Below are 1,076,897 nucleotides of genomic sequence, written 5' to 3'. Positions count from 1 at the left end.
ATTCTAACTGTCCTTCAAGAATGAATTCCAATATCTTTCTTCTTCCCATGAGCTAGACCCTGATGAGTCCATCTGGAAATGACCTCTCTTTTTCATCAAACAAATCTCATGTGTTTTCTCCTCAACCAGGTCTGTCCAGACTTTCTCTGCTACCCCAGTCACTCTCTATTTTATCCCACTATTCTTGAGTTACACTATTTTATACTGTTTGTTTGGCGTTTCTCTTCCATTACAGTAACATTTCAGCACCATGATGTCAAAGATCTTTACTTTCCTGTTCATAGATATATAAACGTTCATGTTGAATGAATGAATGGATTCCTACAGAAATACATGCCCGTATTATTTACACACTTGGATTCTAGATCTATGTGCTCAATAATTTCTCACTGGCCAAATTCTTAAATGCTAAGATATCATGTCATTTATCTTTGATCCCTGTCATGGTCAGGTTCACGTATCAACTTGGCCAAGTGGTGGTACCTGTTTGTCTGGTTGGGCAAGTGCTGGCCTGTCTGTTTTGATGAGGACATTTCATAGAATTAAATCATGATCATGTCAGCTGCATCCACAGCTGATTCCACTTGTAATCAGCCAAAGGGGAGTGTCTTCTGCAATGATGATGCTCAATCTAATCACTGGAAGCCTTTTAAGGAGGATTCAGAAGAGACAGGCTCTCTTTTGCTTCAGCTGGTGAGCCTCTCCTGTGGACTTCGTCCAGACCCTCCATGGAATCATCGGCATCACAGCCTGCCCTGCAGATTTTGGACTCTGTGTTCCTGCGGCCATATGAGACACTTTTATAAATTTTATATTTGCGAGTATTTCCTGTTGATTCTGTTTCTCTAGAAAACCCTAATACACCCCCCTAAGTCTCAGTACTTTCACTTATACCATATGAGTAATAACAGCAAATATTTATTGAGTGCTTACTATGTGCCAAGAACTGTGCTAAGATTATTCTGTGCTATATTCTGATACACAAAAGAATTCTATGCAGTAGAAGCCATAGTGACTTCTATTTGCATATGAGTAAATGAAGGTATTAGAGAAATTAAGTCATTTGCTCAGCATGGCAATAAATTAAATACCAATGCCAGGATTGAATCCAAACATACCACACTCCATAGTCCATGTTCTTCATAAACACAGACCCAGACTGTTTCCCCTTTTATCAATAAAGCTATCCTGAATGGATGTTTCAACAAATGCAAACCTATTGGTGACAAAAATATCTAACTTTGAGGTATAAATAAGAATGCTGGAATCCCATACCAGGAAAGGTCTCTATCAATCACCTCACCTTATCCATGCTCAGTCCCTGCTCCATAAATGCATGTCTTCTATGATTTCCCAGCTGAGGTTTTGACCAGCCTCTTGTTGGCAACCCCTAAGAATAAGAAATGGACTGTGCCAGGCAGTAGACCATCGTGTTACAGAACTGTTCTGACTTTTAGGGTTAGTCAAAATCATTTTTAAATGAATTAAAATCTGCCATCCTGAATATTCCACTTACTCATCCATTGGTATTTCCTGTGATAATATAGATAAAGTATAAGCTCTTTCCCATGAGAGCCCCCACTTCCCCACAGAATCTGCTTTTACAGCAATAAAGCATGCCCAGGTGTTCTGACTCCTCTTTACCTTTGCATTTCACCAGGGATAGAAAACTGGAAATATTTAAAGCTTTATACAAATTATTAAAACAGCCATATAAGTTTTATAAAATTAAAAAACCTAAATAGAAAATAAAAAGAATCATTTGCCTACATTCTCTTTAATAGCATTATATATTATTTAATGAAAGCTACTATACATTGATTCTTACTTTGGGCAAAGCAGTACTTAGCCCATTACACACATTATCATATTATATCCTTATAAGATTTTATGATGTAGATTCTATTATTAGTAATTTTAGTAATTTCATTTTATGGATTATGAAACTGAGGCTCAGAGGGTTATGCATTCTTCAAGGACATTCAAATAGTAAGCAGGAAGAATTATATAATAATAATAATCCTCTCTGACTCCAAAGACCGGGCTCTCAACAACTATCCTATATTGCCTCAGAAATCTAAGATTAGCTATATCAAAGAAGACATTTACTAAGTATATAATACAATTTAATTTCAAGGATTTCTCTTATTTTATGATAAAAAGAGTCCTGTACTGTAATCTCAACAATTTCCCTTTTGTTTCACCTAAAGCAATAACTTTTACATTGAAAGCACCCTTTTAACCTTTAAAATACTAATAATGCAATGGCCATAAAATTGAAGAACTGTCTATCTTTCTCTCACTTTCTATTTACATCTTTTCAATTTAGTTTTATTCTGCTTTGTTAGGCGTGCAATTACTTGAGATAACATTGCCATAGCTATTATGTGATATGCAGTGATCCCAAATATTTTGTTCATTCTTTTGATGACTTCTGAACCTTTGGTATTTTTTAGATCTGGTAGTTAGTTGAGTGTGGGTGGGCAAGGAAATAAAGACACGAATGTACAGGTGAATGGCTGTAAACGTTTAATTGGAACTTTTAATAGAATACCTTGTGGACTATTCAAACAAGAGAGTAGAGAGCTGGGTATCCTTGACAACAGTGTAGTTATATAGCTAAACAAAAGAAAGACCAGAAGATTCACAGTAGGAGATCTAAGCAGTAGATCATTGGGATAGCAGCTGACAGTCTTTTGGTGAAAGCCTAAAAGACTGTCAAATGTGTTCATGAAATGTACCGTGGATAGCAGGTCATTAGTACATTTGAACAAAAGATATTAATAATTGGCATAGTGGCTGATGGACCACTGTAAAACCTGAAGTTGAATGTTAAATTTTCTGCATGGTTATAAGTGCTGGTTGTAAGTAATACAGTTACAAATGGAAAGAATGATCAAAGAATATGGTATAAGACTGAGTTTTAACATGTTAGCCATGTGACATTGAGTTGACTTCCGACCTAGGTAAAATGAGGTAAACATGTTTATCTTGCTTATCTCACAGGTATTTGAAGATGATCTTCATGATGGGTTTTGGGATACTGTTATTGCCACACATGAAACTGAAGTGGATTTCCTAATGATCATGTGTGAATTCTAACAATAGTAGATATTTATTGTTTGCTTCAGTAGTAGTTATGATCAAGTGTAACCTTGGTCATGTCATGGTGCCCAGCTGTTCGTTGCTGTGGACTTAAATCATCAGCATGTGAATTTTATCTATGCCAGATTACATTTGTGGTTGGCTAAGGGGAGTGCCTTCTGCAATGAGTGACGTTTAATTTAATTAGCTGGAAGTTTAAAAGAGAGAGGTCAGAAGAGAACTCAGCACAGTCCAGCACAACACAGCTCAGAGTTGGCTCGGAACCAGACATTTGGAGATGCAGAGAAGGACACTCCCTGGGGAAAACCATTTGAACCCAGAAGCCAGGAGAGAAGCCCAGCAGACGTCGCCCAGCAGATATCACGTTGTGCCTTCCTATGTGACATAGAAAACCCTGAGGAAAGCTAGCTGTCTTTCATCTGAGGAACTCTCAATTTGTCACTAAATAAATTCCCTTTATAAAAGCTGTTTCATTACTGGTATATTGTATTCTGACAGCCTTAGCTAACCAAAAAAGCCTCCAAAACATTCATTCCTTGCTTACTCCAAAACATTCATTCCTCGCTTACTCCAGTAACAGACCACACTTTTAATCTAGGGATATACCTTCTCCTACTATCAACACATAAGATTCCGTCTATCTCCAGGAGTGGACACTTGCTCCTGGAAAAGGCTGATTGGCATAGCTTATTCCCCTTATAACTGGTGTAGTGACAGTGAAGTGACCCATGATCTTTATGTTAGAAGTCCTCCTAGAGTCCTTCAGATCTCAACAATGAAGCCAGCGTGTAAACATGGAGAGGCCAAGTCCTAATGGCAATACTGAATTCCTGAATTCATCCACCTTACCCCAGGACTTATCATTATATCACCCAATGCATGATTTTTTGCACTTAAGCAGGTTGACTTAGACTTGCATTAGATTTCATTTATAAATCAAGAAATAACTAGCATTTAGTTAATCTTGGCTAAAAAAATCATATTTTCTATATTATATATCCATGTTTCCCAAATATATATTATAACGCAACACTTTTGCCATGCAACATCGACTAATTTTGAAGGAATCATTATTAATGTGTTAGAGATATGTGGGTAATAATTATTGCTCCTTTCAATAGACATTAGTCTACCATATTTAAAATAGAGAATTTTAATTCATCAAAACATACATTAAATGATTTTTAAAATATTGGAAAAGACATGTCATTATATATCATGTAAGAAGACATGCAAATAACCATTCAGGAGGAAGGGTAGATTCACCCAGGAAAGGAAGCAAATCAAACGATTATTAAGTAGAGTTAGTAATAGTAACATACCAATAATCATTTCCTAGTTTTGACAAGTGTACCATGGTTATGTAAGATGTTAATATAATGAGAAACTCCCATGCTATCTTTGCAACTTTAATAATTCTCAAATTATTTCAAAATAAAGGCTTTCTTTAAAAATATACATTTTGTGTATCAAAATGGCAAGTCATTTAAAAGCAATATAAAACATGTTTCAGTATGTTGGGAAAAGGATACTCTTAATCTGTAATAGTACAGTAAATGGATATCAGATTCCTGGAGGACAATTTGGTAATATCTACCTAAAACCTTAAAATCAGCATACAATTTGATCATAAGTGATTCCTTTCAGAAAAATAATACTAAACAAATAATCTGAAGGATGTGCACATATTAATGTAGATGAATATTTACATAGGTAATGTTATTTATATGAGTTAAAAGTTTGAGCTATGAACTTATCTAGCAATAGTGATTTAATAAATAATGGAACATTTATACAATAGAATCCAATTTACTAGAATCAAATTATGCTGTTGTAGATAAAAATATTTAACAAAGGTGGGCAGGCAATGGTGGCTCAGTGGCAGCGTTCTCACCTGCCATGGTGGAGACCCAGGTTCAATTCCTGGAGCCTGCCCATGACAGAAAAAAAAAATCTAACAAAATGGGAATATTTTCATGTAATATTAAGTGGAAAAAAGTATGTCAACATGTCATACACACACACACACACACACACACACACACACACACACATATACTGAGAGAGAGAGAACATTTCTTGTTTATGAAAAAATGCTTATTAAGCATCTTACATGTTTCAGGTAATGGAAATAAAGATAGCAGTTGGTAAACTGGATAAAAATTCCTGCTTAATGGAACTTACAGTCTAGGGTTCAAGAAGAGCAATAAAGAAATATATTGTATAGTATATAGGAGGTGGTTAGTATGTAGCAAGAACAGGACAAGGGGATAGAGAGTCTGGGAGTGCTGGAGGGCAGTGTTGCAATTTTATATTGGTTGGTAAGGAAAGATCTCTGAAAAGTGACACCTGAGCAATAACTTGAAAATAGTGAGGGAGTGAGCTTGGTGACTTTCTGAGGAAAGAGGGACCCAGAAAGAGAAAATAAAAAGTGTCCTGGCCCTGAGATAAGGGCAAGCCTGGAAATTACTCGGGCTAGCAAGGAGTCCAGAGTTCCGGAATATAGAGGGAATGGGACAGAGGAATGAACAGTCAGCAGGGGGCAGATGGTGTAGATCTTTGTAAGGACTCAGACCCTAACTTTGAGTGAAATGGAGAACTGTGGCAGGAATACGAAATGAAGGGGGGCATTATTTGATTCATCTTTGAAAGGAATCACTGGCTGAAATTTTGAGAACAGAGACCACGGGGGGCAGAGAGGCCTGCTACAAAGGTATATGCAATGACCTAGGGAAGCAGTGGTGATAGCTTGGAGCAGGGATGCAGCAGCAGAAATGGTTAACAGTGTTTAGATTCTTGATACATCAGTAAAATACAACTGAGAGAACTGGATATGGGATGGGCAGGGGGCTGTGAGTCACGAACAACTCTATAGAGCTTTTACCTGAGAAAACAGAAGGATGGGGTTACCATTAACTGAAATGGGGAAGGCTGTCGCTGGGGGCAGTTGGGTGGTAAGACTAGGAATTCAATTTTCCATATATCAAATTGGGATATTTATTAGACTTCCAGGTGGTAATATTAAGTCAGTAGGTGGATATTTAAGTCTGGAGTTCAGGGGAAATCTTATGTGAAGTTGGGTTTTGTAAATACAGAGACACAGGGTGGGTAAGATCACTAAGGGGCTGAATTTACATAGAGAAAAGAAGGTATCCAATGACTGAACCCTGGGGAACTCTGACATTAAGAGGTGAAGGAAGAAGAAAAGGCAGCAGCAAAAGATTAAGTAAAAAGCACTTTATGAGTTAGGGGCAAAACCAGCCTAGAAGCCAAGGGAGTGAAATATTTCAAGAGGGAGGGAGTGATCTTGACCAGGGCAAATCCTATTTATAAGTCCAGTGAGATGAGGACAGAGAAAGGACAATTGGGTTTAGTAAAGTGGAAGGTCATTATTAGCCTTTTCAAGGTCACCTTTAGTGAAATGGTGGGTTCTAGAGCCTAACGGAAGTGCATTTCAGGAGAGCAGGATGAAACAGTATAGACAACTATTTCAAGGCATATTCCCATAAAGAGAAGGAAAGAACTAGGGCCATTACTAGCAAGGAAAATGGCTTCAAGAGTATTTTTTAAAAATAATGTGTGACATAACAGCATATTTTATGTTTATAGGCAAGATCCAAGAAAGAGAGAAAAATTTATGAGGAAGGGGAGAAAGAGAATTCCTGCAGTGATGTCTCTGACCAGGAGAAAGAGGATGGGAACTAATAATTCATGTTGATACGGCACAATTCTATTTACCCATTCCAATATTACCTGTGGAATCTCTGGGGTGTCAAGTAATCTCTATTTTTTCCTATGTTAAAAATACTTCATGGGCGGGTGATAGTGGCACAGTGGCAGAGTTCTTACCTGCCATGCCAGAGACCCAGGTTTGCTTTTCGGTGCCTGCCCACGCAAAAAAAAAAAAAATACAAGCGATACATTTTATGACCAGAAAACGTTATGTTAAAATTTTGCAAGAAAGCATTAACTATTTCTTTAAATTTTGCATAATACATTGGTGCAGTAGACATGGAGGAACAAAGATTGATCACACAATTGCCAACTTGAGAGAGGGATTCCACTTGAACTTTTCAAGAGTAACACAACTAAGGAATGATCCTATACTTTTAACGTAGCATTTTACATTTAATACAGGTTTTTTTCAGTACCTAACTAGCCCAAAGAATGAACAAATGAGTTTGTGAAAGTAGAAATTTCATTAGTTATCTAAATGAAAAATAGGAAAAAAAGAGAGATAAAAAGGCATCAAACCACCTGTATACGCACAGAGCTCACACATAAACGTACAGAGGTGCAGACTATGCACCCATAAATAAAACACACGTATAAACACAACCACACGCATATATATATATAAACACACATATACATACAAATACAGATACACTGCACATATCTGAAAGCACACATACACACATGCACACATACCTATTCACACACAGGCACACGCGTCTATCTAGTTTTCATTTAGGTTGAAGGCCCCTGGTCTCCTCTGGTACTTTCTCTTCTCACAGAGAATTTCCCCATATAGGATTGTGTAAATCTAGATAAGAACCTAGTTAATTGGTATTCTTCTAGGTAACTTCCTAAAGTGACACGAATACCCCGGACCACAACCCCCAAACAGCTGGAATTAGACTAGATCATGACCTGGATCCTCAAAGAAAACATCTCCGACCGCCTCCCTGCATGGTTCTGTGAAACGGAGTCACTTCAGATCCCGCTATTGAAGAATGTTCTAACTGTGACGTTATCCCTCTTGACCATCGAGATAGTACCACCACCTCTTGACATGCACGTGTGTATATTTCTGTGTTTATTACATATATAGTTCTGAACACTTATGTCAAACCATTCCTTAATCTCACTCATAGATGCAAAGCCTAATCGCCATGTAGATTTTTCTCCCTGCCCATTTTCAATCACCCATTTTCAAGATGTTCCACTGGCTACAGAGTTGATCCTCTGGTCAATGCCCGTTGTGTCTGAGCGAAGCATGTGGGGACCGGGTGGCAGCTCTGACCCACAAAGGATCTTCAGCCAAATGCTGTGCAGAATTCGGATGTCAGAAAAAAAAAATAATGCAATTGTATCCTTCACTCGAATGATTAATTCTCTTGGCATATATCCATGCACTGGAAACTCGTTATTATGTATTAAAGTAAAAAATCAGACTGTGAACACCCTAAGAGCAGGGGCAATACGTTGTGCATGATTTTCTATCCCTAGCACAGCACCAGCTTCTGGAACACGGTAGGCACTGTGTATGTGTTGTGTGTGTTTCTGTGTGTGTATGATGATTCAATCTTTAAGTAAAATCATTACCTTTCATTTATTTAGCACCACACTATGTCGGGCTCTGTTATATCATGCCACATATAAGCCATGATTCCACTTTTTTTTCTTAGAAATTTGGAGGCTACCTTACAGAAAACAATGATGGCAGAGCCATTTCAACTAGATATGGAGGAAAGTTTTAATGTGTGTGTGTCCACAAGTATGTCTAAGTAATTTCTGTATGTGTATACATACCTGGAGGCAGGAGGCTCTATGAAGCTTCATGTAAATGTGAATATACTTGTACATAGGAATATACCATTTTTAAGGTGACTTTACCTACACCAAAAGCAGGACAGCATCTTGAATCAAAACACAAAATGTGTATTCTGTGTCACCCTCAATTTGTTCTTCTCTTCCCCTGAAACTTGTTAAGAGTATTTAGGCATTCGGTGTCATAGTGACACAGTTTTTCACAGGCAATGCTGTTTTGTTCTTCAACCCACTGCACTCCTGAAGTGACAAAAGCCACTTCCCAGAGAGCTGCAAGACAGCCGTTCAGTAGCGAAGGTATATTTCCCTGCCCCCCTCCTGCCCCAAATTCTATGCTCATGACACAGAAGCACAGTTAGAGATGAAAAATAGGGTTCATTATCTTAGTAGCACAGAGAAAAATGTTATGGCTTTATTTAGCTGTTGCTTTTATGCTTTTAAAAACATGTTAATTTCATTTTTTATGTAATTGTGCATTAAATCATCTCAGACGATTGTGTGATCTGGAAATAAAAGTCCAACAAAATAAGTAAAAGCTATAATGTGGTTTTTTCCTTACTGCTTTTTGTAGTCTGTTTTTATGTTCCTCAAGCATTAGTGTCTCTGCTTCTTCCTGGGAAGATTAATCTGGAGGCTGATAGAGACTCTTGCCTTCCTGTCTTTAGTTCCCCTGGTTTTCCCCTCTAAGTCTCTATCTACTACTCATGAATTACCAACCCAACATCATTAGGACTTAAAAGGTCTCATCATCCTTTATTCTACTCCCTAATAGGACCGCCAGCTGGATGAACACTTCAACCTTGGGAGAGACACCTTAAAGACACCTACGCAGCCAAAAGTAAACATATGAACCTTGAGCTACAGAATTCTGGAGTTGACCCAGAATATTGATAATGGAATTTATTTTTTTTACTGGAGTATATGCAACAGAATGTTCAAAATGTAATTAAGCACCTCTCAGGCATGTATTTACCCATTTAAAGTTGGCCCATTTAACGTATCTTCTGTATTTCCCATTTTAAGCATTTTACAAGCGATTTGACTTTCCGATCGATATTAGCAATGAAGGATTAAGGCTCATGAGAGAGGCCTCTCTGTTTTGAGTTGATTCAAGAATAACTTCATACATGTTAGGTTTTGCAACTGTCCTTCATGCATAGGAAAAATCAATCTCTCTCTCGCCTTTCTTTAGTGTGTTTTGAGATAGATTATTGTTACAAGGCATTGCACTTTGGTTAAGGAAATGTAAAATGTGTCTTTCTTTTTTCTAACAGCATTAACTCAACTTAAAAATATGCAGCTTTCCAAAGACTGACATTCTAAAAATTCCCTAAAGATAACTTTTCTTTCACAATTCTAAACCACATTATGTTATTATACAGGCATGAGCATATATAAGAAATAAACAAAATCACTCTTAATTTAATTGTAGTGTTACCCTCAAGACAGATATATGTATATATATATGTACATGAACACTCACCGACACAACCACCTATATATACATATATAACCAGAGTTGAAATTAACTTCAGCCTGAGGCTACTATGAAATGTCAATTAAACTGCCAAACTTTCAGAGCATGGTACTTTATCTTCCTGCCTTGGGGAGCTTTTGTATTCAATTTATTGTTAAATAAAACAGCCAACTTGGCAGCGGAGTTAGATTAACAAATTTTAATGAATTTTTTTTCTTTAAAAATATAAGGTGAGCCAATATTCCTGAAGAATAAATTTCAGAGAGATTAAAGATTTTGAGAGAGTTTATTTGCTATAAAAAGAGCACATGCATTAGCTTGTTTGAATTAAGCAGAGGTATAAAAGGAACTTAAAAAACTAATAGGGGCAATGTTTAAACTTTCTTTTATTAAAATTTAATATTTTAATAAGAGGAACTTTTGTCAGAAGCCAATAGGAGTGATGGAAAGCTGCGGGCCTCAAATTTAAATATCTCCCTTTTTCGTTTTCTTATACATATATGCACACACACACACACACACACATACACACACACACACACTTAGTGTAACTGGCTTGCCTGCCTGGCCCATTCATCTGATCATACAGCTAAGGCTACCATCTCTGCACTAAAAACACGTGATTCTCCTATCCACAGTGTGGAAACGTATGAGAAGAGGGTATCTTCTGTCTAATGATAGGCTTTGAATGTTTGTTATTATTTGCGTGTGGGAGAGGATATCGGGGGCTAATTCCATCCGATGGGACAGGCGACATGCTTTCTATCTATTATCTAATTTAACCCTCACAATTCAATAAAGTTGATGATTATGTTTGCAGATGGTGCCAGGTGAAGAAACAGAGGCTTTGATAGACAGGGATTAAATAATGTTCTCAAGGACATGAAATGCTAAGTGGTACAGTTGTGGCTTTCAAAAATTTGGCAGTGTGAATAGCGGAAGAAAAAGAATTTAATGCAGTAGTAGGCGGCTTTTCTTCTCAAACTCAAGTAGGAATTTCTGAAGGAATTTGTATTCTCCAACTTAAGCGAGAGGAGATGCCTAGATAATTCCATATTATTATGGCAGCCCACAGTAGTCGCCCTGGTGCTGAGAAAGGCACTTTACATATATTATTAGCTCATTTAATCCTCACAGTTATCTACGAAGTAGGTTCTATTTGTTATTTCCAATTTCCAGAGCTTAATAATTTGTTTTAGGTCACAGAATTGGGGACTTTCAATCCTGTGGCTTGCTCTGAGGACTGTACTTAACTGTCCTTTTACTATCAGACTAGAATAAGGTAAAGCAACCTCTGTTCTATTAAGCAACAGATAGGTAGCTTGAATTACCCATTGCGTGTGTTTCTAAAACTTTGCATGTTTGATCCAAAGTCTTCAAATGAATTACCTATTGAAATGAACAAAGGTGGCATATCATTTAAAATATCTTTGAAAAATAAACTGAAGTTCAGGCAACTAAATTATTTACCATAAGGTTATCATGATATATAAAGAAAGGGCAAAATAAAGTCCAATGCAAACAAACCCAAATGATCCTGCTGAAAGGGGACTCAGATTCTGGTACCCATGTGAATGAATATTATTCAGTCATAAAAATAATGTTTACAAAGATTTGTGAACAGCAAGCGAAACGACTGCTCATAAAATGTTAAGTGATATTGAATATTGTTTTTACAGTAAGATTTCAAATATAAAAATGTATTTGAAAAATATCTAGAGGGAAATATATTGACATGTTAGCAGAGTTTATCTATGCCTGGGTGGTGAAAAGAGCTAGTACAGGCTTTCTGTATATACATTTTGCACTTTTTCCAGTTTTCTATCTGCAGCACATTTTACTTACATAATCAGGGAAACATATTTTTTAAAGAAAATTTTATTGCAAAATCAAACAAGGCCCACAACTGGAATAACTATCTTTTCAATGATATGTTTTCAATACTCTGGAACAAGGGTCAGCAAACTTTTTCTATAAAGGCAAAGATAGTAAATATTTTAGACTCCACAAGCCTAGAGGCAAAATCAATGTAGTTATCATGTAGATACTTACATACAAAAACAAAGTGAATATTTATTTATTTATTTATTTATTTATTTATTTTTTGCATGGGCAGGCACCAGGAATCAAACCCGGGTCTCTGGTATGACAGGCAAGAACTCTTCCTGCTGAGCTACTGCACCCTGCCCCACACATTTTTAACTGATGAAATTCAAAATATAATATCAATAATTGACTCCAATTTGTGTGTGTATGTGATACAACTCTACCAATGAGAAGGCTGAAATTCTTTGTGTGCGCAGTAACATTTTTCTTAATTGGGTTCAAAGTCAATGTTCTCCATAGTGAAAATTTATTGCAAATGTTCATCAGTTAATGTTGATCTCTAATGAGACCTTATATATTTCATCTTTGAAAATGGCTTTTCACATGGATAGGTGACACATGTGGCATTTGAAAGGCTGTCACGTTATAACCACTTCGTTGTAATTTTTTGGGTGCCCTGCAGTGAACAACACATATGGGCTCTGTTGCAACTACAAAATTCTGCCTTTGTGGTTTGAAAGAAGCCATGGATAAAACATAAACAAATGAGCATGGCTATGTGCTAATAAAACTTTATTGATGGGATGCAAACTGTAATCTCAAATAATTGCCACATGGTACAAAATACAATTATGGTTTTGATTTTTCAAAAGTTAAAAAATGTAAAATCTGGGTGAGCCACGGTGGCTCAGCAGGCAGAGTTCCTGCCTGCCATGCCAGAGACCCGGGTTCGATTCCCAGTGCCTGCCCATGCAAAAAAAAAAAAATAATGTAGAAACTTAAATTTTTAAAAAATAAACTGTTCTAAGAAAAACTTAAATCCATTCTCAACTGGTAGACCAGATAAAAACAGATGGCAGTCCAGATTAGGTTCACAGGCTATAGTAAAACACTTTTTTTGTAAATTCACTCACCCACCGTTTGAATATGTTTGCATATACTTTCTAAAGTATAGAAACTGAATATGTTTGCATATACTTTCTAGAAAGTTAAAATACCTTCATGTAAAATAAGATTTCTAGTTTCCACATGATAATTATTTGGGGTATAAAGAAACTGTGCAACCAGACAGAAAAATATTAAAGAGTTATTCTGAAGGAAATGCTTAAAGAATCAGAAAGAAAATCCATGCAATGTTATGTACCTTGTACCTTAGATATTATATATGGGAATTTCAGGTTGTCAGAAATTGTGCTAAATGGACCCATTAATTAACCTTTTTATAAATAACATCAAATATTTTTAATCTTAAAAATAAAGCTGCCAAGCTCATTCAAGTTCCATCCCCAAATCTTATTTTCATATGTTTTTCCTTTCTTGACAGTCTACTTGAGGTCTTAGCAGGACAGAAAACATTCTAGGAAGAGTTAGAGCTGTGAGCAGGTAAATGCTTGATAGAAGTTTAAAGAAGCCAAAATGAGTTACAATGAATGAAGGACTTGGGTTGACCATATCTTTAATGTAAAGTTTCTCAAGAAGTGATACATCAAACATCTCCACCTAAATCATCTGGGTTCCTTTGTTAGAAGGCAGATGCTTGGGTCATAGATGTTTCTAACAAACACAAATTTGGAAAACCAGAACTTCAGAAGCTGTTTCACGAAAACACTATGTTTGCCATCTACAAAGCATAACATGTCTAGATATTCTTCTTAATCTAATAATTCTAATAAATAATTAAATAACCTAAATAAATCTAATAATTAACACCATAATTCTACCTTTTCTGACCATAAGGGAAGTAGATATCCTCAACAAAGGGACAATACTTGTATAAATAATTTTGTACCTTACAGCAAGGAGCAGAATTCTTATACAATTATTATAAAATTAATCTATGCTTATTTCCAGGCAGCAATTCATATACTCCTATCATGGAGATATTTTATAATCAGTTGTGGAGTGAGAAGGGAGGCAACTAGCTAATTCAAGCCTCAGGTTCAGATGGAAAGAAGACACATGTGATTATTAGGTCAAGTGTTCAAAATGAAGGTTTCCCTAAGAAGCAGGGATGCAAAGTTACAAAGCAGAGAAAGGAAAATGGAAGTCAACCACAAATCAAGACCTTTCCCAATTACTTTCTAAAACTGTATGCTTTGACCATATCTTTGGTGCTGCTTCTAAAAAGTGTTCTATGAACCATCTACATCAGAATTCTCTGAACACAACTGACAGTCTGTCAATTGACTCTTAGTTTGAAGGCTTAATATGTTCTGGACTGTTCTTCATGAGTTCATGTTATAAGATAATTTGAGGGAGCCAGTGCAGAGGAATGTAAACAGGGTTCTGTGCCCTCTCACTGATGAGGCTGGTCTTTTTCCTTTGTTATAAAAAACTTGGAAAGCAAGACAACTATCAGGTGAGTCAAGTGGATTCTCCAGCGAGGTGTGCACTGCCCATCCTGCATATACAGGTTTGGTGACTTCCAGTGGCTTTGGCTGGATTTGCACCTGGTCTCCAACCTGCTTAGCCAGCTGCTGTAGTTGGGGAGATATGGGCCTGCAGGGAAGAGATGGCCAAGATGCTGGGCAGATGCAGAAAGTGCAGTCTGGCAAGTTGCCTTTCTGCCTAGCTTTTAATAGATCTTCAATAGAGTGGCTACTCCTGCAGGAGGTCTGGGTCTTGGTTTGGCGGGAATTGCTGACAAACCAAATACCAAAGGAGACCATCTAAGCAAACACAAGAAAATGAAAAACCTTACACAAATAAGGGAAATCTACTTTCAAAGCAACCTTATTGAGATAAACAAATGCCTCAAAACTAGCAGAAAATTACAAAACACATGAAGATGCAAGCATATACAGCCCAGCCAAGTGACCAAATTAAAACACCAGAGGAGACAATGAATGTGGAATACGTAATAAAGATGTTCATACAAATCTCCTAAATAAATTCAAGGGGTTGGCTAATGATATAAAGGACATCAAGAAGACACTAGAAAAGCATAAAATAGAATTTGAAAGACTAAATAGAAAAATAGCATATATATCACAGAGATGAAAGATACTGTAGATCAAATTTAAAATATGATAGAGACACACAGAGTAGATTTGAAGAAGCAGAAGAAAGAATAAGCAAGCTAGAGATAGGACAAGTGAATTCAAACACACAAAAGAACAAATGGCAAAAAAAAAAAAAAAAAAGATGAAGAAATTGGAATTAGAGTTCAGGAAATGATGGACAAGATGAAGTGCACAAATAAAAGAATCATTGGTGTCCCCGTAGCAAGAGAAGAATAAAGGACTAGGAAGATTATTTGAGGAGATAATGGGGGAAAATTTTCCAACCCTTATAAAGATACAAATAAGCAAATAAAAGAAGCTCAATGAACCCCAAGCAGAATAAATCTAAATAGACCCACTCCAAGACACATACTAATCAGCAGTCAAAGCTAAAGAGAAGCGGAAAGTCCTGAAAGCAGCAAGAGAAATGCGAATCACCACATACATGGGAAGTTACATAAGACTAAGTTCAGACCACTCAACAGGCACCATGGTGGTGAGAAGGCAGTGGTATAATATATTTAATATTCTGAAAGAAAAATATTTCCAGTCAAGAATTTTTTATTAAGCAAAGTTATCCTTCAAAAACGAGGGAGAGATTTCATTTTCATAGACAAACAAATGCCGAGATAATCTTTTATCGAGAGACCTGTCCTATAAGAAAAATTAAAGGGAGTTCTGTTGGCTGAAATAAAAAGACAAGAGAGGGAGGTCTGAAGGAGGGCACAGAATTGAAGAGTATCAGTATGGGTAACTTAAAGAATTAAAAAAAGAGAGAAGGAACATAACACGGAGACCTGACAAATAAAAATGAAAGAATAAGATGGTAGTTTCAAGAAGTGTCTTTACAGAAATAACTTTGAATGTTAGTGGACTACACTCAACAATTAAAACATACAGATTGACAGGATGGATTAACAAATATGATACATCTATATGCTGCTTACAAGGAACTCATCTTTGACCCAATAATACAAACAGACTGAAAATGAAAGGATAGAAAATGATGTTCCACGCAAGCTGTTCAAAAAGAAAGCAGGAGTAGCAATACAAATATGACAAAATAGACTTTAAATGCAAACATGTCATAAGAGACAGGGAAGGACACTGCATATTAATAAAAGGGAAAATTCACCAAGACAAAATAACAAACATAAATATTATGTTCCCAATGACAGAACTCCAAAGTACATGAGGCAACCACTGACAAAACTAAAGGGAGCCACAGAAGTTTCAACAATAATAATGGGAAACTTCAATACATCATTCTCCTCTATAGATAGAATAACCAGACAGAGGATCAGCAAGGAAATAGAGAACCTAAACAGTGTGATAAATGAATTAGAACTCATTGCCATATATGGATCAAAACACCATGATAGATATATACTTCTCTAGTGCTCATGGAAAGTTATCCAGGATAGATCAAATGCTGAGGCACAAACAGGTCTTAATAAATTTAAAAAGACTGAAATTATTCAAAGCACTTATTGTGACCACAAAAGAATGAAGCTGTAAATAAATAACTACCAAAGAAATTCCACAAACATATGGAGATTAAATAACATACTCTTAAATAATCAGTGGGTCAAAGAAGAAATTTCCAGCAAAATAGGTAAATATCTGGAGATGAATGAAAATGAGAATATAACATATCAAAACTTATAGGATGAAGCAAGACAGTGCTAAGAGAGAAATTTATTGTCTTAAGGGCCTATATTAAAAAAAAGAAGAAAGAATAAAAATCAAGGACTTAACTGCTCACCTGTAGGAACTGAAGAAAGAATAGCAATTAACTCCACAGTAAATAGAAGAAGAGAAATAACAAAGATTAAAGCAGAAATAAATGAATTGGAGAACCACAAAAACAAGAAAAAACAATTAAAAGTATCAATAAAAAAAAGTTGGTTCTTTTAGGGAAAATCAAGAAAAATAGAAGGACCTCTACCTAGGCTGACAAAGAAAAAAAACAGGATGCAAATAAATAAAGTCAGAAATGAGAAGGGGATCATTGGCATGGATCTTGAAGCAATAAAATAATGAGGATACTATGAATAAACACCAACAAACTAGACAACTTAGATGAAATGCACAAATTCCCAGAAATGCATGGACAACCTACACTGACTTGAGAAGAAGTAGAAGCTCTCAACAAAGCAATCACAATAAAGAGATTCAATCAGTCATCAAATATCTTCCTACAAATGAACAGGGGAATTTTACCAAACATTCCAAAAAAGAACTAACACCAATCCTGTTCAGACTCTTCCAAAAAAATAAGGAAAAAGGATAACTACCTAACTCATTTTATGAACTAATATCACTCAAATACCAAAATGGGATAAAGATGCTACAAGAAATTAAAGCTATAGGGCAATCTTCCTAATGAACATAGATGCAAATATTCTCAAGAAAATACTTGCAAATAAATCCAATGGCACATTAAAAGAATTATACACCCTGACCAAATTGGGTTTATACCTGGCATGCAAGGGTGGTACAACTAAAGAAAATCAATGTAATGTAACACATTAACAAATCAAACAGGAAAATCACAAGATCATCTCAATTGACACTGAAAAAACATTCACCAAAATTCCGCATTCTTTTCTGATAAAAACACTTCAAAGGTAGGAGTCAAAGGAAATTTCCTCGATATGATGAAGAGCATATATGAAAGTCCCATGCCAACATCATACTCAACAGTGAGAGACAGAAAGCATATCTCCCTAAGATCAAAAATGAGACAAGGATGTCCACCGTAATACTATTATTCAGCATTATATTAGAAATTCTACCTAGAGCAGTCAGCAAGAAAAAGAAATAAAATGCGTCCATATTGGAAGGAAGTAGTAAAACTTTCATTATTTGCAGATAACATAATCCTATGTTTGGAAAATCCTGAAGCATATATGACAAAGCTACTTGAGCTAATAAACAAATTCAGCAAAGTAACAGGATACTAGAGTAATGTGCAAAAATCAGTAATGTTTCTATATGCATGTAATGATATAACTGAGGAAACAATTAAGGGAAAAAAATCCATTCAAAATAGCAACTAAAAGAACCAAACTCTAGGAATAAACTTATCCAGGGAGATAAGGGACCTGAATGCAGAAAACTATAAAACATTGCTAAAAGAAATCAAAGAAAATCTAAATAGGTAGAAAGACATTCTGTGCTCATGGATGAAGGTTAAATGTCATTAAGATGTCAATTGTACCTGAAATGATCTCAGATTCACTACAATACCAATTAAAATTCCAACAACACACTTTGAAGATTTGAAAAAAGCTACTTATCAAATTTATTTGGAAGGGAAAGAGACCTTGAATAGCCAAAAACATCCTAAAACAAAAGAATGTGGTGGGAGAATTAACACTTCCTGATTTTAAAGCTCATTACAAAAAAAAAAAAAGATAAAATATAAAGCTTATTACAAAGGCACACTGTTCAAAACAACATGGTACTGGCACCAAGACAGACATACTGATCAATGGAATTGAATTGAGAGTTCAGAAATAGATGACCAAAACCATTATCAACTGATCTTCAACTAATCTTCAACAAGGCCCCTAAAGCCACTGAACAGGAACAGAATAGCCTTTTCAACAAATGGGCATGGGAGAGCTGGATAGCAATAGTCAAAAGAATGAAAATGGACACCTACCTTACACCTTATATGCAAATTAACTCAAAGTGGATTAAAGACCTAAATATAACATCCAGTACCATAAAACTTCCAGAAGAAAATATAGGGAAACATCTTCAAGGCCTAGTAATAGGAAGTACCTTCTTAAACTTTACACCCAAAGCACAAACAACAAAAGAAAATTATAGATAAATGGCAACTCCTCAAAATCAAATGCTTCTGTGCTTCAAAGAACTTTGTCAAAAAGGTGAAGAGGCAGTCAACTCAATGGGAGAAAATATTTGGAAAGCATATATTTGATAAGCACTTGATATCCAGCATTCATAAAGAAGTCATACAATTCAACAACAAAAGAATAGACAACCTAATCATAATATGGGCAAAAGATATGAGTAGACATGTTTCCAAAGAGCAAATACCAATGGCTAAAAAGCACATGAAGAGATATTCATCTTCATTAGCTATAATGAAATGAAAATCAAGACTACAATGAGATATCATCTCACACCTACAGGAATGACTGCCATTGAACAAATAGTAAACTACAAATGTTAGAGAAGACATGGAGAAATTAGAACACTTACTCACTGCTGGTGGGAATGTATAATGTTACAGCCACTAAATATCCTTATAATAAAGGATATTTAAGGAGACACTGAATGAGCATAATAAAGAATTTAAAAGTATAAAAAGAAACAGGAATTATGGGAACAAAAGGCACAAGTGAGATTAGAAATATGCTAGAGGCATACAACAGCAGATTTGGACAGACAGGAGAAAGAATCAGTGAACTAGATGGCAGGACAACCAACATCTTACAGACAGAACAATGAACAGTCTCAGGGTTTAAATGGTAGCATGAAGCATGCAAACGTATGTGTTTTCAGTGTCTCAGAAGGAAAAGAGAAGGGAAAGGGGATAGAAAAAATATTTGAGGAAATAATGTCTGAAAAATTCCCACCTTATATGAAAGACATAAATATGACCAAGAAGTGCAATGTACTGCGGACAGAATAAATCCTATTAGACCTAATCTGAGACATACTAATCAGAATGTCAAATGCCAAAGATAAGGAGATAATCCTCAAAGCAGCAAGAGAAAACTGAGTCCTCAAATACAAGTGAACCACAAGACTAAGTGTCAATTTCTTACAAGAAACCATGGGGGCAAGAAGACAGTGATATGATATATTTAAGGTACCAGAAGAGAAAAACTGCCAGCCAGGAATTCTTTACACAGCAAAACTTTCCTTCAAAAATGAGGGAGAGTTTGAAAGATTAACAGCCAAACAGAAACTGAGATAGTTCATCAACAAGAGGTCTGCCCTACAACAATTACTAAAGGGAGTTCTACAGGTTCAACAGAAAAGACGAAAGAAAGGCTAGTAGGAGAGTGTATAATTGAAGATTATCAGTAGGGGTAACTAAAAGGGTAAAAGGAGAGAAAAACATAAAGATGTGAAATAAACAATTCAAAGGATAAAATGGTTTACGTAAATACCACCTTTTCAGTAATAACATTTAATGCTAATGAATTAAATTCCCTAATCAAAGATGCAGACTGGCAGAACTGGTTAAAAAAAAGTATAGTCTAACTATTTTTTGTCTAAAGGAGATTCTCCTTAGACCTAAAGATAAAAATAGTTTGAACGAACTATAGACATTCCATCCAAACATTAACCTAAAAAGAGCTGGGGTAGCTATATTATTCCTGGATACAATAAACTTTAAATGCAAAATTGTTATATCAGCTTTATATTAATTTTATATTAATAAAAGGGACATACCACCAAGAAGAATAACAATCACAAATATTTATGCACATAACCATGATGCCCTAAAATACAAAAGGCAAACACGGGCAAGATTGACATGAGAAATAGACATCTTTACAATAGAAGCTGGATACTTCAATATACCATTATAATCAACAGATTGAACATCTAGACAGAGGATCAATAAGGAAACAGAGAACTTGAATAATACGATAAATAAACTGCACCTTACAGACATATAAATAACATCATACCCCAAAACAGCAGGATATACATTCTTTTCAAGGGCTCATGGATCATTCTCCAGGATAGACTACATGTTGGATCACAAAATGAATCTCAATAAATTTTAAGAGATTAAGACTATACAAAGCAATTTCTTTGACCATATAAGAATGAAGTTGGAAATCAATAAGAGGTAGAAGAATGGAAAATTCACAAATATGTGACATTTAGACAACATGTCCTTAAAGAATCAGTGGATCAAAGAAGAAATTGCAAGAGAATCAGTAAACATCTCAAGACAAATGAAAATTAAACCACAACATATCAAAACCATTGGGATGCAGTGAAGGAAATGATGAGAGGGAAATACTTAGCCCTATGTGCCTACATTAAAAAAGAAGAGAGAGCTCAAATCAAAGATCTAACCACACATCCGGAGGAACTAGTAAAATGACAAAAAACTAATCCTAAAGCAAATGGAAGGAAACAGATAACAAAGATTAAAGCAGAAATAAATGAAATTGAAAACAAACGAAAAAAAAAACAAAATCATATGTTGGTTCTTTGACATTTTTCCAAAGATAAGATGCAAATGAGTAAAATCAGAAAGGGGGAGGTACATTACTATTAACTCCACAGAAATAAAAAAATAGATCATAAGAGGATATTGTGAACAACTTTATGACAGCTAATTAGATAAGTTATGGTTCAGTTTGCTAATGCTGCCAAAATGCAACATACCAGAATGGATTGGCTTTTACAAACAGAATTTATTAGATTACAAATTTACAGTTCCAAGTCCATGAAAATGTCCAAATTAAGGCATCAACAAAAAGACACCTTTACTCAAGAAAGACTGATTGAGTCCAGAGTTTCTCTGTCACATGAAAAGTCACATGGCAACATCTATTGGCCTTTTGCTCCCGAGTTATATTGTTTTCAGCACCTGGTTCCAGCAGCCTCCTCTCTGAGCTTCTGTGTCTCCAAGCATTTGAACTCCCTCAGCTCTCTGATATCAGCTCTTCTAAGGGACTTCAATAAGCTAATTAAGACCCACCTTGAACGGGCGGGTCACATCTCCATGGAAACAATCTAATCAAAAGGTCACAGCCACAGTAGTTCTACACACAGAAGTTTGGATTAGAAGAACATAGCTTTTCTGAGGTACATAACAGTTTCAAACCAGCAAAACTTAGATGAAATGAACAAATTCCTAGAAACTAATGAACCATCTACACTGATTCTAGAAGTAATAGAAGACCACAACAGACTAATTACAAGAGATTGAATCAATCACCAGAAGCCTCCCAACAAAGAAAGCCTAGGACCAGTTGGCTTCACCAAACATTCCAAGAAGAATTAATACCAATTCTACTAATTCTTTTCTGAAAATTAAAGAGGAGGGACACAACCTAAGTCATTCTATGAAGCCAAGATCACACTAATACCAAATCTAGAAAAAAGATATTAGAAGAAAAAAAATTTGCAGAATAATTTCTCTAGTCACTACAGATGTAAAAATCCTTAACAAAATACTTGTAAATCAAATCCAGTAGCACATTAAAAGAATTATACACCATGATCATGTGGGTTTTATCCCAGGTATGCAAGGGTGGTTCAACATAAGAAAATCAATCAATGTCATACATCAGATTAAATAGATCAAAGGGGTAAGACACATAAATATCTCCCTTGAGGCAGAAAAGGCATGTGACAAAATCCAGCATCCTTTCTTGATAAAAAACGCTAGAAAAGATATGGATACAAGAAAACTTGCTCAATATGATAAAGGGCATATATGAAGAATCATAGCTGATATCGTTCTCGATGGTAAAAGACAGAAATCTTTCTTGCTACGATTTGGAGCAAGAAAAGAATGGCCACTGCTACCACTATTGATGAACATTGTGCTTGAAATTCTAACTAGAACAGTTAAGTAAGAAAAAAAAAAAGACATTCAAATTGGAAAAGAAGAAGTAAAACTTCCACCATTTGCAGATGATACGATCCTATATATAGAAAACCCTGAAAAATATACAACAAAGCTACTAGAGCTAATAAATGAGTTCAGTAAGTGGTGGGATACAAGACTAATACATAAAATCTATAGTGTTTTTATACATGAAGATGGTAGTTTGGAGCTGTTACGTAACTCAGAAAAGCCTATGTTCTCTTAATTCATTCTTGTGGGGGCAGACCTATTGTGGATGGGACTTTTGGTTAGGTTGTTTCAACTGAAATGTGACCCACCCAATTCAAGGTGGGTTTTAATCCTTTACTAGAGTCCTTTATGAAAGGATAAAAGGCAGAAACACTGAGAGAGAGCTTAGAGAGAAACATCCTGGAGATGCTAAGAGAGGAAACACAGAAACTCAGAGAGAATGCCACTGGAATCAGAAGCTGAAAGCAATGGAACCTGGGAGCAAAGGACCAGTAGATGTTGGCCATGCGCCTTCCCATGTGACAGAGTAAACCTGGATGCCAGCAGTCTTTCGTTGGAGAAGGTATCTTCCTCTTGATGCCTTAATTTTGACATTTTCATAGCCTTAGACCTAAAATTTGTAAACTAATCAATTCTCATTGTAAAAGCCAAACCATTTCTTGTATATTGCATTTTGGCAGCTTTAGCAAACCAAAACAAAGGGTTATGAGGAATTTGAAGGGGAAATCAAGGAAAAAATTTCCATTTACAATAGCAATTAAAAGAATCAAATATCTAGGAAAAATTTTAACCATGGATATAAAGGACTTGTATACAGAAAACTACATAATATTTCTAAAAGAAGACCTAAATGAGTGGAGGAATTTCTATGTTCATGAACTGGAGGGCTAAATATCATTAAGATGTTGATTTAACCCAAATTTATTTAAAGATTACATTGAATCTTTTTGCAATGCAACATTTTTTTCAAAATGGAAAAGCCAATTATCAAATTTATTTGAAAGTAAGGAGCTCTAAATAGCCAAAAACATCTTGAATAAGAAGAATGAAGTTGGAGGACTCACATGTTCTTACTTTAAAGCATATTACAAAGGTACTGTGCCCAAAACAGTATGGTTTTAGTATAAATATAGCGATATTGAACAATGGAACCATATTGAGTGTTCAGAAACAGACCCTCACATCTATGGCCAACTGATCTCTGACAAGGCTGCCAAATCCACTCAACTGGGACAAAATAGTCTCTTCAACAAAAGGTGCTAGGAGAACTAGACACCCATATGCAAAAGAATGAAAGACTATCTTTAACTCATATCTTATATAAAAAACTCAAAATGGATCAAATACCTAAATATAATAACCAGGACCATAAAACTCCTAGAAGAAAAAAAATTAGGGAAGTATCTTCAAGATTGTGTGGTAGCAATGGTTTCTTGGACTATACGCAAAAGCAAACAATGAAAGACAAAAGACAAATGGGAATACCTCAAAATTAAAACTTTTGTGTGTTCAGAGGACTTTGTCAAGGGAATGAAAAAGCAACATAGTTAATGCGAGAAAATATTTGAAGTCACATATCTGATAACAGTTTAATATCCAGAATACATAAAGAAATTCTACGATTCAACAACAGAAAGACAAACAACCTAAATAAATGGGCAGAAGTCTTCAATAGACATTTTTCCAAAGAGGAAATACAAATGGCTAAAAAGCACACAAAAAGATGTTCAACATCACTAGCTATTATGGAAATGCAAATCAAAACCACAATGAAATATCATTTCACAATTATTAGAATGGCCACTATTAAAAAATCAGAAAACAACAAGTGCTGGAGAGGATGTGGAGAATTAAGAAGATTTATTCACTGCAGGTGTGAATGTAAAGTGGTATAGCCTCTATGGAAGAGAGTTTGGTGGTTCCTCAAGAAGTATAGAACTGCTATATGGCCTAGCAATTCTGCTTCTAGGCATATACCCGGAAGAAATGAAAGCAGGGACTCGAATATACAGTTGCACATAGATGGTCATAGTGATATTATTCACAACTGCCAAAAGATGGAAGCAGCCCAGGTGTCCATCAACTGATGAATGGATAAACAAAATGTGGCATACATACATGAGCGAATATTATTCAGCTGTAAGGAGGAATGAAGTCCTGATGCATGAGACAACATAGATGAACCTCAAGGATATTATGCTGAATGAAATATGCCAGACACGAAAGGATAAATACTGTATGCTCTCACTGATATGAACTTATTATAATAAGCAAGCTCACAGAATTTGAATCTAGAATCTAAATCACCAGGGGATAGAAAGGGAATAGAGAATGGGGAGCAGATGCTTCATTTGTGCAGAATTTCTATTTAGGTTGATTCTAAATATTTGGAAGTGGATAGTGGTGATGGTAGCACATTATTGTGAAGGTAACTAAGAGCACTGAATTATGTTTGTGAATCAGGTGAAAAGGGGATATTTTTGGTCTTCTATGTTCTTAGAAGGAAAGTTAGAAGATAAAACAAGCGACTATATAACACAGAGAACTGTGTTGTGAGGTTGGGCTGCAGTTGATAGGAAAGTCATAAGAATGTTCTTTTATGGATTATAACAAATGGATGACACTATCACAAGGTGTTAATAATAGAGGGTATACAGGAAAAAATTCCTCAAACTACGGACTAGAGTCAGCAGTAATATTCGAATATTCTTTGATCAATTCTAACGAAGGCACCACTCTAATGCAAAGTGTCAACAATCCAGGAGCATGCAGGAATGGTGTACTTTTTACATAACTTTTCTGTAGACAGACAATTTCTCTAATTATAAAAATAACAATAATTTAAAAAAGTACACCGTGCTAAATGAAAGAAACCAGACACAAAGTATTACATAGTGTATGATTCCATTTATTCAAAATATAAATAAAAGTAAATTTATACAGACAGAATTAGATTTTTACCTAGGTAAGGCTGGGAAAGGATAGAGGGATTGAGAGGCAAACTGTTCAGGGGCATGGGGTGTTTCTTTTTGGAGTAATGAAAATGTTCTAAAATTGTGGTGATGAATGTACACTTGTGTGATTATACTAAAAGTCATTGATTGTACACTTTGGGTGGATTGTATGGTATGTGAATATATCTCAATAAAACTGCTTCTAAAGCAATTATAAGAGGGCGGGCCCCTGTGGCTCCACAGGCAGAGTTCTTGCCTGCCATGCCGGAGGGAGACCAGGGTTCACTTCCCAGTGCCTGGCCATGCCAAAAAAGAAAAAAAAAAGAAAGAATGAAAAAGTAATTATAAGTAATGATGCTCATTTTACAGTATTGTGATGATTAAATAAGATAATGCAAATGAATTGAATGGCCTAGTACCCTGGCCCAGAACAGGACAACATTGGGGGTGCAGATGAAAGCAAGAAAGAATGAGAGAGCAACAAAGTATGGAACATGGAATTTACTCCTAATTCTTTCAATAGCACTACTTATTTTTTTTGCAGTTAGATACATCTTTGCTTCTGTACTATTTTACGTTCTGGTCATGCCAGCATCTCATTGACTGAATGGACATCATTAGAATAAGCACAAAACAGAGTAACCACAAAAAGGTTATTAGTATTTCATCTGGGCTCTGAAATGTCAGGCCACATCGGGCTGGTGGCTAGTGATAGGAAACCCATTTCCAGTTATCATATGCTAATGAAGGCAAACAATGTGCAATTGCCATTTGCGAGGACAGGGGAAAAACAGAAGAGGTGCATTTGTGAGGAGAGTCTGGGGTTTCTGCAGGTTCCTACATTTCCCGCCTCATTAAAATATGCAGATCGTATCATTAGGAGACAGATTATTGGTAGAACTTTTCCAGGAGTTCAGTTTCAGGCACATATTTGGCAGCTAGTAAAATGAGTTAAACCATAGCTATGTTTTTCTGTGTAAAAACAAACAAATTTAAAAAAAGACAAAATGAAAAAGCAGCTCTTACAAGCCATGTTTTCATTCATTGTTGTTTTTTCAAAGTATAAGTTTTTATTAAAACATCACCATTGATGCATGTTTGTTTTGATTTTCCAACAACGTACAAGAACCTGATATGGCAGCTTCCTATTTTTTGAAAGTTTTTCTCTTCCAGTTCTTCGGTGCATGTGATGATATATTTAAAGTGATAATGCGTATTACGCCTGGATTTAATTCTGTAAGGTGACCAAGAGTAGCTGTTGAACTAAATAGCAATTCTGAAGACTTTGCCTGATCAATCCAGACAAGAAGCATTCTAGTTTTCACATCAATTCCTTGGTTCACTTCAATTATTATTATTTTTTCCTTTGCTCCAGTTAGCTATACTTTTTTTTTTTTTTTTTTTTTTTTGACATGGGCAGGCTCCAGGAATTGAACCCAGGTCTCCAGCATGGCAGGTGAGAACTCTGCCACCGAGCCACCGTTGCCTGCCCCAACTTCAATTCTTTGTAGCTTTCTTTTTTTCCCCTTTATTCCTTCCTTGATTTCTTCCTTTTTTCTTGCCTTCTGCCTCGACCTCTTTCTTCCATTTCTCCCACTGTTTCTTCCTTCTTTCTTAGCTTACTTTTTCCTTCCTAGCATTCTATCTTTTTTGTTGTTGTTGTTTTTCATTTGATGGGAAAGGTGGGGAAGAAATAAGAAAAGTGATATTTTAAAGAATATCTTACCGACAGGTCTATAGAACGTCACCAGTGAACTCTTTCTATGGGACATGGGAAGCTGCAGTGCAGATTTCATTTTGAGAAGATTGGTCACTGAATGGTAATACATAATGATAATAAAGAGGCATCTAAGCAATAAAAATTATTTTGTTTAGGGATTTCAACATTTAATAATGCAATACTATGAACTGTGTATGTGAACGATAGAGTGCAGCTATTATTATTATTATTAGATACAAAACCATTTGTTTGGTTTCTCCTAAGTCAGTGGTTCTCCAAGTGCACTCTGCAGGTCTCTGAAGCTCCCTGAAGTCAAACTATTTTCATTATAATTCTTATATTTTATTTACCACCAATGTTGACATTTGCTCTGATGGTGCAAAAGCAAAAAAAAAAAAAAAACTGCTGGCTCCTCAGCATAAATGGAGGTAGTGGCACCAAACTGTGCTAGTTGTCCCTGAATTCTTTACCACCGTTTACTTGCAGGGGGAAGAAGACAAAAAGCTAGTTTCACTTAAGAATGCCCTTGATGAAGCAGCAACAATTATTCATTTTGTTAAGTTTCTACCCTTGACTGCATATAACAATTTTCAATATGCTGCATGACAAAATGGGAAGCTCGCATAAAGAATTTTCTGCTCCAAACCAAAGCAGAATGGTCATCTGTAGGAAAAGCAATTGTGTGATTGCTATGAACTGAAACGTGTATCTACGTTTTATGGAACACCATTTTTACTTAAAATAATCACTGAAAGACAAACCATGGGTATCCAGACTTGAGTATTCAACAAACACAGAGGTGGGAAAATGGCAAACATCAACCTACATATGATAGTGTTATCATCTAAGAACTGAAAACACATTTGATTTTTGTTAGTTTGTTTGGTTTCAGTCTTTCAATTCCCACCTCAGTTAGCTTATTTTCCAATAGGGAAATAGTAAAGTTATTAAATTCTTCAAGGTCACCCATAAACTCAAGGCTGTTGTTGGGATAGGGTCTTACACATTCCAGAATCCCAGCCAGGTCCTATTTCTTTCTACAGTGGTTGGGTCCATGTGGAATGAAATAATGTTCTTAAGCAAATTCCAATTATGGTTTGTTAACTTCCCACATAGCATTTATCTTCCAGTTTCCTAAAATAGCAGAACCAATTAAACTGTCTGTTTAGCACTAAGTTTTTTTTTTTAACTTTTAATTTTTCTTCAGATAGAGCCTTACGTAAAGATAAATGGAACATTACAGATATGAGGAGAAGGGAGGAATCCCCACTTCCCTACCATCACCCTCAGCTTTTAAAATCATTTTAAGGCAACCAGAAAACTACTTTTTCTGTACCTGGACTGAAAGTAGAACATTCTCAGACAAGCACACCAGGAAAGTCCATTTTAGGCCTGATGGATATTAGTGGACGTTTGTTACTCAGGACAGTTTCTAATTTGAAATAAAAGCCCAAAAAATTCTAATATTCTATCCACTGTCAAAACACAATTAAACAATTGCACCAAGAAATATAGGAGGCTTGTAAATGGAAACTTAAGAACAGTATTTTACTTTACACTTGAAATACCATCTATAATTTTTAATCAGAGTTAGAAAGACTTGGAGAATAAAATCGGTGAAAACCCTTCAGGAAACTAATTTTTGAGCTATTTCCTTTAAAGTTTTCATTTACAAAGGTCCTATTAAAGAAGTTCATATCCATATGAGGGCTATGAGAATGTGAACTGCGATTTCCACGGGGGCTGCCTTCAGTGAAAACAAAAATTCAGGAGGTGTCAGGTCTGAAAGGTAAGAGGGGAGGGCTGCAAAAGAGGAGCCATATACACTCAATTCAGCTGGACTAACATTGACTCCTAGAAACCAAAGATGGTCTAAAGAGCAAAAGATGAGAGAGCAATTGGGCTACCCTTTCCACTTCACTGGGAATAGGACTGTACATCAAGGAAGAGAGTCTGAAACTGAGGCTCAGAGAGAGAAAAGGATGTGCCTTCTCTCATAGGGCTGTGACTCAGCCCCCAGCTTCTTGACACTTAGCTAGTTCCTTCCACTATCCCTCCATTCTGTGAATTGGAGATTAGTTTTTCTTCTTCTCTAGATTTTCAACATAAAACCTTTCTTGGCTTTTTCAGTGTTATAGGTGTTATACTCTTGTACTTTTCACCACACATACCTGTCTAACAAGATATGTAGTAAGTCAAAGGACAGATTTATGCTATAGAGTCTGCTGCTTGTTCTGTTGAATGTGTCTAGTAATTATTTGACACTTCTAAGAGGTGACAACCATCTTGAAATAATAAAATTGCTATTATCTTATCAAATTTAATATTCTATATACTTCAGACCTAAAAAAATTCTTTGAGATTGCCACTTCAGTGTAGCTGATTGAATTCTAGTTCTTACAGTTATGTACCTTTTGTTACTTTTGTTCTTAGAGTTTTGCTCCTACATTAACTCCTTCTTCTCCATGATTGTGTTTGCATTAGTTTTATTCCTCCATAGAAAAGTGCTATGGAAATTTCTTCCTTACAGACATTCAGAAAAGTCTACTTATTTGCCCTACCACAGCTTGGGTAAAGATGCTACTTCCTAACCACAGGGAAAACAAACTATGATTGCATGTATAAATATAACCCACAAGGACCCCAATACGCAGGAGTAGGAGGCAAGGCCATACTCTGAAGCAGTGATGTCGTCATAAAATGAACTGATTACATCATCTTGGAGGCTCAGGATTCTGGACCTTTTTAGGTTCACCCATTATTTCACAGATGGGCAAACTAAGAAGGTCTAGCACTTCTAAAAGACTTGTTCAAAACCACTCAGCTACCAACTCAGCAGCAGAGACAAGAACATGTATTCCGCGTCAATCAAGCTGTTGCCAAAAACCTTGTATTTAGGATCAGGAACTTGATTTATGTGTTGATTGCCATCTATTATTGCATAACCTTCAACTACTGGCTTATTAAATCTTTATAATGGTAGAAAACACGAATGTCCATTTGGTTCCAGTCCATACAGAAAGGTCTGCATTATTAAATGACAGATATAAATGATCTTTTTCCAGTAGATGACCAGAGATCCTTGAATACTTCAACATTTTTTAATGGACATAACAGAATTTTATTAAATGTGTAAAGATAATTTATCTAAACATAGTCATTTTGGAAAATATTACATGTGCACAGATGGAAATATAAAGGGAGATAAAGACTACAGATATGGAAAATGTATAAGATTATTATGAAACAAAATTCATTTTTAATTTTTGTTACATGAAAGTTAGGAATTCTTTTATGTTTAGGAGAATAAACATAAGATTCCAGTTGTGATTGTGCCTATACCCAGTTCTTAATCTATGATGTTTCTTACTGTAAACATACGTGGCTAAAAAAATCCTGATGTCAGGTGGTGCAACGGTGGCTCAGTGGCAGAATTCTCGCCTGCCATGCCAGAGACCCGAGTTCAATTCCTGGAGCCTGCCCATGCCAAAATAAATGAATAAAGCCTGATGCCATATATTTGCTAAAATAATCTATATTCTCATATGTCAATAAAAATGGAATATATTGAAAAATATAAAGGGCTAAGAATGAAATAAAAGCCTAACTGACAATCATAAAAATAATCATAGAAGTGGTTTGCTAATGGCTAATGATACATTTACACCTAACACTTGCATCATAAAACTTGTGAGCCCTTCAAAAACTGTGGCCCCAATTAAAAGGCCAAGTGCAATAAAAAATATACTACAAAATGCCAGAAAAGCCATAATTTACTATAACAGACATCCCAAGTTCTGTCTAGCATGTTGCATTTAAGCTTCAAATTCAGAAAACTGATTTATGGTATTAATTTAATCTCTACTTGGGAAAATAATAAACGCTTATCATAATCAGACTGTAATTAAAAAACAAATAATCTTGCAAAAAGTCTCTTTATACTGTAGTTTAAAAGTTGCCATTTCTGCATTGAAAAGTATGTTTTTTAAGGAACCATCAAACATGTTTATTAAAACTTAATTATATAAACAAGAAAATGTGCATTTTGATGCAGTGCTTGGACTAATCCTTAGTTTGATCATCTTCTTCCTAGCAATTCGACTTCCGATTAAAGACACACACACACAGACCCACACCTTTACTTATTCTTATCTGTTGTCGAGATTAAACATTCCTGTGGAGTATCTGATGGAAAAAAAATGAATAGGACAGTGTTTAAAGTTCCTATGCAAATCTGCAGGCACTTTTCATTTTTAATACAGGAAAACAGAAAGTCAAAATTTAAGTATGTTTAATTATGCATCAGTTATGAGGAGGCAGATATTTACAGATGGCATTATTAAATATGGCAAAGGTAGACCATTCAATTGGGTACAACAGAAACATTTTCATCAAAGAAGTAGCACAATTTTAAAAGATTGCTTGCTTGCTTTTCCTGTGCATATAAAAATTTTAAACTGCTGAATTATTTGAGGTACTACAGAGAAAGAAACAAGTTGGAATGCAAAAAGCAGGCATTGCATTCCAGAATCTTTTTATCTGATTCAATGTACAGGTTCCTTTAAATTGCCTCACTGGGAAAGTTGTTTCACCGCAGTTTATGTCTGTATTTGTTACTTGATTTCATCACAAAGAGAGAATTGCTATAAAATTTAGAAGGACAGTATTAAACACAACTTTGCCTGATAGTTTTCTGAGCTCTATATGTTTTGGGCTTCTTATTTCTAAGAATTATGGAAAATATAATGCCTTCATGAGCAAACTATTCTAGTTAACAAAAACAAATGCATAGGTATTACAGAGGGCCTCGTAATTTCAGTCAGATTTTCTATACAAGTACAGTTTATTAATACACAGAATCATGTTTTTCTGCTTTCCTCTCATTTCTAATGTTTTAGGCTTTTGCTTTATGCTTAATTCTGAGAGAAGCATACTTAAACATTCTAAAGCTTCAAAGCAGACTATCATTGTTACTGAAAATCCAAGTATCTCTAGAACTTTGTTCACACTCATGCTGGAAAAACAATCTGTAAGGGAATGTGTATAGAGTTGACACCAAGTTTATGGGTTTATATTTCTGATTAAGGTTTCAGCAAACTGCATTTTCCTAGAATATTCATAAACATAAGTTTTGATGAAATATTTAATCAATTGTAAGGTAGATCCTTGAATGTTTGATTGTATGAAAACCTTTACCTTCTACGTAAATTAAGCAGGGCCAGTAGAATAACCTACCACATAAAATTTTATTTCAGCTCATTCAGTTTCATGGTGTGGTATACAACACATTTTTATCTTCCTGATAATTCTTGCCTTATTTTTGCTATAACAAATCTGAAACAGAATCAATATCTTCTCTAGGGTTCAAGAAAATTAGGAAATTTTATGGAGCCCCAATCAGGAATTCTATGGAGGTTATTTTAAGAGGCATCTGTGAAGACTCCTCTGAAAAGGCATAGGGCCCTATTCTTTTTCCCTCAAACAAGAGTAAGAATGATCTATCTTATCTTCTCATATTGCAAAATTTATTTTCCCCAAGACGACCATAAGCTTCAGGGATCATGTTACTGAACTAGATCTGCTGCCTTCAAAATTAGGATTCATTTCCTCAAAATTGGTGGGGAAACCCACAGTCACATTGTGTGCTGCTTACCTTGATTAGAGTACATCACACATGGATAAAATCAGGAGATCCCCTGAAGTCCGAACCCACTCTCCACAATTCACCATGCAGCTCAGACCTGCTCATACACACTCAAGTGGAGGGGGGAGGCAGCTCAAAGGCAAAAAACACTAGTGACATTTAAAGACTAAGTAAGAAATTGACCAAAACATAAGTCATTTTTTGTCCTTATAAGAGAAAATTAAAAGCATACTTTTGAAAAAGCATTTTCTATTGAAAACAATGCTTTTGAAATAGCATTGTTTTCAATAGAAAATGCTTTTACAAAAGTATGCTTTTAATTACTGTTTTTAAAATTATTTAAAATTAATTTTTAAAATTAAAATATGCTTTTAATTACTGTTTTTAAAATTAAAACTTATTGTTTTAATTTTAAATACTGACCATCATGTATTAAATACAGATATTGATATTTTGAAATATCAAAAGCATTAGTAGATGAAAACTTTCATATATATTTAAAACTTACCTAACAGGAATAGCAAAAATTTATTTAGTTTTCAGTGTTGATATTCTCTGGAAGGTGTTATTGCAATGCAAGATGCCAATGACTATTATAATTGCAATAAATAAGAAACCTGTAAAGTGATAATACACAAGAAATTTGTCACACTGTATGTATTGAGACCCATGTGAGTTTTTGGAAACTAAGAACTCAATATACTCTCTTTTGTTATGGATATCAGACACTGTGGGACTATGAGTCTAGATGTGGGTGCACGAAGAGTCTCATTGTGCCTCTCCAAAAATCAACTGAACTTGGGGCAGTGAGACTGTCTAAAATGGAAATAGGAGGTAGCAAGGGCCCATACAAGAAGGTTTTTTCGGGAGAGTTAGGAGTGAAGGAAGAGAAATTCAGCTCCCTCTGGACCCTAAAATGCCAAACTAACCTTATGGACCTCTCAAAGCTCAGTGGGCCATGGACAAGGAACTGTATTGGTAAGAACCACTTTTACTCATCAAGAATATTTTAATGATCGTACAGTCTAAAGAGTAGGGAATACAATTAGGCTAGGGCTCTAGATCTAAAGTTGGTCAGCCTTGGATAATTCCTTTCTCAAGGAAGATCTCATTGGGATCCATGTCATTATGAATCAGAATCTTTAGTCACGCACATTTGTGAATTTTGCATTAAGATAGATACCGATAAACACTAGCTTTGTCATTTAGCAGCCCGGTGGCTTTGGGCATGTTCTTTAGCCAAGCTGACCATCATGTATTAAATCAGAATAACAACCTACACAGGGTGGGTGTGAGGTCCAAGTAAGATAATGCACATTGCAGAACTTGGTGCTTGGTGCAAAATAGGAGCTCAGCTCATGCTTATTCATTTTAACATCTCTTCCCATCATATATCAATTGGGGGAAAAGTGCCCAAGAAGACACTGTGCGTGTGATGTTTTTTAATTGAACAAAACAAGATACATTTAACTTCAATAACTCTCATGCAATTTCATCAGTTTAGCCACATGAAAAGAACCATATTAGATGGCTTACATAAGCATATATATAAACACTCTCCAACCAGAATGCTGGCTCTGTGTTTGCACCTAACATCGAATATACACGAATTTGCTTAGAGCTATCAGAGAGAAATTGCACTTGACATCACCTGCAACTTAAGGACCTCTAATAATATGTGATTATCCAAAATGGAGAGATGTGGAATATTTTCATATCTGTAGTTTAAGTTATTTCCCATAGTAACCACATCAGTGTCACATGGTGAAGTTGAGACATTTCATTGGAAAAGTTATAGGCTGTAAGATAGAATCAACTGCATATACTACACATGCTGATCATCTAAATCAAAATTGAATAGTTCAGCACATTTCCAGTAAGTGCATAGTTCTGTGGGTTTTTTGAGAGAATTAACTGGAGAGAAATGAGTTTCTTGCTAATACTAATAAAAGGGATTTGAAAGCTGAAATGGTATCCAATCTTTTCCTATAAGGGCAATCAACCATAATATCCTGTAAAGTTAATGCAGTCAGGCCTGCTGTGAAGAGATGGGGGCCTGTCTTCAGTTTATGCTTAACAGGTTTTATATTATTAATATATTTGATCTCCTTAGCAGAGGCGAGCACATTTATGATTCTTTACCCTAAAAGTTATAATGAAAGTGGGTCCAATTCAAAGCCTTCTATCAGTAAAACTGGATGAGCGGAACATAAATAAATAAAAGCAATACTTTATATGATATTGATGATAAAAGCTCAAACTGGTGATTATTTATAGAGATTCCATTTCTTTTTCCTTACTGCTAGAAATATTGTATAGTCAAACAGACAACCAGATTGAGACAGATATTAACTTCTTTACTACTTGCATGCAGAAAATGGACACATACTAGTTAAAAATGTTCTCTGTGGTAACATGAGGATGTAGCTGGTATTGGAGTTTCAGTTTAACACCACACTAGTCCCACCATGAGAGGGGTGAAAAGCAATGGACATTCTCTTTTTAAGGTACTTTTTCTTCCGATCACGTGGTACTTTTCTCCACGGCCAAACTCTACACTCATTCCTGGCCAACAGTAAGTTCCCAAGAAAAATCATTTCTCTGAGTCAGCAATGAAATCTCATACATACAAAGAGGATCAATAGGTCCTCTGGAGGACTGCTGGCCTCCATTTATCCAGCACTGAGTTGGGGCCATCTCCCTGCTACTTTACACTTAGCCATCTTCATCCTCCCTATTTTAAAATGCAGTGGATTCAAACTCTGAGCTCCCATGCACCTGTCCAGTTCCTCACCGTCACATTAAACATGGCACACTCCACTGCAAATGTTTTTCTCCTAAGATATATAAGCTTTTCAGTCTTCTAACACTTGAGAAGAGAAACAAACAGCTAAGACTCTTGAGATGTTTAAATGAAACTAACATATCACACATTTATTACTGGAAAGATATTTGCTTGTTTTTGATTTCAAAACAGTTGGCCTGTCATAAGCACTGTCCCCTGGGTCACTAATAGCCAGTTAACAATGGGCAAAAGAGGTCCAGAGAGAAATAACTTTTGGCTGCATTTCTGGTTCTGTTATTTGTCAGCTTTGTGATACTGAAGTAGTTCCTCTGATTCTTTGAGTCATGCTTTCCTTACATGTAAAATGGGGATGAAAGCAACAGAGTGCTGCCTTACATAATTGTTATGATCATTAAATAAGATGATCTCTAAGCAAGCAATCAATAAATGTTAGCTATTGTTATTAACAATGGGCATGCATGCAATGTTAGATTGACAATTAGTGACAGTAATGCTAAGAAAAGAGGGAGTTATCATTCACTGCTTTGAGTCTTAGGACCCAGGATCTGTAGATATTATACTAGAAAATACAGTCTAGTCTTTTAAATATTCTTTTTCTCAGAAACATTCTATTTTAGAATAATTTGAAACTCACCAGACAGTTTCAAAAATAATACAAAACCCATACAGAGAATTACAACATCCTCCTTCCCCCAAATATCCAGCTCCACCATTTTTTTTTTTTTTTTAACACAGGCAGGCACCTGGAATCGAACCTGGGTCTCCGGCATGGCAGGCAAGAACTCTGCCACTGAACCACCGCTGTCCGCCCCAGCTCCACCCATTTTAATATTTTTCTAAATTTTCTATATATTCTATTTATCTATCCAACTATCAATCCATTTATATGTCTGTCTATATATCTGTTTATATATCAATTTTCTAACCCTTTGAAGTAGGTTATACACATCATGCCCCTTGGGCACATAATACTTCCATACATTGATCTAAAGAAAATCCCCCAAAACGTGCATGTTTATTTACGTGGATGTGAGTATGTGTGGGTGCATATGTGTGTGAGAGAGAAATCAGTCAGACTCAAACATGACCATCGTATTTGTCTCCTGAAAGTCCACTGCTTTTGGACTATGTAACTTACTTATATCTTAACTTCCTAAAACAGACACAATCATTATATTTTTGCACAAGCCATTAGTCACTCAGATCTGCTAGGCTTAAATTCTTCTCAGGTATACTGTAAACCACACTATGATCAATAGGCAATCAGTAACTTGAAGTAGCAAGAATATTAACTGTTAGGTGAAGCAAGCAAAAAAAGAACTCATGTACAAATAGGAATCGTATTACTTTAAACAGTTAAATTAGTTTATACTTTCAAGTAGTGATGCGTTTACTCACATTTTTACTCTCTTTTGTTTATCTCTATGGCATAGAATTGTGGCTGCTGATTTTGGTATACTGTATTTAAGATATAATTAAGCTACCTGCAATGCCAGTGTATAATTTATTTAACAAATATTTACTGGTGCCCCCATCTATGTAGCTATGCTGCTGAATATCCAGAGTTCAAGGCAGTATGATATGTTTTGTAAACAATAAAAAAAAAATACATGTAGGAAAGGCTGTGCTGTCACACCGTCTTCCATTGATCGTGCCATTCGGTCATCATTTCTGTGAGTTTCCAAAGAGGGAGCATTGATGGGGACACACAGTTGAGTGCTAGAAATTCCTTCTTATCTATAAGCAGGATGTTTCCAGAGGCCATCAAATGCATGGGCCTCAAGGAAGGAATTATAACATGGCTTCTGTGAAGAAAGAGTCTTTGTCTCTCTTTCATTCCCTTCCAAATGTGTAAAGAAAAATATGTATCCCTGAGGGGGATTATTGGTATCTCAAAAAATAAATGAGAATAAATTTTTCTGGACCTAAAAAATTTTAATATTGTTAAAAAACACGAAATATATGAGTACGGACCTCAGAATTCCATACCTTCCTTGGAGGAAGGAAGGAAAGCAAGGAGGGCAGAAAGAAAGGAGAGAGGGAGGAAGAAAAGAAAGGAAATAAACTCCCCAAACTCAAAAAAGAACAAATCCTCAAGACTGACACATAATGCTTACAATAGCACAATGAGTCTTTAGGGATTTTCATTTTATAGCACCAAAATATTGTACTTAGTCTAGACTTCCCTCCTACTAAAGTGTGTTTGTGGTCAATTATCATTGCTTATTTGTGGATTGAGATGAAAGAGGAGTTTACAATTTCATTTATTTGTGACTGGATGAGCAACTATAGTTTATTTCAATAGTGTGAGCTGTATAGATCACATAATCCTTAAAAGATGAATGTGAAAAAGGAAATAAATCATCTAAAAACCACCAGGAGGCAAATGAGGTAGACATTTGCTCAACTGGAATTGAGATCTTTTAAAAACATATTTTTGGTGATTTAGGGAAACTGACATTGTCTTTGTCAGTGTTTAACAGAGGCATTTATTTTTAGTTATACAACTGAAACTCTCCAGCCCAATGAACTGTGGCTGTCTGTGGTATATTCAGCAGAAAGAGAAAGGGGAAAAAAAGATGCTTTGCCATTAGTTCTAAAAATATCAGTGACATGTCAGGGTCATCATCTCTATGTTGAGAACTATGGAGAGTTAGACAGAGATGAACTTACATCTTTCACAATCAGCATCTTCAGTACAAATGAAAAATTTAAAGAATCTTCTATGATTTTCAAGTTGATTCTTCTCTCAGTTTGAATTCTAAAAAACAATACACCTACAACAAATGATCTGGCTGGGCAACGATGGGAAATGGCTCACCTCGGATTTCCAAATAGGAGATGAAAACAATTTTAAATGGACTGTTTCTTATTAATATCTACAGTATAATACATATTATTACATATTATAGCTATTACAAAACAATATTATAGATTTGTCCAGAAAATAATAAGCACAGTGTGTTTCCTCTCACTATATTATTAGTGTCGTTAATACTAATAAAATTTTGCTGAGATGTCCTTTTTCACAAATGATGCTAACTCTGCCTTCTTAGATGGAGCAATGAAATCCCTTTAATGCATTTGATTTAAAAAAAAATATTTTGAAATACTTTCCAATGTACTGGATATTACAAAAATACTACAGATTCCACACAGAGAACTCCAATATTCTCCTACCTCCCTAGATATCCAGAGCCACCAATTTCAGCATTTTTCCCATATCATTGTCTGTTTTTCTGTCTATATTTCTACCCATTTTCTGAAAACTTGAAAGTAGGTTGTACACACCAAGCTCCTTGAATACTCAATACTGTCATCTATGCTTTTGAAGAACAAAGATACTCTATTATGTAACTTCCTTAAGTGCAGTTACCAAGTTCAGGAAATTTAACACTGACATAAAACTTACCATCTATATTACAATAGTGTCATTTGTCCCAATAATGTCCCTCTGAGCCTTTTAATTCCCCTTCCTAGATCTGATCCAGGCTCATGATTGTATTTAATTATCATTGTCTCTCTGGTTACTCATTCTTTTTTGGCTTTTTTAAAATTGTGGGAATATATATTTATAACATAAACTTTCCTATCTCAACAACTCCCAAGCATACCATTCAATGGAATTAATCACATTCCCAAAATTGTGGTGCCCTCACCACCACCCATTACTAAAATTTTCCTATCTCTTCCCACAGAAACCCTAGACCCATTATGCATACCCCCTCCCTCCCCCATTTCCTCTGCCCCTGGCAAGGAGTACTCTATTTGTGGTCTCTATAAACTTGCATATTTTCTGATATTTTCTATACAGTTACGATTGGGTTTAAATTTAACATCCTGAATCTACAACAATCTCAATTGCTTTGATACTAACTTAATGTCAATAGTATAAAGAAACTATTCCTATAACCCTCTGTCTCCCCACCTTTATGTAGTTCTTGTCACAGATTACATGTCTATACATTGTGAGTTCCAAACCACTGATTTATCATTACATTTTACACATTTGCCTTTTAGATCCTAGAGGAAGTAAAAAGCATAGTCACAAACCAAATATGCAATAGTCTTCACATTCATATTCACCCATGTTATTTCCCTCACTGGAGATCTTCATTTCATCATGTGGCTTCAATCTATTGTCCATTGTCCTTTCCTTCCAATCTACAGGGCTCTCTTTAGCATTTCTTGTAGGGCTGGTCTAGGGGTAACAAACTCGCTCAGCTTTTGTTTATCTGGAAATGTTTTAATCTCCCCCTCATTTTTGAAAAGCAGTTTCACAGATATAGTTGGTTGGTAATTTATTGCTTTCATACTTCAAATATGGCATCTCACTGCCTTTTTGCCTCCATGGCTTCTGATGAGAAATTGCAGCTTGATTTTATTGAGGCTCCCCTGTACATGACACACTGCTCCTCTCTGTGGCTTCTGGAATTCTCTTTATCTTTGGCATTTGACAGTTTAAGTATAATATGCCAAGGTGTAGCTCTAGTTGCGTTTATTCTGTCCAGAGTTTGTGGAGTGTCTTGGATGTGTATCATTTGATATTTTGAAATCTCCCACGATCATACCTAAGAAGGGCAGCTGCTCTTAAATGAACATGAAAAATAGAATATTATTTTTAGGATAATTTTAAGCATCGTGAATGAAAAGGATCATTCCTAAAGACCAGTATTTTGATTCTGTGACCTGAAGAATAGGCAATGGCCCCAGAGAAAATCCTTGAAAGCAAATGCTCATTTTCTTGATAGAAAAGAAAAAGAAAGTGTCTTTATTTTTCTTAAGGTAAACGGAATAAAACAGATTGTTTTAAAAATCATAAAGAGTTATTTTAAAAAGTACTTACTCATTTTGCTTAAGTTTCAGAATGCACAGAATAGTCTTTAAAAGAAAGAGCCAAATAAATTTGAATTATATAAATCTTATAGCCTATATCTGTGCAATAGGATTCCGTGCTTTTTAAAATTACGGGTATATAGTGCTAAATGGATCACTTCATATAATGGAGGCTTTCTATTTCTCCACCACTTTAGAATGAGCTGACAGAGTGATCAAAGAAGAGAGAAGACAGAGATTTCCAAGATGGCTGTGAGGCTAAGGAGAAAATAAGCTATCAAAATAATTTTTAATTTATTTTTTGCCTAAAATAGGAAAGGCCCATGAGAAGAAACCACATGCTTCAAAAAACAACTGAAGACAGCAGAAGGGACAGATTCTCACTCTCGCATTTGGCCATGGTAACATTACCCTTCCAGGTGGTAGCCTAAGATGCAGTCTGACTTATGGATGTGAATATTCAGATATTAGAGAATATACACCTCTAATATTATCTGTCTGAACCTGATGAACAGATGGCATAAAATAAAATCAGCTTACCACAAATAATTTACAAAATGAAAATTAGATGGATGAAATCTAAAATTTGATGCTTTTTATATTAAGTCAAAATTAGAAATAGATAAGCTCATTTCTGTAGCTAATAAACTGAAAGCAGAGCATCCATCTTGTGTAAAAAGAAATCCTCTGAAATCGAAATTAATATCCTAGCGCATAAACTCTTTGAAGCCTGGTTACCTCTATCTAGTCTACAGTTTGTCTGAGAATGATGTTTTTTTTTACTAAACTATGTGGTCAATATTCCAGAATAAAGACACAGTACTTAAAACACACAAACCTGCATATGTAGGTCTGTCACTGGATGTGTGTGTGTGTGTGTGCATGTGTGTGTGTGTGTGTGTGTGTATACACTAAATTATTAATAAATAGTAAAAACAATAGAGTTGGAAAATAATAAGATGTGGGATTTAATTAAATTTGACTCAATTGGTATTTATTAAGCACCTACTATGTATAAATTTTTGCTACAGTATAAAACACAAAGACCATTATATTTTTGTAAGATTAAGTAACCTGGACCACAAGGATGCTCTGAGTGGTTTTGGGTCCTTATTCCTTAGAGAATGAATAAACCACCAGATACAGGGTGTCATTTATTCCAAGAATATTCCCTTTTCCATGTGGCCAACTTTGTCATTTCAGAGTTGTCAATCAAAGAATACATACCTCTGCTCCTCTCTACCCAGAGATCAAAGTAGCATCTACCAGATATTTTGCCTCCAAAATTTTTGGAATTAAGGTATTCTTAAGGATAGCTAATGAAAAAAAAACTTGTAAGACCACACAAAATTCATTTTTGAAGTTTTTTTTAACCTCAAGAGGAAATTAACTTTGTTCCCTCTCATCATTTTGCTACCAGAGACACTCCAGACTATTTTATAGAGATTCTATGAAATTGATTTATAATAAATGCCTTTTAGAGGTCAAGGGGCAGCTAACAGTGGCTTGGTGTCTTTTGAAAAAGGTCATGGTTGTTGCATACAAACAAGCTTGAAAACTATAATCACCCTCCTGTGATCTCTTGGGTCAATGACAACTTAAAAGCCATATAAACTCAAGGAGATTTGGGGAGACACAGAACAGCCTTTAAAACCAAGAGGCAAATGAACTTGAATTATCAAAGATAACTGGGACAACAGATTCAGTTAACTTCTTTATCAACTAAAATTAATGTACTGACAAATTAAAAGCAACAGTGAATTACACGCATTCCATATCTGGTAGAGACATCATTTGGAAAAAAAATAAAAAGAAAATACATAATGAAATGTTTTATTTTAATGATACTAGGAGGTACATTTGAAAAATGCACGCACATATCAGCAAGAACAGGATAAGCCAGACCCATGACACTTAGAAATGAAGCCTTTCAAAACACAGCCTTTTCCAGGAAATTTGATATTTAGTTTGGATGAGAGGAGATACCTGCTTCAAAGAAGAACACTATTTTCATTTCAAAGCTCAGAATAGAATCCAAATGGTACATTGCATGTTTAGAGTTTGACTATTTAGAAAATCCTTTGTTCATGTTTTTTTTTTTTTTTCAGTGAACATGAAATTTTATAGAATAGGGAACTTCTTTGCTCCTCAAAAGAAAGACTTTAACATTAATGGGTCTATATAACCTGTAGAAGAATAGCATAAAGATAGGTAAATATACATATCTGAAAGTTAGAGCAGTAGAGATTCTATGGATAAATTTATGATCATATACTACTTTGCTTCTTCCTTCTGGGGACCAAAAACACAAATTTGTTTTTCTTTGGTAAAACAACTACAGTGGGCAAATGCATTCCTGTACCCTTTTTTTTTTTTCTAGTTAGAGCACTTTAGTTCTTTTTCAGACAAAAGACTTTGGGAAGGGGTGACTGCATCCTGGACTCCCATTATGGATATGTAACCCAGGCCTGGGAAAACACAATCACAGCGACTTGGGGATGAAGGCACCTAAAACTTGGCCAAGCCAAATGTCAGGACTGCATAGGTCTGGTGTTACTCTTACTCATAATTCCTGAGCCAACACGGAAGAAAATAGAACCAATGGATGAAGGGGTAGAGATGTTGAAGGGGAAAAGAAGTGGGCGGGAAAGAGTAGGGAAGACAGAAGGAGAGGCAGAGAGAGGGAAAGGGAGACGGTGGGAAAGGGAGAAGGAGGGGAGAGGCAGGGAGAGGAAGCAGGGGAGAAAGAGAGAGAGGAAGACAGAGAAAAGGAGAGGAGGAAGTAGAGAGGCGCGAGAGAGGTGTGTGTGTGTGGGGAGAAACTGAGATTCCTAATCCCAGGTTTTCTTGAATTTGGTATTTAGCCATGAATGAATTTACATTTTCACCTGTTCATTGTCCTAATTACATGAGCCAAAAAATTCCCTATTATGTTTACACTGGTTTGAGCTGCAGTTTCTCTTATATGAAACAGTAAATATCTCTACTAGTGTAGCTACATAGGTTTGAGAGTGAGCGGTATGCCTTTTGGGTTGGAAAGAGAATATTTCCATCCCCACAAGCTTTCCAAGAACAAATTCTGCTCTTATATTATCTAGGAATGACCCCAGGGCATTGTACTTACTCCTTTGCCATCCCTTAATACACCTTTCTTGGCAATCTCCTGTGACCCAGTAATACCATTATAGACATTGATGATTTACAAGAAGTGAAAATTCAATTGGAATGATTCAAAGTGACTTTGATAAACTACAATCTGGGGGGCATGTGTATTCTTGAAATACACATTTTCATTGATTACCTATGTCTTTCAGCAGTGAAGAGATGGGAAATTATAAAGCTTAAAACAATTACCAACAAGGATGAAGTTAGACTTTAACACATATCAGTTATTGGTTGGAATATGATTCACCTAGTGAATATTCCAAAATGAATCAGAGTTCCTACCGTCCAAAAGATCCATATCACTTTCAAAATTTGTACAGAAGAAAACTGAATACTTAGATGAATGGAAGGCTGAACTGAGCTTGATATTTTTGCATTTGGTCAATTTATAGTTCATGACTCTAGTCTCTAAATCATCTAAACATTTTGATCCTGATTAGGGCAAGTTTGGACCCTAGGAACAGTTCTCTCTCTGGCCTGGGAGCTACATTAGGATAAAAGACATAAAAGTCTTCTTGGCAAGCTTAATTTAATAACTTCCCTTACAAATGAAGAAAGTGAGGTACAGGGAGGTTTGATATTATTTGTCATTCAACGAGTTAACGATAAGGTCATTCAGAAGTGTCTTGCCTTTTATTTTGATAACGAGACACAGAGATGTTCAGAATGCTATGTTTAATTATCAAAAGGAAAGGACAAATAAGTTTTGTTTTATTTTTTTAACTCAAGTAATAGTGACCTGGCATGCTTAACTATTTCTTTCTTCAATTAGATGAGACATAGTTGGAAGATGGGTTTTCTAAAAGAAAAAAGAGTGGGTCACTTCAAGAAAACAAATGCATTAGCGAGAGGATTTTTGAGTCTGTACATGAACTGGAAAGCTTTCAAAACTCTATTTAAAAAAAAAAATCATTTAACCTTCTATTTTACTCCATTATATAAGAAATTGATGCTTCCAAGGACAGCTACAATATATTGTCAAATTCTCTATCTGGGCTGCTTTCAATTTCTTACCCTACTTTTCATGTTCTCTGTCTCTCTTCCTCCATCCATGGAAATCTGACATGCTGTCAAAACTATTTACTCAACTAGCAGAAAGTCATTTACATATCCACAACTGCCATATTGGTTTCTGACAATAAGAATTTGAACTCATTATCAGTGAATGTGATTTAATATCAGCATAGAGGTGTTAAACTAAATAGATTCATGCATCCTGGTTCTCAGTAATATAGAAAGGCCATTTTGATTAAGGTGTATGCCTAACTCTCTTTTCGAATTCCCCAAACACTACATTTTCCCCATATATCAGTGGCTACTGATGCAGTAGAAAACCATACCATACCTGGTTTCTAGACAAATCTTAGCCAAAAACCGGCTCTGTAACCCCAGGCAATATATGTCTTTCCTCTAGGCTTCTGTTTCCAACAATAAGAGAAGAGGTCAATTGGGCATTAATTGATTGATGAATCAGACAAATATTCAATGAATGCCTACTATGTCCTGGACTTGATTAGTGTACTAGTGAGAGAGAAAAAAGCCATAATGGACCCTTCCCTCATGGAATCAGTTGGTCTAGGTTCCTGTTAATCTCTAACATTCAAGTATGTATATTTATTAAGGGTCAGCTCTCTTGGAAATTTTGGGGGAAAACAGTTGTCCATCAACCTTACAAGGAAGCCAGAAGCAGGCACACAACTTACTCAAGCTCATGTTTTCAATTCTATTAAATGGTTTATTAAATCCAAGCCTTATTTTTTAAAAACTTTTTTATTGTAGAAACATAGCAAACATTACTTTTCATAAGTCACTATTGTTCATCTTCAAGGAACAAGGTCGATTATGTTTTCTGCTATGATTTATCACTCTTATGTCATAAAAAGTACATCTCCCTGCTTCCCAAATTTCAAGGAAACCCTCACTGAATGTAGCCTTAGGAAAATCTGTTACCTGGTTCCTGCTCCAGAAAACACCCCTGAGAAAGGAAATGTCATCCTAGAGGTCTTAGTCAAGTGTGAAAACTAAAGAATTCAAGAACATGACAAAATGGGGGTAGGGACCTAGGCAGTTCTTTAAAGTCTCTTTTATTTCTATGAAGAATCCCTAACTTCAGGGATAGACTTTCTGCAGATAAAATAAACATTAATAATAATAACAAGAAGAAAATCCTGAAAGCAAAAACCAGGTATTTGAGCCATGAAGACAAAGACCAGTTGAATAGTTTGAAATCGTTCCTTCCTGGCACCACACTGTCTAGTCATATAAAGCTATAATTGAAACCATGTGGTATATACAGAGGGCTCATTACAGGCTCCTCCTGAGTAATCTCATGGCCAAGTCCAGTGGGGAGTCTATGAAAATCTTGGGGTCAAGATATCGTTGCTTAATTATGAGACATGACACATGAACTTGCCTCCTCAGGGAAAACAAAAACAGTCTTGAATTTAGTGTTGGCTGATATATACTTCTGTGATCACGTACATGTGTATTATTTTATTGACATTCTCTGTGGAAGAGGAAATCCATTTTTGGAAACAGTTTAGAGATTCATTTTATAATGTTGGAGGCAGCAGAAATAATAATTTTAAAATAGTGATCTTTAAACTAAAAAATAGGAAACTGTATATTCTTGCAAAATATTGCATTAACAATGCATATCAACACATTAAAGAGTCAGAACAGTGAAATATCATATGATATTAATAGTAATATCCCACAGAGAAACATCCTTGGCTTTTGACGAATAAGTCACACCACCCAGTAAGGTATCTCATTTACTGCAGTATGAAAGTCATGAAAACTAAACTGAGTTGATGCCAAATAAAGATGAGGGGAAAGTTAAACCTGAGCCTTCCCTGCTGCCGCACTAGAGCCTTTCTTTTCGAACTCTCCTCCTCATCACTTATCACTTAAGGATAATCAACTTAGAAGAAACTATAGACATCAGAATGTAAATATACATGCATATGGAAAGTTCAAAGAATTTGCTTCTGGTTATGACAGCCCTACTTCCTACATCCACTCAACAAGAATGAAAAATATGGTACTCGGCCCCAAGTAAAAGATATAGTTATGGGGCTAGTGAAACAGCAAAGATCACACCAGAAACTTGCTTTCACAGGGCTTATATTCTAGCAGGTGAGAGGTCATTAATTAAAACAAACAAATACATTCTGAATATAACAGGCTATAAGGAAAACAACACTAGGATATATGATAGCATGAAATGAAGAATGCATTATACGGCAAGAACATCTGGATTATTTGCTCAATGGCCATCAAAAACACCTGTGATAAGCAGGGTACGATTGTCCCATTTATAGGGAAAACAAGTACGAAGGCCCCTGAGCCAAAAATTAGCTTATGCTTTCAAAGAAATTAAAATTAGTTTTAAAACAGTGAATAAAAGCAAGAGATGTCCTATTTGAGGTTAATGAAGTAGGTAGGGCACAAACATGAAGGTATTTGAAAGTTATGTGATCTGTTTATCCATCCATCCATCCATCCATCCATCCATCCATCCATCCATCCATTCATCCATCCATCCATCCATCCATCCATCTGTCCCTCCATCCAACTACTTATTTTCTACTAGACAAAGGAAATGAATGACATTTTCTTTACATAATGAAACTATGCTTCAACCCAGCATACATCTGACATTAGAAAGTGCCAAAATGTTGAAGAATAAAATTACTTAAATATGTCAAGACACACACACACATATATTCAGATGTGTATGCTCGACCCCAAAAGTAGCCAAGCTCAGCTGTTGCTACAGTTCTGAAGGTGACCTTGACTCCCGGTGAGACAGTGTGCTCATAGAGGGTCAGAGCCACCTCACAGGGGAGTCTGAGAGCACCCCACCTACTTTCCCCTCCTGCTCACCATAAATCCTCATTATCACGTTGTCAGCACCGAAGTCTGTTAACCTCTTCAATGCCCAGACTGTCTGGCAGAATCTGCTTAACAATTTGCTAATGCCTCATTTCATTGTTGTCTGAAAAATCAAACTATATATTTTTTTCATCCGAAAGACTAGTGTTAAGAACCATATGAAAAGGAGTGAATAAACACCATAGGGCTGCCAATTACTCCTTAGATTATCCATTTAAGTTTGTTACATTAAAATTTTTAGTTGGGTAATTAGTTGAAAACATATTTTCCTACAGCAAATTATTTTTTAGCTAGCCTTCAGAACTGCCCTTTTGTGAGTTTAGTGACAATTAGGATATAAATGAAAGTTGAACATCTTTACAAACTAGTGGGCTTTTTTTTTTCTTTGTCCTTTTGCATTGTTCTGCTATTTAGAATAGCCTAAGAACCACAAAAGCTTGGTTTAGCTAATCTTCTAGTCATCCTTCAGCTGCCATGGGAACTCTGATGCACGTTTACCACTTTGCATTATAAAGTGATATTTGAAATGAAGGAATTGCACTTCCTGTTTATTTGAACATGCAAACTTTCTTGGTATGGATCTGCAAAACCAGTTTCTTTGATAACAAATGCATTTAATTTTCATTCTAACATGGTAAGTATTGCTCCCTGGTGCTATGTGTTGGCTGACAGCATCAGCTTTTGCACATCCCTAATCAAATTTTATCTAACAAAAAGCTGAACTAAGCATATTTGTTTTCCTATTTATAGCAGCATGTGCTTACATAACATATGAGATAGCAAGATTTTTTTTTTAACTGAGCCAAATCTTAAAATGCATCCATTATGGTTAGTTTAAATAAAAGCTATGTTCTTCCATTAAACAAGAATATTAAAAACAATTGGAGATAGACAGAAGCTTATTGTTTATTTTCCAACCAGCATAATCACTGTGTTCAGCCACAATAAAATAGAACAGCAGAGAGAAATCTACTGCTCGTGGGGGAAGTTTTCTCCTCCCACCCTCCCCCGTTTGCACAATTGCCCTGGCACTACTCCCTTCTCACAGGCACCACGTCTTTGGTCACACTAGTACAGTAATGAATTATTACAATGCAGCCAGAGAAGTGGAGGGCAGCTGCTATTGTGCTGCATATAAGCAGCGATTTTGCCATATCAATAATTCTGACTGCCACTGGGAACCAGTGTAGCTGAAACAGATGTTTCATGTTGATAAGTAGGGACTGGGAAAGGAATTTTTATCCCACTGTTCATTTTTCTCTATTTCCACTACCCGTACCTGGCAGCAGCTCCTGCAGTACAGCTGTCTCTTGCAAGCCAATCTGTTCAATCCAGGCTCCTAGGTCTCATTTCATAAATCAAACTCAGCCCTGGACAATCCTACAATCTCAGAGGGCCTCGCCACCTTTCCTCTGTGGAAACGCCTCTGTCACAATGAGAGACGCCAGGCCAATTGTGCTTAAATTAGTGCATTGTCACAATTCATTAAGAAAGACAGCATGGGCAGGGGATCTTTTTGGCATTCCACATGAACTGTTTAGTGAAGGGAGAGGCACGTCTGTGGCATTTTGCACAAGGAGTTCACCTTCAAATGAAACATTTGGGAGAAAGCCCAGAATTTCTGCAGGGAGGCAGTTCCATGTCATGCTTTAGGGTTGGATGTTACTGTTCATGTTTGCAAAGCCCTCCTCAGTCCCCTTTAAGGGAAATAAAACTTTACTGGCTAAGTCTCAAGTCAGAGATGCTTGCTCAATTCTAGGCTGCAACACCTCAGTTACTCAGCAATGGGGACCAAAAAGGGGGGGAAAGCATTAAAAAACTGAACAAAAATGACCTCAAATAAATTCAACATACTTTAATGTAGAATAATGTAAATGCAACTTTAACTCAAATAACTGAGTATGTGTCATGCAGTAATTTTTTAAAAATAATTTTGATTTATGCACCTATTGTGGGCCAGGGATTGTGCCAAATTCTTAAAACATGCTGTCTTATTTAATCCACATAATTATATATTTGCTAACTTCATTTCAAAGAGCAAGAAATTAAGGTTGTGAGAAGTTCTGAGGCTTCCCTACAGCTGTACTATAAGCTTTAAATTCAGGTCTAATCGGTTCTACAGCCTATACTACTGTCCATTTTATTTGACCATCATAGTGAGTAAATCCGTGTGTGTGTGTGTGTGTGTGTGTGTGTGTGTGTGATTCTGTGTGACTGTGTTCGTGTTTCACATTTCAGAATGGTGTGAATGAAAAACTTGGAATGATAACTATGTTCCAAAAGTCAGACCCCAATTCAGTATCAACTCTCCAAAAAAGTTTACGTGGTCACTGTACAATTTTTACAACTTCCTTGCACATTTGTAGATTGTCATAATAAAATGTTGAGGAAAAATGATTTAGGGATAAACAGTTCAGGCAAAATAAGATTAAAGGAAGATAAAGATGGGTTTCTGGACTTCTTGAAACAGTGCTGGTGAATAGTGATGTATCTGTTCCAATTTACATTTTTAGAATAGTGTCAGAAATTAATAATCTCTAACTGGCCCAGGAGGTGAGTAAATAGAGCATTCGATTATAAACTTTCCAAATTGGAAGGCGGAGTGATCTGACCAATGTCAAACAAACAGAGGAAGTGGGGCAACATGCCACTATTTACATCTGTAGCTCTCTTGCAGGCTTTAGAATTAAGTGACCAGGAAGGCAGTGCGTTAATGGACTACTCAGAATGTTTTGCAGTCTCTTCTGGTTTGCCCCAGTCAATAGGTGCAAGATGAGCCAGATGGCCTTTTACCACTCTCCCAACTTTTAGAGTCCTAGATGAAAAGCCCCGGCGAGGAGGAAAATTTGGACTGTTTGCAAACATTTTATTCATCCCAATTCAAACTATATATTTTTTATCTCAACCTCAATCATTATTTAAAGTTTCTGTTAACAAGAGATTCCATGCAAATGAGACAGTAATTTTTTGCAGCATACCAGCAACCCTCCCACTGCTAAGCTCTTCCCTAGACCAAATAGCTGTTGGTGTCCACCAAACCCTAGGGAAGATTAAACATTTCACTGCAGCATTATTATTTACAATGACACCACTTAGCCATGGCTATTAGCATGTGCATAAGCGCCGAGAAGAAACCAGGCCAGACTGAACAGACTGTGGTCAAGAGTCCTAAACTGAAATGGCTTCTCTCCATCTTTCTATACGCTCCATTTGTGGTATCCGGACAAAGGACAGTTTGGGCAGCCATGCCATGAGAAGCTACATTCCAGCCAATACATCCAGTCTCCTGGATCAGGTGGGCAAGTCCACGTTGGAAAAGTATGATCTTCGGACTCTGAAGACCTAGGTTCAATTCTGCCTCTGCACACAAGCTGTCCTTGTGTGATTCTAGATGAGAGACTCAACCCCTCAGCTTTTTCACATGTCAAATGGGGATGGTAAGAGTGGACTTGCAGAGGTGGGGGGTGGGTACAATCAGTGCTCAAGCTCCCTTTAAAATAGCTTTTCGTTATTTGTTACTGAGTCCTCTATTTCTTACCTCTGTCTTGGGTAGAACCGCCATTGGGCTTTGAAATTTCTTGCTTATATTATGCTCCCCCCTTCTGTGCTGTTTCAAGGGCAGAGACTGCCTTACCCATCATCGATACACTTGCCCAGAGGTGGAACCATTTCTGATGTATATTAAGCCGTCAGTCAGTTTTTCACAAACGAATAAATGAATGGATGACTTATGTCTGTCTCTGAGGACAAAGATGCAAGATAACACATTTGCCAATATTAGGTATTATCTATCTGAGGTTTCAATTAGGAACTCTGGGAACATCTAAAGTTTGATGACTGCTATTAGTTTTACTACAATAACCATTACTACTAGTAGTTGCTCTACTACAGTTGGTGGTATTTGTGGAGCACATATTATATACTAGGATTTTCTAAGGGCTTTATGGGTCTATATCTTTTAATTATCATCCCAACTCTATGAGGCAGATACTCTTATTGCATCCATTTTTCCAAATGGGGAAACCGAGGCACAGAATGGGCATGTCTGCGACCACTTAAATATCAGTGAGAGAGATGGGTACAATTCAGTGTCCATACCGAGTTAAGGCATACTGATTTTGTGGCTATTTTTCTAGGTACACATTTTCAGTGTAGTAGTTTATTTTAATATTTGTCCAAATGTTCTTTTATTGCAAAAGTTTATTGACCATTTACTTAGTATTGCAGCTTAAACTCTTTCTAGTGGGTCCTCTGAATAAAATTCCTAAAAACAGTAGAATAGAAACCAGTGAAAATTGGAGAAATGCTATAATTTTTGGAAGAGAAAAATGCTTTTATTTATTTAGCATCAGTAACTTGCTTCTGGGTAGGTTCTTTCTGTACACGAGGAGTAAGCATGAATGTTTCTTTTAACCTGAACTTGTTTCAGTTCTGACATACCTGTTATTTAATTCTAGGTACTTGCTAATGGTTGTTTCTGATTTTTCTCCAGACATTTCATTTGTTTTGTATTGAACCTTGATCATCACCAAACATCTGACTTATCTTGCTAGAGAGCTTCCTTACTTGTTACACACGAGGGTCACCACTATAATGGTTTTTCATGACAGAGTTAAGGACCATAATTGTGTGTGGGTGTGGTTGCGTGTGTACACGCCTGACTGAGACAGATGTGGATGCTTGGAAATATAAAACAAAATTAATATTATGATATGTTTCTTGAAGTTTTTACTGTGGTTCCTCTTTACGATTAAGATATGCTGTAAAATATGAAGCTGATAGTATTTTCTTGAATTAGTAAAATCTCTTGAGAATATCTGACTTATCTATTACCATAATACCAGTTACTATGTATTGAGGAAATATAAAATAAAATTATTAAACATTTATGTGCCAATGAATATGCGAATATTTTAATGCTATTTTAAGTAAGTCTTTTGAACTTAGTGAATTAACTTACTGGGATAAAAAGACAGATGTTTTGAGTAATCATAAGACAGATTTTTTTTTACCATTAAATTAAACACTGCACAAATCCATGAACCATAATTAAACTGTCTTTCTCTTACTTTCAAAAGTTAGAGTTTCTATGTAAAATAAACTCCTTATTACAAGTTACAGTTTATTTTTCAAGAATATATTAGAAAAGATAGAAAACAAAAGACATGATTTAAATTAGTGTTTCCTGTCAGGCAAGATGTTTTGCAGAAGTATTTGTACTATAACTGTCACCTTTTTTAAGACAAAAATATTTTATGAACTAAGAATTTCGCTCTAAGCTTCTCATCATTTCAATGCATTTGGCAAGAGTACTATCAAAGTTTCTTTAATTGTTTCAAAGCAACAAAAACAAAAAAGCCATGTATTTATTCAGGAGAAAACCTCAGCTTTTGCATATAGTAGGTCATAGGTCAGTAAACCCTTTCTGTCAAGTAGCAGATAGTAAATATTTTAGGCTCTGCATCAGACAGTCTCCGCTACAAATTCTCAGCTCTATCCTTGTCATGCAACCAGCCAGAAACAATATATAAACAAATGCACGTGGCTGTTTTCCAATAAAACTTTATTTACAAAAAGAAGCTTTGGGCCAGATCTGGGACCCAGGCTGTAATTTGCCGACCACTGTTAGACCAATATCACCAAATATGGCATGTGGAAGCTGGCCATCACTGCATGGAGATTCACTACCTGGGTTTGATGCCTCATTATTCCAAAGTGTAGAACAGATGGAGAAAATGTTGTGCCATTGAAACGTCCTTAGCACTTGGAAGACTCTTTTATAGAATAACAAACCTTATTATTATTTCCTCCTTGACATAATTGGCCAATTTTCAAAGGCCATCAATCAGTGTGACCTTTTGTGCTTGTGTAAACTGCTGTACCACACTGCAACTTCATTTTTATGCCATAAAGGATAACATTTAACAACCCATTCCTATATAACCAAATTGAGCAACCCCCAATCAATGGCATCTGCATAACTGAGGCAGGGTTCCAACATCTTCATTACTGGCCTAGGATCCATTCAACAGGACTGTGCATGTAAATAACAGGGCTCTTCTACTCAGGGGACTAGAAATGAGAGCGCTCATGAAAAATCTGACCACATTATGAAATTTCTCTTTTTTACTCATGGAATAATTCCAAGACATAAGCAAGTAATTTTATTTTTGAAAAACGCCTCAGCAAACTCTTGATTCTCAAAAGTTTCAAAAACTTTTCAAAAAACTTCAAAAGTTTTTTTCTTAATTAAATTTAGTGGGAAAGTTAAGTTGCTCCTCTTACAGATGCAAATAAAAATGGAAGCAAGAAATGCTAGTTAAAGTGAGGTTTTTTTTTCTAGTCAAATTGGCCCCCTAAATATCACATGTTGGTAATAGCAGTAATACCCAGTATTGGTAAGGTTGCAGAGAAATGAGCATCTCCTATACTGCTAGTGGGAACTGGAGTACTATAGGTGCTTTGAGAGCAACTAGGCAATATATTTTAAAATTAAAAGGGGGCACTCCTACGATCTAGGAAAACCATTTCTACACAACCACTTAGCAGCTGCCCATGCATGTGTCAAAGGATGTTTATCACAAGTATTTCGTGTAACAAAGGAAAATTACAACTAATAGAAACATTCATCAATAGTAAATGGTTAAATAAAATATACTTCAGGGCGGGCCATGGTGGCTCAGCAGGCAAGAATGCTTGCCTGCCATGCCCGCGGACCCGGGTTCATTTCCCGGTGTCTGCCCACATAAAAAATAAAAAAAAAATAAAATAAAATAAAATATACTTCATTCATATACTATAATACTCTAAACAGCTAAAAGGAATGAAACCTAGCTGTATGTGTCAACATAACCAGATCTCAGAAACCATCACTAACATAAAAAAGTCAAGAATGATATGTACAACTTGACTTAAGTATGTAAACACGCAGAATTTTTCTCTCATTTTTTCTTGTATCTATAGAAATATTTCTAAAATAATAATAATCATTGAAAAAGCCCACAAGTGTAGCCACACATTCAAAACAATGTTACCTACAGGGATATGGAGAAGGGGCTTGCGTTTGCCTACTGGTTCAGACATGCAGAGTAGGGACTGGTCAGTAATATTTTCATTTTTGTAAGAAAGATGGATTCAGGTGTTTATTTATTTATTTATTCATTTAGTGTATAACTAAATTTTAAAACAAAAATTTGAGACCCAGAGGATGTAAGAGATTTACTCAAGGATACATGCCAAGCAAGTGGCAGTGAAGACATCACATTCGAGGCAAACTAGAATCAGTAATGCTCCATCAGTGATTTTTCTCTACAGTTTCAGCCCCTTCTGAGAAGGAATGCACCTCACCTCCTCCACCGCCTTACCCATGATCACAAGAGAAGGTCAGAAACTAACTTTTAAAATGGGATAATGAAAGAATTATAAAGTAGACTGAAGAACCTCTTCCTAGGAGAAAGGATTCTCAATGCCCTTCACCAATACGACATATCAGGTGTAGAGATAATTTTCCTCCCTCTACCCTTTCTACTTCAGAGGAAGAGTCAAGACCATACCACAGCACAGCGACTTATCTGCCAACGCAAAAGAAGAAAATTACTTTGCAACTGATTTTCCGCATTGGAATGACACAAAAGGGAATTGCTGAGATCCACCATACAGAAAAGTAGAAAAATAGCTGAATAAACCCAAAGAACAATTAACTTCCCTTGAGTGAGAGCAGTCTTGTAAAAGTTATATGAGAGTGTGTAATCATATTCAAAACAGTTTGTTCTCTCAATTACCTTTAGGGATGGAGTTCAAAATGGATGCCTCCTTAGGTCATTCATTATCTTGTTAGGTATTTGGGTGGGAGCTGGCAAACAGCAGCTTGGAACATCGACATGCTGGTCAGGGGAAGTTAGCTGGAGTCCTCTATGTGACTAGGACTAATTATGGATGCTGGAACAGTTACAGACAATTCTCTCACTCTCCTTTGCCCAATATGGGTGATGTAACTGGGATCCTGGCATAATATTGAAACACACGATGGATGCTCAAAACATTTGAAAAAGGGAAGAGAATGAAAGAGAAGAAGCAAAGAAAGGCAAGGATGTCCGAAGGCAGAATAGGAGAATGAGAAGAGAAAGGAGCAGTGGGAAGGGTAGAAAAAGGCAGAAGACACAAGGGAAAAATTAAAAGAAAGCAAAATGGCTGTCCAGGATTAATATTTAGAGTATCTTTTTTCTCATCGGGGAGTTGAAGAGTCACTACAACATTGAAGCGGAAATATTGACATGTTTTAAGCCCACATTTTGTTTTACCTTTTCCCAATAATCATAGATATTATACAATATTATATCTCATTTTGACAGGGATAATGATTATGAGTTCAAAATCCACCATGTTCTGTCCTGTGCTCATAGCCAAAGTGGCATTCTGTTACTAAGTGTGAATGGCGCGCCACAATCCTTGTCAACTCTGGAAGCCATTTCCAATCAGTTGGAGTTGGACTCCTAGAACACACACTGTTCAGTATTTCTCCATTAGAATCATTGTCCTGGTTCTACATTTCCCTTAGCACTGATGCTTTTATCTCAGTAAACTCACTGTATTATGGAAATTCTACTCAATAACGAAAAAACATTTATTTTCCTTAAATTGTTATGAGTAGACTAATCTCAACATATTCTTTAAAAGACATGAAAATATGACTGTGCTATCTATAGTTGTCTCATTACAACAGGATTTAGTTTTAATATATAAAGGGCAGGGTAGACAATTTTTTAATAAATCTATTTACTGCAAATAAATTATGCCTGCAAATATCAGATGTGGTAATTGGGGAAGGGTTAGAGCTAACATGCAACAAGGGACATTTTTCCAGCTACAAGATATGGTCAAAGACATAAATTAAATTATGTAATGCCTTTATATTGTAACTGCATTTGAATTGGCAATAATACATTAAAGATAAAATGCTCTATCTTTTAAATGTAGCCTTGGTAATGACTTAAAATTTTATATTTTTCTAGAAAAATACAGGTAGTTAAAAATGTTTCATGACTCTCAGACAAAGTAGTGAATATCTATGAAATGCCATTGTATTATTTGAGACATTGTCTAAGAAGAGAATGGGCAGTGAAAGGAAGAATGCGGATTCCACTATTAATAACAATATTTATACTTATTGAGAACTTAACACATGCTACTCTATTAAGTATTACAGTGTATTATTTTTTCACACATCAACTCTCAGAAATTGGTATTATTATTCGCATTTTCAGAGGAAGAAATATCAGCCTAGAAAGGTTAAGTAACTTGCTTAATATCTCTATAAGCAGAGACAAGATTCAATTCGAAGTGTTCTCATTACTGGATTTAATGCAACAATTTAACAACAACTAAACAGTTGTTTAATAACTGAATCACAGCTTGGAAACCAACCCACAGAGAATCATGTTTCTTCACCACAAAAGCAGATAGAGCAGCTCTACAAAACAAGCCATTACTTTTTATCAAGAGTTCTCGCTCACAGCAAACAGGAGTGCTATGATTTTAGAGGTTCTAATCACATTTGCAAAATATCAGCTTACATTACTTCCTCAAGATACAATTTAGATCCTACCTTTTCCATGAAAGCTAACCCAATCACTCCTGTCTTCTTTGAATATCTTCATGGTGACACTCTCATGTGGTTCATATATAAATCTTGTTTGGTTGTTTTTCTCGTAATAGTGCCTGACAGAATACTTGATCCACAAAAGAGTTAAAAGTGTTCAAATTTCATTAGAAATGCCAATTGCACAGCTGTATGCCAAGGACCTTACCACACTGACAGATTCTTTGCAGATGTAATTGTAAAGCACCTACTATGCACTTAGTTTTGAACATGAAAGTGTAATAAGGAAGTGGTAACAGGCATTTCATAAAGAGGAAAAAACAAGAGCAGAGACACAAAAAAGGAATATCCTGGGAATTCATGCAGGGAAAAGTGCATAGTTTAATCTTGCTAGAATAAATGTTACCCAGTGAAGTTGGAAAAATAGACTAAAAGCAGATTATAAAGATCCTGGATCATGAGGTAGTTACCAGCAGACTAGATTTCATATGTAGAAATCCAAGACACTATATTACTCTGTGAAATATTAATAAGAAACAATTGGTAAATGGTATTTGGGGAAATACTGTGTTAAATCAAGAGGCATTGTCTTCTCTGCTGGAATCCCGAGAACATCAATGTACTGAAGTCATTAAATGTAGTAGTCTTCTCCAAATTGACCTGATCATATGTGACGGCTAGGTTCACTAGTCAACTTGGCCAGCCTTTGATGTCCAGTTGTTCGGTTAAACAATCACTGGCCTGATCATAACCATGAGGGTAATTTCTGGATTTAAATCATCTGTAAGCTACTGCAGCAATGGCTGATTACATTTACAGTCAGCCGAGGAGACTGCCTTGAACAATGAGAGAAATCTCATTCAATCAGTTGAAGGCCTTAGGAGGAGATGTAATGAGTTCAGCAGTCAGAGAAATTGCCATCTCTCCTTTAACCAACCAGCATCTCCTGGGGAATTCATCAAAAACCGTTATCAGTTTCCAGCTTGTGCTTAGTCATTCAGAATTTGGACTTGCCAATCCCCATAGCCACATGAGAAAATTCTTATAAAAATCTCATAATATTTATATTATATTTTTCTATCTATCTATCTATCTATCTATCTATCTATCTATCTATCCATCCATCCATCCATCCATCCATCTAGTTATCTCTCTACCTATCAATTTGTCATCCACCTATCTGCCCACCTACTTACCTATCTACCTCCTGCAGTTGTTTCTCTAGAGAACCCTAACACATCATATTATCTTTTTAAAAATACATATGTGGGGAGGCGGGGCCAAGATGGCGGCTTAGTAAGGTACGCACGTCTTAGTTCCTCCTCCAGAGCAACTACTAGGTGAACAGAAACAGTGCAGAACAGCTCCCGGGGCCACGGCAGGGAATGGACACACAGCGTAACCCAGTCTGGACTGGCTAGACTGACTGCGAAACTCTGCTGCGGTGAGATCCCTGAGCGGCGCGCGTTCCCCCAAGCCGCGGCAGCTGGTGGCCGGAGCTCCTCCCTCCCTCATCCTGAACTGGCTACGAGTCTCGGATAAGAGGGCTACCTAAGCCGCGGTGGCCGACAACCGACGCCCCTCCCCCGCGGGCGGCTTCCTGGTCCGGTGGTGAGTTCCCCAGGCCGCGGCGGCTGGTGACCGGCACCCCTCCAGGGAGAGGAGGGAATTTCCAACAGTGGCAGGGACTGGGTACAACCAAACACCAATAGGGGCATTAATAAAGGAGCCACAGGGTCCCCTCAAGCCGCGGCGGCTGGTGCCCCCACCACGCGTGGCCCCCTGGGCCAACTGAGAGAATTGGATCGGAAATCCCCAGGCCGTGGAGAACGGTGACCGGGGGGATCCCTTCCAAACACGTGAGACAAACGTGTGCCACGAGCGCCACCTACTGGGCAGGATAAGAAAAACAAAACCCAGAGATTTCACAGAAAAATCTTCCAAACTGTTGGGTCCAACACCCAGGGAAATCTGACTAAATGCCCAGATGCCAGCAGAAGATAACAGACCACGTTCAGAAGATTGAAAATATGGCCCAAAGGAACAAACCAATAGTTCAAATGAGATACAGGAGCTGAGACAACTAATGCTGAATATACGAACAAAAATGGAAAACTTCTTCAAAAACGAAATCGATAAATTGAGGCAGGACATGAAGAAGACATGGGCTGAACAAAAAGAAGAAACTGAAAAACTGAAAAAACAAATCACAGAACTTATGATTTGGATACCTACAATGATAGATTTAAAGAGACAGAAGATAGAATTAGTGATTTGGAGGATGGAACATCTGAATTCCAAAAAGAAAGAGAAACTATCAGGAAAAGAATGGAAAAATTTGAACAGGGTATCAGGGAACTGAAGGACAATATGAACCGCACAAATATACGTGTTGTGGGTGTCCCAGAAGGAGAAGAGAAGGGAAAAGGAGGAGAAAAACTAATGGAAGAAATTATCACTGAAAATTTCCCAACTCTTATGAAAGACCTAAAATTACAGATCCAAGAAGTGCAGCGCACCCCAAAGAGATTAGACCCAAATAGGCGTTCTCCAAGACACTTACTAGTTAGAATGTCAGAGGTCAAAGAGAAAGAGAGGATCTTGAAAGCAGCAAGAGAAAAACAATCCATCACATACAAGGGAAACCCAATAAGACTATGTGCAGATTTCTCAGCAGAAACCTGGAAGCTAGAAGACAGTGGGATGATATATTTAAATTACTAAAAGAGAAAAACTGCCAACCAAGACTCCTATATCCAGCAAAATTGTCCTTAAAAAATGAGGGAGAAATTAAAACATTCTCAGACAAAAGTCACTGAGAGAATTTGTGACCAAGAGACCAGCTCTGCAAGAAATACTAAAGGGAGCAGTAGAGTCAGATACGAAAAGACAGAAGAGAGAGGTATGGAGAAGAGTGTAGAAAGAAGGAAAATCAGATATGATATATATAATACCAAAGGCAGAATGTTAGAGGAAAATATTATCCAAACAGTAGTAACACTAAATGTTAATGGACTGAATTCCCCAATCAAAAGACATAGATTGGCAGAATGGATTAAAAAACAGGATCCTTCTATATGCTGTCTACAGGAAACACATCTTAGACCCAAAGATAAACATAGGTTGAAAGTGAAAGGTTGGGAAAAGATATTTCATGCAAATAACAACCAGAAAAGAGCAGGAGTGGCTATACTAATATCCAACAAATTAGACTTCAAATGTAAAACAGTTAAAAGAGACAAAGAAGGACACTATATACTAACAAAAGGAACAATTAAACAAGAAGACATAACAATCATAAATATTTATGCACCGAACCAGAATGCCCCAAAATACGTGAGGAATAAACTGCAAACACTGAAAAGGGAAATAGACTCATATACACAATAGTTGGAGACTTCAATTCACCTCTCATCAATGGACAGAACATCTAGACAGAGGATCAATAAAGAAATAGAGAATCTGAATATTACTATAAATGAGCTAGACTTAACAGACATTTATACGACATTACATCCCACAACAGCAGGATACAACTTTTTCTCAAGTGCTCATGGATCATTCTCAAAGATAAACCATATGCTGGGTCACAAAGCAAGTCTTAACAAATTTAAAAAGATTGAAATCATACACAACACTTTCTCAGACCATAAAGGAATGAAGTTGGAAATCAATAATAGGCCGAGTGCCAGAAAATTCACAAATACATGGAGACTCAACAACACACTCTTAAACAACGAGTGGGTCAAAGAAGAAATTGCAAGAGAAATTAGCAAATACCTCGAGGCGAATGAAAATGAAAACACAACATATCAAAACTTATGGGACGCAGCAAAGGCAGTGCTAAGAGGGAAATTTATTGCCCTAAATGCCTATATCAGAAAAGAAGAAAAGGCAAAAATGCAGGAATTAACCATCCACTTGGAAGAACTGGAGAAAGAACAGTAAATTAACCCCAAAGCAAGCAAAAGGAAAGAAACAACAAAGATTAGAGCAGAAATAAATGAAATTGAAAACATGAAAACAATAGAGAAAATCAATAAGACCAGAAGTTGCAAGCAAAAGGAAAGAAACAACAAAGATTAGAGCAGAAATAAATGAAATTGAAAACATGAAAACAATAGAGAAAATCAATAAGACCAGAAGTTGGCTCTATGAGAAAATCAATAAGATTGATGGGCCCTTAGAAAGATTGACAAAAAGAAGAAGAGAGAGGATGCAAATAAATAAGATCAGAAATGGAAGAGGAGACATAACTACTGACCTCACAGAAATAAAGGAGGTAATAACAGGATACTATGAACAACTTTACGCTAATAAATACAACAATTTAGAGGAAATGGACGGGTTCCTGGAAAGACATGAACAACCAACTTTGACTCAAGAAGACACAGATGACCTCAACAAACCAATTAGAAGTAAAGAAATTGAATTAGTCATTCAAAAGCTTCCTAAAAAGAAAAGTCCAGGACCAGACAGCTTCACATGTGAATTCTATCAAACATTCCAGAAAGAATTAGTACCAACTCTCCTCAAACTCTTCAAAAAAATCGAAGTGGAGGGAAAACTACCTAATTCATTCTATGAAGCCAACATCACCCTCATACCAAAACCAGGCAAAGATATTACAAAAAAAGAAAACTACAGACCAATCTCTCTAATGAATATAGATGCAAAAATCCTCAATAAAATTCTAGCAAATCGTATCCAACAACACATTAAAAGAATTATACATCATGACCAAGTAGGATTCATCCCAGGTATGCAAGGATGGTTCAACATAAGAAAATCAATTAATGTAATACACCATATCAACAAATCAAAGCAGAAAAATCACATGATCATCTCAATTGATGCAGAGAAGGCATTTGACAAGATTCAACATCCTTTCCTGTTGAAAACACTTCAAAAGATAGGAATACAAGGGAACTTCCTTAAAATGATAGAGGGAATATATGAAAAACCCACAGCTAATATCATCCTCAATGGGGAAAAACTGAAAACTTTCCCCCTAAGATCAGGAACAAGACAAGGATGTCCACTATCACCACTATTATTCAACATTGTGTTGGAGGTTCTAGCCAGAACAATTAGACAGGAAAAAGAAATACAAGGCATCAAAATTGGAAAGGAAGAAGTAAAACTATCACTGTTTGCAGATGATATGATACTATACGTCGAAAACCCAGAAAAATCCACAACAAAACTACTAGAGCTAATAAATGAGTACAGCAAAGTAGCAGGTTACAAGATCAACATTCAAAAATCTGTAGCATTTCTATACACTAGTAATGAACAAGCTGAGGGGGAAATCAAGAAACGAATCCCATTTACAATTGCAACTAAAAGAATGAAATACCTAGGAATAAATTAAACTAAAGAGACAAAAAACATATATAAAGAAAACTACAAAAAAACTGTGAAAAGAAATCACAGAAGACCTAAATAGATGGAAGGGCATACCGTGTTCATGGATTGGAAGACTAAATATAGTTAAGATGTCAATCTTACCTAAATTGATTTACAGATTCAATGCAATAGCAATCAAAATCCCAACAACTTATTTTTCAGAAATAGAAAAACCAATAAGCAAATTTATCTGGAAGGGCAGGGTGCCCCGAGTTGCTAAAAACATCTTGAGGAAAAAAAATGAAGCTGGAGGTCTTGCACTGCCTGACTTTAAAGCATATTATGAAGCCACAGTGGTCAAAACAGCATGGTATTGGCATAAAGATAGATATATCGACCAATGGAATCGAATAGAGTGCTCAGATATAGACCCTCTCATCTATGGACATTTGATCTTTGATAAGGCAGTCAAGCCAACTCATCTGGGACAGAACAGTCTCTTCAATAAATGGTGCCTAGAGAACTGGATATCCATATGCAAAAGAATGAAAGAAGCCCCATATCTCACACCCTATACAAAAGTTAACTCAAAATGGATCAAAGATCTAAACATTAGGTCTAAGGCCATAAAACAGTTAGAGGAAAATGTAAGGAGATATCTTATGAAACTTACAATTGGAGGCGGTTTTATGGACCTTAAACCTAAAGCAAGAGCACTGAAGAAGGAAATAAATAAATGGGAACTCCTCAAAATTAAACACTTTTGTGCATCAAAGAACTTCATCAAGAAAGTAGAAAGACAGCCTACACAATGGGAGACAATATTTGGAAATGACATATCAGATAAAGGTCTAGTATCCAGAATTTATAAAGAGATTGTTCAACTCAACAACAAAAAGACAGCCAACCCAATTACAAAATGGGAAAAAGACTTGAACAGACACCTATCAGAAGAGGAAATACAAATGGCCAAAAGGCACATGAAGAGATGCTCAGTGTCCCTGGCCATTAGAGAAATGCAAATCAAAACCACAATGAGATATCATCTCATACCCACCAGAATGGCCATTATCAACAAAACAGAAAATGACAAGTGCTGGAGAGGATGCAGAGAAAGAGGCACACTTATCCACTGTTGGTGGGAATGTCAAATGGTGCAACCACTGTGGAAGGTAGTTTGGCGGTTCCTCAAAAAGCTGAATATAGAATTGCCATACGACCCAGCAATACCATTGCTGGGAATCTACTCAAAGGACTTAAGGGCAAAGACACAAACGGACATTTGCACACCAATGTTTATAGCAGCATTATTTACAATTACAAAGAGATGGAAACAGCCAAAATGTCTATCAACAGAAGAATGGCTAAACAAACTGTGGTATATACATACGATGGAATATTATGCAGCTTTAAGACAGGATAAACTTATGAAGCATGTAATAACATGGATGGACCTAGAGAACATTATGCTGAGTGAGTCTAGCTAAAAACTAAAAGACAAATACTGTATGGTCCCACTGATGTGAACGGACATTCTAGAATAAACTTGGAATATGTCATTGGTAACAGAGTCCAGCAGGAGTTAGAAACAGGGTAAGATAATGGGTAATTGGGGCTGAAGGGATACAGACTGTGCAACAGGACTAGATACAAAAACTCAAAAATGGACAGCACAATAATACCTAATTGTACCATGTTAAAACACTGAATGAAGCTGCATGTGCGCTATAGGTTTTTGTTTTGTTTTGTTTTTACTATTATTATTACTTTTATTTTTTTCTCTATATTAACATTCTATATCTTTTTCTGTTGTGTTGCTAGTTCTTCTAAACCGACGCAAATGTACTAAGAAACGATGATCATGCATCTATGTGATGATGTTAAGAATTACTGAATGCATATGAAGAATGGTATGATTTCTAAATGTTGGGTTAATTTCTTTTTTTCCGTTAATTAATAAAAAAATAAAATATAAAAAAAATACATATGTGAAAAAACTCATAAGACACATACTAGAAAACTGTTCTAATTCAAATTGTTTAAGGTAGGTGATATAATAAGTGAAATGACACAAAAGAAGATTCATCTAGATAGTGTGAACACAGATGAACATGTAAGGCTACCATATTAGCACACAACAACTAAATAAGCTCTCTCTAGGCAAGTGGCTTCATTTGCATTTTTCTCATTTCTGGATAAGGGGGTAGATGGGTTATACAGCATACCAATTCAATATTCAAATTAATCTACATATGGGTTGTGCCAGTTTGAAAGTACGTATGTACGTTAGAAAAGCCATGTTTTAGTCCTAATCCCATTTTGTAAAGGCAGCCATTTCTTCTAATTCCCATTATGTTTAAAATTTTAATTAGATTATTTCCCTGGAGATTTGAATCACTCAAGAGTGGTTGTTAAACTGGATTAGGTGGAGATGTGTCTCCACCCATTCCAGGTAGGTCTTGATTACTTTACTGGAATTCTTTAATAGAGGAAACATTTTGGAGAAAGGGGAAGGTTCTTAGAGAACAGAGAATGACATAGCCATGAGAAGCAGAGTCCACCATCCAGTGACCTTTGGAGATGAAGAAGGGCAACGCCTCCCAAGAAGCGTCATGAAACAGGAAGCCAGGAGAGAAAGCTAGCAGACGACACCATGTTCGCCATGTGCCCTTCCAGATGAGAGAGAAGCCCTGACTGTGTTCAGCATGTGCCTTCTCACTTGAGACAGAAACCCTGAACTTCATCAGCCTTCTTGAACCAAGGTATCTTTTTCTGGATGCCTTAGATTGGACATTTCTATAGACTTGTTTTAATTGGGACATTTTCTTGGTCTTATAACTGTAAACTTGCAACTTATTAAATTCCCCTTTTAAAAACCATTCCATTTCTGGTATATTGCATTTTTGCAGCTAGTAAACTAAAATATGGTTCTACAATTTTCTATGTTTTTTTTCTTACCATGAAGTCAAAGAAACTCACAGGACTTGGCCTAGCCATGTAACATCGTCTTTAGGTGTGAGTAGATAATTCCAATAAATAATAATATATTAAGGTAGCATATTCTAATCTTCTAAACTTCATCTATTTTGTTAATATGGTTTCATGAATTCCATGTCCTGTCAAAAACCTAGAGGATCTCTAATATACCAAATATGGATAAAGTTTACGGTCAAGACAGAGTTCTTAATGTATTTTTTCTTTTAATTATGTTATTTATAATTGTTGTATGAAGTTCAGAAGTTCAATGATTGAATAAAATTCATTTTCAGATTCCATCTGAAATACTAAATTCATACTTATTAAAATATAGGTTTGAGTATTTTCAGAATAAAATATTAATGAAAAAGTCATATTCTGTGGTTTAAAAATGTCTTTGTGTATTATTAAATTGTTTGATTACTTTGTTGCTTAATATAATTTCAGATTTGTTCGTATTTGTTAACAATTCATATTAAGATATTTTAGAGTTCATAAAAAAAATAAAAAGATATTTTAGAATACCAGAAAGGTAATCTATCCAGCATGTTATTTAAAACCAATGCTCATTCTTCTAAAAAATTGTAAAGAGATGAAGAGATCCCAAGGCAATATGATCCACATATATTTTTTGCCACATTGATAGTTTATAGTCTCATACCCTTTTTTTAAAAAAGACACATGTGCATTACTCCTAAGTGGTTCACATATCTGGACCATATTGCCCTGATCACGAAATGCATCAATTTAAGAAATTATTTTCAATAAAAACTCAGTATTATTTATTTATTTATTCCATAATATGCATTTTGACATTTTATACCAGAGTGCTTCTTACACTTTATCATACCATTTTTTGAACCAAATTCTAATAGTCATATCATATGTTATTTTAGGAGCTAAAGATAAGTGTAGAAATGAATATAAAGATAGATACATTTCCTGGGAAAATACAAATACTACAAAATGTCACATTGCTCTATGTTCAGCTTTTAATTATGTTCAGGCTTTAACTCAAGGAAAAACACATTTTGTTTAAAAACCACTTCAATTTAGCTTCAGATTAGAAGCACAAAAAAATTTAAGGCCCTAACCGAAAGCAAAAAGGAGGAAAATTTCTCACAAAAGCAGTAGCATAAACAGAAATGGTCTAAATATTAGGGAGGTTAGAATCTCAACTGCCACTGTTATCTTTCTGAATCTAAGTTCTGAAATTAATTTTCGAGCCTTGTTTGGATGTTTTCCCTATAACAGTGTTTAACATAATACCCTATGCACAGAAGCCATTAACAAACGTTGGTTCAAGTGCCTATACTGCGCAGAGGACTCTCAGTTTCTGGAACGTGGGCACAATATTTAATCTGTATTAATAGTGACTTGAAACCAATCAGTGTCAAATAAATTCACTTTAGGGTCTGAGTATATGAGATACCTGGTGTTAATACATTTCGCTAAGGAGAGAAAACTCTAGAAGATACCTGTGCCTAGTATTCAAAATTTCTCAGTGTTTATAACTGAAATCCAATTAATCTATGGGGAAATGAAACATAATGGATTATTTTCTCTTGACAAGGGAAAGAAAATAGAAATTTAATAACGTTAAGCGTTATACTTTAAAATTTTTAATATATTCTCAAATTTTCCTTAAAACATTAAGGCATTCATTTGTATGATTTTCATTTATTGATCGCCTCACAGGAGAGTCAATTATTGTCCAAAGCCTGGTAATAGGAAAACCCAAAATCCTGGGGAAGAGGAGAGATTGTTAAGGATTTTACTCCATCTAACCACCTTGACATATGCTGAAGATGAAGTCTGAATTGTTTCTCATCCTGTACAAATATTTCTCAGACGTGTTGAGGAAATAAGGGGAAGAAGGCAGCATTTAAAAATTAACAGGAATAGAGAGGAAAAATGTTTTTCACTTATGGAAAGCAGCACCAATAATTATTCAATGAATTTGGAAATCGACTCCAGCAGAGAAGTATATGAGATTCCTGCTGGTATTGGTCATCTGAGAAATAATGATTTATTGCTGTTCAGTATACGCTTACTTATGTGAATACAATTTTCAACTGTGGAATCAAAATAAAATAAATGTCCAACTGCTTGAAAGGTGTCTTCAAAGAGACGAAGAGAGACAAATTGGGCACTAATGAGTATGTTTAGCAAAGCTGATTCACTCGTAACTGTGAAGTGTACAACAAGCAAAAGAAAAATATCCAGTGGGCTTACCTCAACCGGTTTTTCTTTCTTAAGCACAGAAAAGAAATGATGAAGGCTGTATCTATGGAAATGATAATTTGGAGTGGCAGTAGAAACCATTTCATGCAGCAAAACTCAACTGTTCATAGTTGACATTTAAATATGAAGAGTCCATGCTGATGGTGAGCTGTCTTACAGGCATAAACCACTCATTTTGCTTTCCCAGATTAGGGAGCTCATAACAATCTACTGTGGCAAATGGATAATTGAATAGGGGTAAGAGGTTTCTTCCTAAGGGAGGTTTTATTGCACGTGAATTTAACTTCTCTCTGTTTTCTGTTATCTTGGCCATTATTTTCCTCAAGTGTAGACATACAGATTGCAGGAAACACTGAAACTTTCATTCATATGATGAAAACAATATCCCAGAATCATAATTTAATTATAAAGTGGAAATGATTCTCACTAGAAATACACAAATAATTAAAATTCATTTTGTATTCTTGTCTTTAACAGTAAAAAATAGTATTTGAAGGTATTCTAAGTTTCTCCATTCTGAGAATGGAGTTAAACATTTTTTTTTAACTTTTTTTATTAATTAAAAAATTAACAAACAAAACATTAAGAGATCATTCCATTCTACATATACAATCGGTAATTCTTAATATCATCACATAGTTGCATATTCATCATTTCTTAGAACATTTGCATCAATTTAGAAAAAGAAATAAAAAGACAACAGAAAAAGAAATAAAATGATAACAGAGAAAAAAAAGATTATACATACCATACCCCTTACCCCTCGCTTTCATTTACCACTAACATTTCAAACTAAATTTATTTTAATATTTGTTCCCCCTATTATTTATTTTTATTCCATATGTTCTACTCTTCTGCTGATATAGTAGCTAAAAGGAGCATCAGACACAAGGTTTTCACATTCTCAGAGTCTCATTGTGAAAGCTATATGATTGTTCAATCATCATCAAGAAACATGGCTAATGGAACACAGCTCTACATTTTCAGGTAGTTCCCTCCAGCCTCTCCACTACATCTTGAACAACAAGGTGATATCTACTTAATGCATAAGAATAACCTCCAGGATAACCTCTCAACTCTGTTTGGAATCTCTCAGCCATTGACGCTTAGTCTCATTTCACTCTTCCCCCTTTGGTGGAGAAGGTTCTCTCAATCCCTTGATGTTAATTCTCAGCTCATTCTAGGGTTTTTTCTCAGTCCCTTGATGCTGAGTCTCAGCTCATTCCAGGATCTCTGTCTCACGTTGCCAGGAAGGTCCACACCTCTGGGAGTCATGTCCCACGCAGAGAGGGGGAGGGTGGTGAGACTGCTCGTTGTGTTGGCTGGAGAGAGAGGCCACATCTGAGCAACAAAAGAGGCTCTCTTGGGGGTGACTTTGAGGCCTAAGTTTTAAGTAGACTTGACCTATCCTTTGTGGGGTTAAGTTTCATGTGAACAAACCCCAAGCCTGGGGGCTCAGCCTATAGCTTTGGTTGTCCACACTGCTTGTGAGAATATCAAGAATTCAACTTGGGGAAGTTGAATTTCTCCCCACTCTCACCATTCCCTGAAGGGGGCTTGCAAATACTTTTCCAGTCACTGATCAAATCACTCTGGGATTCATCGGGGCATCACTCTGGACAAACCAACAAAATCTCATATGCTACCTGAGATTCCAAGTACTTATGACATTCACTCAAACTATCTACATGAGTTATATTAGGAAATGCTCTAGTCAAAATATAAATTTTGTAACAAATAAACATTTTTTGCTTTAGTCTCACACATAAGGTGACATTTTAAAGTATTAATTATCATCTATTTTCAACACCCTGCAATAATGACATTCCTTTGTTCTTCCTCAGGCAAAAACATTTCTTAAATTTGTACATTGTACATTTCACTATTATTATACACTCTAGGCATTCCTAGATTATACCATCTCGATCTTTACCATCTATCTTTCTTTCTGATTTCATTTATGTCCCCAGTCCTCCTCCCTCTATCATTCTCACATGCAGGTTCATTCAGTGTTTTAACATAATTACATTACTGGTAGGTAGTATTGTGCTGTCCATATCTGAGATTTTATATTCAGTCCTGTTGCACAATCTGTATCACTTCAGCTCTGATCACCCAATATCTCACCCTATTTCTATCTCCTGATGGTCTCTGTTACCAAGGAAATATTCTAAGTTTATTCACTAACGTCAGTTCATGTCAGTGAGACCATACAGTATTTGTCCTTTTGTTTCTGGCTAATCACACTCAGCATAATGTCCTTAAGGTCCATTCATGTTACATACTTCATAACTTTATTCTGTCTTACAGCTGCATAATATTCCATCTTATGTAAATGTCACAGTTTGTTTAGTCAACTGTCTGTTGATGGACATTTTGGCTGTTTTCATCACTTGGTAATTGTTAATAATGCTGCTATAAACATGTAAATGTCCATTTGTGTCTTTGGCCTCATGACCTTTGAGTAGAGACAGCATATACATGGGTCCTGTTTTTTAAAACCATTCTGCCAGACTATGTCTTTTGATTGGAGAGTTTAATCCATTAACATTCAGTGTTATTACTGTATGGGTAGTACTTTTTTCTACTATTTTGCCTTCTGGATTTTATATGTCATATCTAATTTTCCTTCCTTTTACCTTTACTCATAGTCTTCCTTTCTACACTCTTCTCCACACCTCTCTCTTCTGTCTTCGTATCTGTCTCTAGTGTTCCCTTTAGTATTTCTTGCAGAGCTGGTCTCTTGGTCACAAATTCTCTCAGTGATTTTTTGTCTGAAAATGTTTTAATTTCTCCCTCATTTTTGAAGGACAATTTTGCTGGATATAGAATTCTTGGTTGGCAGTTTTTCTCTTTTAATAATTTAAATATATTATCCCACTGTCTTCTCGCCTCCATGGTTTCTGCTGAGAGATCTGTGCATAGTCTTATTGGGCTTCCCTTGTATGTGATGGATTGCTTTTCTCTTGCTGCTTTCAAGATCCTCTCTTTCTCTTTGACCTTGGACATTCTGATTATTAAATGTCTTGGAGTATGTCTATTTGGATCTGTTCTCTTTGGGGTACGCTGCACTTCTTGGATCTGTAATTTTAAGTGTTTCATAAGAGTTGGGAAATTTTCAGTGATAATTTCCTCCATTAGTTTTTCTCCTCCTTTTCCATTCTCTTCTCCTTCTGGGACACCCACAACATGTATATTCATGCGCTTCATATTGTCTTTCAATTCCCTGAGTCCCTGCTCATATTTTTCCATTTTTTTTCCTATAGTTTCTGTTTCTTGTTGGATTTCAGATGTTCTGTCCTCCGGATCATTAATCCTATGTTCTGCCTCTCGAAATCTACCATTGTAGGTTTCTATTGCTTTTTTCATCTCTTTTACTGTGTCTTTCATTCCCATAAGTTCTGTGATTTGTTTTTTCAGACTTTCAGTTTCTTCTTTTTGTTCCTTCCTTGCCTTTTTTATATCCTCCCTCAATTCGTTGATTTGGTTTTTGATGAGGTTTTCCATGTCTGTTCGTATATTCTGAATTAGTTGTTTCAGCTCCTGTATGTCATTTGAATTGTTGGTTTGTTCCTTTGACTGGGCCATATCTTCAATTTCCTTAGTGTGATTTGTTATTTTTTGCTGGCGTCTAGGCATTTAATTACCTTAATTAGTTTATTCTGGAGATTGCTTTCACTTCTTTTATCTAGGGTTTTCTTGCTGGATGAATTTGTTGTCTATCTGTTCTTTGACATTCTGTTCAGCTTTATCTGAACCTTTGGCTTAGGTTTTGTTTAACAGAGGAGAATTTTTCAGTTCTTGTTTTCTTGTTTCTTGCCCTGCTTGTATGGTACCTTTCCCCCACACACACTAAGGAGGGTCTGCTTAGATATTATAGACCCCAGCCAGATTTTCCCAGACCAAACTGGCCTCCTATCAGGAGGAAAGAGTCACCTGCGTCGATTTTCCCTGAGCATGAGACCCAGCAGGTTGAAAGACTTTCCTGTGAAGTCTCTGGACTCTGTTTTTCTTATCCTGCCCAGTATGTGGCGCTTGTCTGACTGCAGGTCCCACCAACATAAGATGATGCGGTACCTTTAACTTTGGCTGGGGGGTTGTTGGAGACAGAGGAGAGGTTGTAGGCTGGTTTTAATGGCTTCAAATTACCAAGCCCTGGTGTCTGAATTCCTTGATGGAGGGATTCCACCTGGGTGGGGCTTCACCCCTCCCCTGGGGAAGGCACAGGCTCCAGATAAGCCCCCAAAAGAGCTCACTTCTGCCTATGCCTGGGGCAGTTGCAGCCTGAAAAGTCCTGCCGCTGTATCCAGAGGCAGTCAAGCCTTTGTAGATACACAGCCACAAAAATCTGTTTCCTTCTTTTTTTTTTTCCCCCTTTTTCTGTCAGTCCTGCCCCCTTGGTGCCAGGGCAAAAATGAGCAACCTCCTCTTTGATCGGGTTCACCTAAGCTGGGGGCCTATTTTTAGTAGTCAGAATTTGTTAATTAGCTCCACAATTGGCGTTTGATTGTGCCCAGTCACTGCTGCTGGTAAAGTCCTTTCCTTTCCCCTCTGAGAAGCGGCCTGTGGGGGAGGGGCGCTGGCCGCCGCAGCTTTGGGAACTCACGGTTTTGGGGGGTGCTCACAGCTGGTCCAGCTGGTCCAGACTGGGGTACACTGTGTGTCTGGTCACTGACGTGGCCCCAGGAGCTGTTCTGTACTGTTTCTGGTTATTTAGCAGTTGTTCTCGGAGTTAAACATTTTAATATAAAACAAATGAACTATGAATCTTTATTGTGAGACTTGTCATAATATTATTGTGAAATTTTCGTCGTGAGGGCATAACATTTAGAATACTTAGAATGCCCTTTTAGAACCAGTAATTAGTAAGAACAAATGAGTACCTTCTAAGTTATGATAAATATGTACATTGCAAATAGATGTAGAAATTTATAAGAAGATATGTCTAGCTAAGTATGTATCTGTATGTAGTAACATGTATGTTAATAAATTTTGTAGACAATACCAGCTAGGAAAGGAGGAAGGAGGGATTTGAAAATGTAATGCAAAACAACTATCTTAAATTTTCTTCTTTTAAAATGTTTTCCCCAACTCTTGGGGTTGCAAAGATCGAGTATCACTTTTTCAAATAATCTTCTTGACTTTCTATTAAAGACGATTCATCCCCCATCCCCACCTCCTCTTCTTCCTAATGCTTGGAATATATTTTTGTCCTAGATTTAACATCCAGGGGAAATTTCCTGCCTTCTTTGCCGTCAAGCTAAATATGGGGGAACCAGCTTTAAGAGCTTTAGAATTCTTTTCTGAAAATATTCTTCTTGATCACAGACTGATATTAACCATGCAATGAAATAAGGTATACCACTTTCCTTTCTTTGTAATGGTTCAGATAAAGAAATTAGAAATTGTGTTAATGACCTGCCATCTAAATGCTATGCCCTCACTATGAAAATTTCACAGTAATATTATGACAAGGCTCACAATAAAGGTTCGTAGTTCATTTGTTTTATATTAAAATGTTTAACTCCATTCTCTGTGTAAGGCTTTAGGTTTGTAACACCTCAAATCAAATGGAAGGCAGATTAGATTTCTTAATTATTTGGATACTGTGTCTATAGAACAAAGTGTTTGAATAATTAAACAAATCACGCATTTTTCAGATTCCATTAAGTGGGCTGGCTTATATAGGAACATTGGAAATATGAAAATGGCAGCGGATTACTTATTTCTATATGCTGATAACTGTACCCCTGGAAACTGCAGGGCGCATTATCTGCTAGGTGTTTTGCTCGGATATTTGTAGGCACACTGAATGATCGTGGATGAGAAGTGATTTGCTTAGAAGATGCTTTTGAGAGCTGACACATTAGAATTTAAACCAATAGGTCATTAATGGGGAAAATGTCTACTTTTAAGGCCCCAAACCCTCAAACCTCTTTTGGGACGCTAGTTATTTGTTTTGATTTTTGCTGCTAGGGAAGCCCCATGTGGCCACTTAATAGACTGCATCACCTCCCGGTCTCTGGTTATTCTAGTTGTGATGGCACTTCCAGCTGAGAATAGCTAAAATTAACAGACAGTAAACCGGACTCCCTGCCATCTCCAGAGGCCCAAATGCCAGGAATCTCAGAGAAAATTGTCAAAAATTTCAGATATTAAGGGAGAGGAGGAGAGCACAAAATAAACTAATAAATGGCCTAGGCTAAAGAACCAAGGGGACACTTAAGAGAGACCTGTTTTCTTGAATACCTCCCACCTGCTGAATCCTTACTGTGAACAGAACAATTTATATGGATAGCTTTATTTATCTTTACCATATGATTCATGATGATCATGTGGATGCCCGTTTTACAGATAAGAAGACTACGGCTTAGGGAGGTAAGTGGCAGAGTCAGAGATCATCACCACAGAGTTCTACATACATTATGATTACTTTTAAATGTAAATTATACCTTGCCACTCCCTTCCAAAGACCTGCCAAATGGTTTGCTTTCACACTTGAAAATAAAACCCAAATTGCTTACTCATGATGGCCCTAAAGGATTTTGCCACAATCCACCCATGAGTCTTGTTCCTTATCCCCTCCAGATCAGACATAGAAGGCTACAGGGTGTTTCCCTGACTTCCCCCAACACTCCTGGATTCATTCAACCCAGGTCATTTGGGCATGTTGTTTTCCAGGTTTCCATATGGCTACCTCCTTCTCATCTTGCAAGCCTCAGCTCTGACCTTTCTGAAGAAGACCTTCACTGCCCTCCTCATGTGCTATCATAGTTCATTTTCTATTCTGCAGTCCTCACTTGTGATTTTGTCTTGCTCATTTCAGACTTTTCCCCACTGGATTTAAATTCCACGAAAACAGGGACCGTCTCTGTCGATGTCTACACCTGCCGCATCTTGAGTGGAGCCTGGCCCAGAGATGTGCCATAAGTAATTTTGGATGGATTAATTTAGTCCCACAACAATCTTTTCAGAAACATAGGAGGCAAGCTTACAAATGAATTCTCTACTACTCAAACCACAGAGCCCGCTGCATGGAGAGGAACAATTAAAACAAACCCAGAGGCAAAATCATGACCACTTTTCTATAAATTGATGCTAGACCCTTATCCCTGCCAGAAATAGTCTTAATGAGAGGCATTGATTTTGAAGGAGAAAATGGTTGATTGCAAAGCAGGTGAAATATGAGAAAGCTTTGAAAGATATTTATATCATAGGCTTTCCATTCAAAAATTCCATTTATAGATTTGCCAGGAAAGAGACAATATGGGTATGTGTGTAAGGGAAAGTGTCTACACGCTTTACGGGAATGGGGAAAGTGGTGGATTTAACACCTACGGGACAGTAATGATGAAGAAAGATATAGTTTTTATTAATGATGGAACACACTATCAGTGAAATAGCATGAGTATCAGGGAGTCCTAAGAACAAAACATGAAAATTATCTTGTTTGAGACCTGACCACTGTTAAGAAAGAGAAGAAATACATTCTCTAGGCACTGACCTCAGCTTCGACTGAACAATTATTCAAGGTGTATACCATTTATAAGGACAATCGAGGATAAAGAAATGTCTTTTTCTCACTCTTTCAGGGCTTTATACTAAACCAAGGGTACTTAATCTTGAGATAAAGTCAAATACATCATTCAAGCCTTCAATATGACATACTGAAAAAGCATCCCGGGCAAATTAATCATTTTCTTCTTTTGCAAAAGCATATACGAAATTTCAAATTCTTTTTTTTTCTTCTGATTTCAAAACTTTTCTGAAGCAGTCAAATGTGGACGAGCAAATACAATTTTAAAGACGGGTCTAGTGGCATCTTTTTTGTATTCAACAAAAGGGTGCTACTAATTTTTAACATACTCGACATTTAAAATGTTTGTTTTAAAGAGATGATAGGCCAGTGCAATAGCGGCTCAGGGGCAGAGTTCTCTCTTGCCATGCCGGAGACTCAGGTTCAATTCCCGATGTCAGCCCGCGCAAAAAAAGAAAGAAAGAAAGAAAGAAAAATAGAGATGATATCATTCTTTAAGAATTTCAATAATCTGTAGATTTATAGAAGTTTGCAAAACAAAAACACATTTCTGACCTGCATTTTGGTTGTGCCTATCCAATGGCTAGAGTTACCAAAGCACTTAAACCTGAGTGCCTCAGAAGCAATTGGGGTCCATTTCCTACCAATCTTTTCAAAGTAGCCATGATAGAAAGAGTACTTACTTTTTTTCAAAAACAAACAAAAAACCCCATAATCTATCAGGGAGATAGCATTATCTCTAACTACTTATAGACCATTTGTCTTTTGCACGAAAAGATATTAAAAGACTTTCGAAAACTAATAGCAACAGAAATGAAAGGACATAGAAAAAGACTCAATTAGTGAATATGGATGAGGAAAATCCAGTAGAAAGGTATAAACCTTGTAGACAACGGAAACAACCATTAGACGAAGTTGTCCTTTACAAGTGCTGTGTGTACCAGAGTCCCAGAGGAAAGCAAAAGTGACTTTGTGACTTTTTTGTTCAACTCGTGGGAAGAGATCAAGAGAAAGAAAATGTCGCTTTTGCAAGCAGTAAAAGGGGTGCATTAGGAACCCCTGAGACTTCTGCAGGATTTGGAACTGTGGGTCATAGTTAAGAGGCACTGAGAACTTGTGGTTGGAAAAATGACATTATATAGATAAGCTTATGAAAATTAAAGTGATGTGGATTGAAAAAAACATTTTTTGAAGAATAATTAGAATTTCAAAGCGACATAGACTGCCGTGCACTTGTAGGGAAACCTGGTGCCTAGGGTCTGAACAAAGAGAGTCCTGGTTCTTAACTTTATTTTGAAGGCTCTTCTATTCCTAACAATATGGGGGAGCGTGTAGGAAGCAAAAACAAAGCTCTAACTACCGATATTAAAAGGACTTTAAAAGACTTTAAGGTGGCAGGGTGAGGGGAAGGCAAGCTGTCTCGCCTCTATTTTTCCAGGCTTTTGCTGACGCTGCACTTTGAGAGGTAGAGTGTTAAAATTGGAAGTGAGATTAAATAAAATATTAGAGGAATGTAAAATGCATGAAAATGATATCCACAAAATATCTCTAGTTCCTTCAGTTGACACTCTTGTGGCATGGTTTTCAGAGATCACCCTGTCCTTACGAAACTGTAATAATAATGCTGGTTGAAGTACTATTAGCAATAACAGCAGGTGATCAGAGGTTTACTCTGTGATAGGCACTGTGCTAAGCTTTACATGGATTGCTTAATTTTCACAGCAAACATTTAAGGTCCTTGTCCCACCTCTGCAGCATCATTTTTGCCCTCCTCCTCTTTATTATCATCAGTCAATAAAATGGAGACCACTTTTCCAAGTTCTCCCATTATCAAATGGTAGAGTCAAGGACTAAAAGATACAATGCCTAGTATTTTATCACATTCCTACATAAAATGCCCAGAGATCAGGGAAGTAATTTAAAAGTGATCTAAAAAGAACAAATATAGAAATATATAGTAAACATCAAGAGCTGTATATATTATAAAGAGATTAAAATATAGAAATGGAAGTATGCATCAGAATAGACTCTGGAAATAGTAAACTTAATGAGAATAATCCCAGGTGTTGGGTATTACTTGCTAGTTATCACTACCTCACTTAGTGCATAGGATAATTTGAGGTGCTGGGTATGGTCACCTTTTCATTTAGAGATGAAGATGTTGCAGCTTTGAGAGGTCAAGTCACTTGTTGACCCCACAGCTCAAGCTCTTACCCGCATGCTCTCTTCCTAAAAACCAATTAATTTTTTTTCTTTTACATTACTGGACTACTTTTTTTGATTGCCAAACTTCTTTTATTAGTCAACAGAATTATAGTTTTATACTGCTCTCATCTATCTTGGGAAGACTTAAGTACTATTTAGAAATAACTCATAGATACTTGGAACTCTCATATTTACATTTTCACCATTTAAAAATAAATTTTCCAAACTGCAGAGCAGGTACTATAACCAAACATATAAAGCCATCTATATTCTACTTGGACATTAACATGAAATTGCACTGTGCAAAACCTTATGATAACTACATTTCATTGGCAAATATTTATTGCATTTCTGATATACTTATAATAAAACAGCTTAATCCATCATTTAAACTAGATATGAATGCATGATTTTTTTCTGTAGATTATGATATTTCCTTTATGAAACATTATAACTCTTAGAACTCAGAGTATAAGGTAAAAAATGCTGCAAAAAGAATATTTTCAATAATTTTGTAATAAGTAATATGCTAACAAAAAGCTGAAGCTTCCATGCTCAAAGCTCAACAGAACATTTTTTTTTTACATAAAATACCAATTTCAGAAAATCATAACACGACTTTCACAAAACAAAACAAGATGTAATTTCCCATTTCTGGGGGGAATATCAAGTGCCTTTAAAAGATGTCTACTTTAATTGTGCTGTGAGGTGAAGCATTCTTCAAGGATTGATCTCCTATAATAACTGTCTGGATAGAATTCTGATCATAATTAAAAATAAAAGTGATGAGACTGCGGCAAAATTATTATGCTTATAAATACTGGGAACCATCGAATAACCTCAGTTTTAGTGTTAAAAAGTCTGTCATGAGGTGCCTATTTTCTAACCCAGAGAAGTGTGATTCATTAAGCTGAACGGAAAGCAGATTGGTATCTTGAGTTCACTAATTTGTGGGGTTTGGTATGGGGAAAGGTGTGGAAGAGTTATTTAAAATACTGTGGGGACACTGAAGAAGGGAATGATTTAATCTGCCTGGGGGGAAGGGAACAGAAAGAACTATGGTGAGGACAAAACAGCTGTAGAGTTCTTGAAGATACATGGAAGTTTATTAGTCAACGAATTTAGGGGCATATGAAATAAAATCAAAATATTTTAAGCAAGATAGAGAACTAGTGGATTTGTTGGACCCTGCTTCAATAACCAGACAGGCTATTTCTCCTAGAATATAAAGAGAAGTAGATTTTTTTTTTTTTTTAACATGGGCAGGCACCGGGAATCAAACCCGGGTCCTCGGGCATGGCAGGCAAGCACTCTTACCTGCTGAGCCACCGTGGCCCACCCAAGAAGTAGATTTTGAAACAAAATATTTCCAGTTTGACCATTCATAACTATGAAGAGGATTTGTACTAAAGAGATAATCTGAGGTGCTACGAAGAGACATGGAATTCAAGACAGCTAATATTAGTGCAATCCATTTGAGGTAGGAAGAAGCAGTGTTTTCACAATGGTAGATGGCCTCTCCAGTGGAAAGAAAGGGGAGAATATATATCTCATATGAGAATAACAAAACGGTGACCTGTGAATTTCAGGACATTTAAACTTGAACTTCACTTATGGCAGAGACTGAATAAAAATGATTCTGGAGTGGCTATCATAAAGCAAAATACATCTTAGAGATAGATTTGTCTTCCCTCTGCACGCGATTGAGGAAGACTCGGACTATCATTTTCCATTGCTTACATCGTGGCAGAGGAGAGCAAATGTTTAAGGACAGTTATTAGAAGAGGAATTATTTACTTTATGATATTTTGGAGAGGCATTTTTAACTCTAGGCACATCAATCCTTCAATGTCTCTTTCCCTAGTTTGCATAATTGACAGCTTGTTAGCAGTTCATTAAGAACACTAAAACCTTGTGATAAACAACCACCTCACAGCAGCGTGGTGGACAGAAAATCTAGCCAAGAATTATGTATACTTCAGGAATCAACTCAGTTTATCAACAGTAAGTCCAAAAGGCAGCTCTGATAATCAAAATAGTCATATAGAGAAACACTCAGACATTGTGCCATGAAGCTCTTATTACGTACTGATTAGTAGTAGTTCCGTTTCGTCTTTCAGCTAGCTAACTTTGCTGGGTAAGTGTGCCCATGGCCCCTTAAAATGCCAAAATAATTTCATTTAAATGAATGCAAATATGAGAAGCATCCTCCAAATTTTAAAGAAAAACTGAAAAAATAAAAAGGGAACTGCAGGCACTAACAATTTGTATGTTTCAGTTTTTGCTTAAAAAAAAAAATCTAGCTTCATGAGTGGTTTTTTCCTTCTTCGTGGCCCAAAATGGGAGTTTTCATGATTGCAGGGTGAATCATGCTGTACAGGAGTCAACACCACAACAGAGAGAGAAATTTATTTGTGTTTTCTTGGAAAGAGTGCATCATAAGACTACTGGATATTGTCCTTCCTTATCTTTGGATGAAAGCCTGATTATAAACTCATTTCAGTTGAACAAATCTCTCTGGATTCCCTGCTGAGCAGGGCATTTAAACTTTAAAGCCGGAAGGTCTTCATTTTCTATAACCTGCCAGTGTGCTGCCTATAAATCTGGCATCAGGATTCATGTAGACGCATTTAGATGCTTGGGGGCATACCACAATAAGGAATTTAACCCCTCTCCACTTTACATTTTTCATTTGGAAATGGACATCAAACAGACCATTGGCATCAGTGGAGTGTGTCCTAGTAAATCCCAAATCTCTCCACCTGTAGTCATCTCACTGGAAAGAGAAATGTGAACTAAACATAGAACCATTCCAGAGAAGACTTCTGCATGGTCAGAGAGGCTTCTTGATAAATTACTGCCAAAGAGCCCTTTTGCAATATAACATATTGAGTGAGGGTTGAAAATCCCTCCAAACAGTGGACATGTATCTTTCCACCTATCAGCTTTTGGCCACTGAAACTCCTAAAGGCTGACAGTTAAAGTCACAGATATGTTAATTTGCTTGAATAAATGTATCTTCTGGGACGCTGATTGGAGGAAATTAGAAATTGTGTCAAAGTGCATACGGTAGCCTTCTCAAGCACTTCAAAACATTGTGAAACTGCTAGTCATAATTTTCTTTTGACTAGGACATTTGGTTGCTCCAATTAGAACAGAATAACTATTGTATTATCAAACTACCATCACGACCATCAGGGACGGCAAACAAATATGATGCTTGCTTATTAAAACCTATTGCATATACTATTAAAGCAGAGGGTAACTGCCATATTCCCAAGAATACCACCAGCATTACAGAGCAGCACTTGAAAGCAGAGTGGTAAGGTGTCTGCATGCATTAACTAATAATTCCTATTGTTTCTATTTGATAGATAAGGAAATTGAATCTTATGATGAACTCTTTAGGAGTTCACAGGGTTGCAGAAAGAGGAATTTCATCAACTTGGCTCCAAAGTCTGCACTCCTGACTACCATATTAAACTGCCCATTGCACATTTCTCACACATTCAGTGCACCGCTCTCTAGAGGTTCAAACAGGTGGGCTGTCTATTGTCATTAAACACCTGAGGAACTAAAGGAACTAAACCCTATAAGAAGCTACACTGAGTCTTGCCTGATTGCTTGTTAAATTGAGCTATCATAGGCAGTTCCTTTCAGTTACTTGACTGAGAACAAGGTTTACATACATAGAATGGACATGTTAATTTTGGTATAAGTGACTATTCACGACAGAAGGATATTTTGCAAAACCACCGTTAATGCTCAGACATAATTATCTTTATTGCTGTTGTCAGAAAAACCACACTGAATAGCATGGATCAGTAGCCTAAATCACCCTGTTTCTTTTGAGATGTCAACAACGCTTTTTTTTTTTCATATGGGCTCTGTTAATTAGTGAATACTCTTTAAATTTTAACATAGACTTTATCACTGTTTAATACGACCTCAAAATACTTTGACAATTTCTAAGCCTTTCTAATTCTTACTACACTCACCCTTCCCATTCCAAGTTTGAAGGGCCTCTCTTCTCTGGTTAATTTATTCTAGTCTTGTACTTCAGTAACATGTATCTACCCTTTTTCAATAAGGGTCTTTAAAGCAGTCAACAAATACTTTGAGTGTATATAATGTATCAGGTCCATTTCTAGTTATATTAGTAAACAAAACAAAGACTCCCTTCACCCTGGAGCTTATGTTCCAGTGGGGAGAGACAGATGATAAAGAAAAATAATGAAAGATAAGTAAATTGTATAGTACGTTGCAGTATGATAATATTAGAAGCTGCCTACTGTGTATCGACATGTTCTTTCCAGCAAAACACATCCTCTTGCTCTTGGCTTCCCTATTTATGTTACATGACTGTCTACCAAGGCACTAGATTTTGGTGACCTTTTATGGAATGTAAAGCTCTATACCTGTTTTACAACTTTTTCTTATATTCTCTTTTCTTCTATTATTGTAACTACTGTTCTTTAAGTCCAACATAATTCTAATCTTCTACGAGAAAAATGTCATTAAAGTGCCCTGATCATGCTTTCTGCCACTCTAAAGTCCTGGAGTATTTACTCTCAGTGGAACTTACAGTAAGTCCCCATTTTGCTACTTGCAACTTGGCTTTGGAATTTGGTTTAGCTACACTGAAAGATGGATTTTTCCTTCCTTGCATCTTCTCAATCTAAAAACGTAATTTATTTTTATTCTTGGTTTACTGAGGTGGATATATTCTCAGAGAACTTAAATAATTTGCCCAAAGATACAGAAAAAAAAAATGAATAAATTCAGGAGTGTAACCTAGGCTTGTCTGGCTCTCGGATGAATGTTCTTTTCATCACATTATGCAAGGGATGTGTTGAAAATATATAATGTGACTTTAAAAAGTCTATCTCTTTGTTTCAGACATTCTGAGTGAGTGGGACTTTTCAAAGCACCAACTGAAATGGGAAATGATCTTGATGAAATTGTGTCTTTATCTGGCTATCAATGTATTTAAAAGGTTACCTACATACTGACCTATATAACTACCTATCCAACTATCCATCCATCCATCTATCCATCCATCTGTATTTAATTTTGAGTTTGGATTACTTAATATTGTTATCTACATCATGAAACAATTTAATTTGCAAAAATGCTTTGTTTTATTTGATGTTAAAATTTAAACTGCCTGAAGAAATTTTTAAAAATGACATAAGGGTGCTTCTTTATGGTATCATTCTATGAAAATATATACATTTAGATGATGATTCATATATTTAGTCTAAATACCAAAGGACAGCAAGTGATTGCCGCCTACCCCATCATGAATTCTTTTGCCAATTCTGGTTTTCCCCTATCTTGATATTTCAAAATAAAACAAAATAATGCATAAGAATAATATTTTTTCCTCCCCCCAGGAAACACATTCTTAGCATTTTTAATGGACAAATATATCAAGGAAAAGAAAGAAAAGTGCAGTTTTATCCAGCAATAATCACAAAATTATTTGCAAGTATACAAATCACCATGTCCTCCAACTGATCACAGATTCTTTATTACTTAGTGTTGGCCTTTATCCTGATTATGGCTAGATAGCCATGGTTTGTTTGCAACACTTTTCCTTTCTCGAGTTTCACAATGAAAGAAAATATAAGTTGTTGGCAGTTTCTCAAATGAAAACATTAAAATAAAATATAATTAAAAAAACATCTTTACAAAGTGCACAACTACTAAGTTGTATGGTAATCTTCATTGGAATTGATGGGTACAACATATTGGGTTTAAGAGTGGAAACTACTCAACAACAAAAAGACAGCCAACCCAATTACAAAATGGGAAAAAGACTTGAACAGACACCTACCAGAAGAGGAAATACAAATGGCCAAAAGGCACATGAAGAGATGCTCAGTGTCCCTGGCCATTAGAGAAATGCAAATCAAAACCACAATGAGATATCATCTCACACCCACCAGAATGGCCATTATCAACAAAACAGAAAATGACAAGTGCTGGAGAGGATGCGGAGAAAGAGGCACACTTATCCACTGTTGGTGGGAATGTCAAATGGTGCAACCACTGTGGAAGGCAGTTTGGCGGTTCCTCAAAAAGCTGAATATAGAATTGCCATACGACCCAGCAATACCATTGCTGGGTATCTACTCAAAGGACTTAAGGGCAAAGACACAAACAGACATTTGCACACCAATGTTTATAGCAGTGTTATTTACAATTGCAAAGAGATTGGAAACAGCCAAAATGTCCATCAACAGACGAGTAGCTAAACAAACTGTGGTATATACATACGATGGAACATTATGCAGCTTTAAGACAGGATAAACTTATGAAGCATGTAATAACATGGATGGACCTAGAGAGCATTATGCTGAGTGAGTCTAGCCAAAAACTAAAGGACAAATACTGTATGGTCCCACTGATGTGAACGGACATTCGAGAATAAACTCGGAATATGTCATTGGTAACAGAGTCCAGCAGGAGTTAGAAACAGGGTAAGATAATGGGTAATTGGAGCTGAAGGGATACAGACTGTGCAACAGGACTAGATACTCAAAAATGGACAGCACAATAATACCTAATTGTAAAGTAATCATGTTAAAACACTGAATGAAGCTGCATCTGAGCTATAGGTTTTTTTTTTTTTTTTACTATTATTATTACTTTTATTTCTTTTCTCTATATTAACATTCTATATCTTTTTCTGTTGTGTTGCTAGTTCTTCTAAACCGATGCAAATGTACTAAGAAACGATGATCATGTATCTATGTGATGATGTTAAGAATTACTGATTGCATATGTAGAATGGTATGATTTCTAAATGTTGGGTTAATTTCTCTTTTTCTGTTAATTAATAAAAAAAAAGAGTGGAAACTATTTTCATTCTCTGTGTTTGCAGAGCAGTTTCATTTGTTGAGATGGAAAGATAGAATGCTCATGTAAAAGTACAAATATTCAGTAACAAATTATCCAATGCAAATTAATGCGATAAAAATAAAAACAGGAATGTCAAATGGAAGATAGGTCCAAATTCTCAATGTGTCAGAGGGAACGAAGGACCTGTATATCAGAAAAATAAATATCAGTTGCAAATTTACACAAAGGTAGTAACATTTATACCACATCTAGCAAGGGTGGCAGTATTGCATGATGGCTGACCTTATCTTTGCAAAGTCAAACATAACTATTTTGGGCTCTGGCTCTTCCTTTGTGACTTGCATATTGGTGGCCAAGTTGTTCATATGTCTGAGCCTCTGTTTCCTCAGCTGTCAAAGGAGGGTCATACCACTTATCTCCTAGGAATGCTGTGGGCTTAAACTAGATAATACACAGAAAGCACTTAGCACAGTGCCTGATGCAAAAGTGTGTAAATGACAATTATAATCAGCCAATTACATTATGCTGAAAAGGGGAACTGAGGGCAGAGAATAGAACACATAAGTTTTGTAGCATAAAATAAGTGTAAGCAAAAGAGCCAGTACCATGGTGAGGCAATATGACTGAATAATAAAAAATAATAACAAACTGTAAAATGTCCATCTGGCAGCTTGGTTCTACTGACACAGGGAGAAAAGTGGCAAGAGACATGGATTGGGAGAGTGGTACTGTATTCCAGGCATGTGATTATGAAAGAGGCCCGGGATGGCGGCTGTAGAGATGGAAGAGATCGGGGGGTGATCTAAGAGACTCTGTTGGGAAAGAATCAGCAGGTGTTAAATATAAATTGGACGTGGAAGGTGAAAAAGGAGAGTCAAAAATAACTCCCAGATAAGAGCTTTAGGGAACTGGAAGAACACTACTGACAGTGACAGAAAGGAAGAATTGATAAGTATCCTCCTATCACCTTCAAAGGGAAATACCCAACTGATAGAGATGCTGAAGCAGCTCTTCTACATTTGTAATTCTGGGTAATTAAAATTAGGGACAAACTGAAGAGGCTAAGGCATATATTAAGATCCTAAAGCAATATTTTGTTATAGATTGTTTTGATATTTTGACATTGATTTAGTAATTGATGAAAACATTGACAATAATGAAGAAAGAAAAAAAATCCACCCCTTTATATTTTGCTTTGTGATCACATAATTCTTGAGAAATAGAAGAAATCAATTATACACGGCAAATTCCGACAACACGCTAAATGGAAAAGACTGTTTTCTGTATGAATTTGGTTTGGAGTAAGAATGTCAGTACACATTTTCTTTGCACTACTAAATATGACTGCAGCTCAGCAATAAAAAGAAAATCAAGGGAATAATGCTCATACAATCATAGTATTGAGGCGACTTCCCAGTTGTACAAGTTTTAATAATCTTGCAATAAATTTGGCTTAATATGGTGTTATGCCAGTATTTTCATTGCCAACCACTGTCATCATAAGCTTTTTTAGAGATATCTGACAGTCCATTTATCTTGCAAACTGTTGTAAAGCAAAAACAACAACAAAAAAGAATGTTGTATTTTAAGTTGCTTTAAAACTCCTTGCAATTAGGAGCCCCAAATGTATCTGCATCAAAACAACCCCAGCAATGTTTTCAAGATTGCTGTAAATGCAATACATAGATGAGAATTTACAATGTTCTATAACCAGGGAAATTGTGATACTGATTGCATTTACTTTTATCTTACCCAAAGTAACATTATCTTCTGCAAACATAAATAAACTGCACTATCATATAAATCTATTTAAAGGGATTGGCACTGCTACAATAAAGGCATCTGTACACTGTGGTTTATTCCCTGAAAATCACCCAAATGCCAATGGCTAAGAAGAGAGCCTTTTGATTTCTTTGAATTGTCACTAAGCGCCCCTGCCTCCCTCACTCTTACAAATATATCTCTCAAACGATGTCAAAAACAGGAACAAATTTTCTAACCCAAACTGAAAAGTCCCTGGCTTTCCAAATGACTATAAATTGCATGGCTAAGTGCATGTGGCCACAGGCCTGTCACAGCTGCTACTCCTGACAATTCATCATAGCATTCTAATTCTATAATATCATTACCGCGTCTCTTCTCACTGTACTGATACAGCCAGTTAATTTAATCAACTAATAATAGATTCAGAAATGGATGCAAGGGGCCTAGCACTTCAAATTATATTACCAGAGATTTACAGCAATGAAGACAATGCATTCCTTGCCATTCAATTGTAACCTCCAAAAGTTAGGTTTTCCCTAAAAGATGGGTAAGTTTACCCCTAAATAAACTCGTTGGAAATTAAAACACTAGAATTTCCCTTTCAAAACCAACACATTTTTTGCCTAAAATATATTAACCATGTCAACAGGAAGAAAAAGCTCACTCTTTTTCTAAGTATGTTGTTAATCATGGATATTAATAGGACGTTTGAAACTCAGAAGTTTTCATATGAGTAGGACAAATCAGAATTCTGTGATTAACTGCAAAGTGAGCCATTCAAGGATGGACAATTAATTTTATTAAATTTTAATCTTCTCTGCAAATGTCAACGATAATTAGAAAACATTATTCTTTAACATCACAGTCCATCTTGCATGTCATGAAGAGTTATATGTTAATTTATTACGAAGGAAAAATAGTCTGAAAACATAATGCTGGAAAATACACAACAGGTAAAATAAATGCCATGAACATGCAGATGTGGTATTCAAATGTATAGTTAAACCTGTAGTATGTATATTCTTAGAAGAAATAACAATATGATTTTCATTTAATAACTTTTCGTGAAAAAGGTCAAATCTATCTTATATCTTATATTTGGAACAATGGTGAAGTGAAAAGATCAAATGCTGTAGGCCTGTAAGCCAACTTTTGCACCTAGGTTTGCATTGTGATTAACAAGTGGATTAATTAAATGTTACTTATTGAGTCTTGGCAGCATCTTTACTTATAAAGACTTGTGAAGAAGAAAAATCAGCTTGCGAAGAAACTCTTCCCACCAGAGAATCTTGAAATCACCACCTACCTGATGGAATCTTGTCATTAATAGTGTCCATTTAGTAATATATTAGATGTTTTTTTCCAAGGAGATAGTTTCCATTTAAGCTATGAAAATTTGAATATAAATGACTCTGCTGCTGATTTCTCCACCAACAGAAAGGAGTACTCTTACTCCTGTATAGGGAGCAATGTTCTCAGGGGCCCTGAGAAGAGAAGTCATAAACCTGCAGCACACATGCTGAAAATTGCCTGAACGTGGATTTAGTCTGCACCCTTATTTTGTATTTAAACGGGCTGTTTTCTTTAAAAATCAGGAGATTTCACATGCAAAATCTGTATTTATGATTTTATTGTAAATTACAAGATCTACCCCAGCATAAATTAGATGTGGCTGAAAAGTGGGGCGCACGTTTCCCAGGCCCCCCGTTGTCCAAGCACTTCCGAATGGCTCCATAAACCACTGGCTATGTTGACTACTATTTTTCATCTCATACAGAACCAGCTTTGCCCATGTACATTACCTACTTGGATACCTGTAGCTATTAGACTTTCCAAATTCTCCCTAAGCCAATCATTTTTTAAACTAAACAATTCTTCTAAAGCAAGAATATTTTTAAAATGTGTTGATCATAAGATTATTATTTCTTTTAAAAGATACTTTTAGATTACGACAATAATTTTACAAGTTAGGTTCATGCTTTTAGAGAGAGCAACCTAAAAATTTCATGCGCAATGGCATTTATCCATATCAGAAAATTTACAGTAAAATTTATTTCTACAAAAGTCAGCACCTACTTGGTATGAATCTTTCCTCTTTGTTAAAAAAAAATGGAAAAAGCTGTCATCATGATAATCCTATTTTGAGAAACAAGTGTAAATTCAGTAAAATGTCCATCCAATGTCACCCTCTGCTAAATGTGATTCAAATCATATTTGCCTAGTCTAAATGCAAGGCATCTCCATGAGCACTGTAATATAACAAAACAAATAATTTTCCTTTCATCAATATACAACAGCTTTGTTCATTATTGAGAAACGTTAGGTGGTAAAGTATTGAGTGCTATGCATTTTATGCTTAAATCAATGTACTGTCTTGCAGTTATGCCACCTAATGTGTTTTTAAGTCATCCGCTACAGAGATCAATGTGATTCTTATTTGATATTCAGTGTTAAGTTCAGCCTCATAAATTTAGAATTGCACTCTGTTATTTTGATGGTTATATATTAACCATGTACTGAAAGTTTTATGATTTTATACTCAGCCTGGCTGTAAATCATACCAGTTCCATATGTAAGGCATAGGGTCTGGCCTGATTTTTATTGCTCCGTTCAGAAGGAAACGGATGGCTGGCTGGATATTTGAAGGAGGTAAACCTATAATGTGTTTGGATAAATACCTGAGGTATGAAAGCAGTAAAGGCATGGCTCAGAAAATTCAAATTAGACAACTCATTGCAACCGGCCTCACAGGCATGGAAAATAATGCTATAGTAAGGTGCCACAAATTGGCAATCTTTTACTTTGCACTTTCACTGGCATGATGGGTCCTGACCCCATACAAGTTCATCAGTACACAGTTTGTGGTAAGTGAGTCATACAGACATGATTTTGTCTGGGCTAAATATAAAAACAGTGACCTCAATAAGAGAGACACAGAGAGAGAGAGAGAGAGAGAGAGAGAAAGAGAGACCTTTGTGGGGGGGAGGTTGTACAATATCATTACTTAATCTGAGACATATTTAATTTCAGGGTTTAGAAAAAACAATGCATACCAACATCACCTCCTTAAATCTATGAACTCGGTTGTAACACTGTAATAGGTGATGGCCTGATGGTATACTTTTTCACAGAGAGAGAAACCTACTGATTATAAGGGTCAGTAAAATAAATAACCCAAGGTAAAAGCTCTCTAAAAAGACGCAAAGTGGTATACATTTAGATAAAATAATGAAAATACTTCTGCATAAATGTATTCCTCAGTCAAATGTGGATTTTTACTCCTTAATTCCTTTGGAACTGGTGGAAATTTGACAGGGACTCAAATGCTCCCGCTCTCGCAAGATTCCAGTCTCGTCCTTTTACTACAGTTTTTTTCATAAATTGAAGTCACTTTTTTCCCTTCCAATGACATATTTTCAGACTCTGCACTCATCTCCATAAGTTAAACATGCAACATCTTAAACTATAAGTACACTGACAGATATGACAAAACATTTCAAAAGGAATTATGCCAGGCTGGGCCAAACGTTTGATCAATTTTGATTTAGCAGCAGTTAGCAGAAATGCAACAGACCTGGTTATTTTTTAATATTATTATTATTTCAAACCTTGGGAATTACACATAGCCTTTTCTTTCTATTTCTCAGGGATAGGATTTCCTCCATTTTTGCTGTAGAAGAATGAAACAAAGTTTTAAAAAAAATCATTCCATAGTTCCTTTCACTACTTCCTAAATTGAGTAAGAAAAAAATCTCATCATGACATAAAAGTATGATGGTGCACAAAACCAGGTCATCCAGTCACTGTTATTTCTTACTGAAAGTGTATCTGTGAAGTTATTTGTTGAGCTTTCTTTCAAATATTTCTAAAAACAAAACAAAACATTGCATTTGCAAAGGTTGTGTTTGGTTCACAAGATTGGCATTATTCTACATTGGTGGTCCTTATACTGTAACAAACATCAGAATCACCTGGAAGGTTTGTTGATATGGATTTCTTCCACTTCCCTCCAATTTCTAATCTAGGGGATCTGGGGTAGGATTTGATAATTTACATTTCTAACATGTCCCCTAGAGCTGCTGGTGAGGGGCCCATCTTTTGAGAATCGTTGCTGTAAACATTCCCCAGTTTTTCCCATTCATCTTCCTCCTTGAAACTGTTTTTAAAAATAAAATTTGGTCTAGGTGTCAGTGCTTTGGAGATTCCAAAGGCCAACTAGAGCTGGAGCTATACAGCTCACCTACTCAAGGCTAAATGAAGTTTCAAGACGACTTCTAGGTAAACCCTCAAATCCCACTACCCTCAACTCAGTAGCCAGAAATTTATATACCAATCAAGCATCCACAAAAATATCTGCTTGGTCAGCCCACTGGTAATATCTCTTATGAAAATAACTTGCACTTAAGTAGTAAATGTTTACCTGCAATTACATTTCTATATTTCAGCTTTTTCCATATACATAGCTTGATCAGCAGGGATTCAGTCCAAAGAGATGTACTTAGATATGAACATGATACCGTGAATACATAGAAATAGAAAGTATCTAAGAGCTGAAGATGAAAAAGTTAACTCCTGCTTCTTTCAGGTGCAATCTAAACATTGAGGATGATTCTTGCCAAAAAATTTTGAGTTTTAGTAACATAGTTAGGCAGACACCAGTCTGCTATATCAATAGAGATACAGATTCATATATTATAGATTACATTATAACCTTTACTTCTTCAAGTCTCCTGGAACCCCATGGGGATATGTTAAACTAAATTATTCAATTGTCTCTCATTAACACACACACACAGATACAGGATAACAAATATAGCTTTTGAAAACTGATAACTTAGATCAGGTTCTCAGTTCATCCCTGAGACTGAAACTTCATCTCTTCTAGTTAAAGGACTCAATGTGCTCCTGAAAGGTTAGATGTTTGTTAAGTTATAAAGGTCAAAGAAAAATTTTCTGAAATATTATGCATTTCTAGGGGCCAATGAAGTAATAATTGATCTACAAATTTAAAATCTTAATTTTCCAGACTGTCAGACATGTATGTAAGTCTAATAACACAGTAAAAGTCCAGTATAAATTATTTTTAAAAAATACTTTGGTGTTGATTATCTTCATGCTTCCTGGACTCTCTCAGTCTCAGAAAGGAGCCTGTGTGATGTCACACAGTTAAGCACACAGGGGACCCAGGTTTGGAATCCAGTTCCACCACCAACAAAGCCCATGCGCTTTAATTTCTTAGCACTGGTCTATAAATGGACTAAACAAGGTCCTCTTTTAATGAGATTTATATTCTTTACAATTTTTTTTATCGTGTAAAATAATATTTGGAAAAAGGGACACGTCTCTAATGTTGGGTTGCAATTACTCAGTCATTTGGATGGGGGAGATTTATGATCACTATTTAAATACACATAAAAGTGTCTGCCTATTTTGATATCATATTCTTTACAATGCTAAATACTATGCATGTACTGAAGTGAACCTTAAAATACATAAAATTAAAAATTCAGGGAGCTCGCCTGTTTAAGGACACTGAAACACTGTAAATACCTTCTGAGCCCATGGTCAATCTCCAACTTAAATAAGAAAGACAGAGAAGTTCCATTCCTCTGAGGATTCTATCTAGAATAATTTTAGATCTGCTTTATGTACACCAAGGAAGCAGTCAGTTTATCTGATCTTCAAACACACTATGAACTCTATGGGGAAAATCTTTGTCAAATCAGAGACTGGTCATATAAATACATTTAATTTTTTTTGTCAGTGTGAAAGCTTCATATCTCTATATTACAAACTTACTTCCTATTTGAAAGCTTAATTTTTATAATTGAGTTGCAGAGAGCACAGATATGATAAAGACATTGCAAAAAGGTATTTTACTTCTATACCACAGAATGGAATAAATCAATTCATTGAACATATGGTTTATTAGGCTTAAATAGCTTTTCTCCAAGATGATTCTGAGCACCCTGTTTTGAAAGATAAGGTAGTGGGTTGTTGTTGTTGGATATTTGCCTTCAGAAAGATAGGACAGCTGTCTCAACAAGCAAAAAGAGTCAAATGCTGTGATTGCTATTTTCCCTAATCAAGACTAATTCTAATACATTTTAATGCACTGATTTACCAGAACTAACATTATATCTTGGAGGTGTTTGCTGGCATCATCACCGAAAACATTTCAAGCCACTCACAAATATTTCTACATACTCGAGCATGAAAATGTAGGAATTTACTTCCTGCTGGTAGAGAGAAACACCTTTCTTTTGTGCTAAAGGAATGTAGCCATATCATAACCAAACCATATAATTTGTACTTTAACTAGGTGATGAAATTAATATTCATTACCAAATTCTGCCCCAAATTCTTTGATATGTTCTTTGTGACATAATAATTTAACTTTAAAAACTAAAGAATGGCAAAGGTTTCAAAGCTACAAGATATGAAACATCATCAGTATTAAAATTTCTATCATACAATTAGTATTTCTCTATTATCAACACTCTAAAAATTTATATGAATAAAAATAGCATGAACATATTAAATATACCGATTAGTTTATAATTCTACTTTAAAATATTTTCTACATACAAAGAATCATCTTTTATTCTTAAAAAAGAACTGCAGAGGTGCAGGGATAGTTCAGAGGTAGAATTGTTGCATGCCATGTGGGAGACCCAGTTTTGATTCCTGACCCATGCACTTCCCAAACGAACAAACAACAAACACACAAAAATTCAATAAATGGTGCTGCAATAAGGGAAATGTGACCCTCACCATACAGCACACACACAAAAAGAACAAGAGCGCAACACAGCAAACCCACCCATAATCCTATCATGTATACATGCTGCCATTAATATTTTTGAGCATATACTTCCAGTCTGTTTATGTTCAATTGTTCTATAATGTTGCATACCATGTTTAAACCACTTCTTAACAATAGATGGATGAGCACTTCCCTGTTATTAAAATTTCACACTAACTTCTAAAATTGTTCCTTTAGGATACGGAATTTCCTTGTACTATTTTTGCAACTTTCTGTAAGTCTATGGGTTTGGTTTTGCCTATCTATTCTCATCTAATTTTCTTGAGCACTTCAAAGCTAAGAAAAAACAACCTCCCCTCTTCAGTTCATATATACCCTTTTCCACCACACACAATCATCCACTTCCTGTCATAAGAATAAATCCTTTAGAAGACTATAATTGGTTTAGTTTCTCATTCTTACTATCTGCTGCTTTTTAAATGACATCTCTGAGGTCCTGGGCAGGTAGACTTGAGTCAAATTTTTATGAACAGCATGTTCATTCAGATATTTTCTAAATGACTCTTGAGTAGAGTCCTCTTTCAACTTTTACTCAATGAGGTTCCTTCAATACATTAAGCGATAGCATACCCTACAAAATGACTGCATATATATATATAGAGAGAGAATATACCTTACTTTGTAGGAAAATATACAGAGAACACACAGGTCTAAAATACTATTTCTTGGTTGATACCTGGCACATCTCTAACACACTCAATGAGCTTGCTATTATTAACTAAAGACTGCGTTTCAAGTACATTACGGCATCACTTGAAGTAATAGCAACTGAAATGTACCTACTTAATGGAATCGATCTTTCATAAAGACTGCAGTAAAGTATTATCAGAAGTCACTTATTGAACTTTATTTCTCAATGATATAATAAAAAGTAGCATGTCAGGAATAAAAATGTCATTTGTCACCTGAATCTCTGGCAACTCAGAACTGTTCCCAAGAAGCAGAGGTTACTACTCGAACAATATCATGAAAGTAAGGATTACTCATGTACTAAAGCTTCATTCCACAAGATCCCAACTTCCTCCAAACCCTGGATCATCACACAGAACAAAGAGACATATTTACATAGAGATTCATTCTTGAGGAATAACAATATTTATTGCAATTCTTTTTTTCAAGTAAACTCCTTAACACCCCCAGCTCTAAGGTTCCCCATACCCCTGGGAGTTGAAATGGTTTGAGAGATTATACGGTGGCAGAAACTAATTTATTTTCTCCCTCATGTTTCTCCAGTTTGTGTCTACTATGTTTGGCTTTCATGGTAAATTTGTGAGATTTGATGTCTTCAAAAATAACACGAAATCCGCAGTGGACTACAATGGAATAAGGGGCTGTGGTGGAGTTTGGGTGTTTCCCCAAAAAAGGAAAATAAGGGTTTGGTAAAGTCCAGTTCATTCTACGAATTTCTTGATACTGATGTTCTTAGAATGCAAATACCGGCAACTGTTTTCACTTTTAGCCCCTCAATATTAAACAGGCGTGGTTTTCCTCTGTAGGAGGAAGGTCCATTTAAGTGGAAATTGCAAATAAATGGTCTGTGGACCAATTTTGGTCAGCTGTGCTTTGTATTTGGTCTACAAAGGATTCTCTTTAATTAAATTTAAATTAATTTAAACATGAAGAGATTTCTTAACTATAAAATATAGAGATAAATTGATTTAAGGCCTTGCATGAAGAAATCAGAAGATCTGGAAAACACAGATTTCAACACAGCAGGAACCAACCAGAGTAGGGGATGCCTCCTTTAACTACATGCACATGGGCCAGTCCCCTGCCGTGTTCCCCACTCACAGAGTGCAAGCACACGCATCTATAATCCCCATACACCCAGCGTCTATATTATCTACTTAGCTACTGTAGGCATCTGGGTTGGAGATCACTGCTTTCACAGTCTGCATATCTATACAAACCAGCCGCCACCAACTATCATTACAATACTAACAACCCAATGCAAAAATAACAATCTTGGAAAAGAGAAGAACTTGAACATTCCAGAAGCAAGGGCAAAAGCAGGTAGTATATTTCAAATGTGTATAGAATTAACCTATCCTCATTTCTTTTGTTTGCCTATTTGCAGTCAGTGTTTTCTCAAATGAATTACTGGTGCGTGTTTTTCTTGAATGTTTAATTAATATTGTAAACAAACGCTTTGCTTTTAAAATTGAATTATTAATCAAGAATTACATTTACCCTGGAACCTGGAAATGCTGCTTTCTGTCCACTACAACATGTCCCTGTGGCTGAAGGCCTTGACCATTAAACTAACATGACCCTAAAGCTAAAATATAAAGCAGGTAGGTATTTTCAAACCTACAGGAACAAGTCATTCTTCAGGGAAGTATTAGGGTACAGAAAATGTAATAAAGAACTACAAGTACAAAGTGTCCAGATTCTAATCTTGCTTTAGTACTAACTGCACAATCTTAGAAAAGAGATTCTTCTTGGATGACCATCAGTTTCCTCATCTGTGAAATGCTTTCTGTTCACAGTTTTATGGGAATTGTGCTCTTTATATCTAAGACATTTGGTGAACTATCAATCAAGGGATAACACTGTCAGTAATTGTCATAAAAACCCATCCAATAAACCAATGCTGGTGGTTTCCTGTTGCTACTCATTCACATTTTATATTTCAAGGATTTGACTACGCCTAAAATATTCAATCTATTCCACTTTAGCATATGCAAGTAAGCATGCAATTGTAAAATATAATTGAACTCTTTAAGTCCATCTATAACACTTAATTATATGAATATGCATGTGGAGAATAATGCAATTTCTACAGGATGCCTAATGTCAGGCTCTAAAGAGGGAGAAACAGATTTTGATTTGGAAACTAAAGCAACTACATCATTAAACATCCTGGATGAGAACTGACAAGGTGAATTACTATATATTCTAAGCCAACTTTATAAACAAGTTTAATTAAACAAAAGCCTACTCAATTTTGCGATCTCATTTAGAAGCATTTATTCAGGTATAAGCGTTTCTACTTATAGATCTGGTGAGCCACTATCTTTGACTCAATTACCAGAGAAACTCTAGGCATACTCTTTGACTTCTCCAAGGTGTCTCATTTATAATCCGTGCACTCTTCTCTGAATGTGAATGAGAAAGTTGTAACAGCAGATGAGAAATAACACCTTGGCTTTAAAGATGACAAGAAAAAAAGCTTTTTGTTTTGTTTTGTTTTTGAAATCCTGGATTATTTAGCAAATTGATTCCTTTTTTTTTTCATGACCTCAACAATCACGCTATGAAATGGGGAGGCTTGTGCTAGTTTCCCTTTTGGGCTGGTTGCTGGCATTGATATATATATATATATTTTTTTTTTTTGAATTGTGCTATATCTAAGACAAAGGTTTGTAGGGTTTACTTCCTGGAATTACAGGTTGAGGCTGAGTTAGGAAAAGATGAACAGAAACAATTCCATGAGCTCTGCTAAGACTTTTGCAGAGCACACTGTCAATACAAGGAGATGCCTCTGAAGTCTTCAGTGGCTCGGTTTAAAATAGAGTGTAACAGTTAGGCATTACCCAGATTATTTTTATATAAAATTTATAAGAACTCTGTGGAAGGGCTCATATTATGTGATGAGCTCTTCAGGAAATGGAAAACTGTTCAATTGCTATCTCAATCCTCCCATGAAGCCAAAGACACAGCATAGGATGGCCATTTATACAAATGAGGAAAAAGGTTCAGGAAGACTATATAACTTGGCTGAGGTCTCATAGCTTATTAATAGTGGAACTGGAGTTTGAGTCCAGAGTCTGCTAACCCCAAAGCCTCTTTCCACACCACCCTTCTGAAATCATACAGAGTGCTAAGGATCAAAATCACAGGAGCAGCCCGTAAGTGGAACCAAAACAAATACTCATCAAGTGGTGAATGAGTAAATGAAATGTGGTATAGCCACACAATGGAATATTATTTGGCAGTAAAAATGCATGAAGTTCTGATATAAGCTATAACATGGATGAACCCTGAGCATGCTAAATAAAAGAGCCAGTTACAAAACTACAAATTGCATGATTCTATTTATATGAAATGTCCAGACTAGATAGATATGCACAAAGTAGATTGGTGATTGCCTGGGCTGGAAGTAAGGGGAGAAGTGGGGCCTGATGGCTAAAGAGTACTGGGTTTCTTAATGGAGAGATGAAAATGTTGTAAGACTGTTTGTGCTGATAGTTGCATAAATGGAAAAGGCATGAACATTCATTAAAGGGAACTCTGGAGTGAATGGAGAGAAACAATACCCACGTAGAGATAGAAAGGACCATTACGGATTTTAACAGTCAGCAGTAGCGTGCTTACATTCACCAGATAATATGGTTTAAAACACAGAGCTACATGCAAGGGCAATCTCACAAACTTCAGAGGAAGTAGCTTGTGGCCTTTCCGAAACAAGTGGTTAAAAGGGCTTCCTCAAAGGTTTATATCTCTAAAGGGGCTCCACCAGCATTTTATCCTTCTCACTAGCTTGAACTCATCTCGCTTGAGGCCCAAGTGATAGTCAATCATAATATTTGCCTTCAGGAAGCCTGCATCCACTGTAATAAAAGAATCTTCTGATCTTATCCTATGCTGATGGATAGTCAGTCATTTTTTTATAACCCCAAATCACCATTATTAGTACTTTTTCAGGGAAATGCACCAGGAAATTCTCCAATTTCAGAGGCCTTTCATCTCCCTTCATACCTCTCAAACCACAGAGAGCCTCTCTCTGCTCCTCATCTCTTCTACCCTTCTTCAGGTTTAATGACTTTCTTTTGGCCTACAGACAAGAAAAGAGGCACAGACAGTGCATTTGAAGAATGAGATTGATTAAAATGTAGGTGTCATTTTCTTCATGAAAGGTAAGTAAAGGTTGGAAATAATTTATAGTTCTCCATGAACTCATTATTTTTAAATAGAGGGGAATGTTATTCAAGAGACCGTGTTTCACATGTTTTAAAACATACAGCTATTCTGTATGAAAGAGTAAAAAATGATTTAAAACAAAACAAAACAAAACAGTAGCAGCTCCATGCTACAAACACATTTGGCCAAGGATGGGAGATTAGTATTATGTCATTATTAATTTCAAAGTCATCAACAACATTTTGTGCTATCTCCCAGTGCAAGTTTGTAGATCTTTATAATGTCTTCCAAAAAATTTATTGCATAGTGAAGATTTTTAAAAATTATTATCCTTTTGATCTAAAAATCCTTATACTTCAACTTTAATATGTTCTTTCTGACAAAGTTACCATGTATATTTTACTCCTCAGGGAAATCAGCAGCCGAGTACTCAAGCAAGGTTTTAGGATCTTCCAGTACCAAGCATTGGAAAATGCTATAAAAGTTTTCATTGTGTCTACCATGACACATACAGATGCAAGATGTGAAGACGTCTTAAATATAAAGACAAAATCTAAGTTGTGGAACCATTAGCAGGCATATCCTAGAAATATCAACTAATGGTTTAAAGTTAGTTTAATATTTGGAGGTACTTCTTGTCTATGGTAGCTATTTTAGCTCAGCATAAGAAAGCTATGAACAACATTGATTTATGTTTTTGTCTTAGGCTGCTTCAAACGGTTCTAATTTTACCACTGAAAATCAAGTGTGGCAAACATGTTGCCTTGGTTTGCATCTCAAAAAGCACCTTTGAGAAAGTAGCCACAAACCACCCAATCTTTCCCTCAGTATGGGGGACTTATTATTCTAAGGCAAGCTTGTTTATTAACCAAAATTAAATACATCACACACTCTCACACACACACAATTTCTAACCTGATATATCTTCTTTGAGGAGGAGAACTGGAATCATAATGAAATCCATTCTCCCTTGCTATTGTAAAGGATTTGCCTCAAATCCACCAAAAATGCACAACTAGAAATGTTCAGGCCCTCCCACATATTTGTTTTAACCACATGTTCCTTTCATAAGGCACTCAGAAGACTACAGGGAGAGACCAGGAAACAACTCAAATTATTCCATTGCAGCCCAATTACTCATGGTGCATTTCCTCCTCTAAGCATGGTTACCCAAACGTGGATTAGGAACCAAGGCTCAGATTTCCAAAATTCCTGACACTCAAGAAGGATCTTTCAACCCTTCTTAAGATATAGAACAGTTTTGGTAAAAATCCATATTGATAGGAGAATGGAAGGCATTAGAAATAGTATGGCTATTTGTTGAGTCCTTATTATATGGTGGGAACTATGTTATGCATTTGGCTTACAGTAGTACCCCATTCTATATGCACTGGCATATTTCCTTGTGGAGGGGGATGGAGAAAGGAGAGAGTTAGAGAACATTTATGCTGCAAGGAGAGAATGAGCTGGGAGGCATGAATCAGCTCATATCAGTCAGGCCATTTCTCCCAGAATCTCACAGAATGTGTGTCTCAACACACTAAATATAGCCATGTTTGATACATGTCTATGTGTATCATTGTAAACATCAAACACTTGCAACACATATCACTGTATAGGATTGTATACACAAAACCATGCATTCTCTACTTCAGAGCTAGTTCAAGGGATTGTAATTGATTCTTTATATGATTAAGAACCTCTTATCTCCTGTTTGACTATAGAACCTAAGAGAGATGTAACGCTAATATATTTTGAGTTGAATAATCCCCACAACAACTTGCTGGAATGGATAGCATATTCTCTATTGTCATTTTACAGATGCCAAAAGAGGATCTTAGAAAGTTTAAGAAATTTGCCAGTATCCAGTTTTAAAATGGAAGAGGTAGGATTCAAATCTAGGTCTCTCTGAATCCAAAAGCCAAGCTTCTAACACTTCTCTTACTTAAAAAAAAATGTTACGGCAACTCTTCTTATTTTAAAGTGATTATTTTAATAAAAACTGTTGGAATATATGGCGAGTTCTATTAAAGAATAAAAGGAAGAAAGAAGGAAGGGTGGGAGGGAGGGAGGAAGGAAAAAAGGTTAACTATGCATTTTTCTGACTGGGGATGTAAGAGGGAGTAGGAACAAAAATATACTTTCTACATATTAATTTCTCTTCAACTACTAGGGAAATGGTAAGGACAAGCTGAAGTTATAATTGAAATTAGCCAAAAGTAACTACCTACCTAGTTAAATAACTAACCAACCAACCAACCAAGCATCAGCAAAACTAATTCTGTCAGGGAATTTTATGATGTTTTTCAAAATTTGAAATACCAGTGTTGTGATAAGAAAATTCACTCTCATCCTGAAACCTGGACGGTCAGACTTTTTTCAGAGGGGATTTTTTGTTTGTTTGTTTCAGTTATAAATTAATCACTGAAGACTATTATCAAAAAGCCGGTGTAATTCTTAAGTACTGACATAACCAAGGGGAATGCTTTTGAATTGGTATTCACTGTTAAGCTTGCAAGAGACCTAATTTTTTAAGTTAAGCATTACAACCTTTTATTTCCAATCATTTTACTATGTCTTTTTAAAAGCTAAACATTTCTTGTTTTATCATAGTGCCCAAATGCTATATCAATTATGAAAATTCTCCTCACTGTCCATGATTCTCAACAAGCACAATTCCTGGAGCTCTAATTTGGGTGATTCCAAGCACTGGCCCACATCCATAAATATTCTTGCTATTGATCAAAAACTCTCAGAATATGATGAAAATTGACATTTAGCATCACCCTTTTAAGTTGTAAACTACAAAGTACACACAGCAAAAGACATGCTAGATCATCCACTGCATACAAGGTATTGGAATAGTAAACACAACGTCTTTCTATTTGTCTGGGGTGTATTGTCTGCCCTCTGCTCTCACTGTCTTTACACTTACCTCTTCATTAGCCATGGTAATCAAGCATCCACACCACCTCACTCCAGAATGCAACTCCAAACGTCATCAATGCCAAATTCAAAGGCCTCTCCTCAGCCTCCATCCTAATTAAACACTTCACAGCTTATAGTATAGTTGACCTTGCTTTTCTTGATAGTTCTGTCTTCCAGGAAGAGCATAGATTTGCACTGTTTTCTCTGAGTATCCTTTCTAGATCTCCTTTGCTAGCTCCTCTTCCATGGGTTATCCCTGAAAGACAGCATTTCCAGGATCCTGTCCTTGATCCTGGTCACTCTGTATCCCCTCTGCTGATCTTGCATTTCCTGATGTATCCCAAAGGCAACCAATGGGTGATTGCTCCCTATCTCTATTCCCAGGTTCACTCACTGCCTTATGTCATTAATTCATTTCCAGTTGCCTATGGAACATCCTCACATAAGCCATCAAGACAATTAATAGTCAATAGTTTCTGAAACAAAACTCTTTTCCTCTACCAGTTGTTTTCTCCCAGTCTCTAGCTCATGTATGAACTTTCTTCTAACCCAGTCATTCCAGTCGTAATCCTTAGAATCACCCGTGAATCCTCCCTCTCAACCTATCTCTGCCTATTCAATCTATTACTAATCCTTATCAAGTTGCCTGAGAAACTTCCCTTTACCTCATTACATCACTCTTATCTCCCTAGATGGGACCATTATCAACCATTAGCCTTCTAATTCCTCTTTCTGTTCCAAGTTCTCCTCCTCCCAATATACTGCATTTAGAATGATTTTCATAAACTATAAATATAACCCAGTCACTTATTTGTTAATAATATGCAGTGCCCTGACTTGCTTATTGGCACGCAATTCTAAGTTTCTCAAAATTTAGCCCAGGGTTAACTTCCCTGTCTCAGCTCCACATACCTCCAACTGTCCCTCCACCCCACCATTCTCTCCTCTTTTATGGCATTTTCCTTCAATCCCCAGTCATACCACACAGGTTCACAGCTCTGAGCTCACAATTCTGATATCTTCAGATATCACTTGCACAATTTCTGAACTGAAACAATTTTATCTTCAAGGCATGACCAAATATTAACTTCTTTAATAATGCAATAATATGTTTCATGTTGCCTATACTAGGTAGTTGGTGTTACACCAAGCCCCTTTCAAACAGTTTACTCATTTGCTGCTCACAACAAAGCCATGGATGGGTACTTCTACTTTCCAATGAAGAAACTCAGACTCAGAGAGATGAAACAATCTTCCAAGTCCAAAAAGCTGAACATTGGCAGAACTAAGCCTTAAACTCAGACACTCTCATGCCAAAGAAATATGCTCACACACTGTACTATTGCACCTCTTCTCACCGTTTAGGTCTTTTTCTTCCTGCTAGGATGTGTTACTTGAGGGCAGGGATTACGTGAAATTTATCTTTGTATTTTCAGTTCCCAGCATGTAGTAGATATTCAATAAATGTTTGATGACTTGTGTTCAAAATGAGTGATGCTGCAGTGTGCTGTAGTTAAAGGCATTCTGTGCCCGCAGACGATGATTGGGCTTCTTGCATATTTTGATCTCATCCCACATCTCTCATTTTGCTCCTCACATCACTCATCCTGGCTCATTATTGGCTTTGATGCCTTTCGCAGCTCCTTTTATCATAAACTCTGTGAGTCTAGGATGGCTACATCTCCATATTTACTGGAATAGACTTCCTAATTAATATTTAACTCCCTTTCCTTGAAGAACAAAATGAAAGCAAATATGAAATCACCTTTTAGAATCCCTTTTGCTATACAAAGCAGACCTCACATTTGTGAGCACATTCCCAGAAAAAGAGGACAGCCACTCTAAGTGGAAATGACCTCATCCGCTTTGTTTTTACCTAGGGTCAATGCAAGCATAGGCATTCACACTTCTGCCCAAGGAGCTGATGGCTAAGGGTTATGAAGAAGAGAGCAGATACTATGTATAATCACTGACATGATGAATCTATAAACTTTAAAATCATTTTAAATGGATTAAATAGGGAATCAGAAAACAGTAACACACACACAAAATCATTACTATGCATGAAGTATTTACATGTACCAGGCACTGTGCTAAGAGTTTGATATACTGTATCTCATTTAATAATGGCAACAAGAATAAACAAGAGGTATAGCTATTATCCCCATTTTACAGGTGAAGAAACAAGGGTTTCTAAAGCTTAGTGGTAACTTGCCAAGGTCATGGATCTAATAAAGGATAAGGCTAGGACTCAAAACCTGGTCTATCTGACTTCCAGATTCCTGCACTTAATAGCCATGTTACTCTGCCTCCTACGTGTTCTTACTACAAATAATGATATTGACACTGGGAGAGGATAGGTCCATTGCCCTCAGCCATACAGCTAGTTGGTGGCAGATCTGGAACAAGAACCTGGGACTCTAGACTTTTTCTACTCCTGTCTCTCCCATTAAGCTATTATATCATCATAATAGATGGAGTATATATACATCTTCTGTTTTCTTCATCACACCTGTTTTGTTTTTTACAGGAACAATATGGACCTTGAAAGGAGGTCATGGTCATGGGTATAAGTATAATTTTCCTAGTGAAGATAGTGATAGAAATCTTTCACATTTTAGACCATCAGGCTCGTTTAAAGGATCCTTAAGAAAATGACCCCGAGACACGTTTTGGAGACTGCTTTTAGTTGACAAATTTCAGTGAATCAAACAAAGGTATATGAGATGAAGTTGTTTATTCTGCTACCTTCAAAGCACAGAAATTCCTCGTTCTTAACCCACAATTTCAGAAGGAATAGCAACAATATTTTGCACCCTATTGTACAGACATATCTTTTTTTAGAAGGTGTAAAACGAATGACCTTCCCATCATTTCTCACGTTCCTCCCTGATTTGTTAACTTATCAGACTGTTGCTTCTTCAAAATAAAAGTGTCTGTTTTGAACTAAGCAATGGATACACATACACTCAATGCTAAACTTAATTTTTAATCACAGGCTCCATATTTTGCTTTACACGGATTGCAATAATCTCTAAGGCGCTGAGTTTTCTTCCATTAGTTATTTTTAAGCATTACAATATGTTCTAAGATTACTTTGAGACAAACTTTGTGAAAATAAATGCATAAGGACATAGATCTCTTAAGGTGTGGGGTTTTACCAAATAAGTTTTTTCTAAACTTTCATCTATTCAGGTTTGCCTTCTATTTAATTTTCTCCATTTCCCTCCCTCAATTCTCTGGTTTTGTGGTTCAACCTGACAAGTAATGTGCTAGATTCTGAAGAAACACATCTGGATAAGATGTGATCCCTATCTTCAAGATTTCTTATAGTGTATTGGAAAACATCCCTTCCTTCTTTAACAGGAAATGAGAAAGGATCCCCCAAAGACACTGAGTTCTTTATACTAAAGATTGACACATCTTCTTTACTTTCTTTTTACAGCATCATATTTTGATAACTACATGAAATGAGAGAAATAGATGGGGATTATTTCTCGATGATCAATAGTACACTTGCACACCAGGATTAAACCATATCTTTCTGGTCCTTCTCTCCCATAATCAGGGTTTGAGAAATATTCTAGAAACTCATCCCTCCTTGCATTTAACATCTAAATCCTCGTCTTCACTATGTGCCTTGAATCCTTATCATGCCTTTTAGCCTTCCATATGTCCATCATGGCAAGAATCTCTCAACCATTTCTCCAAATGCTCATTTCATGTTCTTGCTCCAGTGGAAATCTTGTTGTTCCCCGAGGACGTTGCTTCCCCTAAAGTGCTATCGAGTGGTGGTGGTTTTTCTTCCCTTTTCCTCATATCACTGGGATGAAGAAGCAGTATAGGCATATTTTGTATCTTGTCACAAGTAGACCACTTTCCATCATCCTTCTGTTAACATCCTTAGCTTTACTGCTATGATTCACAGACACCCCCTCTTACCTTCTCTGTCATTCCTCCTTGTTTCTGGCTCTTTGTCATTCATTCAGCAATCCTTTTGTGTACACTCACTGTTAGTTCAGTCCAGACATAGAAACCCCCTCCAACACCCTGACCTTCATTTATTTGAACTGTTCTCGCCATTCATTTTTTATTTCCTCCAGTCTCAGCTACCTACGCTCATAGTCAAATCTTGTCATTATCGATAGACACAACTTTTCCTATATCTCAATTTCATGCAACCTGCTCTCTAATCACCACTGCCTACCTTCCAAGCTCAGTCTCTCTATTAGCCCTTTGACACCCATTGGGATTTCCAATCAATTGACTCTTTGATATTGTTTCATCTCCGTGACATTCTCATGTTCATCCTTAGAATACATTTCATAGCAAATCATTATAATCATAATTTCTCCCTGTAATTTCTTTTGCTTCATGGTATTTGTTAATAGCTTGGTAAAACCCTAGCTCTAGTTAAATCAAACTTTTTGTCTACATTGTGCATGCACTTGTTAGCAGAATGTGGCTTAAAACGCACATACACAAAATTGACCATAATGACTAATGGCTTCACTCTCCTATACAACTTCTTCACGCTTCTCTCTTTGAGTCTCTAAAACCTTCTCCTCTATTCTCTTTCTCAGTTGATGACCATGGTTCCAATATCACTGAGAAAACTGAAATAATCAGTGGAAATCCTACAGATATCCACAACCTAGCTACCTACCTTCTCATAATGTATCCTTCCCACTCTCCTTTAAAGAGATGAACTTCTCATTTTTTGTACTTGTACAATAGATCCCAACTCTTTGTCTATCTTTAATCAATTTTTCCTTCTTCACTGGATAATTCCTACCAGCACACAAACATAGAATTAATTCTTCCATTAAAAAAATAAATTCTGACCCTCCTTCTCACATTTGCACCAAAACTCACTGGGATTTATCTTTATTTGGGTCTTCAGTTCTCCTTCTATCCTTTCATTCTCTATCAAGCCCGCCCCAAAGAGGATTTCACCACTAACAAAAAATTGCTTCACTTCAGTTTCAGTTGATGGAATTTACCATTTCAGTTGATGGATAAACCATACCTCCAGTTGCTCAGGCCAAAGAGTTGTGAGTCATCTTTGACATATCTTTTTCTCACACACTTATCTAATACTTCTGTAAGTACTACTGCCTCTGCCTTCAGAATATATGAGAATCTAATCACTTCTCACCTCTTTCATTGGTCCTGGGCACCATCATCTCTTGCCTTGATTGCTTCACAGTCTCCTAAGTTGCCACCCCACCCCTCCTTCTTTCACTCTATCTTCAACACAATAACTAGAGTGAACCTTTTGAATAGAAGTCAGAACTTGTTACTCTCCTCAAAACTCTGAACTCTGCATGGGTATCAACTGCCCTCAAAATAAAAGGTCACAGTTTTAAATCATCTACAAAGCCCTATGAAGCCTGACTTCATCTTTACCTCTCATATTCTTATTTTCTACTCTTCTTCCCAATTTGCATTCTGTTGCAATCACTCTGACTTCCTTGAATACTCCAGGACTATTCCTTCATCAAAACCCTCATATTAGTTTTTCCATCTATCTGGAATGGCATTCTCCCAGAAATCTGCATAGTCAATTCTTCTACACAGCAAATGCCCTTACCACCTTTAAGTCTTTGTTAAAATGTCAGCTTTTCTAGGAGACCTTCCCTGATTCTTCATTTAAGGCTGCAAAATGCCCACAACTATATACATCCAACTCCTTATATTCTCTACTTTTCCTTTTTCAATAGCATTTATCACTCTCTAACATAGTCTTTTCTTTCTTTCTCTTTTTCTCTTTACCCTCTCTTTTTTTCTTCTCCCAGTCCTTCTCTTGTCCCCTTTCTTTCTTTCCTTTCTTCCTTCCTCCATTCTTTCCTTCCTTCCATTTTCCCTACTCCCTCTTACCCTCCCTCCTTTCCTCTTTTCTTTCATTTATTGTGTATTTCCTATTCTTCTAACTAGAATTTAAGCTACAAGAGGTCAGGAATCATTTCCAATTCGTTCACTGATAGATCCTAAGCTTAACACATAATAGATATCCAATAAATATTTTGAAAGTAGGGAAAGTTTATGGCTAAATGTTGTTGCTTCTCATTACTCGATACATTGTGAGATTATCCTAGGGACCAGTGCAGGCACACCAAACTGGGGCCCAACAGGAACCATAATGAAAATCACATCACAAAAGCAAGAAGGGCTAGAGTGCTACTATGTGTAAGCCCGTATGATTTCAGTATATTTTCTGTGTTCTTTCTCCTCTACCCCAAAAGTAAAGACTACTTAGAGTTTGCTTCTGGCACTCCCCTCTTTACTTTCCAACTTTCTGAGGAAGCTTATCTATTTCAATGAATATGTGTGTGTGTGTCGTTGTTATGCTGTTGATACTCACATCAGTGTCTCCAATCCAGATTTCTTTCATGTTTCATTCTGAATAAATACACAACTGCACATATCACCTCTGTTCTTGGAAGTCTTCTGTTACTTGACAATGTCCAAAATGGGACTCCTGGTGAGTCCCCAGAGCCTGTCCTCTCTAAGAATTCCCTGTCTCAGCACTTAGGAATCTATGCAATTGCTAAAGTTAGAAACCCTTGATGGCTTTTTTCATAGACTCCTACATTCAAACCATAATCAAGCTTTGTACAGTCTACTCCAAAAATGCATCTCAAACTATTTATGTCTCTACCTTGTTGAAGGCTCCACCATTGATCTTAATATCCAGAAGAAATCAATTTAAAAAATGCTGAAGTATTAGAAGGAATGGGACTGCACATGCCATTAAAGGGACGAGATTGGCTTCATAGAGGATTTGGCATCTTGGATGAATTATTTGATGATAGATGGGAATGTGATGGATGGGTAGGCTTGGGGATAGTACTGCAAGCCAAGGGAACAGGATAAGCAAAGGCACAAAGGATGAAAGCACACTCTAGAAAAAGCAAGACGCTTAGTTGGGCTGGAGCTTAAAGTATATTTAGAGGAGAAAAGAGAGCAAGGGCTAAATCATAAAATTGGACTATATTGTGGAGAGCCTGAAATACCACAGTGGGGCAGATTAAGTTGATTTGTGTTACTTCCTGCCTTCCCAATGTGCCTTGTTGTTCACTGCCATAAATGTGTATCAGCGGAAGTAGAAGACAGCCTGCATTGTCTTAATTGTTCTGTACTTCACTGGGATCGTTACCATTCTGACTATACAAGGAAAGCCCAAGAATACAGGAATTTTTCGTTATTTTTTTCTATAACATCAATTATTAAGCAACACTGCATATTAGCAAAACCATATGCTTATTATAATAGTAATTGCTTCCACATGATTATTTTCAGAGTATTTCTTTATGTACTGCGATATTTATCTTACTGCATGCAGAACTACCTATTTTGTAAAAATTACCAATAGCAGGGATACCACTGTGTTTATGATTGCTAACCTCATTGAATCAAAGGCACCATAGATGGAGGAAGTTTTAAGAATATTTAATACATCATTTACTTGATTCTATCTCCTCAAGGTGCCTTGCAGATTGTCTTAGCAGATGTGAATTTCCTTTCATCATGTGGAATGCAATTCTATCCTTGGTTTGTTATAAATTAACAGTCTGAAATTGCCTTCTGCCCAATAGCTGAAATATTTAGTAGAGAAAAAAACTCCCCAACCTACTCAGAGTTAGCTTTTCTTATTTGGTTAATGCAACCAGTTTAAATGGTTCTCCAGCTAGCCTTGATTTCTGAGAACCCCAAGTCAAATGGTTTGAAAATAACACAGATCATATAATGTTCGACCTAGAGAAAAACTGTAGCATGATTTTGAGAAGGTAGCCAAGTGATTTTCACACCAATAAATGAACATTTCAAACCATCTGAATGGCTAACAAGGTACAACAGGAGGTTTAGGTGACTTACTCTGAGATCACTGCAGGCATCATTAAAAAGTTAATAGGATTTTTAAAATGAGAATTCTTACAATCTCATCTCATCTAGAGAAAAAAATACTAACCATAAAATAAGGAGTACAAAAATTATTTTTAAATAAGAAATACAAATGCTTATTAGTACGCACAGGGGAGTTACCCCACTACATTCATCCTAAAATAAATGAAAATCAGAATAACAATATTTTCATTGATAAAATGGAAAAAAAAATATTCATGATAGTTTCCATTGATTTCTGAGCATGATGAGTGCATGCGTGCCTGGATCATTTTCACACATGCTGGCAGAAGGGTAAACTTTCATATAAGGCAAGTTGTTAGAAAGTATGATTTGCATAACTTTGTATACTTTAACTCCACTTACAGGAATTTATTCTAAAATAATTGTTCGGGATGTGCACAAGAATTTAGCTATAAGGATTTTACCTATCACACAGACTCAATGATAAAACAAATTAAATGCCCAATGAAAGAAGACTGAGCAAATGCATTAAGTTCAAAGAGTACTATATACCCTTTTAATACCGTGGAGAATAGTTAATGCCCTGGGGAAATGTCTATAATGTATTTAATGAAAAAAATAAGGCTACTTAAGAGTTTGTTATCCATGATGCCGATTCTGTAAAAATATTTCTGGTTGGGTAGTTACAGGTAATTATTAATCTTTTCATGCTTTTCTATATTATCTAACCATGTATATAAATTTCAATATTTATGCTATATACTTTACACATGCATATTTCTATTCCATATCTCTTTTACTTTGTTTATAACCTAATTAAAACTCCACCTCCTCAAAGCTGCTCCTACTATACCAGTCTGCAGACATATATATATGTTTTCTCTTACTTCTCTACTGAAAATGGAGAGGCATTCATCTGTAAATGCACAGGGATGTTTGTTTTCTAAAACAAACAACACTAAATATTTTAATCTATCTGTGTAAGAAATGAGGATTGAACATAGGGAATTAAGAGAATACCAAATAACTCTAGAAATTAGGAATCTTACTAAGAAAAAGAAGAGTAAGATACGGTCAGCACAGATGGAAGACGATCATAAATGACCACTTAGAATGAGAAGTTATCCAGTTGTCACAAGATAATGCACTATCCAAATACTCCTGAGGAGAGACTGGATGCTCAGGCTTTCTATTCTGGGAAATAAAATGTCTCGAACAACATTCACTTAACATTTTTTGATATACTTGATTCAGAACAAAACTTTTGGCACTCATCTAATATATATACACTTCTGCTTTTATGTAATACATGCTATACATGTGTGTTTTTGTACTAATATAGTACATGCATTATAACACACTCAAAAATAGACATTTAAAAAATAAATTAAAAGACAATAAATAGAAATAGGAATGTTAATTTTTCCTGCATCCAAATTATGTTCAAACCCAACATTGGAAGTCATTTTGTTATACACCATCCTACCAATTTTTAAAAGAGTGAGTGAGAAATAATAAAGAACTTAGTGCACAGATAGGGTGAGCAAGCCTTCGCTCACTGCAGAGTAGACAGGAAATGTCTTGGGAGAGGAGAAAAGTTGGGAAGTGAGGAAGGACCTAGGAGAATATATTTGTACAGACAGAGAAGTCCATCCCCTACCAACTTATTGAGAGAGCTTCCAGGAAGCAAGAGCTCTCCCATGGGAATTTATAGAAAACAGGTCCTGTTACGTGGGTTCAGACTTGGCACTAGAAAGACTAGCTCACGATATGGCTGGCGAATGGTGTCCAGGATAGCACAATCGGCACACATGATCTGAGTCTTTAAAGAGCATGCTGTTTGGTCAAGTCAAAAGAAGGTCAACATGGGGAGTGGTGGGATCCACGGTGGCTCAGCAGGCAAAGCTCTCACCTGCCATGCTGGAGTCCCGGGTTCGATTCCTGATGCCTGCTCATGCAAAAATTAAATAAAGATCAACACAATCGACACAGGTCTTCCTTCCCTTAAATCATGTACTATAAAATTTCTATGGCACTCATTGCGGTACTTTCATATATGGTTTAACATTCCCATCTCCTCAAAATTTGTTTAATTGGTAGTTCTTGGTGTCTAGCTCTCTCAATAACATCTCCTATCCAAACCTGGCCCCCACGCACATACGATATGGGCACAGGCACATACAAAAAGACACACTCAATAGTTTTGCTCAGTGTTGGGCACCTAGCAGCCACTCCATAAATATTTACAGAAGTAAAATAAGGTTCCCCCAAATTACAATATCTCCTCATCCAAAATTACTGAACTATTCTTCATTGATATCACACAAAACATAGTTTTATTCTCATCATGTATGTGTATATTAAGATATGCTTACTTAAACAATGTGCATTATCTTCTAAGCATCAATTTCCTTAGGTTTCATTTTATTCGTTTCAAAAATCCTTTTGAAGTAGTGATCATGCACTAGTATATCCCTTGCAAAAAATACACTTTACAGAAATACTTCCCTAACCTCCTCTAGGACAAGGTTTCTCAGTGAAAGTCCACACCCCCCTTTTGATGTTGAACAGAAGCAAAAATAATACTGTAGCAGTGGACCTTTCCATTTCCCTCAGGATAGTATAAAACACCATGAAGTTACCGCTTACCCTAGTATTTTCCAAAGAATAGCATCTCAAATATCACATCCTTTGCATTAGTAAACGTGCCTGCATTCCAATGATCAGTTCTCTTCCACAAAAATCCTTGGGATGGTAAGAGAATGGGAGCATATTGCAATGGTAATGCTAGAGGTCCCTGAATAATACTCGAGCATCCTACTTTTATAATCATAGAAAAACATCTCTTGGTTTGGGGAGCACTATTTCGGACTCTCACTTGCTCTGATTCTCAGCCTTATCCAGCATTCCTCCACGTCCTTCTCTCTTGGAGTACTACAGGTCTTCACGTTTCCTGCATTTTCCTCTTCTAGCCTTAATTTTATTGCTTTCCACTCCTCTGTGACGGACTCCATAAACCACTTACCTGACCAAAACGGAACATAATTAGTGCTAAGTCATTTTCCTCTTTAAACGGCTTCCTCTTGAAAAGCCCAAGGGTTTTCCTCAATCAGCTAAGTAGCTATAGTTTTTAAAGTAGGTTTTCCCTCCATCTATTTCCTAAAAATCCACCTAGATACTTTTACATTAAAAGAGATTTAAGTATATTTGTTAAATCAAAGATTCTGTCCTTAATTCTTCAGACCCTGAGGGCATCTACTTCAGAACACAGGGAGGAAATATCACTTACTTACCCCTGCCCCCTCACACTTATGATTACTTCATTACTTTCCAAATTACATTGATATTCATGTGGTTTTATTTCATTTTGTTTGAGACATTTAAATTTACACCCCTCAAAAATTATTTTAGAAGCTGTGCACTGAAAAATAAACCCATTTCACTGATGCATCAAGCCTCTAACAAGGAAGTAAACATTACTGTTCTCAACCGATGGTAAATTGAGCTAAAACTGCTGATTTCGAACTTTCTTTCCACCACCTTTTCTCCAAAACTTTGCATTAGGTCAAGATTGCTAACTCTAGCGCCCACAAAGGCTAGGCTGGACACTGAGTTTGCAGAATAGCCTGGGGCGGTAGGGGGGACCCCAGGTGAACTAGAGGGCCTGGAACCATCCAGAACTGCTAGACTACTAGCACACAGGTCTTCCTTCCTGTGGATTACTGCTTCCTAGGGATTACTGTCTTCATCATCCAAGTCCATCCAGAAGGAAACCCGTCTCAGTGTTACTGGACCTTGGCGGTAATGGTATCACAATATTGTGACTGTAATTAACAGCACTGGATTACATACTTGGATATGGTTAAACGGGAAAATTTTAGGTGGTGTATATATTACTAGAATAAAAATTAAAAAAGAAACATAGGACACTTCAACACAGTGAACACTAAGGATAGCTATGGGCCACAGTTAACAGTTTATTCATAATGATATTCTTTCATCAACTGTAACAAATACACCACTCATGCACAGTATTAATAGGGGGAGGTAGATGGGCTCTCTGTGTTTTCTGTAAACCTAAAACATCTCTAATGAAAAAAAAAAAAGCCAAAACTAAAAACTTCTACTATGAAATCTTCCACTTTAAAAATATTGGTTACTAGGGTAGTGAAACGGTGGCCACAATGGCAGAATTCTCGCCTGCCATGCCGAAGACCCGGGCTCTATATTCCCAGAGCCTGTCCTTGCCAAAAACAAAAAAGTTGGTTATTAATCTAAAAAATCCTTGCACTGAACAAATAAAGCAATCCACAAACTAGATTCTGCCCATAAACTACCATCTCCTGCCACTGACTCCTTCAACATTCCTCAATACTGAGTTTAGGGAAAACAGCATTTTAAGTAGTTCTTTAAGCTAGCATCAAATAATACTCAAAAGTATATCACAAGTAACAGTTTTACCCTATGTCTAAACATACATATATAATGTCTTATTAAGTTTTATAAAATCAAGGATTTTATAGTCTAATATATACACATTTCTACCATATTTACAAATCATAACTTGACATTTTCTCCTTCTCCTCACCAGATCCCAGATTCAGAAAGGGTATTTGAAATGTCTCATTACTTTTCATATGCTCTTTTCTAACCCTTTTTAGTTTGGTATTATTTTCTGTGCAGGTTCATCCTGGTTTGGTTGTCCAAAATTTATACTAGGAATTCCATTAATTTTAACTCATTGTCTTCATTCCGTCAATAACTCACTCACGGCCTACCTTTCTCATCCATTATATTAATTTAAATTGATCCCTGACAAACAACAACAAAAAGAAAAAGTGCCTCTTCTGACTGAAGGGGCTTCTGAGTGTGAATGGACAAAAACATTCTGGCTCTCACCCTTTAATTTTAAAAATATTACCTCTTTTTTAATAAGGTGCCTCCACAGCCTCTGATGTCAAAATTCTGACATCGGGAACGGGAACGCAGCAGCTTAAAACCGAATGATTATCCAAGAAGTCCAATACCTCCCCAAAGGCCTAGAGATTACAGGTGTAATTGGCAGGCTGCCCTTGCCTAAAGTAAGGCTTAGTGCTTCATTGTATTTATTGTATTTATTGAATAGAGCCATTACTTGATAGCCTCTGGGAACACTGACAAACATGAAAGAAACTACCAAAGAAAGAGAGAAATATATAGATAACTGAAGTCCATGCCACTAAAGTTTACAATCTGGAACACGCAGCACTAAAGTAAGATACCTAAGCTTACACTCCTCTAAGAACTGTGTTCTACTTTAAAAGTAAAGTAAGCACTGATTAATTTGCCAACACCTAAACCTCTCTAAAGTATCACCCTGGTCTGCTTGGAAAGTATCAATCCTTTCACTTCTTACTGATTATGCATAATGCCATGTGACCATGTGATTTTCCTAAATTTTGCTTCTGCTTCTATATTAGCATCTGCTGTATTTTAGTGTTAGGATAATCGTACATTTAAGTCTTCCATTAATAAACTTCTTTTTTAATAAGGTACCTCCACAGCCTCTAATACCTGGACTTTCAGGGAATTGAACAAAGGTTATTAAAATCAGATCACCCTTTCATTTAAGTAAAGGCAAGATTGAGAAGCTATGACACTTTGTTCCAATGTCCTTTATGCTCTGCTATCTGTGGTAACTCATTTCATATTCTTCTCTGTAAGTGCTATTCTTTCAAATTTGCAAGTATTATAAAAAACCACCACCATTTGAACTAATTGTCACTAAAATGGCTTTAAAGTTTGTCTTATTTTCTTTCTTTTTTGGGGGAGAGGAGGGCTTTGTTTTTAAAAGATGGAGACAATATTTTCTTTAGGTACCAATGAAATTTTTTCCATAAAATTTGGTTGGAAAAGAGATCATCGCCACATCACATCAAAAGTGCAATTAAATATTAATATATTGCTTGGTTGCTACATCTCTAACTATTTTTACTCCTTCCTTTCTCACTTTTATTAAGACAAAATTTATGAGTTCCTGGCTATATCTGGAGCTAATAGTAAGTTTTCATATCTGCTGTAGGCACTCTATAATTTTTACATGTGGGATGGAAGAGAGGAAAGTAATAAAGAGAATTATAACAAAAATAAATAAATTTGAAATTCTTCAAGAGTAGTAAAGTGGAGCTTGAAAAAGAAAAAACTATCAGGCCTTGTATGTTTAGTGATGGGTACTTTAAAGCTAAATTTACTGAGGACCTGTGTTTTGGCGAGAAAGGAGGAAGATTTAAGAAACTCACCTCAAGGGCAAATGAATGAAACTTGGTTGGCGGTAGCAACCTACAGTATCCTTGGATACCGAGAAAAAAATACTTCCTTCCCCTAGGATCCATTCGTCATGCCTCAATTACCATGTAGCAAGCACCTGGGCGTCTTCAACCCCCCCCCCCCCCACACACACACACAAGACAGAAGACACACCACCGACCTCTGCCGTGAGGACTCACAATGTAACAGAGTCCGTGTTTCACAAACACGCTTCATACAAATCCATTATGTGCCGAGAGCCAGCTCGTTTTATAAATGCATCGCATGAAATGCAGTGGAATTAACCCAACGTTTACATTTTCAACCCTAAAGTGCATTATGAGAATTATAAATTTCCCAACTGACAGCAGATGAAAATGAATATTGTCCTTATTTACTTTGGGTGGAAGCGGAGAGGGAAAGAGATGAATAGTTTTCACAGAGCTTTTACCAATGCCAGATTTAGTTTTCTGTAATTTCTGCCTTCCTGTCCTATGGCCAGGCTTATTTTCTTTGTCCTTCTATATTTTTTCTTTCTGTATTTCCCATAAAACAACTAAAACTAAAACTATGCTGAAAAAAAGCCAAGGATATTTTTAAGTCCCCAGGGTAAAGGAAACTGCCTAAGGGAGTCAAGAGTACATAGACCAGATTTTCACAGTGTGTGCTATCCCACATTTTTAAGGAGGCAATTAGTTATTCTTGTGTTTCAGTGACTGTCCCATTTTCTCCAAAACTCAGGTGATACGCAAGGCCTCAGAGAGGACATATTTTAAGTGGGACATTCATTACCAAAAAAAGGTATGATTCTAATTTAAAATCACTGGGAAAGCCCTTTCTATGGCTGCAGTCCAATTTTATAGCTGCAAAACAGTCTGTTCTCAGCTTTCACTGCCATTTCCAACCAAGTCATTGTTAACTCAAAGACAGTATAAGAGAACTTGGTAAGAGAACCTGACGTCAAGAGCTCTCTCTCTACTTAAAACAACCCAAAGTCAGAAAACTGTTGATTTGGTGGTACAATGAGTCTAGGAGGCAGAGCTGACTACAGCAATAACAATGAAATGTCTACACTGCAAATCAAAAGACCAATTCAACAGTGTGTTCACTAGGATGGGACTGTTAAGTTATCTGTGGGTCACTTTTGCTACAGTAGCTCAAAGGGAAGCCCAATCAACATCAGCCTAGGAAGAAGTCCTGGCAAAGGCATGAATTTTATTGCATGATTTTAAATGCAGGATGCACATTTCATTCTATAGAAAGGTAAGCTGGTTTCTGAGATCTGTCTTTACTTGCTAACTACGCTTAGCAAAATCACAACCTGGAAATTTTTTTAAAGGGAGATTTAAAATAAACACCGTAAAAATCGATGTACCCCAAGATCCCATGATAAAGTATGAAATACAAACATATGGTCTCTCAGAGAAGAGTTATTTTATGACCAAACATTCTTACAATCTAAAATTGAAGCGAAGAGCTGCTTTCTCAGAAGTATAGATTCTTGTTACTTCTTCTTCAAGAAAGGCATGCCTAAAAGGTTATTGATTTGGTTCTGAAGGACACAGTGTTTATTATGGAGGAAGCCATTGCTGGGTACAAGTGTGAGAAATTAATGATGGCTTTGTAAGTGTCCATGCTGTGGTGTGGAACCAGTGGGGGCAACTGTCAATCTATATGATAATACATTCCCAAACTTCATAAAATCAGTGATGTGAAAAAGCATTGATTTCTTTGTGAGCTAAACAGAATTTGTCAGAGAGAAAGAGCAAGAAGTTTACTGAAGTTAACCTCAGGCTGCAGAGTAGCTTGCACTTCACTTTTTATTTGCTTAAAGACTTTGTGATGTGACGTGTAAAATTTCTTATTTTTATTTCTGGCCGAAAATGAGAACATAACATGCATTATGTGCATCTTTTGAATTTGTGAAGTACTGAAAACTTTAAAAATGAGAGAAGAAAATACATTCTACCTGTACATTTTTCAAATAACCATCTATCTTCTGGCTTGAACTCTGGCTTCAGTACCTTTTTTGTACTCCGCCAGACACACACAAAAACAAGAGTTGCCTACTGCTTCTGGGTTCATTTTTCTTTATGCAATTCTGACTGCATTATAACTGGCATTGCAGGAAAAATCGAGATGCTAGATGCAAAGGTTTATTTCCTGTCAGTAAGCAAGGGAGTTATATAGACTCCCCCAAGATGAAACTTGTTCAAATATAATGTTTCAAATAATATTGGAAAACAAAGGTATTATCAAAGACATTATTAATTATAAACATCTCCCATCCATATCACCACTGGATAAATCCAAGGGCAAGTATTTATTGCTCCCTCTGTTTCACTGGAAACCCTGCCCGGCATATTGCTTGAGAGTTTAAAACATATATAGCTTAAAAAAAGAAAAGAAAGGAGGAGATTTGATAAATGCATACAAATCATCAGCTTCCAATACAGAAGACTCCCATGAAACCAATTAGAAGACCAACCATGGAAGAGTTATTAAAATATCTTGTTTAATATGTACCATAGGTTCTTAGATTACACGTGATTTTATTTATTAGGCAATCACACAACGTCCATTTAAATAGTATCTGCCATACTCTGCATTTGCAAAACGACATCAGTAAATGGATTCAATGCATGCCTTTCTGAAAACTTCTAAAAGTGATTTCCTATCAAATAAGCACCTTAGAGTGTTGAATGTGCCAAGTGTCAGAATTCTGTTAAAATTCAAAAGAAGTTAAGTACAGATTTTTCCTTGAGTGTACACCTTGATTAGCTACATGAACGGAGGCATAAGACACATCCCTTGTCCCTACTGCAGAATAAATTATTTCAGAACTAAACACAAATTTAAATGCAACAAAATGATATCTCCTTGAATATATGTGACTTACCCAGGAAACGATGTATTTTCAACACAAGTTTGGAGAAAAAATGATACTTAGTTGTGCTTTAGCACTCACAACAAGCTGTCAGCCCACAAATTTCTTTTTTTTTTTTTTAAATGCAAGAAATACATAAGGTTACTCTAGCAGAAGTTTTTAATATTTTATATAAACATTCTTAACGGATCTACATGTAAACATTTTAATGGTAATTCTTTTAGCAAACACACAATATATTCAGGACGAACCAAACAGCATTTGATGTTTTCTTCATGAATCAACTGCACCTAATGCAATTTATCTTTTAATAGATGTTTTTGGCTAAGCACAGTCTGAGTTGCTAAGAAATCCACAAATAAGCACCTTATCTCTTTAATGACTTGCTTAGGCTTCCCTATATTTACTGCTTAATGATCGGAGGCATTTAATTTTCAAAGTTTCATTAAGACCCACCTACAAAGCTGATGGATAAGCAATCATGATTTGAGATGGAAGATGTGGGAAGCCATTAACCTACATAGGTGCCGAGGGGAAAGCAAACATATAAGAGAAAACTTTTCTGAAGACAAGCCTCTTCCTATTTGTCATTATTAAACTCCAGAGCATCTGTTCCAAGTCTGATGTTCAATACGGATATGAGGCATTGCCGCCTGGAAATGAAAGTCTAAGATAAGGTAGGATTCTTAAGAGATCTTCATGAAAAAAATAACCCAGGTTGCCATTTACTGGGAAGGGGAGATCAATACGAAGACCTAGAAACTCGTGGAGAGAGGACATTTCTAGGTATAGGTCACAGTTTATCAAGTTGCCTCTTTTGCAATGTAATTTACTTGCTAATAAGACCAACAGACTATCCCTGAATACCGTGTTATCATCAAAGTGTGAGTTTAAAATTCTCTTCTCATTTCTTGCGCGCTTGAGACTTGCCGGTTTATTTTCCCCCAGCTCAGAGTAGGTGGACGAGGTCGGTTTAAAGGAAAATGAATGGTTTTATATGCTTCGTATTAAAAACAAACACAAAAACAAACAGAACTCCCCAAGCCCCACATTGTGAGCAGCGCCCAGAACACAAAAAAAGGTATTCACGAAGCAGGCCTACCGTTCTCATCATCTGACTTATTTTCGTTGTCAGAATCGGTCAGGGTCAGGGCTGAGTTTTCGCGACTGGACAGGCCGGAACTGCGCCGGGATTTTATCCCTCTCCCCCACAGCCTGATGGCGTGCTCTGGAGACATCCCCCCCTCCGTGTCGGAGTCGCCGTCGGACCCCGTGCTGAGGGAGTAGCCCTGGCGAAGGATGCCCATGTCGGAACAGTAGCCGCTGCGGTGCGGCGAGGGCTCACAGATCCCCAGTTCCGCTAGGGTGAAGTTAGTTCCTAGGGAGAAGGCAGGAGAGACACAGGTTAAAACTGGGGGCATGCTTTCCCTAGCTAAGATCTAGGCTTAGGACAAGCCAACACTCCCCCCCACCCCCACCCCATTCAACAAGTCTGTCGGGTTTGTCATGGTGCACAGGAATGGGTCTCGGGCAGGAGTAGTCGAGATATTGCAGCACATCGAAGGACGAAATTTTACAAAGCAGACATTTGAAACTAGTCCTAGTCCTAAGACGGAAAGCTGTTTTGTTCCAAAGAACCTGAACTATTTTGACACAGCTGTCTAAGTAGCTCCATGGAGTCGGGGTGGGGGCAACAGAAAACATAAAACACTGGGTGTATAATCCTAGTTAATGCAGGTGAAGCACTTGCTTTGCTCAAGGCACTGAGCTAATAGTTTACACAATTTATTTTACAACAGTTTCATGAAAATATATTATGGTTGTAATTCTTAATAGTGGGAAAACTGAGGAACGAGAGAAATTACGTGGTCTAACACAAGGACACACATCTAGATTGCAGCAAAAGCTGGACCTGAACCTTGGGCTGTCTGACTTCGGGTCACAGAAACTTAGGCACCCTAACAAGTATGCGGGGGTGTCTGGAAGACCTGGCTGCCAGTCCTAATTTCCACTGGTAGCTGTCTCATTTGTGGCAAGTCTCTTTACTCTGTTTTTCTCATTTGCAAAACTTGGGTAATAATCTAAGTTCTCATGATTATTGTGAATTACATTATGATGTATATGCCAGCCTCTTTTTAAAAAATGAATACATGTAAAGTGTTACTTAAATCGGCACTCTAAGGCTGAAAAGGTTGTCTCCTATTTTTAACCAGTATCAAACAATGTTTCTTTGCCAACATAATTGAAAGCAAAAGTAGGTTTCACCTATGGGTGTAAAGGGAGGGGGCGTGCTGGTATAGGGACATGTTTTGATGGAAAGCAAAAGAGAAGGAGCACTTATTGATCACCTTTATTACCTCTCTGTCAGGCATTGGGTCAGATAATTTATATGCTTTATCTCATTTAAATCTCATAGTAGCCCAGCAATTTAGGTCTTAATATGACCCCTTGACAAATGAGTACCCTGAGATGCAGAGAGTAACGCTTTGTACATGCTCACATCTTGATAAGTGGCAGATCTGCAGTCCTTAAGCCTGTGCTCTTTCTTCAATGTCAAATGCCCTCAGTCAAAAAGCAACTTTGCAAAGTAAATGCTCTACTTATTTGTGTGGTTTACTATTCAGCTTATTAAAAGACATTTTAAGATATCAATGTAAATGAAATGAAATCACGTGGCCCATTCTATCATTGTATAAAGCTGATTTCTTTTGTTTTTAACCAACTGATGAACAATGAAATAAATTCAGTGAAAATAATGCACATCTATGCTGTAAGTGAAAAGAAAAAATGGTATAAGTAATATGAAAGCTGGCAGCTCACCTCTCCATGTATATTCATTGTATTTTGGGCCTTCTCAATCATTCATAGCTCCAAACTGGTAATATAACCCGACTCTCTATGATCATCCATGTGCATGATATTTTTCAATTTTTATGTTAAAAAGTACCAAATAGCTGTTTACTTTAGCCTAGTGTGATTGCCATTTGTAATGGGCACATGCATGCTTTCTTTTTTTTTTTTTTTTTTAACTTTTTTTATTGCATAGTATAGTATATGTACAAAACAAAGAAATAAAAAAGCAATAGTTTTCAAAGCACTCTTCAAAAAGTGGTTACAGGATAGATCCTAGAGTTTGTCATGGGCCATGGGCTACCATATGATTCTCTCATATTTTCCCTTCTAGTTGCTCCAGAATATAGGAGGCTAGAGGGCTTAAATACTTTTTTATCATCACAATCAACTTTTTTTCCTTCTTTTTTTGTGAACAATAGCATATATACAAAAAAAGCTATAAATTTCAAAGCACAACACAACAATTAGTTGTAGAACATATTTCAGACTTTGACATGGGTTACAATTTCACAATTTTAGGTTTTTACTTCTAGCTGCTCTAAAATACTGGAGACTAAATGACATCAATTTAGGGATTCAGCATTTATATTCATTTGTTAAATCCTATTTTCTATGTATAATTCCAACATTACCTTTGATCTTTCCATACCTCTCTTGGGGGTTGTTTGGGCTATGGCAATTCTAAATTTTTGATATTGGAAGGGTCTGTTACTAATATGGGGTAGAGAGATGAATTATCTGATGTTCTGGAGAGGCTGGGCTAGGTTTCAGGATTTATCTGGACCAAGGATCCATTTGGAGGTTGTAGGTGTCCGGAAAGTTACTCTCGTGCCTGGAAACTTTGTGAAATCTTAAATATTGCCCCAGGTATTCTTTAGGATTGGCTGGAATGGTCATGGTGGGGGTTGGCAGGTTATGGTAGGTAGCAAGGTCTACCTGAAGTTTGTGTAAGAGAAACCTCCAGAATAACCGCTCGACTCAGTTTGAACTCTCTATGCCACTGATACTTTATTAATTACACTTCTTTTCCTCCATTTGGTCAGGATGGAATTGTTGATCCCAAGGTGCCAGGTCTGGATTCATCCCTGGGAGTCCTCTCCCACGTTGCCAGGGAGCCTTTCACCCCTGGATGTCATGTCCCACATAGGGGGGAGGGCAATGATTTCACTTGAAAAGTTGGGCTTAGAGAGAGTGAGGCCACATCTGAGCAACAAAAGAGGTCTTTCAGAAGTAACTCTTAGGCATGCCTATAGGTAGTCTAAGCTTCTCCACTACCTATGTAAGCTTCACAAGAGGAAGCCTCATGATCAAGGGCATGGCCTATTGATTTGGGTATGCCTAGTAAGGTTTAATAGTTCCATATTTTTCTCCCCTCCCTCAGGGGACTTTGCCAATACTTTTTGATTATCTGCCTAATATACTCTACAATATTTCCAGGCATTACAATAATCTATACAGGATTAAAGGACCTCTTTCTTATTCTGTGCTCCCTGAGTTTCAGTTGTTCAAATGAGCTGTACAGATAGGTTGAATTAGATTATGCATTACAGATCAAATAAACCTTTCTTCCATTGGTCTCAAAGAGTATGTGTGGTTCTAAAACACAGACACTGTCTTCCTTATCCCTATGTTCTGATTTACTTCAACCCCAACCTGTTTAGCTTCGTTCTTATCTCTAAATATCAGGTTATATATATATAAAACAGCCTCTCAAAATCCAGAAATAATAATCACCACTCTGGATTTAATGTGTCTGCTCTAAAAGCTTGCAATCTAGGCCCCTGTTTTCTTATAAGCATTTTCTAAAGGTGACCATACCATTGGTTTTTTTTTTTTTTTTTTTCGTTTCTGGCTTATTTTGTCTCACCAAATGTCCCACATATTCATTCACATTGTTGCATGCCTCACGACATTGTTCCTTTCTGTAGCAGCACATCCTTCATTCATAAGTATACACCATTGTTCGCCAATCTTCTCCATCAGTGCATCCTTCAGCCACTTGCATTTATCAGGCATCATGTAGAGAGCCCAAAGTTCATAGTCCATCAACATTCTCAATTTTAGATAATTTCATTGTTTCCAGGAGACAGAAAACCAATAAACATACTCTTATCAAATAGGAAATCTAAAACCTCCTCTTAACTCTTATCCCTCACCCCTCTGCTGTTTACCTCTGCTGTTGCAGTAGTGCTGATGGTTTCCTTTTGAACATAGCTCATAGCATGCAATAGCAGTTTTCCCCCTGTACCCTGGACTTAAACACTCTTTGTACAAGAAATATATCTTTGAAGTATTTCTTGTGAGAGTTCATAGTTCTAGTGTGAATCAGTGGGACAAGTAGGTCTATACAACCCCTTTCCATCTTGCTCATCTTTGATATGGTAATATTACTTCTAGACCCACTAGAGAACCACCTTCACTCCTACCAATTCTCTTACATTGGAGTTCAACCTCATTAGCTAATGGCTCACCCATCTACAGCTTCTGTGTATCTCAAAGTCCCCTGTATTCTGTACTATAAGTCTCTGATTATACCTTTATGATGGTCATAAAAATGGAATCATACAGTATCTGTCCTTTTGTGTCTGGCTAATTTCACTCAACATTATGTCCTCAAGGCTCACCCATCCTGTCATGATGTCAGGATGTCATTTTGTCTTACTGCTACATAATATTCCACTGTATGTATATACCATATTTTATTGATCCGCTTGTCTGTTGATGGGCATTTGGTTTGTTTCCACCTTTTGGCAATTGTGAATAATGCTGCTATGAACATTGGTGTGCAAATGTCTGTTTGTGTCATTGCTTTCAGCTCTTCTGGGTATATACCAAGTAGTTCTATTGCTGGGTCATAGGACAACTCGCTATTTAGTTTCCTAAGGAACTGCCTGTCTTCCATAGAGTTTGAACAATTACACATTCCCACCAGCAGTGCATAACTGTCCCAGTTTCTCCACATCCTCTCCAACATTTATACTTTCCTGTTCATTTAATAGCAGCCTTTCTTATAGGTGTGAGGTGTTATTTCATTGTAGTCTTGATCTCCATTTTCCTTATAGTCAGTGAAAACATGCATCTATTCATGTATTTTTGAGGCACCTGTACTTGCTTTTCAGAAAAATGCCTACTCTCCCCAATATCCCCCAAGGTTGCATTCAGAGAGAGGCAGGTGTAGGCATTTGGAAAGGGTGAGACTGCCACTTTCTAAAGCCCTGAGGATAAATGAGTCTCAGACTTTGAAATCTAATGGACTTTGCCCTGCGGGTTTTCGAAACTGTATGGGTCTGGTGACCCCTGTGTTCCTTCCTCCCTATGGAAATGTGTCTATGCATCCTATGAATGTTCCTTCTTTGTATGCTGGCAGCAAATAACTTGTTATGAGTTTTCAATGGTCCAGAGCAAATGGAGAGAATTTTCCCTTAGGACAGACCATGCCTGTAACTGATTTGATGAGATTTTATACTGTCTCTAATTTGATACTTTGTTTGTATTGCTACTAAAAGGTTTAAGGATATCTGATATTGTTATGAAATTAATGTATTTTGTATATGGGAAAAACATGTCTTTTTTAGGGGCCAGAGGGTGGAATGTGCTGGTTTGAAAGGAAGCATGCCCCCTAAGAAAAGCCATGTTTTAATATAAATCCCGTTTCATAAAGGTAGAATAATCTCTATTCAATACTGTATGTTTGAAACTGTAATGAGATCATCTCCCTGATTGATGAGATTTCGTTAAGAATGGTTGTTAAACTGGATTAGGGGATGACATGTCTCCACCCATTTGAGTGGGTCTTGATTAGTTTCTGAAGTCCTATAAAAGGAGAATGAGAGACTCAGAGAGATTCAGAGAGAGCAGAGAATGCTGCAGTACCACGAAGCAGAGAGTCCACCAGCCAGCGACCTTTGGAGATGAAGAAGGAAGATGCCTCCCGGGGAGCTTCATGAAATAGGAAGCCAGGAGAGAAAGCTAGCAGATGATGCCGTGTTCGCCATGTGCCCTTCCAGCTGAGAGAGAAGCCCTGACTGTGTTCGCCATGCGCCTTCTCACTTGAAAGAGAAACCCTGAACTTCATCGGCCTTCTTGAACCAAGGTATCTTTCCCTAGATGCCTTTGATTGGACATTTCTTTAGACATGTTTTAATTGGGACATTTTCTTGGCCTTAGAACTATAAACTTGCAACTTATTAAATTCCCCTTGTTAAAAGCCATTCCGTTTCTGGTATATTGCATTCCAGCAGCTAGCAAGATAGAACACCTACTCATATCTTTAGCCCATTTTACAATTGGATCGTTTGTTCTTTTGTTGTTGAGTTGTATGATTTCTTTGTATATATAGGAAATCAAACCTTTGTCTGATATGTGATTTCCAAATATTTTCTTGCATTGAGTTGGCTGCCTCTTCACCTTTTTGAGAAAGTTTTTTGAGGTGCAGAAGCATTTGATTTCGAGGAGTTCTCATTTACCTATTTTTTTTATTCTTGCTTGTGCTTTGGGTGTAAAGTTTAGGAAGCTACCTCCTATTACTAGGCCTTGAAGATATTTCCCTACATTTTCTTCTAGAGGCTTTTCCATACTAGTTCTTAAATTTAGGCGTTTGATCCACTTTGAGTTAATATTTGTGTAGATTATAACACAGGGGTCCTCTTTCATTGTCTTTGCTATTGATATCCAGCTCTTCCATGCCCAATTATTGAAAAGACTATTTTGTCCCAGTTTAGAGGATTTGAAGGCCTTGTCAAAAATCAGTTGACCATAGATTTGGTAGTCTATTTCTGTACTCTCAATTTGATTCCATTGGTCAATGCTTCTGTCTTTGTGCCAGTACCATGGTGTTTTGACCACTGTAGCTTTATAATAGGCTTTCAAATCAGGGAGTGTTAACCCTCTCACTTCATTCTTCTTTCTTAGGATGCATTTAGCTATTTGGGGTCTCTTTCCCTTCCAGATGAATTTGGCAGTTAGCTTTTTCAAATCTTCCAAGTTGGTTGTTGGAATTTTTATTGGTACCGTGTTGACTCTGTAGATCAATTTGGGGAGAATTGACATCTTAACTATATTTAGTTCCTATCCATGAGCAGGGAATGTCATTCCACCTATTTAGATCTCCTTTGATTTCTTTCAGCAATATTATATAGTTTTCTGTGTACAAATCCTTTACATCCTAGTCAAGTTCATTCCTAAGTATTTGATTCTTTTAGTTGTTATTTGAATGCAATTTTTTCCTTAACTGATTCCTCAGCTAGGTCATTCCTTGTGTATAGAAATGTAACTGATTTTTGCACATTAATTTTATATCCTGCCACCTTGCTGAATTTGTTTATTGGCTCAAGTAACTTTGCTGTAGATTTCTCAGGATCTTCCAAGTATAGTATTATATCATCTGCGAATAATGGGAGTTTTACTTCTTTCTTTCCAATGTGGATGCCTTTTATGTCTTTGTCCTGCCTGAATGCTCTAACTAGAGCTTCTAGCACAATGTTGAATAATAGTGGTAAGAGTGGGCATCTTTGTCTTGTACTTGATCTCAGGGGGAAGGCTTTCAGTCTCTCTCCATTGAGTACAATGCTGACTATCAGTTTTTCATATATTCCCTTTATCGTATTGAGGTAGTTACTTTTGATTCCTATCTTTTGGAGTGTTTCTATCAGAAAATAATGTTGAATTTTGTTGAATGCTTTTTCAGCATCAATTGAGATGATCATGTGATTTTTTCCCCTTTTGATTTGTTAATGTGCTGTATTGCATTGATTGATTGTCTTGTGTTGAACCATCCTTGCATTCCTGGTATAAACCCCACTTGGTCATGGTGTATAGTTCTTTTAATGTGCTGTTGGATTTGATTTGCTAATATTTTATTGAGAATTTTTGCACCTATGTTCATTAGGGAGATTAGCCTGTAGTTTTCCTTTCTTATAGCATCTTTACCCAGTTTTGGTATTAAAATGATATTAGCTTCATAAAATGAGTTAGGTAGAGTTCCTTTTTCCTCAATTTTTTTGAAAAGTTTGAGTAGGATTCGTATTAGTTCTTCCTGGAATGTTTGAGAAAATTCCCCTGTAAAGCCATCTGGCCCTGGGCTTTTCTTTGTAGGAAGATTTCTGATGACTGATTGTTTCTCTTTACTTGTGATTGGTTTGTTGAGATCTTCTGTTTCTTCCTGAGTTAGTGTAGCCTGTTTGTGTGTCTCTAGGAATTTTGTCCATTTCATCTAAATTGTCTAGTTTGTTGGCCTATAGTTGTTCATAGCATCCTTTTATGATTTCTTTTGTTTTGTTTGTGTGTTGTTATATCTTCTTGGTGACTTACCCCTTAATTGGTATATAGTGTCCTTCTTTGTCTTTTATGATGTCTTTACATTTAAAATCTATCTTGTTCTATGTTACTATAGCTACTCCTCCTTTCTTTTGGTTACAACTTGCATGGAAAATCGTCCATCCTTTCACTTTCAATCTATGTGTATCCTTGTGTCTAAGATGAGACTCTTGTAAGCAGCATATAGCTGGCTTATGTTTCTTAATTCATTCTGCCAATCTGTATAGAGATGATCATGTGATTTCTTTCCGTTTTTTTAAATTTTTTTATTAATCAAAAAAAAAAGAAAAGAAATTAACACAACATTTAGAAATCATTCCATTCTACACATGCACTCAGTAATTCTTAGTATCATCACATACATGTATGATCATCATTTCTTAGTACATTTGCATCAATTTAGGAAAAGAACTAGCAAAACAGCAGAAAAAGATATAGAATGTTAATATAGAGAAGAGAATTAAAATAATAATACTAATAAAAAATATATATATATATAAAAAGGAAAAAGAAGCTTTCTCCACCGGCCCGCCGCGTGGCGCCCACGCCCCGCAGCAGCCAAACCGCCCGCCCTCCTTCTCCCCCCTCTTTCCCCTCCTGCTCCGGCGGCTCTCCAACCACCACGGTGCCCTCTTCCCCGCCTTCACCGGCTCCTCCGCCACCAGCCTCGACAGCCTTGCCGCCCTCACCTTTCCTCCTCCAGAACAGCTACTGGGGGAGTGGAGATAATACAGAGCAGCTCCTGGAGCCACGAGGGAGATCAAAGGGACAGCGTACCCCATCCTGGAACAGTTGGGACAGCGTACCCCATCCTAGAACGGCTGACTATCCGGGAGAACCAGCTCCGGTGAGATCACCAAGGGGCACGGGCTTTCCTGGGTGGGACGGCAAGCGATCGGAGTCCCTCCCTTCCACCTTCCCAGGCCAGCTGGTAGAATTGGACAGGCGGTCCCCTTAGGCCGCGGCGGCTGGTGCCCCCACCACGCAAGGCCCCCCGGACCAACTGAGATAGTTGGGTTGGAAATCCCCAGACTGCGGAGAACAGTGACCGGGGGATCCCTTCCAAACACGTGACTCCCCCGTCCAGCTGGGAACAGTGCACTTTCTCGGGCTGTGACAGCTGGCGCCCTCCCGCCACGCTTGGCGCCCCGGGCCGACTAGCTAATTCGGCCGGATGCTCTCCTGTGCTGCGGCGGCCGGCGACCCTCCCTGCATTCGGAACCCCAGGCCGGCTGGCATTCTTCCAAGACGCTTGGGCTGCCGAACCTCCCCTACGGCGAGAATTTTCCAGAGTTAAAGGACCCACAGCAGCTTTCACTGGTGGAACCCGTAGACAAACGTGTGCCACGAGTGCCACCTACTGGGCAGGATAAGAAAAACAGAACCCAGAGATTGCACAGAAAAATCTTTCAACCTGTGGGGTCGAACACCCAGGGAAATTGGACTAAATGCCCAGACGCCAGCAGAAGATAATGGATCACGCTCAGAAAATTGAACATATGGCCCAGTCAAACGAAGAAACAAATAGTTCAAATGAGATACAGGTGCTGAAACAACTAATGCTGAATATACGAACAGAAATGGAAAACCTCTTCAAAAACGAAATCGATAAATTGAGGGAGGACATGAAGAAGACATGGGCTGAACATAAAGAAGAAATAGAAAAACTGAAAAAACAAATCACAGAACTTATGGAAGTGAAAGATAAAGTAGAAAAGATGGAAAAAACAATGGATACCTACAATGACAGATTTAAAGAGACAGAAGATAGAATTAGTGATTTGGAGGATGAAACATCTGAATTCCAAAAAGAAACAGAAACTATCCGGAAAAGAATGGAAAAATTTGAACAAGGTATCAGGGAACTCAAGGACAATGTGAACCGTACAAATATACGTGTAGTGGGTGTCCCAGAAGGAGAAGAGAAGGGAAAAGGAGGAGAAAAACTAATGGAAGAAATTATCACTGAAAATTTCCCAACTCTTATGAAAGACCTAAAATTACAGATCCAAGAAGTGCAGCGCACCCCAAAGAGATTAGACACAAATAGGCGTTCCCCAAGACACTTACTAGTTAGAATGTCAGAGGTCAAAGAGAAAGAGAGGATCTTGAAAGCAGCGAAAGAAAAACAATCTGTCACATACAAGGGAAACCCAATAAGACTATGTGTAGATTTCTCAGCAGAAACCATGGAAGCCAGAAGACAGTGGGATGATATATTTAAGTTACTAAAAGAGAAAAACTGCCAGCCAAGACTCCTATATCCAGCAAAATTGTCCGTCAAAAATGAGGGAGAAATTAAAACATTCTCAGACAAAAAGTCACTGAGAGAATTTGTGACCAAGAGACCAGCTCTGCAAGAAATACTAAAGGAAGCACTAGAGTCAGATACAAAAAGACAGAAGAGAGAGGCATGGAGAAAAGTGTAGAAAGAAGGAAAGTCAGATATGACAAATATAATACAAAAGGCAAAATGGTAGAGGAAAATATTATCCAAACAGTAATAACTCTAAATGTTAATGGACTGAATTCCCCAATCAAAAGACATAGACTGGCAGAATGGATTAAAAAACAGGATCCTTCTATATGCTGCCTACAGGAAACACATCTTAGACCCAAAGATAAATATAGGTTGAAAGTGAAAGGTTGGGAAAAGATATTTCATGCAAATAACAACCAGAAAAGAGCAGGAGTGGCTATACTAATATCCAACAAATTAGACTTCAAATGTAAAACAGTTAAAAGAGACAAAGAAGGACACTATATACTATTAAAAGGAACAATTAAGCAAGAAGACATAACAATCATAAATATTTACGCACCGAACCAGAATGCCCCAAAATACGTGAGGAATACACTGCAAACACTGAAAAGGGAAATAGACACATATACCATAATAGTTGGAGACTTCAATTCACCACTCTCATCAATGGACAGAACATCTAGACAGAGGATCAATAAAGAAATAGAGAACCTGAATATTACTATAAATGAGCTTGACTTAACAGACATTTATAGGACATTACATCCCACAACAGCAGGATACACCTTTTTTTCAAGGGCTCATGGATCATTCTCAAAGATAGACCATATGCTGGGTCACAAAGCAAGTCTTAACAAATTTAAAAAGATTGAAATCATACGCAACACTTTCTCGGATCATAAAGGAATGAAGTTGGAAATCAATAATAGGCGGAGTGCCAGAAAATTCATAAATACATGGAGGCTCAACAACACACTCTTAAACAACAAGTGGGTCAAAGAAGAAATTGCAAGAGAAATTAGTAAATACCTAGAGGCAAATGAAAATGAAGACACAACATATCAAAACTTATGGGACGCAGCAAAGGCAGTGCTAAGAGGGAAATTTATTGCCCTAAATGCCTTTATCAGAAAAGAAGAAAAGGCAAAAATGCAGGAATTAACTGTTCACTTGGAAGAACTGGAGAAAGAACAGCAAACTAATCCCAAAGCAAGCAAAAGGAAAGAAATAACAAAGATTAGAGCACAAATAAATGAAATTGAAAACATGAAAACAATAGAGAAAATCAATAAGACCAGAAGTTGGTTTATGAGAAAATCAACAAGATTGATGGGCCCTTAGCAAGATTGACAAAAAGAAGAAGAGAGAGGATGCAAATAAATAAGATTAGAAATGGAAGAGGAGACATAACTACTGACCTCACAGAAATAAAGGAGGTAATAACAGGATACTATGAACAACTTTACGCTAATAAATACAACGATTTAGATGAAATGGACAGGTTCCTGGAAAGACATGAACAACCAACTTTGACTCAAGAAGAAATAGACGACCTCAACAAACCAATCACAAGTAAAGAGGTTGAATTAGTTATTCAAAAGCTCCCTAAAAAGAAAAGTCCAGGACCAGACGGCTTCACATGTGAATTCTATCAAACATTCCAGAAAGAATTAGTACCTACTCTCCTCAAACTCTTCAACATAATCGAAGTGGAGGGAAAACTATCTAATTCATTCTATGAAGCCAACAACACCCTCATACCAAAACCAGGCAAAGATATTACAAAAAAAGAAAACTATAGACCAATCTCTCTAATGAATATAGATGCAAAAATCCTCAATAAAATTCTAGCAAATCGTATCCAACAACACATTAAAAGAATTATACATCATGACCAAGTAGGATTCATCCCAGGTATGCAAGGATGGTTCAACATAAGAAAATCAATTAATGTAATACACCATATCAACAAATCAAAGCAGAAAAATCACACGATCATCTCAATTGATGCAGAGAAGGCATTTGACAAGATTCAACATCCTTTCCTGCTGAAAACACTTCAAAAGATAGGAATACAAGGGAACTTCCTTAAAATGATAGAGGGAATATATGAAAAACCCACAGCTAATATCATCCTCAATGGGGAAAAATTGAAAACTTTCCCCCTAAGATCAGGAACAAGACAAGGATGTCCACTATCACCACTATTATTCAACATTGTGTTGGAAGTTCTAGCCAGAGCAATTAGGCAAGAAAAAGAAATACAAGGCCTCAAAATTGGAAAGGAAGAAGTAAAACTATCACTGTTTGCAGACGATATGATACTATACATAGAAAACCCAGAAAAATCCACAACAAAATTACTACAGGTAATAAATGAGTACAGCAAAGTAGCAGGCTACAAGATCAACATTCAAAAATCTGTAGCTTTTCTATACACTAGTAATGAACAAGCTGAGGCGGAAATCAAGAAACGAATCCCATTTACAATCACAACTAAAAGAATAAAATACCTAGGAATAAATTTAACCAAAGAGACAAAAAACCTATATAAAGAAAACTACAAAAAACTGCTAAAAGAAATCACAGAAGACCTAAATAGATGGAAGGGCATACCGTGTTCATGGATTGGAAGACTAAATATAATTAAGATGTCAATCCTACCTAAACTCATCTACAGATTCAATGCAATACCAATCAAAATCCCAACAACTTATTTTTCAGAAATAGAAAAACCAATAAGCAAATTTATCTGGAAGGGCAGGTTGCCCCGAATTGCTAAAAACATCTTGAGGAAAAAAAACGAAGCTGGAGGTCTAGCGATGCCGGACTTTAAGGCATATTATGAAGCCACAGTGGTCAAAACAGCATGGTATTGGCATAAAGATAGATATATCGACCAATGGAATTGAATAGAGTGCTCAGATATAGACCCTCTCATCTATGGACATTTGATCTTTGATAAGGCAGTCAAGCGAACTCACCTGGGACAGAACAGTCTCTTCAATAAATGGTGCCTAGAGAACTGGATATCCATAAGTAAAAGAATGAAAGAAGACCTGTATCTCACACCTTATACAAAAATTAACTCAAAATGGATCAAAGATCTAAACATTGGGTCTAAGACCATAAAACAGTTTGAGGAAAATGTAGGGAGATATCTTACGAATCTTACAACTGGAGGCGGTTTTATGGACCTTAAACCTAAAGCAAGAGCACTGAAGAAAGAAAGAAATAAATGGGAGCTCCTCAAAATTAAACACTTTTGTGCATCAAAGAACTTCATCAAGAAAGTAGAAAGACAGGCTACACAGTGGGAGACAATATTTGGAAACGACATATCAGATAAAGGTCTAGTATCCAGAATTTATAAAGAGATTGTTCAACTCAACAACAAAAAGACAGCCAACCCAATTACAAAATGGGAAAAAGACTTGAACAGACACCTACCAGAAGAAGAAATACGGATGGCCAAGAGGCACATGAAGAGATGCTCAAGGTCCCTGGCCATTAGAGAAATGCAAATCAAAACCACAATGAGATATCATCTCACACCCACCAGAATGGCCATTATCAACAAAACAGAAAATGACAAGTGCTGGAGAGGATGCGGAGAAAGAGGCACACTTATCCACTGTTGGTGGGAATGTCAAAGGGTGCAACCACTGTGGAAGGCAGTTTGGCGGTTCCTCAAAAAGCTGAATATAGAATTGCCATACGACCCAGCAATACCATTGCTAGGTATCTACTCAAAGGACTTAAGGGCAAAGACACAAACGGACATTTGCACACCAATGTTTATAGCAGCATTATTTACAATTACAAAGAGATGGAAACAGCCAAAATGTCTATCAACAGACGAGTGGCTAAACAAACTGTGGTATATACATACGATGGAATATTATGCAGCTTTAAGACAGGATAAACTTATGAAGCATGTAATAACATGGATGGACCTAGAGAACATTATGCTGAGTGAATCCAGCCAAAAACTAAAGGACAAATACTGTATGGTCCCACTGATGTGAACGGACATTCGAGAATAAACTTGAAATATGTCATTGGTAACAGAGTTCAGCAGGAGTTAGAAACAGGGTAAGACAATGGGTAATTGAAGCTGAAGGGATACAGACTGTGCAACAGGACTAGATACAAAAACTCAAAAATGGACAGCACAATAATACCTAATTGTAAAGTAATCATGTTAAAACACTGAATGAAGCTGCATCTGAGCTATAGGGTTTTTTTTGTTTTTATTTGCTTGTTTGTTTGTTTGTTGTTGTTTTTATTATTATTACTACTTTTATTTCTTTTCTTTATATTAACATTTTATATCTTTTTCTGTTGTGTTGCTAGTTCCTCTAAACTGATGCAAATGTACTAAGAAACAATGATCATGCATCTATGTGATGATGTTAAGAATTACTGAGTGCATATGTAGAACGGTATGATTTCTAAATGTTGTGTTAATTTCTTTTTTTTTTCTTTCTGTCAATAAAAAAAATAATAAAAAAAGGAAAAAGAAAAAAAACAAAAACAAAAGATACAAACAAACAAACAAACAAACAAAAAACTGTATTTCAGGTGCAGCTTCATTCAGTGTTCCAACATAGTTACATTACACTTAGGTATTATTGTGCTGTCCATTTTTGAGTTTTTGTATCTAGTCCTGTTGCACAGTCTGTATCCCTTCAGCTCCAATTACCCATTATCTTACCCTGTTTCTAACTCCTGCTGGTCTCTGTTACCAATGATATATTCCAAGCTGATTCTCGAATGTCGGTTCACATCAGTGGGACCATACAGTATTTGTCCTTTAGTTTTTGGCTAGACTCACTCAGCATAATGTTCTCTAGGTCCATCCATGTTATTACATGCTTCATAAGTTTAGTCTGTCTTAAAGCTGCATAATATTCCATCGTAGGTATACGCCACAGTTTGTTTAGCCACTCGTCTGTTGATGGACATTTTGGCTGTTTCCATCTCTTTGCAATTGTAGATAATGCTGCTATAAACATTGGTGTGCAAATGTCCATCTGTGTCTTTGCCCTTAAGTCCTTTGAGTAGATACCTAGCAGTGGTATTGCTGGGTCGTAATCCATTCTGCCAGTCTATGTCTTTTGATTGGGAAATTCAGTCCATTAACTTTTAGTGTTATTACTGTTTGGATAATATTTTCCTCTACCATTTTGGCTTTTGTATTATATATATCATATCTGATTTTCCTTCTTTCTACACTTTACTCCATACCTCTCTCTTCCATCTTTTTGTATCTGACTCTAGTGCTCCCTTTAGTATTTCTTGCAGAGCTGGTCTCTTGGTCACAAATTCTCTCAGTGACTTTTTGTCTATAAATGTTTTAATTTCTCCTTCATTTTTGAAGGACAATTTTGCTGGATATAGGAGTCTTGGCTGGCAGTTTTTCTCTTTTAGTAATTTAAATATATCATCCCACTGTCTTCTAGCTTCCATGGTTTCTGCTGAGAAATCTACACATAGTCTTATTGGGTTTCCCTTGTATGTGACAGATTGTTTTTCTCTTGCTGCTTTCAAGATCCTCTCTTTCTCTTTGACCTCTGACATTCTAACTAGTAAGTGTCTTGGGGAACGCCTATTTGGGTCTATTCTCTTTGGGGTGCGCTGCACTTCTTGGATCTGTAAATTTAGGTCTTTCATAAGAGTTGGGAAATTTTCAGTGATAATTTCTTCCATTAGTTTTTCTCCTCCTTTTCCCTTCTCTTCTCCTTCTGGGACACCCACAACACGTATATTTGTGAGCTTCATATTGTCATTCAGTTCCCTGATCCCCTGCTCAAGTTTTTCCATTCTTTTCCCTATAGTTTCTGTTTCTTTTTGGAATTCAGATGTTCCATCCTCCAGTTCACTAATTGTAGCTTCTGTCTCTTTAGATCTACCATTGTAGGTATCCATTGTTTTTTCCATTTTTTCTTCTTTGTCCTTCACTCCCATAAGTTCTGTGATTTGCTTTTTCAGATTTTCTATTTCTTCTTTTTGGTCAGCCCATGTCTTCTTCATGTCCTCCCTCAATTTATTGATTTGGTTTTTGAAGAGTTTTTCCATTTCTGTTCATATATTCAGCATTAATTGTCTCAGCTCCTGTATCTCATTTGAACTATTGGTTTGTTCCTTTGACTGGGCCATATCTTCAATTTTCCGAGCGTCGTCCATTATTTTCTGCTGGTGTCTGGGCATTTGATCAGATTTCCCTGGGTGTGGGACCCAGCTGGTTGAAAGGTTTTTCTGTGAAATCTCTGGGCTCTGTTTTTCTTTTCCTGCCCAGTAGGTGGCACTCGTCTGTCTGCGGGTCCCACCAGTAAAAGATGCTGTGGCTCCTTTAACTTGCCAATCTCGCAGTCAGCCCGGGAAACTGCGCGTGGAGGGGGGGTCACCGGCCGCCACGGCTTGGGGGAGTGCCAGTCCAAATTGCCCAGCTGGCCTGAGACGCCAAGTGTGGCGGGAGGGCCCCGCTATCCAACGTTCCTAGTCAAACCAAGGAGCCACGTGCTTGGAGGGGACCCCAGTCGCCAGCCGCCCCGGCCGGGAAAACGCGCGCCCCTCGGGTATCTCACCGCAGCGGATTCTCCCTGCCCGTTCAGCCATTCCAGAATGGGGTACGCTGTCTTTTTGGTTTCTGTCGTGGCTCCGGGAGCTGTTTCGTATTGTTTCTGTTTCTTTAGTTGCTTTTCTGGAGGAGGAACTAAGACCCGCACCTCTTACTAAGCCGCCATCTTCTCCGGAAGTCCGATTTCTTTCCCTTTTAATTGATAAGTTTAGTCCATTAACTTTCAAAGTTATTACTGAAAAGGTGTTTATTGATTCCACCATCTTATCTTTTTAATTTTATTTGTGAGATCTATATATTCTTTTCTCTCTTTCTCTTTGTATTCTTTAAGTTACCCTTAGTGATAGTCTTCAATTCTGTGCCTTCCTCCAGACCTCCCTCTCCTGTCTTTTTTTTTCAGCTGGCAGAACTCCTTTTAGTATTTCTTGTAGGTCCATTCTTTGTTGACAAATTCTTTCAGGACATCTTTGTCTGCGAAAACTGTAATCTTTCCCTCAATTTTGAAGGACAATTTGGCCGGAAGTTTTCCTCTTTCGGGATCTTGAATATATCATCCACTGCCTTTTCATTTCCAGGGCACTAGTTGAGTAGTCTGAACTCATTCTTATTTGATTTACCTTGTATGTAGTAGATTGTTTATCTCTTGCTGCTTTCAGGATTCTCTACTTCTCTTCAACATTTGACAGACTGATTAGTATGTGCCTTGGGGAAGGACTATTTGGATTTATTCTGTTTGGAGTTCTTTGGGCTTCTTTGACTTGTATATTTATGTCCTTTATGAGGGTTGGGAAGTTTTTGCTCATTAATCCTCAACTATTCTTCCTAGCCCTTTACTCCTCTCTTCTCCTTCTGGGACACCCAATGATTCTTATATTTGTGCACTTTGTTTTGTCTATCATTTCCCTGAATTCCCAATCAGTTTTTTTCCATCTTTTTTTTTTTTTTTTTTTTTTGCCATTTGCTGTTTTGAGTCTTCGAAGTCAATTATCCTGTCCTCTATACCACTTATCCTTTCTTCTGTCTCTTCAAATCTGGTGTTCTGTGCCTCTAGTATGCTTTTTTTATTTGGTCAACAAAGTCTTTAATCTCCATGATTTCTTCTCTTTTTCTCTTTATTCTTTCAAATTCCTTTTTGTGCTCTTCTACTGTCTTCTTGATCCTTATGTCATTTGTTATCCCACTTATTTTATTAAGTAGAGTTGTATGAATATATTTGACTAATTGTTCCAACATCTGTGTTTCCTCTGGTGTTTTAATTTGGTCATTAAGGCAGGGCTATATCTGTCTGCATTGTGATATGCTTCATGATCTTCTGATGTATTCATCACATGTAAATATCTTGATTGATTTACTTTGGGAGTTGATTTCTTTCAGTAGTCTGAGGCCTTGTGTTTGTAGGATGGTTGTAAAGCAGGGAACAGAGCATGGGGTGGAGCACTCAGTACAGTAATTGTTTCAGGGCAGGTATGGGCATAGGTTGGGATGTTACACTGATGCTTGTGAATGTGGGCGCTCAGCAGCCACGGAGGTTGTAGCTGTATGGGCATACCGGTCTGGGGGCTGTAACCCTGGTGTGTGCTGGTCTAAGGCAGAGGACCCTTTGTGTGCATGTGTAGAGGTATGGCAGCAGGTCAGCATTATGCCTTCATGAACTGGGGGCAGCTGTGACCTGGCTGCGCAGGTCGGAACTTTTCAGAGCTGAGAAGTAAGGCTGAGGGCTTGTTCACATGTGCAGTTCTAGGACTACTGTAAAGTGTAGTTCCCAGAGCTGAATGATGTGACTGGGGGCCCATGTGCATGTGTGGGCCTGGGAGTGCCGTAAATGGATGTGCTGAGCTCAGGAAGGGCGGAGTGAGGCTGTGCGACACCATGGGTGGGGGGCAGGGGTAGCCTAAGTATGAAGGTTAGTGCCTGCAACCTTTCATACATGCAGTTCTTATTCTGAGTTTTTATTTCCCTTTTCTTCACTGCACATTGAATTTCTACAGTTTAGTTTAGCTGAGTAAATGGAACCAAACCCAATTCTACACATAATTGTCTCTACAGTATGAAACCTATCCATGAGAGAGCTAAGCCAAGGATAAACTCCTGCCAGTGTGGGGTAATTGCCAACTATCTGAGCAGAGAAAAGAGAAGTCCTCCCTGTTCGTCAGCCCAGTTCTGTGTGTTGTTGCTGATTGCCTGGGCTGTTTATCTTGCTGTATGAAATTCTCTGCCCAGTATATTCTGTTCCATTTACATCCTTAGCAATTAGATATTGTCTCATAATTGCATGCTCAAAGATATATTTCAGCCTCAGAGTCCATAAAATTTCAGTTACTGAGTTCAGATATGTCTCATATTAAATGCTTTTTTCTCTGTTATTGCTTTTCTCATTCTTAAGTAATAGGAAACAATCATGTAATATTAACAGTCTCCTATCTTGTCTTTAGAACTTACATTCATTCTAGACAGAATCATGAAGCATATTGCTACATTTTCCCACAGTAAATGAAAATAATAGAAAGTATAACATATATGATTTTATTTCAGTGTGAGAATTTTTAACCATATGATTCCATTTGAAATGAATGAAGTGATTAAGAATTAAGGCAACTTTCCTGATGATTTTCCCACATTATGTCCATCTTATTATCTGGAACTACCTTCACAGACCTCATTGGGCAAAGAGGAACATCTGAAGGTCTTAAAATACTGTGTGAAAATAAGAAGCCTCGGTTTTCAGAGCATCTCACTTGCTTTTCAGTCTTGGTTCTAGAGGTAATAGGCAGTGAGCCTTGGACATGAAAAGTCATGGAATAAGCCTGTTACCTCTTAGGTTATCTACTTTACTTCATGATAGTAAAAGAAAATATTATTTTTACATTAAAACCAACTTGAAATCATTATGGATCAGACAAAAATTATATAATTTTTAAAAGCACCATAGATGTTTAAAAAAGGAAAAAAAAAAAAAAAAGAAATGCACTTAAAGAATTTCAGCTTCAAGTCCTCAGTACCCAAATAGGCAACACTATGAGTAAAATTGGAAATACTGTAGTGAATTCACCAGATGGTAATTGAGTAGGTTCACACCATTTCATAGAAAGGAAAATTTTCTTCTAAAAACAAAACTGTTTCCTAAAGAAATTGCCCCCTATACTCTACCTCATAATCTTCCCAGAGGGCCATCCCTCCCTAGACCAGTCCTTTCTCACAATTCCTAATTTGAATACTTCTGTCCTCAATCAGCTTAAAGTAACAAAAAACGCATTCTAAACAACCGGGGCAGATTTTGGACCAAACCTTACCAAAGTTTGCAGGACTAATACATGATGCTGGTGTGCCAAACACACAATAGACAAGAAAATCTGGTCTATCATTTATTAATCATTCAACAAATATTTATTGTTCCTATCACTGTGCTAGGCATTGGGGATATAACCGTGAGGATTAAAATAATGCAGTCCACGACATTTACAATCTAGTTTGGAGAGAAAGATTAATGAAAGAATCAAATAAAGTATATTCTATACAGTGATAAATCCTATATAGGGAAAGGACAGGCAGTTGTGAAAAGATATCTAGTGACAGGACAATTAGCCATGCAAGGTCATTGAGTGACCTTTATCCTTCATAGCTGGTCTGCCCTACAAGATGTCCATCTAGAGATTGGCTGAATACTTTGAGGAACTGTGAGTTTAATCCTTTGAAGTGCTATTAAGCTTCTCTTTGGTTTACTCTCACCTACACCCAGTTTTACCAAATATTTCTCCATACGAGTTGATTTCAGACCATCATTTTCTACGTATTTCATCTTACAATATGAAACCCCTATATATTCTTCTACTCAGAACATATAATCATTTTGGGGAATTTTAATACTATGTCAACATTGATTTTCTCTTACTTTGCTCATTTACATAAGGCTGATTTTGTGCTATTTCATTTTGTATAATTATGTCTTTATTAAGGAAGTCCAATGGAAACTTTGAATGGGAAAGAGAAAAATGGTCATTCTGTGATTGTGCAGGCAGAAGTTTCTAAGGAAAGCAGTCAATAATTCATTTCTTCTTCACAATTTTAAAGAAAGGCAGAGAGGGGGTAGGAACTTCCAGTGTTCAATAAACATATTTTTACCCTCTTTCAATCTCTGACCTTTATGATATCACTGATTAAAGTAAATGTGGATGATTAGTAAATGAATTCCATCTCAGGTTTGTGCTTTTATGGTTGTTGTCAACAAACTGTTCATAGTGACCCTATATTTAATTACCAAGGCTAAAATCAATATTTTAGAAATCTAAAAAATTTATATCATTCGTTTTTAGTATAACTTAAAGTGCTGGGAGTGAGCATTAATGGATAAAAATGTTAACTGGGGTTGGGGAACACAAGCCTTTAAAATAATGCTCTTTAAAAGTCTCCTTTGCTCTAAGTTGTCTTCCCTTTGATAATAACCTCAAAGTATAACCCAGATCCTCCCTACAACTTCTGCAGAGAGAACTTTTGCAATAAATATGAATAGTCATTAAACCATGCTTATTCTTTGACCCAGTAATTCTGTTTGGGAAGAGATTCTAAAGAAAGACTGAACTCATTTTAGTGTACAGTAATCATGGCTTTATTTTCTAATTTTTTAACCAAATTCTCACACTTTGAAATGACCTTTAGTTAGGAGAAGCACATATGTAGTTGGGTCAGAATTATCATGTCATGGTAATACAAGGGAATATAAATAGCACTGAAAATGCCAGCATTTGCACGGATTTTTCTATGATGAGGGCAGGAAAATGAAAGTTTATTGTAGCAATGGGGAAGTGCAATATAAACAACTTTTATCATCCAAAAGTTCATTTTTGCACTTGCCTTAATTTAAGAGTAGAAATTTTACGCAGGGAAGCAAAAATGTTTTGACATGAAAATAGTCACTAATGATCACTTGAAAAACTAATCCTCATTCACTTACTACTAGTGTGTCTCTTCACAAGAGCCAGCATATTAGTGCCTATGCCATCAATCACTCACTGACAGCAGGGTAACCAGTATCAACCTGAGAACAAATTCCAAAGCTTGTGAAGATGCTGATTTTCATGAAGTCTACAAAAGCGATGCTAGGAAAACAATAGGATGATAAGGAAGGCCTCAGAATAGCAAAGATTCAACAAAAATTAGGTCAGCTAACTAGAGAAAACAGAAATGGATGTTGGAATGTTGATAGGTGCTTAAAAAGATGATGTGGTGGACTTTAGGTTTTGGACCAAGGCAGAGATGGAAATTCGGGACATTGCATATAAAACAAACATAAGAAGATTCTGAAAGGTGGAAAGAAGTAGGCAAACCTACTAGGGACTTCAGAGTCCAAGGAATGACACTGTGGTGGGTTCCTTGGGTTTTCTTATTGTCCCTTATACCAGGGAATGAGTGCTGGAGAATCTGTCAACCTAGAAACAGTGCAGACTAAACAATCTCCAAGAAAAGTCAGCAACCTAGAAAAGCCAAAACAAAACTCTTGGACATTTTGTTCCCTCTGTTATTTATTTGTATTCCATATGTTTTACTCGTCTGTTGATAAGGTAGGTAAGGTACCCTTCCCTAGCCAGAAGAAACTGTGACTCCACCCTATTAGCAAAGCCAAATGGGTATAGTGGACTGCATCCTGCCAAATTGTAGAGGCCTTCTCCCTCCACAACCACACACACACACACACACACACACACACACACACACACACACACACACCAGAGTGATAAAAGAGAAGACCTAGTGGGCATAAGAACTTTCATTCTTACCCAGTGGTAATGAGCCACAGGGATGGAGGCAGGGGGGTGGAATGTGAAACCTTAATTTCACCATCAGTATAAGTGGAGCCTTCATGGGGAGTGGTAAGAAGACACCTCTTTCAAGCCTAAGCAGGTCTCAGTAGAAACTTAGTGGGGATTCTAAAATCCCACCCCCACCTAGCAGCAACGAAGCAGCCCTTCCCCACCACCAGGAGTCAAACTTAGCTACATGGAGAACTTTGACTTTCACCTCCACTTGGTGAGCAGAAGGTAGGGCCCCCTTTCCCCACTGGGGCCCTGTTAGATAAGGCCTGCTAAAACAAAAGATTTAAATAAGATCCAGAGTTTCAAAGCACAATACCCAGATATCTAGTACATAATATAAAAGCACTCATCATACCAAGAACCAGAAAAATCTCAATGTGTATGAGAAAAGGTAATTATTTAAATAAAAGGTTAATGAGAGGTCTCTAGGAAAATTAATGAATTCATCAAATGTTTTTGCAGAAAATGATCCTTTATGATCATACTGCAAAACGCAAACCTAAAGTGAAAGCTGTAATATGATACAATCATACAACTTTGTCATAAATTGTATTTTATGCCCCCCACAATAATTATGTTTTTCTTTATCCTTTGGAATAATTATTGCATACTTGGGATAATAAATTTTATTGAAAACGAAATAAAATAGACTCAATAATCAGTTTTACTTTTTCAACATAATGTATTAAATTATATTTACTCTTTAATATGAAATATTGTTTTTTTAAATATCAACTCCTTTTTTTCTTTTTCTTTCTTTATTAGAGAAATTATGGGTTCACAGAACAATCATGCATAAAATACAAGATTTTCATATACCACCCCACCATTAACACATTGTATTCGTGTGGAACATTTGTTGCAATTGATAATATCACATATTTATAATTGTACTATTAACTATAGTCCATGGTTTAATGTAGGGTTCATTGTATAGTGTAGTTCCATGTTGTTTTTTTAAATTTTTATTCTGTTACCATATATACAATCTAACACGTTTCTTTTTAATCACATTCAGATATTATTTCAGAGCTGTTAATTATATTCACAATGTGAGCCCTTTTAAGTGACCCTTCTCTGGGTTTGTTTTCCTAGGAAAACAAGAATCTCCTATAAACAAACATAGATCTTTTTTTCCATCCCTATAAATTTATTTATATTTATATTTTATATCATTGGAATCAAAAATATGTAGTACTTTCTGTCTGGTTTATTTCACTTAGTGTAATGTTTTATTTTTAATTATTGGTTCTTATTTATTAGAGAAGTTATAGGTTTACAGAAAAGGTATACAAAAAATACATGCCTTATCCCCTACCCCCCAGTTGTTGACACTTTGCTTTAGAATAGTACCTTTGTTACAAGTGATAAAAGTATATTAAAATATTACTGTTAAATCTGGGCAGTGAAATAAGAAGTATTTGCAAAGTTCCTATGGGAGACTGGGGAGAAAGGAGCAAATATTCAACTTCCCCAATTGGAGAATTCCTAATATTCTTGCAAGCAGTAGGGACAACCAAATCAATAGGCTGAGCCCTCAATCTCGGTGTTCACCCCTATGAAATTTATTCTGGCAAAGAACAGGCTAAACCTACTTAAAATTAGGCCTAAGTGTCATCTCCAGAGAACTTTTTTTGTTGCTCAGATATGGCCCCTCTCTCTAAGCCAACTTGGCAGGTGAACTCACTGCCCTCCCCCTATGTGGGTCATGACTCCTAGGGGTATAAATCTCCCTGGCAAGTGAGACAGAACTCCTCGGATTCGCTGGGATCTGGTCTCATGGGATTGAGAAAGCCTTCTTGACTAAAAAGGGGAAAAGAGAAATGAGACAAAATGAAGTTTCAGTGGCTGAGAGATTTCAGAGTTGAGAGGTTATCGTGGAGGTTATTCTTATACATTATATAGATATCCCTTTTTTAGTTTATGGTGGAACTGGAGTGGCTGGAGGGAAGTACCTGAAACTGTTGAGCTGTGTTCCAGTAGCCTTGATTCTTGAAGATAACTGTATAAAGATATCACTTGTACAATGTGACTGTATAATTGTGAAAACCTTGTATCTGATGCTCGTTTTAAAATCCCAGGTATGGACAGTTGAGTAAACAAATATGGATAATGTTTTAGTTTGTTAAAGCTGCCAGAATGCAATATACCAGAAAAGGAATGGCTTTTATAAAGGGGAGTTTATCAATTATTTATTAGGTTGCAAGTTTAAATTCTAAGGCCATGAAAATGTCCAAACTAAGGCATCCAGGAAAATATACCTTGGCTCAAAAAGGCCGATGAGTCGAGAACACCTCTATCAGCTAGGAAGGCATATGGTGAAGTTTGGTAGCTTTCTTATCCAGCTGCTTCAATGGCTTCCCTGGAGGCATTTTCTTCCATCTTCAAAAGTCTCTGGCTGTGTGGGCTCTCCTGGCTCTAAAGCTTTTTCTAAAATGTTTCCCTCTTAAAGGACTCCGGTAAGCAACCCTACCTTGAATGGGTGGAAACACATCTCCCTGGAAACCATCTAATCAAAAGTTACCGCCCATAATTGGGTGGGTCACATCTCCATGGAAACGATAAAAAAATATCCCACCCAGCAATATGGAATGAGAATTAAAAAACATGACTTTTCTGGGGTACATAATTGCTTCAAACCAGCACAGATAAAGAATAAATTAAAAAAAACAAAACAAAACATGGCTAATAACTAAGGTCCATAGTTTACATTAAGTGTATTTTTCCCATATACCCCTCTATTATTAACACCTTATATTAGTGTCATACATTTGCTATAGTTCATTAAAGAACATTCTTATATGTGTACTATTAACCATAGTCTATTGTCTGCATCAGGGCTTACTGCATTATACAGTCCATGTTTTATCTTTTAACTTTCCTTCTTGTAACATTCATGATGCAAAACTCCCACCTCTTCAACCATGTTCACAAACATAAGTCAGTGCTGTTAATTATACTCACAATAGTGTGCTACCATCACCATCATCTTTTTTCAAATATTTACAATCAACTTAAATAGAAACTCTGCATAAATTAAGTATCAATGCCCCATTCTCTGCCCCAACCCTATCCCTTAGTAACCTATATTCTAGATACTAACTCTATGAATTTGCTTATTGAAATTAGTTCATATCAGTGAGATTATACAATATTTTTCCTTTTGTGTATGGCTTATTTCACTTAACATAATGTCATCAAGGTTCATCCATGTTTTCCCATGCATCAGGACTTCATTCCTTCTTACAGATGAATAATGTTCTCTTATATGTATATGCCACATTTTACTTATCCATTCATCAGTTGATAGACACTTGGGTTGCTGCCATCTTTTGGCAATTGTGAAAAATCTGCTATGAATATTGGTGTATAAATATCTGTTAAGAATCCCTGCTTTCAATTCTTCTGGGTATATACCTAGAAGTGGGATTGCTGCATCATCTTATCCTCCTGAGGAACTGCTTAACTGTATTCCATCACTGCTGCTCCATTTTACATTCCCACCAATGAATGAGTGTTCCTAGTTCTCCACATCCTCTCCAATACTTGTAGTTTTCTATGTTTTTTTTTAAATGGTGGCCATTGTGGTAGGGATGAAATGATATCTCATGGTTTTGATTTGCATTTCCATACTAGCTAGTAATGTTGAGCATCTTTCCATGTGCTTTTAGCCAGTTGCATATACGCTTCAGAAAAATGTCAATTCAAGTCTTTCTCCCATTTTTAAATTGATTTGTTTTCCTCTTTATTGTTGAGTTGTAAGATTTCTTTTTATATTCTGGATATTAAACCCTATGGGATATGTGGTGCCCAAATATTTTCCTCCATTGAGTAGACTGCTTTTCCGCTTTCTTGCAAAGTCCTTTGAAACACAAGAGTTTTTAATTTTATGGAGTCCCCATTTATCTATTTTTTTCTTTTGATGCTTATGCTTTGGTGTAAAGTCTAAGGAACCATCAGCTACCATAGATCATCTTTCTTGTGCAAATGTTACAGTGTACATTTTAATGTGAGGAATGAATATGCACTCCATGTGTTTTCAGCAAGTGTTTAAGAAAAACATATAAATTATATGTACAGATCTCTTTACAGTAAATGAAACAATTTCATCTAATTTCTTTGGCTTTTGTCAAACAGACAGTTATCAAGAAAATGATGGCAATAATAAATTACTTTTAAAAGATTACTTTAAAAAGATTACTTTTATTTCTCTTTGCTTAACCAAAATATATCGCCAAATTGTTGCCTTATATTAAAATGTTAAACAAATATAGACATGCAGGAGTTACACAAAATAATCAGTCCAAACAATTGCCAACATTATCTACAATATTATTTTCATTCAAGATTTAATAAACTGCATATGCTTTGACTACAATTTTGAAAATTACAAAAGGAACTATTTGCTAATTCTCCTAATGTTTCATGCTTGTGTAGTCGTCACATAAACTCTTTCTTAATGGTCTTCTAAAGTTCATCTGATTTTACATATTCAGATAATTTCCAAATGTTGAAAAACTGTTCACCAAAAATCCTATGCTTAAAACTACAGAGTAGGTGTCCCTACATTATCATTTATAAAGATTTAATTCAATATGTATATTTCAAAACAGCACCTTAAGAATCTCAATTTTCCTTTGCATATAACTCAGAATTTTAATATTTTGATATTTCTAAAATTTTAGGCTGTTTTAATCTCTAACAAAGGTCTAATATTTCAATAGTTTTACAATTTGTAACTAGAACCATTTCAACATAAAAAATAACCACATTCCAAATTAAGAAACACCAACATATCTAGTAGAGAGAGGACAGTTTCAAATACGCCCGGTTTCACTGTAAGCTGAATAACTTTCAAGTCGAAAGGTGAATGTGGCATTATCCTCTTTTGAGGTGACATTTTCATGTTTCAACCTGAATAAAGCCTAATTTGGAAAACCCCAAAGCAGTCACAACAAAAGGGCTGCTGAACATCTGACCAGCTCATAAATAGAAATGTCCAGTAACCCAGCTAACTGGAGACCATTGTCTGCTGATGGAAATTCCAATAAGATTAATAATCAATTCCAGCATTAAAAACTACAGCAATCAGTTGTCCTATGTGAGAGCATTATAAATGTGCATATTCTTCTGTACACGTGAGGCTCTGCCTTACCAAACAATTTTTTCATCAGAAAAGAAATTACAGGAGGGAGTTAATTGCAGTGTTCTAGCTGCCCTATGTTTGAGAATGGCTGCAAGATTAGCTAACATTTATAAGGACTTTATAACGTGATAGACATTGTCTTACATGCCTTTACCTGTATTTCCTAAGTAATTAAGAAAAAGTCTTAACACGATGGCCAATATATGGTAGGCACAGTTTTAAAAAGTAGGAGTTAGAATCAAAGTCTATTGCATTATAAAGACTAATCATATAATCTTAGAATTAATTAATTCTGCCCTGTTTCCATTTATTCATTTATAAAATAGACATAAAAATAATACCGGAAAAAAAACCATCTACCTTCATATGATTGTGAGCACTTGACTTAGGTAAAAATGTTTAGAACATTGCCTCTCACAGGAAAACAAAAAACAAAAAAAAAGTAACTATTATATGATCATCAGTTCATAGATGAAAGAACTTGTTTGATTTCTTTATTAAAGCATTATTTACCTTTCCTATTTTTTCATGACTTGATTTTGAATGTGTGGAACAATAAATTTTCCTACGAATACGCCAATTTCCTCTATGTTTCTAAATGTAGTGGCATGAAGTTTTCCTATATTTTAGAATCCTTTGAGATTTCTGCTAGATTTGTAGATTTTGGGGCTTGGTGGGTTGGGGGGTGCCTAGTCCAGTAATCCAACCCAGGCTGCCCATATAGAAGGCGAGTATTCTATCACTGAACCACTCGTGCACCCTATATTTTTATTTACGTGCCTCATGTTATTTATTCGTGTCTTCTTTCTTTTACCAGATTGATTTCACCAACAATTTTTGTGTCTTTCAAAAAAAACCCAGATTTTTCTGATTCTGTCTTCTGTATGCATATTTTTAGTTCATCAATTTCTACCCTTATGTATACCTATTATTGCTTTCTTCCAGTTCATTCAATTGTTATTTTCTATATCGTTAAATTTTTGTCCTCTAGGTCATTAATGTGCAGTCATTCCTCTTTTTTATTATAAATATTTCAGGCTATACTTTTTCCTTTAAGGACCACTTTCACTGCATCTCACAAGTTTTGATTCATACTATTTGTATTATTATTTAGATCGAAATATTTTAACATTTCCACTAAAACTATTTTTTTAATTTTCTAAACATATTGGGCTATCTATCAGTTTATGACTTCTAATTTAATTGTACTGGTTAGAGAGCATAATTTATATGACACTGATTATTTGAGAAACTTCAAAATTTATTTTAAGCCTAGTACATGGTAAATGTTTATAAATTTTTCATATATGTATATTTTGATATATATATGAAAAGAATGTAAGTTCTAATTGTTGAGAGCAAGCTCTATGCATGGCCATTAAATCAAGTGTTTAATTTTCTGTTTGGTAATTATTTACAAATTGCATGTCCTATCAATACTTTAAAGATATGCACTGAAATCTCCTATTCTGATCGGTGTTTCCTTCCATTCTTTTATAATGTATGTTTTACATACATTTAAATCATTTTATAAGTGCATACAGTTTTAGTATGATAGTTTTCTGATGGATTGTAGATTTGTTATGTAGTAACTCTAATAAGATCTCTCTTTCTAGGTCATATATTTTTTCTCATATTAATGGTCTTTAAAAGGACTTTGTCCACTTAATCTACATTGACATAAATTCATGACAATAACTTTTGAATGTTGGTAGCATCTATATCCCACTCTCATTCCTGATTTGGCATACTTTGTGTTCTCTCCTTTTTTCTTCATCTTTTTTCCTAGGTGTAAATCACTTTGTGGCCTCTTTTTTTTCTTAATCTCTTCTTCCTAAATGCTCATCACTTTTATCAATTTTTCAAAGAGCCACTTTGGCTTTGATATTTTCCTCTACTGTTTTCCATTTTTCTGATTATTCCCTTACCTTGATTATTTCTTAATCACCACCTACTTTGGTTTTGTTCGCTCATCCTTTATTAGTTTCTTGAGGTAGAAATGCAGATCACTCATTTAGAAACCAACCTCTTAGGCTGAATTAGAAAAGGGGACTCGGGCTCATCCTCTCTGGACTTAGCCTGCAGGCAGAAACAGACTGTGGACAGAGAAAGCAGTATAAGAAACAAGAAAGTCAAAGTAGCCTGAAGCCAAGGATTATTTGCTTTAAGTCATACAATAGAGTACCAGGAAGGGAGAAAGTCTATTTCAAAGAGTGTTGGAGGGGCTATTCCTCTAAATAAGGGAATATAAAAAAAAAATCAAAAAACTTTATTAAATAAACAAACTATAAATTTCTCTCTTTAGCTGCATCCCACAAATGTTGATGTGCTATACATCTGTTATTCAATTACAAAAATCTTCCAACTTCATTTTTGCTTCTTTGGCCTAAGGGGTTACATTTGTGTAGTTTATCACTAAATATATGAGACTTGTCTAATTTCTTCTTCTTATTGATTTATAGTTTAAGTCCTGTATGGAAAGAGAGCAAATTCTCTAAGATTTCAATCTTGAAATTTACTAAGGCTTATTTTGGAACCCAGCATATAGTCTTTCTCACTTAATGAAAAATAATGTGTAACCGAGAGGTATGTGTAGAATTCTATAAACGTCTATTAGGTCAAGGTGATTGACAGTGTTGCTAAGAGCTTATGTGCTTACTGATAGAACTAAGCAGTTCTCTATTTGATGTATCAATAGAGAAGCTACTGACATTAACTAATGTGTTCTATCAGTTACTGAGAGAAGGTTAAATTTATAACCAAAAATGTTTTTCCCCCCTTGGCTTCCTTGCTTTTGTCAATTTTGCTACATTTTTTACAATCATGTTATTGACACATATATATTCATGTGTCCATGGTAAATTGACCCTCTTACCAAATTTGAAATTTTCATCTTTTCCTCTTGAAGTACTTATGGTTTTGAAATCTATTTTTACCTTATATCAAGTAACCATGCCAGCTTTATGTTTACTGTTGCATGGTGTATCTATTTCCATCTTTACACATTCAACCTTCTTGTGTCTTTACATATGCCTCTTGTAAATAGCATATAATTGGGACTTGCTATTCAATGTTGTCTAACAATCTTTGCCTTTTATTATGGCTGGACTGAGGTGTATCATTTCTTTTTTTCTTTTTTAACTACTATTTATCCCATCTTCATTGTTGTTGCATGAGTGTGTTCCTCTATGTACCTTCTTTTCCACCTTTTTTTGGTTAACACATATTTTTTCATTCCATTTTAATTTTTCCATTGGTTTCATTATATCTCTTCTCATAATTATTTAAAGGTGGCCGTAGGGATTACAATATGTATCAGTCTTAGTTTTAACAAGCTAATTTAGTGTTTTAACAAGTTTAATTTAGTGTTTTAATGTTGTTAGAGATATGCTATGACTTCAATATCTATGGATTCATTTCTTAATTCTAAGAGTTCTCAGCTATTATTTCTTTTAAAATGCTTGTTCTCTTCTATACATTTTATTCTCTTCTTATAAACTCTATCTTCATTCTATCCTTCTCTCTTAATCTCTTTATTATATGTTTCTACTTTATTAATTTTTTCTTTTTTATTTCTAATTTTAGTTGTTTTACCTTTTTCTTTATTATATTTTAAATCTATTTTCTCTCTGTGCTGTCCCTTGCTAATTTCTCTTGGTTATTTTCCAATTTACTAATTCTCTCTTTAATTATGCCTATCACTTATTTTATTTTATTTAAACAGTTGTGACTTTCATTTATAAAGTATTTATAGCTTTTCAGATGTTTTTGTGCCATTTTTCCATTATCTTCTTACTGCTCAACTATATATTATACATAGGTTTTGATAATATGTGTCTGATAATTTCCAATGTTTTTGCAATTTAGGGATCAACATTAGTTGTTCACTGATTTGCTGGCTCTTAATTATGTAGGCTTATTTGCATGTGTGTGTTTAATTATGTTCTCATATTGGATGCTTTTAATCTTCAAAATCCACAAGGACCTAAAGTGAGAATTCTGGTCTCCTTAAAAGATTTATATCGTACTTCTGTCCAGGCCATAGGGTGGTGCTATTAACCACAAATCCACTTTCAGGCTTCCCCTTTTTTTTTTTTTTTTTTGGGAGGAAGGGAAGGAAAGACAGAGAGAAGGAAGGAAGGGAGGAAGAAAGGGAAACATCTTTTTTTTTTTTTTTTTTTTTTTTTAAAGACAGAGAGAAGGAAGGAAGGATAGAAGGAAGGAAGGAAGGAAGAAAGGGAAACATCTTTTAAACGTTTTCTTGTTTTATTGTATTCTGTTTCTCCGTTTTTGGTACATGGGCTGGGGCCGGGAATCGAACCGAGGTCCTCTGGCATAGCAGGCAAGCACTTTGCCCGCTGAGCCACCGCGGCCCGCCCGAGAAACATCTTTAAACATTTTCTTGTTTTATTGTATTTTGTTTGTTTGTTACATGGGCTGGGGCCGGGAATCGAACCGAGGTCCTCCGGCATAGCAGGCAAGCACTTTGCCCGCTGAGCCACCGCGGCCCGCCCAGGCTTCCCCTTTTAATGCAGAAATCTCAGGCTCCCGTCTTCCTCCTAGCCTCAAGCCCAAGGTTTGGTCTCCCAATTGCAGGTTTGACATCAAGCCTTGGTCTTAGTGGAGACACACTGGGTATAAGCCATTCAGTACTCAGATTTCTGAGTTGAGCTCAGTTTTAGTTTTGTTTTTGCTTTTTTTGTGTTTTGTTGTGTTTTAACTGTCTAGATGTTCCCTATACTTAATGTGAGGACTAATCTGCTGTCGTTTTGATCCAGGTTTTAAGTAGTTCTATATTTCAACTTCCTCATGTGTAAAATGAGGAAAATAATAGTACTTTCCTCATAGGATAAAATCATTCTGTGCATCGCTCAATGAATATACATGAAATGTAGAATAGTGTCTGGAACAGAGAGGTAAATGAATATTAGGTATTAATAATAATAATATTCTTATTATTACTGTTTTACTAGTAAGTGTAAAATTACAAATGATGGGCCTGATTCCATTTTCGAGTTTGTTCTACCACTATAATGCGAAATGCTGTTTCAAGTGAAGCTGCATGTATTTAGATATATTAAATTTTTATTCAGTTAGACAATGCAATATACTTTCTGGAAGTTATGCAAAGAATATTTGATGTATCAATAGAGAAGCTACTGACATTAACTGAAATTTGACAAATGACTGTGACATTTGCCTTTATAGCACTCATGAAGACCTCTGTCTCCATCATGTACTTGATGTTTTGAAAACACTTTGACTTTCCTATCACTGAAGGATTAGTCTAGTTCTCAAGAGTTAATTAACTCATCTACAGTCTGACATCTAGTGAGATGGATAATTTATAGTCTGTCACTGTGTTGAAGATATTTTGCCTCAAAAACTAATCAGACTATACTGTGACCAAAAATATTTGGTGAACAAATGCTTGTGATAGTCCTGCTTGTAAATTAATTCTTTCAAATCAAGTATTTTATTCTCAATCACTATTAGAAGACCAAAACCAGGAGAAGCATCCAGCCATCGAGTCTGAGCTTGTAGAAAATGGCAAGACCATAATGTCCCAGTGCCTATTAGTATCCTTTATGCAGGGAATATGATCATTGAAACTAAGTCAAGAATTTGCTTTTTCTTCCCTTTTACACCTTGCTTCCTGTGTTCTAAACACATGCTATGGGTTACAAATATACGTAAAGCCTTAGCTGCATTTGGGATCTGGCAGTTGTTGACTTACAGAGAATTCTTGAATTATACAGATCCAAATTCAAAAATAAAATTCAGGAAGATGTTTGCTCCAATCAGTAAAAAAAAAAAGAAAAAACCTCTTGTCATCACAACTGAAATATTAAACCATCAGCACTATTCTATGCATGGTATGAGTGATGCTGTAACCAGTCAGTTTCAGTAATGTTAGAGATTAATCCTCCACTAAAATATCATTCTCAATGTGCTTAGAACCTTTAGCCACAGGGCCTTACCAGCAATACTTTCAACATCTAATTGATGCTGTTACAAGGATTTCAGCTTATCTAGACAGAAGGAGGATGACTTTTTTAAAAAACAAGATTTTTATACTATCCACTCAAAACTGCCTCCAAAGTTAGAGAAGTAAAGTAATTAAATTCATATATGGCTTATCATAACACTCCTGTGGAAGAAACAGTATATTGAGAAACTGGTGAGAAGAACCACAAACCTTTAATGTTGGCCACCATGTACTACAAGCAATTGTAGGGGGCTACATATTGTTTATTGATTAATATATAAAGTAATAGGACAAATCTGGACTGGAGAATTGTATGCCAAATTTTTAACAGCAGTTATTTCTGGAGATAGAGGGAAATGTGACAAAATATTAATACATGCTAATTATGAGTGATGAGGTTGGTTACTTTATTCTCTGTACTTTCTGGTGATTTAAAGTTTTTTTTTTTCCTTATAAATAAGAGTAATTTAAAAACTAAGGCTCTCTACTCCTCCCTGTTCAACAGACCTGCTTCTGCTCATGCAGTGTCAGGTGCATGCCTGAGACACAATGAAGGTTGGAGCAAATGGATTTAACAATATTGGGTAGTGCCTAGCCACCAGGGCTGCTTTTCAGTATTCCAGAGTGCAGGTTGTCACCATCAATGACCCCATCATAGACCTCAACTACATGGTCTACATGCTCCGATATGATTCCACCTATGAACAATTTACAGGCAGTATCAAGGTTGAGAAGGGGAAGGTTTTCATCAATGGGAAGTCCATTTCCATCTTCCAGAAGTGAGATCCTACCGATACCAAATAGGGAGTGGCTGGTGCTCACTTAAAGGGTCAAGACAAAAGAGTTATAATCTCTGCACCTTCCATGGAGCACCCCCCGCCCTGGTTTGTGATGGGCATGAACCATGGAGAAATAGGAACAACTTCCTCAATATTATCAATGATACTTCCTGTACCACCAACTGCCTGACCTTTCCAGCCAAGGTCATCCATGACAACTTTGGCATCATGGAGGTTCTCCCACAGTCCGCACCATCACTGCCACCCAGAAGACTGTGGATGGCCTCCTCTGGGAAACCATGGCTTGATGGCCATGGGATTATAGAGAACATATTCCCCATGTCTACTGGTGTTGCCTGGGTGGTGAACAAGCTCATCCCTGCATTGAATGAGCAGCTTACCGGTATGGCCTTCCATGTCAATACCACCAATGCACAGTTATGGATCTGACCTGCCATCTGGAGAAAACAGCCAGGTAGGATGACATCAAGAAGGTGGTGAGACAGGCATCAGAAGGCTCCATAAAAGGTATCTTAGGAGAGCCAGATTGTCTCCAGCTACTCTTTCATCTTTGATGCTGGTGTTGGCATTGCTTTCAACAATCACTTTTACCAGGCCTATTACCTCGGATGACAATGAATTCAGCTACAAATCAGCAACATGGTGCGGACTTTATGGTCCACATGGCTTCTGTGGTGGTTTGTAGGTATATATCCCAGAAAAACATGTTCTTAATCTTTTTTTTTTCTTAATCTATTCCTGTGGGTACAAACCTGTTGTAAATAGGACTTTGTGATAAGGCTACTTTAGTAGCCCAATTGAATCAGGATAAGTCTTATTATTTTTACTAAAGGCCTTATAGAGAAAACCACAGAGAGAAGCCACAGGGAACAACCAAAATCTGGAAGTCAATAGAATGCAAAACAAAAAGGCAAGGACACTGCCATATGCATTGCCATGTGACAGAAGAGCAAAGGAATCACAAAGATTGCGGGCAGCCAAAAAATACTAACCCAGGGCAGAAGCAAACCTGCTGGCCTCTGAAGTTATGTGCCAAAACATTCCTGCTATTAAGCAAACCCATAGCATGGTATGTGTTTAAGCAGTCAGGAAACTAAAACAGTTCTGGTACTGGGAATGGGGTTCTGCTATTACAAATACCTAAAAATGTGGAAACGGATTTGGAATTGGGTAATGGGTAAAACCAGAACTGTGAGGGCTCAACAGTGAATGAGAGCTGTAGAGAAAGTCTGCATCAACTTAGGGAATGCACAGTTTGTCACGAACAGACTGTTGGTAGAAATATGGACGTTACAGGTAATTCCTTAGAAGGAAATGGTGATTGTATCATCGGAAATTGAAAGAAAGGTGATCCTTGTTATAAAGTAGAAGAGAACATGTTAAAATTGAGTTCTGATGTTGGATGGAAGGAATTTTAAAGTGATAAACTCAGATATTTAGCCGACTATTGTGAAATGAGGGAGGAAAGATTTAGACTGAGGATTGAACTGTTAATGTACAAGGAGATATTATTCATATATCTGGAGCAATTAATAATTTGGAGAATTTTCAGCCTATCCAGATAGCATACTCTGAGATGAAGGCCAGACCAGCCCTATTAGGGACCTCCCTGAGCTTCTGGAAAGTGAGTCTCCAATGAACAGGGTTCCATGTGAGGGTCTAACTGAACAATTCTTCGCTAAAGAGGGTGTTGCTGAACTTGGATCCAGCCAGCCATCCCATAAGTAGAAGTCAAGATGGGAAATGCAGTTATCCAGGAAGGCTCTGTAGAGCTTTCTATTGTCTGATGGATTGGATTTGCTCGATCTGCATTTAAAACTGACAAGGTTTTTGAAAAATTTGTATGAGCAGAACCACTGCCATCCTGGACTGAAAAGGACAGAAAAGGGGTGTATTGAATAAGATGACTTTATGAACAGAACCACAGAAGAAAAGGTCTGGACTGAAAAGATCTCTTTGAGCCCAAAAAGTTAGCCCACCCACATACATGCAAAGAACAGGTCCACTACTGCACTTGGAGGGGGCAGGCCATCTCCCCTAGTGTTGGAAAGGCCTGAGCCTTGAGTCCCATTATTCAGGGAGAGTGTCACCACCCCTATGCCCAGAAATGGTAAGGCCTGTATCCTAGTATTTTTGGAAAGCTTTGCTACCACCCCGATGCTCAGAAATGATAAAGCCTACCTCCCTCCCCCACCATCCCAGCAGAATGTGGGGAGACCATGGTTGTAGTATAGGCATTTAGAAAGGTGCGGCTGCTGCTCTGGCAGGCCCAGGGAATTAAACATGGATCCACAGATACTCTCAGATCTTGAAATCTAATGGATTTTGCCCTGCTAGGTTTCAGATTTGTTTGGGACCTGTGACCCTTCTTTCCTTCTTTCTACGTTCTCCCTTTTGGAATTTATCCTTCACCTGTTCTACTATTGTACATTGGAAGCAGGTAACTTTTTTCCTAGGTTTTCCAGGTCCACAGGCAGAGGTATTTTGCCTTAGGACGACCACACTCATAACTGAGTTTGATGAGACTTTGGACTTAGCATTGTTCTATAATGGCTTAAGTCTTTGGGGATGTGGTGAATGAATGAATGTATTTTCCATGTGAGAAGAATATGTTTTTGGGGGGTCCAGAGAGTAGACTTTAGTGGTTTGTATTTAGGTACCCCAGAAAAACATGTTCTTATTCATAATCCATTCCTGTGAGTGTGAACTCATGACAAATAGGGCCTTTTGATGAGATTATTTCAGTTATGTTAAGGTATGGCTCTACTGAATTAGGACGGGTCTTAATCTTGTTATTAGAGGGCTTATAGAGAAGACCACAGAAAGAAGCCATGGGTAGCAGCCCCAAGTTGGAAGTCAATGGAATCCAGACAAGAAAGGAGAAGGCATGGCCAAGTAGGTTGTGATGCAATGGAAAAGCCAAGGAGCCCCAAAGACTGCCGGCCAGCCCAAAGACAGTGACCTGTGGGAGGAAGTCAGCCTTCTAGCCTCTGAAACCATGAGCCAGTAAATTCCTGATGTTAAACCAATCCATTGTATGGTGTTTGTTTTAGCAACCAGGAAAACCTCAAAGGAGTAAGAGCCCCAAGGACCACAAGTTCTAGCAATAGCATGAGGAAAGGATGGAGGCTGTCAGCTGCTATGGAGTCATTGCCTCTACTCCATTTACCAAAAGTGAGACTCCCCATTCATAAAAAGAGTTTCTATCCCTGAAGAAGGAGAGGGGCTTCCAGAGTCCTACCTTTTTGAGCTCCACCTTGTCAGGTACCATCAATAAAGGACACTGTGCCCAACCAAAAAATAAATGTATTGGATGATTTTATTTTTATAAATAAAAATAATTTTATAACTTTAAAATATTTGTAATATCATAGTTTTAATTTCAATATTAAGTAACATAATCCTTTTCATGTTGATATACTGAATTAAACTACATAAAAATGTCTCCACTTTTATATCTCTTTAAGTTCAAGCCAATGTGGAATAAAGTCATGAAGCCAAAGTAAATGTAACTAAATCACTACATCACTGATAAACTGTGAAGAAATTTTCTTCTTAGGAGAAAAGCTATGTTTAAGTTGGTTAAGAATTCTTTAGAAGCAATTAACCCAGAGTTTGAATCCCTACTCCACTACTTATCATTTGATTTTGTGCAATTTAATTGGTTCCATCCCCCATATACAGTTTTCTCATCTAATAAAATAGCTTTAATGATATCTAAGCTCAAAAAGCTGTAAAGATAAAAGTTATCTATGCCCATAAAACATTTAGTAGTGAACTTAGAACGTGGTGATTCTCAATAGAATGTTTTTAAAAATAGTATAAGGTATTAGTCTTAGAAGAAGAAGCAGCAAAAGAAATGGTAGAAATTTTCAAGCTCTCTCTCTTGTAATCTACATCCATTCATAAAATATATTATCACTTTACCCAACATGAGAAATTAGAGATATCACTGAGCAGTAAACATGGGAGAATACAATGGATACATGAAGGAGACATAAAATCTAAAAGAATAGGACTCTAGGGCTGGAGAACAAAGCTAAAGAGCCCCATTCATTAATTCATTCATTTGACCAATATATAGTAAGTGCTTACTAAGTACCAAACTCTGTTCTAAATGCTTGGGATATAACAGCAAACAAAACAGACAAAGATATCCCTTATCTTTGTGGAGCTTATATTTTAGCTGGAGTAGGCAGACAAACAATGAACATAAAGGACAAGTTAAACATATAGATAATATCTTAAAAGGTGATATGCACTATGAAAAGACATGACAAAGATAGAGTACTGAAAGGCCATTTGTAAGTATTTTAAATAATTTAATCATTGAGAAAGTGACACTAAACAAAAACTTGAAGGAGTTGAGGGAATTAGCCTTTCCGATATTGGGCCCCAAGAGGAAAGAATCAGTGCAAAGGCCCTAAGCAAGAAGATGCCTGACCTGTTCTAGGAACAGTAAGGAGGAATGTGTGGCTGGAATTGAGTAAGCAAGGGAGTGGCCTCAAGAGAAGCAGTCAGAGAGGTAAAGAGAGTTGAGCTGCAGAAGGTGATTTTAAGGATGTTGGCTTATTCATTGAACTGCTTTGGGCAGAAGGAGTGACATGATCTAATTTACATTTTAGAAGAATTTTTCTGACTTTTGTGTTGAGATTAGAATGGAGGAGGGTGTAGGGAGGCAAGAGTAGAATCCAGGAGACCACTTAGAAGGCATTTGTAAGAGATACTCATGCCATACTTCAGCATGGAGGCAGTGGAGTGGTGGGTAGTCGTGAGAGTTGCTGGTGGGCTGCATATGGGATGTGATAGCAAGAGGAGTCAAAAGTGATTTCAATGTTTTTGGCCTGAAAACTGGAAGATGGGGAAGGCTACAAGAATAGGTATGTTTCTGTGTGTTTGAGTGAGTGTGTAAGTGAATGCCTATTAAACTGGGATATTTTAAGCTTGAGATGAGTATTGGACATGCAAATGGAGAGATGCTGAGGAGCAGCTGAATATGGGAGACACAGATCTACATTTGTCTACATTTAGTAGTCATTAGCAAAGAGATGTTATTTAAAGCCATGAAACTCGATAAGATCACCAGTTTGTAATAACTGGAGAGAGAAAATATGTTACAGACTGATCCCTAAGCCACTCTTTATTATTGGTATTTTTGACAATCTGATTGGAGTATGTTTATGAGAAAATGGGGGAGTGGAATTAGAGAAGTTGAGGTAGACAACTCTCCTGAGATTTGCTGTGAATAGGAGTGAAGAAATATGGTAGTAGCTGGTGGGAGAAGTGGGTGAATAGAAATCAGGGGAAATAAAAGCAGGTTTGTATGCCATCAAATGGAAACATGGCTAATTTATGAGACAGGGGAAGGAGTTCCTAGAGGGGCATTTTGAGGAGACTAATGGGACTGAGATCCCACAGACAAGTGGGGTTTAAGTTGGGATAAGAATAGAAAGTATTTGTTCATTTATAATGATAGGAAGTCAGAGTAGGTGGGGGAAGATGCTGGGAGGGGGTAGATGTGGCATGGGGAGCACGTCAATATTGGGAAATGGAGAGGAGGTGCTAGAGGTTTAGGAGAGAGGAGAGAGTGTCAAAGGTGACATTTGTAAGTGTGAGAGATGCATAGACCAGAGGGCACAACTGCAGGGCAGAATTAAGGACTTATGTTAAATGTAAGAACATCTGGGAACAAACCTATTACAGTATAGATATAACAATGAACTCATCACTCACAATTGCTGCCTTGATTCACATAGAAAACATTAAATTATGGTGATATCTTCAGATATTTAGTTTTAAAAAATCAGACAACTATTAAACATAATGTAGAAACATTGTTCTTAAAATAGATGACTCTTATGTAAAGGCAAAAACACAGAGCACCTGAGGCTATGTTTCAGTGATCGGAAGAATTCATCCGCGTGAACCATACTGTTCTTTAAGTGTAAACTGCAACTAGAAATTAGGAATCCATTGTAGTTAACTAGCATTATGTCACAGACTTCTACTTTTCATCACGTAGAAGTATCATCCTTAAGATAAGACGTCTTTACCTCAAAAGGTTGAAACTCATATTTTTTAGATCCACGAGTGAATGCAATGTAAAGGCATATTGAACAAGACCCCTTTCCAAGGGCCATCTTATCTGCTGGGCACAACAGGTATCATATTTAGTGCCCATACTACTTTTAGGGGCCCATGGAAATATTTTAATTTCTTTTGCAATCAGAAATAAACAAAACAAAACATGTAGGTTGAAGAAAATTTCTTATTCCATAAATGTGATCTATTTGCCTTCACAGTTATAAAATATAATTTAATTTTTTCTTTATGGAGGAATCAACCCACCAAGGCAAAGGGTCCACACAGATCATAAAACTGCCCCAATTCCTCTAAGCAAGCGGAGATCACTACAAATCAAAATACTAACCTCTTCAAAGATTTTCAAAAAATTTAAAAAAAAACACACTGTTTTGAAGAAATTTGGATTGTGCTCTAATACTTTTATCATCCTGGAATGCACACCTAACATCTTCCCCTACCTAAACCTACATGCTCTGACCACTGAACTTTTTCAGAGGCACTAGGGAAAGCACCAGATTTCCATTTTCAGGTGTTCTGGCAAAAGCAGGCCCAGTGCTCATTCATCTTGCTTCTTCTAATTAGTGGAAAAACTGTTTGGTCATCACAAGCAACTTACTTTGGCCCTTCCTCCTTTTCCCAGTATAGCTTCCGAACCCAGTGACTCCACTATCTCCTCCCATTTGGTATTCTGAAGGCATGCACAGCCTCGATTTTCAAAGCAAACTGCCTTGGGAATCACCATCAATCATGGAAAGTGGCAAGGATTACTTCCCTGGAGAAACAGAGCAGCAGGAAAACAAGGAGGTTCCTGGACTTACCAGAAGCCCCAAAGTGTACCTCAGATTAAGCTGAGAAAAGAACACTATGTCTCTCGCATCTCGATGCCTTTTTTATTTTATTTTTTTAACAGGGGTCACTTCTGATAGATTGCTTCTTTCTTAAAACATCAACTTTTCCCAGCCAAACAGCTACTTCCTCAGAATGACTGGCAATTAAATCCAATGTGACACTTAATTGTTCTGTATTGAGACATTTCCTTTTGCTGAGGTTTTCCAGGTGCTTTATGAAAACATTTGCACTATCTGGCGCTTGGTGAGTCTTCAGCCGAGAAACGACATTTCCCTCATTAAGACTGTTTTGCTTTCAAAGGGGACACAGGTTTTTTCTCCCCTGTAGCAAGGGAATGGACCACCCGGGAAATTGCTGTGTCACCAGCAAAAGTCCGCTATTTCTATGTCACCGAAGGTTAGGAGCCTCATTAATTCCTGGGCTCTTGTTTCAGCTTGTTTAGGGATCAGCAACAGATTATCATTTCAAAGACTTATTTCTTGCTTCAATTTCCTCTCTCTCAGAACTGGCTCCAAATTACTTTCTCTTGTGTGCTATGTACTCAATCTCAATTCAGATAAGAAAATCAAAATGGCCCTTTCAGAAAACCTATCTATCAGCGTTATCAGGAACACAACCCACAAAGGTTTAGCCTTACTTTCCTGCACTTCTGGCAGGTTGGATGCTTCTTGGTACTTCGTCACCCCAAGAACCATCGCCATTACGTGGCTCAAGCCGACCCAAGGGCAACTGCTGTTCAAACTGATTAGTTCAATTGGGTTCAGCAAATAGACTAAAAATTACGCTGGAACCAGGGATTCAGAACTGGAAAAGCCGTATTCCTGGTTTCAGGGATCTTAGAGGCTAAAATATTAGACAAACATATAACTATGCAATTGCATTATCTTATCATATTCCTGGTAAGTTTATTTTCAACACCACCCACATTGCCAGGGGCAGGTGGCAGATGCAAAGGATGGCTGACTATATTCCTTTGTCCTGTGGGAAACCCAATTCAGGATGGTAAACATAAAATCTTAGGTAAAATCCTTAATCTCTTACTCTCCTGAGTCCCTGGGTTCCTCTGAAAATAATAGGTTGGAGTGAGAAAGGTTGGCATCATTCATCCATCATTCATTCCACAAACATTGATGCCTAAATATTTATTGATTGTGTCCTGTATATTGAGCCTGGGTTAAACACTTTACGTGCAAAATCTCATCAAATCCTCATAATAAAACTGTGAGGAAGGTGTGAGTTTAAGAAGAAAGAAATGACACTCCCATGGCCAGAGAGTTTAACACAGAGTCAAAGCAGCCTCAATTCAAACACTTCTCTTTCTGCCCCCAAGGCCTGTACATCCAACATGCCATGCTAAAGATTATCAGCTTTAAAATACTGTGATTATAAATTATTTCCAAGTGACAAATGAAGCACAGAGCCATTTTTCCCAGTTCGGATACTAGAAGGTGAGGGTGGAAGGAGGTTATTTAGAGAATCTCTGGGGAAAAAAAAAAGTAAAACAGGAATGACAGCCTCTTACAAAAGATGCTTTATGGACTCAGATTTATTTTCTCCCAACTGCTCAAAAAAATGTAATATCAATGTTTAGATTGTCACAGAGAATTGGGCTCATTCCCTTAAAACACTTTCTTCTTGCTGTAAATAAGTGAGAAGCGAGCAGACTTTCAGGGACCGATATAAAGAAGCAGGGGATTCAGTTTCCCTTGGTCACAGTAGGTACCTGTCATGTGACATCGATATTAACTTATTGACCCATCAGCCTCCATATTCCACCCCACATCCTCCTTGGCAGCTCTGGCTGCTCTACACATTGTAAACCCCAAACCCCAATGTAGTAGGTGCTCAGTAAATACCTTTAGGATTAACTAATTAATTAAGCGAAGAAACACAGCAGATTAAAATCAGAGAAGGGTGTACCAATTTCATTCATCTTTAATGCTTACTTTATTTTACCCTAGCCTTCCCCATTCTTCATTTTTTCTGATTTTTTCCCCTCCGCCTGCTTCATTTATCCTAAAATATGCATGGGGTATTAATACAGATCAAAAATGTAAAATCTCTTTCTGTTGCTTTAGCGATTTCAAAATCTTGGCTATGCCATCTCACCAAGCATTCTGAGGATTACATCTTCAAAACAGCAGGATTTTGTTTTTGTTTCAATTTTTAACAAAACCCATTATACCGTTCACTGCCATCACGTGGTAGCCAGAATGACCCAAAGCTTTAGACCATGAAGACATATATATATATATATATATTCCTTTTTAAAAAAATTTCTCTGCATCCCACCAGGTTTTATTTCAAACAAGAAATTATCTGGCCCCACCTCTTCTGCTTTCTGCACATCACAGAGCCAAGTTTCCTGTGTTACACCGGTTCCAAAATGTTCAGCATCATTTATCCCTTTTTTATAGTTCATACAAAGACATGGCTCCAAGACCTCAAATAACAAAAAGTTTATTTATGTATTTATTTTTGCATGGCAGGCGCTGATGAGCTAGTCTGCTCAGCAAGCATTTCACAGATTAGAAGACTGAGCATGGTTGCAGGCAAGTCTCCCTCATGTTTCTGCGCATTGGCTGATAAACACTTCAAAGTAAATCGCTCATAAATATGAAATGAAAAGCCGAGGAGTCGTTATGCACAGCTTTGAGATACAAATCTCTTTATTCCCTTCTGAAGTGGGGTTTGATTGACATAATGAGTCATAGATCCTGTCCAGGGACACGCTGCCTTTTCCCCATTTTCTCTGGAGACAGGGATACTTTAAAGAAATCCACTTCACAACTTGGTGATAGACAGCTTACTAAAAAAAAAAAAAAAGAAAGAAAGAAAACTTGAATCCTATACTAAATAACTTATAATTTTGTTTTAATGCCAACTTTGACAACCATAACATTTGTCAGAGTTTGACTACATATACTAACAAAGACATTATTATCTACAACTCCACACACACAAAAAAGATTGCCAAATTTAAAATGAAAATTGTGCCATCATTTTTTTTCTCATATGTATTGTTGCTATGAAGACTATTTGTCTGGTAAAAGAAAATCACTACTTAAATTGATGCAGCAAAGAAGCCTAAAATAATGTAAGCCAAAGGCTACAGGGTATCATGGATGCAATGGGGAATAATTATTGTGGGAAATTCATTTTATAAATAAATGTGTTCAAAACGGAGAAGATTATGTGGCAGAACTCTTGGTGTAAAATAGGTGGAAGAACAATTGAGGGAGAAATTCAATTTATTCTTGCTCTCAAGATTTTTATAATTATCTGCTTGCCTGAAAAATATGAAAGTTTTAAGCAGGTCACACGATCTATCTATAAGCTCACATTTTGCAAATCTGAATGCCTTATAGAAGCCAGGCATTCGGCATAAAGGAGCTATGTCAATCAGTGTAAAAGGCAATAGAGTGTGGTGCAGACTATGGAAAACTGGAGAGTGCAAGTGCTTCTGAACTTACAACTGCTATTCAACTTCAGTGGATTTCTGCCATTCAAGAAGATAGAACCAATGTTGCCAGTTCTTCCATTTTTTTACTAGAAAAGACTGAACTATGGATTTTTGGTGATATCTCCCTATTTAGAAGTGATAACATAAAAGTAATTTAAAAATGCAGCCCAACTAAAATAGGTCTTTGGACTTGAAGTCTTCAATTTCTGCTCTTGACTTTCTACAGGGAAAATTTGAATAAATTTTATTAAGAAACCCAAGAGGGATAAAGAGAGAATCAAAACCATAAATCAGAGAAGGTTGAGTGAGGAAGGCATCCTGAGATACTCTACTGCATGGGTTTAATCCATCTTTCCAAGATCCCTGAGGATTCTGCCGAAGGTTTCCCAGTGAATGAGTAGATGGAATGGGGAGGACCTGACTAGAGTGGCTCTTCCTCACAGCCTCATCAACCAGAGAAGTTCAGCTTGTTTATTTACATAATGACTGTGGGGCAAAAAAAAAAAAAGAGCCTTAAATAACAGTTGATTCATGGCCATTTTTCATTGAAAAGTTAGAGAACCAAGTTATCCTCCCCCAGTACCCAACTGGCCCAAGGTCCCAGCCTTCATGAAGTGGCAGGTCTGGAGCTCAACCCTCATCCCAGGGGTCCTCATACATCACCTCTTCTGCCTGAAGACTTAGCCTAAGGGTCAGAACCAGTTAACAGTCCACCAAAATTAGTGTTTCCCAGTCCATGGTAAAGAGTTGTCATTATAAACTGGCTGTCCCTATGTGCTTGTTTGAAAGGATGTATGTACCGTAGAAAAGCCATGTTTTAATCCTAATCCCATTTTGTAAATGCAGCCATTCCTTCGAATCCCTATTCAGTATTGCATGTTTGAAACTGCAATTAGATCAGCTCCCTGGAGATGTGACCGAATTAAGAGGGGTTATTAAGCTGGATTAGGTAGAGATGTGTCTCCACCCATTTGGGTGGGTCTTGATTAGTTCTAAAGTCCTATAAAAGAGGAAACATTTTGGAGAATGAGAGAGATTCAGAAAGAGCAGAACAGAATGACATAGCCAGGAGAAGCAGAGTCCACCGACCAGTGACCTTTGAAGATGAAGAAGAAAAATGACTCTGGGGAGCTTCATGAAACAGGAAACCAGGAGAAGAAGCTAGCAGATGATGTCATGTTCACCACATGCCCTTCCAGATGAGAGAGGAACCCTGACCGTGTTCATCATGTGTCTTTCCAGATGAGAGAGAAACCCTGACTATGTTCGCCATGTGCCCTTCCACTTGAGAGAGAAACCTTGAACTTCATCAGCCTTGTTGAACCAAGGTATCTTTCCCTGGATGCCTTTGATTGGACATTTCTATAGACTTGTAATTGGGAAATTTTCTCAGCCTGAGAATTGTAAACTAGCAATTTTTTCAATTCCCCTTTTTAAAAGCTATTCCGTTTCTGGTATATTGTGTTCTGGCAGCTAGCAAACTAGAACACCCTACTTATGATTATATCTAAGAGCCACCCCCACAGAATCTCTTTTGTTGCTCAGATGCGGCATCTCTCTCTCTAAGCCAACTTGACAAAGTGACCTCACTGCCCTCCCTGCTATGTGGGACATGACTCCCTGGGGTGCAAATCTTCCTGGCAACATGGGACATGATTCCCAGGGATGAGCCTGGCCCTGGCATTGTGAAAGTAAGAAAGCCTTCTTGATCAAAAGGAGGAAGAGAAATGAAACAAAAAAGTTTCAGTGGCTGAGAGATTTCAAATAGAGCCAAGAGGTCTTTTTAGAAGTTATTCTTATGCAGTATACAGATATCCCATTTCAGTTTTTGGAGTATTGGAGTAGCTACAGGGAAATACCTGAAATTGTTGAACTGTAATAGGATAGCCTTGATTCTTGAAGATGATTATATAACTACATAGTTTTTATGGTATGACCCTGTGATTGTGACACTCCCTTTATCCAGTGTATGGACAGACGAGTTAGGAAAAAAAAAATGACAAAAAATAAATAAATAATAAGGGTGTGGGGGTGTGTTTTGGGTGTTCTTTTTCATTTCACTTTTATTCTTATATTCATTTTTTATTATTTTGGAGTAATGAAAATGTTCAAGAACTGATTGTGATGACAAATACATAGCTAAATGATGACAGTGTAAACTGTTTGGATTATTATATGGTATGTGTGAATACATAATATATTTCAATCAAACTGTAGTTTAAAAATGTGGTTGACCAGCCAGGAACTATTGTGCCCTGTCCCCACCTGCAGCCAGGTCAGGCCATGAGACTTGTTCTGGCCAACAGCAGAAGTGATCATTGTCACTTAAATATCAAAGAGCCTAAAGAGCAAATGGTCCATCTCCATCTTCTCTTTCCTCTATGGAATGGAAGATACCAGCAGTCACAGGTTCAGGTCATCAGAGGAAAGAAGCTTTGCTCCCAGAATCACCCCTTGGACACCCAATCATCAGCAATACAAATTTCAAACATCACAGTTCTGAGAAGTTAATCTCTATTGTGCTTGATTCTTTATATATTTTGGGGTGTGCATCTAGATTTATTCAAAAATAATGCAGTCAATATGGAATTGTTTGTAGATGTGTTTTATAGGAAAGAGACAACTAAATAAGACAAAAGATAAAACTTTGTCTTCCTATTATGAACATGCTCATGCCAATAATTACCGTTTGGTCAGATCTATTTTGAATTAAGGAAGTGAGGACCAGAGAAATTAAGAGACCCGCTGAAGATCATGACACTGAGAAGTAGAAGAGCAGGGTCTCACACTCACATTTTGGTGACTCCAGAGACATTTTCACTACCCTACACTGCATTCTGTTACAATACCATATGACGACACTCACATTTTTATTAAAATCCTTAATCCAACTTAGCACCATTCTGATACGTCAGATGTTAGACTTCTGGTTATTTACACTGAAATTAAAAGGAAAAGTCCTGAAAAATACAAGTGATTCTAAATAAGGATTTTTTACATAAAGTTTTAACTGGTCAAGACCCAATATCATAATATTGATTTTCAATGTGGTTACTGCTCTCAGCAAAACATCACAGAAATAATATCTATTATATAATTTAGCAATAGAAAACTATCAGGTAGTAGAAAACTGTCAGTCAGCAAACCCTAAAACAACAACCAATTTTTTTTTAATGTTTTATATATAGTGTTCAACTCTGTAAATTTACTAAATTCTTTGACTTGGACATTTAAAATGGGGGAATTTATGGTAGGTCAATTACACTTCAATAAAGCTGTTAGTAAGGTAAAGCAGTTGCATATAAATATTTTTCTGGATATAGATAAAAATTGCACCTGTTAAAAACCAGAAAACGAAAAGAGGGTCAACACTTAAGATGTACAGAGTGTGGTATAAACCCATTGATGTTAATCCACTATTTCTGCACCATGATTTGAAAGGAGGTGAGATATCTGAGTATGCAAGAAGGCAAATTCACTGTAAAACAGCATGACTTATTTTGATTCCATCACATGTTTTGGTGGCTAAAATATCCCTAGAATAACAGTTACTCATTAACTTTGCTTTCAAAATCATGAAGGCAGAGATCCACTGGGATTAAAACATTCTATTTTAACTATCAGGGTTAAAAAAGAATATATATATATATATATATATATATATATATATATATATAGCCTTTCTTAGAATAAATCTACAGCAGAATACTTTTCCATCTTCAAATTTTTTAATCCTCCAGACTGAAAACAGTCTGATTAAACAGGTTGCACTGGGATCGTGTATTTGGTCTCAGTCTACGCAGAAACAGCTGTCAGTCACATCTCTGCCTCCACCTACAGTCTCTGGAGGACAACCTAAGCAAGCTGTCTCCAGGATAAGCACTCCTCTGAGATCTGCCAGCCCATCATGGCCGGCAGCTGAAAACCAGCCATTCTGCTCATTCAGTCTATTAGCCCTTTGACTTTCTTCCTTCACGCACAAATATAAATATAATGCTTAAGTGAATGATTACTACTGTCCCCAAAGAAATTTCAATTAAGCAACTTGGAATCCGTAGGAATGGTACCTTGGGAGATTCCTAAACAGAGCTGCAATTTGTTATGTACTATCAAGGCTGACCGCAGATTGTAAATCTTACTGTTTTATCTTTTAATGTGAGCTGGGGCTTTCAAAGAAGTGCATCCTGTATGATTTGAATAATACTTTCCCAAACTCTAAGCAGTAGCAGTATAATGCGGGTGTTCCTGAACAATAAGCCTTCTAGTCCCTGCAGATGAGAAAATTCCCTTGCCTCTTGGGTCACTAGCAGAGTTTAGAATGTGATAACATTTCTTCTGTTCTAAAAGTGCATGGAGGGCATTAGGGAATGTTTGATGGCAGTCTGGGTATATTCTTTTGTGCAACCGATAACTCAGTGGCATTGCATTAATGAAAGCTTTTTACCAAAATTTAAGCTCTTTGAAGGGCGGTCTTTTGTCTAATTACCTCTATGTCTTTAGCACCTACAACAGTGATGGGCATATAGGGGGCTTTCCATAAATAATTTCAAATGGATGGACAAAAGGAAGGAAGGGAGGGAGGAAAGAAGGAAGTATTTAAGGAAGGAAAGAAGAAAAGAGAGAAGGAAGAAAGTAAAGAGGCAAAGAAGGAAGAAGAGAGGGATAACTAAATCTAAGAAAATGATCTTAACTTTTCTTTTATACCCTTAGAATGTCCATATTGCTCTTACCATTACACCTCCAGCAAATAGCACAGCAGCTGGCACACACTAGGTGATACATATGCCATTTTAACTCCATTTCCTCAATGACAAAAATAATGTATTTCCAATGCCAATGAAGAAATTTGCCAATGTAAACTATATTTATTAATAAGTGAGATTTTTGGAGGCAACCCTCTAGGGGTCTCTTGTGTTTCTCACATCTTGCGAGCAGAGGCACTGATGGGCTTTATTTCTAGACTATGTTTTCAAGGATGCATGTGTGGCAAATACCCTCGGAAGACAGAGATAGTGGCTTCCACCATGGCAAAGAACAGATTTTATTAGATATTTGAATGATAAAGGTAATACCTCCATCTAGAGCAAAGAGCCAGGCATGCTTATGGTTCATTAAAAAAAAAAAAATCAGGCTCCCTAATCTCAGGGTTCCTTTAATATTTTAATGCTATTAGTTTTTCAGGTATAATCTGGCCTTCTTCATGTTTCTTTGTAGGAATGGGCGCTCTGGGAAGAAGTACAAATGTTGATATTCTGGCTACTTCTATTACTATGAATAAAAATACTTTCCTTTGTCTCTGACCCAGGAATTTCATTTCTTTTACCAGCATCCATGAAACCACAGCAGACTAATTTGTTAACTTACAAGCAGGGTGTCATCTTGGAGACTTCACAGTTATTGAAAGAAGCTAGAAGGGTATTTATCATTGAATATTAGAGTCAAAATGGACAGCAGAGACCATTGATTTCACTGATTTTCTAATCTGTGGCATAAGAACAAATTTTAATATAACAATAAGTCTAACAGAAAACATTTGCACATTTCAAACAGATTCCATGGGTGAATAAATTTCACTAATGAAAAAAACTGTACAGACTAAATAAATTAACTTATTGCTTTTCTTACACTCAGCTGGAATTAAAGCAGCTCCATTTGTGAACACAATCCATCTCATGCTGATAAATTCTGGTTGACAGTTAAGTTAAATTTACCTAATATTGGGAACCTAAAATGAGAAAATTAACTAACCATAACCTAAGAAATGCATTTTGTTTGATGGTCATTTCTCAAGGCATTCCGTTCAATAAAGGGAAAAAAAAATCTTTCTTGTAATCTAACATCCTGTTTCAATAGATAGATAAAAAGATTGTGTTTTCAGATGAGTTCTTCAGAGTACCTCGGTATTTAATGGGCTTGAATAGAAGTCTCTTGACAACTAAGCCAGGTCTTTCTGTTCCCACTGGCAGAATTCCATAAATTTTTTCCTTGGGGCTGAACATTCACTCTTGTATTATTTTGGGAGAGTTTACATAGGGAGCAGATATTTGGTAAAAACTCAGGCTATGTTTTCCTTTTACTGATTGCTTGTGTCTTTGCCATGCATTATTAAGTTGAATTAAATGATCAGAGCTAATCAGATTATATTCATAGATAAGAAGAAAGGAATTCCTTTGAAAAAAGTCACTAAGGACAGTGGGTTGCCAAATAATATCCTCTTCTATGTTGAAATTCTGTGATTCATTCTCTTTTGGTTTCTCCAAATAGAGTTTTAAAAGAAAACAGGAGTATTTGCCCCTTTCCAGGATTGGGGTCTATGCCAATTACTTGAAACAATATTAATAAAAGTTTATAAAATGCCACGAAAATGTATTTTACAAAAAGTAGTATCTATATTGATATCTTTTTTCAGGCATTCAGTCTCTCACTAAAAAAGCAGTTTCAAATCTTCTGCAAATAAAAAAGTAATAGAAATGCAATTGAAACCAAATCTTTTCTCTCTTTTTAATATTAATTTTCTTCCTGTCATCAGCATAAACTCATGGCCCCCAAACTCCACCACACTTGATACATAAATGTTTGAATGTAATTTTAAATATATTTTTGACCACATTTTTGTCCACAGACAATGAAAGCTACATGTTTCCCCTGCAGCCACCCATGGGTTGATGGACATATGCAAAGATTGAAGCCTAAGTGGAGCCAAAGCCTGTAAAACACTGACTTTCTCACGTGGTACACTGCAGGTTGACTCTCTGCCCTTCTTGACCTCCATGGCTCTCTTCCTGAAATTTTCAGTGACACCTTCTTTTGAATAATTGACTCTTTGTAGTTGTAAGTTCAAATGATAGCTTCCCCAAAGCTAAGCAAAACATCTCAGACAAAGCAAATTGAGGGGAGCAAGGGGATGGGCCTTTATGCCCCCTGTAAAATGTTGGTCAGCAATGTAGCAGGAAGATGCTGAAGGGAGCAAAAAATCTCCCTCCCCCTTCAAAGTAGGCTGTGTGTTCTGTCCCTCTGTCTCTTTGCTTCCTCATTTAGGGCCCGTGACACCAGGGGACAGAGGAGACTTGTGATGGGCTGGTTTCAGCAGCTCAAAGTTAGCACCAGTATTAGTTAGGGTTCTCTAGAGAAACAGAATCAACAGGAAACATGCGCAAATATATTTATAAAAGTGTCTCACATAACCGTGGGAACACAGTCCAAAACCTGCAGGGCAGGCTGTGAAGCCGCTGATTCTGTGGAGGGTCTGGACAAACTCCACAGGAGAAGCTCACCGGATGAAGCAGGAAGAGAGCCTGTCTCTTCTAAATCCTCCTTAAAAGGCTTCCACTGATTAGATTAAGCATCACTCAATGTAGAAGACACTCCCCTTGACTGATTACAAATGGAATCAGCTGTGGATGCAGCTGACGTGATCATAATTTAATTCTATAAAATGTCCTCATTGCAACAGAAAAGCCAGCACTTGCCCAACCAGACAAACAGGTACCACCACTTGACCAAGTTGACACATGAACCTGACCATGACAGTCCACCCCTTGTCAACTTGGCAGCTATACATATCACCTTAAACCATACCTAATTTCTAAATAAAAACAATAAAACACACATTTTTTTTTCTTTCACCAGTCTATGTCTATTCCACAGTTCTATCAATCCATTTGCTTCTGGATCATGGGGAACATAGTAAGACCAGAAAATTCCATGAGCATGTGCCCATTCCCACACTTCATTTGCTGTGAAATGTGTTCCTTGATAAGAAGCAGTACTGTGTGGAATACCATGATGATGGATAAGGCAATCTGCAAGCCCACGGATGGTAGTTTTGGCAGAAGCATTGCATGCAGGGAAAGCAAACCCATATCCAGAGTATGTGTCTATTCCAGTTAGAACAAATCGCTGCTCCTTCCATGAAGGGAGTGGTCCAATGTAATCAGTCTTCCACCATGTAGCTGGCTGGTCACCTTGGGGAATGGTGGCATATCGGGGACTGAGTGTTGGTCTCTGCTGCTGGCAGATTAGGCACTCAGCAGTGGCTGTAGCTAAGTCAGCCTTAGTGAGTGGAAGTCCATGTTGCTGCGCCCATGCATAAACTCCGTCTCTACCACCATGACCACTTTGTTCATGAGCCCATTGGGCAATGACAGGAGTTGCTGAGGAAAGGGGCTGACTGGTATCCATGGAACAGGTCATTTTATCCACTTGATTATTACAACCTTCTTCTGTTGAAGTCACCCTCTGGTGCGCATTCACATGGGATACAAATATGTCCATGTTTTTAGCCCACTCAGAAAGGTTTATCCACATACTTCTTCCCCAGACTGCTTTGTCACCAACTTTCCAATTATGGTCTTTCCAAGTCTCTGACCATCCAGCCAAACCTTTAGCAACAGCCCATGAGTCAGTATACAAATGCACCTCTGGCCAGTTTTCCTTCCAAGCAAAATGAACAACCAGGTGCACTGCTCAAAGTTCTGCCCACTGGGAGGATTTCCCCTCACCACTGTCCTTCAAGGACACCCTAGAAAGGGGGTTTAGTGCTGCAGCTGTCCACTTTCAGGTGGTACCTGCATATTGTGCTGAATTATCTGTAAACCAGGCCTAAGTTTTCTCTTCCTCAGTCAATTCACTGACCTCCCCAAGAGGTCATAGCTCTGGTCCGAGAAAGAGAAGGCATAATTTGGCAGGAGTGGAGACCATGGGCATTTGGGCCACCTCTTCATGTAACTTACTTGTGCCTTTAGGACCTGCTCTGGTCCTATCTTGTAGATACCATTTCCATGTTACAATAGAGTGCTGCTGCACACACCCAACTTTATGGCTTGGTGGGTCAGACAACACCCAGCTCATGATAGGCAACTCAGGTCTCATGGTAACTTGGTGGCCCACGGTTAAGCGTTCAGTCTCTACTAAGGCCCAGTAGCAGCCTAAAAGCTGTTACTCAAATGAAGCGTAGTTATCTGCAGCAGATGGTAAGGCTTTGCTTCAAAATCCTACGGGTCTGTATTGTGATTCTCCTATAGGGACTTGCCAAAGGCTCCAAACAGCATCTCTATTTGCCACTGACACTTCCAGCCCCATTGGATCTGCTGGATCATATGACCCAAGTGGCACAGCAGCTTGTACAGCAGTCTGGATCTGTTGAGAGCCTACTCTTGTTCAAGTCCCCATTCAAAATTAGAAGCTTTTCTGGTCACTTGATAAATGGGCCAGAGTAGTACACCCAAATGAGGAATATGTTGTCACCAAAATCCAAAGAGGCCAACTAGGCGTTGTGCCTCTTTTTTGGTCATAGGAGGGGCCAGATGCAGCAACTTATCCTTAACTTTAGAAGGGATATCTCGACATGCCTCACACCACTGGACACTTAGAAATTTCACTAAAGTGGAAAGCCCCTGTATTTTTGTTGGATTTATCTCCCATTCTCTGACATGCAAATGCCTTACCAGTAAGTCTAGAGTAATTGTTACTTCTTGCTCTCTAGGTCCAACTAACATGATATCATCAATATAATGGACCAGTTTGATGTCTTGTGGGAGGGAGAAATGATCAAGATTATGACATAGGACTGGAGAGTTGATCTATCCCTGAGGTAGGGCAGTGAAGGTATATTGCTGACCTTGCCATCTGAAAGTAAACTGTTTATGGTGGTCCTTACTGAAAGCTATTGAGAAAAAAGCATTTGCCAGATCAATAGTTGCATACCAGGTACCAGGGGATGTATTGATTTGCTTAAGCAATGATACCACATCCGGAACAGTAGCTGCAATTGGAGTTACCACCTGGTTGAGTTTACGATAATCCACTGTCATCCTCCAAGACCTATCTGTTTTCTGCACAAGCCAAATAGGAGAGTTGAATGGGGATGTGGTGGGAATCACCACCCCTGCATCCTTCAAGTCCTTAAGAGTAGCAGTAATCTCTGCAATCCCTCCAGGAATCCAGTATTGTTTCAGATTTACTATTTTGCTAGGTAGGAGGAGTTCTAGTGGCTTCCACTTGGCCTTTCCCACCATAATGGCCCTCATTCCATGAGTTACAGAGCCCACTTGTAGATTCTGCCAGTTGCTCAGTATGTCTATTCCAATTATACATTCTGGAACTGGGAAAATAACTACAGAGTGGGTCTGGGGACCCACTGGACCCACTGTGAGACAGATCTGAGCTAAAACTTCATTGATTATCTGGTCTCCAAAAACCCCCACTCTGAATGGTGGACTAGAGTGATGTTTTGAGTTCCTTGGAATTAATGTCACTTCTGAACCAGTGTCTAATAATCCCCCAAATATCTGATCAATTCCTTTTCCCCAATGCACAGTTACCCTGGTAAAAGGCCATTGGTCTCCTTGGGGAAGGCTTGGAGGAAGATTAATGGTATATATTTGTGGCAGTGTAACAGGATTCTCCCTCAGAGGGACCTGGCCTCCCCTTCATTCAAGGGGCTCTGGGTCTGTAAACTATGTCATTGGGAAATTGAATAAGGGGCCATGACTCTGTGTTTTTGTAATTCAGGTTAGACTTCTGTTCATTTGACCTAGAACTCTTTTGTTTATACAGCTCAAACAGGAATTTAGTAGACTGCCTATATATTATATTTCTAGGTACCCCATGATTTACTAGCCTGTGCCACAAATCTCTGTGATACATATTGTTTTGACTCCTGCTTTGAGTTTGCTGTCTATTATAATAGCCAAGTCCACCCTGTCTTTGGCGATTAAATGCTGCTACCTGGCTTCTGCCAACTCAGGATCCAATCATCCCCATTATGTTTAAGGATTCCAGCTCAGTGACAGCAGTTCCTAGAGTAATATCTGACCAAAGAGTGTGCAACTACAGAGCTCTTCAGGGATGATGGCACTAGTTTCACAAATTTATTTCTTATTGTTCTGGTAAAAGGTGCATCCTCTGGACATTCCTGGGGTGTGAGAGCAGGCTTTGCATAATAAATCCACTCTAACATCCCAATCTCTCTAAGCCTCTGGATCCCCTCATCTACATTATACCAGGGCAATTCTGGCATTTCAACATCTAGTAATGTTGGCCACCTTTTGATCCATGTTTCAACCAACCATCCAAACAAACTGTTAATGCCTTTTACTAACACCTCGAGCTATAATATTGAATTCAGAATCTCTGTTTAGTGAGCCTATATCAATAAATTCAGCCTGATCCAATCTTATATTCCTCCCACCATTATCCTACACTCTTAAAATCCATCACCACACATATTCCCCTGATTTCTGTCTATATAAATTGGAAAACTCATACCACTCTTTTGGAGTATAATGTACCTCCTCATCTGTGATACTTCATACCTCACCTTTAGGGGCCTGTTGGGATGTTAGTCTAGTTATAGGTCTGGAAGAAATGAGGGGTGGTGGGGGTGGGTCATGAAAAGAATTAGAAGTCTCTTCCAAGCCATTTGCTTCAGGGCATTCATTTGCAGTTTCATCTGGTGAAACAGGATTAATCACTCTAGGGCTAAAACCTTCAAGTGGAGGTTGGGTCGCCAACTCCTCAAGGCAGGCTGGAGGTGTGGTGGCTATGTCCTCAGGGCAGACTATCACAGGGTTATCTAGAGAAAACTCAGCATGACCTAGGGTTTCAACCTCATCTCTGACATCATTATCAAACCATATGTCACCATCCCATTTTTCAAGGTCCCACTCCTTTTCAATCAATGCCCTCACTTTAATGGCAGACACCATGCAACATTGAGATTTCAGTTTATGTTGTAAAGTTGCTACTCTAACAATGTCTTATTTTAAGAGATCTCAAGTTTACAGCTACAGGAAATAAGGTTTTCCTTCAGGATACTCATAGAAACTTCTACATCTGACAGACGACACTTAAGCTTCTTGTTTGAAACCTTAAGCCCATTCCTTTCACTCCTTAATGTATCCAGTATATCTAACAACAACCAGCCAACAGCTCTATACCTCTATTTCCACAAAACTCCGTAAAGGTATCAAAAACATCCCCCATAGCCTGGCTTCATACAAGCGAAGCATCAGGAGAATCAAATGGTGATATTTTGACTATCTCTTTTGACAACTCACTCCATAGATTGGCAGTGTCATTCTGATTATGGGAATCAGAGTCCTTAGTGCCTTTGAGTCCAGTCAGAGCAGAAAACCATTCATAAAAAGCCATTTTTAAGATTCTGTTTCTTAAGACCTACTCGTGGTACCAAGTTGTATTAGTTAGGATTCTCTAGAGAAACAGAATCAACAGGAAACACTTGCAAATATAATATTTATAAAAGTGTCTCACATAAGCATGGGAATGCAAAGTCCAAAATATTCAGGGCAGGCTGTGAAGCTGACAATTCTGCTGGATGGTCTGGATGAACTCCACAGGAGAGGCTCACTGGCTGAAGGAGGAAGAGAGCCTGTCTCTTCTGAATCTTCCTTAAAAGGCTTCCACTGATTAGATTAAGCATCACTCAATGCAGAAGACACTTCCCTTGATTGATTACAAATGGAATCAGCTGTGGATGCAGCTGATTTGATCATGATTTAATTCTATGAAATGTCCTCATTGCAACAGTCAGGCCAACCAGACAAACAGGTACCACAACTTGGCCAAGTTAACACATGAACCTGACATGACAGCACCCATTGCCCACCATGCACCTTCAGAAAACAGTAGCAATGGGTGGCTGCATCACTCCCTCCCACTCAGGGGTTTGAAGATACTTCCCCAAGAAACTGAAGAGCAGACCAAGCATCATATCCCTTGCAGAGTTTCTGGTTTGCCCTAGCTTTGGTAATGTCTTTCCTTTTCACTAATCCCAAGAATCTGAAAGAAGGGCTAGCTGTGAGAAACCAAATGATGAAATCAGAAGTTCCTGGCTGATTACTAGAAAGGGTAAATCCAACACATTCCTATTAATTATTTTTTTTTTTAGGAAACATTTGTTTTCATCTGTAGTATCATTCAAAGTAATGCATCCTGGTAAATTATCAAAAACGGCCTTGTTAGCTGTGTATTTTATTTCCTCTTGTATAACTTGACTTCTCTGTAGTTGAATTCCAAGCAGAGATGGAATTCTTTCAAGAATGTCTTGGTTCTAGTCAGTGAGTTTTAGGTAAAAATAGTAAATGCAATTCAGATGGTCATGCGTTATTGAATCAGTTTCAGCTTTCTATATGAACTTCCTGAAGGAGTTCAACAACTTCTATTCTAGATGGGATCCACCTCGAAATCCACTTGAATTCTGGTCCTAATTAAGCATCTAGATAGATGAATAACTTAAGCAAGTCATTTTACACAATGTTAAAGTTATTCAGTTGAAGGAGATAGCTTTTAAGGTCCCTTTGCTGGTTTGAAAGGGTATGCCCCCTAGAAAAGCCATGTTTTAATCAAAATATCATTTCATAAAGGTAGAATAATCTCTATTCAATACTATATGTTTGAAATGTAATCACATCATCTCCCTGGGTGATGGATTTAGTCAAGAGTGGTGTTAAACTGGATTAGGGGACAACATGTCTCCACTCATTTGGATGAATCTTGATTGGTTTATTGGAGTCCTATAAAATAGGAAACATTTTGGAGAATGAGAGATTCAGAGAGAGCAGAGAATGCTGCAGCACTATGAAGCAGAGTCCACAAGCCAGCAACCTTTGGAGATGAAGAAGGAAAATGCCTCCCAGGGAGCTTCATGAAACAGGAAGCCAGGAGAGAAAGTAGCAGACGATGCCTTGCTTGCCATGTGCCCTTCCAGCCAAGAGAGAAACTCTGACTGTGTTCACCATGTGCCTTTCCAGATGAGAGAGAAACCTTGAACTTCATCGGCCTTCTTGAACCAACGTATCTTTCCCCGGATGCCTTAAATTGGACATTTCTATAGACTTGTTTTGATTGGGACTTTTTCTCAGCCTTAGAACTGTAAACTAGCAGCTCATTAAATTCCCCTTTTTAAAAAGTCATTCCGTTTCTGGTATATTGCATTCCAGCAGCTAGGAAACTAGAACAGTCCCTTTCAGCTCTAAAATTAATATTCTTTATGAGGAAGGTAATTGTTGAGGTATGAACAGTATTATTTGCCCCAGTGAAATCACCATCCCATGCCCATCACCTTTGACTGTAATCTGAAATTTCTCAGACAGATCTTCCAAAATATAGACCATCTTAACTTAGGGTTTAAGACAAAATGATATCAAAATATATCATTTGTTATAATTGTTTCAGACCAATTAATTTCATGAGTAATGATCATACATAAGATAATGAACAAACTTCTTTTATTAATGCCATCTTTAAATAATTTAGTAAAAGCATGTAGCTATCAATTTTAGTTTGTTTTCTGATATTTTCCTCACACCTGGGTAGACTGTAGAAGACAGCTACATTCTCCTGAAGTTAAAAAAAAAAACAAAATCACAACACTTTTTTTTAAACAGTCAAATCAGTAAGATTCTAGAGTACTAAAGCAAATGATCTAGAAGATCCAAAGATCACATAGAACATAAATGGGAAAAAAAGAGAATATGACACTCATATTGAATTGGAGAAACAACAAATTCTCAGTGGTCAACCAAGATTAAAACTAGATCAAAACAGAGAATGGGAGACATCACATCAAAATTGTTCCAAGCAGAGCACAATCAGGGCCAGACCATGGTGGATGGGCTCCTTGGAGAAATGGCTGCTTCTATGACTGGGGGAGGAAATACACAAGATAAGCCGGCATCCTCTTGTAGTGCCAGAAAGGATGAAAGTGCTAAAAAAAAAAAAAAAAAAAAAGCCAAAACAATGATGAGGTATGTCAAAGGGTCATGGGAGACAACTGAAAGAGCTCCCAATAGCCAAAGCTGGGACAATTTGAGCAAAACATATATATATATAACCCAGGGCATAAAATAAATACCCATGAGTCCATACTGATATAAATGATTGGATGAATAAATAAATGGTGGAAAACAATAAATTTCCTGAACAGAACTTCAGTAACTTACATAGATACTCTGTTTTTAAGGAGGTGGAGCATTAAATTCCCACTACTTTGGTGTGGCTGCACATCATGACTTTCCACTAAAGAATACAATATAGAAAGAAAGAAAAAGAAGAATAACTTTATAGTGAAGAAGCCTGCAAAACACTACCTCAGCCATGTAATCAAGGCCAACTCCAACACTGATGTCATGTTGATAATATGCTGGTTTGAAAATATTGTGTATCCCAGAAAAGCCATGTCCTTTAATTTTGATTCAATATTGTAGAGTGGAAACCTCTGATTAGATTATTTCCATGGAGACTGGCCCACTCAATTGTGGCTATGACCTTTTGATTAGATGGAAATATGACTTGGGTCTTGAATAGTTTACTGGAGTCCTTTAAAAGGGGAAACATTTTTGGAGGTAGCTCAGACTCTTGGAGAATAGCTGTTCAAGAGCTGAACTAGACACAGACATTTAGAAATTCTTGGAGTACCAACACAGAGAGGAGATGCCTAGATACAGATGTTCGGAGATGCAAAGCCTAGCAGATGTCGCCATGTGTCTTCCTATGAGATACTAAGCAAGCCAGAATCCAGACTCATGTCCTGGAGGAGGCCGGCAGATTTTAGAGAGAAAACCACTGGCATCAGAAGCTGGAAGCAACAGAACCAGGGACAAGGACCAGCAGATGCCAGCTACATACCTTCCCAGCTGACAGAGATGTTTCAGACAGCATCAGCCTTTCTTGAGTCAAGGTATATTTTATCTGGATGCCTTAGTTTGGACATTTTTATGGCCCTAGGACTGTAAACTTGTAACTTAATAAACCCCATTTATAAAAGCCAACCCATTTCTGGTACAGTACATTCCAGCAGCATTTAACAAACCAAAACATTTGGTAAGATGTGAACAAAATGGAACTTTACTTTTGGGACTTCCTTCCCATTGGCATATTGCCCCAGTCAAATCATGAGAAAAGCATCAAACAAATCCCTAAGAGATACATTGTATAAAATAGCTGACTAGTGATCCTCAGAACTGTCAAGGTAACCAAAAACAAGGGAAGCTGAAGAAACTGTCACAACAGGAAGAGCCTAAAGAGACATGATGACTAAATGCAATGTGTTGAAATTATTTGGTGAAATGAATTTTTTTTTTTACTCCAGCTACATTAGCCTGATAATGTTTCCATTGTCACTTTGCCACAGGAAGGGAGCCATCCTTTGGATGAGAGTGACGGAGCTATACAACCTCATCTTCCATGATAACACACAGACAAATCATTACTCCTTCATGAAATTAAAGACATAAGGTTTTTTCAATCATCTCAATGTGAACTACTTAATAAAAGACCATGCACTACCTCGGTATGAATCACTTAACTTCATAGTAGAAACCAGGTGACCGAAATGTTCACGGAAAAACCAAGGGACAAAAACAGCCAAAATAAATAAATATATAAAAACAAGGCAGTGATGGCTGCTGTTTGCCAAAAGAGCTATATAATTCAGTTTAAGCATACTAAATAAATAAATCTAGTGATTAACTTTGAATGACTTTCCCATTGGAGAGCCTGGCATTTTGAGCAAAACCATTCTGCAGCAGAAAGAAAGGAAAGATAATTTATCCTCAGGACAAACCAATGACTAAATGTTGGGTATTGAGCTAAAATAAATGAAATAAAACAAAATAAATTAAAATAAAATTTAAGAACTTTTCTAATTTTAAAATGCAAAGATGGCAGGAAAAATAAATCACACAATTAAACTAGAATAACTCACAGATGAGCCTGCAGTGACCTGTCATGAAGAAACGGTGGTGCACCTATCACTTATCTGAAGTTAGTCCCAAACAAGAATAGCAGAGACCTGAACAGAACACTGACAGTATCTTCAGGGATGGCCTCATATCGAATGAGAATCTATAGTGTGTCAGCAGAACTATCTTTGTTCTACAAATGGAGAGGGAAAGGAGGAGAGACAAGATGTGACAGTTGAGCAAGTTCCAATTTCTACCCCATTCTGACTTGTCATTTATAGAAATCTATTAAGTAAAAAACACGGTCTATAAAGAAATGTTTTAGGGTATGAATCTTGACTATATATTTACTAACAGATGAGTATATAGTTTAACATTGGCTCAATATAATTAGTACGATTTATGCTATTTTAGCACCACTCCATCTTTCTCACACACCAACCATTTTGATAGTTTCACCACCAATGCTTGAGTTCAATCTAACTTTATAGAAATAGGTTATACAAGCAAGTTAGGATGGTTCCCAATTAGCTGAGGTTCTTTTTCTTCAAAGCAAATGGTAGGGTTGTATTCCTTTACCCTCTTTTAAAAGTAGATAAAGACCCAAGATATATTTTAGTTGATGAAATATCAGCAAGGGTGATATTTGTCCTTTTCAGTGATTAGTCTTTAATAAGAGTGAGGGTGCAGTTCTCCACATGCTTTTCTTTCTGCTGTAGTGGTCCAGATGGTGTGGTGAATGCTTTGTCTGCCTGTCTCCCTGATTCCTGAGTGAGGACAACATGAAACAATAGCCCAAATCAACCTACAGCGGACATGGAGTGTGAGAGAAAAATAAATACATGTTCTCTTCAGTCACTGAGACTTTCTGTTGTTAGTTACAATAGCAAACTCTACTGTATTCAGACTGACATGATAACCTTAGTCCCGTATGGAAAAAAAAAAAAGGAAAAAAGAAAACAAAAAGAAGTCTCTAGTCTTGTAGAAGGTCAAAGATGAAAAAAGCAAGAACAGCAAGAAACCTTGGAATGATTCTCAGTTATAATCCATTGAACAAGCATAGTGGACATTTATGACAGATGTACTGATAAGCAAAAATATGGTAGCTTTGGTGACAATGTAGATATTTTCATTATCATTAGGTCACCTAACAACTTCATAATCAGCTGAAAAATCATAAAATTTCATTTCATGTTTAAACATATCTCTCTACCAGTAAGATATTTTGGGGACAGCATTTTTATTCTACCTAACTTGTTTAATGTTATTTGCAAAGACTTTATGATTTGTAAGTGTGAACCACAGAAAATTGAGCTTACTTGATTTATAATAAAAACATCCTGATGTGCTGGGTTTGGCATTTGAAATGGGCCATATTTTTTGTGTGAACCTTTTATAATTGCAAGTATTGGTCTTCTTTCTCATTGCCACCACATCCTTTGCACAACTGGCTTTTCCTTCAGTGGACCAGGTCTTTGTGCTACATCAGGCTTTCACACTTCTGTTTTCTCTCTGCCTTGAAGTTCTCTTTCCACCAGATACCACCTGGATGATTAGTCATTCTACTGTAAAATCTGGGCCAGTCTTTCCAGGAACAATTATTTCCTGCTCTAGATTCCCAAATCACTTTTTTTGATATTGTCATTAAAACTCTTATTCCCCTTATTTAAAACTTACCTTCTAATTTGTCTGCCCATTGTTTTATATAATCTAGATCAGTTGAAAACATTCCTTATTCATTCTATTGTGCATTTACAATATACTTGCTGAGAGATTGAGGAGAAGATCAAATCACAAACTATTTTTGCCTGAAAATGTTAGATACTTAATAAAGATTAATAATTCTGTTCAAATGTTTAATCTTTTTCTTAATTATGAAGGGACAACAGATGGTAAACTTACATGTCTTCATTTTTCTTATTCCTGCTTTATGGGTCATATATATTAGTATATGCTACATTTAGTATATTGACATTTAAGTGTGCTGGATTGTGCTTTGTATCAGCTGACTAGAAAAATATAAGGAGCTTTATAATTCTCTCCAGTTCTGTCCATATTTCCCTTTGTGAATTTCTGACATGACTTATATTCCTTAGGTAATAGAGGGGCTACCTTCAACTTTTTTTATAGCCAGCCCACTAAGCCTCTTCAGGCTCCATCCCTACCATTCCTATAGAAAATAGCAAATCAGGAACAAAAAGAAAAGCCAGAAACCAGAGATGTGTTTTCCTGCTCTTCTTCAAAGGCTACGGCCATTGATCTTGGCATATACTCCAAGGAGCTCATCCAGGCCAGATGCCCCCAGCATGTAACCAGCAAAAACAGAAACTACAAGTTACTATACACACCCTTTATCCTGGACCCCTATCCTGATAAAGAAAGGAGAACCCTAAGGGTCTAACATCTAATAAGACTGTGGGGGAGGGATTCTTGTGGGTGTGTAAGTACTTGTTTACACGTGTTCTAGTTTGGGAGAAGGGAGATACAGCTTAAAAACATTGCAGGTATTTTTTTCCTTGAAAGGCAGCATTATATAGAGGTTGGCATCAGTAAGACATGGGATTAACATCAAACATTCACTTACTCACTGTGTGATTCTGGAAGTTAATTATCTTGATGATCCTCAGTTTCTTTGTCTATCAAAGGTCATGATAGTAAATATCCCCAATAGGGCAGCTGAGAAGTGCTAAATATGGCACATGGTGCACAGCTCATCCTATCTCACTCCCACTGAAGCTTGGATTTCTTATTCATTAGGCCCCTCAGAATACTGCATAGGTTCAGGAACTTCATTATTAAGAACCACATTAGAGCATTGCACTAATAAAGGGTTAGAAAAGATGGGTCTCAGATGAAGCTCTAATGTGTGAATCTCTGCCATAAACCTGACTTTATTATTCTGTATGCAAAATGAAGTGGTAATTGTGGAGAGGTGGAAGTGAAGAGGTATATTTATAAAACAGGTATCTTAAGGAGGTCATGGGGCAATAGTATGCTAGGCTTCCAATTAAAGCCGTGAAGTTCTAGTCACAATAACCTCAGGGATTCCAATCTGGCAATAAGAATGAGTTGTTCGCAACAGAATTTGAGTTGAAATCTATGCAACAAAGGAATTTGTCACCTTTCTCTTCAGCTCATTTTTTAAACCTCCAAGTCCTGCACAAATTCTGACAATAGCGAAATGCTTGGAAATAAGAGCTTCAATTCATTTTTTTTTTAAAAGATATCATTAGAGTTTGCCACTTCAAAGAATGTGACCTGCAAACCAGATAATGTGTCATAAGGGGGCCATTTCTGTCAGAAAGCAATGTACCTATAGCATGCTAACACAACAAAGCTGGCAGGCCCAAATGAAATTAAAAGAACAATGGAAGGAAAGGAAAAGGATGGCAGAGAGGGAAGAAAAGGGAAGAGGAAGGCAAGGCAAAGCAAAGCAAATCAAGAAACCAAAGGAAACGAAAGGAAACCAAAGGAAAGGAAGGTGCATTATTGAATGGGCATTCCTGGAATGGCAAATGCATTACATGCCTGGTCAAGTCTAAAAAAAAGCGCTACTTAACGTCAATTTTCAGAGAAAGAGGTAGGGCCCCTGCAAAGTTACTTAATGATTTTACAAAATATTTTACTTTCAAACACTAGCTCTTTAAATATCAAAGATATAAGTAACTTTAAGGAATTTCAATGAAGTTACACTGCCCTTCAATCTGATTCAGATGACAAGTATTCATTTTCCTAAAGTCAACTTTTCTCTTAAGTGTTGGTTAGAATCATAGGACCAGAGCCAGACTTCCTGGCTTGGACCTCCAACTCCACTATTTTCTAACTTTATCAACTACATAAGTTACTAAACTGCTCTGCCTCTTAGTTTTCCTCTTGTCAAGAGGGGGATAATGAAAGTGTTCTACATCATAAGGTTTGGCTGGAAGAGTAAATAAAACACCTCACAAAAAAACACAACATAGAATCTTGCACTTAGTAAGCCCTCAAGAAACATTGCCTGCAGTTATTAGCATAGCTCTTATTTACTAAATGCCATACATTTTATTATAAACTGCATATGTACATTAACCCATAATCAGATGTAGCAAGGCAACCTATACAATTGGCTTGAAGTTTTCATCAGAATTCCATTAAAACCATGTTCTCCAAAACTGCCACCATATAAAGTGAAACAGGGAAACCACTGTATTCATGCGCCTAGAATGGGTGTCTTTATTAAAGATTTTCTAAATACTCCCAGCTTTTAAGAGGCCACATTTATTCACACCCCAGCTGAGGCACACTATTTGGAAACCTACTCTTATAGACACAACCTTCCCAACCATGAAGGCTTCACCCACAAACCTCACCTTGGAGCAAAGGGACAAGAGCACCAAACACATCTGCAGCAACCATGGACCCACCTCACTAGGGATACTCTCCCGGGGCACTGCTACCCTTTGCCCATTCCTAAAAGCAAATGCCATATATTAACTGGCCTAAAGACAGAGAAAATAAAACAATAATACCAAATTTCTTTGCAAAGAAATTTGCAAAGATTTTGGGAACGACAAGTCTCTCTGATCAAGTTGCTTAGAATTTTAATTTTTCTCATAATAATTATAATAACAAAAACACAACTGCCAATTAATATATATTAGGTATTACTTTAGTAGCTTTATGCAAACATTGTCTCATTAAACAACTCACTGAGGTTATATCATCATCATTCCCCACTTCTTCACATGTGAGGAAAGTAAGACTGAGCTATGAAATAGTTCTAGGGGTACTCCAGGGAAAAAGTGGTGAAGTCAGAGCCCTGAAGCACTTGGAATGCTCTCCCCACCACCCCCACCCCCACCCCCATTTTCTTTTATTTGCTCTAATAATCCATTAGGAACTCACCCTTGTTTTCCTTTTCCTCAGGAAAGAGTTCATCAAATTCTTTTCCTCTCTTCATCCATTGCACTCAATGCCTGTATCACTTTGCAATATTTCTTTGACTTTTTTTATTGGCTTACGGATTCATTTTGGAATTTGCATTCCATGCACTGTTGTTTCTGAGGTTTAAACTCACACCCATTTCTTCCTTAACCTCCTACTTTTAAGCAAGCTCCTTACCTGCCTTTCCACTTGGATTTGCATGTAACCTATAGGGTCAGCTTGCCTCCTCAATTTGGAACTCAGCTTTATAGTACTGCCTATGTGCAGCACTTTCTATTGTTGGCTTCCTCCTTAATTGTCTCTATAAAATATTATTATTGTGCTGAAATAAGTACAACATGAAATATATGCAACAGGTAACTGAATCAACAACCTTTGAAAAACTATTCATAATTACTCATTTGTTCTGGGCTTCTTTTATCATCATTGAGCTAATTTTTTTGTTTTTTGTGTTTAGTGTTTATGACCTTAACCCAGTGCAAGCAAATAAAAGGGTGTATAGGATAGTCCCAATATGTGAGGTATATTAAGAATCCCAAGGAATGAATGCAAGCTACTCAAGGGGGCAAGACTAGGGCAAAGCCTGGCTCCCACTACCAGATAAAATGAATTGTCTTCTGACAAAACCATACAATACAGAAGCCTCTGGTTCAGTTGTGAGAAAGCTGTTCTCCAGGGAACAAAGCCTATTTCTGTTGAGGCGAGTGCAGTTTCCAGCAAAGAAACCCTCCCCATGATCCAACAGCAGTTCAGAGGCACGAAAGGCAAAGGAAACAATTTTGACAAAGAATAGTAAGAGCTATCCATACAAATGTAGAGCAAAAACATAAAAAGGCGTAAAAGGTATTGATAATTAATTTAAAATACCATAAGGAGAGCGTAGCTCAAGTGAGGGGGGAAACAGAGCCTCAACAAAGACAAACGGAACTGCCGAGGGCCATGAAAGCAAATGCCCCAACTCTTTGGTCTGCGCAACGCCCCAATTTCTCCCTATAATTATGGCTCTACTTATCCCATCTTAGATTTATAGAAAAACTTGAGTGGATAGGGGATTATTTCATGCTGGGAATGTAAAAATAAGTTTGAACAAATTGCCCATTTGTGATTATTTAAATAAAACATCATAATTGGAATATGTTGGTCGATACAGGCAATTTTTTTCCTTCTTTCTCTTTTGTAGAAGAACAATGCACTAAATGCTATCTTGATTTTTTACTGCATTTCTGTAAATACAGCATTTAATGCCAGGTGCCCCCTCAATTTTACATTGTGATGGGCTACATAAAAGGAGGAGTAAATGCACTCTGGGTTGTTTTCCACACGAATCGGGCTCTGAGAAATCATTAACAGCATTCTCCGCATGGGTATTGTCTTCTCTGATAATTATATGCAGCTTGACTCAGTGGTGTTCACCACTTAATGGGTCTCACTTTTATCACATTTATTTCAAGGGAAGTTCCCTTATGTAGTTATACTCGCCATCATTGTTTTCACAGACTCTTGTAAAAATGTATCTTTCAAATGGAAGATCTCTTTTGCTCCCAACAAAGGACAAGATTGTTTCTGATTATCTTAATATAATATTTTCCCTTGAAAATAAATCTTTCTTAGACATGCTTAAGGATGTTTAGACTCCTCATATCCTCATTTCTGTAGGCACAGTTGTACTTTGAGGACCATCAAAGGGCCTCTTTATATCTTGAAAGTCACTAACTTATTGGACTTTTCAGCTTTCAATACAAGTTCTTGAAAAAATTTTTATTTCAATTGGCATTTAGGCAGGATTGAGCAAACCTATTTTGCCTAATATCCTTCTATAGGTGGCAAATTCGAAATATTACTTAAATGCCTGTTGCGGGCAAAGTTTATGTCTATGCACGGGAAAAGACATAAAGAAGAAAGAAATGTAATTCCTGTCTTCAAAATTTAGATGAAGGACTAAGGCACAAACATGGGAAAGTCAAATAAGAACGTCAATAAGCTGGTATGTATCCTAAAGTTTACAGGAATTGAGAAGAGAAAGAGACGGTGGGCTGGGAAAAAGCTACTGTGTTGCTGTCACGTAGGATCTCAGATTTCGATAAGGGCATTAAGGAACTCAGTGTCTCTAACACAGCTACCATTTTAGGTCATGGATCTCCTTGGCAACCACTTGGGGAGCTGAAGCATTGGATGCACATGGGTGCCCAGGCTCTGGTTCAACTTCTCTATGACAAGGAGCTCATTCTCTCTCTAAAAGTTAAAAGCTCTTCTCGGGATTAAATTGGGACTCTTGCAAGTCTCTTACTTTTATTACAGGAGTCACATATCTGATGCCTAAATTTTTAAGAGCATGAGATTGAGAGTTGAATGGCATGGGGTTCAAATCTAAACTTAACCAGTAACTAAGTGTTCTTCAGTAAGCAGGATATCTTTTCTAACCTATGGTTGTCTCCACAGGAAAACAGAATTAGCAATCATACCAAACTGATGGTGTTATTGTGAGGATTTGACCAACACAACTCTTATCATTGATTAAGTACTCAATTAAGGTTGACAGTTATAATTGTGACAACATTTGAGATATTTGAAGACAAGTCACCAGTGTTTGCTTCCCATGATACTATTTTCTTACCATAAGGTAACAATGTTCAGAAAAGTTGTGACATGGTCAAGGTCACGTGTCTGCTAAGCGACAGAAACAGAACAAGAACTGAGATTTCCTAAAAGCTCAATGACTTTGAAATTCTGGGACATTTTGAAAAATATCAAATATTTTTATGAGGACAATAACATGGCCTCTGCTATTATAAGTGGGTCCACATTTTTCAACATAGATTTTGGTATTCTAAATGACTAACTGACCCAAATTTTAGTAAAAAAAAATGTGGACATGAAGAACTAAAGTAATTTTCTCAAATAGAAAGAAGCCTATTAAAATCAACAGAAATCATTACTTTGAGTAAGAACTACGGCTCCAATCTCCATGTCTCTTTCTTATTGATAAAATAATATTATTCTAATTATACTATTAACTATATTCCATGGTTTATATTAGGATTCCTTCTTAATATTTTATAGTCCAGAGTGTGTGTTTAATTTCTATTCTAGTAACATATATATACAACTTAAAATTTCCCCCTTTACCCATTTCCAAATATGTAATCCAATGCTATTAATCACATTCACAGCTATGCTATCATCACCACAATCTAATGCCAAAATTTTCCATCACCCCAAATGGAACTCTGTCCAATTTAAGCATTAACTCTCTATTCCCTACCTCCAGCCCAGCTCCTGGTTACCTGTATCCTATTTTCTGACTCTGAAGAATGAGTTTTAAAATAAGATCACATATGATGTTGTGTTAAATCAAGGTTAACTCTACATTTTCAGCTTGAACATAAATGGAGTAAGAAAAATGAATCATCCCACTACATCCAGTTCAAATCTTGACTGTGTCTGCAAAAGCTTTGGATCTACCCACTTCTCTTCATCTCAACTCTCACCAACTTAGCCTTAACAGCCACTGTTTTACTTCTAATTTAGTACAATGTCATACTAGAAGGTCTTCTCCCATCAGCTCTTATACCAGCCTTGTTATAGGTCATCGTAACTCCTTAACTCCTTCAGGGCCTTGCTCTATTTTACCACTCTCTCCTTCTCTGATATCATCTCTTTCCCTTTCTGACACATCCTAGAACTCTTTCCTACCTCTGCACCTTCATATACTCATTGCTGTGCTGAGAAGCTGCCCCTCTTCCCCTATTTTTCTTAATTGATTATGCCTTCATTTCCCTCCCATCACAGCTTAAACAGCAGTTCCTCAAGGAGGCTTTTGCTGAGCAAGTTATCTAAAATATGTATTCCCTCTTGTTCCATTGTCTGCCCAACTATTCATTTATTCAACTATTTATTGAGTTGTTACTATGTACTGTCTTATGTGCCATTCTTTTCTTCTTTGCATTTATTCCAGTATGTGATTATATGTTCTTATTTAGTTCCTGCCTTCTCAACTGGACCCTAAATTCCATAAGAGTAAGAGTTATGTGTGCTTTGCTCACCATTGGATTCTTTTACAGAGGTAGCGCAAGATCAAAGGGTATTTTTACAATAAATGAAAATGTTATTCAGAATTGGCCAGTTCTTCCTTTAGAATTCTACTGTAGAATTTATTTCATAAAATCTTTGTATGATAATAATTATAAAAAGCTCTTTTCTCCAAAAGCAAGTGGCTTACTTGGGACTGAAGCTATTTCTTCATCATTGCTACGATTTTCAAAGGGTCTACTTTAGTAGCTTCATGACTATAAATACTTGAATTGAACTGATGAGCAGATATGACTTTGAGACTTTCCCCAGTATTTCAACCAAATGTGTCTCAAGGGACTTGAATAAAATTTATTTTAAAGGGCATGTATAAAATTACTAAGAATCTCGGTCATTTCCAGATGATGGAGAACAAAGTAGGAATCATTCCTGAGCTTCAAAAATAATGGCTTCCCATTTTATTTTCAAGAAATGTCAACTCCTTACCTTGGCCCCAAAGCCTATAGAATGTTCTCTGCCTTTGTCACTAAACTCATCTTGTAGGACAGCTTCCCTGCCTAATCCATGAAGGCCTAGCCACCCTGACCTTTCTCAAATCCTTAGCCACACTGACCAAGACTGGACATGGAGCTTTCTTCAGCCTTGAGTGTTCTTCACCCTGATCCCCCTAGTCCAGGCTTATGCTCCTCGTTCAGGTCATGGTTCACATGTCACCTTGTCAGAAAGCTCTCTCTAGAGGGTGCTTTCCTTGTTCCCTTCACAGTTGCTCTTTCTATATGATCACTCCATTTATTTATTTTCCATAGCACTTACACGAACTGAAATTCTTTATTTATTTAAAAATTCTTTGTGGATCTCCCTACCATTGAACGTGCGTTCAATACGGCTCAGATCTTGTCCTTTGTTCATAGCTGGTAGCTCCGTGCCTAGAAAAATATCTGGTTCATAGTGGATAATATGTAATAAATATTTGTGGAATGAATTAATTAATGCATACATAATTAAAATGCCCCACTGACATTTATTATAAACCGTTGACCAGCATGTAACTCCAGAACCTTGGGCAAGCGAAAATCCCTGGAATAGAATTAAGAAGAGAAGGAGTTACAATTCAAAATTCTAACCTGAAAGCCATTTAAATACCCTCATATAGAGTGTTATTCAAGAAAGAAAGTGGTTTTCTGGGGTAAAAGATGAGGGACTTTAACCTGGGCTGTGAGTTCCTATATTTTCAGAACTGGACTTTCTCTTCTGTGCATCTCTAGGAACTAACAAAATACCTGGGTCAAGGTAAATGTACAATAAATGCCTGCTGAACCACAACCTATGTTAGGACTTTTGCTGCTATAAACACCAGCATCACTCAAACTGTATTTAAACCATATTTACTTATTTATAAGTATCTTTTAAATAGATGAATATAAATCCTTGTCAGCTAATTTTCAGTGATTTACTGAAACGCTCTATTTTAAAAATGTCAAGTGGCCATTAGCTGTAGACCTCTAAGAATTTATCTGCCATAATATTCCTACTTAAATATTGTCATTGCGTTATTTCATTTTATTGGTTTATTTTTTTAATCTTTATGAAAATTGCTGGAAGGTTTTAATAGCAATTCATTCTCAATTTAAGGTGATTAGAAATGGAAGGAGTGCAAAGACTTATTATTATATCACTACTATTAATTGACAGGTCTTGAACTTATAAAACTTAAAGGCATAGTTTCTTAAAGTTTGTCTGTTTAGGCCCAGCTTAGGTCAAATTCAGTCCATCTGGACCTTTTTGTAAACTTAAAGGGAAATTGTTCAGCACTTTAATAAGTCCACCATATTTTCTTTATCTCACAAGTCATATCCATCATCTTCCTTAATCTCAGTTTACCTGGCAGTAGGATACCTATATTCTACCCAACTGCATTTATCATCCAAATGACTGTCAGACCCAGGAAGAGGAATTTAACTACCTGGTTCTGTTTAGTTCTTTCCTATGGGTGGCAGGTAGAGAAACATAGAGTCCATAGGCTCCCACATTGTGGTCCAGAATCCTAGCATCAAAATGAGGCTCTGCTTGCAGATTCCCAAGATAAGAAATATTAACTTAAATTGCATATAGTAAAGTAATTTGGAAAATTAGCTACCTTTTTCCTAAAGGAGATTTAATCGGCAAAGAATAATTACATGTTTTCGAGGAGTTCAAATTTTGACATAGGCATGATGGCATTTCTGATTGCAAAGCTGTTCGCAAATTTTCATTATCAACTACAGGGTATTCTTTTCCTAAAGCACATACTCCTGCATATCTCCAAAATAGAGTTATGCACCTAAACTGCTGACCTAAATCTATGATGGGCCCATACAATGGCTACCGTTGATTGAGTTCCTACAATGGCCTAGCCACTGAATTTCATACGTCACATAATGTATCTCTAATCTCCACAGCAGTGCTTCAAGGTAAATATTATCTTCATTTAACCATGAGGAACCCAGGCTCACAGCCAGGCAACCACCTTATCAGAATTCAGAATCTAATAAAGGGCATAGCTAAGATGAATTCAAACTCAGATCTTCAGATTATATATTGTACCAGAGGTCCTCAAATTTGAGCATGCATCAGACTAACTTGACAGTATTGCTAAAATCCAGTTTGCTGGGCCCCACCTCCAGAGTTTCTGATTCAAATAGGTCTTGTGGGCCCGATAATTCACATTTTTCTCAGATTTACAGGTGGCAAGGGTGTGGCTTCTCTCCAGGAAATCACACTGGAAGAATGACTGCCCTAGACCCTGCTCTCGGTGCAAATGTGAGCCCTGGTACTCACACCAAACAAATAATGACATTGATGTACATTTTGATGAAATTTGAAACATAGCATAACATTTCCCAAAATAGTTACAGATGTTATTGGTGGAATTTCAGGTGATTTTGGCTTTCTTTACATTCTGCGGAATGGTTTGACTTTTTAAAAAATGAACACATAACTTTTATCAGTGAATGAAAAGCTGATTGCTTTTAGTACAAAATAAAACAGTAAAAGTTCAGGTGCTTAACATTTACAGAGGTCTCATCATCTCTGCACCCTTTTTTGGAAGGGTGTGCACACATGTGGGCGCGCACACACACACACACACACACACACACACCCTTATCTAAAGAGCAATGGCAAGGGCTTCATTTTCCCCTTTAACCTAGGCTAGGAAGATAAGAGTTCAAATTCTGAACCTGCTTTTTACTATCCACTTAAACATACCAACTAAATTCACTGGTCAAAATTTCTGTTTCTCCATATGTATGTACATTTAGAAGTTTGGGCTACAATCATACATCTCATTGTTAAAGGACTTTTAAAAGACTCAACAGTCTCAGAAGTTAAATCCAGCTCTAAGTACTGTGCTAATACAAATGCTTCTTCCAGGATCTGAAGGAGAAAAAGAGCAAATTTCAGGCACTTACAATGTGAGAGTCATTTAGATGAGACCACAACAAGGCAAGGGTGTTCAGCAAGGTGGTTAAAGATGCAGGGCCAGGTGGCCACAATGCCCCTGCTATGGTTTTACATTTGTAAATGATATCATATTACCTAATGATAGCACATGGCCATTTCTATTCTGCAAATTATGCCTGCTAAAGGAAATACCCCAGTATTTATGAGATGCTTAGTGCATCTGTCACCATGGCCTTATGGCCCAAATCAAAGTGATCGGAGCTATTAAGATGATTTCCCTATTTGGCTGGGTTTTAAAGAGTATAGTTTTGAAGTCAATGGCAGATGACCTACTAATGGTGTTTAATGGTTCTCTCAACAAATTGTGAAGTACCTTAGATGACCCACTGGTTAAGTATGTAAAAGGAAAATTCCAGCTTTGTTCATTTAATCCTTGATTCTCTCCTGTGTTTCTTTTAGACAACAACATTTTCTTTTCCACCTTCAGCACAGAATGGGGAGAATAAAGTAAGAGGAGGGTAAAAGGAATTAATATTTTTAGAGCTCCATGTGACACATTTGATATGAGTCATTTTATTTGATCTTAGAACCCTATAGAAGCAGGAAATATTATCTTAAGTTTACAAATGAGGGAAAAGTGCAGAGAAGTTGCATAAGTGAGGTCACTCAACCAGGGAGCATTGGAGTGGGATATGAATGTGGTCTACCTGTATTCATGTCTAAGTACTTTCTTTATAGTCTCCAGAGAGAGATGCAGAGATGATCTCTCCATGTTGTAGGTAGCTAATGGGACAGGAAGAGGCCCTGCGTCTGCTGAGTCTGAGATATGACATGTAGTCATCCCTTTCAGATGTTTCTTTATGCAAATATTTTTTGCTTCTTAAACAAGTGAGCATTTTAAAACAAGCAAATCAAAAAGAGTCAAGAAAATTCAAGAACCAAGGTAGGATGGCAAGAGATTCAAGGTCTAGGCAGACATTAAGAGGAAACAGATCTCGTCTTAGTTTTCAGGCTGCTATGGCACACAACTTGTCTACTTAAACAATGGGAATTTATTGTCTCATGGTTTGGGAGGCTGTCAGGTTTGCTTCCTTCTGGGGCTGGTAGCCTTCTGGCTGGCTGGCAGTCACTGGGTTCCTTGGCTTTCTTATCACAGGGCCATGCACTCTCTCTTCTCTTCTGGGTTTCTGCTGACTTCCAGCTTCTAGCTCATCCCCTTGGCTTTCTCTGATTATGTCTTCATTTCTTCTGCTTATAAAGGATTCCAGTAATCAGTTAAGGCCAACCCTAACTCAGCTGGGTCACACTGAAACGCAGACTAAGTCCAAGAATATGTATTTTCTGGGTTACATAATTCAACATACCATACCACTCTGCCTGAACCCTCCCAAAAATGAGTTGGGCAAAGCTGCCTGGAGCTCAGATAGAAAGCAAGCATAACATAAAGCAGACATGAGTAACTGAGTAATTTGTCCATCTAGACTTGGCTGCCCTTATTTGCTTCTACCTTAGCAAACTATGCAATCATTGCCTAGATACGAGAAGTACTTGGCCAAAGCCAAGGAAAGTCAGAGTAGACAATTTCCTGGTTAAGAAGTTTCCCTCACCAGGAGCTTATGATAGATCCTTACAAAATTCAAGTCTGCAGAAGGGCAAAAATGCCTCCACTCCCTATAAAATTAACTTCAAAATTGCTTCTGCATGATTCCTGCTTGCTAGGATCCATACAAAAGGGAAATAAATAAATAAATAAATATATATATATATATATATATATATATATATATATATATATTTTTTTTTTTTTTTTTTTTTTTTTTTTTCCAGGCAACTGCAGATGGATGAAACCAGAATTTTATCATGGCCTCAGGATGTACCTGCATGTCTAGTCAGGTCTATCCAAAATTAAACCCAATTCCTTGTTGAGCCATCTTTTGCAGCACCTAGAACAGTTTTGTTGCTCTAATTTATTCATACACATTTCACTCCCATTAGATTATAAGCCTACTCACCCAAAGACAGTCTTATTCTAGAGACTACAGTTTCGTGGGCCTCTTTAGGGTAGACTGAGAACTTCTATTTAATTTGACTTAGATTTTTCTTCACATTATAAAATGTGAATAATTGGAGTACTTATTCTAGGTTTCTCCTCAAATCAAATCTAATGACACAACAAAGTTCTTAGACCATGGCCTGGAGCATTATACATGCTTAACAAATATTAACTGTCATCATTGCTAGCCAAAGGCCTGGCATACACTGGGGGTTTAATAAGTATTTTCAGAATGAATGATCAAGGATTGGTTGCATATAGTTTATAAAAGTAGTAGTGTTGATTATAGGTTCTAACTGGTTCCTTGGTTTCAGTCATTTAATAAGTTTTGAGTTGGTTTGCATATAAAGTGAACATGACATTGAAGTCATTCTACCTTAAAGACTTAAAAAGTCCAGTTAATTTTTAAGTTGATATGTATGAGCCACTTGTAAAAGCAGAAATTGCATTGGATTAGAGAAAACCTGGCATTCTGACATGGTCTCTGCCTCCCAATAGATGTGTGACATTGAACAAGTCACATCCTAGATCTCTCTGGACTTTTTTTTTTTTTAATTAACAATAAAATGAGGAAGATTAGCTTAAATTTTTATATTTCCTACAAGCATTGTAGTCTGTGATTACAAATCATTTTCTCAGGAGTGATTCTGAAAGGCCTTTAAAAATGCAGATGGACAAGAAAAGACTGCTTTTGGTTTTCTTTTCTTGGTGTTCCTAAGTTGTATGAGTAAATGTGATTACTGCAGTAATGATCATTGCTACCACTGGCTAAGTACGTCTAAATGTCACGTGCTGCATTAGGTACCATCACACGGATTTTCTCATTTAACACTCACAACAAGCTAAAACAACATATTAATGTATGCATTAAAAAAAAAACTAAGCTTAGAGAAATTGAAAGTCTAACTGGGACATTAGACCCCATGGTCCACGCCCTTAAATTCATTATGTTTTACAGCAACAAAATAAATTAAAAATTTACATTGCCCCACCAAAATGTGCTTAGTCTTAAACTCCTTTCACTGATGGGTCTGCAGTGAAATAAAGCCATAGTTCTAATTTGCTCAACTATGGATAGATAGACAGATATTCTACAAATCTCCTAAATCTTTTACATCTTTTAAGCATGTAGGGTGGTATGTTTGTGTGTGTGTGTGTGTGTGTGTGTGTGCATGTGAGTCCCCTACAATACTGCAATTGGCTGCAGTGTCAATATTTGACACTCCAATTTCCTATGCAGGAACGCCTGGATTAGAAAGTTGCATTCGCAAGCCATAATTGATCATTCTACTAGGAAAATATTGTTTTATCTGTTCTTCCATTGTTTCTAGCTCCCTCCACTTAATGGGAGACAGCCCTAAGCTGATATTCTCAAACATATAACTTACAAAATTTAGCAAGACAATTTACTTTCCAAACAACTCTCAGATGCCACTTGTTGGCTTTTAGTCACCAAAAAATTTAGCTGGGGACACCTGGAGGTATATGCAATGTCACGAAAGATCAGGGACATAATTCTTCACTCAATTGGCCAGTGCGGATATGGGTGGGGAAAGATGAAAAGCCTCTATAATGATTTCTAAACTGAAATTATTATTTTTGACTCAGCTGCCATTGGAACTGTAGTTAGGCCATATTCTTACAGTGCATCAGCGAAGGCCTTAAAGTTAATTACAGCTTGTATTTACTCTGACTCTATTATCTGATATTTAGAGATGAAAAGAAGATGGCGTAATCATTGAGGGGTTATAATGTACACTTATCTCATTTTATTCATGCTGTTGGGGGGAAACATGTATCTGTTTAGAAATTGAAAAAGACAGAGGAATTTACTCCATTCTGGAATGCTGTAACATAAAGTGACTCCACATTATTGTAATCATCCACTTGATATATGTAGTGTAACATGCATTTCATTTCTCTAACATGAAACAGATTGAAAAAGCTCCTCTATTTTGAAATGGTTAATTTCAAGCTTTCCCAAGGTACTCTCCTCTGAGCCCCATTACCAACACATGATTGTCACTGCAACATGGCTTTCCTGACACATTGGTGTTAAAAGACAGTGACAGAGCCAAAAGGAGCGAACCGAAGCCATTTATATATACTGTAGAACTACACTGACAATCCAAAGGAACACACCATCTGCATTCTGTATTGCTGCAACCTACTGAACTGTGGGTTTGCAATTTCAGAATTCAGAATGTCATGCCCGGCTCCACTTTAGGGAGCTCCCACAGCTGCTACTTTTGCTTCCCTGCCTTCAGAATTCTGATGCTGAAGTTAATATATGAGGACATCCTTGTGTAGTGATGGAGGCATGGCAGTAGGGCATGCTAGAGCACCATATATTTTTATGTATTTATTTTTTCAAGCTGTGTGGCCTTCCTCCACCCCACCCCCCCCACTTCCCTTTGCAACTTATCAATCCAGCCCTCAGACTCTCACACCCACACAATGATCTCAGCAGGCAAAGAGGAAAAGCAAAAGCAAATGCACTTTAGGAAAAGAACAGGAAACTGACACTGAAATGGCCATTACTGGGCATTTCAGTTTTACCTGTGGTTTCAGCCTCAGTTCCAAGTGCATGCAATGAATGTGGCCTGATTACCTTAATTCAGTGATATTGGCAATAATCACAATGACAGGCAGGGCCTAAAAGATTGCCCCTACCAACAGAGTCATGGAGATGGAGATAGAGAAAATTTCCACTGAGCATAACACACAAAAGGAGTAATAGAGAGGTACCCAAAGATCCATTTCCTTGGAGAAAGGTAAATGGTGAAAGATCCTAATTCCCTTAGTGACTAACTGTAGGGTTGATGACTTGGTTTTTTTCTAGTCTCTTTTAGCATTTTGGTTCTCAGTTCTGTGGGAGGTTAGAAGAGCTGAGAAATATAATGACCACACACACATTTAGTGCTGATTTGTCTTAGTAATAGGGAAAAAAAGACAGCAATGAATTAGAATTAAATAAATAAATAAAATCAATCGATTTTCAGGGCAAAATACCAGATACCATTCCTTAAGTAAGAAGCATGAGCATAATGAAGCATGAGTTTCATTACTGATTGCTCAGAGGAAGATTTTCTGTCTTTGATGACTATGACCATTTTAAGTTTAGGGAAGGTCACTGGTTTAGGGGAATTGTGGGCGGGACAAATATCAAGGGTTTACAATATTGCAAGTTTTCAATGGGATGGAAATAATCAGCTAAAGAGCGACGAATGAATGACGATCAAAGGGCCGAGACATCAGATGGGTGCCACTGGTTTGGGGGCCATTGCCAGACTGTATGCTCTTTTTTTTCCCAACAATTATCCAAAAAGCATCATTAGGCATAATAAGCACAACTATATACAAGATGTCTTACCTTTGTCTTATACAGTCTGAGCACCAGAATTCCACCTTCAGTTGTCAATTGAAGTTCGCTTGTTCCAACCTTCCCTTCCAATGCAGTATCTCAAGAAATACTTGAAAGATGTTTAAAAGACTTTTAGTTGAAATTGAATGACTCCACTCAGTGGAATAACCCACACAGAGTGTACTAAAGCTAACATAAAACAATAGGCCAAACATATACATATGTGTGTGAATATATGCATAACTTTTACATGTGTGTGTAATATACACACATGTTCTGGCTTGCTAGCTGCCAGAATGCAACACACCAGAGACAGATTGGCTTTCAATAAAAGGGGATTTATTTCATTAGTTCTTCAGAGGAAAGGCAGCTAACTTTCAACTGAGATTCTTTCTTATGTGGAAAGGCACAGGACAATCTCTGCTGGCCTTCTCTTCAGACCTCTGGGTTCCAACAAATTTCCCCATGATGATTTCTTTCTGCATCTCCAAAGGCCTGGGCTGAGCGGCAAGTGCTGAGATGAGGTATGCTGAGCTTCTTGGGCTGTGCTACGATGAGTTCTCTCATTTAAGCACCAGCCAATTAAATAAAACATCATTCATTGCAGCAGGCATGCCTCCTAGCCAACTGCAGATGTAATGAGCAACAGGTGAGGTTCATATACCATTGGCTTATGTCCACAGCAACAGAACCAGGTACCTTCACCTGGCCAAGTTGACAACTGAATCTTCCTACCACAATACATATAAGTGTTTCTATGACTACATGTAACTTGCTGGTTATGTGGATTTGTATGTCTACCCATGGCTAACTGAAAATGAAAATACAGTGAACTTCTGGAATCTACCTCCAATACCTTTTCAGCAAGAAATGAAGAAATCATTAGATGTGGCTACAGGAAATGTTTCATTCTACATCCAATTTTATTTGCCATTCAGATGGTAGCCTTGAGCCTGCACCATTTGCTGCGTGGTTCCATGTCCTAATGGTGCAGTTCTTCCTTCTCCACAAGTCTACGCTGGAATGGTCATTTATCTGTATTGGGTTTGCTCTATCAAACAGATTTCGCTTTTCTTTTTCCATCTGTGACTTTACACATTTCATCCATCCACCCTTTCATTCACTCACGAAATGTTTATTCAGCACCTATTATATGCCATTGTTCGCTCAGGCTCTAAATGATCAGTGGTGAACAAAAGTGTTAAAAATTACCTCTGTCCTCATGGAGCTTACATTCTCCATGGTAAATAAACAAGTAAATAGACCAGCAAGTACATAAATAGCAGATGGTGATGCATGAAGCAGGGCAAAGGCATTAGGGAGTAATGGAAATCACGGTGTGGGGTGTTTCTGTATTTTCTAGAGAGTGGGCAGGGAAAGATGCCAACTGAGGATGTCAGAAGGGAGTCAGAGCATGTGCCATGCCAACAGAAGTATTCTGGAAGAAGGGCAGTGAACATAAACAGAGATTTTGAACACAAGGCTTGCAAAGTGGATTTCTATAGTTCTAGCTACGGTTGTTCCTAGTTTGTTCTTCCATCTAGCAAAGGTGGGAAACAAAGAGGTTTGTCTAGCCCCCTTGCTTGCTTTCTGCAGAAAGCCCACTCACAGATACCCAGGGATGGCCCATCACTTGGGCTATGCACTTTGTCCTCTGTTTCTCCTTTATCTTTACTTTGGGAGTAGGAGGGATTTTAGAGCTCCTATAGGGTCAATTTTCAAGTTTAGTATCACTTGAATAAATCATCTTCTTTATGTCTGTTCTTGAATCTACAATACTTTCTGCCTTGCTATATTAAATATTCTGACAAAAGAGAAATCTATTCATTCCATGGCTACCTGAGTTTGAACTAATATCAATTTTGTGATGATCTCAAAAATCTGCTAACAGAAAATTATGACATCACATGTGGGCTATCTTGCATACAACCACTTGTCAATGAATAAAACATTAAAAGGCAAATAAAGAGGGAAAAATGGTCATGTTATCTAATTATCTGCAAAATTCATGGGGTAAGTGGTTAAAAATAAATTAACAACCATATGGGTACCATCTTACCTATTTCTGCAAAAATTAGAAAATAATGATGCAATCTAATATGTTCAGTTTGTAGTTAATTATACCTGTAGCTAAATAACCTGTGATAGTGGAAAAGGCTAGAAGTCCTTTAATAAGCAGTCTGATCATGTTTCAAAGCCACAAAAGTGTTTGAGGCAGTTAGGTTCAGGTGTCAACTTGGCCAAGTGACAGTGCCCAGTTGTTCTGTTGCTGTGGACTTAAATCATCAGCATGTGCATTTCATCTATGGCTGCTTACATCTGCCTTCTGCAATATTTGAGGCTTTAAATGAGAAGTCAGAAAAGAGTTGCTCAGAGCCAGCTCGGATACTGATGTTTGGAAATGCAGAAAGGACACGCATGCCCTGGGGAAAGATGTTTGAACCCAGAAGCCAGGAAAGGAGCTCAGCAGACATCACCCTATGACTTCTCAAATTAGTAAATTTGTAACCAAATAAATCCCCTTTTAAAAGCCATTCTATTTCTGGTGTATTGGGTTCTGGCAGTCTTAGTAAACTAAGAGTGCTCTTTAACTTTGACCCATTAATCTCATTACTGGAAACTTATTCTAAATGTACATGGAATTGGTTATTAAGTCATATTTATTATAGTGAAAAAAATGGAAGTAACCCAATTACTTAAGATCCTGCTTATGGTTAAGTAAAATTTAGCACAGCAATTTAATGGATGGCATTCAGTGATTAAAAAGAAAAACATTAAGGATATGTAAAACTGAAACATAATTGATAAAGCGCATGCAACATGTAACTATTCTATGTAAAAATGTATCCAGATGGAGAAGAGTTAGGAGAAAAAATGAAAACTGCTGATTTGTTAGGATAAGTGACATGTAAATACATTAGCATTAATAACATATATTTAATATGTATATAATAAATACAATATATTAACTTATTTTTGTTATTGTTCTAATGTTGTTTCTACAATTAAAAATAGAATTTTAATGTTTTAGGCAATTAAATTATTGACCAAGTCTGTGAAATTGTATTAGATGGTGACGATGTCCCACTTTTTCTTAAACTTGCCATGCTATCTTTAAGATGATATCTATCTCATTTTATGTAAAGATTCCAGGACTCCTAACTATATTAAATCACCTCTTAAACATATTTCTAATTTCTTCAAATTCAAGACTTTAATTCTTTTTAATGCCCCATTTTAATTGGAATGTTGCTAAATCTGTTGACAGTCTTACCAACCATTTTAACAGCCTTTTAATTTGTCGTCTGGAAAATTATAACTCTTCATTAACTTTGGGAGACACAGCATTGCAGTTTTGATATATCATTCCTCATTTTATTAACAATCTACTTAATGAAATTCAGGCTTTGAGCAGATTATGGTGATAATGTAAGCACTTGCCTTGTTTTTTTTTCTTTAGCAAAATTAAGAATTTACTGATAAGCATAACAGGAGAACAAACATTCCATTCCTCAGGAGTGCAAGAAGTGAAAAGCTAAAGGATGAGATTTTTGAGCCCGCACATGTATAATTAATATTCTTATGGAATCTCCTACAAAAATGTACAATCTCTTTACAACACTGCTTACCACTCAAAGGGAATTCTGAGGGGCAATGTCAGTCGTTTGGTATTTGTACACATAGCCCACTTGGACTGGGGGTGGGGGATGATGTGATCTGTAGGGCATCTTGGTGGGCATGAAAATGGCACTTAGTTCAAGAAGTGGTGGGGTAATTGGGTAAAAAGGATGCCCCTTTTGGGAAATGTGGTTGTTCTTTACCAAATGGTAAATTTGGGCATAGATTTGTACATTTAAACATGGTTGCAGTTCTCTCTCGGCAGATTATGCATAATAGGGCATTAATTATGTGCAACTAAGTATGACCAGATATGTTCAAAAGTCCATCAAGGCAGTGCAAAGCTGGGACTGAATCTATAGAGAGGCAGAGATAGGATTAGTAAGAACATGCATGCCTCCCTTGGCAGCATTTTTGGGGAGACAGCTAAGGCTAAAAAAGGTTAAATGTCTTCCAAGGTCATAAGAGAATCGAGTGGCAGTAAGTAAGGGTGCAGCTCCCAGAGGACAGCAGGGCCCTCTCACCAGACTCCACTTTGCCCGGGCATTTGTTGGCTCCTCAGCTGCTGAACCCTCCAACAGCACCTCGGTTTACGCTGAATCACGACAGCAGTTATCACATAAAACTAAAGAGATGGTTATGAAACATAACTTCATGGGGGAAAAGCATCTTCCCACGATTTTGTTTTCTTTTGTTCAGGTTTCTGCGGCAAATGTTGGAACATACTTGGATTAATTTTCACATCAGACTTATTTTTCCCACGGGAATCAGGCATCATTTCTTTCTTTTTTTTTTCTTTCTTATATCATGCCACTGCCCTCCCTAGGGATGATTTGGTGTATAGGTGGAAAGCTTCCATCAGACACCTACAAGATGAGACAGAAAAATTCAGCAAGCCCTGCATTTGTGTCTCGGCTCTTTCTTTAATTTTTTGTTTTCTGTCTGGTCATCTGTGGGCTTCTGAACACTGTGTATGAGTTCCTTATGAGAGAAAACTTTAAGTTATACATTATAGTTAGGGCAAGGGAAGACATATAAGTAAGCCAGGTTACTACAGGAACTACAGTATTTATTATTCATTGTTCCAGTGGTCACCCAATTAAAATCTAACACAGTCAAATCCAATCCGATCACTTGGACAAACTCTCTGAATAACAAAAAACATACATGTCTTTACATATACTCATGAACAAATATACAAATTCAGTTTAATATTTAATATGTTATATATATAATTATATAACAAAATATGTGCCTATGTAATATGTGTAAATATATGCACTTATTATACCTTTTTTTCACTTGAAAAAATGTACTCATTCTACAATTGAAAATTTTCTAGGATTTAGCAATTAGGATGCCACTGCTAAAACCTGCTTCAGTGCAGGGATTCAAAGAGAAGAGGCAAGGAACATTCTTTTAGAATAGTTCTAAAATTTAAACATCCCATATAGATAAAAATTTAAATCCATATAGGACACATGCTCTCACTATTCCCTGTAACTGGGTTCCATAAAATTATGAAATAGGATACAAATATTCATACAGTTAATATTGGTTTAACAAAAATCTCATTATAGCAAAGTGATACAGAATATTATGTGAAGGAATTAGCAAATGCATGGCTGAAAATTTTAGGATATGATTTATGAGTAAAATTCAAATTTTGTTTTAAAATTATTTTTCATTTTAGATAGATGTCCTAAGCATTTGAATCCAGACTGAAGCCACGCCCACTTGCTCTTTTTTTTCCTGGTACATTGGCATAATTTAAGAGACATAAATTTATTCTCAGGAAATGAATGACATGCATAAGATTTATGTAGAATGATATTCATTGAATTATTATAACAAAAAAATGCATACAAACTAAAAGTCCATCAGAAAAAAGATCCAACAGAGACTAATGTGTAGTAAACCCATATGATTCAATACTACACAGCTATATTGAAAAATCTTATTTCTGAAGGATATTTTAAGAAAAGGAAAACATTCATGAAGCAGCAAATAAAAAAGAACAGGGTGCTAAATGGCATGTACACTATAACCCCAATTTTGAAAATTCATCACACATACACACAAACAGCTAAAAGGCTAGGAAATTAATATATCAAAATGATACAGCAATTGCTATTGGGAAGTAGAATGATGGGTTGTTTTATTTTCTTCCTTATATTTATCATTTTCAAACTCTTTACAATGGATATGGAATGCTTTTATAAGCAGGAAAAAAATGCAGTGTAAATGATTTAAAAGACTTACTAATGAATGACTGCCCCCCGCCCCAGTGATCCAAGACTCCTTATCTAGTAGCCTGCACCCATTCTACTCCCAGGGAAGCTTGATAATTCCCCAATCCTGGGTCTAGCTGAGTGCTAATGAACATTCTATTTTCTAAAAATAGCTAGATGACAGAACACTTTGAGTACTGAGCATTGTATGTTAAATATTTATTATAATTTTTAATAACACAATTAATTTGACTTAAAGGATGCTTAATAAAATAAGAATAAACTGGATTTAAAAGAAGTCCCTAGCTGCCCAAGGTTCATTCAGGTCCCAAATTAACAATTATGTACACTTAGTATAAACTAATTTACCATTATTATCGTTTTTATTAACATCATCAATTTCTCTGACTTACTTCACACATTCAAGGGGAATCAACAGCACTAATTTTTCAGACTGTAATTTGTACATAACAACCAAGCCTGGCATACATATCTTATATGAAAGTAATTCTCTCTTCTTTTAGTTGTTTCAGGTTGTATCTCGATCAAATGAAATTCAAAACTCTATTTTTTTTCATAAAGTGCAAAACCTCCTACTCAGGAGTCACTGCAAGTGCATCAAATTCAAGGTTAATTAATGCATTTATTAAGTTTTCCCTGAAATAAATACAACATATATGAGAGTAGAAAATGTTTCTTTTCCCTCCATTTTTTTTTAAAAGAGTGCAGGTGATAACATCAATAAACACAAACACTGCACACCCCAAGGAGAGCTTTCTACAAATATTTTTAAAGGCTCCTTTTGGTTCTGAATAAAGCAATTTACCAGGACTGCCACAAGAGAATAAGTGGGGCTGTGAGAAGCCATAATCCGAATATGCAAAGAAAATGTAAGCAAAGAATTGCAAATAAAACTGCTTATATTCATGTAACTTGTTTGGCGACAGCCGTATAGCATAAGGAAAGCTGCTATAACTCATAACAGCATCTTGTAATAAAACAGCTCTATGCATCCCTCTCAAACTGTTCAGTGCTCAAATCTCATCAGATGGCTGAGTAAGCATTACACTTTGGGACAGTAAATCTGTTTCCAATATGGTCTACATTCACAGATACGTGCTTTAGTATTCATCCTAAGACACTTCCAGCTAAGTACTTATAAAGAAAGGGTAATCGTATATTTAAATATCGTGATGCTATTTTCTCTGTCTATTTTAGTAATCTCGCTTACACTAGAACAAACCTAAATGGATCTCAGGAAACCGTCAGAAAACCCAACCCCGACCTGTACCTACAACGGTCCCCAGGAAGCCTTCACCTCTGCTCCCACCGCAGCGCCCACTTTTCTCTGCCATGGCAGTTGCTATGCAGCTTGAGAAACAGAGGACTGTATTATCTTCCCCCATAGTACTTGGTGGTTTCCTGAGAGCACGGACTGTGCGGTCTTCATATCTTTATCTTCAGCTTCAGACAGAACCCAGCCTTAAGTAAGCGTCTGTTGACTAAATGATGTCTGATAGCTTAAAGTCCCTAGCCTGGCTTTGAAATTCTGAATCCTTTCCACAAACCTAAGGTTTGAATGGCAGAAATAATAAAGCCAATAGTGGTAGAGGTTTTTAAGCTGTTTACAGACATTCAGTTTTTCTGAGGGGTCCATCCTCGTTTGAGCTTTGGAAAATATTGCTTCTATTCTGGTGTCAACCCATTGGGATCAGAGAGAAGGAGAATGACCGTCTTTGTTCTATTTTTTGTTGCGTCCGTGGCAAGCTTACCTGAACTCAGTGAAAAGCAGTGGACTTGTTAGAGGAAAAGAGACGAGGGACATCCTCTTAGAAAGGTTTTGATTTTTCTTCGATTCAAACATACCCTGTATAAAGGTTTACACCCTTACAGAATTAGATACATTCAGAACTCCGGGAAATTCTAATAATAATTTTATTAAGGGTCTAGTTTGGTTTTGGATGAGCCTCAGCTCTGATTGAGCAGGAAGCTACCCCTTCAGTGGTTTCTCTTCCAGGTAGCTTGTGTTCAAGATTGTACTTTTGGGTTTAGGTCCCCAGTGTAGAAGCAGGAGAACACTGGTGATAGCATTTTTACATATGAGACTTGGGTCACTAGCAACGCCCCTTGAGCGCCAAGACATAAACAGGACTCAAAGTTGGGAAGCGTTGGCTCCATTTCTGGGTCGCCCCAGAGTGGCTCTGGTGAGCTGTGAAATGGAAGGGAACACAGCACTCAATGGTACTCTTTGAGCTCAGTATCCTGTGCTGGGACAGAACATCCCACCAGAGGTCCAAGTCAACTTGTGGACATGTCTGAGCCCATGTGGCACCTGGGGACCTTCAAACGGTGCTGTGGAGTTTAGAAATTAACTTGTCACGATGACATATGGTGATAGTAAACACTGTGTGCAGAGTCTTTTGTTATTAAAGAACTTCACCCACAAGGTAACACTTTACAATAGGCACTATGATGGTGCTTCCATGCTTTAGCTAAGAGAGATCTGTCTAAGACTTGCCCAGGATCACATGGCTTACTGTGATGGGGCTCAGGATCAAAGCCAGGTCAACCTGCTTGAAACTCTGTGCTCTTTCTACTGATTTCCAGGAACTCAGAAATTTGTGTGGGCAGCTAAGTGAGTAAGGAGGTATAAGGTAGGGAGATAGGTGCCTTGGGCTTTTTAGAGAGCTGGAACTCTGACTTACTCTGATCTACCCTCTCTAGTCATACAGGAAAAAGCAGGACAGAGATGGGGATGAAGAGATCATGCAAGGATAGGTAAGGAAACAGCAAGGAGCTGGCAGCCACAGGCAGGCAGAGACTGGCCCACCCCAACTCTTAACAAGGGTAAGGAGGTGAGAAAGGTGTTCTTTCATTCCCAGAAGCAGAAGAAGCTAGCAACAGTAAGGAGAGCTAAGCACCAAGTTTCCAGTATTATAATTATACTTGCTTGGTACAGGAAAGCGAAGGAAAGGTCTCCAAAATATGTCTCTTACTTCTCTTTTCCCTTGTTTAAAATAGAAGCAAGTAAGTGATAATGTAAAACTCAACTCTGAGTTTCGGGGAAGAAAAAAATGAACAGGTGATGTCACTGATAAACACTGAACTGGGAAGCAGAAATAGGGTTCTGGCTCTACATTTGTGAGTTTGTATAATTATGCCACCCCATAAATTCTATGAGCCTCAGTTTCCTCATCTGTCAAATGAGTGGCTGGATTAGAATGGCCCTAAAGGTCTGTCTGGTTCTCATATTCTTTGCTGATAGCAGTTTTGAGAGTTTCTTTACCATCATCATCTATAGTTTCCAGAGAAATAGCATCTGTCACATCAATGACACAGCATTTGTATCCCTCCCTTTATTTTTCTCCTGCTAAGGTGTTTTAATCCTGACAGTATAATAGAATAAATCACAGCCATCAGAGATGGGAGTGACACTGGCCACACACATTAGAGATAAACAGTCAAAAATCACTCACCCGTGCCATCCCCTTTGCCCACAGCCTCTGCTGTCTGACAACACTATGCCTGAACTACTATTTCCATCTGGCTGCACAGATCTGAGTACCAAAATAACCCTCTGCATTGTCTTAATAGCTGTAATAATACTATGCTTTTCAGAAGCCTGCCTGTCCAGACCATCGCCACATTTGGATTTGATTTCTTCCCTCTAGCAAGTGTTGAGGGAAGTGCTGTTACATCGTCAGTCAACAAACATTTTCTAGCACCTAGGAACAGGAGCTACCAGATTCACACTACTTAGGTCTGATTTTCTTTCCAGACATACAAGTTGTCTGCCCTTGCTAAAGTAGCTGGTCTCTCTATCCCTTGGTTGTCCTTGAGCATAGGGGCGATTTTTAAGCACCAACACCAAAGAGTATAGTGAGGCACATAGTATTTGTTCAGTACCTGTCAGCTATTAAGATTAGTTTTACAACTCTTGTCTCCATATTAGACAAAAGAAGGAGTGAATATAGCAGTACATTATGGTTGAGGAATTGGAGAGTAAGCCTCACAAAGACAGGGTTCTCATAGTAATTGGCCTGGGGACTAAACAGGTTATGTAAATGCTGATTTTCAAAATGAAGTAAGTCACTTCTTGTTTATTTTGTTTCCTAAATACTTAACTTAGCTGAAATCCATGTATCTATCTGTAAAAGCTGCCAGTGAACAAAAAGCTGTGATATTCCATACAACCAGGGATGGGTGTGTTTGGGCATTAAAGGATTTTCTAGTTGTAAATTTTTTTTGAAAAGATTCTTCCGTCTTATGAATAAAATCTGTGAAACACCTGAATTAATCACCTTTCAGAAGTCAAAGATTGAAGAGAAAAATACCAATACTTAATTATGGGTCAAAGGCACAGGAGTGGGAGCTCATGGAGGAAACCTGGTTTGAGACGAATGCAGAAGCTGGGGCTCGGCTGCTCTGCTCCAGAGAGCAAGGCTTATGGGAAAGAGTCATGATCTGATGAAAATGTGCTTTCACTGTGCTGCACAAAGCATCATATCTGTAACTTTTACCAAATCCAAACAAGAACCAGGCTTACTGCCTTCAATGTATGAATGAACTCAGAGTCTCCAAACTTCTGTCAAAAACACCTGGATCTCTGAGATGCTATTTTCTAGAAGAAACCCTAGATGGTTTTTACCAGCTCTCCCTGCTTCTGCTCTTAACCCCTTCAGATCTGTTTCCAACTGAGAAGTCAGTATTTCTTTTTAAATGATATTATGTTGTGCTCTAGTTGAAAATCCTGTAATGAATTCCTGCTGTCCCCTTAGCTGATAATCTATTATTTCTTTACCTCATTTTTTTCACTTTTAAAATGGAGGTCATAAATTGATACATGTAAGATATCAATGGAAGGATGTCTGACATTTCATAAGTACTCAATGGAAAATATTGTTGTTATCATCAAATAAACAAAGCTCTATAAAATTTCTTCAAGAACAAAAGTTTTTCATTTTCAGGAGGTCCCATTTATCTATTTTTAATTTGGTTGCTTGTACTTTGGGTGCAAAGTCTGAGAAATCATTGCCTAGCACAAGATTCTGAAGATGCTTCCCTGTATTTTCTTTTAGGAATTTTATAGTCCTAAATCTAATATTTAGGTATTGGATCCATTTTGGCTTAGTTTTCTGATATGGTGTGAGGCAGGGGTGCACCTTCATTCTTTTGCATGTGGATACCCAGTTCTCCCAGAACCATTTGTTGATGAGACTATTCTATGCCAATTGCGTGGACTTGGAAGTCTTGCCAAAAATCAAGTGGTCACAGTATGAGGCACACTCAATTTGATTCCAATGTTTGATATATCTATCCTTGTGCCAGTACCATGCTGTTTAGACCACTGTAGCTTTGTAATATGCTTTAAAATCAGGAAGGGTGAGGCACCCAACTTTGTTCTTTTTTTCAAGATGTTTTTGGCTATACAAGGCAAATTATTATTATTATATAATAATAATTATTATTATTATCCTTCCAAATACATGTGATAATTGGCTTTTCCATTTCTGAAAAGTAGGCTGTTAGAATTTTGATTTGGATTGTGTCAGGAAAGTAAAAAGAGAACCTCTTCTTCCTGGGAAGAAATATTTGGAAAGCACATAACCAAAAAGGGTTTAATAGCCAATACATATAAAGAAATTCTACAACTCAACAATAAAAAGACAACCAGTTAAAAAATGGGCAGAGTTAGAATCTAGAATATAGGTTCCCAGGGATTAGCTTGGGGGTAGAGAATGGGAAGCTGATACTTAATTTGTACAGAATTTCTATTTATATCAATTGTAAAGGTTTGGGAATGGAGAGTGGTGATGGTAGCATACCATTCTGTGTATAATTAACTGCACTGCCTTATGTTTGTGAACGGGGTTGAAAGGGGAAGTTTTGGCTTGTGTATGTTCTTAGAAGGAAAATTAGAAGATAAACATGGGGCTGTATAGCACAGTGAGCTTGGTTGTGGACATTGGACTATGGTTAATGACAGATATGAGGTGCTCTTTAGTGAATTATAATGAATATACACCACTATTATACATTGTTAATAACAGAGGGGTAGGAGGGGGAAATATTCCTGACATCATCATGGACAATAGTTAACAATAATATTTTTTTCTTTTTTAATGCAATTTTATTGAGATATATTCACACACCATTCAGTCCATCCAAAGTATACAATCTTTGGCTCACAGTGTCATCACATAGCTGTACATACATCACCAAACAGTAACATTTTAATATTTTTTCATCATTTGTAACCACGGTGCTACAATTAATGCAAAATTTCAACAATTAGTGGGTATATGGAAACACTGTGGCTTTGACATGACTTTTCTGTAAACTTACTGTAAACTTCACTAATTTAAAAAAAGCAACGATTTTTAAAAAGTATATGAGAATCAGTTTAACGATCTTTACTCTTTCCAGCATTCTTCCAAGCCAAAAGAGGAAAAAAAGTTATTAAATGTTTTAAGTGGGCAAAGGGTGCAGATTCCGTAAACTATAATGAGGTCACTGAATCCTGGGAGCTTCCAGCCTCAGGCTCCTCCACTCTTCGTCCACACATCATCTTTTCACTGCTCCACAGGTAAATCTCCCTAACCATTTCCCTGAAAAAGAGCAAGCTCATCCTGCCTTCAGAAAATAGCCAAACTACTCAGCACCACACAGAAAGCCCTTGATGAGCGGTACTCATTTAACCGAACCATTTCCCCTCACATTGTGTGCTCGGATGGCTGTGGCCCATCATTGGCCCTACCCCTCACCCCCAAGCACCCCTAATCATGTGTCCTGCAATGACTCATTCGTTCTCTTCCCCTCTGTCAGGTGTGTGTGTGTGTGTGTGTGGTTTTTTTTTAATTATCTTTATTTGCTTGGCAAATCATACTCATCATTTAAGACTAGGTTCAGTCATTATCAAAAAGCCCTCCCTCAGATCCCAGGTTGGGGGTATTCTCAAAGCACCCTTGGCAAAAAGCCATAATGCTTAAAAATACAGAATCTCAAGGGAAACTGTACCTCAGTTCCCTCACCTATAAAATGATGAAAATGAAGTTATCTGTCTTGTAGGACTGTGATGATAAAATGACTTCATAAACACAGAATGCTTAAATAGTATCTAACATATAGTAAGTGCTATGTTTAAACTATCTTTGTTTTTTATTCCTGTAGGCTTATCTCTGTCTTACCTGTGTCACATTAAAAGCCTCTATCTCACAAACGATTGGAAAGAACTACATCTTATTCATCTTGGACCTCCACATAGTAGGCATGGAGAAGTATGTGGTGAACTAAAATTAGTTGTCTTAGGACTGATGGAGATCTCAGGGAAAACATACCCCAACTAGAGGGCTCATTCACCAAATTACAAATGTACAATCTGATTCAATTGCTTGTACAGCCCTTACTGGACACAAAGTCCTTCTCCAGCTCCTTTCACAATCTTCTCAGCTCCACTTGAACACTAACCAGCCATTCTTCCAACATACCTAGATGATGGTTCAATTCCTGTGTCAACTTAGCTATATTTTGGTGTCCAGTTGTTGGGTCAAATACTGGCCTAGTTGTTACTGTAGAGATATTTTGTAGATAGCATTGACATCTTATATAAAGGAGATTGGTTTCCATAATGTAAGTGGGCCACAGCCCATCAGTCTTAACCACATGAACTGAGACTTCCAGAGCTCAGAAAAATTTCTGCCTCGAGATTTCAACATTGACTCTTGCCAGAATTTCTGGCTTGCCATCTTCAGGTCTCAGGACTTCAACATCACCTTTAGCAGAGTTTCCAGCCCGCAGCCTGCCCTATTCTTGCCAGCTTCATGGTCATATGAGCCAATTCCTTATAACAAATGTCTTACTGTATGCATATACATACATATATCTCATTGGTTATGTCTCTCTGGAGAACCCCAGCTGATATACCCAGATATTTAAGTTACCAGCTTATAGCTGGTCAGATGGGAATTTAGAAGTAAGTAAAGGAGAACTGACTGCTTTTAGGTGGGTTTGCAATAATAGAAGTGACACAGGGAGAGTTCAAGCATAAACTGAACCTGGAAGTCTAGGGTTATCCAGCATGCGGTGAAAAACCTTACTCCTTGAACCTAGCTCACCAAAAATAAGGAAAAAACATAACCAGACTTCATCTGATGGAGGGGGAGGAAGGGTGAAACCCTTCCAGTCAACCTAACTTTGAAAAATGTTTACCAACATAGTTTTCATTCTAATAATAATAATAACTCTTTGAAAGAAAATGTCTTCTCTTCATTTCTTCCCTGCTCCAATCCCTTGATAAAATGTGTCAGATGCCTGCCAAAGAATGTTTCTTCTTATTCTGAAAAGGACAAAAAGCAAGTGGCTTACAGTATCAAACCAGCACATGATCGAACATTTTCTGACTAATTATCTTCCTGGGTTGTAAATCGAGCTTAAACAAAAATAAGTTGTCACAGATATCAATTCTCTCTGGAACAGCTCTGTGATCAAGCCTTCTGTGTTTCCTGAAAAGGGTTAACAAGAAGATTTTGTCAAACCTTCTGAGATCAGAGGCTGAAAGCATTGCCTTGTTATTATTACCGTTTTTGTAAAGACACCCAATAAACAAGCAAGATGTGTGCTTGGAGGATCCAGAAAAGAGCCAAAGTGCATGTTTCACTAAGGGTTTGGCTAAAAATACATCACAGCATGCAGAGCACAGGCATGTCCTAGAAATCTTGCGTAGTACCGGGGCAGTGAAAGCACAGCTCCGGCTTTGTTTGGCAACAAAGTTTGCTTGATCATGCATAAGAGAGTAGGGGGTCTGGAAGGGCCAGGCGTGAATAAAACATCATGCCTTGCAATGTTCATTTCCAATCTACTGCGGCAGATTTGAAATAGCACCTGGCAAAAGATTGCCCTAGGAGTAGGGTGAAGAGGGATAGGTAGGAGAGCTCTGGGGCTGGATATGACCCCTCCAATCCTTAGGTGTGATGGGAAACCCTGTTTAACAAATATTTTTAAAGTGACCTTGTGGATGGCACTACAGCTGATACTAAGGGGAATGGAAAGATGAACGCATTGTCTTCTCCCTTAAGGAAGGTATAGGATCTGCTTACAGTTTCCTATTCAGCATTTTCTGAGATATGATGGGGTGGCTTATAAGAGGAAAAAAAAAAAAGGAACATGAGGTTTGCTAAATACGCAGTTAGATATCTCACGAGAACCAAAAGCAAGAAAAAAGAAACAATAACCAGAGAACTCTCTATAATATTCTTGCAAACACTTCCATGTATCTAAAACTATTTTGAATTAAAAGTATATAAAAAAATTAACACCAAGCAAGCAAACAAACAAACCCCTTAGAGTTTCTCATGTGAAACAATACTTTTTTTTTATTTATTCCAAAATTTAAAATTATGTAATAAGTACCAAACCATATCTGTACTTCAAGGTCAGTGCCATCTTTTTAAATCAACCATTTCTTAACTGAGAAATCCCACACTGGCAGCTCCAGAGGCCATATCTGTCATACGGATGGGCTTCTTTTGGCCAACCTGAGTGAGTTTTTTAAACAAATTAGTTGCCTACTGTCAACCCAGGTTACCCTGAAACTTTACAGAGGCTAAGACAAGGCTTGTGAACAAGTCGTTTCTTTGGGAAGTGATTCCAGGGAGCAGGAGGGACTATACGTGGTGGGTTTTAGAGTTGGCCACTCTTGTGGATGCCCAGTGCATGTCATGCTGGGACCTTCTGGGGAGGCATAGGCTGTGCAACAGGATGAAGGGGAGAAGCATTTATCAGCAGCTTCTTTTCCATTTTCTACTGAACCCACTGACCAAGGGAGCCCTACAGATGTTAACTTCCTGACCTTGCAGGGTTGCATTTACTCTAGTATCCTTGTTATCATCAGAAAAGTCAAGAACGGGACATGAGGGAGGCTGTTGTGCAAAGCCTACTCAAACAGCTCTTCAAGTGGTCATTACAACAACATTTAAATTTTTACCGAAGTTAAATTTAAAAACTGAAATCTGGAGATTTTACAAAAATTCTAAACGTCTTGATTTTCTTAATAAGTTGAAAGATCTAACGCTAGTAGGCCTGTTATTCTCCATTGGCATCAACCTGCCAGAACTGAGAGGTAGCTGCCTAGACATATATACTCCAACTCAGAATAGTCCCCACCATAGCACAGTTTAAAGCCCACCTTGCTTCATTCATTTAGCTTACCTTCCTGACCCCTCTGCCCTCTGAGTGTCGGGGTTTAATCCCTACTGGAACCTTCCCTAGTCTCAATTAATACCCACACTGAATGGAGGTAGGCCCCCACTATTAACATATCCTTCCTTGCTAGCTTTGCCTTTCAGCATATATTTAATTTTACTAGTTTTTTCTCAATGCTAGGTTCAATTCATCATTATCGCTTTGACTTTGAAAGTATTGATCATTTAACCTAATCAATTGATTAAGTGCTATATTCCATGCCAGGTGCTCAAATTAAATCCTCACTTTTTCTATTCAACATAGTGTAAATTGAGAAGCTAGAAGAGTCAGAATATCTGTTTTTTCTGACTCAGAAACAAGGAGGTAGACCATGGGACCAAAGACCTGCACTGCCTAATAAGGTATCCAGAGGTTGTTCACTACTGGTTTGGAAATACTATATAAGATGCTCCTGGTTGAATGGTGTTTAATTCAACCCCTCTAAGAATTATGAGGCTCTATTTAAACCAGCACTTATATTCCTCCAAATGATAAGCGAGACTCTGTCATCATGCTAAGCATGAGCGTAAGCTTGAAAGGCCTTCAATCACCAAATAAATAGATACCTCTGTGTAGTGCAGCCTGTTACACTCAAACCATTTGAAATGTTTTATGTAAAAATATAGTTTAAAAAGTACTGCTGCCTTATAAACCCAACATAGTTGAAAGCAGAGATTCCCCCAGGTATTCGTACCCCAATGTTCTTAGAAGCATTGTTCACAATAGCCAAAACATGGAAGCAACTCGTGTCTAACAATGCATAAATGGATAAACAAAATGTGGTATTACATAAGTCTTAGTTTGCCAAGGCTGCTATAACAAATATCACACAATAAATTGGCTCAAACAATAGATACTTATTGTCTCAAGGCTAATTTCCAAGGCTAGAATTCCAACATCAAGGTATCATCAGGTTATGTTTTCTCCAAAGTACGTAGCATTCTGATGGTGGTTCAATGTCTACCCCCATTCCATGGTGATCTACCTCTTCCTGTCTCCTTTGATTTCTATTGACTGTGTCCAAATTTCCTCTGCTTATAAGGGCTTCAGACATACTGGATGAAGTTTCACTTTTATTTACTTTGGCCTCACCTGAATTGATAATGTCTTCCAAGAACTTGTGTAAATGGGTTCACAACCACATCCTGACTCATGGGAACTAATAAAATAGTCAAAGATCCTATCTACAATTGTGTTCACACCTACAGGACTAGGGGTTAGGACTTGAACATATCTTTGCCAGGATATCATTCAATCCCCAACAACATACAATGGAATATTAGGTGGTCATAAAAAGGAATGAAGTTCTGACTCATGAGACAACATGGACGAGCCCCACAGATGTCATATTGAGTGAAATATGCCAGGCACAACAGAACAACTATTGTGTGATTTCACTTTTGTGTAATACCTAGAATAATCAAAGGCATAGAGACAGAAAATATATTACAGATTACAAATGATGGGGACTATTGGGAAATATTGTTTAATGGGTAAAGAGATTCTGCTTGGCATAATGAAAACATTTTGGTAATGGGAGGTGATGGCAAAATATTGTGAATATAATTGACAGCACCAAATTGTACATATAAAAGAAATGTAAATGGGAATTGATTTGTTGTATATGTTACCAGAATAAAAGCAAAAAAAAAAAAAAAAAAAAAAATTCTGATACCTGAGTCCTACTTCCAGACCTTCTGATTTAATTGGTCTTGGGTAGGACTCAGGCATGGGGAATTTTCAAAGCATTCCTGGGGAGTGTAATGAGTCACCAAGGTTGAGAATCACTGGTCCAGAGACAGAAATGGCATGGGCATGGCCATGCTTGTCTTCCCCTCACTGTTCAGCTAGGAAAAGTCAGCACTCTGCTATAGCCTCCCTGCTGTTCAGTCCCTGAATTTGTAAAACAGAGAGTGTTAACTGGGTCAGCCTTGTGTAGTTCTTTTGTAATGCATACAAATGGAGGTCAGGGTGTGAGCATTATATGAATTGTCACCACAAACTAAGAAGAATTTGAACCCAAGGCTGCCAGGTGAACAGGAGTCTTTTAAAGCTGTTGGTGTCACCTGAACTTGCTGTCATGTTGAGAGGGATTTGTTGGGGTTATATATATTTAGCCTACAATTGACTGGATATTTTCCCCCTCTGAGGACATTAGAATAATATTCCTTCCATCCACGTTCCAGCTATAGCAAACAGATGAACAGAAACAAATTTCATCCACTAGAATTATTCTCTAAATAAATTCAGAATTTATTTAGAGAATAAACGAACCAACATTTGGGTTCAAAGTGCTACAAATAAATTCAATGCTTTAAGTCCCTGTTATGTGGAACAGAACTTAACTGTACAAGGACAAACTAAGAAACACCTATTACACAGTCAAGGTGGCAATGGAAGGGGGAGAATTTAAAAGGAACTGCTTCAAACTATTTTTATAAGAAAATGCATCCCACTGGGACAACGACTGCCCAAAGCCGACTATTCATAAATCAGGATGAACAAAGAGAAGCTTCATATTTTGTGGCTCTGGCCAAAGAAAAAGACCTAGAAAAGGAAGGAAAATAAGAGACTCAGCCAAGAACATGATGGAGCTCATCTGCCTTTGCTCTGGGTTTTTCATCCTTGAAAAGCTATGCCTATCTTGGGGAAAATGCATTCTACATAATGCTCATAGTAACTTTGGTAAAATATTCCAAATATTATAAAAGGTTGTTGGACATTATTAAATAAGTCTGCATCGCATTTATTTTTAATATCTTTGTGCACACTCTGTATGTGTTGTGATCGTTCCCAGCAGAGATTTATTACTAAAAGTAGATCTGACTTGAGCTTGAGTGCAAAGGAAAGCAGTCAGTGCAGAAGGAATATTAAGTAATAACGTGGTGATGCAGTGGAGTTTGGCTGAAGCAGAGAGAGAGAGAGAGAGAGAGAGGACTTGTGAGATATGCATGCCAATTAAGGTGCTCAAGAAATGAACATGAATTCATTTTGGGTACATACCAGCCCCCTCCTCTGTACATATCCCTAGGGAATCTTCTGGAATTGCCAGAGCTGAAAATTAAATTATAGACCTAAAACATGACATTGAAAATGTAATGTCTCCTTTGATAATATCAGTGTGATGAATCATCAGTGGGCGGGGCACAGTCCTCCTGGGCCCAAGCTGTAAGGCAGAGGCGGGCAGACATTGGCCACCACTCCATCTCTCAAAGTGCAGTTTTCCGAAAGCTTCCAGTGAGAATTTCATCCAATCACTGATTATACATGTTCCAAAAGCCTCCTAAGCATACCACATATACATCCCTGGAGAAGCAAAAGGAAATATGTGGCACCAGCCTAGGAAAGCTCATAGTATATATTGGTTTACCAGTGTAGAGACAAAGCAAACAATTGACAATAAAATTCAACATATAATTTACAACGTGTGTTGCAGAAAACCCTTGCAAGGAGGTATTCTGCAATTTGGGGGTTGATATTGTCATGTTGGACAGACATACAATGTTTTGTTTCATTTTTTAATGGGCGTCCTTTTCTGAGCTGCGCTTTAAATTATTCTCATTAGAATAGGAATCAAGGCACTAATAAGAATAAATCTTCTTGTAGAATTTATTCTCCATGACTCAAATCACAAAACTGCAGAGCACTTAGCTTTTCTCCCTAGTCACAGGACAGAATCCAGGGAACCGGGTATGGTCAGTCATTCATAAAGAGAACAATAACAACCATCACAATTTGTCAAGATCTATAGGGATTCAAAGGAGGGCAGAGGGCACTACCAAAGTTTTCACCAAAGAGGTAGACTGTAGGTTAAAGGATGAATAAGTTTGAAATAGGCAAACAGGTGTTCTACCGGGAAGGGGTGGGCATAACAAAGTCCACAGTGCCTTTACAATCACACTAGTCTATGGAAACTGGACCTATAAAATACACGACTGAGGAAGAGGGCTGCTATAAGACAAAAGACAGCGAGGGGACCTGTGGAAGATTGGAAGGTAAATAGATCAGGCAAAAGCAATCAATTAAAATTTTCTAAAGCAATCAATAGGGCAAACACATTTGGGGCCAAATATAGTCTGTGGGTATTAACTTTGTGACCTCTGATCTAGAGGATAGAATGCAGGTCAATTCTGAGTAGTGGACAGGGAAATAAAACTAGTGCTGTACCCACAAGGTGAAATCAAGTTTGGACTGATTGCATAAAGTATGGGTAGAAAATAAGGTTTTTTCCAAGCTTTTCACATGATCTTCTTCCTCTTTCTGTTCATTTACAATTGGTATTCTTATGCGAGCTCTTTTTCTCCTCTCCCTATACATTTTTTTCCTGGATAATCCACTGAAGACCCATGAAAGCAGTAGCTGCCAATGCCTAAAACTTTATCTTCAGTTCAAGCCTCTCTCCAGTTAGACAACTGCATATTGATGACCTAAGGGCATCCAAAATTCAAAAGGTCCACAGTTATGCATATATCTGCAACCCCCAGATCATCTGTATTTCAAGGCCCAGTTTTTAGCAGTAACTTCTAGTCAGTTGTCTTAACTAGCACCTTTAGCAATCTTCTTCCCTCCTCTTCTTCCCCTCACCCTGCTTGTCTTACACATTCTCAGAAAGTATTGATTCTACCTTTTAAACATCCTCAGCTTTGCCAATCAAATTATCCAATTGGCAGGAATGAAACATCCACTTATTGTAAACTCACACATACACACTCACGCAGATACACGCATACCACTCATACTTGATTATGAGTTCCTAAATTATTTGGGCAAGAATAGATAACAAACAAAAGCACTGCGGTCATATAAAGGAGCAGTTGATGCAATATAATCTTTTTTCTACATTTCTTTTGCTCTGAATCCATAGCAGTTGTTCTGCAGCTGATGCCAGTCATTGCATAAGTAGGAATCAAGCAAGTTGAGAAAAAAAAATCCACATCCTTGTTAGAGTATAATATTTTATACTCAGGATTATTTCACCATTCTAGGAGAAACTGAACTCATTCTCTGGACTTTCATTTAAGGGGTCACTTACAAGTATTGACCTCTGGACTCTTTAAGTAAACTGAGCATCAGAAAGGCAACATTCTCTCTGCAGGAGAAGACAGCACTCGATGCCCAATAATCTCAGAACAACACATCTGTCTCCACTTTCATAGTACCCTACAAAGTCACAATCTTTTTCTCAATATCTCTCAAACCATCTCAATCATGAAAGCCACTATCCTTTCCAGGCTATCAACCTCATTTATCTGGATGAAGATATAACCTTCTAACTCACCTCACTGACCATCTTGCTTTCCTATAGTATATTCCATAAACTTAAGCCACCATAATAATCTCCTTAAAACATCTTCATGATCCATTTTCTTGCTCTCTTTCCAGCTCATCTCTCACTACTCTTGCATTCCATTAACTTCTTTTAGATTCTTGGAATAAACTTTATTGGAACACTCTTTCTTGCCTCTTTGATCACCTACCCTCTTCAACCTTCAAGCTTATACATAGATGTCACAATTTATGGGATTCCATTTTGATGCACAGCTCTGGGTTAGATGCCTTTCCAAAACCTTCCAATATTCTCCCTTTCATGATGCTTATCATAATGTGCCATAGTTACATGTACATTTATATCACTCCTCTTTACTGCCAAGCTTTGTGAGTTTAGAGACCATATTTGCCATGTTCATTGTGGTATCCCCATAACAGAACACAGTTGCCTAGCATATACTGGGTAAATGTTTTTTAATTGATTTGAAGGAAGTGATAAAACTAGAACAGTGTGTTAGCAGCTCAAGAGTATCCATAGTCTAAAAAAAAAAAAGTAGGAAAAGGACCAAGGGCAGCACACAATGGTTGCACAGTGTTGAAGTGTCAGAAGGTTGTCTTGGACTGAGACTAATGGAAATAGAAATTAAAGGAGAGTAAAAGGCATGATTTAGAGAGCATAAGTATATGGAATCAAGAAAAAGGAGAGAGTCTAGAAATATTCTTACTAGAATGCAAGAATTTTGATATTATTTGATACTTGAATGCCTAAGTGAAAAGAAAAGAAAAAAAAAAACAGGTAGGGAAGTAGAAATCAAGCTTGCAAAGACTACGGGAGTGAGGTCTCAGGTTTGAGCATCACTGGTGTTGAGGCCATCTGATATCAGGTCAGCTGGTTTGAGGATGGGCTCACAATAGCTTACCCCAGGCACAGAATAGACCTAAATCCAAGACATGAACAACTTAAGTCAGAGTGACAGATCTAGGTAGTGGTATGCGTTCTAAGCCAGACCTATCTGAACCTTCCTTGAAATATTCTCCTGATGGTTCCAGAAAAGTCTCTTTCCAGTGATGTTACCAACAGAAGAAAATATAAGAATGGTGTTACCAATAGCTATAGTCAAACAGATCTCTCTGAAGAATAAAACCAAATAAGGAGAATTGAAACTAATAAATGGAGAAAGAAGAACAAGACCCGAGAATTTCATGGGAAGTCAGATGTACTGCTGGATTCTCCAGTGATATAAACCAAAACATTTTATTTTTGCTTAAGTTAATTTGAATAAGATACAATCACTTGTAACTGAAAGGGACTTGAGAAGTAGAATGGTGACAGTTGAAGTTATATAGATAAGAGCATCCTAAGGAAAGTGTCCTAGAGAAGAAAAAGTAGAGGACTAAAGGTGAAACTCTGGAGAAATGCCATCATTAAAGAGCAGGAAAAGGAAGACATTTCAAAGAAAACTAGAATCAAAGATGATACAGAATTGACAATGAATGATTACTTGAAAGATAACAACTGGGCTAATGTGAGAATTTGAGGTCGATGGTTAAAGGTACAGAAAAATGTAAAATACAATACTAGAAGTGCAGTGGATATTGACAATAAAAATCCAGATAAGATTGACTCTCTAAATTATAGGGACTCTAAATTAATACGTGTAGAATGATGAGAAAGGATTAAGTTTTATCCATGGTTTATATGGATTAAGTCTTCTCTTAATTAGACCCATTTCTGAAATTTATATGTCATAAAAAGCATATCTTTAAAAATAATATTATATCAAATGACATTGCCATGGAATATCTTTTCCACTCTCTCTCTGTTTGTCTCTCTTTTTTAACTTGTAAAATTGTCTGACTAACAAGTCTCTTACAGTGTGTTGGCATCAGCTGACAGTTGCTATATGGCATCTCTCATTCCTTCCTAAAGATAGGGAAATAATGTGTGAATTATATTCATCTTTGAGAGCAAAAGGTATGGTGCGTAGGGAGGAAAAACACACTCTATCAACAAGCTGGGAAAGAGATTCTGGGTTTGAAGATGTCAGAATATATGCAAGTCATGGAAAACAAATTCAAGGGTAAAAAGATTTCTGTTGCACAGAATATTATGAGCAGTGGGGAGCAGGTGATTTCCATTTTTGCTGGCAAGGTGAGTAAAATGGCAATAATTATAGTTACAACTATAACCAGTAACATTCATTCAGCACTTATTAAATGAGAGACAATGTGCATAGCATGATAAATATATAACAGTAATAAACGATCCCAATAACTATACGTGGTGTGAACTTTTACAGCTGGGGAATTAAGACTTAGAGTTTAAGTTCTAGAATTTGAGAAAGGTCCCAGTGATGGCACACATCAGTATGAGAATACACACACGATTTAACTCTAGAGTCTTCATTCTTAACGGTTTTGCCCTAAAGTCTCCCATCAGTAGCAACAAGGATTCATGTTAGCCAACAAGAACACAATGCATTATATTATATTGAAAGACTGCAGATTCTCTTGTCCGAAGTTTAAAAAATAGCAACAGCAAACCATCACCACAGCCCTAAGTTATGGAAAGCTCTTCTGAGTTGAGTTGTATAAAGAAGTCATACCTAGAGATAGGAGAATAAATTGAGAGCAATCCTCTCAATATATATTTCTACTTTCCAAATATTGACCCAAAACACTCTTGAACTTCAGGAAAACCTAAAAGTTGTTCTTTTTAGACAAAGTGCTAGGGTTTTCAAGATAGAATCTTTGTAACTGTTGCTTTGGCACAGTGGGGGAAAAACCCTTTTAAGTCAACGGTTTATCCAGAAATGCACACAGGTTTTTAAAAAATAAAATTCAAGTATAATTAGACACATTAGTTGTGTTAACAGAGGTACGACTCTAACTTAAAGTACTTCATGAGTTTTCAGCTCAGTAACATGGGTCAAATTAACGCTATACCATATTGTACAGGGTAAAATTATTTTCCAGGTTATTTTAAAGATCACAGGGATGGACGTTGTTTTATGAAACTAAACCTAGCCTAAAATCAAACCTAGCCTAAAATAAGTGTGTGGCCATATTTTTTCAAGGGCATCAAATTATCTCTTTGCTACAACTGATGTTGAAAACCAATGGACGTGTTCTTTCAAAAATCCAATCTTCCCCCAATTCTTTCTTTAACCTTGACCCCTACAGACAGCCTGAGGTACAGAAAAAGAATTCAATATTGGCCCCCTCTTAAGGGACTTGCACTGCTAACTGGAAAGAAGGGTTTTCTGAGGAATAAGACACCTGGATGAACTCTTTGGCCCACTGGGCCTTGGCTAGCTCAGAAACCATTCAGTTCTGCTTACCTGAGCAATATCATTTAGATAGCAACAACATTCTCAGTTGGCGTTCCAGGTTGGGAGGTTGTGCAGAAAGGTGATAACTATAGAGGAGGGCAGAGAATCAGTGCTGACAGCCCACACACACTCCTGCAGAAGAAACGCTTTTTACCCTAACAATGGTGGAGAGGCATTGCAGGAAGGGAAACTTCCAGAACTCTAGGATGGTCATGGAAATGGAGAGGAATGGATGAAACTGGATCATAGAGCAGAGGGACTGCTGATAGTGCCCATAATATGTTCAATGAATGTTGGCTATTGTGGTTCCGGTATTATTAAGAAAGATTTAAAGGCAAAGATCTCTAAAAGGTTTATAAATTGAACTTCCTAAACCCTCCTTAGGCTTTGAGTCGATGTTTGGTGATCTGTTTTTTTGTTCGTTAGTTTGTCTATCTATTTTGCAGGAAATCAAACACAGCTCTTGAATCAGACTCCCTGGGCTTGAAATCCACCTCCTTTTCTTCCTACATTTGCAACGTTGCATGATTTATTTAATCTTTCTGTGTCCCTCCATTTCCCAATCTCTGAAAAAAGGGACTAATAAAGTACCTACCTCACAAAGTTCTTGTGAGAATTACCTGATTTATTATAAGCAAAATGCTTCAAATGGCACCTGACACGTAGAAAGTACTCGTTAAATGTTAAGACATTATTCTTTTGATATTATTGATGTTGTTATTTAATACATCTGAAAACTGTCTGCTGATTCTGGTGGAGCACAGAATGCAGACCAGCATCATAGGAACCTAAATATACAGAAATAGGATTCAAGTCTAACTTTAGGATCTTAAGCCATAGAGGAATGTCTTCTGTAACATGCTACCCTCCACCCTAACTCCAGGGTGTAAAAGAACAAGCTTATGCAACCTGCCTGGGAACTTGGCCCACCTTCATTATGCAAAACAGCATCTCTTCCACGGGTTGAGTTCGGGCTGGGGCTGACCTGGGATCAGACAACTGCTCACTTTTGTCAGGTGCATTAACTCATGGGCCACTAGGATGCTATTTGGTCCAGGATTAGTCATTTACTAATTACTAATTATTGCAGCGGCCACAGACCTAAGGTCAACAATTTTCTCCCTTCACACCGGGAGGATCCGGTATAATAGAGGCCAGACAGGTAATTTGCATAGTCTCTACTTAGGAAAAGCAGCTCACAGTAGAAAAAGGCAGAGGAGGAATCCTTGTTGAAAGTAAGCAAAGCAGACAAAATTTGACGGCAGCTTCCATAAACTTCACATGAGGACACCCGGCCTATTTCTCCAGCTGGGAGATGGCAGGTCCTTGCATTTGGTTCTTGCAGCGGGGCAGCTGGGGACCTCGATAAGGTCTGACCCAAACCCCACATCACTTTTACTGGCTGGCAATTCTTTTTCAATTTGAGCAACTGGAGCAACATCCGACCATGTTTGCCAAACTTGCTTGTATCTGAGCAGCATATTTGTTTTATGATAAGTGTCTTGGGTTTTAACTAAGAATACCATAGGAGATGATCCTGCAGGGATCCTTGCTGATGTACCTTTAGGCTAATAAGGACTGAGATGATCCTGCTCTTCGAGTTCATGAATAAAAAAATAAAATGGGAAATGTGTGACATTTAAAAAAATTATTGTTATTACTAAGTGCAAAATTTATTTTAACTCCCTCCGTAGTGGCTAAGTTTCAGGTTGAATGTGCTGCTTGCCAGATTGTAGCTCCAGCTCCTCCTCTTCTTAAATATGTGCTTATTTACTTCCTGCAGAGTTCAATTTTAGAACCCATCAAAGTAGATCCACTCAGGCTCTGACTACATTTTCATGCATAAATTCATAGATGTCTTCAGAAGGAATTGCACTTGCATATGCAAATACTTTCCAATGCCTTTTCATTTCTACTTTTGGCCTGCACAGTTTTTAATTCATGCAAACACATTACACAAACAAATATGGGCTCAATAACAACACGCGGCATGTGTGAGTTGTTAATTGCAAAGCTTTGAGTTTGATACGGCCAAGCAACCTCCATTACCATCAATGGAGGGGAACAAGATTAAGCAGGAAGAATAAAGGTATATTTGAAAATAAAATCCAAAGCATTTGGTTTTGTTTCATGTAAATATTAACAAAGGAAAGGTGACAGACCAATTCGCAATTCAACAATGATCTGGGATCTACAGCTCAGTGCACAGTGACCTAGAAGCCAGGATACACCCTTAATGAGACTTACAAAGAGTCTACAGCACAGATTCACAAGAAAAAAAATGTGTGCAGTAATGCCGTAAATGAAATAAAATTAAAAAAAAAATACAACAGGAAATGAAAGGCTGTCAACCATGTTGGACGTACATCACCTTTCAAAATATTTGAATCTTTTTCAGCAATGTTGTAGGAAAGAACAGATATAATTTTTCATATTGGAAATCTAAACACTGCCTTAATTAATTAAGCTATGATTCTTTTTCTTTCTTCTCTAATTCCCACTACATGTGTTTTGGGGTCAGGTGAGAACTTAATGAAATAAAACACTTGTTGAGTAACTCCAGATCAAAGCTATTTGATGCAGAGCAATTTTCCAGTATATCCCTCACTCCAGCCCCATTTTCTCACAGAGGAACAGTATATGTTTCATTTACACGGAGATAACTCAGAAAATAAGACAGGGGATAAAATAAATTTATATCCTGAAAGGATCAAAAATTGCAGTGCAAACACAAATTTATCTGTTTTCCATGGAATTTTTCAGTATCCTGTTAAATATAAAACCCGGACTTGGGCTAAACTGGGACCATATAAGAACATGAATTGCAGGTTTATAAATATTGGTCATAATGTCAATTGAAAACACAGATGATAGCTAGAGTAGATAGAAATAGATGGATGGATGGATAGATAGATAGACAGAAAGACAGATAAATAGATTAATAGAGTGTTTTCTAACATAAGTGAGCCAAGAAACCAGGAATGTAATTGTGAGCTAAGGTATCTCATTTGGAAATTAACTAATTGCAAGGAAATGGAACAAGAAACCAAGGAAATGGAACAAGAAATAAAGAATCAGTATCATAAAAAGAAATAATGCACCTACCCAGCAGAACAAGGAGTATATCCTTGGCATTGTCAGGGCGACCCTTTCCCATGCCCTCACTGAAGTTTTGTGCATCCACTTGTAAGTTTGTTGTGCCACTATAGTAAACCGCATACACAATGAAGCTGATTCACAAATGAACATGTGGAGCTAGTGAGAGAACTTAGCCACAATGCCTCTTAGCAGTGCTGTGCTTTAGTCTGCCTGCTGGTGCATTCTCAGAAGGTCTGGACAAGCGATAACAAAATTCATGGACATCAGACCTGAAGAGAATGCTAACTGGTAAGGCTTGGGAGAAAATATTCTCCCTCCAAAAGAAATCAAAATACTATAAGAAAGTGAAGTTTTGTGAAGATAGGAGGAGGATTATACCAGTGGAAATGGATATATGACTTTCATGTGTCTGTCTTCCTATACTTTGAAATACAAAAAGAAAAATATAAAGCTCAGAAGTAACACCACATTTTTAAAAAGAGGATTCAAATATGTTGTAATCAATATATGATTTGCTTAAAAAGATGGAGACGCCAGTCATGTAAATTAGCAGAAAGTAGAGCTCTTGGACACATATACGTGGATTTCAAGGAGAATAGCTTACAAACTTCAGGTAGACTTTGGTTCCTCAGAATAGTGACTCATCACAGCCACGAGGATACCCCTTATGAAACTAAAGGTCTGCTGTTTGTCACATCTCTCAAAGCCTACCCTAAAGGATTTCCAAAATCAACCACCAAAACACCAAGAATTTACTGTCCCGGATAAGAGGCACTTCTGTATGACTTGGAGGACTTTGATATGCATTGATAAACGGGATTGTTCTCTTGCCCTGAGCTCCAAATGCAGCATTAACTTGCCAGCATGCCCTGCTCCTAGTTTTGGCCAACCCCATCCATCAACAGCATCGCTGTAAATCAAGATTGCAAGGCAGATCGGAGCAAGGCAGCGGCGACAGCTCTACCTACCTTGTCTTGGAAACTCATCTGACTCCCGGTGGACGAGTTCTGTGACTCGGTTTCCGTAGTGCATTCTGCTGTCGTGGTCATATGCCTTCAGAGTCTCACTGGAGCTGTAGGACTTCTGCGTGGGCACACGGCAGTCTTCGCTGTCCAGGGAGGAGCTCGTGTAGCGGCACTCTTTGCCGCACCGGCCCCTGGTCAAAGAGCGGTGTCGCCGGTCCTTCACGTCCATTATCCTGGATCAGGCAGGACACACTGATGCTTTCAGAAAAGTCTGTCCTGAGTGTTGATGCTCGTCACTTTGCCACCTAAAAACATCAAAGAAAACCAAGACTGTGATTACGAGAAATGCGGCTTTCAGCTCTGACTCCGATTAAAAACATAAAAAGGCAAATGTGGTCAGCACAGCACAATCTCTTTTGCAAACGCTTAATGTATACTTAAACAATCAGCTGGAGTAGGAGAACTCGATACAGGAAATTAATTTTCTTGCTGCTTTAATTTAATAGATTGGGGAAAAAAAGTAGAAAAAAAATTCATGTTTTGATTTTCTATAAGTGTAAAGATGATACAATAAGTCTGTTATTCTAGTGCAAGATCTTGTTATGAAGCAGCTCGAAGCAAAACGGATTTTATCATTATTTAATTATGTTTTCCTTTTGCTATAGAAGGGATGAGGAGAAAACAAATAGTGAAAAAAAAAAGGTGCATCAGCAGGTTTGAGTATGAGGCCCAAATACATGCTATTGATGCTTTGCAATGGTACAAAGTCACATTCAACTAACAAACTTGCAGCTAGGTCTGGAAAATAATAATATAATGTGTTCTTGACATGCAAACCATCTTCCTCTGGTTTCTTTAATGAGCCTTCAGAAAAGTGCCAATCAGTTTTCTCTCCTTTTCGAATCTGTCTTTGGAATCTGTCTTTGGATATCTTTTTTCCTAGTCACCTACTGACAGGAGACCTTCCTGACAAGAGCTCTAATTGGCACAACCACCTGATCATCAACCTGAGCCCATCCTGTCCCCATCATGGCTGAGGCACTCGGTGTAGAAAAGACAAAGGGCAGATGAGCACTGAATGCAATAGGGTAAGCTAATGGAAAGGAACCTCTCTAACACAGGAACTGCAAACCAGGGAGTCCCACAGGTTGTCATTTGAAACCCTGGGACTGGAAGTGGATACCAGACATCAATCAGAAAACACTAGCCTTCTACCTAGCAAATACAACAAAATCACTCAGGTACCTCCAAGTTCTACCTGATAGGCTCTTCCTGATTTCATCTGCCATGCAAAATAGCATGGACCACAGGGTCAGGGCCTGGACAGAATGGACAAATACACATTTTAATTAAAATGGAAACTACAACCCAAAGCTGGGTAATGATTTTCTCTAGGCTACAGTTGCTTAGTGCATCCTCAATATGTCAGCAAATACGAGGGAAGCAGATCTGTGGTTCTGAACCCTTCTTTTCTTCCTTGGCTATTTACCTGGTGACAACATACGGTAATAGGATTCCTATGTACACTGCAGAGCTGGCATGTATGCGCAGAGATGTGAAAGGTACTGTCCCAAGGCAACAGAGCCAAATCCCCTACCTCTACCCTATGTCTTGTCTTTCTATACCAAGGGTTCCTTCTAGGTCTCAGGGATCCTCCTAGTCTATACTATTTGCACATTTATCAAATGTATTGCCTGTAATCATGGATAACAGTTTTGCCAAGTGGTGATGGAAAAGTAGGCAAATCTGTTATGAACTTCAAAGCACAGTCATGCTGCTGTCACTGCTGCTTATGAGAAAGCACAGTTTCCTGGAGTCTGCATTTCCATATTCAGCAAGTTGAGAAATACCTTTGGGAGTCCCCAATCAGGACCTCAGGACTCACTTGGAGCATACAAATAGTGTTTTCATGGAAGTTTTTGCTGCGGCATAGTCAGTTAAAGTGTCTTCACATTAGTGCATTTTCTAGATTGCAAAACTCTGTTCTCTTTGTCTCCAAAATGGGATTTCAAGCTTGTGGAATCTATATTACAAACTGGTTAACAGCACAGACTTTGGAGTTTTGATGGGGTTCCACTCTCTCTCCGAGGGGTTATAAAAATTACTTGGTGTTTATTAAGACTCAGTTTCTTAATTGGTGAAAATGGAAAAGAATAGTATCTACTCCATAGAGTTTTTGTAAAAATTAAAACAGATATTGAGTAAAGCTCCCAATGTTATCTAGTACATCGGACGGAGGAGCACAATAAGAACCAAATACTTTTGTCCCTAAGAACATGTTTAAGTTAAGTAGTCACAGATACATGTAAAACAGAAGGCAGTGACTATAATATAATCCCTGAAATTCATGGTTCTTATGATAAATATCAGTACTTAAACTATGCAGTGATAAAGGAATACCTTCAATACATACTTTGGATACGCACGCCTGTGTGCACCAACACTGAAGAGCCACAAGTGATTCGGGGGGGCTTGGTGTTTTAGGTAGATTTTATCATTTTTCCTCTATCTCATTTCACTGTACTTTTTTTCTTTCTTTCTTTTTTTTTTTTTTTTTTTTTTAACTTTTTAATGTCTTCAGTGTTCCTGACTCATGAGATCCTATCTTCTCTCATTTGCATTGTTCTTGGGAAACCAGGATGATTTTTTACAAGTGTGTCCATGTGTGTTTTTATTTTTTAAAAATCATGTTCTGCATGGGAGCCTAAAGGCTTATTACGTATTAATAGAGTACAAGCACTTTAGTGTTTGGACATTTTGACATCTAATTTGGTTGCCCAGTGGTCTTTTCCTGCTAAATTCTTCTTTCTTGGCTATGCCCTTGATAGTTAAATTTATCAGCAATGTCACCTCTGGATAAATGATAGACATTATCTTAGTCAGGAAAAGCTAATTCCTGGAGGTGTTGAGCAGAGTTCATATACTGTTGGCCAACAGACATTTTGCATTTTGCCTGCCTGTTGTCTAAAAATTAATTGCCAATATCTAAAAAGACAAAGCAAGAGAATTTATATTAAAATACACACCACAATTTATTACCCAAAATAAGACAATCCAGAAATTTCTGTTTCCAGAAAGTTGGAGTGCTTATACTTTTCCCCATCCTGCACACTAAGCATAGTTATGAAAATACCAAAACAGCCTGAAAAGTGGAAGTCAGAAGGCAGATGGATGAGGAACCTGGGGACATAAGCAACAACACAGTATTGGAAAATCTTTTTACCTAGAAATATCAATGGACAGAGAGAAGAAAAACCTGCTCGCTCTAGTCAGAGGACTAGAAAAGGAGCAGCTTGGCAAAACAGAAAGTATCTAGACAATAATTACCCTATCTCAGCCAAACAATTCAGAAAGAAATGTGGCCCCACCCATCTTGCTAGCCAAGGTCTAGTATTTGCTGGGCAGAAGGATCCCAGGCTTCTATCCATGACAGGATAATACAAGGCACCCCACCCCCTCCAAAGCCAAGGAGAGAGTCTGGACTTCCATCCATTCAGGCAATAATAATGTCAATCCCACCACACTATGCGCCAGAACTGTCAGGTTAGGAAATATAGGAAGCCTGGCCCTCCACCCATACTGGGCAGTAACAAGGTAAAAGCACTGACTCTTCCACTCTCAGGTGGTTTAGGAGGAGGCCCACTGAGCAGTAAAGACTTTACTGCCTTCCAGAGGTAATAAGACCTTCCCTTCTAGTTGTGGTGTCAGTGGATGCCATGTGGGAAATGTGAAGGAAAACTTTCTATCCCTCTCAGCCTGGGAGGTATCAGTGGAGGCCTAGTGGGAAGCTGGAATTCCCATTTCCCTTAACTTCTTTGAAAAGCTCCCTGTCCTCAGATATCAACAGATGCATTCCTTGTTCCATCTGTCAATAATGAGGTAGAGTCTACCTTCCTTTATCAAAGCAGTATCAAAGGGAGCCAGCTAGAATAGAGGCTTAAATAAGATCTAGAATCTCATGACTTAACCTCACATGTCCAGATTTCAATTAAAAAATCACTTTCTGTGCAAGGAATGAGGACAATCTCAAACTGAATGAGAAAGTACAATTCATAGAGGTCAACACCAAGATGAAACAGATTTTAGAATTTTCTGACATAGATATTAAAGCACCTATCACAAAAAATGCTTCAGCAAGGAATTACTAATATACTGGAAACAAATGAAAAATAGTAAATCTCAGAAAAGAAATAAAAAGTCTCAGTAAAAAACCAAATGGAAACTTTAGAGTTGAAAATACAATAACTGAGATTTTAAAAACTCAATAGATGGGCTCAAATGCAGAACGAAAAACGAAAGAAAAGAAAATGAGGAACTTAAAAACTGAACAATGGAATTTCACAATCTGAGCAAAACAGAGAAGAAGGACTAAAACAGTGAACAAAGACTCAGAAACCTGTAGGACTATAACAAAAGATCTAATATTTATGCCATCAGAGAACCTGAAAGAGAGGGAAAAGACAGAGAGGCTAAAAGTGCTGAAATAGTGATTGGAACATCCAAAGTTGGCAAAATACACAGAGTCACAGATTAAAGAAAGTGAGTGATCCCCAAATACAATACCTGAATATATCCATACCAAGACAAATGGTAGTCAAATTTCTGAAAACTAAGTACAAAGAAGAAAACCTTGAAAGAAGTAAGACAAAAGTAACATCTTACCAAAAGAGAAAAAGCAACTAAAATGGTAACAAATTTCCCGAAAACCATGGAGGCAAGAAGATAGTGGGTGAAAATATTTAAACTGCTGAAAGAAAACTATTGCCAAGCAAGAATGTTTATCAAGTGAGACTGTCTTTTAAATATGAGGGAGAAATTACGACACTCCCAGATAAACAAAAAGTGAGGGAATTCATCACCACTAGACCAATATGAAAGGGAGTTCTTTAGATTGAAAGGAAAGGACACTAGATATTGGATACAAGCAGCACAAAGAAATAAACATCTGTAGTAAATGTGCTATATGGGTAATTAATTATAAATGCCAGTTCAATTGTATTTTGTGGCATGTGACTCCACTTTTTTCTTCCTATAGGAGATAAAATGCAAATGCATAAAGAGTAATGATAAATACATAGTTTGGGACATATAATGTATAAAGACATAATTTGTAACAAGTACAACAAAAACTATGGGGGTTCAGAGACGTATAGCAACAATGTTTGTTTATACTATTAATGATAAGTTTGTATCATATTAAACATGATTACTATGGATTTAGGAAATAATTTAAGTCCCATGGTAACCATAAAGAAAATATCTGAAAAATATTTACTGGGTGAAATAAGAAGGGACTTAAATTAGTACACCACAAAAAAGTTCTAAAAAATGAAATTAGGTATTAATGGAAGAATAGAAGGATTAAAATATTTTATAAAACTTACAAAGACCAAATGGCATAATGGCAGAAGAAAGTCCTGTATTATTAGTATTTACTTCAAATGTAATTGGATTGAACTCTCCAGTGAAAAAGCAAAGATTGGAAGAATGGTTAAAACCAAACCAAACAAACAAATGGCCCAACTATATGCTATTTACCAAAGACTGATCTTAAATTCAAAGACACAAGTAGGTTGAAAATAAAAAGATGGAAAATATATATATATATATATATATATATACCATGCAAACAGTAAACAAAGAAACCTGGAATAGCTATACAGATAAAATAGACTTAAATAAAAAAATAAAAAAATAAAAAAAAACTCTCTGAGAGGTAAAGAAGATCACTATATATTGGTAAAGGAGCCATTTCAACAAGGAGATACAGCCATATACATATGTATAATCAGCAGAGCTCCAAAAAATGAAGCAAATATCGACAGATTTGAAAGTGGAAATAGACAGTTCTACAATAATAATAAAACTTCAACACAACATTTTCAGTAATAGATAGAACATCTAGATGGAAGATCAATAAGAAAACAGAAGACTTCAATGATACTGTAAAACATACAGGCCCAACAGACACATATATAAGTTTTTACCCATATGTTAGGTCACAAATCAAGTCTCAACTAGTTAAAAAATATTGAAATTATACAATGTACCCTCTTTAACCATAATGGAATGACACTGGAAATTGGTAACAGAAGGAGAACTGCAAAATTCACAAATATGTAGAAATGAAACAATACACTTTTAAATCAACAGTGGGTCAAAGGAAAAATCACAAGGGAAATTTGGAAATACCTTGAGGCAAATGAAAATAAAAACATATCAAAATTTTGGCATGCAGCAAATGCAGTGGTGAGAGGGAAATTTATAGCTCTAAATATTTACATTAAAAAGAAATATCTCAAGTCAGAGACTTAACCTCACAATTGGAAGTTCTAGAAAAAGAAAAGCAAACTAACGCCAAAGTAAGCAGATTGAAAGAAATAGCAGAGAATGGATATAAATGCAATAGAGAATAAAAAACTAGAGAATTGATGACACTAAAAGTTGGTTCTTGAAACTATCAATAAAATCAACAAACTCAGATATCTACTGACAAAGAAAAACAAAGGATACAAATAACTAAAATCAGAAATGAAAGGGGGAATTACTATAGACACCAAATAAATTAAAAGGATACTATGAATAGCTGCATGCCAACAAATTAGATTACCTAAATGAAATGACAAATTTCTAATAATACACAAATCACATCTACTGACTCAAGAAGTTATAGAAGATCTCAACAGAACAATAACAAGAGATTGAGTAAGTGAACAAAAACCTCTCATCAAAGAAAAGTCCAGAACCAGATAGCTTTACTGGTGAATTTTACCAAACACTCCCTGAAGAACTAACTAACACTAGACCTGTTCAAACTCACCCTCCAAAATTGAAGAGGTGAGAACACTTCCTAACTCATCCTATGAGGCCAACATCACACTAATAACAAAGCCAGATAAAGTTATAACAAGAAAAGAAAATGACAGACTGCTTTCCTTTATGAATCAACATGCAAAAATCCTTGACAAAATACTAGTAAACCAAAAACAGCAGCACCTTAAAATAATTATGCACCATGAACAAGTGGAATTTATCCCAGGTTGGCATGGGTGATTCAGTGTAACAAAATTAATTAATGTAAGACATCGCAATGTAACAAAGGAAAACAAAAACATGATAATTTCAATTGATGCAGAAGACACATTTGACAAAATCCAGTACCCCTTCTTGATAAACAACACTTAGAAAACTAAGAATAGAGGGAAACTTCCTCAACATCATAAACAGCGTATATGAAAAGCACACAGCTAACATTATACCTGATGATGAAAGACCAAAAGCTTTCCCTCCAAGATCCAGAACAAGACAAGAATGCTCATTGTTACCACTGTTATTCAACACTGAATAGGAAATTCTAGCCAGAGAAATTAGGTAAGACATACATAAAAGTCATCCAAATTGGAAAGGAAGATTAAAACTTTCCCTATTTTCAGATAACATAATCCTACATACAGAAAATCCAGAAAAAAAGCACAACAAAGCTTCTAGAGCTAATGAGTAAATTCAGCAAAGTAGCAGGGTACAAGATCAACCCACAAAAACCAGTAGTGTTTCTATACACTAGTAATCAACCATCTGAAGAAGAAATCAAGAACAAAAATCCATTTACAATACCAATTAAAAGTTTCAGATATCTCGGATTAAATTTAAGCAAGGATGTAAAGGGCCTATACACAGAAACAAAACATTGCTAAAATAAATCAAAGACTTAAGTAAATGGGAGGATATTTTCATTTACGGAATAGAAGACAAAATATCATTAAGATGTCAGTTCTACTCAGAGTGACCTACAGATTGAGCACCATCCCAATAAAAATCCTAACAACCTTTTTGTGGAAATGGAAGTCCCTATCTATAAACATATATGGAAGGGTAAAGAGTCCCATGCAAAACCATCTTGAAAAAAGATTGTATTGGAGGACTTACCCTTCCCAATTTTAAAACATATTGCAAAGCTATAGTAATTAAAACACCATGATACTGGCAAAGACAAATTTTTATAGAGCATAGAAACAAACCCTCATTTCTATTACCAATTTAGTTTTGAAAAGAGTGCTAAGTTCACTCAATGGAAAAAGAATAGTTTTTCAACAAATGGTGCTGGGAAAACTGGATATCCATATGGTAATGAATGAATGTGGACACCTACCTGACACAATATACAAAAAATCAAATCAAAATTGATCAAAGACCTAAATCCAAGAACCTAAACTATAAGACTCCCAGAATAAAACATAGGGAAGCATCTTCAGGAGCTTGCATTAGGCTATGGCTTCTTCCACTTTACATAGAAAGTGCAAGCAACAAAAGAAAGAAAGTAGATAAATGGGACTTCATAAAAATTAAAAGCTTCTGGGTATCAAATAACTTCATCATGAAAGTAAAATGAAAACCTACAGAAAGGGAGAAACTATTTGGAAATGCATATACAATAAGGGTTAATATCCAGAATATATGAAAAAATCCTACAACCGGACAAGAAAGTCGAACATTGCAATTTATAAATGGGTAAAAATTTTGAATAGACATTTCTCCAAAGAAGATGCACATATGGCACATGAAAAGAGGCCCTTTTCATTAGCCGCTAGGGAAATGCAAACCAAAACCACAATGAGATACCATTTCACACCTACTAGAATGACTACTATTTAAAACAGTGGAAAATAACAAGTGGGGGGCAGAATGTGGAGAAGTAGAAACACTTATTCATGGTTGGTGGGACTCTAAACAGGTGCAACTTACGTGGAAAACAGTTTGGTGGCCCCTAAAATAGTTAAATATAGAATTATCATATAGTCCCACAATCCCACTTCTAGCTATATACCCAAAAGAATTGAAACCAGGGACTCAGATATTTGTACAGCAACGTTCTAAGTGACATTTCCACAACTGCTGAAAGATGGAAGCAACCCAAGTATACATCAATCGATGAATGGATAAACATAATCTGATATATACATACAATCGAATATTATTCAGTTATACAAAGGAATCAAGCTCTGATACCTGTGACAACATGGATGAATCCTGAATATATCATGCTGAGTGGGATATACCAGACATAAAAGGACAAACATATAATCTCACTTACATTAAATAATTAAAATAAGCGAAATCACAGTCAGAAAACAGAATACAGGTTATTAGGCACTGGGGTAGAGACAGGGAATAGGGAGTTTTTGCTTTACTCAGTACAAGAGTTTCTGCTAGGGGTAACTGAAAAGTTTTGGTAACGGGTGGTGGTGATCATAGCATAACATTTGAAGGTGATTGAAACTGCTGAATGTGTATTTGAACGTGGTTTAAAGGGGGAAATTTTAGATCATATATGTTACAAGAATTTTTTTTTTAATGTTAACCATAGGACTGCACAACACGAATACTGAATCCTAATGTAAACTATGGCCCATAGTTATAGTATAATTATAATAATATTATTTCATCAATTGTAACAAAGGTACCATGCTATTGCAAAGTATTAATAATAGGGAAAACTCTGTGTGTGTGTGTTGGGGGGGTGTATGAGAACTCTGCTTTGTTTTCTGCATTTTTTTCCCTGTAAACCTACAGCTTCTCCAGTTAACAACAACAACAACAACAAAAATAGACAATCCAGGAAATTTTGGCCAAACTCCATCATGAAAACAAATAGCTGATCTGAGACATCACTCACAATTTTGAGTACATATGCTCAACTTTTTAAAATTTTACCACTTCTTTTGACTTAACAGCCAGTCTGCTTCATTCATTTGAATCTCCTGCTTGGCTAACATACATCTTTATGTTTTTGAATTTTGGTATGAAGGAAATAGAAATATTGTTGCTGCCCCTGGAAAGGATCTGGAGAAAGAACCAGTTACAATATTATAAACAGTCAAAATATTTTTCTTTTTAAGACAATTCTAAAATTACAGAATATTGATCTTAATCATATGGTTGACTGTCCATCTTTTATCTAATGAAATGCATGTATTACCTACTAGGGAAAGCCCTCTTACCATAGTTGTCCTTAAAAGTTAAGGTCAACAAAATCATGTGGGTAAATGCACGTTTAGAGCCTGATTTTTTTCAGTGTTTTTTAATGAAATTTTATTGAGATATATTCACATATAATCATCCAAAGTGTACGATCAATAGTTCACAGTTTCATTATATAACTGTGCATTCATCACCACAATAAATTTTTTTAACATTTTCATCACTCCAAAAAATACATATAAGAATAGAAATGAAAACAAAAATTAAAAAGAACACCCAAAATATCCCACGTACTTTATCCTCCCCCCCACCATTATTTTTTATTGTCCTTATTTTCTGCTCATCTGTCCCTACACTGGATAAAGGGAGTATCAGCCACAAAGTTTTCACAATCACATGGTCACACTGTAAAAGCTATCTAGTTATACAATTATCCATAAGTATCAAGACCACTGGAATACAGTTCAACAGTTTCAGGTATTTCCTTCTAGCTATTCTAATCCACTAAAAACTAAAAAGAGATACTTATTTAATATATAAAAATAAACTCCAGAATAACCTCTCAACTCTATTTGAATCTCTTAGCCACTGAAACCTTATTTTATTTCATTTCTCTTTCCCGTTTTGGTCAAGAAAGGTTTTCTCAGTTCCACAATGCTAGGGCCAGGCTCATCCCCAGGAGTCATGTCCCACATTGCCAGGGAGATTTACACCCCTGAGAATGCTATCCCATGTAGTGGGGAGGGCAGTGAGTTCACCTGCTGAATTGAGAACCTGATTTTTAAAAGTAATTATAATTGTTCTGAAGGTGTAGGAAAGATGGTATCCAAACTCCAAAATTATAAATCTTCCTACGCTCTACCTTTTCCAGCATGGACAAATGGCAACCACTGGATGTTGTGGCTCTGGCAGCTCAGTACAGCTATGCTGCTGCTTTATTCGGTTACATCCCACATTTCCTTCCTGGAAGAGTGTTCACACTGCTTTTCTCCATCAGATGCCTATGTGGGTTCCACCCCTTTAGGAAGGCAATCTTGTCGGCCTTTGTCTAACTAACCCTATGAGTTGCACTATTGTTCACTATTAACTTTTCGGATTATCCTACAACTTGAGAGAGTTGACTTGTTAATCATTGACAACCCATTTAATATATGTGAGTGTCACTGTGTATGTGAGTCTACCTGTGTGTGTGTGAGTGTGTGAACATGTACGTGAATGATCCAGTGGAAAGCTACTGCTTCCCTGTCACAACCAGTACTGCCAGGAAGTTGTTTATTCACTCATCTTTGGTCTCTGCTCCCATTCCATTATATATTTGTATCTTATAAAATGTGTGTAGACCTTTGAGGGTGGGTGGCACCAGGAGAGTCTGCCGTATCCAAATGTCCGCGTGAACTGGAAATCTATGAATTCTGCATACAGATCAAGTGATCGCCTTTCTTCCTCATTTCAAATTATGATAAATCATTGAAGAAGTTTGTCTGAAGGTGAGTGTAAGAAAAGTCAGCTCATGTGAATTAAATTTTCTTGTTCCCTACTTTGAATTTGTGTTGCAGATAGTTTGGAAATCCAATACAAAGTTTCATCATATAAACATGTTTTTGTTTTAAATATACATATTTAAAAACCTCAATCAGTTTTTTTAAAAGCCCATACAGACTATCTGTATTCCTTCTGAAAATATGTTAACTGGATTTGTCTTCCTGCTTCTTAAATATTGCAGGTGCCATGTTTCTCTCTTTAAAGAAATATAATGAGTGATGCATGGTTCCTTCATGCTTTCTGCTTTGCAAATTTTACCTATTACAAAAAAGCAGAAATGCTAAGTCAACCTGAAAACTGTGCATTTACAGATCCCTTTCTCTTCTGCATTAGGAACCCTCTGTGAATGTGGTTTATTCTGAACCTTTAAACACCAAATGAAATGTAATGCAGATCCTCACTCATTAGAGAGAGGGAGAGAGAGAGAGGACTGAGGTGGGGGAGAGATTTGGAACATCACTCAGCCTCTATCTACCCTCAAATAGGGCTTTCTAGCCTTTGCTTTAGAAATACTCAAGAAAATTTTTGAACATATATCCTCCAAAATATCTAGAGATACAATATTACCTTTTAAAGAGGAAAATAATCTTTAAAATCTAGAAAAGTATAAGCTAGTGCCCTACTAATGCAATGCACTGGTAAATAAGAGGTCAAAGGCAATTTGCTTCCCATTCCCCTGTGCCATTATATTGATAAATCTAGGGATAAAAGCCAACTTAGGCTACTGTCCAGGGCCAGAAAGGATAAGCAAATTTACATCTGTGTTTTACTTCTAATTTCAGAGCCACACGCGTCTGCCTTTTAGAATCGGTTAGGGTCCCAGAGCCATTTATACAGAAAATAGTGAGAGTTGATCCAAAATCTAATGATCTGTGAATTTTATGAATTGTGAAATACTCAGGCATTTCTATATGCTAGCAATCCTAATCACCAAAATCCACAAAAGGATGAAATGCATCCTGCAAGTCTAGAAAGTTACCACAGTAGTGAAGCCTTGTGTGTTTGGGCACTTTATTAGGATAACAATGCAAAGGCAAAAGTCTATATCAGACTGGTATTTAGTCTAATGCCATGCATTTTCTTCCCCTCTCCAGTCCAAACTGTTTAACATTCAGAAAAGTTACATTTCCTTCTAAAATTTCATTATAATATGTGGAAGTTTACTGAAGCCTTTGCCTTTTTGGCTCCATCTCCCCCACCCATTGGCCCTTTGCTCTTCTCCCATTTTCCTATGTGCCCCCTGAGACTGCGAAGCTGAACAGATGGCTGTACCTTACGCACTGACTAAGTTACCTTAACTGGAAAGATAATCCCTCCCCTCTCCTTCTCCCCACCAGGCAGAACTCAGAGAGGCAGCAGAGCAAGCGCGTGAGCCTGCAGCCTCAAAATCTACTGAAGGAAAGAAGTGAACACTGCCTTCCCATCCCGTTGACTGTGCCCTTCTCAGTGCATGAAACATGAAACTGACCTGAAAGTAGCAGATAATTAAAGTGAACACAGGATGTCAGGCCACAAGCTTCTAAGCATTCTACCAAAGACAAATCATTGCCAAGTCAATCTCCTATGGCATGAATATCTACAAAGTGCCAGAACTTGAATTAGGCTCCTGCTGGAAGTTATTACTAATTGTACAACCCTGAGACCCTGAAAAATAAGTATTCTTATCCGTGTTTTAAAGATAGAGAAGTTGAGACCCTGGGAAGTTAAATGACTTGGTGAAGTCCACACATCTAGTAGGTGTTGATGCTAAGATGGATAGTGATATCTGCATAACTCTGAGGACTGCCTTCTTTGCAAAGTTAATAACTCAGAGAAAAAGTTAAGAGTATTCTGTCTCATCCCTTTTGGTCTTTGGATTCATTAGTTGTCCAAGAAACCAGTTCTCTCAATCTGACGTAGTTACCTCATGAAAGTCACTAGACACACTGGTGATTTGTGGATATACAAAATAAGGAAAATATCCAATCAATTGGGCAGAATATGCAAGCATCTTATATATAATGAATAATCGAAGTAAAGGAGGGTGATAGAGTGTGGGAGTCTCCAAGAAGAGTTGCAAGGAATAGGCCTCAGTCTCTTCATCTGGAAAAGGAGTGTAAAATGCTTACTTTGAAGGTTAAGGTAAGAATGCCAAACCGACATGAAATTCCTAATAATAGATGCTCAATAAGTGCCAGATTATACGGCCCTCTTCATTATCATCAATCATTGGGAATATCATCTGATCATGAAAAATTATAGTAGCTCTTACTTAGTGATCTCCAAAGTACGTGTTTTGGACCACTATTCTAAATAATATCTCTTAGGATGCGGCCCTTCTGAGCTCTATAGGTGTTACACTGTAGAATTTATGGTGGAAATAAAAATACCAACATCCCCATTTCATATTTTGTCTTTGCTGTATGAAACAGTTCAACTAACACTGGAAATTTGAAAGCATGATGTTCTAAATAACATCACAAATCCTTTAGCAAATCAGTGTCACTTTGTCATATATTTTAAATAGACCAGATTAAGCTCATCTTAAGAAATGATAAGGAAAAAGTAGCCTGAAAATAACTGGCTATTTGTAATTAGCTCACAACCTGTTAAGGAAGATAGATCCTGGTAACTGGAAGTTTTGTTATTAGCCAGACCCAAACGGTGGATATGGAGATAAAATATTTGAGGGATTGGGGTAGGGCTAAATTACTCTACCCAATGAAGAAAGATGTAGAAGGGTCCTAACCAAGTATTTAAGTACAAGGCCTGGAACCAAGGGGATGTAGAGGTTGTGTGAGGAAAGTTGTGGAGACAAAAAAAAAAGCACATTTGGAGTAGGAAAGATAACCAGCAGAGAGAGACTGGAGATAACCACTGGACACTTTGAGAATATGATGCCCGGCTTATATCGGCAAATCCTTTGTGCTCCATCCCCTGCCCAAAGGAGGAGGAAATTTAACAGCAAAATCTGCATTCACCATATTCATTAGGAATTGGATTGTGCATGTGTGTGTATGTGTGTGTGTGCAATATTTTCTATTTTAAGAAATCAGATAACATTCCCTGAAGACTTGTTTCAATGAATACATGGTACAAGACGTGAGGTGCAAAATCCAGAGAGCCATGGAAACAAGGAGAGCTATTTGCTCTCTGTGAGATGCTTCTTGAGGGCACAGACCTTTTGCCAGTAACTCTATCTCCTACAGCTGGCAAAGAAGCAGCCATAAGAGAGCACTCAACACAGCTTTGCTAAACATAGCCATGCATTTATAGAGCATCATCTCAAGAAAATAATGGGGAATTTTTTTTAATGGTTTACTGTCTTTTTCTTTTCTTTCTTAGTGTTTAATTGTTCTGATCTTACTGATCAGGTCTATTATTAATTTGCAACAGTTACACAAAAATGATCTTAAGGCCCATACCTTTAATCTTTTACAAATTGGGGGACATATTTTCTTTCTCTTTTGTCAAAAAAAAATGCAATGTTCTTAAAGTTTCTCTTGCATAGTCCCTACTTACTTAAGAAACAAAGCACAAATACCGCTACCTGCCTAGAAATTTTTTAAATACTATCAATGAATAGGAGTTGGTCCCTGATGACATGAACTCAGAGTCAATGTCCTATATCTAAACGATCCTTTGACTCTAGATCTACGTGTTAAAGCCTCGCACTACTGTACGTCAGAAGTCAGCAAATTTTTTCTGTACAGACCTAGATAGCAAATAATTTCAGTTTTGCAGTCTACATGGTCCCTGACCACTCTGAGGTGGTAATATGTGCTATGAAAGCAGATGTGGATAACAGCAAAATGAATGGGTGCATCACCTGCATTCTAATAATTTTTATTTCCAAAAGCAGTCAGATTTGAGCCAGAAAAAGCCAGATTTGACCCAGAAAATGCCAGATTTGGCCCACAGGCCATCATCGTTTGCCATTCCCTCCAAAAGCAAGAAGTTTGGAATGATGGCAAATTTGCAGCTTCAAACTAGCCCTTCATCAACAAGGGTCTCCCAGAAGAGGACTTCTTCACCAGACTCGGTAACAAGGATAAATTCACATAAGCAAGACATTCACGGTGAAGAAGTTGTGGGGGCAATAACTGCTACAATGAAAGTAGAGGAAATTACTAGAATTTAGGAGGTTACTGCTTTGAAATTGATACATTTTCCTAGGCTACACTCCAAAGCAGTGCATGTTTGAGAAGATATATTTATAGTTAACTGCTTTGGTGACAATAGTTTGAAATTAGACCTTACTGTATAATATGTGTTTAGTTCTAGTCTGATGGCCCTTGTTAATTATGATTTTGCCAATTGTTTTTGGCATTGAGGTCTACTAATGAATATTAGAAGGAACGATGATAACATCAAATTATTTTCATGTCACTCTTCTTTTATAATGCCATCATATCTTTTTTTATATTCATCAGAAAGATAATTCACTTACCAAATGACCCAAAAAATGTTGATAGTTCAAGCTTCAAGTTCCATAAAACACAAAGGTAGAGACAAAAGCCCATACCCATCCTGACTGAAAAGGTTATTTATCAAGAAGTAAAAAGCGAGAATTTGGGTAGTAACTTAAGAGATCATTTAGACAAACCTTTATTGAAAGGATCCTTTGCAGCCTGTGTTTATTATTGTAGTTGGGTTGTAAATCAATAGCTGATATGAAAGAGAAGATTAGAAAAGGCATAACCCCATGCAGAATTTGTGCAAAATTTAAAAATAACTCAATAACATCAATCTCAAAATTATGTGCTTGCATCCTTGCATTTCCTAATGATCCCTCAGGGTATACCACTATACTTTACAGCCATTAAAACTGCCATTCACCAGAAACATAATGCTGTAATCATCCGCGGTTCAAGGAAATGAAAGTCTCTCACATTTGCCTACTGCCCTCTGTTGTCTAATATAGTATCAAAAGTTACAACAGTGTAAACTCTTCCATACATGGGAATAAAAGCCTCTGTGGGAAATAGCTGTGATGAACTGCCTGAAATATAGAGGTAGCTTCTGATTTTTGAGAGGGGAATGTTCCCTCCCAAAGCAATTACCAGCATCCCCCATGCTAGGAAATGTATGCGTTCTAGTACAACTGCCTGGAAAGTGAATCTGATTCTTCATTGCCTTGGAGTATAAAAACAGAGGGCCACTCCTATGGGGGATAGCATAAAGGCTCAAGGAAGTTATCAAAACCCTACTTTCAAAAGACATACACTCTTTAAATCCCGAAAATGGAAAAGCAATGCTTGATAAATTAATATCGTTCCTCAAAGAAGGTTGCTGGAAACCCTAAGTAGTCAGGATTGGTTAGAAACAACTTCTAAGGACCCAAAGGACAAATGGAAGTACAAACAAAAGAAGGTCACACACTAGAATAAATGCCAGTGAGATTCTATCAAATGCTCTCCCAGACTCACCGGCAAGATAACCTGCAATCTCTATGGTGACTCAAATACAACTTCATAACACTTTATGGAAACAGCAGGATTTTAAAAAATAATAGGTTGATTTTGCCAGCAGGACAAGATGATGACACAGAGCAGAAGTAACAACTCAAAATATATTGAGGGATGAACAAATAGAATGTGCTCCCTATAAACCGCAATTGGCGGGGACTGCAGCTGGAGTTAGGCTGTCCCCACCTGTGAAAAGGGGTATTGGACATCATGGGACCGTCACATTTTAGGATATGGATGGCATGTGTTAATCCTAAATTTTCATTAATCTATGTACAGGAATGTCTGAAACTTTTTATTTATATGAATGGAAATGACACAAGGGCTGTATCTTGCTAGGCACTTAATATTTGCCACACCCTTAATCAACTCAAAGAATCCTTTCATTAAGATACAATTACTCCCGTTCTATAAGCAAACAATAAAGACAGGAACTTTACCGAAGATCACATGAAAGGGGCAGAGCTTGGATTTGAATTCAGATCTATCTTGCTGTAAATCCAGACGCATATACACATGCTATCGCCTTGTGTTTATCTTCCTTCCATTCTCCCACCTATTTTTATAGCATCGATGTGCAAAATGACTTCAAATTTCAAGAACTTGGAAGTATTTTATGTACAGCTACTTCCCATTATTATCTAAATTTTCGAAAATCAAATTTTCTCTCCAGAAAGAAGACACTTCAAAAACAAATGAATGAATTTCCATCTCTTAATCAAGGTTAAATTCCATGACCTCTCTTTCTGTGTTAACCCCCTTTTGCTATGCCCAAGTGTTTTTATGTGATTCGATCAAAATCAAATTTGAATTAAGTTTCATTCCAGGGGAATTTTGCACTTCTGCTTGAAATGATTAGAGACAATTTGCAATTTCATAATTATGATAAATGATTGTTGTAATAAGGAGAGGCTGAAAGGAGGAACTCAATTGGCTGAAGTAGGAAAGAAGTCAGACATTTTTAACTGGGACACAACTTCATTCAGTGCTCTTGCTTCTTCACTTAATGAGTATTTATTGTGTGCTTCCAAATAATACTGAATGTGGAGGCTAGAAAGACAAGTAAGACATGACTCTGTTCCCAAGCTGTCACTCACTGCTCAGGGAGGAGACCTAAGCACAAGTAAGAAATATAAGTCTATTGCAATGACTGTGCCATAAATAAAATCACATGGTGACCCAAAGTTAGCCCAATCCCCACATCTGCAGATTCATGGGAATAAAGGTGAGCCCATGACCCACACTAGACCAATCCGAGTACCTTCTCTAGGAACATGGACGTATTTGGAGGTAAAGGCGAGAGTTATTCGGATTGCTCCTCTACCAACCAGCAGCAGAGCCTGTAACACACATATTTGAAAATGACGAGGGAAAAATCCCTGCCCATAAAGAGATAAGCAGATGCAGAGGAAGCCAGTTTGCAAAGTGAGCAAAGAATAAAGCAGCTATACAGAGATGAAGAATGGAGAAAAATCTCAACAATTTTCCAATCCCTAATTCTAGTACCTTCCAGAGGACAGGATATAATTCTGTACTTGGATTCAGAGATATCCTCATTTCTTTACAATAAATTTTCCATCTCAGCTTAAACTAACTTGAACTCAGCAAGCTCGATTTAAGAAGTCATCACCCTAACTTGTATGAAATTGAATTATTTGATAATACCATAGCTAGGCTGCATCACCAATATTCCAGCACTGAACTAGCAACAACCCTTTAAAATTACTGCCACTCTTCTTTTTCTTTATCTACCCAGTTTGATCTTCTTGGGAAGGACTCAACAATTTTTCTTTGCATTTGGTGCATATAAGAGTTAGCTGTTGTAGATAATTAAATCTTAGACTGAAAAAGCTATTTAACTCATTTTCTGTCTGCCCCTGAATATATCTAGAGAATCCAGAGGCCTAGGTATGATGTGATGATGCTAACAAGGCTCGTCTATCAGTTTAATTTCCTAAACAAACGTCGGCAACATTAAATGCCCCAGGTGTGTAAACTACTGAAGAAATATTGTTATTTGGATGGAAAAAGGCACATGGTCTAGGGACAAAAATGCCACTCTCATTGCGAGTAGGTGAAGATGGAGGAAGCTTGCAGGTAAAAAAAGATCTTGACTCAGTGCTTGCTTGGGTTGGCTATGAGGAAGGTTTTGCATTGCAGCTATTCACAACCCAAGATCCCAGCTAGTGCCTGCAGCCATTGGCCGCTGCCAGAGCGGGGTGGGGTGGAGGGAATAGAGAATGTGACAAATACTCTGCAGGAAAACAGCCTAGAGTTTAGGAACAAAACACTCACTGCTCAACTGTCTCATTTCCTAAATCACTCATGATTTATAAATCATATATTTCTATATGCCCAGTAACAGTCAAATCATTTCAAGTGTGTGCCATCTTGTCTACAGTACTGGGGCTTACAAAAAAAAAAAAAAAAAAAAGACAATCTGAGGATGTGGGTGAGGGTGGGATAGAGTATGTCCCCATGGGGCCAGCGACATTAGATCAAATGCTTAAACTTCCATGTTAGCTCTATAGCCAGATAACAGGATTTTGATTCCTTCTGCAAAGCAAATAATATCTAAAATATAAAAAAAACAGCCTCTTCCTTTCTTCCTTTTCAGACCAATCCTTCCACCTTTGAGAGAACACCTAACCTTCAATTTTCCATCCAGAATTGGCACTTGGGCTATTAGGAATTCTGTGCTTGACTTCGTCCCTGCACAAACTACAAAACTGCTTTTCTTTTTTTTTTTTTTTTTTTTTTTTTACTTTTGTGTGAGAAGCATACTTGTCAAAAGAGTGGATACCAGAATGGTGAAGTTTGGGGTGCAAAAGGCCGTATAGAAATATTAAAGAATCAAAAATATGGGATTGAGGAATGATGGATTATTTTCACATGTGTGGAATGGTCAGAATGGAGATTAATATCCAAGTAGGCTATATTAAAAAAATGGGACGGAGGGTGAGTGGAATTCATAGAATTCTGGTTTGAGGTGAAAATACTCTTATTGTCTGCTTTAATCTGCTCATTTCTTCCCTGAGATAATAGTAAAGAGATGGACCTCTAAATTCACACAACTGGTTTTGAATTCCACCTTGAACTCCCTTTGCTATCTGTGAGACTTCAAGCAAACTTAGCCTCTCTTAGTCTCTCTTACCTCTTCTGTGAAATGGGAACAATCATTCTCAGTTTAAAAGGCTAATATTGTAAGGATTAAAAGTGATTACTTATGTAAAATATTAACACAGTGCTAAAGATGTGGCAAGTCTCTATGTGGTAATAATTCTAAATTCATCCATTTACTTAAAATGAAATGACAGAGAAGTGAAGTAAGTGTTCTGCCCAAAGTCACAGGGCCGGACTGTAGCAAAAGGGGGTCTAGACAAAAATCCTTAAAGGAACTTTAGCCTTGTACTGTACTCAGAAGGGTTACTGGGATAGCTATCATCTCAGGTATGTATTTGAAACCAGAAATATATTCTTTTCATCCCCCTTCTTCAATAAAGAAAGGAAACCCTAGACAAATGGAAAAACAAAAGCAAAACAATTGATGATTTTTCTTGAGAGCTTCCTATATCCCAGGCAGTAAGATTACAGCTTCTAGAATTAATATCTCAGGCAGAGTAACTCATCAACACTTTGACGCATTGGCCGTAATTGCTGTTGCTGTTCAAAGCCAACTTCAGGTTGTAACAAATGTTCAGCTAGAATACATTTTCTTTCCCTGTCCTAATATTCCTTAGTACCACCACATCAGTAATTACAGTTTTTCTTTTTTTGGCTGGGTACAGTGTATTTTATTGGTGGTACATGACAAGGTTGGTCTCTCTGAGGCCCTCCCCTTCTTCAGGGGTGTGGGAGAGAAGCTGTGGAGGATGGGTGATTCTCAGTGTTGGTGGATTAGTTTTGGGCTAGCCCACCCCAACAGCTGACAGCCTCTGTCTTCCTCTCATGCTATTGCTGGAGCTGGTGGTCCAGAGGACTCTTACTCCTTGGAGGCCATATGGACTCTAAAGTCCACTGCTCTATTGTTACAGCCGAATTCATTGTTATACCAGGAAATGAGCTTGACAAAGTAGTCATTGAGGGCAATGCTAGCCCCAGCATTGACATGGAAGAGTGGGTGTCATGTTAAAGTCACGACAGAAAACCTGGTGCTTGCTGTAGCCCAGCATGCCCTTTAGAGGCTCTTCTAATGCCTGCTTCACCACCATCTTGATGTCATCGTTCTTGTCTTTTTTCTTCAGATGGCAGGTCGGATCTATAATGGATGCATTGGAGGTGGGGATGCAGAAGGCCATGCTAAGCGAGCTTCCCATTCAATCCAGGATGACCTAGTCTACCACAAGACAGCAGTGGTAGACACAGGGATGATGTTCTGGGCAGCCCCATGGTCATCATGCCAGTTTCCCAGAGGGGCCATCCATAGTCTTCTGGGTGGCAATGATGGCATGGATGGTGTCACAGTACAAAAACTGTCATGGATGACCTTGGCCTGTGGTGCCAGGTAAAGCTGGTGGTGCAAGAAGCACTACTGATATCTTGAGGGAGTTGTCATATTTCAATGGTTCACACTCATTACAAACATGGCACATTGCCAAAGTAGCAGAGATGATGACTCTTTTGGCACCACCCTTCAAGTGAGACCCCAGCCTTCTTCAGGGTTGTGAGGACAATATTCAATATAAGTATGACCCAACTATGTGGGAGGGATCTTGTTCCTGGAAGATAGAAATGGGATTCCCATTGATGACAAGCTTTCTGTTCTCAGCTTTGAATTTGCCATAGGGGAAATCATACTGGAGTATACAGATCATTTAGTTGAGGTCAGTGAAGGGTTCATTGATGGCAACAACCTATACTTTGCCAGAGTTTACAGCAGCCATTTGACCAGGTACCCAATACGGCCAAATATGTTTATTCCAACTTTCACCATCATGTCTCAGGAATGTGGCTGGCATTGCATGAAAAGATACTGCTGTCTGTCAAGTAGGGAGGAGCAGAGAGCCTACATTTTGCTTTACATTAATTATATAGCTATCCAACTTTCATGCTAAGTTGTCAACACCACAAGGCAGAAAGTATGTTAGTTAATTTTGACTGTTTTCTTGTCTTCTACAGGGCCTAGAATCGTGCTTCATGGGCATTTATTGTATTTTTTTTTTCTTGCTTAATAATGAAATGATTCAAAAGCAGAGAGTGAAATGAGAAGAGATTTAAATTATACTATTAGATTCAATTTAGCAGAAGATTTAGTAAGATCCCTCAGGTCTCCTGATTGAGAGTCTAATACCAGCCACAGTTTTTTGCACAGACCTAGATACAGCTATGGAAGAAGAGATAAACAGCCAATTTAATTACAGTGACATAATGGTTAAACTTTTATAGCTGAGGGGATCAGAAAATAGGATTTTAAAAATCAAATTAAAACTGTCATTCCACAACATTAAGTTTCCAGAATTTTCATTTTTTAATATTAATGATTTTTTTCTCCAAAAAGGAACAAACAATGCTAATTCTACTGCTACAATACTGTTAATGAAGAAATAAAGAATAATTTATCATTGCATAATTAACACAGTACAGTTAAGCATGTTTTAATGATTTTGTATAATGGCCTCTCATAACTAGATGATACTTGTTAGTCATAGCGAAAATTAAAAAAAAAAAAAAAAAAAAAAGAATGCCGCTAGGAATAATTAATGAAGATGGATAAACTGACCAGGGTTTTATTTTGTTCTTTTAAATAAAGTGTTTATAAGATTACTTGGTGTGTTTTAGCATTGGTTTATTCCTGAATACAGATGGTTAATAAAATATTTGAACTGATTCAATAAATGAAAAGCTAAGAAATAAAAGCCTAAGAAAGCAACCCATATGAATAAGCAGACTTTCTTCTTTGTTTCCAAATGCTACCAATCCTTAACTTTATTCCTGCATCAAACTTTGAAGGTAGGAGACATTGTTATCTTTAGCCATTTATAACACCTTGAGTTTATCAGAAACAATGAGGCTATTTATTGGGATTTTCTGTCCAAATAGCTCAGGAACCAGGAGAAAAAAGAAGAGGAAAAAAATCAAATGAGCAGATGAATTAAAAGTGGTAATAAATATGAATTTATACCTACTATTTCTTCTAATGTTGTTACTAAAAACAGATGTCTACGTGACTGAGGATTGTGTCTCTAGGAAAAGTTGTAATGACCTCTATGTCCATAGTCAATTAAACAGGCTCACAATCAGGTTTGAGTTATTGGGGGGTAAACAGAGTTACCATTTGCCCAACCGAGATGTTTTAAATGTGATCCACGTGGTCATATCTAACAGGAAGACAAATTTATTTGACCCATATCTTATTTAAATCATTTTATAGTTATTGTTCAACATATGCAAATAGGAAAATTTCACATAAAATATGTATTTCTGGCTATCTTCAGAAATCAAATCATTCAGCAGCATTGAAACTGTGATGTATGGCCTACAGGACATTGGTCTGGCTGCCCCTTTGCAGAAGAGAGATGTATCCCAGATCTATAGTCTTCAATATTCTCTCATGTTTTACAGCCAATACTTTGCCATAATTTACATTACCTACTTGACCCCTGTTGACATTTTCAGTTTTGACTCTGACCTATAGCGGCTCTTAAACTGTCTCCTCTGATGAGTAGAACAGCATCACTTGGAAATTTGTTAGAGATACAAATTATCAGGCCTATCCCATGCCTATAGAATTAGAAAATCTGGATGTTGGACTCTAAAATTTATGTTTAATGAGTCTTTATGACGATTCTGATGGCCACTCCATTTTGAGAACTCCTGGTCTAGCATGCCCAAGCTGTAATGCTTTTATTATATTCCAAAACCTGTGAAGGACCATTACTAATGGAGACACCAGTGAAGACCCTCATGTTCTTACGAGCTGTATTATTATTTCCATTACAGAAATTAAAATAGGGGGTCAATGAATGACTTTGTGAGTAAAGGTACACCTTCTAACATTCACTTTTATATATTTCTATTGAGGTTTTAATAAGGAATGAGGAATAGTAACTGCCATCCATGTCTATAGACATTTCTAAATAGGAGGATGGACCTAGCTTTGACAGAAGCCAAAGGAGGAAGGAAGAGTCTGCTTTTGACCTTGAAGAAATGACACCACAAAATTCTAAACAAGAAAGGCAGGACTGAAATGTTTATACAACTTTCACTGTATCACTTCCTTCTCACATAGTCAGCCCAGAGGGGGCTTCACAAGGTATGAAGACCAGGAGGTACTCGTTCAGGGACCACCAATGATCAGATCACCACATATCTGATGGTATCTCTGAATCACTTGACTTGACAACAGTCACACTTCTCTGGACTTCTTGTTCTATGCAAAACTTCAGTCTATGTTCAAAGCCTCTCTTTCGTTGAGTTTCCTTTTCCGTGCAGCTGAACACATTCCTAACTGATATGGACACTGTGCTTTATACTGGAAAAAACATGGAAAATTTTGCCTACAAAGAAAACTTTAAACCAGGCTATATCCAAACTGCGATTGGTTAAAGATTATGTTAATTCTTCTTTCTTATCCCATGACTACCATATTTAAGTTTCAAAGGGTCTTTATTCTTTGTTTCTTGCTCTATGAAATCTGGCAAACAAATCAAGATCTATCTTCCCCCATTCCCACATGGCTTTGTGATTTCATTAATTTCCACCACAAAACCTCTTAGCCTTCCACTTTTAAAAGAACATAATCTTTCATAAAAAGTAATTCTCATATAAAAAGTAATTCTCATGGTTCTTAGCTATTGTCCTTTTTTGCCTCTTTTTTAGCTCCACTTTGTCCTTCTTGGCATGCTCTAACTATTATATTACTTTGCATTTATGTGCATATCCCACTTCTGATATAATCACAATATTTCACTGGCCGATGTACCTAAAGAACAGACTACAGGAAGAGTGTGTGTTGATTGAGAACCATTTTCTAAATCATCCCAGTAATACTTTTCTGCGTTTTCTTTGCTTAATTACCAGATTGAAGCTCTTCACTGCTTCAGTCTAGATTCTTCCTTAGTTTTGCTTCAATTATCATGGTATTTCACTCTTGGGAAATTTTAGATGCCTCTTATGAGTTGGTCCTCTTCTTTCCAAATGATTTGTTCCTTAGAAATTCTTATCCCAGCAAACTGATTAAGGATCTGCCCAAAGATTTAGCTATGTAGATATTTATTGCAATATTGTTTATGAAAACCAGATGTTTGGAAGCAACTTGGTTATCCTAAAAAAGGAGAACGAATAGATTGTAGTACCTGACACAATGAAATACTCTATAACCTTCAGACAGAGTAGAGTCATATTTATCAGTATACAAATATATCTAATAGAAAAAGCAGGTTACAAAGCCTCACATAGGATATGATCTTACTTTATGGCGGGATAAAAGGGGAAAATTGCATTTTCTTTTTTGCATATATTATTTTATCCATATAACCAAATTTACTGATATAGTACCTTAAGCTCTTCCATCCAAATCTTAATCTGTAGTCCTATCAAATAGAAAGATCCCATCTCACCATGGTGATATAAAAAGGAAGCATAATTTCAACTCCACCAACACTGAAGAAAAATGTAGAAATATTTACCAATTTTTTTTTTCAGAGTACATGGGGGGAATTAGTGGAAAATTGCATCTCACAATATTCAGCAAACTCCTCTATCTTTTTACACATCAAATTTCCTAAAAGTTGTTTTATCACGTGATTTCCTCCAAATCTCATATCACATAGCAGCTACTCTACTTTCTCTTTTCTGTCTTTCAGACTCTCTTTAAACCTCACTGCTTATCTCTCTCTATATTAGAGTGTATTTCTTTGTAACTCCCCTTTTCCTTCCTTGCTATTTCTTCACTAAGCAAATCATTCTCAAAATACTATTCTCTTTCTGTTTTTCCCATTTGTATCTCCACACATTTTGCGTGAGAAGCAGCCAGACAAAGACTTTTCTTCAGTATGCCAAGAAGGACCAGGGAAAAAGAGGATAAATTTCATTGATTCCTCAACATTTATATTATACTTTACTTAGTGGACTTTATATTACTTTTTTCTTTGAGATTAATGCCATACGTTAATTTTTAATCCCAATTACATCTACTATAAAAATCTATTACTTTTATAACCAGTAAAAAATAAATGGTGGTTCCTGGCAAAAATTCCCTGGCAGTCCACACTATTCTCATTTTTCCTTTAAGAGATGAGCCCATCATCTCCATCTTTTGCTTCTTTGCTTTGAATCAGTTACTCACAACAAAATACGACTTGACCAATGTATTGCATTCTCATGGAGGTAACAATCTAAGAATGTCCATTTATTCCTCAGAGTTTAACCTCACCTATTGTTAAGAGTTACTAACCCTGAATGCCTTCTTTCATTTGTAGCCAGGGACTATGGGAACACCCAAATCATATAAACAATACCTGGCTCATTCACTTGCATCTCATGCAATGCAAGTGGGCCAGCTCTAAAGAACAAACCCAAACTCACTTCCACACTTAAAGGGTGGGCACCACCCAGAATAGGATCCTATCCAAAAAGCAAAAGCCAAAGCTAAAGTCAAAAGAATGTATAATGAATGGGAACAAAGAGCATTTAACAAAACAGTAATCACAAGCCTCATCAAGTTTCCCAAGACATTTTAGGAACCACCATCAAAAACTCATTGTTTCCAAGCATCTCTTTAATAACCATGAATTCGAAACAATTCTGGGCAGCAAAAATGGACTGATAGCATGTGTCCCAATGGCAACACCATAAATCTAATAAAGAACAGTCAGAGCCTGAAGTAAAAATAAAACCTACATCACACCAAATCCCAACTTTCAAAACATGCACCACAGAACTACTCTTTCATGTAAATCAATGCTGACATATATTCTCTATTTTCTAGTAGAGCATTTTATGTCTTAATAGAAATAATCTATAGTTTCTTGTTCTCTCATAACTTTTACTTCTCATAAGTAGACGGACATCCAGCTTATGTAGCTGTAAAAATCAAGGCAACAAATAATTGCAGTCTATGTTTTTACAAACAATAAAGTATAATAAATGCCAATGTTTTGCATAAAACTCATGGAAAACATATTGAGAAGAAATGAGGTGAGGGTTTATAGTCATCTTGTCATTTTAACTAGCACCAATTTCCTTCACCATCTCTTTCATTCTTTCAGAGGTAAGTGCTTTTAAATGGGAACCATGCCTTAAAGAAAGAACATGGCATTTAGTAATCATCCGTTGGAAATAGGATCTTCATAATGGTGCAATTTCTGATATGTTAAACAAAAGTCCTCATTAAAATCATCTAGGAAAAAATTTTTACTCTTTACTATATCCTAGATGTAAAGGAAATTACATAGAAATAAAATTTGCCATCCAAGAGTTTGCAATTTGTAAGTAACGATAAATATTATTCAGCAGTCTTCCTTTTATGATTCTCCATTTCTCTTTATTTAACAGATTTAGGAATAGTATTTTGACTGCAGAATTCAAGACACTAGACAAAGAACTTTTAGTAGTACTGAATATTTAATCACATGGAACAAACAAAAAAATAAATAAATTCCCAGTAGGTACAAACATCTACTTATTACACTGAGGATCAACTTTAATCTTGTTACGTTGGTCTATGAAGAACTATACTGGACCTGCCCTCATATCTTCAGCCTCGCAATTGCCCTCCAAACATAAGGGTCTTCTTCCTGTTTTTTGAAGTAGCCGAGAACATTCCCACATGATGCCTTAGCACTTTCTGTAACAGCCTCCTTGAAAGCTCTGTCCTCAGAGTTATATATGTCTTCTCCTTACCTCCTTTTCACCATTCAAATCTCAGCTCCCAATTACTTTCACAGAGAGACCATCCTGGATTTCGCCATTTAGATGCAACACTTGCCCTCCTCACTTCCTATCAGATACCCACTTAAAAAAATTCTTCATAGAAGTTATCCCTCACCATAATAATCTAGTTTATTTTCTTGTTTATTGCTGAGATCCCTCCTCTTATCATTGTAATGTAAGCTCCAGGAGCAAGAGCCTTACGTTTTCAATGCCCACTCCCCCCTTTTTTTTAACACTTTCAGACTGGAAGAGAGAAGAACCAGCTATTAGGACTGGCTAATCTGCTTACCCAGATAGAATCTACTTTCTCTTGGAAGTAGGATAAGTTGACATGGGAATGACTTTGGTACAAATGCATAATATAGAGTTTACATTTCAATTCCATGTGGAGCACAGCAGGGAGGAGAGTATTTTCTCTAGTCATTCAGCACCAGACACAGCTCTGACACAAATGCCTTTCTTCCTGGGCTTTGTTAGAAGACTTTGATTGAGGCAACCCCTAGGTGGGAACGGTCTAACGAAAGCAGCTCTTCCTGCAACTGCCCTTTTTCTCTTTTCGCCCTTTGTTTTCCCTGGTTCTGTACACTTTTACTGTAATCCTTGGAATTCTCAAAACCATAATCACCATGCCAGCTGGTCTTGAGAGTGTAAATGGCTCCTTTGTTCATTCTTATAGAACTTTAGACAATGCCTTTTCCTTTTCCCCATACATCAGACAAGCAAATGACACTAAATATCTCAGAGGAATGAAATTCAAAAACTAAAATAATTTACTAACTTTACTTTGAATAGATGTGGCATACAAACTTTAAATGCATCCACCCAAATTCCCTTTCCTTGTATCAATTACATCTGAGATCACTATAGTTTCAGAATTTTAGCTTATAACAAATTTAAGTTGGTAATTTCAGGCTATTGATTCTAGAACAGTCAGACATTCAACAAGTATTTACAGACCACTAATATGGTCTTAGATACTGTATCACTGACAGAATTGGGGAGGGGGCCAATATAATTGAATATCATATGTATCATCTTAATGAGTAAAGGAAAAAATTTTGTCTTCATAGCTGCTAAAACATCACTCAAGAAAACTCAACCACTGTTCTTGGTTTTAAAAATAATTTATTTGAGAAATAGGAATTAACGGCTATTCTAACATGAAGAAATTAGGACTCTGTTATTTTTTTTTTATTTTTTATTATTCTTACAGTTTTAAAATCATTTATCCCTCATGGAACTTTGAGAGGTAGGGTTTTTGTTTTGTTTCATCCTCATCAAAGACATTGAATATATGAGTTAGAGAGTTTAGATAAGAGACACAGTTCAAAAGCTTTGATGGCAACAGCCAGGACTTAAGCCCATGTCTCCTGACTAAAAAAAAAAAAAAAAAAAAGTCTTTCCATTCCATTGCCTGCACGGTCAAAAGATGAAAAGATGATGTAAGATTATATCACTTTAACTTCTTTCCAAAGAGTCTGCCATGTGAGGTCAGAATTGAGCATCCAGTTAAACAAATGTATACCATTTTGGGAAAGCTGGAATGTTGCAAATATTGGCTTGGCATGCGGTACTGTGTTAAACCTACTCAACAGTGATCAAAAGGCCAAAACCAGATTGTGCTATGGGTACCCAGGATCAACGTTCAGTTGAACCAGTCCAGCAGAGACCACTAGATGATGACCCGACTGTTCTGGTTAGCTTCTCCTCTTTGTCTCTGCACACATCTAGCCACATCACAGACTCCCTTGCAATTAGGTGTGGCTGTATAATTGGGATCTAGGCAAAGGGACCTGAGAAGATATGACGCACATCAAGTCCAGGCACTACCCATGAAGATCTCTTAGATGCTTCTCCATGCTCTTTTCCCCACACGGCTCTCTCCCCCTATAGCCAAAAACAGAGATAACCTTGGAAGACTGATGTTGAAGATGGCAAAATCTGTCAGCTTGTGTCCTCTTTCCTCAGAAGACAATGTGGAGAAGAGTCACCCCACTGCTATTCACCAGTCTACTTCTTAATCATTACTGTAATTAAGAAATCAATGTTTCTTTTCTTTGAGCTGTTTTATAATGGCAATTGGCCTACATTAACAAACACAGCTAGATTCTATTATACTTGCCGAATTAAACTAAAGGTTAATATTTCCCTAAGCTTTGGGCTCAGCATCTTTTCTCCCTGAATATATTTCTTTATCACCTTTGGTAACTTCTAGTCTCTGGTATTCTTCTTTTTCTGCAAACTTTCCCCTAATCTCTGTGAAGATATTTCATAGCCTTCAAAATTTTTCTCCTTTGAATTTCAGAAACTTAATGCAAATTAACATTTTGAACTTTTACCTGAGGCAGATGCCAAGACAACTCCGTCATGCTGAGTCCCCAAAAGTGCCTGACCTTGGTCCTGAATATATTTCTCTACCCTATTTAGATTTCATGAGCATTCTTTGTTAAGAATTTTTCTACATTTTAAGTGTAGATGATGCTTATTTCATCTCTTATGATGCTAAACCTTTTATGATGAGACTTGCCTTGGCACATAGTAGGCATTCAACAAATATTTATCCAATATTATTCATCCATCAGACCTCTACGAGAAGTGAGCTAGATTCCCAGCATTATAACTTTAGCATATCAGAACAACTTAATTTGCATAGTAAAACCAACAAGCAAAATTTCAAAATGTTCACAAAGGTCAAAAGTATATTGTTGCCACATTGAACCACACAGTCCAAAGTCAATTTGATTCTTTCTGGTTCAAGCTCAAAAACTTAAGGGGGAAATTCACAAGATGAGTGAGAGATATATTTCAACTTTTTAAAGATGAGGTGGGCCCAGCACATGTGTGGAACGTAAAGCCATAAACTGAATGATATCACAAGTTTGCCCAAACTGGTCTGTCTGAAAGTTGTGAGAGTTTTTCAGCTTGTGTCTATTCCCCATCCATAAGATAAAAGGAAATACTATTTCTTGTCCCACCTAATTCCAAGAGAATGAAATAATTAAAAAAAATTATCTAAATGCATAATGGGACATAAGCATTGAGCATTAGCATGCATTTTAATTATTTTAATCATACATTATGAATGTTAATGTTTAGATTTATAGATTTCCCTGTGGCAGGGTGTTGTCTCATTATTTTCTTCTTATGGCTTTGTGTGCTATCACTCTACTTGAGTTTAGTTATCTGGTTGAAACCGAAGGCCTCCTCAATTGTACAAGCAATTGTAAAACAGCCAGTTCTCATGCTTCCAGAGCTTTATGTCCACACAAAAGTAGACCTCAGAATCAACTTTTATATTACTTTCATTTTCCTTCCAGAAGCTGCAATCTCTCTGAATGTATTCAGAATATAAAGACTTTAATTATTAACAGTTCTTCTATTTAAGCATTAAAAACACCTACAAGTTCAAGTTGTATCTAGAGAGAATGATCTGCTCTGCTTCCATCTCTCAGTTTATTCTTCCTCAAAAGAAGAAACCAATTTGCTCCCATATATCGCCTCTTACACAATAAAACCCAAACCATCCAACCAACATAACCTCTCTCAAACCAACTGGAAATGGCACTCAAAAGAAATATGTTTGGCATTTAGTTCCATCACCACCCTTCTCTGAAAATGCTCTCCAAAACCTTATTCACTCAGCAGCATTTTCAGATACTAACTTTTTGTATTGATAGATGCACAATTTGACAATCAAATAACAGTTCGAAATAGTAATCTTTGGTACCTGAGCAACATTTCAACAGTATGCGCATTTCTCTTTGTGTGGGACTCATCACAATGCAGAAAGGAAAGGGATGGAATGGTCTCATATTTCAGATCAGAGAGCAAAAGTCTGCAATGCATGTCAGACTCTCCTCTTGTAACGCTTCCACCAAGTAAAACCCTATTTATGTTACACTATGTATCAGCGCTACTCAGCAGAAAAGCAATGAGTCACAAACATGAGCTGCATAGGTAATGTTAAATTTCCTAGTAACCATGTTCAAAAAGGTAAAGGGAAACAGGTGAAATTAACTTTAATAATATACTTTACTTCAACCTAACATATCCAAAATATATTAATTTCAACTTGTAATGAATACCTTAAAATTATGACTGGGCTCATTTACAATCTTTCTTTTGCACTAAGAAGTCAAAACCTGCTGTGTATTTTACACTTATGGCACATCTCAGGTTGAATGAGCCACATTTCAAATATTTAAATAACAAGTACCAAGTGGCTATTTTTTTGAATATCCAAGTTCAGCACGCTTTAGTTTAGGTTTGGGTGCACAAGCATCACCTTCCTGGATGCTCCACATTACCACTTAGCCCTTCACTTACCTAGCCCTATTCACACCCAGAGCTTAGAGTTATTAATTCACCATGTATTTACTGAGTGAACATGATATTCTAGGCAGTGTTCGAGGGGCAGAGGATAAGGGAAGTCTTCGCCTTCAAGAGCCCAGTGAGTCTAAACATTTACACAGGGAAATCTGGCCTGACCCCTTGATAGAACCTGTCTCTGTTTTTTGCTCTCCCAGCCCTCACTCCTACTTCATAGGAATTAACCCAGTTTAAATTAAGATTTACCTCCCTAAATAGACCTCAGAATCTATGAAGGTGGGGCACTGCAACAGTGGCTCAGTGGCAGAGTTCTTACCTGCCATGCCGGAGAGACCCAGGTTCAAAAACAAAATAACCTATGAAGGTGAAGATTCGATCTCTCTTATTCACTGCGGCATCCCCAAACCTTACCCAGCCCACACCTGGCACAGAGTAGGTATGTCAGAACACTTGCTAAATATAAGGAAAAAGGAGCAAGAGAGGAGGGGAGGAGGGACTAATCTTCAAATGTGTTCTATCCTGGTGTTAGCTGATTTCCCATAAACTTGTCAAAATAAGCAAATGGATATATTACTGCATGAACAGGACCAAATTTAGGAGAAAGAGAGAGAGGAAAGAAGGGAAGGAGGGGAAACGTGCACTGGTGGAAAGTGAAACAACTCTAAATATCAGTGATGTTCATTAGTGAAATGGCACAGCCACTTCCATAATTTACTACCCTCTGCCTTATTTATATGCAGCTCATTCTGAATTTTTCCAAGCTTCAGAGAATTGGTATTTCAGACCTCATATTACATTTGCTGTTTTCCTGGATTTACTTCAACAATGCTTCAATTCTGGATATGACCTAAAGATATGGATGAAGGGCCTATATATTTTATAGCCACTACAATAAATTTTGAAAACTCTCCTATCCAGTTTATATTGTACCCTGCCCATCAGAAGAATCTGGCTGGGTTCCACCACTGCCATCTTGCCAAGGGACAGCTTAGTGATCATATCGTGATCTAATCACAAAGATATGCAGAATATTTCTTTTACAGTGGGCTGTCCGCCCTTTACTGATTTAATCAGTGAACCACCAGAATTTCTTGTGGAGGCTAGCTTTTCTTTTTCTTTTCTTTTAAGTCTACACTAGCGCATGGCATAGACACAATTTGGGCATTTAAAATTTATAATGTTTCGAGAACTTTGAACTACTTTATGACAAATTGGGTTTCTAAAATCTGTTTCCCCCAAATCCATAGTTTACTCATTCCCTCATTTATTTTATCAATGTATGGATTCGGCTAAATTGGTCTATGCTGAATCTAGCTGCAGTGCCCCAGCCCCATTTGCTAGTGATACACACACAGAGTTAGTGTGGGCTTTATTGACACTGATATTTGTGAAAAAAGCCTAGGAGCAATAGGCTGATGGATTGGCTTCATCCTCTAGGGAGCGCAGTGGGCTCAAGGTCTAGTCCAGCTGCAGGTGGATTTAGAACTTGTTGGAAGTGAAAATTCTCAGACCTCTCCCAGACCCACTGAATTAGACACCTGGACAATGTGGCCATCTGTGTTTTAAGGAACCCTCCAGAGGACTATGTGTATGTGTGCATGTCTTCAACATTTTCTATTGCGAAAAAAGAATATATATGCAGGAAAGTATTCAATTTCAAAGTACAGTTTAACAAACAGTCCTAGAACAAATTTCAAAGTATGGTATGGATTACAGGTTCACAAATTCAGGTATTTCCTTCTAGCTGTTCTAATACACTAGAGATTAAGAAGTATAATTATAGTGATTCAGCAGTCACAAGGATTTGTTAAATCCCATCTTCTCTGTTACAACTCCTCCTTCTCATTTCCTCCTTCGCCCAGTCTTCAGGGATATTTGGGCAGCGGCCCTTCTAACTTTTTCATGTTGTAAAGAGGTGTTGACATTATGGGGTACGTGGATGCAACTGGTTGATGTTCTTGGGTTTCAGGGTTTATCTGACAGAGGAACAATCTGGAGATATTAGGTTTCTGAAAAAATGAACTTAGTGAGTAAAACGTCTATAGAGACTCAGATAGAACGCTGGGTATTCTTTAGAGGTTTCAGGAATACTGTTGGTTGGGGGGCTTGGCATACCATGGTAATTAACAATATCTGGCTGAAGTTTGCATAAGAGTAACTTTCAAAACAGCTTCTTGACTCTATTTGAACTCTCTTAACCATTAATACCTTATTTTGTTTTATTTCTTTTCCCCTTTTGGTGAGGTAGGCATTGTCGATCCCACAGAGCTAGGGCCAGGCTCATCCCCTACAGAGGATTTTGGCCCACACTTAAGTCTGAGAACCACAGCTTTTGGTCAACCTCTTGCCTGAACCTGTGTGAGATACCATCCAACAGCATCAGGTGATGAGGCTATTGTGTGCTCATGTCTGCGAGGTTAATAGGTTCCATAACATGAAAATATATACAGGGAACACATTTAAATCTTAGGATGATACAGAAAAATAAAACTATTAACTAAAATAAAATTTACAAAGAATGGCAAGTAAAATAAAAAATCTCTCAAAGCGAAATCTATCAAATCTCACTGTAAAGGGGAAAAGAAGTCATCGGTGCTATTTTAAGACCTACAATATTTCTGAACTGAACTTCCAAGTTGTCTTTCAGTTTTTGTTTACTGTATTTTTAGATCTCCCTCTGCATGCTATGTTTTCTTTTAGACATACTGCCAATTTTTTGAATCTGTCATCTGGTTTTGAAAATGAGGTTTCTCATCATTTTTTGGGCATTTCACCATTTCAGTTGTCACACTAATGCTAGGTACATCTGGAAGTTCCTAGGATAGGATGGATTTAGAGTTTACATTTAAAAGCGTGTCAAATAATTACCGATATTTAATTTCATATTACTTCTGAAAAAAAAAATCCATTAGAGTTTCTACAGCTTTTCTTCCACGCCATCCCTTAAATTAAATTTCATATTAAAAGGGCTAGATTCTAGGATTTCTCAGGATTTACGTTTTCAAATTTAAATTCAAAAAAGCAGAAATGAATGACATGGAATGATTTAGCCTGGGGGCTTGTTCTTTTTAACCATCAGATACACTGAAAATCACAGGAAAGGAATCATATGAGTCAGGCTGGCACCCTCATCTTGTTTTATTATATGGTTTCATACTGTTTTCGGGTTTCTGTTCCCAATACCGGTCATTTATTTATTCATTTTCTTCCAAGACAAATGTGCTCTTGATGGATGATACTGTTTAAATTACTATTAATAAAAAAATAACTTGACACCCTTAAACTTTGATCCTGTTTCTGTAAAGTTTCAAAATGCTAATCAAAAGTATTCTTTTCCTTCCAAAACTTGCAGCCTGACTTCAGAAAGTTAATTAATGTGACCTGCAAAAGAATCGGCTGTGGAGGCTGTTTGGGACGGGAACAAGGAGCATGGATTCAGGAGTCAAATTGCTTAGCTATGAATTCAGCTCTGTCCCTTACTGGTGCGATAACCTTGAACGATTTCTTAACCTCTGTGTGCCTGAGCTTTCTCATTTATGGAAAGTGCATAAGAGTGTATCTATCTCGTGTTGTTATTAGGGAGACTCAATTAAGCCACTGCTTGTATCTGGCCTAGCATGGGGTCTAATCCTCAATATTAAATATTTGTTACTTATAATTTTATTGAAAATAGTTTTATAAATGGCTCATCTCTGATATTACATCTGGCTAAGAATTGCTTTCAGTTAGTGGCTATTATTAAATACTTTCTATCCTGGTATTGGCTGATTTTCCTTAAACTTATCAACATGGATGGCTGGAAAGATGACCAAATGGAAAAGCAGATGGATCCAAGCAGTCATTAGCGGGGAGCTCTCTTGGGAAGCTGGGAGTTGGAAAAACACATCCTCCACAATTACCCATTTCTACCCACAGGTACACTTCCTCCTAGCCTCCACACCGACCCCAGTAGCATGCACACAGGACCAGCTAGGAGCAATCCCACTATTCATGAATCTGGAAGCAACATGCCCCTCCTATTACTTTCTCCACGTAATTGCAGGTGCTTGGTCATGCCATATGGAAGGCTTGCCTTTACTAGTTTAAAGCACACAAAGTATTTTAGAATATGATTATATATAAGGTATCTTAGTCGCTACATCTTTTTTCTCTTTTAAAGGAAAATATATAAATATTCTGTATAATAAATAGAGATATATAATCACTTATAGTTTCTCTATGTGTGTGTGTATGTATATATATATATATGAATGCATGTGAACACTCATTGCAGAAAATACTTTGCATGGATACATCAAGCCATTATATATATATATGAGCTAGTCCCATCCCTTTGTTGAGTTATTCATTACCACCAGAGGAGAAGAAACTCATCTGAAGGGTGAAATTTGAAAAAGGGGAGAAGATCCTTCTCAAACCACGCAAGGGAGGTTTGGGATTGTGTGGTTTACCCGTGACTGGATGTCTGAATTTAATGGGGAGAGGGATAGTTTCGGGGTGACAGAATATTAGAAAGCTGCTACTGATCTTCCTTTATCTGGCTGTCCCTCTGCTAGTTTTCTTTGGTCCTTTATAAATCCTTTATGTGACTCAAATTACCATTCCATAATTTTTTGTTGCCCCTTAACATACTAAATATTCCCCTCTGTCATTAAATATGCTTTCCTCTACAGCATCATCTTTAATGGCTATTCAGCATTTTCATTGTATGATCTTTACCTTATGAATGACTAGACAAGTGGGCTTTATAAAAATATCATTACTGTAAATAAATGCAAGCATTCGACACCCTTTGTGCAGCTTTCTGTTTATTTTCTGAGGATACATTCCTAAAAAAGAAGATTAACTGGGTCAACATACACGAACACTTGAAATTCTTTTATGTGCAGTGAAATTTGTCATCCAAAAAGTTCGCATCATTTCGTGACTGCAGAAACAAATGACAGAACCTCACTAGAATTAAAGAATGAAATTAAAACAGTATGTCACATTTCACTCCTATAATTTTTTTATGGTTTAGGTAGTAAGAAGAGCCACGGGGTGCATCCTTTGTTCGGAAAGCATTATTTTACTGTACATTGCCCAAGTGTGAAATGCCGTATTTCCTTAAGTCAAGTTACCTAATCTCTTGACATTGCAAATGTTAGCATTTGAAAACCTGTTTTGAAATTAAGACAAAAGCAAACATCATTGCCCATGTACATTTGAGGGAGGAATGGTGAAGAAACCATGGAAACCAGTGTATTGTGCAGACGAATTAAAATGGCAACTAAGAATTAAACTCCAGAATAGAACCAGCAACCGGCCAGATGAGGATTATAATTGGAACCCATCTGACAAGAATCATGAGGGGGGTTCCTTTGCATTTTTCTCTTTTTTTTTTCTTTTCTTTTCTTTCAGTCATCCTTTTGAGAAGCCTTAGATAAATCTTCTCTCCCTACACTTGTGTTCCTCATACAACTCTTTAAAAATATCAGACAGTCACGAGTAGACACAAGCACAGCTCATTTCAGGCCACAGGATGGCACTCTGGGTGTATACAAGTGGTGAAGGGCCCACTCTCCAAGGAAAGAAGCCTCACTCTACCTCTGGAGACTCTGAGAAACACCACTCTGAGCTCCATCTAAAAGCCCAGCAACTATGCCTCAGAGGAGTGTGCAACTGCTCATGATTCATTCATTTGGTCAGGTATGTTTGTCTCACACGTCAAACAATAGTGCGTTTCCTCAGAACACCTGGCTCCCCGGCCTTCTCATTTCCTGGAAGGTTACACTTAAAAGAGCCAGAACATTCCTTCCGCTTCAAAGGAAACAGGCCTATCACTCGGATGCATGTATAAGGAAATGTAGCCGTAGCCACTTAACTGCTTATGGATCACATGTCCTCAGAGACATGTATTGATAGTTAAAATACCCAAAATAATAGTGTCATTTTTCTTTAAATATAATTGATAGTTCACTGCCTGGGAGTGAGGTTTACACACGTTAAATGTAATAATATAGAGACTACAGAGAGAGGCTGTTTATTCCACATTTGGACAATTGATTTTGTCATTATCATTATAGTTATTATCAATTATTATTTCATTCACTCATTTATTATATCTTAAAAGTAATGTAAAAAGCAAGGCATCCTTAAGCTCTAAGTGTTAACATTTCTCATGTAATTACTATAACATTAAGAGAAGGAATAAATGACGGCATAAATCCTTGGCAGGACAACATACCCACTTAACTGAAGCCTTAGTTGGCTGTGAATAATAGTAAAAAAAATGTACATTGGAATCAGGATAATTATTTCCACTTACAAGAAAGAAAGAAGGAGTTTCCAGGCAAAAGCATAGAGGGATGAGAAGAAGAGAATGTGGGTACAAAGAGAAGCAATAATTCCAAGCAATTATTGGAAAATAATTCATTGTGTAAACTACAAGAAACACAATGGGAAGCCTTGAAGGCTAAGCTGAGAATTTTAGATTCAACCAGGACAGGGGAATGAAGGCTGTGAGTATATGCTATGTGATGGAAATACTGTTTTAAGATTAATCACATAACAGTGTAGAAGAGATTGGATTAGGGGAAAATGAAAGAGGTGAAGACAAAAGACCAAAGGCACAGATATGTGATAGGAGGATACTGCGGTAGACTAATGTAGCAAGGACTCAGAATATGGTGAGAGCAGAGGAAATGAAGAAAAATCTGCAGGCTGGAGAGATTCTGGAAGAAAAATGGCCTGTCCGGACTGGGTGACTAAGTGAAAAGAGCAGGGCAGACTTCAAAATCACCAACTCTGATATCCTATCGTCAGAACACAACCTTCACTCCTTTTGGCTCACTATAACAATTTTTTGAACTCATCTCCAAGGACCCACTTTTCATTTCTAGCAGCCCCCTCCAGAAATTCCTTTATTCATTTTCCTGCTCAATCGAAGTAATGGCATGGGAAATATCCTCACTTCCCTTGCACTTTCATTTCCATGCAAAACCCGGGAGGAACCCAAATAACACGCTGCTATGTTTTGTTTCTTCCCCTACTGAACCCAATCAATTTTACAATGCTGGGGATTATACAATAAGACAGAAGGGTATAGGTATATATTTATGAGACATAAACTCAAATTGTCCAGACATTTTACTACATTTATTTACCATTTTCATCTCTACTCTCAGCAACTATTGGCAACCATTTTCATACATCTCTTCTTTTCTTTCACTTGATAATCTTGCCTCGTTCTGTTTAAGAATCTCTAGAAGCTAGCTGTGGGATGGGAACATCATCCCAAACCTAGAAACCCACTCTATCTCCTTCCATCTTTTCCTGTTCTCTTATTTGCAAAAAGAAAAAAAAAAAAACAAACAGTATTCCTTCTGTTAAAAATCAAAACTTCTACTTGTGCACTGGATCTGAACTCTGCATCTTCTAAAGATTTCTCTTTTGCGTTTTTGACCTCACTTTCTAGAATTAATATTTTCCATTTACATGCAGACATGAGCTAGTATGCCTCATTCATTTGGCCAACAAAAGTTTCCCGAGCATCTCTACGTATCGAGTGTTCTTTGAGTTAGGGATACATTGATAAACAAGAAGGACAAAAAAAAAAAAAAAATCCTGGACTCATGGCATACAAGACTCCACTAGGGGGAAATTTAATCTCATCTCAAAACAAACAAAAACAAAATAAAGCAACCCATATCCATCACCACACAATTTCTTTGGCTATCAACCATTGCTCTGATCTACTTTATAGAAAAACTTCTTCAAAGAGTTGTGTACACACCCTATCTCCACTTTGTCATCTTGCAATTTTTCAAACCACTCCAATCTTGCCTCTTTTCCCATCACTCCACTAAAACTGCTCCAGTTCAAGTCTGAAAAGATATTCATGTTGCCAAATCCAACAATTGCTCTTCAGTCCTTATCCTGTTCGATACCTTGGCAGCATTGAACCATGTCATCAATCCTTCCTTCTTGAAGCACGCTTCTTTTGGCTTCTATTGTAGGACACTGTTGCTGGAATCCTTTTAGTTCGTGATTCTTTCTGTGTGCGCAGCTCATTCTCCTCTGCCAGTCTGCTTCCTTCTAATCTTCAGGAGTCAGCTTAAATGCTCTCTCTTCAGAGAAGTATTTTTTAATCTGCCTGATCTCACGTGGACTTCACTTTAACTTTTTCACATTACTCCATTCCTTCCTTCTTGAGCATTTGTCACAATTTGCAGTTCCGTAAGTACTGGAAAATTTACATAGTGCTTCAAGGAATAAGTCTTTTTCTCCCACCAATATATGCCCATTTTACATTACTAGGCTCTCTAGTAATGCAGTTATACACCCAGAGCCTAGTATATCAGAGATGCTCCATAAATTATAGTTAAATGAATGAAATAGTTTTTTTTTTTAATCTTTCTAATTTTAATTTTAATTTTTTATTAGGGAATTTGTAGGTTTACAAAAAATCATGTAGGAAATCCAGAATTCCCATAAACCCTCTTCCTTTATATGCAAAGTTCTCCCTAATATTGACACTTTGAAGCAGTGGGGTGCCTTTCTTACAAAGATGAAGCAATATTATGGTAACTATACCATCAACTTCATAGTTTACATTAGGGTTTACTGTTTGTGTTATACAGTTCTATTCTTTATTTTTACTCCAGTAACATGCATATAGCCTAAAATTCTACCTTCTAACCATACGCAACCATATAATTCAGTGGTATTAGTGATATTCACAATGTTATGCTGCCATCAACACCATCCATTATCGAAACTTTTCCATCATGCCAAACAGAAACCCAGAACCAGTTAGGTCTTAAGTCCCCATTCTCTACAACCACCCCAAAACTGGTCACCTTTCACTCTCTTTATTCAGTACCATTTTTAGGGTTGAATGAGACAGGGTCAAGAGTAACTTTTTGCCTTCAGGATCATGGCAATAAAACTCATAATGCAGGAAGATTGGGAAGTAGACTTCCTCTAGGAGGAAGACAGTGATCTATTGGGGAGCATGCTAGATGTGAGCTGTCAGCAGAAGATTTAAAGGAAAGATACAGGGCACTGATAGAGACATGTTTTAGTAGAGACTATGGCTGTCTCCCCATCAGCCACTTTACTTCCTTATCATTGTGTGGCAGCCAAAGATCTTACTGATAGACCTTCAATCTAGTACTAAGCGAATTGTACTCCATCCACCCTCTTTGGCTAGGGATTTGTTCATGAATCCAGTTCTAAGCCAACTGGTCAGGAACTGGCACATAGCAATCCAGCAACAACAGTGTTTGGGTCAGGAACGGGCATGCAGCCCAATCCAATGCAGGGGGACAGGAAGAAAAGATTCCTCAAGGATTTGTGGAAATTTTGCCTTGTTCTAAGAGCACTCAGAAGAGATGCACACGTTGTGCTGTCGAACATCAAAGAGGAAGCACATAGCTCAGACTGCAGCTGGTGATTGCTCCAGGGCTTGGATAATGGTAGCATGTGGACTGCAGGGCCAAAAGTTAGAAAGAACTTGGGTCCCTGATGTCATCATGGATAACTGTGTCAATGCATCCCGAAACCTTACTAACTGTGCTCTTTCCTTTTTTTTTTTGTATGCGGTATGGCAGGGTCACATTTCATTTTTTTTCCATGTAAGTATCCTGTTATTGCAGCGCCATTTGTGAATGTTTGTTTGTTGGTTGGTTTTTCTTGTTTGTTTTTCAGGGAAGTACATGGACCAAAAATCGAACCCGGGTCTCCCGCATGACTGCTCTTTCCTTTTTAACCCAATAAATCCACTAATAGGTTCTTTTGATTTAGGCTGTCTTCACTTTCTTCTTTTAGCTGAAATGTTATGAACAGCTACACATGTGGTAAGAGCTTGAGAAAATCACCATTGCACCGCCCTAGCTAATTCTGTTTTGTTAGTTTTCTCTAGTTTCATTAACTACTGAATATTTAATATAAATTTCTCCAGAATGGAAACTCTTTCCTCTAGGTTAGGGCAAAGTATTGTCTGAGCATCTTTCTTGATTCTATTCATTTAACTGCCAGCACAAAGTTTGCTTGATTTTGCCTATGTGGCTCCTTTTTGGTTTATGTCTCATTTCCATCGCAGTTCATAATTAAATTTGAGATACTAATGATAATGTACACATTTTTAGGTATATATTATATTAAATGGAATACTAAACCATTCTGGCAATACATGAAAATCTTTTAAATTCTTCAGCTAAACAAAATGTAAACTGGTTAAGCAAACCTTCCTATCCATCCTTAATGGTGTCAAAAAACATTCCATCCAAATATGAACTGCCTTAGAATTCATTTAGGACAGTCAAAAACTAGTATTTGGTAAACCAGTGGAATTTCTCTGTATTTGGGGAATTGGATTTTGTTAAATTTACTTTCAGCAAATTGCTTGCAGACAATGTATTTTGTTCAGCAGTTATGATGAAAGTGGCATTCTGTAGCAGGTACTCTGTTGATACGACACCCTTAGAATCAAGTTATTATAAGGAACACCTCATTTGTTCTTATTATCAAAATCACAGTCTGCAAAAATTGGAAGCATATTTATATATAGTTAGCAATTTAAAAGATTTCATTTCTCTGTTTTCACTGAGCTAACAATTCCATGTATGTTGCTCTTACATTTTAAAGCAAGAAACCTTCTTATGGTGGCCTTAAACTCCGTTTAATCAGAGTTGAAAGTGATACTTTTCCATGGATCAATTTCCTTCCTTTCTAATGTTCATAGATCATTTTAAGAAGATTCAGATCTAGGTCCTGTTCTGATTCATATTTGGCACTTGTTGCCTGTTCTTCACCTGACAGGAAAGGAAAAGGATAAGGTCATTGGCTGTCAACTTCCTTATTCCAAAAAGAGTCTGTGCCTTTAAACAGCACATGAAATTCAATATATAAAACTCATCAAAGCAAGGCGGGTCACAGGGGCTCAGCAGGCAGAGTTCTCGCCTGCCATGCTGGAGACCTGGGTTCGATTCCCGGTGTGTGCCCATGTAAAAACCAAAAACAAACTGATCAAGGCAGAGAATCTGTGAATAGAGACAAAATTAAGCACTGGATCGCCTGTCCACCTCTATGTTGGTTGACCACTGCAGAACAATCTGTTATCCATTGGATTTTTCCCTAGTGGCCGTGTTTTGTAATTTTTCAACCCAAGCCTTTATGTAAGCACAGCAATTGCAAATAAAATAGGTTACAGAAACATGTTTATTCCTCATATTTTATCTAATATCTACCTTGATTTAATATTAGCAGAAGCATGCTTATAAAGTTGGCAAAATATCTTCTTACCTTATTTTGTTTTTTAAAAATATTTCCCTGATTTTAAAAATATATGTATATTCTACCTGCTGTTCTTAATTCTAGTAGGTGCTCATTAAACATTCATGTAAATGATGAAATTTTCATGTAAATGATGAAATTTTACACCACAACAAAGTTCTGTCTTCTTACTTTTTTAATGGTGAAATTCCATGTATCATTTCAGAGAAAGAGTGGCATGTGTTGTCCCTAAAGGTTAAACCCAATATTGAAGAGTATTTTTTCAATGATACATTTTTTAATTATGATTTGATTTTTTAATCCACGTAGTAATGGAAATGTGTTTGTTTGAAGGTTCTCACCAGTTGGAAGAGAAAGAAACAACTGAACTAAAGAAGGTTGAACATTAGATCAAGGGATCAGTTTGGTTTTAATTTTTTCTGTTTTCAAAAAATGTTTTCACATAGAATTTTAAAAAGTATTAAAGACATAAATATACTATTAATATCTTATTATTAATAGTGATCATGTGTTATCACTTATCAAATGCAGGTTTATGCAAACAAATTAGTTTAAAAGTTAATTTCACTACTTCTTAATATGCAATATTTTTAATTAGAGAAGTTGTAGGTTTATAGAACAATCATGCATAAAATACAGGATTCCCATATACACCCCATTATTAACATTTTGCATTGGTGTATGGTACATTTGTTACAATAGATAGAAACACATTTTTATAATAGTACTATTAGTTTTAGTTTGTGGTTTAGCTCAATAGCTAATTCCTGTCTTCAGCAGACTCTGACTTGGGAGAAATTTTTCCTTAGTCCCAATCCAAGCTTATCTTCATGATGAGAAACTGAACCGGATTTCAGGGGAGAAGCAGAAAACATTCCATGTGGTAAGATTTGAGGGAAGATATTTAAGTCCTTGGCCTGAAAATCTCTCTCCCAAAGACATTACAGTATTTATAGGACTTAAGATTTCACTGTTTATATGATGCCCCAGTCAACGTAAATGACTAAGAACTTAAAAACAGCTGCCAATCAATCCATGGCCAAATGCTTTATCACTTAAATTTTTTTTGAACATTTTGAAACACCTTGCAAGATTTATTTAGACACAGATTTCTATTGCATATCCTTCCTATGGAAAATACAAACCAAACAAATTTCTAACTCTTCTTCATATTGAAATCCAAACTTATGAATCATCAATGTTCATGTTTTTCCACATACAAAAACTGTGCTGGAGAGCTGGTGATGCAGCATTTCTTAAAATAGTGTTCTGCTATCACCTCAGTGATTTTCCTCCAAGCTGTTGACATTCATTCTCTAAGTTTTATTGTTGATGCTTTCTTGATCTTGCAAGAAGGTTTAAATAGATTATCAGACAACAACTGGGATGCATATTCCCTCTTTAAATGCTCATTAAATAAAACCCCAAGTTGTTGCCTTTAATAAAACCAACATTTGAAGTAAAAATATATCTTTCCACAATGCTGTGACTACTGAAATTTGGCTGTGCTTGTAGTATGTAGATGATAGATCCATCAAATGGCTATCTGGCCAACAGCAATCAAATATCACCATCAATTGTTTTAAAGGCTTTAAAATTACAGAAATACATGTTCTAAATCTGATGGCAAAATGATGTTCCAAATGAAAGCTATTTATTCATTTATGTGACAAGAGCTCAGATAGGGGTCACAAAGTCATGTAGTGGATGGACTGGCTCTTCCAATCATAGGCTTAGAGATTCATGGCTACAAATTGCCACCCTATTGCAGAGTTTATGGCCTGATAGTTAACAGGGGAGTCCTATTTTGCCATATTTGTGGATCAAAGAAAACTCCAGGAATTGCAAGAGAAAGCGTTGCTACTCTGCCAAGCTGGCATCAGCCCTAACAGGAGAAATGGTCAATGGAGAGGTTTCTGGAAGTAGAGACATTACTCTTAGATAAAGTTTATTTTAAAAACAGAAGGAACAGAGCAGATACAAACTAATGGACTGAGGCATTCCTGTGTCTGGATTGAGAAAAGGAGCATGCAAGTACAGGCAACCTGAATGAAAGATATGATGATATCAGTCAGGAGACAGAAGGCCAGGAGTTGCTCTTGTGAGCTCTTTGTTTCCCACTGACATCAGTCCTAGTGGATGTTCTAATGACTTCAGGGAGCTTCCCAAGTTCTAAAAGTTGCTTGTCTAGATCTAGAGTATGGGTCACAACCCCCCTGTGATGTAGCTTCCTGGATTTTGCTCATTTACCTGCCTCTTTCTATATAACATCTTTCACCACAGAATCATCAAACAGAACATGCCAAAGAATCTTCAAGACTCCAAAAATTTAGTCCAAACATCAGGTTTTAACTAGGGCCCAGAGAGAAGGACATTAGTACATTAATGTGCTAATGTTCTTAGCATATTCCCTAAGAACACTCCGCTTTCTTTCAGTCACATACTATCCTTGGACATTGGGACTGTTTCGTTGTTACACCTCCCGTGCCTTCCCTTCCCTGATTCAATGATAGGAATCTCTATCTCAAACGTTTCCATAAATTGGCTAATTCTGTTGTTTATACTAGGAATAATATGGTAATTTGCTGCTGAAGAAATAGCTTCTACCATTTCTAGTTCATAGAGCCAATTTAAAAGTTTAAAACATACACAAACACAACCACTTGCACATGTAGAGACACAACCCTAATCTCAACTGTGTTGGGCACTGTGCTTATCATTAGGTGAATAAAAGATAAATTCTGACTGTCTTCCCCTCAGCGATCCTAAAGCCAAGGAGAAAGAAAACACTTAAGCCAGGATAATGAGACTTGAATCTGGGCATTCTAGTAGAATTGTTGAGAAAGAGACAGTCTTTCTTTCCGCTTGAGTTTCTTATAGGCTGGACTGTGGTTGGGAGCAGTTGGCAGCTATCTTGTGACCATGAGGAAGAGCCTATCTGAGAATGGAGGATTGCAGGTGGAAGCAAAATTGACAGACTGAGAGAGTGAGAGCAATATCTGATCAAATCACTAAGGCATCTGGATCCAGCCATGCCTGAAGCTGTGATAAATCTACCTGAAACTCGTCAGTTGCAGAGTCAAGAATTTCCCCTTTTTACTGAAGACAGATTGAGTCGGTTTCTGTCATCTTCATCTAAAGGATTCCTAATAAAGGAAAGAGGCAGGGTTCCAAGAAGAAAGACTATCATGCACAAAGGACCAGGGTGGTCAAATGGGTACATTTAGAAGCAGCAATGGCTTGAAAGCCCTAGGAGGTGGAGAAAGAAAAGTGTAAAGTCTTTTCACATGGACAAAAAAGGGGAACGAAGTGATTGTCACCTACATCACAGTTTGGTCACGTTTCATTTTTCTGCTCCTTTATATATAATCTCTTTGTCCACGATGGAAGGCAAACAGAATTCCTATTGGTTTTGAAATGTATCAGGGACCCAATCACACCAAATAGAATCAACCTTTCCTGCTGAGTTTATGGAATGGCCCTCATTCATAAGAGACTTACATTTGTGAGGATCAGGGATGGATAAAAGTCTGGCATTTTTCAAGTTAGCCTCTTCAAGTAGATTGGCTTCTAAGAAATGAGTTATTGTTGATTTTTACTCCAAAATGGTGTGTGGCTCTATTTTGTCTGAGCTCAGCAAAGTCCTAATGAAACAAAGTACGGTCTGGCTTTTAAACAATGATGAGAGAAAAGCCTCGATTGTCAGATTGTTGACTTCAAAATCTCCCCAACTTCAAGGACATATGCTTCACTGTTGCTATAATGAAGTTCTTTCGCTCTGGGAGTTAGAGTGGAGAAGAATAAAAATGAAGGATGATTTTAAAAACTATAGGAAGAGAAAGAAGGACTTTTTGTTTGAGAAAGAATTTTTGAAAGTAGATTTGTTTGTCCTTAGCTTGGGCATGAGAACTCATTACTGACTAAATTTTTCATGCTTCATCCAGATATACAAAGATAGAACTAGAGTTGGTAACTCAGGGGAACCTGTTCTCTGTGTTATTTATAACTCTCCACTTATTAAAGTTAAACCAATGCTATTTTCTCTATAACGAGATCTATCAGACATTTTAAAGTGCTCTTTACTCACTTGATAGAAAGTATCTGGGCACTTTTGAGTGTTTCATGGTTTTTACTCATGCTCATAAAAAATCCATAAGCTCCTGTTTTTTTGTTTTGTGTTGTTTTTAAGCACAATTTCAATTCCTGGTATAATTGTTTTTTAATTTCCAGATCACTCTATAAATTATGTCCTCCATATCAGGCTGTCATACATATATTGAAAGCCCTGCAAAGTAAAAAAAAATAATAATAATGATGATTTGCTTCCTTCTCATACTCACTTCTGCTAGTCTATCTTGGCTGGGGTATTTTCTGTTGAGTCACTTTGAAAACAACCCCTTCTAAATGCCTTTTATACTTAGAGGAGAAAATAAAACTAAGTGCTTTTCTTATCATATTAAGTGAATACATTATATGTTAACAAGCATTTTCTTATTTTTATAATGGAAAAATTGTTAAGCACAATTTCATTCTATCTAATTGTAATAAAGCAGATTTTCTTCTAGACTGGATACAATAAACAGCAGCCAACCCAAGGCAAGGTTGAAATTCTGGTGAAAATTCTGACCCTTATTATAAATGGATATAATTTTATAGATAGGTCAGGTTTTTTTGCCCTCCCCCAAAGATATGTTTTCAACTGCTTTCTTGCTTGATATTTTAAAATACTGTGCTACAAATAAAAATTTAAAAAGAGAGGAGGGGCATTATTTTCCTAAAACTCATGGTAGATATACAACAATATGGCATTCCATTTTAAAATAAAGTATGATATATTTCCAACTGCTTTCTTGCTTGATATTTTTAGATACTAAGCTATAGATAAAAACAAAACAAGCAAAAAAAAAAAAAGATCTAGAGCATTATTTACCTGAAACCTATTGTTATATTATACAATGATATAGCTTTTCATTTTCAAATAAAGTTTGAGGAAATCTATGCGAGCAGCCAGTCAGCTATGGTTATTTCTACTTTCAGAAAAATATTTGCCTAATTCCTATATACACAGCAAGGTCAAGCTTTTGAGCTCCACCTCTCTCATGTTTCCAAACTCAGATCCAGCAAGAATAAGTTTCCCTCCCAGATACTCATAGAAATTTGTCAAGTATTCATCATTGCCACCACTGATTAGGCACTTGGCATATGCTACCTGACATTGCTAATTATGTCTTTTCTGTACACATCTTCTTGTCCAAGCAGCTGGCTCTCCTTGACTATAAGGACAACATATTAGAACACTTTATATCTCCAGCACACAGGTAAGTGCTTTCCTATACCAGAGTCTCCACAAATGTTTCTGGATAATGCTGATGATGATGCCATAAAGAGGAACCATTATTTAATTTGCCCTCTGACACCAAAGCAACTTGAAAATACTCTGCTATCACCTTCTAACGGGCTTTGTATGTAGTAGGAACTCAACACATTTTTTGGCCAATTTCAAGCAATTTCTTTCAGTTTAAGTAAATGGTTCCCAGCTATGGAACTAATTTACATTGTATTTCTAATATACATTTGATTCTTTTAGCAGGTTCCTACTGATTAAACACTTGAGTCAGTGGTTCCTCATCCTGGCTTTATACTGATACTATTGTTAAAGCTTTATAAAGTTGAAAATGCCAGGGCCCAACAAAATACAAAGAATGAGAATCATTAGAGAGACTGTATATATATTTTTCCAGTCAATTTGGATATGCTACTAGTTTGAAAACCACTGAAAATCCTAGTCAGGGACTATTTTCTTGCCCATATCTAGCATTATTCTTCCCTTTCCTAAACTTTTCCCAGATGTAACCAGTATTTAAATCATACTTGAGATAACAGTGGGCTCATATTAAGGAACAATCAAGCGCTATAATTCATGTATATGTCTGTATATCCATATATTTCTTCATTACCTACACTGTCTCATAAAGGATTTGAAGAAGCTTTCAAAGTAGTGAAATAATAATAAATAATAAATAATTGAGGGAATTGTAGCTGAAGGAAAATAAGGGTGGGAAATGGCTACAGGAAGCAGGAGGTCCAGTTCAAAGGCTTAAGGTAGACTAGGGATTTATTTAACACTACATATCTTAGCAGCCAAAGCAAAGAGGAAAACATACTGCTACACAGTGCCCATGAGATAAAAGCCATCCATTTCTTTTCTAGACACTTTCTTCATAAAGAAAAAAACTATGAACTGTGATAGACAACATCCTCCACTAAATCATTTTGTTATGTACAAAATACAATAATGAATTTCCCGTCACTATTTCTTAAAGGCTCCGTCAGCGTAGTCTGCTAGCATGAATGAAGAAAAACACAATTTTGTAAAAGTAATTCTGTGAGGACCCAAAACAGTACAATTATTCAGAAAAGCAAATTTTAGAAGAATGAATGCCCTTCAAGTAGTTTTTCATAAATAGTATTTCACACAACTCTATTTTTATAACTAGTGTAAAAAGTTTAAGATTACTGTTATAATGAAAAGCCTGCAGTGTCAGCATCCTCTATTGCTAAAGCTAGGTTCATTTGCTTGATCATAATCTGGGTAGGGGGATAGTTCTGGTTTTATGATTAAAAATAAAGATCTATGAAGACATGTGCTCGAGATGCTGAAATCCCATCTCTAATGGCATCTGAGAAATGAAGATTCCCTTAGACTGGATCAAAATTGTCCACAGAAAACAGTTTTTGCTTAGCTCTAACATTGCAATGAACAGGGTTATGTTTTATTGTATAAGCGAAGGCATCCTAGAATTGAGCTATGCATAAAATGTTTCCTTAAATATAAAATGTTGATAAATATTTCACTACGTTTTCTGTCCTCATTAGATTTCCAAATAGGAGTCCAGAGATGTTCACTTTTAACTTACCTACAATGAATAACTTAGTCATGCTATATATACCTGTCTTTAATGAGGACATTTAGTTTGAGAGGCTAACCAAATGTACAGAATTTGGATGCAGACAGACAAGTTGCAGAGCAAAAGATTCCTGGAGAGCTGCATTTCTGCCTACCATTCATTGGTTGCATGGCCATGGACAAATTAATATTTCTTCACATGCAATGTTAGTATTTTACTATATTCCACAGTGTTGCTTAGCATCATGGCTATAATTAAATGCGAGAATGTCATTACATTTTTTGTAACGTATAAAGTGCCTGCTAATTGCAGCGATTTGTTTTTCCTTAGATTCCTTAAGAAGAAAACACTAGAGTAGGAATTGGAGAGTAAACTTCAGCTCTTACAAACCAACAGAAGGCAGACATCTCCAGGTTTACACATCTGTAGAAGAAAACCTCATCCCCCTTCCCCACTTTTGCACAAGCAGCATGACATTGTTTTCACAGTCCCCATCTTCCTAGCTCAGTCATGGACTTAAAGTACAAGACATATCACTTCATCATCTTAACTCCAAAACATTATTTTTGTGACTTTTCTTCTCAGTTGACGTGTTCGGCTATTTGCGGTGGGCTCGCTAAGCATCGCGTGATGCTTAGCTAAGGTGCTTCCTGTACTGCGGCTAAGGTGCTTCCTGTACTGCGGCTGCATTCCCAAACCCTCGCAAAGCCTCTGATCTGCAATGAGTGGTCAGGAGAGTTGTGACAGAGTTTTCTCTTTCATTGGCTCATGGAAGGTTACTGTTAGCGTCCCCAGTTTTCAGATGAAGAAATCAGGCTCGTAGAGATTGAGTCATGTCCCCCCACAAAGACATGCTCTGTCCTGTGGATGTGAGCCCACATGCAAATGGGATCTTTGAAGATTATATCAATTAAAGTGGGGGCCTACTGAATCAGGATGGATCTTAATCCAACAGGACTGGAAGACAGCAGAACGAGACAGAGGAGGAAAGAGACGGCCAGAGGGTAGAGGCAGACTGCATTCCGGATTGTTGGTCAACCATCACTAGACCTCTACAGACTACAGAGAAAGGGACAACCTGCCGATGCTCTGAATTTGGAATACTAGACTCCACAAGAATGAGAAAATAAATTCCTGTTGTTTAAGTCACCTAGTCTGTGATGCTGTGTTATAGCGACCCTGTTCACCTAAGAATGGCTCCGAGAGGAAAACTATTTGCCTGAGGTCGGGCTACCCAGCAGGGAGCTAAGATTTAAATCTAAGCCTGCATGGCTCGTGACCCACCCTGCTATCTATTACCTGCTCGATTTAGGATGTACACACTCTCTAAGAAGGGGTACTTCATGTATCAATCCTCATTTGTGATGTAATAACATAAATGGTTTGTACATTTGAGTAGCAAAGGAAAACAAACTATATCCTTGGTTTGGTTTATAAAATGTAAATTTTTTTTTTTAATTTTATTAGAATGCACACTATATTCTCATACACATTTGCTGAAAGGCCTGCAAATTTGGTTCTGAGCTTCCCTGTGACCAAAAGGAAGATCCTAACTCTGTCAATTATAAGAACCATAAAGCCCGTAAGTTACAAAAAAAAAAGAACCCTGGCTTTATAAGATAAGCATTTATTTTTCTCATACTGAAACCCAAGAGACTTGACTTTTTCTCCCATGGGTTTTAATGAAGAAGTGTAGAGTCAGGGCCTCTCCTGCAGCGCCAATTTTTTTGAGAAACAAACTTCAGAATCAGTATCACTTCAGTTCAAGGGCCTTAGCAAACATCTATCTGACCCAAACACTTCCATTTCAGGGGTCTGGCTGGTTTAGAGGTACGGCTCCCCTCTGTAAAAACTCAAATCATATTTCCTTTGTCTGGAAAAATAAGATTTCATGCACAATCAAGTTTATCTACCTCAAATCAATAAAAGCATTAAAACAGATATAAAAGAAATACAGTTAACCAATTTAAATATTATTGAAAGTCTTGTCGAACTACAGATATGCTGAATGTGAAATTTCCTAGTTGAAAGGTGTGTTGAAAGCGTTTCAGGCAACACCAGAATGCTTTCAAACGATGCGCAGCCACTTATGAAAACTATTCAGGTGCTTTTCCTAATCTGAAAGGGAGTGCTTTTTCATAGCATTAGTTTTATAATGAGCCTTTTCAGGCAAATTTCAAAGGGTGCATGGTTCACATACTTTAAACTAAATTCGCTCATAATTTAGCATCCGACAAAAGCAAATGCTTAATTGTCTCTAAAGAGGCTACAGAATGAAAACATTTTCCTTATTCACAAACAGAGAGCTAAACAGAGGGGCTCGCTCTGTCACCACCCCTCCCTTATTTGCAGAGGAACAATGGCCGTGGAGAGCTGACGGATGAGGACCCTGGGAAGGCAGCTGCCGGATAACTCAGCAAGGTGGGAGTCACGGCCTCTGCACAGGAGCTCTGCCATCCACAGTCATCAGGGCCAGAAGGTATCAAGATCTTTTTTTTTTGTATGAACATGGGGTATCTAACAGTTTACAGAACACTATGGACTTAAGGTAAGCCATTTAAATTTGCTTAACTTCACTGAATTTCCTCAATTTCTTTTAAACGAGGAGGCTCTATTAGACAGATGGCGGCAGTTAGCAAAGTGGTTAATAGCACAGACTGGAAAGTGAGAGGGTCTGGGTTCATAATCCCCACTCAGCCGCCTCCTGGGTGACTGTGGACAAGTAAATTAAGCTCTCTGAGTCTCCACTGCCTCATTTGCAAATAGCAATCATAATAGTATCATCGTTCCAGGATTCTAGAGAGGATTAAATGAGTTCATGGACATGTCCATAAAGAATGTAGAACAATTCCTGGTTTGTAAAAGGAAGTGCTAGAGCCATCTTATCTGCTATCATTCTTCTCACTATTATTAAATATCTCTCAGATACCACACTCTGAGTATTTTGGAGAGGCAACAGCTTGCTCTCTCATTTCTATTGTTTATTTTTCTTTCTCTTCTTGGGTATCTTTCAATTACTGGCATCCCTTGTGTGCTGGTTTGGAGTTGCTATGTACCCCCAGAAAAGGATATGTTCTTTTAAACCACTTCTTCGGGTGACCTATTGTGAGTGGGGCCTGTTGGCTAAGTTATCTCAATTGCAATGTGACCCACACAATTCAAGGTTGGTCTTAATCCTTTTACTGGAGTCCTTTATGAGAGGATAAAAGACAGAGAAAGTCCAGAGAGAGCTCAGAGAGAAAAAAGCCCAGGAGGTGCTAAGAGGGAACCCACAGAAGCTCAGAGATGAAGCCACTGGAACCGGGAGCTGCAAGCAAGGAAAGCTGGGGGTGAAGAACCAGCAGAAGCCTGCCACATACTTTGTCAGCTGACCCCAGATGCCAGCTGCCTGTCTTCAGAGAAGCTGTCACCTGTAGATGCCTTAATTGGGACATTTTCATGGCCTTAGAACCGCAAATTTGAAAACTAAGAAATGCCCATTGTAAAAGCCAACCCATTTCTGGTATATTGCATGCTGGCACATTTAACGAACTGAAACACCTTGATAAAATCTTTGGATGCTTTATTTTTTTCTTTCATACCAGAACTTTTACCAAGTGGAAGCCACAGATGCCTTTGAAGTGTGTGGTGTTGGGGTACCTTTTGAACAACTGTATAAGGAAGTAGGCAGCTCCCTTGGAAGGTGGTATATTAAAATGCAGTGTCATGAGAGAGCCCTTTTGTAATAATAAAAACTTTTTGTACCTATACAATTTTGAAAAAAACTGTGGAAATAGGCAAACAGGAGAAAAAAGTAAAAGAAAGAAAAAAGATAGCGCTCTTATAAAGCTTTTAAAATCTTGAGTAATTTTCATAATTGTGACACTTGGCACAATTTGATAGTATCTTATATTGATTCTCAGGTTTTAAGAAAACAATCATTACATTATTATCTGCAGCCTAAGCAGTGCAGCGTAACCTCCTAATTAGGATAAAAAAAACAGCCAGGAGCAGCCCCAGCAAGTCACAACAAGTCAATATTTTTAATAAGGATTAATTAAAAAAAAAAAAGTCTACAAGGTTGTATTAGAGGCAGTTCTGGCATGTCTATTGATTAACAGTTGGCATTACATCTCATAAAGGGCTCATTATGTAAAGCATCAATCTAAGTGTGATGTTTTCACCCTGTTAAATACTATTGATTTGTTTTGTATTTTTTAAAGCACAATTTGGGAAGTGAGAAGATTGAGAACTGGGTCCTACAATAGCATCGCCCATCCCATCGAGGGACACTCAGTGGAAATGACCAAGAGGACCCACATTTTCTGGTTTTTTTTTTTTTTTCCTTATGTTCGGCTTCCACCAACCTGCCAGGCTGGCAGGGAAAATGTACTTATTCGTACTGTCAACCAACGGGATTCCGAATCCCTACTGGAACACCCTAGCCAGAGTGTGGGATCTAGTTGACATTTCCCTGAAGAAGGATGCAGGTATTCCCACCTCCCTCCACCCCTGAAAGAATTCTGTAGTGAGTTCCTGGCTCCCCTCTTTCCTTTATATATTTATTTACATGCAAATAAACAACAATGCCAGTTGGAAACCACCCCAGTGCCCTTCTGAATTGCCTCACTAGGCATCCGCGGGAAGGCAACCCTGCCACAGGTGCCCGCAGCTCATGAATATGCAGCCCTGACATTTGAAACTCTTCAGCAGATTTCACAAACCCTTTCTTCTCTGACACCAATTCACTCCCAATCACGAGGGTTTTCAAGTAAACAATGCTGGGTGGAAGCGGCTGCAAAGCCTTCTTGAAGTAGTTTCAGCCCGTTTCTTAAAAAAATAAAAATAAAAATCACAGACGGGTCCCCTTCATAATTCTTTAAATACAGAGAAGCCTCAATATCGTTCTAAAAAACAAAACAAAAACCTGAGTGGTTGATGCTAGGTGGCAGTGCTGGGTAGTTAAAACTCCAAAGGATTCTACCAGAATTGGTGACTCAGGCCCCCTGGTTTCCTAAACACAATCATAAGGTATAATTAAGAGTAAAATGCATTAGGAACTCCTCGTTCTTTCTTAGACACTCATTAAGAAATCATGACAAAGCTTTTACGACTAGAAGGTTAGAATTTTCAAAAATGATCTAAAATAGAATAAATCTAAGTGTGCATTTTGTTCATTTTTAAATGACCAAACTAAGTACTACCAATAACTTACCAGAATATGTTATTTGGTTAAAACAAACAATATTTTTCTGTTGTTTGTGAAATTATGCCTATATAATTGCCTGCATAATTGCAGCGCTTCCACAAGTAATCTTATAATGATGGAAAAAGCTAGACTACCTCTTATCAGGATGCCTTACTGCATGTAGCATTGCTAGGAATCATTCATTCACTCATTCAATTGTTCCAAATATCTATGTAGACCTAATAAAAGTATAGTGCTAGTAGTGTTAGGCATGATTGGGGAAGCAAAGATGTATAATCCCTGATTTTTGTACTCAACGATGTTGTACTATAGAAGGGGAAATTGAATAAGGGGTGGCCAATAGATGGCTTATGTGCCAGTATGAAAGAATTTATGTACCCTAGAAAAGCCATGTTTTAATCCTAATCCCCTTTTGTGGAGGCAGCGTTTCTTTTAATCCTTTTCAGCACCTTAGGTTGGAAACTTGATTAGATTACCTCCATGGAGTTGTAATCGCCCAATTGTGGGTATTAGAGGGAGATGTGACTCCACCCATATCAGGTGGGTCTTGATTAGCTTACTGAAATCCTTTAAAAGAGGAAAAATTTTGGAGAAAGCTTCAGAATGATGAGAACCAGAGCCCATGCAACCAGAAACCTTTGGAGATAAAGAAGGAATACACCCCCGGGGAGAGTTTCATGAAGCAAGAGACCAGGAGAGAAAGCTAGCAGATATCACCATGCTCACCATGTGACTTTCCAGTTGAGAGAGAAACCCTGAACTTCATTGGCCTTTCTTGAGTGAAGGTAACCTCTTGTTGGTGCCTTAATTTGAACATTTTTATAGACTGGCTTTAATTGAGACATTTTCTTAGCCTTTGAATTGTAAACTAGCAACTTATTAAATTCTCTTTTTAAAATGCCATTCCATTTCTGGTACATTGCATTCTGGCAGCTAGCAAACTAGAACAGCTTACGAAAGGCCACACAGCCTGGACAAAGTACCTCTATGAACCAGGAAAAGCCTTCAGTGGAGAATGGAAGACTTCGGGCTCTGAGACTTGTCTCTTTTCCCTCTTCCTCCTAGTGAAATCCTTTTCCCCTTAAATGATCTGTTCAAAAATCCATGCAATTACTTTCCATCTAAACTGAATTCACTCCCACAGTGGTGGGTGGAAGGAACTCTGAACTTCTGCTAGGATTGAGGAGTGACTTTGAACTCTGGTTGCCTTGGCTTTTTATACCAGCTGTACTCCTTTCTTAGATGTATGACACTGAGCAAGTTACTCAAGCTCACCACTCCTGAGTGTCATTTCTAACCAAACTAAAACTTTATCAACCTCCTGTGATGTGAGGGTTAATAGGTGCAAGCCTTCTGAGGTGATGAAAACAATTTAAAAGCAGTTTGTAGTGATAGTGATGACTGCACAACTCTGTAAATACATCAACAATCACTGAATTATGCCTTTTAAACAGGTAAATTTTAAGGTATGTAAATTTTAGATTAATAAAGCTGTTAAAAAGGAGATGAAAGGTAAGCCAACTGTGGTATAACCATACCACAAACACTATTATGCAATAAAAAAGGAGGCATCAACACATGAAAAAGCTAACACACATAAAATGGTTTGGTCCAGAGTGTTAAGCTCACCTATGGACCTGACATCTTCAGGTTATGTGATCTCAAGAAAGCTACTCATCCCCCTTGGGACTTCATTTTTTTCCTTTTTAAAGTGAAATTTTGGCTTACGTTCCTCTATGATTCCTTTACATTCCAAGATGCTTTTAGATCACAGGACATGGTTTTTGAGTCTTCCTATGCTCCTACTCCAGTGATTCCCCTTTGCACAGACTGTGGGCCCAGTATGGCTGACAGCTTGGATCTATCTGCCACCCTTCAGTTGGACATACAAGCTGTGCTTCACCCAGAGTTCTAACCTTCCCTTTGTGCACTTTATGCAGCTTAGACAGCTTTTGAGTTGTGGATAAGAGAGATGACCATCACACTATACAATAGTGGTTTTCAGCCCTGGCTGAACATTAGTCACCCAGGGAACTTTTAAAAAACATAACAATACCCATATCTCACCACACCTTAGACCAATCAAATGTGAATCTCTAGTTGGCCCTGAACATCGTTTTGTTTTTTGTTTAGGTTTCTGTTTTTGTTTTTTTTAAAGCATCTCATGCGATTTCCATGCCCAGTGAGGATTCTGAACTGCTGTTAAATAAGTCCACAGCAAGATTGTGTTCACCTAGAGTGAACAGAGAAGAAGAGGCACTATTTGAACTGGGTCTTGAAGGGTAGGTGGAGACAGATGTGGAGATGTAATGAGGGAAGGTGATTTCTGTGAAGGGCAGCACCTCTCTCTGCTCCAGCTTGTTGTAGAAGATGAAACACTCCTAGAGAGAACTGTATAAATAATCTCAGAAGGAAGTAGATAGAAATATATTCTGAAATGATGGTAGGGAATCAAAACCCATGCCATGAAGGTGGCAAACAAAAGGACTTACGATGAAAGGACGAGGAGAGGAAAAATGTACTGCTGTGGTGATAGCACAGGGTAATATGTGAAAAGGCCCCAAGGTAAGCTCTACGTCTGTATGATAAAGTAAATCTGTCTGCAGCTAAATCAACTTCAGTGAATCCATCTGATTCATTCAATAGGCCCCTTAGTTAGTCCACCCTCCTTTACTGCAGTGACACCCTCCCTAACACCAATCACCACTCCAACCCTAGGATCTATCATTGCTAATCAAATCAGAATATTTCAAGTCTATTTAATTGATAAGCCCTATTACAGAATTTTATTCTGTTCTTAGAGGAATAAAGGTAGCTGGGCATGTTGGTTATGTACTCAAATAGAATATTGTGACAGTGAGAGAGTGAGAGAGAGCGAGAGTGAGAGTGAGAGTGAGAGCAAGAGAGAGGGGGAGAGAGAGAGAGAGAGAAAGAGAGAGAGAGAGAGAGAGAGAGAGAGAGAGAGAGAGAGAGAGAGAGAGAGAGAGAGAGAGATGTATGTCTAGGCAAAGGACCAAAGCTGGCTAAGAAAAGAAAGGGGAGAGTCTTATATTTTGTGCCTTTGAACTATAAGAAATGGAGAATTTTGATTTATAATTATGATTAACCCACAGAAGGATTGATCTGCCTTTAGAAAATTAAGGGTTGATTGTATATATTTTTTCAGGCTTATAGATCCCTTCAGGCAGAGGTATTCTGGGCCCAGCTTGAACCAGCTTGGAAATGCCAATTATTACATTTTCAGGAAATTGATGAACCAGTTGATGCCAGGTTGGTAGCATGAGACTGGTCACGTAAGAAGTATTTACACCAACAGAATTAGCAAATGCCACAAATCTGATGGGCCATCCCAATCCCGGAGTCAGCTGAGCATCAAGGCCACAGTTCCACACAACCCCAAGACGTTCTGTCCCCCAAACAGCTTCCCCAAAGACTACCATATGCACTTTGCCTCCTAATTTGAGCAATATTATGCTTCTGTATCCTTTTATTCTGATGTTCATTTTCTAGAATACTAGAGTACTGGGTCTATTATTCCACTTCTGTCTGAATAACCAATATAAAACGGCCTACAGTGGCCAACACAGCAAAAAGATAGTCCCCAGCTTGGCAGTAGTTTTCAAACTCCAGTCCACAAGCCATCAATTTTCAATACAAGTTGCAATTCCTGAAGACCTTAACAATTTAAAAAACACATAATTCAAGATAATTTCCCCATAAGAATATAGATCCACAACTATTATGTGCTTTATTTCCACTTTCAATGTTCTCACTACTTTCTAACATGTTACAGAAGACCCTCTTCTGAACTAACAATATAGTGTATCATGGTAGTTCTTTACAAAACTAGCATCTAATTTCCCTTTCAATGTTAGCGATTTTAAGGAGCCTTTGTGAGAATAAGTCATAGCATCACCATTTACTGAATACCTGAATAGCACTGTGATAATACACAACAACAATGAACATTACAATAACACAGCAATAATTTACCAACAGTATTTGTGTGTAAACAACAGTGTGGTTGTTTGTACACAACCATAATAAAACAGATTTGAATACCAACTAAAACTGCATTACTGGTGATAACATATATAATTCATTTGATATTGCAAATCTCACCCCCTTTTTTTTTCTTTTGTAATTTGGGAAAAGCACATTATTTCAAATTTTTCAATAGGACCACATGCTCCATGATGCAGATTCCTGCACTCCCCTCCTATGCATAGCTGTGAGCAGAACCCATTTTAACAAGCAACTGAGAAACATCAGAGAATTGTAATGTCAGTGGTGTAGGTGGTCCAGGGAAACACTGATCTAAATCTTTTACTTTTTGAAAATCCATTCGGAATGACCCTTAAATGAAAAGCTTCTGCTTATATAAAAGGAAATAGACTTATTTTACACATATCGTTAAGTTTATCTTGGGATAAAACAAATATGCTTGGAATGTAGCTTAACAACAGGGAGCGGTTCTATAAACTATGGTACATCCATGAGCCAGAGGTTGGCTAGCACCTTGTACCTTATCACTCTGTTTTTTTTTTTTTTCTTTTGCAATTTATCACTCTTAAAAGCCTGTACAGGGAAATTATTGTCTTTGAAAGATTTGTGTCACACCTCATTTTAATTATGGACACAATAACCCCATCTCTTCAAAGTCATTTAGCTGTGAATTTTCAAGAATACATCAAGTAGATTTTCTATGGGCCCATCTGTGCAGCACTTTAATTTCTGTGACTGTTTCGCTGAGCACAATGAAAACCTTGACTGCTAATGAACAGGGTCCTAGAGAATGGTGCTGCTACCGCCGCTTCTCTTGCTGCTGCTCTTGGTGAGAGGAGAATCTCTTTCACCTGGAGCTGGAGCCGCAGGTCTATGGGTCTGTGAAAGCTTTTCAAGGAAAGCCTTTTAGTTGAGGGGCTAAGATGAGAGAAAAGATCTCTCATCTACTCCACTTGAAGAGTAGTTTTTAATATGGTCTTCCAGGCTAAGAAGCCAAGCAGCTAAAAGCAACCTTTGCTACTGTGCTAAAATCAACTGAGCTTGGGGTTCCATTGGGACATAAATGTCTCAGACAATCAGAAAGAAGGGTGCTGGTATGGAAAGACTATAAGTTAAGAGGTTAAGAATGGGCTTTGAAGGCATAACATCTCTAAACCTCAGTGGTATCACCTGTATAATGGAATTAATAATAAACTTTACCAAATAGGGTTGCTTGGGAGAATATGAGATAAAGGACTGAAGTTTTTGGCAAAGCGATGCTACGTGGTAATCAGCCAATTATATATAATCAATGTACAGTCAGTTACGTATCATCACAAAGAAAGGAAAAATATGCCCATAAAATCATCATGATCAGTCTGTCTATTCAAAGATGCAGCAGATCCTATGATTTATTCAGAAAGGCTTCAGAAACTAACTTAATAAAAGCATAATTCTGGGAAAGATACTTTTTTTAAAGAAGAAGACATTATCCAGGTGATAACAGATTATAACAAAGGGTGGATCAAAAGAGGAACATTTTTTGTTTCATCAAAACTCCCAAATCTTCCTCTTGTTGTAGTCCTCATTTTCAAAAAAGTTACAGGGGAATTGAGGAAAGATGGCAGAATACGGAGTTCCAGGAGCCAGTCCTTTCACCAGAACAGCTAATCAGGCAGGAGCTGTCTATTTTGAAACTCCAGAGGCCAGAAGAATACTGTACAGCATCCAGGGAAGAGCTGGAGGAAGACGCGAATAAATTACAGTAAAGAACAGTAAACTGCTCTCCCTGCGTAGTGGCTAACCAGCACCCATTTCCCACTCTCACAGCAGGCCACCATGATAGCCCTTGGCTATCGTGGTGACAGAAAGGGGCATAAAAATTCTCTTCCACAAGAACAGGGGTAGGCACGGCCAATCGCTGACCACAGCTTTTGATTAGTGACTCTGGATAACCGTGGGCCCAGCTCTGAAGGACACCACTGTTTCAATCCACCCCAGCCAAAGGCATCAGTAGCAATTGTTTCAACATGCCCCATACAAAGGCCACAGCTGAGGAGACTTGAAGATGCTACCCTTCTTCATAGTTGGATGGGACAGTTAGTAGAAGAGCTGCATTTGCTAGGCAGGTCTAGAATGCACAGCTTTGGGGAAGCATGGAAGAGACTCTTGGCATCCTTCCTGTCTCTTCCTCAGGCACTTTGGAGCCAGGCTGCACCCCCCCGTGAAGGTCCCTGTCTCTGTTTTAGGCTGGGAAAGACTGACCTGGGGTAGTCAGTCCACTCTGGCATGCCTCTCCTCCCAGAATTTGCCCTACAGCCAGAAGTAGCTTGAGACAATGAAAGGAGAGTAAGAAACTCTACAGGCAGAAAGTCTGGCCAAAGGCTTGTTGGCATTACACACCTGGGAGAGTGAGGTCAGTTTCCCAAGAAACAGAGGGGACAACCAAACTCCTGTAAAAACAGGAATTCCAAAAAGAATAAAAAAATAAAAGCCCAGAACAAGACACAGGACTAGAAAACAGGGAAAACCCTACACACTGCCTTTGCCTTGAGCACACCTTTATGCTAGCAAAGCCAAAGCTCAAGAAAATCTCTGTCATATCAGCAGCTCATTATAAAATTTAAAAATGGACATTGTAGGCAATAAATCTCAGAATTAACATTTTAAAATATTAAAATGTATGGTGTGCAACAAAGAAAGAGGAAATGATGGTGTATCCAAAGGAAAAGGATAAAAATCCAGATAACGCCAGTGAAAAAGACCAGAATATAAACATATAAAACAAAGTTTTTAAAAAAAAGATCTTAAAAATGCTTAACAAGATTTGCCAAACCCCAACCAAAACCATTCCTGCCAACCCTAAAGAATACCTAAGGGCTCTGTCTGAGACTCTACAAAGGTTCCATGAATCACGATTACTTTCCAGAAACCTACAACCTCCAGATGAGTTTCCAGGCCAGATAAGTCCTGAAACCCAGAGGGGCCAGCCTCTCCAGAACATCAATTAGTTCCATCCCCCATCCCAGTATGCTTGACAGCCCTTTCCAACATGAAAAGGCTATAATGAGCAGAGCCCAAATAGCCCTAAAGATTGGGAGAAGGACCAAGGGAGAAGGTGGAGTTATAACAGAGAAGATAGGATTTAACAAATAAATATAATTACTGTATCATTATATTGATATTTCTCTTAGACTCCAGTGTCTTGGAGCAGCTAGAAATAAAAACCTAAAATTGTGAAACTGTAACCAATACCAAACTCTGAAATCTGTTCTACAACTAATTGTTGTGGTATGCTTTGAAATTTATTGTTTTTTTTGAATATATGTTATTTTTCGCAATAATAAATAAATAACTGCTTAACAAGATGAAGGTAAATATAGATAAAGAACTAATAGATATCAAGAAAACAATGAATGAGCAATATGAGAATTTTAGTACTGAGACAGAATTTTTAAAAAATGAGCCAAACAGAACTACTATAATTGGAGAGAGCAATAGCTGAAATAAAAACATTTCCAGGAGGTTTTCAAGAACTGATTGGAGGTGGCAGAAGAAACAGTCACATTCAAAGACAAGACACTTGAAATGAGTCAGGATGAGAAGCAGAAGCATAAAAGAAATATAAAAAAGCAAAAAGACTAAGGCATCTCTGGAATACCATTAAGCATAACAATATCTGCATTATAGGAGTCCCAGAAAGAGAGAAAGGGAAAGAACGTTCAAAGAAATAATGATAGGGAATTTCCCAAACTTAGCCAAAGAGATGGACTATACACATACAAGAAATCTCATAGAATGCCAAAAAGGATAAACATGATCAGTGTATACTGATCACATAATCGAATGCAAAGGACATGGAGAGAGTTCTGAAAGCTGCAAGTGAAAAGCAACATGTGATGTTCAAGGGAGTCCCAAATAGATTGAGTACTGACATCTCATCAGAAACCATGGAGGCAAGAAAGCAGTGGGTAGAAATACTTAAAGTACTGAAAGGAAACAACTGCCAGCCAAGCATTTTATATCCGGTGAGACTCGCTCAAAAATGAGGGAAATATTAAGAAATCCCTAGATATACAAAAAGATATATAAAAGCAATCTTAAGGGAGTTCCTCAGACTCAAAGGAAAGGATACTAGAAAGTGTTTCAAAGTGGCATAAAGAAATAAAGACTTGGGGTAAAGTTAAACATTTGGGTAATTATAAATGCAGGTATTATTGGAGAGTATTGTTGGGTATGTAACTCCACTTCTTACTACCTACAAGTGCTAAAATGCAAATTCATAAAAAGTAATGATAAATCTATCATTTTGCACATATAATGAACAAAGATATAATTGGTAACAAGTACCCAAAAAAGATGGGGGGACAGATGGTTATAGGAAAAATATAAGCATATGCTACCAAAATTGTGAGTAGCAAACCAAATATGATTGTTATATATTTGAGATGTCAAATTTTAACCTAAAGGTAACTACAAGGAAAACAGAAGAAAAATACATACAAATAGAAAGGAAAAAGAAGGTACTCAGTAGGGTACAACACAAAAAAATCAAATAAATATAAAAGTAGGGATTAACTTTCAGAGATTTCAGGAACAAAAAAATATATGAGACAAACAAAGGCTAAATAGCCAAACTGCAGAAGAAAGTTCTGCATTATCAGTGGTGACATTATAAACTCTTCCGTCAAAATCTCAGAGTTGACAGGGTTGAAAAAAAAAAAAAAAGCATGACCCAACTACATGCTCTCTGCAAGAGACTCACCTTAAACTGAAAAATACAATTAGGTTAAAAGTGAAAGGATGAGAAAATACATATACCATGCAAGTAGTAACCAAAAGAGAGCTGAGGTAGTTACACTAATATCAGATAAAATAGACTTTAAGTCAAAAACAGTTATGAAGGAAGCAGACAGTCATTAAATACTGAGAAATGTGATAATTAAACAAGATGATGTAACAATTAAAAAAGTACATGCACCTAAGGGAAGAGCCACAAAACATATGAAGCAAATACTGACAGATTTGCAGGGAGAAATGGGCAGTTTTACATTAATATTAGAAGGCTTACCACTTTCAATAATAGACAGAATATCCGGTTAGAAGATCAATAAATGAATAAAAGACTCAAACCATTCTCTAAGACAACTAAATCACTTTACCCAACACAAACAGAATACACGTTCTTCTCAAGTGCACATGGATCATTCTCCAGGATAGACCAAATATTAGATCACAAAACAGGGCTTGATACAATAAAATAAAATGTATTGAAATCACACCACATACATCTCCAACCATTAAGTAATGAAACCAGAAATCAATAACAGAAGGAGAAATAGAAAATTTACAAATATATGGAAATTAAAGAACATGATCTTAAATAACCAATGGGTTAAAGAGGAAATCACAAGCAAAATTAGGAAATATCTTGAGGTGAATGCAAATGAAAGTGCAACACATCAAATCTTATGGGATGCAGCAAAGGCAGTGCTGAGAAGAAAATGTAGAGCTCTAAATGCTTACATTCAAAAAGAAGACTTCAAATCAGAAGCCTAATCTCAAAACTGTAAGAACTAGAAGAAAAAAAAAGTAAACCCAAAGTGAGCAGAAGGAAGGAAATCAAGATTGAGTGGAGATAAATGAAATAGAAACCAAGATGGGGGGAGAATATCAACAAAACCAAAAATTGATTCTTTGTAAAGAAAAACAGAAAATAACAAGAGTAGGAGAGGATGTGGAAAAATAGAAACATTTATTCATTGCTGGTGGTGGCATGATGGTTCTTCAGAAAGCTAAATATAGAACTACCATATGACCTGGCAATCCCACTACTAGGTATACGCCAAAAGTAACTGAAAGAAGGGACTCAGAAAGTTATTTTCACCCTGATGTTAATAAGCTGCATTATTCACAATTGCCAAAAGATGGAAGCAACCCAAGTGTCCATCAACCGATGAATGGATAAATAAAATGTGGTATATAGATACAATGGAATATTATCTCATTGAGTGAATATATGATCTCACTGATTTGAAATAATTAGAACAAGCAAAGTCAAGTTAGAATTTAGAATCTTGGTTACCAGAGGACAGGGTGAGGATAGCAAATGGGAACTCAAGGCTTAAAATGTACAGGGTTCTTATGGAATGATGGAAATGTTTTGGTAATGGATGGCAGCACATTGTGAGCGTAATTAACAGCACCAAAAAACATCTCTGAATGAGATTAAAAGGGGAAATGTTAGATTGATCGTATGTGTGATAACAGAAAAAAAATTCATACATATTTCTTGAATTACCAAACCTGTTTACACTTTTCATTGCCTTTTTAAATGCCTGACTTCACTCTTTTTCTATAATTCAGTATGACTTTAAGAACATATAAATTTATTTTTAGGTAGAACAGATTTTCTAATGTTTGGAACCATTTTATAGATCTGATTGCTTTGCTTCATGCATGCATTCATTCTTCTTACCTACTGTGAAAAAGCATAGCCTGGTGGTTAGAAATGGGCTCTGGGGTCAATTGTCTTACTTCAATTCCTATATCGACCACTATTGGATATGTGCTCTTGGGTAGTTCTATTTCTAAGCCTTGGTTTTCTAACGTGTAGAGTGGAAATAATAGTAATAATAAAGTAACCTATCTTATGGGGTTGTCATGTGGGTTAAACAAGATAATCCATGTGCTAAATTAATGTGGCCATTAATTTTATTTTAGCCGATTATATTTATTCCATTGGGCTATTCACTGCTCAGAGATTATAAATTTCATGGCATGGCTTCCTTCTCCTAGAAGGTAAGCAGGACACAAAGGAAAACGTTATTTGTATATGACGAAGTGCCGTATTATTTAAGTGGTGACTGTGACTTGGAATATGTGGGTAAGACAAGAACAGCATATATTTACCAAAGCTTTAGAGTTAGGTATTATCCAAAAATCTTTACTTTGCTATTTTTTTCTGTTTAGGTCATGGGATTTCCCACAGACCCTGAGGTATGTGGGATTTAAAATTTTGACACTTCAGCAAAATTGGATGAATTATGTGAAGAAAAAAAAAAGTCATTTAAAAAAAGAACAGGAAACACTAATAGAAACAAATCATTAACTACCTTAAATTAGAAACTTTAATCACTCAGTCAGCAAGCTGAGGAATAATGATATTACTAAATATAGTATTTACTGAGTGCTCTCCATAGGCCAGGACAACTTAATCCTCCATATTCATTCTCTCATTTATTCCTCACAACAGATCTAGAAAGGATGCATTACTGCTAATCCCACTGTACACAAAAGGAACAGGAAACTAAAGGGACTTAGGCAATTTGCCAAGGGTACCAAGAGAGTGTAATTGTCTACTAAGAACTGAGCAAAAAGAAAGTTGTGAAAAGGGACATGGCTCTCCTAATTCTCCCAGGTGGCTCCCCAAGAAGTAGGTAGAAGAATCCCTTCCATCCAAGGCTGAAAGGACTCTCCAAAGAACCACCTTGCTCTAATTCTGACCGTTGACTCAATTAGAACAAACTGTGTGGTGGAATGGCTTCAAACACGTAGGAGACAAACACTACATTCCAGTAGATGTGGATGTGGCGTCATGTTCCTTTGGCTGTCGCGGGCAGTGCTTATGGGCTGAGATAGCTCATGTACACACACCTGGTAAAACTATGAAGGTGCCCATGGGCTGAGATTGAACAACTTGGTCTTAAGAATACCAGAAGTTAAGTGAGACCAATCAAACCCTGTGTAACTTTACATTTTCTTTCTAAAGGAAAACCCTTAAAAGAACTTCAAATCCATGCCAATATTTCAACATAAATTGACACATTCTAAATCCGAAGGTTATATATGTATTCTCTACACATTAAAAAATGTTGGGGCCGTGTGGTTCTGGTCTTTTTTTTTTGTACATTCCTGGTGATTTTTTTTAAATAAAACATTTCTCCCTTTCAAATTACCAGCCCAAATTTATGGGACCATTCAAGTGCTTACTAACCAGGATGTGGTATTTTGTACAGTCTTTTACTCTAAGCTTCTTTACTTTTTCATCATCTACTATTAACTTAGAATGAGGAAAACAGACATTACGCTATGTCAGTTTATCTTAGACAGTCACAGCTTCTCGAAGAATACATGTTTATTTTTCATGAATATCAGAGACAACAAACTGCTGGCAAGAATTGGGAATTTGAGTTATCAAATAGGATCTCTCTTGCTTTCAAACACACACACACCTTTCTTAGAATACACCTTTTCACACACATGCAGTCATACCTTTCTTAGAATACACACTTATCTTGTAGTTGATTATAAATTATAAAACAAGATTAAGTCCTTCTTAAATGAAAAAGGAGTTTCATTTTTTTTGTTGTTTTAAAAAACAAAAATAATAATATACCTCAGTAGTGAATTATACAGCTCTTTACACTCTAGAAAGCACTTTTATGCATGCTGCCTCATTGTACTGTAAGGAAATTAAAGCAAGAGGAAATTGCATGGCCAATGTGGGAGAACAAAACCTGGCACAGAGAAAACTCTAAAACTTGCCAGTGCCTATGTACCACCAGTCTTCTAACTGTAGATCATGTTCCAAACCGGTAGGCTGTGGGTCTCATTTGGACTGAGTTCTGAATAGGATAAAGTTTGAGGAGGTGAAATCTAGGTGAGGCAGTGGAATATTCAGGTACGTATCTGTGTCAGGCAGAATTTTACACCCCCATGACCTTTGCACTGTGTGGTCATGCCTGAGAGTAAGTTATGTTACATGGCAAAGTGACTTTTCAGATGTAATTAAGGTTACTAATCAATTGACCTTAAAATAGGGACACTATCCTGAATTACCCAGATGAGTCTGATGTAATCACATGAACCATTAAACGTTGGGCTTTCATTGGTTGCAAGCAACAGAGAAAGTAAGAGATGCATCAGGAAAGAAAGTCAGACCTGAAGCACAGAAAGTTTTGACGCACCACTGTTGGTCTGAATATGAAGGGGCCATGTGTCAAGGAAATTGAGATTTCAGTACTACAACTGTAAGGGAGTAAATTCTGCCAATACCTTGGATGAGCTTGGAAGCAGACTCTTCCCCAGAGGTCCAAAAAGGAATTTTGGCCATGTGAGACCCTAAACAAAGAACACAGTTTAGCCACTCTGTGCATGAACTCATAATAAATGGGCATTGTTTGAAGTCATTATATTTGGGGCAATTTGTTACATAGCTATAGAAAACAAATGGGACAATTTGTTATATTTGTAACAAATTATAGTGTCATAGATAAGAGCTTGGGGAGTTGAGTATGATGAAAAAAAAAAATTCTTCCTTAAATCTCTAATACCTTGCAGTTCAATTTTTTGAAAGGCAGATACATCCACAGGTAAATCTGATATGTCAGTTGAAGACCACCATTTTTATTTAATGCAGGAGTAGAAGTTAGAAGGGGAAAGAACTATCATTGAAAGCAAAAAAAAAACATACTTAGATGAAAGTTTCCCTGCAACAGCAGGTATTGTATGTGGTGCTTTATATTATCATTTTAATCATCATGCCAATACTGTTAGGCAAATACATTATTATTCCCATTTCACAGATTAGAAGACTGGGGCTCTTAGATACAAGCGATAGGTCAAAGACCAACAAACAATGAGTGGCAAAATCAGAGTAGGCTTTCAGATAACCCAGGGGAAAATGGTCACTTTAAAGGTCTTACTTGAAACAGCAACTCTTGAGTTTTGAGGAAAGTTTTTGGCAAATAGGACCCTAACCTGCAGGAGACATAGTTCTCCCTAAGTGATTATTCACTCCATGCCTACGTGATATCCTCAAACAAGGAAACCAGGCTTCACTGGCCCTGCCATTACAGTAAATTCTATCGCTATAGCATATGGTGCCCGATGCTGGGAATCTGGCCTCCTTGAAACCTCGAAGTAAGATTGGCAATACTAAACAGAGTTCCATGGAGGCTGTCTATGCCTTTCTAATTCCTGTAGTAGGGGAGGAGAGGGTGAGACTCTTCTGGCATCTGCTGCAGGAGATTTACATGCTCATTTCATCTGGAGATCCTAATGGATTTTCTCACCTCTTGTCCATCTCCCTCCACTGTGGTTTATCCACAGTCATCTTCTCACTGTTTTATCTCTTCTCATTCCAAACAGTTTGGACACTATTCCTTCAATTACTTTCTTTGGGAAATCATTTTGCTATCTAATTGATCCTACTATTAATTGTATTCTCTATTATTGTATTTATTCTACCCTCTTTTCACCTCTGAATACCCCGCTCCCCAACCCCACCCTGTTTCTAGGCATTACTTCTTATTTTTTTTAGTTCCAGGCAACTGTCATTTCCCCCTATTCCTAAGGCCTTGTATCTCTAACAGAAGCAAATATTTGCAGAGAATATTACACCGAGGCTAAGATTCTGGGATGAAAACCTTTAAATTATTCACTCCCCCATTCATTGCAAACATTAACTTCTCCCCATTATGATTTAAGAATGATCGATTCTCTTTTATAAAATTCTAAGAATTGTATAATTCAACAAGTTCCTCCAAATTGTCTTTCCCCTCTTTTTTACCTCTTTCTCTCCTCCCTTCCCCCAATCCTCCTTCTGTCTCTCTTCTTTGTCTTCCTTTCTTTCTCTCTTTCTCTAAAGTTTACTGTTTCTATCTGGCTTAGAGAAGCAACATTTGTAATATGATAATATTTTAGAAAATACAAAAAAGAAAATTTTTAAAGCATTCATAATCATAAAAACCAAGATAACCACCATTAACATTTCACTCTGTTACTAGCACCAAAACACGATATGTTCTAACCCTCAGAAGGCTCCACCAAAATCGAAGGTGGCTAACCTTAGGGAGAGCCTCTACTTTCCTTCTCCTTGGCATGCAGAGGACTTGGTCTTCTTCCTACCCCAGATTATATTAAAGCAAGGTATGAATTTCTACAACAGTTCAAGGACAGGAAAGATTGATTCAGCCCAGGAATATGAGGGGAGGCTTAGTGAAAATGACAGCAGCTAAGCTGCCTAGAAAAGGGGTGAGGGATCACTTCTTGAAGTACAATGGAGGACAGGAAGAAGCAAGGGTATTTCAGAGACAGATGGTGGTGGGAGTAGAAGTGTCTGTGTATTTTACCAGCAGGACTCAAAGTGGAAATATACTGAGTAGCCCTGTCGACCCAGCATAGGAGGGAAAGCGATGCGATAGTGAGAGATGGTGTGTGGAGCGTGGAGTGGAAGGACCCTGCATAGGCAGTTAAGGAATACCCATTGCAGGAGGTTTCTGAATGCTTCAAGCAGAGACGTGACATTTTCAGAAGTGCACTTTGGAAAATTATCCTGGTAGCTTGCTAAGACAACATTTTACCGTGGAAAGAATAAGCATTTTCCACTGTGTTGGTGCAGATTCAAATCCCTATTGCTTCTTTTACAAGATGCGTATGGCATTTGACTAATTATGTATCATCACCATACCTCAGGTTCCCCCATGTCAAAGTCTGGGTAATAAGACTTAACACACAGAATTTGACTTAATTCAAGTTTCCCAGAAGCAGAACCTAAGTGGAGGACTCATGTACAAATGAATTATTAAGGACATATCCCAGCAGAGACCCATAAGGATGTGGGGGGTGGGGAAGAGGAGCAAGCCAAGTGGGGGTACCATCTCAGACAGTGCTCTACAGGGTTCATTTTAGCCTGATCTACCAAGACATCCTGGATTGAAGATCACACCTCAGAGATGCCCTAACCAGAGGCAAGATAGTGGGGCCTTTTAATTCCTAGAAGCCACACCTGTGTAGCTGGAAGGTCACTTACATTCATTAACTGGAGTACACCCATCAAAACACAGAGTTCGGAGAAGGGGATCAGAAGGATACATTCCACTATGGGCATGATTAATCAAAAGCAAAACATGAGAAAATGAAGAAGCAACATTCCTTTCATCCATAAGAAATTCAAACATAAATGCAATGAGAAATACAATAAACCATTATGAGTCATTTAAATCCCTCTGCTTCCCCCACAAATGACAGTGACTCCTAAGGAAGAGAGTTTCTTTGCTGAGGAAGGTAAGAGGTTGGGATGCAAACTGGATAAGCCCTGAGAAGGTTAATATGTTGACTAAAGCAAAGGTAAGGAAGGGCAGATCTTAGGGGAAGAATTAGAAAGAGGCCGGAGGTGCAGTGGGAATTGATGGAGAAAGACCTGGAGGGACAGCCTGTTTGAATTTGAGTCTAAGAAAGCTACGGCTGCTGCATAGAGGGAGGAAATTTGGGGAGCCTAAAGACATCTTTAACCAATTTTTTCATGGACTTTTTCTATATTATAGTTACTCCCAAGAAAAAGTCAGTAAAATGTACATCTTTAGCTTTGGTCTACAAGAGTGAATTTTGGGGCATGTGTGAGTGTCAGCGTACTGGGACTGGGCCCTCTTTAGACCTCCGACAACTGCCTGCCTTGAAGTCGAGTGTATTCAGTTAAGAAAATGCTCAACAGCAACTCTGAAAGCGAGGTCTCCAGGCAGTCAGAAACAACCCCAGAATGAAGTAGGGACTGAAAACAGTGGGGAGAGAAATGAAACTGCATCTGAACTCAATTACATCTGTCATCCAATCAGTTCTCCGAGGCACTGCACATTATTCATAGTAAAAGTTAAAACAAAAAAGAAAATGGGGACCAATCATAAAAAAGCTTAATCATGAAAATAGAACACACACATCTCTAAACAAAGAGCCCTTGGAGCCAATCACAGGCTCAAAATGAAGAGATATACTGTACATTTGTAAACTGGCTGAAGCGTCAGGAAAAAATCCCGAGTTAATCAGAAGGCATTCTTTCTATCCAGTAAGCTTATACCCATTACAATCTACTGTGCTAATGACCATTACTCAAAATGACAACGTTGTAACTAAAATCACCATTTGTTCAAGTTAATTTCTTAGAAATCTGTGATTTTCCTCCATTATATTTAATATTTATGAATCCTAACTCGCTGGAACTTCTCTATTTTCTGGTTATTACCATTCATTTTCAGGGTGTAAAATGAAGGTCATTAAAGTTGGACTTTTCCTTTCCTTTTTCATTTACCTAGCATTACATTTTTAAAAGGCAATAGGATTCCAATCAAATTCTTGGTATACAGTAACAGTTTTATCTTTACTTGAATATTACATTATTGAGAACAAAATTCAAGTCCCATTATCTTTAGCGGCTGCACATGCAAGTATTTCTCACTTCAAGCAATAGATACCTACGTTCTAGCAAATCTGGCCAGAAAGGAAGTACTTTTGTTAGGAAATTCCTGATTTTTCCTCTGAAGTCTATCATAAAAGAGGAAACAATACTCAAAAGAAAATGAAAACCACCGGCAAGAAAGAGATGAAGTTGGCAGGCAGGTCAATGGCAGCATGCTGGGTGCAACGTTCTGTGTTCTCTTCCTTGCTTTTTCCTCCTTCCCTGGGTTTCTTATTTGTCTCTGGGTTCCCTTGGGATATAATATTCGTGGTTCTTGGAAATCAGTGCCTACCTGCTATTTCTCGGCACTTGCAGTGCATAAATGAGATTGGCTTGCTTTGCCAGTGGTTTCTGTATTTAAACAAATGGCATTCTTTAATTTCACAAATCTTCAGAAGCTCAAAATGAAAGGTGTGCCCTATAACAGATATTTCCTAATGTCAACTCTAAAACATAGGCTACTTGTAGTCATGGTGGCCACATTTCGACTGCCTCACGCATGCCTTCCAGTGCTATGCCTCTCATTGCTGGCAGCACTGGAGATTCAGTTCTTTAAGTGGACACATTGAACCAAAAGGGAGATTTAATTCTTCTCCAAAGATATGATATATTGGTGGAAACATTAAATATTTTTAGTCTCTAGCTTTGTATAAATCCTCCCCACTCCCATCCTTTCCTCCAAACTTAGAAAACGCTTTCCTCAGAGAGAAAATTCTAGGGAAACTTCTCTATCATTGCCCTCGGCCCTGTCTGCAAACATACAGAAAAAGAAAGCATGAGAGAGAGAGAGAGAGATGTGCAAAAGAACTTAATGCAATACAAAGGTGTCAAAAATAAAAATAAAATAAGCCTAACTGCAAAGCGAAAGGCTTCACTCAGAATGAACTAATATGGAATGGTCCCTCATGCTGGGATAATGAGCTGGAAAATGCCCACACTGGGAATCAACTCCCACCATCGCTGTAAAAAATAAATTTGGAGAAAAGAAACAAACTTAATGCCAGTTTCTAGTTTCAAATTAAACGCTTTGCCTTTGGAAAATTCACACAAAAGAAATTTTTTAAAAAGGGGGAGAGAGAATGAATTTCTGCCTTACTCTCTTTGAATTAGGGAAAAAGATTCAATTCTGCCCTTTAGTTGGCTTGTCATCATCACAGGAGATGGTGGGTGGTGTGGAAAACGGACCTGGATACCAGACTTGCAAAGAAGCACCTAAAGTTAACAGCCCCTACCCGACCAGTAGTTTATAACCACCTTCCTACTCAGTGGTGGTACAAAAGAAAGAAATTTATACCTCAACTGAAGTGCAATTAACACACCATGGGCAAAGTTGGAGGGGGTGGTGGTGCTGGCTATTTTTGTGGATACCTAAAAGCAATAAAAAAATGAAATTCCTTCAGCATGTAAAGCACTAAATAGAGAAAGAAAAAAACACAACCCCTTCTTCCTAGGGGCCCATATCGTGACTTAAGGAATTCTTTAAGAGCCAGTTGGGGAGCGTTTCAAAAGGAAGTAACTAACTCCTTACCACTCCGAATAGACGCATTTCAAAAAAGTGATGAGATTTGAGGAGACGGAAAGGACACAGCTTAGAAGATACAGACAGTTCAGGAATAACAGCAGATGCAGAGAAAGATTACACGGAGAGGGTGAAAACACTCAATGAACTCTCAGAAATGGAAGAGCAGATCTGTTCAGTTATTGTCATGCAGAAAGGAGGCAGATTTGGTGAATAGGGGGAGACTGAAAAGCAGGGAATTGAAAAGCCTTTGGGAAACTCAGCTGATAGTTATAGAAGTGACTGAAATAGTGGCCGGGAAGTTGATCTTGAATGTGAACCTTCCCTCCAGGGAAAAGAAGAGACGGCCAGCTACAAGAAGGTATAAATTGAACCACCAGATAGCAGGCCGATTAGAGCAGAAACCTATTACTCTCCGTGCAACTGAAAGTATTCACACGTCTTTATGTTCAGTTCTTTAAACACAGAGCAACTCAATAAATTCTTATTTATGCAATGCCATCAGCAGCAGCCGTGCCTCGATAGTTTCCTTCTTTTGTTTATAGGTAGAAGGGGCTAAAATGCACGTGAATGCTTTTTCTTTCCCATCAGCTACGGACTGCCCTTCCAGGTGCAGGGTGAAGATGGGAACTGAAGGTTTTTGACAGATTTACCATACTTCTTTTTATTCACAAAGACTTCTAATCTTGAAACTGGTGCTTTTGTTTTAAATCAGGCATCGATTGATTAGTCGTGAGACCGAGCTCGGCTCACCAGGGGCTGAGGTGGGGGGAACACTATGGAATTAGGACATTTAAACACTGAAATCGATCCTCCTTTTGCCGCCGTTGCTGTAGCAAGCACTTTCTCTAAGCTATTAATTTTATTATTAGCACACCTGGAGGCATTGCTTCCCTCGGGGAAAAGCAATTCAACTGTGTGTGCTACAAGACTGGTGGCAGACGATCAATGACACAGCTGGGATGGAACAGGAACTTGTGTCCCATCTGCACCCATCTGAAATTCAGGGGTGATCTTTCCTGTGCTTACCTGCAAAGCAAGGAACACAGAACAAGATGTTGCTTCCAATCTGCTCTGTGCGTTCTTTTCAGCAAATGTGGTCACCAAAAACTTGCTTTGGTTGGTTTGTTTTCTAAATAAACGTGGGAAAAGAAGAGTCTTCTAGGCTCTAGTCCTAGCACTGCCACTTGCTTCTGCCACTTGCTTACGTGGTGACTTCCAGTAAGTCATTTCCCTCCTCTATCTGCATGCAAAACGGGGGATGGGAAGGAGGCAGTCCCACCTACGTCAGAATTTGTGAACTGTTTGTTCACAGGCTTCATCTTCCCTTCTTAGGTATTTTTTTTTTTTTGGCAGGCATAATATTGGCCCTGAAAAGGACACAAAAAATTAAGTACTTTGGGAAATTTGCAGCCAACTTTCAAAAAGCACGGCACTTTGTATAAACATCTAGATGTCTGGCATCTCATTTTAAAAATTAGCTGTGCTGGCAGCACAGGCCCTGCAAAAACAGATTGAGCACTTGACCAGAGCTGGGGAGTGACTGACCCCTTCTTAGAACATGGAGGCTCTGCCATCTCCCACATCCTCGCTCAGCCCACTTGACCCTTCAGTTACTTGCGTGGTCCCTGTGTAATTGAGTCTGGAGGCTCTGGAGGAGTTTATTTCAACAATAATAACAAATTGAATAAGGTGAGAACATTCCAATACAAATAATTTCCTTCTCAGACTACCTCAAGTCTTGGTTTTCCCTCATTTTTTACTTTCTCTTTTTTTTTCTAGCTGTCTCTCTCCCCCACCCCAACCTCCCCCCTGCCCCCCACCCCAGCCTCCACTCTCTCTCTTTCTCTCCCTCTAATACTCCAGAAGGAATAAATGCCTAACACAAGGGTGTGTTACGATAGAAAATAGGGAAAAAGGATCTAGAGTACACACGAGCCGATGGAACAGTTTCAAGAGTGTCCAGATGATGAGGTTGAGGATGCCTGGCTCATGATCGGATGGGAAAATATTTATCTGCTCCCATGGTGTGTGCACAGTTTGGAACCAGCTGCCAGAGAAGTCCCAGGACACAGTTGGTTCATTGTTACGGTCTGATGTTCTGCACTTGTTGGGACTGCAAAACAAGTGTGGTTTGTGAGGAGGAGAAGGTTTTGCTCACAAATGATCAATACACCGAGTTGTGCCAGCCCAGGGCAAAAAGCATGAAGAAGGCTATTGGCCCTTGTAACCCAATGTCTGAATCCTCCAAAGAGCAAACCCCCAATTCTTTTAAGCAATGTTGATTGAGCAACTGATATGTGCTAGGTTCTAGCTTCAGTAACAAAGAACAAGCCCTAGGGTCTGTGGATTCATCACGTGGCCTGGCTGCATCAGAAATCCATGGGAATCCACTGGTGATGTCCACAAACTATGATGTAGAAGTAGCACATGCTTTGGAATCAGAAAGATATGCTCGGAGCCCTGGTTTTGCCACTTACTATTTGTGTGTCCCTGTCATTTTACTGATCTTTCTGAGTTTACTTACCTTAGCTATTACATAGTGGAAAGGGTTATAAAAATGTCTGTCTCTAGGAGAACAGTATAAAGAGAAGCAACTTGCCCATTCCTCAGCCACTCTGGGTGGGACCTCGTTGAATTCACGCCAATCTTGGCATTTAGGATCCCAGAATCAATTAACTACCTTATGACGCACATAGCAAAAAATGCTCTAGACATCAAGGAACTCTCACAATCAGCTATATGCATGAGTCAACATTTTATAGTTAAGATATGTACGTATCAACATATATAAATCTAACCTTAAAAGCCATAAATTAGTTCTAACAATTATGTGGAAGGGGTGGGGACTAAATGGAAGTTTAGATCATTGGTAGTAATTGTTGAAATGGGTTACAGTTATAAAGGCACTCATTATATTATTCTGTTTATTTTGTATGTAATTATACCTTTTTAAAAATATATTTTTTAAATGATATAAAATTTGGTCCCCAAACCAAAATCTGCAGATCAGGCTGTGAAAAGCTAAGAAAAATAAGAGAATATAAAGGGTTTTTTTAATGAAGTTAAATTTGTTGAATATGAAGGATTGCCTTTTTTTCCTAAAGTGATCTTTCTTATATTTTAATATTAAAATTACCCTTTCTTTTATAATATGATACTAACAATTATAAGATTTAAGAATAACTGCTAACATTTATCCAAAACCGGCCAACAGCCTGACTTTTAAAATAAAATTTTACTGGAGACAAAGCCATGTGAATTCATTTACATAATTATTTACATCTGCTTTCCCACTCTGATGCTGCATTGAATAGTTAAGATAGAGACCGTATTGCCCAAAGAGCCTAAAATATTTGACCCTTTATAGAAAAATTTGCTAATTTCTGATCTACCTTTATTCCTAGCTAATAATATGTGCTGAATAAAAACTCACTTTTTCTATTTCAAAGGCTAGTTTTTCCAGGTCTCATGTATATGGCTGCATACAATTGGACACATTAATTTAGGCTATCAATGGCTAGTAATGACTTAATATGTCACCACTCGCAGATAAGATACTAAAAGCCCCCCCTAAAATGCAAAGGTGAACACAAGGACACAGCTAATAATTTAATTCCAGGAACCAAGATTCTGTTTGTGGTACAGAGACTTACTGCCGGTGAGATTGTTGCTACTGCCTGCCTTCATACATCCCACCAGCTTTCCTTGGGTTTATTTTATTTTAATAACTTCATGGATTAGCATAAATATATCATAAACCCACCTGGGATAGCTAGTACTCTACAACAATTAAACCCTTCAGGAAACAAGGGCTAGGAGGGTGATATGGGAGTTAAGAGGATGGTCACTGGAAACTAAAAGACCTCACTCCTCTCTCTGTTTGTAAACAGTTGTACAGTTTAGAAGAAGAGACTTCACATCAGCATCTCCATCTATAAACTGGAGATGGGTATTGCATCCATCTTTGAGGGGTTTTGAGAGGATTAATGAGAAATTATGAACGAGGTGCCTATCAAAGCTAATATTTATGGAGCACTTACTATTTTTATACCTTGTATTATAAATGTCACTACCTCCCAGGTATAATGATCTCTGCAACTTGGGTTTGCCTAGGGAATAAAAGTTCGAGTTTGTAGTCTCTGAGAGTTACCGCCTGTCCCATCCCGCTTCAATAATCCTTGATTCAAAACCCAATTTCAGAAGGAGGGGAACAGCTTTCATAAAGTCACAGGTGCCTCACGTGGAAATCTCTTCCAAATTTATAAATTCTGTCACTCTGCATGCTACCTTAATAATCTACCGTTCCAGTAATAAAGATAGGTTAATTTTGCATTAGATGAGCTTTAATGTACATTTAGAAATCAGAAACTAGCTTATGTATTCATTAGTGGAAATCTTGCCTAAAGTGGGTCATGTAGAAATGAGGAAATTCAGAGACTTTGGGGCAAAGGAAGGCATTTTGCTTCATGTGTCATCTTCCATTATTTATACTGAGTTGAATAGCTGTGAGTGAGATGAGTCTAATATGGTTTCTAATGTATGACTGGTGCATCATGGTTTGAGAGATTCCCAGGAAAGTGGCTTTTCAAACCCCAATAGTGGGAGAGCTGCTATGGCTTCATGATCAGAACGGGTAACACAGGGTATAAGCTTCTCGCTTGGCCAAATGATGAGGCATTTTCAGCATGAATTAGGCTCCTATGGAGATGTCATGCAGAGAAGGAGCTTTAATTGAGCTAGACCTGCGGCTGACTTTTGGCTTTTCTGGTGATCTCGGACAAGGTAACTCACCTTTGAGAATCTCAGGTTCCTCATCCCCCCAAAATTACACTAGTGATTGCTGGGAAAATCAAAGGCCTGTAAATCTCATTGCACAGTTTCGGCCAAATATGCTCTAAATAAACTTACCTCTTGTGAAGCTCCTTTAAGAGCACTTTGGCACAGGAAGCACTCAGTAAGCAGTACTTATTTATCATCATCAACATCTTCATCATCACTGTTGTCATCAAAACCTGACTGACAAGGTCAAACACTAATTTCTATAGACTTTCATATCTATAATATCTCAAATTAAGAGTAATAGGCTGTCATAGTCAGGTTCATTTGTCAACTTGGCCAAGTGGTGATTGGGCAAGTGCTGGCTTGTCTGTTGTGATGAGGACATTTCATAGAATTAAATCACGAGCATGTCAGCTGCATTCACAGCTGATTCCATTTGTAATCAGCCAAAGGGGTGTGTCTTCTGCAATGAGTGATGCTTAATCTAACCCTGAAAGCCTTACAAGGAGGATTCAGAAGTGATCCTCTCCTGTAGAGTTTGTCCAAACCCTCCATCGGAATCGTCAGCTTCACAGCCTACTCTGCGGATTTTGGACGCTGTGTTCCAGTGGTCACGTGAGACACTTTTATAAATTTTATATTTGCGAGTGTTCCCTGTTGATTCTGTTTCTCTAGAGAACCCTAACTAACACATAGGCCGAAATGACAATAGGAACTTCAAAAGTTAAACCTACATACATAACACAAATAGCCACACTTCTGCCCTGGACCTTTGACTCTGCCTGGTTTAAAGGGATTTGTAGTGAAAATCAAGAAAACATCCCTATATATTGAGAAAGAAATTTCTTTTTCCCACCTTCCATCTGATAGAAACTGTAAGGTAAAGAGATTCCCCAGGCTATGTACAAAAGAAAGAATTCACAGGCTCCACTTAAAATGAGCTGAAACGCTTAAGAAAACAAAGATATCTTCTGCCTAAGTTTCCTCAGTGTACACAGGGAATCAGATTCACACTTCTATTTAACAGTCACAGGAATTGCACACCTACAGTGATTTCCCAGGGGTACAATGCTGAAAATGTACCCCAAGGTGTCAGGAACAAACGTGTATAACAATGTCTGTCTTTCCTGACGACAACTGCAGTGTACGACTCTTAATGGATTTAAAAGAAACAGGTACTGACACTTAAATGACACTTTTTGTGAACAAGATATATTAGATGTTTTCCACACACACCCCTTCCCCAGCAGAATATTCCCCTTTGAAATAAAAGCATTCAGTCTTTGCTCTTATACCAGAGCAGCAACAGAGATTCAAATGTAGGTTTTTTCCATTACCAGTATCAAAACTCTTGCCCAAAGAGGGAAACGGTTCTTGACACCTTTACTGCCTACGTACTCATCTTCAGTGTGGATATTTATATCCTACAATATTTATTTACCTTTTTTCCTTAACCTCCCATAAAATCAAGTAGCCACAAAGAAGATCACTATCTGTCATCTTCATTAGTAAAACTCCATATTTATACAGTCTAGAGACCTAGGAGTCATTTGTCCCTATTGCATATCAAAAAAGGGCTAACAGGGGATACACCGGTAGTTCAATGTTAGAATTCTCATCTGCCATGCAGGAGACTTGGGTTCGATTCCTGGCCCATGCACTTACCAAAACAAATAAACAAGCAAACAAAAACAAACAAACAAAAATTCAACAAATGGTGCTGCAATAATGGGATACTCACATGGAAAAAGAATGAAACGTGATCCCCACCATACATCATGCAAAAGCTAAAATAAGGGTTAATACACTGAAATTCCCCTGCCACACTAAAAAATAGTTAATGCCAAAGAGAGAGAAATGGGTTCGAGCTTCATGATTCTATCTCAGTGATATGATGAAAGTCACAATATCATTTATCTGGTCAGCTCTTATATTTTATACTATGCCATAATTCTAGCGAACCCATTTCTACTCCTTGCTATGCCATTGCCTAGCTATGGGGACTTGGGGAGTTGCCTTGTCTTCTGTAGACTTCAGTATCTTCGCCAACTGCACACCCATGAAAACCCATCATGTTTGACAAGTTTGATGAGCACTGCCTGACTAATCTGAGAGGAAGCAGGGGTGCCATAGCAGCTACCCCACCTGCACACACACACACACACACACACACACACACACAGACGTTATGCTGAAGTTGAGTGCAGCATGCCAACATCAGGGGAAAAGCCACTTCCCTGGTGATCTTTTAAACCATGATGCACCAGAGATACATTAGAAACCATATTAGACTCATTTCATTTACAGCCATTCAACTCAGCATACATAATGGAAGGTGACACATATAGCAGTGCTATATGTAGGTCAGACCCAAATGATATATTAAATATATACATATATACACACACACACGTACACACACAACTTTAACACTGGGAATTTTTCTTTTAAGAAATTTTCTTCAAAATATTACTCTTTTAGATGCTGTGAAACTATGTATGGAAGTACCTAATAGATCTTTATTAGGTACTTTATTAGTGGGTCAGTATGACCACCTTCCCTGTCCTCACTACGTGGTCATTTTATTTCTGTGTGGAGGAATCGGGATCAATGTAGAATAGGAAAGGTTTTCACAGGTTTTGAGTCCCACCTACCTCTTCATGTATTAGAAGCCCACCAAGAGAAATTGCCCATCTGATCTGCTGGGTGTTTGTTTTCAAACTTGCTTTTGCAGCAAGACTGAGTGGTACACACTGATGTCCCACCTTATTCCTGACACTGTCATCCTACTTTGTAGGGGCCTTAGCTGCACCCTTTTGGCATTAACCATGTGATCATTTTCTCTGCTTACTAACATGCTTCCTTTTCTTCTAAGGAAAGACGGCAATAAAATGAATATAATGTTGTTCACAAGGTTTACCAAAACTGTATTCCACAATATTAGCCGCTATGAAAAAAAATACTGAAATAAAAACTCTATGTGAATAAAAAGGTTCCTTTCATTGGACTTCTTCCTTTCTGCTGTGGATCTTTGATCTTGTTTCCAGGTACATGAAGCTTTGAATTCAGCAAGGAAGATTGTGAATTGGCTCCAGATGTTTGGATTTCATTTTCTACAAGGGGTTTGCTCATAGGAAATTTGGGGATGACAAGTGTATGAGTTCTCTACTGCAGTATAAACAATCATCACAAAACAATTATTATCTCACAGTTTCTGTGATCAGGAAACTGGGCATGACTTAGCTGGGTCCTTTGCTCAGGGTCTCTCTAGGCTCCAACAAGGCAGAGCCTGGAGGTATGATCTCAGCTGAGACCGCCAAGTTCTCTCCAAGCTCACGGGTTATTGGCAGAATTCGGTGCCTTCTATTGCAGGACTGAGGCCTCAGCTCCTACAGGCACCCCCAGTTCTGACACAAGGCCTGTTCGAAAATGTGGTAGTTTGTTGAAGGCCAGTAGGAGAATCTTTCTGATCTCTACACCTCACCTGATTAGATCAGGTCTCCCCAAGAAAACCTGCCTTTTGAAGAACTGAAAGTCAACTGATTAGGTATTTTAATTATATCTGATAAATCTCTCATCTCTGTTACAGAAAGTAGGCTAGGAATGGGAGTGAAATCTCATTATATTCTCAGAGACTACCTACACTCAAAAGGAGAAACTATATAGGACATGTGCACAAGGGGGCAGGAATCTTGGAGGCAATTTTAAGATTCTTCCCACTCCAAGTATCTATAGAAGCACATGGATGGCTGTCCACAAGAAAACATGGGATGCTAAACAGAGCAGTCTGAGACTGATTACAAATACTGTCCGTGATCAATCAGTCAAGCAACCAACCCCCTTCTCAAAATAACATAAACATAAAATTCCTAGATGTACTATTAATCTTTTGAATTTTTCTCTCTTTTAGTTCATTGTTTATATTGTTATGAAATATTTCCTGCAATCATTATTACATTTTTGTGGTTTCCTGATAGATGCTACAGTTTAATATTTTTGTCATTAATTTTTAATCCTTCTGGAATTTCTTTCATGATAAATGTGAGTGCATATCTATGTTTCTTTTTTCCAATGATAAACCGATTCTTCAGCACCATTACTGATGTACTAATTTGCACACACAAGGAAAAAAACAAAATCTGAAAAGTGTATTCTCATCCTTGATACCTAATGCCATAAGTTAAAAATTCTAATTTATAGTATTCGTATGGCAGGTTAAGGAATCCATATTTTTGCTTATTTCCGCTTTAAACCTTGTAATCTTTCCGGGTAGCCCTCCCAGGCTGTAAGCTTCCAATTCCATGATGCTTTAACGGAAATATTCCAGTTCAAATAGCCAAAAAGGAATGAAAATAAGACATGCCATTATGCAACTATAAGACATTTAAAGCCAGCCTGCCATGAAGTATTTGGATAGTTTTTAAGGTAAAGGATGCCATATTGGAAGTTATCTGAATTCATTTCCAATACTTCCCTTTTAATTTTAGACTTCCAAACGACTAATGTCTCAGAAATTTCTAATTCAGAGAATTTATCATAGCAAATAAACTGAAATGTCAATGAAAAGCTTTGTTGCAAAGTATCTATTATGGTATTTTTAACATTGAAAATATTTTTTAAAAGAAGCATTTTTATGTTCTCAAACAGGAGAGTGGGTACCTATGTTTTGGTAAGTACATATGATGGAATACAATGCATCCGTTAACAGTCATATTATCTAGGGTTGCTATAATTGGGAGTGTGTAAACAATAATAAGTTAAAAAAAATGCTACAAACTCTAAAATAATAAATTGTTCCCTAGTCGCATTCTATGGCATTGGGAAACTAAGTTCACAAATATTACAACTGTAGATCATTTCTCTCACAAAATGTTGCAAATATAAATGGAAAATAAAGCCCATTATAGCAATTAATAAGTCAGTTTTCTGGCTATAAACCATCAGTTTATGTATTTTTTTTTTAAACTGTTTGATTTTATTGTCACGTACATCTCAAACTGTGGCAAATGGCTTTCTTTCTGTGGCCATTTACAGAAAGAAAACATAATTCAAATAAACTTTATATAGGCATGAATTATTTCATACATGAAGATGAGTAGAGGGTAACACAAAAAGTCTTGCAATTAAAAAGGAAAGAAATAATCTTCAGGAAAACAATGATGCCATGGATTTTGGGGTCATTCAGAGTTGATCTAACCCACAAATGCTAAGATTTTAAGACCTGTAGAAAAAGTATGGGGAAATATGCCAAAATCTTCTCCCTAACAGTGGACTTTCATAGATGATTTTATCATCTTACTTATCTCTGTTTTCCCAGTTTCCAAAAGTATATTATTTCTATAATTTTTTAAACCACACCTACATAGCAATCAATGTCCACAGTGAGTATGAATTCAGCTTTCATCATCAACAAAGATTTCTTGTAGCTATGCGAAATTATTTTCATTAAACAATTGTTTAAAGACATATAGAACAGGCCACAATGCTTGTCAAAAGTTAAAAACCTGGTCAAACTCTTTCCTTGGGTACAATATAAATAATTAATTGCCAAAATCGAGCCGTTTGCAAAAGCAGCATAAAAAAAGAAGAAAAAGGTCTCTTTCCCTTTCCTACTAAGTGAAGAGTTTCCTATAATTTTAGCACTCATTGAGACTTACTAATGAAGGCTTGAGAGGAGCTTTAAAAAGGAAATACAAAGTTAGGTGGCTTATTTCCTGTTTTGAAAGGTAAAACATTAAGAGGAAAAAGAAGTGCTATCTCATCAACTACAGCCAAGTAAGGCTGGACAAATAATGCAGCCCTCTCCGGCGGTGGCCACCACAGAACCTGCGCGTAGCGAGACTACCTGCTAATAGGTGAGAAGCTATTTCAATCTCCATACCCATTTAATCACAGGGCTGTTTGAGCACTAACTGCCAATTATCTTGAATTATGTGCCATACAGTAGGTTTGTGATCTGGGCTATAGTGCATTAGGGACCCAGCAGAGACCACCATGTTGATTTGACAAGGTTCTTAGAGCTCAGATGAATAAATTAATGCAACAGAATGATTCTGATGAAGAGAAGATTGGAGCCAAGCTCCCAGAGATGGAAGATTAGTGACTAATCAGCTCTAACACCTGGTTTCTATAACACTCTAATAACAACTCCTCACACGGCTGTAACAAAACACAACAGCCTCTGCCAGGGGGGAGAAATGTTAAATAGCCTCAAAAGTTATGGCTTGGGGTGTTTTATTCACAACAGGATGTATTTCACCTGTTCTCAGAAAAATTCAGAGCAGCAGCAATCCTTTTCCCCCTTTATAATGGAAAGAAGGGCGGGGAATGGTGGTGAATTCAAAACAACCAGGTTCCCTGGAGAAAAGATTGGGTGAGAAATCCACCGCTGCTAACTTTTCAATTCAACTTACATCAGCCGAAGGGAGGGGGAAGAAGAAGAGGCTGAAACAGCTAACGCTGACAGATCTGTAGAGTCATAGAGGAGAGCGACCCCCAGGTACCAATCAGTTCTGATCTCTTACCTTCTAAGTTCAGAGGATAAAAGTAAACTTCCCCCAGACCCCCAAATTTCACTATGTTAGTTTACCTGAAGAATATTTCAGACCACCCACAACTGTTATGTAAAGCTAAAATACAAGACACAAACGTTTCATAGGAATGAAACATTCCTACATACTAGTTAAACTGTTGAATGCAAAGGACAAGGAGAGAGTTCTGGTTTCCAAAACATGCAAGATAATAGCTTCCAATTTACCTGGCATTGCTGCCCCAGAGCAGACACATATAAGAGGATGATTTTGGCAAAGGCCATCAATCAACATCAAATGATGCAGTCGTTTGAGGACCAGCAGAACCCAGTGCCATTCCTTGGGATGGCGCTGCTGCTGCTGCTGCTTTTTTTCTTCCATTGTACTTTTTTTTGAAAGAGAAGTTGTGGGTTTACAGAAAAAAGTCATGCATCCAACACCGAGTTCCCATATAATACCCTATTATTAACACCTGTCATTGTTGTGGTGCATTTGTTACAAATGAGAAAGCACATTTTTATAACTGTGCTATTAACTGTACCTGTTGAGTACCTCAGGGCTTGCTGTGTTGTGCAATTCCATGGATTTTTCACTTAATCGTCATTCTAGTAACATATGTACAACCTAAAAGTTCCCCTTTTAACCACATTCAAACATGTAATCCAGTGCTGTTAATTACATTCACAATGCCAGGCTGCCATCACCACTACCCTTTACCAAGATGTTTCCATCATTTCAAATACAGACTCCACATTTTAAGCTTTAACTCACTATTCCCTAGCTCCACTCTGCCTGGGGGTAAACTATTTTCCTGATTCTGACTCTATGAGTTTTCTTATCCTAATTATTTCACATCAATGAGATCATACAATATTTGTCCTTTTTGTGTCTGCTTTATTTCACTCAAAATGATATCCTCAAGGTTCACCCATGTTGGCACATGTATCACGGTTGCATTCCTTTTTTCAAATGAACCATAGTCCATTGTGTTGTACACCACACCTTGTGTATTCATTCATCACTTGATGGACACCTGTGTTGCTTCCATCTTTTTGCAGTTGTGAATAATGCAGCTATAAACATTGGTGTGCAAATATCTGTTCAAGTTCCTGCTTTCAATTTGGGAGAGTATGTACCTAGAAGTGGAATTGCCTTCCAAGGTGCCTGCACCACTTACATTGCCTTTTCTTGCAGCTTTCAGAACTCTCTCCTTGTCCTTTGCATTCAACAGTTTGACTAGTATGTAATGGGTTTATTTTTCTTCAGGGTTATCCTGCTTTTGGTGTTCTCTAGGCTTCTTGGATGTGCATATTCCCGTCTTTTGCTAATTGAGAAGCTTTCTATCATTATTTCTATGAATATGCCTTCTGCCCCATTCCCCTCTCTTCTCATTCTGAGACTCCCATTATGTGTATATTGATATGCTTGATGCTGTCCCAGAGGTCTCTTAGGCTTCTTTGGCTTTTTATAATTTTTTTTCCTGCTCCTTAGCCTGGTTCATTCCAACTGTCTTGTCTTCAAATTCACTGATTCTTTCTTCTGCCAGCTCCAATGAGCTGCTGAAACTCTTCTGGGGAGTCTTCATTTCAGTTATTGTGATCTTCAACTTCAGTAGTTCTGTTTGGTTCCTTTTGAAAATTTCTATCTCTTTACTGAGATTCTCATATTATTCATTCATTATTTTCCTCATGACCTTTAGTTCTTTCTCTGTATTTTCCATCATCTCTAAGTATATTTATTGATTTCCTAATATTGTTTAGTACTTTCTCAGAGAACATGTTGAGAATCATTTTTCTAGTATGCCCATGGTCTGGACTTCTTTGTCGATGTTTTTGTTTGTTTGTTTGTTTGATTATTAGCCTCTACCTTTGGATGGGCCATAATTTCCTATTGCTTAGTTTGTTTGTAATCTTTTGTTACACTCTGTAAATTTAAATAGTTTAAAATCTTAACTCTGGGGTTTATTCCCTGAGATGCCTATTTCTTGAGTTTGTAACCAGCTGGTGATATGACAGATTTTCTTGTGTGTCAGAGACGATCAAAATCAAGCAAACCTATGCAAAAAACACCTTTCACTATCCTTGCAAATTGGCTTGTGTCAGCTGTTGCTCTCCATCAGCGTTCAGGCCTCCTCTCAGGAAGGTCAGCCAAGGTGAATGTAAAGTGTAGGGCTCTCCCTGTCTTCTCTTGGCCTATGACTTGTCCTGGGCTTTTGCTTTCGAGTGGTCTTAGGAGTTCCCCTGTTTACAGGAGTTCCAATGTCTTCTATACTTCCCAGAAAACAGACCTTCTCCCTCTCCTTAGTTTCCCACACTGCAGGTCTTAAAGCAACTAAGACTTTAACGCAGGCTACCTGCCTCATCTGTTTCTTCTACTTCTTTCCTTGTCTCATGCTGTTCTTTCCTGGAGGACAAATTCTGGAAGAGGAGGCACACCAAAGAGAAGTATAACTGCTTAAAAATACAGAGAAGTTATGGCAGCATCTCTGCAATAATCTCACCAACAAATCTAAGTATCTAAGAAAACCCAATTAAATGACATCTAAGTTTTCAAGGACATAGCTTGAAGGTGAAGGGAGAGTTATTTAATTACCCAAAAAATAAGAAAAGTTTGTTCAGCAGATGGCACATGGGAAACTCCTCTGAAATTCTTCAAACATAATTTGGTGCACTAGAATGGGATTGCACCCAAATTTCCAAGGAAAGAATAATGTCTTTGTAAATGTAGATTGGCCTGTCTTTGCAGCTGCTAGCACAAGTACATTTCCTATTCACACAACTGGACTTTCTAGTCACAATCTGTTTATTTCTGTAACTTAATCTCTAGGCAGGAGTGGGATCAACAATTTGGATTTCGTGTTGTTGTTTTTTTTTAAATTCTGGTTATTTCCTGACATAGGACACACTGCCATACCCCACAATCTGCTTGTCAGCCTGTGAAGATCCATGCTTTTTTGCAGTGACTGACAAGAGACACTAACTACACATTGTCCCAAGTGCTATTTCCAAATTTGGTCTCCCAAAGGGAACTCTAAACTCCTCTAGGCATGCTTTAATATCGACCCATTTTTACAGCTTCATTTGTTCTAACACTTTATTCCTACTCTCCTCGGCAAGTCTTGTGGAAGGGAATTCTGGATGAGAGCAGCTGTCGTTGTATCTGCATGACATGAGAAATTATTTCCTTTGCTCTTTTTCTTGTTTTTTTTTTTCACCTCCAAACTCAAAATTTTAGCCTAAGTGTCCAAAGGTCAGAGACACCTCTTGCAAATGAAGTAGATGACAGCCAATTAATCTATACTTTATGGCCCAGCTTCTCTTCATTGTTTTATTTTCTCTCACTGTTGAAATATTTTGGTGATCATAATAAAATGATACAAAGATTCCTCTTGAAGTAGACTTTCAAAATGAAATTCGGGGAGGGGGGAAGGTAGATCTTTAAAAGGGTTGATTGAACTTGTAATCATAAAAGCCACACTCTGAGCCATTTACTGAATCCCATCCTGTTAAATGCTTTATCTCCCTACCCCAAATTATAAATGTCCTAAACAATAAAGCAGAAAAAAGCCCGACATCGTCACTGTTCTGCTGAAATGTTACCTCTGCCGCCACCAAAGAGTCCTGCAGATATTCACGGGAGTCAGTGAGGCTTTGGTAGCAGTTTTGTATGTACAAAGCTTAAGTGAGAACACAGGTGTTACAATAACAAAAACCTCAAACGTGGAGCAAGAGAGGCTTTGTCTCCTACCCCGCTCAAAGATGCTCCAAAGGTTTCTCAGAGGCATTAAAGGAGCATGGGGGGTTATGGTTAATCTAAAACTGTGTGATTTTTATAAGCAAATGCAACCAAAAAGGGATTTTTGAAGAAATGGAATACTATGTAATTCACAAACATTACCAAATGATATTTTAGTCTACTCACATCCTTTATGTAATTCTGTACCATGTATTTATAATAACTGTCTAAATCTATAGGATTCTGGTGGAAGAGCTTGCGACCTGATACTTCAACCTTTTGTAGGAATATAGCTGTATGTATAAAGACTTCACAAATTAAAAATGTGCAAGAAATCACAAGCACTTAGAAGTTTGCAAATAATTTCCAGGGTTTTATTCAAGGATAAGTAACACTATAGAAGATATAAATAATAACATGTATTTTGGTCATTTACAATAGCCTCACCAGCACATTAAGATGCCCGAATCAACTAGATTCATAGTTTCAACATTCAAGCGAGAAGCTGGTGGGTTAAATAGCTTATAGTGAGCCACAAAAAAAAGAGTCCCTCTCCTCCTATAGTCTGTGTCTTGTACGAAAGAAGGGAAGGGGAAAGGAAGATGAGAAGTTGCAAAGGGAAATATATTGCTTTCCTCATAATGAGCTACCATAGTAAGGAAATCAAAGAAATTATTTCTGTTTGTGACCTTTATATCTGAAAGTTTCAATGATCAATAGGAGTAAAAAGAAAGCTAATGAGATGCCATAGGAAGTAACTTTTTCACAAGCAGAAGAAGCAGATGCTATTTCATACAAAATGGGTATGATTATTGTACCTATTTCACAGGCAGACTAGTAGAATGAAATAACTTAATATGTATGAAAGGAATTTGCAGACTGTTAGATATTTTACAAATGTCAGCCAGCTATTATTTTTATAGAGTTGCTGCAGATTTTTGACAATATTCAGATTGGTTAAGAACTCAGAAGTCCTTGAATTGTTTCTGCTTTCTCCTATATTTAACTTAATGATCCACCAGCAGAATATATGCTTTGAACTCTTAGAATGTTGAAGAAATGGACAATATGGTTAATTATCCCTAAGGAATTGATAAAGTAGCAGAAGTTTGGAATTTGGTCTACTGTCATGCTAAGCCAGTAAATATACCCATCACACCGTGCATTTTACAATTCATAAAATGGGGTTTGGAGATTAAAATAGCAGTCTCCAAAGTGAATTCTGGGTTAGGCAGACAAGAATATCCAGTAAGGTATGGGGAAGAAAATATGAGAACTGTTTTCCATTTTTATTTATCTTGTTTTTAAAAATTTAATGAAATGCATGATGTTTTGGCTTTAATATGATTAAACACAATATTTATTTTTTATATATAAATATACATATGGGAAAGAGTGTGCTTAAATTTTTTATTGCTTGGTGTGCATGCTCAAAAAAATTGAAAGTGTCCAGGTCCTTTTAAATGCACAACATTATTTGATCCTCTCAGAGGTAGCATTATTCTCATTATACAGGTAAGGAATCAAATCTGGGAAAAGCTGAGGAATTCCTGCAGCATCTAATCTACCAGCACCAAGGTAGAATTCCAGGTCCTAACATTAAGTTCCGCACTCCAGACCTTTACAACTTACTGTCCCCTATGAAATCCGTCTTTGGCATGTCACAGGTGTTATATCCAAGAATACAGATAAGATGAGGTCATAAGAAAGGGGAATGGGTTGACTTCCTTGAGTAGAGAATAGTTCTTCCAATATAAGAGAGAAAGTAAATTCAAAAGGGTTCATTAAAATATTTACAAATAAGTATCATACATATACTGATCCCAACCTATCATAAATTTAGCATGACATTTTAAGTATTCCAACAAGAAACACAAAAATTGCGGAAGTGAGACACTTCTCTCCACTCTTCCCTACACCAAAAACAAAACAAACAAAAAGGAAACATTTTACCATCACTATGTTCATGTATTATTATTAATGGCATTTTCAGTATTCCTTACACTTTCCTACCCTACTATGAACTGCTACATAAATGCTATGTATTGTTTTTATTTAACAAGGCACAGTCAGAAGAAAATACATACCTATACCTTCATTTCTGCAACAAGGGCAGGAAAAAAAAAAAGTTTGAAAGTGAACTGCCTGTTCTGGGTTATATCAACATAAACTTTACTTTCTCACCTCAGGCTGTCTTCCCTGTTTTCTGACACAAAAATATTTCCGCACCAAGAATGCATTTTCTTGGATTTCTTCAAAGAACATTTTTTGATAACAGGCATTGGTGTAATTCTTCTTGAAAACACCAAGTAATCTGTTGTTTTTAGTGATTTTTGTATATACAGGTTACATGGTCAGAAATGGGTCTAAATATAAGATATCTTCCTGAATATAGAGGTCTTCAAAGGGATGCTTCTAGGCAAAAAATAAACATGAGAAAGCTATGTCCTTTTAAGAAGTCAAAAGAATTTCAAAATTATTTTTAATGCATAAAATAATTTTTTCATTTAATTATTAATTTATTATACTAGTTATAGCACATTAATTATTATTACGCTTCCATCTCTGAAAGCCATATCTGAAATATGTCTCTAAAATTCACGTGACCATTTTTTTCTTTATGGTTCAGGTGGCTCATATTGCTGATTTTGCAAGTTAGTTTGCTGAGATTCAAGCCACTTAAATATAAAATGCATATTTTACAGAATCATAGAATCTGAGTGCTGGCAAAAATCTTTCAAATAATCTAGGTGATCCCCTTATTTTGCAGAAAAGGAAAGAATATCCCCAAATGGAAAATCAAACAGCTGGTTCCATAAATAACAAGAAAGTTAAGCATGATGCTTTTCTTTTCTTTCTTTTTTTTTTTTTTTTAATATTTACTGAGCTCTGAACACTGTGCCTGATCCTGGCTATATAGTCACATTCAGTGATCATAATGCAGCCATAAGAATTGTCAAAATCAAGGAAGATATTGGATACACGATTTAGTTGACAAAGAAGACATTTAACAGCATGTTATTAGGTCTTTATTATGTAAATACAATATGTTGCTAACAGGGCAACTTGAATTTAAACATCTGTTTTACTAACAAGTATTATACCCATCAGATTTACACTCCAGGAAATTGAGGGAAGATGACTCCCTAAAAGCCGTATATCGAGTAAGAACTAGAGTCAGGACCAATATAAATATTGGTTATATGAAGCTCAATACATCATCAAAACTGCATCATTTTCATGCTTGACCTTCTGTACCAGCACTTCTAATCATGTGTGTGAATGTGCGGTATAAAACAGATGACAATGAGGGATGATTCATGGCAAATCACAGTGAGAAATAACATAATGGGCCTTTAAATGCAACCTTGCCTAAACTGTATGAATAATGTTAGTTCTCCTTGCTCGAATTTGTGGGAAACAGGCAGATGGACAGAAATGATGACCGAAACACTCTTCTTGGGTTTAAACATAATGTTAATTGTTTGAAGTGCATTTATATTACTAGGACATGCATGCATTTTCTAAGAGCTCGACCACAAAACAGCACGTTATTCTTATTATTATAATTTTAATTTAGAGAAGGTTTTCTTATAGAAACAACAAAAGAAGAGTGGGATTGGGAATTATTATCAATCTGAAATCTCATAAAAACAGGAAATTGGTAGCCTTGTATGGAGAGCCTCATTATTCCTACAGCTTCTCTTAATAATAAGAAGTTACTGCTATGACAATATATTTTTGGATAGAGTAAAAAGCAGAGAAAAAATTAAATCTCCCAGATTTTTTAAAAACCTAGACAGTCTATGAAGTGTGAAAACAATTAAAAAAATGTTTTAAAAAACATTTTAGAAATTTTTAGAAAAAGAACAAAATCATCTAATCACTCAGTTATAAAATAGTGTAGCAGAAAAAGTTAGAATGAGCCTTCAAATTAAAATACAACAGGATTAAAGAGTACTTTTCAAAAGCAACACAAATTTTTCAAGAAATATTGAAAATATCTTAAATATTAAATATTGTTTAATATCTTATGGATGCATTGAATTGCTGCAGCAACTTATTTAAAGAATAATTTTATTTTCACTCAATGGAATTTAGAAAAATTGTTAAAAATGTATAAATATTAGCAGAACTTCACTCCTGCACATAATATTTTTTATTTGAATCACTATCATTGGCAATGCTATTTTCTATCCAAACATCTGAATAATAAATTCTAAAATAATACTTAGCCAAAATGTTTTGCTACGGTATTAAAATTTTGTTGAGAAAACAAATTACACCTATATGCTGAATTTGATAAAGATTATAAATTATCTGAAATTATACAATCCTCCTTAATTTAACTCATATTATGAATGAAATCTCAAATAACACTAGCTTCTTACAAATGCCTTTACTTTTTTGGTAGAAATAAGGAATACCCATGCATAGCACCTGGACATGAAGAATGAAGAATTCCAAAACCTTCCTAAAGCAATCTAAAATGTCAGGCAGAATATTTTATGTGAATTTCATAAGTTCCACATGACAAAACAAAAATGTAAGAGCTGCATGTCGTTAGAACTGCTGTTTTACAATGAAAAATTGCTTTAACATGTTTGTCCATCATTCCACTGAAACCAACATGCCTCACGATTTTCATTACATCAAAAATTGGTTTGTAGGATTTTAATGTGTCTGTCGATACATATATATATGCAAAATTTAGGTACTTCTGTTTTATGAGACAATATTTCTTTGACTCATGTTGAGCCACAAGCACATTTAGATATTTTCTGCTTTACACAACAGTGTAAACGTGACACAATGTCTGTGACCTGAAGGTAGAATTTGTGAATGACAAAACACATACACACACGCACACACGAGCAAGGTGACCTCTAGAAAAAAAACAGAGAGCCAAGAAAAATCAAAGTGTAAAAAATGCAAACACTTGTATTGATTTAAAAGGAAGGAAAGAATGTAGTGAAATAGAAAAGAAAGAAGACAGGGCAGGAAGGAGGAAGGAAAGTTAGTTTTACATAAAGAGTAACAAGAAGTCAATATTCTCACTAGATTTGTTTCTATAATAACGTTAATAGTCTAATAAGGCAAAACAGGCCAACCAGATCAGCATTTTTGCTGCCATGTGTTCTAAAACATCACAGCTTCTTTACCCATGTTTCCTTCATTATTCTTTACAGAAAAACCATTGCTCACAGATAGACCAGGGTTATTCTAGCTGCTCTCTGTACTGATCCATTTGAAGACATCCCTTATGCCCCAAAATACCCCTGACAGCAGACCTCAAACAGCTCACAGGTAATTGGACACAACAGGCTTGGACGATTTATTTCTCCAGAAATCGCCCCCCCCCACACACACACACACAAAGGGGGAAATAAAAAAGTATTTGTAAATAGGCATTTAATCTGAAAGGAGCTGGAGAAAAGAAAAAGATGATGAGGGATCTGAAGGCACCAGTCAAATGTCACCAATGAGACTCAGCCTTGATCTGAGTCAGCTCCTTCTCAATACTCACAAGTCCTGCCCTTGGATGACTATCTTGATATCTGCCCTACTGTCTCATTTTCCACTCCTTGTTCTTGTTCTTCCATCTGGGAACGAAGTCGTCTATTATTTTAAAACTTTCCAACTAAAGCTGCTCTCAGGACCTACCAGCTTCAGGACTCAAGGTGCCTCAATCGCAGGCTGATCAACTATCCTGGTTTGCATGAGACTCAGAAGGGGCCGGTATTTGAGACTTCCCCTCTTGAAAATGGAAAACCACAGACAAACCGAGGTGAGTTGATCACCCGACCTAACCACGCATTGCTTCTCTCATTCTCATGTCCCACCATTGCCATGTACTGTCTTAACTAAGGCAGGACAAGAAATGAAATGATTCAAAACTGAAGTTTTAAGTGCAAAACTGAAATTACAGGAAGGTGTCAGGTAGCTCATGCCATCAATAAGCCTTATTTACAAAATGCCTGCAGTGTATAAATCCTATAGTCACAGTTAATCCCCTCTGGAAAATAAAATAAAATAAAATAAAAAGAATGCAGCTGATAAGTTACTTACTGAAAATGTAATGCTCAAAGAAGTAACCACAATGCAATAATTATTGGACTTGATTAAACATAAAAATAAATCTGTCTTTTATTTCCCTCTCATCCCATTAGTACGTACAATGAAAGGAAAAGCCTTTTTAAAAGGTACCTCACAGCCAATTTTCCCCCTTAATTCCGCATTGTAACAAACAAAGGTAAAATCAAAAATCATGCAAGCAGTGAGGTATAAGCTTTTCCCCATTATCCTTGAAAGGATGAGGACAGTGCCAATTAAAAACAGGTTCCCAGGCAGCTCTACATAAATGCATTTTTTTTTTTTTGGTAACTATTTGATAGTGGATGCCTTATTAAGAGGAAAAGAATCACAACACACAATAGCTTTTATATCATCAATTTTTCTGAGGAAATAAACCCCTCTGTTTTGATTTAAATGTATGGAAACTTTCTTAATCACCTTGACATAAATAATGTCACCTGTTTGTAAAGACTGGGACAAAAATGGGCATCAAATCCCTAAAAATGCGTGCTAACCCACAATGTCTGTCTTAACGGAACCAAAAAAATCATATGTTTCAAGAAAACATGGTTGAATTAAGTGATTTGTGCTTTAAGTGGAAGACTGTGGCCACATTTGCTCCACGTGTGTTCAGATCTCAATGTGACTTTTTTTCCTCCCTCCGTTGAAATTCTTGTCTTTGATTTTATTTTTATCATTTACGCTCTGAAATGCCAACACCATGCCATTCCTACAAAACACACTACACGCTTTTATCCATTTTTTTTTTTTAAGTCCGCGTTCAAGTTAGAAAGTAAGTCATATATCCAGATCTCGTTTTGTAAAGGTTGTACTTGCCACAGGCTTAACACAACGGTGGGAGATGGTGTGGAAGGGATCGATAAAGTAGTATTACCTTTTGTGATGGGGAGTCTCGGCAGGACATGCTGGCTTAACTCTGCAGCCTGCGCTTGCATTCCATCCTCACCCACCAGGAGAGTGTGCTAAGGCATAGCCAGGGACCTGAGATCCAGCCAGGATGCAAACTCACTTTCCCTCACCTTCCCCTGGAGTTGCTTTAATAAAGCCATAGAAAATCTGGAGGCCTCCAGACAGAGTTCCAAATTGGAAAGGCAAGTGTAGAAACACCAGGAAGGCTGAGGGCATGGGCCCTGATGTTCAGACAGGGGGATGCTTCATCCTGGAAGCTCCCCTTTGCCAGAAGACCCATAAATGCTGCTGTTTCTTTGCCCTTGACTTGCCACTTGCAATTTTAAAAAGCCAGCTACTGCAGTTGCAGGAACACAACACTGCCACATAACATGCTTCTAGTAACCGCTTCGCTCACTTGGCAAGTGGATTTAGGAATAATATGAAATTCCCTCCAAATTAATTGTTTAAAATAATTTTTCGTTTGTCATCCTACAAGTAAAATTACAACTCTGTGGGTATAAATACTATAAGGTTTAAGGATATGATTCCACTGCTCGTGGTCATGGTAATAAGGAGTAACTGTTGCTGTTCAGACCTGAGATTTTAAGGATTTGCATGTTTTACAAAAGGCACTATACACATCTGCTGTAGTTCCTTTTTTCTAATAAGTGTACTGAGACTTTCACTTAATTAAATAGACCTCACTTTGCTATTCAGGCAAAGTTAATGATAAGTAATACAAATTCCTTTGTAGGGCCTCATGACACGACAACTAATATATCCCTATTATCTTTCAAGCCGCATTTAGACTGCTTCCCCTGACACAAATATGGATAGACACCTGCCCCTTGTCCTCTCTCACTTCAAATACTCCTCTCGTTAGACTTGAACTTTTCTCTTTGCTTTGACACCCATCCTATCCCCTAGGATAAGACCAAGTCACTTCTCATTAATCCATTGTACCTTCTAATACCTTCCTCAAGATTTGTCATTATGTGACTAATACTAGCAGGGTACCCACCAGGCACTATATGCAGATAAATAAAGGAAATATCCTCAGAGAACTGTATTTCAAACCTCTTTAAGCAAATGAGCTAAAAGTCAGCTTGTGTCTGGCATCTTGGACTTGCAAATACTCGAGGAACCCTTCCATTGATCCTTTTCCATCCCACAAGGAGATTGAGGAGAAATGCTTTGGATTTTGGTATATCGATCTATTTCCTATACTAGTGATTCCCCTATAGTCTAATAATTTACTACTTATATTTGTGCACATCTGAGATGATACTTCTTGGGGATTGAATCATGTCCCCCACAAAAGGCACATTCAAGATCCCAAAACCTGGTCCTGTAGGTGAGAGCCCCTTTATAAATAGGAACTTTGACGAAGTTATTACAGCGTGCCCTCATTGAATGAGGGTCGACCCTGATCCGATAGAAGCAGAAGTCCTTATAAACAAAGGAATCTGAACAAAGAAGAGAAACCACAAGAAGGTGCCAGAAACCCAAGTCAGTGGAACTCAGAGGAGAAAGGAAAACATGCAGCTATGCACACTGCCGTATGAAAGAAAAGCTAACGAACCCAAAAGCTTATTGACCAGCCAGAAGATACCAATTCAGGGAAGAAGCAAAGCTTCTAGGCTCTGAAACAGTGATCTAATAGATTTCAGTTGTTAAATCAACCAATTGCACGGTATTTATTTTAGCAGTTAAGGAACCAGAACAATGCAATAATAAGTAACTACCCCTCACAAGCACAAACACTAATCAAGACTTCCAGACCACCAGGTGAAAAACTGGTTAAAAAAAAAAAAAAACCCTCTAAATTTATCACTTAGGAAAAATTTAGTTCCCCTGGGTCTCAACTTCCCCTGACTGGACTCCACTTGGTTCTTATTTTTATACTTCAAGCATCATTAATGTGATTAACTAAAGAGCCAACTATCCTGGGCCATGCTCTCAGCAATACTACAAACTTGCAAAAGCTTTGGCATTGCATTTTTTCTTTCCAGTGTCCCAGATAAAATTCTTAGGTTGAGCTAATTATGGCCTCTGAAAATATGAGGGGACAGTATAAAAAAGGTTTCCCTATCCAGGTTTCCCTTATTTGGATCAAACCATGGAGATAACCCAGGGACTCCTTTCCTTTCCATCTGATGGAATATTAACCTCTATTTATTAAACTGATATATTTCTATAGTTTTAAGAATATAAAAAAGTATGTATAAAGTACATTGCATGGATACACAAATGTGAGTAAAAGTAAACCCAGCCCACAAACAACACAAAATCTGAGAAAGTAGAGAAGACATACATACAAATGGCTATAATTTAAGGGTGCATGGGTAGTTTAGTGGTAGAATGCTCGTCTTCCATGCGGGAAACCCGGGTTTGATTCCCAGACCATGCACCCCCCCCCAAAAAAAAAAAACAAATGGCTATAATTTAGTCCACAGCGAGAGCAAATGTTCTGAAGTCAGGTAAGCATGCTTCTGGAAGGGGGCCTCTACTACTTAGAAAGCACAGGATTAATTCAGCTCTCTGAGCTATATCTGTATCTACCTTTCAGTTGGTAGACAGAATAAGGGATTGCATGATTGCAAACCCCATGCCCCCAAACAAATACATACTTCATAGTATCTATTTCAGTAAAGTGATTCTACTTTATTAATTAAAGTTATTGTAATGCACAACCCAGTTAGGTAGAATAATGAAATGGCAGAGGCATTTCAGTGAGTTCGCAGTGGGGGAGTAACTCTACATGGCTGGTGGTTCAAGAGGAGTCTTCACAGAAGGTAAAGGACTGTATACAACCACAAAGGATAGTTGAGTAAACAGAATGGAATAAAGGCACATTCAGGTAATGAGAAATGACTGAGTTTGGCTAAAGGATCAATATCTATGGAAAAGTGTTTTCGAAGATCAGCTTGGATAAACAGGAGAGGGACTCTCTAAGGGAATAGCAACAGGAATTTACAGTTAATTTGAAGCACAATGAGGATCTCTGAAAGGTTTTGAGACTTACCGGATCTTTAAGTAATCTGGCAACTCTGTAAGAGTGTTGAACTGAGAGAAACTATAAATGAGGAGGTAGAAGACTGTAATAGCTTAGCCTAGAGGAAATGAGGTTATCAAATGCTCTTTTTTATGAAAAATAAAAAAATAAAAAAAGGCAAAATTCCAAAAGGAAAAATATTGAAGAAGCAGAAAATTCAGGATTTGGCAATTAATTGGGTGTAAGGTATGAGAGAGGAAGAACAAATAAAAAAGACTCACATTTTAAGCCTAAATGTCTAAGACTATGATAAAGCTTTAAAGAGAAAAGGGTAATATTCAGTGTTAAAGATGATGAGATATTAGCGTTTGGATCGTGTAAGCTAACTCAATTTAGTACACCACTTAAAACTTAAAAAGCGTAGATAAAGCTTCAGTTCAAATTGCTCTACTACTGGCTAGCTGATAATAAAAGACCCAATGATATAAATTTCCAAATAATTATCAACACCCTTGATGCTTGTCTTATTTCAGGGCATCTTTTGAATTTCAGAAAAGTGATACTATTTCTCAAACCATAAACTTCTTTTTTTATTCCCAAAGAACAAAACCATTCAATGCAGCGTCTTCAAACAAAATAGCACCTCTAATATTTACATCAAGTAAAATGTAAAACTGTGTCACATGTTAATCCTATTTACTAACCATTGTTTTTCAGTATTTCATGAAACAAGGTCTGTATTTAACAGGACTAGTAATGTGTCAAAACAGCAGTGAGGGAAACGAGAGAACTTGGGAGAGCCCCAAAACAAATGTGCCAGTTCGGAGGAGGCATTCACCTCGTGTGACTGGGAAAATTAAATCTTCATGCCTACATAAGTACATAAGAATAAGCACAAGTTGAAGGTGGCATTAATCTCAATCACTGTTTATTTGTGGGTGTTTAGACATTTTACATGCAGGGTACATTTCCATTATTGTTGTTTTGAGTGAAACATGCGGCATTTCATTGTGAGGAAACCAGAGAAATTATTTTCTCAGTTGCAGAATTCTTGTAAGGCAGGAAAAACTACAAAACTCAGTTCACTTGACAGCCTGGCACATTTAGCGCTGTCTTTGTTTCACGAACAAGCCGTTCTCTCTAATGTTGTTAATAGTATAATTTCTTTACATTATTGTATACTTAATGTTTAAAAAAAATCACAGATGGATCATTAAAAAAAGATTAAGACATGTCCGAAAAGAATTTCAGCAGAAATGTGGTAAACATTTATCATAGCCTTTCAAAGCAAAATTGGATTTTACTTTATCTGAAAACTTTCCAATGCAATATTACTTTTTCTTATATATACAGCCTGCAACTCACCTAGGACACTATTCATCATTTGGACAACATAAGTACGCTACGCACACACGTACACACGCACTCACAAATCGCCCTGAGACAAACGAGAAACGCTCTCTTGGGAAACTCAAAACTGTATTAAAATGGTAAGTAGCAAGTCTTCACTCTTCCTTCATTAACTTCGGCAGACATGTGTGATGTCCCAAAATCAAGGTTTAAACATGCTCCTGGTCATAATAATCATCTTTGCTTCCTCCAGTCCACAAAGTTTGTTCACTTTTGCAAAAACATTTTGAGCTGTGATGGAAAAAGCAGTACCCAGAGGAGCTGTCCAATTATCTACCCAGGTAGCCTCATCTATCTGTGACTCCCAAGAGGTATGGGTCAGGATTTAAGAATTCAAAATAATTATTGCAAAGGAAGTGCCTGAGTGAGTAATTTCTCTTTGGTATTCTACCCACCTAACTGGAGTAAAGCAGAAAGGATGGAGAAATTTGGGATTTAAGAAGGTTTCATGATTTTTTTTTATGTAGGTAGCACGAAAGCAGAGCTTTTCAAGGGAAATTCTAGAAATCCTACCTCACAGATACCTTTGTCAAACAGCGTTAATGTGCCACCTGCGATACATATTCACACTTCAGGATTTTGGCACTAACATCGCAGATAATAAGCCAGAAAGAAATCTATTTCAATAGTTAGTGTGTATATCTGGGTGCCTTCTGTATTACAAAGATTGAGACAAATGATGAAATCAGGAGAGGAGGCGCATCTTGCCTTTAGGCCCATCTCCAAATTTTTACCAAATCCAGGAATGAATCAAAATTATTTTCTGAAAGAAAAACATGATGCAGGAAATAAAAAGAGACTTTCCTAGGGATTTTTCTTAAAAACATAAAAAATCAAAATTGAAAACTCACAAAATGAAGTTTCTGTTCTTAAACCACCACTGGTCTTAATATTAAGACTAAAAGTCTGGGTATCCATCCCATCTCCACCACAACCAGATGCATTGTCTTAGGCAAAATCACTCTTCACTGAGCCTCAGGCTACAAACCTGTAAATGGAGAAAATTACAAGAACTGCTGGCTGTGGTCGTTGGCACATTAAATGAGATACTCTTTCCATAGGGTTTCACACAGTCCCTGTCATATATCATAAAAATTCCTGGATATAAGACAAAGTTTCTCCAAAGTGCACTCACCAAAAAGAAAAATTTCCCCTTCCAAATATTTACATTACGGTATGTCTCGCAAATATTCTCTTTTGAACACTGTGTCATATACCCCAGTTTGATAAATTGCTTCATTTTTTGGGTAACCGCTCTGTTGAGTGCCTGTGTCATGTTGGTTGCTAAATATTTGGAACATCACTCCTGCCATTTGGAGAAGAGGCTTGTAAGGACTTCAGCAATGTTACCTTGGGTGCTATAAAGGTTAACCAATGGAGGTAATCACATTAATGATTCCTGGAGTGCATGACTTCAACATTGCAAGTGCCCATTCCAAGCCTTTTCTAAAGATCCTCTATTAGTTTGTCTTTTCCACTTCTCTAGATCCATTCTGAACCTTTTTCCGTCTAAGCTTGGACCATTGCAAACTGTATTCTAGAGTCACTTTCACCTGCCGTGTGCATGCCAGTAGGCATCAGCCAATGGGAAACAACAACAGAATTCAGAAGGCATAAGAAAAAGCTGGGGATATTTCTTCCCAATTTATGCACCACCTCTCCCATCCCTCTTAGTTCTTCATGATTCTAGAAGTGGCTGTGTTCCTGTTGAGCAGTGCCCCTTTCTTAACTCCAACTCACAAACAGACTCTGGCAACACACGTGCTTTCCCTCGTCCCTTCAGGCATGGGGTGGAAATGGCTGTCTCACCGTTGCACATACTTATCTGCATCACCGTTCCTTGCTGGTTTCCCTCCATCCTGCCTACACCTCCATATACGATTCCTTTATTAACCTCTCTTTAGTGAACCCTTTAGAGTGTGCCATCTGCTTCCTATTGGGCCCCTGCCTGACATAATTACCTTACAAAGCGTTAGAGGAAGTGGTTATGCTGTGTGGATCATACATATAGGCAGGGCAGGGGAGGCTTCACTGATAAAATGACAATTAAGGCTTGTAGGAAGTGATTGGGATAGACAGACAGCTAGCTATCAGAGAGAAGGAGTTTATAGTTATAGTGACTAACAGGTACAAAGGTGGAGGCCTACCTGGAAAGTTCAAGGTAGGGAAAGAGGCAAATGTGGCTGGAACAGAGACAAAGGGGCAACAGTCTTCATCCCTTACACGGCATTAAGGGCACAGCCCAGGATGAGATCAGCCAGGCAGCGAATGTTCACAAGAGAAGGACCCAGCAAAGAATCGTGGAGGGAAAAGGATGGGCCAGTCATGAGCAAAGGGTATGGAGAAGATGAAACCCGGGAGGTAAGAGGGTATCCAAGCAGTCAAGTGAAAACGAGTTTTAAGGGGAAGAGTGTTGACTGTGTCAAACACTGAAGAATGTCAAGTAAGATGAGGGCTGAGAAAGAAAGATAGACAATCAAGACTGAGATGGTATAATCTAGGAATGCCTAGAGTGTATAATGATAGTGACTAAATGTGCAAATTTAAAAAATGTTTTTGCATGAGGAAGAACAAAGGAATGTCATTAACACAGGGTGCTGAAAATAGATGGTAATTAATATTTTAAAATTTTACCTTATGTGTGAGACTAAAGCAAAAAATTTTTATTTGGTACAAAATTTATATTTTAACTAGTGCATTTCCTAATATAACTTATGTAAGCAGTTTAATTGAACACCATAAGTATGTAGAACCTTGAGTAAGACATGAGATTTTGTTGGTTTGTCCAGAGTGATGCCCCGATAAATCCCAGAGTGATTTGAAGAGTGAATGAAAAAGTATTTGCAAAATCCCCTTCAGGGAATGATGAGAAAAGGGGAAAATTCAACTTCCCCAAGTTGAATTCTTGATATTCTCACAAGCAGTGCGGACAATCAAAGCTATGGGCTGAGCCCCCAATCTTGGGGTTTGTTCATATGAAACTTAACCCCACAAAGGATAGGTCAAGCCCACTTAAAATTAGGCCTAAAAGTCACCCCCAAGAGAACCTCTTTTGTTGCTCGGATGTGGCCTCTCTCTCTCCAGCCAACACAACAAGCAAACTCACCACTCTACCCTTATCTACGTGGGACATGAGTCCCAGGGGGTGTGGACCTTCCTAGCAATGTGGGACAGAAATCCTGGAATGAGTTGAGACTCAGCATCAAGGGATTGAGAAAAACCCCAGAATGAGCTGAGACTCAGCATCAGGGGATTGAGAAAACCTCGACCAAAAGGGGTTAAGAGTGAAATGAAACAAAATAAAGTGTCAATGGCTGAGAGATTCCAAATACAGTCGAGAGGTTATCCTGGAGGTTATTCTTACACATTAAATAGCTATCACCTTAATAGTCAAGATTTAGTGGAGAGGCTGGAGGGAACTGCCTGAAAATGCGGAGCTGTGTTCCAATAGCCATGATTCTTGAAGATGATTGTATAATGATATAGCTTTTACAAGATGACTGTATGATTGTGAAAACCTTGTGTCTGATGCTCCTTTTATCTACCTTGTCAACAGACGAGTAAAACATATGGAATAAAGATGAATAATAGGGGGAACAAATGTTAAAATAAATTTAGAGTGAAATGCTGGTGATCGGTGATGGGGAGGGGTGGGGGGTATGTTATATATGAATTTTTTTTTTCTGTTTTCTTTTTATTCCTTTTTCTGAATAGATGCAAATGTTCCAAGAAATGAAAAAAAAAGAAGAAGATGAGGGCTGAGAACAGATCCTAGGACTTAGCCATGTGTTCTGCCATTGGGTTTGACAAGAACTGCTTTGATGAAGTGGTCAGAAGCAAAATCCAGCTCGGGTCAGCCTCAGATTCATCAGACAATGAAGGAGAGATTACCAACAAACTCTGTACAGCATAAATTAAAAAAGAAAAACAAAAAAATCAACAGAACCCTGGACCTAATGCCAATGGATATTTGTATGTTATCATATAATTCCCAGTGAGAATACCATTTAGAAGCTTAAGCACCCAGTGTCTCAAACAACGGAGATGTCATGTGACATGCCACGCCAAACCATTAGATAAATCAAATGTGACTTTAGTCAATAAATTAAATATAGGAAGGCACAGCATTATCCCTGAAAGTTTATACATCTGATTTGGCCAAAACTGTGTTATCTCCCTAAAGGGAAATATGAATTTTACACATGCAAACACACACACAAACACCCACAGACACCCCCACACAAATATTCTGCGAGCATTGATGTAGTGGGTTCTTATGCTACCTCTGAGATTCAAACCAAATGCTACTTTGAGACTAACAAGCAACCCAGTGAGGCTTGACTACGTTGGGATAGTAGAATCAACTTAATTGTACATTTTTCCCTGTGAGGGAACTGAAAAAACTATTATTGGTTAATCTTCCTACAAGGCCATCTATGCTGTCTATATCCCTTCTTAAAAACAGCATAGGTTATTCTCTAGGGAGAGAAAATGAGATACTGGCAATTATTCTACCCAATATATGTACTATTTTGATATGGGCAAGAGCTTGTATGAGCCCTTTGGTGGGTAGGTGGCCTGGATGCTGGGGGAAGCAAGAGAGCTGACCGCTTCTAGAACGTGGGCCAGCAGTATCCCAATGGGTGATGCCTACATAGCATCCAAGGCAGGGAGCTGGAGGTCCTTAAATGCCAAGAGCTGTGCTAAGCACCAGTTAAATACAAATCACAAATGCACATGACAAATACATGGAGCAGTGACAAATACTTTCCATATTAATTCTCAGTCCATGTGCCTTCTCTTTCATAGCACCAAGAAGTCAGGGCAAAATGGGATATGAATCACCCTTGGATTTACCTTTTGGACAAATAATTTTATTAAGGATGCCTCGTTCCCTTTGTAGAAAGGTCAGTATGGGCCAATGATATTTTCAGTTAACATAGCTGCTGTTCTGCACAATAGTAATATTTATTAAGTGCTTATATGATCTAAGCACTATGTTTAGAGTGTTGCATGCATAACCCTCATTTTGCCCTCACAAAAACAGTGAGGAGAGTTCAACTGCCCTTCTTATTTCATAGAGAAAACACAGGCTCAAGGAGGTAAGGCAACCTAACCAGGAAAAGGTCCCATCCATATTTGGTAGAGTTGGGATGTGAACATAGGAACTTTGGCTCTAGTGCCTCTAAAATATAATACCACCATATGAATAGCTAGGATTTAATGGATACTTAGCAGGTTGTAAAAATCCTTACATGGATTCTTTTCCATTTCTTTTCCTTTGTACAATTATTCATAACATCCCCATTTTATAGAAAGTAAAGCACAGAGAGTTGAAATAGAAAGGAACAGCGCTGCAATTTAAACCCAATTCCTCTGATAACAGAAAAGGAAGCATATCCCACTGCACAGAACCTCTTATTCCAAAATTTAATTTAACGTTATTATTAAACAAAGGCATCAGTTTCAATATCAACAAATATTTACTGCACATTATGGTCAATATAATACGAAATATTGTGCTAGCTGCTGTAATTGAATAAATAGAAGTGAATTTCCTTTCATTAACAATCTTAAAGTTGAGGAAACAAGGCACCAAACCCCATGAAAAAGATAAGGTTTAATTCTATTAAATTAAATATCTTTTAATATGCAGAAGACGTCATAAGCTTGTGATTATTTGAATGGAAATGACAATTCATAGTATATGTGCCATCGCTGTGTTTTTGTAGTGCTGCAAAAGTTCCAAAAATGGCGTTTCAGATGGTCTTAAAGAGGTGGGCTTTCCAAAAATGAAGAATATGAGCAGATTATGGAGAAAGTCATGTGGGCAATTTTCGCTAAGATAGCTGATGACTAGAAAGTACTCTTTAGCAACTCGATCAAGTTGGAGAAGAACTCAGATACCAGGCAGAGTTTAGACTTTATTCTTTAAATTAAGAGATGTTTGACCTCAGATGTGACATGATTTAAAACACTGCTTAAAGAAGATATATTTTCCATTCTGGGTAAGTTTAAGCAATTAAAACTTACCCATGGAATGAACCCACAAATAACTTGTGGGTTGATGTAAGATTTTTCCCAACACCTATACCACACTCTCTGTCGGCATGTTTATGCTAATACTGAAAAACACGCAGATTGATTTTCCCTGATTAAGGCTGCTTCAGTCTGGTCTAACGAGTAAATACCCAAAGCAACCACATGCTTAGCTGCCTCCCTCTGCAATTACTACTTATTTTATTTTCTCCCACTCTCTGCTCAAGGTGTGGGTTTAACGTTGTAATTCTTAGCATTTTCAGAGTAGGTACAAATATCAGCTCCCAGATATTATAATACCCTCGCTCCTTCTAAGAGGGTCCTTCACTCATTACGACTTAACTGAGTATGTGCAGAGTGCCATGTCAGGGGCTGGGGATGCAAAAAGTAATATCATCTCAGTCTTTTTGAGGACCTCACCATTTGCCTACAGGAGACAAAGGAGAGACGCATCACAATGGTGGCCGAAATGCTGTCACGGTCCTGCCTAGAGGGCGCTGTGATCACACGTAACGGAGCCTCAGTCCTGCCCGGTGGGTCACATCGCATCTTCCAGGGAAAGGAATCTTTAAACTGAAGTGTGAAGAATGAGAAGCCACTCTCAGTTAGTCAAAGAGGGAAAAGACATTCCTAACAGAGGGTAAAGAATGTAAAATCACTTGGAAAGCTGGCCAGGTGTCAAAAAGAGTCCTTACTCCTTAGCTGAGTTTATGAAAAGGGATGGGTCAAGAGAGGTTAAATACTGCAGTTTAAACTTGTCTCAGCGATCACATCTGCAGGTTAGAAGCAGCCATGGAGGAAGACTTAAGAAGTAGACCAATGAGGAATGATCAATAGTAAAATCTGTTGTACACCTTAAAGTATGCATTAAAAAGATCATCTGATTTTATCTGGTTCATTTCTCCACAGCCCTAGGTAATTGAAGGCACAGTCATTTGTCAGAATTTGGAAGTAGAACTTGCTGATCCCCCCAAAACGACCCTTTTGTATTTTTCCAGCTCTAAGTCAATAACGTCAGCTAAAGCATTGCCGTTATACCTCCCTAGATATTAACTCTGACAACTTGTCGGCCAAGCATTTTTCTGAGACAGTCATCCAGGTGGCCACAGCTTGAGTGTGAAGAAATGATGAGAAAGGTCTTTGTCTTGCCAATTATAGGAATTTTAGGCCAGATCCCAGAGTATGACCTGGATTTGATTACTCTAGATCCTGGACATGATTTTAAACCCATGCCTATACTGATTCCAGGCTTTGGGGACTAGTTATGCTAGTATGTTTTCACCTTACTCAGAAATATCTGCTTCTCCATTCTGATCCCCTCTGCCTGCAACCTCAGAAGGATGCAAAGTTTTCAGAGAGGTACATTATAATATGACAGAGAACAATCAACTTGAGGATGTAATGATCAGCGATAATACAGTTAAAAATAATAGATGCCAGATATGAAAGACCACCTGCTGTTTTCATGTGCTGTTAAAAGCAAACTAGATTCAGCTACAAGTTTTTATGGAGGTGTGATTTGAATGGCTTTTCTTACAGATGACCCAACTTAATTAAACATCTGGAATTTAAATGTTAAATAACAAACCTCCTTTCCAGATATGTTCCTTTACAGTTCAAAAAACATTACCACAAATTTCAATTTTGTCCAAAGCTCTTTGCAATCCTCAGAGGCAGGAAAGACAGAGATAATTAATGATACTTTCCAAGGACAGGTCACAAAACTGGCACTGAGGCAAGATGTACCAGGGACCAGGGAAAGCAAATAATTTGGCATTTACTATCAGTTTCATTCTGAAGATTTAAAAAAAAAAAAATACACCGTGTGATTCTTTCCTTTTCACATGAAAATTCTGTTGTTGACTTGTTTTTTGTTTTGTTTTGTTTTGTTCTTTTGTATGACAGGGTCACATTTTATTATTTTCCCATGTGAGTATCCCTTTATTGCAGCACCATTTGTTGTATTTTTTCTTTTTTTGTTTATTTGTATTTTTGGGGGGACATTCACGAACCGGGAGTCAAACCCAGATCTCCCACATGGTAGGTCTGCCACTGAACTACCCTTGCATTCCCCGTTGATTTGTTTTCAAACAATATTTTGTAAACATAATTCTGACCTGTGGACATAGGCTAAAAAAAAAATGCTAGTAGCCCTAAAGGTCGAACTTTAATTTGATATTTGAATGGCAGCTTGCAAAATGTTTCTCCATTCATCATCTAATCTGAACGTTAGCTTCATATGGTGAATGGGCAGGCCAAGCAGTGTGGAACCATTTGATAGATGAGAAAAGTGATGTTCATGAATTTTGTTCAGCATTTTGCAGCAAGCAAATAGCAGACCCAGGCTAGGATCCTGTAGCTGAATGTGTGGCCCATGCCAGTACCATCACATCAAGAAAATTTACGAATTGCCTTAAGTTGTTAGAATTTATCCCTTCTTTATCCTCCCTTTAACAGTATTTAAACCCTGGATGCATAACCATATTCTCTATTTAATTAGCAGGATGATCATTTGTGTACCTTATTTATCTTCTTCACTGTTATCACAGCAAGGAAACCACTGTTAGGCCTAGCATAAGACTTTCATGTATTAAGTGCTCAAATGTCTGTCTTTAATCAACTTTGATTTAGTGGCTAAGTCTTGTGGAAGAGACAGTTAATTCTCATCAATATCTGTGTCCCTTCTTTTCGCCAGTCACTTAGCCAGAACCTATGTTCTATTTCTCCTAAGGGCTCATGTTAGAGTTCCAACCAATGGCATGTGAGTAGAAATGAGGCCCACCATTTCCAAGATGAGCCAATTAACAAAAACCTCCCTCGATGATCCCCCCTCTGTATTCCCAGCAACACTCTGAACAGAGAAGAGCCCCAGGAAGTAGAGAAGCATGGAGCCACAATGTAGAAAGAGCCTGGGTTGCTGCAGAGTCCACACAGCAACTCACCCCCATGCCCCCCCAACCTGCACTGGACTGTGATATGAGTAAGAAATAAATCTTTATTATGTTAAGTCATGGAGATTCGGAGGTTATTTATTACAGTTGTTAGCCTACCCTGACTAATACAGCTCTCTATTATAAGAAGCTAGTATCTGCAAAGAAGTAATATCCAACAGACTCCAAAAGAACATATATTGTAAAGAGATTTTAATAAGTTATTTCATTTTGCTGAATACATTTTTGGAGAAAAAAGCTCACAAAGCTATTCTTTCAACCAAAAACATAATCATGATTTTTATGATCCATCAAATTTTCCTATTATAGAAATCTTTAGGTCATGACAGACAAATTCCATGAAGCACACATTGTAATATGAGACCAATATCAAGATATCTAGGACATACTAATAAGCAAAGCATGGATGGACAAATCTAATTTAAGTCAGTCCTGCTGAGTCATTTGAGATATCTATCTACCCAAAATGAACATAATCCATTAGCATCAAAATAACAACGTCTCCCAAAATGCAGAGGAGTCCAGTTCTGTTCATGACTTTTATCAGTATGACATAAGGCTAATATTCATTTATCAAACAGTAAGGGCATTGTTTTGCATGCAAATAATTATCAGTTAATGAAGCTTAAAAAAAAAAGGAGTCTCTCACATCTAGATTGAGTTATTCTTTCTATGGTGCTTTATCCATACATTCCTAAGTACTTCAAATGTTCCCAGAGTAAATGAGGTCAGCTTATGCAAGCTCAAAAGCTAGGATGTTTTAGCCTCAGAGCATAATAGCAAGAATATTGGAGCACATTTAATTGATTCAAAAATTGAGTCTAATATACCATCCTTGGCAACATTTCTTTTATAATTACATCTGTAATGAAGGTATATCCAAGGAATACAGATAATTTCTAATGTCCTCTTTAAAATAAAATCTGAAGTCCAAACAACGCTATTTGATAGAGCAGAAAACTGAGAGGTAGAGCTTGAAGCCTCTAAGGAATCTGATCCAGGACTGAGAAAAGCATCTCCTGAATCCCCTTTTGGTGGCTTGTTGTCCTTGTGCCTTTTCATTCCTCCCCTGCCCCACTCACAACTGAGAAGAGGCATGTTCTTAGTGTAAGCTGGGATACTTGTCAGACTAGGGCACACAGTTTTCTGATTTGGAATGAAGGGTTTACTTTTCCTAGCACCAGTGCCATTGCACTCGTCCATTAGAGCAAAAGGCAATGGGTGCAAAATTGCTGCGACCCCCTCAGAAGTTCTCAGCAGGTGGAAAGCTCAAGGAGGAGGGCTGTAATATGAGCATCCATCTCACAGAGGATTTGGAGACCCTACCTTGTCTCATCTTTCTTTGCCTTCAAATCTCTGGAGGAATTGCCTGTTGAGGCTGTGTCTACTGAAACCTTCAAAGTTGCTTTGTTTTGTCATAGTATAGATACAGTAAAATACTCCCGAGACAAGTGACTTGCTGGGAAGCCACAGCCTGCTGGAATGAATGAAATAGCCAAATCTCCCCTGTAATGTTGTAGTTGGTAGCACCACCTGCAGTTACCATAATCAGAAATCCCCATGGAAGAGCTGACTTAAGGTACATTTTCAAGTTTCTGGTGAAAGTGTAAAAACCCAATAAAGCAGCATGCAACAAATAGAAGATAGAAATCCAGATCATTTCTTTTATCTTTCCGTCCTTAAGAGTTTCAAGTTTTCTCCCCCCAGAATACTTTTTTTTTCTGAAGTCTATAAAAACCATGCACATTTCCAATATCACTTCATTATACCTGAGATGAATATGTACCCATAGGCAGAAAGGTGACCGAAAAATCAACAGGCCATTCCTTTGGTGAACCCACTGCATAAAGAACTACCAGGTTTCAAAATCATATGCTCTGACACGGGTGGAACTTGGTAGAACATCCTGCATGTTCAATTGGCAGGCACATTCAGCCGCATTAGGCAAAAATGCTTCACTTAACTATTGTTCTTAAAAACCACTTTTGTGAATAGATTGTTATAATGCATTGGCAAGATTCTGCTGAAACCGATTTTCTCCTCCCATAGTTCCACCTTTTTCTGACATGCACTCTGCATTCTTTATGATGGGATTGATCATGAGTATCTGGCTTCTGGAAATAAACAGTTTTTATTCATCCAACTACAAAAACAACTTGCTTTGTTTCTGGCTTGGGATACACCTTCCCCAGTCCCAGGGAAATATTTCTCATAAAGAAGTAAACGGGTGCTGGAGACGCAGGAAAGTCTCTCTATTTAAAATTCCAGCTAGCGCTCTGGCTCATCTACCCAGCTCTTGCAAGATTGACCATATGTGAAATTTGAATGTAGATTACAGTGTTTCGATTTAACAAGATTAAGGTGTGATTACATTGGTTATTTTGTAATTTCATACTTTCTCCATTAAGGCAAGTTAGCTTTTAAAATCATTCTCAGACATTTTTAATAGCATTCTGAAGTGGGGGGAAAAATGCTTATGGTTTAGTTACCAGCCACTTAACTTTCTTTAGTTTGTGTTTTCTAATCTGCTATTTCTTAAAATATATCCCTCCCTTATTTTCTCCACCAGAATCTAAATGACAATCCACTTCATTTTCTTTCATTTCTACTTTCCAACCATATTTTCTTAAAATTTATCCCTACAATATTCATTTTGGAGAAGAGAGCAGAAAGCATGAAACTATTTTAAGAGATACTGGAATATTTAGACCTAATTTGTCAATAGCAATTTCCATTAACCCATTTCTAAGGGAGAAGTAGAATGTAGTTGAGTGATTCCTGCCCTGCTTTCTGTTGAATCCTGGTGTTCCACAAGATACTAATTTCATGGAGAGAAATAAATCCTGACCAAACAAGGGTAGGAAATTGTCAAAGCACATCCTTCTCTTGGAGAGCTACAACATATTTCTGCATATCAAAGTCCCTTCGGTAGCCTACAGGAAGGAAATATATTCAATTTCTTTTAAACAATAGAATCATATCTGCAATTTGCTTGGCCACAGATCCCTTTGTATTATTGGAACATCTATCCAAATCATCAGGACATGATTGTTCAAAGAATGCAACTTGGAAAAAACAATTATAGTTAAATACACATGGGTTTTGGGGTGTATTTTCAAATTCCCAACTTTGGCACTTATTACCTGTGTGACATTAGACAAGTTAGTTAACCTCTCTGAGCCTCATCCCAATGTTGTTTCTCAACCAATATTTATTGAGCACTGTGCTGTTCCAGTACCTGTGCTAGCTAGGCACGAGAAACACTGCATGCTTTGCATGTAAACATGCCCCATCCTCAGATAAATTAGGGTCAGGTAGGAGAAAGAGACATCAAACAAATAGATGTATAATTAGAGTGCTGATATGTGCCAAAAAGGAAAAGAGTAAGTGTGGAGATAACTATAGGGAAAAGCTAATGTAGACCGAGTAGGCAGGGAAGGTCTCTGAGAAAGTGACAATTAAACTGCTCCCTGAAAGAGAATAAGACCAAGCTAAGCAAAATGTGGCAGCCAAGTGTTTCAGAAAGAGGGTGAAAAAAAAAATGCAAAAAGTTCCCAACAGGGTAAGATAATGGGTAATTGGAGCTGAAGGGATACAGACTGTGCAACAGGACTAGATACAAAAACTCAAAAATGGACAGCACAATAATACCTAATTGTAAAGTAATCATGTTAAAACACTGAATGAAGCTGCATCTGAGCTATAGGTTTTTGTTTTGTTTTGTTTTGTTTTTTTTACTATTATTACTTTAATTTTTTTCTCTATATTAACATTCTATATCTTTTTCGGTTGTGTTGCTAGTTCTTCTAAACCAATGCAAATGTACTAAGAAACGATGATCATGCATCTATGTGATGATGTTAAGAATTACTGATTGCATATGTAGAATGGTATGATTTCTAAATGTTGGGTTAATTTCTTTTTTTCCGTTAATTAATTAAAAAAAAAAAAAAAAGTAGCTGAGGCCAGAATAAGTCACTGCCCTCAGCAAACAACAGACACATTTCAGCAACTTTAAGAAAAAAAAAAAAAAAAAAGTTCCCAAGATCAGTCTTACATGCTGACTCTTCTTAATGGGGAAGATATGAAACTTAAAAACTACTATGCTCCTTCCTTCTTAATCTTGTTGGAAGAGCTTGTTGTGTCTGAGGACATGAAGGAGGCCAATGTCCCTGGAGCAGAGAAAGTCAGACATGGTGATGGGGGTGGAGGTGGGTGGGAACAGTTGAAAGCAAAGCCATCAGTGCTCACGTGAAATAGTTTACATTTTACTCTAAGTGCAAAGGTTCCTAGAGAGGTATTATCTATTCTAAAGTTTTAAAAGGATGGTACCTGAAGACAAGGGGACCAAATAGAAGGTTATTTATTTATAAGAAAGACCTTCAAATGCTCACTTGCAAAACTGTGATATTAACCCTTAACTTAGACTGTTATAGAAAAGAGTGAATAGCTGTAAAACCATAGCACAGAAAAGTATCAAAATAGAACACCTGATTTTCCTTCTTAGATCTGAAGACCAATCTACCTAGGGATTTCCATATATCATGATGGACATCCCCCAATCTTGTACATTTCATCCAGCTTTCTGAATTCTAATTTCTTGAGACTCTTTTATTACAAGCAGAGCGCAATGAATACTTCCTGAGACAATGTCTTCCCAAGCCTACCTGTCCTCCCCAGAGAGAGTACCATCAACCTTTCCTTGTGAATTCAGAATCTTATCATTGAGCAGCATGCAGCTATGGCATTGTTTGGGTACAAATGCAGTTGGCTATCCAAGCAGGACTGAACTTCTGGGGGACAGAGAGAGAGTCAGGCAGAAACTCATCATAAAGTTACAAAGCAACTCCTACAAAGAAAATGCATGGACTGGACATTTTGTCTTTCTTAAAGTAAAAATTGTTGCTTTAAAAATAAAGAAATGGCCCAATTTATTCAACAAATAAATTGCAAGAGAAATAAGAGGATAAAGGGAGAAGTGTGGATTAAAAGAGATTTAAAAGATGTAGATACCAAATGGGCCAATTTAAGCCATGATATCCAGGGATGACCCACTGGGTAATAAAGAAAAGCAAGAAAGTCATAATGTAAAAATCAGACAAGTGGTTTTTACTAGAGGACAGGAGGGGCTTGTGAAGAAGACAAGAAATTTGCTGGGCTTTGGGAGAGCAAGTGGGGATTGGTCAAGTTGTATTTCTTGACCTGAATGGTGGTTACAGGTATGCTTGCTTTATAATAATGCTTTAAGCTATACTTTCATTTTATTCAGTTTTCTGTATCTGTGCTTTATTTTTAAATAAAATAAAGAAGAAATCAAAAGGCAAACAAATCATACATTTTACATGTCAGCTATTTCAATCAAGGCCATGGGCATAAACTCTCAAAGTACCAAAATGGAGTAGAGCTCAGAGTTCACAAAATGACCTGATTTATGCCACTATAAGGAAAAAAATCCAAAATAGGAGTAATGATAATGTCAATTTTTCTGTTGACCTTTTTCTCTTTTCTGATTGTGTATCATAAATGACTAAACCATTGTTAATTACAGATTACAATAAACATATATGTCACTTAGCTGCCCCTATTGTTTAATATTTTAAGATGAAAGTAATATTGATACATAAACTAAATGAGCAACAAAAAAGTATTCCTGTTGACAAAACTTTTACCATAAGTTATATATATCTTACCTCTGAAACAAACTGGACAATTCATTTTATGAGTCCTTATTTTAATTTCTAAGTAGTAATTCTACAATGTAGCTGATGGGGTTTAATAAGACAATAAGTAAGTAACAGCTCCAGGCCTATCATGTTCATATAGATGCAAAAACGTTTTCCTCCTTAAGCTGAATTTTCTGTCCCAGAGATCAGATGGGAGCATATAAGTCTAAAAGCCCTTACTGACCATAAAAGAACCTTCACTTGTAGGAAATTTGCAGGCTCTTCTATCATCTTATCTTTGGTTATTTGAGTGCAAATTCTTTTCAGACTCTTATGATATAATAATATGGTAAAAATTAGGAAGTTTCACATTTAAGTATGGTGGCAGAACATGCAAATCATTACCTGGTGAGCAGGCATTGGGCTCCTTCTGAAGTAAATAAACAAAACACCCTCATTTCACTTTGACTTATGCTATCTTGGAACCATATGGTATCTTTTTGTCTTCAACAAGGAGAGGTTTTTGAAACTTGAACACTGGAGAACAACAGCAGGATGGAAGGCATTCTTTGTACTAGGTAAATGGAACCACTGGGGTTACTGTATAAGATATGTTTCCTACTGTAACAGATTGCCAAAGTATCCCAGCATCAATGGCATGAGAGTCTACAAAACTGCTTTATTAACTCAGAATGCTGGGAGATTATGAATCATGAACTGCGTGAAAACAAATGGCGGTGCTTCGCTCATAAATATACATGGCTTTGCAGAAGTTGGAAAAACCATAGTATTCATATATACACAACAGGTCACCGTATTTTATAATTTTCTATACTCTCCCTCTAGTTTTAAATCCCCTTAAGATATAACTCGATGAACCTGCAAAATACATTAAATATTTCAGATACCGAGAGGTGCCAAGCCCAGCCATTTGGACTCAAAATGCTCATAGTATTGTAATTTTTTAAATCATCATTTCATTCTGGAGAAGGGCTTGACAGGGCCAGGTGTGTAACCAGGAAAGTGTATTTTGCTCTCTTTGGGTTTCTCAGCATGTGAGAGCAACCTGGCTGGAAGAGCTCATTTGCATGCCAGTACCCACAATGCTCCTCCAGACGAGTGCCATTTCCCAGCAGTGCCAGGGTCCAACCTCTGGCACTGAAGAGAATGGGTTGCGTGCACGGCAAAGTGAAGACGTGTACTCTCTGATTTGAAGATCAAGAATAGCTTGTTTTTAGGAGCAAAAACAAAAGAAAACCCAGAAAACTTACTCAGACTTCGTGGGATCGTTTCCATAAGGTAATAATCACAGTTTGGGCATCCTTAACAAAATAAACTTGTCTTCCTTTCCATCCTGCCTGGTTAATGTGCTGTACCACAACATTTAGAGATCCCATATGTAATTCAGTGTTTGTAGGACCAAAGAGGAGGTTGAATGAACAGCCTTTGCGAGATGCCCTTTCCAGAAAGGCCACTGAACAACCAAACCTGAAGCCTAACTTGGTGGAGGAGAGAAAACCGTGCATGCTACTAAGCAGTGCAAAGCAGGGGCTATGAAGAAAATTATTTGATTTGAGAAATCCCAGGTATGTCCAAAACATATGCTTATTTTCCTCTGCAGGCACCTCCTCCAGAAATTTATAAATAGATTGTCAGCAAAGTAATAAAGGTACTTGTTATTTTCATTCCTTAGCAACTAGGCAAAATCTACATGTCCCATCCCTTCATTTGCCCACTAACAATACATCTGAACATCATACAACTAAAGTGGCTTGCTACCACTCTACCCAGACACGCTCAAGAGTGACAACCACAGAAGCAGCAACTAAAACACAAAACTCGGGGAATCACTCAGAGGAAACAAATGAGCCTGAGAAGTCCAGTAGTGCTTAAACGTATTGCTGTTTTCCACAAAGCTGTATCACAGCACATGTGTGGCAAAGATCCCTGTCAATTTTCCAAAAGTTTTGCATGATTGCTTCCTGCTTTTCACTGGAGATGTAAAATGCACTGAAACTCAAAGGAATGGAAGTGTCAATGTTATAAGGACATCCTTGAGTTGGCTTGACTTTAGTATGTTATTCTCAAATTTCAATACTTCATCTGTTATTATCAAATTGTTTGGAGAAGCCTCATAACTTATAGTGCAGGACATTCTTTTCACAAAATTGTATAGAAAACCACTTGTGAAGCCAAATATCATGTATGCAGTCATGGTCACAGATTAAGAGCTACTTTTCCAAATTCATTTGTTCACTACATCCAGCAAAAGGTGCTCCAAAGTTTCCCTTCAACAAGAGGATTCTGGTTAAGTCTGAAAATTGTTACCTCCCCTTCTTGAATTAGCTCATTGACTATCAGCATGTTAAAGGCTCTAACAATCCTTGCATTATAGGACCCTGATTTTCTAACCTAGTTTCTCAATGTTATTTGGCCATGGAACTTTCACTTTCCCTTTTTTTAAGACCTTCTTATTAACATCTTTTGGGCACAATATCCTTTCAAATATAATTTGGAACACACTACTCTATAAAGTATAAATGTATTATAACATGCCCTGAATAAGTGAACTTTGTTTTTTTTTTAACTCATCCCTTACACTGGTCCTCTTGAAAGATCAAAATCTATGTGCATGTTCTCGAGTTTGTGTTTTTTTTTTGTTATTGAGTTCTTAATATTGAATACACAAAATGGACCCATTACGCAACCAATTATGTCTTTACCCCTTCTTTAGCAATAACATAGAGAAACAAGCATGACAAAATCTAGTAAGTAATCACTTACTATCAAAGTGATTATTATATCATTAATTGTTTTCAATAAAAAAATCATGAAACTGTGATGATAAAAAAGTATTTAAGCCCCCTAGCCACCTATATTCTACGCAGCTAAAAGGAAAAATAGGAGAGGATGGTATGGCAGCCCATTGCAAACCCTGGGATCTATTCTATAACCACTTGTTCAAAAGTGCTTTGAAAACTATTGCTTTTTTATTTCTTTGCTTTGTATATATGCTATACTATACAATAAAAAAAGTTACAAAAATTATGAAAGAAAGATTACAAGATGATATGCATGACTTTTATGTTTTAATAGGCAAACAGGATTAGAATAATAAATAATACTTAATTAAATAATAAAAGTAACTAATATATTTGGAGGACTCTCCACATGTCTGACGCTCTTTCAAGTGCTTTATATGTAGTAACTCATTTGTTCCTAAAGGTAAATCTATAAATTAGCTTTTAATTACCCCTCCCCCTTTTCATAAATAAAGCACTTCAGGGACTGAGAAGTTCAATTCCTTGCATAAGGTCACATAGCTTAGAAAATGTCACAAAAGAGAAATGAGAATGCAGAACTAGTTGAACAATTTATAGATTTGCATTCACAAGCCTTTTAATCCTGAGGAACATTATCTTTTTTTAATTTAAGTAGCGTCTATTCTTTCTGGAAGATACCATCTGATTCTGCTATTGGTTTATCATTGTGAAGCATTTTTATTCACTATCAATTGAGAGTTTCCCAGCTCTGCTATCTTTCAATTTAAAACGTGCATTTTTGAATAATAGAAAACTAGGAATTCTTTGTGTTTTGGTGCATATTTCCTTTGATACATATTCCTTCATTCACATGCCCAGATTCATGCCAAGTTTTTATAACTCAATAAGGCAATGGAGAAGTATCGCCAATTCTAAAAATACCTTGTGGCTCATGCCCTGTCAGTAAACTGTAAAAGTATTTTCAGCCCATGGAAATGCTTTCAGGTTTTTAAATACATGTTTTAAACTAAATCTGTCATTGGTTAAATCACTTCAATACGTGTAATTTTCACATACAAAACAAATGTCCTGTTCTTCCACAGAAATACACAAGAACAGATTCATTGGTCATCTTTATCATTTAGCTTTCAGTCAATTGATTATTGACAAGCTGTGTCTGGTCTGGACAATATAAACAGAAATATTCATCTCCAGAAGAAAATCAGTGTTCAGTCTTGTTTCACGCACAAAGAGACCTTGCCCTTGTATTTCACCAAACTGAAAGCAGCTTTTATTGATTTCACGTTGGACTGAATTTGTTACAGTTTCTACAGCACTGGCAGAAACACGATTTGGAGATACTATTAACTTAAAGGTGAAAACATAGGTTGAACGACAGCAAAGAAAAGCACTAAAAAATGTTATGGATTTCTGGCATGGCTGATAATTGCCTTGATTACAAGAAAGTGTTTCAGTTTGGTTGGTTTTTAATATTTTTTACACATTGCATAAAAGGATTAAATATTCATTTGATTTTCTAATAAATACCAAAAGAAAATTCCTCCATCTTCATTCTTGAATTCAAATTGATTCAGATTTTGTACATTAAAAGAAAAACACATTCTCTCTCTCTGTCCCTCTCACTCTCTCATTAGCTGTGATATAGCTTTTTCTTTTAATGTTTCATTGATTGGAACCTCTAGATAATTCAAAATAATCTCTGGTTACTAGGGCATAGTGTTTCAGAACTCTTTCAGACCTACCTAGAAATGGCTAATAATACACATACCCTGACCCTGGACTATATTTGAGAGGATTCCCTTAACTTAAGCACAATACAGCTGTGAAGAAATTGTGGGTCATTATTAAAGCTGTGCCTATTTTTAACAAGTAAAATTAAACATTGAAAGTTACTTTCTCATTTCAGAGACGAGACTCTCTCTCTCTGCCACTAGTTTTCACATTACTGTTGAATAAAGTTTTTCATATAACAAATTTCAGGCTAAGTCCACAGTAGATTTGTGCTGTGTATATGTACTTAGAATTATTATTAATATCATATTCTAATTTCAGTTACGCTGTCCACCAAACCTCTAGGTCTTCTAGTTACTAAACTGAATAAACCTCAAAATAAAATCCTGGCCCCATACCATGCAAGTTTCCTGGTGAAGAAAAAGAAAAATAGAGTGCATGACACATAAATAAGCAGAAGAAATCAGAACAGCTTGAAAGCATGTATAGTGTCTTGTTTTCTGATGTGATTATTTCCCTGAAAAAAGTAGCAAATGTTTTATAAAAGTGCCTCTGCCAGTGGTTCAAAATTGAGCCCCACATACCACACTGGCTTAACTATTAGGATCTAAATGAAGCATGTGAAAAAGCCAGAGTGGCTGCAATGCCTGGATGGACATGGCGTCTCTCCTTTCTACTTGGAGCTGCTGAATGCAAAGAGAGTCAACAGGGATTTATTGACCACCCACAGAGTGGAAAACCGCATATTACCAAAGGGATTGAGGCACATTTTAAAAGAAGAAAAGAGCTTGCTTTTTAGCTGCAAACACTTAAGGTTCTGAACCTGTATTACTAACTTGTGAAAATGGTCATTAGGTAGCAGCTGCAGAACGAGTTTCCCTCCACTTCCTCCAAATTATCCTCAGAAGTCAGAAAATCTAAATGTTGGAGAGCATTACATGGTCAGCCAAAGATTTATGTCTTGGTACACCTCATTTTACTCAGTGGGCACCTTGCTGAAAGCTGGCATGTTAATCAAATGTCTCCAATTGGGGAAAAAAACAGTTTCATAAGTTCCCTTACTTTCCATTTTTAAATGATTTATACCTAAATGTACCGAGCTCTCCTTTATTTATTTATTCTCTGTCCTCCCAACCTGCTTTCTAGGATAAATCTGAAAAAAAATTTATCAATACTTAATAATCCCTACTGGAGGAGATGCTTAGTGAAAGAAACTTAACCTCCATGGATTTCGTGAGAAAAGCCAGGATAAAATCTAAGGAGACCTGTTGCGTTAGTCCTGGCTGAAGTACTTTGAGGTACTTGATGTGAGTTCGGGGGAAGATTATCACCAATCTCTTGAAATGGTGATGATTCAATTAAATAATGAATTTAAATGTCCAAGTTCACTCCCATCGTTTTTCCTGAAAATGGAAGTTAAATCACAGTATATTGGCTTACAATAGGAAACAGGTGTGCTTGCCACCATTTCTGTGAAAGAACTTTTATAACATTCAGGATCTAGGTTGAAATCCTAAAAGCGGTTTTACAAAATTAGCTTTGAATCTAAACTACCTGGATTAGAAGTTAAAATAAATCCCAATTTGGATAACTGACTTAACCTCTATGTGCCTCAGTTTCCTCATCTGCAAAAGCAGACACTATTACGGTTTAATTGGTTGTGATTATTAAGTGAGTTAATTACCTTAAGCACTTAGAATAGTTGCTGGCCTAGTATATAGTATGGAAGAGCTATATACTATGCTCTTAATATGAGAGCTTGAAGAAGTCAATTCATAAACACATTTAATTCTAGGACTAAAACACTGTTCTGGCCCTTAAGATGTGTTTCAAAACAAAATGTTGAGCTAATTAAACGTACTTGACCCCAAGCTGGAATATTTAAGCTCTTTACACAATAATGATTCTTTTTTTTTTTTCCCAGACCCTCAGAAGTAAGCTTGTAATGATCCTAATACAAGTAGAAAGTAACAGTTTGTCACTGGTTTGACAGTTTAGGAAACCATTAAGGCACATCACAATTTTATGGTGATAGCTGCCCAAAGGAAACAGGGAGCAGACATGATCTGAAGTCATCAGGGCAGATTATACGGAAGGAAGTGTAGTATCTTTGATTTATAGACTAATAGTAACTATAGCAATTTATAAAAAATCTTGTATTGTTCCCTCCCTTTCCTAACCTATGGCTTATTCTCTAGCAGACAGTAACTACTTTATAATAACTACTACAGACAAATAAAAAGACTTGTCTCTGCTTGCTACTCCTTCCCTTCCTCTCTTTCTCCCTTCCTTCCTTCCTTGGAAAGCAATGATAATTGCCCACTTTATTCTATGCTCTACGTTAGACATTGGAGATATGGCAATGAATAAGATACAATTCTTGCCCTCGAGATATTCACAAATCTAGAGAAAGAGACCGACATAAACTAGATCATTATAGTCAATACAATTAGCCTAGAGATAATCACAGACGGAAACAAAAATGAGGATAGGGCAGCCTGGAGAGGGTTGGAAGGAAAGAAAAGGAAGATTTTCTGAAAAAGGAACTGATTAAATCGAGTCTTTAAAATTTAATGGAAATTATCTAGGGGAACAGGCAAAAAGGACTGTGGAGAGCAGGACAGTTTATCCACAAAAGGGCCTTAGCAAGGCCCATGTATTAGAGGGCATTTGATCCGAGTAGAGGACTAAGAAGCAAGTATATGCTGCTCGAGTATTAAAGGGAGAGAAATGAGTCTAGGAAAGTCAGGCTATAGAAGAAGTTATGGCTCAGGGGACTCTCATCTCTACTCTGCATTTGTTCAAGACTCTAGGCTACAATCGTCTTTAAAATAGTCCATATAATTTAATGCAAAGACAGATTTGACATCTCATATCTGTGAATGAGTAACAATGATGCTTCAGAAACTCTCTAGGCGATTTTTTCTCATGGGAAAATTCATTAGGGAAATAACAGCTGAAGACCCAATTTACGCCACACCATCACAGGCACCAGATAAAGCTGCGAAAAGGACAGACCTCATGGAACTTACAATCTAGTAGGGGAGAAGGAAAATAAACAGATAGAATCTGACAACCTAAATTGTTTAAAATAGTGAAATAGTCCTAATTTAATCTATACAGGGAAATTCACCAACTATCTTAATATTTATCAGGGACTAAATTCTTTCCTAAGTCTCTAGTGATAATTGTTTTCTTAAGGGGTTGAGTTCATGCATTCAATTCACTGAGACTTTATTGAGCAAATATTATGGTACAGAATTTTGAATTGTCTGAGATATAGGAGAGACATTAGCAGATAAAATGGACAAAGAAAATCTTTGGACCTTTTTCTCTCTCACTCCCTATTAAAACTAGAAATAGAAAAACATTGACTGATTCCTTTCTCACCACTAAGATTCCATGTGTCTTTCTAAGAATGCATTTGAATATCAGGGAAATTATTGTCTAGGAAGCAAGAATTGCAGTAATCTGGTCAAATTCATGGTTCTTTCTTTTAACTAAAGTCTACAGGTGTCGGCATCTTTTAAAGAGCATCATTTAAGCCATTTAAATAAAACAATCTGTCAGGATGTACATGTAAACATTGGTAGCCCAATAGCATTTTAAAGAAATACATAAGCCCACAGTGAGATCATTAATGACCCCAGAAATCATGACCATAAGATCTGTAATGCCAACCATAAGTTATCTAATATTTCAAAGATAACAACATCCTGTGATGTTGCACAATAGTTTTAAAGCAGATTGAATGTAATCTTGCAATTTTCATAAGAGAAAAAAAAAGTCTGCACATTTTTGTGATTTTTCTTTTCTGACACATTAATTGCTCTTCCATACACAAGGAGAACAAAAGCAGCAGCCTGCCGTATTTATTCAATGAAGGGTGAGCCACAGGGGTTGTGGAACATTCTCTCTCCAACACCAGCCAAATTATCTCAGTGCCCAACTTGTAAGAGGCTGCAATAATACTCGATCATTTCAGAGTGCTGGTAGAGTTATGCATCATTTTAACAGCACGATGGCAGATTGTGATCATCTTCATGTTATAGGAATCTAGAGATAAGTGGCAGGCATGGTGAGTCATTTTCATACATCCCCATTCTGCATAGAATCCTTAAAGAGATAGTCAGAATTTGTTCTCTTCTGGCATGGAATGTTCCTTAACTCTGTAAAGAGGCTTGTCTATACCTGGTATGTGGAGGGTCACTGGTGAAATTATCATGTCTTTTCTTATTCACTTGAAGGAACAACTGAAGGGAGAGGGAGTGTAGAGTTATTCAGATGGATAAAGTGGGGGTTATCTAGTAAACATACATCAGAATAAAGGAACTTAAATACAATAGACTGGAAGCTTCCTTAGGGCAGGAATAAGGCAGCTGCATTTACTGATGTGTAGTCAGTGCCAACACAGTACCAGAACTTATGGAGATTCAACAAATACTGGCCCAATGAATAATGCGTGAATGAATGAACTATACATAAACACATACACACTGTGTACATTAGTTTTAGCTATGTTCATATAAAAATTCCTGTCAATCTGAGAAGTGGCATATTTGGCCTCCTAAAACGCCTCTTAAAGAATAAGATGTTTTTTTACTTGTCATCATAATGTATTTGTATGCACTGAACAGCTACTGCTTAACTACTTGAATAAAAAAGACATTCAGCATGTTTATGCCAATTCAACCGCCATCCACATTCGAATACCCACAAAAAATCATCATCAGAGATAATCAGTCCTTTTGGTAAAGGCACAAAGCAGTTTGGAAAAACTTAATTGAAAACTGGACACAACCGGATGATGATTGATGATGAATGCAATGGTGATGAATTAATTTATTTCTTAATGAGCAGGCTCAGATCCTTCATTTCCTCTAAGAGATTAGCATATTTAAATACAATATGTAATGTTTCGCTATAAAATCTAGTCTTTTAAGCACTATGCTGAGATCAAAAGCTATTTTAATAAAAGGGAAAGGGACAGAAATAATTCTGTGTACCGCTACACCGTGGTAGCACATGTTTTAGCAGAAGGTGAATGCTTTAGGTTGCTAAAGTTGCTGAAATGCAATATACCAGAAATGGGTTGGCTTTTACAACAGGGATTTACTAACTTACAAGCTTACAGTTCTGAGGCCGTGAAAATGTCCAAATCAAGGCATCAACAGGTGATGCTTTAGCTCCCTAAAGACCAGCTGCTGTGATCTTGGAATTCCTCTGTCACGTGGCAAAGCACATTGGCAGTGTTTCTGGTTTCCTCCTTCTCTCCTGGGTTGTGTTGCTGTCAGTTTCTGGCTTCTCCACCTTCTTCCCTGTTTCTTTGGTTTCTCTCTGTTTTCTGTTGAAAAAAGCTTCTCTGGCTTTTCTCTCTTATAAAGGACTTCAGTCAGAGGATTAAAACCCACCTGGAGCACGCCTCAACTGAAAGAACCTAATCAAAAAGTCCCACCCATAATAGGTCTATACCCACAGGAATGGATTAGCTTTAAGAACATGATCTGTTCCGGGATCTATAAAACCTCCAAACCTGTACATATGTTCTGTATTTGTAATACAGACCTCATACATAGGCCCTGCCAACCTAACAAGTGAGAAAAATTCAAATAACCTATCACTGAAAATAAGTTCCTTCATTCCTTGTGTTGTCACAAATATGACATTTAGTTGCTTATATTTTATATCAAATCACGATTGTTTCATTTTTCTGTTCATCTCTTAGTGTGGGCTTTTTATTTGTTACTGCTGTTGTTCGTGATAATTTAGTTTCTTTGAGGCTTAATTAGTTTCCTTGATTTTCAGTGAGCTTCTGAGATAGCTTAAAAGAGACAAGGGATTTGATTTAAAATCAGTGTGACACAAAGGGTCAGTGAAGGCTATCAGAGAATAAAAGAGTCACTTCACTGAAATGAAAATCAGGTCCATTTTCAGGCTGGAGGCAATGAAGCTGGACTCGGTTTATATTTATTTCTCTATCATCTGCATTGGTAAGTATATATTTGAGTTGGAACATACCCCTTATTCAATCATAAGGGCATTGCAGGGAGACGCCAAGTCTTTCATTTCATCTCCACAGCCCACAGTATGTAGTAAACCCCTCTGCCAATGGTGAGCTTAAAATGAACTCTGCTTCTTAACCATTAAAAGCCATTATGCAGAAGCCACAGAAACTGAAAGTATGAACAGATCTCCCAAGTCTGGACAGAAAAGAATATTGAAATAGAACTTTCCCCATGGATCTCATCAACTCACCTGGGGCACCAAGAGATCACCTGAGGCAATGTGAATTAACTCTTAGTTGAAGGGAATTTTGGACTGTCCAGGATTCTTGTTCTCTTACCATTCAAGATAGCAAAGGTTTTATTGTAATAGTGGCATTCATAACAAGACAAGTTAGCCCATATTGTCAGCTCCATAAATAATTGGGTCCCAGAAGGACTGGCAGAGAGCTTTGGTGATATATAGCAACCAAGTACACTGACAAATTGGGATCAGGCTGTCTTTGTTTCAAATGCAGCCCGCCTCAATATAAACTCAGAATGGCAGGGGAACTGTGCGGCATAAAGCAGTCCGATAAATGAAGCGCCCATCTGTCACGGGGAGTTCCACCCCAGGACAGAGGTCACCGGATAATAATAATAATAATGAAAGCAATAATGTGAATAATGACATCATCATAATAATAGGTGAACGAGCTGTAAAAGAGTACAAGTGGTGCCCATTGTCGACTCAGCCGCACTGAAGGGGAACTTTGACTGTCTTCCCAGAAGATGGGCAAATCAAATTCAAATGGCTATTGTTCTCGACAGGGGCAGAATCAGTCAGAGGATTTGCAGTCCCACTGGCATTGTGTGACACAAGGCAGCTGGGTGGCAGAAAGCATCTGTCAAAAAAATCATGGAGACGCTTGACCCGATACAGGGAGGCGCAGTAAGGAAATGTCCCCATTCATAATACCAGCTATAACAGGAGAGTCTGTTCAACCACCCAGGTGCAGGGGTACTTCTCTAATGGTGACAGCCGCTGAAGGAACCAAGAATAAAGGATCAGCCGCTTCTTTTGACCTATAACCTGCCCTGAGCAGACCTGCGAAAATGTTCTGTTTCTTCTACACTTCTTTCTTGGAGGCTGGTGTAGATTAAATTTATGCAACGCTGACTACATAAAGTCTGTTGCTTTTCATACACTATCTGCGAAGTGGGCAGTATTACCCCATTGTATGGCTGAGTAACTGAGAAGATTAATTACCACCCCAAAAATACATTGCTAGCAACTGGCAAAGTTAGAATCCACATCCACACCAGCCTCACAGCAAAGGTTTTACGTATCCCGTGATGAGCTGAACTGTGCTCGCCCCTACCCAGCCCCCACCCCAAAGATGTCTGTGTTCAAATTCCTGGAACCTATATGCTGCACACATGGGAGAAGGGACTTTGCAGGGATTTTGAGATGAAAAGATTATCCTGGATTCTCCAGCTGAGTCCTGTAATCAGAAGGATCTTCACAGAAGGGAGGCAGAGAAGGATTTGACTACAGAGAAGAAGAGATTGGAGTAATATGGTCTTGAGCCAAGGGAGGATGACAATATTTAAAATTTGAAGAGGCAAGGAATGGATTCTCTTCTGGAACCAACAGAAAGTACTGGCCTTGTTGACACCTTGATTTCAGCCCCATAAGACTCATTTCAGACATTGTACCTCCAGAACTGTAAGAATAAATTGTTTTTGTTTTAATGCTGAGCCAACAGTAATTTGTTACAGCAGCAGTAGAAAACTAATACACATCCTAAGTGCCAGTGCTTTCTTAACCAATGCCTTGGCACACAGGCTGCTCTTGAGTTAACAGAAAAATGTCATCTCTGCAACTTTTACTTAACAGCATATGGGGGGAGTGGGGAGGGATGGGGAATGGAGGCTAATAAGTCGTTTTGTCCCAAAGAAAAGAGATGAGGTCCTAATGGAGCAGACTGATCTCATGTTCTATGAAATTTGCATCAACCTCTCAGAGTTAGTAGCATAAACTATTTAGTAAAGTACATCCTGACACATAACGCTGCCCAACAAATTGAGGAGAGAAACCAAAAAAAGAATCTGAGAGTACAGAAACTCTCTTCCCTTTTCACATTTAGCTTATTGGAAATCAGAGAAATTGTAACTCAAGAAAATGAAGAGGGGCTAGAATAACAAAACAAGAACTTGGGTTTCCTTTGAAGACAACAACCCACCCAATTAGTTACCGAAAAGCTGATAGGTACACATCATGTTTGCATAGCTCTTGCCACCTTTAGAATACAGCTTTACAACTTATGATGGTAGGAAGGGCACATTCTACTAAAGGATAAAGAGAGTGTCTCCTACAGGACTGCACACTAGTGCAAACTGCTGCCATCGCCAGTACTGTCACTGCCATTTAATTTTTTTCAAAATTAAAAATATTTAATGAGATGTTTACGTCACACCCATTTGGGGAAACTAAGCGCTTATTTTAAGTATGAATAATACAGCTGCTTGGGTTTTTAAAAATCCCCTCATTTCAATGTGAATGCAGTACAGCTGCCTTGATGAGCGAGCGCAGAGGCGCTGCGGTGTCATTGGTCCAAAGTTTCAACATATAACGACGGGCTCCTCAGCGCTGGCTCTTTTTAAAAATAACGCCCGTTTGCCAGCATTTCATTGGTCCGCGAAGGTGTCAGTCAACTACATCTCACATATAAACCGGGCAAAATCGTATGCACCGGGAGCATGTGAGAGATGTGAAGAGTTGAATATATATATGGATATATTTAGTTCTTTTAAAAGCACACTGGTCATCCATCCTCACACGGCTTTGTAAGAATCGGCTTAGTTAGCATCAGCTGCACAAGTTCCTCTTGCATGATGCAAAGTTCCCATCATCTGACATTTTATTCTAAAAACTATTTTCAAAATGTCAGCATGTCTCCAGACTTCAACTCAGTGGTAAAGGCCTACTCAAAATCTGCTACTAGCAATCACTTCATAGTCCCCCCACCCCACAGTGAATATTCATATAGAAAAGTGTTCCCTGTAAAGATATCAAAAGTGAAAAAAAAGTTCTTCCTTACAACCTCACAATATATGAGACCCCAAATTCCAGTTCCTAAAAAAACAACATTCACAAAGGTAGGCTCAAACGGAATTATAAAGAAAAAGGAATAATAAAGAGGACAAAATAAAGCAATTCCGACAAATGATGGTAAGCGTAAAAAACTCATTAATGATTCCCCACTAATGCTAATTGTGAATTCTGTGTAAAGGCAAACACAATTAGAAAAATCCATAAATTGTGTTTCTGTTCGTGCCTTATTGCCACGCAAACTATTTTATTGCTATGGTCTCAATTATTCATATCCATGTTTATCTCTAAGCCTGGTTGTGGACATCAGTAAATAAAAGTTTGTTTCTATGTCTCACAACAGGTCTGCACTAACTTGGATTGTACTAATTCACCATTTGAGGCTAATCAATGGAGATGACTAAGGTTTACCACTGACACCGAGCAAACCAATAGTGTGATTGCTGACAACTCATAGATAACACATCCTAGAGAAAGCAAGCATCTAGGCTCCCATAAGTTACTTCACCCCTTCTCTAGGGAACATAAAGGAGTCTGGACCACTCAGATTTGCTGGCTTAAAAATATGGATAGAAGCTGAGAGCAAGTCACCTGGAAAGTGGCAGGTGATTGATGAAGTAAAAGCAACAATCCTCAGGATGGCTTGTGTCTTGGAAGGCACAAATGGAAGATGAGTCATTATCTAACAGCAATGACAGTGTAAATAGGTCTCTGGGCAGTGACAGTTTGCCGAGCCAGGGAGCAGTGTCCTTCCCCCCAAAAAAGGCCCAAAAAAGGCCCAAACAGGCTTAGAATGCAACCCCAAGACAGGCAACTGTTGGTTCCAGCATAGAAAAAGTCTTTATATAAACACACATACTTCTACACACATTGCAATATCCTCACAGCGATTTCATATTTTTAATGCTAACTTTACTCATGGATTCCAGATGTGTTAGTATGTAAGGGACCACAGGCTATGTTAATACTGTTTCATTTTTTTCCCAGGATTTGCCACTTCATGAAGATATTTTAACTACTTGTCACTGATAATGATTACACACAAGCGACTATTCCTCATTAAAAACTTGGCACTAATACACAAATAATTATTGACACAATTAAGCTTTGACACTGTGCCTGTCAAATTTCTTTTGTCCTCACTATGTATCAGTCCCACATTATTCTTTTTTAAAAAGAGAAAATAATGTGTTTTAATCAGAGCTAAACTCTCTCAAGTTTGTTCATAATATATATTAGGAAATGCTGAATTACTAAAAACAGTCAATGCTCTACCCAGTATATTATTAGCATTCATAAAGGAGAAATGAAAAGCAATGTTCAGACATTGAAGGACAAGCATTTAATATAATAAAAAAGAGTAATTCAACATGGGAGTCCCCAAATAAGAGAAGTCTGTCATGATGATGACAAATGAACTGTGATGACAGTTATTTAAACAATCTATATGGCTATAAGTGCATATAACCGAAAATATTATCCACAGCCTGTTTAATTTCATTTTCCAACTTTTTAAAGTTGACCAGCTTATATGTTTGCTAATATAGTTGGCGCATAATTACCTTGGTCACTATGAATACTTAACATATGTAAATGACTGATAGCCATTTTTCTTTCTAAACTAAAAAATGTTTTTAAAGATGTATTCAGCCCCATGCAATCATTACCATTAAGAAAGATAATGCCATCTACTCTTTTCCAAATATAGTTTAGGTCACATCTGCTACAAGAGAGCTTGAAATATTATCATAGAAATGTTTGAATAATTAGCAATTAATTTCCATTGACAAAATACAATAAAAATAGAGCTGTATTTGCATGAAGCCAGTCTCAGCGTGTGGTCCCCCTTCTATCCTGATCACATTTCCACATGGGAAAAATCTGGTTGCTATAAATTCCAAAGACAGTCTGAATGAACTGAATGGAATAATCTACGGGCTACATTATGTACAAACGGAAGGGAGCATAAAACAGGCGAAGTAGATGTCATGGTGAAAATATGGGAGAAGGTACTGCCGCCCCACTGTCCTCTATAAATTCCTCTAGTGTTAATGGCAGGCAAAGGATAGAGCTTCCCTGTTAATTTTAAGTGATTGTCTGTAGTCTTTATTAAGCCTAGCTGATAATAGCATTTTACAAATAATTTTTATTGAGCAAGGATAGGCGCAGGCATATCCTTCTCCCATCTAGCTTCACTCTGTGTCCTCCAGGCATCATAATATGCCTAAAGAATCAGAAAAGAGTCAGAAAGTAGAGGCTGGAACAGTGGTTACGATTTACAATCATAACAGATCTGCCACCATGCATGCAGCTCTCATATGCAAGCCCACATAAGCTTCAATAAAACAGGTATTTTTCTTATCATAAGACCCCTGGAAATTTTCCAGATAAATACAATTCAGCATTAACTAGCTCTCAGGCAAAAATCTACGATGTTATGACTATGAAATATTTAGTTTTAGGCTCTAAGACCATGGAAAATTCAAAGCTAAATATGGGAACTATTGATGTGAGGGACAATTATTGATTGAGGAGTTAAAATGATGAACGAACCAGGTAATTGGAATCTGACAGTACTTGGGGTAGCTTAGGTCAAGTGTCAAACTCAGTACTGAAAGACCTGTATTCAAATTAGAATCTTGCCACTTTTTAGTTAAGAAATTTGAGGCGAGTAACCCAATCTTTCTCAGGATAAATCTCATTACCTGCAGAAAAGGAACAGTAAAACCTTCTTCGTGGTGTCAGTGCTGCTGAATTAAATTTAAAAATATATGTTGAACTGACCAGAGACCCTGTTCCCATCCTGATCAATAACAGCGAATAGAGTCAATTGCTGCAAAGCAGGGGACAGCATATCCGAGATCATTACAACCCCTATTTTATACTCTTTGGTCTCATTTATACTTCCCTAGACCTAAATCTTTATTTTCCATATTCATAAGCCCTATTATTTGTGTCATTTTGTCAGTTGCATTAACTCTTTTGTGGATTAAGTAAAGAATAAAGTATGCATATATGGAGTACATAGAGCATTGTGATACAATGTTCTTTATGACAAAATAATAAACAAACTGCAGGTGAGTGACTGACTTTGTTCAAGGAAAATTGATGTTAGTATAAAAATGTATGTGTCAGGGGCAGTACAATGGTGGCTCAGAATTCTCGCCTGCCATGCCAGAGACCTGGGTTCAACTCCCAGAGCTTGCCCATGCCAAAAAAAATTTTTAAATAAATAAAAAAAAATGAAAATAAAAAGTGTGTGTGTCAGAAATCTTCTTAAATTGTATTTAACCATGATGATTACCAGTAAATAAAAAAAGCTTCTGGGCATAGGTCCAGAAGCTTATGAATTGTTTGAAGTTCAGAGTTTTATGCTCTAAACTTTTTCGACATTTAGTTAAACATCTGGCACATGGATCTATGTAGTCATACACTTTGATGCGAGAAAGACCACAAGAAACAGATTTTTACACAAAACATATTCCATAAACCCTCCTTCCAATGCAACTACCATGTAAGAAAATTATCCACTTTCATCATCACCTTCCCCTGGATACCAGTGGAAGAAATGGTGACATTGAAATGGTTAAAGGCAGAGTGCAGAACGGAGAAGTAACAAAGGTAAATGACGTGCAGAATAGATCATTGAAATTTGGTCCTCAAAATACAATCCTTAGGCCTCTGTGCATGCGACCTGGTCTGTGCACTAACTTACACTCCCCTGAGACTGCTTTACTGCCACAGTCACAACTGCCAAGAAAGCAGTGTCTTGGTCATTTCATGCCAGACCATCATTGTACTACCTCACTCAGAGAGTAGAGCAAGAGAGGAGTGGTAATAATCAGATCTTTTGCTAGTATATAAACTTGCAGCTCACAGTATTCAAAAAAGTCATGCATAACATCTCAATATCTTACCTGACCTTCCCAGCAGCCATTTATGATCAATGGAATACTTATCATCACTATACCCTTTTACGGATGAGAAAACTGCAGCTCAATAAAATGCAATGACGAGTCCAAAGTCAGCACCAATAAGTAGCCAGTGCTCCTCTACCATTAGTTCAAGGTTCTTGCAACTAAACCGTGTTACCATTTATGTCTTTAAGGGTCAAGTCCCTGAATTTCCTGACCACCAGGCTTGTCTCAGGTTGCTCCTGGGCTTCCTTAAGATACGTGTTAGGAGTCAATTTAAACATGATCATGTCACGTTCTTTCCATTACATTTTAAATGCTTTCTTTTTTCTCTTCTAAAGGAAGATATGCCATTTTACCTACAACTAGGTGTCTCTGATGCTTTTTAAGGTAAATACCTGCTTGAGTCCCTTCTAAGTCTTTGAAAAGAAGCATTCGAGATCTCAACAGACACTGATGAGGCAGAATTTGCTGCTGTTTCCGTATATCTAACTTTCATGCAACATTGGTGAAACCACTGCACAATCTTACTCTTGGACTAGTTATGCCAGAACTGATAATACAAATATTTTAAGCCATTAATACAGATATATTTTTATTTTCTTGACTCCCATCCCTTAGAAAACGGATTAGCTGAATTTTCTGGTCAGTTTACTATGCCATCAAGAAAGCAATGGCATCAAATTTTGAAATGTGAAAATGGCTGATTGATCCTTAATGAAAGATTCTAATTTATACCAGTTTCTTTGAAAACACATGACTAGTTTCTGTTAATGGCCTAAATGATCACAGTTTTCCAATTAAAGTTAACAAGCCAGTGGCCTGCATATATATTACTCCCAACTATAAATCTGGGCTCAGAAGGGAAAAGTGATGGAATTAATATGAGCTACAATTGCTCCTCATTTCCCTTACCATTGATATGTTTTCAGCTAGATAAAGGTCATTGGTATAGTAATGCAGAGAACTCTTGTCTTCAGCCAACCCTTAAACTATACCTATGCAGTAATGAAACATCTTAGGCATCTGGGAAAATATCTGAAATTAGAGCATGCACATGTTTTATTTCTTGACTGGTGTTCCCCACTTTTGGTACATGAGAGCTAGAGAAGGCGGGATCACATTTTTTTTTTTCTATAGCTATATATTCATGAATTTATTTTTTGCTTGTGGGACACGATAACGGCCTCTACTGACACTGCCATATTAAATTTACTTTAGAGTGTATTTTAAGTTAAAAAAAAAAAGTGAGCCCAGTTTTTGAGAAACAAAATACTATGTAATGCTGAGGAGGGGAAAATGAGATCTAGATTAGAAATACAAAGAAGGAGATCAAAGAATTTAGAGGAATATATAAAATCTCAAAACCCAGGGACAAGAGACACAATATGAAGAAATTTCTGGCCACCATCAGATTGGGGTGAGCCAAGAACTCAGCTGCAATTCGATCAACTGAGGCTATACTGAGAACAGCCACTCTTGGTCGTCTTAGCAGCAGGGTTCTTTCCCCTTTCTAATGATGTTACATTGAGAAAAAGATACATGGGTATGAAGAAGAAACAGAGGTGGGATGACATGTGACCTTATTAGTTTTACCCTGAAGGAAGGTCTCAGAGAAATTTGGAAGGATATAACGTTGAGTTAAGGGATTCTGACAGAGCTATTAGACATGATATAAATTGCGTATGCCTGTAATTTCTTCCATTGGTTTATTCACAGCCAGGACCAATAAACCAACCTAGCAAGATGTTCATTACATCCAATTCACTCTATTGGCATCAATGTCTGGGAGAGATTTTGAACTGAGAAGTGGCAGGACTCACTGTCTGAGGATCCAGGCTGGGGACTGGAGCAAAGGTAGTAATTTGTTAATTGCTGTCACTATTAAGATTTAGACTAAAGAAGGAGGAAGTGAGACTAGAACCACAAGTCACAAAAAGCCCTGTTGGGGTGCAAATATAGGAAACACTTAAAGTACCTAGATGACTAAATGTAGACAATATTGGGCTAATGCCAAGCTTTTCAAATATAAAACAAATATAATAAATGTTTTAAAGGATAAGCACCATCTCTCATTTAAATATAGAGCTCAGAAGTTGTCCGTATTGGTGTTATGTATTAATGGGTGGGGTGGGATATGTTGTAGGAAGCTATTGTATTTCCTGTCCCACTAAGAAAGGAAAATCGTTGTGCTAATGGACTTCTGTAAATAAAGCCTACTTCTTACCTTTTTCTTTATACTATTCTCAATGAACCAGAATAAATAAACACACTCACTATATATTTCTGCAAGGATTATCAAAATACACAACATTGTTTATTTCTTCATCTTTTAAGAACCAAGGATATAGCGATTTAAAAAAGAAAAAAAAGAAGGAAAAGAACTTTGATGACTGAGCCTGAACAAAATTTTCTATTTATTGGCAAACACTTGCTCTCAGTGGACCCATAATTCCATCTCGAATTTAAAGGATTCTGTTAATAGCTTGAAAATATTTACAGATTCAATTCACTTAAAGGCGAAATGTAGTACTGAAATTAGTTGATGAAATAAAATCGCATGGTGTTCCTGTTCTAAAAGTGCTGGCAAAAACAGGACCGGTTATGACAGTCATAGAATGAGATGAATAAATAACAACAATAATAAAAACAGAGCTCTAGCCCCCAGAAAACCAATCTTGAAACAATTACAGGATCTATTACGGGGCGCCTCCAAATAGTGCTAGCTACATTCCCTCGGCACTGCTCTGATGACAATCATGCACGCAGGGCATTCAATTCGCTACACACGTATCCCAGTGTCCTCAGCTGTATTTTGTATTAACGAATAAGGCTAAGGGCTTAATATGCCATCATTAATGGAATTGTTCACAAGTGTGAAGGTACAAAAGTGCTTCCTCTGTGACTTCGCATCCAGGAGGGAAATCCTTTCTGATGGGTGTTGTTTTAAAGTCAGTACTGAGCCCTTTTCGGCTTTCAGGTAACACCATCACGCTGAAGCTTTGGCTACTGAACCAGGAGGGGAAATATGTACTGTGAGGTTACTAAGTTCTTTAGCCACAATGGTGGTGACTCCAGCCAAGCAAACCTGTGCTTGTTCAATCCATCCATGGGAAGATCAGGTCACATAAAGGTGAAGAATGATAAATCTCTAACAACTAAATAAAGGAAATATGCAAACCCAACCAGGTCAGCACAGTGTCTAATTCCCCATGCAAGGCCCTCCTCAACCCTGCTCTTACTGAATGAAATCAACAGTTCATGACTGAGTTCTCATAATAATAAAACAAGAACTAGCATGTAACAAATGTACGTTGTAAAAATCTACTGCTAATAATGAATGCTATTAACAATCGCCTAGAGAAGTCATTCACCTCCACTAATTTTTATCTTTTTTCCTTTCAATGTTTTATTGGATTTTATACACACATGCAAAAAAAAAATCAAATTTCATTTATATAAAGTGATGTCACCAAGATAATGGTGAGTGAAAAAAAGCTGTCCAATATCGGGCTCTTAATGAGTCTTTGACCACATCAGCTGCCAGTTTCTTTTGAAGATTTCATATTAAAATGCTTCTGCTGTTAAACCAATTATTTTTTTTCCAAATCAATAACCATTTCTGCTCTTGACTTTCAAGTGTCCCAGCTCGGCTGTTATTGTTTATTTTGAAACATGTTATTTAAAATAGCAAAGTTGTCACTGTATCCTGTTAAATGGCGCTATTATGTTTGATAACCATTCTATGGATAAATATTCTGCAAAGCACATTTCTGTGAAGGCCCATGGATTTCTGCCTCAGTGGTCTGTAGTGAACACTCTCCAGTGGTTTTGGAAGCTCTGAAGTAGATGTCATAATGAAATATTTCTGAAATAAAAAAGACCATTAGTTCAAATTTGGTTTTACCTTTTACCAGTTTTGCGGACTTAAGGAAAGTTACTTAATCTCTGGGCCCTGATTTCTCTTTCTATAGAATGAGATGATAGCACATTGTCTAGGAATGTTTGGGGATTCCGTGAGACAATATAATATTTTGAGATTGTAGGGAAAACATCAGATCTGTTAGGAGTGACAGGCATAGCAAACTGATGTCCTGCAAGCCACATCCAACAGAAAAGGGATTTTAATCAGCTAGCCAGCCAGTTTGTTTTTCAATTTGAGTGCCTTTAAAGAAAGCACACACCCCCAAGTTTACCACAACCCCCTGAATCCCCTATGAAAAATATTACACATTTTCTATCTGCCTGATATTTAAGCTTCAACTTTTGGCAGCAACACTTGCTTAATAGGACCAGCTTCTCTTCTATGGTGGAGTCAGATATAATCAACCAGGTACATGTAAACTGCCAGAAAGGAGCATTTCCTCTCTGCAGAAAACCCCACGGCAGGCAGACCTCACTAGAGAACAGAGAACAATGCTGACAGAGCTCGGCAGACTGTGTGGCGTGCGCCTTGGTTCAAGGAAACAGGAGATGAAGAAGGTACCTGTGCCTGCCTCCTCCCCAGCATGGCCCTTCACTCCTTCCTCCTCCTCTTGTTATCTTGCCCACTCTATGCCTTTAGCCTTTACTGTCTTGCTCTCCCTCTGCCTCCTGTACCTCCCTCAGCCTCTCTCACTTTGTGTCTCTGGTTCCCTATCCTTCCCTGCCTTGCTTTTTAGTCTCTTAACATTGCTGTGTTCATGCTGGTGCTTTAATAAAGGATTTAATGTGACACACTTGGTGTCTTAGGAGGAAGAGTTACAGACTTTTTCCACTGAAGTCACCCTAGGCAGAGAGGAATGAACATATGCCCCAAGGGGACCTGGGGGCTTAGCCCCAAGCAGCCCCAAGCAGGCCTGAAAGGGCTTTAAAGTAATATGTTTCGTTTTAAAAATTCATGTGAATTTTATACGCTGTTCCAAAAATATATCCATATTTGTGTTTCTATTAAAATAATATCTTCCCCAACTTGTTGAATAAAATTGGTGCTCCTGGAAGATGTCATGTTAATCCTGTGATATTCTGCATCTCTCATTACACCACTGTCTTCACATTCCTAAGGCAAGTCAGAGAGGTCTTCTCCACTCCTGCTCTTTCTTCCCAAATGAAGGATGACCTATTAGGATAGCATGTCTGGATGATCTTGAGGCCTCCCTCATTTCTCTCCAGGGGAAGGAGGAAGGGCTTAATTGTCTTGGTCAGTTTGAAAGGAGAAACTGCTCATCCATAGCCTAGCTCCATTCTCTTTCTCCAGGAAGCAAGCTTTCCCAAGGATGGACAATGCTACTCTGTTCCTCTAGACCATAACATTTAAATGGGTCAGTTCAAAACCCATCCATGGTGATAGAAGCCTTCAAAGCGAGGGAGCCTGCTGGGGTACTGGAAAAGTGCTAGATGTGGCTGGTAGTCATATAAGTGTATACATACGTAAAATTTCATCATGCTGTAAAATATTAGTGCAGATTACTGTTCATAAGTTAAATATCACTAAGAAGACAAACATAGCAATAACTAAACAACACCCAAATTCCCTGAAATTTGTTAAAAATCAAAGGAAGGGATTTTGCCTCCCCTCAATGCATTCTCATGGCACTCTGATTCTGCTAGTGCCCATAAGAGTTCATCTAGTTTCAGCACCTTCCTTTTTCCAATATCAGCTGAAGTAGTAAATGACAGGATATTCTGATCTCTTATATTCTTATTCTCTTTTTATTTCTCTATTGGTTCAAATTTCAGGCAGGGAAGAGAAATGCTATTGATTAGTGTTAGCCCTGGAGGGTCGAGGAGGCTGAAATGGAGATCACCTAAGGTAATACCCGGCTGGCCTGTGACCCTTTCTTGTAGTATAACGTGGGTGAGATGGGTGCCCTAGGAGTCAAATGGTATTTTGAGACATATTTCAAAACCAGAGCTATATGTTCCATCAAAGATGTTAGAGCACTGGCTCTCAATGAAGAGTCAACACTTGACATGTATCAGGTCCATTATCTAGTCCTATAGTCAGGAAAACACTACTCTCAAGCTCTAGCACATATTAGGTACTTCAATTAAAATGCCATTCCCCTTAATCTTCCATTCCCTGATTTGAGTTTCTGCCTCCCTAAGGAAAATAAGTAGTTATTGCACTATATGGAAATTATGTTTTGAAAAAGAAATAAAAATGTTTGTAACATGGTAAGTGAATTTCCAGGTCTTAAACCCATCATCAAATGCTTCAACCTAACCAAGATGAGATAATGCTAAGCCAGGAACCATTTCATTGTATACCATTTTCACAGAATATATTCAACAGAAATGGGGTGACAGGCTACAAAACTACAGATATACGTGGTCAAAGTTCAAGTTATGCTTAATTACAGGCTGTCAGTTATCAAGTGAGAAATTTGAAATGCAACATTTAACCAACACATACACTAACTTATTCCGCAAGAATATATATATATACACACACACACAAACATATTTTAAACAGTATTTAACATTTGCTTTAAAAGTCCTGAAAGGAGACAGAGCAAAAGAAACAAAATATTGTTTCAAGTGACAAATCTACTTATTTGAGCAAATAAGAGAATGGAATCGGCATTAAGAATGTGTGGGTATGCTATCTTAGTTTTCCAGGCTGCTGTGACAAACACCACATGATTGAGTTGTTTCTAATGGGAATTTATTGGCTCACAATTTTGAGGTTACAAAATGTCCAAAATCAAGGTGCCAGGAAGGCAATGCCTTCTCCCCAGAGTCTGTAACACACTGGTGTCGGCTGTCAATGATCCTTGGGATTCTACAGCTTGCATCCCTACCTTGGGTCAAACAGCAATGTCCTCTCTTCTGATGTCTGCTTCCAGCTTCTCCCCATGGCTTTTTCTCTGTGTGTCTGAATTTCTTCTGCTTATAAAGGATTACAACAATCTAGATTAGGTCCATCCTCATTTCTTAGGGCCATGAGATAAGTAGAATAACATCTTCAAGTGATCCTATTTACAGTGGGTTCACACCCACAGGAAGGTAGATTAAGAACATGTCTAAATTGGGATACATACTTCAATCCACCTCATACAACGAGGAGATGACTATCCAAACTCCTCACGGATGTCCATGAGAATTTACTGAATCATCATAACTTGGTCCCTAATGGAGAGGGTCTAGCTTGTTGCTTGAGACAAACAGGGCCTGAGGGTGAGGTGTCCTGGCTTACCCTGGCTGGGCTGGCAGGCTGCAGCTAGAGCTTCATATTCTGGAAACTGAAATAAGAATTGCGAATGAATGTGTAGGATTTAAGAGCTTGGACATGGAAGCTATGTTGCATAGGCTTCATGCATGACCTTGAGTGAATTACCTGACCTCTTTGTACCTCAGTTTCTTTACTGACAGATTAAGAACCACAACTGTACCAAGAACCATACTAGTACCCATTTCATCCTGTTTTTCTGAGGATTAAAAGACTTAATAAACACTTAGTAAAATGCACTTAGATCCAGGCCTGGTGGTGGTAAATATTCTAGGTGTTAGCTACTATTATTTTTCTCTATCCAAATTGAGGCGCTTAGGAATCTCTTCATTAGCAGCACCATCTGCAGATTTAGAGAAGTGTGCACGTGCACACACACACACACACACCCACCCCAATCTAGACTTCTAGCTGTATAGGAAACCATTACAATTGCTGTGTCATTCTTTACAGGGTGTTGCTCTTGACACACTGAGTTTAAATAATTGTGCCAAAGCCATCTATTGAGCTCAGGCTGTTACATTCTTAAAAGATCATGCCTACAGGGTGGGCAATGGTGGTTCAGTGGCAGAGTTCTCACTTGCCATGCCAGAGACCCAGGTTCAATTTCCGGTGCCTGCCCATAAAAAAAAATAATAATACCTATAGAATATGCAATGATACCCATGGAATCTGACATGCTAGAAAATTCTAAAATCTCATAGCATCCTTTCATTCCCTGCATTTCAGCTCATTTTTAACTCTATTTCTCCAACTATTACAGAATTATGGATTATGAGTATTCTCCAGTCACTTTGGCCCTGGTCCCCATGTTTTATGAATTCCAAACACAGTAAAAACTACACTAGATTACTTCCTTGGTGAGAAATACTAGATGGCACATTATCTAAAGTTTCTTTGGATATCCAGCTATTCTGTAAACTTGTTGGGGGTAAGACAAAAAATCACATACCTCTTCTACATACAACACAGTCTGAACTCGTTAAGCTCTGTCAGATTAATAGAGTTACCCCATGGAACTCTATTTCTTTCATACCCTATATTTCAAGCACTACGCTAAGTGTTTTTACATGTATCATCTCACTTAATACTTCAAATAATTTATTATTTCCATTTTACAGATTAGAAAACCCAGGTTTAGAACATTGAAGCCCAAGATTCATCAGAGAAGCTAGAATTCAAACAAGACCCCTTTCACCCCAAAGCCTGAGGTTCAATATTCTAAGTTGGTCAATTTATAAATGAGCTCCTACCATTATACCGCTTTCAGTCTGCCTCTCCACTTTACTCGCATATCATCTCACATAGTATCTCTTGCTCAGGCTATGTGGTAGCATTCTAAGCGCGCAGTCTCTTACATGGCCTAAAGAGTAGGTGGGAATTGGAATTCTGAGAAATATTTTGGAAAGGATGCCCAGGAATGGACAGCAGGGATACCAGTGCATTCAGGGAGTCCCAGCCTAGACAGAGGTTGGTCTGGTCTCAAACATGCTTTCTCAGCATTCCTTCAATCCCACATACATTTCCCTAGGTTTTCCTGCTCTGGGGACACTGAGATCAATAAGGTATAGTTACAGTACTAAAAAGCTCACAGTCAAATGGAGGAGAGATGAAAGAATACAAAGCAAAAATACCTTATGTGCATCCCCATATATCATAGCACCCTCCCCCAGTGACCTCATTACAGAGACTTTCTCCATAGAGACACTTAAGCAAAACAGTTAATACAGAAGATTCCAGGGTAAGATGAGTATCTAGGGAAAGGAGTGTCTGTTTCAGAAAGTTAGGGAAGTTTTCATGACTTATAAAACACTGGCAGTGGGTCATGGAGAATAGACCAGGACTCACAAGAGAAGCAACAAATACCAGCATTTCTAAAAGAGAAAACTACACTTAAAAAGACGGGGGGATAACAAAGGTCATGGGGTGCACATTTGGATGTTCAATCATTCAGACAGAGTTTATTTAGTAGCTAACATATGCCAGACAGCACTTGTGACACTAGAATTATAGAGATAAATGGGACATGGCCTCTGTACTGTCCAGGTAGGTAGAAAAGCATGTACCATGCAATATGAACAATTACAAGGCAAAGTGATTAGTGCTACAGAAGGGAATGGAATTAATGGTTGTACAAAAGCACAGAATAGTTGATTCTGGCTTTTAAGCAGAGGCTTGGATGAGATGCCAGGGAATAGGTGTCGGAACTTTCCAGGTGACATAGGGGAGAGGGGCTTTGTTTTTTTTGTATAGAAAGACAAGGCTAGATCAGTGGTTTTCCAAGTGCAGTCCATGGGCCAATAGCATAGATATCCCCTAGGAAATAGATATTCCCGGGAACTTTTTAGATATGTAAACTTTTGAATCCCATCTACACTCTTACTGAATCTGAAGCCCTGAGGGTGGGATACAGCAATCTGTGTTTCAACAAGTCATTAGGAGAATTTGATGCACAACCAAGTATGAGACTCCCTGGGCCACAGCGTAAAGTGGGTGGCAGGAGGTGGATGAGAATTGGCAAGAAAAAACATTCTACTGTAAACTGGGAACAATTCATGGTGGTTCTTATAAGCCATGCTGGCAAATGTCATTTTTAACCTCATAATAGCTACCCTTTCTCTTTTTGCTATGCATGGCACCATGGCAAGCATTTTGCTTAGGTCATTTTTGTCACTCCTCAAAATGGCTCTTTGTCCCAAGCACTATGTTTTGCTCATTTAGGATGCAAGGAATCTACAGAGGCACAGGAAGGCTCTGCAACTTGCCCCAGGTTACAGAAGTACGAAGTGGCCTAAACTGGATGGATGAATTCTCCATCACACCCTGGAATTACCTGTATTAACTGCTTTGCTAAAGTGTTTCCTATGGAGAGAATCTCTCTGATGGTGTCACTCTGGGAGGGTGTGTGCTATATGGGGGTTTGTAGATCCTTGGTCTGGTGAGTTTAGGAGCTCCCTCAGCTGCTAAGCTCCATGGCTGGAGGGACATCTGGGCAGGCTTAGTGTTTTGATTACAAGGTCAAAGGCCAAAGAGAAGCTTCGTAGATAGGAATGGGGTAGGCCATTGCTTTGTTGAACAAAAAAAAAGCACCAAAATGGAAATTTTAATGTGTTCACACCACCCAACATTTCACAGCATTAGTGTGAATGAATGTGAGCAGCTCTGAGACCAGAGGCTCATTAAAGTAATTATACATTAGTGGCTGTTTTTTCTTTTCTTTTCTTTCTTTCTTTTCTTTTTTTTTTTTTTTTTAATCTTGAATTCTAAAGGCAGGCCTTTTCTTTTCAAGACCTTACTTTTCAACCCATTTCATGTTTCCTTGTAGGGTCACAATGTTAATTTTAAGGTTAGGTTTAATGGCTTTCTAAATGACACCTTCATTGTAGTAGAATGAATGCATCAAGTCCCTCTTGCAGGTGGAGATGTGCTATTGACTTATAGTTAGAAGGGTATAAAAATTTCCAAACTATTAATTTGAAAATGTATTAATAACCTGCATATTTAAAGAAAGTGAATAAAAACAGTGCTGCTTTCACCGAAGCTATTTAATGTTTGGAATAAAAAGCATATAAATTGCGTTTTGAATCCCCCCTAGACAATTGCTTTTGCTCATTTTAAAACTCCCTTATTCTCACTTAGAGCTTAATGTTAAAAAGGGGCCATTTTAATCGAAGTTACAAATTTGAGAAATATTTTCGCTTGTGCTAAACTAACCAATACCTTACTCCTGGCCCAAATCAAAATGATTCATCTGTTTTGACGAAAGATGTCTTTCTGGGGACTTCATGGAAAGTTGGTGTGGGAAACCTCGGGCAGTTTTCGATGAGGTGTAAAAAAGCAGATTAAAAGAACGTACCTGTGAATCCCCTTTTATTTCTAACAAATTGATGGTTCCTCTATAAATGAACTTGTTTGACAACTGTCAAAATATCTAGGCATGAAAATATAAACGGATAGAATAATAGAGAAGCAGTCTGAAGCCATAAGCATTACCAGAAGTTAATCTTATTCACCTACCTTAGTAAGCCCAAGGCCCCCAGAAAACTTAGCTATCTAAAATCTCCCTTTAGTGCACAACTGTAATTTATGATAATCTTTGTGGCAGTCTTCTTGTAATTCTTAAGGTAAAATAAAATGGACGTGGATATCTTCAAAATTAAACAACAAAAAAAAATGACTTGCTAAATAGTCCCATATGATGACATTATCATAGTTGTGTTTGTTTCATTATTTATTATTATGGCATTATCAGCATTCTTCCTATCAGAAATGAAAGCGTTATGTTTTATAGTTCTTCCATTTTCAGGAGACAAGGAGGGATTAGAGATCAAGGCAATATTACATACATGTGTATATATATACTGTGTGTTTTTCCTGGTTTATCTTATTTTACACAAACGTGAAATTAATGCCAAGAACATTTAAAGGCAGAAAGGAAGTCACAAAAGGGCAAGTTAGAAGAAATGTCTGAAAATAGAGAAGTGTGAGGATTAAGTTTATATGCCAACTTGAATATGTTGTGCTGGCCAATTCTGTGGTCAAATACTGGCCCACTTGCTGTTGTCTTCGTATTTCTTAGATGGAATTAGCACCTGCAATCGCATTTAAGTAAACAGATTACCCTCTATAGTGGAGGTGGGTCTCACTGAATAAATTGGAAGACTTAACAGCAAGAAGTGAGATTTCCAGAGATCAGAAGAATTTCTGCCTCAAGACTTCAACACTGTCTTTACTGGAATTTCCAGCCTGTGGTCTGCCCTACAGAATTCAGGTTTGTCAGCCCCCCAAATCACAGGAACCAATTCTTTATAGTAAATCTCTACACATACATATATACATATAACACATACATATAAACACACACACACACACACACATAATATATATATATAACCTGTTGGTTCTCTTTCCCTGGAGAACTATGGCCAATGCAAGAGAACACCCTGACCATTTGCCAAGAAAAGGGTTAGTATTTAGAAGCTGGAGAGGAGGAAGATAGGATAAGTTTTGTACATCTTGAGAGTCAACTCCCTCTTCCCCGTGACCACCTCCCTGAACTATACTGAATAATCTATTTATAACCCTCCCCATCTCTACCCCAAGCACACATTCATATATATGCTTAGGAATAGCTCATCTTATATCTACATAACTTAGAATTCCCACCTTCTCTGAGTGTGCATGGCAACTTAGATCTTGCTGTAACTCATTGAAATATGGTGCCCGATACCACCTGTCATTGAGTGCTGTGCTTGTACTACCTTTCTAAGAGATTATAAACTCCCTGGGTAGGCGATAGTACTCATATAACTCTCACAGCACCCAGCACAGTGCTCTGCTCCTAACAGACATCCAGAACCATTTTATCAAAGGAAAGATTGAATGGTATAACTGAAATGAAACTGAAAGCAATGATTCCCACTTCTATAAGCTGCACAAGTATATTACATGGGGAGGCAACCAACCAGTAGAGACATGTATATTGAATGACCGTAATGGGCACGGCACTTTGCTGGGCTGTGTGCCTTCCATAAAATCGTATTCTATACAAGTTTGGCCTGCAATGCAAGTAATGATAACCCAAGGCGGGGACATATAATGAAAAAATACAGACAAATTGCTATGGGAGTCACGGCTTAATATTAGGGAGATGGGTCCAGGATGGCATATGGGCAAAAATCTTCTTCTGTCTTTATGAAAACTTTTATGGATTTGCTTTTATTTCTAAGACTTCTAGAATTTTAAAGATTGGAGGTACGCTAAAATTGAACATTTCTCTAACCCTTTGTTTTACAGATGATGAGTCTGAGATGTCAAGAAACGTGACGAGCCCAAGATCATGCAGTGAATCTTCTTTAAAAAAAACAAAAAAAAACAAAAATGCATCACTTGACTCCTAGACTAGCACTACTCCCAGCCCAATGAAAGTCTTGGTGTGTGACCAGTAGTACACTGCTGCTCAGTTTTACACAAAAAGACCCAGGATAACATATTTATGCTGATTAAAAGAAAAGAAAAAACACTTGTAATAATTCAGGGGTCAAACCAGATTTATCTAGAATGACAAGACCAGATAAATCTACCTTTTCAATAGAACTAGAAAATTCATTACCTCTGCTAAAAGCTCTCAAAGGTGGTATAAGTTGTCTCTTTATAAATATAAATGTGTTCTTTTTTCCCTATATTTTGGCAAAATCATTTCCTTTCTGCATATACCAGTGATCAATATAGAAAGCAGAATTTAAGATTCATTTGTCTTCTTTTGACAAAGAATAAAATGCACTGGGAGAACACGAAGTACAATATTTTTGGAGCTTAGTTAAATAGATATAAATTGGAGTGCGAGGCACTTTTCAAAGTGAGTTCTATTTACATCCAGTCCTGTGCTGATACACCAGGAGTTATATTGAAACAAAGATATGGGGATTCATTTATTATGAACTCCTTCCTTACTGAGTAATGCGACTGGTTTATCACAACCTTAAATAGTCTTTTAAGACCATGGGTCAACAAGATAGAGGGAAGGACAACCAGAATCTGACCTGCACAAAGAAGGTATAGTAGAGGTCAGAAACTCAAACAAGAAGGATAAATATTTTATGTAAAGTGGAGGAAGAAGTGATTCTGTGGATGATAAGGATATTTTTCATGGTTTACTACTTTCCCAAGTATTTCTCTGCACATCAATACAAACTTGGCTAATCTGCCGTGTTGAGAAGCAATCAATATATGTCCATATCTGAAATGATATCTGAGGTCCATGAAATTCTGTCGAATGGGGACACATCTTTCAGGATAAAACCTGAGCTCATGGAGTAGGCAAATCTTGATGATCCAGGGGGCACAGAAAGTCCTTGACTCTCCCAAATGTATTACTTTCAATTAGCTACCAAGCTGACCTCCAGATCCACTTGGCTTCCTAATTCTGCCATTAGTCTTCCTTCGAGTTAGGTATTAACAACCAAAGGTCACCATTAAAATGTACACATGCTATGTGGAAGGGGAGTGTGGACAATTAACATCCATTTACACATTTGCCTGGATTTATTAAGCCCATAAGCTGTCACTTGAGAGCACAGTCTACAGGGAACAGAATGCACAGAACAGGTAAGTCTGTATGGGGTGGCGAGGAGAACTTGGAGAGAAGGAAAAGGACAACCCAGTAACAGAATGCATGTAATTATCAAATAAGGCACCCTGAAACTTGGCCATTATCAACCTCAATGGAAAATGGTTAGGAATAAACTGTCAAATATAACAAAATTCAAAAGGCTCAGCATATTGCTCAAGCATGTGAATATTGAAAGATTCACTTAATTTAATTTCTTACACATAATTAGTAAGGTAAATACACAAATGGGGGACCTTATGACTCAAAAATCGAAGATTCTAATGATGCTTTACCGAGGTTTGGATTTCAACCCGAGATTTATTTATAAATGAAGGTGCATGGCATGTATCCATTAGCTCAAGCGCAAGACGACAGACAGAAATCGGAGAACAAGTAATTTAATCTCTCTGCCTCATTTTATCCATCTGGAAAAAAAAATAGCTATAGCTATTTCCTACCAATTCTCACAGGGTTAGAACAAGATTTAAATGAGCTCCACAATCTTTTTTGAGATTCTCTAGAAGCTGCTTGCAATATATCAAAGTATTTAAACTGTGTTCCCCATTGTATAAATTCAAAGTACTTGTCAGCACCCCATGAATGTTTTACTAAGGTCACTTGAAGGAAACACACTTATTCCAGGTTTCTATTTTCCACTCTAATCTATATAAAGTGAAGTTTTTGATCCTATCAGCTGTTTGATCTTGGCAGTTATAATCAAGGAGTTGCCTATAAAAAGAAAGAAAGGGCTATGTACTCGTAAAGACTTTCAAAAGCGCTGCACTAAGAAACTGGAGACCGAAGTGCTGGCCCCCTCACTTCTCTACCGCCTGGGGCTACTGAGCAAGACCCTAAGACTTCCTTCCCTGGGAGATGGAGAAACACAGTCTGGCCCCTGCCCAACTCTCCCATCTTCCCAGGCACTCCTCCCCTCCTCTCACTTTGCCCTTGCCCTGCAGGCCTTCTTTCTGTTCCTCAAACACTCCAGCTACTTTTAGCTTTAGGATCTGTGCACTGCTATTCGTGCTTTCAGGTATATTCTTCCGTCAGATCTTGGCCTAACTGGCTTTTTCTTCTCATTGAAAGTCACAACTAAAAAGTCCCTCTTTTTAGAAGCGACTTTCCGGACCAGCCTCCCCACCACCCTGCTTTATTTATTTATTTATTTATTTATTTATTTTTACATAACACAGCACCCTGTGTTATTGCTTGCAGAAATCTTCAGCTACTATCTGATACTCTATTATTCATTCATTTAGTTATTTATCATTTTCCCTCCCCTCCACTGCTGGCACATGCTGTCCATGGAATCAGAGGCTTTGTCTGCATTCTTTTTTCTTGTTGTTGTAGCCTGTTATTGCAGCACCATTTGTTGCATTTTTGTTTGTTTGTTTGTTTGGGAAGTGCATAGACTGGGAATCGAACCCAAGTCTCCCACTGAACTACCCTTGCACCCCTCTTGTCTGCATCCTTAAAAGCCGCAAATCTAGCCCTGAAAAACAAAATGAAGCAAAATGATCTGAACACTTAGGGGTGTTTGCTGACAGAATGAAGGAAGTATTAGAGGACTGAAGTGAAGGGTTTTCTTTACTTCCAGGTCCTAACTGAATCTGTGACATCAACAAGTGCGTTAGCACTTTGGGCTTGGATTCTTCATCGTGGAAATGGATAAAGAAGGCATATGTTCTTCTGCTCTGCCCTGCTGTACCCATGACAGACATCTTTAGCCCATCTGGTCACTCTCTCCAGCCAAGCCAGAAGGGTCTCCTACTCTTTGTCACACATCTCTCCTGGTGGCCGCTATTAAGAGTTTTCAGATGGCACCGAGATAAAAAAGGATCCTGTCCCGTCTTCATTTGATGCTCTCTAATAATCCTTCCAGGCTCTACTGAAATAGCTATGACTTAAGACAAAAGCCAAAGAAAATAGACATTAAAATCCCTTCTACTGCTGTATCTATATATCAAAAGTATTATGTGAAAATGTCTCAAATCCAAAGCACCCCAAAATTGTATTCAATACCAGGGCCTAGAAAGAGGTTAACAAGAGGCATCGCTAAGGAATCTTAAACTCACAATGTCCTAAGGTGTTATGAATATCGTGGAAAGACAACTCTAAGGACTCTTTGCTTGTTTCCCTCTTCTTCTGCAGGCCTAGAAAGTCCAGATAAGACTTCCAACAACAAAAGGAAAAAACCATTTCACTGTTATGCTTTACCCTTATTTCAGTTCCATTCATGGATTATAGTCAGTAGGAGTGCATCCGAATCTTCCTAGTAGGAATTTCCATATTCATCCTTACTTGCCTACCTTTTTCTCTACTGTGTTGTCACTGGCTGAGCCTCCTCACCTTTCAGTGGAATTTCTCCAGTGTGGTCTTTCAGCCTATAACCTGGCTTTCCCCAAGCTTCCCTCTACACTGCACCAGACTGCAGTGTATGAAATAAAATCCCTACCTCTCAGACCCTATCACTCCCCCACATAAAATCTTTCAACAACTTGCTTTCTCATTCAAGCTGTTAGGGATTGAATCATGCCCTCAATAAAAGACATGCTCAAGCCTTTATCCATGCTCCTGCGGGTGTGAGCCCATTTGAGGATGTTTGTTATTCGTTAAGGAATGGCCAAAGAGGAAGGCAGGCCTGAATGCAATAGGGCTGAAGTTCTTAGAAGCAAAGGAAATTGGACATGGAAGAAGTCAGGAGTCAGAAGCAGCCAGAAATCAGAGGAGCAGACACACGGAGAAAGAGATCATTGAGAAACAGAGAACTGCTAGAACACCACAGAATCTAGGAGAAAGCAAGCCCTGCCAAAACCTTGGTGTTACACTTCTAGCCTACAAAAACATGAGACAATAAATTCCTATTGGTTTAGCCAACCCGTTGTGCCATATTTATCATAGCAGCCCTGACCGACTAAGACACACTCTAATGCCTACGCTCTTTAATTTCACCTAAAGGTCCTTTGTTGAACTGGCCACACTGTGGCACTTGCCTTGCTCTTTATCATGCTGCTAATTCTGCATTTCTTACATGTCTCTTTCACATCTCTTCTCTGCTTTCACTGTCTTCTACCCCATCTTAACGTGCCTGACTCAGCCTTGGAAATTCGACTCCAAAATCACTTCCCCTTCGGGTTTTCTGTATGCCCCCAGTCCCATCCCAGGTTGGGATAAGAGTTCTTCAATGGAAGCACACTACACTGTGTCTGTACTTATCACATCACTTGTCCCATTATCTTGTTAATATTTTTCATTTTCCTTCCTTCACCAGATAGAGTTCTTAGAGAACAGAAAGGATGATTCTTACCTCTGCCTCTTCTGCGGCTAGTGGAGTGGCCTCCACAAAGCAGGTGTTTAATAAACATACACTGATAAATTAAGTTTTAAAATGTGGCCTGTTTCTCATTTTGGGGGTCTTCCCATCTCTGAACTTTTTATTTTTCACTATAACAAATCAATACCCAGAAGAGTGCTTGCCATATAGTATCTGCCTATAAGAATTTAAAACATAGTATTTTTTTATTTTCAATACACTCACATATCTCAAAGAATAGCCTAAATAGTTTATAAATATTAACTAATTTTATCCTAATAACTTGGTTTTAATTGATGAAAATTGGAGTCAATCAAGACGTCCTTTCGAAGGTGAATGGTTGAACAGACTGCGGTACATCCAGGCAATGGAATATTATTCAGCAACAAAAAGATATGAGCTATCAAACCACGAAAAGGTATCAAGGAAATGCATGTTGCTAAGTGAAAGAAGTCAGTCTGTAAAGGTTGCATACTGTATGATTACAACTACATGATGTTCTGGAAAATGCAAACCATGGAGACAGTAAAAAAAAAAAAAACAATGGTTACCAGAGGTTTAGGGGGTGGCGAGAAGGCAATGGATGAATAGGTGAAGTACAGGGCAATCTTATGGGGCAGCAGAATTATTTTGTATGAGACTATAATGGTGGATACATAGAACTATATAATGCAAAGAATAAACGCTGATGCAAACTATGGACTTGAGTTAATAATAATATGTCAACATCAGTTCATCAGCTGTAACAAATGTGCCACATGAATACAATGTGTTCATAATAGAGGAAACTTCACTGAGGGGGTATAGAGAGAGCACATGGGAACTCGGGGGTGTGGAGAGAGTACATGGGAATTCCATACATGCTACACAATTTCTCTGTGAATCTGAAACTGCTCTAAGAAATAAAGTCAAAATTTTTAAAAAGCCACTCTTTGAGTTAGATACTACTAACATTTGCGTTTTACAGATGAGGAAAATGAGGCAGAGTGGAACCAAGCAATTTGTCCAGAGTCACACAGTTAATAAGAGATGGAGCAGAGACACAAACCCTGGCTCAGAGTGGTTGCATGCATGCAGATACACAGGGACAAATCAGGGTTGAGTCCTCTGATTATTAGGAAGACCCAATTATTGGAGCTAGCCAACTCCTTGTCAGCTCTTCCTAACTTTGCAATCAAAAAGCCTTTCTTTTCTTATAATGCAGTCTCCTTAAGTCCTTCTCTATAATAAAGTGAGGGATGAGAATTCCTTCTGAAAGACTGGACAAGACAAAGCAAAATACACAGTACTCTGTATCGCTCTTCATAAGCAACATCTGATGCTCCGCTCCCTTCCCCTTCACTTGTGATATATTGGCACATAAGTAGCAGTGATACTCATGAGAAAAATTACAGTCATCAAGGCTATCTCCCCAAGAAGCAACTCTCTTTCTTTATTAATATGCCTCAGCTTGTTGCAACACTACAAAGCCAAAAATAAGTTTTCTTTGATCAATAAATTGTAGGCTGGGAAAGAAAATACTAATTTTCCATTTCTTTGAGACCCAGCACTAATATATAACAGAGCTTTCCAAAAGGGTTCTCAGAAACCTGATATAGAATTATCTGAAATTACACTCGACCGTCCCTACGAGATCATTCTGTTCTCTGCCACTTTAGTGGGGTGTCTTCTGGACTTGGCAAGCATTTTTTAGAGAAATTTTTGTGTGAAGATATATTTTTCTATTTCTGTGCAAGCTGGGTGAGGAAAAGAATAATATATGTCCAAGTCAGTCCCTAAGAGGGAGAGTGTTGAACTCTCCCCTCTTCTGTCAATTTTGGGCTTCAAAACATGCCCCTTTCACCTACAAGAGTTACTTGATTTTTTTATCTGATATAAAAAGTAGTATCAGGTTTTGCTTTCTGTGCCATAAGATGCACGAAATATCAAACAGGTTATAAAGTGGAAGAATGCTACGAATAAATATGAATAGTCATGATAAAATAATAGCCACTATTCTAGAGGCACATCTAATCAGATGGAAGAAAATAAGTTTTTGAAATGCAGAGATGGTAGAAAGAGAACTTGACTGATTCCTGGTCCTAGGATTAGAGCTGTAGTGTTACTTCAGCCACTGGTTAGGGTGAGTTACTGAGCCTCCAAGGATTCCTAGGTTGACTAACCACTGAAACAGCTGTTCTCAACTAGGGCTAATTTGCCCCCTCGGGAAATTTGGCAGCGCCTGGAGACATTTTTCATTCCCACAACTGGTAGCAGAGGGTGTTACCAGCGGTGAGGCTAGAGAGGCTGCCCAAGTCCTGCACCGCAGGAGACAGTCCTCCACAACAGAAAGCAACCCAGCTCAAAACGTGAACAGTGCTGAACTTGAGAAACCCTCCTTTAAAATGAAGAAGATCAGATTATTTCTAAAGGTTCTAAGAGTTATGGCCCAAACGCCAGACCCATTCCTCTCTAATGTCCACAAGCTTCTAGGAGTTTAGGTTTAGGTTTCTCCAACCCTACATGGAAAGGTTACAGAGATAGGTGTGAAAAGGACAAGAAGTTAACTGAATGAATGAATCATTCCACGAATATTTATTGAAAGCCTTTTATGTGCTGGTTATTGCACAAGGTGTCAGGGCTACAGTGATGGACAATTTATAAAGCTCTTCACAGATTCCTGACTTCTCTTCTGTGGTATCTTTAAATTAGCATCTGAATTCAGTGGATCAAAATCTTCAGGTACCATGAAATGTATACTGATAATGGAAGCTGATTTGCCACCATACATCCTATCAATAGTTGTCAAATAAAACGTTGTGATGGTAAACCTTAAAATTTTAGTAACTTCAGAGATAAGATAGTCTGAGCATTTATTTCCATGGATATATATTTTCATATATACATTCATATATAAATGTATACTGATATAATGTATACTGATATGATAAATGTATACTGATATGATGCAGGTCATTTCTGCATCACATATTAATAAGCATTATCTGATTGTTTACCACGTGCCATACCAGGTGCTAATTGTTGGTCAAGAATTTCCTTTCGTTCTCACCACACCCCTATAAGGCATGAAGGTATTATTATTTCCATCTTATAGCTGAAGAACTACCTCCAAATCTTTCAGTTATTTCCTGGAAATCCTAGGTTCAATCCCAAGTTCTCTTAACTACTATATAAAACTCCTTTAACAGATTTTATTTCTTAGAGGTAAACATTCCTAAGGCATGTTTAAATTCATTCGCTCATTAAAATTCTTTTTTGCAATATTGCTTATTCTATTTTTTCTTACACTATAATTTATTTTCTATTTTAAGCTTATTTTTAGATTCCAAAATAATACAAGAACGTGTTCTTATTATAACAGAAGCAAACAATGCAGCGGCAGAAATACTATTTATAACTAGCTAACTACTGACCATAATTTTGGGGAAGATGAATTTCAGTTCTTTATCTAAATTATCCTTTATTCCACATTAGACAAGTTCAGTGATTTTTGGCTCTACAGTTTGAGTTCCAACATTTGACTGAGAATAACTGGCTGGTCCTTCAGAAGCCCTAGATTTTAAGGAAAAAAAAAAAAACAGGAAAAATGCAACTTTTATTATTAAGAATAAATAAATACATATATATGTATAATTGTAGTGAGGAGTTCATCTTTTAGAGGAGACAAAATGTCAATGTAAATGCTCTCAGATCTTTTTTCTCTTTCTCTTCTTTTCTTTTTTTAGGCAGAAGTGGAAGTTGCTCACCTTTCTGAAACCCTTTTATGGAGTCCTACACTTCGGCAGCCTCTTGAATCAGACACCCACTACCAGCTCAAGTAGCCTTACTCCCTCAGAGCCGCTTTCCTAAGATCTCTCCTTTATTGTGCAAATGCAACTGTGGTCACCTAACACACTCGTTTTAACAGAAGTTACTTATTTTTAAGCTCCTGATCTTGGATCTCGGTTTCAAGGTCTTCCTGGAGTTTAGCCGGAATGACTTTGTTATTTGCAAATCCAAGTTGACTCCTGTACTCTCACTTGATGCTAATGCCCTTTACTTCTCATTCAAAGTTTCAGAACATCTTCTCTCAGCAAACAGAGAAGGCACGGCTAAGGCGGCATTCCCTTCTCCAGTGCCACATTTCGACTTGATCTTTTCACTCTCTCTGTCACATTCAAATGTCACTCCGCTATTCATGTGTATGTGGAGGATTCTAATACACGCTTCTTCTGCTTCTTTCAAAACTGCTTCAATTTCTCTGAAGTCAAAGGCCCTTTCAACTTCTGGAAATTATCTATGGACCCCATTAACATGACTTACTCAGTATATAATACAGATGCTGTTGAGAGTTCACAAGAAAAGAGAAGGTAAAGTTTAAAAAAGAAAGAAAGAAAAGAAAAGTTTAATTAAAAAGCAAAAAAAGATGAGAAAGATTTAAATGTGGAAGTTTTTCATGAAGAGCTCCACCGTATGCAGTGAGGGCCTCTGAATAGTCATACTTGCCCCATACAGATATGCCTTCACGGTTCATTTTAACTTCCGTCTCCTCTAGCAAACATTAGTGATTATTTTCCTGATGATACAAGTGGAAAGTTCAGGAAAATTAGCCCTCACGATTTAGCAAATGTGTTTTTAATTCTGGAAACTTGTTAAATAATCTCCTTCTGATTTTTCTCAAATAAATCAAAATCTGACTAGGTCCACCTTTGCCACCAGAAAATTAAGCTAATAGTTTAAATACATGTTTTTGAAGACTACTGACTGCCATGGAAAATATTCAAAAGTTTGAAATGAACAAAAGGGGCTGTGCCCAGTATTAGCCACACATTATAAGTGCAATTTTTTCAATATGGATAGCTAGATAGATGATAGACAGACAGACAGACAGACAGATAGATAGATAGGTAGATAGATAAGAGACATGATAGGTAGGGAAGGGAGGGAAGGAGGGAGGGAGGGAGGGAGGGAGGGAGGAAGGAAGGAAGGAAGGAAGGAAGGAAGGAAGGAAGGAAGGTCTCATGAAAAATAACTTCATGTGAAAAAGCTCTTTTGTTGGCAGAGTTGAGGACTAAGGAGGAGGGTAAGCTTTATTGTTTAAAGACAAGGAACTCTTGGTTTGGGGTAACAAAGGTTGCAGACGCTTGCTTCCCCCTCTACCCTACATTTTGGGGTTGCCAAGCTTGCCGAGATGAATCCTTTATCTATGCTGATTTTCATAAACTTACTTTGCCCTCAAGAAGCTTGTGAATAAAACTACCCGCTGTCTCTGAGTTTTATTCCACCATGTTTGAACTCATTCCCAGTCTTCTAGGACCAAGGATAAGATAGTTAAAATGGCCATCTCTAGGTGTAGAGAGAGGAGTAATAGTCTATTATATTTAACAAATTATCTACAATGAGTATGCACTGCTTTCATATTTAAAATGCCATAAGGTAAGATAAAAGACTACATGGATTTTACATAAGATTCAAGGAGATTGACATTTCCTATGTATCCGACTTCTTCGAAGAGCATCTGCACTCGGCCTTGAGGGTCTTAAAGACAAGACAAGGCATAGGGACTCCCTCTGGCTCTGTTACCATCTACGGGAGTCACCCAGCTTCTCTCCAAAATGATTGGTTTGCACAATGAATTCCTGCCTTTGATAATTCCCCATCCTAAGCTAACCCTTGATGGTCAATAACTTTTCTTCCAGGCAATAGCCCCTCTCCTCCTTCTCCCACTCCCCTGGTCTCTATGTACTCTTCCCTGGAACCTCATGCTTTGACAATTCATCTAATACTGCTTCCAAGACCCCCATATACATCCCTTTTTCAGGGTATGGTTGAGAGACCATGGAATTTAAAAGTAGAGGCACCTTTTCCCAAAGAATAGCGTCTCTCTCTCTCTCTCTTTTTACTTTTATAATAACATGATAATTTAACTAGGGTGTATTTGGAAAGAAGCCACTGTCATGATGTCATAGCTATTTGACCCATCCTTCTCGATGCCATGCCTCTGACTAATTGCTCCATTCTCACTGTACATCTCCCAACTTTCCCTTAGGAAAGCTTCTGGAATTTCAGAAGAGCAGCATGATGCCAGATTGTATGGATTGGAACACTTTCAATTTGTGAGATTCAACTGGCAATATTAAAGAATTAATTATAATGAAAATGCAAAGAAACAGAATCTTCAGAAAATTCCATCTGGGAACAGTCTTTTCTTAGGTCTTATTCAATTTCTCTGATCCAACTTAGTCTCCTATTTTCTCTTTGGTTTATGTAATGTGAAGTATTGCATTCTATGAGATATTGGACCTTAAAATTTGATACAGGCTATCATCAGATTTCAACTTGTTCTCAAATCAAATTATTACCCCAAAGGGATACCCACATATCTAGCCTGCATTGCAAATGCTCCCAACATTTTTTTCTCCAAGGGTCTGACTTCTATCTCCAAGACTCTGAGACATCATTACATACATATAAAAGGATTTAATATGACTCAATAGGGAACAGCCAAAGATTTACACCTCTTTTATTGGGTAAACCAGCTATTAATTGGGATGGGAAGCATCTATTCCCATTTACCAAACACAGTGAGAAGGAGAAAGACCATGCTATTTGTGCCCTGCCCAAAAAAATTTCTTTCTAGCTTACCTGGATGCTTTTTTAGATACATCAGCTCATCTCTCATGTTTAGAAACAATGATGAAGCTGTTGCCAGGAAAACAGCTTCTGTGTGTCATATATGGATTAGCTTCCTCCTTGCCCGGCAAGTTCACTGTCAATCATCTTAATGTCCCAGCCTCACATACATTTTGCTATGTGTACTTTTGGTGTCAACTCTCAATATGGCAGAAGAAGGAAAGAAGAGACAAGGGAATTGATATCCAGTTCATGTCAAGGCATCCAAACATATGGCCAAGTGAGTAGATTAATAAATCTGATGTAGAAACAAGAGAACACATTACTTATATTAGTAATTTGAATGAGGCTAATAAAGGGAAAAGGGAACGAAACCAATAATGAAGGACATGGCGCAGATAGGTGAAGCCAATAATTTTATTGCCCTAGGGTATAAAACAGTCTCATAAAATGATCATACCTTATCTACTGTAAATAGATATTTGAACATTAATGTTCTCTTAAAATGCCTATGTTTTATTATAAAGGAACAGAACAAAAGAACCAAAATCTGCATTTGTTGTTTGGAGCACAGATGGTGTAAACAAGCTGTAATAAAAATGACAATAAATGTGGATACCAAAACACAAGGAAGAAGACAAACTTCAACATAGAGAAGGAAGTTAGCCATGTCTTATCCACAGAAAATGGCTGGGAATTCCTATTGTTTCCCCTAGATCAACATTCTCTTCCTATCTGCAATATAGATTTTCTGATTGAGCTGATGCCATAGGAAGTCACCTTTGTCGCCTTTCGCACTTTACAGCTAAAAGAATATGCCAAATTTTCTAATACTAATAATTATGCCAGTGAATGAAAGAGTTGCACCATGGTGTATAACTAACTGTATATATATGCATTATTTAAAACTGGCATCATTGAGACCTTGCTCAAGGGCAAATGTACAATACTTTGCTCTGTTGAATTATCAAAGAACTGCAACACACGAATTATGATATTGTTTATAAGTGGGCCCAGTGCCATATAGCTATACATAAATTAATCTAATACAATAAAGGGGATGTTTGTAAAATGTTTCCACAAAAATATTCAAAATAGTATAATCCATGTAAAACATTCTATGCAAGCACAAGCATTTTGTTTGTCAAAAATGCTTGTTTCCTTGCATGCCTCCCAAAATAGCTTACTCAATAAATTATGATTTTTAGATAGATAAGGGAGCAAGAAAGAAAGAGAGGGAGAGAAGAAAGGAGGGAAGGGGGGTAGAGAGTTGAGGGGGAAAGAAAGAAAGAGAAGGAAAGGGAGAGAGAAGGAGGGAGGGAAAGAGAGAAAGAGAGAAGGGGAAAGAGAAAGACAGAGGGGACAAAGAGACAGAGAGAGACAGAGAAACAAAGAGAGACAGAGAGAAACTGAGAAGAGCCTATATTGGGGCAAAACAACCCAGCATTTGCCTTCCATATTTCTGTTTTGTTTTGTTTTTTTCTAACAATGAATAGAAGTATAATTCTCAAATGCAGGAAAACAAAACACATGTGTATGCTGATGGTCAGAGGTCAGAAGGAGACACGGTTACACTCAAATTTTCTATTATGTAGAGTTCCATTGTCTTTTCTGAGCCTCCAAAAATGCTTTGACTCTAACCAAACAGCATAATTTTAGTTCATGAGACTCTAGATTTAAACAGTGAGGATCCCAAGTAGGGAAAAAAAAAAAAAAAAGGGAACATCCAAAGTTATAAAGCTGGGGGTGGCAGAGGTGGAGCCCAGGTCTTCTTACTTCCAACTTATCCTGGAAGATTCTTTGCTCTCATGTACTTACCACCCAATCAGTTAACCAGATGATCTAGAAATACATTTATTGAAAGTCTACCATAGGTATGATGAGTGATAATATGATCAGTTTAAATGAGTCCTAAAGTTAATGGAGAATGAGCAGTGAACTAAGGGGAAGAATTTTCCAAACTCTGGCTCTGCTTTGTTTATTACTATGTCTCTTCTCAAAGCGCGATGCCTTTGAATGGTTAGGTACCTACACATGTCTTTGTGTTCTCTTCATTGCCAACATACTGAATTAGGTTGTTTTTGATAAAGGAACGTGCCTCCAGACCTTTTATACCTTCAGGTTAGAGAGGAAAACGGTAAAGATGGTTTTACTTTACTTCACATATGAAATCTAAAATTCAGAGTGTTTGAGATTTGTGACTGGATTCCAAAGTGTTGGAAATAGACAACTTGATATCAAAAGAACTCTCCAAAGACCAAAATCTATATAACAAGCTGCCTCTCCTTTGAGGACCCTCAGCCTCCTTACCTCTGTCCTCTGCTCTGCCACGTAATGGTTGTGTAATCTGGTAAAGACAAAAGAATTTGATGGGAGACAATTCAGAAAACTATTCACATTCTGAAGCTTATAAAATTTTTCTTTAATCTACTCTGAAAGGCAAGAAGTAGGATTTCCTGTTTCTGTGCATGAGGGCTCACCATATGGGCAATATAGTCTAATATTCTGGCAGCCAAATTTTTTTCCATCTTCATTCCCCTTCTCTAAGATCCTCAGGACCACAGCAGAGGGAGAGAGTGAGGAACATAACAGTTTCTAACATTTCCAGGACAAAGTTTAGGGAATGTTGGTACCAAAACTAAATATGGTGACAGGATGTTCCAGGCACTTTAATCATTAGGATAAAAGTGAAAATTGAGTGGCATTTAAAGGATAGATAGGATTTGGATTCAGGCAAACCAACACTCACAAGTAATGTATCTTTACTGAATGCTCAGAACTGTTCTTCCCAGTTTTCCTTATAAAATATCTGCTTTCTGATTTATGCAAAATTGGTCAATGTATAGCTGATACAGGGAAACAAATAATAGTTCTAAGAATCTGTTAAACTGTGTTGAAATTACTATTTGTTGGGGAACATTTCATTACTCTGCATCCATTTTATCAAATGAGAGTGGTTGATTTATAATTAGTTTGTGGGGATTCTGTCCTTTTTACTTAAAAAAAAAAAATTAAAAGCCTTTAAAAGTGCTCTATTTGCCCATAAGGTCTAGCTATATTTAACAAATAGTGTCTCGTCATTTTCTAAGATACAGTGAAAATACCATAAAGTTTTGCAATTAGTTAACAAAAGTCAAAAACTCAGCAAGAAGTTCGGTTTTTCCTCTCAACTATCTGCTAATGAAGGTTTCAGCATTAATTGCCTTTTCATTAAAAATTCTTTAAAACCCTTCTTTAACATTCTGTCTAAAATCAAATTAGCTACTAAGCTTTGAAACAATCTCTGTAATGCTATGTGGACTCTGCTGTTCGTTATTTGGATTGGTGAGATTAAGGAATGTGTGCCTTTCAGATTCTCTAGAAGACCAGCTTTACATTCTTTTAAGTTATTATGGAGCTTCTTTATTCAAACTTTCTCTGAAACAAGTCATATTAGGCAGAATCCTATTACTAGAAGCACTGATAAAAGAAGCCGAGACTTAAGAGAGCTCTATTCAAGCCCTCGAGGTCCTTCCCGTGGAAACAGTGCTTACATGCATTCTTTCTTGCAAGTACAAGAGCCTACTCTGTGCAAGGTGCTAGGAGCCCTTCTTGTTAGACAACAGGGCTCCTGTCCCCCTCTCTGACTTACTCCCTATGAGCCGGGGGCACATTACTGATGAAGCCACAGCGTCCACTGCTAAAACTGGGATCACTATGGTATAACCTCATCGGATTATAAGTGAGACAATGGAAGTAGAGCACTTAGCATAGTGTAAAGCTCTTATGCTGGCTATTGTGGGACAGACAAAAATAATCCGTGCATTCAAAGAGCCTAAAGCGGAGCAGGAAAGAAAGAATGCATATTGATGTCTAGAGTGAAAGTAGAACTATGTCTTCTATAGTAGACAGAGGTTTAACTGACATCCAGAAGGGGTGCTGAAACAGTCATGAGAGAGAAGGATAAGGGTTGAAAAGGATGGAAACAAACAGCCACTAACTGCCTTCTGTGGGCCAAGTCCTCTGCCGGACACTTTTGAGTAATCCCATGTTAAAGGGAGAGGTTGGGCTGCTCAGGAAGAAATTAGTCATTGAGAACCGACTGCTTTGAAGAGGAATCAGACTGGGGCATTTAGATCAGGGTGTGGTTTAAGAGTCCTGACTTTGGGGACAGATGAGGATTTGAATTCTTGTTCTGCATTGGAGAATTAATTTCACTTCTTTATGCTGCAGTTTCCTTATTGGTAAGTAGGCCTGATACCATCTATGCTTTTGGATTTCTCCATGTTTTGCAAATTAACTGAAAATCCATGCAAAACTTAACCTGGGTCCAGGCACATTCTCGATAATTGTTGCCTATTTAAGTGAAGGGAATGTGAAAGAACTAGGCTTTCATTTTATTAACTTTCCTTTCAATACATTATTTTGAATATTAATTAAAATTTGTATAAAGACATTTTATCCATATAGCATAGCAATAAAGTAAATATAGGAGGTATCCTCCGAATCTTCTTCCCCTCTTCCACCCTTTCTCCTGGACTCAAGTTCAATTTTTACATCTTATTGTGAGACACATCTCTTAAATCAATCCCACAGTTAGACTCCTTATACTGAAAACAAAATACATCTGCTCCACCCCAAAGCACCTATTCCTTTTGTTTTTAACATTATCTGTCTGTATCATTGGCACCATTTCCTACAAAAGCTTATCATTACTTCCACCTTCTCTATCCCCTCATCTACCACATATTACCTCTTCCTTATTAGAGATGAGAAATGTCTCATAAACCCTCTCGCATTTTCTCCACTTCAACTGCCACAGCCCCAGCTCAGCCCTTCATTGACTCTCACCTGGAGGACAGCAGTGATACGACAATCCCCTGTCAACTGGTCTCTTCCCAGCTCTAATACCCTTTCACATTACCACTGAAGGTAGTTTTCTAAAATATGAGTTGAGTCACGTCAGTCAACTGCTTAAATATTCTCAGTAGCTCCCCGGTGCCTCTAGAATTAAGTAAAAATTGCTTAGTACATTAAGTTCTCTATGACTCCAAATTACCTTTCTAGTCTCCATTTCCATTAAGTCCTTCCCTCTGGCAATAGAGATTATGAACAATGCCTTCAACGTGCCACATATTTTCATCATTTCCATACTCTTCCTGCCTTTTCAATCCCTCCCTATCTTCAGGATACTTTCTCAAATGCCTCCTGCTCCCTAGACATTTCCTGTGGCCCAGCAGTAGCAAGTGTTCCGTCCTTTGGGTTCATCACTGTGTGACACTATGAACCTTGGTATATTATTCCATGAAATGGGAATACTCAATTCCTTACCAGAAAAGGGCATGATTTGAGAACCAACTGGTACGCGGTTTACTGGATATTGGAAAACTATAAATCAATATAGAATAGTGGCAGGCATGGAGCCAAGAGCTTTATAGACATTATCTCATTCAATTCTTAAATATTAAACAGGTATCATGAGTGTCAAAGTGGGCTCCAATTAAGACAAGAACACAAGAAGAAGACAAGGCCTTCCCACTGACATAATCTTGCATTTGTATTATAATACTCTTCTCAAGGTCACTTCCACACATATTACTCCTTTGACCTCTTTTTAAAAAAATTATATTTTATTCACCTTAACAACACTTAATTACTTGACCTAAACTTTCCCAATATACAGCATTACAGGCTGTTAACCAGAGATCTAAAATTATGCTAAAATATGTGTGGTGTTTAAGTCACATCTGAAGGGTTAAACTCTATTAATTAATTATGTAAGTTAGAATTCCTCAGAGTTTTGGGGCAAAGGACCAATTCTCAAAACTTAAGGAGACTGAAGCAAAAAGAACCTAATTAGGCATATAATTAACTCTTTCAGCCACATGGTGATAAAGTGGTGCAATAAAAGACTTATGAATAGGCTTGAGGACTATCCAGGGCTTCACTTGAACATTTTCAAAAACAGCCAATGCAGAGATGAGAATTTAGCCTTTCAAGCCAAAAATTATGGACACATTGAAGCTAAATCAATATGCTACAAATGTTTAGTGACCCTCCACAACCAATCCTCTTTTTTCCAATTAAATAAATGTTATCTACATACCTTGAAACACAGTGTCTTACAAAACACATTTTCTCTCTAGTTTTTGATAGACAGCAAGTCTAGAATAATTCAAACAAAAAGGGTGCTTTCTGGAAGTAAGCTTATTTCATTCTGCAGACTAAATGCATTTGCAGAAAGGATTACATTTTGTTTGGCAATTTATTTTATTGACAAAACATATTTCATCACGTATTCCATCATATTCAGTAGACAAATGCATGTTGTCAAATAGCCTATTTCCTGCTTTTGATGAAAAAACACATTTTTCAGATTCTACACGTTTCTGAAATGCTGGACTTCTACAAATAAGCTCCATTTGTTGTGATTTGGACAGAGGTATCTAGATTTGGATTCTATCCAAGGTATACGATTTCCTCTTCCAATATAATGTAAATTAACCTCATAGGAAATATTAATGTTCATCTTCATGCATAAAAAATCAAAACTCAGTTGATATTGTAATCATTATGGTAGGACCTATTGTCTAAACATAAAACTCAAACGGTTCCCACACACTTACCAGCTGCTAAAATGCAATTACCCTTTACAAGGCAACGCACAAAGTAAATATTTAACCTAATCTATTTGTATATCTGTTTAATGATGATAATTCAATTATTGTGCATCCTATCCATATTTGCCCTCATGGCTGATAAATGTATTAAATAATAAATGAGTTCTTAGAGGTCAAGATACAGATCTATGTCATCTGTTCTGAGGAGGATTCAGCTCAGTGCCTCACAAAGAAGGGTGCTTAAGAGATTCTTGTTTGTGGCATATGATGGTAATGACCATTTGCAACCAAAAATTATTTATTACCAAAACGTTTTGCTTTTTTCATGTTAACAAATCATTTAATGAGCATCCATCATTCAGCGGACACTGTGAAAGTGGCAAGCTATTCAAAGATGGACAAATGCGGTTCCTGCCCTCAAGGGGTTTGCAGTCTAGTAGAAATTACAACACAAGGTGATGCAGGCAATCATGCGCAGTGTTCTGTATACGGGACCAAGGCATTAGGGATCGAAATTGTCACAGGCGACAGAAGCAGGATGTGGTGGGTGAGTTGACAGGAGTAGGGTATTAAGATCAAGTGTGCCAGAGGATAACGTGGGTAAAGGCATTCCTGACAGAAAAAACGTGCTATGATACCGATGCAAAAAATGTGTGTATGTGTGTGTGTAAACTAGTCCTGTTAACAACACAGCTATAGTATAAAATACGAGGGTACAGGGTTTGCGGGAGATGGCACTGAAGAGGTTGCCAGGGCCCTGAAGGGACTTATATATCAAAGAGCATGGATGTCTTATACAAGTCTTAGAAAACCACTTATAATTCAAACACGGTCAGATTTGCACGGAAAATAAGTAGAGTTGGTATGTACAGGTAATAAAAGCACAACGATAAGTTAGAAGCTTGCTAGATACTCTTAAGGAACAGGCAGAGGGTAAAAACAAACATATAGAACATAGAGATTCTAGAAATAACAGGGATGTCAAATGTCAGTAGGCCTGTACATTAAGGGTTAGGAAGGAAAGTTGACTCCTGGGCTTTTGCTCTGAATGGCCAATATTTGAAAACTTGCTTTTCACAGTTTTTTTAAAGTCCCTAAACTCCTTCTGTAGACTAAATAAGCTCAAAAAAACCTTCTTGAACTTCATTCACACTTTCAGGTACCCATTAATTCCAAGTTCACTTATAAAATGAGGGTTTATGCCTAAGGCTGGTTGTCAGAGTCATAATCTACAAAATATTGCAAGCATAAGATACTGAGAAATATTATGCTCCTCAGCTTCTCAAAGCAAAACTTGACCTACCCAAAATCCAAAATTTTTAAGATGAGGAAATAAGTCAGACACAAAAGAACAGACATTGTATGTGATATGAACTATATAGAATATGTATACTCAGGGTCTTGAAACATAAAATATATGGTATCTAGAGATAGACAGAAGCTAGAGAAGGGGAGCAGTTACCTAATAAGTGCAGAATTTTTAACGAGGTTGAATTTAAATGTTTGGGAAAGGACAGAGTGATGGTAGCTTATTATTGGGATTGTAAGTAATCATGCTATGTTATAAGTAAAAATGGTTGAAAGGGTTGCTTAGAGTCATGTATGTACCAATTAACACTATGAATATAAATAAATTCTTGCATGAACTAGCACTAATATACAACACTTGTACAATGAGTCAATAATAGAGTGGTATATGGGGAAAATTAGTTATTGTAAGCCATGGACAGTACTTAACAGTAATACCTTAATATTCTTTCAATAATATACTACATCAATACTAGAGGTCAGCCATGGGGTGGGGAGAGATAATGGATGTGGAGTGCATGGGGCTTTCTTTTTTTGTGTCTATCTGATATTTGTCTTTTTGGAGCAATGAAAATGGCCTAAACTTTTGATGATACCATGAGACATTGATTACATATTTTGGATGGAGTAAGTGGTACATGAATATATCTCAATACAATCTGTGGATTAAAAAACCTATTAAAAAGGCAATTCCATAAATAGAAATAGCAATGGACTATGAATCAAAAGACTGGGTTCCAGGATGCTCTCTAATCTACCAGAGGATCTTGAGCAAGGCATTTAACCTCAGCAAGACTCGGTTTCATCACTGGTGAATGAAAAGAATGAATGGTGAATAGTCCTATATATCCAACCCAGTCAGCAGTGAGCATCAAACATGACATTGGCCTATCATCGATAAAATGAAGAGCTATACAGATACAAGGTAATAAAATATAAAGTACTTTGATTACAATATAAGATTTGCCAAGCATTACAGTTCCTTTATCTAAGCCTTGCAATTCTAACAGGTCTAAGGTATCCATTTATTGGCCTGTGTAGCATTATGCATTTCTGGAAATATCTAAATGTAAGAGTTTTACTATACTTTCAACCTCATTGGCTGGAAATCATTTTACCACTTCCTGTTCTTTTAAACCTGGTATTCAGTCAGTCATTATGCTGTACAATTTATTCCTTTGAAAATCCCTAAATTTACCCATAATCTTCATATCATTGCTGCCTCCCTATTCATCTCTTGGGCTAATTATCTTCTTAGTTATTCTTCCTTTTGGTTGCTTTATCTTCAGCTTTGCCCAGACTCTACATTGCTGCTAGAATAACCCTCTGAAGAACTATCAATCTAGAGAAGCTACTTCCAGATCAAATGCCCAAGAAGCTTATATCCCTGCAGGACCCAACCTCATCCCCTCAACCATCCCCCACCCCAGCTTCTCTTCTCACCAGCCTATTCTCCATCCATGCACTCATGATTTCTTTTCTCATTTCTACTTTTGTTCCCATGGTTACATCCACATCAGATACTTGCCTCCCTTCCTCAGCTCTGCTTATCTAAATCTTACACACCTGACCAGATACGGCATAAACTTTATCTCCTCACAAAACCTCACGAAGTTGAAACCCCCACACCCCAGAGTCTTATCATCTCTGAACTCCTGCACCAGTGCTAGAATACACCATATTTAGCCCTTAGTTATACTGTCTGCCAAAAAAAGTGAAGCACAAAGTCTTTACATCCTGCCCCTCACGTATTACATGGCTTTGTCATTTTACCTCTCTGGATCTCAGTTCCCTTCTCTACAAAAACGTTTAATTCAGGGTCCCTGTGAATTTATAGCAGCATTAAGTCGCAGAATCTGGTGCACAACGAGCACTTAATAGGAACTGTAATTAGTTGATTATTATTATCAGAAATTATAGGAGTATCTCCTTTTTGATCTCTATTTTGCTCAACACTCTATTCTTGCCTGTGGCAAGAGTAACCAATCAATCTTAGACTTTCTGTGAGTCAAGAATTTGGACAGGGCACAGGAGGGCTAACTTGTCTCTATAGCATAATGTCTGGGTCCTTAGCCAAGAGGACTGATATGGCCAGAATCTGGAATCATCTTCACTTGTGCCTGGCACCTAGGCCAGGATGGCTCCAAGGGTGAACTCAGCTAGGACTTTTCTATCGGAGCACCTACGCATGGCCTCTCCAATGGCCTGGGATCTCACAGGATAGTATCTGGGTCTCAAGAGAGCATTTCCCAGGAGGCAGTGACTGGAAAGCAAGTGCTCCAACAGATACAGAGAGTACCTGCATGGCATTTTCTGAACTAGTCTTGGTGGTGGTCATGTGTCCTACATTCTACTGGATGCAAATGAGTCACTAAAGCCATCCAGATCAAGGGTGCAGAAATCAGACTCTACCTTTTGATGGGGGGAATAGTAAAATCCCATTGCAGAAGAGCATGTGGGATGAGAGATGCTATTGTAGTTACCTTTGGAAAATAAAGTCACCCACCGCAAGTGTCTTGAGTAAAACTCCCAACACCTTTACCTCACTTTTATCATTTGTATACAGTATCAGGAATCTCTTAGAATATAGTAGGTATTCTACCGTAAATACTGAGTAAGTGAATAAACTTTTTTATATTAGTTTTATCTCACTCTTCTCCCCTAAACTAGGCAAAAGGCTTCTTTTTTATTCATTTTTATTTTGAAAGATTTTCAAAATGTATAGGATGGTTACAAAAATACTACAAACCTAGACAGAGAAATCCAGCAACCCCCAAGAGGCTTCTTGAGGGGAGGGATTATACAAAATACTCTGTCTACAGACCAAACAAAGCCACAGACCAAACCAAAATGCTCGCTGGAATTCAGCTAAACCAATTATAACACTACTGATTCTTGTGGGAAAAATAATATAAATCCTGAATTCATTAACTGTAAAGCAAAGACTTTCAAAACCTCAAGCAAGAAGAGAGAACCTCTGTGTTTGGGTGACAGGTTCCATAAATGTTGGTTATTTTTATATTCCTAGGAATATATACTTGAAGAATGATGCAAGTGATACCTAAACATATATCTCCAGAACTGCTGCACTACTTCTCTCAATATAAACTAATTAAAGATGAATAACTGCAATTACTGCCTTTTTAATCCTTTCCTACTTGTGTTGAATTTGTGTCACCTTGCAGTATTTAGATCGTGTTCTATTTGCTCTGATTCAGATTCTGAGTCATCAAAATGTTTGAAATAGGTCTGAAAATAGCTTGCATTAATTCTCTGGATTGCTGCTTATAACAGATATACAAGGGAGAACATTTTATAATTTTAACAGAAGACTCACTTTGTTACTTAAAAAAAAACACCTGGGAAGTTTCTTCTCAGGTACCGGGTATGTTATGATAATGTGGCAGAATTCAAAGGGGGTGGCAAGAAAGAAAGGTACTTTCCTTACATGGAAAAATGTGAAAATATTCAATCGTTAAGACAAAAGCAGAGGGGTTACCTATTCATTTATCAAGAACAATTTGGAGGATCTGTTCAGTCTTCCAAAATGTGGCCTCAGAAGAACGAATGAATAAATTAAAGTGGCCTAGCAGCAAAGAGAAAAAAAGCTGGAGGAGAAGCGTGTGTCTGAAGGCAATCATGTGGAATGGTTTGTTGCATGGACACAGTGGCCAACGAGCTCTGGGTGCTAACTCAGCGTGCCCTGGGCCCAGAAGAGAAAGCGCTCCACCTGCTCTCATCACCCAGGTGCCGCTGGCATCTGAGCAGTAGGAATCATTCACACACCATCTCCATCTCACCTGCCCCTTTGCAAGTTTTCTGGTAGATGACCAGAGGAAAAATACTGCCATTCGCCCACACTCTCTAATAGCTGTAATTAAAGCTCTCTAATCGTCAAAAACCCAGTATGCGAGAACTTGGCTAAAAATTTACACGGTGAAAGCGCGAGGGCATCTTTAACCAGGGAAAGGTGAAGGGCATGTTTTAAATTTCCAGGACTACACAGCCTCCAATCTGCAGGGGTAAGGGGGTGGAGGCTGCTGCAGAGATTTTGGTCACTGCCACTTGCAAAGGGGAAGGCAGTGGAGGGCAAAGATGGGCCAGAGAAACCTATAAAATGATTCAGCCAATGAATGACACAGGTGGGCTCACTCCAAGCTGGCCCACATTGTTCATTTTGGTCTCCCTGGCTCGTGAGGCAGAGTTCCCCACTGACACTTCAACTGTAGCCTGAAACATCTTCCTGAAAGCTGTTGAAATAAATTGCCCAGGCCGGAAAGCCCAAGGGGTCCACACATTTATTCTTTTTTCCATTAAGTTTCTTTTGAGAAAGAACTACAGAGGTGGAAAATTTCTGTTTCAAAAACACACAGGTTCCTGTTGGTATTATTCCACAAGTCTGTCACAGTTAAGCTGTGATATCATTACCATTACCATTATTAATAAAACAATGACAAATAACTGCCTGTACAATGACAGCTACAATTAACAGGGCATTCAATAGGTGCCAAGCATGGTGAAAACTGCTTCATAGCAATGATCTACATGAAGTCTCAAAAAAACACTAAGTCTGATTTGTTTTATATCTTCCAGTTTTACCAATCAGGAACAGAGAGGTTTGGTTACTTGACCCAGGTCACACAGCCAGTAAGGGATAGAGTTGGGGGTACAAAGCCAGCCAATCAGGCAATTCACCATCTGTATTTTGTATTGATTTATATGAATAAAATCAAAAGGGACATATTTTTGGCAAAGAAAAGCTTTCACACACTGACCGCAGAGAACATCAGTAGGCATCAACTGGACTGTTTGTTACAGTGCAGATTCCTGGGTCCTAATTACAGAAATTTTGATCTGTAAATTGGTGTAGGATGGAAAGGTATGCATTGTAGCAAGTACCTCTGCTGATTCTAAGGCAGAGAGACTGCACAGACATGGTTAGAGAAATATCACTAGCCAGTTCGCTTAATGTATTAAGAATGATAAAAGGCCATGCTTCACAATGTAAGGGTTTTAAATCAATTTGCATCACCTTGTTACCTTTGTACTAATAGGATCACCTCCCCTGTCAAGGAAACTGGTTCTTAGACTGCCCATTTTAGACAGAAAAAGCTTCTAAAGCTGACCATTCTCTCTGTAAGGGGATCCCTTTAAGTATGTCTTCAAGTTTTATGTTTTCATCTCAAATAAAGTCTCAGTTGGGTTCTAATATGCATTTAACAGCTGCTAATCTCCTCTTTAATTAGAAAACAGGCTGAAACAACAGGGATGACAAGCTCTGAGACAGATATGGGGAGAGCAAGGATGAAGGAACCACTGGAAACAGCAACTGACTGAGATGTTCTCAGAGTGTATGGCCCAAATTTGAAATCTCAAACTCCAAATTTAAATGCTTTCTTAGTTCTTCTAAACCGATGCAAATGTACTAAGAAACGATGATCAGGCATTTATGTGATGATGTTAAGAATTACTGATTGCATATGTAGAATGGTATGATTTCTAAATGTTGGGTTAATTTCTTTTTTTTCCCGTTAATTAATAATAAAAAAATAAAACAAAATAAAATAAAATAAAAACTAAGCCTAAAAACTGATCTAAGACTTAGTGACCCTTCCAAAGAAATTTATATACATACAGGTAAGTCAATACTGAAGTGGTGAATCCAATTAGAAATACAAAGCAATGAGAGATTATAAGATTACAACGATTCCTTCTGTTGACATATCATTTATAAGGCTTGCACCTAAATGGAGGGTCCCTAAGAGCCAATGGACCTACTTCCATGTGACAGTTATCATGATTCTTGTTAAGTATTTTAACAACAATGCAGTGGAGGAAAATAAAGGCATAAGATAATTTTGTGTTCATTTCTCAGATGTCAGTCATATAGAAGTAATATATTTAAGCATAATTCATTTGCTGGGATAGGCATCCAAGGCTTAGAGGAAAAAAAGATGAGGAAAAAAACTGTTACAGTATTATTTATGTGATAAATAACATCACTCAAATGTTATTTCTGCCATCACAACACGAATAAAAGTTTAGAAAAGACTTGCACAAAGAAGATAATGCATGTGAAAAACAGTCAACTAACAAAATAAGAAAATGCAGGTCAAATAGTAGCAGGTCATATAGTAGCCCAACAATTATTGGGCACATATTATGAGCCAGGCTTTGTTCTAGATTTGTTATGTGGGAAACATATTGAAAATACGACAAAGAAAGAGAGGGTCTTTCTCCACATACACACACACACACACACACACACACACACCCATAAAAGGCCAAAAATAGAACATGCATTATAAATTAATTTGTCTCTAATTTGGAGTAGAAATATAAATCTTTGGCATTGTTGTCTTGCTGCTAAAAAGCATTATCAAATTCACCGATATTGGATCTTATACACATGGTAATGCAAACATATGATTGTGACTAACCTATCAAAATACCCAAAAAGGGATCATAGCAATCACGATTTTTTGTGTATGCTTCCTCCAGCAAAGTGCCAAGAGATGATCCACTGCTTCCATCTCTGAATATCTTCACGATGGTTATTGCATTCCAGGAGCCAAGTGAAGGTATAAGGACTGCACACGTTCCTTAGCCATTAACAGCATGCTACATTGACCTTTGAATATTTACCTCGATACCAATTAAATATCTGTGATGGCAGCATCAATAAAGAAGAAAATCTTGGCCAAGGCCTCATTTGCCCCTGGTTTCTCTGCAATTCTTTGTAAATAACATCCTGAAGGTTTAGCACATCAGCCCACACTGAACGTACCAGATCGAGTCATATTTAAAATAGGCAAATCCTGCTGATCCATTACCTCTGTGGGCCACAGGCCTATGACAGGCAACCCCCACTACTGAGAAGCAGATGCCTTGGGCATTGGACTCTCTCTCTCTCCAAAGAAAAAAATTAGTTAGCATTTAGATGGATGACAAGGCAGCAGATACTGCACTCAGGCAATGAAGTCTGAGCCCAGTAGAAGGGCCTCCAGCATTCCTTCTCTGTTGGGTGTGAGGCTTCCTGACTGGCCAGCTGGACCATGCACAAAAATGACTTGTTCAAGGTAAAGAGACAATCAAACATTTTCAGCAGTTTTACCAACCCAAGGCTGAAACGTGTTTGGGTCAAGTCTACACAAGCTTTATAAGACTTTGCATTTAAGAATTACAAGGCTGCATCAAGATAGAATTTACCTGCCTCTCCTCTCTCCATCATCATCATTTTCTGTAAACCATTTAGCTTATTCATTCTCATTAAAGCCATATCATCCTCATAACTCTTTCATTAGAGAATATAAGTCAGAACTGAATGTGGAAGAACCAAGAGACACCGTTAAGAGTTCAGAGAACATGGGCCAGTTCTGGATCGGATTCATTATAGGCTTCAGGCTTTATGAAAAAAAGAATGACTTCAGCTGGGGCTGGTAAAGCTTGTAGAGTCTGGACAGGTAAAGCAGAGAAGAGACCAAGAGGTCACTAGAAAATGACACTGGAAATGAGTACCTTGGAAAGTCCAGAAAGAGTGATCTTGATATTATCAGAACGTGAGTGGTAAGAAACTGATTGGGGTCAGTATAAAGAAATTATAACTCTTAAAAAGTATTAGGACCAAAGAAAGGTAAATGAGAAAGTAAGGCAGAAAAGACTATGAGGGTGAAAACTCCGCATTTTCTCAAATGTGATTGATCTCTTCAGCAAATCAGAAAGGGGCACAAGGGAATTTCTGGGAATTGAAACATCTTATCTCTTCTTTTGGGTGATGGTTACACAGGTAGACACAATTGTCAAAACCCAGGCTGAACACTTAAGGTCTATACTTGCTATGATATTAATTTTATTTATTAATTTTACTGTAACTTTTTTAAATTAGAGGACTTGTATGGAACAATCATGCAGAAACAGAGTTCCTATATATCCCCTCTCTCCTCCTCCTGCTATTGACACCTTGCCTTAGTGAAAGAATATTGCTATAATCATACTATTAACTATCATGCATGGTTTAAATTTGGGTTCTCTGTTTGTACTTTACAGCCCTATGTTTTTAATTTTTTTTAGTCTACGAACACATATACAACCTAAAATTTCCCCTTTTAACCCCACTCAAATATGAAGTTCAATGCAGTTAATTACAAGATGCCCAAACTTTTCTATCATCCCAAATAGAAACTCTGTGCAGCTGTTGTTTTATATAAAACTAAACATAGATAACCAAGAATCAGATCTCCTAAGCTGGTTCATTTAATGAAATTTTAAAATCTCTACTTCTGATCACGGTCTTGGAGGCTCTGCCCTGCCTATCACTCTACTATCACCACAGGTCACTCTTCACCTGCATACAACTGCTCCAGCTAAAACCTACTCCCTTCTGTGCCACCTGCAAGACCAGCCCTGTTCTGTATCGGTCTTTATACTTGCAGTTCTCTGCACATCCTGAGATAGTCTTGTCCCAACTCCCCTGGTCCTCAGCAAAGCCGTCCCTAGCTTCCCTGTATAAAATGACCTCCCTAACTTACTGTCTCACTACCCTGTTTATTTATACCCCAGCATGTTTCATGCTGTATAAACATTTTGCATATTATGTATTTAATTGCTATTGTCTATCTCTTCCATTTTGTAAGGAAGCTCCATGACTGGAGAGAGGTGACCATTTCCATAGGGTCTGGCTCAGGGTTGGCATATAATAGTTGCTCAGTAAATAATAGTTTTGTGAATTAACGCATATAGTGCACCTTTCATGACCATATACTCCTGCTTCACTAGCAGACAGAGACCATGCCTTCTTCACCTGCATATCTGTCACTAAGCACAGTGGCTGGCATATAAAAGAAGTCCAAGAAATGTTTGTTGAATTGATAAATATGATTAAGACTAAATCTAAGATGCCATTGACAATAAACGCTAAGAATATTTAATTTTGCAGTAAAATTCATTTGATCCTAAGAAATAACTGAATTTTCTAATTTTAGATCACAGACTCAAGGGGATAATAAAATCAACTTTGAGTAAACATGCCCAATTCTTGTCCAGGTTACCCACCCAAGTAGCACAATGTTGATACAAACCATTTCAAAATGATTGATTTTGGAAGATTTTTGTGATTCACTCTCAATGGACTAGGGAACATTTTTTAAAACATAGTAATAGATTTTAGACAATGGCAGGTGACATTAATTTCTGTTTCATTCTCTCTGTAAGAATTGTAAAGAGCAATACAAAAATGGGAACTATTGATTCACACAACAGCATGGACACGTTTCCTCAAACTGAGTCAAAGATGCCAAACCAGGAAAAAAAAAAAAAAAAAGGCAGGCAGGAAGGCTAGAAGGAACCAGGGAAGGAGGGATGGAGGAGAGTATACACTATATGTTTCCATTCACATAAAATTCCAGTCTAACTTATCTAGATTAATAGAGTAACAGGAAGCAGAACAGCATTGCCTGGGGGTGGGGCTGGAGGGAGGTTGCCAAAGGAGCAGGAGGAAAGTTGGGGGTGGGGGGTTAGAATTCATTATGGCAATTGTTTCATAGGAATATACTTATGTCAAAACTCATCAAATTCTATACTTTAAATATGTGTATTTTACTCTGTGTTAATTATACTTCAATAAAGTTGTACAAATACAAAAAAAAAAAATTCCAAGACTATACTTAGGGTGATTTTAAAACTTTAAATATGCCATCAATTTAGCAGCTTCTTTATTTTTGAAATTACTAAGTATGTGCCAAAGACCTACTGAAATGCATTACCTCTTTCCCTTTACTTATTTATTCTTTATTCATTCTCTAAAACTCAGCTCAGACACCATTATCCTTCGCTCCAGGGAAGATGTCAGAGGTCATTTCTTATCATCCTCTGGATAGGGCTTTCCAAGAAACACTCCCAAGATCTACCATGGTAATTCAATGCTTTTGGAAGTCCAGCTCCTAAGGACCGGGACGGTACCAATCAGTCACTCCAGGCCCTCACTGAATGTGCTGTTACATTCATTTCCATTTTGTCTACCTGGTATCTGTAGACTTTCCCTCCCATCCTGGAAGCTGAAGGACTCCACATGGTCCTGCTGCTCTACACCTAGAAAGTAACCTAACACAGAATCCAAGATCTGGACAATTGGCTATTGTCATCCATGGCATGGAACTGAAGGTGGCATACAGAAGGTGATCAGGCAGCAGCATTCAGCGGCATTAGAACTAGCAAACGGTGTCCCAATCACACCAACCCTTTGGTAGGGTCTATGCTAAGCTTCCTGTCGCCAAATCTCCTTCGGTTCTTGTCTCCCTTATCAACCTTGTTTCCTGGCTTTATGGTACTAGAATCTATCTGAAATTCTAATATGCTCCTTTTCTGCTTAGGTTGCTGTGTTGGTTTGAAAGGATGTATGGACCCTAGAAAAGCCATGTTTTAATCAAAATCCCATTTCATAAAGGCAGAATAATCCCTATTCAATACTGTATGTTGGAAACTGTAATCAGATCATCTCCCTGGAGATGGATTTAATCAAGAGTGGTTGTTAAGCTGGATTAGGTGTCGACATGTCTCCACCCATTTGGGTGGGTCTTGATAAATTTCTGGAGTCCTATAAAAGAGGAAACATTTTGGAGATGGAGGGAGATTCAGAGAGAACAGAGAATGCTGCAGCACCACGAAGCAGAAGGTCCACAAGCCAGCGACCTTTGGAGATGAAGAAGGAAAACGCCTCCCAGGGAGCTTCATGAAACCAGAAACCAAGAGAGAAAGCTAGCAGATGATGTCATGTTTGCCATGTGCCCTTCCAACCAAGGGAGAAACCCTGATCTTCATCGGCCTTCTTGAATTAAGGTATCTTTCTCTGGATGCCTTAGATTGGACACTTCTATAGACTTGCGTTAATTGGGACATTTTCTCAGCCTTAGAACTATAAACTAGCAACTTATTAAATTCCCTTTTTAAGAAGCCATTCTGTTTCTGGTATATTGCATTCCGGCAGCCAGCAAACTAGAACAGTGGCTCACCAAGTAGAATCCTGGCTCATACACAGTTAACTTGGCACAAAACACTGGACCAAGAAAAATTGGAAATATGAAGGAGGAGAAGTAACCTAAGATCTTTAGAAACTCCCACCATCCCCCTTGAATAATACTCATTTCCACAGAATCCTGGGTTATAGAAATGAAGCTGGGTGAAATGCCTTTTCCAACATCATAGAACGGTATCCCAGACCTACCTGGACATTCTTTCTCCTTGCCAAAACAACTTTTTCTTCCCAGTAATTCTCCTTCTAGAGAATTCTCTAGTGTAACATAGGATCCTCCCATATTTTCTAGCCAGCATGGTTAAGAACTAAGTAGTCAAACTGCCAGGATGGTGATCTGACAGATATATTTCAGGAACTCTAGAGACTCCCAGTGCACTGCTGAATATCAACCGTGATTTGAGGGAAAGAGAAATCCAAATCTCAGATTCCAAGTCAGAACGCCAGGCAGGCTTTAGTAATTTCTTTCACCTTCATCACCAAATTAACTGCTGTATTTGAGAGAAGACATTTGCTTTACTTCATTGGGGAAATGTCTGCTCATTTCCTTTGTTCATTTTTCTAGTGAGGCGTTTGTCTTTTCCTCATTGATCTGTCAGAGCTCTTTATTTTAGGAGTGACGACAGCACAGCTGTTAAATTATGGATTTCGCCCTCAGACAAGCCTAGTTCAGAGTCCCATCTCCACCACTTTATTTTTGTGGCTTTTGGAAAGTCTGTTTCCTAAATTTGTTTCCTTGCCTATAAAATGGGGATTATAAGAATATCTATTGCATATTGCTGTTCTAAAAATTTAGTGAGATAAATGACAAAAGAAAGTCCTTGTACCAATACCAGGTGCCGGAAGTTTCTCATTAACTGTTGGCCACAGGCGTGGGCTAAATAAATTATATTTGCTTTGATTTCTGTTTGTTTCACTCTATCCTAAATCTAGAACAGGTGTCAGCAAAGTTTTTCTAAAACGGACCACAGGGTAGCTATTTTAGGCTCTGTGGGCACAACCATCTCTGCCACAACTACTCGACTCTGCTGGTGTCACTTGAAAGCAGTCAGAGACCACAAGCAAACAAACGGGCATGGCTGCATTCCAATACAATTTTATTTATGGGCATTGGAATTTTAATTCTATAAAATTTCTGCATGTCACAGAATATTTTTCTTTTACTTCTTTTTTCCCCAACCATTTAAAAAGGTAAAATCCATTCTTAGCTCACAGACCATACAAAAATAGGCAGTAGGTCCAATCTGGCCTGTGGGTCATAGTTTCTCAATCCTCATTCAAGATAAGAGATCAATGTCATACATGGCCCCAGTTTGAAGTGAATATTCATTTCTAGGCTGCCACCAGAACCTGCTGTTAAATGGCATGGCTGATAGACAACATGGTAAAACTTGATCAACAAAACCCATACTGTATAACTTCGAGATCCTCAGAGCATGTCATAAATGCTGCATCAGGTGCCAAGATTTTCTTTACACTGCATTTTTTAATCTTTTGATAAAAAGTCACCAACAGCTACTTACGTCTATTTCTACTTTGTTGTTTGAAAATCCTTTCGAATTTCATTCTATTAGAAGCATCTTGAAAGGAAATTAACAGTTTGTCACCTTAACAGTGCGAAATTATGCAGACAAAAGCTGTAATTTATAAAAGATAATGCCTTTTATTCATTTATATTCATAAGCATTTACTAGAAATATCTGTATTTAGAGAACATTTTAAAGAAAATATTTCAAAATTACAAAAATATCCCTAAACTAAAGGAATTTGCTTAACTGTGCCCACATTTATATTCCAAGAAGTTATCCAACTAGCAAAGCCTTAATTACTGGTATAATGCACCAACCAAAAGTTTGTCATGAAACCAACGTCTCCATGAGGTTAAAAACATCTTTTAGCCTGAACATGCTAAATGCTAAAATAAATACAAAATTCTTACTCAAGTCTACTGAAATTGATATACATTCAATATCAGTTGTATTTTTCTTGATAGTTACCCACACAAATGCAAATTTCATAAACAACGTAATCTTGAAACTAGAATCAGCAATTTTCAGGTGGGAAATTTGCAATTATTTATCAGCACCACCACCACCCTTAAGACACTAAAATAGCCTTATGGGGTCTCAATAATGTGATGAGCTATTCCACATTTGGATACTACAAGCATATTTCCTGATTTTAAAATTCACAAAATGCTGTTTCTATATGCTTGGTTTCTCCTTCTGGTATTACCCATTTAACAGTAGTTTCACATACAGCCGGCCATAAGCTAAACATAGGGCCAATAATAAAAAATACTGACTTAATATAATTTGCTTCCTTGGCTGCTAGGAAAGCAGAAAGCGTTGAAAAACTGTTTTGTGTTTATTAGTGAAGCTATTGTAGAGGGTGATTGGGGTTTCATTGTAAAGGGCTTGCAAACAGTTTTAGCACAAATGCCAATATACGCTTTAGAATTGAGTGCAATTTTAAGTATTTTCACTCAAATGGTTTTGTAGACTCTACAACTCAAATAAGATGTATGTTGTGTTTTAACCCTACCAACAACTCTAAAACTACTTGTTGTATTGATCTCCATTGCAAAGGCTCCAAACCTTTTTATATGAAAGGTAGCAGGCAAATATATTCCCTGGAATCCCAAGGTGTGATTAGTTACTAAGTAATCAGAAAAATCACAGCAAGGCATACTTCTGAAAGAAATTAGAAACAGTAAAGATCACTCCTCTATTTGTGTTACATAGTGAATCACACAATACCTCATCGATGGGACTCTATATATTAGCTAACCATCATAGGCTAGCTAGGAGCTCATACATCAATGAAAAGATCTTTGTCAATTGCTGTATGCCTCATTACCTCACTAAGATTTCTTGGCAACAATTAACAGTTACCCAATTCATAGAAATTGCCTTTATTATTTTTGAAGCAGCTACTTTCTTTGGCTTTAATGACTAAGAGAATAGAGACAGATGTCTCTGTTGCTAGGGAGACTGAATAAAAAAAAAAGAAAACCTTTGAAACGAAGTAAATAAGCAACTACCATCTTTAAAAAAAAAAGGAGAATTCTGTTAGTTTTGAATTAACTATTTGTTTTAGAAACAAACCAGCAGTTGCTCCACTATTTTAAGGAAATACACTAGAATGCTTTATTACAGTTTTTCTTTGACAGTAATAAATCATTTTAAAGGGGAAATAAAGGGAAAATAGGCCCACCTGTGCACTCAATATTAATTGAGGCTGATTATCAGAAACTGGTACTTTCTTTGTGTGGTACCTGAATTCAACAGGAATTACCTTTTCATACAATCTGTCAATCTTCTGTAACAAAGGAAAGAGCAGCCCTTTCCCTGGGCTAAGAACACCTAGGCCCTGCAGACAAAGCTTGCCTGCTGTCCAGCTCTAAACCAGCCTGCAGCCCTTTAGGATGTACACTGGGAAACAACTAAAGTGATCCAAGCCAACAACAGCTTGGCTACTGGGCTTCAGCTAGCAATATTTCTCCCTCAAAAGCTTTTTCTGTGCCCATCCCTCCTCCTGTCCTTAATTCCTGATGCTCAATAATACACCGAATGCAATTGCGTTTTCATATACCTTGGACATATACATTCTGTTCAGTTTCTCCAACCAACCTACCCCTTATTTCAGCATGCTTAAAGAGGAATAATATGGTCACATCAAGAGAAAAAAATATCTGCCTTCTGAAATGAAGTTACATATAATAAAAACAATTGCAACCCATCTAAAGTCTTTAAAAGTGACTCTAATCTTCTTTGGAATCTACACAAAATTCCTGAAACAGCTTTCTCATCCTCTTCTAATTAACCTATTAGCAGGCATCAGCATTCGATTTAATTATGAACCAAAAAATTGAATAGGCAATATTTTTCTAACATTTTAAAACACGGGGAAACTATTTTGTGTCTTTGTTTGTAAATGTTGCATACTATTGCCATAACTAAAAAGCATCCATCGTATGCAAAACCACACACAAAATAAATGCAACTTCCCTTTGTATTCATGACAATGTTCAAAATGACCATTTTTGGCTTCTGTGGCCTAGAGATCTGAGCACCGCTTATATTATTTATTCTTCCTTTGTGAAAGCAGATTCCTATTCGGAGCACTAAATGCTGGGCTTACAGAAGTTTACAAAAAATTATAAATCTAAGACTCTCTACTTTTTACTAAAAGTGTAATTTGGTACTAATTTAATTGCATTTAATTTGCAATGCAATTAGTACAGTAGACCAACAACCACCTGTGTCATACTGATGGAAGTTAGTTCAAATAAAGAGCACCAGCAGCATCATAAGCGAATGCAGCAGTTCTGGGCTCCACAGATCTGGGTTCAAATCCCATGTTAACCATTTACTTGCTGGGAGGCATCAGTCAATTGCTTGATTACTCTAAGCCTTAGTTTTCTTGAAGGGAAACTGTGGATTTTAATCACTACATAATTTGTCATGAGAGTTAAAATGATATGATGAATATAAGGATATGGTCTAAAGTCCAGCAGGAAAGAAACACACTATAAATTATAGCCATCATCAGTAAGTAACAGTAGCTGTTGCTGAGTCTAAGTTTTCTGAGAATACTCATTGAAAGTAATTATATGGATTCCAAGGTTTTCATGAGAATTTGGAACGCTGTATGTTCTTCATGATAGTTATGACCGTATCACATAGAGACATTGGCATTAGATATCAATTTTGATCTATTTCTAAATCCTAACTGCTTTCACTTTGGATCATGCCATTCTCTCATGAGATTAGATTCCTACTTCAATCATAACGTGGTCATCTCAGCTAAATTAATCCACTTGCTCTACTCTACATGTGACTTGCTCCAGCCCTTAAGAGCTGCTGCCCTCCTTTCAAAGAACACCCTCCCAACACCTTGTTGAGGTCAACCTTTTTTATTTGGGAATATACTAAAAGCCTTACCTCGGCTATTAAGAATTGCAGACAAAGGAGGGCCCATGTCCTGTACAGACAAGCCGCCAGGGGCTACCCATTTACCAGAAACACCCAGTGGCAGCTGACCCCTGTGAAACCAAATGACCCCCACCTGAGTGAGTCAACTACGGAGAAGGGTAGAGCCAACCAACCTACCCAAATGCACTATCTTCCACCAGGCACAGCCCTGGAGAAAATGGAGGGTAGAAGAAAAAACCCTAAACAAGGAAGGGAGAGGGGGCATAAGTAAAGCTACTCTATAAAAGCAAACAGCCCTGTGTGCCCATTGCCTCTCATCTCCCTCACCTCTGTTTTTGTGAGTGCCCCCATGTTCACTTACATGTTTCTCAATCAATTTTCCGTCTGCTTACGAAAAAAAAAGAATTCCAGATGAGCACCAAGTACCTTATATTAGTGCACTGTGAAAGAGATTCTCAGCTTCATGCACCACATACAGAACATTCATTCAACAAATATTTATTGAGCACCTACTATATTCAGAGTACTATTTTAGGCACTATAAATACAATAGTGGCCACACAGAGAAGGTCCGTGTTCTCTTGGACCCTCCATTTTAGGAGTAGGAGATAAACAACAAACATACAAACCGATAAATAAATTGGTTTGAATTAGTAACTTACACAGGAAAAAGCAAAACAAGGTGATGAAGTGTGAGAGAGTAACCAGAGAGAATGCTGGGAAGGCAGGGAAGGCAGGACCACATTCTATGGCCCTCCACATCAAGCACTGCACAACTCCAGAGGCTCTGCTCATGGAGATTTCAATAAAGTGCTGTGAGCTGAATAGCAAAAAAAAAAGGAGTGATCATGCAAAAATTCGGGTAAAAAGCATTTATTTGCAAGGCAAAGGACAGAACAAAGAATCCAAAGAAGAAATAAGCTTTGCATGTTCAAACAACAGAGGGCAGGACACAGTGGCTACAGTATATGGGGACAGGCGCCTGGAGATGAGGCGGGAAAGGTAGGCATTGGCTATGGTTCAAGGTGCAGTTTCATGATACAATAAGAGTAGTTTTTGCAAAATACCAATACCAGGCAGCACCTGATTGAAGCCCAGGCAGTGTGTGTGTGTGTGCGCGCGCGCACGCGCGCGCATGTTTGTGTATTTTAAAGTTCTAGGTGGTATAAAACTGCAGTCAGTATTGAAAGTGACTGACTGTAGTTCCTGGTAAGCAGTTATGACTACTATTTTTTTTTTTAATTTATGTCCTCAGGTTATTTTTTTAGTGTCTCATAGGCCCACAGAGTTTGTGTTCCAGGAGTTTCTGATCATACTATCATAAGCTGTCAAGTACAGAACCATGCATGCAAAAATTGTACAATACAAGGGCATGGTTGTCTTCTGCATGCCTGAAACTGCTTCAAGTGCACTGGAAAAAGCAGATTCATGCTTCCAGGCATATTCCCAATTACATTTAAAAAGTAAACAAACAGGTGCATGCAAACACCAGCACTTAGCAGCTGGCTCCCATGCATATCCTCAAGGGAAATGAGAACACTGGCTAGGCAGTCTCGAAAATATTGGAAAGGAAGACAAAGGAAGGTTCTTTTACCTTTTGGTTTGAAGGTGGACAACACTAGGACCTTCTGGACCATGAGCAAGAGGGTTAACCACCTCAACAGCTGCTAAATATTCATCAGGGTCACTCAGCTTTCCAGAATCCCAGTGACTTGTCTACAAGAAAATCAAACTGTTTCCCCAATTTTGAAAGTCAGAAATCAGAGGTACAGAGGAAAGAGTTAGCTGATGAAGGTGACACCGAAACAAGGGGTAAAGCATAAGCAAAATATTGTTGCATGTGAAAACGACTGTTGACACATGCAGAATTCCAAAGAGTCATTCCAGGATTGTTTGAGGGTGGTCTAACTGTGACATCTGTCACCACAATGGCAGCCAGGGTTGCATTTCGGTAAATCTGTGTTTCATACGCTCAGTTTAAGAAAGGGCATTACTCAACTAGAAGAGAATCATTTTCAGCTGTGGATAGTCGGAATTGCCAGAAGGCCAGAGAGGCTTCAGGCAGTATGTGCTAGGAAAGAAGACACAACCTTGGCAGTTTATATCTGAACTTCTGATAGTTTGGGACACTAAAGTAACAATAGTTCTTCCCATCTGCACCACACGAATATGTAACCTACCAGGAGCAACACATTTAAACAAAACAGGGCTTCTGAGATAATAGAATGTTAACTGTATGCTTTGATACTCTGATTCGAGGTGTTTATGATATGGATTTCCAAATGTGAATCTGGCTTTTTGGCCTTGATTATGATGTTGGAGTTAGGAGCCTGCACTCCGAATCCAGACACACCTCGGTTTGTATCCAATCTGGCCACTAACTAGCTGGGTGAGCTGGGGTGACCCAAAAGAATGCCAACTCCATGAGGACAGAGGGTTTTTAATCAGATTTTTTTTCAATGATGTGTCCTTGTCAAAATCCTTATCATGAATAACATCACCTATTTTAGTCTTAGGGTCTGCATGTTAACATGAGAACAATTATAGTAGCTACCTCATCAATCTGGGCACATATAAATGAAAAAATACCTGCAAAATACTTTACATGTTGCCTGGTAAATAGTGAACACTCAGTAATGTTAGTTGAGGAAGGATGAGTATAATGATTTTTATAAGATAACTTTGCAGCTATCTGTAATTATTTAAACATTAGAAGGTATTTGTGATGGTCAGGTTCATGGGTCAACTTGACCAAGTGATGGTGCCCAGTTGTCTGGTCAGGCAAGCACTGGCCTATATCTGTGAGGACATTTTGTGGACTTACATCATCAGTTGATTGCATTTAGGATTGATTGCTTCTACAGTCAACTAAGGGGAGTGTCTTCTGCAATGAGAGACATTCAACCCAATCAGTTGAAGGCTTTAACGAGAGAAGTGATGTCTTCAGCTGTCAGAAGAGAGGATTTCCATCTCCACTTCACCCAGCCAGCCTCTCTCTGGGGAATTCATCAAGGACCTTCATCAGAATTGCCAGCTTGTGGCCTACCCTACAGAATTTGTTACTTGGGCATCCCCAGAGTTGCATTAGACACTTTTATCAAATCTTATATTTACAAATATCGTCTTTTGGTTCTGTTTCCCTAGAGAACATTGACTGATAAAGGCTACTTAAAAATCACTATCTTGACTGAGCATTTAATCCCAAATATAGACTACAAGCTCCAAACTAAACAACATATTTCTAAGTAACAGGGCTAGAAACTATGCACATTTTCAATTCATCTACTTCAGCATCTTTGCTTTGAATACCTCCCCTTTCATTTTAAGCTCAGCCTAGGAAAGAATAAAATCACCTGTTTACAACAACCTTCTCATTAGAGAATATTCAAAACATGTTGGGCTTTTGTTGAATGCTGTTGTGATTTGCTCTTAAATTGTCTCTTGGAGGTACTCCAAGATTACTGATATTTCTTTATCATTTAGGGTCCCCTTCAACAATATTAAAGACCATTTTGGAATTCATGATCTGGAACTGATTAAAAAAAACTACATTTGATAATTATTCTGCCATATTTGGGCCACACAAATTAATTACTAGGACCCTTTTGTTAAAGAAGTTATAGATAATGTTGTGACTACCAGGCTCTTAATAAAAATGTATACATAAAGTGAAACCATTGCCCTCCCCACTATGTGGGACATGACATCAGGGATGGAAGTCTCCCTGGCGGCACGGGAGATGACCCCTCAGGGAAGAGCCTAGTCCTGGCACTGTGGGATCAACAATGCCATCCTGATCAAAAGGGCGAAAAGAAGCATAACAAATAAGGTATTAATGGCTGAGAAAGTTCAAACAGAATCAAGAGGCTACACTGGAGGTCACTCTTATGTATGCTTCAGTTAGTCATTGCTACCTAACATAACTTGCCAAACCCCAACCAAAACCATTCCAGCCAATCCTAAAGAACACCTAGGGCATTATATAAGATTCTATAAAGGTTCCATGCACTAGGTAACTTACCAAAACTTACAATCCCCAGATGGGTCCCTGGACCAGATAAGTCCTGAATTGCAGAGGGCCCAGCCTCTCCAGAATATCAACTAATTCCATCCTCCTATCCCATATTATTGACAGCCCCTTCCAACATAAAAAAGTTAGAATGGGCATAGCTCAAATACCCCTAAAGGGCGGGAAAAAGATCAAAGGTGATACAGAGAAGACTGGATTCAACAAATGAGTATAAGTGCTGAATCATTATGCTAATATTTCTTTTAGCCTCCAGTACCTTAGAGCAATTAGGAATGAAATAACCAAAATTATGGAATTGTAATCCAAACCAAACTCTGAAATCTGTTCTACAACTAATTGTTGTGATTTACTTTGAAATCCATTGCTTTTATGTATATATGTTATTTAAAGATAAGGAGGGGTATAACAGAGAAGAAAGGATTTAATAAATGAGTATGACTGCTGATATTGATATTTCTGTTGGTCTCCAGAGTCTTGGAGCAGCTAGAAGAAAAAAACAAAACATGGAACTATAACCCATACCAACCTTTAAAAACTGTTCTATAACTACTTGTTAAAAATGTACCTGGAAATTTATTACTTTTTCATATAAATATTTCAGAATTTAAAAGAAAGTGTAAAAACTGCAAAAACAAAAACAAAAAAATGTATATCTAATCAGCTATTTTCCTGAGTATCTGATCAAGACATTCATTGAGCAAGTTGTCATTTAACTAGAAATTTACAATATCAGGTCAGAGTTTTAATATTAACACAATAGGTTTATCAAATTTGGGTCTATTTTACATTAAATAATCCTACCTTGAATCATGCTATGAAATTATTGCTATTTCAATGCACAGCCCTGATTAATCAGTAGTAAAACCTGAGGAAGAAAGTCACACGAACCTGGCTAATTAACAGAAATTGTGGTGAATACGTACACAAAGTATAATATCCTGTCCCATGAAGTGCTGTGAGAATTAAATGATATAACGCCTGTTCAGTTCTTAGCAGAGTGGGCCCATGATATTACGTGGTCTCCATATGTTAGGTATTATTAACTTCCAAAAAAAGTTATTGTTCTTCTTGTTGTGTTTCAACTTTTGGTCTAAAAAATATCTACATTTTTGGGGAAATTCTTAATCTGTGTTTATACCTAGAGGACTAAAATTGCCCTCCAAAATAATTCCAAAAAACAGAGTTTATTGGTCTTTAGAAGCAAAATCCTAGATATCATACAGATACCCCTTCAAAATATTTTTCAGTAAAAGCAGAGGAGGTTTATTTGAAACACAGTCATAACTTATCACTGAGAGAGGAACTTGGAAAAGTACTATGTGGCAACTCTTATTTCAAAATATCTATAACTGGCAAAAAAAAAAAAAAAAAAAGAATGTCACTAGCATTTCTTATACCTGAATTAGGAGCTATACTCAAAGCGGAATTATCCTATAAAATTCTAATTTCAGACATCAAAATCTAAATTGATGGCCTTCAGTACGTTGTTAATGTAAAGAGAAAGCTCGGAAGAGGCGGAATAGATCCCTCAGGTAACTTTGCTGAAAGAATGTCCCTTGACAACCTTCAGTTTGAATACCAGGAAAAATGTTCTAATACAAAGCTATTTGTCTCATGAATCATCCTGCCTCCTGTCCAGTTAAAACGGCAATGTCACCATGTGGGAGCCTAATTTCTTTGCCTTTGATTGACCCACTGACGTGCTTCCTCTCCCCAGTACTGGCAATCCAAGAAGCCTCCCGATGATTAGAACTGATTTGTTTCTTTAAGGAAACTCAGCAGTGGGTAAGATTTTCTCTCCCGAAGCCCCTAATAGAACTCCCAGGAGTAACGTCCAAATGCGCTTTGGGCCTCTTGAATTGATTTAATATCTCAATCTCTGCTACCAACATTCTGTCCTACCATGGCTGATCTCCAAGCCACTTCTACAACACTGTTGACCTCGTCTAAATCAATATTCCCTTTAAATTTTGAATTCACATTTTCTCTCTATGCCATTTCTATCACAGTATTTAGATGTATTCACATAAACGTGAAGCAAAATCAGTGAAGGACCCCCAGCACTCAGGATTTATTCATTTATTCAGAAAATATTTATTGAACACTTACTGAGCACCTGTTACGGGCCAAGCAGTTTGTTAGGCACTGGGTATTTAACAATGAGGCCAGAAACACTTGTTGCTCTCCCCAGAGCGTGGCTTCACAAGGCAGCACATCTGAATTCAATCAGTTATTCCTTCTTTCTTGAATTTCAATCACAAAGAGAAGTGGCCACTGATACCTATCACCTGAATGCTATGGGTTATGGCAGAGGTTCCCAGAAGAGGGTCTGACAAGCTCCATGGCGCCACATTTTCACTGCTCTGTGGCAAAATGAGAAGAGTCCTTTACCAACATTATCTCCCACTAATTCTCTGTGCAAACCCTCCATTCTGATCACAGGTGTTTCTCTCTGGAATTTGCTCATTCCATTTTTATTGCCAGCCTCATACAGCAAAGTATTTCCCAACCACAGCTCGGCATTACTTTTCTACCGTGGCCACCACCACTTACTACTGGCATTATATTTAGTGTTTTTCTTTACCTTAATGCATTTTTGTGTCTTAAACATATTAGTTTTTTAATTATATATATATATATGTGTGTGTGTGTGTGTGTGTGGGTTTTTTTTGGGGGGGTGCATGGAATCGAAGCTGGGTCTCCCGAAAAATAAGCATATTACTTAAAGGTAATTATAAAACAGACAAATATAAAATCAGTATCATGTGTAGATGGTAACTGCAAAACTGAATTGGATTTTTAGAAAGTTTCTAGTTTCAAAGTAGAAATTATTGGCTAACGAGAGCTCTGAACTGAAGCCTGCTACTCCTTCCAAAAAAAAGAAAAAAGAGATTAGCAAGTTTAGGATAGTTGTTAATGTCAAACTAGGAGCAAACAGAGATTTTCTTTTGGAAGCAATAGATTTATTGGATGAAATTTGAAAAGCAAATAACTCCTCACTATTCTAAACACATGTTCTTCTGTGCCGTGGGTGATATTCATTTTGATTTTTAAGTACCAATGCTATAATAATAATAGTAATTAAAATAGCAACACCAATAATAGAATGTTTACTATATGACTGACACAGATTTTAGTATTTACACATAACTGATTGACCCTTCATAAGAACCTATGAGGAAAGTGCTATAAAGATGGATACCTGCAGCCAAGAATAGCCGCTGATTAAGCCTAAATCGGAGTCAGACAGACCTCATTCCCAGCTTGACCATTTACTTTGTAATCTTGGGCAAGTCACTTTAATAACACTTTGCAGAAGAAGAATCTGAAAGTTTGAAAGAAGGTGAATAAATAACACTATATGCTTGGTATAAGGACTCGAGATATAGGAGGAGGACGAAAGGAGTGGTAATTTGAGCCCTGCTTCAGTCATTCATCAGCTATGTCAACTTGGAGAGATTGTTTACTATCTCTTGAGTTTCACTTTTCTTAACTGTTAAATAAGATGATACCAACTCCTCTATCACAACTCCTTTAGTGGTTGCAATGAAAGTCCAGCACAGTAGCTGGCGGGTAACAGGCTTCCAGAAGCAGGCATTGCTTCTGTTCTGCAGTGGGCTTATCAAATCCCTGCTCGTGATTCACAGCTCATTCCATGCGGTCCATCCTCTCTGATGCTTCCCCTTATGGTTCCACCACAATAGTCATTCCAATGATAATTCATTCCTCTGAATTCCATATCCCTTGTTTCATTTTTTAAAAGAATCAACTTATTCTCCCATTGTAATTGAACCTCTTAACACAAGAAAGACATAAGGGGTATAAAAAGCAGTTCCTAACATGGTATATGCTCCTGTATAGCACACAAATAACTTATTTTATGTTAATAATCACACAGAATGGAAGGGTACCTAAGAAGGTTTCTTAGTTTGCCTGAGCTTCTATGACAAGTACCATACAATGGGTTGGATTAAGCAACAGGAATTTATTGGCTCACAGTTTTGAAGAGTCCAGGAACAGCCCAAAAGCAACGTGCCAGCAGGATGATGGATGCCCTCTCCCCAAAGTCTGATGGGCTCTGGTGCTGCTGGCTGTGATCCTTGGGGCCCAGTGCCTTGCATCCCTGCCTCTCCCATGGGGTGCTGTTCTCTCCTTTCTCTTCTGGGTCCCGGTGACTTGTGGCTCCCAGCTCCTCCTTGAGGCTCTCTTTCACTCTGGTTTCTGGTTTCTTTCTCTTTGTGAGGCCTCCAGAAATCCAGAGTAGAACACAATCTCATGCAGCTGAGCCACACGCTAACTTAAATGAACATCTTTAAGAGGTCCTATATACGGTGGGTTCACACCCACAGGGCTGGGGGTGGAGTCACTGGTTAAGAATTCATCTAAACTGAGGGATGCCATTCAATCTAACACAGAGGGTAGATTGTGATCAAGTAGTGGTGGGGGAAAAATACATAGTGTCCTCTCTGCGACTTTTGTTTTCTGATGACATATCCCCCCCTTCGTGTTGTCAGTCCATGATGCCTGATATGAACATGATACTTCATCCTTCCCACGACAAATAATGTTTTCCCATTGTGGGAAAGGGTGGAGTGGTGAAACATCCAATATAAAACTTCTCAATATTAGCAGAAAAGGGTCACATTCTACTATCTGTTCAGGTGTTTTATTTCTTTTATTTTTAAGTATAATAGTAACATAAAATCATGGCAGAAAGTTAGGACAATGTAGGAAAAAAAACGATAAATGAGAAAAGAAAGATTATCCATTTCCTTTCTTCTAAGAAATAAGCACTATTTACATTTTCTGGTATGTCTCTCTCACCCCCTTTTTAAAATGTATTTTGGCATATTTTTAATATAGATATACAGGAATTAGGCCAAACATAATTTTTTTTTAAAAAGCAGTATATAAAGATATTTCCTTATCCTTACATATTCTTTGAGAAGATAAAGCTTTTCATGGCTACATAGTATTTCAGTGATCAGATATCATAATTCAATTAATTAAACCTTAGTTGGAAGACTTTTAAGCTGTTTTCAAATTCCCTGTATTTTCAATGATTCTTTAGGTAGCATCTTTCCAGATATATGTTTCTGTGCAATGCTGATATTCTCATAGGAAAAACAAAACTGTGCGATGTATAAAAACAGGACCAAAAGTTACAAATCTTTAAGATCCTCAGCAAAAGTCAAACCACATTTCACTCCCCTAAACAGTAATTAGTGATTCCTACATTATACCTTTGCCAGCCCCAAAGACTATCATTTCATTTTTCACCTTTGATAATTTGCATAGAAGGCCTATACTGGTATCTTATACTTACCGGATTGTGTAAGCATGCTGTTTAATAATCAAAAGAGACAACCAGGGAGTGCAAGGTTAGCTCAGTGGTAGAATTCTCACCTGCCATGTAGGAGACCCGGACTCGATTCCCAGCCCATGTACTTCCCCAAGACAAACAAGCAAGCAAACGAACAAAAAACAAAACAAAAATTCAACAACGGGTGCTGCAATAACGGGATACTCACATGGGAAAAGAGTGAACACTGGCCCTACCATACAACATACAAAAAAAAAAGAAAAGAGAGACTACCAATACTCCAGACACTCATGCTATCCTTTGCCCAATTTCTGCAAGTAACTCAAATGAAAGAAGCTGCGTTTATGGAAGATGACCAGAAAGATATGCAACACTTATCTCTTTCACATCTTAACCTTAACCTTAGACCATGCAGGGTCACTAAAAAGCCATCTATTCAGAATTCAATTTGGTCAACTGTTTCAGTGTAGAGTCATCTGGGAGATACTTTAAGGCATGTAGGAGGCCCCCTGCTGCATTCATTTGGGGCATAATGTTGATAATATATTTACTTATAATACTCTTTTATATGAAGGCTCATGGAAGAAATTTCCATAAGATGCAAGCATCAAGGAAAACATTGTTTCCCCTAACTAGCTATAGCATTTTCTTTTCAATTAATACAATACAGATATTTCAAATGAACACATCCATGTCAACTTGGGCTTTATTTAGCAAGAAGTTCAGAGCTAAACTTTGTAAACTGGCTTCAAAAACTGTTATAAGGAATTTCATATATAATTTTTTTCATTATGATCTTGATATTCAATTATCTCTCTGGCTGTGATCTTATATTCTTACATTCTTAATGAGCATGCCTACCTTTCTAACCCTTTTTCCATGGACCTGGGAATGGTGTACACCACACACACACACACACACACACACACACACACACACAAACAAATCCCATTCAAAGGCCTTACCAACAATCTGCTGAGTTATTTATAATTTGTTATTTATAATGATATTTGATTTATATTAAATTGATCTTTCAAAAAATGTGCTTTAACTTTCATTTCTTCAATCAAACGAGACTCATCATATAATAATTTATTGCCCTCATTACTTTTTTTTTTTTTTTTTTTTTTTTTATTAACGGAAAGAAAAAAAAGAAATTAACACAACATTTAGAAATCATACCATTCTACATATGCACTCAGTAATTCTTAACATCATCACATAGATGCATGATCATTGTTTCTTAGTACATTTGCATCAGTTTAGAGGAACTAGCAACACAACAGAAAAAGATATAAAATGTCAATATAAAGAAAAGAAATAAAAGTAGTAGTAATAGTAAAAAATAACAACAACAAACAAACCAACAAGCAAACAAAAACAAAAAAAAACCCTATAGCTCAGATGCAGCTTCATTCAGTATTTTAACATGATTACTTTACAATTAGGTATTATTGTGCTGTCCATTTTTGAGTTTTTGTATCTAGTCCTGTTGCACAATCTGTATCCCTTCAGCTTCAATTACCCATTGTCTTACCCTGTTTCTAACTCCTGCTGAACTCTGTTACCAATGACATATTTCAAGTTTATTCTCGAATGTCCGTTCACAACAGTGGGACCATACAGTATTTGTCCTTTAGTTTTTGGCTGGATTCACTCAGCATAATATTCTCTAGGTCCATCCATGTTATTACATGGTTCACAAGTTTATCTTGTCTTAAAGCTGCATAATATTCCATCGTATGTATATACCACAGTTTGTTTAGCCACTCTTCTGTTGATGGAGATTTTGGCTGTTTCCATCTCTTTGCAATTGTAAATAACGCTGCTATAAACATTGGTGTGCAAATGTCCGTTTGTGTCTTTGCCCTTAAGTCCTTTGAGTAGATACCTAGCAATGGTATTGCTGGGTCGTATGGCAATTCTATATTCAGCTTTTTGAGGAACCGCCAAACTGCCTTCCACAGTGGTTGCACCCTTTGACATTCCCACCAACAGTGAATAAGTGTGCCTCTTTCTCCGCATCCTCTCCAGCACTTGTCATTTTCTGTTTTGTTGATAATGGCCATTCTGGTGGGTGTGAGATGATATCTCATTGTGGTTTTGATTTGCATTTCTCTAATGGCCAGGGACATTGAGCATCTCTTCATGTGCCTCTTGGCCATCCGTATTTCTTCTTCTGGTAGGTGTCTGTTTAAGTCTTTTTCCCATTTTGTAATTGGGTTGGCTGTCTTTTTGTTGTTGAGTTGAATAATCTCTTTATAAATTCTGGATACTAGACCCTTATCTGATATGTCATTTCCAAATATTGTCTCCCATTGTGTAGGCTGTCTTTCTACTTTCTTGATGAAGTTCTCTGATGCACAAAAGTGTTTAATTTTGAGAAGCTCCCATTTATTTATTTCCTTCTTCAGTGTTCTTGCTTTAGGTTTAAGGTCCATAAAACCACCTCCAGTTGTAAGATCCATAAGATATCTCCCAACATTTTCCTCTAACTGTTTTATGGTCTTAGACCTAATGTTTAGATCTTTGATCCATTTTGAGTTAACTTTTGTATAGGGTGTGAGAGATGGGTCTTCTTTCATTCTTTTGCATATGGATATCCAGTTCTCTAGGCACCATTTATTGAAGAGACTGTTCTGTCCCAGGTGAGTTGGCTTGACTGCCTTATCAAAGATCAAATGTCCATAGATGAGAGGGTCTATATCTGAGCACTCTATTCGATTCCATTGGTCGATATATCTATCTTTATGCCAGTACCATGCTGTTTTGACCACTGTGGCTTCATAATATGCCTTAAAGTCAGGCAGCGCGAGACCTCCAGCTTCGTTTTTTTTCCTCAAGATGTTTTTAGCAATTCGGGGTACCCTGCCCTTCCAGATAAATTTGCTTATTGGTTTTTCTATTTCTGAAAAATATGTTGTTGGGATTTTGATTGGTATTGCATTGAATCTGTAAATCAATTTAGGTAGGATTGACATCTTAACTATATTTAGTCTTCCAATCCATGAACACGGTACGCCCTTCCATCTATTTAGGTCTTCTGTGATTTCTTTTAACAGTTTTTTGTAGTTTTCTTTATATAGGTTTTTTGTCTCTTTGGTTAAATTTATTCCTAGGTATTTTATTCTTTTAGTTGCGATTGTAAATGGGATTCGTTTCTTGATTTCTACCTCAGCTTGTTCATTACTAGTGTATAGAAAAGCTACAGATTTTTGAATGTTGATCTTGTAGCCTGCTACTTTGCTGTACTCATTTATTAGCTCTAGTAATTTTGTTGTGGATTTTTCTGGGTTTTCTACATATAGTATCATATCGTCTGCAAACAGTGATAGTTTTACTTCTTCCTTTCCAATTTTGATGCCTTGTATTTCTTTTTCTTGCCTAATTGCTCTGGCTAGAACTTCCAACACAATGTTGAATAATAGTGGTGATAGTGGACATCCTTGTCTTGTTCCTGATCTTAGGGGGAAAGTTTTCAATTTTTCCCCATTGAGGATGATATTAGCTGTGGGTTTTTCATATATTCCCTCTATCATTTTAAGGAAGTTCCCTTGTATTCCTATCTTTTGAAGTGTTTTCAGCAGGAAAGGATGTTGAATCTTGTCAAATGCCTTCTCTGCATCAATTGAGATGATCATGTGATTTTTCTGCTTTGATTTGTTGATATGGTGTATTACATTAATTGATTTTCTTATGTTGAACCATCCTTGCATACCTGGGATGAATCCTACTTGGTCATGATGTATAATTCTTTTAATGTGTTGCTGGATACGATTTGCTAGAATTTTATTGAGGATTTTTGCATCTGTATTCATTAGAGAGATTGGTCTGTAGTTTTCTTTTTTTGTAATATCTTTGCCTGGTTTTGGTATGAGGGTGATGTTGGCTTCATAGAATGAATTAGGTAGTTTTCCCTCCACTTCGATTATGTTGAAGAGTTTGAGGAGAGTAGGTACTAATTCTTTCTGGAATGTTTGATAGAATTCACATGTGAAGCCGTCTGGTCCTGGACTTTTCTTTTTAGGGAGGTTTTGAATAACTAATTCAATCTCTTTACTTGTGATTGGTTTGTTGAGGTCGTCTATTTCTTCTTGAGTCAAAGTTGGTTGTTCATGTCTTTCCAGGAACCTGTCCATTTCTTCTAAATTGTTGTATTTATTAGCGTAAAGTTGTTCATAGTATCCTGTTATTACCTCCTTTATTTCTGTGAGGTCAGTAGTTATGTCTCCTCTTTCATTTCTAATCTTATTTATTTGCATCCTCTCTCTTCTTCTTTTTGTCAATCTTGCTAAGGGCCCATCAATCTTGTTGATTTTCTCATAGAACCAACTTCTGGTCTTATTGATTTTCTCTATTGTTTTCATGTTTTCAATTTCATTTATTTCTGCTCTAATCTTTGTTATTTCTTTCCTTTTGCTTGCTTTGGGATTAGTTTGCTGTTCTTTCTCCAGTTCTTCCAAGTGGACAGTTAATTCCTGCATTTTTGCCTTTTCTTCTTTTCTGATAAAGGCATTTAGGGCAATAAATTTCCCTCTTAGCACTGCCTTTGCTGCGTCCCATAAGTTTTGATATGTTGTGTCTTCATTTTCATTTGCCTCTAGGTATTTACTAATTTCTCTTGCAATTTCTTCTTTGACCCACTTGTTGTTTAAGAGTGTGTTGTTGAGCCTCCATGTATTTATGAATTTTCTGGCACTCCGCCTATTATTGATTTCCAACTTCATTCCTTTATGATCCGAGAAAGTGTTGTGTATGATTTCAATCTTTTTAAATTTGTTAAGACTTGCTTTGTGACCCAGCATATGGTCTATCTTTGAGAATGATCCATGAGCACTTGAAAAAAAGGTGTATCCTGCTGTTGTGGGATGTAATGTCCTATAAATGTCTGTTAAGTCAAGTTCATTTATAGTAATATTCAGGTTTTCTATTTCTTTATTGATCCTCTGTGTAGATGTTCTGTCCATTGATGAGAGTGGTGAATTGAAGTCTCCAACTATTATGGTATATGTGTCTATTTCCCTTTTCAGTGTTTGCAGTGTATTCCTCACGTATTTTGGGGCATTCTGGTTCGGTGCGTAAATATTTATGATTGTTATGTCTTCTTGTTGAATTGTTCCTTTTATTAGTATATAGTGTCCTTCTTTGTCTCTTTTAACTGTTTTACATTTGAAGTCTAATTTGTTGGATATTAGTATAGCCACTCCTGCTCTTTTCTGGTTGTTGTTTGCATGAAATATCTTTTCCCAACCTTTCACTTTCAACCTATATTTATCTTTGGGTCTAAGATGTGTTTCCTGTAGACAGCATATAGAAGGATCCTGTTTTTTAATCCATTCTGCCAGTCTATGTCTTTTAATTGGGGAATTCAGTCCATTGACATTTAGAGTTATTACTGTTTGGATAATATTTTCCTCTACCATTTTGCCTTTTGTATTATATATATCATATCTGTCTTTCCTTCTTTCTACACTTTTCTCCATGTCTCTCTCTTCTGTCTTTTTGTATCTGACTCTAGTGCTTCCTTTAGTATTTCTTGCAAAGCTGGTCTCTTGGTCACAAATTCTCTTAGTGACTTTTTGTCTGAGAATGTTTTAAATTCTCCCTCATTTTTGAAGGACAATTTTGCTGGATATAGGAGTCTTGGCTGGCAGTTTTTCTCTTTTAGTAACTTAAATATATCATCCCACTGTCTTCTAGCTTCCATGGTTTCTGCTGAGAAATCTACACATAGTCTTATTGGGTTTCCCTTGTATGTGACGGATTGTTTTTCTCTCGCTGCCTTCAAGATCCTCTCTTTCTCTTTGACCTCTGACATTCTAACTAGTAAGTGTCTTGGGGAACGCCTATTTGTGTCTAATCTCTTTGGGGTGCGCTGCACTTCTTGGATCTGTAATTTTAGGTCTTTCATAAGAGTTGGGAAATTTTCAGTGATAATTTCTTCCATTAGTTTTTCTCCTCCTTTTCCCTTCTCTTCTCCTTCTGGGATACCCACTACACGTATATTTGTATGGTTCACATTGTCCTTGAGTTCCCTGATACCTTGTTCAAATTTTTCCATTCTTTTCCGGATAGTTTCTGTTTCTTTTTGGAGTTCAGATGTTTCATCCTCCAAATCACTAATTCTATCTTCTGTTTCTTTAAATCTGTCATTGTAGGTATCCATTGTTTTTTCCATCTTTTCTACTTTATCTTTCACTTCCATAAGTTCTGTGATTTGTTTTTTCAGTTTTTCTATTTCTTCTTTATGTTCAGCCCATGTCTTCTTCATGTCCTCCCTCAATTTATCGATTTCGTTTTTGAAGAGGTTTTCCATTTCTGTTCGTATATTCAGCATTAGTTGTTTCAGCTCCTGTATCTCATTTGAACTATTGGTTTCTTCGTTTGACTGGGCCATATGTTCAATTTTCTGAGCGTGATCCGTTATCTTCTGCTGGCGTCTGGGCATTTAGTCAGATTTCCCCGGGTGTTCGACCCCACAGGTTGAAAGATTTTTCTGCGCAGTCTCTGGGTTCTGTTCTTCCTATCCTGCCCAGTAGGTGGCACACGTGGCACACGCCTGTCTGTGGGTTCCACCAGCGAAAGTTGCTGTGGGTCCCTCAACTCTGGAAAACTCTCGCCGTAGGGGAGGTTCGGCAACCAAAGCGTCTTGGAAGAATGCCAGCCGGCCCGGGGTTCCAAACGCGGGGAGGGTCGCCGGCTGTCGCAGCACAGGAGAGCGTCCGGCCAAATTAGCTAGTCGGCCCGGGGCACCAAGCGTGGCGGGAGGGCGCCAGCTGTCGCAGCCCGGGAGAGTGCACTGCTCCCAGCCAACGGGGGAGTCACGTGTTTGGAAGGGATCCCCCGGTCACTGTTCTCCGCAGTCTGGGGATTTCCGACCCAACTATCTCAGTTGTTCCGGGGGGCCTCGTGTGGTGGGGGCACCAGCCGCCGCGGCCTAAGGGGACCGCCTGTCCAATTCTACCAGCTGGCCTGGGAAGGTGGAAGGGAGGGACTCCGGTCGCTTGCTGTCCCACCCAGGAAAGCCCGTGCCCCTTGGTGATCTCACCGGAGCTGGTTCTCCCAGATAGTCAGCCGTTCCAGGATGGGGTACGCTGTCCCTTTGATTTCCCTCGTGGCTCCGGGAGCTGCTCTGTATTATCTCCACTCCCCCAGTAGTTGTTCTGGAGGAGGAAAGGTGAGGGCGGCAAGGCTGTCGAGGCTGGTGGCGGAGGAGCACGGTGAAGGCGGGGGAAGAGGGCACCGTGTTGGTTGGAGAGCAGCCGGAGCAGGAGGGGGAGGAGGGGGGTAGGGAGGTCGGGCGGCTCGGCTGCTGCGGGGCGCGTGCGCCGCGCGGCGGTCCGGTGGAGAAAGAGAGGGGGTAGGGAGGTCGGGCGGCTCGGCTGCTGCGGGGCGCGTGCGCCGCGCGGCGGTCCGGCGGAGAAAGAGAGGGGGTAGGGAGGTCGGGCGGCTCGGCTGCTGCGGGGCGCGTGCGCCGCGCGGCGGTCCGGCGGAGAAAGAGAGGGGGTAGGGAGGTCGGGCGGCTCGGCTGCTGCGGGGCGCGTGCGCCGCGCGGCGGTCCGGCGGAGAAAGAGAGGGGGTAGGGAGGTCGGGCGGCTCGGCTGCTGCGGGGCGCGTGCGCCGCGCGGCGGTCCGGCGGAGAAAGAGAGGGGGTAGGGAGGTCGGGCGGCTCGGCTGCTGCGGGGCGCGTGCGCCGCGCGGCGGTCCGGCGGAGAAAGACCCTCATTACTTTTTACACCACTGCTTGATTTTATTTAGTTCTATTCTATTTGTTCATTTTTGTTTGCATGTTCTACTGATACAACAAATGTCTAGGGACTACTTTGTTTCTTTCTGTAAATGTTTTATAATAGCAAAAAGAGCCATTCAAAGATATTCCCTCTCAATTTTCAAACTGAGCTAATTAAAAGTTTGAAATAGTGTTTTATAATTACTTTTCTTAATCCATGTTGCAAATATTTCATTGATTTATACACTCAGGTCTTGAAATGCCAAAATGTACATCCCAATTGTAACTGATAAATATACATGAGCCCACCATCCCCATTTCAACAAGGAGTTTAAACAAAACAACCCATAACTTTGTTTTACATTTTGAAATGTATATAATTAATGTATTTCTCACATCCTGTTCTTCATAATAAAAGATTTCTTTCTCTAGCATTATCCAATCTTTACTTGTCCAAAAGGATCCTTTGGTCAGTATCTGGATCAATAGATTGGGCTAAAAAATATGATTTCTCTGCCTCCTATCTATGCAATCTTGAGCAAAGTATTTAGCCTCTTGGAACCTGTTTTTTGAGATTAAATAAAAGGGCATTATTTTGTTGGTTAAATAAAATTATTGGATTAAAGAAAACAGAATTTTCAAAACTATGGGACATGATAAGTATTAAATACTTGTTCCTTTCTCCTTTTCCTTTATAATTGATAAAGTCAAACAACACAGGAAAAAAAAAAATAGGTTTCATATATTAGTTCCAGTTATAGAATTTCATTTTTATTCTTTAAATTTCCAAGGAAATATTTTGTGAAATATGTAATATTGCACGACTTTATGTGAGAGAATGTGAAATATTTAAAGAAAACCTGCTGTAAATCTCACAATGTTAAGAAGCAACTCAGCCATGTAGTGCAGAAAAAAACAGATCTCAAAATGCACTCATCTTAAAGGTTAGCTGTTGAGTACTAAAGGGTGTTTCTATGCTGGCAAAAAAGGAAGAGAAAAAAAGTTCAGTGTAATACTTTCAATATGGTGCTAATAATTCCAGTACTTACACAGAAATGGGTTTTATACTAGAAAAAACACATGTTAATCTTTGGGTCACATGTATTCAGCACATGCTGATTATTACGAACCCTTTCTAAGGGAAGGAAATTGAAGTCAGCTTGTATTCTACAGATAGGGAGTTGAATCCACATATTAACTGCTGCAGGGCGCGTTGCCTAAAATGCAGCCCTTAAAGAGGTCTGCTGATCTTCCCAAAACTTCTTCCTCAACAGCCTTCTATATGAATAACATCTGAACTCTAAAAGCATTGGTCTGTTTAGCCTTTATCGAATGCAATCTTTAAAATGTATCATTTTTCTCTGATTCTAAGTTACTTTCTCTTTCATCTTCCTTTTTTTAAATTGTGAAAAGCAGCCAATAAACATATTTTTAGTGATAACAGTCACTTCTTATATTCATTCTAGTCTGGTTAAAAGCAGATCTGTCTGCCCTAGAACCACAAGGATCTACAATTAAATCCAATATTTGTTATGCATCTAACATGGAGTAAAAAGCATTTAATATGCAACTGCCAGTTAAGCCAAAGCAGCCATACAGAAATGTTTAAGGTAGATCCCTGGCAAGAAAAGCTGTATACCTTAGGATACCGCCTCTTAAGAGCAAAGAGAACAGCATTTAAAACTTCAGGCATAAGCCTAAATGAAAAGGAAAAAGCTAGAGGTGGCCTGGGAGGAAAATGAAAACCTGGGCAAACACTGGCTTATGTTTATAAAGCCTCCTATCGCCTAGTAAAGCCACTCTCATTTATTCCATTAGGGCTGGAAATGACACTCTAAATGAACAGCAGAGGGCAGAAGCCTTGCAGAGTGCTTTTCAAAGTAGGTAGGTATTTCTTAAAACCAGGTTCAACAGAATGAAAATACAGTGACAGTTGGTTAGCGTGAAGTACTTGTGACAATTGATCGTTCTCTGCCAAGCCACGCCTGCTTCACTGCTTTGCAAAATTCAAAACATCTTTGGTTGCAAAATAAATTATAGAAAGTACTGCCCCAACGGAACAATGGCAAAACGTAAGGAGAGCATTTAGGAAACTTAATGGATTTGCAGACCAGCATGTCAGGCAGATTACTACAAAACATCTGGGAACCTTAGCAAAGTGTTCAAGCTTTCATCTCCTAAGCCCGAGATTCTGAGATTTGCTTTTATTACCAAGGTAGTCTCAGAGATCATGTAACTTTTTCTCTCTCTTATCACAATGGCATTTTATTCCTCATCATCCTCTGCCATCTCCACTCTCCACCATGTATCAAATATGCCACCATGTACATATCCAACACGTACCCGTCCTGCCACATTTTACCAGAAAAAGTCAGAAGATCAAATCATATTATTAGATTGAGAACCAGCAAGAAAGTGAGACCAACAGGAAATGATTGTCAGATCAAACAAGGTCAGGAAAGTTTTGTAAATATCCTGAACACTGGCCCCATAATCTATGACAGACTCCATTCTTCCAAATCCCATCCCACCAAACTCACCATCACTAACTCTGCAGCTTTCTGATCTGTTACTTGCTCCGGGAGAAGACAGATGGGCTGGCATAGGATATGCCAGAGTCTTAGGTCTGTTTCCCCATACGCCCTTCTATTTCTTCCAAAATTGACAGCTCTACATTCATAATGGATTTCCTGGGAACTCAGTTACACTTGCTTCAGAACCAAAGCCAAGATGGACCCAAGTGTCTATAACAGAAAGGGGGCACCGGGTGATGCTCCTGGGAGACCAACAGCACCTGTTCTCTGTAATACCAACCTCAGAAGTCAGAGATGTGATGTCACCAGCCTGGTTTGGAACTGGTTTCCAAGACATTGGGAACAACTGTGATTTGGAGAAAATGAAGGTGTGCTAACATTGTTTATCAAATTGAAACCTTTTCTGAGAATCAAATAACAACAAAAGCCAAATAGAACCCTATGACTCTAAGGGAAGTCTTCCCACACTGGCTGCACACCCAAGGGAGCATATGGGGACAGCAAGAGAAATGTGGAAACCTAGCCATCACAGAGGTAGATTTCAAACACGTTGTTTGGACTTCAGTTCCGTCGCCAACACAATGGAGTGCGGTGACCAAAGTGTGCGTGGGGGGGGGGGGGGGGATAGACCTACGTAGAGAAGAGGCAGATTCGTGACTGAAAAACTATATCATCATTCAGTTGGATTGGGAGGGGAAGAGATAACAGCAGAATTCAGAGAGAGAAAATTGGAGTACAAATTACTTTTGTCCATTAAAAAAAAAAAGCCTTCCTGCAGAGAGCTTGAAAAGCCCTATTTTGTGCCCTGTTTGAAAGCACTTTGGTCAACAATGCAAACACAACTTGAGGCAGAGCAAAACACAAAATTGTAGCTATGATTCCACTCACCAAAAGGGCAGATCTTCAATGTACAATTCAGCTTGATTTATAGGAGCTCTCCTCAGCAAAGTCAAGTGACAAAGTGAGTCCCAGACGGCTTAGGCAATAAAAAGCTGGATGTAACTGTTAAAAAGAAAAAGAAAATAGATAAGATTCAAATGAACACATAAAACAAAACAAAAAAGAAGTAAAAATGAACATTTATACCATATATCTTCAAAATGTAGAAAGGCTGAAATTAGGAGGTAAATGAGCTAAACTGTATATCTTACCCTTTAAAATATTTTTCAATAGAGGAATCTAAAAAATGGTATAAACCAAATTAATCAGTTCAGTCATTTTGACTATAGCATACCATTACTGTTAAGATGTAAAATCACCACATTTTTGTATTACAGTATATTTACTTGTTTTCCTTCAAATAGGATGCTGTTTTTTTATAATATAAATCCTGAACTATTCAGTAATAGAATAGGAAAATAGTTTAAAGGCATCTTTCTAGGAATATACAGATTTCAGTTTTGCTTTTCATATTTACAAATGATTTATTTCATAAATTTATAGTATGTTAATTTATACAGTTTGAGCATTATTTTGCCCACCTTTAAATTCAAATATTTGCTAGCTGGTACCACTGTTAATAGGATGTAGGAATATTTTGTATCAGGAAAGTTTCAATTTCTCAAAAACACTTTGCCTTGGGCAAATTACCTCTCTAAGCCTCAGTTTTCTCATCTAAAAATGGTGTTACACAAGACGTTTTATAGAAATGTTGTGAGGATTAAATATAAAAATCTAAAAAAAAGCACTTATTACAATGCCTGGCATATAATAATTTCTCAGTAAACATCAGCAGTTATTGTTGTCACTATCACTTCAACGCCACATGTCTGAAATTTTATCAACAGAAGGTTTGGACTCATCTACTAATGATCAACTCTTTTGAAAACGGTGAATTTCCCCAAATAAGGTACATATTAAACCAAACCACATGAGACATTTGTGATTCATTAGGTTCCCTTCTCACTGGGTCAGTATACCCTGAGAAGTGGGGAATCCAAGGGTGCTTTCTTGTATCAGCAAAGGGAGTGGTGCTAATGCTAGGACGAGCTGACAGTGATTGAAAATAAATAGCCCTAATGTTCCAGTTTTGCTCAAGACATTTTGATTTTGACACTAAATGTACACCTTCAATTGTAAAAATATCGAGTCCCTCCTCATCAACAGTTCTCAGACAGGCTGTAGGATCCTCCAGGGAGCTGCAGAGGTGCCAGTTCAGCTGAGCCCATTTTGAGCTCCCCTTCGCAGCCCACAGCCGGATTCCACCTTCCTAGTGACACCCTCCTACCGGCAAACAGTATTTGCAGACAGATGGCTGCATCTTCCCTAACTACTCTGAAATGCCTTTCTGCCCTTCACAAAAACTCGTGGTAATCTAGAATTAAATACATTGGGTGCTGGTGCCTTCATCCTCCAGACAGTGAGAAGGCTCGTCATGATGCATTCAAGAGCATGGATTGTAAATTCCCACAACATTGTCTAAATTGTATCTCTGTCATGAATCGTCACAACATTATGCAAGCCTCCTCACTCCCTCTGAGCCTCAGTCTCCTTATCTGTAAAATGGGGAGCAAAAAGCCTACTGCACAAAACTGTGTAATACCAAAAGAAAATGTTCCTGACGCATGGTAGGCATGCAATGAATATTAAACACCATTTTCAACTTTCCTGGCTAAGCTAACTTCATCAATGATAATTTAGCAATATGAGTATATGGAAACTTAGTAACATGATTGCAAGGGAATGATCGACATAGCATCATCTAATCAAGATCACATGTCTTTGAAAGATAAATTTTCAAGACGAGAAAGAACTGTAAGACCTTGCTTAAACTCTGTCTTCATTTTGATTTACTTTTTCAAGTTTTCCACTTGGCAATCAGAGCCAGGTAGAGCAATATGGTTCTTTGATTTCCTCCTCAGAGACTTTCTTGTCTTATATCACTCAAAATTAGCACTTAATTATATCCTTGTAATGATTAGGTGTCCCTATAATTCTATTTAGTCACTTGTGCATTTCTGATCCTTTAATCTCCATTGAATATTAGTTTTTAATGCTAAGAGCCACAACTGAACAATTCTATTACTAAATAAAATCTTTAAGGATATGTTGAAGATAATTCACCAGTGGGCTGAATCTAAAAATTATTTTTATAATTAGAAACAGTACAAAATCATAAAATTAATTCCTAATGGTAGAGGCATGCATGGCTCGTGTGCCTTCCCCCCGACCAAATCCACAGCTTTGGGTAACCCTTCACCTTCAGCCTGCGCATGAGACTACAATTGAGTCAGATTCTTGTTTCAGCTAGATTAAAAACTTACTCTAAAGATAAATTAAGGAAATGACTATATTAAAACAGCTGTGAATTATAGGCAATAGAGAAATGTTGCTTGTTTTTGATATTTTATATAAAATTAATTATAAATTTAAAAGTGTTTCTAAAACATAAACAGACATGGTCAGTTATTCAGTGTGTTCAATGCTGTGTGATGGTTAAGATGCCAGGCTAAACAGTCAAAATGCCTGGGTTTAACATGTGACAAGAACACTTAATAGCCGTGTGATCCAGAGTTATAATCCTCTTTGCTCCTTGAGTTCCTCCTGGGTAAAACAGAGATAATAGCAATATCTAACTCATATGGCTGTTGCAAAGACTAAATAGATAATTCATGGGAAGCCCTTAACACAATGGTTTGCACGCAGAAAATGTTAGCTTTATTGCATGTTTTTATAAGTGAAAAAAAATACATACAAATCCACTCATTTTGGAAATATCAAGCTCACTCCTTATCTTGCTATATTCATAATAAATATTTGTCAAATCAATAAAAATTATTTTTGAGCAGTATATTTCATTCATCAAAAGATGCATGTTCTAAGACAATAAATTTACCAAATGTCATTATTTACTTGGCTTTCATTTGCCTTTAGAAATGTCAGCTGAAATGTATATGTTGAATATAGCTAAATATTTTATTAAGTGATAAAAATAAATAAACCCCAAATGTATAATTTTTGTGTGAAACATACATTTCTGTTTCATTTTATATATAGCATTTTCTATCACTATGATGCAGTCAATATTTTCAAACTTATTTTTGAATATTCTCTTATAAGATCATCGAATACAAAATTCAAATGGTAGCTTTACATTTTTAAAAAGAAAGAAGAAAAGAAAACTCATTCAAAAGTATACTAGCCAGTGGTACCCACTGCTTATGCTTTGTAGAACATTCTCCTAGACACCTCTCTATATTTTTGTCATGAAATAGACAAAATTGTGGATAAATAGGACAATGCTATCCATTGAGTTTTCTTCCAAAGCCTATTCTATAATAGAAATATCCTTTCTAGATTATTGCTGGCATTTAATCCGGGTCCGCTTTTTACTCAATTGAATTATTTTAACTTTTTATTTAATGTTTCCAGGACATTTGAGAATTTAAATCTTCTATTTTAGTGTATTATAAAATAAGAAATTTAAAACCATTAAGCATTATTGACATTTGGGGAATAATTTAGGGATGCTGCAATTTGCATCTTTTAAATGGACATATTTACTATTAAACATACAAATCAGAAAAATTAAGCAAATACCAGACAACATATTTTACACAAATGCCACAAAAATGGAAGAGATATAGACAAATCTATAAAAAAAAACAAAACAGACATGAGGAATATAAATTGCAAGATGTTATCTTCATTTAAACTACCGGTTCCCTTAATGGAAAATAAGCTTATAGGCTTAAAGGAAATATTAGCAATTTTCCCTTTAGATATAAAGAAGACAATATTACAATGTGGAATATTAGTAAATGCAAATTAATTGACTTCCTTCTAATGAATAAAAATAAAGATTTCATCGATGCGAAAATATGAACATGAGTTTCATTCCACAAAACCAAAGAAAATAAAATGATGATTTCAACTGAACGAATTTCAGAATACTCGAGCCATTCTAAATTCTACCATCAACATGGCTATTTAGGAACTTCAGCCTCATTAAAAAAGGAATATTCTAAATCCAAATCAGAGGTTTCTCTATTCCCTAATAAGGAAACTAAATAATGAGGCAATCGTACCTACAATGAAAGAATTTTATAATACAGATAATTATTATTTGGTCTGGATATACTAAAGCAAGTTGACTACTATCATTCACTCTTTTATTTGAAAATTATTTCTTGAGTGGTGATCAGGTATTAGGCATCACTCCAAGCTCTAATCTGTACGGTTTCATACAGTAGCTACCAACCACATGTGGCTATTAAACACTTGAAATGTGGCTTGTCTAAATGGAGATGTGCTACAATGGTGAAGTACTCACTGATTCTACCCAGGAGGAACTTTAAAAAAAGTTAAATATCTCACATTGGTTACATGTTGATAAAATAGCATGTTTGATAGATTAGATTAAATAAAATATATTCATAAGGTTAATTTCACCTGTTTCCTTTTATACTGAATATGCCTAGTACAATTTTAATATATGTACTTTGCACACTATGGTTATAGATCAATGGATAGAGAAATTTCATATAATACATATGACATATAAAATAATAAATACTATATGTTTCTAGATTATCGCCCTAGGAGATAATACCTATCAATAAGAAAAACAGGCTGCTGGATTCATGAAGCTTGCATGCTTGTGTCCAGGGCACTAACGCTGTGTAAGGACTGTGACAGAGGCAGAGGAAGGAACATTAAAGTATAAGCTGCAAATCAATCCCAGAAATTTGTCCATTAGTCATCTACATAGGAAAGACACATCCAAAGTCACCTAATGATAGCAGTGCTATTAAGTAAGAACAGCCTAAAACACAATCTCTGCTTCATGCAGGGAGATCTCTCTAGCCAAGTCATAGATGTATAATGCATCTCATTTCCTTTATCTGGAAGAGTCGGCTAAGTAGAACCCCAAACCGGTGTTGTGGATGTATTTCTCAACTTTCTTGGAAGCGAGGGAGCATCTCACATTTTGTTTTTAATAGCAAATATGTACAGTGGAACCAGAGAGCAGCCTCATCATAAAAGCTATTTGCAATTCATTTATATCCCCAAGCTAGCTCAGCCTGGGCACAGGAGGCGGAAGCCAGGAGAGGAATCTCAAAACATCCAGAGGCCCCTGCAGGTTTCCTGCGATGTGAAGGCTGACTGTGGTGGTTTCAAATAGATTAGAGAGCTGGAAAATATATGTTGGTGATAAGTGAGCAGGACATAACTTTGGTAGCGGTGGCTAACATCACAAAGAAATGATGGTCGGCCAATAAATAACGATGAGGCATGCTTAAATTAAAAATAGCACATCCCTCTTCTAGAATATGTTTTGTTCCCTCAGAAACCACTTTCGGTCAAAGAAATCTCCTATTCTTGCTGCAGAGAATCCCTCAGTATGTACTGTTTAGGAAAGCATTTCAATTAATTTAATTCATTCTATCTTTCACATACAGATTTCCACAATAATCTCTCAAATTCTGTCATAGTTTTTCCTCAGAATAGGTTCTGTCATAAAGATGCACCAAACCCATCAGAACAATCATATTTTCAATATTCAAAGGCAGGGCCTGTGCACCTCATGGAGGCTTCAATAGAAAAAAGAAGAAAAGATACAGACATTTAAAAGGATACTCTGTGTAATGCCAATTCATTAAGCAATTTTGAAAGGGTCAAATCTTATTTTGCTTAAGGGTTATCTGATACAGAAATTACTAGAGTTTCATAAAATATTCACTCTCTCCCTGCTCATTTTCTGAATGAATAAATATGAGGCCAATTTTATACAGAATCACTTCAACTTGAACTAATAATTGTGTATTGCATGTCTAGAATAATGTTTGTTTCAGAGGTATACATATAAAGGGAATGCAAAGAAAACATTAAATCAGTCACTAATTATAATTAATTCATAGATAGTTGAGGTTCATTTGGTTTTGCTAAAGTACATAAAATACTACTCATAGGGAGGCCCAGAGAGCAAGCAAAAGTGTACTAGAACACATAACGACTATTTATATTTACACTATACCACTTTCCAAGACAAATTGCTATAAGCAGAGACCTGTAGGTCTCACCAGAAACTGCGAATCCCCAGCTGACAATTCGTTTTACTTTGAGTTACGTACACAGGTCCTTTTCAGAAAATGCGAAATCATTAAGAAAAATAAAAACTTGCCTAAAGACATTGCTTGGGATTTGATTTTGCATTGAAACATTCTGGGAACGTATAAGGCTATGTATAAAATGATCATCTCTTAAAATATGGGTAGATGGGAGCTAACCCATGGAATAAAAAATGCTTTTTAAATTACAAGAATGGTCAAATAAATTTGTATGTAAAGCCCTCCCTCCTAAAATGACACCTCAGTCTACTCAGTTAGTTTTACAATATGGCAATTATCATATGTAAGCTGTGCCCATAGGCAAATTATGGAATTGTTGATCCACCCCTTTCAACTATGACCCACGGTATCTCTCAAAGGGTTCGTATTTGCCCCCTGGTACAGAGGCAGCTGGACCTGTTCCCTGAACTCTCAACACCTAGAGAGGGCGGGTCATATGAGCAGGTGAGCAAGCACGCTGCAATTTTATATCAACACACAATCAGCTCTGGTGAGCTCTTGACCCCAAATACAAATAACTGCAGATTGTAGAATAATCATAGCATTCCACCAAAGCTCCAAAAATACACCCCACCCCCCCCCCCATCAAAAAAAAAAAAAAGAGAGAGAATTCCATCTTCAAGGCCTTTGGTTTCCCCATACATGAACACAGGTCTACAATGAATTTTCACAGTAAGGACAGAGTAGAGAATTTTTCATAAAAAATAGTATAACTAATACAGTTGTCTGGTTCATGGAAAAAAAAAACTTTTGAAGCATTTTTAAATTGACTATATCAGCTTTTATTTGAAATGAGCAAATTACAAATAATTATAACTGATTCTTATCTTTGCAGTAACAATAATTCCCAGTGGACTTCTGTTTATCAACACATTATTAGACATCACTATCTGTTGCTTATGGTTGGCTGGAGTAGTGTTTCTTTAAAAAATAATTCATCTTTCTCCCCCCACTCACATTATTCATACTCACACATACACACACACACATTGTCTCTCGTGCATACAGATACACATAAATGGAATTTTCTATTTCAAGGCCATTAGAATTGGAAGAGGCTTACGCTATGCTCAATATTTGAGAATAAGGGAGTGGGGAGAAGCTGGTAGAGAAATGCATAAATAACATGTGTTTGCAATATTTAAAAAAATTAAGATCCAATATACGAAATGCCATATATATAATTATACTTCTGGATTGCCTAAATGTACAATCATTCAACAGTTCAAGCTGTTAGAATATTAAAATAAAAGGTTATATTCTAAAATTTGGAATGCAAACAATGACTAGTTTAATCACATTGCTGTCAGATCTAATGGCATCAAAAAAAATGAGGGATACACATTCAAATCAATTTCAGAGCTCGAATACTCATTACATAAGATGCTGGTAGGAAAAATACTACTCTTCCAAAAGAATAAATGAAAATGACCTAATCTTTCACTGTGTTAGTCTCACCCAAATAAACTGTACCTTGAAAAAGACACATTCTCCATTAAGAGTAAATATATCCCTACTATAAAGAAGATATCAGTATGCTTACTATATGAAAAAATATTCTCAGAAAATCATTATATTAAGTAGCAAAAAAAAAAAAAATGCGTTCATCCCTTTCAGTACCCTCTCCCTAATTAATTAACAGATTGGCACAATCTAAGAACTAAATTTATTTTCAATTAAAATAAGCCCATATGTCATGATAATTTTTTGTTACTGTTTCTGATGTTCAAAGCAAAGGTTTGATTTTAGCATTTAACATAGTAATCAAAACAAATCCCTTAATTTTCAATAACTGTAAGGAAATTTCAAGAGTTGTTCTCGTAGCAAGGTACTACCTCAATGGTTAATCCTATTAAGAACTGAGCCATGCACTGCGACTAAATCCTCTTGTGAATTTGAGGAATCAAAGGCTTACTGCACACTTCGAAGGCAACGACTTTTGTAAAGGGCTCTATTATATGAGGAACAAAAGAATACCACTTGTGTACTTAAATATCATCTGCTTTTCCTTCCAAAATACTCCATTTTTAAGTAAAGATATGTGATTTAAATGTATTTAGAGTTTAGCTTTTGGCACCGCTCTCGTTTCTGAGTGGAAGTGCCATCTGCGGGCCCCATGCCTCACGCATAATGATATGCTTACAAGCTGCTTCCCTTTTCTGCACAATGTACCCTTTTCACTTTAACATACATTTTCCATAAATTTTTGAATAACAAAATTGGGCTTTGGAAGTTTGTGGAGACGGGACAAGGGAAATGCCTGTAGGCTAGAAATCGGTGAGTTTAATAAAGAAATCGGTGCGGTGGAAAATATCCACTCCGCATGCCTTCCCCTCACCCCCAACTTGAGCCGTGAGTCCTCAGAATTGCAGAGGAAACTTTTCTCTCTCGGTATATGAGGTCTGTACATTAACTGGGGCAAGGAGCCCACGTGCCTGCCATCCATTACACCTGCTGGGTGACAAACAGATGAGAGTCACCATGCAGACTCCCAACGTTTGATCTCCTGATACCGCCAGATGTCCCCCATTTACATTCAAACATAACCACTGTCATTAATGCAACTTGCCCGGCTGGCGTTTAATAGGGGGAAAAAGTTGAATTCTAATCTGAAATCCTAACTATCTAAAGCCTTCAGTATGTGAATATGTAAGCTATTACGATGAATTTTAAATTCAAATACTCCACTTAGTGTAAGGGTAAATTAGTAAACAAACAGGGAAAGGGAAGTGAGACAAAGAAAAATTTAGCTTCTTTATTCTTATTTTCCTAATTTATTATCACTCATAAAACTGCTTACTGATAGATTCAACTGGAGAACTTTTTTCTTGTTTTTAATCAGATACCCAGTATCACTCCATGTCTACTGAATTAAGAGTCTCCATGAGTTAGACCCAGGAATTTTTAAAGTCCCTTGTTAATTCTTTTGAAACTAATCCTAGCCCTTGTGTTTGGCAACTCCTGGAAGTATACTCAGGTACGACTCCTGAGAACATAATTTAGCAACTTGGCTTCTTGGGACTCTTCTTTGCTGTTCCTTCTTTTTTCCTGCAAATATTTACAATGTGTCTATTCTGTGCCTGGCACAGCATATTTAGTCTACAACAATATTTGAGATTTGAGGTTTTGTTTCTTGGGAGTTGATGCATGGTTCTAGGAAGACACATAATGTGCTTGATGTTATGAGGGCAGAAGTGATTTTTATGCGAGAACTAAAAGAAAAAAAAAAAAGTCCTGAAGTAGCTTCTCTCCATTGATTGGACATTTCTAGAGGATTTGGGAAAGAAGAAGCCACTAGACCCATGACAAAAGCTCTCAAATTCATTGCCTGGAAGAGATTCTCACTTGTTTGTGGGAAGGAGGATGAATTTGAGCATTAAAGAGGAAGCCAGAAAGATTGAGTTTCTTTCTGCATCCTCCCTGTAAACTGTTTTGTACTTGAATCCATTTAGATTATCCTCTATTCCTTATATCTTCTTCTCCTTTGGGTTGAAAATGCTTTCTCTCCAAAGAGAACGTCACTGACCAGTCTTCCCATACCCTCAGGCACTAACCACACACCCCTTTGTATTTTCTGTATATCAATTATGGCTATGTGAAATTATTTTTAGTTTTTATTCATTCATCTCGTCTGCCTTCCTACATCAGCACAGTGGCCTTGTCTGTCTTCTTCATCCATTCCAGTGAACTAGAACAACTGGCTCAAAGACTGTATTTTAGTTTCCTCATATGATGCAATGAGTGGGCTTAAACAATGGAAATTTATTAGGTTATGGTTTAGAGGCTAGGAGAAGTCCAAAATCAAGTCATCATTAAGACGATGCTTTCTTCCAACAGACTGGCACACTGGGACTGGTCTTGGTTCTTGGCTTTTCTGCCACATGGCAATGTATATGGTAGCCTCTCCTAGCTTCTCCTTTCTCTTCCAGGTTCTGTGGACTTCCAGCTTCTGGCTCCCTGCAGCTCTGTCTGGGGCCTTCTCTAAAAGGCCTTCAAAAATAGTATGAAGATCCATCTTGATTCAGTTGGGCCACACCTTAACTAAGTAACCTCAATAAAGGCCCTATTTTCTGTGGTTACACCCCCGCTGGAATGGATTCAGATTAGAACATGTTTTTCTAGGGTACACAGCTTCAACCCACCACAGTGGGTATCCAACACATATCTAATGAGTGAATATATGAACCCAAACATAGTTATCCTTTTCATTCCTTGATTCCTTCTTGTACCAGACATGATTTTTTTTTCAGTGTTTCTTTGTGGATTTATGGCTTTAGTCAATTTTTCATTTGAAAAACAACCTGATTTTCTTTTGTGATTCGTGTGGTCTGTTGTCTAGCTTCTATCCACTGGGATTGTTTCCACTTGAACTCACTTCAATAGCAATCCATTTTTTGTACCCAAATCCAACACATCTTAAACCCACCTCTCACTAGAACTTACACACCACCATTTTACTCCTCCTAAGTAACAGAAATCCAAACCTGACTCAAATCTGACATTCTATTCCAAAAGAACAATAATAACAACACCAAAAATCTCTACAAGTAAACATACACTTGAGGAATTTTTGTTTTGAGATCATGCAATAGAGAGGGAAAACCCAGACTTTCAACTCCTAGAATAAGAAGAATTAAAAATTGAAATCATTGCTTGAAGGCTTTTGGTAATAATGGCAAAAGATTAAATCAGGCTTAAAATTACTAAGTACAACCAAGCCACTTTTATTTTAGTTTTTTTTTTTTCCCTCCAGCTGCTTAGCACATCCCTGCAATTTCATAGTACCTACTAATGGAAAGCAAGCTCAGATTCTATTGACAGTTTCATGACAAGTCATACTTCGCCTTCCATTGTCCAGTCTTCTTAGCTGTTCATTATCTTGACTGCTGTGCCTACGAGATAATGATACACTCTGCTTCTACCCCTGACTATAACACATTTTTGCTCCAGGGTTCTTTTTAATTGAAACACACTGTGTTTCTGTTTTTGGTGCAAAAGTAAACACACTTAATATGAGAATTCAGCCTGTATTTGCTTCACCAATAGGAAATATGTAAAAGAAAAAAAAAGTTACCTGCCTCTAGAAGAGGGATTGAATGATCATTTTGAGGAATTAAATTTTATTTTCCTTTTCTTTCCCTTTAGTTAATATTTGTCACTTCTGTGGATGGGATAATCTGCTGTATCTCTGAGAAAAGTGCTATGGCCCTCCTTACTCTTTCTCTGAGTGCTCCAAACCCATTCAGACAGTACAGAGTAATATTTCACCAATCCTTAATTATAAAATTAGCCAAAAATGCTATCATTTTGAATAGCAGGTCTGTGGTGGATTGGAGCTAGGTGCCCAGAAAAACATGTTCTTAAGCTTAATCCATTTCTGTGTGTAAATAGGACCTTTTGATGTTTTCTGTAGTTAGTAAAGGCATGAGCCTGCTGTCTCAGATGGGTCTTAATCCTATTACTGAAGGCCTTATAGGGAAGGCCACAGAGAGAGCCACAGGAAACAGTCAGAAGCTGAGAGTCAATGGAACCCAGAAAAGAAGGGAGAGGCCAGGAGAGGCCGCCATGTGCATCGCCACGTGACAGAAAAGCCAAGGAAGGAAGATTATCACCAGCCAGCCCCAGAATGCCAGTCTTCTGGGAGAAAGCCTCATCTCAATGATGCCTTGATTTTGGACTTCTTCGAGCCTCAAAACCATTAGCCAATAAATTCCCATTGTTTAAGGCAATCCATCGCATGCCATTTGATTTGTCAACGAGGAAACTTAAATATGGTCTAATAAATTTTACCTTTGAAATTCTCTATGTCTAATGTACACAATCCCATTAAATAACCACAAATTGACGAGAACAGAAAAGCCCAACTTGGGGTTTGGTAGCAGCTGAGCATGGCTAAAATGCCCCTCGTGCTTACCAGATATTCCGAATTTGAACTCCAAATGAAAACCACTGAATTCTTTTCACCAATACACTAAATAATATGTGTGTGTGTGTGTGTATGTATGTGTGTATAAGGAGCATTAGGTTTACTTTCTCATTGGTTGGTAAAAGGAGACAATGTGCTAACATACAGGGACATATCGTTGCCACACATCGTGACGTTCCTGATTGTATCCCATTCAATTGTCACAATCATACCCATCATGTCAGAACTCATAACCTCCACATTTCACAAATGAGAAATGACTAGGCACAGAATGATTAAACCTGTTCAAGGACATACTATAGAACTAGACCTTGAACCTAGATCTCTGTAATACTCAAACTCAGGCTCTTCACCACCACTTCATTATGATGCCTTTTCTGTTATAGCCCTATTCTTTGGAGTTGGAAATATAATAGCAGCTGAGTGATGTCATCTAATGATGGTCACATATTCTTACATCAAAAAAAAAAATAAGTAGGGTTTTACATTCTGAAAATATAACATGGACACACAAATTATTCAAACACATTCCTACTCACCTAAGATATTAACATTTAATAGCATATCTTTTATTAGAAATTCTCGCAGTAGCTGTGTCTCTTCCTATCATTGTGGAAACTGATTTGACAATACCTTGGGTTTGGGGGTGTGTGGCAATGGAAGGAAGAGAAATTCCTGTCTCTAATGGGAAGATAGGAATTAACTCGGATTCATACAGTGGGGGCATGTGGGGACTCACTGTGAATCACCTTTAGAGATAAGTGAGACAATGGCTCTGAAACATTAAAAGGCAGAAGAATTAAGTGAGGAAAAGTTTTAAATGCACAGCATCAGGTCTTTTCTCAAAGATTCTGATTCAGTAAGTTTGGCATGAGGTCGAGGAATCTGACCACTTAGCAAGCCCTGAGAGGTGATTCTACTATACTTAACACCTGTTCTACCCAATAACATAGCTATTGACTGTTTAAATGTGAAGTGGGGTGTACTGTAAGTAAAAACTACCCATTGGATTTCAAAGTTCCCATATGAAAAAGAGTGAAAAGAATCTCATTAATAATTTTCATATTGATTACATGCTAAAATGATACTGTTTTAGGTATATTAGTTTAACGAAATATTATTAAAATTATTATTAAGTTTCTTTTTATTTTTGAAAGTAGCTAGTAAAATTTTAAATTACATCTGCAGCTCATATTTATATTTCTACTGGATGTTACATTTCTACTGGATCTTATTTTTCTATTAGACAGAGCTGGTTGACACACTCATTGCAAGGTATAAAGTAGTACATGAATTGTTATGTTAAAACCAGGACCAATTTGTGTATAATATAAAATTTAATATGCAAGATCTCTATGAATACCCCTACAATATGTAATAAATGCTTATATATTAACTAAATTGCCACATGAATAAATTTCTGTAGCTTACTTTTTATTAATCATACAAAAAACACTTGAATCTTCAACTAAAAATGTCCAACCAGCACACGTGCTAGCCTTCAATTCTGAGTTCTCCTGGGGCATGATTTCTGAGTGTGGCAGTTTGGGCAGATATCATGGTGTTTCCCCTGGATATTTAAAATATCTTGAGGTGCCAAGTTACCTTGGCTCAAATTTGAGAAACTGTGAGATTATACAGTTTTAAAGGGTCTATGAAATATAAAGCAAAATCATGTACTTTTTAAGGGAAAGTACACCTTTAATGCCAATATATGTTTAGCTTTTTCTTTCTTTTAACACATTTTCGTCATCAGAATTTGGAGAAAGTTATCATGTATTGTACCCTTGGCCAACTACACCAATGGTGACATCTCAATCAGTTCGCCAATCAACAAATATTTATCAAATGCACGCTGTATGTCCCATCTCTGCTCTCAAATAGCTTACACCCTTTGATTTATCTACAGACATATAGACATTTCATGGTTCCCTCATTTTTTTATGTGCAGTTATGTACAGGACTAAACTAGGAAGATCAAATGAGCACCATCATCTAAATTCTTCTGTTTCTTATCCATATTTATTTTCTCCTTAAAATAAATAAATTTATTTTCTTATTGGTCCATGATTAAAATTCTTGTGAAATTCTGAAAAAAGCAAACAAAATTTTGCTGTAATTTTAGTAATACAGACAGGGGTAGGGAATCAAACAATGACAGAATTCAACAGAAATTTAAAAACAACCATCAAAATGTACTACTGAGAATACCTATGACTGGTCATGCTACCCAACACAATGATACAATGGTTAAAAGTGTAAGATAAATACTCTATTTTCTAAAGGGGATGGAAAAAATGATACTTTCAGAAAATGAGAGTTCTTAAGGTTAGAAGAGTTCACAGATAGACAAGGCTAGACCCTATGCTGCTGAAATTTGGGGATTTAATCAGTTTAAATTAGGACACTAAAGAAAATTTATAGAGGCAAGGTTACATGATCACTTAATCAATCACTTCCATTAAGAATGTCTGCTCCAAAAGTGAATTCATTCATTACACAAATACTGATTAAGTGTTTACTTGTACGGATGACATCTTACAAATGCTTCAGGAGGAAGTGAGAAGTAGGGCCTTCTGATAAGAAACTTGGAAGTTAATGGGGAGATAACAAGTATACAAGAAAAAAATCTTTCATAAGGTTTAATGTAACAAGTGTCATAAAAGAAAAATAGAGAACGTAGTAGAGGAAACCAATACTGGAGAACACACTTTAGTCTGGGAAAGATGTAGCACGTGCCCCAAGCCTTCAAAGAAGAAAAATTTTCACTAAGAGGAGGGAGCATCTACCAGAGGGAACAACATGAAGTAAAGGCAGTGAAGTGAGGGGCCTATTCTGGGGACCAGAGTTTGGCTGAGATGTGCAGTATGCAAATGCAAGTACGGAGAAACCAGACTAGAGAATTAAAAATGCCAGTTTGGATTGGCTTTAGTCAACGCGGGGAAAGGAGGCTTTGAACAATGAGCTCTAAAAAGGCCTAATCAACGGGACTTGTGATTGGATATAGGAAGGCAGATGAGGGGATTTAAAAAAATCACTTCCGAAGATGCCTAGGAGAATGAAATAATGTTGCCTTAGGAGAAAACGTCAGAAAACTCTCTTCCCTTGGCTTACAAAGTAGTTTTATACATGTAGTCTATGTCAGAGCATTATCAACATAGCTGCAATTCTAAGAGGAATGAATATTTCAAAGCCTAGTAATCCAGTAACCTAGTATATTAAATCACCTTAAATGAATTACTGGAGTTTATTCTCTGTAACAGAAATGAAATACAATTTAAGCAATTCATTGCTTTCCATAGTGTCTTTTAAAAGGAGCATATTTGGTGCATCATATACTACAATGCTCTTTCAAAGGACCTTTTTAGAAATAAAGCCCCACCAATCATCTCTGTATGTGGAACAATGTTGGATTTCAGCTCTGCTTCAAGCATAATTAAGTACCCATAACACCATAAAACTTTTATTAAATTACGATGTTGGGAATGAAATGTAAATTTGTCTTCCAATATGATGTTGGCATTTCAACACTTTTTTTTTTTTTGCAGCCTGAATATCATTAATTGTAAAAGTTCAAGGAAATAAGTAAAGCTGAATGAAATGTTAGGTAGAATTCAAGGTGTCACCTAATCCTAAATATCAGTGCAATCACATTATTGAAGTATTTTCTAACCCTCCTTTTCTACCTATTTTCTAAAGATCTCTCACTGAAATAGTTCATGATGATAAAATAAACAGTAAGATTGGGTTAAAAGGCAAAACACCATCTTTAAATGAGCTTTATCTTTTGTCCCAATATATGGAGGACATAAATAGCTTTACCTGTCAATTGTTTATGCTACAAAATGCAAAATGTATAAATATTACAAGTAATAAAGATCCGCTCAAATTCAAAGGCACAGAGAAAATGCTACAAAAAAGATTAGAGATTTCTCAACACATAAAGGGAGTAGAAGAATTTTTTAAACTTTAATTGAATTGAAAAAATAAAAATAAATGTCTAGTATCATTTGGTCTGTAATAGGGAAGAAACGTAAGCAAAGATTAGAGGATTTAGCAAGTTAACTACTTTGAAATTAATAAAAAGACAAACTCTGATTTGTTTTGAGGACATCCTACTTGGATAGGGAAATCTTTCCCTTTTAGGAAAGGAGAACCTGATTTCATTCCAGATTATGCATCTTATACCAATATAAAAAGCTGTCAATGCAAATATTTTCAGGGACAGTGTCAATCTAGAATATGTCACAAGCAAGCAGAAGTTTCTCTCACCTTCCCAAGTCCCCTGGAGACCTAACCCAAAGACAATATGAATAGAGTTTTCTATTTGGTTTTACGTCAGGATCTCCCGAGAGGCAAAGGGCTGAAAACACCAATGCCACAAAATCCAAAGCATGATTTAAACTGATATCCTAATTTAAAAAAATGGTTTTAAAGTGCACTCCAATCCTCTCCATCCCACCCCCTGCAAATCCACCATTCCCTCCAAATGATAAAATCACAGCCTCAAGGAAAATCACACCTTAAAAAAATTGTTTGTGTTGCCTGTTCTCTTACAGAACTTGAGTTTTCCTGGAAAGTTAACATTCCTTGTCAGAGAGGAAATAAAAATAAATGTGGCACAGGCGAAGATGACATTTGAATCAAAACAAAAGTTTGCCTTTTGCTTTTTTCTCCTCCTGATCATACAAACTGATGTGCTAAGAAAAGCAGTCCCAATTTAGCTTTCCATAGGCCCTTTGCAGTGGTTCACATACATATCCTCATGTGGGGAGGTTCACTTAAAAACTCTTGTCAAATGGGAACAAATACGCCCAAAACTATGTATTGGTTAGAAAAGATGGTTCTACAGCGAGGCCACAGGGGAAAAATTGCCAGTGGCTTATTTATTGAATGATTCAGTGTTTTAGACAAGCGAAGATTGAAGTATGTCTTGTGAGCTGAAATCACCTTCAGGCTTACAAACTTCCACCTACAGAACTTACAGATATTAGTGTAGGATGTGTTAAGCAATTGTCAGCATCATTGCTACACCTTGCCCAATTAGTAGTTTCCAGACTATTTATCCCAGTGCCATCAGTCTACCCATCTTGCTCTTCTATTGAAACTGGACAAACACATAATATTCACAATGAGTAGTGAAACTAAACACTCCAGAATGAAAAATGATGCAGGCAGAATATGGAAGAAGTCACTGAGTTCTAAAGCACTGAATTATGACCAGCATCACTTCTCCACTGGACTCCTGCAATGTCTTCAATAATCTATCTACCTGATGGCATTTTTAGCTCATCCTAATCCATTGCTCTCAAGGCAAATTATCATTCTCCAACTAAACCCTCCAATGATTCTTCTTTGACCACCAGATGAAGTCTGACTTCTCTACCATAAGGTTCCTGTCTTCTGGAAACTTCTGTCCACAAGCTCAACCCCTCTAATTCTAAGCCCCAGTTAGGGTGGCTTCGACTCTCCCCTATTCTCCTTTGCTTCTGGGCATTTGCACATGTTGTTCCCTCTGCTTGGATCACTCTCTGACATGACAAATCCTTCCTTTTCCCTCACAACTAGATCATTTTAATTTATTTCCATTATCTCTTGTGCTCACTAGCATTTCGACACAATAGATTGAAGTAAGTTGTTCAGTTTCTCAACCTAAAAGGACAAGTAGTCCCCAAGAGCTAGCTAGAATAGTATCTGGCACAAAGAAAACACCAGGGGAAAAAAAAAAAAAAACACTTATCTTGAATGGACAAATGAAAAAATTAGAGGGAATTATTATAGTTACCTATGGGCTAATCATTAAATGTTAACAGCTATCTTTTTGGTTTATCTTACAAAAGCATGTTACAGAAAATGTTTCCCAACTACTATTTCCTTTATATCACGCGCTTATATAAAGATTTTCACTTAACAACTTGTTAAAAGAAAATAAGTGTGCATTTCTTTCAAAAGGTGACTTTGTTTAACATACAGGAAAACCAAAAAGCCAGGAGGATGGCTTTACTGATCCGTGGGTAGCATGCTATGTTAAAAAAAATGATAATCATAATCATTAAAAGTAGGTTACCTATAACTCCATGTATGTAGAAATGTAGTTATGAAAACCCCTAAATGCTCCACAAATAACTTCAGTAATCCTAATAGTATACATGCATGCGATGTGTGTCATTTCAATAAAGGTGGCCAGAGGGCATGGATTTGCCATGTTTCTATGAGTCTGAGTGTGTGCACGACACATGTGTGAGCATTACTTGTGGATAAGCACTACTTATTCTACAAATAAATTACTATGTAACTTACATTGTTAGGGTCATGCGATAGCCCTATAGCTTAGAAGACTGAAATAACCATGCATTTATCTTGTCACTACAGGTACTTACAGTGCAATTACAAGGTCAATAGTTACTATGTAATTATGTAGCTTCAACATTGTGGTTCTTTAAAAAAAAAAAAAAAAGTACACTGTTCTCCCAGTACCTGTTGGGAACCTCTCTCTCTGCTCCACCATCCCCCACTGGCAAAGTGCAAGTATCTGCAATGGCATTTTTAAGAAATTGAAGCATCTTTACTAAATAATAACTATCTTTGAATTGTGACATTAAGACCTCAGATAATCCTGCTGTCCAAAGCCCCCATTTTGTCAGATTTTCTTTCTTACCTAATTTAGAAAGTTACAAGATTAAAATAAGACAAAAAATTTTATTTAGCAGCAATAAAATTATTGTAATTGTCACTCATGTTATAGAGTAATGAGGTGGGACACATTTTTAAAGGATGGATGACGGATTTCCTGATTTATTCAACATAACCAGAAGAAACTGGTATGAAATCGTAATTGAGAATATGATATTCCTAAAATTGCATTCTTCTGAAGTTCAGATCCTAAGTTTATTCCTGTGTGTCTGCTTAAATATTGGCATCGCATTATATTCAATTTAGTAGTTGGTTGTGTGTATGTGTGGTGTGACTAAAACTCTTGCATTTTTCTCTCCCAATGTCTGGTGACTCTGAAATCATGAGATTCACTAAAGCCTTATAAAACCCTTCAAATTCTTCCCCCTCCCTTTATTCAGAGAAACAGAAGGACACTGCGTTTGTAGTCAATATTTGAACAACTCATTCCAAATTTATTATAGGTTACTATCATACAGAGAATAATAAAGATTTTTTTAATTACTTTAGCTCATAAGAATGGGCTGATAGATATTCCATCAATGTTATGATTCCCTTGGATGGAGAAATGCTAAATGCTAACCCAAACAGATTTTAAAACCATAATTACTCAGTAAACAAGGGAATCATAGCCAAATAATTATTCATGAGTACAGATTAAATTCATCTAATTTTTAAAAATTTCTTATTGAATTCTTCTGTCTGTGGCAAAGCCACTGAGCATAGCAATGTTAGGATGGTATTGCGCCTGCAATATGTTTTACACAAAAAGAGCAAGCTGTATACAGGTTTCTGCGATAGGGTCTTCCTTCTCTCTCCAATGATGACACACAGATAAGTTACGCAACACAAGTGGGCAAACACTAGCATCATTCCTAATGGGGTATAAGTAGTCATCCGAAAAGCCAAAACCAAGCAATCACGTGAGAAAGGACGCTACAGGTTAGTTCTCACAAATTAGTTAAAGATAAACTCCCATGATATCACCACAAAGGAAATGATACGCTACATAAACAAATGGGAAAATATCCTCTTCGAAACAGAGTCTCAGATAGGAGATTGTGGAAGTATCAAGAGAAAACATAAACCAGCCTCTGTCTTCATCATTTAATAAAACCAAGATGCTCACCTAAACAGGGCAGGATTGAGCTTCTGACACGCCCTCAGAATTGAATTACATAGGAAGGGTTTCTACTTTTCATTACTTCCAAAACTAATTTGGCTCTCACTTTGTAATTATCCTATTATACATCAAGAAAGCAAAATAAACCATCTCTAGGACCTGAGCGTTAAAAAAAGCAAGGTACAGATTAGGGAGTATAGTATGATGCTTTATGTTCAGAAAATGATCTGATTACACATATATCGAGTATACGGGGGTAGGTGAGCTGGGAGAGGACATAGATGGAGGACGAAGGTCAAAGAAGACTTTAGTGTATCTGTAGCATTTCAATAATATTTACAAGAAGACTATATTTAGATATTATGTATAATATAAAAATTAACAAAATCCAAAACAGAACAAATCAAATTGTAATAAAGGATACTTAAAAAAATACAAAGTGTTTCTGCATGAGTCGAGGGCAGAGTTTTCCACTTCGGTGGTGAGAGATCTACAGAGGCTGATTGTTGGAAATGGAAGGGCAGAGAGAAGGGGCCTTCCTCAGCCAGTTTAATACAGAGATGCATGGAGAAAACTATAAACAGGGATGCTCATGCTGACCTTGTGGTTTGCTGGAAGTGAGAAAAATGTATATGATTAGTAGCGTACTGACCCATAGGATCCCACCAATAAATGATTCACACTGTATTTATCCCACACTGTAAGTAAGCATGCATTTCAACCCCCATTCCCGTCCGATTTTTTGATGGTAATTTTCAGTAAGTAGGAAGCACTGTACCTTTAAGTTTTAAATATAAAAAATGACACTGATTAACCTTTAAAATGGTGCCATTTAATCAAAGCAAGTAGATCTTTAATGGGTTTTAAATGGACTAATAAATCACAAGGGTTTTTTTTTTCCTTCTTTTTTTTTCCAACGCAGAAATAAACGAAATATTTGGAAAATAAAAGTCCCATTATACCTGTTGGAGTGTTTGTGGGAATGGGGCCGCGGCTGGGGAGCAGGGTCTGTACATTGTTACTCTCCACAGGGCCACGATTTGGAAGGGCATCACTTTGCCTTTATCCTGGTGAGCTCTTAATTTGTTTACGTGGCTGCCCTGGGAGCCGGTGAGTCAGAATGTAAGTGGCAATACTGGCATGGTTTAAGGAACTTTGACAAATTTTGAGACTGGGACTAAGAACTGTAGGAGAGCATCATATTCAAGGTAATTGATCTTTCACTCCAGGAGAAGCTGGTCAGAGAAAATAAGTATGTTTTACTCTCTCCATTCATCCCCCTGCTGTCACTGATTCTCCTCTGGCACGAATAAAGAATCAAGCAACCAACAATCTTGGGAAGTGCAGGCTGCTCGGCCTATGTCCAGAGCTCAGTGTTTGGACAAACAACCCATTGGGTTGCCTCCTATGCAGCATTCTGTACTCTCTGTTCCCTAAGGATGGTAGGTCTGTATTATCCAGTGTAATATCTCCTCTGTCTGGCTTAGAGTTGCATAATGCAGTTAAGAGTTGAATGAATGAACTGCATCAGAAGTGACATTTTAAGAATGGTAGGCTAGCTGTGCTTTCCCTTTAAACTATGTGAAGACTTAGGCTTAGCAGAACAAGTTGACATTCATAATAAGTCAGCATTCAAATCTAAGTGGCCACTGTAGGTTAGCTGAGGAAGGTTCAGGGATAGCAGTACAAGTTGGAAGAGAGAGAAAAGGGCATGGAAAGAAGCTGCACCTGCAGAAGAAAATAAAAATTCAGACCAGATGTGGAAAAGACGTCTTCAGCCAGCCCGTCATGATAACACCCGTTTTCTGAGCACTTACAATGTGCTGGGTGCTATACTGAGAGTTTTACAGGCATTATCTCATTTAATCCTGACAACTCAGTAAAGTTTAGGCTATTAATATGACAGTTTTACAGATGAGGAAACTGAAGAACAGAGACATGATAAAACTTTTCCAGGCTCACATGACTAATAAGTCAGGACTCAGATTCAATTTGGGGGGCTTTCCCATCTCACTACTTCCAGACCAAACAAGTCTATAGCCGTTTGATCCTTCTTTGCAGTGAGAGCATGTACTTTCCCTCTCCTTGGCAAAGGCAGCTTTCCAACTGTGCTGTTGATCACATATAATCTAGGAACTTACTTCTTTAATAATCAACCCCTAACCTCTAGGTCCAATCCCTCCCATTTTAGTAACTTCTCTTCCATCAACCTCTAAAACTGCTCAGAACTACCCTCCTCCAAAAGCCAAACCCATACATACCTTGAATCCTGCATTTTCTCTAGGTGTCATCTTTTTATGCTCAAAGAGTTGTCTACACTTAGCTTTGTTCACTTACTCTCTGTCTTCTAGAAGAAGTCCGCTGCCCTGCCCTGCCAGCAAATTGTTTTTCTTGAGTCACCCAATTCCTCCTAACGGACAAATCAAACACAAACTTTCAGGACTCTTCTTACCAGGGCCTGAGGCTCGAGGCTTTCACAACTACTTGTTGAGACTTTATGCTCTTGTCTCCTGAAACATCAGCGTGCTTGTCCTCCATTCCTTGGCAGACTTCCTCACTGAAGGCTCATGGCACACAGCTTTTCACCTGGGCCAAGATTCTTTTCTGCTAATTCTCTGTGCACTCTCTGGATGCTCACAATCTCTCATGATTTTAAATGGTATTGTAGATACTAATGATTCCTTAATCTGTATTAGTAACCCATATTTCTCACCTGAACACTGGAGTTATATATGCCACTGGGCATTAGACATCATGACCAAATTCATTCATGTTGTAACCTCATTCTCAACATATTAAAGATTGTCCTCACTGTGTTCATACCTCTCCACAAGCCCGCACTTACTTTTCCAGTGTATTCCATTTCTATAAGCCAAAATACCAGAAGTCATCTGCATAAGGCCTGTCACTGCTCCCCACAGCCAATTTCCTTAGCCAGCCTATGTAAGATCTGGCCCTTGCCTCCCTCTCCAGCTCCATCTCTCACCACTTACTCCTTCCCCAAGTCTCCTGCATAACAGAGTGCTCTGAGCATGCTGTAATGTTTCACATCGCCTGACATTTGTAGGCCCAGGTTTTTGTTTCTGTTTGTTTGGTTTTTCCTGCTAGGGATTCCCTTGTCTGCCAGGAAAACACCTATTCACCCTTAAACACCCACACAGACAAGAACTGCCTTTTCCTTGAAACTGTTCTTGGTCAGATGTAAGCATTCCCTTCCTTGACTAATTAGCAGTTAGTGTTGGATAAATCTGCAAATTGTACACAGTTTTAACATTTATACTTTATATGATCCTGCATTTTTTATCCATGTCTGTCTACTTCAGTAGACTTGGAAGTTCAATTTGAAATCAAAGTTTATCTCTTTTAATCATTTTATTATTTCCAGTACCCAGCACAGGGTTAGCATGCAATAGTGCTTAATAAATGATTGTTGAACCAAAATCTACATTTGATGGCTAAAGACCTTTACTTTTAAGTTCAAGCTAACATAAAGGCAACCTCAATGGTTATGAAAATAATCAGTAGGATCATTATCGTGAATTATTATTAATTCACAGCAGAAGTGCAATTTTTTTGGAGACCAATAAATTGGAAGTCAGGCATTTAAACTTCCAGAGCTTGTGGGGTTAATGGCCAGTGGAATTCCCTGGGGAAAAATCATTTAAATTTGCTTTTTCTAATCATCCCATCTGCAAAGTGAGTTGAACAAAATAATCTCTAAAATATCTGTTTTAGATCTATGAGGTCAGAAATGGCCACATACGATAGAGATTTAAAGACAAGGACAAATTTAACTAATCAGACTTAACAAATAAACCCCAGTGTGGTTTAAATAGCAATAGATATGTGTTAAGTAAGAAGGTATAACACATTACGTCTAACCACCCTTCCCAGATTACTTATTTAACCAAATCTGTTCATGCTTAGCTCTAAAAAAAATCTCCACAAACCTGTCTAGAAAAACAGTCACCGGACTAGGAAATACATGCCTTTATAGACACATCAAAGCCACCTCTCCATCCTTCCCCACACATTTTAAAATCAAGTATACAATCATATTATCATTTGTGACTCCAAGTTTCCCCCCCAAAAATATCAAATTTGTCTTTGATTCCACAGATCCTGAATATTTATATGGCTTTCAAGTCAGTGTAGCTTAGTGAGGAAAGAACATAGCTCAGCTACATCTATTAAATATTAAGTATTTTGCTGCAAAAGCAGACACAGGCATGCACCAGTGTGATCACAAGCTCCGGAGCTCCAAACGTGACGCTTCTCCCTCCCTGTTTGATTGCAAATGAAGAAAAAAATTGTACTGAAAGGAAACTTGCTTAAATAAAGCGGTGAGCAATAATGTGGTGTTAAAATGAAATGCGTTTGAAGTCGCATATTACATCCAAAGGAACACCACCTTAATTCATAGTGATTAATGTTAATGTCAAAAATATTAAAGAAAGTAATAATGATTTGTATCTTCATGTAATGGGCTACCCTCTCTTTGATCTTTTATTCCCTTTGATCAATGAAATTAACAGGCAATAAATTTCAGACCAATAAAAAGGAATTCGTCTTCACCCAGCACATTGGTCAGCCCGTGGGAATAGCTGCCACAGGAGGTCAGAGAGACAAATGCTAGGGCTGGTGTTAAAAAGAGATCAGATAATTTTATGACCATTAATAACATTTGTCTTGCTCCGAGCTCAGGCACAGATAAGGGTAATCCAGTCATCCTTCTGGGCTCAGACTAATTACCTTCTGGGTCACAAAGACACAGTCTGGCCAGCACACTGCATAGGTCACGTGCGCTTTCAGGGGGAGCCTTGGCTTCCTTATCACTGGGGAACAAGGTCAACTTAAAACCTTTAGAGGCCCTACGAACCCGAAAAGATTACACTTCCTCCTTCATTCATAAACACGTGCCTGCGCACACCCACAAGCATACACACACATACTACCCCAGAAAATACATCATTTTACGCAGGTCCTGAAATTAAATGGATATATATATTTTTTCCCCCAGATTCCTCTGGTTGCAAAAATCAAGAATTTTTTAAAGCTGAACTCACCTAAATATTTGGTGGTCCCTGCTTTCCGAGCTCTTTCTCAGTTTGCCTATTAGGCAACAGGATACGTAATGGGTGGGACACAAATGAATTATGATCATTGCCAGAAATGTGGGCGTACATGTGTTCCCTAGCTCAAGTCAAAGTGTTAGAATCTATTTCAGGGACTCTGCTTCCCCGTGCATTAGTGCTAGCTGTAGATTTTGGGGAACTTCATTTAGTACTGGTTGCAAAAACAATTGCCTTCTGGGGTGTCTTCCCTACCAAAGGCATACTTAAGACACTCTTTAAGCATTATTTCAGTACCTTTAATGAGATCCATATCTGCTCTGATATAAATAAATGTGCCACATAAATGTTGAATGCACCCAAGGAATGTACTCAGTAGACTGTCTCACTAAAACTTTAATACCAGTGACAGAGGAAATGCATAATATTAACATGGATCACCAATTTCATGGATGTGGTTGTTTATTGTATTCAGCTCCCCTTTCAGCAAATGCTGTCACGTAAAGGAAAATGCATCTTATTGGTATCTAATAAATAACCTATGAGTTACTGAAAACTGACCACCATGTTGCTAATCATTCTACCCACAGTTCGCAACAGCAGGAGATGATGATTCTCTTAATAGACCTATAATATACAGATACCATTCACTTACATAAAACTGCAGGGGTATAGCTCTAATTGGCTTTGGTGTGAGAAAATTCATGATCATCAATAATTTATTTCAAAGATTCATTTAAGCTCAAGGTATTTATAGCCTGGATATAGTTATAGAACCATCACCAGGGAAAATATTATTCATATATTTTAGCATTTATTAAAATACATCGTATAAAATTTTTTTTCTCCCTTACATGGTAGTTCATTTGATCATCTTCTGGTTACATTTCTACAGAGGAAAAAGATTGCTAGAAAGTAAGGGTTCTCAGAACCAGGGTCAGATAGGAGGACATCAGGTATATACAGATATTTAAGATACCACATAGCTCTCTGCTACGTATCTGCTACTTTGTCTTCTCCCAGGGAGTCTGGTGCATTTGTTCCACCAACTTTTTTTGGCTTCTGTGTTCCTGACCCTAGTCTCATAACCACAAGTTCATTATTTTTACAGTTTAGGTTTAGTACTTAGACTCACAAGACTTTATATTCAACTTGGGGACTGCATCTTCAGCCTTTTAACAGCCCACTTCTAGCTTGCCTAAATAATCTCAACTTCAAGATTTAGATCAAGGCTCATCTCTTCTGGGAACCATTTCTTATTCTTGACTTTGATAGAAGAAAGGTCCAGGAAGGTGATGTGATATAAATTCAGGATCTACAGCATTTAAAACTATGAGAATGCTTGAGACCACCAAGTTAGGGGATTCAAGAAAGAACGGAAATAGAGCAATTGAAAACAGTGACAGGTCTTGGAAAGTTGTGCCGTAAAGCAGAGAAGAGAAATGAGATAATAGACACCAGTGTGAGATAAACATATTTTTAAATCAAGATAATAAGATGTATAGTTTTTTGCATGTTTGAAAATACAGAGAAATGGAATAATCGATAGTAGTGTGACATGAACATATTTTTAAATTAAGATACTAAGACGTACAGCTTTTCGCATGTTTGAAAATACTTCCAAATGAATGAGTGAATAGTATAACCTCTATTTCTGCTTCCAGAGGGAAGGGCTGAATCTTTATGCTGACAAGTGAATTCCTATTATAAATAGCAGAAGCAGGAGATTCTCACAGACTCAATTCTAAAGACCAAAAGAGGAAAACAAAATACAGCCATGCTTTCATCCATGATTCCCCTCATGATACATGTTGGTGAAACATCCACTCAGGAGGGGACTAGTTGTATGTTTCGTTTTCTTTGATGGTAATGAAAGAGTAACTTCTTCACACAGAAAGTTCATTTCAGAACCGTTAATTATTCAGGTTAGTTGTGGATTTGCTTATAACTCTGGAAAAAACAAAGGTCTTTAAATTGAAACCAGTGCTGACCCTGACACAAGACTTCACACTTCTTTGGTGCACAGATAGTTACTATATAAGCATCAAATCAAACACTGATGCTGCATCAACCTTCTATCATTATTTTTTTTTTGTAACTGACACTGCATCCATCTTCTGTTCTATTTCCTTTTGCTACCACAACCAAAAAGGGAAAGAAGAAAAAAAAATCCAGCTACACCACTGCAGTATAGGCATAGCCCAACTGGTCTCATATGAGAAAACATGTTACTGTCGGTACTAGTTCTGTGAGCACAGGTGCTTAACCTGCAAATTGCAGTGTTAACTGCACAGTAATGATGGTCTGAGGTCACTGACAAGGTCATTTTAGAGGACTTCCTTTCAACAACTTGAATTTCTGTACTGGCAAGGGGGCCTGAGGCTCTGGAATCCAAGACTCTACTCAGTGCTAATGGTCCCCTCCAGCATACCTTGCATTTAGCCAGTCTGTCTGCTTGCAAACATCCAGAGAGAGCAGCTCTCTCTCATAGGAACACCCAGTTACAATATTTAAAATCAGTTCTGAATATTCGCAAGTTGTAAGGTGGTTTGATATGTAACTTCCCTCCTGAGAATCTTTCCGGCTTAATTCTATGAGGATGTATAGAGTTAAAGAGACTCTCGTCCACCACACATGAAGACAGGTACTGAATTCTCTTCACATCTTTCATGTGACATGTTAACTATGTCCTCCCCACCCCTTCCCTCTATCTGTTCCTCAGAGGGAAGGATTTCAGATCCTTCGTCATCCTGTTATTTTCTCTTGATGTTTACATTTTCTTCTGAATTTTTCAGCAGCTAAATTAGGGCTTCATTTCCACAGACCAAAGAGACATAAAGCACATATTAAATAAATCCTGATTATGGTAACTCCAAGGATATGCTTAGCTGTTTTGCTGGGGAAAAAAAAGTCTCATTAATTAAGTTATATTCTTAGTAATCTCTCAAAGCTAAAAGGTAAACGTGAGGTTGAAAGAGCAGAACTCCACAGTGTCCAGGAGAAAAGAAAACAAAATAAAAAAAAAATGTCTTGGCCACTCCTACCCCCACATTCAAACACCAGAAGCTGGTGTTTCTCTGCCCCTTAGGGAAAGATAGGCTGCCCCTTTGACTTTTTTTATGTCATGGTCAGATAATAAAAGTCCTCTGGAACTGCTCTTCTTCAATAATTAAAATGTTCAATCCAGAGTACTTAAACCAATATTCCAAAGTTCATTCAAAGTTAAAACTTTCTGTGTCTCCTTCTTGAGCCTTTCTTCAGACTCAAAAGTCACGGTCATGGGGAAAGATGAGGGTTCTCCCCTGTACCTCTGTTTACTGTTTTGTGTTTCTCCTCTTCCTCGAGCCCTCAACTTTGATTTCTGATCCTTCCAGGGTTGGACGATGGAAGAAAAAGAGGGATAAAAGGTTGAGGGCATGAAAGAGATTACCTGATTAGCACTGAAGTAAACTGGTCTTGGAGTCTTTTGCTCATGCAAGATGTTTTTCAGGGGTTCACTCCCCAACCTCAGCCTTCGTGAGACCCTCTCAATTGTAAGTCCCTTAAGAGAGACCAATGTCTCCTGTGACTGGCTGCTAGAAATGCTCCTCAGTCTTCTGAGGCCTCCTATAAGGCCTCTCCAGTCTTTCTACCGTGGTTCACTTATCTTCAAGAAACCTTCTTTGGAAAAGACTCCCTAGAGCTTGCTGAAAACACTTACACATCCTTTCCTCCTGAGAGCATAGGCCATCCCCAAAGCAAGCTTCCATCTTTGCTCCCTAGTCTTAGCCATGATAGGTCACCTTGGACTCTTCTCAGGGAAGGGTCTAGCACCATGCTCTGTGAATACCACTGAAGACCTACTCAGTAGGCCTGAGGTGAGAGACGCAATTCTTACCACTTCTATAAGACCCTGCAATTCCCTCTAAGGAATTCTTCCCTCCATTCCCAGTTATTCTGTCAGCCTTTTTTATAGGGTGGAGGTAAGTACTCAAGACTGGCAAAACCAGTTCTCAGGCATTTCTCTTACAAGTTTTGTTTGCTTGGCTTAGAACCCCTTGATGGAATGTGGAAAACCTGGGGCTGGAGATGGAGAGCGGACAGAGCGAGTCCCAATATAACTCCCTGACACAGTTATAAACTACAAATGAATCCATAAAATACCGTTCTTATTTTAAAGTATATTTGATCAAGTGTTTAAACGAAGAACTCAAAAACATTTTCCAAGTCATAGAACTTCATGAAAACAACAGTAACAAATACAAGTAATTTATAGGACCTTAGATAAGTCAAGAAAAAAAATTGTTCTCTTGAAATGATCACAGAAATGCCTCTGGAAATCAAATTATCATAATATAACTTAAAGCTTGCAGAGTAAGGTTATGGAGGGGCTGCTTTTCTAAAAAGGAGAAAATAGCAAAGCCTGTGAAATGTTTAGCTAAAATCTTCCTCAAAATACAATGCAAAATGCCCTTAACACAACTGAAGAAACAAATAAATGTGCATATTTATTCATTAGGACCCTCATTTTTTGTAAGTAAGGACTCATAAAATCTAGTTTCCCAATAAGATCAAGGGACAGTTATTTTGTTGAAAATGGGATTGAGGTTCACAAAGCAAAATAGAATTAAAATGGCAAAGCATATTCAATATGAGAGGGTCTTCTATAATATCTTCATTAATGATCTAAGCCAGAGAAATAAATAGCAAGTTAATTAAACCTACAGATAGTACTAAATCGGTGTAAGGGCAAAGACTGGTGAGAAATAATAAGAAGCCTTTGGAGGTTAAGAACAGAAGGGCCAAAGAAAAAAGATTTTGAGAAAGTGCATATATTTGAGAGGATAAAATCCTTGGAAAACAGTACGGCTAAGAGCAAATTCAACTGATTATGCAATCAAATATATCCTAGATTCAATGTCCCAGGAAAATAATCACCAACATCATTTGGTCTTCCCTCTCAGAGATATAAAATAATGGTAGGTAGAGGGAGAAAAATTCCATAAAACAATACCTTAATTCTAAAAAAAAAAGTTTTCACCTCTATGGAATAGAATAAGAATTCAAAGCAAGGACATCTTATTGGTATAATCTGAGAATGAATGATCTATGTTAAGTAGAGAAGAATATTAATATCATGTATTTAAACATACTAGTTTCATTTGTCTACTAAGTAGAAACATTAAGATTATGAAGCATATAATTTATTTAAAAGTAAACTATCTTGGAAGAGCACAACAATTATTTAACAAAGCACATAGGGCACAATAAAGAAGAAACTTAGCCAGCTGTTTTCTGATCCTGAAGATATCTGTTAAGCTTCACCACTTACTACCCTTACTTAAATATTCCAGCCACTGACTGTCTTTCAAACAAACCTCCAAATTTGGCCCTGCCTCAGAACCCTTGCACTTGCTCTTTCCTTAGCTTAGAACACTCTTTCTCATAGATCCTTTGAGGGTTGGAGCCAGGTCAAATGCCCTTCCTTAGTGACCCTTCTATGACTGTCATACCTAAAGTTGACCTTCCTGCCATGTCAACATCTCATTTTTATCTGGTTTTATTTCCTTTGCAGGACTTACAATTTTATAAAACGAATCGGTAATCCATTCATCATTTGCCTACTTGCTTAATTTCTCCCTTTATTATAATCTCTGTGAGACCTGGCTCCTACTTTTCTGCACAAATACCTCCTGCCATTCGTAAGCCCTCAGTGTATGAGCATTGCATAAATGTATAACTATAACCTGGCAAGCTGTTTTGAGAATGCAAAATACTACTAAGAGTAGAAGAAAATAGATGTAACGTAGAAAAATAGTGATGAACAATATTATTATTATCAATCTCTAGTAGCAAAGTATCTGAATTGAGATTAAGGTTCTAAGTAGGAAGATGCATTAACACAAATTCTTCAGAGTGGTTAAACTAACCAACTCTGTAATTACACATTTGGTCATATTAGCCTCACATGATGAAATTATGAGGACCACTCATCTAATAGCATCAAATCAGTGCATATATTTTTCTCATGAAAATTCATATGAAGTTAACTACCATGTGGTTACTTCGTTCTTTTTTTTCCAAACCATAGAATTAATGTATGCAATGTAATGAAATATGCTACACTTAAATAACTAGTACACATAGTAATATATTTGTATATCTTTCAAATACAGTACAGTCTGCAGTGACATTTCAGGAATGGGAAGACTGAAAATAAATTAAATTGCTCTGAGATTGCAAATTGCAATTGGGTACCTGAATGCAAAATCAATCTATGAAACACTGATTGTTTAATGTACCCTCACCTATCCTAACTCATTGTTATATGTAGATAGGTTTATAGTACATTCATAAGGAAAAATGGCTTGACCAACAAACCCAAAAAAGCTAAAGTACTTTCACTAATAACAGAAAACCACGAACACTTTTGACCTACTTACCCCAGAGGAAGATTTTCCCTTTTGTGGAGGGATGCTTGAAATCTTGGCAGACGGTACTGATCTTTACCCTAAGAGTGTCTGTGACCAGAGGCAGTCATATAAAAACTTCAACTCAAGTAAGGTGGAGTGAATTGGCCAACCAAGGCTTTGCAGCTTCAAAGAGATACAGAAATTATCAACATGGTTTAAGAGGCCTTTGGAATAACCACTGGAGGAAACACAATAATAATCCAAACCCATTTTCCTGAATAGCTTCTTTAAAGTAATTTCATTTGTACAACGGTCTTCCTTTTTGGCCATTTTTCTTTTGTACAGCCAGAAGAAGGAGATCGGTGTTGGGATACGAATTTGGAACAATCAATTGTTGAATCACCTAATCCTAAGAGGCATAAATTAAGTGAATTTCTGAAATGGATGAACAAGTTTTTGCTGTGGAATCCTCAATATTGGATTAGGAAGCAAGAGTTTTCGATAGGAAGTTGGGGAATTATGGCTGGTCTGCAGAATAGGGAGCCACATGAACATACCCAATGTCTCTTATCTACTTCCTAATATAGTCAAGAACTCCTCTAGGTTTTAGCTATGGCGCTCAGAGCTGGCATCCCTCACTTTCCTCAGGATGCACCAAACTCATACCCACCATACCCAATTCCAATATGCATGTAATCAAGAGACATAGGGAAATATCTACTTCCATGATTATTCTTGAGGAATTAGAAAAATTAAGGTATGTGCTAAATACCCATGAAAACGATTCATCCAAAAATATTACTCTTAATTCTTTATTTTTTTTTTATTTTACAAGGGAAAAATCACAAAACTTCATAGATACTACAACATGATATATCTGTTTAAAAAATCTGAACACAAATACCCACCACCAAATGTACTGAGTTATAAATGATGGACTACAGTGGGCTGTCGGCAGCGTGTGGACTTTCATTTGCTTAAAAAAAAGTCTTCCCCTTAATGAGTATCAGTGTTACCCAGAATAACACGGTTAAGTTACTTATGTTCATATGCTTACCCTCTTTCAAATGCAGCAATTTTAAAAGTTTCATTGTCATCTCTTTTCATCATTAGGAACAAAAAGTCCATAATATATTTCCATATAAGAGACAGGAACCGAAACTACAAAATCACTGAAAAATAAACTGAAATTGACTAGCTGGCTTTCACTTTTTAAACTGCACCTTCAACAAAAGGAAGTATCAGGTGAAATTGGAAGCAGATCTTCCAAAGGTCACTCATCAGTGTTAAAGACGACAATCAGCTTGTCATCATTAACTTCACATCTAAGGAAGATGACCATAAATAACAACACGATGCCCAAACATACAGCTTGAAAGATGGAACTCAAATGGATGAAACCTGAACTTGGGCCAAACTGCTTTATCCTGTTCCCTTTGTTCCATAAATCACAAGAATATTTGTACATCAGCAATGCCCTGGGCTGAATGCATTATTGCATGTGAACTTTCTCAAAAACTAGCAAGAGTAAAGAGATGTGAATGATATAGGTGCTTTATAACAATATACTATCAAAACTAAGTTTAATGCTGTTTATGTAGTTATTATGAACCCGAATCCTGTCCTTTTGATCTAACACTTGTCAGTCCAGCATGTGGCACACAGAAAATTATTTCAGCTAGCCTGTGTGTTCTCTGCTTTTAATTCCTGTCTGTCATTGGAGTTTTCCCTTTGCCCTGCCTACGTGAACCTACTTGGTGTGTCTTCCAACAATTATACCTCATTTGTGCAGCTGAAAAAGAAAGTGTTCCAGGTGAGAACTTTATCTGTAGAAGCCATGTATTAACCACAGAGAAACTTTTAAAAGAAATAGATATAAGACGGCAGGAATAAAAATGACAAAATCCTTCAGCTGAGTTTGACAAAAAGTATGCAAATAGCTCTATGATACCGCAAAATTTCTACAATTATCAAATGCAAAAAGAATAAAAGGAATATGAATACAGAAGCTTCCATGCAGATGGAACATGTTGTCCCGGGGTCAGCAGAAGGGATGAGGGAGAAAACAAGAGGAAGCCAATTCAACTTTTCATTGCGTGATTCATATAGATAGATATCAGAATAGTTCTCTTGGCCAAGTATTTATTAAAAATCCTCATCCACTCTCCTTATAAACAATCTGAGAACTCATTCACTACAATATTCATAGCTGTGTTCAAGAAGTGACCTTCTAAGCTGACTTTATTATAAGCTATAAATAGCACTGGCTAATAAAACACAAGGGCATTTAGTTGATTTCCAAGATTTTAACTTCCTAGGCTTCTCACAGCCCCTCCCCTTCAAAAAGCTCTCCAGTTGAGGATCAAAACTATTTTTTGACCCTTGACAATGCAGGAATCCAAAAGCAGATGCAGCAAAAGCACACATCCCAGTGAATTCTAAGGATGGTATTGAACCTTTAGTCTGAGGACAGATCGGAGAATTGTGCCACTAAACATCTTTATTGTGGCTTATCTGTTGTTCAGTTACTCACATGCAATTTTTTGGTGGTTTTACCCTTGAACATGCACTCTACAAAAGCTCATAAAAGTGCTTGAAATTAGCTATACCTGTAATCTTAAAAAGTACAATTGTGAGTACAATTGTACTTATTCACTTAAAATTAATATCCTCCTCTTGGTCTCTGCAGAATTCTAACAAAACATTGAATTTAGTGTTCATATACCTAGGTGTTTTAATCCAGCCGCCATGGCTATCTATCTTCTAACTGCAGTAAAACAAGATTAAAAAATGCCCTGCAGCTGAGAGCCTGAACCTTTGAAATGAACCTGCACGGAGGTCATTTTAGCCAGAAGAACTGAACAATTCGCAAAGCTTTTAAAGAATTCGGAATAGGCAGTGGGAAAAAAGAAGGTACACAGAGGAAGAAACCTTTCTAATCTGAACATACCATTCATTTTGTTCTTGTTATAAGATTAATTATTTGGAGCTACGGAGTTGTCCTATTTCGGAACCAACTGTTGACTCAAGCACTCAGATGGCTGTGAATTTGCTAACTTAAGTAATGTTATTGAAAGTCCAGTGTTTCCATTTTTCAGGAAAAGCCAAATATCTGGATTTTTTTTTTTAACGTGTGACACTTCCAATATTGAATTGAAAGCCATTCTAAATTGGATATTAAACTGAAAAACAAATACTCTCGGGGCACAGCATTGCGAATGTGATCAGCAGCAGTGAATTATGCACTGGAATGTGGTTAAAAGGGGAAATTTTAGGCTATCCATATGTGACTAGAATAAAATTTTCAAAGAAACCCACAATGAAGTGTAAAACACCAACAGTGAACCCCACTGCAAACTATGGACTATAAAGTGAACAGTACAATTATAAAAAATATGCTTGCATGAATTTTAACAAATGCACCACACTAATGCAAGGTGTGAATAGGGTGGTATATGGGAACGTGGCATATTATGCATGGTATTCTCTAATTAAGGGAAAACAAACAATGAAAACAAACAAAAAAAACACTCTTTTCAGTGGATGGTTATATAAAGTATATCCCTTGGATCCTGGACTATCCTATAGAAAGAGCCTCTTAGAAAATCTTGTTCCTTATCTGAGTCTCAGTTTTCTCACATTTGAAATGAAGCTTTCATAGTTCCCAAACACCTTTGGTGGACCAGCTCTTCAGGAGACCTGGACCACTTCTAAAAAAAAAGGAAAGAAAATATACATTTTCAGGTCCCACTCCAGTTCTACTCAGTTAAAAAAAAAAAGTGAAGTGACCACCTGAAACTCAGGGGTGAAGGGGTGGGGAGTGGCAAATAACGGGTGCCTGGGAGGCTTCCGAGTAGAAGGGGATTGCCATCTCTGAACTGAGGAGAATCTCTTTCCCTTTCCTCCTCAGCACCCTCCCATTCCCTGTTGGTGCCTCCCAGCATTTCTCACTTCCCTGCTATGTCCTGTTACCCAGAAGCCCAGGTAGATAGCAAAGAGACCAACACAGAACCGGCTGCTGAAAGCAGGGCAGCAAGGTGAAAGGTCCGAGAAGGAGGAAGGCAAATGGAAGTTAAGAGGAAATCCGCACAGGGCAGGGACCACAAACACACTCCCATTGCTAGGCAAGCAATGAAGAGGAAAGCTGGGTAAATCAAAGGGGGGAAAAGCACTGGGGATGATGAGGCACAAGGAACATGTGACACACATGTGGTCACCTGACAGTTGTCGTCTTGCGGGAATAAGGGTCCAGGGCCAGCACATCTTTCAATTTGTCATGAAAAGCCAGAAGTTTGAATTGTAGTTTATTTCAAGTTCTAACACTTAACATATTTGAAATTTATATTTATCTATATTTAAATCCCATCAACCACACAGGTTTCAGGCTTGCTTCTCCTGCCCCAGGAGATGTCTGAGTTGTAAGCAGGTGGCAAGTGAAGAAAAGCCCCGGGGTGGGGGTAGGTGGGGGAGGGAAATCAAAACCATGATGTAAAACAATGGGAAATGAATTAGCCTATACATATATTGAACAGGGAAATTGTTCAGGATTAGCTAAAATGTCCTGTCGGCCCCTGACAAGCTTAGATTTAACTTGATAGTTTGGCGAAATCATTGGTTTTGCCAAAATCTGAGGAATATCCATGCGGTTATTTGTCATTTTTCCATGGTAGGGATTCAAAGCACCAGCTGTAAAGACTGCTACCCAAGAATGACTGGACTGCAAGGTTCTGGCCAGGTTCAGAATCGGCACCCACTTTACAGTTCTCTACTGTTCCTCATAAGTGAAAACTGTTGTACAAACCAAATAAAACGTTTCATATTTTCACTTGCGGAAGTTGGTCGTGAAAATAATTACCATTCACTGAGAACCAAGCATTGCCTGTAAAAGGATTGTAAGAATAGAGGACGACCCTGGCTACAGGGCCTGGCACACAGCACTGGGTAAATGTCAGCTATCATTATTAACATCTCAGCTCCCCCTGACAACAGTCCCGGAGGAAGGAGCTAATGCTATCCTCATTTTAGAGATGAGGAAACAGAGGCTTAGCTTGATTAAAGTAACTTGCCCAAATCGCTAAGAAGCAACGGAGTCGGGTTGTAATTACAACGCAGAGCTTCTAATTACTAGTCTCCACTCCTAGTACTGCATTTAGGTGGGAAGAGAAAGGCATCCAGCGCAGTGGAGATGGTCATCCACTCCTCTCCATCCTTCCAAAATATTTCAGATAAATTAAAGCAGTGATTATACTGTATTCATTGATTCAACAGAGGCCAAAAGGAATCATTCAAAAATGTCAGTGGTCCTTCATTGTGTTTTAAGAAGAAAATGGTCTGCTAGCTATTTTATGACCTTGGAAATTGACAAAGGTCAAGGGTCTATACTATTAGATGGGATATCAGTGAAGAAGAAAGTACTCCTGCTTAACTTTCTGTACTGGCAGGTACAATCCAACAAAGAGATTTATTTGTAGGGAAACTCATCATTTAATGGTAGCCAAACATTCAATGCACATAAACTATACAATTAAACTCACATGACTGGCTTGGATTAAAAAGACTAAAATTAAGCACAACTCTGCTTCATTGGTCAAATTATAATGCTGAGTTAAAAGTTTCAAGTCCTGCTATTGAGAATTTTAAGTAATGTTTTTAAAAGCTTACGTGATAGCACAGAGGGCCCCAATATATTGCAAGCTCAGATTCAAAGAAAAAGTCAAAGAAATTGGAAAGTTTCTGGAAAATAATTTCATCTCATTCTCTCCTTCAATAAATTAGGGAATTGAGATCTAGAAGCAATGAGTTACAAATCCCAAATCTCAATGTCTCCCTTAGTGGCAGAGCTTAGACAGCTTGGGACATATGCTATTGATCACTTTAGAGGTAAAGCCAAATTAGAGTCCTTTGTTACTTAATAAGTAGACCCTCCTGAATTTGATTTCATTTTCTAAGGTAAAGATGCATGAAGGAAAGGATTGATAGCTATGACTGCTCAGAAATTCAACATGCCTGCAAAATAAGCTCATGAACCATGAAAATATTTGCAACATGTATAATCAGATATTTGGTAACTGAATATGTTAAGGGTTCTTACACATTTTTAAGGAAAATACAAACACACCATACAAATTTTGGCAAAAATAATACAGGAAAGAAGTATTAACCAAAGACATGAAAATCAAAGAGATTGATGAAGATTAAAATTATGATAAACCTCATTGTTGGTGAATATACAAATAAATCAACATGAAACTTACTGTTAATATAATAAAATGTATAAAAGTATATAATGTGTCTGTATATACTTAAATTCATTAATTCCACTATAGAGATCTGTTTGTAAGAAATTTAGAGATTTTTTTAGAGATACATGGAAAACGTTCATTTTAATACATCTAGTGAAAAATTAGAAGCAACTTAAATGCTACATATTTTTTTAAATTATGGTACATTTATCTTTTGACATTGACTACCATAAAAGCATATTGCTCTATATTCATCGGCATGATGGAAAGTTTCTACAATCTATAACTAAGAGTGCAAAACTATGTTGCTTTAAACAGTGTTTAAAAATATAAATACATGATTCTATTTATGTAAAATTTTATACGGTATGAATAAAGAGATGCTAGGGCAATATACACCAAAGCATTAAAGTAATTTTCTCTGAATGCAAGATTTTAGATAATATTTATATTCTTCCTTATATGTTCCTGAATCATTTAAATCATAAAGAAATGAAAATGCATTATAATCAGTGACAAAAAGACAACCCATTTATTTTCAGTTTGATTTTTTTTTCTGAAGTAAAAGTACTTTTTCTTGAAAAATATGCAAGGTCTGAGGCTGCTATATCACATTACAGTAGGCACAAGATGATCTTGGAGAAGGCATAAACTATGCCAAAAATTATTTAGGATTTATCACTTTTTAAAAACAAAATAGAATTATCTTTATAATCCTAATATAATTCTGGATCTAAAGTAAGTGCTGCCAGATAAAGATGTTCAGAGCTTTATGGGACAAAAAGATGTCATTTCAAATAGAGACTTCATCGCCATGCAGCTGTGTGAATCGGGCTTAGGCAGCTCACAGTCCCTAGACAGCATTGCCAAACTCACATGCTTCCCGAATGGCCCTCAACCCACTGCATGAATACCATGCTGGCTTACACAGGATTAAATCATAGTTCAAGGTTTCTCAATGGGACCACAACAATTTGAACATGATATTCTTCCAGAAGTCCTTGAAGAGAAATTTAACAACATACAAATAACCTCTTTCCGGGATTTTGTGCCAATCATAGAAATTGATAATTGACGTCCTTTGCTTCCTGAGGGCTTTGCTGGGATCTTAGATAAAATCACACATGCTCACCAAGATGGTGCCTAATCTAAAGAACCACTGGCAGTCTCTGTTCTGCTTTGATTCCTCTGTATTACTGCCATTTCTCCCCAAATCTTGTTTAGAACTGATGAAAACAGGATTAATAATTTGCACCTGATACTCATCACTCAGTGTGGGGTTTTCACAAGGGTGAAAATTTCTCACCTATACACATTCGTAGCCCCAAACACAAACAATTTCATGATATGCATTTGTCTCACTAAATCCTCAAGACTCCTAACGAAAGTCAGTAGGGAGCTTTGGGAATTAGAGGGAAACAATGCAATGTCTGTGTATTTTGAAGATCCTGTATGCAAGACCCTACCTAGCTCCTTTGGAACAGAGTATGGAGCTGAAGAGAAAAGATTTAACTCAAATCAGACTAGTAGTCATAAATCCAAGGGCCTCCTTTGGCCAGATAGCTAAGGGCCGGTAAAATTACTAGTGTGAGAGTGATGACACAGAGCAACTGACATTAGGCTTCAGAATCAGAGAGACAAAAGGGAATGGTGGGAACTGAGGATACTTGGAGAACACAGGACAGTGAAAGGGGGAAGCTTTGACTCAGATCAGCAGCTTCAAGTTCTATGGAAATGTAGATTTTGTGTTGCCAAGGCTTCTTTTGCTTCTGCTTTTTGTTTTTCTCTTTTTTTTCAAGAAGATCCAAATCTAGATTCTATACATATTAAATGCTGGCAACCACATTTCAACCCTATGTGATCCAACTTTGCGTTGGGCCATATAAAACAGGAATGTGAACCAGATTCAGCCCATGAGTCACCAGTATACAAATGTTGGCTCAAAGAATATATAATCTGGTTGGGAAAAGATATACAAAGCAGTGCCCAAAGTGAAGTATCTTACAAATATTGTGGTACATGTATATCATCTTGTTTGACGGGTAATTTCATGGACAAGATAATATTGAAGGAAAAGAAGAAAAGGAAGGATAGGGATAAAGGAAATTTTAGAATGAAAGATGAGTATAACCAAAGCAGGTAGACATAAAAATCTTTGTATGGTTTGTTCTTCTTTATTTTTTTTTTTTAATATAGCACTTCAACTGAGTTGAAGGATTGTATCTGGGGTAGGTAGAGTGGTGTTGTTTGGAGGAAAATTTTAACTTTATGGTGGGTACTATCTTAGGTGCTTGGCCTATGCTTTCATACTTAATTCTAATGAGAACATGGTAATATTATTTTCATTTTTTAGATGTCAAAGCTAAAGTGGGCAGCATTAACCAATCCATAATCTCACAGTGTGCAAGCAGCAGAGCTTGGCCTGAAAGCCATTTATGGCCAACCATAAAACCTGTGTTCTTTATCCAGCACTCTGGCAGGCTGGAAAGTAGTTTGGATTTATAGTCTAGAGCCGTGCTGTCCAATATGGTAACCACCAGCGGCATGTACCTACAGAGAACGTGAATTGCAGCTAGTGTGACTAAAGATATGAGCTTTTGATTTTATTGAATTTTAATTAAATTTAAATTAAATTCAATAAAATGATACTGGATTCAGTTATTGGAAAACTTTTAAGTATGTGAGGAACAACTTGGATATGTGACTCTACTTTTTAACTGTAAATTTTACAAATCGTAAACATAAATCAAGTGCTTCCAGTGAAAATCTACTGTTGGAATTGAAATGTGTTCCAGATGTAAAATGCACACCGAACTCCAAAGATTTAGTACGAAAAAGAGAAAGTAAAATATTTCACAATGATTTTACACTGAGTACATGTTGAAATGATGATGGCTTGGACAAATTGGGTTAATAAAATCTATCATTAAAATTAATTTTACCTGTTTCTTTTATACTTTTAAATGTGACCACTAGAACGTATGCAGCTCATATCACACTTCTATTGGATGGCATGGATATATGTATCGGTGTTTTTCAACTTTAGCTGTCTGTTAGTATCAACTGAAAGCTTCATAAAATATCAATGTCCAATCTGTGATTTACTTGGTTTGGAGTGGGGCCTCAGCACTTGCCTTTTTTTTTTTTATGTAGAAAAGCAATTTATTCCTTTATAAGCACTTACATAGTGAGTCATGGAGAATAATAGGCCTGCTGGTGCAACAGATCACCCAAAAGGGAGATTGTATAAAACCACTGGTCAAGGACTAACTCCTAAAAATAAATAAATAAATAAAAGCACAAACTCTTATCCAGGATTACTTTTAATTAATATTAAAAATAAATATCAGCTATTGAGTCATTCTACTCAACTTAACTGGACAGTCTACCTGCGGTATAAATGTCAGGTAAAAACATACATCTCTTCAACTTATGGTCCCAAGTTTAAAAAAACAACCATTTCACAGAAAAGAAAGAAATAATATGAACAGCTCAAGAAATATACTAACAGTCAAAAACATATAGGGAAAGAGGAAAATGTAAAATAAAGTTTTGACTTAACTGAGGAAACGGAATGGAGACTGGTCTGCCCAGGAAAATGTCCATCTTGGAAAGTCAGGTATGACCATTTTAGAGTAGGAACCTATATAACTTGACTCTCGCCCCTATTTCCTGAGTAAACACATCTTGCTGTATTATTCTATTTTGCAGAAGGGGTTGAGGTGCCAGGCAAAGGAGATTCGAGTTCACTCTGTACACAGTGGGAAGATACTGAAGGAGTTTGAAAGGGGAAGTGACAAAATGCTATCAGGTATTATACAAAGGTGGATCTGGAGCTCCGGAACTGAAAGGAGGATACTCATGGACATCCTATGTCATCCAACTTGTGGAACTCTGGGTCTCACCTTGACCATTCTCCCTTGGCTGACTAGTAGCCAGTACCCGTGGGTTTCTTTTAGTTCCTTGAACTAGACAAACTAGTTCTGCCTTAGGGCATTTGTACTTTTTAGTCCTTCAGCCTACAAAGTTCTTGGCTCAGATCCTTAAATGGATGGGCCCTTTCTTTCATTCACCTTTTCCTGCCTAAGCCTGACTCCCTAAAGTAAAATAGCCTTTCCAGTCCTGGCGTCAGTGCCTCTCACATCTCCATTTCATTTCTTCAAAGCATCTTACACTACCTGACACTTTATTTTTTGCTTACCTTAGGTATCTCTTGCTAGACTATAAGCTCCAGGAGAAGAGGGAACTTGTTTCTCATGTCATGTCCACTATTTATCCCCAGGGTCCAGAAGAGTGACCAGAAATTTGGGGAATCCAATGACTAGTTAACAAGTACGTAAATAATATTTAATAACAAATTATAACGATGATGCATTAATTTTCAAAGAGTTTAACAAGATTTTGAGATAATTTTTCCAAACTCTCAGAGCTACAGATGAAATCCAAAAGAAATAATGAGTGTTGATTAACATTTACTTCTGGTAAATCTCCATTTTAAAGACTAATTTCACTGCTTGTTAGTTTGTTTAAATAGCCTATTATAACCTCACGTTGAAATGTGGATATATTAAAGTAAAATGCCAGACTCCTGAATCTTTAAAAAATTCTAAAATATAATTACATATTTATTTGCTAATGTTACTTCTCATTAACAAGCCTTCTTGAGTAATTTGCTTTTACAATTAAAGTGTTGACCAGAGGACAATTCACTAGAGATTCTGCTTTCTGTCCCAACAGTAGAACAGAAAAGCGCAGTGTATCTAGACTTGTAGACTTATACTAATATGTGACTCATTTATTCTCTGATAATACGTTGGACATTTTCACGTTGCAATTTCTATTTTGCACATAAAGATGCATTCTCAGTGAGCATGATGGCTTGAGGGTGCATAAAAAGGAAGAGATAACAGAGAGTGGTTTTATAAAGAGACTCTCAATTCCTTCACTCTCTGATTCTGCTGCTATTCTGGTCAACAATGTAAATATAAACAGCTATCCTTCAGGGAGAAGGGGACAAAAGAGCAACATTTTTATTAGATGCATTTGACTTTTTGAAAATTACATGCATGTGTACACTCATATGGTGACTTCACATCTAATTTCTCTGTATCTTACAAGATTTCCAAATAACCCTAGGATGATTTAGGTCTACACCAACCAATAAAGGGAGTACATTCATCCAGGTATATGGTTTTCTCATCTGTGGCAGATATAGTGTGAGTAACACTCTTCACTTATTAGGCCAAGCATCATTCAAGAAATTCCTAATGCAAGTTTCATTTTAACCACCTCAGAACATCATGCATTAAACGCCATAAGCTGGAAATGTCTAATGAAGTTTAGTTGCAAGGGAGTGAAAGAATTCCTGGGATTGTCTTTGGATGGGACTCAGTGATGCAGAACATTCGAATGATTATTCTTCAGCTGTCAGTCAGCAGAGTCTTAGAAGTGAAAATTCTAGGAAGGGGGCTGGAGCATTTAAGAGGGTCAGTGGACAATAATTCCCAGAGGCTGTATTAGCTCACCACAGATCTGAGGGAGAAGTTTCCATTTAGCTAGATGGTGCCTTGGCAAAGTATCCACAGATCTCAGAATAAATAGATTCCACTTCAGTCTTTACTAATTTAGTGTACATTTGAAGCTTTATTAAAGATGATCATTCTGAAATGAGCTAAATTAATTGAAAGGGCAAATTCCTCTATACCCATTTTAGTGCAGATCACAAGAGCCAAAGGCCTCCAGGATCAAGTAGCGTAAATCAATGAAAAAGCAAGGAGAGCTACAATGGGGGAGGGAAGGGACTTTGGGATTTAGATGTGTGCTCCATCTAAAAAGGGTGACAGTGATATGTCCAGCTTGCTGTTACCAGCTAGGCTCAGTTTTGCCAGATCTTCTAAGTTTTCAAAAGATTAGAACTTGGATTTCTATGAAAAGGCTTCCAAAGGCTCCAAAGCAGGGAACCAATGCATACCTTTTTAAAGATACCATGTGATTTGGGCTGCTAGATTTAGCAAATAAAAAAATAGGACGTACAGTTAAGTTTGAACTTCCAAAAAAACAACAATAATATTTTTGTATAAGTATGTCCCAAATATCATGTAGGTTATACTTATGCTAAAATTATTGTTTATCTGAAATAAATTTAACTGGACATCCTGTAATTTACCTGGTAATCGTATATATGCACCATCTGAAAGCGGGATTCCTCCCTATTTGCAGCATCTACTTTGAAAAGAAAATCCTGTCTTGATCCCTCCAACAGAGAGATGCTCAGTTTGAACAACCATTTTAGAATCTGTTATTCATCCACTGTTTCTCAGTTCCTTCAGTGTCTTCTTTTAACTAGTAGATGTTAAAGTCTTTTGACTGCAAAAAACTCCTATTCTCTTTTTCCTTGAGAGTAGATCCAAGGAGGTAAAGAGAGTAGATCCACAAATAAAATGTGACATGAAAACCCTTGCATGTCAGACTTGAGGATTGCCAATTTCTGTGACTTTCTATAGTATGAGATAATTTAGATAATAAAATCAAGACAAAAATAACACTACTAATAACCGGCCTCTATTAAGCATATACTGCACGTCAGGTCTCGTTCTCAGCATATTATATTTATTAAATCGTTTATCCCTTTCATTTTGATAAATTGCTGGTACTATTATTATTCTCATTTTCCAGATAAAGTAATGAGAGACAGAAAAATTAAGTATCTTGCCCAGGGTCAGAGGTCACAGCTGAACCAACATTCTAACCCAGATACAGAAGTTTAAGAGCGTATGCACCTTATTATTAGCTTTCAAAATAAAGCTAAAGCCAATGAACAGTAGCTTCTCAAAGATAGACAATTCTGGGCAAACTAGTCAATAGTTTTACAGAAAGCTAATGGAGAAATTTGATTCAACTTTAGATCCATGTACAAAGATATGCCAGATTCCAAAGAGCAACATAGGAAGTAATTTGTACTGCCCCTTTTTTGAGTGTAGGGACAAAAGAAATGCACTTTCAAGATAATTTCTTTTTAAAAATAAGGACTGCAACATGACGGTGAGGCTATAGACTCATAATCGGAAGAGTAAAGTATAGCTTGGGCTTTATGAGTCGTTCTGTGAATTTTATGTTCTGTGCATTCCACAAAGTAATGGGAAATTAAATTAACACAGTTCTTTATAGCATTCTAAATTTTGACCACAATTAATTTCCTGTACCACTGTATTTTGGTATTGCAGCAATCGTTTGAGCAAATTTAATTCAGACATATAATTCCTTCCCCCAGATAAACGGAATAGTCCATTTTTCCAGACTTTCTTTTTGACAGTCCACCTGTTTGCCTTATTTTATGTGGAAAACTATGGGACAGAGACCACACTTGCACCTTAAAGTGGAAAGAAGTTTCAGTTTCCTTCCATGGGTCACCAATTCCTTTACTAGCTCCTTTCTGTAAAGGGCTCTTTATGTAATGAGTAAGGCATATTGCAGAGATGGAATATGTATCAACTGTCATCTCTTTCTGGGATACTTAAATAAGAAATCAGACATGGACAAACTTTGGTAACAAAAAAGAGACCGCTTCCCTCCCACTCAAACCAACAAACATCTGCACTCCAAATGGAAGACTCAAGTGGCCTCACAGATAGGGCTTTTAAAACCCATCTGGTCCATATAGATTTTTTTTTAATTTTACAGATAAGAAATTGAAGTCTAGATGGGTGGAGTGACTTAAATATTCTTTTACCCCATTTTAGAGAAGTTCCTTTAGGTTTCCTTCTTTTACCAAGTGGAGCATATTCTGTCCATGGTTCTGAGACAGAAAATATCAACATCAACTAGGGCTGCATATCTGCAGACCTTCCTTTCTACAGCTGCAAAATAATAGGAGAGGAAAAAGTATTTCCAACTTTCTTCCTAGCAGTCTTAATATTCTGTTACTTCCAAACGACAACTTGAGTCATCATGTCTAATAGACTGTTGACTTTCAGGTGACTTGGTGCACAGAACACAATCACTTCTGACCTCAATGCTGACTCCGTACTCACAAATATATTAGGTTCCAAAGGTGTTTGTGAATAAAATTTTTCTTCGAATAATTTTCCCATAGAAAATGCATTATATACAGTGTCATGACAGGATGGGCCAGAAGATAAAGAACTTTAATACTCAGCGAGTATTTCTCTTTTCCGTGCACAGAGCTGAATCTATGTAAACTTTAGAAAGAAGGAAACTCTTTCTGACACTCTCCAAAATTTTATCATTCTTCCTCTATTAGCCGTCATTCATTGTTTTGTTTTTTTATCCCAACCTATACCATCTCCCATCCCCAAAGGACTAGAATTTGGTAAATTATCTACATGGATTTTTTCCTTCATCTAGAAGAAAATTAAGCATATTTAATGAATTTATCCTAATTTTCAGGGCATGAAAGCCCAAAAATCTTTATAAAAGTGATCTCAATTTTTAAAGCCCATACTCTTTTCTTGTTCCTTTCATGAAAAAGTCCAAATCACGAGAAAGAGCTTTCATAATCTCTTTATACCAATCTTACAAACTCTATTTGTTACCCAGCTCAGGGATCCAAATGCACCCAAATGTTCTCTTTTCACAATCATGTTCTCTTTTGACCTTGCCTGTAACATTTTCTCTATTTGGAAGGTCCTCCACCTGGAAGCATCCATCAGGCCCCTGTTAGATTTTTGGTACTTTTTTTGGTGATTCATCTCAACCCTTCTAAGTGAGAGAAAATGAATTTTGAATGAATAAATAGATGGATGAATGGGTGGGTAAATAAATTAAGAGGATACTGCTGAATTTAAATCTCTGATCTTTTGAATACAGCCAAGGTAAATCAAAGTGAAGAGAAGAATCAGCAGAAAAATGTATAGATAAAGATAGAGAGAGAAACAGACTATAGTAAAGCAGAATTTGAAACTTTGTTGACCAGACCTCAGAGGGAATCTATTTTGGGAAAGAGTTTCTTTGATTTCCACACAACCATGTTAGATAACAAACATTTTCACATAAATTATCTGATTTTAATACCAGGAAAGGCATTGTCAATACCATTTTGCAAATGTGGGAATTGAAGTTGCAAGAACAGAAGTGTCTTTTTCAGGATCGAATAGATAGTGGTAGAGTCTCCAATAGACCTATTGTCACCTGGCTGCCCTCTTCAAATGCTGCTGTTTTAACATCAACTTTCCATTTTCTTGACCTTAGACACTCTGTATGTATACTTTCCCTCCAAAATACTTTCATGGCAATGAGAGGGGGTGGGGATAAAGGGATTAGATTTAGGCTGAAGTCTCATCTCCTCTTTGCTAGGTGCAATTTAACACGTGTGGATGCCTGAATGAGCAATTACCTGCACATTTCTACAATTAAAATTTTATTTCTCCATAGTTCTGATCTTAGTAGAAGCAGAGGGATTATAGCATGATAGCAATGAATACTTATTTCTTCATTTTGTGACTCAAAGATAATGTATGGTTTATTTTTTCAAATGGGTTAAAAAAACAGGTAAGGTAACATTTCATCTCTACAGTAATCTGATAATTAGTTGTATGGTTGTTGAAGCCTAAGACTGAGCACCTGCCTCTGTAGGGGGTTTAGCACTGATCAACTGCCACAAAACATCAAAATCCATTCAACTTTCTCTTGTAGTAACAAGAGCTGTGATATATTATTTCAGGGGAAATTGACTGAACAAGTTTTCTTAGATATAAATTAGCTCATTCAATATTAATGGAGGTGATTGAGTGGCTTTCTACACTTTTAATCTACTTATACATTTTATAATTAAGGGAATAAGATATTATGAAGAAGATTGAAAATCTTAAAGGACTGTTTATTTTCCACTAGTGACTTTGTTTTTTATAAAAGATGAACACCTGATAATCATATGTTGATAAATAGTCAAGGGTCTCCTCCACATTTTCTCTTTTCCTAGGCTTTCTCCTACGTTTATTGACTTTGGCTCACTTGTCATCACTTGTCATATCCAACAGCTTAGCATGCCAGTTAAGATGGGAATATTGCTTTAACAAGTAAGTGTCAACATGATCTGGGGAAAGACAATTTCTAGAATGCTGTGGCCCCACAAAATAAGACAAGTTTCCTAAATGCATTCTCATTATAGAGGATGAATTTTAAATTTGACATTATGAAATGTCCAATCTAAAGCTTTAATAATTATGAATTTTACTATCTCTTAAATCTGATATATAAAATACAGAAAAAAATTCAGTGAGCACACAAGTTTCTCGTTGAAATGTATATTAAAATTGCTATTAATATATAGAATCAGAAGCCTACAATTTTAAAGTAGGGAAAGATAATAGCGAGCATATAGTTCAGGGGTTGGCAAACTATGGTGCCTGTTATTTATTATAAATAAAGTTTATAATAACATATATATGTCCATGTTTGTTTACATGTTGGCCATGGCTGCTTTTATGCCACAACAGAAGAGTCAAGAAGTTAATTGTGATAGAGACCTATGGCCCACAAAGCCTAAAATCTTTTAGTTCACCCTTTCTTTGTGTACATAGGGAAACTGAGGTCCAGGGAGCATGACTTGTCCAAAGTTGCACAGGTTATTCTTAAAGTTTTAGCGAAAACATATTCTCATAAATATGCCCTGATATTCATCACAAATGACAATATACAAATCCGGTGTTCTGGGATTGAAAAGACCCAAATTTGGGTTTAGAGTCTACCATAATTAGCTATAATGGGATTATTCAATCTTCCTATAGTGGACAATGACTTTTGCCCAGAATCCACTCGCTTTTTCCTCCTCCTTCTCCTGTAATCTCAACTCTGTTCAGTTATCCGCACTCCCTCATTCTGACCAAAGCAATTGCCTCAGAAATGGGTATGAGATCAGATATGGCCTATACAATCCGAGTAAAGATTTGCTAGAATCTTCTTGGAGAATGCTTCCTTTCTACAGAGAAATAGGGAGCCGGTTTCTCTACCACTGGACAGGAACATGGAAGTATATTGCTCCAGGCAAACTTAACAGTCATTTTCTGAACATGAAGGACAACAGTGTGAGGACAAAGCTGGTGTAGAGATTAGAATAGATCTGATAGAATGACAATGAAAGTAGGCCAGGACTCTGACCAGGTCCTGCCTGAGCCTGATGTATCTCTGGATTCCGAGTTAATATATTCCTTATTGCTTTCACCAGTTTCAATCAGACTATTCCTGACAGTTAAAAGCAGCTGAATACTTAAAATACTCCACTAACCTTCAGGATAAGAATAATCCTAATTCACAGGGTTGTTCTGAGGATTAGGTGAGGATTACATATATCATGTGTCTGGCACACAATAAGAGGTCATTGAATGTTAGCTAGTTGCAGCTATATCAATGAATATTAATTTCCACTGGACAAAAATGTCTAGAGAATGGACATATTTACTAATGTCATATAAAACGTGATGGGCTGTGCATATAAAAATATACAGCAAAAATCATCTTTTATACTGCAATATAAATAATGATATTGCAGGGTTTCCAGATAAATAATTCAGATTGCCCGTGGTGTCTTTTAGCAATATGGCCAAAGGAAGACTAGAATGCTGGGGCAGAGAGTGGTCTGTTTATTTTGTTAAAATTAACCTACTTCAAATATATTGGTTCATCTCAGTAGGTGTGAAAAATCCCATAAGCATAATATTCAAGATGAAGATTTTTTTTTTGTAATAAGGACAGAAGGGCAAAAACTCCGCACTATTCAATCAAATCTCTAAAAGAAATACTCATAACCTACATACTTGCCACCTTATAGAGTCAAGACAGAGAACAAAGAAGCGGAGAGACTTTAATTTGGAACATGAGTAGGTATCTGAATCTGAGGCATCATTGTTAGAAGCTGACAGATATCTCTAACAAACACTCATAATGAATAAACTCCTAGACTCCAGGTATCACCAAATCCCATTTCCTTATTAGGTAGTAAACGGGTGGGTTTTGGAGTAAACAAAAGTGGCTTGCTCCTCATAAGGGTGACCTCTCTTGTCCTCATTAGGATGAGTGAGGATAGCAGGAAGAATGGAAGCATTTTCCTTCTCCTTTCTTCCCAGCATAGTTAAAAAAAAAAAAAAAAAAAACCCAGGAGAAGGCTTGTGCCATAGAGGAATGGATCCCCTCTGGTTTCATGGCTTAAGATTTATCTGGCAGGAACTAGTTCAGGATTATAAATCCTGCATTCAACCCCAAAACTAGGGAGAAGAAAACCTATTGTTTGCTAGTACAGAGTCAATTCATGTGTTCATTTATCATTTTATTCCGATAATAAGGAATTCCTTGGGTCTTGGTCCCATCTCCTTTCTAATATATTCAGAGATAGGATTTAAACAGAAGATCATGAGAAATTATATTAGTCTACATATTTACACTAATGATTCTTCAGGAAAGGCAGTAGACAAGAGGTCTCTATCCCTGTCCCAGCACTGGAACTCTTCTATACTTTGTGAGCCTCTGAGGATTACTCAAAGCAGAAAAGAGAAAGGTAGATTGATATGAGAGGCAACAAAACAAATGGTTTTGGTATATGTGGAGCTCTGTACCATGATGAGTCAACTTCACAGATCAGAAAAGTAGTAAGTCAATGCAAGTCAAAGAGAAAAAATTTACATTTTGTCATTGCAGAATAACGACTTGATTTAGAAACTTTGAAGCCAGCACATGATATTCCTGCTTTCACACTGGTATCCTAACCATGGAAACTCACTTATTGTGAAATGTCAAGACATCAAGCAAATAAACAAATGGACCAACTACAGTTTATAAATACTTTACAGAAATCATATATAACCTATACAATAACAATTTCCTGGGTAAGGAAAGGGTAAGCTTGTTTTTTAAAGTTTATCTTAAGTAATTCACTAATAAGACTATGCAGTAATCCTGGAAGTTTATAAATAAATAGAACACATATCACAAAATAAATCCTTATGCTATGATAATGAACTTCCATATGCTCTGGGGAGAAATGTCTCTGTTTAAAAAGCGATTTCCAGGTGACAATCGTAACCAAAATACCACATGGGAAAAGGCATTGCACAAAGAGTTTTCACTACTCTACTTAATCCAAAAATGACCATAAATGTTCACAACTGCGAAGAAACAGCTAAAAAGGGATTACCGTGTTGCTCATGCTTCTATCACATTGTAGAAGAGTGTGTGGCATTTTAATGGAAAAGTCTGCTATTTTAAATACTGAAGTAACCCCCAAAATTTGGATTTTCAAAACATTACAGAAAACCTATATGATAAATTAATCATTTGTTCTTGCATTCATGTTTTAATTCAAAATATTTATGGAGAGTCTAGTATTTGCTAGACAAACACTGAAAATATCCACTGACTTTATATTTAAACAGTAAACTGCACCCAAGAAAACCGTGCATTAAAACTAAAGGACAGGGTGGGCCATTGTGGCTCAGCTGCCTAACGTGCTGGAGAGCCGGGTTCAATTCCTAGCGCCTGCCCATGCAAGAAAGAAAACAAACTGAAGGAAAGATTTGGGTAATGGTGGTTTATATACATTTTTAGATCCTTTTAATATTTTATAAAGCCAAACTGCAACCGTTTCTATGTTCCCTTCTAAAGAGGGATCATTTAGGTAGACACAGCAGGAATTTTCTATGTTCATAAATGCATTTATTTAGGGGGAAAGGTGGAATGTCACATCAGGGTTTGATAATGTTTGCTTTCACCCTGATCTTTGATGATAACTCTTAGACTCTAAGCACCACTGTATATCTAAAGGAGAGAGGGTGTGAGGATACTCAACATAATGAGATGGGCCAGGTTTAATTCCCTTAATCGCTTGGTCAGGGCAACTAAATTAACCAGCCACATCTGTTCCCCTGGAGTGCCCAGCCTGGGTTCTTTCTCTCTGTGCAACAGGGTTCTGTGAGGTTATTACACTGTTCAGTCAATTTGGTCTATTTGTTCCCTCGCCCTCCTCATCGCGGGGTGAAGGAGTAGGGAGCAGCCATTAAAATTCAAAACACAGGCCTGCTGGTATTATGGCCTTTTCTGCTTGAATAGGGACCTGATCCCTAAACAAGAACTTTTATTTGGCCAAATCTTTTACAGCATAGTTAGGGAAAGGAGAAAGAGAGAATGGGAGGGAGAATTAAGATCCACTGAAATTATTTTATTTTTTCATTTCCTTGTCTCAGAACTAAGAGCACTAACTAAAGTCTTCTGTGCTATTATTAAGCCTAAAATGCCATATCCCTTATTTTACCTTTCTTTGAAAACCATCATCAACTTCAAATTCCCTGACACTCCCCAAAACTTAGGTCTGCAAGTATTCTTAAGGGGTGTTCCCCTTATGAAACTCCTGATTATTTTGGGGGAACACAAATGGTTTTCTTTGATGACATCAAATACCAGTAAACAATCCATAAGTTCTTCAGTCTAATAGTTCCTTTTCACATCATAACCTTATAAAAATGCACTTTAATTCTGATTCATTAGAAATGAAAATGTACTTCTCCTACTTCATATTTCACTGATAGTTTCAGTATTTCGCAATAACAGGTATACCAGTTGGCAACCTGCTCTATTTTTACAAGCAGTCTTTTTAACAATCCCTGATGAATGCAATCATATTGGAAAACTTTATTATATACTAGTCACAATAATGTCTCATATTAGTAATCTTACAATCTAATGCTACATGGATTTGGAAATAAACTTGCCCCGAAATTGTCAAGTGTTCTACTGTCCCTCAGTCTCTGCCTGAAATCTCTTAGCTGGCTTGTTATTCCTGAAAAACAACATCCAATCATTTATTCCATTTCCATTGAATCAGGATACCTCTGTCAAACAAATGAGCCATGTACACAGACTATAGATGGGAAAGGTGAAAAATGTGTGTTTCCAAAATATAGTCTTTTCATTTTTTTTTTCTTTGACATGGGACACTACCAGACTCCAGTCATGGCCAGATTTGATTATCAAAGGAAGGGTCAAGGTCACAGAGAACCACCATCGGACACCTTTCAGGTCAGGATATGTTTGTGGAGAGGTGTTGATATTGCTGAAGTTAAGTTTTCCGTCCTGGTAAGGTTCTCTTCTTCTATCATACAAGTTAGAGAAATCTTATCAAAAATAATTACACTGATACTATCCTCCTTAATAAGTCCCTCCAATGTCTGATTTGTACATAAAATACAATCCAGACTCCTTACAAAGCCCCATAAAAGCTCTGATCCCTGCCTGCCTTTCCAACCTCTCCATGTACTACAATATTCCTCCTGCTTCCTCCATTGCAGCGCTATTAGCTTTCTCTTTGTTCCTATTACAAAACAACCTGACACATGAAATGCACCCAAGGCCACTTCTTTGTCTTCATTCAAATTAAAAGTGCAAAATAAAGAAAGTCACCCCATCTGGGTGACTTGGCAAAGGGATGGACTTGATGGGAAAAAAGTGCCCCCCCGGCCCTCAGTCTCAGGGCATGACACCTGACGGGACAATTGTGCATGAGGAGCTCGCCATTTGGTTCCTTCTTTCTCCCCTCAGCCAAATACTTTTGTGCAGTGTGCACACCCTACTCAATCTTCTATGGTAGCCTTGAAATCCCTTTATCTAGAAAATTCTTCTTCTAGAATTTGCATATTTAGCTCCTTCTCATTTCATTTCAGATGTCAGCTTCCCTGAGGGGTCTCCCTCACAGTACAATATAAGCCCCTCCCTTACCCTGTCATTCTCTAGCATGCCACCTCTTTATTAGCTTTGTCGCTTTATTACTTTCTGAAACAATCTTGCTGGGTGATTTCTTTGTGTTTATCATCTGTCTCCCTTTCACTAGAATTTGAGCTCCATGTGTGAAGGATCTTGTTGGTCTTGGAACCTACTGTGTCTCCAGAACCAACGACACGCCCGACTCGTAGAAGGTGCTCAGTAAATACGCACTAAAAGGATGGGTGGGTGCATGGATGAGAGTTTTGCATGGCAGGAGAATAGAATGGGAGCACTTGCTATTTAGTGATAATCTTTGTGAAAGCTCTTGATTCTTCTGCGTGTGTTTGGTCTGGGGCAGTCCAAGACTTCTATAGAATAAAGAAGGGTAAAATGCCGATAAAATCTCTTAAGGTTCTGCCAGTGGCACTGCTTTCATCCTGTGCATTCTGATATTATGGTTGCTGAGAAGCCACAACTCCATGTGGAGAAAGATCCTGACAGCGAGAGAGCTATCAGTCAGAAGAGGAGCCTAAACTGGAAGGGTTTTATGGCTATCCACGATGTGACGACATGCCCTAGTTCATTCACTACCAACAATATGCTGCACTTTTACAGGTCAATAACTTTAATTTCCACCTCAAAGACAGAAGTAATCTAATAGCAAATCATATCCAGTGACATAAATCTATGCTACTAACATTATTAGTTTCTCAGAGAGGAAATGACTTCCTGGTATATGTCACCGGCCAAGTGGACTCACCAAAGAAATCAACATAACTCTCAGTTCCTAATAGAAGGAATAAAGTCTCTAACTCTCTTTCTGGCCTCAAATTCTCTCAGTAAAAGGGAGAAGAAGGGAGATGCCCAATCCTTGGCTTCTAAGAGCAGGATATATAACAAACAAAGATGGGGCCCACTTCCCAGAACCCTATCTTGTCTTACCCTTCCACTGAGGGCCATCACTTGCAGTAAGGTTCTCACTCTTCCAATTGCCCCAAAGAACTATGTGACATATTATTCTCAATGTGTACAACTCCACTTCCAAACTCACAGTGTGCAACTCTCCACGAAGGCTGAAAATCTTCACCTGGCCAAGCTCCCGTTCTCCCAATCAATAGGCAGTGCACCACTGAGACATTGAGAATTGTAGACATTGAGGTGCATAGGTTGGCTCAAGTTTGCTTTGTTTGATGAAAACCGGGTTTATGAAACAAGAGTAAAAGTACAAAGAATTGCAGAGGGTATAATTTATTTAATTCAAAATTTATGGATTTCAGAAAATAGATATAGATAGAAATATAGAGACATACAGGTATCTGTTATAATGGTTCTTGCTCAAGATGAATGGTGTTAGCCATTCACTTGTGCAAGCAAAGCAGGAGTAATGAGTCATTAGTTTTTGTGTTACTGCAAGGACCAAAAAGCAATAAATGTCATCTTGCTGGAGAGTTTATAATTCAGGATAGTCTACTTCTCAAATAAGGAATTGCAGAATTTCACTTTATTCACAAAGGTATTTTCTTAGTCTGACCAGGTTACTTAACCTCTCTGTTTGTTTTTTCTTTAACATCTATAAAACAGGAATAATTATACTACCTAAGGCACCAGTGTGTTATGAGGAATAAATGGTGTAATGTTTATAAAGTGCTGCACAAAACAGCAGGCACATATAAAACCTGACATTTATTGATGACTTGCTATTATAATGCTTTAATATCATCCAACCCCAAACCTGGGGTCTTTATCATTTTTATATTAAAGCAGTAGCCATGGATTCTTAGAACCATGCCACACAAAAAGAAAAAAAGGCAAAAGAAATAGATTCAAAACCTAGTTCATTTAAAACAAATATATTTCTTTTTGAGGGAGGTATATAAAATACTGGGGTAAAACTTCAAAAAGTGGGACTATGAATGGGTTTGACAGAATCTCCTATCCAAGTAGGAGAGTTTTAGTCATCTTTTGAAATTATGAATTATTTGCCAAAATCTAACACTCTGTGTGTACTCTCCTAGCACTGCAGTCTTTTTCCCCCAAACCAAGAGGCTGTCCATTAAAATATGAAATGGACAGTATCTCTAGGCAAAAGTTTTGACTCCCTAAAAGAACTAGTTCCTCTGTAAAATTTTACTGTAGTTCTGACATCAACTTGTGCCACATTCTTTACTTCCTATGGTCTATGTCTGAATTGAACAACTAAGAACTATATCCTAAACCAATAAAAAATTCAATTACATTTTGGGATAAATTCCAGTGATATCTGTAATACTAACTTAACCATTTAGGAAGCAGAGTAGCATTCTCTATGAAAAACACTTCTAATTCCGATACTTTTCTGGGTAACATTATTAGCAGACTACAAACCAGTGTGATGGATGGAAACAAAATAAAAATATTTCACTCTGTGTCTCCAACATTTCAGCAGTGCAATTGCAGGGAACTAGATTTAAGCTTTAATTAGGAAATATATATATATATATATATATATATATATATATATATATCACAGAAATGCTCCTTTCCTGTGACTGGGGAAAAACTTTTTACACGCATTCATTGAAATACGGAGATCAATAAAAAGCAAGTTTGGCAACCACGAGGCCAAAGAAGCTTTAAGGCATTTGGAGATTAAAAGATTATCTGCATAAACCTGGGACACACCATTTAATTAATCCTAACATTGGGGCTAAAAACTAGATACAGAAATCCTTTGCTTAAACATGACTAAGAAGGCATTTTCAACACGATATTCCAAAGAGAAAAGTGTACTTTACAAAAGGTCTATTATTTATGTAGCCACTTATTTTTAAAGATAAACAGCTATATATTTCTAATTACTAAATATTAGCAGAGAGGCACAGCAATATGGAAAAATTAATGAATGGGCCAAGAAGATATTAAAAAGTTTGCAGCACACAAAGGAAGAGGAAGGGCAGAAAGGATGTTTCTATTTCTTCACTCAGATTAACCATGGGAAAGAATGGGACAGGATTGGGTGTGTGTATTTGTGTGTGTATGTTTTCAAGCACACTTGATTATTTCATCACTATAAAATATCATGTCAGGCAATTCAGGTCTAAAATTTAACTTCGGAGCTCTCGCCTCTGTCGATGGGGGTGTAAATGAGTTGATGTGAAAGGCACGATGGAGTTGATCCTGTCACGTTCTCTGGTGGAAGCTCATTTTCTTACAAGTGTTTGATAACACACAGTTAGTGAGGCCTTCGATCGTGACTTCCTCTCATGTCTTGCTGTGGAGGACAAAGGGTTCAAGAAGCTGTAAGTGGGGCAGCCTGCGGCCCAATGATAAAAGCATTACTATGGGAAATCCTAAAGCATCTTCCTATAAATAGGACCTTCTGCATTCCCTCAAGTTGTGCGCACTGGCCCAAACAGGAATAATGCAATTGATTCACAAATGTGCACGTCAATACATTATGAACCAAATGGGTAGGCGCTGTTCCCAATCTGTGGATGTTTCCTTAGAAACATCACAGCTGGAAAAAACACATTTTCAACATACGTGCAAAGAGTTAAGATGGTTCCTAATGAAAACTCCCTACAAATTGATAAGAAAAAGGCAACCCACCCAATAGAAAAATGGACAAATGAACGAAATTGCTAATTCATAAAAAGAATGCAAACAGAAAACTAAACATTAAGAAACCCACATGTGAAAGGGTGGTCAACTTCTCTAATAATCAGGCAAATGGAAATTATAACAAGAACTATTTTTGACTCGTTGGTCTAGGACAATCTAAAGAGATTGATAATCCCTGGTGCTGCAAAGGGCATGAAAAAACAAGCAGACCACTCATCCATTGCTCGAAGGAAAGATAGATATTGCTTCTGAGTTTTTTGGACAATTTTTCTGGCTTTGTCTATTAAAATTTCTAAATTATATTAGCTCTTTGACTCAGCAATCTCACTATTAGGAAATCTTATCCCATAAGGCAACCTACCTAATATAAGGACATATGTATGAATATGAACACGGAAGCAAAGGTTGTAAAAGCCAAAAATATAAACTACTTAAATGTCCATTAACAGAAAAGAAAACCGAGATACAAATTATATGTATTGGATTGATGTTCCCAGAAATAGACCTTGAGAGCAGAATCATGCTAAGGTAGGGAGAGGGAAAGGATTCAGTGTGCCATCTCAAATCACACAGGGAAGCTCTGTGGGTTACACTGTCACATTCAGTGTTGTCCCAGATACATGCTGGCATCTGTCAGTCATCGGTTAACGGGTGCCCTGAAGGGGAGGCAAAGCTGGCTTCAGCAGCGTTTAGAAGTAGGTGCTGGCTGGTGGGAGCGATCGTGTTCCAGGAGGCAGAGGGCACCCAAATGTTAAAAATATCCCACATCACCCGCCTCACCATGGTATAGTACATTCTATTAAAAAGAGCGAATTAGATCATACATTTAACTATAGGGGTCACCATCATACATTAGCAAGGGCAGAGCAGGGGCAGATCATAAAGTAATGTGAATGATGAGGCACCAGATTTGGGGGATGGGAGGAACCTGTGTTGATTATTTATTTACAAAATAAATGTGGAATAATAGGCACCGAGATATTAACAAAAATTACCACAGGATGGTAGGTTGGGGGTATTGAAGGAATGGTGGACAGCAAAGAATAGCAACTTTTTTCTTTATAATCTTTTGCACTATTTGTTCGGCTTGGTATCATATGCATGCATTGCATTCATAAATTCAATAACAGCCAGTAAGGTACAAGATTAAATATGCTTTATCAACATTCATTTTTATAAGCTCCTTTCCTTAAATTGTAAATGCTCAGATTAAAATATTTTCTCAGAGTTAACAGGCTTGTCCTTTTGCCTATGAGCTAGGAAAGGCTTTGGGGACTTATGTGCGTGTGTGTGAATATAATATATATAAAATCGTGACACGAACAGACAACCAGACACAGACATTCTCGGCAAAGAGAAAACAATGCAAAAAAGTATGTATGTCATCATTGCAATGATGATATTGAAAATGCAAGCATCTCTATTAATCATAAACGTGTATATGATTGATAGCAGGAGGTTGGGTAAATAAATTAAAATGCATTAAACAGATTATCCATTGCACAAGCATTAAATTACGTTTTTTGAAAAAGTTTTATTGGCTTAAAAAAGAAAATGATATAATGTGGGGTAATAAAAATGGATATGCAATTCTGTATATATATAAAAATATAAAACTTATTTCATGATGTTAAATATATGACATACCATATTCCTATATGCACACATATGCACACATGCACATGAAATATATTTCTCTAGAAGAAAGCATGATACCTGAACACTAACAGCACTGAAACCTTATTAGTGAGTGTATGCCTGATCCTAAAAAAATCTTACTTTTCTGTTGTTTTTTTTTTACATGGGCAGGCACCAGGAATCGAACCCAGGTCCTCTGGCATGGCAGGATTCTTGCCTACTGAGCCACCGTGGCCTGCCCTACTTTTCTGTTTTGTCTTACTTTCAAACAATGCCATACATCAGCATCTCCATCAAGTAAAGTCAAAACACACAATAAAACAAGTTAATTCTAAGAAAAAAAGAGACAAAGAAATATTTCTAAAGAAAATAGCTCCCATCTTCTACTCAATTTTGAAAGATTGCTAAATGAAAAGGGCATGTACATTCTATCTTACTGTAAACTAATTAAAACAGCATTTCCTAAAACATATCCTGTGTTTGGTTATTTTTACATTTTAGCAAAAATCACAACAACACTATTACCTGTCCAGCCCGGCCACTGAGTAACTGGGATCTGTGCACAAATTTCTTAATGACTGCCATCATAAGTTTTACTGATGTTTTAAAAAGCTGTATTTAATATTTATTAACTCATTTGTTTTTTAATTAACTTTCTTTTACATTTCCTGAGTCACTATTATAATTATTTTAGGAAAACAGCTGGAAAGATCAGTTCAAAGGAAGTCCTGGGTGAATGATACGGCAAGGCTAAATGCTTTTTACTTAATTTTAAAGTAGATCTGACAGGCCTCCTTCTCACGTTCCCTTTGCACAAGCTACACAGTTGAGAAAAGCTCTTCTTTGACATTCAATAACACAAGGCCCTTCTAACCCAGTGGAGCATGCTGCCTAAAACACACGCAGTCTGAAAGCTGAAAAACTATCTCTTTTTATATATCCAGTTTTATTTCTCCACTAACAAACCTACTCATAGCAAAATAATCTGTGGAAAGCCATGCACTTATTTATCGGGTAAGAATATTTCCCATCCTCAGTTTTAAACCCAAAGATGCCTAAAAAGTAAAGCCAATGGATCTACCAAATATTTATATAATGAATTTATAGAATATGCCTTTTACCATGTTCCTTTCAACTCTGCTCTTTTTTTCTGTCTGAAATAAAAATGTAGTAGAGTACATGAGACCTTCACAAATAAATAACTTTTATACGTGATGGCTTTTCTATATAGCATAAAATGATACTTTAGTGAAGGATAAGGAATAGCTAGCTTAAAGAAAATACGGTACAGTTTATATAAAACATGATTTTTATAGCAGATCAAAAACAGAAACTGACTTTTTATTTTTCCAAGATGTAATGCAATTTCATATTTTTCCAGTTGAGACACAAAAGTAAGTATTTTCCTCATAAGCAGAAATAAAATCAAATAATTTCTTGAAATATATTTCAGTGACTAAGTTTTAGATCATTTTTCAATATATCAAATTCAATGCAATTCTCAATCCTAATGGAGAAGTACAGTGCTGTGAATTACACATTTTGTTGGAGAGTCCAGAAAGTGCGTTAATTGGTTTTGAATGAAAGCATTATTCTGCAGTTCTAATCATACTTCTACCCCTAAGGCTAATATTAAAAATGAATTCCAATTCTTGAGCAAAGGAATTGACTCGGAATCATGGCTCGGATTAACATTTTGCCACAGATAATCCACAAACTAGAGAATCCAAAAGTCTATAACTGAGAGCTGAGTATATTCTCTAAGAATAAAGTTAAAAAGCTCATTAGATACACTTCATGTTCCTAACGAACCATCTAAAAGAGTACACATCATGTAAAGTGTTTTATGTTCTATTGTACAATATGAGCCCCTCTTCTGAGCATTGTCAGTCTAATATTTATTCCCTGAATTTTATTATATTTCTAGAAATGAGACACTTGCAAGGGCTGTCAAGTGTCTTACTCTGAAATTACGCATGTCTTCAAAATGCCCAAATAATTTTAAAACATAAAAGAAGTCCTACCTTCCCTACCAGGCAAAAAATAGTGATTGTCAATCACAAAGACACACCACAGCAAGTTTAAAGTAAACCTGACATTGTGGTCACGATAAATTAAATTATGCTATAAGACAGATGCTTGTCATTTGTGCCATGAAGTGGTTTCAACTAAAACTTCAGATATAATGAGGAAATAAGACACTGACCTATTCACTGACAATTAAGCAACTCTGATTTGAGCACCAGAAATTATTTGCATAATCAAAAGACCCTTCCCCCAATTATTCAAATTATTGTTTAAAAGGAAAAGAATACTCAAGGAGAGGTTTTTATTTGTAGAGACACTTTAATGAGGTGATAGGTATCTTAATAAATGTTCTTGGGTGAAGACACCTGGATTATATCCTGTATTAATTCACAGCAAGATGTTATCACATCGGTTTAATTTATTAGAGACTTGAAGTACTTAGTATCACTTGCATGGTTTAAAGTAAACCAATTTAGACAAAAGATGAAATAAATGGTAGGTTTTGGAGATTCTGGTTTCTCAGATATTTTCTTTTTTGCTTAACAATAATTCACAACAAGTACAAATCAGGAAGATCTGCATGAAATTAACTTCAAAGCTAAGCTTTGTAAATGAGTCGAGGGTTTTAAGAAAAAATGTCACCCAGCAAAAATAATTTTTAAAATATGAATTGTATTTTATTATTATTTATGTGTAGGAACTTTAAAAAATCAAGAACACAACAAAAGGACCTTTCCCATTTATAATACGCTTAAAGAGAAAGTCCAACTTGGAATAATCAATGGACGCTATTAATATTATTCACTGATCATTCACCATTTTTTTAGTGGTAATTATTTTACTCCAGTATACTTCAATCTAGGGGCAGTTATAGTTTTTATCCTCAAGATGAAATTTCTAAATATACTGTAATTTAAATATAAAGAGATAGCATGCAATTTAATATCATATGAGATGCTTCATTTAGGCAATTATTCCAAATTTTATTGATATATTTTCAAATTGTTTCACTTCTTTAGGATTCAATTTCCCCTCTCTAGGGGGTTAAACTGTAAGTTCATTTTAGTGATTTACAGCTCTGAAATGGCTATTTCCAGTGGTATTTTTCTGAAGAAGACCATTTTTTTTCCTAGCTCTTTTTCATGGGAGCTACAGAGTCTGTCCAAAAATATCCCTTGTCATTTTACTGTTACAAGAAGGGTAAAATATTATTGTGAATAACAGAATTAACCTTAGATAAGTGCACAAAGAATTTTTATATGATATGAATTAAATCAACTCAAGCAAGTAACTCTTTCCATAAGTGACTCACTGAATAAGTAAAGGCAGGAGTAGTGGAAAGCAAAATAAAATGAGAATGTGGAGACTCCAAAGACATATGTCTGTAAAAGAAAAGAGAGAGAGAGAACTAAAAGGGTACTCAAATTCCAGCTATCAACAAGCTTGTACTATGTGCTCTGCTGTAGAAAACAATAATTGCTACTGATGCAATTATTATTTCTTTTGATCCAATGGGCTGTTCTTATCGATAACACGGAAAGCAGCATTTGCAATAAGATGCGACAGGAGGGATTTTGTAGCTTGCTTTTGAAAAGCCTAAAACTTGATTATATATAGTGGTCAAGGACTATACAAAAATAAGAAGCATTTAACCTCTTCTTGTTGTGATTGCCACTGTTGGTGCATTTTTTTTTTAATCCACCTTGAGTAGGTCTTGGACCCTGCCCTTTTCACATATGATGGCAGATGTTCGTGCATGCCCTCTTGATTCCTCTATCCCCATAGTTAAGGTTAGTATTGGTCTGTAGATTAAAGAGATGAAGATTCAAGATCCAGTATTGCTACCTACACACTTGAGAATAAGAAACAAGAAATATGAATGGCTTGAGAATGATATTGCCATAAACTCTAAGAAAACGAGAGCAACCTATGATGCTGTTAGTGTTCAAAGGTAATTTACTTTTTTTTTTTTTTTTTTTACCAAACTTCAGTACCTTCAACCGAGGCTTACACATGCAGACTACAGGGCCAAAATCGTTTTCATTGTAAATGCACACCTATAACTTGAAAACTTTAGGACCTCTCATCAAATCAAATGTCTTAATTTAGAAAGGTGTTATATCTGGATTTCTTCACAATTTATGGCAGCTTTTGCACTAGACTTCCAATCTCAAAACACTATCACCTCCACAAATTCATTAATCAATTAACTAAATAAGAACCAATTAGACAATGTATTAGCTAAGCAACTGAATGTGTTGTAACAGGGAATACAGAAATCCTGGAAATTAAAAATAAATACAGAAATGACAACAAAAGCACAAACAAAATACAAAACAAACACATTAAAAAAAACTTACTTTTCTTCAAAACTCACTGGTCTGAGAGCTTTTATATGAACAATTATAAAATGTTTGAAACTGCCTGATCAAACCTTTGGAAAGAATAACTTCTTTTGATCAGAACTTCCAAAAAACTTATGTGTTATATGCAATCTCAGATGTAACCATAATTTCATTCTAAAAGCAAGCTCTGTTCAAGGTACTGGGATATCTTACATGTAAAACTATACTTTGTTTTAGATTTTCTGACGTATTTTCTCCACTTGATTAAGTGGTTCCTAATCAAGCAAATGAGAATAAGTAGATGATATACTCAAATAGCAAGTTGTATTATGAGCCAAACATCTATTATTTTCTGCACATGGAATTATTTATCTGGTATATTCTTGGTAGTCTTTTTTTTTTTTTAAACGACAAATGTACAAAATGAATGTAGTCGTTAAGGGTTACTGGCTTTGAATTATGAAGATCTGGAAATTGAAATGATTTATTTCAAATATGTTCTAAATTATAAACTCTTAAATGTGATTTATAATATAAAACCTTCACATGAGTAGTCCTATTCTATAAAGCAAATTAAAGTAAAATTATTCTTTATTAATAGCAATAAAGAGAAACAACCAATTAAATAGGTTTTGGCATCTGTCACTAGGCAATGCACCTCTAATGGGTTCCCATTATCTTTAGTTGTGATTCTGGTATTTGCCCCCCACAATACCATTCAGCAAAAAACACTCAAGGGCGGGCCGCGGTGGCTCAGCGGGCAAGAGTGCTTGCCTGCCATGCCGGAGGACCCCGGTTCGATTCCCGGCCCCAGCCCATGTAAAAAACAAACAAACAAACAAAATATAATAAAATAAGAAAACGTTTAAAGATGTTTCCCTTTCTTCCTCCCTTCCTTCCTTCCATCCTTCCTTCCTTCTCTGTCTGTCTTTCCTTCCCTTCCTCCCTCTCTTTAAAAAAAAAAAAAAAAAAAAAACACTCAAACCAAAACCCTAGAGGTCATCTTTGCCCAACCCCCACCCCAACTCCTTGCATCCAATATATCAGTAAGAGCTTTCAACTGCACATTAAATATGCATCCCAGCGCCTGCCCATGGAAAAAAAAATATGAATCCCACAACAACAACAACAAAACAAAACAAAAAAAAGAGAAAAGAAAAAAAAAAATTTTAATGCATCCAATGTTAGCATCTTATTACCTCTGCGTTAATCATCTCCTGTCTGGGAAACTATGAGCCCATTGATAACTCTCCTTTTCTATTCCTGAATCCTACATTCCATTCTCCACAAATTAGGCAGGATGGTTACTTTTTTTGGGGGGTGGAGGGTGAGGTGCATGGTCTGGAAATCGAACTGGGTCTCCCGCATAGAAGGCAAGCACTCTACCACTGAACCACCAGTGCACCCTGGGTGGTCACTTTTTAACTTAAAAAAATACGATCTAAAATGGCAAACATATACAGACATAAGAAATAAATAAAGAATAATAGAATAAAGAACCCTCTCATCTCATTACCTAACTTGACCATGGCCGAACCTATTTTTTCCCATAACCTCACCAACTCCTTTACCCCCAATTTTATTTTCAAGTAAACTATAAACTTATTTCATCTGCAAATTTTCAGCATGTATTTCTAAAAATGAGGTCTCCACTTTTTAAACAAACCTATAGTAGTGCACCCTAAAAGACAAAAATTCCTACTGTCTCATATCCATTCTGTGTTCACAGCTCTCTAATTGTTTACTTCCTTACTCATTTAAATATTTTAGAACTTGAATGAAGATCTAAACCAGGTCCATACTTTGTGACTGAGCAATATGTTTCTTAAGGATTTTATAATTTGTATGTTTCTCCTCTAGCATTTTTTCTTTCAAATTGGTTGAAGAAACTGGATAGTTTTCCCCTAGAGTTTTACCAGAAAATCAGAATTGTGCTGATTAAATCCCTGTATTGTCACTTAAACATATTTCTCTTTACCTTGATTTCCTAGAAATCGATTAGTATTTGATCCTGAGGTTTGAAAGGATTTTGAGGTATAATTTAGATGTAGTAGAATTCAAGGTGGGGTTGTGTGTGATCATTTTTTGAGACATTACTATGACATTCCTTCTTTGCTTAAAATTCATGGATTCTTATTGTCTTGAGACTAAAATCTAAAATTCGCAACATGACTTACAGAACCCTCCATGATTTGGGTGCTACCCACCTCCCTCTTCTCATCTGGCTCACTCTCTTCCTTCTCTCTGCACTACCTGGAGCCACATTTGGTCTTCCCTCCATTTCTCCAGTATTCCAGGTGGGCTCCCACTTCAGAGCTTTTGTGCTTACTGTTCTTTCTGCCTGAAAAGATTTCACACACCTGCAACCACCTGATACATCCTTAGTATTCAGGCCTCAGATTAAATAGTATGCCTTCATCGAGAACTTCTCTCTCCACCCTGTCTAAATTAACTGGTACCCACATACACATAGATATACAGGTAGGTATACTTATATCACCCCTTCATTCCTCAAAGTCCTTATTATTTTCTGAAATTATTTTGATGATGCATTTCTTTACCTTTTGTCTATTTCATCCCATAAGACCATAAACTATGTGTTTATTAGCTAACCCAGTACTGAGATCAGCATCTGTTCTTAGCATAAGTTCAATAAAGACTTATTGAATCAATCAATGACTCGGTGAATGATCTGATTCCTACAATTTCCAGAACTCTCCTTCAGTGGTGCTGTGCTTTGGACATAGTGAATGGAAGCATCTACTTTTATCCAAATCTATAGTGCTCTCTTTGGTCTCTGTACCATTATATGTGATGCCTGGTCTACACTCCTTCCTTTCTGCCTCCATTTTCTGCCTCATTCATTCAGACTCATTCTTCACATTTTAGACAAACCTATAAAGTCATTTCATTATGCCACAGCCACAGTATACTGTACACACGATGTCAGCTGTATATACTTCAAGGAGGATGCTGTGGAATAGTGATCAAAAGTAAGGCCCTAGGGCCGTGTAACTGCACTCTTATCTCTGCTCCATCATTTAAGTATTTGGGCAAATTACACAAAGTCTTCTTTGTTCTTAAAAAGAGTGGCATTAATAATAGCACCTCACTGGGGTTGTGAATAAAGACTAGTAATGCATATTCATTCTGATCATTCATTTTTAAGATAACAATATGTCAGGAATAACTGATGTGGGGGGGGGCAGGTGGAGCAGTAGCTGGACCAGTTTCCCTCTAAGGCTTTAAGAAAAGAAAAAATGGAAAGTTCAAGTTTCGATCTAAGGCAGTGACCCCACCTCAGAGGAAAGCATGGGGTCTGTCCTGCTATTAAAATCAAGACAGCTAACATGAGGGTTATCTCAACCCATCCAATACAAATCTTCCTTTGGTTCACACAATCAATAATCTATAAACTAAAAAAAATTCCAAAGCATGACAAACTCTATAATATATATGAACCCATAAAAATGAATTCAGTTTGTCTCCTTTCCTCTTAGCTACTGCAAAATCATACATTAGATAAGAGCTGGTAAGCTTTTTCTATAAAGCATCTGAGATAGTAAATATTTTAGGTTTGTGGGCCATACCAAGCAATGCTGCTATTGTAGTGCAAAATCATGGGCATGTATCCTGGCTTGGAGATATGTATTCCAGGGGAAAAACAAACATGTTCTTAAAGTGAATACAGTCCTTTGGGTACATACTCTTTGTAAATGAGACCTCTTCAAGATGTTATTTCAGTTAAGGTATGGCACAACTCAATCATTATTGGTCTTAGTTCTATTACTGGATTCCTTTATAAGCAGAATGAGAAAAAGCCAGGGGAAGCTGGAGGTCAGTGGAACATGGAAGAGAATGGAGAGGCAAGGAGAGGCTGCCAAATGCATTGCCAAGTGACAGAGGAGCCAGAACCAAGGATCACCAGCAGCCAGCCAGAATACTACTCTTCAGGAAGAAAGCATCACCTTGATGATGCCTTGATTTGGACTTTCCCTAGCCTCAGAACCATGAGCCAATAAATTCTCACTGTTTAAGCCAACCTATTGCATGGTATTTGCTTGAGCAGCCAAGGAAATTAAAGCAGCAGGGCAGTGTTCCAATAAACCTTATTTATAGGCACAGAAATTTTAATTTTATCAAATTTTCTACATGTCACGAATACTCCTCTGATTTTTTTCAAGCATTTGAAAATATACAAACTATTCTTCATTTGTGAACCACAGCAGGTTAGATTTGGCCCATGGCTGTGCTTTGCTGAATGCTACATTATACCAATTTTACTAGCTTCTTTCCTAACATCTAGGAAAACATCATACACCTGACTTCTCTTCATAAATCCAAAGTATTAATGATGAAATTTTCACATTAAAAAGATCATTCCTTTTTTCATCCCTTTACAGTAACTGCTATAGCAAATATTTTAATTAATGTGAAGCATAAGAAATAAAAATTTTTTTCAATATCTTCATATTAAAGATTGATGGGCAACTAATTTAAGAACTCTATCAATCCTAAGTCCTTTACACACTTACTGTGCAATTCCAGAATCTGTCCATCTTATTTGTGACATTTCCCCATTTATACGAGACTAGAAAATACAGCGACAAAATTCCAAGATATGTCAATGAAACCTAGATAAGTCATTCATCCAATCATGCTTTAAAAAATAATAATCACATTCTTCTCATATTCCCAAGGGAAAAGAAATCCATGTTGCTTTCACTCAACAGATATTTACTGAGCGCTTAGTATGCACAAAGCAATATAAAATCCAGCAACCTCTCTAATATTTGTACGAGAAAACATCCATTTTTTTCTATGTGTAGTCATGAACAAGTGTCTGAAACAGTTAAAAGAAAAATCCCATCATTATTTTGATAAACCTCAGAAGAAATGCAATCACATTCACTGAAGGATCAATAGACCCAGGGTTCTCAAGACCCAAAGTTCTCCAGGGAGTGCTACAAATTGACAGGATAGTCTCTTAGTGCTTGAGTTGGCCTGAGATACAGAAAAAGACACGTAAACCTTGAAGGCCCCATCCTCCTCAAGTCAATTGTGAATTATTCCTTCCAAATTGGTTTCACAGCTGTTGATTTTCAGTTCCAAGAGTACCCTCTGAATAGGTGGTTATAGGGGAAAAATAAAAGGCTACTTTTCCCTCCAAACACACACCTTTTTGGTGATCTACCATCCTGACACACAAGGACATGCAGATTTAAATAAGGACACTCTGGGGATTCTTATCATAACACAGACAAATAAAAAATTTGGCTGCTATCAGTCACTCAAATACATAGCTTGTCCCAGTTATGGAGACCTACAGGGTGGTTCTGTGATACAAACTTGGCTCATAATGAGCCTAGAGTACTTAGCCACAAACTAGTGAGAATCAGTGAAACGGTGCCAAACTTTTCTTTTGCTTATTTTCAAAGGAAATGAGGAATCTTTTTTAAAAAAAGAAAATAGAGGAATCTTGAGAATATTGCCTACAATATTAACTCCATTTTGTGAATTCAAGGGAAACTCACAATGGGCAAAAGATGTGTTACAAAAAACGAATTTCGCCTATCTTTCAGACACCAGCTATTCTGCTTTTATCTAATCAACTGCATGTAGCTACAGAGTTAGAAGACGTGGAAGTGAATGATAAAGTCATAGATAAAAGCTGATATTTCAGGGTGTAGCAGTAGCCTGGGCTTAGTGTAACCTATCTATGTAGGTATATGTGTATAAATCTTACACACACACATACACACACACACACACACACACACTATGGGTGGAGAGGTTGAGAAAGAAAGAGAGAAAAGAACAGAAGGAAAAAAACTTACTGTCTTTCACATACACAAACACACAGATATACTGAGAGAGAGAGAACAAAACTATCATCTTTCAACAAGAAATGACTCATGTCCTATCAGTCCTTCAATAGCATGCTTTCTCTGAGCCTAAATAGTGAGATAATTCCTACATTACTATTTTCTACAGGTAATTTCCTGAAATTATTGTTGCTTATTTAATCTACAGGTGAACTAGGACACCTTTATCACCTGGCCTAACTTTAAAACTCCACAACTGTCCTCTGGTTTCATGGAAAGTTCACCAGGTTGACATTTACTTACATGACTGAATTCTAAATAGGGATTAATAAAATGATTAATTTACTCTTCTTTCCTCCTCTCTCTCTCTCTCTCTCCTGTTTCCCCCATGAGTCATGGTTGGCCATCTACAAGAACAAAATATCTAACTGTGGAAAACTGTCTTCCAATCGCAGCATCTGTCTCCCTGGCAAGCTCTGCTGACAGTTGGGTCTTGGTTCTGGAACTCTTCCAGAATCCCTTTCGGGTTGAGATATTAGTGGGCTCTCATCTTCCTAGGTGCTGTTTCCTACTGATTCCTCTCAATTTGAAAAATGGATTTTGTCCATATTCAATCTTCTGAGAGTCTGCTATTGTGAAAACATCTCAAACGGAGACCCCCATAGGAGGATGCACATGACACCAGAGACGCGCCTTCCTTGGCCTGTAAACCATCCATAAAGTAGCTTGGTGTCCCAAAGGTCTGCTTCTGGGTATTATGTAAGTGGCTTCTCCTTCCGAAAAGGAAAGAGATGCTTCAAGATACAGAAATAAAAATGCCCACAGCTCTCTATGGGAATTTCAAAATAGCAAGTTGCTTAAATATCAAGGAAAGCACCTGGTTCCTGTCCAAGCCTAAAGATAGACTGCAATAGTTTAAGAAATAGAAGTGGGAGGGTTGGAGGGAAGAGGGGCAATGGAGAGGCATGAACCATGCTGGGGAAACTGAGGAGCACACAAATTAGCTGGCAGGACACATCTGAACAAGTTCCATCGTTTTCACAATTCTATGCAATGCACCTAGCTGAAGCCGTCTTATGTTTTTGGAAAAGTGATTAAGGCAAATTCTGTAGGAACAATATTCCAGTAACAGCACATCTGTCTTGTTCTGATTCAGAGCCTAGAATACTTCTGTCAGGCTCTCCCTTTTCTTCTTAAACATTTCAACTCATATTCACTTTTTTTCCCCCGACAATTCCTCAAAATTTAGGCCCCTGCCCCCCCCACCCCCACCCCAAGGCTCCTGATTCTTAAAAGAATAAGAAAAGATCTCCAGTGCTTGTGAGATTCCATTTTAGATAGAGAAGAAAGCAGAGGGCGGACAACACAGGGGTGCCTTCATGCTGCCTGAGATACTTTGGAAATTTCCCTCACTCGAAATAGCATGGAACACCTTCAAACCATGGAACAAAAATCTACTGGACCAGCTTTTTGTATCCTTGTCATACAAAGAAAAAGAATAATTCCCCCTCTCCTCCTCAAACAACTTAAGGCATTTAAGAGAATTCAAGTAGTTCCATACATTTAATATTTGCTGGGATAAATACAGAGAAAAAAAATTAAAGCCTTCAAAGTTCTCACTAAGTATGACAACAATTAAAAAAATACGCAGTAGAAATGATTACTCTCGAACAAAACTCCGAAAAGTGGTTTTGCATAAAACGATTCCTCTGGCTAGATCGCCTTTGTTTACAATAAGAAGTAGAATTTGGACACATTATATATTAATTCATATGGTCCCCCTTATGAAATGAGGTTGTTAAAGTCACACTGTAATTATCTCTTATCTATAGCATGATTTATTTATAAGACGAAATCCCTTTTTACATTTTAGAGTAATAATAACTGAACCCTTAACAGTCAGAAAAAAATAACATTGGAATATGAAACAAACATTTATTTCTCTATTCCTTTTCCAGAAAGCCATGGATGTGACTCCAATAAAAACACTGCTACACATGTTGTTTAAAACATTTAAATTTTTTGCAATTTTAAAGGTCATATTTAGAACGAACCAGCTACGAATATGAATAAGTTGTACGCGATGCCTAAAGCGGGCATCTTTTCAAGTAAGAGACAAGACTTACTAATAGTCCCATTTGTTTTCCATTAAAAATCTACTCATTGTATTCACAGCAATCCACATGCCAGTATGTGAGCCTGCTTGGACAAAGCGTTTGCTTTGTGTGTATCAGATGCAAAATTTACTTAAATTCCAGATAATTGCAAGTGCATCTGCTAGGCTTTGTCACTGGTCTATATGAACATTTTCACAGTGTATACAAAAAGCAATTATCCAACAACTAAAGAAAAAGAAACAGTCATTTCTGCAAATTACAGCCAGCTCCTTTATCAAGGAGTAAGTTTGTGCTAAAAGAATACCACCCCAAAACACGCTTTTAAATGAAATTTATTCACTCACACCACATATACTAACTACAAAGAACCAAAAAAAGGGAGCTTTTTCAACTGTTAAATTACGAGGTCTGAAACAAGAATAACTGCAATTTCAAATAAACTCATCTCACAAAACATTAAAGTTTCCCTTTGGAGAAAACAACAACACCCGATTTAAACCAATTTGGTGCACTGGTATATGTTCTTATTCTGTATTCATGACAAAATATTTCAGCAATTGTTACTTACACTATTTATCCTCCGATTCAGCTCCCTAATTTGAAATATAAGCTCACAGAATTAAGAACCTGAAGGAAAGTCAAAACAGGGATGATTTAAAAAAAAATAAAGAAAGAAGAATAAAAGTCTTAATTAAAAAGTTTTTGCTCTTGGTATTAAATAGTCAATTCTAAGCAGGCCTAAGGATTTCTAGTTGAGCTGTTTGATCGATATCTCTCTTCTTTCACTCTTTCCATTTTTTTTTTTTTTCTCTTTTGGCCTACTTCTCTTTTTCTTTAACTTCATGCACAATTCCATTTCAACTGTCACACTCAACACTGCCAGCCTTCCTTCAAAGCCCAGTCCAATTTTCAGACTTTTACACCTCACGTCAACTAGACAACACAGCCGGTTCGCCTCTTTAGGGCCTAACAGAGTAAATCGGCTCTTTTGACAAACTCAAGCCATCTACAATAATCACAGGCTGTCATTAGGATAGAAAGAAAGCTATTTAATATGAGAATTTTTAAATGCTGTGACATTTGAATAGTTTTTAATATAGCAAATCAGTGGCCATTTACTTCCAATCTCACCTTGGTTTAAGTATCTTCATTATCCTTTGATAAAATGCGTTATGTTCCCGGCCAAAGCTATTAGTCAGTAGAAAACCATTTCCGTATTCTCCAAACTGGAGAACCAACATTATCATTAAGATTTCCTAGAACCGCATTAAATGAGACAATATTCAATATTTAACTCTCTAATCCTACAGGAATTTATATTAGAAAATACCAACCATGTGAGAATTCAGCCAGTCGGATTATTTTATTGGATGAACCTGTGTCATTATTAATAACGTGTCTGCATCTCATATTTTTCCAGCACAGAATGTAACATCAGAGGGCTGAAAGTGATTTTGTTTCTAATTAATTCTCAAAATCCTTGGGAGACAGTGATGGAAGGATAAATATATTAATTTAGAATTGAAGAATAAAAGGCTGAGCCTTCAGATGTAAAAGTTTTACTAGTGATGGGGATCATTTGCAAGGCCCCGCACCTCACTAGGTTTACTAAAACTTTAGGGAGGAATACCTACCTATTTGAACTTCAGAGAGTCTCGACTATGGAAGATGGAAGTGCAGTTTTATTTCTTTTAAGTACTGCAATTACTCTTATTGCTGATTTATAAGTAGAAAATTGATCTGGTATATTATCCATAATTCCTTAGAGACAATTACTGGATCAACCAGATGTTTTCCTCATAGAGTGTAAATAAGTCCCCTCAACTTTTTTTCAGACCGTCTACCAACTTGATACATTTTCTATTCATATGGAGGCAAATGTCAGTCCATTCTAGGTGAATTCAGAATGCATAAAGCTCAAACTGATACCATTATCAAATGGCTCCTGGTGAAAACACATAGGATTCTACCTGAAAAACATTTCTGAGACTGATGTATGCTAAATTCAAAAGCATTTCACTTAATACGTTTGTAATCAGAAATGTCACCTGATTCATTTTTGGGCCAAAGAGAAGCTCCAGCTGCTTTCACAGTGCCTCTGAACGCCAGAGACACTGGCTGTACACCCCAGATTTCCTAGCAGGAAGGGCATGGCCACTTGATTTACATGTCGCCAATTACACCTTGAAATGAGAGCCAGAAACCCCCAAATGCAAGGATGGGATTGAGTCCATTTCAGGGGTGGAACAGCAGCCACATTTCTAGGGAGGCAGGGTTTGTGGTGCTATTGGCAATGACGGTGTCCAGAGCCACTGAGCATTGTCAGAAACGGGAAGGGCTTCAGGTGGACACGCAGCATTCAGCGCAGAAGTACCTGGTTCCGCATCTTTCCTGGCGATTCCGTGATTTCCAAAAACCTTCCAACACATTCCCTTTCCACTTACAATATCAAGGATTCGTTTCTTTCATTGCAAGCAAGAACATATCCCAATCCATGCTCTCAACATAATAATTCCCATGGAGCTTTTATACTGGAATGGTTCATTTTATATACTGTAGAATAATAAATGAAGAGAGCCTGGACTGTTGTAAATTGTAAAGAAATGCTTTTATCATAAAAAGAAGGAATCTATCCATCCAAATATGCTCAGCAGCAACACACAGATCATCTCAGAAATCCTCAAAAATCCACGTGCCCAAATGGAAAAGAACCAAGTGTGAAAGTTTCATGGAGGGATGCATCAGTGAAGGACCTTCCTATTTTTTTCAGCCATTATCTCACTGATTCAGATCAACTATGGACAGAAGATGGAAAAGAAATTCTGATGGTTTATGTACGATTTGCCGGAAATGAGATACCGCACATTTTGGAAATCACACTCAAAATGAACTTTAAGCAAGAGCCTAAAAGTAATATCAAAACTCAAAGCTGTCTACCCGAAGTCAGGACGTTATCACCTGTAGCTATGAAAGGTGTCATTGCCTCATCGCACTCTTCCTTTGCCATCCACTTTCAGAGCTGCTCACCTGGTACTTTCCAAGAACATTAACCTTCCTACAGATGATTTGTAAAAGATGAGTTTAAGGGAGAGGATAAGATTTGAAAAGTAATACCCCACCCTTCATATTCGCCATATGCTTTCAAGTTCAAACAGGGAAAAAAGTTCCTTTAGAGAACACTTTTCACCAATTTAGGGACTAGTTGAAAATATTCTTTCCTTCCCAATTCTTATAATTTTCAGAACCTTTCTTTTTAAAAAAGAAAATGATAAATTGATTCAGTGCTCATGAAAAATATGAATTGACAGCCTTGGGGCATGGAGTCTTTTATTCATTCAGTGAATGAATTTAAACAGGCAACAGGCATATCCTAAAATGACCAGCCTGAGACTTTGTTCTTGCTCTGAAACTCAGATCTTAGCCACGATCTGATTCCTCCGGGCAAGGATCCACAGTTTAAAACTGGCCCTTTGGCTTTATTCTTCTCTTAAACAAATTTGTTATGAGATATCTGAATTTAACAAAAACATAGAAAACTGAGCAGCTATGCTTTTTCTCAGAGTACATGTATTTAGAGATTCAGGGCAATAATATTTTTTATTACTACCAAATTTCTGTAATTAAAATGTTACTTTATGCACACAAACACACACATGCACGAGGACACTTTTGCTTATAGACTGCAAGCTTCTAGACCAGAGACCAATCGTACACACACACACACACACACACACACAGGCACACGAACTTCTAGTAAGATTCTGTGTACACCCCATGGGGGCTTAATAAACACTTATGAATTGACTGACAAGAGAAAAACCAAGAAATGACAACCTTCAGGGTAGCCGTAACACAATTTTAACTTGAAAATTGCCCAGGAATAGACTTCACAATCTATGGGAACATACACAAATCATATAAAAAGAACCTATGCCCCTCATATAGCTCAGCATGCCCTTAGGGAATAGCTTAGTGAAAAATCACTTCATGCGAAGGAGAGTTCAGTCCCTCTGTCTATTTACTGTTTGGCTTCTGCAGTAAATCCAGCTGAAAGCAACTTTTATTCTGAACTAAAAATTACTGTATTTTGAAATATAGAATAAAGGAAATGGAACAATTAGCTCATCTCTTAGGTTGTCTTGCTAAACCAACAGGTATAAAACCACCTCCCCCTTTCAATTCTCAATACTCATTTTGCTATTTTAATTTCCCGCAGCCAAATATGACAAAAGCATAATCTACAATGCTTAAGTAGTGCCTTCAATAGTAACAGCCCCAAATAAATGGTAATGAGCAATAAATCATAATTTACCCTGTGTCTTCCCTAAATGACACATTAATGATGTGCTTCAATTCTTAAAACACACATTTCATTCAGTTTTTCCTCGAAAACACTATGCAAATGCCTCAAGTTCAAAAGTGGTTTGTTTTCCTCTCTGAAGTTCATTTGGGGTGCGGACAGGACTGACTTATAAAAATATAGTAATCTCTGGACCTGAAGAATCACATAAATAAAAATGACACTTCTGTTAACACGAATAGCCATGCCACATTTCCTTGGAGTGGTGGCTATTTCCATCATTATCTATTCTGAAGAGCAATATACACACTGAAAAATTTTTAAAAATGCATGATGAAAGCAAACGGGCAAGAAAAGTACAAAATAAGCCATGCTCAAGATCAATCCCATTAAAGTGAGAAGAGGGTGAAAAAAGAGAAGAAAACCGTTTTTGGCGGCGGTGAAGAATTTTTAACAAAACACACGGGTACCAAAAAAAAAAAAAAGTCTATTTATCTTTACCATCAAAGGCGAAGCACAAAGACAATTCCTTACTTTAGTGGTGCTATCTTAGCATCTGCTCCCTGCAGGTACATGCAATCATCAATAAGACTTTCTGAACAGGCCGGCCACCATGGCTCAGCAGGCAGAGTTCCTGCCTGCCATGCCGGAGACCCGGGTTCGATTCCCGGTGCCTGTCCATGCAAAAAATAAAATAAAATAAAAAAATGAGACTTTCTGAACATCTTGCATGTCACTCTACTGTACACTTCATGTCGATCTCCCCAAACCTCCCTCCTACCCCTCCCCACCACCTACTCACACACAGTCCAGGAAATGGGCTTCGGTCATCTGCTGGGTTGGGTCATTTGAAGTGCTTTTGCAACACACGTTGGAACAACTAAATCATTATTCATTTTAAAAGTGTATGGAGCACCTTACATTTCTTCGTACCATTATATCAAGCGGTTAGGAAAAAGTCCAATAACTCCCAATCTTTTTCTAGATTTTCCTAGGTCAAGCCAAACACACCTCATTTTTTTGGTGATGATTTGCACTGTTTAGACCCATAGCTATGATAATGAGAAATTATAAGGTTGTTGTTTTGGCTTTTTTGTTGTTGTTGTTGCAGCCTCCTCTGGACTGTGAGAACTGATGATTGATCATTTTTCCACACTCATCCACAGCCTTCTCTGTGGCCACATGTAAATTCGCCAATGGATAATTAAGCAACAGACATATCCAATAAATATAATTAATAAATTTGATTTTTTTTTTCCCTTAGTAATTGGTTTCATCTGACTGAGTCTGATTACGTGTAGGGATATATCAACAGGATTAGAGAGGAGAAAAATTAGATGCTGGGTCACAGAAATCACAGAGCCCTATCCACTGTGAAATGCTTTTGTAATAATTATATTATTATTCTTAAGGGTAAAACATAGAGAAACAGCTGTGCCTTCTCAAGAAGTTTCAGTGAAGTTAAAAATAAAATCGATGGCTCTACTATTGCCTAGAAGAAATGGCAGCCAACTACAGAATAAATTTCCTTCTCGTCTGCATGATCTGCCACAAACTCACATTGCCCTTTCCTTGAGTCCCTTTGAAATTGGTGCCCATAGTATCAAACCTTGACATAAGTTTTCAATTCCAGGTGTCATATCACAACAGGCTGCACAGAGAGATGGGCTGGATATAATAGAGGGCAAAGAATAAGTGGATATTTGTATACTGTATACAATTACTCCCTGAATAAATCCTAAAATGAAATAAAATTAAACTACCTTTCTAACATACCCTAGGGTGACATAAAGAGGATAAGTTTATCTTTTACTTAAAGAAAGCACTCACCTCACTCCTATTTACTTTCTTTGACATTATTTTGGTATCAAATTACTTCCACCATAAGATTTACCTGGCACAGCACAGGTAAATGGCTTGAGAATCTAAATATAGCTTATTGAATGAATAAAAAATAAAGACTGAAAGAAAATTTGCTGTAGTTTTAATTTGTCTATATTCTATCTAAGTAATATCTACTAAAATAGATATCTAATCATACAACTTTACATTTGAAATGGTTTTGAGGAAATTATCAGTGTTAAGATCAGAAAATCAGTTGGAATGGCTTCTCTAATAAAACTATGATTTTAACTATATAGATATTTGCTTTAGGATTACCTACGAGTATAGCCACAGTTCTCTCCCCTAAATGTTCAGTTTCATTCTTTAAAATAATCTAAGAGTCTAACTTGACTGTTTCTATAAAATGAACATTTTAAGCGGCAATTTTTTACAATGTGTTGCAAATATAACAAGCACCTTATAAAATCTTCTGATATGGTTATTTTAAATTATGGGATTTTGTTTAACCTCTGCCCAAATCATTTCTATTTAGTGGTATATTTATTTCTTTTCTGTGCATATACCTTTGTTTCTCTAACTGAAGGAGGAGAAATGTCAAAACACTGAGTAATAGTTAAATCCTAAGAGATAATAAAAATGAAAATTTAAGTACAAGACATGCCCAGAAGAATCCTCTAGGGAGTCCTCCTTTCCAAACATTTAAAATCAGTATGTTATTGATATTAACATCAATTTCATCTTCATTGTATAGAATTATATTCTCCAGCTTTAGTCATTGTCTCCTAAAAGGTAAATTAAAGAAGAGTAAACCAAATAAACGCAAGAATTACTTATTCTTTTAAACCAAGTTCAGAATGAGTTCTTTATATTACTGAGCACACAACTCCCTTTCGTATAGAATTTAAAAATAAGTACTTTACAATGGTCATATTAAAGGAAAAGGATGATGCAAAATTTCTAATACCTTGAAATTAAGTTTGAAGCTAGATAGCTGCATAATTCAGTCATCAAAGCAAAATATATATCTTCTTTTGTTAAGCTGAGTTCCAAACTTTTATAAATTTGCATAACATTCCAGAAATTTAGTGCAATGATTAGAATAGCTGTGCTGAAAAAGCTAACTGTCCATATTCATGTTATAATAACCTATGGCAGAACCACATTAAATATGGGAGTAGCGCTGAGCAGCCCCCACTGCTGTTCCAGATTAAAATCAAGGGGAGCCAACCCTCATCTGAAAGAATTTTAGGTGTGGAACCATTAGCTTTTAAAGAAAAGATCTTTCTCTTCCCAAACAAGGCATTTAAATTTTCCGAAGACAAACACTGTATCTTTAGCACCCATCACCAATATCCTAGCAGGAGCCACACAGGGGTGATAAGATGAGTTCTAATGTCAATTGTTCCAATGGAGTCAGAAGTCAATTCATATAGTCCAGGGGGAAATATTTTTTGGAGGGGGTAGGGGGATAGAGTTTTTATTTTAATAAGTAAATTGCATTATTTTGTCTCAATTTCTTTTTACTGCTCTTCCATGAAGAGTTAAAATAGTTGCTCTCCTTTCACCCACAGTACTGCAGAAAAGCACATAATTGAACTTTTTTCCTGACAATTCTTTTTGCCTAAGAGGCTCGTAATTGTACACTTAGCAGAGGTGGACCAATTAAAGTCTTTCCGCAAAGCATGTAGGCACATTATTTGCAAACTGTTTCTCAAGGTGCTTCATTTATCACCACTAAGAATTCTTAAAAAGGCCGCAATCGTTCAGATTCAGAATCACACTGTAGTATATGATATATCATTTCGACCAGAGCAGTGAGTAATGTGAATTTTAGGAAAAAATCAAAATAAAACATTTTAAACTCTTTAACTTCATGAAATTCCTTGGAATTATGAGCAGAAGCAGATTTATCATTCCTTTTTACATGTACTTAGCATGGCTAAACTAATTATGTTAAATAATGGTTTATCTTTACTAAACAGAGAAAATCTAAAATATATATTTTTTAATTTTAAGTTACTGACAGCATATAGAAGTCGCTCAGTAATCTGAAGGATCCCTTTATAAAGCAGAATAGAAATCAGGAGTACACAAATACTTTGAAAAGCTACTATATTTCCTCTTAACCACTCAAGAACCTTATAAAATCACTGTTGGTTTCACAGAAGTTTAAGGGGAGTATTATATAATTTAAAAATGTGTTGCATTTTATGAAAAATTGCCATACTCCCTTTTGAGGACATAACAAGGTATCTCCTCCCCTTATCCAAGAAAAGGTCTTGCTATTTCCCTGAAGTTTGTGAATCTGTTTTAGGTACTCTAAGTGCAGACCTGAGAGCTTCTCCCTGTGAGCACATCAGGGCTACTACAACTCAGCAGCTCAAAGAATAAAACTGTTGCTTCACACAAAGTAATGAAAGACAAAAATAATATGCTGTTCAAATAGCCCTGTTTGAAGTAAGTCATTTGACATTAAGTTTTACCTCTTAAGAACTGAGTTTCAGTTTAAGTTTGAGCTCTCAAGTGGGAAGGGGGGGAAAGGTCCTTGGCAGTGACCTTGACCATATATCACCAGAAACCACTTCTCAAAATTAGTCTGCACAGAATAGAAAACAACGAACAAGCTCACCAATACAGGTTGTCCTTAAAAACACACAAGCAGCTCAAAGTTCTGCTCAATTACACAAAGAAAAAATAGCAATTAATTTTAAGAAACATTCAGTAGCTTTAGCATAGTAAACACTGCACACACGCAGAGAAACCTTCGTTCTTATCAAAATGAAAATAGGAACTCTGACAATACAGACAAAAATGATTGTCAAGTTCCCTGAATCAAGTTTCAGATACTAGTCTTTATAGTCTTCTTCCTCCAAAGTTACCTTCTCCCCATGCTTTCTAATGCCATGTGTCTGGAAATGCTGAAATTCAACAGGAAGATCAATAGAAAGTAAACTACCCAATTTACCAACAAGCCTAGCAAAATGATACTATTTTGAGACATTAACCTTAGATCCACATAAGGCATAGAAAGTTACAATGAGCTTGGTTAAAAGTTAAGGAAAATCTTAATAATAACAAACTCAACAACAAACCACAAACACTATACTACACAGAATCATGTAAGAGTAATACAAGCTCAGCTACAGTAATTTAACCCGGCATTATACCCAAATTATAGATAGGTTCAATATGTTAACAAAAAATTCAGAGAGCTTTTCAGAAGTTGCCAGGAAACTACAAGGAAGAGGGGTGAGTGCGTAAAAAAACAACCTCAGCAGGAAAAGAATGCGATCTTTAAATTGATGGAATCTTGGTCTTCACATCTGGGCTGAGATGCTGAAATTGGAGCTAATTTTGGTGTTTCATAAATAAATTCATGCTCTGAATATATTGCATAACAATTAGAAATCTTGCCTATGGGCCAAGCGAAATGAGCCCTTAGCCTGGTCAGTTATCTTCTCATGCCCATGTGTGTGGAATATGCCAGGGAAATAATGTAGCTGCTCAGCATGGGACATATTGCTTTCTGGTTTGGGTCCTAGAATGAGAGAACCATGATGCTTTAGAAGCCGTGGATTTGTAGAATTCAAGTTTACTATATAAATACGTGTTTCTTTGGTACCCAGACAAGCAAATGCTTCATTCAGAGATGACTCTGATCCTTAGGAATGGAAAGTTGTCCACCCCTGCCCCCCGCCCCAACATGATCAAAATGGTAAATTGAAGTTTGTGAAAATATTTTAAAATAACAATACTGCCATATCAAGGGGCCTATACGTAAGCTGAGTTTTCAGTCTTTTTTTTTTTTAAAGCCTTATTACCATCAGCAGCCTACAAAAAGAAATGAGCTTTAGATCTTTTAGATCTCAGGAATCCTGTCCACAATTTCAAGAAAAGCTTTTATCAACACGGGCGACCCAGAACAGGTGAATTTGCATGGTGTCTTAGAGCATAGGCTTTCTTCTATATGAAAGTGTATCTGACCAGTTGAGTTAATTTATAGTTTGTTTTGTTCTTCAGTCCTGAAGAGGACCCACGGTCTTAGGTTGTTCTTCCAACACCAGCTAAGTTTACATTAAAACAAAGTTTAACAGTTTTATTGCAAGCATACTCTTTCTACCTAGGTAAACTGCAGCTCTGTGCTGTAGCAACCACATAGCAGAAGGTGGTTTCCTTAAATAACAATATTTCCTCTCTGTAAAAGGCATGTGCCTCAGAAGAGCCCTGCACTGGATATCCTCATCTAAGCCTACAGTTGAGAGCCCCTTAAGATGTACTGAGACTGCAACCTGCTGTATCACAGAGCTCCACTCTTTACAATTAAGTTGTCATTCTGTTAGGTCATTTTCCCCTTGGCTTAGTAGATTTTTACAACTATAAACTGATTTCTTTCTAAACTGCTGATTTGCCATTACTTACTGACCCTTCAGTTTTTCTACTGAACTGGATCTGAAAACTTAGGGTGGAAAACAGCAAAACAAATGAAATATGGCAACTCCTAAGAAAGCCCCAAAGGACTTCAATAAGAATGCTTTAAAGAACTGTTGGGTATTAATTTTTAAAAAATATTTAAAATAGATGCTGGCAGCAAGAGTTACAGAGGGAGTACTTTTTTTTTTTTTTGAGAAAAAGAGTTAAGAGTTCAATTTGCATGCATATGCTGGCTATTTTAAATCATTTCACTCCATGTGGATGGCAGAAACTGCCCCCCTTCCCCAATTAACAAGATGCCACTTCAAATAAGATCTAAGAGAGGGCTGGATTGGGGTTAGAAATTGCCGTACATGTCTCACAATTTTGAAGAAGCCAATGCCATAATCCCCCTCCTTCCCCACAGCGTATATTTATTATTAAGGAAATTTAGCAATAGATCAATCAATGGAGAACAGGACAGTATGTGATGCACTAAACACTTATATGTTTATTATCTTTGCAAGCAACGTAAGTAGTGGTCTCTATTATTCCTCCCGCAAATATGCAGCAATGTGACAAAAAATAGCATTTTTAAGAAATTCTTTTTTGGAATGCAAATGATTCTTCCTCCAATTTTGAATATTTTAGCCAATATGTACCATACAGCAGTTCTGGAATCACTGGCATCTGTTATGCTGTCAAAACTGAGTCAAAATGCATTGTAATCCTGGAGAATGATAACCTTAAACATCAATGCAACGTTATAACGCATCCTAAAAAAAAAAAAAAAATCCCTATAATTGCGATGAACATTAGAGAGAAACCGGCAATCCTTCTGCAGGGAAATAACAGTCTGCTCTACCGATCTTTCCCATCCCCCTCCCCCAAACTCATGCAACTAATGACGACCTCCCGAAGTGCCGAATTTAAATGTTCCAGCATTCATCTGAGGATGGAGGAGGAAAAAAACACAGAAAACCACGAAACAAGTTGTAAACTGCACAAACGCAAGGAGAGAGAGAGAGAGCTGCAGCTGATTCAGGAGCGATTGCAGAATGAGGAGCCACAGAAAGGAAACACGGAAGAAAGAAAAAGGACAAAAAAAATTTTTTTAAAGCCTTAAGCATTAAAGAGTAAGAAGTGAAAAACATTTACCAGCGACTCGGTCAGTAGCTTCGCTCCCTGACACCATCTACATAGAGAGATAACTTAGCCTAGAGTCTTCGGTCCCAGCTCGCTTTGGAGCAAAATTCCTTCACTTCGAGGAGGCAACACACACCCTCCAGAAAGAGAGAGAGGGAAAGAAGGGAAAAAAAATAATCCCAAAGACCAAGACAGGCTTTCTCCCTCCTCCCTCTTACCCGCCCCCCGGACTCCCTAAACGGTGCTCGCTTCTGCACACTTCTGTCAGCTGTGCCGCTGAGCTGCCGCCGCCGCTGCCGCTGTTGCCGCGGCTCGTGCTGCTGCTGGTTTTGCTGCTGCTGCTGCTGCTGCTGCTGCTGCTGCTACTTCGAAAACGATTAGGAGGAGGACGCCCAAGCACGACCTGAGCCTGCGAGCCACCCAGGACCAATGTGCAACCTGCTCTGGAATCAAACCCATAAAACACGCACGCACACCCAGTAGCTCCTGCACGCGAGAACCCTCGCGCGCACACACGCGCCCGCCCGCGCGCCGCACAGACACATCCGCGCACACACACATATGCACACACGCGCGCGCGCGCGCGCACACATACACACCGATTGCCACGCGCCGCCCGGCAGCCAGCGCGGCCCCTGCAAGGGAAGAGGGAGCCAGTCTGCGGGCCCCGAACGCGCGCACAAGTCTCGGACCCCGGGGCGGGGTGGTGGCGTTGGGGCTGCAGCGGGGCGGCGGGGTATGAGGCAAGGGAGGGGCTCAGGGCTGAGAAAGAGGGGCGGTGGGGGCACGTGCGCCTCTTTGTCTGCAGAGAGAACCCCAACCGGGCGTTTCCAAGACCAGAACTGTGCGCGCGAATCCGGGGCTGTGCAGAGAGTTCCGTTCCGCTCGGGGTTGGAGAGGGGAGGCTGGGTTCCCTGACTGCACGCACCGAAGGTTCAGCTCTACAAAACCCGATACACCGCAGCTGCACCCGGGTCTCTAGAAACAAGGGAGCGCTGCAAGCAGACGCGTCCTGCTGACAATCCGAGGCCGCCCCAGCCGGCGAGCATGCCCAGTGTTCGGCTAGAACCCCTGATCATGCCTTCCAGGGTAAAGAGCGCAAAGAGGGACAGAGCCTGGCTTCAAGAAGGAAGGCAGAGTTTGCGGAGTCCTCAGCCCCTGCTGGTCTGCTTCACCTTGACTGCCTGGTGACCCCGAACCTGCCCCCACTGCCCTCTTCTCCGAGGAACAGTGCAGGGAGAGCGAGGGTTTCAGACCTCAGAAAAGTGTTGCTTTTCTTCCTTCATAACGGGAATTTCAAAAGGAAGCAATTCGCCGCTCAAGAAAGGCTGATTCAGTCAGTCTGATTCAGTCATAGAAATCCAGCAGGGCCTCGTGGTTCAATAGTAACAGCTAACATGTTTGCTTGCTTACCATATGTAGGCTCTGTGCAATGTGGTGAATTCTCTGATTTTATGCTGCCCAAACTCTATGATCTAACCCTAAAAGGAAACTGAGGTCCTAGAATATTTTAACATGTTAGTCAATTAGTACCTATTACATCTGGGAACCTAAACTGACTCTTAGCCACCAGAGATACAATGCCCTGCATTGAGGAACCATAAAAATGTATGGCAAGGCAAAGGTCTGGTTGATGTTTGGTTGATGACATCCTGTGGTTTTCAAGCTGTCTCCGAGGGCAACCTGGCCTGTCAACAACCTATAAACCTTGAAACCTGCATCTCTGAAATTTATCAATGTCCTAATAGTGATAATATTAATAACACTCATCTCTTGAACACATGCTCTCAGCCACTCTTTTGTTAGATAATCACATATTAACAGTGTAATCTCTAAAATAACCCTGGAAGGACACTACCCTTACCCCCATTTTACACATGTGGAGACTGAGACTGAGCGTTCATGCTACTTTCCCAAGGGGGCAGTACCTGAATGAGGAATTGTTTTCTTCCATTGGAAAGTCCACACTGGTTTTTTTTTTTTTTTGGTTTTGTTTTTGTTTTTTACCAAGGAATGCATCTTCCTTAATTGCATCCTAAATTAAGACATGCGATGGACGCATAGCAATTACCTTTTATTTCATTCAGGAACTCTGCATTGGTAGTCTGCTAACATTCATTCATTCCACAACTATTTATTAAGCATTTATTTCTTCAAGGCACTTAAAGAGCATGTAAAATGTAATGTAAAATGACAAGGACACCATCCCTGTCCTCCTTGCGCTTATAATCTAGAAAGAAGACTGTGAAAAGATACTTATGATGCTGATAGAGAACATTTTTTGAGAGATTGCTTGAAATATGTTTTCCTGCACTATTCAGCTAACAAACTCCCATGTATCCTCTGCCCCAGCATCACTTCATTAGGAATCCATCACTGATCTTTCAGGCTGGGTCAAATACCGCTTACTATAGACATCATGCAACTCTTCTTTTAAAAGTTGTTATAGTTGCAATTTTCTATTTGTTCTATGATTTAGCTAGTATGTTTCAGGGCACACACAAATCCACTAGACTAAAGTTCTGGGGCATGAGAGTGGGAACACAGTAAAGTATCTATTTTTAGTTTCCATTTATTTCATGTTACCTAGCAGACATTAAATTCCCTTTGTCTCTCTCTCTCTTTCACATGCACACACACACACACACCAACTACTCTTGGGATAAGAATAATAATCCTTGGTGTAGAGACTGCATTTATTCCCACTTTATAGATGAGGAAAATGAGACGGAGACAGATAAGTGGCTTACCCAAGGTCACACATCTGGAAAAGTGGCAGAGAACTTCAACTCAGGTCTATCTGGTGCCAGCTGCACATGACTAATCATCATGTTACCCAGTTCCCTATCCAGACTACAGGAAAGAGGCTCATGATACATAAGGAAAACAGATTGCTGGGAATGGCATTATGGGGGAAATCAGGAGAGAAGATAATTCAATATGGTAGGAACGAAAAATCAGATGTTCACAATCTACTGTAGAGCATTGCCATATGCCAGGTACCTTGCTGAGAACCTTTCCCATTTTAACCTTAAGAACGATTCTCCTGAGTAAGTGCCATCATTTCCATTTTACAGATGAGGAAACAGAGGCTCCCCAACAAATACAATGCCACTGGGCTACAGACTCTAGAGGAAGATGGATTTGTCTGTTTTCATTTTCCTTTTAATCCCCTGGTATTTGATAGACATTAAACTTGCTCTATGTCTCTCTCTCTCTCTCTCTCTCTCTCTCTCTCTCTCACACACACACACACACACACACACACACACACATTTGAGCAAATTCTCATAGCTAATACAAGGGAGAGCTGGGATTTGAACCTAGATCTCACTTCAGAGTTTCTGAGCTTTGGGGTGGTGGTTGGTATGGGTTTACAGCTTAACTGAGCTATCGAACCTCAAGATATATCTGTGCACATAGAGAAGGTGAGCCTTCTCTTGTGCTTTTTCTTTCTCATTAAATCTTCGAAGAAATCTGAGACTCAGATTCTTAAAGTTTCTTTGCCAAGGTCACAGCCAGTGTCATAAGACCAAGTCAGGTTTTGAACCCAAACCATTCGGACTGCAGTCTCGTGCAGGATACCACAATTTCGTAAGGATATCAAAGATTTTCAGAGGCTTCTGCCTGCGGAACCACAGAGGGCTTCACTTAGAGAGGAAAGGCTGCAGGGAACCAAGCAAACCTTTTGCCGCACCCTTCCACCTATTACCACTCCTCCACGTCCCACTTTACTCAGATCCCTTTTTCTCTGCCTTTTCAGGACTCCCCTTGAACCCGATGGCTCACTGCCTCCCTGCTCATCAGCAGCCGCAGTGGCTACAAACCACAGGAAAGTAAAAACTGCATTTTGTACTGCTCTGCTTCTAGCAGACTCACTGGGCATGCTCAGTGACAAAGGGAGGCTTTGATTACAAATAGGAAGCTTTTGTGAAACACCTTTCCATTCTGGAGTATTACCTTGTAACAGGATCAGTGCAGAGATCCCTAGCCTACACCAATCAGATAGATGGTCTGTAGGAATGAGATGCTTAGATATGGAAAAATATCTGAATCCCTTGCATTCCCTACTCTATCTCCAGTATTCATCTCCCTGTTCTGTCCTCTCTGTAGGTACACACAAAAAGAGCATTTGCAAAATGTATCTATTCTATTTACATACCTCACAGCTATAGACATATGCATCCAGCTATAAATACACACCAGCCCTTGACTGCGGATTTGTCTCTTGTAATTGTTAGGCTATCAACTTACTCTACACTAGAATGAATAAAGGAGGGGGTCAGGAAAAAAATAAATATTAACCCCTCTTTTCTTCCCCCTCAAAATATAGTTATTGCTTAGAAAAATGTCTCAGAAGATAGGTAAGTCCCTAAGAGCCTTCATAACCCCTCGGCTGTGTACATATTAGGTTGAGTTTTTTTTTTTTTTTTTTTTTTTTTTTTTTGTCTTGAAGGCTGTAGAATTCTTATCTCATGATGAGAATAACAAACCCATTATGGGATTCATGAAGAGCAACCTTTAAGGAAATGCTATTGAAAAACTTTGGACATAAGTCATTGTTGGCACTCTGGTATCTGGCACATGAACTTTCAGGTTTTTTGAGAAGTCATCTAATAATTTTAACTCTGAGCACTTGAATATAGATTGTCACATTTATTCCTTGCAACAACACTCTGGGGTAGTTCCGCCACCACGCCCATTTTACAGATGAAGAAACAGAGGCTCAGAAAAATCAAGCTATTTAGAGCAAGGTCATACAGGTAGTAAATGATGGCACTGCGATTCAAACCCAGATATGTCTGATGCCAAACATGAGTCCTGCATTCTGCCGCCTCTGAATTCTTAGCACTGCTTTGCATCTGGTGGCAGGCATGTGGAGAGGTGGCTTAATTTCCACCAGGCACGCAGCATACTTCCTGAATAGTTAAATCTCTATACTCCCAAGAAAACTTAAACTCAGTTTTAATAGCCTGTCTAAGGAATCATCATTAATTGTGTTTACCAAGTTGGAAAATTGATGTTCAAGAAGCTTGGGGGGCTGGATCAGCCAAAAAGGAGTGTCACTGGAGCCCAGGCCTCTAATCCTCCACTGCCATTATTCTCTTTGCTTCAACATAGCATACCAGTGTAGTGGGGTCAAGCATTCCCCCTGACCATTTACTCTCACATTCTTCTCAATGTCTTAGAATTTTCTGCAAGGTATGTGCTAGAAGATTTTCACTTTTCTCAAAATGGGAAATTTAGAATTAGGTACAAACAGTGTTTTGAATCCCCTTGGTTTTCCAAGTTTGTTTCCAATGTATATACACATCCTTTAGAGGTTTCCGTGGAAGACATCATTTCCTGTTTGAGAGGTTAGGGAAGACCCTTCAAAATCTGACTCAACCAGTCAGATTAAAATCTGATGCTATGCAGTTCACCCATGGACACGGCATTTGAGTTTTTTTTTCCCCTCAGGGTAAATTAAGGGTACAGACTAGGCAATAATAGTCCAGCTTTCCAGAATTCAGTGAGATCATAAAAACAATGTCTGAGCAACTCATAGATTTAATAGTACCTGAATTTAAATTCCTAAAACCTCCCATACACTTGCTCAGAGCCTACTTACTTTAATTTTATGCAGTATTCTAATAAGTCTGAATTTGAAATCACATAGGGAATTAGGGGAAAAAAGAGGTAATCTGGTACTGTTTAAAAATCAATAACTGCAAGAAATAGGAGCTGACAATCAGAAAATGAAGGAGGAGATAAAATTTAAATTTTACCAAAATATTTGAAAGACTTAATTTGATGTGCAGGTGAGCTTCTAAACACCAAAATTTCAATAGTAGTTCTGGGTATCTTTGGATTGCGATATTGTAGAACAGCGAATGAAGTTCTGAATCTATGCTTTCTTTGCTACGCAATACCAAAGTAATAAATCCTAGATTCCTCAGCCTAACATATAAGACTTTCCATGCTATGGCCCTATTCACATTGACAGGCTCTACTCACATTGGAGGCCACGTGGACACGATCCGCTTTGTTCTCAAGGCTGAGAATGATTAGTAATGGCTGCTGCAGGTGGGGACTTGGTGTGGTCTATATGTTCCACACATTTCCCCAAAATACGGCCAACCCACTCATCCTAGATTATGCTCCTCTACCTTTCTCCCCCTGCCTAGGCTCAAAGTAAAAAACAGTGACTTTCATATGCAACCATACTTTCTTGTCCATGATTTTTCCCCCTTAACTGTCCTATGGTGGAACAATAACCCCCTCACCCTTTCTAAAAGCTAGTTTCTATTTCAAGCCTCCATTCAGGTGTCATCTACTTCAAAAAGCCCTTCCTGAAGGCTCCAGCCAGAAATCAACTCTCCTCTTTCCGAAGGTGCTTCATTGTAGGTGTTCATCATATCTCCCTTATAGTAAAGTTACTTATGCCTTTGCCTTCTCTTTCCTGCTGGACAACAAATTCCTTGAATGCAATAACCCTGTCCAGATCATCTCTGAATCCATTACCATGGACTCAAAGCCCTGCACTGAATAAAGCGGATGATCTTATATATATATATATATATATATATATAAATGGCGGGTGGTTGGTATGTGTTGAATTAATGGACATAACATTATTAGTAGTACTCTCATGCCATGTCACAAAAATATTTAGTTATATTCTGTAAACTCGAGAATAGGGATGACATACTTAAGGCTCTTTGAATGCTAGGCTCTAGAGACAATGGTGATAAAGACACAGTTGTACCTCCTGAAGTACTCACAGGCCAGTCAAGGGGATAGGAAAGTAAATGGAAATAGCAGGTGACATTGATATTTGAGACTCAACAGGATGTTTTTGTCTTGACTTTGCTAGCAAGTCGATAAAAGGCTGATAAGCACAGTGGATTAGAGACTCATATTTTAATGCATTTACTGTCAAGGGACATAATCCTAAAAGAACATTTTGTATTTTCCAGTGTGCGCGTGTGTGTGCATGCATGTGTGTGAGTGTGTGTGTGCATGTGTGTTCATGTACTCATGCTTACTGGGATGCACAGAGTGAAGGGGTGTACAGAGATCCCACAATATCACCTGAGATGTCTCCCAAAAAAAAGAAACTGATTATTCCCTTAAAACCAAAGAGAAAACATTGCTGAATAAATAATACCTTTCAAGAGGCTTACTACATTGTAAAGAGCATTTTCACTGATTTAGCAGAAATTCTTTCTGATTAATTAATTAGTTAATGTTTTCAAAGCACTTTGAAGATGAGAAACATTTCAAGAGGGCAATATAATTGTTAATTTTCCTGTGTGCCTTGGTTTCCCACTTTACCAGGCTTTGATTTTTACCCAATTGTTAGTCAAGCCCACATGTCGCCATGGAGGTATGGTGTGGAATACTTCTTTCCGAGAGAAGAGACAGAGAGATGGGTTACCAAAAACCAAGTGTCTTAGTTTCCTGAGCTGCTATCACAAATACCACAATCTGGTTTCGGCTGAACAACAGGAATGCATGGTGCACTGTTTTGAGGCTAGGAGAAGAGTGAAATCAAATTGGCAAGACCATAATTTCTGCAGGAGTCTGTACATTCTGATGCTGAATACTGGCAACCCTTGGGGTTCCTTGCCTGGTTACCCTCTGTTTCTCTTTTCATGATGATGTGCTTGATTTTGTTTCTCTTCTGTTTCTCATTGGCTTCTTCCTGTGTGGCCTTCTCCAACTTTTAGCTTCCAGTTTCTTCTCTTTATAAGTCCCCCAGTAATATGGATCAAGGCCTAGCTCCTTCAGTTGGGCCACACCTTAACTAGAACATAATATCCTTAATAGATCCCATTTACAATGGGTTCACATCCACAGAAATGTTCATTAAGATTAAGAACATGCCTACTTTGGAGTACATGATCAATCTACCACAGCAGGGAATAAGGAGGAAAATAAAATCTGAGAATATATTTTTAAATTATGTTTGAGATATACTCATACAAGATATTGGAGAGGAGCCCTGTCTTCCTAATAATATCTTTGACCCAGGAAATTCTGTTTTTGCTCCCTAGCAAAGCAGCCTAACAGCTTGCACAATGCTTGGATCAATATCCATTTGCTTAAAGAAAAATGATAACTATTTTTGAATGCTTGAATATATTCTAAGCATTATTCTAATTATTTGTATATAATAATTAGTATATTCCTCAACACAACCCTTTGAGGAACTATATTATAACCATTTTACAGTTGATGAAATTGAGTACTAGAGAGGTTAAGTCACGTACCCAAGGTCAAATACAGCTTGTAAGTTGTACATGCCAGCACTCAGCTATGATTCTGAGAGGAAGGAAAGGGGGAAAGAGGAGAGACAGGGAATGAAGAGAGAGACAGAGGGAGTGGAAGGAAAGGGAAAGGAAGAAAGGAAATTAACCAAAGATCTTCACTGTTAAAGAATGTTGGAAATGCCAACTAAATCCTACTCCTACAAAGTCTAATGACAAACTAATAGATTAACAAATAGCAAATAAATATAGGCAACATATCCTACTGGCAATACCATTTCACATAGCTCCGAAGTAAAAACCTATTTTTAATGCTCGTAGCATCACCTGTCATTTTCTCGACAGACCCAGGCTCCCTAAATTCTGCATTATCATCACATGACATGGCATCACAGTGAGAAGGAAGTCTTGGGTCATGAATCTCCAATTTCTCTTTGGTTAAAATCATCTGCCATATTATTTCTTCAAAAGCTTCGCTATAGACTAAAAAGAGCAAAGGCTTCAGAGGATAGCTTCAAATCATCTCAGTCCCTCACTAGCTGTATGGCCTTTGGTTCTCATTATTTAACCTCAATCATCTCATTTGTAACATGAAGATAAAAAGCTTCTTTCCTAGATTTGTCATGAGCATTATTTGTGGTCATGCATGGAAACCTATCAAACCTCCTACCTAGAATATGTAGGTGCTCCAGAAAAAATAGAAATTTTAACATTCTTTCATCCTCCTGCTCTTTCTCCCTCTCAAGCTCATGTGGCCTGGCCTATTGAAAGAGAGGCTGGCAAATTCCTAAGCAGCTGGTTTCATAGTGTCTTGAATGGTAAATGGTACAAAACACTGCACAGGAGGACGCCATTGAAACACACCGTGTGTTTCAGCTGTGTCCCACTGGAATCAAAACTGCAATGTGATGAATAAAGCATGTAGTCTCTGAAATGGGTGGGCTTCTTCTGAGAGCAAATATCTGGTACAGGGACAAAGGCCAAAAGGGCTGCTGGGCTAGAATCCAGCCAGATAGGTGCACACAATATTGGTGTTTATCAGTCTTCCTGATGAGGCAGGATAGAACAGGGTGTCAGGGCTCTGGTCCCTAGTTTCTGTCCAGTTCTGAAAGTGTTAATACACACCTGCAATCTCCCTAGGACAAACATTTCCCCTAAAGCCCCAAATCCCCCAAAGTCATAAAACTTGTAAAATCATGGGCCAAAAATGGACTCTTAATTAATAGCAAAAAGCCTGGGGTCATAAATATTGTTCAACATCTGCCCAAGAACAAACTGTTGAGTATGTGACTGGTCTCCTCGAGCATTGACATAGCTATCTCCTCCTGAAACAAAGAAGACACCTGGGCTTCAAAGGTCAGGATGGAAAATTGCTGCAAAACTTCCCTATAAAACTAGCTAACCCATGGCACTCGGGGGCATGTCTCGCTCTTGAGCATGTCCACGCTAACTCCTTCGGTATGTGTTTTTCCTTCAATAGACCTTGCTGTTTGCCTTTGCTTTTTTTTTTTTTTTTTTTCCTGTCCCTGAATTCTTTCTCGCACCGAGTCTGTGAACCTGGAATGGGGCTTGGCTGACGCAGGTGTCAACAAAGCTCGGGTTGCACTGGCTGCAGGGTTCTCGGCAAAGCTGGCAAAATTTACAAAGCTCTTGTCAGCTATGAGGGATATTGCTGAAGTCATACAGACCAAGGAGGAAGGGAGTTGGACATGCCCCGCCCTCTCCATCCACTAGCGCAATGGTCTTAGGCAACTGTGTTAAATATCCGTTTTACTTATCAAAGAAACAGCTACTAACACTTAACCAGGATTGTTGTGAGGAGTAAAGGAGCGGACCCACAGGAGGGGCTTGGGAAAGAACCTAAGTGGTAGCAGTGGCCATGAAGGTGGTATGTGGGTCAGCTCTCCCCGGAAGAAAAGATGGTGTTTGAAATAAGCTGCTCATGTTGGTGGTGGGGTTGATGGGACAGAGAAATGGTAGCAGCACCAAGAAAGATCTCTTTTATAGTGTGCAATTCTGTTAAGGAGCAGCAAAAAGGTTCAGAAGCTGCTATCATTTATACATACTTGTGAGAGACCTCTGGAACCCTCGCTGCTGTTGTCTCCGCACACACACTGCGTTCTGACAGGCACCGCGCGCTAGCTCAAATAGGAGAGATTGAATGGGCTGGGATTTGACTTTCTTTTTATCTTCCCAACAAGCCTTTGAAGAGTTCACAGCCATCAACAAACATCCTCAGAGAAGTAACAGGTTAAGGGCTCTGCCCGCAAATCTGTGAGGAGGCCAGTTATAATAAGGACGCCATACGTGCTACATCTCCCCAACTTCATTTCTCTGCATAGGGGACAAGCTCCGCTGCAGGCCTTCCAGACGTACTCCGAAGTGCCCTGTAATTACGTCGTCGTGACTTGAAGGAGCAGAATGCCTTCCAAAGTGAAATGAAGTTTGAGAAGTTTGGGTTCTGAGATTAAAAGCTCTCTGTCCTTTCCTGCCAGCCCAGCTTCCACTCCCCACCCCCTAACCACGGAATACTTCAAAGATATTCTAATGGGAAAGCTTGCCAACTAATTGTCAGAGAGGATTAGTATTATCAGTGACCAAACTGTGAGTCTTTGGTCTTTTGGCAAACCAAGTGGGGAGCAGAGCCAGCTCCAGAAAGCAGTTTCTATGGAAAACAGAAAAGTCGTCTCCACCCCAGGGTATCTGGACTTAGGCAGCATTTAGCACCCCATATGAGCACACCACCTATTCTTAGAACAGACCAGATAGAGGGCACATGGCCCTCACTTCTGTTCTATGAAAAAGACCAACCTGCAAGGTAAAGGCCAGCCGTAAACAAAGTGGCCATTTATGGATTTAGATTAGGATATGCAATTATCCTCCTCCAACCTCTTCCCCAATGGTTTTCAAATGTTCATATCAAGCTCTGCCTGCCAAGGGCACAACCATGGTCGGTGGAAGGAGAAAAGAGGGGGAATTAGGCCAATATATTTCCAAACCCAGCAGAAGGATGAACATTTCAGCCGGAGAACATGGAGGGATGAGCCCACAAGGCAGTGGCTCTAAGGAAGGAATGATGTGTCATTCTATTCCCTGAATATTAATGGTGATGTTAAGACACTGCAGCACAAATTGATGGGATAACCTAGAGCAGGTGGAGATGAAAATGGAGAGGAAGTAAGAGACTACTGGAAAATTATGGTTGTGAATATTTCCTCACCAAGGATCTCCTAATGAGCCTTGCACCACCTCTTATATTTAACAGCACTTTTATTATACAATTTCTCATACCACAGTAATTACCTTACATATGTAATAACCTGCAGCAATGTTATGTGAGGATTGGAGTCTATGGGGATTCTTATTTATATGGGAACACCTGCTTGCCAAAACCAATTCATCCCCATCTCCTCCCAGTGAAAAAAGGAGTGGGGTGTTCCTAGTTTGATTATCAATTTCCTTGTGTACTTTGAGTGATTGAGAGCATGTGATGGCGACTAAAGCACACACCACCATCTGGTGGCAACATATGCAAATTGCAGTAGCCAGTTTTAAGATAGGGATAAACAAATGGAAATTTCTACCAGCAAGTTGGATATTGCTTTAAAAGTGATTATGCTAAGAGTCACAATTTCAGGCACCATTTTGGTAACATTTTTATGTTGATGATTAGCAGATAACTTCAAAAACACTTGTAGTGCCTTTGATGATTAAGTATCTCTGGTCATTTTGAATTTAAAAAGACTATTCATATACTTTAAAGGGATGTAGTTTATTTTACATAATTTGTACCTTTATAAAGTGGATTTTAAATGTCTTTAACAATATCTTTTCATATAGAGTCTTAACATTCATTCATTTAACGGATGACCTATTATATACAAAGCCATGCATTAGACACTGCATTATAAAAAGTTTTATCCTGGATTAAAAGAAAATAGTAGTGTCAATGCCTATGTCCAGCGTTTGGTAAGCCAAAACTTTCTATAAATTAGCACATTTATGTGGGAAAAAAATGGTTGCTACTGTTTTTAAGGATGATCCTTAGACTCTGTAGTTGTTGTATCTTATGTAATGCTAGCTCACTAGCATTACATAAGAAATTATGTTCAGTATAGGTTTAGGATTAAGGGTGTTCATTTGGTGTCGTATAAACAGAGATTATTTCTGAAGAATTCACAGTAACCCTTTTAAATCAGGATAGTTTATCAAATACAATACTCTATTCCATGGCAGCATAGGAAATTTACACAACAGTATTTACCATATTGTCGCTGGACAAACATAAATGTCTTTCTGGCACCATTAAAATTTTGTTCGTGCACCTTTATATAGTTTTCTAATCTTGAGGATGAAATAACAAAGCTGTTCTACATACAACGGCTGCCATTCTGAGTAAGATGTAACCTCTATCTTTATTTAGATATATAATGTAGCTCTAAAGTCAGGCTGCTCAAGGAGATAAGAATTCCTGAAAGTAAAACAATGCGTTTTGAAGATAAGAACTTGCCTTCTGAATTGCACTCCAGTCTGAGTTTCACTCTGGGTTTTTCCAAATTGAGAATTCATGTGGAGGGCTCTGTAAGAATCTCCATTCCTCGGTCCTCTTACTTTGCTGATTTGCTCTGTAAATGTTCAACAGATCATTGTCCTAAATCACAGCTGTACACATCATTCTCATCCAGAAATTTTTAGAGACACCCAACCACCAACAAAATAAAATTCCGTTTATCATAGCATTGGAGACATCTGGCAACCTGGCCTCCACTTTGCCATACCTATCCATGCTGGTTTGAAGCTATTACATATGTCAGAAAAGCCCTGCCCTTTAATCCTCATTCAGTATTGCTGGGTGGGCTCTTTTTTACTGTTTCCATGGAGATGTGACCCACCCAATTGTGGGTGGTATATTTTGATTAGATGGTTTCCATGGAGATGTGTCTCTACTCATTTAAGGTGGCATTGCTTACTAGAGCTCTTTAAAAGGAAACCATTTTGGAAAAAGCTCAGAGCCAACAGAGCCCACATAGCCAGAGACCTTTGGAGATGAAGGTGTCTGCGGAGAAGACTTATGAAATGAGGAGAGAAAGCTAACAGACATCACCATGTGACTTCCCAACTGAGAGAGGTGTCCGGAACCCAAACACCCCAGCAGACACCAGCCACATGACTTCCCAGCTGACAGAGGTGTTCCAGATGGCATCCGTCTTTCCTGAGTGAAGGTAACTTCTTATTGGTGCCTTAATTTGGATATTTTGATGGCCTTAGAACTGTTAACATGCAACTTAATAAATTCCCTTTTTAAAAGCCTTGCCATTTCTGGTATATTGCATTCTGGCAGCTTACAAACAAATACACTACCCAACACAGTTAGTTGCTGTGCTCTCTCCTCCACCTTCCCACCATTTGCTTTTCTAATAAATTCCAAGGTCAATGCTTCTGGTTTCAGAACTACAATTTAGGGAGCAAAAGTTATTCCATGTCAATGACATGCCCATCCATCCCCATTTTCACCTTCTTACATTTCTGAACATGGATACAGTTACTTTTTCTTAAAAAGTCAACTCTAAACCTCTCATCTTACTAAAATTTTCCCAAGCCTCATCTAACTCAGTAGTTTTAGGTTTTGGCTGCAGATTAGAATTATCCCGGGAACATTTAAAAGCCCACCTGGCCTAAGTGCATGTCAGGTGAATTATTTGAAATCTCAGGGGCTGGGACCAAGGCATCAGAATAAAAAAATAAAAAATAAAATCTCCTAGGATGATTGTAATATGCAGCTAAGGCTAAGAACCACTGCTTTTGGATAGCAGTGAATTTTTTTGTTCAATACCTACCCCTCCTTATTTTTTACCTCTGTATGTATTTAAATTTGTTGCAAACTGTTGTTTTCTACATAAATGTTTTGTTTCCCCTACCAGCTTGCAAACTTCCTGAGGACAGGATGTTGCTATCTCTTAGCAGACAGAATATCTTAGCACTTAAGCAAGGGCTGTTGTGTCAGAGTCCCTGAGTTCAATTTGCAGGTTTGCCACATACTCGGTATGTGACTGTGGACTTAATGTAAGCTTTCTAAGTCTCATTTTTCTTTTCCGTAAACTGGAGATAATAATAGCAGCTGCATTATAAGGTACTTTTAATGAGTACGTGAGATTATGCGTATGAAGCACTGAGTGCTGGCTTAGTATCTACTCAAAAAATGCTAGCCATTATTATTATTAATTAGCCTTCTTTGTATGTTTCGCATTGTATAACATAGCAGTAAGCAGTCAATAATCATTTGCTGGATGAATAAGTCAATAAATGGTGGAGAATAAATCATATTTAATTGCTCTAAAATAAGCCTGGAACAGCCAGCCTTCTACTGAAAATGTTCAAATTAATGAATGTCAACTATTTACAAGTGCTTGTAGATAGCTATATAGCCATGGCCTAATAAATTCAAAGCTAAGAAAAGGTAGATGGTCTCCACAATGGAAAGGTCTGATACAGATAATAATGACCAGGCCTCAAAAAGCAGTTTTTGTTCGTTTGTTTATTTTTAAACATTCTCAGCAGCATGTGCCTACCAAAATTCACTAAATGGATTAACACAAATCTGAAACGTGGCACTGACGATATTACTTTCTGGAGGACACCCTTAAAACCCAGTCCAAACCTCAATGAGCACTAAATTTCATCCTGCTGGAAATGTGTGAATTACTTGCCCTTTAGTAGTAAACATTGTCTTGGCTCCAGAGATGTAAACAGCTCAGCTTTACAATCAATCCCATGCCAACAGAGCATTTCATCACCATTGAGCAGTTAAGTAGATAGGTGACTGAAGACTGCAGGAAATAAAGCATAACGTGACGGAGCGGGTTAAAGTCCGCCTATTACCCGTGTGAATAAAACTCTTTTGTTGGAGTCCATCCTGGTGGAATGAAAAGCCTCTGTTATGTTTACTGATTGCACCCTAAGTATTGAGGTAGGGGTGGCTTGAGCTTCCCAGAAAAAATAGTCCAGTGCCACTGTGGGCCTTCTCATTTGGGCAAGGGCAGATAGTCCGAAATTCACTTTTAAACTCTAAACAAAATGTTCAATGTCCTTCCATCCCAGAAGAATAAACTGAAGTGGAAAAAGCAATATCTTAAGCAACTCACATCTGAACACTTCTGAGATCTCTGGCACAGCACCAATTCCTGGGAGTGATGCAACCCAGGCCCCTGACTCCACTTTCTCCCCATACAGTCACCCTAATTGTTTTAAAAACCTCTTTCTGAGTATGGCTCTCTGCCCTTTCAGAACCTCCAATGGCTTCCTATCGTACTTAGGATAAAATCCAGGCTCCTTGGTGGGCTAAGTAGACCTCAAATGATCTAACCATGCTTATTCTTCTGGCCCCATTTCCTCCCATTCTGGGGTTGGGGTGATCACCCTAAGGCAGGCAAGTTTCTGCCTGCTCTTAGCAATGACAAACCCATTATCCCTTGAAGACACTTGCCTGGAACTCTCCCTCCTTGGATTTTACAGATCTTTGCCCTCATTCAGACTTCTTCCACTATCCCATTACCTTCTGACTTTCTTTACAGCAGTTATCACCGCCTACAAGTATTTAATTAATTTCTGTGTTTACTTGTTTAGTGTCTGTTCCAGAGAAGGTTTACACCCTCAAATAACTTTGACCACAGCTGGCACTTGACATGTAAAAGAGATTCAATACATATTTTTTAAGTTAAATAAATGAGCTTAACAACCTGCTATCCTCATACAAATCATTTTTGCACATAGTTTCTATAATATACGTATTTTAGTCTAACTATAATCCTCTCACTTTCAACAGAAAAAAAATATGAGAAATATTCTACATCTGAATGTAGACTAAGTACTGTATATCTTACAAGTATCAGAAAAGAGAGATATTAGTGACACAGAACTTGAAGACAACAAAGAACTTCATGCCTATTTATGATTTGTTATTACACATTATGATTAACACAAATGCCAAAAAAAAAAACAAACCAAACCCTGCTTCATTGAAATATGATTCACATACCAAAGAATTACCCATTTAAAGTATACATTCCAATGGTTTTTAGAATATTCATAGGGTTATGTACCCATCACTGCAATCTAATTCAAGAACACTTTTGTTCCCCCTAAAAGAAACTCCATGTCCATTAAGCAATCAATCCACATTCCAACCCCACCGAGCCCTAAGCAACCACTAATATGCTTTCTGTCTCCATAAATTTGCCTGTTTTTGGACATTTCATATAAATGAAATCTAAATGGAATCCTATAATACATGTCCTTTAGTGACTGACTTATTTTATTTATAATGTTTAAAATTTTAAAGGTTCGTTCTTGTTATAACATGAAACAGTATTTCATTTCTTTCTTTTTTCTTTGAGGGGCGAGTATTCTACCACGGAACCACCCATGCACCCTATTACTTCATTTCTTTTTATTGCCAAATAATATTCTACTATATGGATACCACATTTTATTTATTCATTCATCAATTAATGGACATTTGGGCTGTTTACACTTTTTGGCTATAATGAATAGCTTTACTCTGAACATTAACATTTAAGTTTTTCTGCAGATATATGTTTTCATTTCTCTTGGGTATACATCTAGGAGTAGAACTGCTGGTTTATATGGTAATAATTCTATGTTTAATTTTTTGAGGGACTGCCAAACTATTTTTCATCATTTTACATTCCCTCCAGTAATGTATGGAGATTCCAGTTTCTCTACATTCACCCCTAAACTTGCTGTTTTGGACTTTTATCATAGCCTTCCTAGTAGATATCAAATAGAATCTTGTAATTAGGGTTTCCAGTTTCTTAATGACTGGAGAGGAGCACCTTTTCACATGTTTATTGGTTATATGTATACCTTCTTTGGAGATGTATCTATTTAAACCCTTTGCCCATTTTTTAAGTAGGTCACTTGTCTTGTTATTATTGAGTTGTGAGAGTTTAATATACATCATGCATATAAATCCCTTATGAGATACGTGTCTTGCAAATATTTCCTGCTATACTGTGGATTATTTTTTCACTTTCTTAATGGTATCATTTGCAGCACTTTTTTAATTTTAATTTTGACATACTCCAAATTTATCTTTTTTTTTTTTTGCCATGTGTTTTGGTATCATTTCTAAGAAAGCACTGCCTAAACTCAAAGACACAAAGATTTACTCCTACAATTTCTTCTACGAATTTTATAGTTAATTCTTGTATATTGTGTGGGGTTGGGGCTCACCTCATTCTTATCATGTGATTATCCAGTTATTTTCATACCATTTTTTAAAAAGGCTGTTCTTTTATATTAAATAGTCTTGGCACCCCTGTCCAAAATCAATTGACCATGAATGTAAGGGTTTATTTCTAGACTCTCAATTTTATTCCATTTATTTACAAATCTATCAGTAGCACACTGTCTTGATTACTGTAGCTTTGTAGTAAGTTTTGAAATCTGGAAGTTTGAGTCCTCCAAATATGTTTTCTCTTTTTCATGATTGTTTTGGTTCTTCTGGGTCCCTCACATTTCCATATAAGTATTTCAGTCAGTATGCCAAGTTCTGCCAAAATGCCAGCTGGAATTTTGATAGTTGTTTTGAATCTATAGCTCAAGTAAGGATTATTGCTGTCTTAACAATATTAAGCCCTCTAGTCCATGAACAAGGAATGTCTTTCCATTTATGTACATCACCTTTAACTTCTTTCAACAATGTCTTAAAGTTTTCAGTATAAATGTCTTACAGTGGTTGCTTCAGAGAACTGTGGGACGATGACAGAATAAGAAGTTCCAAGAATCAATTCCTCCACTAAAACAACTATTGAACTGAAAAAAAAATGTCTGGATCAACTATTTTGAAATTCCTGAGTCTAGCAGAACACTGTGCAGTATTCAGGGAAGAATGAAGGTAGACGCTAGTAAATTGTGGTAAATACCAGGGATTTCCACCCTCCTTGCAGTGGCTATAATCCACCATCTCCCAGCCTCTTGCAGGCAGCAGTGAGGACTGCAACTCAGGCTCCAGTGCAGTTTGCTGGTGCCAGAGTAGGACATATAAATCTTGCCTTCCAAACACCAGGGTGTAGGGTTTGATCATTGATCACTACTTCTGATTAACTGATTCAGATCATGGAGGGCTGGCTCTAAGGGGAGCCACTGTTCCAACCCCATTGGGCAAATGCAGCAGAAAAATCTTAAAGATTCCTCAAAACTACAGAACACAGTTAAAGGGCTGTATTAACTGGGAAAGTGCTAAATCAAGAAATGGGAGCTTCAAATGCCATAGAGAAAGGAGTCAGGGCAAGGTGGCAAGGAGGTGTGAGCATAGGGAGTCCTCAAGAGCAGCTAATAAATAGTCAATGACTATCTGAAACAACTGTTTAGAGGACATCCACAACTAGATACACATCATACATAAGTCTGGAATGGATGGAAGGGCTGAGATTACTGCACAGAACTGTAGTAAAGCTTCCAAACTGCAGAGGCTGGTAACCCTCCCTCACCGGCACAGCAGTTTCCAGTGGGAAACAGAAGCCCCCTCTACTAGGAGCAAGGGAAGGCTGTTCAAGCCAACTTCAGTTGTGGTTTTAATGAACAAATTTGGTCTTCTGAATACAAGTTCCAAGCACAGATAAACCCAAAGACAGCAGGAAAGTAACCCTGAGGTCACTCAGAGCAAAGAGAAGATTGGGCTGATGAAGAAAAAATAGAACAAGACAAAACATAAAATGGAGGCTTTTGAAGTTAGCCAAGTCCAGTATATTGGAAAACGGCTGTTCCCCAAGAACCAACTCTGGCTTGGGGGCTGGTAAGAATAGCTCTGAAAGGGCTTTTATTACTTTTCTCTCTCTCTCTCTCTCTCTCTCTCTCTCTCTCTCTCTCTCTCTCTCTCTCTCTCTCTAAGTATTCTTAGTATCTTAGGAGAGAACGTCTCAGACATTTTTAATTGTCAGTTCTGACTCAGGCAAGGGTGGAGTTAACATAGGTCTGAGAGACAAAGTAACGAGTCAAGTGAAGGAGATAATTCCCTAAAGGGCATATCTTCCCCAAGTAAAGGGAGGTCCTCCTTTAGAAACAGCTTAAATTTTCAACTGAAGGAGCTAATTCTCTAAAGGGCATATCTTCCCCAAGTAAAGGGAGGCCCTCCTTCAGAAACAGCTTAAATTTTCCTTCTACCTCAACTAATGTCTCAAACACATCCTCAGCAGGCTGAGAATTAAAGGCTCCACACCACTTTATGCTGGTGGGGAGCTGTAGAATGACTAATGCCACCTGTTGGGCAAGATAGGAAAAGCAAAACATCTAGTGTCTTCACAGGAAAGTCAAGACAACCTGCTGGGTCTCATCTTCAGGGAAACTTGATACTCATCACACCCTCCTCCTGAGACCTGGGCCTCCCTTGTCTGGGAAAATATGATTTGGGTTGATCATATCTGGGGAGATGTTCCTCAGATAAAGGTTCCTTATAGGAAGGGCAAGTACTAGAGAAACAAAAACTGAAAAATTCTGATCGGTTAAACAGAAGCTATGCCAGAGGTTTAGAATAAGTTGAACTGACTACCAAAGAACAGAGAACAAAGCCAACCAATAAGGAAAACCTGGATAAAAGAATTAAAATGACTTCCAAAATAAACCAATCAAGGAAAGCAGATGCCTAGACACAAACTAAAAAATTATGAGTCATCCTAGGAAAAATGAAGATATGGCCCAGCCAAAGGAACAAACTAGTACTTTAAATGAAATAAAGGAATTGAAACAACTAATTAAACATGCTCAAACAAGTATGCTAAATCAATTCAAAATTCAAATCAATGAGTTGAGAGAAGATATGGTAAAAGATATGAAGGATATAAAGAAGAAATTGGATGACCATAAAGAACACAAAAGCTTGACAAAAACAAAGGACAGCCCTTATGGGAATAAAATGCACAATAGAAGAGATGAAAAACACAATGGAGAAGGGGCTGAAGAAAGGATTAGTGAACTAGAGGACAGGATATCTGAAATCCTACACACAAAAGAACAGATAGGGAAATGAATGGAAAAATATGAGCAGAGTCTTAGGGAAGTAAATGACAAAATGGAGTACACAAATATATGTACTATGGTTACCCCAGTAGGAGAAGAGAAGGGAAAAGAAGCAGAAACAATAATGGAGGAAATAATCCCAACAATGGAGGAAATTTCTCCCAATGGAGGAAAAATTCCCATCTCTTATGAAAGACATTAAATTACAAATCCAAGAAGCACAGCATAAAGCAAACAGAATAGACCTGAATGAACCTACTCCAAGATACTTACTAATCATAAGTAAGTATGATACTTAATCATAAGTAAGTATCAGATTGTCAAAGGTCAAAGACAAAGAGAGATTTCTGAAAGCAGCAAGTGAAAAGTGATCCATCACATACAAGGGAAGCACAATAAGACTATGTGCAGACTTCTCAGCAGAAACCATGGAGGCAAGAAGGCATTGGTATGGTATATTTGAGATATTGAAAGAGAAAAACTTCCACCCAAGAATTCTATATCAGGCAAAACTGTCCTTCAAAAGTGAGGGAGACAGGATGCAAGGGTAGTTTAGTGCTAGAATAATTCTCACTTGCCATGTGGGAGACACAGGTTCTATTCCTGACCCAGGCACTTCCCAAACAAACAAAGAAACCAACAAAAAGGAACACAAAATTCAACAAATGGTGCTGCAATAACAGGATACTCACATGGAAAAGAATGAAATGTGACCCCACCATACAGTATACCAAAAAAAAAGAGGGAGTGTTTAAAATACTTTCACACAAACAGACACTGAGAGAGTTTGTAAACAAGAGACCTGCTCTACAAAAAATACTGAAGGACAGATAGGAAAGACAGAAGAGTGAGGTCTAGAAAAGAGTGTGGGAATGAAATCTTTCAGTAAGGGTAAAAAGAGAGAAAAATAATAAGACATAACATAATAAAGTCATAATGCATGCAACAGCATAGATCAAACTTGAGGACATTATTTTGAGTGAAATTATCCAGAAACAAAAAGACAAATACTATATGGTCTCACTAATATGAAGTAACATTAATAAGCATACTTTGAGAGTGAAAATTGAGAGCACAGTTTATCAGCAGATAGAAAGAGGATAGAGAGTGGGCATCTGATGTGGAAGGAGTACAGTATGTTTAACAGGATTGACTGTAAAGATCCAGAAATAGATAGCACAGTGTTATCTAATGATAGCACAATATTGTAAGTACACTGAACAAAGTTGAGTTTGAGTAGGGTTGAAAGAGGAAGGCTAGGAGCAGGTATGACACCAAAAGGAAAGATAGAAGACTAAGACTAGGACTGTATAACTTAGCAAAACCTAGAGTAGACAATGATGGTGATTAAATGCGCAAATATAATAATGTTTTTATATGAGAGAGAACAAATTAATGCCAACAGTGCAAGTTGTTGAAAATGGAATGATTTACAGAAAAAATACAATCAATGTAAGTTAGAGGCTACAGTTAATAATAACATGGTAATCTGCTTCCATTAAATGTAGCAAAGGCAATACATCAAAATTAAAGTGAACACTTTAAAATAAGCAAAACAGGGTGGCCCATGGTGGCTCAGCAGGCAGAGTTCTCGCCTGCCATGCTGGAGACATGGGTTCAATTCACAGTGCCTGCCCATGTAAAAAAATAATAATAATAAAATAAAGTAGTAAAACATACAGACTACAAAACAATCAAACAAGAAATGATGACTCATCCAAAAGAATAAGATAAAAATCCAGACACCATGAACCTAAAGGAATAGACTTCAGATTTACCAGGCAAAGACTTTAAAAAACAATCCTCAATATGAAGGAATGAAAAACACTGAGAAAGAACTAAAGAATATGAGGAAAACAATGAATGAAAACATGGGCATCTCTTTGAGATTCTCAATAGAAATCAATGAGAAATGCTGGAGTTGAAGAACATAAAAATAGAAGTTTAAAATTTCCCAGAGGATTTCAACAGAATATTGGAGTTAGCAGAAGAAAGAATCAGTGATCTTGAAGATAAGCAAATGAATGATGCAGGCTGTGGAGCAGAAAGGAAAAAAGAATTAAAAAAAGCACATAGAGCCTAAGGGACCTGTGGGAATGCATCAAGTATACTAATGTACACGCTATGGGAGTCTTGGAGGGAGAAGAAAGAGAGAAATGGGCAAAAGGATTATTCAAAGGAATAACAGCATACATTTTCCTAAAATTAATAAAAAATACATGAATATGCACATTTAAGAAGACTAAGAAATTCAAAATGCGATAAACTCAAAGAAAATCACACCCAGGCACATGTAATCAAACTGTCCAATGTCAAGGAGAACGAAAGAGTTCTGAAAGCTGCGATAGAAAAGCTACAAGTTATGTACAAGTTATCCCCAATAAGATTAACTGTTGATTTCTCATCAGAAACCATAAAGGCAAGAAGGCAATGGAATGAAATATTTAAAGTATTGAAAGAAAACAATTGTGAATAAAGAATTTTATATCAGGCAAGACTTCATTCCAAGCATGAGGGAGAGATTAGGGTGTTCCCAGATAAACAAATGCTAAGTGAGTTCATTACCACTACACCTTCCCTATAGGCCACACAAAAGGGAGATCCTCAGAACAAAAGGAAATGATGTAAGATTGTGGATCGAAGTGGTATAAAGAAATAAAAGACTTCTGGTAATGACAGCAGTATATGTAATTATATAAATGCCAGTACTATTGCACTGTATTTTTGTTATGTAACTCTACTTCTTACTTCTTACAGGTGCTAAAATGCATAAAAAGTAATATTAAATATATGGTTTTTGACATAGAAAGGATGAAAATATAGTTTATAACAAGTACAAAAATCAAGGTTTGAATTTTTCCTTCAAACCTTGGAACAGGTACAGGAACCATTGCATGTATGCTATTGCAGTTAAGCTGGTATCAAATCAAATATGATTGCCATTTATTTAGAATATTAAATTTTAACCCCATGGTAACTAAAAAGAACTATTTGAAAAATATATTCAAAAAGAAATAGGAAGGAGCTCAAAATGGTACAAATCAAAAAAGCAAATAAATATGACAGTATACATTAATAGAAGAATTGAGGGTCAAAATAACTATAAGACTTAGAAGTAGAAAGGAGCAAAATGCATGGATCTGCATTATTGCTTGTTACTTCAAATGTAAATGGATTGAACTCTCCCGTCAATAGGCAGAGAGTGTCAGAGTGAATAAAAAACATGACCCATCTATATGCTGTTTACAAGAAACTCACCCTAAATTCAAAGACATAATTAGGTTGAAAGTGAAAAGAAGGCAAAACATATACCATGCAAATAGTAACCAAAAGAGAACTGGGGTAGCTATACTAATATCAGATAAAATAGACTTTAAGTCAAAAACTGCTGTGAGGGACAAGAAAATCATTAAATACTGACAAAGGGTCAATTCAGTGAGAAAGCATAACAGCTATAAATATATATGTACATAACAGCAGAGCTCCGAAATATACAAAGCAAATATGACCAGATTTGAAGGGAAACATAGCCATAGCTGTTTCTACCTTAATTATAGACAACTTCCATACACCACTTTCAATAATGCATAGAACAGTCAGAAAGAAAATCAGTAAGAAAATAAAAGACTTGAATGATTCTCTAAATCATCTAGACCTAACAGACATATATAGAACACATCACCCAACATCAACGAATATATATTCTTCTCTACTGCATTTGGATCATTTTCTGGGAAAGACAATATGTTAGGAGGTCACAAAACTAGTTTCCATAAAATAAAAAAAAAACTATATATATATTGAAATAATGCAATATATCTTCTCCTATCACAATGAAATGAAGCTGGAAAGGGAAAATTCACAAAACAACAAATGTGTCAAAGAATAAATCACAAAGAAAAATAGGAAATATCTTGAGGGAAAGGAAAATGAAACTACAACAACCCAAAACTTATGGGATGCAGCAAAAAGCAGTGCAGGGCTGAGAGGCAAATTTATAGCTCTAAATGTTTACCTTAAAAATGAAGAAAGATCTCAAATCAGAGGACCTAGAAAAGGAAGAAAAATTTAACACAAAAAGAGCAGAATGAAAGAAATAACAAAGATTGGAGAGGAGATAAGTAAAATAGAGTATGAGAGAGAGAGAGAGAGAGAGAGAGAGAGAGAGAGAGAGAGAGAGGGAGAGAGAGAGGGAGGGAGGGAGGGAGGGAGGGAGGGAGATTCTTCGAAAAGATCAGCAGAATTAACAAACCTTTAGTTATCCTGATAGAGAAAACAAGAGCGAGGACACAAACAACTAAAATCAGAAAAGAAATAAAAAGGACTATACAGGATTCTATGAACAGCTGTATGCCAAAAATCTTGATACCTAGATGAAATGAGCAAATTCCTAGAAACACACAAATTACCTACACTGATTCAAGAAGACCTTGATTCAGAGCTCAACAAACCAATAACTAATAGAAGATTTCAATAAACCAATAACTTAAAAAGAGTTTGAATTAATCATCAAATGTCTGAAACCAAAACCAGATAAAGATAGCACAAGAAAAGAAAATTATAGAACAGTATCCCTTATGAATAAAGATGCAGAAATCCTGAACTAAATTCTACCAAACCAAATCTAATAGCACACTAAAAGAATTATAGGCCATGTACAAGTAGGATTTATCCCAAGTATGCAAGGGTGCTTTAACATAAAAAAATCAATTAATGTAACACATCACATTGATAGAAGGAAGGAAAAAAACCACACATGTACATCTCAACTGATGCAGAAAAAGCATTTGACAAAATCTAATAACCCTTCTTGATAGAAAACACTTAGAAAACTAGGAATAGAAGGAAAATTCCTCAACATTTCAAGGGGCATATGTAAGAAAAACACAGCTAACATCATATTCAAAAATGAAAGACTGCAAGCCTCGCCTAAAAGATCAGGAACAAGACAAGGATGCTCATTGTCACCACTTTTATTCAAAATTGTACTGGAAGTTCTAGCTAGAGCAATTATGCAAAAGAAATAAATAAAAGGAATTGAAAAGCAAGAAGCGTAACTTTCCCTACTTGCAGGTAACCTGATCCTATATACAGAAAATCCTGAAAAATCGGAACAAAGCTACTAGAATTAATTAATGAATTCAGGAAAAGTGGCAGGTTATAAGCTAATACTCAATCATCTGCAATTTTCTATACAATAGTAATGAAAAAATCTGAAGAAGAAATCCAGAAAAAATCCTATTACCAATAGCAACTAAAAGAATTAAAATCTAGGAATGAATCTAACCAAAGTTGTAAAGGACGGGTACACAAAAAACTACAAAACAATGAGAAAAGAGATGAAACTTAAACTAAATAAACGGAAGAACATTCTGTGTCCATAGATCGAAAGACTAAATATTGTTAAGAGATCGAGTCTACCCAAAACAATTTACAGATTCAGCGCAATCCCAATCAAAATTACATTAGCCTTCTTTGTAGAAATGGAAGAGTTAATAGCAAAATTTATATGGAAATATAAGGGGCCCTGAACAGCCAAAGATAGCTTATAAAAGCAGAATGAAGTTGGAAGACTCATACTTTCTGATCTTAAAACTTACTACAAAGCCAGGTAATCAAAACAGCATGATACCAACACAAGGACAGACATACAGACCAATGAAATTGATTTGAGAGTTCATAAATTAACTGTCAATATAGACCAACATAGGGCCAAAAGATTTTTGACAAGGTGCCAAGCCCAAATCGGGAAAGAATAATCTCTTAACAAATGGTGCTGGAAAAACTGGATTCCATATATGAAAGTGAAGGTAGACCCTTACTTAACGGCATATACAAAATTCAACTAAAGGGATGCAAGAGTAGTTCAATGGTAGAATTCTTGCTTTCCATGTGGGATAACCGGGTTCAATTCCTGGTCCATGCACTTCCCAAAAAACAAACAAGCAAAACAAATGAACCAAAGAACAAACAAACTAACAAAAATTCAACAAATAATGCTGCAATAATGGGATACTCACATGGAAAAATAATGAAATGTGACCCCTGCCATACAGCATACAAAAAAAATTAACTAAAGATGGAGAAAAGATTTAAATATAAGAACTAAAAATCTGTAAAACTCCTGTAAGAAAACATAGGGAAGCATCTTCAGGCCCTTGTGCTAGGAAATGGTTTCTTAACATTATGCCAAAAGCATAAGCAGCAAAAGAAAAAAAAAAAAAAGATAAATGGGACCTTATCAAAATTAAAGACGTTTTTGTATCTAGGGCCTTTGTCTTAAAAGTGAAAACAACTATATTATGTGAGAAAAATATTTGGAAAACCCCATACCCAAATAGGGTTTAATATGTCTAGAATATTTAAAGAAATCCTACAACTCAACAATAAAAAGACAACCCACTTAAAAAATGAACAAAAGACTTGGATAGACCTTCTCCAAAGAAGATATACAAATGGTCAAAAAAAAACCATGAAAAGATGCTCAATCTCATTAGCCACTCGGGAAATGTAATCGGAACCACAATGATATACCATTTCATACCCACTAGAATAGTTACCATTAAAATAGCAGACATGGAAAAATAGGAACACTCATTCATTGTTGGTAGAAATGTAAAATGGTGCAGCCACTGTGGAAAAAAGTTGGCAGGGCCTCAAAAAGTTAAAAGAATTGAAAGCAGATATTTCCCCACCAATGTTCATAGCTGCATAATTCACAATTGCCAAAAGATGGAAACAACCTAAGTGTCCATCAAGCAGTGAATGGATAAACAAAATGTTGTATATATATCTAATGGAATATTATTCAGCCATAAAAAGGGATGAAATGATGATATATGTGACTACATGGATGAACACTGAAGACATCTGGTTGAGTGAAATAAGCCAGGCACAAAAAGACAAATATTTTATCACTGCTAGGAAATAATTAGAATATGCAAATTCAAATATGCAAATCAGAAACTAGAATATAGGTTACCAGGTAGAGAGTAGGGAGTAAATGCTTAATTCGTATAGGGTTTCTATTTGGGGAATGGTGGTGATGGTAGCACAACATTGTAAACATAATTGACAGCACTGAATTACATATTTGAATGTGATCAAAAGGGGAATTCTTAAATCATATATATTTTTACCAAAATACATTTTAATACATTTTTGAAAAACAAAGGACTGTACATCATAAACAGTAAACCATATAGTAAACCATGCACTACATTTAGTAGTACAAGTATGAAAGTTATCTCTCATTAGTTGTTCCAAAGATACCATGCAAGGTGTAAATAATAGGGTGAGATGTGTAAACCTGTATTTTATTTTTATTTTTATTTTTTTTTTAAAGGAAAGACAGAGAGAAGGAAGGAAGGATAGAAGGAAGGAAGGAAGGAAGAAAGGGAAACATCTTTAAACATTTTCTTGTTTTATTGTATTTTGTTTTTCCGTTTTTTGTTACATGGGCTGGGGCCGGGAATCGAACCGAGGTCCTCCGGCATAGCAGGCAAGCACCCTGCCCGCTGAGCCACCGCGGCCCGCCCTAAACCTGTATTTTATACACAAGTTTTCTGTAAAACTACAACTTTTCTAATAAAAAAAACTAAGGATGTTATTCCTTTTGAATCTATTGTAAATGGAATTGTTTTCATAATTGTGTTGAGATATATCCAGAATTTATTGCATTAAACATAATTGATTTAGGCAATTGTTTTGCAAGAAATAGGGTATAAGGTTGACTTTGTGAAAATTTGTATAGTTACAAAGATGTCGTTCCTTTGTAAGTTTCCCTTTCATACATCTGTTGCATTATAAAAAAATTAAACAGCAACTGAAGAAGCTAAATTAGAAACATTTCTCCATAAGCAGTAAAATATCTAATGTTCAAAAGATGATGCTGCAAATGATGAGGTTAAACTTTTCTTCTCCTTTTAGTTTAGATGGCTTAAGTTTCCTTAAGCATGCTCTCATATTAGGTTCTAAAATACATCATTTTCCTCATAGGACTTTTGAATTAGAAAAGTAAAGGGGATTTTTGTTTTAATGGAGCAAACTGTATAGCTAATGTAAAAGTAAATTCAACCTTGGAAATATAAACCAAGATAGGCTTATGGACAGCATATTTTGCAGCGCAATCCATTTCCTTGTTTTATTATTGTCAGCAACTCTGTTCATTATAATTATATTCCTTATAGTTGTATTTAATGATATTGTTGCCCCAAAAATGTATTTTATGTATTCTACTGACTGAAGTAGTATACCCTTAAAGCTCTGAAAGATTGGAGCAACCAATTCTAGGTTTTTGTTTTAACTTTAAGTAGTAATTTAGCTTTAATACTGTTTCAACATTCAAAGGAAAACATTTCTGCAAATCCGGCTTCTAGCAGGGCTCTGCCCTTTTTGGCCATTGCTTTCTTCCAGAAATTACGGAAGCAGAGGCAGGTGTGTTGTGGGATATACAGCTGTGTTATTTCTTGAAACAGCTGGCAGTGACTTGTCAAAGAAAAAAGCTCTGCTTTCCAAATATCTGGAAGCCCTGTGTAAGTAGATATAATGTAAGCTATGTGCCCACAGTTATTGATTCTGCTTATTGATAGCGGAGGGATTTAATATATCCATCCTCTTTGTAATGCCATTTTAAAACTCTTTGAGGATTAGGAAGGATGTTTGTCTCAAAGGTATTCTTCAGAGAGTAAAGGTCAAGTAGCCCTGTAGCCATGAGGGCTCCAACAGAAACCTAAGTGAGGAAAGTGGAACAGAGAAGCCAGTAAATAATGTTCTAACCTGCCACAAATAAGGATTTTTAAAAAGCCCCAGAAGAATGTGTTTTGCTACTTTACATAATTCTATAACACATTAGCTCATGTAATATGACTAGGCAAAAGTTTATTTATTCATTTGTTTCTGCCGCAGGGAAACACCAGATAAATTCTTACAATAGCAGGTTAGCAGGTGTTTCGGCTACAGCCATTAGTACCTCCTTGATGTACAATAGCTGTTCGGCTCCTTGCCTGGTTTTAGCTCATAAAGAAATAGTCAGATCCTTTAGTGATTTACAGAAAATAAAAAGATCAAGACTTTATGCTGTAGTATTTAGATCAACAGATTTGGTATATTCACAGTTGGATAATTAGTTCACAATAGACTATGCCACCTACATAGTGTATATATATATATATATATATATATATATATATATAATCAACAGATCAAGAAACTATTAATAATTTTCACCACCCACGCATCCCCTCATTCATTTACTTATTGGGCAGAATATTCTGGCATGGTGTTCAACGTCCTCACTAACTGCAGCCAGAATTAATAAAGTTTAGTTACTTTTTCAGCAAATTCACTTTTATTATTTTGTGTATTATACCTGCAGGCTGCTGAATGCACCTATAGGTTTTCTTCTCTCCATGATATGCCGTCCTGTGTGCTTAGCAGCTCACTGAATTTAATGGATGTAAATGAGGCTTGAAATGTTAAACACAACTTGTACTATCAAAGATTTTCCTATCAAATAATTTTGTTCCCAGAGAAGCCTAGGGAGATAAGGGTGCCCATGATGTCTAAAGTGTCCACCAGTGCACTACATGAAATATCCCAGCAGTAGATGGATAATTACCAGCTCACACGAGCAATGCGAAGAAAACACAGCCAGTTTATCCGAAACGTGTAAACAGACTGGCAAGGTTTTTTTTTTTAAGGGATTTAGGTTCATATAAAACTTACTGAATACAGAACCCAAAATAACTGCTGACATCTGTCTGATAGAACTTTCATGATTGGGTCTTGAGGTAGCATCTTCCTTACAGCTACAGTCGCAACAATTTTCTAAGCCCAGCTGAGAAGCAAAATGTGGAAGGCTGAGCTTTCAAACTAGCCTCTGTCAACCGACTTCAAACCCTGTGAAATAACTTTTTCCTAACCTGTAATACTAAAGTGATTTTCAGGGTATGTTTATCCTGCTGTTTTAAGTTCTGGGTGGAAGAATTCCTTACTCTGGTACTAGGGGAGGTGACATGTCATACAAACTGACTTGAAATGAAGGTCTACTAAATCAAATTGTTGGGGTTCCTAGTTTGTAAATTCACTGGCAAAGCAGGTGCTGTAGGAGACAAATACACATTGCTGTTATAGAATAAAGTTGTATTGGGCACAGTATAGGGCAGCGTTCCTCAACTGGGGGCAATCTCCCACTCCCAGGAGACATTCGGAAATGTCTGTAGACATCTTTGGTTTTCACAACTGGGGAGTCAGTGATACTAGCACTCAGCAGTAAAGGTTAAGGATGCTGTTAAAGGTCCTTCAATGCACAAGACAGCCCCACGATGAAGAGTTTTCCAGACCAAAAAGGCAGTACTGCTGAGTTTGAGAAACCCTAATATAGAGTGTTGATGCAACTATCCAGAATGGCTGGAGACTTGGAACTGAATTGTCCAAATAATTACCTTAAACTCTCCTTGGCTATGTCCATGGAGGGCTGGGCTGAGCCCACAAATAAAGATGCCTGTGTTTGAGTTAATCAGTGTAAACATCCAAAGGCTATGGAGCTCCTCCAGAGTGCAGACAGGGATCAGCCAATCAATCGTCTCTGGTTTTAATCCATCGTGAGGGCCAATCATTCCCTCAGGAACCTGCACGGTGAGGTGACATTTCAGAGAACGAGCATTACAGGAAGGGACGTGCTGATTCTTGGGTGTTGCAACCTCATTCCTGCAAGTACCATTATTTAGTTAAGGTTTATAAAGTGCTGTGAAGATAGAAAATGCTATATAAATGCTAAGTATCTTTATTATTGTTATCCTTCTGAGGAGCTGCTTCAGTGAGTGATATTGCAATTTAAAAACACACACACAGGCATCGCTCATATCCATTTGTAGTTTTGAGTAGAGGTTACTATAATGAGTGATTCACATTGTGTCATCTCCTTTGCACCCTGAGTTAAAACAAATTAAATAAAGCATAATTAGAGAGTGTTTTATGCACTACAAAAATGCAGCTGATTGATATTCTGAGTAAATACAGGTTACTGGGAAAAAAAATAATGAAAAGGTTCCATTATTATAAAATCAAGACTGAATTTCCACGATATTAAACACCTAGATGAAACAGACAAACTGTCTCAACATATTTTAATTTGTCTCTTTTTTGGTATCATATTTAAAATATGATATATTTTAACACTATCTTTTTTAATGAACGTTTGCCATTCTAGCATATTTGCTTTACTAAATTTTCTTTTTAATTTTAATTGTGGAGGAAAGTATCTCTCAGCACAGTGTGAAAAAAAACAATTAATAAACACATTAGGAACCCTTTTCACAAGGGGTGGGAAAATGCTAATTGTAGAACAGTTGCTTAACATGTAACTGTTGATACATGAGTTGTTTCTGATTTAATTTTGTGATATAGTTCCTTTCTAAAATAGCACACTTTCCTTGGGATTTTGATTAGGGGGAAACTGTTACACTGTTAATGCATGTAGCAGTCACATTTTGATTGTCACTCACAAGGCAGTGTGGACGATACAGATGCAATATGACATCATTGAGGATTTGATTGCGATGAGAACACAGACATGCTCTATGCTTGGATATGTATGCTGATTGTGCTTTTCTAATAGCCTCTTTCATGTTTACAGAAATCTACAGGAAAACCAGGTTGATCAAATTAATAAATCCCTGCCACTTTTTACCCACATGGAGTCAAACTCTTTGGCCCATTCCCTCATGAGTACTTAAGGTATCTTTTACACTGTGAGAGGCAGGGGAATTTAAGCAGGGGATTTATAGCAGAAGCAAAATGATTTCTGAAAGAGAAGAAAGAAAAGATCTTCTAGGTAAATTTTAAAGTCACAGCATTGTTATAATCTTGCATGTATATACCTGCTCATTTTACTACTCAGAGCCAAAGTTGAGATGTGCCTCTGTGCTCAGCATCTGCCCTTTCCCACTTTCAGGACTAGGTTATCCAACATGTGGACAAACACTGCCTAGGGCACTAGCATCATGACAGAATACCCCATATGAGCAAGAGAGAGCAGGGAAGGGTACTTCTGATGAGCTTGTCAAAGTTTTGCAATCAGAAAAGCTGGAAGCTATTTTAATTTCTACCGATGGGTAAGATTTACGTTTAGGTTTAATTTGCTTCTATTTTGAATAACCTGTACCTATTGGCCACATAGTCGTTCCCTGATTACACCACTAAAGTTCTTAATTTACCCCTGCTGCTATCCTTCTCTGTTCAAGCATGACCAAGAGAAAAGTAGGGACTCAGTCTCAGGTAGGTAGAGTTGAAGGTCAAAAAGTGGTGAAGAACAAGGCAGGAAGAACTGGAAACATGAACGCTTCAACATTTTAAGAAGGCTCATTTATCATTTCTAAATCTCACTAAATAATTAATCGTTTTCGGAAGAGTATGAATTGGCCTTAATCTTTTCCCAAAGATGAGATCCATGAAGAAATGTTGGGGGCTGACGTGAACATGTACACTTTACATCCACAGCTGGAATCATCTACTGCCTATTGATGTTCAACATATTAATTTATTTACGCAAACATATTCAAGATTAGATATTTTAAATATTAATTTAGGGCTTTTTGTGCTTTCACATTTTCTGAAACGATTTTATTCAAACTCTTCCCAGGCATCTTGGACATAAAATTTTGTCAGTAATAATGGTACTTTTTGACGTCTTAATGCAGTTTCCCAGAGCATATCATTTTCACCTCATTCTAATTTCGAGTTTCACCTCATCTAATTTTTCTGACATATGGAACTTTTGGAATCCATAAATGAGGGCCTCACTGGAAATATTATTCCAACCCCAAACACGAGTTCTTTCACATGGTATTTGAATATTTTATCCATTGGCTTGTTTTCCCATTCATCTGCTAAGTTCATATATACGGTCTCCAAGGTGTTACCATTTATTTATTCATAAATACATTAATTCATTAATTTATCACTATAGAAAGGGAACTTTTCAAGGCTTGTCTACCATAGCATACAACACTTTCAGGTGTGAGGTAAAAAATAATTACTAATTTTGCATTTAATTTCTTTGCCTCTTTTTTCCTGTTTCCATCAGGTGATTTCTGCAGGAATCCCCAAGTTGCTGCAATTGAAGTCATTCTTGAATGTGTTTTCCCATTGTGTTTTGTACTAGTTTTTCTGACTGGGATGCTCTTTTCCCACATATCCACATAACTAGATTCCCCACTTACTGAATTTTTATTTTATTTTATGGAGGTCTTCTTGACAATCATATCTAAAATGAATTTCTGCTTTATTTTTCTCCTTAGCACTTAAGATCATCTAAATTTAATTTGGCTTATGATTCTCTCTCCCACTCAATTGTAAGTTCCGTGAGGGCAGAGACTTTTAAGTCATTGCTAAAACATAGTGTCTAGAATGTGCCTAGCACTTAACAGGCACTCAGTATTTGTTGAAAGAGTGAATAATTGTTTAATAAATTAGTCTACTGCTCAGAAATAAAATAATTGACTGATCTCCCCTTGATGTAAAAGACTTTGTAATGAATCACATATGTTGACTTCCTCTTTGATAATTTGGGAGGATAATAGTTCATAGTATACCATACATGGTAGTTGAACTGTATCACCTCATTTAACCTTTTAGCGTTGTAAAACATCACATACCGAGGTGAAAGTAAGAATGTATGGCCACAGGTTTTATCACAAAGTGAATACACCCATAAAATCTCCCCCAAAAGAACAGCCACAGAACACACAGCATTTCAGAAGCCTGCCCCCTGCTCGCTGTCAATCATAACTACTCCCTCTCCCCCCCTGTTCAAAGGTAACCACTGCTCCTAACGTTTTTTGTTTTGTTTTTTTTACCTAGGGAGATATTGAGTACTTGCTTTATTTTAAGTAGTTCCTTATAGGAGCAGGCCTCAGCAGTTGTGATATTGAGGGCGCTGTTTATTTCCAGGCAATTTTGTGTGTCTGCTCTCATCAGAATCTGATGCATGAATAACTTCAATTACTCTGTGGAGTACCATAGATTCTATTACATTAGCTTCTTGCTCATGGAACCACCTATTTATAACAATACCCAGCATCACCTTTTTTTTTAGATATTGACACAGTTATTAATAGTTGAATATTCAAGCCCAACATTGGTACCTATCCACAAAATAATTTTGTGTTTCTACCAAAATATGCACCACTAGCACTATATAATTTCTTTTTTTGTTACCTTTTCCTGTTTATAGCTTGCACAATTTATTACATCATTTTGAAACTATTAGATTACATTCATTATTTTTCTCTCTTTTTAAAAAAAAATTAATGATCAAACCAAACAACATACAAGCATGAACATTCTTTTTTTTTATTAATTAAAAATAATTAACTAACACAACATTTAGATATCATTCCATTCTACATATGGAATGGAATCCATTGTAGAATGGAATGTAGAATTGGAGAATTGTAGAATTGGAATGTAGAATGGAATCTACTCCATTCTACATATACAATCAGTAATTCTTAATATCATCACATAGATGCATGATCATCATTTCTTAGTACATTTGCATTGATTTAGAAAAAGAAATAGCAAGACAACAGGAAAAGAAATAAAATGATAAGAGAAAAAAAATTAAAAATAAAAAACATATAAAAAAACAACAAAAAAAACTATAGCTCAGCTGCAGCTTCATTCAGTGTTTTAACATGATTACTTTAAAATTAGGTATTATTGTGCTGTCCATTTTTGAGTTTTTGTATCAAGTCCTGTTGCACAGTCTGTATCCCTTCAGCTCCAATCACCCATTATCTTACCCTGTTTCTAACTCCTGCTGGACTCTGTTACCAATGACATATTCCAAGTTTATTCTCGAATGTCGGTTCACATCAGTGGGACCATACAGTATTTGTCCTTTAGTTTTTGGCTAGTCTCACACTAGCCAAATTTGCACACCAATGTTTATAGCAGCATTATTTACAATTGCAAAGAGATGGAAACAGCCAAAATGCCCATGAACAGATGAGTGGCTAAACAAACTGTGGTATATACATACGATGGAATATTATGCAGCTTTAAGACAGAATAAACTTATGAAGCATGTAATAACATGGATGGACCTAGAGAACATTATGCTGTGTGAGACTATCCTAACGTTTTTGGTAACCACTCCCTTCCTCTTTTTTACAGTTGTATCACCTACCATGCTCTAAATAATATGAGTTTGCCTATTTCATTTTTTATTAATGAAATAAAGAATGGCTTCTTTATATTCATTTTACTGAATGTAGCTATAATACATGTATTTGTTTCCATCCCTTTATCTTATTACATTTGGTGAATGTACAATTTATTTAAGCATTCTATGGATGATTAGCATTTTGTTGCTTCCAGTTCAGAGCTATCATAGATAATGCTTTCATTACCCTGTCTGAACAGTTTTTTGTAGACATTTATATACTTTTTGCATGCATTTGTTTGCACTTTGTAGGTATACACTTGCATTTCAGGTGGGTGTATTAGATTGTATCATAGAAAATTGCATTTGTAGGTAAAAATGATTGAATATTAGTAATCTCATATGGTCCAGGCTAATACTTAAGAGTGCAATTGCTGGGTTATGCATGTTAAATTTTAGTTTCACAAAGAGGGTGTACCTGCGTACCAGCAGTGTATCAGAGTTCCAGTTGCTCCATATTCTTGTCAACACTTGGCATCCTCTGTCTTCTTATTGTTAGCCACTATACTGGGTGTGTAGCAGTATTACATTTTGGTTTTCATTTGTTTAAACCTGATGAATAAGGAGGCTGAGCATGATTTTCTTATTTATTGGACATTTGGAAAACTTTTGTGAAGTGACTCTAAGAATCTTTCTATTTTTTTCTCTTGTGCTCTCTTTTCCTAATGATTTGTAGGAATTCTTTTTATATTTTATATATTGGCCCTTTTCATTCTCTTAAGCCTATTTTTTTGATACACCAATGTCTCTAATGTAAATACTGTCTAATTGTTTTTCTTTATATTTTATGCCAATTTTAGCCTTTCAAAATTTTCCTTATACCAAATTTGTTAGGTTCCAGAAATATTGTTTAATCCTTTTAAAATTTGAGCTACAAATCATGTGGAATTAATTTTTGTGTCTAGCATGAGCAGGGATTTTTTTTTTCCTATCCAAATGACTCAGCAACCTTTATAGAAAGAACTGTGCTTCTCCCACTCTGTGATGCCAATTTTATCATGAATCAACAAATCAATGTGTGGGTGGGGCTGTTTATGGACGTTTTACTGGGTTTCTTTGGTTGGTATATCTACATTTGCACCAATACAGTTCTTTTTTTTTTTTTTTTTTTTACAATTCTATCTAAACTACTAGTCGTATAATAGACTGATCTTGGGTAGAATAATTTCCTCCAAATGTGTTTTTCTTTTTCAGATTATACTGGTTTTCTTGGCCATTGGCATTACCATATGCATTTATAATCAATTTGCCAATTTATACCAAGAAAAAGAAAGAAAAATCCATTCATTTTTCTTTAGTTCATCTTTAGATTGTGTCAATAATATTGTATTAGTTCCATTAGCAGATTTTATGCACAACTTTCATTAGATTTACTCTAGAGGCTGTTTTTCTGATCCTTTTACAAATGTTATAGTTTTAAAAAATATGTTTTCTGATTCTGTGCAAAAAGAAACACAATTGATTTTGTACATTGATCTTACTAATTCTCACGCTTTTATGGGGTCTTTTTGAACTTTTGACATAGACAATCATGCTGTCTGCAAATGAAAGTTTAATTTCTTGATTTTCAATCTTTACATCATTATTTATTTTTCTTTTATTATTGGTTTATTGTTTGGTTAGTACCTTTAATACATCATTAAACAGAAGTTGTGTTAGCAGGCATACTTGTCTGGTACTCAATATCAGTGGGAAACCTTACAATACTTTTCATCAAATATAATGTTGGCTTTTTAATTAATCGTTGCTTATTATATGAGTATGATTTATACAATTAAGGAAGTTTCCTTCTCTTTCTAGATAGCTGGGTTTTTATCATTCAAGATTTTTTCAATTTTATTAAAATTTTTCTTCATTTATCATGTTGTTTTGGTGGTTTTCCCTTTTTTTATATATTAGGACATTGCATCACATTGATTTTCAAATGTTAAAGAAATCTTGTCTCCATGGCATAAGCTTGGTCAGGATGCAATTTTTAATTGCAAGATATGGTTTGCAAATACTTTATTTGGACTATTTTCATTTATGTTCATGGGTGATATTGATTTTTAATTTTCTTTTCTTATAGCATTCTTTTCAGATTTTTGATAGTAAGGTTATGTTGGACTTATAAGATAAATAAAATGAATAAAGAAATATTTGCTCTTTTTTCTAGACTCTAGAATATACTGTATGAGCTTAGCATCATTTCTTCCTGAAATGTTTGCTAGAATTTGCTGGTGATGCCATCTGGGCCTGACATTTTATTTTGGGAAGGTTTTTACTTATGGATTTAATTTTCTTAATAATTACAGATAGACAGAACAATTGTAGATAAGTGTAAATTTTCTATTGCTTCCCAGATGATTATTTTACGGATTTGTCTAATATGTTTTATTGATATAAAAATAATAGTTTTTAATTATCTTCCTAATATCTGTGGATATGTAGTATTGACCCTGACATGTTTTTCCCCATTCCTGACATTATCTGTACATTTGTCTTTTTTCTTCTCACCAGAAGTTTATCCATTTTATATGACTTTTCAAAAATCCAGTTTTTCACACTGTTAATTACAATTTATGTTTATTTTCTATTTCATTTGGTCTTGATCTTACCTTTATTTTCTCATCTTACTACTTTCTTTACTTTCTAAATTTCTAAAAAAATTGATTTTCAACATTTCTTCCTTTCTAATAAATTCATATAAAGGTGTAAATTATCATTTCAGAATAATTTACCTGAAACCCTCACATTTATATATATATTGTTTTCATTATCATTTGGTTGAAAATGTTTTAATTTCTCTATTGATGTCTTCTTTGACCTAATGGATCATCTATAAGAGTATCTCTTAGTTTTCATCCTACATAAGCATTTTCTAGTTATCTTTTTTGTTTTATTGCTTTGCAATCAAAGAAAACTTTCTGTGTTAATTCAGTCCTTGGCTGAGGCTTGCTTGATGGCAGAGCAAATTGTCCATTTGTTAATGTTTGACGTGCACTAAAAAGAACGTGAATTTTGCAGTTTTTTTCAGAGTAGTGTACTATATAGACCCATTAGATCAAGTTCTCTGATTTTGTTATTTACATTTTCTATATTCTTACTGACTTTTGTTTCCTCTACTCCTAAGGGAGATGTGTAAAAATTGCCCATTATGATTTGACTTGTTTCTTTTTCTGTAGTACTTTTGTTTCTTATTTATATATCATAAAACTATGGTGTAGGGGCATAAAAATTTCAAATCACTGTATCTTTTGTGTGAGTTAAGCCTATTATCATTATAAAGCGTTCCTTTTTAATTCTGATAATTCAGCCCCTTAAGTTTCACTAAGTCTGATCTTAATATAGTTACTCCAGTTTCTGTAGGATCCTATCTGCATTGCATATCATTTTCCTTTTTTTTTTTTTACTTTCTATCTTTTGGATTTCTTATATTTTAGATGGTATATACGTATATATACATATATATGTGTATACATATATATATATACACACATGCATACACAGACACATACACACATACAAATGCACAGACACACATAATCTCTGAGCCTGGTGATCTTTCTCTTTAATTTGAGCATTTAATGTTTTACAAATTATATTTGGTTTTAAATATAAAATCATGCTAAGAGTTTTGTCCTGCCCATTTTATTTTCAGTTTTTTGCCTTCTTTCTTGCTTAATTTTCAAATTATTGACTATTTTTTAATATTTCATTTTGCCTCTCTATTACTTGGGGTGTTACATACTCTTTGACAATTCTTTTACTGGTTAACATAGCAGTTAGAACTTGCATCCAGTCTGTCTAATATAATTTATTGTTGCTTTACTTTTTAATGCCTTTATGACTTACCACCATTTTATTTTCTGTGTCTACATGTGTGTTTTTAAACCCATCAAGGCATATAATATTATTACTATTATCATTATTTTATTAGCTTAAGAATTTTGTTTTAACTTATTCATTGATATCATTTTATATAGTTAACATGCATTTATATATAGCCACCTGTTTACCATTTTTTTGCTCTTATTTTTCCTGTATTTCTGATTTTTTACTTAGGATTAGTTTTTAATTTTCCTGGAGAACATCTGTTATGATTTCCTTTAAAGTGAGACTCCTGGTGACAAATTTCCTGAGTTTTCACTCATGTAAAAATACCTTTATTTCAGTCCTACGATCTTGAAGCATAGTTTTGCTTTGTTTTATGATTGTATCCTCTTGATTCTTTATAAAGTCTTATATTTGCTTCTTTAATGGCAATCTGTCCTTTTAATTTGGCTGCTTTGAACATTTTTATCTTTGCCTTTGCTTTACAACAGTTTAATATGTTATGTCTAGCATGGGTTACTTTGTATATATCCTGCTTTCAGTTCAAAGGGGTTTTGAAATATGAGGCTTGAATTATTTCATCAATTTTAGGAAGTTCTCAATCATTCTGTCTTTAGATACTACTTCTCTTCCAATTCTTACTTGCTTCTCCTCCTGTACTCAAATTGCATGCATTTTAGACCTTCTCATTTTATCCTCTATGTACTTTATACTCTTTGAGACTCTCCATAGTTTTGTCTTTCTATGGATTTTCCTGGATATTTTCTTCTTATCTATTTTCCAGTTCACTGAGTTTCTCTTTATCTCTGCCTAATCAGCTAATAAAGTTACACCATACATTTTTAATTTTGTTTTTTTCAGGTCAGGTTTTCAAATTTCTGTTTTTTCCCTCTTTTCTAGTTTCCACTTTTCTTTCACAATTATTAGTATTCGTTCTTTCATTTCTTTGAACATAGGAAGCATGGTTATTCGAAAATCCATATCCCATAACTTTAATATCTAGATTCTCAGCAAGTCTATTATTATTGCATTGGTGCTGACTTCCCTTTATGCTGTATGTTATTTGTGCTTGTTCACATTCATATGATTTCATAACTTTCGTGCTCTTTTAAAAAATGAGTACTTGGCAGTAATTTGAAATATGTTTCTAAAAATAACTTGAAGACTAGTACAGTGTTCTCTTTCTTGAAAGAAAAATTAATGTTTGCTTTTACATCAGGCCCAGGAACAATTCTCCAATCCAATTCCAGTGTTTGGAATAGTTTGAAGCTGATCTGTAGTCTCTGTGAAATTCTTTCTACTTTCAGTATATACCTATTCAAAAGGTATGTTCACAAACCAAAGTGACTGGGTTTCAACAGCCACCTGTTGAAACTCTAGATTTCATTTGCTATATCTGAGACCCATTAAGGTATTAAAAAGTGAGGCATATCCTTCAATTTCTCAAGTATCTGCTTAGTGATCAGCAAATCTCCCAAGGCAAAAATTGTTCTAAACATAAGTATCATTCTCTGGGCTCCCACCATCTCACAGATCCTGGACCGATAATATTAGCAGTGTTCCAATAGCTTCATATAGGCATTTATTTGGTTTTGTCTTTATTTTCTAGCTTTACTCATAGGAGAGTTTGATCCAAATTACTTAGTGCTCTATAACTAAAAGCTGAAGTGCAAACAACTTTTATACCAAATATATAATATAATTCTTCATAATATAAAAGCTTAAACCATTTCAGTCATGTGAAAATATTTAAAAGTTACATTTTCTTTAGTAAAGAAAGTTGATTTTTAAAAAAAAGTAATGTTGAATATTACTAAATGATCAGATTGTGGAAAATAGTGATGGCAGTTTTAATAATTACCACCCTAATTCTATCAAATGCTTACATAATGGCTAATATTAATAGTAAAACAACATTAAAACCTAACATTAATTGGCACATATGGTCCATTGAAAATATATATACAGATAGATAGATTCCATTAGCCCTATTTGATGCCTAGTTTGCAAGCAGATCCTGAAAGCTGAATGAACCCACCACACACATTATTTATTGTATCACGAATGCTTTTATTATTTTCAGTTTTATCAGGACAGAAGCAATTCAGTACTTCTAGCAACACCTTAAAATTTAGCTATCTTTGGAGTAATTGGCAAAAGGAGGAGGAGAAGAAGAGGAGGAGGAGGAGAAGGAGAAGAAGGAAAGAAGAAGAAAGAGAAAGAAGAGAAGGAGGAGAAGGAGGAGAGGGGAACAGGTAGAGGAGGAGGAGGGGAGAAGAGAAAGAAGAAGAAAGTTATTCCTTGGAAGACATAAGTCTGATATAGATGTTTTAACTTTTTTTCTCCTTCCACTGATCCTACCCAGTGATACAAAATATTACTAAAAATAAGCACTACTTTCTACCCTCTGGTCCAAAAGCTCACATAACTCATGGAACGTGGAAATGAGGCAGGGTAGGGTGGAGAAGGCTGTTGAAATCTTCAGAAATTATGAGACAGTTTGCTTTCTAGTGCCAGCAATAGATAGTTTGATTGTAGCTAATCTAAATACATGCTGTGTGACTCACATGGAATAAACTTATAGAAGGTGGCTGTTTTGGTTTGCTAAAGCTGCTGGAATGTAATATATTAGAAATAGGTTTTCTTTTATAAGGAGGATTTATTAAGTCATAAATTTAAAGTGCTAAGGCCATAAAATTGTCCAAACTAGGCCATCCAGAGAAAGATATCTTGATTCTGAAGATTGGTCTATGGTGTCTTGGGTTTCTCTGTCACATGGGAAGATGCATGGTGATGTCCCTTGTCCTTTTCTCCCAGCTTCTGGTTTCAAACAGCCCTCTCAGTTCCCAATGTCCTTCTGGCATCTCCTGGGGCATCCTCCTTCTGCATCTTCAGATATCTGTATCTAGGTGTCTGCCCTCTGTATCAGCTCTAGCACTCTCTTTCTCTAAGAGCTCTTTTAAGGACACCAGTAAACTAATTAAGACCCACCTTGAATGGGAAGGGTCACATCTCCATGGAAACAACTTAATTTAAAAAAAAACACCCACATTTGGTGGGCCCCATCCCATGGAAAGAACCTAATCAAAAAGTTCCACCCAACGGTAGGTCTGCTTCTACAAGGTTGGATTAAAAGAACGTGGCTTTTCTGGGATATATAACAGTTTCAAACCAACACAGTGGTCTTCCAGAAAGATTCATGAAGCTAATAGAAATTACTTATTTCAGACCTGATAACAACGTATTTTCCCCTCTATCAGTTAGTTGTTATCTTCTACAAATTACTTATCATCTCTGTAAAGAAATAACAATTCTACCCCATGGGGCTGTTATGAGGATTAATTATATAAATACACATAAAACTTAATAAAAGTTTAGAGCACAGACTAAATATTCCTAAGTGTTACATAATTGTCTTTGTCTACAGCAGCAGCAGCAGCAGCAGCACCATCACCATCATCATCTTCATCACTATAAGATTTCATCTTGGCTCAGGAAAATTTGGGGCAGTCAGGAAGCATCGAAAGATGTTTTTCCATGAATACATTACAAAATATATGAACTCCATTAAAGATGGACATCAAAAGTCTTCTTCTTGCTAGACCTTATGAAGAAACTATTTCTGTAATCTCTAGAAACCAGGGTAAAATGTACTCCTTTGAAATAAACTAGACATATTGCACTACTGACTTCCAGTGGAATATGCTGGTTTCACAGGGATAAATATTTCCTGAATTATTTTGAATAGGTTTTGTGTTGATCATCTCTAGGGAACTTTGAGACCCACAGGAGTTCATAAAAGATGGGGAGAAACAATGGTTTAAATGTCCATATTCTGGCCCACAAACCTGATTTGTTATATACTGTAGGTCAGAAAGTCACATTGTGAGTTACTGAATGTGTTCTGAGTGACAAATAGATGACTTACAAATAAATTTTAGTTTATATCTTGCTCAAAACTTGGATACTCCCATATAAATACAAACTTATATCAATTCCCTTTATGTACTTAGTAGCCCTTTTTTTTTTTTCCTAAATGAGTGTAGTATGATTTCCCCCAGGGACTTAAAGTGTCAAATTCAATAAAACACCCAGTTGGTAAAGTGTTTACACAAAGGGCCAGATAGTAAATATTTTAGGCTTTGCAGCCAAATGGCCTCTGTTGCAACTACTCAAATGTGCTACTGTAGCACAAAAGTTTTTACAAAGTTTAAATAAATGGATGTGGCAGTGTTAAAATGAAACTTTATTTACAAAAACATGTGGGTGACCAAAATATGGTCAGTGGGCCATAGCTTTCCCTGAAACAGGACCTGTGGTTGAAGCTAGAAAAGCTAGAGACTTTTTTTTCCCACATTGCTCTGATTTACAGATATGACTTAGGAAAACATACAATTATATAGCACATATAAAGTGATACCCATATCTCAGTTACTCCTACAAAGGGAGGGCCTTCATTTCAGGTAATCATAGTTAAAAATTTTCATGTGACTTTCTCTTATGGTCAGCACTGTGAGATAGTTATTATTTATTTAAAGAATGGAATCCTGTGACAAAAGGAGGTATGCATTATTCAAACTTGCAATATTCTTTCTTTTTTTTAGTCTCGGGTATATAAAGATACCTTGAGTGTAAGTGTATTCGAAAAGAATTCTTTCTTTCACACTGTTATGCAGACATGCTTGGACTGTAACAGTTTGCAGACCTGATTCCTTTCAGTATTTTATCACCAATACGTTTGTGAAAAATATGCTGTTATTTGAAAGATAATTTGAAAACTACCATACTTCAAATTGTAGGGACTACTATTTGACATTATCACAACCATAAAGCTATTTTATCAAGAGGGAAAGAACTATTCTCTTTTTTCTTTCTTTATTCTTACTTTTTTTTCTTTTTTTTTTTGGAGTGGAGCAGAGAGGGAGTCTTGAAAAATTGAAGTTATCCTTTCAGCTTTATTCTTCAGCTTGTGATATTTTTCCTTTTTCTTGAAAGACATGATTTCATAATGTTTGACAACAGGTATGTTTTATTTAATGATCAAGACAATGGGCTGAAACCAAAATCTTAAGCATAATTTAAATTTGACACTAATTTTATGTGTGGCCTGGAAAAATATTAGCTTTTTCCCTGGACTTATATTTACCTGGCCTGTTGCAATATAATAGATATTAATTAGTCAGTTTTAGTAGAACACTTGGAAGGCAAAATGCCTTACAAGTGCTAGATATCATCAGATAAGATGTTTCTGTTGCAGAGTGAATGACTACTGCCAAAATACTTTTAGAAAGAATATTGCCTTGCGTTTAAAACCCTAATTTAATTTTCAGTTAAATGTTACTGCATTTTTGTTAAATAGATTGATTAACCATAAAGTCTTTGATCAAATAAATGCTACTATGGATGGATTCTTGTCACATTTGGGTTGGAACATACTCTAAATATTGATCTTAGTGATGTTTTATTCATATTAAAAATTATGTCAATATAAGCCATTTGGACAGATGGAGAGTCATATACTTAACTACAGAATTTAACTACCTGCCCTTGTTTTCTTAATTTTTCCAATTCATTAAAACCGTTTTTATTAGTAAATCCATGAAATAATGAGCTTGGTGCTTGCTTACATCACTGGGCTTTCCAGTGACATTTTCTTTATCACCTGCAGATTAGCCTTCAGGGCACAGAAAATTAACCTTCTCCTCTTACCTGAATCTTTACCTGAAATCTGCTTTAATATTACTAACTGTGGCCCAGTATTTAACAATTTTCCAAGTAAAAAACTACTAGTATGTAAAACTGCTTAAATTGTCTTAAATTTGTAGAAGAGTACTAAACCACACATTAATATAATAAATGGAGAGTCATTTTGCTACCTTTCCTTCAGATAAATCCTGCCCAATATCTGTTTATGATAAAGATATTTTAATTGTTATGCTGTAACTGATTTTCACTTCTTTTAATATGCAAACTGAAAAAAATTCTCTTTAAACATAACTATTTTTAGTTTGGGTTTTGTGCTTGTTTGATCTTCTAAAAATCAGTGATTAAATGAAGAATACCTCTTTCACTCAAGTATAGAATATATAAATTGTTTCTCTAATTCTTGCAGCATTCGGTTGGAATTATTTTGTTTTTTCCTTTCATTCTGTTTCACCTCCCTTCCTCGTCCCTCAGTCTGCCCTTCTATTCCTCTTCTCTCCCTTCCTTACCCTCCCTTCCTTCCTTCCTCACTTCCTTCCTTCCTTCTTTCCCCAAATATAAGGAGACATATATTTGCTCTCTGAATGTGAAGATACTCCCTTATAATTTGTATTTTATATTGTATTTTATGATATTGATATTTGCTACATTTAAAAGCCAAGACCAGAGTCAGAGGACTATCAGAGAGCCTCCTGTCCCATTGAAGAGTCATCAAACATTGTCATGATGCCAAGAATAGAGCCATATGGACAAGATATTGTCATCTTATGGGGTCAGTATTCTCTAGCTCACTGCAACCACCTCCAGCAGCCTCATGAACATTGCTGATGCCCAGTCTTCTCTTTTCATCAGAACTTCCTGATGCTTCCCAGGTCCCTGGCTTCCACTTACGCCTGTCACAGAGCAAATGTAGGAACTGTAACAGTGTCAATTTAACAAGCAGATTGCATCTATAAAAAATGGGAAAATTGGCCAAATACTACCATTATGAAGGAAACGCCATTTACAGACCTAGCACTCTACATTTACTGCTCAGCTCAAATCTTATTTCCTTGGGATGGCTTTCCTCATTGCCCTCAGCCAGGTTCTTCCTGCTATTTGCTCTCAAAGGATGCCCCAAACTCTGTATTTCTCCCCTTCAGTTACGTGCTGATCACAGTTGTAAATTTATGCAATGTATACCTATTGCCTATATGCTCCAAGTTATTTTATTCTCGAGATTGTTTCTCCAGTGACTATATCCATAGTAAGGGCTCAATTTTGGGGGGAGTGGGGGGCTGGAGTTTGTCAGTTAAAGCCATTTTGATTGAGGAATGGTAGAAAGTGTGATAGAATTAGGGGTAGAAAAAAACGGATGTTAAAGTAGTCCTTCACATTAGCTGGCGATTTTGAGCATGTTACTTACATCCTCGAGGCCTGGCACGTATTCTTTTTAGTTAAATAGGCATAACAGCACTTAACGTGCAGGTAGTTGAGGAAGGCATTGCAGGATGCTCATCCAATAACTAGCCCTTAGTTTTTCCCTTGCTACTTCTGTTCGCTCTCTTCCAATTTGTCACATTCTTCAAGGAGGTTAGACCCTTCTCCATCTTGGGTGGGGGGCAGGCGTGAAGAAAATCTTGATTTGTCTAATTAAATCATGTCTCCTTTCCTTTTCTGGGTAATTATTGCTTGGACCTGAGCATGTGATCCTTTTCTGGCCAATGGGTTGAAAAGGGAAGTCTGCTTGGGATGCAATGTTTCTGGGAAGGTAATTTTTCTAATCCTTAAAATGGAACATGAGATATTGACATGGATTTTTTTCTTGTCTTTGCACTTGATTTCTGGAGCTTCTCTAGCACTCCTGGAACTCTGAGCAGGAGGCCTTGCTGAGGATGCCAGAGCCTTGACACAGTTGAGCAGGCAGATTATTCCTGCAACCACCTTCCCTCTGGACTTCTTATGGGAGATAATAGCTTCTTCTTGTTGTTTAAGCTGGATTTAATTGAGTTTTCTATTACTTGCAGCCAGAAGCAAAGAATAATAAAGATAAAATAAGATAATGCATGTGAAAGTTCCTGGAACATAATGGGAATTCAAAAAATCTATATTTTAAAATCAACTTGAAATTTATAAGGGGAAAAATTGAAATGGCCAATGGAAATATTTAAAGAAATTATATCACTTAAACTAAAATGACATATGATTTCCAGCTATTTAATTAGCAAGCTTAAATAAATGATAGTATTAGGTATTGCTGGGAATGTGGGCAAATTGGACTTTCACACGTAAACTATGAATATGTAAATGGACACAAGTTTCCTAGAGGGTTTTAACAACAGATATTCCTATTTTTTGTGGGGGATCCATGGTTCAGAAATCGAACCCTGGTCTCCCTCATGGAAGGAGAGCATTCTACCACTGAACCACCCATGTACCCCAGATAGTCCTTTTTAAATAATAATTTCACGTCCACAAAGATTTACAAAAGAGCTTCACCATGGCATTGTTCATGATTGCCAAAAAATCAGAATCAACCAATTGTCCAATACCAAGGGGTTGTTTAAATGCAGGTATATAAAGTATGTAGTCATTTGAATGTTTAGAAGAAAAGTAACTATTAAAAACAAACTTACCTTTTATAAGTTTTAGATTTATAAAAATTTTGGAGATAGTCTAAAGAGTTTCCATATACCCCATACCCAGTTTCCCTTATTATCTTACATTTATTATGTCATATTTGTTATAATTAATGAACCAAAAATTGATAAATTATTAACTAGAGTTCATACTTCGTATTTCATTTTTCTGATCCAAAAATAGGTTGCCACATTACATTTAGTTGTCCTGTTTCCTTAGGTTTCTTTCATCTATGTTAGCTTCTCAGTCTTTCCTTGTTATTAATGACCTTGACAGTTTTGAGGAGTACTGAGAAGATATTTTGTAGAATATCCCTTAATTGGAATTTTCTCATAATTAGACTGGGATTATTGGTTTTGGGGAGCAAGACTATAGCGGTAAAGTGCCTTTTAATATATCATACAAATGATGACATCACTGCTAACATTAAACTGGATCATTTGTTGAGGTGGTATTTCAGATTTCTCTATAAAGTTATAGCCCCCTCCCCTTCCAAGCTCTGCTCCTTCGAAGGAAGTCACTATATTCAGCCCACACTAAAAGATGGAGGAGTTATGCTCCACCTCCTTGAGGGGGAGGATCTACATAAATTGTTTGAAATTGTCCTAAATGGGATATTTGTCTCTTTTACTCCAATTTACTTTTTATTCAAACATTTATTTATATCAGTATAAATTTATGACTATTTATTTTATACTTTAGGTCATAAAAAATACTATATTTTCTTGCTCAAAAAATTTCAGCTGTGGCCATTAGGTACTCTTTTATTTGGCTCCTGTGTGCCTTTGACATACCCCCTCCCAATTATTATGGGGTTTTTTGGGGGAGGGGGGAATAACCAGTTTCTTATTTTCTGGTGCTCCAAGCTCATCTTGTATATTTTCTCCCCCAGTCCTAGACTCAATCCTTTCTCCAAAGAGTCCTGGTTTCCTTCATTGGCAAATGGTATTGGAAACTAAGATATGAGCACTAGGTATGCCCACGGCTACTGGGGTGTCATTGACTCTAGGCCTGACACATCAAGGGAATATATATCTGTAAAGTAACTAGTGTGTATAACAGGATTTCACTCTGAAGTTTCTAACTGTGACCCATTACTACGTGGATCATTCTAACTCCTACTCCTTGTTGATCTGTAATCTCGTACTCCAGTAGCGAGAATCCTCACTCCCACCATGCACCATCCCCCCATTTACATAATTTTTCATTTCCAGGATATACGGATAGTAGTTTCAGATCTCTTAACCCATATGCCCATGGGAAACAACTTCATTAACTAAAATGATTATATAGAGTTTGTTTTGACTTATGTCTTACAGACTTGACTTATTTCTGAAGTTAGCACCTTTTCTCCCACCCCTTTCAGTGATATTGTTTCAGAAATTTGTGAGTTAGTTTTGTCACATTCTGATTTCCATCCTGGAAAATAATTTGCAAAATCATTCTAAATGATTTTTTTAAATTTGCAAACATTAAGGTTCCCTCTTTGTGCTGTATGGTTCTATGGGATTTGACTAAGGCATAGTGTCATATATCCATATACAGCAACATAAGGAAGTTTCACTGCCCTCACCTATTCACCTGCTTCCCTCCCATCTTGAACCTTAAAGAACAGTGATCATGTTACCATCACTATAGTTTTGCCATTTCTACAATGTCATGTAATTGTAATCAGAGAATTTGTAGCCTTTTCAGAATTGCTTTCACTTAGCAATATATATTTAAGTTTCATTCTTATCTTTAGTACTTTGGTAATTTCTTATATTACTCAACAATATTTCATTGTATGGATGTTCATCGATGGTTTATCTATTCACCTATCAAAGGACATCTTGCTTGCTTCCCGTTTTTGGCAACTATGAATAAATCTGTTATAAGTATCCACAGGCAAATTTTTGTGTGGGCATGTTTTCAAATCAACTGGGTTGTATCTATGAGTACAATTACTTAGCTTTGGAAGAAACTGTCAAATGGTCTTTTCAAAGTAACCACACCATTTTCTATTCTCACCATCAGTGAATAAGCATTTCTTTTGCTCTACATCCTCACCAGCAATTGATGTTGTTGGTTTTTATGTACTTTGATCATTTCACAATCGTACAGTGGTAGTTTGTTGTTTTAATTTGCAATTCCCTGACAACAAATGATGTTGAGCGTCTTTTCCTATTCTTATTTTGTATACAGATATATTCTTTAGTCTGACGTGTGTTCAGATCTTTGCCTATTTTCAGTTGGGTCACTTGTTTCTTATGGTTGCGTTTTAAGAGTACCTTGTGTATTTTGGATGCAAGTCTTTTATCAGATATATGTTTTACAAAAATTTACTCCCAGTCTATGGCTCATCTTTTGATTATATTTACAGACTTTCAAAGAGCCAAAGCTTTTAATTTTAAAAATTCAACTTACCAATTGTTTCTTTCTTGGATCATACCTTTGGTGTTTTATTTAGAAACTCATCACCAAACCCACTGTCACCAGATTTTCTCTTATGTCTTCTTCCAGAAATTTTACAATTTCGTATTTTAAATTTCAGTCTATAATCCATTTTGATGTTTCAGTTATTTTTTTGTCATAAGTATAAGGTCTCTGTCAAATTGCATTTTTAAATATGAGCATACAACTGTTTCAGTATCATTAGTTGAAAAGGATATCTTTTCTCCAATAAATTATCTTTGCTTCTTTGTCAAAATCAGTTGACCATATTTTTATGGGTCTGATGTGAGATTTTTATGTGTATCTGTCTAGAAATTGGTCTGGGTTTAATGTTTGCAGTAGCTATAGATGCCAAGGACTTAAAATTTTCTAGAGTCTGTTTTTGACTCCCCTTTTATCTTTTGGATTTCTTTAAGAGAGTCTCAGATCAAATCTGCATCTTGCTGCTTTTTAAGCTTTAATCCATTTTTGTTATATAGGAAGGAGACTTTTTGGTGTGATGATAAAGTTTAGAGGAGGGAAAGTATGCTATCATCTTATGTTAAATCTCAGTCTCTTAGTGGTTCATGCCCATAGGCTGTGACATTTACAATATGTGAATTACGATATATGAATTAAAATTACCATTTTAGTGTTGCAACTAGGTTATGGCTCAAGAGGCTTCTACTCTACTAAGCAGATCACAGCTTTGACTTTCTGTGTTCTTCTGTCTTTCTAGATTTTGGGGTGGTAGTTTGGAGTGATACCTCAATTCTCTGATGGTCCCAAGAAAATCAATTATTTTCTATTTGTTTAATTTTTTCCTGTTTTGTGGACAGGAAGCACTCTACGTGTCAGCACTGAAACCTAAAGTTAAGTACAATTTTTGTGATGTACTGCTAAGTAAAATACAAGCATGTTGTGAAACATGATATACAGTAAAACTACCTGTCTTTACATATGTGCATATATAATGGAAACATATAGCAAAATCTTAATAGTTCAGATTTTAGGGTATGAGGTGAAAGATTAATATTTTGCTCATCTGGTTCTTTCATTATGTTTTCTAAAGATGTTACAATGAACTATATCACTTGGAAATTTGAAAACATGTTACTTTTATCTTTTTAGGAGGAAATATTTCAAATCTACTTAAAGAGAATAATAAACACCTAATTCTCCCTCTTTAGAGTAAACACTTTTCTCATATTTCTCCTTGTACTTTTTGACCACACTTTATATTTTTAGTTGATGCATTTATACACAAAGTTTGTTTGTTTTTAAAAAATTATGAAACATCATTATTCTGTACATATCATTCTACAACTTGCATATTTAAGTTAGGGATATACATGCCTTATGATCCAGGAGTTTCTCTTCTACATAAGTTTCCTAGAGATATTCCCTTAAATGTGCATAATAAAACATATTTAAAAATCAAAATTTGAACTTCCAGCAAGATGGCAGAATAGGAGAGGCTAAGTTCACCCCAGTTCTGTGCAACCACAAGAAAAAGGAATGAAAAATGATTGGGACAGCAGTTCCAGGGTGTGAGTGATGAGAAAAGGTCTTCATTTCTACCTAGAGGGACCCTGAATGAAAAGCAGAACTATTGGAACGGAAAGAATGGGGTGAGTGAGCTCTGCCACGATTCCAGCCCACCCATCTGTAGCTGGCTAGGAAGATTTTCCTTTATGGCTTCACAAGCATGGAGTTCCCAGGGGGAATTTGGACACTAACAGACTTGCTTTCCTTGCATACAAAGACCAATTGGCTAGAGTACAGTGTGTGTTCCCCACCCCTGAGACAGGCTCCTGCAGGGACCTACTTTATTTCAGTAGAGACTATGGGACCTTCCCAAGAGTGCTGCTGGTCGACAACCATCTAGCCAGAGGGAATTGTTTTGGGTCCTGATATTGCTCCATGGTGTCTGGGAGACCTCAGGCACACATAGATGCAAGGCCAGGCCAAGGAAACTGCAGAACTGTGTGCTGCAACTACCCATCAGATACTTCTGGATTGACTATGGGCAGGGGAAGTTGAAATATCCAGTCCATCAGCTCAAGATCATTCCAAGTGAGAGTTTGGGGACCACCAGAACCATGGGGCACACAAGTAGTGTGCTCTCAGTGGAATTACATTGGGTTTCTAATTAATTTAGCCAACACTAAATATATATATCATTACATCTTAAAATACCAGGCTATACATTCTTCTGTAGCACTTAGTGCAACATTCTCCAGGATCAATCATATGCTGGAACAAAAATAAGGTCTTTATAAATTTAATAAGATTGAAATTATTCAAAATACTTTCTCTGACTAAAATGAAATTAAGATAGAAATTAGCAATCACCAAAGAACCAGAACTTTTATAAATACGTGGAGATTAAAAAACACACTTTTAAACAATCAGTTGGTCAAAGGAGAAATTGTTAGAGAAATTAGTAAATATCTGGAGATGAATCAATACGAAAATAAAACACATCAGAACTTGTGGGATGCAGCAAAGGCAGTGCTGAGAGGGAAATTTATCATCTTAAATGCCTACATTAAAAAAGAATGAGCAAAAATAGAGGACCTAACTGTTCACCTGAAGGAACTTGAAAAAGAACATAAAATTAACCCCAGATTAAATAGAAAAAGAGAAGCAACAAAGATTAAGGCAAAAATAAATGAACTCAAGAATTAAAAAAAATAGAATCAACAAAACTGAAAACAATAGAAAGACCAAAGAAAACCAAAAGTTGGTTCTTTAAGAAAATCAATAAAATTGATGGACCCCTAACTAGATTGACTAAAAAAATAGAGAGGGTGCAAAAAAACAAAATTAGAACTGAGAAGGGAGCTGTTACTATGGATTCTGAATAAATTTTAAAAAAACATTAAATGACAAACAATATGTCTGAATAAAAAGACATTATGAACAACAATATACCAACAAACTAGAGAACTTAGAGGAAATGAACAAATTTCTAGAAACATATGAATGACCAAAACTGTCTCAAGAAGAAATAGAAGTTCTTAGCAAACCAATTACAAGTGAAGAGATTCAATTAATCATTAAAAATCTTCCTACAAAAAAAGTCCAGAGTTGGACAGCTTCACAGGAGAATTTTATCAAGCATTCCAAGAAGAACTAACACCAATTCTGCTCAAATTCTTTAAAAATGTTGAGGAAAAAGAATCATTATCTAACTCATTTTATGATGCTAATATTATTTCATACCAAAATCAGATAGAGACGTTCAAGAAAGGAAAATTACAGACCAATTTCCCTAATGAACATAGATGCAAAAGTTCTCAATAAAATTCTAGTGAATCGAATCCATTGATATATTAAAAGAATTATCCATCATGACCCAGTGGAATTTATACCAGGAATGCAAGGTTGGTTCAACATAAGAAAATCAATTAATGTAATACAGCACGTTAATAAATCAACAGGGAAAAAAAATCATATGATCATATCAATTGAGGCTGAAAGGTATTCAACAAAATTCAGCATCCTTTTCTAGTAAAAACACTACAAAAGACAAGAATCATATGAAATTTCCTCAACAACATAAAGGGCACATATGAAATACCCATAACCAGCATCATTCTCAATAGTGGGAGGTTGAAAGCATTCCCCTTAGATCAGGAATGAGACAACGATGCCCATTGTCACCATTATCATTCAACATTGTAGTAGGAATCTTAGCTAGAGCATTTAGGCAGAAGAAAGAAATAAAAGGCATGCAAAGAGGTGAGAAAGACATAAAACTTTCCTTATTCACAGAAGACATGATCCTATACTTGGAAAATCCTGAGAAATCCACGACAAAGCTACTCAAGTTAATAAACAAATTTCGTATAGTGATGGGATACAAGATAAATATACAAAAATCAGAAATGTTTCTTTATATAAATAATGACTTAAATATGGAGACAATTAAGGAAAAAATTTCATTCAAAATAGCCACTACAAGAATTAAGTATTTAGGTATAAGTTTAACCATGGAACTAAAGGGCCTATGCACAGAAAATGACAAAATATTTTTTAAAGAAACTAAAGAAGATTTAAACAGAAGGAAAGATATTCCATGCTCATGCATAGGAAGGTTAAATTGTGTTAAGATTTCAATCCTACCTAAATTTATCTACAGATTCATTGCAATACCAATCAATATTCCAACAACCTATTTTGGAGACTTGTAAAAACTAGTTATCAAATTCATTTGGAAGGGAAATAAACCTTGAACAGGTAAAGATATTCTAATTAAAAAGTGTGAAGTGGGAGGATGAATATTTCCCAAATTTAAAGCTTATTACAAAGCTACAGTAGTCAAAACAGCATGGTATTGGAACAAAGATAGAAGTATTGATCAATGGAACTTAATTGAGAGTGTGTCGATTGACCACTAAATTTTTAGTCAATTGATCTTTAACAAGGCGCCCAAATCTACTGAATTGGAACAGAATAGTCTTTTCAATAAATGGGCTTGGGAAAACTGGCTATCAATAGTCAAAAGAATGAAAGAGGAGCCATATCTTATACTCCTTATATAAAAATTAACAAAAAATGGATTAAGGACCTAAATCTAAGAGCCTGCACTATAAAACTCTTAGAACAAAACATAAGGAAACATTTTTAAGACCTAGTAATAGGAGGTCATTTCCTGAATGATATTCCCAAAGCAAAAGCAACAAAAGAAAAAAAATATGTAAATGGAAGCTCCTCAGAATCAAAAGCTTCCGTGCCTCAAAGAATTTTGTTAAAAAAGTGAAGAGGCAGCCAAGTCAATGTCAAAAAATATTTGGAAACCATACATCAGATAAAGGTTTGATATCCTGTGTACATAAAGAAGTTTCAACAACAAAAGAATAAACAATCCAGTGAAACAAAGGGCAAAAGATATGGGTAGACATTTTTCTGAAGAGCAAATACAAATGGCTAGAAAGCACATGAAAAGTCATTCATCTTCTTTAGCTGAAAAAGAAATACAGATTAAAACTGCAATGAAAAATCTCACACCTGTAGGAATGATTGCCATTAAATAAACAGGAAGTTGGAAAGGATGTGGAGAAATTGGAACACTTATTCACTGTTTTTGGGACTGTATGCACACCATTATGGAAGATATTTTGGCAATTCCTCAAAAAACTAAACATGGAGTTGCCACACAACCCGACAATACAATTACTTAATATATACCCAGAAGAGCTGAAATAAGTGACATAAGCAGATATTTACACATTGATGTTCATAGCAGCACTATTCACAATTGCTAAAAGATGGAAGCAATCCAAGTGCCCATCAACAGACGAGTGGATAAACAAAATGTGGTATAGACATACAATGGAATATTAGGCAGCAATAAAATGAAATGAGGTCCTGAAGCATATGACAACATAGATGAACCTTGAGAACATAAACCTCAGTGAAATAAGCTAGACACAAAAGGATAGATACTGTCTGATCTTGATATTATGACTCTGGTAAAGATGAAATGTCAAGGCTCAGGCGAGCCAATTGAGTTGCTCTGAATAATAGGCCAAGAAGTAATCAGCTCCCAGATGGAAAGTCAATGCACCACCCTCTGATATTTTGCTCTAGTATGATTTGAATGAAGATTTTGAGGACAGATGGGGAATGTGGTGCTCTCCTTCCCACATTACCCTCCCTCCTTCCCCCTTTTTACTCCCTCCTTTCTCCCTTCTCCTTTCCTCTCTTTTTCTTTCTCTCTTTCACTGCCTCCCTTTCTCTCTCTTTTCTTCCCTAAAAATAAAAACATAAAAATAATAATAAAAAACAAACAGAAATCAAATTTATTTTGCATTATTTTGTCCAGAGCAAAAATTGAAAAAGTTGAAATAAAAAACATTGTAAAAAAAGATAAAATAAATGGACCAGATCTACATGATATCAACAGATAAATCTCAAATAATATTATATTGAGTAAAATATAATATTATAAGGATTTAAATAAAATAGCATTCACCCTTCAAATGTGTTGCTAAAATATTAGCAATAATAATTTTGAATAATTCAACAGTTATCCTGGAGTCTTTTCCATTACACCACTTCCATCACCCTCAGCTATCTTCACAGTTGTACTTAGAAAACCATCAAATCCCTGGAATTCACACAACCCTTCCATATTTTGACAATCTTTATTTGCATTCTATTTTGCTCATCTCTAAACATGGCTTGATGTAATCCTGAATTGAATAATGTCTAAGAGGATAATCTCAAAAATCGTGGGGGTACCACCATCCTCCTTCTTTTATTTTATCCTGTTATGGCAATCTTGCTGTTAATGTCCTCTTGATCTTGTGATAATCTTCACATCTTCAATTTCTTGCTGTTTCCCTATTCTATGAGATGCAGGTGGGTTTCATATTCCCCTTTATCCAAATCTTGATCTCATGTTTAGCCATTTAACTGATGCTCTAATTTATATTATGTGCTGGAAATAGTCTTGATAACCTATTGACTTCAATGCCATTCACTGATAATAGTAAGTGTGCTTGAGTTCCCTTTACCTTTCTCCTCTATATTACATCATCTTGTACCTTCAACCAGCATTTCTTTCTTCCCTCTTTTTGTAGAAGAAATACGATCCCTTTTGTCAAAACTAACAGCTATGTGTGTGCCTTTGTTTTGACATTCTACATGTGTCATCAAGATTTTACTCTTTCACCTTTTTTTCTTATATTGTCTGTTTCCCCCTTGTTCAGAGCCCCTTCTCTCCTGCTTACAAATACACTTAGATCTCCACTCTCACAAAAGAATTTTATATTTTCCTTGCTGCTCCCTTGAACCATCATCCAATCTCTCTTTTTCTCTTCCTCTTACTTTCTAAACTGTTTAGTTTAAATTTGTTTAACTTAAAATTCTGAATCATTTCACTGAAAATAATGTAAAACATTCCCACAACTGAAATTATAAAAATTAATGTTTTCCCTATTTACTTAACAATATTTTTAACAAATATATAAATCATAGTACTAAAGTCTTACTACTTAAATCTTTCTTTGCCCCTTCCCCAAAGGTTGTTTTTTTTTTTTCAAAAAGCCTTTTTATTGTAAAATATAACATATATGCAAAGCAAAAAAAAAAAGCAATAATTTTCAAAGAACATTTCAACAACAGAACAGATCCCAGAGTTTGTCTTGGGCCACCATTTCACCATCTCAGATTTTTCCTTCTAGCTGTTCCAAAACACTGGAATTTAGAAGGAATATTAATATAGTGATTCAGCAGCCATACCCATTTTTAAAATCCCATTTGCTCTGTTATTCCTCCTCCTTCTCCTTTAATCCTTTTTCCATTTATAAGGATCTTGGGTAATGCCTGTTCTGACTCTTTCATGTTGAAAAGGGGTGTCCATACAAAAGGATAGAGGGATGAAATTAATTGCTCGTCTTGGAGAAGCTGGCCCCTCTGAGTTTCAATATCTGATTTTAGCAATCCTCCAGGACATATATGTTCCAGGAAGGCAAACCTAGAGCATGAAACCTTTATAGAGTCTCAGTTTGAGCCCTAGGGGTTCTTAAGAGTCAAAAGGAGTGACCTCAGTTGGGGTTTAGCAAATCATGGCAATGAGCATTATCTAATTGAAGTTTGCATAAGAGGAGCTTCCACAATAACCTCTTCACTCCATTTGATCTCTATTGGCCATGATGCCTTATTTCATTACATTTCTTTTTTCCCATTTTGGTCAGGAAGGCATTGTCGATCCCATGGTGCCAGGGCAGACTCATCCCCAGGAGTCATGCCTCACGTTTTCAGGGAGATTTTCACCCCGGCTTGTACCATCTAGTGGGGAGAGCAACGATTCATCTTTTACCCTGCATTCTGATTTACCTTACTCCCAGCCAGATTAGCTTCGTTTTAAACTCTAATTGAGGTCTGATCTCTTTTTTTGGCTACTTCAGCTGTTATCGCATATACTATGTTAACTTTCAGGGCTGCAGCACTCCATTTCTGGGTCTTAGGTGTCTCAGAATTACTCGAAATTCCAGGGAAATACCAGTTGATACACATATAGCTCAGTGTTTCAGAATCTAGAAATACACTTATGACTTCAGACTAAATGTGGCTGCTATAAGAGTTTACAATCCAGGCCATCATTTTCTTACAAGTATTTTCTGAGACAGTCCTTAAAGTATTTGTTCTTTTGTTTCTGGCTTATTTTGCAAAACACATCATCCCTAAAGGTTTTAACCGTCCTGAAGTACATATGTGCCATTCCCATGTATTTTTAAAATTTTTCATACACATTTATAAATCCATATGAAATATAGATACTATTGTTTTATGTTATTTTAAAAATTCAAATGCAGTGCCATATTGCATATATTCTTTAATTTGTTTTCATCCACATTATGATTTTTAAATTAACTCATGGTAATGCATAGTTCTGGTTTATTAATTTCAACAGCTGTATCAAACTGTACTGCATAAATAAACCACAGTTTATCTTTTTCCTACTGAAGGAATTAGAAATTTTCCCTTTTCCTATTACAAGATGTGATGTCAACCCCATCCTTTTCCTTGTAGGAGGGTTCATTTAGAGAGTGCACCCTAGAAGTGAAGTTGCTAGGTTGAAGAGTATGGATACTCAATATTATTAAATTGGACTGCAAAATATTCATTCATATTTACATTCAAACCAGATTATTTATCACTGCTTGCTTTCACCAACACTTTGTATTATCAGACTTAATTTGTTTTGACAAGCATATGAGAACAAAATACCTTGATACCATTTTTCATTTTACTAATTTTTACTAAGCTGATCATCTTTCCCTGTGCTTATTGGTCATTTGAGTTTTCTGCTCAATGAATTGTCTGCTTATGTCACTTGCTTATTTTTTTAAATTAACTTACTTTTATTCATTTATTCAACAAATGCTTATTGAACACCCAATAATTCTAGGTATTCTTGTAGGAGCTGGTGAAACATCGATGAACAAAATGGGTTATATAAACTACAGATACCATTGTTTCATGTGTGTCTTTAAAAAATTCAAATAAGGTTACATGCTGCATATATTCTTCAACTTGCTTTCCCTTCATATTCTGATTTTAAAATTAATGCATGGTCATACACGTAGTTCTGGTCTATTAATTTTATTTATTTATTTTTTTGGTCTATTAATTTTAAAAGCTGCATCAAACTGTATTGTATGAATAAACCAGTTTATCTTTTTTCCTACTGAAAAATTTAGAATTCTTTCCTTTATTCTATCACAAAGTGTACTGCCCTGCCAACACCATCCTTTGTAAGCCCTTATGGGGTCTACAGGGATATAGACAATAAATAGAAAATGTGATAAATAAGTAAAGCATATAGTATATTACAAAATGATGTACATAATGAAAAAAATAGACAGCACAGTAAAGGGAATTATTGCAAGTTACAGTGTGAAGTATCACGGTCAGTGTAGGCTCATGGGGGGGTGATATCAGCAAAGAATGGAAGTTGGTGAGGGGGTTAGCCAACTAATTTCTTATAGAAAAAAACATTTCCAACAAAGAGCTAGAGCAAAGTCCATAAGACAGATGCATGGCTGACATGTTTTAGGAATGAGGAAGCTAGGGTGGCTCAACCAACCTGAACAAGAAAACAAGAAGTTGGAGTAGATCAGAAATCCACTTACGCTCTAAGCTGTGAACGCGATTACAGCTTTTAAGGCGTCGCTCTGGTGTTGAGTAAGAACAGAGGAGAAAAAGGGAGGTCAGGTCGGAGGCTATAGTCATTGTGTTGGCAAGAGATGGTGAGAGTGCTCGGACCAGCATGATAGGGACATACGTGATGAAAAGAAGTCAGATTCTGGACATATTTTAAAAGTAGAGATGGATGGAGGGTAGAGGGTTAAACAAAGAGTAATCAAACATTGCTCTAAGCTATGGGAAGGATAGAAGTCTATCAGCTGAGATAAGGGATGGCAGACAAACCTTATGATTTTTACTTGACTCCTTTTTTGTATGCTGTATGGCAGGGTCCCATTTCATTATTTTTCCATGTGAATATCCCACTACTGCAGCACCATGTTTGAATTTTTGTTTGTCTGTTTCCTTGTTTTGCATATTTGGTTGTTTTGGGGGAAGTGCATGGACCGGGAATCGAACCCAGGTCTCCCGCATGGCAGGTGAGAATTCTACCACTGAACCACTTTTGCACCCCCCCTTGCCATGCCTTTTCGACACGAAAGACATGGTTGGGATTAGTCAGGATGGAATCAGCAAAGAAGCAAATTACAAAGAGAAGAGGACCAAGAACGAGGCTCTATTGTAGTTAAACATTAAGAATGGTAGAAGTTCTTATGACATTAGGAACTCTAATCTTTTGAGACTCGTACGGGTAGAAAATGTCTCTCAATCTGTGATTTCCCCTTTTACTTTGTTTATGCTGTATTTTGCTATCTAGAAGCTCTAAATTTTAATATAGAAGTACATTGTAATCAGATAGGGCTTTCTCAGGAATGCATGGATGTTTTAATATTAGAAAAATTATTCATTTAATTAATTATGTTAACATGTTAAAAGAGGAAGAATGATATGATAATCTCAACAGATACAAATTATAAGTGTTTCCTTATTTTATCTTCTGAATTTTTGATGTTTTACATTTTTATGTAAAATTTAAACCAGGTTTTATTGTATTATATTCTTAGATATTCATAGATTTAAGTCGCATCTTCTCTAGAATCACATTTTTTAATGGTTGTTATATAGGGACATTATTTGTATATTGATTTTTTTAGTTTAAACAGTTTGTCTTTAGATTCTCTTGCAAATAATGGCTATATTGTTTCATATATATATATGCATATATATATGTATATTTATATATTTCCTTATATTTTAGCACTGGTTAGGGTCTCTATACCAAGCGGAACAGAGAAGAGAACAAATGGCAGCTCTGGCTTTTTCTTGACTTAAAAAGGAATACTTCCAATTTTTTATCATGGCGCTAAGTTTTTGGTAGATATCCCCATCATATTAAGGATGCTTTCTTGCCTTTCCTGGATCAAAAAGTTTCTTTTGCTTTTTAAAATCAGGAATGGGTATTTCCTCACTTTATTTTGTATCTGTTGAGATTATCATATCATTCTTCCTCTTTTAACATGTTAACATATTTAATTAAGTGAATAATTTTTCTAATATTAAAACATCCATGCATTTCTGCAAAAGCCCTATCTGATTACAATGTATTTTTATATTATTTAGGATTTCATATATACATCTTTAATTAAAATAGGCTACAATTTGCTTTCCTTATACTTGTTTGGTTTGGGTATCACGGTTACATTTCCTTTTAATAAATATTCCATCTTTTTTATTCTTCTTAAACAGTAGTAACTGCCAAAGATTATGTGCTTTTGGAAGGTTTGGTTAATTTCACTTCTAAAATTTTCAGGCTCTGTCAAAGCCCATACAATTCACCTTTCATTTTATATCTTTACTGTACATGTACTGAACCTCTGCAGTGGCATCTAATTTGTCTCTTAACCTCCTCCATTGCCAGAAGATCTTGGGAGACTTTAAATCGGATTGTGTCTTTCTCTAATGACTTCTCATGGACTGCAAGCCCCTTTGTGCTCTAGCCTGGTCTGCCTTTCTGACCTCGTCCATGACCAGTCTCAACCTCACCCAATCTGGCCCAAGATAAGTGGCCCTCTTTCTAGTCTTCAAGCACACCAAGCTCATTCCTACATCAGGCTTTTGCACTTTGCTGTGCTTTCTGCTTGGAATGTTCTTTCCTTAGAGCTGAGTTTCATCATTCAGGTCTCAATTCATACCTACCCTTTCACAGAGGCATAACCTGATTTCCGTGAGTCAAAGATCAACCACTCTTCTAGCTCCTCTCTACCCATTATGCTGCTATGTTTATTTTTTTCCCAAGAATTCCCAAGAAAAACCTGAATTTCAGGTTTTTGTTGCTGTTTGCGTTTTCCTAAACAATTATAAATTTCTGAACTTATGGTTTATTTTTGTTTGTTTGTGTTATTATTTTTCTCTCCCCTATCAAGGTGTAAGCTCTATGATGTCAGGCCTTTTTCTGTATTCTTCACTGAAATGTCTTCATGTCTTAGAAGAGCGTGAGTACATGGCACAGGAACTGTTAAAAAATATTTATAGAGCGATTAAAGTAATGAATGCATGAAAAGGCCACTATCAACCTTCAAAAATATTAAAGGCCTAATATCCCAATTTGTTGTACCCTTACCAATCTTTCATTTGAGATATATTTAGCAATCACCTTGTTTGTTTCAGACACCATTCAGGACACTGGATGAACAGAGGCAGACAAAGGAAAAAAACAACTACCAGAAAAACCCTGCCTTCACTGAGCTTACATGTAGTGCTAGAAAACAGTAAACATATAAGCAAGTAATATGTGTTATATCTTGTGGTATTCAGGTAAACCAGCTCTGCAAAAAATGAAGAAAGAAATGCTCTGATTTATAGCATTTGCCAATTTCCATGGTGTACCTATTACCACTCTGATCAGTTCCAAGCTAGTAATGGTTTAACAATCACTTGGCAAAATCCCTGAAAATTTAACAATTGGTTCTCACACGCAGGCAGGACTGATTATGTAAGACAATACTAAATACAATGAATAAATGTAAAGCATGGTGGAGATAAGGCAAGGCTGGGGGGAGCTGTGTGTCCGTTAATATAGCGGGGCTGGGTGACATTAGAGCAGAGACCTAGGGCCTGGGACTAAGCCTTGTGAATTCTGAAGGAAGAACATTGGACATGGAAGGAATAGACGTCACCAAGAGCCTGAGACAGAAGCATGTCTGGGCACCAAGAAGACATGTGGTTGTACTAGAATAAGAGGAAGGGAAAGGGCGGTGTCAGATGAGATCAGAGGACCTTGTAGCCCCTTTCGAGGACTTTCACTTTTATTTTGAATGGATTTGGAGAGGAATAGCAAGATGAATAATACGGGTCACTCTAATACGTGAAGAACCATTGTGATGTTTTTCCTCCAAAATAAATAACAAAGCCAATATCAGGTATAGAAAATCATTCTTGAGTCATAAACACACCACTGTACAAGTAGCAAAATCTTTTCACAAACCAGCAGTGGGCTTTTCCCCTCATGAATGCCAGTTATAGATGTGTGCACAGCAGGTTATCTGTGGATAACGTGAAGGACTTGTTTTTAGTTCTACCAATGACTTCCATATCTGGCAAACACAAGTGTTTGTTTGGTAATTGCCGGTCTGTTTTTTTTTGGTGAACATCAATCCATTAGGTTATATCACACATTTCCTTGGGAGAGTATCTTGCGAGACCCATTTTGGTTTTTAAGGGGACAACCCGACACAGGCTTAGCAACAGCAGAAAGGAAATTCACAGCTTTTTATAGAAAGCTGATTTTTTTAAATGTTAAGACTAGTATTAATATGAGTGATTTTGTGCTAATAGCTTTTCAAAGTGCCACTTAACTGGATATTATAGCTAAAGAATAATGTGAGTAACATTGCAAGAAATAATTCTGCATTCTCTATCCATAAAACTCTGGTCTTGGTTTTTGTGAATTGCACTAATGAGGTCTATATATGAGATAGTTAATACCCACTTGGCCTTCTTAGAAATGCATGCCCTGACAAGAAGAGGGCTCAATAAGAGAGTGTGAATGATTCTGCACAAACCCATAAGAAGCACCAGGGGAAAAAATTATGAAAACAGTTGCCTCTTACTGAGCACTTACTATTTGCCCAACACGGTACTAAGCACTTTGCTTACATTTTCTCCATAATTTCATTTGAGGTAAGTACTGTTCATTGGGAAAGTTCAAAGAATTTCAGTGAGTTATCCAAAGTCATGTGGCTAGTAAGTGGCAGTCATGTTCCAACACTGCCAAGGCAGGGAACACCTGCCACTTTATACTGACAGCAGTTGGAGGATCAGAAGTAACTCTGCCATATATAAAAATAGTACACATTTCTCCAAAGGTTTTCTCCCCTTTATTGTCTTATAAATTATCCTGCCAGTCACTAGAGGTTATGGTAGCTATATGTACACCCAAGAACTTTATTTCTCTACTTTTCATGTACCATTTGAAATTCCTAAGTCAATATTTCCCAAAGAATATTTCATGGAATGCTTATGTCATGTGGACAAATTAGTTTGGAATACACTGGGTAAACAAAATCATATGGTTCTTTTTGTTTGTTTGTTACTTAAGGAATTCTTAGAGCCTGTAATAATATTCTCTGTGAATTTCACTTCATTTCCTAAACATATTTGACTGAAGAACATTTTCTTCCCACATAGCAACACATGGAATTAGTACTTTGTAAGCCGATTTTTTGGGGAAACCTCCTTTAACATATCCTCAAAATCAGGTTTGTAATACAGATAGAACTGCTGTCTCTACCACAGAGTGCCTGTGCAAGAGTCTCTGAAAAGAATGAATAATGGCCACACACGTGTTTGCTTCTGTTTTAAAGGCCCTGGCTTCTGACAGAGATGTGTAGATCTCACTAAAATCAGAGAACAAAATTGTGTTCCTTGAAGATAATTCTTATCACATTCTTAGAACGCCACAGGGACGTTTTCTTTTAACTGGTGAGTTATTGAAAATTACCCCAAAACAAGCTTACTTTGTTATAGACACTGACTGAAGGCAAGAACCTCGGTACTTCTGCATTCCACATGGCATTTTCTATTTAACAGCAAATATTGTATGTATTTGCACATGTGTACATCTATGTGTGAGGGTGTATATTCCTGACAGATAACCTTAGGAAAATTTTGGTCTTATCAAAGTAATATAATTATCAGACTCTCATCATCTAATCATCGTGATTTCCTCAGGAGATATAGCAAAGTACACCCCAGAACCAGAAAAATGGAGAAGGAAATCCTCTTAATGATTGGAGACTTTTCCTCACTGGGCATGTTTTTTCTTGTCTTTGAATAAATTATCCTCTGAGGTTGTGGTTCAGAAAATCAAACCATCGTGTTTTAAATGAGAAAGGCATTATTATACACTACGGGCTTTGAAGTCGGTGAAGCCTGAGTCCAATCCCAGCTCTAACCACTAGCTTCCAGGCAGAGTAGACTTTTTTTCTTTTCAATCATGCATTTATTCAGCAAATACTTTTGATCCCCTTTGGTATCTCAAGACCTTGTTCTAGGCACAGGGACACAGTAGAGAACAAGGCAGATAAAGCTTTGAGCCTCAGTTTCATCATTTATAAATTGAAAATTGATAGAACTGGTAATGAGAATGAAATGAAATTATGTATATAAAATATCTAATAGAGTGGCTGGCACATAAGAAAGATTTAATAAATCAAGGTGATCATAAAATCAAGAGTAACACTAATTCTTACTGATTTATAGTCAGCTGTCCTAAAGATTTCAAACAATCAAGGGTATTTCTTTGCATGGGAAGAAAAAAGCAGTTACTTATATGGTGTTTTATTCAGAAACAGCTATAATTTTAGAAGTATTTACTCTTTAAAATCAAAATAATAGGGCAGTTTTAAAGAAAAGATGTCATCTTAGATAGGCATCATTTTAAACCAATCAAGTATAAATGCTCTACTTTACAGTGGTTTATATTAGTTTACAAAGTATTTTGCAGATACCCGAAAGAGAAGGAATTTGGACAACTGCAAATATTTGTCTTTTTATTTTTTATTTTTTTTATTCTTTTTTTTTTTTTTTACATGGGCAGGCACCAGGAATTGAACTTGGGTCCTCTGGCATGGCAGGGAAGCATCCTTGCCTGCTGAGCCACTGTGGCCTATCTTCTTTTTTTTTTTTTTTTTTAAAGGGATTATCACAGTTCTTAAGAAAAGGAGCTAACATCAGAATTACAGTAGCAGGAGAATCTCAAAAACACGGGACCAGGAATTCAAAAAGATAAGGAAGAAAGAAGATAGTGTAAGAATTTGAGAGTTTTTGCCACGCAAAGGAAGACTCCAAGAGACGTTCTCTCATGCAACACGCAAGGGGGTTATTTTCCACACATGCGTGGGGCTCACTGAACACGCAGGAACAGAGAGCCCCGAGCCTGAGTTTGTAAAAGTTTTTAAAGGGGTAAGATGAGGGGGGGTGGGGGTTGAGCATGGGTCATAGGTGCTGTTTTGCAAAAAGCAGATAAGAGCAGTTTTACAACAAGCACTTTTAACAGTTTCACAGCGAGCATTTCTTGAGCATGAGTCATGGGAGTGGCTATTGCAGATAGCCGCAGTTTTACAACAGGTAATTTAGGCACAAGGAGTCATGGGGGGTGGGGGGGGAGCGAGAAACAGATAACCGTCCTGGGAAAGTCTCGGATTGTTTATTTTCAACCTGATGGGGCCCATAATTCTTTTCTTTATAATTCTTAACTCACACCAAATGCATAGCCATGAATATAAAATGACACAGATGCTTTTGCTGGATATTTCAGAAGCTAAAATATATGTAAATAGCGAAATTAAGCAGGAAAAATGAGCTACTGTTAAGCTTTATAAAATCCCTTTTTACAATAGTCACCCCCTCTTTTGGTTTGCTAAAGCTGCTGGAATGCAATATACCAGAAGTGGATTGGCTTTTTCAATGGGGGTGTATTAGGGCACAAATTTATAGTTCTAAGGCCATGAAAATGTCCAAAATAAGGCATCAAGAAGAAGATACCTTCTTGGAGGAAAGGTTGCCGGCATCTGGGGTTCCTCTATCACATGAGAAGGCACATGGTGACATTTGCTGGCCCTTTCTCTCCTGGCTCTGGCTTCAATGGCTCTCTCCTAAATGTCTCTGGGTATTTCTTTCTAAGCTCTTAGCTTCTCTGGGCTTTAACTGTCTTTCATCCTCTTTACCAAGGAAGCCAGCAGAGGGCTCAAGACCCACTTGGAATGGGCTGGGTCACATTTCAATTGAAATAATCTAACCGAACGGTTCCACCCACAATAGGTCTGCCCCCACAAGACTGGATTAAAAGAACATAGTTTTCCTGAGGTATTTAACAGATTCAAACCCACACACCCTCTCTAGGTCTTGGCAATGGCTTTCCATCAGCTTGCAACTAAAATTTTTTATCACAGTCTATTAGAGCCTACATAAGCAAGAGGCCCTGCTCTTTTACCTCGTCTTATGAAACTGTCCCTTTGTTCACTACCTGGCAGTCCTCTTGGGAATTTTACTTTTGCCAAAAAGTAATTTGGAATTCTACTCCCCTAGAGTTTTGTGGTTATCTCAAAGGTATCAGCTCAATTGCCATCTTATCAGAGAGATCTTCCAAGACCACCAGACTTAAGGTAACCCTGAAAATCCTCTAACATTTCACTATTTTATCATTGTCACTGCACTTACTATTACCCAGAAATTTCTTGTTAATTAACTTACTCAGTTGTTTATTACCTGACTCAACTCTGGTTTCTAGATTGGAAACTCCAAGTACATAGGGTAGTTGACTATCTTTCCATTGCTGTATCTCTAACATAAAGAATTGTGCCTGTCATAGGGTAGGCTCTCAATTAAAAAAAAAATGTTGAATGAATAAATGATTGAATGTCAGCATAAATAAAGTCCTTCAAAGGGATGTTGAGAAATGGCAAAGAATAACTTCGCCAACTTGACAATTTTGCCTAGGGCCAAAGCTGAACATAACATTAATAATGTTCATTGATATTTTCTGGACTAATTTTGACATCTGTAATGAAAGAATTGTTCCTTCATGCATGCACTTCTGGGAAATCAGTTATTATTCTGATCAATGTCTTGCTAATTCAAGCAGTGGTTATTTTATATTATCATAAAGGTGTGCTTAGCCATGTGTCACAGTCAGAATTTCCTATCTTTACATTTCTACTTATTATGAGAGGCAGCTTTTACATTTATATATTGAGAATTAATAATCATGTAGATGTTCATTGTCTATTGCATACCGTCAGGAAGAACAATAACTTTTTATTTAAATGGATGCTCAGCAAACCATCACTACCCTTCATTCTCCCTCTCAAAATAACCAAATAATTACTTATCCTGTTCCATTTTCATAGTGATGAATTTTGTTAGCTTAAGGAATTTTTTAATTCCCACAGTTTCCATATTTTCTGTCATATTAATTCTAAGAATGTCAAACTCCTGCTAAACCACAAATAAGATACTCAATACCAGTATGTCAACCACAAGTTTTTATCCAGAGCTGAAAAACATCTTGTGCTACAAACAGAATGGCAATTACTGATGCAAAAAACGTATAGCTCCCTCAAGGCTTTTTGGAAATCTTGATTATTTAATCAGTGTTCTTGATTTGTAAGGCTAGGTAGTTGATGGCTCCCAAAATGTGTCACATTGGACATTATCCAGATGGAGTGCCAGCTTTCATTTGAGATTAAAGAGGTAAAATCCAACAAGAAAGGTTTTCTACCATCTCTGACCATTGCTCAACTTATATCTGATGACAAATAAAACTTGGCAGTCTGCTCTGCCCGTGATTTTAAAACACAAACTTCATTGAACTGTCAGTTACCAAATGAAGTGATTAACTCTGATTTCGATTAAAGTTTTATTTTATGTTTTTATTACTGACAAGTTTCCTTTCTCTTTTCCCTTTTTGGGGTCTGGCTCTTTCAATAAAATTCTCATCTACTGTTTAAGATTTCATTATGCCATTTAGGTTTAGTTATACACATGTACTGCTGCCATTTTCAAGGGCTTTTCTTGTGTTTGTAAAATGAATGCACAGTAATCCTTACCTCCAAGGAAACTAATCATCCATATTTCTTTCATAGTTCTACACAGAAGTGCCATAGTGACGTTCAACTTCTGTGCTCACAGATATGTCTCTATAATTTTTAGAGCTTTCATTTTATGTATAAAGGGTTTGAGTTCTAAAAATTGGGCTCTGGAATTTCACCTAAGTCATTCATGAGAATGACAATTATACCAAAGAAGCGGTGGTAGCTGCAAGAAAAGTCAGATGTGGGTCGGACAATAGCATGTGGTTGGACAAAATACCAATAATAAGGAACTTGCCAGAAATGAAGGCACAGGAGGCTGAAGTCTGAGAGTTGAAGAACTCTACTTCAAATGTCTAGACTGGACAGGACTCCAGTCCGTGAGGTATGTTAAATCAAGTGCACCAGTGACCAGGGCAAAAGGCTGAGTCTGTGTCAAAATCACTGAATCAAAAAATGAGATTCGCCTGTTTCAGAAGTATCCTTGTATGTGACACTCCACCCTTCTTTTGCTTCAATCCAAGAAATGTCTTTCACTTTCCTTAACAGAGCTTCCTTGTTCTCATTTGGACTTCTGGAATCATTTCCCTTCTGTCTATAACACTCTTAGCTTTTCCTTTCCTCTCCCCCCTGTATTTACCTAAGATGCCTCCGTCTCTATTCTTAGACACCCAGTTCTAGCAGGGAGACTTTCCTGCCTGCCCTTGTCCACCGTGTGCTCCCCTAGGATGCTCTAAGTCTCCCATCAGAGCACTTGGAGCTACACCAGGGTTGTCAGTCACCAGTCTGTGTCACTCCCAGCATTACATGCCTTTGGGTAGGGGTCATACTGACCCTAGTACATCTCTGTATCTCCATCCAGCATCTAGTACAGTACCTTCCACCTGATCAATAAATATTCATGGAGAAATAAAGCATTGCTTATGGTGGCTATAGGCACTTGGGTGTAAATTGAAAATTGATTGCAGCTTGTTGAAGAGTATGCATTATGGCCATAGAAAAACTGATAATCTGCAGGGGCAGGGCTAAAGGAACTGAGATTCCTGACAGTGATACAGGAAGAGGGTATAACTCTATGGTACTCCATTCAGCAGTCCCAGGCATGCTGGTTTAGGTATTAAGAAAGCAGCTAATAGTAATAATGCTTTCCAATCTCACTGCACTTCATACCCAAAGGATTTATTGAGCTTTATAAACACTGATTAATCATCCTTGCCCCAGTGAGGTGGGTAAGAGTTATGCTCATAGTAAGGAGAGGAAAGCCAAGCCAGAGAGAGATTAAGTGGTTAACCCAAGGTCAGGCAATGAGTCATGGAGAGGTGGCACTTCGACATGGAGTTTTAAACTCACAGCTCTGGGCTTAGTCTATTAAGCACAGAATTGGGAGTTGGATGCTTTCCCTGATTCCCCAAGGAAGACTGAGCAGCTCTCTCTTCCATGCCTTCTATCAACGTTTGCACCCCCATTGTCATTATCTTATTGTATGCCAAGTACTGAGCCTCGTATTTTCCATCTATTTAAGTCACTAGGGAAAAGAAAACAAACACCTTGTAGTAGATTTTATTTTCACCATTTTAAAGATGAGGAAACTGAGTCTCAGAAATAATAACTTACTATTAAGCAGAAGACTTGAGACTTAGACCCATGTTTCTGAGAAGTGAAAGCCTGTGGTATTTTACACTAAATATCCTGTAACTTAAATGCTTGTGTATATGTTATTACATGAAGGGATTAAGGATGGGATGTGAGTGGATGGTGAAATTCAGGGAGGAGAGCAGAGTACTAGGCATTTAATTAGTGCTCAAATAAATATTTATGAATAAATAAAAGAAAGAAGGAAATTTCCTCCCAAGATGTTAACAAACTGAAGCTGGGGTCTAGAATTTGAATGGCTCAGGTCACAGAGGATGAGCTAAGGTCCAGCTGAGAGTGATGTGTCTTGGGTGCACACCTAGCCAGCATCCCTGGATTTCCTTCCATGAAAAGAAAGAGAGGTACATGGAAAGCAATCTCAAACCCACCCTCCATTCCAACAAAACACAAAACTCTAGAAACTTTATCTTCTCTTATTTAATGTATCATCAAAAAGTGGGAAAAGAGGTTAACATACCAAGACATTCCTTACAGTTCTACTTAAATTAGAGTTAGTCTAAAAATTATCTGTTTTAGAGTCCTAAGGCTTCTATAACAAGGGACCACAAACCTGTTGCCTTAAAACAGCAGAAATTTATTCTCTCACAGTTCTGGAGGCCAGAAATCTGAAATCAAGGGGTCAACAGGGATAGGCTCCTCTGAGGTCTCCAGAGGGAATCCCTCCTGGCCTCTTCCAGTTTCCAGTGACCTGTTTTCCTTGATTTGTGGCTGCATCTCTTCAATCTCTGCCTCTGTCTTCACATGGCCTTCTTATCTTCTCCAAGTGTGTTGTCATCTCTTCTGTCCCTCATAAGGACACTTGTCAGGAGATTTAGGGCCCACCTGGGGAATCCAGAATGATCTGCTCTCAAGTTCCTTAGCCTATTTACACTGGCAAAGTCTCAGTTAACTATGACTACATTTGGAGGTTCCAGGACATGGACATATTTTTCTGGCATCCACCATTCAACCCACTGCACTGCTTACATATTCAAGAAATGAATATTAATCAAGTTGCCAATATCTATATAATGGCATATTTTACAGCCATTAAACACAATACATTAAATGTGGATCTTATAATACATCCGTCATTCTGGTACATATTTTAAATGGAAAAAATAGGTTACAAAGCAATAGGTATGTGGGCTTTCATTTTGTAGGAATGAAATATATGCATAAATACATAAAACTCTGGAAAGATAAATACCCAGATGGCAGCATTGGTTACCTCTAGAAAGTGGGATTATGGGCACCTTTCTTTTGTTTATTTGTACTTTCTGAATCTTTTGTAATGCTCATATATTGCTCTTGTAATGAGAACAATAAATGTTTTTTGCTATTCTGAAAAAAATTAAAAGAGATGCCTCTTGGGAGAGGATAGGTTTTGAACCACTAGAATCATAAACCAGGCACCAGCTGCCACCTGAAAATCTCAGCTTTAGAATAAGCCACAAACTCCTGAACATGGTCCAAGCATGTGTTTCCCTCCGTTGTCACACACACTGGTCTCTGATATAAGAAATCAAATGATTCATTCTGTGCCTCTCTACCTTAGCCTGACATAGCAAAGATGGAGTGTGCACTATTTCCAAATCAAAATAGGCATGGTGTAGCAAGAGGCACTTCCAAATGATGAAATTAGATTAGAAGTTAAGACAAAATACGTTTAACTGCCTTTTAAAGAAATTTGGTGGAACACATTACTACAAACAGTACATTTGGGCAGCCAAACAAACTTTGCCCAGAGAAAATCAATTTTGTTCTCCGAACAATGAGAAAAATTACTTTAGATTCGATGTTAAATATTGTTGTAAGTATTTTTAAAGAAGCATTTCTATAACTGTGCAGAAGCAGGAGTCAAAGGATGCCTTTGTTACCATGGTAACAGTCTCCCTCAGAAGAGCCAAGGATGAAGTAGTATACATTCGCCCTGCATATATTTGGCCAATCAATAAACAAAGGACTTAATCTGCATCCATCACATTAGGAAAGTGGTCAAGGTGTCCATGATTAGTAAAAGAGTGTGTGTTTGTTTGTATGAGTGTGTGCGTGTGTGTGAGGTGGGGAGGTGTTTGAGAACTCCAGGTTCAATCATCCAGTCTAATTTTCAACTGAGTGTTGTTAACACTTTCTTCATCAGAAACCCATAGCTAAGAAATACTATTGCTAAAATGACCATAGATCCTTTAAAAATGGAAATCATTACAAATTTTTCATGTGTTAGTATAATCTACAAGGTGGTTAACTATGATTAGGGGTTGTGCTGGTTTGAAACTCTTATGTGCCCCAGAAAAGCCATGTTCTTTTAATCCAGTCTTGTGGGGGCAGACCGATTTGTGGGTGGGACCTTTTGATTAGATGGTTTCCATGGAGATGTGATCCCACCCATTCAGGGTGGGTCTTCATCAGCTTTCTGGAGTCCTTTAAGAAAGCTGACTGAGAAGTTTACAGATGCAGAGTTGCTGAGAGAGCTGTTTGAACCCAGAAGCTGGGAGAGAAGGACAGCAGATGTCACCATGCACCTTCCCATGTGACAGAGAAACCCTAGATGAGATCGGCCTTTCTTGAAAGAAGGTGTCCTCTCGTTGGGGTCTTAATTTGGACATTTTCACGGCCTTAGAATTGTAAATTGTAATGTAATAATCCCCATTATGAAAGCCAATCCATTTCTGGTATAGTGCATGCCGGCAGCGTAAGCAAACTGAAACAGAATGGAGAGATGTGTGCTCCAGTGAGAAAGGCTTGCACCCAGGAGCCCTAGGAGTGCTGACAACATTAAGAACAACTCATATTTCCTCAGCACTTACTATGGGCCAGGCATGAGCTAAGAGCTTTCCATGGAAAATCTCAATGACTCAAAACAACCCATGGAATTGGAGCTATGAGTTTTTAATCCCCATTTTACAAGTGATGAGAGAATTTATTATTCCTATTTTGCTGATGAGGAAACTCAGATAAGTGGCATGGGGAATCCGTTTTGGATTCAAGGCCAGGTGGCAAGCTCCAGAGAACAAGTTCTATTGAGAACACCACACTGCCAGCTTCACTACTGTTCAACAGTATGGTGTTGTGAAACTACTTTACTTCTCTGAGCCTAGACTCCTCATCTGTTACGTAAAGGCTGCTGTGAGCTTGCAGTCACATAATGCATGTTAAGAGGAAGTGCATAATGGGCCCCCAGTATACGTTCCTTCCCTACCTATGAAAACTTTCAGTGCTTCAGAACCAGCAAAGGTTATGTGAATACGAACAGCTCTTGACTTATTCAGCGTGAAGGCAAAGCTGAGCATTATTAGAATTCTAAACTCTCATTTCACTTCATGAAGGCAACTTCCTCCTCCTTGTCTACATGAACACAATTCAACAACAAATAACATGTACACACTCATGCACACACAATCTTTGGATTTCTTCCCATATTTTCTCACCTCTACCATCAGAAATGTCCACACAAAAATGTGGCAGCAGGAGGAAATACAATGAACAGAAAAGCCACCAGAAAACTAACTGTTTGGCTTTGGGGAATTTTGTAACATCATCTTTCTGGGTCCCAATTTCTGTGCAGAAGCAGGGAGGTACTGAATGTTATTTCTTCTAAAGAATCTTCCAGGAGCAGCTGTCTATGATATGACTGTTGCTATGAAATGGGTGGCCTTGGCTCATCCAAAGACCCTTAGTGCTTCTTCTACCATTCTGGGGATTTTTGTACCTGGCTAGAGGACATGAGTGACTCTTAATCCCCATGCAATGCTGCCAACCTTCCAGAAAGCTCACCTGCTTCATCACAGGCTCAGCTTCATATCAAGACTTCTACAATTTGGCCCTATGTCTGATATGCTTCTTCTTTTTTTTCCCCAGTAATTCCACTGAAACATGTGTCTTGAATCCTACTGTTATACAAATTATTTCTCTGGATTAGAGATTCTAAAAAAGGGGTGGGTAGTGAGGACAGTGTATATTTCATTAAGTGATCCAAACATCCCCGGTATTTAAAAAAAAAATGACTGAGGGATCAATAAAATTCACAGAGAGAGGCACTTGAGAGGATCAGGTATTCAGCAGTGGAACTATGGAATCGCCTCACTTTTTCTAACTTAATGTGAAGCACTTGTCACCGTTTTAGCTGGATCCACAGTGGAAACAATTTTCATTTTAAACTACTTCATAAGGCATTTTCATTAACAACGTGTACTCAGAGAAGAGTATTTAGCATCTGTTTTTTTATTGATACATTTCCTTAAGTAAAATCACAAATCCTGAACATCATACCCACCCAAGTGTGACATGAACCTCATTTTTATGCCATCTACAGGGAATGTTTTCCTGTCAACTCGACATGAGTACATGGAGCCTCCTTTTCTTGGCTCACGTGGTGATATTAGTTTCAGACCTTAAACAGTATAACAAAAAGTGTCAATGGTCTGGCTCTTTGAGAGCTAGGCCCATTGTTGTCTTAAATACCAGCTGCATTTTGAATTCACCTGGAATAGTGTTCCAGGGAAATCATTTTTTTAGTGTCAGCGGAAGGAGACTTGTAGCTTGAGAAATGTCTCCAGGCTGGAGTTGAGGATCAAGACATCATCTCACCATCTTTCTCAAGCGAAATTTGCAAACTCCTGGCTCCTAGGTTATCCCCAGAAGGGATGATATAGGCTGCAGTGGTGGCTGAATTGTGTTTTACATTTGAATTAATTGCCAATGTTTAAAAATTATTAGATTTCACTGCTTCTCTTGAAAAATCTGGCAAATTTGGACCTGCCTTCCCACATGGCAACCATCTGCTGGAGCTGAGTAGCATGTGCTAGCCACGGTCCCACTGTCTTCGTCACTCCGGAGGGTTTAGTCTCCAGTGAGGACTCCGAGTCATTATCCCTGTATCATCTTTCACCTGGGCCTCTCCACCCACTCACTTTACTTGGACTGATAAACATTTAACAGCAAGTGGGGCTCTGCCACCAACCAGTCAGATTTATTGCAAGCTCTGGATTGGAGCAGAGTCTTAGGGCTCCCTGCAATGCCTTGAGTGAAACTTTCCATTGTTGGATTACACAAGAGAGGCGAGAAGAATCCTAGGAAATAGTCCAGGGTACCTGGGGCAGCTTGGGGGCTCATGGGGCAGCACTATTTTCAAACGTATGTGGAAGTGACTTCAATCTCATCTTTGCCTTACGCATTTCAGTTTGTGACATACATGTATGCAAACCCCCCGCCCTTTAAAGTTAAGTTTTCTTTCCTGAGCAGATATAAAAGGACTACTGTATAAAGTATCAATCATTCAGTCATCTAACTCCCAAGCTGAAAAACATTCCAATCCCTTCTCCTGTTTGGTTGGTATTACAACTTCACCTCGGATTTTTTAAAAGCAATTTTCCAGATAAAATGCTAAATGACATATGAATGACTTCAAATAGAATTGGTCCAATAGCAAGGAAAACATGCTTTGCTGATTGAGAATATGAAACAATATAAACTTTATATTTCCATCATCCATTTGCTTATCTCAGTCCTATTAATCCATGAATTATTGCACAACAGTATGCTTTGATTTAAAATACTAAGCACTTTCTACAAGTTATGACAGCTTATAACTGTCATAACTTATAGAGACTTCTAAGGAGTTTCATACATGGCCTATATTAAGAATTCTCAACTTCTGCACCGTTGACATTTTGGATGGGATAAATTTCGTGTTGTTGGGAAGGTGGGGCTGTCTTATGCAATATAAGATGTTTTGCAGCATCCCTGGCTGCTATCTACTGGATGACAGAAACACATCCCAGTTTAGACAACCAAACATGTCTCCTGGAGGGCAAATCACTCCTGATTGGAAGCCACTGATTTCTATCCCATAAGCCAAAAGAGTCCTGTGTTGCTATTGCTTGTTTACAACGTAAAGTATACCAGAATGTGTCATTAAGAACATAATGATGACTTATTTTTATATTACTACAGAGAGAGATTTGGGAATTTATGACTTGGTTTAACCTGACCCTTTAATCACCTTTTTCTTTTGGGAAGATGCTTTTATCTTTTGGGATTATTTTGAAAAGGGTTAGTTTTAGATATTCATGCCATGTCTCCGATTATATATATATATGGAAAGAGGATACCCATAGTTTTATGTTCCCAATCTCATTAAAATCCTAAGCAATTGTTATATTTTCTGGAATGCTTGGGATGATTTCAAGGTTTTTCTACAGAACACTTGACTTTGAATGATTTTTAAGACACATGTACTTAGTTACTAATTTTTCTGCAAATACCAGATCTAAAGAAAAATTATATTTAAAGAAATTATGACAGCTCCACTGTCAAACATTGTTTACATATTTTGCAGAGATAACATATTAAATAGTTTTACTTATTCTCTGCTCAGGGTATTTTCCACAACATATCAATAACCCACTGCTCAAGAAATTGACAGAGAATATTAGTAAATCTTGAAAGTAACTTTGAAACCAGCAAAAATGATTAAATTAAGTGCAACATCTTTTACAAATGGGTTAATAATATTGTCCATATTAATATCAGCATTCACCTGGTAAGATCTTTTGTAACTGTACTTGATGTCTCTCCCCAACCCATCCCCTCTCATCATCTACCTTTAATAAATTTCATATATTCTGCATTAGAAATGGCTAAAAAGTCCATTTCTTCTTCCACATCTACACTTTAATTCTTACTTAGATCCTTTTCTCAAATTCAACTAAAACAATGACCTCTAGTAACAGTCTTCTATTCTCAAATGAATTGATGCCACAATTATTGCTTATTAAACCCAAATCTATGCAAATAAATAAAGTCAGAAGTAAGAGGGAGGACATTACCACTGACCACACAGAAATAAAAAGGATCGTAAGAAGATACTATGAACAACTATATGCCAACAAACTGGACAACTTAGATGAAATGGACAATTTTCTTCACTGACTCCAGAAGAACTAGAACTTAACAAATTAATCACAAGAAGAGAGATGAATGTCATAAAAAATCTCCCCATAGGGCAGCTCAGTGGTGACTCAGTGGCAGAGTTTTTACCTGCCATGCCAGAAACCCGGGTTCACTTCCTGGAGCCTGCCAGGAAGTGCAGACAAAACAAAACAAAACAAAACAAAACTCCCAACAAAGCAAAGCCCAGGACTAGATGGTTTCACAGGTGAATTCTACCAATGATTCTCAGAAGAATTAATACTAATTCTGCTAAAACTTTTCCAAAAACTGAATAAGAGGGAAAACTACCTAAATCATTCTATGAAGTCAACATCATCCTAATACCAAAGCCAGGTACAGGATAACACAAGAAAGGAAAATTATAGACTAATCCCTCTAATGAATATAAATGCAAAAATCCCCCAAATACTTATAAATTGAATCCAACTACACACTAAAAGAATCATACACCGTGATCAAGTGGGTTTTATGCCAGGAATACTAGAAAGGTTCAACACAAGAAAATCAATTAATGTAACACATGGCATTAACAAATTGAAAAGGGAAATACACATGATCATTTTAATTGATGCAGAAAATGTATGTGACAAAATCCAGCATCCTTTCATGATAAAAATGCTTTGAAAGTTAGGAATAGAAGGAAACTTCTGAACATGATAAAGGGAATATATGAAAAATCCACAACTAATTTCTTACTCAATGCTGAAAGGCTGAAAACTTTTCCTCTAAAATGTAGAACAAGATAAGGACACCCAATGTCACCACTGTTACTGGACTAGAAGTTTTAGCTAAAGCAGTTAGGCAGAAAAAGAAATAAAAGGCATCCAAACTGGAAAGGGAGAAGTAAAATGTTCACTATTTACAGATGACATGATTCTTATAGAAATATCTACAATATCTACTGCAAAAATATCTACAGCAAAGCTAATAGAGGTAATGAATGAATTCAGCGAAGTGGTGGGAAACAAGAACAGCAAGCAAAAAACAGTAGTCTTTCTCTAATGAGTAATGAGCAATCTGAGGAGGAAATCAAGGAAAAATTCCATTTATATTAAAAGAATCAAATATCTAGGAATAAATTTAACCAAGAACATAAAGGATTTGTACACAGAGAACAGCAAAACATTGCAAAATAAATCAAAGAAGACCTAAACAAATGGAAGGTCATTCCATCTCCATGGATGGGAAGACTAAAAATCATTAAGATGTCAATTCTACCCAAATTGATTTAGAGTCAGCATAATTCCATTGAAAATCCCAACAGACTACTTTGCCAAGAATTGAATAACCAATTATTAAATATATTTGGAAGAGTAAGGGACCCAAAATTGCCAAAATCATCTTGAAAAAGAAGAATGAAGTTGTCGGCCTCGCACCTCCTGACTTTAAAGCATGTTACAAAGCTACAGTGGTCAAAATAGCATGGGAATGGCCTAAAGATAGATATATTGACCCAATGGAATCAAATTAAGAGTTCAGAAATAGACCCTCAAATCTATGTCCAATATTTATTTGACAAGGCTGGGCCTAAAGATAGACATATTGACCCAATGGAATCAAATTAAGAGCTCAGAAATAGACCCTCAAATCTATGTCCAATTTATATTTGACAAGGCTGCTCAACTGGAAAGAATAATCTCTTCCACAGATAATGCTGGGAAAACTGGATAGTCAGTTCTCCCAGCACTAAGAAAATATGAAAGAGGACCCCTATATCATACCTTACACAAAAATTAACTCAAAATGGATCAAAGACCAAAATATAAGAACCAGAGCAGTAAAACTCCTAGAAGAAAAGGTAGGAAGGCATCTTCAAGATCTTGTGGTAGACAATGGTTTCTTAGATTTTAAACCCAAAGCACAAGCATCTAAGGAAAATAAATAAATATGACCTCTTCAAAAAAAAAAAAAAAAAAAAAAAAAACTTGTCTGCTTCAAAGGACTCTGTTAAGAAAGTTTAAAAGCAAACCTACTCAATGGGAGGAAATATTTGGACTCCACATGTTAAATAAGGAGTCCAAATATTATCCAGAATACATAAAGATATCATATAACTCAGTAATAAAAAGACAAGAAAAAAAAATAAAAATGGGCAAAGGCTTGAATAGACATTTTTCTAAAGAGAAAATACAAATGGCTAAGAAGCACATGGAAAGATGCTCAACATCATTAGCTATTAGGCAAATGCAAATAAAAACCACAGTGAGATATCATGGCACACCTACTGGCATGGCCACTACTAAAAGACAATTGCAAGTTTGGAGAGGGTGTGGAGAAATAGGAACACTCATTCACTGCTGATGGGAACGTAAAATGGTGCAGCTGCTATAGAAGACAGTTTGGTGGTTCCTCAGCAAGAGATAAATATAAAATTGCCATATGATCCACAATTCTGCTACTAGGTATATACTCAGAATAATTGAAAACAGGGATTCAAATAGACATTTGACCATGAATGTTCATAGCTGCATTATCTTCAGTTACTCAAAGATGTAAACAACCTAACTGTCCATCAACTGATGAATATATAAACAAAATGTGGTGTATATATATGATGAAATATTATTCAGCTGTAAAAAGAATGAAGTCCTGATGTATGTGACAACATGGATGAACCTGCCGGACATTATATTGAGTGAAATAAGTTAGACATAAAATGACAGATATTGTGTGATCTCACTGATATGAATTGATTATTATAAGCAAACTCAGAGAGTTAGTATCTAGAATGTAGGTTACTAGGAGATAGAATGGGGGTGAAAAATGGGGAGTCTGATTCTTAATTTGTACAGAATTTCTATTTAGGTTGATTGCAAATGCTTGGAAATGGATAGTAGTGATGGTAGCACATTATGGTGAGTGTAATTAATAGCACTGAATTATGTGTGTGAATGTGGCTCAAAGGGGAAGTTTTGTTTTGTGTATATTACTAAATGAAAGTGAGAAGATAAAACATGGGACTCTATAACACAGTGAATCCTGTTATAGATAATGGACAGTGGTTAATAGTACAAATGTAAATATTATTTCATGTATTATCACAAATGTATGACACTATTACAAGGTCTTTATAAAAGGGTGGTACATGGGAAAAATACACTTAATGCAGACTATAGACTGTAGTTAACAGTAAGATTGTAATATTCTTCCAACTGTAGCAAAGGTACCACACCAATGCAGTGTCAACCATAGAGGGGTGTGCCGGTTTGAATCTATTGTGTACCCCAGAAAGACCAAGTTCTTTAATCTTCATTCAATATTGCTGGGTGAAAGCTTATTGACTGTTTCCATGAAAATGTGACACACCCCACTGTGGGCAGTAACTTTTGATTAGATGGTTTCCATGTAGATGTGTCTCCACCCATTCAAGGTGGGGTTGCTTATTGGAGCCCTTTACAAGGAAACCATTTTGGAAGAAGCTTTAGAGCCACCAGAACCAAGAGAGCAACCAGAACCAACAGAATTAATATCCAGAATACATAAAGATATGTATTCTTTATATCTTTACATTGCACCAGAGACCTTTGGAGATGAAGAAGGAAATCACCCCTGGGGGGAGCTTAAGAAGCAAGAAGTCAGGAGAGAAAGCTAGCAGATGTTGCCATGCACCTTTTCCAGCTGACAGAGAAACCCTGAGCTTCATCAGCCTTCTTGAACCAAGGTGTCTTTCCCTTGGTTCAAGAAGGGATGCCTCAATTTGGACATTTTCACGGCCTCAGAACTGTAAACTTGCAATTTAATAAATTTCCCTTTTTAAAAGCTATTCTGTTTCTGGTATATTGCATTCCAGCAGATTTCAAACTAGAACAGAGGGTAAATGGGAATGTTTCATTTTTACATGACTTTTCTATAGCTTCTCTAATGAAAATAATAATAATTAAAAAAAAAAAAACCTTAAGCTGAATGAAAGAAACCAGACACAAAATACTATATATTGTATGATTCCATTTATATGAAATGTAGATAGACATAAATAAATCTGCAAAGACAGAATTAGCCTGGTGGCCGTGTAGGACTGGGGAAGGATAAAGGAACTGAGAGGTGTCTGCTAATCAGTATGAGGTTTTTGTTTTTGGAGTAATGAAAATGTTCTAAAATTGATCATAGTGATGAATGCATAGCTCTGTGAATATACTAAAAGCCACTGATTGTTCACTTTGGATGGATTTCATGGTATGCAAATATATCTCAATAAAACTGCTTCAGAAAGCTATGTTCTATAGCCAAAATACTTCGTACACTCAGACTTATTTGTTCACTCAGTAAGTATTTACTGAATCCATTTGAACCAGATAGTTGCATTCAGTTAAGGTGGAACATGGTATGTGTGAAAATAAGGGCATATCAATATTCCTGAGCTTCAAAGATTTCCACTTAGACATAAATAATGCTAAGAAAAGAAAGAATACACTTAAATGATATGTTTCTATATGATGCAGATAGCATCTAGTTATTGAAAAGAAGAGCTGATCCATTAGATTGTCAGCTTCACTAATGATATGTCTGAGGATCCTATAAGTGAAAATTAGACACTGTACATCATTTATAATGGGGAGGTTAATAGGACATTGTCTCTTTTCTGCTCTTGGTTCTTTTACCACATAGCAATAAATGGACTTTCTTAATAGTGATGATCCCTTTTATAAGACATCATGTTCATTCAGAGAAATTCTGTTGCTCTGGATGACTCAAGTTATGTTTTTGGATTGCTATTCTGGCTTAAAATTGGTGAAAAATTATACATGGCCCAATTTTTATTTTAAAAAATGTAGATACTGACATAAATGTTTAAGAAGAATACTTGTATTTGTTCTTATATATTGGTTAACATTGGAATTCTACCATCCAATATGGTACCCACTAGCCTCATGGGGCTTTTGATCACTTCAAATGTGGTTAGTCTGAAATGCTAAGCTCTCACATATCTTAATTAAAAAAAAAATAAGCCATAAATAAAATAGATGGTTACATGTTGAAAATGTAATATTTTGAATATATTGAGTTCAAGAAAATATATTGTTAAAATGCATTCTGCCATTTTCTTTTTTAATGTCACAATTAGAGAATTTTAAGTTACCTATGTAGCTCACTTCATATTTTTCTTGGGCAGTGATAGCCCATATACTTTGTTCCTAGAATAATTCATGCCTTAGTTTTCCTTTTTTTCTGTGTTATATGTTATATGTTACTGAAAGATGTTTAAGAGAACAGCAGCTCTAGTCATTAAATTTTGCAGATGAGGACATGGAAGCCTACAGAGTAGAGACACATGAGAACCTGAGCACGTATCTCCAGGCTCCCATCCTGAGTTAAGTTGCTGGCAAAGTAACAGATATCAATGAATAGTCTGTGGGTGGACAAATGGATAGATTACGTTTCCATGTTATGTTGCATCCATCTTTTATCCAGGAGATTCTGACATGAATCGCCCTGATGTGCAATGAGGAAAAGGCCACGCAACTGTGTTCAATAGTAATAGTGATAAAGTTAGCCTCATAAAGAACTTAATTTATTCAAATAGAGGGCTTTAAATAGTAAGTGATATGACTGATGAAATGGACCTGTTTAAAAATATCTTTGACCATCCTCATAGTTCAGTGACTTTGTTTACAAAGTAGGAAGAATGAGACTATGTCAAAGAATGAAAAATAAAACCTACATTTCTTGGGAAGGAGGCATCTGTCTTCTTCTATTTGTAAATGCTGACGAGCAGAGTTTAAGGAAGGCTAATGCCACCCATTCATCTTAATTAAAGAGTTAATTGCTCGTGTATCCTGATTTAGTTAGCTGAGCCTGGTAGCATGGGAAGCCCTTGCTTCTATGTATTTTATTGACCAGTGTAATGACATCATCAGTAAGTCTCAGGATTTATTCATGCTTCAGCCTATCCTCATAATGTTAATAGCCTTGTACATGATAAAACTTTCAAGAGGAAAGGAGTCCTTGTGCCTGGCACAGAATACAAAAAGGACCGTGGCGGAAGTTGCTAAATGTCTCGCTTCAGCTGTCATTGAAGCATTGCTTCAAAGTCCAGAGTCACAAAAATAGTAAAATGCAATTTTAAATGCTAGTTTTCAGAAAATGTTGGCATGCGATAATCATGTAAGAGGCTTTTATAATTAAACATTAAATATTTGAAAGTTAGCAGTTTTCATTCAATGTTATCAAATCATAGTTGCAGTCAGGTAAGCAGCTGTTACCAGGAGAGGAAGGTTCTACAATTAGCGTGTTTGAAGCCATTGCTTTAGAAATGCAGTTGGCTATGGAGAAATAATAAAAGACACATGCACTCACACACAGAAAAAAAAAAAAGAGTCATAATTGGATGAAACGATTCCTAAAAACAAGGTTTTTCAACCTTTAAAATACAATTTTTTTCTAAGTTCTCTACCATGTCGCCAGAAATAATGTGTTTAGATGAACTAAAAGGCTAGAGTGGATACATGACTAATTTTAGACTAACCCCCTTTGCTAATACATTTTTTTAAATGGAAAAAAGAGACAAAAATCAAAGAACAGCAGGGAAAAAGTACTATCTTGAGGGCATACAGAGGCAAAAACACGGAAATGATGTTCAGAGTTAATGGGCCTTTTTGTGTCTCTTCTCACATGGAGCTACAAGCAGTCCTAGTTAAAATTAATTAAAGTTAGTGTCCTGCTTCTGCAAACAAAACTGGTTCAAAAATTATCCCCCATTTTTGAACTGCTGATTACATATTAGCCTCCAGGTTGTGGCCAAGGTAAGTACACCGAGGTCATATTAAGAAGTAGGCACAAGGGCAGGCCACGGTGGATCAGCAGGCAGGAATGCTTGCCTGCGATGCCAAAGGACCCGGGTTCGTTGCCCGGTGCCTGCCCATGTAAAAAAAAAAAGAAGTAGGTACAAAACCAGAAGGATAGATGGTGGAGGTTAAATGGATATATTTGTCAATGACACCTTGGAGAGGAAGTGCAGTGCTTTCTTATAGCTTACAGCCTCCCAATAGCCTGGTGACTTTGGGTAGATCACTTAACTTTTCTGCTCTTCGGTGTCACATCGGTAAATTTGTGACAAATATAGTATCTCTCTGTGGAGTTACTGTGAGGACAAAATGAGGTTGTATAAGCAACACCTAGAACACTGCCTGGAAGGTGGTATGCAACCTATAACTGTGAGCCATGATCACCATTCTTTTATGAGCAATTATCTGCCCTTATAAAGATGGGGACAGGCTACAATCTCTTTAACGTAGAGTTTAATTTTGGCCCTATTAGTTTTATTTTTATGTTAATTTTGTAAATCTTTTATGGGTTTTTATATGTGTAAAAAGTGTTCTGCTTATATATATATATGCATATTCATATATATACATATATATGTATATAACAGTAGCATTGTGTTATAGTGAAGAGTCAGGACTTTGAAATGAGGCAAATGTGCCATTCAGAACCAATTTCTACCACTTTTAGCTTTGTGACCTTGGGAGATTTCCCTACCATTTCTAAGTTTTTATTTTATTTTTAGCCTCATTTGAGGATAAAAGTAAAACACTTAAATGGTAGCTGTGAAAATTAATTAATATAATGCTTGTAAAATCTTAAAATAGCATTTGGAGTGTAATAAGGTAATATGGCATGTTCTACTTTTTGCCTGTTAATCATGAGGTTGATGATGATGATACATGCAAAAAGAAAAAAAAATTGAAGAAAGATATTACTTAACCTGAATAGCGGTTATCTCTGGGGGTGCGATCATGAGTCACTCTTCTTCTTTCTTGGTTCTTGGCATTGCTAATCTTTTTACAGTGAACACAATGGGAAGACAGAAACCAAGTGTACAGAGGAAGACACATCCATTTCCAGCTGCAGGTGATTAGCCAAAAAAAATACAGGTAGAATGTATGTAGGTGGAAAATGTTGGGAGATTATTGAAGATAAAGGGATAGGGCAAAGTTTCCAAAGTAGAAACACTAATACCTGTCTGCAATAGGGAAAACTGAACAGTCCTAATGGGATGCTCTATGGAGGCATAAAAGATGAGGCTGGAGAGTTGGGTAAGAGATTTAAAAAATTGAAATATATTATTTGGTTAGTAGAGGGCCACCGAAATGGGCAAGAAGATGGGATGGTGAAGTCCCAGATTAAGTAAGGGTTAGCTTCTACAGTGAGCATGTAAGGCAAAAATCAAAGATAGGCAAAATTAATCATGAAAATCCCTTAAATTTTGTACAACTTATAACATGAGGGAGATACATCTCATGTGTTGGGATATGTACACAATCCTGAAGAGTAAGTTCTTTAACACACTAAATTTAGAACTACAGAAGTAGACTAATGGAGGAACAAAGGTATGTCTATGTGTAGGACTTTGGAAACATTTTATCTCTAATGAAGTTTCAAATTCCCTGGTGGTGAATAGAGATGGAGGATGAACATTATGTTTCTGAACACCTGCTGGGGTTATGCCATTCTATGCTAATATTGACACCTTTAATTTTTATCCCTGTTTGTGATTTTGATCATTAAGCTATCTAACTGAAAGCATCTAGCTGAGGTTTATTGGGACTAAAGTAAGTAGACTCCTAACAAACACACATGTAAGGTTGCCAATTAAGCATCTAAAGTTGAAATCAGGAGGATTAGAACATAAGACCAGAGAGACCAATTGAATGGTAGAATCAAGGATGTCTTGGATGGCTTTGGCTGCTGAGTGGCCAAAAAGGGCATTGGATCTTTTGACTTAAGTTAAAGTGACAGGATATATCAAATTTCAGTTGTCCAGTAGAACACCTCTTAAGATGGGGTTGGGTGAGAAAATAAAGGTTTTGGATGCAGATGTAGTTGATGGGAAGGGCAAAGAGTTTTAGAGCCAAAATTTAATTCTCTCTTCATGAAGCCTTGACTTATGAGAATGGGACTCTTATTTGTGTCATACTCTTATTTGTGTCATAAAAAATCTTTAGCTAAGATTTTTGAAAATGCCATCTGTAGTCTACAGAGGGCTCCAACAAGACCAAGGGATTGTGTCTTATCTTCATCATTAAAAACCCAAGAAGTTAAATAAACTCTTGGTTCATTAGATTTCTCATATCAGTTCTTAAGGCGCCTTTATTCTAAAGGGTTTATTCAGACTCTCCTTAATTATGATTTTCCCTACTTTGTGAAGATACAATCCAGAAAAGCTTAACCATTTTTATGAACTTTCTTCTAAGGCAAAAATCTGCCTGACACTTAAAGCTATAAATCTTCTACTCTATGTTGTTATGTATTTTTTTTCCTACCAGGACAAGTATATATTCAGATTATAATTATAAAATAATGTACACTTAATAGGAAGGAGAAAAATGTTCTTGAAATTGAAGATATGTGGGTGGTGGTACAAGGATACATCTGGAAATGTTTACATTTTTAGAAGACTAGAAACGTTAACATTTTATATAAATAGTAATAATAATAGTGCCAATTTATTGTGCACTTATAATGCTTTAGGCCCTGAATTAAACTTTTTAAATAGGGCATCATATTTAATTCTCCAACTATAGGCTAGAGCAGACATAATTATCCTACTTTTAAAAAAATGAGAAATCTGAGGTTGAGAAAAAGTTAAATAAATTGTCTGAAAGCCACAGCTTTATAGAGGTAGAACCAAGATTCAAACCCATTTCAGTTCAATTCCAAGACTCAGTTCTCTCCACCACACTCAACTGGTGCCTAATTTCATAGATACTGCTAAGAAAAGTTAAATATAAATTCTAAAACTACATGCAGTTATCATACTGTTTTAAAAATATATTCATCAAAATTAGAAATAACTCAGTATGAAGTAATTACTTGGAAAAAATCTATTGTGGCTTGCAAATACCACCTGAATAAGCACTGAGTTTTTATAAACCTGAATCTCATTTTTAAGATATAGTTGCTTTTAGATTGAAGAACTTTTTAAATATATATAACTCTGGACAAGCCTAATATAAGAATGGAACATCTTCCAATACCATCCACATACTAATAAACATGTGCAGGAAGCGGAACAGAATACAGGAGTTATAATTCTTTGCCTATAGCTGGTAGCAAAGATTTCTGATATCATCATGTAAAATATTGGAGAATAAAACCTCCCAAAAAGCAGATGGAGGAAAACAGGACAAACCAAAAGATAGGTAGAGAGCAGGCCAGTGAAGAACTTGAACACAGAAGAGAATGACAAGGAGGAAAATAAAAATGGGTGAGAGGAAATGTTCAAGAGACTTTAGAGCCAAAAAATAAAGATGTTAATCTCCTGATAAACACAGCATGTTGAGGCAGGAAGAACAAGCAAAATCTCATTCCACCGAAGTGAAATGATTCAGACAGGAGAAATAAATTTTTAAAAGATTCAAAAGAAAAGGGACCAGTGAAATAAAATGAGAGACAATCCATTACAAAAATAAATGACCAAGAAGGCAGAGAAATATTGTATATTGACAAGAGAGCTTGATTCCCCAAATCGGAGCAATAGAGTCTGAGGAAAATGCAAGGATTCCTTTTTTCTAAAGGAGAATGTTTCGGGGGGTAGGGGAAGCAATTAAGGAAAAATTCAAAATACAAATCAAGTGTAAAGTGAATTAGATTATTAGGTTATTGCCCTAGGGGAAAATACTGTCACTATTAGAATTGAGGTTAGGCAGAAAGACATAAAGAGATACCATTGCCTCATCAAAGAGACCCAACTCTACAATCAATAAATATAGGTGCTTAGTATATTCACATATATTGGTGATTGAAAACAATCAATAACTTGTGAAACCTTTTGTAAAAGGGCAAAGTCTAGATATTTTCATTTGGATCATCATGAATTTTGTTAAACGTAGTACGGAATGGTGGGTGGCAAGAGAACTCAGTTTCTACATTTAGCAACTGTGAACCAAATCTCAAGACTGCTTTCAGAGGTTGTTGAGCTAACCGTTAAGTTTCAGTTTTCCTTTTTATTAAATAGGAAGAAGCCTACAGTGTTACCTACCTCACAGTGCTCTAAAGAGAATTTCAGCATTTTTCTGAATGGCTGTGCCTGTTTGTTGTTGTGGGAAAGTTGCCTGGTAAAACAGGAAAGCCATGGGTTTTGGAATGAGAAAAATCCACATTGAAATCCAGACTTTGACACCCACCATCTGCACGACCAAAGAGAATTATTTAACACCTCTGAACCTCAGTCTCTTCATCTATAAAATGAGAACAATGACACATATTTCTCAAAACTATTGTGAGGATTAGATGAGCTAATATTTCCATCATGTGGTAGACATTCATTGACAATTATTCTTCTTTCCTTTCATTATCACCATCATCATTACTCACACTGTCACTAAATAGGATGTGCAGCTAAATTATTATTTTTTAATGTCAGGGTAGTTGTATACCTTATTTTTGATTATGTAGCATTTGAGTCTTGTCCTCTAGTTCTCAATATCAGTTTTCCAATATTCTTTTAAATCAGTTCCTTTTTGTTGTTGTTTAAAATAGCCAGAGTCACCTTATGCAACAATGGCCAACTGCAATGAGCTTATCATTCAGTCACTGACTTTCACAAACAAGGAAGGCCATGACTATTTCAACGTCAACAAATATTTAAAAAAATATATTTTTGTAAGCACAGAACATTGACCAGACACTGTTCAATGGCACACATCTGAGTTGTCAACTCTGTCACTAAACACTAATACCATTCTGAAGAGATCAGTTTTTAATGCAGTGTCTGAAAATGAGGGGGAAGAGGAAATTAAACATGTATTTGAGCAGAGAAGACTGAATTAAGAGTTTTTAATTAATTTAATTTTTACAGATGCCACCTAACAAAAAGTGTTCAGATTTCCTACTTCTTTCTTCCTTTATGACACTACTAAACCACTTGCCTTGACTAATGACAGTGAGTTTATCCAGTAGGATTTGCTTTGCACTGTAGTTTCAGGCCACTTCCAAGTTTATAAAGATTAATTTCAAAACTCTAATTCTATCTTCTTCTCTCTTCCATCAACCAAGAAGGAAAACTATCTACAAATACAATGTTCAAACTCTCTAATACAGATAACTGATTAAAATATAAAATAAACCCAGATTCAAGCAAAAGAAAAAGAAGCCTGAGGGAGTTTCAACGGATGATAATTAAAATTCTTGACTTTCACAAAGAGTAAGAAACACAATCGTCCTGATGTAGGGTCCTTCCAACCTCACCTCTGTAGCAGACATTTATTCAGGTACTTGCAAATAATTTCAAAGTATCTACTATGAACTAGTACCTCACTCACTCCCCTGGAGATTTCATGCAGAACCATGGTTTTGAAAGCAATCTGTCCACTAATGACACTCATATTTATATGCCAGGTCCAGACCTCCCCTATGGGCTCTAGATGATGAAAATATCTGATCACTAGCCTAATATCACATATAGGATGTCTAATAGGCATCTCACATCTAATGTCCAAAACCCAGCTCCTGCTTATTTCTCCAGACCTTTTGCAATGAACCCTTTCTCAGTTCACGGCGACACCATCTTTCCAGTTGCTCTGGTCAAAACTAGGAGGTGACCCTAGACTCATCACTGTCATTCACACACTGCATCTAACTCGACATTGTCACCTCTACTTTCAAAATATATAACCAGAATCCGCTACTTCTCCCCACTCTTCCTGCTAATTCCCTGTTTTAAGCATACGTGATCACACTTGCCTGGATTATTCTAATACTTTTCAAAGAACCCCTGTACTCACATTCTTGACTTCTTGCATTCCATTCTCAATACAGAAATCTGTGATCTTTAGGAAGAGATAATTTGTATTGTTTCATTCTTTCATTTAACCCCTCCACTAGCCTCCCATCTCACTCGCGATAAAAACCAGAGTCATCAGTTGGCCTACAAGGGTCTAGAAGTTCTCACCCTCCTCTGCCCGTAGCTTGTCCAATCTTATAACCCACTATCCTCCTTCTCATCCATTCCTCTCTTCCCCCACCAACTTCCTGGCCATGCTCAGACATGCTAGGCCCATTTTCAGCTTGCCTGGTACCAGTTGCTCTGTCTTTTCCTTGATCTGGGATCTTGGTTCCTTTGCTTCCTTCAAATTTTTGTTTAGATGTACATTTCCCAGTGAAGACTTCCTTACCCAGCCACCCTCACCCCCAACCTCCTTCCCTGCTTTATTATTTTCTACAGTGCTTATCTCCCCCATCTGATGTGATACAATATATCTTACATAGTTTTTATGTGTGTTCATTGTCTCCCCCCACTAGAGTGTAAGCTCTTTGAAAACAGGGAGTGCTTTTGCTTTTGTTAATTATTTCTTTAGTGCCTGGTACATATGTTGGGAACTCAATCAAATATTTATTGAATGGTTTCAGGGAATGTATTAGGCCCTGGGGATACAATAATGATAAATGATAAATGATCAATGAATTCCTCATTCTCATGGAGCTTAAATTCAAAGACATGTATTACAGGGACACCTGTCACCAACTTTGGTAGGGCAAAACTATTTTCTAGACGAAGCAAATGCCCAAAGTGAGCTATGTGGCATTGGCAAGTAACTTCAACTCTCTGAATTTCAGTGTCTTCACCTGGAAAATGGGGATAATCACCTTAACCCCAAGGGTGATTACAATGATTAGATGATAGAGGGGATATGATACAGCAGCTGGCACCTCGAAGATACTCAAAATATGTGTCAATGATTCCATTGCTATCCTCTCTGATTTTATATCTTCAGCTAATCCTATCTCTGCAATTTTCCATCTCTCAGCCCCAGTGTTAAACATTTGATGTAGTAAGCAGGAGAATTCTACTGGCCACAGTAGGTCCCAGTAAATGATCAAATTTTGTAGAATCTGTTGAAGAAACATTGCTCGTAAATTTGTCTGAATCATCTGATTACTGATCAGTAACCAATTTTTCAAAATATGATATTTTAAGGATGCTACTAGGCCCTTCCCATTTCTGTAAACTTACTGATCATGGCAGATTCTAAAAAGCCCCTTCTGGAGAACTCTTAATGGAGATCTATGGCCATCTAACTCCCAGATTTATTAACTTTGCACTGAGATGATATTGAAGCCCAGAAAGTCCAGCTGAAGTGTGGTTATTGCTGATACTGGGACTAATAACATGGCTATTATTTTTCTTCTGCCCTACATATACACTCATAAGACATTAGAGCTAGCTATCAGTATTGCCTGATGCAATGAGTGTTTGCATGTACACACACACACACACACACACACACACACACACACACACATACCATAAGAAAAGAGAAGTGAGAGAGGGAGTTACTGTAAACTGGAAGATCAATATAGATCTACTATGCATTATAAATGGATAATTTATAGAATTACATAAATACATAAAGCATAATATGTGACATTGTTTTGATCAAGTTATTTTATGCTAGTTATACATAAACAAATTTAATTTTATGTATTCTATATATGCTACTTATAATTGGCAACTTATGATAAAAATATGTCTATAGGCCTTCAGCCATTCTAAGAACACATAAGACATCTGTGACTAAGGAGTAATCCTTTTTTAGACCATAGAACATTAAATAATCTATGTTAATATAATTTTAAAAATTTCCAAAATCAAATCTGTACTGGTTTATCATATTATGCTTAAATCTCCCTAGGTTTCTGCTAGATATTCTAGGGTAGAATGGAAATATTAAATTATTTCTACTTTCTAAATTCAAAGTACATCATGGAATGAAATGTTTGAGATTTGTTTCAAAATATCCTGGAGGGAAGGTGACAAGTTGTTGTAAAGATGGATGAAACAAGATTGGTCTAATGGTAGAAGTTGGAGGATGGGTACCTGGGAGTTTACTATTCTCTTCTCTCTGCTTTGTATAGGTTTAAAAATTTCATGATAATATGTTTAAAAACATATCACGACACTATTTCCCATGGAAAGGTTTCTGGAAAAAACAATAATTAACAAGGCAAAAGTTAACATTCCCTCCACATTCTTCCCCACTGGCCATCTTCTTTTCCTTCTACAAATGACCATTGCATTCTCTTAAGAATGCAACATGGTAACATTTCTGTTTCTCCAAATAGCATTAAATCAAGTCCGCTTCAATTTGAGAAAGAGCTATCAAGTGTTTTTATTAATGTCCAATAAATTGAGAATAAAGGGAAGGATAGGAAACACTCCTGCCCTCAAGGAGTTTAAACAACTCGAACATCACAGTCTATAACTTGCACCAGGTAAGTTTAGGAACATAAGAAACATGCATGAGTATGAGGAACAAAAAGTGAAAATGCAATCCGCTGAAACTAGGGAGGTTTATGCTCAAAACATTGCTACAGTTTTATTAGGAAAAACTGTCAATTAATTATATTCATGTAAACATTTAAAGGTCCAATAGACAAGTGTATTACAATAAGAACCCCAAACTTAATTCTGGGAAGTTCATCTCAAGTATAAGCATTTAATATTAGAATCAAATGTAGAGTCCTTTGAAATTGATGAAAAGAAGAAAAACCAAACTCCAGAACCCTGTGAGCTGAAACACATGGCATCCACTGAAGGGCTATAAAAATTCAGGTTTTCTTTTCCACATGTTTGACATGTGACAGAGGCACTCAATGAAATACTCCAAATGAATTTTCATTTCTGGGACTCTTTTTACTTCCAGAAGTAGATTGCTTTGTTAAGGCTTCACTTTTAGATCAGTGAGGTTAATTTCCAGGAATTTTCCTTCTCTCATAATAGCCAAATTGGTATTAAGGGTCATAGTCTTTTGCAAAAAGTATTAATGTAGAAAAGAAAATCCATTAAGGCGGAGAAACAAACAAAGCAGAATCAGATGCTTGGGGACAGGAATAATTTATTTGTGGATGCAGGACAATGAGTTATTTGATCTTTCTTCACAAATGAGGTAACTGTCATATGCCATCATATCCCACTACCATGAATTATATATTACCACATTTGGTGAAATATGAAATTCTAAAAATACATTGAAAGGCTGGAGTCATCTTAATGGTTTATTATGATAGGTGTTCTTGGTTTTGAAAGATCTTCTTTCATGGGAGACAAATGGGGGCGACATTATTTTAGAAAGTCCACATCTTTTAAAAAGATGGATTAAAAGCTCTTGGAGACAGCTGTGCTGTTTTATTAGAAGAACAACATTTTCTTCCTAAATAGTCCTTGAGGGCAATTACATGGAATAATCAGGGGACAAGTTGGGCTCCATTCAAAAGTGAAGCCCAAAGAAAGGTTGTACCGCCTAGGATGGTGGGGTAATCGTTTCTGTTGTGAATGTAAAGAAGTGAATAAAGACAATAAATAAAATCAGATTTAAATTAATATGTTACCTTCCCCATCCAGAAAACATCTTTTCTGTCACACCACACCATGGTGATTAAGATGTGAGCTTTGGAGTCACTAGTCAAAGAGTGCCTTCTTTGTTCTTTTGAACTTGCTCAAGTTAATCAAAGTTTCCTGAGCATCCATTCCCTCATCTGTGAAATGGGGACAATGATTTGTACCTTTTTTGCTGGTTATGAATATTGAATGAAATAATGTATGTAACAGGCTTAGTACCGTGACTGGCTTGGAGAGGTGGACAAGCATGCTATTTTGAAGACTACATAGCTTAGTAGGTAAGACTGTGAGCTTTGCTATTAGAACCTCAAGATCTACTCTCCTACTTCCTAGCTGTGTAACGAGGAGATTGACTCCATCTTTCTGAATGAGAGTTGACTCATCTAAAAAGTAGAGATCATATAAGCGCCTCAAAAGTTGTGAAGGTTAAATCACAAAATATAAAGTGCTTAGTAGAATACCTGTCATATAATTATAATAAGAGCTAAGAGTGACAGGCATATGTGTAAACTAAAATAATGGTGCAATTAATATAATAGGACAATTAATGTACACACACGCTGCTATCTCATTCTTTAACTTTCTTCACGGAGGTTTCACATCATGCTATTCACAATTTCCAGGCTTTTTTTCTATTTTAAGGGCCTTTTGGTTTTGTTCCTTGTCTATTTTCATATCTCTGAAAAGCCTCAGGGGAAAACCTCCTAAATATATAACAGATACACAAGGGCACAGTGGAACATGGGCACTGCACCTGTCATCATGTCACTCATAATCACTTTTCTCTGCTCAAATGTGCACACCTGGGGAAGGTTGAAAACTCAGTCTCCTACATTATCCCCCATTACAGTTGGGTAGGGAACATCTGGCCAATTAATTTTCAGTAGTCTAGGAGGTTGGATCACCAATTACAGCATTTAAGGGTTCTTATTTTCATTACCTTCCTATCATCAGTGTACACTACGCTTGGGTAGCTGTTTTGTTATAGCATGTGCATCACTGATATTCTAGAGAAAGATACAAAGAGAGCATCACAAATCATACAAGCCAGAACTGTAATCGGATATGATCCTCTCTTCGGCTTTCTCTTACAAATATCCAAAGAGCCTATTCAAAAGTCAAGTTAGTCGAGATGTGAATCTAAACCCTATGCCAAAGACAGCAATGCATTTCCACCGGAAAACATTCTGATTAACCAAGAGGTTAGGCAGTAGTCTTTCAAAATATTCTCACTCATTCTTTTTCCTAATGAAGAAGAAGAGATACAGACTTCTGGATAAATACTAAGAATGCCCAAAACATATCCAGAATAGTGTGGATCATTCTTAAATAATGAACTACTCCTTTGTATTAAAAATAGAGAATTATTTTTCTATTGGAATAATAAAAGTCTCAGATTGGTCCCATCATTAAAGTAGAGATGGGGCAGGGGAGGGAAAATGTTCATGTAGTCTGTTTCTCTTCCAGAATTCCCTTCTATGTGACTACCATCTGACCAGTAAATACAAACCTGACAGTTGGATGGTGATTCAGCAGGGTCTAAGCTATTATTGAAGGCTTTGTAAAGAATAAATATCAAGTAATCTGAAAAGACATCTGAAAGGGTAAAAGTATGGCCATTTTTTTTTTTTTTTTAGGTTGCAGGCTGCAGGGATAGGGGTGAAATCTTCTTCCTCTGGAATGCAGATTTCCACTATTGGGCAATGTACCCTTCAGCAGTGCCCGATGTGACACAGCGCTTCAACAAACACTTGCAACCCTATAATCATACTGAAAGCAGACGGGGTGTACTGGTGCTAGGCAGGTATTGAAATAAAGTTTGGTAACTACAATACTTAGATATATGGACAAAATGTCATCTATGGATGATGTGTTTATATACATACCTAAAGCTTTTGAGTATAGAAAAACTTGTATTGGCATCCGGATTTTGTTGTTGTTGTTGGATGAACTGTATCTCTCATACAACAGATGCTATTAATAAAACTGAAGTTCCTCACTCTTCTGAAAATGGGTAGGTACATGACTCAAGTTAGAGCCATCAGATTCTGTTTCCTGGGGATTGGGATTTTGATCTAAATAACAATAGGAAAGGCTATGGCCAGGAGAGTCCTTTGGATGATGATCCTTGAAGATAAATGCCGCTAGTTTCTGCCACTTTTCAGAAGCCCTCTCGTTCCTATTCTTTTTGTTCAGCTGTTTCTGTGATTCTGCGAGATAGCCAATATGCTTTCAATGCATTCTCTCATTTTTTTTTTCACTTAAGTTAGTCAGTATTGGTTTGTGTTGCATACAAGCATTGCTGTCTGATTCATGAATATATACTTCCCCATGCTTTCTGTGACCTCCCATTCTACAAAATTGGACACAGGATGTGTGTTCTCACCTCCCTACATAACAAGCAAGACTATTTAACTTTTAGAACATCTTTGTGAATTAAAATCAGCATCTTCACGTTCAATTAAATTCATATATTTACATGTGTTTCAGTTTTTACTTTACTGCAGAACGAAAACTAAAAAAAAAATAACTTCAATGATTTTGAAACATTAATCCTTTCGAAGCACTAGGACTATATGTAAACAGGTTAGTTTCTGTACTTGGACGTCAGTAGCAGTATTTTTCAAAGTTTTAAATCATCCACATAGCATGTTCAATTACAGTGCCTCTCTTTCTTCTCTGACAGATTTCAACCTTTTGATTCTCTGCCTTCTTTCTTGCTACAGTAAATTGATCCTTTAAAACATCCAGGTGCAAATGAATTAATGGTCGTCTATTGTGAGTGAGAATGATGGAGTCCCTCCCCCTTCTCCACATTGAGGTCCTTTCCCCTTCTGAGAAACCCACATATCAATTAAACTCACCTGCTAATTAAAAGCTTGCTTGGAAAAATCCTTGCTAGTTAGAAGCAAAGGAAAGTGTAAAGGTGTCTAAAAATAGAGGCTTTGAATGTCAATTGCTTCCTTCCTCCTCGGCTTCTGGTTCCTAGGGTTGAATTGAACGCTGGTAAAGAGCTAGGGGAGAGGAAAAAAAGAAAGAAAGAAAGAAAAAAATCATAAGTATCATTTGTACCTCTATTTCCCTGGGAGTATATCCTTGGTTTGGAAACTTCAGCTGTTTGTCAGCAACATCAGAATCTACAGTTTGTATTCATGAGACAGAAACACCATTTCTCCCTCCTTCTTATACAGCCACCCTGATTTTTCCATAGAAAAGCAGTAGAAACCACAGTTCTTTACACGTTGACTATCAACAATCAAGCCAGGGCTTTTGCTGGCTTAAATATCAGAGGAATGAAAATGATTGTGGAACTCATGCTCTGTTCTCCTTCTCATGACATCTCCCTGTTCTTAGATCCTCCAGCACTACTCACTCCTGTCTGGGTTTCCTGAGAAATGGGTCTTAAAGGCAGATTTATATCACGATGTATTGCCTTCTCTTTTTTTCTACTAGAGACATATTCCTCTGAAGTAACGTACTAAATGCTTTAGTATTTTAAATATAAAATAAAAGAAACTCATAAAAATAGAACTCAGCAGACTGGAAAAATCACAAGGATGAACAAAGCCTCTTTTTTTTAACATACCAGACAATGAGAACAAATTAAACTACAATCTGCCTTAGAAAATGACAGCTAATTTATTCATTGATTCGTGCACTCGGAAGATTTTTATGGAGGGCCCACTCTTTGCCGGGCACTGGGTTAGGAGGTGGTGTTAGAACTCTAATTAAGGCATAGTCCTAGCCCTCAGGGAGTTCACAGTCTAGTAAAAGAAATTGAGAGGGAAATAGAAATGACAATAGCAGGTGGTAATGCTTATAATAGGATAAACACGGCCAACTAATCCAGATATGAGACGCCAAACAAAGGTTTCTAGAGACAGTTAATGCTTAGGAAAGGCTCAAATGTAGAAAATAAATGATCTAGGAAGGAGAAGAGAAAAGGCACTCCAAGGTTATAGGTGGGTTCCAAGCAAGATAGATTGCCACACATTTGGAAAACAGTCCCTAGTTCCGTTGGTGAGAGCATGGAGAGTGACGGGAAAGTCCAGAGAAAGATCAAAACAAAATAGCATTACATTGCCTACTGTAACAATTAGGAATTGGTTTTTGTTTTTATTTGTAATAGGAGATAAAGGTGGAAATAGGAAAAAAGCAAAGATTCCCTAGTTCATGAATTCCTTTATGATGTGCAAAACCAAAACATGGCATGTGTAGATGGCTATGAAAAGAAAGTGTTGATCAGAAAATTGTGGGTCTAGCTGACTTAACTTCATATTATTGAAGTCCTGAACAGATAGAGATTTAAGTTCACAGGCTTTCAGTAGACTGCAAGGAAGGCCTCAGAATGAGGCTAATAGACTCATAAAGCAAAGCCATTTAAAAAGGTAAAAGCGTCTTAAGTGGTTTTCCAATAATGTTTATATCCAAATACAGGATACAGGTTTTTTTCAAAAAAAAAAAGAAGTGATACATTCACGAAATGGAATACTGTATAACAATTAGATTAAAAATAGCTTAATGATCTTCGATTCAGTTCAATTAAGAATTATTGCATGCTAGTATGTAGTTGAGCATTGTACTAGGCTCTAGGGCTATCACAATTGACAAATATCACAGACAAGTCTTGAATCTTAAAGACTAGCAAAGAAGATAAAAGTTTTTAAAGAGAGTGCTTATGATATGTTCCCTCCACTCTGTAACTTAGAATATTAGGCAAGGAAATTTTTTTATTCATAGCTATGTCCTCTGTGCCTAAAACAGTGCTTGGCACACAGGAATTAAGCTAAAGGTATAAATTCCATGTTAATGGGTAGTCTCTGGATATGAGGCTATAAGCTCTATGTGCTGGTTTGAAAGGATGTATGGACCCTAGAAAAGCCATTTTTTAAATATAAATCCCATTTCATAAAGGCATAATAATCCCTATTAAATACTGTATGTTTGAAACTGTAATCATATCATCTCCCTGGAGATGTGATTTAATCAAGTGTGGCTGTTAAACTGGATTAGGTGATGACATGTCTCCACCCATTTGGGTGGGTCTTGATAAGTTTCTTGGGTCCTATAAAAGAGGAAACATTTTGGAGAATGAAAGAGATTCAGAGAGAGCAGAGCAGAACGACATAGCCACGAGAAGCAGAGTCCAACAGCCAACGACCTTTGGAGATGAAGAAGGAAAATGCCTCTCAGGGAGCTTCATGAAACAGGAAGCCAGGAGAAGAAGCTAGCAGATGATGCCATGTTTGCCATGTGCCCTTCTAGATGAGAGAAAAACCCTGACCGTGTTCACTATGTGCCTTTCCAGATGAGAGAGAAACTCTGACTGCATTCACCATGTGCCTTCTCACTTGAGAAAAAACCCTGAATTTTATCGGCCTTCTTGAATCAAGGGATCTTTTACTGGATGCCTTAGATTGGACATTTCTATAGATTTGCTTTAACAGGGACATTTTCTCAGCCTTAGAACTGTAAACTAGGAACTTATTAAATTCCCTTTTTAAAAGCCATTCTGTTTCTGGTGTATTGCATTCCAGCAGCTAGCAAACTAGAACACTCTGCTTTGGATTTTTCTATATCATGGTTTGGTTTGAGGCTGTCAGAAACATGTATTCCTAGCTGAGACATCAAAAGTTCTCAGATGAATCATGTCACCCCACGTTAACCCTCAAAATTGCAAATCCCTCTCTACTGGCTCCTTGTAATGAAAATAAAATCTCAGCTCCTTATCAAGGCTATGTTTGCCTGATCATACAGCTTCTTGCCCTTCAACACTTCTCTCCACTTCTCTATGTTCTGGGCACTGGTGCTCTCTGTGTGCCTCAAGGGCATTCAACAAATTTTCTCTGTATGGTCTTTACTCCTTAGTTTCTCTACCTGAAATACTCTTCTTCCAGAACTTACATGGCTCAGTTTTGCTTATCAGCTTAAATGTCACATCCCCATAGAGACTTTTTCTCAACACCTTGTTTAGAAGGCCACATTCACCCATCCATATCACACCATCATGCCACTCCACTTTATAGTCCTCATAGCAGTATTATTTGAAACTTTTATTACAGTTTCTTTCTTTGTGTATTATAATCTCAATAAGGAAGGGGAAATTATACTGCCCATCACTAGGAGAGTGCTGTGTATACTGCCCATCACTAGAGGAGTGCCATTGAATCATTCATTCATTTATTCAATAAACAAATATTTAAATTTTTTTTTAATTTAGGTATTTAAAATATTTGTTTATTGAATAAATGAATGAATGATTCAATGATAGACCTTTGTTGAGAGAACTGTATGCATTGCCATCAGTAACAAAATACTTAGGGCAATGGCTATTACAATGTACCCTATTTTAGCAGTGATGTAGACAAAGTAGATGTCTACTATTGAATAGATCCATTCTTAACACATATTTTTAAAAAATCCATAAACTCTTTATTCCCAAGCTTGCCCAAACTAGGTGCTTACTTTAAAGATTAAATTACTCTTAAAAACAATGTTTTGATTTGAAAAATTGCCCTAATGGGCACAAGACTATGGAAGGTTAAAATTTCCATTGCAGTTTTCCTCAATATTTTAAATAGCTTTTTTTTAAACTGAGCATAAGGTAGCTTCACTCATACGGTCCATACAAAGAAATAAAGTGTGAAGAATGTCATCCTGAAAGATTCATGAATTACTCTTATTTTTTATAAGGAACTGAAATTTAGGTTGCACCAGAGACTAATTCATTGTACAACAACCTCCACACAAAAGAGGGCAAAATACAGAATTGCCTGTCTACATTGACTTCCTTCCTTGGGGCAAACAGTCATGAAGTGCCCAGATAGAAAGAGAGCCAAACATATTCTCTGAAGTTTAGTATCATGGAAAATCATAAATGATACATTTTGGGGGTCTACAGTCCCTTACAAGTGAGAGTCATCTGAGCAGATTTTAGATTTATCAGCCGTGGGTTACATTTCCATGGAAAAGGTAAAATTTAAATTAGGGAGTAACATAGGGTAATTTTTTTTAAAGTGGGTGTTGGAGTCAAAAAACCCCAGATTTATGTCCTACCTTCTCATTACGTGTTCTCAGGCCAAATTACTATAGGTGTGTGACTCACAGCTCACAAATCTAAAAAATACGATAGTGAGTCTCATTTTTGTGGACTGTGAACATAAATGGGATAACACACATAAAGTGTTTACATCATAACTGACATGGTGAAAGCTCAAAAATTTATTAGCGATGATTATTAGCCTAGTTATTTTTAGCAAAAAAAAAAAACCGAAGTGAGTTTTTGTAAAAAGTGTAAAAATTAAACCTTACACTGTAATATTTTAATTGACCTTTGAACTTTAGATATCTGAAAGCACGGGATTTTTAAAAAATATTTTTATTGAGAAATCTTCACACACATATGTTGTATACATGGTGTGCAATCAATGGCTCACAATATCATCACATAGCAGTGTATTCATCACCATGATCATTTTTAGAACATTTGCATCACACCAGTAAAAGAAACAAAAAGAAAAAAGAAAAAAACGCATACATACCACATGCCTTACCCCTCCCTCTCATTGGCCACCAGTCTGTCCATCTACCCAGTTTATTTTAACCATTGCCCCCCATTATTTATTTATTTATTTATTTAATCCATATTTTTTTACTCATCTGTCCGTACCCTAGATCGAAGGAGCATCAGGCACAAGTTTTCACAATCACACAGTCACACTGTGTTCTAGTTTGCTAGCTGCCAGAATGCAATATACCAGAAATGGAATGGCTTTTATAAAAGGGGAATTTAATAAGTTGCAAGTTAACAGTTTTGAGGCCATGGAAATGTCCCAATTAAAGTTAGTCTTCAGAAGTGTCCAGTCTAAGGCATCCAGGGACAGATACTTTGATTGAAAAGGGCTGATGAAGCTCAGGGTTTCTCTCTCAAGTGGAAAGGCACATGGTGAACACAGCCAGGGTTTCTTTCTTGGCTGGAAGGGCACATGGCAAACAAGGCGTCATCTGCTAGCTTCCTCTCCAGCTCCCTGGAAGGTGTACTCCTTCTTCATTTCCCAAAGTTGCTGACTGGTGGACTCTCTGTTTTGTAGTTCTGCAGCGTTCTCTGTCATGGCTTTTTTGTGGCTCTGTCATTCTTCTCTGTTCTCTCTGAATCTCTTTTTTATAGGATTCGAGTAAAGTAATGAAGACCCATCTAGAATGGGTGGAGACATGTCTCCACCTAATCCAATTTAACAACCACTCTTGATTGAGTCATATCTCCAGGGAGATAGTCTAATTAAAGTTTCCAACACACAGTACTGAATAGGGATTAGAAGAAACAGCTGCCTTCACAAAATGGGATTAGGATTAAAACATAGCTTTTCTAGGGTACACAAATCCTTTCAAACCGGCACACACTGTAAACATTGTATCTTTATACAAATGCTTTCAAGAATCAAGGGTGCTGGTGCACAGTTTGAGGTACCTGCATGCAGCTACTCCAATAAACCACAAACTAAAAAGGGATATCTATGTAATGCATAAGAATAACCTCCAGGGTAACCTCTTGACTCTATTCATAATTTCTCAGCCACTGGAACTCTTATTTTTCTCATTTCTCTTTTCCCCTTATGATCAAGAAGGCTTTCGCAATCACTTGATGCCAGTCCTGCCTCATCCCAGGATTTGTGTCCCATGTTGCCAGGGAGATTTATGCCCCCGGGAGTCATGTTCCACGTAGGAGAGAAGGCTGAAAGCATGGGATTTTGCTCATATTATCCCTTTGTTAACATTTTCTCTCATTTCAAAAACATCCACTTGCCTGTTCATGTCTCAGTTTTTATCTTTGCACACATTTCATGGTGCTTTCCCAATGCAGCTTCTGTGCAATAGTAAAAGCAGACTCCATTTTATTTTTTCATTTCTCTGCAGAGAAATGGAAATCCCCCAATTTTTCCAGTGTTTGCATAGTGCCCGCTCACATCTCCAATCCTTCTTAAAAGTTCCATAAAATATTTTGTATCTATTTATTAGATATTTAAGTAATTCCTATTCATGCCATCATTCTCTTTATTTGGCAAATTTTAGGTTCCTCTGTGTTGCATTCCAGACTGTTAATTTATACTTGGTGGAGAATGACTGCTCTATGCCTTCAGAAAGCAATCAGTAAAGCAGATATAGTTGTAAAACTTAAAAATTGCATTGTTTCCACCTCATCTTCTATCCTTTCCATTCTAATGGTGTAGTCCCAAATCGCCCAAGTCAGGTTATGTGCAGCACATAACAATGAATTGCAAAACTTCTTCTGTCCCTCCCTAGGTTAATCCTTTATTCTCTTTGTAAAAGAAACTTCACCTTTTTTTCTCTCTCTCTAGTAGAATAAGAATATTTCTGGGTTTTTAGTCTTTTGTTGGAAATATGTAGTGCTTTCTTAGTCTTGAAGTCTATATATGAAAGACCAACAAAGGAAGATAATTGTTTTCCTGTTTGTATGTTACATAATGCAAATGTGTTTTAAAAAAAACAACAATCAGCTGGAGTTCGAGAGATCTAAATTACTGCTAACTACTTTGGTTAATTGGAGTGCTATTTAATTTTTGTAATTCAGCCTGAGCCAGAATAGTGCAAAATCCATTTGACCTGTATCTTACAGTCATCTGTTTGCCACAAGTCTCAGACCTTTTTAATGATGAACTGCTCTGACTGGTAATCACCTTTGGGCCTCCTGTTCCTTCTCTTTACAAATTAAAAAGAAGCCTGCAAAAACATCCTGGTGCAAGGTGCATAGGCAATACGGTGAGGTTGCAAGAGTAGAAAACTAACAGCAGTCCTGAATACTGATGACTAAAAATGTAGTGAAACCATCTTCGACCACTCGTTGTGGGTTTAGGAAAAAAAAAACAGAAAAAGAAAAAGCAGCACACTGAGCTAAGGGAAGAGTGGAAGGAAATGAGCTGGAGAGCCAGGTCCTATATGGTGTCAAATAAAAGTGATGGGAAAAAAAAAGTTACATAAACCTGCTTGCTGTATTTCAAGTAAGAAAGAATGGTGACTTGGATTTAGGATGGTGGTATTAAAGAGTCATTCATTTAAATAATATTTACTGAGCAGCTACCATGTGTTAGACCCTACATTGTGTATTGGGAAGAGAGTTTTGAATAAGAGCATCAAGAGTCCTGCTCTAATAAAGCTTATTTTCTAAATGGAGGGAGCTGGGAGGAAGAATGGATAAATAAGTTATAATAGATAAAAGTTCCTCAGGTTCTTATAAGGTGATATAATCCAGGGAGAGTTTGGAAGGGATTTAAGATGGGTGTTAGGAAAGAAGTTTTCTCTGTATCGAAGACATTAAAACAAAGATCTGACTGATGAGGACAAGGCAGTCATCATTCCTAACTGAGAAAGAGCTTGATACATTCAAGAAAAACAAAGTTGGTATGATTGGAGCAGGGTGAGAGGGGAAAATATTACTGACAAAGTCAGAGCAATAGGATTTTTCAGGTTGGGTAAGAGTTTGGATGTTAAACGGAGACTTTTGTGAAAAGAAATGGAATGGCTGGAATTACGTTATCTAAAAGATCACTCTGGCTGTGGTTCATGGTTTAAAGAGGACAGGAATAGGTTGGTTACTTAATAATTTTTTTTTGAACTGCACAAGAAAAATACTGGTGGTTTGGACCTATGGGGGCAGTGGAAATGGAAAACCAAGGCAAGATTTAGGAGATTTTGGATGCAATGTCAACAGCGCTTACTGATTAATTTAATATGGAGGTTGGAAGAAAACACAAGAATTGGGAAAAAATCCAAGATCATGGGCTCCAGCAACTAAGTCGATGTGTTGGCATTTATGATGTGAGGAGACTTGGGTATGAAAAGGAAAGTTATGATTCAAATGTTACCATTGATATGTCTATACAATGCCTATGTGTGTATGTCAGATTGGAAAGTGGAGGCATAAGTCTGGAGTTTGGAATGAATTCAATAAAGGAGATATAAACATGGTTCTCATTGAGAAATAGCTGTTGGTATGGGATGAGCATGGTATAGGAAGGCATGGGATGAACATGTAGATAGAAGAAGGAGCCAAGGTCAGAGCTTTTAGACACTCCACAATTTGTGGTCAAGCAGAAAATACAACACCAGAAGGAGTGAGAAGAGAAACTCTGTGGGTATGGAAGAAAACCAGTTGATGTCATAAAAGTCAGGAGAAGGAAGTTCAAGGACACAGTGTTCTACTGTGAGAAATGCTGGTTGAGGATTGATTCAATGATGGTAACAGGGAGAAAAGAGAATATATTCTGAGATTTGTGTCAGAGGAAATTAATCAGAGAATTTTTCAATGGATTGGCCATGGTGTATTGGTCAAGGATGTTTAACTTATTTGCCTGGCTCTTTCCTATACCACTCCGGACTCCCTTCAACTCTTCTGCCCCCATCATGCTTTTGGCTCATAATCTGGCAAAAATACACAACAGCAACAAAATAACCATTTCCAATTTGCTATCTTTACTCTGCCTCCGATTTTTCTCTTATTCTGCCTATTTTTCTCATGGTTATGTAAGGTAATTTCCTAAAACACAGGTTGGATTCACCCTTCAAAAGCCTTAAGCATTCTCTATTTGCCCATGATTAAATTAGAAATTCTATGTAACCTCAAAAGCTCAGTTTTAATTCGCCTAACCCATCAAACCATCTCTGATTGCCCCTGCAGAATTACTCTTTCTTCTGCTATTTCCACAGTACATTGCTTGTGCCTATGCTTAGAACTCCTTAAAATTTTGCCTTGGGTGTTTAAATTTCCCTTTCCCCATAACACTACAAATATCCTGAAGGAAATTACTAAAAATGCAAAGGTTTGGGGTGAAACAACAATAACATCAGAAGCAGGAGTATCGGGCCAAAAATAGTCACTAATATTTGAGTGTTTACCATGCCAGACACAATGCTTAGTGCCTTTAATCGTCACTTCATTTAATATTTCTCAATTCTTTGGAACAAAAATTGCTATCCTCATTTTATAGCTAAAGAATCTGAGCTAGAGGTAAATCACATGCCCAATATTAAATGACTATCACGTGTAGAATAGGATTTGACGCTAACTTTGTCTTCTCCCCAAGTCTGGGTGGTCTTCCCTGATAGAGTACATGGAATCAATCACTGGATTGAAAACAAAAGGGCTTCATTTCAGAAAGGCAAGAGTCATTTAACTCCATTATCAATGACTTCTGGTTCAGGGCTTCTTTGGCTTCCGGGTCAATAAAAAGGCACAACTTAAGCCTGGGTTCTAGTGAGTGGGGGTGGGGGTGGGGGGTTCTTCGATTTGCAATGACCTACATAAGTGTTTAATTGAGGTCTGCTTATGAGGATGGTTCAACCCATGCATGTGCCTAGGGCAGGGTGAATGAGGCCAAAGTTAGCAACCAGAAAATGGGCAACAATAAAAGCAACCACTAGACTACTGGGCAACAGGAGAGAAGACTTTGGAGGCACTTGCCTTAAGGAACACTTGACACAGCACAATATGAAAAGCTTCTGGATTTGTCCAGGTCCCTTTTGTACAATGAAAGGAGATTTCATTCTTAATTATGGGTGAGCTATTTTTGTCATATCCCCTACAGGGTCACTACTTCCAATCCTACACTTATTAATTTGGGAAACATTTTGGAAAATGGTTGAGATTAAGACTGATGGGTGCTATTTTAAACTGTACTCCAAAGAGAGAAGCAGAAATAAGCAAGTCAGTGCATCCTTTGGTAAGTTGACAGGCGGTGAATTGTAGCAAAAAGGAATTAAGCTCCAAGCCAAAATTAAGTCTTATAAAGAATCCTAGCTTTGTAACCATTTCGATCGCTGTGAAACCTGGTTCTGTTAGCACAAGGACATTTTTTTCAAGAGAAATTTCACTTAAATGCCTCTGAATTAGGATACCATTCAATGAAGAGCTGTAATAGCTTGTCTGTTTTCTTGTTGTTTTGTTTCATTTTTTTGTTAGCAGTTAGATTTGTCTCTTCCTTTCCTTGATCTGGCTCTTCAACACCTCATACCTAGGACACAATAATTTTTGAACTAGCTTCTTACAAGTCTTCCCTGGATCTATCCCATTCTGCAAGCTGTGATTAATCGCTTCTTTCTAAAGCACCACTTGTACCATGTCACTCACTATTCTCCATTGCTGAAGAATCTCTCTGTTGTCCATTGTGTGAATTCTACACAATTCATCTTGCTTAATTGGCCCCACCCTATGTATTCCATCTGAAAGTGAATCCTCTCCGTTCTTCTGATTTCAAATTCTTCCTTACCACATAGACATATATTCTTAGCTTTACCTCTTACATCTGTCCCCATCCCTTTTTTTATGCCTTGCACAAAGCTCACCTTCTTAATGAACTACTCCCAGATAACTCCCCACCTCTTTATGTAACAATCCTTCAATCCAACAAAACCAATCTTCTTCTGTCCTGGAGATCTTTTTAAAACAGGTTTTTACTTGGTTGTTATAGTGAGCAAGGTCAAACAATGACTTAAAGCAATAGAAAAAGTGAATTATAGTGTATGGCCAAACCAAAGACTTGTACACAAAAGTTCATAGCAACTTTATATATAATAGCCCAAGACTTGAAATAAACCAAACATCTATCAACAGGTAAGTCAATAAATAAATTGTGACTTCTTCATCCTATGGAATAATGACTCAGCAATAAAAAAGAATGAGCTTGAGAGGTATGGCACTCAAAAGTATTTAGCTGTATAAAAGAGGCCACACACAAAAGAACATATATTATTTGTTTTCATTTAGATACAACCCTACAAAAGACAAATCTAATCTTCAAAGTCACAAAAGTAGTTCAGTAATTGTCTGGTACTGGAGAGGCGAGTGGTGATAGTGTGGAACAGGATATGGGGAAATTCGGGGGGTGATAGAAATATTCTACATCTTGATTGTGATGTGACTTACATAGAGGTACACATTTGTCAAAACTCACCAGAGTATAACTTAAATCTGTGCAATTTATTAGGTAAATGTTGTCTTAATAAAGTTTTGTCTTTTAATTGGCTTCCATTTGAAATCAGTGGGTAGATTCAGAGTAACTCCTGAAGAGAAGTAAAGGCCAATATAAATATCACATACACTCTTATTTTACAAATGAGAACAAGAACAACAAAATTTCCTCTTTGAAGGAGTGTTGAGGATTACAACTGCAAAGCACGACGCAATTTGAGCATGGGTCTTTGAAATGTAATACACCTGCCAAAATCAGATGTTTTATTTTCTTCTTATTGATGAAATAATCCTTTTTTTCCCCCAAATTAAGAGAATAGTTAGTATTGTTTATTTGAAAACAGGAGTATCAATTTTAGGCCAGATTTCATCAGGTCACAAAATTACCAACCCCCTCACTGTAGAATCTTCATTTCTAGACTCTCAAAAAATCAGCAAAAAGCAGATAACTGTACAGCTTCTGTACTCTCCAATTATCTCCTTTCAGAGCCAGAACACACAAACACTTTTCTGCATTTAATTAAGTATTGCAATTCCAGATTATCTTTGATTAATGAAGAGCGATACAGCGTATAGCTAGAATTATGTGATTATTTCACAATTGATCTTTAATTATTCCATCTGATAATAATTTCACTAATTTTTCATAATGTTCTCATCTAGCTTCTTATAAATGAGCTATAACAATTAATAATTTTCTTTAATTTTCCTTGAAAATGAGGTAAAGTTTTAGATAGAACTCTTAACCTTCAAAAACTGTTTTTAAATTTTTAATTAAATGACAAGCTGTACTATCATATGGCAAACCTACAAGATTTTGTCTGATGTAGCAAATCAAATATATAGTCAAATGTTTCTTCTCTTTTTATTGAGTTTCATGGTTGTTACTTGGGCACAGCTAAATCATCTACCTGTTTCTCCTCCTCTCATATTTTTAATAGCTTTGGCCTTCAGTATCAGACAGATGTTGGTTTTATGCTAATTTGGCCACTTTCTGTTTGACTTTCTCCAACTTACTTAACCTCGCCAAATTATCGCAGCAGTCTTCATAACTGGAAGTTAGAGCTTTCATTGGGAAATAGATGGTGTTGTAAGGCATGGGGTCAAATAAGGGTGTGTAGGAAGAGATGCAAAAGAGCTGAGGTTGGAGTCTGGGGACTCCATTTGCAGTGAAGCAGAGCGAGAGACTGCCAGTGAGACTGAAAAGCTGTAGGAAAACCAGAGGGTGTCATGAAAGCCAAAAGAAGGCAGAGGTTCAAGAAAAAGCTTACCTTGTACTAAATGTCTCTATCAGCACTTAACATTCATCACTCCATTTAATCCACACAATAGCCCTCTGAAGTGCCTGTCATCATCCATATTTTTTAAATGAGGAAAGTGAAGCATACCAAGGTCATCGAAGAAAGAGGGGCAGAACCAAGACTTCACACTAAAACTATTGGATTTAAAACCCATTCTCATGAACACTATGCCAAATGAAAGTCACACGCGTCCTAGCGCCTGTGGCTTATAATGGGAGTTTAGTAAATAGGGACTTTCTGTTGCGTATTTACTGGTTGCAAACACTTTAGATCTTTTCTTGGCTGTCACTATCTCGCTGTAGAGATTCAGGCTGTGGGTAGCCAGGCAGACCTGATGGGGCCTGGACAGGGAAGAATAAGGTGACATGGACGCCTTTCACTACAGAAATTCTAGCACTTGGGATTTCTGGAGATCATGATGGGACACAGCAGGATTGACATCTGTTGGTGAACTTACACCTTTGTGTTGAGAGTTTCATTCTAATTATCTTTAGAGGGGATGAGTTCAGAATTGTTAGAAAATATATTGCCATTAATTAATGTGAGAAAGTGCATGCATTCTTTCAAAATTTGCCAATTAAAGTAAAAATATGCACCATTTCTTAAATATGTCCAATGTGCAAGGCGTTGTGCTGAGGTATACTCTACTGTGATAGAAGCATCATTATTCCCATTTTATATTGGAGAAAAACTAAGGTTTAGAGAATTTGGGTAACTTTCTGAAGGTCATACTACTTGCAGAACCAGAACTGAAGCCCAGGACTGCCTCACTCCACATGTCTCCAAAATGGATTACAAAAGTTGCAGATAATTGAATTTTCTCAAATAGTTAACAAAACCTTTCAGGGAATCAAATTTTAAAATTGTTCGTTGTTGGGGAGCAGAAATATTTCTAGAATTGTCATGTCTTCCTGCTTCTTTAGCACAGAATATCAGATAAGGGTTTATATTTTCTTGATAGCTAGGGCATTCATTATGATCCTCAGGATTGGTACAACTTCCCAGGTGTAAGACACAGTGGAATGCAGGGTTAAATGCATACAACTTCTATACCCATAATTTATTTCATGAAAAAATCCTTTAGCATTAGCTGACTTTATTGAGGGCATTTACATCTTTCACTAAAAAAAGACAATAATAATAAAGTAGAGAAAAGGGTGTTCATGTGTCAGACTTGTGGAAAGATGTAACACAACCAACTTTCTACAAAATATATTAGGGAATCACAGATCAAAATATTCTTCTCCGCATTCCAATCTAGATGGCAGAGTGAGACAATTCAGGGTTCTATCCCCCAACAGGAGCTTTGAACAACCATCAAGAACTAGCAGAAACAACTTTCTCAGGGCTTCAGCACACAGCTAACGGCTGCAGTAACGGGGTCAGCACAGAATCAAGGAAAAGGCTACCTGTACTTAAAAGTGGTAGGATCTCTGGTGTCCTGAGTGCCCCTCCCAAACTCCTCACCGGCTCTGCACAGATCCCACCTGTGTTGTGTACCCTGTGCTGACCTCTGGTCCTGGGTCAGATGGAGCAGAGTCGTACTCACGCACATGCTAGGAGCATGTATGTCTGGCCCAATCTGTCTGGTGGTTGCCTGAGGGACAGACTCACTGTCTCAATACCTGCCCTGCATGTTGAAGACAGCTCAGAGGGTTCTCCTGCAGAAGGCAGTGGGAGAGCAGTCAAGCTGTGCTAACCGGAGAAGGGATTGCTGGCTATAAATTATAACTCACAGTGCCCAGGACCATGAGGAAACTGCTTCCTAGGGAAGGGGTGACATTTATAACCATGTAAATGGGTGAATTCCTAGAGTCATACTCACATGCCTGGACAAGACACAACATGTACAGAAAAGATCAGAGAGGTCCCAAGGCTTTGTCTCAGAGCCATTCTCATACAACCCATTGTATGGATAAGCCCTGAAGGAGAATACCTGAAGGGTCAATCTGCAAAGACTGGGAGAGTATTTTCTTTATTTGATAGTTTCTGGCAAACAAGGAAAACTTAGTCATACCACTAGCTACATTTGCAAGCCTAAGGAACAATACTGTAGAACCTAAATTTCAGTGTTAACACATTAAAATATCAAAATGTCTAGGTTTCAACAAAAGGTCACAAAACATACAATGAAATAGGAAGCAATGGCCTAGGGAAAAGAGAAGATTAAGACATCAGAAACCATAAAGAGAAAATATGTTTTTTTTTTAATAAAAAATACCAAAGACTTAAAAAAAAAATGGGAAAATACCAAAGACTTAAAAAAAAAATGGTTCTAAATATGTTGAAAGAGCTAAAAGAAAACATGGGCAAAAAATAAAGAAAATCAGGAAAACGATAGATGACCATAAACAGAATACAATAGAGAGAGAGAAATTATGAAAAGGAAACAAACACAGCTGAAGATCATAGTAATAGAAATAAAAAATTGCCTAAAGGGGTTCAATAGCAGTTTGAAGCTGACAGAAGAAAAATTAGTGAACTTGAAGATAAGACAATTGAAATCATCTGTGAAGCAGAAAAAAAGAAAGGATAATGAAAGGGGAATAGAGCCTGGGGAAACTGTGGGATACCAACAAGTATACAAATATATACATTGTGTGAGAATTCCTGAGCAGAAGAGAGAAAGGGGTAGAGAGAAAATTCAAGGAAATAATGATTGAAAACTTCCCAAATTTAATGAAAGACATGAATATACATATCCAAGATGTTCAACAAACTCCAAAGAGGATGAACCCATATAGACTCATGCTATGGCATATTATAATTAGACTGTTCAATACCAATGATAAAGAGAATTCTGAAAGCCACAACAGAGAGATGACATGTCACTTACAAGAGAGCCTCATAAGATTAAGTGCTGTTTTCTCATTGGAAACCTTTCAGGGCAAGAAGGCAGGGGATGGCATATTAACAGTTCTGCAGGTTGAAAAAAAAAAGTCTCATGAAGAACTAAAGATACCTGGTGAGGGAAATGACATGGGTAAATAGAAATGCTGGTACTATTGCATTTTGGGCTTGTAACTCCAATTTTTTTTTTTACTTCTAATGGTATCTAAAAGACAAATGCAGAAAATGTAATAATAAATCAGTAGTTTGGAACTCATAATGCAAAAACCAGTAATTTGTGACAAAAACTACCTAAAGGTGGGGGGAGGGATGGGTAGAGAAACATTATTTGTGCACAGTATTGAAGTAAAGTTAATATCAATGCAAATGAAAATTGCCATAGATTAAGGATGTTAAATTTAAATCCCATGTTAACTACAAAGAAAATATCAGAGAACATGCAAGCTCATAGAGGCATAAATTATAGTACAGGTTGCTAAGGATAAAGATGGGGAAGGGGAGTAAATGGATAATGGATGTAGGATTTCCATTTGGGGAGGTGGAACAGTTAGTAATGGAAAGTAGCCATGGTACTGCAACATTGATGCGATTAATGTGATTCATCCCCTCTAACGATATTCTTCGGAATGGATGAGATGGGAAAATTTATATTACGTATATGTTCCCATAACTAAAAAAAAAAAAAAAGCAACTATAAAACAATGATAATTAAATGTGAAATACAATCCTGGGTGAGATCTAGCAAGGGAGAAGAGAAGACATAAAAAGACGTTACTGGGGCATATGAAAAAATTAGAATCTAGACCATAAAGTTTATATCAATGTCAAATTGCTTGAATTTGATAATTGCACTTAAAGTGGTTAAATAAGTGAATATCCTGATCTTAGGAAATATACAGGGCAGGGTTAAATGTTAAAGGAGCATAACATACACAACCTACACTCAAATGTTCATGAAATGGATTGAAAAACAAAAACAGAGAGACAGAGAATGATACAGCAAATGTTGCAAAAAGTTAAATTGGTGAATTTAGGTATCTAGGGAAGGGGTAGGATTACGTTAGAGTTCTCTATATGGGGTTTGCATTTTTTTGTAACTGTCCTGTAAGTTTGAATGTATTTTTCAATAAAAAGTTAAAAAGTGTATGCATTAATCTCCTAAGCCTGTTACCCTTCCCCTGAAAAAGGATATAGTTTTGTTCTGCTTCCCTTATCTTTTGTTTTTTTTATTGTCAACAACAGTCAGAGTATCCTCTAGGATCTTGCATTAATAGAAAAAATGGAATTTGATGTTTTGGAGCAATGTACCCCAGAAAAATATATTCTTAAAATTAGTCTATTCCTGGGCGGGCAACAGTGGCTCAGTGGCAGAGCCTGCCATATCAGAGACCTGAGTTTGATTTCCGGAGCCTGCCCATTGTCAAAAAGAATAATAACAATAACTTATTCCTGTGGATGGGAACCCATTGTAAGTAGGATCTTTTATGAGGTTACTTCAGTTAAGGTGTAGCCCAACTCAATCAGGATGGGTCTTTATTCTATTACTGGAGTCCTTTATAAGCAGAATGAAATTCAGAGAGAGAGTGAGAGAGAGGGAGAGAGAGAGAGAATGCCATGGGAAGCAAGAAGCTGAACGTCAAGAGTATATGGAAGAGAAGGGAGAGACCAGGGGAGTCCCCCATGTGCTATGTGACAGAGGTGCCCAGGACCAATGATCAGTAATAGCTTTGGGAAGAAAGCATTGCCTGATGATTCCTTAATTTGTATTTCTCCTAGCCTCATAACCATCATTTAAGTCAACCCGTCATACGGTATTTGCTTGAGCAGCCAAGGAAATTAAAACATGGAGTAAAACTCTTTCCTTATCAATGGGGACAAAGAAGTGAGATTTCTGCACCATTTTAAGAATTTCAAATCTTGCACATTGTTTATAACTAGAAGTTGATAACATAGAAATAGAATGTGTGTTTAAAATTTTGACAAAGACTTGATTATTCAAAGAAATTAGTGCCAAATAAATAAAATATTTGCCCTTTAAAGTTATGATGGCATTCAATGTTCTTTCAACCTAGTAAATCTATGTTCTGAATATGATTCTGGCCTAATGGTTAGATCAAGTATATAAAACCTATAAAGGAGGTTAAGAAAAATGCACGGCACTCTCCCTGCCCCTCTCATGATAAACTCTACTTTGTATAACAAATTAGCTTTCTCCTCAGATAAATCTGCCTTTCTGAACCAATCCTTCAGTGAAAGAACTTAAAGATCAATGACTTGGCCAGAAAAGTATTTATTACTCTGTTAAATATTTGGCATATAAGAAAACTCAGGATAATAGCTTCCTATTACTTAACATTGTTTATGAAACTCTGGGGTTAAATGAAGATGGTTAGTTTAATTAATTCTCTAAAACTCTTCAAGTGTTTCCTGTTCAGAAATCTTTGCTTTGAAACACCCATGAAATGGTTCTGAGGCTTTGTGAACTACTGGTTGACAGTGTATTTATGTTTCTACCAAGTCTCATTTAAAGTCACCGAGGTTAATGGGAATATGGGGCTCAGTGTGCTGGTTTGAAACCGTTAGGTACCCCGGAAAAGCCGTATTCTTCTAATCCCATCTTGTGGGGCACACCACTTGTTGGGTGGGCTCATTTCACTAGGTTGTTTCCATGGAGATAGTGGTTCAAAGTGGTTCTTAATCCTTTTACTGGAGTCCTTGAGGAAGAGAATAAAAGGCAGAAAGCAGAGAGAGAGAGAGCAGAGAGAGGAAATCAAGACACAGTCTGGAGATGCTAAGGTAAGAGATGAAACCCAGAGCCTGATTTGAAGAAGCAAAGTGAGGACCCATGGACACTAGAGAGAAAGCCTCTGGAAACAGAAGCTGGGAAAGAAGAAAGCAGATATCTCCACATGCCTTACCATGTAACAGACAAATCTCAGAGGCAATCAGCCATTGTTCAGAGTCAAGATATCTTTCTCTGGATGCTTTAATTTGGACATTTTCCTGGTCTTTGGACTATAAATTTGTAACAATAAATCCCCTTTGAAAAGCCAATCCATTTCTGATATTTTGCATTCTGACAGTTTTAGCAAATCAAAACACTCAGCTAACTATGACATATACTCATGTTCAATTTGCCTTCATTTTCTCCACCTTTCTTTCTTTTCCATCTCTCTTCCCACCTTTTGTTCCTCATTTCTTCACTCCTTTCTCCCCTTAATTTATTGAGTTAATTATATGCCAGGCACAATGTCAGGGTTTCTTCAAAAATAAAATTAAAATTAATTTTCTTAGAGGGATACACTAAGATTTTCCTTCAAGTTTGTTGTTCAAGCTTGGTGACGGTTTTAGGCTGTGGCTTATATGTTATACATCTTAAGTTATAATGTGTATGTTCAGAGTGGCAGAGCTTAGTTTTCCATTGTGGTAGAATAAATGAGTTCATGCCATTTCCAATTAAGCCCTCCCATCATCCTGTCCTGCCTAGCACAAAGTAGGATTAGGTGAAAATGATGATTCATGCTCTCATAGGCTAAGGGAAAAACCAAGACCTGGTTTGTCCTTTCATTCAATGCCCCAGCTCAGGCTCTCACTGCTGAACTGTCTAATGATTGATGTGCCTTTAATGTGGCATCCTGCTGGCCTGAGGGGATACAGAGATGTAAGCAGCTTGCTAAAGAACTGTCCTCTCTTCTCTCTTCTTGCAGCTAGCATTCTTCCCCACACTTCTGACTGGTAAGCTTCTTTGCCTCTCCATGGCTACTTCTGTTATCTTAGCCTCTCTTTTCCATTCCTCTTTCACATTTTTCTTTCTGTCCTTTCCCTGCTGCTTCTCCCACAACCCTCAACTTTCTGGCTGAGCAACTTGACTTTTATGGCAGCCAGAGGGTGCTCCCATCCTTTCCTTCTGGTCATGTAAACAGTAGTGTTTTACTTCTAAGATTTGCACGTTTGGATCTCTGACTCATTGGTTCACTGGTGGGGAAACAGCACCCTGCATAGCGATGACAAGCACAGGCTATAGAATCAGATTTACCTGTAATTAAATCTTGACTCCATCCTTTCTAGCAGGATGTCCTGGGACAACTTGCTTAATGTCTCAGAGACTCAGCTCCTTCATCTGAGAAACAGGAAGAATTATAGTAATACCTCTTACATAGGCATGCCATGAGGACAAAATCAAATAGTATGCACTAAAGCATTTACAGCATTGACTGGGGCATAGAAAGCACTCAATCAAGCAACTGTTTTTTTTTTTTAATTATACTCTTGTCTGTTGTCTGTTGCTCAAGACTTGTTTCTTCATTTCCTGTACAAGCGATGCTTTAAAAAGACAACTGACTAAAGTTTTTTATTTCCTGACTGCTTGATATCAGACCCTCAGATACTTGGAGTGTCTGTTATAAGTTTCACAATGACGTTTGATTGTACATGTGATGTTTAATCTTTAGATGCTCTGAAAACAAGCACTTGCACCCTCACCCACACGTACACTGCTTGTTGGCTTCCCTAGTTCAGCAGGTGGTTACCTCGGTACTTTGAGAATGGGCAAATTCTGTATCTGTAAAGATGCTAAATTGGTTGATACAATAAGAACGAGGTCCATTTAAATTCATGTTTGGAAATAGTGTGAACTTGAATTCGTTTTTTCTTTCCAATGCCATGAAATTTTATCTGCCACTTATTAACATTGAGAAATACGATCATAACTTACGCTCAGTTCAAATGAATGCTAATAAAAAACATACAATCTTTTATAAGTGCTAAAAATGAACTAAGAGCACAGACATATCAGGAAAGAAAACAGCATGGGGGTAATTCTGTTAAGAGTCGCTTAAAAGCCTGTATTGTACAACTGCCATGTGAGAAGAGGGAGGCTGCTGCCAAACACACTGCTGAAATGAGAATTGTTTAAACTACAAAAAGCAAGACAGCTCCATGTGAACATTTTAAAGTCCCAAGGTCACTTACAAAGGAGGACCAGTGGTGAAACACTGGAGACAAAAATTATAGCCGTATCTTGACTCTTAGTTACCCTCTAAGGAGAGGAATACTTTAATATTTTCAAAGACAAAGACTTTTATCTGGATCTGGGTGAACACAAATTTCTCCTAATGGAAAGTGAAGAATGTTTTCTTAGAGTAATTTTTCTTACCCTATTTACCTTTGTAGGGCTTTTCATCAGAATAGATGTTGCATCCAAATAATTTGTATTTCAAGATTCCAACTAAATAAGTAGGACAAAATCAGAATCTACACAAGGGCGAGTCCACCCTCACACAGTCTGAAACTGCTCCCCTAGGTATTTCTAATGGGGACTCCTTTTAAGAGTAATTGTCCTAATCAGTTCAATTCTACAGAAAAGGTAAAGAAAGCCCCAGAAATTTGGGACCAAAAGGAAGAGAATGCAATTTATTGATTACTTCCATACTACATGGAGTCGAGAATAAGTGCATAAGTTCAAATCCCACTGCCACTGATTACTCCCTTTGTAGCCTTTGGAAAGTTAACCTCTCTCTACCTTAGTTTTCACACAAGATATTATGAGAATTAGCTGAGTTAAGACATATAAAGTACCTAGCAAGGAGCAAATACTTGATAAGCAATAGCTATATTTATTAGGTGACAACCTTTTGGTTAGATTTTACATTATATTGTTTAATCCACACATCAACCCTCAATAAGACTGTTATTTTCTCCATTTTACAGATGGACAAACTACTATTTACTTGCTTGGAATAAAATCCTCATCCTGATTCACTGGTAGACCTACAGTCATCTCAGAAATGCTCAAGGCACTCTCAGGATCCTTCCACCAAGAAACAAAGATGCAGACCTTCAAACTCATTTACAAAACGAATACTGAAATGCCAATTCCAAGATATATCAGTCAGTTCTCTCTTCACCCCATAAAAAGGGCATTGCATTTTGTCTCTCTCTGGCAACTGAGAAATTGAAAAAGCCAAAGTCTTTAAAAAGTTACTGAGCAACTTTTCTCCTTTGCAAACTAGAATGAGCCCATTTATACTTTTGCATCCTATTTTTAATGTGCTAATACTGAAACAAGTGTTATCAGAAAGGACTGCACCCTTTTGGGCACATAAAAATGTGCCTGGCATGAATTGTATGTGGAACTGTGGTTGTTTTGGGGAAGAGGAGGAGGAAGGAAAAAAAAAAAAAAAAACACAAGTGTAATATCACTGTTGCCATCTGTCTTTAGGTGAAATTATGTAAGGTTATTTTGAGCTTCCATGGGATGCTGGTTTCTGCACATACCAAAAAACTGCCAGGCCACCTGCTACCCATCGAAACTAGAGCTGACCATCATGGTGGGTGACGCTTCTGATGTTGCCCCTTCACATCACTGCTATGTGACTGGGCATTCCCACGTTACTTCCCTCTTCCCCATCAAAAATTCTGAGGCACAATAGGTCTACCAGTGATACAGTGTGAGAATTTTATTCCAAGTAAAGAGTAGTAGCACATGAATTTCTTATATCCGAACTGGAATCCAAAGGAAGATTTCATCCCATGGAAGTGAGCCGCCCATGCAAACCATCTGCAGAATAACCACACAACAGAGCCAGTGGTGATTTCATAGTTGCCAATAAAACAAGCTTAGATGCCTCCCAAGGAGACAAATGCCTCTGAAAAATGTCTTCCACCATTTAGCATATGGGTCTGTGATTGCTGCCCAAACAAAAGGATAAAGAAAGGTAGGGCAGAGCTGTAGCTGGGAAATAGTCTTCTTCCTTGCTTCTATTATATTAAAGGAAGTGCTTTCCTTTTCCATTCTTTTTCTTTTTCACAGGGTCAGCTCCCAGAGATACCCAGTGTTTCTGGGCAATGTTGTAGTTAATGGCATTCTTTCCAGTACTCAGGGGAACTGGATACACTCAAGAAGGCACAGGTCTTGATTTTTTCCTAACATTTTAAATTTCAGCAGCTTGATATCTTCTCCTGCTGAAGGAGACAGAGAAGGCCAATAGAAGAGTTGGCAAATAATTTTTTTCATTTAAGTCTCTTCCCAGTCTTTCCACTCTGCGACTCTATACCAAGGCAGCTTTCCCTTTCCTCTTTGCTTGGGGCTGTGGAATTGTGAAACCAGAAGGTCTAGCCTGCAGGGCAGAACAGCATCATGTGTTACCTGCTGTGCTCCCCGTGGCTGATAGGGAGAGGAAATCACAAGTTTGGAAGGGCATTTGATTGGAACCTCCTTGGCCAGAGGCACTGAGAAGAAGGGATGTCTCACTGGCAGAAACTAACAAGGTCATTATCTCCTTACCCTCTTCCAGGTCCCACCCTTTGGCTCTTTCTTCTCCTTCTGAATTAAAAAAAAAAAAGGCTGATAGAATGTTCGACTAGGAAAGGCAAAGTGAGAAAAAGAATAATGCAGCTTTCCCCAAACTCTAATGTAACAGAAGACAACGAACTTGTCCAGAAATGGAAAATCTCTGTTTGGATGACCAAATCCAGTCTTGCCAAATGCTACCCAATGAATCACAATTATGTAGGTTCCAGTAAAAGAAAAAAAAACAGGCATTGAATGGTGAATAATTCAGAATGCACATGAAGTACTCAAAAGTGAATCTAAACAGGGCAGTGCCTCAGTGGCAGAAGTCTTGCCTTACCATGTCGGGGGACCCCGGTTCGATTCCCGGTTCCTGTCCAAGCAAAGAAAAAGCAACAAAGGAAAACAATGACAGCCACATCAGCAACAATGTACTTGAAGAAAAACACTGCTGCCTGGTATTTAAGGCTCTGATTCTGAAAAATCTTTTTTATTCAAAATTTTTTTTAGCTAATATGTCACATTGCCAAGGTTGTGACAACATGAAGGAGAAATGTTAAAATGACAATCACTTTACTAAGGGAAACTAAATGTTTTCCCCTAAACTGCAGTTTGCTTAGACTCATTTTTAAAATAAACTGCCTAAAGCAGACAAAAACAAAATTTGGGCATTATCAGTTGTATGTGTTTGAGTACTATTATGTGAAAAAGCACATACCAGGGTGGGCCACGGTGGCTCAGCCTGCCATGCCAGAGGACCTGGGTTTGATTCCCGGTGACTGCCCATGCAAAAAAAAAAAAAAAAAAAGCACATACCAAAAGCTTTTAAGAGGTGTTGTGCACTGCTTTTTCATTAGGGTCAGTTAGGTAATTATTCTCTAGTGAATATTTGGACTATAGTCTTTTTTTTTTTCCTACATGGAAAAAGTCAAGGACACTGCTCTATGCCCAATCCTACTGTGGCATTTTTTAGGGAAACTTTTCTAGTGTTAGCTCACATTCCAGCTTCTTTTTAGACTTGAAAGTCTAAACATTCTTTCACATCTGGTCATTTCTTTTCATTTAAAGTTTCTATTTAGCAGAGGCAAAAGAACCACCTCCCTACAGGTTGGCAGGAAGAAATGAAGGGGATTTTAGAAGAAAGAGTCTGTGGAGACTTGTATTTGGAAAGGGCTAGGGATGAAATGCTAAGTACAGTCAAACACATACCCTACATATCAGGACTTCCCCACTGACCCACTTATCTTTGGGGTCAGATTGAAAAGTGTTGGGAAATCCATTTATACGATGCATTGTCTTCCATTTGAACAAATAAATTCCACCTATGAATAGGACAAGTTTTCAAATCAAAAAGGATGATATGTATAGTAAAATAGCTTTTTTATTTAAAGATGATAATAGATTCATTATAATTATCTTTGCCTTAATGTATTGTTTTAATCAATGATCACTAAGAAAGCACAAATACCAGTCTTGAAGTAGGAGATACTGATATTTTTAGGAGGGTATTCAAACTCAAACAGTGTTAGAACACTGTACCTAAGACTGTAGAAAATATTCAAATGATCAGACAAAAATTATGGCTTGTTCCATGGTTAGCAATGCTAAGTACAAATAGATTTTTGTCTTCTAAACTAGCTAGCTTCAAGAGTAGATTTTAAACAGATGGTTTTATAAAAGAGATGATCACTGTGAACCAGCATGAATTTACTCCAAACAAACAAATCATGGCAAACAAATCTAATTTCCTTGGACAAAAGGGTTACTAGTCTGATCGGCCAGGAAAACTATTGTAGAGATTCTTTATCCAGATTTCAATGAAACAGATGAGAAGGAATCCCATGATATTTTTGTCCCCAAAATAGGACATTGTTGACTAGATAATAGTATGGTTCATTGATTGGGACACTTTTGGCAAATGATAGAAACTTAATGCCAACTGGCTAAAGCAGAAGAATTCACATAATGGCTAATGTGACAAAAAGGCCAGACCTATCTTTTGACTCCAAAACATCTGAGAATGGAACACCTGAAAGATAGCATGACAATTTGTTCTCCTCTTTCACTTAAAATTCTTGACTCTACTTTCATGCCTCTTATTTTCATCCTTCTCTAGGTCCTCTCCACATGATGTCTCTTAGCAATTCTGATCTTATATATTCTGTTTTAATTTCAGTACAGTGTCTCTTCCCAACAGTTTTATGAAAGGTGAAGAATTTAGTCTCACTGGACTGACTTATATTATGTCCCCAATGTGTAGCCAGGAGAAGTCAATACTCTCATTGGCCAAGCTTGACCTGGAAACCAAGAATAGACTAGGGTGTCCTGAATCACTTGAAATGAGAGTAGAAAAAAAGTGGGTCCTTAAGGAAAATTCACTAGCAGAGGAAGAAACAGTGGATGTTACACAGCAAAACAACAGGCGTCCACTACATAGGGTGAAAGATTTTTAAATATGGAACAGTATATCAGTCTGGAGAGATCGCTGATATACTTTATTCAATTCACTGACATGCCGCTTATCACATTTTCAGTTAACATAAAAGTTTATTTAATATGTTGGTGCCTGCATTATGATTCAAAAAAAACCTTGACACCTTAGAACCACAGAACATAACAGGAGGATGGAGTTTTATCCACATGGCTTAAACTTTTGAATTATTATTCAAAAATCAATTATAAAAGAGTGGTAAAAAGAGCAAAACACAACAACAAAAATATAAAAACAAAAAATAGAGGGGTAAGGAAAAGTAGTTATTTGAAAAAGACCTGAAGGTTTGAATTAACCACAAGTTTAATATGAAACTGCTAGAGCATTCTTCAAGTGACAGTAATAGAAATGGAGTATTCAGACCAAGGTTAGTAATAGCTTCTCTTTTTTCTCTGCAAAGCAGATCAAATCCTGAATTTTATGTAGCAGTCTGGGTACTTCATTTTCATTTTGGGGGTTCTCCTTCTTTATGCCCAATACAGTTTATAACTATGAATTTGTGTGTTCTTTGGTTCATGGGTACTCACCCCCTGTGGAATAGAAATTTCTTGAGGTCATGGTCCAGTTAGGTTTTTTTTTTTTTTTTTAGTTATTACTATTGTTTTTACATTTCAATCACCACACAGAAGCATTAGTAAATACATTTTATAAGAACAAAAGAAATTTGCAAGTGTCCTCAAGAAGGTAAGGAAGGAGGAAAGTAATTTGGCAACTTTCTTATTGGAGGAGAGAAGAGAAATGCTTAGGTTGGTGAAAAAAAGATGTTGGAATAATATGGTGTCAAATTTGTGAAAGGCATTTGGTGAGCAAGCAATGTTAGTCTTTGTTGTTATGATTCAGATTTAACATCCCAGAGAACTTTTAAATGCTTAGAGATCTCAGAAAATAGTGCCCTCTCTTTTTTATTTTACCATTCAGACCAAGATTAGATGAACATCTCTTAAGGCTGTCATACAAGGAGATTCAATCGGGTGGGAGGTGAAGTGACCAGATTGTAAGGTTCCTTGCAATTTTGATAGGATAAGGTATTCTAATTCTACAAATACTACCAAGCTCCAGGAAACCCCACTTAGTGCCTTGTCCAGTCATGTCAAAATCAGATATTCTTGGCAGGCATGGGTTGCTGAGCCATGCAGAAGTGAGAACCTCATAGCTGACTATGCCCCCAACATTATAATTGATGTCAGGTTTGCCTGCAATGAGATGAAACAGGGTCTCCTTCTCTTAAATACACAGAAGTGAAGCAATCACTACTTGGTCCATGTGGTAAAGAACCATTGAATTGATATAGAGCACATGCAATTCAAATTCCTATTTCACTTTTCTTCCTCTCAACCTTTCTTTACCCACCCTTCTCAAGAATGGAGTTTTAAAACACCTTTAGAAATAAAGGAGCTGCTGTTTGGCATTTGAAGAAAAAAATTTTTGCATGCATTGTGTGTATTTTTAGAATTGCATATGGCTTGAAGTAATTATGTAACTAATTTTGATTTGCATATGGATTGAAATACCTGTATTTTAAATGTAAATATTAAATTATTTTTATTGTTTACAAGGACTAGGCTTTGGTATGTTCTATATATTCTAAAGGAGACAACTCTGCTCTTTGGTTTAAACCCCCTCTTCCATTTGAAGGGCTACCCCTTCCCTTCCTTAAAATTCTAGATCCCATCCCTCCAATTCAATTCCCCCCATTAGTCAGAGGTCCTACCCAATTTTTCTTTCTTGTTTAACTATTGTTTTTGACCAAAGTCAATCCGTTTTCCTCAGTAGCATTAGGTGCCAAGTACAGTGCCATAAATGTGGTGAGTAATGGCAGGAATGTCTTGAATGAGCCTGCAATTGACAAGTGAAGCCAGGATTCTGTCCTCCAGTGCAATCCATGAAGGGACCAGCTCAGTTCTGGGCACATATTGGCTATTTATGTGAATACTTTCAATGCTGAGGCACTTTGGGAAATAAAAGGATTCTCTTTTCTGATAATTTTTATCATTTTTAAAAAATGCATCAGTGGAAACCCCTGGGGCTTCACGTCAATGCTTAAGCTTCTTTAAAAAGTGTTTTTACAAAGGAATCCATCTATAATCAAAGCAGCAATAATGAGTCAATGTGGGAAACATGGTAATTTCTCCTAAGGGTTAAATTGTTTCAAATCAGAAGTCAAAATTATATTTACACTAATGACAACCTTAAAAATGTAACACAGCATCCAATTTTTGCATAAAAATTACACATTTTAAATACCAAAAGCTTGATGTGAATTTTACACTCTGTTTATGTTAAACCAAAAAAGTGAACTTAAAAGTAATCATGTAAATTGAATGATAATAAGAGTTCTTTTATATTTTTAGACTACTTCAAATGAATAATTTAAAAGGCATCAAGCAAAATATTTTATTAACATAAAGTTAATGGTATATTTTTATAGTACCTGATTTTCAAAAATTTGCACTAAGACATTATCATAATCAGCTCATGTCAGTTGTGTGCCATTTTACATACACTATTTTTGAATAAAGTTAATGCACTCGTTGGCACAGAAGCTCAGTTTAAATCTCATTTTTGAACTATCACTGCTGGTCTTATTAAAATACTTTTAATTTGTCAACTTCTACGTAAACCTGAAGTGAAGATAGCTTTACTCTTTGAAATGCAATTTCTATCAGCAGGGTTTCTGACTATATAACAAGGTCACATAAAAACTTTGAGTCATTTTTGTTAAAATAGGAGAGAAATCATAAGAATCGGCAGGTTTACCCACCATGAAATGGAGCCGGAGATATTTTTACTCAGAAATTACATCATGATACAACTAAAACTTTATGGTGGTTTCTCTCCTGTAAATTAGATATTTATTCCTTTTCCATTAACGTGCCTGTTCTCAATATGTTGGCTGGAATTGTCATATAAATCTGTAAATTACATGTGCCAAAGAAAATTGGCTCATTTTCAAAAATGAATTTACATATATAATAATTTTACAGCAGATTATATTTTTGATACAAAATTTGGCAATTATACAGCAATTTCTCTTTTATGTATTAAAGAGAATGGTATAAATAGCCTTTGACTGACACTACAAACTGTTTTGCCCTCTTAACTGACATCTGGCATGTGATACTATAATTTTACTGATCCTATATTGAGGAATAGAAGATACTTAACTTATAAAGTCAGTCTGGAATTTGATTTATGACATCAGCCCCTTTCTCTTTAAGTGAGTTAGGTCTGTAAGTTTCACTATCAAAGAATTCATTTCCTAAGTATGTCTCATTACAGATATCACAATTTATGAGTATTCAACTGGGAAAGCATCAAGTTCATGTTCTCTAGTGCCAGGAAGAAAGGACCGAATTACTAGAGAATTCTAAATACCCTTGGGGTCAATTGATTTCTCATTTATTTATTTATTTTGGTGGTGCATGGTCCGGGAATCAAACCTGGGTATTCTGCATGAAAGGTGAGCATTCTACCACTGAACCACCCGTGCACCCTTTTCATTTTTTTTTATATAATTTTCTTGCTTTCTTTTTTGTCTTCTACCTAATATGCCAGAGTAAGTGTCATAGCCCATCCTTGATTTGCCACAGCAAGTCTCAGTGGTGTTTTGTGCTTGAATCGAAGAATCAGAATAGTTCTTTAGAAGGATTTAAATAAATAAATGGATGTGGGATATGGACATACATTTAATGGCTCCTGAGAATTTCTTTAAACTCCTATTGGCTGCCTGTAAACAAAGAACATTTTTTTTTCTATTTCTCTTGATGTTTTAAACTTTCTGTTTTTTTAGCATCTAGTATTTTTTTTTCCTCCAGTTTATATGTTTTAGTCTAATGGTGCTTTTCGAGTGCCCAGGTACTGCTGTGATAAGTGCCACAGAAATACTTATGTAGAAAGATAGATTACTCTGAACTGGCTTCTATTCTCCTTTTTGCAAACAAAACTTCCAGCGAGGGAAAAAAAAAACACACACACACACAAAATGCCACCAGTTTATAAAAATCAGTGGTATTTTCGTTTGCATAAGGAATATGGGATTATGTTAAAAGGAGTGGTATGATCAATATGTGACTCCTAGAAGAGAAAATCTTTTCTTTAGAAGGAAAACCGTAAAAGAAATGCCTCAGGTGCATGGCATGTCTTTGGGAATTTCACCCATATAGGTGTAAGTAATTGGGTCCTTTTTCTCCTAGCTTTAATGCTAAACTTACGAGGAATTAAAAGTGAATAAATTCGACCAGGGCTATAAAATGAATACATGGAAAGGAACCAACTTAGTAACATAGAACGAGAATGAGTGACTGCAGGCGTGGGGCTCTCGGAACAAACTTGGCATGTTTAATTACCCTTATCAAAAGACTTGGAACTTTGATAATATACTATGTAAAATTGCTGTAGCATTTGAGAATAGCCTGAATTTAAAATTCCAATTGATGGTATGTCAAAATTAAATATAAAAAGCTGATGGGGGTGAATATGGCGTCCCAGGAGCTTTCCTTCAGTACTTCAGAGTGTTTATAATCACCCAGTAAACATTTGAAGTCCCAAACATGTTCAAATGATTAATTTTAAAAAAGAAACAAAGCAAGAGGAATTTGGTATGTGCAGTCCAGTGGCCTACTTCAAAGATTCCGTGAGAAGAGCACACTTTGTGATGGAAATTCTTTTCCTCCGGGGTTTCCACTGCCAGTCGATATTCAAGAAGCTTTTCCCATATTTTCCCTGGCACAGTTAAGCCCTCTCCTCAATAGAAGTCAGACAACTCTTGAAAAAGCAGGGAAGATGATAGAAATCACTTCAGAGATTCTGTTTCACCTTGGGGAGCACATGCTATGCCTATGCCATGGTGATGCACATGGTGATAAGGAGCTGTGCATAACACTTGTGTGTTATGAAACCAAAGAGGAGCATTTTCCTTCATTTCAAGTTCTATTTTTCATCCTTCTGAACCACAGACTACTTATGAAACCGCTCAAAAGCCAGTTTATCCTAGGAACATTTCTAGTCTTTCTAACTGGATTTTAACTTGGCCCCATATCCCCAAGCTAACCTTCAAAACTCTCAGAGTATTGCTTGCCACTTCATTATTTAAGCTGATGTATACAGGCCTTGGAATAGTTATTTATTGCCACTTCTACTCCGCTGTTAGATTGTGAGCCTTGCAAAGCTGCAACCTTTTCCCTTAGCAATCCCTGTCACTCTGAACTACTCACTGGTCCCAGAACTCACTGATTATTGCAATGACTGTTAAGATTTGTACATGATCTCCTTCTTCCTGGCATGCACTTTCATCCCTTATTTACCTGGAAGTTCCAAGTACTACTCTGAGAATTTGACCCAGCTCCAAACCCTACCCAAGCCAACCAAACAGGATGTATTGTTCCTTTGTCTGTGCTGTCCTGGCACTTTGCACATGCCTTCATTCAGCACACATCACATTAACAGTCTGAATTGTCCTCTCTCCTCTCATGTAAAAGAACACTGTCTCCTATGTCTTTATGACCCAAGCAATTGGCAGAGTTCTTTGCATAAAAATAGATGTTTGATAAATGCTTGGGGCTTGCCTTTTGTGTCCTTCATTTTGCCTCACAAACAAATTCTTTGTTCTGAAAAGATACCGAATAATATTGGCTAAACTGAATGGTATATTCTCCTAAAATTATCTTTGCACATGTGGAATAAACATGGTAGAGTAAATGTATTAAGCTGTCTGTCTAGTTTATACAAATCTTCATAAAATGAGCAGCTCTTGTATATTAAGCATGAACTGCTCTTGCCAAAGCAAGGTGCCGGACCCAAGCTTCACCAGTGAGAATTTCTTTGCAGAGTTGAGGGTGGGGAGAGGTAAAGGTTAGAGAGAAAGAAGTTTCCATCAAGATTCTACATCTGGGCATCCAGATTGTAACATGTAACCTTGAGGTCTGTCAGCATTCAATTCTACAGACAGGAGATCAAGAGAACCAGTCTAGAGAAAACAGATATTTAGAAAGGAAAATATTGGAAATATGGAAGAACAAAAAACAAGTCCTGATAGATTTCCAGCTGCTCTTGCTTCTGGACCTTTTTTCGGGAACTTATTATATTTCTGCCTCTTGGATATGTGAGATATCCCTACATCTTTATAAGAAAGTCTCTCTATTTTGTTTTGCTACTTATGTCCAGGAATTCTAATACTTTTAGGGAAAAAAAGGTGATAGAAGATAAAGTGTCACAGTGATTGTCAGAGTGATCCTGACCACTCCTCTTGCTGTATTAGTTTCTTATTGCTGCTGTTACAAATTACCACAAACTTAATGGCTTAAAACAACACAAATGTAGTACACAGTTCTAGAGGTCAGCAGTCTGACTCAGTGTCACTGAACTAAAATCAAGGTGTCAGCAGGGCTATATTTCTTTCTGGAGACTCTAAGGTATGATCTGTTCTCTTGTATTTTCCAGCTTCTAGAGATTGCCTGTATTCCTTGGCTTATGGCCCCCGATATCTTCACAATCAGCAACAGCAGCTCCCATCCTTCTCATTCACATAACACTGATATTCTCTTCTGCCCTCTAAGGACCAGTGTGTTTTCATTAGCCCCACCTACATTACATAACCAGGATGATCTCCCCATCACAAAATCCTTAACTTAATCACATTATCAATGTTCCTTTTGACGTGTAAGGCAACATATTCACAGGTCTCAATATTAAGATACGGTCATCTTTGGAAGGGGTGTTATACTGCCTACCACACAGCGTAGGCTGTATTACCTGCTTTGTTGTATCCCACCAACCACCACCCACCTCAAAAAAAAAAAAAAAAAGAACAACTCTCCAATGTAGGTAAGTATATTGCCATTTCCCCAAGCTTATAATGATGCCTGGTGCAATGTAGGCATTTAATAAATATCTGATAAAATTTGAATTGTGTCAGCCCTCCCATAAATCTTGGCACCTTTTCTGGCTTTTATTAGTGAAAATTTCAAGATATAGCACATAAATACACTATTTATGTTATTTAAGCCTTGTGGTAGGCTTATAATGTTTAAGTGCACAAGCTTTGGGTTAGGCAGATTTGGTTTTGAATCCTTTCTTCATGGACTCACTGTCTCCCTGTATGGGATAGAAAATGAAAAAAACCAAACAAAACTAGAATGGTGCCAGACACCATTCTAAGTACTTAACATGCATTTTCTCATATTATTTTCATAAGGGAAAAGAATAATCTGCAGGGTGGAATTTGGAAAGGCTTCTTACAGCAGGTAAAATAACACATGGGCATGTCTTACTGCCCACTGAAACCCATGCTGTATTGCTAACCTCTTAAACTGTAAAACAATAAATCTGTGTTGTTTTAATCCACTAAATATGTGGTAATTCATTAGAGCAACAAATAGAATATTAATACAAAGTCGTTTCTAATTGCCCCATTGACATATTTCATTGCATTCTACACATTTTCTAAAATGAATGCCTTCCGTCTTCTAATTGTACATGAAATCATGCTCACTATAATATATTTTTCTTTGGAAATATCGATGCTGGATACCTTTGCCCTCATCATCTAACAAGGAGTGGTTAGTTTGCATCTTTCTTGGGCACATCACCCATTTTCCCTCTGATTTAAGAATCCATTTTACCTCCAACACTTCAGCCTCAAGGGCTCTCAAAATTCCTAATATACAGCAAAAGGTGGGAAGAGGTTGGGATATTGATTGCAGGGAAGTGTTCTCAACCTACCACGTTTTTTTCCTGGTAATGTTGATTTGCTTGAAAATAAGGTAAAATGGTTCTCTTGTTTTCTTTCTGAACGTTCCTTAATGTTTATATCTAGAATAGTAGCTTCTGATAATTTATTTTATCTTCCTGCTTTCTCTCAATCTCCTGTCTCTAGTCTCTTCTACTGTTGCCTTTTGCCTCTTCCCTCTCCAGGTTCTTAAACCCACTGTGATAGAATAAAGGAAGGACAACCTATGGCTCGTTGCTGTTTCAGAACCATGGACAGTGACACGGCTTGGCCAGAAAAACCACGCTGTATTGCATGTAAAACTACTTCACTTTGAAATTCCTGTCTAGAGTGTACCTATTTTATTTAGTTCTCCTTTCTTTGCACAGCCTTGTTCCCCTCAAGCCAACCCTCTTCAGTTTCAAATACCTCATCACTAAATGATAGATTATTTGAAAATATTAATTAACATCACAGATTGTTCTTTAATAATCATTCTTAATATTCATCCTTCATCTTCACATTCACCACTCAACTATTTCCTCACTTTCTGCCTTCAGACCAAGTCAGAGTTTCCTTTCTTAAACTAATCTGCCCTTGACACTGCCATTGCTTTCTAAGCTATCAGCCAATTTAAGAAAAAGGAATATTCTGCACTCTGTCCCTTCATTTTTTTTAACCCCACATAATAAGGTTTCAGCTCTCACCACTCAAATGAAACTACTCTCTCAAGGTTCACTGAGGAGTCTCCACTTGGCAGACTTGATGTTTTTTTTCTCCTCACAGTCATGCCTACCCTTGCCGCCTCCACGACAGTTTTTAGCTCACCTCTGTTTCTGTGCTCTTTGACTCATTCTACTCCCAGCTGAGCTGGTCTTCACTTCTTTGCCCCTCTGTCATTACAATGCTTTCTTGGTAAATTTGTCTATTCCTGTTACTTCAAAAACCACTATTTGACTATTTCCATATATGTTTAGAAAACTAGTCTTTCCTCTTAATTCCATACTCTTATTTTTCAGTGTCCTTTCAAACTTCCACATTTTCCTAGTATAGGATGAAAATTCAGATTTTATTTTTGTCTGTTCTGTCTATAAGGTCTGTTAGAGATTGAATTGTGCCCCTCCCCCAAATATATGTGCAAGTCTTTATTCCCAGTCATGTGAATGTGACCTCATTTGGAAATAGGATCTGTGAAGATGTTATTAGTTCAGATGTAGCTAAACTGGATTGGAGTGGGCCCTTAATCTAACATGACTGGTGTTTTTATGAGCAAAGGAAATGTGGACAGTCTGTATGAGAGAGACAGGGAGAGAGAGAGAGAGAGACATGGCCATATGATGGCGGCAGAGATTGAGTTGTTGCAACAAGTCAAGGAATGTCACTGATTGCCGGCTACGCTATTCTCTAGACCAAGAAAGAGGCATGGCATGGATTCCTCCCTTAAGAGGAAGTATAGTCCTACCAACACCTTGATTCTGGACTTCTAGCTGCCAGAACCATGAGACAATAAACTGGGATTGTTTGAAGCCATTTAGTTCGTGGTACTTTTATGGCAGCACCAGCAAACTAAGATAAGGCCTTTTCATTCTGTCTTCCTTATGACTCTTATAACCTTCCTTTCCTTTTATACAATCTAATTAAAATATTGGGCACAAAAGCTAGTCAAAAGTAGTTCAAGGATCAGTACCCTTATGATGTTTTCTGAGTGGGGTGGGATATTGTGTGTGTGTGGGGGGGGGATCCATCAATTAAATATGCATGGTCCACTTTTATACTATTTATTTTCTTGGAGCTTTACTTTGCATATTAGCATATTAAAGGCTCTGAAAAAAATTCTTCAGTAAATAAAACCTGTTCAGCTTTGTTTAACCTAATTTTCCCAAACTGATTATTTGACCTCATAAACTTTTTGTTCATCACTATTAATAGCACACTGTTGAACACACAGAGGAAAGTCTTCAAAACAGAGTGGATGTTTTTCTGAGTCTGACAAATATGTTCAAATTCTGATTTTGCTACTTATTAGCTCTGTGGGCAAGCTACTTAGCCTCTCTGAGCTTCTATTTCCTCAGCAATAATAATAACTACCTTGAAACCATCTTCTGATGTTCAGAAAGAGTTCACAAAAAAACACTTCACATGGTATCTAGCACATAGAATGCTCACCATAAATATTGGTATCACCAATGTCATCATTATTAAATTATTTTATGCATGGGTCTTACATATGCTACATGACAGCATATTTTGAAATCTCAGTGACTTTCATATTCCTGATAGAATGTCTTGTACATTGTTTTTGCTCAATAATTACTGGGCTGGGTGCATGGCATATTTGTTAGATGGGAGCGATATAGGAAAGGGGAGAGTTATTTAAATTATGTTCAGCTCTATCATGTCATATAGTGATCCAATCTGAGCTGAGGATGTGAAATTTCTCTGCAAATAGATTAAAACTCAGCCTGTGTCTAAAAAAAAAAAAAAACAACCTATTTTTTTCAGTGGATGAATTCCCACAGTTAATAGACAGTTTAAAAGCAGTTTGGAAAACAACTCAGAAATTTAAATGTATTATTTTCATTAAATTACTGGAATGGATTGATTTCTTTCTCTTTCATTGAATTCTACTCTGTTCAGTATTCTCTTTAAGCCATTGCTTATCCATGGCCACAGAATGATGGGGTTCTTGCTATGCCTTCCAACAATGCTTAAGGCATTTCAAAGGGATATCCTGTAATTGTCCTGAGAGCGCAGTGATGCACACATCTCAGACACAAGCATAGAAGTTCTAGGACTTCTTTGGTTTTTGAATTGATTTGGCTGATAAGAACCTCTATGGCTTAGTTACTTGGGATATAAACTAAAGCCAGAATAATAGTTCCACATTCTGTGTGATTAAATAATAAATTTCTTTTAGAAGCAAGCAATACAAAGCATAGTTAGATAGACAGATAGGTAAATAAATACATAAATAAGCAGGCTAAATAAAAGCATCGACTCCATATCATTAGTATGTAAGTCAGAACCTAGATCATCAAAATTTTCTTAACAAAAATGGTAAAACTCAGGTCCTCTGAAGATAATTAAGAATAGGAATTTGCACAAATATATCATTTTTTCAATGAGGTTATAAATCAGTCACTAACTTTTACAATTTTTCTTTCAAATAAACTGGCTTGAGATGCATGTGGCATTCTGCTCATGATGACACCCCAACTTCCTCTTCTCCCTGAATCTACCTCTCAACAATATTCAGCTCAAGGAAGCCACATTCAGGATATTGCCAGTGTCCAGCAAGACCTTCTCAATAAACAGACCTTGCATTTACTGTTCCTTCTTTTTAGAGCATTCTTTTCTCAGAGGCATTGTGGTTTAATGGTAAAAAGCCCTCATGTGGGCTTCAATTCCAGTTCTGATATTGATCATCGATGACCTTGAGCAGGTGTCTAAAGGACCACTCATTTTAGGTTCCTCTCCTGTAAAACTGATTCATAATATTATCTACCTCATAGGGTTGTTTGAGGATGAAATGAATGGGTGTGTATGAGGCATTTAATGTCTATGTATAGTAAACATACTATATGGGTTTACGTCTATCATCATCATCTTTGCATGATTCCTTCCCATCTTGTAGATCTTCAAGTGTGCCCACCTCTGAAAGACCTGCTGTAACCCCCTTTCTCTAGAAGCAGTTATCACTATCTAGCACTTATCACTATCTAAACTTATCTTGTTTATTTTCATTTTCCTCTTCTCCTCCCTTCATAGAATAGGTCTTGTTGCTTTGTTCATCATCTCCACAGTGCCTTACAGAGTATCTTGTGCATAGTAGTTGCTCAATAAATAGTAACGGAATTAATAAATCTGCAGAATAACTGGTGATACATGATGTAGCTTGGTTTAAAGAATTCTGAATGATAATGGCTAAACCAATAAACAAGGTCTTCCTAAGATTTGGTCTAAATAATATGTAGAATATCCATCAGTTTTAAGTGAAAGAAGAATTCAGCGACACTCAGACAAAATAAAAATGTGATGAACTAGATCCTTAAGAAGTATAAGCTTGTGAGTTACATGAACCCCCATGTACATGTGTACAATAAACTCCCTTTATTTAAATTCAGTAAGTCTGATTAGGTTTCTGTTCCCACTAAACAAGAGATGCTTAAATAATACAACTGTAATCACTTTGCTCCAGAATACTTCAGCTCAGACTGATTATTGTGTGCTGAGAGAAAAATAAAATAAAATAAAGCAAAATAAAATAGTGCCATGTTCTTTTTACTCAAATATGGAATTCTATGTAGAAAATAGGAAATCTATCACCAAAAATGGATGAGCAATCAATAATTTTCCACAGTCCCATGGGGTCCATGTTTGTTAGTTAATTAAAGTAACCTGAAATGTTGTTTCTTTCTCTAGGGGACATTTTTTAAACTCTTATATTTCCCAGAGGAATAACTATATTGTTTCACTCTCGTTTCTCAATGGGAAAATACGGCACAATGTAGTCAACTAGCATTCTTTGGTACAAAGTCTTTAGAAATTTAAAGCTGGTCTGGACCTCTGTCAACTTTATATTAAAAGTGAGGAGAATGAGATCCAGAGAGAAAAATGCCTTGCCCAAATTTACATGCAACTAGTTTAGGTCTTTCTCCTATAGCAGACTGACATTGCTTTCACTACGGACCCAAAAAGTAAGTTTATAGATAGGCTTTGACTCAAAAGTCATCAACTTAGAAAGTTTGCTACATAAATTGGTCAAATAACAACAATATAATCAGTAATCAGTACCAGTGGTTCCAGTGACCAGGAATTGGGCACTTATTTGATCCAGGCATTGTGATTAACCCTTTGTGTACCTTCATGAAGCAGTTATCATGATCACATTTTTTAGCACATCTTACAGACAGGGATAGAGAGGTCTAGGCAGTTGGCCTTGCCAACTAATAACTCAGCTAACAAATTGCTAGGTCTTCACTCTTAACCTGGTTGCAAAGCCCTTGTTCCTTATTGAGAAACAAACCACAGCCCTAGAAGCCAAATCCAGCCCAATGCCTGTTTTTGTATGGCCCATGAATAAAGAATGTTTTTAACAATGTTAAACAATTGAAAAAAAATTAAAAGAATAACATTTTGCAACACGTGAAAACAAGATTTAAATTTCAGCATCCATAAGCAAAGTTTTACTGGAACAAAGTCACACTCATTCATTTACTTACTGCATATGGCTGCTTTCACAGTACAAGAGCAGTGCTGAGTAGTTTCAACAGAGATCACATGGACCACAAAGCATAAAAAACATTTATTTGCTATCTGACTATCTACAGAAAGAGTTTGCTGGAACCAACAATAAAATGTTTGGGATGAGAAATAGCAGTTATATGAGGAGAAATGCAAGTTTCTCTAAAACTAGGGCAGATCCTTTTATGAATGGAAAATAATGTCCAATAGCAAGAACCTGCTGCAAGGAAAACAAACCCTCCATTGTACTCTAGCCAACATAACCATGTTATGCGTAAAGGGGTCAAAGCCATTCCTGTCAAGATGCATTTTCTCACATACATTACTTAATAAGAGTATGCACATGAGGTCTTTCTGACTATTCTTTACTATTATTCCAGGATTCCCAAACCTGATCCCACATCAAAATCCTCTGGAAATCTTGAAATATCCTTCTTGATACAACACTGAAAACATGATCAGTGAAAAAAAAATTGGTAAGTTAGACGTCATTAAAATTAAAAACTTCTGCTCTGTGAAAGGCATTGTTAAAAGAATGCCACAGAATGGAAGAAAATATTTTCAAAGCATATATCAAAGGACTTGTATCCAAAATACCCAGAGAACTCTTAAAACTCAACAAGAAGAAAACAAGCCGTCTAATTTTCAAATTTGACAAATATACACAGATTACAAATGAGTATATGAAAGGAAGCTTAACATCATGTATCATCGGTGAGACAAAACTACACACCTATTAGAATGGGTAAAATCCAAAAATCGATGGTTTTGGTTTGTTAAATGCTGCCACAATGCAATATTGGAAATTGGTTGGCTTTTTAAGGGGAATTTTTTAAATTATAAGTTCAGAGTTCTAAGGCCATAAAAATGTCCAAACCAAGGCATCCAGGGAATGATACCCTGACTCAGGAAAAGTCAGCATCTATCACATGTGAAGACATGTGGCTACTGTCTGCTGGTCCATATTCCAAGTTCTGCGGCTTCCAGCTTCTGATGCCAGTGTTTTCCTCTCTTAGCATCTGTGGGCCTTCACTTAGCTCCTCTAGGGCACAACTCTGGGTTCTGGCTTGCTTAGCATCTCATGGGAAGGCACTTGGCAATGTCTGCTGGAATCTGAACCTCCAAAACATCCATGTGTAGGAATCCATTCTGTTGGCATCCGAGTATCTCTAAATGTCCGTGTCTCTGTCAGCTCTGAAGCAACTGTTCTCCAAGCATTTGCATCTGAGATTTCTCCAAAATGCTTCACCTTTTAAAGAACTCTAGGAAACTAATCAAGACCCACCTTGAATGGGCAAAGTTACATCTCCATCTAATCAAAAAGTCACACCCACAACTGGGAGGGTCACATCTCCATGGAAACAATCTAATCAAAGTTTCCCCCCTAAACAATAGGTCTGCCCCCACAAGATGGATTAGGAAAGGAAACATGGCTTCTCTGGGGTACATAACAATTTCAAACCAGCACACCATCACCAACAAAGGTTGGCAAGGATGTGGAGCAATAGGAACTCACGTTCATTGCTGGGGAGCATGCAAAATCACACAGTCATTTCGGAAGAATTTGGCAGTATTTTAAAAACATAAACCTAAGCTTCCATACAATCTATCAATTGTACTTCTTGGCATTTATGCAAATGCGTTGAAAACTTATGTCCACACAAAACACACTCGTGAAGTTTATAGTACCTTTGTTCATAATTGCATAATTATTCAAAATTGGAAGCAACCAAAATGTCCTTCAATAGATGAATGGATAAACTATGGAATTTTATTTAGTGATAAAAAAGAAAGGAGCTTTCAAGCCATGAAAAGAAATGGAGGAAGCCTAAATGCATATGGATATTTTTTTAAAAAAAGCCACAATGAAAAGGCTACGTACTGTATGATTCCAAATGTACAGCAATTTTAAAACGCAAAAGTAGACAGTAAAAAGATCAGCGGTTTCCAGGGGTACATGGGAGGGGTAGAGGACTGAAGAGGTAGAGCACAGGGCATTTTTAAGGGTAGTGAAGCTATTTTGTATAGTATGATAATGGTGGATTTATGTCATTATACATTTGTTAAAACCCATAGAAATGTAAAATGCAAAGAGCAATCCCTAAGGTAAACTATGAACTTCAGTTAATAATGCACCAATATTGGTTCCTCAATTCTAACAAATGTACACACTAAGTTAAGGTATTAATACTACGGGAAACTGTGGGTCACATCGGGGGATGGTATATGGGAACTCTCTGTATTTTTGGCACAATTTTTCTGTAAAACTAAAATTGCCCTAAAACTAAAGTCTATTTTTTAAAAGTATACCACTTCCTAGGTCTCAACCCAGAGCTACCTCATGAGCATCTATGGTCATGGGGCTGAGACTGCTGTATTTACAAATTTGTAGGTTATGTTTTTAAAAACAAAACTGCTCTGACTTGATGTATGGCTGTTAAGCTAACTTTATGGTGAATTTTTCCAGGGCTAATAATAGTAAAGAAAATGAATGTTTATTATATTTACAATATATGCTTTGTGTTTACCTGGTCCTGGATGAACTTGAGAAGAATTTAGATGCATCTGTATTATCTGTATGGGCCTGTGATGATTAGTTTCTGTATCACAAGTATCTATATACCTATTTGCATGACTTTATTTGTCTGAGGATTTTGCATTTTTGTCTGAATATTGAATGAGGAGGTTTCTACATAAGCATGCATGTTCTGGAGATCCCAGAACATTGAAGGGAAAGAAAGAACATCTTTAACTTTCCCAGATCCTTGAATTGGTTTTAAGCTCCATCAGGAAAATAGGTTGGGAACAGAATCTCAAGTGTCAGGTTTCATAAGACTTCCTGGTAAAACTGTTGCTTAGGAGCTGAAGCATCATGTTGCAGGCCAAACTACAGCAGAGAGATTCTCGCTGTTCTTGCATAGGAACCTGTACTCCCCTGGCAGTACCAAGGCTGACAGCTGCAGGAGTAGTCTAAAGACAATAAAACTCTTAGAAGAAATGCTGCCATGTTCTCCATGATGCCTCCAACTATACCACTGAGGACCTTTCTCTAGGATTTCCATGAATTCAGTTCACTGAAAAGGAGGTGCTGGAGCAAAAGAATAATAAAGGCATGTAGCCCTAACAGATTGACAGGTTCATGAGGTCAAATAAGGTATAGTTGAGAACCCATAAATATCAGTGTGGAGAGGGGTGACTTTTCAGAAGGACTGGAAGCTCTAAGTTAGGAAATGAGGGCAAGATGATAGGTGATGTGAATTGTTGATAAGAAACATAAGAAAATTTCTGGAGACTCAGGGATAGTTCATTCCCTGAGAATGCCCTAATGTCAATCTTACATCAAGTCTTCTGGATAGATATAGTTATTTCTATTTTTTGTATCTGCAAAGGGAGGCTCTGAAAAGTTCAAGTACTTGAGAGGTAGCATTGTAAGGGAGAACCAGTGCTTGAATCTTGTGGTTAAGACTAAGGACTGGATCCAGTTTCCAGATTTGCCCCTTTTTACTTATTTAGATTCTGTGTCTTGTTTCCTCATTTTTAAATGGGGACAAGACCAATAGAATCTATCACAGAATTGTCAGAAGTATTAAATATGTTTAGATAAGTAACACTCTTAGCCAGTTTCTGGCAGAAATAAGAGTTCAGTGAGAAGTCGTAACGTACTAGTAGTAGAATAAGAGTGATTAATCAGGTCACAAGGACTAGAAAATGGCATAGGCAGGATTCAAAACCTTGATCTAACTACAAACTCTGTGAACCTAAGCACTGTGCTATACTGCCAGAAACAACTTCTTATTCTCTTATTGTATATTCCTTTTATGGTACCTATAAAAGTGACTATTGTATAGATGTTATGGTTTGAATTGCACCTCCCCCTCAAAATATGTTGAAGTCCTAATCCCCCCCCCCCCAGTACTTCAGAACTTGACCTCATTCAGAAACACAGTCATTATAGATGGAATTAGGCAAGTTAAAATGTGGTTATACTGGAGTAGGGTGGGCTCTTAATCCAGTGTGACTAGGGTTCTTGTAAAAGGGAGAGAGGAGGCACAGACAGACACAGGGAGAGAAGATGGCCTTGTGACGATGAAGGCCAAGACTGAGTTCTGCCACAGCTGAGGAACTCCAAGGATCACTGGCCACTGCCAGAAGCTGGGAGACAGGCATGGAACAGATGCTTCCCTACAGATGTCACAGGAAGCATGGCTCTTCTGATTTCAGGCTTCCAGCTTCCAGAACAGTGAAACGACAAGTATCTGTTGTTTTAATCCACCCCTTTTGTGCTACTTCATTATTGTAGTCCCTAGGAAACTACCACAATAGAGGGATCAGAGTTCAATCTACCTGACTATGACAGGCATTTGCATTCATTATATCAATTCATTTTGCCCAAAATATGAGCTTACAGCCAGACTCTCTGCTAGGCACTGCGCTACCAAAACAAACAAGTTGCAGTCATTCTTTTGGAACACTGCTGGTCTTTAGAAAACTCTTCCTACCATACAAATAACAGCAACAGGTGCCTCTTCCTTGCCCTCTATATCTTCTTTATACCTAATGGGAAGAAGCACCTGACAAGACAATTTTCAGGTAATCTCCAGCTTCAATGCAATAAATGTGTAGGGACTGAACTTGAAAGCTTATGACATTTGACAGAATATCAATGAAATTGTTATGCACAGCTATGGTTTGGACTATGTAAAATTACATCACAGCAGATGAATGGCATCGTTTCAACAGTTATGAAATGATAACCTTGTTGGCTATGTTTAAGTTTGTGAAACAGAGAAAAGTAGAAAATGCCCTGTGGAACCACTTAAAAATGGAGGCAGGTAATATTGGCAATTGCATAGATGTGACTGCTCATGGAACAGGGTTAAAACAGAGTAGCAAGGAAATGTAATGAAAAAGGAAGTTGTGACAATTTCTCCATTTGTTTGCTGTGCATGTGAATCATGTTATTCTTGTTTTATACACTTAACTGTTCTATGATTCATTACTGAACAGGGAAACCCCTAAAATTACTTGATCATAAAAATATAGAGGTGGTACTGAGAGAATGTAAACATCGGAAGTTGATGGATCAAGTTCTTTTAAATATTCTTTCTAAGATACCAGACGGGGTAGAAAAAAAGGCCATTAAATCTTCATCCTAATTCTTCAGAGTTATTCCGGCTAATACACATACCATGTCTGAAAGCTCTAGAAGGTCTCCTGTGGATTTCAGCAGATAGGAATTTTTAACTAATCCTACTCCTTTTTTTTTTTGGCTACAATTTACCACGTGCAGACCTTAGGGCTTGTTTCCAACAGTGCCAAAGCAACAATACTTACATTTGGAAATGTATGCAAGAAAACTAACTGTTACGGCTTCTTAAGGGCTCTGCTGCATACACTATGGAAAAGGCAGACTTCACCAAACATATCCAGCAGGAAGATTGCTCCAAAAGAACAGTAGCACACAGAGTAACCATTAGGTAGTGAAAAGGTTACTGGAGGCAGATTGCCCTTGAAAATAGGGAATATGGGCCAATGAATGTCTCTGCCATAGACCAAGGCATTCCTCTCTTTACGCGAAATTGAGCATATTTATTCGAATGGATGTGTGCACAGCTATGTATGTGGGCCACTTTGTGAATTGCATGTAAGATGTAAGGAAGGGTGGATTGCCCACGACCATTTCACCTTGGGAAATGCACATAGGTTTGTTATAAATAAATATGAGGTAGGAACGTGCTTTCTTCTCTGTGACAGCACAGCCCTCCAAAGGCAGGAAAACCAACCTTGTTTGATTTTTTTTTTAAAAGAGAACTTGTAAGAATAATAGAATAATCAACAGAAAGATTGAACAACCTAGGGTGCACAAGTAGAAGAGAGAATGAGCAATGAATCTGAGTTTTCGCTCTATCATAGAAGAACATTTATTAAAATGTAGAACTCAATTTTTTTGGAGGGGGTTGGTGGGGAAAATAACTTTAAAGATTCTTTTTTGAAAATAGGGCAAAGCTGGGTCAAAGAGTATGATGTATTCGGATATTAATTCCTCTAGTGTTAGGATCAAAAATTCAAGTTAGTGGAAATTCTACAGAAATCAACAAAGGTCCCATTAAAAGTAAGAAAGCAAATGTATATATATGTGCTATTTACTAATTAGTATTAGGCTATTGACTAGAGAACCCCAGTGATTCCCTCATAACATTTATTTTAGGGTGGTCTATAGTTGGGTTTGCCAGTTTACTCCATCTAGAACTTGATCTAATGTATATGAGGCTAGGTATGAAGGTACCTGTTTGCCAATATCCTCTCTAATACCTAATAATATCCAGCTTTCTAATATTTGCCAATCTGATGGGTATAAAATGATATTTCATTTTGGTTTTAATTTGCAACTTCTGATCACTAATGATGTTGGGAATCTCTCCACAAATTTGATAGACATTATAATTTCTTCATATTTAAATTACCTATTTATATCCTTTGCTCATTTTTTAAATTGGGCATCTTATTTTTTCCTTGATAAATCTCAATAATATTTCCATAGGTCCCCAAACAGTAATAATGATAAACATTAAATATAGATGATTCCAGAGAAATCCAATTGTTAAATTAATATTTATGATAACTAATACAATGTAAGTGGAAAATGGCAAAGTTTTCCCATCAAAATCAAATTGAGAATAAAGACAACTAGCTCGATATTTTGACCCAGAGATCAACAAAGTTTTTCCTGTAAAGGGTCAAAGAGTAAATATTTTAGACTTTGCAGGCCATATGATCGCTGTATCAACTACTCAACTCTGCTGCAGCAGCACAAAAAATAGCCTTAGGCAATATATAGAGAATAGGAGTAGCTGCATCCCAATTAAATTCTATTTACAAAAACAGGAAGGAGACCATATTTGTCCCACAGGCTGTAGTTTGTCAATATCTGATTTAAATAGAATCAGTGTTTTTATTTTAATGTGACCTGTCTGGCCTAATTCTACATTCTAGTCTTCTTTTACAGTTGCACAGCAGACTTTACCTCGTACTCTCTTTTTCATTTTTGGAGGTGCCTGGTTTTCCCTCACGGCAGGAGAGTATTCTAACACTGAACCACCCATGCATCCAACTCTTATTATCTTAAACAAATTACCCTCATTACATGTACATTTTATTTGGGAGCATAAATGGGGCTCATCTAGCCATATATATCTTTTGTCTGATGTTATCCAGGTGGCCATATTGTTATAATTGAAACTTAATGTTCTTTATTTCTAATTTTATGTAGTTTTTCTCAAAAGTTGATTCATTTAAATCAATACAGTAAATATTTACACAATTTTGAGGACATGATCTTTGACTAAAAGGTTAAAGTTCTCATTTCCCATGACATAATGACTTGATTGCTATTATAGCTTAATGTTTTCTATAATTACTTGTGATCATCAAATAATATCAATCTACAGTATTTTCATAGTGTCCCTGAGACTGACAATCTTTCTACATTGAAAGGCCCAAAAGCTATTAAAAATTTGAATCTTTAAATCTAAATTGCCAATGGACATCTTTACATGATCTCAATTTATTGGTGAAAAATGTATGAAACTAAGTTTATCAATAATTATTTCTAACTCTATATTACTGGGAATTTCCGTTACTCTTATAATTGTAAATTTTAAGGCATAATGACCATTATCAAATCTCTGAATAAAAAGAAACTGCCCACATTTCCCCTTAGAGTCCTAATTTTATATTACATGTCTTTCCTATTAGAGTATAAAACCTTGAGGCCAGAAGCTTTAATTGACAAGCAATTAAGAAGCTTTCCATAAGAATTTGAATGATTGACTAAAACAAGCAATTTTGCTATGCTGACTATTCATGCGCCCTCATACACTGAAGTTAAATGATTCTATAAAAATAAATCAGAAGAAATAGGAAGTCCTTACAGAAGTATCTACTCTAAGAATGTTCAATTAGATAAAACTACTTGTACCACCATCAGCAGCCCAAAAGTCCATGCCAAAGAAGAAATACATGTATGCTGTCTCATTTGCCTGCATTGCTCTTCACTTAAATAGGAATAGTTCTATCATTTTCCTGAATCATTCTTATCTTTATTTATTTTTATTTTTTATTTTACATGGGCAGGCACCAGGAATCAAACCCGGGTCCTTGGGCATGGCAGGCAAGCATTCTTACCTGCTGAGCCACCGTGGCCCTCCTGAATCATTTTTAAAAGGTAGACTAATGTCCTCGGTGCAATGGAGAATGGTTGTTTTATTGGTCATACGTGAAAGGTACTAACGAATACTACATCTGGCCATCCTCCCCTCTAATCTAAATCATGTTCCTCTACTAAAAACCAAACTTCACTAAATACCAGATAGCTGTGAATTTATCCAAAAACCAATATTTCATTACGTCATACATACTTCATATGTGACATATTTTATGTATCTCCTAACTAAACTACTTGCCATGTTAAGTTGCTGTCCATGACACAAAGAACCAAGGGTGCCCAAAGTTCAGAGAATTAGACCTGTTTCTACTTGCAAACACAGCAAATGCATCTCTGTTCTATTTCCTGCTCAGATGATGACCACAAAATGGAAACATAGCCCCTTTCAGGGGTTCATCTTATCTTTGCCACCAAGAGAACAGCAGTTTGGGTAGACCAAATCAAGCATTGTCCATTCTAACCTAGACATTGGTTCTCCAAATTTTCCTGTTTCTATAACAATCAATATAATAAATGGCACAGATTTTTAAATTGGGCCTTTGAACAATGTGGATCTATTTATAAACAAAATTACTCTTCCCAAGTGCTGATTTTAAAACTATAAAATTATGCAGATTACTTTTGAATATTTAGTTTTACCTGTTCTCTCATAAACTTTCTCTTTCCAGTAGACTAGAGTTAGGCAAGTTTTTCTGTAAAAGGGCAGATAGTAAATATTTTAGGCTTTTTGGTCCATTGATTTCTGTAACAGTTAATCAACTGTGCCATTGTAGCATGTTATGGTTTGAATTGTTTCCCAAAAATATGTTCAAGTCCTAACCTTCAGCTGTAAATGTAACCCTACTTGAATATAGGGTCTTTGAGGATGTGATTAGTTAAGGTGATGCCAAACTCCATTAGGTGGTCCCTAATCTAATATCACTATGTACTTATAAGAAGAGGTAAATTTGGACAGACACAGAGAGGAGAACCCCATGTGAAGTGGGAGACAATAAAGGAGGTCATGTGGATTGGAGACAGATTTGTGATGTTATCTGTAAACCAAGGATTGCTGGCAAACATCAGAAGCTTGAAGACACAAGCAAGGACTCCCCCTACAGATTTCAGAGGGCGCATGGTTCTACCGATACCTTGATTTCAAAGTTCTAGCTTTCAGATCTTAAATTTATTTTCTTTTAAGCCTCCTAGTTCATGGTACTTTGTTGCAGGAGCTCTAGGAAACTAAGACAAGCATGAAAGCAGCCATATACAATACCCAATGACTCGGTCTGGTTGCATTCCAATAAACCTTTATTAATTAAGGAACATGAAATTGAAATTTTATATGATTTCTGCAAGTCATAAAAAGTGTTTTTAATTTTTTTTTCCAATTTTGAAAAACACAAAACCATTCTTAGCTCACGGGCTATGTAAAATCAGGTGATGAGCCAGATATGATCCACTGGCTGTAATTTGCTTCCCCCATCCTGTATGGCTCTCTCCATGTGCCACACCATATGACTCTTTTATTTCAGCTGATTGCTGGTGCTTCTCTCTATTTATTATCTCCATCTTGCAGTTAATAAACAGTCACCCTGTCTCTGAAATATTGGCTACTGTAGCAAGAGCAGCCTATACCTTATCCATTGCCCCATATCTCCCTCTGACCCTGATTTTCTACAAGTAGTGAAGGGACTATTCATTCTCTGTAATCAAAATTTTGGAGGGAAAAGCCTGGCTTCCAAGTGGTATCTCCAGAAATACAAACCTCCAGGAAAAAAAGAGCATTCTCTCTATGGTGCTTTTTGTTCCTTTGATTTAAAATGTCTCCTGCCACAGTAGAGTGGCAATACTTCAAAGAGTCTGCTGGATATTGGATGCTTTCATATCTAACCTGAACAGTCCACTTCATGTAGGTTATACCAGTGAGATAGCCTCCTACGGGTGAGAAGATAGGAAACTGGCTCTGAAAATTATAGAGCATGGCAGCTTTCACCTAGAGGGGATTTTTAAAAATCAGAATCTGTGCTACAATGACTGGCAATACTATTAGGATGTGATTAACTCCAGAAACAAAAATGTGTTAGGGAGAAAGGATGTGAGGATTGCGATACTCAAAGTCTAATAAGCAATGGGAAATATATGCAGCTCATCTCACCCGTCTACAGAGGGGAGTCCACAGACGCTTCCATTTATTTTTTAAGAAATGGGTTGCTCATCAGAAATATAAAATAAACATTTCTCTTTCTTTTCCTTAGCTCCCTCCTTCACAGTCACTGTATGGCTTTAGAAGCATGCTCCTTACTGAGCAGAAATGGCAAGAATTAGCTGGACAATTGGAAGCCACATGACACTTCATCTTTTTGAAGTTGTTTTTTAAAAAAATGCTTTAGATCTTTTGTTAAAATATTTTCTCAAATTACATAATAATTGATAAACAAGTGGCCGTATCTTCCTGCATTACCCATTTTGCCCCATTTTTCTTTCTGTGATCTGTTTATCTTCCTAAATGTCACACAGCAAAGCCGTAGTCTTTCTTTTTTTCCTTCTTCATCTCCTATTTTTCAATTCTCTGTGGTTCTTTCTAATTTCTTCTCAGGCAATTTTGCATCTTCCTCTCAGTAGCCAGAATATCCTTCACCTCTTTCACAAAGAGTTTATAGAAAATGACATGTTCTGTGTTGTTTGATATTTATATATCCAACTAAATCTGCACATTCCAAACAGTTCCACAGTTTGAAGCTGGGATAATCTCATGCCTTGAAGGGCTACATTGGTAGTAGGCATGCATGGTACACATCTGTTTTCTTGGCCACCTAGCAACTATTCACCCTACTTCGGGCAACAATTCTTGTTTATCATTAAGCTACATGACCACTCAGCACTCTTGGTCAAGGTCACCTCTGGAAGGACTCCAGAAATAGAACATGTCGTTTAAGCCCAAGCCTGTTAGTGAATTCCATTCCCCTGGCCATAGCGATTAGTTCAGGGATGTGACCAAAGGTATCCAATCAGAGGGCATCTCAGCACATTTGTGGGTATTATAAGAAAAGAGGAGAGGTTTGCTTGTTTCATCTGGATGAGAGCAGACCCTGGAGGTGCCAGTGACCATCTTTATAACTTTGGGGGAAGAGCCTGTCTGAAAATGAAGCCAATCCCTGGAGGTGGTGGGGGCAGAGAGATGGAGCAAAGCCAGACCTTTCTAACATGGAGTACTGGCTCATTTTGGAGACAAAGATACCACTGATGTTTTGGTTGGGTTAGTGAGAAAGTTATGTTTATTTAATTTAACCCAGTTTAAGGTGGGTTTTCCCTTCCTCTTAACAAATGTGACCACAACATTTCATACCTAAATCCCTTTACTATATTCTCATGCGTTTGTATTTTATTATTTGACCAGTTAAGAGTATTTCAGTCTTTCTAAGAGGGTAACATGCCAAGAGCCACGAACTAGGGAGCCTAGTCTAGCAGGGACATATAGGGTGGATGAGCTCAGGGAGACAAGTCAGAATCCAGTTGCAGCAATTTAAATGGGACTTAATGAAGATCTGGCCTCAGGAGACAGAAGAGACAGAAATGTTATCCCTCTAAGCTAAGGGAGAGAAACTCAGGACATTGCCCAACAACCCACAGGCATACGTGGTTGAAAAGAAAGACCATAGAAGTCCTGCCCATTTTCTTTGTGCCCTTCCAGTGCTTTTCCTGCAGTTAGCAAGCATTTATGGAGCACCCATTTAAGGACTAGAGAGTGTGCATTACACTGGGGACTGTAAGAATTATGTTTAAAATATGCCTTCAATTTCCAAAATAGCATCATGACTTTTTTTTTCCATTTAATACATTTAACTAATATTCAGAAAGCACAAAGAAACTGGAAAATGATTTCAAATTTTATTCGAAAGATAATCACATATCCTGACCCAGTTGCATAGTTTACAGGACACTTTCAGTTTCTTTACAGTAGCTAAATTACGAGTTTTCTGTTATTCAATTAGTTCACACTGACTCCAGGAAGCCAGAGTTCAGAGCTGAAAGCATGGTCAAATTCATGAAATATGTACACATATTCATCACAGCCCACCCTTTAGGATGACATTAATTAGAGTAAAATATTTGAAGCTCGCTGCGTTGTGATTAGAGATACCACAATAATGTAGAGTCTACCACAAGGGTGGTGAGATCTGTAGCGAGATAATGTTCTGAACACTTAGAGGAGGCAGTAGTAGGCTCCTTGAGAAAAGCACTGAAGAAACAGATGACTTTTTCTTTTCTCTTTGGCTACAAAGGGGTCGTCATGCTTCTTATTAATATTAACTTCAGTGCCCCCAGTGCGATGCTCCGTGAGAACCCATTGTCTGAATGTCAGAAAAAAGATGGATTATAATAAAGTCCATTCCTATCTATGCTTATTTAACTTGCTTATGATCTTTCCTAGAATTTCTGATAATTGAAAAGGAATTCTTCTTAAAAGTGACTCAAGTATATCTGATCATTTGCCTCAGAGCCATAATTAAGCAGTGAAATGGTCCTTCGTTTTTCTAAATATTATTGTTTTTTTAACTCTCAAAATAAACTTATGATGTAGGCCCTCCTATTACCCTTACCACCCATTTCACAGATGAGGAAACTGAGGCTCAAAAGGGTTAAGTAACTTGCCTAATGAACTAACTGAATAAAGAGGTAGGAATTACATCCAAGCAAATCCATTTTCAAGTCTAAACTCTGCCACTGTGTGAAATGAGCATATGGGGTAAATCCGAGAGGAACATCAATAACTGTCATTCCCAGTTTCTCACACTTGGTTCACTCTCCCAGCAGCAACTAGAGTGGCATCTCCATGAGTGCAGGAGCCATTTCTTCTGTTTCAAATGCAATTTTACAGAGACATATTCACATACCATATAATCCATCAAAGTATGTAATCAATGGCTCGCGGTATCATCACGTAGTTGTGCATTCATCACCACAATCAATTTTAGAACATGTTCATTACTCCAAAAAAAGAAATAAAATCTTAAAATAATACCCCAAACATCCTATACACCTTGATTCCCCCTATTTTTTTGGGGGGGGGGCTTTATTTTATTATTCATCTAGCCATATGCTCCATGAAGGGAGTGTCAGTCACAAGGTTTCCACAACCACACAGACACATGAAAATAGCTACACAGTTATACAATCACAATAAAAGATCAAGGCCATTGGACCACAGCTCAACAATCTCAGGCATTTCCCTCTACTATTCCAATCCCCAAAAACCAAAAAGAAACATTCACATAATGAGTCAGTATTCACAATTATTTGTTAGAACCTAATTTCTAGTTATACATCTGCCCTCTCATTTGATCATTCTTTCCATCTTCAGAGATATCTGGGCAATGAACATTTTAATTTCTTCATGCTGGAAAGGGTGTTGACCTTTAGGGTGGAGAAATGAAAATGATTGATGTTCTGGGAGAGAGACAGGTGCCTCTGGATAACAGGGTTTATCTGGCATAGGAACAATCTAGAGACCTTAACTTACTAGGAAAAATGTTTATAGAATCTTAGAGCCCAGGGAATTCTCCAGGGTTTTCAAGAGTACTGTTGGTGGGGGCTTGGCATATATGTGGCAATTTTCAATATCTTGCTCAAACTTGCCTAAGAGTAACCTCCAGAATGACCACTTGAATCCATTTGGTATCTCTTAGCCAGTGAAACCTTATCTTGTTTCATTTCTTTTCCTCCTTTTGGTCAAGAGTACATTGTCAATCCCATATTGATGGGGCCAGGCTCGTTCCTGGGAATCACTTCCCATGTTATGGGAGACTTCTGCCCCTGGGAGCCATGCCTCACGTAGAGGGGAGGGTAGTGAGTTTATTTGCAGAGAAGTGATATATGAGCAACAAAAGAGGCAAAAGCCATTTCTTAATCATCCCTTTTTACTCACTCCTTGCACATAGTGGGAGACTGTGGAGAAAGAATGCTAAAAATTAGAGAGTCATCACTATATGCCAAGGGTCATCTTATATCACATAGCATTTACAACCATCTTATAGAATAAGTGCTGGTATTCCTATGAAAAAAACTTATGATCAATGATGCTAACACATTGACCCTTGGTCCTAAAGTCAGCGTGTGGCAGAGATGTTATTGTACCTAGCATAGGAACACTCTAACTCCCAGGCCTGCCACTCCAGCATGTTGTACAATTGATGCGTTTTGAATGAGTCTATGACTAAGTGACTCTGACTTGTATGAGACCAATCACTTGGCTTCTCAAAGTCTGGTTTCCTGAGCTCTAAATTTGGCAGTATTTCTATCTATCCCTAGGGACAGAGGATCGATGTGTAATATGTGTGTATATGTGTGTGTGTGCAGATACATACATACACACATATAAACGTTGCATTCGTTCATTTACACTGCATCACAGTTCAAAACTGATTTAAATTGGAGATTTAAATTAGATTATGCCTCTGGAGGGTGCCTCGTACCCTTCATACTCTTCAATGAAAACACCTTCAGTTGAAATGTTGAAAAACCATCAAACAAGGTGGTCTACAGTGATGCGGATCTTTAAAATGAGATATTTCAAAATTTATAGTTAATATTCTATCTGTTTGATATGCAGCAAAGAAGTTGAATAATGCTTCCTTGGCTGAAACTGGAGAAGATTCAGGTTAGCCCCTGCTAGCTTCAAATTATACATGATGCATACTCCTGCTTGCTGAAAAGTAAATATTAAAATAAATTGTGGCGCTTGATTTATTACCTAGATGGTGAGTTGTTATAATAAAACAGGCACCTTGATAATAATCAGGTTATTATTAAGAGACATGAATTCCTTCCCATTCTAGATACATATGCTTCCTCATCCTCACACTTTCACCAAGTTATCACTGGCATCCTCATTAGACAAAATGAGAAAGCTGAGCCTCTCGGCACTGAAGCAAACTGTCCAAGACCGTTTGAGTTCAAAGTCTGTTTATTTTATCATTACCCTTCATTGAATAGTACATTTGTTGAAAGAGGCAAAATATTTTCTTCTTTCTTCTAAAAGAAAATAAGCAACAAATAAACAAGCAGTAGGAATGGCAGCTAGTTTCTAACTATAGATTAAAGTAGAGAATAGGTCTGAAGTGAATAGAAAGAAGGACATTGTTCACAGATCTTAGAGAAATTTCTAAAAAGATGGAGATAATCCCTTGGGCTAGGAGAGGGAAATTAAAGTTAATGTGAAGAGGGTAGTGAAGAAAAAATGGAATGGGCTTCTCTGTAGCACTTGGACTTAGAAAACAGAGACCTGGTAAAAAGCCAGTACTGCAGATTTTAGAGGCATAAGCAAATCAGTAAGTATTAAAACTCAATCAATAATCAGAAAAACAATTTTGGATATCCACAATGTAGAAAATGTACCATCAGGCATTGAAACTTGGGTGTAAATCATTTCAACTTCGTCATGGCAACCTTGACCACTGTTGGGGATTAGAATTATCCTTCCTAAGGACATACTCAAGTCTTAATCTGCATTCCTGTGGGGTGAACTCATTTGTGAATAGGACCTTTGAAGGTGTTATTATTAGTTAAGGTTTGCAATCATTTGTGACTAGGAGCATCAAAGATCCTATTTGGGTGTGGCCAAATTGAATCAGGGTGGGCCTTAGTCCATATGGCTGGAGTCCATATGAGGAAAGGAAATTGGATACAGCAGGCAAGTGGAAACCTGAAGTAAGAGATGCCAGACAGAGAGATGGCCATTGGATGAAGGCTTGCAATCACCAGGACACTGCAGACTCTGGAGAAAGCATGGCCTTGCCAACTCTGTTTTGTACTTCTCGCTTCCCAAACCCCATGAGACAATAAATTCTTGTTGCTTAAGCTGAGCCATATGTGGTATTTCTCATAGCAGCCCTGACAAACTAAGACAAAACTGAAAGAGTTGAAAAAGTGCTAAGAAAACGGAAGAATGAGGACTGAACAGTCGACCTGCTACTACTACTAATTTTATAATTATAATAGCATTTCATGAACACTCTGTATGTGTTTGACACTATGCTAAGAGATTTATATTTATTAATTCATTAAACTAGTACAGCAACCTTTGGAGGAGGTGATGATATTTTCCATTTTTATAGATAAGGAGCCATGACCAGCTTATAGATTGAAGTGGTAGAGCTGTGAGTTGAAGCCCATCACACACTCTCTACTATTGTGTTGTATAGTGTTCTATGCCCTTGACATGTACAGTACTCTTTAAGATGTATTTTCAGCAAATTGGAAATCTTTTCTGCATCCCACTTATGGTCATTGTGTAATGAGGATGGTCCCATTATATTTTGAGGCCCTACTCCATTACTGCCCCACCACCCCTTAAAACAAAATATTCCACATTTATTTGCTTTTATATATTAAGTCTCCCTATGCAACAAACTTTCTAGCAATAGAAAATTTTCACCAAAAAACAGTTTGAAAACCAGTGGACTAGATAATTCTTAAGGTTGCTTACTCATATGAACCATGCTTTGTACACTCCACAAAACTCTGTCATGGAAGTACAATGGAGAATGCATTTTCATTTAAAATGCTAAGTCTTAGATCTGTGATCTAAATCACATTAATTCAAACTCTGCCAATTTGAAATTCATTGACTTATAGAATTTTAGAGACGAGCAAATTAGAAGGATAAGTAGGAGTTTAGTGAGAATACTTATCATCCTTAGCAAAACACATTTGGGCACTTAAAATCACAAAATTCTTATAGCTGTTTACAAACAGTATGGCAATCTCAAATTATTTTTACATCAGTATTAAAAATAGTCTAGTATTGCCTCTTCTTCTCTTCAATGTATTTGGTTCTTTTGTGTCTCCAAGGATGATAACATATTTTATGGACTTATTGTCTCCATAGATTTGTTTTAAACTGGTGAGTATGGGCTGAATAGTAAATAATTTAAAAATAAACAGTCTAATTATAATCAGAGCACACAAGACCATTTAAGTGCTATGGAGCACAAGTTGCAAGTGATATTGAATACATGAGATATCAATAATCTCAGAAAGTCTTTCTCTGATGTCTTAGGACAATGCTTCTTACACTGTTACTCTGCAACAAGGCATGCCTTGAAAGAATAATTATCATAATAATGTATCATAATTAAGTCTGGAAAACAAGTGGTTAAAAGAATCTAACCAAACTTTTTTCCTGCGGGATATCTCAGAGCCTCTAGGATGCCAATGTGCATGGTGAGTCACAAAGAGGCAGATTTGGTAAACAGTATTACCTAAACTTAAACATCTTTGTGCTCCTCTGTTATTTATAATCTGAAATTGTTTTCCTTAAAACACCACTTTGCAAAATTTCTTGTAGTTTAAGCATGATGAGAGACAGGATCCTGTCTTGAGTACAGTATTCTTTTTATTCTAACTTCTCCCAGGTTTCTGTACAAGGCAAATGTTTCCCCAACAAATGATACAGTTGCTTGTGAGACCATGTAGGCATTTCTCAGGCAGGTGACGGGTTTGTGTTCTTGGGAGAAAGGAATTTGGCAGAGATGTTCCAAACACAGGGCAGAGAATAACATCAGCAGAGCAGAGATGGAGAGTTTGCCTTATTTGGTAGAGGTTAGGAACGGAAATGAAGAGATTGCTGGCTGGAGTTGAAAGCAGGGACAGATCTTCAGCCACAAATGTTTTAATCACTACTTCCCTCCTTTTCTCCCAAAGTGCCAAGCACATTAAAATTACTTTACCCATTCCTCTTCCAGTTTTCCCTCCTTAAAATGCTTTCCCTAAATTCTACAGTTCTTTTTAGGCCCTGGCAAAAAAGACTGAGCTCAAAGATTTTGTATTTCACTGAACTACTTACTATGGGAATTTCTATCTTCCCATCCATTAGGAATAGACCAGAGCAGCAGAGAAAGAAAGGCAGTTGTGACAGCAAATGCCTGCTGTCTCTTTCCAACCAACCTACAAGGTCTGAGGGTAAGGATCACCTGCTAGTCTCTGAAGATGAAAGGGGCAGTCACCCAAAAAGAGCCACAAATATTCTATACAAAATAATCAGAAAATTAAAGAGGAGTCTAGTATATTTTAGGGCATTTACATTTCTTTTCCACAAACAGGCATTTTAAGAAGTTTCTCCAGAGTCTAGGAATTTATCCAAAGGAAATAATAAAACCAGTGCACAGTGCTACACAAGAATGCCCATTGAAGCCTGTATATAAAAGCTAAAAGTTGAAAACAAGTTCAAGATCCTTCAAAAAGGGATCAGCATTAACAAACAAACAAACAAAAAATCAGGATCATTTAAACATACAAAGGAATACTTTGCAGCCCTTAAAATGTTATAAACCTAAATACATTGACATAAAAAGGTGTCCATGACATATTGTTAACTGACAAAAACAGGTTGCCAATAAGCTGGTATGATATGATACATCTTAAACACGTCAATTATATAAATACCTAGTCAAGAGAGATGCCAAACAAACTAACAAACAAACAAAAAAAACCAGTCACTACAAGGATAGCAGTGGTTACATCAGGTAGGAGGCTTTCCGGTCACTGGTGTGTTCTTTAGATTCTGCTGTATTGTTTGATTTAGTTTAAATGATATCCATATTTTTACATAGAGAGTATTTAACACATCTAGCTCAATTTTGATTTTAAAATAAGAGAATTGCAATTTTGATGGACAGAACACACTAATATGCTTTCGGCATGAAGCCCATTAGGTGAGCAGTTTTCACACGTTTTTCTCTGGGGAAAGATTGAGTGGCTGGCTCACTCGGGGCTTCCGTTCCTATGACGAAGGCTACGGATCTCTGCCATGCCATGAGACAGTTGGCTAGAGCTCCACCTTCCTCTCTCCTGCTGATCTTGCACAGGAATGAGACATTGGTCTGATATCCCTAAAGGGAATTAAAGCATTCCATATGATAACTGAGTTCTAGGACTTGGAGGCACTGGTGAAAACACAGCCAGTGTTGACTGATATTAAAAAGCACTGTGAGTTGTTTTGTTTCGTTTTGTTAATTCTTCAGGAAATAAGAGCTTAAGCTCCACAAGAGTTTGGTGCATTATTAAGTGGGTTCTTATACTGATGCCAAGATTTTAGACATCAAATCAAGTTTCCATAAAGGCAAACCTGAAAAGAACCAAGAGAAATGATCCATTTTCTTATCGGTTCTATCTCACCCTTGTATCTGAGAGGCACAGCTTGGCCTGTATGCCTAATTTTCTTTTCAGAAAATGCCCTCTATCCTCCAGAAAATCTGCAATGTTCATCTCCTGCAAAACCAGTGGCAAACTTTTCTCCATCAGAAAAAACCTTCCTCCATGAACCCCCTGGTCTAAGTGTGTGTGTCCCTGACCTGGATCCCCTCTGTGCTTTTCTCTTCAGTCTACTCTCTACTCAATTGTACATTCAGGCAATGTTGTTTTATGGGGACTGCATGTCCACTTCCTTCTTGAACCCTTGTGTTTTATGACAATTGCGTATTTGCAGATTGCTGACTCTTTACTCTGCTTTCCAATCCTTGCACTTTTCCTCGTTGCTCCTTTTTAAAATGTTCATCGGTAATCCAAATCCCATTCCTCCATAAACACTGAAAGTTCAACTATAGGGACTCCTCTCCATGGATCAGGGAGAATTTTGCCCCTTTAGTATTCCACATAAATTAATTCACAATGCCCTTTCCTATTTTTGTCCTGGGGAAAAGAATTAATAGGAGGTAGAACCCTTCTTGGGCACTGATGCTCTCTAAACATTTAGAAAACTACAGATGATAGAATTAAAAGGCAGATTCTGAAGAATGTAATACATGGCCATCTAAGGAAAAATGTCATCATGGAGTAAATGCATTTATACATTGAAAGTTAATGGGGCAGAAACTTTCAGCCCTACTCCATGGGAGTTGTGTCCAGCTACCATAGGGTGTCTCAGCCATGGACAATAAATAGGCTGTCAGTACCTGTGAGATTGGTCCAGAGTCACAGAACAGCCAAGTCAGCTTAGGGCTGCTTTGGTAATTAAAAACTCTCACCTTTAGATTAAAGAGCTGAAAATATATAATAAGATTAGGCAACTCCTTTGACTGGGAATAACATGTATGCCCAACATTTTAACAGGCTTGTTTCTTCGCTTCAAAATAGCCATTTCAAAAGAATCAAACTGTGATGCAGCCTACTTTGACAAGCAAATACTTCTTTCCTTTTTTTTTTTTAATTTTTTTATATTTAGAAACAAACACTCCCCTTTCTCCCTGGGCCCATACGCCTCTCCCCTGGTAACTTCCAATCTACTTTTTAGCTTTGTGAATTTGCTATTTCTAGTCATCTTTTATAGGCAATAAATATTAAATAATTTTCTCCTATGTGCCTTGCTTATTTCACTTGGCATAATGTTGTCAAGGTTATTCCATGTTGTAGCATATGTCATAACTTCATTTTTCCTTATGGACAAATAATATTCTATTATGTGTATGTACCATATTTTGTTTATTTATTCATTTGTTGATGGACACTTGGGTTGTTTCCAGCTCTTTGCTATTGTGACTAATGCTGCTATAAGATATTGGTGTATAAGTAGCTGTTTGCAACCCTGTTTTCATACTCTTTGGATATATACCTACAAGGGGATTGCTGGGTAAAAGGGTAATTCTATATTTAATTGGTTAGGGACCTGCCATATGACTTTCCACAGTGGCTGTAGCATTTTACCTTCCTTTGAACATTGCACTAGAGTTCCAATTTCTTTGCATACTCTTCAACAATTATTTTTCATTATTTAGTAACAGCCACCTTTGAGGGTGTCAATTGGTATCTCATTACGGTTTTAATTTCCATTACCCTGATGGATAATGATCAGTGGACATATTTTCATGTGTTTATTGGTCATGATATTTATTAAGTTTATAAAAGGTACTAATTATAAAATTAAATTTTAATAAACTGGAATTCAATAAACTTAGGAATTTCTTTTCATCAAGGTACCAGTAAGAGAATGAAAGCAAGCTGTAAACTAATATAAAATATTGTCAAGTCTATTCAGAATATAAAGAAGCAGATGAATAAGAAATAGACAAAAACTAAACAACCAATTTGAACAGCTACTTCAAAAAGAAAAGAGAGAAGAAAACAGAGACAGAGACAGAGACAGGGAGATAAGGATAGAATATCCAAATGGCTAGTAAGCATATGAAAAAGTGATACACATTGTTCACCACCGGGGAAAAGCAAATCAAAACCACAACTGACTTTCACTATCCCCGGTCCAGAATGTCTAAAATTAAAAACTGACCACATCAAGTGTTGATAAGGATGCAAAGCAACTGGAACTCCCACACATAGCTTGGGGATGACTATAACAGGAAACAATGTTGAGAGAAAGGAACCAGATAAAAGAGTTCATACTAAAAAATTCCATTAATATGCAGTTATGAATAGACAGACTTAACCTGTGATGACTGAAGTCAGATTAGTGGCTAATTTGGAAGTCAGGGAGGAGCAGAGGATATAACTAGAAGGGATAAGAAAAGAAATTTTTCTATCTGGTGTGATTGAAATGTTCTATGTTCTGTATCTCCATTTGATGGTGGTTACAAAGGGAAAAAAATTATTGAGCTGCATACACAGTTGACATTTGTGTGCTTTACTATATGTAGAAATCCTTAGCATTTTAAAAATGTCTGTACAATTTGCCCAACTCTAATATCAATTTAGAAGCCCTGAATGTGGCAGCTTGAATTATGTACCTCGACAAAGGCTCGTTCTTAATCTCAATCTGTATTCCTGTGGGTATGAACTCATGTAAATAGGACCCTTCATAGATGTGATTTTTAGTTAAAATATGGCAAACTGAATCAGGTCTTAATCCATATCACCAGCAGACTTAGAAATAAAGAACAAACTGGAATCCAGGAATCAGAGAAGGCTGCAGGAGAAGCCAGAAACTAGAAGACAGCAGAAATCAAAACAGCCAACACAAGGAAAGAGAGATGGTCATGGGACCCAAGGCAGAAATACAAGCCAAGGAATTCCAAGGAATGCCAGCTGCCAGCACCAGAAGCTGCAGATCCTGGGAGAAAGCAAGTCTTACCGTTATCTTAATTTTGGACATTTTCTAACTTCAAAACTGTGAGCCAATAAATTCCTGTTGTTTAAGCCAAAACCATTTTGTGCCATTTGTGACAGAAGCTCTGGCAAACTAAGACACTTAACAATGTCTCCATCATTATTTATAAATGATCAGTTAGTAATGAGAAATTTTATTTTACATTCTAGAATTAGGTAGTAATGGATTTGTCATTTAACTTGTCATACAATACGTCTTTTGTCTGTAACTAGATTATAAGGTGTTTGAAGGCTAGAATTTTTTTTGGAGCACTTAAAGTGAGTAAGGCACAGCATGCTTACTGTTGAACAGACAGTATTTTCTTTCATCCTCAGACACTTGGGAAGTAGGGATATTTATCCCATCTTTATAGATAAGCCAAAAATCAACCAACTAGCAGAAGAGTGGGATTCAAGCCTGGTTTTTCTATTTGCAAGTCACCGCTTCTTCAGCAACGTAGTATAGCAAGCCTCTTACATTGTTGTGTAATGTTTTATCTTTTCCATTAGATTTTAAGCTCCTGAAGGGTCACAATTGCATCTTCTTGTAATGTTTTATTGCCTAACTTTTCTGGAGTAGAGAATGAAATGCAGTGGGTTAAAAGTCGATGGTGTGCACACTGGCCAGAAGCCAGAGCCCCAAGGCAGGGGGCATGTCTGCTTGCTCAGTGAGGAGAGCTTCTGGGTGCATTACAGAAGCATAGTTCACGATCAGAATCAAAGACAGGCATTCTGCAAATATGTGAAAGGCCAATGTCAATGACAAGAGCAGCCACCTTAGGCAGACCAGAAATGTGCTCAGCCGTAGCACGGACAACAGAGAATTCTCAATCCCCAACACCTCACAGATTAAAAAGCACTGATATATCTGGATCTCTAATAAACAAACATTAGTAGATGGAGGTAAATGGAAGACGATGCTGTATTTCTAACTAGGTGGTTTTATGACAGTCTGCCACACATTTCTTATGTTGACTGGAAAAAAAGTATTTTTTAACTTTTACACCTTTTCCAAGAACTCATACTTTGAAAGATTCCCTTTAACTCTCCATTCATGACTACTCAAAAATAGCCTCTCATTTTGCTCTAGTTCTCTGTATTTTTACTGGATCTTGATGAAATAGTGGAGTGGGCAGGTCTTGCCTTTGGCTCCTTCCAAAGATCCTTTTATCTTACTTTCACCCAGAGGTTCACAACCCCCAATCCTCTCCTTTTTGACTGTTAAGGGGCTCTGCATTCCAGGGGGATTTGCATTTTAATTGTCTAATCCCCCACCTCCGGGTCACAGAATTGAGGCCCAAAAGCTGGATCACCAGCCACCTGTCAGGTTACATTTAGCCTGTCCAGCGTTTAGATGTCAAGTAATAACTTCCAAAATTATTGAAGCAACATATAAAACATATTACGTTGAACATATTACAAAGGTCTTCTGAAAAATCAAAGAGCTGGCAATCCTAAACTTGCATTCTCACTTGTAGCAATCAGCTGAAACGGCATAGAGGTGTATGGTCTAAAAGGGTACGGACTCTCCAGGTTGCCACAGTCCTCACCAGTCCCTATTGGGCTTCGATACAGAGGAGTAGTCAGTTGCCATGAATCAGTGTTTGACTGACTGGTTTACTCAGAACATAGAAACATTTGTCAGTGCCCATGCATCTATCCAAAGTGACAAACAGTAGGTGGGTCAAGAAGCCTATTTCTTTTCTTTCCTTTTTTTTTTTTTTTTAATAACCAATAGCCTTATTCATTTACATGCTCTGCCTGAACCCAGTAGACACCAAGTTTGTGGCCAAGCTTTAGTCACTCCTAATAGATTTTCAAGTGCAATGATAGGAGATAGAAAAGGTCCATTTTGGCTAGCATTTATTAATTCAGTCATCAAAATTTTACTGAGTATCTGCCAAGTGTCACATACTGTGATACAAACCAGAGATGATGATGATGGAGGTAAACATTAAAATTAAAATCTATGGAAGGTGTGGTAGATTGAATTACGTACCCAATTTAGACAAGTTTCTAGTCTTAATCCACATTCCTATGGGTGTGAGCCATTTCTTGAAGATGTTATTTTCAGTTAAAATGTGGTCCAACTGAGTGAGGTTGGCTCTTAATCTAGATTGCTGGCATCCTTAATAAACAGAAGACGTTTACAGAGAGAGAGAGAGAAAGCATGAAGAGGAGCCAGGAAGCCGAAGTCAACAGAACCAGGAAGAAAAAGGACAGGACATCACCATGTGACATGAGGCTGGAATACAAGCCAAGGGAGCCCAAGGATCACTAGCAGCCAGCACCAAATGTTAAAGACTTTGGGGAGAAAGCATTACCTTATTACACCTTGATTTTGGATTTCTCCAGCCTCAAAACCATAAAGAAATACATTTTCATTGCTTAAGCTTGTATGGTATTTTTCATAGCAGCCTGTGTAACTAAGATGGAAAGACAATTACTATTCTAAGCATGCCCTCATTTAATCCTCACAACAACCCAATGAAGAAATTCTACTATTATCCTCTTTTTACAGATAAAGAAAGAGGGATACAGAAATGGAAAGTAATCTGCTAAGGAGTGATCTAGCTGAGTTATGAATAGGATATTCTAGCTACAGATTGTGACTGCCTTAACCATTATGCGACACAGCCTTCCATGTCCTAGACACACAGTGGTGGGGACTTGGGCTGGAGCTTTGTAAAAGTTTCCTCCAGGTTCCTATAGGAAGACTTTAGAGGGGATAAGACTTCCTACTTCACTGTTTTAAAACATTATGTTTGGTCTCTGAGTTTCTTCCACATTTGTTCAAATTTTTAATTTAATTAATTTCCTTTCAGATCTGTCACTGCTGCATCCTTCCTTCTAACCATGGCTGCATGTGTAAATCTCAGTAAGGAAATTAAGTAAACAAACAAAAAAGAACCCCCACTAATCCTCCCTGGCAATTTCTGTGTTTTATCTAATGAGCCCTGATGTATCAGGATAAACAACCACCACTTCAAATTCTTTGGTCAGAGTTAAGAGAATCAATATTTAAGCAGTTAAATGATTTTCTTCCCTGCAGTCAGTTCAGGTGAAAAGAAGTTTCAAATATAAACTCCAGGACCATTGCCTTTATCCATTCATTTGTTCATTCATTCATTCATTTACTCATTCATTCATTGTCACAAGGTCTGACTTCCATGGAAAGTTCTGCATGGCAGGAGTTCATGAGGCTCCATCAGGCCACGTCACAAAATTGAAACAAAATGCCAAGTAGCCAATCCAGGCAGAAATTTTAAAAGATATCGCAGGTTATCTCTGGTATAGACTCCTAAGCAAATTTTGTATAATGTGACAATTATTCTCTTCATACTTCAAATTCCATTTTGCTTTCAACGTGAATTGGAAAAAAAAGAAAAAAAAAACCTCCAGCTTTCTCAGAACCTCTCTTTTCCTCCATTCTCTGACTTCCCTACTTGCTTTAAACTTTAACACTATGAAATAAGTATATCCTACTGTCATGGTCAGGTTCATGTGCCAATTTGGTCAGGTGGTGATACCTGTTTGTATGGTTGGGCAAGTGCTGGCCTGACTGTTGGTATGAGGACATTTCATAGAATCAAATCATGAGCATGTCGGCTGCATCCACAGCTGATTCCATTTGTAATCAGCCAAGGGGAGTGTCTCCTGCAATGAGTGATACTTAATCTAATCACTGGAAGCCTTTTAAGGAGAATTCAGAAGAGACAGGCTCTCTTCTTTCCTGCTTTGGTCAATAAGCCTCTCCTGTGGAGTTCGCCCAGACCCTCCATTGGAGTCCTCAGCTTCATAGTCTGCTGTTCTAGTTTGTTAGCTGCCAGAATGCAATATACCAGAAATGGAACGGCTTTTAAAAGGGGAATTTAAAAAGTTGTTAGTTTATAGTTCTAAGCTGAGAAAATGTTCCAATTAAAGCAAGTCTATAGAAATGTCCAATCAAAGGTATCCAGGGAAAGATACCTTGGTTCAAGAAGTCTGATGAAGTTAAGGGTTTCTCTCTCAAGTGGAAGGGCACATGGCAAACACAGTCAGGGTTCCTCTCTCATCTGGAAGAGCACAAGGTGAACATGGCATCATCTGCTAGCTTCTTCTCCTGGCTTCCTATTTCATGAAGCTCCTCAGGAGGAGTTTTCCTTCTTCATCTCCAAAGGTCGCTGGCCAGTGGGCTCTCTGCTTCTCGTGGCTATGTCATTCTTCTCCAGCTCTCTTTGAATCGCCTTCATTCTCCAAAATGTTTCCTCTTTTATAGAACTCCAGTAATTTATCAAGACCCACCCAAATGGGTGGAGACATGTAGTCACCTAATCCAGTTTAACAACCACTCTTGATTAAATCACATCTCCAGGGAGATGATCTGAACACAGTTTCAAATATACAGTATTGAATAGGGATTATTTTGCCTTTACGAAATGGGATTTAGATGAAAACATGACTTTTCTAGGAGACATACATCATTTCAAACCAGCACACTGCCCTATGGATTGTGGACTCTACGTTCCCACAGTTACATGAGACACTTTTATAAATTTTATATTTATGGATACTTCCTATTGATTCTATTTCTCTAGAGAACCCTAATAATACACCTACATTGCCTCTTTTTTCTTTCTCCTCTATCATTTAAAACCATGTAGATAGATGAAATTATTTGGTGGGGTCTCCTCCCTAAATTCTTCCCCAAGAGTAGCTTTCTTATCTCAGGGGAAAAATTGTTTTATTATTTATTACATCGACACTTCATTTTACCTGAAAAAAAACACAGTCTGCTGTTTAACACTGACCAAAGCCATTTTTATGATTTCCAGCTAACTATAAGAGGAATGACAACACATGCACACATGGGTGCACATATATATTTATATATATTTGTGTGTACATATATTTAAATATATATATGTGGTTAGATTTTTTTTTTTTTTATTTTGGGGATGTTCAACATCCATTTCCCTTCTAAACAGCACCCAAGTTTTCCCTTAACAACGTCCTCTTCACTATCAGAAAAGGTCAGGTGGAATCATTTCCAACTAACCAAGGTGTGAGGGGAGGTGAAATATGTCATCCACAAAAGGCACATCATTTTGAATTTTAATCAGAGGGAAAATGAAGGTCGTGTGAGTTCTGTTTTATTGCAGCACCGGAGTTCATACCAAATATTCCTTGATGAGTAACTATTATTATTTTGGCTCTTGAGCCATACCCTCTAAGACCCTTTCAGGTCCATTCTGCTTGACTTGCATTAGCTGCTCTTTCCCTGCTTCTGCTGTTTGATATCATTGTTATATTGTTAAAATATTGAAATATGCAGTCAAGATTTTCTTCAAGCATTTACTCTAACTCGAGTATCCACCCAACACTGACTTATTGAACATCCACTATGAATCAGGTTCCTTTCTACATGTTGAAGCAATAGACGTGGACAAATCAAATCCCCTACCCTCATGGAGCTCACAGATTAGCAAAGGGCAAAATATTAAACAAACAAACATGAGTGGTTTATATAACAACAAGTACCATGAAGAAAATAAAAGAGGCTAATGTGATGGACAATTATTGGATGAGAGCTATTTTAGATTGGGTGGCAAGGAAAGATCTCTGGGGAGGTATAAAGTAAGAAAAATGTTCTCCATTCTTTCCTTGAAAACCACACATCCTGTTGAATTCCCTCTAGAAGTAATTTAATTTCTCATAACTTAGAGCTAGGAATCAATGTTGGAATTCTGTACTCCCTACTGACACTTCCCAATTATTCTGCTATCCCTTTTATTCAACAATCCCAATCCCTTAGGAAATCAATGCTATATTGTTTCCCTTTAGCTACCTACCTCTGTGGTGTTTTCCCCACATTCTTTGACACCTTTATTTTCCAGGTCATAGACTCCCTATTCTGCAAGCCCCCACCTTTTCTTGGATGGATACATCATTTACAAGGATCAAGTACATAACAGCCCTCTATATCAGTCCTTTTTATTTTTATTTTCCTCCAACAACCTTTAAAAACTCATGTTCACTTGGTCAACCCATTTGCCTGTCACACTTGTGCATCATTAGTACTCTAAGATAGTAATTTTTAACTTCCCCTTTTGGTTTACATCTTCCTATCATTCCATTTCACGCTAACCCTCCTCTTCTTTTCTTTGTGATCTAAAACTGCTAATCTCCTAGTCTACGTCTACTCTTCTGATTCACCTCTGAATTATATGTTGAAATAACAGCACAGATCTCAGTTCATACATCACTCCTACTTAGAGCTGTAGGAGTTCGAAGAGACGTTTCTTAACCTGTGTAAGACATCTTTCTTTTTCTGTAAAATAATGGTAATATTGCATAAGGCATGGGTCTATAAATCAACTTCCTGGAAATTTTTGTTGTTATTGTTATTCCCTCTCTATCTAGCTAATTTCTCTTGGCAGACATTGACTGTTGATTCTTACCATCTTCTGCTATAAACCATATTGCTAGTCATCATCACTGGAAAAAAAAACTGTATCGATTTTTCTCTCTAGTGTCCATGTTACTACTTTCTTAGTACAAAATTCCCATAATTGCATTGCTGGCTAGTAGTGCATATTGACATTACAAACCTCACAACTGTTATTCACCAGATCTTTTTCTCATTGCTAATTGACCTTCTATACCACTTATTGGAGTGTCTTTTTCTCTCTTATTAACCACAAAAATCCCTAAATAACCTCGCTCAGTCTCAGTAAATGATCTAATCTCTCATTTTACTAATGTATCACGATGTTAAAGTAAACTCTTCCTGTTGTCTTGAATTCTCTGCATAGGTCCTTGGCCGAGAACAACACAACAGTTGCCAAATACTCCCCCATTCTAAAGAAAGATGCTCAAAACCAATTCTGCTAGCATAGGTCTATCACTAACTTCTGTATGTATAAGAGATTGAAAGTTAAGAGGCCATGAAGGAATTTCACTGGTGAGAAGAGTTGAAATGTGGAGGCAATTCCCTCCTTGCTTTTTACCTTAAACCAAGTGAAAATGTTTTCAAGAGGACCCCATAATTATATTAATACATGCCCCTGATTCGAGAGACAAAAGTTTAGGATTGTTTCTTGCTGAGAAAGATCTGAAGGCAAAAGTCTGTGCCTGGAGTGCACTGCCTTGGAGCAGAGAGAAGAGAGAAGGTTGCATCAGGTACAAATTGTAACTGTTCAAAAGGTATACATTTCCTGGGACATAACATGACCCTTGAGACAGGGTGTCAGCTGGGAATCATCCAAACATGGTCTCTGCTCTGATGAAATGCAAGAAGGCGTGGTGAAATAACTGTTCTAGTTTGCTAGCTGCAAGAATGCAACACACCAGAGACAGATTGGCTTTTAATAGAAGGGGATTTATTTCCTTAGTTCTTCAGAGGAAAGGCAGCTAACTTTCATCTGAGGTTCTCTCTTACATGGGAAGGCACAGGGTGATCTCTGCTGGCCTTCTCTCCAGGCCTCTGGGTTCCAACAACTTTCCCCAGGGTGATCCCTTTCTGCATCTCCAAAGGCCTGGGCTGAGCTGTGAGTGCTGAGATGAGGTATGCTGAGCTGCTCAGGCTGTGCTATGTTGCGCTCTCTCATTTAAGCACCAGCCAGTTAAGTCAAGCATCATTCATTGCAGCAGGGATACCTCCTAGCCAACTGCAGATGTAATCAGCAACAGATGAGGTTCACGTACCATTGGCTCATGTCCACAGCAACAAAACTAGGTGTCTTCACCTGGTCAAGTTGACAACTGAATCTAACTACCACAGTAACCCAGCAGAGAGAGGACTTGGACAACCAGGAGAACAGAAGATGAGGATGGAATTGTAAGCAGCCCACGATCAAGAAGCTTTGTTTATATTACAGTGCTTGTCATGGTTGGGTCATGTGTCAACTTGGTGCCCAGTTGTCTGGTCAGGCAAGACTGGTGTAACCATTACTGCAAAGACATTTCATGGCTGCTAAATGAATCAGAAGGCTTGTTTATTAAATCATCAGCACATTGACTGCATCCATTGATGATTAAATCTTCAGTAGGCCAAAAGGAGTGCCTTTCACAATTAGTGATGCTTAATCTGATCAGCTTCAAAGGAAAAGTTTTTAAAGGAAAAGTCAGAGAAGAGAAATCACTCTCTCCACTTCAGTTATCCAGCCTCTCCTGGAGGGTTCAACAGAACTGTCAGCTTGTGGCCTGCCCTGTGGAATTTGGACTTGTGCATCCCTAGAATTGCATGCGACACTTTTATAAAATGTCATATTTACAGGTATCTCCCATTGGTTCTGTTTCTCAAGAGAACCCTCACTAATACAGTGCTGCAGTCAGTGCTTCCCAGTAGGAGTATCTTAGAGAAGCTCTGCAAAAGTTTCTCAAGAGATGTGGAGCCAGAATTTATCCATCTACCTTGAGAGAATAAGGTAATCTATGGTGACTATTCCAGCTATATGGACTGAGCCATTTCCTTCTTAATACATTTTCTACTTGGCCAGTTCCTGGAGAAGTAAAATATAAGTAATGAATGAGGGAAGAGGGGAATCAGTGAGAGAGAAGAAGAAATCAATGTATCCTTTCTCAATGCAAGTTTGAGGCTTAATGTAAGCCTGGGCTGGAGGAGAAGCGAATATTTTAAATTGAATGGATTTTGAGAGTAAATGTTAGACTGATTGAGATTATTGAATTAGTAAAATAAGGCTGTTCTTGAGAATTAAAGAGACCAGAAAAGCTGAGACACCTGGTTAAGATTTCATCCACATTATAAAAAAAATAAGGGATCAGGTCTATGGGGCAAGGGGAGATAGAATAAAGTTACTTCCTAACTTTAGCCTTCTAAATCCAAATTGTTCATTAAAATGGTAGCTAAGACCATTTATGTGGCCCTCTTGTTCTCTTCCCATTATCCTTAAAATTTTACTTTGTTCACTTGTCCTTTTCTTATTTTTTTCATGACTCATAGGAAAATCCTCTTTCCAGTAATACAATTAATTTCCACCAACTTCTTTCTCTTCATCCTCATTCATCCTCTGATTGATTTTTCTTTTGAACTTGATACTTCCACAGTTTCTATGATACTGCCCCCCATTTATTACCCATAATGATCCATTTCTCAGTCTCCTTTGCTGTTTTTTGTTTCTGCCCTTTGCTGATGTTTCTTTGTGTTGTCTTTTTTCCTTCTGTTCATAGACTCTCTCTTTCTCTTTCAGCTAGGCTTTTTACCCTAATGACAAAATATAGCACACCTATTCTTATAACTTTTATAGGTACATTCTAGCCTTAGCATTTTACCTAAGTCCAACATCAGAGTTCCAAAAACCTGCTAGACACTTGCAAATTTTTATTTCTAGAATACATTGCCTCACTTTATGCTTAATGAAATCCTACACATCTTTTAAGAGCAGCGCAGATGTCACCCAGTTTGTAAATTCTTCTTTCCTTCGAGCAAGGAATGCACAAAATTTCATTGTTATCTTGTAATGCACAAAAATATCAGATAATGTTTTATCTGATCTCCTCATGTGTTAGAGTTTCTGTGGGCAACCATGGTGCCTTAATAATTTTGCACCTTCCAAAGTACCTAATACTGTCCTTCTACAATTGGAATGCTCTTGATCACTGCTAAACTGAACAGAAGTAAAAAAAAAAAAAGTGGGGGATGTCAAAAAGGAGATAACATCTTTGAAAATGGTCTGTTAAAATATTTTAAGGGAGGGTGCGATGGTGGCTCAGTGGCAGAGTTCTTGCCTGTCACGCCAGAGATCTGGGTTTGATTCCTTATGCCTGCCCATACAAAAATATATATATATATAATATATATATATATATATATATATATATATATATAAAGGGAAAAACAAGAAGGGGCTGTAGTTACAGTGCAGAGAAAGGCAAATATAGGACATGGCTGCTGGTGGGGGCTAATTATTCCTTCCATGTATCCTTATCTGTTTTCCTGAAAAATTAATTTTGATTATTTTTCACTTCCTCAAATAAATTGTAAATTTCCTGATAGTAGAAATTTTACCCATTGAAGAAGCAAGGCTGAATACAAAGGATTCTTGAGTTGGGTTTTAGTCTCAATATCCAGGATCATAGGAAGTTTTTAAACTTAGTCAAGGCAATGTGGGAATGAGAATAAGCCATAACTACAATGCATAAATATGTGTATTATGCATATAAGGAGTAAGTACATAGATATATGTCTGTCCGTATCTAACACTTGATACTCGCCTAATGAATTTGTTTGGTATTACAAAATGAAAAGTTTGATCGATACGTTCCTTCAAAAGTGACTTATTACAAAGAAAAACCAAATTCTTTTGTACTGTAAAAATAAGCCATGGTCAGCTGCATATCCTCTCCTGAGTTCTGATTTCTGATTCTTGATTGCTTCCATGACAACCATGTCATTTCACTGCCAGAATATCTTATAAAGAGTTAAGATGAATGGAAATATATGCAAGCCTTCCTGAAATTAATTGTTAAGAAATAAAAGAGGAAGAGAGAGTGCTGAAACTATTCATTTGGTGAGCTGCATTCCAGATGGATAAAGACTGCCTTGACTAAGCCCTCTCCACACGGATCACATTTTATATTCTATTTGTTCTTGCTTAGAACTTTCCTGTAATTATTCTCTAGTTGTTTCACAAATGGATGCCCTGCCTTCTCTAGCAGAATGTGAATTTTCACACCTCCAGTCTAATCACTTATTTCTCTCTTTCTTTAATTGAATTCCTACTATATGCTGGACATTGTGCTTTCCTTCCAAGTACATGATCATCTCTACTCTACTCAGTTCCAAATGAGGAAACTGAGGCTCCAAGCAAGTAAGCAGTCATCTCATAATTAGTAAGAGATGTAGATGGATCTTTAAAAGTGAGGTCTTTTGATCCTGGTCATTGCTTACTACTTTCCTTCATAAATGCCTGGTAAGGAAAATCCCATATTCTTTTATGTATCTTGGTAAGTTACACTGTTGTTCTCAACTCGTTATACTTCCCTGTATCCACACCTTCTGCTATGTGACTTTGTAATTCCTCTCTTAAAGGCAAAGTTTATGTCCTCATTCCATTAGTTTTGGGCTTAGCTACATGACTTCTAGGGCCAACAGAACGTGAGAGGGGGAAATGACATTGGGTACATTTCAGAGTCTAGTTTTTCAGGACATGTTGGTGTTTCCACTTCCCCCTCTCGTGCTTCTGGCATCATCATGAGAATAACATGCCCTGGTGTGCACACTGGGTTCAAGGAGTCAGACATTTGGAGGAGACTGATGAAACCTATCGCTTTACCCCAAGCGAAACAGAATGTAGGATTGGTCAGACAATGCCTAGGCAACCCACAGGCAAATAAGGACTCTCAGCTCCTGTGGGTACTTCTGGCCTCTCCTGGGTTATTTTCCCTCTCTAAGCATCTGTGGATCCTCTCTCAGCATCTCTGGGGCAAATTTTGGGTTTCATCTCTTAGCTTAGCATCTCCCAGGGCATTTTCTCTCTCCAAGCATCCTTCACTTGGTTTCATCTCTCTGCTCTCTTTATTGGCTCTGAGCTATCTCTGTTTTCTGCCTTTTATTCTCTTCATAAAGGACTCCATTATAAGGATTAAGACTAACCTAGAATTGGGTGAGTCACATCTCCATAGAAACAACCTAAAGAAGAGTCCCACCCACATTGGGTCTGCACCTACAAGACTGGATTAGAAAAATTTGGCATTTCTGGGGCACATAACAGTTTCAAGCCAGCACAATGCCTATCATGAATGAAAAAATTTTTATTTTTTGACTACAATGTGTAATAGTTTTTTTTTCTCAAAACCATTCTAATATAACCACAGCACATTGTTCCAGAACATAATTTTGACATGGTGTTACATAAGATCTAATATTTGTTTGAACTTTGCAAATAAAAACAAAAAGCCACAATAAGTTTTGCACATGCAGCTGGATTTGGGGCTAGATTTTCTGACACTCAGAGGTTTGAGTCCCCGTTTTTCTTCCATCTGCTATGATTTTTGTGGTAGGATGTTTTCCTCAAACTATACTCACAAATCCTTTGATAAATTCCCTTCAAGAGGTGACACTTAAGTCTTCTCCTCATGAGTGTGGGCTGGACCCAATGGCTTGCTTTAACAAATAGAAAATTACAGGAGTGGTGGGATGTCACTTGTGAGATTAGGTTATAATGACTGGAGCTTCCACCGTGGATGCTCCCTCTCATTCTTACACTCTCCATCTCACCTTCTTGGATCAGTTGATCTGGGAGAATTGAGTTGCCCTGGAGAAACCCACATATTGAGGAACAGAGGCTTCTAAACGAGATTTAATGGGAAGGTGAGGCTTGCCAGCAACCGTGTGAATAAGCTTGACAGTGCATTCTCCAGCCCCACTCAAACCTTGAGGTGACTGTAATCATAGCCCATACATGACTGCAACCTCATAATTCCTAAAGAAAATTGTTGAAATTTTGAATAGGCTTCTTTTTGCTGCTTATTGTGAATCGCAAAATGGGAAAAGTAAATTAACAGAAATACTATTAAACATGAAGGAGCCTGGACTTGATGGGTTTGACAGTTCTGAAATATTCCAGACAGTAAAGAACTTTAAAATTAAGAAATGGCTTCTCAGTCAAGAGTGTGTGCACAGTATTATCATAAAAACTGGTCTAAAGATGAAGCCAAGGGTGGGACTAAAAAGGTATTTCGGAAGACTTCAGAAAGAGTTATGGTGGTAACTCAGACTTAGACTAATGATTCCTTCAAAGAGATCATTAATTGTGTGCCTTTGAGATCTTCTCAACTGCACCAGATGACTATTTAGAATTTGAGGAGGCATCGTCCTTTGGTAATCTCAGCAGAATCCTGAGGAGAGCGATGGCTGTGGCTTGGTCTAATAGAGTGATTCCCTGTATGAGTCACAGAAAATCATTAAGGTTTTTGGGAGAATTATAATATGCAGAAGTATTGCTAGCTTGAATTAAAAAGAATAGAGACATTGTGGCATGAAAATAAGCCTTCCGATCCCCAAAGCAGTACTAGCAAGAAGAGAGCTGAGAAAACTACTCACCTGTGAACATGACCTACCTATCAGAGAAAAAACAGTGAGGGCAGAAGGAAAGCCAAGAACACAGGTGCTGGAGTTTAGAGCCAGGGGAGCTCATCCTAGGTCTTGAGACCTAAATTAATAGCTTGATTTCAGAGCACCTGTGGAGTAATGATATATTTGTACTTCCTATTTTTTTCCCTGGTAAAGCCAGCATGCCTATAATGGTTATCCTAATCCTTTCCCTTTGTCATATGTTCTTGTGTTGGGGGCAGAACGTCTACCTTTAGTTACATAGCTAGAAAGGAGCCATAATCAGGGAACTGTACTTAAGGAACAAAATCCAAATTGCTTATCCATGCCTGGCCCTGTTTAGATGAGATTCTGGACTTCAAACTCAAGCTGTAACAGGGTGACACTTTTTGGTGTTCTTAGAAAGGGAGTATTTGGCCTGTGAGATGACTGCAAATAAATTTTGGATCTAGGACAGACTTGGTCATTTTACAATGACCACAAATTCTTTGATACCTGAATTCGTTTTCTAGGGCTTCTGTGGCAAAGTACCACATATAGGATGGCTTAAAACAACAGAAATGATTATCTCACAGTTCTGGAGGCTAGAAGTCTGAAACCAAGGTGGCAGCAGGGCCACGCTCTCTGTGATGACTATAGGGAAGAATCTTCCCTCGCCTCTTTCGCTGGCATTCCTTGGCACGCATGGTTTTCAGCTATATCACTCCAATCTCTGACTCCACCATCACACAGCTTTCTCCACTCTTGTGTCTGTGTCTCTGAGTCTCTTCTTCTCCTCTTATACTGCATTAAGAGCCCACCCTACTCCAGTATAATCTCATCTTAATTAAACACATCTGCAATGGCCAAATATCCAGATTATCGGGTTTAGGACTTAAACCTATCTTTAGGGGGGGACACAATTTAACTATCTAGAATACTCTTCAAGAGGTGGAGTTTAATTCTCCTCTTCTTGAATGTGGGCTGTGTCATGTCACTTGTTTCTAATGAATTGAATAGAATGAGGTATCACCTCTGACACTAGGTTATAAAAAGACTGTGGCTTCTATGTTGGGTGCTTACACCTGCTCATACACTCTCATTCCTGTCTTCTGGGAGCTCCGATCCTTGGGCATGCCAGCTGCTATGGAAAAGAGCATGGGATGAGGAAGAGAGGCCTCAGGCCAACAGCCAGCAAGGAACCCAGGTCTTTCATGAACCACAGGTGTGAGCTGGGATGATGGTTCTCCAGCCCCACTCAAGTCTCCAGATGACTGTAGCTGTGGCTGGCAGTTTTATTGCAAATTCATGCAAGACCCTCAGGCAGAATGACCTAAACCACTCTGGATTTCTGAAAATCGGACACTGTCTGAGACAATAAATGGTCCCTGTTAAATGTTGGGGATGAGGAGGTAATTTGTTCTGCAGCAATAGATAACTCATATAGGGAGAGACCTTTAAAACAGCTTATATGAGGTCAATTCCATTATCCTCATTCTGTAAATAAAGAGATTGAGGCTTAAGAAAGCAAGGACATTTTTGCAAAACACAGCTAGTAAATGGCAGGATGAAGATTTCAATTCATACCGATCTGACTAAAAGAAGGTAAGCTTTGTATACATAAAGAACAAAACATAGCAAAACTACAGTCCTTTATGGAAATGTTTGGGCCAACACAGAAAGATGTCATACAAAACTACCATCTGCTTTAAGAGTAACTGAGGTGTTTGGACAGACAGGAAATGTGCAAGAGCTCCCTAAACCTCTATTCCACGGGGTCCAGACATCTGGTAAAAACGAGGTGAGCTATTCCTTCCCCATTCCAGCTTTCCCAATTATGTTAATTGTAACAGAACTTGGCTTCCTGGCAAGGCAGAACTAGTGAGGCATTTGACACACTGTAGAATTTAAGTTCAAAAGTAAAATTGTTTAATGAATGCACACCCTACTCCTTATTCATTATGCAAAGTCGGGTTGTAGAGTTTTTCAATATGTACTCTAATTCCCTTTAAGAAATGTGAGTCCATATTCCTCACATTATGCAGGAGAGAAAAAAAAAAAGAGAAAGAAAAGATATGCTGCTGGAACAGGCTTTTGGGTCAGTTAGAAATTCTTTCTCTGTTTTTAAAAGGAAGAGATAATCCCCTTTCCTCAACTATTGTGTTTTATTCTGTTGAGAGTTTACGGCTGTAAAACATAGCACCTCCCCTTCAACTTTTCCATATAACTTGATTAGACAGGAATAATCTCTTATGCTTTCATGCACAAATTTAGGAGCGACCCAGAACAAACGAGTTTCCTTCATCACCATAGCAACCCGGACTATGGAAAAATGCCACTCACTAGGCTATGCGAGTCAGATTTCATTTCTTTGATGTTAATTAACAAATTGCTTTCAGGAAATCAGCAAGTTCCCCTGCTCCCCTCTACATGTTTGTGATATATATTTTAATACTTTCAAAAGCGATAGGGTGTAGGAATGCTTGGGAAAGACACAGAGAGAAATAGAACCCTCCCTTCTCCTGGCATAACACCTTGCTGATTAGAGATGCAAGATGCATCTGGTGGTATAACCCACTTGCACCTCTTGGGCATTTACACACAAACCTAAGTTCATGTTTTCTTACCACCCGAGTTTCCTTCCTAGTAGAAAATGGCGGCTGCTCCCTTGCCACATAAAGAAGTATAGAAAAGCTAAACAATAGGGCCGACCTTTTTTCTACGGTATGGACAGATGAGTTAAAAATAGGGATAAAAAAATAAATAACAGGGCCGTCACAAAGAATCGTTGTGTTAGAAGTAAAAATTTAGATTCCTCTACACATATAATCGGCCCTCGGGAATGTCAAGTTCTTAAGGGAAATTTGGTGATTTTTACCAAAAGCATTTCAAATGTGTCCACTCTTTCACACAATCTATTTCTAATAAATTATTGAAAGGAAATACTCAGAGAAGTGTACACAGACGAATGTATATGGATACATTTCATAGTGATGTTTATAATATATTTTTTAAATTGAAAACATTCTATATAACACTATGTGAGTGAAGTGATCTAAAGTTGATTATAGAGAAATAAAACAGGATTTACAAAATTTTAACCAAAAAAAGCAGGTTAATAAAAAGACTTTAAATGATGCATTTTTTTCTAAATGGAGTCTTCAAGGAAAAGTTTCAGAAACATGGTAAAATAATAAATAGTTCTCTCATGAAGGGTTTCTCCACATACATGTGTATGTGTGTGTGTGTCTTCCTGAAGTTGTATACTCCTTTACTGTGGGCAGATGATAGGCTGCAAAATGACTTTGGCACAAATATATAAAAGACACAATTACATGTAATAACTCCTCAAACTAAGTGTGCATCTATTTTTTTACTAGATAGCAAGAATTTATTTAAAGATATCATATAACTGGCCCTAGGAAGCCTCTCCATTCTATGACTTTTATTGTGATATGAGACAACTCCAAGGAGTCATAATTTGAATTGGCTTAAGTTATTGATGAAGAGATTAAAAACTAACCGTTTCAAACATACTGAGTCTTATAGGAAAACTAATATTAAAACTCTTATCTATTTATAATTAACCAAAATAATTTCTAAATGAAATGATGTAAGAGTCATAAGAATGAAAGTGGTCAGAATATCTTCTAAAGTATTTGAAAAACTTTATCAAATAAAATTCATGAAGAACAATAATTTTCAAATTATTTCTTTGACTGGCAGAAATATTTCATTCAAAGACATCCTACAAGGATGACTAATAAGCAAAATAGATTGAAACATAGTTTATCCAGTTGGTGGGCTGGATGAACCATTTCAAACCCACTCAATTTACTCTATGAGCATAATTTGAAAACTACTGTGGTTTCTACAGTCCTACTCCTGTCCTTTCTTGCTTTTCTCTTATCAAAGAGCCAGCAACAGGCTAAGCTACATAGGAGAAGTTAATTAAGCACTTTGTGCTTTGGTTTCTTTGGCTGTACAATGAGGTTGGATTGCAGTATCCCTATCTATGACTGGCATCCTCTGACATGGCCCCCAAATGATCCTACCTCTCCCTATTTAGGCCCTGATGTAACCTGCTCCAGCTGAGTGTGGGGTGTACCTGGTAACCCATTTCTAATAGAAAACAACAAGAGTGAGAATATTACCTCTGTAATTGATTTAAAAGCACTGTGATCTCTCTCTGTCTCTATCTGTTTCTATCTCTGTCTGTCTTTCTCTGAAGCAATCCACCAAGTTTTTTGTTTGTTTTAATTTTTTTTTTTTTTTTAACATGGGCAGGCACCAGGAATCAAATCTGGGTCTTCAGCATAGCAGGCAAGAATACTGATTCAGCACTGTAGGCTGGAAAATTTTTATTAGATTATCTCCATAGATATGTGGCATGTCCAATTGTGGGTGTGATCTTATGATTAGATGAAGATGTGACTCCACCTATTCCAGGTGGGTCTTGGTTAGTTCACTAGAATCTTTAAAAGGAGAAACATTTTGGAGAAAACACAGAAATGACAGAGCAGACAGAAACTTCAAAGCACAGTTGACATAGATGCCAACACTTGGAGAACAGAGACACAGATGTTTGGAGATGCTTGGAGTGCAGCAGACATTGCCATGAGATGTTAAACAAGCCAGAACCTGGAGAGAGCCAAGGGAAGCCAAGAGATGAAAGCCAGCCCTGGAGAAGGAACCCCCACAGGAACAGAGGCTGCAGCAATGGAGCCCAGGAGCAGGGCACCAACAGGTGTCAGCCATGTGTTTACTGAGCTGACAGAGGTGTTCCTGACCCACTGGCTTTCCTTGGATTAAGGTACCTTTCCCTGGATACCTTAGTTTTGACATTTTATATGCTTAGAACTGTAAACTTGTAACTTATTAAATTCCCTTTATAAAAGCTATTCCAATTCAGGTATATTGCCTTTCAACAGCTTGCAAACTCAACAAGGTACGTCCCACCTCAATCAGGATGGGTCTTAATCCTGCTACTGGAGTCCTTTATAGAAGAATGAAATTCAGACAGAGAGAAAAAGCCCTGGAAGCAAGAAGCTGAAATCCACCAAACCCAGAAGAGAAAGGAGAGAGCAGCAGATGCTGCCATGTGCCTTGCCACATGGCAGAGGAGCCAAGATTCACCGGTAGCTTGTCTTCAGGAAGAAAATATCCCTTTGATGACGCTGTGGTTGGGACATCTTTCTGGCCTGTTTTAAGCGAATACATTTCTTTTGTTTAATTCAGCCCATTTCATGGTATTTGCTTGAGCCACCTCAGATACTGAAACACCTCTGCAAGTTGAGCCTTGAGGTGACTGAAGAAAGAGCTGGTCAGCATCTCAACAACAGCCTTGTGGGAGGCCATGAAGAAGGAAACCCAAACAACTGTCCCCAGATTCTTGGCCTCTTGACGTACAAACCGAAGATAATAAAAGCTCATTGTTTTAAGCCAAAAAGTTTTGATGAAAATTATTTCACAGCAGCAGACAATGTTTCCTTATTGCTAAGGTTCTTTCCTTATAAGAGGTTTTATGGAGAATTGATGGTCATATGTGAGTTGAGTATCAAGCTTAATAGTCGAAGGAAAACTTTATCCTGACATTGAAGTTTTAATCACCTGTTAGAAAACCCAATTTTCCTGGTTTCATTCCTTAACCTCTTGAGATGCTGGAATGAACTTTAGATATTGGGCCTGCCTTGAGAGCAGAGACATTCTGCACTTCCGACTTTTTTTATGGAAAAAGTCAACAGTTCCTATTAGGGATCCCTTTGCTACTACTGCTGATGGGCAAGAGGCCATACTTCGCTCTCTAAAAGCATATGTCCAGAAGGCCCTTTGAAAGTTAAAGTGAAACTGCTTAGGTGTTTAGGGAATTTTTTTGCCAAATTGATTTTCACTCTCTTAAAGAAAAGAGTAAGTTACTCTACTTCCCTTGTAACTTAAGCTCATGAATTGGACCCACTTGCCATGATTAATTTGGGTCTCTGTGAATTATCCATCAAAATAAATTCCATAACTGTGCTTCATTTTGCATGAAAAGAATCTGATGGCTAAGAGATTATATTTTAATTTGTAGTCTAATAATTAGTTTATGATTTACTACACCCCACTCCTTCAAACCCTATCTCAAATTGGTAAAATTGCCTTGATGGGAAATTCTATAATCTCTCCATTTTAACAAAATAACACAATAAACATTAAAGTGATGTTTAAATGGCAAATTACTACCCCAAACAGTGGGATTATTATTATTATGTACATTTACATATTTTTTAGTAGAGAAGTTGTAGGTTTACAAAAAAAAAAATCATGCAGAAAATACACAGTCCCCATATGTCCCCCACTATTATTCACATATTGAGTTACTGTGCTACAGTTGATGAAAGAATATCATTGAAATTATACTATTAACTACTGTTAATAGATGGAAAAGTTTAGGTAATGGATCATGGTGATGGTAGCCCAACATTGTGATTGTAATTAGCAGCACTGCATTATACATTGAATATGGTTAAAAGGGGAAATTTTAATTGAGTAAATGTTGCTAAAATAGATTTTTTTCAAAAGCTTAAGATTGTACTACACAGTGAGCCCTAATTTAAATGATTTTGTATATTTCTTAGTGCCAATCATTGTGTCGCCCATAGGAGGCGTTCGATTATTATTTGTTGAATGAAATAATGTTCTCATCTAAAACATAATAGAATAATACCTCCTCTAAAATTTTTCAAAATCCCATTCCCAACTCCAAATAGAGTATAATAGTGTTCACTGAATTTTGTTCTTTTGAAATTCTCATTAGCAAAATGAATTTCAATACATCAAAACAACTCCAGTACATGAGAAAAAAAATTCTTAATAAAACATAAGAAAATGGGCAATCGTGGTTTAACCACCACCAAGAAAAAAAAGCAGCTTTTTTCTTTTTTCTTTTTTTTTAAAATAATATTCTATAGTGTACCTCTGGGAAATCCTCCCTGGGACCATATATTTCACTGTCTGCCAATTTAATATTAATGTTCATATTTGGAAAAGAATGAAAATTGTCCCTAGGTAACTCAATGTGAAATTAGATATCCCTATGCAGAATCAGTTGTCTTGGTGCCACCACGGCTGCATTTGATCTGAAAGCATGGAAAACGTGAAGACAATTTTACGGCCTTTGGCTGATAGGCCTGCTCTTTGGAAAAATTGAATGGTGGAAGAGAGTTATGAAGAATCTTGACATTGCATGATGGTGTCAGGAAAAACAGAAAGTCAAATTAGCATGTGATTATGCTGACAATCAACCAGAGTAACCTAGCACCTATTTTTTGATTAGAGATTAGATGGTAGAATTGACAGACTCGGTATGAATTATGAAGTTGTGCATTAGAGTGACACCACAAATGAGCAAAGCTAACATGAATTTTCCCTTTTGTGAAGTTGTATTTAGGGAGGCCCGATTTTTCTAAAGCGGAAATATAAAATCCAAGTTTACCATATAGTATATTTTCCTTACTATGATAACCTATTTTCCTATTTTCTGTTAAGAGGAAGCATTAGAGCTTCCAAGAGTAGCTACTTAATGAAGCAACACATCATAATTACAAATATAAGACAGGCTTTAGAAGATTACTGTTTAATTCTCCTTACTTTGTTTTGGAGGGGGCTCTTTAAACATGTCTCCAACTGTAAGCTGCTATAACGGTTACTTTTAAATCATGTACCTTACTCACATATGAAACAAAACATTAAAATCTGCCCTCAAACAGAAGCTCCCATTCCTTGCTGTAGGTTAATCACCTGGGAAGATTTTTTCGAAACAGGGATTCCCCAGATCATGTTGAATTTTAAACTCTAGGAGAGCCAGGAATATGTTTGCTTTCAGTTAAAAATACTTAAATTAAAATATTTATCTGTATATATGGTACTAGAATAAAATTCTTTTTTTAAAGTCATGGAAGTACACTATACAAACAATGAGCCCCAAGTTATACCATGGACTAGAGCTTAAAGTACAATTATAAAAATATGGTATCCATCATAACAAATGTTCCACCTGATGCAAGGTGTTAATAAAAAATTGTGATGTATATATATATATATATTATATATATATATATATATATATATAAACGAGCATCATGGGGAAGAAAGAAAGAATTCAGTGCTTGAATCTTCATCTACCAGAAGAGTACTGAGCTTCGTTACTGCTTCCTGTAAAGCCAGTGACTGGTTCTTTTCCAGGCAACACTCCTTCTCATAATATAACCCCTCCATCCTCACTTCCTAGAGAATAAACTGGTGCTTCCTTTTAAGCACTGGAAAGACTCTGGTTCCTATGGTCTTTTGAGCATTGCGTGGTCTGAAGTGTCTGATTCTTTGCTGGATTTCTATGATTCTCTTATGTCAGTATCTTAAAGTAAGAGTCGTAAGGAAATTTCAGGTGCCTGGAATCAGAATTCCAAAATGTCTATGATCCTTCTGCTATTTGTGTCAATTTAGCTTTCTATGGGTATTGTCAGATTGGCCAAGCGGACTGAAAAGAAAAGCAAAACTGTGAGGGTGACTTACTGTCAATGTGACTGTTGAGAGATAATTCTCCTGGTTTTCTGCATGCCCTAGATCCGTTTTTATTCTAAACTATCTTTTTTAAGGATTTTATGTTTTATTTATGTAGCAAAACAGTCTTGGAAGATAGACATAGTATCTCCCTCTGGGGTAGAGGGCAGATTTGTTTCCTGGCCAGAATCATAAAGATAATGTCTCCCTCCAGGTAAAGACTGGGCATGTTCAATCCCTTATGCGATTGGGGTTTTCTAAACTTGGGGAATTTTCTCCTGTGACACAAACTATGTGTGCAGCTCTCACCTGGGCTAGAATACATCAGCGTCATGGGACAAGGGGGAAACGATGCCACATGAAGCTCAGTCTCCCTGCCATGCCATGAATAATAAAGTTCTTTGTCTCTGAACCATGAGTCTTGTGTCTCCTGCCATGTTCCATAGAACAGTAGCAGGCTAACTAGTTGATATAATACACTAAAATTGCAGACACTTCACAGTTCTCGTGAATGCTTAAGTTCATGGATAATCTACTAGACACCATATCACTGAACCTCAATTCAGCCACTTACTAACAAAAGGACTTATTAGCTACAAAGAAAACAGCTATGCCACTTACTAACAATGGGATTTACTCATTATGTCACTTATTAGGTATGCAGCCTTGGCCAAGTTACTAAATAACACCAAAATCAGTAGTAATCATACATACATAATTAGTGTGAAAACAGTAATAATAGCAAATATTTGCTGTTTTCTAGATATTGTATGATGCACTTTATATGCTTAACTCTTTTAATCACGGCTGCCATATAAAATAGGAATATCTACTGCTATCACAATTTTATCTCTCAGTATCTTCATTATTGTGAAGATCAAAATGAAAACTTTCATAGTAAAGCAGATCAGGAGCTGTAAATATAAATCCAGAAGTTAATCTGTTTTCTCCTCTTTAATCACCTGAACTTCACACTGTGCACTTTTATTTACCTTCGTGTCTCACATGCTATGTCATCTGCCGAAATGCTTTTCACTTTCTTCTTCTGCAAACTCCTCTTCATCCTTCCCATGTCAGCTAATAAAAGGCATTGTAAAGGGCACAGGTTTTTCCCTCTAAGCATTTTTACTTTCTGATCTGAATATAGTTTCTTCTGGCTTCTTGGGAAGGGGAAGTAGTCACCATTCTTTCCAAACCCATTTCTCACTTGCATGGATGGGAGGAAGGGTTCCAACTTTTGTGGTAAGTAGGAAAGTGCCAGAGCACATTCCTTCTCCTCTTCGAGGCTCTCTCTGAAACTAGCCACCTGCAGCCCCTCACCTACTTATCTTCTCCTTACACTGAGACACTGAGCTGGGCCCTTCCCAAGCCAGAGGAGTTGTGGGTGGTGGGTTCCTCTGCTGGGCACTGGGAAAATACATCCTCAACTGGGGAGGCCAATGGGGGACAAGGGCCTGGGAGAAGCCAATGTAGGCCCCCAGACCAAGCCACATTCTCTGATCCAGCTTTACTGTAACGAAGCTGCTCATTTGTCATCCTTTCACTCCTGCACTTATTTCACAATTGATTTGGAAGCCAAAGGGGAGAAGGGAGTGAATGACTGGCATGTTTTGAGAAATCCACCCAAGCTTCCCCTGTCCTTCCTCAGCTATACTATTAGAGAACTGTTAGCACACTCATTTTCCTGTTAGCTTGTCTGTTTACTCATGTAGCTAAGCCAGACCCTTTGGTGCCTGCATCCTTGGTAGCTAGCAGTGTTTGGCACACAGTACATTGTACTGTGTACTAACATCGACTATTGAGTACTATGAACTGAGCATTTAGTCCGCATTTATTAAATGAAAGAACATGAGTACTCTTAGAGATTCTATTAACACCTTCTTAGGTTATCATTGCTGCAGAAATATTAAAGTGTTTGCCCATTCCAGATAAGGTATAACACTTCATGGGTATGGACCAAAAATAGAGCAAGATTACCATATTTCATTAGAGATACTCAGTGCTTTTCTGTGTTCCTCTTCCACGAATGGCAAGTCAACAGTATGAGGAGCTTTCCGAATGTCAAATAGTTCCAAGTCATGCCAGGATATTCTAAGAAAAAAAAAAAAAAAACCTACTTTCCCATCACTGACGTTTCATTTGGTGGTTATCAAAGAATTTCCTAGTCATCAAAAGCCAGACGGCAACAAGAAAACAAGGCTTGTCTCACCAAGAATATCAATACGCACCAAAACAGTGTGGAGATGGACAAAAGAGGGTGTGGTTCAAGACGCCCCTGGCTTTATCAACTGCACATTCCACCCTTGTGTGTGCTCCAAAATACAGATGTGAAACCCGGCACTGAGTGCTTAACACAAAGCATTTGCCACTCAACCTGAAAGACTTATATCTTAAATCCTAAGTGATCTAGGATTGCAGCTTCCAAATTACGTTTTGACAGTGGAAGTCTTAATTTTTAGCTACGGAGTGTTTGCTACCTGCCAGGTGTTTTATGTACATCATCTAATTTAATCCTCATAACCACCCCAGGAGGAAGGTACTATTATCACCATTTTACAGATGAGGGAATTAAGTTTTGGTAACTTGCCCAAGTTAGTCAGTAGAGGAGCCAAGATCAAAACCCATATTTTACTGCCCCCAAAGGCCATGTACCACCCTGCCTTCCTGTAGCTCATGTCTGAAGAGTGATCAGTCCCTGAAGTTTCTTTCAGGACACCACATTGTTAAATGTCTTGAATTGGTTAGATGAGACACTGATTCAGAAACCAAAATCAATCAGCAACTTGCATTATTTGTCCATAGAAGGGAGGTCACCTAGGGTAGTAGTTAAGTTTAAATGTCCAGTTGCTATAATTTGACAGTCCTGGGTTTGAATGACCTTGAGCAATAAGTTCATCTCAGAAGAGGGACTGACTTCAGCTATAAAATAAAAATGACAGTAGTGTCTCTCTTATAGGTCTTGTATGATGTTAAAGGCAATAAAGAGTTTAGCAAAATAGTTGACTTCCAGTAAGTTATCAGCAGATATTAGAAATTAAGCTGTAGGCTTGAAATGAAGAAATTTCATTGTAATTCTCATAGCTTTTCTATGACCCCTCCTAGGGATGTATTTTTCAAAAATTATATCTCATTCAGTAAAAATACAGTAGGCTGGAGGTTACAAAAGAGAAGCAAGGAGCTTTAGGGAAATTGACACACAGTAAAGGTATCCTCGAAGTGCATCTGTTTTCCTAAATCTCACATTGGTTTACAGGAGAGACTGCAGCATCCAATCTCATCACATCTCAAATGGTGGCACTGGAATATTAACAGGCATTCTACAAATTCTAGCTTACTTCTAGCACTTTGCAATTTGGAGAATGAATACCTCCTAACCTTGGGATCGGCTGATGTTGGGGGCCGAAATGTGGCCATGGAGAGGGAAGAAAAATCTTTTCTTAGAAGCTCGCAAAAATATCATAACACATGGAAACTAGCACACTTGTTATTCCACCAGATTTCTTCACACCTGCATGCATATAACACATCATTTTAAAAAGTCACTAACAACATTTGAAATTAGATTCATTTTCACTTGGAAAAAAAAAAATACTAAGAAAACTGCTAGTTACCAGTGGCCAAAAAGAAAGACTCTTCCATACAAGGAACAATTTCTGGAGTTCTGCAGGAAGCTAATTTTGCCCTTCTTCTTCTACTTTTATTTATATTACAGATATTTTACAAGTTCCATAAGACTCCATCCCACACAAGACAGTGAATCTAAGTGTCACAGAAGACTGAATTTCCTCAGTATTTCACAGTTACTGAAACACCTGTGCTAAATAGTTTTCTGTGTATCAGCTGTGAAAACTCACTGTTCAATAACCTTCCAAATCTCTCATTTATTCCTGGTGGGAGGGGGGATTCTGGGGGTCTCACAATGGGTTATTATAAAACGCTTGGAAAGATAGTAGTTCAAGAGCTTCATAATGGATTAAACACACACACACACACACAGCCCCCGTAAATTTCACCTACGCTCCTTGTACACACTCACTTTAGCTGAGATGCCGCCTTATCTGGAAATTAATTAAGCAGAAACTGAATGGGCACAAATTTCACAACATTCTGAAGCTTAATTAGCAAATGCTTTTTAACTTCACAACAGGTCTTAGCCTCGTTGGTTACTTTGTTTCTTTAGAGAGGAGAAAGCCAAGCGGTATTATTCTTTGCTTCCTTTCAGAGAGGAAACAAGCTTGGAAATTTAAAAATAGATCAAGGGATGCTCAGAGGGCAGCTCCCTAGCAACCCGAGCTGCACTGCTAGTATGTTAGAGACCTGCATTCTGCCAGGTATGTAGGCAAGCCACTCCCATTGAGAGCACAGACATGGGGCGATGGAAAACTGTAGAACCACGGAGGAGCTCCGCGCTTCACTCCACCGCAAGCCATCTGCGGGGATCTCTCCGAGAGGGACCTGCACTAATTGACTGGGCTCAGCAAGTTTCTCCATTGCTTTCCCTAGTGAGGCTTTTAGCCCATCCCCTAGGGTCAGAGAGGTTGGGGGTGGGGGGCTGGGAGGGCGAATCTCTTGGTCGTCCGAGGCCCAAGAGAAGAGAATTTGCTTCCGAAAGATTTGCCGTTTGACAGTCAACAAGCATGGCTCTGCCTTTTCTTTATTAAATAACAAAGGAGAGAATGAAAAGCCGGAATGTTTGCTGATAGTTTTTGTGCCTGGAGCTGTGAAGCTTGTTTTTGAGGTTCTGATGGGGGGAGGCGGGAGGGGGAAAATCCCTGCATGTCATATAGCTGCAAAGTACAGGCACCCCAGAGCGCACTGTGAAAATATCATAGAAAAATATGACATCAAATTGTCTGCCTCCGATGAAACCATTTCTTATTAAAATAAAAAGAAGAAAGGTATGGAGACTAACAGCGCCTTTCCTTTCCTTGCTCAGACTTCATACAAGGAAAGTTACCTAGATGTTCGACATGTTAAAACATGTCCTCGCGTCAAAAAGTGGAATAATTAAGCATTCAATGCCAGCCCATCAAACAGATGTTTTTCCCTCACCTTTTTTAATGTTTTAGTTTTTGTCTCGCTTGTCCAAAATGTCTTCTGAAGAAAAATTGTGTGGAGTCAAAATATTTTTTCTTTCTTTTTTTGTTATATCAGTGGTCTGAAATGGTCAGCCATCCACTATTTTTTGTAGAGACAAGCCCATTTCTTTGACGTATTTTAAATTATTCAAAATGGCCATAAAAAGAATAAAGTTAAATATGGTGGTCTTTCATGTCTTCATCACTAAGCTTAAAGGAAAAAATTGTACAAGTACATTTCAACTGTGTTCACCAAGTGTCCATGCACTTAATGTCACCCTGAATTTGTTGTGTCACTCCAAAGTATTTTTATGCCTTCATTTATATTATATCTTTAGACAATACACCATAATTTTTCATGTTTCCAAACTTTTTACAAGTGGTGTTCTATTTTTGGGCCCTTCTAAAACTTACTTTCAAAAAATATCCTCAAGGTTATGTTTTTGAGACTTATCCTGTTAGTGCATTTATTTTCATTTCATATACTATCCACTTGAGTAATTACATCACAATTTAATTATACACTCTTCAACTATCTAATTCCCAATTTCCATTTGTTGGCACAATTATAAACAATGTTGATAATATCATTCTTGTTCATATATAGAGATAAATTCTCATCTGCTTGGGACAAACATGCCCAGAATATGTGTTACCACCTACCTTTGCATATATTCTATAAGGTTGCTGTTTTTATCTTAATTAAACTATTTTGCACTTTTATTAGGTACTTCTAGCATGGTATATGGTTTATATAACACACTCCTCACTGCACTAGTCTGAAGTAGGTAATTTTAGCTTCATCGGGATGTACAGAAAAGGAAACTAGGGTTCGGAGAATTGAAGTAAAGAGCAAGTTTATAGCTGACCTGACCCCCAAATATACATTTGTCTAAACCCAAAACTGCTTTAATCACCACACTTTACTGCAGCTCAAGGACAGAAAACTCTCTCCATTGCCCTCACTCTCAACAAGAAAAATTTATTGAGCATGACTCCAATACACTCTTACTTAAATATATATTATATGCATTTAATACTGTATCAATTAATGTACATTATGAAACAAAAGTTGTTTTAGAGGATGAGATAAGCATGAAATATTATTTCATTTAATTTATTAATGATCCAAAACTTCATGCTCTTTCTAAAATATATTAACGGATATTATTATTGCCATTTATACAGCAGATAGCAGTGTTATTTTGAAGAATAGGCATTTTATTGTTATTATGGTTGATTAGACGTTTAAGAATGGGGAAACTTGTATTTGGATGTTAGGAAAAAAAGGCATTTGTGTGGACTGGTTCATTTAATATCTATTCTACCTATTGCTTCTGTATTCCAGGGGCTAGAAGTATAAGAATATCATTTTCATAATCAATTTATTTTTAGTGGAATTAAAGTGATTAAATAAGTACTTTTTGCTAGTGATTCACAAGTCTGATTGGAAGCTGTCTTTAAAAAAAAAACATATAATTAATCATTGCCATTTGTAAAAAAGGAGACCTCACAAATCATTCAGTATGGATACTAAATCATGATGCACATCATTAAATCTCATCCATCAATTGTGTAAAAATATTTAAGATAGTTCATGAAATTTAATAATCTTTAATATCATTTGGGATTGTTGCAAAAATTCATAAAGTACTATATATTATATTTGTAAAATATTAATTCAAAACCCAACTTAAAAATATTATTTGTAAAATTTTAAGAGTAGAAAACACCATTTTCAAATTTTTAAGTGCTCAGATGTGAGGGTTTTAAAAAATGTTACACACATTGTTTTTAGCAACAAAATCACCCATCATTGTAAACATTTTCTGATACCGTGTTTCAAAATGCATCCCCAAACCATGAGTTACTTTTTTTACATGTACATCTTTCATACTCATTGTCCATTTCATAACTTTACTTCAAAGAGACCGTTTAAGAGGGTCTTCTAAAAAAGTTTATCTTCTAGGGTGCATACTAACACTTTGAACTCAATAACATTTTTAAGATCTTTGTCAAGAGAAAATCTAAGATTCTCTGAGAACATAAGTATAGTCAATCCCCACTTCATTACATAGTGTACAAAGGTTGTATTTTAATGGCCTCTGTTTTATAAAATTACCCACACTGTTGATAATCTAAATTAATATGTTCATTTCTAATTTGCCCTTTGGTTGAGGCGATGACCAAAGTCACGTCTGGCGCTTTCTCCATAGCCTTAACTCTGGAATCCTGTTTTATTCTAGTCAAAGAAACCATGTCATCAATAACTGCACTTACTGGTGGAATCCCACACTTTTCCATAAAACATACTTTGTTTTGAAGCAGCTGTACAACAGGGAAAATATAACTTCTAGAGAACATCTTTGCTTTAGTGGCTCCAAAACAAAAGTGGTTTTTGTTTTTTTTTTTTTTTTTGAAGTATCTTATTGAAACACAATTCAGTAAATGCCGTAAATTGAAACAAGGTAAACCATATGAACCTTTATTAACTGTACAGATTATAACTGTACAGATCTTTATTTCGTAGTTTGTAGTGTTTCTTCAGTTTTTATCTATATTTTCTATGCATCACTTTACAGTGTTATTGACAAATGTATGCATTTTAGTTTGTATTCTATTTTATGTCTTGTATGCTATTTCAGCTCTTTTTTACAGTAATGAGAAAAACTATGGCTTTTTACTTCTTGCTATTAAGAAACTTCATTAAGAAACCTCAAAATAAGCGTCTTAGCAGTATCAAGTGTAATAAAGTTTTGTAAGGTACTGGAATGAGTATTGTATGCCTTTTACTATCACTGAAACTACTGGATGGTTATTTTTTAAATGTCTCCCTAATTGTGATGGCTCCATTCAACAAAAATTAGCTACTATTTCAAGGCACAGTACACACTTATGGAAAAGTTGATAAGAATATAAATCGTTACATCAGATATTCTTCTTGATAAATTAGATTTGGAGGGGGTACCACCTTTTCAATAATACATTTAATTTGATAATATTTGTTTTTTTTTCTAATTGTTTTGTGACTTTTGAAGACTTCATTCTAGCAGTAGAACTGTGTTAGTTCCCTCATTTCTGATTGTTCATTTGTGCTTCCATTATAAGTATTTTATCATCTCTAATACACAGCTTCTTTGCAAGAATCTATTTAAGCCCCTTGCCCAATTTGTAAGTTAGTTTAGTTAAAAGTTGGAGATATGCCTGTGTGTTTGTGCTCATATCCATTTACCAAAGCACATGTAAATTGCAGTAAATCTCCATATGTTAAATGCCCCTTCATTAAGGATTCCTCACTCTTCTGAGTACAGCTTAGATCAATTTGTATAAAAATATTATTAAAGTTAATGTCATCTTCTATATTCATAGAAATAATAAATGCTAATAAAAATTTGAATATTTTCTTCCCATACCTTGGGGTACATTCAGCCCCTGTATATGATTGAGTATATTAAATTCCATATTCAGTTTAAGGGACTCAAACCCAAGTTGAATGTCATTCACACATTCAAAAAGAATTCATTCAGTGCTCACCATATGTCAACCACTTTGTTAATCATTAGGAACACTCAAGTGTAAAATAAGAATGGATCTCTTTCCACAGAATTTACTACCTAATGCAAGAAAAAGACAACTAAGAACAAATACGTAAATATATGTAAATTTTGATTAGTGCCCTGATGAATACGAGCACACGTGGAGGTACAGACATAATTTAGATGGCATGGTCAAAGGCTTCTCTCTAAGAGTTAGAGCCCTGAAGCTATGAAAGTCAGCACTACCCCATTCAGCAACTGTTTAAAAAGCTGAGAAAGGGATCAGACTTTGTCTAGAGATATGAATGAAGCTGATCTGGATATGACTAAGGCAAATCAGAACACTGGGAAAAGGATGACATGGCCCATTTTCAAATCCAACCTTTGTGCGAGACCAAAGAAAGAGATGTTTATTTGGTGAAAAAATTATATTTTGGGTAGCATATTATCTAATTTAACTTATATGGTTAGTTTAGTTAAACACCATAATTACATGGAATCTTGAATAAGGCGTGAGATCTTGTTGGTTTGTAAAGGTTAGTGTGATGCCCTGATATATCCCAGAGTAATTTGGGCAGAGAAAAAAAAAAGGATTTGCAAAGTCCCCTTGGGGGACTGGGGAGAAAGGAGGAAATATTCAACTTCCGCATTTGGGGAATTCTGATATTCTCACAAGCAGTGGGGACAACCAATTCAATAGGCTGAGCCCTCAATCTTGGGACTTGCCTCTGGGAAGCTTATTCCTGTGAAGGAGATGCTAAGCTTACTGATAATTATGCCTATGAGTCACCCCTAGAGAACCTCTTTTATTACTCAGATGTGGCCACTCTCTCTAAGCCAACATGGCAGGTGAACTCAGAACTCTGGGGATGAGCCAGGATCCCGCATCATAGGAATGAGAAAGCCTTCTTGACCAAAAGGGAGAAGAAAGAAATGAGGCAAAATAAAGTCTCAGTGGCTGAGAGATTTCAAACAGAATCAAGAGGTTATCCTGGAGGTTATTCTTCTGAATTACACAGATATCCCTTTTTAGCTTATGGTGTATGACGTGGCTAGAGGGAAGTACCTGAAACTGTTGAGCTGTGTTCCAGTAGCCTTGATTCTTGAAAAAGACTATATAACTATATAGCTTTTGCCAAGTGACTGAGTGATTGTGTAAACTTTGTGTCTGATGCTCCTTTTATACAGAGTTATGGGCAGATGAGTAAAAAAAAGGGGGGGGAGGGTAAAATAAATATATAATAGGGGAAAAAAAGGGTACAAATTGGGTAGATTGAAATACTGGTGGTCAGGGGTAAAGATGTATGAGTTCTTTTTTTTTTTATTTGTATTTCTTTTTCTGAAGTGATGTAAATGTTCTAAAAATGATCATGGTGAAGAATACATAGCTATGTGATGATATTGTGAGCCATTAACTGTATAATATGATTGGACTGTACATGTATGGCTATTTCTCAATAAAAATTTTTTTAAAGGCTTCTCTGAGAAGATTTGCAGGTTGAGAAGAAGATATTGTCAAGAGCAGAAGGAAAGGACTCTAAGTGGCAACTAATACAGCTGAAGCATAGTGGGGGGAAGAGAAGATTCCATCGATACCAACCTCTCTAGGAGTACAACTTCAGGTGTAGTGAGATATGAGAACTGTGGAATTTCTGAGAGCCAAAGGCAGGAAGCAACAGCAGTGGCAAGAATTATCACTGGAGTCAAGTCAGGGGAAAGCCTCCTGTCTGTTGCTCCATGGAACACTCTGTATGCCACATAATTGCTGCAAACGCTGTTTCAAGAGCTCTTGAAGAAATGCCTGGGAACTCCTAAAATGCTTGAAATGACTTTGGTGGGGAGGTCAAATGTGGATAATAGTGAAGAGAAAATTAAAGTAAAATATTATGAGCATCAGCTGTTTCCTATTTATTTATAACAGACTGGTTCAGACACTGGCCTAGATGTCAGACAAACATGGGTTTGAGTCTCAGGTCTGTCATTTGCTACCTGAATTATCCTGGACAACATACTCTACCTCTCTGAGTGCCAGTTTCCATATCTGTAAAATAAGGGTTAAGAATGTAATTGCCCAGATAGGTTGTGCAGTAAAGGTGTGATTAGATAATGCATGTACGGAGTTAAGCACATGTATTGTGTTTAACATAAAGATGGGATAAATTTCAGCTGTTAGTATTATTATCGCATGGATAACATCAAATGCTTTTTGTCTCTTGGAAACCTGAGTGATAGCAACCGTCTAAGTGAAGAGACTCATTCTTCCAGCATTAGCGATCTGATTCTACAAGTAAGAAGCCATTGTCTTACAAACTGAGTCATCCCTCTGGAGGTAGAATATTTGTAGTCACAGAAGAAAAAAAAGTACCAAGTCATTGGAGAAAACAAAAAGAAAACTTCCGGTTACCATTTACAATTACGTAAGGCGTAGCTGTCCTTATCCACTAATATATTAATAAACGGCTCATTGAAATCCTCTTTCATATAATAGACACCATTGACTGTTTCCAGCTCTCTGCATGATCGTGCCAAAAACAAGGGGCTTCAAAGACATTACAGAGGCATGGGATGGACACAGGGTTATACATGAGCCTTCACCCATGTGATTTAATCTTAGACGGCCGGGATGGGCCTGGCTCAGAATTTTTCTCACTGGCCTGTCCTCGTGCCTGAAATTCTACCATTCATTTCCATTCTTTCAGCCTTTTTAGTCTTCAACAGTTTACCATCCATGTGAGATGTAATACAGGTTTCAGCCAATACTTTAATAGAAATCACTTATCATCTAATTGGCTTAGAGAAAGACAAGACCTTATAGAAATGAGAAAGAAGAGCAGAGGTGTGTCATGGGAGGCAAGTGGTATCGCAAAGGAACAGACTTCCAATTTTTACTCGTCTTTCTACTCAGAAAAAAATAAGAAAGCTGCCAGTAATGCCTTATTTTGGGATACACCAAATCCCCAAAATAAGCTGCAGTTTCTTTTTAAGAAGAAAGCTTGCCTAAACTATCTATTAAAATGGTATGTGGTCTCTAGAGACTCACTGGCCCCATGAACTCCCTGGGATAGAGAAGATTTGAAATTTTGGGATAAGAATCTGTGTAATAGTCAAATAACATGGAACAGTTTTATAGAATGATTGTGGCAAGGATTGATATTCTGAACCTCTATCCTGATGAACAGGACACTGCTTGTTTTCTTTTTCTTTTTTTTCTAACATGGTAGCTAGTATATAATAGATTTGTTTAAAAGTAGCATTTGTCAGTTCATCACAAAAAAATGGATGAACTATAATCACATAGTACAGTTCTCCACTAAAATACTTACTGCAGCAGCTATGAAGTTTCACTTAAGACAATTTGTGGGCCTCAAGGAGAGACAATCTGTTGTGAACTTGCTCCAGTTTCTCGCTCAATGCGTAGCACTCCAAATACCTATTTATTTCTAAAATTCAGTAATACATAACTGTAGCCTTTGCTTTTGGTAACATGGATAAATCTGAATTAGCGGTCCTAACATAATAACCCCCAAGAACTGTGTTAAGCACTTTAAAAGCTCTAATACTTTAAAGTGAAGAATGCTGGTTCCGGCGCCGGATAAGATGGAATAAACCCATTCCACCCTGTCTCTTGTAGTGAACACAGACATAAAACATAGACAGAATGCATGGTGCAACTATTTGAGGACTCCGAAAGGTAAACAGTAGAAAGCAGATTGGGGAAGAAAAGGATTCAAAGGACCACCAAACTGAGATCTCTCAGGCTGATCTCAAGGTAATCGAAAGACCAAAACTGGACAAAGAGGCACAGGCAGGGGGGCCTCTCTTTCATTCTGGCTGGAGGAGGAGTGGGAAAGAGAATTCCCAACACTCAGAGAGAGGGCACAAATCTGTCATTTTTACTTTTTCATTCTTTTCTCCAGTTTCTTACACTCTAGCCCACAAGTAAGCTTGTGCTAGCAGCATGAATGGGGGAAACGCGAGCCTGCAAAAACCAAAACTAAGAGGGAAAAGCGTTAACCTTTCCATTTGGTGGAGCTAGAGATCTAAGCGTTTGGGGAGAACTCCCATTGCTCTTGTTTGGTTTGTTTGTTTTCCTGTCTCTAACCTCAGCCACTCCCAAGCAGAGAAGAGCTGAGCAGAGTGGAGGGGGTCACAGGGCCCCAGCTCTCTGGCTGGAGGAAGAAAAAGGAAGCCACAGGGAAAAGTACTGGGGAAGTTGTGAAGAGCAGGTGGCTTGAGCAGCAATCACATAAGGTTCTTTATGAACTGCTAGTTGGGGTCTAGATATTTGCTTGGGAGTCTTCAGTTACAATTTTGACAAAGATAAAAATTTTGAGGCAAACATAATATTTTGAGGGTTTTTGGCACCTTCTGAAAATTTAAATTACACATGCTGATCCTCTGCTAGATTAATAATTCTAGGAAGCTGAAGTTCTCAACCACAAAGTAAACTTCAGTAATGGCAGTCAGTTCTTTTGACAAATTCTCCCATCACTTAGGGTGACTTTGTCCTTTTTCTAAGCCCGCAAAGTCTGAAAATATGTTATTTTTCTTGATTCACTTTTAGGCTGCTTAAGAATTCCTTCTCCATCTGCTTATCTTCTTGGATTTAGTCTAAAAAAGAAGAGATGTCTAACTCAGATCAACATATAACAGGGTACACCTATACATTTATGATGATTTTAAAATCTTGTTTCCTGTTAGGCAGTATGGTTCACCTTTGCCGGGCATTTGACATCTGCGCCTTCTCTAAACTTTTTTAATTCATGAGGATTTTGTATTGATTAAACTACAAGGGAATGATTTGACCGTGTATCACAAAAGTTCCAGAGCTATACCTTCTGATCTCACCCATGCAGCAAGCTAAACAGTAGGTAATGCTCTCCTTGCATATGAAGTGTTTAATCAAAATCCTCTGTTTCAGCACAGACTTCTCAGCTAGATGGGGCAGTGAGAAACGGGCATCAGAATAGATCCTGTGATTTTGTTGCTTTCGAGCAAAACTGAAGAGTTGGCTGTTTTACTTTAAAACTGTTTATTATAATCCTGCTGATGGGAAGTGCTATTTTGCTTTTCTCTACAAGCAGCAAGACAAAATGGGCTACCCTCTCAATGACTTGACAGGGAGGGGGACCCAGAAAGGAAAGTTGAGCATAGTCATGCCATTCTGGGCAGGATGTGGAGAGATAGACTGCGAGTGCCGCTCTGCTCTGCAGCTCCCAATGGCGACAATGCCTTTTCAGTCTTATTTTCAGATCAAGTGGGAAATTACAATCACATTAATGCCCTCCAGTCAAATACTTGCCAAGATAACAGATGGCGGATACCACTAAGCAACCTTGACCTTGCAGTCACTTGCCTTGTCAATCAGACATAGGATCTCTTCTCTGGGGAAAATACTGTATTTTGCACAACCCAGCATGTTCAACCATCATTGCAGATTTAATAAAACACATAGTCCATGCAGCTTATATGGGCACAGCATTTTTCCCACCTGTGGACTAAAGTACTGGCATACTACAAGAAATTCCCTGAAGCCTTCAACTGCTTCCACATAAACACTGGGCCGAAAATGGAATACTGCTGAGCCAGAATCAACAGTTAAGTCGACATCTGAAATCAAAAAGCACTCTTTGGGGGCTTGACAGAACACTTGAGTGTCATACACCACACAAGGAAGTGCCAGTCGAAATCGCAGGAAAAAGCCATTGTCTATGGATTAAATGCACTTTATTAACCAATGTGCTCTGATAGATCCATTAGGTGTGAAATCCTACGACTATTTCGGAGAAAGCATTTACCATTTTGTTGGTAAAAGACAGTGTGCTCTTACCGATGTTACAACTCCACAAACACAAATAATGACATAAAGTGGAAATCTAAATAGGTACACAGGTGCTCACATGCGGCTATAAAGTACTATCAAGAGATCGGTAGGGACCCACTGTGTCTGTTTCTGCCACAAAAAGACCTTCTCTGAGATGGGCTGTGGAGCTGTGAGGCGGTAGCTGGGGATTTGGTCAGCTAAGACACAGTAACACGAAGACTCACTGACTTGGAAGCAAAAAAACTAGCATTCCAGGGTTCATCCTGAGCTCTGTTTCTAACAGTGTATGGGGAAAGTAATTTAGTATAGTGAACAAGAACTTAGCTCTGGACCAAAAACAAGCTTGTACTTAAGTCCTGACATCACCAGTTACTGCCTCTATGTCCTTGGGCATATTATTTAAACTCTCTGCCTCAGTTTACTCAGGCAAACGGGTTTAGGAATCATTTTTTTTCAAGGCATCGTTGTGGTAATTACATGTGATAAATTAGGTTAGGACCTTAGTACTATGCCTGATGCAGACCAATGCTCATTAAATGCTAGTTATTGTTAATAAAGATTCAACTTACTGTGAATAGTTTAGTGAAACTTGGGAAAAGGACTTACGCATTCAGAGCCTATTTTCTCCTTTGTAAAAAAGGAGAGTCAGAATAGATTATTATGATAAAAAGCTTCCAGCTCTAGCATTTCATAGTTTGTAATTCCAATGTATTTTGGGTAAATAAAGATGCCTCCCAAAGGATACTAATAACACAATCGGGCATATCAAATTAAATTGACTGAGAGCTTTTTATTCCCTAAAGGGCCCAAAGCATTACCTCATTTAAGTCTAACCACAATTCGGTAAGGTATGAACAGATGAAAAAACTGAGACCCAGACAAGCTAAGGGGCTGCGCCGAGGCACACAGCTCACAGGACCAAAAACTAAGGTACAGGGGCTATGGGATAGAGAGAAAGAGTCGGGGCAGAAGTGCCGAGAAGCAAATTTATCAAAGAACCTGGCCGAATGGGGCAAGCATCATGCGGTGGGCACCTGACAGGAAGATGCCTGAGCTCTTTGTGATTTGACTGAAATGCGGCTTTACTGCCAAGGCGAAGGAGATGAGAAGTGATGTCGGGTTAATTTATTTAACATAAATAATGCATTCCTTAATTATCTGCTACATGATTAAGTAATTCTGATGTAAATAATTGAAATCAAGGGAAGGGGAGGACTTCAAGTGTAGGGAACTCTGTTTTTTAAAAAAATGTACTTGCAAGGTAGAGGTCAATTTGGATCACAGACAGAGTTCACTGGGTCATTCATTTACCCTCAAGTACTGCTGTGAGCCAGGCATTGTGTTAGGTCCCAGGGAAACACAGATGAAGAAACTGAGTTCTAAATTTACTGCAATTCATAGTCTAATTAGAAAGACAGCTATATAACTTTTTTTAAAAGTTACATTATAACAATCATTCATCCAGTGGGAAGACAGGGGAGGGAGCAATTAATTACCAGGAAGCTTAACAAAAATGGATTCGAGTTGGGGCTTAAAATACACTGTATAGGAGAAGAGATGGATGCCTGGGAGCGGGTGGGAAGAGGACCTGCCACAGTTCCTTTTGAACCTTATACTGTGACTAATGCACAACAGGAGAAAGAATGATACTATGTTGCTAAAGGAGAATTTAATTTGACTCACTATTGTTGAGAAAGAGAAGCACACATCACTCACAGTAACTTGAAGCACATTTTAAAGAATGATGGCTTAGAGATGCAGTCTACCCAGCAAATGCAAAGTTCAAGTTTAGAAAGTGGGAATGTGGTATTAAGAATGTTAGGCTTCAGAGTCAAACTGCTCATGTTGGAATTCTATTTACATGTCTTCATTACTGGGAGACTTTGGGCAAGTCTCTTCTCTTAAGTTTCTTCATCTATAAAAGGAAAATAATGGCGGTAATGATGTCTACTTTGAAAAATTATTCCAAGGATTAAATGAAACAATGCATATACTCAGGTTAGCATAGAGTCTGAGACATAGCAAGTAATCTATAATGTCTAACAATTATCATCATTAACATTACTATCAATTACTATTTCTATGGGAAAATATGAGACTCACAATGTCTGGGGTTTGGGGAAAAATTAATGATTATTCTAAAGATGAAACAACCAGTCTTTAACATTGAAAGGAAATGCCCATACGCAATTGCCCGGTATGAAGAAGTATATTATAATTTATAGGATGTGTGGGATTTGAAATCTATTTTAAATTTTGAAATGTAGAGAAGTTCAGATTTTTAAGAGCAAGGACTTGAACAGGCTTATGCACTTACTAGTTTATTTTGAAAAAGTCATTTACCAGAGATTCTCACTTCTTATTTGAAAAACTGGGCACATCTTATCTCTTTATCTTGCTAAAGGAATTGTTAGAGCTGGATTCTGAACAAAATATATAAAGTAAAAAGTGTGAGTCTCGGGGTATGACATTGTACACGCAAATCACAATAGCATCCCTTTCCTTGGTGTCCTTCACAAAAAGCTGATTATTTCTTTCTACTAATCTCTTTTTAAGCTATCTTTATAAAATAGCCCATTCACAGAAAATACTTGGATGATTGAATGAGCTTTTCCTTTCTAATCTGGGCTTCCTCACATTGTGGAGATTCACCCTGCAGCTGGTGTCCATCGCTGCCTTTGGTTTATTGTATCCAGAACACTGTGGCATGTTTTCTTCCTTTCCTTTTGCTAGTTCACCTGGATCAATCAAACTGTACTACTGCCTTATAACATTCACCACATTTTTTCTCCCTCCCATCCATCTTTAATCCCAAATTAAAAGAGTCAAAGAGTAAACTGGCAATGTCCTTGATGACGAAGATCCTGGTGAAAAGTAAAGAATCAAGCTCCTAGGAAATTTTGAGGGTTGAACTGTAGATCCTAACGAATGACTCCTTTCCAAATGATACCCAATTACAAAATAGAAAATTTTGAAATACACAATCTAGCAATCTGTAGTGTCCAATGCCCTATTTGGCATGCATATCGGTTGGGGGTTGGTTATAAGTAATAGAAACAAACTCAGGCTAGTTTATGTGTTTAAAAAAGAAAATCTGAACGGAAGACAACTGAACAATCAGAATTCTGAAAAGATGGGTGTCTCTGGGTGTCTATATGGCTGGAAGCAAATGATAATCTCTCATGAAGTTACAATTGGGACGAAACCCCGCCAACCATGTACTGCCCTTATAGCATTCATTAAAGATTCAGAAGTCCAAAGGAGCATCTGGCTGACAAGTTTTGGGTCATGTGCTTATCTTTTGGTCACAGGAGGGCAAGAAATTTTGAAGGACTCTCATAGAAAGATTATACACATTGGGTGAGGGGCAGTTTTTCAAAGGAAAATAGAAATGCTATTACCAAAAGAAAGGGGAATGGATGCTGGGCAGGAAAAAACAACAGATGTCCACTGCAGCAGGACTATTTGGCACACTGTGATGAGCTGATAGACCAGAAACCATGCAAAGACATATTCTGGACACACACACAATATCACAAAACTTTGCATTAATTCCTAGATTAAGTCCACCTCAGAATTGCTTGACTTTGTTGCCTTTTGGTTCTTTTCTTTTTTTTTTTTTTTTTAATGCCTTCCTCTCTACCATTTCATTCCTTTTGCCAGTTTTTCACATAACATTTTTGCTAAAGTTATTTTCAATAAATATAGTCAGCTGATTATGTAATCCTCCCCTCACTCCTCTTATTGAGTAAATACCAAACAGTGCCAGAGATAGATGTACTATGCACATTTATGATAAAAATTGTTTCAAATTATCCTGCATTTTTTTTTTAGTTGGGGAAAAATGGAAGTATTTTTGTTAAGTGATGATCTACTTCTATTGTCATATTCTACCCTGAAGACATATCATATATCTTTTCTCTAATGAAGTAGTTTCTAGAAAGTAGAATATAGTTCTCTGTTTCTAATCTTTAGATGCCACAGATTGCTATGGTAACCTTGGGTATCTTGCTTATAATAAATCATATAAATTTCTTCCTTTGTGAAAGAAGTTACTTCAGTTTGATTTAGTGGATTTTTATTCAATCTATAATAATAAATATTAACACACCATTTGTATTAAAAATCTGTAATCAGAATTTTGCAAATGACAACAATGTTTCTCAAAGACCCTAAATTGTAATATATAGCAGGAAAAGAAAAAAAAATGTGAATAAAGTAACACATCAAAGTAAAAATACAATAGCAACTTGAACAGCAATTCTCTGAAAAAATAATATCATTTATCTTGAAGATCAAAAGATAGGCTTGGAATAGTAATCAGGTTACTGAAATAAAAATACATATCCCAAAAATGGGACACCCAAATTCATGAAATATTGTGCTCAATAATGCATGTATTTATTTACTCTTTGTTGTGAAAAGCCCTGGAATGTAGATTCAAATAGACAGATCCAAACGGTATTTTGACACATAATATTAGGGCTAAATGTGTCCTAGTTAACTTTAGTTTCTACTTTACTTGCACTGGATTCAAAGTTGAATCTGAACAACTCTGAAAATATAAACTTGAAACAAAGTAAAAGGTCCCAACTAATCCTAACTAAACATCTGTTATCTGGCTCTGTGTTTATTCCCTTCTGCAAAATCAACAGAGGTTGATTTTGTGGAAATAGAATTGGGCCAAGATTTAGAAGACTTTAAATTCTAAGCTCTTAGTGCTATTTGGAACGATACAGAAAAGATTAGCGTGGCCCCTGCACAAGGATGACACGCAAATTCGTGAAGCGTTTCATATTAAAAAAAAAAAAATCTAAACTCTAGCCTTTATGTGCTGTATGTCCTTAGGCAAGTCCACTTAACCACTCTGAGTTATCTCTTAGAATAAATATCCTGACCAGCCTACATCAGTGGATGTCATTAGGATTAAATGAGATAAGGGTGCTAAAGGCTTTGAAATTTAAAAAGTTGACCTCAAATATACAGTATTGTTATAAACAGCTCCAAACTGTAACACAAGCTTCTTAAGCAGGAAGGCAGGGATATTTGGGGGTTCTGGTCTCTTATAGAGACTTGTCCAACTCATGACATGTCCATGTGGCCTCAAGGAGGAAAAGGAAAGCGAGGGGGTAGAATTTACCCAAGATAAATTTGAGCACAACAGAAGAACTTCGTAATAGTAAATGTTGCCCCCCAAAAAGCATGTGGTGCCTAGGAGATGGTAAGCACTTATCCAGAGGGTACAAGATTTGTCAGTTCTAAGATTGATTTCACAACTATCTTTTTTTTTTTCTTTTATCTGCCTCAGATTGGTAAAAATCAGTTAGCAGTCCCTCTTTCAAAAGAGAAATGATCAAGCATCTATTTAGTGCAGATATTCAGTTCTTAGAGGAAATATCTCCCTCTGTTTCAACTATGCTCATCTTTAAATTTCTACACATGGGATTCACCCCTTAGGGTTAAGTCTGTTAAAATTAAAGTGCATCCTTCACACATCTTCGTTTACAGCATTGGCCAAGCCAAACTTCAGTAAATGTGCAGTTCTTCTTAGGGTGGTCCTGCTCTAAGGTTTGAATGGAGAGTGAGCTGCATGCTGGGCTCCACCTCTGTCCAGAGGGAAATAATAGGGAAGAGGACATGGGGGAAGGGACTTGGAGTCAGGGGCCTCCGTTGGAATTTAGGTCCTGCCACCGATCAGATGTTGGATCTTGCCAGGGAAACATAAGTGCTACTACTGCTTTCCCAAGGTTATAGACCTGAGACCACTGAGTATTTTCTGAATAAATTAGACTATGCGTGAATGAGAGTAAAGAATAAGTACTGATTCAAACAGGCCCTAATTTTTAAACCGGTTTCTTGGTCTTCTGCAAAGATGATTGAATTTTTCTGATTTTAAACTAGTACATGTTCACTGTGGGAACTTTGAAGTTCAAAGGTACAAAGAACAAAGTAAAAATCCCTCCTAATAGCATTCCACAAATATGATCGCTGTCGACATTTTGTGGTGTTTCTTTCGCGTGGGTATAAATACATGTGCATATGATACAATATATGCTGTGTATATTCCGAATGTTTACCTTAATATTGCACATATTTTCCATGTCTGCTACTGTTCCTAGAAAACATGAGTTTAGTAGCTCCTGAAAATTCCATATTATGACTCTGCTAGATTTGTTTGTCCTGAATTCCATGTTCTTAATATTATTTCAGGGATGTTATCTCAGTTTTAGAAAATCAAACAAAACAGAAGTTTTAAGAAAAAATAGCAGAAGTCCCCTTTACTTTTTTGTCACCCTGCTCCCTTCTCTAGAGACATATTAGCACCCTCTCTGTGTCCTTGGAACACTTTTAGTGATCATTCACACCAATAATTTCTATATCCCTGGTCCTCCAGATCTGTAAGATCAGTATTCTCTCTGACCCTGCTGAAAGTACAAAATCTCAGGTCCCATGCCAGACTTTCTAGCATTTTAGCAAGATCTCAAGTGATTTGTGCACAATAGTAAAGTTCGAGAAGCAAGTCTAGATCAGGGAATGACAAACCATGGCCCTCCGGCTGGGGTCAAACCCGGCTTCCTGCCTGTTTTAAATGGTTTGCCAGCTCAGAGTGGATTTTATACTTTTAAGTGGTTGAAAAAAATCAAAAGAAGATTACTATTTAGAAGAAACACATGACAATTGTATGAAATATAGATCTGGGTTCAAAACTAAAATTTTAATACAACACAGCTATGCCTATTTTTGTTATCTGGGGCTGTTTTTGTGCTGCAACAGCAAAGTAGCTATAGGGCTCACAAATCCTAAACTCTTTACTATCTGGCCCTTTGCAGAAAAAGTTTGCCAGTCCCTGCTCTGCTGACTGAGTACTTAGAAGAGTAAACCTATAAAAACTCAACTTCTTAAAAGTATAAACCTACAGTTAAATGATAATAAAAACAAACTTACAGGCATACTAATTCTGAAGCTATACATACATTATATTGCATATCAAAGAATGTTTTTACACTAGCACATATCACTTGGTGACATTTGTCTGGTTATTTCTAGTTTATTTGTGTCCTCTATCTCCCTATTATAAAATACAAATTCTGAGATTATAGAGACCATCTTGTTTACTGAAGGCACACGTTATAGATATTTAGTAAATATTTGTTGAGAATTCAACATTCACAACAATATCATCAAGTAGGTGAAACTATCAGTCCTTTTACACAGTAAAAAAAAAAAAAAAAAAGAAAAAGGAGTGCTCCTTTCAGCAGCACATATACTAAAATTGGAACGATACAGAGATTAGCATGGCCCCTGCACAAGATGACTCGCAAATTCGTGAAGCCTTCCATATTAAAAATAAATAAATAAAGGAATTTTCTACTCAAGATCACAGAGTAATTAAAGTGACAATGACCTCAGGTATTTTCTGCTGGAAAGCATTTGCCGCTCTGTTTTTTTCTTAGAAGTACTTTGATAGAAAGGTTCAATGGAAAATAACAATGGCCATTCCTTTATTTACAGTAAAAAATATTGTGTATGATTGATACATTAGAAAATGTGGTTTAGAAAAATCAGTTTTTTCTAATTTACACAGTCACTGACCACTAGAGTTTGGATTTTAAAGCAGTCAGTATGAGTCTAGGCCCTACTCTGGCCAGTAGGCTCTGAGAAGCAAATGACACCAGCCAAACGACAGAGGGCCATTTAATTGTCTAATTTATTAAAAATTTGAAATTGGCTCAAAGATCGTATCTGTTCTCAGAATAAAACTGCTATTTGGTATCACTGATTACTCACCCACTTTAGTGATGAACTCGGAACTATAAATCAAGGAAAGAGTTACAGGAACAGATCTTGGGAGAGGTAAAAAAAACAGGCAAATCGCCACAGGTAGAACTTTATCTAAACCAAGAGACTATAGTATACCAAACTGGGTATACCAAACTGGCTCAGCAGGGCATAGGAGTAAGGAGTTAAGGACAATTAGCAAGATAAAGAAAACTGAAAGGAAATAAACAATGAAGAGAAAGGATATTAGTGATCCCTGTGAATGAGAGAGAGAGAAATTTAGAGGCTCTAGGGTTGCAAGTCTCATTCCTATCTGATGCCAACACCTCAAGTTGTTGCAAATGAAGGGAGAATTTCCATACCCAGATAATGCTTTAATTATGCAAAGGAAAGTACAACAAGGAATTCTGCAATTTGCTCGCCTGAATATCCCCCTGAGTGAACTTACTTGTTTGAATTTGGATGCTTATAAAAGCATGTTAAATCCAATGCTTTGATTTGCACATTGTTTTAGATTTTCAAGGTACTAATATCAGTGTTTTGATTACTGTGCTGTGGCTGAAGAAATTATATTTTTCTGGGGTCGGGAGAGATAATAGGGATGAATTTGCTGTTAAATACAGCGCTTATGATGGATTTAGACCTTCATGATTCAAAAGTCTTGTTTATCTTGGCTGAGAGCATTTTCTCTAAGTGGCAACTATAGGAAAAGACCTGTTAGGATGTAACTTCCTTTGCTGTTCAAGTAATTATTTTGTATATGCATTTTACTCAGGTGTGTTATAACATGGAATAGTATTTCAAAATGTTTTTATTGCATGACAACCCTGAACTTAACATTTTAATGCACTGAAAATTCATTAACAATTTTTATTCACTAAAGGTAAAAATTTAGAAAGAATGAAATTAGCTATTAGGTTTATATAGAGATAATCGGTTATTTCTAAACCCAAAAGAACATTTTTTTAAAATTTACTAGGGAATCTCCTGCAAGTCAATTCCATACCACAATCTTTCACATCTCTCTTATAATAAAGTTACTGTAACTTGTGGTATATGATTTTTTTTCTCCAAGAGTTAGTCTGCCTTTTTTTCCTTGCTAATCTCAGAAGAAACAGCTTAAATTTATTATATTTGATTCCTACCATCTCATCGTAGTTGATCTATGCATGATTGTCTTTTGTTTTTGTTATTTTTATTTTATTTTATTTTATCTGCATTTTCCCACTCTTGTTCCTTTCCCTACCCTCAAAAGGCAGCTATTCAAATGTATTGAATTGTCTTTTGTTTGATGTAGTGTTGCCAGATAATATACAGAGCACTGAGTAAATTTGTAAACTATGAACAAATACGTATTGCATATAATTATACCAAATAATTAAGGCTAGTTTACCCCAAATTCAGCTTTAATCCGGAAACCTTTATTTTTATTGGCTAAATCTGGCAACCTCAGGCAGGCATAATTGTAAAACAGGTGCCGTTAATTTGTCTGCATGCATTTTAATGTATTTTAATAACAAAGGAATGATACTCTCTTTTTAAAAACTTTTTTTACTCAGTGCTATATTGGCACAATACATATATCTGCTTGAATGTCATCCAGTTCACTACTTCCATTTCTATTACTTGTAACAATTTCATTGTATGTCATTTTACTTCATGTACATTCCCCACTGGGAATTTATCTTCATGGGATGGATAACCAATTTCCAATCACTACAACCACAATGAACATGCCCCTAACTGTCCCCTTATCATCTCTGTGAGAAAATCTCTGAACTATAAACTCAGGAGGACAGGTGCCTGGTCATAGCGTGCATGTGTACACTTTATATATTCAGTGGGAGGCTGACAACAGCACTTGCTAGCTTGCTCTTCAGAAGAATGCCAGTGGTCACTACCACCACCGCCCTTTGGTGTTTCTCGCATTCTAAAGTTTACCTAATTTAACAGGTATAAAGTAATAGCTCATTTTTGTTCTGATTTCATTACTAGTGAATTTCAGAAATTCTTCACGTATTTTTTAGCCGTTGGTGGTTCCACTTCTGGCAATTGCCATTTTTCCTTGGCGATGTTGATTTGGAAGAGTTCATTGTGAATTGGAAGAGTTCATTGTGAATTTCAGCTATTTCTCCTTGTCCACGGTGTTCTTCTTTGACCAGATTCTTGATTTTCATTTAATCAAGTTAATCATATATTTTTTGTATGCGGTTGTAGAGTTTGGGGTTTGGTTTAAGAAATTCTTCTCCAACTCTGGGTTGGAAAGATAATTTTTCCATTATATTCTATTGAAAATACAGTTTTAACCTTTCACATTAGTTTTTAATCCACCCAGAAATCACTTATGTGGTTCCTAAGCCAGTTTATCAACACAATCAACTAAAGTATCTTTTCCCATTGATTCATACTTCCAAAGTTAGTACATGTATATATTGTATATCATGAGTTTACCCTTATTCCTTCAGTCTATTTATAAGTTATTGAGCCTGCAAAAAAAAAATGATTTCAGTAATATGGCTTTGCAACAAGTGTAAATATTTGAGAGGAAAGCATCTTTTCTTTTTTCTTTTTATTATTAATTTAGCTATTCATGGTGCTTTATTATTCCATATAATTCTGGAGTAAGTTTAACAAATTTCTCAAAAAATCCAATGGAATATTTGATTGACACTGCATTGAATTAACTAATTTGAGAATGAGTTGCATTATAAAATTTTCTATCCTCCAAGAGCATGATTTTTCACTTCATTATCATTGTCTTCTGTGATTTATTAGAATTCAAAAATGTTATCTATGGGTGGCTCTGGTACCCTTGGTTAGATTAATGCTGGATACATTGTAATTTTTATTTATATTGTAAAAGGAATCTCATTGATTTTTATTTTCTATTAAGTCACTGCTAGTGATGAAAAGTCCTTCCTCGTTATCTAGCAAAACTTGCAGAATGTTCTTATTCTCATAGTTTGCCCATTGGATATCCTCTTTCCCTATCCTTATTTCCTACTTACTTTTCTTTCCTTGTACCACAAGCCAGAATCCTCTAGACCATGCTATTATCAATAAGGACATGCTGCTTTTGTATTCAGTCTTAGAGGGAAATCATCCAAGTCTTGTCCATTAAGTAAAGTGCTTACTGTTATTTTTTAAATTAAAAATAACATTTTAATTGATAATAGTAAAATAACATTTTAACTGATAAATGTGAACCGACAATTCCACAGAGAGTATGAAAATACTGATAAATTGCAAGTATTCCTTGTGATCCTCAAAAACATTTTACTGAAAGTTCTTACCCAGAGATGGTGACTTTGGAAAAATGCACTAGTAATGGCTATTGGCGTGAGTGCTCCACTGTGCTGTCCATCATGTAGAAAACTATGAATGAACTATATATATTAAGGTCAAAGCAGCATCCCCCCACTTCTTTTGTCATTGTTGTTTTTCAATTACTAAATTGTGAGTTTACAAAACAGTCATGCATAAAATAACATACAACCCACCACCAACAACTTGCATTGTTACGGAAAGTTTCGTACTACTAATCATAGTACTTTTTACATAACTGTATTATTTTTTTAACAGTAGTTACCTTTGTTACAACTGATGAAAGATTATTAAAATAGTTCTTTCTATCATCCAATATTTACATTAGGTGTACTTTTTCTCATAATCCACTCTATTATTACCACTTTGTCAGACATTTGTTGTAACCCATGAATATTCTTTATACTTGTACTATTAACTATAGTCCTTTTGTTTACTGTGCTGTACAGTCCTAGGTTTTACCTTTTAATTTTTATTGTAGCAATGGATACATCCTGCGTTAGTTTTCTAGCTGCTGGAATGTGATATACCAGAAATGGAATAGCTTTTAAAAGGGGGGATTTAATAAGTTACATTGATGTATCTATTTCTGAATTCTCAATGCAATTCCACTGGTAAATATATCTATTTTCATGCCAGTACCATGCTGTTTTGTAATATGCTTTATAATAAGAAGTATGATTCCTCCAACTTTGTTCTTCTTTTACAAGAAGATTTTGGCCATTCAGGGCCCCTCACCCTTCCAAATAAACTTTATAATTGACTCTTCCATTTCTGCAAAGTAGTCTGTTTGAATTTTGATTTGGATTGCATTGAATCTGTAAATTAATTTAGGTAGAATTGACATCTTAATGACATTAAAAATTCTAATCCATGGAGATGGAATGTCTTTCCATTTATGTAGGTCCTCTTGAATATATTTTAGTAATGTTTTGTAATTTTCTGCAAACAAGTCCCTTATATCCTTGGTTAAATTTATTTCTAAAAGGTTGATTCTTTTAGTTGCTATTGTAAATGAATTTAAAAAATTTCCTCATCAGATTGCTCATTACTATTCATAGAAACTCACTAATTGTTTATGTTGATCTTGTATCCTGCCACCTTGCTGTATTTATCCATTAGCTCTACTAGCTTTGTCATAGATTTGTTTGGACTTTATATATGTAGGATCATGTCATCTGCAAATAGTGAAATTTTACTTCTTCCTTTCCAATCTGCATCCCTTATTTCCTTTTCTTGCCTAATTGCTCTAGCTACAACTTCTAGCACAATGTTGAATAACAGTGGTGACAGCAGGCATCTTTATCTTGTTCCAAATGTTAGAGGGAAGCTTTCAGTCTTTCATCATTGATGAAGATGTTAGCTATAGATTTTGCATACATGCCATTTATCAAAATGAGGAAATTTCCTCCTATTCCCAAATTTCCAGGCATTTTTATCAAGAAAGGATGCTGAGTTTCATCAAATGCCCTTTCTGCAATCAAGATGATCACGTAATTTTTCCCCTTCAATTTGTTAATGCAGTGCATTGCATTACTTGATTTTATTGTATTGAGACACCCTTATATATTTGGCGTAAAACCCACTTGATCATGGCCTATGATTCTTTTAATGTGCTGTTGCATTCAACTTGCAGGTATTTTGTTGAGGATTTTTGCATATATATTCATTAGACAAATTGTTTTGTATTTTTCCTTGTAGTATTTTTATCTTGCTTTGGTGCTATGGTGATGTTGGCATCAGATAATGCATTATGTAGTGTTCCTTCCTTTGCAATTTTTTGGAAGAGTTTGAGCAGGATTGGTGTTACTTCTTCGTGTAATGATTGGTAGAATTCACCTGTGAAATCATCTGATCCTGGGCTTTATTTTGTTGGGAGGTTTTTGATGTCTAATTCAATCTCTTGTAATCTGTTGAGGTGTGTTATTTTTTCTCAAGTCAATGTAGGTTGTGCATGTGTTTCTAAGAATTTTTCCATTTCATCTAAGTTATCTAATTTTTTGGCATACAACTGTTCATAGGATCCTCTTATGAGCCTTTTTATTTCTGTGTGGTTGGTAGTAATGCTCTCCCCACCCCATTTCTAGCTTTATTATTTATTTGCATTTTCTCTCTTTTTTTCTTTGTCAGTCTAGCTAATGGTTTTTCAATTTTATTGATTTCAAAGAACCAACTTTTGGTTTTACTGATTTTGTCTATTGTTTTTAAAATTCTCCATCTCATTAATTTCTGCTCTAATCTTTGATACTTCTTTCTTTCTGATTGCTTTGGGATTAGTTTGCTGCTCTTTCTCTAGTTTTTCAGTTAGGCCACTGGTGTTAGCTCTTTCTTCCATTTTAATGTAGTCATGTAGGGCTATAAATTTCCTTCTCATTACTGCTTTTGCTGCATCTCATAAGTTTTAAAATGTTGTGTCCTCATTTTCATTCACCTCCAGACATTTATTGATTCTTCCAATTTCTACTTTGACATTATACTGATTGTTTGGGTTTGTTAATTTCCATATATTTGTGAATATTCCCATTCTGTGCCTGTTATTGATTTCCATTCATTTCAATATGATCAAAGAAAGTGCTTTGTACAATTTCAATCTTTTAAATTTTATTAAGATTTGTTTTGTGACTCAACATGTGGTCTATCCTGGAGAATGATCCCGGTGCACTTGAGAAGAATGTTGCAATGTTCTGTATATATTTGTTAGGTCTAGTTCATTTACCATATTATTTAAGTTCTTGGTTTCCTTATTGACCTTCTTCCTAGATGTTCTATCTATTGATGAGATGGTTTATTGAAGTTTCCAGCTATTATTGTAGAAATTTCTACCTCTTGCTTCAGTTTTATTAGTGTTCGCCTCATGTATTTTGGGGCACCATGGTTGTGTGCATAAATATTTGTGATTGTTATGTTTCTTGATAGATTAACCCTTTTTAAATATTAAATGTCCTTCTTTCACTGTTATAATAGTTTTGCATCTAAAGCCTAATTTATCTAATAGGAGTACAGCTTCCGCAGCTCTTTTTTGGTCAATGTTTGCATGGAATATCTTTTTCCAAACTTTCACTTTCAACTTAATTGTGTCTTTATGTGCAAGGTAAGTCTCTTTTAGACAGCATATAGTTGGAACATACTTTTTATCTATTCTTCCAATCTATGTATTTTGATTAAGGAGTTTAATCCATTAACATTAAATGGTATTACTGTAAAGACAGTACTTACTTCAATCATTTTATTCTTTGGATTGTATATGTTAAATTATTTTTCGTCTCTCCTTTTATGCTTTTAGCTACCCTTACCGATAAATCTTCATTTTTTACAATTTTGTTCAAGCCTCTCTCCTGTCTTTTCTTTCAGCTTGCAGAATTCCTTTTAGTATTTCTTGTAAGGCATGTCTCTTGTTGATGAGCACTCTCAAAAGCTATCTAGCTGTTAATATTTCAAACTCTCCCTCATTTTTGAAGGGCAGTTTTGATGGATAAATAATTCTTGGTTGGCAGTTTTTCTCTTTCATTATCTTAATATATCATACCACTATTTTCTTGCCTCCATGGTTTTTGATAAGAAATTGACACTTCAACTTATTGTAGTTATTTTGTATTTAGGAATTGCTTTTCTCTGGATGCTTTCAGGATTCTCTCTTTATCTTTGGCATTTGACGTTCTGGTTAGAATGAGTCTTGGAGTAGATCTATTAGGATTTATTCTGTTTGGGATTTTATACTTCTTAGACATGTTTCTTCATCTCTTTTATAAGAGTTGGAAAATTTTCAGTCATAATCTCCTCAAATATTCTTCCTGCCCTTTTCTTTTCCTTCTCTTTCTGGGACACCTGTGGCACATTTGTTTGTGTGAACTTGAATTCCTAAGATCCTGTTCAATTTTTTCCATTATTTTTTTCTTTCTGTTCACCTGTCTGTAAGAATTTGATTGTCCTTTTACCTAGTTCTGATTCTTTTGCCTGCTTACATCTGCTACTGCATGCCCCTCATGCATTTTTAGTCTCTTCTAGTGTGCCTTTAATTCCCATAATTTCTGTTATTTTTCTTTTTATATGTATGAATTCTTTACACGTACCCTGTGTCTCCTTATATCCTGTATTTCTTTAGCCATGCTTTCCTTCAATTTCCTTGAATTGATTTGAGAGATTTTTTTTTAACATCTTTGATTAGTTGTTCCAAATTTTGTGTCTCCTCCAAAGTTTTAATTTGTCCCTTTGACAGAGCTATATCTTCCGTTTCTTAGTATGGCTTGAAATTTTGTGCTGATGTCTCATTATCTTGATGAGCTTACGCTCAAGGTCAGTTTCTCCTTCTTGCCTAGGCTTTTATTGTTGATTGACTATGTGTTGATTCAACTTATTCTAGACCTTTAGGAATTGCCCATGTTTAACTGATCAGGTTTTTTCAGCCTTTCATCTGATTTCTGCCCTGGATATGTAGTACAATTTTTGAGATTGCACTATTTGTTTCACCTCCAGGAAACTCTGCTTTTCCCTATTCCTGCTTCAGGCAGAGTAGGATTTCGACAAACATTGGTGATAAACAATGGTGATCACAGGAGCATCTGCTGTGTTAATTGTCTAATGTCAGTGCATCTCCAGGTGTGTCCCCAGAATATCAGCATCAGCACCTCCTGGGTACTTTACACAAATGCTAATTCTCAGGCCCTGCTGCAGACCTATTAAATCAGAATCTCTGGGGCATGGGGTCCAGTCTTGCTTAGTGAGCAAGTCCTCATCTAGGCCACAAAAGGGGTCCTCTGCCAAAAAAAGGGCACTTCTCTGGAAGTGCCAGTCATCTGTTTTTAACAAGCCCTCCCTAAGATTCTGAAGCAATATGTGAGAACCACTGCACTACACAGTATTAGTCTTTCTTATAGAAGTAGCCTGATGTTGGGACATTCTTCATTTTTAAGTAACAATTCATTAATGTCTTGGATAGAATGTCTTATTTAGTTAGCTAAAAATTATCAGAATAATGGAAGCTGTATTCATAAGAAAAAGCAGATCTAGAAATTTGTTTTCTTCTATTGTTCTTATCTATTATTGGAAACATTACAATCGCCACATAAAATAAGCTAGACAGCTTTTATTCTTTCATTATTTGAGATAGACAATATCTTACGATAAAATTAAGTATTTTGTGAAGTTGCCTAGAATTTACCTCTGAAACTATATGGGTCTCATGTTTTATGGACAAAGAAGTGTTTGGTTAACATTTCACATTTTAAATATAATATTTCTTGGTCCATTCAACTTTGCCTCAAAATTTTTTCCTTTCAAGTTTTTAAAAAGCTTTAATCTTTTAACTATGTTTTCAAATGTATTGGCATAGCTCTATTTATAATAGTCTTATTTTAAAAATCTCAATCGTATATTTGGTTATTTCCCTTTCATCCTGTTTTTAGATTGTCTACAAAAAATCTCTCTCTCCTTCTCTCTCCACACCCCCTTTCTCTCCCCGCCACCTTTTTCTCTCTAATGGGACACTCTTGCCATGAGAGTGAAAATCTTTTCAAGGAACCAACATCTGTTTTTACAAATCTTTAACACGTCCCATGGGCATACATTGTATCATCTTGCTCTCATACTTTCTTTATTAATGTACAAGGTCCTTTTTTGGACTCATAATATTCTTATGCACATGTTCCTTAGTGGCTGCTCCCATATAAATAGGAGTGAGAGTTCTCGGGATGAATTCTACAATATTATCTCCACGAGATAAGGAAATATGGGCATCTTACAAAGCCAAAGATCAGCAAGAGAAAAATAAGGAGGGAAGTATCTTCACTTCACATCACCCCACAGAAATGTGTCTCAGGGCCATGGCCCCATGACCTGAGTCCATATTTCAATCCTCATCACACTCTCTTTTCATGGGGAAAATGTGAAAGCAAATATATCAAAGAAGGGAAACAGACACCTAGGTGGCAGGCAGTTTGGATGTGACAATGGTTCTTTTCTTACTGTTAGGGAAATTGAGAGTTTATAGAACAATCATGCATAAAATATAGGATCCTTACATATCCCTGTATTTTTAACACCTTGCCTTGGTGTGGTATGCTCATTACAGTTGAAGGAGTTGTTTGTGTTTCTTCTAGAGTTGCAGGATAGGGGCCATTAATCCCCTGGGAAAGTGAATTGAGGAGTATCTACTCCTCTTGGGAGAAAAGCAGTATGTGAGCCTGTTTCCAGCAGCCCCTTTTTTAGGCAACCCACAGAAAATCCTAGACAAATCTTCTAATTATACCACTTATTATTATATTTTTTGCTTCTATTTATCTTTTATTATATATTAAGAATACTATTCTATCATAGTTTTGGTTCATATTTGGCTGTCTGTATTTTCCATCCTTTATTTTTAATATTTCAGAATCTTTTTTCATTACATTTTTCTTTGTAGGGAGCATTGTGCTGGATCTTTTTTGTTGTTAAAAATGTGGTCTAAGACTCTAATTTTCTAATTTATCATTATTTTAATTATTGTTATAGTAGGCTCTTTTTGTTGCTTTATTGGATATTTTTCATTTTCTCTACTTTTTTTCCTTCCATCTTCTTCTTTCTTACTTTCCACTGTATAAAGAAGTTTGGAAGTTTCTTAGAAAGTTGAACATAGCATTACTATATGAATGAGGAATCCCACTTCTTGGTATATAACTCTTTTGTTTTGCTAATGCTGCAGGTATGCAATATATCTGAAATGGAACAACTTTTAAAAGGGAATTTATTACAAGTTTATGTGTCTAAGGCCAGAAAAATGTCCAAACTAAGGCTTCAAGAAAAGGTTATCTTGACTCAAGAAAGGGCCAATGATATTCCAGGTTACTCTCTCAGCTGGGAAGACACATGATGGAGTTTGCTAGCTTTCTCTCTAGGTTTCTTTAAATAGTTTCCCTGGAGTTTTTTTTTTTTTTTTTTTTTTTGTATCTCTAAACATCTCTGGCTGTGTTGGCTCTGAAGCTTTTTCCAAAATGGCTCCCTTTTAAAGGACTCCAGTACGAGACCCCCCATGAATAGCTGGAGACACATCTCCATGGAAACCACCTAATCAACAGGTCTCAAACACAATTGGGGGTCATATCTCCATGGAAACAACGTAATCAAAAAGATCTCATCCAGCAATTTTGAAACAGGATTAAACAGCATGAATTTTCCGGCATATACAGCAGTTTCAAACCAGCACAATAACCAAAAGAATTTAAAAAAACAGCACAATAACCAAAAAGAACAGATATTTGTATACCATTGTTTAGAGTAGCATTAATCACAATAACCAAAAGGTGGAAAGCAACCTGAATGTCTTTTGACAGATGGATGGATAACAAAATGTGGCATATGTACACAATAGAATATTATGTAGCCATAAAAAGAGATGACGTTCTGATGCATGTTACAACATGGATGAAACTCGAAACATTATGTTGAGTGAAAGAAGCCAGACACAAAAAGGCATATGTATAATCTCACTGATAGGAAGTACCTAGAATAAGTAAATAGATTACAGTTTACTAGGGGCTGGTGGTGAGGGGAATGGGCAACTATTGCTTAGGGAATGCAGTTTTTGTTGGGAGGGATGAAAAACTTTAGGGCAATGGATATTGGTTATGGTAATAGAATATTGTGACCACAATTAATGCCACAGAATTGCACATTTGAAAATGGTTAAAATGTGGAATTTTAAGTTGTGTATATTCTTGAATTTACCATAAAAACAAAGAAACAAAAACTTAGCATACTACAACCTATACTCTCACAGCTGCCTCCTATTGCCCTCTGTTATTTACTGTAGCCATTACCCACAAAAGAAAATTCAAAAAACCCAAACAGTCAGGGTAGTCTTAAGATATTCAGGGGTTCTCCCAGTTTGTTGTTTTTAGTTGTTCTCAAACACTAGCTTTCCTCTGGCTACTATAGTTTCCTTAGGTTTGACTCCTTATGTAGCAACTAACATCCCAGGCCAATTGCCATCTGAACATGTACTCATTATTTAGTCTTCTCATCGTATTCTGTTTACAACTCAATTCTATATGACAAACTAATTTCAGCCTCTCCTTCAAATCATGTCAAACTCGTGGAGTAAATATTTCCCATATCTCTTATTAAATGCTATTGATTCATTCTTGATTCATTCATCCAACAAATATTAATGAGCATTGTGTCATGACAGCACCCTGAAAGGTGCCAGGCACACAAAGATGAATTAAAGCATGATGCAGACTTTGAAGCATTTAGCTAACCAGCATTAAAGGACTTTTGGAGAACACAGAATAAAAATCCTTTAAAACCACCACATGAGTTGTTTGAATTATGGTAGTCATTAGACTATATTCCCTTCCATCCCACATAACTAAAAAATATTATTTTAATGAGCTATTATTTCATTTTCCAGGCTTTATTTCTCATTGTTTAATTCTTTTAAAAATAGCATTTCACATTACTGAGGAACGGGTTTGTTCATCTGCTGATTGCTACATCTTCTGGGATCCCTTCTGTTCCCTAAGGCTGAGGCAAAACCCAAATTTACTAATGAACTGCCAAAAATTTCATCTCACAAATTCCTACTCGTGTGCCATTACTGTAAAGGCATTGTAGTTATTATAGTGATGAGTTTATAGCCTAGAAACTAGGGCAGTGCTATTTCAACTAATTCGTTACCTATACTTTACACATTTTAAAGAGGAAAAAGAATGTGCATGTTTGTGTGGGTATGCGTGTATGTGTGAGAGAGAGATACTAAGAGTTTTAGGTAAGCGTGTTTCTCATTTGGCATTGGGCTCTGTTCTGTGGGGTGATAAAGGATTAATTAAGCATTTATTTCATCCTTGATCTTTGAACTCCTATTGGCCCTTGGCAGCACCCACTCCCAGAGGTTATTAACCCATTTATTTGTTCACTCAATAAACGGTTATTTTTATGCCTAGTATGTGCTAGGCAATCCAAAGATGCTGAAGATACAGTTATGGTGTTAAGTGTCACTTAGCTAGGCTGAACTACATTTCCCAGAATTCTGTCTCTATATTCCTGGTTAGGTTGGGTCCCAAGAGACATTTAGAGAGAGTCAGAGGGTAGAAGGAAAGCAACCACCATTTTGTTGCTCGTGCACATTGTAACTGCTCTGCTAATTCTCCTGGTTGGTATTGTTGGCATCAGGCAGCAGCTGGACTTGTAACTGCCCCTTTCTCCCTAAGGGAGCCTCCATAAGCTTCTGTGACTCAGCAGCCAGGTGCGTGAGTTTACCTCCATGGATAAGGGTCTCCATTTCTGCAGGACACCACACCACCAGCATCAGTGGACATACGGACTGACATGGGTTTCCGTTCATCCTCACGTGGTTCCACCTCAGGGTTGTCTGTCATAACCTACACTTGACCTTCCTAATCTTACATCCATTTTCCCTTTCTAGGGAAACCTGTCTAGGTTTTAAGCTTCAGCATCAAACATGAAAACAGCCTCACTGAGATGGCTTAACCAGCAGGCACATTGCATAAGATCAAATCCCTATAGAAAATCCCTTAATATCCCAAGTATCTATCCCCAGTGGTTCCATTTCTCTGATCGAACCCTGAGTAATTCAGCTGTAAGAAGATAATCACAATCTTTGCCCTAATGATGTTTACATTCTAGAAGTGGACAATCAGCTCTTTAAAATATGACATCGTAGTAAATTCATTACAACTATGAGAAGACCTATGAACAAAAAAATGAGAATGATAGGAAAGCATCTAATCAGGGACTTCTAGAGGGATTCTTAGAAGGCTGGGGCACAGAATGTGATCCACTCTGATTTGTATGGATCCCTTTTAACTTCTTTCGGATATGCCTCCCAGCTTCAGGGTACTTTTGCTTGAATAGCCAGAGCCAGCAATTCGCATTTCAAGGACTGCTCTTGGGCTATTGAAGCCTGCATTGTCCACACAAGGAGAACCTAAAGTGTTGGGTGTTCGCATCACCCCTATGCAAGTGACTGACACTTAACCAGCGAGTGACAGGTGCTGGAGCAATAAAAGCCCAGCGCCCTTGCCTCCTGCTGGAATTATTTGAAGGTGCCTATTATACTTTACAACTCCTCTATAGGATCAGGCTTAAGCTACCCTTAAGGAACTTTGCCTGAGAGTATATCTCTTTTGCCTTCCCTCCTTTTCTATATCTAGCTTCTTCCACTTCCTTACTACTATTTCCTGGGAGCATATTCTTTGAAAACTCACTTGCACATGAATCCTCCTTTAGGGTCTACAGCTGAGGAATCTGATCTAAGACAGATTCCCTTTGGAGTCACTCAGTGCAGCTTTGTGAAGACATCCCTACATAAGGAGTTTGGAAACTTGGGTTGCAAACTTTTAGCTCTATAAACTTGGGTAAAGCTTTAGACTCTCTGCTTTTCACTTCTGTGTAAAGAAGGACTTGATCTACAAGATACGTTCTGTCTCTAAAATTACTTGATTTTATGACTTTCAGAAGGAGTCTTCCCCAAAGGTCTTTTATCTGGTACCTTTCCTTCCTTAGTGATCTCTTCTCTTCCCCACCCATTTTTTTTTTCAAACATCTTTCTACTAGCCTAGTTCAGAACCATTCATCTCCAGCTGCAACTGTTCCTGTTGTCTTCTAACTTTCCTCCCTCCAGTCATGCCCCCTCAGTTAATCTTCCATGCTAATCCACCTGAAGAATATGTTAAGAAGTAGAGTAATAATTCTCCATACGAGTATAGAATAGCAAAAAAGCCCCCAAAACTCAATTTCTTAGCATAGAAATAAGGCATTAGTTCAGCCACAGGTCTCCTCTTGTGTTCTCTTCATCTTCTCTTTGAAAATTTTAGCCATTTATTAGGCATTCTCTTTATTTACCTTCCTGCCTTTGCATATGCTGTTCCCACTACACAGAACGCCCTGCCTTCCTTTGTCAAGTCTATTGTCTTTTCATGTGTTGTTTGTGAAGCCTTTTCAGATGCCCCCAGGTACACAGAGACTTGATTTTTTTCAGGCTTCTGCTGTACCTCGCACCTTTAAAGCACCCCTGCCATGGTTCGTTTTTGCTTACATTTCAGTTTTCCAAATAGAATGTAAATCCTTGAGAACAGTACAATCTCTTTTTTGGTAGTAGTTTTTTTTTTTTTTTTTTTTATTAGAGGAGATGCAGGTTTATAGAAAAAATTGTGCAGAAAATACAAAGTTCCCATATACCCCTATTATTAACACCTGGAATTAGTGTGATACATTTGTTATAATTGAGGAAAATATACTATTATAATTGCTCTACTAACTATAGTCCATGGGCTTACATTAGGGTTCCCTGATTGACTTTACAGTACTATGATTGTTTATTTTGTTTTAATTTTTATTTTAATAACATATATACAACCTAAAATTCCCCCCTTTTAACCACATTAAAATATATGATTCAGTGCTGTTATTACATTCACAATGTCACTGTCTTTTTAATATTTCAAAATCTTCAATATATCAGAAACAATTAAAAATTATTTGCTGAATGAACAAAAACACTTCCATGTATATTGCTCTCTCAGGAACCCAAAGCATTTTGGGAATGGATTGCTACTCTATTGCACACTATGTAACAAATAGGAAATTCTCTACAGAGGTAGTTCAGCCTCTTTATCAGAGCCAACAAGACCCCCTAAGATCTGGCTTCTTCTTATCTCTACAAGTCCCCTTCAACTTTCTCCTTCATGCACTCCAGCCGCATTGACACTTTATTTGTCCTCTAAAAAGCCAAGGTGGATCTAGACCTCAAGGACTTTGTACTTTCTGTTGACTTAGCCTTCCCCATGTGTCTGGGGTAACCAGCTCCTCCCCCTCCTCATTCCGATATCAAATGTCTCCTCTGCAGAAAGTGCTTCTCTGACCTCCTCGTCTTAAGCAGCCACCTCAATACCACTGCCACCTAACACTCTACTGCATCACTCTGTTTTGTTTGCTTAAGGCCACATATCACATCTGCAATTATGTATATATTTCGTTCTCTTTGCTTTCTGTATCTTCCTAAAGCGAAAACTCCCAGGTGGCACAAACTTATTCGCGACTCATCACAATATTCTCAATGCCTAGATGTTCCTGGCATATAGACCAGAATCAATAAATATTGGTTGAATAAATGAATGCAGAGAAGCAGTGAGAACTCTATTAAATGAGAAATTAATTGGCCTCCTTATAAATTCTACTTAGACTGGGACAGAGTCCCAAAAGGGACTAGCGATTTAACAACTGGTTCTTGACCTTGTTACGAGGGTCACACTTTACTACAATTATGTTGAATTTAGAAAACCTCAAAAATCAAGATATCAAATGCTCCACGAGAGACAGTGCCCTTATCTCTACAAATGTCACATTCTAATTTAGTAGCTGAGACAACATTAGCATTGAACCTCAAGTTCAGGACCCTAAAAAATCATGCTGCCTTCCCAGAGGAGGATGGATAATAGATTGAACTCAGCTTTTAGTCTTAACGGTTTTGCCATCCAGTTATTCTGGGGATGATGAATAAGTAACTACTTTTTGGTCTTCTGAAAATGTGGGCAATAGACACAAGGCCATTCCAATTTGCTACTAGAGCTATTCATTTGAATCTCCAGGATAGCGGACCCTGAGTGGAATGCAAAAGTAGATCATTGGGGGAAAATGAAGAAAATACTAGAACTTTTCATGTGTATCCATATTTTTATCTCATCCTTTTAGTATCTGTTCTTACTTCTGTTTCATAAAATACATATATTACATTGTAACATACAAAGCTAAAGAGAGGGAGAGGGTGGGAGAGAGGGAGAGAGGGAGAGAGGGAGAGAGGGAGAGAATGTTAATAACTGTTTAACTGAGAGAGGAGGGAGGTTGAAAACTTTTGGAGTCTGGCCTTGGATCGTTGTTTGGACCTGTAAACTGGTAGAGCTGGAAGGGAACATGAACACAATAAAGACATTTGTCTTTCTTCCCTCAGATCATTTTCTTTCCCAGTTTTTCTCATCTCAGCATCGGCACCAGCTCAGAAATCTGAGCAGCTCCATGAATTCGTCTCATCCTCCATATCCAATCCATTGGCAAATTCCATCCTTTTTTTACTGTCTTCACTGGCCTTCCTGCTTTCCAACAATCCATTTTCCAAATTGAAGTCATAATAATTATCCTCAATCTAACTATGATGATGAAAGTTCCCTTTCCATTAAAACTCTTCACTGTCATCCCATTACATGAAGTATAAAACCTAGATACCAAATCCTGACCAACAAGGACATGACCTGATCCCTACCTGTCTCTGACACTGTCGTATATAATTCTTACCCCTAACCTACAATTCTCCAGCCATGTTCTGTGGTAGTGATTCTCAAATTTTAGCAAGCATCAGAATGACTTGAAAGACATGTTAAAATACAGCTGGAATTCTTATTAGAAGCTCACTACAACACATGGATACCCATGGCTAATAATTTACATATAATGAAATCAATATCCCTGATGCATGTTTTTAACATTTACCCAGAAAGGAGATTGATTGCTATGTGATAGAAGTTCTGAGGACGTCTGAAGGTAGCAGCCTTCATTCTCTTCTTTATTGTCACAAGAGGCTAAATTCTGCCCTCAAACTCTCATGACCCACTCACAAAATAAATTTTTTTTTTCAGTTAACCAGACCCTCCTTCCTTGGAATGGAGTTGAAAGGCCTTCCACTGTTACACAAGCATTCATTTTGGGGCTCTCACCTACTTTCATCCTCAAGTGCATAATCTAGTTATTCCTTTCAACCAAAGAATTTTAGAAAATACATCTTTTCTCCATCTCATTACATTTGCAGTGATATATTAATGGCTCTTATTGAGTAACGCTCCAAACAATTCCTGAAGTATCTTGCCCCTTAATTTGACTCTGGGACTGTTAGCACCCTGAGCTTTCAAATGTAGGCTCCCATAAAACATAAACTACAATGTGTTCAAGCATTTTGAGGAATTGAGCCTAACTTACACCATTTCTTGTGAGGTTTCTAGTATAGCAAATCTCACTGACCAAATAATTCCATCATTTCTGATTCAGCAGCAATAATATTGCGTCAGTGATGGTCAGCTGCAACATATGTAACAATGGCAGAGGACCTGAATTTTTAGTTGTCCCTAGCTCAGGGTATCTCAAGTGGTGGATTTTGGACCAGCTGCATTTGAATCGACATAGATGTTTGCTAAAATCCACATCAGTGGGTCCCACTAGGAGATTCATTATCAGAAACCCTAGAAATAAGTCTTAGGAATCCCGGTTGATTTTTTCTTGTACATTTAAGAGCAACGTTAGTACCCAAGGTAAAACACAAACTGGACAAAAATTTTGTTTGGTGTCTGTTCCCCTCTCACGGGGCTTCCAGTCTGTGCTATAGTCCACCCTATAGTATGCTTCATCCCTGGGTACCCAGTGTTGTTCCATACCTCCACTGCTGTATCCCACATAGGCCATTTGGGCATGTGCATGTCCAGCCTTTCTAATCTTTGGTAATATTCAACCTTCTCATATCTAAGTCACCGCCAGGACAAATACATTTTGATTAACTGATTAAATAATGCATAGTAGAGAGTGAGTGTTAAAATATTTAACTGGAATATTTCATTGTTTTTAAATTTCTGATTTGCAAAATAAGGTAGAGCTGGAGGCTATATACCACAAAAATAGAAGAGAATAGCTCTGCAATTAAAAAAAAAATCAATCTGAATGAAATGTAAAGTCTGCCTAGTCCTTCCTGAACTTTTTCTCACCACCAATAAAATCTTACTCTTCTTTTGAAGTCAATCCTAAAATTACTATATATTCCAAATGCAAATTAACAATAAACTATCTATTAAAAGACATGATTTTATCACTTGGTAGAATATTTCTATAAAACATATTTTACACTCATTTCAAATTATTAAGGGATTCAAATGTGTTCTTTACTTTTATTTAAAAAAATCTGCAAGCTATCTCATAAGAATTCTAAAAAAGTATTTCCAAACTCCCCTTGGGGGACTAAGGAAAAAGGAGGAAATATTCAACTTCCCCATATGGGAAATTCCTGATATTCTTGCAAGGACTGGGGACAAACAAGTCAATAGGCTGAGCCCTCAATCTTGGGATTTTCCCCTAAGAAAATTATTCTTGCAAAGGAGAAGTTAAGCCTTTTTATAATTGTGCCTAAGCATCACCCCCAGAGAACCTCTTTTGTTGCTCAGATGTGGCCAGTCTCTCTAAGCCAACTTGGCAGAGGAACTCACTGCCCTTCTCTCTACGTGAGACATGACTCCGAGGGATATAAGCTGCCCTGGCCACATGGGACAGGATTCCCAGGATTAGTTGGGATGCAGAACCCTGGTATTGAGAAAGCCTTCTTGTCAAAAGGGGAAAAGAGAAATGAGACAAAATGAAGTCTCAGTGACTGAGAGATCTCAGAGTTGAGAGGGTATCCTGGAGGTTATCCTTATGTATTATATAGATATCCTTTTTTTAGTTCATGGTGTATTGAAGTGGCTGTAAGGAAGTACCTGAAACTGTTGAATTGTTTCAGTAGCCTTGATTCTTGAACAAGACTGTATAACTATATAGCTTTTACAACATGACCATATCATGATGAAAGCTTGTGTCTGGTACTCCTTCTACCCAGGATAGGTACAGATGGATAAAAAAGTAAGGGTAAAAAATAAATAAATAATGAGGGGGTAAAGGGTAAAAAATTGGGTAGATTGAAATACTCGTGGTCAATGAGAGGGATGGGTAAGGGGTATGGGATGGAAGAATTTTTAATTTCTTTTTTTAAAATTTCTTTTTCTGGAGTGATGCAAATGTTCTAAAAATGATCATGGTGATGAATATACAACAGTGTAATGATATTGTGAGCCATTAATTGCATACCATTGCTCTAGTTTGCAAGTTGTCAGAATGCAATATATTAGAAACAGAATGACTTTTGAAAAGGGGAATTTATTTATTTGAAAGTTTACATTCTCTAAGGCTGTGAAAATGTCCAAATTAAAGCAAGGCTATAGAAATGTCCAATCTAAGGCATGCAGGGAAATACAACTTGGTTCAAGAAAGCTGAACTGGAAAGGCACATGGTTCAAGAAAGCTCTCAACTGGAAAGGAACGTGGTGAACATGGCATTGTCTGCTAGCTTTCTATTCAGGCTTCCTATTTCATGAAGCTTCTCTGGGGGCATTTTCCTTATTCATCTCCAAAGGTCTCTGGCTGTGTGGGCTCTTAAGCTTTTTCCAAAATGGTTCCTTCTTAAAGAGCTCCAGAAAGCAACCTCACCTTGTACGGGTGGAGACACACCTCCATAGAAACTATCTAATCAAACGTTACCACCCACAATTTGGTGGATCAGATCTCCATGGAAACAATAAAAAAGTTCCCTCCCAGCAATACTGAATGACAATTAAATAACTGGGCTTTTCTGGGATATGCAGCAGATTCAAACTGGCACAACCATGTATGGACTGTATATGTGTGAAGATTTCCCAGTAAAAATATTTTTTAAAAGTATAAGAATTCTAAAAAATATTTTGTAATAAAACTTTGAGATGTTCTCTAGAAAAAAACATTCCCACAAATTTCTTTTGAGTCTAATAAAAGACCCATCATTATTAAAAATAGTTATTTAAACTCATTAGATACATAAAAATGACACCAAGCACCTGAAATCTTCCTGGCGTAGAGATAAAAATATTTTAAAATAAAACAAAAAGAGCAGGGCATTGTTGAGTATCTAACGCCTTTCCTTTTATTTAGGCTGTGTCTATAAGGATGAATGCAGCAAAGTACTGCATGACTATTCAAAGAATTTGAATATTATAGTTTTTTAAAAATAAGATCAATTCACTGTATTAGTCATGGATCTCTAGAGAAACATAACTAGCAGAAGATATCTGTAAATATAAGAGTTATGAAAGTATCTCATGCAACTGGGGGAATGCAAGAGTCCCAAATCTGTAGGGCAGGTTTCGGGGCTAGCAACTCCAGTGAAAGGTCTTGACAAACTCCACAGGAGAGACTTGTTGATTGAAGAGGCAATGAAAATTTTCTCTTCTCCCTTAAAAGTTTTCAATGACCAGACCAAACCCAACTAATTGGCTTATCTTGTTTGAGGGAGACATGTCCTTTGTTGGTCGCAGATGTAATCAGTCACAGCTGCAATCAACTGACTGATGATCTAATAAACCAACCTTCCAGTTTATTAACCAGCCATGAAATATCATTGCAGTAATGGTTAGGACAGTGCTTGCCTGAAAGATGACTGGGCACCATCACAAGGCAAAGCTGACATCAGAACCCAACCATCACAGTCCATCCCTTGTCAATTCGGCAGCTATATACATCACATTGTTACATGCTTACTTTCTAAATAGAACACAATAACAGATAAATATTTCACCTAACAATACTCAACTGCCCTGTGTACAACTGGAAATGCACTAAATCTCTCCAGAATTGTGTGCAAATCCTCAGGTAACATCCACTATTAAACTTCATAACCTATAACTTAAATATTATAATATGAACAATACAACTTATGTCATATGGTAAGAAGAAAACAAGATATTTGTTTTATGTGCAAATACAAACATACTCATAACAAAACAAGGAGGAAATATTCATGCCCTTACTATCCTTATTTCTGTGACTGGTTACATGGCCGGAGTCCATATTTATCAATACTTTCTTCCACTATCCATTCCATATTTCCTTTACCCTCAGCAAGCCCTTTGGCTGGCCATGGTTCTTTACATGGTAGGGTGACCCATACCTTTATTCCTGACGTTTCTGAGCCATTGGTAGTCCTGACTGAATTGGGTTGCTGTAGTTCTCCATTGACTTTAATCACAGGGCATTGCAATCCAAAGAGATGCCCTAGGGGATCTCCTGTATTCCACAAAACTCTTCTTTTCCTCCATTGTGTAACTGCAGTCCTATTTCCTTTTTTTTTTTTTTTTTTTTTTTTTTTTTTAAAGAGAGAGGGAGGAAGGGAAGGAAAGACAGAGAGAAGGAAGGAAGGATAGAAGGAAGGAAAGGAAACATCTTTAAACATTTTCTTGTTTTATTGTATTTTGTTTGTTTGTTTGTTTTTTACATGGGCTGGGGCCGGGAATCGAACCGAGGTCCTCCGGCATGGCAGGCAAGCACTTTGCCCGCTGAGCCACCGCGGCCCGCCCAGTCCTATTTCCTTTTGATAGTCAGGATCAATCACTCCAGCTAATACACTAATCCCCTTCCTTGCCTGTTGATTCAGAAGAATGAGGAGCCCAAAGTGGCCAGATGGCAGTCTTAACTTCCAGTTTAATGGAATATTTGTTTTGTCTCCTGGTAGGAACACTCCTCTTTTTGGAATAAGACCTATAGACCAGCAGAGTTTAAGGTTTCAGGGACAGGAAGCAAAAACTTTTCTAGTGGGTCACTAGGAGTGATAATGTCACTCCCATTTCTACCCCTTGATACTTGGACTCATGAATCCTGGTATGGGAGAAACAACATCATAGAATGAATATTGATTTGGAGCATGCATGTTGGAGAATATTGGAGAACATTGTCCCAGCTCTGCAAGGTATTGCCACTTAGTTGGCACCATAATTGTGTCTTCAAAAGGCCATTCCACCATTCCACCATTGTCTGGCAAAACCAGAGAATTCCATGAGCATGTGCCCATTCCTGCAATTCATTTGCAGTGAAGTGGGTTCCTTGATCAGAAGCCATGATGGTGGATAAGGCATTCTATAAGTCCATCGATGGCAGTTTGACAGAAGCATTGTGTGTAGGGAAGGCAAACCCATATTCAGAGTATGTGTCTATTCCAGTTAGAACAAATCCCTGCTCCTTCCATCATGGAAGTGGTCCAATGTAATCAACCTGCCACGAGGTAGCAGGCTGATCACCTCGGGGAATGGTGCCATATTGGGGACTGAGTGTGGGTCTCTGCTGCTGGCAAATTGGGCACTCAGCAGTGGCTCTAGCCAGGTCAACCTTAGAACATGGAATTCCATGTTGCTGAGCCCATGCATAACCTCCATCCTTGCCACTATGCCCACTTTGTTCATGAGCCCATTGGACAATGGCAAGAGTGACTGGGGAAAGAGGATGACTTGTACTCACAGAAAGGGTAATCTTATCTACTTGATTATCAAAACCCTCCTGTGCTAAGTCACCTTCTGGTGAGCATTCACTTGGCACACAAATATCTTCATGTTTTTTGCCCACTCTGAATGGTCTATCCACATATCTCTTCCCCAGACCTCTTTGTCACCAATTTTCCAATCATGTTCCTTCCATGTCCCTGACCATCCAGCCAAACCATTAGAAGCAGTCCATGAATCAGTATACAAACATATGTTTGGCCAGTTCTTCTTCCAAGCAAAATGACCAACCAGGTGCATTGCTTGAAGTTTCATGCACTGGGAGGATTTACCCTCACCACAGTCTTTTAAGGGCTTTCTAGAAAGGTGCTGTCTGTGCTGCAGCTGTCCACTTTCAGGTGGTACCCACATGTCATGCACAGCCATCTATAAACTAGGACTGAGTTTTCTCTTCCTCAGTCAATTGACTGTAAGGAACCCCACAAGAGGTCATAGCTCTGGTTTGGGAAGGTAATATGGTAGGAGGGGGGGCATTCGTGTTTGGGGCACTTCCTCATGTAACTTACTGCGCCTTCAGAACTTGCTTAAGCCCTGTCTTTTATATACCATTTCCATTTTATGATGGAGTGCTGTGATGTATGCCCAACTTTATGGCTTGGTAAGTCAGATAACACCCAGCTCATGATAAGTGACTCAGATCTCATGACAACTTGGTGGCCCATGGTTAAGCATTCAGTCTCTACTAAGGCCCAGTAGTAAACTAAAAGCTGTTTCTCAAAAAACAAAACAAAACAAAACAAAACAAAATGTAATTATTTGCAGCAGGTGGTAAGGTTTTTCTTCAAAATACTAAGGGTCTACGTTGTGATTGTCTGATAGGCTCTTGCCAGACAGCATCTCTATTTTCCACTGATACTTCCAGCACCACTGGATCTGCTGAATAATATGGTTCAAGTGGGAGAGCAGCTTGCATAGCAGCCTGAACATATTGCAGAGCCTGCTCTTGTTCTAGTCCCCACTCAAAACTAGTAGCCTCTCTGGTCACTCAGCAAATGGCTGGAGTAGCATCCCAAATGAAGAATATATGTCTCCAAAATCCAAAGAGGCCATTTAGGTGTTGTGCCTCTTTTTTGATTATAGAAAGGGTCAGATGCAACAGCTTATCCTTTACCTTAGAAGGGACACCTCAACATGCTGTACACTACTGGATACCTACAAATTTCACTGAAGTGGAAGATCTCTGCGTTTTTGTTGGATTTATCACCCATCCTCTGACATGTAAATGCCTTATCAATAAATCTAGAGTAGTTTCTACTTTTTGTTCACTAGGTCCAATCAACATGATATCATCAATATAATGGGCCAGTGTGGTGTCATGTGGGAGGGGGAAACGATCAAGTCCCCTGAGGACAAGATTATCACATAGGGCTGGAGAGTTGATATACCCCTGAGGTAGGTCAGTGAAGGTATACTGCTGGCCTTGCCAGCTGAATGCAAACTGTTTCTGGTGGTCCTTATTGACAGCTATTGAGAAAAAAACATTTGCCAGATCAACAGTTGCATACCAGGTACTAGGGAATGTGTTGATTTGCTCAAGCAATGATACCACATCTGGAACAGCAGCTGCAGTTGGAGTCACCACCTGGCTAACTTTACAATAATCCACTGTCATGTTCTAAGACCGATCTATTTTCTGCACAGGCCATATAGGAGAGTTGAATGGGGATGGGGTGGGAATTGTCATCCCTGAATCCTTCAAGTCCTTAAGGGTGGGACTAATTTCTGTAACCCCTCCAGGAATCTAGTATTGCTTCTGATTTACTATTTTGCTGGGTGGGGGAGTTCTAGGGGCCTCTACTTGGCCTTTCCTACCATAATAGCCCTCATTCCACAAGTCAGGGAACCTACATGGGGGATTCTGTCAGTTGCTGAGTATGTTGATTCCAATTATGCAATCTAGAACTGAGGAAATAACCACAGAATGGGTCTGGGGACCCCCTGGACCCACTGTGAGATGGACCTGAGCTAACACTCCACTGACCCCATGATCTCTCCAGGAGACCCTATTCTGACTGGTAGACCAGAGTGATGTTTTGGGTCTCCTGGAATTAGTGTCACTTATGTACCAGTGCACAGTCACCCTGGTAAAAGGTCATGGGTCTCCTTGGGTAAGACTTGGAGGAAGGTTGACAGGGTAAATTTTGGGCGGTGTAGCAGGGCCCTTCACCTAGGGTACCCAGTCTACCCCTCATTCAAGTGACTCTGGGTCTGTAAAATGTTTCAAGTCTGGAAATTGATTATGGGACTGTGACTCACTGTTTTTGTAATTCAAGTTTGACTTCTGTTCACTGACCTAGAACTCTTCTGCTTATATAGCTCAAACAAAAATTTAGTAGATTCCCCATTTATTTTACTTCTATTTGCCCCATGATGTACCAGCCAACACCAGACGTCACTGCGAGTCAGATTATTTTGACTGCTGCTTTGAGTATATACTGTCCACTATGGTAGCCATGCGTACCTTGTTTATGGTGATTAACTGTTGCCACCTGGCTTCTACCAGCTCAGGATCTGATCATCCCCATTGTGTTTAATGATTCCAGCTCAGTGACAGCAGTTTCTACCATCACACCTCACCTACAGAGAAGGGTGAATACAGAGCTCTTCAGGGATGATGGAGCCAGTCTCACAAATTAATTCCTCAAAACCTGTTGAAAGGTGTGTCCTCTGGACATTCCTAGAGTGTGTAAGCAGGTCTTCCATGATAAATCCTCTCTAACATTCCAATCTCTATTAGCCTTTGGATCCTCTCATCTATGTTATACCAGGGCAATTCCAGCATTTCTACCTCAAGTAATGTCAGCCACCTTTTCATCCATGTTTTAGCCAATTACCCAAATCAGCTGCTAATGCCTTTCTAACCCCTTGAACTACAACACTGAATGCAGAATCTCTGCTTAGTTGCCCTTATCAATAAACTTAGCCTGCTCCAACTTTATATTCCTTCCAGCATTTTATTGTATACTTACTATCCATTCCCATACATATTCCCCTGATTTCTGTCTATATAGATTGGAAAACTCATGCAGTTCTTTTGAAGTATAGTGTACCTCCTCATGGTTCACACTTTGTGCCTTACCTTTTGAGGCATGTTGGGATTTTAGTCTAGTTACAGGTCTTGAAGAAAAGAGGGGTGATGGGGGTGGGTCATGAAAAGAATTAGAATTGTCTTTCAAGCCAATTACCTCATGGCATTCTGTTGCAGTTTCATTTGTTGAAACAGGGTTAGTCACTCCAGACATAGAAGGGAGGGCTGTTTCCCCAGGGGATGTAGTTACATGGTTAGTCTCTTTAGGTGGAGGTGGGATGCCATACTTCTCTGGGTGGATGGTGGGCTGTTTCCTCAAGGCAGGCTGAAGATCAGGAAGCTTTCTAAGGGCAGGCTGGAGATTTGGTGGCTGTTTCCTGAGGACAGATCACTACAGGTCTATCTAGCAAAATATCAGCAGAATCCAGGTTTTCCAGGTCTCCACTGCCATCATTATCAACCCATACATCTCCATGGCAAGGTTCAGGATCCCATTTTCTTCCAATCAAGGCCCTTACTTTAACAGCAGACACCTTGAAAGGTTGTGATTTTAATTTATGTTGTAAATCTGCTATTTGCACAATGATGCTCTAGGTCTGGTTTTAAGAGATCTCAAATCTGCATCTATAAGAAATAAGATTTTCTTTCAGGGCACACATGGAAATTTTTACTACTTTCATATGGTGCTTAAGTTGCAAATTTGAATACTCAGTTCATGACTTTATTTCAAAACTGTATCCAATGTATCTAAGGGCAAGGGGCCAACATCATACCTCTTAACTTCACAAAACTCCATTGAGGTGTCAAAACACTGTCACCCAGTGACTTGTCTCATATAAGCGTACAATTAGCAGAATCAAATGGTGATAACTTCGGTATCTCTATTGGCAACTCATGCCATGGACTGTCAATGCCATCTTGATTATTGGAAACAGAATCACTAGTGCCTTTGAGTCTAATCAGAATAAGAAACCAATAGTAAAAACCCATGTTTAAGATTCTGTTTCTCAAGAACCACTCATGGAGCCAAGCTGTATTAGTCAGAGTTCTCTAGAGAAACAGAACCAGCAGGAGATACCTGTAAATATAAGATTCATAAAAATGGCTCATGGAACCGTGGGAATGCAAGAGTTCAAAATCTGTAGGGCAGGCTGTGAAACTGCAACTCCGATGAAGGGTCTTGATGAACTTCACAGGAGGGAGGCTTGCTGGCTGAAGAAGCAGTGAAAATTTTCTCTCCTTTCTTAAAAATCTTCAATTGACCAGATCAAAGCCAACTGATTGGATTCTCTTGTTTGTGGGAGACACACCCTTAGCTCATCACAGATGTAATTAGCCATAGCTGCAATCAACTGTTGATGATTTTAATAAACGAGCCACGAAATATCCTTGTAGTAACGGTTAGCCCAGTGCTTGCCTGACCAAACAACTGGGCACCATCACCTGGCCAAGTTGACACCCAAACCCAACCATCACATTCATATTATCATTTCTATTTACCCCCAAATTGAGTTGCTTTGAATGACTCATGAAATTACATTATCCCTCTACTTCTTTTGGATTTTAAAACAAATTCTTTGATGGTAAGATCCATTTCCAAATTTCCGTAGTACAATTTGTAAATCCTAGTTTGGGACTTATCACTTTTCTAGGACTACCTGGCAAACACCCCAAGCTGTACAGTATTGGGCAAAAACCCAAAAGGCTAGACTTTAAGAAAGCAAAACATTTCCTAATGGCCGTTATTTGTTTGACTACACACTTCACTGCTCCTTTTGGTACTAATGTGCTAGATAGCATTAAATTTAATGTTATTAATCTAAGTAGCATAAATTTTAAATTTACTGCATTTAAATCTTATCTGTAGATATAAAGTGAACAATATTCACTTCGCTTACTAACTCCAATGCTTGTGCTTTCATAGCAGTTGTCACTACGTTAGAAAGTTTGGATAAAAGTGACCTTTTTAATGAACATAGCTAAATAGTGAGTACATTATATGTGTGTGTGTTTCTATGTGCATATTTCTTCTAAGGAAAGAGTGACTGAAATGAACTAAGGTGTCTTCAGGATAAAGAAACAAATGATAACAAATTTTAAAAGATGGGCACCATGACCTCATGTTAATTAATGACTTTGGCAATCATTACTTGCTGTCGAGGGGCATCAGTCAAGTTACAGTCTATTTAGCCCGGCATTCACCACTTGATATCATACAGCAAAAGTGAAGAACTTCTACATGCCAATTACCTATTACAAACAAACAATCAAGTCACTCTGAAGTAGTTAAACAAATCTATGCTACCTCAAACCTGCTTGCAGTTAATGCAGTCCGAACTTCTGAGCAGATACTGCTGAGATCTTAAAACTGGGAAATTCTCAAAGGAGACAAGGATTCTGATGTACTGCAGAAAAAACAGGCATTCCCACCAAAAGAGTGAAAATGAGAGAAGCATATTTCCAGTTCCCTAATTTGAGGGTGCTTTTTAACCCTTCCATTTCATTAAATTGCATGGCTGGATGGGAGAGTCACGCTAAAATATTGTGATTAGCACAAAGGAAGCTTAACAGACAATGCTATTATAAGTGAAAGAATGCTAATTGCCATCTTCCCAATAACTTATTGATTTTAATCAAATCTTCCTAGAGCAGCATGCCAGCAGCAAATGGATAACTAGATAGAGGGAAAACACAACAATGGAAGGGAGTGATGTGGAAGAAATTATTCATGTTTGATTTGTATAAAATTGAACAAATATTCTTGATCAGCATTTATACAAATATAGATTCCTTGGGAAGGTGCTATCTAAATTGCTTCTCTCACAGTGTATTGAAATTACCATAACCGTTAGCATTTTTAATTATTTTGATCTGCTGAAAATAGATTAAACTGAATGGGAAATTGGCTTATTAAGGCTTATATATTTCAGTTAACATGAAATGTTCTCAGCCAGTGTGTCTCCAGAATCATTTAGTTTAAAAAGACCCACACTATCTCTGATTGACAATGGACAGGAAAGGGATGGTGAAGGTGAACTGAGTTCCCCCAAAACAAAGTTTTATTTGTGGATGAGTATAAGAGAAAATCTTCTAATTCCTATCTCTTCATTATTGCAACATCCCACACCTGATAATAGGAATATTTCATAAATGAAAAATTGTCTGTTTGACAGATAGAACCGAGTCTTCATAGGGAAAAAAATTATTGCTAGACTAAACTTACACACAAAAAACGGAGAACCCTTGAAATCTATCTTGTATTACAAGAGCAGTTTCTCAGTGTGAGATTCAATATGTGTGAAATATCAAAGAGCTCACACTTTGGCCATTCACTGATGATGACAGAGAAGCACAGTCTCAAGTTTCAACTGCAATCTCTAGGCAGGTCCTATGGCATCCCACTGTCTGTTTATCTTTGGGGAATGTCTTATATGTCAATGCTGTGACACTGGACTCAAAGGTAGATTTCAAATAGGAGCATGACTACACTTCTAAATGAGTATTTAAATAGTTTCCCTTATAGTAGTTCAGTGGTAGGATTTTCATCTGTCATGGGGGAGACCTGGGTTCAATTCCCGGGCCAAGTACTTCCCCAAACAAAAAAAATAAGCAAAACAAACAAACAAACAAAAATTCAACAAATGGTGCTACAATAACGGGATACCCACATGGAAAAATAATGAAATGTGAGCTCTCTATACAGCATACAAAAAAAAACCAAAAAAAACCTGTTTCCTTTCCAAATGAAATCAACATAACAATAATTCCATTTACAAAAGTATCATCTTCAACATCTATGCTAGAAATGAGTTTTATTGTAGCTTAGAGCAGGGTTTGTATTTCAACCCTACTGAAATTTTCTGTCTGGATAATTCTTCGTTGTAGGGGGCGATCTTGTGCACTGTAGTATGCTTAGCTGCATTCCTGGCCTCTATGCAGGAGATCCATCCAGCAGCCCCTCACCCCAAGTTGTGACAACCAGAAATATCTCCAGACATTGCCAAATGTCCCCTGATGGGCAAACTTGTCTTTGGTTGAGACCACTGGCTTAGTGAGAGGGGATACTAGAGTTCTCTTTATAATGCTGCATCTCAAACCTTTCCCTAAAAATGTCTCCTTTTCTGTAAAAGTACAGAAACAGAACAATGAGATTTTCATTATGGTTCTAAAATATAATAAGTTGTTCTGTAAAGGTATGCCTATAAAAACACAGCTAGGACAGCATTTTAAATTTATGAGGTGAACTAATTATATGAAATAAGTAGTAGAGAATAATCACAGTGTAGTTTTGAAAGGGCAAATAAGACTCACAATTATAAGATGTTACCTTCTGTTTAAGGTCTAGCCCAACAATGGCAAATGGTTTGGAATGAGTTGCCAATTCCAGCTGATTGGTAGTGGCTGATGGGAGCCCTGTATTGAGAAGGATTTTCATGCTGTATCCAGGCTCAGCATGGAAGAAGACTGTGATTGATTAGCGATGTCTGCCTTGGAGAAGGCAAAGGAGAGTAATAGCACATACTTCATCCATTGGCCCATTCCTTCCTAGTCATTTTAAACGATATTTTCCCTTGCTCTCCAGACTGTTTTAAACTCCTGATGAGACTCTGGTATGCTGTCTTTGTGCTACATAAGTAAATTCATAAAAGAAAGAAACTGAATGAAATAAAAGTGACTTCTAAGTATTTACAAAGCATTGCTTATTCCCTAGGCACTATTTTAGAATCTATGGATAAGTTTTTGGAAAAAGAAAACATTGACTTTTATATAAAAATACGTTTTTTTTTATTATGGTCTAATGGTGGTCTTGGCTCCAGTGAAAAAGAAACAAGCCACTCTACTGTTTAAAACAGAGTCACAATGTATTGACTTTCCAGATTGTACAGTTTCTTCTAAAATCTGTATAATTCTTTACATTTTGCATTATATTATATCACTCTTAGTTTCTGATTTGCCAAGAACAAATATTAGGAAATTTTCTTTTGCATCTAGACAGCAGTATGGATTTAGTCCCTAAGAATGGTTTGTAAGGAGACAGGACAAGGTGACTTTTGTGCTTCTTCAGGGCCAAAATTGGCTATACCTATGATACTGCTTGTGAGTAATTAACCAGGAAGGTGCCAGTAACACACATGCTATATCAAAGACCATTCAGAAGGTTCCCTCTCAGATAACATTGGATATTATCTCCTCTGCAAAATTAAATAAGGTATAGATTCTGAATTGCATACCAAAACCATCATAATGACTTATGAAACTATTTTCTGGTTAGGAACCATCAATTTTCTTAAACCTTTCCATTTCTATGACTAGAACTAGCACTTGACTTTTTAGGCCAGCGGCCACTTTTCATAAAGAAGTAAAGTGCTAGCACTGCTTATTTTGTCCCAGCTGCATGAAAATCAAAACAATAAGCTCATTCTGCGATACAGGTCTCAGGGCTCATTCGCCAATTGAGTGACTCTTAAAGGGCTCCATATAAATTTGTATCTTGGTACAAAAATGGAAAATTACATGTGAATAATTAAAGACACAAACTAAATCCTTAACTGCTGAAGAACTGCAGTAGGTAAGGCTGACATAAAACTTTGTTGACTTTATTTCTTTGTATTGGGGTTAATTTCCCTGATAAAAGGAAAATAAAAGCTGAGACAAGTTGAGTGTGAAACTGAGTTTCTATTCCACAAGGCAGAGGAAACCTGCTCCAACAGAAATTAGGCTCTGTGGGGTGGGGTTCTCAGAGTAACTGCCTCAGAGAGGATTAAAGCACTGGGGACTGACTTGTACATGGGCATATAAGAGTGAGAGGAGTCCCGTGAAGGTGGCAAGGCATGTCTTCCAAAGGCAAAGTCATGAATATTCACCAGGAAATTGTGATTGGCCAGTTTAAAGTCTTTGGTTTATGGATTCACACTTAGTCTTTTGCAGCAAACTCAGCACAGGCTTATTGCTGAGTCCCAAATCCTTTGGGACCACCATCAGGCTGCTTTCTGCCCACTATGACCAGTTTTCCAAGAAGTGGTGCTTTGGTTCCCTGTTGTGGCAGACCATTTACTATCTTATATCTCCAAGCTCAGGGTCACACTGAAGGCAAGTGCACCCACAAAAGCTGAAAATTCTTTGAAAAATATCTGCTATCAAAACCATGTTAATTTGACATCTGTGGCAGCTTCAAACAGAAGAATTTACTCTACAGCCGATATAAAGCAAAAGTACTTTACTTCCCTTCATTTTAAGCATTTTTGCACGTTGTTTGGGTTAAAATCCAATAGAAAAGCAGACACACTTGAGACAATCAAACAGGTTCCTTCCTCAAATGTCTTCTGGTAAAGAATGGGCTCCTCTGCAACCTGCAGCTGAAAATTAATCTGAAATAAAGTCAAGGACAGGACCACCAAGGGGATTTTTAAAGTATATTTAGATGCACACCACAATTGAACTACTAATGTTGGGTAAATGAGGAAGTAAAACAAATTACACGATTCGTTATCAGCTTGAAAGATTTGGAGAGAAAAGACTCCCATTTGAAAGAACACTTTGGGGCTTTTCCTTCCACAAGAAACATGTTTCATGTCATCCAGACACTAAGTAGATTTCTTTCACAAAAACTGTTACATTATCTGGGTAAACATGTCAATCAAAGACTACAACTAGCAATTTACAGCAATGATGCTAGATTTAACATCTAGAGAGCAAGATTCCAGGGGGAAATAGTGTTTTTATTTACCTCTTTCTTACTAGAACATTTTTTTTTAAGGTTTTTATATCAGGAGCTTTGAAAAGAGAGTATTTATGTTGTAACAAAAACAAATCTTTAAAACTTTGGATGCCTTTTTATTGGATTGCTTTCTCTTTCAATTTAGGAGATGAGTCCTCCAAAATACTATTTACAAAATTTTTGAGTGTATCTCAGAACAAACAGTTTTTCTTATAATGAAGCTTTGGAAGAACAGTGACATAGTTTCATTTTTTGCTTGCATGTTAGAGGTTTAATCATTACTTATTAATTTTCTTATTTTCATGAGGTTTTTCTCAAACTTAATATTCTATTAAGGTAGCATCTGTTAGAGGAATTATCTCAGTTTTTTAAAGCAAATTTTAGCTGATTATCATGAATCTACATAATTAGAATTAGGTCTAATTATGTAGTGTAAATACATGTAATATATTTATAACATATAATGACATAATTATGATTCACAATAATGTTGAAAAACTCCCCCTTAAAATTAGTAAGAAAAATATGCTGTACAACCCCTCTACGATGTATTCACAATTTTACAATGTATTTTTTTCTGTAGCTTCTAAAACGGAGCTTGGTAAGAAACTCTAATTTAAAATAAATATATTTTAAAGTTATTACACCAAAAGAGTGCTATCAAACTTTTGTTATATTCCCAAACCATAAATATTTTACAGTCTATTTAAGAGGAACCCATTTTGAAAGGTTAATCGTAATAAGCATACAGGTCCAATACACCCTGCATCCAATCTTGAATGTCTAGGATGTCAGGGAGCAAAAGCTAATGCAAAATAGTTTTATTTTTGTATTATAAACAAATTCATCAAAATGATAGAAAATATTAAAAGTCAGGATGAATTTTTACCCATTTACCAAGTGGGAAAACAATGTGAAAAACTGGGGCTATCCACATGCACTTTATACACCATATTATGTGCAGAACAGGTTTCAAAATCTTAGGACAGTTTTATCATTCATTTAATTCACAAAATTGAATGATACATTACAAACACTATAGCAGGGTTTAACAAAAAATCTTTGTAATGGTGCAGATAGTAAATATTTTAACCTTTGAAGGTTATGTGGTCCCTGTCACAACTATTCAACTCTGCTGTTGTAGCTTGAAAGCAATGATACACTAATACTAAATGAATGGGGATGAATGTGTTCCAATAAAACTTTACGTACAAAATAGGCAGCTGCTGAATTTGACCTGTGGCGGGAGCATTTTTTGTTGATCCTTGCACTGTAGCGCGGTGATTAGAATGGATTCTGGTATTTGACCTCTGGCTTGACTAAATAAATGTTTGTATCTTGCTTTAGCATTTTCTAAATTGGTGACTGAAGCTAACCTATTTCAGATTTGTCTCATTTGTAAAAGGGTGGCAAAAATTGTTCCTATCTCAAAAGGTTATTGTGAGGATAAAAATGAAATAATTTATGTAAAGCACTTATAATAGTGTGTTTCTTTTTAATTTTTTTTGGCATGGGCAGGCTCTGGGAATCGAACCCGGGTCTCCGGCATGAGGCAAGAATTCTGCCACTGAGCCATCATTGCACCTGTGTATCTTTTTATAGGAGGAATAAATTGGTGTTTATAGATATATAGTATGTATATGAAAAATATTTGGTATTCAACATTAGTTTTCAATTTTTGATAGCATAATTTTGCACATTAAAGTTTGAAAAGCACTGATTTAGTTATTGAAACAAAATATCCATACTGATAAATTATTTTTCCAAACTGAAAGCAACAAAATGTCCTAATGAGTCTCACCTTATAAATAAGGTATAAACTACATGAATATGCTAAATAAATTATGTGTACCTCACTAATATTTTTTATATGTATGACACACATCTCATATAATACATATAGAAAGCACATGACAATGTACTCATGCATATGCAATCAGCAAATAATTTTTTAATGCCTAATAGATGTAGTCTTCATACTAGGTAGGGGATAATCTCTATTTTCTTGCTTTTTATTTTTTTAACAATGTATTGAGAGTTGCAAACAAATAGTAGACAATTAAGACTCAGTGTTATAAATTATTCTCATAGTGAACACGTGTTATAATTTCCATATTATTTTGGGGATAAACAATAAAATTCCTCTTTGCCAATCATTGAACATTTAAAAAAAATTTTTTGCGAATATATGTCTCACCACTAAAAATGCAAGCATTTTAAGGACATGCATATGTCGTATTTCTTGAGCACTTCTAATGTTATTATATACATCCTGATTGTTAAAAAAAAAACTTGGACAAGTTTTTATAACTCATTCATCAAACTTTTCTTGAGGTCAATTGTTTTTTTTTGAAATCATAAAATCAATAAACAGCTCAGGCATTTTTATGAAGATAAGTGAGCACCTTATAATTTAAAAATGTGAATCCTGTCTGCTACCTCTCTTCCCAAAAGTTATGATTAACTACATAATCCTGGAAAAAAAGAGCTACATATTTCACCAGATGTTAGTGAGTTTCTAACAAAATGCTCCATCAACTACAAAGCAGGGGTTACAGAAGAGAGATACTAGCCTGATTGTCAGGAGATCCAAATTTCAAAACCAGCTCTAGAAAAATGACATAGTTAAACTTGGGCAAGTCAATTGCCCCTAGGCCTTGGGTTTCCCACTTTTACTGTAGATGAGCTTCTAGGATTCTCAAACAGCAGCATCGCCAGCTCCCTCCCTGAGGTTCTGATATAACTGCTTTGGGGTGGGGTGTGGGTAGAGGTGGAGGATGTGATTTGTGTCCTCCTGGCTCACAATGGCCCTCTCGGTGCACCAATGTCAATGAAGGGCAGTGTGTCTTATGAGCATGGGACCAGAGAAGGCTGGGAAACATAAACTAGGTCATCATTCAGACCCATTTTAACTGTGCAGTGGATGAAATTTCCAGTGTCTTTCCTATGCCCATATTTCCTCTGACCTATTACCCCTGGACCCTTTTTTCTCCCCATCTTGCTATTCCATCCCTGGATCCAGCAGTTCTCACTGAGCCTTTAGCTCCCTTAGGCAGCTACTCTGACCTGAATATCTTTTGACCATTTATTTCCTCACCACGTTTTCCATTGCCTTAACACCATTCTCTCAGAGTCCTGATTGGGGGCTCCACTCTTCTGAGAAACCATCTCCACACAAAGTGTCATATTAAGGTTTAGTATAAAAAATTAACCAACCCAGATAATTCATTTGCATTTTCACAGAAGACTTTACATTTTATAAAATGAGTAATGAGTTCACAGGGAATTAATATATTTATTGTTGGGGGGAGGGGGCTTGGGAAGATACATCAAGGAAGTGGAATCTTTTAGGGGTTCATCACTTACCCTTTGAAATTCCTCTATAGAAAATACTTCTGATCTGTGATGCTGGGTTTCTCATCTTATGCATCTGCTGTTCGTATATTTTCTGAAGTGTCTTTAGACCCCACTACATAAAGTGTGCCTTATGATTTACAGCTGGGACATGTTGGAAATGCAGAATCTTGGGCTCCACCCCAGTCCGACTGAAACAGAGTCCACATTCTAACAAAACTTCCTGGTGATTATTCCTAAGAAGATTAAAATGTGAGAAGCATTGATAGATACACCTGATGGGCAAAAGATGCCCCATGTCTGGATCAGCACTGGTATAATGGTTAATTCCACGTGTCACCTTTGCTAAATTATTGTGTACAGTTGTTGGGTAGATACACCTGATGGGCAAAAGATGCCCCACGTCTGGATCAGCACTGGTGTAATGGTTAATTCCACGTGTCACCTTTGCTAAATTATTGTGTACAGTTGTTGGGTTAAGGCTTGTTACCCTGAGGGGTATTTTGTAGATAGGATCTGCATCTACAATGAATTGGTTGTATCTATAATCAACAAAGGAGACTGCCTTCAGCTAGGTGGATTAGTCTCATCCTAACAGGTGGAGATCTAAAAATCCAGAAACTGAGGATTTCTGAGGTCAGAAAAAAATGTCTACGACAACTTCAGCAGCTGCCCTCCTGGAATTTCCAGCCAGCCAGGTTTAATTGGGAAATTCAGACTAAGGACTTCCCCTTTATTGGAGTTTCGAATTTGTGCCCTACACTAATGAGTTTGGACTTACAACCCTCTAAGTCGCATCAGCCAATTCCTTATAATAAATCCCTTAATATATGCATATATCCTGTTGGTTCTGTTTTTCTGCAGAACCCCGACTAATACAATTAGTAAGACTGTCTTTACAAAGCAGAGAATGAGGTGGATAAATTCAAACCATGTGGATTGAATTTCATAGATGGATACACAATACCCCCAGCTAGCTCTACATCCTCTGGGCTTTGGGAGAATTTTTTACCATCCTTTACCACCTGAACAATTGAAGATACCAAAAGATGTACATATGCTTTGTGGCCTATACATGGCCACTTCCATGCTAAACCTTTCTGCTCTCTTACTGGTCCTATCTGCCTACATGCCCATATTGTCAAGGGAGATTTCAGCCATGTTGGTGGAAGAAATTTGGTGTTATTCATCTTTACCATTCTTCTCATCTCAACTGCCCCTAATCCTCCAGTACCTACCAAAGTGTGGCCCACATACTCAATACTAAAGAAATGTTTGCTAAACTTATAATGAATCAATAGAGGTAGGTCTACTATGAGAGATGTTTTGTTTTGCCACAGGAAATACAGCAAGGCAAAGACACGTGCTTCCCAGCCATAGAGCAGGGCATGACAAACTACGGCCCCTCACTTGTTTTTGTAAATAAAGTTTTATTGGCACACAGCCATTTGTTCAGCTACTGTCTTTGGCTGCTTTTGTGCTATAACATCCAAGTTGTGTAACTGTGACAGAGACCAGACGACCCTCACCAACAAAAATGTGTACTTTCTGGCCATTTACACAAAGTTTGCCAACACCTGTCACAATCTTGGGTCTGGCTCCTCAAAGCCATTCTGTACTGGTTTCTACGTGATGCCATTGCTGGCCTCCTAGGCAGAGACTCAGCAAGCATGGCCTAGATTGCACACAGCCAGGATTTACTTGAGGAATGAAAAGGCCTTTCAGAAGAAGCAAAAGTAGCCAGCAGCGAACAGCCTTCCTGGTCTTTCAAGCCCAAATCCCCTTTCATAGAACTTTTAGTACAATTTTGAGTAGGACCAAAGTTTAGCTTACTCTTTGATGATCAAAACATAGTCTCCTCCCCCTCCTTGTCTAAAATATATGTAATTGAGTAAATTCTGGGAAAGCATTCATACGATTTGTTCTGCGAACTTTGAAATTCCCTTGTCTCTCACTGTACTGCCTTCACATGTGTGCCCACAAATCTGAATTCCTGGAGCGAAGGGAAAACTCTGTGGGACTTCTCTCTCAAGCTCTGCTTAAATTAGACTTCTGTACTCTGGGCAGTCATTTTAAATTACTTCTGCCATCTCACCAGGTAAAATCTCCTAATATTTCACAGATATATGAAACCATTGTCCCTGCAAATACAATTGAAATGTATTTTACAATTCCTTGTCTTTGATACACACTGTCCCAAACATCACTTCATGTATCAGTCAGGGTTCAATCTGAAAACTGATTGAAATCTAATATCTAATATCTAACAAAATATGTTAGCATTAAAGGGATGGAGGCTATGACTCAGGCAGAAGTGGCTTGAATACCCCTTAAGATGGTTAAAGGGATTTTGTATCCTCTTTTGCAGAGAGGGTTAGTGTTTTTCACTTGTACTAAGGACATTTGTGTCAAATTAGGCGTAAGCATGATTTTGGTATTTTTCTCTATTTGAAAGTTAGATATTTAAAAGAGTGTGGACTGTGGTAGTTTTGCAGTATTTCAATTTAGATGAGCTAGAAATTCACTTCCTCAAATGCTCTTCCTTTGATGGGTCAAGACTAGCATGAGAAAAATTAACATCAAATTGGGAAGGCAGAAGTGAAATAGCAGCTTTTCTTTTTTCTAACATTCTGTCATCTACAGACTCTTATAATTAGGGGCCTACAGAAAGCAAGCTTTGGGTGATCGTTATGGAGAAACCATTTGGTCACTCAGAATCTTGCCTTCTGTGAGCCCTTGGTTACAGTCTGTACAGATAATAATCTAAACAACACTTTTGTCTGTGATGTCATGCTACCCTTGACCCCTCTAACATTACAGAGAGACTAATATCTTTAAATCCAATCAGATCAAGAAATAATCCTAGATAACCATAACCAGTTTAGAGAACTCATCCCTAAAGATCTGTTTCCCTGCAACTACTACCAGTAACAAATTCCACATCAGTTAGTAAGAGAAGCTGAACCATCGTGAATGCTGAATAAAAGGATTTAGCCCTTACTGAGTTGTGGGACCTGGTGGAGGGATCTACGTAAGACAGGCTATTTTCTTTACATCTGTAGTTGAGTCTGAAGTTGTTAGACAGACAAGTAGGAAAGTTGGAAGGATTGAAAACAAGGACTAACTAACTGCAAGGACAAGTTAGAATCCACAAGGACAACTGGAACCATCATGTGTTTCTCTCTGCTACCAATCTTGATGCCGTGCATGAACTGGAGGAGAAGGTAGCACCTTCAACAAGTGGTTGCACATTAATATACACTGGGCTGAGGACTCACAAAAGCTGAAGGAGAAGACCTGGTAGGAGCCAGAGGAGCCGCAGACCTGATGCTGTCCCAGCCCAACCAAGTGTGTCACCAGATCAGCAACAATGTCTGTGAATTCTCCAGGGCCACACTCCTTGCACCAACCTTCTGTGTGTAAAATATACAAGTGCTGCCTTACTTCTGCTTTCTATGTCTTATGCAAATTTCTTTCATGATCAATGCTAACTCAGAACCACTTGGAGAAGGGAATTCTATGCAAAGCAATTTCAGCTTTACTAAATAGCTACAGTACAAAGCCAACATACGTCATTATTTAACTTCCAGTGATACTCACCCTATTCCTTGGACTTTTATTGCATTGGGTGCTAACATTTACTGAGCATCTACTATATTTTAGGCAATGTATTTGGTGATTTACATTTTTCACTTTGTTCAATATTCACCACAATCCTGGAAGGCATACATCTTTCCACCATGAACAATGGAATAAATCAATATTCAGAACAGCTAGTGCAGCAAACTATAATCATTTACTTGCATGCCCATCTTCTGTATTAGACTTTGAGCTACCCCAAGGCAGGGGCTCTACATTTTATCTTTGTAGCCCAATGATTAGAATAGTACTTAGAAAATAGGTGAATAAATAATATTTGAATAACATTATGAGCCCAAATCTCTTGATTCCTCCTGGAACTTTTGATACTTTGTTTTGTTTAAGGTTTATGCATATATTCCTACAGAATTCACAATATATGAAGGGGAAGAGAAGAAAAGCATAGACAGACTTTTATTATGGATTTTTTCTTTGAATTATATATATGAGGGTATCTCTGAAGACAACTGACAAATATTTCACAGATGTTATGAAATTCAATACTTCCCACGGGTTTCAAAGCAATCAAAACAAAGGTTTTCCTTAAAGGAAACATTTGCTATATGTCAACTGGAGGGAGACAGTAGAACAAGTTGGAGCCAGCTCACTCCTCTACTTTAACTTACTGCTTCTTACTTTGCCTCTCTTCATTGGATGCTAGGATGAGGATCTTGGTTGCTGGTCCCCAAATAAATCTCCAGCTTTATGAGGATACATCACTAGCCTGATTTGGAAAGAACCGAATTTTGACCCTTTTTGTTTCTTTCTACACAAATTTGAAATGTATGTAAAGGGACATTCTGAAAGTCCTAGAATTAGGACAGGTTTCAACTCTATACTTTCAGCCTTTTGTGAGTTGTTTACCTTTCAGTGTCTAGGATTTGCTAAACAGAGAAAGAGCATTACATGGATGTAGATTCCAATTAGCATCACCAATGTTGGTAACCGTTTGTGTGTCACTTTAATTACTTTAAGTGTTTCTGGACAGATCAAATACGAAGATGGCAGCATCTGAGACTGGATACTTCCGGTTGCCAGCTGACCTGAATCGATTTGATTATTCATCATTTTTAGGGTCAGATGTGTGCTACAGACATCCTTCTCACATGCTCACTAACAGGTTACAGTGACAGCAAGCGTCAGGATGAATTCACCAGCACGCTCAGGCATTTGTTAGCATGTAGGCCCAGAGAAGTCATATTTCTAAATACCAGGCTTCTACCCTTGCAGGTGCTCCAAGAACAGCTTGCATAAACTCTATCATCAAGGCAGGTACATTCCACAGGATTTGGCTAACCATAGAGTTAGGAGACTGAATTCTTCAGTAGTCTAATGAACCAGAATTTATGAATTTCTCCAAATTCATAATTTCCTGCAATAACAGAAAGTATCTCAAAAATATTTTATCAGTGCACATGTCTTGAACATCACAGATTTCTCAATGATGTTCTTTTAACAGTATCTCTTTTGTTATGTGAAGCAAACCCCAGTGTTGCTCATAGATAAAGACAGCTGGAGTTTTTTGACAGATGCCTTTGGAGCATGGCCTTTGGTGTGGAATGTGTGAACCTGTTGAGGACAAAGGACCACCAGAAGGTCCTATAAATAAAAGGAACACAAATGCACATATCACACTGTCCATAATCATATTACGTACAGACTAGGTAACATTTCCAGTACCCTCAATATTCCTGATTTGACATTCATTCAGTTGTTCAACCAAGAAACATGCATTGGGTACAGGGACTGTACTGCACATTGTGGCTGTAAAGATGAGTAAGACAGAAACTTATCCTTGAAGTATGCCATGGTAGGGCTTTAATACTCAAAGTGTGGTCCACGGACCAGCAGTTTTGCCATCACTTGGGATCGCATTAGAAACATAGTATTTCAGGCCCCAGACCTTCTGAATCAGCAACATTTCAGCAAGATACCTAGATACCTCCTATGTATGTTAATGTTTTGGATGCATGATTTTAGAGGGTAGAAATCTTCTAACACTAGATTGTATCAAAATTACCTGGGAGTTCACTTCTTTGAAACTGCATATTTCTGAGCCTCAGGGCTCAGAATAGGGCCCAGGAGCTGAAATCTAATAATCATGCTTTGGGGATTGTTCTGAAGGTGGTCTCGAGATGCTTTTGAGAAAACACTAGATGAATGGAGGATAATAAGAGCAATCTGGGGATAAGGGGCGGTGGTGGGAGTTGCACAAGTCAATAATGAAATGAGAGTATCTTGAGTTGAAACTACTGTGCTGTGTTTTGCTGGCATTGAATACTTTCCATTTTGGGTCTGAATGGAATAGATAGCTCGTCTAATTGCTGCTCCAGCATTGGAAGGGTCACACACTTGAATATCTGGTGCTGTGAGAGGTCTTTTTCATAGCTAATGCATATCAAATAATTTAGGCCATTTCCATATCTGATAAAATGGGTTTCTGACAGAAACAAGGAGGTCTAAACATTAGTCATTACTGAGTGCTAATCACAGAGTACTAAGATACTTGTTTATTATTATTAAGCATCTCAATCACTTAGCATTTTTCTAAAGTAAACAACCTTACATTGGTGTGAAGGGAGGGTGATAGCTATGTAAAATTCCTAACAAGGCCCATGAGTCTCTCCACTAAAGCCCAACAAACGAATTGTATCTCTATTTTTAACAGATGAATCAAGGAGGAAAAGCTAATGATATACCCAAGGACAGCTTTATGTAGCCAGGGTTGAGTACTCTAGCCATCCAATTTCTATCTCTAGTCTTAGTTGTTTTTTTTTTTTCACAAGTTAACAAGAAAAGATTTTCAGGTAACCTAGATTGCTGTTTTTATAAGTGCTTGTTATAGCTGTAGTGGAATAAAAAGAAGTGCCAGGTGGGAGGAACACATTATCACCCACAAAAATGAGCAAGAAAGGAATCATTTTAGCCCTGCCTGTTGGACAAAGAATGAAAAGACCCATCAGAAGCACAGTTTTAGAAATTTGCTAATTTTCAGGCCATCACATGGAGGAGAAATTCTTCCTCAAAGAAGAGATTGAATTAGAAGTTGCCACTGAGATGACCCTGCATCTTAAGTAGTTTTTGCAAAGGATCCTTGGTGCTTGGATCCTCCAAGAATGTGTCCTGCAGAAAAACCCAGAGAAGTGAGCAAAGATGTGACTACACAGACGTTCCTTACACAGCTTTATCTGCAATGGTAAAAGATTTGAAACCACACAAGTACACAGTATCAGAGATCAGGAGTATACATTTATAAAATATCCAAACAATCCATGGAATGGAATACTATATAGTCATTCAAAAGAAAGACATAGATCTATATTATTGACTTGAAAGTATGTCCAGGTACTAAACACAAAAGCAAGATTCAGAATGGTATATCTGAACTATAACAGAAGAATGGTAATATATGAACAGAAAATGAAAACTCAAAGAAGACTCAACAAAATATTGCTAAGAGTAATATGAGGTCCAGAAATGGACAGATTTGAATTCCATAGGAGAGTTGGTTTAGAAGGCTACAGAAAAAGCCAAGGCCCACTTGAAACTTCAAAAAAGCAAACAACTGCCTGGCTGCTCTGTCTTCTGAATCTCTCCTGGTAAGGACTTTGAGGATCTCCTGGATTGGGATAGGGAACTGGAGAAAGCACGGAGAGCAGCATTACCAGACTCAGAAGCTTCAGCCCCCAGTTCTAAAAGGGGGGTGGGGTTGGGGAGGAAATCACTATGTGAATTTCTTTCAAATGAATAATCTGGCAGCTAATTTTTGAACTAACTGTAATTTATATGTGGCACCTCCTGTGAAAGCTGTCAACATGGAGTTGCTTTCATCTCACACTGGCTTGCTAGCTGGAAGGGTTGGCATTTGTCCAGGTGTTCACCAGGCTAGCACAGGCTGCCATCAACTTGCGCTCTTTGGCTAAAACTATTGGAGTAATTTATAAATGTGATTTCTATTTAAAGAAACAAGGAAACCCCACCCCATTCCATCCCAAGCCAACACTTCTGAACCAATCAATATATCCAAAGTTCCAAATCTTGGATAGGCGTCCACAATGGGGGCAGCAGGGTGGGACACGGGTCTAAGGGTTGGGCATCTATATTTTAGTAATTCTATACAATGGACTAGATATAGAATTTGTATTTGGTGCCTCAGTTTACTCACCTGTCATATGTCGGTAAAAACATTCATGTGACTTGCATCACAGGGTTGTAACTATCAAATGAAGCATTAGGTTGTCACATACGGTGACTTTGAAATTGAAAATCCCAACATTCCAACCCCACCTGCCTTGTTGCATTGCAAAACTCATGCACCCTTAAGCAGCATCCCTACCAATAAGGCTTTTCCTATCTTCTTTACTAATAGAACCCTACTATTTAACCTTATCCTCAGAGAGGCTGTGTCTTCAAGGTTCTGACATGACCATGTAGTCTCCTCTCCTTGCTCATGGTTCCTTTAAACACAAGAATCATCTCTCCTGGTTTTCTTCTCAAGGTTTGTAGGAAAGATATTCCTTCATCTTAAGAAGAGACCTCTAACAAGAAATTTCTTTTTATTTTGCAACCCACTGCCAGCTGCAAAAGCTTCCTGACTATATAGAAATCTTGCAAGCATGATAAGAGAATGGGAGAAGGCAATAAGGAGTCATGACAATGACATTGGAGTTCCTCAGATATGGAATCTTTATAAGAGTGACAGAGATCTCTAATTTTCTTCAAAGACTATATATCCTATCAGGGCACCAATTATGTTTTTTGATGAGAGCCATGTGTATCCCATTTTTGCCTTTATGCATTGCTTACACAAAATAAAACTCAAGAGTGCAGTGAAAAGATTTCCTGACTTGAGAGGTCCTGGGAAATTCAAGTTTCTAGAATCAAAATTGATAGGTGAAATGAAAAATATGATCAGTAAAATACCTCACCAGTGTCAAATAATCTAAAGGGTAGCAGTGCTTCTCCAAGTACATTCTGTTGCATGCTTATTAGGGATTTTATTATGGTTATTGATTTTATTGATATTTTACTATAGAATTTCTCAGAGTTTTTAAGATGCCAATGTGCATTGTATATCTCCAATGGGCAGGTCCAACATGTAATGTTTTCTAGTTTAATCTGATTATATCACTGTGTTTAATGTGATCATCTTACATTTGTAGTACTCATCAGAAAACAAAATCAAACCAAAAAAGAATAAGCAAAAAAAAAAAACCCAACAACAAAAAAACACAAATTGGGCACCACTGCTTCCCAGATGTACAGATGACAGCATAGCTTCCATTTTATTAATCTCAAGCATGAGAGAGACTCTATCATGAGGTAGTCATGTGGTCATGTAATGCCACCACAATAGTAGCCCCATAAGAGTGAGGAATTTGGGAGGGCCACGGTGGCTCAGCAGGCAAGAATGCTTGCCTGCCATGCCAGAGGACCCGGGTTCGATTCCCAGTGCCTGCCCATGTGAAAAAAAAAAAGAAAAAAAGAGTGAGGATTTCATATTCTCTGCTGAATCCTTAGTGCCTAGAGCAGTGCCTGGCACATAGTAGATACTTGTATGTTTTCACTGAGTGAATGAGTAATCAGTATAGATAGCTTTCTTCTGCTTTGCTTCAATACATGAGCACCATCACACAAAAGAGTAGATCTTTGAAGCAAAAGAATAAGTACCCCTGATTGATGGTAGAGATAGGTGTGTGAATGAAAACTCCCTTACTTACTTTGGGTGAGAGAAAAAAGGTATATTCCTAATAACTGGTTTATGAATCTGCATTAAAAAATAATTTCCTCTGTATGCTTGGTTTCATTTGGAACCGTCATACCAAATACAGTAAATGAATTATGCTAAAAAATAAGCTTCAAACCAAATAAATGTACATACACCTGCAGGCACTCCAATTGGATTTTTAAAAACTCAAAAAGTAATTATGCTATTATCTATTACTGGACCTACTGAGCTGTGAACAGATAGTGGAATTCATGTCTACTATTACTGAATCATTTTTTTTTCTGGCTAAGAACTAATATGTCAGAGAAATAGCCAAGAATAAAAAAACATTAGAGATATTGAGATTAATAACTATTATGGACATATAACAGAAATATTGAAACAGATATAGTGATAATAAGTAAAAATCTGCATCAATTGTCACTTTTGTGCTCAGATCTTAAAAATTACCATAACAGATATTAATATACTTATGAATTGCCTTTTGTTTGAGCATGTTAAATATGCGCTGGCTACTAGCAGGATTGATGAGCATGAGATTTAAGGGAAATAAGTACTTATTGGACTCCAAGGTGCTGATACCATGATTGTTTCTGGCTGTGGTAAAATATGTGAAAACTGTGCTAATTTGCCAGGTATTAAACAATTCCATTCACTTCATTTTTTATATTTCTATTAGATTCTCCCTTAGTAGATTTCAAGAGTAGGAATAGGAGAGTGTAGGTGCAAAATGACAGGGTAGGAAGTTTTACAAATTGCTCATTTCACTAAAAAACAGAAGCGCTGGAAAAGAGACTAGAATAAACTAGGTGGTAACTGTTTTAGTTTGCTGATGTTGCCAGAATGCAATAAAGCAGAAATGGGTTGGATTTTCTAAAGGGGATTTATTAAGTTACAAGTTTAAAATTCTAAGGCCAGGGCAGTGCAATGACGGCTCAGTGGCAGAACTCTCGCCTGTCATGCCAGAGACCCGGGTTCGATTCCTGGTGCCTACCCAAGCAAAAAAAAAAAAAAAAAGAAAAAAATTCTAAGGCCATAACAATGTTCAAACTAAAGCATCCAGAGAAAGATACCCTGACTCAAGAAAGGCCAATGGCATCTGGAATACCTCTGTCAGCTGGGAAGGAGTGAGGCTGGCATCCACTGGTCCTTTGGCTGTTGGTTTCAAACAGCTTCCCAGGGGGTGTTTTTTTTCTGCATCTCCAAATATCTCTGTCTCTCTCAGCTCTGACTTTTACCAGAATGATTCCTTCCTAAAGGACTCCAGCAAGCAGTTTAAGACCCACCTTGAATGGGCAGAGTCACATCTTCAATGAAACTACGTAATAAAAAGCTCCAACCCATAATTGGGTGGGTCATATCTCCATGTAAACAACTTAATCAAAAAAGTCCCACCCTAAACAACAGGTTTGCCCCCACAAGACTGGAATAGGATGAAAAGAACATGGCTTTTCTGGGGTAACAGTTTCCAATGAGTACATAACCCTAGAACCAGAATGGACATTTAGAACAACTAGAGCAGGGCCAGAGGAAGCAAAAGGGTACTGCGAGTTCAACTTCTGAAAGGAAAAGCATGAACCAGTGACCAGCCCCCATTGCTCAGCCCTGCAGCAGTGGCTATGAAGATAGCAGTAGCTTGTTAAAGAAAAATAGATGTAAGATTTAACTGAGATAGTATGTGCAACAATTTAACAAACATTAGTATCATTTTTATTGTGCATCTGTTAATTCTAATACTACTATTTCCTTAAATTGCCTTGAGAAAAAGAACCATTTATTAACCTAATAATATTGTCAATTTGCCAGGTGCCAGGGTTGAACTAAATTTGAGTGAAATAGCTATGAACAAGGTATAGCCCCTATACATCAAAATTCAGTGGCTTATGGAAAGGCAGATATGTAAACTGAAAATGTAAATACACACTAATAAATATTCTAAGTGAAGTAAGCCCAAAGTATATCAGGAATATAGAACAAGATAATTCAGAGGGAGGTCAGGAGACTATGCCAAGAGGAAGAAACAGGTGGACCTAATTTTCAGAGTTAGTAGAAATTGATCAGATGGACAGAGCCGGAGATTGCTGGGGGAGGAAAAGCAAAGGGCATTACAGTCTGGCCAAAAGTCTGGAGGATTTCAGAAACTGCAAGTCATTTTTGTAAAACCAAGACTGCCCTATAGGTGTCAACCTGGAAGGATGCAAGAGAAATGTACAAGTGTCCAAATAAAGTTGGACCTCACGCATATCCTTTACCATGTGGGCAGAGAGGAATGCGCTATTGTACAGTTCTAAATGAGAGAATGAAAATTAGATTTGGACAGACGAGGAAGATAGTGAGGAGGATAGGAAAACTAGGAGCCAGCCTCTGGAATAGACTGGTCAGAAATTCTCAACATAGCTGCAGTCCACCTGTTCTGGGTAAATGAGTATGTGGTCAAGACTACAAATAGATCCTTACAGCCATTTGTCTCTGTGGAAGATGGAGGGTGGTTACTACTGTAGCAGGGTGGGAAAATGAGCAATGACCTTCTTTTATGTCTTTGTTTTGGCTCTGATCAGGGCAGCCTTAATTTGGAGTCTTGAAAGTCCTGACTCTCCTATTCCCAAAGGAGAAAAAGGTGTTTTTTTTTTTTCTGTCTCCTAAGCCTAGGCTTTAGAGGGAAAGAAAGGTTTGGGTTATTTTAAAGAGCAAGGACTTCTGGTTTGCAGACAGCATGAGACTCCAGAGAACTCACTTGTTATTCCATGTGGCCAGATCTGTGTCTAGGTTGAGAAGATGCTGAATTTGGTACGGAGTGATGGCTGAGCTTTCCACTTTCTAATGAACGCATGGAAGTTAGGACTGTAAGACTTTCAGTGGTTATCACTGTGTTCTAAGGAACAAGAATCCCTCCCCAGTATCAGGGTTCCTCAGGAAGAGGCCCTACCCACTGAACATGAGGTTATATGTCTTACTAAACCAAGATGGAGGAGAGTTTGGAGGGAGAAAGAGAAGCTAACTTTAATTTACAGAGTAAACGAGTTAAGGGGTACCAAAATTTGGTATTTGTTATCTATAACTAGAAGGCGATTAGAGTCTATGGCTGACTCTGGTTTTGTTGGGCTGCCACGTCCTCCTTGCCAGTGTCGCACAGCATTCACGGGGCACACCTGTGGGTGCACAGCTGGACTTCTCAGGCAGGATATTTATTTGCAGTCCATCATTACAGCTGACTTGACTTGATTGTGGTTTTCAGTTCTTGTTTTTTGTTTTAATTATAAGTTATGGTTAGTTTAATCATTGGTGATTGTGTATTGAGAGTTGATTGGTTAAACCTAAAGAGTATAAGTTACATACTTAGAGTAAAGATATTTTATAATTTTTAAAAATAATCAGTCTTAAAACACGTCTATGTTCAAACATATCCCTCGTACTGTTATTGTGGAAGCAATTATGTTGACATTGGTGATATGCTGCTCATGAATTTGTGACACTTAATATAACTTGCAACATGTTATAACAGTGATGATACATCTTTTAAGTGTATAGGACGTTGGTTTGCGATTGCTGTGTAAGCCTATAAGCTTACGTTCTTAGGACATTACTTTTGTGAATAACCTCAAGCTTTTCTTATCAAGTAAATGATACCTGATTCATCATGACTCTTGCAAAACTGTCCTGCCACTGTTTATTTAGTCCCTTTGAACTAATTGTTCATCAACAAGTTCATTTTCCACTAAAGGTACCCTGGGGTGGGATTAGGGGCATGGACCTTGATGTCATTTGTTCCATCTAGAAATGGATTGTGATCTAAAAAGTTTGAGAAATGCTAGTCTGAATATGAAGTAAGGAGAGCTTGAAGAGAAGCAGGTACTCTTCTGAGGAAGAAGTTGGAAATTTAATCACCACCCAGGGCCCCCAAGCTGCCAGCAATTATATTAACCTTTAAGGCTAACCTGCAGCTTAGGCAGAAATAAAGAAGGTAGGGAAAACCTGGATCTACTATTCACTGTCATTCATTTAGCCTCTCAACATTTTTTTGTGTCTGGATTTAACGGGGAAAATCCTTTCCAATTTGCACCCTGCTTCCCACATGCACTTATCTGGAATTACCCCTTTTATTTTGCCTTAAACATCTAAACACAATGTGAGGGCCAATAATAATAATCTGTGTATCAGAAATATCAGAAACTAAAAAAAAAGCTCTAGATATAGTAGATATTAAATATGTTAGTATGTGCCTAGAAAATTTTTTCTCGAGGCATATATACCAAATTATTAACACTAGGTAATTTCAGAAGGGAATTCTCTTTGGAGGCTTTCATTTTCTATACAGATATTTTTAAGAATATTTTATTTTTTCAATAGAGAACATATATTACATGTAATCAGGAGATATTTGTTTCTATTTGTTTTCTGCTTTAAGATACAGGTATAATCTTATCCTACCCCTTGCAATTTTGAGCAAATGGAAAGTAAAGAGGTTGCACTAGAATCTTTGATTTGAAAACTATACTAATTTGCAAACCGCCTTAATGTTCCTTAACATATCTACTATCACTGGTACTATTATTTACTCAATACTTGACCTTCATTCCAAGCAATAAAGTCTGAAAAGTCATGTGTTTGGTGTGCTAGTAATATTAAAATAAAGACCTGTTCTTTCAGGTACCACTGCAATCATTTTGCACAATCTCATTTGGGAGTTGAATTTTAGTGAACTTTGAATTAAATGACTTCCAAGATTCCTTTCAATCCCAAGATTCTATCAGACCAAACCAGAAAACATTGACTATCCTATTTCTTTCTGGGTTCTTAAGGTAGCGCTTCATTTTGCAGTGACTATACTATTTTCAGGCTATTTTTTCTGTTTCCTGTCTAGTATACCATACAAGTTTGGCACATTTTTTTCCCCTATAAGGGACTAGATAGTGAAAACGGAAAATGTAAGTTTGGGGGATCACATTATATGTCCGTTGTATGTTCTCCTCTTTTGCTGTTTCCTCTTTCTGCCCCTTCTTTTACAAAATGTAATAAAATGTAAAATTCATTCTTAGCTCCTAGGCTGTTCATAAGCCGACTACAGTTGAGTTTGGCCCTGGGGCCAGAGTCGCTGACCCCTGAATCAACTCAATGACATGCCCTGCAGAACTTGGCAAAAGCATAATGTTTGTGCATAGTGGACATAGCAATAAATGTTTGTTGGTTTAATTTGGGGAGAAATTGGTATGCATAAATCTGTTTTCTTCTCCTTGTTGACAGTTTTAGAGAGAGAGTTTAGGTGGTAGAGAGTAGCTAAAATGAAATGGCTCAGTTTTCTAGGGATTTTTAACTATCCATGCCATTTCTGTCCTCCCCCACAGTATGACCGGTTCCTCAAAATTCTTTGTGGTTCATTGCTTCTGTTGGTGCCCAGAAGTTCAGATTTCCTTCATGAGACCCAGTGGGTCAATGGAGGAGACACCTTTACAGAGGCCATATTTAGCTTTTAAAATACACTTGAGTTTTAACATTTTCACATACATTTCTGTTAATGATTGGGGAAGTGAAGCTTTCTTTTTAGTCACCTCTCCTCTTCTAAAAGAGTGTGTGCATTTCACCTTTAAGGGAAGCTCTGGGCTCAGTGCTTCATCCCACATCAAAACCCACCTCTGGGATTTCTACCTTCAAACAAGTGAAACAAATGCATTCCCGCAGAGGGGCCTGCTGTCAGAGAGGAGTGAACTACGTATCCAGATATCAGAGCTATTCAGATAGGATTGGCTACTTAGAGGAAGTCAGTGGCTGATAGAGAATATTTTCAGTGGGGGACCACTTAACACTCCATCCCATGTGCTTCCAATCTCTTTAGAGCTGAAGAAAAAAAAGCCCCTCCACATTTTACGTGAGCCAAGAAAGTGGGTAATAGATGATACAACTCAGCATGTCTTAACCAATATATTTTGATTACCTTTTATCTTAACTTTCCCAAATTAATGGATTCTTTCCCACCAATCAGTCACATTTTCCTATAGATATTTACCGGAACAAAGAAAGCCTGCCTTCTTTCTACATCTTTCCCATTTAAACACGGACCTAAAAGAAAAGATAGATAATGATAGATCATGTTAAAAAGAGAGCAAGAGAGAGAAATAAAAGGAAAAAAGAGAAAAGAAAGAAAAAAGTAGTTCCATTAGCAACTTTGGTAAGAAATTGCTCCACATTGTTCCTCTGACAAGTAATTTTTCCCAGCATGTGTGCATCTTAAAAGTATTGCAAAACAATATCTTAAAATGAACTGATTAGTATGCATGCTCTGTGGTCACATTTAAGTTCTATTTATAAAATCTATTCTGTTCCAGGCTCAGACAAACAAAACTGAAATGCAGCTGTGTAACACATTGATAATTTTCATTAGTTCTAAAAGCCTCAATAGAATTTGCAATTTTATTCATTACATCTAAATAATCCTGGAAAACCCATTGTGAAGGTGACCTTTCACTTTTTTGCCCCTGGCCTTTGTGGCTTGGCTGAGTCTGTTTGTGTATGTGTTTGTGTGTGGTGAATTGGGAAGAGCCTGTTAGGAGAAAGAAATTTTTTCTGTGAGAGTGAAGCACAAAACAGAACAAGAAATCAAACTGGGCAAAGATGAAAAGATGAAGAAGAGAGAAGCAAACTCACCCCACTAGAATCTGAAAGCTGTTCTAACTGGGGGCATTCTGCCATCATTTCCCAGATGTGTACAAGCTCAGATTCCTGAAACCACTAGGAGATATTGTTGGTAAATGTGGAGTGTATTCTAATTCATTTGGGAGGCAGTACTCTTTTTTGATCTGAAAGGATGAGGATTTTCCCAGAAAATCCAAAGAACAGGCCCATGAGAAGTAAACAGTGCTGCTTCTTTCAACTCAAACTTGTTCTTGAAAAGTAAAACAATGCCAGTTTAGAAAATGGCTTTTCCTACTGTGAGCTTTTCTTGTGTGAATCTTTAAAACAATTTGAAAACACACACTTCCGAGGATGCTGGCAGCCAGCCATGAAACCACAAAGTAGTCTTTAGAAAATTAAGATAGCAAAAAATTAAAAAGAGGCATAATAAGGAAGGTGAAAAATAAAACAACGACTTGCAAGTTTGAAGCTACTGAGATGGTGCTTCAATGTTGACCAGGCAATTAAAACGATAAAACGTCACGTGTACAGAATGTGAGACACCTGTCTTAGATAAATATATATATGGATACAAATGCTCACACTCTGGAGTTTATCTGATAATTGCTAATTTGGGACTTAAGATAATGACAGTTATGAATTACCCATTATGTGCAAGTGCCACCTTGTATATTCTATCCTCCTCATTGAGGCTAGCCAATGCTTTAGCAAGGATTATTTTATCTCAGAGTATTTAAAAGTGCCACATTTTAAAAAGATAGGGGAAGAGGAGTGGTGGCAAGGTGAAATTGGTGAATTTAGGTTAAGTAATGTTAAGCAGGCATCTATACACTGCTCACAGCTTTTAATATAAAAGTGTCCATTTTGAATCTGTAAGAGAGGATATAGGAAGCATTTCCCATACTACTGGAACCACAAAAGTCCCCCAGGACACACAGAGCATCTTGTAGAACTACTGTTCTAGGGAACATGTTTTGGGAAATGTTGCTTCATCTGAATAACTGCTTTACCTGTCATTGTCAAATAGCAGGAATTAAGGTTCAGATGGGACATGGTAGAATGATTACTTTTGAATGGGGAGAAAGAGTGTCAAAGCATGGAGGCCAGCTGGGCACCTCTGAGAAACAGATATGGATTTTTAGTGGACTCAGAGTGGCAAACGATGGGAGAAAGAAAGGAATGAGACTAGCAAAACCACCCTTTGCTTAAATTCACAATGTCTCCAATTTTCATCCTTAGACATAGCAATTTAAGGTAGAAATTTACCAATACACTTAAAATGTTTTACAAGGTTTTTTTTTTTAGCTGTTAGGTAAACACATGCCTTCTCATTATTGCATTCCAGACTAGAGAAATTGCTGGTGTATAATAATGTGAAATTCCACCTTCTTTCAAACCTACTGTACCCAACGATTCTCAGGAGACAGGTCAGCCTACATGGTTAGATTTTTAGACAATATGCTAATACCATGTGTGTTAGAGTTCTCTAGGGAAACAGAACCAACAGGAGATATGTACATATATAATATTATGTACATATTATTAGATTTTTAAAACTAGGAAATTGATTCATGTGACAATGGAGATGGGGAAGTTCAAATTCCTTAGGGCAGGCCACAAGCTGGGAATCCCAATGAAGGTTTTCAATGAATTCCCCAGGAAATGCTGGCCAGCTGAAGTAGAGGTGAAAATATTCCCTTCTTATTGTTGAAATCATCACTTCTTCTTTCAAAGCCTTCAACTGATTGGCTGAGTTTTCTCTCATTGTTGAAGGCAATCTCCTTAGTTGATCACAGATGTAATGAACTATAGATGCAATCAACTTACTGATGATTTAAGTCCATGGGATACTCTCATGATAACAATCAGGCCAGTGCTTGCTTGATGAAATAACTGGACATCATAGCCCGAACAAATTGACACATGAACTTAACCATTACAGTCCACCCTTGTCAACTTGGCAGCCATATACATCTTCTTAAACCATACTTTATCTCTAAATATTAATAACAATCATTTTTCACCTAACAATACTCAACTGTTCACTGTACAACCAAAAACACACTAACCTTCTCCGAAATAGGGTATAAGTCTTTCAGTAATATTCAGTCTTAAACTTGACGTCCTATAACTTAAATACTATGACATGAAGTTAATACAACTTATGTCATATGATAAAGTATAAAATAGGGAGGGAAACAAAGATATTTGATTTATGTATATATATATATATATATATACACATACATACATACTCATAATAAAAGAAGGAAGAAATGTTCGATTCTGTAACTGGCCATGTGGCCATGGGTTATATTTATAACTACCTTCTTCCACTACCCTTTTATATTTCCTTTACCCTTAGCAAGCACCTCAGCTGGCCATGGTTCTTTGCCTGATAGGTGACTCAAATCTTCATTCCTGAAGTTTCTGGACCATTGGAAATCTTGCCTGGACTGGATCATTGTAGTTTTCCATTTACTTTAATCACAGAGCGTGATAGTACTGAGATGCCCTAGAGGGTCTCCTGTATTCCAGGCAAACTCTTCTTTATCACCATTGTGCAGGCGTAGTTCTACATTCCCTTGATAGTTAGAATCAGTCACCCCAACCAATATAGTAATTCCCTTCTATGTCTGTTGATTCAGAGGCATAAGGAACCCAAAATGTCCAGGTAGCAGTCTTAACTTCCAGTTCAATGGAATCCTTGTTGGATTTCCTGATGGAAACACTCCTCCTTTTGCAACTATGACCTGTCAATCAGAAAAACTTAAGGTTTTGCAGGGCAGGAAGCAAAAATTTTCCTAGTGGATGACTAGGTATTAGTGAGTGGTTTTACTCCCATTTCTACTTCTTAATTCCTGGATCCATGATCCTGGCTATGGGAGAACTAGCACCATAGAGTGGATGCTAATTTAGAGCTTATACAATGTCTTAGAAAATATTGGCCCAAGTTTTCAAGGTATTGCCACCCAGTTGGCACCATGATTGAGTCTTAAAGAGACTCAGACTTTTCCCCAGAATTCTGTGGTGAAATAACCACAGAATGGATCTGGGGATCCACTGGACCCACTCTGCGCTAAAACTCCATTGATCACCTGACCTCCATAAGCCCCTACTCTGACTGGTGGACCAGAGTGACATTCTGGGTCTCCTAAAATTATTGTCACTTCCAAGCCAGTGTCTAATAATCCCCCAAATATCTAATCACTTCCTTCCCTAATACACAATTACCATGGTAAAAGCCTGTATGTCTCTTTGGGGATGGCTGGAACATTCACAGTATACATTTGTGGCAGTGTAGCAAGGGTCCTTCCCAAAGGAGATCCAGCCTTCCCTTCATTCAAGGGGTTCTGGGTCTAAAAACTGTCTCAAGTCTGGGAATTGATTAAGGGACCACAACTCTGTGTTCTTGTAGTTCAAGTTAGACTTTTGTTCACTTGACTGGGAACTCTTCTGCTTATCCAGATCAAGTAAGAATTTAATAGACTGCCCATCTATTTTACTTCTAGCCATCTCCATAGGACTGTGTGAGTTAGTCTATTTTGATTATTGTTTTGTCTGCTGTCCAATATGATAGGTATGCCCACTTTGTCTTTGTTGATTAAGTGCTGCCAGTTGGTTTCTGCCAACGTGGTATCTGATCATGCCCACTTTGTTCAAGGATCTAAGCTCAGTGACAAAAGTTTCCACAGTAATAGCTGACAAAGAAGAGCAACCACAGACCTCTTCAGGGATGATGGAGTTAGTCTCACAAATTTATTCCTTACAGTACTGGTGAAAGGTGTGTCTAACATTTCAATCTCTATAAGCCTTTGGATTCTCTCATCTACATTATATCAGGGCATTTTTGGCATCTCAAGTTCAAGGTATGTAGCCACCTTTTGGTCCATGCTTAAGCCAACCACCTGAACAAATTGTTAGAGCCTTTTCTAACCCCTTGAGTTTCAACACTGAATCTAGACTCTCTGCTTACATTGGCCCATATCAATAAATTTAGCCTGCTCTAACTGTATATTCTTTCCATCCTTATCTCACACCCTTAATATCCATTTTCACACATATTCTCTTTATTTCTGTCTTAAATTGGAAGAATTTTGCAGTTTTTTTGGAATATAGTACACCTCTTCATGGGTCACACTTTGTACCTCACCTTTGGGACATGTTGGGACTTCAGTCTAGTTATAGGTCTCGAAGAAAAGAGGGTAATGGGGGTGATCATGAGGAGAATTAGAAGTTTCTTGCAAGCACACTTGGTCAGGACATTCCATGGCAGTTTCACCTGTGAAATAGGATTAGTCTGCTCAAACACAGGTATGAAGGCCATTTCCTCAGGGGAGGTAGTCACAGGTTTAGAAGGCAAAGCAAGGTTAATTTCTTCATATGGAGGTTGAATGTCTGATTACTAATTCAGGCTGTAGGTGGGACAGCTGATTCTTCAAGGCAGAATTTAGTTTGAGTGGCTGATTCCTCAGGGCAGAGCATTAGAGGTTTATTTGGTAAAGACCAAACAGAATCTAGGGTTTCAAAAGCGTCACCATTGCTATTATTAGAACACATATGTCCCCATCCCAATTTCAGTATTCCATTCCTTTTTAATTAAGGTCCTTATTTTAAGGGCAGACACCCTGCAAGGTTGGGAATACCGTTTACCTTGCTATTCAGCCACTCGTAATGAGATGCTAGGTCTGTTTTTCAGAAATCTCAGATCCATGGCTACAGGAAATAAGGTTTTCTTTCAAGAGCCATGTAGAAACTTTCACACCCTTCATGCGGCACTGAAGTTGGGAATTTGAAATCTTGAGCTCATCCCTTTCTTCATAACTGTATCCTGAGTACTTAGGAACAGCCAACCAACATCATTAAATTTTTAACTCCACAAAACACTTGTAAGTTGTCAAAAACACACTCAAGGTAAGCTTTGCCTCTTATAAGCATTTGGGTACCAATACCCAGTGGTGATAATTTGCCTATCTCTATTGCCTGCTCACATCAGTGCCATGATGATAGCTGGAAATAGAATCATTAGTGCATTTGAATGTAATCAGATTGAGAATGAAGTCCAAAATTCTGTAAGGCAGGCCACAAGCTGGAAATTCCAATAAGGTTTTCAATATATTTCCCAGGAGATGATGACTGGCTGAAGTAGAGATGAAACTTCCCCTTCTGACTATTAAAATTATAACTTCTCCTTTTAAAGGAAAACTTTAATTGGTTGGCTTAGTCTTCTCTCATTGTTGAAGGCTATCTCCTCAGTTGATTGTAGACATAATCAACCACAGATGTAATCAACTTACTGATGACTTAAGTCCATGAAATATTCTCATTTTAACAATCAGGCCAGTGCTTGCTTGACCAGACAACTGAACATCTTAACTTGACCAAGTTGACACATGAACTTAACCATTATATGGGGGAAATTATTTGTACAAAGATCTCACATCAATATTTGAGTGAGAATGGAAAGAACACATCACTAGGAATGCATGCTTCTATCCTTTAATGTTAAGTACTATAGAATTCAGTCATGAGAATGAAGTTTAATTGATATACCCACATATGATGGAGAAGTAGAGGGATTTTTACTTCATGAAGTTTATGGACTAGGAAGCATTCTGCAGTGAGATTTATATTCTGAAATAGTAAGGACAGTGGATATTTTTGTCGACATTATAAAATGATTAAGTCCTAGAAGTTTCAGACACAATAACCTTATGGCAATTATTTACTGTGTTTGGAGACTTTACCTGAATCAATTATAGGCATTTAAGACCATGTGGTTCTCCATTTATATAATAGGCTTCTATAGCTGGGTTTTATGGAGCTATTAGTGATCACCTTTTATATAAAAGAGAATAAGGTAAGTTTTTAATAAACTATATCATATACCTAAAATTTGAAGTAACTAATAATCCAATAATTTAAAATATTGTCAATTATTATATCATCCAATGTTTTAAGCCAAATGGATTATAAATTAAATTACTACTATTGGCATGTGTTGGTGCACTTTGGCTAGAAAGGGAAATACCTACTAGCATTTGTTTACATCAGATGAACCCAAACTGTCACATACTAGCATTAGAACTTCTGAATGATTTGGAGGATTATTGTGCTATTATTTTAGCATCATTTTTATTATTATTAAAATTTCTTTTAATAATATCAAGAAAATGTACATTGTCTAGCAATGCAAGTTATCCAGCTTTAAAACAGTAACTTTGGAAAGGATTTAGATGTGATGAATGTGATAAAGGCCAAACAACTACCACGATACACCATGATATTAATTTAGAACATAATTTTCTGCAAATTACTGGAGATGAACTGAGAAAAATAAAATCAAAAATCCCTAATTTAGCTATATATTTAATTTGCAAAAATTGTCTTATAACAAGACTAATAAAGTGGAAAAAATGCTGGAGACGGCCACAGAATCAACTCATATGCTACAGTGATTATAGCTTTAAGAACCTCGAGAATGCATTCCAATTATTTTCTGTATGTTACTATGGTAAAATTAACCTTGAATTATGTCAGTTTTGAATTATGAGAGCTTTTCAGAAATACATCTTTGGGATAAAATAAGACTGCCCTGCACCAACATTTTATTCCTTCTGAAAGGTGTTAACTATGAAGCCAACTCAACTGAGATGTGCTGACGGTCATTGTGTACATGAGGAAACAAGAAGAGCTGATATTTATTCCTCATAATGTGCTCAGCCCATGGTAATACTTTGTAAGCATTCTTTCACATAGTTCCTAACAACAATTCACAGATGCATGTCCTGATAGTATGTATATTCAATAAATGAGTTATCTGAGGGTTAGAGAGTTGATACACATACCCAAGATCAAACAGCTTCTAAGTGGAAAATGATCAGATTCAAAGTTAGGTTGTGAAAGCCCAGAGTTTCAGTTCTTTAACCATGCACTATACTAAGACATATTTAAAATGTAAGTACCTGTGGGATGTCTACATTGCCTTTGTTTCCTCAACTTGTCTTGATTCAGCAAAGCTTGTTTTTGATGTGTTCATAACACTAAGAAAAATTGTAAATTACTGTGCACACTGTTATTTCTTTAATTTCATAAGAGGAAGATAATAATGATAATGAGACTGTTCCTTTGTAATTCCAGTGTGATATTTTGGTGGGTGGTTTTCAAAGCACATGGTATGCAATTAGAGATAATGTGGATGGCTCCTTGCTTTCCAGGCGTGTTCCATCCACTAGGCATTTGCTGAGAGTGCTTGATACGTGTGTCACAGGAATTGATGTGGACATTTCATTTGCCTCTCAAGTTTGAGAGCCCTCAGGATTTTGGCAATGGAACATATGCTCAGATGACTCCTAATGGAGATCTATAACTAGGAGACTCTATTATAGTAAAAATATCGTTTTTGCCTCTGACAGTACTTCCTCCCCTTCTTGGACATCTTCCCTGCACTTAAAATTGCCATAGTAATCAGGAGAGTGATTCTTGAATCTGTGGCTTACTAGCTTTTCTTATTTATTCCCTTGTTATGACTTTAATCATAACTTTTCAGAAGATGTAGACCAGAGAGTTATTTTCCCTGCCAAGGCATCTAAACTCAGCAGAAGCAGATGTCCAGCAGTATCATTTCTGCCCGACTATCACTTATATATTATGGAGGAAACATCAGTTGAGTAGTGGAAAATTAAAGCCTCCTCCCTCAGCCTCTCTGTCTGACCTATGCAATTTACATTAACTTTCCATTATATATATCCCCTACCCTTGACCCATGTATTATGTAAAAAAAAACAAAACTTCTTGACTTCTTTTTCCAGTGTGCTGTTCACTGGTGCATTTTTCATGTTTTCTAAAACTGTTTTATTTTCCTTTTTTCTTGGATTCTCCATTGTACCTTCTAACACCTACCCCTGCCAAAGTAACATGACATGTATTCTTTGATACTTTTTTCCATAGCTAAACTTTTACTTATTGTTTGCGTTACCAAAAATTGATGGCAATATTCTGTTGAGCAGAGTTTATTCATGACATTCAACTAGCCATCTTGGAAAACTCAAATTTGTACTGACTGAGAGGGAAGGAAATAATGACTGTGCTAATGTACCTGTTCTGATAGTACATGTACTATAATAGTTAATTCATTCAGTGTTTACTATGTCCCTAGTATTTTCAACAGTTTAACAATTAGAAAAAGTGTCTTTTTATGGACTTTTTGTTCTCATAGTATTGTAGAAGCGATGATCATAAAAAAGTAAAGAAACAAATTAAGTAGTGTCAGAGACTAACAGGGACTCTTAAGCAAATAAAATCAGAATACTGTTATAGAGAATAAATGGGGTAGTGAGTGGAGGTAACATTTGCACTCAGATCTGTGTGACGGAAAAGACTCAGCCATGCAAAATTGTAGACATTAGGAAGATTATAAGAGGCAGAGAGAACTTCAAGGTCCTGAGACAATGAGCTGAGAGTATTCGAGGAACCAAACAGAGCTCATAATTGAAGAAGCTTAATAGGAAAAGGGAAAGATGTATGGGTGAAATACCTGAGAGGAGCAGAAGTCAGATTATGATGACAGTCAGTCTCTGAAAACTGACTGTTAAATGCTATGAAGACAGTACAAAATGCTATGTGGAAAGATGCCTGTGTCTGAATAATACCTGTCTTCATGGATGAGGTAATAATTAAAATGGACTTTGAAAGATGGGTAGGATTTATAGACAGATCAAATGTAGGGTGGATGCAGATGACTGTACATTTTGCAAGTGGTAGAAGCCTATGTGTGGGAAAATAGGGGAGTTTAAGCTGGTTCTAAACATAACAAATGTTTCAGTGTGACTGGGAAGGATTAGGGAAGATGAAACTTAAAGGGTTGGGAGGAGTTGAATGCTAGAATAAGAAAAAAACATTAATCAAGAGCCACTGAAAGTGATGGGACAGGGAAATCACATAATCAGAGCTGTGATTTCAGATTTTTCTGAAATCTGTTGACTTGGGTGAAGTTGAGAAGACTGGAGGTTAAGGAGTTAGTTAAGAGACTTTATAAAGAAAGGGTAAATGACCTTAAATGCAAGACATTTGGACAGAATGTAAAGGAGAATGTGGTTAAGAGAAATCTTAGACCTGGCATCTGTCCTAGATCCAACATAGAATTTCCTTCTCTGTGATGCCCATCAGATAGGTACAGTTTCTCCAAGATAACTCAAATGTCAGGGCACGCTTTACCTCCTGGACAAACCTGATCCATTATAGCGCAACTCCAATTGCTCAGCAGCTTTTTTCTCAGGTTGAATTGGAACCTGCTTCTCTGTAACTTCTACTCAGTGATCTTTCTTTTGTCTTCTGCAGAAAAGCAGACTGTGTAGCTCATTCTACTATAAGTCAAACTTTCATATATTTAAAATTCTCAGTTACCATTTTTTATCATTTGTCATCTCTAAGTCAAAACCCCTTCAGTTCCTTCAACTGTGTATTTTATATATATAAGCATAGAATGTATAGTGTATTTTAATAAGTAATCAACATTTACTGATTCTTTACCATACTATTAACAATGGGAAAATATTTTTCCCCTTGAAACCTTTCTTTTTTGTTTTTTGGAGAACTTTTTTTTTTTTTAAACCTTTCTTCAATATAGATAGCTGGTTTCAATCTAGGCATTGAATACACAACTAGGAAATAAGAACATTTTATAGCCCTTCCCTATATAATTTTATTCTAGGCCAGGGATCAGCAAACTGAGAATGATTTTTTACATTTTTTTTTAGGTTGGGGAAAATTCAAAGTAAGAATAATATTTCCAGATATGTGAACATTTTATGAAATTCTCATTTTAATGTCCATAAAGTTTTACTGGAACACAATTATCCTATTACCTATTGTCTATGGCTGTTTTCATACTACATGTTTTGTGATAGAAATTGTCTGACCAGTGAAACCTAAAATATTAAACTTTCCAGAAGATTGCTGAACCTTTACAAAAAAAGTTTGCTGGCCTCTGATTCTAGGCTGCTGGGTGGAGTCTGAGGAATTGTGGTGTCTGCCTTACCTGGGACCAAGTTAGAAATGGAAACTCTCAGCTTCACCCCAGACCTATGAATGAGAATTTGCATTTTAACTGAACCTCAGGGAATGTGCATGCAAGTTAAAGCTTGAAGAGTGCTGGAGAAGCACTTCTCAAGTTTAGCATGCATAGGAATCACCCTGCGAGCTTGATGAAGTAGGGATCCCTGGGCTGCACCCCTGGAGTAGGTTTGGGATGGGGTCAAGTTTGCATTTCTAACAAGCTCTCAACAGCTGATGCTGCTCTTTCTTCTGTGTGCTCTGAGTAGCAAGGCATCCAGAGGATTCTCCCACGTTTAAATCCTTCCTCCTTTGCAAGGTTTTCACTGACTCTTTCAGCCACAGTAACTTCTCCCTTCACTGAACGTCTCTACTGCAGACTGTGCTCATTTTGCATTTATATAAAAGTCTTTGGCATTAGGACCCATCTCAACTGCAAGGAACTTTCTTTCTTTCTCACTAATTTAATGGCCTCTTGCTGTTCTCCAAACCTGCCAAACACATTCCCACCTCAGAACTCGTGCACTTTGCTTCCTGTGCCTGGCAGGCAGTCATCTGCTTCACTTGCTCCTCAGGTTCTTCGTTTTCTCCTTAAATATCCCCTCTTGGGAGATGCATTCTCTGACCTCCTTTTCTAAAATACTTCCTATCCCCACCCACCACTCTTCCCTCACGTTGCTTTATTGTTCTAAGTCTTAACTGCACATGGCCTTGTGAGTTTATTTTCTCAAAGTCTGTTTCCTTCAACAAGATTGTAAGTTCTGTAATGGCAGGGACCTTGTTTTCTTTCATTGCATAATAATTTATTGAACACAGTGTGTGCTTTGCACTTTTTTAGGATTGGAGGACAAATGAGTGTACCTAGGAGTATGTCTATCACTTACTAGGTACTCAATGAATAACTGTTGAATAAATAAATGAATGTGATACCTGTTAAGTCACTTAGAGGAAACACTATTGTTTGTACTTTTAAAAATTTATATGTTCATTTTTCTAAATCATAGTAAATGTACAACAATATTTAATGAACACTAACATTCACTGAGTAGTTATGTGGCAGGCAGTAGAAGTTGGCATGACTTTTATTCTCATTTTAAATTTAGCAAACCTAAGATCTAATATGGTTATATTAAAAAAGGTATACATGTGCCTGAATCCATGCAATCTAACTCCAGAACCTGAAATCATAACCATAACAATATTTTCCTTCCTCAAAAAGAAACTTTGAGATAGACTGGCAGGTTTGTCCGGTGATTGAACAATATCACAAAATTGACTTATATGATTTTAAATATCAATTCACCACCTGTATCATTCTACAAAAGGTTAAAGGTGGGTCTAACAAATGTATACACAGACACACACACACACGTAAAATATATGATAAATAGGAATAGAAATAATTAATTAGGTAAATGTACAGTATAATGAAGATCTAGTAAATAAGGAGGAGGAAAAAATGTGGCTATGGAAATCATAGTTTCTAAGTTTCCATCATTGAGTTTCATATTTAACTCTGAACCTTATTATCCAGAGCAAAAAAGAAGGCAGAGTCTCTCTCTCTTTTCATTAGTAAAATGGGGGGAAGAGTAAGCATGACTCAAATAGGAAAGGGAAAATGATTTTATAGTGCCATGAAATACATAGGACTATTTTAGAGAAGTGACATCTGTACATTTGATATTTAGTGGACTACAGAAATAAAAATAAATTGCTATGCATTGGATGAAGAAAGACACTCTGGTAGAGTAAATCCCCACCAGACATATCAAGACATATTATAAAGCTGTAGTGAGGGCTGGTTTCACTGATGTACAACCTGCATGGTGGCCCAGGGCTCCGTGCTTAGAAGTCTCCTGTGTTTGGTCTCATTCTCTGCTGTTGCTATCACAAAATTCTTAATAATTTTTGAACAAGGGGCTCTGCATTTTCATTTCTCACTGGGCCCTGCAAAGTACATTGCTAATCCTGGCTCTAGTAATAAAGATAGTACACTATTAGTATAGTAATTGACAAATGGACTAATAGAGCAATATATATAGTCTAAAAATACATGACAGAGATAGTATTTCAGTTCATTGGGGGAAAGGATGGACATTTCCATAAATGCTGCTGAGACAGCTGGCTATCCATATGGAAAAAGAGAAATAATTTGGAATCCAAATTCAAACCGTAGTAAAAAATAAAATCAAGGAAGATTACAAGACTAAACTTGAAAAGCAAATATATATATTTTAGAAGACAATATTTGATACTATCTTAATGTTCTTGGGAATAGGAGATTTTTTAAGAGGTATAAAAAGTCAAAAGCATAAAGGAAAATACTGATAAAATTTGTCTACATTAAATCAAGTACTTCTTCCTGCTTCCATCTCCTTTGTGAGAATCTGAGACTTTGACTATCACCTAGAATGGCTAGGGTCTAGCTTTGGGCTGGCACCCTAGATGTATAGGCTTATCTCCAGGGCAAAGCTTTCTAACTGGCTTTTTCTTTTTATCATTTTCCCTTCTTTTGCAGTACTTTTGGCTTGCATGTCTGCAGGGATGGGAGCCAATGAGATAAGCATCAGTGTTTTGGGGTCTACCTTTGAGCTGACTCAGCTAGCAAGTTGATTTCAAACAGGGGAGATTGATCTAATACGTAAATTGACAGAGGATAACAGGAACCAGATTTCTCACTTTGGACAGTGGAATTACAAACATGGAAAAGGAAAGGCTAGAACAAACTCTGTGATGTTTGATTGCATTGACTGATTGATTAATAGCATTGAAGATTATCAGTGCGAACTCCTGATTTTTAACCTATCTAGATAGAAAAACATGAAGACATGTGGGTATGCACGTGTTTTAGTTTGTTAGCTACTGAAATGCAATATACCAGAAACAGAACAGCTTTTAAAAAGGGAATTTATTAAATTGGAAGTTTACAGTTCTAAGGCCATGAAAATGTCCAAATTAAGGCAAGCCTATAAAAATGTCCAAACTGAGACATCCAGGAAAAGTTACCTTGGCTCAAGAAGGTCAATGATATTTGGAGTTTCTCTCTAAGCTGGAAAGGTATGTGATGATGTCTGCTAGCTTTCTCTCTAGGCTTCTTCAATGGCTTCCCTGGGGTGTTTTCTTTATGTATCTCCAAAAGTCTCTGGCTATGTGCACTCTGTTGCCTCTTTCCAAAATGGTTACCTCTTAAAGGGCTCCAGTAAGCAACCCCACCTTGAATTTGTGGAGAAACATCTTCATGGAAATCATTTAATCAAAAGTTACCACCCAAAATTGGGTTGGTTACATCTCCATGGAAATAATCAACAATATCCCACCCAGCAATATTGAATGAGGATTAAAGGACATGACTTTTCTAGGGTACACAACAGTTTTAAGCCATCAAAGCCTGCATACACATTTATACTTACATTTCCTAGCTGTGTTTGCTAAGAGGATTTAGAAGTGATGATAACCCAGGAGTAGTAAGCACAGTGAATGCCCAGATATTGATTCTGTACTAAAAAGTCCCGGACTTCTCAGAGAAATAGCTGATTTGCTAGAGGAAATACAAGATGAGTCCAGAATAACTGGTTGAGTGAGAAAGTAAGGAAGTAGAACTCAAAGAAAATGGGGACATGCCAAAAGTCACAGAGCCAACTTAAAGGGGTTCCATTGGCTATGTCTTGGATAATTTTTTTTGCATGGGCAGGCACCAGGAATCTAATCCAGGTCTCTGGCATAGCAGGTGAGAACTCAGTCTGCTGAGCTGCCATGGCCCACCCCACTTTGGATAATTTGAACATGAAAATAAACAATGCTAGTAAGGGCTTACAAACCTTTGAGTCAAACAGGGATTCACAAGTCTACATTGATATAAATAGATTAATTTCTTGACTGATTACCTGAAAGGAAGGGAAAACTCTGCATTCTGGTAGAATGCCAACTAGGGAGTCCAGACAGAATTTAAAACTCACCATTTGACAAGCACCATTGTCATATGTGAGTCAGGTAAGAGTCATCAACTGCTACCAAATCTGGTGAAGAAATGAAATCCGGTAATAACGAACAGGATACTCACACAGTCTCAAAGACTCTCCTCACAGTATACTTGTGAATTACTTATCAATTTAAGTAAATAACCTAACTAATTGACTTTAGGGTGGAGTGTCCTTCCAGACACCATGTTTACCAAGGAATACAAGTTTCCAGGAGTACTGAGACAAATCTATATTGTGTACCTTCTAATGTAATGCATTGAGAAGAATAAATCATCACTTCTGCAGAACTCCTATCAAAAAGCAAAAACTATGAGGAAATACCAGACCCCACAGAAAGAAACAGTCTATAAAATAACTGGCTTGAACTCTTCCAAATGTCAAGATATGAAGGAATGAAAGAAAGAGGAAGAGTTTCAGATTGAAGAAGACTCAAAGAATTATGGAACTAACTGCAACCAGGTGTTCCCAGACTGGATCCTGGACATATAAAGGATGTTACTGGGACAGCTGCCAAAATTTGAATGCAATCTGTGGATTAATGGCAATATATGATCACTGTTAACTTTCGATTCTAGGTGGTTGTACTGTGATAATGTAGGAGAATGTTCTTATACATAGGAAATACAATGAAAGATTAAGAGGTAATAGGGCATCCTGTGACAATCTATTCTCAGATGGTTCAGAACTGTTGATTCTGAGTGAAGGGGAAATGAGATCTCTGCCTATAATTTCTAAACATTTTATGTGTAAACTAAAATTCATTTCAAAAAATTGAAAAATATTAAGTTCTTCTATTACCATAGGACATAACTGCAGGTACCATTTGGGGAAAGATGTATGTCACATAAAACTGAAAAATAATTAATGACCAGAGAAAGAATTCCTATAGATTAGTAAGTAAAAGAACAACAGGGATATACTATAGTAAGACAATCCAATAGAAAAGCAATCCAGTAGAAAAATAGGCACAATAATTGATCATGAACCCTCAAAGAAGATTGCAAAAAAAGAAGTGATCTATAACATAGGAAAAGACATTCAACCCCCTTTATGATCAGGAAAATGCAAATAACAACCCATTTTACCCTTATTTTAGACTTGACAAAAATTTAAAATCAAATAGTTTGGAGCTTGGGTGAGGATGTGAACGACAGAAATCTGATCCATTGTTAGTGGGAGTGCAATTTGACGCAACTCCTCTGAAAACAGCCTGACATCTCTAGTAAAGCTGAATGTGTACTGTGCCAGAAGTACTATTTTACACCTAACAGACTGGCATATTTTTCCAGTGTTCCACTCTGCATTTTACATCTCTTCCTATTGAATCTAGGCATTGTCATGTGGATTATTTTAGCCAATAAAACATGAGTGGACATAACATATGTCACTTCTGAGTAGTGTGTCTTATCTCTTTCCCCCTGTTTCTCACAGGTCATGTTACCGTGTGTGGCTTCTCCTTCAGACTGGATCCCAGACTGAAGAAGACATAGAACAGAACCCCTGTTTGCACATGAGGCACGTGTAACAGGAGAGAGAAAATCCTCTTTCAGTGTAAGCCACTGCTGGGGGTGGTAGTTTTATTGTTGTTTTTTGTTACAACCTAGCATATGCTGACTGATACATGTACATTTCCTGCAACGTGCAGTCCTCCTACCAGAAACATACCCTAGAGAAGCTGTCCAAACATACATCAGAATATGTCTTTAAGTGTTTATAGCAGCACTGTTTATAAAAAGGAAAAAAATATATAAACAATCCAAATGTTCATCAAGTGTTGATGTTTTCACACAATGGAATAAATGATCTACAGCTGCAAGTTGCAAACACATAATACTATTGAGTGAAAATATCAAGACAGAAGAATATTTACTTTCAAGTGAAAGTATCAAGACAGAAGAATATTTACAATATGATTGTACATATTTTTTAAAGCAGGTAAAAATAAGCAATTTATTGATTAGTAAAGTATACATAAGGGCAAAAATTATAAATAAAAGGAAGAGAAAAATTAAAATGGTGATGAGACAGGGAGAGATGAAAGAAATGGAATCAATGAAAAGCACATACAGATGTTTAGGATAGGATAGCGCCATATTACTTAGTTTTGTAGTAAATAAATCATGATCATTTTGTTCCGTCCTGTATATAACACATGTATATTTTCATATAAACATTTCATGTATGCTATATCTCACAATGAAAAAAAATTGGGAAAAGCGTCTCAAAGAGTGTAAATTTGCCAAGATATCTAAACTCTAATTGTCTTCTCCTTTGTCTTTTTAGTTTTAAATTCATCTTCAATGGAATTAGTTCATAGTTTGTCACTCCCAGCATAGGGCCATTTGGAGAAGAATTTTCCTCAGCATTTTTACTGAGGAGTCCTAATTTCAAGCAATGAATATGATTCCTGGGATTTCTTTATTCTAAGAGAAGGTTGGCTTTTTTGACATGGGTTCTTGTATGTGTGTACTTATTTGTGTTTCTACTTGAAGATTAAAACTAAAATAAGCATACACATAAGCAGATACATTTACACACACATACCCTCATATATACATACATAATACATGTATAAATCAGTGTTCTTTTTGTTGTTTGAAAGAGTGGGCCAACCTGAAAAGCACAGTACCAACTTAATCATTAGCTGATGGTGCCAATGATTAAGAGACAGTTCATAATGCAGGAAGGATGTGCACAGATGGGAAACCACTTCAAAAGCCTGAAAGAAAAAGCACACACGACTCACATACTCTTTTACCTAAAATCCATAGGTCACTTGCTGCAGCAAACACAGAAGTAATACCAGTGTACAAAGGTGTAAGGACCTTACGATATGTGGAAAGCTTTTGTTTGAGGGACCTTCTCAGACTAAGTGGAATACTATTTTCTCATCTCTAGATACACTTAACTATGTTGAAAAATCACAGACCAAAACATCTGGCCACTGACTGAAAGATAAGTTGGCTAGACTGACAAAAGGAAATCACTCTGTTTTCTACCTTAGAGATCATGAATGAGTTCCATGGCCTAGAGTCACATCAAATTCTTGTAGGCCTCAGAGAATAATGCAGCTATAAGAGATATCACAACATAAGCTAGTAAAATAAAGAGAACATGCTCTAGGCACAATGGGAAAACATGCAAATGACTCTGTTGCCAAAGGACCAGAAAACATGCAAATGACTCTGTTGCCAAAGGACCAGAAAACATGCAAATGACTCTGTTGCCAAAGGATCATTTGTTAAGAATGAACGTCTTAAGATCTCTTGTCAAGCACATGCTTAAAATGAGAGCTGGCCAGATCATCATTTTGGTCGGTGGCTTGATTAAACTGTAATGTGGATAATAAATAGCAATTCTGACTTGGAAATGAAAGGCTGTTAAGAATTTAAAGGGCTAGAGAGTGGTCCTAGATTGATTGCATATTTGGTTCCATCATCCATTTGCCTGCCCATCCATTCATCCATCCATCCAATCAGGAATTCATTCATTTATTCATTTAGTGACTCATCAAACTTTATCTGAACATAGATGATAGTAAAAGCTTTATGCTAGACTCTATGGATTCAAAAAGTCTAACAATTAACTGCCACCAAGTTCCTTCCTCCAAAGAGTACAGGGCTTAGCACAGTATCTTAACCTCAGCTCTACTCATTTTGGGCTAGGTAATTCTTTGTTGAGAGGATTGTACAGTGTATTTTAGGGTATTTAGCAGCATCTGTGCCCATGCCCAGTAGATGAGAGCAGCAAGCAATCTCCTACCAGACATTGCCAAATGCACCTGGGGAGCAAAATCAGTCCCAGTTGAGAACAACTAGTATAGCTGAGGAGGCAAATGGATTTCTAATACGGTCCAAAGAAGTTATATTATTTAGTAGCATCCAATACATCATTACAAAGGATTGAGGAGAGGGCAACAACATGTGAATACTTTTGCCTCCAAGAGTTATGAGGGTATACAGATGTATACCACTAAGAGTAGACTTTATCATTTTTAGAAGACAGAGCTCTACTAATATGTGACGACATAGAAATTGCCTTTTTTATTCCAGGTTAACACATTTCTATTTTTTTAACCTCTAATTATGAAGAACCTATTTCATTTACTGGCTGCTAAAACAAATACCACACAGTGGATTAATTTAAACAACAAGAAATATTGGCTCATTTTGAGGTTTTGAGGCAGGAGAAATCCAAATCCAAGACTTCAGTAAGGTGATGCTTTCTTCCTGAATATTGTGGCATTCTGTGGTTGACTATCAGTGACGCTTGGACCTTTGCTTTTTGTCAAATGGAAAAGCACATGGTGGCCTCTCCTGTCTTCTCTCTGTGTGATTTCACTCTACCTATAAAGTCTTCTGGTAATTCAGATTAAAGCCCGTTCTGATCCAGTGCGACCACACCTTAACTTCAGTAACATCTTGATGAGATCTTATTTATGGTGGGTCCACACCAGAACACAGACCAGAATCAAAACCGTGTCCAAACAAGGGTCAACAATTCAATTGATCACAGAACTTAACATATTAGAATATTTTTTTCTGGCAGGTAGTATAGTGTCAATGAAATATTTTCAAGTGGAAAGTGGCAAGCATCCACCTACTTAGTGAACAAATACTGAACACTGTTCTAGATACGGTGCTAGGTCTGAGAACACAAGATGAAAAGGATACAGTGCCTGTACTTGAGGATATAAAACTCTAATGGAAAAAAAATCCAAAAAATGTTTTGCAATCCTTTACAAGCTAGCATTTTGGCTAAATATCATAAAATTCTACAGTTTCTGCCTCACCCTTTCACTGTGTCACTTGCTAGCTGACTGTCTATCAGAGCCTATAACTGTGTCTGATACAGAAACCAACAGTTAGGAAATTCAGCATGGAGCACTTTGGCAGAGGTGCACAGGAACTTCACAAGCCTGTGGAAAAGGTGACTGTCTTTTTCTGGGGATGTTGGAAGTCTTTTAAAAGGGGTGGCATTTGACCTGCCCTTAGAGGATGAGTAGGAGTTACTTATTTGGAGAAGGGGTAGGGCTAGAAGGAACAGCAAATTAGAAGATATAAAGGAAGTATAGAGCCCATAGGAAATGGTGTGAATTCACTATGACTGCAGCAATGGACTTATAGGGCTATTGTTACAATTCTATTATAATAAATAGAATTCTAACACACATAATAGGCAGGAAGAGTTAACTTGGTTTAATAGCCATTAATAGATAATAACAATATAATAACAATATAGAGGAAGTATAACCACCTCCCCCCCAAAACAGATTCATTCATTCATTTATTCATTCCTTGCACATGTGTGTCTCTCTCTCTGTCACACACACATTCCCATGGACAAAGAAATGTCCTGAGAATGCCCTTCTCTTGAATCAAGGCAGCAATGGATGATCCTATCAGGTCTTCCTAGATAAACTGGAAGCCTTAATATCAAGTCAGGGCCTCTAGAAAATATAAATGCCATACCTTAACTGCAGTAACATCTTGAAGAGATCTTATTTATAGTGGGTCCACACACCCACCAGAATGCAGACTAAGATCAAGAAAGCCCCTTTGCCTACTCAGACTGGCAAAAGACAAGCTGATAGAAGGGACTTCTGTTTCGATTCTTCTCTGCTCTGGTTTATCTGGACCACAGCACACATAGCACTGAAACAACAGGAGTGAAATAAAAGAGAGCACCTCACTCACTTTAACAGAGTGAGTGGCATTGGCTGGGGAGTAGTTTGTTAAAACTTGCTGAAACTCACCAGGCAAACACTTTCAAGAAAATGAATGGCACTGGCATGTCCACATAGCCCCACGTGCCACACATTCGTCTCTACCAAAGTGTCCTGTTCTACTGTCCCTGGACTAACCAGATCTGAATATACATGTACAGACAGGACGAATTAACAGGCAAAAAGCATACCACACTGCATGTCACACAAGCAAAGAGAGACTCCCAGAACTGTTGAGCACGTCTACAATGAGAAGCCCGGGAAGGCTGAGCATCGCTGTTGGCCCTCACCCTTCACACACCGCTCGGCCCAAGCTCTGCCACATGCCCTCAGCCCCTAGAGGTGTCAGAACCCACTTTTTGGAGTCCCACAAGAATCTGCCTTTTAGGAAAACTGAAGGATGAGAAAGCAACCAGAGCTGGTCTTTTAAAATGCATAACTCAGAATAGGCTGAGTGAGGGAAAAAGAAGAGTGGAGCTGCCGCAAAAGGCCAAGGATTCAAGGTTAAAGTCGTCTGTGACTAGGCTGACTCTATTAAAGAAAAGAACACGATTCTGTGATGTGAGGAAGCATCCATGGGGTGTGGATTGGACTAGCCCTTGTTCCACCAGCCCAACGAAGAACTGCAGGAAGAGCACAATCTTATGTTTATTCATCACTGGCAGATGCTAATACATTTCTGGATCGACATTTGGCAGAAATATGAATAAACACAGAGAATTCACAATCAGATATCAGCGCTAGGAAGCTGAATACTACTGATGGATTGATTATGTTTTTGAGCTATTTAGATAATTGGACATACTAAGTACAGAGCTTTCTGCAAGGATAATGGACCTGTCCTATTGTGGTCTATTTAACAAACACTTGGACTATTTTTTTAAAAGCGTGTTTACATTCCTGTATATCCTGGCTTTATTGATATTCTGTCCTTTGAATTAGTGTCACCCTAGCAACACTCCAGAGAAAGTTGAAGAGGGCATTATCATTGTTAACCCACGTTTTCAGAGGGAAAGAAAGCTAAGCCCTCCAGGCTGAATCAGGAGCTGATTTTTGTTATTACCTCCTATTTGTGTGCTTCTATTTGATTGTTAGTCAAAGATGGGGGAGGGGGATGGTAGGGAGGAGGCTCCTGTTTCTAGATTGATATTTTTTGCGTGTGTAACAATTTTACTACATTCCCTTTGGCCTGATATGATTTTCCCCAGATCTTCCCATGCCTTACTTTCTGTCACTCAGTTCTCAGTTCAAATGTCCTCTCCTTAAAAGGTTCTCACTCTATTTAATCTAGGTGCCCGGTGAGTATGCCCTGTTAGATTCCTCTATAGCACTTATCTAAATTATTTCTTTATCATTCATTTCCCCCATTATGATGCAAACTCTGTGAGATCAGAGACCGTGGCTATCTTCCTTAACACTATATCCCCTAAGCCTAAAACTATTCTTGGAAGTGGTTCGTATATAACTGTTTGTAGATTGCCTGCATCTGTCTCTTAAAGAGGATCCAATCCTTTGCTACTAAGCATGCAGCTCCAAGTTGGGTCCAGGTACCTGATTAAGTGGGTGATTTTCATTACATTTGTAATATGGCCTCTGGTGTTTCAACAGTGGGCTTGTGTTGGGGCATACCATTTGGACAGTCCATTTCTTCTTAGATATTTATGCCTATCTCTGAACAGGTTTTTTTTTTTTTTTTTTTTTTTTACTGCTGTTAATTTCTTGTGTGTGTGAAATATAACATATATATAAAAAAAAGTAACAAATTTCACTGTAACAAGTAGTTATAGAACAGATTTCAGAGTCTGGCATGGGTTACAGTTCCACAACTTCAGTTCTTTCCTTCTAGTTGCTCCAAGACACTGGAGACTAAAAGAAATATCAGTATAATGATTCAGCTGTCACATTCATTTGTTAAATCCTACCTTCTCTGTTATAACTCCTCCTTCTCCTTTACTCCCTCTTTCAATTCTTAGGGGTATTTGGACTATGCCTATTCTAACTCTTTTATGTTGGAAGGGGCTGTCAATAATATGGGGTGGAGGTTGGAACTAGTTGATGTTCTGGAGAGGCTGCTCTCTCTGGGTTTCAGGATCTATCTGGCCAGGAACCCATCCAGAGGTTGTTGGCCTCTGGAAAGTAATCATAGTTCTGAGCAGATATTTTGTAGTCATCATTAAAAAATTCTATAGCTCTTCCAACTTTCTAAGATCTCCCTGATGACCACTTGAGTACATCTTGCTTGAGAAAGGAACATTAACTTTGGTGACCAGAGTTTTTAATAGTGCAATGTAATCTACGGTTGATTTTGGCTATTTTCAGTTTTAACATTGCATTAGATTCATATTATAAGTTACTAAGCAAAATGTTTTCCTTGAAGTACAAGTGAAGTAAATTTTTTCTTCTTCTCCCTGAAGTGGTATCCAGATACCCCAAGAATTGTAGAGACACTTACATGAGTTTTTAGCATGAAGAATAGATATAATTCTGGATTAGGGATATATATACAGTATTATTTACCTAAAATTAGAAAACTTGCTATTTCTAGTCTTTATAGAAGTGAAGGATCCTGCTTAATTATCAAATGATCTAAGCAGTTTTCTCTCCTGGGTTATTAAGCATCACAGAAGAATTAAATTCTGGGTGACTTCCTTATAAGTCTTCTGCTTTTTTATGGGCTTAATAATGACTTACAGTTTAAATTTTAGATGTTGTAAAGTGATGAGAATGGTGGCATCATCCAGTCTTGAGTTCTTGGTTTGTTGATGACATTTATTTGGCCTTGATCTCATGAAACTTTCAGATGCTCCTCCTCCTAAGTAGTAGCAACAATAGCAATTTCCTTATAATAGAATGATGGAAGGGCTGGACTCTCCACAACAATTCCAATTTTGAAGTATTGGCCCTTGGGCATTTTCATAATTCAGTTTATATTTCAATTTAACATACAAAAATAAAATGGTGGGAGAAGACAGGACATTGTAAGTATATTTTGAACAAATTTGACAGATCCCCTGAACATGACTTTGTTTCTTGTTGTGGTTGTTTGTCTTTAAACAATCAATTTATGAAAATTGTCCATAGTGTTGGAGATGTGGGGTTGCCATCTCTTAATCCCTGAGCTCCTTAGAACTCAAACCAGATGCTATAGTTTGGGTCAATCTTTCTTATAGTGATATGAAGTAAGTTTCAGAATATTGATTTCTCTTTCTTTTGTTCTCAGTAGAAGAAGAAAGAAAAGGCTAAGAGTCACACTGGCTATTAAAAAATCTTGGAAGCTGGCCCGGGGGAAGATATGGAGATACAATTAGCCAATGTCCTTTTTGATGATGGAGCCATAATTTGAATATGAGAAGGGATTAAGAGAAGTTTGATTGGAAGTTGGAGGAGGAAGTGGGTGGAAATCCCAAGAGTGAGGGAGTTTTAAAGTAGCACCTTCATAGAGAAGAGGTTGTTCATTACCTATAGTTTTGTCTGAGGTGGCTTATTATAAGTTTATTTGGAGTAAAAATTGGTGGAGCCAAAGGAAGCCCACACTGAAATATAATAGTTAAGTCACAGTGCAAACATGATGAAAAATTTCATCATGCGCAAAATAGGGATTATAAAAATATCCATATTCCAATATAGATGTGAGCTTGAAAAGATGCAATAAGTGTATGGGCCTTATAGCCTGACACATAGTTAAGAACTCACAAAATATTACTTATTATAATCACTGAATTATGAAAAACCTATCTGCAACCTCCATACTACTGTTTATCATCACAATGCATATGTGGATTAGAAGGCATCGTCTTCATGATAGAATTTATTTGGTTTTTCTTGTATGTACTTTCAATGGCCAAAATTATCCCATATTAAAAGAAAATGGAATCACATGCTGCAATTCTGGATTTAAAAATTGTGTTGTTTTCCTTGAAAGGATGTTTCATCAAGAGAAAAACTACTACCACAATAAAAAGGACAATGAAGACAAAACTCATAAGCCACACACCAAAGACGTTCAGGTAATAATGTCTCTGAGGAGTCATGCTGACTTATTTTATTCAATCAGTTTATTTTATTTCTCTTTCCCCTAAACATCTGAACCTTACACTGGGTTTAAACATGAATCAATAAAAACATGAATGGAATATCAGTTTCATTTTCTCATCAAACTTTCACATTTAACAGTATTTTCAAAGAATTATTTCTAAAATTACATTTTTAAGGCAATTTTCCCACTCATATTCTGTTTTGAAGTCCATTGTTCTTGAGAGATGAAAGCTTCCAAATGCTATAAAGCAAAATGTCATGCTGCAAGTTGTAGGCAGGCATAATAAACTTGACTTTCCTTGTAGCGCATTTCAATTAAGTACTATGGTACCGGAGGCACAAGGATTACTGTTGCATTTCCTTTTGTCAGTTGCTTCTGTTTGCGAAAGCTGCCAGAATGCAGTATACCAGAAATGGGTTGGCTTTTTCAATGGGGCTTATTAAGTTACAAATTTATACTTCCAAGGCCATGAAAATATCCAAATGAGGGCATCAAGATGAAGATACCTTCTCTGAGGAAAGGCTGCTGGCTTCCAAGCTTCCTTGTCACATAGGAAGGCACGTGGTTACGTCTGCTGATTCTGCTCTCCTCGTTCTGGTTTCAGTGGCTGTCTCCAATTGTCTCTGGGCATTACTCTCTCTAAACTCTCTGAGTTTCTAACTTTTATGCTCTAGTAAAGGGCTCTAGAAAAGGGTTAAAATACACCTTGAATGGGCTGGGTCACATTTCAATTGAAATAGCCTAACCAAAATGTCCCACCCACAATAGGTCTCCCCCCATGAGAATGGATTAGAAGAACATGGTCTTTTCTGGAGTTCATAATAGCTTCAAACTAGCACATAAGTGAATGGTATGACTGTGGAATTGTGTATCAATTAATGACACTGTGTTGTTAGGGTTCTCCAGAGAAACAGAACTAATAGAAGACATCTGCAATTATGTGATTTATAAAGGTGTCTCATACAATTGTGGGAATGGAGGAGTCCAAAATCTGGGGGGGCAGGTTGTGAAGCTGGCAGATCCAATATAGGATCTGCATGAACTTCAAAAGAGAGGCTCGCTGGCTAAAGAAGAAATGAAATAGTCTCTCTTCTTCCTTAAAAGCCTTCAATTGATTGAATTATCTCATCACGGGAGACACGACTTACTTGATTGCAGATGTAGTCAACATAGATGTAATCAACTGACTGATGATTTAATATACCAGCCTTCTGGGTTATCAACCAGCCATGAAATTCCTTTGCAGCAAAGATCAAGCCAGTGATTGCCTGACCAGACAACTGGCCATAATCACTTGGCCAAGTTGACACCAAAACCTAACCATCACAGACACATATAAAGAAATATTTAAAAGGAAGCACATTACATGGATGATTAATTTTTTAACTTAAATTCTGATGGACATATGGAAAATCCAAAATATTTAAATTTTCCAGGTGATTCTCATTCATCCCATTAGCTGACTTAAATCTACTTTATTCCATTAGTACTATAGGTAAGAAACAAGAATCTAATTGTGAAATACTATATTAGCAGAATCATCAGCTGTCACAAAAAAATGTTGATATGCATAAACAGTGGTTTATAAGTAATGCCTGCTTATTTAGCAACAATTTTATTTTCAGACCAAAATATATCTAATTGCCAGAGGACAGAATAGTCCATTGGTATGAATTGGGTCATGAGAAAGAACCTACAGGGTCTATGAGACTTCCCTGTGGAATGATCTCTTGCAACACTCATTGATACTCTGGATAGAGAACATGAATTCTCTAACTGATAAAATTAAATTGCTTAGAAACTAACTTGTAAAGCACAAAAGTCAATGAGCAAAGCAGCTTTAGTTGCAAATGAAAAAAAAAAAGAGAGAAGTTCATTTTATGATTTGCATGAGGGATTAATAATAAAAAAAATCGCTTTCCAAAAGATGAGGTATCTGATGTAATTTTGTATCTCAGGATTATAAGATAAAATACACAATGAAAAGTCATCTAAAAATTTGCTTACATAAGATGATTCACAATCATATAATCCTTTCCAACCCATATAATTGCACCGGTGGAAATATAAAGCTTACGTGTCTCAATATTAAAATTATAGAAGATTCAGGGACCTACATATACCTGTCTAATAAATTACAGAAGAAAAACTCCTAAAGTTGAAGCAACTTCAGAAAATGTACTTTAGTGTGTGCAAATGAAAAATACTTATTCATTTCTCTGGCTCAGCCAAAAACCTCCATGTCTTGCTTTTGCCTTTAGATATAATAATGTTTATATGCTTATCAAATTCTCCATACCTCTATCTATAGGTCAGTCAAGTTGACACATGATAAATTTATTGAGTTTGATTTATAATACACATTCTTCAGGCACTGTTTTTTTTCAAAGCACTTTTACCATCCAATACAATTTCACTTCATCTTTAAAACAACTTTATAAAATAGCTGGCAGCATTAGCAGCGCCATTTAAATGACCAAGGGAAATGAACTTCACAGACTCCAGAGCCTTATCTGAGGCCAGGACATTAGCAAGAGTCAGGACTTTTCATATGCAGGTTTTCATGGTGCCTCCAGATGCCAGAAACATGCATACACACATATAAAAAAAGATGTATGAAATTCTGATTTGAGCTCATCCTTGTTTTTTCTGAGCCTCCATTTGGAATGTTGTTGCCTTGTTATACACGGGCATTTTAGAAGGCTTGATTTTTATACTAAATTAATTTCTTTTTTTTGTCAAACAATTCAATGAATATTGTATGAACCTGCAGCGAAGATGCAGGATCAGTTTTAAGATTATTTTGCATAACATATTTGCACAATGTAAGTAATACTACCCAGAAGGGAAAAGAGCGTTTGATGACATGGTGTGCTACCTTTCAGGATTTCAACTTCTGCCTATTCTGGTGTCATGTACAACCAGCACGGCCGTCTTTTAAAATTTAAATGCCTCATACACATTAGCTGAGGGAATGATGAATTCTTTTCTGAAAAAAGTACTGTGGGTTTCAAATGCCACTTCTGAACCATTCCTTAATTGCCTATCTGAGAAAAGATTCAATTGCAAAGAAAAAAAAAAAAAAGGATGAATTTAAAATTGAATAGATGAAGAATACTTAGATATGGAGGTGATACTGAATAGAAATATCTTTTTTAAAATATAAATGTGTCTAATTGTATTAACCATGAGTTTTTATGAAAATAGAAAAGAAGAAAGGGAAATAAAAAAAAGCTTATCAATCTTTGGCATCAGGAGAGAAATTTACCTTGGGGCAGTTTCCACTTTTGTTATGCAAAATAGGGGGGTTGAAGGGAGTCTGTAGGAGGTGGGTTTCCCTGTTTGAGCCAGCCCATTACCAGGTCTTCCTTTCTTCTGCCTAAAGAACTTATTTATGTTCATTTCTGGAAGTCTCTACTGTCTTGTCACCAACAGAAAGCGTTAAACAACTGAATGGCTAGCCTCAGTTTTCCAAGCACTCTTACTTTACCTTTATAGAACTGAACACAATTTCTGTGACATAATTGGCTGTTAATTCATCTATGTTCAGCTAGCTGCTATGTTTTACCACTGAAGCCCTAGTAAAAAGCATAGCGCTTGACACACAGATGGCAATCAAATATCTGATAAATGAACGCTGTGAATCATCATGGTAGGGGCGTACAGAATATCTTCTTAATTTTGTATGGAAATTTCTGTCTGACATTCAATCCTCTTCTCCCAATCACCACTGGCTGTGTTCTCTTGACTTACTCATCTCTGTCCTGGCTCCTGGTGAGTCCTTCTGGACATGTGCTGAACGACCATTTCTTACATTCCCTAGATAGACGCGATATTTTCCTCATGCATCCTTAAATAGAGTATTAAAAAAAAATCCCAAATTTTCTTCCTCAAGGGTAGGGTTGATTTTTTTTTTTTTAAACCTGGATTGTGTAAATAATGGCTCGAACTCTGCACTTGCAGTCTCCCCATGCAGCTGTGGTCTTAAAACAGTTCCAGACATCATCAGCCCCCCCAGGAATGTTCTTTAAAATCAGTGCAGGCTCTCTACAACCTGCTCTCGGAAGATGTCACCTACTAATTCCCATTCAGTACATTCCACACTACTGAGTCTGACGGACGGCTGTAGTAAACTGTGCACAAAGGAGACTTAAGAAGTGATTATTTCATTTTATGTACTTTCTCAATTACTATCCTCTCTGCTCAGTCGGTGGTTCAGCTATCTGAACTAAAAATGGCAACATCTTTATTTCCCACAATTTAGAAACCTGGTCGATCATAATGTTGGACTGCATCGACCCTCTCTGATTCAGGTGGAAAATCGCATTCTTTACCAGCTAGGTATTGGCCTTACCCTCAGTGAGACTGTCAGGGGTGAGCGCTGACCTTTGATTGGGGTGGGGGGTGGGGGAGCCTTTGGCCCCTCACTGACACCCCCAGCACAGAATCTGGGGAGAGTGACCTTGAAGCTGCTGTTAGCTTGTCAGGAATGTGGACTGAACATGCCCGGACCTTTGGAAGTTTGATTAAACACAAGAATAATTACCCTAGATAGCAGATGCCTACTGTGTGCCACAGACATACTATACACAATAGCTCTTTCAATTTAATCCTTTAGATAACCATAAGGGGAAGCATTAGGAAGACTGGAGAAGTTAAGTAAATTCCCTCGAGCCCACGTAGAAAATGCCTGTGTCCAGGAAACTGAGATTAGAATCTGTGACTAAATTATTCCCAAACTTGTGCCTCTCACTACTCCACACCCTTGTCCCACCCTGAACAGCTATTATTTCCAGACACGCACACAAAAACCCATACAACTGATTTAAGAAGCATGTCTAAATATCACTGTAACTTAATTCCTATATACTGGAGCTCTTTTAAACTACATTTCATTCTGTGTATCCTCCAGATCACTCTGGAGAATGTCAGAAGGAGTGGAAGGACTATGGATTGTGCAGTACTTGGGACCTGGGTGACTGCTGTAGGACTGAAGGTGACTGCAACAATAGTAGCTGGCATTTCCTGAGTGTCCGCTATGTGTTCAACACACCATTAAAATTGCTTCTTCCGTGTTAGTTCAATCCATTTGTAGCACAAATAAATCTCTGACATGTCAGTGCATTTCATTTACTTATTACTCTATTGACAAACACTTATTGAGCTCCTACTATGTTCCAGCACTTGTCTAAGTGTCAGGGAAAGAGAGTGGATCAGAGCAGAAAGGGCCATTGCTTAGTGTCCAGTTGCAGGAGGAGACAGAAAATAAACAAATAGACAAATAAGTGAACCAGATAATTTAAGACAGTGAGCTGTGCTCTAGAAGAAATTAAACATGGTGATGTGCACCAGGTAACCATTCAGACGGGTGGTGAGGGAGGCCTGTCTGTGGTGACATCTGAGCTGAGACCACTATGCTGTAAGGAGCCAGCCTTGGGAAGAAGAGAGCAGAGGGTTTCCAGCAGAGGGACGTAGGGAGAATGTAGTCACTGTGTTAGAAATCAGAAGGGAAGCCGGTGAGGTGGCAGCAGGGTTATGAAAGAAGAGAGGGACATCAGGGTCCTATCATTCTGTGGACCTGTAGACCTAGATTAGGGATTTATGCTTATGTTGAGTAAATGTAAGTCATTGGAGAGGCCTTCATAGGTAAGTGACTAGATCTGAATGACCTTTACAAAAGATCATCTGGCTGCTCAGCAGTGTCAAGAGGGCAAAAATGAAAGCAAGGAGTCTGTGGCATGGGTTCCGATGCAATGACGATGATGGTGATTTGCATGCAGCAGCAGCTTTTAAGTCTGTACAATTATTATTTCCGTGTTATAGAGGAGGAAACTGAGGCACAGAGTTATTAAGACTTACACAAGACTGAGACATAGAGTGATTAAGACTAAAGACCCACAGCTATGGAGTCGGGAGCTAAGATCAGATTCATTCTGACTCAAGAGCACAGTTCTTAGCTATTCTGTCTCTAATAGGCAGGTAGGGAAAGGGGTTTTGCTGCTTCTTAGATTCCCTATTAGCTGAGAATTCCATCAAACCACAGAAAAGAGAGTGTGTCCATAGCCGTAGTTTTAATATCAACTAGGTGTTAGATGATAGTACTATTAAAACAGTATCTCCGTTTACTGGTTAATGAGTCAACCTAAAACAATTTCAACTGCACAGAAATTGCTTTTCCAATTTATTCCTCTTTCATAGAAGTTTCTCTTTGTCAGAGAAACAAGTTAGCCTGATCTTTTGGGTCAGCATACTTATTTGTTCTTGTGATATATTGACCATTATGGTGATGAGGAAGTGGGTATTGTACATGTACAACTATATGCACAGCTAGAGAGAAAATGGAGTAAAGCTGACTCTGAAAAGTTTTTAGAGTCTTAAGCATATTGGGGGAAAAAGAGATTTACTTCTAAAAGAAGAATATAAAAAGCACCTCTTACTACATGACCCCAATTCTCATTATTCACACTGATGGCTTATAACCTCCAGATTCATATTCTTCATTTCCTGTGCAGTGGTCCTTCCATCTCCCAAGCTTCTCATGTCCTGGAAGTCATCCCCTCTTAAACTGCAGTATCAGAGATGGCTGAATAAACCACTGACCTCTATGGTTCTCTTAACCAATCTCTCTATCATTCTCCTAAATGAATGACTATTTCCCACAAATGTAGTACATTCTCTAAGGTTTCAAGAAACAGTTGATGGTAGTGATTAACTTCCCTCTCCTGTGTATTCACTTCAAAGATAGGCACGTTTAATGGGCCCAATGGTTTATCTCTTCTTTTGAAGGCAGTGAAGGTTTGTCAAAGCTAATGGTTCTGTCCCTTAAATATTAATTTAGAAGCTCAAGTTTAAAACACATTAGGGTAAGTATCATCAAAAGCAATCAAGGATGGGAGCTATAGTATCCCTAACTCTATTCCACCATATTATTTGAACCAGGAAGCATTTATTGAGTGCCTACTACGTGCTAATCATTGTGAAATATATGGAACACCTAATAATCCTTGCCCTAATTCTTTTTTCAATCTGATTTAGAGTTTAGAATTAAGATGAATATTTTAATTGATAATTAAATGCAGAATAGAGTAATTATCAAATGAAGGGTATAAACAATTAGTGAAATTATCAGGGAGAATGCTTGATGGAGTTGTGACCAGATTGGGACTGTCAAGGAGGGTAGGGAATGGGGAGGTACTACCAATGTTTTCCATTTAGAGACAGAACTTCCAGTAGGAGACTCCATTTCCCTAAAGCTAAGTTGGGCCATGTGACTATGTTTTGGCCACTGAGAAGTGAGCAGAAATGAGGTGTATTACTCTCAAATCAAGTTTTTAAAAGGAAGTTGCTTGTCCTCCTCTTTCTCTCTCTCTCTCTCTCTCCCCACAAGGCTGGAAGGTAGATATGGTGCTGATAAGCCACAGAGATCCTGAAGAAGACACACCCTGGGGGTGGGAGGGGAGAGAGATGGAAACAACCTTGCCCCTGAATGAATGATCTCACAGAGCCTTTCGTTGGCATCCTAGCACCACCCACTCATCTTCAGTCTTCTATGAGAAAGAGGAATGGAACTTATATTGTGAGAGCCACTGCATCTGGGTGCCTCTGTTACAGAGTGACTTAACCTATACCATAACTAATAAAGGGATGCAGGGAGAAAGCCCTCAGCTAACACTCACTGGTTTGTGTTCAGATAAGCAAAGAGGAAGGGGTAAGTAGAGTGAATTAATCTCGGGAAAACTCAAGCTGCGATACAAGCCGAAAAGCCTCCGAAGTAATAGAGCAAATGAATCAACCAGAGGACTCATGGGTATCTATCTTAAAAGACAAAACAGGAGGGAGAATAGAAAAGGAGGAGAAATATTTTTAAAAGCTCTGTGTATACCTTATTAATTTATAATCATCTGAGTTTGCGGTGGATGAATTATTAGACTAAGGACTAAACTGTAAAAGACAGACTCGTTCTTACTTGACAGTACTCCAAGGAAACCGTTAGCATCGGACCATCCTCTGTGTAGTACATTGAAGCTCTGGCAAGAAAGGAATTCCTGCAAGCAGAAGTACCTCCTTCTTGTTTGCTTTGGCTAGTAGAATAATGGTTAAGAGTTCAGGAGACAAGAGATGAGCTTATAAGGAGAGATTTAGATGTCAGAAAGATACTTGGGCCTCCATAAAAAAATGAGAAACTCTGGAAGAGTATCTTGGTTTAGGATTGGCAGAATCAAAGCAATTTCTTAGAGTGGTTTATTAATCTAACAAATCTTTATTGAAGTTTTACTACATGGCAAGCATGCTGAGATTAATTTGATTGTGGCCATACAGAATGGAAACAAACTTTTCCACTGAAATCATCCTTATGTCAGAAGAGAATGAATGGGCATCCATGGATTGTGAGGCCCTGGCAATTTTAAAATTAAAAAAGTAATTTTAAAAGTATTTTAAACTGAGATACTGTTTTCAGTAAGTTACGATGTAATACAATGGATGCTCCATTATGATGTTTCATGCTTAGACAGTGCACTTCCAATCTGTCGCTGGTGCACCTTCCTGGGTCCCAGGTCACACTGAGGCCAGCTTCTACATAAGGGGCAAGGGTGAAAGCTCTCAAGACTTTGGTTGGGGGAAATCTGAGGGCCTCTACAAAGAGGACATGTAGATACCACTTTCTGTGTCGCTAAGTCTGACTTCCACCTTATTTATTCTACCATTCTGCTTTTGCTGTATGGTCTCTCCAACTGTTAGGTCATGACAATGGCTTAAATAGGAAAAGAGTGACCACTGCTGCTGCTATTTTCCTAGTTATCCTCTAGGCATTTTGGGAAAGAGACATTTAGGTGCACAGAAAAAGGGGCTGGCCAAGATGCTCCCAGGATGGCACAGCCCTTGCCACAGAGGTGCTTCAGATATGAGGTAGTGAGGGTTTGGATACTGTATCAGGAATGGGAAAAAGGAGCCTATATCCAGACAAAGACAAATACATTTTGAATTTAAAAAAATATATGCTGTTTATTCTATGGGGGTGGGGGTGGGGAGTTGGGCGAGAAAGAAGCAAAAATGTAATGGATGGGGACTGAGATGCACAATTCTGTGTGGAGAATTATAAAATCATTTTAAGATTCAGAGCCACCTTCTCAGAGAGAATTCAGAGGGCAGCACGTTGAGTAAGAGCGGAGATGGGATCATTCTGAGATTTGAGGTTCAAGTGCAGCCTCTGAGAGCTATACTATTCTTAATGGGTCACTTCGGCTTTTTTAAAAACCTATCTTTTTTTCAGATTTTATTGAGATATATTCACATATATATTCCATCAAAACTGTACAAATAATTTCTCACAATACCATCACTTAGCTGTGCAATCATCACCATACTCCCTTTTAGAATCTTTTCAGTACTCCAAAAAGAAAATTATCAGATAGACACACAAAAAGAAAACCCAAAACATCCCATAATCCTTTATCTCCCCTTATTATTGACCCCTATTATTGGTGTGGCACACCATTTACTGTTCTTTGCTTCTTTAAATATTTTTATTGAGATATCTTTATGTACCATACATACAGTCCATCAAAGTACACAATCAACAACTCACAATATCATCACATAGTTGTGTGTTCATCACCACGATCATTTTTAGAATATATGCATCACTCCAGAAAAAGAAAAAGAAAATCCCCATACATTACATATCCCTTATCCCTCCCTCTCATTGGCCACCAGTATTGCAATCTGCCCAATTTATTTTGTCCTAATTATTATTATTATTTTTTTACTCATCTGTCCATTCCTTGGATAAAAGGAGCACCTCAGACATGAGGTAAAACCCATCTTAAAAACAAGGTTCTTTCAGAGGGTGCAAGCAGACAACATTTTCCTTTTAACTTTTTAAGGCACTCAGTACATTAACAAACAGAGAAATGAAAGAAAAAACATAGTATTTTAAAAAGTAATAGTTGTTTCTTAACCTTTTATTTAATAATCTGTGCATTCATACAACTGCATTTGAAGATAACATCCAACTTCTGAATACGGGGTCTTTAAGGATGTGAGTTCCAGGCTAACCAACCCCGCTGTGGACCCCTGCACCCTAGCATGAACTCGTGTTAAAGACCTTTCTCCCCAAGTAAAGCTGGGGCCAGTGTGGCTACTCTTTATAGGTATACAACTGGCTCCTTTTCTCTGGGTCACCTTCTAGAACCGGAACTCAGTTGGCCATCAGAGATCAAGCTACAGTGGCCTTAAACAAGGAGTTTTATTTTTTAAATGGCTCATCTCGCTCACACACCCAAAATTTGTTTTGGTGCCAAAAAGTGACAGCAGCATTTTCCAAGGATGAAAATGGGCTTTTAGCAAACAGCTAAATGGAAACCTGCATTAGCAGATAAAGTACTAATCATCTCAACTGTAGGACAGCTGTTTTTGTCAAAGACAAATTCCTAAATAAACAGAGTTCAGTGGTGTACTCACAAACAGTCTCTTCATATGAGAAAGCCAATCCCAAGAGATCATTCAGGAAAATTGGCAGTGTCTGGCTAAGCGAGCTCCAGGCCTCTGCCTACCTGCAAAGTGAATCATTTGTTATCCCCGGAGAAGGTACAATCTTCAGCTCAGGGCAAGGGTCAATAGCAGCACCGGGTGATGGAGGCACGCGTTTATGGTTATGTGCACACTCTCTGCTTGGTCCATGAATAAAAAGACAGAGCTACCTCAGCATTATCATTCCCCTGACCTTCATGAGTGGAGCCATCCCAGCAGGGGAAAAAAACAGCGGGGGAAGAAAAAGGGAAAATTAAAATGTTAAAAACTATATTATAGCTCGTTTGTGACCTTTAAAAAAAATTAGACTTGAGAATATTAGGCTGGACTGGCTACAACAAATCTGACAGCTGTAGAGTTATAGATTTTTTTTTTTTTTTTTTGTCTCTGAGTGGCTTTCTACCAAAATCTTAAACAATAAGCAGACCCTGCATGTTTCTCGCTGGCTGACAGCCAGAGAAAATTCATGATTTTGATCAGCGTTTAACTATTGAAAGAAATTTGCTCTGAATTTCAGAGCATTCGTCCTTTCTGTAAGCTATTTGCAGAGTTTGTCAAAGAGTCATTTCCTATTAGTGAAGTGATGCAAAATGCTACTGATCGAAAGTTATGCAACAATATTTTCTTCCTTTAAACTTCCAGGTTAGTTGGTTTGCTAAGTGAATACAGCCTGACAACCAAACTGTTGAAGCCACCCGGTGTTATCATAAGGCTGCTTCCAGAAAATCTGTTTTAGAAATGATGGCAAGTGTCAATATATTCCGGCCACCCAGAGCATTCAAATTTTAAAACCAAAATATAATTGTTGTTAGAGCGCTGTGCCGAACCCTGAAGACAGGCTGCTGCTATGCAAAGGATGAAAGGATTTTATTGTCCTTGAGAAAAGGAGTCCTTAGGTTTTTCAAGGCATTTTCATCCTTGAAAATAAACAAACAAGCAAACAAGAAAATCCACCCAGGATTTTATAGCAATTAAGTAATTCTCCTTTAAACAAAATGATCTTTCTACTTGGTGGAGGGAAAAAGAATTAAAAAACCCAACAATATAGCTTTTTATTCACTTTCATTGACATCTTTGGGTAGTCAATGATCAGTTCATGCTGTTATTTTGATTCTCAAACATTTTATTAACTTTCTTCGCTCTCCAAAGGGTGTTTTATTAGGTTACTGATACTTTTAAACAGCTATTTCATTTCATTTTTTTTTTTTTTCACAGATTGGCCAATCACAGCCAAATCTATTTAACCTATAAGTTTATAATCAGAGTAAAGGTAATTTTAAAATATTTTGGATGATGTAATGATCATACCTAAGAAACATCATTAAAGGTCAGTCAAAATTAATATGGAGATTACAAAGTGTCAAAAGTTATTCTGCAGAAGCTGCAGAATATATTTGCAATCTGATTTTGTGGACTATCTATTGCAAATGGGAAAAAAAGAAAAAAAATCTCAGTGGCTTTTGTAGAATCCCATTTTCTTAATAGGAAATTGATGAATGACAGCATCTGGCAGGAAGAAAAAAGCATATGGTTTAACTAACTGTTTCTATAGAGGTTAAAAACAGCTTTGGAATTTCTCTGGTTGCCATTGTGATTGACAGGCCATCAAATAAATCATTCACTTTTCTTCCCCCCTCCGTTGGTCCCATGAACTGATAAAAACACAGGGGGAAATCAGCAGTGTGGTACATGAGAAATTAGACATGTGATGCCCATTAACATAAATAGATTTTTTTGCACCTAATTTCCTTCACACCATGCAAAACTCTACCCGCAGGACATGGAGTATGCATGTTTTCTTGTTCTTTCTATTTATAATTATTAATTATTAATTTCATATATAATTGGTTTCTTTAGAGAATGAAATGCCTACTAGGTTATCTAAAACACTGTTTCGGAGTCTTGGGGCTTAATGCTGCAAAAAGATGGGCTGATACTGAAAGATGTTATGGTATGTAATACAAACAATGAAAATTAGGTTGAGAGGTCTAGAATGAAGTTAGGCTAATTAAACAATTCTCAGTGTTTAAATTCTTGCAAACTTCTCAGGGGTAAACTGCCAATCATCTTGTCTTGGGGGATTGCTCTGGTTTGCCCTCACCTCCAGGCTCACTTAAGAAATGTAACCCTCAAATAACTTATCAAATATTTTTACTATAAAAGTGAAAACTGTTTTGGTGTTTTCAAGCTGATCTCCTTTTCTCTCTCTTGCTCCCCAAATTCAGCTTAAATACTAATGAAAGTGCCAAAAGGGGGGAAGCTTGGCTAGTTTAATTATCACATGTTCTCTCTTTGAATCTCCCCTTTCTCATCTTGCCCAGTTTCAGCCCAGGCTTTCTACACATCTCCAGTGATCAGACACTTAGAATGTTCATGAAGAACTTATTCTGTCACTGGGCAATTCTATTAGAATGTTTCTCCAGCTATTTTGTGGTAGCTGATCTTCAAGATGGCCTTCTGGTATCCGTGCTCACCTCCACATTGAAAAATGCTTACCTGTGTAGCCAGTTGATACTGTGGATGTTAAGTGAGGTGGGGGCGGGGGATGAATTCCAAGGCTAAGTGCTAAAATACATGAGTTTCTGCCTTGCTAGCTTTTGGATCTGTGCTCTTGGGGATGCCATGAGGACACTGACACAGCCCTGTGGAGAGGCCCCTGGTTGGGGAGGCACCAGTGGGGAGAGGCTGAATCCTCCCACCATCTAGCAGCCTCTGCCAGCTACTAGCTACTTAAGTTAGCCACACTGAAGGTGGATCATCCAGCCTCATTCAAGCCCTAGGATGAAGGCAACCTCAGCCAACCACTTGACTGCAACTTTGTGAGAGACTCCAAACTAGAACCACCCATCTAAGCCATTCTTGAATCCCCGACAAACAGAAACTGTGAGATAATTGATGTTTATTATTTTAAACTACTGACTTTGGGATTACTTTTTTAGGTAACATATTTTATGTAGTTAATGTAGATGACTAGTACAGATTGCATTAAAGTCTTTTTGTTGTTCCTAGTTCACCCACAGAAGACTTTGAAAAGTCAACTAAATGTCCACTTCATGTGACTGCAATTTCCATATGATAGTCGTAAAACATCCCCAGTGCCTTAAGCTATTTAGTTCTTGCTTTGCTTTCTCACTCTAGATCTTCTTTCTGGGCCAGCTTACACACAAATATTATACTAATGATGTCTGTACCCCTGTATTTCTGATTGTCTCTTGCTCAGCTCTTATTGATGGTCTATAAGCCCCTCAAATATAGAGGACCAGAATTAAACAACTCATTTATTCTTTTCATTCAAACCTGCTCTCCAAAATTTTTGGTCTATTGTGCTTAAGTCCACTGCCAGCTGCTCAAATTTCCAAATCACAAACCCAGTATATCTGTGCTATCTGTATAATACAGAATTATGAACACAACACTTCCTTGCTAAAGGTTCCTTCTTAACTTTCTATTGTCTTCAGAGTAGAATGAATTTAAACTTATAAGCATGGCAATAGAAGAAGATAACATAATCTGGCCAGTGCCTACTTTTCCAGCCTCTTCTTTCACTTTCCCTTCCTCATCCTTTTCACATTAAACTAATTGCTAGCTGTTTTGTATTTGAGGGTCTTTGAAGTTGCTGTTCTCTATGGTTTGATTGCATTTTCCTTACCTCAGACTCTACTGTTACCTAAGAGAGAAGACACTGATTCTTCAAGACTTACCTTCTAAGTGAAGGCTTACTCATTTCCCTCTTTCCCGCATGCTTTCCTCTATATAATGCTTTAGTTTACTTATGTTTTCAACTGTTTGTTCATGCAGGTAGACTCCACTAGTCTCTGACTTTCTAGAGATCACATGTATCGCATGTCTTATGAATGTTTAAATGTAATCAATCATACAGCTATTCCAAAGTCTTTACTGAGCACTTTTTCTACAGCATTCCAGTACCTATCCCAATTGTAGTTCTCAAAACAGACAAATTCCTGTCCTCAAGAAGCTTATATTTCCTTAGGGGACCCAAACAGTAGAGAAATGCAGGTATAACTGTGTATCAGGTGGTGATAAGTATCTGCCAAAAAATAAAGTAGGATATTGAAGTTAGGAAGTGCATGTGTGAGGGGTGGTGGGGGTATCATTTTACATTGGAGGCTACTTTGATAAGGTGACTTTTTTCTTTTTTCTTTTTTTATTAGAGCAGTTGTAGGTTTACAGAAATACCCTGCAGAATGTTCAGAATTCCCGTCCCCACCCTGGCTTTCCCTATTGACATTTCGCGGTAGTGTGGCACCTTTGTTGCCACTGATGAATCAATATTATTATATCATGAACTATAGTCTTAGTTTACATTAGGGATCACTCTTTGTGGTGTACAGTTTTACGTTCTTATTTTTTTTTGTAAGTTTTTGTTATGGTAACATATTTTAACCACTTTCTATATATATATATATATGATCCTGTGGTGTTAATTGCATTCACAATGTTGTACTACCATACTAACCATCCATTACCAAAGTTTTTCCATCACCTATCCTTCCTTATTTTTAAATGCAGCTTTATTGAGATATATTATATATTTGCATACCGTATAATAATCCAAACTGTAGAATCACTGGTTCACAGTGTCATCATATAGCTGCATTTATGTTGTCACAATCAATTTTTTAATATTTCCATTATGCCAAAAAAATAAGAATAAAAGTGAAAAAGAATACCCAAAACATCCATGCCCTCCTTCCCCCTATTATTTATTTATTTATTGTCCTGTCTTTTTTTTCTTACGCATCTGTCCATACACTAGATAAAGGGAGTGTCAGTCATAAGATTTCCACAGTCACACAGTCACACCTTAAAAGCTCTATAGCGATTCAATCAAATTCAAGAATCAAGGCTACTGGATTACAATTCAACAATTTCAAGTATTTCCTTTTAGCTACTCCAATACACCAAAACCTGAAAAGGGATATACATATTACATAAGAATAACCTCCAGAATGTCCTCTCAACCCTATTTGAAATCTCTCAGTCACTGAAACTTTATTTCATTTCTCTTCCCCGTCTTGGTCGGGAAGTCTTTCTCACTTCCACAATGCCAGGACAAGGCTCATCTCCTGGAGTTATGTCCCATGTTGCCAGGGAGATTTATACCCCTGGGTGTCATGCCTCATGTAGGGAGGAGGGCAGTGAGATTATCTGCCAAGTTGGCTTAGAGATAGGGGCCACATCTGATCAACAAAAGAGGTTCTCTGGGGCTGACTCTTAAGCATAATTATAAGTAGGCTTAACTTCTCCTTTGCAGGAATAAGTTTCATAAGGGCAAGCCCCAAGATCAAGGATTTGGCCTATTAAATTGGTTGTCCCCAGTGATTGCAAGAATGTCAGGTCTTCCCTAGGTGGAGTAGTTTAATATTTCCACTTTTTTCCCCAAATCCCCCAAGGGACTTTGCAAACACTTTTTTAATCTTCTGCTCAGATTACTCAGATTTATCAGGGTATCACATCAACCTGTACAAACCAACAAGCACTCACTTTCTAGTCAAGATTCCTTGTAATCATGGTGTTTGAGTAAACTGACCATACAAGTTACATTAGATAGCATGCCACCAAAAATAAAAATTTCATACCAAATAAGCATCTTTTCTGTTGGTCTCACACAGAAACTGAAATTTTGAAATGCAGTCAATATCATCCTTTATCTTTTAGTATGCTTTACATTAGTTCTACCCAGATCAGCTTCATTCATATCTCTAATTGAAGTCTGATTTCTTTTTCAGTATTTTTAACAGTTTCTATATGGGATAATGCTGCCTTTCAGAGCTGCAGAATTCGAGCTCTGAATTTCAGGTGTTAAACAGACAACCAAAGTTCCAGGGAATGGCCAGGTTACACACAAAGTGCTCAGCATCTCAGAATTTAGAAATAACAGTTACAACTCTGGAATAGACATGACTGGCTATAAGAGTTTACACTCTAGAACTCTTTACAATAGGCCTCAACCTGATAGCCTATGCTCTCAAATTCAATTCTCGGAGTTTGCACATTGTATTTAGTTCATATTAGTGAGGCGTTACGATATTTGTCTTTTTGTTTCTGGCTTATTTCATTCAGCATGCTGTCCTCAGGACTCATTCACCTTGTTACATGCCTCAGGATAAGGTGACTTTTGAGCAGAGACCTGAGGAAAGGAGTAAACAAGCTCTGGATGTCTGGGGCAAGAACATTCCAAGCAAGTGAAACAATCATGAGAACCCTGAGGCTGGAGAATATCTGAAGCCTTGGAGGAGTAGTCAGGGGAAACTTGTGTGACTGGAACAGAGTGAACGAGGGGAGAGAAGGACATGAAACCAGAGAGGCCTCGTGGAAGGGAGCCTGAAGGCTGCTGTACCCCTGATGTTGAAGCTGCATGAGGTGGAAAGTCAATGGAAAGTTTTGAGCAGATCAGAGACATGACTCGTCTTTTGCTGCAGCATTGAGAAGAGACTGCTGGGACAGGGTCAAGTATTACTACTCATAACAACTTTCCCGAGGAACCCCTCTTACTCAAAAATTATAAAAATAAAACCCTACATTTTCTTCTAGTATGTTTATGGTTTTGCTTTTCTTACATTTAGTTTTTATAAACCGCACTAATTTAGTTTTGACAAAATGTGAATAAAAAAATCAAACATTTCTCCCAATTTTATAGCAATTACACCAATACTATTTATTGATGAATTCACTATTCCCTTTACCTGCAAGCTGAAGGTTTAAAATGCCACCTTGATCATATATTAAATTTTTACAACCATTTGGGTCTATTTCTGGACTCTGGACTCTGCCATTTTTATCTGTTTTCATTCTAGGCTAGCATGAAATATTTTAATGATTATAGCTTTTATTATATGTTTTGCCACATTTTGCATGTCATTTACCTTGTCCATCTTCAATTTTGTTCTGTATATTCTTGAACATTTCTCTGTTCTGATAACTCTTAAAACCATCTTATTAAGAGTCACTGAAATATGAATATAGTTGGAATATCCATTGGTATGGCATTAATTTATGGAGTCCTATTAATATTGAGGATTCACATTTAGAAATATAATATGTCTATTTATTTAAAAGGTAGTGGTGAAGAGTATCAGCTCTTCCATTCTTCCTATGTAACGTAGTCAATTCTCTTAACCACTGTGAGGTGAGAATTCATTAATTTAATTATGTGATTTAGTTAGGATCCATAGCAGGGCTACAACTCAAATGTAGAACTAGACGATACCTGAATACACCTGTTATTCTTGCATATGTGAGAGTAAGTCCTATAGAAAAGGAGCCCTACCTGTGCCATTCCACAAATGGACATAAAGGTTTTAAGTGGAAAAATAACTGGTCACAGACTCAACTTTTCTCCCTGTTTTGTTATTATTTTTTATTAACAAGTTATTTGGTAAGTTTATTCTATAGGAAATTTTTAAATGACTAAAAGATATCTAGTACATTGGAAATACCTTCTGAAAGTCTTTGAGTTGTCACCCTGTTGTGCATCTTAAGTGACATAATTCCTTTTCATAATAAAACCTACCTTGTAATGTTTTTGTGAGAATTAAAGGTAATAATATAACATAATAATAATAATATTTCCCAAGCACTTAGGATATGCCAGATACTTTAGACATTATCATTTAAAATTATAACAAGCCATTGCATTATGTGCTGTTACTGCCCAATTTACAGTTGAGAAAACTGAGGCAAAGGGAGGGTAAGTGACAAGGTTTAAGTTACAATATACACTAAAAGAATTATCCTGTGTAGCTTTTCATTTTTCCACAGAAAGCAACTGGCACAAAGTAGGTACTTAAGAAGGATTGGTCTGTTTTTCTGTTATTTATGGTTGTTATTTTTCTTATTATTTGGGTATGAACTCAGCCCTGAGAGAAATTAAATATATAACAAAGCTAAATAAAATGAATGAATGGGAGCCACTGCTTTGTATGTAGCCATGTATGTCTGCACCAGCCTGCCTTGTCCTTTTTGACTGATTCTGTGGCTGGAAAAAAAAGTATCTGCGTAAATGGTCAAGGTGACTAATTCCTAATTCAGTGGGCTTATGAACTCTGGTACTGTGGGCCCTGTCTTAAAGACACATTTATAGTTACTGGAAGATACCAGTATTTTTAGTCTATGACAGAATTCATTAACGAGTTTAAAAAACTTTCAATTGAAAAAAATAATCTAACTCTACAACATAGGTCTGTTACATAGTTGGGTATTTTTAGTTTCCTGTTGCCATAGTAGCTATACATGGAAGCAAGGACATCCGTGCTGCTACTTCAGGCTATGATCTACCATAAATGTGAGATGAGATTACACTTAGCACTGTATGAACTCATATGACTACTAATATTATTAGCAGTCTTAGAATTATAAACTCATTAAAAATGAACTAAGCTAGTTTATTATACTGGCCTCTAAAAGTATATAATTTTTCACTCACAAAAGGCTCCAGATTGACACCTTGTAATGCAAAGTCATTTTATTTGCATCATCGAGAAGGCTGTGAGTGTTCTATGCCCAATATGCAGATGAAATCACAGAAACTCATTCAATTATCCAAATGTCATGTCAACAAAACCTTCAGAGAGGCAGCTAAATTTTTTACCATTTCAACTCAATGCTTGCACACCATTTAGGCTTGTACCTGAGAGTGGGAATCATTAAAAACAAAATCAAAACCTTTAAATATGACTCGTGATATTTTTCAATTCATTTCTCACTTGGACTAAGGACAACTCTATTAGAGGCTCCATGTATAGACACACTCAAATTTGGGAAGTGTAAAAAGTAGGAATCAGTCAAACAATTGGGGACTAAAATATTTTAAATCTTAAAAAAGAAAAGAAGAAACTACTCCATAAGAATTAAGAAAAAAATCTCATTATACAAAATAAGGGGTAATCACTCTAAGAGTATTTCTGGCCTAGAAAGTGAAGTACAATTGAACATTAATGGGCCCTTTTCACTTGTACACTTGGATTTTCTGACCAGAAAATCAAAGCTTCAGAAAATTTAATTCTACTTTTTAAAAAATGTAAGCATAAGGGCCCTTTGTTTGAAATAGGACTGGTTTTCAGAGCTGAGAGAATGCTACCAGTATTTATGCCTCACCAAGTTTAAATACCAAGTTTAAAAACTTTTCCTTTTATCTACAAGCCTATATGCTTATAAAAACGCAATATACAACTTAAGCAACCATAAGCTGAAGCAATCAGAACGGGATACACTATTCCAGATGCTCTAGTTGGCCATTATTCAATCATGTCATTAATTTATAATATTTTAAGTATTTTCTATCCCTTTCTTAATGTGCTTGGCATCCAATTTCTGGCTTTAACTGCTGACACGTACTGGGCATAAAGTCCAAAGAGTCCAACATAGACAGGATGACTCCTAAACATTTTTCCTCAAAGGAGCTTTCACAATCAAAGACCATCAGAAGACAGAAGTGTTTCAAGACTATTTTTGCCAATATCAATTATTTTTCACATTATTCTAGGTTATATTTTATGATCTATTCAATTCCCTAAAAGTGCTTACATGCACTTGGAAATTTTCCAGAATTCCAAGCTTTCCATCAACCAAAATAATTTAGCAGAGTGAGCCAAGGTCACTTGCTAGCTCTCCTTAACCTCTTCCAAGAAAACAATAACTAATGAAAGAAAACTACTTCCTATCTCCTCACCCTGTCCTATTCTTTCCCCATTTCTCCAGGACTTACTCAACCTCAATACTTATAGTTTTTAATATTTGGAAATAACACTAGAAATACCTGTATGCTTGAGGACTAACTGCACTGACCAGCATTCACCTACACATTTGAAACTTTCACACAGATTATAGAAACATTCCATTAAGTCCTCTCTATGGGCCTTCAGAACCATATTGAACCAATTTCATGATTCACTTCATTTTTTTTCTTCCCAAATGAGGGACTGATGATCATTCACAAAATTGGTATGCGTTACTTTTTTTGGTCAAGTGTCACCATATTTGGAGGTTACATATGTAGATTTAAGAATCAGGGAGCTTCTCTTTGTACCCAGGATCTGCCACTCACATGAGCAAATTGTTTAACTTCCCTAAGCCTTAGTTTCCTTAATGAAAAATGGGGAAAAATGAAAGTACTTACCTCATAGGGTTGCTATGAAATGGAATGATATAATCTATGCAATCACTCAGCATCTGGAGCACAGCTATACATGTTAGCTATTATATCAATTCAAAAAAGTCAGGAAAAAAAATCTCATTACTGTGGATATACAGAAGACAGATGAGTGTCGACACTTGATCTATGGCTTGAACTCAATGTCACCTCAATAAACATAGTTTGGGTCACATCTTTCCTTGAAGATAGGAACAGCTCATTCATCCTAATTCTATTCCTAGGGCCCATAACAAATAGATTAAATACAGTTACAGATAAAGATATTCTCTTGAAATGAATGACAGCTTCTCTTTACATGTGGAATAAATCCTCAACTCTTTAAGGCCCTTAGTGTTAAGATGCTGTAGATGCTTCACCAGCATCTGAGTTTACTTCACCACTTGGATAGTACTCTGGCCATTTGGTACACTTGGCTGTACCCCCCACTCTAGTGAGCAGGCTCTTGTGGCTGTAGCCAGTCAGTGCATTTCTATCTCCCTTATCACAGCTTTGGTTGAGGCATGGGACTGTCAACCATGTCTAAGCCACTAAAAATAGAATTCCCTTAAGGCTGTGATAGCTTCAGGGATGACTATGTGCTATATGTTGGCAGAACCAAAGTAAAGCACATTACTTTGATCACTGGATTGGGGGATGCCTTGCTCTATTGATATACAACATGAGAAAGCATAGAACTCTGTTGCTCTTGAGAGCCATTCTTTAAGGAAGTGGGGAGCTCATATTGGGGACATAGATATCCTAGAAGTAAAGCAGAGTAGAGTGATGGTAAGAAACTGGCTTATTGTTGTTGTTTTTATGTTGTTGAACAAGTGGATCAACTATTACCTATAATGAACTTAACCATTGTATATTTCAGTCTCTCTCTCTCTTTTTTTTTTTTTTGTATGCTGTATGGCGGGGAGTACATTTCATTCTTTTTCCATGTGAATATCCCATTATTGCAGCACTATTTGTTGAATTTTTGTTTGTTTGTTTTTTTCTTTCTTTTGTTTGCTTATTTGTTTTTGGGAAATGCATAGGCTGGGAATCAAACTCAGGTCTCTTGCATGGCAGGTAAGAATTCTACCACTGAACTACTCTTACACCCCCTGTATATTTCAGTTTTATATGCCAATGCATTTCTTACAATTTTTTGCCAATTTGAGCATTCTTTTAGCTGTAATCAAAAGTTTCTGAACTCATACAAGCACCAATCAGTTTTCTAAAGTAATATCCTACACTTCATTCCTAACTAGCATGGTCCAGCTCCATTGGGTGGTTTGCCATTTCCCAGAAAGGCCCCACACTTTACTGCTTCGGTATGTTTTTTGCAATAGTTCCTCGTACAAAAATCCTTTCCTCTTTTATTCTACTCTTTCTTCCAATTCCAGCTCAAGTATGTACCCCACCCCATCTTAAAAGTCTTGAGAATACACATGATTATAATTATTTGTTCTGCTCTCTATCTCCCTTTCTGGCCATCTGTACATTTTTGGTTAATTATGGTAGGGGTGGGGGGTGTGTGCAGATGGAAATAGATTTATGGATGAAAATTTGCAGTGGGATAGGTTATTGACTATCCCACTGCATGGGGTATACACAGGTCACAACAATTCCAAAGTTGGCTCAATGGGCCCTCTTGTCCAAAGGTCAGGACAAAATGTTTAGCACTATGCCACTATGCAGTCCTCTGTAGTTTAAGTGTGCCCGCTTTAAAGAACTGAAAATTTAAGATGGGCAGTTCATTAGAGCAACTCTATTAATTACCTAAAGGAAGAATATACACTGACATTCTGTTGTGGTTTCAGTCAGCAAACAAATATTTATTCAATGCCTTTTATGTGCTAGGCCATGTTATAGCTGCTCAGATACATTACTACATATATGTATATCAAAATTTAATTTGATCAACTAGATTTTGAGGTTCTCTCCACACATGAAATACTAGCACACCAAAAGATTAAATAATAACATGTTATTTTAAAATATGGAGATGTTTTTTTAAATATTTTGAGGCCTCTTGTTGCTTGACTAAACAAGGTATGCCAGTAAAAGGGGCAGCTTTATTTACACATTCTTTCAGTTAATTTGGGAGAAGGAATTTAGAGAGGTTAGAGGTGGAAAGATCTCTCATTTCCCTTTCCAACTTGCCAGAAGGAGTCACCTGGCAGTGACCCATGGAGGGGATTCTTCAGTTACATCAACTAGAGATTAAGGGGATTTTTCAATCAAATAGCGAACAGAAGATCAAGATCTATAACTCCATTCCTTACCTAGGTACAGATATAAGCTCATTGCTGCTACTATACTCCTTTTCTGTTTTTTCCTCTAGTTTCTAAGAACAAGGAAAAAATATCTCCACTGTCTCAATTTCTCAAATTCTCTTTCCCTGGAGACTTTAATAGGATACTTCATTAAAAAAAAATCAACCTTACAGTTGACAAGGAAGGATTAGTAAATGCAAAATTGAAGCTACAATTAAATCTTAGGAAGAAGAAATATAGCTAAGACTAAAATGCAGGGCTGGGAAATATATTAATAAAACAGGTTTCTGAGAAAAATATTTTATGGATGCTCCCAAAATGCTAATTTGTCAGCAATTGGGATTTTTCCTCAGTTAGTATGTAACAAGAAGGCTAAGCTTTTATTTTGAATGATTCTAATTGCAAAGCAGCCTTTTGATTTAATCATTTTCTCTGGAAAGATGCCACTTACTTGACAAAGGTCAAAGTGTGACAGGGAAAAGCAGAAGGCAGAGCTAACCAGAAAATAGATGCCAGTCACACATTGCAATTGAAGTTTCATATGCACAGATTCAAAACTGAACAAACTGGTGTCTGTTAAAACTAGATTTCTAAAAACAATTTCCTTCCAGTGAAAGTCCAAGGACTGATATTCTCCTTTGCTGTTGTTGTATGTGATGCTGCGGGTTCATTTGAGCACATCTAAATAGTCTTCCCCAGATGCAGGAATTATCCAAAAACAATATCACATTTCCATGCCCAAATGTTCCCATTTTCCCCAGGGAAGTTTCATCCACATTGTAAGGAACTAATTCTTGGTGGGATGCCTTTGGAATTCAACATGAGAGGAATTAGAAAGGATGCAAAATTACAGTATAGACAAAGTGGGAGACAAATGGCCCTTCTAAGAAACAACTGCAAATAATTTTACCTACAGCAGAATTTTTGGAGAACAAAATTTTAAAAATATATAGCAAACATCTTATATACAAATCTATCTTTAACCCAACAATCACACTTCTAGGAATCACACTTCTTTATCCTAAAGAACGTCATTTGAAAAGTATCCAGAAACATATGTATTTCCATCTATTAAAATATTAGGCAGCTGTGAGGACCAACCAACTATTGTTACGTGCATGTTTACGCACGAATCTCGGACCTCCTGTTCAGGGAAAGAAATTAGCCATAGAAGAATACAGGTCATGGGCGGGCCACGGTGGCTCAGCAGGTAAGAGTGCTTGCCTGCCATGCCCAAGGACCCGGGTTCGATTCCTGGTGCCTGCCCATGTAAAAAAATAAATAAATAAATAAAAATAAAAAGAATACAGGTCGTGTGAGTCAGTTCATGTAAAATCAAAAGCAGGTCAAACTAAACAAAACATTATACCTAGATGGAAAATTATAAATGAATGCAAAGGATCATTAATAATAAAATTGAAATTAGTCATTAAATCTTAGGAGGAAGAGGCGAAGATATGAGAAATGCTAAGATATGAGACATGCAGCTACTGAATTTCTTGAACCCTTGATTCCTCTTCCATAATCAACATCACTGTTCCTGACATGAAATATTCTCCCCATAAACTGGTTTTGAAAACCTGTCCTGTCATTTCAAGGTTTAATGAAAAGGAACTCTTCCCTAATTAACACATTGGGGGAAGTATAACTTTTTTTTAAGTAGCTCCTGTGGCAAACTTTTATTCTTGCCACAAAATGCTAATTCTTCGTAACAGTTATTCATGGCTTGTTACAGGAATGCTAAGTGGTTAGAACTGGTGAGTGGTCTGCTAAGTGGTATGATTTATAAAACAATCATACAATGGTCTGAGCTATCCCGTGGAAAAACTTTTAATGCATTGGTGGTATAAATGGTTCTTTTATCTTCATTGATCTGTAGAGATAAAAGTTCCAGACAGATTCAAACCTAGGACATATTTATTCTTGTTAATGTCATATGTCATCTGAAAGGCAGTAATAGATGGAATCAAAGTAGAAGGATTTGAAACAAGATTAAGATCGGTACCTAAAATGTTAAATACTTTAAAAAAGAGAGAGATAAGGGAAATGGAAAATTTCAAGACAGTAAAATTAGTATAAAATAGTCTTAGAAAAATATAAAAAGATTATGAAATGGTAAATTAGGATAGAAATAAAATGTGAGATAAAATTTGATGTTAAGATATAAGTGGGAAATTAAATGCAAGTGAAGTTGTAACAAGTAAGGATTAAGTATAATTCCATAAAAATCCTGAATTAAAATTATATAAATCAAGTGGAAGTAGAATGCATATCAAGAACAGAAAAAAAGAAGGTGAAAATGGTAACAAAGAACTTGTACAATGGTGAAAATGCCTATGCAGTTTTGGAATGGTGTAGGATGAAAAGCTGAAAATAGAACAGGAATAGATAAAGGAAAATAAATAATGACAAAAAGAAAAAGGACTTGAGAAGAGTCACAACTTCAGTGTAGCATGAAATTGAAACATGGCAAAAGGATAATATGAAATTCTGAAAAGGCAAATGACTAAAGTCTAAAATCCTGAAAGAGGCTAAAAAACAAGGCAAAGATGAAAAGATTTTGGGTGATTCTGAAGAATTAAGTTAACAATGCATTGCTATAAACTGAAACATTCAAATGAGAATAGGTGATTTAATGCTACAAAAAAAAATGTTTAATGAAAAGCTACAGGAAGATCTTTTTCACCTGAATAAGGTGAGTATAACATCTCACTCAAAAACCAAAAAACACCACATGGAAACAAATGCTTACTTTAATTGGTAGGTCAAAGAGCAATAAAGAAATTGCAGGAATGCTTTTGAAAAATTAAAAGACCAATGAAAATCTGAAAGGAACAAGGGAAAACTTGTTAACTGAGTGAAAGAATCGCAGGGAAAGTTACCTTTCTCATTTCTTTATCTGCTTTCTGAAGTAAGCTGTTATGAAATGCTGGCGCAAAAAATTAAAACTAAGTTGGAAACAACATAAAACATCATTAAAACTTTAATGATAGGGCGGGCCATGGTGGCTCAGCAGGCAAGAATGTTTGCCTGTCATGCCAGAGGACCCGGGTTCAATTCCCGATGCCTGCCCATGTTAAAAAAAAAAAAAAAATTAATGATAATTTTAACACAACCAATAAACAAATCCCAATAGAATCAGATATTAGAGAGAATAAAATTCTGCGGTATGTATTGTTGGAATATTAAACATCATAATTTGAGTCAAGTAGAAATTTGGACCAACCAGTCATTGGCAATACACATTCGATATTTAAAATATGAAAGAAAAGGAATTATTGGTATTATTGGCTATTAAGCACTCTAAGCTACTTTAGAAAACCATGCTGACCCTTGTATATATGACAGGACTTTAAATTCCTGTATTGTTATAACTATGTTGTGTGGGTAGTATTAAACCTAGTAAAATACTGAAAATATGTATAAATGAAAACCAAAGATAAAAAAATCACATTGGGAATATAAAGAAAAAGATATATCAAGGGAATAGTTTACTTTTATTTGATGAAAAATGCATGCAAAAATTAAGTAAATGAGAGGTGATAAATCGGCATGGGGGCGGGAATAGAAAAGAAAAATAGGAAAAATTCAAAAAACATACTTTTCAAAATTTGTTAAAATTTTCAAAAATCAAGAACATTTTTCAATATATTGAAATTAATCTGGAAGGGTACTATTTTGGGGTCCTGTGTATTGATCAGTGGCCTCATGGAAGACCACACAAAATCAGAAGAAAAAAGCACAAGATCAAAAGAAATATCATATATTACGTTCACAATATTAAAAGCTAATAATAGGAAAAAGAAAGGATAGCTTGAAACCATGTCTGTGATGATGCAGGGCTGTATCTCTAAATACATAACCATCATTTTGCATTCTTTTTCATATGTTTACAGGAGCTGTCTAGAGTTTGTTCAAAAGGATGTGGTCACCACTTTTAGCAAGGAACTGATAGAAATTGCTAGAAGTCATCTTCTAGCTTCATGAGCCTTGATCACAGCTTTATTGAGTGAACACAAGAGTTGACTTTCAAAATCTGCCTAAGGGGTTGGGTCAAACCATATCTTCATTATCATTTAATCAGAGTTATTTTCGATTTCTACTAGGTCATTCTGGCATTATGAATTTAGAATTGACCTGGGACTAAAATCCACCTGGCTTAACTCTCATTCAACGATGTGCTCTAATTTAAAACATAAAGCAATGCAACAAGTATAAAGAATATCTCCTGATTCTAGGCAACCATGTGAACGAATAGATGAAATCTTAGAAGCATTATTCTAATAATCATTTTTAAAGCAACCTGACATACATTTAATTTGATCCTCATAACACCCTTGTGAAATATTAGAGAGGATCTTATTATCCCTGTTTCCATTAAAGAAATAGGTACAGAAAGGTAGGAAAGCTATTAAAGTTTGTAAAGTACATGACATAGTAAAGAGTAAAACCTAGATTTTCTAGCAACTCCATAGAAGCTCCCTCCAAAAACAGATTCCCAGCGCACCCTCATTCCTATTCCTTAGAGCAACATATTAAAACATTTAACATCTCAGACTGAAGAATTTACATTTAGAGTATGTCATGGTTAGGGACAGGTGTCAACTTGGCCAAGTTGTGGTACCTGTTCATCTGATTGGGCAAGCGCTGGCCTGTCTGTTGCAATGAGGACATTTCATAGGATTAGGTCATGATCACGTCAGCTACATACACAGCTGATTCCATTTGTAATCAACCAAGGGGAGTGTCTTCTGCAATTAGTGATGCTAAATGCAATCATGGGAAGCCTTTTAAGGAGGACTCAGAGGAGACAGGTTCCATTCCTGCTTTGGCTGGTGAGCCTCTCCTGTGGAGTTCATCCAGGCCATCCATCGGAGTCATCGGCTTCGCAGCCTGCCCTGTGGATTTTGGACTCTGCGTTCCTACGGTCACGTGAGACACTTGCATAAATTTTATATTTGCAAGTGTTCCCTGTTGATTCTGTTTCTCTAGAGAACCCTAACTAATACAGAGTATTTTAAAAATATATAGAGAATTATTCTAAGTAGGTATTTGATTTAAATCTGCATTAGCAGGAAGTTTATTTATGTGCCTGGAATTTAATTTTTTTTCTTTTTCTTGGTCAAGAAACTAAAATCCCAGGTTGTGATAAATACTGAACTTCAGATGCCTCTAGATTCTGAACTCAGCCCCCATCTTTCTGCCACATATTGGCCATTTGAGTTCTCATGCGCGTGCTTTACATTTAGCATACATCGCCATGCTCTGAAAGGCAATTTTCTTAAAGCACAAAAGATTTCTTAAAATGTTACAGTGTAATCTAACAACTTTACACACTGGTTAAGAAATACAGAAAAGGGCAACTTGTTCTCATTTGCTTCTCAAATGCCAAGCCCATATACAGTAATATAGTTTTATGGAGTATAGTTTTTTGTTTTTTTTTTCCTTGGCATTAGACATTACATTACTTTTCAGTGGCATAAATTGAAAACAAAATCGCATTACCTGACAAATTTTCAGCAATTTGCCAATACTAAATGTAACTGAGTCCATTAGTACTTACATATTGAGTTTGTTTTATATGAGGTTTTTCCTCCCCTCTAGCCATTGGTAGAAGAGTGAAAGAAAAACTAGTTTAATAGGTTAGCACAGAATATAGCTTTCAATGCAAAAAGGAAAGTCTTGCCCTAAATTAGACATCTTGTAAAAACATCTTAGAACATGTCTAGGAACAGGTACCTAAATGACGTTTCTGGATATTTGGAGGATTTCTAGAGAGGTCAAGAACTGCAGAGGTTATTTGAAGACTTTCCTTATATATGAGAATCCTTTATTATTATTATTTTTCTTATTTAAATACAGTCCTTATCATCGTATGGTGGACTGTTCTTGGAAATCAACAAGTAGAATCATAATTCAAAAACCTGTTACTCCAACAGAAATGTGTGGCATCATTAACAGAAACAGATTAAAATTATATTTGAATGAGGACAGGATAGGAAAGGTAATGTTTTAAGCCTGCAGTCAGATACAGGGGAAATGGGAAATATGGGCTATGTATTTTCACTGGGTTTTGCACATGACCTGAATGATTTGCATATAAATTGATTAGATGAGACACAGCATGTATTAAAAGGCTGTTATTTTAGTAGGTAGATGAACAGAAGGATAGGGTAAGATATGAAAACTGTGAACTCCATTGGGAAACTGGAGAGATGAATGAACTAAGGTGTTTCTTCTTCTATGATGCTAGGCAGAATTTTTGGTTGCTGCCCACTGCAAGTCTTATAGTAATCCTTAAGATATGTTCAGGAAAAGTGGGCAGATAGAGTGGTTCTGATGGTTACACTCTAGCCACCCCTTCCAGCATATGTTAATAAAATTGTTGAACCCATATTATTTACTAAGGCGAAGAACTACTTATGGTGGGGGAGAGGGGCAGATGTAAGTATTTTAATGAAGAATTATGAAAATTCAAATACAGAATGAATTCATTGTATATTTTGATTGAGCTCCATGGAAAAAACATATTAAAAAACACAGCAGACCCCACCCCAATCGAAATGGTTGAGTGAGATGTTTCAGGGCTCTGTCCTGCTACGGAAGCTTTGAACCACCACCAAAACTAGCAGAAACATCTTTCTCAGGGCTCCAGAAAAACATAAAATGACTATAGTTAAAAGGGAAGTGACTAATCAAGAAAAAAGGCTACTTGAAAGTTGTAGGATCTCATGGTATCCTGGCTGTCCCCTCTGCCAACCCTCACCAGCTTGGCATGAAGACAATCTATGCACCCATCGTGGGTCCCTGGTTCTGGTTCCAGAGAAACCCTCATTCACTTTCTAAGGTCATGCATGTTTGGCCCAAATGGTCCTGTGGTTGCAATAGGGTCTTGTCCTCAGAGAACCTGCCCTGAATAGAGAGACTCATATAGAATGCTGTGGGATCACTGTCAAGTTGTGGTTCCATTGGCAAGGGATTGCTGGCTACAGGACATACAATGTAGTGCTCAGAGCCAAGAGGAAACTGTTTTCTAGAGAAGAGGGAACATTCAGAATCATTTAAATAAGGGAATTCCTAGGCCCACATGTGAATGCCTCAGACAAGAAGCAAGTACAGAAAGGATCAGGGAAGCACCTACACAATGGCTTACAGCTATTCTCATACAATCCATTATATGGGTAAGCCCTGAAGGAGAGCACTTGCCCAGATCAATCTGCAAACATGTTTTCTTTTTTCTGTTTTTCTTTCTTAGCTCTGGGCATTCAAGGAGACTCTGTAACAACACTAGCTGCATACAAGCTTAAGGAACAGATGTTACAAGAGTAGAAATTTCAGTGATAACACGTTAAAATATCAAATGTTCAGGTGTCCAAATAAAAGGATACTAAACATAGAAAAAACAAGAAGCAAAGACCCAGGTAAGGAAGAAGATTAAGGCATTAAAAACCATCAGTGAAGAGGACCAGACTTGGGGCACACACATAAAGACTTATAAAAAATGGCCCTAAATATATTCAAAGGGCTAAAGGAAAACATGGACAAAGAACTAATGGAAATCAGGAAAACAAAGAGAATATTAATAATGAGGTGAAAATGAATTAAACAGAGTTGAAGAATACATTAACAGAAATTAAAAATTGACTAGAGGGGTTCAACAACCAATTGGAGCTGGCAGAAGACAGAATCGGTGAACTCGAAGATAAGGGCATTGAAATCATTCTACCTAAAGAACAGAAAGAAGAAAAATTAAAGAAAAGTGAGCAGAACCTAAGGAACCTGTGGGACACCATCAAGGGTATCAATGCACGCATTGTGCAATTCCCAGAAGGAGAAGAAAGAGAAAAAGTGCAGAGAAAATATTGAAGGACATGATGGTTGAACACTTTCCCAGTTTAATGGAAGACATGTATACACATTCAAAACACTTAACAAATTCCAAGCAGGATAAACCCAAAAAGACACATGCCATGGCATATTATAATCAGTCTGTCAAATGTCAAACATAAAGGGAGTTCTAGAAGTTGCAAGAGAGAACCAATTATGTAATGTACAAATAGTCTCAATAAGACTGTCAGTTGCTCACTGGAAACCATTGAAGCAAAAAGCAGTGGGATGACATATTTATAGTGCTGATAGCAAAAAACTGCCACCCAGGAATTCTATATCCTTTCAAAATATGTTTCAAAAAGGAGGAAGAAGATGGGCCACGGTGGCTCAGCAGGCAGTGTTCTTGTCTGCCATGCTGGAGACTTGGGTTCAATTCTCAGTGCCTGGCCTTGCAAAAAAAAAAAAAAGGAAAAAAAAATGAGGAAGAAATGAAGACATTTCCAGCTAAATAAAAGCTGAAAGAGTCCATCACTACTAGACCAGCCTTACCAGAGATGTTAAAGAGAGTTCAGGTTGAAAGGAAAGGAGAGTGACAATAGATTGAAGACTTATGAAAAATAAAGACCTCCAGTGAGGGTTATGGAAATTGGGCCCTTTCCATTCAGAGGAATCCCAGAGAAGGAATACACAGAAGAACTCTTTACTCTTTTAGGGTTTTCTTTCATTCATACCCACACTCCTGACACATCTCTCCCCATATTTTTTTCTCCCCTGTATGTGTATTGTTTTTTTTCTAGTCCAATTCTATCGTCCTCCCCTTCGTGGATTGTATTTTGAGTGTGCAACTCCACTTTTTATACCTACAGGATCTAAAATACAAATTCTAAAATTTAATAATAAATCAGTGGTTTTGGACTTAAGATGTATAAACATGTAATTTGTGGCAATAACTATGCAAAGGTGGAGAGACAGAGGGATATGGGAAATTAGTTTGTCTATATTATTGATGTTAAAGTTGATATCAAAGCAAATGAGATTTTTTACAGATTTAGGATGTTTAGTCACACTCCATGGTAACTACAAAGAAAATATTAGAGAATATGCAAACCCAGAGAGACAGAAATTAGAGTATAGACTGCCAAGGGAATAGGGTCAGGGCAAATGGGGTGCTGCTAATGCTTAATAGGTATAAGGTTTCTGTTTGGGGAGATAGGAAATTTTTAGTAACAGAGGTTAATATGAATAATCTCACTGAATGTTAGGCTTGGAAGTGGTTGAGATGGGAAAGTTTAGTTGTATATATATTCTCACAATCAAAAAAAACAATAAACATGAGTAACAATATATGATCCTGGACAAGATCTAATAATGTAGGAGAAAAGGGCCAAAAAAACATCTTTGGGACATATGAAAAATTCGAATATAAATGGTAAGCTTTATATTAATACTAAATTTATTGATTTTGATAACTGCACTTAAGGTGGTTACTTAAGTAAATTTCTTTGTTCTAAGGAAAGGTACATGGCAATATTAAGTATTCAAGGAGCATGGTATATACAGCCTACATGTAAGTGTTCAGAAAATGGACTGACAAATAGAAAGACAGACAGACTGACGGATAAATAAAATGGTACAGCATACATGGCAAAACGTGGTATCTGGGAGGCGGTATGGATATGTTGGAGTTCTCTGCATAGGGTATGCATTCCTTTTGTAACTGTCCTACAAGTTTGAATATATTCAAAATAAAAAGTTAAAAAACGTATGAGTAAATGGTTTAGGTAGAATATATATGTTAATCTCAGGCTAAGGATATCTCCCAAAACTATATTATCTTTGGATTGGTAAAATGTTTGGTCTAATTTTTCTTTCATACTGTGACAATTCCAAAATTCTCCTTTAAACCCATTGATTATATAAATGCAAAGCCATGAGGTTTTAGACCAGATTTCTTAATTTTCACATATTTATCTGATTAATTGGTAGAGGTTGAACTGATAATAACATGGGCCCATCTAACACTTCAGGAATGGGTATTGAGAAACTGTGTTGTTTTATTAATCTATATCTGCATGGCTTTTATAACAGCATCTATCAGAGACAAAACAAACACAATAAATACATTCTTTTTGGAACAGAATCTATAAATGAATCTGCTCAATATACCTGCTGCTAAAAATGCTTGAAATGTATTTTTAAAATGGTTTTATATGATTCCTTCAGTATATATATTTTTCCAAAATATCAAATGAAGTAAACAAATTATAGTTTTTTTTTTTCCTTTACATTTTGCCCTTTATGTTCAAAAGATTACTTTCTTATCTTCAGGGAGATAATATTCTTATTATTTTTTAAAAATATTTTCTACTTACTAATCCCAAACTGGCTAACGAATCCTGAAAGTGCGAGATTAGAAATCACATAAAATCCTCAGACACTTTTGCCAGATGTGGTGGGTAGAGGAAACTGGCTCATGTTTCTGGAAGTGGTTTCTGTTTTTAACAAGGTTATCGTGGACACAGCTAAGTAATTCAGGCTAGGGGAAAGGTAAAAATACTAGAGAATTTTGCGAGTGTCTTGTTAAGATTACAGGATCACGCAAAGCCCTTGAAGGAGAGAGAAAGGTTTTTCCTAAAGGGAAAGGATTTCCCTCCCCCAATCATCCTGGGAACAGTGATCATTCCCAAGCTGAAAACAATGTCAAGGTGTCAGGTCTTAGCCTTTAGCAGCATCTTCCTGACTGTGAAGGTATCTGGGGCCATCTCTGTGTTTGTGGGAAAATTGTAAGTGAGAATGTGTCTGCAACCCAGTGAGGGTATATGTGAGCCAATTGGGGTGAGAGTTCCTAATGGAATCCTTAAAAGGGCTTAGCACCTACTTTGCATGGATACAGGAAAGAGTAGTAGGTAGTCACTAGAAGCCCACGTGGTGGTACTAGGGCTGGTGCCCTAAGAAGGCTAGCTTTACCTGGGAAAACAAAGCTCTAAGCGAGAGGCAGTGGGCTTGCAGCAAGATAAGTAGGCTGATTGGGACAACATGAAGGGCATTTTCCTGAGCATTTGTTCAGCCTCGTACCAGGCTAAAACTTATTTAGCTATAGTAAGTTTTGGGTTAGGGAATGTTGGGGACAATTGCCAAAAATTAGGCAAGTAGAAACTCATGCCACAATTAGTTGGGTTTAAAAGGGAAACATGGTTGTATTTTGGAGTTGAAGTCAAGAATTTGGGCCTGATCCTTGCAACCTACTTCAAGAATTCTGTTTTGCTTATTTGCGTAGTGCTTAGACAGTGATACCCAAAATGTGGTCTTCAGATGGGCAGCATCAAAACCACCGGAGAAATTATTAGAATTGTAAATCCTCAGGCCCCAACCACACCTTCTGACCAGAATCTCTGGGGAACAGGGGATTTAACAAGCTACTGGGGCCATTGTTATGCAAACTAAGACATCAGAAGTATCTCCTTAGATTGCACATTGTGGTAGTTAAAAGTATGGTCTCTGAACCCAGACTGCTGGTATTTGGATCCTAGACTTATTACTTATTTGCTGCGTGACCTTGGCCAAGTTACATAACCTCTCTGTACCTCACTGTGCTCACTCGTAAAAAAAAAAAACAGTAGTAGTACCTTCTTCAGTGTATTCATGAGGGTTGTTCTGAGGGATATTTTAATAAGTAAATAAAATGATTTTTGTGAATTGCTTAAAACAGGATCCGACATATAGTAAGCACTAGATCATCAGCTGATACATACAGTAATTAAATAACCACTCAGAGTAAATCCCCAATTTCCAAAATGCTCTATGCTCATAATCTATTTTCTAGATGCCTACAGAGCTCTTTTTCCTTATATTGAAAATTATTATTGTTTCTATTTTTTCCTCATTAGAACTGGAAGAGGACTTTCATTCTTAAATTTAACTGAGGTAAATAATATTTTCTTGAATTATCCCCTTATTTTAGATATTCTTTATTGGCTTTTGGTTGTTATTTTTTTTAGCTGACTTTGAAACTCTAGGTGATTGATATCAATGTATGGATATATGACTTATGGATATTTTGTTCTGAGGGCAATTTTATATTCATGAAATTATATGTATTTACATCCCCAGGAACCTGAAGAACAAAAGGTAAACATTTAGTAGGTCCAATCTTTGGTTTAAAGATACTCCCCTGACACTTTCATTTTTCTTATCTGTTATCTCTAGGGTCATTTAGTCATGGTCATGGGAGCGCTGTCATCCTGTGGTGTGGTTGAAGTATTAACAAATGCCCTACCCGCACAGGAATTTTTATCTTCATAGTTGCATTTGAAATTTGTACCCTTGCATCATTCCTTTGGGTCAAGACCTTGCTTTTAGGAAGTTTCTATAAATGTGCTAATATGTTACTCTTATGCATATAGCACATCCATCCATGAATATTTTTAAACACTATAATTAAGGAGTATTGTACCCAATACAATACTGATCATCTGGCATAGAATTAAAATGTTACAAGAATGGGATGTAACAGAGAGAGCTTTGGTGTATGAGGTGAGTAGGACATTGCACATGCCTACCATGGACAGGAAACAATGCAAGCTCTACAAGGATGCTGACATAAGATATTTAAGTGCATAGAGGTTAGGGTGTTACTGGCTATAGAAACATGTGCCTACTGATCATTATTCTTTGCGCAGAACCCTTTCTTTCCATGTTTCTCTTTCTCCAAATCTTTCAACTTCCGATACAGGTTAGGTGTGACTTTAAAAAGTAAACAAGAAAAGTCCTACTTCCTTTCTCTTTAATATTCTTATGCCAAGGCATTTGCTAGCACCTGTGGAAAAGCTATTGTTATTGGGACCCATTGCTTTAATATAATTATGGATTTCAACCCACTCTTTACAGTTTCCCAGGGAAGTTAAATACTGTTCAAGAATATTAAGTGGCTCCAAAATATAAGAAGAATTGTCGGGAAAAGAATCATAGTTAAAAAAAAAACAAAACTGTACTTCTAAAAATATTTCTGAAAGTACAACCCTCATTGGTTTTTAAGCAGTTTTATTTCTTCTTCAAAAATGCTTGGAAAAAGTCAATTGGTTTTCTCTGTTTTATTTTACTATGCAAAATAATGCTGATTTGAAAAAGTCATCACAATTGCCTAAAGTTCTGTGAAATGATGATGTTGTGTAACTTCTAGGTAATGGTTGCAGTATATTTGTGTATCAGAAGATTTATTCTAGAAGTTGTTACATAAATATCAGCAGGGTAGATTTCTTTCATTTATTTTGCATAATTATATTCAAAATGGATAGTTCTAGCATTTTAAGGCCAATGCAACCACCTGCAGGAGAATGTCTTTTTATATTCATTGAAACATCAGCATATTGCAAAGACATATTTTCCGAGGTCAAAATTACTTTGGATATCTACTTATCATCACAAATGAGAATTAGTGAAACTAAACCTTGTTTGGAGGGAAAATCAAAATGGCACTTGAGTAATGAAGAGTATCCTCCAAGAATCTGAAGTTCAGGTCTCTACATGCTTTCATTGTCCATTCTCAAAAGAAATAGGAGGTTTCATTCTCTGAACGATATTTACACAAGACATTCAAAAGTGAAAAAGCATGAGCAACTTAAAACTAAGATTTTTTTTTAAGTGCTCATATTTCCCTTTCTATCTTTTTATTCAACTCCACCCCATCTGCCTACACTTTTCATAAGTATATAGACCCCTCGCAGACTGACCCCTGAAATCACCTTCTATTTTGATTCATGCTAACATAAATTCTGCCAACCTTATGGGCAAAAGTCAATTTTAAGTTAATCAACAGTCCTCTATTCTAAGTGAGGTTTTCCTTGAATTTCTCTTGACTGGTAAAACCAATCTTTCAGTCTATTTCTTAAAATGCATAAATCTGATTTTATTTTTAAAGGCAAATTTATATGATCCATGACTTCACTTAGTTTCTGTCAATTTTCCTCTTTATATTTTTCAGAGGGACCATACAATCGAAATTGAAGTATTTTGTGAAAGGAAAATATGGCATTTCTCTAAAAGCGGAATATATTTTGTTTTAAATAAATGCTAAGTTTTATTTTCTCTTCAAAAGCTTTGTGTGGGGGATTATTACAGATTTTAAATAATTTTAGAACATTTTTTCTTTATTGACATGAACGTTACTTTGTTCAAAACTTTGGGTGAGCTCCTTTTCAAATCTTAGCCTGAAATGTTTTCACCTATTAAAGAATATCATGCCTGTTCACCATCTGTGGCTCTAGGCTTCTTACAGAGAATATATAGTAATGAATGTTTGGCAAACGTCAGAATGTTTTCCTGTGCTTAATTCCAAACATACATAGCACAAAGGGGAAAGTGAGATTTTTAATAAGAACTCACCACTAAGTAAAAATCAGTGAGAAAATAAGCGGTGTTTTTCATGGTTCTAAGGGAAGTGCTGAAAAAAAAATGTTCCCATAATCTCACAGTTCAATTGAATCACTTCCTTGAATCTTTTCACCTAGTGGATTGCTATCTAGAATGCATCTACGATACTGGAGTAAAATACTGATCATGTAGACTTCAAAGAGAGGCCAGGGGAAAAATATCAAGTGGAGGATTACTTAATTATTACTGGTCTCCATGAATTTCCTGGGATTCCAGGATGATTACATGCGTTTTGTTGGTCTAAAATACGTTAAATATATTTTTTTTTATTTAGAGATTGCGAGAGGGCAGAGATTGTTTTATATCACTAATTGGTATAAGAAGTGTAAGCATGCTTGATGATTTCTGGATTGACTCTTTTATCTCTTGACTGAATTAGAGGTGAGCAGTCTGCTTTCTGTTACCCTGAATGTGTAGTAAAATAAATAACGCACTGGCAGCTGAATGTGTGTGATTGCTTTTGCTTCAAGAATCTACTGTATTCACAAGTTTCTACTATGATGTTTAGAACAGGTATACAGAAATAGGTTTCAACATACTTCTTGCATGAATAAATTGGATATCTTTTAAGTAATTCAAGTGACTTAATTTTTAAAAAGGATACTAATAATGCCTTTTGTTTTTGCTTTCAGTTAAATAAAGGTGTTTATTATAATCTAAAACTTAGCAAATGAGGTGGAACTGACAAGCACTCCGATTATGAGCTGACAAGCAGTTCCATAACATTTGTTGATGGAGATTCAGCTTCAGTGAAATTGTTCTCTATTGAAATTTGGACAGAATACTGATAGCAATTGTTCCATTTAGTGAGGAAAAACAATAACCTGAATATTTTAGGCAACCCTCTATTAATGAACTCCCATGGTAACACACTCTTCAAGAGAGGTAGATTTAAAAACACGCAATATAGGTTTCTGAATTTTCCATGCTAATTCTGCAGCCAGAAAGACTTATGCATCTCCATGGGCTTCCAAATAAAACATCTTGTGATAATTTCATAGCCAGTTTCTCAAGAGCAGTAGTTGGAAATGCTAATATATATATATATATATATATATATATATATATATATATATATATATATATATATATGCTCACAACGTATGTAGAACAGGAGAAAGAACTAAGTTTACTATATCCTCATTAAACAGTATGATCTATTTACCCACATCTGCCATTACTAGAGAAACTTGATGTTTAAAATGTAGGCTGTTGGTTTATTTCATTCTGTGCCCATAGGAAGCATTACTGGAACATGTTCAGTAAATTACAACAACCCCATCTTTCTTAGAATATTATCTGTATTGCTGTTGGTAATATCCTGAGAGTAAATGGGTCTATTCTCATCTCTCTCCATTTGCTAGTCCCATGATTAACAATCAAAGTAACAGATGTAAATAAAGACATGGTCCCTGTATTGTCCACACAATAGTTAAGATTACTTAGTAATACTAACAAAACGGCCTCTTTGGTAACAATCCCAGAAGGATCTGCAACAATATTATGGACTCTTTGGGGCATGTTTTGTCCACATTGTGGTCAGTAATGGCTAGTTACATATACATTAAAAAAAATATGATCTGAATTTCTGTTACACATCTTAAATAGCTCATCAGGGAACTCTTCTTTAATTACATTCTATTCCAACAAGCTCCTTTCCTTGAGAATCTATAATTTAATTTTATCTAACTTTGACCATTTACCCTGACACAAACATGGATAGGGTTATATGCAGAAATCGTCCTATTTATAGAGGTCAGATCTCTCAAAGTGGAAAGAATTGTTTATGATATGAGCTCTTAACACAAAATTGGAAGTAATGTAGTATTTACTACACGTTGTTGGCACACAAATCTATTTATGAAGGTAAATATTCTCATTTGGGCTCTTAAGACATTGACACAGAAGATTTGTACATCTATTTTATAATAAACTAATTCCATATAATTATGGGTTCATAATGGATAGTCATTTATACTGCCAATTTAGTTCAGTAGCTCTCAATTAGTAATTGACATCTAGTCTTTATCATATATTATTATTAATAATAATAAACAACTAAAATTTACAGTGGATTATGTTATACAACTTGATTATGATATCATAAGTAAGTATTTTCATAACAGTTCTGAAAGATCAAAGCTGCAGATACCATCATCATCATATCATTACTATTTTTTTTTATTAATTAACGGAAAAAAGAAATTAACCCAACATTTAGAAATCATACCATTCTACTTATGCAATCAGTAATTCTTTCTGATCATCGTTTCTTAGTACATTTGCATCAGTTTAGAAGAACTAGCAACACAACCGAAAAAGATATAGAATGTTAATATAGAGAAAAAAAATAAAAGTTGATCATCGTTTCTTAGTACATTTGCATCAGTTTAGAAGAACTAGCAACACAACCGAAAAAGATATAGAATGTTAATATAGAGAAAAAAAATAAAAGTTGATCATCGTTTCTTAGTACATTTGCATCAGTTTAGAAGAACTAGCAACACAACCGAAAAAGATATAGAATGTTAATATAGAGAAAAAAAATAAAAGTAATAATAGTAAGAACAAAACAAAACAAAACAAAACAAAAACCTATAGCTCGGATGCAACTTCATTCAGTGTTTTAACATGATTACTTTACAATTAGGTATTATTGTGCTGTCCATTTTTGAGTTTTTGTATCTAGTCCTGTTGCACAGTCTGTATCCCATCAGCTCCAATTACCCATTATCTTACCCTGTTTCTAACTCCTGCTGAACTCTGTTACCAATGACATATTCCAAGTTTATTCTCGAATGTCGATTCACATCATTGGGACCATACAGTATTTGTCTTTCAGTTTTTGGCTAGACTCACTCAGCATAATGTTCTCTAGGTCCATCCATGTTATTACATGCTTCATAATTTTATCCTGTCTTAAAGCTGCATAATATTCCATCGTATGTATATATCACAGTTTGTTTAGCCACTCGTCTGTTGATGGACATTTTGGCTGTTTCCATCTCTTTGCAATTGTAAATAACGCTGCTATAAACATTGGTGTGCAAATGTCCATTTGTGTCTTTGCCCTTAAGTCCTTTGAGTAGATTCCCAGCAATGATATTGCTGGGTCGTATGGCAATTCTATATTCAGCTTTTTGAGGAACCACCAAACTGCCTTCCACAGTGGTTGCACCATTTGACATTCCCACCAACAGTGGATAAGTGTGCCTCTTTCACCGCATCCTCTCCAGCACTTGTCATTTTCTGTTTTGTTGATAATGGCCATTCTGGTGGGTGTGAGATGATATCTCATTGTGGTTTTGATTTGCATTTCTCTAATGGCCAGGGACATTGAGCATCTCTTCATGTGCCTTTTGGCCATTTGTATTTCCTCCTCTGAGAGGTGTCTGTTCAAGTCTTTTTCCCATTTTGTAATTGGGTTGGCTGTCTTTTTGTTGTTGAGTTGGACAATCTCTTTATAAGTTCTGGATACTAGACCTTTATCTGATATGTCGTTTCCAAATATTGTTTCCCATTGTGTAGGCTTGTCTTTCTACTTTCTTGATGAAGTTCTTTGCTGCACGAAAGTGTTCAATTTTGAGGAGTTCTCATTTATTTCTTTCTTTCTTCAGTGCTCTTGCTTTAGGTTTAAGGTCCATAAAACTGCCTCCAATTGTAAGATTCATAAGATATCTCCCTGCATTTTCCTCTAACTGTTTTATGGTCTTAGACCTAATGTTTAGATCTTTGATCCATTTTGAGTTAACTTTTGTGTAGGGTGTGAGATATGGGTCTTCTTTCATTCTTTTGCATATGGATCTCCAGTTCTCTAGGCACCATTTATTGAAGAGACTGTTCTGTCACAGGTGAGTTGGCTTGACTGCCTTATCAAAGATCAAATGTCCATAGATGAGAGGGTCTATATCTGAGCACTCTATTCGATTCCATTGGTCGATATATCTATCTTTATGCCAATACCATGCTGTTTTGACCACTGTGGCTTCATAATATGCCTTAAAGTCAGGCAGTGCGAGACCTCCAGCTTCGTTTTTTTTCCTCAAGATGTTTTTAGCAATTCGGGGCACCCTGCCCTTCCAGATAAATTTGCTTATTGGTTTTTCTATTTCTGAAAAATAAGTTGTTGGGATTTTGATTGGTATTGCATTGAATCTGTAAATCAATTTAGGTAGGATTGACATCTTAACTATATTTAGTCTTCCAATCCATGAACACGGTATGCCCTTCCATCTATTTAGGTCTTCTGTGATTTCTTTTAACAGTTTTTTGTAGTTTTCTTTATATAGGTTTTTTGTCTCTTTAGTTAAATTTATTCCTAGGTATTTTATTCTTTTAGTTGCAATTGTAAATGGGATTCGTTTCTTGATTTCCCCCTCCGCTTGTTCGTTGCTAGTGTATAGAAGTGCTACAGATTTTTGAATGTTGATCTTGTAACCTGCTACTTTGCTGTACTCATTTATTAGCTCTAGTAGTTTTGTTGTGGATTTTTCCGGGTTTTTGACGTATAGTATCATATCGTCTGCAAAGAGTGATGGTTGTACTTCTTCCATTCCAATTTTGATGCCTTGTATTTCTTTTTCTTGTCTAATTGCTCTGGCTAGAACCTCCAACACAATGTTGAATAATAGTGGTGATAGTGGACATCCTTGTCTTGTTCCTGATCTTAGGGGGAAAGTTTTCAATTTTTCCCCATTGAGGATGATATTAGCTGTGGGTTTTTCATATATTCCCTCTATCATTTTAAGAAAGTTCCCTTGTATTCCTATCCTTTGAAGTGTTTTCAACAGGAAAGGATGTTGAATCTTGTCAAATGCCTTCTCTGCATCAATTGAGATGACCATGTGATTTTTCTGCTTTGATTTGTTGATATGGTGTATTACATTAATAGATTTTCTTATGTTGAACCATCCTTGCATACCTGGGATGAATCCTACTTGGTCATGATGTATAATTCTTTTAATGTGTTGTTGGATACGATTTGCTAGAATTTTATTGAGGATTTTTGCATCTATATTCATTAGAGATTGGCCTGTAGTTTTCTTTTTTTGTAATATCTTTGCCTGGTTTTGGTATGAGGGTGATGTTGGCTTCATAGAATGAATTAGGTAGTTTTCCCTCCGCTTCGATTTTTTTGAAGAGTTTGAGGAGAGTTGGTACTAATTCTTTCTGGAATGTTTGACAGAATTCAGATGTGAAGCCGTCTGGTCCTGGACTTTTCTTTTTAGGAAGCTTTTGAATGACTAATTCAATTTCTTTACTTGTGATTGGTTTGTTGAGGTCGTCTATTTCTTCTTGAGTCAAAGTTGGTTGTTCATGTCTTTCCAGGAACCCGTCCATTTCCTCTAAATTGTTGTATTTATTAGCGTAAAGTTGTTCATAGTATCCTGTTATTACCTCCTTTATTTCTGTGAGGTCAGTAGTTATGTCTCCTCTTCCATTTCTGATCTTATTTATTTGTATCCTCTCTCTTCTTCTTTTTGTCAATCTTGCTAAGGGCCCATCAATCTTATTGATTTTCTCATACAACCAACTTCCGGCCTTATTGATTTTCTCTATTGTTTTCATGTTCTCAATTTCATTTATTTCTGCTCTAATCTTTGTTATTTCTTTCCTTTTGCTTGCTTTGGGATTAGTTTGCTGTTCTTTCTCCAGTTCTTCCAAGTGGACAGTTAATTCCTGCATTTTTGCCTTTTCTTCTTTTCTGATATAGGCATTTAGGGCAATAAATTTCCCTCTTAGCACTGCCTTTGCTGCATCCCATAAGTTTTGATATGTTGTGTTTTCATTTTCATTCGCCTCGAGGTATTTGCTAATTTCTCTAGCAATTTCTTCTTTGACCCACTTGTTGTTTAGGAGTGTGTTGTTGAGCCTCCACGTATTTGTGAATTTTCTGGCACTCCGCCTATTATTGATTTCCAAATGATTTCATTCCTTTATGATCCGAGAAAGTGTTGTGTATGATTTCAATCTTTTTAAATTTGTTAAGACTTGCTTTGTGACCCAGCATATGGTCTATCTTTGAGAATGATCCATGAGTACTTGAGAAAAAGGTGTATCCTGCTGTTGTGGGATGTAATGTCCTATAAATGTCTGTTAAGTCTAGCTCATTTTTAGTAATATTCAGATTCTTATTTCTTTATTGATCCTCTGTCTAGATGTTCTGTCCATTGATGAGAGTGGTGAATTGAAGTCTCCAACTATTATGGTATATGTGTCTATTTCCCTTTTCAGTGTTTGCAGTGTATTCCTCACGTATTTTGGGGCATTCTGGTTCAGTGCGTAAATATTTATGATTGTTATGTCTTCTTGTTTAATTGTTCCTTTTATTAGTAGATAGTGTCCTTCTTTGTCTCTTTTAACTGTTTTACATTTGAAGTCTAATTTGTTGGATATTAGTTTAGCCACTCCTGCTCTTTTCTGGTTGTTATTTGCATGAAATATCTTTTCCCAACCTTTCACTTTCAACCTATGTTTATCTTTGGGTCTAAGATGTGTTTCCTGTAGACAGCATATAGAAGGATTCTGTTTTTTAATCCATTCTGCCAGTCTATGTCTTTTGATTGGAGAATTCAGTCCATTAACATTTAGTGTTATTACTGTTTGGATAATCTTTTCCTCTACCATTTTGCTTTTTGTATTATATATATCATATCTGACTTTCCTTCTTTCTACACTCTTCTCCATACCTCTCTCTTCTGTCTTTTCATATCTGACTCTAGTGCTCCCTTTACTATTTCTTGCAGAGCTGGTCTCTTGGTCACAAATTCTCTCAGTGACTTTTTGTCTGAGAATGTTTTAATTTCTCCCTCATTTTTGAAGGATAATTTTGCTGGATATAGGAGTCTTGGTTGGCAGTTTTTCTCTTTTAGTAATTTAAATATATCATCCCACTGTCTTCTAGCTTCCATGGTTTCTGCTGAGAAATCTACACATAGTCTTATTGGGTTTCCCTTGTATGTGATGGATTGTTTTTCTCTTGCTGCTTTCAAGATCCTCTCTTTCTCTTTGACCTCTGACATTCTAACTAGTAAGTGTCTTGGAGAACGCCTATTTGGGTCTAATCTCTTTGGGGTGCGCTGCACTTCTTGGATCTGTAATTTTAGGTCTTTCATAAGAGTTGAGAAATTTTCAGTGAAAATTTCTTCCATTAGTTTTTCTCCTCCTTTTCCCTTCTCTTCTCCTTCTGGGACACCCACAACACATATATTTGTGTGGTTCATATTGTCCTTGAGTTCCCTGATACCCTGTTCAAATTTTTCCATTCTTTTCCCAATAGTTTCTGTTTCTTTTTGGAATTCAGATGTTCCATCCTCCAAATCACTAATTCTATCTTCTGTCTCTTTAAATCTATCATTGTAGGTATCCATTGTTTTTTCCATCTTTTCTACTTTATCCTTCACTTCCATAAGTTCTGTGATTTGTTTTTTCAGTTTTTCTATTTCTTCTTTATTTTCAGGCCATGTCTTCTTCATGTCCTCCCTCAATTTATCGATTTCATTTTTGAAGAGGTTTTCCATTTCTGTTCGTATATTCAGCATTAGTTGTCTCAGCTCTTGTATCTCATTTGAACTATTGTTTTGTTCCTTTGACTTGGCCATATTCTCAATCATCTGAGCGTGGACCGTTATCTTCTGCTGCTGGCGTCTGGGCATTTACTCAGATTTCCCTGGGTGTCGGACCCAACAAGGTTATAAGATTTTTCTGTGAAATCTCTGGGTTCTGTTTTTCTTATCCTGCCCAGTAGGTGGCGCTCGTGGCACATATTTGTCTCACGTGTTTGGAAGGGATCCCCCCGGTCACTGATCTCCGCGGCCTGGGGATTTCTGATCCAATTCTCTCCGTTGGTTCGGGGGGCCGCGCGTGGTGGGGGCGTCAGCCGCCGCGGCTTGAGGGGACCCTGTGGCTGGTCGCCGGCCGCAATGGGCCCAGGGAATTCGCCACCAGACCAGGAAGTCGCCGGTGGGGGAGTGGCGTCAGTCACCGGCCACCGTGGCCTGTGGAATTCCCCACCAGACCAGGAAGCTGCCCGCGGGGAAGGGCCACCTCGGCTTGGGTAGCCCTCTGATCCAAGACTCATAGCCGGACCAGGAAGCTGCCCGCAAAAGAGGGGCGCCGGCCGCCTCGGCTTGGGAAACTTTCCTCTCCAAGACTCTCGGCCGGCCCGGGAAGGAGGGAGGGAGGAGCTCCGGCCACCACAGCTGCCACTGCTCGGGAGATCGCGCGCCGCTCGGGGATCTTACCGCAGCCGAGTCTCGCAGTCAGACTAGCCAGTCCAGACTGGGGTACACTGTGTGTCCATTCCCTGTCGTGGCCCCGGGAGCTGTTCTGCACTGTTTCAGTTCACCTAGTAGTTCCTTTGGAGGAGGAACTAAGACGCACGTACCTTACTAAGCCACCATCTTGGCCCCGCTACCTCATTACTATTTTATATTCATTGTAATATAATCCATAATTCAAAACACAAATATTTGGGAAGGACAAGCTGGAATTCTATGTCCTCCCACAGTCAAACGATGGATATATTCAGTAGAAATATTCATAGAATTCTTAAATATATATGAGCAAATTTGGGTGTTGAGGCATTAATTGTACAAGAGAAAAATTAGAGGTGCATGAATGTAATGTCATGTATAAGTATATGGCAAAATAAACTGAGTCAGATGGACTAACTAATGCTACGTGGAAATGTACAAGGAAAGGAATGGAAGTTTTGACACTTTAAAATTCATCTATTTTTGTTTTGCGGGCTTCTTAGCAATAAACAAGCATTATACCCATATATCCTTATATATATTCAGATATAAATATTAAAAAATATTACAATCAATTTAACCCTGAATCCTACCAGTTTATCTATTCAAAGCAAGGCATTATTAAAGTATTTCATTAAGATTAAAAAAAAAAGTTATTGGCAGGTTTTTTTTTTGTATGCTGTATTGCGGTCACATTTAATTATTTTTCCATGTGAGTATTCCATTATTGCAGCACCATTTGTTGAGTTTTTGTTTCTTTGCTGTTTATTTTGTTTGGGGGGTGGGGCGGGTAAATGCATGGGCCGGGAATAGAACCTGGGGCCTCCCGCACGGCAGACGAGAATTCTACCACTGAACGACCCTTTCACCCCCTTTGGCAGGTTTCAATCTAGCTATTTTCTTAATTTAGTATTATTCTTCAGTGAAATAAAATGTATTTACATCTGTTTTTTTTTTAAGGTCTTAAAAACTAAACTATTTCTTTGTAACTGGTGCAATATGGCAAAGCTTCTTTGGAAATGGGACACTTCCTGAAATTATCTTGCTTTTGCTTATATTCTGTTGCTCATGAGACTCTCACCTTCTGGTAGCAAGAGATGGTGCCATTCCTTCAGTACCCAGTAGAATGATATCAATGAAGACAAATATTCCGAACATGTGTATTGAATGAATAGCATGAGAGATCGAGAACATAAATCAACCAGCTCCAGGAAACAGCTGGGCACCATGCAAATCAATAAGCCTTGCTTAAGATTACCAAAACCTGTGCTGTTCTTGGTAAAAACAAAGTCCGCACTATAGAACAAAGGTGTCAAATGCTGTCTTCTCCAAGTTCTATCAAGATAATGAGATCTGCAAAGGCACCTACCCTGAAAACCTGAATAGGATAAGATACTGTGTTCTCCTAAGGAATATGAAACATGGACTACAAGCTATTATGCCCTGAGAGTAAACATATATTGGTATTTAAAAAATTATCCTTAGGGAATTTCTGCTTCTAGGCAGGATGGATTAATAGAGACTAGCTTTTCCTTTCATGCTGCTTTAAAGCTGTTATGTACCCCAGAAAAGCCATGTCTTCTGGTCCAATCTTGTGAAAATGGACCTATTGTTGAGTGGGACCTCTTGATTAGGCTGTCTCCATGGAGATGTGACTACCCAATTGTGGGTGGGGCCTCTTGATTAGGTTGTTTCCATGGAGATGTGGCCCCACCCATTGAAATTAGGTCTTGATTAGCTTATTGGAGTCCTTTAAGAGGAGAACATTTTGGTAAAAGGTCAGACACAGACATTTGGAGATGTTTGGAGAGCTGACATAGAAAGCCACTGGGATCTGAGGCTAAAAACCATGTAATCTGGGAACAAAGGATCAGGAGATGCCAGCCACATGCCTTCCTAGCTGCCAGAGAAACCCTGGATATAATTGACCTTTCCAGAGTGAAGTACACTTTTGTTGATGTCTTAATTTGGACATTTTTATGGCCTTAGAACTGTAAACTTGTAACTTAATAAATTCCCTTTTTAAAAGTCATTCCTCTGTAAAAGCCAACCTATTTCTGGTATATTGCATTCCTGCCATTTAGCAAACCCAAACTGCTTCCCTTTAGAAACAACTACAAAATTGACACAATAAATGAAACAATGGTTTTCAAGACACATTATGTCAGGTAATAAAGGGCGGTGATTCCTGAAAGCTAGATGAGCCTGATAACTGACCTCGAATACCGCTTTGAGAGAGTTTCTAGACTGTAGCACAGAGAGTGGGACCCCAGGCTAAGTTAAGGAGATGGTCTTGAGAGTACATGGAGACTAAGGCATCTAGAATTTGTAAGTCAGAGAACTGTAGAGGAGGGAATTGCACAGACAGAAAACTGTGGATCTTCTTTAAGCATTTGGCAGAATGTGTACATGCAAAATGCAAAATCAGTGTGTGCATGCAAGAAAATTACCTTTGGCCAGAAAAAGAACTGCCCAAAAGGATTTGAGAGAACAGTACATTTTGGTCACACAGGGCTGGGAAAGTGTCTTTTCCCAAAAGGCAGACTGGAAAACCTAAAGATTCACAGGAAATTGGGAGGAGACTACAGAACAGTTGTGTCTCTATAGTGGAGAATAATTAGTCCTACACTAATAGTTTGTTAGTCTTCTTAATAAATCTTAAAAGCAAAGACCTGAGTGGATCAAGCTGTTCCTGAGTAATTTAACTGCACATCAGAACAAAGCTCAAGAACGTTTATAGAAACTAAAAAATATTTAGCACTTGACATTATAAAATTGAAAATGTTTGTCATCCAGGTGAACAAGTGGTTCAGTGGTAGAATGCTCGCCTTCTATGCAGGAGACCTGGGTGCGATTCCCAGACCATGCACCAAAAAACAAAAAAAAATTTTTGTTAGGAAATAGAAAATAAAGAGGTATGCAAAACAGCAAAAAAAAAAATATGATCTACAATGAGGATAAAAATTAATCAATTGAAACTGATTCAGAAATGAGGAAGACATTAGAATTAGCAAGCAAGGGCATTAAAATAATTATTCTACTCTATATGTTCAAAATGGTAAATCGAGATATGAAAGATATAAAAACAGAGCCGAATCAAAATGTTAAGGTTGAAAACTACAATGTCTGAAAGCAAAAAAAAAAATAGAAAGAACGGGATGGGACTGACAGCAGATCAGACACAGCAGAATAAATGATTAGTGAACTAGAGACCAAGCAATAAAATTACATAGAGTAAAAGGAACTCAAAATGAATAGAAAATCAGTAAGCTGTGAGACTTCATGAGCCTAATATACATGCAACTGGAGTCCCTGAAAACAAGAGCAGCAGGAAAATATTTGAAGAAATAATGGACAAATTTTTTTCCCAAAATTTGATAAAAGTTATAAACCCACAGATTTAAGAAGCTCAATGAACTCCAAATATAAGAAACATGAGAAAAAAAAAATTACACCAAGGCACATCATATAAAAATTTCTAACATCCAATTATAAAGAGAAAGTCTTAAAATCAGCCAGAAGGAAAAGACATATCACCTAGAGGAAAAACCATAAAGATGACAGCAGACTTCTTGTTGGAAACAACACAGGTAAGAAGACACTGGAGCAATGGCTGTGAAGTATAGAAAAAAATGTCAACCTAGAATTCCAAATACAGCCAAATACCTTTTGAAAACAAAGATAAGATAAGGACTTGTAAGCATAGAAATACTGAAATAATCCATCACCTGAAGACCCACACCACAAGAAATGATAAAGGAAGTCTTCAAGCAGAAGGAAAATGACATCAGATGGAAATAATGGATTTACACAAAGGAATGAAGAGCATTTGAAATGCCTTATCCATAAAGTTCACTATCTTTTACAAATCAGTAAACTAAGGTTTATAGATGTTTAGCAACTTGCCCAGGGTTAAACCACTAGTAAAGAACAGACCTATTAGAGCTCATTTTACATATGAAATGGCTCAGTGGAATATACTATGCATGTTTCAGGTTGTCTTCCTTCTAGAAATCGATGTAGAGATATTACTTTCTGGGTTGTTATCTTTTAAAATGATCACTTCTGAGATGATTCAGAATTCTGTAATGATCTGTCCTTTCACTGCTTAATTTCTTAGTCCTCTAAAATTTGCCTAATTAATAATTATTTGAATCACTCATTTTTATACCTTTAAGTGTCTTTGTAAGATGTGCATCTCTTATGTCACATTTTGTAATCCCCACAATATCCAGCATAATGTTGAATACAAAACACTAGTCATTGAATATATTTTTGAATTCTCTATTAGATAGTGAACTATCTGAGGGCAGCACTATGTGAATTCATTTTTTAATTCCAAGTACAACATCTGGAGCATAGCTAGAACTCCATAAATATTCATTGACCAAATTGGTGAATAAATTAAGTGAAATTTAGAATGAAATCAGTGGAAAAGTAGTTTTCTATCCTTCTCAGTGGTTAATAGTTAATAAAATGGATGTTCAATAGTTTCCTTCGTTCTTACTCAAATCATTCCTTTTTTCTTTCCTTCCTTCCTTCTCTCCTTGAAAAAAGAAAAAAAAACTAAAAAGCTTTGAATTAAATGATTTTAAGTGCAGGTGATTTTTTATAACTTATGGTAAAGATACTGACATTTTTTAATTTTCTCAAGCACCTTTCAGAGGCAGGGAGATGCTACCTCAAAGTTTGAAAAGTAAAGGATTAAGGGGCTGAAATTTCAAGTTGCTTTCCATTTGTATTAATGATATTAGCATATGTGCTGGTTTGAAAGGATGTATGTACCCTAGAAAAGCCATGCTTTAATAAAAATCCCATTTCATAAAGGTAGAATAATCCCTATTCAAAACTGTATGTTTGAAACTGTAATCAAATCACCTCCCTGGAGATTGATTTAATCAAGAGTGGTAGTTCAGCTGGATTAGGTGACGACATGTCTCCACCTACTTGGGCAGGTCTTGATAAGTTTCTGGAGTTCTATAAAAGAGGAAACATTTTGGAGAATGGAGATTCAGAGAGAGTAGAGAATGCTGCAGCACCACGAAACAGAGAGTCCGCTAGCCAGCACTTTGGAGATCAAGAAGGAAAACGCCTCCCAGGGATCTTCATGAAACAGGATGCCAGGAGAGAAAGCTAGCAGATGATGCCATGCTTGCCATGTGCCCTTCCGGCTGAGAGAGAAACTGTGACTGTGTTCGCCATGTGCCTTCTCACTTGAGAGAGAAACCCTGAACTTCATCAGCCTTCTTGAACCAAGGTATCTTTCCCTGGATGGATGCCTTTGATTGGACGTTTCTATAGACTTGTTTTAATTGGGACATTTTCTCAACCTTAGAATTGTAAACTAGCAACTTATTAAATTCCCCTTTTTAAAAGCCATTCCATTTCTGGTATATTGCATTCTGGCAGCTAGCAAACTAGAACAGTATAAAACATTCGATCATCAGAGCTTTTGGTTAACAGTGAAAATAAAAAACAGGTCAGCATTAAACTAGATTTTCCCAATATGTAGTGTGTATATTATCAACATTAGAATCATTAAGAATGTTTCTTAAAAATGTGGACCCCAGAGGTTTTCTCCCTGCTTCTCTCCCATTCCAATCACACCATGATCCGTACTAAATCAAAGTCTCTGTGTTTGAAGACTGAAAATCTACCTTTTAAACAAGTTTTCTGAGTGACTTTTATATATTACAAGATTTTAAGATGTAAGCAACTACAAAATTCTCATGTATCAGTGTGGATTCCTATGGTTGTTGCCAACAGAAAACCTAACATCTACTGACTTATAATATTGAAAATTCGAGCAGCTGTGCTGGCTCTGGGATGAGTTGATTGGAAGATTTAACAAGACCCTGGTTTCTGTCTCTCCATGTCTCAGTTTTTACACTAAGTGGCTCTTTTTAGTCAGACTCTTCTTGGTGGTGACAATCCCTTGCGGTGGCAAGTTGGCTGCATCTTCTTCAGATTGTGTATATTCTCATACTGGTTCTGTGCTAATCAGAGTCAATGAACTTGGGGCTTACCATCTCCAATAAAACTTCATTGACTCTTATTGGTATAGAACTGGTCACTGGGATAAAAGGTTCAGGGATTAATTGGCTCTACATGACCAGGACTGTCATTTGCCTAGCTCTGAAGTGAGATGGTGTTCTAGTTTGCTAGCTGCCAGAATGCAATATACCAGAAACGGAATGGCTTTTAACAAGGGGAATTTAATGAGTTGCTAGTTTACAGTTCTAAGGCTGAGAAAATGTCCCAATTAAAACAAGTCTATAGAAATGTCCAATCAAAGGCATCCATAGAAAGATACCTTGGTTCAAGAAGTCCGATGAAGTTCAGGGTTTCTCTCTCAAGTGAGATGGCACATGGCAAACACAGGGCTTCTCTCTCAGCTGGAAGGGCACGTGATGAATACGGCGTCATCTGCTAGCTTTCTCTCCTGGCTTCTGGCCTCATGAAGCTCCCCAGGAGGCGTTTTCCTTCTTCATTTCCAAAGGTCGCTGGCTGGTGAACTCTCTGCTTTGTAGTGCTGCAGCATTCTCTGCTCTCTCCGAATCCCTCATTTTCCAAAGTATTTCCTCTTTTATAGGACTTCAGAAACTAATCAAGACCCACCCAAATGGGTGGAGACATGTCATCCCTTAATCCAGTTTAACAACCATTCTTGACTAAATCACATCACCTAGGGAGATGATCTCATTACAGTTTCAAACATAGAGTATTGAATAGAGATTATTCTATCTTTATGAAATGGGATTTATATTAAAACATGGCTTTTCTTAGGGGGCATACTTTCTTTCAAACCAGCACAGATGGATTCCATTTCATCAGAAGCAGATGGTACAGAGGGTTGTCTTCCAGATGCAGAGAGAGACAGAGAGATAGAGAGATAGAGATAGAGAAACAGAGAGAGACAGTGAGAAAAATGAAAGACAATAGATAGCAACTTCTTAGGATAATACATATATACAATTCTATGCTAAACTTTTCCCTACAGAAAGAATTCAGACCACATGTCAGAGTATCTGCTCTTGAGAAGGTCTCTAATGATTTCAGCATTACCTTGGGATTAGTTTGGGACTGTGGAGCAATGCCAGTGTTGTGATTTTAACTTAGGACTTTTTCTTTTAGAAGAAAAGTTCCTCAGTGTATGGACCACTTGGGGGGATTTTACTGAAACCTGTAGTTTGAAAACAATGAGAAAAGAGAACTAGAAAAACTGATTAGCTGAAAAGAATGAAAGAAAATGGAAAATAGAAATCTAATATACTGCTAAAAGGAGATGCATCATCATAGTGATTTCTTCTCAACCATGTGAGTACAATTCCCAGTGGTATTCCCTGCCAATATCAATTTATGCTCCCTTTGAAAATGAAAATAATTTTGTAAATTGACCCAAAGAAATAATGGACAATTTTGAAAATGGAGAACCATGGGATTGATTTACCTAATTGCCATTATTCCAGTTACCAAAACATTTTGGTTCCTTCAGCTGGCCTCCAAGGAACCTATAATCTAAATTTCCTTTATGTTCAAATATTTTGTGACCCTATCCTTCTGAAAAGTATGCCTATCTTGGCATACTTGAGTGGTTCCTACTACGGACTGTGTCCAGTGTGCCATTTGGAGTCTCAAATTCTGAAAATAGGCAAAACATAAAAATAATTTGGTCAATTTCAAATAGCTCATACATGCTTATCAATTTAAACATTTTTAATTGCATAAATGAGTTACAGTCTACCACAGGAATGGGTTGGTTGTCCACAAAGAGACTTCTTAGGATTTCCTGAAATTTTGGACTTTTATTAAAGTAATTCTTGCCATTTTCATCCAGTATACATTTGGCTTCTACCCTGGGATTTTAGAAATGAGTAAATTCTTAGATCGCTGGCCTTAGGCAGTTTCAATCTGGTTGATGAGACAGATAAAATCCAAACAGTGAAATAACAGTCAGGACAGAAATATGCACAGGGCATAAGTATGTACAGGGCATTTCAGGGTATGGAATTAGGATTTCTATGTTCTTATGGGGTCCAGGAACTGCTCTCTAAGGGAATACCCATTGCTATGAACTAAAGGAAATTAGAAATTGCATAGGTAAAATTAAACAGGTAAGAAAGGCATGCTACTCAAAGAGACCAGCATGTGTAAGAGTCTGGAAAGATGAGAAAGAGAGGAGAGATGAGAAAGTGTGGTTCATTCAGGGAAATATAAGTTCCCCCTATGTTGAACCCCTGGTTCTTTAGGTCATAGGAGAACGATAAAATGTAAGAGGTAAATGGTGACCAAGTTACAACTGATTTTGACTATCATGTTGGCTTTCCTTGAGATTAAGATGGGGAGCCAGAGGGAAAAGGATGAAGATAATAATAGTATTTTTGTGCATTTTCTATGCACCATGCATTGTGCTAAATGTTATATTATCCTCAAACTTTACCATGAAGGAAACTAAGGCACAGACGCTAAACAATATTGTCTCACTCTCCTCAGCTGTAAAATGCCATAGTCAATATTTGCAGCCAGAATATGAGTCTAGGAGCTTGAAACCATAATGCCCCAACATTTACTCCTCTAAACTACAAAGGAATGATTATATTTTATACATAAATATTATTATGATGGATCTGTGACAGATGAATCGAAACGGAGGTAAGATTGGAGACAAGAATATTGCAAGAATAGGGAGCTGGAGATAATAAGGAGTTAAATGGAGGCAGTTGCTTGCAATGAGTGTTGTAAAGAAAATAACTGGATGGAAGAGGGAAGATTATAAGATGGTCCAAGATTATGGTTTCAGCACCCTGGGAGGGAGTGTCAAATGGGAAATAGGCTTGTCTTTTATTAATTTAGATGATACAAAAAGAGGAACAATTATTTAAGGGGAAAGTTCATGAGTTCAAGTTTTGAAATGGTGAATTTAAATCAGCTGTGAATATCTAGGAAAGTAGGGTAATGATGTGTTTTTAATGACTACTTCAGCCTCTCTCTGTCAGGTGGCTCATCATTCAGGAGAATGAGTGAGAATTTTCTTTTGTCTTCTCTCCAATTAACGTTGTGACCAAAATCAATGTTTTATGACACCCAGCTTAGTTCGTATGTCTGTACTTTTCTCAGCTCAGCTCTTCATGAAAAGATGGGTCTTCTCACTTCTATTCTTGAAAGAAGAATGAACCATACATGATGAGGAGAAAGACAAGCACTGGGAGTCTTAAAATGTGGGGTTCTTGGTCTCTCTCATGCCTCTACTCTGGTGATCTCTTCTCCCTTGAAATTATTTACAAATATGAGGAGCCTTTTCTTCTCAGTCCTTCTTGTTTGAAACTCCGGTTTGTTCATTTAAATTAAAGAAGTTTTTATGGGGTAGGGCTTATATTTTCAGAAATAGACAGCATAGCAATCCACAACTTTCTTTTATAATTTTAGCCCCTGCTTGAGAAAAAAATGTTTCCGATATTTCTTCAACATCTCACAAAATAATTGCATTTAAGCTAATTTAACTTTGGCCTTGAGCAATCTTTCAGGTTTATTTGTAACTTCTGATGACAGTTATTGTTTTCTTTGCAACGAAACCTGTCATTATGTAGTTCATTTTCAGTGTATTTCTAGAACACAAATATGAGCAACCTTTTCACTTTTACTTGTTAATCTTAGATGGTGCCACGATGTTTCTAAATAGAGTTCAAAATTCTTCACTATGGCATCAAAGCCCTTCATAAATTGTGCTCACTTTATCTTTCTAGTTCCATCTCCAGCTAGTCTCCCAAATATGGTACAAACTGCTCCTTCAGACATGCCACATTTCTTATGTCCTGGCCTTTGCTTAGGTTATTCCCCACAACTGGAATGTTTTCTGCTGATGGAATATTTATATCGTCAGCATTTCATACTTAACAAAGTCCAACTTAAATGTTAACTGACACTCCCCCTCTCTCTGAAGCTACCCCAAATCAGAATGGCTTCTAGAAGTTTTTAGCCTCAAGGAGCCACCGACTTTGTTTTGTCTGTACTCTGGACCTCCTAACTTGATGAATGGTTTCAATCTGTTAAAAGAGATCATTTATCTGGTCATTCTCTTGATTCTTGACTTATATTTTAACTTTAAAATATTTCTCTTCCTCAACATAACACTATATGCACACTACACTCAGAAAAGATGATCCCTAAATCCATTTATTTTGTCATACCCCATACTAAAACCTAAAGACTTAGTTTTTACATGATTCCAGAGGAGGGATATTTGGTCCTCAGGCATATTTTCTCAACTACATATTATAGGTTGGGTGCTTATGACCTTTGATCTTACCAAGAGACTTAAAAAAGTGCTTGAAACCCGCCCCAAAAATTGTTTCACAATATGGCAAAAAACCTAAATTTTAAGTGAATACATATTTAATTAATGTCCATAAAAATATCATGTCAACTCCATTAACAGTTAAGTTCGGTATTCACAAACTATCATAATATTTTAAAGCCACTGCAGATTAGATAGCCTTATATTATCAAAATTCTTAGATATGCACAATGACTGCTGAAGAATATCTGCCAATCAGAAATTAAGTTACTTACACATAACCAAACAATTTCAAAAGCAAAATTATTTAAAATATAACTCCACTAATAAAAAAACATTTTAATGTCAAATGTGGATGCCTGTTAATATTTTCAATATGATGTAAAGTAGTGCCTTCAAAAATAAGAATACTTATGGTATCTTAATTTGCCAGGGCTGCTATGACAAATAACACACAAGTTGTCTTAACCACAGGAATTTATTATTTCATGTTGTGCTGGTTTGAAACTGTTATATACCACAGAAAATCCATATTCTTCTAATCCAATCTTTTTGGGGCAGACCTATTATTGGGTGGGGCCTTTTCATTAGGTGGTTTCCATGGAGATGTGAACCACCAAACTGTAGGTAGAATCTTTTGATTAGGTAGTTTCCATGGAGATGTGACCCCACCCATTCAAGGTAGCTCTTAATCCACTTACTGGAATCCTATAAGAGGGAGACCTTTCAGAGAAAGCAAGAAAAAAGCTCAGACAGAATTGTCCAGGGAGATGCTAAGCAAGGACTCACAGAACTTGAAGGACCCAGAATGTGGAAAGAGCTGAGAGAAGCTATGAGATGAAATCTGGAGTTTGTCCCAGAGAAGTTAAGAGAGGAGCCACAGATATTTAGAGAAAGAAAGCAATAAACCAGGAGCAAGGGCCAGCAGACATCTATGTGCCTTCCCTTGTGACAGAGAAACCCCGGATGGGATCAGCCTTTCTTGAGTGAAGGTGTCCTCTTGTTGATGCCTTAATTTGGACATTTTAATCGCCTCAGAACTGCAAATGTGAAACCTAATATATCCCCTTTGTAAAAAACCAATCCATTTCTGGTATGTTATATTCCGGCAGCTTTAGCAAACTGAAACACATGGTTTTGGAGGCTGGAAGTCCAATATCAAGTTATTGGCAGAGCTTCCTTTGTCCCAGAGTCTGTAGTGTTCCCGCAGTCCCTCGTTACAGGGTGATGTCACATTTACAAAAGTATCTGGTTTACCTTCCATTGTCTGCCCTCCAGTCCCCAAACTGTAGAACTTATTCTTCAACAGAAGAGGAAATACTTACTTCAAAACAAGAGAGGAAAATGGAAATAGTGCTCGAAGGAATTTCAATTAAATGTACATGTTCAAAATGCATTTAACTTTTGAAACGTCCTGACTCATGAAGGCACTTGTTTAATGTGTCCTGAGTACATAACCTGATCTTCATATTTCAGTAAGCAGTGCTGTAACTGCTACTTACAGTGTTCTCGGCAGATAGCTGTGAGGTTTGTGTGCAAACTAAACTGACTTTCATTGGGAATCCTTTAAAAACATTCAGCAAACAATCGCACCAAAATATTAATTTGCACTCGCACACTTAATGCCACGAGACGCTCCAATTATCTCTCACTGTTTAAACCAGAAGACTTTTCTGGGCTTTAAACTAGTCTCTGAAGAGATTTAATTCAATATTACTTACCCAAAAGCAACCAGCATGCTCTTTTCCTATGACCTTCAGGTCAATGAGAGTGACCCAATGAGGCCCAATCAAATCTGAATATGTACCCCTCTAAAGAACTATTCACAAGGTTAATTGTATCTTGGTTCTATTTGCTGAATAAGGAATCAATTGAAGAGAACAGCAAAAGAAGCCATAAATGAATCTGTGAACTATATAAAAATGGGCCATATAGGGAAAGAAGCTTCCCTTTGCTTCCAAACTTCATAGATGTATCTCAAGAGAAGCAAATAAGATGATGGCAGAGGCATCTAGTGCTTCCTATCATCACTGCATCAAAACTCTGTTAGTTGTGAATCTACAGGGACACAAGAAAGATATCTAGAACCAATTACTGATCATAATGGCAAAGTTTGTTGGAGTTGAATGTTACTCTGGTGTGTTAATTTGCTGGATTGCAGAAACACACAATTCTAAAAAAATTTAGTTGTAACAACCTGGTATGGCGATGGGAAGAGAAAGTTACAGAAAAAAATTTGCTATGTATTACTTCTCAAGGTTCATGTGTAGCCACTGAAAACTATCTTTATCAAAAGAGGACAATTTATAAAAGAAAGTAATTGGAAGAAGAAAAAATGGTTTCTTTGGGAAATATAGAGTTCAAGTACCTGTTAAGTACTTAACATTATGTAAATTATAGAAGACAGGGTGGGAAAAAAAAACAGAGGGAATATCTTTTAAAATGTTAAAACAATAAAAATAAAATTTGAGGGCTTACTATTGCCAAGCATTATTCTAATAATTTCATATGTATACTTTCTATTTCTGACCACAGCCTCATGAAGAAACTGAGGCTCAGAGAATTTAAGTTCCTCATTCAGAGTCACACAGCGTGCGCGCACACACACACAAAAGAAAAGGAAGGGAAGGGAAAGGAAGAGAAGGAGAAGTTCAAATCCACAGCATTGCTGTTTACTTTTTATATTTAATAGTATACTGTGTACATCTCTTAAGAAAGACAAGACATGTAGATATAACAACAATCTAAGGAGGAGGAAAGTTTATAATAATGGGAAAACTGGTGTGGAACAGGCGATTATTAAGGCCTCAGAAGAGGGCAACTGTGGAAGCTTTAGAAAAAGGAGCAGTAAGTCAGAGCCAATGATTAAGGCCTTAGTCATCTGAGGGCCTTCATGAACGTGAGATTGAAGCCAAGTTTCTCTGGGCAGTTTATATGTGCTGATTACTCAGTGTTTCCAGTATTAGCAGTTCTTTGGCTTACTCTGGACAAAGTAAATGTGACATTTCCACAAGTTGTCTGGGATGAGATGAGGTTGGAGACTGTTGGCAAAAGTTTTTGTTTTCTGTCCTTGGCTATAACAATGAAGTAGAATTCTGACTTTTGTCCTCAATTGTATCAATGGTTATAATTTGGGATCAGAAATTATATTCACTCAGTCTATCATGAGGGCCCTTCCACCTCTATCTTTATTAAATCACCCATCCATCCATCCATCCATTAGTCAATAATTTATGGAAATGAGCTCTACTAATGGCCCTGAACTTCAGTATGGTTTATGCATGTGAATTTGTGGCAGGCCTTGCAACTCTCACTCTGATAACGCCCTAATTTTTAAGCTACATCAAGAATTCTCCCTTAATCCTTTGCTTTTTCTGAAATTATATGCATCATGTTCAATCAAATATTCTCCTTAGAAAGACTTGGAGCTCTTTACTCATTTATTTCAACACACCCTAACCCCCTCCCTACTCCACCTCCATCTATACACCCCCACCCCCTAAATCAAATTGTGTTTGGATTAAATGAGGTCAGAACATCTGTTCTATTCTGTGGCACCTCCAAAGTAGTTTATTTCACAGTTGCTCTAAGGCTTTCCCATCCAGCAGCTACACTCACAGGGATGTTAAGCCCTGACTTGAACTATCAGGATCAACATTTGAATCAGGATTAGCTATCAAAGGAAGGCAACCATTTACCGGGCCTTATGAGGGGGATTGGCCTTTCAGAACAATTCTTCCCTCAAAGAGCCATGACTAACATATTGAAGTGGGAAACAAAGAGGTACAGAGCATCTTAGCCTTGTTAAGTAGTAGTAGTGCACTGTGATCAATGACTATTATGGGAAATCAAGACAAAAAGATGTGGTATTAAGTGTGAGGAGACTGAAGCAGGAACACACCTGTTCATCATTATTATACACTCTTTTGCACTCAGGGTAACAAACTCAAACCACAGCACTTCCTTTATGTCTTAACACATCTCTTTTCAGTGTTTTGCTTCCTTAAATCTTTCAGGCAAGGCCAAATGAGTTTTGTAAGAGGGATCAATATGCTTTCCCAAAGGGTCCAAGGTAAAACTATAGATTAAATTCATTGAAGACTTAGACTGGTAAGGACTCCTCAAATGTAATGTATGCTCAAATTGTATGTGTATTGGTGCATCTTTTGATTGCATGCTGCTGAGGCAGGCAAGTAGGAGAGGATGCTTACAGCTTTTAGTACCAAAGAAATCTTTTAATGTGTTTACTTTGCCTGGTCTAGGTGTCCTTATCATCACAGAATTGTTTCTATTAAGTACCAGTTGTGCATGGATGTGTTTGGGGCCAAGCAAAAAGTTCATGACCTGTACTTTCTGGAGCTCAATTCCGAAGCTCATTTGTTGTCCCTTCTATGAAGTATGTGTTCCCAGGAAGTAGCAAGCAGCAAGCAGCTGTTATTAATCTACTCTCCAAAGGACTTTCTTCAAAGCCAGCCACCTGCTGAGGTGAGTGACTCTCCCAAAGGGAACGAGGCTAAACCTGAACCTGGCCTCCTACCTTATTGCATCCTTAAGCATGTCTGAATTAACACAAGCAGTATACAGCTGGGCAGCAACCCAGGGCTTCTTCATTTCATGTAAGGACACATCATTCAGAGTATACTCCAAGGCTCAATCTTACCCCTAATCTTACTCTTAAAATTCTTAACAAATTTGGCACGGCAAACTTTTCTGACCCTAGATCATGGCAAGAGCTTTGATATTATTCCAAGTGTAACAAAAAAGTCACTGGAGAATTTTCTTCAGAGGAGAAAACTGCTTTTAATTCTTAAAGCAATCTCTATGCCTTCTAATTTGGGGTAGAGGGAGGGAAGTGTCTCTCTCCATCATCTCTCTCATTAAAATACTAATTCAAACTAACATCATCTAATGCTTAGATTACTCCCTGTTTCTGCTTCATCCATTCCAGGAGCCTTACTGAATTTTTCCTAACACTTTATTATGAAAATCTTCAAGCATATAGAAAAGTTGAAAGAATTTTTTTTTAATAAAAACTCATATACCCACCACCTAGTTCCTATAATTAACAATCATATTGAATTTGAAAATCTATCATTTAGATCCATCATGCTGCGTCTCTAATGAACACGTTCTTATAGCCAGTCTCCACAACCTCATGAGTCAATTCCTTAAAATGAACCTCTTACTATGCATATACATATACTCTATTGGCTTTGTTTCTTTGGAGAAACCTGCCTTGAGAACTAGGCAAAAGCAAGCGTCACCAGTTAATACAGATGATGTGGTTCCCTGGCTGCTGCAGACACTTTCACAGGAGACCAGCACACAGGCTGCTCATCAACAATGAAAAGAAAAGAGGTTGATGCCCAGGTTTGGAAGCTCTTGGATTTTGTCTGTTGCATCAAATAAAAGTATGAAATAAGCAAAGATGCTACATTTTTAACATTGCATTTTCTGTAAAATATTTCTAACTTATTACTCCTATTTTGACTAAATCTTTTTAGGTACAATAGGACATACAAAATATTCAGAAGCTTTTTTTTTTCTTCCTTCTTCATAACCTTCTTCCTAGCACCACGGAAAGCTTCAGGATAAAAAGAGAACTGTGGTGATTTTCCTACTAATTAGTTGCTCTTATTAAAAAGAGCAAGATAATTGATTTTAGGATGCACTACCCCTTATTAAGACCTAATTAAGCTGTATATCAAAGACTAATTAAATGGCATTATTCCATCTCACTGATGAGTCTTGATGCTTGGTGAATAGATTTGGTGGTAGATGAATACTCTTGGAATAGATTTCACAGCTAGACAGATAAAAATAGATGAAGCTGAGTAAAGGGAATTTTCGATTATCTAAACCAAACACATTTATTGGTATTTCTTCAGCCTGACAGTTTGAAATACACAAAATGAAATGTTTAAATACAAACTTAGCACCAGGGTAGGATAGGGAACAATGAAAGAGCTTCTTTGGAAAACTGAAAATTTAAATATGCCATTAATCCTTCTAGTGAAATGGCATATTGGAGCGTTGAAGGCCTTGCTTTTTTTTTTTCCCGCCCTTTGGTGGTGATGGGGGGATTCTTTTGATGAGCCAAGCTACCAAATCTTGATGAACCTCAGATAGGAGCTAAATTATGCTAGTAAAGGATATCTGAAAACATAAGATCATTTTTGAAGTTGCCAATCACCATCTCTTCTAAATTATTCTGTGGAATGCAGTGTGTCAGGGAGAGGAAAGGAGAAGTGGTAAGGGAGTATTATCATGGTGAAGAATTAGAATATACTAGAAGCTAGATTTGACGGAAGTAGCCCAGCCAAATAGAAGTTGCGCTTAAAAAATATTTGGACAGTAAGAGCTATTAAAAAGATGAATGCTTTTAGAATTTTATTGTACACCAAAAATGAATATTTTCAACAACAAATCAGTCTTCAATAAGTCAATATTTTATTTGACAAAGAAGATCATATACCAATATTTCAAATGTCATGTAAATCCATTCATTGCTTTAATCCCATCAAGCTAACCTTGTACTGCCAAGGTTGTGTCTTCAAAGCAGTGTCAATTTGACAACAGAAATTCATCATTCCATTTAATCTATGAGGTCTCAACCTTCTCAGATTATGGTGGGCAGTCTCTCAAATTCCTTGGAGCTTCATAATGCAAAGGCTTTTAAATAAATCACAAAATATTTGCAGAAAGTAATGATTTCACTATACAGCTGAGCTACATTTGATTGTCTTTAATAGTTATCTTCACTGACAGTACAATAATTTGCAAACAATAACATCAGTCATATGTCACTTTTGCACTCATTACTGTCCAAGGTATAACCCCCAGAACCAATAATCTATACTACTGAACATCTAAATTAAATGTCATTCTTTACTAAGTACAGGTTACTCATTCGAAACTGAACTTTTGCAAGCATACCATGTATTTTGAATTATCTGAAGGACATCTACCCTTGAACTCTCTTTGCATTAATAACACAGAAGTGGAAATAGCTGCAATATCACTAAGAAAATCTGTACAAATAGAGAACTGAAATCTCTACTACAGGAAAATGAATAAACAATTTATTTCTAGCTATCTTTACAGAGCTCATGGGCAAGAGATAAAGAGTCTGACAAGTGCTTCAAGGTTGTCATTCTAGGTACTTTGTTAGATTTAATAGACTTTATGATATTTAGATTGCCTTTTACATGGAGCTTCTACTTCCTTTCTCTTTTTGCAGAAAATCATAGATTTTAACATATTTTTAGATAATTATACACTGCATATGATTGCTGAAAAACAATCAATTAGTGACAATTATAATTCTTTCTTTTGTTTCACATTTCCTGGTTATTTTTTCTAATAGAGGTGGACCATGAATGAAGACTGGGCGAGGGGGCTTAATTAATCTGTCATGATTACTGTCTCAAAGAGAAAAATTCTTTCCTGAGCCCAAATTTTGGATCCATAAATTCATAAATCTACTTAACAACATTATGCAACAGAGTATGGAGACACATTCATTAGATTTTTTGATGTCCTTAGAAGAAAAATTATATAGATATTGTGGGAGAAATACCAATGGATAATGGGAGACAATGACTCTGATAGAAGTTTCAGGGCAATAAGAAAACAAAGGGCAATTTATGACAATTGCAGACATCCAGTCTCTGAAAATTGGCTCACAATCATTAACTGAACAGATATTCTCATCTAACTACACAGGAAATGATTGTGGCATGTGAACTTTGAATCTGAGCTCCTTTGCAAACGGGAAGTCTCAAGATACTTCAAAAAAATATATTTATTTGTGTAGAAGGTCTCAATGTTAGAGGAAGACCAGCCTCTTTTCATAGATGTTATTGAGCACATTAGATGACAAAGCATGCCTGTCAAAGTCAAGTTGGTTGTAAGATGCTTCAGGGCTCTGACTCCTATAGAAGCTTCAACCAACCAGCAAGAACCTGCAGAAACGTCTTTTTCAGGGCTCCAGAAAACAGTAAAAGGACTACAGAATCAGGGCAGAAGGGGATAAAAGGAAAATGGTTTCTTAAAAGCAACAGGCCCTCATGGGGCCTGGCTGGTACATCTCCTACCCTGCACTAGCCTGGCATGGAGCCAACCTGCTCCCAATGAGGGACCCTGGTCCAGTTTCCATGAGGAACAGAGTGGTTATTGTGCATGTATGGTAGGGCCTGTTCGACCCACTATCTAAGAACTTGCTTTTGTGTAGAAGGCAACTCAGTGACCTCTCCTACAGAACGCTATGGGAAAGCAGTGAAGTTGCGCTGCCTCAGGCAATGGATTGCTGACTACAGGGCATACAGTGCATACAGTGCAGTGCCTGGGATCAGGAAGAAACTATTTCCTAGGAAAGAGAGGGCATTTGAATTGTATAAAAGGGGAATTCTTAGGGCCAAACACATTTGCCCTGACAAGAGACTTGTACAGAAAGGGTCAGGGAGGCCACTGTACTTTGGCCTACAGCTATTCTCATACAGCCCATTGAATGCCTAAACCCTGAAGGGGAGCCCTTGCACAGGTCACTCTACAAAAGTGTTTTCTTTTTTCCTTATTTTGTTTTTCTTAGCCCTTGGCATTCAAGGAAATCTCAGTAATAATACTAGCTGGATAGGAGCTTAAGAAACAGCTGCTACAAGAGTCAAAATTTCAGGGACAATAGGTTCAAATATCAAATGCCCAGGTGTTGAAAAAAGGGTACAAAACATACAAAGAAAGAGGAACCAATGGCCCAGACAAAGGGAGAAAATTTAAGTGTTAGAAGCCACCAGTGAGGAGGACCAGACCTGGGACACACTACACAAAGGCGTTTAAAAAAATGCTCCTAAAAATGCACAAAGAGCTAAAGGAAAATATGGGCAAAGAAATAAAGGAAATTGGAAAACTGATAGTTGATCACAAAGAGAATATCAATGGAGAGATGGAAATTATGAAAAGGAACCAAACAGGGCCAAATAATACAGTATAAGAGACTTAAAATTTACCTAGAGGGGTTCAGCAGATTGGACCTAGCAGAAAAAAGAATCAGTGAACTTGAAGATAAGACAATTGAAATCACAGCATCTGAGAAGAAAGAAGAAAAGTGAAAAGAGCCTGAGGAACCTCTAGGACACCACTGAAGCATACCAGTAAACAAATTGTGAGAGTCCCCTAAGACGAACAAGATAAAAGAGTGCACCCAGGACACTCAATGAATTTCAAAAAGGATAAACCCAAATTAACTTACGCTGTAGCATATTATAATGAGATTGTTGAATGCCAGACACAAGGAGAAAATTCTGAAAGCCGCGAGAGAGAACCAACATGTTAAGTACAACGGAACCTCAATAAGATTAAGTGCTCATTTCTCACTGGAATCCAATGGAGGCAAGAAGGCAGTAGGAAGATATTTTTCAAGTGCTTAAAGCGAAAAATCACCACCCCAGCAAAACACATTTAAAAATGAGGGGGAGACTAAGAAGTTCCCAGATAAACAATAGCTGAGAGAACTTTTTACCTCCAGACTGGCCCTACAAGAGATGCTAAAGACAGTTCTGTAGGTTGAAAGGAAAGGACAATAGACATTAGATCAAAGCTGCATGAAAAATAAAGATTTCCAATGAAGAAAACAACACGGGTAAATATGAATGCCAGTATTACTGTATTTTGGATTTGTAACCACTTTTTCCTCAGTACAGGCACTAAAAGGCAAATGCATAAAATGTGGTAATGAATCAGTAGGCTTGAACTCATATAAACATGCAATTTGTTACAAGAACTACATAAAGTTGGGGGGAGCAGAGAAATATAGGAACATAATCTGTCTAATTTATTGAAATTTAGATGCTATCAAAGCAAAGAAGTTTGAAATAGATTTAGGATGTTAAGTGTCATGGAATCTACAAAGTAAATATCAGAGAATGTGCAAACTCTTAGAGACAGAAATGAAAGTACAGGTTGCCAGGGGTTGGAGAAAGGGTGGTAGTGGAGGTTACTGCATAGTAGATGCAGGATTTTTGTTTGGGGAGATGAGGAGATTTTTGTAATAGAATTTGGAATTCTATTGGAAAAGGTAGTACAACAGTGTAAATACATGTAATCTCAATGAATAGTATGCTTGAGAGAGGTTTAGATGGGAACATTTATGTTGTACATAGGTAGCCACAATTTAAAAAAAAAAGAAAGAACAACTAAAGAGACTATGGCAGTTAAATGCAATGCATGATCCTGCATAGGATTTAATAATGGAAGAGAAAAGGCCTAAAAGGATATTTTGGGGGACATGAAAAGAAATTAAAATATTAAATGTAAACTTTATATCAATGTTAAATTTTTTGAACTTGAGAATGATACTTAAGATGGTTTCATGAGTGAATATCTGTTTTCAGGAATTGTACACTGCAGTAGTAAGTGTTGAAAGAGCATGATGTATACAACCTACACTCAGGTGTTCAGAAAATGGATAGAAATATATTGATAGATAGCCAGATAGAAATAAGGATACAGCAAATGTGGCAAAAAGTTAACATTGGTGGATCTGGGTATCTGCTTGGGGGGGTTAGTGGTAGTTGGGTAGTCAGAAGTTCTACAGAAGTTCTCTGTATGGGTTTTGTATTATTTTTGTTAAGCATCTTGTAAGGAAGGCTTAAAGTATTTCAAAATAAAAGTTTTCTTAAAAGAAGATAAAACAGAAGGCATTAAAAATTTGTCCTAAACTTGGAAGTACAATGGTATTCTAGTGCATTAAGAATGGGCAGTATGTCACAATAAAATTAGCTAATCAAAATATGCTTTGGTTTAGGAAAATTAACATTCTTTTACAAGCAATTTGGGAAGTCTGTACGTCCATATAGCAAGTAAAGTACAATGGGTCTGATCTTCTCATTGCCACTGGCCTCTGTTTGGTTGCAGAGACAGAAGAGAAGCAGGATTTGTGTGGGTTTGGGCTTGTTTTCACAGCTTATGACAAGCCAATTGCAAGCTCAGCAAATGCTAAATCTCAAAAGCACTTATCAATAGTAACTTGAGTGAAAGATAGCTCCATCCCAGAGTGCTGAAGTCACTTAAGGTGGGGTAATAAAAAATATAAGTAATGAAAGATATGATATTAGAAATGCACTTTAATTTCCCTATTTTAATTGCTGGGTAGAATGATATTATTTCTTTGAACTGTGCAAGAAGCAGATTCTAGACACTGAGTCCTTTATAAGTTTTTCCTTTCTTCCCTTTTTAATTACTTTTCTTATTTTTCCTTCTATTCTTGAACTATAAGGTTCTTGCCATGCAGTTTAAGAAAGCTGGAAATGAAATGGGTCTTTCTTATTAGACATGGTAATATTAAAAACTCTCAAAAGATGAAGTAATACTAAAAACTCTTCAAAAGATGAACTCATCTTTTTTTTCTTTTCAAAAGTCTCTGTTTTCCCTTTTTTTTCTGATATTGTGCTGGTATTTTAGTAATTTAAGAAATTAATGGTCTTTGTGTCATCGTACAAAGCCTTGCACATAATATGTGTTCAATAATCATTTATTGAATGAATGTAAAAATTGCAATAGCTAGAAATTAATATCAGGAAATAAATTCTAAAGCTGCTTAGCTGTATCTATGGTTGAAGTAGCATTTGTTTACTTTTGTATGAATATGAGAAACTTTGTAAATTTAATCTTTAGCCCAGTGATTGTCAAACATTTTTTTGACTGTAACCCACAGTAAAAAACATTTTTTGCATTGTGACCCAATATTTATACACATACATATATATATATATATATATATATATATATATATATGTACACACGCAAACCTATACACATACATACACACACATATATTATTAAAGCAGAAATTCCATGAAATAATACTTATCCTTACAGCATCCTTATGGTAGGCAGAATTCTAAAATGACCCCTTTCCCTTGAGCGGGAATAGGACCTGTAGATATGATAAGATGTTACTCCCTTGATTAGATTTATTCATATAGCAAAAGTGAAAGGATTTTGCAGAGATAATTTAAGCCCTTACTTAGGTGACTTTAAGTTAATCAAAAGTGAGATTATCCTGGGTGGGCCTGACTTAACCAAGTGAGGCCTTTAAAAGAGGATACCAAGGTCAGAGATTGAAGAAGCAACAGACTCTCTCCTGCTGGCCTTGAAGGAGCAGGACATAAAAGTTCTACAGCTGCAAGAAAATTAATTCTGCCAGAAACCACATGAGCTTGAAAGAAGCCTGTGATGCTCAGAAGAGACCTAGGCCTGATCAACATCTTCAAAGCAGCCTATGAGACTCAGCAGAGGACCCAGTTAACCCATGCCTGGATATCTGGCTCATGAAAACTGAGATAATAAATTTTACATTGCTTTAAGCTCCTAAATTTGTGGTAATTTGTTACACAGTAGAAAAGTAATACAATCCTATTTCACTTCTTAAAAATGGCTAGTCATAATCAAAGAAATTGATTACATGTCATGTTAATCTGGTACCAACATACTTATTGAAAATTCTAGGTTTGTCTTTAAACCATCTTTTCTATGATGCCAAAATATTTATTCATCGATTTTTATTCTTTTGAGTTAAGGGATTTTGCATGCAGAAATCTTCTCAAGAGAGTCTGAAGTCATTATCAGCTGTTGACATCTCTAGCTGTCAATGTGCTTGCTCATTTGCAAACAAAGGTTGCATGCCTGCAAGGCACCAGGTACCCTACTAGGCACCAGTTCACAGTGATGAATAAGACATACATATATGGATTCCAACTCCTTAAATCTCAAAGTCTGAGGGTTTGAGGAAGACATCAAATGAATAAAAATAAAAGCAAATCTCTAATGAAAACCACCCAATATTTATTAGGCACTACTTCAATTACTGAATATGTATTTATTTGGGAGGTAATCATAATGTAGCCTATATTTCGAAGTGCTACTGTGCTTAGTGGGAAAAGTAAGAATGGCAAATAAAAGAAAACTCCAAGAGAATTATGTACTGGCTGTTAAGAAAGCAATGATATAGCAGAGTGATGAATTCTACCCAGAGAATTCAGTGAAGAGGTGATATTTTATGTGAAACCTAGGGCTGGGATGGGTCTGTAACATATCTCTAGATCGAGAAGGATTTTCCAAGAAGCTTTTGACACTTTTCAAGAAGCTCTTGCTTTTGAACTTGGACTTTGTGGCAATGGAAATTATTAAAGGATACTTTTTTTTAGGCAGGCATGTGATCTAAAATTATATCCCTGAAACACAAATTGAATTATGTGACATTACTACTACCAATACAAGTAGAATGTAAGTCAGTTACAAGTCAGCAAGTTTTATAGGGGTAGAGATAACAGGGAGAGATGGGGAATTAGTCCTGATGTTTTAGCTATTGTAGGACTGAGATATGAAAACTTAGGTAACCTGATGGGACGAAATGACAATCAACACCTGAATGGGGTGCATAGGTAGCTCAGTGGTAGAATGCTCGGCTTCCATGCGGGAGACCCAGGTTTGATTCCTGGACCATGCACACCCACTGCCCCGCCCCCCCCCAAAACACACACACACACACACACATACACACACACACATGCACCAGAATGACTGGAGCCCACCTGGGCTTTAAAATATTTTTCATAGGATTGTCTTAAATTAAGCATTCAACATCAGCTTTAAAACGCATATAAAACATACTGGTCTACAGCCAATCTGTATGGTTCTCTTATTATTAAAACACTAACATCTATCTAGTAAGCTCTATTTATGACATAGGAAATGCTGGGAAACAAGGATAACAACAGAAACAAAGTCAAAAGAAATATCGCACAGTTTATGCAGTTTACACATAGGAGTATGTTTCCTAGGTCCCTTTCAGAGCCAATAGATCATTATTTTAGACACAATTCTAATAAGCTTTGTTGTTTGCTTTCCTGACCTAGGGAGAGTTAGAAGCACGATATCGTGCTTTTAAAACAAGCTGTTCTCAGTTTTCAAAGTCCTTACATTTTATTCTATAAGAAAGAATAAGGAATCTTTGATGTGGGGGAAAATGAGCTTTTCTATGCTCAAGAGAAAAGCTCTTTTAAAAAAAAAATCAATGTCTCTTCTGGAATGAATTTAATGATTTATTTTAATATATCAAAAAATTAACTCGTTGATTTGCATTCCGTCTACTTAGTGCACTGTTTTGCTGGTTGGTACTCTGCTCCTTTGCAACAAAACATAGGGCCTCAGGTAAAATTTGAAATCCCTGCCAACTCCAGAAATGATAGCATTTGATGTTAATATTATTAATAGGCTTTTGTTCAGGACTTAATAATGTTTGGAAGGGTATTTATTTCTGTCCTATTGATTTCTTTTTAAGACGCACTACTTTTTAGAGAAGGTGGAAGAATACCAGCTCAGAAAGCATCACCGCTTATATAATCATCATCAAAATAGCCATGTGAAAAGATTAATGACGCTTCTGTTTCTCCAACAGACCAAAGACAATTTTAAATAAAGAACAACTCTGGAAGCCTATTGGTTCCCAGTGTAATGTCAGGGGACATCCAAGAATTAGAAAAAAAGATGGGCAGCTGAATTAGACCTCTACCATCCCAATGGTCAAAATTTTGACGTCAATGGAGAGCTGTATAGTTAAGCCTGAAATTCCCTTTTAAAATAATCCGCAGTTTGCTCATGTCTTCAGGATCATGATTCATTTGAATTTTAGGAGATTTTCACTATTAGGAAACACAAATATTGACTATAAGAAAATGAAAGCATTAATACATTTAAATTTGCACAGTGTTTTGGCAATATGAAATTAATAATTCAAACCACCTTATTCTATTCTACCCTATTATTTTCATAATAAATGTTAAAGTTCTTATATCTTATTCTGAATCCAAATAAATAAAGCTGTGTTAAAATAGTCTCAAAGCCAATTTTTAAAAAATCTTTAAGCACAAGGTCAGGAGAGAAGGCAAAACAGGATACATCGGGTGGGATCCCGAGATTTAATTATAACTCAATGTGAAGCTATTATAACTTTGTTTGAGTGAAAGAAAAAAATATGAGGACTCTATCTTTTAGAAGATGTTTGCACCCTTTCATATAAGCATCCTTTTGATTATTTAAAATATACATCATATCTATTCATCCAATCAAAATCTCCCCAAAGTTTAGGTGAAAACAAAAAAATAAAGCAAAAACCAAAATATAACCAAAAAGAAATTTGAGAGGTGGACATTTGATACACCTGCACAGTGGTAGATCTTGCTCCAAGAGAGGGTTTATAGTCTGCATTTTACTTTTAAACCGATAAATGATTTGTGAATGTTTCACAAGGTTGAAGATCAACTAGAGTTGATTTTTTTTACTTTGTTATTACTGTTTTGTCCTACAGTGTTGTAGATAATATTTCTGAGAAATGCATTTCTTTCCCTTTGTATAATTTGTTTTGGGATGGGTGCCAGAGAGAGAGTACTCAATGCCTCTGGTCCATGGCTGTCCCACGCTTCCTGTACGTTTATCACCTACTTGGGGGTGGGTAATAACGAAGGTACGGCAAAGGTTGGCTAGGTCAAAAACTGTGAATTTGATCAGTGGTTAAAATTTCTTTATGCCTTAGTTTTCTCAACTGTGAATAGGGGAATCGAGTGCCTATTGTTCATAGGATTAAATATTATTTGTGTTGCCTTTAGAATAGAGTCCGGCACATGGTCAGGGTTTTATAAATATTGTTAATTATTATTAATATTTTTTATTGTGATAAGAAAGCATGGTATCTGGGCTCAAGTAGCTCATAATCGGTAGGGAAACCGGGCAGGTTGGCAGTGAAATAGCAGCATTTATAAATTTTTGTAAAAATGAATAAAAACATACAGGGCAAGAGGAACCTTTTTTTTTTATTTTTTTTATTAATTAAAAAAATTAACTAACACAACATTAGAAATCAATCCATTCTACATATGCAATCAGTAATTCTTAATATCATCACATAGGTGTATGGTCATCATTTCTCAGTACATATGCATCGATTTAGAGAAAGAAATAGCACGACAACAGAAAAAGAAATAAAGTGATAACACAGAGAAAACACAAATAAAAATAAAAAGTACAAAAATATATAAGAGAAAACAAAACAAAACAAAACAAAAAAAAAAACTATAGATCAGATGCAGCTTCATTCAGCGTTCCAACATAATTACATTACAATTAGGCAGTATTGTGCTGACCATTTTTTTTTTTTAGACATCATACCATTCTACATATGCAATCAGTAATTCTTAACATCATCCCATAGATGCATGATCATCATTTCTTAGTACATTTGCATCGGTTTAGAAGAACTAGCAGTATAACAGAAAAAGATATAGAATGTTAATATAGAGAAAAAAAAATAAGAGTAATAATAATAAGAACAAAACAAACAAAACAAAACAAAACAAAAACCTATAGCTCGGATGCAGCTTCGTTCAGTATTTTAACATGATTACTTTACAATTAGGTATTATTGTACTGTCCATTTTTGAGTTTTTGTATCTAGTCCTGTTGCACAGTCTGTATCCCTTCAGCTTCAATTACCCATTGTCTTACCCTGTTTCTAACTCCTGCTGAACTCTGTTACCAATGACATATTCCAAGTTTATTCTCGAGTGTCGATTCACATCATTGGGACCATACAGTATTTGTCTTTTAGTTTTTGGCTAGACTCACTCAGCATAATGTTCTCTAGGTCCATCCATGTTATTACATGCTTCATAAGTTTATCCTGTCTTAAAGCTGCATAATATTCCATCGTATGTATATACCACAGTTTGTTTAGCCACTCGTCTGTTGATGGACATTTTGGCTGTTTCCATCTCTTTGCAATTGTAAATAACACTGCTATAAACATTGGTGTGCAAATGTCCGCTTGAGTTTTTGCCCTTAATTCCTTTGAGGAGATTCCCAGCAATGGTATTGCTGGGTCGTATGGCAATTCTATATTCAGCTTTTTGAGGAACCGCCAAACTGCCTTCCACAGTGGTTGCACCATTTGACATTCCCACCAACAGTGGATAAGTGTGCCTCTTTCACCACTTCCTCTCCACATTTTAGATTAGACTTTGGTCCCCATTCTTCCATGAAGGGAAGTCATAGATGAAATATAAAGAGTAACAAAAGAAACTTATTTTAACTTTAAAGCTATCAAAGACCTTTGTCTAGGTGACTTAAATTCACTCCCTTTTCCATGTGACTTTTTATTCTTCCATTTAAAGGGGCAGAGTATATTTTTTCACCCCATGAGGTTGGAATCAGTCATAGGATTTGCTTTGGCCAAAAGAAGTGTGCTACTTGCAAGTCTGGGGCCTTACGAGCCTCCTTTGTTTCTATTTCTCCTCTTCTGCTTCTGCCATTTCCATGAGCAGATCATGCTTAGTCCTGTGGTCCCAGGATGAGAGCTACATGGAGGAGAGGCACTCCAGCTGAGCCTAGCAGAGGCTTGCATGGCCAATGCCAGCCAGCCCAGACTTGTGTGCCAATTCAATGCTCAGAGTTGTGTGCCTCTGAGGTTTATGTTTGTTTATTTTGCAGTTTCAGTGCAGAAAACGCTAACCAATATAAACTCTCCCAACTTGTTGGAGTATTAAAATTTAATCACTCTATCTTCTCAAATCCCTGCCTACAACCATATCTCCCAATGTCTTCTTTCTACTATTTCATTGCATTACATATATCTTGGAGAGATTCTCTAACTTTTCCCTTTAGGAATTTGTGTGTGTGTGTGTGTGTGTGTGTGTGTGTGTGTGTGTGTGTGTGTTGCATGTGTGTATGTATATTCTTATACGAATGAAAGAAAAACCTTGCAAATAAGCAAACTGGCTTCAGACCAGTTTAAATCTTCTGATTTACCCAATTCAACACTGATCTTCTTGACTCTATTGCTATAAACATCACACTTTCGCGGGAGTAGGTGGAGGGAAGAAGGCAGGTTGTATTTGTTGGGTTTGATAGCTTGCTTTTGTTTTTCAGTCTCCTGTCCTTTTCTTGTTCTAACTTTCCAGAGTTAAGTTCTCAGAGAAACATTGAGAGAGATATCAAGGTTTATATAATGAAAAAAAAACCACTTAATCCTGATGGGAGATGGTTCATGACTCCTGTTTTGGTCTAGCTCTCTGCTGCTGGTTTGCTACCATGTGGTTTTCCATGTGTGTTATGCATTCCCAAGGTTTCTCACTCACCTTGGTTCTCCTTTCATCACAGTCCTGTAGCAAGTCTGCTGATTTTGTAACTCCGCAAATATCCAGGCAGGGGGTGAAATGGCAACTTGCCTTTTATATTGCCTACAGTTTACTCTAAAATACTTCATTATATAAAATACTTCACACACCATGGGAAATAACAGTGTGTGCACTGATTTGATTCTCTAGAAGAAGCTAATGCACATTTGATCAACTCTATTGGAAAGGAATAGTCTACTGGAGGTTAGCTAGTACTTGAGGATTTTAATCAGTAATCTAAAAAAATGGCAAAGACAAGAATTAAAAAATCCCTGTTTTGATAATCACTAGAGGGTTTGTTAACTAGGATAAGAGGTGTTAAATATAAGTTTTATTTTATGAAAAGAGTATTTAAAATATAGGGATGGCTAGAAAGTCTGTCCATGCATAAAAAGGCTACCTAAATCTGTCCACTCTCACAGCCTAACAATTTAGGGAGATATCTTTAGTAAGTTGGGTGTTATTCCCCCTATTGCCTCCCAACCCCATATCGAACTTGGTGCAGGATTCTATTACATGACTCAGTTAGAAGGTTAGTTGATCACACCATCAGAGTTTTATTGCAAATGTTGATGCAACCACTTGTCAGAGTGCCTAAAAGTCAATGGTTGGGTATCCTCTAAGCCTACAGAAAATTTCAATGATTTTTGTCATTGCTAATTAATGTTGGCTTAAGTTGCAAAATGAGTCCCAAGCATATAGTAAGTACTTAATAATGTTTGTGGAATACATAAATTGCATAGGAACCTAAATGCCTACTATACTCATTCTTGAAAGAGAAAATCAGGTTGGGCTGAAAATTGAGCAATCAGAAAATTGTATTTAGAATTGTATTTATAGAATGGGTTCATCTACCATTCTCTTTACATTCTCAACCTCTTCTTGGAGTTGGGAATAATACACCTTCTCATAGCATGTTCTGGGGACACCAAATTAAGTATCTCCCATGAGTCCAATTACACCCACTTCCAAATAGGAGCCCTGTTACTCTCATGAAGTCATAGAATCTCATAGGAATAGCAGCTGCAGAAGCAGTTGTAATGCTGAATAGAACCTTAAGTAAATAGCCTAGAAGGCCAGTGAACAATGAATTATAATAAACCAACTATAATTAGTAATAAAAGCCTTAAAATAACCGTACTCAAGAGATAGTACTGGTCACATCCTTGCTGTGTTTGGGAAATAATAGAATCATTTTTTCATCCAATGTAACTACAATGGTAATTAAAAACTGATTTAGGATCAAAGATAACCTCAAGGTTATAAATGTACATAGCTGGCTCTGAAAGTATAAGTAGCTTGTTCATATTCACATATTCACTTTTTAAAAAGTGGGAGGGAACTTTTAGAGTCTGCTTAAATAAAAAGCTAAGAAATGAAGCGAATCATCACTTAACCAATACAAAACATTTTTTTATGCCTAAAACATTTGGGGTATAGAGGATGATAACTGTGGGAAAAAATGGCTGTCTATATCATGGACAGGAAATAGGGAAAATGGACAGGGAAAAATTAATTGTTAATTTCTGTGATATAGACTATAGCTATAAAACAAATTTAGAAATGACAGTGATGGATATAGATAAAATAGTTGAGTGATACTCAGTGGAGGAGGCAAGATTTGGTTAGTCCTAGAGATGTTTCTACTTGTGACTGTGGGTACATGTATCAATTTATCATTGTACTTTTCTCACTGTTTCAAAATAATTTATTTTAGGTAGATTGAAAAATTGTTTACTGGATGAGATCACCAGCTCTATGTACAAGCAGAAAAACACAGTTCTGAGAATATATCAAAATCATGAAGGATGATTTTAAAAGATCACGTCCTGCCTTAGGGTCAGTGTTTGGGGGTGAGGATAATATTTTATATTAATAGGGAATATCCAAGAGAAACACAGTGTCACTCTATGTGGTTGGTATTGGCAACAGTGAGCAAAACAAAGGCAGATTTGTCCTCATGGACTAATGTCTAGAGAGCTAGACATTAATCAACTAATGACATAAGACAGACATATAATGCCACAATACTAAATGCTATAGAAGGGAAGTACGGGGGGTCATGGAAAGTGGAGGTCAGAAGAATTAGCCTAGTTTAGGGTGAGTGAGGAGGATTCTGGTGGCAAATCCCTGAGAAAATGCCCCATAGATGAGATCTGAAGGATGACCACTAGGTGAAGAGGCATGCATTTTTTTCTGATTCCTGGGGATAGAGTCCAAATCAAGACACACAATATGTATTTTACCTCATGGATTTTACATGCTAATGGGGTAAAAATCAAGAAACATTAAAAAGCAATGAAATAATAAACAAAAGAACGGTTAATGATAAATGTTAAAAGGCAATAAATGGAGTGATGAAAGGATAACATGAAATGCTCAAATAAGCTGTGATTAAGTGATATCTGAGCAGAGTCTTGAATGAAAAATGAAAACACGTGCTTTGGGAAGTATAGTCGAGGAGCAGCTAGCTGTAGAAAACAGCATTCACGAGGTCTGGAATATTCCAGGAAGAGAAAGAGTGTCATGAGGGCTGAAGAGTGATGAGCAAACGGGACAGCGGTAACAGCTTGAGGCTGGAGAGTTGGGCAAGAGGTAGATTATGTAGGGCTCCCTAGATCAAGGTAAGGAGGTTGGTTTTTTTTTGAGCATCAAGTCAATTAAAGGATTTTAGGCATGGGAGTGGCATGGTGATGTAACCAAGAAATAAGGATTTAAGGATTGATTTGATTATTGAATCATTATATAGACATTCCTTTTTGCTTTCAGGTATATTGGAGTAGACAGAGGGAAACCCCTGAAATCTCTAAATTGTTATCCATCTGCCTTGATCTCTGCTAATGACTGTACAGCCTTTATCTTGTGCCCAGGTGATTGTAAGAACCTTGCAACTAACCTTCATTTGTACCCAGTTATCCAGTTTTTCAACTTTAGAGTCTTGTAGCCACTTAAGATGGCTCATAATGTTTTTAATGAAGGATCTCGGGTCAGCCCAGAGCTAACCCACCCCAAGTTTAAAGTTATATTGATAACTGAGACTGGATCTAACCAAAATGGGCAGTAGCTTAGACTTTTACCTATAAGTCACCTATACCTCATTATAACACTAAAAATCACCCCCATCATCATTTTAAGGCCATTTTTTTATATACATTCTGTGACTAAGCATGTAATAAATCTGCACGTGCTTAATAATTAGGTCACCTCTAATTACATCATCTAGAGCCATTGTGCTTATTATCCTAAACCCTGCCCTTTTTTTGATACTATAAAACCATCAGAATTACTGCAGTTTGAGTTAGACAGACTTTGGACTGACTTGCCCTCTGATCTGCTGTGTACCTATTAATAAACCTGTTCTCTCTTTGAAACCCTAGTGTCTCAGGAATTGGTCATTTGAGCACATCAGGCGAAAGAATCCACCATTTTTGTCTGGTAATGATGGGATGCATATTTTGCAAAGATCACTCAGAATGCTTGGTGGAGAAAAACTGGATTGCAGAGAGGCAAACATGACAACCAGCAGGAAGACACACCCAGCACTGACAGTTACCTGGCACTGTAAACAGGGAACACGTTTATCTGTCTTAGCTACAAGGGAAAAATAAAATAAAGCAGAACAATCATGCCAACATACTGAAGTGAAAATGAAATCATTGAGAGAAAAAGATTACAGTATGATCACGTTATCTAACAATGAAAATGAATAAAAAATAAATGAACAAATAGAAATTAATTAAGGAATGAATGAGTGAGTCGTATCTAAACATGATCAGAGGCATTTGTTTTTACAGGTCCTATGAGCGTAAACTGGTAGACCAACATATACCGATATTCAAACAGGATCCTTTGAGTGGAACTAGAAATTGTAGTGCCATCCTATCCCTACTTCCCATAATAAACTCATATAAAATAGGCAGCTTGCTTCTAACGCAATATTTCCCTAATATCTGGCATCATTTTTTTGTGTATGCTTCAGATTATTTATTTTTTTTGCCTGAACTCTAGAGAAAATCCTTCTAATGATAATGATATTCTGGTTGATGTCAAGGAACACATTGTTTTAATTCACTCCAGCTGTGACAATTTGTGCACATTTTTCTTGTCGCGAGGTGTACCTTCTAATTGTGGTTACCTGATTCTTGAAGCTGAATTATCAACCACCATGATTTCATCTGGATCCTTGATTTCTGACCTTACCCTTTTTTTTTTTTTTTTTTTTTTTTTAACATGGGCAGGCACTGGGAATTGAACCTGGCATGGCAGGCAAGAGCTCTGCCACTGAGCCCCCGTGTCCCACCCTGACCTTACCTTTTTAACCTGTCCCATTTCTTATCCTGTTTGTGCACCGCCTTTGGCTTCTGACCCAAGCTTTTCTCATAAGCAGGCACTAATGAGCACTTCGGTCAAAGCACAAAGAGAACCTTTTCACACCTCTTTCTTTCATGGAACATATGTCCTGCCAGGCCTGACTTCAAACACACATAAAGGTGGATAAAAATATATTGACAGATTTGCCATCACATTGAAAGGCAATATAATCGATTGAATATAGCAATTGAATCAATCAAGTTCTTATCCTATTTTTTCTTTCCCTCCATAGATGTACTGGAATAATTTGAATAATCAACATATTTAGTCTGTTATGGGGAGAGACCACTTGTTTTCCATGTGTTTTCTGATAGAAGCTGTATAACAGGCTCATATAATGGGTCCTATTATTATAACCATTTAACAGGCAGGGAAATTGTATCTTAAAGATATTAAATAGCTTGCTGAGGTCATACAGTTAGCAAAAGGGTAAAGTCAGGAATTATCTCAGTCCTGATTTGTTCCAAACTCCTCAGCCTTAGGCTCTAGCTAGAGTCTCCCAGGAAAGGAGAAAGTGAGAAACTTCCTCTATGCTCCATTTTATGCTGTATTCTCCTGTTTAAAAGAGATTCAATTCATTTCATAAAAGGAAAACAAGATGACTTAAGTAAAAAGGTATTCCTTTATTTATTGAAAGTTAACTGTTATTATAAGACCTTACCTGGACAACAAAAGTTTTACAATTTCAACAACATCAATTTTCTCAGATTATTTGGTATTGACATAATCTCAAATAGCAGGCCAGCCATTCAAATACCAACTTACCTATTTAAGATTTGTCTAAAACCCAAGGTATAGCTTAATACATTCAAATGAATTTTAGTGTCATGGCTAACTTTTCTCACTCCTTAGTGAATTATCCTTTTTTTCAGTCTCTAAAAGTGAAGGAAACATGTACATTTCCAAATAAGATGTTCTAAAATTGTAGGGTATTGAAAATTCCACTTCAAGACCAGAAAACTCAGTTTCTTTAATAATTCAAACTTCTGTCTTCCTAGGTGGGCTTCACAACTGCAATGAAGTTAGGAAGCATGAAACTGCCTTCCTCAGGAAGCAAACTCTTAGCATACTGATCAGAACATTTTCCTCTTTGTCTTCAATAGATCAATAATACTGCGGCTGCCAAAGTATCTAACCAGCAGAGAATTCTGAATATTTCAGAATTCACTCATGAAATGTCTTCAAACACAGCTGCTGATATTATCTGCAACTCATCGATTTCTTAGCTCCTCTAACCATAGTTTACATGTACCTAAGATCAAGACCTTTTATTCCAATTCTTTTACATTACAGCAATTTCCTGCAGGATTATATTTCAGTAAGTAAAATGTTCTTTGGAAACTATTTAATTTTTCCTCAACTTGTTCTTCTTCCTGCCTCTCCCCCCCCAATCCCCCTGACTTGTAATTTTTAGAGATAAAGTATCAGATTTATCATTAAGTTGATTCTCTGTAGGTATAGACAAGCAAAACCAAAGTTACAGAAGTGAACTGAAAAAATAACCCCATCTCCCCCCAAAATGCCCAAACCAGGAATATCTAGAAGGTATATATATATACACATATAATACAAGCAACTTACCTTGAATTCAAAACAAAAAGGAAAGAATGATAAAGCTTCTCAATACACCACCAAAAAAATACAGAAATATCTCAAGTCGCAGGTTCAAAAGTGAGAACTTTCCAAGCTTTTATTAAAAAGCAGGTGAATCATAATAAACATGATAAATTATTTTTAGTTGTAGGATTGTCTTTAGTTTTCATAGTGCTGTTACATATGTTATGTCATTGCCTTTTAAAAATCTTTGAACAAATCTAATGCAATGTGCAATTTGCCTTAGTACAAATTTGTGTTTCTAGTTTGTAGTACAAAGTTGTAAATAAGGTTAGATGCACAAAAAAGCAAAACAAACCGCTTGCTAAATAAAGAAAAGCACCCGTGAAGACAGTGGAGACAGTCAAGTTTTGAGAAAGCCCATAATTAACTATAGCTTGGACCTTTTCCAAAATCATATTCACCAACTGGCTAACACTTAGGCTGAAACACACTGGGTGACAGGGCAAACTCTCAGAAGGAGATGACATAGTCAGCCTCATTAGAACACATCATGTTTCCCTCCAGTCTGGACATTTTTCCTCTAGTGCAAAGGTGCCAATGCATAAAACAACAAACAAAAGGGGGTATATGTCTGTGTGCTCATTGAAGAGAATAACCAAGCTTAGAATGGCTGCTTAGATCGAAAAGTAAAAAAATAGATTACACTTAGTAAAAAAAAAAGCATGAGCACATGAAATTGAAACTGAATGGAGTTGTAGATGGTGGATTTTATTTCTATATCGCTATATAGATACAGATATAATTTTTAAAAGTTTTCTGTGATTGCTAATTCATTCAATCACTTAAACTGCTTTCCTTGAGCGCCTACATGCAGGCGCTAGGAGTTAAACAAATGAATAAGATACTGTCTTTATCAGCAAGAAGCTCCTGGCCTAGAGATGAAATCAATGAGTGGGAGAATTATGGTAAGTGGCAAGTTTAGAGTGTAATGAAGGCACCAAATAACTAACTTAGCCCAGGAGGAGGGAGGAACAACAGTTTATTTTTTGATAAATGCATACCTCTTTCTTTTTATTTTTCATGAATGTGAGCAGCAAGATAAGTTAGAACCTTGACTAAGAGCAAGAAAAGAAATACCAAACGAGGCTATGGTGATTTAAATACTCACTCAGGAATGAGACTCACAGATGCTTTGATTGAGTGAACACAGTATCAGCTCTTTCAGTTTATGGCACATTTGCTGTCATCCCTGAGAATAACGTACAGAAGAGCTTCTACGGGGGGCTGCTCTCAAAACACCACACAGAGCCGTCTGGATGTCTTCGTTGAATCTGGAAGACAGGAAAAGCATCGGTTAAAGCTATCAGCTTATGACACAAAGGTGGCGCTGAGAATAAGTGATAGGAAATATCCACACCAAAAAGATCTGCCCACCGAACAGAACTCAGAATGCCAAGGACAGAGGTGGATTAGTGAGTTTATCTCAGAAGTGACAGGTTTCTGCATTTCAGAAGCATCATGCTGGAGTGGGTGATGGAAAAGCTTTATATGAATAAAACCAAGATCCCCATTCACTGGGAAACCTTGGGTTTCTTTTTTGATCTAAACCCAGTTTGGAAATCCTAGATTAACCTGATAGAGCCAGTTTTTCTTCAGTCTCAGTTGCTGCTTCCATGAGGATTTGAGCAGATTCTGAAATACAACACCTGCCACTAGACCCGTCCACAAACATGACAGGAAAAGTAAAAATAAAATAAAACAAATGAAACACTTTGGCTTTTAACAGTTGTCTGTATTCATTTCACTTTAGCATTTAAAGAGAGACAATCAGAAATTATTTCTCTTAGGTTTGGGCTGAATTCAGTTCTGCACAAAGAAATGCAAGGGCAAGCATTATGAAAGCTGTAAAACAGGACATTCTTATATTGTGTCCAGCATATACTCTTGAGTATATTGGATTCAGTCTTCCATGAAAATCTTAGAGAATTTACAAGGAGCAACAATTACACACTTGTGAATTTTCTTTCATGTTAGTAGAAAAAAATAATAACAACAACAAAATGATGTCTGGGCCTTCTCCAAGCATTAGCATGAGAATGAAGGTGTTAGTGATATTTAGGAATGTGTATAAGGGTAAACAAACCTGATGATTTTATAAGGCTCCTGCACTGCTTTGGGACTTTTCTCTGAGTTCCTACAAGCAATCACATGAAAAAATCAATTGTGATTGACAACAGAAAATACCTATTTAGCAAAATCTGATGTTGGAGCTCTATAAGGCTTCTCATGCTACCTACATTAGAGCTTCTGCAACTACAATCACAAGATAAATAAAATGAAAAAGTACAGGCATGTGCTTTGGCCTTTATTTGCAAAGTAACTGCTCTTATTGCTAATTTTTAAGGAATGCTAGCTCCAGATTGCTATGCTTCTTGAGCCTGGCTTTTCAAGAAGGAACCTAAAACCCATTGCACAGAACTCCATTTTGATGGGCAAGATGTATCTGATAGTTCCTTTTGACTTTGACAGGAAAATAACAATAATTAAGCACTTAAAGCTTTCATGGATGAAGCAATTTTTTTCTTTCTCTTTTAAAAATCATCTAGGCTCTTTGTAAACAGGACTTAATTAATATAACTAGTTTCATCACAATTATCTACCTCACAGGATAAAATTTGCACTCTTGATGTACAATCTGCAAGAAATTTCTAAGTCTTAGCTCCGGGAAAATTACTGGTCACCAGAGTTTGCCAAAGCATACTGTGAAGGAATACTAAATCCATTAGAATGACAGGTTTCATTTACCAGAAGATATTAAAATCCTGTCAATGTGATTTCCATCAAGAATGTTTTCACTGAAATAATAAAAAATGAATGAAGGAAATCAAATGTAGTCATCTTGTTAAATATTCATTTTCTAATCTTTAGGGAGCTGTTTATTATACTCTGAACACCTGGCCTTTACTAGAGTGGAGTCTGGAGTTAAACTTGTTATGCCACAGTGCATTCTAACAGGGCTACAAGTTAAACTCAGTAGGATGAAAAAGCCAAAGTAGCCGAGTGGCCGTCTACTGGATCCAGGAGCTACATCTGGATTCCTCCACCAGACTAGGAATGTCTTGAGTGTTAAGTCAAAGTCTTAATATTCATATTTACATCAGAGCAATCAAAAGTTTGTTGAATGAATGAACAAAAATACCTGGTGAGTCCTTTCAGGTTTAAACTACAATGAAGCACGTGAGGCTCCTATGGAGCAAAATTTAAGGAGTTATTCTCTCAGCAGTGCTGACTCTTCACTTAGCTGAAAGCAAGGGTCCTCTTAAATATTGTGCCCAAGGTACCTTGCTTGCTTCACCCCAGTTCTGGCTCTGAGTCCTCTGACATTTGTGCTAAATGTATTTAATTAAAAAGTTATATTGATAAATATTAATACAACTGTAAAATATGTTTTCATATGGTTGGCAGAACTTTAAAACAGTATTTCCTCCACACTTGGAACTTAAATAAGAAAACATATAATAGACATATGAAATATGATATACAGAAGAATATCAATGCAAAGTCCTAAAGTGGGCTGAGGAGGTACAAAATGAGGCAAAGAGTGCTAAAAGGGCATGTAGCCTAGGTTAGTACCTAACTCAGTTTCCCCAAGGGGCCATACTGGAGATAAGTGAAAAGGGTGGGGAACTGTAGAAATGGCATTATGGAAAAACAAGCAAAATGGGACAAGAGAGAAAAGAAACATAGCATGCATAGGCAAGGGACTCAGCTAAGAAGGTGACATGACGATAAAATAAACAAACAAACCAAAAATCAACAAAGCAAACATCCAAAGCCTGGGTGTGAGGTGGAAAGAAAATGGTTACTCAAGACTTGGGTTCAGTGCCCGATTCAGGTATGAGTTGTGTCATATTCAAGCAAGTTAATTTCGCTGAAACCTATGTTCCTCAACTATCAATCCGAATGATAGAAATAACAATACAAGCAAAATCATAGCAATAGAAGCCAGACTGAGACACGACCTATGTTTCAGGTACTTTGAACAAGAGTAACCTCTGTGTTACAACAACAGAAATACGAAACATTCTTCTCATTTTAATACAAAGAAAATTCTAATGATATCATAATTAATTAAATTATACACAAACACATATACCCTAGGATAATGATGACAATGATTAATTTATATATATATATATATATATACACACACATATATACACACTATATACAATTCTATATTATAGAAGCTCAAGGAATAGTAGCTGCTACTATAGTAAACTAAAAACCTATTTACCTAGTTACTGGATGTTATTTTAATATAAACAAAAGTTTAAAAAACTTTCATTTCTCTCATCTTAACTTATTAGTTTGTCTTTTCCAGATACCATCCTTTGAACTTGAAAAGTCATAAAAGAGGAGACAGTAAGTATTTTCCCCAGTCTCCCCCAAAAGTCATGACTTTGGAAGTGGCAGTGAATTCATCAATACTTACAAAAACAGAGTATTATCTAGGTGTTAGGTACAAAGGGTGGGAGGTAAATTGGAGGCCATGTATTTTCATAACAATACAAATGAAATGCTAAGAAGCTTAGCATGGCCACAAGCTGTCACACTGAGCCAGCTGAGGCACTAGTGCCTGCCTGTAGCAAATCTGAATTTCAGTGGCAGAGCTGGAAAATAGTCTCAGAAGTTAAGATGGGCAGTATGATATGTCTGAGCTAGATATACGTCCTCTTTAGAAAGAGCAAATTCCTTAAGTTTGTAAACTGTCAAATAGAAACAACGCCCCCCAAAGGCTGTTGGCGATTCTACAACCTGGATATCTGGGATATTCCAGGTAGTATTTTTGTATTACAGAAGCTTCAGGATTCAGCTGTGAGAGTGCAACTAAATGCTGCTTTAGAAAGATGTCCCTTCATTTCTCCATTTAGGTTTACTAAACAAAGGATGATGATTTATCTATTCAGAAGAAAAGCAGATAATCAAAAGAACTGTAATCTGTGCATACAGGGCAGGATCACTGAGAAATTAAAAAAGCAAACAAACCAAAACAGGACATAGGAAACATTATTGCTGAGCAATTTCAAATTGCCTTTTCCTTCCTGAAATATGATGGAGAAAATCATCACTATTTACCATGCTGTCTCATGTTAGGAAGCAGAATGTCAAGGGAACTTAGCAAATTAAAAATTATGTAGCTATAAGTTTCATTAACAATCTCCTGATAGAACAGACAACATAACTAACGCCAAAATGCCAGTGCAAAGTAAGATTGACCCATACCCATTCCCGGTTTACAGGTTTTATTGTATTTGAAAATTCATGGTGTGGGACCTGGACGAAATAACCCAGCAGACTCTTACTAGTTCATGGAGATTTGCGTTTGGAAGTAGCAAATCCTAAGCAGGGAGCTCCTGGCTCCTTGAGTGGAGGTGCTTGTCCTCTGTTGCTGTCTGTGGCTGTATTTTGTATGGAAAGGGCCTCGTTTGGTTTAATAGGACAGACTGTATTAGAACCTTCCCCACCACAGTTGAGGGGGTTGATGGTTGTGTGTGGGGAAACAGTTACAGCCTGAATCTGAGACAGTCTCCTGACTCAAAGGATCCCTAAGGCAGGTGGCAAAGGATAAACTGTAGGTGAAGGGGTTGCGGTGGCAGGGAGGTAAGCCAGGAGGCTGCCTCTAAGCTCTAAAACACAAATCACCTCACTTGGAAGAGGAGTAGATAGATTTGGGATATATTATGGAAAACCAATGAGTCTAACTTTAGAAATCATTGTAGTCTGGACCTTCTATGATTACTCAAATGTTGCTGCCTAAACCCCAGTGACCTCTATCACATTCTGATTCTATTTTCTTCATAGCCCTTATCACTTATGACAATATCTAGTTTACTTGTTCATTGCTTGTTTCTCCCACTAGAATGTCAGCTCTTAGAAAAGAGAATTCTGGGTTTTTACTCCTGTGTCTCTAGCAACTAACAATAAATAAACTAAAATGAGAAATAATATAGAAATAACTGTATCTTAAATGGTATGTAATACTTCAGTAAAAAATTGCTAAAATACATTTAAAAGGTATATATTAATATATTTACTATAACATGTGGTAGTTAGGTTCAGGTGTCAATTTGGCCAGGTGAACGTGCCTCGTTCTATTGCTGTGGACATGAGCCAATGGTACGTGAACCTCATCTGTTGCTCATTTCATCTGCAGTAGGTTAAGAGGCATGTCTGCTGTAATGAATGATGTTTGATTTAATTGGCTGGTGCTTAAATGAGAGCACTCAATGTAGCACAGCCAAAGCAGCTCAGCATACCTCATCTCAGCTCGCACAGCTCAGTCCAGGTCTTTGGAGATGCAGAAAGAAATCGCCCTGGGGAAGGTTGTTGGAACCCAGAGGCCTGGAGAGAAGGCCAGCAGAGATCACTTTGTGCCTTCCCACGTAAATAAGAACTGCAGTTGAAAGTTAGCTGAAGTTCCTCTGAAGAACTAACAAAATAAATCCCCTTTTATTAAAAGCCAATTCATCTCTGGTGTGTTGCATTCTGGCAGCTAGCAAACTAGAACATACCATAAATAAAATATATGTATATATGTATGTAATGTATGAAATGCATATATAAGGTGTCATAACAAAAATGAAAACCCACATGGCTATAACCATCTTAAGAAATAGATCATCACTATCATCTTTGAGGCTTCGTCATATAGAGACAGGCCCCGCCCATAAAAAGGTCATAGCTGGTGTGCTGGTTTGAAACTGTGGTGTACCACAGAAAAGTCATGTCGTTTAAACCTCATTCAGTATCGCTGGGTAGAATCTGTTTTTATTGTTTCCATGGAGTTATGACCCACCCAATTGTGGGTGTAACGTTTGATTCAGTGGTTTCCAGGGAGATTTGTTTCCACTCATTCAAGGTGGGGTTGCTTACTGGAGCACTTTAAGAGGGAACCATTTTTTGAAAAAGCTTAAGACCCACCAGAACCAACAGAGCAACCAGAACCAACAAAGTCCACATAGCTGAAGATCTTTGGAGATGAAGAAGTAAAATGCCCCTGGGGGAGCTTTATCAAACAAGAAGCTGAGAGAGAAAGCTAGCAGACATCACCATGTGCCCTCCTAGATAAGGGAGAAACCCCAAACTTCATTAGCCTTTCTTGAGTGAATGTAACCTCTTGCTGGTGTCTTAATTGGGACATTTTTACAGCTTAAAACTGTAAACTTGCAACTTACTAAATTCCCTTTTTAAAAAGCTGTTCCAGTTCTGGTATATCACATTCCAGCAGCTTATGGACTAAAATGGCTGGTTCCCAAAGAAAAGTATAATATCCAGATAACAGTATATTGCTTTTTAGATCCCTCTTTCTGAGCTTTATAGTTTCCTTTCTTTGCTTTGTTCTTGATTGATCGGATTTACAAAACAAACACAGTAGTCTGATTGTAGCTGTTACTTCCAAATGTTTTTTTTTTATTATATATCCCCTCTGATATCTTTTTCAGAGAAACAATCATTATATATCTATTTATTTTTAAAAATTATATACATTTACTACTGTGCAATATATTTTATGTATTATAAATTCTATAAGAGAATGAAATATAAACCAGTTTAGGAAAATTAAATAAAACATTTCATGAATTATATTTTACATAATTTGTTGTACAAAATTGATTTTATTCTCATTAAATATATTATTAGAATAAGAATTATATTCCATTGGCTATGAGATACATTATTATTAAAGTACCACTAAGGAAAGAAAAACACAGACAATTTGAATATCTCATGCCATCAGTTATATTGTACACCTCTGATTTCAGAAATGTTAAAATGCATGCTTTATGATCAATGAGATAAACAATAACTTTTATGGAGAATGCAATTGAATACAATTGATTCATTCTGAAACTATATTTTAAAACTGTGCATTTTAAAACATTTCAGCCACCTGGTTATAAGTTTCTTTTAATTCTACTCTTGTTTTTTATTGTTATCATAGCTATGAAAAATATATCTCACAAATATATGTGGATCCAAAGAAAATAAATGGAATATTTATCATTTGTTATTAATACAAATTTTTTTAGCTAATCCACCAATTATATGAAAGGTTTTGCTGTTGTACTCACAAATTGTCAGGAGGTGGTACATTAATTTTTTTTTTCCAAATGCCTGAAAATGCACTAAACTATGTATTTTAAAGATTTTAATAGGGGTTCAATGATTCTGCACTGATTTCCTATTTGTGTGCGAGATATTAGGCATTTTTCTTCTAATAGCTGGCACACATACACAGTTTGCAGAACAAAACTATGGAATCATTTCCAAGAATTCATTTTCACAATGTGTTCTCCACAGCACAGAAACAGTTACTTTCTCGCTCAATGTTAAAATGTCGTGTTTACCTTGAAAAATTCATTTGGGGAGGGGGCAACTTCTTATAGACCTTATCAGATCATGATGGTTTTAACTCATAATAACAATGTGGCTGATGAAGACTCTGTACTAGGAGTGGGAAAAGAGTCAGCTATGCCATTTTCTTGTTGCCCACTTGTGTTTATACAACCGATATTATTTATTACCTCCATTTCTTTACAGGAATCTTTTAAAGTCAGAAAACCAGTCTCTGAGCCTTCATCATATAATCCTCAATTCTAATTAAATTTAAAGAAACCACACCATGTTGAAATGACCTAAAAAGGATGGTGCATCTGTTTGTCAACTCCTGCATAGTGTGGAAAACCTACTGCTCCTTCTGGATACTCCTTGAGCCACATAAGAGCCATCAACATCTGACATATGAATGAATTGGGGTACCATGTCATTCTGTGCATGTAGAAAAGCATCGTGTCTTTCTCATCTTCACATTAAAGTAAATGCAAGGGGAAGTGCCAATATTGCCTTTCAGAGCTCAGTACGTCTTCCTGTGTGTCCCTGGGGTGGGTACATCCTTTGCTAGATACTGCTGGAGCACAACAACAGATTGTGAAATGGGTCTTAGAGCCTGAAAATATAAATGCTTACAAACTGCCAGTTGAACCATGTAAATGGGAAAAATAGGCTTGATTTTGTCAAATTAGGATACAACTCCTATTGGCCTAGTATTCCCATATTAGGAACATTATTATTATTATTATTATTTTAGAAGATAGAGAGTCAGATGTTGCATGAGATCTTTCCATTTTTAAATGCTAAATACCAATTTGACATTCTTATAAAATGCTAGAGGACCAAAACAAAAGCATTTGTTGGCTGGATTTGTCCATGGGCTTCCAGTTCATTTTTTATTCCCATTTCACAATCTGCTGTTGTGTTCCAGTGGCTAAAAATAAAAGGGAGCATAGAGAAAACAGAAATAAAAAGAGAAAAAAGTGCATGAAGAAGGAGGAGGAGGAGAAAGTAGAGAAGGAAGAGGAATAAAGGAAGAAGAGGAGGGGAAGGAGTGGGCAGGGAGAAAAAAAGGAGGAGGAGAAAGAAAAGGGAAGGAGAAATGTAAGAGACAGAACTAAATCAATATCTTATCATTTTAAACTAAATATATGCAAAATTATTAATTTTATTATTTTATTTTAAATAAGAATTTTCCTGATAAAGGTAAAATTAAGGGAATATTTCAAGGGATGGGTAGAGAGAGAGAGGGGTTCTCTTCTTTATCTCTGACAGTCTTTTGTCGGAGGCTGATCCAGGTACTATATCAGGTAAAACCTTTTGTAAGACCACTCTATAGGCACCATTAAATATTTAATGATATTAGCCAGAATGAGTCACAAAATTCTTTCTTCCAGGTGGACCACGGTGGCTCAGCAGGCAGAGTTCTCACCTGCCATGCAGGAGACCAGGTTCGATTCCCAGTGCCTGGCCATGCAAAAAAAAAAAAAAAAAAAAATTCTTTCTTCCCTCCCTCCCTTTCTTCTTTTCTTCCTTCCTTCATTCTTTTTAATAATTCTATCCTTTCTTCTTCTGGCTTGCCTGCCCTCTCTCTCTGTCTAGTGAGTGGGAAAGGATGGTCTCTCAAAAGTAGATGTTATGTACCATATATTCTCCTGTACACACTTGAATTACTTTTTGGAAATCAGTATATTGAGAGTTAAATTATGTGAAAGATAACACAATGAGTTACTCTAGTCCAGTATCCTACTCTTATAGACTAGGCAGATAATCAGGCTTCAAAGCATGTTCTCTTTTTTTGGTGCTAATATTGTAAATAGTTGCTGTATATAAAGCACTCTTGCCAATAAATAATTTATTCATATTTTAATGTTGTTGTTTTGCAATACATTCATCATAACAGATTTGTTTTTTTGCCAATGCATGTTGGAACAGCACCAACAAGGACTGTTCATAAAATATGAACTCCCCATTTTTTTTTTCCAATGGGACAATGTACAGAGAGGAACCCAAATAATATAAACAATATTTAACACCTTTAGCATCTGTTGGAGAGCAAAAATGAAGAAGAACGTTCTCCTAGATAGTTCATTCAATGTTTATCTTGATGATGAGAAAACAAGCAACTGAACAACCATTGAACTGAATTACAATAAAATATATGTTTTTCAGAAAGAGGAGCACAAAATCAGTTTTCATTTGGCATGCTAAGTATGCTATATTTGAGCAGAATGTTACATATTCATCATTTAAAGGCAGATAATCAGGAAGTCATTACGTGGCCTGCATTGGGCAGCTATTCGATTAGAGCATAATTGAGCACTCTGTAATTCAGCCAAAGCTGACAGTTTGGGAATACATAATATCCATCCTAGGTATTTTGACTGTAAGGAAAAGTATGGGGCAAATGGTGTTTGCTGCTCAAAACTGGCCACTGGGATAAAAGAAACGGATGCAGTTTGAAGATTTAAAAATACAAAAATCTGTTTATTTAAACTTCTTTCTTCTTTTTAAGTTTTTAATTATTGTGTTTGTTTCAGTCCATAAACTGGAAATTTATGAACTTTAGTAATTTATGTGAGAAATCAACCTCTGTGGCATCAGAAGACTTGACCTGACATTTTATGTCACACTGACATCCTTCTATGGTACTGACTTTTCATAGACTTTTAGACATGCAAATGGGAAGTTAAGGTCAAAATCTGATTTTATACCAGAGTTCTTTAAGTGGGGAGCTGGGGTTAGAAACTATAGTGTGAAACTAGAGTTAGAAACTAGAGTGCAGCAAAAACTGGACAAAATGAAAAAAACTGTAGATATGTTTAGTGTGATAGCAGTGGATTGAGGCAAGATACATAATAAAAATGCCACTGTGTGTATTATCAGCACATCTACTTGGGGTAAATATTTCCAAAACAACAGGAATGATTTTTCCATTGGTCTACTTAATGTTCACTGCATAGCATGTCCCTCTTCCTACCTTTTTTGTCTTTTTACCTAAATCCAAGCTCAATTCAGGTGAAGTTTCAATCAGAAGGGAAATACACTATTTTATAATGGAAAAATATATTAGGTTCAGAAACAAAATATAGATGATCGGAGAATTTGTAAATATTTTCTAATATTTATTAATCATATTTTATTGATATTTTGTTACATTAGTGAAAAATGTACTTAGTGATTTTAAGAGATGGAGGGGGAATTTTATTGCTGGCATTGTTTAGAATTGGTGGCACACAGTAATAACAAAAGAGAAGGCCTGAAGACTTACAAATATAAAAACCTGGCTGACTTTTAGTTGGTCTTCTTGTTTTTAGATTCTCTATAGAAAAATGATGCATTTATTGCTTGCATCTGGGTAAGGCCACGCCATTGTTCATCCATTTTACTCCACTGCCTTTACTTAGTCAAAAGACATGTTAAGATTCAGGACATGTAAGAGGAGAATGCTACAAGAATCTAAATTCCCACAATTACAAAGATATGGTCAAACAAAGACCCAGTGGGAGGGGGTTCAACTAAGAAAGAAGAGCCCCTCCCTACTGACCTTTATTAAAGGAACCGTGTACATGCAAACATCCCCATTCAAATAAACATTATAGTAATCAGGCATGAGGGACGTGAGGTCTTGTGCGCTCCATCCTACTGGAGAGAGTGAGGTACAGTTTGAGAGGAATTTAGGTTGGAGACAAAGAAAAGAGAAATCACACAGGGAAGTCACAAATGGCAAAGAAGATGGAAATGCCAAGCTGACCTGCTCAAGAACAGTGTGGGCACTGTTGCTTCACCTTCTTTCTTCCATAGGTATAATGTCGATATAGTAGGGGCTATAAAAGTATAGCAAAATGTAACAATAGGAGTTGCAGCTGAGAAGCTGACAGCAGCTTCCAAAGTGAGGTGCCCAATAAAGACACATTTTTTAAATTCAATTTCTCTGAACCAGTGAGATCAGCCTAATTGTGCTTATCCATATCAAGGATGAATTTCTCTATCAGGTTCCTGGAGAAGAGGAATACTTGTGACAAGGGTTTCTGGAGAGTGGTTGATCTGTCATGCATCCCACCCCACCAAGAAGAAGTACGGGGTTGCTCTGATGCTCATCTCAAGCTTAATGGAGAGCTGCTTCAAAGAGACCCCTCAAAGAGTTTGATATGTGCCCACCCCCTGCCATTAGGAGCCTCATGGAGTAGGTTCTGACTTGCACTTAAGAAATCTAAAAACTGAAAGATATGGATGGCTGCTGCTGAATGATAGGTCAAGAAGGGGTAACTGCACAGGACAGGTTGCCCTCCCAAGTCTGTTACAGCACAGAAGGTGTGAATTGCCCTATAAAGTCAGAGGTGAGCCATTTATGTGAGAGAACCAACATGGGGGGTGGGGTGGGGTGCTGAAGTCTGGTTCCAGGACTGTCTAAAGCAATAAATGTTAACTCAGTCAAGAGAAGCTCACAGTCCAAGAAGCTGAGGAAGAAGCTACAAAAGACAAGCTGGATATGAGTACATTTCTCATATCAAGGGAACTGCAGGTGAGAGAAGCCGATTGTAAGGGTGATGAGGATTTCTCTGAAGACTCCACAAAAGTACCTTGTAAGAGAAAATGATAGTTTCCAATTTCTGCCAGATCTAGGTAATATGAAGGTGCCTCACAAATTTATTAGTGAAGTAATATATATTTTGTCCTCTACCTTCCCTCACTTTCCTCTCCATACCTTTGTTAAGGCTTTTCCACCTAAAAGACTCAGGCTGGGAGAAGGGAGAGAAGACCACCAAATGTAGCATTCTGACTTTTATATGAGGATGTACATTCTGATTCCTGAGTGAAGACTGTGTTTGGTGACTTTAAGTATCTGTAGAACTTTTCTTAGTCAAGAGTAGACAGAAAATCATGGTGTCTGCCTAACTTTTCACAAAGGGCAAAGGAAAAAGTAAACCCATTGAACAACTCTAAAGGAAAAGTGATACTCAAAAAGAAATTTGCTATATGATTATATTCTATAAATTATATTTGTTCCTTTTTCATTTACATCAATAAATCTATTTTATTTCACCTTTCCTACTTGTTTTACTGCTCTACAGCAGGTACTTTGGACTAGAAGTTGGTAGAGCTCCTTCTCATAGACACGTTCATAATTTGGAACTGGTTGCTAGCAATTGAGGCAAATGGAACAGGTAGAGTTTATAAGACAGTGGGCCCTTTGTATTTCTTTTTTGCTTTCCTGCTATTTAATATCAATAGCATTCATTTGGTGGATGGAGTGTACTCAAAAAGGGAATGATCAGAATTTGGGTAAATTTTGCAGAGTCCCCAGACTTAAGAGTAAAAAAATTTAAAAATCTGCCTAGATTCTTCTTTTTGTGCTCCAGCCATGGCCCTCCATGATCATTAATGCTTTCTCTGTGACAGTTCTGTTATTCCTTTATTTTCATAAATTTATAAAGGAAACTATCTCAAAGAGGAAGTTTGTATTCAATGGTTACGTTCATGTGCCAACCTGGCTAGCTTATGGCATCCAGTTGTTTGAGGAAGGCAGCGCTGGCCTGATTATTACTGTGAGGATAATTCATGGATTTAAATTATTAACAATTTAAATGCATCTACATCTACAATCCACAAAGAAGATTTTCTTCAGCAGTGAGAGACATCTCATCGAATCAGTTGAAGGCCTTAAAGGGAAAATGATAATTTCAGGAGTCAGAAAGAAGAATTATGCAAGCCAGCTTCTGCTGGGGAATTCATGGAAACCTTCACAGAGTTCTCAACTTGTGACATACCCTACAAAATTTGAATTTGTCCATCCTCACAATCACAGTCACATGAGCCAAATCCTATAAAAAACTCTTAATATTTACATATATAATCCTATCAGCTATGTTTCTCTGGGGAACCCTGACTAGTCATTTGATTTTTGCTAAGGATTTTTTTTTTTAAGAGTATTTTTCTTATTAAGACCTAAAGAAATAACAGATAAATATGTTCGTTTCTACCTTGCCTATTTGTTATGCATAATTTATTTACTTAGAATTTTTTTTAATGCATTTTTTTTTTCTGGGGGAAGTACCATACCAAATGCCAAGGAAACAGCATCTAGAAGGATATAGAATATTTTCAGTATAATGGGTGGTGGTGTACATCAGTATGTCAAGGGCTGTGAAAAATTATAGCTCTTGATATTCATTTTGGAAGGGTTTTTTCCAAGGTGATAGAGAGTACTGAAATAGAGATGGAATTCAGAGAAGACTGAAAAATCTTGTAAAACCAATTTAGGATATCTAAATTCGGTGGGAAGTTCACTTCTTTTAGTAGGGCCAAGAGATGCACATAATTCTGCATCCATGGTGCTACCATGGTACAGATAATATGTGATCAATAAAATGCTTTAAGAGTCCACGTACCAAATTGATTTCTCTTAGAACTCAAAGGGTCACAGCTATCAAAGTAAGGTTTGGTGGAACAGCAAGAGTTGATTGCTAGTAACACATTAAATTATCCTGAAGCTATTAGGAAATTTTTTAGTTTGCTGGCTGCTGGAATGCAATATACCAGAAACGGAATGGCTTCTAAAAGGGGGAATTTAATAAGTTGCTAGTTTACAGTTCTAAGGCCGAGAAAATGTTCCAGTTACTACAAGTCTATAGAAATGCCCAATCGAAGGCATCCAGGGAAAGATACCTTGGTTCAAGAAGGCCGACGAAGTTCAGGGTTTCTCTCTCAAGTGAGAAGGCACATGGCGAACACAGTCACAGTTTCTCTCTTGGCTGGAAGGGCACGTGGTGAGCAAGGCATCATCTGCTAGCTTTCTCTCCTGGCTTCCTGCTTCATGAAGCTCCCTGGGAGGCATTTTCCTTCTTCATCTCCAAAGGCTGCTGGCTGGTGGACTCTGCTTCTCATGGCTGTCATTCGGCTCTGCTCTCTCATTCTCCAAATGTTTCCTCTTTTATAGGACTCCAATAAACCAATCAAGACCCACCCAAATGGGTGGAGACATGTCATCATCTAATCCACTCTTGACTAAATCACATCATCCAGGGAGATGATCTGATTACAGTTTCAAACATACAGAATTGAATAAGGATTATTCCACCTTTATGAAACGGGATTTTGATTAAAGCATGGCTTTTCTAGGGAGCATACATCATTTCAAACCAGCACAGGAAACATCGCCATTTTGTATATTTTAGTATCTCTTTTTGCAGTTTTTTGCCTCCACAATTTAATGATAAGCCTCTAAGGTCAAGAAACATATTCCATACTTTAAAAAAAAAAAAAAAGCTATAGAGAATAGGGAATTTGCACTTAGTAGGCATCCAATGAATTCAAAGTAATATGAGAACATCAGACCAGTGTAAGAGATATATTTGGGCCACAAACACATAAATCTTCTGTATAAGTAGGCACATACTCCGTTACAAAAGCCCAACTTCAACTATGCATTTTTTTAATCCAATGCATTTTAATTAGCTTTGATTAACAGTGCGAAGAGCTAAAGGAAAACAGGATCCATTTCTATTTTTTTAGTCAATATGTGGGGGATTTATATTCACTAGTCCAACTTTCACACATCACCAACAGAATTGGGCCCTAAGCAATTTATTCATTTGCAGCCATAATAAATGACTCAGGGGATTTAAATGGTGAAAGAGTCTGCCATTTGAAGATTTGTAGTGATTGGTTACAACAGGAAAATGAATTCCACAAAGACAAGTAGGGTCTGTATAATTAATTCATTGCTTCAGTTACAACCGAAATGGAATACCAAAAGATTTAGTTCCCACATATAAAATAAAATCACTGCCATTGTCATGTGGAAAGCAAAAATGTTGGGACTAATGAATCCAGCAGTAGTTATGCATATAAAACAATACAGGCTATTCCTGCATCTTAAGTAGCTAGAGATGGTCCATATAACTCCTGAAAATTCTTTGCTAGTCTAGATGCTGTCTTTTGACTCTTAGCATCACACTTACTCTTGGATACAATCCTTTCTGTCTCTGGGGCTGGAAGTCTGGAAACCCTATTTTCAGACTTTCCTACCAACTGGTTTCCTGTTAGGGTCAGCCCATGGGAGGTACCAGTGGAAGGTTAAAAGATGGCAGCCAAGGAGAAGTCTCTTTTTTTGCTGCTTGTTTTAGTGTGTCTGGCAGCAACAGCAGACGTCATGGGCAAAGGTGTGCAAACACAGGAGGCCACATACGTGACAGGTTCAGCATCACAGAGTGGTGGCGTGTGATGGAGTCTCAGCATCAGTGTCAGCATCACCTCCTGCATCAGGTGCAGGCTTCTGGGCTCCAGTCAGATATGTAGCAACTCCTAGAGCTTAATAACACCCCTGCTTCCCCAGACTCCTTTCTTCTCGCTTTTGCTTTTCCATCTCCTCAACACTTCCAGTTCCCTACGTGAAGCATTTCTCTTCTTGAAATACGTAGAATGGCTTCTGTTTTCCTTACTGAAGCTTCCAGAAATGCCACTATACCAAGAGTGGTCCCAGAAAGAACGACAGATACCTGGAATTGGTTATTGTCTTAGTTCTGCCTTTGCTGCTATCACAAATACCACACAATGTGTTGCTTAAACAACAAGAATGTATTGGCTAATGGTTTCAGAGGTCACCAATCTAAAATTAAGCATTGGCCAGAACATGTTTTCTCCCAGGGTCAGCATCATTCTGTTCCTGGCTTTCTGGCAACCCTTGGGATTTCTTGGTTTTCCCATCAAATGACAATGTCTTTTCCTTTCTCTTCCAGGTTCCCATTAACTTTGTTTCCAGCTCCTCCCCGTGGCTTTTTCTGAATGTATGTGAATTTTCTCTGGTCATAAAGAACTCCAATAATCTGGATGAAGACCAATCTCATTCAATTGGGCTACACCTTAACTACAAAGAGCTTTTCCAGAGAGATCCTATTTACAGTTGGTTCACACTTACAGGGATGTAGATAAAATGAGTCCACAAGTCAATCTACCACTGATCTGATTGGGCCTAAATGCAGTAATGATGTTGCTGCCAGTAGAAAATGAGAAACTGAGAGTAGATGCCCTGCAATCACAAAAGTAACTGAAAATATTTCCAGGAATGATATGCCTATGAATTGCTGATCTTGAGGAGACCAAGTAACTCCTTTAAGGTGAACATGGTTACAAGGATTGAGGGGTGCTTAAGCAGCTTTTGACCATACCATCCAACTTACAGAAAGAAAATGGCCATCTTCAAGCTTCAAACTTTCAGCTCAAAGTATAGTCAGAGTACCAAAGAGAGTCTGTGATGGATTAAAAAGATTCTCTTACATAGTCAAAGAATGATGCTGCTGAAAATCAGACCCAGAACTCGATCCTATGAGTTGTACAGTTACTGCATAAGTTGACTTCAGAGCTTCAGCATGTCTTTTATGTAAAACTTAGGGATTTGATTAAGAAGGGACAAAACTCTGAAAAATAGAGTAAGGAAATGTGAGAAGCCCAATTCATCTGAAAGTTTTGAAACTTCAAATCTGCCTCATCTTCCTTTGCCAAAGGAAGCAGGTCCTGTTCTCCAAGGAAAATGAAATTAGCTTCTTCTTGCTTTAAGACCCTGTAATGAGATCACTTGAGGCAATTACTTTGCAAGGGGATTGCCATTCTTTTTCAAAGATACACCCTCAACACAGCTCATTGCCTCCACACTCAAAAGAGATTCAAATCCCCACAGGTCCAAGAGTATGAGAGCAATGAACAACCCATGAGGAGAGAGCTGATAATACTAAAGGGATTGTATGGCTCATCCAATATTTATGGGCAGAATCTTGGGGAATATGTGTAGGAAATGGTTCTGAGAGTGTTAGACCAAAGAAGACAACACAAGAATAGACTCAACAGTTACACTGATCAGCTGCAACCCTGTTTGCTTAGTTTCTTGATGGATACATTGACTCAATAAAAACAGACATTTAATGAGATTGTGCAAACAGAACTTCCCTAGAATAATGTTGAAGCAGGAATTCAACAATTTAAAAGACAAGACTTCTGCTGTATACTTATCATGTGCCATCTGCTCCCTCATCCCCTGCCTTCCATGGCCCCTGGAAAGGTCCTGACTATTCTCTACCCACCATGCCGTTGAGGAAGCCTGCATGTCAGGACTACTAGGATCCTTGAAAAGCTCTGTGGTGGCTGACCTCTGCAGATCACCATGGGAGATGACATAATTGAGAGGGGTTCCCTGATGTCAGTGAAGATGGTGAAATGGTAGAGGGAAATGGAAAGGTGGATAGAGTTACAATACTATGCATTGGAGATGGAGTGATTATAAGGATTTTTTTTCTTTAGGAGGAATTTGGGGCAGTGGCTAATTGATCAAGCATCCTTGAAAATGAATTAGATTAGCAGTTGGAAATTTTATGGCACATGAACCAAAACTTGCAGTTTCCCTATATAGTAAATAAAGCTTTATTCGAACATAGCCTACCCTATTTATTTCTGCATTTTCTATGACTGCCTTAATGCTACATTGATACAGTTGAGTTGCAACAGATATGCTAAGGCCTGCAACGCCTATAAACATTTCCTATCTAGTCCTGTACAGAAAAAAACAATTGCTAACCCTGAATTATAATAGCCTACAATTGTATTGACTGATTGATAAAATCAATAAGATGTCTAAGACTGGTAAACAGAGACCTTACTCAAGTCACCATATTGGAGAGCAATGACTTCTTACCCAGATACTAAATCTGAACCAGTTAACAGATCTGGAATCCTTTGTATAAAGGGAGCCTGTTTTTGTTTTTATTTCTGTTTTGTTTTGTTGTAGAAACCCCCAAGTGCCTCTGCTAGTCATATTGAAAGTGTCCCTCCAGCCCTTCTGTAAAGTGGACTGCATTTACTTTGTCAGGTAACTGTGTATCAGGGAAAGGAAAACTCACATCTTTGGGGGATTACTAGATATGGGATTTGAAATAGTGTTAATCCTTGAGAACCCAAAATGCTACTGTGGCCCACAAATCAGTGGGGACTTCTGCCTTGTTTCCATTGTGCAATGAGCCTAGTAGGGCAACAAAACCACCCTGAGTTTGTCTCCTCATTCTTGAATGCATACATGGAATAAATGTGCTCAATACCTGCCAGAGTCCCTACTTTGGCACCCTAACTATAAATCCTCTCTTCTTGAAATGTTTGGAGGTGTTTCTATCTTTCTGAATGGACACTTACTGATACACTTGCTTACATTAACACTGTTGCTTAGTTTCTGGGAGAAGACATTAGCTTCAGATCATAATGGTATTTTAACCTCAGTTTCTTCATTTGTAATGCAAAGTTGTTAGAACAGAGACAAAACAAGTTGCTCAGGGTCACACAGCAAAACAGCTGGCAAACACGAATGTAATAATTCCTGGATTCTGTCCCAATAGGCTGGGGATTCTAAATTTATATCTGAGTTGCTCTTACTTATGAGTTTTAAACAATATAGAGACTCCCTGGTCAATCACAGATCTTATAAAGCTGAATTTATGGAGAAGGAATCCTAGGATATTTATCCATTATTCTAAAGCTTTCCAGTTTCTAGAGAAGCATTTGGGAATGACAGCATTATGTATAACAGATATGGAGGGATTGCATCACAAGTGTATTTATCTTATGAGGATTTAATTTTATGTGCTCTGATAAGAGTAGGGGAGGAAGGGGTGGGGGAGAGAGAATAAAAATTAGTAAAAAAAAAAAAAAAAAAGCAGGTGGTTTTGTTTACCATCTTTTTGCCCCCAGCCCCAGTGTGAGTATGATAGAGTGGTTGCTTTTTGGTCAGTTTTCATTCCCTCCTTGTCTTCATAGTGAGAATACTCTTCCTCACTTTGCCAAGACAGAGTCAGCCCAAAGTTACCTGAGGATCTTTTAAAGTTATGTCATTCCACCAGAGAGAGAGAGAGAGAAAATATTTCTTAAAAATGCAAGATTCCATCATTCCAAATTTATTTTTGGAACTAGACAGAAAAATATTTAAAATTCTTAAGAGTCATAAGGGTGTATACTCAATCAAGTCATGTGGCAGCTGGATGGAATAGCAGATTTCTGTGAGAAAATTGGGTTAATTATGTGATGACATGCCTCAAACTGAAGGAAGTGGAGTTTGTGATCATTTTCTCTAAGTTATAGAGCTAAAGGTTTAGCGACTATAGAAAGAAGCAGAATCCAGTGAGTAGGACAAGAGAACAACCCTAGAGGTCTGTACATCTTAATATCACTACTTCCCAATAGCCTTCTCATTATTTCATTTCAACTGGTTAAGAGATATCCTCCCAATCGTATAACATGATAATGATTTCCTTTCCTTTCTAACCCTAGGCGTATTTACAAGGAAATACAGAAAATAATATTTAAGGAATAAAGACTTTAACACATATTTTTGTTTTAGAGAGACTATATTTGTTTTTTCACGCTTGTAATGTATATAAGATTTGATCAAATAGAGTAAGTTGCAGTTTTGATTTAAAATGTGAAAATGAGTAATAATTTAGACTTGCATTTTAAGTTGAAATCTTACTGTGGCTATACACAGTACTGGAACATATAAAAGAACTTATTACCACACTTATGTTGTTTTTTATTAAATACATAAGCATCACTTAAATTCTGGTTAAGTTTCACCAAACAAATGACGTAATTTAAAAGGATTGAACATATTAAATTTACTCGCAATTGAAAAGTTTGAAGCTGTTTAATTAACTAAATTTATAATTGGGATCAAACTGTAATCAAAAACCTCCTTAAAGGTAATTGCTAAAATTATTTGTACTTATAAATAGAATAACTTTTGTACTTTGAATTGAAAAGCTTAAGGAAGAACCAGGTTTATGACTTTGTTACTAATGCATTGAATATTACTTTAAACAAAATAAACCTCTGAATAATCTTTTATATACTACAAAGACTCATCATAGACACCAACATAAAAAAAAAAAAAAGATTTACTTGTCACCAGTTTGTGCATTTAGTGTGTTCCTTTTCTTTTTCTTTTGCATGTACAGGTACCAGAATCGAACCTGGGTCTCTGGCATGGCAGGCAAGAACTTTGCCTGCTGAGCCACCGTGGCCTGCCCTCCTTTTCCTTTTTGATACTGTTAAATTTAGCTCTTTTTTTCCTTTGACTTAGTTATATATCTATAAATATATATATAAAATTGCTGGACTAAGTGTTTAAAAATTAGTATTTCTCATACAACATAACCCTTAAATAAAAAAGTCAACCAGCCCAGCTTGTGTTCACCTAAAGCCAAAGCTAAAAAACAAAAACAAAAACAAAAAACAATCTAACATTGAAGAAACACCTAAAATTACATAGTAATGACAGATGGTAAATTATTTTCCAGCATAGAACATTCAAGGTTCATTTTAACTTTTTTTTTTTTTTTTTTTTTTTTTTGCTTTATGCAATAAAAAAGAATAACTCTACTTGAATTGAATTCAGAGCATTCCCTTATAAAATTGTAGCCTTGAAAAGAATTTTGGACCTCATCAATTCTAACACCTCATCTTGTGACAAGGAAACAGAACCTCAGAGATATAAAAGACCTATGGTTAAGAGACAGAGGATGAAAGAACTGAGCCAGGGAGCCAGATCTCCTTGGTATCAGGGGCAGCAATCATCGCTAATTCACAGTACTTAACTGATCAAGTCTTTCAACATTTGGCCCCTGAGGCTGGTTATCATTATAACCTCCAGTGCAGAAACAGGACTCAGGAAATTAATGCCACATTATGTAGTAATATCATCATTATTAGACCCCATCCCAGCTGAGATCCCAGAGTTCTGTTTTTTCATAAGTCTCTGGTGCTTTCATTTTTCAGCTTGTCACCTTCTGTTGCCACTAAGTATTCACTTGGAGTTCTTTTAAAAGGAAAGTTTCACACAATTCCTGTGGCCTCTACTCTCTCATAGAAGAAGTGACATTTGAGAATTCTGACAGTAAGACATCTCTGACTTCAATCATAGAGTGCGAAAATGAATATTTTCCACATGCAACTTTGAAGGTTGGTGCTCTTTTAACATAGCCTTTCAGTTTTACTCGAGATTGACTGCAGGGGAATTGGACGGTAGTTCAAGCAGCACAACAGAGGATGTTTGATAATCAGTGCCCAGTGTAAAAGGAAGGATGACGAGGCCTCTGGTGCGCCAAGGCAAGGCAAAGCCTGTGCTTGGGGAGAGATAATTGATCCAAAGAAATTTAGCACTTCCACAGAAGATTTTATAGCAAATTGTATGCTGAAACTCTACTCTATAGCTGGTATTGATGTTGCTTCCACACATTTTTTAAAATTCCTATTGACCAAGAAATTTTATAAAGTTGGTTGGTAGCCACTTATGGAATATCTTATATGCATCCTAAGTAAAGAGGAGATTGATTTAAAAAATGGAAAGAAAATTAATAAGTTTGAAGTGGCAGATGAATAGGTTTTTTTCTTGCTGATTAATAAGGAGAAATAAATCCTCTCGATATATACATAGTAGCACTTCAAAGTTTGCAATAGTAATTTCCTTATATAAACTATGACAGGTAGGTAATAAAGACATTAACAATCTTGATGTTAGACAATTTGTCATTTATTTATTTCTATGTATAGTATTAAACCTATAACACACTGCTATCACTTTTGCATTAGATGATCAATTGACTTTGAAATCTTCCCATATATTCACTCTTTCTGATGCCCTTCATTCATTTGTTCCATGTCACTTGTGCCTGATGATCAGGAATTCCATTTGTTATCATGTCACTTGTGCCTGAAGAATTCCTTTGAACATTTCTTACAGTGTAGAGCTCGCAAGACAAAGTCTCCTGTCTTCTCTCTGTTTAAATGTTGTGTTTATAATTTTCTTTATAAAGGATATTTTTTCTGGATATGCAATTCTAGGTTGACAAGTTTGTTTTATTTTTCCCCCACCTTCGGCCCTTTGACATTTTCTTTAGCTGTCGCCTGGTCTCAATTATTTCTGATGAGAATTTAGCCATCAGCTGTCACTCTTCTAATTGTTCCCATTTGCAAATGTATCTTATTTTTCTCCCTGTGCATGCTTTCAAGATGTTCTTATCATCTTTTGGTTGTAAGTACTTAACTATGATATATCTGGGTTTATTTATCTGTTTAGAGAAATATACAGTACTAAGCTCTTTATGTTGATGTCATTCATCAATTGTGGAAAATTCTGACCCATGATCTCTCAAATATTTCTTCTGCCCCATTCCTCCTAAGAATCCAGTTACTTATATTTTAGACTAATTACTATTTTTCCTATTTGTCTCTATGGGGTTTCAGTTTATGTCATTTATAGTGGCCTGTCTCCTAGTTCACTGATTATTTTCTCTTCTGTGCCCAGTCTGCTGTTAAGCCCCTTAGCAAAAAAATTTCATTTCCCATATTGTATTTCTCCTTTATAACATTTCCATTTTGTTCTTCATTATAGTTTTCATCTCTATGTAGAAAATACCCATCTGATAATACACGTGGTCCAACTTTCCCACCAGATTCAATAAAAATTTCCATTTTTAATCACAATTATTTAAAAACATTTGTGTGATTAGCCCAATATCAGGGCCATTGCTAGGTCTGCTTCTATTGATTGTTTCATCTTTTGACCATCAGTCACATTTTCTTGCTTCTTCATGTCTATGAATTTTGTGTGTATGCTACATGTTATGTATACATGAATGGTAGAGATTGTAATAAATAACATTTACCACCAGAGCATGGTGTGCCACTTCTTCTGTCAGGCCACTTGCATCAGGAGGCTGAATCAATCTAAACTTCAGTGAAACTGAAGTCTAAGATTTGTTGCTACTTTAAATAGATTCAATTCACTATTGATTTCAGATATTTTGAGACTCACTGGGAATTAATACTCTCTTTTCTCCAGTCATACACCAGCTTTCCGTGTCTAGGGTAAACTCTTATTACCTTGCTCCCCTGCTCTCAGACTTTGGAGGGCCTCAGCAGTATCCTGATTATGACCTGGGGTTACACATCAATGAAAGCTAGAGTGCCTGAGCAATTTCTTCCTTACCTCATCGAGAACACTATAAGGTGGCCTGTGTTTCTCAGCAAAGATCTCCTTCAGCTGTGAGTCTTTCTTTCTTTGGATTGGTTTGTTACTGTTTGGATTTTACTTGGTTAAAACATCTTTGTGTCTTTTGTTTTTAGATGTGTTTTTAAAATTCTATGATTTTGTAGCTTATCTGGATCATTATCACTGTGAGGTTGATTATGAGCATGTCTTGAAAACTCTCTGCACACTAACCAGAAGTGGAAGTCTCGTTATGAATCATTTGGTAAGAAACTCAAGTATAGTTGAAGGGAGAATGAGACTGTCCTCCCTTCATTTTGGAAATATACTCCCTGCTGCCATTTCAGAAACTGCCCTTTATGTAAAGAAATTATTTGATTTTGATCATGTTGTTAATGAAGATGGGAGCTAGGAAACTGAGATAACCATAATGCCCCAAATTGGAATGTAATTATTAGATCTCTGCCATCCTGGCTGGTGCCCTACTCTGAAATTTACATACACTGAAGAGAAGAAGTTAGAGGAAAGGCCAAGTCTCTGTGTGTGTGAATAAGGCCAAAACAGAGCAGAAAAGCATGTTGTCAACACATTAGACAAGGGGAGATGACCCAGGGATTAGCTCCACCCCTCTTTCCTCCATTTTGTAAGAATTTTGCATAAAATAGTTTGATTTTGATTTCAGTCACTTGCAAATTCAAGTCCTAACTATTATCAGACCCTTATTCTTCATTTATTTCTAATAAAGTATTCAGATTTTAGTTACTCTCTAATAACTCTCAAATTGGTTCATAACACAGATTCTAGAGATTTATTCTCAAACTATCATCTCTAAAGTCAATGCAAAAGCAAAAGAAATAGTCATGTTTATAGATTTTACAGAACTGTTATGAGTTCTACATAACATTACATCTAATTATGCATGTGAAAGACATTGTGCCATGTGATCACCCTCACTCTATAGATGAGGAAATTATGGCAAGAAAGATCAAAACAACATGACTTAGATTGCACAAATGGTGCAAAAATATTAAAAATATTTAAAATATTATTTTTCACTTGCTGATTTGGCAACTTTGCTCTCTATTTACTCTAAAACATTAATTTATCCATAGAACAGATGTCTACATTATTCTCTTATTGACTGGAATTCCAATGTAATTTTGCTTTGCATTTCTATTTATAGTCATTAAAATGTACCAAAAATTAGTTTATCAATAATGATTTAGTAATTTAAATTTTGACAAAACAAAGGATTTCATTAGGTATAAATGACCAAAAGATGGTTCCAGTATTGGTCTAATTATATTGCCTTCAGTCATCTTATTTGTTCTTTCAGTTAAAAATAAAATGTTCTTCTTGTTCAAAATACCATCAGTTTGTATAGCCTGTCTTCAAGTGAGGTGCATTCTAATACAGGGAGGTAAGATTACTTACTTACTTAATATAATTTTAAAAGTGTAGGATAATTCATGGTACTTATCAGAGATCACAATTATATTCTCATTTCTAAATGTATTTGTTTAATGTATGTCTCTTTAAGCATAAGCTCCAGGAAGACAGCAGCTATGTCTGTTTTCTTTCCCATGGCTTCTCAGTGCCTGTTTCAGTGCCTGACCTGACACTCAATAAATGTATGGGAGGTCAGTGAATAAAAATATACTATTCCCTTTAAAAGTAGAGAGAGATTACTTCTGGCTAGGATGATTGAGGAAGAGCTTCCTTAACAAACAGAATGGGACTTGGGTCTGCAAGGCTGGTGAGGATTCAAATGAGATTGAATTTGAGGAAGGGGAGCAGCATAAACAAGGGCACAGAGAAGTCAAAATATGAGCATGTATGGAGAATGTCAAGCAGCTTGGTAGGTTGGAGCATTTGACATATAGGAAGGTGAGCTGTGGAAAATGAGGTTGAAAAGAAGGTTTGGGACCTCAGGGCCTTTTATTTCAATCTAAGAAGTTTTACTTTTATTTTGTAGACAATTGGGAGGCAGTGAAGGATGGTGCCCTGGGGAATGAACAAAGCCACGATTCGGGATGATTAATCTGGGAGATGTCTGCAGACTGGATTAGAATGTAGAGAGATTGGTGGTAGGGAGACAAAGTAGCTATAAATTCCAGGTGAATAATAATGCAGTCTAAAAATAGAGTAAAGGAAGTGGGAAAAGAGAAAAATTGACATAAGTAATCATCCTTATTATTAACAATTATTATAACCACAACAATCATTTATTGTTCCTATCACCACAGTAAAGATTATATTAATGTATCTTTTTTTTTTTTTTTTTATCCCCACAAAGAACTCCTATCATGTAGATAGTATTATCCCTATTTACACTTGAGAAATCTGGACAACCTGGGTCACACCTAGTAATTGGTAGAGCCAGAAACTTGACCCCTGAATCCAAGCTGATAGTCTCTCTAGTTATGCAGAAGTTAAGTCTGTAGTCCTGGGCAACTGCATAGAGTTTCCTAGAGCAGAGGAAAAGAGAAAGAGAGGGATTTCAGATTTAATAGCAGGGCTTCAAATTTCATAGCAAATAGATGTGGAAATTCCAGGGTGTGAAAAGTCAATATTTATATTTTGGATTTATTGGGTTACTGATGCGTCCAGGGAATCCAGTTAGAGAGTTCTAGTTCACACTTGAAAATGTAAGACTGTAGCTCAAAAGAAACTCTGGAGGTGTGGATTTAGAAACTGGTAGTACAGAGGAAATATTTAAAATGAAGTCATCACCAAAAGAGAGTACAGAAAACCAGAACACATAGACCAGAACCAATGCTTTGAGAATGCTTACTCAGAGAGAGTATGAAGAAGAAAAATGGAGGATTGACACCAAGGAGTAGGAAAAGAGATGGGAAGAAAGTAAGGAGAGTTTACTAGAACACTCACTCACACATACAAACACAGTACAAACTGTGATCAGAGTGGTCAACAGAGCTTAATGCTGTAAAGATATCCTTGAGTATAAAGACTGAACAAATTCTATTTAATTTAATAATGTGTTGATCAGCAAACTCTGAGGGACCAGTTTCAGTGTAGTGGCTGAGAACAAACATATTTTAAATTAAAATAATCCAGAATCCAGGCAGTTAACCTAAGTGAAGTACTAGAATGTAAAATAAAAAGAAATGGTGAGGCCTTTGCCAAGCTAAAGGTCATATGTTCCATGAAGGCAATCAATTTTAAATTTCAAATTAGTAGGGTAACACAGACAAAACATGTCTGCAGTCCAGGAATGTGCATCTTCTGTATTCATGAATGAGTGTGTTATCAGAAAGTGAAATAGGTGAGTATGGACTAATTCTCCAACTCTGATGAAACCAGTGAGAGCAGAGAAAGAATTTAAGGAAGACACAATACCAAAGGAAAGATGATTTTAAAAAAAAAAATACGGCACAAAATATCTGTAGGCTCTTTCTCCGCCGGCCCGCCGCGCGGCGCCCACGCCCCGCAGCAGCCGAGCCGCCCGACCTCCTTCTCCCCTCTCTTTCTCCGCCGGCCCGCCGCGCGGCGCCCACGCCCCGCAGCAGCCGAGCCGCCCGACCTCCTTCTCCCCTCTCTTTCTCCGCCGGCCCGCCGCGCGGCGCCCACGCCCCGCAGCAGCCGAGCCGCCCGACCTCCTTCTCCCCTCTCTTTCTCCGCCGGCCCGCCGCGCGGCACCCACGCCCCGCAGCAGCCGAGCCGCCCGACCTCCTTCTCCCCTCTCTTTCTCCGCCGGCCCGCCGCGCGGGGCTTCTCTTCCCCCTCCTCCTCCGGCTGCTCTCCAACCACCACGGTGCCCTCTTCCCCCGCCTTCACCGTGCTCCTCCGCCACCAGCCTCAACAGCCTTGCCGCCCTCACCAGAACAGCTACTGGGGGAGTGGAGATAATACAGAGCAGCTCCCGGAGCCACGACGGAGATAAAAGGGACAGCGGACCCCATCCTGGAACGGCTGACTATCTGGGAGAACCAGCTCCGGTGAGATCACCAAGGGGCACGGGCTTTCCTGGGTGGGACGACAAGCGACCGGAGTCCCTCCCTTCCACCTTCCCGGGCCAGCTGGTAGAATTGGACAGGCGGTCCCCTTAGGCCGCGGCGGCTGGTGCCCCCACCACACGAGGCCCCCAGGAACAACTGAGATAGTTGGGTCGGAAATCCCCAGACTGCGGAGAACAGTGACCGGGGGATCCCTTCCAAACACGTGACTCCCCCGTCGGCTGGGAACAGTGTACTCTCCCGGGCTGCGACAGCTGGCGCCCTCCCGCCACGCTTGGTGCCCCGCGCCGACTGGCTAATTTGGCCGGACGCTCTCCTGTGCTGCGACGGCCGGCGACCCTCCCCACGTTTGGAACCCCGGGCCGGCTGGCATTCTTCCAAGACGCTTAGGTTGCCGAACCTCCCCTACGGCGAGAGTTTTCCAGAGTTGAGGGACCCACAGCAACTTTCGCTGGTGGAACCCACAGACAGGCGTGTGCCACGAGCGCCACCTACTGGGCAGGATAGGAAGAACAGAACCCAGAGATTGCGCAGAAAAATCTTTCAAGCTGTGGGGTCGAACACCCGGGGAAAACTGACTAAATGCGCAGACGCCAGCAGAAGATAACGGATCACGCTCAGAAAATTGAACATATGGCCCAGTCAAACGAAGAAACCAATAGTTCAAATGAGATACAGGAGCTGAAACAACTAATGCTGAATATACGAACAGAAATGGAAAACCTCTTCAAAAACGAAATCGATAAATTGAGGGAGGACATGAAGAAGACATGGGCTGAACATAAAGAAGAAATAGAAAAACTGAAAAAACAAATCACAGAACTTATGGAAGTGAAAGATAAAGTAGAAAAGATGGAAAAAACAATGGATACCTACAATGACAGATTTAAAGAAACAGAAGATAGAATTAGTGATTTGGAGGATGAAACATCTGAATTCCAAAAAGAAACAGAAACTATCCGGAAAAGAATGGAAAAATTTGAACAAGGTATCAGGGAACTCAAGGACAATGTGAACCGTACAAATATACGTGTAGTGGGTATCCCAGAAGGAGAAGAGAAAGGAAAAGGAGGAGAAAAACTAATGGAAGAAATTATCACTGAAAATTTCCCAACTCTTATGAAAGACCTAAAATTACAGATCCAAGAAGTGCAACGCACCCCAAAGAGATTAGACACAAATAGGCGTTCCCCAAGACACTTACTAGTTAGAATGTCAGAGGTCAAAGAGAAAGAAAGGATCTTGAAGGCAGCGAGAGAAAAACAATCCGTCACATACAAGGGAAACCCAATAAGACTATGTGTAGATTTCTCAGCAGAAACCATGGAAGCTAGAAGACAGTGGGATGATATATTTAAGTTACTAAAAGAGAAAAACTGCCAGCCAAGACTCCTATATCCAGCAAAATTGTCCTTCAAAAATGAGGGAGAAATTAAAACATTCTCAGACAAAAAGTCACTAAGAGAATTTGTGACCAAGAGACCAGCTCTGCAAGAAATACTAAAGGAAGCACTAGAGTCAGATACAAAAAGACAGAAGAGAGAGACATGGAGAAAAGTGTAGAAAGAAGGAAAGTCAGATATGATATATATAATACAAAAGGCAAAATGGTAGAGGAAAATATTATCCAAACAGTAATAACTCTAAATGTCAATGGACTGAATTCCCCAATTAAAAGACATAGACTGGCAGAATGGATTAAAAAACAGGATCCTTCTATATGCTGTCTACAGGAAACACATCTTAGACCCAAAGATAAATATAGGTTGAAAGTGAAAGGTTGGGAAAAGATATTTCATGCAAACAACAACCAGAAAAGAGCAGGAGTGGCTATACTAATATCCAACAAATTAGACTTCAAATGTAAAACAGTTAAAAGAGACAAAGAAGGACACTATATACTATTAAAAGGAACAATTAAGCAAGAAGACATAACAATCATAAATATTTACGCACCGAACCAGAATGCCCCAAAATACGTGAGGAATACACTGCAAACACTGAAGAGGGAAATAGACACATATACCATAATAGTTGGAGACTTCAATTCACCACTCTCATCAATGGACAGAACATCTACACAGAGGATCAATAAAGAAATAGAGAACCTGAATATTACTATAAATGAACTTGACTAAACAGACATTTATAGGACATTACATCCCACAACAGCAGGATACACCTTTTTTTCAAGTGCTCATGGATCATTCTCAAAGATAGACCATATGCTGGGTCACAAAGCAAGTCTTAACAAATTTAAAAATATTGAAATCATACACAACACTTTCTCGGATCATAAAGGAATGAAGTTGGAAATCAATAATAGGCAGAGGGCCAGAAAATTCATAAATACATGGAGGCTCAACAACACACTCTTAAACAACAAGTGGGTCAAAGAAGAAATTGCAAGAGAAATTAGTAAATACCTAGAGGCAAATGAAAATGAAGATACAACATATCAAAACTTATGGGATGCAGCAAAGGCAGTGCTAAGAGGGAAATTTATTGCCCTAAATGCCTTTATCAGAAAAGAAGAAAAGGCAAAAATGCAGGAATTAACTGTCCACTTGGAAGAACTGGAGAAAGAACAGCAAACTAATCCCAAAGCAAGCAAAAGGAAAGAAATAACAAAGGTTAGAGCAGAAATAAATGAAATTGAAAACATGAAAACAATAGAGAAAATCAATAAAACCAGAAGTTGGTTCTATGAGAAAATCAACAAGATTGATGGGCCCTTAGCAAGATTGACAAAAAGAAGAAGAGAGAGGATGCAAATAAATAAGATTAGAAATGAAAGAGGAGACATAACTACTGACCTCACAGAAATAAAGGAGGTAATAACAGGATACTATGAACAACTTTACGCTAATAAATACAACAATTTAGAAGAAATGGACAGGTTCCTGGAAAGACAAGAACAACCAACTTTGACTCAAGAAGAAATAGACGACCTCAACAAACCAATCACAAGTAAAGAGATTGAATTAGTTATTCAAAAGCTCCCTAAAAAGAAAAGTCCAGGACCAGACGGCTTCACATGTGAATTCTATCAAACATTCCAGAAAGAATTAGTACCTACTCTCCTCAAACTCTTCAACATAATCGAAGTGGAGGGAAAACTACCTAATTCATTCTATGAAGCCAACATCACCCTCATACCAAAACCAGGCAAAGATATTACAAAAAAAGAAAACTACAGATCAATCTCTCTAATGAATACAGATGCAAAAATCCTCAATAAAATTCTAGCAAATCGTATCCAGCAACACATTAAAAGAATTATACATCATGACCAAGTAGGATTCATCCCAGGTATGCAAGGATGGTTCAACATAAGAAAATCAATTAATGTAATACACCATATCAACAAATCAAAGCAGAAAAATCACATGATCATCTCAATTGATGCAGAGAAGGCATTTGACAAGATTCAACATCCTTTCCTGCTGAAAACACTTCAAAAGATAGGAATACAAGGGAACTTTCTTAAAATGATAGAGGGAATATATGAAAAACCCACAGCTAATATCATCCTCAATGGGGAAAAATTGAAAACTTTCCCCCTAAGATCAGGAACAAGACAAGGATGTCCACTATCACCACTATTATTCAACATTGTGTTGGAAGTTCTAGCCAGAGCAATTAGGCAAGAAAAAGAAATACAAGGCATCAAAATAGGAAAGGAAGAAGTAAAACTATCACTGTTTGCAGACGATATGATACTATATGTAGAAAACCCAGAAAAATCCACAACAAAATTAATAGAGCTAATAAATGAGTACAGCAAAGTAGCAGGCTACAAGATCAACATTCAAAAATCTGTAGCTTTTCTATACACTAGTAATGAACAAGCTGAGGCGGAAATCAAGAAACGAATCCCATTTACAATCGCAACTAAAAGAATAAAATACCTAGGAATAAATTTAACCAAAGAGACAAAAAACCTATATAAAGAAAACTACAAAAAACTGTTAAAAGAAATCACAGAAGACCTAAATAGATGGAAGGGCATACCGTGTTCATGGATTGGAAGACTAAATATAGTTAAGATGTCAATCCTACCTATATTGATTTACAGATTCAATGCAATACCAATCAAAATCCCAACAACTTATTTTTCAGAAATAGAAAAACCAATAAGCAAATTTATCTGGAAGGGCAGGGTGCCCCGAATTGCTAAACACATCTTGAGGAAAAAAAACGAAGCTGGAGGTCTCGCGCTGCCTGACTTTAAGGCATACTATGAAGCCACAGTGGTCAAAACAGCATGGTATTGGCATAAAGATAGATATATCGACCAATGGAATCGAATAGAGTGCTCAGATATAGACCCTCTCATCTATGGACATTTGATCTTTGATAAGGCAGTCAAGCCAACTCACCTGGGACAGAGCAGTCTCTTCAATAAATGGTGCCTAGAGAACTGGATATCCATATGCAAAAGAATGAAAAAAGACCTATCTCTCACACCGTATACAAAAGTTAACTCAAAATGGATCAAAGATCTAAACATTAGGTCTAAGACCATAAAACAGATAGAGGAAAATGTTGGGAGATATCTTATGGATCTTACAACTGGAGGTGGTTTTATGGACCTTAAACCTAAAGCAAGAACACTGAAGAAGGAAATAAATAAATGGGAGCTCCTCAAAATTAAACACTTTTGTGCATCAGAGAACTTCATCAAGAAAGTAGAAAGACAGCCTACACAATGGGAGACAATATTTGGAAACGACATATCAGATAAAGGTCTAGTATCCAGAATTTATAAAGAGATTATTCAACTCAACAACAAAAAGACAGCCAACCCAATTACAAAATGGGAAAAAGACTTAAACAGACACCTACCAGAAGAAGAAATACGCATGGCCAAGAGGCACATGAAGAGATGCTCAATGTCCCTGGCCATTAGAGAAATGCAAATCAAAACCACAATGAGATATCATCTCACACCCACCAGAATGGCCATTATCAACAAAACAGAAAATGACAAGTGCTGGAGAGGATGCGGAGAAAGAGGCACACTTATCCACTGTTGGTGGGAATGTCAAAGGGTGCAACCACTGTGGAAGGCAGTTTGGCGGTTCCTCAAAAAGCTGAATATAGAATTGCCATACGACCCAGCAATACCATTGCTAGGTATCTACTCAAAGGACTTAAAGGCAAAGACACAAACGGACATTTGCACACCAATGTTTATAGCAGCGTTATTTACAATTGCAAAGAGATGGAAACAGCCAAAATCTCCATCAACAGAAGAGTGGCTAAACAAACTGTGGTATATACATACGATGGAATATTATGCAGCTTTAAGACAAGATAAACTTATGAACCATGTAATAACATGGATGGACCTAGAGAATATTATGCTGAGTGAATCCAGCCAAAAACTAAAGGACAAATACTGTATGGTCCCACTGATGTGAACGGACATTCGAGAATAAACTTGAAATATGTCATTGGTAACAGAGTTCAGCAGGAGTTAGAAACAGGGTAAGACAATGGGTAATTGAAGCTGAAGGGATACAGACTGTGCAACAGGACTAGATACAAAAACTCAAAAATGGACAGCACAATAATACCTAATTGTAAAGTAATCATGTTAAAATACTGAATGAAGCTGCATCTGAGCTATAGGGTTTTTTTTGTTTTTGTTTGCTTGTTGGTTTGTTTGTTGTTGTTGTTTTTTACTATTACTACTACTTTTATTTCTTTTCTTTATATTAACATTTTATATCTTTTTCTGTTGTGTTGCTAGTTCCTCTAAACCGATGCAAATGTACTAAGAAACAATGATCATGCATCTATGTGATGATGTTAAGAATTACTGAGTGCATATGTAGAATGGTATGATTTCTAAATGTTGTGTTAATTTCTTTTTTTTTTCCGTTAATAAAAAATTAAAAAAAAAAAAATATCTGTAGGCTGAACATTCAGTGTAGAAATACAAAGATGATGGTATATGTGTTGTGGCTATAAAATTTTGACTACTTTTGATAAATACAATATATAACATCTGACCCTTAAATTAATCAATTTGAAAAGCTATGTTTTCCTATTGATGTCATTGTTCAAAGTATTTTTGAACTTGTTTTTTGGAAGTTAAATGGGATCACTTTACGATTTCCATAAGAAAGTCAATATCCTTAGTTAATAGACACACCTTTTTTGAGAAAAAATATTAAACTTCATATTTATCTTGATCTTCCAATTTGCTTTTCGATACCTTAAGGAAGACTATTTAGTCATGACTGCAGATAACCTGGAGTCAATTTTAGTAAAACATGCTTTTCATGGAATTTATCCATTTCTTCTACTTTGTCAAATTTATTGGCATGGAGTTGTTCATTATATTCCCACATTATCCTTAAATGTCTATAAGATCTGTAGTGAGAGCGCCTCTTTCAATCCAGATATTGGTTGTGTTTTCTATCTTTTTCTTGGCAATCTTTGTTAACAGTTTCTAAGTGTTATCAATACTTATAAAGACTACTGACTTTGTTAATTATTAGCTTTTTAAATTTATGATTTGTTTATAATTTTATTTATATCTATTCTCACCTTTAGTATTTCTTGAATTCTAATTACTTTGGTTGCAGTTTGATCTTTTCCTAATCTTTTAAGATAAAATCTTTGATCATTGATCTTATACCTTTCTTCTTTTCTAATATGGACATCTAAATATATAATTTCCCTCTAAGCATGGCTTTAGCTTTGTCCCACAAATTTTGGTATATCACATTTTCATTATCATTCGGTCAAAATGTTTTTAATTTGCAATTGTTCCTTTGATCCATAGGTTATTAAAAAAAAAAAGTAATTCATTTTCAAATATTTGGAGATTTTCTTTTGCTGATATTATTATTGATTTCTGGTTTAACCCTATTGTGGTCAGAAAATGTACCTTGTAAAATGTCATTTCATGTATTTGGTTAAGACTTAATCTTGGTCAAGACTATATGAAGTCTCTCTTTTGAAATTTAAGTGAACTTTGTACTTTGGGGATTGAATGTTCTATAAATATCAATTGATTGATAGTTGTAGTCCCATTTCCTGCCTTTTTTTTTTTTTAAATCTAACTTGGTTTGTTTGTTACTGAGAAAAGGATGTTATAATCTCTGACTCTGAAAATCTGTCTATTCCTCTGCTTGGTTCTATAATATTTGATTTATGAATATTAATAGTCACTGATCAGTTGCTCATATATTGAAGATTGCTATGTCTTTCTGATAAAATACTTTTTTATTGTTAATGTCCCATTTTATCTTGTGTAATACTCTGTTTTGAAATATACTTTATGCTGGTTTTCTTTTTTCTTTTTTATATATAACAACAAACACAAACATTCTTAACATATGATCATTTCGTTCTACATATATAATTGGTAATTCACAATATCATCATATAGTTGCATATTCATCCTCATGATCATTTCTTGAAACATTTGCATCTATTCAGAAATAGAAATAAAAAGAAAACAGAAAAAAATTCATACATACCATACCTTTTACCCCTCCCTTTCACTGATCACTAGCATTTCAAGCTACTAAATTTATTTTAACATTTATTCCCCCTATTGTTTATTTTTATTCCATATGTTTTACTTGTCTATTGATAAGGTAGATGAAAGGAGCATCAGACACATGTTTTTCACAATCACACAGTCACATTGTGAAAGCTATATCATTACATAATCATCTTCAAGAAACATGGCTACTGGAACACAGCTCTACATTTTCAGGCAGTTTCCTCCAGCCTCTCCATTACATCTTGATTAACAAGGTAATATCTACTTAATGCGTAAGAATAACCTCCAGGATAACCTCTTGACTCTGTTTGGAATCTCTCAGCCATCGACACTCTTCCCCCTTTTGGTCGAGAAGGTTTTCTCCATCCCTTGATGCTGAGTCCCAGCTCATTCTAGGATTTCTGTCTCACGTTGCCAGGAAGGCCCACACCCCTGGGAGTCATGTCCCATGAAGACAGGGGCAGGGCAATGAGTTTGCTTTTGTGGTGTTGGCTGGAGAGACAGTATGCCAGTTTTCTTACGCTTACTGTTTTCATAGTAAGATTTTCTATTGTTTTTCTTTCAACCTATCTATGCTTTAATATTTTAAGTGAATATATTATAAGCAGCATATCATTGGATCTGCTTTTCTATTAGTCTGATACCCCAACCCCTTTAAATGACGTTGTTAGTGTATTTATCATTCTTGTGGACATTCGAAAGGATATGATGAAGGAGTTGGAAGCAATTCCAAAAGAGGAATTTCTAATACATAGGAGCAATAGAAGTTTCACTGTAATAAATATGAGGATGTTGGAGGAGACAATAATGATCTAATAATAATTTAAATGGATCACATTATGAGTCTTCTCATTTGATGTGTAGGATATCGATGGAATATTTTGACACTTAACATATTTTTGTTTCTGCTTCTTCATAACTTAATTACACTCCATTTCTCCACTCTTTTATTAGGCTTCCAGCTTATGTTAGAGAAGCCTCCCTACTTCATATCACATATTTGATTATATCTAAGTTCCTAGAGATCAGATGGCAGCTTTTAGTTTATAAGAAGCCAAGAAAAGGCACATTCCTCATATTTTTATTCAATTATTTTTGGCAGGGCTTCTTTTTGTCAGCTTATTCACTTCACATGTGAACAAAAAGGAGAACAATAAATATTTTTTAAAAATAACAGTCTCCTTGGAATTACATTACATATGGCTTCCGTGGACTACATCTGATTGTAGATCTGACAGATGCAAATTAATATGGTAGCACCAATGAACTCATTTAATGACATATTTTTACTCTAAGTATTTTTATTTTAGCAACACTTATACTTAGTACACTGAAAGTTTTTGAATAGTTGTACTTGCTACTCTAACATTACATGGCTCTAATTGCTCTCCTATTCTACAGTAGATAGAGGTGGGTTGGGCAGTAATATTTGACATTTTCTGTGCAGAAAATAGAGCAATCACTCTCTAATTGGAAGACCATAATAAGCAGGGAATATATTTATACTAAGAATTTATACATTTGGTAGCTTAATGGATATTTACAAACTATTTCTTGTCCATATACATTTGATCACAGGAGAATCTATCTACAGAAACAGAAGTAAAATTCAAATCATCTGGTTCTTACTTTAATGTTTACCCCAATACCATAAGCTCTATCAACTTTGCCCTTATAATATTTTCTTCTTCTTTCTGTTAATACACAGCTCAACCTTTATCATCCTTGGCTGGAATAAACCCAATGACCTAGAGTGTTTCATTGGTCTCTTCATAAAATAACTGATCTTAAGCACTTCTTGCAGATTAATCTTTCTTAAATAAAATTGTGGGTTATTTTGTCAATTCTCTGTTGTGCACATAGTCTAGGATGCTTTAAACATTTTGAGCATGTCCACATTAAACACTGTTGCCATCTGAATTCATAACAATTCAGCATCAGAATTCTGGCTGAGAATTTTTCTAGACTCTATATTCTTTTTGTCTATGCAGTTGCCTCTTTGCTCATTTAGTAATAACATTTAAACAGTAGATTCTCTCAGGTCTCACCTTCATTGGACTTTCTGTTTTGAGTCCATCATCATCACCCTTTCTTCATTTGATCCTTTTTTTTTTTTTTTTTTTTTTTTGGTATGAGCAGGCACTGGGTATTGAACCCAGGTCTCCTGAATGGCAGGCGAGAATTCTGCCACTGAGCCACCATCATACCACCCTCTCCATTTAAATTTAAAAACAACTCTTACTTTTAAACTTGTAAATCTTCCTTATTGCTCACGTATAATAGTAATGAGGCCTTTTTTCTACTCTATTTCTAGGACATCACAAAAGACTCTCAATATCATAGCAGAAACTTGAACTTTGCCATGATATGAGTCACATTACAACTTACTCTAAAGTTGATATGCTAAGACCCAATCTAAAGGAGCACATAATTTCTCTTTATTTTGAAGTCTTGTCTGTATGTGACAGAAGTTAGGGATGGAGGAAATTACAAATGGCAGAAATCCAATTATAATAGGTTTAAGTCTGAAAGATAATTTGTTGTTTCCCACACCAAGAAGTCTAGTTAACGCTGACTTCAGTCCTGACTAGACTGTATTCAATTGCTCAAATATTGTCAACATTTTCTCCTTCTCCATTCCTCCCTCTCTCTCACTTTCCCCCCTCTATGTTTCTGCTCGGCAGAAACAGAGTTAGGTGGTGAAAAAAAAAAAGCAACTTCTCTATCTTAATATTTTCTTCTAAAAATGCAATATTGACCTTCATTTGGAACATTTTGGCTGCTAGCCCATTTGCGATTTGTGCTATATAGGAATGAAATTCACTGATTGATTTTTTTCCTATCCTATTTGTAGAACACTATTACACTGTTAATTATCTACCTACAGTCTACTCTATTCCTTTGCCCAACTCCTACATGAATTCTGAATTTGCTAAAACATTCATCCCTCTTTCAAGTGATTCAGAAAATTGTGGCCTTATTCTTAGCCCCAGAGATAAATCCTGCAAGTCTAGACCAAATAAGATAATCCTTTTCCTTTGGATAGTAAGGTGTTTAAGATGAAGGATAGTCATCAGGGAGTGGAGGGAGGTCCTAGAAATGGCTTACTTGCTACTAAGAAGGAGAATCAGGGCATTGTCATGTCTGGATGGGATTAGTGCTACTGGGGTAGTTATCTAGGTATTGACTGAAGAATGAAACCACCAAAGAGAAGGGCAAAGTCAAGAAAATCACAGAGAAACAGAGCTTGGATGTTGAGGAACAATGTCTAGGGTCAGCGCTGCCTCTCCTAATCATTCAAGCTGTTGTTTAGCCCAGTTTGAGTTGAGGTTTTCTTTTGTAGTGAAAGCATCTTAATTGATACAAATCTACGATACTTTAGGGACATATGTGTGAATATTTGAGGATAATCAATTTGACAGGAAGCATATGAGATTCTCAGATTAATGACTTAAAGTTACGAATTTCCTCCTTAGTTTGCCATGCTGCTATAACAGAACCACACAATGGGTTGGCTTAACAAAAGGAATTTACTGGATCACAGCTTAGAAAGCTAAAAGTCCAAAATCAAGGCATCCACAAGGCTATGCCTTCTCTCCCAAATCTGTAATGGTCTGATTGTGGTGCTGACTTGATGCAGCCCTTGGGTTCCTTAGTTTGTATATCTGCTTCCCGTCAATTAGCGAACTCTCTCTCCTAGTGTCTGTTCTTCTGGTTTCTGCTGACTTCTGGCTTCTGGCTCTTATTGTGCTTCTTTGACTTCTGGCTTCTGGTTTTATTCTCTTTATAAGGCCTCCAATAATATAGATTAAGACCCATCATAATTCAGTTGGGCCAGTCCTTAACTAAAAATAACATCCTCAAAAAGTCCTAAATACACCCAAAGGGATGCAGATTAGGGTTAAGAAGATATCTTTTGTTGGGGCATATATATCAATCTACCGCAGATTCAAAAATTCCTTCTTTAAAGGCCAAGAACTATGCAGAACCAGAAAAACACAACTTAATTATCTATTTGGATATATAATATGATTATGAAAAAAAAAAGCCTGAATCTCTTAAAACACAGAAATAGAGGAGAAAAAAAAACATTACAGTTACTATACACCAATAACAGATACAATTCGTGTTCAGGTAGCTTTTACTAAGAGTAAGAATAAATGGAAAAGAGTTTTATTTCAGTATTACTTAACAAAGGAAATATTTTTTTTTATTGAATCCTCTTCTGGAGATTAAAAATTTAACTTTATCCCAAGATTCAAAATATTTTGTTGTTAAAAAGTCAAATTATTGATGCTTATTTTATATAAAGTAGTTTTAAAGTACCTATGGAACAGAAAGGTGGAAAAAATACTCAAGAAGTCAATGATGGTGATGTACACATATGACCCTGAAATCTCAAACATTCAGATGCTGGAGCTTATTTTAACTTATGGCAGTGTGATGAGGTCAGGAAGGAGGACTATTAGGAAGACAGGGGATAAAAAAGAGGGAGAGTTGGTGAAAAGGAAGAGAATACAAATGAGCTTATTTTCTAAAGTGTGCAATATGTTACATACCTGAAAAGTTATATTCAACACAATTAGGGGGCTTAATAGTGACAAAGAGATCTATTGAGATAGGTGTTTGAATGTGTGTTTGTATATGTGTCTCTGTGTACAGCTGTTGTTCTTTTTGTAATAGCCCAGAACTCAAAAGTTAACTTTCCAAAAGTTCGGTAAGTAGAGAAACATCCTACCGTGGTGATCGGTTCACTTGGCAAAAGAGAGAGTTAGAAGCTGTGATTGTAAATCTAGTGGGGTTTAGCAGCAAGGGACCAATTTCCTGCTTTCTCTGGTATACTGTGGTTGGGCAGGCAGTGCATATTTTCCTGTTAACTCCATCGCTAGCCCCCTCCCTTCATCCCTTTTTGAATGGCATGCTCTGTCTTGAAATGTCAAGTCTCACTGTGCAATTATGCAATTCAACCTCTATACTAATCAGGTGATTATGCAATTAGAAAAACCCTAAGGTTTTAGCTGTTTGCTCCTTAATCTTTCCTTGATGGCCTTGGCTGTGTAACTCTGCAGAAGTCTTTCAGAACTGGAAAGCATCTCATGGTTGTTTTCTTCTCCAGTCTATCTGAAATCTGCTTTAGAACTCAGTCTTTTGGAGTGTGACCATTAACAAACCACTATACCATAGGATGTTGGCTTAATCATAGACCATACAAGTTTTTTCCTAGAGATATGCTGCTTGGCCACTTTTATCTCTCAGGCATGGCCTTCATACCATACATGCTTCTAGTATTTCAGTATGCTGCATAATGGGTCTTAAACGGTGAAGGAACTTTACATTAAAAAAAGAAAAGAATAGCAGAGAACACGTGGTGAAAATATGACTCAGTAGACGAAATGGTAAAAAGAGCCAATTTCTATATCTGGGAAACTACAGCCAAGTAAACATTGCACATATGTGACTCATGAGATTTTTGTGATTCAATGAACAAAAATTAATTGTATCATTACTTCAATTGAACAATGAATGTTTAAGACATCTGATCACATCAATCTAAAGACAGAAAATGTGGTAGTTACCTGTTTAAAAAAATTAAAATATAAATTTGAAGTTGTATTCAGCATAGTGGGTCATTGAAAACTGGAATATGTGATTAAATCTGAAGTAGAAATCTCCATGGAAAAATTTGTCCATTTGCTCTCTTTCCCTTTAAACCTATTGTGCCAGTTTGAATCTGTGGTGGACCCCAGAAAAGCCACGTCCTTTAATCCTCATTCAATATTGCTGGGTGGGAGCATTTTTATTGTTTCCATGGAGATGTGACCCACCCAATTGTGGGTGGTAACTTTTGATTAGATGATTTCCATCGGAGGTGTGTCTCCGCCCATTGAAGGTGGAGTTGCTTACTGAAATCCTTTAAAAGAGGAAACATTTTGGAGAGAGTCCCTTTTTGGAGCCACAAGAAAGCCAGCAGATGCCGCCATGTTCGCCATGCACCCTTCCAGCTGAGAGAGAAACATTGAACTTCATTGGCCTTCTTGAACCAAGGTATCTTTTTCTGGATGCCTTAAATTGGACATTTCTATAGACTTGTTTTAATGGGGACATTTTCTCGGCCTTAGAACTCTAAACTAGCAACTTATTAAATTCCCCTTTTTGAAAGCCATTGCATTTCTGGTCTATTGCATTCCGGAAGCTAGCAAACTAGAACACCCATCTTGGTGGATTCTTTCTCTATGAAGAATAGTTTTTAGCATTATTATGGGATTAGTTCTAGGAAAGGTATAGCACAGAAAAGCAACAGAGAACAAGGTTAGATAATACCAAAAAAGCTTCCATAATCTCAAATCATATCTTGCCTCTGAAATAAAAAAGGAATCAACAACAAATTTCTCTGAAAAGCAGAACTAGCACTTTAAGATGTCTACCTTGCTTTTGTTTGTTATTTATCATTTCCCTAGAGAAGAAACAGGAAGCCTCATTAAAGAAATTTAACAATCCATATTTATCTCTTCTATTGACTTTTTAGCTATATGCCTTTTTTATTTCTTAGTGTTTGCTTTAGAGATTGCCATATGCATCCTTAACTTATTGCAATTTACCATATATTAATATTATATCACGTCAAGTATAATGGATGAACCTTACAATTATCTAATACCATTTATATATCCCATTTTTTTGTAGTTGTTGCATTAGGTATTGTTTATAAATGTAACATGAACCATTTATGATGATTTTTGCTTTAAAATGACCAATTATCTGTTAATACAATTAAATATTATGGGAATATATCTTAACCCATGAATTTTCTAGTTCAAAGTTCTTCATTCCTACATGTAGATCCTTTTCCTTCTGTCTAAAGTACTTCTTTTAGCATTTCTTTTAGAGCAGGCTGGCTGATGCTAAACAATCAGCTTTTGTTTATTTGAAAATGTATTTATTTTGCCTTAATTTTGGAGGGGTATATGTATTGTACCTAAAATTTAAGATTGACAAAATTTTTTAAATGTCATTTCAATGTCTCTGGCTTCTATTTTCCTCTGTGTGTAATGCATTTCCTACCCCCACCGTTGGTGGATACTGTTAATATTTTTGTCTTTATGATTGGTTTTTAGTAACTCGATTATGGTGTACTTACGTGATTTCCTTTCCATATAGCATACTGAAATTTGTTGAGATTTTGGAAACTTGGGTTCAAAATTTTCATCAGATTTGGGGTGATTTGCAACCATCATTTCTTTTTTGGGGGGGGTGCGGTACATTTTTTGGGAATCAAACCCGAGTCTCACACATGAAAGGTGAGCATTATACCACTGAACCATCCATTCACCCCAGCCATCATTCCTTAAAATAATATTTTTGCCCAAGTTTCTCTCACCTTTCAGTTTGGAATGACAGTTACATGTATGTTAGGATGTGTGTTGGTTTAAAACTAGTATGTACCTCAGAAAATCCATGTTTTAATCCTGATCCAATCTTGTGGGGGCAGTTGTTTCTTTTAATTCTGATTCAACATTGTAGGGAGGAAACTTTTTTATTAGATTATCTCCACAGAGATGTGGTGTGTCCAATTGTGGGTGTGGCCTCTTGATTGATGGAGATGTAACTCCATTCAAGAGGGTCTTGATTAGTTTACTAGAGTCCTTTGGAAAGAGAAACCTAAGATGCAAACTCTTGGAGAGCAGTTGCTTCAGAGCAGACAGAGACATGGAGTCCCAACACATACAGTAGATGCCTAGACACGGGCACAGCCCAACAGATGTCGCCATGTGCCTTTCCAAATCAGAATGCAGAATTGTGTCCTGGAGGAACTAAGCGAAGGCCCCCAGATGCTTAAAGAGGAAACCACTGGCATCAGAAGCTGGAAGCAATGGAATCAGGAACAAGGACCAACAGATGCCAGCCACTTGCCTTCCTAGATCGGCCTTCCTTGAGCCAAGATATCTTTCTCTGGATTCCTTAATTTGGACATATTTATGGTCTTGGAACTGTAAACTTGTAATACATTAATTCCCTTTTTAAAAGCCATTCCATTTCTGGTATATGGCAGTCCAGCAGCTTTAGCAAACCAATATAGGTTGCTTGACGTTTTCCCATCGGTTCACTGAGACACTGTTTGTTTTTTTATTTTTCTTCCTTTTTTAGCCTTTTCACTTTCTATTCTTTAGTGTGCATAGTTTCTATTCTCTTGTCTTCAATTACTAATATATTCCTTTATATATTTCCTGCTGAAAAGCATACCATGTACCTATTTTATTTCATATATTGTATTTTTATTTGTTTTTTCAATTTGTTCCTTTTCTAATTATGTTTTTTTCTATAGTGATATTCCTCATCTTTTCATTTACTGCATCCCATCATATGCATAATCTTTTCCTTTAAATTTTTTAATCAATTGCTAAAAAACATTTTAAATTTCTTATTGGTAATTCTAAGATCTCTGCTATGATTCAGTCAATTATCATTGACTGCTCCAATCTTCTCTACCCCCTTCTCTGCCCTTTCCCCTTTAATGAGTTACATTTTCTTTCCTTTCTGTATGTGTAGCAATTTTTAATTAAATCCTAAAAGTTTGATGCCATATGGTTAAGAGTCTGTATTTCTTTAATAGTTTTGAGTTTCATTTTGGTATGCAGTTAAATTAGTGATAGCTGTGCTCAATTTTGTTGAGGATTGGTCTTTGGCTCTGTTAGAAAGGTTCTAGAGTAATCCTTACTCTGAGATTAGAATTGTACTACAAGTAAGGCAAGACTATCTGAGGATCTTAAATGAGTGCTCAGAGTGATCAGCAAGATCTCTCCATTTTGGTTAGTCAGAACACGAAGCTTCCTAGCACTGTACAATCTCTGAAGCATGTTTTTAGCTCAGAACTATTTAGTTGCTCTCCCCTGACAGGACTTTTTGTGTCTCACCTTGGGTATGCACCATTTGGCCAAATATACCAAGAGCTCCATATGCAGATTTTGAAGGCTCATTCTCTACTCAAATTTATTCTCTCTTGTACTATGTCCCATAATTTTCATTTACTCTATAGCCCTATACTCATATATCTATTTCCTTATCTCAATGAGGGCTGTCATGGGATCTACCTGCCTATTAGCAACATGGAAACAGATTCCAGGTAGAAATCACCACATGTGTTTTCCTGCTCTGAAGGATGAAGTTTATTTCTGCTGACTAATGTCTGAAAATTCTTGCTATATAGACTTTGTCCATTTTCATAGTGGATTATGGCATGAGGGCTAGTCCACATCAGTTACTCCATCATTGCTGGAAGTAGAATGCCATTAAAAATGTTTAAATAAGTAACTTGCATTGTAATTAGAACAGGTCAATGAAAGAACCAGAAATTACTCCTAAGGTGATAGTGCCAAGGTCTCCAAGATCCACCTTGAAACTGACATAAGAAACCATGAGATAGCCTTATTGCCTACATCTTTGGGATATTAAAACTTTTATAATTCCTGAGACTTTTATAAGGGTTCTCCTTGGCACTATAGGTGTGCCAAATGGAACACTGAAAAAATACTGAGTGTCTATAAGATGTTCAGATATTGTATATGTATATAAACAAAGAAACAGAGACAAAGGGAAACACAGAAAGAGAGTTAGGAAAGAGAGACAGAGGAAGATACACACAGAGACTTTATATTTGTTTAAACTGAGGGCAGAGATAACATCTTGTTTTCCATTATGCTGTTAAATCTAGCCTGGCATACAGTTGGTATTTTCGTTGAATGAATGAAGAAATGAATAAAAAAAGTACAGTGATTCAATTCGCAGTACATGCACTTATCAATAAACAAACAAAAATTCAACAAATGGTGCTGTAATAATGAAATATTCACATGGAAAAATAACAAAATGGACGCCACACAGCATACAAAAAAAAAAGTTACAGTAAAATGAGTTGACAAATGTTTGTGGTTTTGTTCCTATAGAAATTCTTTAGAACAGCATTTCATCAGTGTGTTTTATAAAAAAGGGGCTTCATTACAGAATAAATTTGGGATAGTCTTTATACTATATCTTTTCATAGGAGATTTGCAGTTCACATGAGCATATTAAAACCTCTGAGAAGTTCTAATGTAAAGACCTAAATACCTTTGTTTAATTTAATTTCAGGTTCCCAAAACTCATTTTGTGAAGAGTTCTTTTGCGTATCACTATTTGCCATTTTGAAGTTTGGAAAATATTAAGTATATGTAGTAGGGAGAATATAACAGAGCAAAGTTTTTCTTCTAACTTTGAGGTCAAGACAGTGGGAAAGTTTAAATTGCCTCAAGTGGTTATAGAAAAGATAGCAGCAAGAATGTCCTCACTTTAAGAAAAGTGGGACACTGGAAGAGACTGCTGTATGCCAGCAAGACAAAAAAATATGAAGTGGGCAAAGTATGTTCACACTGTCACTCTCTTACTGAGTCACTGTCCTTCCAATTGTTGGGTTCCTAGTGGGCTCATGTATGAGAAATTTTGTTGCTATTGGCTCCTAACTCTTAAATCTTCATTCCTTTCCTGCATTGCCCCTATTGTTTTATTCACAATCTTGCTGGATATACTCCAAAAAAGCAAAACAAAACAAAAAAAAACCCATGTCTTCAAAATTTGAAGATACCTAGGATAGGTTTCCAAGTAGAGCAAATTTCCAGGCATATATAACCAAAGAGGGAAATTCCTTGTTTTTTTTGATGATGAGTCTCTTGGAATATTTCTCAAATAAATAGCACATTATTAATTGATCCTTTTACCCACAGTTGCCAATAAAATGGTAGATTAAGGTAACACTATAGTTTTGTGGAAAACTACAGTGGAGACAGAAGACCTGCATTGTGATCTATGCATCACTATTAATGCCATAGCAATTAGAGCCATTCCCTTAGTTACTTTGACTCAGTTTATTCATCTGCAAAATTGGATTAATGAATTCTAGCTCAGAGGCATGCTCTAAATGAAATATAAAATGTCTGCTAAATTTCTTTATGAACTCTTAAATTTTAAACCAATATAATGGATTAATTTGATTATTTTCTGGAAAATATAAAATTTAGGTACTGGAAGACAATTCTTTATGGGTCTCTTATATTGTGCATGTCTTACGAGGTATTTTTATATCAAGGAGAGTTGGATTTTAGAAACAATGTTTTATTCTGGAGCGAGGGGCACTTTAGAAGACAGTGCCTTCCACTGAAGCAAAAGATAGGCATACTCATTGCTTATTATAAAACATTTGGGTTCCCCCAAATCAGGATCCTCTCTGGTAACACAACCCACTGAGTATGCTGTGTTCACCAGGCACTGCCTTGTGGGACTTGGTGCTCAGGTAAATGGAACAGGAAATGCTGATATTCTGGCCACTGCTATTTTTTATAAGAAATAAAATCTCTTCTCTGTAATCCAGGAGTCTTATATCTTCTGCTAGACTACATGAAGGCTAAATTGATGCTTCTTATTATTAGGGAGGTATCCTTTAGGGATAAACTGGGTTTTATCTATCCTCTACATAGAAAGCCCGATTTCACATGACCTTGAATATTTTATTGTTATTATTAAATTGCCTCCTTCTAATATATTGGCATCTTGTGATTAAAAGAAAAAAAATCAAGATGCTGATTTAGGTATGTTTTGTATTTATTTCCTAGCCAACAACAGACTGAGTGAGAGGCAGTGAAGAGGAAGCTATATTTAAGCCAGTACTAATTTAAAACATATTCCAAGAAAATTCTATCTTTACAAAGTAAAAGGAAATTTGACCTTCTTGCTACTACACATGTTATGTAAATAAAAATCAGTACAGCCTCCAAATTAGAATTTATTTTGAAAAGAAACAAATATGAAATTAAAATAAAGAAGTCGATATTAAAATTAATGTACATTTCTCTAGAGGTTCTAATATCCTTCCACTTAAATATTTTCCATTCTGGGTGGAAACAAAATGAAAACCTTCTTTACACACCTTATCTAGTTTTGCAAACTATAAGCATATAAGATTTGAGTTAGAGATCTCAAATCAAGAATGTTGAGAGGTTTTTAATTAATTAATTAGACTCATTTAAAGATGCCCTTAGAGATAATTTTTCCTTGTTTTCTACCTTACCTAAAAGGTCTCAAGACATTAATCAAAATTTAGTGTAGTCATTCTTCAAATAGAATTTATGAAGACCATTCTAATCCTAGGAAAGGGAGCATCTCATAGACATGCACATTTCTTCACCCTAGATTAGATTTTATTCTATTTCAAACAAAAACAAATATGGTAGGCATCAATCCTCAAATTATTCTCGATGACCTCTGGGCTGCATCAGTCCCTTATGTCTAGAATTATCAATCTCCCACAAGCACAAAGACTATCTCTTTGCTCCGATTAATTGAGTTCCAGTTGAACTCAATTTTAATCTCAATGGTGAACTGCAGATAAGCATCTCAAATATAGAAGCTAAAGCAAGAAAATAAATATCATAGAATTTTCAATCCAGTTACTATTAAGGATTATTTTCCTTACTTACACATATAACTGAAAGCAGAGAGTGTGTCAGGGATTTACCCCTAGCTTATATAGATATAGAATGGTGGGTCTCTATGGGAATTTTCTAGGTCCCCAAATAACATTCTGTAATACATTTTAGGTCTTCTAGTTGTGTCTTTCAAAAGGCTCAATAACTGTACAGGGTTTAAAGTTTTGGGAAGGGAGTTGGGTTTTCAAAAGTATTTTATAATAAAAAGTCCAATGGGGTCTATTTAAGGGAATAGACTGAGACACTGTAATTTAAGTCAGCTTTGCGAGTGCTCCAATATGTAGCTTTATTGGATTTTCAATTCTAATTAACAGAATAATAACTAAAGATGTAAACAGAAACAGAAATGACTGTACTATCAAACACCTGCTTCATAATTATTTGAACAACAAAATGTTTTTGAGTCTCCCACTTATTTATAATCCTGGCATGTTTTTCTTAAATGCTTGTCTATGTATCAATCTGCTTAATTATTTTACAGCTCTCCATGAGGCAAAAACAGCTCAAAAAATAATCTGATCCAGGTGACAAACTGGAAGCAATAAGACTTTTATTGAGAGGTCAGTCTAAGCAACTACATTCAAAAGACTAGACAAATGCAAAACTATTTGAAAGAACTTCCGATTTAAATCCTGAGTCAAAAGGTATTTCAATGACCCCCAAATTGCAATTTAGGACTTAGATTCAGTGGCTTCATATAAATCTTATAATTAGAAGATGGGAATGACTTGGAAAACTATCTTTAGGAAACTATTGCTAAATAAAAACAGACCTCTGCCTTTCTCCCACAAAGGAGGCTACATACAATTTTCATTTGGCATCCTAACAATCTTATATTTGGTTTGAGCAGTACATTTTCATTTCATTCATCATTTAAAGACAGATAATCAGAAAGTCATTACATTGGCCGCCACCAGACCTTTCGCTCGATTGTATCGTAATTGAGCACTGCAGAGCGTGTGCCAGAGCTAATGGATAATGAATATATTATGCCAGTACAACCGCCTCAGCGAAGCTCCAGGGGAATAGCCAGAGGAGACTGTGGTGGTGACATATAGGGTCACAGATGCTGCACTGATTTACAGATGGAGTGATTGTGTAATTGGGTAATCAATGATGGGTTCTGTGTAGTTTGTGGGCATCTCACTCGGCAAATGGAAAAACTGTGTGAGTGGACATGTCACCAACGTAAGAAAGACCAGGCTTTGCCTGGGATTGAACCTATATTTATTTATTTTTAACAACATGGTACAAATGTCTTGTGACAGAACGATTAAGTAGTAGATATGAGCTAGAGATATTATAATGAGAACCTGCAGCAAAAGTTTCATATTACCTTTATATCATAGCATGATCAGGATTCTTTTATTTTCTTTGAGAATAATGCAATCAATACAGAATTCTTTTTCCATTATGGTCCACTTTGAAAATATACTTTTCTTTTATAGTTAACTATATTCAAGGAGTGTATCAGAACCAATAATAGTCAAGAAAATAATAACTATATAATTATATAATATTTAAATTTATTGAGTTCTTATGAAGTTTTAGAAAGTTTTAGATTTCTTTACTTGTATTACCTCAATTCTTCAAAATATTCTTAGTAGATAGACATTATTATTGCCTCAATTAAACAGGATTAGAAACTGAAGCATACATTAACCAGTTACTTCCAAAGATCACAGTGTAGTAGATGGCAAAATCAGCACTAAAAATTGACTGCTTACTCATAAACCATTCTTATAACCATGCTACTTTATTAATTTCTTAGCATGATTCAAGTCTATTAAAGCATTGTTTGTATCATACTTTCTCTTGTAAAGTCAGTTTCCCACACTAACATTTATAAAAGGAACATTAGAGAACATGCAGTGTTACAGTAACACACACATACAGAAAATAAAAAGAAAAAAACAAATTATATGTATTTTGTTTAAAGACACAAGCCAATGAGTGTTAGTTGTATGATAAGGGCACTGATCTTTTGATGCCTAGCAGTCTTTCTACCATACTGGGCTATTTGATAAAATAATGTGCAATATTTAAGGTGCTATACATTGTATCATTACTACTACTAATAACAACTAAGTGTTGCTCATTACACTTTAAATAAACCTCAACTATTTTTCCATCTCTTGTGTATTAGTATCATGACATTTGATTCCATTTATCTAAGCAATGATTTATATACATATACTGATCTAGAAATGCTATGATTTTGGCAATCCAAAACAAGATGCAAAGCTACTACAAAATAGTTCAAATTGCTGATATTAAAGTATCACATTTCTTATGCTATATTTAATCATGTATATATTGACAGTATGAAAAAGCACTCAGGTCATAACAGACTAGCATTCAATAAAATGTACCAAGGCATATGAGGATTTGGAAAGAAATGATCAAGTTGGGATGGGGGACATGCCACCAGATAGGGAACCCCAATCAATCCAGATATTAGAGTTATCAGACTCCAGTTTCAAATTACTAAGATTAAGATGTCTAAAAATATATGAAAATACAGTAATTTTTAGTTGTAGAATAGAAACAAAATAAAATAGACAAATGAAAATTGTAGAATGGAAGTATAAAATAGCTGGCATTACAGTAAACACAGCAGAAGAGAGGATTAGCAAACTAAAGCTTGCTCAATAGAAAAAATCCTCCTATGAAGCACATCATAAAGGAATGTACAGGAAAAAGAAAAAGAAGCATATGATGCATCCTTGAAAGGCTTATGCCAAGTATAACTGGAGTATCAAAAAGAGAAGAGCAAGTATCATTTATCTATTGTTGTTTAACAAATGACTCCAACATAAGGTGTTAATAAAAAAGTATTTATTATTTTGCAATTGTTTCAGTTCAGGAATCTGGGTCATCTTTGCTTCAACATCCCTAATTAGGTTGCAACCACATTGAAAGCTAGGGAGGCAGCCTAATCTGAAGGCTCAATAGGAGACAATTTGCTTCCAAGCTTGCTTTCATGGTTTTGGCAGGATTACTCTTCTCTTGGGCTTTTATTTTTTTTTGGTGGTGGTGGGGTACATGGTCCAGAAATAGAACCTGGGTCTCCTGCATGGCAGGAGACAATTGCTATGCAAATACCTTACCTAATACTGTTTTGAAGGCCAAGGGAGTTATTGGATTCATTCACTTCCATGCAATTTTTGGACTGAAAGGAATTTCTTCAGAGAACACTATCCTTAACCTAACCTAAACCTAACACTAGCACTCCCCGTAGACCCACTACAACCTCAAAACCAAGAACAAACACAAACCTATGCAAAGCTTCTCACCATTCTACCATTGAACTACCTTTGCACTGCCCTCTCATGGGCTTTTGAGCTGAAAGATTCAGTTCTCTCATGGCTATTGGATGGAGGACTCACTCAATTCCTGAATTTATGGACCTCTATACAAGGTAACTCATATAATGGAAAGTGGTTTCTGTCAGAGCAAGTAAACAAGAGAAAGACAGAGAGAGAGTGAGAGTGAGAGACTGAGAGATACACTAGGAGCAAAACCATAGTCTCATTGTAAGCTAAACTGGAATGTAACCTGTTATCAGTGTTGCCATATTCTACAAATATGTTGCCATATTCTACTAGCAAGTTACTAGGTTTTGCTCACACTCAAAGGGAAGGAATTTCACAAGGGCACAAATATCAGGAGTTAGTTATCATTGAGATCCATCTTAGAGCCACCTATCTACCACAGGGAGATTGAGGCATAAGTAGTATTTCAAGAGATATTATGTTGACCATGAGAGCATGTCTTTCAGTTCTATGGCTACAGGGATTATAAATTATCTATAATCTGGTTGAAATATATCTCCATGTTGTATGCCACAGTTCTCATAGGCTGCTTCCAGCCAATGACTAGAGCAGACATGTTTCTAGCAGGCAGAAAACTCATTTGGATCACTTTTGCTCAAGGCATGGCTTTGATCCATGGAATAGCTTTGAACATAAAGAATACCTTGCCACATTTTCCTTAGACTTGCACTTAGGTCCAAGATGCTTCCACCCAAATTTCTTTTCTTTACTTTTTCCTTTATTGTGGTTAAGACTTGAATTATTTTGCTGTCTAATAGCTCTTCTATCCTCCTCTGGAACTCTCCCTACTTCTCAGTCATTTCTCCTAATATATACTTTTGCACATAATCCTGTCTTCATGTCAGCTTCTCAGGAACCTAGACAAACATTGATACTGGTGGGACTTGTTTCAAGGTTGAGGAAATACATGAAGACTCTCAATAAACACCACGAAAAATTTTAAAAGAAGATTTCTCAAAATCAAACACAAAGGAAAAAAAATACTGCAAGCAGTGAGAAGGAAAAATGATCCATTGCTTTAAAATAAGTGACTTCATAGAAGAAACTGTAAATGTCATAAAACAATAGAATGACAAGATTTAAATTCATAATAGAAATAACTGCTACAGTAGTCATCAATACTAAACAATATTATTCTTTGATAGTTATTGTAAAATAAAGGCATTCTGATACCAACTAATATGAAAGAATTTGTCACTAGCACCTGATATTAAAAATATATACATTAAAGTTATTTCGTTTGGCAGAAGAAAACTGACTCCAGATGGAAACACAATAATTCAGGAAGAAATGAAGAACAATGAAAAGGGAAAATATATAGCTAAGTATAAATGAATATTGACTTCTTTAAACAATAATAAGGTCTTGTGTGTGTGTTAAAAACATATGTTCAAAAAATAACCAAAAGAAAATAAAACATATGTTCAATTAAAAAAAATAGCATAAAACACTGGGGAATATGAAAGGATTTTCACATTCTTACAAGGTTCTAAAACTCCAGGGATTTATAAAGACATTAATTTAGGGTACACCTTAATACTTCAAAAATGCATGTCTTTATTTAGAAATAAAATGAAAAGTTAAAAAAATAAACAGTGAGAAACTGTGTGTATGAGGGAGCATATGAAAATTCTGTACTTTTTGCATGGCTTTTCTCTAAATTTACAACTTTTTCTAATTAAAATAAAATAAAATAAAATGAAATAATAAAAGTTATTGATTACTCCAAAAGGAAGATGGGAGAAACAAATGCACAAAGAAAAGGTGAACAAATAGAAAACAGTTAGATATTAGATTTAAACAAGAATATAGATGTAATTTTAATAAATATAAATGAATGAAATACATGAATTAAAAATAGAGATTTTCAGATGGAGTAAAAAGAAAATGTAACTAATTATTTTGGAGTTTTTGATAAACTCAATAAATATTTGTAGAATGAATAAGTTAATGACACAAACACTCCCATCTAGATCTACATTGAACTGTAGCAAGAAATGGTTGTATACCACATGCCAACAGGAAAGGAACAAATGCTGCCATCTCCATTTAATGTGTTCTGAGTTTGGGGATAATTTTGTTCTCTTATATGGGAATAATAGATAGTCTATGCTAGTGGAGAATAATAGCATTTTTTTAATACACTCTCATGGTGATAGAGTTTAAATACTTTCAGAATTTGGTGCATCTTCTGTGTTTCCAAAGCAATTGTGAGAAGAGTTAAATGACACAGGAGACTTCACTGAAATTCAGGCAACTCTGAATGAAAAAACACTGGAAAAATCTCTATTTAAATGACAAAAAACACCTTCCTTTATGAAGACCCTGGAGAAATTTACAAGAGTGGAATGGAATAACTGAAAGAGACCTTACTAGGATTTAAGAATTGATATTCACAATTTTGGTTATTTCAGAAAATGCCATGGACTGTTCAAAGGTTATCAATATTTAATTCCCCTTAGGGTTAATTAAATATTAAAATTAATTTTCTTCATCACCACTACCACCCTTACTATAATCCTTACATATAGAAACAAAACCAAGAACCTTCCTCCTTTGGATCCATAATCTCTACCCGCTTTGTAAAGTTGGGGTTAGGGGCATTCATTCCTAATGTAACTACAACTTGGGAGGAAGGCAAATTCATTTAGTATAACAAGAGACATGAGAAAACTTAGCTTATTGTTAACATTCAATAAAAAAAAAATCTAGTATCCCTACATTCCCTACCATTTATTCAGCTTAAAGAAGTAGTGACACCCCAGTTTCAGAGCACCAAGCCTTATTCTCATGATGAACTGTCATTTCTTTCATATCAGTCAAGGATCTACTTTTCTTTTCCTGTGCAGCAGCACTCTCAGTGTTCCCATGATCTGAAAACTAAAACAATACCAAAACAAAAGGCAACAACTCTGTCATCTGTCATAAATCAGTCTGGCAAGATGAAATGACAAAATATGGAATGTCAAACCTATACTTTTGTCTGTCAAAATGATAATATTCACTATATATTTAACGTATGAATTTTCTAACAAACCAACATTTATTACTGCTTGATATTTGATGGGAAAAAGAGTTACATTGCACAAATAAAGCATAAAACACAATTTACATATATGGCATTATCATATATGTAAACTGAAGTCTTTTAATTATAGCAGCACATTGAAGAATCACATTAAGAAATAGATCTAAATATCATAGGGGTATTATGAAGCCTCAAATTAGGCTGGCTCACATGACATTCTCACTTTTTTAAGTCAAAATGGTTGAATGCTAGCAGTTAAAACTGAGTCATCATAATTATTAGCACAATTTCATTAACACTCATGATGTTCCCATGATATATATTGAGGGCATATTTTATGAAAACTGGTTCTAAAGCCCTAATAGCATATACATATTGATGCTCAAAACCCACTCATACTCTTTCTTGATGCTCAAAACCCACTCATACTCTTTCTTAAATAAGACTGAAGAGGGGATAGCCATTAACTTCCCAAATGAAATGCCCAAGGCAGTAGAATGTCTGACTGGAAGATCTTTTTTATGAAGTTATTAAAATGAGGAGGATTAGGGAAAGTGGTGATGGGGTAAGAGAGGAACGTCTTTTTCTTATATCAGAGGAGAGTAAACTGCTACATCTAGCCTGAAACTTTTCCTTTTTCACTACTATTATTTTCCTTAAGGCCTTGAATTAGGTTGGCAACATCATTTTGTTTGCTGTTAATCTCTTGATGTATTTTTTCCTTAGCATAGGTCACCTTTGACAACCAGTATCTTGCAATTATTTACATGCTTACTGTGGGTCATTGCCACTACACTGTAAGGTCTCTGAAGGCAGAGGTTTTATATGTTTTGTTCATTGCCATTTTCTCAAAAACTAAGACAGTGTTGGCATGCAGTCAGCACTAAATAAAATCATTTTGAATGGTTAATGAATTTAATGAAACATAGGAAAAGATAATTCAATAAGAAAAAATCATAAAATATGTTGGTAAACTAAACCAGCTATAAGCAATCACAATAAGTATAAATGGAACTTAAATCATCTGCTAAATTACAGAGATTGTTGAAATGAACTAAAATAAACATTCACGCATGCAAACAGACTCTATGTTGTATCCAAGATATCTATGCAAAGCAATAATGTGGAAAGATTGATTATAGAAAAATGGGAAAAGATTTACTATACAAATACCATCCAAAAGACACCTTATAACTATTTTATCATCTACTGAAATATACTTTAAGGCTTAAAGGACTTTTAGACATAAAGAGGGTCAATACCTAATGATAAAAGATCAATGTACTATAAGAGGTAAAATAATTGTACATTGAATAAGCCTAATATCATAGCATCAAATATAAACAAAACTATATGTAAAATATTTGAAAGCTAAAGCACATTGTTCCAAATACATCATGGATTAAGATGAGGAAACAATAATAATACTCAGAAAATATTTTGCATTGGACAATGTAAATAATTATGGAATGATATTAAGCAGTAAATAGAGAAAAACTGGAGCCTTAATACTTGTATTAGAAAAGAAGAAAGACTTAATATTAATGGTTTAATCATTTACCCAACTCAAGAAGTAAGAGAGCAACTCACAGAATAAATCCTAAAATAAATAAAGGGAATTGTTAAAAAAAAAAAAAAAAAAAAAAGGAATGAAAGCAGAAAGATAGCTAGACCAGAAATGATCAATAAAAGCAAAAAGATGATTCTTTGAAAAAAGTAATAAAATTGACACATTTCTGGTGGGAATAGTTAAATAAAAAAGAGAAAAGGCAAAATAAATAATAAGATAAGTGAAAAGCAACACAGGAAAATATATATATTTTCCTATAATCATGTAACTGGCCTTAAATGACTAAGAAAAAATTAAAATATTAAAGACCTTTAGCTGTTGAAGAGATTTAATTAGCAAATTAGTAATACATCCAGAAAATAACACATAAAGCTGAGTTTAAAATAATGTATTTAGTAAATAATTCCAAGTAGACATTTAAGAAACAGATAATAGTTGAAATAAAAACCTTCAAATGTATGTTTTAAATAGATAATAATAAATTATTAAATTAAACAAATACATATTATTACATAACAAATATATGATGTACACATAGTTATTAAGTTAAACAAATTAACTATACCCTAATCATACATGTTGGAGTAGTTAAGCTGAAATACATATTATTGCAATAGTTCTTTCAATAGATAGATAATGGTATAGACATATATATTATATATATGAATTTTAAGAAGTGGGAAAATAAGAATATAGATTCAAAATTAGAATGAGGATATAATTTATAATTTTTTCTATGTCCTATTTTCAAATTACACTGTTCTTCCCTTTATTGCAGTTCATTTGTTCCCAAGTGCATACCAGGAAGATTTGCATATTATTCATCTCTCAAAATTGCCTTCATTTAAATCAACAATGAATCATTTGAAAAATGAAGGAAGAAGGAAGAAAGAAAGAGAGGCAGGAAAAGTGGGAGGGAGGGAGGAAGAGAAACTAATAAGGTATCTTTCAAGGTCTCCATCCATGATGATTATTATGATAAAGCCTTTGTATTTCAGATTTATCCATTTAGTATTGCTTATTGACTCACAAGGGGATAGATTTGGGTTTATAACTATCTGTGTCACTTAATGTTATTATCTAATCAAAATTATCCATTTTTAAAGTATAAATTTGACTTGAAGAATCTATCAAATATGATCAAAATTATATTCGTCCAAGAGATCAAAGATATAAAGTACTGTTTGGTGAGCAGCAAACCAACCTAAGCAGAGGGTTTTTTAAATATCTCTCTCTGTCTTTTCACTGGAGAGAGAAAAAAAATGCCTCCAATTGCTGTATCACATTCTTAATTTCAGTATTACATGGCCGTCTAAAAGCATTTCACAGGTGTTTGCTGGAACTCATTAGACTATTTGGAACTCCTTCATGCTCCCTAAAAGGCAATTAAAATGTGTCTGCAAATTACCTCATGTGGGCCAAAGCACAGCTGCCTCTTCCCCCCAGTTACTACGCAGTGTTTCCAAACACCAGAAAGCTGCTTGGAAACCATCAGTTTACAAAGGCAAAAAAGGGCCTTTGGGTGGCCTCCTTTCTTCTTATCCCCAGATAGGCCCATTCACTTGGGGTCGGCTGCCAAAACAAAACAAGGTTGCTAAAGGATAGAAGAAGTGTTTGATTATGGAGAGAGCTTTAAGGGTCTATAGATACAATAAAGACTGAACTGATTCAATGAACCAGTTGATTCTGCTTTTAAAATCCTTTCCTTCTATAATAGTCAGGCCAAACTGTGCGTTGCTTTTACAGTTACTGAACTGGAAATTGTGTGTCTTGTTTAAGGGTGGAGTACTGGCTTCACCGGGCTCCTATCTCAAAGAATCCACTAATTATTTGTTTATTTCTCAGAGGAATTAGCTCATCATGAATATATCCTAAGATATATTCTGCAAGTGTAATCAAGTATCATGAGAAAGGCCTTCTTCTTACTCCTTGAGAACTGTAATTGTGCAGGCATAAAAGGAAATATTTATTGAACAGGCATGAACATCCTCGTGACTGACAATTCTTTGTCTTAACCGCCATAATTAATCCCACTGTGCAGATAATAACACCGAGACCTAAAGAGACCACAGCCAGTGAGGCAGCTGCTACATGGTAGAGGTGGGATTCAAACAAGCTATTGCAAATCACAAGAACTTAATCAAACATGTATTACAAAGTCAGTCTCCAACAATTCCATTCATATCAAAGTTATTCTTTGCCCAATCTTAAATTAGAATTATTTTCCCTGAACCCAAAGCACATTAGTTGATTTCTCTATATTAGCCTGGTTTACAGATTTCAATTAAATCCTGATAAATTATGTATTATGAAATGATATAACTAAAGTGAAAACAAAAATTAAGCAATAGGAAACTGCTATTTATTTCTCCCAAATTCTATGCCATAAAATCAGCATGTGTAATTATACTAGTATCTAAATGTATAGATTCATCGACGTGAATTCTTTTAATATTTAAAATAATTTTATTTCTCTATTCAGAAATTAAGCTGCACAGTGGTATCTTTGCAGCAAGAAAATGTGCACATTCGGATAAGGAGAATTCACGTATATGTTAAGTGAACTGAGATGCAATTAAAGGAATTTTTTTAAAGTAATAAAAAATATGGAAGAAATTTAACATTTCTCTAGACAGCATTGGTAAAATTTCCAATAACTTAATGGAATGTTCTAAGGAATACCTATGTGAAAACTGAAGTTTATTTTGTAATCACAAAGTGCTAAGTAATAAAAGTTGGCTAATTACCATTAAAAAATATATGTATGATTTTCGAAAAGGGAAGAATGAGATGACACTGATGGATGTAGTGTCTAAATTAGTTATCACCCTAACTACTTTACTGCCAGCCAATTAAGGAGATGAATGAAATATTAAAGAAAATGTCCCAGCACTTTGCTAAACCTTAGTCCTTAATAACACAAAATTCTACATAGAAGAAGTGGAGTTGGGAGAAACCAGCTTACTATAGCATAAAACTTGAAAAATAATATGTAGTGGTTCATGTTAAACTTAGTGATGCTTTGGTCTTTTGAAAATTAATGTACTTTTCTCCTATCTACCAGATCAATTGAGTTAATATTTATATATTTTTTTCTTTTTAATTTAGGTTTTAAGCCTCCTTCCTCATGAAGTCCTTGACTAGAGCAACTTCCAATGATCACTTCTTGTTTGGCAATAAGTATATTTCTTTATTTTGCTTTCAATTTTTCTGTCATACTTATCGCTACCTGACATTGTTATATAGGTATGTGGGTGTTTTGTTGATTGTCTCTGCTCTGCTATCTTCCACACTAAAATATTAACTCAAAGACAGGGATTTGGCTTCTTTTCCACCCCTGTAGTCTCAGTACTGGCTCTAGCAGGTGCTCAATAATTTTCTGAATTAGTGGTGTCATTCTTGGAATGCCCTGCAGATTACTCAAATGGTTGTGGTAACAATTGTTTTTAATCATCATATTAAGATCAGCCCATGTCCTCTGCAAGTCAAGAAATTCAGACTTCTGCATGGGCCCATAATTAACCTGAATCAAGGAGAAGTGACTCAGGCTTATCAAAATGACAAAATAGCAATATATAAACTAGCATGTCAGAGTTGACATGGCTATGAGGCACCAAAGTCAAACATCAAATAGGCACTGGCATGTACACGTTTAGGGATCAGAATAGGCTCAAGATAGAAATGCAGGAGACATCAGCATATAGGTGATGAAATATTGAAGCATGAAGCGGATATTGAATACTTACATAGCTTCTAAGTATTTTATATTAATCTCTCTGCCCAGCTAAACTTTAGTTGAAGTCCCAGCCATAGTCTTGTTTTCTTTTTGTGGTTTTGATATGCCCAGTTTGCCTGCCTTGTGACAGCTACATGCAAGCAATGGTGCCTTTCCTCACTTGCCCCATTCTGTGCTTCCCATGACCTGCTAGATAGCCAAGCATTCAACATTCCATTTCCTTCTGCATCATAACATATTTTCTTCTTTACTTAGGTCCTTGTTTGTTCATTGCCTTCTCCCCTCCGCACCCACTGCTGAAATGCAAGCCCCACAAACACAGGGAACTCTAACTACTTATTAAATTCTGGTTGCACAGAAAAAATAGTGAGATGACTTATTGAATATCATGTTTACATTAGTTTATTCTTCCCTAAAACCAGGATGTTAAAATATAGACTTTGGAAGACAACTGAATAAATGTATGCCAAGCAACTAGAACTTAGATGCCCAATAAATTATAATTATTAGCACCAAATGCTAAATGATTTGCATTTTTTTCTGATATTGATGAAGAATATAATCCTACCAAAATTTTTAAGTAAAATATTTTTCAGAAGTCTCACCTGATCTGCCACAGAAGCCTAACATAAACACTGCTTTTTAAGCAAGTGCAAAAATCTCCATTTTGAGTTTTTCATTTTAACTGGTGTTTTTTAAAACATATTTATCATTTTGAAACATTGATTAATTGCCCCTAATCCTTAACTTCCTAATTTAGTGTTTTGAAGAATGGTTTCCATTTTTGGCATTTATTTTGCAATATTTTATCTTCAATTGAACTTTACTTAGGTTGTCGTCAGAAGTTTTATGTGATGGAGTTCACAAGCAAAGTCAATATTTGGCAGTACCAGTATGCAGTACTTATAAATACACCCTCCAACATCATTTCAACAATCCATAACAAAAGATGGATATCGCCAGACTCTGTTGTTTTATTACACTCACATAAGCATGGCAGGATTTAATATAAGAATTATACACATTTAATGCCTTAAACCAAAGCTAAAATAGATAACCACAATAAGCCCACAGATGTCATTCAGCATGTATCAAAGAATGATACAAAAGAAGAACTTAAAGCAACTTCAATCCTCTCTCACTCACCCTCTGGATGAGATTTAAAATTGATTCTTTGTCAGATACAGCACTGTGATCCGATGACAGACATAAAGATAACGTGGTAACACTAGCACTATTCTCTTGAGTTCTAAGACCAAAGGGCTAAGATTATTCATTCATTAGCCATTCAATTTTGGCAGTAGTTTCTAGTATCTACGCTTAGATTCTTATCACCTACCCCTTACCAGATTATTTGTTTTCAATATACAAATATGGGAACTATAAACAGCTTGTGGGTGTGGATATTCCCTTCCTTTGTCAACTTAATCTTAGTGGAGGCTGTAACACCTGACAAGAATTCATAAGATGTAGGGTACCTACAATGACTTAGGTGATTCACAACAGTGAAATTTTATATTATTCTTAGGGCCATATGCCACATTTTAAATTGCCTTTGAAATATTGAAATGTACAGGTAAGGCACAAACCTGCCTTGATAGATATTTTGGTAGCACATTTAAAAATCTCTAATAATTAAAATACTTGGAACAAATCTTAAAACAAAATCTTCCCTCATTAATGTAATTAATTGTGAGGTTTTTGTTTGTTTGTTTGTATCCTAGTAAGAATATTTTGAATGAACCATTAAGTAACCCAATTCCTTTCCCTGCCCTTGAAATCCAGTATCTGAGGCCAGTGGTTCAAATCCCCGGGTGGGCGTATGTATGAATTTAGAAAGTTTCAAAGCATTTAGAGTCTCAAAACCTATTCTAGTCCCATCAAATCAGAAGAGTTTGAGGCCCAGGGAAGTCAAGATTTAAAACAAAAAAAAATTTCCCACATGAATTACAAATTATAACAGCCATATGACGTTTACACACCCAACATAATGGCTAAAACCAAAATAGGAAAATGGCAAGTGTTAGCAAGGATACAGAGCAAATAGAAAACTCCTATACTGGTGGAGGGAAATTTGATACAATCACTTTGGGAAACCACTTGTGTCCCCTACAATTGATCCTACACATTCCCAGAGACCAAGCAATTCTACTCCTGGGTATATATCCAGCCAAAACGTGTGCATATGCTAACTAAGAGACAGGGACTAGAATGCTCATAGCGGCACTTTTCTAAACAGCCTCAAATTGAAACTATGCAAATGTACATCCATAGTAGAATAGGCAAGTAAACCATGGTATATCTAATGAAGTAGATTAGCAAGCTTCAAGTAGAATGAGAGATACTACTATATCAGCAATGGGATGAATCAAACATAGTAAAGTGAAATAAGCAATCGTGAAAGTTTGTTCTATATGATTCCATGCAGAATAAAGTTCAAAAACGAAAAAAGTAATCTATGGTTTTAGCAGTCAGGCTAGCAATTACTCTCAGAAGGGAGGTATGATTGGAAGGGATGAACAGGGGCTTCTGGAATGTATGGAACGCTCTGGTTCTGGATCTTAATGCAACAATGGGTTGGATTTGCAAAAATTCATCAAGACTACACTCTTGGGATTTGTATATTTTTCTGCATGTTAGACTTCACCAAGAGTATAAAAGAAGAAAAAAATACATACCCATGAGATTTTGCTGATAAACCTATATACATGCCTAAATTTCACTTGAACAGGTCTGTCCATTTTTTCATCGCAGAGTACAAACTCTCCTACTTATGAAACTTAATCTGATTAGCACTTTTATTGGGAGTGGGTCAAACTGATATAATCCTGTATTTTGAGATGTTTAAGTCTTTTCTAAGATTTCATTTGGAAAGCTGGATGTGAGAATAATAGCATTCTTAATTTTTTTTCAAACTTTAGCATAAATAATAGGTTTGGGCTGAGTTCCAAGAATCTGCATATTCACACAAACACTTAGGTTGATTCTGTTGCAGGTAATCTATATATAGGTCACAATTCCAGGAAAACTGACTCTAAGCAAAGGACTGAATCTTCATTCATGACACTACAGGCACCATGGCCCAGAAATCCGGGGTACATTTTAACAACACAAATCTTTTGTTTGGCATCCCGAAATTTTTATGTTACAAATGACCACATATTGTAAAGGTGAGCCTATGCTTTTCTCTGGTATTTGAAAAAAATGTTTGCATGGTTTGCTTCAAAAAATCTTATCAGTAGGAGCTGATAAGATTCTAATAGATAAGAAAGAATGGGGTTGAGATTTTGTTAAAAAAAAAAAAAGACTGCATGACTTTATTAACAATGCAAAGATTTATAAAAATTCATTATAAGCCTCCTACGTGCCAAGCATTCTTTGTCTAGTTCAGGATATACACATGCACAATACCTGCTCCCTGTCCCAAGAATGTACGCAGAAATCACTTTCAAGTCTTTTCATCTGAATTATAACTATTCATTTACTGAGACCTGGATAGTCTTGGGCTAACAGTCAATGACCTGTCATTTTCCATGAAATCATGGTTCCCAGACTGTGTTACTTCTTGCCAGTCAGAGATATTCAGAGAATTCAAAGAAGCAAACTGCGGTTAATGCAAGGCAAACTAAGTTAATACTAAGCTAGGACAAACAGGACTGGGGATATAGTCCAAATTAAGGACCACATCTGAATACACATACTACCACACATATACCCTTGTACAGTACAGAATTTGGCCTCCAAAGAAAGGTCTGGCTGTTGTTCTGGCTTCTGGAGGTACCCCTAAACCCTTGGGATTTCTGAGTGACAGAAGTGACTCTTATTCACAGTGGGCCTACAGACCACATATGACAGTGAAAATTAATGAGAGGACTCATAGCAGGCTCCTTGGAACATCTGACATCAGCCAGACCTCAGGGAGTGGGGGCAGGGGCAGGCTGGCAATTGAGTTGAACCATATGGGCCATGATTCAACCAATCATGCCTACATAATGAAACCCCAAGGGAACCTCTAAACACTGAAGCTTGGGTGAGCTGCCCTTCCTGGCAGTACTCTGAGCATACTGACACAAATCTTGGTTGGGAGGAGGTAAAGGTGTCCATGTGAGTATGGGGAGAGGACAACTCGAACCTTTGCATGTGGGTCTATCCCAGACCTTGCCCAGTGTACCTCTTCCTTTGGCTGGTTCCAATGTGTATTGTTTCCCTATAATAAAACTGTAATCATGAAAATAGCATTTTTCTGAGTTTTGTGAGCTGTTCTAGAGAATTATCGAAATTATGAGTGGTCATGGAAATCCCTGAATTCACAGCTGGTATCTGAAATGACAATCTTGTGAGGACTGTTTGCTCAGACTTTGTTGTTTGGCTAAACTCTCTTACACTGAGGAAGAAGGAAGGAAGGAAGGAGGGAGGGAGGAAGGAAGGAGGGGAGGGAGGGAGGGGAGTTGGAAACCAGATAGGTCCATATTAATGGCAAAGATTTAACAATTCAGTAATTTCCAAAATATCTCATTGGACACAAATCTAATTTATAAGGCACGTCTTACATCATGCATCAGTGCTTTGAAATTATACATTTTCTATGACATAGTTAATAAATATTGAAAGAGAATCAAATCAAAAGAGAAAAACTTCCTCTTGTTTATTCCACAAATACAACAAAAATTTGGCATGAATAACAAACAGCCAAGTTGAAAATTCCAAGAAGATTATAGATTTCATAATAAAATGCTTCTGTTGTATCTTGAAGCTAAAATATTAGGTATTAAGAATCACTTTGTCAGGCTACCTGAACTGCAACTTTACATTGTGAAAAGTTTATTTGAAATCCCTAATGTATTAAAAAAATTTTTTTAAACGCTAATGAAGAAAGTTTAAATTTCTCAACTTTCACAATTAATACTGCATATTTTTACAAGCCTTCTAGTTCATTCTTTGGTTTAAGAATATTTGTTTCCTTTGGTCAGAGTTTCCTAATTGGAGACATACATTTTAATATTTAATATTACTTACCCATGGTTTTTAACTTTTTAAATAATCTACATATAACTTTAATTTTGGATGCAGAATAGAAACTTCAAAACCAAATTAATTTTAGAGGCAAGCACAAATCCCATTTCTAAAGAAGATTATGGAAAAATGAATGCGTATGGAACAGTTGGCCAAAAGTGATGAAATTTCAATAGTTAGTGATATAATCAAGATACATAATTATATCACATTTTAAAATGAAAAACTATTTTAATGGTAATTTTAATGTTGATTTAGATTCTTATAAAGTACATTTAAGGATAGGTATGTTTAGGCCCTAGTTATAAAATGTATATGAAGTAGTTATTATGAAAAACTAATATTTTCATTTTGATTACACTATATGTGTAATATGTATATTACACATGTGTAATATGTGCATATGTGTGCATGTATATAAAGCATATGCAATATAACAAGTCATTCAATTAACATCAATCTATGACCTGAGGATAAATTAGATAGGAGGTAATGTGATATCATCAGAACTTGGATGGTCCCCTTTTTTGCTTCATCAAGAAATTCCTTCTGAAGGGCCTCAGCTGTGAACCCTGTTTTCACTATAAAGGAAGTATGTCTCGTTCCACCTAATTCTGTCAAACTACCCATTTCATTCACTCCAAAATTGGCTTTCTTAACAACAAGAAAAACAAATCCTTTTTAAAGTCCTAATATCTGCCAATGTCCAAATGTTGCAATCCATTCAAGTTTTTTAAAACACTCGCACACTTCAGCATATGTGTGTGTATATACACACAGGTATGCTACCCCCATGGGCTCCCTAAAATACATTCTTACGTTTTCATACATTAGCAAAGACAATGAACAGTCTATATAACAGTAAAGCAACTAGTAAATTAAATGGGAGGAAATTACGCAAAATTGGCCTATGGTGATAAACAACTTATGGGATTTTTCTTGTATTTTAAATATAATGTTGAAAAATGAAATCCTCTTAAATGAAAGTGTAAGATGACCTGAAATGAAATGTCACAACCTGGAGCAAATACCTACTGGAATGAATAGGATTCAGGGGAAAAAATCATCAGGGAAAAGGCCAAAAAGAGAAGGCAGAGGGAAGCCTGGAGGAGATGGAAAGTAAAAATGAGTTTGATGGCTTTAATTAAATGTTAGGGGAAATAGTGAGGAGGGGGCAGAGGGAAGGAAAACTTAAATAGTGCAAGTATGACACTCCCTCAGAAGGTGCCAAACTTAATCCCATCAACATCTCATTTTCATATCCACAGTAAAAAATAAGACTGGTATTTTTGTGACCAAAAGTAAATGCAAAGGAGGCATTGTGATCCTTTAGCAACTATTTTTGAAATGGAAATTTCATTACAACATGAAACAGCTCCTTCAAAACACCAAAAGGCATCTTAGACTACAGAGTCATTTTCAATATGTTATGCAGGATTTAACCACAGTTTTCCCATTTGAGAGGAAATTCACCCCATCCGTAAAAAAAGAATTAATTTTTTCTAGGTGTAGTTGAGATTGCCATAAACATCTTCAATTACTAATTAAAAAAAAAAAAACACTTTATGGCGTAGTGAAGAAATCTATGTCAGATTTCTGATTACTACGATACAACATATATGTTTTTTACCAGCCCTGGATAAAATCCCCAAATTATACCTCAAGTGGAAAAACTAGCAAATTTCACCATTAGCACTACAAAATATGTCCAATTGTTTATTAGTTGTGACCCCCTTCACTGAAAGCTGAATAAACTAATATTTCTGCCCCAATTATGTGCTTCTATTCAGTACTAACATTTTAATAAGAAAAAATTGCTAAATACCAAAGTAATAGATGAGTCCTCTTCTATCAGCCAATTTCATTAAATACCATTGGTATTAATCTTTCTAAATCTTAATTACAGCCTTTTGACATATTATCCCCATTTGACCTTTTCTGCTCAATTCCAGGAAAGAACTGTAGGACAGACAGGGAGACCAGCCCATATGAACCTACGGAATGAATCTTTTTTAACGCCAACGAGCAAATGGGGGTGGTGACCCAAATTATATTTTATTTGGGAGTCAATGAGTTCACCATTTCCTAAAAGTTCAATCAAGCTCTGACTTTCTGGTTTCAGCATTTTTTAAGCTGTCCAAAACAAGATGCCCCTAAATCTGTGCAGATAAAGTTTTAAGAACTCAGATATTTAAAAACAAAAACAAAACAAAAAAACTATTGCTGAACAATAAAACATCTTAAACTAGATTGTGCCCTGCAACATATACAATTAGTAATGGCAGCCTTTAATTGAACCATTTTTAAGTTCAGTTGCAAATAGTAGGGCCTAGGAGTTCCAAGATTTAACAAAAAGTAGTGATTCTGCTATTAAGTAGCATTTACACCAATCAATAGCTCAAAAAACATCCTTATTTTGTTAGAGCCACTGAATAAGCAGAAGTAAAATCCTGGAGGAAAAAGGGCTTGAGAAACTTGTTCCTAGGGCCATATAATGGCATTTTCCTAGAAGCCACCAGAATTTTCAAGGTCAAATTTCTTTAGTACAGTTAAGTAAAATTGTGATTAATGACCTTCTTGCTTTCATGTAAGAAGTGGGAAAAGAAGATTTGCCAAGAAAGCGAATAAAAATCTACAGTTTCTGGAATTTGGAATTTTCAAGGTTGTTTCTGCCAGCCTGCTCTAAAGAAAGGAATGGTAGTAATAAAGGGTCACATTGGAGAAATGTTTGCTTCCCTTTGCAACACCAAATCAACACTTAATTCTGATCCACTATAGCCTTAGAAACTGTCAAGGTAAATAAGAAATGCAGGTGAAGGAGGAGGTTCATTTTCTGCTTCCTCTAACCTGAAAATACACACCTCCGCAACCCTATAACACATCTAGCTCTAACACTGGTATCCTCAATGTATGGAACCCTGCTTTTTCAGATGCATTTGCTCAATTTCTTCTGAAAGCTAACATCTACCATGGTCTTTTTAAAAAGGACACATTCTGCAGATTATGCGGGTATCATAAACTTTAGCATGATATTGTATTATTATTACTGAATTTATTAGCTACTGCTTATTGAGATTTATTTAGCGCTGGACATAGTGCTAAATAGTTTGCAAACATCATGATATTTAATTTTACAATTAAATGGGGAAGAATTTTAATATTCGTTTTTCTCCTATTTACAAGATGAGGCTTAAAGAGCTGGGAGGCACACCTATGGTCACGCAATTGCTGAGGGACAAAGCCAGAATCAAGGTCGTGATTCTCATGGCTTAGATAACCTCTAATGACTTTCCTGTTATTTTAGGTTGATTTCTTCCTGTCCTGGAGATTCAGACCCTGGGAAACATTTATTTGTGGCCACTGACTGCTGAGTTGGTTGCCATGTCTCGCTGGCATCTAGGGTGTTTTGCAAGGAGGTCATTTTAGAGGGAATTGTTTTCCGAGGAAGGGATTGTTGAAGAAGCAGGCAGGGCCTGAAAATGAGTTTTAGAAAATTCCCTGTGACTCACTGGGATGAAAAGCACAGGAGGCAATTTTCCGTGTGTACATGCAGTCCAAATTCTTCTTGTTAGGTCTGACATGGACCACTATTTTCATTATGCACATTAATAAGGCAATTTTCTTGGAAAAATAAACTGGGCTGCTTGCATGGCCTATTCAACTCAATTTTCATGGGAATACAGCAGTTGGTGCACTATGAAGAAGAATGGAACTCTTCCAGAGCAGGGCTCTTAACTCGGAGGTTCACTGCTGACCTTTAACACACACACACACATACACATATATATATTTATAACTTCCCTTAAATCCACAGTGTGGAGAAAACAACCTTCCTGCTCTTTGGTTCTCCAGGGCTTATGTGCTCATGTTGCACAAGTCATGTTTCATTAGATGTTGTAACTAAGAGGAATTTAGGTGATGCATCCTAATGAGATGCCCTAGGAGGAGAATTTGAAAGAAGGAAATGACAAGTGGATTGCAAAGAATTTGGTACCACGGAATTTCCCACAAATGATTCTCAGGGAGATACTTTGCCATTACCTTATGCTGCTGAGGTCATACAGCTTTGATTTAATTCTAAACATCTTTTCAGGGTATCTGGGAGGACTTTATTAGGCACAGTGCGTTTAGAAATGAACTCAACATGATCCTTGCTTTCTGAGGGCTAACAATCAAGTGGAGGAGAAAAGCATGCACATTCAGGACACTGGAATCATTGTACAGTGGTTAAGAATGTGGGTTTAAATCAGATGGACTTGGAGTAGTATTTTGATTCTGTTATCTATTAGTTATGAGACGTTGATCAAGTTATTCATCCTTCTCAGCTTCCATTTCCTTCTTTGTAAAACAGATAATATTACTTATATTATAGGGTTGCTTTGATAAAGAATGAGCACAGTGTTTGATTTATAGTAATCACTTGGTAAACATGTACTGATATCATTAGAAATACCATCAATAATAATAATAAAAGATAGCCTGCGCTATGTAGTATAAATAAGTCATTATAAATTGCTATGAATGTAGACAGGCAAAAGGAGAATTTCTTAATTAGATTAGGGAAGTCTTTGTAGATGAGAAGGTAACACTTGAAATAAGACTAAAAGATTTGGGAGGATTTGAAGAGGCATTAACAGAGCGGACAATGAAAATATCAAGGGGAAAGAGACACAAAATACAAAATCATAGAAATAAACTGAAGGAGGTGTTCATGGAAGAGTGAAGTGGTCTGGTTTAAGCAGGGAAAGGAACATAGATAAAGCTGTGAATTCAGATAGGGTCCAGATAGAGGTGAACTGTGTAGAAGAGACAAAACACTGGATTATTTTCCTAAAGCATGTGGTATTTGTGAAATACTCTTTTTGAAGGACCTTAACAGTAATGATGCAAAAAATAGGATCTGTGGTCAATTTGGGAAAGACTGGATTAAATAAAGTTCACAGATGTCTAGGTTACAAATCTTTTCATAGCCTTTAAAAAGCCAATGCACACTAGAGTGGGATATAAAACATAACAACTTTTTTTAAAAATAGCAGGTAGGGCGGGCCGCGGTGGCTCAGCGGGCAAGAGTGCTTGCCTGCCATGCCGGAGGACCCCGGTTCGATTCCCGGCCCCAGCCCATGTAAAAAACAAACAAACAAACAAAATATAATAAAAATAAAGATGTTTCCCTTTCTTCCTTCCTTCCTTCTCTGTCTTTCTTTCCTTCCTTTCCTCCCTCTCTCTTTAAAAAAAAAAAAAAAAAAAAAAAAAAAATAGCAGGTAATATTTTCTTGTGGTATACTCATTTAGAGAAAAGAATTTAGAGCACAATTGCACAATAGACGATAGAAAAGCTTTAAGAGATTTTGAGCATAGCAATGACTCTTATGTGTTTTCATATGCAACACATTTATTGAGGAATAAACTCACTTGCATGTAAAAATAAAATGATTTTATTTTTCTATAATTATTGATTTCAACCCTGATCTGTCAAGCCTCCTTTCTGGATATTTAATCATAACTAGGCAGACGGTGTAACATATTAGATAAGCTCAGATATTATCAGGCCAACTGATAATTCTAATCTCTTACCTGATTCAAATCTCTATGTTCCCTTCTTCCCCATAGGCTCAAATGCTTTCAGTGTGTTAGGATGAGGGAAAGATGAGAAGAAAAGTCAACTGGCTCTTTGCTTAATTGTTTTGAGACTGCTGCCCCATTGTTATTGGCTAACACCACCAATCAATGGTTCAGTGGGGGAGGCCTCCCTAACAATCTCATAAGTACATGCAAGCAGATTCTTCAGACTACCCCCACAAAGCCCCTTCATTTGCCTGGTCCCTTTACATGGGAGCTCCAGCTCCAAATCATCTCTTATACTCTTCTGTCTCCCATAACAGTTCAGGTTACTGTGGTTCTCCTGAGTAGGAAACAAATATGATGGCTTAAACCAGCTACCTCTTGATGCCTGCTTGGCCCACTGGAAATTCCTTGCTAAGATAGTAGGGTTACAGGCTTCTCAGGTATATCTTGCCTAATGTATCTTGCCTAATGTACCCCTTTTCTCTACTCAGATTGGCCTGGGAACAGACCAAAAAGTACATTGCCTCAGCAGAGATCCAACCAGGGAACAGAAGTAATTCTAGCTTCTGCTTCTTGCTGGCACCCCCAGTCTTCATTAATAACCCACCTGGATTCATCCTTCTCCCACTCCAAAGTAGATCTAAACTCATATTTTAAAGGAGGAAATAATTTGTGGAAAGGGAAGGAAAATATCTCACCATCAATCCTGCACTTCCAACAATGCCTGTGACCCTGATGTTCCTTTATTTATTTATTTTTTCCTTGTTTCCACTTTTTAAAACAGCTGAGGGTAGGAAAGGGGTCTGGGATGGGGTTGGTTGATGGGAGAAGTGCAAACTATGTTTATGGCTGGTTTTCCCTGGAGTTTCCGGCCCCACATATTAAATGTTCCCAAGCAGCTCTTTTTTTGTACCCAAAGTATGCAATATTTTAAGTTGCAAATTAGCCTCAGGCCTCAGCCTCAACTCCTGGTAGAAAATCTAAAGCTACCTTTATTTGTGGTTGGCTTAATATAAGATCATCAATCAACAGAATTATAAAACTGTACAGAAGGTACAAAATATGCTGTTTAACTTAGAAAATGACCTTCACATTATCAAGCTTCAAAAATAAACACAAAAATTGTACAATCTGGACGTTCATAAAATATAAAGCTAAAAAAGAGGTTTTTAGCCTCCACAAAGAAGATTGTATTACCAATTAACACATACCAACTCAGCAATTAATCGCCCACAGAGAAGAAACAATGGCACAGAATTAAAAAAAAAAAAAAATCATCTACAAAATAAGCATTTTACCCCTCAAATTATTCACCCTTTAATGAGAAGACTACTGCAAGGCATCTATCCCTTGGAAGGATACGGTATAATATTTCCTTTTCTAGTTTTATAATGGTCAGGTGTGTCCAAAATAAATCTGATATGCTTTAAGCAAGTACAGTTATAACAGAATACACTTTGGAGTAAAAAACAAATAAATATAAATAGGTTAAATGAATAGGTCATTGTAAAAATAACACTACACAATATGTTTTAAGATTGGTAAGTGTGAGTCTTCCAACATCATTCTTCTTTTTCAAGATGGCTTTAATCATTGGGTCCCCTTCCCCTTCCATGTCAATGTGAAGGTTGGCTTTCCATTTCTGCAAAGAAGGCTGTTGGGGTATTGATTGGGATTGCACCGAATCTATAAATTGCTTTGGATAGCACTGACATCTTAACAATATTTACTCTTCCAATCCATGAACACAGAATGTCCTTCCATTTCTTTAGGTCTTTAATTTCTGTTAGTGATGGTGTGCAGTTTTCTGCGTAAAAGTCCTTTACATCCTTGGTTAAATTTGTTCCTAGATATTTGATTCTTTTAGTTGCTATTGTGAATCGAGGTTTTCCCTTGATTTCTTCTTCCAATTGTTCATTGCTTGTGTGTAGAAAAACTACTAATTTGGGGGTGTTGATTTTATACACTGCCGCTTTGCCAAATTCATTTACTGTTGTGAATTTTTCAGGATTTTTTTGTATATAGGATCATATCTGCAAATAGGGAAAGTTTTCCTTCTTCTTTCACAATGTGGATGCCTTTCATTCCTTTTTCTTGTCTATTTGCTCTGGCAAGAACTTCCAGTAGAATGATGAGTAAAAACAGTTACAGTGAGCAACGTTGTCTTGTCCTTAAAAGCTTCCAGTCTTTCACCAATAAATAAGTAGGATGGTAGCTGTGTGCTTTTCATATACGCCCTTTATCATGTTGAGGAAGTTTCCTTCTGTTCCTAGTGTTCTAAGTGTTTTTATCAAGAAAGGGTGCTGTTAAAGCTTTTAATTAGATTATCTGAGTGTTTGTGTGTGTGTGTGTGTGTGTGTGTGTGTATCTCCACATGGAGCAGAAATGCAGCTGTCCTGCGATAGGCATGTGGTATGAATGAGAAACAAATCTTTGTTGTTACATTCCATTTGGATACCTGACAACAGTATGAACTGGCTTATCCTTACTGATATGCAAACTGTTTAAGGTGCTCTAGAAGAAAAGTCATGTAGTGGGGATAGACAAGATATGATATGGTTTGAGGAAGGTGATATTTTGTTTTTTAGTGGAAAAATTGGGGCAGTGTCAGCTCGGGTGTCTTTTGCACTAAGATTCAAAGGTAAGGGTACAAGTGCGGTTGGATGTTAGATAGCAGTAATTTTGGTTTTGCTTCCAAGTCCCCAGGTTTTCCATCATGAGGCTCAGCTGAGTCTGTGAACTGAGTTACCATGAGATACCTTTGTAACCTTCCAATAATTTTCCTTTTTTTGCTCAACCTAATTTGTTTGAGTTTTTGTTTCTGGAACCATAACCTAGCCAATCCTTTTGATTCTTGCAAATAAAGAACCATGACCACGACTAGAAAATTTGTGTGATTGTAGAAATTCTAACCACAGCATGCTGGCATCATCACTATTGCATGTCCTGCATTAATCATTGAACAAACTCACTGAGGCTGTGACTGAGCTGAGACTGAAGCCTTCTGTCTCCTGTGGTATACAGCCATCTAACTGGGAAAATGCCTTTTAAAAAAGAAATTTCAAATGAAAGATTTTCCATCTGGAAGAAAATAACACTGAACATAAATACAGATATTTAGTCTTAATGTGAAATGGCCATTAAAAGCTAAGGGTCTCCTTTATATGATATCTCCCTCATTGATAGGCAGACATGTGAAAGGACAGCTTGCTTTAAGGTGAGCAGAGGGTCTCATACTTTGCAAAATGCTCAATCAGTAATTCTGGAATGAATGTTGAAAGCTGATTTTTCTGTTCCTTCTTGTAGACAAGTGTTATTGTTTTATATTGTTTCCTCTACATTTCTTGGTTGTCTGTTTTTTCCTGCCCAACATACTATTCCCTCTCCTTTAATAAGAATATTCAGATTGTCTAGGGAGAAGGGTCTCAGAACTTTTGTAGGTAGTTCACGATGCTGAAAGCAACCCAACCTCCCTGGGCTGGAGATAACCAACTGTGGACCCTGGATAAGTGGATTCTGAGTAGAATGATACAAAAGAGGAATATTCTGGGAACTGATTCCTTCACGCAGTGTCATCCTGTTATTAAATCCCATTTTCTAGATACATAGGAGTGGCCCTGGTTCCTGTATTTCAACTGCTCAGTTGCTTGACAAGGAGACAAAAGGACTCCTGGGAGTTAGAGGTAGAAGCAAAAAATCTTCATTTTTAATGGTAAAAAGTACCAAGAGAGGTAAGTTCAGCTAATATCGGACATACCTAGGAGTTCTCAGTCCAATAGTTGTATTCCTGAAATTGTGATGAGTCCCATACAAGCATGGGTGCTTATGTTTTAAGCAGCCTTAACGTCTCCTAGTTGAAATTTGCACCTGTGCATTCTACCCTTTAGATGGTCAGTGTGTTACATCCCACCTCCTCTTGTTTATCTCCAAAAATGGGAATCATCAATCTGCAGCATCAGTTCACTTCACTTTTAGATGGGTCCATTTCTTAATGTGCTCATTTAAGTTCTAATCTCCTTCTTCATAACTTTTACTCAGTGGTCTTGGATCGACTCTCTAAAATAACACAGAACTCTCTGTACAGTTTAGATATACATTTTAAGTCAGGCTCAGACAAAATCTTCTTGATTCTCTTGAAAGCCTAAATTGTAAGTTCCTAATAGCCCAAATAACCTAATTAGGAATTGCAATTTAATTACACATTAATTACACACCATTTTCTTTTTAATTAGTGTCACTTAAGGTGAACTGTGACTACAAATTTGTTTCTATTGATGGTGATGGTAATAAAGCCCTATTTAGAGTAATACCTTTTTTTTCCCTTTTTTTAACATTGCTCAATGGATTAATGTGGTTTTACATTCATTTCCTTTTTTCCTAGGGTATTGTACCAAGTGGATTAGAACTTCAAATGCCTCAAAGATACAAAAGCGCTTCACTGTAGAATCCAAGACGTGGGTAATTATCAACCAGGTTTTTCAATGATTTGTTTTTGATGTTTAGGTGGAGCTTTGAGCAATAAGAATTTTTTTTTTAAAACAGAGAGAATGAAAAAAATATTTTCAGTAGATGTATAATAGTTTTCAGTGTCTCATCTATTGATTTTTTTCAGACGTTTAAAACCTCCGTGTGACTTAAATTTTATGAAATGGGGTCACTGACAACTGAAAACTTACAACAAAAATATATACTGAATATCCTGTGGACTGAAACACATAATTGTCTAATGAAAAGGTTATCCACTGTGTTAAGTCCATCACTGGCAGAAAATTTCTATTACTTCTAAGAGAACAGATTTTGCCATATCTTCAAAGAGCTCAAATTTTATGTTGACTGGAATTTGTTCATGGGTATTGCTATGTCCTATTACCAGCTTATGGTATCTAATTTCTAAAGTCAATTTGCATGCAAAGCTTTTTGGATTCTTTGTACTACTTAAATTCATCACAATACATTAATATTTCCTTTGTGAAATCACTTTCTGACTTCCAGCTATTAACACACAACTTTTTAAACAAAAGAAGCTAATTTAAATGGTTTTTCCAATACACCAAACCTAAATCAGCAACTGGGTCCATAAAACTTTTTAAAAATATTCCTTTTTAGTAGAATATATTCTCACATTGGGAAAGGTCATTTATTCAAGACCACTGTCAGCATAGTAAATAATATTTTCTGGCATGCTTAATAGCTATTTCCAAAGCTATTTATAAAAAAGTAAGGAGTCTGAGAGAAATCAGACAGATAACACTTACTTGATTTTACAAAAAAGGGTGGGTCATGAAACTAGCAATGCCTGGAGAAAATTCTCACCTTTAACCCTGCTGCTGATTGGAGAGTGGCTCTTATGGGCCAATGAATGACTAGAACCAATCTTAACCTCTTTTATTCCCTCCAACTGGCCTAATGACCTTCTTCTGTATCTCCATCTTGCCTCTCATCCTCCCCTCCCCAGCAGCATTTCAGAATGGTTGTTCAGTTTGTCCACTTGCCTCATGGTAGGCTGAAAAAAAATCATCCTCAAATAGTATCTTAATAGAGCCTGTTCTGGTTAACATCAAAGCCCAACTATGTTTAAGAAAGAATCTGATTAAATGTGATTTCAACTAAAACCACAATGGGCATTGATGGAGATGTCATAATTTCTTGCCAGCATGGCTGCCGTGGCTGATGCAAGGCAACACGAAATGGCCTAACCTGCGACTGGCTTTCTTCCCGGAACTGGTAGTGGTTCGCGCCAAAAGCTCTAACCTTAAATCTGCCCTCCACCCTAGCAACAACGACCACCAATTCCAGCCCGACACATGTCCCTCCATGCTCCCAGCCTATCTAAGCCTGTACACTTCCTCAGTAAAGCAGACGCCTTCCACTCACCCCTGAGGGTTGTCTCCTGAGTCGTTTCTTCATGACTGTGTGCTGTGTGCTTGACTCAGTATGGCCGCTTACCCCTAGCCATCAGCTACCCGACAGGGCATAACTTTCAGAAACCCTGCAGAAGCTTGCAGTGACATTCTTCAATTCAGGTCCCCATCACCAAGTATAAAAGATGCCCTTATAAGCAGCACAGAGTTCAGAGGGAACTAGAACATAGTTGCTCTAGTCACTTTGACTAAGTATAGTTATCCAATTTTGCAGAACATTGCCTGCTATAATGAATTGAAGATAATGGTAAATGCAATGTATTTTAATGTTCAGCCAATACCAAGATAAGTCAGAGGGTGGAATCAATCCATTTTACTTAGAAAAGAGAGAAAAGTGTGTGTATGTCTCTCTGTGTGTGTGTGTGTGTGTGTGTGTGTGTGTGTGTGTGTGTATGTGTGTATTACACTCCTGAAAAGTCCCATTAAGCCAAGGACATTGTGCCAAAATTGTGAAGAAATCCTACATCCAGGTGGAGGTTTCTCTTCTTCTTTCTCTTTCCTAAATAAAGTTTTGAATGTTGGCAAGTGAATGGCAAATAGATGAGCTCTTTATTGGAGTAAAAAAACAATGATTTGTTCTCAATTTCAACTCAATATTCTTTATTTTTCAATAGGAAGATTTTTTTTGTTTCCATTTCTTTGAAATGTATTTTGTAAGTAGAATATCAACGACAAACTATCCACTCAGAATCAAGATTCTTGAAATTTCTAGTTTTACCACGTTAGGACCAAAGAGATCAGTAGCCTTCTAGGTGCTTTTCAATTGTCTGATACTCAACACACACTCAAAATTACTTAAAATCTAAATATGGTTAATAAAAAAGTTCTCAGGTATGTTACATTTTAGGTTTAGGATCTATTTTTAGAACCCATACTAAGGGACAAGGTTTTCCAGTGATTGCATTCTTTAAATTAAACTAAAACCTGCATTGATTAATTTGGTGAGCTCAGAAGTGTTAGACAGATGGGGAAGGTTAAAGAATGAAATGTTTCCTTTAAAGTCCACTGATAGTAGTACAAAGATGTATTGAGTTTTAAACCTTGAGTACACAATTTCCACAGGAATCATTTGAAGTATTTTCTGCTGCTTTTTGGGAATCTAAAAACGAGAATCAGGAATGCCAGTTTGTTTTTTCTCTGAATAAGTCATGGAGCATGCCTGCCAAACAGGAAAACCACTCTGTACTTTCAGATTATTTGATATGCCTACTTTTGACCTTATCAGAAGAAAACGGAAGTCTAGTAGAACTGGAATTAATTAGAAACAACTCAGTCATATGGTGACACACATTAGGCTCTTTTGAATTATGAAAGATGTCCTTTCATGGACGAAATGTTGGCTGGAGATATTTGGGGTTGTTTTAGAAAGTAAAGCTCTCTAAGGGCCCATGATTAAAAACTCAGATACGTTCTTTGTTTGTAAACACAGAGTGTTCTGTAGCCATAAAATAATGAAGGCTTAATATACTTGTAACTTGGTACAAAGTTAGGCAGCAAGTAATTCTTTGCTTTTATAGTATATTAGAAAACATCTTTTACTGGTGTTGAGTAACATTGAATTAACAAGACGGAGAGAGTTGTCGGTAGTCACAGCATAAGGAAACACATCAGGAATTTATTAGATTTGGATTTATCAGTGCATAGAAATTCATGATGTTTAACTTAAAGGCAAAAAAAGAGCAGAACACTTTGAATAATAGCTTGAAGTGGATGATTAGCTAAGGGGATGCAACATTTAATAGCCAAAATAAATTACTATAATTATTTTATTACCTATGCTAACTGATTCCATTGTTTTTATTGAAATAACAGCTCCCTGAGGAAGAGAACAGTGCTTCAATGAATCTCAGCTGTAGGCTGGTAGGTTCTCCTACAGCAATCAAAAACAATGAAAAATAACCTTCATTGATAATGCTCTTAAAGTCTGTATTTCAAGAGTTGCAGAAAATATACCATCCAAAGGCAAACACCTGGACATATTTGGAAGCTTCTGGAGAGAAGATAAAGTTTATTAAAGATAACAGGGTTGTATTTAGCATTACATGCCCTTATATTTGCAAACGTGTACTGGTTCATGCCCTCATCATATAAGCTTTTTAAAAATTTTACTCTATTGTTTCATTGTGTGCTTTTTAAAATTTTTTTCCTGGGAAAGATGTTCTTGAGATTCTGAAAGTCCCTCTACAAAAAAAAAAAAAAAAAATGTACACACGTGCTTGGATTCTTGTACACAAGTATCACAAAGTTATAGAAATGAGGTGGCATTGTAGCAGGCAGACCTCTCCTCCCCCTTCTTCTGGTTCAGCTGCCTCTTCTGGGGAAAATCCCCAACCCCCTACCCCTAGCCTTCAAGAAGGGTGAAACTGCAAGTAGGCAAGAAGATACATTCCTGGGATAGGGGCCCCTCCCCTAGCCTTCAGTAATGGGTGAAACTACAAGTAGGGAAGATAAGATATTGCTGGGATGGGGACCCGTCCCTTAACAGCTCAGCCTTGCACCCTTCTCAACTTAAACCAGCCAATCGTTTACCTTGTCTTTAACACGTCATCCTGTCTATAAAAACTGATGTCAACCTTTTGTTCAGGGCTCAGACTTTCAGAGGCTACTCGGCTGAGCCCTATGGCCATAGAAAATAAAACCTACCTCCTGAAACTTCGGAGCCTCCGCCCGGTTTGTTCTATTTCTATATAACATTCCAGGAAACCTAAAGCCTTGTCCCTTTTTTTGCACAACAGTATGAGTTGGGGTGCCAAAGGATGTGTGAAGCCATGGAATAAAAATATTGCATATTTCTAGAGAGTCAGTTTTATTTGAAGATTCGAGAAGAAATTCTTTTTATTGAAAGAAAAATAAATGCATTAAGGCATATAAAAACATTTTTCTGCGTTAAAAAAGAAACTCCAAAACAATTGCAGACTGTGACAACCCTTCTCCTCAGCTCTTACCCTGCCCTCAGTCACCACTCCATCTTTGTTCCTTCTCTCATTCCCTCTGCCCTTAATGACATTTCACAAAACAGACTGATAAGTACTCCTAACCCACTTCTTCACCCCTTCTACTGCTCTTCATCATTTGATGAACAAATTAACTTCTGACATGATAGGAGGAGAGACCACAGAGAAGGAACAGGGAATCAAAAAGAGGGGGAAATATCTATTTAGAACAAATGGGAGTATAAGTCATAGGACAATCCTGTAATTACCATTTAAGTTGTAAGTTTCTGACCGAACTCTCTTTTAGTAGCAAAACGAGGTCAGTGTTTAGTTTCTCAATTGTAATAAACCATGATTTTATGTGCCTATTTTCTTTAGTTTGGCTTAGAAAGACTATCCTGAGATTCAGATATTTAGGATCATTTCCTGAGAGCTATTCTAAGGTCTGCCAGCTTAGCCTTCACTCATTTACTCATGTGTTCATTATCAAACAAACATTTAATGAATCAGCATCATAAGGCAGGCAACATGGTAGGTTTTGGCAATACAAAGTTGGAATGGTGGCTCCCTGCAAGCAGCTCACACTCTAGAGGTGAACACATCAACAAAGAGTAAAGCAATTACCAATCCCTTTTACAAGAGATATGCAGAAAGTGGGGGAACAGAGAAGGAGTGGGTGGAAGCATGGAGCTAGAAGGTATTGTGAATGAAGAGCTTAACTCTGATATATTCAAGGAAGAAATCCAAAGACCATCTCTTTATTCTTTCTTACAGTGAGAACGTTTTGTCAAATAAAGGAGACATGTTTATATATATGTCTTAAAATAATATTCCATAAATGACAATATTAACTATGCCAGACACTTAAGCTGTTGTTATCAGCTATTTCATAGGGCTGTTTGAAGGAAACTGAGCAGCATTATCCGCATAAAGATCTCGACTCAAATATGCCTCCCACCAGCTTGCCAAAGGGTTTACAATTTACTCAAAAATCATTGTATTAGGTGACAACATTAGAAGGAGAACGCCTTTGTCAGGTACCATAACCACAGCATTGATGCTTGTATAAAATACAACTGTCCCCTCAAGTTATTATATTACCAATAAATATTTGCTGAATGACTACACAATGGAGGGATGGATAAAGGAACAGAAGCTTGAGTTGGAGATCCAGTGGCCTGAGTTTCCAAATGACACTAGTTTTTTGGGATGCTTTAAAACAAGGAACAAAGAATTAGAATTCGGGATGGCTTCTTTCCTTCCTGCTAAAAGCAAAAAGCCTGTGAATTTGCAGCTGTTCTAGTTAAAAGTTCTTCTTGTGCTTCCAGACTCCTGTATCTTCTTTTTTTTTGTTTCACATGGGCAGGCACCAGGAATCGAACCCAGGTCTCCGGCATGGCAGGCGAGAATTCTACCTGTTGAGCCCCTGTGGCCCACCTGTGTATCTTCTTAATCTTAAGAAATTGTATTGGAATATCTGGAATATCTATATCATGAGATCTTTTTTCTTCTTAGTTTCTCTAGAATATGTACTGTGCTGTTCACTTGATCTCTCTATCTTGGATCCAATTGCTAAGGTGTTCGACTAAATGACTTGAGATATTGAAGATGATAGTGAGGGTCCCTCAGGACAAACCCCTTTGAATTAAGAGTAAAGATTATAGAGGCAAGCCTATTTTTTTCATTCCTACTGATAATTTCCTCACACTATCTCATTGGAAGCAGGACTTGATATTAGGAGAGGATCTAACTAGAAGAAAAGTTTGAAATGAGAGATTTTTTCCTCTCTTTTTATATGCCCGTTTTTCAGAATAAGCCCATTTTATTCTGATGGTTAAAGCAGTAACATCTGCTAAATTTTCATCACTTCAAAACCCTAAAGAACCAGAGCTCCTTAAAGGGAAAGTGCTGCCCTAGCATCCAAGTAAAATAGCGAATTTTAGATTATAGTGGCCAGACTTTAGATTTATTAAAAACAGAATAAACACTACATCAGATTAACATAATTTGTGAGGTCAGAGGAAAAAGGAGGTTGATCAAACCTAAGTAAGAACAAAGATATCTTGGGAAGACTGTATTTATATGTATATATGTTATTCAGTACACATGAATTGCAGTAAACTCTATGGTATATTTAGTTAGAAATTGTGATGGAAGCATAATACTCATATATTTCAGGAAATAAATAACCATCATTTGTTGAGCATGAAGTTAGAAATGTGCTGCGTGTATCATCTGTTTTCATTCTTGGGATAGTCCTATTTTATGTAAAAGATAACTGAGACTCCGAAACATTAAGTGACTTGTATAAAAATAAACAGCTAGAAGTGATGTACATGGGAATGAACCTGTCTCACTCAATGCAATGTCTATTTTCTTCTCGGTACAGTTTTTCTCTCTCATTTCGAGGCTTCAGTTAGCTCATTCTAATTCCGCGGGAGACAAATAAGGGTGAAGAGAATCAATAAATCATAATTTCTGTCAATTATGCTCCTCATCCAAGGGGATCATTGTGCAGCTTAGAAAACTGGCCCTGACTGCAAGAGGTAGCTTCCTACTGGTGTATCTACCAGTAAAGGGGTTTCCTAGACTGGTCACACTGGTGATCTCAGTGTTTCAGAAACAGGCTGGATCTGTGAAGCAACAAAATGAGGGAACTTGGACATTACGAACATTATGCTACAAAAGGGAAAAAGTAAGTTGGAGGCTTGGATGGGAGGGAGGGAAAAACAAAAGTAAAAATGTCTGTGTACTGTGAATATAGTATGCCTCATCTTGTCAAAAATCCTGCAGGGTAGAAATTATTATCTTTATTTTCTACAGAATAAACTAAAACACAGAGAGGTTAAGTGGTCTGTCCAAAAGGAGCATACTATTTAGTAGAAGAACTAAAATTCAGGAGAAATTTTATCTGCCTCCAAAGTCTGGATGCTTTTCATTTTGCTATCGGATAATTTTGTGTCTACAGCTGGATATATATGTACAGTTGAATATATAAGTTCCAGGGTCCAATTTGTCATCCTTAAATCAGTATTAAACTACTAGTACATGAGAGAAAATAGCAAAAATAAGATGTATTGACTTGGATTTACGAAAGGCAGAGTTTCACAACCTCTGCACCACTGATGTTTTGGGCCAGGTCATTTTACTTGTGAGGGGCTGTCCTGGGCTGTCTTGTTGGATGTTTAGCAGCATCCCTGCCCACCACCCACTAGATGCTAGTAATACCCCAACCCCAGTTTTGACAAACTAAAATGTCTTTAGAAAGCACAAATGCCCTCTAACAAAATGCACACACCTGAAACTCCTACCCCCATTTTGAAAAACATTGTTCTAAGGAGCCAGAGAAAATGGTTAGGTCCTGGATTCAAAACACCTAAGTTACAGTCCTACTTCAGTCATTCGCTAGCTGTGTGAATGCCAGAAATTCTTAATCTTATCTTAGACTCAGAATCCTTATCTATAAACACTGAGAACACTATGATCACTTTATTTCATATAATAATTAGAATGCTCTAAAATAAAAATCAGAATACAGAAGTTTAGGTCATTTTAAGGAATATGTTCATCTCTTGAAAATCATCAGAAATCACATAGATAAGGATGAGAACCTATAACAATCGAGGAGACTTCATCTTAAAACTGCCATGCAATAAGGTAACTTAATGGAGTTTTTGATTACCTTAAAAATTGTTAGTCTATATCTAATAAGTGAGACATGTGAGTCCAGTCTACTACCACATATTTGGAGAAGCACAATCTATAAAAGACTAAATCCTGTTCTTCTGGAATTATAAAGCAAAAATTAAAAATACAAGGTGCATCATAAAGCCTAGGTATCTTGCAAGAGCTAATTTTCAGCATAAAAAGCAAAGGTATTTCAGAAATAACTGCCTCAAACAATGAAGTATTTTTATAGCTTCCGAGACTCTAAACCATATAGGATGTCTCATGTGGCCCTGAAAAGACTAGCTTTTAAGAGGAAACAGATGTGAATTGACTCACTACATAACTAAGAAATCTATGTCAAACAATCCTCTAATTGTCAAACTATATCTTAAATAATCTAAAACCTTCAGTAATTCACAATCATAAATATTTGTATTCTTATTTCTCTATATTTCCTTTGCAAAGTGAAGATACAAAGCAGAATTAAATATTTTACTAATACCCCTTGAATTTGAATAATTCTGAATATTAGCCAGCTTTATAACCTTCACAAGCATAAACATATTGTCAGTAGAGGGGAGCATGCTCATTAAGACTCCATAGGGAGAAAAACACCTATAATCATCAGAGATATCATAAAACTGTCAAAAGTTATGTGAAATTAACTGCCCATTTTGGAATATAAATCATTTTACTGTAATATAACAATTTGAATAAGCTATTTATAGAAATACATTTTTTTAAATTTTATATATATATATATTAGAAGTTTTCAACTGGCATTTCAATAATGCTATCTCTATGGTTAGAGGAAATGCCCCTTTGCTGTACTCTAAAAATTTCTCTCATCCTTACACATTTTTAAAATAAAATGAATTATTATACCTTTTTTCCCTTTCTTCAATCCTCTCCCAGTTTGATTATGGTCAACTGTACTTTTTGTCTCAGGGACTGTATATTTGTAAATCACTGTAAATGAAAAATGTTTTGTCTTTTTCTCTTCCAATGTTGTGCCTTTCCAATGGTCTCACACATTTTTCTCTTTTTTTAATTCCTCTGTTCCACACCTTTACCCCTTCTTTATTTATTTAGTTCAGATTCTGGAGATGTTGGGCAGACCGCTCCCCTGGGCCAAAGTTAGAAGAATAAAAATGGCATATAGTTTAAGGATGGCCATTCAGCACCACGGACAGAAACAGTGGTCTGCTGGCCTCTCTGTCACCTGATTTTGTAGTTTTATCTAAGCCCCCCAATAAGATTCTGCAGGGTTTATACTCACAATCAGTCATTTATTTGACAATTTAGGCTGGACCATGTTGTTTCTTTACTTGTAGATGGAAATTCTTTATGCAGTTTTAAATAAGAGCTTAAGACTTTCAAATAAATGACAAAAGATCTTGCTCTGATTCACAAAGGGATGTAAGTCTTAGTCTTGGCCAGTGGAAATCTCATAGCACTCTAAACTAGAATCAAAAGTCTTTTGTGGAGCTTTGGACTTCAAACGCCTGAGTAGAGATGATATATCTTTACTAAATCATAATGTGGTGATAACACTTCTGATTTTACTCCTTACATCTTTACACTGTGAGTCAGAAATCTCTTTGGGCTTCTTTTACATTTGTAGTACTGTATTTGTCTTTTGCAAGAAATTTTTACCTGGATTTAGAAATAAAGAAGTAAAGTGAGCCAGTCATATTAATGTTCTCCTCTAGGTTGTGGACTCAGCAGTACTTCTGACAGTTTATCAGATCTGGGAAGTCTTCAATATAATCTTCCAAATATTTATTGAAGGTTACAACATACATTTTTCCCTTTCATTGTAGAAAGGATAAAACCTCTACAACAATCGTATTTTACAACAGCTCCTTCTCAGTGTCATAAAACTGAAGTTGTAATTTGGGATTGATAGCTACAGAAAAGAACATGAATTCAGGATTTTTCAAGTTTAAGATAAACACTTTGCACATGCACCAGTTAAACCTTGAACACTTAAAATCCTGTGAAGTAAATTCAGGCTCTAGGGCTTGACGGGACAAGCACTACAGGTACTTTATTTATAACAGCAAGTAAAATCATCAATCTCACACATTTGATACATGTGCTGTTCAGTTTTCGAAAAGTAAAAAGAAAGCTGAAGGAAATGAAGTTGGTATATGCCTCAATGCTAAGCATTTTGAAAATGCACATCTAGAATTGAAACATAATTTATCTTGTAGTTACACAAGCATTCTAGAAGCCTTTCTGCAGAGTCAGCAGAGTGTCACGTATTGGCAATTGGCCTGGAGGGAGGTGAGGTCATTGACCAGCTTGTCAAAGGGAGACCTTGCATTTTTGTAAAGATTTTGATCAGTAATGTGGAGCTGGTGTTTCCTACCATGGGTGTACTCTGACGGCACATTAGAATACTACATAAACAGAAGTGTATGGCCTGTGTAAAGCTGGCTTATGCCTTGTTCTCCTAGTGAGGACAGTATTTCCAGCTTAGTTTGTTTCAAAACAAAAATACACCATACTTAATGTGAGATAGTAAGAGAAATCATCTAGAGTCAATCCTGTTTAAGAACAACATTTTGGCCATTGTCAGAAAAATTAAAGGTATGTCATATTTATAATCATGAAAAGTAAGAAGCAACCAATTCACATGTTCAAATCTCTGAAAGAGAGAGAGAGAGAGAAGTGTCATTCAATATTGTTTTATCTGAGTGGGTGCCTTATATCAGAGACTATGCTTGGCAGTTGGGGTCTAAGATGAACATAGTCCTATCCAAAATAACTTTTTTACTCTAATAAGGAAAACAAATCAATTTTATGCTATTATACATAATAATATAAAAAATGTACAAAGGTACAAAAATAGAGAGGATCAAATGAGTAATACCTGTTTTACTCCACCTGCATGATAAGGTACATATTTAAAGACAAGAAGATATAAAGGAGGAAACTGGAGCCTAGAAAGTATGGCTGTTGGGACAGAGACAGCTTGATAGATTGTGGGACTATATATAAAGGCAGGAGATTGATGGGAAAAAATCTTAGGTGATCTAAAATTGAAGATTTTGAATTAAAAATTATGGTTTAATTGTGAAAAACCTAGCTCTTGCAGAACTGGAGCATACTATTAAAGGAAAACCATCAAACCCAAGGGATTCCATGGAATCTGTAGCCATGGAATAACACAGACAGAGCAACCTTAAGAGAAATTAGGGAGCTAAAACTAGTAATCCAAACTTTTTAAATCAATATTCAATATAAATATAAAAACTCATATACACAATAACTCTTAGGGTAATCATCATGGTGAATGATAGTTTTAAGTTCCACCATGACAGTATAAGTTCTTCAAGGAAGTGTAAGGCTCAAAAAAGAATTAAAAAGCATATGTTCTCAGAAATTCAGGCAGAAGAAGAAACCGTATTAAAAAGATACCTTGTTTCTATAAAAGCTGAATGGAGCATTCTCTTTGCTCCAGAAATTCTACTCTATTAGATATACATACCCAACAGAAATGTGCACTTATGTTCACAATAACACCTGTTCTAGAATGTTCTGAGCAACTCAATTCATAACAGCACCAAAATGGAAACTATCCAAAATCTACCACCGACAGAGCTGACAAATAAAATGTAGTATATTCTTACATGCCTCAATGAAAATCAAAATACTGTAACCCCAGAAAACAGGATGATTAGCACTCACATACATCATGCTAAATAAAAGAAGTCAGAAACAAAAAAGTACATACTGAATGAGTCTATTCACATAAGGTAGGTAAAATTAGTTATGTGGGTATTAAAAATCAGCATGTTATTATTCTTTGGGAGAGATGGTCGCTGGAAGGAGATGTGAGGAAGAGTTTTGGAGGTCTGTATGTGGGTTACATGAGTGCGACTGATTTGAGAATCTCTACCTGGCTGTCTTTCTATGTTAGTTACATGATGTGTTTTTCTGTATTTATATTATATTTTAACAAAAAAGTTTAAAAACAATAGTGAAGATGAGAAGGAACATTCGCAAGCAAATGGATTATTGCTGAGCAAATACAAATGGACTTTTCAGATAAGCCTCTTGTTACACCTACTTATGTGTAGAATTATACCTGCTAGAACAGAGGGACAGGTTAGACTCTATTGGGGTTAATTACATCACTGGTTCTTAAGTAATTCCTCACAAATATACTCTTTTGACTTTGTCGTCACCTGCATGCTTTCAGGGGTTTATGCTTACACAAACAGCATCAAAAAAATGATCTGCTGGTTGCTTTTTGTGTGTATATAATCATTCCAAGGTCTTGTGTGGGCTGTTCATGGAAACTCACAAGTGGTCATGGATTGGAACAATGCACCACTTTATCCCCTGCAAATAATGGCTTCCAGCCAACTCAGGAGAAGAATGAAACTGCCTTGTATCAGACTTCCTGCTGTGCATTAGAATTTCAGTTACAGCTGCTACCTTGTTATAACACTCACATGTCTTCACTCACAAGGCCAGCTTCACAGAAAAAATTTCCTGTTTTCATTGTCTGATTATCAACTTCACATACCTTGGAAATAGACTATGGCTCCAACATGTGTATGATTCAAAACATTATTGTAAGAGTCAGATGTGGAACAATAAAAGATTTCCAACCTCTGTTAAGGGGCTCTTAGAACAGAAAAATAATGATGACATAAAGTAGCATTTAAAAAAAAAATCTTATCATTTCAATGGACAAATTTATTAGAAAAATGAAACGATTTAGATAAATGGAAGGAAAAAATTTAACATAGGACAAGGTGTGCCAGGAACTTATTTCGAACATTGGCACCTTGCCGAGCACACCTCTGATAGGGGACATGCAACTTTAATCTTTATTATGGAGCAATCATAAGTGGACTGATTCTAAATGCCATCTGCTCTCAATGAAGCATTGGACTACAGGCTGCCCGCTCTGATTTGTCCTTCACTCCTGCTCTCCAATTTTGCCCAAAGTCCTGTTTTGAAAGGTTGAGCTTTATTAATAGAAAAGTTGATGATTGTTAATATTCTTTACAACACCCTTCCTTTCTAATTAATAGCAGAGTGGTCAGCTGAGGTTCTTTCTTCAACCCTGAAGAGCCAGTCATCATTACTTTACCAGAGTTTTCTGTCCAGACAGGAGTAGGAGGAGGTTTAGATGGGTGCCCAAATAAATCTTGAATGTTAGATACAATGTTGGCTCTGTACTTGCTTGTTTACAAAGTAGCGGCTCAATTTAGATCAGTGATAAAAAGGTGGAGACTGGTGTTCCTCCGGCCTTTATATAAAATAAATGAGGCACTCTGGTTTCTAATACATAATATCCTAAATTAAATAAGGTATCCTGAAATTCATTTGCTTTATTGTGCCCTATTGTACATTGTGCCCTTTCGAATAGGGTAGGCATTAGCTCATGTTACTTACGTTATGGGGGAGCCTAGAACTAATCAGTGACTTTTTGTAAGATACCTCTTAGAAGACTATGACTGCCTGCAATATAGGGGATAAATAGTATTGATTTAAAATTCTTGAGCATCTCTTTATGAGCTTAGGAAAAACAGATGCACTGTTGTTCAGGAGACACTGGCTGTTAAGTAGTTAAACCTAAATGGTTTTGCTCTCCCCTCTTATATTTCATGTTTCCAAAGGAGTTATTCTTTGAGGCCCCCATATCAGATAACATGATAAAGTGAAAGATTTCAAGAAATTCATGGGAGTTATTTTGAACCACTCCTCAGAGAGTTTATGGCCTGCATGATGTAAATGCAAAGATGGCAATGCATTTCATATACAGCAGAAAACAGCAGAGTTAAAAAAGCTCTCCCTTGGATAGATTAGCACCATTGCTGTCTCTGATTATGAAAATGCAGCTCATTTCCCCCAAAGACAATGTACATTTACACATGAAATCAGCCTGCCTTTGTATTTTCCTGATTAGTGTCACCATTGTGTCTGGTAACTCACCTAAAGCAAGCTCCTACCACCCAAATAACATATGTTACTATTTCCTGGAACTTCCAATCCTGGGACCTCTCTGAAAGGATACTACTAAATTACTGTCAAAATGCATACTTATGGCTCAGCATAACTCAATTACTCTGACAGCATTTCTTACATTTATCTTTTACTACTTAAAGATTTATTGTTCTGTCCCTTAAGTAAAACTGTGAAGCAAATCAAAAAACAATTTATTCCTAATTTGCAAAGTCAGTAACAAACAACCTTGGCCCCTTAAAAATGAGATTACTAAGGATAATGTTCTAAGAATCACTTTGTCTTCAAATGGAATTTTTAAACAGAGTTGTGTTTTAAGATTGAAGCACTTCGCTTTTAAGGCTATCCCTTATCTTGTAAAGTTGTCCTTGTGAAAGATGCACAATGACAAAATATCAGAGTATTAAGGTCGACCAAGGATAGCTGGGGGAAACAGAAAGATTTGAATGTTAACAAATATTTTGAAGTTTTCTTTTCACTAAATCCAGTGGCATAGGCATAAAAGAAAATGAGCAGAGGTCGTTTTCAAATAATAACAGGAGTATTGCAAACAGAATCATAATTTGGACACAAGAAGCACTTGAATACAATGAAACAAAATGTGTATAAAAATAAGGGAACTTCAGCACTTCTCAAGGAAGTTAAATGAACTTAATGGGTATTTGAGAATCAGTAAGTAAAACAGAAAGTCACAAGATCTAGATCATGACAGAGGTTTTGAACTTCTTTTAACTTTCAGTTGACAAGTCACTATACTTTCCCATACTTTTATTTCCTCCCCTGTAATTGCAGGAATCAACGGAAATGGTTTCCCATGCTATCACTTCCTCACTGAATAAAGGAGAGGGAAAGGAGCAAAAATGCATGTTGACTCCTCATAAAACCTTCCAATAACTATAGGAAAAATTAATTACCAGGCCTGTGGTTATCTTTGGATCTGTCTGTAAGGCAAGGAAGGTGTCACTACACTATGCTACGTAATATGTTGTACAACCCACACTGGTTTCAGTCCTTCACAATATCATGCATTCTGTGCAGTCAAAGACAAAATGCCTTCCCGTGGATAAAGTGTTCGCAGAATAATTCAAAGCCATACCATTAACAGAAGCCTGAATCCAACATCCTGCTTCTGAAGGGTGAATGAACTTGTCTTCATAAACATCAACAGCTCTTCCAAGTAACCAGAACCAATAGTAAACCATTGATTTTCTTCTTCAGTCCCACTAATTATTGCTATTTAGAACCGGTATAAACTAGAAATATCCCTAAAAAGATCGGGTAGTATTCTTGCATTTATAAAGAATCCCTACAAATATCTATTCTTTCCAGGGAATTTTCTATTTACCACCTTCTGATTCTGCTATCCAAAAATCAGCAGTTAATATAGCACTAAGAATATTTTCATATAACTTACATTATCTAATATAGATATACTGACTTTATAAAGCAAGTGTATCCAGTAAACACTTTACATTCATTACCTTACTTGATGGAAGAAGAAACCTATGACTTAGAGGGACTTTAATTCTCCAAATGCACCAACCTAATGACTGAAGGACCTGAAATTCAAAACCAAACAGTCTGAATCCAGAGCCTGAGTTCTTTACCATTATGCTACACTCTATCCCATATTGTCATAAGTTTTCAAACTTTCATCAAACCTGCTAGGAATCACAGGGACTTCCCTCACCTTAAACCATGCAGGGATTTCTCTGCTCTTGGTGTTTTGCCATGTCACACAATCCCCAACCATTTAGAGAGATTCCTTTTCCTTTTAAAGTCAGCTATCCTTTTCTTTCTCTCTTCTCTGGCACTAATCTGCATTAACAATCTCCCCAAGCTTCTCCACCTTTCTCCCTCAGACTAATTCCTTGCGTTATATTATAGTTTGTTTAGTTCTCACAATGGTTCGGCTTAACAACAGGAATTTATTGGCTCATGGTTTTGTTGCGCCAAACCAGGGACAAGGCTGCAAGCCTCCCAGAAAGTTAATTGGACACAGACCACACGGGGGCCAAGGCCATGGCCATAGGGCTCAGCTGAGTAGCCTCGAAAGTCTGAGCCCTGAGCAAAAGGCTAACCTCAGTTTTTATAGACAGGATGACACGTTAAAGACAAGGTAAATGATCGGCTGGTTTAAACTGGAGAGGGTGTGAAGCTGGGTTTGCAGAGGCAGATGAGCGGTTAGGGGAGGGGTTTCTTTACAGGAATTTGTCTTATCTTGCTTATGTGCAGTTTTACTCGTTCTTGGGACAAGCATCCTGCTTATGTGTAATTCTGACTGCTCAGAGGAATTTGGGGAATTTTTAAAGAGGAGGTAGTTTAAATGTGCAAAGAGGGGTGAGTGGCCCGCCTGCTGCAAGGGGCCTGCTTGCTACAGTTTCAGCATCTCTGTGTCAACAGTCTCTGGCTGGCTGACAAACATTGGGATTCCTTGACATTTCCATCACATGGCAATGCACATGACCATGTCTTCTCTTTTGGGTTAAATAGAGTTCCAACTTCTGGCTGCTCCCTATTACTCTCTCTGTCTGACTTTAACTCTACTTATAGAGGATGTCAGTAGTTCATATTAAAGCCCACCCTCCCTGATTCAGTTGGGCCACACTTGAACTGAAGTCATATTTTGAAAAGATCTTATTTACAACGATCCACATTCACTGGAATGCAGACCAACACCACAACCCAGGCCGTGCCCAACCAAGACACACAATGCAATCCCCACCACCGTACAAAACAAAAGATTGTTTAGGAGTGCTTCCTTAGTTATCAGGGTTTTGTTACTATTACCAGGAGAGGGAATAGCAATAAACATGGGGGAATTATAGCTTTTGCAAAACCCAAACATTCCCGTTTTCTGGATTTTTTTTCATAAGAAACTAGAATAATAGCTAAAATCATGCAACTTAAGGACTGCTTGATTCACCTCCCCAGAACTACAATGGTCAAAGCCTAAACTGCCTAGAATAGAGTTAAATTCTTCTACATTTGGAACAGTTTTTGCTTATTTTTTTTTCCTTTGAATGTCTCACTTTAAAATCTGTGGAATGCTCTAAACCAGGCTGATTCTGCTTTAGGAGCTCTAGAACTTTGGGTTCTCTCTAACATCTCACTCACTTAAACTTGGGAAAGAAATGTACAGTCTGAGTTTCCTCTCACTTAAGGGGAGCCACTGGTCAGTTCTCCTCTCAGGACCGTAGAAATTGTCCGCAGGTGAATACACTGAAGCTTTATGCCACCCTCCTAACTCATACCTTTGTAGCTCTAGTTCCTTGAGAGTATCTTAAATTCCCAATATTCCTGCTTTTGCTTTTCCCTGCTTAATATTTTGATTAAAGGAGAAAGAGCCCAGGGGAGGCTGGTGGCCCAATACCAAGGAGAGATCATTCTTTTGAAAATGAACTAAGGAGCAATCCATCTTAGTGACGGCACATTTCTTTCTGGTACAGTGTTTCCCGAAGGCATAACGCCAGTGAGAATATTTTAGGCAATGCATAGATGAATACAAAAAATAAAAGTTGGGCGGGCCGCGGTGGCTCAGCGGGCAAAGTGCTTGCCTGCTATGCCGGAGGACCTTGGTTCGATTCCCGGCCCCAGCCCATGTAACAAAAACGGAGAAACAGAATACAATAAAACAAGAAAATGTTTAAAAATGTTTCCCTTTCTTCCTTCCTTCCTTCCTTCTATCCTTCCTTCCTTCTCTCTGTCTTTAAAAAAAAAAAAAAAAAAAAAAAAGTTGTACACTGATTATGATTATAGCAACTCCCAGACATACACACCAAAAAACCCCACAACTAACATATCATACCTATGTTTGTTTGTATATCGTTTCCTAGGATAAGGCAAAGTTAAAGTGAGTAGGGCTAAAGGCAATTTCAAGATAAATGATGATACCAGTAATGCACAGAAAAAGCAAAACATGCAAAGGTACTATTTGAATGACAGAAGTCTAAAAAAGACTGCCTTAAAAATATTAAAATCTCATTATGAAAGGAAACAGACATGATCAGATTTTGGAGTGAGATGAATTACTGGCTGGGTCACCTTGGACAATGTTATCTCAATTCCGGTGGCCTTTCTCAGTCTCTAAATCCAAAACAAGGGAATGCTTTCCTCAAAAGGGTCCTGATGTGGATTAAAGAGTGTGGTTATGTGATAGGACTCATATAAGAGGCAGCTAATAAGTTTTCATTCTCTTTCCCCCCCCCTTACATCCACCTGATAAAATAATAACTATAATAAGTGATGTTTACACGTAGGCTAAGATATACAATGTTTTCTTTTCACCTTACTCCTGCCTCTTCTCTTTCTCCTCCACAAATGACCCTTATCAGCCCTTGAAAACAGGAATCACTGTATGAAGGACAAAACCTGCAAACTTCAAAATCTGTTCTACGTTGTTTTGTTTCTTCTGCAAGACAGGAATTGGTGATTCTTATTTTCCGATGATTGTTTGGAAGTTGGGTCACAAGAGGTTAACTTCTTAAAGAAATGAAAACATGTTGGCTTTGCCAGAAAAAAAAATTTTTTTGACTGTCAGTGAGAATAAAACAATGTTCCAGTAATACTGAATAGTTCTCTAGCAATTTTTCAATACTCATCAGTGATAAATTTTTTATAAGGGATGTAATTGAGTGATTCTAAAATTTAAATACACTTTTTGAACTATCACTGTAGGTAAAAAATTGATTTTTCTGGGAATACGGAATTATTTTGGCTTACAATTATGACATAATTGATTGAAGCAGCAATCATTTTAATAGAGGGATTCTTACGTCATTTCCAATGATCCTTTGCACAGAATGTGTGACTTTCTCAAAACTTTTCTTTTTATGTTTAATCAAAAGTCTTGTTTGCAAAACACTTTCAAAAGAAGGCAGTGATAACTTTCTTATTTTAAAAAATATGTTAAACAATTATATAGAGAAATATCTGCACACTACAATTTTTAAAACAGAGACTAGATAAAAAAGAAATTACTGTTATGACTGAACTTTTCTAAAGTTTTCAATACATCTTTCTGGGAAGATATTATCTCTGGAAATAATTTTTTAAAAAGAATCTAAGATGTTGTAAATACTCAGGAGAATTACTAAGGAAGCTCAGCAAAGTTTTCTCCTTGGGGAGACAACCTGCTCCTACTAGAACATTGAGTCAAAAACCCTTTAGAGATACTGCAGAGCAGGAGCTATCTCTAAGGCAAATGTAAGTTGTTTGGGACTCACTATGGGAAGATAACCATAATTCCACAATTTACAGGAAGATAACGTCACAATATTCTTGTAAATTGACCTGTATGATTTATTTCTTTATAAGTTTAATACCTTTAGAAGGAGCTAATGGGACTCTTCTCTATTTAAAAAATCTTTTTAAAATGACTTACAAATATATGATATAACAAAATAAATCTATTGGGCATACCTGGTGTCCATTAACTATAGGATAATGTTGAATCTCGAAACAAATCCTCATAAAACCAAAAGAATGGTCAAGGTAAATATATATAGCCCATAAAAATAGCAAACCAACCTCAACTGGCATGTCAGAGGGGAGAAATATCTAAAACTAGTAGATATTGAGCCAGTGGATCTAAGGAGAAAAATTACATAATCATTTCCCTATACTCAGAAGACAAATTCTCAAAATTATTCAATAAAACATAAATTTACGGATGCTTCATTAACATGCTTATTTATATGGATTTACATCTATCAAACTATCAATCAATAATCTATCTATATAGACAAATTAGGCCAATAGAGCTATTTTAGCCCAAACAAAGCATTTGACTTAATGGGAAAATAATGTCTGCTTTCCCATTATGGGGACATGGAAAAAATTATCACTATTTCCACTGTTACTTACTATTTTATTGGAGATATTATCAAGGTAAACCAGACAAGAGAAAACAATTAGAGGCATAAAATTAGAAAGAATAGGCAAAACTATTTCTATGTATAAATGATAAGATAATATACCTGAAATTCAAAAGAATTGATTTTAAAATAACACACAATAAGAATTCAGTAAAATAGCAAGATATATAATTAACATAAAACATCAATAGACTTTATATATCTTCAAACAATAACCAGTAAGAAGAGACAATAGAAGAGAAAAACCTCATTTCCCATAGCAAATTTAAAAATTAAATAGCTAGGAATAAATTTAATAAAAATGAGCAAAACCTGTATGAAGACAATTTTTATATTCCCTGAAAGCTAAAAAATAGAATTGAACAAATGGAAGGCCATACCGTATTCTTGGATAGGATAACTCAACTTCATAATCCTTTCAATTATCTCCAAGTTAGCAAATTTAATAAAATCACAGCAAAAAAAAAGGTACTTGATTATCTGGAGGTAGACAAGTTGTTTATAATATCTATTTTGAAATTTATATATATCAGCCCTTCCCCAGTGGCAGGCATTGAGGAGCAGCGCCACAGCTCTGTGCTCTCCGCTATCTACCGGCCTTGTGCAAGGACATCAAAAAGCTATATAAGGTCATCAAGAATCTGATGGGCGGGCCGCGGTGGCTCAGCGGGCAAAGTGCTTGCCTGCTATGCCGGAGGACCTCGGTTCGATTCCCGGCCCCAGCCCATGTAACAAAAACGGAGAAACAAAAATACAATAAAACAAGAAAATGTTTAAAAGATGTTTCCCTTTCTTCCTCCTTTCCTTCCTTCTATCCTTCCTTCCTTCTCTCTGTCTTTCCTTTAAAAAAAAAAAAAAAAAAAAAAAAAAAAAAAAAAAAAAAAGAATCTGAGCAAGTCAAGGAACAGTCACCACCACGGGCACCTCACCAAGCCCATCAAGTGTGTGTGCAACATGATCCATGAAGTGTCCTGCACCCTGGAGCTGCCCAACTTCTCCAATGACAAGTGGGCTCTCAAGGCCATCAAGGAAGGATGCGGACACATCCATACTAAGAGGAAGCAAGAGGAGCTGAGAAACATCATGCTTGCCATGAAGAAAGCAGAGGCCTCCCTGTGTACAATAAAATCTTTAAAAATATATATACACACACACACATACACACACACCAAATAAAAATGTCTAGGAGTAAAACCTTAAAAAGGGGGCCAGAACAGCTCTATCAGAAACTGAAACATGCTTTAAACTCACTGTATATTTTTTTCATAGAATGTAGATATTGGCACAGAAATAGTCAGATAACAATAGCCTAGAATGGAAAAGTCCAAAATTGATCCAGGTGTATGAGGAAATATGATGGATGTTTTCATTGACATCTGCAGACAATGGAGAGAGAAGTAGACTTTTTAATCATTGATGCTGAGACAACTGGTAGTCATTTACAAAAAGATAAAACTGGATCTGGACCTCACTCTTGACACCAGAATAAATTCCAAAGAGATTAAAGATTTAATGAAAAACATGGATGGATTTCTTCATAACCAAGGAATGGAGGTAGGCATTTTATCCTTCAAGATTCAGAAGCAACAAAAGACAAGACTGATATATTAAGTCTTGAAAGAAAATTAGAAAAAAAAAACAAAAGCCTTTAGTAAATTACAAACTAAAATTTAAGAAAAACCAACATGTTACATTACACGCAAAGGGTTTGCCTCCCTAGCATATAAAAAGCTCTTAAGAATTAAGAAGAAAATGTTCAAAAAGCCTAATATAAAAATAGGCAAAACACGTGAGGAGAGATCTAGAAAATGATAAGAAAACAACACTTAGGCATATGAAAAAATAATCAGCCTCATAATAACATGCCTCATGTTATAATATACCTCAAATTTGTATAATATACAAATTAAACTACAAAGAGATACAATTTCTCACTTATCAGAATGACAAAAATTCAAAAGTTTTACAATATGCTGTGTTGGCCATGCTATGGAGAAACAGGCTATTACATTGCTGGAGTGACTACAAAATGGCACAACTGCTATAGAGGAGAATTTGGCAATATCAAGCGAAACTGCATATGCATTACACCTTAACTCATCAATCTCAGTGCTAGGATTGTATCTAGGAGAGAAAGAAAACCATCCAAGGTATGAAATAACTGAGGCAAATGGTTAGTCATACAGCATTATTTGACACAGAATAAGGTTGGAAACAATGCAAATGCTCCACATTAGAGGACAGGTTTAATGAACTATGGTATTTCCATAAAAAGTATATATTATAGAGTTACAAAAAAAAAAGATGACCATATTTATGTACCAGTAGAAATGATTTCCAGGATGTATTAAATAAATATTTTTAAAGGAAGGGAAAATAGTGGAAATAAGAATACATATATGGGTGTATTTTATAAGTTTTAAGAAAAGAAACATTGGAAATGAAACCAAGAATAATAAAAAGTATTTTCTTTCAAAGGTGGTGAGAAACAGCCGGAAATCAAGCTTTTGCTGGGAAGAAGTGTTTATCTTTTAAAACATGTAAATCTTTAATTTATTAAAATGTAAATAAGTCATGAAAAGACTTGAAATAGAAAACAGAGTGAAACAAATGAATAAAACTACATTTCAAATTTGGTATCACAATTATATAGAACTTGGATGTAGTAAGTATGTTACTCTAACAATGCATCCTTAATAGTCTATATTCTAAGTATAAAAAGAGCTATGAAAATGTCTTAAACATCACTTAGTTGTTTTAGTTTTAGTAGCATTGTTTATGTAATTATAAATTGTAGGATGTCTCAGTTAAGTACATATTTTAACCAAGAGTTTCAATGTGAGAGGTAAAAAAGGACCAAATATAAAATTGAAGAAATTAAGTTCTTTCTGATCATATATCAGTATTAGGAATTTTGTATTAAGAATATTATATAAACTGGTGAATATAAATAGGTAGTCCAACTATATCTACCTATCTAATCTATCATTACCAACTTTGTTCACTGAAATGAGCCTAGTAGCGATGTGAACAGCTAGCACCCAGATTTTGGTTTCTCCTCCCAATCGAAGAGAATCAAAGTTCCTTGGAGAAATGACTACTGTCAGGTAGACATACCTGATCTCATATATATGATGTGTTGGCTTCAAATATTTTCAGCCCTTGTATCACTCCATTCACGACTAAAATTCCTAGAAATAAAGTCCTTTGTTCTGAGGATGGGTCAGGAGCTACTCTGCCTACCTTGTTGATTGACAATACTTTGAACCCTGGGAGAAGAGTGATTCCCTGAACGAAATCAAAGTATCGTAGAGAGAAAAAGCTTCTGACAATGGTAAAACCTTAAAGATCTTCCTCCCATCAATGTTCTTTAAACTTTTTCTACGTACATACGCCATTAGAATTTTGAAAAACTTCTGATCTTGCTTATTTTTAAGTTGACATCTAAATTTTTCATCATAAGTGTAAATTGTTTCGTGATATAATCCTCAGGATATTAGGATTATTGACAGTTAAGAATAAAACTGTTATATCTGCTAAGATAATTTCTAAGAATAAGTAGAATCATGGTGACTTTCATGATTACATATGGGAGTTACATGATCAGATTTTCATTTTAGGAAGACTATTTTGGTCATTGTACAAGACAAAATAAGAATAAGTAGAATCATGGTGACTTTCATAAAGATATAAAGAGGAGGATGTGTTAAAGCTTTTTTTTTTTTAACTCATCAATGAAGAACTCAGTGATATTGCAACCATTCCAAGGGAGAATCCAAAGAACAGACACATTTTTAAATCACGAATGTTGAAATTAATGTACAAATGGGGCCTAAATATTTTTTCTTCAGGAAAAGGAGGGTTGTGCCTCCACTGGACAGAATTCATTAGCATACCTACAGTTAACCATTTTTTTTGCATTGCTATTAGTTATATATGACTTATAGAGTTTAAAAATAGGTAATGTATAGTTTTCCCTATACATCATTCTTTTAAACGTATCCAAAGGAATAAAAATTGAATGCAATTATGTAAGAATAAAATTAAATTTAGCTTTCACACAAGGTGGCACAGGATGAGAGAAATAGAACTAACTAAACAAAGGGTTGCAAAATGGCTCAGACCGGTCTTGCAGGCAGTAAAAGGAGAGGGCCTCTGACGCAAGCCTAGAATTGGTGCCAAATCCTTATATAGGTAAAAACAATTTGAATAAGTATCACCCAAGGTCACTGAAATGTAAAGCATAATCAAAAGTGGGAACCTTGGTAGAAAATTTGAATTAGACTATCCAGATAGGCTGCCACCTTGAGAGTATCCAATCAGTGGAGAACGAGGAGAGAGACCTGTATGCTAGGCTTAGGATATAAAATCTGTGGCATTCTATTGCTTGGTACACCAGCCATATTTTGGTTGTATGCCATTCTTGCAAAATTGTGACTAAATTCTTTTCTTCTCCACAACTGGGTGAGCATTTATTCTCTTTCAGGTATGGCTTTCTTTCTATCAATTATATACATACGTGCGTATATATATATATATATATATATATATATATATATACACATATATATATGCATAAAGTTCTCATTATGCTTTCAGCTGCTTTTATTTTTCTTTCGAAATTAGATTTTCTTTTTATATAATTTTGTCTTGTAATATTTTATGATTATCCTTTCAAATTTCTCTCCTCCCATAATGTCTATAAATTGATTTAAAAATTTTTTTCTAGTGCCGTAAGGCTTTAGACATTAGACAAAGTCTTCTGAATGTAGTTAGCATTAAATTTATCACAAGTATTCAATGGAGCAAACATATATATATATATATATACATACATACATATGAATGAATTAAAATTTTTGAAAATAGTTATTACATGCAGAAAGTAAACTTTTATTGAAGATCCATCTCAATGTCATTCCAGTTCTCAACATCAATTAGATATAGACATAGATGTAGGTATGAATACAGATGTGACATAGATACATGAAATACACTTTGTCACCTTAGAGGCTTTTATTCCTTGCAACGATGCAATTAGAAGATATAGGATCTGTTGTATCTTCAGGGTAAGACAATTGTGATATAATTGGGGAGAGAAGAGAAGCAAAGAAATGTTTTTGGATAGATCAATTTTAGAAAGGTATACATAAGAAAAAGTTGAAGATTTGAACATCTGAACCCTTTACATCGACCACGCCTGCTCTTTGGAAATGCGTATGGAGACCCAGGTGTCCATGTACCTAGACTGAAGACTGCTGTCCTAAACCACCCAAACATAATTTAATCATAGACATTCTCCTGCCCTCATATCTTTCCTCTTTCTTTTCCTCAGTTGTGATTCCCAATTCATAATGCAGTTATTCTCAATACAAAAGGAAAAAGAGAAAGAGAGGAGAGAGAGACAGACAGACAGACAGAGACCCAGAAAAAGAGAGAGAGAGACAGAAAGAAAGAGATAAGGAAGGAAGAGAGGGAGGGAGGGAGAGAGGAAGGAAAGAAAGAAAGGAAAAGAAAAGAAAGAAGGAAGGAAGGAAGGAAAGAAGAAAGAAAAAGAAAAGAAAGAGAGCAAGCAAGCTTATGTAGAAAAGAGAAGAAAATTACTTCACTACCAAGAAATTCTGGAGTATACCTATATGTGAGCAGATTATATTTTTCATATACTAATCAAGATATCCCTTTACTTTTTACTCTAATGCTATCCAACTCGCCATCTATGGCCAGAGAAAATTGCTCCTTAAATAACAGCAATGTTAGAAAGTCTTTATTTATTGCCCACAATATGTCAGGCATTGTACCAATCTATATAATTTGATGCTTATATGCCTTTTTTTTTTTGTATAAGCAGGCACAGGGAATCAAACCCAGGTCTCTGGCATGGCAGAACTCTGCCTGCTGAGCCACTGTGGCCTGCCCAATGCTTATATGCCTTTTATACTCTGAATTTTACAGGGTTTGAATCTTGTTTTAGCAAAAATAAATATTCCTTGCCCAAGGTCCACAACTTGTACAGACAGATTCCATATATTTTTTACTTCAAATTTATGCTTCTAATGATTGTGTTGTCCTGTTCAGGTCACTTGGCTTCAAGTTGAAATATCATTCTTCCATGTTTTTGGCATCTAAAATTCCTATATTAGATTCAATACCTCTTTATTGGAATTTTAACTAGTCAGTTTCATATTGTGTCTAATTCCTCACCTCTGTCAAAGATAAAGGGAGGCATGCTTTAAAATTCTGTTCAAGTTTATTTGAGCAAAGAACCATTTGTGATGGGGCACCGTTAAACTTGAAAGTGGTAAAGAGTTGCACTGAGGGCGTGGAAAAGGGAAGCTTATGTAGGGCAAAGTGGAAGCAAGTGAAGAAATGTTCTGATTAATAGACATTAAGCTTCCACTTTACAAGGCAGGGGGACTTAGAATGTGGGGAACAGATAAATCTTGATTATTATAGTATGTCCCATTCTGATAAGCTTTCTCTCCCAGACCCAAATTAGTTTATCACCAGGTGTTACTTATCTGCAATTCTGTAGGGTATGCTCTAATGCTCCATTTTTCTTAGAAAACCCCAAACCTTGCAATGCCCAAGCAAGTGGACATTTTACTTCTGTCTCTTAAATACTTGGCTTGGACTAATTGATGTCTAAGATTCCCTCCCAGCTATAAAGCACTATGGTTGTATAACTTCTTCAGTTGCTTTGCTTACTGGACACATTTCAAATAAAACAATCGTTACATCAATAAAACCAACTTGCTAATCTTTTCCTCTTTGGCTGGTAAAAGGAGCTTCTTCAAACTAAATCCAGTTGTGAATTTACTCTGCCTCCTCCTTCGCGCCACTCCCTTCACATTCCACCTTTGTATCTTATAAATTGCCTCTTTTATCTTTTACTTTTTTGCCATTCCTGCCCCTTTTTCTGGTCACTGCTAGAGTCAAGGAGATCTGTTAATTATTTTGAAAGTCAGCTTGAATACTTGCAAACCTTTTTAGCAAAGGAAGGCTTATCCTATTACAGATGGCATCAGTTCCTCACAGGAGCTATTTTCTTATAAAATGGTTTTAAAAGAGTGAAAAGCCCTCCAGAACATTTTCCTCACTATTTGGCTGTGATAACCAAAATATTTGCTATTGGATGCATCCCTTTGCAGGGAGGTACTGAGGTTCTGGGAGAATCCTTTTAAAATTCAAGTATGTTAAGTGAGTGAAGGGTGGCACATGAGGATGCAGAGGAATAAGAGTATAAACTCCAATCACTCAATTACTTACTAAGTTATTAAAATGACTTCATTTAAATAACCACTTCCCAAACCACAGAGACCCTGGGGGAGTAGGGCACTGGCCAGGTAAAGTTTGAGTGTAAAAACTGGAGCGAGTACCTGATGAAGTGAAGGATGGAATAACTCCTGGGAGGCAGGGAACAGCCTGAGGACATTCTGGTGAAATGACAAATGAAACTGGGAACTTTGCCTACTTAACAATTTCGCCCAAGGCCAGCCTATCTATAGAGGTCATCTTCTTCAACCCCAGGCCTGCAGACTTGATTGCACTGAAACCGCTTAGGACAGTTGGGTTCCTCTCCAATACCTAAATATCTCCAGTGAAGGAGATACAATAACCTTGGCCCAGAGAGAATTTATCACAAACTGTTTACTCCACATTTTTGAAAGCATAAATACCCAAGGCAGGCAATAATGACAACTCTTTATAAAATATGCCATAGCCACTCTCTGAGATGACCCAGGTGCTGCAGAAGCAATAAAAACACAATACACTCGCTCCCTTCCAAATTAAGCTGGGAAGATCTGCCTCCAACCTTCCACAGAGATTTTTCAATGAAAGGGGAAGTGTCTGAATATTCAGCCTGGTAATACATTTGCAGCACCAACATTTCTAATTGCAAAGCCTGTTCTTACTAAAAGAACCCTCAGGCACACACATCTGCTACTCAACCCCCTCTCCACCCCTCACCCCCACTCCCACCAACACTGATAACTGGATTTCAGCTCTTTTAAAAGGGCAAGACCTCACAGGAGGCATTGGGTGACAGATAAGGAGTTTGGAGAAATCCTGCGCAGGAGAGATGTCAAGTCTATGCATCTCTGAATTTTTTAATGGTGGCTCTGTCAGAATATCTAAATCTTCAGCCAAAAATAGTGCATTAGAGATAGAAATGGGAAGGACTGTGATTTATTATGCCAAATAACTCATCCTACCAAGGTGCATAAACTATTCTTAAAAGGCAAAATATGGTACAAAAATATATCATCAAGAACTGTGTTCTCCTGCCTTTGACAAAGCTTGCTGGCTGGGGTTCAGCTAACAGCCGTCTTGTTTATTAGAAGCTGCTTTATTCCTGTGTGAGGGGCAATAACGTTAACAGGGTGGCAAGATATTAAACTTAAAATATGCATCGGCATGCAGAATTAAAGTAGAGATGCAAGTACTCATTGCTCTATTCACCTATGGAAGAAAATATTAGCACACTGCTTTAATTGGCTGTTTCTATCATCAGTCTTTGAAAGGAAATCATGAAACTCTAAAATATCACCATAGAAAGTCAAGTTATATGCACATAATATTAGAAATCCTTTAATGTTCTTTTATGGTTGAAGAGAAGGATACAGATTACTTGATTTTCATTTGTCAAATTGTATTCTTTTTAAAAACAGATATGTGAGTCAATCTTTCTAAGGTGATTCCCTTTCAAATCTTAATCCCACATTCATACAGCAAGCCTTAATGAGTCCACTAGGAGTAAACAAATTAGTCTCCAGGATGTCTTATGCATTAATTAATCAAGCTAATAGTATTGTATAATGTGCAATAGATGAAAATTAGTTCCAAGTAAAATACTCACATACAAGGAAAGGACTGGAGATATATGGAGTAATAAAGAAAAATTGACTTCTACAAGTAAAAGTTTAAAGCATCTACATTTCCTTCATGCATTACAGGCCATTAAATAGCAAAAAGAATGCTTGAAGATGGGCCTACACAAATGAGTAATGCAGGTGATACAGAAGCTAGAAGGAGAAAGAAAGAAGTTTTTAGTAACAATATCTCAGGGTCTAGAGCAGGGGTTGCAAACTGTGGCCTACCACCCATTTTTATATGACACTGGAGCAAATAATCGTTTTCATTTCTTTAAGCGGTCGAAAAATTATTTTAAAAGAATAGCATTTTGGGAATGGGAAAATTATATGAAATTCAAATTTCAATATCCATAGCTAAAGTTTTATCTTTTCTGTGACTGTTTTTGTTCTTCAACAGCAGAATTGAGTAATTGGGACAGAAACCTTCTGGCCCACAAAGCCAAAAATCTTTAATAACTGACTCTTTACAGAAAAAAGTTTGCTGACCCTGACCTAGAGTAGAGTAATAAAGACCCTTGACAGTGACAATTATCCAAACTTCATGGATTAGAAGGCTTAATATGGTAAAGACGTCAATACTACCCAAAACAATCTACAAATTCAACACAATACATATAAAAAAAAATCCTGTAGCCTGTTTTACAGAGATGGGAAAACCTATCTTCAAATACATATGGCCTTGTTAGGGCCCTGAAAAATCAAAACATTTTTTAAAAAGAAGAACAAAGTTTAGAGCACCTACACTTCTTGATTTCAAAACTAACTACAAAGCTACTGTCATCAGAACAATGTGGCACAGGCATAAGGATAGACGTACAGACCAACAGAATAGAACTGAAAGTTTAGAAACAGACACACATCTATGGCCACTTGATTGTTGACAACAGTGTCAAGTACATGCAATGGGGAAAGAATAGTCTCTCTAACAAATGTTTCTGGGAAAACTAGACATTTGTAAGCAAAAGAATCAAGTTAGAGCTCTAGCTTAAGCTATATACAAAAATTAACTCAAAATAGATCAATGGCATTAACACAAGAGCTAAAACCATGACACTATTAGAAGATAATATAGGTGCAAACATTTATAACCTTGGATTTCACAGTGCATCCTTATATATGATACCAAAATCATGAGCACTAAAAAGCAAAATATATATTCTAAGTAATGAAAACTGAAAACTTCTATACATCAGAGTGCATTATCAAGAAAGTGAAAAGACAACCTACAGAAAAGGAGAATACACTTGCAATCTACGTATCTGATCAGGGTTTAAGATCTGGAATATATATAAAACTCTTACAACCCAAGTTTAAAAATGGCAAATATCTTGAGCATATTTTTCCCAAGATGCTATACAAGTGACCAATAAGTACATGAAAAGATGCTCAACATCATTAGCTATTAGGGAAATGCAAATCAAAACCACAATGAGGGATACCAGTTCATGACCCCAAAGACTGTTGTTATTTTTTTTAAAGGAAAATAACAAGTATGAGAGAGGATGTGGAAAAGTTTGAATACTTGTGTTTTGTTGGGAGGAATGTAAATGGTATAGCCACTGTGGAAAGCAGTATGGCAGTTCCTCACAAAAGTTAAATACAGAATTATCGTATTACCTGGCAATTCCTCTCCTAGGTATACACCCAAAGAAATTGAAAACAGGGACTTGGACAGTTGTATAACCATGTTTATTGCCACATTATTCACAATGGCTAAAATGTGATAGTAACCAAAATATCCATCAATGGATAGATGAACCAATGAAATGCAGCACACACACACACAGTGGAATGTTATTTAGCCAGAATAAAGAATGAAATTCTGAGAGATGATGCAACAAGGGTGCATTTTGAAAATATCATGCTGAGTGAACAAAGAAAGGCACAGAAGGACAAATACTATATGATTCCACTTATTTTAAATAACTAGAAACAGCACATTTGTAGGGACAAAAAGTAGATTAGAGGTTACCGGGGGAGTGTGGGAAGGGGTAAGGGGAGTTGTTGCTTGGTGGGTACATACTATTTGTAAATTTGGGAAAATTTTAAATAAAATTAGTAAAAATAAATTTAAAAAATAAAAATGTCAAAATTTCTCTGCAATGATAAAACCACTAAATATATGATAAAACCAGCACCATTAGTACAAGAAGACATTAAAAAATGGAGGCTAATACAGACACCATTTCATACGATGCCCTCAAGAGACCACAACATCACTCCTTGCTCCTCTTGCCAGAACCCTCATTCTAACTTAGAGAAAACATAAGACAACCTCAAGTAGAGGGACAATAAAAAGACGATCCCATCTGTGCTTTTAAAAAGTGCCAAGGAGGGCGGGCCACAGTGGCTCAGCAGGCAGAGTTCTTGCCTGCCATGCTGGATACCCAGGTTCGATTCCCTGTGCCTGCCCATGCAAAAAATAAAAATAAAAAAGTGGCACGGTCATGGAAAACAAAGAGAAACTAAGGACTGTTTCAAATTATAGGAAACTAGAGAAACATGACAATAGAAGGCAACATGTGCTCCTAGATTGGCATCTGAACCAGAATTTATTATTTATTTATATATTTATTTAGTTATTTGTCTGTGAAGTACATTACTGTAATAATTGGGTGAAATTTAATTAATTTTTGAGATTAGATAATGATATTGCACCAAAGCTACTTCTCTGTTTTTGATGATTTAATGTACTTATATACGAGGAAGTCCTTGCTCTTAGGAAATGCACAAAGAAAGTCTCCAAGTCTGCAAATTAGTCTCAAATTCTTCATGGGGAAAGTACACACATGAAAACACACATTCAATGGAGAAGAGGGGTATGATTATACATGTAAACTTTGTAAAATGGTTACAACTGGGGACTCTGGGTGAAGGGTATAGTAGCAATCTTTAAAGGATGATTTCAACTTTTCTATAAGTCTGAAATTATATTAAAATAAAATATTAAAACACAGATCGAAAGCACCTGTAATTGTTTCTCCACCGATAGCCTGTTTTCAAGCCTCTCATTATCAGTAGTCCTTGGATGCCAAGTTGTTACCTTGGTGTGGTATCCTTATACTGTATTAATATAACTAATCAGGAACTATTTTTTCCAGATTTCTTCCCCAGCATGGTTCAGAGTCAGTGTTGGACACAAGAAGAATTTGCATAAGACCTGGAAGGCAGAGGAAAAGCAGTAGCCATTATTTTCTCTCTGAGGTTGTGCAGGACCTACTGATGACAGCAGCTCTCACCGGTTGCAGCTCTTTGCTCTTGTTGCTGTGGAACATCAGCCAGACCTGTACTTCCTCCGGGTCTCCTAGAATCTCTAACTCTGTATCATTTATAGTGGCTCTGCATCTCCAATCACATTCTGTTTCTTGAAATACAGCAAAGGTCAATTAGCAAGCACTTGACCTGTACATCTCAACTCAAGCCCCACATCCTATTATCTAGAACTCCTGGGAGAGTTTACTGAGAACTGCATAATAATGAAAATGAATAAAGTCACCATTTGTTGAGTTCCTACTTTCTTTAAAACTCACTAAAATAAAGTAAACATCATCTGTATCTTTATGGATGAGGAACTGAGTCTCAGAGGAATTAAGTCACTTGCCCAGTAGTTAAGGAGAGGTAGATCAGGAACCCAAATGTGGTTCTGTTCAAATCTAAAGATATTCTTTTCTTTGCACTAAACTGCTAAATTAAGAAAAAGAAGTATCTCCCACGTACCAGAAGATATTTTCTTTGTGATTTCCCTGAAATTTATTCAATTTCAATATCCAATTCTTTGTTTATATTTATCATGGAGTTATTATATACCTGAGGAACTGCAATAATTGAGTATTCTCCTATAACAGCCCTTAGGTCCTAGAAAACAAAATAACCATAATTGCTATTGTGTCTGGTGAGAAATATCACAAATCCCTTCACTAAGGAGAATTTTAGCCCTAATATAGATTATTTTATTTAATTTTCTTTTTTATCTGAAGGAATATTTCACCATACTATGCATGATGGTTTGGAGGTTTTATGGATACCAGAAATTCAGAGAAGCACACTGAAAAGCTGAGAAGAAAAAGCCAGAGAAGCTGAGAGAGAAGGATACACAGAAAACAAAGGGAAATCATTGAACAGAGAGGAAACCACTGAAGCAAGAAGCTAGAAGCAACACAACCTAGGAAAGAAGTGAGACCAGCAGACATCACCATGTGCCTTGGGGTTCAGTGGCAGCCAACCTTTAGGAAGAAAGTATCACCTGCTAATGCCTTGATTTGGACATGTTTCATAGCTTCAGAACTGTAAACGTATAAGTTAATAAATCTCCATTTTAACAGTCAGCCCATTTCTAGTATATTGCATTCAGCAACTTTAACAAATTAAAACCACTACACAAAATATTTCCTAATTCAACATTCTTTTAATGTATTTCTACATCTATGATCTCTTTTAAGGTTTACAATAATGAGCCTAGGAAACATATAGTTAGGGTATATCTCTTAGGTATCTCCTCAGAGATTATATACAAATCATTTCATGTGGTATCGATTTTTACTCATCTATTAATTTTTCCCCTCTTCTTGTACCAGTAAACACATTTTGCTTGGAGAATACCCATCCCCACAACATTTTCATTCCAAATTGTTTTTCTGCGGCTGGTTAAACTATCACAACCCGGAGTGTGTGTATTATCAGGTCTGGAAAATCAGCATATGATTTGTGTGGATTACAATGGTTTATTCATAATTGGGATAGAACCCCTGACAATACATTCAGAATTAATTCCATAAGGAAGACCATAATGAAGCACTCTATTCCATTGAACTTCGAGCTAAAAAAATGTAAGCTTCTAGCTGCATAGGGCAACACAGAGTGAAGAAAGAGCTTGGAAGTCAACATAAGAAAAGGTAATAAGTAGAGAAAGAAGTCTCATGTTATTAAACCTGGATCCAGCTATACTTGAAAGCAGTTACCTCAGAACATTCCAGTTACTTGTTTAAATATATATTCTCTACTGCCCTCCCCTTTCTCTTCTCTTCTCTCTGCTCTGGCCTGCTCTCTCCCTCCCTCCCTCCCTCTGCCCCAACTCTTCCCCTGCTTTATTCTCCTCATACTCTCCTGCTCTTCCCACCCTCAGTTAGCTCCCCTCCTCTCCTCTTAAGCTCTCTTTGCTTCAACTAAGCTTTGCAGCTGAAAGAGTCCTAAATAACACATACTCAAGACCCCAGGTATTGATTGTAGAATCTGAAACTTAGCTTTGCTGATATTTAGCATAAAACTATTTATTTACTAGGCATGCTGCCTATTTAGGAAATGGCACTTCTGTTTCCTCTTTGGGTGGTGTGCTGGTTTAAAACTGTTATGTACCCCCAGAAAAAAACATGTTCTTTTAATCCAATCTTAAAAGGGACAGAGCTATTGTTGGGTAGGACCTTTTGATTAGGTGCGGAGCTGTGACCCCACCCATTCTTAATCTGTTTACTAGAGTCCTTTAAGAGGGAGATGTTTTAGAGGAAGTACAGATTCTTGGAGACAGAAAAGTGACCCAGGAGATGCTAAACTAAGAGTGAAATCCAGAGTTTGCCATGGAGAAGTTGAGAGGACCTACAGATGCTCAGAGAGAGAATGGCCCTCGAGATGCTAAAAGAAGACCCACAGGACACAGAGAAAGTCACTGGAATTAGAAGCTGAAAGCAATGAACCGGGAGCAAGGACCAGCAGATGTCAGCCATGTGCCTTCCCAGGTGACTGAGGTGTTCCAGAGGCCAGTGGCCTTTCTTCAGAATCCAGATATCACCTTCTTGATGCCTTAATTTGGGCATTTTCATGGCCTTATAATTGTAATTTGTAACTTAATAAACCCCCTTTATAAAAGCCAATCCATTTTTCTGATATGTTGCATTGAACAACTTACTTGCAAACTAAAAGAGGTGAGGTCTATTTCTCACCCAGTAGACAATCCTATTTTGCTCCTTAGAGAGTTTACTCTTTTGAATATCCATTGGAAGAATAAATGCTTATGGAACCTGACATTTTTCTTATCTAGATAATTACATATGTACTATAAAGGATACCAAAAAGGCAATATTGAGTTGAGTGCTATTTTTCTGTTGAAGAAATCCAGTTGGTTTATGCCATAATAAAAACCCAGAGGCTGAATTATAACATCAGCCATCAACATCTCCCTCAAATAAAAAATATTACTTTTACTATGTTTAGGGAAGATTTACACAAGCTTTCCTGAATTGTGTGTATGTGGTTTTCTTTTCTTTTTTTTTATTTTAAAGCAGAAACTGGTAAATCCTGTACAATACTACATCAGGAACTTATTATGATGAAGGAGAACATTTTTGTCTGATTGATGAAGTACCAGGCAATATGTAATTTACAGCAGAATAAAAGTGATACTGTATTATTCTATGAAACTACCCATTGGATTATCACCAAAATACACTGTTCAATGTTCACTTGTATATTACTGACATTGAACAAGCAGGACTTGTAGAATACAATCTGAAAACAACATATTTCCTCTCCTCATTGTTTGTTCAAATCCTCTCTGCCCTACGGAAATCCTGGGCAGTCTCTATACCTGATTTCTTTCGTTCTTCAATCAACCTCAGTCATCAAAATCATCTCATGTTATTAATTTGTCCACCCTTTTGTATGGATCAAAACTTCAGAAGGTAATTAAAAGTTAAAAACTTCTCTTAATGAGCCCCTCCTTCCACTGTCTTCTTCAGGCTGTCTACTGTAGTGGGAAGGGGATATGTGGTTGGCTTCTTTCTTTTCTGCCTTGGCTACTGCTCCTTCTCCTCACTCATTGGGCTGCCTCTGGATCTTCCAAATTCTTAACAGGGGAGGGAGAAGTGGATCCTGATTGGAGGATCGCACATAGTTAGCTTTGACCTGCTTAGGGGGAAAAGGTAGTTGACTCCAAATTCAGCTATGTTTTCCATTGGTTTGAGACCCTTCAGGTGGCCTCTTCTGTACCTTTATTTTCCAGGAGATAGTCAGACACTAGTCCAGTGGCCTCTAACTTCCAAGAGTCACATCTCAAGGATGCCCATGAGGGTCTCGTTGAAGGCTTTCTAACTAGATTTGAGGTGAACAGAAAACTGTCATTTTACTTCCATCAAGGGTAACTCTTTCAACAAGTCTTCTCATTTTTAGTCTCTCATCCCCACTAAATACTAACTTTTTATCTGATTAAGAAAACTAATATTGTACTAATTCTTTCTTTGCAAGTCCAGCTTGTGTGATCCAGTTCCTCCCTTTGGAAGTCAGAGAGTTGGCACTTACTTTGTCAGAACCTTGTTTAAATCTGAGTGACATTTTATAACCATCCATTGATGTGATTTCCTCCACCCAAAGTGGTTTTACAAATACAGCATTTTCCAATTTACATCATATTGAATAGTTAAATCATTCTGCAGTTATCCTAGCACATAACAATTAGATATAATTAATTATTTTTATTCTGCTTGTATATATTTAATGTTTAGCTTTCATTTTCAAGCAATTAATCTGCTTGCCAGCTGTATGCTGAGCAGAATCATGCCACTCTGAAGGAATAATTCAACTAACTGGTTATAGAAAGCGAGGAAATGTCCCAAAGGAATAGTTTCTATGAAATATGCACTCCCCAGCCTGGAGGAACTCAGTCACAAGCCCCAAGAAAATACATCTTGAAAAAGTTCCTAACTGGTCTGCCCTGACTAGATGTAAGCTGAGAAGTTTGCTGAGATTTTAGTTTCTGGGATAAGCAAGTCCAAGGTGATTTCCTGGTTATGATATCAGGAAGAAAGGCAACACAGCTGGCCATAATGTCCCAGTGGCTCTCAACCAGGACAAACGTGCCCTCTTTGGGCCTCTAGAGTTATTTTTGATTGTCACAATTGGGAGAGAGGATACGAATGGCATTTCATGGGGAGAGGCCAAGAATGCTGCTAAATATGTTACAAAGCAAAGGGCAGCACCCCAAGTAATAAAGAATTATCTGTCAATAATATCAACATGAAATGTCAATAATGTTGAATTTGAGAACCCCTGATTTACCTGAGGAAGATTGCCACAAACTATAACGGAAGAGTGATGACTGTAAAAACTTTGTAATTTTTAAACCTTTAATGACTTTTCTATATGCCATTTCTTCCATTCTGAATAATGGGAAAGAACTTTAAAAGAGGGTGTGCTGGTCTCCTGGTAAGTAAGAAAGTAACCTCAAGGGAGTTTTGAATAGAAGAACCCTGGCATAATGATCTCCAAAATGTCTGGGTGCCTTCTAAAACAACTGAAAAATCATTCATGCCTTTACATGAAATTACATTTGTAACTGACACCTACATTTAAAATTTTCATGTACATAAAGGATTGCAAAATATACATTTTCCAGATGTGAGTATATTATGTGTGTGTGTGTGTGTGTGTGTATGCCTTAAATAAGTATATTTATTAAAACTTTACAACTTCAGATTTAGTTCATTCAACTTATGGAAGATGTCCATCAAACAAGCTAATTGGCCAAGGTAATCATTACTGTAAAACCAGTCTGCCACATCACATGTATTTTCAATCAGAAAAATGCCTGACTTCTGCTTTTTAATTTTTTTAAAAAAGATTTTGCCTCCCCGTGAGAACTTTCTTGCTTATAATTTTTGTTTAGGATAAGCTGGAAGAAGAGAGGAAGAGAAGAGAAAAGGTGAGGAGAAGAAAAGAAAAGAAGGGAAAAGGAAAGGGAAAGGGAAGAAAGAGAGGAGTTGAGAGGAGAGGAAGGATGTTAGTTTATCATTATCAGGAGGCAAGCTCCAAAGGGCAAGAATTTTTGCCTATTGCTCATTGCTGTATTCTCTGAAGAATGCTTAGCACATAGTAGTTTCTTAATAAGTAATACTTGATGGAAGATATGGTAGGTAGATATTTGATAGGATGAATGGATGGATGGATGGATGGATGGATAGATAGGTAAGTAGGTGGGTGGGTGGATAGATAGGTACTTAGATACAGATAGATATAAATAAAGATATAGATATAAGATATAGATAGGTACTGAGCTTTTGCAATGAGTTCGTAGCCTGGATGACTCAGGTACCACAGTCTTAGTCTCAGACACTGGAGCTCTCTATTCTCAAATTAGCCCTGGAAATCTTTACAACCTAGAATAATTTATCATACTTCCATTTGGAATGGATGAGAGTTTTCCTCTGTTTGTATACAAGAGATGAGCACTGCAAGAGGAGTTGGCAAAGGAAACCTGGTAGACCACAGAAAGGTTCCCAAGAAAGAAGTTTTGGAAAGGAAAAATGACAGTTAAAGAAATACACTGCTTTAACGTTATTCAAGATCATGGACCATGTTCTTATGCTCTCAAATTTGCAGATCACTCCTTAAAGAATGGGGTGACCAGTTTGTGAAGAGAGCAAAGCAGGATCACTGACCAGAAGAGAAAATATAAAGGACCTTGGTAAAAAAAGAGAATTGTGGACTGGGCCATATCAGAGACCTAATGCTATGACAATCTTTAGTTATAAAGAAACAAGGCAGCAATGCCAAAAGTCACAAAGCCGAACAAGATTGTGCTGAGCAGATGAAATGGGGTGCAAGGAGTGATAACATCATACATACTTTGTTTATTTTCATAGAAGTTATCTTTCATTGGCTTTCTAGTAAGCATGTATTTCTTTATTCTCCACCACTACACAAGAAAATAATTTTAAAGGCTTTTTTTTTTTCATAGCTGCATCTTCAGGACCTGGGACAACGTCAGACAAATGAAAGGTGCTAATCGACATTTATTAAATGTTGAATGTGCTATCTTGGAAATAGTTGTAGACTAGACTTGAGGAAGAATAATGGGCCTCAGCCTCACCTTGACATGACCTTGGTCTTGTTGTTTAACCATCCTGGCCTTTTTTTCTCTTCATCTTCTTTTATCTCTTCATCTTCCTACTAAGGAGGGAGGAGATGACATTCACTACAATCTCCTGAACTTATATTTTCTGTTTTTGACCATGGATGCTTATTTGAAGGTGTTCATAAATGTCTGGATATATGTGTGTGCACATTTTCTAAGAAAATGCAATGCAAAGGTATTTCTAAAGGGATGAAAATATTTTAGGTAGAAGGGGGAGAAGACAGTAGCGAAACGAAAGAGTATATATAAAATGCCTGGCATGGTTGGGTAGAAGAGTAAAGGCTGGTCCTAAAGAAAGATTAAATAGGAAAAGAGAATGTAGGACTTTGCAAATGTTGTGGGTTCTATGGAATGGGAAAATGGAGGAATCTCATATTCTACAGCTTTTATATTATTATTATTAATGTTTTTTGAGCATATGGTTATCCTCTAATAATAACAATAGTAAAAATATTTAGGCCAAGAAGTCTTGCTTTTGTAGATATATAAGTAATTCCTAACGAGAGCAGATGAGCTGTTTTTGAGAGGTATCACTGAAGCTAAAAGTAGATTTATTTAAATTCATTTTAAACGTTAAAAAGAAATAAATGCCAAATGAATCTTTGTGGGGAAGTTAGAAATGATCAATGGGTAAAATAATTGCAAAATCTTTCGGAACTGCAGCAATTCTTTTGATATATACATAGAATGGGTACCATATATAATCACTAATAATGAAGCCTCTAAATATTGGCAATTATGTGACAGTGATATATAAGCATATTTTCGTTGAATTCTTTTAGTAAATCCATGATATAGGAACTGTTAACTTCCCCATTTAGCAGATGAAGAAACCGAGGTTTAGGAAACTTTCCTAACTCTCCCGACATCATGTATTTAATAACGTGCAATCAGAGCAGTTTAGTGAAGTCTTTTAACATAAAGTTTTATTCAGACATCAAATTTGCTATAACTTGAGTCATAAGATTTGCTGTCTAGACATAGCAAACCTTCTCTTAGGAAAAGATCCTGTTTGAGGGGCCAAGAAATTTAGAATGATTTAAGTCAGGCAATCTCTTTGATTGCAAGTAAATTAAAACCGTTGTTTGCCTGCTCACTTTTACTTATAATGCACATTTGAATGAGAGTGAAGAGATGAAAGTCTTGTCAGTCAAATGTGTACTTAAAATATCAACCCAAAAGCAAAAGGGAGTTCAGAAAAGATTCTACAGTGGTAACTCAAGCTAGGTCCAAGTATCTATTTTCTATTCAGTTGCTATTCAAAAGTTTGAAAGCTGCTTTTTAACTGTTTTTTTTTTTTTAACATAAGATTTAAAGCTATTTGTTATTGCTAAATAATCTGATGGAGTCAAGTGTTTTCTTTTATTGAGATGTCAGTAAAAAAATGCATTTTTTGAAATGCCAGTAGGAAATAATCAATATAATTTATCATTGTGACATCTATCAAAGTTTAGAGATTACCATGCATTTTTGTTTGTTGTTTTTTGCATGGGCGGGCACCAGGAATCAAACTTGGGTCTCCAGCTTGGCAGGTGAGAACACTGCCACTGTGTCACTATCGCCTGCCCCATGCATTATTTTTAATTGTGCTAACATTTTATTAATTAAAAGACATGCATACACAACTGCTATAGAACTGTAAAAATGTTTTATTTTTGACCCATGGACATAAGCTTTTCCATCCCATGATTTTGTCTTCTCTTCCCTAATGTGATGGAGGGGTTTTATTTTGTGGTTAATCTTCTTATGTGGTTAACATAAATGTGAAACGATGAAAATATTAGATTGGGAAGAATACATTCAGGTATTTTCTGTGGAATTCTAATAAGCTATTAGGCTTCTATTCTGTGCAAACTTAATAAATGTTGAAACCCATTTGGCTCACTCTCTGCTTGAAGTAGAGCCTGTTAACCAGGTAGTAACTGAAAATGAATCTCAACATTTACTTGCATCTCTCAAAGAACATTCATATTTCTACAATGGTACTTCCAGAAGCTTTCTTCTCCAATTCACAATTCTCTCTTACCCTATGCCTGTTCTGAAGCCCTTCATATTCTGAAATCTGAACCCTTTCCTCTTGACCCCAGTCTGGTGGCATTTTTTCCCTCTCTTTTCTTTCCTTTGCACACGGAAAGAAACTTCATACATGCAACTTCCTGCTTTCTCCTCACACTTCTGAAGTGTTGCCTGTATCTCCCACTTTTGGACCACACAAGGTTATGGAACCATGCTGGAAAACAGTTTGCTTTAGTTGGGAGGGTGGGCAGTAGGAATTGAGGACAAGAAAGTTGCCATTCAAACTATAATACATCTTATTACATTGCACAAGTGCTTACATTAAGCAGATGGCTCCAAACTTTTCTAAGTTACTTTTGGACCTGTAGCACAGTTAGTTCCCAATCTCCAGCTTCTTCCAAACCTTCCTGAATCACTCCCTTGTACCTCCTCAGAGATTCCAGTGCCACCTCGGTAGCATCTATTCCTTCAAGATTGGACTCATCTCCATGAGGCTCGTTCTACAAGTTCCAGAGGAAGTGGTACCAGCTGGACACACTCTTCCTCACACGTCTGAATTCCAGGTACATGCAGCCCTTCTTCTAAAAAGTCTTCTCAGTTTTGATAACCCCCATTACTGTTTTTGTTCCTCCAGCCTTCAAGGTAGTAGCCAGTCACATCCTGAAGTGACTATCTCTGGATTGCCTAAGTGGTCCTTTTGTGTTGATTTAATCCTTTAACGTGTGCATAACCAATTCCTTAGGTTAAATTTCCTCTACAGAAATATCTAATATGCTTTCTCATTTCTTCACTAGAGCCAGACTGAAGCAGAGCTGACGGTTTCTGAAGGCGTAAACCACTTACATCTTAACTGGATAAAGCTTTACGTATCAGATGTTCTAATACGAAATTTAAGGCATGATTAGAACGTGAATTTAAGGAATTCAATCCTGAAAATAAATTACTGTTGAAAACAGAGTCCACATGAGGGTAATTTACATTATTAATTAGAAATTTCTATTTATATATATATTTATATATATTCTTAGAATACACTGTTTGTTAAATAAAATGTTTTTGAATTCTATTGAGCTTTATCCAAAAGCTTTATAACTTGGCTATGGGTTTCTATGATTTAGTCCCAGTAGCTTCTAACACTGAAAATTCAGGGTAAACTATTTCTTCAATACTGCATCTCATCGATGAATGAAGAACTATAATTTTTAAGGCTCTCTGAAAATCTAGCTATGACAACTAAAACAAAATTGTTTCCCCCTTTTACTCCCAAGGGGGGAAGGTTTTTAGCAAATATCTCTCTTTTTAAAATGTTTTGCTAATATGATAATTTTATCACTTTATGATTGAATAGAGTTTTATTATCTACAAAGTGTTTTTGAATCTATTGCCATCCATAATTCTTCACAAACCTATAAATCAGCTATTTTCTCCATTTTCAAATGGAGAATCTAAAATTCAAGGAATAAAAAATTCACCCAGGTCTCAAGAATAAGAGAGAGAAGGTAATCTTATACCTAAAATCTCAGGATTTCCAGCCAGGTACTTCTTTGCTTTGCTCTACTGTTTTTGGCTTAAGTCCTCCATAAAAAGAGTGCTGTCAGATATGGGAAACTCACTCCATGTTGAAAACTCACTGTTACCAATGTTGAAGAAACATTACCACACTTAGTGTTTGGCTTATTTTTATTTTTTTAAGCTGAGTTTAAGAGATGATTTATCAGAGAGAGAGAGAACTCTAAGAAACTAAATGGAAGGGATAATTACTTTCAGAAATATTTTATTATTAAAAGGTACAATGAGGGGTACTATGAGAGAAGATTAAACCATTAGGGAACCTGCCACAAGTGACTTGGTAATTTGAAAGATCATTCATCATTTTCAATCACGACTTTCAGTTCATTTATCTGGGTGATTTTTCAAAATACTCAACAATTCTCACCTTTTTTTGAGGGGGTAGGGGATGATAGTGATTACTTCATAGATAAATTACTCTTCTTTCACTGCAGAGAAAATAAAGGTACATTGATAATTAATCTAGTTATCCATGTACCCTTTGAATTCAGAACACATCCTTAAAATTTATCTTTGTATATCTTGTATATTTGTAAGTTAGTGGAGAGTCAATTCTTCTTACTTCAGAAATATGTTGTCATGGCCTGAATTTACTTTGTCTCTTGGTTTTTTTTAAATTTTCCCAAAAAATAAAAATATAAACTATTGGCCAATCTTGACCAAAAGAGTAAAATAAAAAAAAAATGGATAGAATTTGGACCTATTGGTAATGATTTAAATATGTATATTTATATTCACACTTAGCTTTTGATAGAAGCTGTTAATTTCTTACTCAATATCGATTCACCTGTACTTCCTTACTAGAAAGTGCCTGTGTTGCTGGGAGCAACAATATATCTGGCTGAAATCTGTATTCCCAACACTGTTTTACAGATAGGGGTGGCTAATGATGTGTAAATAAAGTCACTGAGTGGGGCTCCCTAGAATGAGCTCTTTTAGAGAGAGCTTACTGTTGGCAGGCTCTACTATTTTACAATTCTCTCTCTCCTTTTTTCATCCCAGCTTATTATCTACTAATTATTATTATCTACTAATGCATCCAAAAGCTATAAGTCAACTTGAGCAAAAATATGTATTTATGATGATGTTGACCATAAGTTTGCTTAAATATAATGGCATATTTGAACCAACCTAAATGCACAATATAAAAATGATTAAATAAACTATAGTAAAATGTACATAAATGTCATTTTTGAAATATTTTGACATGGAACAATTTTTAAGTAAAATAGTTTAAGATGCTATCATACTGTATTTTATGAAGGCTAATCCATAAAAAATCACAAGTACAGAAATAGAAACTATTTACATGGGTACATTACCAAATGATTACAGTAGTTACCTCTAGCTGTTTCAGTACTGAGTAATTTACAATTTTGTTTATCTTTTAAAAATTATTTTCATAATGAACATGTATTTATATAATAAAGGGAAACTATGTCTGAAAAAAACTAAATTGGAGAGTATTATGTTACTGGCATCGAAGCACAACTAGAAATAGGTTAGAGAATTGAAGTCAAATCACTTTTTCTAATTATTCCTATTAAATATGTAAGCTACCTCAGTTTCATCAATATAACACCATGAGAACTATGAAAAGTGTCCTAATGCAATGAAAAGAAATTTCTTTGACTTCCTTTTGGCTGTTTTGCTCCACTAACATCATTTCAGACAGACAAGCATATGACAACAGTTTATATGTTTTTATTGGAAATTATAATGCATAAACTTGACTATTTTTATTTTTCTTTGAAAAAATAACCTGTTCAGTGCATGAGTGGGTCAATGGGAGAATGTTCGCTTTTCATATGGGAGACCTGGGTTGGATTTCCGGACCATAAACTCCCCTGCCCCGAATAATAATCTGTGGCCCACACAGTCCTTATCCCCAGCATCTGGCACACACTAGTCTTTGAGTATATGAGAGTTGACTGCGTGTATACCTGCGTCCACATTCTCTTGGTCCCTGAGTATTGCTAGAGTCCTTTCTGGCCTATACCTTTAGGGACATTTTTATTATTACTTGTCCGCCCAATGAAATCTTTGGTAGATGAAATATGAAAAAGCAGAAAATACAGGTAAAAAAATCATATATCTCAATCCGGTAGCCCATCTACATGGGAAATTACTGAAATTGGGAAATGTGAATCCTCCAAACCTATTCTTTTTCAAAATGGTGTTGGCTATTAGCAGTCCCTTGTGAATTTCATTCACATAGAATTTGATGACCAGTTTTTCCATTTCTACAAAGAGGGCTATTGGAATTTTGACTGAGATTGTGTTAAGCTTCTAAATCCCTTTGGGTAACGATGATTTTTTTTTTTTTTGGTGGCGAATGCAGGCAACAATCCCTAATGATGATATTTTAATGATATCAAGTTTTCCAATCCATGAGCATGGACTATCTTTCCATTGATTTAAGTCTTTTTATATTTCTTTCAGTAATAATTTGTAGTTTTCTGCATAAAGGTTCTTTATATCCTTGTTTAAGTTTACATCAACTAAAGGATATTTCATTCTTTTAGTTGCTATTGTAAATGGACTTGTTGACTTGATTTCATTTTCAGATTGTTCATTGCTAGTGTGTATAAACATAATTGATACTTGCATTTTTATTTTTTACCCTACCACTTTGCTGAATTAATTTATTAGCTCTAGTAATTGTCCTGTGAATTCCTTTGGATTTCTCTATATAAGGTCATTTTGCCTGCAAAAAGAGATAGTTTTACTTTCTTCCTTCCTAATTCAGGTATGTTTTATTTCTCTTTCTCGCCCAACTGCTCCAGTTAGATTGTCTAGGGAAACATTGAATAGCAGTGGAGAAAGCAGGCATCCTTGTCTTATTCTGAACGTAAGGGGAAAACATTCAATCCTTCACCATATAGTATGATGGAGCTGTGGGTTTTTCCATAAATGGCCTTTTTCATGTCGTGAAAGACTTCTCCTGTTCCTAGTTTTCTGAGGGTTGTTATCAAAAAGCAGTGATGGGTTGTCTCAAATGCCTTTTATGGTTCAACTGAGATGATTATGTAGCTACGTCGCTGAGTCTGGGAATCGCACTTTACAGCAGTCCTAGAACTGCACATGTACACGACCTTCAGCCACACTTCCCAGCTCTGAGAAAGTGCTGACCTGCGCAGCTGGGTCACATCTGCCCCCAACCCATGAAGGCTTAACACCGACCTGCTGCCACAGCTCTACACATTAGCACAAAGGGCCCTGTGCCTTAGACCAGCACACACCAGGGTTATGCCCCCCAGATGGGTGTGCCCACATAGCTACATCCTTCCTGGCTGCTGGGTGCCCATATTCACAAGCATCAATGTAACATCCCCAACCTGTGACCATACTTGCCCTGAAACAAATCACTGCACTGAGTGCGCCATCCTGTACCCTGCTCCCTGCTGTACTCCCATCCTGCAAACACAGGCCTTAGACTACTGAAAGAAAGGAACTCCCAAAGTAAATATATCAAGGTATTTACATGCCATGAAGACAGCAGAACATCACTAAGAATATCACATATAGCCCGGCCTAATAACCAAATTAAAATACCAGAGGAGACAGAGACTTTGGAACAACTAATCAAAGATGTTCATACAACTCTACTGAACAAAATAAATGGAATAGCAAATGACATAAAGGAGATCAAGAAGACAGTAGAAGAATATAAGGAATTTGAAAGATTAAATAGAAAAATAATGGAAATCACAGAGATTAAAGACTCGGTTGACCAAATAAAAAACATACTAGAGACACACAATAAAAGATTTGAAGAGACAGAAAAAAAAGTTATATAGAGGACAGGATAAATGACTTCAAAGACAAAAAACAGCAAATGGCAAAAAAGATGGAAAAAATTGAATTAGATCTCAGGGAAATGATAGACAAAACAAAGAGTGCAAATATAAGAATCATTGGTGTCCCAGAAGCAGAAGAGAGGATTAAAGGACTAGGAAGAATAGTTGAAGATATAATGGGGGAAAACTTGCCAACCCTCGTAAAGGACATAAATATACAAATCAAAGAAGCCCAACAAACTCCAAACAGAATAAATCCAAATAGACCTCCACAAGATACATACTAATCAGTCTGTCAAATGTTGAAGAGAAGTAGAAAATCCTGAAAGATTACCACAGACCCTGAAGAAATAAAAGAAATCATAAGAGGATACTACATGTCAACAAACTAGACAACTTAGATGAAGTGGACAAATTCCTGGAGACACAGAAACAAGCTACACTGACTCAGGAAGAAATAGAAGATCTTAATGAACCAATCACAAGTAAACAGATTCAAACACTCATCAAAAATCTACCTACAAAGAAAAGTCCAGGGCCAAATGGCTTCACAGGGGTTTTATCAAACAGTCCAAAAAGAACTAACACCAATTCTGCTTAAACTTAAACTTTTCTCAAAAATTGAGGAAAAAGGAACTCTACCTAATTTTTTTTTTTTTTTGCATGGGCAAGCACCAGTAATCAAATCCGGGTCTCCAGCATGGCAGGTGAAAACTCTGCCTGCTGAGCCACTGTGGCTTGCCCCTAACTCATTTTATGAAGTTAATGTAATTTTAATACCCAAACTGAGTAAAGATGCTATAAGAAAGGAAAACTACAGGCCATTCTCTCTAATGGACATAGATGCAAAAATTCTCAATAAAATATTAGTAAATCAAATCTAACAACACATTAAAAGAATTATACACCATGACTAAGTGCAGTTTATGCCAGGAATGCAAGGATGGTTCAACACAAGAAAATTAATTAACGTGATGCAGCATACTAACAAATCAAAAGGGAAAAATCTTATGATCATCTTGATTGATGCTGAAAAAGCATATGACAAAAATTCAGCATCCTTTTCTGATAAAAATACTCCAAAAGATAGGAATCAAAGGGAAGTACCTTAACATGAAAAAGGGAACATATGAAAAACTGATAGTGAGCATCATATTCAATGGAGAGAGACTGAAAGCCTTCCCCCTAAGATCAGGAACAAGTCAAGGATGCCCAATGTCACCACTATTATTCAACATTGTGCTAGAAGTTGTAGCTAGAGCAATCAGGCAGGACAAAGAAATAAAAAGCATCCAAATCAGAAAGGAAGAAGTAAAACTCTCATTAATTGCAGATGATATACTATACTTGGAAGATCCTGAGAAGTCTACAGCAAAGTTACTTAAGCTAATAAACAAATTCAGGAAGGTAGAGGGATATAAAATTAATGTGCAAAAATTAGTAACATTTCTATACTCAAGCAATGACCTAGCTGAGGAGTCATTTAAGGAAAAAAATCCATTCAAATTAGCAACTAAAAGAACCAAGTATGTAGGAATTAACTTAACTGGAAATGTAAAGGACTTGTACACCGAAAACTACATAACATTGCTAAAAGAAATCAAAGGAGATCTAAATAGGTGGAAAGACATTCCCTGCTCATGGATAGGAAGGTTAATATAGTTAAGATGTCAATTCTCCCCAAATTGATCTACAGATTCAACACAGTACCAATAAAAAATTCCAACAGCCTACTTTGAAGATTTGAATAAGCTAATTACTAAATTCATGTGGAAGGTAAAGAGACCCCAAATAACTAAAAGCATCCTAAAAAATAAGAATGAAGTGGGAGAATTAACACTCTCTGACTTGAAAACCTATTATAAAATCACAGTGGTCAAAACAGCATGGTATGGTACAAAGACGGAAGCATTGACCAATGGAATTGAATCAAGAATGCAGAAAAAGACCACCAAATCAATGGTCAACTGATTTTTGACAAGGTCCCCTAATCCTCTGAACTGGAACAAAATAGTCTTTTCAATAATTGGACATGGAAGAAATGGATGTCAATAGCCAAGAGAATGAAAGAGGACCCCTATCTTACACCCTACACAAAAAATTAACTCAAAGTGGTTGAAACACCTAAATATAAGAACTAGCACCACAAAGCTTCTAGAAGAAAACATCTAGAAGGGAAACATCTGCAAGACCTAGTAATAGGAAGTAGCTTCCTAAACTTTATACCCAAAGCACAAGCAACAAAAGAAAAACTAGATAAATGGGAATTCCTCAAAATCAAATGCTTCTGCACCTCAAAAGACTTTGTCAAAAAGGTGAAGAAGGAGCAAACTCAATGGGAGAAAATATTTGAAAATCACATATCAGACAAAGGTTTGGTTTCCTGTATACACAAAGAAATCATACAACTCAACAACACAAGAACAAACAATCCGATTATAAAATAGTCTAAAGATATGAATAGGCATTTTTCTGAAGAGCAAATACAGATGGCTCAAAAGCACATGAAGAGATGCTCATTTTCACTGGCTATAAGGGAAATGCAGATCAAGACTACAATGAGTTAGCACCTTACACCTATGAGAATGGCTGCTATTAAACAAACAGGAAACTATAAATGTTAGAGAGCATGTTGAGAAACCGGGACACGTATGTACTGCTGGTGGGAATGTATAATGGTGCAGCCAGTATGAAAGACTGTTTGGTGTTTCCTTAAAAAACTAAATATCAAGTTGTTCTATGACCCAGCAATAGCACTACTTGGTATATACCCAGAAGAACTGAAAAGCAATGACACAGACATTTGCACACCTATGTTCAGAGTAGCATTATTCACAATCACCAAAATATGAAAACAAACCAAATGCCCATCAAAAGACAAGTAGGTCAACAAAATGTGGTATATGTATACAATGAAATATTATGTAGCAGTAAGTCAAAAGGAGATCATAAAGCACATGACAAGATGGATGAGCCTTGAGGATATAATGCTGAGTGAAATTATCCAGATACAAAGGGACAGATACTGTATGATTCCACTTTTATGACCAGCATAAAGATAGAATCAGAGGCTTATAATACAGAATATAGGGGGCTTAGAGTTACATAGAAGCTAGAGATGAGTGAACTGTTAGTTCATGAGGTTGAACACCAATGTAAGGGAATACATAGGAGTGAAGGTGATTCTCTAGTAGGTCCAGAAGTAATATCACATCGAAGATGAACAAGATTGAAAGTGGTTGTGAGAACTATGTGTCCCACTAATTAACACTAGAAATATGAATTGGTTCTTGCAAGATTTCAAAGATATGATTCTTGTACAAAGAGTGCTTAAGTCCAGGGTACAGGGGACAAACAGTTATTGCATGCTATGAGCTATGTTCAAAAGGAAGCCATCAGCACTACCACAGCAACAGCAGAGGTAAATAATGGCGGGAGGGACAAGCGTTAAGAGGAGGTTTAGATTTCCTATTTGGCGAGGGTGTGTTTTTTGGTTTTCTTTCTCTTGGGACAATGAAATTATCTAAAATTGAGAATGTTGATGGACTGTGGACTTTGGGCCTCTACATGATGCCTGTTAAATGCAGGTGGCTGAAGGATGCACTGATGGAGAAGCAGATTGGTGAAGATGGTGTATACTTATGAACAAAGGTTGTGCTCCTACAAAAAGGAACAAAGTCACGAGGCATGCAACAATATGAATGAACACGTGGGACATTTGGTGAGACAAAATAAACCAGAAAGAAAAGAACAAGAATGGTATGGTCACCTTTAGAAAATGCTTATAAGAAAACAGGGGCCTAGATTGTAAGCTTTTACAGCAGACACATTAAGTCTGGAGTGGTGATTATTATTTCTGGATTTTGAGAGGCTCTTTTATATATATGACCTGATATTTAGAGATGAGAATGAAGCCAAACATGTTGGGTTTTAAATAATTCAGAACATAGGGATAAGGAAGACAGTGTCTATATTTTAGAACACACATACTCTTTGAGACCAATGGAAGAAAGGTTTATTTAGTCTGGAACTGAAATTTTCTGTAGTGCATAATCTAATTCAGCCTATCTAAATAGCTCATTTGAACAACTGAAACACAGGGAGCACAGAATAAGAAAGAGTTCCTTTAATCCTGAATAGATTATTGTAATGCCTGGATACATCCTAGAGTATATTAACCAGATAATCAAAAAGTATTGGTAAAGTCCCCTGAGGGATGGGAAAAAGAATATGGAACTATCAAACCAAATTCCATCAGGGAATCCCCTAATATGGTGTCAAACTTTAGAGACACCCAAAACAATAGGCCATTCTCCTGTTCATGAGGTTTACTCTTGTGAAGCTTATGTAGGTAGCAGAGAAGCTTAGACTACCTATAGGCATGCCTAAGCGTTACTTCTGGAGGACTCCTGCTGTTGTTCAGATGTGGCCTCAGTCTCTCCAAGTCCAACTCTGCAAGTGAAATCATTGCCCTCCACCCTACGTGGGACATGACATCCAGGGGTGAAAGTCTCCTTGGTGATATGGGAGATGACTCCCAGGGATGAATCCAGACCTGACACACTGTGGGATCAACAATTCCATCCTGACCAAAAGGGGGAAAAGAAGTGTAATTAATAAATTATCAGTGGCAGAGAGAGTTCTAAGAGAGTGGAGAGGCTACTCTGGAGGTTGCTCTTATGCAAGCTTCAATTAGATCTTGCTATCTATCATAACCTGCCAACCTCCAACCAGAACCATTCCAGCTAATGCTAAAGAACACTTAGGGTAATATATAAGATTCCATATGGATTCCATGCACTAGAGTAACTTTTCAGAAACCTACAACCTCCAGATAGGTCCCTGGTCCAGATAAGTTCTAAAACCTAACCCAGCCTCTCCAGAACATCAGATAGTTCCAATCTCCCTACCCCATATTAGTGACAGACACTTCCAATATGAAAAATTTAGAATGACCATAGCTCTAGCACCCCTACAGAGAGGAATGGAAAGACCAAAGGTAATGGTGGAGTTATACAGAGAAGATAGGGTTTAACAAATGAATATGAATGCTGAATCATTAAATTGGTATCTTTTAATCTCCAGTATTTTAGAGCAGTTAGAAGTAAAAATGTGAAATTGTAACCTGTGTCAAACTCTGAAATATGTTCTACAACTAACTGTGGTTCTGTGCTTTGAAATTTTAAGCTTTTTTGTATATATGTTATTTTTCACCAAAAAAAGAAGGAAAAAAAAGTGATTGTGATGATAAAAAAAATACTGAAGTCTTCTAGCCTCCTATATTCTGGAGCAACTAGAAGGAAAAATCTGAGAGGATTGCATGATAGCCCATGACAAACTCTGGGAGCTGTCCTGTAACTACTTGTTGAAGAATGCTTTGAAAACTATTGCTTCTTTATTTTTTTTGCTTTGTATATATGTTATACCATATAATAAAAAAGTTAGAAAAAATGAATTAGCAAGTCTTCTCTGTTCTTCAATTTTTTTTTGAAAAGTTTGGGAAGGATTGTCATAAATTCTTCTTTAATGTTTGGTAAAATTCACCAATGAAACCATCTTTTGTGGATGTTTCTTTATTGGGAGGTTTTTATTAGTGATTCAATTTCTTTACTTGTTACTGGTCTGTAAAAGTCTTCTACCTGTTCTGGAGTTAGATTAGGCAAGTTGCGTGTTTCTGGGAGTTTGTCCATTTCATCAGTTTGTTTCTAATTTATTGGTGGACAATTGTTCACAATATTCTGTAGTAATGCACCCTCCCTTTCATTTCTGATTTTAGTTATCTGCATCCTCTTTTTTCTTTGTTTGTAAGTCTAGCTTAAAAATTATCAAAATTTTTAGTCTTTTCAAAGAAGCAACTTTCGTTTTCATTGATTCTCTCTATTGTTTTTATTCTATCTCATTTATTTCTTTATTATATCCTTCCTTCCATTCATCTTGTGTTTAGTTTGCTCTTCTTTCCTTAGCTCCTCCAGGAGTAAGTTTTAGGTTAATGATTTGAGATTATTCTTTTTTAGTATTAGTATTTATAGTTGTTAATTTCCCTTTGAGCACTGTCTTTTTTGCTTCCCATATATTTTGACACATTGTGTTCTTACTTTCCTTTGTCTCAAATATTTCCTAATTTCCTTTATAATTTCTTCTTTAACCCACTGGTTGTTTATTTTATATATATTTGTGAGTTTTCCAGCTCTCCCTCTGTGATTGATTTCTAGCTTCATTCTACTATGCTTAGAGAAGATACTAATCATGTTCAGAGAAGACACTTTGATTGATTTCAATCGTATTAAATTTATGTAGACTTGTTTTATTGCCTAACATATGCTCTATCCTAGAGAATGATCTATGCGTACTCAAAAACAATGTATGTTGCGTTGTTTGATGTATTATTCTATAAATGTCTGCTAGGTCTAGATACTTAATATTATTTTTTCAAGACCTCTATTTCAATATTGATGGTTCTGTGTCTGGATATCCTATTTATCATTAAAAATGCTCAATTGAGTTCTGTTGAACCCCTGTAGGAATTTTTTAAATTTATGTAATTTTGGTTTTCAGTTCTGTCTGTATTGATATTTTTTTTGTGTTCATCTATTGTTTTCTTGATTTCCTTTAGTTCTTTCTCCGTGTTTTCCCTTGGCTATTTGAACAAATTACGGACCATTTATTTAAATGATTTCTCTGGTGTGCCCAGCATATTATCTTCTTTATGGGTCTAATGCTTTACCCTACTCCTTTACCTTAGGCATCACTTCCTGTTTATATATAAAATAAAGTTTTACATATATATTTAATATTTTGTTATAATTGGATATTTTAATGTATTATCTCTGGAATTCAGACAATGAGAAATCTGCTTCTGAAGCTTGTCTCCAGCTACTGTTATGATGAAGTTTCCTTGAATGCCAGGAGCTAACAAATGAACAAAACAAAACAAAAACCACTTTTCCCAGCATTGCAGATTGGCCTACGTGAGTGTCTCCCTTCAGAGCTTAGTTGTCTTAACAATCAGTTTAGGGAACAGCTTGAAGCAAAAGTATGGAATCTGCCACAGTCTTTCTTGAGCACTTGTGTCTTGTCCCGGTCATGTTCAAGGGGACCTAGGAATTCCCCTGTTTATATGAATCTGGTTCCTCTACACCTAGAAAACAGCGTTTCCTCATGGTCTCAGGCACTGTTGATGTCCCACAGCTAGAGCAATCCTTTGCTCTAGGCAGCTGTAATTTGTATGTTCTCCTACAGCCTTCTGTAGGAGAGCTCGGTGAGAAACCTTCTCTATAGAGCAATTTCTAGGACATGAAACTGCAGTGAGTGTCCTGGTTCAGTCCTTCAGGCTGTCATCAGAAAAACTGGCACAAACATGTATGTACCTTAGTGTGTGCACAAGGGTAATGCTGCTCCCTCCAGAACTGGGGACTCAGACTAGGAGCCTGAGCTGGCTGTATGCTGACCTGGTGAAGGAATGTGGAAAACCCAGCTAGGGAGTCACAAGAATTTTCCTATCAACATAAGTGGCCTTTTCCCCTTATTTGGTATTTTCCCTGCAACTGCAACCATTTCACTGTTTTCCAGAGCTTTGAGAAAGATGGTTATTCTAGTTCTTGTTCTTTACGTAAAGCTTCTATGCAGGTTCAGAACCCTAGAACCTCTCACTCTGCCATCTTGATGACCTCCTCAGTCCTAGCTCCATTTGAATATATTGGAAATATTTTGGCAATATCGTACAATTAGACTTTAAGTACTAATTAAACAGTATCTCATAGTTACAAACTGAAATTATTTCTGGTTGAAATTACCTCATATTTGCTATTGTTCAAGTTAATCTGAAAAGTGCCACGGACGAAGATGTAGAAGGGGCATATTTGGCCATAGATGGATGGTTTTGCTTTTTCGTGTGTGGGTATTGATGGATTTTTTGTGGGTATTGATGGATTGCTTATAATTGTCTGATTTTATATATGTTCACAATTCTTCATATCATAAAATTAAAATTTAAAAAAAGATTCTAGTTCCTAAAATGGAAACCCACTTTAAACAACATGAACACCTCTCTGAAGGCTTTCTCTTGATAAATGCTTGTCTATAAGGCTGAAATATAAGGTGAAAGGTTTTGTGAAAATGGGCAGATGTCCATTAAGAATTGGTATGACAGTGCTGAAACGAGTGTCACTTTTGACTGTGGCTCTCCAAGTTTCCATACATGAGTGGAAATACTCCAAACCCAATTATCCCTCCTTCTGTTCTGCTGGCTCACCATTGAATTCATGACAGTGCAAAGGTAAAAACATTAAACAAAACAGGGATTTCATATAAAAGGAATTTCTCTCTGCCTTTGTGATAAGGTGTATTATCATCACTATAAAAGGTTTTAACTAAGTGAGACATTTCATATTACAAGTAAAATGCATTTTAAAGTGTTAACCTTGAGAAGAATAACCCTGATTAAATGTAGTTCCCAATAATTAATTCACTCTTGTAAAATTTTTATCCAATTATAATTCTTCTTCCTAGCTGGTTTCTACTGGTAATCACTCATGTTCTATAAGAATAAAATACTCAGAAATGGACCTAATTTAGCATCCTGAATATAGAAGCACTAATTAGAAAAGTAAACTGCATACAATGTCAAAAGTAATTTGACAGATATTTTTTCTTGTGATAACTTTAAGGAATTAATGGAGGGGTGGGTGGGATTTAAAATTCCACAAAGATGGGTTTTTTTTTTTTTGCATACATCTGTTAACAACTGCTATGTGATAAGTTCTTTGAACCTATTAGCTTTCCTGTAATCCCTAAATAAATATTTAGCAATCACCTTCCCCCACCTTGAACCAAAATTAACAAACAAAAAATAAAAAAAGAATTATTAGTCAAGTCTTGTTCAAAGACTTCCTATAGGAGTTTACTTATAGGAACAGTCTGGGCCAAAATTTCCTTTAAAGATTTTCCTGATTAGATGAAAACAGACCCATAGGAAATAAAGAGAAAGAAGCCCACCAGCCCCCACATCTGAACAGAGTTTAATAGCTATTGGAATGATAAATAGAAAGAAAGGCTTAGAAAAATTATTTCCCTCTTTAGAGGAAACTATGAATTCAAGCTGAACAGGTTTTCATTAAGAAATATGAATACATAGAAAAAGGATTTCCTTTAGAAGACTAAGAATTGTGTGGGAATCTACTTACATAATTTGGGTCTTGAAGGGTCACTCAGTACAGGAAGAAATTAAAGGGATCTGGAGAAGTGTTCCATGCTTTGGTGAGAGCAAAGAGAGATAGTTCATGAGCATGTGTAATCTAGGAGATTGGTGGCATGCTGCTGCTAACATCAGGAGTTAAAAGTTAGAAACCTTAGCAGGCACAGAACCCACCTAGGATGTTTTTCTGCAGAAGGATAAGATTCTTCAGCAAAAAAAGATGGGAGCATGGACTCAATCAGGTCAGCTAAACTATATTAGGATTACAATTCCTAGAGATCATTCTTAAAATTAGGTCCTGGAAGCATGACATCCAGGGGTAAAAGCTTCCCTGGCAAAGCGGGAGAGGTCTCCCAGGGATGAATACAGACCTGGTACCATGGGATCACCAATTCCACCCTGACCAAAAAGGGGGAAAGAAGTGTAGTCAGTAAACTATCAGTGGCAGAGAGAGTCCAAATAGAGTGAAGAGGCTACTCTGGAGATTGCTCCTAAACAAACTTCAGGTAGACCTTGCTACCTACAAATTTCAGGTAGACCTTGCTACCTACCATAACCTGCCAACCCCCAATCAGGACCATTCCAGCCAATCCTAAAGAACACCTAGGACAATATATAAGGTTCCACAATGGTTCCATGTGCAAGAGTAACTTTTCAGAAACCTGCAACCTCCAGATGGGTCCCTGGTTCAGATAAGTCCTGAAACCTAGCCCAGCCTCCTCAGAACATCAGATAATTCCATCTTTCTACTTCACATTAGTAATAAACACTTCCAACATGAAAAATTTAGAATGGCCATAGCCCAAACATCCCTAAAGAGATGAGTGGAAAGATCAAAGATGATGGTGGAGTTATACAGAGAAGATAGGATTTAACAAATGAATATGAATGCTGAATCATTAAATTGATATCTCTTTTAGTCTCCAGTATTTTAGAGCAGCTAGAAGTAAAAACCTAAAATTGTGGAATTGTAACCCATGTCAAACTCTAAAATACGTTCTACAACTAATTGTGGTCCTGTGCTTTGAAATGTACAGCTTTTTTGTATATATGTTATCTTTCACAAAAAAAGAAGGAAAAAGTTTATTGTGATGATAAAAAAAAATATTTAAGCCCCCTAGCCTCCTATATTCTGGAGCAGCTAGAAGGAAAAATCTGAGAGAATTTATGGTAGCCCATGACAAACTCTGGGATCTGTTCTACAACTGCTTGTTGAAGAGCGCTTGGAAAACTATTGTTTTATTCTTTCTTTGCTTTGTATATATGCTATGCTATACAATAAAAAAGTTAAAAATCTGAAAAAAAAAGAGGTAAAGGACTTGCATGCAGAAAACTACAAATCATTATTGAAAGAAAGCAAATTCAACCTAAATAAATAGAAGAAAAAAAAGTAGGTCCTGGAAGGAATTAAGGAGTACACCAGTTCAGACAGTTGTTACAAGTTAAATGTAATTCAGGCTAAAACAGCAAGTATCTTCCTTTAGCAAACCGTCTTGTGTGGGACTAAAATAAGAAGTTACTAAAAGCTAGAAATCCTATAAATGGTACCACAGGAAGTATTTATTTTACTTGGTATTGGAGAAATTAGAGACAAAAATCTGAATTCCATTAAAAAATATGTTTTCATCAAAGACTTTTTAAACCTATCCTTATTTTTTCCGTAATTATTCCTCTGAAAAATACCTTCTGGATTTCTAGGACCTACGAGTAAAATATGGGAGTCTATATCTCGTAAATAAAGGGAAAAATTGGGAATTGCATTATCCCTAAAGAAGCAGTGGCCTGGGCAAGTGGGTGATGATGAGCTCCCCTGAAAAGACTGATCAGAGAAGAGGAGATAAAAATAAGGTATAAAAATGAAGTCCATTAGTCCTTTTCTAAAAAGGCCATTCCTCTCACCAAAGGACTCATAATAAACAGAGAAATCTTTGTTCCTAAGTACATCATTCTTTGTTCAAATCATCCTGGGGCAGAAGCACTTACCATTATATTTTCACACTGGGGCTATAAAGGGGACAAGAAGGATCTATATTTAGAGAAAGGATGTATTAACATACCAAGGACTTCTCCTTTCAAAGACAGGAGCTAGGTGCAGCACATATTGCCTTCCCATCTAAAGTTTAAGTTATTTGAATGCAGGAAACACCAAATACATAGACACACACACAAACACATACCAATATCATACAGATTTGCATGTCTTTATATGCCTATACATATCAGGATGTTATGGCATTATGGAGGTATATGATAATGTAACTGTATAATTTGACTACTACTAACAGCTTATGATGTGACCATTATTATAACTCTTTTTTTTTGCATGAGCAGACACCAGAAATCGAAACCAGGTCTCTGGCACAGCAGGCGAGAACTCTGCCTGTTGAGTCACCATGGCCCGCTCTATAACCCATTTTCAATTGAGGAAATACAGCTAGTTAGCTTTGGAGGAACTTTCACATTTTCCTAAAGTCATACAGTTGGAGGGTGACATAGGCACCATTTGAACTTGAGTATTCTCATAAGACCAACGATGCTTCCACTAAAATATTTTAATTACTTTATATTGCTTTGCTCCCCTTTGACCTAATTATTACCTTATGATTCAGCTCATGAATATCTAGTTCCATTACATGTTCCTCCCAGCTGGATAGTGTAGTTGAAAAGAACAAATCTTGGCTCTGTTAGTAAATAGCTGTGTGAACTTAGGCAAGTTACTTTGCCTCATTGCCCTCATCTGTAAAATGTAACTAACAGAAGTACCTTTTGCAATGGGCCCAGTGCCTCGCATGTAGTAAGTGTTCACCAATTACCATTTATTATTCTGTACTATGCTAGTCTTTATGTGTTTTGGTCCCGAACAGAAATGATAGATGGAAAGTCCATAAAGTCATGGATCAAGTGAGTCTTATTTATCACGATATCCTCAGTGATCAGCACTGAACCCGAAATACAGTTGCTTCTAAGTGATTACAAATTGAGTGAGTTTATCGGGAATTTGCTCCCTGCTGCCTGTTCACAAATATTGCTGAATCTCCCAGCTTTTTCCTTGGATCTCTGCTTCTCCTTTGTCCTCTGGACCTCTCAAGCAATATTAAAACTAACTCTAAATTGAACCCTTGGCTAACAATATTGACATCTATTCAGCTTTTGTCTTTTTAGAAGATTCTTCTAATTTGGACCTGTCTTCTCATTCACAGTTTTGGCTCACCACCATCTAAATAAATTTTCATGTTCTGACATCCAGTCTTCCCTCAAGCCTGTTAATTTCCCTATTTTCTGAATGCCTACTTGCCATAGACTAATATTATTGCACCCTGAGTCTTCCTCTACAAAAGGAGAGAAGGGGAGTGATTAGCACAATGAAGTAAAGCTCTGGTAATATATTTATCTTGAGGCAAATCAACAGCCAAGAAAAATCAGATCCATAAGAAATTGTACCTGAGCTTTCTCCATATTCACTTTGGTAATGAATGATCTCTTTTCCTTTCAACCGCCAACCTATGCAGTATGGAATACAGCGGATCCAGTTCTTTCACTTCAGGTAGACAGACCACTGTTCTCCGTGGCACATTTGGAAGCAGAAGAGTTCTTCATATTTAGGACTTTACTTAGGTCTTTAGTGGTCAGCTGTCAGACTTCTTGAAATCAATAAAGATTCTAAACACACCTTGTTTTGTGCATTTTGTGGATGTATACACACTCTGTAGCAAAAAACTAACTTGAGCCCTAGACCTCTTCAAACCTTTACATTATGTATCAAAGCAGTAAGACAATTAGAATAATTATTCATTCCAAAAGGAATAATTCGTAAGTGGGGTCATGCTATATAAAATAAGATCATACCCCCTGAAATTACACTTTAGATTTGGAATTTTTTTTTTTTAACTTGCATTGTTTAAGAAACATGTGATGGTCAAACTCAGTACCTCGGTGATGAAACAAAGACTCAAAAAATGTGAACAAGAAAATTCTACACTGACCGTCTCCTTTGTAGTGATTGGACTAAACAACAAAATTGGTCTGAGAAATGGGCAAAGGGCAAAGCATCCAAGAAAGCATTCGGATGGGGGTAATTTAAGTCAAAAATAGAAGCCATCAGAGTAGAAAGGACTATTGGCTGAATAGCACTCTGTATAGAAAACACACACAAAGCCCCTAACGCAGTATTGACAGAAACAAGATGAACCACCACTCAGTAGATACCAAATCTATTTTCCTAATACCCCCGGTCAGAAAAAAGACACTAACCCAGAATGGAGCCAATCAGCAGAGCCAAGGTTGCCATGCAAGTTGTACACACAAGCAAATTGTAAATCTATTGTGATTGAGGTAATCACTTTATTTAGAGAAGAAGGAACTTTTCAAAAGTTCTGTTCTATGATGAAGAAACATAAAGTTCACCAAAAAGCTTAATATCTAAAGTTAACTCATTTAATTTAAATTACTTAAATTTTAAAGTTATTCATAAAATAATTATTATGAATAACAGTTCATTCATAAAATAAAATAATAAGTATCAGTTACTAAGTGCCAGCATGAGATACTAGTTATATAATACACTATTTAATTTAATTATATTTAATTATCATACAAACTGTCTAAATTAGGTATCATACAAACTCTCTAAATTAAATATATTATAATCATTGAATAACTAAAATAAGTAAAGCTCAGAGGTTAAGTAACTCGTCCAGGTCCCCACAGTTGTTTCAAACTGGTGGAGACAAATTCAAGTGGTCTAATAAAGCCCTCCATCTTCAAAAATCATGAGTATGTGGAAGAAAGGAATCAAGACCCAAATTAAGACTTTTTAAAAAAATATCAAAATCATAGGATAATTTTAGTGAGCCATATTCTTAAAGGAAATATATCCTTTTGATAATCCAACTATTACATTTTATTTTTGAAGGCTTAATGGTCATGCCAAAATAGACTTGAGACTCAGCATAAAATATATAAAGAGAAAAGTCATTTTCCCTTTTATTCATTCATTCATTTATTCAAAACATGTACATGCTTAACTTGTTTCATTGTGCTTTGCAGATACTGCAGTTTTTACAAATTGAAGGTTTGTGGCAATCCTGGGTTGAGCAAGTCTATTGGTGTAATTTTTCCAGCAGCATGTGCTTATTTCATGGTTCTGTGTCATATTTTAATTAAGGTATGCACACTTTTTAGACATAATGCAATTGCATGCTTAGGAGTCTACAGTATAATGTAAACATAACATTTATATGCACTGGGAAACCCCAAAATTTGTGTGACTCACTTTACTGCTATATTCCCTTTATTGCAGTGGTATGTATTTGAACTCGCAATATCTCTGTGGTATGCCTATATTAATGATGGTAAAGCACTGTGTTACTTTTGCAGGTGTTTTCGAAGAGAAAATATAAACATTCTGCTTTTTCTTTCACCAAAATAAAGTATATTTGCTGCAGAACTAATTCTGGTTTTCTTTCCTGAAACGAATTATGGACATCTTGATAATTTGAAGAATATTGAGATTCTAAGAGGCCCCAGTACTGAAGGAAAGAGAAAGACTCGATTTAGTAAAAAGGGAAAATGGACAACTTTAACCAATGAACTCTTTCTTAGATCGACTGCAGAAGGTTAATTGATAACTCAATAGTTTTAACCGTAACCATGGTAGTTTTAGATCTGTTAGCTTTTAATACAGGAAAAACAGGATGATTTGCTCAGAAAAACTCACAGAAAAGTCACTTCTGAAAGGCACTAATGGGAATTCAAAAAATAAAACCTATGGGCAGCCTGTTTTGAGAATTTCTAGCCAAAAATATAAGACCTTGGACATTGTGCATTTTATGCTGAAATGCTCCAATACGAAATTTAATTATTGTGCTGGGAAACTACAAATACATCTTCATGGATACTCTAGAATGCCCATTTTCAGGGATACCTAATGTTGGTGGTAAAGGTACATGATGACGCAATTTCAACATCTCTGTATGTGACCTTGTTGCATGGAGCAGTATATGATGTCTTCTCTCTGCCAGGAACATGACATAGAGGCTAAAACAGGGTGATGTTGTAAAACTGAAGTATTTAGCATACCATGGTCACAAAGAAGGCACCTAATAGGATACTACTGTGAGTTGGAGATGCTTCAACTCTTATTCTTCAGAAAGCAATGTTAACCTTGCAACAGTGCTTGCTATTTATCATGAAAAGTTAAAAATAACTGCTCCAGGCTAGAATGTACTTATTTCTCTATACATTCGGAAAGGAGGGTTGGGGCTATTAGAACTATGTTCTGACGTCACATTCTTTGGCAATCTCAGCTATAATGTGATTCTGACAGGTGCCCAGGAAGTATTATAAGAAGACTCTACTGTACATCAATATCATAGACATGACATTGAGCAAAACTTGAAATTTAAATAAAAGTTGCAGCATTTTTTTTTCAATCACTACACAAGAACCTTAGATCTTTGAAAAAGGAAGAAGGGAGAAATAAAAAATCTAATTCAAGAAGATAGTGAGGGGATTTTAACATGCTTAGCAATACTGTCCTAACTCAAATGGCTATTTCATCCAATTATTCCTTCATTCAATGAAACAGGTACTGATTATCTAGTGTGTGCCACAAATTGGGTTAGACATGTGTATATATTGATTAACAGGATGTAATCTCTGTTCTCAGGAGTTCAAAGTGGAGTGGGAATGATATAAGCAATAATGTGACAATAATTTAGTGATACAAGTGTCAAGTTAAGGATATTTTTTATTAGACAGGAGTTGAGGCTCAATACTGCTGGTGATAGGAGCTGGTTAATACCACTTTTAACTCTAACAACTGAATTTTAGATTAAGATGCTTCTGGAAGTGAGGTGGTCACCTTCACTCATAATTACAGAAAGGATGAAAACCATCCTCTAGGGAGGAGTTGGAAAGAATAAAGGTCTAAAACATGTCTGATAAAAAAAAAATTGCAGGATAGGAGAGAAAGACATCCAAGGGGGAACAGAAAATAAAGGAAGATGGAATCTGGACATTTTCTCCAACATGAGTACCAAGGTTTCAGAGACCAGTGGTGACCCTTGTCACAGTTTTAAGACACCTGATTGTACCTGAGTGCATTCCAATTGGATTTTTCTTCTACCATGGAGAAAATGACTGGTGTGTATGTATGTGTGCGTGCGTACTAAAAGATCTGTATCACTAAGAGATGTGACATTCAAGTGGTGCAGGAATGCTTGCCGGGGGACATCCATTTTACAGGGCCATCACTATCTGGGAGAATTGGCAGATGCTTATGTTGAAGCCTAACAGACAGGCTGTTTGACCAGCCACATTTTTTTTTTAGGTTTTTGATTAAACATGGGCAGTAGGGTTGGAGGAAAATACATGGCTCTCAGATATGTTATGGGGATTGAATTAGTTACCTATTGCTGCCTGACCAATCACCCTGAAGTTTAGCAGCTTAAATTGGCAAACATTTATCATTTTATGTAATTTATGTAGGTCAGGTGTCTAGGAGAAGTTTTTTGAGTGGGTCTGGTTCAGCAAATCAAGAGAGGATGCAATCAAGAAGTTGGCAAGAGTTGCAGTGATCTGAAGGTTTGCATGCAGCTGGAGGATTTGTTTCCACAGTGACTCATTCACGTAGTTTACAATTTAGTTCTGGTTGTTGGCGGGAGGACTCAGTTCGTCACCAAGTAGATCTTGCCATAGGGCAACTTGTGTGTCTTAATGACAATGCAGTCTGCTTACCCCATAGCAAGTGATCCAATAAAGGAAAGTAGTTCCAGCTTTGGAAGTCACAAACCATGATTTCCACAATATTCTAAGGCATACAGAGAATATTCTATTTAATGTGAGAGGAGACTAAACAGAGGCACAAATACCAGCAGACAAAAATCATTGGGGCACATCTTAGACGTTGGCTATCACAGAGGGAAAAGCAAAAACATTAGTTTATTGGTAGTTTGAATATGGGCAATGATAAAGAATGGGGAAATCAAGCATGAAACTCAGGATTCTAGGCTTTTACAGTATTGTTGCTTATTTTTAGAAGTGTTTTGCATTTGCACCTTCCTGCTGTGTGTTTGTCATATATACTTTACAACTATTATTTCTCTAGGGAAAGTCGCTAGTATGATTTCCTAGAGCATAGCAAGGTTGTTATTTTGTATCATCTCCTGGAGAAAGGTAAGGAAAAGCATCCAAAGGACTTTTATAAAACCAACTCTTTCAACAAATTAATGAATCTAAAATGTTTGTATTTCTAAGGTGCATCTAAGGTCTATGAATTGAGAATAGGTTAGCAGTCCTTAGCACTAGTGAATAAAATTTAGAGTTACACGATCTGCTGATTTTCACTAAATGAGGCTTTCAAAATCTTGACATTTTGGGCTCAATAATTCTTTGTAATGGGGGATTTCCTGTACGTTGTAGAATGTTGAACAACATCTCTTGCCTCTATGCACCAGATGCCAAGAGCATCTCCTTTCCACTGTGATAATCAAAAATATGAGCCTAGGCATTGCCAAATGTCCTCTGTGGGATGAGGTGGGGTGGGGGGTTGGAGTGAAATACCCTTGTTTGAGAACTCTTGCTCTAAATATCTCAGTTTTATATTTTTAAATTTCTGGTTAGGGCTTTCCAACTATTATAATAAAATAAAAATTTGGCTTTGGTGAAATCTTGTGATTAACCCACTTGCTCAAAAGTCAGTGTTTGCCATGAGAAAAAAAAAATTCTCTCTAATTTAATTGAACACATAGGGTAGCAAACTCATGAAGATAAAAATGAAAACATTTTTAGCCAGGCTAGCCTTAGAAAAATGAATGCCTGAGTCTAAGTCTTCTAATAATTTGGGCCATTTGTATTGGAAAGGGCAACTTCTGATCTCCTTTGCTATTAAATTTAAGTAGAATAAAATTGCATGATGTGGCAGAATAGAGGCCCCATATGCTGAAGAACTTTTACTAAGAAAATATTTATGGGAAAATTCAAGTGTACTTCATCAAAATGACCTTATAAAACAACTCAAGTCTTACTGTTGTTCCCATGAAAATTCTATGTGGAATCTTGGGTATTCCAAGCCATGTTGAAATGCTTGTTGTTTTACTTGAAACTTGAGAAACCAGTTAGTATATATCTCTGCCCTTATTTATAAAAGGCATAACAAAGGCTTATTTTCCTACTGGAATTAGTGAAGCATATTGGACAATACCTAAGTGATTCGTTCAAAAATGTATAAAATTAAGATTATTTTATACAGTGGTAACATTTATTGTTGAAAAGTAAAATGTGATATGACTTAAAGAATGGCAGCGTGAGTAGCTCTGAGAATGCTCTTCCCAGCAAAACAACTATAATTGGTGAAAATTATTAAACAACAAATGTAAAGACTAAAGTTGTCATAGGGCATAGGGAATATGAAGAAACATTTATCATTTAAGAAGATCTACTAAATGTTGTTAAGAACAGTATGAATCTGTGACATTTAAGCCAAAAACAGAATCTCCATCCTTCAGCTCAGTGTGATGGTCTCCCTGCCCAGGGCATGCGTACTGAAGAACACAGGACTCCTCTTCCCTCAGTACCCAGGCTGGGGCTTCAGGTGCCCCCTAAAAAGGGGAGGCCAGCCAAATTTTTCATCTCCATCTCCAGCTCTGTGTTGCAGAAACTGCATTCCAGTGACTTAGGGAGATATCTGTATACTGATGTCAATAGCAGAATTATTCACAATAGCCAGAAGGCAGAGTATAACCCAGGTGTGCATCAACAGAAGAATGTATAAATAAAACAAGGTATATATGTAAAATGGAACCTTATTCAGCCATAAAATGAATGAAGTTGATACATGCTACAACATGGTTGAACCTTGAACATATCAGATGTAGCAAAATAAGCCAAACACAAAATGACAGATACTGTATGATTCCACTTATAAGAAATAGCTAGAATATGCAAATTCATAGAGACAGAAATTAGATTACAGGTTACCAGGGTGGCAGGGTGGTCACATACATGCTCAGAGGCCATCTCCCAGCCCTTGCCTACTCTTCTCCTTTTCTTTGGGTGCATATATTCCAAAATGTTTCCATTTCACAGCCCAGGGGAGACATTAGGTCTACAGGAACAGCCAGACTGTACTTTGAACTGAAATCTGGGAATAATCAGCTTAAGTTGCTTCTGAGAGTGAGACCTCTACAAAAAGATAGTGAGGTATAGGCTTTTTGCCCAATGGCAGGGCCTAATCCCCCTGGGGTGTATAAAAATCTAACTCTCAGGCAGCAGAGATGTCCATGCTCTCTGACACAAATTGGGGCATGCATGACTACTATCTTACCTGAGCAGTTGGCCTTCCCAGGAAATGGCTATGATGGAGTCTCTTCCCTGCTCTCTTGGACACTTTGTGGCTCTATAACACAGTAGTCATTTGCTGAAAGACTTTGCTATACCTTGGTCTTTGTTCCAGTTATACATCATGTAGCAACTCACTCCACATGGGTTTGAGGTGGACAGGGAATAGGGAAGTGATGTTTAATGGGTACAGAGTTTCTGTTTGGGTTGATGAAAAATTTTGGAAATGGATAGTGATGGTAGTCCATATTGTTGAATGTAATTAATAACACTGAATGGTATGCTTGAAAGTGGTTAATATGGGGAATTTTAAGTAGTATAGATGTTACTATAATAAAAGTTTGAAAAAAGAAAGAAATCAATACAGTCACTGGGTTGTAATTAGTGGTGCCTAATAGCTGAGTGTGATACCAACAAAGTCAGGCAGCTAAACAGAGAAATCAGGGCCAGGGACAGTTAATGAAAGCCCACTTGTGGTAGGTTTAATTATGTACCCTAGTGGGGGTAGTTAGGGAAGGGATATTTTCTTAATTCCTTCCTGTGGGTGTGAAACCCATTGAAAATAGAATCATTTGAAAATGACTTTCTTGCTAAGGGATGACTCAGCTGAATGAGACTGGGCACTAATATCATTACTGGAGGCACTAAGAAGTAAAACCATGTGGAGGGCAGAAGCTGAAAGTCAATGAAACTGAGAAAAGAAAAACAGCATTGCCATGTGAACTGCCATATAATAGAAAAGCCCAGGACTCAAGGAACACCAATAGCCAGCCCCAGAATGTCATAAACTTTAAAGAGAAAACATCACCTTACTACAAGCACTTACTCAATTTTGAAATTTTCCCACCTCAAAGTCACGAACAAATTCTTGCTGTTTAAACCAACCCATGGTATGGTATTTGTTTCAGCAGCCTGGAAACAAAAGTTACCTCTCATACCAAAGTAATTCTAGAGAGACTGTGCACATACCCCAGTCTGCACCTTCTGAGAAATAACATCAGAGAGTAGACATTGCAGGAGAATTAGACTTTACTAAAAAAGTCCAGCCAAGTCACTAACCAAATAAAAAAGTTACCACAACATAAAAAGACCAGTGTCCAGAATTGACAAATAAATTTTCTAAAATGTCCAATAAAAATTATTAAACATACACAAATGCAAGAAAATATAACCCATACATAAGAAAAAAATTTCAGGGAATAGAAGTTGCCTTTGAAGTGGCCCAAATGGTGGATTTAGCAGACCAGCTGTTCAAAGCAGCTATTATAAGTATGCTCAAAATAACTGAAGCCAACCATACTTTAAAAAGTAAAGGAAGGTATAAATGCAATGTCTCATTGAATATCAAATGTTAATAAAGACATAGAAATTCTGAAAAAAATGACCAAATTGAAAAGTACAAAAACTGAAATAAAAAGGTCACTAAAGAGGTTTAATAGAAAACTTAAGCTGGATAGAAATAAAGAATCAGCAAATTTGAGAGGGAGGGAGAGAGAGAACACAATATGAATAGCAGGGAGAAAAAGGAATGAAGAAAAATAAACAGCACCTCAGGGAATTATGGAACCCTAGTCAACATGTTAAAGCATGCAAAATGAGAGAGGAGAGAGAAAGAGAGGAACAGAAAGAATACGTGAAGATATAATGGTGGAAAATTTCCCAAATTTTATGAAAAACATTTAACCACACATCCAAGAAGTTCAATCATCTCCCAATCCTAAAAATGCAAAGTAAGAAAAATTCAAAGACAAAGATACTCAGACATCATAGTAAAAGTTTGAAAGCAAAAGACAAAGAGAAAATCCAAGAGGAGTGAAAGAAAAATGGCTCACCATGTACAAAGAAATCTGAATAGGAAAAACCAGTTGGCTTCCAATCAGAGGGAATGAAGGCCAGGAGGCAATGGGATGACACAGTCAAAGCACCAAAGAAAAATAACTTTCAACTAGAATCTTATACCCAATATTCCTAGCTTTCAAAAATGAAGATGATATAAAGTCATTCCCAGATAACTAAAAACTAATTGAATTTATTGCTATCAGATTTGCTGCATAAGAAATACTAAAGGAAGTTTTTCAGTCTGAAAGCAAAGTGAACACAAGCAGTATCTCAAGTTCACAGGAATAAAAGAAAGAGCTCCAGTAAAGGTATTTGAGTAATTCTAAAAGAGTATAACTAGATATTTCTTATCCTCACTTCTCAAACTTGATTTAAAATGCAATTGTATAAAATAATAAGTGTACATTTGTCTTGTTGGATCTATATCTTATAAAATGTAATAGCATACAGGAGGTGGGTAGGTGCAAAGTTGTATCAAAGTAAGGAAAGGGTAACTTTTGGAACAAATGAAGAGAATGATACATGGTAAATCAAAAGGTTATATAGAAAATTCTATAAATATATATGTGATAGTTAGATTCACGTGTCAGCTTGGCTAGGTGAAGGAGCCTAGTTCTATTGCTGTGGACATAAGCCAATGCATGTGAACCTCATCTGTTGTTGATTACATCTGCAGTCGGCTGCTGTTGCAATTAATGATATTTTATTTAATTGGCTGGTGCTTAAATGAGAAACTCAATGTAGCATAGCCCAAGCAGCTCAGTATACCTCATCCCAGCACTCACAGCTTGGTCCAGGCCTTTGAAGAGGCAGAAAGAAATCACCCCGGGGAAAGTTGTTGGAACCCAGAGGACTGGAGTGAAGGCCAGCAGAGATCACCCTGTGCCTTCCCACATAAGAAAGAACCTCAGTTGAAAGTTAGCTGCCTTTCCTCTGAAGAACTAATGAAATAAATCCCCTTATATTAAAACCAATCCATCTCTGGTGTGTGGCATTCCAGTAGCTAGCAAACTAGAACAATATACATGCTCTCATTTATTCTATAATAAATACAATTATATAAATACAATTATATATTTATTGTATTATATATACAGGAAATACAATTATATAAAGTAATAATTATAGAAATATACAGTTGGGATTAAAATATAGACAGATGACATGTGTATGTAATATTAGCACAAAAATGGAAAAGAGATAAAGTCATATAGGAGGAATTTTTCTATGTCTCACTAGAATCAATTTAGTATAAAACTGAACTATAGTTCCGTAAGTTAATATATATATATAGTAAGTCACAGAGCAGCCACTAAGAAAATGACAAAAAATAGGGAAAATAATTAAAATGTTATACAAGTTTTTACTTAATGCAAAAACATAAAGCAATAACAGGAATATAGAAACAAAAATCACAATACATACAGAAGGCAAAAAGTAAAATTCAACTATATCAATAATAACATTAAATATGAATGGATTAAACAATCCAATAAAAAGGCAGAGACTGTCAGACTGGATTAAAATGCACACACACACACTCCAACCAAATAACAAGTACAGGAGATATACTTTAAATGCAAAGGTACAAGTAGGTTAAAGGCAAACTGATTGAAAAGATATATTACGCAAACTGGAACCATAAGAATGCTTAAATATCAGTCCAAATAGACTTTATTAAATTTTTTTTTACAAGGGATAAAGAGGGATATTTTATAATGACAAGTGCGTCAATATAAAATTTGTATATGCATCTAACAACAGAATACCAAAATACATGAGGTTGAACTGTCAGAATTGAAAGGAGAAATAGAGGATTCAAGATTCCAAACCCATCTTTAATTAATTGTTAAAACAACTAGGTAGAAAAATCTACAAGGAAATAGGAGACTTGAACAACTTTATAAACCACCTATACCTACCAGGCATCTATGGAATATTCTACTTAACATCAACAGAGTACATATTCTTCTCGAGTGAATACAGAACATTCTCTAGAATAGACCATATGCTAGCCATAAAATAAGCCTCAATAAATTTAAAATAATTGAAATCATACAAAGTATATGTGGTAGTTTAAAACTATATGAACCCCAGAAAACATGTTCTTAAATCTATAAATCAGATGAGAACTCATTATAAGGGGGACCTGTGGATGTGAATCCATTATAGGTGGGACCTTTTCATGAGGTTACTTCAGTAGAGGTGTGTGTGGCTAGTCCAATCAGGATGTGTCTTAATCCTATTACTGGAGTCCTTTATAATCAAAATGAATTCGCACATGAGAGAGAGGAAGCCACAGGAAGCAAGAAGCTGGAATGGAACCCAGAAGAGAGGAAGAGAACAGGAGACACCACCATGTGCCCTTCCACTTGACAGAGGAACTAAGGACCACTAGCAACCACCCCCAGAATGCCACAGTTTTCCAGGCATAACCTTGAAGTGCTTTGATTTAGACATTTTCTTAACCTCAAAAGCCAAGAACAAATGAACTTCCATTCTTTAACACGACCCAATCCATGGTATTTTCTTAAGCAGCCTAGAAAACTAAAATGATATATTCCTATCAATAATGAAATGAAATTAGAAATCAAAAAGAGAAAGAAATTTGGAAAATTCACTAATATGTTGAAATTAAGTAACACTGTTAAATAACCCATGAGTCAAAGCAATTGCAGGGTTAGAAAATACTTAGAGATGAAAGAAAATAAAGGCATATCATATCAAAGTTTATGGGATGCAAGGAGAGAAATACTGAGAGGGAAACCTCAGTAAAATACCAATATTGGAAAGAAGCTAGATTTTAAGTTAATAGGCTATATTCCACCTTACGACACTGGAAAAAGAAGAGCAAACTAACCATAACATGAGCAAAAATAAGGAAATATTAAAGATTATCTCAGGAATAGATTACATAGAGAATAGAAAAACAATAGGGAAAAAATCAATTTAAAATCGTTTTAAAAGACCAACAAAATTGCAAGAAACCTCTTAAGTTAAACTGTCCAAGAATAAAAGGTTCAAAATAATAAAATCAGGAATGAAAGGGGACTTTATTACTGGGCTTACAGATATAAAAAGAATCATTGGGAAATACTATTAACCACACTACATTGATGAAATAGATAAGGTAGAGAAATGGGACAAACATTCTAGAAAGACACAAAGTACTGAAACTGAACTGAATTTGGAATTAGAAAATCTGAGTAGCTATATAAATAAAGTAATTGAACAGATAATTAAACATTTTATGCATAAAAATGTCAAGACTCAGATGGCTTTACTTGTGAATTCTACCAAACCTTTAAAAAAAGAATTAATATCAATTATTCATAAAATTCTGAAAAAAAATAGATGAAGAACAGTTCCCAACTCATTTTATTGTCATTACTATGTTCACACTAAAAGTAGACACAGGCACCACAAGAAAAGAAAACTACAACCAGTAATACATGAACATTTCTCAAAAACAAAAACAAAAACAGTAATGAGCTCAATCCATCAACATAAGAAAAGGTTAATACAGCACAACCAAATGTGATTTAGACCAGGAATGCAAGGGTGGTTTAACTTCTAAAAATCAATTAATATAATCCACCATATCAATAACATAAAATATCAATAGTATAAAATACATGATCATCTTAATAGATTTAGAAAAAGTATTTGACAAAATCCAATATTCTTTCATGATAAAAACACTCTTGCTGCAACTAGAAGGGAACGCCCTCAATTTTATAAAGGGTATCAATGGAAATCCCTCAGCTAACATGATACTTGCTGACAAAAGGCTAAATGCTTTCCCCTAAGATTAGGAAGGAATCAAGGAGAGCCATTCATACCACTTCTAGATAACAGTGTACTGGAGGATCTATCCAAGGTAATTATGCAAGGAAATCAAGAAAAAGTAGAAAGGTGGGAAAGAGAGAATAAAACTACCTTCATTTACAGATTATGTGATCCTGAATATAGAAAATCCTTAAATATCCCCTAAAGAGTTATTATAGCTAAATCAGGAGTATGACAAATTGTAGTGTCCAAGACGGTTATATAAAAATCTAGCTCTGTATATTAGTAATAAACAATTTGAAAATGAATTTAGGAAATTAATTCAGTTTACATAAAAAGGAATAATGTACCTAGGGATAAATTTAATTAAAAGGACTACAAAACTTATATTCTGAAAACTATAAAACATTGGTTACAGACATTAAAGAAGATCTGAATAAATGGAAAGACATCCCATGTTCACGTACTGGATAACTTAATAATGTTAAGATGACAATACTCCCCAAATTGATATATTGATCAACACAATGCCTATCAAAATCCTTTTTGATAAAAATTGGCTTTTTGGCAAAAATTGCAAGGCTGCTACTAAAATTCATATTGGAAAAGCAAGGGATCCAAAATAGCCAAACAGTTTTGATAAAGAAAAAAGTTAGAGGAAAAACAGTTCCTGGTTTCAAAAATTAAAACAAAGGTACCATAGTCATTACAATGTAATACTGGCATAAGAATAGACAGATATATGAATGGAAAAAAATTAAGAATATGGAAATATACCTTTATTTTCATGGTTATTTGATTTCACTGAAACAACTCAGTGGGGAAAGAAGAGTTTAAAATATATAGAGAGAGAGCTGTGACAACTGGATATTTACACATAAAAGAAAATATTTGGACCTATCCCTCATATCACAAACAAAAATGAACTCAAATTACATCTGACATATAAAAGTAATTGCTAAAACTCTCTTAGAAGAAAACACAGGAGTAAATCTCCATGATTTCAGGTTAGGCAAAGCCTTCTTAAATATAATCCCCAAATCACAAGCAACAAAAGAAAAAAAGAGATAATTATAGCCATCGAAACTAAAAACTCTTGCACTTCGAATAACAACACATGTAATGGAAGAAAATGTTTTCAAATAATTTGTCTGATAAGGAACTTGTATCCAGAATATAAAAAGAGCACTTACAACTCAATAATGTAAAGACAATCAAATTTAAATGTGGGCAAAGGATCTGGATATCATTTATCCAAATAAGTATACAAAGGGTCCATAAGCACATGAAAGGATGCTCAACATCGTGATCCATTAGGGAAGTACAAATCAAATACAGTGAGATACCAGTTCAAAGCCACTAGGATGGCAGTAATCAAAATGACAGAAATAAATAAGTGTTGGCAAAGAATAGAAATTTCACTAGTGGGAAATTGCAGCCATTGTAGTAAAACAGTCTGGAATTTCCTCAAAATAGTAAACATAGTTAACATATGATACAGATTACACTCCTGTGTGTATATATATATATACCCAAGAGAAGTAAAAATATAAGTCCACACAAAAATTTATAGATAAATATTTGCAGTAGTATTATTTGTCATGGCCAAAAGGGAGAAACAAATCAAATGTTCATCACCTGATGAATGAATAAACAAAATGTGGCACATATATCCAATAGAATATTATTTGGCATTTAAAAGGAGCAATGTATTGCCTTATGCTGTAGCACAGACAAATCATGAAAACATTATTCTAAGTGAAAGAAGCCAGTTATAAAGACCTCATATTGTGTGATTCCACATAAACATGAAACATACAGAATGGGCATGTCGATATTGACAAAAACTAGAATGGTTAGCTGCCTAGAGTTTAAAGAGAAACAGGGTATGATTGTTGATTGTTATAAGGTTTCTTTTTACAGTGATAAAAATGTTCTAAAATTGATTGTCATTATGCCTATTGAACTGCATGACTTCATTGAAAACTATTGCATACTTTATGTGGATGAATTTATTGTATATGAATTACATTTAAATAAACCCAATAAAAACTGAAATTAAAAAAACATTTAACCAGCATTATTTATGTTTGCTATATATAAATTAACTTCAATGGCTAAGTTGCACTGATGTAGGGTAAAATACTTTTGAAAATTATCCTAGCAAAGCTACCTTTTAAATAAAAAATCACAACGAAGGTACCTAACATTGCCTGAATGTTAACTTTGTGCCAGGCACAGTTGCTAGCACTTTCCATCTTTCTTAATTTTTGCAACAACCCTATGGGATGGGGATATCATTACCTTCATTTTCAGTTGAAAAAAATTGAGACAAGCATAGATCAGATAACTTGCCCAAAGTTATAAATAAAGCCTTTAAAAAGCTTAATTTGGCTGATACATATGCACCAAGCCAGTCTCATTAAAGAAATTAAGTGTAGTGTTTTTCAGGGTAAAGAAAATTCTAGATATACAGATAATCTTGCTCTGCCTTCTGGTTAATCTTAAGCGTTTTTTAGGTTCATCACTATTTATTACTAGTCAGGAAATTGGCAGTGTCATACGGCTGAACTGATGTCGTTTCTCTTGTTCTCATCTTCTAGACTGAGTTCATGAAGGCCATAGACAATTTAGTATGTAACTCTCATTTCCCAGTTCCCTAAAGTGGCATTGCATAGTGTGTCTGTTAGAAATCTAAGAAATGAATTAAGCCTGAAAATATCACAACAGGTAACCTTTCAGTTGTCAGTGTTTGCTAGAAATCTCTATTTTCTCTATTTCTAAGACTTTAGGCAGGACATTCCAGTCATCCACGAACTATTTTCCATATGTAGACTTGTGTTTCTGAATCTTCTTTGGGGCAGAGTTAATCTTAACTCTGAAGTACATGAGCTAAAGCACATTGGCATGGCAAAATTTTTAGAAGATAATAAGTTCTTCTAATATACTGAAATTTCAACATTTTCTAAAGTAAGTAATTTCTATCTTTCTTGGAAATTAAACAACTCATTTAGAAAATTTTAGGCTAAATATTAATGTTCCTGACTATAGTTCTGGTCTCTTTTCTGTGTCAGAAAGATGATTACCTATTGTTTAAAGAAGCTAGTCTCAAATTCTTTTTTTAAAAATATCATAATGTGACCTCTGAATGTTGCTTTTTAAACAACATTAACTTTTTTTTATACAAAACGTTGATTCAAATCTTAATTCAACCAGCATCATATTTTTTTTCTTCTGGTGGGGGGGGGGGGGTACATGGTCCAGGAGTCATACTCGGGTCCCACATGGCAGGCGAGCATTCTATCGCGGAATTACCCGTGCATGTGGCTTCATTAGTTTTTTTAGCTTAATTGTTTAAAATGTTTATTTTAAATTGAGAATCTTTTGAGCATGCCTATTGTACATATCTCCTGAACACTTTCGTCTAGACTATGTTTTCAAAAATGTTTGTACAGCAAAAGAGCCTTGGAAGATAGAGATAATGTCTCCCTTTGGGCACTGGACAGATTTGTTTCCTGATAAATGCAACACAAGTAACGTCTCCCCCTGGGACAAAGATTGCGCAGTTTTGCTAGCATTCCCTTTAAAAGGTTAATATATCTTATTCTCAACGCTCCTTAGAAAGGTGCAGACCCCACTGTACGTACAGCATCACCCTGGGTTCAACTTTGTATCACCCTCTTGGGACTTGGGATATAAGAGGAACTAATGAAACTGAAGTGTACACTGCCTGCAGTACTGTAAGTAATAAAGTCAGGTGTCTCTGGCCAGTAATCTCATGTCTCTACCAGCATCTATGAAACTGTGGCAGGCTATATTGCTTGTGTGAAAATTGGGTAAGATCATAGATCCTTTGTAGTCCTTGATAGATATAAGCTTGTATGCATGGGCTCACACAGCATGGCTATACATAACATAATACACAGATATAAATAAAAATACATTTTCAAATCCACATACTTACCCTCTAAGGTAATGATTATAGTAGTACAATGTAAGCAAATATGCATTCTGGTCATTGTCACAATTTTATACATTCATTTATTATGTACTTGAATTTTCTTACATGCTTTCCATTTCTCCAAAAAACACTTTAGGTTCACCTTATCAAAAATTATGACTGAATATACACTTTCAGAGCTTAATGCTATAGGAAACAAAAGCAAAGAAGCTCCAAATACAATATCATAAATATAAATGCCTTGCCAATAGTTTCTTACCAAATTCAAAGGCTTTGTGGTGGCTAAAAGTCAAGAAGAATATACTTTTGTCGTCAGCTTAAGCCCAAATCCAATAAAATTGCAGTCTTCATAAAATCCTTGATTCTTGTCACTTTTTTCACAAGTAAATTTAATTGTCCTATAGGACTAAGTAGTTGTGTGTATATATATATATATATATATTATTTATTGTTCATCTTTCTCAATTAAATAAAAAAGCAAAAATTATTTCTCCTTATGTTATGAACTACCAATAAATAGAGTTTATTACAATAAATGTTAACTGAATGAGTACGTGTCCTATATAAAGAACTCTTACTGCTGCTGTGCCTTAGGACTGTTCAACTACTAAAAAACGGCTTGGTTTTCCACATTCAGATGGTGATTCTACCTGATATCACTGGAGTAATAAGAACTCAAGGATATTTGAGAAAATGTACATAGGAAACAAGCCAATTCTATTCAAGGTCATTTAACTAATTTGAAACCTCATTGGTTCAAGTCAACTTTATCATATATAATTCCCATGGGTCCCTGTGCTGCCCAACAAAATTTACTAACCAACAGTCAATGTATATAAAATACCAAATCTTTATTTGGTGTCACCACCAGTAATAACCATGGCCACAACCCTACCTATAAGGTCTCAAGAGCTGAAAACGACAGAAAGGCAAGTAAAACATAAACAAGTGAATTTCAAAAGCAGATGACTTCTACCATCTGCTTAGCTTATTTCTGCTCTCGTTTTGCCAGAAGCCTTTTGAGAAGACAGGGAACCATGCTGATGTCCTCCATCATATGTTATCTCTCCTTCCATCTGCGATGCCCCCTCTCATTCTCAATGACATTACTTTGGCTTTGTCCTTCCCTTTCAAAATATACAAGAGAGAGGGAAGTTTAGGGAGGAGGCTTCATGAGCCTATAAGCATGCTGAGGATGATTGGATGGGATGCAGAAGCTAGCTTCAGTCTTTAGGGAACCAAATGAGGAAAAAACGATTAAGATAAAGTTTAAAATATAAGAGGCTACAGGGAAACTTATTTATTCAATAAGCATTTACTAACTACTTGATGTATACCATGACTATGGTAGGCTATGGAGATTTACAAAAAAAGGTGTGGGTTGAGGAGGAGCAGAACTGACCAGATCCTTAGCTTCAAGAAGTTTATAGTTTGGAAAAGGAAGCAAAAAAATACATAAGATATTCATAAATAATTCTGTTACTAAAAATCAGTCTCAAAGCTTAGATACAGAGTAAAAGTGCATGAGGTGGGAATACCTTGGATAAGGTGCTAAGGGGAGACTTCAACGGGGCAGTAACATTTCAGCTGAGAGCTGAGTGGTGAGAAGAAACACAGGAAATAGCAATTTTAAGGAAACAGTTGGGAAAGAGGCAACTTGTGCAAAGGCCCAGGGGCAGGAAAAGCTTGGTGTGTTCTAGAAAAAGAGAAGAAGCCAATGCTCCTGAAGTATCATGAACAAGGGGGTAGAAATGAAGTGTGAAAGGAGTTAGGTGAGAGAGAGGCAAGCACACAGATCATGCCAAGCCTTGCAGCTATGCTGAAAAGCTTCAATTTTATTCTGAGAACAATGAGAGGCCATTAGAGATTTTAAAGAGGAGAAGGGTGACGTGATCAGATTTAGTGTTCAGAAGATCACTTTGATTTGTGATTTGTGGGTCTAGAGTAGATTGGAGGGTGTTGAGTAACTTACAATGAAAATGAACTTTAAAAAGAGTAGGATTTTTAGAGGGGAAGTTAAAATGGCAAAAGAATTCAAATAATGGATTAAGAAACAAAGGCAGAGCAGTGCCCCAGCCACCTCTTGCAAAGCCACAGTGCCAAAGGGATTTGCCAAGTTTAGATGGGGGATGAATTTTCCTAAGACATGTTTATCATTCCCCTGTGGAATTCTGGCTACCTGTTGAGTCTTTTACATGTGACCTGAATTTAGCATTCAGATTTTCATATTTATATTTCTTGACAAATATTTGCCCACTTCTAAACAGGAAACATTGAATACATCCAACAGATCATGATAATGGCTGGGGTGGGAGCTTTTGGGTCCTGATTATTTGCTGTCACTATTTCTGATGCTATCTCCATAAGGTCAAATATGCTGGAAGGATATTGCAGTTCTTACACAACCACACCAGAGTGCTACAGTCATTCTCCTTTTGTTAAGATAACAAGTGGAGGCTCTCTCTGTTCAATGAGACCGACCACAGCATTACAAATGGCACCAGTTTAAATGCCTTGTACAACATTACAGGGGTAAAACTACACATTTTTCAGAGCCGAGAAGGAACACTGTGTATCTGCTCATTATTAAAAAGGAAGAAGAGTGTGTTTCACAAAATATGGCCTTGTGGGCTAAAGCTGTCTTTCTTTGTTCCTTGGAACAGCCAAGTGTGGCTTTACATCTCAGGCCAATTATCCTCCACCATTTTTCAGAAACTGACAAAACCTATAAAATGAGAAAAGATACAAAGACCGCATGCCATTCTGCAGTTTACTTTGTGCCTTGCATTTGCATCTGATTTTGGTGTTATCTAGCAGAGGGAAAAATCTCACTGTTGGGACAAAAGATTTCCTGTTATGCGAACAACACACACAACAAATAGCCACTCATTCCAACTGCCTCTCATTTTGCTGGACAGCATCTTCAAGAAGTAGGCCTCTTCTGTCAATACCCAACTTTGCTTTTTTTTTTTTTTATTCCCTGAGATAACGGGATTAGCCGGGAGCAAAGCTATACATCCTGCTATCCTTAAAGAGAGCTCTTGCTCCAGACCGGGTTTGAGAGATGTAACCTTCGTTTTCACGGAGAACTGCTGGAGCTTGACGTGCAAAACAAACCAGCAGGGCATGTGGAGTGATTTCATACAGACTTGCTTTCACAGGAGAAGCGCAGAGAGGGAGGGATAGAAATTAACCATGATTCCATCTCCAGGCTCTGTGCTCCCTACACGGTAATGCTTGTTCTGACCCCCCAAATCCCAAGAAGCCAGGAGACACTGTCCTGCGGGCTCCTATGGGCAGCACCCCCCAGGTGGAAGACAATACAGAAAGCGTGGGTTAAAAATCAAAATAGGACTGGATAAAGGATATGAATATTTTCTAATTTTCTTTTCATTTCCACCACACACATGAAATTCACTTTGAATATACCCATACTAAAAAGAGAAGTGATCAGAGGGATGTAGAATAGAGCCTGCTGAAAACTGATTTTTAGATACTGGGTAATGTTCTGCAAGAGAAAACATTGTGTCAAATGTGAATTAAATTTGAACAACAGCCTTTCAAATGCAAATCTGTCGGAAGGGATGTCATTGATATACAACCTCTAAAAACCTTTCCAAAGAAATAAAATGGGTAAATGTGATAATTAAGATCTCTATTTATAGGAAAATGATCAGATCACATTTGTTCTGAAATGTTTTTGTACCTGTAACATGGAGGGCAGATATAAAAAGTAAGGATCGATTTTGAAATTTGCAGGTTGGAGGTGAAAATGGAATGATAGCTTGTCTGACAGAGAGGAGGATTTTCCTCAGGTATGTTAAGACCCATTATTATGCACCCATAATTGCCAAGACCCCTACTGACCTCTATTCACTCTTCACCATGCAATCTCCGTTTCAGCTCTCTCTACAACACCCTCCTCTTCCCAAAGCAAGGTGTTAGAGCTTCACTGCAGTATTCTGCTAAACAGGTAGTGTTTATGCTCAGCTGACTGGGCTCTTGGAGACTATGAGCTGTACTTTTTAATATTAAGTATTTTTATTGTTGTTTTAGAAAGGACAGTTAAATGAAGAAGGTTTGTTGGGGAGTAATCTCAGGAGACACACCTGCAAGCAAGTGAAGAAAGAAGGGTTGAGTACATGATGACCACCAGCAATGCGGTCTATAGTGACTGAGTTCTCAGCTGATCCTAAAACAAAGAGTAACTCTGCAGCTGGGATGGCCCTTCAGAGTTGCCCCAAATGGAGGCATGTGGGGGATGGTGTGCAGTGCTTTGCATTTCTGCATCTCTAGTCTTTGGCTGAAGGCTACCTCCCAGAAGGGTATTCTTGGGTGATCCCTGGGGTCAAGGGCATTTCCCAACAAGAGATGTAGCTCTCAGCCCCAGCAAGGACATATTCCCACCTGGTGGATGGGTGAGAGAATTCAGGTAGAGCACAAGGGTCTCCACCACAGTTATATACATAATGGAATTTAAGGACCTACCCCCCCCCAAAGCTTCCCTTCACCAGTATGGCATATGACTACCAGCAACCCATTCCTTTTTATTAATAAATTATTCTTACCGAAGAGCCTTCACTTCAAGAGAAAACATATCAAGTTGTTCCCTAAAATTTGCATCTCACTATGAATTGCTATATAATATCTTTTCCTAATTACAGTATTAAGAGCATATTTATGGTAGAAGAAGGAGAAAAGCCCAGGATACAGAGTGAGAGAAATCCTTTGTTGAGAAGTCCTGTGAAGTCACAGTAAAAAAAGAGGTCACCAGATGTCTGGTAGACATCCTCTCATGGATGACAGTGGGAACATGTTATGAAGAGAAGGAGGAAACTCTGCCTACTCAGATCTGTAGAATGGGATAGGGATGAAGAGATGAAAAGGAGGTAGGCTGCCATGAAAATTTAGACATACCTTCCTCTCTGTCTGGGTTTTTCCAGCCTTACTCTTTCTAAGCTTCTCTTCTAAGAGTGGAAAAATCAGGATATGTGGAAGACAAGGTGTGATTTGGGGAGAACGCTGCTACACCAAATCCTGCATCTTCTGGGTTCTATGTTTTGTTTTCCAATCTCAATCTTCAGTGACTTTGTGAGGCCTTTCAGTTTTTCATTTCCCAACAGACCTAATTTAAATGCCATGTGCACCATTCATGCCTCCATATCACACCCCCATTGTCTTTGGGCAAGTAGTAGCTAAAATCTGGGAAAACTGCCTTGCAAGGCATTTAAGGCATTTTCCTTTGTCAACTGGCTAGGCTTACCTAAATCAGTGATGGCATTTTTCTGGCCAGATTTATTAGTGAAGTGGATAGATAATCCAAGGACAATTTTGCTCTTGTGAGATTCCTTTCAGCTGGGTCGCTGCATTCACGATGTTCAGAGGCTTAGAAAGACATGTGAACTCTTGAGATTTTATTTGAGCCAAAATCGAAACTTTGAACCTTTTATGGTTTTCCACATCACAAGTAAACGTGTCCCCTGCCTTGATATTATTTCGCCGGTCCCCTCCTGACTCTTTGTCCCTTGAATAAAACTGAACAGTTAGTTGGAGATCAAAACTCAATCCACAGGTCACCTCCAATTGACAAGCCTCTCTCTACAACAACCACTTTAATTAAAGACCACATTTAAGAGTAACCATTTTCCACGGGCCCTTGGATGCGTCCTCAAGACAGATCTTGTTGTTACACAGCAGCTGCATCCCCTTTCTATGAAGAGTAGCAAGTCCCAGCAGATCACAGATCTTAACCCCATGACAGGCCAACCTATTTATGCTGGCTCCTAATAATAACTCATGTTTCTAATAGTGCTATTCATCCCAAAGGCTCTCTCACAGCACTCCACTGCCCACAGGCATGCCTTCTATATGGGCATGTGTCCATATGCACCCACATATCACGACTGCACAAAGGTCTTGACTGCTGTGGCTTTAATCAGCCCTTTCTTCCTTTTGCTGAGCTTGAGGGCCTGATCCCTGGGATTAGGGAAACCAAAGCACCCTCCTCTTTATCAATGGAAAAAGACAGAATTGAACAATTGGGAGTCCAGCTCCCTATTCACTTTGTTGCTTATTAGGGTCTGTACATGAGCCATGAGGCTGCAAAGCAAGTCAAGAGAGATCTTGTGCAGTACATATTTAATAGTGGGAACTCTCCTCCCATTTTATCTCTGCCCCTTCTCTCCTTCCATTTAATGAACCAATTATTCTGACAAGGAGGAGAATGCTCCCTTCCTAGCTCCCTCTCACTTTGAGCCTTTATTCTCTGCTTCACTAAAGTGCCGCCTAATTTGGCATAAGACCCTATTGTAAGTTATTTTTACATTCACCATGAATTGTTTAAAATTGTTTCAGCACTTTGAAAATTTTTCTTTTAAAGCAGGAGGTATTATTTTATCCCCATGTGAGTGACAGATGAGACACGATGGTAAGAGAATGTCCAAACCTGCATACACTCAATTGCATTCATTTTATTTAACAATTATTGAAAAGTGTGTTTTCTATAACAGATCAAACGCAAAGAAAAATACATAGGCTACTTGTTAATGGGTTATCACTTCTGTTTGAAATACTTAAAATGAAGCAAATCTAGTTTTCCTCACTGAAGACTTTGTAGCTACTAATTATTTATGATGAAATACAACATCTTATTAATCTTTACATTACTTTACTCACATGCATTTCATCTGCAGAATTACTATTGACCACCAAATGTTTTGAGAATGAAAATGGAAGCAGATTCTAGTGGTTCTACACTGTTTATCTTAAGGCATTCATTTGCTCCTCTCCATTGAACAGAAACCTTGACTATTGATCTATCTTGGGTGGTGTAATCCTGATGCTCTTTTTTCACATATGGTTTTAAAGTGCTTGGTTTTTGTTACAAATAAATTGAATGAAATGACACTATTGTGATATCATTAATTAGAAGACCTGAGAGAAATTCAAAGTTAAATCAGTAATGAGTGTCAGGAACTGTGATATATTATAGTTTCAATAATATGATCAGGAAACAGCCTCTGCCCTCAAGAAACTCCTGGGCATAGGGGAGACAGACATTCTGAACCCCTAAATGTCATTAAAGACCAGTGAAGACACACCCAGTATTTTTGTCCCTGGATTCCTTCTTTTGGTTACAGCCTCAGATTTACTTTTTTTTTTTTTTTGCATGGCCAGGCATCGGGAATTGAACATGGGTCTCTGGCACGGTAGGCAGAAATTCTGCCACTGAGCCACTGTCACACCACCCCTTCAGATTTACTTTTAAAGGTTCACCAGTGACTCCTATAATGCCATTCTGTGCAGTGGGGGAGGATTGACTCTAATCCCTTACTCTAAAGTTCAGCACTTGTCCAGTTCAGACCAATTTGATCTCTCCATTCTCCCAGCCACAGGAATGGAAAAAATCACCATAACACATGAAAGTGCTCCCTGGGATTTTTTATAGAGCTAGCAGAAAAGAGCATGCTCTTTCCATTGAGCTTCCAGACTGATAAAACACAAATCTGAAGAGCTCTCGGTGGCCAAATGTGTCTACTTTTAGAAATTAAACTACCATGGAGAAAGCAGAGTTAAAGAGCTGGAGAGACTCCTAATGACATGACTTGAACATTTGGATCTAGCCATTACTGAAGCCAGAAATCCTCCAAACTTTTCAGTTAGTTTATGCAAGCGTACGTATGTATGCATGCATATGTTTTGTTTGAGAAAGTTTGAATTGGATAGATTACAAAGAAAAAAATCAAGGAAATGGGCCTGGAGGGGAGGCAGTAAAAGATTTCTAGAAGAGATTTCAGATGAAATATTTGTAACTCATAAACAAGTGAAGATGTTGATGTAATTTAAGTCTAAAGATGAAAGTTAAATACAGTAGAAAAATCAAAGAATTTTTTTTATTTTACTACGAAACTTATGTTTAAACTAGAAATTACAGAAACTTCTTATTGGAAAATGTATATGTAATGTTCCTGTTCTCCTGCCTGCTTCCCATCTGCCATTTCCTAGTAATGAAGAAACCTTATCCATGAGTGAGGATTTGATGAGTCCACAGCTTTCTGAATTCACTCTGTTGCTCCAGCAGTCAGCAGGACACCCTATATAAACTGTCTAAAATAGTAAGTGAAACTTTGCTCTGAAAAGTGAGTGTGCCAACTGTCTATAATTAAATGTCAAAATAATAAAATATATTATGATTAATGCTTCAGGGCAGTATACAGACTTGGTGACACTCCATGATCAATTCTATCCTATGAGTCCATGAGTCTATAGTTTTTCCATACCACCACAGAGTTCTGCGTTTAGGTAAGAAACCCATACTCCAAAATTTGATGGAATTGGTTATTCTGAAATGGTAGATTCTCTTTCTGTTGTGTTTCATGTACTTTCCCATGTTTTAGGAATACTGGTTGAAGAATAAAATTGGAAGGTATAACCTACCCTTGAAATGGACCTTCATTCTGTTCCCCTTAAAATCCTCTTGACCTATCTCTTGCTCCATAGTGACTGGTTTGGAGCTGGTTTTAATTTAGAGCAGGTGCAACCAGAAGAGTCTTTTTTCTAAAGTTGAAATTATACTACTGTTGCTTATTCCTTCTGGGGCTTCAATGGAGTGTAAACCAACTCAATATTCATACCTGTACCAGAAGCATGCAAGCAGCTTGACCACAGGAGACAAATGCCCTGGGAAATGTGTCACCCTTTCCACCCCAAGTGGACAGGTCTAAGAAGCATTTCATAGGCTTTTCAGAAGCTCACAGGGATATTAAATTTTGTCACCATACCCACTAGGGTTTTGCGGCCAACTTGACAATGCATATTTGTATGGTTTTGTTTTTCTCCTTCTGGGTTCCACCACCACATCCTTCACTCCTGCCTTCTTTCCAAATAAACTATCTTCACATAAACTTCTGCCTTGTTTTCTGTTTTGGATGTGGAAAAGGCTTAGGATAAACAGCATCGACAATTTTTTTTTTCTTGAGAAGGCATCTAAAAACATCAATGCTCAAATGTCCAATTTCCAAATAAGAGCATTTTTGTAACTATTCTGTCATGCTGTAATCAATAAAAACTAAGCAAAATGGAGAAATTTGAAGAGAGAGATTTGCTTTTGAAACACTATTTGAAAAAAGAATCTCAGTTTTGTAAATTATATTGGCAACAGAGACATGGTTGAAAGTAAAAACCCTACAAGAGTTATTCTAAATACTGTGTTCTGGTGAAATTAACGTCACAGTAAATCCAACTATCATAGAATCCTATAAATCATATCCGTACTTTTGAACACTGAAATCTATCTTTGAAAGATGACTCTCATCCCTTTTTGAGCACCTCCTTTGTGAATTGCTGGGTTTTGGTGGGTTCTCCAAGGTAAAAATAATGAGAAAAATCTAAAGGTAACTTACTGACATAACATCCTTTGCAAAATACATTGAGTTAGGAGCCCTTATCCAAGATCCTTTTTAAAATATGATATAGGTGTTCTATCACTAGATTGCTGTTCTAGTTTGCTAGCTGCTGGAATGCAATATACCAGAAATGGAATGGCTTTTAAAAAGGGGAATTTAATGAGTTGCTAGTTTACAGATCTAAGGCCAAGAAAATGTCCCAATTAAAACAAGTCTATAGAAATGTCCAATCAAAGGCATCCAGGGAAAGATACCTTGGTTCAAGAAGGCCGATGAAGTTCAGGGTCTCTTTCTCAAGTGAGACGGCACATGGGGAACACAGTCAGGCCTTCTCTCTCGGCTGGAAGGGCACATGGCAAATATGGCGTCATCTGCTAGCTTTTTCTCCTGGCTTCCTATTTCATGAAGCTTCCCGGAAAGTGCTTTCCTTCTTCATCTCCAAAGGTCACTGGCTGGTGGACTCTCTGCTTCGTGGGGCTGCAGCATTCTCTGCCCTCTCTGAGTCTCTCTGAATCTCCAAAATATTTCCTCTTTTATAGGACTCCAATAAACCAATCAAGACCCACCCAAATGGGTGGAGACATGTCGTCGCCTAATCCAGATTAACAACCACTCTTGACTAAGTCACATCTCCAGGGAGATGATCTCATTACAGTTTCAAACATACAGTATTGAATAGAGATTATTCTACCTTTATGAAATGGGATTTATATTAAAACATGACTTTTCTTAGGGGGCATACTTCCTTTCAAACCAGCACAATTGCCATGGTTTGAATCTCAACTCTAATCTTACAGCTTTGTGACCCTGAATAAACCTTGGGCTTCTTTTCTCACACATAGGTAGAAAAATGAAACTTAGCTTTCAGTGTTGTGGTGTTTTAAATTAGATATCTGGGGAAAGCAGTTAAATGTGACCTACACATAGTAGATACTAAATAAACGTGAAATATTTACCAAGTGAGAAGGTAGAAATCAATTTTATAGTATAAAGAGAGGAAATAAAAACTGTAGTTTTGCAAAGTGGAACAAGAAAAGAGAAGATAAATTAAGAAAACATCAGAAAATTTTACTATGCCATTCAAACTCTGTAACTTCTCAAAAAGGGCAGTAACTAAGTAAAATGGATATGGATGTTCTAAGGAATGCAAATTCATTTCTTTACCTTATCTAATAATCAGCCTTGTACTGTTAAAAAAAAGATGTTTTATCCAAGAGTCCCTAAATATGTTATAACATTCCACTTTCCTTTGCATTGTTTGTATAAGACATAAGAACTGATTTTTAAAACACATAACAAGGAGTGATAGCACAGCTAGTATGTTTGGAAATTTAATAAATAGAAATAAAATAAAAGCAAAGTTAAAAGTGGACAAAAAAGTAGCATCAAATTACAGTTACAAATCCCTGGACTGTGAGTTGTAGCAGGAAATTCAACAGCTATTCTAAAGTCTGCCATTAATAATAAGGATAGCCTTCAGTAGGTCACTTAACTTTTCTAGATCGAATCTAGTCTAAAACAAATGGGATGGGCTTGATTATCCCTAAGGATCTTTTCAATTTTAAAATGTCAGGATTCTATAATTTTACTGTCTCTTTTTTGCACGACAGATCAAAACATAAGTAGGCTGTCAAACTTATCTTTGCACACAAGTGTCATTTTGCATCGTAATCATTTGTTCCTGACCTTGATCTTTACATAAATAAAAATTCTATCACAGAAAATACATCAGAAGTAGTTCAGTTCACTAGGAAGCATGCTGTGTTGGTTTTGAAAAAGACACATGACAATTGGTTTGGGTTTTCTGAAGTTGAAATGACATTAAGCCTGTAGTAGAACTTCACTAATGAGGCTTCTGGGTTAAAAAAGGAGGAAAGCAACCAGACAAAAATTTGAAATTAGGTATCAATTATTTGTACAGAGGTTTGTGCACCAGAAATACTTTAAGGAACTTAACAATGAATATTCTTTAAAGTATTTCAAACATATCCTTAATTTCTGGTTCATGCTTTTAATTCATACTAACATTAAAAGAAAAAGAAAAATTTACTGCTCAAAAACAATTTGTCCTTCAAACCTTTAAAAAAAAATTATGGTTTTGTGGGTCTCTGAATGGGTTTTGGCTCTAGTTTTAAAATATTATTCAGTAATAGGTTCATAATTTGATAAACAGCAAGCAAAACTGAGGGGAAAGATCCTCATGCTTTGGCAAAATGCCCAACAAAGAACTGTTTTTTTCTCAGAAAAAAAAAAAGGGGGTATTCATCTTTGCAGTAAAATCAAGAAAGACAGTTAAATAAGGGATGGCTTTTTCCACACTAAAATGGCTTTTTCCCTCCCAGGATGAGAAAATTATTAAACAGATTTAGGTAATTTCTCCACAAATCTCTGGATCAGATTTCTAATTACTACTTGTCTGATTGTATCTACAGTAACTTTAGAAAACTTGGCAAAATATTTTATGGAATAATAATGGCTAATGAACTTGAAGGTTATGGAGGGAACACATGCCACCTATTGTTTGATTAATTAGATAAATTAAGCTCATGAATTAGTGGAAAGAGACCTTCCAAAGTCCCACATTTCCCACCATCAGCAGATGATTTCTGATATCATAATGGGGGCAAGAATTAAGTCACTTAAGCAAATTTTGATAATGTAGGATTAATTTTTTATAATACCATAGCTGGTTGCTTCCTAGAATCCTGTAAAATTGAAGATAATCACAACATAAGGTGTTACACTTTTATTATGCACAAAAGAAGAGATCTGCAACATGAAAAACATGCTTACTATTACCTTACATGAGCCCCACAATTGGAACTCCAACCTTGGTAGATTATTATGTGAGTGAAAATAATTTTAAATAAAGCTGTTTCAATTAAATGGCATCTCATAACTTGCAATCAGCATTTCTTTAATAAAATGGAAATAATCACCTCAAAGGCAAAGGATATTTCATGCAGAACCCAAAAATAGGACTGGCATTAAACTGAAAAGTGGTCCATGCTTCACCGCACAGTAATTTGACCTAAAGATAACATTCCCATTCCAACAGCTACAAGATGCAAATTTCAGACAATGAAAACCTTTAGGAAGCACATTGTGGAGTAGATTCTATAGTGTAAAAATGGCTCTGTCAAGTCCCATTGTAACAAAATACAGAAATCATTGGCTTAGCAGTGCTAGGGTAGGTGCTCACCGAATGGACTTGATGACTTATTTCTTGCTAAGTAATTTGTGGCATTACTTAGTTTAAGAAAAGCAGGACTTAGAAATGTACTGCATGCATGGTGGTACCACGAGGCATTTCTTCCACTCTTGGCTCGTGGATTAATACTGTTTGAAATGTGTGCTTGAGTGCTAGAGAAGAACAGTTTGGCTTTGCTGGTGATAAGGAAAGGTTCTAGCCCATTGAGCAGACAATATGGTAGATGTGATTCTTTTATTAGAAAGTGCAGTCCTATGAAAGTGATAACTCTACCAACCAATCCTCCCTTTGTTGCTTGGTAATGAGAGAGCTCACCATCACCTGACTGCAGACTCATGCAAAAATTTCAAACACATCATGCAAGAGATTCACAGATTACTTCACACTTTCTTGAACCCATTGGGTGAGGCAGAAAAGCCATTTTGAATGGGCCTGGAAAAGCAGAACACAACTAAATGTAATTCTTCTTTTCCCCACCTGTATTTGAGTTGGTGACTAAGGAAGAAGGTTAGGTGATTAGAGGTAACGTATCTAGGATAATGGTTCTGATATGGCACTACCACCCATGACATTTTTTACATCCTTTGATGCAAAACTAATAAATATCATTTTAGAGTGGATCTTCATGACAATCACTGACCTCCCACCCCACCCCAGCACCATGCTACAGACTGATGGTTGAACATGCTCCATTTACAATAAATCACTTATCCAATATGAAGTTCAGAATACTTTCTCTGGTGCTATGAAATTTAACTTTTAGGTGCAATTCCTAGAAAGTTTAGGAAAATAATTTTATTTGCCTACAGGGTATATATCCTATAATTAAACACAATACTTGAAAAAAAAATCTAGTGTCTTGGGACATTATTAGAAAATAACTTGTTAGGCATTTCTCTGACAGAAAACTTGCAAACACTTCCTCAAGCCATGGTCTTTGGAATCTATTAAGAGGCTTAATAGTTGTAAACAAATGTTTTAAATTAACATTTTGAATGGCACATTGGCTGGAATGGATTGATATTCTAATATAGTGAATTTAATTCCTTATAAGAGAGTGTTTCCTATTGCATAATATAATAACAAAGAATGTTAAAGTTGCTGTTTGGCAGGACATATAAACAAGAATGATTTACATGTTTAAAGAATCTGAACAGCACTGGCTGTGTATTTCAGTTAGTTTAAAAACACAGTTTTCTTTAATTCCTGAATACAACTTCTGTCTCTAAGGGCGAAGGCATTTGTCAACATCCAAAAGTAGCACTCCCCAGAAAAGAAGGAGCAATTTTCCTCCAATCTGATAGATACATAGGTGAAAACATAAACAGATAGATTTTAAATCTCTTTAAAAGATTATTGACTTTTTAAATGTAAAGACAGCCATGTAAATGGTATTAGAGCATACATAAAGGTAAAATATATGAAAACAAGAGCACATAAGACTCTGGTGATTATTAAACTACTGTAAGATTCTCACTTTTTGGTAAAGTACAATTTTTTGAAGTTAGAGTAAGATAACTTAAAAATGTGCATTCTAATCTTTGGAGAAACCAATAAAAATAATACAGTGATGTATTAATAAAAAATCAATATTCTATATAAAATGGAATACTCTATTCTACCAATAAAATAGGGTAGGAAAAGAGGACCAGAGGGATAAAGAGCAGATAGAACAAAGAAAAATCCAACATCATGACAGGAGACTTAAACCCTAATGCGTCTTTATTATAGTTTTTAAATTTTTGTTGCTATAAACTTGATCAATAAAAGTTATCTTAATATTCTTTAATGCAAATACTACAAGAGAGGCATATGCATTAGGTATACTTGACATGAGGATAGTTTTTCTATGCCACTGTTGCTTGGTCACAGAGATGTGGAAACATTACTGCCCGTGGTTTAGGGCTGTGCCTGCTCCTATGTTGTCAAATTATATTTCAAATGTTGTAAGGATCAAACTAGTTAAGACCTGTGAAAGCACATTGTACACTCTGAGGCCTTTATCAATAATGGGTAACTCTTGGGGGCCATGCATTCTTTTATGATCCTGATGAAGGCTAAGGATTATTTATACTGGAAGAATGCACATATGTACATATCTCTACCATAAACAGTCAAAAATTTGCATATATTTCAGGGGATTTATGGAACCTCAAATGACCCTAGAACTCCAGTTCATAGCAATATAAGGGATTATTATTTCAAATTGTAGGGAAGAATCTTCTGATAAGAAAGACCATGATGCAACTCCACTTTCTTTCTCCTTTCTTTGGCACCCAGTTGCACACTTAGTTTCTCTTCTTTTTTTTAAATATTTCAATAATAATTTATTTTTATTATTACAATAATTAAATTAATGAATTAAACTTTAGTTTTATTACAACCTAATATTGATATATTAACGTCCTCGAAAGGAGGTTGTTCAGACTACTGTTTACTTTTCATTTCTGCTTTCATCATCACCATGACCAAATCATGTGCTAGTATTTTAAATAAATATCCAGATTTAGAGGCTTGAATTAGTGGATTTAACATTTAAAAACTCCAACTTTATTTTCCGTTCTTATCTACTGTCCTACATTTGGAAAATATTTTTATTGATCTATATTTAAAAAAGAAAAAAAACCTGGGAGTTTGAGTCTGCATTAATACAGATGATATCTCTGTTTCTCTTTCCTTCTTTCTTCACTGGTCTACCTCGACACTGACATGGTACCCCCTTTTTCCAGTTCACTGACTTTTCAAAGTAGTAATGGAATCAAACCCTTGCAATACCATTCTTGGGGTAACAATATATATTTTGATAGAATTTTGAAATATAATTTGAGAGCATCACTAAGGCTTCTACAGCCACATCCACACTTCATTTCCTACTGAATTCTAGTTTTAAAAATAATAATAAAGCAAAACGAACAAAACTGGTCTGCTGGCTTGGTTTAAGATGGCATCAAATCCCGTGCCTTTTTCCACTATGGTATTTTATTTTATTTGAAATTCAGAGTCAAACAATTGTAATAATTATTTAATTCCATTTTAGCCATTAGCTTAACACTTTGAACTAAAAATAACATTGATAGACCACCACAGTACAAATCCCCAAAGCTGTAGTTGAATTGAAAAATCTAAATGAATAAAATGAAACCATAAAATAAAATAGACCATTTTTATGATCTTTGAAGTGGAAGGGGCTGGGCCTTTCTGAACTTGAGAAGAGGTCTATGTTTTATAGTTAACTGTGAAAAGCAACTTGCATAATCTCATTAAGACAGTTTACTTGCATTTAAATACATATATAAAAAAGTATTGAAAGCATCATGCCGAACTCTAAGGAGTAATGTGTGGGGCTGGCCTGGGTTAGGGCAGACGTTCATAATGCATTATACAAATTCCTATCTCGTTGGAACATGCTACAATAGCATTAATAATATTGCGATTACAAAAAGCTGTTAACAACAAAGGAGTAGAACTTGTTCCTTCTTTATTATGACTTTTACTTGTTCGATTTTAGAAAGCATGAAAAGTTAAAAATATATTTGAAAATTTAACTTTCCCATGTTTCTACCTGACAATGAGCAACTTGCCTTGCCATTATGAGATTATGAAAGGAATCAATTAAGTATGATGGAATCCAATGAGATATTTCTGAACTAGAAGGGGAGTCACATTCGAGGCTGTCAATGAAAAACAGGCCTTAACAGCATTTTCAAGGATGATGCCAACTTTTAAAAAACAGCAATTTGGGCCGTGTGATTTAAGGAATCTAAAGTAGCTCAAAAAGAAAGAAAAGGAACTTTGGAATCCTCCAGGATTTTAAATGTAGGATATGAAGAATACTGCCATCATTATGTCATTGTAAGCCATTTCTTCAAGGAAATAAGGATTTCTGACCATAGATACATGTTGTCATATACAAAATGATACTGTAATAATAAAGAACATACTTATTAAGAAAATGAAGCACTGTAAGTTAAAATTTTCTAAAACATAATAGAATCCAATGACAAATTTTGGTTTATATCATTTATTATTTTTGATCCATGAATTTAAAAAAATATATTTTAAACAGTTTAACCACTGATGGCATACATTTGATTTATCTAGCATATTGAGAATAGATTGGCTGGTAAATATCTTCATATAACTCAATCTCAAAATGTCCGTTCAATATTAAAAATGATGAACATGGCATTAAGACAAATGTAAGCAACCCTTGGGGAAGAGCACATCTTGGCTTCTGTTGCAATGCTGAGAAACTGGACTGTGTTATCTCCAAGTCATGAGCCTTCTGGCAGTGGAAATTTCATAAACAAATTGGCTTGGGAAAATAATACTAGCTCTATTCCATAGGCAAATTCATGGTTAAATAAAGCCTTAGAACGTTCACCCTCATTGAAAATGCTATATGTATCTATCAATCCATCTATCTTGATACAAATAACTATTTATCTTTTAATAAATAGACACACCAAGTAAACTGTATATAATCTGCCAAAATTATATATTGTACCTGTTTTGAAATATCCAATCTCTTACGTTTCAAACAAACACCACAGAGATTGTCACACATTTTGGATGAACTCTGGGCAAAATATCACACAGATAATGTACTAATTTTTGTATTAATTTTTAAATTAAAAAAAATATATGACAAGAAAGAAACACAAACATTCTTAACATATGATCATTCCATTCTACGTATATTGTAATTCACAATATCATCACATAGTTGCATATTCATCATCACGATCATTTCTTAGAACAGCTCATGTACTAATTTGATGTAGATAAAGAGTCTTGGTAGTAACAGTAGTGGGGGGATTTGAGTAGGGGGAAGATTGTACCCAATTACATGTTTGCAACTGTGTTGGCTATTTGAGAACATCAAAGCTATTCTCAACCTGGACAAAATCCAAAGATGAAAAGCACAGAACATCTGAGAGAATTTTTGACTCAGCCAAAATTTGGGTTCAAGTCTAAGGACCAGTTGGAGTTCCAGAGAAGAATAAATATGAGTAGATCCATTCCGCTGGGAAAGAATGGATTGTAGATGAAGGGCGTATGCACTCAATGGTCACAAATAAACACAGGAATCCTTTCTGATTTCCTCAGATTTATTTGGCCGTATAATTTGACATTCTTTGTCCTTGCAATTGATTGAAATACAAGACTTACTAATAATGTACTGTCAGAAATATCTTTAGGGTGGGTAACATGAAGGCTTATTATAGATAATGTAGCTAACGTGTAACATGTAGTAGCTATAGATAAGCTTTAAACTTTCAACCCTTTGTTCTGGCTGTAAAATGTCAGTTGGACCCATTTTGGTGCTTTTTATTACTGCATCAAAACCATGCTGTGAATTTGTAGCTGCCATAAATGCTTAATGTAAGAGCTCATTGTGCAATAAAGTGTCAGAACACTGTTTTTAAACACGTTTTTAAAGCAACATTTTACAGCTTACATTTTTTCCCACTGCGTACTATAAAAAGTACAGATTTTCAATGTCACATTCATAAGGAGTGCATAATCATTCCTGGAAAAGCCAAGTATGGTGAGAATTAAATGATTCCTCTCCAACCTTCTAATAAACCCTACCTTTTCTCCCCCTTGGGCAAAGGCATTTGTATTTCTGTCTTCCCCAGAGGAGAAAAATAAAACCTTGGATGAACATGAGATTAATTTAGGACCTTTTGACTCTTAGATGGATTTAAACTTTAAACATGAAGATGAGTACAAACACAAGGAGAAAGATGTGGCACTCCTGCATTTCAGCTCAGTTTACCTTGCATATCATAAAATAACTTTATTACATACTTGCCATCCAAAATCTCCAAATGCTTTCTCTCCATTGAAAGAGAATATTTCTCTCCTAAATTTGAGTGTGAATTTTATTTCTATCTGAAGTCTCCCTTCTTCTCTCATCCTACAACTTTCTCATTCCCTTACAGTTAAAAGAATCACCTTATTTAAGTTGGTAGCCACTTATGTGTTAATACAAGCTAGAATATACCTTGAGATTTTTTTCTCTGATATTTCTAAATTTTTTCCCATCTTGAATTAGTTAGTTAGTAGTCCTTGGGGCCAGAAGACAGAATTTCTATTGTAAGTCTCAGCCACACCTTGTCTGGCATAAATTTATTAATCTTAAACTAAAAAGTATCAGAGCACTTGCCCTGGACTTCAGATTCCATCTGTGGCTGTTAATGTCCTGTAAACATCTGCTCTTTTTAGGATACACCTGGATGCAACCAAGCAACTGCCTTTGTGACCGTGTTCTCACTTCTTGCACAGACTGTTTCATAGTGTGCCCCAGAGTGAATAGATGAGAACACATCCATTTTCTGGAAAGATTGCCTCTGCTTGAAACTACTACACAAGATTCTTAAAGCAAGAGGGAAGAGGCTTTGTCCGTAATTTTTTCCAGGTACCCAGGAATTTAGCTCAATGCTGCACACATGGTAGGCACTCAGTAAATATCTATTGGATGAATATGAATAAATGATAAAATGAATCATGTCCTCTTAAAAATTAGTTATTGTTTGTAAGATCTAAGAGGTTTGACTGAAGATTTGTAAGTTCACACATTGGCATTATCCTGGAAACAATGACAGTAAATTAATCTCTGGGTCAAGTTTCAAGGAAACCCTCAAAATGCACAACAATATTTCTAAGTCCTTAAAAATGGTTCAAATTCAAAGAGTTTAGGAGGATTTATCTTGGTCTTTGTTCTTTTTTCCCCCGACTGAACATCAAGTTTCTTTTTTTCCCCTAATTCAAAAACGCAAAGTCAAGGCATCATGAAATAGATAAGCGTTCTTTGTGGAGTGGACTCAGCAACCAAATTAATTTTGTAGACAGTAAACCTGCCTAAAATAATTCACTTATTATAACATAATGACTGACATGTGAGACACAGTCCTTTGAAGCTTCTGCCATCCAGAAAAACACCACTAACTTTCAAGCTTACTCCTGGTAAACATGGAAATAAGTTGGTGATTCATTCTTATTCAGAGGAAAGCATTTAATTTTTTTTAAATCCCAAGGGAAAGTGCCAACTATAAAATGCCAAAGAGATTAAAAGGAAGTGCAGAAATACACTAGAAGCTTTTTTAAAAGTTACTTTTACATTCCAACCTTTTTTTTTTGCCACATGGCATGTATCTGTTTAATATGTATGAAGTTGGCAAAAATATTTTTCCCTAGTATCTAGTGACAACCAAAGTATTTGGAACGCACAACACTTTGCTGTATTCCAAGGTATGAGAATTTTTTACTCATTTAATTTTTCAAGAATATTTTCTCACTGAGAGGCTAGAGATTTCCCTAACCCTTGTATCTGTAACCACACCACTCATTACCTCACATTTGTCATTTATAATTTCCTTTCACACATTGATGCCAGTGTAAACAACCTACTAAAGACAAAAAAAGGATATATCAAAAATAAATATTTTTTATAATATATATACACAAATATATTAAAATTTTCAGCAGCTGCATTAGCCCTGCTTCCATTCATTTTTATCTGGAGATTTTTTTTAGATACTAAGTATACGAATGAATGTATATTTAATTGGATCACTAATGGTTTTGAAATTATTTTTCTTGAAAATTTTTAATTATTCTATGGTTTTATGCTATAAGAGAGTAAATCTAACCTCAGGAAAAAACCCTGAATTTCCTTTTGGTCTCTTAAGCTAGTTTTACTCTATAATTTTACATCTTTTGATCTTTAATGTGCTGAATTACCTGAATTAACTTTTGTTCAAAGGATCTTTGGACCGATTCATTGATCAACTCATGGAATTCTAGTTAGCGAGTTAAGGTATTAACAATTAGCAGTAAAAGAATATTGGCTTTTAAGAATTCAGCCCTCCAAATCTTCCATTCTGAAACCTTGAACAGAACAGATAAAATTTAAGTGACTACAGACTGCTTGACAACAAGTAGAAAACGTTCTTATTTTCTGTTTGGTTAAGTTTATATAACCATCCCACCTGAAGACACAACAACGCAAAAGGGAAAACAAAACCAGAGGTACGGCTGGTGGTGAATGGAAGGAAGTTTCTCAGGGCAGAGGGGGAGAACAGCAGAAAGCAGGCTTGATGTCACACCATCAGTTGGTAAGCACTGAGTGTACTTTAAAAGGTACTGGTGCATCGAGGTGGATTACTCCATTCTTTACTGCTGTCAACAAGCAGGTAAGTAGAGAAATTGTCCAGTGACTTAACCAGACATTTCAGGTGATCGCCAAAGCTCTGTACCTGCTTCTTCCTTATTGGGTGGAGTTCATATATGAGTACCTGCTTCTTCTACAGGGACAAGGACTGTGTGTTTCCCGATTCCTCTAGCACAGAAATGGGTAAGTAGCTAAAAATGCAACAATGGTATCTGAATAGGTGCACTTCACTAGAAGCTTTAAATGTGGTAAGAGAAAGTATTTAATATGACATATTGCTTTTCCATGAGTCTGTGTTTTCAAGATGGAAAGTTGAATGTCAAGATAGGCAGTTCAGATAGATAAAACCTAGTTGATTTGTTCACACATTTAATATTATTTTCATTTATTAAACAAATTTTATTACACACTAAGCGTTGATCTGGGCATCAGAGAAATAGCAGAGGGAAAAACCAATAAAGCCAGAAAATAAATAAATAAACAAAGTGGCTGTAAGTGAAATAAAGAAAAATAAGTAAACCTTGGGGAGAGACAGAGACAAAGAAAGACAAAACGAGAAAAAGAGAAATGTGGTCTTAATATACAGAGATTGTGAGATTTAATCAAGTGAAAAAGAAAGCTATAGGATTATATGGGCAGCAAGGAAGTAAAGAACTGGTATATGCCTTTTCACCTACATTAAATGATACATGAATCCATTAAATACTAACCGTGTTACACTTAGACACAGTTGTTTGACTTCTAGGTATCTGATATGGAGAAGCGCTTGCACTTACAAATAATTACTTTCATTGCAACCTTGTGAAAGCGAGTGTTGAAAACAATCTAAATCTCCATCAACATAGGGATGTTTAAATAAGCTATCGTTCATCCACACGATGGAAAACTGTTCAGCACTTAAAGAAATAGGTAAATCCAAACGATCTGACCCTGAAGAGATCTCTAAAAGCATTATTTCATGATGAAATGAGTTACAGAACAATAGAAGTTGATTTCATTTGTGTTCAAATATACAGAAACAAAAACAAACTTCCTTGCACATATTATGTGTGTGGGGGGGGTGCAAAATCAAAAAGTTTATATTTATAAAAAGCAATCCTATTAGTAGAGTGAATTAAGATAAAAGTTTTTTAAAAATTTACTGTATAAATATTCTTTCGAACATATAGGTGTTTTATTTGTTTGCTTTGGCATGGGTAGGCTACAGGAATCGAACCCGGGTCTCCAGCATGGCAGGCAAGAACTCTGCCACTGAGCCACTGGTGCACACCCCATATAGGTGATTTTAAAAACAAAAATGATGCCATTATACTTGGTGCAGTGTCTTTAATGTGAAAGGTCTTGAAACTTTGAAAGGTAAGGAACAACTACATAATGAGAATATGTTTTAGATTTAAAGGAATTTAAAACACTTGATTAAAATATTTGTCTCTGCATCTAGAGAAAGTTATGCATTTTTTTATCTTAGTTCTGCTATACTGCAAACTATTTGCATTGGCAAAGCAGAAATAAAGAACAGAAAGAAAATTACAAAATAGCTAAATTGTGCAAAACAAATAAAGGTTTGAATTGTGTTGATTTGTTGTTGCCCTTTAACTTCGTATGACAGGCTGTTCCAATGAGCACTTTAGCCAATTCATAGTTTTGCTCTAATATGAACACTTAGAACATTTAATTTTCTTTAAATAATAAATTGCATCCACCTGTAGCCTTAGGAAATGTTAAGGATTCCTTGAAAATTTGTTTAAAAATTGGTCATCTTTTAGGTGTGTAAAAATCTGTAAGTCTCAAATTATACCAATCCCCATTTAGACTTTCCATGTGTGAATTATACCACTTAGGTGGCATAAGGCTAAAATAGCAATTGTTCTTTCATAAAATGTGAATTTTTTATTAGCCAAGCATGTTCAAATGCCACTTTGAAGTAGAGAACAGCTAAAGTTGATTGTGGTTAAACATCTTAGAAAAGACAGTTGCTAGAGACCATAAACTAAATGAATGATCAGGACCTCTGTGAAGCAATGTATAAATAATTTATCTCAAGCATTCTATCTTATTATTCTATTAGCGCAGTGTGGTTTTGGTCAGATTTGATTTGCTCTCAGCCAATCAGCATTCTCACGTTCAGTATTCCAATCAGCTATAATTCAGCTGGCATTATGATAGTTTAAGAACCAGTTTTATGGCTTAATATGCTAGGTTTTCAGTACTAGGCATCAGTTAAAGCTGGCTCCCTATACTGTGGATGGACCCGCTCAAGCGAATTTTAGAGATACCAGTACTCTAGGCAGGAGGTTATGCTCTTAATTAAGTCAAGAATGTCCTCCCTGAGGGGCTGGGATCAATTAGATCAGGCTGTCTCTTACCACTGCAGCCACTTTCCCCCTAGTGAAGGCTGACTGAGTCTCTGATTGTAGGGGAGAAGACAGTTCTATCTTTTAGGCATTTGTGAGAAATGAGCTGCTCCAAGTCCTAGGGTTCCTAGATTTTGTTTGGAATTGTGTGTGTGTGTGTGTACTTTTAGGGAGGAATGACAGGCAGAGGTGTGTGATGTGGTCCCCTGGAAATGTATGTCATGTTTTAGCTTCCGCCACACATGGCAATCTAAAAGCAGATGGTCCTGGAACATCATTCTGTGATGTGAAATTTTCACAGCTTCATCCAGATTATCACTAGACTTGTACATCAGAGAGGCTGAGGTTATAAAGTCATAAAAGACACATTGAAACCTAAAGAAATAAGAGCCCTAAGATTCACCAACTGGACTAGCCACTTGTAGAAATTGTGACATGTGGGCATTTTGCCAAGTTGGGAGAATTTCCAAGAGATTAAGATCTTAGAAAAGATAGTTGAAGAAAAGAAGAAGGAGGAGAAAGAAAAGGAGCAGAAGAAATATAAGAAGGAGAAGAAAAAAAAAAAGCAGCAGCATAAGTGTTTACCTGTGACTGCTTCTTCTTTTGAACTATTTTTCTTCTCTTTCCCAAGGTTCATGAGAACCAAAGGAAACTTACTTGAGAAATTAAGGAATCAGTGTCCTTATCAATCATAGTGGAAGATAGTATTAACTATGAGTTTTGTTTGTAATCAAGACTTCTCTGGGACAATTTCATCTCAATATTTGCAACAAAAACCTCAAATAGATAGGAAAAAAATATTGCAAGTGAACATGTGGATGGATTGACCGCCATATTAGTTCTCTCCTTTACTAAATTATTTGAAAGAGATATCCCTACGAATCATAAGCTGAAAGAGGACATGCTTTTGAAATATTTCAGAAAAAAGAAAGAAAAATATATGTACAGTCGCTGAAATAAAAGCTTCACCACAACTTTGGAAGCTAAAATATATTCTAACATGATGATATAGAAGGAAACATGCATACAAAAGGGATTTTCTCTCTTATTGTTTAATACTCACGTCAGCTCTGGTAGGATATTTCATGCCTGGGCCAGGGCAAGGCTCAGCTGTACAGAAGTGACCGGGAATTCACTGGGCAAATTTACAAAAATGCAAGGTCAAGGTAGAAAGCTGCCACTTCTTGTGTCATCATGGACATAACGCCCACACAAATGAGTTGCCCAAACAGTGAGCCATAAATGCAATTTTGCCTTTGCCATTTATCACATAAGATTACTCAGGAGAGGACACTTTTTAATTTATTTTGCAAAAGTATTTCTCAGCTTTGACACTGCTTCTCTAACATTGGCCTAAAAAACATGCAGAAGCCACATTCCTTTCCTCTTCTCCACATTATAAAGGATTCTATAAATGCGTTATACAAGAATAAGCTCATGGTTTTATGTGGTATCAATTCATGCGTGTGGATCTGGCATCTCCCAGGAAAGACGGCCTGGTTGGCTGAGATAGTTTGATGCAGTCAGAACTGTAGCCTCCATGTTGAAAATTACTTGATAAATGTGTTTTTCAGTTTTGCTGAAAAGGGACCTATTATGTGGGGAGCTGCCTTTTGAATTAAACTAATGCCAAAGTAAAGCTTTATATTACAAAGTAAAATGAGGCCAGCTTTTAATATTAGACGGAAAAGTATTGTTATGCAGCAGGAGGGGTGACCTTTGACATCAGCCAGAAAACTGATTTATGTAATCAAAAGCAGAGAGAGAGCCTTTTAAATAGTTTGGAAAACCAGAAAAGAGTGATATATGTAGGTATAACATAAAAAAGGACCCCCAAGGAAAAACACTCCCTAGAGGTCATCCAAATAAGTGCTTTAACCTCCCTTAAAGTTGGGTGAAGAGGCCCAGTCTGCAGAGAGAAAAGGCATATTCTATCAGGTTTCTTGGGCTAGGACCCTTCCCAATTATTTAGTGTAAGTACAAGAGTCTGAGAGAAATAAAGGCAGACAGAGCAAACCAGTTGGGATCATTGCACTTGATGATTAGGTTACCTTGCTCAACACATATGGCACATGCTCTTCTGGTCAAGGAAGGAGAGTAGCTGAGGGAGAACTTTGCAGCTACCCAAAGAAAATTTTAATATGCGCAGAGGCAAAAAGAATGCAGAGTGAGGAGGGGGCAGGCTCACTCCAGAAGATGTCAGGATTTGCTTTGTAATGATACACCTTTCCATCAAAATTTCATATCTGACTGCCAAGTAATATACGCACTGGTCAGGTCCTCAGTGGCCATGACACAGACAATGGCTTGCTAGTTTATCTCAATATGTGTCTGCTCTGGCCAAAAGAAGTTTGTAGATATTTATGTCATGTACTGGTATAGTTCTATTCAACAGGACTGCATTACCATTATACCTAGGAAAAACTTAATGTGAAGGAAAAGGAAATGAGAGTGACTTTTAATATTATTCTGAAATAAAAAGTGGTGGTAATGGATTTTTAAAATGTATTCAAGTCAATTTAAATACTGTGTTCTTAAAATACACAATGCAATTCTCACACATATGATATTAAGAATCGTCTGCATTGAAAGAAACATGGGTAAAATAAGAGCCACTTGAATTTGCATTGCTTATCAAACAGTGAGATAAACACTATTGCTTTCACAAGTTTACAGTAGAAAAATGTTTATCTCTGGCTTTGGTCTTTGTTTTCCTAAGACTAGCAACAAATGGTGCCAAATTCTACTCTCTGAGTTTGCTTTGTACACAAGGTACAGAGGGAAGAGGAAGCCAAGGATCGAAGCTTGGTACCTTAAAGTAATGTTTTAAAAGATATCATAAACTCTTGATTTATAGAATATATAGGATTAAAGCCACAGCAGAAGCTCCTGCTCCTCGCTTTACAAGGTTCTCGTCTTCTCAGCAGCTTGGTATTGATTTTACAACTTTGACTTCCCTTAAATCCCTACCAGTTGCTGAAGTCACACCATTGTTATGAAAGATCACCCAAATGTATGTCAAAATCCAGTTGCAACACATTTTTCATGGTCTCAAAGACCTATAATTTTCTAATGTCCTCAAACTCAAATGACTTTGGGAGGGGAATTGGGGCTATAAAATCCTTTTTTGCCAAATGCCTGTTTTCTCTTGCTGTTCTTCAAAATCTTTGCAGAGATGTTTGTAAAGATGAGAAACTGACTAATGACTCCAATTCTAACATATGGCTTGTTATATCTTATTATATCTTCATGTCATCTTTTTGGCTTTTGGTGAACTTTCTGTCCTTGATTAGTACATAATATCCCTTAAATGACAGACTTTTTAAATGAGATAATGATCGTAAAATGCTTAAACTCTAGTAAGTACTGGCTTAGCGGAGTACAGTTAGTTTCTAAGCAATTAAAGAATGGTCAATGTTATTTGACTTTTTTGTATCTGAAGATACCACTTGAAGGCATGATTCTTCCAGGAGGACAAAAAAAGGAACTTTTGGTGTTGTTCTAATTTAATCGTGTGTATGTATTTGAGAAAAATACTCTTCCATCACTTCCACTCTAGAAAGTGATGAGGAGATGTTAAGGCCTGTAAACATCCTTGACCTCAAGCCACTAACTTCAGTCCTGAGTCACAGCCTCTGTCTGTCTCCATTTCTCATACTTTCATCACAAATACACATCACTGAAGAGCTTGAAAAGTCTATGGCTGTCCTTAAGACATTCAAAATGCAGCACTCTACTGAGCAACATGTGTCCCTGGAGAGAGTAGAATCTGACATGTACCTTTTACTTTACTCAATTTTAGAATTGATCTCTTCCCATTCCCCAACTTGTTTATTTCAAGAAGAGTCAGCTTTGTCCCCTATACTTTTATTGCCACAAAACTCTTATTCTTCACATTTATCTAACTGGCTTTCAGAGTTCAAGTAATAGAACAGCATATATTTAAGTACTCTAATACATAAGTGACCAATAGTAATTAGTATTTAAGGAAAAAACAATCATTACTGTTTGGAATTGAAGAGACAGACTATATTCAAGAATGCTCAGGATTAGACAGTCAGGAAAATTTGGCTCTACTTTTGTTTCTGCCATTAACTAGTACATGCCTTAGTGTTCTCATCTGTAAAATGGCTCACTTGAATGGTATAGTCTCAAAGACCAAGTGCTGGAATTCCATGGTTCTGAGACATGCAGTTCTCTGTTTGCATCTATAGCCACAATTTTTTTGTGTCCATCAAAAATAAATAACTTTTGGGAGAAAAACTGTTTTTCCAGAAACCTAGGATTCTTAGTGTAACACACATATCAATTCGGTTTATGTTTCCAAATACATGGCTAGATAAGATACACTTTCTGTTGACAATCCATTTTCCCCAAGATTCTTGCATATTGCACTAGATTAGCCTTCTTCTCCAGTCCCTTCGTACCAGCTCCTCCTTCCTCTAAGTTCAATTTATGGGTCATCCAAGCACATGTGGCCTCTATTCTATGATGCTGACCCAGGAGTGTAACTTACCTGCTATCTGAACTGCCATCCATACAGCAATACTTATACAAGATGTTCTTTATATGGCAACTTTACTTAAGGTTTACGTGGTAAAGGGGTTACTTTCAGTAAGATTTCCATTCTTACTGAATCATATGCAGAACATATCTTCGTAAAATATCTTTGGATTTATTTCTTGGCCATCACCTTTTCTCCCTCCTTGCTTCTCCTAGGTCATTTAATACACAGAGCAGTTTAGCTATCCTTTTATTAACTTGTCTCTCACTAACCAATGCCTGAAAAAGTCTCACCTACTAGTTAAAGAGGCTTCTTAACATATTTTCTTAAAAGCAATTTGCTTTCAAAGAGGAAATTCTGGGCTAAACTTATAAAACATTTTTCTACTATGCTAGATATCTATCTAAAAATGAGTCCTTTCAACTTTTCAGAAATAGAAAAACCAATAAGCAAATTTATCTGGAAGGGCAGGGTGCCCCAAATTGCTAAAAACATCTTGAGGAAAAAAAAATGAAGCTGGAGGTCTCATGCTGCCTGACTTTAAGGCATATTTTGAAGCCACAGTAGTCAAAACAGCATGGTACTGGCATAAAGATAGATACATTGACCAATGGAATCGAATAGAGTGCTCAGATGTAGACCCTCTCATCTATGGACATTTGATCTTTGATAAGGCAGTCAAGCCAACTCATTTGGGACAGAACAGTCTCTTCAATAAATGGTTCCTAGAGAACTGGATATCTATATGCAAAAGAATGAAAGAGGACCCGTATCTCACACCCTATATAAAAGTTAACTCAAAATGGATCAAAGATCTAAACATTAGGTCTACGACCATAAAACAGTTAGAGGAAAATGTAGGGAGATATCTTATGAATCTTATAATTGGAGGCGGTTTTATGGACCTTCCACCTAAAGCAAGAGCACTGAAGAAATAAATAAATAAATGGGAGCTCCTCAAAATTAAATACTTCTATGCATCAAAGAACTTCATCAAGAAAGTAAAAAGACAGCCTACACAATGGGAGACAATATTTGGAAACGACATATCAGATAAAGGTCTAGTATCCAGAATTTATAAAGAGATTGTTCAACTCAACAACAAAAAGACAGCCAACCCAATTACAAAATGGGAAAAAGACTTGAACAGACACCTCTCAGAAGAGGAAATACAAATGGCCAAAAGGCACATGAAGAGATGCTCAATGTCCCTGGCCATTAGAGAAATGCAAATCAAAACCACAATGAGATATCATCTCACACCCACCAGAATGGCCATTGTCAACAAAACAGAAAATGACAAGTGCTGGAGAGAATGTGGAGAAAGAGGCACACTTATCCACTGTTGGTGGGAATGTCAAATGGTGCAACCACTGTGGAAGGCAGTTTGGCGGTTCCTCAAAAAGCTGAATATAGAGTTGCCATATGACCCAGCAATACCATTGCTAGGTATCTACTCAGAGGACTTAGGGCAAAGACACAAACGGACATTTGCACACCAATGTTTATAGCAGCATTATTTACAATTGCAAGGAGATGGAAACAGCCAAAATGTCCATCAACAGAAGAGTGGCTAAACAAACTGTGGTATATACATACGATGGAATATTATGCAGCTTTAAGACAGAATAAACTTATGAAGTATGTAATAACATGGATAGACCTTGAGAACATTATGCTGAGTGAGGCTAGCCAAAAACTAAAGGACAAATACTGTATGGTCTCACTGATATGAACCGACATTAGTGAATAAACTTGGAATACATCATTGGTAACAGAGACCATCAGGAGATAGAAATAGGGTAAGATAGTGGGTAATTGGAGCTGAAGGGATACGGACTGTGCAATAGGACTGGATACAAAAACTCAGAAATGGATAGCACAATACTACCTAACTGTAATGTAATTATGTTAAAACACTGAATAAAGCTGCATGTGAGAATGATAGAGGGAGGAGGGCTGGGGACATAAATGAAATCAGAAAGATAGATAGATGTTAAAGATCGAGATGGTATAATTTAGGAATGCCTAGAGTGTATAATAATAGCGAAATGTACAATGCAAAAATTTTTTAAATGTTTTGGCATGAGGAAGAACAAAGGAATGTCATTACTGCAGGGTGTGAAAATAGATGATAATTAATACTTTGAAATGTCACCTTATGTGTGAGACTAAAGCAAAAAATGTTTATTTGTTACAAAATTTAGATTTTGACTAGAGCATTTCCTAATATAACTCATGTAGATAGTTTGATTGAATGTCATAAGTACTTGTAATCTCAGGTAGCACATGAGATTTTGTTGGTTTGACCAGAGTGATCCCCCGATGAATCCCAGAATGATTTGATCAGTGACTAGAAAAGTATTTGCAAGCCCCCTTCGGGGAATGGTGAAAGTGGGGAGAAATTCAACTTCCCCAAGTTGAATTCTTGATATTCTCACAAGCAGTGTGGACAACCAAAGCTATAGTCTGAGCCCCCAGGCATGGGGTTTGTTCACATGAAACTTAACCCTACAAAGGATGGGTCAAGTCTACTTAAAATTTAGGCCTAAAAGTCACCCCCAAGAGAGCCTCTTTTGTTGCTCAGATGTGGCCCTTCTCTCCAGCCAACATGATGAGCAGTCTCACCAACCTCCCCCTCTCTGCGTGGGACATGACTCCTAGGGGTGTGGACCTTCCTGGCAATGTGGGACAGAGATCCTGGAATGAGCTGAGACTCAGCATCAAGGGACTGAGAAAAACCCTAGAATGAGCTGAGAATTAACATCAAGGAATTGAGAGAAACTTCTCCACCAAAAGGGGGAAGAGAAAAATGAGACAAAGTGTCAATGGCTGAGAGATTCCAAACAGAGTCAAGAGGTAATCCTGGAGGTTATTCTTACGCATTAAGGAGATATCACCTTGTTGTTCAAGATGTAGTGGAGAGGCTGGAGGGAACTGCCTGAAAATGTAGTGCTGTGTTCCAGTAGCCATGTTTCTTGATGATGATTGAACAATGATATAGCTTTCACAATGAGACTCTGTGAATGTGAAAACCTTATGTCTGATGCTCCTTTTAGCTACTATATCAACAGAAGAGTAGAACATATGGAATAAAAATAAATAATAGGGGGAACAAATGTTAAAATAAATGCAGTTTGAAATAGTGGTAAATGAAAGCGAGGGGTAAGGGGTATGGTACGTATAGTTTTTTTTTCTCTATTATCATTTTATTTCTTTTTCTGTTGTCTTTTTATTTCTTTTTCTAAATCGATGCAAATGTACTAAGAAATGATGAATATGCAACTATGTGATGATATTTAGAATTACAGATTATATATGTAGAATGGAATGATTTCTAAATGTTTTGCTTGTTAATTTTTTTAATTAATAAAAAAGTTAAAAAAAATTAACAGTGGGCCTCTTTCTAAGTAAAAAAATATATAACCTTATTTTATATTAATGATAAATTGTGTTTGGTAAATAGGTAACATGCTTCCCCTTCACTTATTTTAGAACTACAAGAACCTCAGTGCAGAGAGTAAGCACTTTTCCTGAGGTCACACAGCAAATTAGAAGCACAACTGCAAGCAAAAAGAGGCGTACTTGTAACCAGAATTAGAATAATCACACCACACCCACATCTTTCTGGCACAGTCCACTGCCTAATAACCCAGGTCAGCGCCTGCCTTCTCTGTGACTCAATGTCTCATTAAATGCTGAACCCGTTAACGATGACTGGACTCGGCCTTCTTGGAAACATGAAATGGTCAACTTTCCTCTCTGCACTGAATATCTGAGGACTTTTCACTTCATACATATATAACTTGGAACTTGTCCATAATAAAGCTCATCATGTCCTTCTCTGACCCCGTGTTTGTCATTGTTCATGAGATTTCCATCCATTTTAGCCATGTGTCATGTAAGTGAGCTCTCCTAATATTATAGTAGTTCTAAGTTTCATTAATATGCCTAAAACTTTCCCAACTCCCAGATATAATGACATTTATTTTGTTAGGGGGTGGGGAGAGTGGTGACATTTCTCTTTGAAACGCAGATGATCTATTAGGGAAAACAAGCAGGCTGTAAAAGACCCAGTTTCTCATTGTGAAGCTTTGCTCCTATCTGGAAATCTATTTACAGCAGGTGATGACGGGGTTATAGTCAGAAGCTTCCCCACAGTCCAGAACAGAAACAACATGAGAAAGCAATGTCACCTGAACACCGGAGGATATTTTTAAAAGACAGACTGTTTATGGCAAAAGTTGTACTTGAGTAAAGGCAAAGGGTCACCGAAGGGCATTGACTGGTTGTATTTTTTGTGTTTAACTGCCACCGTAAGTGAAAGAATTACTGACTTACACAGGTATTACAATGGCTTTCCCAGGGATAGCTGAAGACAATTTTTGCTTTTATTTTCCTTTAAGGAAATTCTGATATTTGGCTCTAGAAATGGATGACACCCTAAAACCCCATATTACTTTTGTTTCAAAAAGTTAAGAAACTCTTGTTTATTTACTGCATGCAAATAGTATAACAGAGTGGCTCTGAATGCAAGCCACGAGAGTAGAGTATAGCGGTTCATTTTAACCCAGTTTTACTAGCTGTGTGATTCTGGAGGAGGGGCATCCTTCCTCAGCATAAATGTAGAATAACAAAACAATGCAAAACAGTGCCTCTTGGGATTTCTGTGAGATAAATGAGAGAATATTTGCAAAGCATTTAACACCAAGGCATGGCACATGTCAGGAAGCAATGCTTTCTCTATGCAGATTCTGTCAGCAATGATTGTCCTTAGTCTACTTTGCAAATCAAAATCATCCAGAATCTACTTAGGGACCAAAGATAGTTGGGCTTGCGCTGAGTTATAAGAAGCAATCAGTAGAGTCAAAAAAAAAAAAAAAGCACATGGAAGTGGTTCTTGTTCTCAGTGACAGAACTTGATCGAATCATTTAACCAATATTTATTAAGGGTCCACGTTTTGCCAACCACTTTTCTAAGAGAAGAAAAAGGGAAATGTTCCCTGCCCTTGTTGACATTGGTGAGACTGATAAATAAAATTTAAAAGCCTACATTAGATGGCACAGGACATGGACAAGAGAGTATCCAGGTAGGGAAGATATTAGTGTAAATTGTAGTAATAATAGTAAAAATGATGATGATAAACAATGTGCCTGACATTTTTCATCTTGCAATTGGTGCTATGGAATCATTCAGCAAGACTAAGGGAAAATTCTTTATTTTTCATTTTTAACTTTTATTCATTATGAAAATCATGTTAACTGTAAAATATTTACCAATATCTATAGAAATGCTTTGCTTTGTGGGAATTGGAGAGCATAATGTCTAGCACACAGAAACCGTGACTGACTGAATGAATATCACTGCCTTCCTAGGGAAAGTAAATCATCCCCAAAGCCATAGCAACTCAGGTAAGTGACCTTCTCAAGGTTCTAGGTGCAGGAGGAGCAGGGACTGTGCAGCCTGGTCCCTGATATAGTTATCAATTGGGTTTCAGAATCATGTGTAGGTTCAATAAACAAATCCTACACAATTACTTCTATTTGGCTTCAGGACATATTTCATATCTTCTAATGGAGATGGGCTTTCTTTTAGGCTTATGTATTTTATTAGGTCTGGGACCAGCCCTTATTTCCTTAGCATCCCCTAGAGAAGAAAGTGGGGAAGTGGCAGAGGGTGCTAAAACTAAAAGTCTGCTGTAGATAGAGATGACAGCATTGAGTATGCTTTGAAAAGGTTAATGAAGAGAGGGTGGGGGTCTTGAAAACTCTTCCAAGGCAATAAAAGCTATTGAGAAATTTATTCAGGAAAAACTTGTCCCATAATGTCATATTAGGGTGAAAATGAAATTTTATAGACATGTGGTCTAGATCAAAATGAAAAGTCAAATACAGGACTGCCACTTCTCAATTTGAAAGGATATGCCCTCCATTGCAGAGGAGATTATTCATGGCTGTTTGTATCTGCATGAGTTACTGTTTTGCTTGCTCATTTAGTAGACTGTTAGGTGGCTGGCCTGCTTGGTATTATCTCATGGTCTGAAAGCCCATGTTATTCAGTTCATGACTGATCTGCTCAAATATACAGGATTTAGAATTTATGCATTCTTCATTATAATATAATAAAAGTGATAGAACTAGAAATGGAAATAGAAGTAACGTGATCATAAGGTGCATGGGCAGGCTCTATTTTATTTTCCCCACTATAGAAGCCTCTGGATCAACTCTTTTCCAACCAGAGGAGGACAGTCCTTCACCTGACTAACTTGCTTCCTGGCATAAAGCAATTTTTGCGAATTGCCTTGGAAAGAATGAAAGTGACATTCCAGCTTACATGCAAGATTAAAAAGACCACTTATTTTAAGCATACCATACCTTCCCCTTAAAGAAAACAATAGTTGAAACAAGACATAATTTTCTCTTGACACAGCTTCTTATTTAGAAACAACTCTTTGCTAAACTTTTCCACACTTCAAAATGAATTGGACATCTAACTTCCTCGTTTGAGAATAATGTTGAGCAGGAACTTAAGGGAGAATTCCATATTATTCATCAAGCAGCCCCGGAACATAACTTTGTATTAGGCACTATTTGTTCTACTATACTGCATATTTCTTCTTCCACTGAAAAGATTTTCCTGTTCCCTGAAAGTATGATTTTTTATGTTTTCATTTGGTCATTGAAGGTTCCTAGGTATTTCCACTCATTTTTAATCATGTAAAAAATATAAAGAGCAAGCAAGGATTAAGTAGCCTTTGTTTTGGCTGTGATACTGTTTATTCTTCCATGAGGTGGCTAAAATGTAAAATGTGTGTGTGTGTGTGTGTGTGTGTGTGCGCGTGTGCATTTTTAGTTCTCTGTTCTATAAGGGTCAAATATTTGAGATCAGGGCTTGCTGGGATTGTAGCAATAGAAATGCCAGGATGAAAGAGACTTTATAAAGAAAAATGAAGAGTGCTGAAAGAAAGGCTGACTGTTTAAGAGGTTTGTACCTGTTTCTACTCTGAATCAAGCAGTAAAGACGCTTGTGCATGGCAGGTCCACTAAATGTGCTGAATAGATAGATGGGTCTGCCGAGTATTGCCAGGAAAATTAGCGTCCTGTAAAAAACAAGTTTTGCAAATCACTGAGGCTTAGATTTACAGCTATGACTCTTTTTAAATATTTCAAGTATTTTGTTTGACATGCCTGTGAATGTATGCCATTCTTCCCTGCTTTCCTATAGGACAGACTGAATAAAATGGAACATTTCACTGATGAATCTGAATTAACATTACAAATATTATAAATACCAGATAATCAATTCATTCCTGATCAGGTATTCTGAGGTACTGATCAATGTTAACATGGACCATTGTGTATTATACAGTACATCTTGTCCCTTTACTCTGTGATATCATTGATATTTGCCTATAACTTATAAATCTTTTTGTTTGGAATTTTTTTTTCTGTAGTCAGCTCTCACTTTTCAAGGTTGTTAGTTAATTCTAGCCACATGTTTTCCTACTTACAATTAACACTAATAATTAAAACTTGTTAATGCTTTACAGTTTCCTAAAACATTTCCACACCTGCTATCATATATAATTATATCAATCTTAAGAGAAAAACAAAGTTATATACATTAAGTGATACTTTCAAGGCCTCATTCCCCTCTAGAGGGGAAGAAAAGATCAACATTTGAAGATACTATGAGGAAAAATTGGGTTGATTATAAAGAATTGATTTCTATGAATTAGAAAATATACAATAATGGGCTTATCTGACATTGACATATCCCTCTCAATTATTTTATGGAGATATATCATGATTTTCTTTAACAGCTGGAAGCAACTGGAACTGGCCTTATGGAGAACTGCACTTGCAGAGAGAAGCTTTACCTTCTAAAGCTTCTAAACCAACAGGTCCAGAAAAGAATTGCAGAAGGTAGGGAGAACCACATAAGAAGACAACCCTAGAAAGCCAATCTATGTATTCTGGAAGACAATGTCCTCATCATGTTCAAATATTGCTATACTTAAGTAAAATTAGTAAAGTAGGGGGGGAAGCATATAGGTTATATCCTGACATAGATGAGTAATGAACAGATCCATACAGAAGAAAGTCTGGTAGATGTCTGCAATGAGGATATCTTACAGAAGAGGGAAAGGGGGTAGGTGGAATTGTTGCAATTCTGGCACCAGTGCTTGGGAACCAAGGTCTCTCTTGTCGAAGTTGCTGACTCTCAGCCTCTTGTTGGTTTGACTAATGACAAATCAGAAACTGATACAGTAGAATGGAGAATCTCCTCAGCTTTGTTTCTATTTTCAGTACTTTGGACTCAAACCAACCTAAAGTCCAGTGTTTTATGTAGAACAGATATGAAACTTCTTTATCTATAAAACTTCAGATAACTCAAGCATATATTGAATTCTGCACACCTAACTCCAACCATCAACCAACACTCAACCCATTATTTGTTGTCAAAGCCTTAAAATAGCTTAAGCTATTATTTATCAAATATACTATTATGTAGGACTAGGCACATTCTTCCATCCTTTTGAGAACATTCTTCAACCTTAATTATTAAAGCTTTTCTTGCTACCTCACTGAACACATAGTCTTATTCACCTTCTCAGACTCCTCTTCTGCCTCTGTCTCCTTAGTGCTACACTAACTGCTATGGTCTTCTTTATCTTATTCCTGTTCCACATTTTTTCTCAGACTCTTTCTTGGTAACCTCTTGATTCCATGCAGAGAGCCTCATGATGTAGTGTCCCAAGTTCAGAGACCTCTTGCTGACACTAGATGTACATTGTCTAGTGGACACCAGAAGCTAGATATATTATAGCAAATCAAACTCATCATCTCTATCCCTACTTTATAATTTTCTTTTTTTTTTTCACATGGGCAGGCAACGGGAATCAAACCTGGGTCCTCTGGCATGGCAGGCGAGCATTCTTGCCTGCTGGGCCACCGTGGCCCACCCTTTATAATTTTCTTTTGCTATCCCAGTATCTTTTAATGAGAGCATTATGCCTTAGGTCTCCAGGCTGCCATGACAAATGTCATACAGTGGGGTGGCTTAAACAACAAGCATTCATTGCTTTCATGGCTTTGAAGACTAGAAGTCCAACAAGATACCGGCAAGGTTCTGCTGGAGTCTACAGCATTCTGGTGAGGAAATCTCTCCATCCTATGGCGGTGTCCTTGATCACGTCTTGTGGCTATCTCTGACTTCTGGCTTCTAGGTCTTCTACCTTCTGTGACTGTGCCTATATTTCCTATCTTTATAAGGCCTCCAATAATATGGATTAAGATCTACCCTCAATCAATTTAACCACACTTAAACCAACAATATCTTTGAAAGGTAAATTTAATCTTAATTGATTAAGAACATGTCTTTTGTGGGGTACATGATTTAAACCCTAATACACTCTTCTTCCTGTCTTTCTGATTCACACCTTTAAGGAAGGGAAGAAAGAAAAGTCTTGCTTTCATAAACAATGGATGGTTTTCTTAGCTCAACCTGTTTACATCTGTAACTCTCCTATTTTTACAGTTCATATCCTACCTTACTATTTCACCAACTGTAGGCTGGATAGCTGTATTTCCTAATCTATATTGTCTTTGGTTCTTTAATTCTCCTTGCATAAGGATTACCAGAATAATCTTCCTAAATGCACAGTTTTTGTTGTTTTTGCTTTTTTTTTTTTTTTTTTTTTAAATGGGCAAGCACCGGGAATCGAACATGGGTCCTCTGGCATGGCAGGCAAGCGTCCTTGCCTGCTGAGCCACCATGGCCCGCCCCTAAATGCACAGTTTTGATCCTGTTCCTTCTCTACTGAAAAACACCCACTAGGACACATCCACATCATCGTGGATGACTCAGTCTGTTGTTCATGGGTTTTTATACTCTAATCCTAAACCACCTTCTGAATCTAAATTCCAAATTATTTCACTGGATGAGGCTATACCCAAACTCTGCTGATAATTTAGCTCTTTTTTTTTTTTTTTGCACATGTTCAGAACATTCCTATGTTATTCCTGCCTTCTGCCTGAAATATCAGCCTGCATACTTGCCTCATGAATGTGTTCTTATTTTTAAAATATCCTCCTTCCACCTCTGTGATATCTGCCTACTCTGAACCCTCTGGGCACTAAGCAAAGGGTCTTCCATATAGGTTTTCAATAAATATTTATTAAATCCAATTGAACTAAACGCTGGTTCTTTCATGAGCACATAATTACAATAAAACAACTAAACATACACTGGTCTTTATATTCCTTCTGCTCCAACAGACTATCAGCTATGTAATTGGTCTTCTTTAGCATTCTTCCTTTCTACCTCCATGCTTCTTTTTTTTTAATGTTGCAAAAGCATCAACGTAAAAGAAGTTACAAAGATACATGGGAACATCTGCTCTCAGAAGCCACTTGAAAAATAAGTATGCCACAGAATGGGGAAAACATCTGTGCAGTGTTCAATAGATTATTAGTAGTGCTGTAGGAAAGTAGCAGAGAGAGAAAAAACACACAATAAAAACTGGAACTGAGTCTTAGCAAGAGATACTGGAGCATCAAGTTGGGCACTAGGATACTGCTTCCTTGTCCCATAACCTTATTACTCAGTGTTTCTTTAGAAGGGATAAGAGACAGATTTTGTTCATTGGTTCATACTCCTGAATTGAAAATGTTTACAACTGTAGCTTCAGCTGGTCAGCCTGATTTAGTAATATGTTTCAAAATACACCATTTATCTCAAGTGAGACAGATCATCTCACAATGAAGAATAATTAATTTTATGTAGACTTCTGGCTATAGCTCATTACCATAAGAGAAAAAAAGCTAAATTAGAGTTGGAAGTCTTGAGTTCTGTCCCTGGATTTACCACGAAAATTGGCTACTTTCACATAAATTTGTGCCCCTTGTATTTTAACATTTCATCCATACAAGGAGAGCTACTGTTCAGACTGGGCTGCACTTAAACAGTAACATTCCCCTAGAATACACTGAACCACTGGCCGGCAAATAACTTAAGAGATGGTCCTCACTTAAGCTAAAACAAAAGCAAACAAACATACAGGGCGGGCCATGGTGGCTCAGCAGGCAAAATTCCCGCCTGCCATGCCGGAGACCCAGGTTAGATTCCCGGCGCCTGCCCATACAAAACAAAACAAAACAAAAACGAACAAACAACAACAACAACAGCAAAAACTAATTTCTTCTGTTCTCCTTACCAAAAGAAACAAAGAACATAAAACCCTGAGACAGTTATAATAAACATAATGAGATATGTTATTAACTTAGAGGAATCAGATTAGAATCTTAGAGCCATCAAAAGTTCAAAAATCTGTTTAATTAGTCACAGATCTGCTTAAAACTCCTGGAAATAAATAACAAGTGGGGGTATTCATGTTATTCACTTTTGGACTTGCGGAAGTGTAAGATCTCAGTCTAGTTTATTCAGGGCATTCATCCATGGTCTTTAGAATTTACTTGGAATGCTTGGATTAAAGCTACCAATTGCCAACTACAAACAAATGGAATTGCTAGGGAGAAAGAAAGTGTGAAACTGCTTTTCCTCAATAAAAGGTGAAGACTTGGGATTTAGAATTGGAAAAACCTTAATAGTCACCTAACTCAAGTCTTCTTAGTTGTCAAATACAAGTGAGAAACTTCATAAGGCAAAAAGACTTGGTCAAGGCAAATCAACAGTTTACTGGCACGATTGTGGCTGGCTGGGTATTGGGTCCTTCTCTATGCCTTATGCTGAACAACTCTGGCCACCCACCACTTCTCTTAACGTTCCTCAATACACATGTAAGACAATGAAAAATGTTAATTTGAAATTATTCCTTTGAAATAAGTTCTCTTGGAGAAGAGATGAATTAGGAAAAATGATGAATTTTCTATCTTCAGATAAGAAAATGACTCATAAGAAAGGACTTTGTTTTTTTTTTTTTTTTTTTTTTTTTAAATCTGTGTTGCCCTACAAAGCAAAGCTTGGAACATAGGATACAGTAGCAGGCAGCAATTCAGTATGATGAAGGATGTTTACATGTTAACATTAAGAATGGCCTAGTAATTAATATAACTGCCTTGAAGTGAAGAGAATGCTAAGCCATGAAGATACAGAGGCAAGGTCAATGAATGGACATTAGAGATGTTCTAGAGAAGACCCTGGTAACTGAGATTATACCAAAATTTGTCATTAAACGAAATACCCTTTTTTTAGTCATTTAAAGTGGAAAAGTGGCAATGGCAAATAAATTAATGTGATTAATAACTTTATCTTTATTAGGAGCAAAGAGAGCAGCCTTTTTTTGAAGTGATGCGTCAATGGGCACTTGGGAGGTAGAGCTTAGACGGAACTAGAGGAATGGGAAAATATCAAATAGCCTTTTCATATTTTATTCAAAAATGGAAAGGACCCTAATGAACACCTCATCAGTGGTTTGGCTCAGCTCTGATATGAGTTAAAAAGGTTAGTAATTTCCTTTCAAAGCTGTGCCCTAAGTGTTCAGGGAACAGGATGGAGACTTGTCTCTCTTCTCATTTGGACAGTAAAGGTTTGAATGTGGTTAGGCAAGTCACTGTGTTTTACTTAGTGCGATTTTTCATCTTGAGTGTTGATTATTTGGTACACTCAGTACTTTCCATTGTAAATACTGATTCTTTGGCTTTAAACCTGCCTTCTTCCTGTTACCCAGACTGAAGCCAATCTTGGAAAATGGCTAGCACATATGTCTTTACTTCATTACTACCCAAGAAGAGCCGACCGTGAGGGTAGATCATTAAGGCTAAGAGATGTGCACCTTGAGAATTCTAGAAGGAGGAGGAAATGTCTTAGCAGAATTTTCATATCTATATACTCTCAGTGTTTTTACTTAAATCCCTTATAGACCTTGAAATGGTGCCCCAGGGAGTCTAAGGCTATATGATTGGAATGACTATGTATGTTTCACTTCATCTCAGACTCTATGAAGATAAATACTCTTTCTACACAGCTTGCCACCAAGAGATAATGAAAATATTTCCCTGTGGCCTCCTGAGGGTCAGCATCCTGTAAAACACCTTCCCAACAGGGTGAAAAATAAATCTTTATATATGTGAAATGCTTTGAGCTCTTTAGAAGAAAAATCCAGGATAAATTTCAGCTATTATTATTATAATTATTCTCTCTCACTCACTCAATATAATCTGACACTTTTTATTCCCTTTAAGCCCACAGAACCTCTTTTCTGAGGGTTGGTTCATAAAAAATTCACATATAATAAAAAATTCTGTATGCCTGGAAATTCAGTGAACCCCATATTTTATGGGAAAGCTGTTCCTTCTGATCTTTAAAAAAATCTATACTTCACTCGGATGTTTGCATTTCCGTCGGAAGAGCATTCTATCAAAAACAATCTGAGATATGGAAAAAAGAAGGTTAGTGGAGTAGAAATAAGATCGTACTACATGATCTGTTTCTATAAACCAATCTTGCATTTCAAGATTTCTTTCAGAGGTATTAATTTCTCCATACTCTCTTCACAGAGTATAAAAAAAAGAAATTGATCTTTTAAAAAAAGGTATAAATCTTTTCAAGAGGTGCCATTTAAATGCTGAGAGCATCAAATTCAAAAATGACGAATCCTTGCAAGGGCTCCATAATGCCCCAGTTTCAATTCATTGCAAAGACTTAAATGACTTGTGTGTGATTCTTCCAAAGTGGTACTTATTAGTACATTGTAAAACAACAGGAATTGCAAAATGAACGGGGATCTTTTTAATATGTAAGTCACTTCCTATGAATTAGGTGTGTGGGGACACCCACTTATCAATCACAATGGTGTTTTTAGCCCCAGCATTGCACTAAACTAGAGAGTCGCTGATACCTGTGCCTATATTTTCACTAAGAATATATAGTGTTTGAGTGTCATCCAACTTAAAATCACAGATTTCTTCACTTTATCTTCAGTATGCCTGGAAAGTCAATTTCAGTCATCACATTTTCTGAGAATTAGAGGCTGGTTCATCCAACAAGAGTGCCAAATGCTTAATGGTTGCATAACTATATCCACGGCACCTCTGAAGAATTGGAGATGTAGAGAAGAGTAAGACCTATTCCTTGCAGTCTGAAACTTACAGACTTTGGACAGAACAACAGACATATAAAATATGCTATCCAGATGTCAGGTGTCCCCACATACAGCATCCAAGTTTTCCCTGCTTCAGATTCCATGTTGTATTAAAATGTTTCTTGGTTTTCCCCAGAAATACTCTCACCCCAAATTTATACATGAACATCAGAGTTTTCATCGAAAAGTAGATGATAAAATTGGAGGATGGGTTTATATCCCATACCCTACCACCAATAACTTAAGGATCTCTATCAGATATCATCTAAGCCTCATCTCCTCTTTCCTGTGGGGCTTGGAGGTGAGGGTCAGTGAGGTCTTCTCCATCATTTCCCCAGGTATGAGGCCCTCTGTCTCAGGTTTTCTCCCATTTGCGTACTTTCCCACATCTCACAAAGTCTTCACTAGTTGTGCACGTCTCCCACCCCAAGACATCGACACACACATGTCCTTTCCATGCTCAAGAAACAAGAGCCCTCTATTTTACAGTACTCATCCAGGACTCCTGAAAACCATACGATTAAAGAAATTATTAAGTGATACAGAAATTACTCTGGGGAAAAAAAACATTTTATCATTAATATGAAGAAAATGTTGGGAATCTCAGAAGAGAAAGCATTAAATTTACACAATATGGGATGTTTTGGACACAATGGGAAACTTGCAGCTCCCATTGAGATTATGATCTTGGAGGCTCTGGCAGCCTCTGCAGGAAATAGGGTGAAGGAGATGCTGAAATTCTTTGGGGATGATATTTGTGGTGACTGAAAAGAGTACATGCAACTTTATTTGCCAGCATATGTGTGTGTGTGTGTGTGTGTATATATATATATATATATATTTGCACAATGTCCTGTTAAATCGTAGCTGTGTTAGTGTTAGGCTTTCTTTTTTTTTTTTTTTTTTGCATGGGCAGGCACCAGGAATCGAACCTGGGACTCCAGCATGGCAGGCTGCTGAGCCACCATGGCCCACCCAGTGTTAGGCTTTAAGAGCCAATCTGGGAGATGAAGGTATAAGCCCAGCTGTTATATTTGCAGGTCCTAGTTAAAGAGCACTAATGGAGGCTGTGTACCATGTGTCTAAATATTTAAAAGTTATAAATCAAACTAACAAACTGCTAAATAAGTTATAAATCAAGCTAACAAACTGTTAAATACAATGTTTATCCTCTACCTTGACAAATATATCTCCATACCAGCAAAATTATGAAATATGTGTAAAGCTATGATTTTATAACTAAAGGTAGACAAAATATCAAAGATGACAGGTTTTTGTTTTACTATGATGCATTTCTTGGGTAATGGGCCAGCAATGTTTATATAAGTAATAAAATAAAGACATAGATCATTATATATTTACTATGTGAAATTATTTTAAGCTAATAACTAATAAATAAAACAAATAAAATTACTTTTTAATTTATTCCACACATTTATTTTAATATATAATAAATACATAAATGGCATTATAGATAAGTATATATGTGTGTATATATAGAGAGAGAGTCCATTTTTCAAGCCTTCATTTAGCAAATTTCCTAATTATATTATGATACATTTTTTTTTACATAGTCTGTGCTCTATTGACAACAATGTTAAATCATCATTGCTTATATTGTAGTTTTCACCGTCTCTTAAAGCTATCTACATCAGAGTTTGAGAAAACTTTTCCTGTGTTAGGCCAAAGAGGAAATAATTTAGCCTTTTAAGGACATCAGGTCCTATCACAACTACTCAGCTCTAAAACATTGTGCAAAAGCAGCCATCGGCAGTACCTAAATGTATGTTCATGCCTGTGTTCCAATTAAACTACCTTTACAAAATCAGACAGCAGAACTAGATTGATACTGAGAGCTGCAACTTGCTAACTCATAATCTCAATGCATGTGTATATATATAGAGAGATATATCTATATATATATAGATATGTCTATATATATACAAACACATATTTCTTTAAAATTCTTCAGTGATAAGATACTATTTTGGAAATTAAAAACTGTATATGTTCCTTTTTTCAAATCTGCTTTCACAGGAGGTTATACGTTGACCTGTAGTAGTAAGGAAATATTTTCTATAGAAATTTAAGTATTATTTTATGTATGTCTTCTTCAAAGTTATATAAATAATTTTGCTTTTGTGTTCTAATCTTATTTTTTTTATTGGGACGTCATTCATGTTGTGTATTTGTCATTTTCTTTTGATTTATAAAAACGATTTTTAATTAAAAAGAATAAAACTTTTAAAGAGTGAAACAGTCATATTCAGATATACTCAGACTTTTTTGTAAGCTTTTGCTAACATTATTAATAGTAATCAAGTGTGGAGTGTGCTAATTCAGGATTAATTTCATTTCCACCAAAGATGCTGATACTCTTAACATGAGGATATTTTCTTGTTTCAATTAACTGAATTCATAATTCAGTGGATTCATATGCTGTTGAAACTAAATGTTATTGCTTTAATAGAATTTAGTGAGCATCCCTGCCATTTTTCCAGGAGTTTTAGTAAGATCAAATTTGATTTGTGTCTCCTCACAATATTCCATCTTATGACAGATGTAGAAAATATCCAGAAAACTCCTGTTTTCTTCTTTAGGCAGTTTAATAATATCTGTGATAATTACTAGATGTTCAATATGACATTGCACCATGATAAAGTCCCATGAGTAACATTTACTTTTACAATTTTTCTATGATTTATTCTCTCCTTTTATTATCCATTAAATTAATACATACATTTTCAATTTGCTATTCTAGATAATGGCAATTCATCTTTTTTTAATCTTTCTTTGGCCATCCTAGCCTAGATTTCAAAAATATTTCTATAATAAGCATTTTCCATCGTTTCGATTGCTGCCATTTTATGAAAAGCACGTTTATGTTTGTCTAAATACTGGGTGCATAATTTTTTTTTAAGAAATTACACCAATGTTCTACAGCAGGGTTTATTTGTATTTGTTAATTACTACTGTTTGCTATTTATCAAGACTTTTGTTTCAAGTCTAATAATGGTATTTGATGTGTACATTTGTGCATTTTGTTTTATATTACATGAAATGCTATTTCTAAATTGAAATGCTTTATTTGTTGTTTTACTTTTGAAAATTTGGTTAAATAGTTTAATGTTTTAATAAAAAACATAATTTCAGCATTCACTGTCTCTCTAATGGCTAATGTAAAATATCTCCATCTTACATATTGTATCCCCTTCAGGTAAATATGTATATATTCGGTTATATATACAAAATTAAGAATAATAGAAATTATTTAATATTGCAAAATTTCCTCAGCTTCCATGTGCAACTGTGGTGATCACCTGACAAATTTATGAATACCTCCTGGACCATAAAATGGAACAGGAAGAGAAGAAAATGGATATTTGGCACTACTGGGAAATGATTCTTCATCATCCAAGAATCTGCTACATTTATGCTACTGGATAGAATAGTCTTGACAAGTTCTTAACTTATTTTCTTTTTGGTTTCGCTGCTCACCTCCTGGCCTCTGAACAGTGTCCACCTGGACATAAACCTTCATACGGGAAACTCTAGGAAATGGAGTTGAATCCATCCTTCAGATTTATCTCCCTTGAGGGACAAGGGTGGTATTCATCTATCATTTCCCTTTAGCCATTAATTAGGTGCTGCTTCCCAAGGGTGTGAGTAGTCTAGCCCTTCCAGCCTGCCTCTCGCACCCCAGGCAGACAGAGTTGGACGCCAGAGTATGAGAGCTCTCAGGCCTGGAGTGTCCAGCATCAGCAGCTGCAAGTCTAGTTAGCATGTTTCAAGTAGCTTGTTTGGGGGAGGACACCAGCAGTGAACTGACAGTGTCTGCTTCAGATAAAAAACAAACATAGCTTTTTCTAAATGAAGAAAGGGAGTATTTGCAACCTCAGGGACTGCCATGTTAAAAATGAAGTCAGATTCTATCGTATTTCAAGGGGGATGTGAGCTTTACCGTGATAAAGGAAATACATATTACTATTTGCCAAATTAGCAACTTCAGTTTCACGCAGTGCCATGGGGGCTAACCTTCCATATTTTCCATAACATAAAAATAGAATCTATCATTGCACAATAAATAGAACTCTTATGATCTTCACTACTATTAACGGCTACATTTATGAATTCAGCAACATCTTTTCTTATTTTTTCCCAACACACTCCAAGGGCCTTTATAAACACTTTGTATACATTTGCTTACAAAATCCTTTAAAACCAAATCAATGCTTTATCTTTCTCATGCCTTAGGCGAGGAAAAACCTGCAAATCTCTGATATTATATAGAAGGATACCTATTCTCAGCAGGCATACACAGCCTGCAAACCTCCACCTCCCTTCCATTTCTTTCTTCATTTCTTCTTTCCTTCTTTCCTCTGAAAATCATTCCCTTAAACCCACTACCCTTGTCATCTGTAGATCTGTAGGAGGGAAATCTTTGGAATTTTAAGATTTCATGGTTTTCATTAAGTCCTTAAAAAACAAATTTATTGCTTTTCCCTTGATGTCATCATAAATATACCATCAAAAAAAAAACTTCTTTGTGCCTTAAAAAGGTACCTTGGGGTACAAGGGTAGTTCAGGGGTAGAAAAACAAACAAACAAAAAATTCAACAAATGGTGCTGTAGTAACAGTATACTCACATGGTAAAAAGAATGGAATCTGACCCCCACCATACACAAACAATGAAAAATAAAAAAAGGGCTCAGTCTTTCTAAGCAAATTGAGTAGTAATTTTAATAGTCTGGTTTAATAGTCCTAAAGCAAATCAAGATTCATAGAGAAAAAAATATTCATGGACCAGAGTCCTATCAGTAGTGAAACCATGATATAAAATCCTATTTAGAGTAAGGCAGTTACAATGAATAGACAATAATAGTACATTTGCTTGATTCATTTTTTTCCCCATTTCAGATATAGTTCAAATACTGTTCTTTCAATTTTCAATGGAGCGCTGTTGTCAACTGCAAGAAAGATCTGCTTTGAAAAACCTAAGTTAAAACAGTTTTCACATTATGAATAGTATTTTTTTTTTAAATCAAGTAAAAACATGTTAATGTATGCAACCATTGTTAATTTTGGTAATAATTGTTGCATACGTAGGTATGGAAATAGGTCACAAGAGTTTTCGTGGGTAATGCAAATTGCTCATATATAATTATATACAATACATGAAAATAGCTGGATTTCTTTAAAAGCAGTCATTTTATTTTTATTATTTTTTTTTTTTAAAGGAAAGACAGAGAGAAGGAAGGAAGGATAGAAGGAAGGAAGGAAGGAAGAAAGGGAAACATCTTTAAACATTTTCTTGTTTTTTTTATTGTATTCTGTTTCTCCGTTTTTGTTACATGGGCTGGGGCCGGGAATCGAACCGAGGTCCTCCGGCATAGCAGGCAAGCACTTTGCCCGCTGAGCCACCGCGGCCCGCCCATTTTATTTTTTAAAAGAATGCAGATACATCTGCAGATTTTAAGTATCTACAACAGAAATCTGCCTGCTTCCTTACCACACAAAACATTTTCATTAGGGATTTAATTCACCGGATGTCCGGAATTCCCTGCCACTTAAGAAGAGTTAATGTTGTTTCAGTATGAGAAATTTCTCCCCTGATATAGATACTATTTTAAGAAGAAGAAAATGTAGTGTAGTTTAGTCCTCATGTTGCTTTCACCTCTACCCCTCACTGCACCCCCAAGTATGTACAGACTTCAATAAAATTTGGGAAAAAAATAAAGCATCCTTCAATATGAAATTGCCACATATAAAAATGCACAAATATAGATGTATCTGTTATTTAGTCGAAAAAAATGTGGTACTCCCTGTTTTGTTAGTGCTGCCAGAAATACAATATACCAGAAATGGGGTGGCTTTTGTAAAAGGAATTTATTGTTACAAGTTTATAGTTCTAAGGCCATAAAAATGTCCAAGCTAAGACATCTGGAGAAAGATACCCTGACACAGGAAAGGGCTGATGACGTTTGGGGTTTCTCTGATAGCTGGGAAGGCACATGGCAATACTTGTTAATATTCTTTCTTGGCTTCTCCTTTCAAACGGTTTTCCCCAGGGATGTTTCATTTCTGTATCTCTAAAAATCTCTGGCTGTGTGGGCACTGAAACTTTTCCAAAATGGTTCCCTGCTAAAGAACTCCAGTAAGCAGCCCCATCTTGAATGGGTGGAAACACAGCTCCATGGAACCTATCCAATTAGAAGTTACCACCCACAATTGGGTGGGTCACATCTCCGTAGAAACAGCTTAATCAAAAAGATCCCACCCAGCAATATTGTATGAAGATTTAAAGAACATGGCTTTTCTGGGGTACACAACAGTTTCAAAATGGCACACACTGCCCCCCATCACCACCACTCAGTTTAGAAACAAATTTGATATCCATGTAAGGTGGACATTAAAATTTTAGTCTCCCTAAAAATTTTAGTCTCCCTTCTAAATTTCAGAATTTAGAAGGCGTCCTCATCTTGTGATTATTCTTCTATCTTCTGTAATAATCCACTGTGACATGCCACATGATTGCTGTGGAATGATGGGGATACTATCAGCAGAGCAGCATGATTTCAGGAATAAATAAGAAGCTCGAGGTAATAAAGCCAAAATCCATGAACAGAACAAATTCCATAGTTTAAAGCCAAATTCAATAAGCATTTTTAAGAAAATCAGATCGGAAGAATAAGTGTTTCTAACTTGATTTTTTTTTTAATTTCTTTCAGCTTTTCTAATAATTATGAAAGACATTCTTAGCTCTAGGTACCTGTATAAATATAAGAAGCTACAAGCATAGCCACAAATGACCCTCAGGTATCCATGAGTCAAATTACCAGGCTAAAAAGAGAGGCAATTAAGAAATATTTTATAGGTGCCCAGAGGAGATGGTGATATTTAAGCTGCAATAAACTATAGCATACCCAGCAACTGTGAATTCTTTGCTTCATTTGTAGAGTATTATGCAAAGGGTACAACAAATTTTAAGTATTCAAAGCTTTTCATAAGGTGCAACCTAATACAAAACACAAAGTTGAACTGAGATCTTTCTGGACTCCTCCATTGGAACATATGCTTTCTGATAAAGTAGCATTAAACATTTTTTCCCAACATTATATATATAATAACCCATGTTTCTTTCTTTTCCTTTCTAAATGGCAGTGCTATTGAAAATGGCTTTGAATTACATGGCTTCCTCGACATTCAGTTTCAGGGTAATTGACAAACATTTAGATTATATCTCCTAAGGCAAAGGAAGATCGAGAACTAAAAATAGTCCAGTGAGCCTGGCTATTTCAGGTGAAAGGGACATACGCCTTCCCCAACCGGACAGCAGAGCTCTCTAAAACCAGGACTCCCATCTGTATCATCTCAATTATCTGCATAACTGCTCTCATTATCTACCTTTATCAACACAACTATAACATACACTCAGATAATTCAAAACAAGCTTCACATACTCCTAGAGGTCAGTAAATCCGATTTACATGCCTTTACCGCTTGTTTTTCTTTTCTTTTTCTTTTTTAAATAAAACACTTAACTTCTCAAAGACCATTCAAGGGTAAAAAAAAAAAAAAAAATAGGTTAAAAATAACCAGAAAAAAAATGTGCCCCAACAGCTAAAATTCAAAGCCTTCCCCATTGTACCTATTGAAAAAAGTTCAATGAATATGTGAAATATTTATACTAAAGCACTTTCAAAAACAGGCATAAAGAGTGGTTTCAACCATCACAGGTCTGAGAAAACTGCTCTCAAATGTTTAAGAAGATGGCATTGCTCAAAAGGTTCAATTAGATTAAAAAAGAACACAAACAATATGGGTACTTAATTTATTAATAGCTTGACTGTTACTAGGACTCTTAAAATGTGGGCTCTGTGGTACGGGGACACGCACTCACAGTTCTAATTAACACCAATCACAAACGCTAATGGTAGAACCCACTGCTTAAGTAAATGAACATCCTTACTCCTGCTGCTTTGAAGAGCCTGACAGGCATGCACTTTATTGACAAAGTAAACTAATTTACAGAGTGATTGTCCAAGAGGGAACTGCTGTTTATTTGCTGAGTTTTTCCCATTGAACTCACAGGGCAAACATTGCACTTAAATTGTTAATTAAAATATCAACAGATAAAAATGCAAACATTGGGTTTCCTTCAGAGTGGAATGACATATACTAATTCAGAACTAAATCCTGATGTCCTCCTGATCATTGATTTCTGAGGAATGAGAGTAAATCTCTGAAAAGGTTAGGTGGCTGAGCTGTATTTGTACCCAGAGAAGAAAACTTAGAAGGATTAAAACAAACACCATCTCAGATCATCCACATAGACTAAGCCAGAAACCTAAGGAAGTCTCCAGTTTCTTTGTGCCTATGGTAATTGCCATCTGTGGTTACCAGATGTAAGCATCCTAAACTTGATGGGCTTAGGGGTGGAGTGAAAGCAAGCTTGCTGGCGGTGTGTCTTTTGTAAGGAATTAGAGTAAAGACCTGGAAAGAAAGACCCTCATGTGGACTTAGTTCCAAAAGGAAAGTGTGGCTCTCTCTCCGCCGGACCGCCGCGCGGCGCACGCGCCCCGCAGCAGCCGAGCCGCCCGACCTCCCTACCCCCTCTCTCTCTCCGCCGGACCGCCGCGCGGCGCACGCGCCCCGCAGCAGCCGAGCCGCCCGACCTCCCTACCCCCTCTCTCTCTCCGCCGGACCGCCGCGCGGCGCACGCGCCCCGCAGCAGCCGAGCCGCCCGACCTCCCTACCCCCTCTCTCTCTCCGCCGGACCGCCGCGCGGCGCACGCGCCCCGCAGCAGCCGAGCCGCCCGACCTCCCTGCCCCCTCTCTCTCTCCGCCGGACCGCCGCGCGGCGCACGCGCCCCGCAGCAGCCGAGCCGCCCGACCTCCCTACCCCCTCTCTCTCTCCGCCGGACCGCCGCGCGGCGCACGCGCCCCGCAGCAGCCGAGCCGCCCGACCTCCCTACCCCCTCTCTCTCTCCGCCGGACCGCCGCGCGGCGCACGCGCCCCGCAGCAGCCGAGCCGCCCGACCTCCCTACCCCCTCTCTCTCTCCGCCGGACCGCCGCGCGGCGCACGCGCCCCGCAGCAGCCGAGCCGCCCGACCTCCCTACCCCCTCTCTCTCTCCGCCGGACCGCCGCGCGGCGCACGCTACCCCCTCTCCTCCCCCTCCTGCTCCGGCTGCTCTCCAACCAACACGGTGCCCTCTTCCCCCGCCTTCACCGTGCTCCTCCGCCACCAGCCTCGACAGCCTTGCCGCCCTCACCTTTCCTCCTCCAGAACAACTACTGGGGGAGTGGAGATAATACAGAGCAGCTCCCGGAGCCACGAGGGAAATCAAAGGGACAGCGTACCCCATCCTGGAACGGCTGACTATCTGGGAGAACCAGCTCCGGTGAGATCACCAAGGGGCACGGGCTTTCCTGGGTGGGACAGCAAGCGACCGGAGTCCCTCCCTTCCACCTTCCCAGGCCAGCTGGTAGAATTGGACAGGCGGTCCCCTTAGGCCGCGGCGGCTGGTGCCCCCACCACACGAGGCCCCCCGGAACGACTGAGATAGTTGGGTCGGAAATCCCCAGACTGCGGAGAACAGTGACCGGGGGATCCCTTCCAAACACGTGACTCCCCCGTCGGCTGGGAGCAGTGCACTCTCCCGGGCTGCGACAGCTGGCGCCCTCCCCGCCACGCTTGGTGCCCCGGGCCGACTAGCTAGTTTGGCCGGACGCTCTCCTGTGCTGCGACAGCCGGCGACCCTCCCCGCGTTTGGAACCCCGGGCCGGCTGGCATTCTTCCGGGACGCTTCGGTTGCCGGGCCTCCCCTACGGCGAGAGTTTTCCAGAGTTGAGGGACCCACAGCAACTTTCGCTGGTGGAACCCACAGACAGGCGTGTGCCACGTGTGCCACCTACTGGGCAGGATAGGAAGAACAGAACCCAGAGACTGCGCAGAAAAATCTTTCAACCTGTGGGGTCGAACACCCGGGGAAATCTGACTAAATGCCCAGACGCCAGCAGAAGATAACGGATCACGCTCAGAAAATTGAACATATGGCCCAGTCAAACGAAGAAACCAATAGTTCAAATGAGATACAGGAGCTGAAACAACTAATGCTGAATATACGAACAGAAATGGAAAACCTCTTCAAAAACGAAATCGATAAATTGAGGGAGGACATGAAGAAGACATGGGCTGAACATAAAGAAGAAATAGAAAAACTGAAAAAACAAATCACAGAACTTATGGAAGTGAAAGATAAAGTAGAAAAGATGGAAAAAACAATGGATACCTACAATGACAGATTTAAAGAAACAGAAGATAGAATTAGTGATTTGGAGGATGAAACATCTGAACTCCAAAAAGAAACAGAAACTATCCGGAAAAGAATGGAAAAATTTGAACAAGGTATCAGGGAACTCAAGGACAATGTGAAACGTACAAATATACGTGTAGTGGGTATCCCAGAAGGAGAAGAGAAGGGAAAAGGAGGAGAAAAACTAATGGAAGAAATTATCACTGAAAATTTCCCAACTCTTATGAAAGACCTAAAATTACAGATCCAAGAAGTGCAGCGCACCCCAAAGAGATTAGACACAAATAGGCGTTCCCCAAGACACTTACTAGTTAGAATGTCAGAGGTCAAAGAGAAAGAGAGGATCTTGAAGGCAGCGAGAGAAAAACAATCCGTCACATACAAGGGAAACCCAATAAGACTATGTGTAGATTTCTCAGCAGAAACCATGGAAGCTAGAAGACAGTGGGATGATATATTTAAGTTACTAAAAGAGAAAAACTGCCAGCCAAGACTCCTATATCCAGCAAAATTGTCCTTCAAAAATGAGGGAGAATTTAAAACATTCTCAGACAAAAAGTCACTAAGAGAATTTGTGACCAAGAGACCAGCTTTGCAAGAAATACTAAAGGAAGCACTAGAGTCAGATACAAAAAGACAGAAGAGAGAGACATGGAGAAAAGTGTAGAAAGAAGGAAAGACAGATATGATATATATAATACAAAAGGCAAAATGGTAGAGGAAAATATTATCCAAACAGTAATAACTCTAAATGTCAATGGACTGAATTTCCCAATTAAAAGACATAGACTGGCAGAATGGATTAAAAAACAGGATCCTTCTATATGCTGTCTACAGGAAACACATCTTAGACCCAAAGATAAATATAGGTTGAAAGTGAAAGGTTGGGAAAAGATATTTCATGCAAACAACAACCAGAAAAGAGCAGGAGTGGCTATACTAATATCCAACAAATTAGACTTCAAATGTAAAACAGTTAAAAGAGACAAAGAAGGACACTATATACTAATAAAAGGAACAATTAAACAAGAAGACATAACAATCATAAATATTTACGCACCGAACCAGAATGCCCCAAAATACGTGAGGAATACACTACAAACACTGAAAAGGGAAATAGACACATATACCATAATAGTTGGAGACTTCAATTCACCACTCTCATCAATGGACAGAACATCTACACAGAGGATCAATAAAGAAATAGAGAACCTGAATATTACTATAAATGAACTTGACTTAACAGACATTTATAGGACATTACATCCCACGACAGCAGGATACACCTTTTTTTCAAGTGCTCATGGATCATTCTCAAAGATAGACCATATGCTGGGTCACAAAGCAAGTCTTAACAAATTTAAAAAGATTGAAATCATACACAACACTTTCTCGGATCATAAAGGAATGAAGTTGGAAATCAATAATAGGCGGAGTGCCAGAAAATTCATAAATACATGGAGGCTCAACAACACACTCTTAAACAACAAGTGGGTCAAAGAAGAAATTGCAAGAGAAATTAGTAAATACCTAGAGGCAAATGAAAATGAAGACACAACATATCAAAACTTATGGGATGCAGCAAAGGCAGTGCTAAGAGGGAAATTTATTGCCCTAAATGCCTTTATCAGAAAAGAAGAAAAGGCAAAAATGCAGGAATTAACTGTCCACTTGGAAGAACTGGAGAAAGAACAGCAAACTAATCCCAAAGCAAGCAAAAGGAAAGAAATAACAAAGATTAGAGCAGAAATAAATGAAATTGAAAACATGAAAACAATAGAGAAAATCAATAAGACCAGAAGTTGGTTCTATGAGAAAATCAACAAGATTGATGGGCCCTTAGCAAGATTGACAAAAAGAAGAAGAGAGAGGATGCAAATAAATAAGATTAGAAATGAAAGAGGAGACATAACTACTGACCTCACAGAAATAAAGGAGGTAATAACAGGATACTATGAACAACTTTACGCTAATAAATACAACAATTTAGAAGAAATGGACAGGTTCCTGGAAAGACATGAACAACCAACTTTGACTCAAGAAGAAATAGACGACCTCAACAAACCAATCACAAGTAAAGAGATTGAATTAGTTATTCAAAAGCTCCCTAAAAAGAAAAGTCCAGGACCAGACGGCTTCACATGTGAATTCTATCAAACATTCCAGAAAGAATTAGTACCTACTCTCCTCAAACTCTTCAACATAATCGAAGTGGAGGGAAAACTACCTAATTCATTCTATGAAGCCAACATCACCCTCATACCAAAACCAGGCAAAGATATTACAAAAAAAGAAAACTACAGACCAATCTCTCTAATGAATACAGATGCAAAAATCCTCAATAAAATTCTAGCAAATCGTATCCAGCAACACATTAAAAGAATTATACATCATGACCAAGTAGGATTCATCCCAGGTATGCAAGGATGGTTCAACATAAGAAAATCAATTAATGTAATACACCATATCAACAAATCAAAGCAGAAAAATCACATGATCATCTCAATTGATGCAGAGAAGGCATTTGACAAGATTCAACATCCTTTCCTGCTGAAAACACTTCAAAAGATAGGAATACAAGGGAACTTCCTTAAAATGATAGAGGGAATATATGAAAAACCCACAGCTAATATCATCCTCAATGGGGAAAAATTGAAAACTTTCCCCCTAAGATCAGGAACAAGACAAGGATGTCCACTATCACCACTATTATTCAACATTGTGTTGGAAGTTCTAGCCAGAGCAATTAGGCAAGAAAAAGAAATACAAGGCATCAAAATTGGAAAGGAAGAAGTAAAACTATCACTGTTTGCAGACGATATGATACTATATGTAGAAAACCTAGAAAAATCCACAACAAAATTACTAGAGCTAATAAATGAGTACAGCAAAGTAGCAGGCTACAAGATCAACATTCAAAAATCTGTAGCTTTTCTATACACTAGTAATGAACAAGCTGAGGTAGAAATGAAGAAACGAATCCCATTTACAATCGCAACTAAAAGAATAAAATACCTAGGAATAAATTTAACCAAAGAGACAAAAAACCTATATAAAGAAAACTACAAAAAACTGTTAAAAGAAATCACAGAAGACCTAAATAGATGGAAGGGCGTACCGTGTTCATGGATTGGAAGACTAAATATAGTTAAGATGTCAATCCTACCTAAATTGATTTACAGATTCAATGCAATACCAATCAAAATCCCAACAACATATTTTTCAGAAATAGAAAAACCAATAAGCAAATTTATCTGGAAGGGCAGGGTACCCCGAATTGCTAAAAACATCTTGAGGAAAAAAAACGAAGCTGGAGGTCTCGCGATGCCTGACTTTAAGGCATATTATGAAGCCACAGTGGTCAAAACAGCATGGTATTGGCATAAAGATAGATATATCGACCAATGGAATCGAATAGAGTGCTCAGATATAGACCCTCTCATCTATGGACATTTGATCTTTGATAAGGCAGTCAAGCCAACTCACCTGGGACAGAACAGTCTCTTCAATAAATGGTGCCTAGAGAACTGGATATCCATATGCAAAAGAATGAAAGAAGACCCATCTCTCACACCCTATACAAAAGTTAACTCAAAATGGATCAAAGATCTAAACATTAGGTCTAAGACCATAAAACAGTTAGAGGAAAATGTTGGGAGATATCTTATGGATCTTACAACTGGAGGTGGTTTTATGGACCTTAAACCTAAAGCAAGAACACTGAAGAAGGACATAAATAAATGGGAGCTTCTCAAAATTAAACACTTTTGTGCATCAGAGAACTTCATCAAGAAAGTAGAAAGACAGCCTACACAATGGGAGACAATATTTGGAAATGACATATCAGATAAGGGTCTAGTATCCAGAATTTATAAAGAGATTATTCAACTCAACAACAAAAAGACAGCCAACCCAATTACAAAATGGGAAAAAGACTTAAACAGACACCTACCAGAAGAAGAAATACGGATGGCCAAGAGGCACATGAAGAGATGCTCAATGTCCCTGGCCATTAGAGAAATGCAAATCAAAACCACAATGAGATATCATCTCACACCCACCAGAATGGCCATTATCAACAAAACAGAAAATGACAAGTGCTGGAGAGGATGCGGAGAAAGAGGCACACTTATTCACTGTTGGTGGGAATGTCAAAGGGTGCAACCACTGTGGAAGGCAGTTTGGCGGTTCCTCAAAAAGCTGAATATAGAATTGCCATACGACCCAGCAATACCATTGCTAGGTATCTACTCAAAGGACTTAAGGGCAAAGACACAAACGGACATTTGCACACCAATGTTTATAGCAGCGTTATTTACAATTGCAAAGAGATGGAAACAGCCAAAATCTCCATCAACAGAAGAGTGGCTAAACAAACTGTGGTATATACATACGATGGAATATTATGCAGCTTTAAGACAAGATAAACTTGTGAACCATGTAATAACATGGATGGACCTAGAGAATATTATGCTGAGTGAATCCAGCCAAAAACTAAAGGACAAATACTGTATGGTCCCACTGTTGTGAATGGACATTCGAGAATAAACTTGAAATATGTCATTGGTAACAGAGTTCAGCAGGAGTTAGAAACAGGGTAAGACAATGGGTAATTGAAGCTGAAGGGATACAGATTGTGCAACAGGACTAGATACAAAAACTCAAAAATGGACAGCACAATAATACCTAATTGTAAAGTAATCATGTTAAAATACTGAATGAAGCTGCATCTGAGCTATAGGGTTTTTTTTTGTTTTTGTTTGCTTGTTGGTTTGTTTGTTGTTGTTGTTTTTTACTATTACTACTACTTTTATTTCTTTTCTTTATATTGACATTTTATATCTTTTTCTGTTGTGTTGCTAGTTCCTCTAAACTGATGCAAATGTACTAAGAAACAATGATCATGCATCTATGTGATGATGTTAAGAATTACTGAGTGCATATGTAGAATGCTATGATTTCTAAATGTTGTGTTAATTTCTTTTTTTTCTTTCCGTTAATAAAAAAAAAAAAAAAAAAAAAAAAAAGGAAAGTGTGTTTCAGACCTGAAAGAAGAAGGCAATTGGCCTTTACAGAAACATGTAAAAGTTAATTCTGGAAACCAAGACTGTATTATTGTGAAAGTTCAAAGTGGATAAATATTTGTTTGATTTGTTTTGGTTGGTTTCTTTCTAAAGGATTTTATCTATTCAAATTCCTCAGGCTACATAACAAAGAGAGAGCTTTACTGGTTCTTTTTTAGAATGCAGAAGATGCATTCTTGCTATTCAGAATTAAGTCTTGGGTTAATTCTGGAAATGTGGCTAGTTATACAGGAAGAATGACTTTCAAGGCTGTGAAATTAAGCACTGTTGCTGAAATTCACCTCTTTAGGCCTTTGCTTTTCTTTGCAAATTCAGGTTTGAGGAAACTAGAGGTGACCTCAGGAATTTCATGGGTTAGTGGGGGAAGTGGGGTTCCAAGAGATTTCTTCCCCTGCCGCCACCAAAGGAGCAGATCTTTTTCTGTTTCCTGTACTGGCATTCCATCTAAGAGCTAGTTTGAAGAAAACGCTCTGCAGCTATGGAGAAAAAAAAAAGAGACTTAAAAATTCTCTTCAACTACAAAATAAACAAATTCTCTTCAACTATAAAATAAACACCCTCTATTGTTATGTCCATTTTAAATTACAGAGAATTGTTAAGAAAAGTACAAGTTGTGAGATAATTGGAACTAATGAGTCTCCTTGTTTATGTGCATGTGACATCACATGGGAAATATCACGGGCATATGCCAAATGATTGAAAACAGAATACTGTTTTTCCACAGAGCTTAAGTAAAATTAAACAGACAAGCAAACAGACAAACAAGCACCCCAAATAACTCTGAGGTGTAATTCTGTATTGTTAAGTGCAATAGCTGAATGCTCATATGTTTAGGGTATTCTCATCTGTAAAAAGGCTATCCCTATCACATAGAATTGTTATGATGATAGAATAAACAACTATAAAATGTCAGCATTTGAAAGTACCCTGGAGCTTATCTGCTTGAGGCATTTAATCTAGTGTTGTCTAATAGAAACACAATGTGCAGCTACAAATGTAAGCCACAGGTATCGCTTAAACTTTTCTGGTAGCCCTTTAAAAAAGCAGCAGGTAAAATTAATTATCATAAAATATCTTATTTAGCCCAGTATATTAAAAATATAGTCATTTCAACATGTAATCAATATAAAATTGACATTGCGCTAATATGAGTATATATTTTTTCACTAAGCCTTCCAAATCTGTTCTGTATTTTACACTCATGACACATTGCAGTTGAGACTTAGCTACATTTCAAGTGCTTAAGAGTCACATGTAGTTTATAGTACTTTCTTGAACAGAACAGCTCTAAATCTTGAATAAGGACTCTTTACTTAGATATACATATACATATAATATATTAGGTATATTAATTCTGGATTCATAGCATCGTTTTTATTCCTTTCTCTCTGACAACAACAATAAGAAATGTGAGGGTGTAAGACCAAAACCAACACCTATAATCTCGGAAATATCCCTTCTAGCCGAAGACAACTAGTTGGTCTCCAGTCTTGGTGGAAGAAGTCAGGAACCAAGACATTGCGCTAAAGAAATAGAGTTTCCCAGCAGAGGAATGAGTACCAGCTCACAAGCAGCAGATTAAAAAATAGCAACGAAAACTATATCCCCTGCATGACAAGAAGCCTTGTAGTTCTGTGGCAGGCAAGCCCCTGTGCACGTAGACTAATAAAGCTTGCTTCCTGAAATTACAGAGCCTCGATCGTGGTTCAGAGCCTCGATCCTGGTTCTGCCAGTGTTTCGCGGAACATTCCTGGAGGCTAGTGGCCTCAATCCTGGTTTCATGCTGCCGTTCATTGGTAACGATCCAGAACTTTAAGTTCTTGTTTACTTTTTATGAAACCTGAATTGAAAACAAAATAATGTTTTTTTTTTCTGGGATCCCATAGGACCTCTGCATTCTGCCATGATGGCATTTACCATGATAGTCTCTAATTTTCCATTTGTGTACCTATTTCCATGATGAGGCAAGGGCTGCTGTGTGTACCTTTCTGTCTTTAGTTCCAAGCACAAGACCTGACATA

General features: G+C 37.0%; 1 protein-coding gene, 4 long non-coding RNA genes and 2 other non-coding genes across 7 annotated transcripts; 5 read left to right on the top strand and 2 right to left on the bottom strand.

Moving 5' to 3' along the window:
- Positions 1-119,082: 119,082 nt before the first annotated feature.
- Positions 119,083-511,619, bottom strand: LOC143664338 (teneurin-2-like). The gene is made up of 4 exons (XM_077137987.1): positions 511,506-511,619; positions 428,929-429,042; positions 227,418-227,719; positions 119,083-119,375 (listed from the first exon to the last, which is right to left on the bottom strand). The coding sequence occupies exons 3-4, from the start codon at positions 227,641-227,643 to the stop codon at positions 119,083-119,085; spliced, it is 519 nt and encodes a 172-aa protein (XP_076994102.1). The 5' UTR covers positions 227,644-227,719; positions 428,929-429,042; positions 511,506-511,619.
- On the top strand, positions 309,704-328,205 carry LOC143664590 (uncharacterized). The gene is made up of 3 exons (XR_013166533.1): positions 309,704-310,021; positions 312,201-312,329; positions 328,075-328,205. It is a non-coding gene; the product is annotated as an uncharacterized LOC143664590 (long non-coding RNA).
- Positions 511,620-524,258: 12,639 nt separating the features above from the next.
- Positions 524,259-640,993, bottom strand: LOC143664589 (uncharacterized). Its single transcript, XR_013166532.1, has 3 exons — positions 640,805-640,993; positions 608,036-608,185; positions 524,259-524,370 (listed from the first exon to the last, which is right to left on the bottom strand). It is a non-coding gene; the product is annotated as an uncharacterized LOC143664589 (long non-coding RNA).
- Positions 640,994-709,036: 68,043 nt separating this feature from the next.
- Positions 709,037-709,142, top strand: LOC143665111 (U6 spliceosomal RNA). Its single transcript, XR_013166782.1, has one exon. It is a non-coding gene; the product is annotated as a U6 spliceosomal RNA (small nuclear RNA).
- Positions 709,143-711,583: 2,441 nt separating this feature from the next.
- On the top strand, positions 711,584-711,686 carry LOC143665112 (U6 spliceosomal RNA). The gene has a single exon (XR_013166783.1). It is a non-coding gene; the product is annotated as a U6 spliceosomal RNA (small nuclear RNA).
- Positions 711,687-768,251: 56,565 nt separating this feature from the next.
- On the top strand, positions 768,252-792,560 carry LOC143664588 (uncharacterized). The gene is made up of 4 exons (XR_013166531.1): positions 768,252-768,587; positions 770,298-770,402; positions 787,354-787,438; positions 792,380-792,560. It is a non-coding gene; the product is annotated as an uncharacterized LOC143664588 (long non-coding RNA).
- Positions 792,561-795,007: 2,447 nt separating this feature from the next.
- On the top strand, positions 795,008-804,551 carry LOC143664587 (uncharacterized). Its single transcript, XR_013166530.1, has 2 exons — positions 795,008-795,175; positions 804,082-804,551. It is a non-coding gene; the product is annotated as an uncharacterized LOC143664587 (long non-coding RNA).
- Positions 804,552-1,076,897: the final 272,346 nt, after the last annotated feature.

The sequence above is a fragment of the Tamandua tetradactyla genome, chromosome 20 (genome assembly GCF_023851605.1).
Source record: "Tamandua tetradactyla isolate mTamTet1 chromosome 20, mTamTet1.pri, whole genome shotgun sequence".
NCBI lineage: Eukaryota > Metazoa > Chordata > Mammalia > Pilosa > Myrmecophagidae > Tamandua > Tamandua tetradactyla.
Note: the sequence above shows the minus strand (reverse complement) of the source record. Positions and strands in the feature narration are given on the sequence as shown.

Coding starts and splice junctions, on each gene's coding strand:
- LOC143664338 (XM_077137987.1), bottom strand. CDS start 227,643: ATGGACGTGAAGGACCGGCGACACCGCTCTTTGACCAGGGGCCGGTGC. Junction 119,376..227,417: donor AGATGAGTTTCCAAGACAAG/GTAGGTAGAGCT, acceptor CCTTCTCCCTAG/GAACTAACTTCACCCTAGCG.